Source organism: Parasteatoda tepidariorum, chromosome 2, assembly GCF_982258835.1.
Source record: "Parasteatoda tepidariorum strain Cologne lab strain chromosome 2, Ptep-v5.0, whole genome shotgun sequence".
Classification (NCBI taxonomy): Eukaryota; Metazoa; Arthropoda; class Arachnida; order Araneae; family Theridiidae; genus Parasteatoda; species Parasteatoda tepidariorum.
Genome location: NC_141756.1, coordinates 56,951,244 through 58,040,147, shown reverse-complemented (window position 1 = coordinate 58,040,147; position 1,088,904 = coordinate 56,951,244). Strand labels below are relative to the sequence as shown.

Below are 1,088,904 nucleotides of genomic sequence, written 5' to 3'. Positions count from 1 at the left end.
CCATCACAGTTTTTTTTTTTTTTTAATTATTCATTAGCTCAGATTTATGAAATGATTGGGAGTCATGTTTGTGACAGATTCAATTTTATTTTTAGGGATTTCTTGTACACGTTTAATAAATATATGTATTTATTTACTTAAATATATAGGATGATTCGAGTAAATTAATAAGTAAATAAAATTCCCTTGCAGTCGAGTAAATAAAATCCCCTTGCAGTCGGTTAACCGAGGGTAGTTTTCGAGGTTTTCCCCTCCATGTAAAGCAAACGCGTGTTAGTTCCATAAAAAAAGTTCTTTACGAAGGCTAGCTAGTACCAATGCTTAATCCAGCAGTTCCCTTGTCTTCTAGGTTATTTACAAAATTACAAGGCTACGGAGTAGAACACTGGTAATCTTACACTCAAAAATTAGATCGGCTGTTCAACGACGGTTATACTATAATGTAAAATCATAACCAAGTGAACCATGGTGGCTTAGGGGGTACAGCGTTAGCCCCCCAATGAAGCGACCCAGGTTCGAATCTTAGCTGTGGCTGGTTGATACGATTTCTGCCTGCTTTGCATAGACCGCAACGCTGATGTAATACCTCATCAGTGGTCTTCTAGGGGTACGGTTCAAAAATAACAAGGCTACCGAGTTGAAAATTGATAGTTGCAAACTCAGAATTGGACCGGCTATTTAACGCTGCTCATTAAAAAAAAATGTCATAAAGTCAAATTATCATCATCATCATAAAATAATATATATAAATATTTTAGCAATTGATGTTTTAAAAAAAATTTCAGCTCTTTCTGAATTATATTTAATAAGCTGTGAACACTTTGCTAACTTTTCCTTCAAAATTTCGTGATTCTGAGAAAACTTTAAATATTTCTCCGACTTGAAAATTAAATGCGAATAGAATAAAATGATAAGCCGCGATCATTTAAATATTGTCATTGAATAAGACAGAAGAAATTGAAAGGTCAAAGTTATACACGTGCCACAGGATACAATACTGATTGCTATCTTACTTTATGACTGTAAGAATTTAATAATAAGCCTTAGGATATAGTTTTAGAAGAAAATACTTTGTTTGATTTTTTATAATTATGTTTAAAAATGTACAATAACTTTCAAAGGAAAGATCTTACGGCCACAATTGTCGAAATGTCCGATTATCATGTTATTAACTATCTTTATCCTGTATCCTCTTTTCAATGTTCAGTTCTAACATGAATTCTAACATTAGTAATTAACTTATACATGCACAAATAATGACGCAACCGCTAGATTTGATGATTTCAAGGGATGTTTAACAATGAATTTCTTTTTGTAAAAAAATAAAACAAGACATGAAAGTGTCTCTACAAAAAATTTAAAAAAAAAAAAAAAAAAAAAAAAAAAACATTATAAACTATATATAATATTGATGGAATTTCCCTTCGTCATATAAAAATGAATAAAACTTAATCAATACAGATAATTAAATCCTTTAATATATAGATATAAAGTTTAAAATTTTAAAATTTAAATTCTAAAAATGAGTCAATGAAGTGAAAAAAATTTTCATAAGTCAGTAACAAATACAATTTTCATTTTTTATCTAGACAATTTTTGAAACAGCAGATATTATGATGGATTTTGTTTTATTTGTGTATTTTCACCTAATCACATAAAAAAAAAGGTTAAAAAATAAACCAGTGCTCAGAAATTAAATCCATTAAAATACTGCTCATAAAATAAGTTAAAAATAAAATGTAGGTAGTAAAAAAAAAAAAATAAATAAATAAATTCACAAGCAACACAATTAAATCCCTCACTAAATTTTTTCAGTAACAAAACCGTTGAAGGCAAGATTAACGGCAATTCTTAATAAATATAAAAGTGACTCTTAAATTTAATAGCAGTTATATTATTTACTTTTAAAAAAATTTTTCTGGAGATGGGTGAGAGAAAGTAGAATGAACCTTAGCTGGTAATCACTTTTGCATATAATTTAAAGCAATCCCCTCTGAGTAAATGATAATGTGAGCTTATGTCTTCGCAGTATCGATTAAAAATCGAAAAAAAAATTTTTTTTTTCTCTTCATTAAACTTGAGTAAAAATAAGATTTGGTATTTGTAATAACGATTTAAAATAAAAGTGTAGTAACTAAATATAAAACTTTCTACATTTAGCTCATATTTTTTACAGTAAATTCTACATATAACCTATTCTTTCATGTATATTAACTATAAGAATCACTGATATTTTTTTTTTAAAAATAAAAAGCTCTGCTATATTTTAAATCTGTATAAGAAAAGGCAATACAAAATATATACCAAAGAAAAATAACAACAAAAAAACTAGCAAAAACATGCCAATAGATTAAAGTACAAAAGTAAAAGACATTTCTGGAAAAGAATATATTTAAAACACGCAAACAATTATTTTACTCAATTTAATCTGCATGGTACGATATTGAACTAAATATAAACCTTGATGAACAAGCTCTTTGAAAAGTAATGGAGTTCATTTTCAATGCCATGAGTTCAAGGGCTAATTTCTTAAACATCTTTCCTTAAGCTTTAGATTATTCAAGTTTTATCAATGCAAACAACATATGACGTATGGCTGCTTAACTAAAAAAATGGGGAAATGAAAACGATTGCTTATAAGAGCAATGAACAAGAAACGACAAGCTTTCACAAAACAGACAATAAAGAAAAAATAAGGTTTTCAGAGTTGGAGTACTGATCAGACAAGTCAGGTGGGTCAAAACCCAGGGCAAAACCTTTTGCCCTCTCGCTGGTGCAACCTTTGAAAGTTTGAATTGCCCGCTTTAGTTTGTAGCATTTGTGTTATAAACTACAAACATTATCTTCAAATTATAAGTAATTCTATTAACACGGCACGATATCCGTGACTTTACATAAGGACAATCAAAATCACAATTCCAAAATCTATGAAATTAATTTTTAATTGTTTTTTGTCTAGTTTTTTGATTTATTTATTTTGGATATTGACAGTCGTGATTCTTTTTTACTAATTACATAACCGTTCATCAAAAATGAACATTGGCTGTACTACACACTTACGGTCACCTATAAGAGCAATTCAATATTGACATCTTCAATTGTATGCATATTATAGACGAAATTATTTTGGAATTAAAGTGCAAGAATTTTATTTCACTTAAAAATTGTATGAGGTTCTAAAAAGAAGAAAAGAGGAACAAAACTCATATTCAGGATAAGAATTTATCGGGCAAAACTCTAATAAGATCATGCTTGAAAAATACCACATAGGAAAAAATATTGAAAATAAAATTATTTTAAGAGCTACTAATTCTGTATAAATAAATCAGGGGTCTGTCCAGACATTTTGTAAAAGGTCCGTTTTTGTAAAATTGTGAAAAAATTACTCGTAATTTGTGAATACAAAATAAACGTTAAATCACATTCTTTCAACCAGGTTCCTGCTTTTGTGAATTTGTGCAAGTAGGGTCCTGTTATTGGAAAAAACTTTTTTCAAGGAGTTTTTAAATTGTAAAGAGATACAAGATTATGCACAACACTGTAAAATTATAATAAAAAAAATTAAATTTTAAAAAATAAACAGTAATTGTTGCTAGTAAATTAGAAATGCAACATACAAATATTTGGTATTTAGCCTATGCTGCTGAACGCAGATTATTCATTTCGGACGAATAAAGGAAGATGCGTCTGCCGAAGACAAAACTTTGTTCGTTTACATCTGTCTTTCTTCACCTCCACCTCCCTGGGAAGGGTTTATTCGATTAACAAAACAATAATGAAGATAAACAAATTTGCGTAAGCTCCGATCAAAAGATAAATTATTTTGTGGAAGGTCCGTTTTTAAGTTAAAATATTTTGTGAATTTTTGTACGGCTTTATGGAAAGAAATTTTGTGAAAGGTCCGTTAAAAGACCCAAATTTCTTCTAAACAGACCCCTGATGATTAATATGTAATTTAATAATTCCACACATTGTTACATGTTATAACAACATGCAACACAGAACATTCTGTTATTTGCTGATGCTACCCATAGCATGTAAATAAAATACTATAAATTAAATTAAATGCGTAAAACAAAATACCTTGTTATACGCTAGTTATTCTGCATTAGCTAATATAACAAATAAAACATGTTATACTAACATATAACAGGATGTTATCAGTTAATAATAACATAAAACTATTTGTAATATCAACAAATAATTTAAAAAAGAAATTTACTTACTTTTCAAGCTTACACAAAGGGCAAATATCTATAACAGCATGGTGAACTTGGTCAGCTAAATAAGTTAAACATTTCCCTCTAACCATGCTTTCCAACTTCATAAAAGAAGCTTCATCGCAAGCTATTTTCCAAACATAATCCAACAGTTCCCACTTCCAGTCAGAAGTTGACCACAACACAAGAATCTTGTCCGCGGCCGCATACCTATGAACTCTAGCCAAGAGTTCATACATGGGCGGTCGGCCGACCAGGTTGACCAGAGCGCGTCGAGCTTCCACCACCTGGCGACGCATACTTAACAAGACACTCTCAAGCAAATACGATACAAAGGTAGACACTGAAGTTGTGACGCCGCTCTGCACATTCAACAGGTTGCTGTGGTATGTTTTAGAATTAGAGAATAATTGCATGGTTGAGCTGCTGGCTGGCTTGATTCCAAACGCCGCAGGCGTGCAGAATTTAATTCCACCCAAGGATAGAGTAGGGCAAGGATCATAGGCAATGAATGTATTTATTTTTTTTTACTCTTTTCTACTTTTCCTTCTGTGTTCGCGAAAGTCACGCCACTCTAATGCTTACGGTTAAATCGACTCGTTTATGGTTTATGTTCTGGATTATGTAAAGAAACTCTAAACTCTGATATATCTTTTAGATAAGGTAGTGAGAAAAGGAAACTAAACAAAGAGAGAATGGGTTGAGTCAGTTTACTGTGTATCAGGCCATGTAAAGATAAATAGTCCTCTTTTTGGAATTGTGGCATGCCGATATTTATGTGGGAGAAATTATGATTGGCACTCTTTATAAAACTAGTGATTCATTCGTTTGTCTTTTAATCTTTATCACGTTTGACAGCAAAAAAAAATTAAATAAATAAACAAAAGCGTGTAACGATGCATATTTTAAATGATGATATCATACTATTAAGGATGTCTATTTCAAATACCAATTTGTCACATTATACTGTTATTGGGGGTGATAACAGGATTTTTCCGAAAAGGCGACCAAGGGTTGACAGCGGACGGCGACAATTAAAATTCATTAAGTCCTCCCCTCCAATATGAAAAATGAAAGAATGATTTTCATTTACCATTAAGAATAAGCATTTTTTTTAAAAATATTTCATTGCCAAAACAAAGTATTTAATTAAAAGATACGGATATCTAAAAAATATTAAATAAGGAGAATTGTAAGCCCAGTACAAACTTTCAAAAATAATTGATTTTTATTATTTATCATTTTAAATAGTTCGATGGTACACATGTTTGAAAATATTGTTCTAACAAAAAACATATTACTTAAAACACAAATAAAAGTATAAAAAAATATGCGTTTTCTTGTCTTTTTGAACGTTAATGAGATGAAATAAAATGTAAATGAAATAAAAGCTTTCGCAAATTTTTTTTCAAAATTGTGCTTTCAAAACTAATTTTTGAGTGCAGTGATGATGACATTAAGTCTTCTGCAGTAATGATAAAACAATTAATAAATATTCATGTCATTACAATTAATAAAAACTAAATCTTTATTTTAAACTTTATTACATAAAACAGAAAAAAATATATATACGGTGTTAATTTTAACCATTAAAGCTAAACGAACCTGTTGAATCTAAAAATATTTGAAACCGATTAAGTATTCTTACAAACAAAAATCAAGTATATCTTTCCTATAAATTTCTTGGGATTATTCATTTAAGAAGGCATACTATTTTATTTTATGTTTTTTAAAATAAAATAAATAAATTTAAAAAACTGAAAGTGCAAGAATATAGTGTAATGCAGATACCAGTGATTACTTAAAACAAGTTTTTCTCTGACATATTTAACGAATAAGCACATTCAATTAGGTTTTCAAATCACAACATAATTATAAAAATATTTAAACGGAAAGATTTAAAAAAAAAACTTATCTGAACAGGTCTAAAACATTTCAATGATATAATTGGAATTTTTTAGAACAGTTACTTTCACTGGTATAGGTGAATGTGATACAAAAGTTTAGCAGTTTGGGCCGCTCTGTAGTCATGGTTCTACTAGAATGAATAATTTTGCAGTTTATAACTCTATATTTGATGTGAATTAAAGGTTGACTTAAGGCCAAAATATTTAAATTGGATTATGAAATACTTGTATTGTCAAAATTCCTTCACTAATACTTATTGGTTACTGAAACGAAGAAAAGTCTTGCGAAATTTTTTTTCATAGGCAGTATAACATTTTTACCAAAGACATGTTCCTCTTTAAACGTAGAGCCAATGTTATATGCACTACAGATTAATTAATGTAATACAATCAATTTGAGAAAACGAGCCTACTCCGTCTCCCGTAACAAGACGATTGACTACAGTTATAAGTGTTTTTTCTTCATCAAAAAAGAGTTCATACTATATTTTAACTCAACTAATACAAACGATAATAATTTATTATTTATCAAATGATAAAAGTCCATCTAGAGATAGCCTGCAAGTGACATCATTGTAGGCAAATCGTGGCATTTGACGATTTAGAAGCCAATCAGGTTTTACACACGCGCGTGACGTCGCTTACAGTTATCCAATTAAATCTTATTTAAATCCCATGGCTATAGGCAAATAAGGCTATATGTATAATCACTTTTTCTCGAGTTGCAAATACTCATCTATACATCTATACATAATAATAAAAGCGGCTGTGTGTGTGTGTGTGTGTGTGTGTCTGTAATCACAATATATCGCCCCAGAAGCCTCGCCCAGGCACGAAACTCGGCACATAATTGTGTTTTGACATAATGAAGAAGTATTTTTTTTCTTTTTTAAAAATTTGGATTAGTTATTTAGTTATCAGTCATTTTGTAAGTCTATGCTTTTCGTCTGCTTTTTCGTCTTCAAAGAGCCATATTCAAAAAACTATTAAAAAATGCATATACTTTTCCCCACTCTTATAAATGTATGCTAATGCGAACCTTACAATTGAAATATTAATTTTCGACAACTTAAACCAATGATATACGAAGGAATTAATAATTTAATTGTAAAGTTCGCATTAGTTTACATTTATTAAAGTGGAGAAAAGTTTAACTTTTGTATTAAAAATGTGGCAACATATTCGATACGTAAATAGAACGCTTCGCTTTGATATATTTGTCGCTGTTCATAATTGTTATAATAAGTTTTTCTTCTTCTTTCCACGCTCTATTTTTTTTTTTCTTAAGCGAAGACGATAATTTTTGAAGCGATATTGTAGTACTTTGTACAACTAAAAATTCTTTTCACAACACTTTAAAAATATTTACTTTATTTTCTTTATATATACAGAGAACAGTCGGCAAAGAATTCGATTAGGTTGAAAAACATTTTGCTAAAAAGGAACGAATTCCAAAAGAAAAAATAAGCAACTTAAAGAATAAAAATGCTGATGCCAGCCAATTTTTTGAAAGTTAACTTAGAAATAACAAACCAAACGATGTTAAATAACAAACCAAACGATGTTAACAAAATGACGTAGAAAGCGCAACTAGATCAAAATTATACAAGCACAACTAGATCAAATTATAATACCTGAGTGCTTGACGTAACAGATATAGAAATAGAATTTGATACCATAAAAAATTATATAGAAATAGAAATTGATACCATAAAACATTTATTCGTTTTCGTGTTCTTTTCATGTATTTAGCATTTTAGTTTTTTTTTTCTTAAGCGTTGTAGCTATATAATTTCAAACATCCTCAAGAGCTATAACACATCTGCAGCAGAACTGGATATGAAGACAAAATTGCAGGACAGGAACACTTTAATTGTCCACTAATCTTCAGATTTCCTGCTACGTTTTAAAAAACTTTATTTGTGAAAACCTTCAGCGTGGCGGACAGCTGGCCGCCTTAGGCGGCTAGTTTAAAATAAAACGATATTCTTTAAATTTTTAATACGTATCAAAAATTTCATTAAAACCAAACGATATTTATTATTTAACACTAGATTGCCCAAGGAAGTCATTTTGACTGCTTTTTAACTGCTTTTTCATTTGCAAAAAAAGTACAAATAAAAATGCAAATTTTTTTATTGTTAATATTTACAAATAACTTGTTATATAATTTTAAATAATATAAAAATATTAAAAAATAACAAATTTTTTTATACATTAGTTATTCTTTCACAATACAGTCATTTTGGCTGCTTTTGGGCAATATAGATACATACTAAGTTTCAGTCTTTCTAGTGTTAATTACTATAATGCGTTATTTTGAAAGAGGATCATAAAAGTCAATTCCGTAAACTTCTTTGTAAACAGTGCAGCAATCAACAAATAAGTCACAAAAAAATGTCAAAAAACACAACTCGTAATAAAACGTTTTTAACTACAACGTCATAAAAGTCACACGTATTGAATCAAATAAATCAACTGATTTAAAATAATGCGTTTTACTCTAACTTAAAGCAAATAACATTGTTTTTCCAAACTAAATGAACTTCAGCAATATAATAAGCTACATACTTAACTGGACATATACATACATATACTTAACTGAGATCAGAATCGTAATATTTGTCAATTAGTGTCATTGGCATTACATTATTAGAATGATTCACAACATACCAAAATCACTAGAGCTTTTGTTATAAGAAGAAAAAAACGGAAAACCTCATTCAGTTTTTCATCGTAATAGCCATAATAGCTATTTATCAAAATAAAAGCTCAATTTAAAGGCAAAGTTCGATTCGGGCTACTGCTCTACAAAAGAATGATGAGTAAACATGAACAATGAAATGCCATGTACTGCATTAAAAGAGCACAAGTTTAGGAGGGTCATTCAACACATAATTTCCATAATGACCGATATTGTTCAGACATTGTTGAAGTTCAAATAAACAGGATTAGCATGTTGAGATTATAATAAACCAAATCTTTCTAAAACTCAATTTTTTTCCCTAGAAAATATACCTGCGTAAGCAAAAAAAAAAAAAAAAAGCTATTATTTTTAAAAAAAAAAAACAGAACCATACCACAAATTACAAGTTAAGCTTTCTTTATTAATTAAATAAAAGACGCTTTTACTAATTTGTACGTTTATTTCCTTTCTTTTCTCATTATTTTTTTTTCTCATTTTACTCGTTATATCAATTACTACGCACGGAAGGGAAAAAACATGAAAAGATGCTATTCATAAAAATCGCCAAGTGTCGGTCTTTTTTAAATGACATAATTTAATAAAAGAATTATTAAACAATGATTTGCTATTAAATGATGGCAATATATCTTTCTTCTTCACTATATTAATCAGGAACTTAACTAAATTAAATTCTTTCTTTATCTAGGTTAACGTACACCTCTTTTAAAAAAATTTATAGCATGTAACAAAAATAATAGAGTACTATTAATTATATATTAACTTATTTACGATAAAAAAAATTAACTATTAACTGAACTTTAAAACAATACTCAGGCACAAAAATTATTTATTGTGTATAAAAGAATTTTCTTAAATAATGTTAAAAAATGAATGTAAAAAATATTGTTTAAATGAATTTAAAATAAATTGTTTATAAATGAATGTAAAAAATATTGTTTAAAAATAAATATAAAAAAAAATGAATAAAAATATATAAAAACTGAATAAAAATAAATAAACTAAATAAAAATATATAAAAATGAATGCAAAAAAATTTTTTTAAAAATGAATTTAAAAAGTAGAATGCAAAAATACTGTTTAAAAATAAATGTAAAAAATACTGTTTAAAAATGTAGGTGAAAATATTGTTAAAAATGAATGTAAAAAATACTGCTTAAAAATAAATGTCTTTATTGAAAGAAAATTCGATGCTACTTATTTGAAAGTATAGGAAGCTAAAACCTTCAAAAAAAAAAAAAAAAAAAAAAAAAAAAAAAAAAAAAGAAGAAGATGCAATTGGGTCAAAGTTAAGCGAAACAGGCCACAGTATTTATATTATCGGTGCATAAACAAGGTCCCATTTTATCAAGAACTAAACATTAAACACAGTTCACGTTAAAGAATAAAAATGTAAAGATCTATTAATTTATATCGCATAAGAAGATGGGGGGGGGGGATTTTTGGATACTGCAAAGACTCCATAATCATGAATCATGTGTTCCATCAATATTTCACTTTATAATCAAAACTTCGCTAAGAAGAAGATAATTCTAATTTTTTTATGTTTCTCTTTATATTATAAAAAAAGATTACTGACGTTGTCGCTAACCGTCGCAGTTTTAAAACATTTCAACAGAACATGTTTCTTCCTGTCGTAACTTAACTATTAGATAAAACTATCTAAAATATTGAACATTTTTAAAGAATCGTTAAAGGAGCATTCCGATATTAAAATCATTGAGGTGGATATTTGTTTTTGAGTTATTTCATTTCATATTAATTTTTTTTTTTTTTGCACAGTTTAGTTTAGTTTAAAATGAACTGTTAGCATAGCAACTACTTACTTTGTCTGTAGATGAAAAACGCGACTAGCTTTCATTGTTTAAATTTCTGATTAGTTTTCCAGCAATATAAAATTGTAAAATGTTATTCCGAACTTAATATCAATACTACTCCAATATCGTTAATTTTTTCTGCTCTATGGGCAATGCATTTATTTCAGTGCGAATGAACAAAGTGAAAGGATCGAGAGAGGCAATCTGAAGTGAACTGCCTTAGAAGTTCATGAGTCCCTACTTATTTTTAAAATAATCTATATTTTTATTTTAAATTTAATTTTTGGATTCTAATTTCAAAATTAAAAATGCTAAATATTTTATAAGCGTCGATGAACAGCCGATCCAATATTTGGGTTTATGACAACTCATGTTCAACTACGTAGCCTTGTAATTTTGAACCCAATCCAGAAGACAAGGGAATTCCTGTTTCAAGTATTGGGAGAAATTTGCCTTAGTGGAGCAATTTTTGATGGAACTAACCCGCATTTGCGCTACATAGACAGGAAGACAACGAAAACCTCCCACGGTTAGCCTGACGGCAAGGGGACTCTAACCCATGATCCGTCTACCATTGAGGATATTTTTAAGTCAGCACTGTGTTCGGTGCAAGCCGTATGAGGAATTCGTATTGACAAGCCATAGCTGGATTCGAACCCAGTTCACGTCATAGGAAGACGAACGCTCTATCCCCTGAGCCATCGCGGCTCAAATACTAAATATTGCACTGATTTAATAATTGATTAAAATTATTTTTACACTTATTTTCTCTAAAGAATAAAAACTACTGAAACACATGTCGCAACAATTAAAAATAAAATAAAAGTATTTATTTATTATCCAAACAACAACGAACAACCTAAAAAGTTTTTGTTTACATGATTAACTACGATTACAGTTTCCACGTGTGGAACATAACAGTTTGTACGATTTTTAACATGATGTAAACTTTCGCATAGATTAATATGACAACAAGGGAATTCGTACAAATTTTTTTATTTTTTATTTCAAAATCCAATTAGGTAGGTACTGCGAAGATGACAAATTGTTTCGAGTGCGTATAAAATAAGTGATGTCATTCAGAACTTGGGAAATGTATTGTTTATTTAACATTTTATCTCGTTTATTGAATAAATTATGTTTTTAAGGTGACTCATCGTTTTAACAATCAGCCAGACAGTCCTCTGAATCAGACAGACAAATTTGAAACTGTTACATGTTCTCGAACGTAAGAGCTTAAGTTCCATAGAGCAGCGATTTCCAATTTTGTTTCGGCTATAAAACCCTAAATGACAAACTTTCTTTCGACAGAACCTCGAATTTTAAATATTGAATATAAAAACGATTGTGAACGTGTTAACCAATTGAATATTTTTATAATATTTACTACGAGAAATGTTTTTTTCCAAAGTTTTATCATTAATCATCTTAGATTTTATGTCCGACACTAAATTCACAGTCCTGGAGCTTTATCTAGTTCAGTTAGGAATTTGTTTTTGATGTTTATTCATGAGCTGAAAACAATTAAAATCAGCTTTTCTATGGTTTTCTTTGAAATGAAAACTAAAACATTGCTATAAAAGTTGAAAATGGTTATTAAGGAAATACTTCTTTACAAAAGAATTTAGTTATGAAAGGCCTGATGGGAAATACCTGTGCAATTGAAAAAATTATATATTTTGTTTGAAAAAACTGTCATTTATTTTTAATTGACATTTCATTTAAAATAATTTCATAAAGGCAACCGAAAAATTAAAGAAAGCAGGGATCATGCATCAGACTTAAATATAATTAAAAGTTTTAAAATCATTATTGGTTAAAATAAAATAAAAAGTTTTAAGTTTCGGTATCCCCATAACTCTTAAGTTTTCTTATACTTTTTTACTACTTTCAAATTTAACAAATATACAAAAATCTGCTTAAAATAGTTTTTTAAATGTAAATTTTTTTAAACAAAAACGTAAAAAAAAATTTAATGCACAAAATTAAGAAACACCAGATCCGTAAATCTGTTATCTCACTAATACATCATTTTTATTAGCAAGTTTAAAGTTTAGACTTTCGCAAATTTCGTTTTTTCTTCTTCTTTATATTCAGGTTTAGGTGGGCACGGAAACAAAAAAAATCATATCAACCTCGAGTTAGAGATGATTCGAATTTAAAATCTTCAGCCTCGGGTTTCCAATAGTCAGCTCTCCTAACTCATCTCCAAATTAAAAAAACCGAGATTGTTCGGGTTGTAAATGAGTTGCAAAGATCATACGCACGTGAAATGCTGCATACTAAGCGTACGTGCTAATTTGCAAGTAACATCTCGCAAGTTCAGTAAGTTTGGTTAAAGCAAAAACGTGCGGAATGCCACACAAAAAGTGCTAAATGTCTCTCTTAAGGGAACTTATTCATTATACAATTTTTAGAAATTTTAATTTAAAAATGTGATAACTGAGGCTGTTGTGAGTAATAATCTTCGTTCACACGTGTCTAAATAATTTATAATTGCGAAATAGTTTATAAATCCCCCCCCCATTTTAATGTACAATGCACACAAAAATAAACGAGCCACCCCGAATAACTTTCGATCTAATGATCGGATCTTCACGTTCTAGAACTCAATTTAAATGGTTCAAAAGGTTAATCTCAAATATGCTAATAAATTAATGCAGACAATATTTTAAGTTACGAAATTAGACACAAAAACGTAGTTTCTCTGAATAAATATACCTTTTTTTCGGCGGATTCAGATTTCCGATCCTCAAAATAATTATGCAATTTTGGAAATTTGGTTAGGAGAGCGGTCCAAAGCTTGGACCTCTTAATGCTAATTTTACTTTTTGAGTATTTCGTTTTATCTCGGAAACTTTTTAAGAGAATAAAGTAAGAGAAAAATTAAAAGAGAAAAAATTTGAATTCTCAGGTATACAGTTTTTTACATTATTTTGAAGAATGCAAATGGCCAACAAATTTGAGCGAAATCAGTCAACTAGTTAATTTTGAAAAAGTTGATTTCTCAGGAACTATTCAACCGATTTCGCTCAAATTTTGTTTTTGGCCATTCAAAATTACGTTCGTTAAAATGGGGCAAAAATTGTATGCCTGGCAATTCAAAATATTTTCGATTGCTATTAATTAAAATAATTTAAGAAAATAAATATTTACTAAAAATTCTATTTCGCAATATTTGGATAAATGAATTGTTTAACTAAGTGCCAAATTTTTTCAATCCGCTAAAAATTTTTCGAAATATAAGGAAATTCATAGAAAGTAAAATTAACATTAAGAGGTCCAAACTTTGAACCGTTCTCCTGACCAAACTATTGGAACCATATTTCCCAGATTGCGGCTACCCCAATATTTTGGGGGTCCAAAAAACCGAATCCGTGGAAAAAATGTATGCTTATTCAGAGAAACTAAATTTTTATGTCTGATTTCGTTACTTAAAATATCGTCTGTACTAACTAATTAGCATGTTTGAGATCAGCGCCCTAGAACCATTAAGATTGAGTCCCCTAGAGAGCGAAGATCCGATCATTTGATTAAAAGTTATTTAGGGTGGTCCGTTTTTTATTTTGAGCACTGTACATCTGTTTAAATGATTGTTTACAAACGGGATTTGAATAATTCGATAAGACTGAAGAGTTATACATCAAATATGTTAATTAAAAACCAAGTTGATTTTGATTAATTACTTGAAATAATCTTTTGTCTTATCTCTGTGAATTAAGTCGGAATTTTTTTCATTACGACTTAATTTTTATATTTAAGTAAGGAATATAAGACGAACTTTTTCTTTAAACTTAAGTAATTTTTTTTGTAACCTTTTTTTTTTAATTTTTTAAGTTAGGCTAATTAATTAGAGATAATTATTTCGAATCAAACACGAAACTTTTTTTGAATAAGGACAACTTCATAGTTAAACCCCAAAATATAGAGAGAAAGTAAGCGAATATGATTTCAGTAACTAATCAAGAATATGATAACAATATTTCAGTTTGAAATGCTATTCCAATAGAATAAATAGGTGAATCGTAATTCTGTAAACTATCAAATCAGTTCTTCAATATAATTTCACGGAAGAAAAAATAATAATTAAAATTTGTTATTTTATTTACAATAATAAACACAAAGTCAGATCACAAAGTAGGAAGTTCTTTTTCCTGCATAATAATATTAAACAGCTTTATTTTAAATACCAAACAGTCTGGTTTTTATATTTTCATTAAAAAAAAATTGCAGTTAAAAATTTTTTACGAGTTTTCATAATTCATTTTTTTTAATTGTTATTTCCTCAGAATTATACAAACGATTTAACTCACGAAAATTTTCAATCTCCGTGGGTACTACTATGCAATTTATCTAACTTGTTAACCCTTTCGCGACGAGTTTTTTTTTTTTTTTTTTTTTTTTTTTTTTTACAACAGAACAATTTTGGTAGCATAAACTATGAGTAAGGCAGCATTATGTACGGTAGCGCCATCTATGTTCTGTGAATGAAAATACCTTCAAAAATATTGGCAGGACTATCTCCCATTAGACAGGGAAGGGTTTCTGTCCCAAAAGATTTTTTTGATATTTGCTCGGGACGTATGTGTCCCGTTAAGTGTGAAAGGGTTCAAATTCGTATTTTTTTTTTTTTTTTTTAAATTGAGAAATTTTTTTTAAAACAACGCTCCATGAAATTAGTGAGTACACTATCTTCTTTCATTATTAACTTAATTCCTTAGAACTTCATATTCTTTAAAACTACGTTAAAAATTTTTGTAGTTATATTATCGATTAGAAAACATGGTATCGATTATCATGGTATTATATTAGACATAACATGGTATTATATTATCGATTAGAAAACATGGTAAAATAATGATTTCCATAGTTAACAAAAATAAAAAGCTTGTTAAAAGTAAATTCTGTAACTTAACATATCAGCGTCTGACTAATGGTCAAGGTCGACAACGAGATTTAATTGAAATACCAGACAAGACAAAAATAGAAACTTCTGATTAATTTAGTTAAGCGTTTCGTAATTAGAGTGAGCTATTTTTATCCGCTAATATAGTTGAGTTTGATATTCTCCGTGCAAAGGTAGTAGTACTTCGTAATTAAAAGAAGATTACCTTGAATTTTTAATGAAAACTAGTGGAAGTAACAGTTGAAAGCGTGCCAAACTGGTTTTTTTTTTTCTTCTTTCTTTTCTACACAACAATCCGAATTTTAATTATTTGTTAATGTACATAAACTTTTTTAACAATTCATAATTTTCAACTCTCGCCTTCCAAACATCAATAAGCCTATTACTGCAACACTACTGAGTAAATAAGAAATTAAATAATAAATTTTAATGCACATATGATTTTTTTTACTTTATTTTATAACCGGAGTTGAACAGCCGACCCAATACAGAGTTTACTACTACTTTACTTCGTAGCCTTGTAATTTTGAACCCAATCCAGAAGACAAGGGAACTCCTGGATCAAATACTGGAGAAATTTGCCTTTGTAAGGAACTTTTTGATGGAACTAAGCCACGTTTGCGTAATAAGGAGAGAAAAACCTCCTAGTGTTAGCCCGAGGGCAAGAAAATTCTAACCCATGAACCGTCTTCTACTGATGATATCACCGTTGTGGTTGGTGCGAGCCGGAGTAGGATTCGTATGAACCAGCTACCGCTGGGATGCGAACCTGAGTCGCCTTATTAGGAGGCGAACGCTTTATCCCCTAAGCCACCGTGGTTCACTTGGTTATAATTTTACTTTATTTCATAACCGTCGTTGAACAGCCGACCCAATTGCAAGTTTCCGGCTACCGATGTTCAACTCCGTAGCCTTGTAATTTTGAACACAAACCAGAAGACAAGTGAACTCCTGGATCAAGCATTGTACCAAACAAACCTTCAAGGAAGACTTTTTTTGATGAAACTAACTCGCATTTGAGTTACATGGAGAGGAAAACCACGAAAACCTTCCACGGTTAGCCTGGGTGCGAGGGGACTCTAACCCATGATCCGTCTCTCACTTATATGAGGAATATTACAGCTAAATTCTATTATGTAGACTTATAAATAATATTACAATTTGTTATTTTCATTTAAATAAAATTCTTTATTTACAAGTGTCAACAATCCAAAGTATTTAACAGCTTTAAAGACCACTTAGCTAAGTTTACCATATGTACATACGCATAAGCATACGCATACTATAAGTACATACGCGTAAGCATACGCATACTATAAGTACATACGCGTAAGCATAAAAAAATGAATGAGTGCTTTTACACATAAGCATGTAAAAGCACTCATTCATTTTTGTATTATACCAGTCTTCGTGTTGACAGCTTTTCTTATTGTTTAAAATGTTATGTCATCCACACTAATTTCAAAAAGGAAAAAATGTTTTATTAAAAATTATAATAGTATTCAACTGATCATGGGTGAAAATCGCTAACATTCTGATAATTAAAAATTTAAAATTAACACAGTTTTATTTTTTATTTATTTAATTATAGCATAATGTCATAAAAATAATGAATATTAAATACTCAAATGACATTAACATATATACTGGTTATGGAACGCATGTTTTATGAGAAAAAAAAGGAAAGAAACGAAAATTCTTTCTGAAATGTTCAGTTAAATACCGGTATTTAGAGTTTTAATATATGCAACTGCTCATTTCTTCAAATCTTCACATAGTCATTTCTAAAATAATGATATCAGCAATAAATGCAAAGAGAGCTGCTTTAATGAAGAAAAAAAATGCATCTGTGAATAAACAAATAGTACAATTAATAATGAAAAATTTATTAGTTTTCATCGGCATATTTATTTACATCTCATCTGGAAGTAAATCTGCTCATCCTCATCTCTGTAGTGATGGGCTTAAATTTTGAACATCTGTCTATAAGCTCATTAAAACAAGCAGCACTGATAAGACACCAGCAAAAAATCAAGCAAACTACACGTGTCGCTGTATTGTCGCGTGAACCTATGTTGCACTTCAGCTTCAGCGCGTGGCTGCTCTATAGCTAAAGGCTAATTTTTCGCTCATACAGCTCGAACGGTTTATCGTAGAATATTCTGTAGAAAGTGACCTTCCACGTGCTTCAAACTATCTGATTGCCAAATTTCAGCACTTCCGGTTGGATGGTTTAGGAGTCTATGACAGACACACATTCATTTTTATAAATACAGATTTATTTCTTAAATAATCTTTTAATTACTAACTGGAAACTAAATGAATAAAAACTTTTTCTTTTCGAAAATTTGCAGCTCTTTTCGAAGCACGCAAAATTTCACTTTTTTATTGTTATTTATTATGTGGATGAACTTAATTATTTTAAGCATTTAAAAAAATTATTGGACAAATTTAAAAAAAAGCATACCAGAAAGCATACCAGTTTTAAAAAAATTGACAATTGCAATAAAAAATATTTTCAAACCGAAATTGTATAATATGAAGTAAAGTAAAGAAAGAAAAATTAAAACAAGAATTATCTCTTTTCAAAGGCTACATTGTAACGAAATATGAAATCAGATTTACTCTAAAACCAAAAAGACAAAACTTTAAATTTTGAGATAAGTTAAATAAAGTGGCGCCATCTATTATAAATAGCTGAATTTAAAATCATTGCCAATCTCAGAAGTCACGATTACTACTAGACTGAAAACACTCAAAATTTTTCTACAAATTACAATAGTTTCTGCCTCTTGAGATGCATTTTTAAAATGTTCGTGAAATAATTTAATAAGTTTATATGGAATATTATCAAATTTTTTTTTAAATGAATTACGACCAACATGTTTTTCATAAACTTCTCCTTGAAAAATATCTTATAAAATAAAGAGCAAAACTAATTATATGTTTGCAACGCATAAAATAAATTTATTTTTATAGTAATTAAAATAAGCTACGTTTTAAGTACACGAAACTAATATGATTTTATTTGCTCCTTTATAATGTTGTTTTCAGACCGTTATTTATAATTATAATTATTCAAATTCTATATAATCTATCATTTTTATCTATATTTTTATAAAACCGATCAAATGTTTTAAAGTACCCTCAATTCATATACCATCGATTGAGTTACAAATTACTTGTTTCAAAATTAAGTTACTGATTCTAAACTTCAAGAATAGTACTATATGAAAACTAAAAAAAAAGGCCAAAACAGCCCTGAAAAAAATTACATAAAATGCAATTAGTGCTTTTACAATAGCAAAACAAAAATGGAGAAAATATTATTAATTTCTGTCTGAATACTATAAAAATGTCTTATTTTATTTTATATTAAACATTATATTTTCTATTTTCGTCAATGATTTTGAAAGATACATACAACGTCAATGTTTATGCAGGTGAATTTTATGTCATAAATATAGTAGAAGCATGTCCTTATTTGTCCAATATATAGCATCTTAACTTTAACACATCAAAGAATGGCTGATTACACAATAACGGGGGCAGTGTTATGAGATTTGTTTACAAATGGAAAACAACTATCTGCCAGTGGTGCTGCCATCTGTAGAAAGTTTAATGCAAAACATTTCAAACATTACGTAATGTTAGACAATAAAAATACAAGACTTCCTTGGAAATATGTATTTTTTATTAATCCGAAATGAAAGAATACGAAATCATGAGTTAACAAAAACATTCAATGCACTTTCCAGGAAAATTAAAGTAAAAAAGAAGATAAAGATTGTAATAATAATTATTGCAGTCATAAGACTTAAAATAATAAAAAAAACACCTGACTTAGAAAAGAAAATAGCTGAAAACAGAATTCTTTTGAAAATACAAAGCTTGTCATTTGAATTAATAGAAAGTTGCGTTTAAAAATTATACTTTTTTTTGTCAGAAATGTCTGTATCGAGATAAAAAAATATATATATAATAATAACACAACTTTTTCCTGTATATTTTTATCATAATTATAAATTATTATCATTTAAATTAAGAATGTCAAATTTAAATTTTATGAATGTAACTGAAAGAACTACAAATAGCGCAACACAGAAACCGGAAATGCTTACAGAATAATATAATGATGGTAATTTCGATAATGTAACATTAAAATAAAAATATAATGATGAACTTACAAATGCATCAAAATTAAATTTAAGGACTCTAATAAAATATCAATATTTTAAAATATAATATTATTGAATCTATGATGATTTTACTCAATTGTAGTATCATTTTTTGAAAGGCATAAAAGAATTCAAAGATATTTAAATTAATTTTTTTTTCTCTGTGAACAGCTTTTAAAGCAAGAAATATTTGCTTTGCTAATATTGTTTTTCTTTGATGCAAACTAATAAGTAATGATAGATTTAATTTTATTTTAAAAAAAAACAACATTTATAAATATTTTTAAAACTAATTTCTTTTGAATTTGAAATAATTTACAGGTTAGGAATAAATATATATTACGAAATAATTTAAATGTTTTTGAAGCTGTTTAAGTTTTACTAAGAGAACTACAAAAGAAAGGAAGAGTTGTAAGTTTTTATTTCAATAATTTATTTACTAACTTTTTAGTTTTTATACGTCTCAAAATTTGAAAAAGATGTATAGTTTTGAATTCTAAAAAATAGACATTAGTAATGAAGCTTGATTTATGTAATTAAATTATTGAAAACATAAGACTCAAAATATCAATTGTAATGTTTTTTTAAAAATTATTATTCTATTTTAGCGTTTTATAGCGAATTTTTCGACGCATCGTAGTTTTGGAAACACAACGTAATACTAGTAAAGTTTAGTTAGTAGCCGAATTTTATTTAAAAGAATAGCGTTGAGAGTCGTTGTTTGTCAAAGCTAACACAATTTAGATTTTAATTAATTTAATTCGAACCAGAATAAGATTCTTTGAAAACTTTAGAAAAAAAATTTTAAGGAAACTTTAAAACAAAAAAAGAAAAATTGCCCCAAAATGTGATTTTTTGTAACTATTCAAAATACTTATATTTAATAACTAATAATTGGCATATTACAGTTATTTTACACTTATAAATGCTTATTGCTTATATCTTAGTGTAAAGGTAAGCATTATGATATAAATAAATTCTTAACATCAAATAAATTTAATATTTAAAGAAAATTTAATAATGAATGAAAATTTAATATTTAAAGAAAATTTAATAATGAATGAAAATTTAATATTTAAAGAAAATTTAATAATGAATGAAAATTTAATATTTAAAGAAAATTTAATTTTAGCAATGTGTTTAATTCAGTAGTTTTCAGGTATGCGCATTTCTATGGCAACCCCGATAATAGCATATAAATATGATCTAAAATTAGAACGATTCAGGAATTCCCCAGCACTCTAAAGGAACAAGTGACAAAGGTCTAAGGACCGAAGTTCGATTCCACCAGAACAACCAATAACAGTACACTGCATATTGAGATGAGTGACGTTAAAAACAACGTCCGTAATAAGTGATTTATTTTTGTCATCTTGATAACGAGCATAATGCAGCCGCAATAAAAAAAGAAAGTAAAGACAAAGACAAAGAAAATATTATATTAATGCGCTACTTATAGCTCGAGAGGTCCTTTTTTTATGTCCATAATCCCCCTCCCCATCAACTCTAAGCACTTAAAAGTCCGATACCCAAAACAGCACAAAAGCTACCTTTTTTATTTAAAAAAAAAAATTGACATCATAGGCGGTTTCCAACTGAAGACCGTCATTGTCCTCAAATAGTCATCTTCAGGATTTCATTAAGGAAAAAATGTTAATGCAAGAACATGATTATCTGTAGCAATTAAGTAGGAGATAGTGCCAATTACACATTTGCCTCTCATTTAATTAATGATTATTTCGTCACAAAAAGATGCATTTTGAATTTCTACATTACTACACCCAACATTTTGTACTATTGTTGGTTTATTACTATTGTGACTGATGATATATAACTGAGCTATTTACACCGTGGCCGTGTTCAACTGAGTTATTAACCCTTTGACACAGAATTTTTACGTACTTTTTTTCATTAATTTGAATTAATTTGGGTCAAAATGAGTAAAAAAATATCATATTTCGGCATTTTGAATAATTTATTGTTATGAAAAACACTATGAAAAAACAGTATCTTTTTCTGAGTTAAAGGTAAAATATTTCACAAACGGCTCACTTCTATACAATACTTTTTCAAATTTGCACTTATTTGCCGTTATTTAGATCAAAGAGAAAAAGTTATTCATCGTAGAACTTTCTTTAATTTACGAAATAAATTATTGATAAATTTTTGAATATGAAAGAAATTTTTTAAACTACTTTTTTTGGATTTTATATTTCAGTATAATTACAAGTCCGATAATCTAAAAGATTTTTTTAAATATTTTTTTGAAATAAAAATTCTTTTGAAATATTTTTAAAAATATTTTTTCCCTAATAATTGCCTAAAGGTTTTGATCTTATGTAAACTATATGAAAATAATGTAAATCCAATAAATATTAAGACGAGGATAGGACACCGGTGTCATATTTGTGTAAAAATGTTAATGGAAAAAAAGAAAAACAAGAAAATAAACTTATTATTGCTATTACAGTCATATGTTATATTTTATCATCATTATTATTATTATTAACACTAGATTGCCCAAGGAAGTCATTTTGACTGCTTTTAATTTTTATTAGAAAAACAATGATGTATATAATGACACAATTTCTTAGAATTTTGTGACTTTTTGTACAACATATAATTTTTTTATTGTTAATATTTACTAATAACTTGTTATATAACTGTAAGTCATGTAAAAAAATGTTAAAAATTAATTTTAATCAAATTTATTTACGCATTCACAATCCTGTCATTTTGACTGCTTTTGGGCAATATAGATATATACTAATTTTCCGTCTTTCTAGTGTTAAGCATACATTTATTTCTGATTCAATGGCGTTTTTAGTTTAGACAGTTTAGAATTAAATCAGTAATTAGAGTCTAATTTTGTAGGGCAGGGATCATTTGTATTTGAGCAGGATAAGCAGATTTGGCTATGTTTTCTTTTTAGTCTGGATCTATTTGAAAATGAATGATTAGATGACATCGAAATGAAGGAATAAATATAATGCAGAACAGTAAGGATTGGATCTATTTCCCTAGCTCATACATCAATATATGAACAGGTAGAGGGAATTGAGCAGCTATATTGTATATAAAAGATAAAAATTACAAATAACATATTTAGTTGTGTTTGATTTATTTAGATCACTAAAACCTAAAATAATAATATCTATGTATATATATATATTTCTCTTACACGGCGACAAAAAAAAGCCTCATTACAACTCCCCGAACGGCAACGCTAGAAAATCGACCAATGATTGCCGCTAAAAATGTCACATGCCAAATCTAGCTGAGATGGCTCAACATATAGCGCTTTTAAAAACGGAAACTGAAATAACCAGAGAGAGCATTCTCACCAAATGTGATCTCTTCCGAAATTCACCCTATCAGGTTGTTCAATTCAGCTGCGGCAATCTCATACTATTAAGCTATGCAGAAGTGAGTAGTCATTGTCGATAGATCTGTATTACGAATTTTTTTTGGCGATTTTTGATTTATATCACGAATTTATTTGTTTTATTATTGTTATTAGTTATTCAAGGTTTAACGAATTACTTGCTTGAATTATTTCGAATCATTTATTTGAATTCAAATTTATTTTAATGTATTTAGTATTTACTAAAAAGATGTAATTAAAAAAAAAAGTTGTTATATGGATTTGAATGATTGTTTTGAATTCTTAGAATTTTGTGCGTTTGCAATGCACCTAAGTTAGTAGCGAGCGAAGCGAGCTGAGTTTGCGAAGCAAACCATATAAGATTGCGTCGCAATTTTCGGAGGTTGGCGAGCGTCAGCGAGCAGGAGGTAGGTATGGGATAGGTAGGTATGTAGGTAGGAGGAGGCCCACCAGTAATATTTATTATTATTATCATAACGAAATTGGAATAGTTACGTAAACGTACAAACAGATACCTTTAACTGTCTCATTTTAATTATAAAGTGATATGTAAGAAAAATTGACCATTCTTTTAAGTTAAAATATAATTTCTTAAAAAAAAATTGAATTTACTGTCATGATCAACGTCAATCAGCAGATTTTTATTAGAAAACGTCCATTATCGTAACATTAAAATTCATTTATCTCATTAAATAAATTTTGCTCTTTATCCAGTTCTACGTAATACTCTTAAAGATTTAATATTACATATTATCATAAACATGCATTTAGAAATTTTAAAATCTAGCAGTAATACTGGTTTTTACATTTGTTAAATACTAGTTTATGAGAATATGTATGATTAAATATTGAATAGTATCATGTAGAACTGGATAATTGCTGCTTCAAGCTACCCTCGAAGGAACAGACTGACCGAAATCAATACTAAGTCAAAATACTTTCATCGAAATAAATTATTTTAATAACCAGTTTCGTCCACCACTGCTGCTTTTTTATCTGAATTACGCCTTTTGATTAAAACAGAATCAGATAAATTAAATCTAGGTCTGACACATGTTCATTCTGCTTAATTACCGCCTGAGAGAGAGTTACTGCATTTCAATGTTTCAGGAAGTAAAAGTAGGATTTTTTTTCTCGAAATTATATAGAGGAAATTTAATAATTTTTTTAATGAAAATGCACAGCAGAATTTTCAACTTGAGATGTTTTAATTAATTTTTTTTGAAAGACACAGTTTCGTATAATACAAATTCGTAGTCGCTGTCTTTAAATTTTCTTACAGAAAATTATGTCATGAATGCAATGGGAAAAATTAGTGCCTTTTTTAAAAGTACAAATATTATGCCCACTTTTTAAGAAACTATATACAGATATATTTTTCATATTTGAAAAAAATAAAAAATAATAATAAAAATAACTAGGGGCGGCTTATCCCCAACACGTGAAAGTATCACAGGAACAAAGTGGTATGCAAAATAAGTTCCGACGCAAGAAAAGAAACCTGGTCGATCTTATGAACACGTATAAGTACGTCATGAACACGTTGCCTTCTGTTGTTCGATTCTAGTTGCCTATACCACATAAATAAGTTACAAATTAACACTGTTTGTTGCACTTCTTTTCATGTTTGCTTTTTAAAACCCAGAAATTTCTATTTAAATATTTAAAAAAAAAATCTAAAAGTATTTTGTGCTGGTGGTGAGTAGAGAGCTCCCCATAGAATCATTCCCATAAAATTAGAATATTCTTCAATATCTCAAAATGAATACCACCTTAAAGTTCTCTAACCATTCGTATCTGTTCAAGGTTTAGATTATGTGTAGAGATAATGGCACAAAAGCCAGGAAAAGCTTTATTTAACTTAACACAAGCATTATGGAAGAAATACAACGTTAGAAAATCAGATGGTGTTACGGTGAAACCTCTCTGGAGCGACCACTCTCTGTTCGACGGTAAAATGATCGTTAATGGAGGTTGGCATTTTCCGAGGCTTCATGTGGCTAGTTCCTAGCTGTTCTTAGTTCGATATCATTCTAAAGTGAATGAAGATTATAGGCCGTTCCTATAATGTTCATTTACTTCAAAATGATATCAAAGGTACATGGTTTTTCCCAAGCATGACTTTTTATTCGGTGTTATATCTTGGCGCAGAAACGCCGCTAGCGTTGGCGTCATGAATAAAATTTAGCATCAATAAAAATGACCTCAACTGATAACTTATTATAGGGTAAACTAACCAGTGAAGGAACACTTAAGCTTCGCTTGCCTTTTAAAAAATCATATTAATTTCAAAATTCGTAATTTTAGTTAAATGACAGTGTCAACATATTTGTTACTAATTGCAAATTATGTAAAAAAATTGTAGAGAACTTACATAATATTGTTTTAAAGTTTTGGAGGTTCAAATAACAAGTAGTAAGAAGACCAAGTGAAGGAACAGCTCTTACCAGTAAATGAACACCCAGTAAAGGAACACTTAATTTTGGCTATTTTTTAATGCTCTTTATGAATTTATAAGCCATACAAATATTTAAAAACAAGCCTATTCTTGAAATTATAATATATAAATGCTTGGAAAATGTTAAATTTTTTTTATAATCATGAATTGAAAATTAAAGTGTCAACAGATTAACACCTACTGTTCATTCACTGGGAAATCTATGCCCAGTAAAGGAACATGCCTGTTCCCTCACTGGTTAGAAGTTGTTTTTCGTATTTTTAACATACTTTTAATGCAGAACATCACTAAAGGTACAAGAAAATTAAAATTTATCTTTTATTTTCATTAACTTAGAAAAAAAACCAGTAAAGGAACACTTGTTCCGTCACTGGCTTTTCATCGTTTGGTGATCCAGTGAATAAACACCCCCTTATCTCAGTACTTGATTATGCTATGGTGCTTTAAAAAAAATAAAACGTAACTTTAAAATAACTATATTTTGAATTCTCTTTTTCACAGTGAGAAAAATAAGACTATTACATGCAATTAATTCCACTTCAAACACATAAATACAAACACTCACTAATATTTTCGAAGAAACAAGGTGTTACAGAGATAATAACAAATTCAAAAAATTTTCCAGGGAAGTCTATTTGACCAGGTAATCCAAAACATTGCTAGATGACTTCCTATTGTTTGGCAGTAAGCTATTGTTACCAATCAATCTAAAGAAAAACTTTCAAATTCTTATTTTTAATCAATATATATGAAATGTTCCTTCACTGGGTAGTGTTCCTTCACTGGTTAATTTACCTTATATGAGTAAAAATAAATTTACCAATTATGAATGATAGAACTATTTTAAATAAATAAACAATTATGTCTTTTGTTTAAGCTGGCAATTACTTATACATAAAACTTAGCTTTAAGAAATGAGAAGAGGTTTGAGTGTGTGAGATGCTTAGTGTTTTCAAAAAGAACTTTTTTTTAACATTTAATTTTCAACTCTATAAATAATTCATTGATAGCATCGTCTTTAGGGTATTGTGACTGCAACATGAGGTTGCCGATCTCTTGCAGATATTGTCCAAAACAGCTCTTTAAATAAGATCACCACACAAATATTTTGAATACATGTAAATCTACTTATTTGTTTTGCTAATATTTTTTGTTTTGATATTTTTTTGCGTTTCCTCATCTGACCTTTTCCGCATCTGATGCAGAGGTTTGCACGCACAGTCGCTGGAGGTGGTTTTGATGATCTCTCCTAAAGGTTTTCTTGAACACAAAGTCAAGAAAAAATTCCGTGCCTCTCAAAAGTGGTCGCCAATAGAGGAGGTTGCTACACAGGGTGGTCTTTTCTGGAGGTTTCACTATATAAGAAGTCGTACAGCCCATAGTGAATCGTGGTTCTAAAAAATGTAAAAACCTCCGAATTATAGTGATAGCTCAAATCAGAGAAGAAATATGTATAACAATGTGTTATCGCATATTATAACAAAATTGAAATCGCACATACTATAAAGAAGACTTGCTTGATGATGGCTTATGTATTATGCAGAGAATATAACTTTAAGAATATCAGACGTTAATTACTTCGTCAAAATGTATCTGATGTTTTGAGATAAAGCTTGGCAAAAAAGAAAGAAGTTTGACCTCTTGAAGTTGCGAATAGTTATCTTTGATCAGAAGGCAAATAATCTGAGGCAAAAATCTTGAGCTTTCAACCTTGAGATTGCCAGGAAACTCGTAATTATTTACAGAATGCGCAGATAATTAGTATCAATCATAATGTTTGTTTGAAAATATTTTACACAATTTGAGAGTATAAGGCAATTTGAGGGGATATGAAAATGTAATAATGCTGGTTTTAACTAGAGATCAAAAAGCGTGTTAAATGCCATTATGCTTATTTCAGGGTATATCTATTCATTTTTTATTTGGGTATATAATTCAGGTTTATATCTTCCTTTAAGAAAGAAAAAGAAAATTTTTCTTCTCTCAAAACTCTTTTAAAAATGAGCAAAACTAATTTTAGATTTTAAATCTCCACACTCAAATTAGGCATGATTAAGTATTTGTATAAATGCAACAAACAATTTGTTCAATAGAGTATCTTATATCCTAGTAGTCATCATTGAAAATTCGTACTTTATACTATTGCGTTTTTTTAAATTTTTTTATGCACAGTGAGAAGGGGAAAAAAACGGACCACCCAAAATAGCTTTTGATTTAATGGTCGGATCTTCACGTTCTAGGACTCAATCTAAATGGCTCAAGGGGGTGACCTCAAAAACGCTAGTTAATAAGAGCTGACGATATTTTAAGTTACGAAATCAGACACAAAAACTTACCTTCTCATAGTTTGATCAGGAGAACCCTTAATGTTAATTTTAGTTTTCGCGTATTTCGCTATACCTCCAGAAATTTGAAAGCTAACTGAAAATATTTTTCACACAATTATGAAATTATCCAACTATAATTCCATGCAAAAAATAACTTTTAGTAAATATTTATTTTATTTAATAATAGTCGAAAAAAATTTGAAATGTAAGGTAGGCAATTTTTTGCATAAGTTTAAAAATATATTTTTTCATAGCAAAATATAAAATTTAAGAATAATAGGTTGAATAGTTCCTGAGAAAAGAAATTTTAAAAAGTCAAATATTTAAAATTCGATTTCTCAGAAACTATTTTACCGATTTTGCTCAAAATTTGTATTTTGCTTCTAAAATTGCCTGATTCCATAACTTAAAAGATCGTCTGCACTTATTAAATAGCATATTTGAGGTCACCCCTTCGAGCCATAAGGATTGCGTCCATGAACGTGAAGATCCGATCATTAAATCAAAAGGTATTCTGGGTGGTCCATTTCCTTATTTTTTTATTTTTGCTCACTGTATATAAAAAATCGTTGATAGAAATATTGAAAGAACGAATTTTCACAATATTATGTGATGATCACCAGGATACACAAGGGTATTCAGGGCGGTCTTTTTTCTCTCCTTTTTTTGCGCACTGTACATAAATTACAAGCAATTTAAAAAAAAAAAAAATTTTCATATGCAGATTATTATCTTGACTCAATTTAATTTTAAAAATACTATTTTAGAAAAATACATTCCAAACCATACGTATAAATTATATTTAAACATATATGCCTAGAACGAAAAATAAATTTCTAACCAATCGACCTGTATAAATTTCCATTCATTCAAACATCTCGTTAAAAAACAAACTACTTCAACTATGATTATAAGAAGAGACTATCTATAGAAGGAATTTTGCTCATATAAAAGAGATTATTGCGTATTTGGTATCTTTTATAAAAGAATAAATACAACCCAAATGATTGAAATTATTTCAGACGAAAAATACCATGAAATGCAACATCTCGAAACTTTTAATGCTTTTAAATGTTCTCTTACACAATGTTCATGAATTGTTTACGATTCGTGTGACTATTGTCTCACCAATTTTTGTCAAATTGTCTCTCTGCATTTGAGAGGCTGTTGCGTACTTGTGGGCTGTTTGCCAACGCTATACAACAGTTCTTTTAGGAAAGTAAACAAATTAACGGAGACATTTTCTAAGTCGTATTTGCTGAACAGCTCCTCCGTGGAAGTTGAATCTGTTTTTAATTGGTTTCTTGACTCAATTAAACTGAAGAAATGACAAAATAAATCTGAAACACTCTGGAATTTCATCTTACTTTTTTAAAAAATATATATATATATAAATATTAAAGTAATTTTTAAATGATTAAAATAAACTGCATAACATATAAAAATATATAATTTTAATACAACTTAAGAAATTATTTAAAAAAACAAGATAGTCTTAAATTAAACCTAGCAGTTAAACATCGGCGACGTCTTATGCACGATATTTTACAAGGGTTTAAAATTGCCAATAATAGCTTAGATGATAAAGAGTTCGACTGACAATGAGGCTACCGAGGTTCGAATCCGGATGTTCGGGCTCGCAAATAGTGATGACGAAATATGTCTTTAAAGGTTAGATGGATCATGGGTAAAAACCCCCTTTCCCTTGGGCTAACCGTGAAAGGTTTTCCTCTCCGTGCAATGCAAATACAGGTTAGCACCTTTAAAAAGTCTTCCATGAAAGCAAGTTTGGTGTCCAATACTTTATCTGGAAGTTTCTTTGTCTTCTGGATTTAAAATTGTTAGCTGCAAACCTAAAAAAAGTCGGCTGTTCAACGCCCAATATAAAATATAGGTTTAAAACTGCTAATAATAATGATTTATTAACAACAAGACAACAACTTTTTGATCCTCTTAAATATTTTATTTTAGGAGGAAAAGAAAACGTCAGTGTTGATTGAGGTTTACAAAATTGTTCAAGCGTGAAAAAAATACGAACTTTTTTCAGTGAAGAAACTTAAGAAATTATTTATTTATATAATTTATCAAATAACATTACTTAGGACAGTGTTTCCCACAGTGTGGTACGCGTACCCCCAGGGGTATGGGAACAGTTTATCAGGGGTACGCATCCTTATGCGAAATATCTTGCAACAAACGAAAATTTCAAAAAATTTTATTTAAAAATAAAGTTAGCCATGAAAATTAATAATTACTGGCATCAACAGCCAGTTGTGATTTTTAACTTTAGTTCAATTTTTTTATTGTAAGAAATACATTCATTTTTTTATTAGTGGTACACAGCGTTACGAAAAATTTAGAAAGGGTACACAAAAGTCATAAGTTTGGGAAATACTGACTTAGGATATAAAACCTACTCAAATTTAAGATATTTGAGTTTAAAGCCTAGTGAAACTTTAAAACTAATACTAGTCGCACACAAATAAATCAATGTATGAAAAAATTACATTTAATAAACTGTTTAAAAAAATAAGGCATTTGAAATTTTTAAGTTTTCAGAATAATTTAATTAGAAATAAACTGAGAACATTTAAACATAATTTAATTAGAAAATAGAGAGAAAAACTGTTTGTTAAAATTAGTTAAAAATTGTATTTAAAATATAAACTAAAAATTCACCTGAAATTCCTCTAGTTTCTACATAGCTGCTCTTTGAAAATATGTTATAAAGGATATTTTAAAATACTAAAATCACCAAAACAGAATTTAAGGATTAATTAGTCGTAGAGATTTGAAATGAAACATAAATTGAGAACAGAAAATTGGAGTTACTTCACTGATTGGAGTTACTAGTTAGTTATCTAAGATTACTATTTTAGAGCTACTTTAATATCAGAATTATTGATCCATGACCTCGAAATTAGTAGTGAATACTAACCCTTTTCAAAGATGCCCTAAGGATGTCAAGATTCGAATTCTTTTAAAAATAATTGAATCACAGAGTAATAAAAACAATGCAAATAAACACACAAAGCGCGCTGAGACGTACTTATTTGCAACAATATTTTAAAAATGAAATATGCGAATCAAAATTTACAGCGATATTGATAATCCAAGATTACTGATCATTTTTAAAATAAAATTCAAATCTAAACTAGATTAAAGAAATTCATTAAATTTACATTGTTAGAAGCATTGAGTACATAGCGACATGAAAACAGAGCAAGTTTGTATTGGATGAAAATTTTAATGGTAGCTATCAAAAATTATTAACAAGTTAATAACCAAAGTAAAAATAGAACTACTTCTGAGATAATGTTATATTGATAAGCAAAAGTTGTTTGATCACGTAAGTGCTTCATTTTGTACACGTGAAATTCAAAGTTCGATATTAATAAAAGAAGCATATCATAAAACTGAAATGTTTAAGATTTTATACAGAAAAATAAGTCTTTCTCTTCGTTTTCCTCTTTTTTATTAAAAAAAAAAATATTAATTAATGGTCTAGCTCTTTCATTGCTTTTAAAACGAAAAAAAAAGACATATTACAGTCAAATATTTACAAAGGAGCTTTTAAAATATTGAGTTAATATTTTCATTACTTTAATAACCAAAAAAATTAAACTATAAATTTCAAATTTTCAACAACAAAAAATAATAAAGGCAGCAATAAATTCATAAAATTTAAAATTGGTAAAATAACATACGTTATTTTTCCAAGAAAATCAATATAATTTTAACATTCTTTGGAGATCGTTTACACACACAGGTGTTCATTAAAACAGTAGTTCAACTTAAACTGACAGATAGTTTAATTTAGCTCATTATTATAAATTGCCCTGTGGCAAAATTTTTTCGGGCTTTCTGCGACATACCTCTAATAGTAATATCTTTCTACAAGATACTTTTGAAAATAACAAATATACATGTTACTAAATTAAAGCGTCAAAAATTCAAAAAAATAACAATAATTCTTTTTGGATGAAATAAAATAATTTTTTAATTAAATATGCAATTTTTTTTACTCTAATATTATGGGTGATGTTCTCGCATTTTGTAGGGGGGAAACACACTAATTATTTCCTTTTCGCATTTTGTAAATCATTATCGCATTAAAAAAATAATTAAAAAATCGTGAAATCCGTAGCAGTAACTACCGGAGAGAAAAAACCACGAGAATCGGATGATGAAAAGGGCTACTAAAGGCGTGTTTTCATTTCGAGATTCAGTTGTTGTAATAAATAATATCGTAATAAAAAATATCGAATTTTAAAAACTATGTGGATATCAATAGTAATAATGACTGCATTACAAAAATTTAGAACGAAAATTTCTGCAGAAAAGAAAACCAAATTTTTTTTACTAGATTATTCTTTATTTTTCATTATTATCAAAGAAGAATAGAAAAATCACAAGCATTTTTTTCACTCTGATGCGCGAGAAGGACCTCTTTTGAATATAATGCTGAAGAAAAGATAAAAATCATTCGAAAATTTCTGCAGAAATTTTTTATTTTTTTTTGTACTTTCCAAAAAAAATCTTTCTGCAAGAACTCGATAACGTACTGCGACAATGTCGCCGTGTCGCCACGATTCTGCCACGGGGATAAATTGTACATGATTTATAGTTCCCATTATACCAATATTAGGTTCAAAGCACTAATAATATGATCCCAACTGTAACCAATTTTCATAAGACAGTATAAAGTTTAATATTTCTATAAGAAGAGTTCTTTTGAAAAAAAAGTCCCCTGCATTTCCAAGAATGCAAGTTAAGTTTTAACAACTTAGCGATTAATTCTTTTGCACACTTTGATCTTCATTAAAACATTAGTTGACTGAGATAGTTAAAGAACATAAATATTTATAATGTTTTCATCTGAATATCAAATATATTAACCTCAATAATCAAAATTTAAAAGTTGATGAAATATTTATACTTATGTTTTGTAAATAAATTAGTAGTTACACTTGTCTTCACGTCTTTTTTCGAGGGACGTCATTAAAATAATGAAGACATTCTCAAAATAAAAACTGACTTTCAAACTTTCTGGAAATCGTACATAAAGACACCGCATCTGTCAACGCGCACCCAAAAATATCGCGACACTAAATTATCGAAATGTGTTCGCAAATTCAGGAGAAAGTTAAAAACAGAAAAAAAAGAAAAGTGACGAAAAAAAGCTACACGGGTTAGTGGGTCAAAGAAACAATTTTCAGCTTAGTAGTATTCTGAGAAAGTTTTAAAGAAAATATTTATGACTTAAAATAAATGGTTCTGCGAAACGATAAGGATATACTTAGAAATACTGATTTTTAATAATTACATCTTCCTGTGCCTTGGAGTTTCAATCTATTGATATCTAAATAACAATTTTTAAATAATAGTTTGTCAAATTTAAAAAAAAAACAAGATTTAATTTTATAACTGGCATTGAACAGCCGGCTTAATTCCGAGTTTACGACTATCAAAGTTCAACTCCGAAGCCTAGTAATTTTGAACCCAACCCAGAAGAGAAGGGAACTCTTGGATTGATCTTTCGAATAAACTAGCTTTCGAGGAGGACTTTTTGATGGAACAAACCCACATTTGCGTAACATGGAGAAAAAATCACGAAAACCTCGTGAAACTTTTCGTCCGGACACTGCAAAGAATTAAGCTTGAGCCAAAACTTAAAAATAAAATTTGATAGGTTTTGAACCAAAAGCTTGATTTAAGCTGCCATGACGAAACAAATGTAAAATAATCAGTTTTAAAAGATATATTTTACTTTATTTTTATAACCGTCGTTGAACAGCCTATCCAATTTTTGGGTTTACGGCTGTTAATGTTCAACTCCGTAGCCTTGCAATTTTGAACCCAATCCAGAAGACAAGGGAACTTCTGGATCAAGTATTGGGAGAAATTTGCCTTTGTGGAAGACTTTAATGGAACTAACCCGCATTTGCGCTACATGGAGAGAGAAACCACGGAAACTTCCCACGGTTAGCCTGACGGCAAGGGGACCACTTATGGGTTAAAGGTAATCGATGTTTTTCAGATTTACACCAGTTTTTAAATTCAATCAAATTTCTTTAAGTTAAATTTCATTCAACTCATTTTCAATAACCTTCAAATGAATAAAAGTTAGGAAATTAATTATTGAGGACCTTTATAAATCTCATATTAAAGATCAATTTAACTTAAGTAACATGAATAATCAATTCTTTTTAAACATGAATAATCAATTCTTTTTATCAATTTTTGTCACATAACTTGATCTAATTTATATTTTCATCGTAATCATTTCATAGCATGTTTATAAGAGTATCATTCTATTACTATGTAACGTAATACCAATTATATTTAGCATTATATAAGTATAATATTAAGGGTATTTACATAAATATAATCAAGAGTTACATAAGAGGATAACAGAGAAGGGATACATAACAGGATCGAAACGAGGTTTCATGAAAAGATTTTGAAGGTCACAACTAACTAGCCAATTAAGTTCTTTTTTTTTCAATCACGTTTTGACTAAATTATGCATCGAAGACAAACAAATTAATGAACTATAAAATAGTGAAATAACAGTGTTTTAAATATTTATAGGAGCCCTGCTGAAACAAACTATGGAGAATGCTGTTTAAATGAAAACCTGCATAATTCATGAACTCGATTTATATATTTAATGAAAAATAGTTATTTTGAGGTGATGAAATATAATTATTAGGTTGTTCAAGTTTTGCAACACTTTCGAAAAATTTAATTTTTATGAATTTTCATTTTGCGTAGCTGTTTTTTTTTTGGTGTTCTTAGGTATAACTTTCATCAAAAAAGCTCTAAATTACTTTAGATAAAACTGAACTTTGGGTTTTGATTTGTTATTTCTATAAACGAGATCTTTCAGCAAGCAAGGGTATTGCGGAACTTTTTTAACAACCTAATAACTGAAAAACTTAAAATTTAGAAAGATTTTATTTTTTTCAAGCAGGTGCAAAAGACGCACTTGAAAATAAACCTGAAAATTTAAATTTTTCGTTAGTAGCCAGTGGCTGAGAGATACTAATAACTTAGTAGCTACTTTTTTCTCAAACTTAATAATAAGTTGGTGACCAATACCGATAAGTCCTTTTTATTTAATGGCCACTTTTTTTTTTACTTAGATTAAATTATATATAATTTTTAAAAAAATCGTATTATCAAGGGCTAAAAAAAGTTAATGCAAGAATAAAAATAATACGTGACAACATTTAGTTAAACATAGTGAATTGACTTCACGGTGCAAGAAAATTCGTTGCGTAATAAAAAAAAAAAAACTTCAGAATAAGTAAATAAGTAAAAACTGTGGAAAAAAGTAACCGGTTGTTTATTTAAGCCGCCACTTAATTTTATTGACTCGCCAAGCGGGGAATGGTTATTTTCAGATTTACTTGAATACCTATTATATATAATAAATTTTTGTTCAAATAAAGTTAACAGTTTCTAAGTTGTTAATGTGCAACTGCTAATGGACAAGAAAAAAGAAAAATTAATGATAAAAAAAAAAAGCAGAAAAAATAATCGGCCATTATATTAACCCCTTCCTTCTCGCTCCCGTGAAATTCCCGGGGTGGAGTGTGGAGTTTTCAGTAGAAACGTGCAAATAAGAATAAAATTAATTCATTTCTTTTGCCCGTAAAACATTTGATTTCTCATTTTACACACCAGATGGCAGTGCCTGGATATTTTTAAGGTAATTGTAGATGGTTAGTTTATTTTAAACTAAATGTCAGCTTATTTTAAACTAGATGTAAAAAAAAAATAGGCACAAAAATATTTTTTACACATCGTTTTCTTGAAAATTAACAGATCGTTAAGGGGTTAAAAATCTATAACATTTCTTACAATTGTTTAAAATAGTTTTGAGATGCAATGAGCAACATTAACAACTCCTAGTGTAATCGCAAGAAAAAATGACAGGTATAAAATATATTTCGGTAAAAATAATCTGATACAGCAATAAAAACTTTTCCTTTACATTACTTATAATTACTCTAAACCTAGTTTCCATCTAGTTTGATTTCATATAATAGGTTTTTTTCTTCCCTTTTTATAATAACGTTGTCGTAATTTAAGCTTATATCTATAATTGATTCATCATAGTAATAGTAAAACTTATATAGTGTTTCACTTATCTTCAAAAATGCCTGTGGATATTTTTTTAAACTAAATTAATACATTTTGATAGTTAATTTTTTTCTAAACGTATCTGCAAACGATGCACGACATACACACCATATCTATGGCCAGTTTTTTATTCGGTAAAACAAAAGACATGAATACTATAAATATTATAAACATTTAGATAAACATCATTTAATTTAAAGTTCACATTACCATAACAAATTGAAAACTTAATACGCTTTATAGTTAAATAAAAAGATAACGTCAAGTTTGCTAAAATCGAACAAATTCGAACTCTCTTCCGCGAAATTCGATGCCTACATATAGAAATGCCCAAGCCAGAAGCTGAACTACATCAATGACTGAAATAAATTAATCATTTATCAGCTTAAACATCTCTATAATATAAACTAAGGCAAACAACGTTAAAGAGCACAAAAATATTTATAAAATACAGACAGCTGTTTCGGGTGCTCAAAGGGCAAACCTTCATCAGTGCAACAGAAAGTTATCATTCCAAGTCACAAGAACATCTAAGAAAGGAAGTTTTAGATCAGTCTTATTATTCAAAGGTGAACTGAATGCAAGAATCAATGCTGTTCATAACATTAAGAGTTTGGTCTAAATTACAATTATTTTCGTCTAACAAAGCAAAACTGTCATTAACATATGTTTTATGAAAGGGGAAAGTTAAAATTTTGAATAGTTTACTTTCAAAATAATGCAAATAGGTGTCACTAGGTATAGGGCTCAAAGGATTTCCCATGGCAAGACCATTGGTCATACGGTAAAATGTGTTGTCAAACGCGAAAGTATTTTGTTGTAAACAAACACGGGTGAGGTTAACATATTCATCTACCTCATATTGGGAAAAATGGTAATTTGTTTAACGCATCAATGCTCTAAATTTTAATGACATCATAGAGTTTATCTCTATAATATGCCACTGGAAAATATTATAATGATTAATATTCTAAAAAAAAATTCTTGTTGTTTATTAAGTAATATGGATTATCGAAATAAAATAAACTCTATGATGTCATTAAAATTTAGAGCATTGATACGTTAAACAAATCACCCTTACATACTTCAGAAGTAATAACGATTAAAAAAATATTATTTCAAAAGATATCAAATTGTTTAATAATAACAAGAGCTAATAAAATTAATATTCTGATATATCGTAGCAATTTTCCAATTTTCTTTATGCTGTTTTGTTAATAAAATATAGTAACAAGCAGTGAAAAGTTTAATCAATTCAAAGTTTCCATTTTACGTGCTTTAATTGATGCAATATTCTTATTATTAGTGTTTAGATGCAGAAACCTAAGTGGTTGGTGAAAACAATTGTCTCAGGATATGCAAATGTGTTAATGATAGAAACTGTAATGGATTTTAGCTTTTAAAACAAATAGATTACAGCTTTTAAACGGTTAATTAATTGACAGCATGCGAAACATAACGTTGCCTAAAATTAATGAAATAATACATCATAAACCTAAGATTAAATTAATTAAGGTATCCGACTACCTTCGGGACAAAATTTTTGAAAAATAAATATTTTTCGCAACATTATTGCAATTTATATTGTATATTAATTTAAATAAACATATTTAATAGAGAAAATTTTAATATACAGGAAATTTTTTGTTTAAAGAGTATTTTTTAGATAATTTTAATGAAAATAACTCATTAACGGAAAACACTCTACACAAAAAACTATAGTACATACAGCTATCAAACTTTTTGAGCCGTTTCGTATAACCCTCTGAAGTGTTATGAACCTCAACTTAAATGATATCATGAAATTAAAAAGATTTATGGAGTGTTAAGCATATTTTTCCATTTTTTTTCACATTTTCTTCACATTATCTACTGCAAAATATCTCATAAAACAAAAAATAATACAGTTATCTGAATTCTGGAGGTCTGTTACATAACCACCAATACAAGAAACAATCTCTGAAAGTTTGAAGACAAATTTATAATAATTAGTTGAGTTATCTTGTTTTCCGTAGACAAAAAACAGCAAAATTTTCATTTTGAGAAAAACACAATCAAAGTTTATAATTACATTTTTTCTAAAAACTATTAATGTTTGTCAGTAGGAAGTTATTATATTTTATAGGGGGCAAATTCCTTCACACATTTTCTTAGTTTTATTTAACGTAGCGATATTTTAACGTATTATTTAGCGATATTTTAAAGTATTTAGTGAATAACATCAAAAGTCTACTACTTATAAAGCATTTAACACAGGAACAATTTTTTATTAAACAACCATCTTACTGTGTTTTCACACTTTAATATATATGTCTAAATATTGTTTTTATTAATAATTAGAAGTAAAAAATATTTTTTATAATATTTATAATAGCTCAAATCTAGAATTTTCTTCTAAATGCAATTTGTTATCATAGCAAACCGGACAACATAATGAAGCTAATATCATCATCAGGATCTCAATATCAATTATTCGATTGCCACACAGATTGTTTTTATCCAAAGGCATCAGTTCTTTATTGACATCCATAGAAATCGATAATTTTGAAGAGCTTGAAGTAATAGATTCATCTGCTTTACACAATTTTGAATAAATGGTATAATCAACTTTACTCAAATCATCGCTTTTGGTGGCATGTTGATTACCGCAATATTTACGTTTCTTAGATCGAGAAGTACGTCCTTTACCCATTTCAATAAATTTATCAAAATAAATAACAAATTTTTTTGAAAGAAATCAATAAATTTCTTCAAAACAAATCAAAATCAAGATATAGAAAGTACGCTTCAAATGTAAACAAACTATCAGAAAATATGCTAACCTTTTATGTTACCCACAAACAGTAACCACGAAACGTAAAATCTAATTTAGATTATTAGCCGTGAGTTTTAGAGCTTTTAAAAATTAAATATCTAAGAAAAATAAACACACAAATAGAAATGGAACCGAAACTATTACCTACTACCGGCTTCATTTTTGTAATTTCCGGTAAGTTGGACAGCTGTCATCTGTTACTAAAATAGCTATAACTAAAGTTCTGCTTGACGTGCATTCAAAAACAAAACAGTTTTGAAAACTAGAAAAATTGGGCATTATTATAAAGCAATAAAATAAAAAAGTGATTTTTTGTGAAAATCCTCTTTTTTAAGGTAGTCGGATACCTTAAATGATAAACGTATTCACCTTATTCCTGATAGTGGTTCTCTCTATCACTAGTAGATGGCAGTACAGTAAGAGGCATTTATAACTTCCTCTAGACGATACGAATGCATTGATTTACTTTACACTAATCTGAGCTGCTATGACGTCAGAGAAAGACTTCAGATTCTGATTTATTTATTTTTATTTATTTATTTTAGAATATTGGGTGAATAACGAGTAAATGGTTCATGGTACTCGAATAACCAATTATTAATTTAATAGATGGCATAGTAACGTATTGCAATTTAAGATACCACGTGACTTTCTTAAAACGACCAGACGACCACTATCAATACGGAAGAAAATCTACCTTTTTAATATTATTCTAAAAAAGAGAAAAGAAAAAACATTTTTCTTCATTAAATTTGACTTGCAATTCATCCTGTGTTACAAAATATCTTAATCTACAAAAAAAAAAAGTAATTTCTTTCACAATTTAAATTTTGTTATGCGTTCCATGCATTTCATTTAACATTTATTAAATTTTTACTTAAATTAATATTAAAGTCAAGATAATCTCAAGTTATAACAACACAGATAACAATCAAATCAAGTTATCATCGCCACAAATAAAATCGTTTTTGAGGAAACAAATTACTTAATTATATCAGTGAAACGCATTTCAAATCCCGTCTCCTCCCTTCCCCCTCCAAAAAAAAAAAGAACAGGGGCACGAAATCAAATACCTCTATTCAAACTGTTACAAAAATGCTACCCAAGTTCTTCATAGGCGTCACATAAAAATAATAAAGAATAATAGCTTACATAATAAGTATCAAATTTTGATATTCAAAGTAACCCCGATAAAAACAAAATCCCAGGTTTTTTTGACGTCAATACTTTTATCTTTGGACAACTTTCAACGAGACAACCTTGGCTAAGACATGTGCTATGCATATTAATATTCTTCCACTTACTACGCTTTCAATGTATCATTATTACATTTATTTAAATGGTTTAACAACGATTACAATACAAATTTTTTCTTCGCCATTTCTAATTTAACTACTGCGAATAACAAACAGGTTACCAAATGTAACAACCAGAGATAAAAATAACCTCATTATTATTCAAATAAATTAAAAATATCCAAACAACTACCGGTTATCAAATGTTGGTATTCTGCTAATAGAATTGAGTCTTCGAATCGCAATACTTGCTAACATCACTTTTTGAAAGAACAAGAGAGTTAATCATTTTTTCTCAACTTTAATCCGAACATAATTTGTTCAAATTCTCATTAACCCTTTGATTAAAATAAATTAAAATAATAATTTTAAAATATAGTTTGTTTGTTTTGTCATTTGTTAATTATAAAAAATTTCTATAATGTTTTTAATTATAAATTATGTCTGATAGTTACTAAAGGAAGTTGTTCGATTACCGGAATTATATTTGTACTAAAATATAAAATTCAGAAAAAGTAGTTTGAATTTTTTTTTTCATATTCAAAAATTTATCAATAATTGAGATTGTAAATTTTAAAAAAATTCAATAGTGAACAATTGTTTCTCTTACATCTAAATAACTGCAAATTTGATTTTTTTTTATTTGGAAGTGAATCGTGTTAGGGAGATTTTGCAATTAAAGCAGAAAAAGACACCGGTGTTTATGCTCCATTTCACAACTATAAATTATCGAAATGCTAAATGTAGTATTTTTCACATATTTTGTCCAAAAATTAAAGGAAAAAAATGAAAAAAGCATTTAAATATGTTTAACAAAAATTCTGCGCCAAACGTTTAACATAATTTTTAATTGAAAAAACCCTAGATACCACTTTTTTAAATACTTTTTTAAATCACATTTCGTCTAATCTAAAGATCAATAAATTTAACATCTAAGCTGTTTAAGTAAGAGAGTTTTTTCCTGTATTAAACTTCTAAAATTTCATTAAGATACTTTTTGTTTTCTTTGCTTTCAGATTTAGACGAAATAAAATTAGAAGAGGAATAAAATGAGATTGCGCAAAACGGTTCTTAAAATGACATTTAATCGTTGTCCAAGAAGAGTTAAAAATCAAAACTCATTATAAAAAAGAAACAGGTATTAACACGTTGAATGCCACGCTAATTTTACATGGCTTGCTTGTCTGGCCAAAATGATTTTATCAGTATGTATAGCATTAATTTCTTCAAACCATTTTAGTGACGATAATATTAAAAAAATTAAAAGCATTAAAAATTTACTCGAATTATGTGTTTCTAATAATCTTGGCTTCACCGGTCACCAGTGACCCGCATGGCATTCAACGTGTTAAATTCATAGCTTAGTTGTTGTTCTTAGACTTAAACATAGACTCATCGTAACGACGTAAGTAAACGTCGGACTAAGTCTAGAGTGTTGACGAAAGCTCATTTGAAAATTTTATGTGCAACATGTTATTTTCTAAAAAAAAAAAACTAATACGAATTAAATCAACAGCAATAGAGAGCAGCACATCCTCCTACACTAATGGAGATATGTGTAAATATATTTTGATACCATAGTCTCTCATAATTACCATAACCAGTAAAATAATTAGTCACCATGAAAGATGGCGTCATTCGAGGAAATTTCTGAAAAACATCCTTCAACTACATACCAAAGTTGACTAAAAACATTTTCAAGCAAACAGTCTCTCATTAAAGAGATCATAATTGGGAAACTCCCGCTTTGAGGATATATCCCGTTGTCTCACAGCGCATAAATGAATAAGTTTGTTGATATGATACGCCCAATTACTGAAATGGGCTTCAATGCCGAACAACAATATATTGCTAATGTATCAAGAATTTTTTGAAATATTTAGAATGTTCTAGTTCTTATACTAGCAATGCACCCATTCATTTAGTACTGGTTCATTCTCGAGAACCAGCTTGATACATGCTGAGACTTTACGACTTTCTACTGAAGACACGTAAAACCCATAAATGAAATCCTTAACCTCTTGATGCAGATAGGACACAGTAATGTAATGGGTTTTACTGCAGAACTACAATGTATTGCTAACATATCAAGAATTTTTTGAAATATTTAGTATGTTCTAGTTCTTATACTAGCAATGCACACATTCATTTAGTTCTGGTTCATTCCCGAGAACCTGCTTGATACAGGCTGAGACATTACGATACGACTTTCTACTGAAGACACGTAAAATCCATAAATGAAATCCTTAACCCCTTGGTGCAGATAGGACACCGTAATGTAATGGGTTTCACTGCAGAACTACAATATAATGCTAACATATCAAGAATTTTCTGACATATTTAAAATGTTCTAGTTCTTGTACTGAAGCATGTTAGGCAGTGCAGACGCTGATGAAAACGATACATTTTAGAGGTAAGACTGGTTCAATCCTGAGAACCGAACTTATACGGGCTGAGATTTACTAAAATTCTTTCAGCTTAACTAAAATTCTTAAATGAAATTCTTAACCCTCTGACGGTAATGGGGCACCGATTTCTCTTTTGTATATTTTTTCTGACGTTCTGATTACAAGCAAAAATATATTTTGGTATTTTTCGATTATAAAAAACAGTCAAATGGTTATTAAAAAAATATATTAGATTATCAAAATTGTATTTGTATTAAAATATAAAATCCAAAAAAGTAATTTAAAAAAATTATTTTTTTCATTCATATTCAAAAATGTATCAATAATTGATATTGTAAATTAAAGAGATTTCAAGGATGAATAGCTGTTTTTCTTATATCTAAACAACAGCATATTTGTGGAAAAATTATTGCTTGGAAGTGAGACGTGTTTGGAAAATTTTCCCTTCAATGCAGAAAACCCACCGGTGTTTCAAGCTGTATTTCATAGCCATAAATTATTAAAATGCTAAACATAATTGTAAACTTATTTTGATTTAAATTAATACAAAAAAAAGAAGAAGAAAGTATGAAAAATACGTTGTTGTTTTTTTAGAAAAATTGTGCGTCAAAGGGCTAAAGAAGGCTTTAAATCCATAAAAGAATCTTAACACAATTTTCGCAATACCATCAAGCGGATGATTAATGGCATTCAAAAGCATTAATCACGAATAAATATTTTAAAATTTCAATGTAACACTACAGTAGTTTAACAAGAATGTAGTAAAAAAATTAACAATAGTTGTAAGTATGTTGAATGGCACAAGAGGCAGAATATGGTATATTGCATTAAACCCAAACGGTGGTTGCCAATCTATGTAAGATATCAAACGTGCAATAAACTAAGCCTGACTGAAACAGAGGAAAGATCACTATGAAACCTCGAGGTCGCGAGGTTTGTTTCTACATACAGGAGTCACTTTGAGCTGTTCTTACCCAGGGCTAAAGAGAATAGAAGGGCTGGTTCACTCCTTTGAAGTATCTCTCGCCGCGCCGATCCTCCGACGTCACTCTATGACGTCACTTTGGCGCAAAGCTCGCACTTTTACTTCAAGAACGGAGCGTTTGGCCTTACTAGCTCTAACTAATATTGGATCATTTCTTTTGCGAGATATTCTAAGGCATTCGTTATTTTCTATAGTGACTTTCCTCAGTTTCTGCAGTGAATTTACAAGAATTTAAAACTGTTATCGAAATGCCAGTTTGCGCGATTGCAACTTGCAAAAATTCTGATACAAAAACAAAAGGAAAAAGTATAATTTTTCGCGTGTTCCCTAAAGTAAATGAACAACTATGTAAAGAATGGATTCCGAAATGACACAGTTAATACAAAACAGCAATACGTTTATTCTGTCGTAAAGAACTTTTATAAACATTCATTATCTAAAAAAAAACCTTCTCGTTACTTCATAAAGAAAGGCAAGTGAAAAGAATTAAAAAATGGATAAAGTCAAAGAAAATTAAAATGTAAATAAAAAGTATAAATAAAATATATAGTATATAGTTGAAATTCTCCTAATTTCATAACATATTTTTTAATGTAGTTATTCTAAATATTTATGATTTTTTTTAAAAATTATATTCTCTTCAATTTAAATATCTATAAATTATATCATCGTAAATTTAAATGTCTATAAACAATTGTAAAATTTCTAATGTCATTATGAACCTAAATTATTATTTTGTTTCAGTAATTAGCGTTTAAGGTCGATGTTTCCTAATGATTAAGTAAGAACAAATTGCTATTAACGACATATTTTAAAATCAGGGATTCTAAATTTAACTTAACTTATCGTTATAAAAGAATATGTAGATAAAAAAAGTGTCGATATATGCCTTCATTTTTCTTAATACTTAAAGTTAAAACTGAACTTTTTAAAATAAAGTATTTATCGTGTCATTTTCACCAACTAGCAAAACATTTTTATAAGTTTAAAATGGTGTTTTTTTTAATATAATAACCAAGAAAGTTTTTTTTAAACTATGTTTATGAACGGAAATAATGTGTTAATTACGTAAAGTTTGAAGGCTAATAACCAGAAAAAGTATAACTTATTTTTACAAAGAAAAAGATGCAAAGTTATCATATCTTTGCTTGCGCTCTCCGAGATCTGTGGACACAGTGACGTCATGAGGAGGGAAATCGTAGCTTCAGCTCTAAGAGCGGAGTGAACTAGCCCTTCTATTCTCTTTAGCCCTGGTTCTTACCTGCTGATAGGACACTTAGAATATAAAATAGTAATACCTGGAGTTTTTAATGTAGTAAATATTTTTAAGATTAATTTCTTATAATCAAATAAGTGTGAAGCTAGTTTTAAATCTCATGATATTTCAGCTTAATTAAAAGTGCGAGTTGAGTCACCGGGAAACGACATTTGATTCTGAATGACGACGCAACAACAGAACTTAGTGAGTTTCATGCACCCAATTAAGAGTAATGTCAAAATCCATCCATAATGTTTATCCATCAAAATATCATATAGCGTTCTAAAAATAAACATCGATTTATCATGAAGTTGTGGCTATTCTGAGCTGTTCTTGCGTGCTGATAGGACACTTAGAATATAAAATAGTAATACCTGGAGTTTTTAATGTAGTAAATATTTTTAAGATTAATTTCTTATAATCAAATAAGAGTGAAGCTAGTTTTAAATCTCATGATATTTCAGCTTAATTAAAAGTGCGAGTTGAGTCATCGGGAAACGACATTTGATTCTGAATGACGATGCAACAACAGAACTTAGTGAGTTTCTTGCACCCAATTAAGAGTAATGTTAAAATAATTATTTATCCATCAAAATATCATATAGCGTTCTAAAAATAAACATTGATTTATCATGAAGTTGTGGCAATTCTGAGCTGTTCTTGCTTGCTGATAGGACACTTAGAATATAAAATAGTAATACCTGGAGTTTTTAATGTAGTAAATATTTTTAAGATTAATTTCTTATAATCGAGTAAGTGCGAAGATAGTTTTAAATCTCATGATATTTCAGCTTAATTAAAAAAGTGAGCAAAGTCACTGGGAAAGAACATTTGATTCTGAATGACGACGCAACAACAGAACCTAGAAAGTTTCATGCACCCAATTAAGTGCAATGTCAAAATAGTTATTTATCCATCAAAATATCATATAGCGTTCTAAAAATAAACATCGATTTATCATGAAGTCGTGGCAATTCTGGCAAACCAGCGGAATAGGGAAGCTTCTTTATTTCAGCAAAAACATTCCCGGATATGCATCACTTTCCTTCCTTCATTGGAGACTTCCGAAAATGATCTTATATTCAAGGATGAAGATTCTATATTTTATCAGAAGAGAGAAAAAAAAACAAAAAAACTTTCCAATTCTGGTGATGCATTTCCTTGAGTGATGAATGAGCAGAGATGTTTGTCATACAAATGTCAAATATAAATCAAAAGAAAAAATTACCTAAGATAAATTTAAATTTAATTGACAGTGGCAACCGCATCAACATTGAAAAGTCGACTAGACAACTAATCTGCGGACAATCCAAACGGAATTATTGATCCAGTAATTTATTTCACGACCTTCAATGAGTAGAAAATATTAAAAAAAAAGGAATTATTACACTAAACTTCACATTAGAGCCTAAGGATTAAAGTGCTCCGCGATGCAATATTATGATAGTTCAAATCCAAGTATCATTGCTAAGAATCTCTGTTGAGACTAAACCAATGATATTAAAAGTCTTCAAAGTTGGACTTTAGATGAAAGGGGCATTATTTATTTTTAATAAAATGGCGTTGTGTTGTGACACAATTTTTAACAGAATTGACTGGTTCAAGACACTTCAAACTCCACAAGGGAAAAAAAAATTCTACCCTTCAAACTCCATTACTTTTTAAAATGATTCTTAAAATTGAATAAGTTAAAATTTTTACAAGTGAAACATTACACGTGAGCGAGTCCACTACCAGAATCAGATAATGCTTTTGAATTATCATGGTTTCAGAACGAAGTTGTAGTTTCACGTACTTTTTTTGGAACTTAAACTTACGCTCACATAACCATTATATCTATCGGCTAATTTAAAAATGTTAGAGGGAGGATAAAGTGTTCCAAACAAGGATATCCATTTGAAGCGTCTTGTTATTAAATTATTGGAATTCGTTGTGATTTTAGTGAGAATAAAACTTTTTTTTGCATAATTCATTTTAACATCTCACTTTGACTATTTGTATTTTCAACCAGTCTGGGCAAAGGACGATTACATGAAATACAACACCAAGACGAAGAATTGACTGCTAAATGGGTCGAAACACGAATCGAATTTCATCCAAAAACCTCCAGAATTTTCACAATATTTTTTAGTGTTACTTCATTTTTTAGGTATTTACGTATTCTTCGGAGATTTTATGGCTTTCTTATAGCTTTGACAATATTGAAGAGACCTTAAATTAAAACATATATATCTGAAATGAAATATTTAACACAGATCTGTCTGCATGACGAAAATTCGTCATTTCACAGTCAAACACCAATAGCTAAGAGACAAAGAATCGTCATTTGATAATTCATTATCGAAAATTGATTAAGTTTGGTTAATGGCAGTGCAAATAATGCCGGGCGGATGTAAGGTAATGTAATATAAAAATCGAATAAGAAGATGAAAAAAGTTAAGTTAGGTTTTAAAACCTGAAGTATCTGTTAGATATCATAGGCGTCCAAAATTTGCGTTTTTTTAAGGGGAGGGCGAAATGAAAATACGCAGCTTTAAATTTCACAAATCTTTATTTTTTTTTTTTTAAATCTGTAAAAACATCCATTTTTATTTGTTTATAACTCAGTAGAATTTAAATCAATAATTAATCATGCTTTTTTAAAATTTTCTTTAAATAAGGGGATTTGAAAATTTCTAATTATAGAGTTATAGTTCTAATTATAGACTCATAGCCACTGTCCCTCCACACCAACCACGCCCGTTGAAGGTAATCTCTATATCTGGCAAACCAATCTCTAATAAGTTCCAAAAACCTAATTGCTTATCTATCCCATCAGCATTGGTTAAAATGGCAGCCATACAAAAGTTAAAAATAGTTTTATTTTTAAATATAAACTTTTTCTCTTAACTTTTTCGATATTTTCTTTTAGATTGAAATGCTACGTGACTACAATTTATTGAAGCATTCAATGGGCGTATAATAAAATTGTTTAAAATTTCTTAACACTTTTTTCATAGATCTCCATAAAAATGATAAATCTATACAACAATGGCCTTGATAATACAATTCGATTCGATGTGATTTTTGAATCTAAGTAAAATTTAAAAAATATACTTCCATATTTTACGAAAATAGCCCTTAAAAAAGATAATTTTGTTCCAGATCCAAATTATTTCCTTGACACTGAAAGCGGGCTTATGTCATAAGCCGGAACTATCTCTGAACAATTAGCGAAATCTCAGCGAGATAGTAACTTTAAGACCGTAAGAGAAGAAAAGAAAAAAAAATCATAACTTCAATGAAAAAGATGACAGCCAAATACAAAGGTAATTTATCATATGTTATGTAACTTACAAAATGGACGGAAAAAATACAGGTAAAAAATAAAACATATGATTCCCAGGAAACAATACCTAACAAGTGAAAAATTGAGGATTTTTTATTTATTTGTTTAATAACGACACTAAACTATGATTTTAATTGAGTTATAAGAAAAACAATGCAGCAAATCAAGAATAGCAGCAAATTGTCAGTTGAATCTATAAGTTAATTTCTGAAATCCTTCTGTAATATTCAACGCAACGATAATAAGGTTTAAAAATAGCACAAGGTTACTTTTTATTTTATTCTTTCTTCTTGCTTGACAGGTTGCGCAAACGTTGCAAGATAATAATGTTTATAGCTGTTGGGCTTGCTTTTCGACGGCTATCCCAACTGTTTTGTGTAATAAATTTGATGCTAATTTTTATTTGTTCTGAGCAAATATAGTCGAACATTAAAAGGCTAATTAATGACTTTTACAACATTTTACTTTCCTTTTTTTAAAAAAAAAATATTTTTAATCATATTTTACAAGCTAAAATGATGAAATAAATTTTTAAGCATAAGACAGGATGTCCTTAATTCGATTACCACATCCTTTGATGCGCTTGGCAACAAAAATAGAGAATAAAAATATTCAAAGTTATGTAATAATATTAAATATTTCAGTTGTTTTTAAAAATGGGCACATGTCTACAGAAATTCCAAATTTCAAGGAGGTGAAATGTTATGGAATGGAAAGTTGCATAATAACTTTAACGTTCATTTTTTAAAAACAATTGTCCTTTTAAAGAGCCATGTCGACCGGGATTGGTACCTTACTAATCGTACTTTAGTAATAGTACTTTAGTATTAGAATCAAATAAAATAGTGCTTTACTAATAGTACCATGAATGTTAAAACTTAACTGCTGTATGGCATTGTCGTATGATGAAAAAAAAGCATATAAGGTTATTAAATAAAACTCAATTTAACCTGAAAATTTATATTTTCAATTGGTAGCCAGTGATCACAAATAGTAGCCAATTTTCCCTTAACCTCTTAACTTGTGCGCTCGAGTTAATTCGAGCATCCAATCTGTGCACACTTGAGATAATTCGAGAGGCGTTGTATTTTATGCTGTTATAATTTTTCACACTCGAATATGATCGAGAATTGAAAATGTGTTTTTTCAGTGTTTTAATGTGTTCTAAAGTGTGTTTTTTAACAATTAAAAAATTTGATATATTTTTTGGTCTGTTTTTTTTATCTATCTAATGGCCACTTTTTGCAAACTCTTTTTTTGTTGCTTGGATTAAATTATATCTTTTTAAGAAAAAAAATCATATTAGAAATGATTTACGGACAAAATTTAATTAAACATACAAATTTTAAAGAATTTAATTTGAGGAGGCAAAATATATTTAATATACAGATTAAAATTTTGAAATGTATGAATTGTTAACGAACTCTCCTTCGACATGAATCCATACGAAATTTTTCCATTACAAATCGATGGATTCTGATGAATCAAAACTTTGAATGGAGACATTGGGCATTTTAATGAAAATTCTACATTGGTGTACTTTTGCCATTTTCAAAAAGAAAAAAAAAAAAGATGGGAAAAATTGTTGGGTTGTTTATTTATTTTAAGTTGCCACTTATTTTTTGATCGCCAAGTTGCAAGTGGTTATTTTCAGGTCTAAGCTCAAAAACAGACTTTTAGAATACTATAAATTAAACTATACTAGACTATTAAAATGTCATAAATTACCTTATCAGACTATTATAATACTATGAATTCTAGTTTAGAATTCTGCTTTTCCATATTAGAACCACATTTCTGTTCTTTAAACTTAAATATTTTTTTGCCTACTTGCAAAATATTTTTGAATCATACAAAATGAACATAAAAGCTGATTAACATTAAAATTATTTGATCTTGAACACAAAAAATGAAATTGATGAAACAAAAACATTTTTAAAAAAAAATTATTTTTTACAAGTGATTTTGTTATTAAATAAAACGTTTTCATTTTTCACTCAAAAAACAATCTACTCTAGTTTCTACGATGACTTAACCTACAACATACGATAACGCAATTTTTTAATAAATCAATTCTAAATCTAGATTTTTGTGTTCATTTTTAGAATAATTAGTAATCTAGTTTACAGATATGTGTAGAAAAAACAGAACCAAAATGATAAAACTATTTCGCAATTTTCAAAAAATTCTACTTATGTTATCATAACTCTTAATAATTAAATGAGAACCCTAGTTGCAAATATAGATACAAAATACAGAAATAAAAACAAAATATGTCTGACTTTAAAGTTTTATGTTTTTTAAAATTTATATAAACACTTTACAGTATCAACACTAGCATAACACTTGCAATAATATAAAGTTCGTATGTTAGGTAATGGCACAAAAATAAAATTAAAAGAAACTCAACTAAAAAGAAGTAAAACTATGGTTCTATTAGATTGTAGAATCCGCATGTATCTTATAATAAAATACTTTGAAAATATTCTTCTTTTCTTACTTTGCAAAGAACTGTTACGATTCTAAAATTATTAAAATCAGCAATAGGAATAAGTGGATAAATAAAAAATGCTGCTGAGAATATTTATAAAATAATAATTGCCCTACATTTTTGATATGTTGATTAAAATATTTCTTGAAAAAATGAGAATTCTAAATACAATAAAATTAAGAGAAAGTTCGAATGGAAAAAGAAATATTTTTACTATAAAAGTATTATTGCTAATTATATATAACGTACTATTTTTATATTAGCGAATATAACACTGAGGAATAAATTTTTTGTTAAAAATGCATAGAAATCAATGCCTTCGTACGCGGCTAGGGGCGTTTCCTTATTAAGACCTATTAGAAGCATGCGAAGCAACAGTTCATAATAGGGAAACACCCCAAGCCGCGTATGACAGCATCTTCGGTCATGGGTTCATATGCCATTTTAACCTTAATGGAGGGCAATATCTCTAAAAGAAGTATGTTGAAATATTCATGCGACCCCCTGTTATATCACGTTTTTAAACTTGTACATTTCGACAAAAAAAAAATTAAACTAAAAATGTCATTACGAAAAAGTGTAGCTTTGAAAGAGAAACCTATTGCAGAATTGAAATCAGCGATTCGAAAGTATCTAAGATCAGTTTTAAAAAAAATCTCATGCAACGGAAAAAAATAATTGGTCCCCTGTGTAATTATTACTAATTTAAAGCTTTAAATACACAACAAACAATTTAACGCTCATTATGAACCAATTTTTGACCCTTGTCACGTCAAAAACACAACTCTGATTGCTTCGGTTTAAACTTCAGGTTGTCTTTAAAAAAAAGAAAATCGCCCATTTTACTGTATATACATTTCGATCATTGTTTCTATGCATTTTCGTTAAACTGTTTATAACAGGTGTTTAATTCACGAAGATTGCATTTTGAAACTTTGTCTACCTTAAAAGATAAAAAGCAATATCAAGAGTCCCAGAATATCTTTGGAACTCTACCGAGATTAAAAATAATTCCGATAAATGTTCATCTTTCTGGTCTAAAAATATTTATAAGCAAGCAAATTTAGATAAATAAATGCATAATGCGATATGAATAAAAAAAAAAAAAGAAAGAAAGAAAAAAAGAAAGAAACCTTGTAAATCGAACACATATTCCATTTCCCCCCGTTCTTATTTATCGCGAACCAATACGTAAGTTATTTGTATTGCGTAAAGGACTAAGAGTTTAATTGTTCATTCTAGAAGTTATTTTTATTTGTTGTTATTTCATTTTTTTTTTTTTATCAAATGAAAGTGCTCACGCCGTGATTCGATGGCGCGAACCTTGAAGCAGTTGGTGTTCATAGAATTATTTTCAGTAGTTCATTCCCCCAAGCCCCCAGTTAGGGCGCGAGCTCTAGAAAGAATAAAATTATGAGCTACAATAAATATGCGTTTTTTTCCTTTTTTAAAAATATATATAACATATTTTGCAATTCATTCACAAATAATAATAATCATTAACTAAACTTTAAATATAATTATTGTAGGATCGTGTGTTATTTCCATTCAAGTGCGATAAGTGTTTTCAGTTCAGTACCTTTTCATCGCAATTACGATTTTCATTATTCTAAAATTAAAATAAAAATAAAGCTTATAAATACCTGAACCACCATAGCGTTTTTGGTTTCTTATAAGTTTTTATTTTTTGTGTGGTGGGGTGCATTTTTCAATCTTGGGAAAAGGGGGGGGGGGTGCGCACTTAAGTCTATGTGCAAATATTGCGTTAAATGTGACAAAAATTATTTCGCATTCGTGTTTCGTTAAACACGTTATAATTACAACCAACACAGGTTAATGAATTCTGCATATTGCGAAAAAGCGGTACCTTGGGATGGTAAATTACAAACAAAGAGAGATACAAAAAACAGAAAGTTGAACAAACAAATATAATTTTAATGTTAAGTTTTAATGAATTGTAACCAGAATTGACTAAATTACAGAGGTTTCAAACATTTCTATAAATTTATTTTTTAATGGTACAATTATTATTCAGTAGTACTTCAAATTTTCAATAACATATTCATTTTTAAATGATATTTATTTGAAAGAAAGAAATTCTTTAATTGATAACTGAGTGTACTTTTATATTTTTTCTTTAATTTTTTTTATATGGATAAAAATAGAAGAAAAATAAATTTTTCCTCTATTTTTTTATTTTTTATATTTATGATTATTTAAAAAACATTTTTCAAAAAGTATATTTATTCACGTCTTCTAAAAAAAATATTATATATTTTTGGTAAAGACTAAGCACAAATATCATCAATACATGGAAACTGAAGTAAATTAAAAGGGGAGCATAATATTCACAGAATCATAATAAACAATATTTTTTGGTGACGGAAATATTTTTTTAACAAAAAAAATTCTAAAAATAGTGTTTTTTAACAAAGAAAATTTTTATAAAATAATTTAATTTTACCTAAATCCAAGATAAATAAAGCATAAGATAGACAAGCAAAATAAATATCATTTTAGTAGAAAGCATCTGACTATGCAGTTATATGGAAGTAGATAAGTTAGACTTTCTGTAATAAAAGAGCACAGGCCTCTAAGAGAGCGCAAGTTCCAAGAGATTCATGAAAGAAAAGTTGTATAGGATAAAACACTTCAGCGGGCAACATAAGAGGAATATAAAACGCTCTCTGTGATGAAAGAGATCACATTGTAAGAAAACAGTCACCCTTTTTTTCCGACCTTTATGGCCTATTGTTTATAGAGAGTAGAATTTTCATCAAGTTTACATGACATAAGTTCTTCGAGGTAATGAAAAAAAAAGCACACTTCAAAAAAGCAAAAGAAAAAAAAAACGAAGAATATTTTATGAACTGATAATTTAAATTTACAACCAAGCCAATAAGGTCTTTTTTTTTTTTTTTTTTTTTTTTAAGAGAAAGAAAGAAGAAACAGTAGCACCTTTGGTAGGAAATTAAAAAATCATCTAAAATAGGGAAAATGTAGGAAAGTTAAAAAAATTTTCTAACAAAAGGGAAAATGCAGGGAACTTATTTTATTACATTTTTGTGCTGTGATTTAACAATTCAATTTTACAAGTTCATTTAAATATGCTTTTCTTACATAAAAGCGCCTGTTCCACATTTTTTCTAATTTAACAACTAAAGCATTCCTATTTAAGTATATAAATCCCCCCTCCAAAAAAAAAGAGAGAATGAAAACGACTAATTTAGTTTAGATTAATTTAACTCTTAGTTTAGATTAATTTAACTCTTAGTTTAGATTAATTTAATAATTAATAAACTGTATATTTACTAGCTTACAAACATAGAAAATCTTAAGTTTTCGGACTATGAGTTTAATTTTCATCAAAAACTATGTTGTAGAACTGGTAAAAATCATAAATAACATAATCACATTCAATCGGACATGCGTGAAACACGGCAAATATGACAAGAATAAGGGTGTAATGATCATGAATCAATATTGTTAAATATCATACACCTAAATGCAGAACATTCCACTCGGAAATGTATGAATACATAGCAGATGATTAAATATGACAATCTATTTTAAGACCGGATATTTTTAGAAGGATAGTAAATATATATACAGCACGCATTCAAGTCGCCCTAAAACGTGACCAAGTATTCTAGCGTTTTTCTTCAATTGTATGTATCATCACAAAAATTAACGGATTTTGAAGGATAGGATTAATTTTTCAGAATTAAGTACCTACAACAATTTTTTTAAAAATATTTATAGGGATGCCACCCTGAATAACTTTTGATCTAATGATCGGATCTTCTTGTTCTATGACTCAATCTTAATGGAGTGACCTCAAATATGCCAATTAATTAGTGCATACGATATTTTAAGTTACGATATCAGACACAAAATCGCACTTTCTCGGAATAAACATACCTAGTTTTCGACGGATTCGGATTTCTGACACCCGAAATATAAAGGGTAGCCGCAATCTGGGAAACATGGTCCCAATAGTTTAGTCAGGAAAGCGAACGAAAGAAAAATAACTTTTAGTAAATATTTATTATTTTTTATTACTTTATCTAACAATAGTCGAAAAATGTTTGAATTGAAAAGTATACAATTTTTTACATCGTTTTAAGGAATATAATTTTACATGGCGAAGTACAAAATCTGAGTGTAATCAGTCGAATAGTTCCTGAAAAAAATTCGAATTTCAAAATTCCACTGCACAGAAATATCGTCTGCACTAATTAATTAGCATATTTGAGGTCACTCCCTACCTCCAATAATTAAGATTAAGTCCTAGAACATGAAGATCCAATCATTACACCAAAAGTTATTCACATGGGTCCGTTTATTTTATTTATTTATTTTTTGCACACTGCACATTGCTGACAATAATGAAAATTTTTATTTTGCGTTATCGATGATCAGCCAAAGTTAACCACCCTGAGCTTCTAATTTTCAACAGCAGCATACATGAGAATCCCTTACCTAAGTAAAATAATGATAATAATAAAATAAAAAAAACATGCAGCTGTGAAGTATATTTCTCGTAAAACTAATCAATATTCACATTATTGAAACAAAAACAATAAATATTTTACTTGAATTAATTCAATTTTGAACTACGGCGATGGTACTTAAACCTTATAAATGTTACTTCCTAATAGGATTTAAGCAAAAGAGACTTAGTCCATTTTAGAGAAAATCACTGAAGAAATTATAGGCGAATATTTTATTCTTCGATGTTTTATAATTATAACTTTACTGTAGTTAGTTTAACATGCAAACTAATAAATATTTTCTTTCCTTTCAGAATTTTGCTCGAGATAATTCATTTGCCACACAATGTTTTCGCATTTTGATGTATGATACTTTGTAATAAGAGAACAAAAAAAAAATTCCCAGAAGTAGTCGAGGCGTCTTCGTCGCCCATGCCCAAGCCTCATTTTCAGGGCTCTATCTTTTAACGGACATGGAAGGAATGCCATGTAATTTTCACCCTGGTCAGAAGACATGGACTGCGCCTGAGCTGGTACCCCTTCTCTCCAAACTTCCACACGACAACCAACGAAAGGACTTTCAGCTACGTCATACTTAACGTGCACCTTGCTGCGTATACACGCCAGTGTTTAGTCAGATGCCAGGATCGAACTCACTACCCTCAACTCTCTAATCTGCAGTGCAAGTGACACTAAGAATGACTTGAATGTACACTATAATGACATTAGAGCCGTAATCTGTTATACTAAGCAAAATACGATATTATGTACAAAGAAAAGGAAATCAAACGGTGTTTTAAACTAAGTCTAAGCGGAGAAAAAGAAAAAAGAAAATATAACAAAATTCTCTAGGAGAAAAGAGACTTTAAAACGATATCAGTCATTAATATGTTAAAGGAAAAAAAACTACATCATGCCCTTGGAAATTTAAATATTTATAAACTGAAATAAAATATTCCTAATTTTTAAATACAGAAAAATAAATAACTTAAACAAATGTAAAAGCTGTCAACGAAATGCATTCCATCAGATATTTAATGATGGATCTGAGAGAGTTAGACATCAATAAGAGAGAAAGACATAATTGAGGATACAAGAAGTTGATAAATATCAACCTATAAACAGAATTTTATTTGTTAACAAGGTCATTATTTTGAGATATTAAAAGTCATAAAACCTATAGTAGAGCTTCTAGAAACTTAGTTTTCGATGATAAATTTTGAAAAGTAATCGAAATCTTTATTTTCCCTACGCTTATTTTAACTTACTTTATTTGCTCTCTATATTTTTCTCTACGATAGAAAAGGTGTACAGAACGCATAAAAAAGGACCACCCTGAATAACTTCTGATCTAACGATCGGATCTTCACGGTCTAGAACTCAGTCTAAATGGTTTAAGGGGGTTACCTCAAATATGCTAATTAATCAGTGCGGACGATATTTTATTGTAGACGAACTTTAAAAAAGTATTTTTAAAATTTGACTTCTCAAGAAATATTTGACCGATTTTGCTCAAACTTTGTATTTTGCCACGTAAAAATAAATTTTTTAAAATAATGTAAAAAATTGTATACCTTAATAATTAAATTTTTATTAAATAAAACAATAAAAAAATAATAAATATTTACAAAAAGTTACTTTTTGCATGGAGTTTTATGATAAACGAATTTCATTATTGTGTTAAAAAAAATTTCAATTTCCTTAAATGATAAGCAAAAATGAAATTAACATTAAGGGAACCAAACTTTGAACCGCTCCCCTGACCTAACTATCGGGACCACATTCCTCAGCATCTATGCTTCTTACTGTCAAAGAATATAGAGGGGAGTCATCCTCCATATTCTTTGGTTACTGTATCGCCGTGCCTTGTCTACCAAGAAGATTTCAATAAAAATGTGGAACATTCTATTTGTACTTAACACACGCAATGAATTTCCGTATTTTCGCACTTTCTTTAATTTTTTTATTATTCATTTAATCATATGAGCGTCGACGTGACGGCAATTACATTAAACTAAATTATGGGGAATGTTCGAAACTACATCCACATGCTTGGAGTAAGAAGATTAGAAACTAAACAGGTTTATATGAAATTATCATTTTTAGTCCTCGGAGCAGAGCGTACTCTTAATTGAGTGTATAGAGACGAAATTATGAAATAAAAGAGATTAAATCAAAACATAAGATAAATGAAACAAATTGATACAACGCATTATTAATTTGACTGACTTTGCAAAATTAGAAACTCAAGACATTTAGGATTAAATTCAATTTCCGACCCAAGCAAACATTTGCCAATCCTTAAATTATTTGTCAATAAAATTGAAAACATTATAAACGCTCAAAATTGACTTCATAATATTAAATAAGCAATTGCAAGAAATTAAAGCAGTAAGACATTACTTAATTAAAAACTTCATTTACTTCAAAAATATACAGATTGGAAATGACAGTCGACAAGTTTCAAGCTCTCAAATATGGACGCCCATTTTCAAGACTTGACAGACGTGAATGAGGAGAAACAAAAGTGATTTGAATTATAAAACCTAAAGTTGCTAACAAAAAATAGAAAAAATAAAAGTAAAAAACAAAACTAGAAAAACAACGAGAACGGAAAGAAAGAAAAAAAAGATTAAAAAATTCATAATATGTTCTCAACTGAGGGGAAAAATTTAAAAAAAAAATTAGTTTCTGTCATTTATTTATAAAAAAGCATTATAATTTTATCATACTTAACGCACCGACGATTTTACTTTGAATTATTAAGATAGTATTATGAATTTCTTTAAGCGAAAAATTTATGGTCTGACAGGTTGTTTAAAACTGATTATATACTAACAAGTCTAAACATACATCCATACAATAAGCTAACTGATTAAAAATTTAAATAAGTAAAAATCTTTATGAATGGTGCCATTATTAATCACGATTGAGCAACAAAAATACAAATATTTTATGAACATGCAAAATTTTTAATTAATCACCATAAAATGCCTTATGGCCGACAGGAAATACTATAAATAGCTTCGTGTCTATTTTTAGACTAAGTCCTCTCGATTTGCGTCAGAGTCTCTTAAAAATAGCTCAATCAAAGTTCTCTTATCGAATGATGATACAACATGAAGTCCAAAAGGTCGTTTAACTGCGCCGCAAACTGTTTGCAGCGGTCTCACAGCATCAAAAGTGATGGGAACAAAGATCAATTTGCTTACATTTTGGGTGATAATGAACACGGTTTGAGTACACACTCTGCAAATTCCGGAAATGATTTAAAAAAAAGAAAGAAAAAATATATTCTGAAAAAACTAACATGTATGTATTATCGCTGAAACATAATGAGTTGTTACCAGCTACCAGAGCAAAGTTCTGCATATCAAAGTTTAAAGCTCATCTTTTGTCCAAAGTCATCCCGAATTCCAAGGACTTTAACATAAGGATTATTCAGTAACCTTAGCAGGGAGAGGTTCAAATGAAAGGCAAGGGTTTCATAAAAAAACCCGATTTATTGCAGGTATAATGAGTCACTCTTTAAATATCATTCTACAAATCTGCGTAAATTGCACTTTGTATAAAAAATATAAGCATTGTTTCCTGCAGATATCTCAGAAAATACTATGCGAGAAAAAATTTATATAGAATCAATCAAGCTCTGATCGCGACTTAAAGCCGCAACAAGGGATAGAAACCTGACCCAAGACAATATCCATCATTTTCTAGGATCAGGTTGCGGCTTGATTGATAAGCTTAGATCGCTTTAAATCGAAAAGTATCAGCTTGTCCTGGAATTAAAAGCGACCAGTATGCAGTGCTGAGTTAATGGTCATGCTATTGGTCTAAAAATTGCGAACACTAAACCTCCATGATCCCTTGCCCAACAAATTGGCTATTGCGGGAGGGTTTTACTTTTTATTTAATATAGTTGATCATAAATTAAGTATGATTATTCTTTCTAGAAAATGTTAATAAATTGAGCAGAAAAAAAAATTTAAACATCAAATAAAGAATAGTAGACCAACAGGACCAAAGTTCGGGGAAAAGGGTTATTTGCAAAATGCTCTTTTTCAATTTTATTTTTTAATTTAATTTTATTTACTTTTCTTTCTTTTTTTTTTAAAGAAAATTCCTTCTTATCTTTGATCAACAATATCCCTGACAAAAGTGTAAGGAAGAATTTCAGTGACATATTTTGTTATTAAAAAGCTAAGAAAAATTGCAAATTTTTTTTTATTGATGGATATAAATTACTGACATTATTTATTTATAAAATTATACACCTTTTCCTTCTTTTCCAGTTCTAAATTTTAAGTCTTTTTTATTTTATTTCCTAGCTATTATTATTTTTACCTAAATGGAGTAAAATAAATAGTTCACTAACGTTATATAAAAACCAAATAAGGGTAAAATGTTGCTAGTCTTGTTGCTTTTCTTCTTCCTTACCTAAATTATATATTTCTTCAAAGGATGATATAAAATTCACTTATTTTTAAATTATTAAGGTTCAGCCTAAATGTTATAACTTTGATTTAATAAAAGCATATTATCAAGCATACTTTTTTAGAAATTAATCAAACTACTATTTAAAGTTTTAACAAATAATTAATAATATTAAACTTTACGATTTATTAACTCATTAATAAAAACAGGAAAAATTTACTTTTAAATTTACGAAATGCTTACACAGGCTGCAAGAAAAGAAATAGAGTTTATTCTTTATTCTAAATAATTTATTTCAGAGATCTTTATTTCAAATTCATCTTGATAAAATTAACATAAGTTTTTTTTAAAATCTACTGTGCCTTTTCAATAACAGAAAAAGTATGCTTGCACAAATAATTATTCAATCCTTATAGAGAAAAAGCATGCACATTTTATTCCTGAAGACACTGTCAATCAGAGGAGAATTACTTAATGGTGTATAGATCAGTAATGATTTCTAATTTTAACAGATGATCCCTCTCTTTGTAAATTTTAAATTTTAGCTTTCTCAAGGCACACAGTAGGGCGGAAAAGCACTAGTATAACGTTCCAGCACTTCCCTAGAAGCCCAAACACTGTTCCAGGACTTTGAGTATTTTTTTTTTTTTAGAATTTTGGTCAAGATTGAAGTAAAAACAATATAGACCTACACTTTAAGAATTGTAAATAAATATTTAGGCAAGGAAAAAATGCAAACGTTATAAAAATCTAACGAATTATTACTGGGATGGCAGTACTGAAAACAAGAACAGTTAAGTTTTTTCATAAAACTTGAATGTGTTTTTTAATAAAAACTCCTCAATAATCAAACAGACTTTGATTTTTTCAATTCCACCTCTTAGAGATACATAAGATTTCAATTGCATTTGTTGATCGATTATTCCAGTTAAAATATCAATTTGTTCCCCTTAAGTGTGTATATTTCTTTTAATTTCTTCTTCTTGGATACTACAGCCTATGACAAGCCAAGGCTGTCCCAATAAGTTTTTGCCATCTTGATCTATATTGCGCCATGGCCTTCCAGTTAGTTATTCCCATTATTTTACTCTTTGGGATTTCTGAACTATGGATTTTTTTACAGGGTGGGGAAGTTGGTCCCATGCCCAACCCCCTACCTGGAGGACCAGTCTCCTGATATAATCCCCAGGGGCAGGGTACCCAGCTATTTAATTTATTCTAAACAGTTATTTTAAAAGAACATAGTAAGGGAGGTAATTACAAAATACCGGTTATATTAGGTTGAGTGAATATTTCAGAATTTATATTGCAATTATAGAATTCATATTCCTTTTTAGAATTATGCTCCATATTGGATAGAAAGCAAATTAGCAAATAACTTTAAATTTCTTCTTCGTCCTCCTCCTATCTATTCCCAGTAAACTGCATTCTGGGTAAAAAGAAATTTGCACTGCAGTACTGAGGTACACACTCTATTATTATTATAAGAACACTACATGAAATCATAAATAAAATACAAAATCATTGCAGCACTACAAATATTTCATGTCAAAAGTTAGGAACCACTGCTTTACATTCTGGGTAAAGAAATTTGTGTTATTTTTACAAGCTCATAAGCCAGAGTTCTACCTAAGAATAAAAAAGGGCACTTTGAATTTTGAAAGGGCATTTGCTCAGTAAAAATTTATTAAATTGTGTAATATTATGTAATAACTGAATTTGATCCTCAAAAATTTTTAAATTACCCTCTTATACAATTTTATGTACATATTTCAATAAGTTATTCTCACATAATATCAAAACAAAAGAAAAATTTGTAGCTCTAAAAAACAATTGAAGGCATGCTAAAAGACAATCTCTAAGCATAATTTTTTTTTTCAAAAAAACAAAAAAACAAAAAATTGGAAAAAATTATTAATTGACAAATAATTTGAAAGTTTTTTTCTACATCTTAAAACTGAAAATTTAACATTTAACAGTGAGTTTTTTTTTAAAAAAAAAAATTTATTTAAAGAAAAAAGAGAGATTTAACCAGTTGAAAATAATTCTAACAAAGTAAATATTTGTTTATAGGTTTTGTTAATGGTATTCATTCAACTGAAGCAAATTCAAAATTTTTCGCTGCTTTTGATATTATTTGCCTGTTATATTATTCATAATTAGAAAAATCTTTTAGTAAATGTAGAAATTATGAACCTACAATAGTAGGTAAAAAGTAGTATAGATTAATAAAAACTACAACTTTAATATACACAGTTAATGAGTTAAGCTACAGTTGCTTTCAATGTTAGAAGGTGCTTTATATATTGTTTATAATTAGGAAAATCACTTAGTGAACCTACAATAATATATGCAAAAATAGTACATTAATAGGAGATAGAAAACTATCCTGTCAAAACAGTATTTTAGACATAATTGCTTGATGAATATAATTGTTGAACAATATGCTTTGTAAAAAATAACGAAAAAAAATTATGAATGAAACTTTTAACTGTTATCAATTTCAGTATGTGCACTACATATTAAACAACATAGTTTGGAAAATCACTTAGTAAATATTTAACTTATGAACCTACAATTATACAGAAAAAGTATTATATTATATATTGATAAAGGATAACAAAAACTCCTGTCAATTTATTATTTCAGTTACGCCACATCTTATTTTGTAAAAAGAAATCTTAATAAAAAATTACTTTATTTAAAAAAATTTTTTTCTTTCTTATATTTCTTTTTTGTCTTACAAGCTACTCATAGTCAGGAAATCACTTAGTAAATAATCAACTTATTTAACAAAAATTTTACGCAAAAATAACATTATAATAGACTTTGCAAAAGTATTGTTAAATGCACGATAAATATTAAATGTTTTTGCATAACAACGAAAGTAGTTAATCATAGAAAAAAAATTGAAAGCAAAGCTTATTTCTCATAACATTAATCTATTCTAGAGCTCTATGAAGCAATAAAAATACTTACTTCTCAGACTTTGGATATTCAGGAAATTTAGCTTGTATCATGTCCTGTAAAGTTCTGATACAAAGCGGCTCAGCTGAAATTCCCAATGCTCTACGCTTTCTTCGTCCATTAAAATTGTTCAAATTAAGGTTCGGACTGAACACTGACTGATATTTGTCCAATAAGCACCTGAGTCTCTGAATTTCTTCATCCTTTTCATGTAAAAGTTCTTTTAGTCTATCAATTACTTTTTGTTGCTTGAAAATAACGTCTTGAACGTCTTCTTCTGTATCCATTTGTATAGGCGACATTGGCATTGCTAATGCAATTGCTTAAGTTTCAAATATTACAAATAAAATAAAAATTAGAAAATAAACTTATAACTTAAAGTTATTTTAAGAATGTCACTATATCATGATGAGAAACATCATTCATCACATTGTCTCTAATACTTTCATTGTGTTACATATTTGAGATAACGATGCAAATTAACTGAATGAGCATCCCAAACACACTTGTTGATTTCAACTTTAAAGAAAAAACTTGTAAATAACAAACTGTTGCTGAGGCTAAGAGAAAATAATCACGTGTTTCTTGTACCTAAAGCCGCAAAAGTTTCACACTACCTTCAGCGCTAACTTGTTTACCCTATCTGTTTATAGCAGCCGAAGTCAAACAGTCCAGGTATTTAAACAGCACGCAAAACTCATACAAATCTAAAAATAGAACTTGATTCTGTACCTCCAGATTTCTGTAGCAGAAGATAAGTAGAGATGAGTTGAGTAGTTTCTGAAAATACTAATCTGAGGCTTTTATAATAGCTCGTTACTTAAAAAAAATGCACTTAACTCAATTTTCAAATTTAATCTCAATTAAAAATATTTCAGATCATTGTATGAATTTTTCTTTACAAAAGTCTCTAAAAATTAAAATTTTTAGATTCATTTTGTGAAGAAAAAAAACACACGGTTATTTTATTTTAAATTAACTGTAACCCTACTGTACTTCATCAAAATCAAAACAAAGCAAATTTATTATGATTTCGCGGGAATTCTGTTTGATAGGCGTTTAAATTTAAGTTGGGCATTAAACTTTAGTTGCTTTTTAAATTAGTGCTTATTATAAAATGAGTGCTGTAGCAAAGAAGAGAAAAATGAATTCTGATCTGCCTTTATGCAAATATGGAGCTGATTGTTATCGTAAAAGTTCTGATCATCGCAAAAAATTTCACCATCCTAGAACAAACAAAGAGGTTTTTTTTGTCAAATATACACTTTATTCTTTTATTTTAATCTTATAAGATAACGATTAAAGTTTATTTGTAATGTTACATTCATTTATTTAATAAATATGCTTCCTGCAATTCAAATTATTTTGACCTCTGTAATTCTAAAACATCGAAAATCAACAAATTTTTATGCTTCATTTTTAAATGTCAGTAATTATGCAGTAATATATGATAATATATAATAAATGCTTTCCTTAAGCACTACTCTTTCGCCTATAACTTAAATAACCAATAAACTTATCTTTGTTTATTATATCCAATGTCAAATTATAGTATACTAACTAGAACCAAGAAATGTTTTTAAAATAGTTTTTATGTGTATACAAGGTGCTCATATATTTTTAAATTGCTTCTTAAGAAAGGATACATATAACAGAGTTAGCGAATTATATGTATACAAAAATAAAATCAAATTAGTGCGACAAAATAAATTAAGGTAAATATTAATGGAAATCTTTGAAGTTTTTTTTCTACTTCCTTAAATCAATCTCCATTGTTTTAATTATGTACCAGAGAATTTATTTATTTTTTTGCAAAAAGATCTTCATTTTCAATGTTAAAAAAATGTGTGTGCCACCAGTAGTTTTATTTAAAGAGGATTGACATTTTTTTATTTGTGTTTGCTGAAAAAGAAATTTAAATCTAAACATGTAATTATAGAATTGAATTTATTTGTTATGTTATCTATTAATTTTTTTATTATGGTATTATATTCTCTAAATAAGTTTAATAATATAGTGGTGATGTTTTTCAAACTAATTTAAGAGAATTACTTCACCAAAAGTGGTAAATTTAACAATCTTTTTAAATTTTATTATAGAATTGATTTTATGTATCATATTATTTTTTTTAAGTAAATTTTTTAGTAGAGTGAAAGTGTTCTTCAAAATAATTTTTTAAGTGGACTTATAAGCCAAATTGGTAAAATCTTAGAATTTCTTTAAATTTAGTTTCATTTTCATAAGCACCAATTTAAAAATAAGTGAAAAGAATAATTCTGAATATTTTTATTATTATACATAGAGATACATTTTTTATACAGACTTTTAGATACATTTTTTAGAGAAAGACCAGAAATAGTCTAAAAACGCAGTTATTTTAAGAATATTTCTGGGTTTAAGGTTTTTCATGACAAAAATATTTAAAAGTAAATTACTATGAAGTAAAATTATCTTTTTCTATGAAGTAATATAATCTTAAGACTAAAAAAAAAATAATTAAAACATATCACTTAAATTTTTTAATGAGACATAAAAAGTTCAAAATAAATAAATTTGTGAATGATATTAATTTTCTGCCTTAATTATTTTTTGTAAAATCAAATTTTCTTCTGAAAATTTAACTTGTGCTTCCATTTTAGCTGCAGACTTCAACATCAGAGGATACAACACAAAAAGAATTGGAGAAAAATATGAAGATTTCTAGCAAAGCTAAAAAGGGGGAAAGCAATGATGTTCTTGATGGAAAAATTGAAGCTGAACAAGCTTTGCCTGAAGTAGATAAATCAGAGTTCAAATTTGTTGAAACTGTTGAAGAAGTTCTTAATAATATGCCAAAGGATTTTTCTGACTTTTGGAAATTTTGCTGTACTTTGAACAAAGCAAAACCGGAAGGTTAATATGTATATATATGTTGTAATATTTTAAATTCTATATTCATTCACTCTTAAAATCTGTTAAAATTTTTTTCTTTAATGTCTGTATAATTTTTTGGGTTTAGCTGTACTCTATTAGAGTTTAAAGCTTATAAAATGTTCATATATATAAATATTAAAAAAGAAAAGAAATTCATTTGTATTATTTAAAAATTAGAAAAAGTTATGTTATTGAAAAATAATTGTCAACTTATTTTTTTCACTTAAAATATATCTTAGGAAAGTGAAATTCCAGTACCAAATATTTGATTGATCAATTTAATAGGTATTATTAAGGAATACGCTTTCTATTCTCAAATTAAAATCTTTATTGTTATGCTAAGCCTAATATTCTTTTTTTTAATTTTTAAATAGAGTAAACTTATTCTCTTGACCACCGTTCATTCTAGACGAGGTTTGAGTGGCCGACCACCTCTTTTACCCTTTGAATGAAAAGATTTTATTTGTGGCAATTTTTTGTGTATCCGAATGGTTTTACAATCATTTCTTTGGCAGAAATTAATCAGCCCCTTTCTTATGGTTTTTTAATTTCAAATATTAATAACAGGGTTGGAGTTTTTGCCGGCAAAAAGGGGTTTTTGCCAGGACAGTCGCAAAAACCTGGTAAAAACCGGCGAAAACTGGTAAAAACCGGCAAAAACCAAATTATCTAAATTGCTGATTAAATATTATTACAAAATACTTGAAACAAATTTAAATCAATCATAAGGAATAATAATTTTGATACATTACATGAAAAAATTATTTTTAACATATTGATAATTAATATAATGGTAATAATTTTTAAAAGATTGAAAGTTTGTGATCTCTTTTCATTTTATAATCCTAAAATAAATGTTTTTTTACAAGTAAATAAAGATTATTATTTGTATAATATTATTATTTATTATAAAAAATTATTATTTGTACAATAATTAACTACACATATTGATAGATATTTTATGTTTTAAATTATAGTTATATTAATTTAAAATAAGTTCATTTCACTGGAAAAAAAAGAATAATCACAAATTTTCCAATCAATAATGTTTTAAACTACTAAAATGATATATTATTACATTATCATTTAATTATGGAATGATAATTTTGTTAATTTTTTTGTAATTATTTATATTTATAGTATATATTTCAATTTTAGGAATAATTTTGTATAAAAAATGTGTTTTTGTCCTCTCATCTTGGAAAATATAGGTTTTTGCCAATTTGCTTGGCAAAAACCTGTTTTTGCCAGGACGGTTTTTACCGGTATTTACCATGGTTTTTTTCCACCTGCGGCAAAATCTTGCCAACCCTGATTAATAATGTAACATAATTACGATGAGCAAATTTTGAATTTTATTTATCCTTTTTTGACAGTTTTTATTTGTGAGCATTTCATCATAATTTTTTGTTGTTGGATGATAGTTTTCAAGTCTTTATTTATTTGCCTTTTTCGTGTGAGTTTTCGAATTTCAGTTACCTTTTTTTTACTCGCTCGATAATCAGGGATCTCAATATAAATCCTTATTGTTTCCAATTGCTTTTATTACAGTTTATTATTTTTCTTTCAACCATTTTGACAAAGTTTTTAAAATTCAAATAATATGCCCTAGCATCTAATTTTTTTATTATTGACACACAACCTTTTAATTTGAAAATTCGGCTAAAATTAAAAACCTAATTATAGAATTCATGAGGAATACTTTTGAAGTTAAATTTATTCTCTTGGAATAAGTATTTTTCTTTTTATTAATAAAATTTTGAATATTGTATATTTTTCGTTTCTTAGAAGCTTAATTTTTATAAACTATAATGCTCTTTTAAATTCCCAGCGACTTACCCTTTTTAAGATTTGGAAAAACTGAGCTCTTGCAATACTTTTCATTATTATAATACTATTCATATCTAAGTGCTTAGATGTAATGGTATGGAGATAATTAGATATAATCATTATAATTGCTAAATATGAAGAATAACAATGAAAATTTTAAATTTAAAGTGTGTTGCCATAATTACAAAAATATAATTAAATTGTCAAACCAGAGTTCGCCCTAGGAATAAAAGAGGGCTGGGTACTTCCTCACAGAAAAAGGACCTTTGAGTTTTGAAAGGGATCTTGCTTACTTACCACCTTTAAAATTTATCAAAGTGTGTAATACTATGTAATATCAGAATTTGATTCTCAATTTTCAAATTACCCTCTTATACTATTTTATGTATATATTTCGCAATGTAATTCGCGTTCATTATCAAAACGACAGAAAAATTTGAAGCTTTTGAGAATTAATTAAAGGTAAGCTAAAACACAATCTCTGTGTATAAATTTTCTTCAGAAAAAAGTAAACTAATAAAACGATTATGTGATTAACAGCTTTGAAACTTTTTTTTAAAGCTGAAAATTATGAGTAAATAAACATTTAAAGGTTTTTAAGTAAAAAGGATTAATTTAAGAAATTATAAAGATTAAAATCACTAAAAAAATTTAAAATGAAAAATGTAGAATAAAAAATTTGAATGTGGTTAAGAAAACAAAATTTTCCTGAAGAAAATAAAAAGGCAGTGTTTTTAAGAGATTATGTCTTAATTTTACAAAAACGACAATGAGGATGCATTTATAGGAACCAAAAAAAAGACAGGGCTGGCCGCCCTTCTAAAAACGCTTAGGGAGAACACTGGTGAACATTAAGAAGCAGAGCACAATATCATAAATTAATTTATGAACCATGGTTATTACATTTTTCAAAATGTCTAGGTATCATAGGAATATATGGATTAAAGTAATTTTCACAAACTAATTATCACTTTCCCTTATTGTTATTAAGTTATTAAAATTAGTAAATGTGATTAATATCATTGTGATTATTTTTTTACTTCATTTATCCATTTTAAAAAAAATTTCCCTGTATTATACTCAATAGCTACTTGTATAACTTCACTTCCTTAAGCAATTGACCTTATAAAAAGACTAAGTTATCATAGAATTTATTAAAGTTTTGCAGCAGCTCGAAATTTTAAAAGTAATAGTTTTAAAATTATTATCTTTTAAATGATTAAAATATGGATTGTATTCATAACTATCAACTGAAATATTAACTGTTATTCATTTTTATTGTTACTTAGAGGCTTTTGCTGACCTGGGCCTTCATTTAGTTGGGGTGTATGACATTTTATCAAGGAAATTACCTAAGAACAAAATTGTACTGTTGCATTGTCATTGGCGATATTATTATGATCCTCCTGAGTTTCAGACAGTTTTAACAGTAGATGGAAATGATTTATATCATATAGGATATTTCAGGTATTAATTTGAAAATTTTTGTTGCTAGAATTTTGATTCTTTGAAATTTAGTGAAATATTAGACTAAAAGTCTTTTAATCAACTAGTTAATCATTTTTAATGAACTTAGTTTAAAGTATTACCTGTTTACTTTCTAGTAATTAAACAAGTTTTTTTACTAAGAAATTTAAAATATTTGTAACAAAATAGTATGTCCACAGCTAGGATTTTCTTCCAATAAATATTATTAAATAATTAATTTTATGTTAATCTCTGATATTACTACACTTACCAGGATTCCAAATAGAGTGCACATAGCATCAAAATATAATGCCTGTGTATTTTCATGTCAAGAACCAGGTCGGCGAAAAAGGAAACATTGATTCAACTTTTCTGGCATTTTGCAGATTTCAATTTCAATTGAAATTCATCTTTGTTCTTTGAAATTAATATATTTTACTAAAAGTTAGGTTTTCCTTTTATATTAAGGTATTCAAAAATAAAAATATGAAATTCAAAGAATTCTGTGACCCAAGATGACAATTGAATCAATTACATAAAATAGCTCTTTCGATTGTTAAAAAGCTTTGCATCTTCATCACCTTGCTTATATAAAGAAATTTTTGTGAAAAAAGTTTTTATATTTATTTTTTTATGGTTGTAATATTGAAAAAATCTTCTTTTACTTGATTTATGCGTTTTCTTTAATTTTTATGTTTATCATAATATTTTAGAATGTACTAATTTTATTCAAATTTTTTTTCATTCAATACGAAAAAATTAAATATATTTAAAAAAATATTCAGAAATTATTTGCTTATCTATTTGAGGCATCCGGGAGCTTTGTTGTATCAAAATTTTCATCATCCCATTATTTATTTTATTTACTAATAAAAAAACATAGATAACCAAATTTAAAATCATGAAAATTTGATATGTTGAATTTGGGGACTGCCCATTATTGATTGTACAAAAGTGTTTCTGGCATTTTAACTTTTAGAACTTGATTCTTTTTTTTTTTTTTTTTTTCTTTTTTTTTTTGAATTTTTGGCGAGTCGTTTAACGGAAAAATAATAGATTAGCAATTCCAAAATCCTACTATAATGGAGAAATGAAGAATTATTAATTTTTCTATAATTTTGGACGTACAAAATCTTCTGAGGTGAAGATTCCTTTAATAAAAGACATATGAACCCAACTAAAACTATTTCGAAATTTTCTGTTAATATTATTTTCAAATGGTTAACTAAGGAATTTTCCACTAATTTGTTTAAAACTGTTCAAGTATTGAAATTAGCTATGTTATGATTTGGAAATTATTGAGAATGTTTAATGATTTTGTGTAAACCCAAGTAAACAAAGTATATTAAAAATAAATAAAAAACTTCAAGTTTTGTTATTTTGAAATTGTTAATTTAATATTTAGCAAAGATTTGAAATAGCCAACAGAAGAATCATTATTTAATTTTTAATTGAAATATAGTTTTATTTAGGTTTTCTTTTTTATCTAAATTTACAAGATACCTCTATTAATTTGTTGTTATTGTTGATATAATATAAAATTTTAATGCCTCCCTCTTAGCTAAATTATAATATTGTTTTTAATTTTTTCTAGGGATGATCCTAAAGAATTGCCATCTGTTTTAGCATCCAACAGTGCAAAATTGGGACCTAAACTTACAGTTATGGGTGATAACATTTTTGCTGCAGTAAAGTAAGTGAATATTCTATAAATTATAATTTTTTTTTTTTTTTAGAATTAGAAATATAGTTTGTGTGTGCAAGTTTTAATCATTTTAATTTTTCTCTATTTGGAGTGCTTTTTTGTTAGTTTGTTGATTTATTTGTTGTTATAGCAATTATTTCAAATGAAATTTGTTATTTTGATTTTTTTTTCAAATTGCACATTGAGATTGATGAAACAGGAGTTGTAAATTGCTGTGTTCTGGGAAGAAAGAAAAAAAAAGAATGTCACGGATCTTAAAAACTGTGTGTGTGTGCTCTATTTTTACCCCCCCCCTCCAAGTTTGCATTTGAAATAAATAATACTATTAATACTTAATTGATGCTATTCTTATGAGATCAGTAAATGGGATGTGGCAAAGCACCATGTCCATGAGGAAGAAGCAAGCATTTAAAAATATTCAGCTGATGTCAGTGAAACCGTGAAGTAGTGATTTCATATCAGAGCAGCAAAATGTCTGCCAGAAGTGGCTTCTTCAAAAGCAATTTTATTACAAAAAAATAATTTTTTGCATTTTGTTTTAGATTTAGTCCTTTTACATTATTGTAATAGTTGTCTCTTACAAGAAGGCGAAAAACCTATAAAGCTTCGTACTTCAACTTCTGTGTGTCATTATTTTTCGTTAGAATTGTCATTGGCCAATAGCTCTTTCACCCTTTAGTATAAACGTCCTTAAACACATTTCTAGTAACCCCTACTTTAAATAATGAACTGTTACAATGATTTGACCTTAAATCATCTTCTTACAGTGGGCAGACTATATGTATTGTATAAACATTCTCTGTAAAATTTGTTTCACAAGGAATGTAATTCTCTATGGATGCAATAATTAATTTTAGCGATAAATAATAATTTTAAAAATAATTCGCAAAAAAGTAAATGGTTTAATTTATTCTTATATTACTAGATTCTTAATATTTTCTGTACTTAGTTGAAATTCTTGGTAGAATAATTGTGTAAGCTAAAAATTTTATATTAAATAATTCAAAAAATGATTCCGGAGCTGGACAAACTGTTATAAAATGTAATAATCATGTACTATTGTCATCATAAATTATGATTTCATGTAATATTTTTAGACTATCTGAATGCTTTGAATGAGGACCAGTTTTTTCCCCACTAATATATCTCTCGGTTAATAATTTTTGTGAATAAATAATCTTTCTTTTTTATTTTTTAAGGTAGGATTGAACCCAAATTATCGAATTCTATATTAACATACATTAAGTTTATTTTTATGTGATTAAGTTTACTGAGCAATGCAAATAAGGAAAAATGTAATAATTTTGTTTATGAACTGTTAGTACAGTGGAGTCTCTCTATAACGAAATTGATTTATTCCAGTTAAAAAAATTTCTGCAAAGAAAATTTCAATATATAATGATGATGAGGGATTTTTTATTTAAATAAATGTTCAGTGTATTTGGTAAGTTCAAAAGTCTATAATTATGACATTAAATTAAAAATTAAATTACAATTATGGACATAATAAATTTATTAAAATTATTAATTTTTATTGTATAAATATAAATTATGACAATTTATAGCTGGCATAGTTAATCTTGAAGAGTGCCATTTTATGAAGAAAAAAATTTGTAATCTTTTAACATTTCAAATATACTAAAAATTAAAGGGATTCAAAAATTTTATTTATAAGCTAATTATGGCATTTTAGAGAAAATATTTTCTTTTTTTCTTCTTTATGCGTAAATAGTGAAAATTTGTTTTATTTCTTTCTTTAAATTTTGCAAATGCCGGCCAGGTAGCCGAGCTGTTAGCTTGCCTGACTGCGAAGCCAATGGCTGCGGGTTCGAATCCCGCTCTGGGCATGGATGTTTCTCTCTGTTGTGTGTGATGTGTGAATGTGGCCCGCCCTATGAACGGGTTTGTGGCAGTGTGGCATGAGTAATGTTGCTCGCCTCCGTGACTTAGGTTCTCAGGTGCCCACTGGGTAACGCTAAATGAGCAACACTTCCGGCATCTTCCGAGGTGAAAAAGGAGAGTTCAAGTGCCTGCCGTTATTTAAAAAAAATAAATAAAAAATATTTTACAAATATAGATTTTACTGTAATAAACTTTTTTTAAGATTTAGTCAGTTAAGGTTATGTATAAAGTGAAAATTAATGACCTTGAACATTTGATTCTACTCGTCCCGCAGTGGACTGATCGTAAAGAGACGGTATCAGTAGAACACTGAAGTCAAGCATCACTGGCTGTGGTCAGTAAGCGGGTGGGTGGCCTCTATGATCAGTCTGTATAGGGACTGGGGACCGATGGTGCGCGATATCAGTCGTCGTTAAACTGTCCAACTGTAAAGTGCTCAACTTCGTGTTACCAAAGCAGGGGAGCCACCCCCTCTGCGGAGGATCAAAATTGTGATGGCATGTCTTCGGATCATCCTCGCGGATGTTTCTCAGACCGTCGCCAGCTCTAGTTTGACAAATAAAGTACCTACCTACCTATCTTGATTCTACTTAATTATTAAATTGTGAGTAATTAATTAATTTGACTTTTTCAATTTGTTGTTTTTTAATTCAATCTTCAACAAGTCCCCTATATTAAGATTAGTTAAAGATTCTTATTAAATAATTTAGGTGCAGATTTATTAATCTTGAACAATATTTTGATTTCTTTTAAACATTTATTCACTAACATGAGCTGGTCCGAATCTAGAACAATATCTGACAGCGCAGTTGTGTAAGTTTGAAAAATTCCTTGTTAATAGAAATTTCCAATATTATTAATTCAAAGAGTTTTTAAGGATTTTAGCAAAGTTCCTGAAAGCAAAATTAATATTTTTTCAATTTGTGCCACACCATTACCATGGGGTAGTCATTGTATGTGAAAAACGCAATTACTTTTGTGCTGTTAAATCTTATATTGAATGTATGAAAAAATAAGCAAAAAAGGTGTGAAAATAATTCATTTTCACTCCCTTTCTGATTAATTTTACTAAACAGCTCATTAGATAACAATTTATTATATTTTAAGCACAGAGGGATTCAGGCTTGTATTGAACCGAAACATGTATGAATGAAATTATAAATATTATTCAGGGACTAATTAGTTATAATTAGTCTCTGAAATTTGTCCTCTCTCCTTCATCAGATTGAAATTTTTTACCTATCACCAGAAAACATGTTTCTTACTCATCGGCTCAATAAGTTCAATTCCCAACTTGTTGTATTTGAGTCTCTTACAATCTAACTGTGATGAATTTTTGAGAGTTTTTACCCCATGTAATCCTGATATGGGTTAGTTCTTTTAAAAAAGTTTTTCACAAAAGCGATCCAAGAGTTACTCACTCTTTTAGGTTGGGCACTAAATTATAAGGATACTTAGTTTATCTATAAAAAGGGCAAGTACACTATGTAGATTTTCTGTGCAATATTAGTAATATTGCATGAAATTGCTATGAAAACAATGTCCATTTATGCACTATGCCAAATATGTCATAAGTTGTAGAGAGGATATGGAAAATAAGTTGTAACACCTCCACTTGGATGCTTCATTCTCTACTCCAAATTTTTATTTATTTATTTTTTTTGTTGTTGCTGTTAAAAAGTTAGATTAATTTCGATTATCAAATTAAAAAAATTTTTTCTCGATACAGATGTTTGTTCTGTCCTAATTAAAAGCCTTGATAATTCAAATATTATTCTTAACTTTATCTTATTTAATCTTGGTTTTGTCAGATAAAATAATAAAGTGGTTGAGAATTCACATCTTAAATACAGGGATGAGATTTTTCCGCTTTTTAGCGGATTTCCGCTTTTTTCACTTTTATCTCTTAAATTTCAGCTTTTTTATCAAAAATTCAGATTTTCTAAAAATTTCATTTTTTTTTATAAGTATTCCGCTTTTTCAGAAAATTCACCGATTTTCAAAGAGAAACAGAAAATTCAAACTACATAGCTACCAATCCTTTCTCATTTTTACTTATTTTACCTATTTTCTCCCCCTTTACACTCAGCAGATAAGATTTTCTGAATTTTTTACCCGCTCTCCAGATAGATCCGATTTTCGTAGTTCAAATGACGCTGTTTCAAACAAGCCTTTTAGAGGTCCCAAGCCTGGAATCTGCTAATATCTCGATTCTTATTCACACGATTGTAATATCAAATATAGCTTTTCATATTTGCGTGTTGCGATTCTTATTCACGCGATTTGAATATTGTACATTGCGATTCTTATTTACGAGATTTAAAAATCCAATATTGTAATTCGTATTTACGTCTTTTTAAAAACCTATGTAGCGATTCGTATTCACGCAAGTTTAAAATTCAATGTGTTGATTTGCTCATGTGGCTTATAATATCAAACATTGATATTCGTATTTATACATGATTTTAAAATAAGGCATTGGGATTCGCATTCACGCATTCTAAAAGTTAGCATCATAATTCTTATTTATGCAATCTAAAAATCGCGCGTTCATGATTCGCATTTACGCGATCTAAAAATTATGAATCGTGATTTGTATTTACGCGTTTTAAAAATTCTATATCCCAAAAAATAAAATAGCTATATAGATTATAAAATATAGATAATAGATATAGATAATAGATATAGAGATTATAAAAATTCTATATTTTCTCATTTTCAAAATCGTATATCTAGTTTCATATTCATGTGATTTCAAAATCCATAATTACTATTCATATTCACGCAATTTTAAGATCAACTATCGCGATTTTTGTAAGAAGTAAATTTTTTTTTAAATTAGTTACTATAAAGGTGACTGTTTTACTAACTACAATTATTAGTATATGTAAGTGTTACAACATTAGTTTTGTTGTCCAATTCAGTATAAAACAACACATAAAAAACAATGCCTCTCTTTCCTAGATTGAAATGTTTAAGTTTTTGCCTAGTTTGACCCCCTGCTCGCTTAACAATTTCAAGATGATAAAAAGCTCACCTTAGAAGAGGGGCAAACTTCAGATTTCCATATTTATTTCAGATTTTCCCATATTATATCTGTATTGCAATTTTTCTGATAACAGGTCCTTAAAAGGATATTAATAAATTTCAATTTTTCAAGTGTCTAAAATTGTCACTCTATACAGTACAAAATATTAAAAGTTACTAATGACTGAAGAACATAATTTGCTTTTATATAATTGTGAAAAATGCAATTTTAAAAATGTTTGAAAATAATGCTGTTATCCTTAAATTAATGTTCTTTCTTTTTCTTAGTTTCGAAATAACAGAAGCTATTAAAAAGTCAAAAGATAAAAAAATGGCAGCAAAATTTAAAGGAATGCAAGACAAGCTGAAAAAATTTGCAGCTGAAGAAAAATACTCTCTAGATATACAATCACAGAAAATCAAAGCCAGGAACAAAAAAATTGTTTCAAAGACTTTTCATGGACTTGGAATTGTGGTACCTGTTGTTAATGATATTGGCTATAGACCATTGCCAGATTCTGATGGTAATAAATTATTTTTTCTTTTAATATGTTTTATTTCTTTCATTGAGAATATCTCTTTCTAGAATAGAGCTTTAGCTCATGAGTAACTAGAAGAGGATCTTATATTTTTACAAATCACGTGCTCCAAATAATCTTAGCTTTCAAAATTTTATAGTCTTAACATAGTCATTAAGATAAATATCGATTTCATAACTGTAAGCCATCTTAGTAATTCCTCATTGTTTTATTTTATTTCCTTTTTTTTATTGTCACATATTCTGTTTGTTAAAATATTTTATTTTTTTACCTTCTTTGTGTAATATTTTATTTATGTCTCAGTTTAGTCACCTCCTTCTTCTGACATTTCATCCGGATTCTTTTGGACATTAGGCCTGAGTGCATTTTTGTATAACAAATTGAATTCTTGCAATATTTTTTAGAGGAAAATGTTATATTTTTACTGATGTAATTTTGTAACTGTATTAATATCTGTTTAAATATTTCTTACTTAAAAAAAGTTATAAATTTTTACTTTATTGATTCGAATTATATTTATATATATATATATTATTTAAAACATTTATTTCAATTATGCTATCAATTCAATGTATCGCTACTTTGTATCACTCTGTTTATTTATTTTCAATCAACTATCTATTTATACACTATTTTTTGTAATACTCTATCTTTTATATTGATAATTAAGCATATTAAGTAATTTATCGATCAGCACTAAAAATATATTCATTTTTTTTTTAAAATAATTTCGAGTGCCACCCCCCTAAAATGAGTTAAGTGAAGTAAAATTTGTCCATCTTTGAAAAAAATATTTTAATAGCATTATGATAATCTTTATGAAATTGTGGAAAAAACTGCTGTTCAAATAAAAAATAACTGTTCAATTTCCAAAGGCAAAATGTAATTTTTTTGAATTTTTCATACTCAACATTCAATACATTTTAATTATTTTAAACCTATTTATTTATTCTGATAGTGTATCATGTCAACTTGCTTTAAAGTTTAAGCTACTTTTCATAATTTGATTTTTGTTGGCTTACATGTAGTCTTGCTCTCGGCAAGGTTTGTTGTATGTTTAGATGGCATTAATCGGTTAAGTGTTATTTTTTTTTTCTTTGTATTCTCAATATTTTTTTTTTCTGAAACAGTGATTTGAATGATGTACTGTGTTTTAATATTGATGTGATTTAAACATTTCAAAATCATTTTTATTGCATTTTATTATTGCAAAACTAAAGGGCTTCGCACCCTGCTCATTGTTGCTTTCCAACCCCAAATAAATTATGTGCAATTATTTTTTCCTTGCATCGTAATAAATTATTTTATCTGGAATTTCTTACAGTTTCACCATAAAATAGTTTTTTCTACTAAAGTTCAAACTATTTACTTTATTGAAAAGAAAAACTAAAAAAAGTACTAAAAAAATTGTTTGCTTACCCTTTCTACATCGAAATATTTTTCTTATTCTATTAAGATTTATTAATGAACATAACTAATTTCGGTCAGTAACCATTTTTTAAAATAAAATTTTAAATTAAAAGTTTATTTTTATAAAAAAATTGGAGTGTTTACAACCCTTATTTAATATTTTCGTTTATTGAATTAAATTTAATAAGCAAAAATGTAAAATAAGTTATTTTCGATGTATTAAATTTGTGCATGCATCATATTGTGGATATAGCATTAGCAATAAATTACTTAACGAATTCCTTAAATGTTTCTTTTATGATAGCATATTAATGGAATTTACATCAAAAAATTGTACAAATTTCAAAACATTAATATGTTTAGTTTCAAAACGTTAATATGTTTTAAACGCTAATAATTCAAATAAGTTTATCTTAAAATATAGCGCGATAAGGTAAATTTGTAGAATTGCGTTTTACTTGTTTAGTTTTAAGTTTATTTAAAAAAATCACAAGCTTAATAATTACAAAATAGAATAGTAAAAATAGATATTACTAGAAAATATCTTTAAATTAGGGGTACAAATATATTTTATAGGAAAACAATACCTTAATGACTTTTATTAATTTTATGCCTATGATAGACAAAAATATAGAAGTTAGTGAGGGAAAACTAAAATTTGATTTTATAGCAAAAAAGAAAGTTTACGAAATGGTCTGACTACAATGCAAGACAACTTTTTTTTAATTATATACAGAAATATTAAACTGAAATATTTTTTTAACTGTTAGGATGTCTTATTATTAAGTATAGATCTTTTCCTTTTAAATAGTGCATATTCTGGTATTTGCATCTCATTGGTAAGAATTGAATTTAAAAGTTTTTTTACACTCTGAGTTTCATTAAAGCAATTTCAGAAACTAAAAATAAAAATACATTCCTTTTATAAAATAATTTATATCATTTATGCTCTGATAATTCTGCCTCTCAAAAATCGTATGCTTTTTAAATTGCAAATCAATCTCTTTGTAAGAAATTATTTGGAAAAGAAAATTTTTGTTTTCTTTTTCTGTTGGCTTAAAGCAAAAGAAACAGTTTGTCCATCACATTATGTTGGGAAGCAATAACAGTTGCATTGTTCCCTACGAACATAAAAACAAACTTATGTTTTAGACAAAGTAAATATTGCACCTAATGAAAAAAATTCCTTATTGTGAACTTTGTAGTTAAATTTTATGTTGTAGCTAGTGTACGCGCTTTTTCCTGTTGTTCTTGTCGTCGGCCATTATGGTAGAGGGGGTGCAATTGTTCTTGTTTTCCAATGGCGCCATCTATGGCCAAGAATTCGACTTCTGACACACCCATACGTCGCACCCGTTTACAGCGTGGACCCATTCATACATCCTTTCATTCTTCCCCAGATCGTAATTTTTGACCTGAACCAGAGAACAATCAATCTCCAATTCAGTTCCCCCAAAGGTATTGATTAGTTATGGGGACTTTGTGACCCAACAGATTTAACGTGTGCCATCCACCACTTACTGCAAGGGGAGTCTTCAGCCGGCTAAATTCAAACTCCTGTTCTCACAAACGTGAGTTCAGCGGTCTGCCAACCAGGCTATCCCTACCCTTCACAATGCTTTTCCTGAACAGGACGGACAAATGAGAATAGTGCATTTGCTCTTGAAACTGCTGTGGAGTTTGCCATTGGTTCCCATCAATCTACAATAGGTGACATCACTACTTGAACACAGAGAAAGATGAAGAAAAATTGCTTTTTTAACCGGCTGATAATGAAATTCTTCTGTGAGGCATTTCATTTAGTTGCCAAGCACCTTGTTGGTTTTTTATAAGAATATGACAGTATATTTTATTGTTATCAATTGTGTATTTGTGTGAATTTTGGCTTGTGTGTTTGTAGGGTGGTATTAGGAATTTATCTATTTGAGTACTTATTAACTTTAAGAGACCGTAAAATATTTTGTCTGTAGGTACCATTTGAATTCTTTGCTTTTGTGATTAGTTTTTTAAAAATCATTCTTAATTTATTTTGCTGTTTTATGAGTTAATTTGAAAAGATTTTTATTATCCTATAATTTCCTCTTAGTGAAATTCATTTTAGATCTTTAAAGTAGTAGTTAGGAGAGAAGAAATTGTTTATACCATATGTTTACTTTCACAGGGTGGCCACCCTTCTGGAAAACCTTGAAAACCTGGAATTATCAGGGAATTTTTTTATACTGGAAAAAACCTGGAAAAGTCAAGGAAATTTGGATAAAAACCTGGAAAAATTGGGGAATTTTAAAGAAAAGCTGGACATTTTTTTCTTAAATATTTTTTTAATTTCACTAATTTAAATTAGTTAATCATTTTCTTAATTTAAATTATTTCATCCATTATACTCACATTTTTTAGACGGAAATGTGTCTCCAAACAGTTAAAATGTTATCAACTTAGCTATACTTTGCTTGCATCAAAATTTGCTCTATTATAACCCTGTTAAACTAGAATGCCACATAAAATTCTCCCATAGTGGAACAAATGTAGAAATCTTTGATCTCTATGGAGACTATGCGACTGCGCAATTTAGGAAACGCAAAGATTGTAGTGGACGTGGAAGAAGGGGTTAGGATATTTGCTTCTATTTTTAAATTCTGTCCGTGGGAAAACTTGAGCCATTTATGGCTCAAGTTTGTTTCGATGCTTTAGTGGTAATTTTTTTCTATTTTGACAAAATGTGTCAAAATGTTTTTGCATTTTTAACTTTATTAAAATATCCAAAAATTTGTTGGGTATAATTAATAATAGATTTTACATTGCACTCTTTCTCTGAAAGCTTTTGTACTCCCATTCAAAGAAATCTGTAAATTATTTTTTTTCTCCAAACCAACAAATCAGTTTTTTTACAATTGCTAACATCAATGTTTGCCTACAAATTGTTGCATTAATGCTAATTTATTCTATTTCATTTTTACCTTTTATGACATATTTTAATTTAAAAAAGAAAGATTTTTTTAGAACTAACTATATATTAAAATTTAATTTTACTGCTTGTTGATAAATATTTGATTTTTAATTCAAAATTCGAATTGTATAGTTATCAGTAAAAAGCTGACAAAGACTAAGGAATGTATAGGAATCATAAAAAATGATGTATAAACATAAAATATAATTTTTTTATTCATATGTGTTTAGTTGGAAGAAGGAAAATGGAACTTATGTGTTTTAGTTCTGTTGTCACTTGTTAAACCTTGTAAAGATTCTTGTTGTTAAAACAAAAACAATTAAATATACTAAACTTAATAACTGTGTACAGTTCTGTGCTGTACAAGATTCTTGTTGTTAAAACAAAAACAATTAACTATACTAAGCTAAAAAACTGTGTTTGGATTGGAATTCTTTAAATGTTTTAATTTCAAATAAGGAAAAAAATCAAAAAAGTATAAAATTTAAGGAATTTTATCTATTTTTTTTTTCTTTAGAGTATAGAACAAAAAATTAGACAATTTTAGATTTGTGACATTTATTATTGTATTTTGAATCTCTGGAAATAAAAATGCTAATTCAGAGCAACATTATTTAAAAGTTTGTCTTGAGATATTGATTTAAAGAAAATGTTATCAATGAATTTTATTAAAATACTGGTAAGATAAAATACAGTATTATGTAGTATACAGTACAGCTTTATATTGAAATGTAATTACAGTGACTCACAAGCAAAAGTGTTTGTACACTTATGACTTTCAATGAAATAAGACTATCCATTAATTAAAATGAATATTTCAGAATGGATATTTAATAATAAAAAATGTATTCTAATCGTAACAAAACTGTATGGAATATTTTAAAAACAAAGGAAAAGTTTATTTTGAAGAAATCAATCATCAAAAAGTGACAAAAACTTTATCCCACAAAAGCCATTGCACACTTTCAAAAAAAAAAAAAAATCTGTTTTAGTAAATATTCTAATTTTTCATTAAATCAACATTTAGTAGTTTCCTTTCGCATCTACTATAGCTTTTATAAGTTTGTAAATATAAACTAGTTTTTTTTTGTCAGGAGAAATTTGTTCGGAATATTTTTTAAAAAATTTTACAGAAATTTTTGCATCACTCTATTGCAAATTTTTTAATTTTTCCACAAATTTTATAATTTTAATCTCTGATATGAAGTCCTCCTTTTATGCATTTTATCATATATTGCACAGTGCATACCTCTTATGATGGCAAATAACCAAATTTGGTCTATTGTTTTATTAGGACCACGAGCCGTTTTTAAATGATAAAATATTACGAAGTTAGTAAGCAAAAATTAAAATATAATTTTGCTATGATAAGTTTGATACTAAATTTCAAAAAAATAAATAAGAAATTAAATGAATAATAATTAAATAAAAAAATTAAAGCAATTGAAGATAATTTTAATTTTGAAATCCGAAAACATTTAACTGTCCGATGGTTTTCGTCGGGTAAAATGTTTGTTACTATTTGATTATTGATATCTTAAAAATTATTTTTTGCTTTGTTTTTAAGATATTCCATGCAGTTTTGCTAATAATAGATTACACTTTTTATTATCAAATACCCATTGTTAAGTATGCATTTTAATAAATGAATTTTTATTTCCTATTTCAATAAAAGTTATAAATGAGGGAACACTTTTGGGAGCCACAGTAATTATAAAAATTTATTGATATATAATCACCTGAAACGGTTTCCCTTTACTTAATGAAAATATATTAAACAATACTTAAACAAGGTTTTATTGGTCATTCTGTTTTTGCCATTTTGTAGGTACACTTTGAGCAAATACTACTTAAAGTAAAACATTAAAAAAAATTTATTCAATAAAAGCAATATATCCTACAAGCTGAGCATATTATTTTCTTCTGTGTCTTAATTTTTTAAAAATTAATGTTGTACCAAAGCATTAAAAAACAAAATCTTGTCAAAAGAAAATTTTTTTTTTCAAGATATGTTAAACAAATGACTTTTTGAATAAAATATTTTATAATAACGACATTTTTCTTGTACATGTCCTACACTTTATAAGCAAAAAAACACGGACCTGAAAATTTTAAAATTTTTACCTGGAAATATCAGGGAAATTTGAAATCTGATTTGAGTGGCCACACTGTTTCAGTATATCACACTATTAAAATAGCTAGTAAATTTATTAATTGTTTTTTCTTTCATTTAATTGTCGAAAGATTTAGTTTATCCCTCCTTAACACCAGGGAACAATTTTGAACCAGTATCTGAAAATACAGTATATTATCTGGAAATATTTTGTTGTTTCAATTATTTTAAGCTTGTAAAAAATCTAAATCACATTGTCCTTTCACTGTTGAAAAGTTTGTATATGGATTATGAATGTTGGTGAGAAGTTTTTTAAAGTCTTGTGTGCTCCCACTCACATGTGCAGATTTGATGGAACGTTCCAAACCATCATATGTTGATTAGTTTTGTTTTTTTTAAACTGTGTTTACTTAATATTTTTATACCAACTCAATGTATTATTTTTGAAATACTTTTATTTATGGTCTTATCCATTTAAATATGTTTTTTTCTTTTCTTAACAGCAACAATTAAAAATATTCTTCGAAGGATTGCTTCAGCCGAAGATGAGAGCAAGAGACTGGATGAGGAAGAAAAATTGGATGAATTAATATCGAACGTGCAGTTTGCCAATGATGAATGTGATTATGGGATGGGACTTGAACTTGGCATTGATTTATTTTGTTTTGGTGATCCATATTTTCACTCTCATATTTCTCATTTATTACCTTTAGCATATAATCTCTTGAAGAGAGAAAAATATGCAGAAATTATAAAAGCGCACTTACAAAAAAGGAAAAAGTCAGGTCTATTTAATGAACTTGACACATGATATCACATAGTTTAATATTTAAAGAAATCAGGACCTGCAAAAAAATAAAGATATCTTTTATATGAATTTCAAATCATGTATCTGGCATATATTGCAGATAAATTGTTTTAATTGCTTTTAGCTTTTATTTATATCTACATTTTATACATCCCCCATAATATATTTATATCAGACCTATAGTTTTGTTATTTTCTCACGCTTTACCGAATAACTAGATTGCCTGATGAAGTAAATAGATCAATTTACTTCTGTATTATCCTATTTTAAGCTGTATAAATTTTTACCCTATGTATACCCTATTTTAAGCTGTATAAATCATTGTGTTCCTTGTCTTTGTTATAACCTAAATTTTATCTATAATTTTTAAATTTACTCAAATGAATTTAATTGTATTTATATTATTTTACAATTCAGTGCCTCATTGTAAATGTTGTCATTTGTGTCTATAATTCATTGTATCATATATGTCTAAAGCAAATAGTGCTAAAAAAATGTGATAGTTGTTGCAGAACAATCATAACAGTTAATGTTTAGTGCAGAATTATGTATACCCACTTTCCTGAAGAACAATTTTGTCTAAGTTGCACTATATGCTGTTAAAAAAGTTGCACTATATGCTGTTAAAAAAGTTTGTTTCATTATATTGGCTTTTAAACGCTGTTTAATATTGACTATTTAAGATTCCTTTAGTCTGCAAAATGAAATTATTTGTAATTTAAAAATATAGTAATAATTTAAATAATGTTGCTCGTAGCACATTTGTAATACTGAAAAGTCTTATAGCAGTAAATTAGATATAATTCTATGCTTGAGGTCAAAGAAATATAAACCTTTATATCAGACTGTTTTGTGTTTAACGTTATGTTGAAAAAGTTTTTTTTTAGTACAGTTGTTATGCAATGCTATGAAATGTTGAGGGTATGTTAAATGAAGGAAATATTTAAATCTTGAGAAAATATTAAATATTCTAATTTTATTGAATCAGAGTAAGTTGGTTAAGCATTTTGTGAAAATGTTATCAAATAAAATTTATTTTTAAAAAACTAAAACTAAAAATTTCATTGTTCTTTCTTTCCATTAAATAAGTTATTGTGTGATAAACACTACCAAATCCAAAAAAACATAAAGTGTCTTTTAGAAAGTTCAACAAAAATTAGAGATGTACCAATGCCTAAAATTGTATAGGGTCTGGGTACCCAGTGAAATTTTAATCTTTTTTCACGGCCAGTTCGAGAATACAGTGAAATTTTTATCTGTTATTCAGCCAGTTTACGGTATTGACAAAAAGTTTTTATTATTACCGACCAGTTCCAGGTATCCAGGAACTATAATACCCAGCAATGCATTATAGTATTTCAGTTAAACAAAATAAAAATTGTATAATTTGCTATTGAACAAATATTTTGTGACATGCAGTTCTTAGAAAATTTTTTGAGCAGCTATATTAATAAAAAAAATTTTTATTTTCAAATTTTTTTTAAATATCCTAAAGTGTTCATTTTACTGAGGCTTTCCTGATTTAAAATACTACACAAGACCAAAATATGTCCCACATTAACTATTTCAGCTTTGTTATTAAAAAACTGATATAATACTTAGATTTCTAAAACAGCTATAATTTTTGTAACAGTTCTGAGGTTACTATAAATTTGCTGATTTAGAATTTTTGTTTTACTGGGTAATAAGAATTTTTTTTCGGTTCAAAGTAAGGAAATTTAGCTAATTGTAATAAAAAATAAGCATGCTTAGAACAAATTCTGGCAATACTAAATATCAACTACTTATCTAAAAAGGAATGTTTTGAATTATGAATTGTATAAGAATTAATTTTATGAATTCTTTTACGTGTAATGAAGCTAACTTTAATGAGTTTTACTAAATTTTTACAGAATAGTGGAAGAATTTTAAATGAAGAAATGTTATAAATTCTTTTGCACCTTATTTTTAAAAAAGTTGTTAAATTTTGATTTGTAATTTGTTGAACATTAAGTACTTCTTTGAATTTGTAAGTCTATTTTTCCAATTTAATCTTAGCAATTTTCAAACTCCTCCATTTGTTTTGATTTTCCGCATTTTAATTCCCAAAAATGTTACTGATTTATTGCGCGGAAAGTTTTTGGCCGACGGGGATCAAACTCATGACCACTTCAACATAGCCCAACGCCCTACCAACCAGGCTATCCTGGCCCCTTATAAAATATAAAACATAATATGTTAAGCAATTGACTTTTAATTATAAATAAAAAATTCATATAATTTGCTTTAAAGTTAATGAAGAGAATTTCTTGAACATTGTGAAATCATATATTCATGGAAGATAAATGCACATTTCAAGTATTTTTATTTTTCATTGAATGAATTCTTTGTGTGTCTTATAATGTTATTAAAATTGTCCACATGTAATTTTTTTATACTTTTTTGCTTTTGAAATAAACAAAGCAACGATCATAACATTTGTTATAAAGCATTCTAATTATAGTATTATGATTTTAATCCATTGATCCAGATGGGACACCAGTGTTCTTTTATTTTTTTTCCTGGCACTCTAAATACAAGCAAAAATATATTTTGGTATTTTTATAAATTAAAAATGAGTCTAATAGTTATTAAGAAATCTGTTTGATTGTCGGAATTATATTTGTACTAAAATATAAAATACAAAAATTTTAGTCTACAAAATTTTTCTTTTTAAAAAATTGATTATTAATTGATTTTATAAATGAAAAAAATTTCGATGATGAATTGCTGTTTCTTTTAGAGCTAAATATCTGCATATAAGTGCAAATTTGAAAAATTATTTGGAAATGAGCAGTTTTTGGATGATTTTACCTTTAATGCAGAAAAATATATGTGTTTCATACTGTATTTCATAACCATTAATTATTAAAATGCTAAATATATTTTTTTCACTTATTTTTACCTAAATTAATACAAAATAATGATTGTATGAAAAATCAAAGTTTGGAAAATGAACACATAATTTCATTATATGTTCATAACATGATTTATTTTCTCTTTTGTAATAAATAAAATTTTAATAAAATAAAATAATAAACAATCAAATATTAAATGAAATATGTTTTTGGTAATTGTAACAATGCAAAATATAATCTTAATCTCAATGACATGCATTAAACTAAAAATTTTAAATAACAAGAAGTCCCTCTTCATTTATATTGATTGAAATATTTAAACATAACCAAAAAAAATGTTGGCTTTTTAGTCCTTAAGTGATTGTACAGTACAAACTTAACCAAAAATTTGAAATATTCTTTTTAGTTCAATTGTTATAAGAGAAGCAGTGAAATATTGGCAAAATAAATGGGATGTTGTGTTTTTCAACTCTTATTCTGAATTAATAGTTTTCTGTCAAACTATATAAAGCTGCACATTTAAACATTGCTTTTTGTAACAGGTAGAGTAGATGTAAACAGGTGTAATCTTTGATAAAAAATCTCACAAAGAATCCAGAATAATTTGGTCTTTAAAATCCTGATTTGCAGATTTTTTTTTTAGAAATTTATTTATTTATTTTAAATTTATTTTGCCATACTTTGTTTTACGATCTCATGACATTCGGTCATATCATTACTGATCTTCGACTTAACATATTTTTGAACATATAGTTTCAAAGTTAAAGTTATTAAATGGTCAGTTTATAATTTCAAAGAACTATTAGGTTTGATAAATCTAAATAAAATTGAATGGAAATACGATTTGAACTGGTAAAATACGAGAAAACTCATTTGGTGATTTAACTCAAGTATGATTTATCAAGTGGGCATTATTTAAAAAATAAAAAATGCTGATTTTTTTCTGGGCTCAGCCTATTTTTGATGAATCCTAAATCACAAGTACTTTGAGAGATGATTTTTCATAATTCAGTATTTTTTTAACAGTGTTTTCAGTATCCTATTGCATAATTGCACTTTAATATCTCAAAATGTGATGACAAATTGGCATCTCTAAGCCGTATTAGTATTTTTCATTCTGATTGGGCTATTTGCATGCTTTGTTGAAAATGTAACAAAATATTTAATTTTATGAAGTGCAGTTTAAAAAAATATTGTACAAATTTGCACTAATATTATTTTTAATATAAATATTTTGTAAAGATGTCATCCTGTTTAAAGAGGAATACAATTTGTATTTGTGCTGCAATTTTTTTAAAATGCAATTGATTATCAAATACTTCGATGAAAATGTGACAAAAATTTTAACAGCACAAGGGATAGTTTAGGAAATATTGCAATAAACTTGCATCTCAACCAATATATTTTCCACATAAATATTTTCTACTAGTCATTCTGCAAAATAGAGTTTTATATTTGAGTGATTATTTTTGCAGGAAATGTCATCCAAATTTTAAATCTTTTTTTTTTTTTTCTTCTTTTTTTTAATGCAAATATGACACTTTTGAAATTTGCATTGCAAAACAGGTTTTTTTTCTGCATTATTCGAAAGTTTATTTGAACTTTGTTTTGTTTAGTAGTGACATATTATATGAGTGTAACTGTTTTTAGGACTGATAGTTAACTGATAAAAACGAGGCTGTGTGGTTGTAATTTTAGCGTGTTGAAGAAAACTGTAGAGAGTAATTTTTAAAAATTTTTTGCTCAAATCCATTACATTTGGTTATAAATATTTTCTACAAAATTTTAATAAAATCAGAAGTTGAATCCTAAATTTTTTTTTTTTAATTCAAATGTCACTATAATTTAGACATCTCTGAAAACCTTTTCAAAACTAATTTTGCAAACTAGCATTGTGAGACAAATATTTTTTTATATTTAAATGGTAATTAAAAGATGTAGTTTAGTTTGTCCAACAACTTAATCTCATTCAAAATAAAATAGTTAGTGTCATACTTTCCTGATTTGCTTTTTTTATAATCATTGTCTTAGTACAATTTTCTTCTGAAGTTCACAGTGACCAAGACGAGCACAGATTTTTGTAGACTTCATGTTCAAAACAAATTAGTTTAAATGGTGTCATGCTTTTCTAATGTGCTCTTCCAATAAAGAAGTTGATCATTCTTAGTTCTGCGAAGAAATGTCATTTTTCTTCTGACATTCACAATAAACAAGATGAACACAGATCGAGGACTTCATGTCATCTAAAACAAATTAGTTTAGACGGTATCATGCCTTTCTAATGTGCTGTTTGCTCTTCTAATAAAGCAGTTGATCATTCTTAGTTCTGCAAGAGATCATGCACAATAAGCAAGACAAACACAGATCTTCAAAGACTTCAGGTCATCCAAAACAAAACATTTTAAGCAGTGCTATACTTTTCTAATGTGCTCTTTGCTCTTCTAATAAAGCAGTTGATCATTCTTAGTTCTGCAATAGGAATGACAATTTTCTTCTGGCATTCACAGTGACCAAGACGGATGCAGATCTTTGAAGATTTCACACTTATTAGTTTCTTTTCCATGCATTCAAAACGCTTTTCCATTGTATCTGTTTCTTGGCGGAATTTTTCCAGTCTTAACGCACCCAACTTCCTCACTCTTTCTTTAATTTTCTCTGATTGCATAAATCTCTGGGCAGCGTAATTCCGCTTTTTAGGTAATTCGAAGCAGACAACGTGTGTTAAATCTGAAGAACTAATACCGAGATCAGATCGTCGAATCTTCATCCTGTTTTCATTTATTCTAAAAAATAGGGTAGGATATTCATAACATAAGAATATTAACTTTAATTTTGTCCTTGCTTGTTTAGTTCTAATCAAATTACTTAAAATCTAATTTTCACTTAGATACTTCCATTATACGCTTCCACAATTATTTAAGGTCTTGGATTAGTGAAATTTCGTCAAATATGTCCTGCATCAAGCTATACCCAATTATGTTAAGTTTTGCTGCATCATTATTAGATAAATATCAAAATTAAAAGCAAAGAAAGTTCCATCACAATTTCATGTTCGCCTTGCCTTACGTCGGAATACTGAAACTGTAACTAAATCTGAATACTTTTTATTAATCCTTCTCATTGCGTGAGGGAATATGTGCATTAGAAATCGGACAAAGAGTAGTGATTGAAAATCACGACATGTGTAACTTCAGAATGTCATTGATTTTCCCCTCCCTTCAAATTAAGGGCAAGGCAAAGTCATTCGCGAAACTGCCTCTAGTCACACAATCTATCAAGATATCTTTTATTTATCTATTTAAAGAAAAATAGGACAGATGATAAGATTATATCATGACTATAATATTTTATCGAACCATTTTTAGCTTGCATAAATATTAATTAGATTACTAAAATTATTTTTCTTAACCCAAGTACTACATGAAGGTAAAATAACAATTATAAATATTAAAAAAATTATAATATATTTTATATTTTAAAATATTTGGTTAAATTTTAATATTAAATACGAGTTGCATAATTGTCTGCTTTTCTAAAATTGTATCAATATTTTCTATAATTTATGCATTAGAATACTTATTTGCGAAACAATGCTTTGCATGTCTTTTCCGCATATATTGAATAAATTGTATTGGAATAATTTTTCAAAATACATGATTTCGCTTGTCTATCCCGCATATATTGAATACTTTTTTTAAAATTGTATTAGAATACTTTTTTGAAAGAGATGACTTCGCATGTCTATGCAGCAAAAAATTAGAATATTTTTTTAATTGTATTAGAATAATTCTTCGAAATACATGATTTCGCATGTCTATTCCACATATATTGAATACTTTTTTTAATTGTATTAGAATACTTTTTCGAAAGAGATGTCTTCGCATGTTTGTGCCGCAAATATTGAATATTTTTTTAATTGTATTGGAATAAATTTTCGAAATACATGATTTCGCATGTCTATCCCGCATATATTGAATACTTTTTTTAATTGCATTAGAATATTTTTTCTAAAGAGACGACTTCGCATGTCTGTGCCACTAATCTTGAATATTTTTTTAATTGCATTAGAATAATTTTTCGTGATACATGATTTCGCCTGTCTATTCCGCATATATTGAATACTTTTTTTTAAATTGTATTTGAATAAGTTTTGAAAGAGATGACTTCGTATGTCTGTCCCTCAAATATTGATTTTTTTTTAATTGTATTAGAATAATTTTTTGAAAGACTTGATTTCGTATGTCAACCTCGCATATATTGAATACTTTTTTTTTAATTGTACCCGTATTAGAATATTTTTAAGAGACATAACTTCGAGCATCTATCACACATACATCGAATAATTTTTTAAATTTTACTAGAATACTTTTTTGAAAGAGATGACTTCGCATGTCTGTCTTGAAAATATTGAATACTTTTTTAATTGCAATAGAATACTTTTTGAAAAGACATGATTTCGCAGGTCTATCCCGCATATATTGAATTCTTATTTTTTAATTGTATTAAATTGCTTGAAAAAGAAAAAAGAAACATGACTTTGCACGTCTACCTTGCATACATTGATTTTTCTTAAAAATTTTACTTATTATAGAATTTAGAATATATTTTTGAAAGGCATAACTTTGAACGTCTATCCCGCATATATTGAATACTTTTTTTATTGTAGTATTAGAATACGTTTTTGAAAGACATGACTTGACACGTTTATCCTGCATATCACAAGAAGTTTAAACCTATTCCTGAATAATACAAGTCATTCTAAAACATCAGGTCAATTAAATTATTTGTGAATAAAACAAGCTTTATACTATTTTTTGTTTTACAGTTTTATATATACAAAAAAACTTCCTTGAATCAAATATTTACTTTATCATTTTACTCACGTTGTAATTATTTATGTTCAAAAAATATAGGTTTTGCGTTACAAATTAGTGAGATTAATTTCTAAAATACCTCTTTAATTTTAAATATGTAACAAATTTTCAGAAAAAGGGATAATTTTTTTTTTACTGAGTGTGTACTGAGTGTCTGAGTTTTTGTTTTACTGAGTGTGGGATAATTTTTTTTATGCTATCGTTTTGATTGTTAGTTTTATCTGATAAATGCTTTAAATAAACTAAAAATAAAAAGAATATATGTTGCTGCTAATTTTAACATCAAACAATCATGATTTTGTAATATTTTTGTAACAATCATGATTTTGTATTAATAAAAAATTATGATAAGGTGATGAAAAAAAATTTGAGAGAATTAATAGAAACCTAAGCCGCAAAATAAAGAACTAAGTTTCGATCCTTAGTGGCTGTTTGAATGCCCACCTAGCTTGAAATTGGTGGGTACCAGTTTGCCTGAGAAGTAAAGGTGGCTTGTGCACAATGCTGACCACATTGCCGCAATCATGGGCTTGGCCACGATTATTGTAGAGCCTTATCCTCCATGACCCCGCTGGCCCTCAATGAGCTGTCACGAGACTGTTTTTTACTAGACGCGTATAAGTTAAAATATGTAAGAATGAACCAGCAAATTTATCAACAGTTGTTTTTTAGTATCGATCATGTGCACTCAGTTACATTCTGTTAATAATTATCAAGACCAAAGGAATGTGTTAGTTTTACTGGAATTACCTTTTATCATCATATTTTAAATATAGTTTCAAAAGATTAAATGTTTCCAAAATCTAATACTATCAACGCCAATATGTTATTCCTTTTTTTAACATTTTGCAATTTGTTAAATTTTAATCAATTTAATAACATAGACTTTTAATTCATGTTTAGAAAGCCATTTCTTTTTTTTATTAAAATAAGCAATTACTTCCACCCTATCTTTTACATCATAATCTCCAAATTACACCCAAATTGCGGCTTTTATGGATATTATCATGGAGTCATTTTTTGGGGGAGAAGCTTGCGGCCGGATTAATAACGGATGGATACATTAAACCATTTACTGACTCTCCCGGATCTAGCATGGCCGGGCACGTGGCAAAAAGCGACTTTTCGCACGCGTGCCGGATACACTTCACTTCCTACCGGACTTCTCCTCTCCTGATTTAATATCCCCTCTGGAATTAGATGCACCCTTGTTAACATGCGTAATATATGTTCTTTTGGAACGCGACGTCCCGCGAAAATACACCGTTTATTGAGGATGGAACTATCACGTGACATCGTAGGTAACGGGTGGCCGTATCGAAATCCCAAAGCAGACGTTTAGACTTGGGGTTTTGTGTGGGTATCGGTAAGAAGCGAGTTCCCACGAAATAAGTGATGGCATAATATTTGGAGGGAGGGAATCGGGAGTGATATCGTGCGTAAATACTGTTTCGAATTGCTGCAAAGTGCTTCGACCAATAAATCAGTACAAGCAATTGTTGCACGTGTTATGTTTTACTTCCCGAATAATAATTTAGGTACTTATTTGGAAACACATTTGTAACTTTAAAATTAAAATGGAAACGCTCTTTTAAAATTTTATTTGTAAGAAAGTTTAAGAATTTATAAAATGGAATGAAATTTGATTCGTTTAGTTTTCTGTGAGGCGTTTTTACGTGTATTGCGTGATAAAATTATCTTGAAGTGAAATTTTATAGCTTTTATGTTGATTGTTTTTTTTTTAATTTTTTATTATTAGCTTTTCTTTCAGGGTATAGAGTGTTCGCCTCTCAATGAGGTGATCTAGGTTTGAATGCCAGAGATGGGTGATTGATAGGAATTCTGCTAATCGCTCGCACCAACCACAGGACGTAAAATATCCTCAGTAGTAGACGGATAATGGATAAGAATCCCCTTGCCGTTGTGCTTACCATGAGAGGTTTTCGTGGCTTTTCTCTTCCTGTAAAGCAAATGTAGGCTGTTTCCATAAAAAAAAAAAAAAGTCCTCCGCGAAGGCTGGTTTGTTTCAACGCTTAATCCAGGAGTTCTTTTGTTTCTTGGGTTGGGTGCAAAATAACAAGGCCATGAATTTGAATAATGGTAATCATAAACACAGAATTGGGTCAGCTGTTCAACGCCGGTTATAAAATTTAAAAAAAGAAAAACTCATTAAAATATAAACGAATTAATTTTATCACTTACGTAAATTGAAAAGGAGTTCAAATTAATTTAGTTTAAAAATCTTTAATTTTTACAAACCTAGTAAACTCTCAATGCATAATTAGTCAAGATAGCACCTATGATACAAGTTTACACCCACACTCTCAGAAAAATCGATTTGATGTTTAATCATAACCTTGATCAAGTACAAAGCAAGTTTTCTGCAGTTTTAATAAGGTGAGAAAATGAGCCAGTTACCGTTGAAATGGAACCTTACTATTGCATAATAATGTGGTTCAAATTACCACTAAATTAAAGTAGCGTGACATATGAACGGTTGCTATGATTCAAGAGGCTCCAGAATTTTTAACAGTGTAGTACTTATGGGATAAGCAGTTAGTTTGTGAGCTTTTCTATTTTGAACACAGTTAAAAATGCGTATTTAAGAACAACGGACAAAAGAAATGCACATCCTACATGTTTAACTTAATATATATGACTTATTTAAATTACATTTTAACTTTACTTAAATTTAGCAACAAAATGAGGAATTTCGTACTTATTTTTCTCCACCTTTTTAAACACTTAAGCATAAGGGGTATAAATAGTTCCTGGACTTCGGGATCAGGTTTCTGGGTATATTACCGACATAACTTTCCAGACGTTCTCTTCGCAATGAAGAACTCTAAAGAGATAAAGTGTATTTTGAAAATCTTAATTCCTACAATGTATATTTACCACCACTAATATAAATTTATAGGACCCAATACAACTTTGGAAAAAGAAACACTTTTGGCTTTTTAAGTATTTTTAAAAACAAGATTAATTTGAGAAAATACACTAACTTATTTATGCATCACATGATGAATTCATTTGGAGTCAATAGTTTAATGCTGAAGTAAGAAAAATACTCAAAAGAAAAGTTGGAAAAAAAATCAAATGCATTGTCGTAACGGGAACGCGTATTTTGAACCATGTCACTTAGCGCATTACGCATCATTACGCACTTAGAGCTGTAATCATATTTGTAAACGCGTATTTTGAGCTATACGTCAATTTTCTTGAACACATATTTTGAGCCTGTCCAAAATAAAAAGCTCACCAAAGAGTTTCTTTACACGCAAAGGAGAAAAAAATTCTGCCATTTTAGTACTGAATTCCTTGAGAACATACGATGGAATATGCAGTTTTATCACGCTTATTAAAGAATAAATTATTGGCATACATTATTGAATTATAATTTGGAAAGTAGAATTATTTTTATTTGAAAATAATCGAACTTCATTTTAATCAATCTGCTGCTTTCGAACAAACAAACTACCTAGGTCGGGTTCTCAATAAAATTTGGAATTATAAAGTATTCAAATTTTCACTTTATTATAAACATTGTAATTTCAACATTTGAGCAAAATTGGCCTCATGGATTCTAAAAATGAAATTTCAAAAATTCATATTTTTAATTCCATTTCTCAAGAACTATACAATCCATTCCGTACTAATTTTGGAATGTGTGTTTTAAAATTACACACTAGTTTGAAAGGAGGTAAATATTTGCGTATCTTCAAAACTTTTTTGAAAAAATTTAAAAAGTTCAAAAATTATTTTTGCGTGCAATTATCTGTGCATAAATGAGTTTTAATTGTGTAAAAAAAATTTGGATTCATTTAAATAGTTCCAGAATTATAGTGAAATACGCAAACTATCGATACCATATTTTCAGAATTTCTGCAACCGATCTTAAACTGAGAGTCAAAAATGCAAATCTTCCAACAACATAAAAGTTGTGTTTTTATGTCTTATTTTATAACTTAAAATATCGTCTTTACTAATTATTTGAGCATATTTTCCGTCGAAACATTGAGATTGAATGATAATACATATAAATCCTGTCATTATATCAAAAGTTATAAAGGAGTTTCCGTTTTTAAACTGCTGTTTGTAGAAAATGCAACACCATGAAGGAATCATCAGAATCAAATGAAATTCGCAGCAAATGTCAATTATAGGATATTATGCAAATTAATAAAGTTTCAGAGCCATCGCGCGTCTGAATTGATGCTGAAAGCGTATAAATAAAGTGCTGTAGCGGGACGTTGAAAATAGTCTATGATTATTTGTTAGTGGCAAACGTTTAGTGAGACCTGAGTATGCCTCCACGACGGAAGAATAAGAAATTCAAGCAACTTACGGAGTTTGAACGAGGGAGGATAATCGGCCTTCGAGAAGGAGGATTTTCCTATCGCGCAATAGCAGCTCGTATGCAGCGGAACAGTTCCACAGTGATGCGAGTTTGGAAGCAGTGGACCGACGAGCACCGAACAACTCGAAAAACAGGCACTGGACGACAGAAGGTGACGTCAGAGCGCGATGATCGACACCTGCTCCGCATGGCGGTGAATGATCGCACAGCTTCCTCCAGGCAGCTGGCAGCACATTGGTCTACTGCTACAGGTGTACAATTGTCGGCTTCGTCAATTCGTCGTCGTCTGCTGCGCCGTGGATTGCGTGCAAGGGTGCCATTATACAGGATTCCCCTCACGGCGGATCATCGACGGCTGCGTCGGCAGTGGGCTCTTGAGCACAGAGACTGGCGAGCTGATTGGCACCAAGTTGTCTTTTCAGATGAATCACGCTTCAATTTGTGGACCCATGATGGCCGTGTTCGTGTTAGACGTTATGCCGGTCAACGCTGCCTTCCTGAGTGTATTATTGAACGACATAGTGGTCGAACACCCGGAGTTATGGTCTGGGGTGCGATTTCGTATCATGGACGATCCAATTTGATACGAATTGAGGGTAATCTCAATAGCAACAGATACGTCCGTGAAGTGCTACAGCCCGAAGTCGTTCCTTTCCTTCAAGGCATCCCTGGAGCTATCTTTCAGCAGGATAATGCACGCCCACATGTTGCGCGGACTGTTAGAGACTTCTGTTCAGCACAACGCATGCAACTTCTTCCTTGGCCTGCTTATTCGCCGGATATGTCGCCTATTGAGCACGTGTGGGATATGGTTGGTCGGCGTCTCACTCGTGATCCGCGTCCTGCAGTTTCCAAAGACGAACTTTGGTTGCGCATACAAGCGATATGGAATTCTCTTCCTCAAGCAGATATTCAACATCTGTTTGACTCCATGCCACGTCGTATAGCAGCACTTATTGCAGCGCGTGGTGGCTGCACCAAATACTGATTTCGGACGCTTAATTTGTTTCTTTTGTTTTGAAAATTTCATCATTTATTTGTATCAGTACAAGTCGTTTCTGCATTAAATTTCATTTGATTCTGATGATTCTTTCATGGTGTTGCATTTTCTACAAACAGCAGTTTATTTTGAACACAATTCATTACTTTTATACGCGATATAGACGTGGTGGAATTTATAGTGAATCACTAAAAGTATAAATTGCTCTCATCGATATTTTGTAAAGGAAAAGTTTCTAAAAATATAATAACGTAAACACTTGCTTTTGTTTCGGACACATTTTGAATTTTTTTAATATGCTTTATTGATTTACTGAAAACATGTATATTATTTTTATGAATTTTTTCTTGAATCAAATGTAAATATCAAGCTCAAAAAATTTAATAAATGTAAAAACTGTCTCCCCTTCAAATAATTTCAATTGAATCAACCCATATCTGCAAAATAAATAAATAAAAGTTAAATAATTGAAGCATTTGAGAGGCATAAGGCCAGCGTATATTTCCCATTTACGCAGAAATGTGAACTATTCATCCGGCATATCTGCTCTTTTTCAGTTCCCACGTAAAGATGCCGGATTTTTCCCGATTCGGAGTATCCTCTAGGGATGCTGATCCCTAGTCACGTGTTATGGCAGGAGCGGCAAGAGCAAGGGTCTCCAGGGAGTGGTCCTCAGCATGGGAAACGTGGAATTTCTCATAAAGCTCCTCCTCTTCCCAACCTTAGCAGATGAAGAAGAAAACATATTTATTACTCAGCGGAAAAAGTGGGATAATGCGTTGATAACCAAACATTCACTTCAGCTGCTTTACGAATGGAGAATAACGATGTAAGAAAGAGGAGAATCGTTTTTTTACTAATATCTTGTTTGTTGTTATAGAAATTTAGTTGGAAGTCTCTTTTACTGTAAAATATTACAGACATAGTTATGTTGTTTTTTTTTATTCGGAATCAATATAATTAAAAAAAGAATTTTGACATAATTAATTATTATGATAAATTCTAACCAATGTTATTATTACTGAGCGGAAAAAGTAGGATAATGCGTTGATAACCAAACATTCACTTCAGCTGCTTTACGAATGGAGAATAACGATATTAGAAAGAGGAGAATCGTTTTTTACCAATATCTTGTTTGTTGTTATAGAAATTCAGTTAGAAATCTCTTTTACTGCAATATATTACAGACAAAGTTATGTTGTTTTTTATTGGATTCAATATAATTAAAAAAGGAATTTTGTCATAGTTAGATATTATGATAAATTCTAACCAATGTTATTATTACTCGGCGGAAAAAGTAGGATAATGTGTTGATAACCAAACATTCACTTCAGCTGCTTTACGAATGGAGAATAACGGTATTAGAAAAAACAGAAATATCTTGAACACAATTAGATATTATAATAACCTATGCAGGAATTATGGTTTTTCACAAATCCTACAAATAATTATTGATTAATTTAAAAATGAAATAATCAATATGGACCAAATTATTTGGTTTTCCTTATTAAATTAAGAGAAAGGCTTATTCAGCATTAAACGCTTATTCAGCGTTCAGAGAAAAAAAAAATTTTCAAACAAACCTGTTACTTAGCAACTATGGAGGAATTTGGTATAGACGGGTAAAATCAAGAATTTTACCAAACGCTTATGAGTTACTAAGTAACAGACTTTGATTATTGATAGAATTTAAATAGAGTCATTAGTTGGCAAAATTTCACCTAAACATCACTAATCATCATGTGAGATAGGAGCGTATTCGTACTAAACTCTAAGAAGTATTTGTCAGTATCAATCTATCTGGGAGAAAACTGTATTTGTTAATAGTAATGATACCAAAATCTATTGGGGGTACATCAGTTTTCACAAAACTTATTTAAGTACACACAGCTAAAAAAAAAATACAACATATGACTCTATCAAAAGAAAAAATAGTAACATTTTTAGGCATAAAAAAAAAGATGTTGTACAGCATACTTAAAATTACACTCTCAGAAATAAAATTTACTGAAAACATGTTTCACAGTAAATTTTTTTCGAAATTTAGTTTCTAAATCGATAAAAAAAATTTTATTATGGTTACCTAAATTTTTGAAGTCAAATAGAAAAATATGTAGGTCATCTGAAATAGATCTAAAATTTTGAGATTAAAAACTGAATTTAAGCAGAAATTTAAAATCAGAAATATGAAACAAATTTTCATTTCGAAGCTCCAAACATTTTTTGAAGCTTTAGGTTTTATGAACTCTATAATTTTTTTTTACAAAGTAGCATGTTTTTAATTTTAATCAATGGTTAAATTAAAGTTGTCATGTAAATTACTAGGGACTTGAATTTTTACTAGGTCTAGGGATTACTAGGGACTAGGGACTTGAATTTTGCATATAATTTTTTAAGCTTTTACTTTGCATTCTGAACTTTACATATTTAAACTTGAAAACTAAAATTTGTTTTAGATTAATGATTTTTAAAAAATTAAAATTTATATTTTGGACTCTAAAAAAATACTTAACTAGAAACATGTCCTTAAGAAGTTTCTGAAGCTTTTTCTTCCTCTAATATAAAAACTTTTGGTAAAACATAAATCGAACTGTTTCGTTCGAGTAGTAAGCATCAATACCTACTACATTTGAATTTAGTTGTAGCGAATATCTATTATTGGACCTGAAAATAACTACTCGCCATGTGGCGAGTTAACAAAAGAAAAGAAAAAGGAAAATGGCAACTTCAATTAAATAAGAAACTGGTTACTATTTTTTAAAAAAATTTTTTTGAAAACTACTGAATAGTAAGAGTACATCAATGCACAAAGACTCTGAAAAAACAGAATCAATTTGTGATGGAAAATTCATGTGGTAAAAGAGTTCTTAAACAATTCACATTTTCAAAGTTGTAATTTATATGCTACCTGCAAAGTATGAAATCCGGCATTGACTAAAATTAGCCGGCAAAGTATGAAATGATTTATATTTCACACATTGCCTAGGCATTCTATAGAATGCTAAATGAGAAACCGGTATGTATGAAATAAACGTCCTGATGAGGTTATTATGTAAATGATGTGCATGTTACTGTGAATGGACGAAATCGGTGGTTGTTGACTTTCACCGGTGAATGTTGACAATCACATAGTCGCTTTGGTGAATGTCCGAAATATTTATTGCATCCGATTTGATATTAATTTATTCGAGGATATAATTACCTTTATTCGATATTTTAATGCTTACTGACGATAGATTAGAAGAAACATCAGTGTATGGTATACCGGGCAAACGTATACCGGACAATGGCACTTAACCTTAAAAAAACATCAGTGTAGGGTATACCGGGCAGTGGCACTTAACTAAACCTAGTATATATTTCGGACATTTACCAAAGATCTAGTCATACTAGGTCTAGTTAAGTGCCACTGCCCGGTATATCCTACACTGATGTTTTTTAAGGTCCAGTGCCACTGCCCGGTATACATTTGCCCGGTATACCCTACACTGATGTTTTTTAAGGTTCAGTGCCACTGCCCGGTATACCCTACACTGATATTTTTTTTAGGTCAAGTGCCATTGCCCGGTATATATTTGACCGGTATATCCTATACTGATGTTTTTTTAAGGTTCAGTGCCACTGCTCGGTATATATTTGCCCGGTATACCCTACACTGATATTCTTTAATGTCTAGTGCCATTGCCCGGTATGTATTTGCCCGGTATGACCTACACTGATTATTTTTTAAGGTCAAGTGCCACTGCCCGGTATACCCTGCACTGATGTTTTTTTAAGGTGAAGAGTCATTGCTCGGTACGTATTTGATACTCCAAACACTGATGTTTCTTCTAATCTATCGTCAGTAAGTATTAAAATATCAAATAAATGTAATTGTATCGACGAATAAATTAATATCAAATCGGATGTAATAAATACTTCGGACATTCACCAAAGCGACTATGTGATTGTCAACATTCACCGGTGAAAGTCAACAACCACCGATTTCGGTCATTCACAGTAACATGCACATCATTTACATAATAACCTCATCAGGACGTTTATTTCATACTTTGCCTAAATAGCTTTTGTCATTCTATAGAATGCCTAGGCATTATATACAATGCCTAGGGAAAGTATGTTATAATTCTCATATTTCATACTTTGTCTAAAAACATCCGTACAATGCCGGCGTTTCATACTTCTCCGGTAACATATACATTACATGTATTTCTCCTCCCAAATACTTCAGTATGTTTAATTAAATTTTGTCATATATTTATATTATTTTTATTGTTGAATTAACTTTTCATAACTGTAGATTATTTCTAAAATGAAATTTTTAAAAAAAAATATAAGTTAATCCAACCAAAAAATAAAGTTTCCATACAGCGGCTATTAAATGAAAATATCGATTACTGACTTATTTGGTTTGAGAAAAAGTGGCTACTGAGTTATTAGAATCTATTAACAACTGGCAACTAAATGAAAATGTGAACTTTCGGGTTTACTTTAATAATACACTCATGGACAAAAAAATTAGCGCACCAAGAAGGAGTTATTAAAATGAAACGAAATTTTACATACGTAATGACTACTTTAATATAAGTAAATGATTAGAAAATCAAAGAAAAAGGATAATTTATTTCAGAGAAAAAGGCAAAAGAACGGAGGAGTTAATAACCCGTTTGACCCCCTCTAGCGCGAATGCACGATGCGACTCGATCGGGCATTGAGGCATACAAGTTCTGTGTGATGTCTTGAGACATCTCGTTCCATATTTGCTGCAACCTTGCCTCTAGTTCGTTCAAACTCGTGGGATGCCCAACTCGCCGTCCCAAATGATCCCAGATATGCTCGATTGAAGACAAATCTGGGGATCGGGCAAGCCAAGGAAGGGTAGTAACAGTGCGGAGACAGTCTTGTAACACCCTTGCCGTATGATGCCGAGCATTGTCTTGTTGAAAAATGGCTCCTGGGAGCCGTTGCATGAGTGGCAACACATGTGGTTGCAAGATTTCATGGACATAATGCTGGGCTGACATGGTGCCCCGAAACAATACTAGGAGTGACCGTGTATTGTATGTAATGGCACCCCATACCATCACACCAGCTGTGGGGGCGAGCGTTCTGAAATTTGGGCAGTGTGTGAATTTTAGCCCCCGATCCTCAAAATAGTTCACAAATGTCAATTAGATCTCTCCGGAGAGACGGAAGGAAAAAGGGATTTTTTTCATTGGCGGATTGCTAGGTATATCATAGCTAGGTATTGTATTATTTAAAAGATCAGTGACAGTGGATAGCATCAGTGATGTTTGCTAGGTTATAGCTCGATTTAATTGAAAAAAAGAGGTTTTTACATGTTCTTTAATATTGAAAAGGCTCTTTACGACTACGTGGGTTAACACGTTCTTTATATTTGTTTTTTTTATTCGTTATGTTTGATAAAATCAATGTTCAATACAAACGAGATAATATAAGACTGCATTGTAAAAAAAAATGGGTTTTTTTTTGGATCAAATTACGGAAAAAGAAGCGGCACTCGGTGTCATTACTTTTTACCGTAAAATCCATTTTTACCGTAAAAGTTTACGAAATGGTGTGATATACCGTTATTTTTACTATAATATTAACTGGGGGCCGGGATAGCCTGGTTGGTAGGGCACTGGGCCAATGTTCAAAAGTTTGTGGGTTCGATCCTAGCCGGCCGAAGACTCCCCGTGTAGTAAATGATGACAAATGCACGTTAAATCTGTCGAGTTGCAAAGTCCTCCATGTTCCCATAACAAATCAATACCTCTGGGGGCACTGATCCAGGAGATTCTTCTGGATTGGTTCAAAAATACAAGGCTACGGAGTTGAACATTAGTAGTCGTAAACCCAAAATTGGATCTGCTGTTTAACGGCGGATATAAAATAAAATAATATTAACTGAGAGCCGCAATGGCTCAGGGGATAGGGTGTTCTCCTTCCAATGAGTTGTCCCAGCGACGGCTGGTCGATACGAATTCCGTATCCGGCTTGCACCGACCACAGTGCTGACGTGAAATATCCTCAGTGGTAGACGGATCGTGGGTTAGAGTCTTCTTGCTGTCAGGCTAACCGTGTGAGGTTCTCGTGGTCTTCAACTCCATGTAACGCAAATGCGGGTTAGCTCCATCAAAAAGTCCTCCACGAAGGCAAATTTCTCCCAATACTCGATCCAGGAGTTTCCTTGTCTTCTGGATTGGGTTCGAAATTACAAGGCTACGGAGTTGAGAATTAGTAGTAATAAACCCATAAAATTGGGTCGGCTGTTCAACGATGGTTCAAAAAATGAAATAATATCTATATATATAAAAGTGAATGTGTGTCTGTCTGTCTGTCCTCTATAGACTCTTAAACCATCCGACAGAAAGCTATGAAACTTGGCATACAGATAGTTCAAAGCACGAGGAAGGTTTCTGTCGACATTAGAACACTCTGCGACAAACCGTTCCAGCGATATCAGCGAAAGTCGAAATGGAATTTTCTGATTGGTTAAAAGTTAGCCATTGTTTTAAATTTTGCTTTAAACGATTCAGTTTTCAAATATCTTGAAGATAACAACAGTGATATTTTCTATCTTATAACTCTATTCATTTAGAAAAGTAAATTGCATATACTTTAATTTTTAATTCGCGCGTTTCTTTATTTTAGGTGAGCGCAAGCAAGTAAAATCAACGAGAATTGATTTCTTAATTATTGGTCGTATCACGGATTCAGTGAAAACTGTTTAATAAATATAAAGACAAAAGCAAATTTCCTTCAAATTGCACGTTTTCAAAAATATTTATATTTAGTATGTAGTTTTAGGTTAGCACAATTAAATATAGTTTTCGAAGTTTTAATTGCTGTGACAGTTGTCATTTGAAAACTATTAGTTTGTTTATTTAATCAAAGTTTTCGAATTCATACATTTTATTTCTTTCATTTAAAAAATGGATTTTTGTTTTAAATTTTATAATTTTCATATTTCTTATTCATCTCATTTATATTGCTCTTTTTATTATTTAAAATATATATGTGAATTTTCTGTTTAGCAAATTTGCGACCACTGTCAACTTTTACATTTCTTTTTGTTTGTCAGAGAGAATATTTGCAAAAATAGGCCGCCTAAGCAAATCGCTCTTAGTCGACCGACATCTCAAGCGCGCAAAAAGAGAACTACCCGTGTTTCAGAAACATCGGAGAAACGGGAAAAAAGACTTGAAACAAATCGAGAACAGAATGCTTTTGCCCGTTCCTTAGAAACGTCTGAGCAGCAGGAAAGAAGACTGTCAACAAATCAACTACGCACTACGCAAGCCCGTTCGTCGGAAACATCAGAGCAACATGAAGCAAGAATAAAAACTGATCGAGAACGCACAACTCAAGCCCGTTCGTCAGAAGCATCAGAGAAACGGGAATCAAGAATGAAAACCGATCGAGAACGCATTTCACTATTCAGACGCTGCCAATACTCTAATTTGAATCTCAGTGCATTTCGCTATGATCCGACAACAAACTATAGTCTTCCCCCAAGTGTCATCATCGGAGAAATAGATCAAATATGTATGTTTTGTAATGCTCTCCAATTTAAAAATGAAACAGCTGGAATTTGCTGTTCTAGAGGTATACTGAAGCTACAATATTTTACGTCGCCAGCCGAGCCATTATCAACCTTCTTATCAGGTCAAACAAACCAATCGAAGCATTTTTAGCGAATATACGCCGGTACAATTCGTGTTTCTAAATGACTTCATTCAGTGCTACACGTATCGTGAACAAGAATTACATGCCAACATTCAAAGTGCAAGGCCAAATTTATCATCGTGCAGGATCACTTCCTCCATTGCCTGGAGCAGATCATAAATTTCTACAGATTTATTTCAGGGATAACGCAAATGATCAAGTCAATCAACGTTGTCAGGTAAACAATGGCGCTAAACGAGAAATTGTTACCGCATTACAAAAATTTCGATCAACATAATCAGTTAATTAGGCTGTTCAGAATTGCCCTTGACTTAATGTCATCCGATATTTACAAAGTTGTTATTAGAGCTGAAAAAACACCTGTAGGCCACCACAAAGGAAAATACAATGCGCCAACATTGGATGAAGTGGCTATTGTTATAGTTGGCGAAGAATTTACCTCCCGCGATACAGTTCTTCATCGCAAAAATGGTGACGTTCAAAAAGTTCTCAGAAACGTATCGATCCTATGATGCATTGCAATATCCTATTTTATTTTGGCGAGGAGAGGAGGGATATTATTTTAACATAAAATTGAGAAATCCGCAAACAGGCGAGAAAACCAATGAGAAAGCAAGTGCAATGAGTTTTTATGCATATAGATTAATGATTGCCAAAACGCTGATAATCATATTTTAAAATGTCGACAATTATTTCATCAATACATTGTCAATATGTATGTGAAAATTTAAACTGAACGCCTACTGTATATTAAATTAAATCAAACCAAATTACGAAGAAGAATACATTCATTTACGGGATGTAATAATTAATGATGGTAACGTTAATCCTAATGATGTGGGAAAAATGATTATATTGCCGACTACATTTGCAGGGAGTCCAAGGCACATGTATGAATACTCACAGGATGCAATGACATATGTTCGCGCATATGGGCTCCCAGATTTATTTATTACATTTACATGCAGTTCTGCTTGGGGTGAAATTAAAGAGCTTCTGCTACCAGGACAATCATCATCGGATCGTCATGATATTACAGCACGTGTGTTCAAACAAAAATTAAAATCTTTACTTGATTTCATTGTGGCGCGCATGTTTTTAGAGAGACAACGGTGTTGGATGTACTCTATTGAATGGCAAAAAAGAGGATTGCCACAGGCACACATTTTGATTTGGCTTATTGAAAAAATCCCACCATGCCAAACTGATCAGATATCAGCAGAAATTCCTGATGTCGCTATAGATCCAGTCTTATTTCAGATCATTGTCCAAAATATGTTTCATGGTCAGTGTGCATCACCATACATGTCTGTTTGAAAATGCACTAACGATATCCTAGAGAATTAACTACTGAGACTATCACTGGTTTTTTTTTCACCATTAAATAAAATTTGCATTTCAAATCATAATCGCAAATCTCATTTACACACTTAAATACAAAATTAAAATTCAAACTGAAAGCGCTGCAACGCACGCAGGGTACAGCTAGTTTACTATAAAATCACTGATTACTGTAAGAATTACGATATGAAATTTGACGGTAAAAATCGATTTTACAGATGCTGCATTCAGGATGTAATCATACATATACTTTGTACCGTAATTTGATCCGGAATTTTTTACAGTGTGTGACATCAAGATAGTATTTCTAAACTTTTTTTATTCATTTTGTTAATAGTTATGCCATTTTAAACGTGTTTTTATAAAACTAAATAACTTAAAGTTAACGGTAATGAAATTTAAAAAAAACTTATGAACTGAAAAGCAAAACTAATAGAGAAATAGTATTAATTCGTTTAGGAGAAACATGAAAATTTGTTACATTCTTATTGATGCCAATGATTCTTAATTTTGGCTGTTGGCACTTCTGATGTTATGGAAATTGGTGTAGTTTTAATAGGCACTAAATGCAGTAATACAATTGCAAAGTATCATGTTATTATATATTTGGTACCTATTAAAATTGCACCGATATTTTTTGGTTTTAATGTAAGTAGAAAGATGATTTTTAGAACTCTTCGAAAGGGATATGTAGCAGAGAAAATTGCTTGATTTGGGGGGGGGGTGATTTTGACTATCATGAGTTGACCTTGCGAAATGATACTGAATTAAGTTAATCTTTATTTCGATTGTATGAACTACTAAACCGTGTTTTGCTTAATCTAATAGCGTGAGGTGAACCGCGTACAAATACCAGCAGTACGAATTCCGCATCCGGCTATCACCGACCACAGTGCTGACGTAAAATATCCTCAGTGGTAGACGGATCATGGGTTAGAGTACCCTTGCCATCAAGCTAACCGTGGGAGGCTTTTGTGATTTTCTAGTCCATGCAATGCAATGCAAATGGGGGTTAGTTCCATCAAAAGGTCCTCCACAAAGGCAAATTTCTCCCAATATTTGATCCAGAAATTCCCTTGTCTTCTGGATTGGGTTCAAAATTACAAGGCTACGGAGTTGAACATGAGTCGTAAACCCAAAATTGGGCTGGCTGTTCAACGACAGTTATAGATCAAATAAAGAATCTAATAACATAAAACCACCAGGAAAGGCTATATAATAATAAATAACAAAAAATTGGAATTATATTAGCTTGCAAGTAAGCTGGTATAAGCGTTTTAGTTTTGGGCGTGATTTCGTAGTGCTGTTAAGTACTCATTTATTTATTATTTAGCTTTTTACTCTGTACGAAGAGCGAGTACACGGTGGAAAAAAAATAATTCCCTGTATTCAGCTTGTAAATTTATAAAAACCACATCTATTATCAATAAGAATAAGGCTCTTAAAATTGTTATTTCGTGGAATCTATTTAAGTTTCAAATTTATACATATAAAAGATTTTAGATGATTTAAAACTTTCATATAAGTTGCAGTTTAAAAAGTTTTTAATAAATTTTACATTTAATTATAAAAATAATTGTTCATTAATACGCATTACTTTTCTTGCTGGACGATATCTTTCAGTATGCAGGAATTTCACGATTCTTATTCGCATTATTATTTCTAGAGATATGGCGAAAAAAATATGGGAAAGATATGGGAAAGTAACATAACAACCATTTTACTATTCTCTTGACTAAATTATTGAGATATTTTTAACATTTCTACAATCCTACAATTCACATTTGAGAGCTAGAAATCAATATTATAGTAGATTTTATCGATATAATGTTTGTTTATCTCCATAAGGTATAATTTTATTTCGGATAAATTTTATCTAAATTAAATCTTTGTTTGTCACTAATTTATTAGCATATTTCAAAATTATAATGTGTAAAAAAATAGCGATCACCTTTATCTAATGACTTTAAATATACTAATTAATGCCGACGATATTTTAAAATACAAAATAATACACAAAAACGTGCTTTCTCTGAATAAACATATTTTTTTTTAAATTTTGTTGGATTCCGAATTTTGATTCTTTAAAAGGTTTTAACCACAATCTGAAAAATATAGTTCCAATCATTTGTTCATGAGAGATATCGAAGCGATGGATCTTTTAAAGTTTAGGTGGTACGGAGATAGAGGTTCCACAATTTCTTGACCAACAGCGTGATGGTTTCAATGTGGTCAGTTAGCACTCAGCAACGGCCGCATTGGGTAAAAGGCTTACTGAGAAGTAAAAACTTCCCCTGCAAGCTTGGTACCCATCAAGTTGAAGCTGGATTGACTTCAAGCCACCACCGGTGATCGAATCTCACACCTTCATTACTAAGACAGCTCAGTTCCTTGATAATTTTGTCATCGCGGATTTTTATGTAATATGAAGTATAATATCTGAATCTATATGTAATAAGAAGCAATAAATTATGTTTTTTTTTATATGTTAATATATTTTTTAATGCAATAAGCACTCTTTAATGGTATAAATCCTATGTACTTCAATCTTTTTAGTGTTTAACAAATTTTTAGCATTAACCAGGCTTATACCATTTTTCTTCTCAAATGTCCTAAGTGTGGAAATCAAAAGAAATCTTCAGAAGTTATGGTCTTCCTAGTTTGAACTTTTATTTTCCTGTTCTTTTTCCTCTTGAAACACTATAATGTTCTTCGCTTTTCTTCAAATAGCCATTGATTTGCGATAATTGAAAAGCTCCATCCATTTCTGACTCTTCTTTTTCGCTTTTTTTTTTCACTTTTAAAATACTGAAGTGAATTGAACTGAGTGAAAAGTGGATGAAAAGAGTTTCTAGAGAAAACATTTCTTTCTAAGTTGATATCTTCAAAGTTTTAAGTTTTCTTTTTTCTTCTTTTTTTTATGAAACTGACAAAAAGAAATGTTTTCTGTTCTTGCTACAGCTTTTTCGAAAGTGGTCAAAAAATTGATGAGCTGTTTCTGGAAAAACTACTTTTTTTTCCATAAAAAAAAGTTTATAAGGTTATCCTACTGTTAACAGATTTTCAGTAGAAATTCTATTTTCAAATTTTTTTTCTTCTTTTTTTTATTGCGAAAAAAGAAGCCTATGTATTTTGGTTAAGTTTTTGTTTAAAATGTTTCGAACAAAAGGCATATTACCAAAAAGCTTTTCAAAACTTTTCTGTGGACAAAAATATTGTGTCACATGTAGTCAGGGAAAATATTTATTTACAATAGTATTCTAATAAAGAACCTCGATTTTCCGAGCCCCTTTCATGTAATTTGTAATTTCAATTTAAAAGTTTTTATTTTATCTTATCTTATCTTATCTTATCTTACTATCTATTTATTTATTTATTTATTTATTTATTTATTTATTAATTATTTTTTTACACGCAATTTTGAACATCAATTATAAATTGAGGTCTATAATATTTTCGTACGCTAAGTCTGAATTGTGCTATAAAAATTATAAAATTATTTTTTTTAAAAATCTTCTTTGTCTCTCTCACTCTCAGTACCAATTAGATAAATATAAAATACTATTTGATAAAAATGAATTATTTTTGACCAGTTTCTTTTCTCAGTAATATCTGAAATAAATAAAATAGCACATTTAACTAACTAAAACACATTTCACATGAGGCGAGGAAGCCAACGATAATCAGTGGAAATAACGAAGCAACACACGGATAGCACAATCGATGAATAAAACTTCCTCATTTGATTTTATTAGAACAACTAATAATATCAATTATAACATTCCAATACTTACATATTCTCTAAATTTATTATTGGCATTTTCAATAATAATATTCCTAATAATGTCAATTATAACATTCAAATTCTTACATATTCTCTGAACCTATAGTTGGCATTTTAAACTTTCATTTTCAATTATAATATTCCTAATAATGTCAATTATAACATTATAATTCGTACATATTCCCTAAATCTATAATTGACATTTTCAAGTATCATATTCCTAATAATGTCAACTATAACATTCCAATTCATACATATTCTCTAAATCTATCATTGGCAGTTTAAATTCTGTTCCTATGACGGACTAATTAAGTATAGGATCGTTGATCACGCTATGAACTGAATTGAACAGAAAAGAAGTTTAAAAAAATGAGTGGAATAAAAGATAGTAAAAAAAAGCAATTTGTAAAATTGTTAATTAAAGATTACTAAAAAAAGTAATATTACCTGTATAAGCATTCTTCAAAGAAATTTTCAAAAAGTTATGTTACCTTAGATTACTTACTCTAAGATTACTTAAAAAGTAATCTTATTTGTGCAAGCATTTATTAATTTACCTACTATCTAAAGTTACTAATTTTCTAGCAAGCATGTTTAATTTTATAAAATTGCTCTATTACTATTTATATTTGTATATAAATTTTTTTATATTCGTAATTTCGTGTAAATTCTACCTATAAAAAATTATCTGATTTTTCTGATATATATCAATTTTTAATTTCAACTGATTTAAAATGACTATATCTTTGTAATTAATTTTAATCTAAAATGTATATTTTGAATTTGTTTTCATATGATTTTATAAATATAATTGATTTTACACAAGGAATAAGCAAACTATAAAAGAAATCTTCAATAAATAAACAACGTTTATCAGATTTCATCATTGGCCGCTGTTGACTATTCAGTTGGCCACTGTTGACTGTTTAGCGAGTCATATTTACCCTGAAGGCTGTATGCTTAAAATTCTTTTTAAGGATGTCAATTACCTATAAGCCCAATGAAAATCATGAAAATAAACAAAATTAAAAAAAAACTTCGAAAATGCAAATGATTATAAATTTTAAAGGAGATTTATAATAAGTTTATGAAAGGAATTTAGTCTATGAAATAACTTGCAACATTTAATGATGCAAACGTTTTCAAAAAGTGAAGAGAAAAAAAAATAAAAGAGAAGAAAAAAAGACAAACAATTCTAACTTATTTGCATACATTTAGATTAATAATCTTTATTGGATTACTTCCTAGTAAATTGTTCTGAGTAAAATTGTTTCTAACAATAAGCAAGTAATTTTACACTAGTTTCGAAGACAAAATAAACGAAAACATACTCAATCGAAATTTCCATTTCATACGTTTGAAAAAAAGGGGACATTATTTGACTTAAAAATTTCTTATCAGTTTAACTTTATCTGAAAATATGATATATCTGATAACTGCACTAGATGGCTTCTACGAATCACAAATAATTTCGCTTCATAAAAACAAAACAAAAAGTCTTAGAATGAATAAAATAAACAAAAAGAAATAAATATTTCTGTTTCGGAGTTAATAAAAAATGTGGAAATAAATATTCTTTTTCGACGTTTATCGTAAAGTAGTTATTAAAAATAATGAAAAAAAAAGAAGAAGCACATGCTGTTTTCGATTACTCAGGCAAAGAAATGAAGGTATTAAAAAAAACTCGCTTTTCAAAAAAGATGAGGGGGTAAAATACTCTGTCCCCTCTTCTAAAATGTTCATTTTCTTCTTTTATCTACCCCCCTTTATACCGATTCGAAAATGTTTCGCTATTATGTATCGCTAAACTTTTTCCATTAAATTTTACACCCATCAAAATGATGAAGACTTAAACACAGCCTCACTAAATAAATTAAAGTGGCTGTTCCTTATTTTTTTCGCCATTCTTCCCATTTTTTTCCCCCTTATTTTGTTTTCTACCTTCATCAAAATATATCCCCCACACTCTTATGTGAAGAACGGGCATTCTTTTATGCAGACGCATTTTGAATTTATAAAAAAGGGGGAGAAGGGGGTGGAGAGGGAGAGATGGCAGTCTTTAAAAGAGGGAGAGTTTGTTAAAGGGAAAAATGGAGAAGGAAAAAAAACTTTCAGATTGTTTTTTGAAGTTCGCCTTGATTTTTTTCCCTTCATTCTTTTTCAACTCAGTTTTTTTCCCCCTTAACCCTGCGGCTGGCAACAAGTAAGCTATATTTTTGAAAAAAGAACAAAAAAAAAGTGCAGTGGTGGGGGAAAGGTCTTTTTTTTCCCCTCAAGGCTATTTTCTTCTGCTTTTTCATTAATCTTAAGACTGCATTATAACTCAACAATCGCTGGTATGTATCCGTCAACTTACAAAACCCTCCCTCCACAACCCTTTATTTTTTTTTATTTTTATATTGTTTCACGAAGGGGAGGAGGGACGAATTGGGAGAAAAGGCAATGCGGGGGTGCATGGGATGCTTAGGAGTGAGTCTTCTGTGCTGTGTCTAGAAGAATCCTCCCTATTCTACCTGCCAAGGGCAATCAATGATTTCCTGCCCCCCTATACATCTACTGTACTCTCGTCTTCAAAATAGTACAAAACTAAGGATAGCTGGAAGCGGCATGGAAAAGGGGGAAAACTCATATATGGGGGGAGGGGTTAGATACACGGTAGCAGGGGGAGGAAAAGGAGCTTTCGTATAATATTCAAAAATTGCATCTCTTACTTACAGACTAAAATTTCTATGAGTATTTATTTACTCTTTTCAAATTCTGTTTATACTGGTTTTTAGTTGTTATTTACCTTTTTCTTCTTTTTTTTTTTACTATTCTTCGCAAAACTGTTTAAACGTTTGTTTTTGATTGAAGAACACCGCCATGATTTGGAGGGTTTCAAAACACTTTTTATTCACGTTTTCGGAGTTTTTAAGTAAGTGGGGATAAGGTACAAACCTTAAGCTTAACTTGAAGTTAATTTCGGTAAAACAGTTTATCAGGTTATGTTCTTTTTTCTCCGTCTTCCTATGCTTCTAACATTATCTGTTTATGCTGTTTGAAAGAGGGGGAAAAAATGCTGTTTTTCTAAAAATTGTTTCAGAAGATTTTAAATTGAATCGTACAAAAAGCGAGATCAGCATATAATATGATTTTTAAAAATATATATTTAAATTGGGCAAGTTATATTTAAATACTACTGTATTGAAACTATATTAGATTGATACAAAAATATTTTATTTTAACATTCATGTTTATTATATATTCTTGTATTGCATAAATTCCGGATCAAAATACGGTTAAAAGTAACGGCACTCAGCATGCCGGTAATTTTTACCGTAAAATCCATTTCTACCGGAACATGTTACGGAACAAAAAATCTGATATACAGTAATTTTTACAGTAATAATTGCCGTAAAATCACTGAATCATTTTAATTGTATAAATATTACTATAAAAATTACAGTATAATATTTTACAGTAAAAATGGATTTTACGAATGATGCACCCGTAATTTATAAAACCGTAATTTGATTCGGAATTGGCAAAATAGAAATCATTATAGTGTTTTGAATTAAGCAAAGCAGCTCACTTAATTTAATTACTCATTTGAATCCTAGATTTCTAATTAGGGCTTCTTGTTAATTTATTAGAATTGCTACACCAATATCAATAATAAAAATGTCATTTGGAAAATCGTTTCCTTTTCCCAGAAATTTATGAATACGAATTTCACGGTACTTTTTTTAAAAAATAATAAAAATAATAGAATTATCACTTAAAATTGCCTTTTGGTTTGGTTTCTGTTCAATGATGTAAAAGTAAAGATAAGAATTCTACAGCTTTTGGAAAGTTTTTAATTTCATGTTGCATATCATTATTTTGAAGAAAAAAGGTTTTTGAAATTAAGACATTAAGAATTATTTGTGTTTTAAAACTGTTCGGATAGAAAAGAACAATAGTTTGATGGAGTCATTGAATCGAGTGATCCTGATAAAGTAATTTGGATCCAGGGTTCCAAATCACTGATCTGAATCAGTTTCAAGATAGTTTTGGACCTAATTTACTATACTTTATCAATTATTTATAAAGGTTTCATTTGATGTAGGAGTGTTGTGTTTCTCATTATTATTTTATTTATTTTGTTGAAAGAAACAGAGTTATTAAATATAGCAGGATGTAGGCATGGGACTTCTTCTCAAGAAAAAAAGTAACACTTTTAAATGCAACTATATCCATACCAAGATAATACTTTATTGATTTTCTTGAAAGACTTCCAGAAAATATATCTAAAATTGAAAATTTCATTATTGCTTAAACATATTTCGACAAAAAAAAGCAGAAAGAATTACTTCATAATCATACTTCATTCGTAATTTTGACCAGTGTGTACTTATTGACTTTATAAATTTGAGCACCATTGCTTTTAAATCAGTATATAAGTTAGTTTAGAATATTTTTTCCAATAATTAGATAAATTGATTGTAATTGATTTTAGCAAATTTTAAAATTGAGCAAAAGGAAAAATAAAAAACAAGTTTTAGAGCTAATCGATCGAGTACTTTTGCAAAAGTTTACCTTTGAAGAAAAGCGCTAATGAAATTGTAGATGGATAAAATAAGTAGCTACTATTATTATCATTATTATTATTTTTTTTTGGGTGGCTATCATTCAAGAACTAGTATTTCTTACTGTAAAGGTAATTTAAATGATATTTTCTAAAATTTAAAATGTGATGGTGTAATTGTTTTAAACGAATCTTCTCAGTTACTTTCAATTGCCAAAATAAAATGTTTATTGATTAGAAAAAATCGTTCTGCAAAATTCATTTATCTATAAAAGTATGCTATGCATTTCCAAGCATTAACGATTGATATATTTACAATGAATTGTTGCCAATTCATACTGAATTGAACTGCTAATTGACTGTTAAATTTTTCTTTACCTGACAATTTATATCTAGGATTGACATCGCAAATGATACATTTAAATTTTACATGCTAAATGATAATTTAGCATGTAAATGATCATTTGTCATGTTTCTTACATGACAAATGATATTATTTACATGACAATTGATATATTCATAATGAATTGATGACAGTTCATATTGAATAAAACTGAGAAATTTTTCTGCCAAATATTTTTCTATGTGACAATAGGCATAAAAGCATAATTTACATAGCAATTGATATTTTTGAAATTTTGCATGACAAATGATGCGTTTGCTTCTTACTTGACATATGATGCATTAGCTGTTTACAACTGATAATTTTAATAATTATTTTTAAAATTTATCATTTTAACTTGAGTTTTCTAGTCTTATTTAGCTGCGGCTTAAACTTCCATTGTTTCCATTGTTCCATTGTAACCAAATCATTGTTTCGACAAAGAATAAATTAAAAAAGGCAATAATTTTATTTTGAATTAATTACAAATTTGAAGCCGAAAGAAGAAAACCAATGGATAAACTGACAGTGAAATGGGAGAGTGATCTATCAAATTGAATCACGTGAATCAAAACAGGAGTCATATAACTAGTGGGCTGCGCCCCCAGCTCGCTAACGCTCGCCAACCCCCAAAAAATGCTACGCAATCTTATATGGTTTGCTTCGCAAACCAAGCTCACTTCGCTCGCTACTAACTTAGGTACATTGCAAATGCACAAAATTCTAAGAATTCAAAACAATCATTCAAATCCATATAACAACTGTTTTTTTTATTTTTTAAAATTACATCTTTTTAGTAAACACATAACATTAAGATAAATTTGAATTCAAATAAATGACATGTAATTCGTAAAACCTATTAGAAATGTGCTATAGTATAAAATCTTAAGATAAAATTTTTAAAACTGATATCTCTTTAAAAAGGATTTCTCTTTAAAATCTATTAAAAATTGAAATAAGTGAATTGCAATGGAAAAAACTGCATAAACAAAATATTGAATTTCGGAAGAAATCTCATCTGGTGAGAATGCTCTCTCTTGTCAAAAAATACAAAATAAACTGACCTCAAATAAAACTCAAAGGACTTCGAATCAAATAATTAAGGAAACTACTATCACGTTTAATATAAAAGGAAGGTTTATTAACTAAACAATAAAATTACAGCATCGCAGTTCCAAAAAACAAATCTCACACTCACTCAAAAAAGCAATTTACATTCTATTTAGTCACCATAGCAACCACAGAACTCTTCTCGTTACCATCTATAAACTGATATATAATAAATAAATTATTTAACAAAAAATACGATGCGCATAAGCACATAATATTTTACACTCTGGTTATTTCAGTTTCTGTTTTCAAAAGCGCTATATGTTGAGCCACCTCATCTAGATTTGGCGTGTGGCATTTTTAGCGGCAATTATTGGTCGATTTTCTAGCGTTGCCATTCGGGGAGTTGTAATGAGGCGTTTTTTTTTGTCGCCGTGTAAGAGAAATATATATATATAAAGAGTCCAAAAAATAGGCATTGAAGCAAGCACAAGAACATGTAATAAATTAATGTTTATAGTAAATTTTACAAGATTTTTCGGTGATTTTCATCAGTAAACTCTCCACCTAAATTTAGGTCACAGCTTACAAGTCGAAAAAATCTGATTTAAACTGTAATATAAGCATAAAGTTTCAATTTCGCCAGATTCTGACATGCATAATATATTGAAAAAAAGTTACTAAGATTGGAATTAACACCATAATTTTTAAAAATAAATAATAAAATCGGAATTTTTAGAAGCTACATTGTTACATTCGGAAGACGAACATACATTGAAACTCAAAATTTTTCAGTTCCAACTTTTACTTAACACAAAATGTTTCATTACAAATAATAGAAAAGAAAAAGAGAAAACTAAAAAAGATTAAGGGTGGTTTTGATTTTAATTGATTTTATTTTTTTATTTGTATTAAATTGATTATATATATATATAACGATAGTTGATCATTTTTAAAAGAAAATCAAACAAGAAACAACTTTTGGAAAAGTATTTTACTCTTGAATGACTTTCCTTTTCATTTTTTTTAGTATAAAATTTAGAAGAAAAAAAAACATTTTTGTGTTTGTAAACATTATTCTATAAAGGAAAAAAATTACTGTTTGAGAAAAAAATTACTGCTTCCGGGTAGAAATGAAAAGAGCAGCAGAACTGCTCATTCTTAATTAAGCAAATTAAAGCTTGTCTGCATGGCATCTGCTTGATTATTAAAAAGATTTACGTAAATAAATTGTTTTTTTTTTCTTTGCTTCCTATCCATAATTCCGCATGGCTTTAAAAAAAATTCAGATAAATGAGGTTTACTGATTTCAAAACTCATGAAAATTTCAACTTGTTCTCAAAAGACAATGTTTATAATATATTTTATATTATTTTAAAAATATGTAATTTATTATTAAAAAGTTTAAATTATTGAAAAATAATTTAATTTCATTCGCGCGATTCGCACGTTTTTTTTTTTTTGTCTTTATTGTTTTTATTATTTAAAAATTAAGTCAAAAACAACATTGATATCTCGTTTAGATTACCTGAAATTAAAAAAGCAATTCAAGGTTAATAAGCCTTTTTTTTCGGTTTCATTGGGGAGCATTATGTAATTTCTATTGTTTTAATTTTTATTTGAATAAAATTCAGCAAGATTTTTATAATTTTTTTACTTTTTCCTTATTTAAAATTAATTTGTGGTCAATGCTATGTGGGAGTGAATATAACTGACTTTAATTTCGACAAATGCTCTAAAATAAATATTTAGGACGGTAATAATAGAACTTTTTCTTACTTTCGAAAGAGGCATAATTTTAGAATTTTCGTTGAAAATTAATTAAGTCATTAGAGCCTTCTTAGAGACTGCACTAAGAAAAGAAATTATCAATGCACAATGCGGGGGAAAAGAAAGACTTTAATAAGTTTTTGTCTATTGGTAGGATTTTCACGTTCTAAAAATGTAATTTTAATGGCTAAAGAACACAAACACATACATTCTTTGGTTTAACATGCACTTTCTCCGGCGGATTATGTGATTCTCAAATTAGGAGGGAAATTTGAAATTTGAATGTAGTCGGTTGAATAGTTTGGTAGAAATAAAAACTATAAATTAAGATACTTTTGAAATTTTATTACTCAAATACTGTCGATCAATTTTGCACAAATTTGATCATTTCATATAATATTTGCTGAATACCCGCTCTCCGCTAGGGGTGGAAAAAGAAAACAAATTAATCAGTACGGATTTATTGTTCGTTCACTACGAAATCATGCTCCAGACTGAAAAATATTCACCAACTTGAAGCTAAAATAATACCAATTTTTTATTTATTGTTATATTTGTTGTCCTTCCTTAAGGTTTTATGTTATTAGATTAAGCAAAACACGTTTTTAAAAGTTTATCTCATTAAAATAAAGATTAACTAATATTCATTTGGTATAAGGCTAATGTCTCTATACCCATTCTTGATAATCAACATTTGACTCAATCAAAAAATAATTTCTGGTACTTTAGAGGCCGTCAAAAACCTATTACAACAGTACTTATATGTTAGGTACTTTGGTATCAAATTTAAATACCTCTATTAGTATATGTGGGGCAACGGCTGTACAAGCAGTTTCAATTACCAAAATTAATAAAAAATTGTTGACTCCTATAACAGTGTGACTATTTTTTTACAGTTTCCCGAAACAAAAAAATACATTTTCTCCAATAATTTTGATTCCTAGTACGTAATTTGCTTTTATTTTTAGTTCAATTACCATAACTTTTAAATTACATAGTTTTATTAAAACACGTTTTAAAAGCATAACTACGAACAAAATAAACACGTGGTTATGGATTACTTTACAGGAATACTGATTTGGTGACTTCCTGTGCCTCCACATTCATGCTGATCCTTGAGTTTATCTGACATAACGAATAAGAAATAATTAAATATCTAAGAATTAAATATCTAAGAATGTGCAATGAACTCCTATTTTAATGAGAGCTCTAAGCTAACAAATATCACTGATGTAATCTTTAAAATATTTGGAGGAAGAAAAAAAAAAGAACAGAATCGTTTGCAGTTTTATTTTTATGAACGTGTAGTTCCAAAACCAATAAAAAAAATTCCCTTTTTCAAACGTCTTTCCCGAATGATCCAATTGAAATTTTTGAATAGTTTTTAGGATCGGGGTTTAAAACTGCCCCTTTCACCCACTGTTCAAGTTTAAAGACGTTAGCGAGAACGGTTCTGTAGTTATGAGAGACACACACTCACAAAGACAAACTCTCTATTTATGTATTATCATAGATTAATTGGTTATTAAGAAGGTAGATTTAATTTTATATTCGTTATCATCACAACACTCTAACACCAAATAAAGATTTCGAATATGTAATTTTAATTTAAAAGCTAATAAAAAATATGCAACATTTCTATAACGACATAAACATTGTTTTTTCTCTCAAAGACCATATTAAACCCTGGTTACTGTAAAAGCTAGAGAGTACTCTGTTTTATTTATGCCGTGGCACAGTGGTTAAGGCACAGAGTTGTTATTGTGAAGGACGGAGGTTCTGTCCCCAGTGGTGACTTGAACCTACTTACCTTCTAACGGATGGGTAAGTAGCTTATTTGGGAAGTAAAGGCGGTGTAGGGCGTGATGCTGGCCATATTGCCGTTGGTCACAAAATTGTGAAACCTCTATGACCACCTTTGCAGACCGGCGAGAGTAATTTATTTCATTTCATAACTAACAAAATTGGAGAAAAAAAATAATTGATGCATGTATAAATTAAACACATGTTAAGGATAACTATGCAAGAAATAAACCTAAATTATTATTGCTTGCAATGGGAAAAAATAGACTTTGCTTGTTGTGGTTCTGGATGTGTGCCATAACAAGCAAATTATTATTGTTTGCAATGGAAAAAAAAGACTTTGCTTGTTATGGTTCTGTATGTGTGCCATAACAAGCAAATCATTATTGTTTGCAATGGGAAAAATAGTCTTTGCTTGTTATGGTTCTGTATGTGTGCCATAACAAGCAAATCATTATTGTTTGCAATGGGAAAAAAATACTTTCCTTGTTATGGTTCTGGATGTGTGCTTTTTAAATCATGATTCTATCATAGAACTTCTATAAATCAATATTTTTCTAACATAAAATACATTGTAAAATACATTGGTATATTCAGTACATGTATTTCGAAAGTATGAGTAGAGCCTATAGATATAACTTGTGACAAACAAAATGTTTTCCGTTATTTCACGTTATTGATTTCCATTGGCATTTTAACAAAATAGGAAAGAACGAATTTGGAACTCTCTTTCTTGAAATGCCGGGTTTTGAAGTTTATGAACCATAGTTTATGTACCACCCCTAGCAAACAACGTGCATCGGTACAAACTTTGCATCCGAATCCTCAACAGAGAAAAGAGAACGCTTGCTTATTTTTAACACGTGTTGTAGAGTTCATGGATAATGCATCTCTTTATTAAATTATACTGCTTCAACTTTCGTAGCTGGGGGCGACCAAACGCCCCGGCTCGGAATACGGAAGGAAACTCGAATGTTCTAAACTATCCAGATTCCAACCGTTCGCAAACTTCGAATAACTACCATTTCGTTTTCATTGAACTTGTTCTCTATATTTTTTTTTTCCTTCTTTGACTGAATTGGCTTATGTCTGTATTGGGATAATGCCGAGAAATGTCACACTAATTGATTTTTTTGTTCAACCTTTATTGTTTGGCTTCAGTATTGAATCTTCTAAAGGTATTTACGGTTAATTAATTAGGTTCCATATTGTGTATGTCAACACGAATATTTATGGAGTTTTTTTTCTTCTTCGTTTTTATTTTTAAGAGTTGTATTATGATAAGTTAATAAAGTAATCAACAAAGCTATGTGTTTAAGTTTCATTAATTTGGAAAGATATGAAATAGTCTTCAAAATATAATTTTACGCAAATCGTACGTGATTTAGGAACAATAAGCATATGTATTACTAATTAGAAATTCAACTAATAAAAATATTAATGTTGTTCTGTTCTTTCTTTAAACTGTTTTTTTGTTGATAGGAATGAAGTTTTAACTGTTAAATTCGGAATTAGCTCCAAAAAAGGAAGAAAAATGCAACAAAGAAGAATTTTCTTTTTGTCCTTGAACCGTACGTTTAAAATGCTTTTTTATAATTACAAATTAGCAAATAGTAAGTTATCAATTAGCAAAAAACAATTTAGGAAATATTACCCTAGCAATTAGGAAAAAAACAAATTAGGTATTCAGTAAGTTAGCGAAAAAAGTTTCGCAATTTGAAAATTAGCAAAAAAGCAAATTAGTAAGTAGCAAATTAGCAATTTTATTGGATAACATCATAGCTCTTTTTATATATATATGTAAAACTGAAGATTTTGTCCTTGGTTTTATACACCTTGTATACTAAAATTTTAAATCAAATCAATATAAACCTAATCTCGTTATTTTTTGTGCCTAATAACAGTCATACTTTGTAACAGTTTCGAATAACAATAATAGCTTCAAATAAACTCCCGATGATTCATATATTTCCTTTAAAAATTATAAGAAATTCTGGCAACATATTTTAAGATAAACTTTATATGAAATGAATATAATACCTGAAAAATTAACTGCGGCTGTATCAACTTGATTATTTTAAGTTGCACGCAATGTTTTATTTCTTACTTTTTCATGCAAAACCATAAGAAAGTTATTGCTTTTAGCTAATTTTATTTAATTCATTCTCAGAAATAAAATTCTTACTTCTGACGATTTAGCAATCAGTGAGCAGTACTTCGTTAATTTTAAGAATTATTTGCTCCCAAAATTAAGTGATTTGTAACAAAACGCGAACTCTCAAATATATGACGAAAATGTTACCTTAACTTGGAACCTCTTCACAGTGCATTGTGGGAGATTGGTAACTAGAATAACGAAACTAGAATAAAGACTAAACAATCAATCTGAAATGAAGTGTCAAATCATGCCGACCGGACAGTATAGTGGTCAAGAAGTTAGCTTCGGACAAGGAAGATCCGAGGTTCGAATCCCGCTTCGGGTATGAGTGCAATTTACCTGTCTGCTCTATCTGTCCTCGTTGTGTTCTCCAACCTATATAGTTTGTCTACGGAAAACACTGCCCCCGCCACAAAGTCTGAGGCCGTCTGATGCAAGAATCGGAATGATGCCGGAAGCAAGAATAGCGCATTTCAGGGAGGGTATATTCTCTTTACGGCTAACACAATAGACCGAAGAAAAAGATTCTCTTTCTCAGGCCGACCCGGGCCAAAATCTGTCCTAAATAATGGCCCCACACCCCTACTTGAAATAGTTATCTCTCGTTACCATATTTACCCCCACGGGTGGAGGCAATTAGCTAGGGGAGTTTTTACTTTAGACAAACTATACAGTGGCCACGATAAAGTGATTATTAGTGAAAGTAGAGACATTAGAAACTTTGAAGTTGTTGTTTTTTGGATTGGGAACAGAATTTGTTTCTTCGAAGATGTAACGATAGTTATTTCGCCATTTTTACGAAATTTTCGTTCGGAGCATGTACGGTTTCGTCAAAAACGAAGAAAGTTTCGTGATATTTGATTGTATCCATTTTTTGCAGTATAATTTTTGGTCTTGGGGATCTTTAAGTCTTTAAAAAACTGCGCTTTATTTTTTCTCATCTTTTTAAATTTGATTTAAGGTCAAATATATATATGCTGCGTATAATTAGAAAGAAACCCTTAATCTACCTATCTACTCTAATATAGTATGTTAAAATTTAATACCCGACGAAGTTTGATCATTATGGGTTAATATTAAAGGGCGATACGGGGGCATTTATCTGTTCAGCTTTTAAAGTGCCACGCCCTTTTTTTCAATAATTATTTCCCGGGTCCCCTAATTTGTTTACAATTATTTCCTTAGGTATGGTAGTATAGTATGTTATAATGTTACACCTGACCGAGTCGTAGAGTCGATAACTAAAGATAGGGGTTTTATCATTGGGACAGCAATAAAATTATCAGTTAAATTATCAAATATATTAAAATATTAATTAAGTTGCGATACTAAAAGGATGATAAAAAATTATAGCGTAACAATTAATACTAAATTAAGATTCGGTGGAAAGTTTAATAGAGTAGGAAGTATATAAGTCGAAGTATAAGTCGAGCGTAAAAAGTTCGCAGTTGGATTCGACACTTGAATTACCGACTCCACATCTTTTTTCAATACTGAGAAATAATGCACAAAACAAGCTAAAATATTTCCCCTTTTATTTAGTACCCTTCTTCTCGGTGGTTTTACGTTATTAGATTAAACAAAGCGCTTTATAAAAGTTAAAAAATATCAAAATAAAAATTAAGTGTAATCAGAATTATTTGGCATGACTCTGTTGCTCAATGCCAACTCATGATAGTCTAACCTTTTCACAATCAAGCAATTTTCTCCGGTACTTATTCCTTTCTGGGTACAGTAAAAAAATTATCATCTCAGTACCTATATTTGATACCGATTAAAAGCATCACCGATTACCATGATTCCAATAATACTAATTACACAAATTAATTAAGCTTCAATTAATAGTATGATCATTTTTTACGATAGCTCCAAACGTTTTGCCTTTAGCTTTGCTTCTTAGTACATAAATTATTTCCTTTATTTCAAATGGAATCCTTGCAAGTGATGTCATCGTAGGTAAAACGTGGCAGTTCTCAATTCAGAAACCAATTAGGTTCGAGACACAAGCTTACAGGCATTCAATTAATTCTGATATAAATCAGATCTGACCGGATCAATTCATCCAGACCAAATCCTAAGAAATAATTTCAATGACCAGATTATTATTTCAATGACCAGATCATCTGATATAAATCAAATCAGATCTGATATAGATCAGAGCAATTAATTCTGATAAATCAGATCAGGTTAGGCATAATTACTTCACTTCTTCCCGAGTTGCAAGTAACCAATTACCGTTGATTATAAGATATTTAATTTTATAACAACCAGTTTGAAAAGCAAACTGTAAATGAAATAATGTAAATGAAATGTTTTCAGATGGTCTTTGAAAAATACTAATTCGGAGGCGAGTCCACGCTATCCACGTCGATCACTGAGCTTCTAAAATAAACTAAATATTAAATAACTTGCAATAAAATCTTAAACAGAATCGTCTATAGTTTTATTTATTAGAACGGCTAATGTTAAACTAAAGTGAAAAAAATCATTTTTCAAACATCTCTTCTGAGCGGACTAATTAAAATTTCTTAACGTTAAGATTTGTGGCTGAAATTGGACCCTGTAGTCGGTGATCAAATTTCTGGACATAGCGTTCTTGAGTTATAAGAGGTTCGGCATAGCTTTTCGTCATTTAGAAGACGCCAATCCACAAGAGAAACTTTTCGTCGTAATTTTTTTTTCACCATCATTACTAATTTAAAATTTAAAAAGAAAGAAAAAATGAGTTCATGCAAACCTAAAGTAAGTTATGAAATTTCAATGTTTCAAAATATCCAAAATGCAATCAAATTATTGGAAGAGAACTTCTCCTTTGAGTAATCCTAAGTCATCTCCTCATAATTTATTTTATTTTGATATTTAAAGAATTTCCTTTCAGTATTCGAAACTTCATGGCTTACTCTAAGTTCCTCTGATATGCTTTAAATTTTAAACTAGCTATGGAGGTGAGAGTAAATTTGAGACGAAAAGTTTCTCCAATGCTATGGCGCCCTCTTAAGGACAGGCAAAACTACTGATTAAACACAAAAGAAAATTTAAAAATATGAAAGGAATAAGCGTATTATGCACTTCAAAAATAAATTATAGCTAATCAGTAGAAAGAGAATACTGTTCCAGTATTTGAAATGCCTCCCGAATTACAACGATCAAAGAAAACTCAGTCCAGAACATAATCAAAGTTCGGCATTCCTTTAAAGAACGTTCACTCGTCTCCCAAGAGAAGAGCAAATTTCTTTCCGTTTAATCCCTTTTCCAAAGTTGCCAAAGTCAGAAAGATAACTCGGTGAGTTAGACACATTTAAAGAGTCCAAATGCTCCAATTAAGATGGGAAATATAGGCCCATAGGTGCGACATTAACGGTGTTTATGGGTGAATTCAATTAACTGACGATGACGCCAGTGGCCCATTACGATGCTCTAATGAATACAAATGACTAATTGAATGACGTTACTATGCCTCATTGAAAGCCATTTTCCTCTGCTGATTATTGGTTTCCGTTGCTAGATTTCAGGGAGGAAAAGATATTCCGAATCCAAGAATTGCGCCGAAAGATTGGAAAGAATAAATTATTGCTTCGAATCGAATGGCTATAGTCGATTCGCTAGTTTTTCCTTCATCTGAGACAAATTGTGGTTAGGGGAAAAAACAAAAAATTAGAATTATTGTAATTTGATATGCTCATAAATTTTTCTTCTTAAAAGAAAAAGAAATAAATAATAAAGAAAATAAGGCGTACTATTCAAAATAGGTGCCATTTTCTTTTCCTTAAAATTATATGTATATTACACGTTATCATGATTAGTAAGATACAAGAAATTTCAACTTAAACGGAAGCAGCGAAAAGTTTTTTGTGTCTCTTAAATTTTACAGTTGCACTTGGAGAGATCTTTTGCATAAAACATTTACAAATAATATTCATAACATTAAAAAATTTACAAATAGAATATATAACATTTCGCGTGCATAAAATTTTTCAAATATTACATATTAATGCTTGTAAATGTAATGCACGCTTGTATACATATATGCTTAAGAAAATAGGTTTGATGTTGAACCACATTGCCGGCATTCGAAACCATAATAACTTGCACATTTGAAATCTTAATCTTATATTGAATATTGGTTCTATTCAAGTTGAAGCATGTTATCATGTAACATTATTCACTCATGGTTTAACACGCTACACAATTTCTGAAAGTGTATGATTAATACTAAATCTAAACCAAGCACGCAGAGATTAAAACAAAATCTACAGCTAAAATATATGAAGGCTTCAATTGTTTTATGGTTAGAACAATGCAAAAAACATAAAAGTATGTTTTATAGAGATATCTAAGCTGACGTCACTTCACTTACCTGTTCCAGGGAAATCCATCAATGATCAATCAGCTACAGATACAACCAATCGGAACATGCTTCGACTGGGAACAAAATACGAATCGTACAATAGGAATAGTGCAAGTAGAAATTGATTGAATGATAGTTGAACACTGATCTAGTCAGCCAAGGCTTAGACATCTCTACATGACGAAAATGTGATTGAAGAGAAATAATTTATTTTAAAATAATGCTTGTAATTTTCTCTTTTCCTTGGTTTTTATACAAGTATTTAAGTCTACATTTACTTCTTTTATTTATTTACTATTAGTATTCTTTTTTGTCTGCACTCAACATAAGCATAAGTTCAATAGGTAAATCTAGAATTCAACTAAATAGATGAAGAAAAAAATTATCTCCATATAAACCTAGGTAATTATTTAAACTTTAACTTAGATAAACCTAATTGCGAAATGTATTTTTAAAACTTTAAATTTATGTACTTTATGTTAAAGGACCTTTCCTGAACGATATACAACGAAATCAAATGATAAGTTGTTACTATTATTATTTAAACTTCGGAAATGTATTGGTGAATAGAACTCAATTCTATTTTCGTAGTATTTTTAAAGAAGTATGTGTAATAACTGAAATTTAAAATTACAACTCAACTCAGATTATTTATTTATTTATTTATTTATTGATATATATTTTTTTTTGCAAATTTAATATTTTTTTGCTACCGTGCGTCAGATTTTTAAAAAAAATGCAATACAAAATATCATTTTTCATTGAAACAATTTCAAAAGCTTTTAATCTTTTTTAGGGGGAACAATCCAAAATGTCAAACTTGAGCGATGCCTGGAGATTTGATTAAAATATATTTTGATCTATTTCTTTTTGGCGTTATATTTAAGAAATATCAGTCAAAAGCTCATTCAAATTAAAGTTTGGTGTAAAAGTTTCAAAATATTAGCTGTTCTAAATTGAAAAATTTAAGAAAAACTATGATTTTTATTATTGTACCAAATATTGTAATAATATCAGCTTCTTTCTTTTCCTTTCCTTATTTGAACATTTATGACTTCTGATTTGGAATAATAATTCACTCTCTTAAAACGAATCAAAATAAAATAGGAGCACAAATGAATTAAGAACTCAATAATATTGTTGAAAATAAACTCATTATGTTTTAAGGAGGTATGGATGATATACTATATCCATTTCAAAATCAGCTTACATAAACAACATCGGTTTTACCGGTATCTCTACTATTATGCTTATAGTTAGAATGGTACAAAAACATTATTTCTAGTACAGTCTACAATGGCATATGGCCTGCGGCGATGACAGTAATTGTGGATTGTATAGATACATTTCTGCTACAGACTTTAATAGTATTTATGTATTAACTATAATAAACTATAATAATATGATGTGTACAAAGTATTAAGATGAAGTATTGACATTATGAATTTATTTTATAACCATCGTTTAAGCATCTGACGCAATTTTGAGTTTACGACTACGAATGTTCAACTCCGTAGCTTTGTAATTTTGAACCCAATCCATAAGACAAGGGAACTCCTGGAGGAAGTATTGGGAGAAATTCACCTTCGTGGAGGACTTTTTGAGGGAACTAACCCACATTTGCTTTACATGGAAAGGAAAAACCAGATAAACCTCTCACGGTTAGCCTAACGGCAAGGGAACTCTAACCCATGATCCGTCTACCACTGAGGATATGTTACGTCAGCGTTGTGGTAAGTGCGTATCGACGAATCGTGTGTGTGGGGGGGGGGCGAACCTCAGTGGAAGCGAACACCTGTCCCCTGTACAACCACGGCTCTGACATTATGATTGATCGACACTAAATTACATTAATACATTCAAATCAATACATTAAATACAGCTCAAAGGCTGTTAAAACACAAACAATAAAAAGAATAATGCGTCATCGGTAAAGTATTAAGTACCCTCTTTTCAGTAAGCGGTAAAAAGTTGCTCGGTGAGAAGTTTTTTCTTACTTTTTTTTACTTTTTTTTAACGAGTGTATAATATTTAACGATGGGAGAAAAGTTAAATAATGCTAGTATTAATAGAAATTATTAATAAAAAAGGTATTCTTTCAGATGCTTTTTTTTTACACTTAATCGAATGAGATTAAACCTGAGATAATAGAACTATGTATAGAAGTTATAATTGATTCACGTAAAAAAAAAGCAAATAAATAAATAAATAAATACAACTTTTGACAAGTATGTACCTACTTACGCTCTCGACTTTGTTATTAGGAAAAAGGAAGCGTTTTTCCTTTTTTTAATTTTGTTAAATTATTTGAAATTTTTAAAGTACTAAACAAGTCGTACTACTAGAGAGAAAGATATTATTGTTCTTTGCAGATCTTCCCCACAAATTGAAAATATTGTTCAGAAGGAATCGAATCTTTTGTTTTCTCTTAATCCCTGTTCGATAACACTTCTTTAAATTCATATTTAATTATTGTTATTTTACTTATTTATTTTTGTTATTTTTCATTTTCATTTGCCCTTAGAATATTTTCTTTACACATTAAAATTTTCCTTTATTTCCGCAAAACGTCTGGATAAAAAGAAAAGGTAAAAGATAAGTTGTTAAGAAGGAAAAATGATATCCAGTAAAACGTCCAGTTTGGGTCATCTTACACCTTTTATTGCTACCACAGAAGTATATATGTTTGACCCCTATACTTGATACCAATTTCAAAAGTGATTGTTCGCGTGTCAAGAGAGAAGATCGGTTGAATGGATTTTGTGGGGTTGAAATAAGAGAAGTTACAGTTTGTTGGTCAGTTCTACATCTGCCCTTTATGGATTGAATACAATATGCCATTTCGTGTACCTCGGTGTCCTACACAATCGTCGCAACCGACAGAGATTTAATGAATATGTTTATTTAAAATTATTTCAACTTTCAAAAAGATTTTATTTACATAACATTTGACTTCTAAATTCTTAAGCATCCTAACATTTCTTTTTAGCAAATTAGCAATGAAAGTTAAAATTCTAAATTTAATGAGCTTTTGTGATTATAAATTACAAAATTTCGAATAAACAATGGAGAAAAAAAAAACTTTTTTACTGAAGATAGTGATAAGATTTTTTTAAAAAAAATTATAATAGTTGCTTTAAATATTTAAAAAATTTAAAAAAAAATATTTAGTAGTGTTTTGTAAAGTATTTAGTACAATAGCTTTTTGCCAAATTGAGTTTATGGTCAAAACCTTTTCTTACTTTTCTTTCTCTACAAATTGAAAGTAAATCTCACTCTCTACAATCTCTACAGTCAAAAAATGAAGATTGGTTCAGTTTTGAACCATAACATCGGTACCTTAAACCATAATATACCATAATACAGAGAAAAATTGCTGCTGATTGAAAAAATGTTTTAAATTAGATAATTATTAGTTCGTTCAAATTTTATCATGGTATAGCTTAAATGAAGTAAAAGAAGTTCAATCTGATTAGATTTTGAACCATAATAAGAAATTTGAATCCTATAGTGATTCATCAGACACAAAAATATCTAACATAGTACATTCATACTCGCTTGCTTTTTGTTACCTTTACAACAAGTATTAGAAATATTAACTTTTTAATTGCATCAGTGATTATTATGATTTTCTGATTGATTGAATGCAATTCATTGCCAAAATCATGGAATGCCGCGTCATGCTCAAGATAAAAAAAATGGGAACGCCTTAATAACTTTTGATTTTATGATTTGATTTTCATACACTATGACTCAATCTCCATGGTTACAGGGCCTAAACATAACTATGCTAATTAATTAGTGCAGATGATATTTTAAGTAACGAAATTATAAGATGTATTTTTTCTGAATTAGCATAATTTTTTTAAAAAAAAATTCTTGTTTATTTAGTTGTTTGCTGAATGATAAAAAGCCGTATTTTTAAATATTTACTTTTCGAACTATTAAGATTGAGTGCCAGTGCGTAAAAATTCGATCCTTAGATCAAAAGTTATTAAGGTGTTAACAGTTCGTTTTTTTCTGCTCATTTCATTTTCTTTCATTAACTTGTATTTTTGAATCTAAATCGGAAGACAATAGAATGTTTCAGGCAAGTACCAAAATATAAATAAATTTGGAAACCCCTAATAAAATGCGGCAAAAATCACAGATCTTGTTGTAAGAAATGAGTTGTTAAATAATAACCGTCTGTAAATTATTCATTGCTTTGGAAAATTTACTTTAACGCATATTCTTATGCTGTATGTAATATTAAAATATTGTTCTTGTGCGCTTCGCTCATATTGAAATATATTTGGCTGTAAAAATGTCGAGAAAAATGTCTTCCACACTCCTCTCCCCTTTTAGTTAATTTCAACAATTTTTCCAATCTTTCGAACACACTACTTTTAAAAGCTTATGAATTCAATTAAAAATCGAGTTGATTGTTAAAAAAAACTTTGCAAGTAACGAAACACACTGTTAACGGGGAAGGTGAATTTTTTCATGAAGTTTGAATAAAACAGCCCAAGTTTTAGAGCCTCCCAAAAATTGGCTTCCGAATTACAAAATATTTCAACAGCCTCTCATGCTTCAGATTGGAGACTTTTCTCAAGTGCTGCAACAGGCGATACAACATTGAGAGGTTTTCCAAAACATCCAGATAAAAAAATATCACCCTCTAGAAACTGAACATAATGATTTTATTCTCCGCATTCAACTAGAGAAAAATACTGCCATGAAATAAAAAAAAAATTCAAGCTAGTGTCAAGCTTCTTTTCCCTTAGGTCTTCTCCAATTCAACCGGTCCATTTGTCGCCAAGGTAACCGAAGCCATCCTTCCATTGCTTCTTGCTTCCGGAAGCACAAGAACCAATCAGCATCAAATGGCGTCACGTATGTTTCCGTGTCGCCCAATGAATAGGCCTCTGGTGTTTGATGGAAAGGCAGGTCATAAGCTCCTCCTTCGTTGCCTTGGTAACGGGATGCTACTCTCTAGTATCATAGCGTTCGTTGTTTTTGGTCGTTCTGGAGAGCTGGAAGTGAAATATTTATTACCTCTCTTGGTTTTTACGCGGAGCTTGGTTGTGTGTGTCGCCTTTCGAGGCACGCACAAGAAAAAAGTAAAAGCTTTGTCTAGGATTTTAATCAGGAAGAAAAAGACTAGAGTTTGGCTAGCTGCGCATTCGGCTAATAGCTTGTCGATTTCTGTTGATATTTTCTGACTTCCTTTTTTTTCCTTTCTCTTTTCTGTATCTTATCAAACTGCAATTTGCCTTTCTTTCCAAACCTATTATTTATATTTACAGTTAAAAGGAACGATCATCTCCAAAAAAGATAAAAAGAAGTAGAAATGGACTCCCATTAGAATTTTTCAATTAACAAAGCCAAATTTACTTTTAAATGTGTTGCAGTTAAGTGTTTTGTTTTTTTAATATTTTTCTTCAAATAGTTATTGGTTCTTATTAATAAATTGTACAAACCCATAACTAATTAACTTCTACAACATAACTGTTTTATTTGCGAATTATTTTAAATAAATAATTGGTTGCTTAAATTGAAAATTATTTTATTTTAAGAAGTTGACAGAGAAGTTTAACAGAAATCATTCAGCATTAAAAAATTGTTAGCAAGAATTAAAAAAATAAAATAAGTGTCGATAATGTTGACGCCATCAGACAAGATATAGGATCAGAAATCAGATAAAAATTCTAGCCCTTCCAAGTATTCTTCTACCCTTTCCCACGCTTGTTTAAATTGCACATGGCTATTAGCAATTTGCGCAAGTGGAAAGATTATCAAATTGTCAAACAAGGAATTTTAAAATTACCTACTTTTAAAATTTTTTATTATTCCTTTGTGTTGCTTATTTTTGTTATCAAACGGTAATATTGATAATTATTGATGAATTGATAATCCAAACATCATTCAAATCAATTTTAATGCATTAAGGGATTCGATGGGATGGATCTGATTCCATAGTAATGGTCATTAAATGGTCTTACTTAAACACATTACAAAAATCATCCTTTTCTTTATCCTCTCTATCCTTATCATCCTTTTCTTATCACTTATTTTTCGATGCAGAAAAATTCGATATTTTTAATCCTTAAATGGTTTAACTTAAACACGATACAAAACCGTCATTTAAAAAAATATGTAAATATTTTTTTATCACTTATTTTTGTTATCAAACGCAATTGTTGATATTCTGAACATAATTTAAAACAATTTTCATATTTTAAAGAGGGATGGTTTTGATTCTAGATTTATGTTCATTGAAGAATCATCTATACTCTTAACAAAAATAAAGTTTTAATAATTTTATCTAATTTTACCACTCATCACGCGATTTATCTCCAATCAGACTTAAAATTTATTTCTGCGTCATTTATTTTTCATTTGCATTTGCTTGGGTATGCTGCTTTTTTTTTTTTTTTTTTTCAAATGAAGAAAAAAATTAAACACCGAAAATATAGTTCAGTTTATATTGTAGTGCATAAACTTAAACTGTAAATAATTTTATAAATATTTCAATCTCTTGCTAAATCGGAACAAACAAAAGTTTATCACACAAAGTCGGAAGCCCATGTTTAGTTCTCAGAAATTTGAGCCTTAGAAAATAGGTTAACACTTAAAGATTATGCTATTCACAAATATTAGTCTATGCGTATTCAAATATTGGAATTATTCAATTCTGTAATTTAAAATAATTAGAAATATTATTCAATGTAATAACTAAGTATTCGAATATTAGAAAGTCTAATAAAAGAATTCAAAAAGTCTTGAATTGTTTTGAAAAATTTATATTTTCTATTAAATCCCACGAAACATGTTTTTCTTAATTAATTATACTTTTTTAAAAAAAATTATATGAGTCGGAATTAATTAAAAAAATTTTTAATTTTGGCTCCTGAACTTCTGAAGATGATTTTTTATTATTATTTTTCATTTTAATAATTCATTTTATCTGTTTATTTTGCTTTGTGGAAGGGGATTGGCTCATAACGGCAGGGAAGGGAATTTTTTTTTTTTTTAATTGCCATTTTCAGAGTTTCCACGCCACATTTTCTATTTGAAAAAAAAAAAAAACATAAAAATAAATAAATAAATGAAAATGAAAAAAAAATTGATAGTTAAAATAAACTAAATGAGCAGCAATAAGAACTATATTTTGAAAAACAAAATTTCCGGTAAGCAGCTACCATATGGACGAAAAAATTACAAAATGAATGGTTTAAATACCGTATATTTTGGTTTTATTGACCAGAATTATGGCTTTCTTTTTACCAGAAATGCCATCATCATACAGTACGGTAATTTTACCAGAATTTTCCAAGTGATAGTGAATTATGAATGGAACATTATAACGAAGACTTTAAGTTCTACTCATAAAACAATATTGTTTTAAGTAAATGTGTAATTGAAACAATATTTCATAAAACAATTTGCCTTTTAAGCTTTATTAGAAATATTCGTAATTTTATCTCCTACATTTTTCCGATTTTCACCAAGCTTTTAAATACTTTTCTATAATAAAATTCTTGCTTCATGATTCAAATTAATTAATTTACTAACATGATTCAAATTAATTAATTTACTATCATGATTCAAAGTAATTAATACTTCAAGTTGGATATATTTTCTTGTAGAATATAAAGCTATTTTTTGTATTATTTATTTTTTAAACTATTAATTGCACGTTATACCTGAATATTTTGATTGCGATTAAAATTTACTTAATACTTTAATCTCATCTTATCTCTAATGTAGAAATAACTGAGTTCTTCAAAGTACATACTTGCTTTAAAATAAGTTGATAAAGGTTTACAGTTATTATCTTTTTTGCGCAGTAAAGCTAAAATTATTTTTATGACACTAGGCACAAATATAATTTTTAGTTGAGGAAATTTAAGTACTCGAAAGCACGGAACAGCACGAAATATTAATTGGGAATTAAATAACTCAAGCTAAAAAAATTTGAATGCAAAATCAAATCAACCAAGAACAAATATACGAAAACGATTCGAACACCAATTAAATAAGTTAATAAAATATGTTTAATTGTTTTTTAATTTATTTTTTGTAATTTACAATTGCAAGCATCTGTGCTTAATTTATATCCCCTTAATTTTCTCATGAGAAAAGTATGTTATATTTTCAGTTCATAAATTTTTGTAATCTAAGTAATTTCGTATTGATATAATTACAGTTTATGGATAATTTATTAGTTAAATAAAATAGATTTAAAATTTCTTGGGATATAGAGTTTATGAATACGTACGTTTTAGAGCTAAATTCTTAAAGTGTTGGGTTGGTTTAAAAAAATGTTCCTTCAACTCTCGCAATAAAGTTGTAATTTTTGATTATAATCATAGCATCTAACAGTGTACGATGATTTTGTGGAAAATCTTCAATGTAAGTCTTAACGAAATTCATTAAAAATATTTACTATCAACTAACAGCAGACATTTAAGTTTTAACTAAACAGTTAAATTAATTCATTGAAATTTTTAAAAAAAACAAGAACACATCAGTAGAAAATGCTTATAACATTAAATAACCTTGAGAAATAACATGAAAAAGAATTCATTTTTAATTAATTCTCTTATTAAAAGCAGTTATTTTTTTTTTAGCCGTATCACCTTACAAAGCAAAATGATTTTGTATCAACTTTTCAATATTACCATACGGCAGTTTGCATCATAAATATTACTTGCGATGCAATCAGAGAGTAATATACATGAAAATTTAATTTGAGCAGTATAAAAAGCATGATAAGAATAAAACAATTGAAAATATTTAAAAAAAAATCATTTAAAAAAAATCATTCATTTATTCTCTTATTGAAAGATGTAAATTCTACTTTTAATTGTATCACCTCATGAAGCAAGACAATTTTGTATCAACCTTTCAATGCAATCATACAGCAATGTATTTGTTAATTGCAATTTAATCTCCTCTCTAGAAAGTGCTTGCATCATGCAGTTGCAGGTGCTCGTTTTCCGAACCCGAAGTAATATTATTTATATAACAACTCTCACAGCGCACCAATTCCGCTTAAGTGGGCCCAGTGTCACCAAGCTGACCTAATGACCCCTGTTTCGTCATGCTCCATTAGGAGAGAGGGGGGAAGGCAAAGTTTTACCCCACCCACTCCATCCTCATCTTCGGAAGACGAAGAGCACAGAGAGAAGAGGAGAGAGGACTGTTTTCTCTTCCGAGCACAACGTCGGTGACGGTAAATTTTAATTCGATTAACAGTCGCGAGAGCTATTGGCGGGCGGTCACGTGAGGCGGAGCATCCCTTATACCCCTCTTCTACCCCTCACAGGGATGGGGGAGGGTGTGGGAGAGCAATGGGGTAAGGGGGGATGAGGATCGGAGCACGAGGAGCAAGCATCCATTCTCTCCTACAGTTTTCAACCCTGCGTTCTCTTAGCGGTTGCCGCTGCCTCCCCGCATTCCGCTTTTGCATTCACATGCGAGGGAGAAACATCATTTAGTTAAAAGCTAGGGCCCTCACAGGTTGGAGAAAAGCGGCAGACAGTCGTTAGCTAGGAGCCGAAGAGATAGAGTAATTTTTAGAGAGTTAATCACAAATGATTGTTCCTTAAAACGCAGTCAATCCTTTTTCTTACATTGAGAACTAACAAAATTAAATCCTCGAGTAAATGAAAATCTCAGATTTAATTTAAATCTCGTAGTCAAAAGTCCTTAGAAATCCAAATTTGCCATATTTTCCTTACAATCCACCAGTCACCATTTCGCTACTTCACTCCTCCACTCTGGCAGTCAGTATGGACTATCCGTACTTGAACCAGCCAACTTTTGACCCAAGTTGTTCACTGGGTGGCATGGAATTGCCAAGCTGCCAGTTGCCTTGCTCATATGCTGATTTAGGTTCCTGCAGTCAGATGACATCGGCTGCAGCCTATAGATATAGCACAGCAGCTGTTCCCCGATCATTTGGAGGTCCAACAGCTGTAGGTCCCCCACCTTGTGGTATGGTGGCTGCCAGACCACGTCACGATCAAGGTCCAGTCTCCGTCTTCAGCTCAGCAGGAATGGCGTTGCAAAGTAAGTATTTTTCAACTTTTTTTTCCCCTTTGGGTTAAAAAAAAATATTACCAACGAAACCGAGACGAAAGAAATATATTTCCCCCAAATTGAATTTGGTGGTAAAAATTCTCTTTCAACTACTTTTTTTTTAATGCCTGTAAGATGTTACCTCCGCAGGACGAAGTGCCTCCTACAACTACAGAAACGCGAAGCAGAAGCTCTTGCCTTTAAACGCTTGGGCCGCAGTAACTCGGTTACCGTTAGGTGGAGGGTCGGGGTTGGTCGGGGGGCAAGGCAAGAGGAGGAAAGGAAAAGGCCTCCCGGAAATTAAATAATTTGATAGCGCCAGGTCGATGCTGAATAATCCAAAGGATGACTATTTAGATCCCTAGCAGCTAACCTGATTTTCTCGGTCTGCAGATTCATATTTCTTCAGCAAGGCCCAATATACGTCATTTTTCTTGCTTAGACTCAATTTGGGCGCTGCTTTAACCCGGTTAGTAGAAGAAAGCCCAGACCGCCCCAAATTTGATCATAGGCCACTGCCACACATAAATCTCCTCAAGAAGAAAAACCCTCCCTTTTCTTACCTTCTTGGTCAGAAGGTACTTGGATCAGTTCGACTCTGGTTGTTAGTTGTGATTGTGTCCGCTTAATCGAAAAAATGATTATTAAAACTATTTTCAGAAAGTGCTGTAATTTAGTTAGTGTCAACCTCAAGAAAAAAAACTCTCGCTTTTGTCACCTTCATGACAGGAAGGTACTTGGATCAGTTTGACTTAGGTTGTTAGCTGTGATTGTGCCGGCTTAATCGAAAAAATGATAATTAAAACCATTATCAGCAAGTCCTTTAATTTAGTTGGTGTCAACCTCAGCTTTTCTCACTTTCTTTGTTATAAGGCATTTGCATCAATTCGGCTCTGGTTGTTAGTTGCGATTGTATCAGCTCAATCGAGAAAAAAAAATATTAAAAACATTATTGCGAAGTACTATAAGTTAGTTAGTTTCAACCTCAAGATGAAAAACCATCACTTTTCTCGCCTTCTTGATAAGAAGGTACTTGGATCTGTTCGACTCAGATTATTCGTAGTGATTGTGACGACTTAATCGAAAAACTGATTGTTAAAACAGTTCTTAGTAAGTGCTATAATTTCGTTGGTGTCAACCTCAGGAAGAAAAACCCTCGCTTTTCTCACCATCTTGGTTAGAAAGTCCTTGGATCAGTTCGACTCTGGTCGTTAGTTGCGATTTTGCCGGCTTCATCTATAAATTATGTTTTTAAAATCAATTTTTAAAGTGCTATAATTTAGTTGGTATCAAATTCAGAAAAAAAAAAAACCCTCGCTTTTCTCACCTTCTTGGTCAGAAGGTCCCTGGATCAGTTTGATTTTGGTTGCTAGTTGTGATTGTGTTGGCTAAATCGATAAAATTACTTTAAAAACAATTTTTAAAGTGCTATAATTTAGATGGTGTAAAACTCAGGAAGAAAAAAAACTCTCGCTTTTCTCATCTTTTTGACCAGAATTTACTTGAAACGGTCTGACTTTGGTTGTCAGTTCTTATTGTTGCTGCTTAATTGTGTTTTTGAAACTATTTTTAATGAAAATTGTGATTTAGTTAGCGTCAATCCAAAGAATTTCAGGTTAACTGATAATTGAACAGTGGTTGCAGTTCACTGGATTAGTTACTATACCAAGGATTATAGTTACCAAATGGAGCTTCGTTAAATTTTCAACAAAAAATTATAATTATTGAAAGAAGAATTCTGGTAGGTAACACTAGATAAATACTATATCTTGATACAAAGATACAACTCAAAACTATTTTCAGAAAAAAAACTATTTGACAATTCTCTCAGTCAGCTTATCATTATTGGAACTAGTTTAGAATGAATAATTTATAACTATTTGCCTATAAACTTTTTGTACCAATGTTTAATTATATCGCGCGAATTATATTCGTGAAAAAGGAAATTTATTTCCTAATGGCTTACTTTTTCTGAAATATTAAATTACATCTTCATTGTAATATCCATTTTCTTATTGTAAGAGAAAGGGAAAGATTTTGTTTGATGCAAATTTTAGAGATTTAAAGTTTAAAAAAATTCACGAAAGGCTGTATTTAGAATAAAATATTTCAAAACAGTAAGTACCAACGTTATACTAAAGCAAAAAAAAAAAAAAAACGCAAACGAAGAACAATACAACAGTACAATACGAATAGTACAATATTACGAAGAAAGTACAATAAATTGACCTACTATAGTTTGTTGTATAAACAGGAACCATCCACAGTAGAAGGTTCTTATTTGTGCTTTAATCATGCTGTTTTTTGCTTTATTCTAAATAGCCCAAAGTGTTAACATTTCGTTTGTTTTATTACTAATTATGAAAAAATGGTTTGTAGGGGAAAAATTAGTGAATAATTGTGAAGCGAAAAATTAGATATATATTACAATTCAATAATTTTCTTCACCTTATAAATTATTTTAAATTATTTTTATAAAATTTAGTTTTTGAAAAGAAAAGTTAGTTCTGATTCATGTCAGTAAAATATTCAATAAAGCATTATTAAATTTTTTTTCCATTTTTTTATTACTGCTATAAGAATAATTTTTTCAATTATTTGAAATGGATAGATTATATGACATTGATTGTAAGTAATTAAAAGTGATTAATGTTTCCTATTAGACGACTTAAGAAAATTATTTTAAATACATATTACCGTTCTTATTCTGACTTAAAATGGATGGAATGATTTTTAATTTTTACTTTATTTACAATTCTTTTCAAAGGTTTTCTGTTCTAAAACTATCTTTCACTATCTTCGAATTTTTATTAATTTTTAGGAAATAGTAATCAAATAAATAATAGTTAGTAATATATAGTCATTAGAGCGGAACCATTGAAAATTAAGTTTCAAGTTCATCGGAATAATTATGAATTCTTCAATTTGTTTGATATTTATATCCAACTCATTACGTGTTTATTTATTAATTTCGAAATTTTAATTGAATAAGTATATTTTTATATTTCATTATTTATTTATATCTAATATTGTTAATTTTTAAGAAAAGAAAAACTATGCTTTAAATAATTATGTAATCACAATAACGTTAATTACTAAAAAGTCAATTATTTAGATATATAGATAGAATTATTAGATAGATAGATAGATAGAATTATTTAGATAAAAAAATCAATTATTAGATTATATATCTTAATTTTAATTCCTTTAACAGTTCCACATTATTAGTTTTTAAAAATATTAAAGATGAAAATCATATTTGTTTACCTACTATTATGTTTAAAAATATGCGATTAAAAGTTTTTAAGTAAATAGAGAAAATCTGTTTTAATACATAGAATACGAAGATGTTTGGTATTGCATGATTCATGTATGTTAAACATATAATTCCAGAAATTCAGGTATAATATTGATATAGTTAAACGTAAGAAAATCGTACTACGGTTATCACTTATAACATATTTAATCGCCTATACATATTTATAACTTATAGTAAGATATGCTTATTTTATATATAAGATATACTTAAAAGTAAGCCTAAATGATCATGACCCAACATTTTAGTCTTTAGATTAATAATTTTCTTTTTGTAATTCTCATTTTTGTTTAAGATAACTTAGGAAAAAAAACTTACTAATTAAATAATTTATATTTCTGTTATTGTTAACTATTAATTCAAACTAATTATTTAAAAATATTGTTTGATGCATTTTATACAATTGAAAATAAATTTACATTTAATTATGAACAATTTTATACCTTCAAAAACAGATATTTTACAAGAGTTAGAGAGTTTTGGGAATAAGGAATGGTATTTTCATTTTAACATTACTTTTTTATTAAGTGTAATATATATGTTTGAATAAATATATGGAATAGAGTTTTTAAAAAATAAAGTTAAATGAAAAGTTTTTTAAGGAAAGAGAGTGTGGATATTAAATTTTTAAAAAATGCAATTAATGTTAAAAAGAGTTCGTGGTAATTAATGTAAAAAGATTCATCTTTTGTTATAACCTTGATTTCGATTTACACTTTATAGTCCCTTTAATTGTTTAATTGTAAACAAAATGTAAGTAGCATTTCACTTTTCTAAAATTTTAAGTTAATGTAAAAATAATTGGAAGTATAAATTTTTAGAAAAGAAAGAAAGAAAGCGTAAGTTATACAAATGAATAAACTTTTTTTGCAATAAAAACTGTGACAAGCATCTGTAGAAAAAGATCATAGTGATCATTCTTTATTTCACATAGGAAAAAGAAATACTTATAAATAATTTGTTATTGCCTTTTAAATCAAACTTGTATATATATTTTTAAATATATCTATATAATACGAAATTATAATACTTGTGAATAAATTAGTTAGCAAATATATTAAATTGTTTCTAAATATAGAAAGGAGTTACAGAGTATTATTCAGATTAGACCAGAAAACTTAAAATCATCATGTAGTAATGCTGTTGAATTTTATTGTGATTCAAAGAAAATTAAAAGAAGTCGTTATTTATAGTTAGTTTGAAACAGGAAAAAAAGGCTTTATATTTAAGAATCTTGACTAAATTTTTTTTTAAATAAAAGGCTAAAAATCATGTGGATGTTTTTAATTAAAAACCATGGCATATTATCATACCCTTAGGAAGTGCAATTGCGTATTTGCAATTTTTGATTATAGATTTCGATTATAGATGGAATTCAAAAATAGATGTATGTGATAATAGATGTAAGATAAACGTGTTTTTGTAAAAATGTACAAGTTTTCTAGATTGGATCACATAGAGTTACCTAAAGTGGACTAGTCTAAAGGTTGTCTAATTTTTCAGGTAAAAAAGTGGTTAGCTGCACTTTTCCAGAAAAAAAAATGAATTAAATATAACTATTTAACGTATCAAGTCTTTAGCGACATCAATATGAATACACTTTTGTTTACTGTTTCATTAATAATTAGGTTTACATTTTACTTAAAAAAAATTCCAGTTTAAATACTTTTTAGTGTAGTATAGAATCGTATTTTTTTTCCTGATCAGTTATCAGATTTTGGTTTTACATCTGAGTTAGTCATTGCTCATACGTTTAATATAGCAAGTAAAACGTATTTGCTGACCTATTATTAAAGCAAAAGATGCCGGTGAAAAATAATGTAATAAGACTGTGATGCATCGTTGTTTTGTATATCATATGAAAAAAAGGATAAACAACGCATTTCACAAACTGTGCAATGATACTGCGCATAAAGTTTTAAATAGATTGTTATTATTTTATTCCAATGTATTTTCTAGTTTATTAAATTATTTAATAAACTACTCAATAAGTTAAATTATATCATTTTATGATCTAAGTATGAATACATTAAAATATTTAGTGAAATTTTAAGTTGAATAAAATGTCTTGGCCTAGAATAAAATCAAATTAATAAACAATGATTGAAAATCAAAATAAGATTCTTTAAGATGCCCTTAAATGTGGAAGTAAATATCTTTATTTAATATTTTGGAACTTAAAACTTGATTTTATTACATTACTTGAATTTTTTTTTTTTATGTATAGCATTATATTTCAAATATTTGCAATATTTTATTACACATTACTTAAATAGAAAAATATTGAATTTCTTTTTAATGGGCCATAATTTGCATTTTGCGATTTACTTATATTTTTTAATAGATCAGAATTAATATTTTATGAGCATTTTAAACCAATTGCTACTAGTTTTTATTTATTTTTTATTTCTGTTTCATTTTTAAAGTTTTTGTAAACTCATTTCAGTTGTAAAATTATATTTTCTTATTTTCTATTTTCAAAAAAGAAAAATTTTCAATTTTAATTGAAAACTTCTGCAACAAAAATGGTAAAAAATAATTATGTATTACTGAAGTATTCACGGGAAACTAACTTATTCCTTTTGATAAATGTGATCTTTTTGATTTTTAAATTACTAAAAGAAATTACAGAATTAGTTTAAATTCCAGAATCATTAGGGAAGTTACTATGAGGGGTAATTTAAGGTCATTTCATAATGTAACGTTATCGACAAATTAATTTTATTTATATTTTCATAATTTTGTTCATAGTTCAGAAATTATAACATAAACATTAGAAAATATTACATTCTAACATTAGAAAAATATTAGATTTCTTGAAAGAAAAGAAAATAACATATTTTTAGCAGCTATTTACAATAAATGAGGAATTATCAATATGAAGTTTAAATCTTAATTTTCTTTTTCTTTCTTCAAACTACTGTACTTGTATTTATAGCAAATTAAGTATTTCTTAATGCATAGTTAATCTAAACTATTAAATAATTGGAGTTCAAACCAAACCTATTTTGCAACATTTTCAATTGCGAGATTTTTTAACGTTACTTAAAAAAATCTCATTTCTAATAGTTATCAAATTTATAGATATTCAGAACATCTTTTATAGATATTATCACATCACTTATGGATATTCAGAACATCATTTATGAATACTATCACATCATTTATAGAAATTTAAAATATAGCATTTGTGGAACTGAAGTACAAGCACTCGATTGATTTACTCTCTTGTTGTTTTTAATTGAAAATTGATTTTGTTTTCAAATTTAAAAATTCTACTGTAGATTTGTCTGAATTGTCAAAATATTGCGAGGAAATCAAATATATTAGTGTCCGAGTGATTAAACAGCTAGCGTTAATATCAAGCATAATTTTAATGTGTATGAAAATATTGATACTGTTTTAAAGCATTCAATATCTCTTTAAAGAAGTGAAAATAATATCTTTTAGCTGCTATGAACAATGAATTTATAAGAATCGTTGATTAAACATTTACTCTTTTGTTGCTTCAACGCAATCATTTCGTTTATTTACTGAATTAAAAATCCTGCTGTGTAATAAAGCTATTTTGCTAAGTTAGTAAGCATTTAGCACCAGAATTAAACAGATTCGGCAGGAGTTATTAAGTTATAGATTCATCATTAAACTAAAACATATTTTTTATATATAAAAGCTTTTTGCGATATTTTTAAAGCATTATTTTTATTAATTTTAGAAAATATTTGCCATTTACAATCTATCTATAAGAACTGCGGTACAAACATTAAGTTTATTTTACTTAGACATAAATAATTAAGTTTTAAAATCAGCTATTTTCTTTCATTTTTATAAATTAGGACTATTTTTTTTTCTTTGGTTACTGCATCAGTACCTTTCAACATCATGTTGAAAATGATATAGATTTTTTCTTGAAATTTTGCTATTATATCACTCTTTTTGTTTTACCCAATTTTAAACGTTATTAATATTTTTAAATCTATTGACTTGGTTGCACCATAACAACTTAAACACTTAACAATGTGATTCCCTTATGACATTGAGAACTAAATTTTGGAGTGTTAGTTTAACACACAAAAAAATAAAAGTTTTACATTATTGCTGAATAATGTGCTGAATACTGTTTTACGTCACATTTCTGAATGTCACTGAGCATCTTATCAAACGTCTGTTTTAATGAGTAGCATTTTTGATAATTAGCTAATGGGTAATACTGAGTTGTGGTTGATATAAATTATAGAGCAATTTTTTTAAAAATTTAATTCTGTGAAATCTAACACGTACATTAATTTTGAATTATTTGACACCTTTATAATTTTTCTTCAATCTAAAAAGTTTTTTGGTTTATTTTCAATGTAATAATTTAATAGTTTGCAACTAAGGGATTATAGCCACAAAATGTAATTAAGGAAGAAAGTTTTCATATAAATGATTCATTCGTTCTTAATATATTTTTATTAGTTTTATAAATCATTAATTTTATTATAAATATGTAAAATTTGTAATTCTATAGAAAAAAATACCATAGAATGAAATTATCAAAATTATCTAAAACTATCTATAAATAACTCTTGATGAATCATCTATTAGCGTAAGTTATTTGTTTATTATCTGTATATATAATTATTATCATAAATAAATGGAAATCAGAGAAGAAAAAAAAGAATAATTAAGTTATTGGAAAATAATACTTTAACCAAAATGTAAAATCACGCTTATTTTTTTCAGTTCTTAAAAATTTTTAATATTTACAGTGGGTTTCAATGTATAGTGAATAGTCATTGCACTATCGTTTATAACAACTTATAACAAACTGAAAGTCAATGCAGATTTAAATATAATCATTATTCAATATTACACATTGGTTAAAACATAAAGTAAAAATCAAAATAGAGTAATAATGGTAAAAATATACGTGCGAAATCAATACAGTAACTTAGATTAAATTTTTAAAGTTTTTTTTTTCAAATAATTTTCTTTTCTTCCTTTAAATTGCGAAGTTTATAAACGATTATAAAATGCTAACAAATATCGTATCAATATTGTTTTGAGAAAAGATAACATTAAATAAATAAATCCCTCAAAGAAGTTATATTTACGTTTTCAACAATCTTAGCACGTATTTTTTTTTTGTACAATATATTAATTTTACGTTTATGAACAATAGTCAATGGTACTGGGTTTAGCTTCAACTATTTTAAATAAACTTCTAAATATAATCTCAATTGTTTGAATCTCCAATATATGCTATTCTGATTGTGATATAAAAAAATGGAAACAAGCTACAAAAATTATTGGATTATTATTAAACTCTAATAATATATTTATGTTACTAATAATATATTATATAAATTAATAACATATTTATGTTACTAATTATATATTATGTATTAAACTTATAATATATTATATCAAATAAGTTGCATTATTAGAACGAAACGCTTTTTTTTTTGGTACAACATGTTCTCTCAATAAAAGGTACACACAGGGAAAAAGTACGAACATTAAAAAGTATTTATTAAAAATTTAAAAATCGTACGACATTCAAAACAGAGACTTCTTTTTCTGTAAAAAGTTAATTCAAGAAATTTAATTTTTCATAAATTGTTCTTGTTATATTTTTTTTTGTGGAGAACGAAGGTATATTTTAATAGGTATATGATCAGTTTGAAATTTTAAAAATTATCTTTTGAAATTTCATAAATGATAAGCTATTTGGCCAATCTTATTTAAGTTATGTATTTGTCATTAATACGTAAAAATACGTAGTTTAAAGTTATGTTAAGCATTTACATGTAGTGCAATTCAATAATTTCGCAGATAATTTAGTAGACAATCATAGAATATTGTATTTCGCATGAAATTATCTTTAGATAAACGAATTTTATAATTACAAGTATATATTAATTTACATAAATAGTTTAGAGAAATTTAAAAAAAAACATTAAATGTTTAAAACTTCTGAACACTCTCTCTGTAAAAGAAAAAGAGAGAGAATGTTTTTGTGTCTGATTTTTCGACTAAAATATAGTGTGAACTGATCAATTAGTATATTTAAGTTTAGACTAATAAACTCTTAGATTTGCGAGTTAGTGCTCTAAATCAAAATTAAATCAAAAGCTACGTGTTAAATTAAAAGCTGTTTATATTTTGCTCACCGTACATTAACAAAATTTAATATTGAGAAAAAGTAATTTAAAATGTATGTTCATGAACTTTTGGAAGTGTGTTTATTATTAGAATTTTACAAGATTGCTTGAGAAGTTTACTAGATATTTTATTCATTAATGTTTAGTCATTGTATAATGCTTTTTTCGATTTTTATATTTTATTAACTTTTATGAAAAATAAAATGTTTTCATATTTTATAGCAAATTCGATTTTTACAGTCTTTTATTTGAACTTGCTTTTTTCATTTTGCAAATAAGAATTAAAGACATTTAAAGTAAACATGTTAAACTCTTTCTACGAAAAAAACAAAAGTCTACATAGTATTTAAAATAATTTAAAATGGAAATTTTTTTATTTTACCTGAGAAGCAATTTATCTTCTTTGTATTTGATATTATAAATTTAGTATTTAATATGATTATTTCATTTTGTAAAATTTTGAACAAAATCATTTAAAAATTTTTCATCTTAAAACATACCCTGAAAATATTGTAAATAAGTCTATTTAAAATTGCACTTTATTCTGATAAAACTTTTACAATGTCCTTTATTCCACTAAAATGAATTTCACTAAAAATTTGAGTAAAATGCTCATGTGCGCATTTGATTTGATTACGGTAAACAATACTGGTTATGTTTCCTGTTGTTTGGAGGATGATATCACATGATAAAAATGTTTCTTTATTTTTCGGGTAAGCAAGTGATTTAATTAAGCGTTTATTACTAGTCTAAATCAAATGCGGAATTAACGCTATGCACAAACATATATTTTTCATTAAAAATAAAACACATGAAAACATTCAAACTAAGCACATTGAAACTAAAATAATCACTAGTAATTCAGTTACAAGAGTTACTTCATAATATTAATTATGACTTCCGAATTCTTTTAATTACAAGCATTACACTGTAAAACTATTCTGTAATATTACGGAAAAATATCTGGCAGCTAGGATGCCACAGATTATCTGTATGATACAGAAAAAGCACGTTTACTGTAAAATATCTTTACGTATCAGATATTATAATTAAGAAACATAAATGGATTGGTAATGTTCTACGTAAAACAAGTTTTTGATTGGTACCCTCAGGGCAATCGAAAAATAGGAAGACTGTAAATGTCTGAAGACCATCAAATTTTCTGTATGAAAGTTACAGAATTATTATGTTTTTTGACGGAAGTTTTTTTGCAGTGTACTTGTAAATGCATAATTTATCCATCAATAACAAGATATATATTTCCCATCTATTATTGTATAAGTATTTTTAAAGAAACATAATCGTTAAATAACTTTGAAAGAGCTAATTATTTAAATATTTAGTTTATATTTTAGCTTTATAATCTATCATGATTTTTTGGTATTTGTAATTTAAAATTTTTGATTGATTATAACTTTTTCTCCCTTTTAACTTATTTATTGCATTAAAGCGTTTTTTTTTAGAGCTCTGAAGATTATAAAAACTCCCCTTAACATTTCATTTCACATTTCCAATTTCTCACCACTTAAAAATCGCAACATTGTATAAAAATACATCTCTGACACAAATTTGAATTACCATCTCCTTTTTTGCTACCTAAGATAAACTTACTCCTCAGCTTGAAGAAAGAAAAAGGAAGTGCGATGTTTTACACACCAAACCACCTGTTGGCCTTGGCGCTTTTTGCAACCAAATTCGAGCTATCAGAGCTAATTAAGTAACCGGGAATAATTAGCAAAAATCAGATTAGTCCTAATTGCTATTCACAGCCATCCTTAGAGCCGCAGCATGCTAATTCATCCCCATTCTTCACGTAGAGAAGTTAGTGGAAACCCTTTTCTAGAAGTTCAGGTTTAAGCGTGGTTTTTGTATTCTCTCAGCTTTCAAATTGATAAGATATTTTTATCTGTCTCTTTTCTTATCGTTTTATTTTTCAAAGAATGGAAAGAATAATGGAATCTAATTGTAGGAGATGTTTTTTAGCGCCTTTCTTCCTGTTCGTTGTTTTGCGGTAATTAGTCAGATTATAAGCTAAATTAAGAACAGTGATTTAGGTGTACTGAATCTACACTTGAGTAACTTATGAATAGAAACTTGGCTTGTGGTAATTAATGTATTCAACACAAAGTAGAGCTCATATTCAAAGCACGGAGTTTGATAGTTATTTATATTTTGGATTTTTTGACTCTTATTTTGCATAAAGTTATGCATTAGGAATAGTTGTTTATTATATTTTTTAAGTATGTAAAAGTTTATCTCTTTCATTAACTTCAAATCACAAATATTATTTATAATAATACGAAATTCCCATTAAAATTCTCAAAGGCAACAAAAAATGAAATTAAAAATTTAAATTGCTTAATTTTTTTTCACTTTATCAGAAAATGTTTTTATTTTTTATTTTTATGCATAGCTGCATTTTTGTTTTAATTTTAAATTTTTGGTTTAATAAATTATTTATATTTCATCAATATTTTTTCGCTTGAAATTATTAATTAGAAATTGTTTGCTACTTTTTAAGTAGTTAAAAGTATAAGACATAGATGAATTTTAAATCATCAATACAGCATAGTTTTATCATAAGAACTTCAAGAGTTTTTGAAAACTAACCGATTTAAATTGATTACCAGTAGCAAAAATAATGATTGGCAATAAGTAAATTCTTTAGAGTTTCAAAGATCCTTTCCTTAACGAATATTGCAAATACAAATAATTTTAAATATATAGGTGCAAAATAAATTAATACTCTTAGATTAATAATACTTAAATATTCCCATTTACTTTATAGTTTTTATACATATTTTGAGTGGCTTTTTATAAAGGAAACATTACTGAGATATTATATTCTTACATTATATATGAAACAATAACTACAAATTTAAAGATTCATTTGTTTATTCATACATTTTTTTCATAAATATATTGTTCTAACACTTTTTTTAAGATTTCATATTTATTTCTAAGGAACAGTAAGCTTGAAGCAAGTTTTAATAAAAATTATACACTAACTATTTAATTCTAAGACAATCGGCTGAATACGCAGCATTGAAAAATGCAATTTCATTATCCTAGTGGTTGATAAAATTGCTATATAAACTCAATATACTCAATCAGCCATTAAAGAGCAAATACTTTACTTCCTCTGTTTTACAAATTTTAATCATTGAACAACGTTAATTTTAATTAACCGATGCAATTTTTCCCCTTGCAATACAAAGAACAACGACAACAAAAACATTTCCACCTCAAGCATTAAGTGCACTTTACAGAAAAAAAAATTAACACCTCTAATACTTTTAAGCACTTATATAAAATTTACTTCTATTTGTATAAATAGTCTACTAAAAATAAGTGTTTAAAGAGATGCTTTTGTAATTTCAGTTTTATGAATTGCATATAATAGTATAAAACAAGCAACAGATTTGTCGTTGATGGGATAAACAAGCTACGAATAGTGTCGTATTTGACTTACCATAAAACAATTATGAGTGCTATATTATTCCTTTAAATAAATTTATTAGTTATGCTTAAACGCAAAAAAATTACTTTACGGCTTATTAAAAAAATTCTACGTAGAAATAAGAAAAATCCTACGTTAATATTTTTAGCAACTGTTAATCGATTAAATAATCACCTGTTATGAAGTTAAAGAGTATTTAATTTATGTTATTACTTATTATTTTCAATATTACGACAGCAGTTTTAATATTTTCTGTTTTATATTTTATGTTTCATACGTTATCACAAATTGTTATAAGATACATTTCAAAATACCATTACCAGTGATGCCAACTACTCCACTTTCTACATAAGTTTTAATAAATTGGCAGCGAATTATACAGTAAAACTTATGGAATAGGGATAACTGCAATAAAGTTGCATCTCGTATAATACTTTGAATTTTTGATTTGTAGTGATGAAAAAATTACATAAAATAAAAAATATTAAACTGAAAATAGTTTAAATTTTGTTACCACTTGATAATATATGTTTTTCTTTTAGAAAAGCGGAGTAAGTTGGCGTCTCTGCATTACTCATTTTTTATATTATTTGAAGTTCTATTCTGACAAGCAAATTATCGAGTAATTTTTAATTCACATATTAATTGAAACAATTTTAACACTTATGTAAATTTTCAGCTTTTAATTTATATTTGGAAACATTTCAATTTTTCATAATGTTTAAAGTTATCAATTTATGCAATTCATGTATGTGACATTATTTACACTCCAAACATTAATTTGTTAGACATTTTTGCACTTTAAACAAACATCTTTATAAATAACATAATAATTTGGCACAAATTATCCACTAAATGTCCATTAAGTTTTAGTTTCTATATTATTGAAAATTATGAATGCGCCGTAATTATCTTTAGATTTAACAATCAATATTAACTTTAATTTGAACTTGTTATTCCCAAATTGCTAAAGAGCTAGTCGGAGGAAAAACTTAAGATTAATACCAGTCTACTCTAAAATTGCTTATTAAAACATAAGAGTATTATGTTCCGAGTTGTAGTGTATAAAATAAAACTTCTTAAATTGTCTTTTAGTGTTGAAATATTTAATTAGATCTTGAAGTATTATATTAAAATACTTTATTAAGTATATTCCGAGAACTCATTTTGCACTATATTGTACTTTTCATATCAATTTAAAAACTTTATTCATTATAAACCTTATCCAAAACACTCCATACAGGAGAAACTAGACGAAAGTGAAACTAGTCATAAATTATAATTATTGGCCTTACCCCCGTGCTGTAGCTTTTTAAAAACATAATAAAAGTTTGTTTTGGAAGATTAGTTTTCTCGGGGGACTGATAACAGGAAGGAAGTATGCACTTTGATTAATTAGCTTTTGTGTTGCCTCGTCTTCTCCTCACTTTTGTTTTTATTCTCTACTTGCTATGTATGCCTCCTTCTCAAATTAGGACCTGTCAGCTCGATAATTTCATCAGAAGCTGGCGGAATTACTTCGGAAAGTGATGAAATACTTTCGTATTTTAATTTCTTTTGCTCAAGTGCAAACGATATACTAAGCTTTAGAGAGAATTAAACAAGCAATTTATCAGAGTTGCTCCTTCTCTGTATGTGAAGAGAAAGAAAAAAAATGAGATAATAAGAGAAATTTGTATAAAAGTTTTGTTGTGTGCAAAATCATTTGATAAAAATAATTTTGCTCTTTCCTTTCTCTTAACTGTATAAACGGTTGAAATAGTTTGCAAACGAAACAAAATTATTTTAAAAATATTTTGCATAAATCGTTTGACAAAAAAAAAATGAAGAAAGCTAGTGATATCGTTTTCTCATGCAAACGATATCATTAGCTATTATTTTTATCAATCGATATATGTAAAATAGTCTTGAAAATAATTTTATTGCTTCTTTGTTAACCATTTTAATAGTTTATTTTTAATGAATTATTCGTCTGTTTGATTTCAAAAGTATGAATATTTATATCGATATTATTCAATAGTTAATTCCATCATATTTCTATTCTTTTAAAAGAAAAATGAGACTTTTTTTTAAAATTAAAATACAAACCAAAATAATTTACAACTTTATAATATCTTTATAATATCAGGTTTTATTCATGATTTAAGGATTGAAAATTTTATTTTACGTGATACTTTGCTTCTTTAAAAAAAATATTAAACTATTTGTAGAAATATTATTTAATGCTGAAAATCGCTCGATTAAAATTGGAATAAAATGGAATAAAAAATTCTATTTCGGGGAAAGGATCTGTTTCCTTTCTCTTTAAAACGATATTTTGCGTTTTCTTGAAATTCTAATTGTTATTTCTTCATGAATGATTAACGCCTAAGAATCTATAATTGCTTAACTTCCATTCATAGAATAACTTTTTGATCTTGTTTAACAAATTGTATGTTAATACTTGAATGTAAAAAAAAAAATATATGTATTTAGTGTTAAAAATTTAAAATGTTAAAACGAAAAATAGTATATTAAGTAATTTACATCACATGTTAAAAGTTTGTATAAGTTTAAAATGGCATGTATTTTATCATTAAAAATATGTGCTCAGTTTTATTAGATGCGACAGAACAATTTTTAGAAAAGCAAATATTTTAAAAAATGTTTATAATAATAATTGAAATTATAATGGAAAAATACATCCTTTAGAATAATTAATATTGCTGTTTTGAAAACTTATGTTCGTAGTTAGCATTTATATCAAATGCAAGTATTCCTATTACAGCATTTGGGTCTGATTCTTTCTCTATTATATTTCCTTTCTCTCCCCTTTACAAATTTTTCATTGCTATTATTTTGCAAAAAAAAATAATAAATAAAAATTATCTGATAATTTTATTTTATGCTTCTAAAATATAAGATTATTCTAATGATTTTCATGTTTCTTACTTATTTAAACAGAATCAGTTATTAAAAATTGTCTAAAAATGATTTAGAGAAATAGTGTTTAAGTTGCCATGAAACTACGAAAAGGCATTTACTGTTTCAATGTCTAAAATATTTCGATATACTTTTAATTATGTAACTTTAAGATAGCTAACAAGATTATGCATACATCAAACGAATTCTTACATGAACAATTCTGGCTATTAAGTATTTACTCTCGCAATACTGATTTATAAGCATGTGAAAACACTTTTATCTATCAAGTCTTTTAGCTTATCCATGGACTCAAGTTTGTACTCGGTATTAAAAAAATTATTTAATTGTGTGTAGATTTCTAAAACATATAAATGTACGCTATTATAAGAACTACAACATCGGTATTTTGAACCGTAATTTCATGCGAATTTTCTGCATTCTTCACGGAGGAAAAAAGTTTGATATATTTATCATACTGCATATTAATGAATTTTTTTTTCTTTTTTTGAAGAAAAAAAACGAGTATTTTGATTAATAAAACTAGACTAAACGGTATTTAAACCATTCATTAGCTAATTTTCCCGTTCATATGTCAGTGGTTTAACAGAAATTCTGGTTTCCAAAATTCTTATTACCACACATTTAGTAAAAAATACAAAACAGAAAAGTTAATTTAGTCAAATAAATAGCTTTTAGTCACTGCTCTAAGGTAACATGATAAAATTGCCAAATTTTATCACAATGTAAGATGCAGCTTGCATTGCATTAACATGCAATACATTAAATGCGTGTAAATACAATATGATTTAATATGCTATGGCCGACATAAAATGGTTTCTCCCTTTTTCGTACACTAGCGATCTCGATAACTTTTTCTCCACGCTAGGTTTAAGTACAAATTTAACAATATACGTATATAAATGCTGATTACTTAAGTGATAAATATCGAGTAAGACATTATTTCGTAAATATATGTGGTAAAACTGGACACATTTTTTTTAAAAAATTTATCTGAAATGCAATGAGAACTACATGAATAATAATCACGCTGTCTGATTTTTAAGTAAATCGGATGAAAATTGAAATCGGGTTTAACAAAAAATGTCAACTGTTTTCTTTTTTTTTTCAATCAGAATATTACACTAAAAACTACACTGAGAAAAAAATATAACCAAAACTACCCGAATATTGTAAAATTTACTGTTCTTTTGGCTATATGAGCATTGTTTTAGGAACAGCGAAAGCTCAATAATTTTTAATGAATCGCTTTCGTAATGATTTTGATAAAACTAATAATAAAATATGGTTTTATAATATGAAATAAAATTTGGTAACTGTGGTCAAATTTGGCAAATTTATCATGATACTTTAGAGCATAGCATAAAAATAATTTATTCCGTTAAATTTACATTTAACTTTTGCATTTTTACTAAATGTGTGGTAAAAAAAATCTCAGAATTTCCAATAAAACTGTTACCATATGAACGGGAAAATTACCAAATGAATGGTTTAAATACCGAGTGTTTTGGTTTTATTAACCATAAATTCGTTTTCTTTACCAGAAATATCATTACCTAACAGTACAGTAGTTTAACTAGAATTTTTTTCTCTGTAAACAAGTGAGAAGTTTTAAGAAATTAGGAACAACTGGATTTTATTCAAATAATTAAAACGTCAATTTCAGAATATGGGGACAAAATAAGTTCATTAAATAATAAGAACTTCAAGTTCTGTATTTTATATTGCTTAAAGAACTTTTTTGAAACAATATTTTGTTTAAATACTTATTTTAATTATTTAAATTATGAATAATATGGAAATCATAATGTAACATATAATACAAAGAAATAGAATATAAAGTATATATTTTATTTGAAGTGGATAAATAATGATAATAATTGCGAATTGAATGTCAATATAAGGGCAGATTTAACAACAAAGTTTAATGCAATAAACTGTTTGCAATGGGGTAATTCCCTTTTCACCGGATCATTTACTTCAATGACGCATCGCTTTTTCGGAAAAGTGATTGTATGACAATTGTTGAGAACATTCTGATTTATATTTAAGAACTATTTCAAATTTCTATGAAAAACTGACTAACAAAGCTTTCCCTGGCTAGTAAAAAGTGAATTTAAGACATTGCTTTGAATTGTAACATGTAGTATAGCTTTAAACAGTTCGCAGTTATCTTTAGCTGATATTCTAAAAATAATATCAAAGCATTTTATTTTTCTAATATTTCAGATAATTCTTTTATTTTCATTAAGCTAATTATAAGATATTGATAAAAAATGTGTGGATAATATTTTTTTATGATAATTACACAAATATTTTCTAATAAACTACATTTGTTAAATTTTTTTTGAATGCCATTCTTAATAAGTATAAATTATACATGAAAGTACAGCTGTGTAAAAATAATAGAATGAATATTCCTAAAATACGAAAAAAATAAGTGTGAGTTTTAACTTATGATGTAAATGCTCAAAAAATAGTAATATTTCTTACAAATATTTTGATATCAAATAATTGAATAAAACAACCTATTTCATTTTCCAATTTTAATAGATATTGCATATAAAACATGCTTAAATTAATATAAATATAAGTTAGTATAAGAAATATGAACTGTCACTACTAATCATAGATTTAGCAATAAGTAAAGCTTGATAGATAGATGTTTTATATTTTACGTTCAAAAAACCATTAACATCCTTAAATATTACATTAAGAGCTTTGTGAAAGAAGCAGGCAAGTGACATTATAAGGGATATTTATTAATCAGAGAAAATTATATAAAGTAGGTGCATCTATATAGGTAAGTTTAATGGAACAGAATTGCTTTTTCTTTCTCTTTAAATTCGACATAACTAATTCGCATAAAATTTAAGTAAGCTTGCATGAATTTTGTTTCAAATTAAGTAGTGGTAAATAAAATAAGTTAAAGAAATAAGAGCACCACCATCTAATAAATCTATCATAAAAAAGTTTGGATACCCGATTGTAGCCAATCTGATTCATGTTTTTAGCTCTTTACAGGTCACAATTACATTAAACATGATTATTTTTTCGAACTGAATTTATTCCGTACTACTTTGCCTTAGACCTGAAAATAACCACTCACCACTACTAAAAAAAGTGGCGGCTTAAATTAAATAAATAACCGGTCACTCTTCCCTTTTTTTAAATTGTGTTTAATGATAAAATTACACCAATGGATAAAGATTCTGGAAAGCAGAATTTTTATTAAAATGTCCAATGTTTCCATTCGAAATTTTGATCCTCCAGAATCAATCAACTTGAGAGGAAAAAATTTATGTGAAAGGATATTTCTTTAAAAATTCACATATTTCAAAGCTATAATGTATACTTTAAATGTATTTTGAATCCTTAAATAGTTTTAAATAGAGTTCTTTAAAGTCAGAAAGTTTAACTAAAGTTTGCACATACGTATTTATATTACTTTTATTGTTGAAATAACTTTTTATAGCCGTAGATCATTTCTAATACGAATTTTTTAAAATATAATTTAATCCAAGAAAAAAAAATTGTGCAGAAAATGACTATTAAGTGAAAAGGACCTTCTCGATATCAGTCACCGACTCTTTAGGTTTGTGGCTGCTAAAAAGTGGCTACTAAGTTATTAGAGTCTACTGGTCACCGGCTACTAAATGAAAATTTAAAATTTTCAGGTCTACTTCGCATGTAACTTAAAAGCACAGAATTATGATAGTCTTATAAGAGTTAACAATAATTCTGTTAGCATTACGTATATCTCGAAATTAAATTGTTTAATTCATCAGAAAAATTACCCAAACCATTATTATTTTTTGGATATGATTTTACTTCGCTTAAATTTCCAACATACAGATATAACTAATTCAATTCAGCTTTAACTAATTCAATTATGTCTTGTACGCAGGTGGTTTGCCATACAAAGTATACACCGGCCATGATGGTGTGTTGACGGAAAAAAGAAAGCAAAGACGAATCCGTACCACCTTCACAAGTTCTCAGCTGAAAGAGCTAGAAAGAGCCTTTCAAGAGACACATTATCCAGATATCTACACAAGAGAAGAAATAGCCATGAAAACCGATTTAACGGAAGCCAGGGTACAGGTATGTTACCATAATTCACCATTATATTTATTAATCACTTTTTCTTTTTTTTAATATTTTGAATCTTCAAAATACTTTCTGAACAGATTACGTGCAATATTTTGTTTCTTTTACTTTTCCTTAAAAAAGTGTTGGACCTTTAAGTTTTTGTTTAATAGCATATTTTCAAAATTTAGTACGAGTGCTAGAGGTAAGTGCTTGTAAAGTTTACTGCAGTTTGGAAACAAACACAGTCTTTTAACAGAACAATTAGTATCCTTCTTGATATTCCAGTTATTGAGGAGTTCTATAGTGCCATTCCAACTACTAAGTGGTTCAAAAAGATTTGACCTTAAATAAGCACTACATAAAAAACAAAATAAAGAAAATGAATACTAAATTTAGTGTACTGTTTTTTAAATGACAGAATTTCAAAATACACTGTAAAAAATTCAGGATCAAATTGCTGTGAAATTTAACGGAAAAGAAATCTGACATATCGTAATTTTTGCAAAACTATTTATTATAGAATCACTGTAGTTAAATGATTATTGCTGTAAAATATACGGTGAAATATTTTAAAGCAAAAATGAATTTCAAGGTAAAATTAATTTTACAGATAATACACCTAAGATACCGGTAATTCTTACCGTAATGTTATCTGGAATTTTTATAGAATACTTTGAAAATTTTTTATTTTAAAAACAACTTAATGCTTTTTTTAAAAAATTATTTAGTGCTTATATAACATAAAATCTTTTTGAATTATTTAACAGTTGAAATGGCACGATAAAATTCATTTTTTGCAAATGAATTATTGTTTATCGAAGAAGTTAAAATCGTAAATTTTAATTTATGTAGTTATCTGCTGCTATAGTTTGATTTCTAAAAAATATATGCATTAATCTTAGAGTTTTTTTAAATTATGTTTTAAACAATTTCAGAATTTAATGAAAGAGCATATTCACTGGCGTTTTATAAAATGTGAGAAAATCAACTAGACAAAATTAAGTTCTTTAAAATATTTCCATTCAAACTATCTTCTTTAAAGACTTAGCAGAATATACTGATACATTATGCATACAATCAATCACAGCATTTTCTTAATATTTATATAGTATTTTCAAAATGAATCTTAATGCGTTTTTTTTTTAAATTCAGATATGTTATTATATTACATGATTAGGTGTTTTCCACTTGCTATCCAATTTAAATTGAAAATTTCCGTAATGAAAAATCCATTATTTATTGTAAAAGTTTCAAAACATAGTAACTTGGAAAAGTGTTTTGTGTATCTTACTTCGAATTGCGAATGAAACCACTTAAACTGTTGATCAAAATAATAAATAAATTAGAAACTCAAAATTTAAGCTAATAGTTTTTTAAACTAGTATTTTTTTATTATTTTTCATTAAAATTTTTTTTACATATTTTTTATTTGATTTTTTTACATATTTTTTATTACATTTTTTGTCATTTCAAAATAAGAATTAGTATTAGCTATTTAGAAAATGAAAAGGCATAGTCATGCTATTGATTAATGACGTTTCTACGATTTGCTATCAAAATTGTCAATAGTGTAACATATTTTTTTTATTTATATATATATATATATATATATATATATATATATATATATATATATATATATATATATATATATATATATATATATATCTTTCAAATGACGATCAATAAAGTATTGCTCGAAACTTTTCGAATCTTTCTATGCTATATTTATTATAAAAATGAAAACATTTTGACTTCCCTACTTTATGATCCAAAAAAAGGCTCATTTATATCTGTAACAAATATAAAAGGCATAAAAAAAACGATCGACTCTGCCAGCTCCCAAAAAAGCTAATCGAGAGCACACACACACAAAAAAGTCATGTTCCTCTTCACCAACAACGATTCGCGTACACACGGCCTCAACAATACCAGCTGTGGTTGAAAGAAAAACTGTCACACTGGCTATGACTGATTCCCCACAAACGTCCAGCATGGTCGCGTGTTGAGGTACGTTGCCGTTTTCGGGTATGTCCCGATGTGTTCAACTGATTGCCCTTTTGTATCAGGTCGCGTGTCTTACTGATCACGGATGCGGATTGGGATAATGAGTTCCTGTGCAGCTTTTGAAGAGGAGGTTCGGCCCACACTTTGTTGTGTGAAAGTGGGCTTAGTGGGCGGTTTCTGATTGCTGTATTGTTGCCTGGATTGTCACTCTGAACGGAACAACTTGTCAACTCCAAAGAATCTTGTTGGATGGAGTCATTTATCTTCTCCGATCACTCTCTCCAGCCCCTCCCGAACATTGTTTGAATGAAATTTTAGTTGAAGTAGCAAAACTTTCGAATTTACTCTATTTAGAAACCTGTCAATTGTTTCAATTAGTTCCATTTATTACTATAACAATACAAATGAGCATTAGATTTAACATGAAACTAAATATTAGATTCTCGGCACAATTATAACTACTTGATTCAATATTTGAAACTTAAATCGCAATCAATCAGCTCCAATTGCTCTCGCATTAGACTGAGATAAAGTAATATCAAAACTTCTATTTTAGGCTATTTCGAAGAGTTAATTACTCAGAGTAATAGAGTCTGTTTAAACATTTAACATAAGAGATCAAAATTTGAATCGAAATGTCAGATTCAAGGTATTCCACATAAATATTACTGCTAGATTTTATCTCAAAATCACACAACATCAGCTCCACCTGTTCTCATTTTAGAATGGGAGACGAATATTAGATCCAAAATATTTGGCACAACTGTGACTACTAGAATTTAATATTTCAGGCTAAAATCGCTATAAATCAGTTCCACTTGCTTTCGTATTAGACTGAGAGGAGTAATATCAAAACTCTTATTTTAGGCAGTTTAGAAACATGTCAATTACTTCAAGTAAAAGAATCTGTTCAAACAATTAGCACCATAGTGATCGAAATTTTAGATCGAAATTAGATCGAATTTAGATTTAAGTATTAGATTCTAATGTATGAAAATTAATCTAATTGTATACAGTAAAAATTAGAACTTATTTTCAAGTTAAAGCTTAAATTATTTATTTATACATATATATATATATATATATATATATATATATATATATATATATATATATATATATATATATATATATATATATATATATATATATATATATATATATATATATATATATATATATATATATATATATATATATATATATATATATATATATATATATATATATATATATATATATATATATATATATATATGTCTATTTATACATAAGCGTCATTTTGATACACAAGAAGTTTTTAATACAGAGATCTCAGCTACGATTCAATTGAAGTAAAATCTAAATTGTTATTAATCTGAAATGAAAAGCAGTGCTTATTCTTATCTTTAAAGATGTTTTTCTAACAATAATTAATTTTATGACTTCTAAACTAATTTTCTTATATTTTTTGAACGAACATAGCGTAAATCAAATTTTTTTTAGTTCCTAATGAAGTTGATGAAGTTTTTAATATTATGTTTTCACTTAAAACTGCCCAACTGGGGTATTTTATTATAAATAAACACTCTATTACTTTTATAACTTTTAACATTGAATTAAAATGTAACAAAAATTGAATCAAAGTAACGTATACTTTAAATTTTTTTTGAAAAGTAAATCCTGAATAATTTTAACTCTAGTTTATATAAAATTTCAAAATCATCCAATAAACAGAAAGCTATAGTTTTTAACACAGTTATCACTTGAGGAAACCCATATGTAACTTTATTTAAAATCATCATAAAAAAATAAATAGTAAAAAATAAAATTAGAAATTATCAATTCTGAAATTTTCCTACCAAAGTTTTGACATTCATATTCTCGTACAAAATAAATAAAGAGACGATCTTGATATTAAAGGTTTTCCATCAGGTAAAATAAAAAAAAAAAACTTTTCAATACAATCCATTTTATCCCGAAATTTGCAATCGTCAATTCTGAAATTTTCATACTAAAGTTTTGGCAACCATATTCTTGTGGAAAAAAAAAATTAAGCAGACGATCTTTATTCTAAACGACTTTCCATCAGAACTTGGAATAAAAAATCGTATTAATAACATCAAGATTCTCATATTCTCATATCATTTTGGCATTCATATTCTCATTTTGACATTATCATTTTGACATTCATATTCTCGTACGAAATAAATATGTAAAGAAACGATCTCGATATTAAACCATTTTCCAGCAGAACGTAAAATAAAAATCGTTTTAATACTATCCATATTATCCCGAAATTTGCAATCGTCAATTCTGCAATTTTCCTACAAAAGTTTTGGCATCCATATTCTTGTGAAAAAAAAATTAAGCAGACGATCTTGATTCCTAATGGCTTTCCATCAGAACTTGGAATAAAAAATCGTTTTAATACCATCAAGATTCTCATATTCTCATATCATTTTGGCATTCATATTCTCATTTTGACATTATCATTTTGACATTCATATTCACGTACGAAATAAATAAGTAAAGAGACAATCTTGATATTAAACCGTTTTCCATCAGAACATAAAATAAAAAAACTTTTCAATACAATCCATATTATCCCGAAATTTGCAATAGTCAATTCTGAAATTATCGTGCAAAAGTTTTGGCATCCATATTCTTGTGCAAAAAAAAAAAAAAAAAAAAAAAAAAATATAATAATAATAAGCTGACGATCTTGATTCCTAACGGCTTTCCATCAGAACTTGGAATAAAAAATCGTTTTAATACCATCAAGTTTATCCCGATTTTTGGTAAAAATATTCCTCCTCATAACTTAGCAGTTACAAAGCAGTGTCAGAATAATAACAACCGTCCATTTCTGTCCATACAAGTTTATCAAAAGTCCGATCAAGGGGTTTGAAGTACAACAGACCCGACCCCACAATTCACCCGTGACAATAGTTGGGCACCCATGCAGACTCCTATCTTGTCAGAGCACGCTCGTTAATCATTGTCTAATGAGCCGAGCATCTTCAATATAGTGTGTTAGACCAGTTATTATATATATACGAGAGAGAGAGAGAGGATTCAGGGGTTGGTGTATAAATTTGAGTTAATGTTTACTAGAATGGAAGTGGCAAGGCACTAGGCTGTCAGACAAATTCAAGCTGTTTTCTCTTATATTAAATGCATAATTATTTGGACAAAAGATATTTCTCATGCAGCAAAACTTTGCTGTCGAGTTTGTTTGTTTTTGAATTTGTTGATTTTTCTGTCTTGTTAGACAAAGGAAAATTATACCCTGGACTGTTTGTGTTTATAAATAGCGGAATTGAAATGCAATGAATCATTAAACGTTTTTCTAGATTTTATTTTTTCGAAAAACGAAAACAGTAAAATTAAATGGCGATTTTTTTTCTTCAAAATTTGAATTTGCTTATTTTCTGTTTTGTTAGAATGAGGAAAAATGCTATCTTCTGTTTATGTTTTGATGTAGTCAGTAAAATTAAAACACGACAAAATATTACATGCTTTTCTAAATTTTGATTTTACACATCTATTTTAATTTTACGCACACATATTTGATTTTCTACATTTTGAGTTAATGTTTACTAGAATGAAATCGGTAAGACACTAGGCTGTCAGGCTAATTCAAGCTTAAATTAAATGCGCAATTATTTAGACGAAAGATATTTCTCATGAAGTAAACTTTGATGTAGAGTAAGTTGCTTTTTCTGTCCTGTTGGATAGAGGAATATTACGCTGTGGACTATTTGCGTTTAGAAATAGTGGAATTGGAGCACAATGAAATGTCAAACATTTTTCTATATTTTGATTTTTATAAGAACGAACGCAGTAAAATTAGATGTTGAGTTAGCTTTAAATTTGTTCATTTTCTGTTTTATTAGAGTGAGGAAAATCTCTGAAGACTGTTTATGTTTTGACGTAGTGGAATTGAAAACAATAAAATATTGAATGCTTTTCTAGATTTAAATTTTTTTTTTTTTTTTTTTGGAAAAATCAAAGACTTTTTTTGTATAATAAAATTGGATTTCGAGTTTGGTTGTCTTGAATTAGATCTGTTAATTTTCTGTCTTGATAGCAAGAATAAAATTTTCGTAGACTGGTTAGATGTAGTGGAATGTAATGCAATAAAACTTTAAACACTTTTGCAGGTTTTGATTTTTTGTTAAATGAATAGCATTTTTCGTACAGTGATATTAGATGCTTAGTTTGCTTGTTTTGAATTTGATCTGTTGATTTTCTGTCTTCTTAGAAGGAGGAAACGTTCTTAGACTTTTTATTTTTAGATGTAGTTAGTGGAATTCAAACTCAATAAAGCATAAATGCTTTTCAAGGTATACATTTTTAGAAAAAATGAACATTTATCGCACAATAAATTTAACTGTAGAGTTTTTATTTTTATTTATTTATTTGCTGATTTTTTGGTTTCGTTACATAGAGGAAAATCATTTTTTATGTTTTGATGTAGTGGAATTGAAACACAATGAAATAATAAAGACTTTTCTAGATTTTGACATTTTAAAAAAAACGAACGACATTTACAGTACAGTAAATTTAGTCGTTCGGTTTATTTATTTTGAATTAGATGCTTTTCTGCATTTCAGAAAGAGAAAAATTAGGTTGTATAATTTTTATGGTTAGTTTAGATGTAGTATAATTGAAACAAAATAAAATCATAAAGGCTTTTCTAGAGTTTGGTGCTTCGGAAAATGAACGAGACTTTTCTTGCAGTGAAGCAAGATGTCCCATTTATTTGATTTTAATTTGTTGATTCTTCTGTTTTATTTGAAAAATAAAAATTAAACTGTAGACTGCTTATGTTTGTATGTAGAATAATTAAAACACAATGAAATAATATACCCTTTTCTAGATTTTGAACTTTGAAAAACAAACATTTTTCGTACAGTAAAACTAGATGTCAAGTTTCATTGTTTTGAATTTATTGATTTTTGTTCCTTGTTAGAAACATGAAAAATGCATTATGAACTGTTTATGTTTAGGTACAGTGGAATTGAAACACTTTAAAATGTTAAGCCCTTTTCTTGATTTTGAATTTTTTGAAAAACCAACGACATTTCTCTCTCAGTGAAGTTAGATGTCGAGTTTGTATGCTTTGAATTTTATTTTCTGTTTTGTTAAAATGAGGAAAATCACTAGAGGCTGTTTATGCTTAAATGTAGTGGAATTGAAACACTGTAAAATATTAAATGCTTTTTTACATTCGGATTTTTTTCGAAAGAGGAAGGACTTTTCTCATACAGTAAAATTAGATTTCGAGTTTGATTGTTTTGAACTTGATTTGCCTGATTTTCTGCTCTGTTAGGAAGAAGAAAATTGATGTAGACTATTTTTTTATAAGTGTAGTGGAATTAATAAGCATTAAAATTTAAACACTTTTCTAGATTTTGATTCATTGTTAAATGGATTTCCTCATTCTTCGTATATTAAAATTAGATGTCGAGTTTGTTTATTTATAAGTTGATTTTCTCTCTTGTTAGAAAGAGGAAATTGCTTTAGACTGTTTATATTAAGATTTAGTAAGTGAAATTGAAAAACAATAAAATATTCACTGATTTATAAATTTTGATCTTTAGAAAAAGGGCGACATTTTTCATACAGTAAATTTTTAATTGTTGAGTTTTTCTTTTTCTTGCTTTTATTTGCTTATTTTGGTCATGTTAGGGAGAAAAAATTCGTTGTAGACTGCTTATGTTTTGATGTCAGTGGGATTGGAATGCAATAAAACGTTAAAACTCTTTTCTATATTTTAATTTTTCAAAAAACGAACGACATATTTCGTACCGTAAACTTAGCAGTCAAGTTTGTTTATCTTGAATTTGTTGATTTTCCTGCATTGTTAGAAGTTGGTAGTAGACTTCTTATGTTTACATGTAGCGTTGCTGAAACGAAGTAAAATGATAAAGGCTTGATTTCGATTTTTCGAAAAATAGACGATGTTTTTCGTTTAGTAAAAACAAGATAACAAGTTTGTTCAATTTTAATTTGTTGCTTCTTCTGTCTTGCTTGAAAAATAAAAATTACTCGATAGAATGTTTATGTTTAAATGTGGGGAAAATAAAATGCAATGAAATATTAAACGCTTTTCTACTTTTGATTTTTAAAAAACGAACATTTTTCGTACAGTAAAATTAGATGTCGAGTTTGTGTGTTTCGAATAAGTTGATTTTTCCTTTCCCCCCCCCACTCCTTTTTTTAGTAAGTAAAAAATAAGTTGTTGACTGTTTATGCTTAGTTATAAAAATACTTTATTATTCCCTAAAAAGAGAATATTTCAAAATGGCGACAGAGTCTTCAAAAAATAAATAAATAAATAATAAACAGCTGTATGTACATTATTTTATTTCCTGTAATAAGGAGGAAATTTAATATCACAAACTCAGTTTTTCTAGTTACCTTAAACACTGCAAAATATATTTCATTACATAATTTCATTGCTTAATTCCTTTATTTTACTATCATAGGCACTTGTAAATTATAAGACCTTTTTCCCACTTAAAAATATCTTTCATGCATGTAGGAACTTTTTTTTCTTTCAAATTTACCTTACTTTACGGTGATGATATTCCTAGTAACAGAAAACCATAATTATAGTTAATAAAACCAAAATACACGGTATTTGACTAATTTATTTGGAAATTTTTCCGTTCATATGATAACAGTTTAACTGAAATTCTGGGTTTGAAAATTATGGTTCTTATTACCACACATTTAATAAAGAATGCAAAAATTGGAAAGTAAATGTAATCGAATAAATGATTTTCATGCCATGCTCAAAGGTATGAAAAATTACCAAATTTAACCAAGTTTACAAAATTTAATTGCATATTATAAAACAATATTTTATTGCTAATTTTACCAAAATCATTACCAAAACTCTTCGGTGAAAATTGCCGAGCTTTCTGGTGCCCCAAACACTAAAAATTTTACCATATTTTGGTAGGTTTAACCATATGTTTTTTCTCAGCGTAGGATAAACATTAATAAATAAGATTTTGATTTACGTGATTATGCAATGAAGTTTTAAAATATGTTATATATGATTATTTTTATATATTCCAACTTCGAACTAAAAGTTTAAAAAAAATGCATCTTACTTTTTTCTCTTTTTATTTGAATATAATGAAATATATTAATGCATAATTTATACATTTAAACACTTTAATAAGCTTAATATCACCCCACAAACACCCTAAACTAAAGATTAAAGCAGGCCCAGACTCCCCTTTACCACTTATTTCTATAACACTCTAAAGCGGAAATCATCTATACCAGCGTGTAACAGATGGCTTCTTGAATAGTGTGGGGTGGATTATTCTATGGACAATAACCACCGTATTGGAACTATTGGTCATATATCTATATTCACCATATATATATACACACTCTCTAAAGGGGGGGAGGGAAGTCCTGAGGGTTGATTCTGTTCAGTCTTCTATAAAGCTATCACGGCCATGCACATCGCTATGATATATTATGACAAGTTATGGTTGCTGTCTTTGTGAAATGGGTGTGTGTGTGGTATACATTTGTTGAAAAATAGAAGATAGATTTGATTATTAAGAAAAACTCAGACCACTAATTGAAAAAAAATTTAAAAAATAATTTTTTTTGTTTTTAGTCAGCTGTTTGAAAAAGAATAATCAATATTTGAAAATGAAAGCAATTAATATCACATAACTGTGATATATTACGACAAGTTATGGTTGCTGTATTTGTGAGATGGGTGTGTGTGTGGTTTACATTTGTTGAAAAAAAGAAGAGAGATTTGATTATTAGCGAAAAACTTAGACCACTAATTGAAAAAAAAATATAAAAAATATTTTTTGCTTTGTTTTCAGTCAACTGCTTGAAAAGGAATAATTAATATTTAAAAATGAAAACAATTAATATCACATAACTGTGATATATTATGACAAGTTATGGTTGCTGTCTTTGTAAGATGGGTGTGTGTGGTTTGCATTTGTTGAAAAATAGAAGAGAGATTTGATTATTAGAGAAAAACTCAGACCACTAATTGAAAAAAATACACAAAATATTTATTTATTTATTTTGCTTTTAGTCAGCTATTTGAAAAGGAATAATCAATATTTAAAAATGAAAATAATATCACATAACTGTGATATATTATGACAAGTTATGGTTGCTATCTCTGTAAGATAAATGAGTGTGTGGTTTATATTTGTTAAAAAAAGAAAAGAAGAGAAGAGAGATTTAGTTATGATATAAAACTTAGACTACTAATTGAAAAAAAAGAAAAAAATACGAAGTATTCTTTTTCTGTTTTTAATAAAATTAATAATTAATATTTGAAAATGAAAACGGTACATCACAAATAATTTATATTTTCAGATTCCTATAAAACAATTTTTTAACACCAGGGTAGTTTTTATATTTTAATAAACAATTTTATGTGATAAAATTAATTTTAGATTGCAAAGATAAAAACTTTTCATGTTTTACTTCATACAGAACGGTGTTAAAAAATGTAAAAATTCACAAACTAAATAAGTTGTGAAATTTGTTTTAACAAAAACATTATGCACACTGAGAAATTAAATTAATTTTTCTCCTTAAATTTTAAATTTGTTTGCCATTTTCATCTATGATCGTGTATTTTTAGAATAATATCTTATCGTGCTTTACTTTATTACTATTTTTGGCAGCGCAGTATTTAAAAACTTTAAGAGTTGAAAAATGGAAATGTGTGAAACTTCTACAATTTTAATAGAAATACTTCAAGCGTAAGAAAAAGATACTAATTTAGATATAATAATAAATTAAAAAGAGCTTATTTTATGTTTAAATTTATTGAACATGAAAAAATTTGAAATTTTTAATGTTTAGGCAGCGTTTTTAGGAAAATAATTTTACAAGAAAAGCGGTGGAGCAATAATAGACATAAAAGTTTAATGAGCAGAGCTTTGCAAACAGGAAAAAAGTTTTAACAACTTTATTGGAATAATTATTTTATTTCTTTTTGTAAATTTAAAAAATTTTTTATGTTGGCACGTCGGTAAAACTTTTTTGTATTAGATATTAAAAACAAATGCATGTTAGTATTGAAAATCTGATTATTAGATCAATAGCTTTTTAGATTTTCACTTTTTATTTTATTTTGCCCATTAAAAGACTGCCTGAAATTGAATTATTATTAATTAAATAAATATTTTTAACATTAAATCTTAATTAAATATTTTTTCACATTGTTTCTTTCGAATTTTTTTTCAAAGTGAAATTGATATTTATTCCATTTAAATAACTAAAAGGAAATTGGATATGATAAATCCAATTTCCGTTTTATAGTTTCCTAACTGCAGAAATATTTAAAATTGAATTTATTAAAATCTGAATTTGAATTATTTACCACCACACATTTTTAAACACATACTACTTTCAGATTTAGTCTGTAAGAAATATGCAGCTTAGGTGGAAAATGCTTTAAGCAAAGCATCCAAACATCTTAGAATACAATCTCAAACCAAAAACTATAAATATGACCAAAAAAAAAAAAAAAAAAAACTACTTCATTTTCTTTTTGTTTAAGTAGAGCATTTAATTTCGATCAGAAAATGGAGCATAAATTCCTCATTTTCATTAACAATCAAAAAATTTACGAAAGGGACAGTCCCAGTAATCCATTGTAAAATACAACATAGCAGGTTGGAAAAGGCTTTATTATAATCTATTACGCAGCAATATGACAAATCTAATGTTTTAAGCGAAACCTTTTCATCATAACATTCAAACGGCATAAAAAAAATTCGAACTATAGACCATAAACATTTAAAAAAAACTTCATTTCCATTTTATTCAAGTGGTGCATTCCATTTCGATCTGCAAATGGAGCGACAATTCCTCATTTTCATTTACAACCAAATGATTTACAAAAAGGACAATCTTCACTCTGTAAAATACAACATAGCAGGTTGGAAAAGGCTCTATAATAATCTATTATGCAACATTATGAGTTTTAGTCCATATCAGTACTCTTCTGGAAGGAGCAGCGAAAAATGTTTAAATTAGTTGCGAAGAATTTTATAGCCTTCGAATGGACGACGCAAAGGAAATGCTCGTGAGCAACTCTGCACGCAAATGAATTTACAGGAAAACTGGTTTAAATCTTATGCGCAGTGATAAAAAGATGTTAGATAAAAAAAAAATTAAAATTTTAATTTTTGAGTTTTTTTAGATGGAAAAAAATAAAGATGTTTTAAATTTTTTGTTTTGTTTAGGTCAAAAATAACTGTAAATAATTTTTCATTTAATAATAAAGTAATTTTATTTTCAATAGGGAGAATTATCCTCTAGATGATGTTTTCATATATCACCCCAGGTGTCAGAACTAGTGTGGTAGATTTATTTTAGCCTTCCAGATAAAAACAAACCAAACATTTAAAAAAATGCAGACGAAATTCTGTTCAATGTAGCAAAATATAATTAGCTTGTTTTTCATCTTCATAAATTTAGTTTTCATATTCACTGGTTAAATTTTCCGTTAATAAATTTTCAGCATATTCTTTTAGCAGATCAATTAATTTATTACGTATTATAGCATTAAACTTGGTTGTATTTTAAAATAAGCAACCAAGTATAACATTTGAATACAAATATTTTAGCGCACTCTCTGCACTTAAATTTTAGAACTTTCTATGACGCTGCTGATCAATTAAGATATTTTCGTTACTGGAAACATTAAAAAGAAAAAAAAGAGAAAGAAGGAAAAAGAAAATTTATTTTCTCTTACTTCACTAACCACAGGGATATGACAATTTTTCAAAAGAAAAATTATTTGTTAAATGATGAGCATGGAGAGAAATAAAAATTATAATTAATTATAGAAAGCCCATTCATAAAAATATGTATAATCTGCATTTTAATCTCCTTACACAACAGAACACTCTGATGTTTTTCTTTTAAATAGTGTTTTGCATATTTTTACTTAACTTATTCTAAATTATAACTTTAATTGCTTTATACTGATTGAAAAATACTTAATATAGCTGGAAATGCATGCACACTTTATTATTTACAACTAACCCCAGCTACAATTTTACCTTAGGCTCAGTTGAACTCAAAATTTGCTCTATATGGGCTCTACATGCACCGAGGGACCAATATTGGGCTGTCTAGATTTTTTTAATATTGGTCCTGGAATGCCTTTTAATATAGGACAATAACAATTCTACATAGGGCCGATACTAGTTGAAAAGTAGTTGTAAAATATCGAGAAATATGGACAATTCTATACAGGGCCGATATTGGCTAAATAATTAATATGAAATATTAGATTAACCTAGCAATTCTACATAGGACCAATATCGGGAAAATATCGGCGCTTTTTACTCTTATTGAGTTAAGATTAACGAATATTGATACAATGAGATTTCAAGTTATTTTGTTACTAAGAAATTAAAAAATAAAATAAAAATAAAAAAAAGCCACCAAAATTATTAAAAAGAAATTAGAACATTTTAAAGATTATAAGCTCAGACAATTTAAATTTGTATTTTTTAAGAAATGTTATAGTTTTTTACAAGCTTTAGAGTCTCAATTATTTATCTTTTCAGAATATAAAATTGATTTTTTTTTAAAGCTACCTTTCACTTATTTAATATTTGCCCTTGTTTATTATTTCGCTCTTATGCCAGTAGTGTTCCAAAAACAAAATTCGGAAGTTTTCCAGAACCTGCTTTCAGGTGACACTCCGTGCGGCAGTGTGTAAGGGTACGGCGGCGAGAAAGAAGCATTAGCTTAGAATCACGTATGTAGCGAAATTGCTTCCACAGATGAGGTGTTCGAAAGGATTTTTATGAGCATCTCTAGAATTTAGAACGAATTTTCTCAACCTGCTTTTACCACGAAAACGCATTTTCTTTTAATGTTCGCGTTTATTATGATGATGAGTCTACGAGAGAAAACTTAGGGTTTAGCACTGTACTTAAGTTTTAGCTGGATATTTCGGTAGATTTGTGCTGCTGCTTGCCCAAGGATCATGCATTTTTAACACTTAATGTGCACATTCTTGAAGAAGTGACACAGGGGTTCCCACTTATCAATTAAATGGCTTCAAAGAGAAATGTTTCAGAATGATGTGCCTCTACGAAAACAACTATTTTATTAACATTCCTCATAGTTTTGCAGTTTTACTAGTAAATAGTTTAGATGCGAGCCAATTAAAGTAAAAATCTAAACAAGTCAAAGTCGTAGTTATGATATTGACACAAGTTTTTGTTTAGATATTTATTGCTGTTTTCTGGGGATAGTCGATTATTATGATGTCGATTATTATTACAATTATAGGATAAGTCTTTATAAATCGATTACTAATATTCATACAGAAATTGATAACTTAACGAAAAGTTGTAGTAATTGAAAAAATAAAATTAAACATGTGAAATACTCAGAGATTTTACAAATTTTGGGTTTAAAAAAAAAATTAACTGTGTGCTGTGTGGAATTAATATTCATGAGTCAAAGTTTGAATCTTCATAAGGTTTCATGATAAAAGATATATTTATACTTTAAAATACGAAATGTATATACATTTTAAGCTATAGTGTTTTGCAGTGTACAAATTGCTGTTGATGAGTCTACAAAATGCAAATTTCATGAGTTTTTTTCGATTTACAAGTAAATAATTCAGATTCGCGCCAATGAAAAGGAAGAGCTAAACAAGTCAAACTCTTGGTTGCGATATTGACTCAAATTATTTAGATATTCATAGCTATTAGGGGGACCGGAAAGTAATGACGTTTCGGTGCATCTGTTATTTGTTATCAAGATTTTATTTTTAATCAATAATGTATTCACCCTCGTTAGCAACAACCATTCAATGCCGGATAGAAAATGAATCGAAATGTATTAAAAAAACGAATTGGTTCTTAAGACTAACGAATATTTAATGGGCCGAAACGACATTATTTTCCTGTCCCCCTACTATTTTCTGGGGTTGGATAAAGTCTGTATAAAACGCCAACTATTGTCCGTGCAGAAATTGATTACTTAACAATAAAATGTGGAAATTGATAAAATAAAATAAAAACATATGAATAACAATGAGACTTAAAAATATTTTAGTTTGCTTTAAAAAATAATTGCATGCTACATTATGTGTTTTTGTCATTTATTATTACATTATTAATTGTATGCTACATTATTATATATTCATTGGATAAATTTTGAATATTCATAAATTTTGATGATCAAAAATATATTTATATATCAAAATACAAAATCTTAATAGAAAATGTCTATAAATTTTAAACTGCGGTGTTTTACTGTGCACAAATTGTGTTTGATGCGTCTGTAAAATTTAAATTTTATGAGATTTTTTTTGAGTTACGAGTAAATATTTTAGAAGCGTGCCAATTAAAGTGAAAAGCTAAACAAGTTAAACTCGGTGTTACGATATTGGTACAAGTTCTTTTTTTTTTTTTTTTTTTTTTTTTTAGATATTTGTTGCTATTTTCTAAGGATTGTTAAAATCTTGTTAAAATTATCACTAATGATATACATAAATTGATAATTTAATAAAAAAAACTGTGATAATTGAGAAAATAAAATGAAACAATTAAAGTACATACAGATTAACAAATTCTTTGATTTTTTTTAAATTAATAGTATGATGTAATTAATAGTAACTCTATTAATTTTTAATTAATAGTAACTCTAATAAAAAACGTTTGGTCAGACTACCTGAATACGGTAAAATTTACCTTGTTTCCGTCTCTATAAAAAAACCAAAACAGCTCGATAATTTTAACCGAAGCACTTTGGTAAAAGTAACAATAAGTAAACACAAAGTAATAATATACAGCGTTTTAATGTGTGATAAAATTTGTTAAATGCAGCAAAGTTTGGTACTTTAATATAATATCTTACTGCATGGTACAAAAAAAACCATTTATTAGGTTAAATTTGTATTTTGTACTAAATGTGTAGTAATGAGAACTACAGTTTCAAAAGTAGAATTTCAGGTAAACCGTTATTATATGTATTGAAAAAAATGCCAAATGGAATAGATAATTACAGTATAATTTGTTTTTATTACGAGAATGATGGTTCTGCTTTACCAGAAATGTCATTAAAATACAGTATAGTAGTTCTGCCAGAATTTTTTCTTCGTGTGTAATATGTGTGAAATTAATATTTATGAAATATATTTTGTATAGTCATAAAGTTTGATGATCAAAATAGGTTTATATATCAAAATACAAAACCTTAATAAAAAAAAAGTATATGCATTTTAAATTGCCGTTTTTTACAGTGTGCAAATTGAACTTGATGTGTTTACAAAAGGTAAATTTTATGAGATTTTTACGAGTTTTTTGTTATGCTATAGACCTTAAAATGCTTCATGGAATAATGAATAAACAAAGTAAAGTTGGCATAAATAATGCACTTACTACTGTATCCCATAAATTCGTTCTGATGTCAGTCAATTGAGCATAGAGTTTTATTCTTTAAGTTTCATAATCCATTTTTGACACTCGACGAATTTGCTTAGGTAACCTTCAGAGCCTGATTAAAAAAAATATTTGATTAGATTTATTTACAAAAATTATTTATAAATATCAGAAATGACGATATTTGCATGGGAGAAAATTTTAGTAAATTTTTTACTTGAACGATAAATTCTTGATTCTGTTTAAAGTAATGTGACTTCTGGAACGAATACTTTATTAAAATAAAATCAACTAATGTTGTTTTATTGTCCTTTTCAAGTGAAATTTAAGTTTATACAGTGTAAAATTAAGTTATTAAATCCAAGTTCTCAGGTAAGAGAAAAATTTACAATTTTGTAAATTTTGATAGTACTAAAGTAACGCTGTACTTTTAAAATGAAAAAAGATAATTTTTCTTACTAAATGAATATTTTTACAATTTTAATCAGCTCTGTACAACAGAGCTTCTAAGTGTGTTTATGCTATAAATAAAAAATTATTTTTCTACATAAAATTTTTTTTTTGTTCTTGTGTCCAGGTTTTTTTTATATTTTTTTTATTTTAAAATGTCCCGCAGAACTTTATTAACGACTTAAAGTTGAGTTATATGAAGTTGAAATGTTATAAAGTTTACCAAATAGTGCCTTTCTATAATTGAAAATATGAAAGATTCTCAAATTATTGAACAATTGGTGCAGTGATTTTGGTTATTTATGGCTATTGATTTTCTAATCTAATAAATAAACAATAAAGACTAATCATTATTAGTTATCATTCTGTAATATTTAAAAGGAAGAAAGAAAAAAAAATAGAAATGAATTAGGAACCTTAACTTCGAAACAACAGCCTCAGTTTAAAAATGAAATCAGTCTTAATCAAGCGTTAATATTTAGTAAATATGCAACGGTCAAATATCTCGAGAAATATGCATCGAATCAAAAAGGGAAAATAGACACATGCATTATTTTTTAAAAGCTATCCAATGATACCAAACTCGACCTTCCAATCCCTTCCCGCTGAGAGTGGGGAGGAGAGCAACTTTAATATCTTAAATATGAGCTCCTTTTTCTTATTGCCGATTCGGATTCCTCAAAAAGGTAACTGTTTGAGTACAGGCTATGCATTTTGCTTCACAAATGCATGGTTACCGATAAAAAAAAAGGGTGCAATCTGTGTAAAATGGCGGTCAGAATAAGAAAATAAAAATAGACTCGTTTCAATTTTTTTTTAATCAATTTATTTATTTATTTTGAAAAAAAAAATAACCGAAACATTTTCCTTTTTAATTTGTTTATTTCAATCTGATGTGTCAATAACAGACTCAGCATTTTAAACGACGTGTACCATACTTAATTTCTTTTCTATTTCAGCGCCGAAAAATTAGATAAACTAAAGCAGATAGAGTATATAATTGATAGATAGCTTTTAAGAGAATATTGAATGTGATTATTGTCCCTTTTTCGATCTGATATACATTTTTGGTGATATTTGACGGTTTCCAAACTTTATTTTTACACTCAGTATGTATCAAAATATTTCAAAAGGTGTCAACAGTTTTAAATTCATCAAAGCAAACATAAACAAATTTATTTGAGTATGTCAATTAATTTGAAAAAAAAAGTATTTTTTTCTAAATTCTAATCGCTAGTCGCATTAGAAAAAAATATTTATGAAAAAATCACAAATAATAATGGCAGACGCAACATTATTGTCTGAAGAATCATTGAATGCTGATAAAAGTTTCGTTTCTCTGCGTTTCACATTCATGGGATTATTTTTGCTCAATGGGGGATTAAACAGCTAGAAAATACACCCTGCCTACTTGGAACAGTTAAGTCGATGATCCCATCTGTGAAAAACTCCATCTGCGAAGTTCTAACAGGTTACATAATGCGACATGTTCACCACTGAACTGTGAAATGTTCTTTGTAAAAATAAAGTTGAAAAATTCTACCACAATTTTTACAGCAATATTTAATTACAGTTATTCAGTAATTATTACTGTAAAAACTGTGGTATATCAGATTTTTTTTTGTTCCATGAAGTGTTAGGAGAAAAATAGATTTTACCGGAAAAAGAACCGACTCTCAGTTTGCTCGTATATTTACCGTAATTTTATCAGAAATAATTAAAGTGTGTGTTTTTATAATGATTATTCGAAAGTCGCTATTATGAGAATAAACTAATAATCTTTTTCCGTCTTTGTTTACGAATTGGATTGAGTGAAGAGTTCAAAATTACGACAACTGGATCCGCTATGCAACACCAAGTGCTAAAAGAAAAAACTTACAATAATATCTACTTTAAAAATCAAAAAATAGCTAAAAAATTTCCAAATTAGGATCAAATTTCCGTGTTTATGGCTCTATAGGAACATCAAAAAGGTCGGCAAATTTTTCGGAGAACTTTGATTATAATTTTGTTAAAACTAACAATAAAATATAGTTCTGTAATATGAGATAAAAATTGGTAAATGTGGTAAAATTTAGTAATTTTATTATGATTAACAATTTAAAAATTACAAAAGTTTCTATTCATCAAAGAGGAAATATATGCATCAAAAGTGTATGTTATGTATAAAAAGTACATTTTTGAGCATTGCGTTTTGATTGTCGTTATGTTAAAGATATGTTACATGACATTGATATGTTAAAGTTAACATTGTTTGACTGACTTCATAATTCGCAACTGAGAACTTGTTCTACAATATTTTTTGTTTTCAAAAGTTGGTCATTTTGTGAAAGAATATTTTTAAAAAAAAAGAACTAAATTAGATAAACTATAAATTTAATAAAAACAATTTGAAATTTTAATTTTTTGTTAAAATTTTGTTAATTTTAACTCTTGAAAAATATGCCATGAAACACTTATTATGACACCATCGCCAGCATATTAAATCTTAACATTTGTTAACGTTACGAGAGATATTTGCTATGTGTGCAGAACAGCGATACTAGAAAAAAATATGCTACTGACTCTGAAAAAAAAAAGTGTATTCAAAACTGCAACAATATGGCAAAATTTACCGTATATATGGCTCTATAGTAATACCAGAAAGCTAGGTAATTCTTACCGAAGCGTTTTTAAAATATGGTTTTATAATAGGCTATAAAATTTGGTTAATGTGTAAAATTTTTGGTAATTTTACCTGGGAGAATGGCGTAAAAACCATTTATTCGATTAAATTTACTTTTCAGTTTTGTACTTCTTACGAAATGTGTGTTAATAAGAACTATAATTTTGAGAATCAGAATTTCCGGCGTAAATCGTTACCATATGAACTGGAAAACTACCAAATGAATGGTTTAAATGCAATATATTTTGGTTTCATCATCCATAATTATTGTTTTTTTTACCAGTAATGTCATTACCATACAGTGGGGGTAATTTTACTAGAGTCTTTTTTTCGAGAAACCAATCAAACAATGATTACTTAGCCAAATCGTTTTGAATAAATTAATCCATAAATTTCAAAAATTTCTTTATTGTTTAAAGTAACTTTCTTTGTAATTAGTTCGAATTTCCAATTGCTAAAGTTTGTACGGAAGAAACTCCAAATAAGTATAGTTTCCTGGGCTTATTAAAATTCCATTTGAGGAGCTGAAAACTTTCCAAAAGCCTCTCCATTTTCCGTCGACATCTTCATGACATTGCTGTGACAGATTGTAAGGAGAACTTTCTTAATGTGATTAGATAGAAATGGGAGAGATGTTTTCTTTTTATATCCGCCCCCCATCCACAGCTTTATCGAAAAGTTCCCTCGTTCTTGGATGACATGATATCCTTCTCCTTTTTCCCGGAAAAAAAAGAAGAAATGTCCAGAAAATAAGAGATAGAGGAAAACTGCAGAACATTTCAGGTTTGATGATCGATATAAAAAGGAAGAAAGGCGTATTATTTCAGGCTTATAACTACAAAGGAACGATAAATAAAAATTAGATGTTTCCGATGATTGGGTAGTGCAAATTGCTTTTACATAATATTTTTGTCGTTTATACATTAGTTTTATGTTTATCTATGTTCGATTTGAGGTAGAAAATTATCTTATGACATTTCTTAGTTCAACAAATGTATTGGTAGGAGTATTTAAATAATAATTATTCTGAATTTCAATACAAGATAAAATGTTTATTAAAATTATCGTTCTATAATATGCGTTTTTATTTTACGGAAATATTAAAATTTCACTTTTGTTTATGCGAAATACATAGTCTTTTAAGCATATTTTTGCATGGAACATTTGCTTCAATTACACAAAAATAATGTATATAATTACACGGAGAAAACAATTCTCGTAAAAATACCATACTGTATGGTTATGACATTCCTAGTAAAAAAAATGCAATTCTGGTAGTAAGAACTAAAATATTAGGTATTTAAACCATTCATTAGATAATTTTTGGGCTCATATTGCAACGGTTTACCTGAAGTTTTTATTATTAAAAAGACAGTCCTTATTATCTCAAATTTAGTAAAAAATTCAACATTGAACTTTAAGCGAATAATAACATGCTTTTAGGCATTAGGATAAAATTCTGAAATTTTACCAGATTTATCAAATTTTATCACAAATTATAAAACCATATTTTAGTGTTAAATTTGTGCTGAGGTTGAAACTACCGAGTTCTTTTGGTGTTCCCCTAGAGCCAGAACACACGTTAAATTGCAGCATATTCTGGTAGTCTAGACTATACTTTTTTCTCAGTGTAGATCTTAAAAAATAAAAAAGCTTAGTTAACAATTTTTATGGTAAAAAATTTTTTTTAGGGTATTTAAATTTTATAATATGTTGATATGTTATATGTTCATTATATGCTGTAGATTTTTTTTTTGTGTTGAAGTAATTTTAAATGATTGCAAATTTTATGCATCTTTTTTTTCATTCCCCCAGTAATATTTTTTAGCTTATTATTATTTTTAAATTTATAAATAGAGTTAATATTTTATGCCTCTCAAAAAATACTGTTTGTCATTGTTACTAACAAAGACACTGTTTTTTTTTTACTTGTAATAAAAAATTATTCTTAATAGCTCATATTTTAAATATCTGAAATAGATTTTTGATAACAAAATCTTTTGAAACTAGGTTTCTAAAGAAATTTTTAATTACTATATCATGTCAATAAAATGTCTGATTCACACCCATAATCATTTAAGGATACTTTTTCAAATATTTTTGAACAAAAAATGAAATGTTTTAAATTATTTATTATGTAGTGAATGAAGTAGTATTAAATTATTTATTAGATGTAATAATTAAAGTTAAAATTTAACACCGCGCAATATTTTAGATTAATATAAATATATACATATATACATTCAAATTATTCAAATATTCTCTATAAATACAAATTATTAAAATATTTCAGTATATATCATAATATTCATAATGCACTTTTAAATAAATATGCTAATAAATTAATAAAAAAGGTAGATAAAAACAAAATTATTGTTGTGAATAATTGCTTTCAAGATGTTCAACTTATAGCTTTGCGTTTAAATAAGTGAGATCATACTTAATTATTTAAACCTACATTTAACAAATATATCGAAAACAAAATAAATCTAATAAAGCGAAGAGTTTTTGTCTTGTTTTACGTTCAATAATAATATTCAGATGACAAATATTGCTAATTTAAGCAGTCTTATTATGATATATTTTTAAAAAAGACCACAAAATCTTGTTTATGGGATATTTATACTCAAAAATTTCGGACATTTTTCTTAAAATCAGAATGAGCTCATCATGAGCAGGGAAAATTTACGCCACTAAATGAAATGCTCCTTAAATATTTAAATATTTTCATTAAACGAAGTCTATTAATTATCTTCCTTATTTAACATCATTACGTCGAAAAAAATTAGATATTAATTTACAGTGTTCATAATTCAAAAAGCTTTACCATAACGCACCTTAATCTAAACTCTGAACGCATTTTCTAATCTTTGTAAATAATGTTGGGCATTATTCCATAACCAATAAAATCTATTTAAAGTGATAAACTTGTAAAAAAAAAATGAATTTGACTTCCTCGAAACTCATTTATTTTTTAACAATCAATTATGCTTTACTCAGAGAAAACAATAAATTTATTCAACGACGAACTATATCTTTTACGAAACAAAAGAAAAATGTGGCTCACTTATCCAGATCGGAGGGAAAATATTTTTTTTCTTCTCTCTAAGCTTCTATCCCCTCCTCCTTTGCAATTTACATTTTCTAATTATCTATAGCTCTTTTTTTCTCAGCATCGCCAAATGAAGAAAAGCTTTCGTCTTAGAAACAAAAATTAAGTAAAAAAGAAAAAAAAGGTATTTATTATACAAGAAAAGACGAAGAGCGTTTGTTTTCTGTGTAATACTCTTGATAACTCAACACAGCGAGAGAGAAAAAAAAGTTATTTGGATCGTCGCCATTTTAGTTTTCTTCCATTTTTTTAATAAGCGAATGAATGAGTTTATCCGGAGAATATGTTTGCAAATAAAGTGTAGTTGGGATTTTGAAAGTCTTATCAACAAATATCCCGAGAGAAAAGTTATTAACTGCAACTGTAAGAATCATAAATGGTTGTTTGGGTAACTAGCGAAGTCGAATAAGTGATTATTAAGCTTTATTTTACTTATATTATTATGGTACATTAAGTAATTATTTTTAATATTTTCTTGTTAGCTTCTGTATATTTAATTAATATTTGCAGTAGTGTTTCGACGATTTTTTTTCTGATTTGGATCTATTATTGATTTCTAGATCCAAGCTCTATTGAAAAAATACGAATCTTAAAAATAATGTAAATATTGCAAATGTTTTTAAGAAATAAATTTTATCTGCAAAATTTTGAAGCAAATTTCAAAAAATTATTGTTAAATGTTTAATTAATACTTGAATTATCAATTCAATGAATTTTTTTAAATCCATTTTTTATTGCTAGGACAATATTTTAAAGGGAAAAAGAGGACATAAGGAAGCATAGAGTAGGAACTATAGAACTCTTAAAACAACACTATAATTTTAAAAATAACGTAAAAATAATCTAAATATTGTAAACGTTTTTAAAAATACATTTTATCTGCCAAATTTTGAAACAAATTTTAAAAAGTTATGTTTCTAAATATTTAATTAATACTTGAATTATCAATTCAATGATTTTTTTGGATCCCTTTTTTATTGCTAGGACAAAATTTTACAGAAAAAAAAGAGAACATAACTTTTAATAACATAAGGAACACCGAAACTCTTCAATCAACAATATAATTTTAAAAATAGCGTAATAGTTTTTAAAAATATTTCTTGTCTGCAAAGAAAACTTTCTTTATATAGAGTTGGTATAAATTTTAAATAAAGCTATTTTATTCAAATAAGAAAACGTTCATTAGTTTCTTGAAGTTTCAGCTTCTTGAAAGTTTGCTAGCTTTTCTGTCATCAAAAAGTTGTTATTCTAACAAATACATATAACATTTAAAATGAGAACATTTTATAATTTCATAAGAATTCTACTTCAAATCATACCATAACATAGTTATACTATTATTCGCTGTTCTTAGAAATTTTACTTATTATATTAACCACATATTTGCAAAGGTTTGTTAATCAAGAATGTTGTGCGAGGAAAATTATTATATAATTAGTATAAATATATAAGGGTACATACATAATGTTTATAATTTGCAGAAATGCCTATAGTTCGCTTGTAACCATATTAGGCAACTAAACTAAACTCAGTGGCTTGACAGCTCATCGAGGGCCAAGGCCTGCTGCTCCCATCTCAGTTTTCTCGACCTTTGGGCTCTAGGGTCCAAGAGCAGATGTTCCGGAGCCCGGTGGATGAGTGGTAGCGCTTCACGTGTCGTGTCACAGGTCCTTGGTTCGATACTCGGGCCGGGCAAGGTTGACCATATTAGGCTACCTATACATTATTCTATTTATCTTCTAGAAGACTACTTACCATTATACTATGCATTATTCAATACATTTTCTAGAAAAAATATCTACTAGTTTATATATCTAACCCAGATTTAGATGAAAATTTTATTTTTCATTATTAATTTTAATAATTATCGTAGAATACTATCATGTTTATCAGTAAATATGATAACTATGTAATGGTTAAGTGTACAATAAGATTTCAAATTTCCTAAATAATTTCATATACCTAATAAAAAGTGATAAAATCTAGCTTAGGGAAACATTATTTTAAAACAGAATATTTCAATTCGTAAATTTTAATTCCTTTATAGTAGTTAAAATTCTGTTTAAAAATTTAAATGGCTGATATCGAGAAACTAATGATTTCTTAATTTCAAAAGTCTTTTGACAAAAGTCAATGTTTACATAAAATAAAGATTATTTTTTAAATTGTATTTTAAATCTGTTGCAATTATTTTACAGTTTCTTACTTCTTTATACTAAAATGTGTATAAAAATGTACTTCTCAGCTCTGGAATAAGTTTTTTACTTATTCTTCTAAAAAGTACTGATGAATGATCACTCAAAAGTTGTAGGTTAGTTTATGATTTATCAATAATAAATATTGATTTTTTTTAATATTAAACCACTAGTATTTACTGTTCAGTGATAGGCAACTTATAACCCAATATAGCTGCTCAATTTAATTCTTAACCAATATATTTAATTAATTCACACAAAAAAACAATATAATTATTACTAAAGCAAAAAATGGATTTAATTTTCAATAATAAGTAAAAATAATAACTACATTTATTTATTCAATTGTTTCGAAAAAATGCACTGAAAAATTCGAATTTTTTTTAAAAATTTAAACAATAATCTTGTTTAATTACTATTTAGTTTCGAATAAGTAACACATATTTTTAAATTTTAAAAGCTCTTTATCTATAAAAACAAAAATCATTGTTCTCAATAAAAGTCATACCGACAAACAATTTTAAAGAAAGGCACGGATACTCAGTTAAGATTGTTAACAATGAACGTCGGGAACTATTGAATTAAGATTAATTAAGTTTGCCGAAAGATATATATGTAAGCAAAAAAAAATGTTTACAATAAATTAATAAAATGATTTAGGGATTTTTCATTAATTTTCGTAAGTAAGTTTAATGATCTAGTTTCACGTATATGAAAGAAATTTAATAAACAGTAAAAAATTCCATCATAACTAACATATAGAGTACATATTTTTAAAGCGGTAATGAAATTGTTGTGTGGTCTTTTTTCGCTATGGTTTAATATATATATATATATATATATATATATATATATATATATATATATATATATATATATATATATATATATATATATATATATATATATATATATATATATATATATATATATATATATATATATATATATATATATATATATATATATATATATATATATATATATATATATATATATATATATATATACAGTCAATTCGCTATAACTCGAAGTACGATAACTCGAATATTACTATAACTCGATTTTTTCATGAGGTCCCGACCCTTTTATCTTCAATTTCATGTTAATTATTCTCGATTACTCGAATTTTACTCCCTTTAACTCGATTTTTTTTTTATCTTTTAAAGCAAGAAAAAAAAACCTAGGAGCTGATATCTTGCCCATTCCTTTGCAAAACACACACAATGTCTTTCGCACTCTTCATGGAGAAGCTAAAGCTGTCCCTCTTGAAGTATGTGACAAGTTTTAACCTTGTCGAATAAATTTTAACTTATTGTTGAAGCTGAGTTATGCAATCTTAATAGTTTATCTATATACTTATTTATTTATTTTGCTGTTTAAACACTACTCCCACTAAGTCTCCCTATTGGAAAGCTAAAGAAATCGCTGCTTGCAAAACCATTTTTCAAATCAAGAAAAAACACTTTAGCTTCTACCGCTTAACTGCCTTTGCTGCGCATAAATCGAATTAGGAAAATAGGTGTTTAATGCATTTATCTTGAAATTCACTGTGAAATAAAAAGCTATTTTAGTTTTGATCATTGAAATTGAATTGAAGACAGAAATTTTTTTTTTTCGAAATCCTTCGTAAGGTCCACCATCTCCATCTAAAAATTAAATAAATAAAAAAAAAAACACTTCAACTTCAATCTCTGCTTTTAAAAAACATCATCAAACAACAACAAAGCTTAGAATTCGCATCAGAAACAATGACTGAAGAAAACGCTTCTCTTAGAATCCCGAAAAGATGCCCAAAAGAGGAGCAAGAGCAACGGCTCCCTTCCTTTTCATCCTCAGCACTGTCTTGGTATCCATGGCAACGCAAAGGATCGATGACGTCGCCCTTCCCTGTCACATCTCATTTGCATACAGCATCCCAGTCCCTGTGTTGTGGCGCACCGCTCCTTGCCAGTTCTTAATCCTACCGGAATTTGTCAAGACCCCATGGTAGCGTACTCCACTCCCCTTTCTTGCCATTGTTGTCTTGCTTCTTCTTCCTTTTCTGTCGTTTGAAATGTTTTTATTGGATTTTATGGGTGGTTCCATTCGCTTTCTCTCGTCACTGTCACAACGTTCTTCCAGTCCTCGTTATTTTTTTTTTCTCTTCGTTTCGTCTTTCTAAAAGTCACTGTTCGTATTTTTTCCCTTTTCATTTTTTTTCTCTTTTATTCTGCCATTTTTCTTCGCCTGCATTTGGCGGTGAAATTTTTTATTATGCCTTTTCTTATTTTTTTTTTCACTGTTACTCGCAGTCCCAGTGACTTTCGCATAAAATGGGTTGCAGTGGGGGAAAAAATAAAGGGGAAAATAAAAATGACTAAACAAGGCAACTTCTGATTTTTGAATCCCCCTCCCCCTTCTTTTTCCATATATCCTCATTGATACATTCAGCATATGAAGCCAAGTAAAAAAGCATGAAAGTGGGATTTTATTTGAGCTTTGATTTACGCAAAATTTTAAAGTTTGACTTTCATAAGTAATCTAGGATGTTGCCATCGAATTTTCTAAACAACAGAAAAAGAATTTACTTTTAAATAAAGTCAAATAAAAACTCCTTCACAAAAAATGCAATGTAAATCAATCGAAGTATCAATTAAAAAATTGCCATTGAAGGATAGAGAACTAGTATATTAAAAAAATAATACCATTAATATGAATGAAATCATAATTTCATGTAGTTATTAACTATAAAGTCTTAAACAAATACATTTAGACTTTTAGTGTTTAATTTAATGAATTAAATTTTCAAGTCATTAAGAAGTAAAAGCACATTTTGTTCATCTAACAGAAGAAAAATATTACTAATAACATTGAGTTCAATAATTTAATGCTGTAATTCTTTTTTTTTAATTCTTAAACTGATCAATAAAACCAAGATAATCGGTATTTAATCTAATGACTTAAGTATTTTAAAATTATAAATACAGCTCGTATGCTGAGAAAAATTGGAAAACATTATCAGAATAATTTAATAAATCCATTGGTTTTTAAATCTTTGACAATCACCTCATTAAACCTTAAAATCAAAATAATATTGTCATAATTTAAAGATAAATATTGTAATTAAACTTTTTACAATAAAATGGAATTTTTTCTTTTGAAAATCTTTATTGAAATATTTGCACATAAGCAATAATAAAATATAATTCCTAAACAAAGAACAAAATGTTAAACTAATGAAATCTTAAAATTTAGTTGCTTCATGCCGGAAATTTAATTATTAAATAATTAAAGAGTTAAGCAAACATTATAACATTTTATTGCGACAAACGGAAGAATGAATTAGAAATCAAAAGTAGGTTAAAAAAATTTTCTTTTATTAAAATTAAACCTAAATAAATATAACTATTTTTAAATAGTTATCTTCCTTAAAATTAGATATCAGTTTGATCCTTAAGAGAGTCGATTATTAATGGGGAAAATAATCAATCGCTATTAAACTAAACTTAAGTAATTGTAGGAACTTGATTACAAAATTAGGCTTTATTGTAGCATTTTAGAAGGAATGCAATTTTAGACACCGATAAAATTTTAATCATTTAATAACTTTATGACATTGACGTATTATGAATAGTATTTTCTTATGTACGCTTATGAAATTTTTGCTGCTAAGCAATACAAAATTTTCTTTAAACACAAATTTTTACATTTTTGAATTTTCAGGCAATTAATCACTTTTATTTTATTAGTCTTTGAATATTGTATGAAACTCTGTATATTGTTTGTGCATAATAATTAAAAAGGTAATTTGGAAAGATAGCACAGTAAAATTTTAACGGATATTGCAGAATCATTGCTATGTGTATAATACTTAAAATTGAAACAGAAATTTAAAACAGATCATAGATTAAAGTTTTCTGAAATAATATGATGTCGACCAGCATTGTATTTTTATATATCCCGTTGATCAATTGATTCAGAAGCACGAAACATTTTAGAAAAATTCAATTTCAATCCTGATACACAAATTTAAAATTTAAGAGTTAAACATAACTTGAATCTTACTTATCATTTAAGTGTTTTTCGTATTTTGTATCAAACAAATCTGTAGACTTGCTATCCTTGCTTATAGTCTGTTGATTAGATCGCAGTGCATGAAGAATTGAGCTGCAAAAACCTTAAAATCCCTTTCATCACTGGCAGACAATTAATAATAAATTGTTTAAAAAAATGCCAATCTAACAGTACACTGTAAAGAATTACAGATCAAATTAGAGTAAAAAAGGGTATAGGTATTTTTTAAATCAAAATCAATTTTTATCTAAACACATTTTGGAACAAAAATCTGAAATACGTAATTTTCACAATAATAATTGCTATAAAATCACTGAATCACTCTAATTTAATAAATATTTATGTAAAAATTACGGTATAATATTTTAAGGTAAAAAGAAATGTTACGGTAAAATGTATTTTACGGAAAAAAGAGCCGGTACTTTAAGCCGTAATTTGATCCAGAATTTTTTATTGCTCATGCTCTAAATTTTTATTTAAAAATTGAACTGAAATTTGAAAATTTTAGTCATTTATAATTAAGCCATTTGTCATTGCTTCACATTAAACTTTACAGTTATACCATGTCAAAACAATTGTGAAACCCTACTACATCTAACTAAAAACAAAATTCTGAAAAGAAAACAGAAAAGATTGACTCTAGAAATGCACTCTTATATTTAGGCTCTAATTTCATTCACACTATCACTAACCATTTCGATATAAATTGTTAATGTAAAACCATCACGCTCTGTCTAACAACAGAACCTTCTCTTTCGATTTTGCTTACTTCGTCAGTCTCATTAAACAATTTGCCTGCAATTTCCCCACAGCGTTGAGCAATATTATTCAGATTACGCGAGAAGTTTAAAAAACAAGATCAGCATACGGTAACATTATGAGTTTAAGAAGTGTTCCAAATATCTTAATTAGTGGCATAATTAACACTTTCGAAAGCTTCAACCGCATTGGTTCTTTAAATTGCTTCCCTTAATAATCCCACTTTTAAAACTGGAGCCCGAAAACTCTCCTCATTTTCACTTCATTAAGAATTCTCCAAACGAAAAGCATCTCCGCATATCCATTAAAGCATCTTCTTAATTGACAGACGTATCAAAAGCTATTGCCGAAAGAGTCAGGTACCCGTATTCATTCATTAAGTGTCTGAAGGAATCACTTAACAAATACGTAAGACTCTTATCACTTAAAGCAAATCCCACCATCCAAAATAGCGAACGGAAATATAAAATTATTAAACAAGTACAAGACTTAACGCCTCTTGCCACGTCAATGTTAAGAGAGAGTTTGGGTTTCAAATTCAACCGTGGCCAAAGGAATGGCTAAATTCCAATATGATTAGTACCAGCGTCAGAGAGGGAAGCCGCTTTCCAAACTCCCAAATCATATTATCACCAACATTAGCACTTTGCCATTTGGGTGATGCTGGATTATTGTAGCGCTTTCATTATTTATCGCTACTATCATATGTGCGGGAAGCTTGGCGAAATTATTAGAAAAGCTTATGCTTGTGGTTGCTTATGCATGGGGAAATACGCCAACCACCCCCAAAGGAATCCGGATAGTATGATGAGCAAGGTGCACATTGGTATGTGTGGGGGAGAAGGGGGGAAATTGTAATTGTTGAAACGGGGCTTTGACAGGTAGAATACATTATGATGACTTTGTTGAATGAGAATGTGGTAGGAGTTTGAAATTTAATGCGATTGATTTACATGAGCCACAGGCTAACTTTAAATTGGTAAGGTGAGTTTTATGACCTTAAAACTGCTTGATTTGAAAAGACAATAATTTCAAAAATCATCTGTACTGCAATTATTTTTCCCTTGAAAGACTGTGTCCGGTTAATTTTCATCAACCCATTTACTTGCTATGCCATAATTTAAAAAGAGATCTCATTTTATAATAATAAACAATAAAAAGTATTATTTTTATGTTACAAGTAAAGAATGTTTCTGTCCTAAAAGTTTTGTGTTACTATACATGTTTGATAATTATTTTCTTTATCTCTAAAATTAACAAAGATCTCAAATATCTTTAAAATATTTATTCATTTTTTGTTTGTTTTTTTGTTTAATACTGTTTTTTTATAAATTGTCAATTTATGTTCTGATTTTTAAACAATTATTTCAATGTGTCAAATAATTTCAGAGTAAATAAAAATTTAATCAAAATAACAAAATTTGAAAACTGTTGGAAAAGGATTTGTAAAAGCTTGGAAATACATTTCAGAATTCTGTGATAAAACTTCCAACTGTTTTCAAAGGTAAAATTAATTAATCACTTTAATTGAGCCTTTTTTATTGAAAAAAACCTTTTTATAAATAAAGTTTTTGGCCAATAGCTGGTTTTATCAAATTTCTACATCTCTGAAAACAAATGAATATGTGCGCTAGTATCATGGTATAGATTATATTTAAATTAAAATACAACAAATTTTTGACCAATTGCTGGTTTTTATCAAATATTTGTAACTCTAAAAACAGCCGAATGTGCACCATTAATATGATAAAGATAATATTTAAATTTAAAAACAACAAATTTTTGTCCTGCTTCCGCATCAGTCGGACAAAATCTTTGAGAGTTTTCAGTAATAGTTTTGGTAGTAAGTGTGCAACACAGCAAATGCAGTGAAAATAAAATGTTATTTTCTTTATGTCTTTGTATACGCATTACTTGTAACACCCTCTAACGGCTGCAGGTAACATTTGCGACCCCATGTTTCTGTGTTGTTTTCGATTCTCTTTGCGTGTCTGTTTTGCTCTTTCATTAAGGGCACAATTTCGTGTTGTACCCTTGTACACCTCGACGTTCTATGCCAATTATAATAACAAGTCTATGGCTAATTGTTGGATCTGCCAAATGCTTATAACTCTAAAAGCAAGAGAAATTGTATGCTAGTTAAAATAATTGCATTGCCTATGAAACTTTCATAACGTTATAACTTTTTAATTATGGCGCGGTTTTTAATGTGAGAGATGAATTGTTAAATATATTTTCGATAGCATTTATGAAAAAATTGCAATAAATTTCTTATAATGTGAAAATTATTGACGTAAAATTACTTAAAGATAAAAAGCTTTAAAAGTTATCATTTCTATTTATTTATTATTATTTTTTTTGAATTAACTAACCCAGATAGAATTGTAGGTTTGATTTTAATGTCTGCAAAAACCTTTATGGGTTTACAACAATGCTTACAAAAAGTGAAAGAAGCAACTCAAAAAGGTTTATAAATAATTAGCAAAAGCAATACAAGCTGTAACAATGTTATTATTTAACTGCGCCAGTTAACGAGCCATAATAGTCACATTAAATTTGCATCGCATATCGTTACACATCATTATATATATATATATATATATATATATATATATATATATATATATATATATATATATATATATATATATATATATATATATATATATATATATATATATATATATATATATATTGTAAAGGTTTATGCGTGCTTTTATTTAATAAGAAAAAAATAATATTGTTATTGTGGTATTGAAACGATTCTGCTTTGTAGGAATAATGGATAACCAGTCAACCTTATTATACAATGAAAAGAAACAGTTTGCTGTAAGGTTGCTTGCTATCTGGGTAATATTTCGAATGTTAAAAAAATTATTTTAATTTGGAGCAGTTTTGAACAATTTTTCGTTATTAACTTTTTAACTTTATTAATTTTTTTTTAAATTATCAATACGAACTATTTTTTAACATAAACAGTTCTTAGAAATTATTTTTAGTCAATAATTTTCAGTCATAATTTTCTTATAAATAATTCAGAGTAACAGTTTACACCATTTATATATTATGCGTTAATTTTAACACAGTTATTATAAAAAAAAATAAGAATTCGATCTGTCATCAATACTTAACATCAGAAAAATGAGCTACTGTTCTTTATTAACTGTTACAAAAGTCTTTTACAAAAGGAAAAAAAATAACAAAAAAGAGAAAAAATATTTTTTATGCTCCAACCCCAATGAATATCCCATCAATATGCAAGTAGAATGGAATAATAAAGAGAATAAAGGGAGGGTAAGGTATTAAATACGTCCTGTTAATCTCCAACTTAGCTAGTACCCCCTGCTAGTTCATGTACAAGTGATCAACTGAAATCCAGCGACAAAAGGAAAGGTTTGTTTCGATCTCGCCAAACTGTATCTCCCCCACTTTAATGCTACCACAATAACACTCGCTACAAGCGGGCACCTGCGCCGAATCGGGCGCAGTATCGGGCCACATACGGGCCAATACACACGAAATAGGATGGTTAAGTGTCTGGTCCCTATGTCAACATGTTCTGCCTGTGGAAAATCATCCATATAGGGTTGCGCAAACAACGTGTGGTAGAGTTTTGGGGAAATATAGACGGGGAGCACCCTACTAAAGCCACCATCCGCACCTGCGACACCATTTTTGTATTTCTTCTTTGTTTTGTGTTTTTTTTATTTTATTTTATTGAAATTTTCCTTTTGAGTTTTATTCATATCATCAGCAAAGGATTATAAAGCTTGTGATTATAAAGCAAGTGTTAGCAGGTAAGCAAGGGGCAATGGGTTTTTTGGAGAGAAAAAATGATGTGGGTGAATTATATGAATCTGAGGGTTATTTTAAACAAATGTTTATTGACATTTTACTTATATGTCTGCTGAATTTAGTTACTACAACGTATATACACACATAATACTTTATTTTAAATAAGCTTAATAAGTAATAATATAAGTCATTAAAATTTAATTTAAATGGTAAATTAATATTTACCATTTCACTTTTTGCATCTGAAATTCATTTTATGATAGACGCGAGCAACAGCAAAATAATAATAATAATGATAATATTTTGTTGTTGCAAAAATGCTTAGAACGATCTTGTAAATTTGTCTCAAATATTGAAAAATTAATAATTTTTTTTAAAATATATGTTACTTAACAGGTATGATAAAGTTAAAAGTTATATTTATATTAAGATTATTGTTAATAAAGTTAGTATTGATTAGCTAATGATATTGCCTTAAGTTTAGTGAAAAAATTGAAAAATACAGTATGCATAGAAATAGCAATACAGATAGAAATTTTCATTTCGTATGATTTAGTTTTGTTAAATAACCGCATTGATAACAAACAGTATTTTTTTAAAAATAAAAACACTAATAATTCGAATAAAACTTTCTATAATATTTAAAAAAAATTATATTTAGTATATTAGTATCAAATAAGAATAATCAATATTAAATAATAATAGTTATAGCATTTTCAGTTAAAGATTTGAAAACATAAAAAATTACTTGGTTTTTTTAAAGCAGTGGTTCCCAATTTCTCTCGGCCACGGAACCCTAAATAATCAACCTTCGTTCCGCCGAACCCTGACGTTATAAATAAATTTTATTAAGGAAATTGTGGAAGTTATAATCTATAAAAGAATAGTTTTCAAATATTTAACTAGAGGTTTGAAGATTTTTAATTGTTTTATTATCAATAGTTATGTTTTATGCCCGACGGTTGAATTTGCAGTTCTTGTGCTATATCTAATCTAGTAATAAATTTGTTTTAGGTGTATATACATAAGTTGAAAAGGAATAAAATGCGATAAATTATGGCTTTTTTTTAACAAAAAACTTAAAGGAACTGCGTGGAAAATGATTATTAGAGAAATGTATTCCGTTGTTAAAGATATTAGTTATTTTATTTTAATTTGAAAGGCGCAATTAGAAATACTAATGTAATGCTTCATGATTGCTTCTTTTCATAATTTATTCAATATATTGTTATTGGAAATATTATATTTTCTTTTAAAAATGATATTTCTATTTCTTTGGCATTTCACTTGAAATAATTTCATAAAATTAAAAAAAAATATATATTAATCGGTTGGATCTAAATATAATCTGATTTTTCAAAGTCATCACTGGTTATGATAAGTACTAACTCATGGAACCCATCGTCCACGTTGAGGAAACTCTCTAATCCAGCGATTATCAAATGGTGTTCCACGGAGCCTTCGGACTCCGGATAAATTCCCACCTAATGAAATTCTGCTCGAGTTCAAACCAAAGGGGTGGACAACATAATACAAGCACTACTATTGTCTTAAGAACTAGTATTTTCTATCAACGCAAGATCTCTAGAAAATTTTAATGTTAAAAATGTTAACATATTTTAAACATTATAATGATCTTTTTTTTTTAAAGGACTCATTTGTAGCCATCCAATTATTGAAGCGATCATTAGATCTTATTAAATTATAGTACTTGTATAAATACTGGTTTTATTAAAAGTCAATCAAGATTTCCTAAAAGAAATATGCAAATACTGTTTCTAAAATGTGTATATTGATTTAAAAACATGATTTTAGCATTGAAATATTATTTTTTGAAATAACCATACTTGAAATGAGAAATTCGAGCTCTAAACTTCTTCCGCTAAATACAATTAGTACGAAATTTTGCATAGATATTAATCCTTCAAATGATTTTAAATTGATTATTCATATTAAACGCTTTGACTATGTTCTTTCAAAGTATTCTAAAAGAACGGGATAGCCTGGTTGGTAGGGCATTGGGCCCCATGTACAAGAGGAAGCAAGTTCGATCCCCACCGACCGAAGATTCTCCGAGTACAAAATGGTTACTGGTTCTCGCTAAGGCTGTCGGGTCACAAAGTCCTCTAAGTTCCCATAATAAATCAATACCTTTGAAGGTACTGGATCAGAGATTGAGAGTGTTCTGGTTCAGGGTAAAATTACGATCTGCGGATGGATGGTGCGTGAATATGTCCTCCCTGTGAAACGGATTATGACGTATGTGTGTGGCAGAAGTCAAATTCCAGCCCAAAAATGGAGCCATTGGAAAAAATAAGATTCCCTTCGTAAAATTGACAAATGGCAAAAGACAACAACAACAGTATTCCAAAAGTTTTGAGACACAAAAGTTTTGATGGCTGCTGCATGGCATCCATGAAATTAATATAGCAATGATTACATTACTTCGTCCACTCCCTCTTTCACCATATTAAAAATCTAGAATTATTTCCATCTGGAGTTCAACAAAGGCTGCAAAATATTTTAGAATTATTTTTTCTACCTTGCATTAAATTATTACATTACATGCCTTACATGCATTATTACATTATGTGCATTATATTTTATCATACTTGTAAAGGAGAAATTTGTAATAATATTATTTTTCAGTATATAAATACAATTTAAATAACTTTAGTCAATAAATGTTGACGAAACTTTAAATTGTTTTGAAGTTGTAACTTCTACATTTTCCACCAGCAATGTGAAATATGCCATGAAGTAAACAAAATAAAATTTATGCTAAATATAACTACACTATAAAGATTGTAGATATTTCAAATAGTTTTACTAGGCCTTAAAAGTTAAAAATTTATATAATTTAAAAAATAATAAAATAATTTTATAAAATTACTAGTATAATTTAATTAAGTTACCTTATTACTTTAAAAAAGTTTTGTCCAAAAAATCGAATATATCCTTATTGCAATTAATTAGAATGAAAATTAAAATATTAATAATACAGAATTAAAATGAAATTAAAAATCAAATTTACGATAATGATTCTTGAATAACATTTAAAAAATTTTTCTTAGCCTTTATCAATTAAAAGAAATTAATTATTATAGTAGTAATAAAGTAATTATTTTTAATTGCATATGACTTTTGCTGTGTGTTATATAACCATTTATGATGATCATATATCAGCTGTTTTATAACAAGAGCATTATACTCTAGCAAGCGGAGATTATTAGAAATTATGAGTGGAGTAGCGACACATTTTTAACAATTGAAAAAAAAAATTATAATTGAAAGAAGAAACAAAGTAGTTTTTTTTATTTGCATATAACTTTTTATTTCGTGTGGCAACGTTCATACTAGTTATTAATCAGTTGACTTATAGCTTGCAAGATAATTATGCCTAAGGACGTGAAGATTATCAAAACGTGAGAATGGATTAAGGATAAATATTCTAGTTTATTTTATTCATATGAGATATTTTTAAATTTTTAATATCATGATGATGCTTTTGACAAACAATGTTCTTATTTATTTAGAAACAAGATGCATCAAAATAATAACTAATTAACTAAGCAAAATTCAAAGGAAATCAAAACTCACAAAAAGACTATATCATGATACACGAGTTGCATTTTAGAAATTGTTGCTGATCATTAACAAATAAAAAAAAAGTTAATTGTATGGATAATAAAATTTTTTTTTTAAAGCTGTAAATAACTTTTGTGTTTTATACATAAAACTCGTTCTTGCTTATTAAAAATCAGTTGATTTACAACAATGGTATAATTAGTAGGCACGTGAAAATTATTAAAGCTTGTGAATGGAGTAATGATAAATCTGCCTGTTCCTTTTACTCTTAATTTTAATATATTTAAATCTACCGACCGGCCTGTGTAGGGGGCAGGGAACTGTCCTTGCATCAAAAAGGTTCTGGGTTCGAATCCTGGGCAAGGTATGGATGTTCTTTCCATCTCTGTACTATCTGTCCTTACTGTGGGAGCGACGTTGGTCCACCTAATATGGTGCCCCTGTAAGAGAGGTCAACAAAATCGCCCTGTAGATGCCCGAATTGACGGATGTTAATACAGGCGGGCATTAGGAAAAATATGTTTAAATCTTTAATATCACAATGATGCTTTTGACAAATAACGTTCTCATTTATTTATACGTTTAATAACGTTCTTATCTATATAATCACGATGTATTAAAATATCAATAAAGAAATTGAAATGAAATAAAAAATCCTATTAACTAAAACTATATAATGGCACTTGAAATGAGTTGTTGTTAATCTTTAACAGTTGAATAAAAAATAATTCTAGAAGTAATCGAGTAGTTTTTCAAATTGCATGTAAACTTCGTTGTGAGTTAATATTACCCTAAGCTACCGATTAATATTAATTATTATTAAGCTGATTTATATCAAGAATATTATAATAATAAGGTAATAATAATTATATTAATTAAAACTATGGTATAATTAGTAACTATAGCAGGGCAGATAACTTTTTTTTAAAATTGTGGCTAATTTTTAACAATTGAAAACAAATTATTGTAGATATAATAAACTAATTTTTTTAAATCCTGTATTTGTTGTGCGCTATATACTTACATGAGCTGTTAATATTAATTACTTATTAGTTGGTTTATATCAAGAATATTAATATTATTGAATAATAATAAGGTAATAAAAATCATATTAATCAGAACTAAATCATTATAGATAAGTTATATTTTAGAAATAATTGCTTATTTTTAACAATTAAAAAAAATGCATAAATAATGTAATTTTCGTAAATGTCGCGTCAACTTTGCTGAGCGTTTTATACGTATATGAATCGATAATATTAATTATTAATTAGTTGATTTATATCAAGAGTATTATAAATATTACATTATAATAAAGTAATAAAAATCATATAAACTAAGACTTTGTCATGACATATGAGTCATTTTTTTAGAAATTCTTACTAATTCCTAACAATTGTAAAAAAATAATTGCATAAATGATAAAGTATTTTTTTTTAAAAATTGCTTGTTAACTTCGCTGTACGTTCTATATATGATCCGTTAATGCAGCTGTTTTATTCAAGAGTATAATAATCATTGCTTAGTAATAAGGTAATAAAGCATATTAACTAAGCTTACATCATGGCAGATAAGTTGTGCTTTAGAAATTGATGCCAATTTTGAACAGTTAAAAAAGAAATTACATAAATAGTAAAATAATTTTTTAAACTGCATATAACATTTGTTGTGTGTTATACATTGACCCTAACATATTCATTAGTAATCAATCAATTCATATTAATATAATTGAACATGTGACAAATATTTTAACCTTTAATAAAATACGTTTCCATACTCCTGTCCATATTCCTATAATAATAATTATAATTCTGATTGCCTTAAATTGAACTGAACCAATCTTGCTTCTTATAAGAATTTATTCTAATTAATTTACCCCTCCCCCCGGATTTCCCTTCCTAGAGATTATTGAAAGTTGCGAGTGAAATTACGATAAATATGCTGGTTCCCTTTATTAATAAGATTTATTTAACTCTTTAATGCAATGTTGATGCTTTTGTCAAATAATATTTGCTCAAAATTTCCGATGTGCTCTTTCATATACATGCAGATGAACCAAATCTGCAAATCTTATCAGTTTTTCTATTTATACAAATGTGATTAAAAAAAGTTTTTAAAACATAAAGTATAATATTTGAAAATTATTTATTTTATACAAATATATTTTGCACAGTGTTTGTATATATTTGTACTAACAATTAAATTTAAAAAAAACATTCGCATGATTTTATAAACTTATGTTTAGTATTATTAAAATCTCAGTCTATTTTGTCTACTATGTTAGAATTAGGACTTAAACAAATATGCAATTCTTAAGTGATTCCTGCCGAATTTGGTAATCATACGCCCGAAATCATTTGCACCGAATTCAGTGTACATACATTCGAAACCTTCTCAAAACCGCCCATTTAAAGAACTAATGCTCTGTTAAAGTTTTTTTCGTCACAAAATTTAAATCAGGACCATTTTTTTAATTCAAATAGAAACTATTTTTTTTTTAATTGTTTAAAGATTATACAGAGTTTTTTCCTGATTCCTTCCATTTCTCTCTCTCTCTATTTTTTTTAATAATAGGTATATAAGAATTAGTTTTGTATTAAGGAATGCAACTAGTTTGATAGAAATATTTTGGATGAAAGGGTACTCATTCTTTATTTTCTTAAATTATTGCTTGCAAAAGAATGAATTTAATTCCCAATTTATTAACTGACATAAATTTAAAAATTGTGATCAGATTAAGAAATTTATCTTCAGTGTATTGAAAATCATATTAATTATTTGAGATCTTATTTAAATATTACTACCTAATTATTAACTACAATCTACAATATAAAAATTACGTAAAAATATTATTTTAAATTTAAAAATCATTCATTTAAGATAAATAACAATCGGGAATTACTTTTTTCTTTTTGTACTCTTTTTCCTAGTTCAATCGAATGAGATGGTTTTGTTTACATTGTATTAAAGTAAACTAAGGGTAATTCGACTCAAAAGAATGTGTGAACTTTTTAACTCTTAACCTCTGTTTAACATATACTCATACTGAAGCATATTGATTAATTGATTACAATTGAAATTTACGTTATATTAAGGATAATAGCGTAAATTACGCTTGAAAAATTTCAAATTTAGGAAATTAAATCGTAGGAAAATTCATTTATGAATACAATTGGCACAGTGTTAAAAATTTCGAAGCATATTTTATAAATTTGTGCAAATTTGCAAAACATACTTTATTTTAAAAATTTGTTTAACTTTCTTGCAAACCATGCCAATACTGTTTAAATTTGCTACTATCTAAATATGGTGCCAATTCGGAAAAAAACTATGGTGCAAATTAATCATTCTTAAACTTGATTATATGATATTATGATTTATTGTGAAAAGAAATGTGATTCAACTAAACACTGTAATAAAATTAAAGCAAATTCACACGACATAATAATTCTAAGTATCTACATTATGATTCACTATTGAAACAAATTTTTCTGAGAGTCAGACATTTCTGGAAACCTATTTTCGCTCATGATAATTCCCACAGCTAAATGAAGAGTGTTTTACAAATGCATATTGTATGAAAACAAGCAAAATGCTTTATTATCAGTTTTAATATTCGAACTGTTTCCAATGTACAATTTACCAATCCAGATTCAGTATTACTTTACCGATCCTCAGGCATACTTAAAATATCCTTTAGTATTCATGATTAGAGTGTGAGCAAAACAAGCAGGTGGTCACATCTGTTTCCAAAAAGCCACTTGCCATAATCTACCAATTCAACAGATCCAACAAGTCTTTTATTAAATACCACCTTTTGTGCCACCGCTTAGGGCTAAATGAATGAATATTTAGCCCTATCTCTCCTTTTGAAATAGTAGGGGTAAGGGGAGAATGGTGCCCCACCCAACAACAAAAGAATCGGCGCGGAAAGCCGCACGGTCGGCTAACCGCTCGGCGGACCGATACTCCCTTTCCCCCAATAGATCCCGGCGAAGCGGCCGAGAAAAGGGCCGACCTCTTCGCCGCCAAGTGTTGCTTGTGGGGTGCGCAGTTGAGCGTGTGTTTACTGGCATCGCATCGTTTTGTTGAAAATGACGAAGACATCACGGTTTCGTAATTTCATTATGGCTTTATTAAGTGAGCAACTGAGAGTCTTTATTAGTTATTTCCAGTAACTTTTTTGATCTTTTTTTTTTTCCTTCCACACTCTGCTTTTTCCCCGTTTTGAGAGGGATATACAGTTTGCTGAGTCTCGTCTGATTATAAATGGGAATTGTACTAAGCATTTTAATAGCTTCTTTAACGCTTCATTATTTATTATTAATGCAATATTATAAATATTATTCGAATTGAATTTACTTCTGTTATACATTTTCTTTTCAAATGTTTTGCCGGCAGTTCAATGTTTTGATTTAGTATTTAATATAAATGGTGTGAAAGAATAGAGCAACTTATGTATGAAATATGGATTAAAACTTAACTAAATTTTAATTTTCACGTATTATTAAAATTTGTCTTATTATTATACGAAAAAACTCTAAAAAGAAATTTATTGTGTTAAAATTCAAAACATTGTACATTGGAAACATTCAAAACATCGGATTGTTGTCTGTTAAAAAATTTTTTCAAATATACATACATTAAATTTTTTTTTCCAATTTTGCTTCGAAAAGATGTTTTATTTTATTTTATGAATAATAATTTTTTTTTTTAAATTTGTGTAAGGATTCCTTATTTAAACTTGTATTTATTCATTCAAGCAAAGAACAATACAATTGAAAAAAAACTGCATTAACGCTAATCCATTGGGGTGTATTTATTAATTTTGTAGCCAGAACCTTTAAAATGTCATAATTAAATAAAAAGAAATTCTAGATCAAATTTATTGTGTTAAAACATTCCTATATATGGTCTTCAGTTATCTTCAGTTATCTATTCAATTTTGTTTCAAAAAGTAATTTTATTTCATTTAGGAATTTAAAAAAAAAATAGTGTCGTAATTCTTCATTTAAATTTATATTTTTTCATTCAAGCAAAGAACAATACAATTCAAACGTAAACTGCGTCAACGCTAATCTAGTAAGCAAAATTTACTCACTTTACATCCAGAAGCTTTAAAAACGTTATAATTCATAGGCATATTCTTCCGACATTTTTTAAATTACATTAATTTGAAAATTTAAAATATATCAAAAAAAAATTCCTTAATGAATTTGAAGTTGCATTCGAAAATAAGCTTTAATGTTATTTTATACATTAGCAATATTAAGATTTAACAAGCTGATATTAAGATTTTTAGAAAACCTCAAGATAATTATTTTAACATTTTAAAAATAAATTAGAATTAATTTAAAATTCATATTTATACAGTTTCTTTAAAATAAACTAAAATGCTTCAATTGGATGTTAAATTTATTTTGTTATACAAGAATATTCTTCCCTAATAAAATATACAATACGAGTCGAATCAAAATTAAACTTTAAATCACAGGATGTTAACAATAAATAGTATATTAAAAATAAAGCAATTTCGCAACAGCTAGTTGTTGATCAAGGAAATCATGGAGGTTGAAGTTCTGCTATTTCAAGATAAATGGCATGTATAGTGGCAATGTGGTCAGCAACGGCCAATGACCTGATTTTTGCATACGTCATCCCATTATTAAATTTTTGAACAAATCAAAATGTGTTCGCTAATTTAACGAAAACTGTGCATTAAAGAATAATTAATTTCATAGTATTATCAGTGTTAAAGTTTTGGATCAATATTACCCGATGCAGTAATGATGTAAACTCAACTACAAATGTTCTGTCTTTTGTTCTTCTTTGTTTTTATGTCTTTATTACATTTAAGCACACTCTGATGTACTTGTTTTGTTTTTCTGGGTGTACAAAAGTACCTCATTACGTAAAATTTACCATTTTTCTGGTTGTGTGGGATCACTAAAAAGCTCGATAGTTTTTACCGAAGCGCTTTGCTACCGATTTTGGTAAAATTAACAATAAAATATGGTTTTATAATGTGTAATAAAATTTAGTCAATGTGATGAAATTAGCTAACTTTTTCAAGATACCTTAGAGCATGGTTGGAAAACCACTTATTCAGTTAAATTTACTTTTCGGTTTCGTAATTTTTACTAAGTGATAACAAGAACTATAATTTTGAAAACCAGAATTTCCTGTAAACCATTTTTTTTAAAAACTGAAAAATTACCAAATGAATGGTTTAAATACCGTATATTTTGTTTTATTAACCAGAATTATGGTTATTATTTTTTTTTACCAGAAATGTCGTTGCCGGGCAGGGCTGTAATTTTGACAGAATTTTTTTTTTTTTTCATAAATAAGGAAAAAAGCTGAACTTCAGTTATTATTTCAGATAAACTAATGAGTGCTCCTACCTATATCTAAATAATATTATTAATTTCAAGGTTGAATTTAAGATGTTCAAAGCTCCCCTCTTCCCTTCATGAGTGAAGCTTAATATAACTGAAATTATGTAACAAAAATTTAAAATTTCGAAAAATATATTAATTTTTAAGAGTATTTAGCTTACAGCATTTATTGTTTAACCTAAATAGATGTGAGGAAATATTTTAGATCACACCTATTTAAGAAGTTTACATTAAATGTCAACAAAATATCTTAATTTACAAACAAGTTTAAAAACATAATCATAAAAATATTTCTATTATCAAAACATAATTCTTTGCTTATCATTTTGAATATATTTCTGCTAAAAAACGATTCATATCTGTGCCTATCCCTTTGAGAAAAAAAATTTGTAAAAACATTTCTCTGCATAGCTTCGTACAGGACAGAGAAAAACAAGTGTGCTGCGCAATCAAATTGCGGTATAAGTACCGGCACTTTCTCTGCATCATCCGTAAACTCCACTTTACCGTTAAGTGCTTTACCGTAATATTTACGGTAATATTTATTTAATTATAATGATTCAGTGATTTATGATAATTATTGTAAACCAGAAATGACTAAAAATACAAATTACTGTATACCAGATTTTTGTTCCGCAAAATGTTCCAGTAAAAATGGATTTTACGGTAAAAAGTACCAACTCCCTGAGTGCCTGTACTTTTTGCCATTACTTGATCTGGAATTCTTTTACAGTGCAGGAAAGAAGTCAATCGTTTGAGATTTTTCAGTTTTCAACATTTATTGTTCAAACTGAACATAAGTGAGAAAGTATTTTAAATCGAACTCAGTTAAATAACTTATCTTAAATTTTAACAAAAATATCTAACTTTAAAAACATGTTAAAAGTTATAATCATTGTATTGATAACAATATTTCTATGCCAAAAAAAATGCGTTATTTAACACGTACTATATTTTTGGTACTATATATTAACTGTTTTAACTCTCAATTTAGCAAAAGGAAAAGGAAATCAAGAGCTTGATGAACTTTCTTAGATAAAAAAATACCGAAGTACAAGAATTAGTGTATATGTTTCTAGCATAGAATATGAAATAGCTGAAAATCTCATATATCTATTTCATGGTTCAGAAATATTTGTCCTATAAAATTATAATATTGTTAGCAACGACAAATAATAGTTTAAAATATTATTTCGCGATTTTTCCAATAATGATTTGTCTCAGCTTAAAGAACAATTGTATACTTCCAATGTGTTGATATATGCTGTAATCAACTAATTTTAGAACAATATGTACTCACACTAAATTTGTATCTAAAAAACATTTACGTTGGTTTTTCGATGTGTATGGCTATGCAATACTACTCCATAATCTTATGAAATCACAATTTTTGGGGAATAATGTGCTATTTTTATAAATATTGCGAGATAAATAAAATTACTGCTAATTTTAACGAGTAACTTCTGTGCCAATTATGAAGATTGCGCAAAATGTCATTATGAAGAAATGCTACAGTTACGGGGAAAATAAAAAGCATTTGTGGTGTTGTTTTCGCCCTTTTGGATATTTTCAACAGTGCATTTTTTAAATTCATAAAAATATGGAGAAAAAAAATGGATAATTTGAATTTGGTGATTTTCAACCAAAGGAGGAAAATATCACTAAATTATCAATTTCTGAAAAGTTTATTTTTTCATTATATATAAATTATTCATTATATATATTATATAGGCTATATAATTCATTATATATATTAAAATATTTTTTTTAAAAACTATGTAATTTTTAAAACAAACATTTTTTTCCCAATCTGTCAGACTTGAATAGCATTTTCAAACTCACGGCACTTATAAAAGTAACATAATATTCGCAAAAAAAGAAAGAAAAAAAAACTTTATTCATTGAAAAGCTTATACATAAAAATAATCATCCTGATTGGAAATTAACACTTCGGGTTACATCTTTATTATTACACTGAAAATTTCATAAGTAAAGTGTCTTGCTCATAATCAGTATTCATTTTCTCTTAAACGTGTACACTGCAAACAATTCTGGATCAAATTACGGTAAAAAGGTACCGGCACTCAGAGAGCGAGTACTTTTGACCGTACGATTTTGCAGAATAAAAATATGATATACCGTAATTTTGATAGTAATATTTACTGTAAAACCACAGAATTACTGTAATTGTATAAATATTACTGTGAAAATTACGGTACAAAATTTTACAGTAAAATTAGATTTTACAAATACTGCACTCAGAATGCCATTACTGTTAACCCTAATTTGATCCAGAATTTTTTGCAGTATATTCATTGTTAAAAATCAGATGTTAAAAAATTCAGATAATCAGATGTCAGTGTGATAATCATTAATAAAAATTAGATATTTTTTTTATTTTCATCGTTTACATTCAAAAATACTTTTATTCGCCTTTCCTTACATTGAATTTTCTAATTAAGTTACAGAGTTATTTAAAGTGATACTCATTAATTAATAAATGTTTCAAAAGACAATATAATAGAAATACATTAAGCATTTTATTCTATCTCACAATAAAATATACACATCATAAACTCTTAAATATTATATTTTTAGCATTTTCTTGGATTTTCATAAATATTTTAATTTGAGTTTTTGGCTCAATCAATTTAAAAAAAATAGCTGTTATAAAAAATACCGAATACTTTAAATTCCGACATTTCAGACACATAAAAATTTTATTGTAACTACTTTTACCTAATTAATGAAATTAGTTTTTTCCCCACTTCAACTGATAGATTATGTATAAAGAAATACAATAATCAGATAGAGTATCAATATGACAATTAAATTGAATTACAGTTTTATTTGTACGATGTTCAAAACCATAAATTAATTGATGAAAAGTAAGAGCATGCATTAGAAATAATCGAAAAATTATTTGAAAACGTATTGTAAATAAAACTGCTAGTGAAACGTATTGCATCGTATGGTAAGCAAAACTGCCAGGCAAAAGCTAGAATTTGAATTGACGGTTTTAATCTGTTTATGATTAGGATGAAGAAGAAAAAAAAGAGAAAAACCGTTCTTCCAACAAAACAGCTTTAAACCGTCAAAATACAGAGAAGTCCGTAAAAAGAAAGGCAAATTTTTACATTGTAAGAATACTTACAATTGGGTCGAAACAACATGATAACAGTGTTCATAACATATAATAACTATTACTAACATATAGTGTTATTAATATTTAATCAATGATGTGATTACATTAATAGCATTGGAAATACTATTGCATTTAACATATTTTTAAATTTTCCTTTTCAAGAAATTTTCTTAAAATCATTTTTCAAAAAAGTTTTGAACTCAGACATTTTAAATAATAAATGTAAAAAAAGTATTTATTAATATTGAAATACAGTTAACATTTTATTAAACTTTATTTGAACAAAAAATCAATTGGTTAAAAGGAATTTTTTTTCCAACCACAACGATTTCCAATTATATTAGCTATTAAGAAAAGTTACTAAAAACTAATTGCATTCAATTTTCTTTAAAATGTTATTTAAATTAATTTTCAAAACCTTTCGAACATCGCGTTTCTAGAATGAATCTTTCTCCTCCTAACAATGAATGAAAAATTTCTCATCAAAAGTATACTCAAAATTTAATTTTTGTATTTCTTCTTTATTTTATCACTTTTACTACCAAAGATATGAACTCTTATGCTTTAATTGGTGTTTCAAGGCTACGGCTTTTTTTATTAATATTATTCTCAAACACATACCCTTAAGAAAAAGTGAAAAAAGTTTCACATATAACAACTGAGAAGGAAACAATAGACGAAAAGCAGATTCCTAATTGAAAGTCCGTCGCCCACCCCTTTTGTATACCCTAAGGCTGATCTTTCCTCTCGCCCCCCTTCAACAGGGAAAAGGGGGTAACGCCCCCCAAAACTCCGTAGCCCAATGTTGACTCGCTCCTTAATTGGGACTAATGATATTAAGATAATTCGATAAGGTTGGGGATATGCCTCTGGGGCAAGACGTAGCCAATCGGGGAAGCAATGGGGAGGGTAGTTCTGAGCATCAAACGATCAAAAGGGGAGCACAAATTGAGAAGTTGATGCACAAACTTTTAGTCATCATTTTAGGGGGGTTGAGATCACGTGGAGAGACTACAGACGCTCTGCTGTATGACGATGACCAAAACAGCGGCAACATGTGGCATGCACAAGCAAAGTACGAGGAATTTTATTTGAAAACTTTTAACTCAAGTTAAGTTTTAAGTCAGTGCTTAACATGGAATTTAGTTTTTGAAAGACAGAGTAATACGAGGAATTTTGTACGTTGTTCTCTTTAAACATCGTTTCAATATGATAATATTTTCTTCGAATCTAAATGATAATAACAGGGTGCTGTTATTATGCCATGCCAGTCCATTACTGCTGGTGTTATTTAATTAAAGTTACCCAAAAATATTATCTTTTTTTTAAGAAAGCGAAATAGTTTCAGTGTTTTTGATACAGAACTGAATTTAAATTATAAATTGAAATGTACATAGTTTACATACATAAATATATGTAAAATACACATGTACATCGAATCATGATTTATTTTCAAAATTTATCCTACAAAATGATTCAAGATTTCTTCTACAATTTAAATTAAATGAAATTTCATAAGTATATTATATATTATATACAAAAAAAATTTTTAAAGGAAGTTTTAATTATTTATAATTTTTAAAAAAAAAAAAAAAAAATATTGGTCAATAGAATTAAAAAGGAAACTGAATTGAGACGTGAATGAATTATTAGGTTAATGAACTAAGACGATAAAAACCGAAAAAATTGTTTCAATAGTTTTGAGGTTGAAACTTTCTCCAGTTTTTTTTTTATTTAAAAGTTTTTTTATTTAAAAAAAAGGCTTTTCAAAATTAAAATATCCTTTTATGAAACAATTATATTTATTTTAAACACCGTATTTTTAAGAGCGCAAGAAAATAAAGTTCATTTTTAATCATTTTGATTATAAATCTATCGCCATACCTATTGTCGATCGTCATGAAAAAAATGTGCAAAAATATATATATAAAAAAAATATGTTTGAGTACAATAGAGAAATACTCGTTTACAAAGCACAGTGTAAGCGGAATATTATTAGGTGCTTTATTTATTTCTTAGAAACGTTATTTTAAAAGTACTTAGATGCTTTCAAACAATGTAACTGGCCCGGAAACAGGATTTCCTACAAATTTTATGTATGTTTTAATCAAAGCTCCCCTAAATGACTTGATTCTCAAGTCAACTAATTTACTCGTACTTATCCCAAAGAAGTAGGAATAAAGTGTTACATTACAAATTTGAAGAAATGACAGAATAAGTATTTTATACAGGAACAGATGGATTATTATCAATGATGAGAAGTTTGTTTGGAGCTTTCTTTGCATATAAACTGAAAAAGTTGAAAAAAATCTAGAAGATAACTCAATATTTTGTTATGAAAAATTCCGGATCAAATTGAATTGCGGTATAAAATTCGGAGTCGAAATATTTTTTGATATGGTTGAAACATGGTTGATATGGTTTGACATGGCAGTATTAAAAAAAAAAAAAAAAAAAACACGTGTGTACACTGTAAGAAATTCCGAATCAAGTTACAGTATGAAGTACCGGCACTTTGGATGCATCATCTGATAAATCCATTTTTACCGCAATTTTCACTGTAATATTTATTTAATTAGAGTGATTCAGTGATTTTACGGTAATTATAACTGTAAAAAATACGGTATATCAGATTATTTTCTCCGAAACATGTTCCAGTAAAAATGGATATTACTGTAAAAGTACCGGCAACTTGAGAACCAGTACTTTTTACCGTAATTTTATCTGAAATATTTAACAATGTGTTTACTCCCCTTCTCATTTTCTACAGCGTGTAACTATATCTTCATAAGAATTTCGTTGTTACAAGATATTTTATTCTACAAATAAGATAATTCCTGTCTTTATTCCTATCAAAGAAATAAATTTTATCAGGAAAGGGTTTTCTTGCCTCTTAATTAACCCTTTTGGAAGTTTTCTATAGATATTAATTACTTTTACCTTTTTAGAAGAAAAATCATATATTTAGGTAATTAATTAGTGATATATTAATAATTAAAATGAAAATTTATAGAGATAGTTTGAATATCTGGCTACAATATTTAAATTAAAAAGAAACGACAAGTATCAGTTGATAATATAGAGTATTATGATTTTGCTTCATTCATAGTTTAAAAACAGTCACAAGAAAGCTCTAGGTAATTTTTTTCAACAAAAACTTCAACAACAAAAAAATAATAAATAAATAAAAAAATAACAATTACTACTCGATGCGAAAAATAAATGTAAAAACTGCTAAATCCAGAAAAATTACACTTTTTTTTTAATTTTTAAGGGTGTAATTTTGCAATTGATATTGAACATAAATAAATTAAAGTGTTAAATAAGAAATAATTATTGATCATAAATTTTTAATTTCTCTCCCGGCCATAAAATTTTTTGTGCTCCGTAAAAAAAAAGCATTATTGCACTGTCATTCTTTGTGTTGTAGGAAATCAAATATCAATTTCTGAGCAATGATGAGTCACTTATTGTACATTTTCCGAAAATTATAATTTTTCTACTCAAAATACTGTAAATAATTTTAATCTTTTATAAAAATTGAAAACTATTTTTAAAAAATTACATCAATAACTTCCTTTAAAATAGATAATTTTTTAATCTCCGGACAATGCTCATTTCAAGTATTTTAAATTCTTAACTGTCTATATTGTGATGCAAGTTTTGAATAGTGGATACTCATAAAGTAAATTTCTTTTATAGGTATGGTTTCAGAACAGGCGAGCCAAGTTCCGCAAGCAAGAGAGATTGAATCAGCAAAAACAAGCTCAACAGTCTAGTGGTAATAGTCAACCTAATAACAACAGCACAAGCACTTCTAGTACGTCCTCGACTACTAATAACGGCACAGATAGTATAGTATCGAGCATGAAAGAAGGGGGTACAGGAACATCTTCCTGTATTGCAAAAGACACAAAACCACCCGTCCTTTCGTCCATGAATACGGATACAAAAGCTGTGAATGGTAGGTTTATAATTTCGATTTCTATAATCTTAATTACAGAAATATAGTTTATGTTTACATGAGGATTAAATATTATCGCTATATCTGAATATTGATCACCACTACATTATGAGATTAATGACCATCGTTACATTAAATTCGTGCAATTTGATAGTTTACACGCTAAAGAACTTGAAACAGCATGGTAAGCTACATTTTTTTTTTTTCATTTTTCAAGATACTATAGTGATAAAAAACACCATGACTACTTAGACATTCTTCATATTGCTTGGTTAACTAGTGGAAATTTAGAGAATGTAATACGAAGAATGTCTAAATAGTCGAGGTGTTTTTCGAAGAATGTCTCTTCTTCATACATACGAAGAATGTCTCTTCGTAATATCCAAGCAATACGAGGACCTTTTTCATATTACTTGGTTAACTAGTGGAAATTTAGAGAATGTAATGCTAAGAATGTCTCTTCGTAATATCCAAGCAATACGAAGACATTCCTCATATTGCTTGGTTAACTAGTGGAAATTTAGAGAATGTAATACGAAGAATGTCTAAGTAGTCGTGGCGTCCTTCGAAGAATGTCTCTTCTTCATACATACGAAGAATGTCTCTTCGTAATATCCAAGCAATACGAAGACATTCTTCATATTACTTGGTTAACTAGTGGAAATTTAGAAAGCTTGTACTTGGTAATAATAAGGAACAACTTAGTGTAATTCACCCACCTGTCTGAAGAAAAAAACGTGGGTTATCACTTTATAACTACGAGCCTTTAATTTAAATTTAATTATATAACCCGTATTTAATGCATGCATAGATCTTGATGTTCTTAGTACTTTTTTTCCCCCCAAGAGATTCCTTATTAGTATAATGTAAAAAATTCTGGATCAAATTTATTATCATCACTAAGGGGGGCGGTACCTTTTACAATAAAATCCAATTTTATCGGAACATTTTACTGAACAAAAAAAAAAAAAATATATATAAGGTAATTTTTACTGTAATACGAGTAATAACCATAAAATCACTGAATCACTCTAATTAAATCAATATTACTGTAAAAATTAGGAGTATAATATTTTACGGTAAAATTGGATTTTACAGATACTGCACTCTAAGCTTCGGTACTTCACACCGTAATTTGATCAGGAATTTCTTACAGTATAAGACTGGTTTTTTTTAATACCGCCATGCATTTGCTAAGAAATTATTTTGACTTAGAACTACTAATAACGGCACAAATTTAAATATTGAATTGATCGACAAAAGTAAACAAGTATATATAAGTATCCTACAAAAAAAGTTTTAATTCTATGCAATAAATGCAATAAGAATCAGATTTCTCATATTTTTATCTAGCCCATAAATATTTCTACAGAGAAACATTCATTCGTTAACCATTTATAGTTCAACGTTTTGAACCTCAAACCTCAAGTCAGTCATAAAATAGTAAACAATTAATTCTTTGTTTATGTATTCCATCTTCAGCTAGTTCTTTATTTTATTTAAAGAAGGGTAAGGAAAATAAAATTGAAGAAATTTCTCAAGAAAATAAAAATAAATTTTTTTTTTAAAAATTGTTTGTAAGAATCAAAGTTATAGAACTTAATTAGTAAAACTTAATTAGTAAAACTTTATGCTCAAAGAGATTAATAACTCGGAAAAAAAGAAGATCAGCCTAGAAAAATGCACTTTTTTTTCCAGTATACTTTCAATATGTTATGGCGGAAACAGCAATCACAACACTTCTGCAAGATACCATAAATTGAGGGGAGTCAATACGATTTAGATCGCAGTCTTCGGTCTTTTCATCAACACTCCAACGGATCTTAGAGTATATGAGCATGCAGTTAAGACTGCACATCCCAAAACCCAGCACTCTCCTGCCTTTCAAAAACCAGCTTCCCCTTTTGATCCCTCAGCACTATCGAAGGCGGTGGGGGAGCAGGGAAAAAGAGATCTGCAGAAGTCATGCTTCCATTATCCCGCATTCTACTGACGCTAACTGAAACAAATGGGGAACACCAAAAACCATTTACGGAATTGCCTCGACCCATCTGGCATCACGTGGCCGCTGTCTCAATCTACCTCCATCGCCACACCACTCCGTTTCAAACTCTACCACGTGCCATCAGGGCCTTCACCTGAAGCTGAACGTTGTCACACCGCTTATATTTCTTAGCTACATACAATTTCTTTTGTTCTTCACAGTGGACCTTCGTCCAATATAAGGATCCGTTGTCGGGAGTAAAAAAAGAGAACCATGGCTGATGCTTTGTAATTAGGCTGATGGCAATTTTTTCTTTGTTACTCCTACCGAGTTGTTATTGTCCTGTGTTCCTTTTCCTCCACCCTCTTATTAGAGTTGTCCCCAACGTGCTGAAAGCTAAATTGGCTTTTAGATAAAGTAGATTTCCTAAGTATTTTACTTTTATTGTAACTTTTTCATTTTGTTTCAGATCAGCGATGTTAATTTAGGTGATCGTTTTTTTTTTCTTTTTTTTTTTCTTCTTATTTTCCCTTTGTAAAAACTTTGTTCGTTTAAAATGTCAACATTCAATTTTTTCGATTGTAAGCTAAAGTAAAAATCCTCTTGCGACCACTCATCTTAAAATATTGCATACTACCTTTTAGCTGAATTGAAGATAAATATTAGACCCCATGAGTTCTGATAGCAATTTATTATTTATAAATTTCTTGTTCAAATTAATTGATTTGTTTTGAGCGCTCAACATTGCACCATCTTTTACAATTAATTAATTAATTAATTATTTATATATATATATATATATATATATATATATATATATATATATATATATATATATATATATATATATATATATATATATATATATATATATATATATATATATATATATATATATATATATATATATATATATATATGTAATAAAAAGTGCTTCATAAATCAAAACAGGATATAGAACTTATCAGGCATAGCATATCATACAGCTACATTTTTCTTAAGATATTAGAAAGTTATTTGATATATTATTTGATATTAGAAAGTTATTCGTTAAGAATGACCTATAAACTATTCAATCAATAACTTAGTCATCGGTTTATTAATCCTATTTGTCACCATTTGTTTTCAACAAAAACGTAAACTGTTAAGATTTTAGACATTGGGGTAGCTTACTGTCAGACGAGAAAAGTAACATCTTGTCTCGAAAATCGGCATTTGAATAATTATACTTCGTTTTTTTTTTTCAAAAGTGTGGTTTAATAATCGTTAATAAATATTTCTCTACATTTTGGCCATGCAACATAACCAACTAGACTCAAATAATAATATGTTTATAAGCTATAAGACATCATTTTAGTATCAAACATCATTTTGTCTTGCCTCAATTTCTTTTTTTATTTATCTTAATATCAATTTTAGCTTATCTCGTCTAAATTTTATATTATTTTACTAAACACATGTATGTTGGTTTTTTTTCCTCGTCCAAACTAATTAACTATTGCTTATTTTTAAGGAAAAATATCTCCTGCAATGAAATGGAGCACAACACATTGTCCTCAACAAAAACCTGCGGTGGCAGCAATCAGTCCTCTGTCATCACTAGCAACATCTTGTCCGACATCTTCTTTCCCAGGGGTCTTGGGTTCCGTTCCTTACTCTCTATCATCCATTGATACCAAACCAGCCCTAGCTTCTATGTTTTGATTGTTAGGGGGACATTGAAAAAGGAATAAAGTTATCTTTCACTATTATGTGTTGCATAAAAAGTTTACAGACATCAGTCCAATCCATGTGAGAATTGAAAATTTACTATGAAATTTTGTAATTAACAATTCTCTAGAGACAGCTTGTATATAATATACATTTCCTATAAAGTTACATCCGAAATATGGAAGCACTATGAGGGTATCTAGTCATCGATGCAGATATGAAGGTAGGTTGGTCGGATGTATTTAGTCATTCATTGAAGTACGAGGGTATCAAGTTTGAGAGTGGTAATTATCATGAGCTCTGTAAAATTATGAACTATGTTGTCGAGAAGACATGATCACAGCTTTCACAGTGTTTGCCAGAATTAACCTAATGTTGTTACAATTAAAAGTGTATTAAAATATGCTATGATTTACTGTTTTATTATAAGCTTATATATAAATAGGCAAAAAAAATTAAAAATAACAGATTATGAATAAATTTAAAGAATAAAATGAATGGTACATACTTTTATTATGTACCATTATTAAAATTTTAGTTATCGTTTTTTGTCGAAAAGCTTTTTTCGTTTTTGTAATTTTTTAGCTTCTCCGAAAAATTTTTGAAATAATTCTTATTTTATTCTTAAAGTAATTGTAATAATTTTCACAAAAAATACTTTAAGAAAGATATTTTTCGAAAGAACTTTTTTAAAATTCACCAAACAAAACTTATAAAGATATTTAAGCAACTTTTGTTTAGTTTAAAAATACAGAAATTTCCCACTTTTATTGCAATATATTTAATTTATATTATGTCTAAATATTAAACAATCACAAAATGATAGGTAAATAAATGGTACATAGATTACTCATAAAATTTAAATTATTGTTTTATTTTACGGTAAAAGCTCTTTTCATTTTTGAAATATTTAGTTTTTTAAAATTTTTTTCAAATGATTATTTCATTAGTAAAATAATTGTTATAATTTTCACAAAAAATACTTTTTTCAATTTCTTATTTAACGTTTTAGTTTAATATAATACCGAAATTTTGCACATTTAATGCAATATATTTTAATTATATTATATATAAATATCAAAAAGAGAACATAAAATGTTAAAAAAAGGCTTGTAAAGTTTATGTTCAATATGTAAATTGTGCCAAGGAATGAAATAAAATTTTAGAATGTAAATATTGTTAATATCAGAAATCTTTGATATTTGACGTTTATTATTTTAAAATGTGTTCTGTAACAAGCTCATATTTTATATTACGCTTGTATAAATGTACAACTAAACTTATTTGGATTCCTAAAAAATTACGAAATGTGTGTTAAGAGGATATAATTAAACATAAGTTAAAACGCATCATCTCAAAAGAAATATAAATATTTATTTTAGAGAATAATTTTGGTTTAGTTAATAAATAGATCGATCAGTTATGCAAAACAACAAGATTTTGAAAATTTTGTGTGTAGTTTGAAATTTTTTTGCCGAAACATGCTATTTACAAAAATGATCTTTACAAATCAATAATCATAACAAGTTTTGCAGTCTGCAGTCTATCTGTCCTTTTTAATTATTTGAAGAGTAGAGTATTAAATTTTTGAAAACATTCAATTTTTAGGTTTAAATGCATGTTGTTGTCGGCTATATATTGGTTTATTTATTTTGTTGGGTCAATAAATAAATCAATAAATAAAAAGATTTCTGATGCTGTCTGGATTTCGATATTTCTGTAACTTCTAAAAACAGTTGCCAGAAATTGTCAATAAATTTAAATGCATTCCTCAATTTAGATCAATATATAATTTTATAATCATATATTGATCCAAATTGATCTATTATAAATTTTGTAAATTCAATACGTAATTTCAAAGACTTAAATGGATTACCTTTTGTTACTAGAGATTTGGGAAAATAACGCGATTGATATTTTAAAAGCACAATAATTTTACAACATCTATAATTATAATTCAAAAACTCAACTATTTTACATTCGCATTTTATTTGTTGCCACAATTATAGCTTACAAATGTGTTCTCATATATGTTCAAAGCATGAATATATTATTTGCGTGCATATAATGTATTTGTAAATACACTGGAATATTTTATTAAAAATGTATTTCTTTCTGTGTAATTGTGGTTATTTTCTTAGAATTAATAAATGAGTGCTTTTTAAAAGCTAAAATTATATTGTAAGTCATTTATTTTATTTGATCCTTACAATAAAATTCTAGTAAATTTTTTAATACTTATATCGTAAAGAATTGATGAAAAGTACTATCAATATCAATAAAAATATTCTTTAAAGAAAAAAAAAGTAAAAACTCATTAAATAAAAGATTAAAGAAAACTCTTTTTCTTTTATCTTCTTTTAAAGATAGTATATGAAGTATCTAAGAATAAATATAAGTGCAATTCTTTATTGTTGATTATAAACGGATGTTCAATTATATTAGCATATTATCGCTATTTATATTTTATACAATAAACTTCGCTATATCACGTATTCAGATATAATAGCAAGCGTGATGCTATGCGGGGATGCTTTCGAAAATTATTCCCAATTAAAATTTATATTATTAAAATTTATATTATATCCCCAATATTAATTTATCACAACTGAAATGATTGAGCTAGAAGTTTTTTTTTATAAATTCTGAAAAACAAAGCAATTTAATTGAATTTTTTTCATGCAATTCTTAATCTTTATTTTAAAAGAAGTTGTTGTCATCAGACAAAGATAGAAAGAAAGTGTTGTTGTTGTTACAGATGCCATTTCCCAATACCAGCAAGCTTGTTATGGGAAATCATAGCGAATTTCTAAGGCAGAGGGTGCATTTTCTGTTTTTCAGTGGCGCCATCTATGGCCAAGAATACGACTTCAGCTACACACACGTCATAGTTAGTTTTACAGGGGGGACCATTCTTCATTCATTCATCCATAGATCGTAATTTTGACCTGAACGAGAGAACGATCATTCTCCAATTCAGAACCCCCAGAGGTATTAATTTGTTATGGGAACTTGGAGGACTTTGAGACCCCAACAAATTTAACGTGCACTTGTCATCAAAAAAAAAAAAGTTTCAACCGTAACTTGAGGTGTTTATTTTGTTATTTTTTAACAGATATGACTTTAAAAAAAATTCTAGATCTCTTCTAGATCTAGATCTCTAGAAAAATTATTTTTATCGTATACATGTTTCTTACTATGCTTATTTATGCATAAGTTTAAGTCCTTTTTTTCTCCTCACTTCTATTTTTTTGAAATACATCACTTAGAATCAGCAAAAACCTATAAAACTATTTGAATTAAAGTATAAATGCCAGAAAACCTATATTATTTTCATAGTTTACACTACCTGAAAATTTCTAAATTTAAATCTCTATAAATATAAAATTCATTTTCGTTTTTCTCAACGTTTGAATACAACGTGTTCTGCATTGACATCCATTTATATATGTTTTAGAATATTTGTAAAAAATCAAGCCTAAAAAACTAAAAAAACTATGCATGTATGAAATCGTAAAAAAGAAAAAACGTAATAAAAAAGGAAAAATGTCTTTAATAAAAAGAAAAAATTTTAGTCTTAAACTTATTGTTATTAAAAAATTATTGTTATAACTTATTATTATTCTATATTGTTATAAAAAACTTATTGTTATCGAGGTCGGGAAGAACAGAGTAATAACGGAGTTTCAAATAATAATAATGAAAAAAAAAGTTCATTTGTATGGTTAGACTGTAGTATACTGTGAAACTGTTCAGTTCGGAATCTCGGTGAGGCTACAAATAATTAGTTAAATAATTAGTCAAATAATTACTCTTTTCCTCGTATCGATCTCAATAGTGATAGGATTAATTACATATTTGCCCTTTCTCACTTGAATATAAATATTCGAATATATTTGCATTATCGTTACATTATATTATTTACATTATATTTAAATATTTACATTTATTATTACTCGAATATATTTAAATATAAATATTAACACTGCTTCATATTTAACAAGAATTCCAAAAAATATCTAGTACGGTGTTAATTTCAAATTTAACATTCTGGTTCTGATAAGAAACGAAATAAAGTGCTTGATAAAGCATTTAAATTATTCTAAAATTCTAAAGGAGATGATAGCTTATTTAAGAGTAAAGAATCATAAAAACTCGTTTCTTATAAATACTGAAACAGAATGAAACCATATGAAAGAATTTTACATTCCAGTTCCGATAATAATAGATTATGATAGACGAGTAAATAATAAATTCCGATGATTAACTAGACGATGATTACGATGATGAAATATATATTTTTGTAATATACATGTACTGTTTCAATTTTTTTAAAAAGAGATACAGCATTCAAATTAGTCTAGGGAATATGATTGCTTGTATTAGAGAAAAATCATTAGAATACTTTTTTTTAAAAAAATTATGTAGCAAAAGGAATTTATATAAGAGAATTTTACTTTCGAATTCCGATGACTAACAGAAGTGTAAATTCTTTTATTCTGAAGGATTTATAATATTCAGTCAACATTTATTTTTAAATCAATTACCATTTCAGAATGTACGGACACTGTGCCGTTGGTTATAGTTGGAAAAAAAAAATTATATGAAAAAAACAGTTAAAGGATTCAATTTGCGATGTTCACTGGCTACTTTAATCCTCTGACGCAGATAAGACACCGGTGTCCCTTTTATATACATTTTTTTCTGACTTTCTAATTACACGCATATTGGTATTTCTAATTACGAAAAAACAGTCTAATTACTAAAAAATATCTGTTAGATTATCAGAATTATATTTGTACCAAAATATAAAATTCGAGAAAGGTTGTTTGATAATTTTTTTTTCCATTCATATTCAAAAATTTATCTATAATAGATTTTGCACTCTGAGAAAAATTCAGTTATGAATAACTGATTCTTTAGATCTAAAAAACTGCAAATAAGTGCAAATAGGAAAAAATATTGTTCGAAGTGTTTGGAAGACTTTACCTTTCACGCGGAAAAAGACAACGGTGTTTCATACTGTAAAAATGTATTTTACAGCATGAAACACCGTTGTCTTTTTTTAAAATAAATTAATACGAAATAATGAAAATATTCTTAATCAAATTTCTGCTTCAAAGGGTTCAAATACAACCCTTTGAAGCAGAAAACTTAGTATGTATCTGTAGTATGTTTTCAAATTTGCATTAGTTTAATAATCAAAAGAATCAGTTTCTTATTGATTCTGAAGATAAATGTATTTAATTCTAGTTACAAATTGAAGTTCTAGTTCTAAAATGTAACAAAAAAGCGCTTTAGAAACATTTAAAACATTCAAAAAAAATTTTTTTTTATTAAATACTATTTCGTAATATGTGATATTTATTTAAATTGAAAATAATCTATAGATGATACAGAGGTGATGATTACAGACTACTGATATAAGTATAAGAAGCATAAGAGGCCATTTTTTATAGATTCCAAGGCAAAATGAGTCCATATTAAAAAATTAAAAGTAATGAATATGTCACCAAAGCTTATCGAAAACATAAATTAATTGCTCGAAGCTAAGGAAATAAAAGGTAGAATAATCAGCAATTTTTGATCTTTTGTCAGTAATCTTTTTGCCTAATAATAAAAATAGGTTCGTTGTTTTTAATTGCGTAATTTAACTGAGTACCCCTAGTAAAAATACGGGTTAGGAGGCATGCGGAATCTTGTATTGGTAAAGAAAATTCTCAAAATAGTACTAGAAAAGCTTCTGAATCTTATCTGCAATGTTGGATCGATTTCAAATTTGCATTACTACTAACGAACTGGGCCTGATAAACAAACAAAACCCTTCGGCTAAGTGTCGTTACGAAGTCCTTAAGGATAGTAAGGCTTGGCCAATCACAATTTGTTACTTCAGCTTGAATTAACGTATCTTTTATGTTGAGCTACTTGTGTTATATACCTCATAATTTATACAGCTGAATTTAATTTGTAACTAGTGAAAAATTTTATACCAAGTCAAAAATTTCTTTTCAAATTTAATGAAATTGTTCAATATTCATGATATAATAAACTATATTAAAAACTAATTAATGGCGTAAATATTGCATGCTATCAATCAACATTTTTAACAAGGTTTTTCGAAGCATTTTCGCCAAGGAAAACAAAAGCACCACAGTTTAAGTGCTTTACACTTGAAGCTAAGTTATTATTTTAAATTGTATATGAAATCTTGCAGTAAAGAATTATCTCGGATTTAAAACGGGAAAATAACTAAAACATTTCAAAAGTTATTAAACTTTTTTTAAAAATCGCCGTTTTGGCGACATACTCCCACACCTAGTTAAAAGTTTTCAAAATCAATACCATTTTTTGCAAATTTTTATGAGCTCAGATAAGGCAACTTCGGAGTAAGTTTTGAATGTTAAAAATTTAGACCACAAACACTTTGCTTTTTCTCAAAAACTGTGACTTTTCTTCATGTTGACGTTTTGTGCTATTTTCAGAATAAGCATATAGGACTCTTGTTAAAGATAGGCTAAACTTGATCGACCAGTCATGAGTAACAGCTGCAAACTCACATAATTTATGAAAATAGCTTATTGTTTGCAAAAAAGAATAATTTTATCCGACTGAAGGGCTATCGAAAAATAGTCTTAAGACTATTTTTCACGGCATAATATAGAATAAAAATTTTTTTTCTTCAAATAATATGCTATTTTTGTAACTTCTGTAAGTTAGTAACAGTTTTTTATGACTGTAAGATAAAGCTAAACCAATCTTTATAAAACAAAAACAAAAAAAAAAAAAAAAAAAAAAAAAAAAGGCTCAAAGCGTCAAAATGAAGAAAAGTTATAGTTACATGAAAATATAAAAGGAATTTTTTATTTAATTTTTTAATATTTAAAAAAGTTACCCCGACGTTGCCTTATCTAAGCTTATAAAAAAATTGTTATAATTGAAAATTATTAATTGATTTTTATAATTTTCTTCTAGGTGCCAAAGATATAGCTAACTTTGCAATTTTTAAGAAAGTTTAATAAATTTGGAGATTTTAATTGACCGTTCTAAATAATATGATCAGAACTACCAAAATAGGGTAAAATTTAAAGTGTTTTTGACTCTATGGGATTACCAAAAAACTTTGTAATTTTTCTCGAAGCGCTTTGGTAATGATTTTGTTAAAATTAACAATAAAAAATGATCATTTAATGCATGATAAAATTTGGTAAATATGGTAGAATTTGGTAATTTTCCACGAAAGCTTGGAGCATGCCATAAAAATCATTTATTCGGTAAAATTTACTTTTCAGTTATGTAATTGTTACTATATATGTAGAGTTATGAACGATAATTTTGAAAATCAGAATTTCTGTGAAACCGTTACCATATGAACAAAAAATTACCAAATGAATGGTTTAAATATTATATATTTTGGTTTTTGTTATCGCAATTATGTTTTTTTTACCAGAAATGTTATTACCATAGAGTACGGTAATTTTACCATAATTTTTTCCCCGTGTAGATTATTTTTAACGGCAAGATGGTATATAAAGTTTAAAACTATAAATTTATCTCAAGCGTAAGCTATTTTTTTTATTCTTATTATTTTCTTAAGCAAAAGAGCTTGGAAAAACACAGTTAATGTTTAACTAAAATATTTAGAAAATGTTTTCTGAAAGCTTGAGTAATTAAAAGCGTCAATGAATCACATAGATGCAAAGCGTTGAAAACTTTAAAAACTGCTTTTTAAGTTGAATACATCCTTGATAAAATGCATAAAAATATCAGATAACTGGTAAGAAACCACTGTTCCCCATTAAAAACCAAATATTTTAATTTCATAAATATAATTAATTTCATGTACTTAAAGTCGACATTATAAGTGAAACGGTAATGAGAGACATTTTAAAAACGGTAATGCTTTAAAAATGTCTTTTAACGTGATTCTCAATGCATTAACGCGATTCTCATAAATAACATTAATTTAATGTTATTTAATTTAATGTTATTAATTTAATGTTATTACTTTAACATCAAATAAATGGCTTGGTATTAATTACATAGTACAAAGTAGGAATATGAAGATTTGAAATAACTCTCTTCATGTTTCAAGGCATGTAAAATGAGTAAATGACATACAATTTATTGAAGATTTTAGAACTATTTTTCATTGAATTTTTGAATAAAAACTAGGGTATGTAATAAAATATTTCTTAATTTTTACTGAAAGTAGGTTAAAGCAAATAAAACTAGACCCTTCTAAAAGTCAATCATTGCTAAAAAATAAATTTTTAATTTTAATAAAGAAAGTTGTACGTTAAACAATTACAAATGTTTTTGTTAAGATTTTCAGGTGAAAAAATTTTGATTTTTAAATAAAATGTAGAGACATATGTATTTATAGGAAACATGTATTGTATTTAATTTTTATATCCTGCTTCTATAAACAGAAAATAATAATTTTTTTTAAAAAATAAATTTTGAAAAGTTTCAGACAGTCGAAGAGAGTTACAGTACTGCAGTGTAATACAGAATATTAAAAAAGTAATTCAGATGTTTGGGATTTTTGTTACTGGAAAGCAGGGAGTTTAAAATTATAAAAAAAAAAACATCCTCGGTGGACAATAATGTTCAGAACATAAATAATAATGTTCCGTGACTAAAAATATTTTTTTTAAACTTTTAAAATGTATAAAGAAAATAAATTTGTCAGCGAATTTTAATCGTTTTAGTGCAAAACAAATTTTGAAGGCCGTGGTTGCCCAGCGATTGGGAAATCGGCCGGAATTCAATCCTCGACTCCGCTAAGACCCACCGAGTACACGTGATACACGCTTGCTCTTAAAATTTGTTGAATCAAAAGTCCTGTACAATAGGCACAGAAATCTGAGGAAAATTATCAGTCTCTTTAGATTTAAGATCGATGCCTAAATCGGAGCTACGGCCGCACCAATGAGTAGTGCTGCCATCTATCGTAACGAGGGAAATTCTGACTAAGACGTACTTTTACCCTTGCGGTGTTCTCTTGTCAAACGAAAGGTGCATCTTCTTAATTTGCAAGGCCAATGGCTGGTGCGCTTGCCCGTCCTTGTGTCATTCGAAACAAAAACAATTTTTCGAAAGAAAAAAAAATTAATTAATTAAAACTAAGTTTCCTGTGCATCTAAACAGTTTCTTCGGTATAGAAATTTTTATGATTTCTATAAAACCTTCTCAGCAGCTACTCTAGGTTCTACAAATAGGATTGTCGTAAATAAACTTCGCCTACTTATGGACCTCTAACGGCCGGCCCGTTAAGCCGATTGAGATGAGATTTCCGGAGGTAAGAGCTCGAGATTCTACAGAACGGCAGCAAAATGGTGTTCACGCCTCACGCTTAAGGTTATAGTTACAGAAACTCAAAACTTACCATTCGGACACTCATTTTTTTGAGGTGTTCATAATCTCGCGTTTAATGGAGACGTTAAAATCCGATGTTCATTCTTTTGTTCATCCGATGCCCATGTTCATTCTTTTCATGCACAATTGTTCTTAGCCCGTACTTCTATGAACAAACGTTACCAACGAGGTTTGTTATACGTCTGTGACAGGCTCACACTATACAGCAATGTTGCAAAATTACGTTATACCATAGTTTTCCGCAGCAAAATGCACTGAATGCCATCGTTTGGATGACGGCGCAAAATGACGAACCTTAAGATATTGCGACGTTTGTTCACAGGGTCCTGGAACAGCAATTCGTCGATCGTGTCATTTCACACCATTTTCCATTTCCTTGGCCTGAGCGAACCCTCGATCCTATGAATATTTCTAGTTCTGGGGATATCTCAAATCTAGAGTGGTGAACATGTGCAATCCGCAAACTTTTCAAATCTGAAAGACTATGGCTGAGCCTGAGATAGCAAATATCCCTCATGCAATGTTAGGTTCAGATTTATTGTCTAGTCTCCTGCATGCAACGTGCAATTAATTGCCTGTGATGCCGCCGATGTAGAAAATTTGTGATTTAAATAAACTTTTCCTTTCGTTCAATCTGCGTCATCATCAATGATTATTGTCTTACCTCTCTCATATTCAAATTTTCTCTGAGCTCCACGATTGGGATTTTTTGGGCGTGCGTAGAGCTGCTTTTTGCGCTAGCGTCGTGCATAGTGTGTCCATTTGAGATACGCGTACCGTTCCAACGCTGCTTAGGGTTTTTGCTTTCGCTGAACATTTTGCGATGAAAAAATATGGGTGTTGCCATTCGAAAATTTCCTGTTTCTGTACCTAAGCGGGAACACCACTTTGCTGTAGTTCTCAAAATCTCAAGTCAATACCTCTGCTGAAATCTTATTTAGATCTATTTCATTTTATAACCGTCGTTGAACAGCAGACCCAATTTTTTGGCGACTACTAATGTTCAACTCCGTAGCCTTGAAATTTTGAACCCAATCCAGAAGACAAGGGAACACCTGGATCAAGTATTGGAAGAAATTTACCTTCGTGGAGGACTTTTTGATGGAACTAATCTGCCTTTGTGTTACACGGAGAGGAAGACCACGAGAACCTCCCACGGTTACCCTGACGGCAAAGGGACTCTAACCCATGATCCGTCCACCACTGTGGTCGGCTCAAGGCGGATGCGGATTCGAACCCGGTTCACCAGAAATGCGGATTGGAATGCGATTGGAATGGTTCAATTGGAATGCGAACGCTCTATCCCCTGTGCCATCGCGGCTGCATCTAGAGCTATTGAACGGGTCGGCATAGAGGTCCATGAATAGATAGTTTTTTTTTTAATTTTTTTAACTTATCAATTTGTATATTTAGCGGAATAACATGGGTCCTACTTGATTCCATACTTTCAGCAACAATAGCCTGAAGACAGAAATTTTTACCTTTAGTCATTATAAAATTTCTTTATAAATTTTTTTATTTTGGTAGGTATTTTGTTTGCAATAGAGCGTAAAAAACTACACAGATATTTTAGTACAGTAAAAAATTACATGGATATATTAAATAGATTCCAAATTTTGTATAGAAAGAATAATTAAAATGCAAAAAAACTTATTTATTGAAATCAAATGGGAAGGATAGTTTTCAAATAAAATAATTTGAGTTGACAATAAGTTCGGGAATAAATTTATCTACTAAATAAAAATATTAATACTCACTTGGAAAATAAATTATTTATATTAATATTGTGTGATATATTGCTACAGAACTTACGATTTCTCTTTAGGGAATGTACAGTTAAAATGAAAATTTTTATAAAATGATTATTATGAACACTACTGATCAATATTTGTAGAACAATTTAAGCTGCTTTGGAGTGAATGTTAATAACATGACATAACAAAAAAGAATTTTACTTTTAACTTGAGATCCTTAAAAATGTTATTTTCTTTATATTGTTTCGCATAAACTGCTGGTTTATAATGATATATTGCATCTATAAACATTATATCTATCGAAAATAATTTAAAAATGATTCAAATCTATATTAACTGAAGTTCTTGATTGAAAAAATTCTAAAAAAGCGATATTTATAAAATTCGTTTGCTTAAAATATTGCAGTAATTTTTTAGCTTTTAAATTTTACTTTTCCGATCACTTTTAAATTTAAACCATTTAATCGTATCATAGAATATGGCTTATTTATTTAGTCGTATCCTAGATCATGTAATTGACGAACTGTATTTGACTAAAAAATGACTGACTATAAATAAATTTAAGCATTTGTTTTTGATTGAAACATTTGTAAAATCGCTTGCTTGAATAAATAAATAAATGGAAACAAATATGTATACTTTTTACAAGGCGAATTATTTCATTACAATTAATAGTGAAGTTCAATTGAGCACATAAGTTAGACAAAATTAAAACAAGAATTTTTAAATTGAAAGCTGATTTTAATTTATGTCTTAAAGAAAACTGAAAGGAACGACGTGTAAAATTTATAAATCGAACATTTTTGTTTGAATTCTACATACATTTTAATTTATTTATTAGTTATTTCTTCATGTCATTGACAAATTTGTATTAAATATTGTTTCAATTTTTATCATTTCAAATCGTATAGAAGATAAATAAATTCAACAGTTTAAAAGTTCACACACAACAACCAAATGGGAAGAAAAATCGTTTGATTTTGGAATTAATTATGACTAAAAAGCCCTAAAAGCAAAATTGTAGTACCTCGTTATTTTCGATCTTCAAAAATATAAACTTTAAAGTGAAGTGAGCTGAAGATACCACCCTGAATTTAATTCGAATGATTGAATTTCGACGCATACTGAAAATCAATCCTAATGGTTCAAAGGATTGACCTCAAATATTCTAATTAATTAGTCTTAACTACAGAGTCAGAATCTTGACCAGCAAAATGATAACCGAAAAAATTTTGAATTGGGAGGTATACAAATTTTTACATGATTTTAAATTATTTTTTTTTTATATAAAAAATTTAAAAGAAACCAGTCGAACGGTTTCTGTTCTGAGATATAAAATTTTGAAAAAAGGCGTATTTTTAAATTTTCATTTCTCAATATCTATTCGATTTCGTTGAAATTTTTTCATTTTTAAAATGGTGTAAAAATTTTGTATGCCTTTCAATTCGAAATTTCGGCTCTTATTATATAAAATAGTTAACAACTATTAATTTTGTCCTTTTTGGACTATTTTAGAGTAAACGTAATCCAAATCCCTATTAAGAGGTAAAAAAAAGCGTTTAAACCGAGAAAAAAGTACGTTTTTGTGATAGATTCCGTAACTTAATAGTTGGCAATTAATTTGTATTTTTAGGTTAATTTTTCGAACCATTAAAAATTTATTTTAGTCCGTGAAAATCTATCCGATCACAAGAATAAAAGTTATTCTGGGTGATATAGATTTTATTTATTTATTTTTTGCTCACTACATTATAACATTTGAACTATATAATTGAAACAACTTGAAAAACAAGATTTTAATAAGTCGTAGCAAATACAATAAGCGGAATTTTAAACGAGAGATATAGCATTTACAAATAGCATCACGCACGAATGCTGTGCATTAGCTCAAGTGAAAACTGAGATTGTTCTATAGCAACTGCATTCATAAGCACTTCAATGTGGGGTTGCTATGTGAAAATGCTAAATCATTCTAATATCTAAAATATTTAAAAAAAAATAATAATAATAAAGCAATCGCGTTACAAAACAACATTTTCACGATTACGAGAAAAATCGCAAATTTGAAATTGATTTATTTTGCACATTTAATATAAAAAAATATCAGGCGATTATAAACAAAACTTTGATTGCTTAGTCTACGATTAGTACAAGATAATATTCTAAAAATTTATTCCGTAGTCAGAATTAAAACACTTTTACAATTAAATACAAATAATTTTTACGAAGTTTTTCAAAATTTACACTTACCTGGTTGTAAGACTTTGTAAATTTTTAAATTCATTGAAGAACAATGTGAAATCAAACAAGATTTTTATTTACTCACGTGTCGGTTATTTAAAATACAGAGAGAAGTTCAATTAATTAAATGGTGCTCGACTTCGCGCGCAGGTCGTCGGGCTACCGAAGCGGGGGTGCCATCCCCTTCGCAGAGGATCAAAATTGTGATGGCATGTCTTCGGATCATCCTCCGGGATGTTTCCCAGACCGTCGCCAATAGCCCATTGTGCAGCTCTAGTGCGACGTAAATTAACAACAAACAAACAATTAATTAATGTAAAATATTCTAATCTATAAAAATATAGCTTAAAACACGGCTCTACATTAAATTTAACAGCTACTTGAACATTTTGTATTGCTAAATTTGCGATAATTATAATTTTTTTTTAATGTTAAGTGGAAGAGGTCACTGCAGATCATAAGCGCTTAAAATACTTGAAACAAGACGAATTTCTTATAGTCTGGTGTAATATAGTCAAGAAGCGTTGAAGCCTACATGACTGAGGGGCATTGTCCTTACGCCAAACGCTTAGAAGCGTTGAGGTAGTGGGTTCGAATTTCACAGAAAACCTGGATGTATCTTGATGCTGTTTTTTCCTTTCTTCAACTTAACGAAGATTTATACGTTCTTTGAATTGAGCACACATATCTGCTTATTTTTTAAAATGTACGGTTCTTGGTTTCTTTCACATCTGAATGACTATTAGCATCGACTTTTCTTTAACATTGATCGTTGTTGTTGTTCATTTACGTCGCACTAGAGCTGCACAATGGGCTATTGGCGACTGTCAGGGAAACATCCCTGAGGATGATCCAAAGACATGCCATCACAATTTTGATCCTCTGCAGAGGGGATGGCACCCGCTTCGGTAGCCCAACGACCTGCACGCGAAGTCGAGCACTTTACGATAGCACAGTTTAAAGAGGACCAATACCGCACACTTTCGGTCCCTACGCAGACTGATCCAAGTGGTCACCCACCCGCACACTGACCGCAGCCAGTGATGCTTGACTTCGGTGATCTGCTGGAAACTGTGCCTTAACGATCAGTCCACTGCGGGACTTAACATTGATCGAAATGGGCTACAGGAACTCTCTACCTATGGTAACACTTCGCATGCTTTCACCATGAGAGTGTGGAGAGTCATGGGAGAATGAAGAACGTTAGTTTTCTATCTTAATTTTCAAATAGATTATAAACTTTTAAGTTAGGAAACTATATAAAACTGAAAACTACATAATATATTGAATGTAGTTCTAACAGAAAGAGTCGGGGAAATTAAAAAAAAATATTTTTGACAATTAAATACGAAAAATATTAAGAAATGAAAAAATTATCGAATAAAATTATGGAATATCGTAGTGCATTCCAATACAACTGAGAAGAGGGAAAGAAAAATATCCGAAGATTTTTAGAAGATTAAAGAAATAGGAATTTTAAAATTAACATATTAAAATCTTAATCTGAATATATGGTTTGACATTTTCTTGTTTAATATTCTACTGACACTTTTTTTTAAAAATTGTTTTCATTTTAACAATAAAAAATGAGCGTTGTTTAGTTTTTTTTTCTTATTTTTATTCCACATTAAAGTTAGGACAGAAAGCATTCTGCTACAAAATGAAAATAACATCAACTGAAGGATTCAATATGGCATTTTTTTCTTCTGTTCTCAGTTTGACTGTCATATTATGTCGCGTCGTGTTTTCCTTTTTTTTGTACACCAAAGCAAGTTATATTGGGTAAAGTAGTAGCCATATATATAGCTCAAATCAATCATTAGCTATCCATTACAATAAAAAAAGGCAGACATCCAGACAATTAGCTCTGTTGAACACCCATTAACATCTGAAATCTAACAATGTCAAGAATTCCTGAGAATACTTGTTTTAATCAGTAAACAAATTGTTCTCCAGTGGGTGCCTAGTCACTGTGGAGGGGGCAGATGAACAAGCGGACTTTTTGTTTTTTTGGAAGATTAATATGTTTGTAAAAAGAACTATAGATTTATCTCTAATGGTTAACGAGACCTCCAGACTCAAGACAATCATAAAAAGCAGAGGATGTCTTCCCGATACAACCAAAACACAATGCAATTGCGTTTTTTTTTGTCTGTTTACAGGACACAATCGCCTAGCTGCTCAAATATTCCGCATTGGCGTTTCAACCGATTCTACTTTTTCACTTATCTTTTTTTACTCTGGAGAAGTAATGGACAAGGTTCATCCGCTCCGGTCTGTGAACCGCTAAGTTGTAAGGCAGTCGTGGATCTACAGAGAAATCTAGGTACTGGGAGCAAGATCACACATTAGGCAATGACCTCAGCCTTCTTGTTCTTGGTTATACTGTTTGAGTCTGTAATTTTTTAAACTTTTTGTCTAGCCATTAGAAATAGTATGAAAAAGATTTTTTCTTTTGTTTAGCATGAGTTCTCAAAAAATGGCTATTTATGATTGGCAGTCTCAATGTTATTTTGCTTAAATTTAAATAAATCATTCCAAGTTTATTAATGTCCCGCAGTGGACTGATCATTAAGACACAGTTCTCAGCAGATCACCGAAGTCAAGCATCACTGGCTGTGGTCAGTCTGTGTAGGGGCCCCGAGGATGTGCGGTATTGGTCCTCGTTAAACTGTTCTACTGTAAAGTGCTCGACTTCGTGTGCAGGTCGTTGGACTAGTGGGGTTGTCATCCCCTCTGCAGAAGATCGAAATTGTGATGGCATGTCTTTGGATCATCCTTAGGGATGTTTCCCAGACTGTCGCCAATAGCCCACTGTGCAGTTCTAGTGCGACGTAAATGATCTACAACAAGTTTATTAATCTTGGAGAAAGTGCAACGGTTTCGTTCCTAGCTGTTTGGATTACTGTACTTAATCCCTTGAAATAATTAAGTACAGACAGCTGATTCAGTGATTTTGTTTATGGACATTTGACAGAAATTTTTTCAAGCATCAAAAGAAAATATTAGCTATTATCACAGACAATCATAGAATGAAATATGTGAAATGAGTGAAAAAACTGTAAAAATTTATGAAAATTTTTATTACAAGACATTTTAAGAACTATGTACACTTTTTTATATACACAATGCAAAATGGCTTAAGTAGCACCAATATGGACAAATATTCTCAAACAGACGCACTGCGCCAGATTTGGACAGAAATGTTTGGCGTTTGCAAAAAGTTGGTCGCAGAGCTCTGACTAATAATTTAATGTAGTAAATGCACAGGGTAAAGTAAATTACAAGATCAATCTAACATATAAATCTGAAATTTCTATTTTTTTTATGAACAAGAGATTGCCTTTAATCATTCAATGTGGGTATCTTTTTTTTTATACAGTAATATTTTTCTAAGGTTTTTAAGAAAGTTTTGTTTTAAAAATTATAGAAATGGCTTATAAATAAATTTAGTTACAAAAGAACAATATGCAGGAAGATATATTCAAATATGGTATAAAATATTATAACTAGCATATACAAGGTCTAGTTAGAGAGTTTCAAGTTGAAAATGCACAATCTAATTAGCTAAATTTGAAAAAAAAAATTTTTTTTTCTTCTTAATATTTCACTTTATATAAACTGGTTTACATTTTTACAACAATATTTTAAAGTTATATTTATTTTCATATTTGAAACAGCATAGAAACTCTGGAAATTGTAGGCACTTAAATACAACAGTTAAGACAAATAAAAATATTTTTAATATTGACAGAAACACTTTATTTTGCTGTAACTAAGTTCAAACTTTGTAACTAAGTTCAATTAGAACTAAACAAAAATAAGCAATACACTTACTACAAAATAATGAATTACATTAAAGAATGATTAATTTGACTAAAAAACTTAATATTTTTCAAAGAAATTGTTCAGCAATCCACTCGAGTTCAGGGTTTTTAACCATTGAATCACATAAAAAGATTTAGAAGGTTTTAAGAAATGTAGCATAATGTGATGAACTTAATAAATAACTGCGATAAAGAAAATTTAACTTAAGTGGGAAATTCAGTATAAAAATGAAGATCAGTATAAGCAGTATAAGATGTATCTTAAAAAGTACACCAAACAGATTTAGATATACAGGTACAGTATTATAACTTAAGTTATTAAATTTGTTTACTGTATTAAATGTTTACAACAGTTAAAAATAAAAACATTCAGAATGTTAAGGGTTACAATAAATTGTCCATCTTTTAAACACCATAGTTTTCAATATATATTTTTTGTGTTTTATTATAAAAAAAATTTTCTACTCTAATAAGTAAAAATATAGTGTAGTTATTACAATTTATTGGTTAAACATAAACAAATCTAAAAGAATACCCAGCTAACTTAATTGTTTGATTAATAAGCAAAATACAATACTTAGTGCTATTTTCAGGGATGAGATTGGCCAAATGTCAAAAAAGCTGAATTTTCATGCGAGTAAATCTTACGTGATTTATAGCAAAAATATCAGTAGCATATTCTCATCCAGTTTCGCTGATGTTGTAATGCTTATATATAGCAATAATCGTCAATAGAAAAACTGCCACATTTATTATTTTAAAACGTTTCGTTCAATAAAAATTTAAATATAATCTCGGTTATAACTTTTAACAACCCAAATTAGGCACAGAAATAAGATACATTATCCTAATGCAACTTGTGAACGAAGTATTAATTTATAGAAAAATTTGTAAGCAAGAGAAATTTTAATTAATTAAACACTATTGTCAGGGCATTTGAATTTATGTAGTTTCTTTAACCTGTTTAATTCAAAGAGTCTATGTTTTTCATGTAAAATAATGTGAATTCATTTATTTTATTCACATCGATCTCTTAAAACAGACTAATAAACATAAATAATCTGAACTACTAATGAAGTGGTCCTTTGAGTCAATAGTTAAAGAATACCAGAACTGAGTAAAAGCAATATTTTTTAACAAACTAGCAAGTATATTATGATTTTAATTAAATCACAAAGTAACAAAGCATTTTTACTTTAGTGCAAAACTTTAGCAGTATACAAGATTTCAGAAAATTGAAATAACAAGACTCATGACACATTTTAACAACACCCACAACGCCAGTTAGCAAAATAAAGTTATTGTAAGCTTAAAAACTGGTGCAAATTTTAACACGTGTTGTCAGTAACATTCTGTTGGACACAAAATGGAATGTTGGAAAAAGATTTTAGCACATAGAAACAGTACATGTTTTTAACTGCATGCAAAATAATAATTAGGACATGCTCATAATAAGTTGAACTTCAAAAATAACACTTATTATATTGGATTAAGAACTGGAAAAATATATGAAAATCAGATAATAAACATGAGTGATTATACGAAATCATCCAAAAGGTAAAATTAAAAGTGTGAAATGAAATTTAGTTTTAAATATGAAAGGGAGAAAAAATTAGCATTTTTGGCACAAAAAAGCAGCAGTTATAAAAAAGATAAATTTTTTCAAAATAAGCTGCCATTTACAGATATCACATTTATATAGTTCTGCTCTTCTCATTTACAATGATTGATTTAAATACAAAAACCTTAAAAAAGAATGTATAGATACAATTAAGTATTCATAAAAAAAGGAATAAATCACTTACAAATGCTATCAAAATTATTACAAAAGTAAAATGTTAAAAAAATTAAAAATAAACGTACAAACGAGATATGTAAAAATATAGCTTTGTACTAACTTTGAAAAATTATGATACCACTCAGGCAGTAAGTGAAATGAAGTACAAAGATGTAACAATTGAATTTTCTACAATTTATTTCATTTGTTATAGCAAAAGTGTTCAACTAAATTTCTTGTAAATAGCATTAATATTTGAGGCAAAAACTAACCTTTATTTATTCCAGACTTTTCTTTTAGTTAGTTTCAAAATTGACTTTCTCATTAATTTTCAAACAGAGTATTATTTTTCATTATTGTGAGATTCAATTAGTTCAATTTTGATAGCAAGATGCATGCATGAAAATGGTATGTACAATGTTTTAACAAAAAAGAAAGAAAAAACAAACTTTTTTTTCTTCCTAAAGCAGAAACTTTTTTCATCACATGAATGTGTTCAAACAACTTAAATTTTGAAAGGAAAAAGTGTCATATATAAAAAAACATACACATGAAACAATAATGAAGAAAAAAAAAAGATGCATAAATAATGAACATAGAAGAGGTCAGTAATAACAGATATGAAAGACAAGGAAAAAAAGCTGCATTAAGGGAAAAGCAATTTAATTATAAGTTTTTAAGCATATCACAAAGTTTAAAACAAAAATCTATTTTTTTATTTTGAAATAAATATCTTGTAAATTAGAATGAAAATTATCACCATTTAAGTGCATTAATATGGAACAAAAATAATATAAAATACAGTTTCATTAAAAATTACATCTAGCTGAGTAATTTCTCCAAATTAACAAGAATTTGAAAATTACATTAACAAATTTTTGTTTCTCAATTTAAAACAATACTATTTAAATTTTTTTCATAAGTAAAATAGTTTGCTTCAATTTTTTAAAGCTTCATTTACTTTAAAAAACAATGATCATGACTTCTATTTATTCTATCTTATTTTCTATGCTTATTTTATGTAATTTAAGATTTCATTTGATTATAAAATGAATACACCTCACTAATTTCAATGAAAACAAAAATGAAAATTTTGATTTAAAATCAGGAACCATTTAGAGAAAAACAAAAACTATTTTACAAATCAGTTATAAATGAGTAGAGCAAAACTTTTCATTCAAAATTTGAGGTTGTTTAGAATCAATATGCTCATAGTCCACATCACTGTCATCAATTCCGCAGATAGCTCCAGAAATATCTGAGAAAGAGGCATTCGTTGATGTGTAACCACCAACTGACATGGACAAGTTATCAAGCCCGTCCCTGAGAAATCCACGTCCACCTTGTGATGGAAAACCATACGTCATAACTTCATCATCGGAGAGATCACAAATTTGGCGCTGATCACCGTTCCACGTATGATCAGGGCTAGTGTTCGCAGTACTTGTGGCATGAGTGGGGAGGTATGAGTTGGGATGACGCTGATATTTGTGGGGGGAAACTGGAAGACTGTCCACCTCATCAGCAAATTCAAGTTCGTTCATTCCAAGGATGCTTTCGAAGTTTGGCACAGGAAGAAGAGCATCATCGAAATCATCGTTATTTTCTGAGTCACCCACGTACTCAGACTGATCAAAATCTTCACTTCCAGATTGGTTGTTATGTTGTTTCAAATCATTTAAGTTACCTACATCACTTTCTTTGGGTAACAGCTCGATTTGGCTAGCCCTGCTGTTGGATTCAGTACTTGGAATACTGGATGAGTCCCGTATTTCTTTGGTGGATACTTCAATAATATTAGCTAATGGTTTTTGAGATGCAACTGCCCAATCTGAACAATCCCATATGTAACCTATAAAATTTAAAAGAAAAAAAAAGTTTATAAGCTGTGTGTAATAAATAATCGTAAGTACGTAAGCTTTAAACTGCTGACAGATCTAGGGAAATGTTTTCTTTAGTAGAATTTCTTTTCTCTAGAAGAACAGGTTTTCTGCACAAGAAAGCAATCAGTAACTTTTATCTTAACTAAATTAAGTGTCAACAGTGAGAAGGTAATTAGATTATAGAAAATAAAGGTGTATAATTTAAAAACCATACAAATTAAATTTTTTCAGAATCTGTTTTTTAAATTTGCAAGTCCTATAGTTACTTTATAAACTTTTTGATGGATTCTGATCAAAAAAGGACATTTCATATATCTGTTACTTCTAAGTAAAGCTAGTCTTTTTATTCTGATAAATAATTTTTTTCTATAATCTCTCTCTACGTATTTAATGAAGCAATTTCTATACAGTCAGAGCAACTTTGGGGCCAGTGAGCAACAGTGAACATGGAATATACCTTCGAGAGTAATAAATATTTTTTAAACAAACGAATTTTTTTAAAAGAAAATAATAGTAAAAATATTAAGCTTGAATTAATTTTATTCTCATTGTAACTGCAAATAGTTAATTTTAACAATGTCATTGAATATGTGCTTTTTTAACAAGATGTAATTAAGTAGTACAAGTTATGTTTGAAAATAATTATACAATAAGGCTTAACAAAAATATTATTAATAATTAGTTACATAAAAAACTTTGATTATTAAACTTTTATTATCAATATTACTCACTAAGAATTTATATTTAAAAGGTTAAAAAAAATAGTTAAAATACACAGACTTTGTATATTTGTGGTAGCAGGTATATTTGTGTACTTTCATCTTTTTCAAAAAGAAAAAAAAATTAATGCTGGAAATACTTTTTTTTGTTGTAATACATTTCTAAGATGCATTATTTTAAATACAAATGTATGTTAGCATACGTAAACAAACTTCGAAAATCTTCTACTTATAAAATTTATTTTAAATAATGCACTTTTTCCCCCCAAGAATTATTTATTTTTTCTGTTGGACATTTAATCTATCTCTATTTAATATAATACATCTCAATTTCGAAATATACATGGTTGACCATTGGTTTGCATTAAAACAAGCTCAATCCCCATTTCTTCAATTAATCAATTCCAGTCTGAGTTCATTTAAATAATAATCATATTAATTTAAGTGTCACAATAACAAATTATTTTTTTTATTTCTTCTGAAATTTTCTTAAAATGGTTTTACAATTGAACGCCTTAATTAATCATTTTGCACAAAATGATATTTTATGTGATAATGCAATGGGATAATCATGCTTTTGCATGATAAAACTAAAGTTCTTGATTATTCTAAAAAATGCAAACATAATAGAATTTTTATTTTATATCATAACAAACGAATACCATATTCTATTCTACGTGCGGGTAAGAAAAGTATATATAGTAATGCATTTAAAAGTAACATGCACAATAAACATTTAATATTTAGATATATACAGACAAATGTCTATTTTAAAACATGCATTCATGTATATAAAAAAAGTGAAACACACAGTTGGGAGGGGGGAAGAAAGCATGTTGTAAGTGAATGAAAAAAACAATTAGTATTTTATCCAAAAAGCTATATCTTCAGTATTCATACAAGATTTCTCAACTACAGAGTTCCTTGAATTTTTTCCCAAATAATCTTATAAACTCTGTCTTTAAAAATAAGAAATTTTTTTTCTTCAAAAGTTAGAATAATTATACTAGTACTACTAATAAAAACTGCAATGCATATTATTAACAATTTGTACATAATTATAGCAAAATTTTTGATAAATTTAAGGAATAAGAATTTTGAAAGATAATTTCTCATAACAATGAAGACAAAGTTTCCTAATTTGGGTTGACCAATAATTTGTTAAGAAAAGTGATTGAAATGTGCGGTTTGCAGTATTCTGCTTAGATCACTAGAAAGGGATTCTTACCAACTTTCAAAGTTAATTACAATGTTTGCCAATAGATGGCAATGCTTAAAGAGAAAAACTATGAATCAATGCTTTATTTACTTATTTTTTTAAAAGAAACTACATTTCTCAGTAACTACAACAACCTGTAACAATTTGAAAAATTAATAGACATTTATGCAAATATTTCATTAATGGTCTTATGATATGGAATGGTCTTCTTATGTGTTGCAGAAACTAAATTTTATTTTTTTTAAAGTCAGAAGTGCCATCAATTGATTATTTCAAATTTCCTTTTTTCTTCTTCTTTAGTTTAGAAATCATTCCTCATTTTTGGGACTCAACTAGTTTGAAATTCATAACTTACTGTAGAGTAGTTTAAAGCTAATCACAATTCTTTACATAAAAAAAAGGTTCATGAATGATTTACTTTGAATAAAATACAAACATAATTTTTTTACTCATCTTTCACATTTCACAATCTGCTTTCTCCTTAATTTATTTAAAAATCAGATAATTAAAGTAACTATATTATATCAATACCAAATACATCTTACATATTAATAGGCAATGAATTAGTAAAGTACTATTTCTTAAGATATATACAGTATAAATGAAAGCTATTAATATTTCCAAGCGGTTAGCTTTAGCAAATTCCATGAACATTATAACATGGATTAGCTAAGCGTGAAGCATTACATACCCTGAAAAAAAACCTGTTTTTGAATAAATCGTTGGAGTTAAAAAACCCACACATTTATTCCAAGAAGAAAAAAAATTCCATGCAGCAGGCAGTGGGTGAAGAACATGCACTTAATGCAAAAAGTAGGAAAAAAAATGAACAAAAAAAGAAAACTTAAAGTACCTTCCGCAGTGTTTCTTCTCCCACTTTTGTTCTCGGTCGCTGTGTGAGAATGAATATTTGTAATCAAGTAACCAAGATAATAGTTTTGTTTTTAACTAATTGTTGAAATCAAAGATATACAAATTAAAAAAATAAGACAAATAAAACAGCAAAAAATTCCTACAGCTACAAAAAGCCAAAGACTTTTAAAATACTAAACTCTTCTTCAAAGTAAACACAATATCAAAAATCAGCATGCTTTTACCTAGAGAAAAAAATTGAAGTTCTTACACTAGTGATATTGTTCATTCACTTCAACTGTATTCCAAAAAAGAAAGAAAAAACATAAGATAGAAGCAGATGAACTAATAATAAAAAAAAGGCAAATTACAAACCAAACTGCTTTTAATACAACTCCAATGAAATACTACTACTACTAATAAGGCATTCTAACACTTTGCTTCCTACTTTTAATGGTAGAAATAGAAATCTAGAAAGATTTGTGAGTGATGAAGTAATCACTTTTTTTTAATCACCAAACTGCTTTTAATACAAATCCAATGAAATAATGCTAATAAGGCATTCTAACACTTTGCTTCCTATTTTTAATGATAGAAATAAAAATTTAGGAAGATTTGTGAGTGAAGAAGTAATCACTTTTATTAGTTTAGATGGTGATGGGCTGGGTTAAAAAAGATCATAATTGGACAGAAAAAATGACATGGCTCATAAACAAAAAGTGAATGGTCTAATTAAGACTTACGAAAAGGTTACAATCTAATAGGACCTGTAATTGTGATTGGCAAGTTCACTACCAAACTAGCCCATCACTGAGATAAGACACTTTGATAAAATTGAGTAAATGCTACTTTGTTCTTAAATAGGACATATATTAAAAGTAACACAATAGGAAAAGTTATGAAAATTGTTTATTATGATATTTCCTTATGCTTACAATAATATTTTGGAATTGGCATGTTAACACTTGGCATCAAAGTTATTGCCATTTAATTTAGTTGTATAAAGTTTCTTAGTTGAGTAAATGCTAGCTTGTTTTTAAATAAGACAGGTAATATTAAATGCGATACATTGGAAAAAATTATGAAAATTGTTTATTATAATTAGTATTTGTTATGGCCTAGAATAATATTTTGCAAATGAAAAGTATGTTGACTCCTTGAGTTTTGACTTTGAAGTTTTTGCCATTTAATTTGGTTGCTTCCATGTTATGCAAAATTATTTTTTCTGCATTAATCAATTGAGAAGAAGGGGTATAAGAATTTTTTTTTGTTAAACACATTTGCTCAAATGTTCAACGTTTGGAGGATTATTATACATAATTATTAAAAATAAAAAATATTTCTGCTACAGTTTATCAAGCAGCTTTTACAATTTAAAAATTACAGCGAACCTAAATCTAGTTTGTTTGGCTTACTAAATGTAAGCTAACTAGTTCTGAATAAAGAAATCTAGAGACTCATCAGTTTTTAAAATTCTTCAGTGTAATGCTTATATGATAAGTTCAAAATTTCAGTAAATTTAATCTTCCAAGCATTAGTCCTACTGCTCAAACTTTAAGCTGATGTTCAACATTGTAAAAAAAAAATTCTTCCGCTATTTTTGAACGATTGCACATCCCAGGAAAGATTCTACACAATTATGCCCAGGGGTAGGAGTTTTAAAGGAGAAAGAAAAAAAAAGTGGTAAATCAAATATCTTGTGTTTCAACTGTAGACATTACATTTCAATCTTAAAAACACATTTCAAAATAAACAAGGATATAGTTAATTACAGACACAAAAATATAATTCTGCAGTTGCACTATATTTTTAACACCATGTTATTTGTTTCAGTAAGAATAGAAATTTATACTCTAAAAGAAATGAAACTATCAGTATAAAAATACGATTTTGTTATTCTTTAACTTATTTTTTAAAACAAAGCTATTGCAAAAATTCTTAACTATAATAAATATATTTAGAAAAGTATTTCTCTATATTAAAACTAAAATTTTGAACTGAATTAAAAAAACAAACAAAAAATAATGAGTTATATTCACTACCTGGCATGTCATCAACAGAGTTGAGGCTTAAAACCGAAGGCACACCAAGGCTGGACGGACCACGAGATGGCACAACTGGAGCAGGTATTGTATTCAGACCAGGAACATCACCAACTTTACGCATTTGCAGGTCTGCAAATGGAAATATTTATGGTGAATGCAATCTAAGTTTCATTGAATAACTTTGAAGAAGTTTCAAGTTTTTAAAAAGTTAACAAGATTGATGTGATATATAGTGAGGATTCAAAGGAAATGATGAGAAGAGAAAAACCATACATAATAAACAAATAAAATATTAGCTTCTTTGTTGGAGGAAAAAATCAAGGGAGCAATAACGCAAATATTATAAAAATTAATATATATATAAAACTAAACATTATAACAATAATAGATATGCTAAGATGCTTTTTACAACTTCCTTGAATTTCTACTTTAACATTAACCCTTCAAATTTTATAACTCTGGGTAAAATTATACTGAAATAAACCTCCCATACTCGATTTTCCCATTAAATAACATAGGGATCACCAGTTTTTTTTTCTTGGTTGTTGATAACCAGCAGAAAAAGTAACTCAGGTTCATGGTATCAAAAAATTGCTTGCATTGAAATTTTCTATTTGAAGAACAAGGAGAAAAACAGTTTATGTCTATAAATGCTAATTCTAAAAAAAAAAAAAAAAAAAAAATGACAGACAGGAATCTCCTGCAACCAATCTTCACTGTGTAATGATTCTGGGTAATAAAAGACATTCCATGCCAATGACTTGTCAAAATTTAGATATCCTCAAAATTCACCAGATGTCATTTTGTGAGAAACGGAAATAAACCGTCCCTCCCCCTTAATCTTCATTTCTATGTCAAATTTAAAATTATTAAAATATAACAATGTTACAATAATATAAGAATTCCTAAGTCATGAACAGCCAAATTATCTAAGTGTCTCACAAAACATTTGGAATACTGATTTGGTTTTGATTTCATATTTACTACATGAAATCAAATACTTCATTATATAGAAGGAAAAAAAAAAACAAGCAAAATATTTATAAGTTTTACCTTTTGGTACTTTATTTTCATACAGCTTGCTCTTTGATTTCAAATGATCTTTATCCCAATTCCCTTTTTTCACTGAATCGTTGTCTGAACTGGACGGAGGTGGTGGCACCAAAGCAGGAATCACACCAGTAATAGAGGGTTTGCTTATATTTTGTACATAGTCATTACTTTGGCGGGGAAAGTTTTCTAAGTCATCAGCAGCGCTACCATAACTACGGACCGTATCGAAGTTATTGAGGGCATTGACAGAATCTTGAGTACTGGGGGTGTAGGAAGCAGGTCTTGGAGGTAATGGAGGAGTAGTGAAACTAGTCGTGACTTCTAAATTACTTATTTTACGATTTAAATTGTCTTTTTCAAATACAGAGTTTTTTAATAGATATTCATTAGTTGCCGTATCTAGTACTTCATTATTTGGTCTCAATTGTTGGCGTTTATGTCTATAACGCCAACAGCATACCAAGATCATTGCTAATAGAAGAATAAAAAATACTACAACAGATATACCAATGATTTCTTCAATCGTAGTATTCCAGCTAGAAGACGTAATTGAAGTTGTAAATAAATGCTCATTACACAAGGAACCAGTCATATTTGGCGGGCAGTGGCATTTAAAGCTACCCTGAAGATTTATGCAAGCACCGCTGGCACAAGGAACTGTTTGGCACTCATCTATGTCATACTGACAAAGCTCTCCATAATATCCATTGCATTTACAAATAGGGCCAAAAGTACCCTCCTCACAAATTCCTCTATTATGACATGGGCTTGGTTTGCAATAGCGACCAAATTCACAACGTTCACCGCTGATTCCAGAAGGGCATGTGCAAGTATATTTGTTGTCATGTTTGCGACATATTCCGCCATTTAAACAGGGATTTGACGCACAAGGGTCTAAATCTACTTCACAGTAATTTCCTTGATAACGAGCAGAGCATTGGCACATAAATGCAGAACTTGTAGGAATACAGGTACCACCATTTAGACAAGGTTGGCTGCTACAAACTCCTAAATCTAAAAGGACACCACAGTGGAGATCTATTTTTTTAACCCTGAAACCAAAAAAAATAACTTTAATTTGTGGATATTTGAAGAGAATTTTTGCAATTGATAAATATTTTGCATAGTTTTTTTTAAATCAAATTTAGCATTGAAAACTTTTAGATAAATCTACATTATAGCAAAATTGAAGGTCGAAACAGTCAGCAGGGTTACTAAATAAACGAAAAATAAAAACTTGTCTGTTCGACGCCACTTGAACCCCATATTTTTCTCTTTTTTTTGTCAAAGATGCACACCAATTGCATTTTATCATTTTGTTTTATTAAGTATGGAATTAAGATTATTTTTTAATCTTTCGAAAATTACTTTATTTCACTCATGTTTCTTAAAATTTTTCTTCATTTTAGAAATGAACCATATTTCAAGAAATGTTTAAAAAAAAATCGCTTACATTATCAATATTAATAAATTTTTTGATGGTTTAAATTTTTTTTAAAAAGTAGCAACATGTTTTGAAAAAGTAACCACTGTAAAAATTTCAAATTCCAAGAGCTCAGTTTGATATGCGTGTTTGGTTTTAAACATAATGCACTAGCATGATAATTACACAAATAATGTAAGCTAAAATATTCATATTGCACAATTACAATAATCTGCAATATAATGACTTAGGATATGTTCAGCTTCAGAATCTGTACACATTACTCTGATGAATTAAATTTTGTTATAAAGTTATCAGTAATTTCTAAACAAAATAAATTATAAGTAAATTCTTCTTGTTTAGAAATTATAGATGAATCGCACATCAAATTTGTTGAAATATGATTTTTTTCTCGTCTACATCGTTTACTCAACTTAGACTTGCTATTTGTTTATGTATTTTATTGTAACTGTGAAATATTTCATTTTGTGTACCTGTTTTTGTGTTAAGAATTTTATAGTGCAAGCATTGAAATCTTTGTGAAAGAATATAGAATATGTCACTTAAAAGAGCTGATACTCGATGGGTTTGGCTTCCTCGAAATAGAACAGTTGTTAACTTAAACAAATGTCACATTTCAACAACTAATCAGGATTGAGATACCCTCACTACATCATTTACAGGCACCCCATTAAAATCCTTAAAAACACAAAAAAAAGTATGCAAACCTGTTTAATGTCGCAACAGCTGTGTTGCCATTGACATGCAAAGGCAACACTATGCCATCAATTTGAATGTCATCCATGCAGCCATTAAATCCCATCCTGATATCTTCAAAGTTAAGTCCTTCTAACTTGGTTCTAACTTCAGCTCCAAAATAAACATCATTTCCATCTAAATTGAGCACTTCATGAGATCCATGAGATTTACCAGAAGCTCGCAGTCTTTTATCTAAAATAAGCTCGGCAGTTTTTCCTCTACGTTCAACCCTCACTTTGTGCCAATTTCCATCATTTACTTTGAACTGATCAATACGAAGCTTTCCTTCCCCACTTCCACAGTCGAATCTGTACTGTATCAAGCCATTTTTTATCTGTAAAGAAAAGTTTATAAGATATATTTATTAAAATAGAAAAAAACTAACAAGATATTATTTCTCAGATGATTTATGACAAATATTTTTACTCTTATTATAATTGTTTCAAGGATTAAATATTAATTATCAGTATCTACAGATAACAAAAAATAATCAAAAACGTCACAGTATTTATCCTATAAGGGCACCGGCTCTCACAGCTTTTGTTGTGATGGAATTTGGGGGCAAAGTTTACATATCCCTTTCTTTCTTCCTCCTTATCTCTATCTTCATTCTCTTAACCGTGTTGCAAAATAAATAAAACATGTAAATATTTTCTCTATTTTTGATATTTAAATATTAGTAACATATTTTTTATGATTATCTATAAGGGTAGTTTGTTCATATTGTCTTTCCTCTATTATCTTTACATTCAAGCATTTCTTTCTTTCTTATTGATTGAAAAATCTATGGGCAGTTTGTGTACGTTGGTTTGGAACGAGCAGAAAAAGACGTATATGAACTCCAAAGAGGAAAAGTGATCGTTTATAAAGATCGCATAAACTCTAAATCATTAATTTTTTTGTGTTATTTACGTTATTGTTAATTGTACATATTTATGTATTCTTTTCAATATATGTTTTTGTTAAAGAACAGTGTCTTCTATTCAAGACGACCACTCATGCCGTCCCTACATATATATACACACACATAGAAGTATAGTAGAACATTTAGAGGAGGCAGTCAAGGGAGCATTGTTTTTTTGAGTGTAGAAAGCAGGAGAGGATATTTTGCAGATATTAGCAATTTTATAACAAACAAGAATTTTCGTCTTTCGCTTGTTATAAAATTGCTAATATCCTCTCCCGTTTTGGCTTTTAAGTCATTTTCAAGCCCGTTATCAAAATCAAATTTAAGTCTCTTAATGATCCCATTGGCTTTCATAATCGCTGGGTCCATTTACCACATTCTTTGTCTGTGCGACCTTGGCTACATCGGGAAAACTAAACATGTTTTAAAATTTAAACTTAAGGAGCACGACAGATACGTCCATTATCATGAATTCGAAAAATCTTCTATTGCTTCATACTGTTGGAATCTTGGGTATAAAACCAATTTCAACAATTCTAAAATTATTTCCACCCCAGTTACATCCGCTCATCTTGATGCCCTGAAATCTTGTTTTATTCATTTGAATGCCGATTTCCTTGTTAAAAACATTAGTTCCATTCTCCTCTTCGTAACACATGGAAATGCATTTTACCTTTATTTGCCTCTTGGAAACAGTGATTTTTCTTGTCCTGTTTTAAATTTTTTTCTTCTCTCGGCTTATGCGGTTTTTACAGTTTCGCTCTTCACTTTTGCCATTTTTCGTTGGCAACTTTAAAGTATTTATTTCAAATCATTTTTGTTTCCTTACATTCATGCCTGGCATGTCTTGAAAATGGGCACCTGTGATGTAACTACCACTACGATTATCAAACCTCAATTCACTAGTATATACGATTCTAACTCGGATTCAATATCGAGGTACCTTTGGATAGATGAAGGTTGGCATAGTGGATAACACACTCCCCACATTGGTGATTTGGATGAGATTATTTAATTGCTTACATCGAAAGTAACGCCCACTTCAATGGATGATCCACATTGAAAAGTTGACCAGCTTTTTATGACTGTGTCATTGTCCTCCTCACGCTGTTGCTTCTCAGTCAATATTTACACAGAATGGGATACTGCAGAACACTAGACTGCTAATAGCAACACAGGAGAGACCGCACACACAACTGTGAACTTAAACTAGGTCTCACGACAAACGCTCATAACACAGTGAATTTAATACAGCTCTCACCACAAGCGTTCTTAAAGATTAAGTACAGATTAAGAAATTGATAAGGAACTTAATACTTACTTCCAAAATAAAGTAATCTCGAATACCAGCTGCATACATTAGATTCCCTGTTGCTTGCTTTGTTCTGAACTGTATTACTAAGCTCATATGGTGATCAACAGGTTTATTTAGCACATATGATACATAGCTTTTACCTTGGAAAGATATAGGAGTTTTTTCTAAAAAGGATAATAGAAATATATTATTATTCAATACATTATTAGTTAAAAATTATAACTAATAACAGCATTAGTAACAACCTTACATACATTTAAAAGTATACAATTGTAGAATACAATTAAATAAGACTTAAGGAACATTCCATGCCAAATCAGACATAAATAAATAATTTTAACTTTAGGATCTAAATTTTCATGAAATTTACAGGAATGGCATTATTTGAACTCCTAAATACAGACCCCTCCCCCCGATTTAAAAAAACAAAAACTTTTTTACTTATGATTGTAAAGCGATATATCTTTAAAATTTGTAAAAAAAAACATTTTTTTTTTCAATACCAGCAGTGCTACAAAATGTAATAATTCTAGCTTTATGGGAGATATAAAGTAGCATAAAAACTCATTCAAGAGAAAATTGAGTAGTGTTTATGGCAAATATAATCTTGTTTTGTACTGAAAAGAGTCATGTTGCATATCATTTTCAAATTCACGTGATTAATTTTGAAATGGATTAAAACAAAATGATTAGCATATTAATCTTACAAAATTTGTAAACACATAATTATTACACATAGTATTAGTTATCAAATGTCATAATAGTCATAAAAAATAATAGAATTTCAATTATAGCATTTTAAAGCAAGACTGACAAGGAGGAAGCATTTTTTTTTTTGAAAATTTAAAAATTAAAATTTTATTAACCATAAGAAAAAGATTTTTAAAGTATTCAAGGAACCAAAGATAAATTCTTGAAAATGTTATAAAGATCCAAGATGGTTAGATTTAATACCTTGTAGTAATGATCAGCATTTAAACCTAACATGTAAATACAAATACAGTTACACAACTAATTACTATTAGTAAGTATCTTAATTTTACTAAAATTAGTATCATTAAATGATAACAAAATTTAGGATACAATTAAACAGCAACGCTACCATCATAACAATTGGGTCCTTTGCAGGTAGCACCTTTATTTCTATCACAAAGTGAGCCACTTTTGCCCTCAGGACAGCGACAAATATAACCTAATATTGTTGGCTCAGGGTGACATATTCGATATGAGGGACAAGGTCGACGAGAACACTCATTAACAGCTAGCTCACACTGAGGACCTGTAATAAAATGTTCAGATAAGTTCATTTGATACAAAGAAAAAATTCAATATAATGTGTAAATTCTTCATTAATTACCTCCAAATCCAGGTTCACATGCACATTCTAATTTTCGGTAATGTTGAGGACAAACATAACTCATTGCATCAGTGGTAATGCTGATAGCGAAGGCTTTGTCTAAAACAATGAGGTCTACACATTTTCCATTTACACAGCGATCTTTAGTGCATCGATCTTCCATAATCTGTAAAATAATAATTATATAGCAGGCATTTAGTAAGTAAATCAAATTCTATTCTAATTTATAGACATTCATAAATAAAAATAGGATAAATAACTTTCTACTGTTAATGGCATAGTGGAAGAAAACATGGGTTATTTTAATATTTCCTCATTGGGTTATTCTAATAATTTTATAAAATGAATGTAGAGGAAGTTCAAGGCAATATCTGTTATGAAGTGAAGAGGAAGAGAATTAAAAGAAATTTTGTTAGGTATAAACAATCTATGTGTAATTATAATTTAAACAAAAGGCTAAAAACATTTTTTTGTAAATAACTCAATCAAGTTTATAAATATTGCCTATTTAGAGATTAGATGTTCTGCGAAAATGCTTAGCATTAATTAGTTTCAAGCAATATAAATTTTTTTTAAAAAATGACTGTATAAATATATTAATAAATATAAATTAATAAACATAATTTACATCATTAGTTACTCGTACAAATGAATTAAATGCAAATAAATCTTTAAACAATGCGATTTCTTTATTTTAAATGAAAGATTTACTATAATGTAAAATTAAAATTATAGAAACATTAAGGATAAACATTAATAATAAAATACATATTGAGAAAAATAATAATGATAAAAACTCCAAATTTAAAATTTTTTTACGTAGTTAAATTACCTTTACAACTTTCAGACCAACACTTGCTTCAAGAACATCTGTCTTTTCTTTGACTTTCGCTCTTACAGCACTGGACGGATGGAAACCATTAGCACCAGCATGCACAGCAAAGACAACATCCAAGTCTTGCTGTGCAGTTCGTTGTTTACGTTTCTTTTCTTGAAGAGTCGGCTGAAGGCTGATTATTTCGACATCTTTCATCCGGACATTCAGAATGTTTCGCAAACCTCTTAAAAAGCCTTTTTTGTAAGTCAAAAGAAAATCCTCTGGAGTGACATCATCCAACCGAATAGCAACACTATTGCTAACAGCTTCACCAGTGATGAGGTTTACATCAATGGAAATCGTGGTAAAAGTAGTAAATTTCCCGTCAGACACACTTACATTGAGTTCATAAGATCCAACGTCCAATCCTGGTAGGGCAACAATAGTACCATCTTCTCTGTCAATGGTAAATAAGTTTTGATGAGGAGATAGTATGTCATAGATAAGCTTATCATAAGGATCTTGATCGGTAGCATGAACTCGGCCCATGACACCACCAGGAAATTCATCTAGGTATGAACTGACTGATACATCTAAAGGTGTAACTAGGGGTGGAAATCTGCTTTCTTCGATGACTATGATATTCACCCAAGTATCACTGTATAAAGGTGGGTTACCACCATCAGTGACACGAACTTGGAGAAGAAACTCACTTTGATTTTTCACGTCAAATTTACTGGCTGTACGTAAGGTAGCGTCTTGCTGTACCACCCGAAAAGCATTTTCGTCATTCCCGGAGAGTATATCAAAGATAAAAGGTCCTGTGTTGGGTGGTGCATCTTGGTCAGTGACAGTGAATTTTAAAACAGTAAAACCTAATGGTTTTCCTTCCTAGAAAAATACAGATGGATAATAGTTTAGTTTGAAATAATAATATACTCAACATGTTTAAAAATTTTCAAACAAAACAAATAATGTGAGTATTAGATAATTGGAAAAATTACGATAAAAATTTTGCATGAGAAACTTAAATTTGGAGAAAATAAAATATTTTGAACCAGAAATTCTTATTTTATATATAATGATTTCAGCCTTTGCTTTTCAATAACACATTTCTTTCATGTAAAAATAATTGTGATAGGGGAAAAAAAGGCAAAATAGGAGAGAAAAAAAGGCAAAATAATTAGATCCAGAATAAAAAATATGGCTGGAAAAAGCAGAAACTCAAATATTTATTCAAAAGAAAAATTTACTTAGCAATAAAACTTATTTGCAATGATGGATTGAAACTGTTCATAATTAATATAAGTTAAAGATTTTGTTACAAATGAGCAATTAGAAACAAAGTACATGAAAAGAAACAATGCACGGTAGCTACATTATTACTTGAAAACAAACTAAGACTAATTTATCTGTATCCAAAATATACAGATAAAATAGTCTCAATTAGCGAATTACAGCATGTAAATCAAGATATATATACCACTGGTATAAAAACCTAAACTTTCTAAAACAATATCAAAACTCAAATCAGTATAGCACATTTAAAATTTTAATTTATCATTTCACTTGAATGCGTTTTTCTTAGCTGCTTATTGCTGAGAAGTTCAAATAGTTCTTTGAAAGGTTTTTACTATTTAACAAATTAATGATTTTTTTAAGGCTAGAATACTGAAAAATTATAAACAACTTTTATTTTTTACTTTGCGTAGTTAGTATACATACATCAATTCTCACTGAGATTAAATAAGTTAATAAAATTATCAGTAAAATACTAATCTAGATAGGATTACTAGTTGGTAAAAACTAAAATATTAACTACCACAAAAATCAAATAAGTTATAGTAAAATTTTTACAAGTGAGATTATAGTGTTATCACCTTTATGTTTGTTCGTTAATTTCATGATTAATATGCATAATAGGATGTCACATCCCACACATTATTTATAAGTTAGGGAATCAAACTGACAAGTTAAAAAAAGTTTGGAATTATACAAGTACTTTACGGTGAAGCTTTTGCGCAGAGATGAAGGAAATTTTTTCAAATTGGATACCAATAGCACCCTGTATAACAGCAATATTTAAAATATTAAACAAAAAATATTATATTAAATATTTTAACGAATTCTTTCTTCAAAGTAAGATTATGAATGTATTGAAATTTAAGCTTATAAGAAAATTATAAGGCATTTATCAACAATAATGCAAAGTCATGTTTTTCTAAAACAGCAAGATTTTTTATTTTCATTAAAGAGTAACTTTAATGAACATTTTAAATGATATAAATTTAATAACTAAATGAGCTAAGCTTTATCATAATAAAATATAGAACAGTGGTTTAAACACTGATGCAAGCAAGCTTGATTTATGGGGATAAACAAGAAACTGGAAGAAGGAGGTAATTTTAGAATTTTGATAAAATCTAACAGGTGAATACTTTAATGCAGGAAAAGAACATAGGGCAGGATATAAAAATACTTACTCGTTTTTTAATTTTATCCAATTTGTCCAGCTAATAAAAGGATAGGAAGGAAAATTGTGATAGAGGATACAGGCATAAAATTCCATGCATTCATAATAATTTCAAACTGTACCATTCAAGATATTTCTAAGAAAATTGTATTGAATAACAATAATTTAAAAAACTCAACTATTTTGTATTTTAGACCGCTTTTGTTAGGAGTTCCTAGGTTAGGTTCTTTTGTTAGGTTCCTTTTGTTAGGAGTCTAATTAGTTTCATCAAATATCTTAGACTAAACTCTTTAACTGATTTGCACAGACAACATAAGATAAGGCTTACATTATTCTGTATCTCAAAATTAGTTCCCCTATGTAATTAGATAGTGTATATAATAGAAACAGTATATGTATTAAAGAAACATTCTCCTACATTTTCAAATCTACCAGAGAGATAAAAACTAACTAAATAATCTGTAGTAAATTGTTCACTTTCTATTTACTTCACGTACTTTTTTTTAAAACCTAATAGACTAAAATTATTTGTACCTGTGTTGCACATAAAGTTAAATACTCGCAGAACATATTCAGACTTTGCGGTAACTTGAGATAGTAAATAACTTCTTACAAGTTATTTTCAATGAGCATGCAATGGATTTTGTTTCCTATCTTTTTCTAAAAGTTATAAATTTAAATTTAAGACACAATTTGCAACCATTCTAGGGAATTTGTATACATGTTCTAAGAAAAATTTTCACATATTTTTACTGATTGACAGCTTTGCATTAATTTACGCTATTGTATAATTTAAGGAAAAAATATGAATTATGTTATTAGCATACATATACAACAACAAATAATTTTGAAATATCTCTATTATACAGTCATGGCTGTCGTAGGTGAGAGGGGACAATGTGTTCCTCCATAATTAGAAATCTCTTCCAAGCCCCCCTCTCAATATTTCAGACAAATAAAGATTTTCATGAATCATTATCTATTTAAATTTATCAGTGTTAAAAACAAGAAAGAGATAAAAAATAATGAATATTTTTGCAGACAATTTTTTTTCTCAAGTATGAAATTTAGAAAACTATTGAGACTATGTTTTAATCATACACCTCAAAAATGGGACCCTTGCGTTGCTCGTGTATATTCAATGTGATTCAATATAGATGTACAACAGATATTGATTTTTTTATGACAGAAATAAAAATAAATCACAAGTCTTAACTAAAGAGGAAAATAAAAGTTTTAATTTAAATTTCTCGTTTTCATTTTTATTTTAAACTATGATCATACTTTACACTAACGAAGAGTTTTTTAAAGTTTTAAAAACTGAGAACTGAATATAAAGTAAAAATATTGATTTTTTGAATCCATTTTTAAATAAAATACTTATGAACATAGTAAAATATTGCAAAATTTTCTGACATAAATAACTTATGGCAAACATTTACACAAATTTCCTTCATTTTGTTTATTTGATCGCACACTCTATTAAGTTTTATGAGTTTAAATATTTAAGAATTATTAAGGATTAATAACAATGAAAATATGGTAGGGTATAACAATTTATCATGCAAAAATTTGAAAAGAACTTTACTCACAAATACATAATTTCATGCCTATTTACATGATCATTCTAAACATGCAACATTCTCAAACTCAAATATATGTATTTTCTGAGATTACATTAAGTGGAATAAGTGTTGTTGGAAGTAGTAATTATAAAAATGTAAATGTTTCCAAAACAATGTCTTACTTGAACTATAGCTGTGTAGTTATCTTCAGAAAATAGGGGTGGATTATCATTTATGTCTGACACTTCAATATTGACAAAACAAGAGCTGGAAAGTCTTGGAAGACCACTGTCCTCAGCACAGATTTCCAAAACATAATTAGACACCTAATGGTCACAATAAATCAAGTTTAAAACTTGAAACAAAATTTAAAATATTGAGAATGCTAAATAAAAATCTAAAACTATAGAAAGACATATTAAAATGATATTAGTAGTAGTTCACCATGACAAGATTTTAATTTAAACAAATGATGCTTATTGAAAAGTTTTGTTTTGCCAATAAATGAACTATGGACAATTACAGCATTCTTTAAAATTTTATATTTGCAGTCCTGACTTAGTAGAAATCGTCACCTAAATCCAAAATTCTGTTTTTTTTTTCTTCCACAAAAAAATAAAAATATAAATAAAAAATCAGGAATCCATAATTCATTATTAAATTTTTTTTACAGAGTTAAAAAATTATAATGTTCAGAGCTAAAAAACTTTATCATTGATTTTTATCATTTATCAAACTTTATCATTATAAAAATTCGTTATATTAAAAATATTTGTTCACATTTTCAATCAGTTAGATTAAGGCATATATAATACATATTTTTGTTCTGACATATTTATTTACAATCTAAAATATTGTTATATTAAAAATATTCGCTCACATTTTCAATCAGTTAGATTAAGGCATATATAATACATATTTTTGTTCCGACATATTTATTTACTATCTAAAATAGTTGGATTTATTTACAAAAATTCAAACTAAAGCTAGGATGTAATGGCTTTCAAAGCACAACAGTTATGAATAAACAGCACATGGCTAAGGGCACAGGTGTTGTTAGCAGTTCATGAATAATCATGTGATTTTCAGTTTCTGATAAAATCAAAAGTAAATATTTTTCGATTAAAGATAACAAAATAATTAGCACTCTAAGAGAAGAAATAAAATGTTTTTTCAGGGTTTTTAGTAATTCTAAATGCACTAAGAATTAAAAAAAAAAATACTGGCAGTAATTGTCTATTTTTTCAATCTATAATAAATATTTTTATGTTTACCTATATAGTTGTATAATATTTTTCCAGTTCAAAAGTCAAGAGAACTTCTGAGCAAAACTACCACACTTATATGTTACATGATAGAAAAATCCATAAAACTTTCTATTGTTGATCTAATATCAAAGACAATTAACATTGCATCAGCTACAACTAATTGTACTATTATAAATTGCGCATTTTTATATCAATACTGCGTGAAAATGTAAGTGTCTTCTCATTGGAATTAACAAATTAATTCAGAAGAAATAAAGTAAATATTGAAAACAGTATGTTCTATGGAAATGAAATAATTAATCGAAATAACCCATTGGAGAAAACTGACTTAGACATTTGGGCCTGCAACAGACTGTGGTACTGAAGAATGAAGTGATTCAATAATTAGATAATTAAGAAACTAAAAAATCTATAATTACTTTTTCTCTATCAAGATCAGAAGCCAAAGATATGTATCCCATATCCTTGTCAATTAAATATTGTCCATATCTATCGCCTCCACAAATTGTGTATCTCAGTCTGGCATTTGGTGGACTATCACTATCAGATGCAATAACCTGAAAAAATAAATTATTCATAGACTCAATCATCACATTCTAAATACATTGGATTAATATACACAACTATGACACATAATGTGCAAGCTTTTCAAGAGTAAATACCTGAATTATTTTATCAGCAACTAGAGCATCTTCCCTGATTACAGTGCTGTAAGATTGTTGTGAGAATAATGGTGCATTATCATTGGCATCACTAACTGTTATATTAACCCCAACTTCAGTAGATAAAGGTGGAGTTCCCCCATCAACAGCTTTTACTAAAATATAATATCTTGGAGCAGTCTCGTAATCCAGTTTTGAAGCTACTGTTATAGTACCTGCAAAAATGCATTTATTTAAAAAAAAATTAAAATACTATAAAGCTTTTTTTGTTTTAAATTTGTTCATTAATCTAAGTTCAGTTTCCCAGTTGATAAAACATAACTTGAGCCAACAATAGAAGAATATAATAAATCCAGTTTATTAAGTGAAAAAATAATTCAGTTTATAGCTCCAGTTACGGAAATTGAAAATATATTTAAATTTCTATTAAGATAGTAGGTATATTTTTACCTTAATTTATACACTGATTAATGTTCAGAGCTAGATTCAATAATCAATTTAATTGGGTTTTGAAACATTAACTGATGTATCCTATGTCATGAAATCAATATACAAATATCATTAAATATATATATATATATATTTAAGAGACAGATAATTTATGAGGAATATAAATGAAAACTATGGAAATTCTGATCACAAAATTAGTTGTTATTCATATGAATAAAGTTTATGCTATACAGAAATAACAAAGTGGAATGTTTTAGAGAGTTAAAATAATGATTTTTTATATTTTGAGGTTAAAATTTAGTTTCTCATAAACTTTTCACAGTATTTCTAAAAAAAATCATCCCATACTCTTAAATATATCAATAAGTCACTCAATTTAAGAAAAAAGTTGTAAACAATATTTCGTAAAACGAGCAAATTCAGAAATGGATTACATTAAAATATAAATTATTCAAAATATTAACTTATATTTCTCTTAATAGAAATATAAAAAAAAGAGATGATTTAGATCAAGTTGATAACAGATGTTATCTTTAGTTTTGGATGCATTGCATTTAAAGATATAAGATTAAATAAAATATTAATTTTCTATTCTATATATATAAGTTACAGTATTTAAAAAAAGTTAAATTACGCATAACTTATTTTGCTTTATTTATCGGATCAAATTGTGTTTCCATAAAAAAAAAGGCTTTTAAAATTTCAAACATATTTCTATTAATTTTTTGTAAGGAAAATTCTCCTTATTTTAAACTTTAGTTAATTAAATTATCAAACCTTGTTTGGGATGAATGGAAAATACTTCTGACTTTGGAGACTGAATAAGACTGTAAGCTATTTCAGCATTCACACCACTGTCTCTGCTTGTTGCAGTTACTTTCAGTATTTCGGTTCCAACAGCAGCTGTTTCAGAGACTGTAGTAAAATAATATTTAGATGTGAATTCAGGAGGATTATCATTCACGTCTTGTAGTAACACTAGGAGAGTACAGAGGGTTGAAAGTCGGGGTATTCCATGATCACTGGCTTGTACGGTCAAATTATACATGGCTGTTTCTTCTCTATCAACAGGTTTATTTAAACTAACAATGCCTGTAGTTTCATCAATGCTGAAATGGCTATGGGCAGAATCAACCAAGTAGTAACTTATTAAACGATTAATACCTAAAAAAGTGTAAATAAAATTTTAAAAAATAATTTTAATATTAAAGACAAAATATTATTTAGACATATTATCAAATAAAAATATTTACATACTTTGAAAACGGTTTTATTAAAACAATGAATATTATATTTGTTACAATGCAATAATTATTATTTTATTTTGTACTATTTACTGTTTAATTGATTTGGCAAGATATTTATTTAATGTTATATTTTCTTATGTTAGAATAAATTATTTTATAATATTTTGTTTGGCAGCTACAATTATAAAAAATATCCCCCCCCCCCAAAAAAAGAAAATTGGCTTACAAAAATGTCTACTGAGTAAAATAATAAGCCAAAGTTAGAGATACGTGATAAACTAAAATCTTTAAAATATTTTCGATTTGGAGCAAATAAGATAAGAAAATCTAATTAAAACTGTTAACATATCACAAAAGAATAAATAAAATAAGTACATATGCTTTTATATGCATATTAGGTTAGTATAATAGCATTTTGCATAAATTGATTTCTAGAAACAAATTTTTTCTCATATAATCAAATCAAGTAATACAATTCTTTCAACACAGATTAATTCTCAATTAGATTTATTAATATTAAGGCAAGGTTTTTTTAAAAACTTTTTTTATACAAACTTTAACACATTTTCATCTTTCAATTAATGTATAGATAACCTTATTTTAAGCTTTTTCCTATTTAGCAATTATTACTAACTATCAAAGCAATTATTTTCATTGAAAGTAAAATATTTTAATCACTTAAAGTAAAATAAAATTATAAAAGTGATTTTTGCAGTATGGTATAACAAAACATATGTGTTAGATGACTAGATTACCTGATACAGAATCAATTTGAAGTTGATTAAATTAAGTGTTACCAAATTAATCTGTGAGAATTTTAATTTCTGAAGATTTTATTGTCACTTATTGTGAGGGGTAGAAAAATTTCTATTTCAATATAAAAGTTATGAAAACTAAATTTTACCTTGTGTTAAATTGGATTTTATTTTAAGAGAATAATTGATGTTAAGCAACGAATTTCTATTCCAATATGAAGGTTAAGATATATAGTCTTTATCCTGAGTTAAATTGGACCTTATTTAGCATCTTACTAGCTACTAATATTTTAATTTCACTTTTAATTTGTCTTTTCTCAAGCTTGATAAAAGAGTAGTACAATTTGAATTTAATGTTTCTTTGAATGATGTATAATTTATACTGAAAATATTTAATCTATATTGCACCACTCCTAATTAAATAAATTTTAAGAGTGGGAATAATTGTGTTATTGTGGTCTTTGTGTTACGGTATGCAGAATTACCACAACAGTCAGCAGAAATTATTTTTGATATTAGAACATAGTTACTTAACTACATTCTCATTGAACAATAATAATTAATTTAATTAATTAATTGAACAATAATAGCATAGAAAAAGCAAAAGTCAGCATAGCAAATATTACCAATGTCTCTATCACTAGCATGTACTTTGGTTATCAAAGTTCCAACTTCTGAATCTTCAGGGATATTTACAGAGTATAATTCTTGAGCAAAGACAGGTGCATTATCATTGGTATCACTTAAGAGCACTTCTAATGTGCTCATGCATTCCCATTCAGGATGACCTTGATCTTGAACATGAGCTTCCAAAAGATAACGAGACTTCTTTTCTCGATCGATTGGTTGAGCAGTTTTTAATTGACCTGTTTAAATACAAAACCAACATTGAATGATATTTCATTAATTCTAAATTACGTCATTTTAAAATTAGCTGATTGTGCTAGCTCCCAAATGAATATACACAACAGAATAAAAACAACATGCCACTAAAATCAACAAACATATTGACTAAATTTAATTTCAAAAATGCCATAACCTTCTTAGACTTCCTGCACCTCAAAATAAAAATATTTGTATGTAATAAAAACTGCACAGCAAAAAACCACTGAACAGCCATTGTGTAGCATCAGAGTTTAATTTCTGGTGATGGCTCGAAGCCTATCCAACTTCACATTGATGGGCAACAGCGTGTTAGGGAAGTAAAGATGGCTAGTGCATAGCTGTGACAATATTGCTAAAACATGCTGTTAAAACATCACAGAATTGCGGCATGACAAGGCTTGCAATTTTCACTCACCAGCTTATCATTGGCAACCAAATATTTAGTGTTAGCAAGTCAGTTTTGTATTATAAAATATGTTTCAAATCAAACTATTTTTTCTTGTTATGTGTGTTTTACGTTGACAAATAGTATTAAAATGAGAAGCAATAGTTTCAGACTTTAAGAGGGAGATTAAGCAAAGATCTGCATCAGAGAATGACTACAATGTATGTTATGCTATGATGTACATTACATCTTTGCGTGTTTTACATGCTTTCGGCTGGCCTACCAAAGAAAATATTCTTGAATTTGAGATGGAGTAGATAAAGAAACTCTACACATAATTAAACCCATATATCTTTAATGAACAAGTGGATATTACCTTGAAAGAAAATTGTATTGTTGAAAGATCGTAGAAAGTTGGGCAAAAGTCAAGCTTATGTTTGCTTCATTAAATAGACTCAGATGCTGGAAAAGTTTAACAGTGAAGAAGTATTCTTGAATATGCTCCAGATTATAACATTTTTGCCCTATTCTACCAGTGATCTTCCTGTGAGAGAGGCTTCAGCTGTCACAATATACTGAAGACAGCTTACAAAAACTCTTTAAAGAGAGGCACACTTACCGTTGATATGCTGAAAATTTTTAAAAATAGACCCCCAACAGCCGAGACCTGAATCAACACGTGGTATTTTAGTGTCAAAAAGCAGCAGTATACAAATAAGAAGTGTTAAAGGTATGGGAATATTTTGGATCTCTTAATTTTCTGATATCTTTTGTATTATAACAACTTTGAATGAGGAAGAAAAAAGATGTTACATTTAAAAAGAAATTAAAACTTACTATTGGTTTAAAATTTTTCAAACAAATTATTAATGCATGGTTTCAAATAATTGCAAGTATAGAAGCCTAATTAACAAGTTAAAAAAAATATTATAGAATAAAATAATTTTTTTAAAAAACAAGAGAAATAAAATAAACTTATAATTGATAATAAAAATTAATTTATTTTGGTTATCAACAATAAACTAGAAAGTTTTTTTTTCAGAAAAAATCCCATTTTTCTCAAGATTACTCAAGGGAGAAACACTGCTTGTCAGCTTGATATTTCTAGGGTTAAAAAAGAAAAAAAAACATTTGGATAACAAATTTTATTAAGTTCAGGGAATTCTTCAACAACGGTATATCTTCAATAACCAATTTTCTTAAATAAAACAACCTTTTTTAACTTATTGTTATAGTTAAAATGAGGAAAAATAGTTATGAGAAAATATACCTGTGATTGGATCGACAGAAAAATCTTCATGTCCATCACCAGTTAAATAGAAATATAAACGAGAATTGTTATAGCTATCAACATCAGTGGCTTCTACAGTTAAAATAAAAGTGTCTATAGGGATGTTTTCAGAAACCATTTCAGTATATTTGGTCTAGAATAAAGAAAATAAAATACATTTAATTTATATAAGTACAAGTAATTTTAATAAAATTTGATTCTTAATATTTATGGATAAAGAAAATGCAAAAAAAGAAAGTTTTAAAATTAAAATTTACAACATAAAATTAAAATTTACAACATAAAATTAAAATTTACAACATAAAATTAAAATTTACAACATAAAATTAATTTTATGTTCTGAAAAAATGTTACTCGTACATAAAATCGATTTTAAAATAAAATACAGATAAGAGTAGGCATAAAGTTCCTTAATGTATTCAATAATCAAAAAATGAGAGTGTAAGATTTTGAATGTAAGGATAGTTAATCATTTGTTTTTCTACTAGATTTTTAAACTCTTGGAGTATAAAATAATTAATTCAATTGTATCTTAAATAGTAAGAAAGGATAAGGCTTCCTTTTTTTGACATGATTTCAGAATCATAAGATGAATAATTAAAATAGTCAAAACAAATGTAAAGTTGAACGGGTAAAAATATGCATAAATACTAACTATGTGATAGTTAAGTTAAACAAATATTTTTTGGTAAAAAGAAATGAAGACATATGAATATACTTAAGAGATATTTTAAATAGTTAGCATAGTTTTCCTAAGAGAATGAAGCATGAATATTTTTTAATCACATTCATAAAAAGACTTTTGTAAAGCGACTTTTGAATATATACACAAGCTAGGCAAAGATTACTAAAAACTAAATTATAATTAACATGATTTAACTTATGTAACAATTCTTTGTAATATGATAATTTATATACTTTTATATAATTATAATATATAAAGAAGCACAGTTTTAGTATGATGAACATAACTACAATAATATTAGATATTTTCAAAGTCATAAAATGCTGTAAAAAATTACCTTCAAACAAACAGGAGGATTGTCATTGACATCAAGGACAAATATAGTAACCCAAGTCTTGGATATAAATTTTCCATCAGTAACAAGAACAGTAAGCTGATAATCTGAAATTACTTCTCTGTCTAAAGGCTTTTTAACAACTAATTTTCCTGGCGATATAACTTGGAATTGACCTTGAAGATCCCCATCAATAATATAAAACTCTACATCATTCTTAATTTCATCTTTATCCTCTATCTTAAAATTCACAACAACAAAGCCAATATTGGCATCTTCATAAGCATTACCATTGTAGTGCTGTGATTGAAATACAGGCGGATTGTCATTATAATCTCTGAGTTTTATATTAATAACAGCAGTTGCCATGCGACGAGGTTCACCTTGGTCAAATGCTATAACAGAAAAATTGTAAAAAGAAGTATCTTCTCTATCTAATGTAATCATCGTAGTCAGCCAACCCGTGATTCGATCTAATTGGAAAATATTAGCTACATTACCAGCATCAGGGCCAAAATGATATTTTAATAAGCCATTATTGCTTGCATCAGCATCAGTAGCCACAACTCGCAAGATTGTGGCACCAGGCTCAATATTTTCGGCAATCGATGCACTGTATAAATCAGAATCAAATTTAGGATCATTGTCATTAGCATCTATAACTATAATTGTGACATCAACACAGGAAATTCTAGTGGGCAAATCAGCGGTGGATGCTCTGACATTCAAGTTGTAAACAGATTGGACTTCTCTATCAAGTTCAGATAATAACATAATACTGCCTTGTGCATCGATGCTGAATTTGGACATATACTGTTCAGTATTAGAGCCTTTTGCTGCTGGCGTGAAAGAGAAAGTTAGCGGTCTTGAACAGCTGGCATTCACATATGATATTACAGTTCCTATGGGTGCAGTTTCAGAAATAAAAAGATCATACTTTTTATGCTCAAATTTAGGATAGTCTTCCTTGGCATCAATAAATATAGCACTAACTGGAACAACTGTTTCCAAAGATGGAACACCATGGTCCTTTGCCAAAACAAAAAATTGATAACCATAGTTTTCTGTAAGAAAATAAATAATTAGAAAGTAGAAATTTCAAATTTTGCTTACATTAGAATTATAGTGCAGTAAAACTCTGTTATAACGTTATTCCACAAAAACAAATAGAATCCTCATAATAGTAAACAACCACACACATTTAATGTTAAAATGGCAATAAAAATTATTGAAGTGTAATAGTGTAGAATAGTTTATGACGTCATTGATAGTTCAGAGTGTTGATTTCAATACTTTATAAGGGGCCAGGGTAGATAAATAATCAACAAAAGGCACATTGAAAGAAAACAATAGCTCACTGTCTGAAATTACATTATTATGCAAAATAATATATTCTGATAAACTGACTTGGTTGTAAGAACTACAGAGGTACCAACTTTCCAAACTAATTATCAATAAACTTCCTATCAGTAAATATATAGTAATTAGAAGTACAATAACATAGAAAAATACAGTTATCATTTATGGAATTCAAATTAGTGCAATTTTAAGGTGTATATGCACTGAATTCTATATAGATACATAATATTAATAAAATTATGAATAAATTCATTATAAAATTAAAAAAAATATTTAGATAAAAGCTTTAAATTAAAAATTATACAACATTAATACTTTATATTTCATTGTAACATGATAAAATTAAATTGGTTAATTGGAATTAATGTTAATAGTTTTTGGTAGAGTTAGAACTAGCCCCATTTTAGCGATTTTCATTTGAACCACTAAAAATTTTTGGGTTACAGTATTTTTGATTTCAGTTAACATTCATTTTGCTTTTCTATAGGGAGCAATAAGGATTATTAGGAATAAGTTTTAAAATAGCTAGTCAAGTGGGAAAATATGGGATTTTTTAAAAAAAATTTCTTGTTTTTATCAAATAATTTACGTTGTTTATAGAATTGCTTGAGTAGGAAAAATTACAGTAAATTAGTTGCAAACAACAAAATTTCCTAAGTTTAGACAGTTAAGAAAAAAAAACTTTTTTTAAAAAACAGACTATAAACTAAATTCTCAAAATCTGTAAAATTTATCACTCAACTGCAAGACCTTAATCTTGAGTATGAAGTTGTAACAATTGCGGATAAATCATAATTGTTGGCAACTTTGGTTATACAAGAATTAAATTTGTCTGAGAACTACATAAGATCATTAACATTATAAATTAACAATCATGCATAGAAAAAATAATGAGTAAAAGAAAGTATAACTACATTTGGTGCTGATTTTATAAACGAGTTCACATACCTGCCAACTCTTCCGGTTTTTCCGGAAGATTTTATTTTCATATTTAAAGTGGTAGTAAACAAATACTATTTTTTCTTTTATAAACTAAATTTTTAAATGATTTTGATTACCACTATTCTTACAAAAATTAAGCACATATATTAATATGCATTACTATCATGGTTGTCATCTTAAGTTTTCTCAAATACAACGCATTTGTTTGCTAAAAATTGAAGTTTTAATTCCATTTTAATACCACTGGGAAAAATGATAACGGAAGGGATTAAAAGTTGGCAGGTATGAGTTCATCTTTAAGGATATAAAAATTACGGCAAACAAAATTCCCACTATTTATAGAAATTACATAGCTGTTATACACAATTTTCAGAAATATGGCACACATTAAAAAAAAAAATGAATGATTATCCAAAAATAAAGTATGATCATGATTTTAGTTATAATTAGCTATTTTGAAAACAATTACAAATCCATCACTTGGTTAGTGTAGTTAAAGCTTAAAGTAAACAAGCACTATGGCTGAAAAATGTAAATGAATTTATTATACAATCATAATCACTAAAACAACATATTTTCTATAAACTCTCACAACTTGTTGAACAATAAGTAATTTTAATTACCATGCCCAGTTGCCGCCTTTCTGATGTAAACTTCTCCAGTATCATGAGTAATTCCAAATAATTCAGATATGACACTATTATTAGATTTATATAAAGAGTAATCAATAGCTGCGGAAAAACTTTCATCATTATCAGTAGCATGAATCTAAAGAAAAAATATAATTACATTAAGGAAGAGGTTTAAGAATAGAAATAATTTGTTACTACACATATTTAAAAACACTCAATAATTTATATTTAAATTTTACTGATAAAAGGGTATGCAATATAATGTAAAATTATATTAAATGTTATTTAAGTAATATTTGAACAAAATTAATATTATATTTATTAGTGTTGCAGAAAGCATGTTCATTAGAATAGTTTTTGATTTCTATATGATAAAACTATTTTCAAACTCATCAATTTCCTTATGTAAATTTAATGCATTTGAATACATTATCAAACCAAATGAGAAAAAAATTCATCAACTTTAATTTGAATTTCATAATAATGCAAGTATTCTATAAAGATTTAAAATTAATATTCCAACTTTAGTATAATATCAAACTAATTTCAAACTTACAAAAATGATTGGCAGAACTATACAACACTTAATATTGCCTGAAACATTTTATTTGTGTGTTTTTTTTCTAACAATATCATTAAAGTAGGCATTTATTCTATGATGAGCAAAATTAGGACACTGCTCAAAGAAAAAAAAAAAACTTTTATTTTATTTTGGCACAATATACTAAGAGACTCATGATGACTTGGAATATTATTGAGGTCACGTAAATGTCTGCGACATTTCAGGGATAGGTTATGCGAAATGATACTTTAAAACTTTAAGGTGAATATGAAACTAACAATTTTGTAATCTCATCTATAATTTTTCTTAAACAAACAAAATGTCTAAGTACATAGAATAAATCAAAGGAGAGGAAAACTTATAAAGGTAATAAATGGAATTTTTCAAACATTACATGCATTAAACAAAAAAGGAAACAACAGAGAAGATTAATGGGACATGGCTGGTTAATAACAGCAACAAAATTAAAAATAAATATTTTATTAATAAAATATTAAACCATGTCTAAGGTATTTTTTAAGATTAAAGCCACTCTTGAATTATATTTTAAAAATAACTGAGATATTGGTTCTTTCAAATATCAATTTTATAATCTGGAAAATATATGTTTTACAAGTAAAGTACATATATAGATGCATGTTATGTACAGAATTTTGCAGAACAAATAAAAAAATTTTTTTTTCATGCATCATATGAAAATGATACAAAAATATGAGATGCAAAAATTCTCTCAATAACAGTTGAAATACTAATATAGTTGACAATTTATGACCAAATAATGATGTTTGAGCCTCAGTATTACATCATGTACAGATTAATTAATTTTCAAAACGCAAGTAATAAATAAGAATAAATCTCTCAACAATAGTTTAAATATTCTTTATACTAATATAATTTCAAATAATATAGTTTAAATTACTGCTTCCCATCATACATTTATTAATTTGCTTAATATTCAAAACATAAGTAATAGATAAGAATTTCAACTGTGCAAATCTTAGACAGTAATAATTGCAATATGACATTTAATTTTAATTAAATGCTATATGACAAAAAATAATTACATTAATACATTTCACTACAATTAATTACCTTCAGAATAGTTGTTCCGATGGTCATATTTACAGGAATGGTAACTGTATATTCAGAAACTGAGAACTGAGGCATGTTGTCATTCTCATCAGTAATAGTAACCCTAACAATAGCATAACCGCATCTTCCACCGGAATCAACAGCTGAAATTACCAACTCAAAAAGTTTTTTCTGCTCTCGATCAATTGATGAAGTTGTAAATACTTCACCTATAGAAAAAAATAGTGATAATGATAAATAAAATGAAAAAGTTGACAATAAAAAATAAGCCGAGCAAGAGATCAAATGTATGTTATTCATAGTATTTCAGAATCAAAAATTTGTTTAATCTAAAATAATCCAAATTAATATAAAAATCACAGGGTGTTTAGCAAAAGGCCGACAGTTTTCAAAATTAAAAAACTCAGAAAAAAAGTACAATAGAGGAATGAAACAAAGGCATGTTTATTGCGAAATCTGGAAAAATAGAAATGTTGAAACTTAATTACCTTGCCAATAGCAATGAATGATCTGAGAGATCAGTTCTAGCATTAATGTACCGGAGCTTTGCGTACTGAATTAGGAAGTTTAAACTATATATTCTTTTGAACATCACCTATTTCTGATTCTAGAATATCACTGCTTAAACTGCAATCTTACAGATTTTTTTTTTTTTTTTTTTTGTTCTAAGAAACCTGTACAGTTTGGAATTTGTAATGGTGAAAGCATACAAACTGTTGCCATAGGTAAAGAATTCTGCTAAGCTACACAAGTAGCCCATTTCAATCACCAATAACAAATATTGGGACTTCATACAAAATCTGCACCATTACTTAATATTAAATATACCAAATACAAACTGAATTGATGAAGGAAAAGTATATTTTAAAAGTCTCATTATATGGAAACAAATAGGAGAATAATATTATTAGAGCATATGTAACTTAAACTTCATACATGCACAATTGATATCCAAAAATGAAATATTTACATAAAATGTTAGAATACATATCTCGTACCAGAATGTGGATTGATTTTAAATAGCTTCTGGTGATTCTTTTCAATCTTGTAAACAAACTGCCCATAGCTGCCAATATCTTCATCAATTGCAGATACAGTTGTTATAACTTTGCCAGCTGGTACATTTTCTGGAAGAGCTACAGGATAGACATTATGTGAAAAGTGTGGAGAGTGATTATTAGCTCCTTCTATAGTGACATAAACACTTGCATACGAAGAATGAACTCCATCTGTAACTGACACGTTTAGAATATAGCTTTTTTCAAAGTTGAACTGGTGCAGGTTGGACATAGTTATTATTCCTGAAAGAGATACAATGTACATAACTTTAACTAGTCTAAGAAAAAACATATTGTTAAACTTAGTTGCAATAGCATACAAAGAAATTACAGGAATAAATAAGAGATTAAAGAAACACTTTTTTTGTCAAAGTTCTAATTTAAAGAAAAAGTTTTTATACAATTAGGCACAAAATTTTATTTTGAAATTATAGTAAATTAAACATTCTTTGAATAATTGATATAAACATAACAATACGTAAATAAGATATAAATATTGATGTAACATATATGGGAAAAGGCAATGACCATAACTAAATTAATAAACATTTATTAACATCAGGGCAGAATACAAATCAATTAACACAAAAGAAGAGGCCGTCTGCCTCGTCAGCCTTCAATCACATTCCCAGTGCGGGAAGAACAAGAATGCCCATCTAACTACATTTAGTTAAAGGGTTAGGAAGTCTGCAATGGGATTTGTGATGTGCACAAGGATGTGCATGTGCATAAAGTGGTGAATACACTTCCTACACATAGATGTATAAGCAATGACAAAACATAATTGTTGATATAAAAGATAAATTGTAAAACGAATTTTATAAAACAAAATTCAAATGTTTAAATGAATAAAAATACAATGAATAAAATACATTATTAAACAAGATAAGTGAAACATAAAAAACTTCGACAATAAGGTCAGATGTTTAGAGTTAAATTATTTTTAGATTGAAAAATATCACCTTAGTTCAAAAAGTATCCTGAACTCTCTGGCTACAGAAAAATTAATATAATTTTCGATAAATTCTCCGGGAAATAAGCCATACTTTATTTATGAGGCAGCAATTATAGTACGTAAAATGCTATCTGAATTGTTGGTAGATATATCATTATATAAATTGGAAAACAATATTTAAATTACTTAATCAAAGAGAAAAAAATTAAATTTCATAACATTAGGAATATGTTTACTTATTCAAAATGCACAACAATAATTTAGAAAAATTGCAAAAAAATAATATAAAAAACTATATTTAATCTTTTGTTTTAAAAATACTTGCCTGTTTGTCGATTAATAGTAAATGACTGCAGCTCATTCCCTTCTATGATAGTGTACTGCAGTTTAGACTGATCAGACTCATCTGGGTCAGAAGCCATTACCATCGTAATAAATTGACCACGTTTGACTTCTTGGTTAACTACACATTTATAATGCTTGTGATCAAACTCTGGAGGATTGTCATTCATATCCGCCACTCCAACCCAGACATGAGCAGTTGAGCTGAGGCTTGGATGGCCGCCATCTGTTGCCATGACAGTAAAGTAGTGTTCCCTCTTTGTCTCGTGATCTAGTGGTTGCTTGATGGTAATTGTTCCATCAAATGTATCAATATTGAAGTGGGAAGAAGCATTACCCACAATATGATATTGGATATGTTGAGTTGCCTTTGTATCACGATCTGTTGCACGAACTTGAAGAACAGATGTTCCAAATGGCAAAGCTTCAGAGACAGTTGTGTTGTAAGATGGCAGGTCAAACATAGGTGGGTTGTCATTTACATCTTCAACATCAATGATTACTTGTATGTCAGTGTAGATTCCACTTACAGCATCTGTGGCTCTTAATGTGAGAATGTATTTGGGAGTGGTTTCAAAATCCAAATCTTCTACAGCATAAAACACACCTGAAACATTTTTTTAAAATAATGAACAGAGAAAATGATTCGTAGTAAAATTTAATTTTCTATATAAATTAATTTCAAGTGTTTCAAACATGAAATTTTTTCCCTTTAATGAAGGAATTATACACTAATCTATTTATAAATAGAAAGATGGAAAGAGACAAAATTCAACCTACCATATACCGTATTTTTGTCATATCGATGACTTTTCATCAAGTGTTATGAGATATATACATAAACATCCTTAACAATCAATAATTAACTCAATAGGGAATATCAATAAAGAATTATACATTTTACAGAACTTGAAAAAGTACTATCTTTTTCTAACAACTGTTATCTATCTGATGCTAAAAAAAAATGTATTGCGCTAATAAATATTTCTGAAATTAAAAATATAATAATAATAACTTTGAGCAAATATTATCGATTTAAAGAAAACTATATTTCAGCTTTCAGATGTATAGGTAAAAAGAAAACAAACTAAAGCTTACAAGTAATATAATTTAATGTATATTAATTGTGTGTTACACATTTATTTATAAGCAATCATTGTTAAAATATTTTGCTACAAGAGATTTATTATAAATTTTCTTTCTAATCTTGGAAAGAAGTTGACAGTAGAAAAATAAAAACAACAAATTGTGGAAATTATTTTTATCATAACTGAGGTGTTAGAAAGGGAGAAAAATTCAAATAGTAACACAGTAAAAAAAAAATTTCACAAGTCTCTTTAAAATAAAAAAGAAATACAATAAAAAATTCCATTCCATTTTCTTTAGGACAGATCATTTATTAGAACAAAAATATGTTTGCACTAGATTAAAAAGTTATTTATTAGTTATTTTTGAGATTGAAAATGCAAAGATAGACAAAATTTATAAATACACCCTATCCTGGACTCACCACAAAAAATTTTAAATTATAATAAGGAAACTAAAACACCATGGTGAAGAAATACTAGAGCATTTAAAATTATTAGTTTTATTTTAGTTCATACTTATATAACATTAAAATGAGATTTATATTAATAATAAGAGAAAATAATATACTATCTTACAATAAATATATTTAAAGTTCATTTGAGGGTTATTATTATTATTAATAAAATGAATTAAAAACGCCTTTTAAAAATTTTTTAAGGTAAGTCATAATGTTACTTTTTATAGAGTGAGCCCCCCCCCCCTATCACAGGATTTACGAAGGTGTTATACATGCCACTGAAACTTATAATTAATTACAAGCCTTTTCTGAAGTGTTTCAAGTGCATTTAAAAACAATGATTGGCTGACTGTGTTAAATTAAAACGGAAAGTTAGAAACCTGAATTAGGAGTATGATTGTCAACTGTTTCTTAATTTTAGTATTTCATATTTAATAAATAAAAAATTAGTTAAACGAATAATTCTATAAAATTATTTACTTTCACATTATGAAAAACTCCAGGATAAAAAGTGATAAACTACAAGTCATAAAAATAAATTCAGATTAAGTACTACAAATCTCAGGAAAGAGACTTGAGTGAAAACCCGAAATTATTACAAAGCAGTTCAGTCTTGTAAGAAATAGTGAAGTATCTGTGATGGGAAAACCTATCTCTAAACTATAATTATGTAGGTTTGCTATTTTTAACCCCTGAGGTATTCATAAAATAAAGCAGACATTTTGAATAAATTAGAGCAAAAATAATTCAGTTTATAAAGTCACATAAATTGACCTTCAAAATTTTTTAAAACAATAGAGTATAAATTTTCTAAACTTATAAAATTTTTTAACAGATTATTTTTGAAAAAATAAAGAAAATTTATATAGTTTTTATAAATTAAAAGTACAACACCACACACACAGATTGCATGCAAAATTAAAATATTTATACTTACAGGGTTCAGACAAGTACCTTTGCTCTAAATATTGGAACAGGAAAAGAATGTTTGAATTAAAAATAAGAAGCAAAATTAATATAAGCTTTGAAAAATTAATATAACAGCAAAGAAAAGAAAATCTTATTAAAAATAGCAAACGAAAATTATAATGCAACCTATCACCAAGCTAATAACAATAAATTACAGTAAAAACGAGCTTTGCACCATGAAAAGTTAAATTAGAGTAAGACATATAAATTATTTAGTAATAGTTATTTATTAGCCGAATAAAAAAAAGGTACTTCCATCACCTGACTATTTAAAAAAAAACTTAGTAAAAATATTTATTTATAGCCATATATAAATAAAGATCCATAATAAAGAGATTAAGATTGTTTTTTTTTTCATACATAAAAGTTTCTTACTCTGTTGGGTTTCAGTCGAATGACTCAAGCAATAGGCTACTTTAATCCTGTATAACTTTTTTTTTAGAAATAATATATACTAATATATTTTTGGTATTGAGATTAATTTATAAAAAGAAATTCAGTTGGCTTATTACCTAAAAATAATTTGATTTTTAAGGCAATTTTTTTTGATGGAAAGGTGGGTGGCTTTTTTTTCTTCGAAATTTCACTAACTTTAAAGAATTAGTCATAAAGTTGAACTTCTGCGCTTATAAATAAAAATGAACTTAGTGACAAATGAACAAATGCATAAGAGAAAATATCTTCACTGCGTCAGCCTCTCTTCTGGGCCCAATGCAAACCTTTACTGTTAGCAGGGCAGCCAACTACTATGCTTTTTTCTAAATATTTTTAAGAGTTATTCAAAACTAAAGCTTTCAGAATTTTTGGTAATCTTTGGAACATTTTAAAAGTATCACTATGAGAGAAGTGGAACAAAGTGGCACTTCGTGTAAACCTATGATTATTTACTTGTAATGGTGTATAAAATAACCTTAAATCGTAACACCATCGTAAATAGAATCACCAAAAGTTATTAAAACGTTAACTTAACTACCTCAGAAGAAATTTTCCAAGAAAGCATCAAAAGTTGACAGTGTAAGCCACAAAACCTCTTTATTTGTATTTTTTTCTTTATTTCCTGAAGTAATCAACAGGCGTCTAAGCAAATCATAGGTGAGAAAATTTGAGAATTTGGTGAGAATGATAGTTACTAAGGCCTTATAAAAGGTTAAAGATAAAGATTTCAATTCATTAAGATTTTTGTGGTAAAATGTCTTTAAACATAAATTATAATGTGAAAAGAAATCTTAATTGCTGTCTAAGATAAAACAAATAATGAACACTAAATACATTTTTTTTTTATACATCTCATTTCAATTTGGATTGCTCGTAAGATTTTCAACTATGTCATTTAATTACATAGATAAAATAATAAAAATCAAATTATTGTTGCAATTTCTATTAACCATTTAATACAGAGGACTGTATTTTCTTTATTACTAGGACTTGTAAGTAAACTCGTAAGAGTGGAAATAAATGCCCATTTGGGGAAACAATATTAATTGCAAAAGAAATTGCCTTTAAATCTATTTAAGTTTTTATTTTCTTTTTTAAAGCAAATATATGCACAATTAATAAATTCAGATAAAAATAGAATATCTGTATTAAAATTAATTGCAAAGCTTATTTTTATAGAAATAAATATAATATTCAACTAATACAATTAAAATTTTGCAAACAAAAAACTAAAAAAATGCAGGGATAAAATTAAGATATAAATAATTGCAATATAAAATTTTTTAAAGTAACCATAAGAAAATAATAATGAATATATTAAGCCTCACTAAATTTCTCTTCAAATTTGTACTAACATATATAAAAAAAATCAAAATGCACTAATTTAGAAACAAAACTGTGCATTTTATTCCAACCTGTATTGAAATCTAATCGTAAATCTTCTTTTCTATTCCCAGAAACTAGACTGTAAATTAATTGTTTTCCACTCGGATTATTGGCAGTTGCTGTTAAAAGAGGTGATCCTGTCGGAAGATTTTCTGATACTGTGACTTGATAAATTTGTTGGGCAAATACTGGCATATCATGACTTATAACTTGAATCGGAAGTTTGACACGAGAGCTTAAAGCGGGATTTCCTATAAAAATGAAAATTGAAAATTTTTTTTTTAACTGTTACACATACTACATTATTAATTTACTTACATAATAATCATAATATTATCATTAATTATTATTTTTCACATTATATCAGTACATTATTTTAATATTTAACATAAATTATGATTCAATACTTTCATAGCAGAATTCTCTGAAAATGCAAAAAACATCATTATAAGTCAAGAATTTTAAATCTACACCGGAGACCTTCAATATTTCAATATAAAATAAACTGCTATAGAAAAGTCGCATTGTTGGTGCATAAAATCTATAAGCGAATTTTTTTAACTATTTGATTTAAAAATTTTAATCAGATTTGAGTCAATTTTGCTAATCAGAATCAATCGATTTTGATATTGTTTGACTTAGTAAAGAAGCTGAGAAAGAAATGGGGTAATTAGGACCATATGCTTTCAGACAATAATCTTTAATATACACAAATAAAGTAGGGAAAAAAAAACACACCACATAACCGATTCATCTTTACTACAAAAATTTACTTTGAGAGTTTAAATCATTTCGTATCAACATGTAACACAGCATAGCCTTAAAAGATTATTTGAATTTTTCTCAATATTTTTATTTAGCAACTATTTAAAGGTTCTGGAAATAAAATATACACATAAAACTTTCTTGAACAATTTTTTTCTTCATTTTTTTAACTTTAGTAAAAATTGCACTTGACCATATATTTATTTCATTTGATATTTTATTGTTTCTGCAAACTGAATTTATCAATATATATATTTATTTTTTAATAACCAAGCAGAAAAATATTAACTATGCATTAGTTAAAAATATTTTGATGGAAAAATTTAAGCTTTTTTAGACAACTAAATCTATTGATGATATTTATCGCTTTTTTCTAAAATAAGTTTAAATTATACAAATTAAAGTAGTAGAATAAAAACTTAAAAAGAATAGAAATATTTTAAAATAAATTTTGCTTTAAAAATGCATCAAAATTAATTAAAAAAAAGCATTAAAGTTTCACAAAAAAGAGTTAATGTTAAAAATTAATTTATTTCAGTTAACAAAATGGAATTTTGATAGGGTTTATTTATACTATTTAATTACAACACTTATGTTGATGCATAATTAAAAACAAAAATACTGTTCCTGAAATTATCTATATTACCTTTATCTCTAGCTTCTACGATTAATTCGTAGTTATTGGAAGTAAGAGGTTGCTTCAAAAATATTTCTCCACTTTTATAATCAATTCGAAATAATCTTTTATCACCATCTAAAATTTCAAATACGACTTCACCATTGGAACCAGAGTCATAATCCACTGCTTTAATCTAATAAAGATAAGGGATAAACATAAGTAAAGGGATAAACATTTTTATTAATCTGTTCAATAAATTAAAAAATTAACACATTTTAAGGGATATTAACATTTGTATTAACAGAAATCTTTCAACAAAAAATAAGCACCTTTTAAGCACCTAAAAAAATATTTTAAGCACTATATACATTAACAAAATGCAAAATAGTTTTCAAAGACTTTACATGATCATGATAAAATAACTAGTTTCTGATAAAGAACTCTTTTCTTGATTATATTAGCTACCATAAAAAGATCGAGAGATTATTTGGTTCGATTTCAGAGGGTGGAAAATGAAGCATGAAATTGAGAATATCTTGAAAAATGCAGCAGAGTTGCACATGAGAGTGCAAGAATCTCTCCAAATCCAGCTCAGTAGAGGCACATGCGGACTTCCAAGTATTTCATTAAACATGTAAAATGATTGGTGCTTTCATACGCTACAGACCGACGTCATGCCGAAATGCATTGCCTTTGAATGAATTGTAAAAATGTTGAATAGAACAATGTGAAAACCAAGCTTTTGCATAATACATGGCGAAAATTGACAGGGATGAGAAAAAAAATCTCATTTTCGAAAAGGAAAAATTAAGCACTTTTTAAAAACACCCAATAAAAAAGCACCTGTAAGAGCTTTTAAAAAAAGAAAATAAGCACTTTTTAAAAAAGGCTATGCACCATGATTAATAATAAATTTTTAAATTATTTTTTTATTGAAGATATGAGTGCAAGAAAATTAAAACAAAAAGCAGGGAAACTCACATAAAAATTTGATTCATTATGAATTTTGTTGAAAATTAAAAATAATTTTTTCTTTTAATATAATTCTTTATAAAAAAATCTCAAAAAGACAGTTTGAACTACAAATAAAAAGTTTTTCTAATAAAAATTGGAAAGGAGTTATCAAACACAAGGAGATCATAAAATAATGTATCGAACACAAACTAATTTGGTAAACATTAAAACACAAAGAAAATAATGAGCAAATATTAAAATTACCTTAATTAAAGGTACATATCTTTAATGAAAGTATTTACTTAAAATTTATTCACGTGAGCCAAACATCAAGTAACCTCACTTGATCTAAACATCAAGTAACCTCACTTGATCTAAACATCAAGTAACCTCACTTGATCCAAATATCAAGAGCCCAGGCTAAATTATAATAAAGTCTCCCTTCTTGCTTAATAACTTATAGACTCTGGAAAGTCTCCAACTTCACATTAAATTTTTTTTAATCTAATGCTTCTAAAATCAAATTAAGAGCAAGAAAAATTTAATACTATAAAATATTTATCTTACCTTAAAAACTGAGAAATCAACAGGAGAATCAACCGGGACAACAGCATAATAGGGTAATCCAATAAAAAATGGAGCATTGTCATTAATATCAACAACAGAAACTTCTACAAGAACATGAGCATATTTTGATATTTCCCTGCCTTCATTCCTTACTTCTACGACTAAAGTATAAAAGCTTTCTGCCTCTCTGTCAAATAAACGACCCGTAGAACGTATCACGCCAGTTGTTTCACCAATTTTGAACATATCAGTAGGGTTCAATATATGGAAAGTAAGGTGTTCATTGAGCTCAGTACCTAAAGGTGTTATGATGGCTACAGTACTAATTTCAGTAGAATTCTCTGGAACTTTTGCAAAGTACTTTTCCTCACTGAACTGCAAGCCACTCTGCTGGCTCTCTTGTACTTTGATCACAACTTTTGTGCTTGTTTCGAATTCCCCATCAGATGCAGCCACAACGAGAGTGTACTTTCTGGCTAATCCATCTGGATCTCTAACAGATATATCTCCAGTTGTGCTATTAATTAAAAATTTCTTTTCTGCATTTCCAGAAATAATACTGTATTTAATTATGCTGAAAGAGTCTGCATCAGTTGCTATCACATTTATCACATGAACACCTTTGTATGTCGGCAGAAGAAGAATGGCAGTGTAGTAGTTTTCTGCGAACATAGGAGGGCAGTCATTGATGTCTATCACAGATATTAATACTTTAGCAGGCACTTCAGCAGTTAGGTGTGGTTTTCCCATGTCCCAAGCTTGAACAGTAAATGAAAAGAATGACTTTTTCTCATGATCAAAACTTGTGGCAGTTCGAATTGCACCTATAATGAATAAATGAGAAAACTGCTTTAAGAAATATTAAGTTCAATGTGTTATTTTCACAATTTGTTTCATTAAATATGAGAAGAGAAACTAGTACCAGTTGTAAGTTATTACTGCTTCAGTATATCCAGTGATACAAGCAAAAATAAAATGAAAAATTTAAAAATTAACTTAAGAGTTAGTACATAATAACAATTATAAGATTCAGTTATGGGAACACCCAGAAATAAAATTTTTCTAATCAATTTTAACAGCACCATACCGAAATAAATAAAAAGAACATTTGACGTAGATACTAATTTAGTTTAATATAAAAGTTAATTAAATGAATATTAGTAAAGCTGAAATTTTTTACAATTAATTTGAATGAAAGAAAATAGATAAAGAAGAGATTTATTTTTGATTAATAATGTATTAATATGAATAAATGAAATTATACAAAGCAAGAATATTTTTAAAACTACACACACATACATATATTAATTATATTTTAAAGAATATATATATGCTACATATTTAATTATATTCTTATATCTATGGTTATACATATTAAAAAACATGTTTTTTTTTTACATTTATAAAATAATTTTTAGAAATTAAACATCTCTATTGCTCTTCCAAAATTAAATTGCTGATGCTGCCTTGTGAACTTCTAAACACTTTTATTAAGCTAATTTCATATCACACAGTCAATATACCAGTCACACAGTTTACATTTCAGTCATAATAATCAAATAAAAAAACATTTAAAAAAGTAGTTTTAAAAACATTACAAATATTGCAAAACAAGCATTTTTAAAGTATCTCCATAATTCTCTTGGAGGGGAAATATGTATCCTTCAATAATTAGAAATTTCTAAGAGTCCTTTCAATATTTCAGACAACTAGAGAAAATTTTCGGTAATTATTCATTTAAATCCCTTAAGTTAAAAACAAGAAAGAGTTAAAAAGAATCAATCTTTTTTTTTACCAGTATTTTGCACATTTCCTTATGATTGAAATTTAGAGAACTATTAGTGCTGTTTTTTAATTTCATCCCTTCAAAAATTTGGCCACTGGGACGCCCATGTTACCAGTCATTATATAAGGAAAAATTGGGAGACTGTAGTTTGAGGAGGAGGAAAACCTATAGACCCAATTTCTATTTTAATTATGTGCCTTTTACACAAAATTTAAATACATAAGACATTTCATATTGTAACATATTTTAAAAACTTTACTAAATTCTTACAACTAGCCATAGTTGAAAGAATTATCGACTAAGAATCGGATTTTGACGATATTTGCATTTTTGGTCTCTTTTTTACATTAAGAGCATTTCTTTTTGAGATTTTAGTGCAGTTATTTGTTTTACATAAAGTATTTTTTGCTCATTTTAGTGCACTATTTAATCAGATATAATCTTGTTGCAAAAGCTTTTGTGTTAATCATTTTTATGAGAAACTAGCATTATAATCTAAAAATGAGCTTAGAAACAAATTATATACAATGAAAAATTAACTCAGCAATAAAAATTTTACATAAAGAAAAGTATGGTTAACATGGTTTTAGGAATGTATCACTATATTACAGACAAGCAAAAAAAACCAAACATAAATAACAATTAGTTACCTGTACTGGGATCAATGTTAAAGTAAGCTGATGCAGATTTTTCAATGATTTTATAGTGAAGAACTGAATTGATTTCAGAATCTCTATCAGATGCTGAAACTACAAGAGGTTTAATACCATCCACTAAGACCATACTTCCAACTTTATCAGATTCTATAACTTGTCCACGATATTCAGAATTATGAAAGACTGGGGCATTGTCATTTCTGTCAATGACATGAACAAACACAGAAGTTGTACTATTGGCACCAACCATATTGGTCGCTTTGATAGTCAGGTTATAAAATTTAAGTACTTCAAAATCAAGTTCGGCATTACTGCGTAAGATACCAGAGGTTGGATTGATAATAAAACTATCATTGATGTTTCCTGCTGTGATTTCATAATACACAGAAGAACGGCTAGTAGCTATTACAGCAGCCAAAGGTTGGCCAGGTTTTTCATTTTCATGTAATTCTATGACATAATCTTTATGTTCAAACTTTGGAGGAGCATTATTTGCCACAGTTATAATTACATGGACATTTACAGTAGAGTTCAGAGATGGTGTTCCTTTATCAGAAGCTCGAACCAGGAGAAAATATTCTGGCATTACTTGTCTGTTCAATTGTTTGGAGATTGAAATAATACCCAATGTAGGATCAATAGAAAAAGCATTCCCAATATTTCCTATTGACAAAGAAAAAATAAGAAGAATTTAAATATAATTTTAACCTATATTATTAAGAAATCCAAAGAAGACAATGCTGTTTATTATATCTAAAAAAACTAATAAAAAAATGAAAAAAACTAATTATGTGATATAACTGTAGCCAAATTGAATGTAATTTTAGATTGCTACTAATATTTACTCACCGGACAAAATGAGGAAAACCTTTTATTCATTTATTTTCTGCGGGTGAGCCACAGATTTATTTTACAGAAAAAAAAGGACTAATGTTCAGGGAAGAAAAATGAACAAAAAACGTTACATTTGCAAAAATGTTAAAAATAAATGAATTTCTCTTAATATAAAATATTTAATACATTATTTTGGGTAAAAATATGCAATTGAGAATTTTCCCAAAACAATATAAAAAGCTAAAAAAAAAAAAAACCAAATTAATTTGAAATATAGAGTGTTTAAGATAAACATAAACATAAAGCTTAAAAAATTAGGAAGAATGCTATGATACTTTTAATAAAAAAATATACTCTAAAACAAAAACATATTAATTGATACAAAAATGTGCATTGCTTTGACATAGGAAGAGAATAAAAAACACCAAATAAAACTACATATATTATTGATATATATTTCAAATGAAGAATAAAAGAATTCATATCTTTTAGAAGGAAAAAAAATGCTGATAAAAGATTATTAATTGTGTAAAAAACTAAATAAAAAACAAAAAAGAAGAATATTCAAATCAATTTTAAATCGCAAGTGATTAAAAAGGTAAATTAAAAAATTTATATTTTAAAATAAAAACAGCAATTCACAGTATTGAATATGAATAATAGAAAATATTTCACTAAATAGCTTTTAGTAAATTTTTTAACCTTGCAACAATTTCAAAAATGGAATTAGTTTATTATTCCAGTGGTCGCGAACTAGGTAGTAAAAATTCATTGTACTACCTAGTACATAACCACTAGTAGAAGAATAAAGACATTTTCATCATAAAGTACAATATATAGAGTCAAAAGATTATAAAAAAATTAGCTTATGGAGGAAAAAATGAGGTAAAAACCAAGCAAGTTACCAAAAAAAAAAAAAAAAAAAAAAAAAAAAAAAAAGAAGCAGGAAAGAGTTTAAGACTTTATGAAAATTACCTGATGCAATGCTAAATTGCAATTGAGCATTTTCTCCTTTATCTTTATCAACAGCTAGTATGCGGATAACAGAAGTTCCAAGAGATGCTGTTTCGTACACTTGACTTTCAAATGATTGGGCAGAAAATTCAGGATGATGGTCATTTTCATCATGCACATTAATGGTTACACGAGCAAAACTTCGCTTTGAGTCATTATCTCTGACCATGACTGTAAGCATGTGCATTTTAATTGATTCATGATCAAGTGAACCTGATATTGACAGCTTTCCAGAAAAAGAATCAATTTTGAACAGATGACTTTGAGGATTAACACTAGGGGGAAAAAAAACATATTATTAGGGACAAATGGTTTTAAATCCAAATACTGAAGAAAATTAATATTTGTGGCAGAAATTAATACTATGAATAATACAAAAAAAGGAGGGCGTTTTAAAAGACAAAATGAAAACAGATATTCCTTGTAAATAAATAACTACTTTTAATATATAATTCTTTAATACAGTAGAAATTTTCAGTGCTGCCATTTTTATCCCGTATAACTCCTACTTCAAATAGTATAAGTTATATATAGGATAAAACATTGATTTTTATGTAACTAATTATAAGAAAAGAACGTTAGACTTGATAATCCAGTAATGGACAATTGTTTGCATATTTTTATTCAAACTCATTATTTTCGAATAAAAATTTTTATTTAAAAATTTGTTTACTAAAACTTAAAAAGTAATTTTCCAATCGAATTAAAAAATAACGTTAGTACACAATTGATTAAATTTTTTTAAACTAAAAAATTCTTTATTTTCAAATAAAACTTTATTTAAGAATTTGTTAATTGCAGCTTAAAAACAATTTTTTTAATGGTATTGTAAATAATATTAACGAGAAGGCAGACAGAAGTGGTTAGTTGGGATGAATTATAGTTTTGTTAGAAAAGGTTTATCAATAGTTACTTATTTCCACCTGTTATATATTGAATAGATGAGGTTCTTATCACGTTCATCTGCATCAGATGCTTTAAGTTGTAGAATAACCCTCCCAACAGGTTCGTTTTCACTGATGTCTACTCTGTAAGACTCCCTTTCAAACAAAGGACGATGATCATTCACATCAATTACTTTAATGGCAAGCTAGTGAACAATAAAATTTTATTAAGAAAAAATATTACAAATTTTAAAAAAAAGAAAAACTTAAATCATTTTTTAAAAGAAATACAAAACAGAATTCCTTGTTCATAAAGAAAAAATCGAAATTTTCAGCACTTTCTCTGTTATTTTAGGTAAATTTTTAAAGTCCATGTATTTTCCAGATTTTCTCTATTCTCGTTGTGCAGTGGCAACCCTGCAATGAAATGTTTCGGCTTATAGATATTTTACATCAGCTTTCCGATCAATGCAGTAAGACACACAAATCATTCACCCATTATTACGCTTTAAGTCTCCAACTTGTTTAGGAAGAGAGTGCTTTCTCCAATGAACCCATAGGTTAATAATAATTTACACTACTTTTTTCAAGAGGTTTAAAAGGAAAAACGTTTTTGATAAAATATTTATTCATTTAGTTACAACTTTGATACACATGAAATTTGAAAAGATTATGAATAATATTAGGGAATTCAGTATAACACCGCTTTCATTGTAACAGAGTTATGTACAATGCATTTAAAAATATTTATCTTTAAGCTAGCTTATTTAAATATACAATTTTCTAGAATAATAAACATGGAAAAAAATAAATCATCAACAAACATCACAACTTTTTTTTTTTAAATAAAGAAAAATTCTGATTTTAAACACAATAATGTGCACAAATTTTTTTTTTAAAGCATTCAGAATGAAAGCTTGAAAAATAGCATTCCAAACACTCGTAATTTTTTCATAGAAAATTAAAAAGATTTTTTAAAGCAAAATGTCATAAAACAAAATAAATATCTACATATAAAAAAAGAAAATTAAGATCTCTACCACAAAAGTGTATGCTATTTTTAGAGCAAGAGGTTTAGCTTGCAAAGAAGCAACATTTCAAACTTTTTAACTATGTTTTAAGCACAAGGGCATAAAATGGGTTTATTTTACAGCTTTATGCATCATGAAAAATTGAACATAGCTTTAACATAATAGATAATAGTAAACCTTGTAAAAAATGATATATTTACCTGCTGATAAACAACATTAACACCATCAGTAACACTAACATTTAATTTGTATTCAGACTTTTTCTCCCAATTCAAATGTCTAGCAACTGACACTGAGCCTTCATGAGGCTGAATAATAAATGCATCATCAGTATTTCCATCTACAAAAATAAAATAACAGCATTAACCTTTAGTTATCTGTTAAAGAGAAAGAGTAATTATCATGATAATACAGATGCTTATTATCATGATAATTAAAACCCTTTTAATGCATTCGAATATCGTAATTTACAATTGATAAAGTAGAGTTTATTTAAAATAGAATCAACTTTCTCTTATTTCAATTTTACTTGAATCTTAATTTATAAAATATGTTTTTTATGGTTTAACAGGTAACACTACTTCACCTGGGAGCTTCAAAACTCACCTACGATGGAATACCATAATTTATCACCATCAGGATCTTCAGCTTGTAAATAAGCAATAACCTGATTGACATCTTCATTTTCTGTAACAGTTTCATGAACATTAACCTCTTTACAAATAGGAGGGTTAGATGATTTTGGAGGACGAGGAAATACATCCACTCGAACACGATTTGTAGATGATCTAGGTGGTTCACCTTTGTCAGTCGCTTGTACCTTAAAAAAGAATTTTTTTAAATACAAATAGAATCAAGTGCAGCAGACATTATTTTGGTAAACACTTTTACACAAGCTCAAAAGGAAATGCAATAATTCAAAAATGCAACACAATATTCTGCCGAAAACTAAAAATTTATAATAAAATAGTTACATTTAATTATTTTAGCATAAGGATAACTCACTGCTTGTTTCAATAATCAGTAGAAATTGTCTTAATATTAAAAAAAATAAAAAAATACTCACAATATACATAAGAAAGGATAAATATGGATAACAGAAGCAGCAAAAAGGAACTAATTTTTACCTGTCATAGGGGAAATAAAATCTTGAACTGATTTTTTTAGTAGCGAATTGGTAAAAATAAGTAGCCGTGGTAGCCTTATCATCAAAATAGTTAACTTTTTGGTTGCCAATGGCAGTCTTGTACAAGTGCTTGATTATATACTGAGTTAAAACTCTTTTCTCATAAAAAAAGTATTTTGCTAAATTCATTTAAAAACATGTGAAAATGACCCATGATTTAGAAACAACGTAGCTACTGCTCAAATATAACCATTTGTAAATACACCTCTCAATACTGATATGGAAAAAAGAATCGTGTTTACTACTGCTTTTGAGAATCCAATTTACATCTATAAATCCCTCCTCATAGAATCCAAATATATGCTTAGGATTAAAATTCATGTTAGTACTTAAAAAACAAACATTCAAAACAAAATTGTTTTCAATATTATTGCAAGTTTCAATTTTTTATAGTCTCTCATAGTACACGACATAAGTATGACTTATTGTACAGTAGAATCTCAATCAATCATTTCTCATGGGACAGTTTATTGCGAGCAATTGATACGAGAAAAGAATGAATGTGGATCAGTATAAAACATCAAATAATGACTTAAAAATGTATGAAAAATAATAAAGTAATGGACTTGAAAATTAATAAATTTACAATAAGTATAAAAATATGTAATTGAAAAAAAAATGTACTTTTTGCAAATATATTTGCGAGGCAAAAGAAAGAAGAATAATTACAATTATTTATTTAAAATATTTGGAAATTTTGGTTTGAAACATTTTAAACAGAAAAGTGAGTACAACAGCAAAAGAATTCAATGCTCCATACTACTTACTAAAAAATCATAAGCTTCTCCAGCAATCAGCTTTTGCTTGGCGAAAATTGCACCAGTTTTAGGATCAACTGTAAATAAATCTGATCCTTTCCCAGGAACAAAAGAATAACTAACTTCTCCATTAGCATCAACATCAGCATCTGAAGCAGCAATCTAACAAAAAACACAGATATAAATAAAATATAAATTTGCGAGTAATTTTACTATTCATAAGAATTTCCAGTAATTTATAAATTCTAACTGATTGTGAGCCTAAAACAAATTTAAGAAAATTAATATCACAGCATAAATAAAGTGTAAGGTTGGCCATGTTTTGAGTGTTATCCCTCATTTGGCTATATTTGTATAAAATATCACCGTTAGTTATCTTTTGGGTTGCATCTTGCAGGGCTTAGTATGCTTGCGGAGTCTACTAAATTCTTATGTTGTTTATTTTGTTGAAATTTAAAAACCTGTTATAGTGTAAACACTACAAGTATAATAATATTTGACGGTGCCCTTTTTCAAGTTTTGGTGTAAAAATCAATCGGAAATAGTAACCCGGAAGTATTATGATAAATTTAAAACCCCAGCGCCACCTGTGCTTAGCTTTACACGGTCAATCATCCATTTTTGTGTTTCTATCCATATCATTAATAAGTTTAATTTTATTTTACAAGTTAATATTTTTTGTCTTTTGCTAAGATATTTCACAATGAGACATACAAACTCTAAGAGTAAATAAACATGAAACTCATTCAGAAGGTAATGATTTAAAATAAATTAGACTAACTTAATTGCACACATTGATGTCAACTATGCAAACGGTATAGGCAAAAAAAGTATTCCTTTTACCATGGGCATAGCTGAAGGGAGCACATGTTTTGTTTTTAGAAAACTGATTGTTATTTAAAGTTTTTTATGTATATAAGCATATTTATTTTTTATATGTGTGGGAAAAGTATGTTACCGATAATGTCAACTTTCAAAAGGTACCCCAAGATAGAGTTGAGTTAACATTTATATATACTAGCGAATTGGTATTTCATAATTCTAGTGGTAGACACACCACAGTATTCCCCTACCAGAATTATATCTGCGATAGAATTTGGCAAATAATTATCACTAGTTTGTTGGCGAATAATTATTACCAGCTGTTTTGAGAGAAGACTAGAGAGCTGTTATAAGATCATGGTTGTGTGAGTGTAAGCTCCTGTGTTGCTATTAGCAGTCGACTGTGTGCAGGCTTGGTTGTGCGTGTGTATGATTGAGACTCAGAAGCAACAGCGTGAGGACAATATCAAAGTTGTGAACAGCAAACCAACTGTTCAATGTGGTTCACCCATCGAAGTAGGCGTATTCAGATCACGCCCGAAGGTCGCCAGTGTGGGGAGAGTATGTTACTGACAATATCAACCTTCATATATCAAAAGGTATCCCAAGATAGAATTGAGTCAACATGCCGTATATAGTAGTGAATTGGTGTTTAATAATTGTAGGTGCAGACACATCACATATGCATGTATATTTATATATAAATGTATGTAAAAATTAAAATAGACAAACAGTTTTCTAAAATTAAAAAGTGTGCACCCCTCACACAAAGCTTGTGCCTTTCACCCACATTGATCCAACTTGTTTTTGATCTCAAGTTAGCAGGTAAATTATTATTGTATTGCCAATTGTCTGCAAAATACACAAACACATGAAAATAATAAAAAACTACAGATATGCTAACTAGATACCATTCATTATAGTAGTTTCATCCATAATCAGAGAAGGAAAAAAAAATTCACGAATCTCAAGAATGACATATACTTAATTTAAAAGAAACAACAAATAAATTAAAAAGAAAGTACCTGACATAATATAACACTTGGGTCTGCTTCCAGCAATTCCAGAACTGAACAAAGATATGGTGAAAAAGGAAACTTAGGATCATTATCATTCTCATCAATGACAGTGACTAAAACCCGGGTTAATGAGGACAAAGAAGGATTTCCACCATCTTCAATTTTTATCTGAAACAAATTAATACATGATAAATTTAGCTCTCATAGTCATTTATGCATTTACATTATTAATTATAGAAGAGCGGAAAATGTTACTTAAGGCTATTTCTCAAAAGTCCTTCTCTAATTTGAAATAATACCTACTTTTTAGTGAATAATATGCAGAGTTTTCTCTAGGAATAAAAAAGGGAAAGGTGCTTCCTCACAGTTTTGAAAGGGTACTCACATAACATTGCAAAAATTTATCAGATGTGTAAACCCTAAAAGACAATCACTGTGCCCAAATTTTACTTAAAAAAAAAAAATAAAAAAAAAGTAAACTAAAAAATTATTAAATGATAAACAATTTATAAGCTTTTTTCTAAACTAAAAATTACAACTAAATGAACATTCTAAAGTGAATTTGCTTTTTTAATAAAAAAAAAGTATTTTAACTGGTAAAGGTATTAAAAATTCATTAATATACACCTTCCCCCCTCCAAAAAAAGAGGAGCTTATAAAAATTTAACCAGTGTAGAATAATACTATCAAAATAAATATTTGTAATGGTGATCAGAATTAAACCTACAAAGAGAGATAATTTTACCAGTGTGTAATTGTTATTTAAACAGCAAATTCTTTTTTTAAAAATGGAATATGAATAAAAAGGCAACGTCTTTAAGGTATGGGGGCCTATTATTACAAAAAGGCAAAGAGGATGCATCAAAGGGCATGACACTTAAAGGGAAATAAGATAAGTGCTTGGTTTGTTTACATGCTTATACAAAAAAAAAAAATTTACTTTTTTTAGTTAATATAAAATAAAATTACACTTAAAAAAATTTAAATGCTAAAAAATAAATAAACAATATAGATATATTATGCATATAATATCAAAGCTTAACTGTGCCCCCGTTTGGGAGCATCCAGAGTTATGCATATAATATGGAAAATATAGTTTTTTCCTCACATAAACCTTCACTTTTTACTCAAATAAAACAGTGTGTTTATACAAAAATTATGATTTCTAAAACATATCTTCCATCAACAAATAAATTATTTATAATACCCAGTTAAGATAGGTCAATTGAACTTACCTAATAAAAATAGTTTTTTTTTTGCTGAAACTATATTTCTTTAAACATTTTCACAAAAATTTGTTTCAAATTATATAATATTTTTAAAAAAAATAATATAATATTCAAAATAACTGAATAAACTAAAATAAATAAATAAAATATTTGAAAAAACTTGAAGTAAATGAAAATAATTAAAGCATATGATTAAAATAGAAGAAAAATAAAATTATTATCTATTAAATAAACAGTTTAGAATTCTTCATTTTCTAGTGTATAGAGTAAACTACATTTATTCAAAATAAAATACTTTTATATTAAGTATATGTGTCTTTAACTTAATTAAACAAAAACAATTAATTTACATGAAATAGTTGTCATTTAAAATGAAATCATCTATAAACAAATAATCTATAAGGCTCATTTAAGATATTCAGTTGAGCTTAGTAATTGATTAGAAAGGACCCAATCATGTCTATTATTTAAATGATTGGGCGTAATTCACATTACAGAAAGAGGAATGGGAATTCTCATTCCAAAATCTATTCCAAGACTATTCTATAGAATACACAGACATAATAATACATATAAATCAGATTGAGTAGTTTCCATGTTGGCTGAGAGCCAAATGTTTCTAATCTAAATTTGGGGTGCAGATTTGACAGCTGTCATTAAATTAAAAGACAATTCATGCTGATATTAAAATATTATGAATTGCCCAGAAATCTTTAATACAATGTACACAATTTGTAGATTCTACTGCAGAAATATCCACAGCACAATTCATATTCGAAAGTACTTGATTAAACATAACTTTATGAAATTTCAGCAGCAAAATTAAGTATAAAAATGTGATTTTTAGTTATAAACTAAAAGAATGACAAACATATGTAGTATTTAATAAAACTTTAAATATAAGTAAAGAGAAATACTAACGTTTCCAAAAATTTGATTTAATATTAAAAACTGATTGCGAAACGTAGCAGTTAAAAATGTTCAAATTCAGATTAAATATAGTTTCATCAAAATTAGTTTTAACGATTTAAAGAAGATGGCGCCACTTACTTCTAAGGGATGTTCAGCCTGAACTTCTCGATCTAATCTTCGGGAGACAGAAGTTGTTATCAAACCTGCAGACAAATTAAAAATTAGTCCTAGCCTTGACAGAAAAGAAATTTCATAAGCTAGAAAAATTTAAACTTTTCTTCTGCTTCAGATTTCATGAAGTTGGTTTCAATTTTTTAAGAAGGTTTAAATATTGAAAGTTCTGCAGTAGCTTGATAATTTTTGACAAAACGTGGATGGAAAGTAATCATAATAATAATAATAATAAAAAACACTTTATTGCATGAAGAAAATAAAGCTTGCGTGAAGTTAAAAAAATGTGTACAAGGTTTAAGTCACATACGTTTTAAGATTTGTTTTTGTTTCAATCTCTTAAAATTACGTTTAAATTCATTCAGACCACTTAGGAACACATCGAATATATTTCTATATTATTAATATTTTCAGTTAACCTAATGGAAGTTAATAAGAAATAATTGTTAATAATTTTTTTTTAATTCTACAAGATAATAATGAGCATGAAAATTTATTGCTTTAAAAATACAAAATTCCTTTAAATTATTCAATTAAATTAGATTCCGACATCTAAAAAATAAATAAAAATGGACACAAAGATGAACTGAGTACGTAATCGCATTTAAATCATTCATGAATTATAAAAGTATATAAATGTTTGCATGTTGCATACTTTTAACTTAAATTTAAATTTTAACAAAAGTGAAAACAGCAAAGAACAGAAAAAAAAGGAATATTTAGTAGAGTAAGCAAGATTTTTACGTAAGTAGCGATATACATTAAAAAAGAGGTAAGCAACCATAAATAAAAAATTTATTCTTCAGAATTAAATATAGAAATAAATTACAAAATAAAACAAATAATAAACGTTATAAAAAGAATGGTACATAAGTACCAAATTGAAAGTAAATCTATTTCTGTGGCTTCACTTTAAAATATCAAAATAATTCTTTTCTTTCTTTTCAAAGAACTAACGAAAAAGCGGAAAATTGTAGATCCGCAAAAGACTCGCCCCTTTTTCAAAGAAAATTATATCTGATTATCAAATAAAAGGAATAATCTAAATATGAGACTTATTTTAACATATAAATGGTTTAATTTCGTTATTTAAATAAATTTTAATTATTTATTACGTTCAACAAATAGAACGGCGTTCTCTAAACATTTAATTTCTTTTCTTTTTTTTTTCAATTCATCTCCAGATGAATTAGGTATTAAATTGTTTGACGTGATTTAGATTAAAACAAAATTAAAGAAAATAAATAAATAAACATTAATCTATTCAAAATCTAACGATAAATAAATCGAAATGTTTCAAAAAACAAATTTAAAAACATTTAAGTGTTTAATTTCTTTTTTCCTTTACAGAATCTATCAGGAAATAAATATATTTTTTTAAAAATCCGTTTAGAACAAACCAATGGATAAAACAATTATGCAATGAAAAATTTCTCATGAGATTTAAAACAAAAATAAAAAAATTACCTTGGCAGAACTTTCTAAATCAATAGCTAGGGAAACAAAAACACAATAGAAGTTTTCTTTCTTTTTTGCTTATTTTGCATAAAAAAATAAAATAGCGAATCGTGAGCAGCAAAATACATGCAACGGATAGTACTGCTGGTATAGTATAGCAAAAAGAAAAGTATATGCTTTTAAAAGAAAAAAAAGCGCACTATTCCGTTTCAAAGTATGTTTTTTATTCTGTTAGTACCAGAGAAATGAATTTAGGTTGTTTATTTGCATAGCGAGTAATGGAAAAACAGGAGGGGCGGTATTGAAAATTACACACGTGAATACAGAGGTAAAACATACTATAGAATAAAAAAATGCAAATCTGGCGAAAGCATTCTCTTTATTTTTTTACTTTTTAACATCTAAGAAAGGAAGAAAAAAAGGAATAGTATTGCTCGATTTAAAAGCACAGGCACGATTTTGCCTTTGCTTTTTATTGCCAATCTTTAAACTTTTCGAGTAGTGTAAGAAGGAAAAAAATAAGATAGGAAATACATCTTTTTCTCTTATCTTTGCGTTTTAACAAAAAAGTAATGGTAAAAGAATCCACAAACAGGTGCAGAATGGAGATTGGGATTTCTTCAGGGACTTTTGATTGGGGAAAAGCACGATCTGGTTATGTTTTAAACATGAGATTCTCGGATATTTTCCCTGTGAGAGGGACTAACAAATTTTTTTAGGGAGAAAAAAAAGAGGTTGGCGGCAATGAGGAATTGCATCTATAATTTTGCTTAGGGCGTATGATTTAGCATTATGTTGGAAGTGTTCATCTTCTTAAGGATCAAGATTCAAACGATATATGTATGTGGCCTAACGCCAATGTAAATATTTATTCAGGGAATGTGGGGAAGTAAAAGATAATATTGGTGCGAAATGAAAGTCTCAAAATTTCGAATTCGAATTGAAAGGGGAATTAAGGGAGGAAAAGGATTTAGATTTTAGAACATATTCATGGCGGCCATTATTATTGTTAAAGTTACTTTGCGACTTCTGCATTTCATACAGAAAGAGCTACGCCAGATCTTTTGTTCAGTAACGGTAATTTTGGGCTGTGATGTTTACCATGATGGATAGCCCAAAATAATATATCAATAAAATTAAATAAAATCATAATTTTATATATAATAAAGAACTTAATAAAACACGGAAATGTTGATTTACTTCATCGATTCTAGTTTTTTATTGCAAATGACACATATTATACACACTACTCGATTCTATGTGATAAACCTTGATTTAACGGAAGAAAATAATCCCTAAAATCGTAATCAAAATTAAATTCCAGGGTTCACAAATTAATATTTAACCAAGGAGAAAAACAAAAAATCTAACGAAACACTAATGATGAAGATGGAACTGAAAATACCAAAACCAGTTTGATTGCTTGAAAAAAAATTGAAGGTGTTTTATTCACCGCCGTTCAATTCCTCTGTTTTCTTTATCAATCAAAGATGTTTTTATGTTCTTTGACTCAACTTCCTCATTAGTTAGAGCTCTAGAATAGTAATTACGAATAGTAGCCCTACCAGAGTGATAAAAAATGGTGGCCACTTTTTGATAAGTGTACTATAGGGTCAGTGTTGTTGATTTCGTACATTCTTTTGGGGAAAAAGTAGATTTATTTGAAGTATTTTATTTGAATAGATTTATTGAAAAGAAAGGTAAGAAAGACATTAAACTTCAAAGGTTTTGGTAAAAAATAGAATCCAGCAAATTCAATGTGTTAAAATTTATGTACTTTTGCTGATGATTTCGATTTCTAAAAACCTTTATAAACTAAACTCATAAAAAAAAGAAAAGACTTTTAAAGTTGTTTAAAATTGTGGCTTGTGTTTATTTCACAAAAAGCTAAATTCTTTAATTAAGAAGCTCTTAAAGGAAAACTTTACTGCTACGTCCGGACAGTCAATTCCTGTAGCAAATATTTTAATAATTTTGTTTTATTTTATTACTTCCGTAAATGAAATCTATTTAATAAAATAATTAATTCTTATAAGGTAGATAAGTATTATAAGAATAATTATAAGAATATTATAAGAATAATAAAAGGTAGAAAATGTCAAACATTAAAAAAAAAAAAAAAAAATCATTAGAAAATTAACACTGGTATTTAATTAACATAATGAATTAATTGAAATACATAAATTTAAATTTTAATCAAATATTATTTATCCTTCTTCAAATTTATTACAGTTAGAGAAATTTTCGTTACGCTTTTGCGTGAAACACTTTACTCACCAAAATAACACCCCTCTTTTACTTTATTACCTCGCAATGTTCAGAAGGGAAATTATTTCATCCGGCACATTCTCGATTCACTTTCCTGGCAAAAGTTTTGCCCGGGTAAATTTCACTCTATTCCATCGGGTAATGGAATATCTCCGAGAGCTGTCATCAACCCCCGTATCGTTTTAATATTCAGTCACGACTGACTATTGGAATGCGAAAATTGTTCTAAATCACAAACTTCAAACGTAAAGGAAACTTCTGCCACGCAATTTCGGTAATTTGATTTTCCATCTAGATTTTCTCTGCGAATAACTTAGAAAATAATGTTTAGAAAATGCAACTAAAGTTTCAGTTTTAATAAATTATTGCACTAAATAATCCCTTTCCTGTGTTAGTTTGACGTTATGCCCTTATTGTTCCTATGCTTACACATATTATGTATATTTAACTGATACAATTTTCAATCTTAAATTGCATGAAATTGATTATTAATTGTAGAGCTTAGAGCTCCCTATTTTTGTAAGTTAAGCAAAAAACGCATGGCAAATTAACGTTAAAAATTAACGTAATTAAAATTTAACCTTCAAAGGGTTAAGAACAGAAGGGTAATTTTTAAACATTACAGAGAGGGCTGGGGTTCTGGACGTCCTAAACTAGTTTGGGACAGAACACGTGGGTTTCACTGTCCTAAACTGACTGAAACTGTCCTAAACTGTCTTATAGTGTCCAAAACCTTGAACACTGGTAAAAGGTAAAATTCTATATGAGTAACCACTGTACACTTAATAATTACATATATTAATAAATATTTGATTCCACAATTCATTGGAAATCTTATCCTTTAAATATGAATAAATATGCTTTCAATACTGACAAATAATGTTTTTTGCATAAGGATAAATAATGCAATATTTAAAATAATTATAAACTTTTTTAATGAAACAAGATCTTTCCTTCATTTTGTTTCTTATTCAAAAATTAACCTTTTATTTTTCGCAATTTTTTTTTATTTTTAAATTGTGACATAATTTGAGTAAAAGGGTTTTTGCCAGGAATTAATACATTCTGTCCTAAACCTTGCAAGACTCTGATTACAGAAGGTTATTTTTTAAACATTGGTACATTTTTATTGGATTACTGGGGGTGGCTACGAATTATTTACTTGATGGAACACCCTTTTTGTTATTTTTTAGCCTCTGAAGCAATTGCCCAATTATTTTGGCGCAGTTATCGTTACGGAAATCTTCCAGATATTAAGTGTGGATTCGAAACCGTGAATTCCAGGACTAATTAAACTTTATATTTATAACTGAGCCTACACACAGGGGTCAGATAGGAAAAAAAAGTAATTAAAATTTCACCAATCATTATTAAGGTCATGCTATAGATATATAGTTCTTTTGCGGGAATTTCAAGTGAACACTGCCATAGCAATAACAACACAGAAAATTTGTTTATATAAATTAAAATGTGCGGTAAATAATGTTCCATTTTGAATTTTTATAGGACTTATTATAATTTTTTTTGACAGACTATCTTTTTCACATTAACAGTCTGCTCACAGAATGTTCAACATATTTCAACCTATGGTAAGAATATGATTTTGTTAATGAAACTACTTTCTGTAAAAAGACCTTTTTTTTAGAAACTCAGTAAATATAACTCGTTTAATAATTTGTAACCGCAGCTCTTGTAACATTTCTGTATACAGCGAATTTGATAATGACCACCTTAAGGAAACAAATTAATCTGTTTGATTGCCAAATAAAAAAAAGCATTTGAAAGGCGGTTATTAAATATACCTTTAATTCTTATCAGACAATTAAACTGTTTTTGATATTTTCAGTACGATATTCCTCATTAGTGATTGGTTAGAGTTTGATGTTCTTTTTGTGTTTTTTCCAAGATTAAATATTAGTTTATGACTTTTAGCGAGCTTAGTTTTTTGAATTTATTTTTGATAACGATTCTATACATCAAAGGTTGTCTTTACCAAATACCTTGCAATAAACTAGTTTTAAAATTTGGTTAAAGTAATTATTTTTAAAAACTTTTAATGTAAAGATCTCTGTAAATATTTTAACAATTTTGAGAAAAAAAATACTAACTATATTTTAAGGATAAACTTCGAATAGGTAATATGTGAAATGTTTTTGGAATTGTTTGTGTTCAGACGCAGTTTCATTTTAATATTTGCGTTTTATATTCATATTTAAATCCAAAAAGTTCCATTTTAGATTAACTTTCAAAAGAAGAAAGAACTTTTCTTTTCAATCATAAACGTTTCTTGAAAAGAAATTTCTTTAAATTGCAGTCCCAGAAGATTTTCAGACAAAATAATATTCAACGCATGCTGTGTCAAAGCAATTTACTCCATGCCTTTTTTTTCTTTTGCCCTTTCCCTTATTCTTTACTCTAACAGATAAATAATTTATTCCAAATCACAGAAGAATATTTTAGACGCGAGTTAAATTTCACAATTCATTCTTCCATGCAAGATCTATATAAACTGTAAATATAATAAGGTGCGATAGGCAATTCTATCTCTGATTTTCATTTTTTCCATACTTTCTTATTCTCGGTTTAGTAAAGAGCTGTGAGATTGTTTTGCTTTTCTCTGAACGCAGATTGTTATACACGATCTGGATTCTGAAATTTATCATTATTTTTTTCCTTTCATTTTTTGTTGTAAAGTTCTTTGCTATTTGATTGAAGAGAAAAATATTTTTCTTGGTCTGTTTGAACGGTTTACATGATTAAAAAAATTTTTTTCCATCAAAAATAAGTCTTGCGAAAAAAGCGGGACATGTTAAATAATAAGAAATTGTTGATTTCTTTGTTTTATCTTATAATCTCTTGATATGTTAATTCCTGCAAGCGTGATTTTAAATAACTGTATTGAATAATGGCAGGCTTATGAAATACGCTGCACAGATACTCAATCTAAATAAGAATATTTCTATCTTTAAATGCGACTCTCAATATGTTCGAATGCAATACAATTAGTTTTTACACTATTTTCCTTTATAGTTTAAACTACTTTCATGGAAGAAAACTAAATATGAAGAATTTATATAACAAACTATTTATATAAACAAACTAATATTTGAAATAAGAATTTTATCATCTAAATATATCTATTTTTAATTGAGATAAATTTTGTTTCTACACTATATTCATTTATAGTTTAAATTATCAAAACTAAATGTAATTTAATTCCATCAATATACAAATTCCATTAAAATTTTTTTAAACATTATTTACGTCCACAGTTTAAATTATTAACAATTAAAACTAAATATAACTCAATTTCTTCTAAAATTGAGTTCCTTAAACTACTTTTTCTAACTTCCGGTGGCAACACCTAATTTAGTTTTGGTTTCGGTTCCCAAAATTTCTAAATTCCGGTGGCAACACCATATTTAGTTTCGGTTTTAAAAAAAGTAGCATGTTCCCAATTTCTGCCCGCTTGCTTATTTCAGCCCGATTGAATTTATTATTTTAGTTTTAGTTTTGATTTCTGTATTATTTCTTAGCGAGCTGTGAGATTGTTTTGCTTTTCTCTGAACGCAGATTGTTATATACGATCTGGATTCTGAAATTTATCATTATTTTTTTCCCTTCATTTTTTGTTGTAAAGTTCTTTGCTATTTGACTGAAGAGAAAAATATTTTTCTATCAAAAATAAGTCTTGCGAAAAAAGCGGGACATGTTAAATAATAAGAAATTGTTGATTTCTTTGCTTTATCTTATAATCTCTTGCTATGTTTATTCCAGCAAGCGTGATTTTAAATAACTGTATTGAATAATGGCAGGCTTATGATATACACTGCACAGATACTCAATCTAAATAAGAATATTTCTATCTTTAAACGTGACTCTCAATATGTTCGAATGCAATGCAATTAGTTTTTACACTATTTTCCTTTATAGTTTAAACTATTTTCATGTAAGAAAATTAAATATGAAGAATTTATATAACAAACTATTTATATAAACCAACTAATATTTGAAATAAGAATTTCATCATCTAAATATATCTAACTTTTAATGAGATAAATTTTGTTTCTACACTATTTTCGTTTATAGTTAAAATTATCAAAATCAAGACTAAATGTAATTTAATTCCATCAACAAATTAATTCCATTAAAATATTTTTTTGTAACATTATTTACGTTCACAGTTCAAATTATTAACAATTAAAACTAAATGTAATTTAACTTCTTCTAAATTTGAGTTCCTTAAATTATTTTGTTTTTACATTATTTTCGTTTATAATTCAAATTATTAATGCCAAAACTAACTGTGTTTAAATTTCACCGAATTAAGTTTTACAATTAATTCTCACATTATTTTCATTTATAGTTTAAACTGTTTATACAGCAAAACTAAATATGATTCAATTCATTTGAAATAAAAATTTCATCATCTAAATATGTTTAAATAAGATAAATTGTTTTTACACTCTTTTCGTTTGTAGTTTAAATTATAATTATAAAAACTTAAACTTATTCAATCTAAATAAAAACTACATTTAAATATTTTTGATTTTATAATATTTTCGTTTATATTTCGAATTAGTAATGTCAAAACTAAATGAAATTCAAATTCAATTTAGCTTTTAATTTGACTTAGTAAGTATAATTGAGATAAATTTTGTTTCTACATTATTTTCCTTTTAGTTTAAATTATTAAAATCAAAACTATGCATCACTTTTTTAAGAAAACTTTAACATTTTTCTTATAAAAGTAATTTATTGTTCATTGAAAGTTTTAGAAGTATTAGAACCCTTCAAATACGGTTTTAATCTAAACATGAAAATAGAATTTTAGAAAGATAAATTTAGCGAGCAACATGCAATCTATGAACTCTTATTACAAAATAATAATAATAAACAATTTTATCTATCTTAAAAATACTTGCATTTAAGAAATATTTGTTTTACTGTTTATCAATACAGTATTTATTACAGAGCTGTGAAGGCGCGTAGAAAATATGCGGCGAAAAACATGTCTTCTTTTGCCCAAACAGCCCACTACCATCATTTTCGATTTAATTTAATTTTAGGCTTAATGCTCTCATTTTCCCTAACTATTTGAATAATTAAACGATAACTCAACACGTTTTGATAATGCAATTTTTATCCACTTATCATAACTTAATGAAGTTAATTCATTCAACAGCTACAAGTATATTACAAAACAGGAATACTTTATTTAAGATTCTAGAACATTCGATAACACTTCTACCCATACTTGTTTCGTTGCCATATCTTGCAAACTAAGTTATTTTCGATGTTGGAGTTTGCTTAAATCTTGTCTTCTTGATATATCCATGCCCGTAACTCCATTCTTGCCTGCGTGACTAAGGTTTCGATCAGGAATTTTCGTAAAAAAAATTATTTTTTATCATCGTCTCTCTCTCTCTATTTTTTTTTTTTTTTTTTAACATCCCTCAGTTTCCTGATAAAAATCTATCTATTTACGTTTTTTTACTTGCCGTAGTAAAACTTCCTTTGCTTTCATTTCTGGAGTTAAGTAATAAGAAATATCGGCACAGTTCAGAATAAAGAAAACGTTAAACGCGTTTTATCATTGGCGTTCTCTTTTACTTGGCGTTTTTTTTTATTTTTATATCTCTGCCAAAACCATGCTAAAGGAAGCTACGAAAAGTAGCAGCTGCTGCGTTTGAAAAGAGAAAAAAGTACCTGAAATGTTTCGATTTCGAGGTACTTTCTCAGCTTGGAAAGGCTGTAAAAAAGATTGCGTGGTATAATTTAATGTTAGACTTGATGGAAATTTAGATTTAGATGGTGTTAAAGAATAATGTAATCTTTGTTTTATACGGTAATATTTATTAACTTTTATAGTTTTCCTTAGTTTGGTGTTTTTTTATTTTATAGGAAAGCTTTTTTCATGTTAAAAAATATATAACCTTTGTCTAATGTGTTAAATTTTCCTTATTAAAGTTGAAAAACATATCTTTCTATATATCTGTTAGTTTTTCACAGTGTGGTTTAATACCATTAAAACTATAATTTTAAAATTTCATAAATTTTTTTATTCCATAAAACGCAAAAAATTCATTGTAATTTCAGTAAGAATTGAAATGTTGAAGCTTTAGTTTAATATATGACGGATTTAGTGGGAGTTAGATTTGAATGGCATTAAAAGATTAATGAAATCTTTGTTTTATACAGTAATATTCATTAACTTTAATAGTTTTCCTTAGTTCGGCAATTTTTCTTATAGGATAGTTTTTAAATTAAAAACTACATAACTTTAATATAATGTGTTGAAAAATTGTTAAAAATATATCTCTGTATCCGTTAGTATTTTACAGTGTGGCTGAAAACCATCTAAATTATTATAAATTGGAATTTTTATAAATTTTTATTCCATAAAACGTAGAAAATTCTATGTATTTTCAGTAGCAGTTAATATTTACAGGTTTTAATTTAATATATGACCATTTTAGTGAGGACCCGGATAGCCTTGTCGGTAGGGTGTTGGGCCCATGTCCAAAGGGTCGTGAATTCGGTCCCCTCCGGTCGAAGACTTCCTGTGTACAAAATGGTAACTGGAGCATGGTAAATCTGTCGGGTCACAATGTCCTCAATGTTCTTATAACAAATCAACAACTCTGAGGGTACTGGATCGGAGATTGATCGTGCTTTGGTTCAGGTCAAAAATTACGATCTGCGAAGGGATGGATGGTGCATGAATGTGTTCTCCCTACTAAACGGGCATGTGACGTATATGTGTGTCAGATGTCGAATTATTGCTCATAGATGGCACCGCTGGAAAACAAAAGGCGTACCCCTCTTACCTTTTTGTATTTTTCTCACGTAAATAATATTTACAACTGCTAAAAGGTATATTTTTTTTACTTCATATTTAATAAGGATTCTAGTAACGTTATTACTAGAAAGCGATATTAAGGAATTCCCTGTGCTCTCTCTTAAAATCAACTTGTTTTGAAAAAGTGAACAATTTAGATGCTCTTATTCATAGGTGAATTTTTACTATCGTATTTAGATTGAATTTAGATAATAGACTATTAAAGCAGGAAAAGATTAAAAATGATTTTCAAATCCTAAATCATATTTTTGCAGACGATAATAATAAACGAAATACAATCTACAAAAATTAAGAAAATAAAAACTCTCTAAAATGTAAAATAAAAACGCTTTAAAATGTTTCAATGTGTCTAAAAAGTTAAAACAACAACAAAAGAAAAAATGATTGAAAATAGACGCTTTAGTTTTTAGATATGTATTTTTCTTTTTTATAAACGGCTAAATTCGCACAAATGTTAGTTTTTCTTTTCCTAAAAAAAAAAGTCATTCTCAAATAACTTACGAAATATAGTGTTTACTTTCCATTTCCGGGCTATTTCGTAGAATAAACAGTTATCTTTCTTTTTTTTTTAGAGCTAAATTTCAATGGGAAAATATAACGCTCACAAAGTGTTCTATACTAAGTTTCTTTATGATCAAAATCAGGAAGGAAAAAAAACAAAGCATGATAAGGAACCAGAAATTTTGAATTTCATCTTAATGAGCAATTAAATATTTAATTTTTATTACTTAATTGTACTTTGAACTAATGTAATTATAAATTGCAATAAAAGTTAAAAAATAAACGAAAAAAACCCCCAATAAATTAGGTAACAAGTTTTCAAAAATTAATTTTAAGTTCTTAAAAAAAAGCTTAAGTTCGCAAAAAAACATAAATATCAAAAACTTAATTTCTATTACCATATAAATAAAACTATTTAACATTTATTATAAAAATAACACTTTAAACAGCATTTTTAAATTTGCTTTCGCATATTTATTTCAAGATAGTCGGGTAAATATATTCGTCATTTAATTTTAATAAAAAATTTCTAGATTTTAACTTTAAATACTTCAAAGAAATAGTAATATGGAGAGAAATATTTAAATGGTATTTTAATAATTTACTTTACCTTGCTTTACAAAGCAACATAAAAAATACGATTTTAAAAAACGAATTATGCGTTAGGTATAATAAAAATAAATTTTTTTTTTCGATTTGAAATATTTTGTGCCCTTCTAAAATATATATATAAAAAAATTTTTCTTACCGCACTTTAACACATAACATTTAAAATAGAAAAGAAATATAACTATATATAAAACTCATTTTATTTATTGAAATTTAGGGAATTTGCGTGACCATATTTCTCATTTTTCCCTCCTCGAAAAAGGAAGGGAAATTAAAAAGTATTTTCAATCTTAGGGGAAGTTTTTATGGCATGGTAATTTCCTCACAGTCAAAGGGGAAGAAAAAAAAACGAGAAAATTTGCATTTAAATGAAAAAAATATCTCAGACATTAAAAGTGTAGAGATTGTAAAAAATTACAACATTTTAGGCAATTGTTTTTGTTCCTCTTGATAAACAGATAGGGAAAAATGCCATCCGTTAATGAAATGACAAGAAACTACAAGAATAAACATGCCCGCGGACAAAATCATAAAAAATTCAAGAATAAGAGATAAAAAATTTCTTTAGAAAGAATAATTAATGCAATAACGCAACATTTTGTTCCAAGACAAAACCGAAAGATATAACATCCCTTAAAGGCGCGTAACTACAGTGCCTCATAATGATTTTATTTCAGATCTAATTCTTTTTCGAACAAAAACAGAACGCTTTTTACATCAAAGAGCTTCAAAAGAAGATATTTCTAATAATCTTTTTAATATAGTTGGTATTGAAATGTTTAAACTATTTTAATTATCAGAGGTTTCTTTCTTTTTTTGAAGTACTATTTTAGTTTAGAAGTTAAATAAATAAAAAAGTACAAATAATATTTTAAATTGTTAAGTAAAGCAAGGAAAAAAATAAATTATTTAATGAAAAAAATTAAGCATGAACGAATTTTCAGTTGAAAATCGTGAGATTTAACTTGTATGGCAAAAAGGAAATTTTAATTAAATATATCTACCGTTAACATTAATGAATTCCCTTAAATTTTTATTTGTCTGCTGTTGAAATTAAAACAAATAAAAAAATATATTCTTACTTTTATAACTAATATGCTTGGTTATTGTTTTTAAATTTAATTATTGGGCAATCGGTGAGGTATTTGATTTTGCATTTTAATTTTCTTATTATACATAAAATAAATAGTATGAAAAAAGCGATTTATGTTTTAAAATATGGTCTCATATACTAATTTCTTGCATGCTTTGTATGTAGTTGTTCCTTACTCACTAAATATAGGCATCTATAAAAGATAGGTTGAATAATTCATAAAAGTAAGAAAAGTTATTTTTGTCTTAAGGACAGAGTTAGTTCGAATAATTCATAAAAGTAGGAAATAAGTTACTTTTGTCTTATGGTGAGATATTTTGGATAATTCATAAAAGTAAAAAAAAGCTATTTTTGTCTTATGGAAAGAGATAGTTTGAATAATTCATAAAAGTAAAAAAAAATTATTTTTGTCTTATGGAGAGAGATAGTTTGAATAATTCATAAAAGTAAGAAAAGTTATTTTTGTCTTATGGAGAGAGATAGTTTGAATAATTCATAAAAGTAAAAAAAAGTTAATTTTGTCTTATGGAGAGAGATAGTTTGAATAATTCATAAAAGTAAGAAAAGCTATTTTTGTCTTATGGAGAGAGATAGTTTGAATAATTCATAAAATTAAGAAAAGCTATTTTTGTCTTATGGAGAGAGATAGTTTGAATAATTCATAAAAGTAAGAAAAGTTATTTTTGTCTTATGGAGAGAGATAGTCTGAATAATTCATAAAAGTAAGAAAAGCAATTTTTGTCTTATGGAGAGAGATAGTTTGAATAATTCATAAAAATAAGAAAAGTTATTTTTGTCTTATGGAGAGAGATAGTTTGAATAGTTCATAAAAGTAAGAAAAGTTATTTTGGTCTTATGGAGAGAGAACAATGAACACAAATTTTTTCACGACCTCTGATTTCTAACTTTCTGGTAGCATGAAAAAGACACGATTCTTTTCGACAAAAGAAAGCTATTAATCAGATTTTAGTGGTTCACGGCTTGTTTTGTCGATAATTAATGTAATCACAATTTTGTAAATAATTGTCTTTAGATTCTTAAAAAACGAGAAACATTAAAAAAAACTATTTTTTATATATTGTAAAAACATAACAAAGCCATTTCTTCCCCCTCCTTTTCCCTAGATCACTAACTAAACATTCTTTTAATTAACTCCAGCAGTTCTGGCAAGACTTGACCGCAACCAACATCTAACCACTGCACATTATCTAGATTACAAACATTTAGTATATTTTTAATATTTTTATTTAAATTACTTTAATATGGATGGAAACTTATAAATTAAATTAAAAAATATACATATTTTTTAATTCGCATGAATGATTGGTTACAAGTAAAGCATGATTTCAGTTTAGTTATTAATGCTTAAGAAAAGAAACGATCCATCAATAAATAATCATCTACGAATGAATCATCTTTTTTTAATTACGCCGCTAATTACGAGGTAACAAAGTGATTTTGAAATTATACATATTTTAAATTCATAGTCTTAGTATTGAATGATTGGTTACAGAACTTGGTTATTCATTAAAAATAAACAATTCGCGAATAAATGGTGAACTACACAACAAAGAATAATCCTTTTTAATTTTTTTCTCCACTATTTTAACAAAATGTTCAATAACACTTGTTTCAAATTGCGATAATTTGTGAGAAATTTCAAAAAAAGACATATTTATGTCACAATCTTTGTAACGAATAATTGATTACAAAGTAACGCACGATTACTGTTATCTATATTCAAGAAAATAAACAATATGCCTATGAATACACAACAATGCATAGTTATACAATTGATCGCACTGTCTTCACAAATAGAAATCGGAATTCCCTTAATAATAATGAAATCCCTTGTTGAGAGACAAAAGCAGCTTAGAGAGTTGTAAGCAAGAATTCTTAACAACGTCCTCGCACTCAAGGGCCTTCCAATCAAGGGGCGGTTAATTGCAATTAAGTGGCGGTCGTTGAATGTCCTTTGAGACCTAATTTGGGAAGTGGGTGTTAAGTGAATGACAGCTGGACGTAATTCATTTATATGTTACGTCATGCCTTGTCATTTTCATTTTAACTTGAATTTCATCATTTGCTCAAGTCTAAATTAAACACGGAGCATTTCTCAGCTTTGTAAAGGAGACGCGATGAACGGTGATAAATTAGAGGAATTTGTCACCGTTTGGCGAGAGGACAGGGATTTCTTATTAAGACAAATTTGTGAGTACTGAGAAAATATGTACAGGTGGAATTTTTAATTTATCGGGAAAATAAATAGTATGGAATATACTGTGTGCATCAGCAAGTGACAATATTATCGGTAAGATTACAGTAGCGTTTAATAGTACGAAGAAATGTTCGAAATTGGGGTTGTCAAAGAATAAACGGAACAAAAAAGAATACAAATGCAAATAAAGAAAAGATTTATAATAACTATGTATAAAAAAATGGTCTGAATAATCGGGAGAATGTATTCTTCCACTTCATGTATTCTTTTTATTCATGGTTAAACATAAAGCTCTCTTAAATAACGAAAAATGAATAAACATTAAAAGGAGATATTTATTTAAAATATCTTATTCGATATTTTCATTTAATTGTCATTTTTTAAAGAAATGTAATTATGAGAAATGGATTATGAGATTAAGTTTCATTAAAAAATAAAAATAATAAGCTTAGAAAATATTCCCTTCCCTTAATAAAATATTCTTCGACCGCAGAATTTTTATTAAACATATTTTTCATTGTTTTGTATTAATCTGGGTCAAAATAAGTGAAAAATATTATCTTCAGTAGTTTAATAACTTTTGGGTATGAAATATAGCATCACCGGTTTCCCTATGTATAGATAAAATCTTCCAAACAAGGCTAACTTATAAACAATAATTTTCAAAATTTGCAGCTATTTAGATCTAATAGAAACAGTGATTCATTAATGAAGTTTTTTAATTTACAAAATTATTGACAAAATTAATTATTGTCAATATTTAATTACAAAATTAAATACTGAAAAAATTATTGACAATATGAAAAGAAAAATTTTTAAACTATATTTCTTAGATTTTATATTTTAGTGCAAATTTAATTTTAATAATTAAACATATTTTCATAATTAAAAAAATACCAAAATATATTTTAGCTTGAAATAAGAGCGCCAGAAAAGAAATATATAAATGGGACACGGGTGTCCCATTTATATATTTCAAAGTAATTTTGGGTACCATTTTTTGAAATTAAAAGGGAAGCCATAAAGGTATCTTGCATTTTGAAGCAAAAACTAAGTTTATGAAAATATATATTTCTTGTACAGAGGTATCTCAGGATAATGTTTAACAACGCGTTCTTCTGTATTTTAGGCAAACAACTAGTAATATGCGGTTTTTCATATGAATTTAAAAATAAATATGTAAAAATGATTTATATAGCACGGAAAAAAGTGGAATCGATTCGTAATCAATAAATCAATCATGTTATAAGTTGAAACAATTTTTAACATGCAGTTAAGTATGCTTTTTTAAATTTGAAAAAAAATTTTTTTTTTTTCCCCTTCTGCTTTCAATGAGTGGGTGTCAGCATTTATGCTGTTACTCCGGAAATTTTTTGAGTATCTTCATATAAGTCAGGTATCTGGCACTCAGGATAATAGATGACCCGTGGCATGAGGGTCAGGCGGGTGAGGGTTACAGGAAATGTCAACCCCCAAGAGGAGCTAGAGGAGGAGACGATATGGATGGAGATAAGTATAGATAGATGGAAGTGTAGAACAGAGGTTCCATTTTTTTTTCTGAATATGGAACCCTAGATGATCAAAATGGCGGAATCCTGAGACTTAATAGATCAATTTATAAATAAATAAAAACATTTAATGATTGAAATTTTACTAATTATTTTGAAACTATTTAATAAATGAATAAAAAATAAAATTTTTTAATCTTATCGTTTTTTTCAATATTGTTATGTCAGACAGTTAAAATGTACAGGTCTGGAGAGGCATATAGTTTTCTTATTTGATTTTATTGCATGTATCAACTAAATATACAGGAGCTAAAATTGGTTTTCCTTAAAATAAAGACAAAAAGGAACAAAATAAATGTTGAGAATGATTATTAGAGAGAGTCGCCTTTCTTCATTATTGAGTTCGGTTATTTTTATTCTATCAAAATACAAATACAGTTTCTCCTAATTGTGTCCTTTTCATTAATCATTAAATATATTGCTATTAGAATATTACTTTATTTCTTCACAAGCATTTTAATTAAATAATTTCATGAAAATATTAAATCAATAATGGGGTGTTAATCAGATATAAAATTAATTACAAGTTTCAAAAATCATAACAGGTAAAAAAAAAAAGTCTTAACTCTCGTAACATATGTGACGCTTCCACGGTAGCTTAAGGTTAATTCAAAATAAAATAACTGAACTAAAGTATAAAGAATTACGTTTTTCTGATAACTATTCTAATCGTTTACAACAGTTCCTTTTTAAAAACCATACTTCAACATGTTTTTATTTTTACGTTCAGCATATGCATGCATCAAGAAAAAATTCATAACAATGAATACTTCATTATAAACATTAAATAGTTTCAAAATAAGTCTTTTTTTTTTTTGTTAGAATATTTACAGCCGCCAATAAACTTTTTCATATATAATGCTGGGGGTTCCGCCAAATGGAGCTCGATCATTTAGGGTTCCATAACCGAAACAAATTGGGAAACGCTGCTCTAGATCGATATACTAACAATTGCTTTCCAACCATTAAAAATATACAAAGATCAATTCACTTATTAATTGAAATTGAAACAAAACTCAACTCACCAGTGGTGTTATCAATCATGAAATATCCTTGAGGATCACCACTTGCAATACTGAATCGGATTTTATTGTCGTTTAAATCCCAATCGAAAGCTTCTAATTGCAAAACAATAGTGCCAGGAGGGGCGTTCTCTGGAATACTCGGATAATAGGCAGGTTGAGTTGTTAGAGGAACGTTGTCATTGTCATCCAGTACCTCAATGTAGACTTCGAGTCTGCTAGAGAGAGGAACAGCACCTCTGTCCACAGCGTGAACTGTTAACCAATATCGGTTGTTAGTCTCACGATCCAGAATTTCATTGGTGTAGATATTACCTGAAAGACAATGGAATATGGGTTTCATTAAACAGACAATGAGGAATGTTAGCTTTTAAAAACATCCAACATGAATTTAGTTTGAAAGTATTGATTTATTCAAAAGCAGTAACAATGTTATGACATCAAATTAGTCCAATCATATTCTTAAATAAAAATCTGTTAAAAAACAGTTTGAAGATGTTTATTTGATGATTGTTTTCATTCGACCAATCGATAAACAAGGATAGATTCACGGATTAGACGCAGAAAATCTCAATTACCTAATTTTTAAATAAGTAGATAAGATGAATAAAAATTTTAAAAGTTTGTATATATAGAATTTTTTCAAAAATTAATTTTTTAAATTAAAGAAATTTCAACGAGGAATAACTGTTTCTGTTAGATCTAAATAGCCGCAAATTTGAAAAATCATTGTTTAGAAGTGAGCTGTGTTTGGAAGATTTTACCTTTAATGTATGAAAAGACACCGGAGTTTTATGCTTTATTTCATAACCATAAATTATTAAAATGCTAAGGATAATATTTTTCACTTATTTTGACCTAAATTAATACAAAAAATATGCTTATTAAAAATTCTGCGTCAAAGGGTTAAAATAATGCTCTGTAAAAAAAATTTCTGACGACGAAGAATTTTTTTTCAAGGGAATATTTTTTCTAAGCTTATATTTTTTATTTTTTAAAGAACAATAGTCTCATAGTCAATAAATATAATAATTAAATTTCTTTAAAAAATGACAATTAAATGAAAATATCGAATAAGATATTTTCCAGAGCTAGGAGTGAAATTTCTAAAATTTTAAGACATTTGATAATGATTTAGAGTATTTATTTATTATTCAGATACCATAAATTAGAATAAAATAAAAACAATTTTTATTATTTTAACATCATAAGAAATACAAACAAAAAATTAAATTTTGATTAAGATACCTAGCTGCAAATAAGAAGTAAAAATTATTTGTGGAAAAAGTGTTTATTTACACTTTATTACATTTCTGAAAATTCAAGGCATATCAGTAGCTGTTCAGAGTTGGTATAATACGAAATTAAGTTTTTTCAGGGCACCATTTATTTATTATTATTATTATTATAAGTAGAAGTAAACTTTACAAAACAAATTTTTATCATAATAAAACTGAAGTGAATGTCTGCTAAAATTGAATGTGTGCTATGTCTAATTGTATTTTTCACTTTCTTGATTATTGTAATATTCTGTGAGAATTTCATTGACGAAATAGTATTGGCTGCAGTTTGCCGATTCAACCTTATAATAATTATATTTAAGTTATGCTATATTTCATTTTTATTTCATTAATTCCGATATATATTCGAAGGAAAAAATCCAAAGTTTTTAGAAAATTTAACATTTATTACATTTTAGGGCAATTTTTTCAAAATTTAACGGAATCTAAGAGTTTTAGGACAATTTCGAACTCAGAGTTATTTAAAATGAACATACATCTCAAAAATTAATAAATATATATATAATGTCAGAAAAATGTTTTCTTTAGAATAAATATGAAGGGGCAGAACAAACATATCCTTCACCAAAAATGGTTTTTCGGACAATATATCGTCCACTAAAATACGTGACATAATCTGCGAAAAGTACACGCTATACGCCATAAAGCTAACATTCCTTCCCATCAAAAATCTAGTCTAGTCACGGGCAAAAAAAAAAAAAATTCTGTCCTGGAGACGGGTACCGTAAAAAATCACTCATCTAACCGGAATTCCAATTCCAAATCGATCAGGTTTACCATCACGTTTTACAAGAAATAAGAAAAATGGAACACCGATGTTTTACCCTAAAACACGACACAAAGAAATTAAATTGCATCCGGAAAATCTGTGGGTACCTGCATTTCTCATTCTAAACACCAGGGACTAGAGAAACTTAAATCTTAGAGAGAACCGCCAAGCCTATTTTTATTGGAAAACGTCGACAGCCAAGAGCACAACTGGGACATCGTCGATATTCCGATTCGACCGATAGAAAAAGAGTTCAGAGTGAAAAATATATAGGTATATATAAAAAAACGTCAATTTCGCCTCGTTCGTCAAGCATAAATATTGACAGATAGATACGTGGCGTAACAACGATCGAGAAAGTGCTTACGTAGCAAGTAAATTGTTTCAGAGTCCAAAGAAAATATTGTCAAAGGTAGGAGAGTAAAAATAATTTGAAGAACAGCTTATATGGGAAGAAAATACTTCATGAAAGTCTTTTAAAAAAAGAGGGATGTTTAAAAAGATTTATATACTTTCTAGAGCGTACATGTTTTTATTTTACCCCATTTATATATAGCAGCCTTTTAAAAGGAGGATTCCTTCTTTTTTTTTTCTTTTTTCAAAAAAAAATTAAGTGGTTCATTATTAGACTTTTTTTAGAAACAATATAGTTCGGTCTACAGTAAAATATTAAAAAAGGCCATCTATAAATGATGGCTCCTTTTATTGGAGATTTTATATATCCCAACTGACTCATGGGATAGAGCACTCGCCTCCCAATGAGAGGACACAGGTTCTAATCCTCATTGCTGGTCGATAAGAATTCTGCACCCGGCTCTCACCGACCACAATGCTAACGTAAAATATCACCAATGGCAGACGGATCATGAAGAAGAGTACCCCTGGTGTCGGGCTAAACGTGGGAGGTTTTCCTCCTCATGCAACACAAATTTACCCAGGATTTCTATAATTTTCTGAACAGGGGTCAAAAATTGGAGTTGAACATAGGTAGCTATAAAACGACGGCTATAAAATAAAATATTTTGGACACCTTCCTAGCCTTTGTCATAAAGTTTCGTCACACTTTACATTACTCCAATTGCAAATATATATATATATATATATATATATATATATATATATATATATATATATATATATATATATATTTGCAATTTATAAACAAATCACATCGTTCGAGATCAAACTTCAAATTTTACTTTTAAACTTTAACTATAAATCTGCAACGGTGCTCCAGCAATAAAAATGTCCTAAACATTGAGTGTTACGTCATTCTGACACAACTTATGACTTAAAATTTTTTTAATCATGGTTAGAGCATAAACCTGATTATATGAAAAAACTTATGTAGTTTGAAAAGGTTCGAATACTCGCATTAAACTATCTTTCAGTTTTATCTAACACATGAACTGGTTTTGAAAGTTTTAATTGCTTTTTTCTTAGTAACTTAACTTTAACTAGTTTCTTTTCTTCAACTTATTGTGTAAATGAACAAGTTCTTTCCACATTTACTTATTACTTAAATTAACTTGTTTTTCCCCCTCATTTATTTGTTGTGTAAACAAACACGTTTTTTCATAATCGCTGTTTTCCATAAATATATCTAGACTAAATGTAAAAATAAAGGATATACATATTAGTCATAGAATAGAGAGGAAAAACAGTAATCAAAATCTGACAATTCCTTTTTAGGGCCAATCAAATTGATTATTTTCATAATCGCTGCTTTCCATAAATATATCTAGACTAAATGTAAAATAAAGGATTTACAAATTAGCCATAAAATTTGAGAGGAAAAACAGCAATCAAAATCTGACAACTCCTTTTTAGGGCCAACCAATCAATTTGAGTTTGAATTAAAATATTAAAACCAGTTTAATGAACGGATGAAACTGAAATGCGTTTTAAATAATCCCATTCACCCAATTGACAATCGACTGGTTTAGAGATTTGAAATCCTACTTTTACTAATATTGACCTCAATAATGATTCGCCATATTTTAACAACTCTTTTTTTCTATAATATAAATTTAAAAAATCTGACATGCGTGTTTTTTCCCATTATTAGATAACTAGAAAACTTTCTGCTTAAACCGAAAGTAAGGAAATATTAGATTTGTACTTTCATTTTTCTTAGTAATAATAATGAACGAAAAATGTTTCACAGACAAGCATTGAATAGTGGTAATTTTATTTTTGTAATTAATTAATGAAAAATGGGCTCAATTTTAATCATTATTCAATATATTTTTGAGTAAATATTTAAAATTAAAATAATCTATAACTACCGCAGAAAATATTTAGTAAAAACACAATTACGTGATTCAGACTAAAAAGTACTTTTCTTTCTAATTTTTGTTTACCTTCTTTCTAAAAGAGATATCAAAAACATTTTCCTTTCCAAATCCTGAAATAAAAAGGAATACTTTTTTTTCTTTTTCTTTCGCTTTTTTTCCCCCTTTTAAAGTTTTTTTTTTCCTTCTTTTTTTACTTACGTATGTACCTTGCCAATGATTTTTAAAACTTTTACTATCGAATGTCTTAAGTTGAAAAATGGCGTAAAATAAAAACAAGATTTAAATTAAGGATGCGGCGGTTAACGAGCAAATAATTCTCGGAGGAATGCTACTAAAAGGCATAGCGGGGGAAAAAAATTCCGAAGAATTGCATTCTTTTCACTTTTTCATCGCAAAGGAGAGAAGGGAAACACTACTTAATTAAAAGACATACGCATGGGCAGAATTTGCGCCAAGCTTTTGGCATAGAAATTAGATTATAATCGCCACGCATGAGAAACAACACTTCAGGAATATAGCAGTCAAATTCCAAAAGTTTTTTTCTTAAAATCTTTAACTGAAAAATGAAATTTTCGTATCTTTTTTTTATAACTTATCTTTAATACATAGTATCATTTTTATTTATTTTCTTCTAAAAGAAAAATATATGCTACGTTTATATTTTTTGAGATTCTTGCATAGAATGGGGCGATCTAGAAATTGAGTTCAGATTTACGCAACTGAGTACAGATTTAGACTTTTTTTGAGCAATTAAATAAACACACAAAATAAATTAGGTTCGGATAAATAATGTCTATATTTTTTTAAAATTCCTATTTCAATTCAACTTTTTATTTTATATTAAATAAATAATCCCAAGAAACTGAAGAGGTAAGATATTACTTGATAAAATTTTTTTCATTCGCTTTAAAAATATACAGAATATAAATAACAGTCGACAAGTTTCAAGCCGTGGCTGCTTTGTGTGTTCAATTTTATGTAACATTTTGTTTTGCTGTGCATAACTTACAAATTATAAACTATATGTTGCCAAATATAGCATCTTAACATTTATATTAAAACTTTCAAAAACATAGAAAAAAAAACTTAATTCAAGAGTCATAAAAACAGATTCTGTTTTGAATTGATATAACGACATAATGTCATCGTCATACATTGTTAATAAAATTACTTCTTTTCTATTTTTTCTCATTTTTCAAACATTCGGCTTTTCTAAGTCTAATGTTTTTAAGTACTAAAAAATTTAAAAAAAAAAAAAAAAAAACTATTTTTAGCTATTTTGAAGAATATCGATTAAAAAAGCAGAACATAATAATGAATAAAAGCAATTACGGGGGTTGCCACTTAGTAATTAAAAAAATATTAAAAATAGATACATTTTTTAAGTTTTAAATATTCAAATCACTTAAAATCAAGAAGATATTTTTAATAAATGTTGTTAAACTAACATTTATTATTATTATTATTATTTAAAAAAAAGTTCACTAGAGAGACAAAAAAAAATCTTTTCCATCAGAAATTATTTTGAAAGGCAAAAGAAATTATTATACTCCCCCAACAAATTACATATTATTATTTCAATCCACCAAAGCATTTCAAACCCATACTACAATAGAAACGTTTTCTTCTTGTTTTTCAATCAATATAAGTACACAACAGCTTTTAAATTAAACTAAAACAACGAAGAATCGTTATATCATTTTTAAATTTCAAAACACCCCCGTAGTTAAATTGAAACAGCACTTCAAGTAATTGAAAACAAAGAAATGCAATAGAGAAAATGAATGACATAAAAATATTTCGTTCGTAAATCTCTTGTCAATTAAAAGTTATCCAATACAGATGAAGGAATTCACATTTAACGAAGCGCATCAGTTAATTTTGGTAAGAACGCTACAACGAGGTTTTCCAGTACGAAGTAGCAAAGAAAAAGAAATACACTAACCGAGCATTTATTTTTCTTAATTAAAAGAAAACATATCATTTAAGGTAAGCTATAATTATCTTTACAACTTTTACTACATAATAATTTAAAATAGTAACAAGGATAACTAGTAAAATAATAGAGTATAAAAATGAGGGGTTATCTTTAAATAAAAAAAATATATTCAATGGAGTTATTAACATTATATGATTTTCTTTTTAAACAAAACATCAGAAAAATTTTTATAATGAAAAGATATTTATGTTTATTATTTTTTATACTAGGTATTTATAGACAATTTCCGAAATAATATATGTAAATTTCTACAACTAAACAGTATTATAAATTTACTCTAAAAATTGTGAATTAAATTTAAGCTTATATGTTTTCAGAGCTTAAAGTTTAGATCTTTGGTAAGCTCCCATCTTTTGAGGACTGAGCAACAAGAAATTTAAACCTGACAAAAATGTTATTGATTAAAAATGTATCGTCCAATTTTTAGCATTTTTTTGTCCATCCATGAAATGCGCAAAATCCAAGCAAAACATAATAAAGGGTGTGAACAAACTAACAGAGTAGAAGAGCGTAAACATTATACTTTATTATAAATGTAATACAAATCAACAAATTATAAATCGAAAAATTTAAATTTGAACTGACAATTAGTTCACTATAAAAAATGTTGGTGGGTAGTTGCAACTATTTTTGTTATTGAGGTACACTAAATACATTTTTGAATACAGATTTGTAGTTATCATGCCAAAAATTATATAAAATTGACTAAGCAACAATTGTTTGAAAGAATTAGTGCGAATATGTTACTTAAAAATATGCTTGTTTTTACAATGAAGTTATAAATTGATACTAATCGGCGTGAATATATGTGTTGTCATTAAATAAATAAATAAAAATATAAATAAATAAAAAAAAATCTAACTATAACAGTGAAAAAGTAAATAAAAAATGTCACGAAATGCACCGAAAAAAATTTAGTTTACCTGAACACCAAAAATACCGGTAACTATACACCAAATGTTTTTACAGTGTTTTGCAATGTTCACGCTATTATTACAAAAATAATATAAAGGTACTTCATTGCTTTTTATGTTGCATTAAAAATCTGTTTGGTAAGAAAAAATACCAAATAAGCATTTAAAAAAGTAATTCTATTATGAATTCAATATAAACTTAAAATAAAATCTCAAAAAAAAAAAAAAAAAAAAAGAAAGAAATTTTATAAAACAAATCCCCAAAACAATTTGCCAAGCTTTAATACTTCCCAAACTATATTTTAATACAAATGATAAATCATCAACAAAAAACCTGAAGATTGGCAAATAAAGTGAAAATAAATTTACATTGTTCAACTCTCGCTTTTTAAAACTGAAATATTCTAATTAGGCTTAGTTATTAGAAATCACTTCTTTTTAAAATTTGATTTCTTTATTGATCAACCAAAAAAAAATTTAAAAAAAATTATTCTTTTCATTAGGATAAATTAAACTGGACCCATTTATGCTAAATTTTTTATTCTTTTCCAGAACAAGTTCATAAAAGGAATATTTTCCTCCAAATAGGAACAATGTCGCAAAGAAATTTCAGAATGTTTGTTAGGCTTAAGCGGGCTCCTTTGTTCCTATGGATGTCATTGGGGGGAAAAAAAGGAATTTTTGGAATGAAGTTTTACTGGAGTATGCATTACAATTAACTTTATAATAAGACTAAAGAAAGGGATATTAATATCACGAAGTAATATGAAGCTATCTTTTGTTCCCATTTTTATAAGCGTACTCAGAAAATTTTCTATTAGTACCTCTTTGATAACTTTATTCTCGACTTTTATAATTAGTTTCCTTTTATGACTATTGTAGTTGATATGACTATCAGAATTTTACTGTGATGAACTTAACTAAAATATATTTTAATAAAAAGCTTTTGTGAATAAAAACTTTGAAGTAAAAGAAGTTAGCAGGCTATATGTTGCTTGATTGACGATGTTTAGGTTGGAAAATTTTATTAATTGAAGAAATTGTTCTTAAAAGAAAATATTTGTATTGGATTTTCAATGGATATATATTTTTGAAAAACAGGCTTTTCATTTACTTAGCTAAATAATTTTAAAAATTATGGTATCTTATCTTATATATCTTATTTAATAGCAGTAATACTAATAGTAAAGCCATAATTTGAAATTTTATTCTGATAGAAACAAAATTTGTAGGAGACTTATTTTTAATTTTCTTTGAATCGTTTGGGGAAAAAAATATGCTCAGTAAAAATTAAAAGGAATAATTTCGGGCTCTGTGTCATTAATTTATTTATAAAAAGAAAATATTAAAAAAAATTTTTTTTTTCGATACAACGAAGAATAACCAATATCTTTTTTATGTTCTTAATTTAGTTTTATATCGTTGTATAAAAAATTCTATAGTTGGAAAAATTGAAATTGTGACAATATTTAATAACTGTTCCATAAGGAATTAAATTCACCATTTCTTCTTTCAGCCAAGTGTATAACGTCAGATTTTATGATTATTTTGAGATCTAAATCGATGAATTCTAAGATATTTGTATGGCTGATAATATTTCTAAGACAATACAAATTATTTCTAGCAAATATTTAGGTTAAAACCAATGTAGAAAGAATTTAAAAAAAAACGTGAATAAAACGTCAAAAATTATTCATAAGGAGTAATGCTGAATATTTTCTTAAACCAGAGAAAAATGGAGATTCTATTTCTTTTTACTGCTTACTTTTTACTACTGCAAAAAAGAAAAAGAAGAAAAAAAAGAGTATAATGCAGAATCATATTTTTCTTTTCAGTCGAGTTTAAAACATGAATATGTTAAAAACAGAATTGCTATGATACTTGTACAGTAGATAATATTTCAAAGCACATACAAACAGTTTCAAACAAAAATTTAGTCTAAAATTGAAACATTGAAATAGACGCGAACAAAACGTCAGAAATTATTCATAAGCAGCAATGTTGCAATGTTAAAAATTTTCTTAAACCAGAGTAAAATTGAGATTGTATTATTTCGTTTGAATTTTAAGAAGGCAAAAATTGTTATTATAGTTTAATTTATACCTATCAATTTAAATTATATACGTTAAATATGCATTAATATGAATATACAATGACATTCTTAAAAATGAATGTTTTTCAAGAAAAAGACTTAATTTTGTAAATTCATAAAAGAATGTTTAGAATAATGCGTCCTTTTCAACGAACATTATAAGATATCTATAATTGTAATTTATAGATGCTGTCATTATTAGTCCTAGATATGGATAATCGTTTTAAAAAATAATAATTATAAATTAGAATAATAAATCGATATTTGTGATTAAGAAATCAGATTTTAATTAAAAATAATTTTCTCAAAACACACGAAAATATTCAAAAATTATTTCATAAGAAAATAGCATACAGTTCATCCCATGTATTTTTCAAAATATATGCTTTTACAAAAATCTATTGCAGATAAAAATATCTTCCATAAAATTGCAGTTGCAACTGTAAGATATCTATCATTGCAATTTATTAAGGTTATCATTATTATTTCCAGATAAGGAAAATCGTTTCAAATAATAATGACAGCAATAAACTAGAATAGTCCTTCGATATTTGTAATTGAAAAAAAAAAACGCATTTCAATTAAAAAATATTTCCCATACACAAACGAATTCCGAAAAATTAAGAAGAAAAAAATTATTATAATTTCATAGAAAATAACATACAGTTCATCAGATGAACATTTCAAAATATATGCTTTTATAAATATTAGATACCAGGGGTCTGTCCAGACATTTTGTGAAAGGTCCGGTTTTTGTGAAATTGTGAAAAATTACTCACATTCTTTCAACCAGGGTCCTGCTTTTATAAACTTGTGCAAATAGGGTCCGGTTATTGCAAAAAACTTTTTCAAGGAGTTTTTAAATTGTAAATAGATTCAAGATTATGCACTATAATAAAAAAATTAAATTCTCAAAAATAAACAGCAATTGTTGCTTCTAAATTAGAGATGCAACATACAAATATTTGGTATTTAGCCTATACTGCTGAACGCAGAATATTCATTTCGGACGAATAATGGAAGAATCGTCTGCCGAAGACAAAAATTAATTCGTTTATGTCCATCTTTCCTGTTTTCTGCCCTGGGAAAGGTTCATTCAATTGAAAAAATAATAATGAAGATAAACAAATTTGTGAAGGGTCCGATTAAAAGAAAAATCATTTTGTGAAGGGTCCGTTTTAAAGTTAAAATATTTTGTGAAGGGTCCGCTAACGGACCCAAATTTCTTCTAAACAGACCCCTGGATACTACAAATAAAAATCAGAGATTAACATTATAAGATATTTATCACTGCAGTTTGGAAATGTTATTATTACTTCCAAAGAAGGATAATCGTTTTTAATAAAAATTAAAATAAATTGTGATGAAAAATCGTTACAAACAAATTTAATTTTAAAATATTTTCTTCATACGAATGCGAGTTTTGATATAAAAAGAAATGCTCAGGAAACATAATAGAAATTAAAAAAAAAAAAAAAACTATATAAAAATAATTTTTAAGAAAATAGCAAACATTTCTCAGTTGTATGTTTCATAACACATGCTTTCATAAATATTTATTTGTAGACAAAATTCAGAGCTTAACTTTGAAAAATCCTCCAGTGTGCATCTGTATCATGTGAGACTATATTATGAGAAAGTAGCTTTTCAAATTTATAAAGGAAGGGGGAAAAAAGCAACATAAAATATAAAAATTCCAGAGCAGGCAGGGGCGTAGTCAGTTCTGAATTATTCATGAGTCTTTAAAATTTAGAAGCAGGCTCTATTGCAGCTTCTGTTTTATTATACAAAAGGATTTGAGAAAATGAAATACACGATTTTTCTTTTTTTTGAAGTTGTTTGATTACGTGGAGTTAGAAATAAAAAAAGTTTGTTGTACTTTTTTTAAATACAGAATTAATTAAAAATTGGAATTATTGCTAACAAAAATGCATGAGATAAAAATTCCAATATTTTAAAAAAATTTAGGTTGTTTTGAATTAATTTAGGGTGACACATACAAGACAAATAAATGAAATCTGGTTATTTAAGTATTTTTTCATCTATAATTTAAAATTGTTAAAAATGATTTTTAGGAGTATAATAATTAGGAACATAATAATGTAATGTTTTTTAATTATTCAGTATGCGAATTGAGATGTGGTTGACGATACAAATAATAACAATGGATTTCAATGTTAAATATAGGGTGTTTTTTCGGTTAGCTGGCCCACTAATTTACAATCAAAAGGCCTCTAATGACTTGTACTCTTTTTTTTGGGGGGGGGGGGGAGATAAGTTGGTCGCAATTATAATACAAATTGTTATTTCTTTTAAATTTTGTTCAGGAAAACAGGAGAGTGGGTTGTTAAATGTCGCTGGATAGGAAAATCACAGCCAAAAAAGTAGACACTCACCAACTTTTTATTATATTTTTTTATATTTTATTAATTTTTAAATACATAAAAAAATAGAATAAATAAAAAAAAAAAATAGTTGAACTTTCTTGCGTCCGACTAACCGAAAAGTACAAAATATAGTTCTAATGGAAAGGAAATAATACAATTTAATTTCAAAACTTAAGTCTCTCACTGGGCCCCTTAACATAGCTGTAAAGCTAGGTTTGAATTGGATTTCCTTTGCTGTCCTCTATGATTACACATGAAAACTGCTTAGCACATCTGACAAGGTGCTTGTCAAAGTCTGGCAAAAGAATTGACCACTAGTCTGCGCTAGTTTCAGCGTTGAAGGACATTCTGTTTCCCCGCATGTAGGGTCGTTAGTTTGGCGCCTACAGCCATTTCAGTAAGAGGGTTTGACGATTTGATGTTTATAATTACCACGCCACGATAATTACAATCCACTTGAAACTTCAGTCATTTCATATTTTACATTAAAATTTTTATTTGATTTTTGATGATTTTGTGTTTATTATCGCTAAAATACTTTCTTTGACATTTACGTAGAGTATCAGTGAATTTATAACATTGTACACGCAATTTTGCAGACATGCAAATTGACAATAAATGCCTCCCCCCAAACAATATATATATATATGCATATATATATTCACTCCACACTTTTTAAAATATATATACATATATATATTTTAAAAAGTGTGGAGTGAAGGGTTAAATCAGCAAATATTGAATTTGGCAGACATGATTTCAAAAATATTTTGGCAAATATATTTTAACTAACTTTAATAAACATTATTTTAACTATTTTTTTTATTAAATTTGAAAAGAATATAAGCTCACATACGATATACAGCAAAAATTTTCCATTTATATATTCAATTCGTGCGACAAATAACAATTTTCCAAATAATTGATTATCGAAAGAGGTAAAAAGATATTAATGTAAAGTTTCAAAATTCAATTTCATAATTTTTACGTATAATTGACGGGGCACACTTTAAATATTCTTCAAAATATGAAGTAAGCCTTATATAAATAAAAAAGATAAAGATAAGATAAAAATAAGAAAGATAATTTTTATTGAAACTTATAAGGTAGGAACAAGTCTTCTTTCTCGGAGACGTTTGCTATCTCCTGACCAGCACGAGTACTATGACAACGAGGTGCGTCAGTGGTCTCTTCATTTTCTCTCGGGTTTCTGAGCAGATTTAATTCATAGCACCCTTTGATTACCATACCCAGATTAGGTAATAACGTTCATGTTTGCGCAGTTTAGCTGAATCCGACTTTCATGCAATTTAACTCTACATTTAACTCAATTCTAATAAGTCTCTTCAGACTTAAAAGAGTATTTTACATTCAATGTCTGAATAATTTCGTCAATGTTAACCCGACTTAAAATATTAACAACGTAAATTTAACGAATGTAGTTTCTTACGCAAGATTTTTTTAAAATCCTATTTGTATTTTTTAAATAGATAAATAATTAATGATGATGTGTTTAATACATGCTTCCCTTTTTTCTAAAAAAAAAAAAATAATAATAAAAAAAAAAAAAAAAAAATCAACATCAAAATCTAAGTTGTTAAATTTTTAAGCAAATCGGACAAAAATTAAAGGAATATCTTGACAAGGAATTAAAGGAAAGGAATATCTTGATATTTTTATAAAATAATAATAGATAATATGAGTTTTTAATAAGTATTCGGTTAAATTAAATTTTTTTCTTAATTTTCGCTTGCTTCCTTTGTTATATTTTTTAGTGTTTTTTCAAATTCTCAACGTCGAAACTTTACACCTTTTATGAATTTCGAAATTACTTAATTTGAAAGTCTTTTTTCATGCAGAATATTTTTCCCAATTATTCCAACATTTCACATTAAAAAAAATTCCTTTCTAAACAGGATCGTAATATTAATAATTCGGAAAGATATAATTAATGTTTCGAGACATGTTAAAATACAGAAAGCTTAATTAGTTTTAAATTTGGAAAAAAAAATATTTTTGAAATGAATGACTCATATATTAAGCTGCTTTTCAATTTATTTATTTTTGTCAAAAACTTATGACTTTCAGTCTAGACAGAATACAGTTTCGTTATACTTATCTACATTAATCTTTGCTTCTTTATTAATCTTTGTAAATTATAGAAAAAAAGTTTAAATTGAAATTATAAAAAATCATTAAAATTTGCATTTTTATCAACTATTTTTCTAAACTCATTTTAAACATTCTTTGAAGCAAACACTTACTAATAATAATGAGTAAGGAGTCTGTTTCATTTATAAAATTTAATGAGAATAAAATTATTTTTACTAAATAGTTTAACAGAATATATGGTTAGTTAAAAAATATACAAGCATGTTTTCTGGTAGTTATAAAATATTTTAGTATAAATATAAAACAAAAGTCTGAGGTGCGTCTTAATTGGTGAACTTTTAGTAGCTTAATGTATGGAACAAAATATTTGATGGGCAAGGTTTCTAAACTAGTCGGACATTTTAGCAAAGAGGAGAAGGATCATCCAGATCTTATTTGGGTACACATTTTTGGAGGGAGTTCATAATGTTACATTTTTGACAAATGTAAGTTAAGTAGTCACAATAATAATAAAACAATATTTAAAAAAAAATGTTGAAGACAAAATTATATCACAAACCATAGACCAATAAACATCTCAACCTGAATGGTTCTCAACCTGGAGGAACTTCATAATTTCAAGGAGGGAAAGGGCAGCATGATTACAATTGATTTCGAATGCAAAACCTTTAGTACCTTTAGAACATGAATTTAGGATTTTCTTTCTTGAACTCTCTGGTGAGAAATAAAATTTAATTCGAAATCTAAGTGCACTGTAAAAAATTTCAGTTCAAATTAAGGTAAAAAGTACTTTTTACCGTGAAATTCATTTTTACCGTAAAATTTTACGGAACAAAAAATATGACATACCATAATTTTTAATGCAAGATCACCAAATTACTCTAGTAAAATAAATGTCCCCGTAAAAATTTCAGTATTAAATTTCATGTTATACATAGGTTTTATGGATGTTGCACTCAGAGTGCCAGTACTTTTTACCGTAATTTGATATGGAGTTCTTTACAGTGTAACTTGTCAGTTGAAAAAATCTGTTTTGTCTCTCGTTTTGCTATATGAATGGCAAGGACAAAAAAAAAATTTTTCAAGCAAAATACTTGTTTGAGGAGATATCACTCAAAAGATTTTGGTCTTTAAATAGGCAAATTTTCATCATAAGTGGCAGAAAGATCTAAGCTATTAGGAAGGTCATTGTATTCTTTTGTGGCAACAGAATTTTGCAAGTCAAGTTTTTCAATTACGTTACAAATGAAAGATTGGGAATTGACAGTGGCCTTTGTTTCATCTTTACAAGCGTACCTTATGTATCCAAGAAAAAGCTAAGTAAAAACAATCACAGGCATACCATTAAATAAAAAGTTACTAACTACATGTTGCTTTTCTATACTAATATTTAAAAGTATGTAAAAAAAGTATGGTCAAAACTACCAGAATATGGTAAAATTTACCATATTTCTGGATCTGTGGGTACTGTAGCAACTCAAGCCACGAATAAGGTTAAATCCCCACAAAAGGGATTTCTACTAGGCGTCTTCCCTAACCGAGGGAGAATTCAATCAGAATGAATCTTGAACTGGCGGGATAAACATCTAGTGGGATCGGAAAAATCCGATTTGAATGTATAATGCACAATCAGAAAATTTTCATGTTTATTTGTGTTTATGTTTAGTGTTCCTATTGTTCTGTTTAATAAATATATAAAAAAGAAAAATTTGTACCAAAGAGCTTCGACAATGATTTTGACAAAATTAACAATAAAAAATGGTTTGATAATTTGTGATAATATTTGGTAAATGTGGTAATTTCATAATAACACTTTAGAGCTTTGCCTAAAAAAAGAACAATTAATCAGTTAAATTTTATTTTCAGTTTTGTACTTTTTACTAAATGTGCGGTAATAAGAATTATAATTTAGGAAACCAGAATTTCTGGTAAACTGTTACCATTAGTACGGAAAAATACCCAAATAGAGGCTTTAATTACTTTATACTTAGGTTTCCAGACTTTTTTTAAACCAGAAATATCATTGCCATATAGTACGGTAATTTTTCCACAAAATTTTTCTCCGTGTAATAATTCATCCATTAATTTATTTTGCTTGAGAAATTAGTTTTTCAATAAAAAAAAAAAAACTATGAAGGCATTAGTGCATCATTAAGTTGCTATGCTTTTGATATTATATGTTTAAAAGGCTTCAATAAATGATCAAAAACTGTATAAACATAGTATGTATATGTTTTGAGACTTCGATAGAGGAATAAATATCTAGGAATGATGAAAAATAGGGAATGGGCTACAATAGGTTGGGAACCACTGAGCTAGAGTAAACATCGATATTTATCATGTATTCGATTAGAAGGTGCTAAATAATGTTCATTAGAATGCACACACTTTGAAGTCACCGTCGGTTATTGATTATATTACAATTAATTGTTGCATAGAAGTTTCAAAGAGAGATGTTAGCTTTTACCATAATAATCTAGAGATTTTCATTTAATTATTTCGCACAATAAATAATATTATCTAGAGGTTATAATATAATATCTGTAGAGTCTGCGCTGTACAGCCAATAATATTATTAATTTGTAGTACGAACTAATTCAGAAAGTGATTAGTTAAATCTGAACGATCACTTATTATAACTTTGCTCCTTTAAACTTTCATCAATCGGTTCTATGCTTTACGCCTGATGAAATGTTTTCAGAAAATTCACACACTGTTTCGGATTAAAAGATAAAACGCACAACTTTAAAAAAATTGTTTCTCTATTTCAAAACTATCTCTTATATATTTAAACTATGTTACATGCACTATATTTTGGATTTCTTTACAAACTTTTACAAATATTAGTATACGAAAATGAATTATAAAAATATTAATGCACTTTTACCTTCAGATATTCGCTGTGTTTTTTTTTTTAAAGACAGTATGGTAATTCAAAACGTACTGCGAAATCAGTTTCTGAAATAATGCATTTTTCGTAATTGCAACTGTTTTGAATATTTAATATTTAAGTGTATAAGAATATAAATAAATACAGGAAGTAATAAAAGTATTTGCATTTCTACCTTATAAATACGATAAAACTTTGCCAGTTATTTGCTAAGAAGATATGTTGATTTCATACCCCTTTTCTGAGCTCGTACTTAAAATTCAGAGACACGTTCGTCTCTCTATTTAAATACACTCTGCTCTACATTTGAATAAAATAAAACGCATTTATTTTATTTAGATTTAAACACTGTTTATATATTCAATGCATTTATCTTGTGGATTTTGATTTCCAAGTATTCAAAATGTGTGCGCTTTTGTAAGAACATCATATGCTGGAGATCTAAGTCCAAGATTTAAATTTAGAAATATTTAATGAACGTAGATAGAGTTTTTATTACGAAAATCGCTGTTATGAATTAATATCAGTCTTTTTCTAAGTACATAAAAGTTTAAAAAATAAATTTACAGCATTTAAAAGCATTAATTATAATTTTTAATACGAATATGTGTCATTTTGATATTTTATGTTAATGGAAAATTTCGCAAATATTGTAAATGCTAAGTTAAGTGCAAGTGGCCCATTTCTGTTTTGATGAATAAATATAACCTGCGTTGTCGCTCTATAAGTTGTCTTTATAAGTACAGTAGTCATAATTGCTATCATCATGAAAGGGAATATAAATAATATAAATTTTATGATAACTATTGCATAATATACAAAATATTTTACATTTAGGGAATTTTAGGGTTTTTTATTTTCATCAAAATACAAAATATTTAATGCACTTATAACTATAAATGGTCCGTAATATTTTCCAGCTGTGATTGACATTAAAGGAGCTTGAATGCGAAATGTTTTTTTTTTTATTATGTTAATTTATGATTTGAATAGTAAATGCAAGTAATTTATTATCGATAGTAAGATTTTAAAAAGATTGATAGTAAGATTTAGTTTAAAAAGATAGATTCTAAATAAAAATATACTAAACATTTAGGAGCAAAAAAAAAAAAAAAAAAAAAACTTTTAACTGATAACTATAAATGAGGCTCATTTCATTTTGTATTAGTAATACTTAATGAAATATTCAAACAAGCAATAAATTGTGTGAAGATTTTATTTCAATTGTTTTTCAGGAAATTTACATAATTTTAGCAAATTTTTAAAAGTGTACAAAAATCAGAAGAATTTTTACTAAACTAATAGAACAGGAGAAACTGGCAAAATTCGGAAGAGTTGGCAATTCCAGCTAAGATAAAATCAACTAAACTGCAAAACAACCACTAATTTTCCGAATTTTTTTTTTTTTAAATTTTAAGACAAATTAATTTACAGTGATCAATTAACAGTAATTGATAACATTAATTGTAATTGGTTATAAAAATACCTATCACTAAAATTTATGTTAATGGGTAACCTAGGAATATTGTAGATGCCAAGTTTGGTCACGTGCTCCAGTCATGTTTTAATGAATAAACATATCCCGCATTGCCGTTCAACAAGTTGTCTCTAAAAGTCCGGTAAGATCAAAATAAAAATTTTAGTCACCAAACCAGCAAACAAGACATTTATTTTGCTATGTTAAATAAAAAGCATTTCATTTCTTTCCCTATCGTGTATGTGTGTATTGTCTGTAGTAATATTTTTTTTCATTTCTTTATTACTTAAATTAATTATTCTAAAAAAATTTTTATTTATTGCTTCGTATGTAGTTCATTTTCATAATTTATTTCACGATTGAAAAAAACCCGCATAGCCGTTCTATAAGTCGTTTTCCAAAATATAGCTACGTCAACTTGAAATTTTAAGTCTCCGAACAAAAATAAATAAATAAAAAATACACCATAAAAATTCCTGATCTAATTGTAAAATGAAGCACCGGCACCTCGGGTGCATCATTCGTAAAATCCACTTTACCGTAATTTTTTATTTAATTGAAGTGATAAAATGATTTTGCGATAATTATACTGTAAAAATAACGCTGCATCAGATTTTTTGTACCGTAAAAAGTACCGCCAATTCTTAACAGTAATTTGATCCGTTCTTTTCTAAAATTAAACAGAGTATTTCGTTATGTTACATAAAAAGTAATTTGTTCCTTTTAAAATTAAGTTCTTTTAAGTTTTTGTTTCTTAATAATGCATGTTGCATATTATTTGCAGTAAAACTCTTAATCTTTACCCTTTAAATTAATCATTCCAAAAAAAAATTATTTATTTATTGTACTCGTACGTAGTCTTATTTCCATAATTTATTCTAGTACGAAAAAAAAAAGCAAACAATCTTTGCACTCTTATCTTTAAAACGTAATCAAATTAGAGCACAACGCAAATACTCTCTACACATTCAAGATTATTAAATTCTATCCGGAAACAGAAGAATTCAAGTTTCGAAATTCGCTAACATTATTATAACACCCCTTCCTTCAATTTCCTGCCTAACTCCAGGATTAATCGACGGTTTCCGGAACTAGAATCCCGAAAACCAATGTCATGTAACCAACTAACGAACCAGAGGCGCTCGACCGTTAGACCTTTTCACCGAGTGGATCACGCTCTTGTAGATAGAAACCCTAAATTCCATTCTAGGCGCTAGTTCATTAGTAAAAGCTAAAGAACAGGAGAGTTACGAGAATTCACGGGCGTCAGATGTTAGCAGCATTTGAATTTACTATTGTTGAACATCCGTGCAAGTTTCGAGCAATTATGTTTAATTCTTGCATTGTGAACTCGGAACACTTTGTTATCTCTTTTACTAAACGGGGTCGAAATTTGATGCTTGGAATGTTTATTTCTGGATCTTGGAAATATTTCGTCCTGATTAAAGCGTTCTCGATATCTTTAAGATTTTAAATTAAAAATTCTGTGAGCGCTGATAAAGGAATGAATTTATTTTCAAAGACCGAATATTATTGTGAATTTTATTTGCATACATTTGAAGTTCTTTTCTTTATTATTTTTATTAATTTGTTATTTGCTCATCGGGTTTGCATTCATTGCTACACTGTAAAACATTCCCAATCAGATTGCCGGTACTTCTTACCGTAAAATCCGTCTTTACCTGAACATGTTACGGAACAAAAAAATATGATACATCGTCATTTTTGCAGTAATAATTACCGTAATATCACTGAATCACTATTATTAAATAAATATTACTGTAAAATTTACGATAAAATGTATTTATTGGATCATGCACGTTAAGTTCTGGTGCTTAATATCGCAATTTGATCTGGAATTTTTTACAGTGTACTTGAAAAATGTTTTTAAATTTCGTGTTCTTTCAGTATTTTTATGAAATATTTTAAGTTTTAAGTATAATTTGTTTTTATTATTTAATGTTTGATAAAATCTATTAAAAATGCGTCTTAATGAATGGAAGTTTGGCATATAATGTAGTATTCTTGATATTTTAGAAAATAAAGATTATTTAAGTTTTTGTCAATAAATAGAATTAATGTCTGCTGGGCCATGTGCACTAAAATACCATTTCATATGCTAAGTATTAGAAAATGATCTTAATTTATATACCTGAGAAATAATATGTATCAATATTTAGTTAAAAATAAGCCTTTGTTTCATATACATAAAAAAAAGGAAATACTACCTCTGAAACTTTAAAATGTATCTTTATTTGAAGAGGCTACAGTCTATTATTGGTCTACAGAGTCTTAATAAACAAGGACCAACATATTACTACAATAAACAATTAATAATATGAAACTTTTAAATCATTATGAATTATCCAATAAAAAAATTATAACTTTTTCCCCTTTTATTTTTAAACAGAAATGATTATAGAATATATATTTTATAGTATTGGCTGGATTTGACTTTAAAACAAAAAATTTATTTATTTAAATTAAAGTTCGCTAGCTTTAATAGCGTCCTTCAAAAACTTGGATGGCATGCAAATTTGAAATTCACTAAACAATATTTTACATCGCCAACAAAATTTAAAATTCTTAACTAACTCGCTCGTGTTCATTCATGCCAAAATCCAGAGTCCCAATAAATAATTTCAACATCCAAACTTAGTCTTTACGCAACCGCTTACATCGCCAAAAGTTTTACGACTCCTGTACCACCGCCAAGTCTCCAAGCTGTCATGAAAACTAATATAACACAACCGATCAAACATACAGGACATACATCAGTATCTCTTCCTTAGTCTGTAACGACAACTAAAACCAACTTCCCCTGAATTCTACTTAATATTCCCCTTGTGGAAGATAACTGTCCCCTTTTTATTGCTGCTCTGGTGGCTTTTCTTCGATCCAGTGAGTAGCAAATTTTCAGTTAGAAGCACAGTGGCACCCGCGAGATTTGGTCGATGTTCTTAATAATAATATCGAACCAAAAATACTCGATGCATTTGAAGAGAAAACACTTTAAAGACTAGATTGTTGCAGAGGGTTCAATTTAAAACTTTATTTATTTCATTTTCTGCAGCTATCTATTGGTAAATAAGTAGAATTTCTTAACGTTAAAGATATGTTTCTAGTTGAGTAAGTATTTGTCTGCGATTCAAAATGCAACTTGTCGGCCTTCTTATACATTCAACTGAAGGTTAAGATAGATACTAAAGATGTTTGAAATATTTGTGTGCATGTCGACACGATAATGGATTTTAAAGTCGCGATTAAATTAACGCTGAGCGATGTTTGTGAATTGGTTTTATATTGTTGGCATTTAATTGATTTTAATTTTCAAAAATATATTTAAAATTTTCTATAGATTCGTAAAGATTTTTAAATCATACGTACTTCTGTACTAGGATTATCGAACACTCATGGTTCGTCTCAATAAATCAAAAGTAATTCAATCCATTTTTACGAATTAACAAACCCTTGTTAGTCTAAGGCAGTGGTCGGCAAACTTATTAGCCAAAGAGCCAAATGTGAACATTACAACAATTTTAAAGAAAAATTGGGAGCCAAATCTGCTTGCTTAGTAAACTTTTATTACACTAAATAAGTAGTACACTAAATAAAACTAAATTTCATACTTAATAAATATTTATTAATGCGAACAATGTGCTTGCATCTCCTTGGAAAGTTTGAGTAAGTCAGGTTTGTATGTTGTTGATTTTAATTTTAGGCATGATTCCAAGTTCTCATCAATCTCAGTTTACTCTTGATAGTGTTCATACTTGAAAAAGATTGTTCGCATATAAATGTAGAATCTAAAAGGGAAAGAACAGCAAACGCGAGCTTTTTCAGCTGATCGTAAGAGTCAGGAATACAATTCCAAGCATTGAAAATGATCATGTCTTCCTTCTCCAGGTCATTCAAAGCAGACCACTTGTGTTGTGAACTAAGATCAATTTTTTTCTTCTCCAATATTTCCAATTCAACACAAAGACTTTCGAATTTAGCTTGTTTTTTAAATCCAGCAATTGTATTTCAAAGCTACCAATATCAATTTCAAAAGGAGAAAATTTCAACTTGGTTATCGTAGCATTAAGAGCATTTTTGACAAATGCTAAAGTTGCTCTGCTGTTTTTAAATTCCTGAAACCTACTGAGAAATGCTTCCATCATATTTAAAATTATTGTTTTAAAATGGTGTTTATCAATAGAGGAATTATTTCCTTGGCGATGCTTCAGCAGGCTCGAAGGTTTATTGAGTTTTTTTTTTAAATGAAAATATTATTGCGCCCTCCGTGGATATTTGTGCCAGAGCCGCACTAAGGAGCCAAAGAGCCACATGCGGCTCTGGAGCCGCACTTTGCCGACCACTGGTCTAAGGCAAGGGAAATTATCCTTACTTTAACTAGCATCTTTTAATAGCGCGAGAAACATTTTGGTACTATGACAGGTTTAACCAATTAAGTCTAGGGTAGGGAAGAATATCTTGATTTCAATTAGCAACAGTTAATAGCGTGAGAGATTTTCGGTACTATGACTGCCGTTTGCATTTGTATATTATTGGCGAATATTTTTAGAGTTTTCACGTATTTTTTAATTAGTTTATTATACACGTGATTAGTTTTAAGGTTGTTTAATTTTAATGTTGAAAGCATAATTGTTGTTATAAATTATTCTTAATATTTACACAGAAAGAAATTAAAGTAATGTAATACCAAAAAATGGAAGGTAGCGAATCAAAGAAAAGTTAATTGCTGTCAGACAAAAAGTTAGTTGTTCAAAATATTATTAACAATAAGGATACTATTCATTTCAAAGAATTCCTTTTTATTTCTCCAAAACCATTTGAATTTTGTTGACACCTCAAATGGAACAGGATTTACAATAATTTGAAAAAAATTTCAACTTACCTCGGCCAGTCTGTTTAGGCTTATAACTCAAAACGTAAATTTTTTAAAATTTTTTAGACTTATTTCGCATAAAAGTTCTTTTTATTTTTAGCTAGGCAACAGGCAACGCACTAACTTAATATTCAAACTAATTTTTACTAACTAACTATTTACTCATATTATTACCCAGTTAATATTTTACAGCAAAATGTGTTAAGAGATTATTAACAGTAAAATACTTAAAAATTGATGTATAACCTATTCACGGAAATTTTATTTATTTATATATATATATACATATACAAAGTAGTTTTTTTTTTAAAAAAAAGGTCGTTTTGACATCGCCCTCCTCTTTCCCACAAAATTTGAGAAATTTTTTTTTCTTTCACGTGATATTATTCGTATATATATATAAAAAAATTCTATACCAAAAACCAAAGATTTTAAACATAAATTAGATTATACGCTATTATTTTTTATTTTATTTTAATATTGAGCCTAAATAATAATTTAATAACAAATCAACTTTCAAAACGTTTAATAATTTGGTCGAAGGCTCTTTATAGGAATGAAAATAAAATACCCTAAAAATATACCAGCACGAATTCCTTGATCTCGATTAACTCTTACCCATTTCCCACGAGTCCTACATTTCGGCCAGAAACTGGAGAAAATTTCTAAACTATTCAACACTCGATAAGCCTCGAAAATATTATTTACTAATACCTTTTCCCGGCAACACCGGGAACCAATCACCTTTCATCCTGATTTCCACCAAATCTCCTTTACCTTTCACAACTCTTTCTATAAAACGTTATAAAACTTTATTTCCCTGGAAGTTTCCGGAACGCATTTTCCAGGAAATGAGAGGCGAAGTCGGCCTCCTAAGTCCGTGTCACAACTCATTACTTTTCGTTAACTCCCCTTTAAGTAAGTGGGGTAAGGGGGCAAGGTAAGTGGGGTAAAACGCAACACACAGAAATAGGAGAATGGGAGTTAAGTTTTGATTAATTGCGATAAGTTTTGTAATCTCTATGCTTTCTAACGTCAACACCTTTTGTTCCCCTATCCCTTCCCCATCGGAAACAAGCAGTAGCATTTAACTGCAACCTTGTCTTAAAGCTCGGTGGAAAGTTTTCCACCAAAATACAAGCAGGGCCCTCTTGTTTTGTACTTAGAAAAGCAGTTTTAATCAATGAGTTTAGGAAATCTTTTAAGACCAGTTTATTTAAAGAGGAAAAGAATGTGAAAGTTTGGCGACTAGTTGGCGGACTGAATGAGTAGTGACAAGTCACTTAGATTTCATTGGATTTTAGTAATGCGTGTGAAAAGAATACATCTTCATTAATGTTGATTTTTTTTTCAGTAGTGATAAGAAAAAAATATATAATTACCCGTAAATACATTCTAGATTTTTAAATGCAATTAGTTTCATATTCGGTACTTTCAGATACCGGGTATGCCCGGTATCTGAACGGTTTTCTGCCCGGTATCTGAAAGTACCGGGCAGAAGTGAACTCCAATATTCTTTTTATTTATTTAAAATAAAATTAATGTCCATAATAAATTAAAATTAAAAAAAAATAGTTGAATTCACTTTCACATGGCTGAAAGAAAAGCACCTCCTAATTCTGCTTTTTCATGTCGATTATGCCATAGGTTTTATCTTACGAATTTTATCTCGAAATAACACAAATTTGGATAGATGAAACTTATTAACTTGCATTGAGTATTAATTCGCAATTAATACCGAATATTATTAGCATTAATTCGCAATTTTTCTTAGATATTATCATTAGCGTTAAGTATGGATAAAAGAAATTTTCAGCAGTACATAGTTGAGACGATGAAAGTATTAAATGACAATTTTAGTGAATTTGAGCAGATACAGGATACTTGTATTTTTAAAGTTTACGCATTGATAACAGCGTGCAAATCTGAATGTTTTTTCTTCTCTTCAGATGAAGTAATGTGATTATGCATAGATGCTTGATTAATAAATGTAAATCAAAATAACCCACCCAATGCCGTTGGAGAGAAGTCGCCAAGTATCTAGAGAATTCTCGCATACTAATACAACAAGAGCTTCGAAATTTCAGAAAGGTGGATCAGGCTTTTGTCGTTAAAAATTTTACCAACGTGGTTAAGATCACCAAACGGGCACCATTATCAATGAGATTAATTTGAATTGCCTATAAATTGTTGTTTCGTGTAGTTTAAAATTGCCAAGATAAAATATGGTTTTTGGAAAAAAATGGTGCCTTGTAAGTAGGAAACATATATAGATTCCTTATTTTCATGTAAAAAACATTTCTCATGCTAAGTAGTAAGATAAATATGTAATCTCTTGCCTTTATTTCTTATTCAATTAACTTCCAATAGGCGAAATCTCGTAACACTCCTATCCCGTAATCCATAACACTCGTTTATCCCATCTCTTAATCCATAACATTCGTTTATCTCGTAATCCATAACACTCGTTTAAACTATTTGTGCCATAGGTCTCTTTGCACTTTGGCGGTATAATTTGCAGCCAAAAATATTTTTCTCAGTTTGATTCATATTTATGTCACCAAACGCGCGGATCTAGTCTTTCCGAAAACAGTATAAGACTGACACCATATACCTTCATCCACTAAGATCTGTGAAATTTAAAGACTTAATTAGAGAATGCTGTATTAAATTAAAAGTGAATAGTGTATTAAATTAAATTATTAAATAAAATAAAATCGAAATGAAATCTTTTGTCGAGAAATTTAATCTTTTTAAAATGTTACTTGGAACCATCTTTCATTAAGCTTTTCATTCAATTAATTTTTATTTCTTCATAACAGTATTTGTCCCGTTGCTCATTGTATTATTCTATTTTACAGTTCCACTCCACTCATCCATTAGTTTAAGACACCTTTTTCGCATATTTATAATCTTCTTTGGTAATTACCAGGGATGTGATTGACAAAAACACAAAAAAGAGGAAGTTTATAACTGTAGCATTAAACGTGCAAAAGAAAAAATTATATGAATTCAATAGCCAATCTGATAATGATTACATTATTATCTATTCAAATAAATATAAATGAATGGTAATTATGTTCTTAAATAAAATCTTGATTAAAATAATTTTTCTTTAATAATTTAGAAAACTTTGAGTAATTATGCATAAGCACGATTTTATGTATCACATCATTTTAAAAAACATTTCTTTAATGGTCAAAGGACCTTTACGGACTTTCTCATCAGTTCTTTGTTTTTCCGATGGTCTTTTATTAACATGACTGATCTGTAGACTGCGTTTTGCAGACTTTTGATCATCAGTGTTGATAGGACAAGAAAGTTCATTTCTCACACAATTTTTAGAGGCCTTAGATTAAGAATCGCGATGTTGGATTTTAAAATCGCGTGAAAAAGAATCGCGATGCCGGATTTTAAAATCGCGTGAATAAGGCGATATCGGATTTTAAAATCGCGTGAATAAGGCGATATCGGATTTTAAAATCGCGATGTTCGATTCTAATATTGCGTGAATAAGAATCGCGATGTTCGATTTTAAAATAGGGTGAATAAGAATCGCGATGTTGGATTTTAAAAGTGCGTGAATAAGAATCGCGATGTTCGATTTTAAAATAGGGTGAATAAGAATCACGATGTTCGATTTTAAAATAGGGTGAATAAGAATTGCGATGTTGGATTTTAAAATCGCTTGAATAAGAATCGCGATGTTTGATTTTAAAATAGCTTGAATAAGAATCGCGATGTTTGATTTTAAAATCGCGTGAATAAGAATCGCGATGTTCAATTTTAAAATAGCGTGAAAAAGAATCGCGATGCCGGATTTTAAAATTGCGTGAATAAGGCGATATCGGATTTTAAAATCGCGATGTTGGAATTTAAGATTGCGTGAATAAGAATCGCGATGTTCGATTTTAAAATAGGGTGAATAAGAATCGCGATGTTGGATTTTAAGAGTGCGTGAATAAGAATCGCGATGTTCGATTTTAAAATAGGGTGAATAAGAATCGAGATGTTGGATTTTAAGAGTGCGTGAATAAGAATCACGATGTTCGATTTTAAAATAGGGTGAATAAGAATCGCGATGTTTGATTTTAAAATCGCTTGAATAAGAATCGCGATGTTTGATTTTAAAATCGCTTGAATAAGAATCGCGATGTTCGATTTTAAAATAGGGTGAATAAGAATCGCGATGTTGGATTTTAAGAGTGCGTGAATAAGAATCGCGATGTTCGATTTTAAAATAGGGTGAATAAGAATCGAGATGTTGGATTTTAAGAGTGCGTGAATAAGAATCACGATGTTCGATTTTAAAATAGGGTGAATAAGAATCGCGATGTTTGATTTTAAAATCGCTTGAATAAGAATCGCGATGTTTGATTTTAAAATCGCTTGAATAAGAATCGCGATGTTTGATTTTAAAATCGCGTGATTAAGAATCGCGATGTTCAATTTTAAAATAACGTGAATAAGAATCACGATATTGAATTTTAAAATCACGTGAATAAGAATCACGATATTGGATTTTAAAAGCACGAAAATACAAATCGCGGTATTGAATTTTTAAATCGCGTAAATAAGAATCACGATACATAATTTTTAGAGTCCGTGAATACTTACCGCAACGAGTAATGTTTAAACCGCGTATAAATTCGAATATCGATGTTTGATATTACAACCGCGTGATAACGAATCGCAATATTGAAATTAAAAAATATATATGAATACGAATCACGACATCGGATTTTAAACTAGCGGGAATATGAATCGCGATATTGGGTTTTAAAAACGTTTAAATACAAATCGCGATATTGGGTTTTAAAAACGCTTAAATACAAATCGCGATATTGAATTTTTAAATTGCGTGAATGGGAATTGATTTTCAACAAAAGAAAAAAAATTTCAACAAAATATCATTTACTGCATACAAATTTTTCCGCGCGGAAATTTATGAAAAAAGAGCGGAAGATTTGGAAAAATCTGAAAAAAGCGGAAATCAGCGGATCCGCGGAAGAATCACATCCCTGAATTACATCAAAAATACTCGGATTTATGAACTAACTCCGAAAATGTCAAGCTAACACATAACGGTACAATGACTAATCGTTATTAAAGTCTATTATTATTAGAATATTGTAACGCAATAAAGCTAAAACAATAAAGCGATAGATTAATTATAACACCAGTTCAAGTCTTTCGATTTCGATTTAAAAATTAACTATTGCAAATAAGATTATCATATAAATATTACAAAGTAATAAGCTTGCAAATGATGTTTCCAATTTTGACTTCTAACAATTTTATCAAATAATTTTCTACTTGGTATGTTATCAAATGAGTAATTAGCGTCCATAAATAGTTTTAAGTAAGCTTTACTCAGACATTAGTCATCATTATTCGATAGTATTAAAAGAGATTAATATCGAAATTACTAAAATTCAGCTTTTTAAGATGCAGCATTAGTTATTAAAGATACTTAAAATCAAATAATCTGAGTGAATAAACAGACCGGAAACAATGGCTAAATAAGAATCCTTGATGATAATAACTATGAATAAACTCTACAATGCTCCAATTAAGCACAAAATTAGCTTATAGTTTAATAAAAATTACAACGACAACGATGCGAATAATACTTCCATTTTCAAAGATAAAAATCCTTTCCAATGGATGAAATCATCGACTTGGATTAGTCTCCAAACAAAGCGCTAATATTTTGTTCGATTTGCGAAAAATAAATAGGAAAATAAAAAAACAAAGAGGGGAAAGATTTTTCGTCGATAATTGGAAAAACAGAAAAACAAACATTCCCAGACAAAGAACTAAAAGGAAATTTTCTCATGAATAATTTACGGCGAGGAAATAGCTATGCTAAGTCCGGTAAAAGGCATTTTAATCTAGTCTTACAGAAGGTTGGAAATCTCAGCGATGGACGCATTGAAATTCAAAGCTTCTGTACGCTTCGAGAGAGTGCCAATGAATTCGTTTTATTTTTCAAGAAGTCGAATTTTAGATGCTCTAAGAATCGAATGTCGAATGGCTGTATTTTTCAGAAAGATAAAAAACATTTTGCTAGAAGCTTTTATTTAATTTTAAAGAAATGTAGCTTAAAATTATTGTTTTAATCATGAAGTTTCAGCTCTAAAGACATCAGCCGAACTGAAGTTTTTGATCATTTTACATTATGAAATGTGTGTGTGTGTATATATATATATATATATATATATATATATATATATATATATATATATATATATATATATATATATATATATATATATATATATATATATATATATATATATATATATATATATATATATATATATATAAAATAATTTTTATCTTAGGATAATTGTTTTTTATTCAGAAATATCGCATTAAATTATACCAAAAGATGTGTCCTGAGGAAGACTTTTGGTTTTTTCCCATTAACAGTTTTCTATTTTATTATTATTATTTGTGTTTATATATATACAAAGATGAAGAAAAGAATGTTGATATTTAAAAATCAAAACATATTTATTACGATAACAATAATATTAAATAAACATATGTTTGTCTTTAGGTTTCAATGTTTCCAGAAGCAATGGTTTCATAAGCGAAAAGTCAGTGCATTTTTTAGTTCAAAATATTTAAGATTATTTAAAATTTAAACTTAATCGGAGGTTAGACTACAAAACTAATATTCAATTAAAAATTCAACTGAAAACGGTGATTGGTTACTATGTTTTAATAAAATTTAATTTCTTTAGGGTAGAAATAAACATATTAAATCAGAATTTCATAAACTGAAATGAAATTTTTTTAGAAAAAGGTAACACTGGGGCTCAACTACTAGCTTTTTCGCTTTAGAAAAGTTTTTTCTTCCCGAATATGCTGCAGAATGCATTTTACTGGTTGAAAAAGTTTTTAACAAAAAATTAATTAAAGTGTTAATTTTTAAACGTGAAAAAAAATCATGAAAACTTGAGTTGTAAGTTTTCTTGCATGGATTTAAATTTGTTTCAAAAAATTATAACTTCTTTATACAAAGTTAAGAAACACTCAAAATTACAAGTTAATTCGCTTAATATGAAACTTTAAAAAAGAAAATGGCTAAGTTTTTTTTTTCATGAAGAACTCATGTAAAAAGAAAGAGGAAATAGACAAATAAAAGAAAAGCGCTACTGTAATCAAGAAGAAATTAAAAGCAAGAACAAGTTACAGTAGAACAATTTTTAAATGTTGATATACTAATGTGTTACAATTCTTAAAAAAAAAAAAAAAAAAAAAAAAAAAAAAAAAAAAAAAAAAAAAAAACTTTAGTTATTTTAAACTTTAAAATTATGAATTTATCAACAAAAAAAAACTTTTTATTTGTTTAGATATATTGGTAAGCACATTAAAGAAGATTAACATACAAAATATAAAATACACCATCATTTAGTATGCTTTCGCCAACATTAATTGGTTCCTTAAAACAGTATTTTTCTTACTAGTTTCATGATAATTTTTTTTGCTTATTAGACACAATTAGAAATTTAAACAGCATCTTTATCACGTATATATATGTTGATTATTTAAGTGGTAAATATTGACTAAATGTAATATGTGATTTTGATCTGTATTTTACAATATGTGATTTTTCCATAATTTTTTCTTTGTGTAATCCCTAAAAAATAGTAGGGATGTTTTTTCTTCTTCTTTTAAATAAAAAAGCTTTGCTAAACTAAAACATTCAACTCTTTGCTAAAATATTCAAGTACTTTGATAAAACAATAAAATCGACTTATTAAGCAAATGAAAAGAACAAATATTTAAACTTTAGAGCCCTATAACTATCTCCAAGTTCCTCTCAATAATATTAACATAAGAGTTTCAGATTCTTCTAAGAACGACGTTGAATATTTGGACGTTGGATATTTTCGTTTGAAGTTTTTAAAAACAAGCACTTAAAACATTAAAGGTAGCAGACGACAGAACTAAATTAATGGTGAAAAGGAGTACACAAGAGTTCAAGTCAAAACTAATTACACTTTGCGAAACAATTTGACTGCAAGCAACGCGACACTGTTTTTAAAACGGAGGTGCCTCCAATAAGTCATTCGTAACTAATGCTTTAGCTGTATTTGTGGCTCAAGGCGATATGATGAATTGCACAGAACTCATTTGTAGAAAAGTTTTCGAATCGCATTTATTTACACAGCCAATTGAAACAGCAAACTCAGAAAGAGCCCTGCAACATTTGAAATAAAGTACCAAGAATTAATGTAAGTACGCAACAGGAAAGTGTTACTAAGTAATTCAATTAGTTACACAAGCAGTTATTGTGTCTAGAGAATTAACCATTTTGTTAAAGTAAGATGGTAATTAATTAAAAATTAACTGAAGAAGGCCTTGCTTTATTAGATATTTAGGAGAGATTTCTTGGAAAATATTATTTAGTAAATTCATAGCGATAATTTTTAATTAGTTTATAATTAAAAATTAACTAGGGAAGGCCTTGATTTATTAGATATTATTTAGAAGAGATTTCTCGGAAAATTATTATTTAGTAAATTTATAGCGATAATTTTTAATTAGTTTATAATTAAAAATTAACAAGGGAAGGCCTTGATTATTAGATATTATTTAGGAGAGATTTCTCGGAAATTATTATTTAGTAAATTTATAGCGATAATTTTTAATTAGTTTATAATTAAAAATTAACTAGGGGAGGCCTTGCTTTATTAGATATTATTTAGGAGAGACTTTTCGGAAAATATTATTTAGTAAATTTATAGCGATAATTTTTAATTAGTTTATAATAAAAAAATTAACTAGGGAAGGCCTTGATTTATTAGATATTATTCAGAAGAGATTTCTCAAAAATATTGTTTAGTAATTTTAAAGCGATAATTTTTATTTTGTTTATAATCAAAATTATTTTTTTCTAACTTATTTTCCTCATCAGTGACGAAACACACAGTAAATAAAATTTCATTTCATTCAAGTTTTAGAGTTATATTTATATCTATGCAGAAAAAGTACAGTATGATTTGTGATAATTTTTTCGAGAGGAATAGTGTACAGAAAGGCAGAAATCGAAATTCCAAGATTTTAAGGTATTTTCGTGACTAAAAAATACAAACATTTTCTTAATAAAATTCTAGTAAGTGGTTTGGTAGCCCTTTTTTCAATAGAAGCATCTAAACATTATAATAAATGAAAATAATTTGGTGTACGATTTCATAAAATAATGTATTCGAAAATTAAATACACATATATATCCTTAAAATAAAATTAACAGCTTGCATAGGATTAAAATTGAGTTAAAAAGTCTATTTTTGCTATCTTAGCAAAAATTGACATTTAAAATGGAAATAATCCTCAAGCATTGTTGATTTGTAGTTAGAAAGATGTTTATCAGAAATGCTTTATACAATTGTCTAAGTTATTTATAAATTTGTAATAAAACTTAAAAAAAGGATAAAGTTTTAAAACATTTTAATTTAATATAATTTTCTACAAAAACACAATAATTACAGAAAGTTTGCCTTACAACTTCAATCTAACATCGATTATCCGAAATTAATTTTCTTAGAGAAAGCAAATGGGCTCTGTAAATGTTGCTTTTCCACAACAACACGATCGTTACAGAAAACTAACTTTACGCTCTCAATCTCGCAGGGATTTTATGCTTTCTAACCTTTCTGGGAGAAAACAATTTTGACACCGTAAATGTTGCTTTTTTCACAACAAAAGAATGGTTTAAAAAGCTTAACTTTATGACTTCTAACGCGTATCCTTCGATTAAATAATTAAGCGGGAAAATAGGAGATAATAAAGATTACTGTTTAACACTATTTTATTAGATTTATAAGTTATTTCGTAAAACCTGAAATCGTTTAACATAATTTGTTTTTATTTTAAATCTTTTTGAGAAAAAAAAATCATGATAATGCACGCTTTCTATTGGAAGAAAGTGAGGGTGACTTCGTGTTAGAAAATAACAATGCGCGTGGAGAAAAAAAATCTGTTAAAATTACCGTACTGGTATAGTAATAACATTTCTGGAAGTATTACCAAAATATACGATTTGTATGGTGACGGTTTATTGGAAAATCTGATTTTTAAAATTATAGTTCATATTACCACATATTTAGTAAAAACTTCAAAACTGAAAAGTAAATTTCACCGAGTAAAGGATTTTTATGCCATGCTCTAAGATATAATTATAAAATTACCACATTTACTTTTTTTTGTTGACGATTTTGCAAAAAGTCATTACCAAAAAGCTTCGGTAAAATTTACCATGTTTTTTGCTGTTTCCAGAGAAATAATAAATTTTACCATACTCTGGTTGTTAACTATACTTTTTCTTAGTGCTGAAACTTGAAAAAAAATTAAAACAGACAGGCAGAAGTTGATTAGATTTATTGGGTCCATAAACAAGTATTATCATCAGTTTCATGAAAAAGAAAATACATTTTAATATCCCGGCAACCAAAGCTGTTGTAAGTCTTTATAATATTTTTGCATGTGATTTTTACGTTGTTTTCTATGTTCAAAGATTAAAACATTATTATTTAAAACATTAAAAAAAAGTTTCGTGGTAAAATTTGTTAACAATATTTATAACTTCTTCTGTGTAATTGTTTATGAGTTAGTACGATTAGAAATTACACATTGTGATCTCACGTAAAAGCAATAGAATAATAAACGAAAAAGGTCACTAAATCCTTCAAATAAATTATGATTAATTATTAGAATAAATAAAAATTACTAAAAGCATAACCACCAGCAAAAAGCTTTGTGAAGAGGTGAATTTTTAATCAATGTATTCTTGTAACTAGAAATATGATATATAAGTAAAACAAGGTTACAATGAGTATCGTTTTCTAAAAAAATTATTGAATCCGAATTTTAAATTATTTTTTTGAAATTGTAAAATAAATTTAAAGTTCATTATTTATTTATTTTATTTTTTAAACAGTAAATGATTTTATAAACATAAGTTTTAAAATCTACAATTAAGTACGATTTGTAATGTTATTAAAAAGAACATAATCACTTATAAAAATTATTTTTAATAAAATTTAAGCAAGATCCTTAAATATTCGTCCACTCAAAATGTTTTTATCAACACTACATTAATTTTATACAAAAAAAAAAAAAACAATAAATAAAAAAATATATACACATACCAAGCTTATAAACCTCCATGAATGGCAGGAAAAAAAGTAAGTGTCAAATCAACAAAAGTTTAAGACAAAAAAAAAAAAAAAAAAAAAAAATACAATGCTTATCAATTTTTTTTTACTTCTTAAAGTTCACGATATCTATTCACATGACCTCAAAATCAGGAGTGTCCACGTTAGTTCAGTTCAGACAGTTTAATTAGAAAGGTGACAAACTGTCGCGTTAAAGTAAAGCGCTCGGCTAGTAATTTAGACTTCTTGAATGGTAGTTTGATTGCCACACCGTTCGTTTAATTCCTAGTTTAATTAATTTTAAAAAAGAAAATAAAAGATACGTCATTTAAAAAAATACAATTCCCTGACAACCTTTTTTTTCTTTAACTATCTTGTCTCAGGAATCAAAGCATATGAAGGCGAAATCAAGCAAGATTAGTTTCATTGCGAAGATAAAGACCACTTTAAATAAATTCTTTTGGCTGTTTGTTAAAATAAATTCCACATGCAATTAATAAAATTGGAATTGGATAAATATTTAAAAAGACTTTTTTTTCCAACAAAACTGTTTAAAAATATGGTTGATGAGATTAGAAAATACTAGTGAATTACAATTAGATTTAGATTAGCACAGTAATTTTATGAGAAGTAGTTTAAAATCAAACAAATCAAAGTAATAATGCAACAAGCCAAAAGTCTGTGGCATGACACTCAACCGGGTACAATTAGTTTCCAAAATTCAAATCTATCTTTATTTGCATACCGATTTTGACGGGTGGGGGAAAAAAACATACCTCACGCATGCGCAAGCAGACAAAAGTTCCCGTAACGGAAAACACACAGTAGCTTTTGGTGAAGAGATGTTATTGAGTTTTATTTACAATGCATGTTTTACTGATAACTTGCAAAGCTTGATAAAGTTCTAATTTAACAACTTCGATAAATTTTGCAGTAAAATAAAACTTATCACTTCCCCTACGTTGCATCAAAGAAATAATATCTTAGTATGCTGCACATAGAAAAAAAAATCTGGTAAAATTACCGTGTTGTTCTGACATTTATGATAGAAAAACATAAATATACGGTATTTAAACCATTCATTTTGGAATATTTTCATTTAGAAAAGGTTTACGGGAAATTCTTGTTTTCAAAATTATAGTTAAATTTAACCGAATAAGTGGTTTTTATGCCCTGCTGTAAAGTATCATAATAAAATTAGCAATTTTTACCCTAATTGCTAAATTTTACCACACGTTATAAAACTATATTTTATGATTAATTTAACAAAATCATTACTGAAACTTTTCAGTAAAAAGTACCGTGCTTTTTGGTATAGCCATACAGTCAGAAAAGGGTAAATTTTACCCTATTCTGGTAGTTTTGACCATATTTTTTCTTCTCAGAATGCAGATATATTTATTTATTTATTTTTCTGGTATTTGAGTGAAGCTAATTATTTAAGTACTCTATTTTAATTGTAATAATTAGTTAACAAGAAATGGAGTAACAAACTTATTAACAGAATCATTACTTTCTAAACATATAATTTATTTAATAAACAACATTGTTTCATTAAAAGATTGTTAATAAATGGTCAAAAATGTTAATAAATGCAATAGCTATTTAAGTAAATACAATTTGTAAAATACGGGATGCACTAAAGCTGACTTTAAAATACTATTATTCCACAGAAATATCTCTAGTTTAATTAAATTGCCGAGCTAGAGAGAGGTCTCTGCCCAAATATTAATTTAGAAATTTTAATCTCGGCCAGCTTTCTGATTAATTTACAATCAATGAATTGACAAGTTCGAGAGAGATTTCGAAGGAGATAAAATGATGCGATGCATTATATAAAAGTGACACCCAACACAACGGAAATTATTCGCAAAATAGTAGAATTTGATTTAATGCTTTGACCTATTGCAACTCCCATTTCGACGATGTTAGAACTTAAAGAGTAGTACTATGCAAATTAATTTTACACTGTAATAATAAATCTGTTAAATTTACAGGAAAAAAATTGTCAGCCAGTGTAAAACCGCTTATTTTACAGAAAAATATTGTTATTTTAAAACGGACACCTGTCTTTTAAGCAGATAAGTACTGTGATTTTAACAACAAAAAACTCTATAAAATAGCTTAGTCAGCATTATAGTCGATGAAAGCCGAGAGTAGAATTCATATGACCAGTCAACGTCGGAATTCGAACTCTTGTCACCTCATTGGGGCGAGAATTTTTTCCCTGAGCCACGGCACCTCTAGCGTTATTCTATGAAGAAAAATCTTTAACTGTTTTCATCCTAAAAGTCAGATTTAAGTGTATATAAGGGTAAAATTATAGCGGTTCACCCTTATAAAAATATCTGACAATTAAACTTACCAAAAAATTATATCTTAAGACAGATAATAATCAGGTAGAGTATCAATTCGACAATAAAGTCGGGTCACCATTTTATTTATACGATGTTCAAAATCATAAAATAATTCCTGAAAAGAAATTTAGTTTAATTACAGAAAATAACCGTAAAATGATTTGAAAAAAATATTTTTATCTTAAGCAAAACTGGATGGTAAAAACTAGAGTTTGATTTGACAGTTTTTATCCGTTCATTATTAAAGTGAAAAACGGAGAAAAAATGATTTGTAAAAAAACAAATTTAAGCTGCCAAATATACTGGGGAAATATATATATATATATATAAATGAAATTTTTTGTAGCACGTGGGTAATGATTTAAAACAGAAAAAAAAAAATTTTTTTTTCTGTAGAATTTACAGTTATTTTTTACAGTGTAGATGCTAGAATCTTATTTTCTTTTAGTCAGGTAAGATTATAATATGTTCATAACAAACACTTAATGATTCTTCCTTATAATATATGAAGGCATTATTCGTAGAGAGAGACAGCTTTATCTTTGTTCATTTTGAGATATAGAGCATAAATTTATAACGAATGCATTGTTTTTTCATCTTGTCTGATTTGTAGTGCCCTACAGTTGACAGTAGAAATAAGCTGGAGGTGAACTTGTTTTAAAATAAGATTTGAATAATGGTCAAAGAAAAAAAGTGAAGCTAGTCCCACAAGTCATTTCTAACTCCAATTTCTTAGTTAGACTATTATTCAAATTTTCTTTCCTCTTCATACACTTTAAGAAAAACCGGTTTCATGTTGAATTATGATATCTGTCCCTTGAACTATAATAACGTGAAAGTTTGCTGCAACCTTAATAAAATGTTCAACTAAAAGCTTTTTTTTCTTTTTTTTTTTTTTTTTTGCACTGAAATTTAAAAAGAATTAAACTGCCTGACACTATAGTAAAATATGACACCGTATTTGGGTCTCAGCAAAGCTGCACAAGATTATGATTCAAAACTCTTTAAAAACTTTAAATATGGGTGATTAAGAAATTATATACATCATTAGCAAAAACTAATGTGAAAAAAGTAAATATATATTTAATACATTAATTAATAAAAGAAAAAAAAATGGGAAAAAAATTTGGTGCACAAATTCAGTGAAAATTAACTTATTATTAATATGCAAAAGGTTAGGTAAAAATTAGCGAGAAATAAAAGAGAAATATTAAATAGATCACTTTAGTATTTTAAAAAATTATAAAAAATTAAACTAAATTTCAGTTTTAAGTATTTTAAAAAAAAATTTTTAAATTAAAATACTACTTTTTTGTAAAAATTATAATATTATTTAACATTCAGCATGTTTCTAAAAAAAGGTTTTTCAAAAAAGTGCAAATATGTGCCTAAATAGCTCCGAAACAAATTTAATTGAATTTGAAAATGTATGTACTCATTACAAAGTATAGTGATATACTCAATATATAGAATAGTATCAAGAATGACACATTATGATCAAATAACACATCATCCTCAAAGACGACAAAGTTCAAACTTAATTAGTTTGTAACAATCAAATATTGTAACAGAAAATCTAATCAGATATAAGTTTACCTACTTTCATTCCAAATTAATTTAAAAAATAAAGTATGTCTTCTAATCGGTAATCACTCAATAAAGTTCCTACCGTATCACCATGTTTTACTTACAATTAAAACTGAGTCTTAGAGCGTGAAGATACGATCATTAGATCAAAAGTTATTCAGAGAGGTTCAGTTTTTTTCCCCAGTCAATCTTCAATCATGCTATTGTAAATGTATTGAATTTACAATATCAGAGCTTTTTCAAGTTTAAGCATGTAATTATATTCAATAATGAGTACAAACGTTTTTCAAATTTGACTATACTTAATTTGGAGCTATTTCGAGATATTTCAGCTCAATTTAATAAACACTTTTTTACAGTGTGGTATAACGTTTTTATCCCTTAAATAGAAATATTTATAGATATAAAACTGTCAAGAGATTGAAAATATTTTTGAGAGCATGGGAAAAAAAAAGAGGGAATAAAGAACGAGAAAAAAGAATGAAAGCGCATAAACAAATCCTTTTGTGTGGAAAATGTATAAAATTTCAGTATTCTGATAGATAATCTATCAGTGAGACATAAATATTAAAACATTTTTCGAACAAAAAATATATTCCAAAACTATTAAAATTTTAGCATAAATTTTTAAGCACATATAAAAAAATATTAGAATTCTTTTAAGTAAATTTAAACAGATTAGAAAAATCTACGCATGTATCCTCTTTTATGTAATATAAATGGAATAAAAACTATAATGTATTATCGTATTCGCAACACATTTAAAAAGATAAAAAATAAAAACAATAGCAGTAGTTGTTTTCCAAAACGCGGAAATCCAATAAAATGAAGCAAGATAAGAATTTGTCTAGACTAGACTTTAATAAAATTATATGATTTAGAGAGAATGTAACCAGATTAAGATAGAGTTTGTGTGTGTATATATATATGCGAGATTTAAGACTTCGTATATGCTCCGAGCGAACATTTTGTCAAAGTGACGAAATAACTATCGCCCCTCTTTCCGGAAATGGATATCATCAAAAATAAAGAAATCTTTCGTCATTTTATTTTTCAAAAAAAAAAAAAAAAAAAAGAAAGAAAATAAAAAGTACGGGAGTCATGGTTGTGGGTACCATATCGATGGCCAACGCAACCCCAACAACATGACAAATAGAACAAAGAGAAGAAAAAAATACATCCATGTCTGATGCTGTATTCTATACCGGGATATAACTGGTACGAGTCTAACTCCTTGCCCACCATACAGCCGGTCGGCTTATGCTGTCACTCTAATTTTGATCATACAGTCTTTATTCTAATTTCATCATTCTAGTTAACGATCTTCCACAATGCACTGCGATGGGGTTCCAAGTTAAGGAAACATTTTCACCATAGATTTAAGACTTCGCATTTCCGCACAAAACACAAGGTTTCGTGACGAAATGGTTCTCAAATTTAATGAAATAGTTCAATGATTGCAAAATCGTCAAAAGTAAGAGTTTTTTTTCCGAAAATGTACAATATCTAGAACCGTTTATAATTTTGATAACTAAAATATAAAATTAAAATTGTGTAAAAAGTTTGAGTATTGCTGAATTTTCAAATGAATAAAATACACCGTAAACGAAAGTAAAAAGATAGATTTTTAAATTAAATATCTAGATTTAATGCATGCATTTGTCCAGTATGCACTTGAGGCTATTAAAACAAGTATAGTTTTTAGAATTACTAAAACTAGCATAGTTCTTAGAATTATCTTATTTTCAAGTATATCCATAGAATTAACTTTAGACTATTGTTTCTACATGAACACTCTCAGAAGCAAAACTTTTGACGATTCTGCACTCATTGAGCTGTATTTCGTTAATTTTGAGAACCATTTCGTTACAAAATCACGCGATTTGTGATGAATCGCGAATGTATGACGAAAATGTTTCTTTAACTTGGCACCTCATCGAAATGCACTGTGGGAGAATGTTAATTAGAATGAAGGCTAGAAAATTGAAACTATAATGATAAGCAGACCGGTTTGTATGGTGAATAAGAAATTAGCATCATACCAGAGAGATCCCGGGTTTGAATCTCGCTTGGGACACGTAACTTATCACTCCGTTCTATCTATCGTTGAGTTGTTGGGATGACGTTGATTCAACTATGTGGTCAATTCACAATGCCACTCGTATTTTTTTCTTTCTGAAAAATTAAGTAGAAAGACGAAACATTTCTTTACTTTTGACGAAATCCGAAGAAGCGGCGATAGTAATTTTGACACTTTGACAAAATGTTCGCTCTGAGTATATGGAAGAAAATAGTTTCGTCAAAAAAAAATCTTGAGATTTGAACAGTTGTTTTTTACAGTGAAGAAAGAACATATTTTATTATCATAGCCATTCTATATGGGGTAGTAGTTTACATGAAACAGATCGAAAAAAAAATAGGCAGTATTTTTTCCTCTAATTTTAATGATTTTTGGATCAGAGAGTAAAAGAGGTGCATTATTGAGGTAATATAATTGAAGCAAACAAATAAATTAAAAAATAAAATAAACAAAAAGACATAAATTTCGAACATAAGTAAAAAGGATTCTTACAGAAAATGATACGAAAGTATTGAAACAAACAAATAAGCTCATGACATAGGGACATTTCATAAACAAATTAATTAATCGATTGTTAAAATAACTACCTGGCTATATACAATTATTTCCTTATTTAAAATGAAATCCTGAATACTCATAATAGTTATAAAACTTAAATAAATAAAGATAGCTAACATTACAAATACTTTTATTGACAAAGGGGACTATATCATACAAAATAAACGTCCGCTTGCGCTGTTTCGAGTCAAAACCTTCTGTAATTAGCCCTATCTTATCAATGTGAGAAACTTAAATACATCTAAATCTGCATCGAACAAAATTAATTAAGAATCAAACGAAATCATCAAAAGATAGAAATGAATGGTTCTGGCAAGATAACAGGAAATAGCTCTCAAATACATGAGAGAATTGAATGGATGCCATTTGGCATGAATTTCAAACTGATGAGTCAAAGTCACTTTTGTTTTACTGAATATGACGGAAAGCTTTTGATGACAAATTACTCTGCTCGCTAATGAGAGTTACTAATTACTTAGAAGTATAGGGAGGACGCACAAGAGGGTAGCATTCAAAAATTAAATATAATGATGGAATTTAATGATCTAGTGAAGCAGAGGAAACTTACAGGTCATTGAATGCTATTTGAATAAAGTAGTTAATAAAAAAAGGAGATTAAAGGCTATCATTGTTTTCGTTATTTTGTGAGAAAGTTTAATTAAATAATGTTTTCATAAATATAAAAACAGTTTAAAGACAGTGATAGCTCCCAAAAGCTAAATTAGTATCAATGTTCCAAAGGATTCTTTTTTTAAAAATAATAAGAAAAGAGAATAAGGAATAAATAAGGAAATATAAAACTGTGTAATGTAACTATGGTTTTAAGAGAGAGAGATGATTCTTTTCTATTTTAATTTAGAAATGGATAAAGAATTTTTTTTCATAATTTGTGTTCAAAAAAAGAAAAAAAGAAAAAAAAGAAGACTAAAATAGTTATTTGCATTAAATTTTAAATTAAATAAGATATCGAATAATTTTTTACTTATAAAAAATAACCGCTAAATAAGGTTGAAAAAAAAGCTTAATTATATACTTATTTAAAAAATATGTAGAATTTAATAGTTAACACTTTTCTTAACATATTTTAGTTCATGAATTGTTAAAAACTTCTAATAAATGAAATGTAAAGTACAATTGTATTAAGGGTATAAACGTGAAAAAACAAGCCGTTAATAACTTATGTTAATTAGGGAATAATCAGAAAATAAGGAAATAGCAATGCGAGCGAAATTTTCAAAATATACATGGTTAGAAATTTTTCCGAAAAAAAGATTAAATAGCAATTTATTTTTAATTGTTATTTTACCATATTCAAACAAGACAGTCCATAATAACCATAAGTAAGATGCAATGCAAACTGTTAACTGTGAGAAAAACCGTTTATCAACTGCTTTCACCTAATACAGTAAAACAACCAGAATTTATCGCATCGATTAGGCCCACTTAAAGAAGCCACTTAGTTCCTTGCAGGTGAGTACATTTTATAGTTGAGAAGGCTAATCCATCAATCTCATGACCGACAAAAGGGTCGAGTTCCAGCGTTGACACTACACTGTTTCCTGTATTCCCTTACACATTGTTTCTAGTGTGCTGCACTCCCCAATTTGTGACCCTGGGCAATTAGAATACAATATTTTTATTCAAGCATAGATAACAGCACGATAAAGCTGCTTAACACAAAAAAAGTCTAATATTTCCCATCTCTTACGATATCTGAAACAACCAGATAAACTAATTAAACCATATTCCACGGTTCATTTGACAAAACACAACCAAACTCAAAGGCGTACCTAAACAGTAAAGGCGTTACGTACCTAACGAAAAGACAAGCTCATGTCCAGTAAAATGTATTTTTATTACGGTTTTGAAACCATACTAGTTGTAAATGGTTTAAAAAAATATAGTCTTGCATTAATGGCTTTTTAACCATACTAGTTGTAAACGGTTTCAAAGCCGAAAAGGTAAAAAAATAAAATCCTTACCGCAAACTTTACGGTTAATTTAATAAGCAGATTGCTTCCGTTTTTTTTTTCTTAATTTTTTAAACCATAATTTCAAAGTGAAAATTCCAACAGTGTACTGCCAAATATAGTAAATGTAAATCTTTTTTTTATTATTTGAAAACTGAATGGTGATAAAAGCCATTTTAGACATTAACTCCATCCGTCGAAGTCGAACATAACCGCTTGTTACGATTACGTCGAAGTCGAACATAAGAGGTCTTACGGTAAAGTTCGATAGCGAGGGAGGAGAACTCTTATTTAATATTCCATGATATATAGAAAGTGTTTTTTTTTCATGCTAAAATATAACTATAGAATGAAGTCATAGAATCCCCAAAACATTCAAATTAAATTACTAAAATCTACGTCTAAATAATAATACGCATTCTCAAACATATTTAAATACGTATAATTTAGGTAGCATGTTTAAACGTGACATACGTATTTAGTTATCCGAGTTAAAAATAGTAGAAGAGCGTGTTAAAAGCAATTAGGTATAAGAGTACAGCAACTGAATAAACTCAAAATAGAAATGTCTTTAAAAATTGCTTCTTACTTGGCGTGAGTTTCGAAATAAAAAGTAAAAAACGAAAGATTATGATGCCCGGAAAGAATTGTGACATTTTCTTTCCAAACAAAATTAAAAATTCATGAAACACTTTATTTTTCTATAAAACAACATTTAAACCCCGTTGAGTGAAAGGATTATTTCTGAAAATATATGCGAGAGAGCCTCATTCCGAAAATAATAATGAAACATATAAAAATTTGAATAAGCCCCCAAACCATAAACTTAATCAGAAACATCAAACTATTTTCATTAGATAAACAAAGACGCAAAACTTTTAAGTTTTAATAACGGATAGAGAGAGATGAAAGATGCATTATAATTGGGAATCGATACAAGATCTTACTGTTTAGGGATGTAAGGATAAAAATTAGGGAAAAAGGCAAATATTTATCTTTACAAACATTCTAATTTTCTTCTTTGATATGAGAAATACAATCGCGTAACCAGCGGGCGATTTCCACGAAATAGGGAGGGGAGGAAATTAAGGGGAGGAGCAGAAAAATCTATTTCATTTGAGTTGTTTTTAGAAACAACAATATATCGGTTTATTTTTACTTCTTTTTCGCTTTTTAAATAATAAGTTAAAAATAAATCCATAACTTTAAAAAAATTCACTCCAATGAAATTTAAAGCAAAAGTAAAACAAGATTTATAGTAAAAAAGAATATTAAGAATTCGATAATAATAAATAATATTTTAAAGTACAAAAGCTTTATTTTGAGTTTAATCTATTGATACAATTAAATAGGTTGTTAAAGATGTCACCGGTGAAGAATATTGTGAAATTTTAATTGGCATAGGTAACTCTTAAAACAGTTTGGTACCTATGATACGATCAAAACAATAAATAATGTCATAAAATCAATAATTGATGTCTGGAATTTAAAAAAAATGGAACAATTCATATAAGAAAATTTTCGTGAACGACTATCGCGACTAAACAAAGAAGTCGACCCATGAACGACAAAACAAGGAAGAGTCGTAAAACATTAGTCGATACATTCGACTCTTAAAACAGTTTGGTACCAACGATATGATCGCAATACCTAACAATGTCATAAATTTACAAAATGTCATACATTTACAAAACAAGTAATGTCATACATTTACAAAAAAAATGGAGCTTTTTTAATAATTACTCGAACAATAAAAAAACAAGAGAGAATAGTGACAAATTCATTCTATACACATGATTCTTAAAACAGTACAATCTACGGTACGACCACAATAACAAATATTGTCACAAAAGTCACCAATTAATGTCACGAATTTACAAAAAACAATGGAGTATTTCGAATAAGTAATTCCTCAAGAACTTCAGCAAACTAATAAAGAAGAATCGTGAGACATTAATCGTCATACATGGCTCTCATACATGGCTCTTATTAAATATACAATATACCTACTCTTATAAATATACCTACAATATGATCGAAATATCAAATAATGTCACAAAAAGCAACAATTAATGTCACGAATTTACAAAAAAACAATGGAGCATTTCGAATAAATAATTTCTCATGAACGTTAGCAAACAAATAAGGAAAAATTGTGAAACATTAATTGTTCATATATGACTGTTTAAAACCTACAGTATGATCGAAATACCAAATAATGTCACAAAAGCCAACAATTAATGTCACAAATTTACAAGAAAACAATGGACCAACTTAAATAAGAAATTTCTCATGAACTATAAAGAAACAAACGAGGAAGAATCGTGAAACCTTAATCGGTGAATATGACTTTTAAAACAGTTAAATTCCTACGATATGATCGAAATAGCAAATATTGTCACAAAAATCAATTATTTATGTCAAGAATTTACAAAAATCAATGGATCATTTCAAATAAGTAATTTCTCATAAACGACAATAAAAAAACAAGGACGAATCGGAAAAAATTTTTGGCACGCATACAAAGAGAAGGATAATGTACTTATGGCTATCCGTAACAAGAATATTAACATAGAAAACTCTTTACTTGAGTTTTTTCCCTCCGTAAAATGGATTTAAGAAGCATTATTTTGCCAGAAAATCATCAAAAATGATATATTTTTAGAATCAAATTCACAAGTTCAAATATAAAACAGGAAGGGATTTGTTCACCCAGAGACTAGCGAAAAAGCAAAATGAAACGAGAAAGAACAGATGACTGAAAAGAAAAACACGCGCATCTTGACAAAACAACTAAAATCCGGATTCCAAGATTTTCGATTTGTGAATCCGTTACGAGATCTCATATCTGAAAGACAGTTCTCCTGAGGGACTAAAGAAAGTTTAGCCATGCCGGCGCCGGGACACTAAAAGGGGACGGGGAAAATAAATACAGGAATCCGAAAGAGGACAGGATAGAGACATTTTCCGGAGGAAAAAAAAAATCCCACCCAGCAGCATCCCGTTGCTATGGCAATGGATCGGGAAAGGCACCTCGAAGTCCGGCGCCAGAAATCTTAGGGATGCTTCTAAGAACCTCCATCTATCCACCCCAACCATCTATTTATACGGTTGAAAAGATTCGCCGTTGTTGCGGTTCCTGTACAGCAGCGTTTCTCAACCTTTCAGTATTCGCGGCCCAGTTTTCAATCATAATTTTCATCGCGCCCCCCACTTGCAGTAAAATGTATGCAACAATAATGTATATTGAGTATTTTTAATTCTGTCTTTAAATTATTTTTAACTAACTACCAAATCAAAAGTTAAGTAAAAATCAGCAACAATTGAAATTGTAGTAACTATGTTTGGAGTTAATTTTTCAAAACAATTACAGTCCATACCTCCTTCAAATGATACTGTTGCTCGTCGAATTGGTGATACAGCTGAAAATGTAGTGTCAGCTTTTCTCGATGTTGCCAGACAAAATGTTTTCAATAAACTTTGAAGCAAGAGATATTAATAAAGATGCTCATTTCATTGCCTATGTTTGATTTTGTGATAATATGTCAGTAGTAGAACTACTTTTCTGCAAATCAATAGTACTCAAAACAACAGCGCTATCATTATTTTCTATTTTAAATGATGTTATGAATGATGCAAACACAAAATGCAAAAATTGCATCGGAATATGCACTGGAATATGCATCGGAATATGCTTGTTCAATATCCGGAAGGTTCGAAAGTATACAAGCACTAGTAAAACAAAAATCACCTCAATGCGTCTGGACACATTGCATGATCCACAGAGAAGCTTTGGGTTCGAAAGAAATACGTTCTGTTTTAAATATTGTATTAACTGCGGTTATAACCATTTCAAATTATATAAAAATGAGAACCCTGAGATCGAGAATCTTTTCTGCTCTTTGACATTCAGAGTTACTATTTAAGTGTGAGGCAAGATGTTCATCACGTGAGAAATTTTTGCAACGTGCTCATGAATTAAGAGAAGAAATCGTCATTTTCTTAGGAGATAACAGACCGGAAACCGGGAATTTACACTGTTGTTTATTTGTGATGAAATTGAGATACTTGGTCGTCATATTCGAGAAACTAAATAACTTGAATCTTAAACTCCAAGAAGCAAATACACATATGTTGGATACGAGTGATGAAGTTAATGCTTTTTGTTGAAAATTAGAATTGTGGGGCAGAAATTTAAAGCAAAAAAACCTAACAATGTTTGCAAATGTGGATAATTGTACTAAAACTTATAAGGCTGAAGAAGAATATATGAAAGTTACGTTTGTAACCATTGAAAATTATTTAGCCATGCTGGCAAGGAATTTTAAAAAGTATTTTCCTGCTCATGACAAACCGCTAGCAAGTTACGAGTGGGTTAGGAATCCATTTCATAAGACTCCCGAAGGACTCTCAATTGATGAGGAAGAAAAATTCATAGACTTCACGACAAGTGGCGAAACTGAAATGCAATTTAGTAATAAATCACTATTTGAATTTTGGCATGAGGAGGATTTTTCTGCACTGAAACAAAGGGCATTTCGCATTCTATTACCGTTTTCAATATCCTACCTTTGTGAAACTGGAATTTCTGCTGTGGCTTCTTTGAAGATAAAATATAGATCACGGCTAAATATAGAAACAGGACGGAGAGTGGCTATTTCTAATATTAAGACTCACCTCAAAAAACTTTGCTCTGCAGGACAGACTCAAGGAAGTCACTAAAAATTATTATTTTTTTTTAAAAATTTAGTATGTGTGATTAAGTAAGGTGGGTAAGCCAAAGGTGGCCAGTGCTCCTAACGTAGCCCCCCCCCCAAAGTAAAATGAAATTTATTTTGAATCATGAGATGTCCCTTCTGCATTGTAAATCTTGTATCTGGGGTGCACGAGGCTGAATTGGAAGATATTTCCTTGAATGGCCTCCATTGTATGAAGTGATTTAATTAATTGCAGTTGTCGTTCTAATTTCCAGGTGAGAATATAATGTGTTTAAATTCTTAGAACTTTGAGTTATAATATGTTTTCTGAAAGTTTATTTCCTTTTCCTTAACCACATTACTTTAATTCGAATTAATCTATCAGATTAATAGTTTTACGTCGTGCAAATGGTAAGAGAGACCTTATGTATGTTCCCAAGTGGCGCGACACTCGGGCCACTTTTGGAAGCAAACGTGAAATCTATAAAAGAGTTAATTATAAATCATTACGTAGCATATTATTTCTCAAAAAGGAATGCTTGAATTAAATGCCAATTGATTTATTTCATTTTAAGCAAATGTGGAACTTTGGTATTTTTTAAATTTTTATAATATTTTGACGTTCTCTGCACTTTAGTAGACTTTGCGATATTTTGTTTCAAGTTTTTTGTTTTGTTTGCATTTTAAAGTCATTTTTCAGGTATTTTTTTATTTTTGTGGTAGTTATGAGTGTTTTTGTGGTGGATTCTGGTATTTTCTTGCAAATTTGGGTATTTTTAGATTAGTTATGGGTTTAGTTAGTTAACTCTAGTATGGTTATTTAACTCTTACTTGTTGGCTAATCCTTCTGAAAAAATTAACTCAATAATTCTAGATTAATTTTAATGAGTGAACTCAAAAGAATCACTAGTGACTTCACACAAGAACTATTAAAGTAAAATCAATAAACAAATTATACACTCTGAAAACAAATATATTTTTTAAAGTCGGGAAACTTGTTCCTACCAGCAAGACACTTAAAGTGCCTTTTTAAAAGAAGTTTACCAGTCCAAGTGCTTCTTCTAAAGATAATTTGAGTAAGTGAGAAAGTGATTTCAAAACATGGCTCACCCTTGGAACCTGTGCGAAACCTTAGGTACAGAAGCAAAATTTTAAAATTGTACTATAATTTTATTTTACAATTAAAAGTATACGTGATATATATTAGAGATAGGTGTAAGATGTTACAGAAAAAATTCAGATACACAGACTTAATCAGAAAATTATAAAAAAATCCTTAAGGCCAAGCCACCTTTCCACCTTAAATTTTGATTTAATAAGTTGTTTCACCTTAATAAGTTATTAAATATGTCAAAATTTATTTTGTTTTCTATGTATATGTGCGCTTTCCTTTCATCCAGTTAATCAATTTCTTTAAATAATATTTTCTCTTGAATATTCTCGCGCCACCCCTCTGGTGTGCTCGCGCCCCCCTAGGGGGGCGCGCCCCACAGGTTGAGAATCGCTGCTGTACAGTATCTAGGCTGGCAATTCATTGGTACATGGAATTTAATTTCAGGATCAAGATGCAATACGGGTTTTTTTTTACACGTCACAAGTTACAAGATGATTGGATTCCATGGAAATGGTTATTAAAAGTACCAAAAAGAAGGATTAAGAATGGAATGAGAAACAATGCTTATGGCAAATCTCAGAACAAGTTAAAGAATTTATTTGATATACGATCGCCATTTCCTTATTTAAAAATAAATAGAAGAGCACATCAGTTCGTTTTGTATTGAGATTATTTCAGGAAATTCAATTTACAACGAAATCACTGGAATAGCTTGAATAGTAAGTAGATCTTATGGTTGATGGGCAATTTTAGAAGAACAAGTACAATTGTATATATTTTTTTCAGACAGGATAACGAGTACTATTTTAAAGAAATACGAAGTTTTGAAATCTAAATTAAATTGTAAAATACTGATAAGTTTAAAATTAGCAACGCTTTTTAAAATAATTATTGTAAAAAGCAGAGGTCTTTAAAATTATTAACAAAAATGTCGAAATAATTACAAATTGGGAGAATTAAGGCTAGAAAGACTGAACATTGATGTATACCTACAAAGTCTAAAGGGACCAACCAGCCTGTCCATTCCCAGATTGTTTGTCTGTACATCATATAGACATTCAAAATCTTAAAATATAATAATAATTAATTTAATAAGAAAAATATTGGAGACTCGGTCATCGAAGTTCTCTGGATTTTTCAATCGATTTGATTAATAAAAATATTTGATTAAAGGGATTTCTGACTTTTCAATTATATTTACACATTATTTTCTTAGATAATTAACTTTCCATTTCTCCATAAATAATAATTAAAGACACATTGAAATACTCTTGTTTCTTTTTTAATGAAACTGGGATACCTTATATTCAAACCAATTTGGAGTTATGGGGTACCTACTAATATATCTTAGGGGCCATTCTGGTTCTAATCATTTAGGACCAGACATGCTCCTGTCATTTCAGGAGAAGAGGTTTCATAAATATACGTTCCTATAAGGCTAACATTTGAATGATTAAATAGACATAAATTAAATCAAATTATGGAAAGTCAGAAATACTCAATACTTTCAGTAAGAAATTTTTTGAATTACAGAGCAACATAAAACGGGACGGGCCGAAAGGGCCCCTGCTGTCTTTCTAGTGCTAGTGAGTGGTTAAATAGCTACTAATGATTAGCCTACTTCATGAGTAATTACTAATGAATCATTGATGAGTAGCCTTCTATAGTTATGGTTAAAGTTCAATTCACAAGTCACAGCATATGCACGCTTGTATTTTTGAAAAGAGCCATCATTAGTTAGGGCACTAACATATTACTGCTGCGAGAACCGAAAAAAACAAAATTTGCTTCGTAGTAACTACGTAACACAGAACTTACGTACGTGAATGCGCAGGGTGCCACGTGCGAGAGACAAATATTCTTATTGTCTCTCCATGTAATGCGTAACAGTACATCTTTTAATCATGACTAGTTAAAGAATGAACTAGGACTTGCACTATTTTTGGTTAGTTGAGATAAAAATTGGTATGCATCAATGAATAGTCGGTGAAGATTTGTTCGTTTTAAGATAGAGTCTTAAATTTTAACAAGTGAAACGTTTTACCCCTGTACTCTATACTGAAGGAAAATTCCCAAACTGAGAAGAAATAGCTTTAAAATAAGATGCAAATGATTTGTAAGTAAATGAAACCAAAGCTAACAAAAAAAATTTTAATAAGTGCAGTTACCCCACTAACCAAATACGAGATTCATATGAGCTAGATAATAATTCATATAATAACTTCAAAAACTTAAAAATATAGTGACTCACAATCTATTATAATTATGAAAAAAACTATGCAGATTTTCGTTTATGTTTGTTAATAATTTCACTTCCTTTAAAGTAATGCTAATTCCAATACCTAAATGGTCCTTTATCCTAGATTTCGGTTGTCAAACTCAATCGTGAAGAAGATTTTTAAAAATTAATTAATACGCCTTAGAATTCAAAAATATCATACACGATAACTAGGATTTTTCATTTTTTTCAGGAAAATTATTAAATTTTTAGTCCTTTTTTGTAAATTCTAGAAATGATAGATATTTACTAATTTATAAATATGTTTAGGTATGCTGTAAATGTAATTAAATTATTACGTGTAATTACAAAGACTTGATAAAAGTATATATTGACATAACCCATTTAAGGCAGTTATCTGTTTTGCATGATGAAATTTGTAATACGTTCCTTCACAACAACTCCATCCTGGTAGTACTTTGTACGACAGTGAAAAAAAGTTCTATTTAAAATTCGAATATTCAAATAAACAAAGCTTTGAAGTTTTCACTTAAAAAACTTTTTAAAAAAAAGAAGAAAAAAAAAGAAATGAATATACAAATAAAAGCTTTTGCAAAAAGTTTCACAAACAAATTTAAAAATGAAACAAATGTATCTGCCAGCGAAATACTTTAAAACATCTTTAACTCTTACTGCATTCGACAAGATCAAGACATTTTCGGAAATTTAACACACTCTAGTGTCGACATTTTGTCGTCGGAAAAAAAGAAAAAAGATAAGATATAAAAAATATCTCGATTTCTTTTTTCCCCCTTCAGTAATACTAAAACATATCATTCTGGCATCTTAGAAACCAGAGATTTAAGCCTCTTCCCCAATGGTAACACGTCACCAGGGCTTTGCAGCAATTTGTCTTTGCATCGTTTAAGGGAAGGATTCTTAAAAAAGAAAATAAAAGAAAGAAAAAGAAGAGTTACAAAAAATTCTTAAAAATGGACGTCGCCCGATTTGGTTTTTTTCCCCTCCCCCTTTTGATCATCGAAGCTTATTTGATGGATGGATCTGTGTTAAGCTAAACCTCAGATACATAGTCGTCTTAATGTTCTCCCTAATGGGTTTTAAGATGTGTAGAAGAAAAGATAATAAGACTCTCCATTGTATGTTTATGAAAGTTCCAAAACTATAGGGAAGTTGGGATGCAATTGGTATTTCTTTTTTTATAAAAATCTTTGGAAAATTGAAATAATTATACAAAAAAAGATTATCGGTATTATCTGATAAAAAAAATATTGTAAGGATAAGGCTTATAAAGGTATCATACAACTATTTGTAAATATTTCGAAACATACAATACTACTTTCCGCCATTTAAAATATTTCCTTTAAAACTACGATTAATAGAAAAAGTTGCATTAATTTCTGATTTAACACAAAAATAAATGCATTTCTAAATGAAGTGATAAAAAATCTAAGTAAACGGACTTTTTTACGTTTTACCTCAATCTCTAAGAAATCACATGAAAATTCAATTCACTTTGAATATTCAAGTGTTTCAAAATCTATTAGAGATAAATGGGATTGTGTTGAATTAAAATTTCTACTAACTAGATACAACATTTTACAGAACTTAATGGCAATGAATCACCAAAAACGTAAAGATTACATTTTCAGGGGTGATTGTGAGCCCAAGTCAAAATTCCGGAAAATTTCTTCAGTTAAAAAAAAAAAGAAAAAAATGGTTTAAATTGAAAAATTTTAAACAAGTTTTTTTTTCTTTCCTTTTTCTCAATATTTCTTAGTTTACTTAAAATATATTTTAAATTTTACACATACCTATGATGACCTGGAGAAGTAATTAAAATTCACAACTATGTCTTTTTTTCTTGAGTTTATGATTATAACAATTATTTACAGATAAAAAAAATGAATATTAATCATGAATATAAGCTTATAAAGTATCTCTCTGGCTCTCCCTTACAAACAAATAAAATAAACTGTGTTTTTTTTTTGAAAATTTGATTTCCGGAAACTTCTGTGATGAATGATTTTTTGAAACGTCTGGACCTTCGATCTCCGGAAACTTCCGGATCACTGTTAGCGAAAAATCCGGATTTCCGGATTTTTTCCGGAACACAATCAGTCCTGCATTTTAAATAAGTAACAGGCTTAAAATTACATTATTTGTGCAATGAGGTATAATTGATGGGGATGTGGTAAACATTCTTTGACAGATTTTTAATTTAAATTCCCTTAATGGTCTTTCTAATTTCATTTATTTTTCAATCCTAAAATTAGAAATGAAATGAATATAAATGAAAATAAGAAAATGAAATGTAAAATGATCACCATTTCAACTTTAGCTTAGTTTTAAACTTAGATTTAAAAAAGAAAAAATCCGCAAGGCGTTCATCTTTCAATGGAAATTCGTCGCAAAATTTCTAGAATTTTACTAACATAATTTTCGGATATATTTAGGGTTGAAGAAGAGGGTTATTTAGTCTTAAAAAAGAGTGAAGTACTTTAAACGCGTACAGTATGCTTAAATACATTAATCACTTTTTTGAAATTGTGGAGCAATACAAAATTATAGAAGCATATTCTCTGACCCAAGTGTTAAAACATTTAAGCGATACATTATTACATTAAAAACGCATACAGAAGATTCTAAAGAAGGCTAAGTTTAAAAAGTAGGGTTATTCCATTTTTACTGATTTTGGGGTACAGAGCCTTAAATATGTTTTTTCTAACCTGTCTAATTTGTGGTGCCCTCTGTTTGGCATCAGCAATAAACTTCAAAATTATCCAAGTTCAAAATAAAATCAAAATAGCTTCATGTGTTCATTAAACTGAGGCTAATTCTACTATTATTTTTTCTAGCAAGTGTAGCAGGCATGTTTTTCAAATAAGGCTTTCAAGTTTTTTTTCTGCTATGGATTACATCATTTTGGAGGAACTCATCAATGAAATATTTTATTACCACATCGAGGAATACATCCAAATAAATCATCAAATAGAAAGTTCGATCATAAAAATGACTAAAGATTTAGAAGCTCCATTTGCTTCATAAATAAGTGAGGAAAAAAAAGTCAACATGTTACGAGCGCTCTAACACGGCATTCATTCTCAAGACAACAACACGTGAATTTAGTATTTCAAAATTAGAACAATAACAAAAAAATAAAGTTTTCAATAAAACCGGGCAAAAAGTTCAGTATTTTGAAATCAAAAACCATTAAGCGAAAAAGGCACAACCTTCTGTGCTCACTTTTATTTATTTATTTTTAAAAAAAAAGTTGGACTTTGCTTTCCGATTTTATATTTGCCTTAGTATGACAAGAAGCAACACAGCCGTGTCTCATTCACTTAAAATCAGTATTTTCTTTCGAAAAAAAGAGTTCGAAAACTTTTTAAAACCATAAAATAAAAAAGCCAATTTCATGTCTGCAGTGGTAAGAATATAAAAACGGGTCGCCATTTCGTCTGCTGGGAAAATATCTGCTGCTAAGATAGGAACTACTTGAAAAGTATAAGAACGAGAAATATATATTTATATATCTCTATCATGGAGTTGCCGTCGGAAGATATTAGTGGTTGATACGGCAGGGAGTCATGACGTAAAGTGACGAGCCGTCATCCTGAGTCGTCAGAACGAGAATGGGTCGTAAAATCGAGAGTGCATTTTGATGGTTTTACTCCAACTACGATGGAGTAAGGGAAGGATGGTTTGAGAGTTGCACCATTTCTTAGCGATATCAATAATAACGCTGCAGCGAATGTTTGGTCGTAAAAAGTTTTTAAAGGAGCAGTTGGTATACGTATAAAGTAACAAGGACGGAATATAGTTAGTTATAAATCGACAAGATTTCGACTTTGGAGAATTTCATTTTATTTCTGCCTTTTCGAAAGGTCGTTATTTTTATTTTTCACTAAAGTAGAGTTATTTTATTCCACTTTACCACAAAAAGGCTTCAGGGCATTTTAAGTTTTATTGTTTTTCAATTGATTTGCCTTTTTAAATATATAGTTTTAGCAATCGAAAAAATGGGTAGAAATATCCTCCCTATGCTGACAGGAATCACAAAAAAAAAAAAAAAAAAAAAAAAAAAAAAAAACGGTAAATCGTATATTCATTAAGTCACTATAAAATGCAGCAGTTTCATGTTCCTATTTATTCATCTAAACTTTTTATACAGTCATTAACTATATGTAAAAGTCATGCCGTCAGTTATTTGTTTTATTCATATATATAATATACCATTAAATTCATATAAAAGTAGTCGACTTTTGAAGTGACAAACTCTCATTTATTTTTCTCATATGAGAAAACATCGAAAATTTTTCAACAAATTCGTAGCACGACAAACTATGAGGATTTTTGGAGAGATACAACTCTCATTTATTTTCATCATATAAAAAAAGGTCAAAATTTCTTTTTTTAACCAATGCGTGGCAAAATGCAGACTTTTTTTTCTGAATGTAGTCCGGCAACTCGATGGGAACTTATAAAGAGATCCCAATTCTCATTTATTGTCCTCATATGAAAAAACGTCCATATAGTTTCTTCACCAAACTTGAGTAGTACGTCCATCTATTTTCAAGAGATAATGCTCTCATTTATTTACCCCATATGAGAAAACGTCGAAATTTTTTTTGATCAATGCGTGGCCAGGTAATCTATTGCAATTTTTTAAAAAAAGAGATACAACTCTCATTTATATCTTCATAAAAGGCCGATTTTTTTTCTCCAATAAGTAATTCGGCAGTTCATGGAAACTTTTGGAGAGATACCAACTCATTTATTTTTCTCAAATGAGAAAACGTCTAAAACTTTTTTAACCAATGAGTAGTCTGTCAATCAAAGGTCTTTTGAAGAAATACAACTATCATTTATATGCCTCGTAAAACGCCGATTTTTTTCCAATATGTAGTCCGGCAGACCTTGGGAACTCATAAACTTTTGAAGAGATACCAACTCTCATTTATTTTGCTCATATGAGAAAACGGCTGAAACTTTTTTAACCGATACGTCTATCTATGGAGACTTAAAAAGAGATACAACTCTCTTTTATATGCCTCATATAACACCGATTTTCTTTTCAAATGTGCAGTTTGGCAGTCCATGGGAACTTTGGACGAGATGAAATTCTCTTTTATTTTCCTCACATAATGAAGCATCAAATAAATTTTCTAAATATAATAAAAAATACATTGCAATTGAAATTTAAAAAAAATTGAAATCGTAAGTAAATATTAGCAAAAAATTAGTTTTATAATGATGAATAAATTCAGCATCGCATACAATGGGATACATCCAAGGGCGCCCATATGATATGAATTTAGTGGGGGGGGGGGTTCCATGAAAGAAAACGACCAATAGCTTAATGAATTAAAAAATTAATGAAAGGAAATATTATCTATTTAAATATTTTTAACTTAATTAGCTGAATAACTAATTAATTTAAATTAATTTCACGTTTAATTATACATGATTAATCAAATACGCATATGTTTCAATAAGCATATATTTTCTGGGGGGGGGGGCGTCCCCCTTCGGCCCTTCCCTTTGGGCGCCCATGGATACATTATAGAATCGTCTTATAACAGGTCTATTACGAAATATGAGTTTAAAATAAATAAATCAATCTGCACATAAATAAGTAAACAAAATGCGTTCTACCTAATTTTAATAGCGACTAAAAACAGTCAACCTTTAAAAAATAATAGGCGTAGTTAATAGAACACATTTTATTATTAGGTATGATAAAAATGAATTCAAATAATATGTCTAAATAATATCTGAAATTATTCACGGCACTAAAGGAAAGTATCATAAATTTTTTATTATTACTTTATAATTTTTTTCTATTTTATCATGCTTAAAAAAAGCTTTTATTATTTTAGCTTGCTAAAATTTCAAAAATATCCATTAAAAAAACATAACATAAGAAGTTCCAGACTGTCAAAAAAAAAAAAAAAAAAATAAAAAAAAAAGACAACTAAAGCAAGTACATTTACAAAATGGCTTTTTGAAACTAGTTAGAATACAAAATTTTAATATTCGAATAAAAAAAAGGGTGGAGAAATGATGCAAGACAAAAAATAAAATCTAAACGCATTACTGGAGTTTTTTTCCCTAACAATAACGAGAACTTTTAATGCGATTTTAAGAGCTTTGTTAGAAACCTCTTTGCAGCGTCAACATAATTATATTTTGATGAATTCGAAAAACATTCAGTGGGTTTGGAAAATATTTTCAAAACTTAATGAACATTAACTATTTTTAAGAACCCATAAAAGCTTCCGAACATTTTTTTCGTTTTAAATTTTAGTGCGGAAGTTAATCAATAACATGTACTCTGAAATAATTATGTGTAAAAAAAAAGGAGAAAAAAAAATTGATTAAATATAATGGAAAAGACACGAAATAGCATGCATTAATTTTATATTGTTTTCCGCCTTTCCATGTTGGATATTTTTTAATTAAAAAACTTTTGTTATTTTGATTAATATTAATAACTGTTAGCTTTACAATTTAGGGAGAAAAAATCTGTATTTTATGAATTACAGAAGTAATTGCTCCTTTAAAAAAAAAATATTTTAAAATTATTCATAAATTGTTGCTGGTACCCGACAAAATTTGCATAATTAATTAAACCTCAGTGAATTAATGCTGGAAATAAGTTTAATTTTCAGTAACACAAAATTATCAAGTACACAAGTGTATCGACTAAGTTAAGATTATAATCTCGACCTGCTTCGTCGTTAGAACGCGGATAATAAGCAGTAAATTCCTTGGGAGGGAAAGAGGAACAAAATAGGGTGAAATGTGGTTATCGTCTGTTTTTCAACTAATTTATTTAATTAAAAGATACGCTGGTTCAATTATTTTCAGCCATTGTTCACTCGCTATATCAAGAATTATTCCACGCAAACAGTCTATTAACGTTAACATAGTAAAGAGCCGGGATGGTTCAGGATACCGGGTTCAAATCCCAGCGCGGGCTGGGCAGCTTCAAATAACACAGCAGACTTGCAGCGGTCACAGCACTGGCGTACAACATCCCAGTGGGAGACGGATCATGGATTAAAATCCCGTTTCCACCGGGCTAACTGTGCAAGGTTTTCGTTGTTTTCCATTGTGCGTAACACGTATGCGGGTGCGTTATACTTAAAAAATTCGTAAGTTAGTCTCAATGTTTGAAACAGGAGTTACCTTGTCTTTAAGGTTGCGTTTAAGATGTCAAAGATACGTAGTTAACTTGGACAGTCGCAAATCCTACATGGATTTGCTATGCACTGTGATAAAAATGAGAGAAAAAATAGAAAAATTGTGTGATGGAAAAAAAAGGTAAAAATAATAAAGTGATAAAGTAATATAGCAATTAAGTGAAAAAAAAATAGTTTCATGACTATACTTTTAAGTTCAAATCCTTTTTCACAGATTATTAATCGATTCAAAAATAAATTTTTGTCTCAATGTTTGAACCAGGAGTTCCCTTGTCTTTAGGGTTGTGCTTAAAATGTCAAGGTTACGTATGTTTAGCTCTGACAGTCAATGTAGATTCACAATCACACTGATAAAAAAATGTGATAAAATGAAGAAGAAAAAAAACAGTAAAAATTACTTTTAAGTCTAAATCATATAAATAAAAATTAAATGGAGCCAAGAAATTGAATTAACAAACATTATGACTGCTTTTGATTATGATTAATTTACTACTAAAAAAAAAAGATAGGAGAAAAAACACTGATACGAAATGATTATATGTACACGCAAAGAAAGAAGTGATGATGCGACAAATAATAGATTACTATTGCGGTGACGGCAAGTCTAGACAAGAAAATGTTCATACATTAATCTGAATACCATTTTTAATCACAGACTACACAAAACTTTTATTTTCCTCTAGTCAAAATTTCTATTAGAAGCATCGTATATTAGGTGAGATTGGGTAAAATTGGAAGAAAGAGAGAAAAAAATAGTTTTTCTCTTATAGTAAATTAATAAAGTAAGGGGTTAAAAAGTTATAAAAACCGCTGAATCATTATAGAAGTCTAGGCATAATTAAAAACGAAAAAACCATATAGAACTTTTTGCAGAAAGAAAGTGAAACGCGGAGAATGACGATAATTATAAAGAATAAGGTGAGAAATATAAAGAATAAGATGAGGGTGATAATAATTTCACTTTCATAATGATTCGTCAGATTTTGATAACCATAACATTTTTAATAATCGCCTTTAAATATGACTCAACAATAAAACTGACTTTGATGCTCTTACATTCTACATCCAGTGTCTTATTCAGTCCCCCGTAGAAAATGACGTGAATTGCGCCTGGCAAGTCTTAAGAATGGGCGCCTGTTTTTGAGAGCTTGAAACTTTTCTTCGGGTCTTAAATAAATAATCCCAAGAAACTGAAGCGGTAAGATATTACGTGATTTAAAATTTTATTCAATTCAAAAATATATGAAAAGGAAAGAAAAGTCGATATGCTTCAAGCGCTTCAAAAATAGGTACCCATTTTCAAGACTTGTCGATTCCTCCTTACCAATTCTCCATAGAGAGTGCAAATGTTCTTTTACTTTGATTGCATTACTCTGATTACTTTGATTTTCATCTTTTTCTCTCGGCTACTGTGGTTTTTTCTAGTTTTTGTTTCTCCCTTTTAATTTTTCATTTTTTGTTGGCAACTTTACGTTTTATATTTAAAATCACTTTTGCTCCTTCTCAGTTACGTCTGGCAAGTCTTAAAAATTGGCACTTTTTCTTCTTTTTTTTTTAGGGTTTGAAACATATCGACTGTTATTTGTTTTTTACGAATTTTAGAAGCCAGTGAAGTTTTTAATCAAGTTTATAGCTTCACTTCAATTTCTTGGGGTCATTTATTTAATTAAAGTTCAGTACTTCAAATTAATAAAGATTTGCATACAATATATAAAGAGTTTAAATAATCTCCTAAATCCACATAACCCCACAACCATATAATTTAAAAAGCACAGAAATCGGCATAAAAACTTTGTAACTATAACATTTTAACTCATTCATATATGTAATCTCAGTAACTTAACATTTTCATTAAAAATATATTTTCGCTATAAATTCTAATCTAAATAAATCATAATTTAAAGTACTTCTTAAAGAAAGAAAAAAATTACAAAGCAGTTAATCCAGTGAAAACGAGATTATAAAAGGGAATGACCACTTTTATAATTAACCATATTTTTTAACGATGTCATATTTATCGAATTTCGTTGAGTCAATGTAGTCAAATTTAATGGTCTTGTTTTTGCACAATGCCAGAACAGGAAGAGGAATTTTATGGCACTTCGGGAGGCAAGCTTCTTCTATTAAAGCGGTGGAAAGAGGATTTTAATACTTAATCAACTCGGTCCCGTTTTGTGTTTTATCTTTTAATAAATTTAGGAAAGAGCTTTTGTTTTCTCTCTCCTCATTTATAAGAGCAAAAACGGAAAGATACATTCCACTTAAGAAGACAGAAATTGCAAATATGAAGCTCATTTTATATTTCTGAAGTACAATTTTGTCACACGGTGGCAACAGCATTACATAGATGCTTTAAAAATTTCTCAGGTTAATTTGGACACTGTTTATTGTCTTGTAATATTCTATTTAAACTTTTATTTTTTTAAATTCGCAGGGCCCCATAAGTTTGTTTTTTTTAGGCCAATCAATTTGTTATAAAGTTATTATAAAATGACACATAATAAATTTAAAATTCAGACCATTCTATTCTAACGTACATTGTAAAAAAAAATATTTTTTTTTTTTGTTAAAATTTGTCACACTGTGACAACAACATTGCATAGATATTTCAAAAATTTCTCAGGTTAATTAGGACACTTATTTATTGTCGAATGATAATTTTATCTAAACTTTTTATTTTTTGCAGCGGCTCAAAGTTTTATAAATGACGTATAATAAATAAAAATTTGAACCATTTGATTTCTCGTAAATTTTTTTTTGTTAAAATTTAATTTAAAAATTTTGAATCATGAAAAATAGAAGTAGAGTACGATTTTATTAATATGTTGTATACCATCAAACTAGTTGCAACATAAAAACATTGGATAAGATTGATATTGTGAGATTAAGGTTACATTTCGGTAGTCTATAATTGGTTGGGAACACAGCTCTAAAATCTCTTTGTACCTATGTGTACAAGCTTAAAATAACCATATATATATGCATAAATACATGAAAGAGCTGTATAAATTTTTTTTGTCAAGTAGCTTATTTATTAAAAGTATTGCGAATATATAACTATTTGTAAAATAAAAATATTTTTTATAACTTAATACAAAATTTTTAAATGACATATTTTTCACCTTTTATAAAGCTAATTGGGAGCCCTTATCTCATTAGCTTATGCATGAAATGTTCAAATATTATATTGAAAATTGAAACAAAATATTTCTCCTTGTAAGATTTAGAATATAAAATAAATTTTTAAAACAATCAGTTCTAAAATGTCTTTGTACCTTATGTGTACAAGCTTAAAATAACCGATATGCATAAATACATAAAATAGCTGTATAATTTTTTTTTTTAACAAGTAGGTTATTTATTAAAAGTACTGCTAATATACTATAACTATTTATAAAATAAAAATATTTTTTTATAACTGAATACAAAATTTTTAAATGACATATTTTTCACCTTTTATAAAGCTAATTGGGAGCCCTTATCTCTTTAGCTTGCGTTTACTTACGTATGAAATTTTCAAATATTATATTGAAAATTGAAACAAAATATTTTTCTTCGCAAGATTTAGAAGATAAAATAAATTTTTAAAACAATTAATTCGTTTGCAAAAACAAGTGCTGAACCTGAAAATGAACAAAAACAGGTAGAGAAATTTAATGCCAAAAACAAAGGGAATGGAATAACGGAAAGAATTTTCCCCTCAGAAAGACAGCGATAATCTTTATCGCCAACAAATGGCCATTCCATTTCGGTAGCCAAACCATACACATCTGTCACTTGGGAGTGATGATACTCAGAAAAGAAAGAAAAATAGCCACCCCGGAAAAGAAATAGTCCGAGCTGCGAGCACAGAATACTAAACTTACGGTAGAACTATTTTTATTTTAGCTTAAAATGGACGAATGAAGAATCTATCATGGCGCGAATTCCGTAATATATATTTCCCAATGCGCACCTTAGTCATTTGTATGCTTGCTTTATTGTTGTCTTGGAAGATAATATTTCGAAAAGTAAACAGAAATAACGTGTTCGAATCCCTAGGGGAGCAAAATTTATTAGTAAGAAAAGTTCCCAATCCAACTTTTTTTCAAGAAAGATATCTAGGTTGTATTTGTTGGGATGATTCTAAAATTGGAAATATTATTAGTTTCGATTATAAATAAAAGGATTTATTGCTCGAAAACGTGAGAGAATTCTTCAAAGACGAGCACGAACTACTTGGGAAGCTTATTTTGTTACAATAAAGTGAGAAAATGAGATTCGTAAAGACATGTCTTCCAAATACCATAGCAATTTGTTTTTCAGAAAGAAAAAAAAAAAAAAAACACAAAATTTGATAAGTTTTAACGATTTATAGTCTTAGTTGTAAAGATAAATTCAATACATAGATGCACGTAAAAAAAAAAAGAAAATTTGGATCAAATTTTTGAGAAAATTAATAAGTAAGTAAAGAGACATAAAAATTTTCAAAATGTAATTAATTTTTACATAAAAAAAACATAATTTCTTTATTTAGTTTCGAAACATATTATTAATGACATAGTGTTTTTCTTTTTAATAATTATTTAATAGCTATCGTACAACTTTTTGTGTAAGCAACATCAATTCAAACGTATGGCTCTGTTGTAACTTAATATCATTGGCACATAAGTGCTTCTTATAATTATACACTTGAATTCTGACTAATTAAAACAGTAATAAACTTAATTCAATTTCATTGAGGAAATGAAACTTTGAATTATTTATCATTTACTTACTTTAGTTAATTATTAATGCTATATAGGTTATAGTTATAAAAAGTGACATGTTATTGAACACTTGATAAATTAAAATTAAGCTTCATTAGAATTATGTAAATGCACATTACATAATTCTATTAAATATAGTATATTGTATTATAGAAAGAAGGAAAGGTTTTACTATTTTCTGCGTTAATTCTTCCTAAAGAAGTGCAGCAGTTTGAAGAAATAAGAAGAAAAAAAGAGGAAGAAAAAGAAAGAATAGAGTCTAAAATAGATCCACACTGTGCAAACTTTCGGATCAAATTATGATAAAAAGTACCGACACAAAAAGTGCCGGTACTTTTCTTTAACTATAAAATTCAATTTTATCGGAACATATGACGAATTAAAAAAATCTGATGTACTGTAATTTTTACAATAATTACCGTAAAATCACTAAACAAATATTACTGTAAAAATTAGGGTATAATATTTTATGGTGAAAAAGAATTTGTCAGTAAAATATATTTTACGGATTATGCAGGTATCGTACCGGTACTTCATAATGGATTTTTTTACAGGGCATACATTTTTAAAAATGGCTTAACATTAATGAAGAAATATAATTGAAGAAATATGCATTTATTCAAATTCTTATATTTAGAGAAAACGGAAATTAAATATTTTTTAATTTAAAACTTTTGTTGGTCTAAATGTAATCTAAACGCTTGTAAATGCTGGACAAGTTGGTTCAAAATTAAACTAGTTTTAAAGTTCTTCCTTTAAAAATAAAATATGATCGACAAACATAATTACTCTTAAGTTAAACTAACACAATTTAACTCATTTATAATTTTATGATAATCAATGGTCACAATCAACAACTTACAAAATTTGTCATACTGATTATCATAGCGACCACATAATCTATAATTCACAACGAACCTCCAGTTGATAATACAATTTTCTGATGTGGAAAGGAATTCATCATTCTCGAAAATCAATATTTAGAATCCCTTATTAGCTTTGAAAAGACGAAAGCCAATTGATGTCTCGCTAAATATATCTACTTTCAAACTGGAATATTTAAGTCATTTGGTTTGGGTCTGAGAGTTTAATTAATTCACAAACCACAGTTATTAGCAGAACGTCTTAATTATTAGCTGATCGAATTCTACAAAAGGCCCTTCAGTCTCTGAATTTTAATGAAATACAAAACTTCTCTCCGACTCCAAGTCTAAAATGGAAATTAAGACTCCGGATACCGTCCTAAATTGAGAAAGTTTGCCATTCTTAATGATGCGTTCTGCAAAGTCTAACGGGATTTAAAATTAGCCAATGAGGAAGGGCGTTATTGATGGCAACGGGCCAATCAACGAGGACGTTTCGGCACATGACTAAGAACAGATGAGAAGGTTAATTGAGGTTGTAACTACTAAATCTTAACCGATTCTTACTTTGAGAAATTGCTGGTGATGGAATTTGTGGTGGAGAGCACCGCAGGGAAATAGTAGATAAGTAATCCAAGCTTCATAAATAATACATCATTTGAATGATTTTCATATAGATTATTTGAAGGCAAATGGCAACGCACATGCCATGTACATCTCCCCTTTCATTTGTTCCGATATTTTAGTACAATGGACTATCTTTTATTTGAAAATGTAGAATTGAAAATACTACATAAATTTGGAGTGCCAATCATTCGCTGTCTAATAGTTTCTCATTTTAAAAATTTGATTTCTAATTCGAAATTTTTCCCAATTATAGTTATGCAAAGTTTAATTAAGCTGGAATCTGAAAAGTTTACTGCTTTTTAAGTTTATCTAAATGTAAACATGAAGAGTTTGGCGAATTTTTAAACGGTCATAATAGTGCAGCTTTAACGTATCACTACGTTGAACCATATTATCTTACTTTTTTAAACTTTATTACAAGGTAGAATGGCTAAATTTAACCATAAAATAGGTTCCAAATATGACTGACAATTTCAAAAATAAATAAATAGGAGTTAAAAATGCAGGTTTGCCGTATTCTGCTTCACGAAATAATTTTATCTCTAAGATTCAAAATAACACTGTTATTCATTTACTAATAATAATATTTAGATTCACTGGAAAATATCTCGAAATTAAAAAAAAAAAAAGTGTTGTTAATATTTAAAAATAGGCGCACAACAAAAAAGAAGAAAGAAGTAAAAAAATTAAAGACCAATTGAAAAAATTGGTAAGTTAAACTTTCTTGAAGCTTTAAAAATCCGAAATGGCGGGCATCTCTTCATCAAGAAATGTAATTTCTAAACTACACTCTAGCAATAACTTTGAATTTAAAAAAATAAATAAATAAATAAATAAAAAACCCAGGTAAGATAGTTTAATAAATCTCTTTGACATTTTCCATGCCCATCATTCAATGAAATCAATATCGTACTTACAAAAACGAATCAAGTAATCCAAATCGATGCAACAAGGTCTTAAGGACCAAGTGTGTTTGAAGGTAAAACAATCTAAAATGTATTAAATTTGAAGTCATAAATAAAAAGTTTCATTTTTATAGACGCCCCCGATACTAATCCATCAAAATACAAGCCTCAACGACACACTCATTATTTGAAAAAATGATGAATGAGGATGCCAATGGGAAGGAAAAAATTGGCGTTTAAGAAAAATTGTTCCTTTATTGCTTAACAAAGTGTTTTGCCATGATACGCAACAGCAAGGAAGATTTTTTTGCTTGTTTTTATTTTCTGGTTAGAAAGATGAGACGTGATATAAATAATCTAGAGTATTTTGACAAATTTTGTCATCATTTTAGAAAAAGGGGGAAAAAATATGAAACTTATGATTTATTCTTCAGAAATAGTTTAGTTTCAGAAGTTTGCTAAGTTTTTTTTAAGTACATCGACATAATATAAATAAAACGAGAGATAAAATATACGAGATATATTAGCAATGGTTAATTCCAATAAAATCCAGACTAGTAGACAACGTGTGGGTTAGTAAAATTATGAAAAATCCATTCATAAATTTATGAAAATAAGTTCCTATTTTTGTGACTTTATAAATAAATAAATAATTACATAAACCAGTGGTTTAAACAGGCCTTCTCTGAAAAGTCTTTCCAATCTGAATCTTTCTGAATCTAAAATAAAATCAAAAGTAGAGTTGGGTTCTTTCTTAACAAGCTGAGAATATTGGAAAAAAATAAGGTCCTCTTTTTGTGAATATGTGAAAAATAAAGCCATGTTTTTTGTGAAAACAAACATAAAGAATATATCTTTTAACCGGTTGTAATTAAAGAAGGATTAATAACGTCAGTAACAAAGTTTTCGGCAGACTAATTTAATGTAAGGTTCGTTTTTACAATAAAGGAAGTAGTAAAGGTTTGGTTTTTTAAGATAAAATAACTTGCAAAAAAACGCTTGCAATACAAAATATTTTGTGAAGGAAGAGCCGTTTTTATAGCACAATAATTTTAAAAGAGTCTCATATTTCTCCAAAAATGAACCCTTTTAAGACAAGGAAAATAATATTTTTAACACTAGGTAATATTATTATTATTTTTTTCTTGCATTTACACAAAAACTTGATATTGCCTAATTCAGTTATAGGCATTTTAAATCTGAAATTAAATTTTCTTCAAAGGCTTACATTAAAAATAAAAAACGTTTTAGTCTATTTTATTAAAAGTATACAAGTTTGTAAACGTTATATGCAACAGGGGATCGCATAAATGCTGCGACAAACTTCTAGTGGAGTTTGGGCACAAAATTGCATAGAAACCCATGCCCGGAAATGTCGTCATACGCGGCTACAGGCACTTCCCCTATAATGATCAGTTCAGAAACACACAATATAACAATTCAAAATACGGAAGCGCCCCTAGCGGCATTTGACCTCATTTATGGGTATGGGTTCCTTTGAAATTTAAATCCTGATGATAAGACTAAAACTTGCAGGTTCTTTTTCAAATTTTCATAATGTGAAATGATTTTCACACTAAACCATTCTTGGCATAAAACAAATTTATTTAAACACCTACTATGCCACATCACAAACATAGAATTAAGTATATAAAAAAATTATTACGAATCACATAATCAAAAAGCGCTTCGCTCCTTCCTCCCACATACTAATCCTTTTTACACCACACTAATAGAAGAGAGATTCTTTTTTAATTAATTCTTAAGTTTTGTTCATATCTCGCAGCGCCATCTAGTGGTGGCAAACCTTACACCTCCCACCAAGGGAAGCACATGCGTCATCTTCAATGACCAGGTGCTGAAAGAAAGAGGTTAGTCACACACTCACCGGAGTCCTGTTCCTGAAATGAATATCTAATTTTTTGTTGAAGAGTGCACTATTTGATATAGTAAATATAAATGACTAACCAAGATCTTTAGCATATACTCACAAAATTGAAACAAATACAACGAATCAGATAAAATACATGATATACGATTATTAATGATTACATTTATTATAACTAGAAAGTTTTCCTATTCATATGCATAAATAGTAAAAATGGAATGAAAATACGTACTAAAAAAATTAACTAATCTTCAAAAGGTAAGCGAGAGAGGGCGTCTGCATTACCATGGTGAGCTCCCTTTCGATATATGATGCGTATATCATAACGTTGTAAGGCTAGAGCCCATCTAGCCAATTTTGTACCATGAGGTAATCCTTTAGTCAAAAATGTTAGTGGGTTGTGGTCAGAGACAACCTGTATCTGAGATCCAAAGATCCAACAATCAAACTTTTTCAATGCACTTAGCACAGCATAGGCTTCCCGCTCTATCGTGGACCAGTTTATTTGGCACGGTGTTAATTTTTTGCTGAAGAAAGCAATTGGATGTTCTGTGCCATTCTCGTCATTTTGTGCAAGACAAGCTCCAACGATAGTTGCTGAAGCATCGGTATACAGCTGAAATGGGCGATTCAGCACAGGGGTGTAGAGAGTTGGCATTTCAACTAAATTTTTCTTTAATAATTGAAAAGATTTTTCGGCGTTATTGTCCCAAGGAATCTTGTTAGCTACCTTCTTCTTAGTCAAGTTTGATATAAAATGAGCTTTGCCTATCTCGTATATTAAATCCATTGCATGTTTCATTGGATATGCATCAGGTATTGTATAACTGTTCAAGAGTCTGAAGTCTATGCACAACCTAATGCTTCCATCTTTCTTCGCAACACACACCAGAGGATGCGCCCAATCACTATCACTCGGTTCCATCAAGTCCATTTCCAATAATTCTTTAATTTGACGATCAACTTCTTTCTGGAGGGCAATCGGCACTCTATATGGTTGTAATCGCTTCGGTGAACAATCTGCAGTAACTTTAACAGAGTGTCCTCTCACTTTGGCTTTTCCAGGACGTTTACAAAATATTCTTTATATCGTTGTAGTAGACTTTTCAACTGGTATTCCTGTTGGTCATTCAAGGTATTAGTCATTCGTTTTAATTCAATGTCATTATTTTTATTCCATGTGGCTTCTTTGTCCGTTGGAGCATAATACAATTCCCCAAAATCACTATCTTGATCAAATATAATTCCAACTTGTTCAACTCTAGCGATATAAGGTCTCAATTTATTTACATGTAATTCTCTTGTACTACCATCCTCCATTTCTACTAAACAGGAGTGGGGTCTAGTGAGCTTTACTACTTTGGCTGGTCCTATCCAGGTATTAAGCAATTTGTGAGTTGAGGAAGGCATAAGAATCAGCACTTCATCGCCAACAGAAAAACTCTTTTCTCGGGATCTCATATTGTAGTGTGAAATCATACGTTCCTGATTTTTAGAACTATTTTCAGATGCTATTAAGTGGGCATCTTGCAGTTTCCTTTGCAATTGTTTCAAGTAATCTTCAACAGGACGAGCAGCATTAGTCGGAATTCCTCTTTCACCAGTCCAAAATTCTTTCAAAATGGCTAATCCTCCAGTTGGTAATCTTCCATAAACCAATTGATATGGTGACACTCCAGTGATTGCATGAGGTATTTCCCTATATGCAAAAAGTAAATAAGGAAGGTGAGCGTCCCATTCATTCCCATGTTCTTGGATGTTTTTGTTCAACATGTTTTTCAAAGTTCTGTTCCATCTTTCAACTGCTCCCATACTCTCAGGATGACCCGGAGTGGAAAATCTAGGAGAGACTCCCAGTATGTCATGAAAAGTTTGAGTTAACTGTGCTGTGCACGCTCCAAACCTCAAATGGATTATTAGGCCTTACAATTGGCTGTATAGGAATTCTATCTCTATATGTTGTAGTTCTTCTTAACTGACATGGCTTGCATGCTTCACAAAATGTTTTCACGTCACTTTTTATTGAAGGCCAGGAAAATGAATATTTAATGCGTTGCTTAGTTTTTTGTTCTCCCAAGTGTCCAGCTAAAGGAATTTCATGAGCCATCTGTAAAACTTCCTTTCTTTTGCAATTAGGCAGAACAACTTGTTTTACCTTCTCCCCACAAACATCATTATGCATCAGCAGACAATCTTCTATTTCGAACGATCTTTCCTTCTTAGTTGCTTTTTCCCATGCATCTTGTAACGTTACGTCCTCTTTCTGAAGTTTGATAAATTCCTTTCTCGTCTCGCTGTCAAGATTAGAATCAACTTTGTTTTCTAGGTTGACCGGTTCTGCAAACAACTCTCTTTCTGAACAGGATTCAGGTGTTTGATCTCCATTGGCCTCGACATTTGTGACTTTGATTATTTGGGATTCATCATTAATGCCTTGCCTTGCGTTAATACTGTATAACTGTACATTTTCTAAGAGAGCCTCATATGCAGTTTGACAAATTAGCATATCATTCACTAGCTTTTTGGAAACGGCAAATGTAATTGGCACTGAATCATGCCATCCATCATCCATTTTTATATTGAATATTCTCAAGGGAACAATTTCACTATCACCAAAGGCTGATACTAATTGGATTTGTCCTTCTCCAGCACTTTCAATGTCTTTTACTAAGTCCGCTCGCACAACAGAGATTTGTGCTCCAGAGTCTACAGTTCCTTTGAAGACAACATCACCACATTTGACTTTTACAGTCTTCAATTCATCAATATTCTGTGCCAAGAAGTTACAGGTGGATTTGGGAGTAGACATCTGTACTGTCATAATATTTTTCGCATTATCCCCAGCCTGCACTGCATTACTTTGGGCTTTGACAGGTAGAGGTTTGTTTCTTTGAGAACTCTGTTTACTTATGTTCCTATCCCTGCATTCTCGCGAATAATGACCTTCTTTGCCGCAAGAAAAACACGTAGGTACAAAACGAGGTCGATTATATTGAGTTTCATGGCTGTTATTAGAATAAAAATTATTGTATTTGTGACTTGTCACATTATCTTTATTTCCTATATTCATTTCTTCTTTATGGCGTGGTTGATTCCATTTATTCGAAGGAAAGGTCCTGGGAAAAGATTTCTCTTTACTGTTCAATGGCACAGCTGGTTTCTTGGTTTTCCGATGAATGTCCTCATATTCATCAAGTTTTTCCACAAGCACCTTTGGAGTTTTTATTTTAGACCAGTCATCTATGAAATGTTCACGTATCTCGGTGGGCACCTTCTTTTTCATTTGGTCCGTTATGAGAAGATCTGTAAGTTCATCAAAGGTTTGAATATTTAACCCATTAAGCCATTCCTCGCAAAAATTTCTAATTTCATAAAAGAAATCTTTCCAGGTTCCTTCGGGGTTCTTTTGATGTGTGACAAACATTTGGCGAAATTTTTCAGGGCTCATTTTAAATCTTTGAAGTAATAATTTTTTCACATATTCATAATCAGCCGCATCTTTTTCTGGTTCACGAGCAATAAGGCATACGATATCTGACGGTATAATACTCATAAGATGCGTCACCCAGCATTCCTTCGGTAAATTTAAGATTTTTGCTTGACGTTCGAACGAAACTAAGAATAAACTGATATCATCATTTTTTGAATCAAATTTTGGAATTAACTTATGTAAATCAATCTTGAATTGTCCAGATTCTTTCACCTCATTTTCATCTCCTGTTTTCATCTCGATTTGTTTCTTCCGAAGCTCGAATTCCATTTCATCCTTCCTTTTCTTTTCTTCAACTTCATCTTGCCTCTTTCGTTCCGCCATTTCAAATTCTTCTTTTCTTTTACGTTCTTCAATTTCAAGTTCTTCTTTTCTTATGCGTTCATTTACTTCGAGTGCTTCTTTTCCTTTACGATCGTCTATAATAGTGTTCAACAGTTCTTTACAAAAATCTTCATCGAAATTTTCATTCTTCAAGATGAGCTCTTTCAACTCAAACACTCTTAGATTAGTAACATTTTCAACCCCCATTTCTATTGCCATGAATTGCAAGTCTATTTTTAAGCCTTTTCCTAAAAACGCCATCTCGCACCTTATTATAATTAACTTAAACTAATTACTTTACCTTACGTAAACACGTTACGTTTACCTTACGTTACGTTTACATTACGTAAAAAAAAATCTAAAAGTTTGATATGTAAAAGAAAAATAATAAAATATTTTAAACTTTACTTACATATATCTGATTAAATTTAAATTCAGCCATATGCTATTATAATAAAAAAAAATTAGTAATATCCTATTGTAATGTATACACGTAATACCACACAAAAAAAAATCTCTTCAAATGCAATAAAAAAAAGGTCTTTTTAAATTAGAATTCTACTTAAAACAAACAACTTATTAAAATGCAATCCTAAAACAGAACTACAAAATTCTCGAAACATAAATCAAAATTTTATTAAAACGCAACCTTCTTAAGTTAAAATAATACCAAAGCACTTTGTAAAATAATAGCAAACTACTTCTTAAAATTAATTCAAAATCACTGATGAGAACATAAAAAAATCAAAAAGCATTAGACCTCAAGAACACAGTAATAGTAATAAATCACTAGATAATATTTCTAGCAACAGAATAAATGTATATCTTATATCAATAACAGAATGAAGTGAATACTTTTGACAAAATATTTCTCTTAATTACCACATCAAATTACTTTTCAAAACAAACTAATAAAATCTATCACTTTAAATATAAACATTCAATCGTATATTTATTATTCTTTTTCAGAGTCATCACTTTCCTTTTTTTTTTTAAAGAATGAATAAGAATTCACCAAAACAAAACAGCATTTCACTTACTAGACTTCTTTTTTTTTCATTAATCATAAAACAGAATGCCAAATATCAAATCAGAAAACATATAAACTTTACTGATATATAATTTAATATTCAATAAACCATAAGGAGAAGATTTCATTTAAACATCTACCATCATTAAAAGCAGTTATACAATATTTCAGAATTACTAATTCCAAAGTCATAAATAACTCTTATAAAGTATAAACATTTCTTCAACTAAGAAACGAATTAATCCATTACTTCCGCTTTCGGAAAATAAGTTTCACTTTGTATGCTTAACTTTCTTTTTTAAAATCTTTAAAAAGCAATAGATTTTAGAATAAACTGCAACTTTATGCTTTTATACAGATATAAACACAGTAAATATATATTTTCGTTGATAAAAAAATAAGTTTTCTTAAGATTAGGATAATCTTTACACATTAAAACACAATAAAGTGATCAGGTTGATCAAAAGGTTTTGAAATGACCAGGACGGTCTCTGAACGAACGATAATATTAAACGTTTTAACCGGGATGGTTAAAATCTATATTTATTTATGATCAGGATTGATCAAATTTATATTTAGTAAACTAAATATAAAAACTACTTATCGTCTTGGATTGACGCATCTATTCTTTTTGTTTTGTTTTGAAAACAAAAGTTCCACCACATAAATTGAACTGATGTCAAAGAAACTATGAACTAAATATTAAATTCTTTATATTTTCGATGAAACATAAATACTCCTTTGAAAACTTTTGGAAACAATGATATATTTAGAACAAAGCGTTCTTTCTTCAAACCAAAACAAAAATGCGTTTTCTATGGCAGAAAACCTAAATGAAAATATGTTTTCTATGGCAGAAAACCTAAATAAAAATACGTTTTCTATAACAGAAAACCAAAATTATTCCTTCTACAACGAATATTTAATACGATTCTGATGAATCAAAACTATACGATTCTGATGAATCAACCCAATAAGTTAAACTGTAACTTATTATTTTCATACAATTAATACCAATTATTCACAGTTCCAAAAGTAATCAAGGCTAATAATAATGCACTCTTACCATTATTTTAAATTTAACTAAAATTTTACTAGTGAGTGTGGACTCCTCTTACCTGGTTTCTAATGGAATCCTTCATTTCCTTGATTGGAAGCCATATTTCGGTTTCAGCTAATTGCTAATTAATTAGCTAATTTCATCTAGAATTCCATCCTGCCGACTACGCCACTAAAACTTGCAGGTTCTTTTTCAAATTTTCATAATGTGAAATGATTTTCACACTAAACCATTCTTGGCATAAAACAAATTTATTTAAACACCTACTATGCCACATCACAAACATAGAATTAAGTATATAAAAAAATTATTACGAATCACATAATCAAAAAGAGCTTCGCTCCTTCCTCCCACATACTAATCCTTTTTACACCACACTAATAGAAGAGAGATTCTTTTTTAATTAATTCTTAAGTTTTGTTCATATCTCGCAGCGCCATCTAGTGGTGGCAAACCTTACAATAAGCCTTAACTCCTCTAGAAATTTGCTGCAACATTTATACAACCCCTGTTATACATATATATTATTTATGATTGTACACTTAAAAAAAAAGATTTAAATGTCATTTAAAAAAATGGAGTTAGGAGAGAAAAACCGATTACTTACTTGAAATCAAAAGTATCTAAGATTTATTTTAAAAAAAAACTCATACAAAAGGGGGAAAAAATGTTCCCTAGTGTAATCAATACAATCTTTAAATTACATCACACAAAGCTATTTACTAGCTTTCTTTTTCTTTTTTTTTTTTTTTAAAAAAAGAGATTTTTCAATGATCCAAAACTCACCATAAAAAAAGGTTTGATTTCGTAATTAACACACAGATTTATTGAGAGTAATATTTTGGGCTACACAGAGATTACACGCGTGACATAATTTAATTTATGACATTTCCAGCAACAACAAAGTACTAAGACCTAACAGAGAGTACTCAGAAGCAAGTGCAGACTCTTATTCCTGATTTTGTCCCTCTCGGAATTACTGGGATTATCCTGACGGCTTTCCCGGATCAATGCTGGCAAATAACTCGTGATTTCTTTTTCACTCCTAGGTAATTTGCTTCCTTTTCAGCTTAACGAATCTTTATAGTAGTTTGAGTTATAGTAAACGTTAAGTAGTTAGTATAGTATGTTATATTAGAAGTTGTTGTACAAGACCATGAACTCTAAATTGGAACAAACTTTCTTTTCTCTAACGAGTATGGAATTAAATCAATTAGATACAAACAAATGTTTTTAGATATACATTTATAGGAATAATTGATATACGAACCCAAGAACTCAAATTTGGAACTGAAGAAAATAACTTTTTTTTTAAGAGTATAGAATTAAATCAATAAGATATACGCAAATGTTTCTAAAAAACTCTTAAGTAGGGTTAGGTATACAAGACCATGAATTCGAAACTGGAACCGGGGAAAGAAACTTTATCTTTTAAGAGTATAGAATTTATTTAATAACGTATGATCAAATATTTTTATCAAAACTCTTAGATAGGGTTAGTTGTTCTACAAGACCGTATGGAATTAATTCAGTAACATTTAAATAAATGCTTTTTTAAATGAAATGCAATATAAAATAATTTAAATATAGGGAATAAAAAGCTTCCATGGATAATTATCTTCTTTTATTCAATATAATTTAGCAAGAATGATGAAGGATTTGATCTTTCACAGAACTAAGTTGTGTGGCCGAGATAGCCTGGTTGGTATGGAGTTGGGTTTATGTCCAAGAAGTCGTGAGTTCGATCCCCGCCGGGTGCAGACTCCCCGCGTAGTAAATGGTGATTGCGCATGTTAAATCTGTCGGATAACAAAGTCTTCCATGTTCCCATAATAAATCCTACCTCCGGGGGTACTGAATTGGAGATTGCTCGTTCTCTTGCCCAGGTCAAAATTTCGATCTGCGGAGGAATGAATGGGTTCGCACTATAAACGGGCTGTGACGTAGGTATGGTTGAAGTCGTTTACTTGACCATAGATGGCGCCACTGAAAAACAAGAAACGCCCCTTCTGCTTTAAATACGCTTGGATTTACCAAGTAGATTTGCTGGATTGACAAGTGGCATTAGAGACAACAACTAAGTTGTGTAGCATATGGCACAATACTAAACTATGTGGCACATACGAAGATTTAAAATTGAAATCACATTCTCCAGAAATCATGTTTTTTTAACATTAATATTGAATAAATTATTAATTCCATTTCTATTTTGTTCTTATGATATTTTCATAGGTCTATTTTTTTTAAAAATTTTCAATAAATTTTAAAATACCATTTTTACGTACAAAAGAGGGGATCCGTGGAAGAAAATTTAAACAAAATTTTCCATTTAAAATCTTTCAAAATAAAAATTGGAATTAGAATGAGGTGCTTTCTAAAACATAAACAGAGTAAATTAGATAAATATGGTTTTATAGAAAACGCGATTTAATTTAAAACATAGATATGATTTGTACGTTAAAACACCTATGTACAGCGCGATACTCTTACGAAATTTCGAAAAGCCATTTTCAGCAATTATATTTTTCAAACTATTATCTACACAAGAGAAAATAATAAATTTTTGGAAAGCGTTTAGGGCAATAAAAAGGAACTCTTTTAAAAATCTGATTGGCAAAAATTTTGTATTTGTTTTCAAATTTTTTTTTTTTTTTTTTTTTTTTAAATTAAGAAACAACTCCTAAGCGTTTCACATTAAGAAGATATCAAGAATTAATTCAGCGGGTGGGGAAAAAATCAAAATGGAGCGAGTTTTTACTAAGCGTTGCTTTCATTTAACTTTAAATTGATTAAGACAATGCGATTATATTAAAAAGAGTAACTGCAAACTGTATTCGAATACGCAATTAAACTGTTTTAAGAAAAAGAAGAAGAAAAAAATGGATGATTTTACATTTTGACATTAATTTTAAGACTTAAGTTTTGCCGCAAAAATTTTTAAAAAAATATATTTAATGGCTGGAAAAATTGAAGATGAAATTAAAAAGTGCAAGACATGTATAAAAAATTAACGTAAATGAAGGCTGGGAAAAATCCAGTCTTTAGAAAGGAACATTAAATAAACAAAAAAGTTTCGTTTCAGACCAAAAAAAAAAAAAATCGACATTTTTTCTCCTTTTTTGCAAAATTAAATATGTAAAGTAACACAGGAAAAAAAAAATTAAAGTCATAAGTTAATTTATCAAATTGAAATTGGCATAGAAAAGAAATAAACTCTGAAACAATTTCATTGAATTAAAAAATAATTAACAAAACAAACCGGGGCACATTCTTTTCCTTCAAAGCAAGGCTAATAGAATAATAAAAAAAAAGGAAAGAAAAAATAAGACATCAAACAAAAAAAGTAGAATAAATTTAAACATCCCACTTTATTCTAAGAAGAAAAAAAATGACGCTTGTTTTTAAGGAAAATCTATATTATTTTAAAATGCAATAAAATATTAAAAAGAAGAATAATAAAGAAAAACACACCCTTCAATTCGGTAATAATTAAAATGTCAGATAGATATCAACTTTATCTTCTTTTTTTTTTTTGCTGCTTTTTTTTCTTTCCCGATATAACATCAAAGGGAGAGTTAAAAAAAAAATTCAGAAATAAGATTATTTTTTGTTTGAAACGAAGTTTTTTTAAGACTTTTGTAAATAATTTCTTCATTGATTATTTTTATTCTCTTCAAAGGAAGTTATTAATTATAAAATTAAAATTATATTTACGTAGCATATTTCAAAAAATGGGTAACATAGAGAAATCACAGAACAAATAAAAATAACTATATAATACGAGTTTAATAATTTGTTTTACTTAATAATAAATTCGTTTAACTTTTATTATAACTTAAACTATATTTCATGTTATAGTGAAAGAGACACAGACAGATTTGTAAATAAATATAACATCAGAGAAAACAATCGAATAAATAGTAATATTGCAACTATGGCATTTGGTTAAATAAAATCATTATTATTTGCAATTAAGTAACGATGATTAAATGAAATCGCATTGATTAATTGTACTCTGTTAAGTAAAATCAATATTATTTGTAATTAAGTAACGATGATAAAACGAAATCGCATCGATAAATTGCACTCCAGATTTCAAGAAAATTGGTAATAGGAAAGTTAGGATAAAAACGTAAAAGTCGATTGTAAAATATTATTATCTACTAATGCGATTAGAGGCAATCGATTATTTGCAATAATCTTTTGTAATTAATTATATTTGTATGCGATTATGCCCGATTATGGTGTAAGCTACTTCGTAACCTTAAATTAACGAATTATTTTGAACGTTTAATCAGGGGTCTGTTTAGAAGAAATTTGGGTCCTTTAACAAAATATCTTTTCACAAAAACGGACGTTTCACAAAATATTTTAACTTAAAAACGGACCCTTCACAAAATAATTTATCTTTTAATCGGATCCTTCACAAAATTTTTTTATCTTCATTATTGTTTTGTTAATCGAGTAAACCCTTCCCAGGAGGGGGGGGGGGGAGAAAGACAGATGTAAACGAACTAAATTTTGTCTTCGGCAGACGCTTCTTCCTTTATTCGTCCGAAATGAATATTCTGCGTTCAGGAGTGCAGGCTAAATACCAAATATTTATATGTTGCATCGCTAATTTAGTAGCTGCAATTGCTGTTTATTTCTCAAAATTTATTTTTTTTAATTATAATTTTACAGTGTTGAGCATAATCTTGTATGTCTTTACAATTTAAAAACTCATTGAAGAAGTTTTTTTGCAATAACGGACCCTATTTGTACAAATTCACAAAAGCGGACCCTGTTTGAAAGAATGTGACCTAACGTTTACTTTATATTCACAAATTACGAGTAATTTTTTCACAATTTTACAAAAACGGACCTTTTACAAAGATTCAACTTAAACAGAGGAAGAAGAATATAACAAATTTGCACGCCATTGAAGTTCGGTCTTCTTTTAAAAAGAAAAAGCTACAGCTTGAATGCATTAAATTTGAAAGAAAGTTTTAACTTTAAATTTTGTAAAATATATATTAAGTAAATCACGAGGCATATTAAAATTGCGTTATTCAAAAGAAGTGAAAAAAATTTTTTTAATGTAGTTGCTGGTGTGATAAAATGGATCAATGCTCTTTCCATTCGCTTGATGGCAGCACTTGTTATGCAAACAATCATAAAATAATAATTGAGACAGTTAATTAATTTTCTTTATCTAAAAGTGATGCACAACTGATCGAAATGAGTCCCTCCTGGATTGTTGCCCGTCCTGTAAGCTACATAAGAACAACAAGCGTGCAGCACAAATTATTCCAAGCTGCCTTCCTAAAGAAATTGGACTGTTCCATGTCTTTTGCGTGTGGAGAACGGTAGGAGACGCATATCGGTATTTTTTTGAAACAGATACAGCAACTAAAATTTGGAAATCGGAAATGCAATATTACCTTTCTAACAACAGAAACTTAAAAAGAATTTTGACACTTCGAGTTTGCCACCTTTTCTACCAATTTGAATTTTAAATTATTATATTCATCCATTTTCCTCGTGTAGTTGGATTAACTGTTTTCCATGAGGTGGTTACGAACTTCACATAATTTAGATTCGAAAAAATGTCAGAGTTAGAAATTCCGGGCGAAACATTAATGATGGTAATACTATCCATTTCCAATACTTTTCTAAACCTGTAATAGAAAGGAGACTTTCAACTCCCTATGCAGGAGGCAGTTTGGAATTAAAAGACCGCTGCACGCTTGTTTTGTTATCTTGCTTACCCGACTTATAGATCAATAATAGTCAATGATTGACAGTACACGGAGAAAAAAAAATTCTGGTAAAATTACCGCATTGTAAAGACAATTCTGGAGAAAAAAAATTTGGTTAATAAAAGTAAAATATACGGTATTTAAACCATTCATTTGGTAATTTTTCAGTTCATATGGTTACAGTAATGCTAGTCTAGTTTTAAAAATTATAGTTTCTATTACCACACATTTAGTAAATAATACAAAACTGAAATATAAATTTAACCGAATAAATGGTTCTTATGCAATGTCATAAGGTATGATAAAGTTACCAAATTTATAAATTTTTAAGACTTATTATAAGACAATATTTAATTGTTAATTTTCCCAATATCATTACCAAAGCGCTTCGGTCAAAATTACTGAGATTTTTGGTGTTCCCACACAGCCAAAAACACAGTAAATGTTTCTGGTAGTTTTAATCATACTTTTTTCCCCCCACAGTGTAGTATTGTCTCTTGCGTCCACTCTTCTTGGTCACCCCTTACGTTTTGAAGCAAGTAGATCTGTATAGCCAAATATATAGCTCTATAGCTAAATTCTGCGCTAAAGATAAGTACATACAGCCCGAGGACACGACGAGGATACGTACAGTCAGCAAAAAAAAAAAAAAGATATCACCCTGAATAACTTTCGTTCTAATGATCCGATTTTCACGAACTAAGTGTCAATCTTAATGGTTCCTGGGGGTGACCTCAAATATGCTAATTAATTAGTGCTAACCATTAATTAAGTTACGAAATCAGACACAAAAACGTACTTTCTCTGAATAAACATATATTTTTTTTTACATATTTGGAATCTAGACACTTGAATTAGGGGGGGGTAGACAAAATTTTAAAACAATTGGGTCGTAAATTGGGTTGCAATAAAGGTTTATATATTTGGCGATAGTCCAGAAAACCGCCAAAAAAAGTCGCCTGCGCAAATAAATATTTTAAGATAACCCATTGACTGATTCAAAAGAGAAACGCTTAATTTTACTAGGTTGCTAGGCAACCAATTTCTGACTGTAAAAAAATTGAAATAATGTTTTGTGATTGCTCTGAGAGGTTTACTTAATAGTTAATAGAAAACATCTCGAAGTTTCTAGGCAATAGACAATTTTTAAGTTTATTTATGTCCAAAAAGCAAAAAAAAAAAAAAATTATTTTAATCTCCTTTGAAAAGAAAATTTGAATCGATTTATAAGTTTTTAGAATTTAAATACATGAACTTTTTATCTGATATTATTTAGATTATGCTATTTTTGCTATGTTTATTCGAGGATTTCGTACTAAAATCAAATTAACATAACTTATAATAGCTATATACAAAATTTTAGGGATAGAGATTTTTACAGCTTTAATCGAGTCTTCTAGGCATGAAAGTTTGAAGGAAAAAAAAGTGCTTGAAAAATAAAATGTAGATTGTATAGTAATTCTAATGCACATTCACAAGGTTTTCTATAATTTACGATATTTCTTTTTTCTATAACTCAATAAATTGCTGAATGTTTAGTGGCATTTTAAAAACATTGAAATATGTTATGTTTAAGAATAAGATATTGAAATAATATGTTGCATATTGTATGATTCATTGTTTGAAAAATTGCTTCATTTTGCTAGATATTTACGTTACGTGGTTTTCTTTGGATAAAGATGATTAGCAAATAGCATCCACATGTTTCGATACATTCTGAAACTTACGTTCGCAAATTCACCATAAAATGTCGCACAGCATATTCTTCAATTACGATAAGCTACATTTACCACCAAATACTGCTACTATGATTACTTTTGTTTTCTTATATATATATATATATATATATATATATATATATATATATATATATATATATATATATATATATATATATATATTTATATATGATACTCTCTTTTTAAACAGAGCTCGTCAGGCCCTTAAGATACTGAAATGGGGGCACGAAAACTTAAAAGATTTTTTTTTCCTAATGCCCGCCTGTGTTAACATCCGTCAATTCAGGCATCTACAGGGCGATAGATATCTGTGTGGCCTAAGGATTCCTAACGAGCATCAAACATTCTCAAAATTAAGTGCTCATTCACTGGAAAATTTAGTGTTTATTCAATTTAAGAACTGTTCCTTCACTTGGTTATCTTACTACTTATTATTTAAACCTCCAAAAGCTTAAAACAATATTATGTAAGTTATCTAATTTTTTTTTACATAATTTGCATTTAATAACAAAGTTGTCGACATGCATTTAATAACAAATACGTCATTTAGCTAAAATTACAAATTTTGAAATTTTTATGATTTTTTTTTAAAGACAAGCTAAGCTTAAGTATTCCTTCACTGGTTAGTTTTCCCTATAAGATTTTGAGAAATTTGCGATGTTGTGAGAGATGCTTAAAAATGTTGACTACGTATTTTTATTAATATTCATAAAATATATATTCAAGAAATTGATGAATATTTTATTCCAAATTTATTCATTCGTATGTATATTATTGAAATTTTATCAGTTATTGAGAAAAAAAGACTAAAAAATAAAAAATAATCACATTAAAGAAGCACAATCTGTTGTATAATCATATTCTATCAGAAGCATGCTTTTATAAAACTCCACATTCTCTGAATAAAATGTATTTTATTCAATAAAATGTTTTATTCAAATTTCTTTACTAAATTGCAAATAGAATTTTAGACGACTAAAAAAGAAACATCGTATTTTATAGCTTAAAAAAATAAAAAGGAAAAGATAAGGAAACGATTATTAGCGAAAAAAATATGAATGAAATTTTATGCTAAGCGCGCGAAGTCAAGTTCCTCGCAAGTTTATCACATTTTAATATTAATCGCCCCATTTAATCATTTCTTCATTGTCGCCAAATTATTTTTTTAAAAATAATTAATTTTAATTTTTCTCAGCTTCTAATAAATAAAAACAGTTGAAACTTTAGATTTTTCAATTGAAAAATATGTAGATTAATATGGTATAAAAAAAATCATACCTTATAATTCAAAAATTTTTCATCCTTAATTTAATTAAATAATAAAAAATAATTAACAATTATTAATGGTACGTTGCTGCCATGTGCACGTGTCGTATGAGTGGGGCCACAGGAACACTGGTCCAAGAAAAATAAAGAGTCCTGGATTCTTCACAGCTAATCATTTATTTGTCACCATTCAACAAAAAACATCTTCATTGGAAAGAGGAGCACTGGATCACCTCGTGTATTTCCTATCCGGGAACACGTGTCTCCTTCTCTGCATGCTCGGCTGCTTATATCTCAAAAATAAATATATATATATAAAATTTGTTATATCCTAATTACCAGATTCGCATAAGATGCGCAACCTTAGTAATTTGCAGACAATCATAAAGTTCAGAAAAACGAGCACGCAGAGAAGGAAAGAGAATCTTACAAAATTTCTCGATCACCAACACAGAGCGTAAAAACACTTCGAATACTTGAATGATAGCGTCCATCCGGGGAACCGGCTTGGCGTAACACTCGGTTGTAGTTAAGATAAACTAGGTGCAAGGCACCGTTAAAATTAATGCTTTTAAATTTAGAGGAGAGCCAAACTGTATCAAATTTGGGTGGATTGTGATAGCATCATCACAAATTCCCCCTAGGAATGGAGAAAAAAATTGCATATTAATTTTTTTTATTTTTTTTTTTTTAACCATATATATATTTTTTTAAACATATCTAACTAAATTAGAGTTCCAGTGCTCGCAACTAAAAATATCAATGAAACCACATATTAATAAAAGTGTATCAATTAAACAATACTGAAAAGAAATATCTAGTATATAAAAAAACATGAAAAATTTTCTGGGTTATTATGAAAAAAACACAAAGCTGCCCACACATGTGCAGTAATAAACAGTCTAAAAAGAAATATTCTTTTTCCTTTAAATATCACTGAAACTGGTCCACTGAATTTGATTATCATAAATCTTGGAATCGTAGTTGGTACCGTCCGAAATGTACAAATCTAGTAAGTTTCTTTCTTTAAAAGATCACACTATACAAAAAGTCCACAACTCACATCCTGTGCACTTGAAGATCACACACTGATGAAGACCGTGCACTTAAGGATTGAAGATAACACTTTAACACCTTTCATATAAGATTGTCATGGAGGAAGATAAGTTCAGAAGCTTCAAAAGTGTTAAAAAAATCATAAAGTTTTTCACAGTACCAGTAAGTAATCTTTTCAACTGAAGATTGTATCTTTTACCATGTGCAGTGGGCTTTTCTCGCAAAAAAATTTAATTTGTTTCCAGGTAAATTCCGCAGAACCATTATTTAAATGTTAAATTAAAAAGATCACTAATTGAAATATCAAATACATTGAAACCAAAAATAATACTGCAATAAGTATATGTTCATTAAATAGCAAATATATCTTTAAATAACCAATGGTATTCCATATATATTGACTCAAAACAACCAATTGATTGAGATTCGAATTTATACGCATTTTAGCCTTTTTTTTGTTAAAATGAAATTTGTATACACAACAAATTTTTATGAGCCCTCATTAGAGGTGATTTGCTAATACAAAAAAATTATTCCAATGTCATATTTCAAACAATAAATGTTGCTGTTATTCAAAAGATAAGATATTTGCAAATATGTAAACAATATAATTTGTAAACAGTCCATTTGTTCTTCATTAAAAAATAAACAAATAAAATACATTTTTTTTTTTTTTTTTTTTGAAAAGGTACTGCAATTTGTACAGTAGAAACTAAACTTATTAAAATAAGCTTAAATTGAAACAAATTTAAAAAAACTTTTTTTTTTTTTTTTTTTTTTTTTTTAAATTTATATTTCCATTTATTTATATTTTTATTTATTAAAAGTTTATATTAGACATAATTATTATTAGAGTTTTAATATTCTTTCAATATTGACTCTCAACACTATCCTGATTAAGTTTGCATAGTTTAATACTTAAAGAATCATTATCAAGCAACATTATGACCAATAAATAAAAGAAATAACTACATAATGCTAGATACTTAATAAAAACATTACCAAAATAAAATTTTATGCAATGTAAAAAAATTTGAATATGTAAGGTGCTAGTTTACTCACATTCACAGAGAAAAATTGAAATTAAATCCTTCAAAACTGCAACAAAAGATCTTTAAACAAGTAAAATTCTTTAAAAATATATTGAGATTCATTAAAATTTTGCCATCAAACCATTTGAAAATAATGTTTGAGTAGTCGCGCGCCTACTTTTATTGCCAGCAATAAGTAAACAATTATTAACTCATGTTTGATATTTTTCTTTTTTTTCTTTTATTTAAAGCCAAAAATTACTAATTGGGGAGTACAAATTAAATTGTTTAATGGTGTCTGCAGCAGAGATGCAAGATTTCTTCTCTCTCTCTTTTTTTTTTTTTTTTTTTATCTAGATCTAAGATTATATGAATGATGAGGATTACTCACGGAATGGGGAGCATTAGATGAATAAGTAAGTTCAAGATGTGTAAGTCTTTGAACAGACCCTCGTAGCCTGTCACAATGGACAACAAAGCCTTCATTGGAAACATTATCTAATAGCCGGATTTTAAAATTCACATCACTTAGCTTGTCAATGATTACATATGGTCCAAGAAATTTTGGTTTAAAGGTATCATTCGATTTTAAATAAACAATGTCATTAATATTAAAAATTCTAAGTTTAGCTTTCTGTATCTGTCTTTCATTCTGGAAAGTTTGTTGTTGTTTTAAATTGCCATAAGCCTTTTCATAAGCAATTCGTAGGTCGGAGATAAAATTTTGAATAAATGAGGCGTTCTGCAACTGTCGAGGTTCCACCTCAGGATTATATGTGTCAAAATAAAGAGGGACACATCTTCCAAAATGCAAAAAGGATGGTGAGAAATCTGTACTAGGGTGTATTGCACCATTATACATGTTTTGATGAATTAGTAAAGAATTCCGAAAAGATACACCAGCCTCATGAAGGGTTACAAGAGATGATTTTATAGATTTATTTAAAGCCTCTGAAGCACCATTTGCTTTGGGATTTTTGGAAGAGGTGTGATTTAAACATATGCCTAAAGTTTTATTTACACAGTGAAAAACTTCTGAGTTAAATTGGGTACCCAGATCTGTTAGTACCATTGCTGGTCTGCCATGTACAGATATATACTCAATGAGATGTTGAGAAACTGTCTCCGTTGTTAGATTTCTTAAAGGATATAGGGATAAAAATTTTGAAAAATGATCTAATATTGTTAAAGCATACCCACAATCTTTAATAGGTCCCACAATGTCTAAGGATATAAATTCACCTGGTGCTTTAGGTATAGGGACATTCTGTAAAGGAGCCTTAGGAATATTGTAAATTTTGTTTCGGATACAAGTATCACATGATAAGACGAAATTCTTAGTATCACGATACATATTTTTCCAGAAGTACCTGTTAGAGATAATTTCGTAAGTTTTTTTTAAACCAAAATGAGAAGTATGTGCAATCTTTAAAATTTTGCCTTGCAAACATTTAGGTATGACAATTAAATGGCATAAATCCTTTTTATTAGAGACATAAATTAACAATTTTGTTTCAGGGTCAATCGAAAAATTTCTAGTTTTATTTGCATTAATCAAAGAAGGAGATTCTAATAAATCTATAATTTCCTTGAGGAACTCATCTTTTTGTTGTTCTCTGTAGAAGGTGTCGTTAGAAATTTCATTATTTGGGTCTTCATTTTGAATTGTATTTACATTTTCAATTTGAACATTTGAATCAACAAAGGGGAGAATTAAATCATTTTGATTATTTACATTTAGGGCAGTTATTCTATGGTTAGGATCTTCTCTTCTAGAAAAGTAATCAGCCAGAACATTACGTTTCCCAGCTATAAATTCTACATCAAATGAATATTCAGATAATTCCAAAAGCCAACGAGTAACTATGTCGGCTGGAGAAGTTACTTTTCTGTAATGCAGGAGAGGTTTAGAGTCGGTTAAAATTTTAAATTTTCTATTGTATAAATAATCCTTAAAAGCAACTACAGATTTATATATAGCATACAATTCCCTTTTGATTGCCGGATAATTTCTTTCCGAGGGAGAAAGGGCTCTACTGTAATAAGAAATGGGATGGAGTTGTCCATCAAATTCCTGCAATAAAACACCAGATATAGCCTGCTTGCTTGCATCAGTATTTAACAAGAAAGGCTTGTCCCAATTGGGCAAATGTACAAATGGTTCTGAAAAGAAAATGTTTTGAAGCTTTTCAAATGCTTCTTGATGACTACTAGTCCATTTAAATTTTGACTTGGTTGTGCTAAGTTTAAACAATATATCAGTGATATCTGCATAGTTGTAAATCAGGTGGCGGTAGAAGCCACAGACACCTAAGAAAGATTTTAGTTGAGAAGCACTTTTAGGAGTTTGAAATTTTGTTATTTTGGCAATATTTGTTGAGATGGGCTTGATGATCTTATGTGAAATGTTAAATCCTAAGTAATTTGTTTCAGTTTTGAAAAATGTTGACTTTCTTGGAGAAAGTGTTAAATTATATTTAATAAAAATTTCTAAAATAGCTTTTATCTTCTCTAACATCTCCTCAAAAGAATTTGCACCAATTATAACATCATCTTGATATGCAAATATTCCTTTCATCCCATTATTTTTTAATTCATCTATGATGGTATCAATTAGGGCTTGGAAGATACTGGCGGCTGTTTTTAAGCCAAATACCAGTCTTTTATTTCCGAAAGTGCCAAAAGGTGTTGTGAAAGTGAGTTTGTTTTGTAAGTGCTCTGGCAAGTGAATCTGTTGATAAGCTTGAGGCATATCCATTACACTAAAAAATTTATATTCTGAAATTTCATTAATAATCGTAGATATACGAGGCAAAGGATAGGTAGACGACTCAATTATGGTGTTTAATAATCTTAAATCTAATGCTAAGCGAAATTTAACGGGGGCGCTTGGGTTTTTAGGGTCAGGTCTTTTTTTTTACAACAATAAGGGGGCATGACCAAGAGGAAATATTACGATGAATAATGCCTGCTTCAACCATTTCTAAAAGATCCTGCTTCACTTGATCTTGAATTGCATATGGAATAGTGAATGGCTGACATTTAATTGGATTATTAGACTTAAATTTAATTTCAGGAGTTATAAGATCAGAGTGTCCTAACGTTTTCATGGAATTAGAAAAGGCAGCAAAATTTTGAATAAATAAGCCAGACAACTTATTTTGTTGTTCAGATGTTAAATGTGCTATATCAAAATCACCTATATTTAATTCATTTTTTCTCATCTGAAGTACTTCAGGAGAGGCAGAAATAAAACTACAAAATTCATCAACAGTAATTTCTTTAATGTCCTCTGGAGTGTTATGTTCCTCAATATCAGGATCAAAAATTATTTTACCAAATTTTGTGTGCTTATTCATGTGCACTGTGTCATTACCAATATTTTTTATCACAATTACAAATGACGGTTTTTCCACATTATGTAATGATGCAGAAATATCAATATTTGGGTTATCCAATTCGGGTTCAAAAAGAAAAGTTTTATGTTGTTTATTAAATTTATCAATTTTTAAAGAAATTTGAGCAGATTGTTGAGATTCCAAAATAATCTTTTGATTGAGAATGGCCTTAGATTCACCAATACTATTACAAAATTCTCCATTGATATCAGATAAATTAATTTTAAAGTTTTGAAATTCTGCCATATTCTCATGCGGGCAAATCTTTACATTATGCTTGGTAATAAAATCATAGCCGAGAATTGCATCAAACATTTTATGAGAGAAATTAGAAACATAAAAAGGTGTTTTGAAATGATGTTTATCAATTTTGAATGAAATTTCTGAGCAAAACAAAAATGACAACTCAGAATTTACTGTACGAATTTTTACATTACTTGACAATAATCGGGTTTTGTTGGATAATTTAACTATTGAGTATATATCTCTAGACATGAGAGAGACACTAGATCCAGAATCAAGTAAAAATTTAAAAGTTTGTGATCCAAAATTAATATTAATGATCGGGAGGTGTTTTTGAGCAAAAACATTATTAATGTAAATTATTTCATAAGGTTTATCATTATTAAAACTATCAAGAAATTCACCAACATTTGCATATTCTTCAGAGTACATTTTTGAATCCATATAATTATGAAAAACTTTCTTCGGTGAACAGTTCTGTGAACGTGAGGAAACCAGGTCACCTTCAAGATTCCTCAGATTTAGTTTAAATTATCCCGATACATTTGTTTAGGTACAGTATTCATATTAGAATTTTGTTTAGTTTTCTTAAAACCACCCTGCTGGAAAGCTTGTTGATTGTCACGTTGGAAATTTTGTCGAAACTGATTTTGAGGACGACTGCCTGGATATCTATTTTGGTAAGGATATCTAGGAGTGATATACCTGGGGTGCTGATATTGAAAATTAGAATTAGGTCTAATTGTAGCTAGGTATGATCTACACTGTGCCATGATATGACCTTTCTTATTGCAAAAAAAACACATCACAACAGAGTGAGATGGTTGAACAGTAGAATTAATACTATTTATACTTTCTACAGATTTTTGTTGAAAAGAATCCCTAAACTTTTGGCAATCAGCCAGACTGTGTGCTTCACAGCAGAATTGACACTTAATATGATTAATTTTTAAAGTTAAAGAATCTAATTGTCTTTGAATTTCATCAAATTTACTATTTTCAACTACAGTTGGTTGCTTATAAATATTATGCATTTCAAAAGTCTGAAGAGTGGCCTTTGCAGCTGAGAATTTTGTAGCCTTAGTAACTAATTTATTAAAGTCATTAGTGTCTTCCATTATTAGGGCTTCTTTTAAATTTTGTGGCACTCCATTAATAAATTGTAGGGCTTTAATCTGATTGAGTGCTTTACTATCAGTAACTGATGTGTATGTTTTAGCTACCAACGATTCAATGCGATGAGCATAAGATTTGATGTTCTCGCCGGGTAATAAAAACAATTGATTTAGTGTTAAAAGATTATTAGTGGGATTAGATTCTGAATCAAAATACTCCCTCAAATATTTGCAAGTAGTTTCGAAATTGGCATTTGCAAACTTTGGATTATTGGCTACAAATTCCTTTGCTGTACCTATTAGTTTACCCTTTAAAAAGAGAAGGGCCACCTCTTCTGACCATCCAAATAAAGACTTTACCTCACAAATTTGTTCAAGAAACCAGGAGATAGATTCACTGTCTCCCGTAAAATTTTGAATATTTACATTAAAATGTTTTGCTTCAGCAATGCTAGATCTAGTACGCATTAATGTAATAAAATTAAAATCTGTGAATACATAAAATGTATGTTTACAACCAAAAATTATATATATACAGTAACAATTTTACATTTTAATTTAGATGCCCAAACAAATATAAATACATGCTTAAAATAGTAACACTACCGTTTAACTTTTTAAAAAATTGAAAATGGTTCTGCGAAATTCAAGAAACAAAATATTTACCTTCAAAAACACTTTACGATGAGATTATCTGGCAGACAGCCAAAAAGAGCGGCACCAGATTGGTACGTTGCTGCCATGTGCACGTGTCGTATGAGTGGGGCCACAGGAACACTGGTCCAAGAAAAATAAAGAGTCCTGGATTCTTCACAGCTAATCATTTATTTGTCACCATTCAACAAAAAACATCTTCATTGGAAAGAGGAGCACTGGATCACCTCGTGTATTTCCTATCCGGGAACACGTGTCTCCTTCTCTGCATGCTCGGCTGGTTATATCTCAAAAATAAATATATATATATAAAATTTGTTATATCCTAATTACCAGATTCGCATAAGATGCGCAACCTTAGTAATTTGCAGACAATCATAAAGTTCAGAAAAACGAGCACGCAGAGAAGGAAAGAGAATCTTACAAAATTTCTCGATCACCAACACAGAGCGTAAAAACACTTCGAATACTTGAATGATAGCGTCCATCCGGGGAACCGGCTTGGCGTAACACTCGGTTGTAGTTAAGATAAACTAGGTGCAAGGCACCGTTAAAATTAATGCTTTTAAATTTAGAGGAGAGCCAAACTGTATCAAATTTGGGTGGATTGTGATAGCATCATCACAATTAAAAATTATTTTTTTCGTGAAATTATCTTTGGGTAAATGAGTTTTATGACTGGGTGAAATTTTCTTCGAATTGCTTTATTAGTTTTTAAAATATGACTAAAAACGTAAAAAGTGAAATTAACATTAAGGGGTACGAACTTTGGATCGCTCTCCTGACCAAACTATGGGGACCATACTTCCCAGATTGCGGCTACCCCCTATATTTTGAAGGTTAAGAATCCAAATATGTAAAAAAAAATATATGTTTATTCAGAGAAAGTGCGTTTTTGTGTCTGATTTCGTAACTTAATTAATAGTTAGCGCTAATTAATTAGCATATTTGAGGTCACCCCCAGGAACCATTAAGATTAACACTTAGTTCGTGAAAATCCGATCATTAGAACGAAAGTTATTCAGGGTGATATCTTTTTTTTTTTGCGGACTGTACATACAGCTACATTAATTTTTTATTTCATGGAACATGACACAAATTGACTTTAATTATAAATTCTATAAAAATCCAGAAAACTTATTTTATTAAAAAAAAATACATCATAAATCTTTGTTACTTTTTTTTTTAACAATATTTATACCACATAAAAATAGTAAATAAGACTTTTGATTTAAAGAATGTTCTTCTTTAAAGAAACCTTTCATTTTTGAAAATCTTAAAATAATGATGGTAGTTTATTTTTTCCCCATTTTAACAATAAATAATGTTTTTTAAGGGTGGTTTATTTTTCTTTAACAATCTTCTGAAATCCTTCTTTGCTCGAGGATGAATCAACGATGGTTTAGGATATCTATAAATACCAAAATAAAAAGAGTACTACGATGAAGACTTAAATTTTCAAGCTCTCAACCAAGGAGAAATAAATCAAGAAAAATTGAGCTTAAAAAGAAATCAATTTTGTATTTAAAAAAAAAAAAAAAACTCTTTAATTTAAATTAGCTAAAAAATAAAACTGTGTTTCCTTTAACTAACTTATTACACTAAAATAATGCTTTTAATAGGGAAGATGAATGAGAAATTAACGAACTTTAATTATATAAAATAATTGATTTTGTAATATTTTAAGAAATAACAAAGAAGACAAAATAATAAATACCTGTTCTTTTTAAAATATAGGATAATGCAATACAAGTAACTAGTAAATTTTCAAAAAGATTAAAAAAAAAGGGGGGGGGGTTGTTATAACATTAGGATTAGGGATGTATCTAAAGAGAATGCGTGCAGATACTACAAGGATCTTTTAAAAAAAAATTTGTTATAGAAAATAGAATGCTACTAAAAATTATCAAAATTTAAAAGTATAGTACAACTATGTTTATTACAACCCTTTCGTTACAGTGTTTTGGTCCTAGTGTTTGGGGAATTATACTACCCATTAAGTTATTAGTTGCTAAGAATAAAAAAGAACAATTTTAAAAATGAGGCAACATTTGCAAATGCTCTAACCTTTCGAAATCAACAGCTTTTTATAAAACAAAGTTAAGTGCATCACTATTTGCAGTTAAATATACTTAACTTCCCAACATGTTTCATTAGTTGTTCACTAATTACACTCCCTTTCAATATCTGATTAAAACTAGAATCCTTTTTACAAATTAATTCTTTTTAATCTGGTTGCTAATTACTATTTACATTTCTGAAATAATCGATATTCAGTCAATATAAAATAAAGAAGAAGATAAAAATTAAAAGATGATTATTTAAAAAATGCACTTAATGATAACTGATGAATCTTAACTAATTCAATTCTTCCAGAAACAATTATAAAACGAAAAAAAATATCACTTCAAATGTTGTGCATCGCCAAATCATCCTCTTCCCATCCTTCTTACGGACTATAATCAATCATGAAGCTCTCTCTTATAAACTGAAAAATGCCAATAACAGGAGGGAATCTTAAATTTATGAATATTCACTGCAGAAAGTAATGAATTATGGGCGAAGACGTGAAATAAAAAAGAGAAATTAATAAATTCTGGAAAAATCAGGCAAAGCTCAAAATGGTAGAGCATCTTAAACGCATATGTCTTCCCATTGATGAGAATCCATTTAAATGATTTTCTTGTTTATTTTTTTAACGTCATATTGCGTTAGTGACTTTGTCAACGGTAATTCATTACTAACGATTTAAAATGCATGTGCATTTTCCAAAGATGTGTTTGGCGTGAAATAAAAATGACTGAATTATTAATGTATGATCCAAAACAAGTTATGTTAGAAGAATTTTGTCGTTACTGAGTAGAAGATGAGTGAAGCGTTAAAGAAAATGGCGTGACTTCAAGTGTAACAAAAATATGCAAAATTTGTTGTCCTTAGAATAATGAAAGATCGTTTTTGTTTTGAATATTAAGATTTGCAGAGTAGAATTATCTAATTCGACGGCAGCTGCATAAACATTACGAATTAGGCTTAAAAATTTTGAAGAGTTTTGCTGTATTTGATGATTATGTTGCTATCTTCAACAGAAAATAGAAAAGTTTTGAGTGAAATCATGGCAAAAACCTCAATTTACAGCGAGCAGCAACCGAAATTACAAATTAATAGTTTGGAACAGATGTTTGGATAAAGTTTAGAATAAATATATCAAGTTATTTTTGAGGAGCTTTGTCGTTATTGAAGCATTAAAGAAAATGGCGTGACCTTCAGGTGTTACGAAAATACGCAAAAATTGTTGCCGTTAGAATAATGAAAGATTGTTTTTGTTTCGAATATTACACAGCTGCACAGATGTTGCGAATTAGGCTTAAAAATTTCAACGAGTTCTAAAGTTTTTGTTAACAATGTAGGTATTTCCAACAGGAAATTAATAACTATTGAGTGGAAATATTATGGCGAAAATACCAATTCATGGTGAGCATCAACCGGAATTGAGATTCAATATAAACTAATTGTTTTTAACAGGTTGAATAAAATAAGAAGTTTATTGCATGCATTATAAGAGAGAATAATTTATAAATACCGATACAGAGATTAAAAATAAACTAATATTTTGAAAGACATTGCGAAAAAATTGCGAATAACATACATTGCTAGAAAGAATATCGATATTAAGAAACTGCATAGGTACATAGGCATAGTTAGGAACATATTAAAGAAAAAAAAAACGTGAATTGCATATAGTGTTATAGAGAATTTCGCTAATAGGTCTGTTTAGAAGAAATTTGGGTCCGTTAACGGACCCTTCACAAAATATTTTAACCTAAAAACGGACCCTTCACAAAATAATTTATCTTTCAATCGGACCCTACACAGATTTGTTTATCTTCATTATTGGTTTGTTAATCGAATACACCCTTCCGAGGAAGGGGGGGGGGAGACAGATGTAAACCATACAGTAAAAAACGAACTCAATTTTGTCTTCGGCAGTCGCTTCTTCCTTTATTTGTCCGAAATGAATATTCTGCGTTCAAGAGTGCAGGCTAAATACCAAATATTTATATGTTGCATCGCTAATTTAGTAGCTGCAATTGCTGTTTATTTTTCAAAATTTATTTTTTTTAATTATAATTTTACAGTGTTGAGCATAATCTTGTATGTCTTTACAATTTAAAAACTCCTTGAAAAAGTTTTTTAGCAATAACGGACCCTATTTGCACAAATTCACAAAAGCGGACCCTGGTTGAAAGAATGTGACTTAACGTTTATTTTATATTCACAAATTACGAGTAATTTTTTCACAATTTTACAAAAACGTACCCTTTACAAAATGTCTGGACAGATCCCTGCAGATATTAAGATTCAATATAAACAAATATTTTGGAGCACAAATGAATTGCATTTATTGTAAGAAAATATTTTGCAAATACCGATATTACAATTTAATAGGAACCAATATATATTAGAAGCTGAGTGAGGAAAAAACTAAAATTACAAGCATACTTAAAGAAAATAATATGGAAAATAGTGATGTTAAGATTTAATATGAATAAATATTTTAGAAACACATTGAGAAAAAGACGTAATCGCACAATATTGTAAAAAGCATTTAATCCTAGCAGAATCTTCGTAATTTGCGTTTTTGCTTCATTTCATAAAGTATTTCTCAATTATTTTTTCGAGAAGAGATCTACTTTTTTGTTGTGCAAAGTTTCTAAACCGTTTAAAATTTTACACCGGTCATTCTTCACGGGAGCAGACGAGAAACATAAAACACAGGTGGAATAAAAACGAAAAGCAATGCCAAAAGTTGGCTCGTCCATCACTGGCCAGGCGACATTTCTTAACACTCCCCTGGTGTATAAAAGAGGTAAACTAGAATTCTTTTTTCATCCATTCGGCATTGTCAGGGAAGGACATATTTAAATCGACATGAGACACTAGGACCAGAGGAAAAAAAGGAAGACAGAAATATTGTTGCCAGACAAAATTGCTTTCAAGAAAAGTATATTCTCTCTTCAAAAAAGGAAGAAAGGAAATGAAAGAAAATGCATGAAAAGTTTTTGAGTGCAAAAGCATAGACGTAGGACAGAATTTGTTGCTGAGGAAAATAAGAAATAGAATATGTGAAGTTGGAAGTGATTTCATTGGCTCTACAGCAAGATGAGTTGTCGCCAAGATAGTGTATTCTTGCGTTATATATTTATTTTTTTCTTGCCGCTAGAGAATGGAATACTATAAGCTTGCACCAGTAAACAAATACCAATACGGAATTTTTTTCAGACGAAATAACACATTCTAACTTTGGATTGTGGAAGAAGATGAAACTGGCATCGGAAACAATTGGGAACGAGTGGTTCACGAGCAAGGGTCGATTGTTTTGTTCTAACCAAGTGGACAAACTCGTAAAATTCATCTTTTTGAAATAAGTGGAGGCTATGAAATAAAACAAATTCCAAAATATTTCCGAATGAAAAGCTTGAAAAATAAAGCATTGCGCAAGAAGTTCGGCAAATTACAAAAATAGTATGTCAATATTTTTGTATGCTTATTTATTTATTTTTACGATTTGAAACTTTTCTATTTTGTTTTAGTACACTAGTTGAATAGGTAAAAAGTCAGTCTCATTCAGTTAACTGATTCAAGCTTTAAACGTTGTTTTCTACTTTAATAAACGATAGCACAATTTAAATTATTTTCTTAAGATTCAAATGATTTATATACTACATCAATATCACAAATAAATCAAATAATTTAAATATCGCAAACTACACATTGCGAAATAATAAATATGCGAGTTTATAGAGACATCGAAAAATTTCTTCCTAATTAATTTACTAAACAAATAAATAAGGTCATACCTACGCGAAAAAAATAAAGGCTTGATAAACTAATGTCATCTCCGATACGATAAAGATTAAACCTTACAAAAAATAAGATATAATTCATAATCTGGAGGAAAAAAAATTCAGAAAAAAACTAAGCTATTCTAAAATCGGGAACTTTTTGTTGTTTTCAATTCCGAAGTCAAAATTGAGATCGATTCGAAAAATTCTTAGGACTGCCATGTTAAGTTGAAAATCTAATTAAAATTTTTTTTGGAATAAGAAATAATAAAAAGCGCTGTATACAATGACTATTATAACAGCTTTTATACTAATTTTTACAAATGTGATATGAATTTTATCATCTTTTTCTCGAAAACTAATAAGAAGGAGAAAAAAAAGAGAGAAAAAAAATGAAGGAAAAAAGAGGGAGAAAAAAAACTTAGCGTGGAAATGTTTTCTAAGCGACGAAAACTATTCCCTTCGATTTCCATCATCAATATTCATTAATCGAAATCCTTTATTCAGTTCGTCTTCAAAAACGATGGGTAGTTGTATGTCCAGACCGTATATTTCAGCAATAAAAATAGGGTAAAGAACTATATTTTTTACAGTGCAATAAATAAATAATATAAAACAAAAAAGAAAATAATGACGATTAAAAACAAAAGAAAGAAAATTGCGATCATTATTGCGATCACTGGTTACCCATTCGTCAATTTTTTTCTTTTGGTTAGACTTCCATGAACGCTACAACATTTCAAGTCATACGGGCTACAAAAACTGCATCAATTGACGTTTGTTCTCTTGACGTCTAATATATATGAAGACGTCATAAAATTATTTTCCTATTTCAGTATTCATACTTACATTAAAATCGCCGCTAAGGCAAAAATTAAGATAAGTTAATCATGAAAAGGACAAGAAAATACTTTAAATTAATATTATGAAAAAACATTAAATTTCAAGCAGCTGAAAATAAAAATAAAAAAACGCAGTGTAGAAAACAAGAAGTTCCAAAATTATCGTCTGCTTTTTATTTGACACTATTGTGCTGCTTTTCTATTAATACTTATGTTCACCTCATTTTTTTTTTTTTTTTTTTTTTGATTCTTACAACTGTTTATTTGTAACTATGGTGTGGAAGTTGATGTGGTCGAAAAGTTAGAGAACATGAAAATCCTAGATCAACACCCATTTATAAATGGGTAAAAATATTCTTTTCCTTCGCAAAACATTAAAAAACAACTTTATAATGTGAACATAAAATTCTTTAGCTCTTATACACTATCTAGCCCCAAGTAACTGAAGACCTACTTGGCAGCATCATAGTGAAGAGGCCTAGATCTCTTAATTTCTGTGGTTGGAAACATGCACTTTGAGGTGCACGTAAGCATTCCCGACAATGTTGTTTTTCCAAATATGAATGGCAATAGTTCAAGAAAGGCATTTTCTTTTCTTTGATCAGGTTAACTTAGTTCCATTCACACATAGAGACTTGCGCAGATATGGTGTTCATCTAATATTATGGCCGGCGCCGAAATACCAATCCACTATTGGGTTTATTACTATTAGTGTTCCACACCGTATCTTTGAAGTTTTGAACTTAACCCAGAAGAAAAAATAACTCATAGATCAAACATTAAGACAAAACCAGCCTTCGTTTTCGTGGAAGATACGGATTTACGAGAAGGGTGTTCAAAAACTTTTCTGTTTGAAATCACATCGAAATTCTTTGGAACGAATTATAACCCAGATGACGTAGTAACCCGAATCATCCAAACTTACTTACTTTAGCTGTGATGGACACTTGGGAATTAAATCCAATGGCCACTTATCAAAAGCTGGTGAAAAGTCTCCCCGCACATAAACATGCTGTCATCGATGCAAAAAGAAGTCAAACAACGCCTCAGGACTCTCCGAATCCTTAACGCTGTGTGTCCAGATAATTTTGTCCAGACAGTGATGTATTAATGTAAATCTAATATGCATTTGAAACGAATAAAATTGAGAAACGGAAGCGAAAAAAATTGGGATGAAAAGATAAAAAAATATTTTGTTTTAGAATCGAAAAGTCGACAAGTTTGATAAGCCAAAAAATAAAAGCTATCCATGTTTTTTAATGAACGGAAAATGTCGACCTTTCTTCTTTTCCAATTACTAAGCAAACGAAAATTTTATATTCAAGCAAGATATGTTTGTTTAGTAATTAAACTCAAAATAATAAAATTTAAAAATTGGACAGTTCGTGACTTATTAAGATTATTATTATTTTTCATTTGACTATTTATTAGATTAAAAATCTCATTCTTTTCGTAAATTAATAAGCATTGAAAGATTTTAATTTTAAAAAAATCAAGCTCTCTTGAAAGCTTATATTGATATTTCTGAATTTTTCCATTTATTTGATATAAAATCTTTAATTTTTCTAAAATCTTATTTACACTTTAATCTTTACTCCACGTTTTTGAAAAACTAAGTAAATTTCTTTCTATCGCAGTGGGTATTTTAAAACTATATATGTTATTAATTCTTAATGTAGCAATAACAAAGAATTTAATTAAATAGTAACTAAAGCCAGATGTGCATAATACACTACAATACTTTTTATTAAATCCCATCTAAATGATTTCGTAATGAACATTACGTGCATAAATATCTCAAAAACATTTTGCTTTTAAAAATATTGAACAAATACATTTCACGACCATGCACTAAATTTTATTACTGAAACATTTTCTTCACAATAATCACTTACACGAGTATAAGCGATGAAGCGAAAGTATTTCAATTCATTCCTTATCTCTTAGGTATGCAAATGAAATTATTCTAATTATGCAAAGTCCATCGTTAAAATATCCTTTACATCAAACCATAGGTAGCATTGCAGCAAAAATGCAACTTTGTTTGCTTTGTAATCTTCTTCCAGACAAACATTAAGAAACTTTAGCACATGAAAGGAAAGAAATATATATAGCAATGAGCGGTGAACCATTTTCTAACTCAAGCCCAAAGACATAGCCAAAGGAGATAAAACTGGTAGGGGCGACAGATGGCAAAAATCTCAAAAGAAGCAAAATTTTCTCACCCAAATGTTTAACTCGCCGGAGCTCATAACATATTCCGAGAGCTATAAAGAAGCGAAAGAACACGTTTTCTTTGCAGATATCCTTTAAATGTGATATTTTGTGTATTTACTGTCTCTGTGCAGGAGTTAAAAATGTTGTCTTGGTTTAACTAACTACATTTAACGAAGTAATTCGATTGTAATAACTTAAAAATCTTGAGGGTACATTTAGTAATGCTTTATACAGTTTTTCGATCACCTTTAATTTTAAATGTAAGCATATTTCCATCCAGAGCTCACAACATATTGCGAAAGCTATATAGAATCGAAAGAAAACTTTTTTTTTTTTTGAGATAATTTTGTGTATTTGTCTGTGCAGGAGATGAATGTTGTTTTGTTTAACTAACTACATTTAAGGAAGTAATTCATTTATAATAATGTAAAAATATGGAGGGCTAATACAGTACTGCTTTTTGATCTTTTTTAATTTTTTTTGATGTAGGCATATTTCTATCTGGAGCATATTTGAACAGCTATAAAGAAGGGAAAAAACATGATTTCTTTAGAGATATCTTTTAAATGTGATATTCTTCTTATTTATTTTCTTTGCAAGAGTTATATGTTGTCTTGGTTTAGCAAACTACACGTACCGAAGTATTATAATGTTATAATCTGGAGGTTTAATATAGTACCGCTTTCACAAGTTTTCAGCCATCTTTAATTTTGAAGTAGGCACATTTCCATGTTATATAAAATTTGGTAACATGCATGTTTAATAGTAAGCTTTCCTTCATCTATGTACTAAAACAAGACTGCTGTAATTATAACGAAAATTTTTAAGTAAAAGTTTAAATAAGGGATATTAGTAAAAATTAAGTTTTTAAAAGGAAATGGGACTGATTAGTTGTTCTTAATCTAAGACTATAAAACTATATAAAGCTTAATTTCAAAAACCAATAAGAATGGTTATATTTTTGCAAATTTCGTATAAAACATATTTGCATTATTAATATCGCGTATTTACTGTCCGCGCAGAAATTAAATTTCCTGGTTTAGCGTACAACATTTAGCGAAGTAAATACAACAGCAATTTGATTAATAAAGTAAAAATCTGGAGGTTTGATATAAGCATAATTCTTCGATTTATGAAGTACAATAATAAGTATGTTTACAAGTTAGAAAACGTTCATCAATTATGTAATAAAATATTAATGTAATAGCTAAAACTCTTAACTAAATGTTAAATTTGAAAGAGGGATATTAATAAGAAATGAAGTTTTTTCATTAACAAAAATGTAATTTATTTGTAGAAAAATATTATTCATATGTCCTCCATTTTTTTGTTCATGAATTAAGTGTTAGTTTTGATTTATTTATTATTTACTTTTTTTCACCTCTCACGGGGTTTCCATCCAGTAAGAAATAACGATATTATTATTTAAAATAATACAAGGCAAACGAAATAATTAAATACAGAAATATTTAAAATAAAACAGGGATTTAATCGCAAAAAAATTACATTAAAATCTTGCAATTTAACAAAATCTAACATTTATATAAATTGTTAAAACAACTAAAATTTTTAAAAAGGTTTTCACTTCAAAATTTCCCTTATCTTTAAGAAATTCCACAGTTTTCGACAAAATTTTTAAATTAAATTAGAGAAGAGAATTGCAGGTTCATTTTCAAAATTAATAAAACTTAAAAGAAAATACAAATGACTAAAATAAATTTTGTACAATGCTATTTTTATATGAAATACTCATATCAGGGTTGAAGTTTTTGCTGACAAAAAGGGTTTTTTGCCAGGACAGTGGCAAAAACCTGGTAAAAACCGGCAAAAACCAAATTATCTAAATTGCTGATTAAATATTATTACAAAATACTTGAAACAAATTTAAATCAATCATAACGAATAATAATTTTGATACATTACATGAGAAAATTATTTTTAAAATATTAATAATTAATATAAGGGTAATAATTTTTAAAATATTGAAAGTTTTTAACCTCTTTTCATTTTAGAATCCTTAAATAAATGCTTTTTTACAAAATGATGAATAAAGTGTTGAATTTGCGCAAATTTAAAAAATTGCATTGATTCTTGTATATTTTAATTAACTACACATGCTGATAGATATTTTATGCTTTAAATTATAGATACATTAATTTAAAATAAGTTTTTTTCACTGGAAAAAAGAGAATAATCACTATTTTTTCGCTCAATAATGTTTTAAACTACTAAAATGATATATTAATACATTATAATTTAATTATGGAACAATAATTTTGTTAATATTTTTTTTAATTATATATATTTATAGTATATATTTCAATTTTAGGAATAATTTTATATCAAAAATGTGTTTTTGTCCTCTCAGTTTGGAAAATATAGGTTTTTACCACTTTGCTTGGCAAAAACCTGTTTTTGCCAGGACGGTTTTTACCATGATTTTTTTCCGCCTGCGGCAAAATCTTGCCAACCCTGGCTCATATGGTAGAAAAATCTTTAATAATATTACTTATTAATTTATGTTAAAGCATTACACATAAAATAGTTTTCTCCGAAAAATAAAACATTAAAAAAATACAAATGTCACTTACAATTGCTAAAAATAGAAGGCGGTATTAGAAAAAAGTAAATAACACGAAGAGAATATTTCAATTTTTAAGATATATAAAATGGCACTTGATAAATACAAAACTTACGTAAAGCGCATGAATTCATTGAAAACTTTATGAAAAATAAAAACATAAAAGTCAAATTTCGAATGCCGGATGTGAAAATATAAAGATCAACAAAATGAATATCATTTCGAAAAAGGGGGGGACTATATCGTCGCTTTATAGAAAACTTCGCTCAACGAAAACGCTTCTCAATTTGTTGTGACATTTTCTTCTGCAGGGGCGTCACAGCTCTAAAAGCCCCTGTTGACGCCTCATTTCAAATTTGAGTCCCCAGACGGAACAATAAGAGACGTTAAAATTTCAAAAGGAATATATTCCTATCTTTAACAAAATAACATCCAACTTCCTGAAGACGCATTTCACGGAAATGGTTTCGAAAGCAGGAAGATATACGGAACAATGAACCAAGTCCTATTAAAAAATAAAAAATACGACGGAGATCATTTAAAGCATATTCTAATCAAAGGGCATATTTTGGACGACACAATGAGAGATATTTTCACAAGTGTTGAATATGTAAGGGAGAAGAATATGTATGATGTTGACGGGAGCACCATTTACTATAGGTGATTATTCAGTGGTGAATAATACATGTTACAAATGCGGTCCTTTACAATAACGACTTGTGTCAGCATTCGAATTATAATGTAGGTGAGGTTTCGGTACTGTAGCAATCTCATGTATGTTTGATACATAGCTGGAAGAGCTTTCACACAATGAAAACTATTGTTAATGTACCGCCGATCCCAAGAGAATTTATTGGTTTATGTCTGGTGTCTGAAGAAAATTTAAACATTAGATTTTAAAATTTCGATTTGGAATTTTGTTAAAAGTATCATAATATAACACCAATAAAAAAAAATATATGGTCAAAATTACCAGAATAAGGTAAAATTTACCGTGTTTCTGGCTCAGTGGGAAAAGCTCGGTAATTTTTACCGAATCGCTTTTGATTTTAGTAAAATTAGTAATAAAATATGGTTTCATAGTGTGTGATAAGTAAATGTTATAAAATTTGGTAGCTTTATCATGATACCTTGGAACATTGCATGAAAACCATTTATTCGGTTAAATTACTTTTCGGGTTTGTATTTTTTTTTCCTCTTTACTAAATGTGTGGTAATAAGAGCTATAATTTTGAAAACCGAGAATTTCTTAAAAGCCGTTACCATATGAACGGAAAAATTACCGAATGAATGGTTTGAAAACCGTATATTACTGGTTTTATTAACCAGAATTATGATTTTTTTTTTTTTATCAGAAATGTCATTAGAATACAGCGCGGTAATTTTACCAGAATTGTTTTCCCTGTGTATATTTAAAAAAATACAAATTATGAAATTTGTTAAGCACAAAAAAATTCCCTTAATCCAGCAGACATTTGCAGTCTATTTTACTTGCCTCTTACACAAAAGGAGCAAAATAGACTGCAAAGGTCTATATCAGAGATCGGCAACCAACTCAATAGGTGTTATATTGGTGACTCTTCAGTAATAACAATAATATTAAAAAATTAGTATTAGTAGTAAAATTGCCAAAACTATTTCAACTGTTCCACGTACACTACTGTGGAAAATTACTTTAAGGTATGAACATTATTAAAAACAGACAAGACTCCGTAAGCTGTATGAAATTAAAAACTTCAGAACCTTCACTGAAGTTGGAACGACTTTGTGCCTCTTCTCAATTTTAAAAATCTTAGTGATATTATATATTTGTGTTTCTTTTACTTTTTTAGGTCTAATTTGTATATTAAGCAAAACTATATAACCTACTGAAGTTAGGTTTTTAATATTAGGTTCACCAAATAATAAAAACCTAGGTATTGCTGATCCCTGGTTAAACAGTGTAACAAATCTTTATCGCCTTCTTAGAAGACAGAGCTCACCAACTAAACATTCTTTTACCGAAGTTAGGTTCACTAAATTGTAAAAACCTAATTATTAGGTACTGTCGACTCCTGGTTGAACAGAACAGAGGGCTAAATCAGGTCCATGATTTTGTACGCCCTAAAAAGTCCCTCTTTCAATTGAATAGCGGATTCGGGATCGCGTTAAAAATTAGTACCTAGAAATATTGAAGATTAGTACCTGATTCCCGAAGGATAGTTCGGTGAAAAAAATTTCTAGTAAATTTTTAAAGAATTAACTATACTAGGGTTTAAACTAGGGTTGGGTAAAGAAGTCGCAAGTAATCTTGGATTGAATTGGGCAAGCGTAATTTTTTAAAAGTCTCCTATCAATATTTTTTTAATGCCTTTCAAACCATCGCCTTTTTTGAGGGAAGATGGATTTTTATTTATTTGTTTATTGTTTAGAGATACAATTTATAAGAGAGGAATAAAGAAGAATATCTCGTAAAAATGGATTAAATATTAATGAATAAAATCTTGCATTTTAAATACGACGAGTTATTTAGATGATGAGAATGAAATATCACATCGTAAATTAGCTAAGGGGAGAAATAAAGAAAGTCCTAAAGTTACATCGAAACACGATACACATTACAGCCTACAAACATAAATTCAATTTCCCTCCACAAAATGATATCTCAATTTCCACTATAACAAATCACTGCATCGAAATTCTATAAAACACGTGATTTATTTTACTTAAAAAAAGAAAAAAAAGTGAGGAGCGATACTCTTTCGAGGGCAAAAAGGGTATCATTACCTAGCGATGAAAAAAAGGAGAGCACGCCGGGCACTGACTCCATTTTTCTTATTGGATTTTCTTGTTCTTAAAAGCAAACTGAATAAAAAAAAATATTGTCAAGTCATGTAGCTCAAAATTTTTCAAGAAACAAAAGAAGCCTTGGAAGAGTTTTCTATATGAAACAAAAGAACAGAACCACGACATCACGTTTTAGTGGAAACGTGAGAGCATCATGAAAAGATGAAGATGAAGGTGGAAGAGGAAGATAAAAACAATGAAATGATAAGGGGAAGAAAAAAAAAGATTGTCGTCGACACCCCCCTCACCCGTCAAAAAAGGGGTCCAAAACGTATCCGGAGGCTACTAGTAAAAGGATCAGAGCACGTGACCACAATTCGCGCTGTCATCAAATTTTCTGGACTCGCTTCAAATTTTAAAGAAAAATAAAAGAGAATTGACAATAAGAAGAAGAAAAAAAAAGAAAAGAAAGAAAGAAGGCTTCCGTTGATATTTCTTGGACAGGTGCTGAATGGGTCGCAATATATTTTTCGATCAATTGGGATTTTGTGTTGCGCATAAAAACTTTGTGGTTGAATGTATGCCAGGAAAAAAAATAAAGACGTGAGATTTTTTTAAAAATTTGTTTGTTGTCAAGAACTTCATCATTAGTACTTGAATTAAGACTTAGCTTCATATTCCTTTTTAAAGATAAACTAATAAATATATATAAAAGAAATACACAATATTGGAAATCTTTTTAGGAAAATTTAAGTAAGTTGAGTTAAAATTTATTTGAATTTTTTACAAAGATAAAATACAATAAACAGAAATAATTTTTAACTATTTTAAAAGGCTAAGAGCGATGCTCATAAAACTCTCGTGGTTGCCTTTCATTTTTTTTTTCACCTTAAGAATCCATATATTTTTTATAAAAAAAAAAGAGCATTTATTTTGTTTATAATAATTATAGTTTGAAGTAAAAATATTTTGCTGATATGTTGATCGTAAAAAAATTACCATCCTGTGTATGAAAGATAATCAAATGAACTTGGAAAAAAATATTTAAACTTAGGAATATAAATTGTATGACACAACAAAAAGTAATAAGTGAGGAAGAAGTAATTTAACTTGCTATCAATCTATAATTGTAACCTTATTTTGTATATAAGTTCAAAAGGAGAATTGTTTTTATCTCTGGAGTGTTTTATTGTTTTTAAAAAAATTTCGATGAATTGTGATCGATATCATCCCGAGTGTAACTTCTTTATCTTTTCCTTACTTTAATTATTTATTTTTTTCTTTCGTCCTTTTGTTACAAGTAAAATGCGAGCTTATAACTCATGAGAGAAAAGTTTTTTCCATAATAATGTAAAAAATAATTATTATTTAAAGCATGAAAGTGGAGAAAAATTCCTGAAAAAAAAAAGCGTTATAAATTGCAATAACTTTTGAACAACTTGGGTAAAAGTTCATAATTGAAAATGACCCTTAACATTGTCGAATTTCAATTCTGTAGTTGTGGTTTAGCGGGCAGTAGATTGCAAAACATGTTTTCTTAACAGCTTCCCTTATAAATTTTTTTGAAGAAAAAAATGCAAAAAATCAACTAATTTTTTTTTAATTAATTAACAAGTACAAGAATCTAAAACAAAACATAATACACAAGTTTTAAGTTGAAAATTTAATTTTTTTTGCGTAAAAACATTTAGTTTACCATAAGTATACTATACCGATTTATCTAAAGCAGTGTTTCCCAAAGTGTGGTACGCGTACCCCCAGGGGTACGGGGAAAAGTTTAGCGGGGGGTACACGTTCTTGTGGGAAATATCTTGTAACAAACAAAAATTTCAAAAATTTTTATTTAAAAATAAAGCTAGCCAAGAAAATTTACGATTACGTATTTTTCTATTGGCCATTTTTTTATAGAGTTAACAGTTAATAATTAGTGGTGTCAACAGCCAGTTGTGATTTTCAACTTTTGTGCAATTTTTTATAGTAAAAAATACATTCATTTTTTTATTAGTGGTACACAGCGTTACGAGAAATTTAGAAAGGGTACACAAAAGTCATAAGTTTGGGAAACACTGATCTAGAGCAAATTAAAAAAGATAAATATTAGTCTTTGTAAGATAAGTTTTTAAAAGAAGGGACAAAACAAAGTGAAACAAAACATTCCAAACGTCAGTGAAGTGATACGCCATTTGTTCAAACTTTTTTTTTTCTACGTAAATTCAGCAACCATCTTATATACAATCGCACAAAACACGTGTGCAGTCCCAGAAACCATCAACAAAATTCCCAAACAAAACTTGCCAAATTTCCAATCCAAGAATTTTTCTTCTTTTTTTCCCTTTTTTTCTTTTGCTTCCGGCTGAGTAAAAACGCGATAATACGAAACGTACTGACGAATTCTGCAACGCCCGAGTTTTCTCGGCTCATAAATATTTGCAATACATACATTCTCGAGTTAACTCGGGATAGTCAGGAAAGCGGTTAAATTATTATTATTATTACAAGTTTAACAGTTCATAATTCTCGAACGAAAACCAAATCATATTTTATTCCTTTAATCGAGCTCTTTGTAGATTTTCCACACACCTTCATAATTTCAAAATTCTAATTCTTTTAGTTTTTGTGCAGATGATAATGAAGGGGCAAAATTAACAATGGGAAACATCAACATATCAAAAACAATCTGAAACTATGTACAAAATAAAATATTTCAGATTATTTTTAAGTTTCAATAATCATATTTTCTTTCTTTCAAAGAAAAAGCAAAATTTATGTAAAAATTCTGTTTCGAATAGATAAAAGAAAAATACAAATATAAACTGTAGCTAAAATGTAAACAGAATATTATTTTTACTTTTTGTACAAATAAAAACTTTTTGTGTTGTTTTCTCAGAATTAAATTTCAAATTTACTTTCTTTTTTTAGTAATCTTTATTCCCCTCCCTATAAAAAAAAAATTAATAAAAGTCCCTTATACTCCTGCACCCTGTAGAGTAAAAAAAAAAAATTGCAACTACTTTTTCTTTTTTTGGAAAAAAACAAACAAACATTATTTGTTATTTTTTAAAAGAAATCATAATCTCCTGCTTGGATGATAAATTTCGAAAAAGAAGACAGTATGCTTAACAACATTGTCGAAAGTTTTGCTTTAATTTTATTACATAACAAACGATGAAATAAAAGAAAAAAAATAATACATGGAAAATAGAAGTTCAGTGTTTTATTTTAAACTAACGCCTCTTTCCGGCAGGAAATAATAGAAAAAGACACATTTTAAGATGGCTTAATTAAGGCTTGAAAATTTAAAAATGTTTCATTTTCTAAACTTATATTTCTCTAAAAGTCATTGTTTGAATTTCGACACAAAAAGATATTAGGTAAATCACTTGCTATCAAATCATAAATATAATCTGAAGAATTAATTTTATCAATTTAATTAATATATCAATTTGAATTACATAACCTAATTACCTATTATCCGATAAAAAAAAGCTTCAATTTAATAAAATTCAATACTAAAAAAAGTATTTCATTCCTATCCATTGCCACCTGCTTCGGTTGCAAATCATTTATAGAGATAACAGGTTCAGAGCTAGGTTACGTAGTCGGTTATGAATTCTAAACCTGCAGGTTATGTAGTATAAACCTACAGGTTATGTAGGTTTAGAGATTCTGTGAGATGATAAAATTTTCATAGTTATCTGAGCTTTACTTTCAAACGAAACAATGCATTTGGCATTCCAAATGCATTTGGCAACAAACAGTTGGCGAGTAACTTTAAAAAGCCTCTCTTTTGACAGCAAATTAAAAGGCCAAAAGAGCGAACGTTATGTAACCAACACTTTAAATGAGCATCAAGGATTAATAGATTTCACCAAATGAAAGTATGCGAATAAGAGTCGCTTAACAGAACCGCTATTTCCTATTGTTAAAGCTAAAACATTAAACTTAATTCACAGGAATTTCCTTAAAATGTCATGTAGAACTTTCATGTACTCAGATAATCACATAACAGAGAAGGTAAGGTAAGAAACTTCCTAAATTAATACTATCCGATGAATTCATTTTTTTAGTTCAAAAAAGTAATCTGATTTTTATGAATTAAATTTATGACCAAGTAAAATGTAAAATAGCATTCTTATTTTATTTAAATATACATGTATAGATAGATAGACATTCATAGGATTCTTCCCCCAAAAAAGCGAGATTTCAATAAGATTTAAAACTATCTCCGAAAACTAGGCACGATTGTATTCGAGTGGTTTTAAGCCCGAAGTTAAATTTTCCGGCAGATGAAGATAAATGTCAGATTTAGTTCGCATAAAAAAGTAATCCACTATCATAACCACTCTAGAACAAGTCACGTTAAATCGAAACTGACAGCAAAATTTCTCCTCTCCACAGTATGGGCCTCGGGCAACTACTGAGATTTTTCCAATTCTTGGGAGAATGACTTTTAGTTAAAAGCTGACCATGCAGTAAAAGTAAACTTAGATTTTCCAATAGGAAAAAATTTTTAAAAAGCTACGACTTCGGATCATTCCGAAAAAAAAGAAGAAAAAAAAAACGTTAAAAAAATACTGCTGTAAGCAATTTTCAAACCTTTTTTTTTTTTAAATAAAAATAATAATATATTAAATTTAGATTCGTTCTTTAAATTACGAAAAATTCAGTTTTTATTTATATTTACTTCTAAATGCAAATAGTCGGAAATCACTTTAAAAGTAAATATCCCGTATCTGACAAGGTAATAGAACTCACATATCAATAAGAATTTACATTATCAGCGTATGTCCCTAAGAAATTTTAATTACACTAACAGTTACGCGATTAATCACCGTTAGATTTAAAACACCGCATACAACTTAAATTTATATTAAAAAATGACAACAAAATTAAATCATCTACATTGAATTTACAAGATCTGATAACATCTGCCAAAATTAATATACCTTTTAAAGCACAAATTAAGAATAAATGCTAGAAGAAAATACATAACAAAATATAAAAATTTTAAATTTAATTTTGAAGTATAAGACCTCATACTATCTATATTATCATATTTGTCAGAGCTCGAATTAAAACTAAGTGCGTAAAAAATTTAAATTAACTAAACAAAAATTGAAATATTTCTATTGCATTAAGACTATCATATCTAAATTACTGTATTCATTAGAATTTATACTAGGACAAATGCCTCATCAACAGGTGAAACTTACGAGTCTGAAAGCTGACAGAAAACAACAATGAAGGGTTAACCGAGTGTAAACAACACGCGTCCTAAAACCAGAACTGACCTTAGAAAACTTCCGCTGTATTTCTCAGATGATGTTATGCTTACGAGGTGAAGTGTGAACATGCTCGATATTCTAGTAAATTTTATTATTAAGATTAAAGTCCCGATAGCATTCATAACATTTTTCCGAGCTAAACTTAAATTACGCTGAAAATATTAAAAACAATCAATAAATAAAATGAATTGAGTTGTTACTTTTTGAGTGCAATTAAAATTTTTATTAAAGTTTTCACCCTATATTAAGCATTCATAACATTTTTCCGAGCTAAACTTAAATTGCACTGAAAATATTAAAAACAATCAATAAATAAAATGAATTGAGTTGTTACTTTTTGCGTGCAATTAAAATGTTTATTAAAGTTTTCACCCTATATTAAGCATTCATAACATTTTTCCGAGCGAAACTTAAATTGCACTGAAAATATTAGAAACAATCAATAAATAAAATGAATTGAGTTGTTACTTTTTGAGTGCAATTAAAATGTTTATTTAAGTTTTCACCCTACATTAAGCATTCATAACATTTTTCCGAGCGAAACTTAAATTGCACTGAAAATATTAGAAACAATCAATAAATAAAGTGAATTGAGTTGTTACTTTTTGAGTGCAATTAAAATGTTTATTAAAGTTTTCACCCTATATTAAGCATTCATAACATTTTTCCGAGCGAAACTTAAATTGCACTGAAAATATTAGAAACAATCAATAAATAAAATGAATTGAGTTGTTACTTTTTGAGTGCAATTAAAATGTTTATTTAAGTTTTCACCCTATATTAAGCATTCATAAAATTTTTCCGAGCGAAACTTAAATTGCACTGAAAATATTAGAAACAATCAATAAATAAAATGAATTGAGTTGTTACTTTTTGAGTGCAATTAAAATGTTTATTAAAGTTTTCACCCTATATTAAGCATTCATAACATTTTTCCGAGCGAAACTTAAATTGCACTGAAAATATTAGAAACAATCAATAAATAAAATGAATTGAGTTGATACCTTTCGTGTGTAATCGCTTATTCTGGCTATTTATTTATTGCAACATCGAATTATGTATTTACGAAATTATTTTTGTTCTGCTTGATATTAATAATATTGAAAAAGTCAGATAAACAACACCCAGATATCGGGCAGCATTACGGCAGTCACTGTATTTTCATTTTTGTTTGGTTGGCATGTAAAGGTTGGCAGACTAATCCTTTTTAAAACTCATTTGCAATATTAGTATGTAAAGCCTGTTTCCTTAAAGATTTAATAAAGGGATCGTATCACTTCCATTTCAGAAACTTTTACAGAAAAAAAAAATCGCATTTTGTTTAACGGTACTGTAAACCTTTTTTTTTTCTTCCTCTTTTCATTCTACCGTTATGCAGACTCTCAAATGCAACATTTTGTTTGCGTTGAAAACTCAATGATCAGGTCAATCTTCACTCTTAAAGTGTTAAAGAAAGTATGTAGAGATCTGCGCAAAAAAAACCATTTTTTCAGTGAATAAAATCTAAATCCGGCCATAAAATCTAAAATAAACGTTGAGAAGTTGAATTTATCTTCAGTTTGAGAAAGTTTTTTATTCTTGATTTGTGAATGATGATTCATTTTCAATTTTAGAGGGCTTTTCTAATCTAGTATTGCAAAGATAGATTTAATCTCGATTTAAGAGGTTTGCTTATACAATCAATTTGCTCAATCGCTTAAACTAGCATGGTTAAATTTAACATTGTTCCAAGCTTGCACTTATAAACCTTAATGGGCTTGGTGTGAGAAATCGATTACGACTGCTGCAGACATTAAAAATCAACCTTATACTGCTGAGATATTTTGTAAAGGAATAATTTCAACTCTTGAAAATCTTAACGATGACGTAAACTCTAGGTTAAAATTAATCGGAAATGGTTACCCAGAAACCTTCTTATTTTTTTTCGCTTCGGACGTGTCCCGATTTAAGATTATTTTGTTAACAATCCAGAGCAGCCATTTCGTGGTTTTCTTCTCAAAAAAACGTACACAATTTTCATAGAAAATATCAAACATTTTCATTGTATGTCATCAATAACTCAAACGAACTCCATGTTAAATATTCCGAACTCCGTTGTTGAATGATAAATCAATCACATGCATAAAAGCTCAATTCAAGTTGCGACAATTAAATACCAACAAAAAAGTGAACTTCTTTAACAAAAAAAAATAAGCTAAAGATTAAAGGGATAATCAAGGATTTCATCTTACTGAGAATGGATGGTTAAAGTAAGCAGAAAAACAGCTAGAAAATGATGGAACTTCTTATGCTCTAAGGAAGAAAAAAGAAGAAAAAGAAAGAAAAAGTCGGGCATCTAAGTCTTCTCTGGCGAAAAATCGATTTTTCGTCCTGCTTACTACTGGAAAAAAAAAATCACCCCCCCCCCCCTCTCGTCATTCTTACACTGGGAGCGATGCCAAGTGTCATTCTAATAATATTCTTTTATGCTTTCAGTCGGTCTTGCAGCAACTAAAGAAAAGAAACAAGTAGTAGCTGGAAATCGCAGGAAAAATAACTTACAGAAAACTGAGAGTAACAAGACTTGCGGAAAAATTACTTTGCTAAGAATGCATTATTATTGAGAACGGTAAAGGAAAAAAAAAATGTTAAGACAATACTATGCCTTTAGATAAAAACTAAACAAATCTAGATATGGATATAGTGGACAACCAACCATAAAGATGTTTTAAACATTAATTTCGTATTTTTAACAATTTTTTAGACAATGACATGGAAATTAAAAATCATTTTTAGTGTTTTTTCCGATTGATGTCATGTAGTTAATTGTTATCTTCATGACAAATTTAATTTCGATAAAATTCGAAAGCTAAACTACAGGTAAAGGGAACTATTTTCAAAATTCTTAATTGAATATTTACAGAAAATTTCAATGGCGCAATTTATACTTTCGGTTTATGAGGGAGTGGAAGTCAGATTCTACTATGATTCGAATAAAGAGGCACATAAAAGTAGTAATGTGCCTATTAAATCTGCTCTGTCTGGATTTTCTTCCTGTTGGTGTTCAGAGAGGAGCAAATCAGACACCGACCATGTAATGTAAATGGGATCAAAATACGGCTTTTCCGCCATGAGTGTTAAAACACAGGCTTGTTAAAAAGGATTAAATGCATTGAGATAGGGGAGAGGGGGGCACATGTGAACAGGGGGCACATGTGAACATGGTATGTTTTACCAATATGAATTGAAATAAAAAATCTCGAAAAATTTTCAATTGATGTCAGTACTAGTCCTACCTCTCTGAAAAACTTTCAGAACAATGAGACATTTTGTTGTTCTATTCTGACAATTTCTTTGTATCAGCTGGTGTTGTATATATTATAATCACTCACTTCTTCAAGTGAAAGCATAATATAAATCAACTAATAAACTAAAATTAACTATTGCAGACCATTATATGAACATTCAGGTAAGTTTATGACAATTATTCTTTTTTTTTACTCAATTAAAAATTCTTTATTTTTCAAGTTAGGTTTAAGAAGGATGATGGGGCACTTGTGAACAAAAGATCTGGGGCAGATGTGAACAGTTCACAAGTGCCCCTACACAGTATTAAGATTATTATCCTCATGATATTATAAGTTTAAAAAACATGTATGCATTTAAAATTATTATTATTTAATTTTCCATAATTAATTTATTAATTTTTCCTTTAAAAAAAATTTTTTTTTATTAAATGGTTGATCGCGCATCACGCATATTAACTGATACACCGGAGAAAATAGAATTGCTAAAGCTACAAATGAAAAGATAGAAAAAATGAAAAAAAAGCATGAAAGAGTATTAGAGAAGAAAGAAAAAGGCCCATTACAGCTCCCTTGGAACATGAAGGTGCGAAAAACCCAATAACGGAAAAATTATTGTACAGCTGAAAAATTATTTTCTTATTGACAGTACTGTTGTACAATTTAAATTCACATAGTAAGCTACAACCCCTTCTGTATAATGCGTATCTATATCTGTAATAATAATGATTTTTTTTCTTTGAAATATGATGATTGCTTTGTGTTTTTAATCTTGTTCATATGTGCCCCAGGCATGTTCACATGTGCCCCCAATGGGGGCACATTTGAACAATTGAAGTCATTTTTCTAAAATATTATAAAGTAAAGAAATATTTTATTGAAAAATCTCAAAAAATTCCATAAGACAAAGAAAAGACTATTTAAACATATGGACTTCTTTACTATGAAAAATTTATGATATTTTTTGAAAGATGAAGAAATAAAAAAATTTGTTCACATGTACCCCCCTCTCCCCTACATGTTATTGAGAAAAAAATTCCTTTTGAGCACTGTACTGTCTAAATTTGGGTAGCCAATCAAGAGAAATCACCTGGCGCATTTAAAGACAATCAACCCACTGTTCCACCACGTTGAATAAAGTCGTGCGGTAAAACTTCTCTTTCTTTTCTTGCTACTTGAATAAGTCCAAAACTATCTGCTGCACTTCTGCGTAGAACAGAAATCGTCAATTTTCTTTCAAAGATCGATGATGTAAAAATCGTATGAGGAAAAACCAGGACTGCTAAGTCAGTATTCACGTGAGGAATATGAATCAATTTCAAAACGAGTGAAATAAAAATATAAACAATACCAGAATCTAAATCAACATACAAAATTCGAAAGGTGAAATTTATCGAAGTTCAGTCAGACTTTTATATATATATATATATATATTTGAAAAATTCCTCAATTCAACTCAAACAATAGAATGCGATATTACCAAAATTGTTCCATTATTCATTCGATACACAAAACAAATAATATAATCTTCAGAGCTTCACTGATCAAAGTGCTGCTCAATCTGATGAAAAGGCAATAAGGAAATATAAACAATTAGCTGAAATAAGTTCCTAAATGTCCTACAAATTTGTACGTTCTATTTGATAATGTTTTCCTTTCTGTATACTCATGCAGGATTCAAGAGATTTAGTGCTCGCCAGTAAACATATATCCCTGCCTATTGTCACTGAATCACATTACGTGAATGAACTATTTACAATGGAAACCAGGATATAATAGAAAGCGAGTCCGACATTTTAATTACCTATTGCGATCCCCCAACGTAGATATGCGCTTTAATTATAGCTTCCACCAACATCCAAAATCAAATGAGGTAATAGTATTATATGCATAAAGGCACTTGTATGAGCTTTCTATTGTTGTAAATCCTAGCATTTCCTGGAATTTTGGGTGCGCCTGCAATTTGGAAGCGAATTGTTCACTATTATGCAAGAAAACTTAGATGAAATATTGCATATATATCTTGATTAAGGTAGAATATGAATTGGTGGTTTAAAATTCAAAATTTCTCATAGTTTAAAATAAATGGCAATATTATTTCTCACAAACTTGGCTCAGTTAGATAATCTGTGGGGATTTCGTTTCCGCCGTGGTCGCTATTAGACGCCGAGTGTGTGATGGAGTAGTAATAGCGTGAGGAGGACAGTAACGCAGTCACAAATAACAAGTTAACTGTTCGATGTGGATCATCCATCGAAATAGGCGTGTTCTAATCGAAGTGGACGTAAATGCAGAGGTATGGGAGTTCTTAGGTTCTTATCATATCCGTAGACTACCAATATGGGGCTAACCGGTATCTAGCGATTGTAGTTGTAGTTCATTTACGTCGCACTAGAGCTGCACAATGGGCTATTCGCGACGGTCTGGGAAACATCCCCGAGGATGATCCGAAGACAAGCCATCACAATTTTGATCCTCTGCAGAGGGGACCGGGATCTATCGAAAGGTACCCCAAGATTGTATCAAGTTAACATGACTTATATATAATTGAATTAGTATTTAATAATTGTAGTGGTAGTTACGCCACAAGTCTAGGATCTGTGTAACAGACACGTTTTATAATTAAACGGAAATACTTATGGTTGTTTTAAGAAGGCACTGTTATCTTATATACAACGCTTTTCAGAGCACAAATATGTTAATTTGATTACTGGTGAAAGTAGCTGTCGTTCGTAACTGTAAAGTTTTACCTACCTTTAGCCAACACTATCAATGAAAATGACGTTAAATGTCAAAATGGGGAAAAGTCACAGTTTCGTGAAAATGAAAAGCATTTGTTAACTACATTACTTATTTTAACGCTGCATTGTATGTGATCATAAAAATAAGCAAAATTTGGAAATTGTTAAGTAATTTTAATGAGTTTAACATGGGTAAGAAAAAGCTCGCCAAATTGGCGATTTTTTAAAAAAGATTCAATATATTTAAAAAAAAAATTTCGCTCCGAATTTCTCAGAAATATTTATCAAGTCTAAAAGCTTTTCATGGAACAAGATTAAAACTTCTTGAAATAAAATAGGCGGTGGGTATAAGACAGGGGAGTGAGGCAAACATAAAATTTCTGTGGCTTAAAAAAATTCGTAATTCAAAATTCTTAACGCCACTAACACGTCCAGAATAAGGAAGGGTGGGGAGTGGGGCAAACATACCATTACATAAAATGTAAAAATTATGCAATTCTTAACACCGACAAATAATACGCCTCAAATAATTATAAAACAATTAGCGAAATAGAAAAAAAAGTATTAAGAAGAAAAAACAAGATTATCAAAATCGGCCAACTCTCTGAACAACAAGTGATGATAAATTTCAATGACAAATAGCGCCTGAAAAACGTAACACACACAAAAAATTTACTTCAAAATTTTCATCCTCGGGATTGAAAATATGCCAGGAAGAATGTAATTAAGAAAATAAAATTAGATAGTTTTTGTTAGTGGTATTTTACTAATGAACATTACAGTAAGATTGCACATGCAGAGTTCATGAATTATACTTTTAATTTGTACTCACCTTTGTCATCAATTGAAAAGAATCCCATTCCATCCCCATCCAATATGGAATAAGTAAACTGATTATTCAGTCCAGGAGGATCTGCATCAATTGCAGAAACTGTAAGCACCAATGTACCTTTAGGTTGGTTTTCCATAACCTGACCAACAACTACAACATCTTCAAATGTGGGTGGGAACATATTTTCATTAACATCTTCCACTTCTACAACAAGAGAGGCTTGAGACTCCAAAGAGGGGTCACCGCCATCTCTAGCAGTTATAGTAACATTGTATAGTTGAATCGTTTCAAAATCAAGAGCTTTCGATAAACGAATAACGCCCATCAAAGGATCAATCGTGAAGGTATCATCACCAGACAATGAATATGTTATTTCACCACCTTCGTCCAAATCTGGATCACTGGCAACCATGACGATAACCACAACACCCAGAGGCAAATCTTCGCGCACTTTCACCCAGTACTGCTTCAGACTGAAATAGGGTGCATTGTCGTTGATATCCAAAACTCGAATATTTACCACTGCTGTGGAAGAAAGTGGGTTATCTAGTGACCCGTCAACCACTCTCGTTCTTAATTGATAGGCTTCGGTTTTTTCACGGTCCAGACTACCAAACACTGTAAGTAAACCGGTCATTTCGTCGATATGAAACTCGTCGACATCTGTTTCCAAATGAAATCTCAATTCTGCATTTAAACCTTCGTCTTTGTCGTTGGCGCGTAATCTCACAATACTAGTGCCATTTTTAGCATTTTCGGTAATAACGAAATTGTAAGAGCTTTTCTCAAAGATGGGCTTGTTATCGTTAATGTCATCAACGTGGATTAAAAGCGTCCTAGAAGCACTCCTTTGGGGATTACCCAAGTCATAAGCAGATATGTTTAAATTGTACTCGGAAATAAACTCCCTATCTAATGGTGCGTCTACAAATAGTTTACCCGTTTGTAAATCTATTTTAAAGAAGTTAAATTCGTCACCGGAGGTGATTACATAGACTAAAAGACCGCTATAGCCTCTATCTTTGTCTTTTGCTTTTAATGAAGTAACTTCGGAGTCCACCGGAAGGCTTTCGTTTATCCAGACTTCTGTAGGCAGTCCCAAAGGGAATTCAGGGGGATATCTATTTCCTGAAAAGCTTGTAGGGGTGGGTTCTGTAACGTCATTGTTCCTGTTGTTAGCTTTGGCAAGATTCAGCTGTTTCTTATATTTGTCTGTAACTCCCACATCTCGGCATTCCATTAATGCCCCTCTGTCTGCTAGTCTTTGATTATTACCACTGCTAATTATTTTTAATTGTATGGACATTACGTCAGCGAAATGAGTGCCATCAGTCGCTGAAACGTTAATTATTCTTTCTCTAATATTCATTTTGGTTAGATCGCAAGTTATCCTCAAGACACCTGACATTGCTTCCAATCTGAAACAAGGATCGTCATTTGATGGTACCATGCGGTATTTAACTGTACTTCCGTAATCGAAATCAATAGCCGAAAGAGTAATGACTTCGGTGCCAATAGGAGCAGATTGAGAAACATATCCTTTGCACCCAACTTTCTCAAACAAAGGTCGATGATCATTGACATCTTTTAAACGAACTTTAAGAGTCATTTCCGCTTGACGCCGGTAGGGTGCACCCCAGTCGGAAGCTCGAACCTTTAAAACGTATTCGCGTCTCATTGTTTCGTAATCAAGGATTTCTGTAGCTCGAATCTCCCCAGTAAATGGATCCATAGTAAAGGGCACTGGATTTATATTAGCTAAACTATAAGTGATGTAACCATTATCCCCCTCGTCTCTATCACTTGCAAATGCGGTATACACAATACTTCCAGATGGTTTATTTTCGTCGAAAACAACAGAATCCATGGTATTATTGAAAACAGGATCATTATCGTTGTTATCCAAAACTCGGATATTAACGATAGCTGTTGATTTTTTCTTCTGACCTCTTGATGATGGATCGAAGGCACTAACTGTCAACGAATAATAAGGTTTCGTTTCCTTGTCTAAAAACGTAGCCAGTGTCAACAAACCCGACTTCATATGAATTGTGAAAGTTCCATTCGTGTTGCCACTCTCGATTCTGTAAACGATAGGTTTATGTTCAGGAGCAGTGGCTTTCATGTGTAGGATTCTTGACCCAGGAGGTGAAATCTCTTCAACTTCTATATCATAATCTGCTTGTTCAAATACTGGATTAGTATCAGCCGTTTCTGCCAGTCTAACGTTGACTACCTGAGTTGTAGTTCGCGGAGGAGTACCTCTGTCTTTGGCACGAAGTGTTATTGTGTAATCCTCAGAAATGCTGTTATCTCTCAAGGATGGGTGAACTAACTCAATATTATATTCATTTTGTTTGTTTCCAGGTGTAACTTGAAACATACCGGAAGGATCGCCATCAATTATTTCCAGAGCATCAAGTTCTCCATGGATACCGAGATCTTTATCAATGACTCTAACAACAGCATAGATGTTGGGATCAGATGGGGATAGTAAGGCCGAAAATTGACGAACGAATATCTCAGGTGGATACAGGTTAACAGGCGTGACTTTAACGGTTACAGTTGTTGAACGAGACGTGTAGTCAAGAGCTCTAAATTTAATCCCTCGGTCTCTGGCAAGAATCGTAAGAGTATGAAGAGGTTGCTTTTGATAGTCAAGGTGCCGTGTTAACGTTAGAATACCACGAGTTGGATGCACAGCAAATTGTAAGCTAGGTTCAGCCAGATTATAATAAATTTCCCCATTGATGCCTAAATCAGGATCATGAGCACTTATCTGAAGTATACTGGTGTGCAAAGGTTTGTCTTCGGCAACGCTTACATCATAAGAAGGTGGATAAAACGATGGTGGGATGTCATTTGTATCAGTAACATGAACAATGACTTCCGTTTGAGCCTTTAACTTAAGAGCTCGTTTCAGATCGGACGTGACGGTGGCCCGAACGATCAAACGATACGTATCTTGATACTCTCGATTCAAAACAGCTCGATTGCCAGTACGAACTCGAATCATAAGAAACCAAAAATCGCCAACAAGCCTAGTTTCTGCCTTGAAAAACCGATCGGGGTCACCGGAAACTATCTTATATCGTATTTGGAGCGTCGGGTCAGAAACAAATATTCCCATCTTCTCTTTAGAGATGGCCTGCGTCTTTGGAATCGAGTTTTCCGGAATCGTGACATTGTACTGCTCTCGGGTAAATTCTGGCTCTTCCTCCTCTGTTGTGGCAATTGTTTGGAATGTGAAACAGAGAAAAACCAGGGTTGAGACCCAGCGGAGCTGATGACACGAAGCCATTCAGTCACGTTCGGTCAAGACTGCATGCCTGAAAATAAAAACGAAAGGTAAATTTAAAATAATTATAACAATTGATGAATAAATGTCAATTCAAATCAAGTGTATTAATATAAACTCAAATAATAGTTGTATGATTACTAATGAGTTTATTTTTTCTTTTGTTGAGTCATATATTTTTATTGACAATAAATGATCACGTTAAAGACGAACCGCAGGAAGTGAGTAAAAAATCGTCGCTTCCTTACAGCGATGCAGCCTTACTATGCTCTCAATAAAATGTTTCATTAGAAGAACAAAATAATGGTGGAGGGAACATTTTATAAATGCATAACCATTTTAAAAAAATCTCTATTGGTAGTAAATCCTACAAAATTTTTAAAAGTTAGGTAATAGAGAAGAGATCGAAAAGTTGTTTTTCGTATCAAAAACTTCAATTTTAGCTAAAGACAGATTACAGGAATTTAAACCCACATAGATTTTGTTTATTTTCAGCAGTGTTAGAAAGCGAAAAAAAAAAAACTTTTTAAGCATTTTTTTCACGAAAATATGTATTTTGGAGCCTACATTTAAAAGTTTTTAATTTTTTTAAATAGGCTCCATCAAAACATCAAGTATTAATGGAATGCAAAAAGTGCAGACCCATTTCTCAATCTTCATTAAAATATGCTGTTATTGAAGTTGAACTTATGTCTTTAACTGCAACGTATATTAATTTGAATCATTTTTGAAGACTTTAGAGTCATTATAGCGCTTCTAATTAATATTTAGAACAACGAAATTAGTGAGGTGTTACGAAAAATTGTCGGTCGCATCTGCAAAACAGATTAAATAAATATATTTAAACTTATTTCACATACAAAATTACTATCAACAAAGATTATTTACTGTTGCAAGGATAAAAAAAAAATCTCAATATTTCTTTAAAAGAGCGTGCAAATTAAAGCAAGATCGTTGTTATTACAGCTTTAAAAACTGTTTTATTCAATCAAAACATTATTCCAAATGGCAAACATTGTTTCTTTAGATGAATTTTAAGTATAATCAAAAAAGGAAAAATCTTTTTTTATGCTAATATCAGACACATCACCGTCTAATCAAATCTTAAATATAAATTAAAATGTCAACAATCACGCGAGAAGAAAAAAAAGCAAGAGTGAAAAGTTCAATCGATATTCTCCAACTTGCCAACGAAATCCCCAAAACCACATTTTTCGTAATCCCTTCTAATGATACAAAATAATTAACTTTTGAAGCATCCTCACGGTGTCGCATGCAGATCGTTGTCAATATTTTCATGTCACACTGAATGGGGACAACAGCTGGTAATTAAGTTTGCGGAAATGATGGATGGGGGACAAAGTTGAGGATTATGAAAAGAGCAGCCTTTTCCCTGGGAAAACCCCCAGCAAGATATCAGCAGGAGGACACAAAACAAATTTTCAGAATCATTGCCTTTTGGCATACTCTATTTTTGTCATCAGTTCTTGAATTCTGTCGTTTTTGACTTTGAATTAATATCTTGATTAAGTTTCCTTATTTTCCAACTTGCATTTTTACCGATGCTAATACAAATTATTCATAAACTACACGTTTTATTTAATGATATCTTTAATTTATCATGACTTGTGTTACTCATGCTATGTATTCATGGCTGTAATACGATGTTACATGTTGGTGTCATTATACCCGTTGACGAAATACATACATGTTGATGTAAAAAGTACACGTTGGCGTAATACCTAAGCGTTAATGTAAAACACACACGTTCAAGTAATAATAACAGGGGCCTGTCTAGGTTTTTCTGACAGGTACCTGTTTTGCAAAAATTCGGACATAATTTTTGAAAAATTAAAAATTATATTAAAAAATCAACACAAAAATATGGATTTATCGTTTCTTACAGGATACAAAAATAAAATTTTAAGAAAAAGTATTTTGTGAAACTACCGTTCTTCATAAAGTTGAATTTGTGAAGGTACCGCTAAACGGTAGTAAATTTGGCCAGGAAACCATTGAATAAACGCATACATGTTGATGTAAAATGCCCACGTTGACTTAATTCGTAAATGTTAATGTAAAACGTAATCATCAATTTAATTCGTAAACGTAATCAGAAAAAAAATAAGGTTAAAATAACCGGAATAAGGTAAGATATACAGTATTTCCGGCTCTAGGGGCTCGTAATCTTTACCGAGAGCTTACCAAGAAGCTCAGTAGTTTTTACTGAAACGATTTGGTAATGATTTTGGTAAAATTAAATATAAAAATTGGCTTTATAATATGGAATAAAATTTGGCAACTGTGTTTAAATTTGGTAATTTATGAAAACTTAGGGCATGTCATAAAAACCATTTATTCCGTTAAATTTACTTTTCAGTTTCGTATTTTTTAATAAACGTGTGATAATAAGAACTAAAAAACAGAATGTTCGATTAAACCACGATCATATGAACGAAGAAAATTACCAAATGAATGTTTTAAATACAGTGTATTTTGGTTATATTGACCAGAATTATGCTTGATTTTTTTTTTTTGCAAGAAATTTCATTGCCATACTGTACGATAATTTTACCAGATTTTTTATCCGTGCATTAATATAATACACGTTAATGTTAAACATACCTTATAATTATTTGGCCGTTGATAAGTTAAGCGCGAAAAATAGTCAATACAATTAACTAGGTGGATCTTACCAATAACCAATACTATTGCATTTGAATTCATTTTCAATTAGCACGTTACTTTGTAAAATCAATACAATTTCCACATGTTCTTTAAACTTACTCAGATTAAACCTTTAACTCCAACAATGTAAGCGTTAATTATTATTTAGTTGAATCATGGATTGTTAATTTTATTTATTAATTTAAAAAGTTATTGATTAATAAAAAGCTAAAAAAAAAAACTATATGTTTAATAAATACTCTTTCTCCGTTTCTATTCAATTTAATTTGCTTAGAAAAGTGAGAAATTTTCATTTTCCTCATAAAAAATGATTATACTTAACAATGCAATTGCCACCTTTTCTGCTTTAAAAATAAGCTTCTTTTCATATTTTTCTTTAACGGCAAAATGTAAATTTCTCCTAAACACGCCCCTTCGTATTTTTATACGTAATCCCCTTCCTCATTTTATTCTCTCATCTTCCCCCTTTTTTTTCTATTCTTTACTTGTCTTCACTAGGTAAAAAAGATATATTTTTCAGAAAAGAAAAAATAATTTTTTCACGGGAAAGAAAAAAGAAATTTCTGTAAACATTTCACCCAACTCATTAAAGTTATAATTCTTTTACCCATTTAAATGACAAAATCTACAAAAAAATATTAGAACTTTCAAAAAATGACCATTTTTAAAAGCTTAAAAATCATGTTTTGAGAAGGAAAGAAAAATCTTTCCCTCAGATCTTGATCTAAATCTTACCTATTTAAACAAAATCAAGACATCAGAAGCGTATATCTTGCAAATAAATGGTGGGAACACGACGGAGTAATGTCCGGAGAATATGCGAAATGTGGTAGAATTTTACAGCCAACTTATGAACAAATGAAGTTTGTTTTGCATAGATGTGGAACTTAATTGCTCTACGTATTTTGTCAGTATTTAATAACGATTATTATTATAATTATTTTGAAAAATGAACAGTGTTTACAGGAATATTAGTTTTAAGCTATGCAATCTTCGAGAAACAAAGATTAAAAGTTGGCGAAAAATTATTTTTATTTATTACAAGAAACTTAGATTGTTTACTAAGTGACACCACCAATACATAAAAATATGAACTTGAATCTCGAGGCGAAAACGAATATAGAAAAAACTATTACGACTAAAACGTAGCGTTTACCGATAAGTCCGACTAAAAGAAAAACACAAATATGAAAAATGCATTCAAAATCGGAAGAAATGGGAAAAAAGAACAAACAAAAAAATTTAAAAATAAAAAGTATAAAAAATTGGCAGAAAAATTTCTTTAAGGAATTTTCTGGGGGGGGGGGAGCGTGACGACTACCAGTATAAGAAGAAAAAAAAGCTACACATTATTTCCAAGCAGAAATAATCATAAAAAAGCTCCCCCCCCCCCGAAAAAAAATGATGCACAGACGAGATAAAAAGGGAGGGAACATCTTCTGTCATATGCATGATTTCAATTCGATGGCCCGTGGAGCATTAAATCGTCCAAAATGAATCACGCGGCCAGCCAAACATACATACACATTTTGACTTTACGAACGGAGGGTTGAAATGGCACAAGTCACCAATAGTACTTTTTTTTTTCTATTTTATTTCAAGAGGGATAAAATAATGGAATTGAAGCTCATTCGATTTGTTGGAAAGCAATAGGCAGTCACGAGGAGTAGGACACTTACAAGAATATATTGATTTCGAAGAGCAGGGCACTAGGGGAAATTGACCTCGATTTCGAGATTCCAGTTACCATCTCCCGCAAACGTCTGCATGCTCTTATATGATGGTAATAGCAATATATCTCTTTGATCTTCCTACATCACTAATTTCATATTGTATCAAAACGAATGCAATACCAGAAGGGAAAAAAAAGATTAAAAGAAAATACAGTTCACAGATTATGAGTAGTAATGAAATGAATGTTATGTGTATCATTTAATCAAGATATAAAATCATTTATTACTTTAGAAATGATTTGATTATTCATTGTCAAATAGACTTGGAAAATTTAAATTTTCAGTTAGTAGCCAGAAGACTCTAATGACTTCGTAGACACCAAATGAGTCGGTGACCAATATCGAAGGGTCCTTTTCATTTAATAGACACTTTCCGCAAACTTTTTTTTATTTGTGGGCTGGGATTAAATTTTATACTTTAACAAAAAATTCATAAAGTAATTTACAGCTATAAAAAGTTAATTCAACTGTAAAAATAATATAAAAATATGACAAAATTTAGTTAAACATTACTGACTGTAAAGACAAATATGTAAAAATATTTAGGGAGTTAAACTACATTTAATGAATGCATTACAATTTTGGAAAATGTGAATAATTAAAGAACTCACCTCCAATGAATCATTCTATCATAAATTGATGGATTTTGAATGAAAACTACATTGATGTACAACATTGATGTACTTTTATCATTGAACGATTTTTAAACAAAGCGATGGGAAAAAGTTGACTGGTTGTTTATTTAATTTAAGTCACCCCTTCTTTTGTTTACACGGCACGTGGCGAGTGGTTACTTTTAGGTCAATGTCAAACGATTTCTAATGACTTTCCTTTCACAAAAATTAACTTAATAACTAATTTTTAACAGTTTTATTTCACGTTCGCAAGAACGGGAGTTCGAACCCAGCCGACCTAAAGCTCTCCGAGTAGTAAATGGTGACTTGTGTACGTTAAATATGTCGGGTCACTAAGTCCTCCATGTTCCCATAACAAATTATATCTCAAGGCTTACTGAATTGGAGATTGATCGTTCTCTAGTTCAGGTAAAATAACGATCTGCGGATGAATGAGTGGATGTATGAATGGGTCCGCCCTATAAACTGGAGTGACGTATGGGTGTGGTCGAATTTTTGGCCATAGATGGCGCCACTGGAAAACAAGAACAATCGCAACTCTTGCCTTAATGGCCTACGACAGTGTTTCCCGAACTTATGACTTTAGTGGACCCTTTTTTAAATTTTTCGTAACACTGTGTACGACTAATAAAAAAAATGAATGGATTTTTACTATAAAAAAATTGCACAAAAGTTAAAAGTCACAACTGGCTGCTGACACCACTAATTATTAAGGCGATAGAAAAATACGTAGTCGGAAATTTTCATGGCTAGCTTTGTTTTTAAATAGTTACGAGATATTTCGCATACGAACGCGAACCCCCGCTAAACTGCACCCGCACCCCTGGGGGTACGCGTACCACACTTTGGGAAACACTGGCCAACGACAACAAAAACAACAGTTTTATTAAGTAAAATTTGTTGAACTTGGAATATCACATTGCTTGTTTAAATTTTCTTGTGTCATCACCAAATGTAATTGATAATACAGTTCATCGAGTAAGAGTATTATTAAAAAGTTGTAATATAGATGTTATTACATTAGATAGTTTTATAAAATTTAAATACTTTTATTTATAAATAAATTTAGTATTAAAACATAACTATTCGTAAAATTAGGATAAACTCGAAAAAACAAATCATTGTTTACCTAAATTTTTTTTCTCTCTAAAATTCCTTTTAAAAATACTGAAAAATAAAGATACAAACTAGTTCCCAAATAATAAAAAAGTACACATTTGACAGAAGGATGTATCTACTACATCAAGTACCTTACTTTCAAAACAATTTATTTGTTCGTTTACAAGAAATATTAGCTCGAATTTACGGAGAAATGGACCGAAAAAGACATCGAAATGTCAGATTCAGTAACTCACTAGAGTAAAATGAAACAAAAACGAGTACTTTCGAAATAATAAAACAGTCAACAAAGCGGAAAAGAAAAAAAGAAGAATTAAATGTCGAATTCCAAAAGACATGGTACCGCCATGCTGGTTTCAAGTAGCGCAAAGGGCTCTAGATAGTTTGATTTGTTTTATGTTTCCCTCCCTTTTTCTGGAAACAAATGATTCAAATGTCGACAAAGAATTTATTTTCATATCTTTCCCAAACAAATCAAGTAATAGTTTATTTGTTAAACCCAATTAAGAAGGAAAATAAATAGTAAAACAATATAACATTCCATTGATGAATGAATACGAACTTTTATTTCAGTGATTTAAAGCAAGAATAAGCCTTAATTGTTTGGCATGTTCAAATTGTTTTTTTTTAAAAAAATGGAGAGCAAGTAAGTTAAGTATTAGTTTAACCCAATAAGGAAGAAAAAATAATGGTAAAACAATATTACATTTAATTGATGAATACAAAATTTTATTCCAGTGATTTAAGGTAAAAATATATTTTAATGGATTTATACGTTTAAGAGAACAACAATTTATTAATTTGTTGTGCTTTCAAGTAGTTTCAAAAGGAAACAATTAGTAAAGTAAATAAAATCATATTGCATTTAAATCAATATTAATTCATTCACTTTAAATTTAGATGCTTTGTTTAATAAAATCAATTTCTTGTATTTAATGCGTTCCAATAATTAGTGTGTAGGTGTGATTTTGAAACAATAAGATTAACTTTCTTTGTAATTTAAAATTTTATTAGTGCTAAGTAGGTTTGTAACAGCACCAATTCCTGACAAAATAATTTTAATGAGCATTCAATTAATATTATAAGCAAATTAAACTGTTAACTTTAAAAGGTTTATGAAAAATTCCATATCGTGAGCCATAATGAAACTGTTATACTCGTACTTGAAATTTATGTTATATTTTAAGAAATAATTTTAAGCAATTGCATCTTGTAAGCTACGAGTTTTACAGCGAATTTTGTCTAGTGAGCCATACTGAAACTGTTATACTTTAAGAGAGTTACAATAAAATTCATCCGGGCCATGGTATACAATGTGTTTTACAGTTAAATTTGTCTTGTGAGCCATAAATGAAAATGTTATACTTAGCTAGAATTGGGATTTTCATCTCGTGAGCCATGTTATACCCCCCCCCCCCAAAAAAGAAAAATAAGTTATATACAGTAAATTGTCTTGTGAGCCATAATAAAATTGTTATCTTTGCGACTTTCATCATGCAAGCCATGTTATACTGTGAGAACTACAGTAAATTTTGTCGTGTGAGCCATGATGAAAAAATATTAATCTTATACTTAAAAGATATTACATGGTTAGAAATTTTACAAAATTATAAATTTTTTTTTTGTTTAAGATTGATTTTAAAAACAATATTTTATAATGAAATTTAATTCTGCTTCATAATTCAGTAATCAATTTTAGAGCAGTATAGTAACAAGTTAAAGTAAAACATTCTTTAAACAGCCCGAAGTTAAGGCTCCACATTAATGTGACCAACTGCATAACAATGGCAGTATGGTCATCACTACACACCGACCGCCTTAACACCAAAGACAAGCTGGTATCCATCAATCTGATGCTGAGTAGGCTTGAGGAACCCTCGTAGCTCACATATACAGCTCAATGTATTAATCACACAGCAATCGCAGATCTACATAGTAACTAGGCCATTGCCTATTTAGTAAGTATAAAAAAACGAAAATACAGTTTCGGAAATATTTAATTTGTGTACTTCATCCTTTCTTTGCTTTTAAAACTATTTTGTATGTTCACATTAACTAAGACTATCCATTGGAAAAATACATCTCTCCTGTTCACATTAACTAAGACTATCCATTGGAAAAATACATCTCTCCTGTTCACATTAACTAAGACTATCCACTGGAAAAATACATCTCTCGTGTTCACATTAACTAAGACTATCCATTGAAAAAATACATCTCTCATGTTCACATTAACTGAGACTATTCATTGGAAAAATACATATCTCGTGTTCACATTAACTAAAACTATTAACTGGAAAAATACATCTCTCGTGTTCACATTAACTAAGACTATCCATTGGAAAAATACATCTCTCATACTCACATTAACTAAGAATATCCATTGGAAAAATACATCTCTCATGTTCACATTTACTAAGACTATCCATTGAAAAAATATATCTCTTTGTTCACATTAACTAAGACTATCCATTGGAAAAATACATCTCTCATACTCACATTAACTAAGACTATCCATTGGAAAAATACAACTCTTAATTTAGATAGGAGCTTAGAAAACTGATAACACCACACTTCCCCTATTCTAATCAAAAACGTAAGCAGTATTTTCCAATTATAAACCGACACCAAATAAAATCACTGAGAAGTAACTTCTAAAAACTTTTTGAACCAAAACTAGAAATATTTTTGTAATTAACTCCCCTTCATCCTTGTTCCTTCACTTCTGTCCCAAAAGAAATAAAAATTGAAAACTCTTTCATTACCGTTCGTAAAATCCAATTTCAAATAATACTCTTGAAACGGCAAGATTAAACCAGAATGAAAGGATAGTAAAGAAAATTCATCAAAGAACACACACTCTAAGAAATCCATACACCCCGTCTACTATAACCAAGATGCCTTTTATTACGATAACTTTCTCCACAAGAACGATATATCGATATTGGAAGTAAGTGGAGAAATAAGAAGTGAGATCATTAATTCGAAAGGTGATATGTGCTTGGCAGCTATTGGTTCCAGAAACTTCTAGAATATCCTTTTATGTTGATTAACTATATTCAAGTTTCGTGAATGAGTGGAATAAACATTTTCATTAGATCACTCAACAAAATAAACTAAAAGTAAGGAAAAGGTCGGTAAAACTTATTTTTAGATTCTCCATTAAAAGACGCACGTCTTAAATATTTTTATTTTAAAATACTGTGATCAGGGACGCTTTCCGAAGTCAATTAAAATTGGTAATGAAATTTCACAGAATAGAAGATAACAACAGATTCCACTGCGAATTCAATTATCTTACACAGTTAAGTCGAAAAAATATTTTAAAAGAAGTAAAGTAAATAAAAATTTATAACTATTGTTTCATATGCTGTGTATATCTTTCAAAGCAAAACTAGAATATCTCTCCAAGTTTTCAATTTAAGGAAGAAAAAGAAGGGGGAATTCTGTGTGAATAAGAAAATGGCGAAGTTAAATTCTGCAGAAAAGAATATATATTTTTAAAATATGTAATTACTGTCACTTAGTTGAAATGAAGAGTTTATTATCACTATATTTGGAATCGGGTATGCTGTCCCACACCATAACTGCGTGTCACGTGATCTAGGCAATTTGATCTAACGATGATAAAAGAAAATAAGAAGAAAGATTGAGTAAGTGAGTTAGTCATTAATTTATAATGCCCGAAACCACTTTAAGCAAAAAAAAACATTATCCTTAACCGTAACGATATACAGAAATATTAGTATAATTCACAGTTAATTTAAAAGCCGGCTCCCTTTTTGTAACAAAGCAAAGTACCTGCAATCGTAAGAAATTTCAGCAGAACGAGGAGTTGACCATTAATTTACACGGTTTTTTATATAAAGCTTCCTAACTCAATTAAAGACGTATACCTATTTTCATGATGGCTACGGCATCAGACTACGGACATTAAATATCCCGGGTTCAAACCTAACCGGCGCCGAGGTGAATCTCTCACTCCACGACACGACAGATGGCAGCACAACACAATTTCACCTCGTTTCACGGTTCGCCTTGATTTAACAACCTCTGAGTTTCAAACAACGCCAAGGCACCAACTGGAGATACTTTTTTACGGGCATACAGCGTAATTTTTGGACAGTAGCACACACGTTTAAAAAAAAAATAAAAAATACGGGTAAACCTGTATTTTTACGGGCATGATACCTTTAGGGCAAACATAATTTTTACGGTCTTTGAACACTTTTTGCTGGTCACTGACCTTAATCGAGCGGCGAACTTTCCTTTATTGCTTGTTTATTTAATGTTTGGACTGTTATGTGTATTCGAACAACTTCAACGCGGATTTTAACTCATTCCATAACGTTTTATATGCATCTATGTAAAATTTGAGCGAAGATTTTATAGTTTCTTTATAACGTTTTAGGAATCATTTCTACCGCTTTTCATTTCGTTCATAAACATTTTACTTAAAATCAATACCCGACGCTATACAACGATAGTACAAGACAATAAACAGCGAAAGAAAACAACGTGTGGTATTAAAAATTTCATGAATTTTACACGATTCCCTATGAAATATATCTCATAATTTTTACAATATCATTAAAGTAATACCCGTCGTTATACATACATTCTAATTTTAATACATATATTAAAAATTTATTATAATGTAAAGAAAGAATATTATAAATAGTTTTTTAAAAGTCTAATTGTCCGAAAACTATGCTTTTTAGGGGGCTTATGCTGAAATAGAAGGATTAATTTTTATTAATTCAGAGGTAAATTTGAGGAGACATTTTTATTTATAGTGCTAAAATTAATTGTTCTGGTTATGTAAAAAAATGAACGAATCGTTCTCATACTTTTAACATACGTTGCATACATCAATTTCTTGATACCTCTTGGGTACTAGATTGGAGATCGATCGTTCTCTTATTCAGGTCAAAATTACGATCTGTGGATGAATGAATGTATGTATGAATGGGCCCACCCGATAAAAGGGTGTGACGTATGGGTGTGGAAAAAGTCGAATTCTTGGCCATAGATGGCGCCACTGGAAAACAAGAACAATCGCACCCCTCTGCCTAAAACAGGCATACGAAGACAACATCCATTTCTTGAAAGATCGTTTTGAGAGAAATTAAAGTTGCTAAAAAGTAAAAGTGATTATCTCGCAGTAACTTGATCCGACACGCGTATTTCATCCTAACTGCTTTGTTTAAAATACAGAAATGCAGAGTTATAACCTTCTACATCATCGTCAGAGATTAAATGTTAATATATTGTGAAACGAACAACTGTTACTCATTGATTTCAATGTTGATATTACAGCAGAGAATAATTCAATTATACAAAAATTAAAGAAAATAAAAAAGGATTATACGGCGTTCACGCTACAGCGGCATTCTAAAGTTAATTAATGCAGAGCAAACAGTAAATCCGAGAGTAATATTCGCCTAGAAATGGAAGTAAGAACGCATAAGAAAATCAAGATATTTGCATACCATTTGGAATAATGTCCAATTAAAACTCGGAATTATCATACCCGTCAATTCAATTAACATTGTGCACTAACTAAAATTATACTTATTTCTCTCTTAAGAAAATACGGTTAGGAGTAATTAAGTGCACCGGTGTTTATTTATGAAGAAAATGCCGTAATACATCCTGACAAGTTTCGTTTCTCAATTTGGCAAAGGGCTCCCATCTTAGCCGCAATAGATTAGAATAAAATTTAATTAATTCTTTGTAACCTTGTAACCAAGTATAATCACACGTGTGTAAAGGGGGTTTTATTCTTTCTTTATTCTAGAACTAATTAAAAGTAAAAGCTTGCTTAAGGATAATTTTCTTAAGTTTTTAAAATCCTTTTATTGTTTCCCTAAGTTACATGCGAAGGTGCTATTATTCTTTAATTCCTTTTTTCGCTTTCATTAGTTTAATCCGTTTGTTTGAGTAATTAAAATTGTAATTTTAAAAGCTTTTAGGAATATTTCAAATCCTAAATTCATTTAGTTTGAAATATTAATCAATGTTATGTTAAACATATTGACAAGGCTTCCTAACACTGCACATTTCAAATGTGAGTTCTTTTACAATCCATTATTTAATATTCGTTTAAAACTTTTCTCTCTCAAAACTTGATGTCAAAACAAATGGGATAAAGGTGCTAACCAGTGGCAACGCATTTTCGTATTGGTTGAGCTATTTTCTTGTAATTTTTCATAATAACGATTCAATATTTTGAAGCACTTATCGTAAAGATGTTGAAACGAAAGATGAAATAGATAATTAATGTTCCATCTCAAAGATCCAAATAAACTTCAATGCACATAAATCAGTGTACGGCACTGACCAAAGATCCAAATAAACTTCAATGCACATAAATCAGTGTACGGCACTGACCTTTACAGTGGCGTACACTACAAATACGATAACTTCAATGCACTGGATATAATGTATATAAACCGGATGGATGTAAGCGGATATAAATGAATATAACTTCGATGAACTGGATCCAATGCACTGGATATAATAATAACTTCAATGAAATGCAACAAAAAATAAACTTCAATGCACTGTGAATACGGCACTTGTTTATAAATGAATGATGAAAGATTGCTTCGTATTAACTGTCATAAATGACTTCAATCCAAAACGTAAAATAATAATAATAATAATAATAATATACTGTTTGTTTACGATAGGTACTCTGCCTGACATTCGTCTGGAGTTATGGCGGTGACTATGGTAACGAGGTATGATTATTTCAAGTAAGGATGCGGACTGGTTTCGGCGAAAGAAAAGGAGACCTCCTCATCGAAACCACCCTCCCTAAAATGCCCTTTTCTTGTTTCCATAGCACCAGACTGCCGCAGACTTAGTGGCGGTCAGAGTACCCATCTTAGACAAATAGGTAAAAAAAAAAAGTATATTTGTAAACTAAATTTAAAAAAACGTATTAGAAAATGTAGGAAATTTTTTAAAAAGCATTTTGCACCATTTCGTAATTTTAAACGCACATCATCCCTGATAGAGGCAAAAATATAAATTATAAGGAACTACATAAAACAGTAGTGTGTATAAAGTATTTTATTTTTATTAAAATTTTGTAAATGAAGTTAATTTTATGCTTATTTTCAACAGCTATCACTAATGGTCGCAATTTAGGTAAATGATCCGAAAGGATAAAGTATTGTTTGAGCTACGGATAATTAAATGAAAAACTACGCGAATAAAGCACAAATCAAGTACAGAAATGGACATACTATTGTTTCGGTTTGCTAAACAAGAACTTTCTTCAGAGTCTACATGCCAAATGACATTAGAAAAGTAAAGGTATAAACACGTGCTAAGTGGTTTAACCTATCACGGAACAAATTTCTTCTAAAGAATCGAATCTATAGTATACCCATTTTTGTACCAGCTTTGTCTTTTATTCACTTTATTTTTCACTTTAGTTTATATAACTGGATTAGAGAAGGAATGCTATCAAATTTTGAGGGAGTATTATTGAGATTCAACTAATTAAAAATCAATAAATTAAAAGTGTTTGTCGATTTTTAGAGGACACTTTTTTTGCCTCATTCATCGAATTAGTTCTGTGTTTAATGATCTTACTTTCATCTATTTGTTCTGATTGACTTGGATAACGAATTGCCAGATTTTGTTAATAGTAATTTTCAGACTTTCGTAGAGTAGAGGTGAAGAGGCTTTTTAATAGAGTTTAAATTATTTTAAATTTTACCTTTTCTTTATATGCGATAAAGTACAAGAAAATGCGAGATCACATTTGATGAATTACCGATAACGCCTCTATAATACTACGTCACTATAATCTACAAAAAACCGTGGTCTTTCCTATTAAAATTTCAATTTACAATCCCCTACATCACTATAATCCATGCCAACGAAAAGTCGTGACCTTTCCCATTTAAATTTCAATTTAGAATGCCCTACGTCACTATAATCTACAAAAAACTGTGATCTTTCCCATCTAAATTTCAATTTAGAATCCTCTACATCACTACAGTCTATGAAATTCCATGGCTACGAAAAACTGTTGCCTTTCCAATTTAAATTTCTATTTACAATCCTCTACATTACTACAATCTATGAAAATCCATGACTACGAAAAACCGTTGCCTTTTCCATTTAAATTTAAATTTAGAATCCTCTACATCACTACCATGTATGAAAATCCATGGCTGCGAAAAACAGTTGTCTTTCCCATTTAAATTTAGAATGACCTACGTCAGTATAATCTACAAAAAACCAGGATCTTTCCCATTTAAATTTCAATTTAGAATCGTCTACATCACAACAATCTAAGAAAATCCATGGCTACAAAAAACTGTTGCCTTTCCCATTTAAATTTCTATTTACAATCCTCTACATTACTACAATCTATGAAAATCCACGGCTACGAAAAACCGTGCTGTCCTCATTTACAATCTTCTACGTCACTATAATTTACGAAAATTGGTGGATATGGAAAACCTTTGCCCTTCCCATTTAAATTCCAATTAACAGTCTACCATTATTTTAAAAAAATTTATATATATAAATATATACACATAGGAGATTTCGGAGAGAGAAAAAAAATCTTACCATTTAGTTACTGATGTAAGAAAAATGTATTTAAATTTCAATACGTTAATTAACTTTTTTGAAACTAAATAAAACCTATGAAGGAAGGAAATCGGATTTATAATGTAATCTATATAATCTCCAACTCAGGCCTTTTCGACTATAAAGGCATTGCCACAGAGTGTCAAAACTATTCTCCAAGTAAGAAAACAACACAAACTAGAGAAAACTAACACAGGTTGTCTCTATACGTGGATGGTCTTTCTTTTGCCAACAAAACTCATCAAGGAAGCTGCAATAAAGAAAACACCACAAAACAGTGCAAGCATTCCCTATCACAGAAAGTGAGAAGATATTGACAAGCACAAGCACCAGGTGGATGTGACAGCAGACGTACTCCAGGGCATCGCCGAAGCAATCTCACCCTTTGCTTCCGATATCCTCTTCCACATCCTTTCTATACCAGGGATTCATAACTCACATAATCAAAAGCTCATCTTTGTTGTATGATACAGTGTGCTTCGCGCCATCGGACGCTCATTTAGCGAGCAAACATTTTCTATTCATCGAATGGCTCGTTACCTCTAATGGACTTGCTTTTAAGGGGAAATATGTTTCGGAAAAGAATGGGAAAAGGCAAAAACTGTTTCAGAGATGGCGATTCTTGGCGATTTTTTTTTCTTTCAAAAGCTTATTTCCTTAACTGAGGTGGGAAAGTATTGATTATTCGAAAGAGTTCTTTAAGTGGCGCAGCTTATCCATATTGAATTTTCGAAATTGTCGCTTTGAATACAGCAAGAAAGGGTACAGTGCGCAGTAAAACCGTAAATAACTTTCGATCTAATGATTACATCTTCACGTTTCAGGATTCAATCTTAATTGTTCAAGGGGGTTAACTCAAATATGTTTACTGATTAGCGCAGACGATATTTTAAGTTACAAAAAAAGACATAAAAATCTCTGAATAAACATACCTTCGGCTCGACGGATTCGGATTTCCAACCTGAAAATATAAAAGCGGTAGCCGCAATTTGGGAAATATTGTTCCAATAGTTTGGCTAGGAGAGCGGTCCTAAGTTTGGGAGCCTTAATGTTAATTTTACTTTTTGCGTATTTCCCCACGTCTAGAGACCTTTTAAAGCAAATTGGAAAAGTTTTGCATACAGTTATAATATTAGTTTATTCAAGATTAAATTCCTTGCAAAATATAAAAATCAAAATGAGAACCTAAAAGGGTATTCAAGCACTCAAAAAATATTTTTAACCACTTTGCAGCAAAAAAAAAAAAAAAAAAGAAAGAAACGGATCTGTGCAGTAATAAATTTTTCTTTTTATCGTTTCAAGTTCTTAATTTATAAACATAAAATCATTAAAATTCAAAAACTTTACATAATCATGATAAAATAACTAGTTTCTGATAAATATTGCAGAGAAAATTGCTCATCCTGCTTTTTCTTTTGTAATTTATAACGACAATCGACAGGGGCAAAGAAAAATCCATTTTTAAAATATAAGAAATTAAGCACTTTTTACAAACCCAGAATAAAAAAAAGCACCTTTAAGGGCTTTGAAAAAATGCAAATCAAAAATAAGCACCTTTAAGCACTTTTTAAAAACACTCCGCACCCTGTTTAAAGAACACAATTTAAAATGATGCAAAAAATTGTAAACCTTGAAATTAAAAAGTTTTTCGACATGCGCCGAATATAAAGACAATATGTACTAAGTAATCTAAAAAAACATCTGTTAAAAAAACAAGTTCTACGGGGAAAAAAGCAACACAAAGGTTGTTAAAACAAATTTAAAAAATTTTTTTTTTTGCAAGACCAGGTTTTAAACATATTATAACTCAAAAAAGTAACCGCTGAAGTTTTAAATAAAGCAGCAACTTGGATCAGAAACGTTTTTGATGCTTCAGCTCCGTCTCCAGATAATAAACTAAAACTCTGGCGATTTTATTATTTACTTAGGTGCACATTTGAGTCTCATTCTTTAATGTGAAATTTTTATTATAAAAAGGTACATAACATACTCACCAGTTCACACAGAAAATACAAATTTAATTTTCAATTCTGTTTTTTATTCAATCTTAAAAAAAGAACTGAATCCAATAAATCATCTTTCATATTTGATCTTAATACATAACAAATTTATTTTAATGCCAAGAATTGTTTTTCAACAGAAACTTGCAGCCATATAAAAATGTACTTAAGATGTTAATGTGTCATAATTATTAGGTATTAGAATGAAAAAAAATATTGCCTAACCCAATTTACAACGAAATCTGTACTCGTAGAATCATAGATAAATTAAAAGCACAAATATGTTTAATTTTTACAAATCCAATTACAACAAAATCTGTACTCGTAGAATCATAGATAAATTAAAAGCACAAATATGTTTAATTTTTACAAATCCAATTACAACAAAATTTGTACTCGTAGAATCATAGATAAATTAAAAGCACAAATATGTTTAATTTTTCAATTTTAAGCCTATCAAATTTAAATTTATACTAGAAAGCTAAAAGAGTACTGGAGCATGAGAAAATATTGAGCTCCAACTTAAACTCTAGAGGGGGGGGGGGAAACTTCGGCGCGCTCCGGGCACTAGTTCCAGCTCTCTCACTTTCTGAACCAAAGATACCACTTTATAAAAGCATGAGCAAAATAATAAAAAATATGATAAAAATATACAAAATCCTCCTGGTTGTCATTAAAAGATTACGATAAATGAATACAATGAGATGAAGGAATTACAGAATATCACAAAAAAAAATTTTTTTTTTTTTTTTTTTTTTTTTGGATTGAATAAGGTAAAAGTTATCAGCTTGAAGATTATACGCTACATGACCTTGTATTAATGGTTCAAAATTTACTTTTAAAAAAAAGTGCTAAATCGAAAGAAGAAGGGAAAAAAGAGAGAGAGAGAGAAGATGAAAGAAACGTGTTAAAAATCAAACAAAATTAAAGATTAAATTTTTATCTCAAGTGTTTTCAGTTTAGATTCTGCTTAAGAAAACACTTGTTTTATACTTAACATTACATAAGAAACATGTTTTCAATAATAGTTTTAAACAATATTTTTTACTAAAATAGTTTAAGAAGTTCCAAAAAAGGCAAACAATAGTGTCTAGAAAAATATCTTTTTCTACTACTTTTTCTCTTTCCTTTCATATATATCCAGACTTGTACTTATTTTTAGAACACTTTAATAAGAGAGAAATTTTTACTTTAACACTATAGCACAAAAAAATTATATAGCGACAACCGAAAAATAACCAATCAAAGCTAATAATCACTATAGAAAATTTGCAGTTTTGAAATTTCTTCATAAACACACAGCATACTTAAAACAATATAAAAATAAGAAAAGATTTTTAAGTATTTTCGGTTCTTATCTAAAATAAAAATATATTTACAGGAAACAAAACAAATTAAACACGTTTTATCTTTTTGTATTAAAAAGTCCTTGTAGCAGAACTCTAGAACGAAAAAAGAAGAAAAAAGTTGTTTTTGCCGCTTTTTTCTTGGGAGAGTCACAAACCATATCATAACATACTATCTCATAACGTCTTCTTCTTAGGCACTACAGCTGGTTACAGGTCAAGGCCTTCTCATAACATAATAAACAAACTGTAGAAATTACAATAAGCAATACAGAGCCGCAATGGCTCAGGGGATAGAGCGCTTTGCCTTCCAATGCGGCGAACCGGGTTCGAATCAGTCGATACGAATTCCGCATCCGGGTTGCACCAACCACAGTGCTGACGTGAAATATCCTCAGTGGTAAACGGATCATGTGTTGAGAGTCCCCGTGCCCTCAAGCTCTTGTGGTCTTCCACTCCGTGTAACGCAAATGCGGGTTAACTCCATAAAAAAATCCTCCACGAAGACAAATTTCTTCCAATACTCGAACCAAGAGTTCCCTTGTCTTCTGGATTGGTTTCAAAATTACAAGGCTACGGAGTTGAACATTAGTAGTCGTAAACCCATAAAATTGGGCCGGCTGTTCATCGACGGTTATAAAATAAGCAATATAGTTAAACTGAGAAAAATCCCAAGGAACTCATATCAAATACTGAGAATTCTGTATAATTTATAGGTTATATTTTAGAAAATAATAAAATGATTAAATTTTGGGCAAACTCCAGAAATAAAATATAGATAACATTTATTGGGATAAAACTAGCAAAAACCATAATTTCTGAAACAACGTAGCACGAGCAACAGCACACGTTACAATGCACCATTCTTTCTAATAAATAATAATGCACAGATAAAAAAACATTTAGGGTGGCCAACACCATTCACAAGAGACTTATATCACTAGACTCTAAATGTTATTTCTATAGGGCGACGCCTGTTTGCGTTGCCCATACGAGAGCCAAATAATGATATCTCTTGCCATCTCATAACATCAACAGCAAAGTGTAAAAAATAGAGGATAGTTAACTCTTTTTTCCTTTCATATCTGATGAAAAACTCGAGGGACTAATTCCGGAGATCTGAAGATAAAGATGAAATTTATTTATTTTGATGCTCGCAGTTATACACCCGTTTCCTACTTTTTTTATTTTATTTTCTTTGCAGCTCCTGCTATCATTTTTGGGATGATAAATTGAGATTTCTTGCTCGGCGTCTTAAGGGGGTTACAAGCAGATAAATGTCTATCCAGGATATAAATGTAACCCCCTTTTTATTTTATTTTTCTCCTAAAAAGTTACTTCTTCCAAAGGCATTATTCTTTCAAGATGAAAAGACCGCTGGAGATAAGATATACTCTTTAAAATGCCCCAGTTACCTAAGGAAAACTGTATCGAGCTGATAGTGCAAGGGTTTTATTGGCTTCCTCGTCTCACGTGTCAGCATTTTCTTTGTGAAATTGATTATATTCCTTCCCCAAATGAGTTTTAAACAGCAAAGAAATTATTAAGTATTTTACTTATATTTTTTCAAGTTCTTTCAATCGATGTTTGTTGGGTTCTTCCTTGAGACAAAGGATTTTTTTTTGTTTCGGATGTTATCAATGTTTGCAACACTAATTATTTACTTAGAACAATGGAGACTTTATCTAACATTTTTAAATGCCTAATATAAGTTTTTTGTTGACTATTTTATGATGTAGCAGAAGCTCTTCAATTGGATAAGCTTGTTGAATTATTCTTACAAACAACGGTTTTTGAATCAAAGCTTATAACTCTGAATTATTTGCTTAAAACAATGACGATTTTATTAAAAATTAAATATCTAATAAAAGTTTTTGATTGAATATTTTATAAAGAACCAACAGTTCTTTAATTCAAAAATCTCGTTGGACTATTCTTACACACAAGGATTTTTAAATCAAAGTTTATAACTCTAAATTATTTGCTTAAAACAATGACGATTTTATTGAAAATTAAATATCTAATGAAAGTTTTTGATTGAATATTTTATAAAGAGCCAACAGTTCTTTAATTCAAAAATCTCGTTGGACTATTCTTACAACCAAGGGTTTTTAAATCAAAGTTTATAACTCTAAATAATTTGCTTAAAACAATGACGATTTTAATGAAAATTAAATATCTAATAAAAGTTTTTGATTGAATATTTCATAAAGAACCAGAGTTCTTCAATTCAAAAAGCTCGTTGGATTATTCTTACATACAAGAGTTTTTGAATCAAAGTTTATAACTCTGAATTATTTGCCTAAAACAATGACGATTTAATTGAAAATTAAATATCTAATAAAAGTTTTTGATTGAATATTTTATAAAGAACCAGGAGTTCCTCAATTAAAAAAGCTCGTTGGATTATTCTGACACACAAGGGTTTTCACATCAAAGTTTACAACTCTAAATTACTTGCTTAAAACAATGACGATTTCATAGAAAACTAAGTGTCTATATATTTTTTGTTGTTGAATAATTTATAAAGAACCAGGAGTTCGTAAATTCGATACGTTTGTAGGATTATTCTTACAGACAACAGCTTTTGAATCTAAGTTAATAACTCTAAATTATTTGCTTAAAACAATGGCGATATTATTTATACTTTTAAAAGTTTTAGATTATTTTGTTAAGTATTTAATAAAAAGTTAATAAGTTCTACGATTTTTAAACCATTGTTTATAAAAGTAATTCTCTTTACTTAGCGGAGTTGGAGCATCGATAATATTTCGGCTCGAGTTCCTGGTTAGACCTATTCAAAGCAAAAAAATTGAATAAAATAAATTTAGAAATACATTTAACATAATTAATTTTATTGAAGGCCGCAAAAAATATTGTGGTATGGAGCTATTTAAATAAAAAGAATTCCAAGTAAAAATGATAATTGATATGCGAGTTAAAATAAATTAATAAGTCAAAGAAATATTCTTAACCCTGGATAAAAATTAATTTAGATTTTAACTGAATCAGAATGGTGATTAAGCTGTGAATTAAAACAAATTAATGAGTTAAAAGTATTTTTAAATTAAGGCTTTAAAATAATTTTGATTATAACTCTATCAAAATCCATTATACACTATCAGATCTATTCAAAGCAAACAACTTTTGAATTACTGAAGGGAAAAAAAATTGGAATTTCATTTGATTTAATTAATTTTATTAATGATTTCAAAAAAATCTTGTAATATAGAGCTATCTAAATACAAAGAATTCAAGTTAGAATGAATTAAATTAAATTAATGAGCTAAAAAATACATTTAACTAAGCCTTAAAAATAATTTTAGTTTGAACTGAATCGAAATCAATTATACACTTTTCGATCTACGCATTCAAAGCAAACAACTTATAAGCCACATTGAATAAAACAAATTTTAAAAGGCTCTTTTGATTTAATTCATTACATTAATGGTTTCAAAAATATTGTGGAATATTCATCAGAAAAAAATCAAACAATCAGAATTTTTATTTATTACAAACTAGGTAATTAAGAACCAATTACTACGAACAAAGATGAACCACAATCTTGTTAAATTTTTTTGAACTAACTATTCTTTAAAATGATACAATAGTCTGTTCTGAGAAAATAAAACCTTTGAAATGCATTTTCAATACAACAAATTGAAAAAAATAAATAAAATCCACCAATTTTAAACTCGCGTTAAAAAATAAAGCACTCCAGAAATTTTTATTACCAACAGCATTTTTAATTTACTCGAACTTTTCCCCGAGTCCATTCAAAATACACGAAGATCAGAAAGAACTTTTTGTTCCATTTTCGAAAGTAAAAATTACTTCTTTTAAAACTCGCCAAAATCTCTTCAGTCACATGGGTACTTGAAAATAATAACAAACATTTCATCACAAGCCAAGGCTTTTTTTTCTTCTTTTAAATACCCGTCTTTGTTGGTTAACAATCATCAAAGAGTTCTTTGGAGTCGACAAAGCAAGGAAGTGCGACCATATTCTCCATACAAACAAGCCTTAGCTGCAGCTGGTTTTATTAAAAGGATTGTTGAAGAGGATATATCGCTTCCAGTTCCGGAAAATAAATAATTTTTGTTGACTAAAGTTAAAAGCTTTTTGATGAAATTCGATTTTTTTTTTAAATAAGAGACACTGATCTACAATACTGAGACTCTACAATTTGTCTACAAATATCAATTTAAAAATTGTTTTAAATCAGCTTTCGATAACGAAAGAAATGAGATTTAAAATTAAATTAATATGGAACAAAGCTGGTGTTCTTCATAAAACGGGTCTGATGGAAATGGCCTCAAACAATTAAAACTCGTGCGTTCACAATCTACACAGTAATAACTGCGGTGTTAAAAAAGCAAACTGTAAAATTTTGTCTCATTTGAAGTCAATACCGAATCGAGCGCTTACACAAACATTAAGGCTGCTTTATGAAAGATCTATAATCGCAAGAAAGGATGCTTTTTTGCAAATAATATGCTATTTTCATTACTGATCTGAATTTACAACAGTTACTCATGACCGTTAAGTCAAGTTTAGCCTATCTTTAGCCAGCGCCATCTATGTTTATTCTGAAAATGGTGCAAAACTTCAATATGGAGAAAAGCCGTAGTCTTGAGATAATGAAAAGTGGTTTGTAGCCTAATTTTTTAATATTTAGAAGCTTACTATACTTCTGCATTATCTAGGGCTCATAAAAATTTGCAAAAAAAATAAAGAAAGGAAATAGGGTACTTGTTTTTGCAGTTGTTGTAGTTTATTTACATCGCACTAGAGCTGCACAATGGGCTATTGGCAACGGTCTTGGAAACATCCCTGAGGATGATCCGAAGACATGCCATCACAATTTTGATTCTTTGAAGACGGGATGGCACCCCCGTTCGCTTCGGTAGCCCAACGACTTGCACACGAAGTCGAGGACTTTACGGTAGAGCAGTTTTACCGCCCACCCTCGGTCCCTACGCAGACTGATTCAAGTGGTCACCCACCCACACACTGACCGCAGCCAGTGATGCTGGTCTTCGGTGATCTGCTGGGAACCGTGTCTTAATGATCAGGGTATTAATTTTGATAATTTTCATCTGGGTGAAAAAATGTCGCCAAATTGGCGATTTTCAAAAAAGTTTAATAAATTTAAAAATATTTTAGTTATTTGTCCGTTCTAAAGCACAGATAATTCTTTACAGCAAGATGCCATGCAGTTCAAAATTATAGCTTATTTTACAAGTGCAAGGTACTTAAACTGTGGCTTTGTAATATTTTCCTTAACGAAAGAGCTTCGAAGAACCTTCTTAAAGGTGTAGTTAAATCTTAAACCAATTCAGATTGCATTTATTAGATTCAAGGTAGGAACATCCTCCGGATGTGTTGTCGTTTTTGAATGTTCCGTTAAATTTTGGTAGGTAGTAAGTTAAATTTTGATTTCATTTGTGTTAAAAGTGTTATAATCGAGGGCAGAAGAATCCAGTCACACACAGAATGAGTGAGCTTACTTAATTATCAACTTGATTTTTGAATCGATGAACTTTCTTTAATTTTCTATTTATGATGGCGGACATCGACCCTAGTACCTATGGGAGCAAGTTCCAAGATCACAGACGATTATTTGCCAAATATTTTTAATTCCCTAGTCGGATTGATTTGGCAAACTGATCATGAAAATCAGTATAGAAGAGATTTACGGCTACAAAAGACATCGCAAAAATTTCCAGAAATCTAGTGCTGATTAAACCCAAACCTTCTTGTCATTTATATGAGTGAGTAAATCGAAAAGGACATTTTTAAACCAAGGACGGCGGTTTCTATTTCTTTTTATAATATAAATTTTATATAAAATTTTTGTCGTCACTCTTCATTATTTGGAATTTTTTTTTTATTTCAAATATAAAAAGCTTTGATTAATCCTAGAGCATTGACACATAAATTTAAGCTGTTTCAAATAGTCTAGTGAATCGATTTGTGCAGTTAAGGTTTAATTTATTGTGTTTCAACTTTTTCTTTTCCCCCAGCAATGATATTTTTGTACTATGTATTTTTTAATATTTGTCTGATATATTTTTTAATATTTGTCTAATATATTTTTTAATATTTGTGTGATACATTTTTTATTATTTGTCTGATATATTTCTTAGTATTTGTCTGATATATTTTTTAATATTTGTACGATATATTTTTTAATATTTGTACGATATATTTTTTAATATTTGTCTAATATATTTTTTAATACTTGTCTAATATATTTTTTAATATTTGTCTGATATACTTTTTAATATTTGTCTGATATATTTTTTAATATTTGTCTAATATAATTTTTAATATTTGCACGATATATTTTTTAATATTTGTCTGATATGTTTTTTAATATTTGTGTAATATATTTTTAAATATTTGTCTGATATATTTTTTAATATTTGTCTGATATATTTTTTAATATTTGTCTGACTTATTAAATACTATTTTTTTCCTGACTTATTTGGAAACAGGGCAGCTGTTTCCAAATAAATTAATCCATCACAGTTTTAAAATAAGAATGAAAATTTAGTGAGTTTTAGTTTAAAACACTCAAAAATTTTAAAAAACAGGGAAAGAAATCGATTCAAGCAAATAGAATAGACACGTGTAAGTTGAAAAGAGATTTACGGTTACAAAAAGACTTCGGCAAAAATTCAAGAAATCTAGCGCTGATTCAACCCAAACCCCTTCTTGTCATTTACATCAGGGAGCAAATCGAAAAAAGGATTTTTAAAGATAAGGAATGGCAGTTTCTATTCCAGCTTCATGAAATTGTATTTGAGGCTATATATTATGTTCTCGTTTCCCTAAACGTGATTCGTTCTCGCAAACAGTTCATTCTTAAGTCCCTCGCGAATCGGATTGTCAAAAATTTTTATCTGAAAATGAAGAGGGAAAAAATATTTAAAAAAAAAATATTAAATTTTTCGATTTGACTTGAATCCGTGAGAACCAATAGCTAAAATTGGAATTTACACTCTTTTCTATTTTTATTTAAATGTTACTTCGTATTTCAGTGATATCTATAAAAAAAATTTTTTTTTATCAATTAGCAACTGGAATAAATAAAGATGAAACTTAATTTTCTTTAATTATTGCAATTAGTTTCTCTATGCAATTAATTAGTTTAGTCTATGCAATTAGTTTCAAACTTGTCATTTTAAAGGTAATATGCAAATATACACCGAAGATCCATTACATTATGACCACCCTCCATCTATAGCAATGGGCTCGCCCAAGTTTTCATGGTTTCTCGCTCGCCCAGGAACAATGTTTTCATGGGGCACATTAGGACCCATAATCCTCATAGAACAATCCCTGACGTCTTTAAGCTACTTGAACATAGTTGCAGACCAGGTTCACCCATTCATGGCAACAGTTTTTCCTGCGGGGAATGGTGTTTACCAACAGGATAATGCACCATGCCATAAGGGTCGAATCGTCATGGATTGGTTCGAGGAACATTCCAGTGACTTTCAAGTCATGTCTTGGCCCCCAAATTCACCTGACCTTAATCCAATAGAGCATTTGTGGTCCTATTTGGAAAACCGAATTCGTGCTACCACGCTACTCCCTCGCAATGTGAGGGAATTGCAGGACCAGTTGGTGAGCGCTTGGAACCAGATACCTCAAACTACCTATCAGCACCTTGTGGAATCAATGCCACGGCGGGTGCTAGCAGTTTTGAGGGCAAAAGGTGGTCCTACGTGTTATTTGCAGGGTGGTCATAATGTAATGGCTCTTTGGTGTAAATATTATTCCTTTTATTATAAAAACTAACTAATTTAAAAATGCACGTATCCAAAATACAGCCAAAAATATAGTAGAAAAAAAAAACACATTTAAAAAAAAAAAAAAACAGATATATAATTTATTATATATACAATTACAAACGGAACCACTACAAAATAAACAATATGCCACGAATGACGTAATAAAAGCAAATATTTTCGCACTAGGCGAGGATCTGCGCATCTCTATGTTGTTTGACAACGATCAAGAAGGTTGTTTTAAAATAATACCAATAAAACTATTGTGGGTCCAAGCGGGGCCGATTCGTTATTAAATATACTAACGATTTCCATATATGTCAATTAATTGCTTGTTTGTTATTGTTTTAATAATAAATTAAAAAATTCTACCTCGGTATTATATGAAAATAATCCCCAACGTACAAGTAACGAATCCATATGTATGAGAATTCATATGCTTGTTTAAGAGTATAACAACACATACAATTCCCCCCGAAAAAAAAAAGAGAAATAGTTTGTCAAAATGACATAATAAACAAATATTAAAGTAGCATTTGGTTTATTAGTTACTGAAGTTTGGTTTGTTAGAAAGTTTCATAAATTAATAAGTATAAAAGAGAGAGAACTACATAAAATATTAAAATTAAAAACAATACTTTAATTCCGAATACGAAAATAATACTTATTTACAAGCTTATTACTTACATGCTGATGAGTATACAATTCTTTCTGTTTTTTACAATTGTTATACGGCACACGCATCTTTTGTAAATATCTTACATCTTATTTTCATTTTATTATTTTTTATTATTATTTTCAAGTTTTAACCATACTTTTTTTCTCAGTGCATGAAGTTCTCATTCGTTATTTAACGTTCGTTAATATGTAATAAAGAATATTCTGGGATCGAATTTACGGAGGTAGGTATGAGTGTTCCCCCGGGAAAACAATCGAAGGAAAAGGATGCTGCTTTGACTTTTTGATTTTCGGTTTTATGTTTTGGTAAGTGTTTTTGTTACACAATAACGTATATCATCATAACTGTGGCACGACACATTTCTTGTACAGCAATTTTTCCTTTAAAGCCGATCAGGTGACCGAGTGGTTAGCGTGCCTGACTGAGGAGCCGATGGTTGCGGGTTCGAATCCCGCTCAGGTCATGGATGTTTCTTTCTCTCTCTCTCTCTGTGTTCTATGTCCTTTCTCCTTTGTGTGTGTGATTGTGTGAATGTGACCCGCCCTATAAACGGGTCTGTGGTTGTGTGACGCGGGCGACACTGCTCCAACGCCGTGGCTTCGCCACAGGTGCCCACTGGGTAACGTAAAGAGAGTAGAGTCCTGGCATATGAGGCCAATGGGACAATACATCCCAAGTGCCCGCCATTTAAAAAAAAAAATTCCTTTAAATATACTCAATTAATAAACTTTTTTCTAAAGAAAAAAAAAGGAATATAAAAATACGTGTATACAGACTAATATAGCTTTTAATAACTATCGTCCTTTGGTCTAATGACTAAATTTTCTTAGTTTCTATCCCCCTATATTTCCATTAAATCATTTGCAAAGCAAATTTTGGAGTTGTTCAATAAGCACATTAAAAATGCCACATTTATGCAAATAAAAAAATCTATAAGTTTATTATTATTAGTTTATACCTATTAGTTTACAATATTACTAATAGTTTATTGTATTAGTTTATAATAATGGCAACTATTTCGCAGACTTCATGCGAACGTTTCACAGAAACAGAACCACTAAAATCGATAAAATAATAAAATCATTAAATTCCTTGAGTTGAACAAAAAAAAAAAAAAAAAAGGCTTTCTCAAGTATTTTTACAACTATTTGGATAACCTTTCGTCTAAGAATTTTACTTTCGTTTTAGTTTTTCCATTTTTCCCACCATAAAAAGCAATGTTAGAACCCTCCCTTCCTAACAATCTAAGCAAGGCTCAACTAGATATCCCAAATTCTACAGTAGCTACAATCTTCTTCTTTACTACTTTTTTCGTCTTATGATCCCTTTATTTTTATCATTCCACACATCTAAGGAAAAGAAACTGATCCAGAGAATCTTCGATGTGGGAAAGTTTCCCTTTTTTTTTATTTATTTTCGTGCCAGATTTTCTACATTTTTCTCACAGAAATGGGGTTGGGGGTGGAATGGCCACCTTATTGGTTTTGTTGCGTCGTCTAATACTGGGAACATGCAACTGGCAACTGCACAAATCAAACGAAACCATGATTAAAAGCGGAAGACTAGATTAGTTGTGAAAAATATGACTATCACTTACGTGGGGGGGGGGAGAGCCGATATTGAAGAAATTTTTTACTTATGAAAAATACTGCAAAATTTGTTGCTTTTATACATATTACATGATGTTGCAATATCAATAGATTAAAAATTATTAAAAAAATATTAAATGAGTTGAAAATTAATTAATATATGTACAGAATGTAATAAAAGTAAATTTGTTGCGTTTATTTTACATGATGTTGCAAAATTATATATTAAAATTATTAAAAAAAATAATAAAAATTAACTAATAGATGTACAGAGTGTAATAACAGTAAATTTGTTAGGTTTACACAGATTACATAATGTTGCAATATTTTATAAAAATTACTAAAAAGTAATAAATAAATTAAAATCTAATTAATGTATGTACAAGGTGTAATTAAAGTAAGTTTGTTGCGTTTATACATATTACGTGATGTTGTTAAATTATACGTTAAAATTTATTAAAAAAATATGAAATTAATTAATATATGTACAAGATGCTCCATAATGATTGTAATTTAGTCCTTGTTTGATTGTAAGTAAATAAATAAGTCCTTGTTTGATTGTAAGTCCTTGTTTGATTGTAAGTAAATAAATAAGTTAATAATTTAAATAAGAACATTCGGAGTTGTAAATAAATAATGAATGAAACAGACCGAGTGTCCAAATTCTGACCACACATTATCGAGAATGAGAAGAGCAAAGCAGGGTTTAAAACCATCAAAAACATTGAGACAAAAATGCTCATGTGCTTATTGAGTAACCACCGTCAAACCTCTTCTCAAATAAACTAGGTTATGGTTATTTTTATTCATTTGCTGATATTGGATATCAATGGTAATTGGTCTAAGATTGGAAAAAATTTTACACACTCACTTAAATATTCGTTAGAAGCTTTAAATGCATATTTATTAAGAGCAGTCATTATAGAAAACCTTGTAATACCAGCAAACTGAATAAGTAAACATGCTAATGCAAAGCCTTTTTACTGCGCTTTTTGCTTAGATATTAACGTAACAATATTTGTTGAGCGCAAACATTGTGAAAAACCTTGTATTTCCGTTACTGCATAAGTTAATATGCTAATGCATAGTCTTTTTACTACACTTTTTACAAAGATTCTAACATAACGATATTTATTGAGGGTATTAATCTTTTTTTACTTCACTTTTTACAAAAATTTTAACATAACACTATTAATTGAGAGCAGTCACTGTGAAAAACCTTGTAATGCCGGTACTGAATAAGTTACCAATGCATATCCTAATGCAAATCTTAAAAAATAAACAATTTATTTGAATCTCAAAAGTCACCATTGAATCACAAAAGCAAATTTAGTTTATTTAACGTAGGAGATATTACCTGTTCTATAATAAATTTCAATTAATTTTGTAAACTAATTAAAATTCGAAACTAAATAACAGAAAATAAAATAACAAAATAAGTGAACGTTAATTTTTTTAAAAAACGTTTCGAGATTTATTAGAGATAAAATAAAAATTAAATTATGCAATAAAAGCAAATTTTAATAAGAAAACTTTATAAAATACAATAATAAAAAAAATCACTGAAATTTAAATAAAAAATTTGAATATTTGCCAAAATGTAGTTCAAATTTAAAATTGAAAGATCGGAACCTTACCTAATTTGGATCATAAACGGACCGGATTTATTAAAATCATATTTGTATAACATCATAGGAAAAATATTCGCAAGAGAATATTTTTCCTATGATGTATACAAGATCGATTATATGATTGGTTCATCAATGGATGGAGAATCAATTATATGATTGGTTTTGTTCTTGAGAAGAAAAATAATGAATAAAATATTATACAAAGAAGAGCTTCTAAATAAACACAAGAAGATTTAGCACATGTGATAAATCTCCTTAAGGATAAATTTTGAACAGAAAATCTCGTATTAACGAAACAAATGATATTACGGTACATAAATTTATGTTACACGCTGGGGATAAAAGCTTTCAAAAATTTAAGGAGTCTTTTTTTTAAAAAAAAAAATATGTATTGGGAATTTTACTAGGCGATGTCAGATTTGGGAATTGGGAAGAGGAAAAATATTAAAATCATGTCATTTTTTTAGATCACACCGTTACATTAGTAAAGAGGATTTCGTGTAGATTTTTTTAAAGATAAAAAACAGGGTGTTAATAACTTTCATTCTCTGTACAGTTAAAAAGTTAATTTAATTCTGTTTTAATTTATTACTGCTATTAAACCTTTTAAAATTCAAAAATACCAAAATGACGTTTAAAAATAATAGTTTTGATAAACCCGTTACCAAAATTATAAAAATTTATATAACAGTTTTGTAACTTATTTAATTGTTATCAGGTTGCAATACAAGCAAGCTACCGAGATATTTTAATTTATTTATTTACTTTTTTTCTCTTTTTTGCGTTACTAGTGTTAAATCAAAGTTCTTTTAATTATTCTTATTATTACATTAATCAGTATGATAATTACAACCTTCTCATGGCCTAAATTATGCAAAATATATATAGGTTGTTCAGTAATAACCACTCTTAATGCATAGTTTTTCTTAAATTCTTTCAAAATAAAAACACAAAAGTATACGCATTTGGGAATCGCAAATAATTATTTAAGCGGTGTAAAAAACAAAAACGCTAGCGTAACCTAACAAATTAAAGTGAACGTATGCAGAAAACATCAATACTAGTTTGATGACCGATTAAAACTTAAACTTCTCTGATTCCTCTGGCAATGAAGAATGTTATAAAATTTCAGGAACAGCAGTTCTAATTCTGAGTTAACAATTATCAATGTTCAATTCAGCAGCCTTATAATGTTAAGCCCAATTCAGAAGACAAGGAAATTCTTGGATCAAGCTAGCTGAGAAGACAAGGAAACTCCTGAAAACTGGGACACACTAGCCTTCATGGAGGACTTTTGGATGGTACTAACCCGCATTTGAGTTACATGGAGAGGAAAACCACAAAACCCATGATTCTCACTCATGATCCGTATACACTGAGGATAATTTTATACCAGCACTGTGGTCAGTGCGAGCTGGGAGCAGAATTCGTATCGACCAGCCAAAGGGGTCAACTCATTGGGAGATAACGGATTTAACAATATTATAGCCCTTAATACCTATACTTGTTTAGACAAAGGTACACTAATTCAAATAAAAAATGGTCATTGCGGCGCCGTGACAGCATACGGATTATTCGGTTAAAAATACTAATAAAAGATATCACAACTGAATTATAAACGAATGCATTAAATTACTTAAGTGTAAGACGTATTATATTTTAATTAATACCCGAAACAAAAATTAAAAATAAATAATTATTGACACATTTTGCACGGCATAATATTAATTCAAAGAAATTATAATTAGCGCCTGATGCTATATCTGAGGTAGGCTATAAGCAATTGCTTCCAATTGGATATCGTGACCAGAGTTGAAATTGCGTGTTTTAGACATCATTTCGTGCTCAGGATTTCAACAAGGGCCAATAAGATAGGGCGCTAAATGGGCAACACCTATCGGCATGTAAAATGCTTTAGTTGAGAGAATAGTATACTTGGGCGACTCCATTTAAAATTTAATAAAGGACTTAAAAAGATGAACGAATTCAGAAGATGAAATACACGTATAATATTCATTTATATGCAACAAAGCAATTGTTAAGAAAAAAAGAAAGGGTGGCATAAAATTGTCGAGTAAAATAATGTCAACTCAATGAAGTTGAAAAACTTTTGTGACAGGTAAATCTCAATTTAAAAACAGCATTTGAGTTTAGGAAGAAGAGGTTTAAATGTTCGGTTCGATAGAGAAAATTTCAAGTTTAACCAACCACAGAAAAATGTTATAAAAACGAAAATTGATATGGAATTGCTGTCAGTCTACTACCCCTCAATATATATATATATATATATATAATTAAAGATTGATGGAAGGAGAAAAAGAAAAATTACTAAAGTAAAATAATAAAATATTTAAAAGAAATCTTTAAAAATATATATTAAAAAGCCGGAAAACAAAAAAAATGAAAAGATGTAATCTTTTCATCAGCTCACGCGATTATATCCGCAAAAAGGAGTGCTTTCTAATATTGTATCAATATAGCCAAAGCAAAATATATCAATACAATAAGCGTCAGGAGCACTGAAAATTTTTTTAAAAACAAAATAGAATAGAACACGTTAAGTAATAAATATCACGTAAAAAAAAGAAAATAAAATGTTAGGAAAAAATGTAAAGAAAAAACAGAGCATAACAATAAAACGAAATCTATAAAGCGAGTAGCGAAGTCAAATGAACTTACATAGACGGAAAATTTTTCAAGGAATCATTTCAATTTTTCATTTAAAATATTATCGTAATAAGATTGCGGGATTACAAAATATGAAAACCGAAGAGCAAATTGAGATAAAAGCATACACAGAGGGATTTTGTTTCATAGCGTGTTCTTACTGCAGTAAGTACAAAGTAAGTCCGTACAAAGGTCAATAATTTATGTTCACGTAACTTATTTATTGCCCAGCATTCACCCCCATAAATCTGAATAAGTCGAATTAGTGTTTTATTGATGTTAGTTTTTGTTTTTGAACTTAAAAATTGAGATTTCAGTAGATTTTTGAGGTCATGACAGCATTTATTTGACGTGGCGAATCTGTCAAAATTTTTTAAATAATAGATTGTCATTTTACTAATTGTTACAATAAAAATAATTTGCGTTATATTTTATTCGCAAATAAACTATAAAAAAATTTCTAAATATTTTTTGTAAAAAAAATTTTTTTTTTAAAATTATAACCTCGATAAACTAACTTTTAAGTAGCCGGAGTCGGAGTTTAACTCCTCAACAATAACTCCGACACTAACTCTAGAGTACTCTTTAAAACTTGATCTTCAAATACTTGTATACAGGACAGGGTTCGTAGCCAAATTATTCCACAAACAATAAGCACATTTTAATCACTTTTCAAGCACTCAAATAATATTTTTAAGCACTGTAAAAAAAAAATCACAATTAGGTAGGATTGGAAAGTTTTTGACAATTGACGATCTTATCTGGATTTAACCGTCATGTCAAAAAAAAAAATACTTTCGGCATTGTTTTTGACAATTGTCAAAATTTTTTAATCATGTAAATCGAAAGGCGTTTTCATAAGCTACGGACTGACGATACGCCGAAATAGATTGAGGTTGAATTAATTGTGAAAACGTTGAAGAGAACAATGTGAACTGTGTTTTCAGCATAATTCGTAGCGAAAATCAACATGGTAAAGGAAAAATCTCATTTTGGAAAAGGGAAAATTAAGCACTTTTTAAAAACACCCAATGAAAAAAGCACCTTTAAGGGCTTTTAAAAAAACGAAAATCGAAAATAAGCACCTTTAAGCACTTTTTAAAAACGCTACGCACCCTGCAGGAACATTATTAAGTTGGACATTGTCAGTATACATAGCTAGTCCACAGGCCATTTGTTAGTTAAATTATGCTAATTGGAACCACAAATATTAATCTTTGTCAAAAACTGAAAAAAGGAAAGTAACAAGTTTTTTTTCTTGACTACTAACAGCAAGGATTGAATAAGATAGTTAAAAAAAAATTTTCGCTCACATTAAATACATAAATTTATCATTCGTTCTATAACTCTTTATAACGTTTATTTATTTATTACATTAAATGCAACAGCGTTGGAAAAATAAATAGTATCGGGAAAATCTCCTGAATATTGAATTAGAGATTGGAAATGCATTAATATATAACTGTCAAAGGATTTCTCATTCAAAGGGTTGCAGAGGGGAAATAATCCAACGGTTTCCTTTAGAGAATCTTTTGCAAACAGAATAAAAAAAACGTCCAATGGGCAAAAAATAGATATATCAGATAAAAGTAAGGGAAAAAAATCAGGTATAGGAATTGAAAGAAGTGAAAGAACTTATTAGGTTTCATTCACTCAACGAATAGATAAAATATAAGGAGCTATAAAATTCTTCCAGAAAGTATAACGTAGGATTTCATTATGTTTTCAAAAGAAGAAAAAAAAAAGCATATTATTGCTGATAAACAGACAAATCTCGAGCACCGAGTCACATGAATCTTTTGAGTATCCTAGATTTATCGAAAATTAACTTTAAAAGAATTATCTCTCGTGTACACGTTTTTGCAAATTTACGTATTAAACAAAATGAATATTTAAAAAAATTCCTTGTTTGAAATAATATATATATATATATATATATATTCAGAAGAGTATAACGCAATAATAAATCATCCTTTAACATTACTCCCTTATGACAGAAAGATAATGTCTTTGGAAAAATTTGAAGAATTTCATTTGATGTTTTATTCAAAAAGCAATAAATACAATAAGCAATAATTTATTATAACGCCTGTGAATAACAATACGTTAAAATCAAGTTAAATTTATTTGGATTCGAACTATTATTGAAAATAACACGTCGCGAAAAGAAATCCTTTTAGCAAATCAACATAAAAATAAGATAATTAAATATGAATTTAAAAATAAAAATAAAAACTACCGGTTATTTCTTAGAAAATATTTTTGATTGCATTTTATGTTTAGTTTTGAAATGCATTTGTTAATAAGCTTTCTTATATTTACTAGAAATGAAGATCATTATTCTGAATGGTATTCTAAAATTTTGTTATTCAATGTTAAACATAAGTAATTTTAGATCATTTAATGGCTTTTAAGACTTGAAAAGCTTGGGGGCGACACTACACTAATTAGCATCTAAACGGAGTTCCTTGGCCTTCTATTCCATAAAGTCTATTATTTAATTTCAGACAGAAAGTTTAATAAAAAATTTATTTCATTACATAAAATTCTCCCAAAAAAAATTATTTATATACTATTAGGTAACCATATTTACGTTAAAATACCATCCTTAGTACATTGTAGAAAGAAAAAAAATTGTAGGTTCTTGAACCATATTATGGTACAATCTTAATTATGGTGTCAAAGTTGTTATCCCAAATTATAGAACCATGTTGTTATCCAAAAAAAAATCAAAAATCTAAAATTTGATTGTATTTTGCAATTGTTTAACATAATCGGGTAATCAATTCATTTTAAAACTTTATCAATGTTTACCCGATGTAATTGAACAAAGTTCTGGTATTATGATTCACGATAAAATTTATTTTTTCTTACAGTGTAATCATTAAAGAATTTTTACCACCTTTATGGTCGTATAATTTGAAGAAAAGAGTAATAAATATGTCTAAACTAAGTGTATATACAATACATGTATTTATTTTTAACTTTTGGGTTAATTTTTAACGTACATATTTGATGAGTGCTGACATCTAGTTGGTATTAAACTAACTATCGTTAAACACAATACAAATAGTCTGGTACTGTCACCTGGTGTACAGATTGAGAATTAAACATTATTCCTGGCACAAGAAATCGATTGTTTTAATCTTTTTGGAGCATTACTATTGAACATTCCAACTCGGAAATATCACAGGCACCAGGAATAGAAGGTAGGGATAGCTTGATTGGCAGGGCACTGGACTCTCGTTCGTGAGAATGGGACTTCGAATCCAGCCAGCCGAAGATTACCCGTGTAGTAAATGGTGACAGGTGCATGTTAAATCTGTCTGGTCATTAATTCCTCCATGTTCCCATAACAAATTGTATCTCTGGGGGTACCGAATTGGAGATCGATCTTCCTCTGGTTCAGGTCAAAAATACGATCTGTGGAGGAATGGTAAGAATGGGTGCGTCCTAGAAACGGGTGTGGCAGATGAAGTTATTGGTGATAGATAACGCCACAGGAAAACAAGAATCTCACCCCTTGCCTTAATGGCCTACGACAACAGCAACAACCAGAAATAGAGGATGAAACTTCAGCACACATAGAAGGCACATCAGCAGCATGGGATTCTTTTACTATGACTTGTTCTTTAAAACAACGTTTTTTGCGAATCAAGCGATGACTATTCAATATTTAAATCTCTTGTAAAAGAATTATTATAATATACCACATAATAAAAACACATAATTTGTATTTATTTATTTATCAAAAAGTTGAGTTGAACGAAAGTTGTTTCATGAAATATGAGTGAAGCAATCAATAAGTTAATAATTCCAAATAAAATTAAAAAAATATTAACAAACTTTTCTACTTAACAGTTAAAATTTTCAAGTAATAAAATTCTTTCCAAGACATACTACTTTGGTTATAAGTTACTTCAATTGTTCAAAAGTCCGTTAAAACTAATTTGCTTTTTCTAAAAAAAAAAAAATAGCTTTGTATTTTAAGGATCGAATTCTACAATGAGGAAGCATTGTTAAGGTTGCTTGAAAAATTGGTCGCAAGTGTGACAATTGTTCTGCTCTCAAACAAAACAAATCATTCTTCTTTTTTTTCTCCATAGCACAACGTTCTATGACGCAGAAATTACGGTTCACTGGAGAGATGGTTAATGGTGAGTAAAACGGGAAATGGGATAAGATGACTTTATCCCGTGTTGAAAAAGGAAAACAGTTGAAGCTATCAGTAACAGGGCATGCGCAGTAACTCTATTTATGATGTTAAATGATCCTTTTACCGATATTTTAAGCAATCAATAATAATTGGAAGCTTTGTTTTTTTTCTGCAGACAGCGCTTTGAAAAGGTAATCGATTGATTTATTTCTCTGTTTCCAGTTCAGAAACACAAAGCAAATGTTAATTCATATAAATTGAACGAAATAATTTTTTATGCATTTAAAATATTTATTTTGCTAAATCTTAAACTGTATGAAGTGAGGTTTTATAAAAAAGCACAGTGGCACAAAATTGAATAATAATTATTTATTTCCCAGTTTCCAGTTCAGAAACACAAAGCAAATGTTAATTCATATAAATGGAATGGAATAATTTTTTATGCATTTAAAATATTTATTTTGTTAAATCTTAAACTGCGTGAAGTGAGGTTTTATAAATCAGCAAATTGGCTCAAAATTGAATAATAAAACATCAATAAAGCGTCAACATAAACTCGTAACATCATTAAGGTGTTAAAATAAACTAGCTTTTCGTTTAGTTTAATGATATGTCATCATGTTTAAGAAGAATTAGTTTACATGGGAGGGTGTTAAAATGAACCAATTTTCTATTCAAGTTGACTGGAGGTACTATTATGTCATCATGTTCAAAAAAAAAATGTAAAGAATTGCATGGTAAAAAGTTAAAATGTACCAGTTTTCCGTTCATATTAATTATTAGCACCCTCATGCGTAAGAAGCATTAGTTTATATGATAAGTTATTAAAATGGACTAGTTGTTAAGCTCGCAATTACAAAAAGCAAATCAATTTTTTAATCAAATACTCTAAAGTATGAATACTCAAACTGACTCGTTAGTACTACGATATAAAGATTTTTTTTAAAATTTGTTTCAATTTAATGGTTCAAAACATTTGTATGGACTTTTATTTTCTTCCATTTCGTCCAGCTTGAAAGAGATTGGAAAAGGTTTAGAAAAGCACGCGAAAACATATAACATTTCAAACCACAAATACTTCGATGCAAAAACCAAGTAGAATTCTAAGTTTTTAGACGACGAAAATGGATATTACAAAAAATAATTTGACATCTTCGAAAACTTCTAACAGAAAGAAAGAAAAATATTTCTCGCAATTTAAAAAAGCATTAAAAGGGAATGTTTGAAATTTAAAAACTTTCGAGCACATGATTTCTCTTAACTATCTGACGTTTGAACACAGAATTTTTGCCGACCATTATCCTTCTCAGAGGGTTGCCAGAAACACTTCTAGTTTGCTCCAGTTTATCGAAAATTGCTGATTTTTGTGATGGATGATAGAAGTTTTATTATAAATTTTTTTGGCTCTTCCTTATTTCTACTTTTTTATAAAATTCTGAAAGAAAAAAAATGTAAACGTTTCAGGTCGATATCAGTAACGAAATATTGGATGACACCTGCATTTTATGTTATGCTGCTGCCATTTATATAACAGGATAAATTTTGATTAGCTTATGGGTATTAAAGGTAGGTTAACAAAGGTAAGAATAACTTTCAGACAGAAGTACTGTTTTCTTAACACCGAAGACTAGTAAATTTAATTTTGGTAAAGCAATATTTATTTGTTTATTTATTTTTCTTATAATTTGCATGATTTTGTATATTTTGATGCATTAATAAGTTAACAAATATTTAATGCATATCGATTGGTATATAATATATCGGTTTGGAATCTCTTTCAAAATTTGTACAAATTTTTTTGGAAAAAATATTTAACTTTTAGTTACATGAAATTCAAATTATTTCGTTATCCCAGATTTCTTAAATATTTCAATTTAATTTCCTGATTTTTCCAGATTGACCGAATTCCCTGATTTAACCAACTGGGGCCTCCCCTGTTTTAACAATTTTACAATAATTAAATAATAATTAATCCAAACGTTTTTGCAAAAATTTAAAATCATTTTTTTAAGTTTAAAGCGTTTTAAAAAGTATTATAAGAGCACTTTTTAAAACTTATGTAACCAAAATAGCACATGAACTTAGCTTGTTTAACATGTGCATAGCATTGTGTTCTAGTATATTCACAGCCAAAAGTCTTCAAGGAAAACTATAGTGTTAATTATTTGTGTTTATTTTGTCATCTAACAAGCTCTTGAAAACCGTTCAAAATGTATAAAACTAGCAATCCTCGAAGACAGGTGTAAATTTTTAGTATTCAAAGCCTAAAATCATGAAAAGCTTTACTGTTTTAAATGCTTTGTGTTTACGCGTGCCTTACAACACCTTTACTCGAGATCCTTTAAAACGTTTTACGCTAGCAGCCCTTGATAGCAGGCACGTGAATTTCTAGCATTTACAGCCAAAAACCTTATCTTCACGGAAAGCTTTTGTGTTTTTAAACACTTTCGGTACAGGTTTTTGAAGCGCGTTCAAAACGTTTCAAGTCAGCACATCGTGAAGGAAGATGCATTGTAAAAAATGGATACGAAACTTTCTTCTTTTTGACAAAACCATCTCCTGGTACATGTTCCGAGCAAAAATTTCGACTAAGTGACGAAATAACTATCGTCACTTCTTTAAAGTAACGAATTTAGTCAAAACAATAAATAAAAAAAAATTATCATCATTCTTTTTTTTTTTTTTTTTTTTTTTTCTATAGAAGAAATCTCGTAGCGCCTAATGTATCGAACTTTTTTAATAATTACGTAATCGTGGTCATTATATAGATGGATCAGTGTCGCCCCAATATCACAAGAAGGACCGATAGAACAGAGAGATGAATTACACCCATGTCCGAAGCGGGATTCGAAAGCAGAATCTTCCTGGTTTGAGGCCAACTCATTGACCATGACAGAGGCTGGTCACCTTATTGCGACCTTTTACTTTCGCTTGCCTAGCCTTTATTCTAGTTTCGTCACTCGTATGCGATGCACTACGATGAGGTTTCGAAGTGAGGAAACATTTTAGAACATTAATTTCAGAACATTAAAACGAATTAAGGAAGCATTAGTTTACAATCTCTCATATACGATGCACTACGATGAGGTTTCGAGTTGAGGAAACATTTCAGTCATATATTTGAGATTTCGTCACAAACCGCGCGATTTCGGGACGAAAAGATTTTCAACATTAACGAAATACAACTTAAAGATTGCTAAATAGTCAAAAGTTACGAATTTTATTTCTAAGAGTGTGTGAAATTCTAGTATTCAAAAACCATTACGAAACGCCTAAATATCTTGAATCACATTGCTTCATATCAATGGCATAGTGTTGCAGTGGTTTAAAAATTAAAACAGCACCAAGATAAAGAAGATAATGACATTTTCCCCAGTTTCAATAATTTATAATATCAACTAATGCTCAGGAACAGAAACTAATTCGAAAAATTAATATTTTTTTATTTGCTAAATTTTTCAATCTGATAAAGATTTTTTTGCCACCCAATTATCAAGAATTACAGAACATAAAACTACTAACAACACTATTTGTCCCACAACCACTTATTAAATCAACCAAAAACTTTCAATTATGCACTGCTTAACTTGCATTAAAATTACAATGCGATTCACATTGGGTAGAAAAGACTTTGGCAAGATTCAAGAAATATACTATGTCCTAGCAAATCTTAACAAAGGAAATAAACAAAACACAACACAAATTGAACATTTTCATGCAACCTTCCCTTCGCTTATATATTCCATTCATTATTTAGCTAAACAGATAAATTTAAGGAAACAACTCCACTTTGAATATACCCTATATAAATTCAACTGAGATATTCTATAAGACTGAATAATTAAGTGCCTTTGTTAATCTCATTCGTAGGTGGGATAATTAAAGAGGGGTGGGATGACGGGAACTTTAAGGCTCTTTCGAAGAAATACGTTACAGAAATTTATTTAATTCCGAAGAACAGAAAGTAATAGTATCGCTAATCGCATTACGTCTAAACAAGTCAGCAAGCGTAAGCTCATTTGGTTAGGGCCTAAATTTGAAACATAAGCTAATTGCATCAAACGAACTTTTTTTTGCTTTTCCTTTTCTGTTTTTTAGCCGCCTGGAGGAATCTGGAAAACAAGATAAAATCACTAAGTTCATTTGTAAAAATCACATTTCTCTCTTTTTATCGCTTGATTAAAAGAATGAAAAATAATATTTAAAGACAATAGAATTATTTTGGACAAAACTTCTGTACATATATTTTTTTAAAGCCTGCTCATTAAAATTGAACGTGAAGTATTTAAAATGTCTAAATTCTATTCACACAACCTTTAATAGCAGTATTTTTACTATATTATACGGAGGCTCTAAATTAGCGACGGTCTGTTGAGCTTAGACCGCTAAAACTTACTCAGACCACCATAAAATAAATTATTAGTGATCAATCGATGTAAATGGATAGTATCACTGTAAACAATGGATACACAAATTTCACAAAACTTTCTTCGTTTTTGGTCCCGCAGTGGACTGATCGTTAAGACACGGTTCTCAGCAGACCACCGAAGTCAAGCATCACTGGCTACGGTCAGTGGGCGGGTGGGTGACCACTTGGATCAGTCTGCGTAGGGACCGAGGATGTGCGGTATTGGTCCTCGTTGAACTGTGCTACCGTAAAGTGCTCGACTTCGCGAGCAGGTCGTCGGGCTACCGAAGCGGGGGTGCCATCCCCTCCACAGAGGATCAAAATTGTGATGGCATGTCTTCTGATCATCCTCCGGGATGTTTCCCAGACCGTCGCCAATAGCCCATTGTGCAGCTCTAGTGCGACGTAAATTAACAACAACAACAACTTCTTCGTTTTTGACGAAACCGTTTCCAGGTATATGCTTCAAGCCAACATTCCGTCAAAGTGACTAAATAACTATCGTTACATCTTCGGAGAAACAAATTCGTCAATAGTAAAAAAATATTTCGTCGTTCTATGCCCCTACCCCCCCCCCCCCCCAAAAAAAAAAACTTATAATGCCTAATGTATTTAATTTTTCTAACTATCATTTTATCGTGGGCACTATATAGCTGGGTAAATGTCACCTTAATAACAAAAGAAAGACAAATGTAACAGAGAGACAAATTTCCAAGCCCGAAGCGAGATTTGATCCCGGGATCTTTGTAATACGAGGCCAACTCCATGACCACCATAACAAACTTCATTTATATTTTCGATCGTCTTGTTTTGATCTCAGTTCACAATCTCTAACAATGCACTACGATGAGGTTTAGGATTGACAAAATATTTTCAGCATATATTTGAGAGTTCCGGTGTCGTACCAAATCACGCAATTTTGTCACGAGTTAATTCTCAAAATTAACAAAATATAGTTCAAGAATTGGTGACTAGTCGTCAAACGTGAGAATTTCATTTCTGGGAGTGATGCTGTTTTAGTATTTTGATTTTTAAATTGGTGTTTTGATCTGCATTTCTGTCACAAAATATAAAATTTTTCCTCGTAATTGTGAACATTACACATTCTCTGCATTATAATATTTTATTTAAATCCATTTTATTAATTTATTTAAATTATTTATGCTACCGTAGCAGAATTTACTGAGTCAATATACATCACCATCTTCATATATCAAAATTTGCCTGCGACACAGACGCCACCAGGCAGAGATTATTATTGTAACAATAAAGCTTTCTCAAAGATATGTAGAGTAAAATTTAAATTCCAAATTTAAGGTAAATAAGAAATTAAACACAAGAAATATATGCTGTTTAAATTTAATTTGAAACATAAAATTATGCTTAAAAAAGGTAGATGGAAAAATCAATAAACAATATAAATGATTAAATAGGAAAAAAAGTAAGCACATTGAAATAGATTAAAAATTAATTAATAAATGCTACCAATATAAATATACCAATCCAGATAAATTTTTAAACTATTGTTATAAATAGAATTATCCAAAGACATATTTTATAGCAAAATTTGCATTGGCAATTAGAAGATAGATAAAAATTATACACAAGAAACGCATGTTGTTTAAATTTAATTCGAAACATATGAAATAAAAAGAAGATGGGATAAAATCTCAGTTAAAGTATTTAAAGAACTAAATAAAAAATTAATAAATAAAAAAAACATACAGATTAAAGATTAATTAATACAGATTGGTCAGAAAGTGTCAAGTCATGCCCCGATACTTTACTATTAGACAAATTGCAATTAGAATGTTACTTTTCAATTAAAAAAAAATTGTAGAGCCATATCTTTGTAAAAAGATAACTTCATTGTACGATTGTTACAATATTGTGCAGAGAAATTATTTGAAACGAACTGTTATTAATTAATCGAGAGAATTCCATAATCATTGCTCGGATGAATCTTTAAGAAAAGATAACTTCATCATACAATTATTACAATATTGTGCAATGAATTTTTTTAAACGATCTGTTTTAAATTAATCGGGAGAATTTCATAATCGTTGCTCGGATGAATCTTTAAAAAAAAATAATTTTATAATACAATTGTTACAATATTGTGCAGAGAAATGTTTTAAAACGGACTGTTATAAATTAATCTGGAGAATTTCGTAATCTCGGATGAATCTTTAAGGGGAAAAAACAGTAAGTTATAATTAGAAGGAAAAAAAATTTAAATAAATTTTTACCAGCAGTATTTCTAATAGAAAACAAAGCCTTATAGAGGCCATTATTTTAATGTGTCATTGGCGACAGAAAATAAATAAATAAAAATTAATAAACAGTGGAACCTGTCTAAATTGACCACCCTCGGGACCAAGTCAAATGGTCACTATATAGAGGTGGTCACTTTACGAAGACTCTTTGAAAAGGACTCTTGAAATAAAACTTGTAGAAAATGGTCACCTTACTCAGGCGTTCACTTTACCCAGGTGGTCACTTTTACAGGTTCCACTACATACAAATAAACAAATAGAAAGCGTATACTATGTTAAAAAAGTAAGCATAAATCTTAAAAAAATATTTGATAAAATAAGCTTGCAAAATACAGTACATTAAGAGATTGTTTCAGTAATCTGAGAACGAATGAAGAACTACATGAGGAATGGCATTTAGAGCGATAACATTCCAAAAATTTAACTGCCTATACTGACATTTAATAAAATTCGAAAGTCTGCAAATATGGACATCAACCAAGTTAATACATCATCCATCTTTGTAGGGGAATACATTAAGAGCACTGTTCAAAAGTGAAAGCTTACTAAAATTTCCTTCCCTCCAGCGGATTTAATTTTCCACACTTAGCACTTACAATTTAATTAAAAAAGGCGAAAAAGACAGCAAACGAAAACCTACTAAGAATTCTCATTTAACAAAACAAAAGGGTGGATGTAAACGTTCGAAATCCTTAATTATTCCACGCGAATTATTCGAATTCGAAATAATAAATGCAATGGAAACTACTTAAGATTAGCGTACAGGAAAACGAACAAGCTCTCGTTTTGTTTCTGACTTTCTCTTCACGAAGTGGACAACACTTTTAATCAGAAACGCGTTTTAATTATTCTTCTTTTTTCTTTCTTTCAAAATTTGAAACCTGTCCTGTAGATAGTTATACAACCTACTTCGTTCTAGTGGCATTGTTTTCGATTACACGAATATTTTGGTGAAATAGTAAAGGAGGAGGGAGAGAAATTGGAGCTTACTAGGGAAGACGATAGGAGTTAATTAGATGCATCAGAATCCCATTCCTTGCAAAAGAAGATTCATTTTGTGGTGATATTGGCTTCAGTTAGGAATGGTAATTGCTTCGCATCACGCGAGGTTTTCGACGGAATAATTTGTTTTAATATGATAAAGAGAGATGATACACGCGAGAATAAGATGGTTGTTTATCAAATGATATTAGGAAGGCCTTGATGTGCCAGCGATTAGTGCAATGCAAATTTCAATTAAAATCATATTAATTTAGGTTCAGGTAAATTCTAATAAGAAAATAATGAATTAAAATGCAAATGAAAAATCGTAATCCATTTTTATTTCGCTTTTAATATATTTATTCAAAAAAATACTTAAAATCCCTAGCAACTACTATTTTACTTTGGCCCCAGTTGGACTCAAAATCAGTTCAATATAGGTCCTATGCGAACATGCATATTGGTCCTAAAATGGCTTTTAATATAGGGCCATAACAATTCTATATGAGGCCGATATTGGTTTAAAAATGACTGTAAAATATGGGGTGAAATGGACCATTTTATTTAGGGCCGATATCGGCAGAATAATGAATATAAAATATTAAGGCAATATAATGTAGGGCCAATATCGGCCTTTTTTACCCTTATTGAGTCAAGAATATCGGAATATGGTTAACGAATGTTGGTTCAATAAGGGCCCAATTTATTTTACTACTAGAGGTACATCAAAATTGAGATAAGCTTAGAAAATGTTTCTACCTCTTTGATAGGAATTGCTTTACCGATTAACTAGTTGTTCGTAACATATTAGGTTTATTAAACAACATTTTGATTTAAAAAGTCTAAACAAATAACACACGCATAATTTTCACAAGCCATTCGTTCACAATTCTTATTTATGACGTTTATTTTGCTACAATATAGGGGAAAGGTCAGGGCTTGGAAGGAGCCAGTCTTATTTCTAATGCACCAAACTAACTTAAAGTTTATTTTATTTGGAATTCAACAACAAACGACAAACCATTAATTTTCAAGAGCTCCTTATATCATACAGAGACATCTAAAATCAAAGTGAAAGTACTTACATATTCAATTACATAACAAATAACTCAGTGAGAAACATGGCTAATTTATCTGACTTGGCAAAAATAAGGGTAGCAATAAAAAAGTTTATTATATCACCCATAATAACATACAACTTAAAACAAAGAACTAACAAAACATTAATTCATCAACAAAAAACCAAACTATTTTTTTCATCCGATATTAGAAAGACCTCTTAAATCTTAAAAACTGTACGTCAATAAAACAATTTTCCGCATTAGCTTAAGAATTCAAAAAAGGAAATAGAACAAAACAACCGTAAAATCGTTCTATAAACAAAACGAATCTTTAAAAGAACGTTCCCAAACAATACAGATACAGGGCCACTATTTTCTAACTTTAAGTACCTTGTCTTTTAATGCCACTATTTACTTTTGCATTCCGTGGAAGATAGGCTCCCGTGTCCCCTAACGCTTCATCGGATAAAAGAATAAAGGGTCGGAATAAGAAAAAAAGAAAAACAAAAAACATTTACGTCTGACTAGAAAAGATAACAAGGCTGAGAGTGTTAGCCTTCAATTGGAAATTCCGGCACATTTGTAAACATTTCTGGAAAGTCATTGGAGACGAACAATACGAATTTCAACTTTTTATTCCTAACAATTTACTCACACGTTTAGGCAGAAAAAAAGGTACAAGCAGAACGAGAAAGATTTCGGATAGAATCAATTTAAAATAATTCCCGCCAGCTTAGCTTGCTGAAAAGATAAACGGGTTTCTCCCGTAATATGCATTTTGTAAGAATATAAACGCCGAAAACAATAAAAGAAACTAGTTATTATTTTGTTTTTCGTACATATGTTCACATTGATTAAAAACAAAGCACCAGTCATTATTATGGGGCAATCAGAAAAAAAAACTTTCGAATGGAACCAATTTAAAATAATTCTTGCCAGCAAAGCTTGTAGAGAAGATGAGCGGGGTTTCACGCATTTTGTGGGAATATAAACGCCAAGAAATAAATAAAAGTGGATAGATATTATTTTGACTTCCGTATAAAGATTCAAATTGATTAAAAACAAAGCAACGTATTCACTAGTCATTAATACGGAGAAATCAGAAAAATTTCGAATGAAATCAAAGCTTGTTGTGAAGAAAAACGCGTTCCTCGCTTAATAATCATTTTGTGAGAAAATAAAGGTCAAGAAATAAAAGTAGCTAGTTAATATTTTGTTTTCTTATTATAATGTTCAGATATAAAAAATAAAAAAAAATAAAAACAGAGCAATGTAATCACCAGTCATTATTATTAACAATCAGGGGAATTTATCCGAAACATTTCAAGTTGTTGTAGTTGTAGATCATTTACGTCGCAGTAAAGCTGCACAATGGGCTATTGGCGACGGTCTGGGAAATATCCCTGAAGATGATCCGAAGACATGCCATCACAATTTTGATCCTCTGCAGAGGGGAAGGCATCCCCGCTTCGGTAGCCCGACGACCTGCACGCGAAGCATTTTGTGAAGGGTCCGGTTTTCGTGAAATTGTGAAAAAATTACTCACATTCTTTCAACTAGGGTCCGCTTTTATGAATTTGTGCAAATAGGGTCCGGTTATTGCAAAAAACTTTCTCAAGGAGTTTTTAAATTGTAAATAGATACAAGATTATGCTCGGCACTGAAAAATTATAATTAAAAAAATAAAATTTTCAAAAATAAACAGCAATTGCTGCTTCTAAATTAGAGGATGCAACATACAAATATTTGGTATTTAGTCTAAACTGCTGAACGCAGATTATTCATTTCGGACGAATGATGGAAGAATAGTCTGCCGAAGACAAACAGTAGCTCAATCAGTATTGACAATCGGTGCAATTAAGATTATTTTATTCTATTTTATAACAGTCGTTGAACAGCTGACCCAATTTTTGGGCTTACGACTACTAATGTTCAACTTCGCAACCTAGTAGTTATGCACCCAATCCAGAAGACAAGGGAATTCCTGGATCAATGCACTAAGAGAAAATTGCCTTCGTGGTGGAATTTTTGACGGAACTAACCCGCATTTGAGAGAGGGGCACACTCCATGTGGGTTAGTTCCCGCAAGGAGAGAATAACTACAAAAACCTTAGGTGGTAAGCCTAACAGCAAAGGGACTCCAACCCATGATCCGTCTACCACTGAAGATATATTACGTCAACACAGTGGTCGGTGCAAGTCGGATGCGGAATTCGTATCGACTGGGATTCGAACCCGGTTCACCTTTTTGGAAGGCGAACGCTCTATCCAACGAGCCATCAAGGCTCCAATCAAGATTATGTAAGGCTCACATAATTATGATTATATCGCATTGCAGATGTAACATTAGTACAGGATGGGGGGAAACAGAATATATAGAACGCTTCGCTTGTAAATTATTGCCGTATTTGTTTTTTTATTATTAAAATATTTTTTTTTCTAATATCTTCTCGCCTCTGAATTATATTTCCTTTTAATTAAATTCCTTGTAATCCACCCTTGTCTTATTTATAAATCTTAAGTTCTAATTTTTTTTTGTCTTCAATAGCTAATTAAAACTAAATGTGAATAAATAATTTTAAGAAAAAGTAAAGGAAGTATAGAACTATAAAGAGTGATTGCTATAATACAATTAACATGCATTTCGACTAAAATGCTGTTATTTATTTTTACTTCAAATAGAAATGATAATGGATGAGGATCACTTATTTCATGTTTACTTTACATTTAGAAAATAGGAAATGCGCTTTTGTTTAGCACCTAAAGTTGTTAGCGAACAATAGTTCATGAAACAATGATTTACAAATCCCTAAACAAAAAGAGTCTGGCTAAAAATATTAAATATACGAAAAATAATAATTGAAACAAAAAATGGTGGAATAGGAAAATCATGCTTTATTTCGTAATTGCTCAGTGGTATCTCGAATAAATCAATTCTATTTAATCTTGATAAAAATGCAGGAGAACTGACAAAAGAGTAAGAGTAAATTATTAATGTTGTAAATAAATGAGACACGGACAAAAATCCAGTCGCATAAGCGATTACAACTATGAAAAAATTAAATAATTGAATTGAAAGTTTATGAGAAGAAATTTACTATGAAATAAATAGACTTGATTAATATTGGGGAAAAGCCAAATAACCTTAAAAAGCATATAAGAATGAACAAACAAAAAATATAACGAAGAAATATGTACCCTATTAAGTTAATATATATCATCTATTAATCCAAATCTCTAGCAATAAATTATTTCTCTAATTAGGCATACGAGTAAAAAACTGAAAAGGTTTGTTGAAAAAACAATGATTATTACATAAATCTAACTTATTTTAAACTCATAAAAATAAAAATAAGAAACTTAAAAATGGCATTTATTAAAAAATCCTAATATAGTTTAGGATTTTACCTTGATATTAGGTTACCCTAATATAGTTAAATGGTTGAAAATAAATTTTAAAAATAATGCTTTTTCTAGCTATTATTTTTCTTACCAGAACAAAAGTAATAGATTATAGAAAAATAAAAATTTATTAAAACAACAAAGAATAAAATAGGGCATGCAAACAAATTTTTTAACAAGCACTTTTTAAGCAGTTGAACCTCTTCTCTTGTTGAGAGTTTATTAACAAAATGCATTTTTAAAAACTTTACGTGATCATGATAAAATAGCTAGTTTCTGACAAAGAACTCAATCTTTAATAATATAAGCCTCCATAAAACAACTAATGTAGAATTTTAAAAATATTCAATATTTAGTCACTCATTTTATCTTTTAAAATTATAATTACCTTATTTGGTTCTGTAAAAAAAAAGAATTTTAATTCAAAATTATAATTAGTTTAAACTGTAAATTTAAAAAAGTTATCATTTGTATTTTTTAGTTTTAAATGGGGGCCACGTAAAATTTGGTAATGTTCAGTTGGTTCCCATGATCATTAAAAAGCTACATTTTTCGATTCGACTTTAAAGAGCGGAAAATGAAGCCAAAATTCGACACTCCCTTGCAAAACGCAGCTGATTTGCACATGAGAGTGCAAGAATCCTTTCCATGGAATCCATCCGGCTCAGTATAAGCACATGCGGACCCACAAGTATTTCTTCAAGCATGTAAACTGATTATCATTTTTCTTTATTCTACAGACCTAAGATACGCCAAAATGGATTGGAATTGAACTGACTGAAAAAATGTTGAAAGTAGCTATAAGAAAACCAAGCTTTTTGCGTAATTCGAGGCAAAATCGACATGGTAAAGAAAAAAATCTTATTGTGAAGAAAAGCGGAAATTAAACACTTTTTAAAAGTGCACAATGAAAAGAGCACCCTTTAAAGGCTCTTAAAAAACCAAATACAAAAAAAGAACTTTTTAAAAACGCTACGCACCCTGCTTAAAATTAAATTTATTAAAAAAAATAATGATTAACATTTTCATTCAGATAAAAAAATAAAAATCATATTTATGCACTCAATCGAATTTTGATTTCGTGCTGATAAAGATAATAAAGAGCTTTCCTCTAGCAATCAAATCTGTTTTGATGATATTCAAAATTTCCTTTTTCGTTATTAATTCATCTCATTTTTAAGGTTTTTTCCTTCCTTCAAATTTATTTTGCGATCCCTAATATGTACTCATTTACATCGATTTTTGATAAGAATTCTAAGTAAAGAGAGCATTTACAAAATAGCATGCATAGAGAGAATTCTCAAATACACTATTAAAAATTCTAGATCAAATTACGGTTAAAAGTACCGGCACTCTAAGCGCCGGTACTTTTTATCGTAAAATTCATTTCTACCGGATCATGTTACGGAACAAAAAAATATGATATAACGTAATTTTTACACTAATATTTATTTAACTAAAGTGATTCAATGATTTTATGGTAATTTAATTATAACCGTAGAATCACAGAATCAGTCTATTTATAATAAATATTACAGTAAAAAATTACGGTATAACCTTTTAAGGTGAAACAGATTTTACGGATGATGCAATGAAACAAAATGTCGGTATTTTGTGACGTTATTTGATCAGGAATTTTTTACAGTTACAAAACATTTGTGTTGACTATAAATGTTAATAACACCAGCCGAAATTGGATTAATTGTGCTAGGCTTAGACGTTGTTACGGAATTAAAAAGCGTAAACTCGCATTTTTAAAACTGAGCCTAATGATTTAAAAATAAAAATTAGTGATGGGATCTTGGAACCAGTGCTTACTTTAAAAAATAGTTGGGATTCACATACAAAGAGAAAGAAGCAAAATCTTATATTATTTAACAATCATCTCCGCAATAAATTAATAAATCCTAATCGCTATTTAGGAAACGGCATGAGATGAACGAATTTAGATTTCGTGCACGGGCCGGGAGAGCTTGGTTGGTAGGACGTCGAGCTCGTGTTCGTGGAAACGTGACTTCGAATCCCGTCGGCAGAAGAATCCTCGTGTATTAAATGGTGACTGTTACACGATAAATCTGTCGGGGTCACAAAGTCCTGCTAGTTCCCATAACAATACTGGGGGTACAGAATTTGCGGTTGATCGTTCTCTGGTTCAGGTCAAAATTACGATTTGTAGATGAATGAATCAAGTATGATTAGGTCCTCCTTGTAAAACGGGCTGTGACGTGTGTGGCTTGAAGTCGTATTCTTGGCTAAAGATGACGTCACTGAAAAAAAACAAGAAATGCATTATCTGCCTAAAAAATTCGCTTGATTTCAGCTAGACTTGATGGTAAAGTAGCATAAGTAGAGTCGCGATGGCTCAAGGGATAGAGCGTTCGCCTTCTAATGAGGTGAACCGGGTTCGATCCCGGCGATGGCTGGTCGGTACGAATTTCGCATCCGGCTTGCAGCAACCACAGTGCTGACGTGAAATATCCTCAGTGGTAGAAGGATCATAGGTTAGAGTCCCCTTGCCGTCAGGCTAACCGGGGGAGGCTCTCGTGATCTTCCTCTCCATGTAACGCAAATGCTCGTTAGCTCCATCAGAAAGTCTGCCACGAAGGCAAATTTCTCCCAATACTTGATCCAGGAGTTCCCTTGTCTTTTGGATTGTGTTCAAAATTACAAGGCTACGGAGTTGAACATTGGTAGCAGTAAACCCAAAAATTGGGTCGGCTGTTCAACGACGGTTATAAAATAAAATAAAAAAGTGCAATAAGTAACAACAGATATCTTCCTCATCTACGAACGCTTTAAATTAAGTTATACTAAAAACTTTATACAAATATTTAACCAAATATCGATACGTAAAGAAGCTTATTAATTAAACAATAATCTATAATTTGCCCAGCTCTGCTAAATGCAGATAAGCCACATATTACGTAAATTACACACCACACAAAAGAATAATTTATATTAGCAATTTTATATTACCAAGTAGAAAGATTTGCGAAAAATAAAAGGAATTAATATAAATTTCAGACCAATAAGAATGTAACAATCCCTTAACTGACTTTAAGAAGCTATTTTTAATTAAATTCAATACGTACAACAGACTAGATAAATATCGTGATTTAATGAAATTTAAAAGCACGGTTGTGTAAAGGATTTCCTCAAGATATCGGAGAATCGATAACTATTAATATGGTTATCCTGAATGCGAGAATATAACGGTATATAGATGAAGGTAGAAAATTAAGTCTCCTTAACAAATCAGCGAACTTGAAATGGTAATTAATAATTCATAACTTTTAAGTCAACGCAAATGTACGATAAATTTCTAAGACTCCGTGAGCTTTTAATTCTAAAATTAATGTTGATGAGTATAAAAACATATTTACCTTTCGAATTTTTACAAAGAAGCTGCGGTAGATATCATCAGTTTTAAAACATCAAAATATAATGAGGAATAATTTAAAACCGCAAATCAAATATTTAAATAAGCTGTGGAATAAGAATTAATTTCTTCATGAATTTCTCTTTTGCGTTAAAAAAAAATCGATACGTTTTAGAAAATAACAGAGCAAATAAACGAAGATAGGAGACGTAATTTGATGCAACTTTTTTTTCCTTCTTTTCTGCATATTTTCAACCTTCTTTTATTTTTAATCCATGCTTTTATTTTAAAAATTATAAAAATAGAATTTATTACAAATTTGCGAAAAGATAAAGAATTCTTTTTTTTTCTTCTTCATTTCATAAAATGCTGATTTGTAAATCTAAACTTGAAAACCTACGCCGCATTGTAAAATGCTTGCAGTATAAAGATTATTATTATTTTATAGTTAGGTTCACTTGTTAAGTATTTTTTTTTATTTTATACTTAAATGTAACCCTCTAAAAAAACGGTCAGAATTAAAATATAAAATTATTGCTCAGGTGGGATTTTCAATAAATTAACGATATGGTTAAAAATGCACCATATCAAAAATAAAGAATGTAAGAATATTTTTAAAGCTACTTAATAAACTTAGTTAAAAATATTTGGCAAAAAATTGCCTTTCAAATGGCACGGTGAATCAAAAAAAAAAAAAAAAAGGTAGGGAATCTTATCGATGCTATAGAGAGCTGCACCGACCTACTAACGACTAAAATAGATGCACATTGGGCATGCGCGAAGTAATTATTTACCAATTGGAGCTTGCGCAGTAGAGATCTATTTAAACGGAAGAAAGAAGTTAATCGAACGGGATGGAGTATAAAATCTCTTTTTTTTTTCTCAGCAAATATTAATGGTGATTCGATTCATCGCCTTTATATAGAACATAAGTTTAAATGATAGTATTGGAATAAAATAAGTTAAACAATAAGACTAATATCCGTAGAATAATTAACTTAAAAACAAAATATTTCAAAAAATGAATAAAAATTTAAGATTGATATTAAGAATTAACGTTGCAGCATTTTTCCTTCTGTACTATTATGGCCCGTTAGTGTTAAGAGGAATTTTGAGTCTCCTTACTCAAAACAAAAATAACACGTAGCATTCTCCCTCCGCCAGCGTGTTTTTGAACTGTTTGAAATGGGAGTTAATTTTAATGCAATTTAGGTCATTTTTCTTGGGGAAAAACAATGAATTACAGATACAAATTTTGATTAAACTTTATCTCATTGTTTTGTTTCCTATTATTGTTTGCGTAAATTACTTCTTAAAATAAGAAACAATAAAAAAAATTTATTTGATTTCCTTCTACGAACACTTTAATATACATGAATAATATAATATATTTAGAATGCTTGCCAAAAAATAAAATCATAAAAATATACACATTAACTTTAAGGATCGTAAATTAATATTGTAATAATAAGTGTTTTTTTGCGATAAATTGACTTTCAAGTCGTTTCAATTTCCTGTAAAAAAGAATTTAAAAAAAAAAACAGATTTTGATGTTTTTAATTCTTATTTCTTCATTATTCCACTATAGATTTTAATAGCTTTTTAACAGATTAAAGAAGCTTTTATGCTCTTACAATGCTCAAACATTAATTTACTACCATTAATAATATTTCATGTAATTATAAAATAACACAACTAATTCGAAAGAAAAATAATTTTCAAAGTTGAATTACCGAGTTCCAAAAATGACAAAGCAAATAGCAACGTCAAAGACATAAAAGCAACAGTCTTAACTAAATATATACCCAATAAATTAACCCTCACGGAAAAGGGAATTCTTCTAACAATTTGATTAATAAAAGGGCTCAATCCATCGACACCCTTATCGCTCACACACCCTTTAATGAATAATGAAAATACGCCAGCGATCGGCCTTTTCGGAAGCTTAAAACGCCAACGGAACAGACATAAACTGAAGACAGCGGTTCATGTGTTCGCACGGTTTCTGCGTCAAAATACAGCATGGAATCGTTAAGTACGGCTCTGTGTTTCGCTGCTGCTGCTGCTTTAATGCACCAGGAATGGTTGGCCGTTCTCTCGGATCTGTAATTTAATCGCTGGAGCAACAGAATAGGGGCTAAAAGAGCCGCGAGGGCTTTTAGTATGCACATTAATTTATTTTCGAACTGCGGCATATCTTTGTATAATTGCCACCATTATTGCCAGCGGTACGTGAGACTGGTGCCTAAATGTAGATTGTAGTCCGAAGGTGAGATAGGAGCCAAAAACACAGGTTATCCGGTATTTGGGAATGGTCAGAAAAAGACTTTGTGGGAAAAAGAAGGGAAGAAGGAGTTGTTTTTAAGTTTAAAAAGAAGCGCGATTGTGAACTGGGCGCTTTTATTTTATTTTATTTCTTATATTTTTAATATTAAATCGATTATGTGTAAGGGATATAACTTATACACAAAACCTTAAGTTCAAAAGATGAAATTTTTAAGAAATAGCAATGCTAATAGTTGAGATCATTTTGTATAAGATTCAATATTAAAAAAAAAAAAAAAATCTTTATTGTTCTGATCAAAATGTTCTGGAACGTTTTCTTTTGTTTTTTTTTTTAAAAAAAAGGTTTTTATTCGCTTACAGAGGGACGTGTGAGAAAAGCTGGTGTAGATGTAAAATTAATAACAAAAAGAAAAAATAATAATAATAAACCGATTTTTGTTCACGCTTAAAATATTATAAAATAACAATAACCATATCTTAAACGTTATGAAATTGTTCTTCTCAACCCAAAATAGCTACAATGTATAGATTTAAAAAAATTTCAGAAAAAAATTACAAAATTCTTAGAATTTTAAATGTGATAACTATTCGGAGATTTGGAGAACTGGGTTTTTTGAAGGAAATGAAAGCTAAAATATAAGATATGTGTAATAGAAATATTGATTTTTAAGATACCGAACTAAGAGTTAACGATAAAAGATATAGTGGGTAGAGATGAGTTCGGGCTCGCTTTTGCAGGTTTTAAATACGAGCCGACCTGGGCCCAAGATACATAGGGTCACTTAGAGCACTAATCCGTGAGAGATGTACGACGAATAAAGGCGAAATTTCGAGGTCTAGACCCTCGGCCTTTGATCGACTAAACAAAGAAATTAGTCATTGAAACCTTTTTTATCACTATCTTGTAAAACAAGAAACGAAGAGAAAAAAATCTAGAATTGAATGTGAAATCTAGAAATAGAAATGTCGAAGAGGAATTGCCAAAAAGCACGCATTCCAAGTTTCCCAATAAGAAATCCACTTAAAAACGTTTAATAGAAAGTAGTAAAAAAAAAAAAATTCTGATACTTTTATATCATGAGTTCAAGCCCGCCGGAGTTTTAATGTTACAATTTTACTTCGAAAACCTTTAAGCAAAATTTTAAGTCCCCACAGGCAAAGATTTTTATTTTTTATTTAACTTTCTATTTATAGATTAATTTTATTATTTATTAAATAATTTTGACTCTCCAAATTTTATATTTTTACCCGCATGTCAAATTAAAACATAATAATGTAATGTAATAATAAATACATAACAATGTTACAGTTTAGAAACTTACAAAAAATACTCTAAAACGATACTTTAATGTTTTTCTTAATTTCCCAGTTATTAACATTAATTACTTACAATATAAACTATACATAAAAATAGAAATGTAAAAACCAGAAATTTAGATCCATTTCTCTCTCTTAAGTGACAAGTGGAAAGAAATTAATTAATTAAAATCCTTAAAACACAAATGTTTAATTAAGCGTTAAGTCGTAACATGAGAACTTAATAACAAACTAGAAATCCTCGTGTCAGCATTTCTTCTCTTAAAACTTTTTTTTTCTATCTAAGAAGGTATTAAAGACGTCTTCCTTCTCACAGAAAAGATCTTTTAATTCCCTAAAAGAAGTGCGACTTTCTAAAAAGAATTATTTTTTCATCATTTCACTCATTCTCAAAGAATGCTATCATCAGTATTTGGAAGTACATTTGGTACCGTAAAATAATTCAATCATTTATATCAAAACCGAGTATTATAAATTGTGCACGGTTTTTAATGAATTTATAACAGACAAGTGGTTCCCAACCTGGGGGGGGGGGATTTCACAATTTTAAGCGGAGGGGAGATAATGCCGATCTTCCGGTGCGGGCCAGTTTATATCGGTAAGAATTTGTAAATATGTGCATAATTTTGTGAAGGTACTTTTGTTACCAGGCTGAATATCTCAGACGTATCCTAAATAAGCACTTTAATTAGAAAATTTGCAAGAAAATCGCGGGATTCTAAAGTAATACAGATTTGTGAATTTTACTATCGAGGGGTCTGTCCAGAGAAAGATCCGGTTTTTGTGAAATTGTGAAGAAATTACTCACATTCTTTCAACCAGGGTCCTGCTTTTATGAATTTGTGCAAATAGGGTCCAGTTATTGCAAAAAACTTTTTCCAGGAGTTTTTAAATTGTGAATAGATAGATGATTATGCTCAGCACTGTAAAATTATAATAAAAAAAAATAATAATTGCTGCTTCTAAATTAGAGATGCAACATACAAATAATTAGTTTAGCTTATACTGCTGAACGCAGAATATTCATTTCGAACGGATAACGGATGAATCGTCTGCCGAAGACAAAACTTAATTCGTTTATATCCATCTTTCTTGTTTTCTGCCCTGTAAAAGGGTTTATTCAATTCACAAAACAATAATGAAGAGAAACAAATTTGTGAAGGGTCCGATTGAAAAAAAAATCATTTTGTGAAGGGTCCGATTAAAAGAAAAATCATTTTGTGAAGGGTCCGTTTTTTAAGTTAAAATATTTTGTGAAAGGTCCGTTTCTATGACAAGTTATTTTGTGAAGGGTCCGTTAACAGACCCAAATTTCTTCTAAACAGACCTCTGATGAAGCATTATTTTATGACTAATTCACTATTACAAATTTCTCGGAAAAACAATTGATTTAATTGTTATTTTACCATATTCAAACAAAGCATTCAAATACCCATATATAACATGGTATTCAAACTATTAACTGTGAGGAAAACCGTTTATTATCTGGTTTCTCATAATATGGTTAAACAACCAGAATTTTATCTCACCCAAATAGGCCCCACTTAATGAAGTATTTTGCGCGGATGGGCACTTATCCTAACCGAGAGGGCTAATCCCTCTATCTCATGACCGTCAGGGCGGGGGTTCAAGTCCCGGCGTGGACACCACAGTATTATTTCCATTTCCTTCAATACATGGAGAGTTCTCTGTGTATAACATCTCTTATAAAACCGATGCTGTCATAAAACCATGATAGTTGTAAAAATCATTAAAAAGAACGTTTAGTTTTGTTTTTATGACGTTTTAAACAAACTAGTTGAAAATGGTTGCAAAACCGTAAGGATTAAATATGTTCTTTACTGTAAACTTTAACAGATTAACTGGATTTGACCATAATTTTAGAATGTTCATTCCAACACTGCATTGGTAAAACGATACAATGAAAAAATTCTATCTTTCGTGTGAAATATTTTTAAAATAATTCATAGTTTTTCGTTGGTTAATATGCTCTCAGTTTCTCGTGATTTTCAATTATAAACTCTAGGGGTCTTGCTAAAAGAAAGTCGATCATTTAGTGTTCCATTTATGAAATATATTGGAAACAATTACTCTAAGAAATAATTTAACAGAATACACGTGTTATGGGCAAAGTAAATATAATTATTATGACAACAGACATTTTAAAAATATTGATTTTGAGTAGTAAAAATATTCTTTTTAATTCTTAAATAAAATAAAATTTTATTTTTCAAAAACTTTTAACGTTTACATTTTTGTATCGAAATATAATAAAATATAAATACATAAAAATATTTACCTAAGCCTTTAGTCATCAAGTAAAATTACGCTTGAATTTTCATCCATATTTATTATGCGCTCATGCCTGAAAAGAAAGAAAACTATTTACTTCTATGCAAATGTAAATGACAGAAAGAAATCGGAAGAAAAAATAAAATTAATGCAAATTAGAAACATTTTAAATATTTACATGGGGGTCAGTGGTACAAGCTTGAACAAAGATCATTTTTGGTCAAAATTATTTGTTATATTATTAAAGTAAATAAAGATCAAAAGATATCACATGCATTAAATCAGCAGTAAAAAATTTTGCTGTTTAGTTGCTATCAATTTAGTGCAACGATTTGAGGTTAACTTTCTTTACAGTGATTACAGTCAGACTTTTTATTTACTTTTTCACTTTTTTTTTTATTTGTTTTTTTATTTATTTGTTTATTGACAACACATATTTTGAAATGCATTATAATAAATTCATGGCTTCATTGCAAAAATATTTAGTTAAAAAAACAAGCACATTTTTAGTAATATATTCCCACTATTTCTTCCAAACAATCGTTATTTTGTCAGTTTAGTTGCCAAAAAGTTTAGTTAAAGTTGCCAAAAATGCTGGCAACTATGTATATTAATTGTTAACGGCTTTTTACAGTAAACGTAACAGTTAATTGGATGGACAGACTGTTATTTTACCATAATTTTTGAATGAAGATTCTAACAGTGCAGAAAAAACAGGATTTATTTCTGAAAAACAAGCCTATTTGTTCAAATTTATATACTCAGCTTTTGAATTAAAAGTAATAACAACACAGAACAATATCATAGTTTTATTCACAAAAGAAGAAAAATTAGGATTTTAAATTCAAATTAAACCAGATAAGTTCAGCATGTAAAGTTTCAGCATTGTTTTAACGCAACATATATTTTATTACTTTAGTTACATGCATAATGGATTCATAAAGGAAATTCTCAGATTATATAAAATATTGTGGCAATACCTTTAGAGATTTAGTAATTTATACACTAAATATTCAATATATTTTTTCCCCTTTCGATTATAAATTTTTGCAAAAGACTGGAATAAAAAAAAAATAACTAAATAAATAAACAAATATAACATGAATAAGCGTTTTAGTTATCTAAAGTAAAATAGATAACTCAATTTTAAAGCTAGGCTCTCTTTGTTTGCTAAAACTAATGGCTCATAATTTAGAAAGGCTTTTTGAATTTTAGAAATATTATTTTAAGGAGAATATTACCGTTTTTCTTTTGATTAGAAGCCTCTTCAAAGTAGCGTAAAGTACGGCAAAAGTGAAATTTAAAGAATTTCGAACAAAGTAGCTCTAATTACTTCCCAGAGATTTTAAAAGCATCAAGCGGAGAGTGATTTATTGAAGGATTAAATATTTATTTGCAAAGAAAGCGTTTTGCTTCTGCAAATTTGGAAATATGAATTTATTAGGAGAGAAAATATATTCTCGTATGCTCAAAAACAAGACTGCAGAAAAGAAACAGACAAGATTTATAGCAAAGCATCGCTTTAACTTTGTAATTTTTAAACAGTAAGGCAAAAAGGTATGCACAATTTGAATAAATGCGTTAATGTAAGATAAAATGCACAGGGTGTCCATGAAGTATTAAAACTAATTTCTAAAAATGAACATGTTTTGCTTTCAATTTCAAATTCGGTCCCCCTTATTTCACTCCCCATCTTAATACGAATTCATCTTATATACGAACCCTCATATTTTATTGCAGATCTGAATATACACCCCAATTACCAGGCCGACTTTGGGGATGAGGATCAAATTTCTTGTAATTTTTCATCTGAAACAAATTTATGTTGTCTTCTTTTCGCGTTTATGACATTGGTATTATTAGGCTATTGGTATAATTTTGGATTTTGTGGAACTACGGATAATAATAATAATAATAATAATAATAAGTCACATTGCAAAGGGCCAACGAAGCTCACTAAAAAAAAACATAATAAATGACGTCCGCAGATTACAAAGGACTTTCCTATTACACTACTGCATAAATGCATCTACCATTTCTTCTATAATTTATATTTGTTAAATTGCAATCATCATCACCAGAGCCGTGCTGGCTCAGGGGACACAGTGTTAGCTTTCCAAAGAGGTGAACCGGGTTCGAATCGCGATGGCTGGTCGATACGAAGCCTGCGCCCGGCTCGCACCAAACACAGTGCTGATTTAAAAATATCCACAGTGGTAGACAGATCAGGGGTTAAAGTTCCCTTGACGTCAGGCTAACCGCGGGAGATTTTCTTCTCCGTATAACGCAAATGCGTTGTAGTTCCATCAGAAAGGTTCCGAGCTGAAGAAACATTTTCGTCATTGATTCAATAGTTCGTCACAAATCACGTGATTTCGTTACGAAATAATTCTCAAAATGAACAAAATACAGTTCAAAGATTGCTGAATCGTCAAAAGGGATTGTTTTTTTCTGAAAGTGCATTGGAGAGCAGATACCCTAGGTTATAATTCTCTTACCATCGGGCTAACCATGAGAGGTTTTTCTTCTCCCTGTATAACAAATGCGGGTTAGTTTTACCATTCTCCACAAAGCTTGTTTTTTTTTTGTCCCAATACTTACATCCAAGAGTTCCCATATCTTTTGGATTGAGTTCAAAATTACAAAAATTATTCCCATTCAAATCCGTAAATCCAAAAAAGGGTCAGCTGTTTAAAGCAGGTATAAATTGAAATTACTACACTGGCTATTGTACAGAGCCCTGGCATCAAAGTTTTATTATTGGTCACCTTAGGTATCTCCGAAAAAACAGTTACGCAAAATTATATAGAAAATAAAGATGCCCTCATTTGAAGTAATAATGATATTCGTAGACAGCCCTTAAACTTTTGTATTTTAACTTAACTTTTGAATTTTTAAAACTGCTACTCCGTATTCTGGCACTTCAACACTTCAGTTTTTCAATTCTCGGTAATTATTTTAGTTGCAAATAATTTAACTTGTTCGGTTCTCACTTTAGCTGAGAAAACTAAGGCACCTCTTTACACACCTGGCAGATCCAAGATTCTATTCCTGATTTATAGTATAAATTTAAGCATAAATTTATTTTTATGCGAATATTTAATCGCTTAGATGACAGTATATATCATTGAAAACATTTTATTTTTAACAGAATACTAAAGAAAAATCCGCGGTATCAAAAATATCAGACATGTCATTCAAAATTAAATTTATTACATTCTTATCATTAGTATATTTAGAAGGCAAAGAACAAAAAAAATTTTTAAAAAAAATGCTTATTTTCGATAATCCATTTTCTAAATTAAAAACTTTTGAGATAAATCCAATTTAAAATGTTTATTGTTTCAATTCTCAAGTATATGATAATGAATTGGAAAAATTATTAAAATATTTAATTAAAAATGTATGAATTTTTTTCAGATTCATTAAAAGCACTAAAATGTATATAGATTTAGGAAAAGCATATCCTAACAAAGCTACATAATACATACATGTATAGAATACTCAAAAGACGAATAAAAACTACTTATTCAACAGACAGTTATATCACATTTGTTAGACATGTCAAAAATACTTTACACGGAAAAACTAAAAATATAAATGATTCAATCAAAAGTTATTTATTTAACTGATTTTTAAAACAGTCTATTTAATCACAACTAATTAAAAAAATTTTAAATATTTAGCTTAGAATCAAAAATGCTGGAAGAACTTGAAACCCAATTATAGTTATTTTTATTGTTCAGTGAAAATAAATGAAACGAAACAAAATACTACGTAGATAGTAAAGATTTCAACTTCAAATATCCAGAACTATATAAACTTAAAATAAAGAAAGAAAAAATAGTAAAAGCAAATAAGAAGATACGGTTCTGGAACCAAAACTTCAATAGAACCTTTATCCCCAAGAATTAAATCAGCAGAACTTTAAAAACATATCTTTGTCAAAAGAGAGGCGGGAGGGAATGTTGGATTAAATAAATTCGAAAAAAAGAACTAACGAAAAACCCTTCCAGATACTCCTCTTTTATTCCTTTTAAATGTACATAGATAAAAAAAAAATTTAAAAATTACTCAGCAGCGGTTGAAATTGGAAGAAAAAATTCTTTTCTATAAAAAAAATATTTTTTATGATAAGTGCGGGTCCTCTTAGAAATCATATTTCTTTTGTAGAAAAGCATAATTATGAACGCCCCGTTTGATAACAGAAAATAGTAGAAAAAAAAACTCGTTTTTTAAAAATATTTACTTCCTATGATTATTTTTATTTAACGAATGCTAGACGTAAAAATCTAAGCTATGAATACGGAGTTATTTACTGACATAAATATTAATTTTTAAAACTAAAACTATCCGAGCTTTAAATGAAGATTATTAGATTTATTACCCAGTAAAGAAAAAAAAAAAATTTTTTGAAAATGAGAACGATGTATTAAAAAAAATTTATTAAAGAGATGCGTCAAGTAACGAAAATGTTACAGAAAAAACCGAGATTTTTAAAAGAAAAGTTTTTTTGTTCCAAATTATTGAAATTGTAGGGAAAAAAATTGCTTCTTCAAAATAACGAAAACATTGATTAGATGGGATACTTTTTCAAAGATTTGATGATGAAATATTCAGTAAAATGAATGAAAAGAAATATGAAAAATGAAAGTTTCTCAAAGATAGAATCGAATAATTTTTAAAAGTTTACGAGAAAAAAAATTGCACGGAATTTTGAATCTGAACAAGTTGAGCGTAAAAATAAAAATAAAAAATGGTAGCGAACGTTAATCGAATTCATAATTCCTATATTTTATTGCTAATCAATTAAAAATTAATGGCCTGTGAATTAAAATACAAGACGTTTGATTTTTAATTTTTAAAAATTATACTGTTTAAAAAAACACTATAAATAAGAGTATACTGCAAGAAAAGCGTTTCTAAAGATTGAGCAAAAATGTGTCAAAATAGTTCTGAAACAAATATAATTGAATTTGAAAATAAGTGTAATTAAAGTAAGTGTATGCTCGAAATTGAAACAGCTATGAGAATCCGTCTTCATTTATAAATAAATATGGCGGAAGGATAGGAAAGTGTTGATTAAGAATCTTGATTTGTGAAATAATTTTAGGGTGAATGTAAGTGCAGTATACTTTTATCTAATTAGATTTTCTTTTCGATCGTTATGAGTTAACTAAGTTTAAACTTTGTCACATTTAAGAGTGTTATGTCAAACTTTGTCACACTTTAGGGTGTTATGTCATTTTTGAGACTATTCAATTTTGAGCAGGTCACTGTACTCAAAATTGAGTACATGCATACTCAAATTCGACATTATTTGTTTTGGAGCTATTTTGACACATTTTTTCTTAATTTTTAAAAAACCCTTTTTTTTTACATTGCTTGATTTTTGTGCTATACTTCCCTAATAAAAAGTTCGAATAAAATTGGAAAAAATACTTAAAATGTCTAAAAGTGTTCTTCAATCCTCCCCCCCCAAACAACTATTCATATTAAGTACGTCTTCAAATATATTTCACAAGGTATCCATTTCAAATATATGATAACAAAATGAGAAGATATTTTGGAAGGACGAATGACGGAAGGCCTCTTGAGAATTTTCAATCATGTGCGTGTCACTATTCTCAATTATGAATATATGAGTTTTCGAATTCGACTACATTTCTTACAGAACTATTTTGACACATTTTTGTAAAATTTTGAGAAACCTTTTTTTTATTTTTACAGTGAATACACTAAATTACGTAATTTAAAAACGTGATGTTGAAAATCGGTAAAATGCAGTAAAACCTCACTGAATAATCAATGAATGACGGAAGGCCTCTTGAGAATTTTCAATCATGTGCGTGTCACTATTCTCAATTATGAATATATTAGTTTTCGAATTCGACTACATTTCTTACAGAACTATTTTGACATATTTTTGTAAAATTTTGAGAAACCCTTTTTTTTCCACCTCGAATACACTAAATTATGTAATGTAAAAACATGATGTAGAAAATCAGTCAAATGCAGTATAACTGAATAATCTATTACTGAATAATCTATCCTTACTGAATAATCTATTTTCCTGAAACTATTCACAACTTGAATATGCTGCAAAACAAAACGCGTGTTCTGCAGTACACGTCAATTACAACATGGGGTCGTGCCAAAACAGCCGGTACAGCATGACAAATGTGCAATAAATCTCCTAATAGTAAAACTAAGCCTTTCTCCGTTATTAAGAAAATGACTCTAAATACACAACAGCAAAGGGATCATCATTCATCCAGGGGTGCTCTCCTATCACTTCAGAAGATTAAGAAAGTGTCTTCTTTAATCTCTTCGCATAAGTCCGATTTAAGTGATAGACAGAGGCTTTAGCTATGGTTGTTTAAACAATGGCTTTTATTTGTCAAGAACAGCAAGCAGGTGATGGAATTCCTCCAAGAGCTCTCCCTCGAGTGCTCCGCCCTAAAAATTTAAGATCCTCGGGGACAAGAGAATTTTCCAGTTAACGCCCAGCGAATCTTCTGAGAGAAACATTAACGACAAAAATGCATTTATTTAATAAGATTGATATATCTTTTATCCGGAAAAGGGTTTTTGATGGACAAGTCTATGTGTTCTTATTGAAACGAATGGTGTTAGGTACAAGAAATTGTAATTTGATAAAATTATTCATAATTGTAAAGTTCGTCTGATATGCGAAGTTATTTTTACTCGTTTGTTACAAAACTGGATTAAGGGTTTCATCGACTGGATGGCTCAAATGACTATGGCCAAACACTTAGCCCTATCTTTTCATGATTTAATCTTATAATGGTCATTGTAAGAATACATGAACCTATCTATGAACATAGTCCAAATAATAAGGCTTATAAGTCGGTTGTGAGGATCGAACTCTCGACCCCTGGCTCCCCACCGATATCTTAACAGAGTATTTTAGGGAAAACTCTGCCGCCAAAGAAGACTTTTACAATTAGAATTTGTCCAACTCACACGTGTACTGCATGCATTGCATTAAATGGTCAAAAAAGGAAGAAGAAAAAAAACGATAAAAATAAGTAAGTCTAGTTTAAACACAAGAAAGCAGTATTATAACCTCAACATTTGATGATATTTTAACCCTTAAAAGCCCTTAATGATACCCCTAATTTACGCCTTTAATAGTCATAATTTTTGAACATTTTTTGAATCATTGACATATAACACAATTTCTTACTAAAGTCACGCGAAATTACGGCGGAAAAAAAACATGCATTTTCTTTTTCTGAATAAGTTAATATAATTAAGTTATTTTAAGCTTGAATTGGTTGTCGATGCATAGTAAGAATCCTCCAAGAATGCAGACAACTACTCTTAAACCTCGAACAACCTAATCACATATTGTCGGAAGATTTAACAAACCGTGGAATATGGAAGGCTAATGTAGCTGACCCGAAATTTACATGACAGAAACATGCTCTCTTTCGCCAAGAATCAACACGCTATTAAATTGTCTAGGGGTTGAGGTGGAAACATAGATAGTTGCTTGTTGAAGTTAAGCCATCCGCGCCAGCTCATTGCAATGCAAGCAGAATCATGTTTGAGAACCAGGTAATGTCATCTCGGCACTAACTATTGGAAAGGTTTATAGCACTACCCTTTAAAGGAAGGGGTGGGGTAACTATATTACACGCCGTTTCTATGGAAATGTAAATGTGATAGCTGTTTAATTAGTCATCGCGACACTCTTCGTCAGGATAGAGCTACACATGAATAATACTTCCGAATTATTTATGAAAGCTTTAATATTACTTAACGTAACAAAATTAAAATGCTTGTAAATTAATCAAGTTAAGTCAACTTTTCGCGTTTTCTGAAAATACAATGTGCTTGCTATATATGTTATTATCTTTCATGAATATGAGCAAAGCGAGTTACGTGTAATTTAAATGTAACAATTATTAGCTTATTAACTTATTTTCTTATAACTATGATCCTCATGAAATGAAAGAAAATGTTTCTTATAACTATGATCCTCATGAAATGAAAGAGAATGTAAATACATTTTTTGAAACTTAATAGTATCTAATATTGGAAAGCTAAATTTTCATTTTTATTTATATCTCTTCATTTAATAACTACAAGATGTACCAGATATAAAATTTCTTTAAAGAATATTAAATGCATCAATCTTTTTATGACACTACATTGACTTCAAAAAGACGGTTTTAACTGTGGTTGTTCCTGGTGCAAAAAGTAAGAACCTTTAGTCAAATATTGACATCATTCATAGCTAATAGCGAAATAATACTAGACAAATATTAATGTAGTCATTATTTTTTTTTTTTACAGAGAAAGAAGAGAGAGGGTTAAAATGACTAATAGATTAATTAAATTAGATCTAAAGTAGAGATTGAGAATTGTTTACATTGTCTTGAAGAAATGAAATTCTAGAAATAAATATTTAATCAAGCAAGATAAAATTAAATCCAAGATTAAACGTAAGAAATTAGATGGAAAAACTGACAGACCTAACCAGCATCTCGGACAGACCTGATCAGATAGATCTCTTTATTATTGCTGTTTTACACGTGAAGGTTTCATATTATAGGTTTCATTGCTGTTATCGTCACATAAAATTAATATACTATTTTCATAACTGCTGTCTGCAACAGTTATTCACGACAGTTAGGTCAAGTTTAGCCTACCAATGGAGCAAAAGGTCAATATAAAGATAAGCCGCAGTTTTCTGTAAAAGAAAAGCGTTTGTGATCTAATTTTCAAATAAAAAAAAAGTTACTCCAAAGCTACATTATATGGACAAGTAAAAATTTGCAAAAATTGAGAATTATTAATAGGATATCCATAATTTTCACTATGTGGAAAAATCTAGTTAAATTGGTACTTTTTAAATGTTTGTTCTTTAGCCTACATAATTCTATATTGCATATAAAGTTTAAAATTTGGTAACTGCAACTCAAGAAAAGGGACTATGAGTTAGCAGGAAAAATACATTATGCACAAATAAACAATGAATATTTTGACTACATCTGAGAGTTTGTATGTCAAACAGTTTAGCTTCAACAAGCCCTCGAATCTTAGTTACCTAGTCCTTCCCCACTTTCCCTTACCTCTATAGTTCAATAAACAATCAAACTAATTTTACAAAATGCACTCTTGAACTAAACGAGAAATTTAGTCGGAAAAAAAACTACGAAAAAAGAACAAAAATTTGCAATGGTGATAAATTATTTCCAGTGGGAGAAGATATGAAAACATCCCATTAATCATTATTATAAGAGCTTCGTCGCATCAATAACAATATGCGATGGAACATAGAACAATTGAGAGCGCAGGTGATTAAATTACACAAAACAAACCTCCCACTCTTCATTACTTTTTACATTTGACAATTGCTCGCCTGTTACCCACATGTATTCCATATCAGACAGGCCAATGATTTAGTAGGAGAAGCTGCTTTGCCAGATTTAGAACAAATAACTCGAAAATGGATAACTATGGCGGTTTTGGAGAAGGAAAAAAATTAAACATAAAATCGCCAAGCTAGCATTTAATGTCCTGGAGCTGTTCTTTTGGTTCGGAAATTAATTACTTTACTAGCAAAGGTAGATAATCAAATTGTGAATCTTTAGGACTAAAAAATCAACAAAATGTGCTGACTAAAAGGAACAACGAAGCATGTGGATAGAAGTAAAAAATTTTAAGGAAGAGTATCAAAATTCTCTCCAGAATTTCAGTATATGTTGTTTAATAGATTTCAAAAAAAAAGTTTTAATTTTTTTAAATGAATTAATGAAACAAAATTTTTCACATTAATATGGGGTAAAGTCACATAATAACAGCGCTTCTAGACGAGATGAAGAAAAGGAGCGTTTTCTAAATTGGGGAAGTGTTAGCAATTCAACAACACAAACGGTGATTTGTATGCTGCACAAGACAATGATAGGAAAAAAACAGTGTTGTATGCTGCTTCGTGCTTCTTTCTATTCCTTGTGATGTCGCCCCCAAAAATATCGTTCCAATTCTATTTTAAGTTTTTTTAATGTATGGATCATTTTTTAATGAATAAATGCAGGTGTTCCGTGTTACTAATTGTCTGTTTCGAAATTTTGACAACATATGTCTAGCTAGAGACATATATTAGCAAAGTTAATTTATTGCCACACAGCATATGGTATGAAGTTTAAAAGATAGTTTAAATCACCAAGAAAGAAAAAAACTTTAATATCCTATCCACTTGTATCTTTATCCAGAAATCAGGCAAAACTCAATTCATATATCTAGCGTAAAGAAATAAATCCAAATAGGATATCCAGTAAGCACTTGAGATAAATAATCAAACTTAGGTGAAAACAAATAGAAAACACTATCTAAGGATTTATATCACACTGTACATGATATAAAATTTAAAAGGAAGTTTAAATCACCAAGAAAAAAAAGATACTTAAAAATACTAGACACATATCTTATTCCAAAGATCAGACAAAAATCGATTCATATATCCAGCGTAAGCATATAAATCCAAATAGGATATCCAGTAAGTATTAGAGATAAGGCATAGGTAATAAGCACAAAGATAAAGACTTCAAACTGTTAATGCAGCATACATTAAAACTTATAGGCGACGGATTGGCAAATAGGGATTCTCCAGATTTGAGCGCCTGATTTGACTATCTAACGATCTATATCCCACTGCATATGATATGGAATTTAAAAGGTAGTTTAAATCACCGAGTAAAAAAATAAGTATGAAACCGTCGACGTCTTATATTCTAATCCAAAGATGGGGCAAAAATCAATTCATATATGCAGCAGGCGTAAGCAAATAAATCCAAATAGGATATCCAGTAAGTACTTGAGATAAGGCATAGGTGAAAAGCAAATAGAAAAAGACTTCAAAAGTTACTCCAACATACATCAAAGTTTATACACGAGGGATTGGCAAATATGATTCAGTCCAATAGCCTGGAAATGTCTATCCAACAAAGAAATCACAAAAGACCAATATATATCAGATGTGACAAATTCCTCCTGAAAGTGCGGCACTTCTTTTTTTTATAACTGTGCCCCCGGGAACCCTTTTGATACAATTCGCGACTGCTATTTTTCTGAAAGATGTGTGCCAGAAAAGGTAGAGGAATGTACCTGTTCCAGCGGGGCGATTTATATCTTTTAAATGCATAGACATTTGTTCAGATGCAGTTCACGAAGAATACCTAGAATATGAATAAAAATGTCACATTTGTAAATGGTATCAGTGAAGTTGGATCGTTATTGGATATTTTTTTTCTCTCAAAAAAAAGTATATTTTTTTGGATCTAAATATGCTGTTCTATTTAGATACAGATTAATTTTATGTTATTTAATTTATGTAAGATGGGTGAACTTAGCCAAGCTTTTCGTTTTGTTCACGAATTCCTATCACGATGATGATATCGGCTGTTAATAGATTCTACGATATTTTTGTGGCTGTGTTCTTAAGATCAACAAAACTTTGACTTTATTTTGTATAATTTTTAGTAATCTAAGTCAGTTATTGCGTAGAAGTTTTGATGTCAGATTATTTTTTAACAATCGTAAGAAGTTGCTGCAGTCTCAATATAGTATTAGTTGAATCAAATTATCGTACTAAGTTAAATCAAATTATCGTACTAATTTGAATCTAATTATCGTACTAAGTTGAATCTAATTATCGTACTAAGTTGAATCAAATTATCGCACTAAGTGGAATCAAATTATCGTAATAAGTTGAATCAAATTATCGTATTTATTAAATTTAAATATCGCGTACTATTATTTCACTTGTAGGGAAGTCAGGCAAATATGACCTTTATTTTTTCACTTTATATATATATTTAAATAACCTACATTATGATTCTACATCAAACGACTTTTTCCATGCATGTATGAGATCTAGGATTTTAAACTAAAATATTAAATAAGAAATCAAAGAATTAATTAAAAAAAAGAGTATAGGAATATAAATGGACATTTATGTTGATATCAAATTATTCAACAAAAAGTGACCAATTTCTTACAGCATAAAAAAAGCTTTTTGAACTTAAAACAAATGAAGATACTCTAGTGACTTCTCTTAAGATAAAATTATTACTCTAATATTAAATTTTCTAAGTTTAAATTTAAATTAAATAACAGAACCGTACAAATCGATTCACTTTAATTCAGCATTTACATAATTAACATTTTCTCTAAGCAAACTTCTACATAAGCTTTTGACTTACAACTTTAGTTCCTAATAAATGATAAATGATATATTCAGACTACGTTATATGGCTTCTTGGGCAAAAATATTCAAGATAATACGGATTCATCACAGATACGATAAATAATGTAATGTCGAAAACATCTGTAAATGACAAATAGAACTCATATTCAAAGGTGAGTTTATAATATAGCCAGGTTTCAATGTTCATTTATCACAGCATTGAAATTCAATTGTCAGGAAAATGTATTTAGAAGTACGTATTTTAAATTGTCAAGTTATTATATCGTTTGCAAAAGATGTAATAAAGAATAACTTATTAAAACGAAATGTGATTAAAAGAAATTCACTACAGCTCATTAATTTCAATTGTTTTTCAGATTTCCAAGAATTAAACAAAGCAATAAACTCAGCAATAAACTTATAATTAATTATAATCTATTATTCAAACAAAGAAACATATTCTGCCGCAAAAGTAAGAATACAAAACAGCATTTGTTTTCTAAAATTTTTCCATCATCAATGTAACTGCTTTCACTAACGATTGGTTGAATCCAACATTTGAATCAAGTTGAATCCACTATCTAACATTTTGAGTCCAATATTATTCTAATTACACTAAGGGTTTCTGTTTGTCTTATTTACACCGAAGGGCCATTACATTAGGACCACCCTCCATCTATAACAATGGGCTGGTTATAGATGGGCTGGCCCAGATTTTCATGGTTTCTCGGCCAGGAACAATGTTTTCATGGGGCACATTAGGACCCATAATCCTCATAGAACAATACCTGACGTATGTAAGCTACTTGAACATAGTTCACCCATTCATGACAACAGTTTTTCTTGCGGGTGATGGTGTTTACCAACAGGATAATGCACCATGTCATAAGGGTCGAATCGTCATGGATTGGTTCGCGGAGCATTCCAGTGACTTTCCAAGTCATGTCTTGGCCCCCAAATTCACCTGACCTTAATCCAATAGAGCATTAGAGGTCCTACTTGGAAAACCAAATTCGTGCTGCCACGCTACCCCCTCGCAATGTGAGGGAATTGCAGAACCAGTTGGTGAGCGCTTGGTACCAGATACCTCAGACTACCTATCAGCACCTTGTGGAATCAATGCCATGGCGGGTGCTAGCAGTTTTGAGGGCTAAAGGTGGTCCTACATGTTATTAGCAGGGTGGACATAATGTAATGGCTCTTCGGTGTATATGTCTAATGCGCCGATTCCAAAAGATCTCTAAATAGTTAAATAGATTGTTGTCTGGATGGACAAATAATATTTTGTGCGTATCTCATGTGTATTGATTTCTTTGATTATATACAATATATTTTGCACCAAAATTTTAGCCTCTTGGCAACGTACCCCAAAGATGATACTCATATTTTCTATTTTTCTTTTTTTTTTTTTACTACAAATTTTTGATACTGAAATGAATAAAACCTGCTCTACAAGCAACAGCTACGTGAATATTACATTTGATGAACATTTTCACCGGCTTATAAAAATGAACTGCTAGAAATTTCGGAGCATGTTCATAATATTGATAAAATTTGCCACAATCTTAAGATGGTGCTAAGTTAAACAATTTTACCATACTTCCAAAACTTGATTACGCATTACTATATGGTTCAATTCGAAAGGTACCATGGTTCAATTTAGTACCAACGAGAACAAGGAGAACGATTAATCCTATTTCTCAAAGAGGATATTATGGAGTCCAACTCTCTGTTATTAGAGTCGTAATTAAACAAGTTGCTTAAAGTGTATAAAAAATAAGATAGTACGACTGCAAATAGTAAAAAAGAAGTAACAAACTTTCAATCTTTAAATTAATGTGATTTAAAAGCAAACAAAAATTCCTGTATATTGTTTTATTGTATGTAAATAAATAACGAAAATAATCAAAATTATTTTTTCAACAATTTAAAGATTAATACCAACAAAAAGGCCTTTACATAAAATAGCAGCTTAAAATTTTATTCTCAATTTAATTCAGCACAAATTGTTTTAAAACAACTTTTTGTCTCAACAGAATAAGTAAGGAAAAAAAATGTTGGGAAGGGATCAGTTTTTCAGCGAGGGAGCAGTTTCCCGAATACCAAACTATAAAACTGCAATTCCTAGATATTGTTTTATTGTATGCAAAAAAAAATAATGAAAAAAAAATCAAAATTATTTTCTTAACAGTTTAAAGATAAAAAGGCCTTAACGTAAAATAGCAGCTTAAAATTTTATTCTCAATGGATAAAATGCAAATTGTTTTAAAACAACTTTTTGTCCCAACAGAATAAGCATGAAAAAAAAAAATTGGGGAAGGGATCAGTTTTTCAACGAGGGAGCAGTTTCCCGAGTACCAAACTATAAAACTACAGACCTAATTTTTAGGTTCCTTCTGAAAACGAATGATTATTTGATAATATTAAATAACTCATTCCATTACCAAATGTTTGACGAAATATTATGGGGGTGGGCGTTAAAGAACAGGGAAAGAAGAACCAATGAAGAATATTTCAATACCTGGAAAAATGAAAAGGTATTTTTTTCCCCGCACTTTATTTTGCCGAAAGTGTCATCCTCGTCTAGAAGTATAAAAGAACGACAGCAAAGTCCATATCCTTTTCCTCTTGTCAAGAATAGGTTTGTAAAACCTATAAAAAAGGTATAATTTTTTCCACAAAAAAAAAGCTTTATTTTGTATGTTCTCACTGGGAATCAATAAATGATATGTTAAATATAAGAAAAAATAACAAGATTTTTTTTTCTCGAAGAATACTAGGTTTTGTTTTCAGATACAAAACTCTAATGACCAACACACCCCAGGGTCATTTCACAAAAGTCTTCATCTTTTGACTAATGACACATCTTCCCTGACTAATATTCTTTCTTTTTTTTCCCCTTCCACGGGCTGACTTAGCTTCTAGCCAAGAATGCAAGACAAATGATGCAAAAGAGCAAGAAGAAACATTCAAGAAAAGAAGAAGAAAAAATAGAAGTGAAGAAATTTTCCAAACTTCTAACAGCGCTCTCCCCCCCCCCCGGCATCGGTTATCACCCCCTCTCAACATTGCTCGCTTCATTTTTAATTCTTCTCAAATCGCAAGATAGATCCCAAAAGCTGAAGGAAACTTCAAAGTAAGGCTTTGAGGAAGCGCAGGAAGAAAAAAAAAAGTTTGAAAGAAAATGAAAATAAAAGTAGTGAATAATCTTCTGGTAACGTAGTGTAAAATAAGAAATTTATTGACCCAAGCTTCATTAATAATGTTACCGCAAACGATGTAGTGAATAAAAGTCTATTGGGCATTTGAGGTTTGTTTTAAAGAAATGTAAATTGGGCATGGTTGTAGGTAGAAGATTTACGTGGCTTGAAATTTACTCCAGAGTTAACTGCCATTTTTCACCAAAATAAAAGCGTTAGAAAATTAAAAGTTAAAAAAAAAAAAAGATGAAATTGTTTATCTTTCGTTTAGATTCACTAACTTATTTTCTCCGAAACATTGGGAATTTCCATTAGTGTAAATTTTTAACAAGATTTAATATGAGGTTCACTATTTGTTAAAAATTCCGGATCAAATTACGGAATAAAATACCGGCACTTAGGGTGCATTATCCGTAAAATCTATTTTTACAGTAAACTATTATATAAACTATTATATAGCTATACAGTGATTTTACGGTAATTATTATGTAAAAAGAAAGGTATATGAGATTTTGGTTTTATAAACAGTTCCGGTATAAATGGATTTTCTGATAAAAAGTACCCTAATTGTCTGAACTATTTACTGTAATTATCCTGAATTTTTTACAGTGCAAAAGAACAGATATTTTATATTCGTCGTAATAATTGGTTATAAAGTGACTATAGATAATAAACTAGCCAGGCAAAAAATTAGTCCATCACTAGAAAAATCATGAAATGCGTTGTCTAATAACGTTTAAATCCGCTTCCGGACTAATAACCGCCAGGAAGTGAATCCACAAGATTTTGCAGGTAAATAGTTTAAGTTCCTTCCTAATGAATTAATTACGCAAATCTATCAAATAGCAAATATGGTGATTTCGGTGTTTCATCCGCTTTTCCAACAAGTCACGCTTCTTTCTACAGAATTCAAATCAGGTGATTTTGCTGGCCAATCAAAATATAAAAAGGTGTGTGAGTTTTCAAAAAACCAGTTAGTTGATATAATCCAATCATCAATCACTTTAAAAAACGATAATACAAAAAAATGAAACAGTTTGAAATACTATTACAATTTAGAAAATGAAAATTTCATTTATTCATTTTCAACACCGGAAGAACTAAACCAATAAATACAATCAAACAATCAAAAAATTAGTACAACAATAATATAATAATAATAATAATAATAAAATGTAGCATAAAATTAGTTTTAGTAAAAATTAATATAAGAAAGAGAAACAAACTTTTGAACTTTAAAAATGCAGAAACTGTTAATGTGCACATTACCAAGTTAATCTACGGAGAACTCTTGATTCCACTCTTTAACTGATTAGCCTAATTATTCTGTATTAATCTAGTTAACTAATGTTCATTTCAACGGCTTAACTGAATTTTCAAACTATAAATTTAACCTTATTTTATTGTTATTTTTATTATTAACGGCTTTCAAGCTTTAGCTAGCTTAAATAAAATATATTTCTTGAAAATTTCCCAGCAACTTTACACTTAATTAAAACAGTTTATCCAAAACTAAATTAAAAATTATCATAGTAGTTTACATTATTCACAATAAGTAAATAATAATTATTTAAATAAAAATATTTATCGGTACTGTTTAGTATGATTGGATTTAACAAATAAAGGAAAAATTCAAACATTAGTTGCATTAATTACTATTTTCGTTTCTAAAATAACGTAAAAAGAACTACAACTGATGCATTTTTCAAATACTTAGAAATCACTTAAAATAAACAAAATCCCCACGTGATCAGAAATATACATAGAGCATTAATAAATTCTAGTACAAGAGACATTGAATAAAAAGAATTGGCATGATTTCAATACACATTTACCGAGATCCAATATGCATAAATAAATATTTAAACATGTTAATTGAGAACAAACAAGTAATGTTGAATTTAAATAAATTAGCTCCATAATCGAATATATATATTTGTTTGCAAAGATTTTGTGTTTGATCTGATCTAATTCGCTTTTTTTTTCTTAATTGCTGTTGAAGACTATCAGATGCATTAAATAAGAAATTCATCTGATAAGTAAGTTAGATAATATTTGTTTCCAAATGCATCTCGTGAATATTTTATTCACGAATTTGGATGATTTTGAAGTTAAAATATTTCAAAAAGGGCAAAATACGAAGACTATTAAAACAGGCAAATTAAAGCTGAAACTAATAAATAGGAGAGAAGGATTGACAAATTTAGTAATAATGATATTTCTATGAAGAAAAATAACTGTTAATGGATATTTATCGGATATATCAAGAGCTTGATATATCACAAATTTTTCCCAAAACATAAGAAATATATACTATTTCTATATATATTATAGCAAAATTAAATAGTATTTTTCATAATAATTCAGCTATTCAGGAATATATTATTTTAAATTATAGCTGAAACAAATAAATAGGAGAAGGTTTGACAAATTTATTAATAATGATATAAATATTAAAATAACTGTTTTTGAGATTTATCGGATGTATCAAGAACTTGATATATCATAAATTTTTCCCAAAACATAAGGAATATGTACTTTAAATTATAGTAAAATAGTTGATCATTAATTTTAGTCAATGTAAATCTGCATATATACGATTATATACTCGTATTATCAACGTTTAGTATATTTGATGATAGTAGGTATATAAGATGATTGGTATATTTTGGTTCATAAATATCGTGATAAATATTTCAGTCAAATCAGCAAAAAGAGACGAGGTCTAATTGTTATCACAAAACTCTTTTAGGAAAGTCATTATAATCAAATTTTATTTTTAAAAAAAAGCAAAAACATTTCTACTTTTGCAACAAAAATAACAGTGTTTTTGTGCATATTATAAGTTCATTACCAATTTTTTAGTAATATATATACATCAGAAAGTTCACTTTGGCAAACCCGGCCTCCTACAACTCGATCGCGGCGATAAATGACGTCATCGGCTGTTTTTTCAACAGAAAACCTTTGTGAAAGGTCCATAATTAAAAGGAAAAATATTACGAAGTGTATATTTTTAAGATAAAATATTTTGTGAAATGACGATAAAATCAATTTGTGAAATGTTTACGAACTTAATTTTTTTCTTTCTTAAACAGACCAATAATATTATTTAAAGTGCATAGGGGGGGGGGGAAATACATCTCAAAAATAGTTCCAAAACAAAAGCAAATAAAAGTGGCCTGAAAGTGAAGTTCGATTAGTGCAGTATTCGCAGTAATACCTCAATCCGTTAAAATCAATTTCCCCGCAGAATACTTGGCCTTGGCGATGAAGAGTAGCCAAGAGAGATAAAGGCAGGAAAATCAAAATCTTTACGATTTATCGGGGCACTCAAATGGCCAGTTCGAAATTATGCTTTTGACCAGATGTCGGAGATGGTTCTTAGAAATTTCACACAGACGAGATTTCCTGATAGAGCGAGATTCAAAAGATCTAAATGGTACTTCATTTGCATTTTACTAAAGAAATATCTCAACTGAGATTAATGGAATAGATTTTGTAATGAAATATCGTAATCTTATCAATAGGAAAACAAAATATTTCAAAATAGGATAAAATATGCATGTTGTCTAACATTAAAATTGAAAGTAAAAAAAATCATTATGATTATTAAAAAAAAATTTTACTTTAGTTGTTGTTAGTTAATGCTGTTAGTTAAAAAGTCTTTTAATTAACAGTAAAAGCAAAACAAACTGCTAACACAAAATCTAAATTAAAAAACCTTCTTCAAGCAATTTTTGACGATATAAAACTAGTTAATGACTTACATTGTTTTGCCTTATAATAAAAGTCACTCCGAAACTTACAAACAATGCAAACATTCAATAAATATTTTTTTTTTTAAATCATCTCGGTCTTTTCAATTTTCGATGCAGGAAAAATCAAATACCATTCCAACTGCAATGAACGGCGCCCGTGCATGCATATTATGCATATATGGCACTAAAATTATAGTACGTGAGAAAAACAGGTGCGAAAAACTCATATTCAGACCTATGCAGGCATTAACAAGTCCACAATCGCTAAACATATAAAATGAAAACCAAACTAACTGCCGTCATCCGGAAATTCAATAAACCATTTTTACTTTTTCAACTACATTCGCTGTCATAAATACGTGCGTGTAAGGCCCATTCTCAGCAACATTTTCAACACCATTCGAAATCGTAAAAATGAATAAACACTAAATTTCACACAGTTAATCAATTTCTTAATGCACTATTCAGGCTCTCAGTAAATTCACAAACTCAAAATCTCCCTCCATTAAACATAAAACTTTCACGCTCACAAAATATAATGGCTTTTACCCTTTAATCCTATCCTTGAATGGGGCTATCGCAAAGCTTTTTTTTTTTTCTTCTGAGAATCTCGTGCTTTTGGAGCATCGTATATCGGTATGGTTGTCGCAAATTTCATATGTTGGATTATTTACGACCGAAATATCGCGCAATCGTATACTAGCATGTCTGAACGTGCTTTCCTTGCAGTTATATGTAATTTTTCTTTTTTTTTTTCTTCTTTGCAAGTGCAGCGAGATAGCGCTATAAAGAAGAAAACGAATTGAGCGAGAAAAATATTCGATTATTGCGATAGCTGTGTAACGATTTATTATTATTACTATACATGGTTTTTATACGTTAGAATCAGTGAGGGAAATTTACGAGCTATAATGAATATGCCATGAAACGTCATGGAAAATATGGTAAAGTTCTGGGTGATATATCAGTATTAAGTATCCTTAACCGCAAATTTACGAGAAAAAAATCATGAAAAATACTCCCATTTTTAGTCTATTAAATGCGTTATGTTCAATATTCCTAGAGTCAACAGATAGATAAGAGGGTTATAAGTATAACACTGAATCTGCAGTCTCCCTCATTTCGCCAATTAGAACATTAAATTAATATGAAGTATAATTCGGATTTGCAGATCTGAATTATGACTGGTGATGGTTTATGAATTTAGTAAAATAATTGACAGCTGAAGGTTTTGACCGATTTCAATACATAAGAACTCAATATGTTTATCGTAATTATAAAAACCAGGATAATAAAGAATCGACGAATAAATTATATTAAAAGTAATTATGTGTCCATGTCTCCCTCATTTCGCAAATTAAGAACATTAAATTAATATGAAGTATAATTCGGATTTGCAAATCCGAATTATGACTGGTGATGGTTTTTGATTTTAGTAAAATAATTAACAGCTGAAGGTTTTGACCGATTTCAATACATAAGAACTCAATATGTTTATCGTAATTATAAAAACCAGGATAATAAAGAATCGACGAATAAATTATATTAAAAGTAATTATACAATGCGATCACTAAGATTTTTTTCTTCTTTCTTTTTAGTTACAATAAAATTTTGTCTTCTTCTACTTCTGTTGTTTTAAAGAAACAATTTTAGTAACTTAAACGATAAAATAAAAACAAACGGCGACAATAAACTGTACTATACAACACCTTGTCAACTATATACGATTTATACTTTTGAAATCATACAATACTTTTTGATTAATACAACACTTCTTGAATTCATGGGCAGACTTTAAAAAAAATAAAAAAATCTTTTTAAGTCTGCCCATGAATTCTTTTGATGAAAATGAAATTTGAACGAAAATCACTGATTTTGTTTAAAGTGTTATAAATCTCGATATTGATTATTATATATATTAGTAGCATTTATTTCTTTAAATTTATCAGTTTTTGGAAGACAAGTTAACTTATCCCGTTTTACTTTATACTTGACTTTAGCTCAGAAACTTTTCAATGCAAAACATATGATAATTATTTTTCTACGAATCATTTCTCAATCTTTCTACTGTAAAATAATCTAGCGTCTTAGCGGTATTCATTTTACAATACATAATAATACAAAAAATATTGACGATTAGAAAATTTAGCCGTTTTTTTTTTTTTATGAGTGATGCTAAAATGTTTTCTGCAATGATGAAAAATTTTCAGCGAACAACGTTCACACGTTGTTGCATATTATTCATATCAGTCCCTGTGGGTAAAATAAAAATCATAATGAAGATACCACAAAACATCATGGAAAATGTAGGGAAGTTCTGTGTGATATTTCAAAATTAAATATCCAAAACCACAAATTTATGAGGAAAAAAAAATCACGAAAATACTCCTATTTTTTAGTCTATATTAAATACATAGCGTTCAATATTCCAAGACTTAGCATATAAGGTAGATAAAAGGTTAAAGCAGAAAATATATAATAAATGTGCCTTAACAAATTAGAAAACTATATTAAAATGAAATACATAAATGAAACACTGATTTGAAGATCCGAATTCATGAAAAATATCATTTACTGATAAGTGATGAAATAAAGTTGTATATGCATTCTGTGGGCATCTCTATTCTTCAAGATAACAGCTAAGTTCGTTGGATTTTAAGAAAAATTTCACTGGTTTTATGAACACTCACACACTCTACTTCACATCGATTGGGCTGCAAAATCACCAGACTTAAAAGTCAAAGAAAATGCTTGGGACATGTTGAAACAGCGGGTGGCAGTAATTTTGTCCTAAGATGAAATTACGCGGTATGAAATGATTTGTTCGTGATTGTTTTGGAGGGGACTAATTTTTAACAGGTAATTTAATTTTAAAATAATAAAACATTATAAAGAAAAATTTTCCAAATAAATAGCGAATTATCTGCGGTTGTTTAGTTACTGAATTAAGAGTTTTCAGAAGTTTTTTATTTCAATGTCCCGTAAAATGAAAATTTCCCATTACTACAAAGTATTTGCAATAAAATAAATCTGATAAAAATGAATGATGACTTATTTTTGCAATAACGTAAAAAAAAAATAAGAAGAATGAAGAAAAATCTTAAGTCGTTAGGCTAAATTGCCCCTCAATATGCTAATATAATAAAGATAGCACAGAATACAAAATTGGTATTTCTAATCTGAAACTTTAAATTAAATGCAAATCTTGCGAACTTACCTTGAAAATAAAAAAAAATCGATCACGAAATTTAATATCATTTTCACGAAAACTACCTTTCTTTCTCTGTATGTAATCTTTACACTCAGAAGGCATAATCGCCTTTAAAAGTACTCAGACATCTATCTTTTTTTCGAAAAATATTTAATAATAGTAACTTATGATATAATTTTCCAAACGGAGTTGATGGTTTGGAAAAGAAATGTTTGAAGCACTCTAAAAAACTGTTTTTGAGATTAATATTCTTTTTTCTTTGAAGAAGTTCTGATTAAATTAAGCTGGACTCTGACAATGATGGATGGGTCTGGAAGCCAGGCGCTAAATTGCTGTTCGCAATGATAAAAACTGAACGCAACTTTTGAACTAATAAAATAATTAAAACGAATTTGTTGTTTAATTCGACGCCTGCCCTTTAATACTAGAAGTATTTGACATAGTGCAGTAATTTACGAACGGGTAATTTATTAATCATGGCGATAAACGCGAGGTATATTCTTTTCATCACTTGAACGAAAACTAAATGAATAAATTAAGGGAAGTTATTTAACAGCATCAAATATTTTTGAAATATGGTTTTCATTACTGCGAATTGAAATTACCAGTTATGTCGTCTTTTAATTTAGTTATGCTATATATCAACTATTTGTTCATATGACAGTAAGCTAATGAAACAGTTGATAAACAATAAAAATTAATTAAGAAAGAAAGGATAGATTAAATTTATTCAAATTTAACAGAAATTAGATTTTTTTTTATTCTACTGATGTTTATGATGTTATGATTTTGTTACTGATGCTTACTGTATGTAATATTAAGTAAAATAGAATAAATTATTTTTAAAATTGAATGATTAAGTCTTTTTAACTCATCTTTGCTTTTTAAACAAAGTATTTTATCGCGTTCTGACTTCAAGAGGCCTTAAATATTTTTTCTTACTTCTTCGATTATTTCTTGGTTTTACCTTTTGTTTTTACGTCAAGCACACCTGCCAGACTTAGAGAATTTTATGAGTTTTAGGGAAAAATAAAATAAATTAACAAAATTTTAAAAAAATAATAATGAAATTGGCGACAGAGGTGCATGTGTCTCAACTGCGAAACTAAAAAAAGAAAATTATTAGAAAACAGATTGGAATAACAAAAGAAGAAAATTTTTAGTTTAGTGATAAGATTTTAATAAACAAAATAAAAAATATTAATAAATAAACAGAAAAGAGTAATCCATGTGATCCAAAACTTGATTTTTAAAAACTAATCTTGAAGTGAAAATATATTGGTTATAAATTCAGTACTCAGTACTAAAGAATATCTGAAAAAATAAGGCAGTTCATTATAGTACATAATTCGCCATATAACTAAAACTATTTCAAATTCAAATTATTTAAATGATTTGAACTGATAAATAGTTTTAAGCTGTGAAATTCGAACAAACAATATTTTCTCATCATGTTTTTAAGTGATTTTTAAATATTAGAAACGTATATATATTTAAAATTAATTATAATCAAGTCCAAGCAACAAAAGTAAAAATATATTTTTAAAAAAAACAATGTTTTGGAAATTGATAGAGTGAGATGTCTGGCGAATATTAAGAGTGAGGTAAAACATCTTATATTAATATTTTCAAGTAGAATTCGATTGGCTAAACAGCTCTCCTTCCTCCTAAATCTCATACAGCTTTCAAATAACCTTGATTTCGGTTCATTTCCACGGATTTTAATACGAACTAAATTATTGTTGAGATTGTATGATTCCCCCCCCCCCATAATAATTACCTCCAATTCTGCATTGCATCGCCGAATTTTTCTGACATTATTTCGTAATTATTATCCTCTCTACAAAAATCAACATCTTTGAACTATCTAATTAGTATACTCCCTCCGTAATTGGAATTGATGACGTATGATCCCCGTAAACCTAAAACGGTATTGATAGCATCTGGTTGCTTTAGATTAGCAGTTAGTTAAATGCAAGTAATAGTAACGCCCTCTTTTGTAATTCTTGACAACTTATAGAAACCACCCATATTTTATGTTTGAAAGAGTGACATTTATAAGTGTTATTGCTTAAAGCACACTTATTGTTATTTCAAAACACATCGTTTTAAAATTAAATGGTGAATTGAAGAATTGAACGAAAACCAGCAGGTTGAAAAGGGATAAACTTTATTGGTAAAAATATTTGGCATAAAACTTAAAATAATGAAACAATTCAAAATTTATGGGAAGTTCCTAGTATCTTCAGAAAACCATTCTAAACAAACAGAAAATAGAGAACGAGAACAAAATATAAGATGAATAGAATAAAATAAAAGATGAATAGAATAAAATAAAGCTTTCCAGTAGTACGAAAAGACGAATAGCACTCTGCAGAAAGTACCAATTTCCTGAATCAAATTTTTCACGTCAGTAACAGAAAACGAAAGAGGGGAAAAAAATTATAAAAGGAAGTAAAGATTCGAATTACTCCACTTTTACTTAAAACTAAGAGATATTTACCCTCGCCATTTTGAATTTCAGGTTAAATTTTTAATTTGCATTTTTTTGATAATTTAGACAGCATAATACCTTTCGAAAATGGAGGAAAATAAAGGGACCGCTTTATTAGATTAAGGAAAAATAGCGCTTGATAACTTTTAGAACTTCTATGAATTTTTCCTAAAAACTTTAAAGCAATAAAATGATGGGATTTGTGATTTTGAGCAAGTATTTTAAAACTAAACGTTTCTCAGTTTCAAAATTTTTCTTACAATCGAATTTTATTTCAGTTTGAACGGATGAAAACCAATTAAAATGATCAATCCGTAAAATCCACTTCTACTGTACCGTAATTTCTACTGTAATATTTACTTAATTACAGTAATTCGGGGATTTACCAGAAATACTGTAAAAATTACGCTACATCAGATTTTTTGTTCCGTAAAATTGAATGGTAAAAAATGGATTTTACGGTGAAAAGTACTGGCACCCTGAGTGCTGGTACTTTCGTATTTGTATCAGTGCGCTTTGTAATTGCGTAAATTGATCTGGAATCTTTATTATGGTTCAATCTTAATTATGGCATCCAAGTTTAGTTACGTTAATTGTTATTAAAAAAAACTAAAAATTGATTGCAAGTTACTATTGTTCAACATGAACGGGTAAATAATTCATTTTAAAACGTTATTAATGGTTACCGATGCTATTGAAAAATTCTGGTATTATGTTTCACGCTGAAATATATTTTCTCTTACAGTGTAATCATTAAAGTATTTTTACCCCCTAAACTAATTCTCGCTAAACACAATGCAATGTAGTTTGGTACTGTGTATCTGGTGTACAGATTGAGAATCAAACATGATTCCTGCACAAGAAATCGATTGTTTTGCGCATTACTATTAAACATTCCAGCTCGGAAATATCACTGGCATCAGGAATGACGCTGGACAAGACGCTGGACTCTCGTTCGTGAGAACGGGGCTTCGAACCCAGCCTGTCGAAGACTCCCCAAGTAAAGGGTGACGCATGCTAAATCTTTCGGGTCACAAAGTCCTCCATGATCCCATAACAAATTATATCTCTCTGGGTACTGAATTGGAGATTGATCTTTCTCTGGTTCAGGTTATTGTTACAAGCAGTTATAATAATTATAGCTTAATGTTAAACCAAACAATGAGATAATTTAAAAGACAGAAGCAAAAATATGTATTGCAGTAGCATTTGTAACAAACTCATTCGAATGATGCAAATAGCAATGCTAAGAAGTAAATAAATTTTTCACATTGTTGAACAGAGAATGATAATAATTAAAAAAAATGATTTAAAACGAAAAAATTTCTAATATTTATATTGTATTAGTGGGATGTCGGTATATTTGGACAAAAAAAAAATTTTGGCACTGCTTTTTTATTATTATTATAATTATTTGAACAACGCCGAGTTCGACAACTGTTTACGAATAAACAACTAACAAAAACTTTAAAAAAAAATACAGATAAAATATTTCCATTTCTTTATGTAACTTAGTTCAAACAAACTTGCTTTAAAACATTTATTTTAATTTATTTCTAAATAGAACTAAAATTAATCATTAATTAACGGAACATTGCTCAAGAAAAAAATATATATATCCGGGTGCAGACAACTAAAAGAATAAATTTGAATCAAAATCATCACAATTAAATATTCCAGATTTCAAACTTTTTTTCCTGCCAAAGCAAAGTAAATTGAAAACTCTTTAAATAATTATTTGATTCGGAACGAAAGAAAATGTTTTAAAAGCAAAGTTTGTGGAATTGTAAGAAAATTGAATTTTAAACACCACGCATAACAAAAGGAAATGAATTACAGCTGGAAAAAAATTTTTTTGAACGGAAAGCTTTTTTTTTTCTTCTTAAATTTAATGGTAAGATTGATTCAGTAATCTTTTAGAATAATTAGAATTAAATGAAAAGTTCGAACATTAGTGAACGTATAACGTAGTTGCGTTTGTATTTAATTCTGATTAACAAAGAATGCAGGTTAAAAGAAGATTGAAAAAAATAAATTATGCGAACGAAAAAACGTCACGTTATACATAATTCGAATGGCAAATTCAGAGGAGATACAGAAAGCATCAAGAATTGAAGACCTACCTTAAGCCACTAGTTTGTGGGACACACTAGATGATCTTCTAACGGGGATTGTCATAACTTCAGAAGACAAGAAAAGCACATCTGCACGAACGTAAATTGTTTTTACGTGGTTGCAGACTCTGCATGCGAAATAACGTCAGCTCGCATCACTTCGAACAACTTATTTTATTTTATAACCGTCGTTGAACAGCCGACTCAATTTCATGGGTTTACGACTACTAATGTTTAACTCCGTAGCCTTGTAATTTTGAACCCAATCCAGAAGATAAGGGAACTCCTGGATCGAGTATTAGGAGAAATTTGCCTTCGTGGAGGACTTTTTGATGGACCTAACCCGCATTTGCGCTACATGTAGAGAAAGAACACAAGAACCTCCCACGGTTAGCCTCACGGCAAGGGGACTCTAACCCATGATCCGTCTACCACTGAGGATATTTCACGTCAGAACTGTGGTCGGTGCAAGTCGGATGCAGAGTTCGTATCGACTGGGATTCAAACCCGGTTCGTCTCATTGGAAGGCGAACGCTCTATCCCCTGAGCCATCGCGGCTCTCTTCAAACAACTTAGTAATAATTATATAAATTTATTTTGTATTTCGCAACGTTTCTAGTATGTTTTGTAGTAGTCGCTTTCCAACGTGACGTCAAAACCGCCATGAATTTTTCGCGATTGAAAATCACGAATAACCTTAACATGGTTTATGACTCCATGTTCTATGGTAAATTTTCCTATTAATGATACTTTATTATCACCCCTCTGGATTTGTCGGTAGAATTTCGGAACACGCTGCATATGTATTACTATTATTATCATAATTCATGATTTACTATTTAACCCTTTGACGTAGAATTTCTATGACACATTTTTTCATCATTTTGTATTAATTTAGGTCAAAATAAGTGAAAAATATAATGTTTAGCATTTTAATAATTTGTGATTATGAAATACAGCATGAAACACCGGTGACTTTTTCTGCATTAAAGATATAATCTTCCAAACACGGCTCACTTCCAAACAATATTTTTAGAAAATCACTTACTTGCAGTTTGCAGTTATTTAGATCAAAGACAAATAGCTATTTATCACTGAAATTTCTTTAATTTACAAAACTAATTATAAAGAAATTTTTGAATATGAATGAAACAAATTAAACTACTTTTTTTAGATTTTATATATTAGCACACATAAACTTGGACCCTTCACAAAATAATTTATCTTTTAATCGGACCCTTCACAAATTTGTTTATCTTCATTATTGTTTTGTTAATCAAATAAACCCTTCCCAAGAAGGGGGAGGGGAAAGAAAGTTGTAAACGAACTAAATTTTGCTTTCGGCAGACGCTGCTTCCTTTATTCGTCCGAAATGAATATTCTGCGTTCAGCAGTATAGGCTAAATACCAAATATTTGTATGTTGCATCTCTAATTTAGTAGCAGCAATTACTTTTTATTTTTTAAAATTTAATTTTTTTAATTATAATTTTACGGGGTTGAGCATAATCTTGTATCTATTTACAATTTAGAAACTCCTTGAAAAAGTTTTTTTGCAATAACGTACCCTATTTGCACAAATTCACAAAAGCAGGACCCTGGTTGAAAGAATGTGACTTAACGTTTATTTTATATTCACAAATTAGGAGTAATTTTTTCACAATTTTACAAAAACGGACCTTTCACAAAATGTCTAGACAGACCCCTGCAAACATTTTAAACCACTGTAACCATTTAGAAAACGATTAAAATAGAGATATTCTATTTGAACCATGTCTTTCTAAAGCAGTGAGAGAAAAAGAACAAAGTGAGAAAGTTAAATAAAAAAAAAGGAAGATCAGATGTCAATAAATAAGGAAAAAACGAAAGAGATTTGCCTTGGCCTTGTCGTTATGGTTGGGAGCGCCACAATGGAACACGTTCCCTCATTCATCTTTTCCATTTGTTCTTGATCGTCCTCTAACTACCTGCCGCCGGTAGCATGTAACTTGCTAAGAGAATATTTTATTTCACGATTTGGGTTTGGATCGTCGGTTTCGTTTCGTGGTTACTGGATTTGTTCGTGCAGAAATGGGACATTTTTCTTTTCTTAATGCAAAAAGACGGTTCTTTATAGTTATGTATGGCTATAAAATATCGATACTCAACGAATATAAGTTAAAAAATATTCCAATGGTACTAACTTGCATTATTTTGAATCTTGGGCAATAGTTTTGCAACACAACTGCAATGAGACAATTTAAGTTACTCATAGCATACTCATCATGTTAACATACCCATGATAATATTGTATTCTATAACTCGCGTAAGATTATACAAGGTTCCCACTCTTGGTGGAATCCTTACATAGTTCACACTCACTCAATTTCAGAAGAAAAAATAATTTCCTGACTTTCCCTGGTATATCAGGTAAATTTCAATGGATATCCAAACCAATTTTATCTATAATCTGCAATTTTTCATCCAAAAACTTGAGTTTTTTTATTTTATTTGTCATGTCAAGTATTAGACTTTGTGAGCCAAAACATATTATGCACTATCTGGCAGAAAGTGACGGGGACAACTGTAAAGTTTGGTGAAGGAGGATTGATGGTATGGGCCTGTTTCTCCTGGTATGGGGCTGGCCCACTGCTGAAGGTTGATGATGCCGATGGATACTGTGATATTCTCGACAATCATGTCCTTCTTACCTTGTGGACAACGTAACGTACGGATTGTATCAAGACGACAACGCAAGATCCCATGTTGCAAGGAGAATTCTTGATTGGTATATGAACAACAACGTTAAACGCATGGAGTGGCCGGCGCAAAGCCCTGATCTTAACCCAATTGAACATCTCTGGGACGAATTGGACCGTCGATTGAGGGCCTGAACCCCACTCGCCAAAAGCAAGCATGAACTATGGAACTTCCTGTTAAACATTTGGAAGGAAATTCCTTTTGCCACTATGGCTAATTTACTAGAAAGCATGCCCAGAAGGGTTGCTGCAGCTGTGATCGCAGCCAAAGGAGGCCCTACCTCCTATTAATTTTAATAAATATGGGTTTATGTCGTCACGTCATATGTCGTGTCCCGTCACTTTCTTCCAGATAGTGTAGAATGAGAATGGAAGCATTTAAAAGCTTCACTAAAAGACGATTCTATAACTGGTTATTTTCCAAGTGTAATATAGAAATTTTCAAGTTTTTTTTTTTTTTTTTTTTTTTTTTTTTTTTTTTGAAAAATTTCACTTTTTTTTTACTATTTCGTGCTTTTTATAGTTAAAATAAAATTCCCTGGCAATTCCAGGTTTTCCTTGTTCTCCCTGACCCGTGGAAGATCTATTCGATAATTACAAATAAGGAAATAGTAAGGAATAATAAATAAGAAATAACAAGGAATAATAAAAAGTAAGAAATAAACAATTGTATCATGTCTTCTCATTTTTAACTGAGATTAAGAATGAATAATGAGCAGTAATTCATGCTTTAACGTTTCAGAATGAGCTCAATTAGTTAAGCAAGATAATCAATAAGGGGGGAAATTGAAAAAAAAATTTATATAATATTACAATATGACAAGGACCATTTATAATATTACAAGGAAAAATAAGAAACGTTTCAACAGATATCAACAAAGTAGCTCTTTTGTCTCTCTCAAAACTTACCTTACACACGCTATAATCGTAGGACTGTAATTAAACCTTATTTTAACGCATTAACACCACATCCTCTGATTTTTAATTGAGATTCACAATGAATAATGCACAGTAATCCATGCTCTGACGCTTCAGAATAAGCTCAATTAGTTAAGCAAGCAAATCAATAGGGGGGAAAATTGAAAAAAGAAAAAAAATAATAATAATAAAAGAGGAACAGTCACTTTTTCTCGCAGGATTTTAAGACACAGTAATTACTAATTCACCTTAGTTGAAGAAAAGAGTGTTTAAGATAAGAAAAAAGTAATAAAATTTGAAAGAATTAATTTCAACAAGACGTTAGTTAAAAGATAAAGAGGTTCACAGCACCTTTTCGCCTTTCTTGTCAATAAGAAAATGTTCTGGGGGAAATTTAGGAAAACTGAAAATAAAAATATAATGAGAAGGAAAAAAAAAACGGTGCTCAATTATTTTCAGGTGTAATTGAATAACGCGTGTATGCCTGAATCAACCAACGAACTAGAGAATTAACCGATTTAGCGATTCTTAAGGTAAAAAGAAAGATGGAAAAATTATGGTAGGAAAATTATAAACGTAGAAGGCAAGAGAATAAAAAGTAAAAATCTCCGCTATCTCTCGACATTTCCAGATTCGTAATTCGTGGCGAAAATTTTGGCGCTGAATTATTTAATAAAATAATTGCATTATCTGACGCGAGAAAACTGCAAGCAAAGCCCCAAATCACGTAGGAATAAATAAAAAAAGTGAACAGTAAAAGAATAAAACTAACGCTTTATATTGAGGAACAGAATGAGAAGAATAAAAAAATAAAAGTCTCAATGAAGTATTTTGAAATACTTTTAAGTATATAGTCGCTCTGTTAGAAGACTTTTTTTCTCCCTTGAAAGTAATTTAGAATATTTACTTTTATTCTTTCGAATTTTTATACGAAACATGTCAGTATAGATTAATATTTTCTTACTTATGTTTGAGAATTAGATTCCATGGTGCTTCTCTTTATTTCTCACCCTAGAGTATTTTAGTCCGCGATTTCGTCAAGAAATATAAAAGAGATTATTGCAAAAAGAGAAATAAATTGAAATATTTAAATAGTGTAGTCAAGAATATTTTGTATTCAATTGCTAGCTTATTGGAGAATTTTAAAATAAAAATAATTAGCATAATTTAATATATTACCGTCAATTGCAGATACTAAGCCGATATCTTAAAAAAGCCCGACAATTTGAACATTAAAAAAGAAAGAGATAGACAGGTACTTTTTGCTGAGGAAACCAGAAACTTATCATCAACCATATCAAAATTAGTTAGAAAGATCATCAACAGATGGCACCGTTAACTAAGGGAAACAATGTTATGTGATTATGAAACAGCATCCAATTTTGCAGCAGTATAATGACAAAATTAATACGTGTCCGTGCAAATTTTCAGTAACCAGTGGCTGGTTTTTCTGATCTATAGCATCCTCTAACCGTCATTTTTGGAATAATAAAAGTTTTTAGTACAGGTATTAACTAACTCTGCAAAATAAGTTAGCATAGCTGCATTTTGAAATCGTCCAGTTAGTGAAAACAGCACTATTTCTATTTGGGCAATGAGTTATTTCTGTATATTGTGCTTTTATCTAGAGAAAATTCAGGAAACTTTTAAAATACATATCTGAAAAATACACTTAGTTCTGCTCAAATTTTACCTTTAGAAAAAAGTGTGGCTTATCACTTTATTGCTCGAAGTATGTAAAACCATCTGTTGTAGAGCAGTGTAATAGGAGAAAAAAATGTAGTACATAAATGACTAATATATTTTTGTATTGGGTTGATGTATTTTTATTTATGATATTTCATATCAAAAGGATAATAAATTGAGTATCTGTACATTAAACTTTATACACAATTCGCAGTAAAATGTTTCACATAATTTAGCTTCGATGACAAAAACAGCGCATGGCAACTTCTAAATGGCCATAGAAATGCCCATACTTGGCAACTTATATCCATTAAGTTTCATGAATCCTATATTTAATGAAATGATTTATAAACCAGGTTCAGTTTATGATATATAAAATAGAATTTATGATTACAAAATATCATGAATTCAAAATTATTTCGCAAGAAAATGAAATATTGAATTTCTCATTCTATAATAGATACGTATTTGTTGAAAAATAGCAAAGAAATATGAAATCTACAAGGAACGAAATGTGATTTAAATACGAAATCTAAGAAATGATGTATACAGACTCACTCTAGATACTTTAGAATTTAAGCAAGCGAAGCAAAATAGAATATAAAATAAATCGATTCGTAGTCTATTTCATACATCAACGAGAGATATAGTTGGTAAAAATATGGATTTGGTACGATGACCCAACAATTTTGGAGAGCTGCCGAAATTCTGCAATTTTTTTTTTTTTTTATATATCTAAATAAAAATTTTAACTTTCCATATTTACTTTTGTTCGCGAATTTTTCTGGCTTATCCAAGACATTCAAGTTTTATTTATTTCTTATCATTATGCACTTCCTTTAGATGTTCTTGGCACTTATTCAGGAGCTTTTACCCTGACCAACCCAACAGCCAGAGCGGATAACAGTTCAGAAAAAAAAAAATTATAAAAGGGGTAAAAAAAAAAAAAAAAAGATTAAAAAGAATAGTCTAGGAAGAAAAAAAAATTATTCGCCAAAGAAAGAAGTGTGAAAAAGAGTGAGAGAAGGAAAAAAAAAAAGTATAAAATCCATTCCTACGCTTTTCGAGCCCGAATTTCTTTTATCTGGATGGTGAGAGATGGAGCCAGGATGAGGATAAGAAGAAAAAAAATTCTGGATAAGAAAGTAAACGAAGAATCGAAAAATCTATTTTCTAGAAAATTTCTGGTGCCGATAACTCATGTCGATTGTCCTGAAAAGCTTACGTTTAAGCTAACACTAGATGGCTCTGAGCATCAATCGGTGTCTCGATATGGTATTCATCCTTGACCATTTTTTATTTTATTTTAAATACCTTTCCTTTCTTTCTGAATAGAAGATTTATCATAAAAGAGTTTTCATGCCATGGATGATAGAAAATATTTTCTAAATAAAACCATTTCCATAAAGAAGCAGCATCATTGAAGAAGGTTAAAAGCCAGCTTAAGAATAAATGCAAAAAAATATTTATTCCTGAAATTAAATAAATCATTGAAATTTGGTTAAAAGGAGAATTTATTATTATTGTTGTTGTTCCAAATAATAGAATATCAAATCTTTATTTTGAAACAGTTGCAATCCTAATTTCTTACAGTATCTTGAAAATGCTTAAAGAGGTTTCGAGGAATGCAATACGATAATTAGGTATAATATACAATAGGTACAAATTTTGCTAAGTTTTTTATTAACTAGTTTTAGTAAACGTAAGGGTAGAATCAGAGTTTGCAAGGTTTAGGACAGAATGGATTAATCCAAGGTTTATACCAGGGTTTAAACCATCCTGTCCGAAACTCCTTTGTCCTGAACTGTCTTAAATTGTCCAAAATCCATTAGTCACAATTTTAAAAAAAATATTGTGAAAAATAAAAGGTTAATTTTTGACAAGAAACAAAATGAAGATTATCGCCATATTATCGCAATGGAACTATATCGTCAACGGAACTTTTGGTCTAGCTAGACTGTTTGAAATTTAGCTTGAAGAACAATAAAAGTTTTCGAGTCTTTTTCCTGACAGCTACAAGCAGAATTTATCGCTACGCTATTGATAAAAAGGTCTATCAATCGAATCTCCGACAACTGTTCGACTAGTTAGATTACTTGATTTGAAATAGGGCTCTATTTCACAAAATGTTTCCCAAATGGCAAAATATAATATTTTATGATTTTAATACGAAGTGAAATTTCGAAAAATTTCCTGCATAAGCAAACAAACTGATAAAAAAAAAAACTCAGAAAACTTTAAAATAAAATTAATTTAATAATTATGTACTACAAGTCAACTAAAAAAGAGAAAACAAATCTATTTAAGTAAGTCCCAGAAAAAAAAGAAAAAAAAATGCAGGGAACTATTTTGAAATAATTTTTATTCCCAACGAATATTTCCCTACGTCTTTGGAAAATGGCGCCCTAGTCCTTGTTTTGGATTGGTCAAAAATATTTTAATGAGAGCTAGCAAATTTTTCGAACATTGAAGTGAACCCTACGCAAATATGAAGTATCAGAAAAAATGCACCAACTTTTTAAAGAAATTATTTACCATACAGTGCGAAAATAAAGAAATTTCCTTAAATAACTTCGAATTTTCACAACTAAGTGTCAATCATAAACGTTTAAAAAAGTGACCTCAAATATGCTAATTAACTAGTGGTAACAATTAAATAAACTAAGTTACGAAAATGGACATAAATATGTACTTTCTCTGAAATATACTATCAGGGGATTTGGAACTTTGACCATAAAAATATGAGGGTAGCTGCTGTTTGAAAAATATGGTCCCAACAGTTTGGTTAGGAGAGCTGGAAGTTTAGACGGACCACTTAATGTTTTATCACTTACTGAGTATTTAGTCATTTCTAGAAAAATTATTTTCTAAAAAAATCGTTCTTTTTTTTTATCCTTTTTTCTCTCTCTCTCTCTTTTTCTGCACACTGTACCGTTACCTTTTCCCAAATCTCACTTAAGTTGAGAGAGAGAAAAAAATCGGTAGTAACTAACAATCGAAAGATAATTATTTTTTTTCGCTATCAATGGATTTTTATATTTATTAGCAACACTGTATGAAAAAATATTTTTCTTCGATATGTACTGAGCATGAGGAGAACCTACAATTATATATTGCTTAAAATAAAAAATTAACCATCAAGTAAGTTTTATAACAACACTATTATTAAACTTTAACCAATAATTCATTATAAAAGCATGAAACCATAAACTCACAAACAAAATGGAGCTTTTGCAGAAAACAAGAGAATTCAATTAATTCACATCAAAAGGCTTTAAAAGAAGTACTGAGACTTACTATTTTATAGCTTTATTATTATTACTTTTCCACTTATAAACTTCTCTAAGATTGTACGGCAAATAACCAACATAAAATCTTTCCTTTGTACCTTGCTTGAACTTTAAAGAAAAAAAAATACACTAAGTTCACACTCTAATATATAAAACGCTCCTCTGTACTGCCGCGTTTTCACCTTTTTTAATGCTACTTCCATATACCTTTAACAACGGAGAGAAAAAAGTAAAAAAGAGTTACAAATGAAAGAAAAGCTATTTTACTTTCTACCTTTTCAATTTTTTCCTTGTCTTTAACGGCCTGCTGCCTCAGATCGGAACTGAAAGCTGTATTTTTATTCTCGCGGGATTTTGAATCAAATAATGGGGGTGCAGTTCTAGATCGTTCGAAAAAGAGAGGAAAAAAAGGGTAAGCTTTTCAGATTTGAGAAAACGTGATACTCTGTTGTTATCCGTTTCATTTATTTAGTTGAACTAGATATATTTTGTAACGCTTTTAAGAAAGGCGAAATCATAAAAACTAGTACAGAACAGACGACTTTAAAGCTATGGGGTCCAAAGTTGTTTTCTTTAGATTGTACTTTCAACTGGATTTGACTCGAAAAAGTATTAACAAAAGTACTTATGAAATAATACCTAAGTACTTATAATAACATATTCTGTAAAATATTTCTGTTTAAGTACAGAGAGTAAAATAAGAATATTTGATGAATTACCTACGTTCTTGTTCAGACGCATCTAATTCAGTTTCTTGTAAGCAAAGATACGGAAAATATCATTTTCCCTCACGTGAAATTCTTTTAAGAGATTTTCTTTCAATTATGTCAATGTATAGTCTTTTTATTTCACAAGTAGCCCAGTTTCTTGTAAGCAAAGATACGGAAAATATCATTTTCCCCACGTGAAATTCTTTAAAGAGATTTTCTTACAATTATGTCAATGTATAGTCTTTTTATTTCACAAGTAGTCCAGTTTCTTGTAAGCAAAGATACGAAAAATATCGTTTCCCCCACGTGAAATTCTTTAAAGAGATTTTCTTACAATTATGTCAATGTATAGTCTTTTTATTTCACAAGTAGTCCAGTTTCTTGTAAGCAAAGATACGGAAAATATCATTTCCCCCACGAGAATTTCTTTAAAAAGATTTTCTTACAATTATGTCAATGTATAGTCTTTTTATTTCACAAGTAGCCCAGTTTCTTGTAAGCAAAGATACGGAAAATATCATTTTCCCCACGTGAAATTCTTTAAAGAGATTTTCTTTCAATTATGTCAATGTATAGTCTTTTTATCTCACAAGAAGCCCAGTTTCTTGTATCAAAGATACGGAAAATATCATTTTCTCCATGTGAAATTCTTTAGAGAGATTTTCTTTCAATTATGTCAACGTATGTTTTACAAGTATCCCGAATTCTGTAGGAAGGTACAGTCTTCGTTAATCATGGCTTCGGCCGGAGTTCCATTTCCCATGCTAAAAGCTGGGTATCTAATCGGATTGAACTACCTCTGATCGTGCAGTGGTTCGGATTCAACTATTAAGTAATATCCTTGGGTCGGGTAGTAATTCGGTTAGTAATTTGCATAGTTTTAATTACTTTATTTCTGCAAAATTATTGTCTCCTGTGGATACTTTTCTGCATTTTACAGAAATTTTTCGTTTTCAGTTCTCTGTTATTTTACATAAGGCTCCTGTTAAATGATTGCCAGTAAATTCTTATATATTCTTGCAAAAATTTCGCCTACAGTATAAAAAGGTTACACGTCAGGCAGCTGTTTCGATACTGTAAACAACCAGTATTATCAGTATCGAGACAAGACATGGAATAAAGAGAAATCTAGAATATTATGATGGAGGTAATTTAACACTCACTTTCGTATAAATGAGTCCCTTTGTTCCAGACTTGTTTCCTTGACTCATTAGTCGATCTTCTCTTTTTTTTTCATTAATGTTACTTTCTTTTAATAATTTTCAACGGAATTTCAGTGTTTCCGTCTTTCTCTTTCAACATTGAAGAAGATTCTTTATTATGGAATAGTCTATTTTTAAGTTGTTTAGCTTTGTTTATTCTCAGTAGCAAACCTTTCGATACATAATTTTTATTAAACATATTTTTAATTATTTTTTCATTATTTTGTATTAATTTAGGTCAAAATACGTAAAATAAAATTATATTTAGCATTTTAATGATGTATTGTTATGAAATGCTGCATGAAACACCGATTGTCTATTTTTTGCGTTAAAATTAAAATCTTTTAAAAACAGCTCGCTTCTAAACAATAATTTTTAAAATTTGCACTTATTTAATAGATCTAAGAGAAACAGCTATTCATCATTTAAATTTCGTTAATTTATAAAATTAATTATTTATAAATTTTTGAACGCTAATGAAAAAAATATTTCAACTACTTTATTTTGGATTTTATATTTTAGTACAAATATAATTCCAATAATCTAACAGTTTTTGTTTCTTTTTTTTTTTTTTTTTTTTTGTATTTAGTAGACTGTCTTTTATAATTCAAAAATACCAAAATATACTTTTCCTTGTAATTAAAGTGTCTAAAAATAACTTATAAAACTACACCGGTGTCATAAGGGCTAATTTATGTTACGCTTACATTAAAGCAATAAAATAAATATACGTTTCACAAGAGAGAAAAGATTTAATAATTTTCATAAAACAGTTCTCCTACTATGATGCTTTAAATATCGAAAATGCTGCTACCAAAGGCGCAGAGTCAAAAAATCAATGTCTAACAATGAATGGCCGCAACTGAATAAGGAGAAACAATAATGCCTGCTGGGCCATTGATAAAACCCAACAGTAACAGTGGTCACTGATAAGACGGAAAATAATGTGGACTATCAGTTCTGCCTGCTTTTTGAGTATGTGATAGTCCCCATAAGCTATTTTGATAGTAAATGTATTGTTCGTTTATGGCTTGAACGTTTTCAGAGAATACAGACCAAAAGGATAAAAATCATTGTTCCATTTTCAGAGCTAGGGCTATAAATTTTTTAAGATTCTTCGAATAATAATGCATATTAAAATTACTACTATATGTGAGTACACTTTATGAAAACTATGAATTGTATGAAGACATGAAACTAAGTATGTACATAAATTAAAATAAAATAGTAATATTATTTAACAAAAGTTCGGTTTGTTTTAATATATTTACATAAGGAAACATAAAAATATGCTTTTTATTGACGATTTATAACTTTAAGAGTCGTCAGGGCTAAAAGGTTTTAATCAAGTACTTTAGCGCAGCAGTCTCAAACTAGTCTCGAGTACTACTTTTCATGGACGGAGAAACGTCTTCTAAAGCCGTACCAATATTGCGCACGTAATTGCGTTTTATTTTGAAGGCACTTTTAACACGCTTAAATACAATCGAATGGAAATAAGTAAATCAAAACAATGTAAAACATAAGCAATCGACGTTCCTCCCCCCCTCAGCGAACCCCGGTAAAATTATCATACGTTGACCGGTACGTGGTGAAAGGTTGGGGAGCACTTCTTTATAAAACTAGTTTACAATTTTAAATTGAATTTTTTAAAGTATAATAAACACTATCCGGTCAAAAGTATCCGGACATGCCTCTAATTTGCATCAGAGTGTGTGGTTTTCTTTTTTTTTTCCCTCATAGGTTTCCGGATACTTTTAGTCAGACAGTGTGCCTCATGAATTTACTCTATTAATTAAATTTTAACTCCATCCATTTTGTATAAAACAAACATATTACATAAAAAAATAGTAATTTAAAAAAAAGCCTTCAAATCAAACTTTATGAAATGAACTTAGAGTGCTCCTTCTTTCACAGGAGGTAGTACTAAAATTGTTGAGTACCGACTATCTTCCTTGTACTGGTCCGGGTGCATTCGTAACGCCTTCGGTCTAGTTTACGAATGGAAAGATCTCCGATCGTGGCGCTTTTGCACTAAATTATGTGATGGAACAAACTTTGTTCGGAACTTTGTATCGGTAGCCGACCGGTCTGAGTAGGGGTCAGGGAATTGGCCTTGCATCAGAAAGGTTATGGGTTCAAATCCCGGGCAAGACATGGATGTTCTTTCCTTCTCTGTACTATCTAATCCTTACTGTGGGAGCAACGTTGGCCCACCTAATATGGTGCCCCTGAAAGAGTGGCCAACAAATCTGGCCTTCAGATGCCTGTATGATACCCAGGTGGGTCATTCTAAAAGATAGGCATTGTGGGGAAGAAAAAAAACTTTTTATCGGTTAAGTTTACGCGTCAACTCGTTGTTGCCAAATACACTTGGAACCTTTTTCTCTTTCGAAACCACTTTAAGACTGTTACTTAGGCCAGTGGAATTTAAAGACTTGGCAAAATAAATTAAAGACTATTAATTCTCCAAGTTTATTTGTAAATTAAGAAATTTTATCCACTAAAATCTCCAATTGTTTTTAAAAGTTATCATTTCTATTAAAGTGTTATTTATCAGAGAGCCGTTATAAGATAAAAACAAGACAGGGCACTATTTTCACCACTGCCACACATTTTTTTCAAAAACAAAAAAGAAAAGAATCAGGCATTAGCTACAAAAAAATATATATTTGAGGATAATAAATAAGTTTTCTAACGCAACAAAAACCACACAAAAATAAACACGAAAAAAAGACCAGAGAAAAACCGTAAAATAAACAGATAAAAAAAAAAGGGGAACTAGGGAAAAAGAAAAAAACTTAAAACTGAAACTTCTCTATTCCGGAATTTCCTGTACACCTTATCAACTAATGTACTACAAGATAAAAGGTAAAAAATGCATCATAAGCAAAAAAGAAGTATTTCTTTCAATGAAAAGGAGAATCAAAAAGTAAAATAAATAAACCTTCTAAAAAATAAAGTAGGCCATTAGATAACAGAAGAAAAGAAACGGAGAAATAACACAAAATTCCAACTATTCACACTTTTGCAGGACTTGGAAGCTGTTTCTTCTTTAATGGCGAGCACAGTGTAGCCCATACTTTTCTTAGTTTAAAGAATTCTGATTATTCTTCCATAGGTAAGTTTGGAACATTACGTCTTTTCCACAACATAAAAGAGTTTCGGATATGGAAGCCTGAAAAAGACATCTGCGCGGATAATGATTTGGAACAAAAATAAAAAGAATGAATGAGAATCAAAATTTTTGCAAAGTGAATGAGTCCCCATGAAAACGATTTTTGTTTTCGGTTCATTCTTCTGAAAATCGTAAAGAGTTGTAGATCTATGGAGAATTTAAGCCCAGGTACCCACATTTTATAGTAATGGGGTGAGGTTGAGATTAAATTGTCATCGATTGCGTCAAAATTTAGAATAAAATAAATACATTTTTTACAAACATTTCAATAAAATCAAACTAAGAAATTGTGTTAATGTTTAGATTCAAAGAATTTAAAATTCAGCATTAATCTTAATTTTAAAACACTTTTTGAAAAATCTTTTTTATCATTATTATTACAATAATTATAACTATTATAATTATAATTATTACTAAAATTATTATAATTATAATCATTATAATTCCTATTATAATAATTATAATTATTATTATTATAATTATTATTTTAAATGAACATCAAGAAGACACCTTGAGTTTAATATATGTTACAAATATTGGGTAGAACATGATTCACCTTACTGTAAGATCACCGGGGAAAAAAGTTAATCATAGAGAAAAAAATAAATTGTTTAGAGTAATTATAAAGAGTAAATTATCGAAAAAAAATGTAAATTACTAAAAAATTATATCAAGGAATAAAACATAAAATCAGATAAAGTATATATCAGATAAATATTATTCTATATAAACCGAACAACAGAATCCATAATCCAAGTCTTACCAAAAAAAGAAGAAAAAAAAAGAATAGAAAGAAAAGATATGGAAACTTCAGATCGTGGGTACCACCACTATTTTATTTTATACCCGGCGTTGAACAGCTGACCCAATTTTGAGTTCACAACTATCAATGCTCAACTCCGTAGCCTTTTAATTTTGAAACCAATCCAGAAGACAAGGGGGTTCTTGGATCAAGCAATCGGACGAACTAGCCATTGTGGGGGACTTTTTGATGGAACTAAGCCGCATTTACGTTACAGGGAGAGGAAAACCACGATAACTCTCCACGGTTTGCCCGCCGCAAGGGGATTCTAACCCACGATCCGTCTAACATTGACGATAATTTATGTCAGCACTGTGGCCGATGCGAACCGGGAGCATAATTCGTATCGATCAGCCAATGATGGGATACGTACCTGGGTCATCTCATTGGGAAGCGGCTCTTCCCTCGTTTATTTAAAAAAGCAAAACCGTTTAGAGAAAGGGGTACTGCACGAGGGGGGGGGGAAACATTGCAACAGAAATCTTACATAAATGGATTTTCTTTTCTTTTTAAAGTAGTTTTTGAAAAATATACAGATCAAATAATGCTATTTATAATGTGCTCTGGTGTAGGAAAAAAAACTCAATGTTTTAGAGAATTTAAAAAGAAATATGGTCACGTGTTATTGGACACTATTTTTTTTTCTCTTTAAAATTACTGAAAAATATCATAATTTTGTGTCAGTTTTGAAGTAAGTCATTTTCTTTGTTTATTAACTTATTTTTATGGCGTTAATACACTAATAGGACACGAATGAAATATAGTTTAAGAAGGTATTTTTCAAACAAATTTTCGAAAACTTAATCACCCCAAAAACGCTTTATATATTAAATTTATTATTTTTTTTTTCGCATTTTATAAATGGAATATTTTTTTCGTTCAGTCATCCCCTAAAATCATGAAAAAATAAACAACATCATTGCTTAGACACTGACTAGACATTTCCCAAAAACATATTCAATCGTTTTTTAACAGGATACTAAGCATCAAAAGGTGTATCAACTTAACGGGTATTATCCCTCCAAAGAAATAATAAATAAATTTTTAAAAAAATAGAGAAAAGAGACGATGCTAATCCACAACAACATCCAATCTTAATGGATTTTTATATAAACGCCTTTCATGTTTGTGTATTGAAACTTCTGCAGCAAAACTAAGAGAATGCGAGACGAGGCAAGTATCATTTACAAACAAGGATCATAGTTCAGACAAATTATTGCCTTTAAAAAAAAAGTTATTTTCTGAGTATTGAAAACATTAAAGATCAAAGGAATGGGGATCCAAAACCGGATGCTATTCCCAAAAGATGGCAAAAAATAAATTGAGGTGTGCTGAGATTAAAAAGATTTCACTAAGTGGATGACTGTTTCAATTCTGTAAAACGTGGTATCAAAAAATTTGAAATTATTTTCAACAAACAATGGAATTAATTAGCGTAATTTGAAGAGACTTGAATGTCACAAAGTTGATTTTTAAATTTATGATGGCTTCTAGTCATTTATTTTTCGCGTTTTATTTATTCTTTCTTGGTATAAACATTTAGGAGAAATAACGGATAATACAAATTAGTTAAGCTGGTTTAAGTCGCAAATTAATTCAATTTAAAAAAAAAACATTTAGCTGATATTTTCTATCAAAACAGGGCAAAAATTATAAATACATATATATATATATATATATATATATATATATATATATATATAATTTTTTTTTCTCGTTTTGAAGAAGTAGTATAACCTTAAGACAGTGTTTCCCAAACTTATGACTTTTGTGTACCCCTTCTAAATTTTTCGTACAATGTGTACCACTAATAAAAAAAATGAATGGATTTCTTACTACAAAAAAATTGCACAAAAATTAAAAAGCACAACTGACTGTTGACACCACTAATTATTAACTGTTAACTATGCTAAAAATAGCCAATAGAAAATACGTAATCGTAAATTTTCATGGCTAACTTTGTTTTTAAAAAGAAAAAATTTAAATTTCGTTTGTGGCAAGATATTTCGCATAAGAACGCGTACCCCCTCTAAAATGTTCCCGTGCCCCTAGGGGTACGCGTACCACACTTTGGGAAATACTGCCTTAAGAGATAATGAAAAAAATAATCAAAAAATTTGATAGGGAGGTCATATTTACAATCCAGTGGACGTTGCAGATTATCACAGCATTTGCTGATTGTTTTAAACCTTAGATATTATAAAAACACCAGATAGAGAAAAGATTTTTCAGTCTTTAGCTATAAAAAAATAAAGAATGTTTTTTTTTCTAAATTTTATACCAAAAAGGGACACTAAAAAAATATTCAGAAATATTAGGAGGTTGTTTTTATGTTTTAAATTTAATTACCTCGCATTAAAATTTATTAAATGTACGTAAAATTTAACAACTTTTAATCTGGTGATCGGATTTTCATATACTAAGATCCAATCTATAAGGTTCGAGTGACTATTTTCTTTCCGCACGTGATATTTTAAGCTACGAAATCAAACTTATAAACGTATTTTCACCAAGAACAATCTGTAATAAATATTAGCTTCTCGAATCTTGTGTGAGAACGTGAAAATAAGATCATCAAATTAAAAGTTACTTAAATATTAAATTTTTTTTCCGATCTAGCACAATATACATCTAATTATAACATATATTTAAACTAAAAAAAAGTTGAGTAAATTTAAAAATGTCTTTACATAATTCATAAAGCTTTTTACTTATTAACCCTTTGACGCAAATAGAACACCGGTCTTCCTTATTTATATTTTTTTCTGACGCTCTAATTACGAGTAAAATATAGTTTGGTATTTTTTAAATATAACAAACAGTCTAACAGTTACTAAAAAAATCTGTTAGATTATCGAATTATATTTGTATTAAAATATAAAATCCAAAAAATCTGTTTGAAAATTTTTCTTTGCATTTATATTCAAAAATGCATCAATAATTGATTTTGCAAATTATAGAAATTTCACAGATGAATAGCTGTTTCTCGTACATTTAAATAACTGCAAATGTTGAAAAATTATGTTTCGGAGTAAGTCGTATTTGAAAGATGTTACCTTTAACGCAGAAAAATACACCGGTGTTTCATACAGTATTTCATAATCATAAATTATTAAAATGCTAAATATAATATTTTTCACTTATTTTGACCTAAATTAATACAAAAAAATGGGGGGGGGGAGATATAATAAATGTTTCATGAAAATTCTGTGTCATAGGGTTAATACTTTAAAAGAACTTAATAACAAAAAATAGATAAATGAGTTTCAAATCAATGAAAGAATTACATATTTCAAGAGAACCGACATCGCAATGTGTCTGACGCAAGAAAATTAAAAACAATACAAACAATGCAATTCAAAACCTGGCATCTGAACATTATTTACGCAATAATTGTCTAGAATAAAAGGAAATCTAGATATAAAGATAGTGTGAAATAAATCGATTCTAATAAGAGAAGACAACCTCAACTTTCTCCATCACAACAAAGAAAAATGCGATAAACGTAACAGTGCCACGTTGAATATAATGGCGACTGTCACATAACCAGAAAGAAGACAAACCTCCGTTGCTACGTGACCAACGATGATATTAGAAGCAATTATTTCAATTCCAGATGGACTGCGTAACGTCATATAAGATTGATAAAACATTATAATAACTTTGGCAATATAAGATCATATTCTTCCTAGTCCATCATTTTTCAAACTCAGAATGTGACAGTTCTTCGAATGATATATATATATATATATATATATATATATATATATATATATATATATATATATATATATATATATATATATATATATATATATATATATTCAGGAGTCTGTTTAGAAGAATTTTGGGTCCGTTAACGGGCCGTTCACAAAATATCTTTTCATAAAAACGGACCCTTCACAAAATATTTTTTCATAAAGACGGAACCTTCACAAAATATTTTTAACTTAAAAACGGACCCTTCACAAAAAGATTTTTCTTTTAATCGGACCCTTCACAAATTTGCTTATCTTCATTATTATTTTGTTAATCGAATAAACCCTTTCCAGGGCAGAAAACAAGAAAGATGGATGTAAACGAATTAAGTTTTGTCTTCGGCAGACGATTCCTCCATTATTCGTCCGAAATTAATATTCTGCGTTCAGCAGTATAGGCTAAATACCAAATATTGGTATGTTGCATCTCTAATTTAGAAGCAGCAATTGTTGTTTATTTTTTAAAATTTAATTTTTTTAATTACAATTTTACAGTGTTGAGCATAATCTTGTATGTCTATCCAATTTAAAAACTCCTTGAAAAAAATTTTCTTTGCAATAACGGACCCTATTTGCACAAATTCATAAAAGCGGACCCTGGTTGAAAGAACATGAATTACACCAATCTCTGTAGCATTTAATGCGGGACCGAAGATTTTTGCATGTCTCCTGCTGAATAACGTGTTCCAATAAACATCTGCCGGAACCATCCGGAGTCTTGTTCACACCCCCTCCCTTGTGGAGTGGAGATGTGAACTGTTATAACCACCAGCATAACTTTTAATAAACCTTTTGATAACTTATTATGGCTTTTGACTGCATTTCTGAAGATGAATACACCAATGATAACAGGGATGTAGTCCTGTTATTATTATTATTATATATATATATATATATATATATATATATATATATATATATATATATATATATATATATATATATATATATATATATATATATATATATATATATATATATATATTCAGGGGCCTGTTTAGATGAAATTTGGGTCCGTTAACGGACCCTTCACAAATATTTTAACTTAAAAACGGACCCTTCACAAAATAATTTATCTTTTAATCGAACCCTTCACAAATTTGTTTATCTTCATTATTATTTTGTTAATCGAATAAACCCCTCCCAGGAAGGGGGGAAAGAAAGACAGATGTAAACGAACTAAATTTTGTCTTCGGCAGTCGCTTCTTCCTCTATTCGTCCGAAATGAATATTCTGCGTTCAACAATATAGGCTAAATACCAAATATTTATATGTTGCATCGCTAATTTAGTAGCCTCTGCAATTGCTGTTATTTTTTAAAATTTATTTTTTTAATTATAATTTTACAGTGTTGAACATAATCTTATATGTCTTTGCAATTTAAAAATTCCTTGAAAAAGTTTTTTTGCAATAACGGACCCTATTTGCACAAATTCACAAAAGCGGACCCTGGTTGACAGAATGTGACTTGGCATTTATTTTATATTCACAAATTACGAGTAATTTTTTCACAATTTTACGAAAACGGACCTTTCACAAAATGTCTGGACAGACCCCTGATATATATATATATATATATATTACCCAATGCCCACCTGTGTTAACATTTCGTCAATTCAGGCAGATTACTATGCAGATTTGTTGGCCACTCTTTCAGGGGCACCACATATTGGATGGTGAGTCAACGTTGCTTCCACTGTAAGGTCAGATAGTACAGAGGATGAAAGAAGATCCATGCCTTGAACGGGATTGGAACGCAGAATGACCTTTCTAATACAAGGCAAATTCTCTGACCAATTATTGCTTGGATTCTAACCCGAGCTGCTTGTGCAATTGGCGAGTGTTTTATCTTTCGAAATAGATATCTCAACTGCGTCCAACAGGGACCAAATCCAGGAACGTTGAGTACCTGTGCGCAACATTTCGATAATTATCGATAATGCCCATGGGATATTTTTTGAGACATTAAGGCTCGTTTCACCGACCCAACCCATTACAAAGTTTCCTTCGGTTAACACATCCATCAAGTTCATGGACCCTTCGCATACTTAAAACGGACTCTTCACAATGCTTTTCATTTGAAAAAATTTACCCTTAACCTAGTAATTTATTTTTATTTGAAAAACAGGCCCATGACGTCTTGACATGCTTTATCTTTGTTACAAAAACAGTACCCTGGAAGATTAAACCCGATCTACGGAATGAATAATTTTTCTCAAAAATAAGAACTTTCAGAGAAAAGAGAATACAAAGAAAAAGTAACAACAGCTGGTGTATTTCTTAGATATCGTTACAAATTTTGCAGATTAAATTCGTTTTCTTCTTTCTTTTTTTTAAAAAAAAAACACTTGGGTGCAGATTATAGAATTATGTGAAATTATTTTCGCCAAAAATTAAGATTTCTTTTCCATGCAAATTATAATTTGACTATTAAGAATATATAATCAAATACAAAAAATCTGGATCAAATTCTGGAGAACTCCGGCCGGTGCCTCTTACCCTCAAATCAATTTTTACCGGAACATGTAACGGAATAAAAATCCCATACATTGTAATTTTTACAAAAATAAATACTGTAAAATCACTGAATCACTCCAATTAAATTACTGCAAAAATTACAGCATAATATTTAACGATAAAAATGGATTTTATGGATGATGCACCCTAAGTGCCAGTACTTAATTTAATCGGAATTTCCAGATTTATGAAATTCGTCAAAGGGCCTTCAAAAATTTGCTCTTCTTTAAAGTTAGCATTTTGAAGAAGGTTCTTTTGTGATGTTTGGATTTTCAGAATTTCAAGCAGGAACCTTGAACGAGCCTAATTTCTTTTAAGATTGATTTACCATTGATTTTATACTTCCAGTAAGTCAATTTTTCTTCTTATCAAATTGAGCCACTTCTCGGTTCTTGTTAACTGGAATCAATTAAAAAAAATATATGTACAATGAGAGGTTAAGAAGTATCTTCACTTTTCATAAAGCTTCCTTTATTAAACTTTTTTGGTAGAATAAAAAATAGTTCGATATAAAACAGCAATCACAACAATAAAAAAACATAACAATAAAAAAAACATAACAATAAAAAGGAAAGCAACATAAAAATGAACACGATAACCTAACACTCCTAAAAATTCACGTTAAAAAAGTACAAAACAGTTTTAATTATTAGTACCACTTGCATTTGGAAATTCCAACTCACCGAGTTAAACTTAAAACTCTCGAGTAGAAAACATAATAAAATGAATTAGAAAGTGCAGACGAGCATAATTAAATTCAAAAGATGTGATTAATTCATTAATTCAATGGAAAAGTTTGCAAATCCAGTAAGGAACAAGCGGGATTTTCACTCAATAAACTATTCTTATTGCTTGAGGAAAGGTGGAGGAATTTTAACTCTAGGCAACCGATATGAACAAAAGAAATAAATTTTTAACTATATTCAAAGCAAATATTCTGTTTCACATTTATAATACAATAAGCTACACTTGTGGCATTTTTAAATAATTATTTTAATAAATTCATATATTTTAACCTTAAGCTATTACAAAAGAAAAAACTTCCTATGATTTACATTTTTTAACTTAGTACAATGAAACTAAACCATTATATTTTAATATTACTTAATTTAATTAAAATTACAGAAGATAATTGTGAGATATAAAGGAGTTAATTAGAAATGGAATATTTAATTAAAAAAACATTCTTTAAAGAAAAAAGCCTTATAATCAACATCTACTAAATAAGATTTTTTAACTAAAATAATGATAATTAGGAAAAATCGGGTAATGTAAATTGAGAAATTTGAAAATTTGTTTACATAACTAAGGAAAAGGGGGGGGGGGAAGTTTCATACCCATAAATTTCAAATTACTCAATTTCACATATTAATAAATTTACTTTGTAATTAAAGAGCTGTACAAATAGTAACCGGAGGGGGGGGGCAAGGTTCTGATCAGCTTATTTTTGCTGACAAGGGAGGACGAAAAATATGAGCAATGCTTACGTAAAACATGAAAAAAAAAATTTCTAATATAACGGAAATATTTCAGAGCAAAAAATATATTTTTAAAAACAATTGCTTCAAAGATATGCAACATAACTTACAATCACGTCTTTTAAATGCAATCGTTTATTTTTACATGAATACAAAAATGCTAATAAAACTAAAACTCAAAAAATCAACTATACTTAGCAATCACGTTTAGTTAATCGCATGCAAACGACTTTTATCCCAAAATATCATTTATAAGATTAACCGTTGCTTGTGCACTTTTTTTCTTTCGTTCCAAAATAAAATAAAATCGTTAAAGACGGTAATGATACTATGAAACAGTAACACAGGAATTGATTCTAAATAAACGATCGCCATTTTAAAGTACTAATTTTAATGGATGATTGTTCCAATAGATAGGAAAGAGAGCAATTCCCGTTCGAAATGTCAGTAAATTGAAGACGACGAAAACGTTTTTATTTGCACCGTTCGTAAATTAAATAAGAAAGCAAACGACTAATTTAAACGCTGGTACAAAAAGAACGCAAGGATTATTAAAAGAGGTTCTCATCATATATGTTTATAATTAAATCCAAAAGCGCTAAGCAATTAATTCGGTGATTAAATGTGAAAACATTAACTAGAAATACGTGTAAAAAATTAATCACTTTATGAACTAAGCAAAAATTGGTGTCAAAATTATTTCAAGTAATTAATATTTTAAGATATGAAAACTAATTTCCGTTGGAACGTTAACATCAAATTTCTTTGACTTAAATTTCGATGTTCGTTCTCGAAGTATTAATTTGCTGAAATTCTAAACACATTCGTTACACAAATTCGTTACATAAGTTTTCATTGCAGAATAATTAAATAATCTTTTTTTTTCTCTCTTTTAGACTTACAACTCATTTTCATAATCCCCAGAAGTAATTAAGAACGACAAGCAAATTTTAATTAATTGGAAGCATGAACTACAGAACAAAAATTAACTAATAATATCTCATTTTAAAACTAAATTTATCAAGTAATATTTCGTCTGGTGTTAATTAGAATGATGGTTTAAAAGAAAATATTAACTGATTCCAAATTAGAGCGATCAGGAACAACAAAGAAAATTCTACATGTACTGTTCGTATTAGAACTTGTTTACTGAAACGAAAATAGTAATCAACGTGATCTTAGGCTTAGGAGTCATATAAAATGCCAAATTTAATACTTATATTTCAGTTTAGAACAACAGTGTAGACTGAAAAAAATTCCAAATCAAAATACGGCAAAAAGTACAGACACTAAAAGTACAGCAAAGTGTGCCAGTACTTTTAACATTAAATCTATGTTTACTGGAACTTATTTCGGAACAAAACCTCTGATATACCATACTTTTTAAAATAATTACAGTAAAATCTGAATTGATACATATTACTGTAAAAATTACGGTGTACGGTATAAAATGGATTTTACAATAACATGGATTTTACGGATGATGCACCCAAAAAAGCCGGTACTTCACACCGAAATTTGATCAGGAATTTCTTTACAGCTTAGTACTTTGAAAGCAGAAATACAATAAGTTTATTTTAACTGAAATTGCTATCACTAAAAATTAAAGTAATTAGATAATTCAATTATTAAAATTATATCTTACTTTGAAATGCAAGTATATTCTGCGATCGATAAACTAAGATCATAAGCAACAGAGGCAATCATAAGAAACGGGCATAAGCAACGGAGATTAATTTACACATACTGCGTTTTATAAAACTCTATATAATATGCTACACTTTCAAATTTTTCAGGAAAATGTTTTTGATGAAAAATACCGACAATACTTTATCTGGGAACAATACTGAGAAACATTCTGATTTTAAAATTTCACCGTTTAAAAAGTCTGACTAATGACAATATTGTTCAATTATTCGCTTTGCCTTCTTGTGAGTGTAAATTTGGTAATTTTATAAATTCGTTTTTGATTGCCAATCTCGTCACTGTTCTGACAATGTTTTTTTAAAACACTTCCGCAAAGGAAATTAAAAAATGCTACAATTTAAATACCTTACACCGTACACTTGAGAGAGACAAAGCTATAATTTTAAACTATATAAACCATCGTACAGAAAATAATTATCTCTGCTTTTGAACGGACAAATAATTAAAATATTTTAGAAGTTGTTAAACAGTTTAAAAAATCGCCATTTTAGCGAGATTATTCTAACTATATAAAAATTTTCAAAATCAATAAGTAATTTTCCATTCTTGCAAATTCGTATGAACCCAAACAAAGCAGAGTTAAAGTAATTTTTTGAATATTCAAAAATTAGGCAAACGATTTTTATTTATGAAACTGCGGCTTTTCTTCATATTGATGTCTTGCGCCATTTTCAGAACTTGATACCAGCAAGTGACGTCATCGTAGATAAATCGTGGCATTTGTCTATTCAGAAGCCAATCAGTTTCGGCACACGAGCTTGATATCATTTACATGTATGCAGTTAAATCTGATTTAAATCACATGGTTAAACATAATTTTTTCACTTCTTCTCGAGTCGCAAGTTTAGAATTAGCATAAAAGACGCAGGATAAAGATAGGCTAAGCTTGACCTAACTGCCATGATGCAAACTCACAGCAGTCATCAGATCCTTAGAAAAGCAGCCTTAACAGAAGATTTCTCCATTGAAATAATGTTTCTGCTCTAAGCTAACATCTCTTTGAAGCGAGAGAAATGCATTTATTACTTTGAAAGAACAGGAGAAATACCAAATATAAGAAGAGAAGAAAAAAAATATTTGACTAAATACTTAAAATTCATTATAACAAAACTGTTACAATAAAGCTAATCTCTGGTAAAGTGCTTAGATAAAGAGAATTCGTTGAAGGGTAAATAATGTCTTAAACAATGGATACAATAAAAAGATTCCGAACAGATTTGTATTAAGATCGATAAGCAACATGAAAAGTCGGAGAAGCAGAGCATACATTTAACGCTTCATTGACTAACCTGCAGTTAAGAATGACAAAGGTTTAGATAAACCCTTTACAAACCAATTGTTAATGCTTTGTATTAAATTATTATATTTTATCACGAAAACAATTACAGCATTTCGTTTTAATTTAAACAGTTTTTTTTTAAAAAAAATCTGATAACTGCTATATGATTTTATCATCTTGAAGTTTGAGTTAAGCTTGAGTCATCTTGAAGTTAAGTTTGAGAATCATTTCGTCACAAAAACACGTGATTTGAGACGAAACGCGAACTCTCAAATGTCTGAAGAAAATGCTTCCTCAACTCGGAACATCATAGCCTTGCATTGTGGGTAAGTGTTATAGAATGAAGACTGGGCGATCGAAACTAGAATGACGAAATGTTTATTTTCTTTTGACGAAATATTTTCCTCGAAGAAGTGACGATTGTTATTTCGTCACTTTGGCGAAATGTTCGATCGGAGCATGTATAAGAAAACGGTTTAGTAAAAAACGAAGATATGAAATTTGTGTATCAATTTTTCACAGTGTATACATAGGCTTTTTTACAGTGCATGACTGTAAAAAAATTCCGTATCAGATTACGGTGAAAAGTACCGGTACTCAGTGCGCAAGTACTTTTTACCGGAACATATTACGGAAAAAAACACCTGATATACCATAATTTTTACAGTAATCATTATCGTAAAATCACTTAAATTAAATGAATATTACTGCGAAAAGTTCAATATGAAATGCAAGTGTACACAGCTGATCCATTTCTCAACAGGAATATCATCAACAGGAACATTTTTATACTTATATTTCAGATTGGAACAACGGTGTAGACTGAAAAAAATTCCAAATCAATATAAGGCAAAAAGTACCGACACTGTTATAAAAACAGTATTACTGAAAAAAACATTTTTTTTTTCACTTCTTCTTTTTCTGAAAAGAATTAATCTCGAGTCATATACATTGATGACAGCCCGTAAGTCTGGCGCAACAGCAATGTAGTCTCATACCGGTAGCGAATTAACAATAAAAATAATCTTAATTTGTTTACCGATGGGCTGAAAGGAGGTCAGTGAACTGACCTCATGCCAGAGAGGTCTCGGATTCGAATCCCGGTAAAAGGCATGTATGCTTTTTCCTTCTTCTCTGTACTATCTGTCTGTCTCAGTAAGGGGTGACGCTGGCACACACTAACATTGTGCTCTCCCTGAAAGAGTGGTCAACACTTTTGCCCTTCAGATTTTGTTTAATTTTGTCAATCAACATTCAAAAATTTCACACTGATTCGCAGATCTTACATATTTATTTAAAATATATAAGATTTACTACTACTTGAAATATTTATTATTATTTTTTTCTTAAATCTCACGTTTATGAGTGAGAAATTGACATGTATGCACACATGACAACATTCTGTAAATAACCAATTTCTCAGTAACAATGAAAGTCTGTAATAATCTTGAAACTAATTTCTAACTATTATGATTTTTTTTTAAAAATATTTAGCTCGATATACCTTGAACTGTTATAATATTGTCCGCAGTGTTTTTTCAATTAATAAAATATTTAAAATCTCAAAGTCTCAAAAAATAATTTATAAATCAGATTAAGCTTAAACTAAATTCATTTTCAGATCTCTAAATTTCACATTTATGAAACCAACTTACTTAAACATTTACTTAACTTCAGGAAACTCGTAGTTTATGTAACATAAACAATCGCGTACCCAATCCAATCTGACTTTAAGATAATCCCGTTTTCTCTAAAACGAAAACGGCAGCCTTATCCGTTTAGGCCGTCAGCCTAGCAAGAGTTTAAATGACCCCCGAAATTACCCTCTTATTAATTCAGAGGACATTAAAGCTTTATCCAATCAAGGACTCTTTCGGAAATAAGTACCACCGCTCTATGTCTGGTTATTACTTCCATTACCATAACTGAAGGTTTTCGCCAATTAGGCGCAGTAACAGATTTTTATAAAGAGGTACTCCATCCCTTCCCTTTTTTGATTCGTTTAAATGTATTTGACATGGAATTTTCTTCATAGGAATGCAGTAAATTAGGGATTTGTAGCAGATTATACCAGCTTTTTTTAAAGAGTGGAAGTTTAGATACTTAGGAAGAGATAAGTTGACGGTGGAATATTACGAGAAAATTTTAATTTTTAAAACTAACGAGACGGAGAAGAGACTCAAATAATTAAAATGAATAAAATTTACGTAATCGTATAAAACTAACAGAAAGGAAGAAGCTAAAGTGAGGTGGGGTCATACATACATGGAAGTGTTTTTTTAAGAGTGTAAGTAAATACGTAGGAAAAGAAAAGTTAGCCAACGAATTTTAAGAAGAAATTTTAATTTTAAAACTAACGAAATAGAAAAAAAAATTATAACATCAAAAATAAATGAGCTAGTTTTTAAAGAATGTAATTAGAAGCGATTAGTAGGGATTAATTGACGGGAATATAAAAAATGGGCATACGTTGAGTTTCTACATTTTACAAAAAAAAGCAGATAATAAAATTGATAAAAAGGTTTTAACGACGTTAGTCAAAATACAATTGATTAGGCATACATGAGGAGGGGTCTATTTAGAAGAAATTTGACATTTCACAAAATATCTTTTCATAAAAACGGACCCTTCACAAAATATTTTAACTTAAAAACGGATCCTTCACAAAATGATTTTTCTTTTAATCGGACCCTTCACAAATTTGTTTATCTTCTTTATTGTTTTGTTAATTGAATAAACCCTTCCCAGGGCAGAAAACAATAAAGATGGATGTAAACGAATTAAGTTTTCTCTTCGGCAGACGATTCTTCCTTTATTCGTCCGAAATGAATTTTCAGCGTTCAGCAGTATAGGCTAAATACCAAATATTTGTATGTTGCAAATCTAATTTAGAAGCAGCAATTGATGTTTATTTTTGAAAATTTAATTTTTTTTAATTATAATTTTACAGTACTGAGCATAATCTTGCATATATTTACAATTTAAAAACTCCTTGAAAAATTTTTTTGCAATAACCGGACCCTATTTGCACAAATTCATAATAGCAGGACCCTGGTTGAAAGAATGTGAGTAATTTTTTCACAATTTCACAAAGATCGGACCTTTCACAAAATGTCTGGACAGACCCCTGATGAGATCAGGAAATCATAGGCATATAGGAGGAGCGATTTAGAATGGTTATATGGTAAATGACAATCATGCAGTAGAATCAAACTTACATGAAACGTAATAAAAGGGCAAATAAAAAAAAAATGAAAGATTTTTTTAAAAATTTATTCATCTTACAATTGTCTTTCTTATGTATACATATACACAAAGTGTTCCGTAATCACAGTCCTAAATATATAATTTTTTTAAATAATTATCAAAAGTGAAATCAATGGTTAGGAAGGATCGCAAATTAATACTCGAGAAAGGAAGAGAGCGAATGACTTAAGAGAAAAGTGTTATTTATAATAAAAGCAATATCAAAACCAGTTTTATTGTCTGATAATAATCTATTAATCATTTTTCAACTATGTTTTATATTGCAATCAGACAGATTTGATTTATATTCAGCCTTTATATTCTAACAAATAATTTGTTAAAATTTCTGTATTTACTGTGTTTAATATTAATTTGTGACTTGTAATGTGTATACTTTTCTACCTTCATTTTTGATTGGGATTCGAAGTACATATGCATTAAGAGCAGTGATTAATGGACACCTGTATACATCATTCGCATCTTTAATTACCTAATGCACATATATTGCTTTAGAATAACTCAGTCTAGAAAATTTAAAATATTACAAAATATTAGAATGAAAGAAATTCCACAAGAACATAACTTTCTGCATATTATTATTTTAACTTATTAAATTTGCACACAGTTGGGTAAATACTAAAATGAAAAGCGACAGTATCACATTTAAGGAAGAGTTACGAAATATCAATTAACTCCGTGATCAACCCTTTAAAAATAAATCAGTTATTGTTCATGACGATAAAGGAGTTTAAATCCAATGAAAAATTAACGATAAAAGTGTAAAAAAACGCTTTGAGATAACTTGAAACTTTTATATAGGGAAAAAGACCCCAAAGAATTATAGTGGAGGAAAACATTAAACCATATAGCCTCATCGTCTCTTGCCCCAAAAACCATTTATCATTTTTAACTTATTAAAATTAAACACAAATAAGTTAATTCTAAAATGAATAGCAACAGTATCAAATTTAACGAAGAGTAACGAAATAACTATTAACTCCATGGTCAACTCTTTAAAAATCAATCAGTTATTATTCACGACGCTAAAAGAGTTTAAAACCAATGAAAAATTTAAGATAAAATTGTAAAAAAAGGTTTGAGATAACTTGAAACTTTTATATAGGGAAAAAATACTAAAAGAATAAGAGCCCTAAGGATTATTTAGTCACTGGAAGAAGAAAAAAAAAATACTTGAACCATACAGCCTCATCGTCTCTTGCGCCAAAAACCATTTATCAAAAGGCAGTTTCTTCCCAAGAATTGAAAAGAGGCGAAGTTGTTGAGCCCAGCTGTGCAGTGCAATTTCAGCTCACCTGATCCTGAGCGACTCAACAGAATATGAATAAATGCTAGTCAAATAATAGAATCCGGAAATTTTTATCAGAAAAGAAAGAGTAAAAAACAAGGGGCGAAAAAGATACTTCAAAAAATTATTTTCTGCTTGCAACAAGGAAATCACGCAACATGAATTATTTAAAGATTTCGGTTCTACTAAAGATAAAAAAGAAAAGAAGAAAAAAAAGAGAAAAGTATGCATCTTCTACAAGACGGAAGAAAAAAATGAATATTAAATTATAACAAAGAAGTACCGATCTAAATTGTTTTTAAATATACAAAAATGATGATTCAATAGAATTTCGATGCTTAACAAAAAATGCTCTTCCTTTTTTTTTTGAAGAATAAGAAAAGTTTTAAGAACGAAAGAAAAAAATCCCGTTTAACTGTAATACTTTGACACAGAATTTTTTACTAAACATAATATTTGCCTACTATTTTCATTATTTTGTAGTAATTTAAGTCAAAATAAGTAAAAAAATATTGCATTTTGCGTTTAAATCACTTATGGTTATGAAATACACCATGAAACACCGGTGTCTTTTTCTGCGTTAAAGGGAAAATCTACCAATTATGGCTAACTTCTAAACAATATATTTTTAAATTTACACTTATTTGCAGTTTTTAAGACATATAGGAAACAGTTTCAACATTGAAATTTCTTTTATTTACAAAATCAATTATTGATAAAGTGAATATAGGTTTAAAAAAAAAAGTAAACTATTTATTTTATATTTTAATAGAAATACAATTCCAATAATCTAACACATATTTTTAGTAACTATTAGTTTTTTATTATTAAAAAATACCAAAATATAATTTTGCTTGTAATTAGAGCGTCAGAAAAAAATGTATAAAAAAGACACCGGTGTTTCACCTGCGTTTGGAGGGTTAACACAAGAAAATAAAAATATAAAAACATTGTGAAATTTTAAAATAGTTAAATCTGTGAAAAGGTATTGTTAACAGACCCAAATTTTCCCTACAATGATCTCTGTTAATTTAGTATCAAAATTTTTTTAATTTCGCAGATATGACAATTTTTATGATAAAAAGCGAAATCAAAATTATTAAAGCAATAAGAAACTACACTTCCAGTGGAAAAACAAGCTACGCAGTAGAAATTCCAAAAGGAAATCGAAACCAAAAGAATAAATAAAGAAAAACAATAAAAAAATATGACAACCGAAGCTGACGTCGCCTGACGACGTCAGCTTCCGGGGTACCAGCCCCGGAAGTCAGAAATGCAAAACCAAACCTTTTCTATCGAGAGAGCAAGACAAATGTCTAACTTGCTCTGCCTGTACCCCAAAGGTTTTGCCAAAGTCTCCAGGTAGAAAGAAAATATAATACAAATTACAAAAACAAAATACAAAAGTATAATACCTAAACTAATACAAAAGAGTACAGACTGTAGTCTCTTGTACTTTGGTTTTGGGATTTATTATTTTCAAGAAAGTTTTTGAGCATTGTATTTTTTTGTTTTAGTTTAGGTATTATACTTCGTATTTGGTTTTTGTAATTTGTATTTTACTTTCGCTCCACCTGGACTTTGGCAAAACCTTTGGGGTACAGGCAGAGCAAATTAGACATTTGTCGTGCTCTCTCGATAGAAAAGGTTTTGCATTTATGACTTCCGGGGCTGGTACCCCCTGACGTCATCAGCTACGGTTGTCATATTTTGCATTTTTTTTCTTTATTTATTTTTTTGGTTTCAATTTTGTATGATTAACATTAATTGTGATACAGAAGGCGTCTGCCACGTAATGTGCAACATAAATATTACATAGAAAATTATTTAAACCCTTAGGTTTTTAACTTACCAAGAATTAGAATTGTAGTGAACATCTAAATCAATTTAAAAATAATATGTTTAAATTTAAGCAAATGTAAACAGATGTTATTAACGAAAATACTTAATACTGTGATTTAAAGAAGTAAGAAAAAACACAGCCTGTAATGCAATAGAACGATTTGGACCTCATACCTGGCTACGAAGATTGCGTCAAATAGATATTATTTGTAAAGCGTTACGATTCGCCTTAACTCTTAAGTTATTTGAGCTTAACAGTTAAGCTATTTGAGATTAACAGCAAGCTTAAATTATTTGAGTTTTCTTTACAAATCGTAGTTAGCTAAGGGGTAAATAATACGTTTAGCATTACGGTTAACGTAAGTCAAATTCAATGCAAAATCTCTAGTTCGTTCACCAGGAGTTAGCACTTGGCTCCGCCTTCATCACGAGGTATCCGACGATACTATTTCGTTATTTTTGGGAGAAGGGTGTGAACAATCCTGCACAAGGTAGCTATTTGGTGATCGTGTGACTAAAATATTTATTTCGCAATCTTAATGTGTATTTTTTTAACATTCAATACTTCATAAATTTGATGATATTTCTTTCTTTTGAGTGAATAGTTTGTCCTTTTTGAGACATTTTGCTGCAATATATTTAATTAGCTAGAATAACGAAAGGTATAATAGCAGATGATAAAGCGAAGTAAGTGACAAAAAAAATTCACTGTTCGTGTTTGGCGCGCATTAAGGGTTGTCTCATTTTCAGGAGCGCAAATGTTTATCCTCTTACTCCCGAGCGGAAATGAACTCTTCGTCCGACTAGAATACTTAGAAATAATTCTTAAAATCATCAAAGCACAAGTTATATTTTACAAAAAATAAAAAATAAATGATTTAAAATTTAAATTTGTCTTCTACTGAAAGAAACCAGATACAATTCATACCTTTATGACACCAACAAGAATATAACATAAATGCATTTATTTCGAAATGTATCATATTTCTTAAAAAGAAAGTTGAAACTGAATAGATATAACCGGGAGTTGCAAAACAACACTATACAAAATAAACTGCCTATTCCCACTAAACACAAAATGGATATTTTAAATTACGTTAGAGGTTCTTGTTTAAATAAAAACAAATTCTACAATAGAATAAATATTTAAAAAAAAATGCTGTAAGTCTCCAAGCTGATATTTATATACTGTTTTAAACACCTAGAAAAACGTGAATCCCACTTCCTAGACTTAACTGTTTGACTTTGATATTTCTAGTTGGCGAGTTTTAAACTGAAGCCGTAGCCAGTTACAGATTCCTTTTCAAATAAGAAAGGCTTACTTGGCGAAAACTATATAAAATGTAGTGAAATGTCCTGCGGGTTAAGGTACTTGAAAAGCTAAGCAAGCCACAAGATCAAACAACTTTAAAAGGAAGAAAGGTTTACTTTTTTTTTCTCCTTTTAAAGTTATGCGCAAACAAATTCAGTTCTCTTTACTATAGTTTAAAATGTAACGTTGTTTTTTATACGGCTAATATCAAACTATTACAACAGATGATACTTAAACCATTACAATAGATAGAAAAAACTATTACAATAGATAGAAAAAACTATTACAATAGATGATACTAAAAAAAAAAGCAGAATAATAATACAAACTTATAAGAAAAAATCGGGGCATTTTTATAAAAGAGAAATTTCGCTTTCTATTGCAAAAATAAAATTATAAAATGGACACATAATGTCAATCATACCAAGATATTATTCATGTTCATATTATTAAATGTATATTTAATAAATGTATTACATGTTATTATATTTAGATATTATTTATATTATATTTCTATATTAAAACAGTTATCAGTTATTTACGTCAAGGTCAAGATGGAATTAGTCAATTCGTTAAAGAGTTTTTCAATATACAAAATGCAAATGAAGATCAAACTGTACAAGGCTTTTTTCACATACACACAACTATAATCAGTATCATTTCCAACAAAATCAAACTAGTGAAAAAGTAAAAAAGCGCAAGTTAAAAAATAGAGAAAACGCAATTGCACATTTTACCCTAATAATTAACTTCTATTTTATACACTTTAAATCCTTACAATAATTTCACTAAAATAATACAATTGTCAAAATTATAACATGCGCACGTTAATCGGATATAACATGCTCACGTTAATCAGATAAAACTGCCAACCGTTCAATATTCAACGCAGCAGATAGAACATTTCAAACAGTTTCAACAAAATTATGATACCACTTTATCTTGTTAGTTATAAACAAATTCAATGAATTAAGAACTAATAACAGTTGTCTTGAGAAAAGATATTAATTTAATCTAAGAAAATTCCATAAAATTAAATTACATTGCCTGCCATAAACCTGTAGGTAAGTATTAATCGAACATTATTTCAGTTTAATCAAATCAATAACTACGGTTTCATGCTTAATTCACATTTCCATCCAACAGTTTCCTCAACAATTATTATTATAAAAATAATGTCCCCCATCTAATATCCCTAATAAAATTTGTTTAACTACCAGTGCATAAAACTTTCAGCCAACTCGTAATTTTGGCGATGATTCAATAAAGGAATATTTAAGCAGTTTCTGCCCTAAAAACGTGTCATCTTATAATCGTCTGTCAGGAAAGATAAATAATTAACTTGTGAGGCTCAAGTTATGACTGTAAACATGCCCTTCACGAAATAACAACAAAGAAAACCGTTCTTTCCTTAGTTCGTGCCATACGACAAAGATTAGTTTATAGAGAAAACTTGGTTCTGAGTTTTATCGCTAACAATATTTGAAGGAGTTAGCGTAAAATAAAGCGATGCACGCTATGTTGAAAAAAATAGGCTTAGGTAATATTTGTTCTCTTTTACTAACAAAATGCTCATTAATGACTTTTTAATAAAAATATAAACAATGTGGTTCACTTTCTTTTAGCATCAAGTTTGCTAATTATTTTTTTAGAATTTTTACATTGTCTGATGAATTGATTGAACTTTTATCGAAATTTTCTTTATAATAATATCTTGCAATGCAATTTAAATAAACATAATTTTCTATTAAATATTGTAGCAACCATTAAATAAGAAAAATATATTTTTATATATTTTTCGTGAAAAATATATTTTTATAAATATATTCAGAAATATATTTTTTATATATGCTACAAAAAAATTCAGGTAAAATAACATAAAAAGAGCCACGGCTACGGTAAAAATGAACTTTTTACTATAAAATGCAGTTTTACCATAAAATTTTATACCGTAAATTTTAGAAAATTATTTATTTTATAACAGTGATTTAGTAAATATTACTGTAAAAATTACAGTAAAACACGATATTTTTTTTATTTAATTTTTGTTTCGTAAAATTTAAAAATGAATTTAACAGTAAAAAGCAGGGTTGCCGGATTTTAGCCAGGTTAAAAAAAAAAAAAAAAAACCCGATCGGTATAATTTGGTTTAAACCACTAAAAAAAGTCCTGCTAAAATATATATATATATATATAATATTTTTATCTATACTATATATATATATATATAAATTTTAAAAAAAAACGACTTTTATTCGAACTAATATTTTTCAACAACTGTAATAATATAAAAGGGAAATAAAATTCTTAATTAACCCCTTCCTTCTCGCTCCCGTGAAAATGACGGGGTGAGGTTTCGCCCTCTATTTCTCGCTCCCGTGATATTGACGGGCTGGAATGTTCAGTTAGTAACGCGCTAATAAGAATAAAACTAATTCATTTCTTTTGCCCGGAAAACATTTTATTTCTCATTTTACACATCAGATGACAGTACCAGGATATTTTTAAGGTAATTGTAGATAGTTAGTATATTTTAAACTAGATGCCCGCACTAATCAAATACGTAATACAAATACAAAAGCCAAAAAAAAGGCACTTTTATGACCGTTTTCTTGAAAATTAACCGATCGTTAAGAGGTTAATTACACTGATGTTATTGTATGCTAGTAATAATTTGGTGTAGCAATTTCGCACCTTCGAAAGAGTTTGAAGCAACAGCTTTGACCTTGGAAGCTTTAAGAAGTGATTGCAGGCAAGGAACAATTTGGAGCAGCAACTTAGCATTTTCGAAACAGTTGGAAGCAACAGCTTTAGCATTGGAACCGTTAAAAACAAAAATTATAAACTCTTTCCAGCTATAATCAGAAATCAACTTATTTAATGCAGTATTAAGTATCTGAATAACACAAAATTAACTACATAAATCATCCAACTTCTTAAACAAAATATAATAATTATTTCGAACAAAACATCTACAGTTTTATAGAAAACTCTTAATTTATAGAAGATTTAGAACAATTTTAAAAAATAATTATTCTCAATCAATTTAAAGCGCAGTTATAAAGAATTAAAAAAAAAAAGCACAGTTAGGAAAAAGAGAAACCTGTGATAATGTTAATTACAGATTAAATTTAATGAGCACTAAACTTTCATTATAGTTAATTGCAAATTTATTTATCTAATTAAGCCTCAAAAATTTACAAACATGAAATGATAATTATGAAATTTGGATTTAATAATGAAAGCTTCCTACATTTACATCACAAACTTTTTTATTTATTTACTTAATTGAAAACGTCCCTTTTAACATAAGCCATACACATACAGTTTTATTTTTTCAACGCAATCACCAAAATGGGGGGCAGAAAAACTACTGAACTCAGTCAAAATTTTGATCTCTTTATTTTACTTTGAAAATATCTGTGTGAACTAAAACTCAAACGGAGACCTTATGATGATAGATCACAAATCAATAAATAAACAAATATTATAAAAATAAAATAAAGGAATAAAAAAGTGGTACTTCATTTGTAATTAAGTTTTACGGACAGTTCATTTTTTTAAGTATCACTCTAATCTTAAAAGATAGCATTAAGAGTTTAAACTGTATATTTCACTTCCTCAATACTGAATGCAAATTAAGACTTTTAGTTCCAAAAGTAAAAATTCATTTATTTTTTATTAGTAGATAAAAACATGGAAAGAATGTCTCAGTCTTATAACTATTGCATTAAACCTTTTAAACGAATTATTTATCCGAAAATTACAGAAATTCAAACCAAAAAACAACGTACTAATTATTTAATTCAATGCATAGTCTAAAACCATTTCGTAATAATAAAAATTAAAAACTCTACACCATGTTTAATTATGTAAAATTAAAAATAAAAAAAAATCAGTACCATCTACTTAGGCCATATTACACAATATTGTCAAGGATTTAAGACTCATAGAAAAGAAAAATCTCGTTCCTCTGAGTGGACAATTAAATCTTATTAATTAATATTCCTTAATAATTTTTACTATTTATAAAACAACCAACTGATAAAAATAAGAAAATTAGTAAACTAGTAAAACCTTTTGACATTGTCATTTTATTTAACTCCACCGGTATTTAAGATTTCACTTAAATATTTATTTTTCAATTGCCATTTGGAATTAATAAATTATGCTGGAAGTATTCTGATACTGCATGAAGTTACAAGAAGTTTTGCATAAACAGCTATGTTTCTTTGTTAAAAGCAATATGAACTTAGAAAACTTTTCCAATTGTGTAATTAAAATAAAACATTGTTTCAAATATGTGATAAAGTTTAGGAATTATAACATAAAATTCAAAACGTTTGTTAGTTAAAACATCTTTTAACCCTTTCGCGACGCAAAGCGCGAAAGCGCGCTTACCGCTGAGGCCGGCAGTCTCTCTAGCGTGTGTCTCCCCAGGGCCGGAGGGTTTTTCGATGTTAAGCCTAATTCCATGAAATTACCGAAATAACAGCGCGTTGTTTAATATTGTTCTGTAGAGTATTTAAGTGACATATGCTTTATATATATTTCTATGGATACTTTATTTACTTAAGTTATTTCTTGTTTGAATGTAATATAAATATTAATAAGTTTAAATATTTCGCATAATTTCCTCTATTTCCAGCTCAGTTAAAAATTTTCGACGCTTCGACATTCTAACGGTAAAAAGAAAAAAAATTCAAGCCTACAAGATCTAATTATCCACTAAAAACTAATCTGAAAATCGAAAGTAGCGAGAGATAAAAAAAACTCCCTTACTTACTGTAAATAAATATCACGTGCTAATTTAAAGAGCCCTCATAAAACATTCCCCCCCCCTCCTCTCCTTCCCCTAAAAACCACGTGAATGTACTTTCATCTTGAGTAGAAGGTCAAATCTACATGTATCTGAAACCATAAGGACATACAATGCCATCTTTTGGAAGAAATTTCATTTTTTAAAACGTTCCGAAACGCTGGCACAAATATGTGACGGTCGGGGGAGAACGAGAAAACTCTCTGACACGCGGGTGTGTCGGCCGGGAAGTGAGCGCGTTTCTTGCTGTCACATATATGTGACAGTCGGCTCGAAAGGGTTAAGGTAACAGGTAAATTATTTTTCAGCACAGTAGGTTCAAAAATAAATTATAATCGAATGTACAGGGAAAAAAAAACATATATTATAATCGCGTATAGAAAAATAAATTACGATCGCAAAATTAAAAATCGTATATGCATGTACGAAAACAATATTAATATTTTACTGCAGTATACGTAGAAATAACATATTTTAAACTGCTTAAATTTTTACAAATAACAAGAGTAAGGATACGATAACCGAAAAATCGCTAAAAATGCCATGAAAGTTGTACAAACTGTACTTGATACCGAAAAATTCACTTATAATTAAAAAGGAATTTCAATCCATTATCTTTAAAAAAAATGCAAAGAAGTACAAATATTGATTGAAATGTTTCCTTTAAGTTTCAAATAAATATTAAATCGGGGGGGGGGGGGGGAGTAATATATGGGAAGGGAAGAAAGATTACAAGATAGAGCTACCATACGAAAGAAGGAAAAAATATTCCAAATATTTCTTAAAAAATATGACCAAATATCAAAGAAAAAAACCTGAAATGTTAAAAAGAAATGGTTTAAATCCAATATAATGCCTTATAATGAAAAAAAAATTGCTCAGAAATGAAAAAATACCCTAAAATGAAAAAGAATCAGAAAAAAAACCTTCCCCCGAAAATCCTCAAAAAATTCTCAAAATCACTTCATAAATAACTTTCAGCTCTTCAATCATGAGTACAAAATATAGTTTATTTTCCACAGAACAACTTAATTCCCTTATAATATTAAAATAAAAGGGTGGGATTTAGAGCTTTAGTAAAAAAAAGTTATGATGGTTAAACGAGTATAAGTCTCTAACCGAGTCTAACTAAATAAAATAAATAAATATAAGTACAGCAAGATATAAACAAAAACCCTAACAATCAATTCAACTACTTATTTCACAATTTCAGAAACCCACCATAAATATTTATCTCTCAAATCATTTACTTAAATAATAACTTACATTTCACAAACCTAGAGAGACCACAAAAAGGCAACATGCATCAACATAAAACTACCAAAATCTCATAACATATTTAAGTAGATCCAAATAGATCTGACTCGATTTGAATCCAAAAGCAAACTTACTCAGTGCGGCATAAATATTCAGATCAAGATTTCACATAACACATACAATCCAATTCGAACTATCTTCTTAAGTACATAAACAACACAGTTTCATCTAAACAAATAAAATACCCACGCCACAATGCATGGTACGTACGTAGAATTGAAGCATAGACTAGCTAGACCGAAATGCAACCACCCCATAAGAGAGTTTGGAAGCGAATAAACAGCGATCCGGTTTTCCACGGAATTTCACTCCCTCTACACCCTACCCCCTGATTGCCCTACCCCCGTTTCCGGAGAGAGAAAGAGTCGAGGAATCATGGGAAATGTGAGGGCATACGACAAGAAACTTAGAGGCGAAAAAAGTATGGGGTAGGCTTTGGGACGGGGTTATCGGGCCTCCCCTGTCAACTTTTTCGACTCCAATGCAGCAAAAGTAGACGAACTGAAGGGGAATAAAGTTAACCGCAAAGGAAGAGAATATTATTTTCAGAAGTGGCTGATCGCATTTTATTAAGTTTTGAAATAAGATAGAAGTTTTATTTTATGAAATTTAGGCTGTTATTGAGATTTCCTAAGGCGATTTTTTTCGACTAAAATGCAGTATAAGTAAGCGAATTGTCGGAGAATAATAAAATTAATCGCCGAGGAAGGATTATTATTTTCAGAAGTAGATCGAAGTTCATTAAGTTTTGAAATTAGATATTAGTTTTATAAAATTTAGGCATCATATTTGGCCTCCCCCAGTCAATTTTTTCGCCAATGCAGGAAAAGTAGGCGAAATGTCGGAGAATAAAGTTAACCGCTTAGGAAAGAATATAATTGTCCAGAGTAGCTGATCGGAGTTTAAGTTTCGAAATGAAATATTAGTTTTATTTTCATGAAATTTTGGCAATTCGAATTTTCGATTATATTAGATTAGGCTTTTTTTCACCGAGGGTTATGAAATGAAATAAAATAAAATTTTAAAATCAGATTTAAGTTTGAAAACACAGGAAATGAGAAATTATTAATGCTTTGGATTATGTCACTTAAACTTAAATGAGACACTTTAGTTGATCAAGTGACAGTAAAATATTCAGTTGGAAGCGTTGATTGTTATTTGTTATTTATAATTAGCAAAATCTTTAATAATTAAACTAAAGATTAGAGATATATATGTAAGTCTAATAATAAGATAATAATAATGTTCTTAAAAAATAAAAAGCAGTTATTTATTTATCCTTTAACCTTTTCCCTCCTTCTAAATTTTGCAATAAATTTGTTAATTTCATGTTATATTGATAAGGAATATGGAATACAAATAGTCTCATTTTTAATGTCAAAAATATTGTGCTTGATTCAGAATAAAAGACTAAGTAACGTAAGTAAATCTTTTGTTTGACTAAGTAACATTAAAACAATTCGATAACTAATAATAAAATTTTATAAAATTTAAGCCAATCAACATGCAAAATTACAGCCCAATAAATTGGGCAGAAACACTTTAAAAATTAAGTAACAAGCGAGCAGCAATTTTTTTTAAAATTATGCTGTTAGGTTGCAGATGAACTAGGAAAAGTATCTTAAAGTATTCTAAGAATTGAAAAAGAAAATTTGAACGTTAAGACAAGTTCATTGGGTAAATGGAAAAATTTTGCGAAAAAATAACAATTGTGCAAATATTAGACGATTATGCGGATAATTTTAAACTATTTTTTTCCGTAGCATCAGCATCTTCGTACAATATCTATCCTCTGAGCCACGATGGCTCAGAGGATAGAGCATTCGCCTTTCAATGAGGTGAACCGGGTTCGAATCCCAGCGATGGCTGGTCGATACGAATTCTTCATTCGGTTTGCACAGATCACATTGCTGAAGTAAAATATCGTCAGTGGTAGACGAATCATGGGTTAGAGTCCTCTTTCCATCAGGCTAACCGTGGAAGTATTTCGTGGTTTCCTTCAACGCAAATGCGAGTGAGTTATAACAAAAGGCAAATTTCTACTAATACTTGATCCAGGAGTTCCCTTGTCTTCTGGATTGGATTCAAAATTACAAGGCTATGGAGTTGAATATTAGTAGTTGTAAACCCAAAAAATTAGGTCGGCTGTTCAAGGACTGTTATAAAATATAAAAATAAAATATCTAGGGCCCTACATAACTTCCCTAAGCATATCGTAATGAAATATCTAAAGCAATTACTATTTATTTCTATGTGCCTTGGAAAATAGGAACCAAACGCATTACATAGTAATTATATACAGTAGGTATTTTATTCTAATTTAAAAGAATATGACACAAAAATTTATGAACTTTAACAAAGCAGAATCCCTAAGTTTATATCATCACTCGTTCTCCTATCTTCGTAAAAATTACATTCTCGTTTCAATTTTAATACATAAAATATTGTAAAATTAATGTACCTTTTCGTAGCTAATATAAACACATTTCTTTCTTCTCTTAATTAAAATTTAAAAAATTGATCTTGAGAAACAAAGATGCCAGCAAACCCCATTGGCAGCATCGCAGCGACATAATCGCAGAATGTTAACTGAGATCTTGCAGAAAGATTTTTCTTTTGGGAAACAAAAAATTTTGGTTTTCTTTTCTGCAAAAAGTTCAGGAAGATTTTTATTTTCCACAGAATTATATTAAAAAGATGTCTTTCTCGCACATCGGAGAGGAAAGAAATGCTCGCAATTTTTCTATTCTCATTTAAGAAATAAAGATTCGATAACGACTGGCTTCAGCAAAATTTCAAGTGTATAATATAAAAAATAAAAAAAACAAAGATTCACGAAAGTTTAAAAGATAGTTCGCTTTAGAAATCATGTTCTTTCAGTTTATTTTTTTAACGGTCACCATCTTTTATCTTTTAATAAAATATGACTACGACAGGAGATATCGTTACCAATTCAAATTTATAACAAAAGAAAAATCAATAAATGTAATACACTTTTCCCTACTTTTATGAATTTGGTTAAATAAAATCTATCTGATATTTTTAATACACTACGCACATGAAAATTTTAAATCAGACATTTTAGTCTTCATTTTATCACTCACACCGATTCCATCGAAAATATATGTAGTAATTTGATCATTTTCTCTAGCCAATTATTGCTACAAATTTTATTTAGAAAAAAAAGAAGGAAAAAAAACGGTGCTCTTTGTTGTTCAGTTACTATTAGTGATATTTTTTTAATGCCGATATTATTACGTCAAAGTTCGAAACACGTATTCAAGAAACAGTTTCAACAAGCCCGGTTTTCACCGATGTCATCGTTGATTGACACGTTCAGACGTTGCCACAGGGTCCCAAGCCTAATAATAAGATAACAAAGGCTAGTTCAAATAATTATGCAGATAATAACTAGAAACAAATAGCCGTAAAGATAGAACATATTTCAAAAATCATCCATACTGGTTAACAAAAAATATCGAAGAAAGGCAAACTGTTAAATTATTGCTTTTCACTTTCCAGGTTTACTGTTAATTCTGTATTTCAATTATAACTACAACAATCTAAGCGTTTGTCTAGAAGCATTTTTTATTGCACCCGAGGGAGAGAAGAAAAAAAAGCAGCAGTAAGGGAAGGAAAAAAATATTACACGTGTCTACCATTTCCAATAAATCCAACGCAGAAAGAATTCCGCATAAGTTCAATCCGTATAAAATGAATGACGCAAGAAAAAAAATTATCTCATGCTCTGCAAGGAGACTAATGATAATAACAATTGTTCTGCAGGTATCGTCACAAATACACAACGCTCACTTGTTAAATCATCGCGATTTTTCAAAAAAAAAAAAAAAAAGACGAAAAAGTTTATATTTCAAACTAAATTTGCAAAAAAAGGAAGAAAAAAACGTAATTAGGCAATACCAAATTTTATTAAAAAAAAAAAAAAAGAAACAAAAATTACGTACAACATATTGAGTTTTCCTAGTAATTAAAAAAAAAAATTCACCAGGAAATTGGACGTAAATTGAACTACTCCCAAACACAAAATGTTTTGCGACGTACGTCGCAATTTTAAGCACTTTCTGCTCTAAGGTGTAGGCAGGGTTGAAAAAAACCCGAGTTTTTCAGAAAAAAACCAACCACCTACTGGGTTTTTTTTTTTTTTTTGATCTTTTAATTGGATTTTTATAAACTTTTTTTTTCCATCATTTCTTTTTATTCTTTACAGTCTAAGAGTAAGTATTGCTTCGTTAATAAATACCATTAATTTAATTAATAATTAAACTCATAATAACCAAAATTACTGATAAATTTTTATATCAATGTCATTTACATCGATAAATTAGCAATATTTTTAATAACAATAATAGGGTCCAATTACCCTAGCAACAATTTTACCTTGGTCCCAGTTGGGCTTATTTTTTTAATTTGTCCTATAAACTTTTGTATTTTGTCCTATATCAGGGATGGCGAACCAATGGCACGCGTGCCATTTATGGCACCCGACGCAATATTTTGGGCACGCCACCCACCAATCACATTTGTTATTATACTATGAATTGTTATCACACAAATGTTATTACACTATGAGGCATATGTAACAATTAAATTAAAATTCACAAAAAAACACACAAAATAATAAACAATTATTAATAAAAAAAATTAACAATTAATGCTAAAAAACAATTAATTACCATAAAAAAACAAGCTAACAATAAATAACTAGCAAAAAAAATTAACAGTCCTGCTTAAACTAACATCTTACGACCTAATACTTGACGACCTAATACTTATAAGTTATTTGTCATCTAATCTGCAGCAACAGAAGTCACACTGATGTTACTTTAAGTTGAATTACGCGTATAACTGAGACATTAGAAAATGTTTTTTTTTTCAATGTAAATAAAGAGTTTTGAGTTGACAGTATTTAGTATTATTATTTTCCCAATAATCACGAAGTCAAAATTCTTTGACGGCACGTCTATGACCTCATTAAACAATTTTTTTAGAAAAAATGGCACGTTGGTGTATGAAGGTTCGCCACCCCTGTCCTATATGAACAGGCACCAAGGGACCAAACTTGGGATGTCCAGATTTTTAAATATTGGTCTTAGATAGGGCCAATATTGGTTTATATACGACCAATATAGAGCATATATTGGCTGAATAATGAATATAAAATATGGGGTGAATCTGACAGCTCTATATAGGGCAGATATTGGTTGTATAAAGGCAACAAAACATCAGGTGAATCGGAAACGTCTATAGAGGGCTAATATCGGAAAATAACGGAACGTTTTCCGATACAATGTTACAATTTTAATATTTATTGAGACAAAATTCGTGAATATTGGTCCAATGAGCGCGCTAATTATTTTGCTGCTAGGCTACCTTAGTAGGATTAACTTATTCTGTTTTAGAATAATGAAAAACTACTAAATATTTAAGTGAAGAAATAATTTTTATGTTAATTCAAATAAAAGACATCAATTTTCAAAGTAAGTTTTTAACGTCAAAAATGTATTTATACAATGGTTCATTGTATTACTTATCCAACTGTGTTATTACGTCTTATGTTGTGTACAGTGAAACGGAGCTCCTAGAATAAGCTCTAGTATTTCAACAATAGGGAATGTATCAGAACAAGAATTCTAGAACAAGTATTTCACCAGTCAAAACGTGTAAGGTGCTATATTTTTTAACTCTATCTGTAACTGTACATAATATGGTTGAGAATTGGTATTTAAAATATAACTGTTATTTGAATTGCATTGCAAATTAGTAGCTTAAACTTTCGTGAGAACAATATTTTCAATTTCTTGTAATATGAAGAGTTAAAAAAAGTCTAAAAAATTTTAAGCAAAGAATATAGAAATAATAGAAATGTTTTAATGTATGCGGTTTGTATTTTATTCTATTATAAATTTATTATAAAAAGCTTATTGGTTAATAATAAAATGCATTAATCATGAAAAAAAACTAGGGCTTTTCTCAAAATAATCAACCCAGGTTTTTTCGGGTTGGGCAGAATCATAACTACCCTGGGTACAGGACATGAGGCAACATAATTGTAAATACAATTTACATGTAGGCATTAAGATGTTTCAGTGTATTGTATATTCGTCTTGTAATGATTCCGAAAACTTGCGAAGTACCTACTTGTAAACAATATTAAAGTTAAATGTAAAAATGTCACCTTTTGAAAAAATTTGGCTTTAATGTACTCAAAGCCTTTCCGAACAAGAATTTCAGCGTAAAATATACAATTTGTATTTGCATTTGAAATATATAACAGGGTTCATAGCCAAATTTTTCAACAAAAAATAAGCACTTTTTAAGCACTCCAAAAATATTTTTAATCATTTTCCAAAAATAATTTTTTTTTTATTTGGATAAGTGCAGTAATGGAAAAAAAAAGCTATCGTTTAAAGTTCTTAATTTATAAACATAAAATCAACAAAATATAAAAACTTTACATAACCGTGGTAATATAACTAGTTTGGCATAAATACTGCAGATATATATATATATATATATATATATATATATATATATATATATATATATATATATATATATATATATATATATTAAATTTATGACGATAATCGACACGCCAAAGAAAAACTCTCTTTTTAAAAGATAGAAAACTAAGCACTTTTTATAAACCCTAAATAAAAAAAAAGCACCTTTTTAAATATGTAAATCAAAAATAAGCTCCTTTCAGCACAGTGAAAATCTCTTCTTTTGCCCTCGTGGCCGGATATCTTACTGTGTATATATATATAATTAAACACATCATCCCAATTAAACAAAGATCTTCAGCTGCTTAATTAATTTATTGAAAGTTATGCAGCACATTATTTACACAACTATTCTAAACACATATATAACAAGAGTATTTATCCCAAAGAAAAGTAACATGTCAGTCCTCGACAAAAGTCCCGCTTCTTCTAAAAACGACCAACCTTTACCCCTCCTCTCTCACTTCTCCTTCTTCCCCCTTCCTCTCTTCATAGTAAGTATCGTTTTCAGTTCGCTTTCAATCTTCACACGTCCCTTCAAAGGAAGCACATTCGTCGCCTTAGCGACAATGCTGCTTCACAACCTGCCAAAGATATAAAAAAAAACAAAGCAAAATGGGAAAAACAAACACAAATCACGCAGGCAGAGGAGCTCTTAAATATGTAGCTCCCAAAATGGATGTTTTAATTCAATTACAAATGATACAATGAACTACTAATATATTAATAACTATGTAAAATATGAACTAATATATAAAGCTTATAACAATGATATAAATCTATGCACGTAAATTATGAACCTACTACATAAACCAACATTTACTTTGTCATTGCTATCCTAGACAACGCGTCGGCATTTCCATGGCAAGAACCACGACGATATGTGAGAGTCATATTGTACCTCTGCAGTGCCAAAGCCCATCTTGAAAGCTTAGCACCATGAGGCACGCTGCTTGTAAGAAAACTCAGAGGGTTATGATCCGATATGACTTGTACTTGTGCGCCAAAAATCCACGTGTCATACTTCTTTAATGCCTCCAAAACACAAAATGCCTCTCTTTCTATTGTGGACCACCTGGCTTGACAAGGGGTTAATTTTTTGCTGAAAAAGGCGATCGGCATTTCTTTGCCATCATCTGCGGTCTGAGCTAAGCAAGCTCCTATAGCTGTCGCTGAGGCGTCAGTGTATAATTGGAATGGTTTATCTAAATTAGGTGTATGTAAAGAGGGCATTTTTACCAGTTCACGCTTGAGCTGTTGGAAGGATTGCTCTGATATATCATCCCATGGAATATTCGTTGGAACGCTTTTCTTTGTTAAATTTGTTAAAGGCAGCACTTTTTCGGAGAAATTGGGTATATAATCTCTATAATATGATGCTAGTCCTAACAGACTTCGGACCTCATTTTTGGTAGATGGTCTGGCTATACTATGAATCGCTTCCACTTTCTCAGGATCTGGAGTATGTTTTCCGGAACCTATAATGTGTCCTAGAAACTTCACGTGGCATCTGCCAAAGTCGCATTTCTTCAGGTTTATCGTTAATCCAGCTCCTCTTAATGTGAGCAAAACTTGACTGATATGAAAGATATGATCAGTCCAGGATTCAGAAAATATGGCTACATCGTCGATGTATGAGCGACAGTAATTTTTATGTCGTGCCAATACTTTGTCCATTGATCTCTGGAACGTGCTTCCAGCATTTTTCAAACCAAAGGGCATTACTTTCCATTGGAAATGTCCCGAATGGGTGACAAAAGCTGTGAAAGTCTTATCTTCATTTCTCATCGGAATCTGCCAATAACCTTTTGTAAGGTCAAGTACTGTTATGAAATTGGCTTTTCCGATTTCAAACAAGAGTTCTTTAGCTATTTTCATGGGATACGCGTCGGGGATAGTGAAGCTATTCAAAAGTCTGTAGTCGACACACAGCCTGACACTTCCGTCTTTTTTTGCTACACACACTACGGGATGAGCCCATTCGCTCTCGCTTGGTTCAATAAGATTCCAGTCCAAGAGTTCCTTTACTTGTCGATCGACCTCATCTTGCAATCGGATAGGAACTCGATAAGGTCTAAATTTCTTGGCGGAACAATCTGCTGTGACTCGAATCGCGTGACCGTCCACTCTAGCATGTCCAGGTTTGGTATTAAATACATCCATAAATCTTTTCAAAACTTTTGACAAATCTCTCCTTTGTTCAACCGTCAAATCTTCAAGTCCCTTATCTAGTTTATCAATATCCCCAATTGATACATTAAATTTATCAGCAGGAGCGTAATGCAAGTCTCCAAAGTCATCGTCTTGTTCGAATACAAGACCAACATAATTTACTCGGGTAACGTACGGTCGCAGTTTGTTGATATGTATCTCGCGAATACTTCCATCTTCCATTTCTACTTTGGCTGAATGGGGTCTAGTCATTTGAATTAGTGTGGCGGGTCCACTCCAAGTACTAAGAAGTTTATGTGAGGATGATGGTATCAACACGAGGACTTTATCCCCAACCTTGAATGATTTCTCTTTTGAGCGAAGATTGTATTGAGAAACATAAGTATCTTGGGATACTTTCGAGTTTTCAGATGCTAGTTCATGGGCGTCTTTGAGTTTATTTATTAGATCTTGTAAATAAGTCTCTACAGGTTTCGATGCATTAGATGGAATTGTTTCTCTACCTATCCACAAATCTTTCAACAGAGCCAAAGGTCCAGGGGGTAACCTTCCATAAACTAATTGAAATGGGGAAATACCGGTAGTGCTGTGGGGAACTTCACGGTAGGCAAATAATAAATATGGCAAATGTAAGTCCCATTCTCTACCATGTTGTTGTATATTTTTGTTCAGCATATTCTTGAGGGTCTTGTTCCATCTTTCAACGGCACCCATGCTTTCCGGATGACCAGGAGTTGAAAATCGCGGCGAAACCCCGATGACATCTAAAAACCCTTTTGTTAACTTCGATGTAAAGTTGGTTCCTTGATCGGAACATATCACTCTCGGGAACCCGGTTTGTACAAAAATTTTCATTAGGACATTACACGTAGTTTTCGCGCTTATCTCCTTCACTGGGGTAGCTTCAGCCCACCTTGTGCACAAATCAATTGCACAAATGACGTATTTGTGTCCTCTACGTGATGGTGGTTCTAGAGGACCAATACAGTCCACACTCCAAATTTCGAATGGTGTTTCCGGTCTTACGATCGGCTGAATTGGGATTCTATCTCGATAGGTGATCGGTCTTCGTAACTGACATGTCTCACAGCTCTCACAAAACGCCTTGACATCATGTGTTACGGTAGGCCAATAAAATGAATACTTGATGCGTTGTTTCGTTTTACGTTCACCTAGGTGACCAGCAAGTGGTATTTCGTGGGCCATTTTCAACACTTCTTGTCTTTTGCTCAATGGAAGAACAACCTGGTCCACCTTTTCACCGAACATTGTTTCGGAATGCACCAATATTCCATCTTGTATTTTATAAGACTTTTCATTGTCTTTCGCCCAAATCCACACATTCCTCAATTCTGCATCTTCCTTTTGTAGCCTTATGAGTTCAGCTCGATTTTCGTTTTCCCATTCCGTCCCGTTTTTGGTGACACCATTTATCATAGAAATATTACTCATTGGGTTTTCCAAGGACTGCACCTCGGGCTCGTTTGGTCTCTCGGAACTTTGTTTTGAAATAACCTCGGCAATTGCCATTTTATGAATCTGCACATTATTTTTTAATGCCTCGTAAGCTTTAATGCTGAGCAACAAATCGTTGACAAGCTTTTTCGATACTGCACATGAGATAGTAACATTCCCATGCAACTCATCATCTAATTTCATTGAAAAATTCCTTAGAGGTGTCATTTCACTTTCCCCAAAAGCAGATGAAATTTCAATCACTCCTTCTCCGTCGGAATGTATATCTCTAACAAGTCCTTCTCGCACCACTGAAACCTGAGCACCTGAATCTATAATCCCCGTAAGGGTCTGATCACCACACTTAATGCTTACCATTTGAAGCTTATCTACATCGAAACAGTCCTTTGCTTGTTTTGACACCGGTGCTGTAATTCTGGCTGTCAGAACTGAAGAATTGACTTCATTTTCAGTTGTGGATGATAAAACCAAATTGCTTTGAGCATTTGGACCATAATGTCTTTTATTATCATTCTTTGGGCATGTTTTGGAGTAATGTCCTTCTACTCCACACGAATAACAAGTCGGCTTGAATGATCGCCTTGGACCTTCGTACCTTGAAGTTTTTGGAAATTGTTGTTTCTGATGATTACTGGAATTTTGAGGAAATCTATTCCTAAAAGGTCGCTCTATAGGTGGAGTATGAGGACAGCTCTTGTCAGGCAATTTCTCTTTCGAAGCTCGTTTTTGCGTATTTCGAATACTTTCGTATTCATCGAGCTTATCTGCTAGCTTGGCTGGTGATATCAACTTTGACCATTCATCAAGGAAATGTTCGCGCACTTCATGCGGCACTCTTCTTTTGATTTGATCCGTGATCATCAAATTCTTTAGAGCATCGAAGTCGGACACGCTAAGTCCATCGATCCACTCTTGAAAATAATTGGTTAATTCAAATGTGAAATCCCTCCAAGATTTATCAGGACTACGCTGATGTAGAACAAACTTTTTCCGGAAACTTTCTGCGTTCATCTTGAACCGCTTTAATAAAACTGCTTTGATGTAATTATAGTCTTCGAAACTTTCCTCGGATTCCCTGGCAATCATTTGCACTATTTCGGCCGGCAATAAAGTCAATAAAACAGACACCCAATCTTTTATCTCCACTTTTGTGCGTTTTGCTTGTCTTTCAAATAGCGATAGGTACAGGACTATGTCATCCTGATTTAATTTAAATTTTGGCATCAACCGAACTAATTCATGACTGAATTGGCTACTATTTTCAACTGAGTTTGATACTGTAGCTCCTTTTGACTGAGTCTCAAGTTCAAGTTTTCTTAACTCAAATTCCATTCGTTTTTCTTCTGCTTCTACTTCTCTTTTCTTTTCTTCGGCTTCTAATTCTCTTTTCTTTTCATTTTCCCCTTCCATTCTAGTATTGATAATCGTTTCTAATAAATTTTTCACAAAGCTTTCTTCATATGCTTTACTTGCCACTATGACAGATTTTAAATCTACTATTTTCATATCGTGGTCTATACTTTCTCCCAACTCTTCTGCCAAACATCTTAAATCTTCCTTTCTGCCCTTGCCAAGGAATGCCATGATGCTTCCTTATTTATTTTAAACTTAACCTCAAAATTTATTAAAATGTTTTTTTTTTTTTTTTTTTTTTTTTTTTTTAAACTCAAAATTAGAATCTGAAATTTTAGGCAGTAAAATTGTCAAATTACTACAATTTAAAATGAAAATAACTTTCAGAGTATTGCCTTATGGGAAGAAAAATAGATTCAACTATTAAACGAAACTTAAACGTTAATTACTCTTCCAACCTCAACAATGTTTCTAAAAAAATACTTTAGCACTGCTGTTTCATATTACGTAAAATATAGTAATTAAATGTATTTGTACCCTCTAATTATACATACATACAAAAAAATGCACTCATAACAAAATCAATACAAATATGATATACAGGTTCAACCATTAGTGCAGTGATAAACTGTGACACGAATTATCACACTCATATAAATTTCTTTAACCATCAAGAACATATTCTATGTTCTACATATTAAAAGTGAAAACAATATAATATGGAAATCAAGGATTGAAAACCAACTCTTATCTTATATTATAATTTCTGTTACACTATGAATATAAGTTGAGGAAAAAAAAAAACAAACAATATATATATATGCATTTTTTTTTAATACAATTTGTTTACCACATCAATACCACAAAAAAATATATATATTTCAATTAAAACGATAATATTTTCTACAATCCGCAAGAAATATAAAGAAATCGTTTTAAAACCTATCCCTTTTTATTCATTTAATTTATTAAATGTATACACATTAAATCCTCATTTTTTCTTTTTTCTTTTTCTTAACAAGCACAAGATGTCTGCAGAAAGAATAACATACACTTCTCAATCATAAAAAAAAATCTGACGCCAGCATAAATAAAACAAAGCAGAAAGAAAAAATCGTCTTCTGAACTATTCTTTCCGACCTTGAAGCCGGAAGCGAAACTGATGAACATTCACTTTGAATATTTATGAAGCTGACGATTACTATTTAATTTGTTATTCGATTTTCGGCACAATAGTATTTATACTTAAGTAAAATTTTCTATTCCAAGCTGAACTCCATTTTTTTTTAAATAAAAAAAAATATATAACCATCAATAAGCATTCGGATAAAAAAAAATATAGAATATGAGGAAATTCTCTACTATCATAACGCTTCTTATTGAGTGAGAAACTCTAAATTAATAACAACAAGAACACACTCTAAAATAATTTCTACTTGAACGCTTTTGTTCTGACAATAATATAACATGAATAACTTTCTTTCGTTATGTGATATGCACTGCCGTGCTTCCAATAATAATCAAAACAGAATTTAAAAAACCACAATAGATTCAATTTAATCAAATAAAAATTCCAATTATCTGGGACGAAAATTAATACAACAAAATTCTTTTTATAATATGCTATCTAAGTACTCTGGCGAGTAAAAGAATTCTCTTTAGAACACTGGCGTGTTCGTTCTCTGACGAGTTAACTAATGTTCCAGGTTGGAACACAAACATTTAATTTTCACTTTGTATAATTTCGCCCAAATAATTACAATTACTACTTAAATTTGTGGGAGCATACATTTACATAAAAATGAGCTCTTACCTGTCGGGTGCGCCAGTGAAAATCTCTTCTTTTGCCCTCGTGGCCGGATATCTTACTGTGTATATATATATAATTAAACACATCATCCCAATTAAACAAAGATCTTCAGCTGCTTAATTAATTTATTGAAAGTTATGCAGCACATTATTTACACAACTATTCTAAACACATATATAACAAGAGTATTTATCCCAAAGAAAAGTAACATGTCAGTCCTCGACAAAAGTCCCGCTTCTTCTAAAAACGACCAACCTTTACCCCTCCTCTCTCACTTCTCCTTCTTCCCCCTTCCTCTCTTCATAGTAAGTATCGTTTTCAGTTCGCTTTCAATCTTCACAAGCACTTTAAAAAAAAAAACGCTACACACCCTGTATAATCAAATGAAACTGATTTAATAAAATCATTGTGATAAGTGAAACATTCTTTTCGAAGCGAATTTTCTGTGATATTATTTCTTTCTTTTTCATTTATAATCAAGGAAGCCAAAAGTTTGGGAAAAGACCGCATCGATAAATCAAGTCATAATAGTCATATTTCAAAAACTACTCGCGTCTATTTCATGAGTTATTGCTCTTCTAAAATTCGAATGCTTATTCAACAGCAATGATCATGACTCAATGCAGGATCATTTCGAAAAAGACATATAAATGTATCCAAAAAGCGAAAAAAGAATATATTCAACAAACCTTTCACTCTCTCTCTCTTCCTCTTTCGTTTTTTTTCCTCTTATTTAAAAAATAAAAAATAAAATAAAATAAAAAACTTTATTCATAGTTGAAAATCAAAATATTTTTGACATAAAAACGAATACATAAGTTTTTGCCATCAAAACGAATAAATAACAAAACTATTTATAGCGAAAACGCACCTTTCACGAAAACCCTTTTTCTAAATTTTAAAACTAACTTATTTAAAGACATGGTTTTGGTAATCTTTTTCTTCATTTTAAATAGAACACGACATTCAGATATTCATGAAACTTTAAGTGGATTTTTCACAATTTTACAAAAAAAGCACCTTTTGCAGTTTTTCAAAAAATTGCAAAACTGTTTCCAAAAATTCACCAAATTATGAGTAGATTTCTTATGATTTCAGACAAACGAACATTTCACAAACTTCTAAAATAACCCCTAAAATAATCGAAAATATTATGTAATGAAAGAAAAACAATGCGTAACCATAAACAGGTTAATTAAATCCGGGTTATTTATATTCCTCTTCATCAATTTAATATCTACTACGACATAACTAATTTTACCACATAACTAAATTTATACCACATAACTAATAAAAATAATCCAACTTTTCAATAAAATACAGATAAACATTTAAGTATGTCTAACTTTCCTCAAAGACAAAAATTAGGAAAATTTTATTGTTCAATTGTTAAAACTCATATATTTTTTTATCGTCAAAACGGACCCTTTACAAACGGGTCTCCAGTTTTTTGAAGTTATACTTCTTATGCGACTTCCAACAAGGTTGCGTTAAACGTTTAACGCTACATTTTTATTGGCCGGGAAATCACGTGGTAGGATCCAGATTTCCCTCATTCATTTCCATATTGTTTTGGTTCTCACTAGCATAAAAATAATAAAAGTCATAAAAGTGTTGTTTTTTTCTATAAATATTTTTTTAGTTTGTTTTGATACACATATAATTTAATAGGGTAGTATTTTTTATTTTCAAATTTAGTGGATAACAATTGTAAAAAATGAGTGAAAACAGTCCCACGGACAATGCGACGGATTTAAGGTTATGTCAAGGTACGTCTCCTGTGAATATCAATTGATTGTTAGGTTTTCTCTTCTGAAATTACATTATGACGCATTCACATACATTATTAATACAAATACATTTTCCAGGGCGAGACGATGAGGCAACCACAAGCACTTCCACTGGTTCAAGAGGTCCACGAGGGAAAAATGCACAATATTACCGTGATTACAGAGCACGGAAGCGAGCGGAGCAGGAAAAAGAGTCGTTGAATAGAAGTAGTGATCCTTCTACGACTGCTGATTCTTCTACAATTAACGTCGCAGGTTGCGAAGTTTAACTTCTTCCGCGCGGAGGGACTCCACGCACTATTTTTCTTTTCTTTTTTTTTTTTTTAAACGGAATCAATGATGTTTTTAAATCATAATTTTATAACCAAAACTCTTTGCAAGGCTAGGTTTTGGTGTTTACTTCATAAAATCGACTCATTTACATAATTATGGGTAGATTTTTCACACTTTCACAAACACGGTCCTTCTGCAAAAAATTCTGTACAAACCACTGGTATTCGTGATTTTCTCTCAAAATTGAGACTCTATTTTCAAAAATTCTTAAAATTGTTAACAGATTTTTACAATTTTACAAAAATGGGAACATTTACAAAAAGTGTTTAATAACCCCTAAAATAATCTAAAATACTAAAAAGAAAACAGTAAAAGTCTTAATTAAAACTGAGGAATTTATATTCCTTTCCTTACAATTTGAGGAATATTAGGCACACTTATACAATAAAAATAATACAATTTTTCAACAAATTGCAGGCTTTAATTAAAAATAAAAGTCAAGAAACTTTTATCATTAAAACGAATAAAACATTTTAACTTCTACACGTACCCTTCACAAACGGAACTTCCGCTGATCTTTAAAAAAAAATAATAATAATTAAATTCATAATTTGAAAGGCTCCTTTAAAAGGCTTGGATTATGTGCTTTTTCCCCATCATAAAAGCAGGACGTTATATTTTCATATTTAAAAAATGTGTAGATGTTTCGCAATTTCACAAAAATAGACCTTTCACAAAAAAGAAGAAAAAAATCTGTACAGCTCTGAAAAGTTGATGTTATTTGTGCCTTTTCACAACATCAAGACCTTTTCATAATTTCAATCTTTTCATAAATTTCCAAAATTATAGGATTTTTTACAATCTAACAAAGACGGAATTTTTACAAAATTTCTGAACTGGTACCAAGTATTTTACTAGTTTTAAAAGGTTACTGGTATTTGTGATTTTGCAGAAAATCAGGATCTTTTTTCCACATATACACAAAATGAGTAAATTTTTCGCGATTGGAAGAAAAAAATTACAAAAAAAAAATACAAAACCCGAATCTTTTATAAAAAAACAACCTAAAAATTTAAAATAACTTCTAAAATAGAATAAGTGCTATATGAAAATCAATGCGAGACTAAAAGCGGTTAAATTAAAATCAACATTTATATTCCGTCCTCCACAATTTAATGACTACTAGACACACTTATACCACAGAACTAATAAAATAACTTTCCAATGAAATGCAGATATAATTTTAAATATGTCGAACAATATATGCGTTCCCTATTTATTCGAATTTGTCGAATATTTTAAAAGTAAGTAAACATTGAAAACAATAAAACAACGATGCAAATCCCTTTATCGTAACAAATTTTGAGACATGCTTCATAAAACTATTACATTTTCACAATGATATAAACTCAGATTAAAATCGAAGGAATTGTTACAAATAACTAGAACAAAAACTACAAATATTTCAGAAAGGTACACTTAACTAGTATAAAAATAATTGAAACATTTTGAAAGCCTTTTGTTCCGATTAACAAACAATCGGGAATGAAATTATGAACACAAGAATTGAATAAATCCAGAATACACCTTATATTTCATAACAATGAAAGAGACCTTTTGTGACACATAAAAGAAAATAATTAAATCCGTAATTAGAATAGTCAATATTTTTCAAATATTATGAAGACAGGTAGTTTTTTAATAAATTGTAATATTAAGGATTTATGTTGAATAAGTAAATCCAATATTTTATTTAATTCTCAAAGAAATCAATGCTGTTTTCATTAAAAACTAATGTTTGTGTTTTTTTCTCGGAAGTTGTTATTATCTATATAAATAAAGTAGAATATATGTATGTGTGTCTCCTTGTATCTTATAAAACTCTGTAATGCTGATCCAATCCAAATATGGTGCACAGTGCGCAAAATAATAAACGGAATATTCTAAATAACTTTTGATCTGAAGATCGGATCTTTACGTTCTAGGACTCATTTTTAATGGTTCAAAGAAGTGACGTCAAATATGCTAATTAATTAGGGCAGACAATATTTTAAGTAAGGAAATCAGAAACAGAAACGTTCTTTCTCTGATTAAACGTAACCTTTTTGACAGATACGGATTTCTGACTTCCAAAATATAGGGGGTAGCGCTATCTGGGTGATATGGTCCTAATAGTTGGGTCAGGAGAATTTTGTGCTTGATCATAAAATTCGTTTATCCAAAGATAATTCCATGCAATATCTTCTAAAATTTATTTATTATTTTTATTATTGTGTTCAATAATAAACGAAACAATTTTGAATCGTAAAGTATACAAATTTTAACGTCATTTTAAAGAAAGCAATTTTAAATTGCAAAAAAAAAATTTTGAGCGAAATCGGTCGAATAGTTTCTGAGAAATCGAATAATATAAATAAACCTTTTTCAAAATTCGATTTCTCAGGAACTGTTCGACCGCTTCCCTTCAAATTTTGTATTTTGCCATTTAAAACTGCTTTCTTTAAAACGAGGTAAAAAATTTGTATACCTTACAATTCAAACCTTTTTCTATCATTATTAAACCGAATAATAAATAATAATAATAATAATAATAAATATTTTTTGCATGGAATTATCTTTGGATAAACGGTTTTGGAAACTTCGGATTTTATAATTGCGAGCAAAAAGTTCTCACAATATGGCGAAATGGGCAATATAAATGAAATAAAATATAGAAATATTCATATTCGTTTATTTATTTATTTATTTTAATACTGAGTATTTTAAAGTTGAAGGTAAATTCCTAGTCGAGAAGAATATCAAATTCCCCGTTTCAAAATAAAACAAACACAATAGGTATATTTGTTAGCCAATAGCTCACAAAATAAAAATTTATTTAATTACCTACTCTTTTAATAAATTTTTCAAATTCCACTTAATTCGTCGAATTATTCCACTTCATAAAAACTATATGACTAAGATTCAGTGCAAGATCACTAAAGGAAGTTTCTATCAAAATCTTCGCTAAAAAAATATTTTTTTGAAAATAAAAAATAATAATTTTTTTTCAAATGTGAAATGAGTACAAGCCTTATTTTCATATATTGCTACATTTCCATAATACAGATAATAATAATGGTGTTCCATAAAGAACGCCCTTGATATGCATTGTTAGAATCCTCATCAAAAATTAAAAACCAAAAATTAAAAACCAAATTAAAAACTTTGGGTTGAAAATCATTATTTAAGCGAGAAAAAAAAGCTATCAAAATTTTACAAATCACAGTAAAAGTAGGCGAATGTAGTAAACACCATAACCAGTTTGATTGTTTGAATCATTGCTTATCATCTCCTTGCTGATTTCTCTCTCATCCAAACCATTATGTCGTTTATTACATTCACCTTCCTGTGCTGTGTTTTTTCAGATTTCGATAGCATTTTTGTTTTTCCCTCACTTAAATGTTAATTTGAAACCCAACGTATTCCTTTTTAGTTTTCATTTCTGGTGTGGATTCTAAAAATAGAGATTAAGGTCTTTACAGAACATGCTGTTTTGCTACTTCATAAATAACGTATTGCCATGTTGAGTGCACATTACATAGAGCTATGTAGCAATTACAACTCTGGCAGATGCTGAGATCAAATTGAAATAACTTACGGTCGCGAATTATGTAGTAAATAAACTTTAAAATTTATACACAGAAGATCTCTTTTTAAATTTTTGGATTGCTCTGTTTACAAGGTAACAACAGAGCTATTAAAAACTTCCTAGTTTGATTTTTTTTTAAAAAGAAAGCAGTGAATGAAAGAATCTTTTGAGCGAAAAGAAATAAACAATTTATTATCCTTTAAAGAAAAAGGCTAAATAAAAAAATTTTAAGCTGGAGAACATTAAATTGGTTTTAATAAACGAAATTAACTAACGAAAAAAAGGAGAAAGATTCAACAATACCTTTTAATTGCATTGTAAATAAATTGTTTACGAACATAAAATTACAAAAATTTATTAAACACAACTAATTGTGTTTGTCAAATTTAATTCTGTTTAATTTCTTTCACAGTTCGCATTTTATGATCAGGAGAATTTTTTTAACTTCTTTTTTATAACTAACTTTGAACAATAAATACAAGATTTATTTATATTTGACCTACAAAAAAGAATAGACTAAAAATTCGATGATAAATCAAAACGAAATTTTACAGTTAATATCAATTTACAGAGCAAAAAAGTATATTTATACCTTCATAAAGAGCACATTCCAAGTTGAAAATAAAAACTCACAATAGAAAAGAAACGAGGTTTAATCCTTGATTAAAACTTCAAAAGTAGATTTACCTAGAAAAAAAGAAAGAAAATTAAACAAAAAATCTTTTTTTTTTTACACATTATTTAATAAAATCCAGAAATGATAATGCTTTTAATGGTCATAAAGTAAATGATTACATAAACAATCATTAATAGAAAAAAGTTATTACAACTTTAAAATAGCTAATGAGATGTTATAAAACAAATCTACGCTTTAAGTGCATTTATTATTTGAAAAAAATATTAAATAGTTTTTAAAATTTGGAGAATAAATATCAATGGGAAGAAAATCTTAATGATGAATACTTTTCAATAGGAGTAAAAAAAAAGGAATAATCAAAAGCCGATTCTCGTTTATGAACACTGTGAAAATTCCGGATCAAATTACAGTATAAAATACTGCCATTTTGGGGGCATTGTCCGTAAAATGTTATACCGTAATTTTTTCAGTAATATTTATAAAATTAAAATGATTCAGTGACGTTACGGTACCTATTTATGTAAAAATTACGGTATCCGGATTTTTATCATGTTATGGTAAAAGTAGATAATACGGTAAAAGGTACCAGTACCCTAAGTGGCAGTACTTTATACCGAAATTTGATCCAGAATTATTCACAGCGAAATAATAATTATAGAATAGGTATGTCGAAAATAAAAATAAAAAACACAGATAACCCTTATTAACTTTTCATCTTATGATCGGATCTTCATGTTCTAGGACACAATCTTAAAGTTTTCAGGGGATGACCTCAAATAGGCTAATAAATTAGTGCAGACTATATTTTAAGCTACGTAATCAGACCCAGAAACGTACTTTCTCTGTTTAAACATACTTTTTTCCAGACGGATTCGAATTTCTGACCGGAATCTGGAGAATTCGGTCCCAATAGTTCGGTCTGGAGAGTGGTCCAAATTTGGATCCCTTGGTGTTAATTTTACTTTAAGCGCCTTTCGCCATATCTCGAGAACTTTTAAAGCGAATTGAAAAAAAATTGCTCACAATTCTAAAATTCGTTTATTTAAAAATAATTTCATGCAAAAATAACCTTTAGTAAATATTTATGATTTTTTAATATTTTTATTTAATAGTAGTCGGAAAAAGTTTGAATTCGTTAGGTATATTATTTACATTATATGAAAAAGGAAATTTTACACGGCAAAATACAAAATTTGAGCGAAATTGGTCGATTAGTTACAGCGAAATTAAATTTAAAAAAAGTTTCATTTTTAAAATTTGATTTCTCAGGAATTATCCTTGTGTTCAGGATTAGGTTCAAAATTACGTGGCAACGGATTTAAACAACGATAGCCGTTAACACAGAATTCGGTCGGCTGTTCAACACCGGTTATAAAATAAAATACATAGTAGCAATAGTAGTATAGTAATATTGCTACTATAGTAGTAATATTACCACTATAATATTACAAAGAGAAAGATAGAATAATAGTCATGGGTAAAAAAAAAAAATTAAAAAAATAAGGAAAAAAATTGAATACATTTCTAATTTTTCTAAATTTTTACCCGAGTTATCAAAAATTAGAAATAAACTAAGAACTCGACGTATAATTTGCAATATAGAAAAAAGACATACAATCAAAAATTACGAAAAGCAAAGCTCAATCAATAGACACCATAAATAAAAGCTAGATGTATATGATCGTTCCGAATGAATGGACGATATTTTCAAAACACATAAACTATCTCATTATTTGAACAACAACCGCGTAATGAGATCTTTTTATTTGGAAAAGAGACAGAACATCAAAATTGCTTTTACTATTCGCCATAAATCATCATTAAGGTTAATTACTTCGGCCATAAGATTGCGGCTACACCTGAAGAGTTTGATAACTCTCTATTCTTTTCATCGCCCTCCTTCGGGGACTTCAGCAACTACAAGAAATATGTTCCAAACATAGAATGTGGAATTTAAGCCCATTTCATTTAATTACTTCCCCAATTAAAAGAAATCTTGCTTGAACACTGGCTTCTAACACAGAAAAGAAATCATGGCGATTAATTTTTACTTTTTAAAGTTGATATGGAGATGAATTGCACTAATAAATTAAATAAGCAGAAATTTTTGATGATGACTTGCATATAGCGAATTTTGCTGATATCATGAAGACATCGTGCTAGCATACGTTATAATAATATCCAGCGATGGTAAGATTTTCTCGGGAAATGTGTGCATATTTTACGAATAACTTAACAATATCTAATGGCTTTTGGAGTACATAGAACAATGAATTGTGTTATTTCAGAATACTACATTGCGTTTACGTTTTAATAATATCCAACGATGGTAAGATTTTCTCGAGAAATGTGTGTATATTTTACGAATAACTTAACAATATCTAATGGCTTTTGGAGTACATAGAACAATAAATTGTGCTATTTCAGAATACTACATTGCGTTTACGTTTTAATAATATCCAGCGATGGTAAGATTTTCTCCGGAAACGTGTGCATATTTTACGATTAACTTAACAATATCTAATGGCTTTTGGAGTACATAGAACAATGAATTGTGCTATTTCAGAATACTACATTACACTTTCAAAATTTTGGAGTAAACTACGGTATAAAGTACCGTCACTTTGGGTGTATCATTCAGTGATTTTAAGGTAATTATTATAGTAAAAATTACGGTATATCAGATTTTTTGTTCCGTAACGTATTCCGGTAAAAATTGGTTTTTAGAGTTAAAGGAATTAAGACATTAAGTGGAGGTACTTTTTACCGCAATAAGTTAAGGAATTTTTTACAGTGTAGGGCAGGGATAGCAAATATTTTTCAATTAATGTGACAGTTAAATTATGATTATTACTAGTCTAGTTTGCTACTTGTTAATTTTCTTCTTAAAAAAAACTAATTTTTAAGCCGTTGTTCTTTGATTTTAAACTATAGAATTACAATGCGTAACTCTATTTGCTGCTTAGTTACTAACTTGCTTAAAATGAAATTCGTATTAACAGTTTTTAAAATTAATTCGGTTAGATAATTTAAGGTAAATTTAAGTAAATGATGGTAGATATTTTAACATCTTTATCGATCTCTTCAACAATATAAACTTCCGTACTGTAACGGGTACTACAGTCAACCTTACATCCTGGAAAATGTCATAATAGTCTCCCCATCCGCGAAAAAAATTCTCTGTTTAAAAAAATCCACCCAAGGTTTGAGGTTTAATTCATTTGGTTTTTGTTAGTGAATAAAAGTTATTTAATAGATACTGCTCGCATAACACAGGTTCGCGATCCCTGACCTAGGGAGTCATATAACTTAACTTTTTTCTCCACTATAGTTTGGTGAATTATAACTTCGATGAGCGTAAAAAGGATATAGAATTAATATCATACATTTTAGTACAACTAGAGAAATTTAATATTTGAATTAGTGCGTTTAAATAGAGTCTCGCTTTACACAATAAGGAATTTTTTTATATATATCAGCGACTTACTTGGTGTAATATTTTTCCTAAAAGTGGCAACTAGAGAAACAATCCTAGCCTGGAAAGTAATTGTCATAATAAATAGTAATCAGGGGTCTGTTTAGAAAAAATTTGGGTCCGTTAACGGACCCTTCACAAAATATCTTTTCATAAAAACAGACACTTCACAAAATATTTTAACTTAAAAACAGACCCCTCACAAAATAATTTATCTTTTAATCGGACTCTTCACAAATTTGTTTATCTTCATTATTGTTTTGTTAATCGAATAAACCCTTCCCAGGAAGGGGTGGGGGAAAGAAAGACAGGTGTAAGCGAACTAAATTTTGTCTTCGGAAGACACTTCTTCCTTAATTCCGTCCGAAATGAATATTCTGCGTTCAGCAGTATAGGCTAGATACCAAATATTTGTATGTTGCATCGATAATTCAGTAGCTGCAATTGCTGTTTATTTATTAAAATTTAATTTCTTTAATTATAATTTTACAGTGTTGAGCATAATCTTGTATGTCTTTAAAATTTAAAAACTCCTTGAAAAAGTTTTTTTGCAATAACTATCTAATAACTATATCAATAACTATATCGTATTTGCACAAATTTTCAAAAGCGGACCCTGGTTGAAAGAATGTGACTTAACGTTTATTTTATATTCACAAATTACGAGTAATTTTTTCACAATTTTACAAAAACGGACCTTTTACAAAATGTCTGGACAGACCCCTGGTAATACATTATAATGCTACTGGGAAAATTTAATATTTGGATTCGTGCCTTTAAATCGTGTTAAAGGTTTCAAGGCTTTCATTTGGCATCCTAATCTAGTGCCTGCAGGTGACGCGCCGTGCCCGTAGGCGTCACCGCTCACAATTTCGTAAATTTTTATTGGTGGCTAAAAAATAATTGCACATTTTAAAATTGTAAAAAATAATGATTTTTAGTTATCAACAACTAATATCTACTAATAAAGAAATAAAATAAAATGAAGAAAGAAGAAACCTGCATTACTTAAATTTAAAAAAAAAAATTCTGTAAAAATTCTTACGTCAAAGAAACATTTAATTTACGTAAGATAATTTGATTTTCTTAACTGTTAATGATATGTATTCCAAGTATATATTTCTGTCACCAGTTGTTTCCTTCTATTTCCGAGTAAATATAATTCATTCAGATGTGATGTTATCATGATAATACGGCAGATAAAATTTCCGGAAAAGCAGTGATCCCATTTCCTATAAAAGTGTATAAGTTACACTGTATTTGCATGATTCGAAATCCATAAAACATTCTCGGCTCATATAATTTATTCACTTTTACTTTTTTATTTTTTTCACTTTCTTTTATTTTATTTTCGGCTTTTCGTAGAAATAAGAATGGAATAAGTTTTTTTTACTGCTTTATTATGTATCAACTTAGCACAACAGATTAGTTATTGTGTAGATTAAGATGAATGAAATCAAATGTTATTAACAAAAATAGAAGTAAATGATGATGTAAATGATGACCATTGATAGTGAATGACGATGTGTATTCGAATTTATTCGAATTTAAAATAAATTAAATTTTAAAAAATTATCGGTATTTCTCTTTTACCAACCTGTCAACAGTACATATTGATGATCGATATTTGCTAGTTAAGTCAGAAATAATTAATGTATTTAACAAATTCGAATTTACCCAAGGCTACTATGTAAACACCGATCATTCACTTACTTCAATATATTACAGTAACTTCACTTAACCACCAATAATGAATAAATTAGCTGATCTTATAATACCAATTAAAATAATTAATTTGATTAAAATCAGTCTGAAAAGTGTAAAGTTTTGTTGCATTATAAAATGATACTTCTGATGCATTTAATATTAATACAAGTGTTAGGCAAGAGGTGAGCCATTGCTATTCATTTTGGCACTGTAAAACATTATTCGTTAGTTAGAATTGAGAGTATTTATTAACAATAAATGGTTTTCTTCATGACGCTCTAATTTTAAGTTGATGTATAGTCTGTCTAAAGAAAGAACTTCCCTCGTCATTCGTTTGGTGCAATGGCGGTGACTATGGTTACGAGGTTTCACTATTTCAAGTCAATATTTATTATGGGTCAATATTTAATATGGGTCAACATTTACGACGGGTCTTGACTCGTGTCCACGAGAGAAAGGAAAACAAGGGAGAGAGAAGCTCCACTCTTCAAAATGGGCTATTTTTTGTTTCCATAGCAACAGACGGCCTTAAGCTTTGCCGTCAGAGTTCTAAAGACGATCATTAATTTCTCTAACAAGCTAGTGTTCATAAAATTGGGACCATATTGAAATTAAAGGAATAAGAGCTTGAGAAAAATCATAGTTTGGAAACTAAAAACCTAGAGGAAGTCCTAAAAAATTTTGTTAAATAATGTAACAAAAGTTTTATCTTTAATACCTAATTGCTAGAAAACTAAGCCTAAAAAAGGAAGGATTTTAAACAACATTTCAGCAAGCAAAGGTCCACTGTGGATTGCAGCGCCATAAAAGAAGAAGAATGAATAAACTAAATGAAAATATTTTTTTACATTCCATCTTATTTGAAAAGATTTAAAAAAGATAAATATATATCATTCATTAAATACAATCTACGAAAAACACACAAACATAATAATTGTACAAAAAGTAACAAGTAACACAGTTGTACCAACTTTTTCATAAATTACTTTATTTCTACAAAGAAAATTTTATTCTTAAATTAGATGGCCAAATAGGAACAAAATACTGAATGTTTAATACAAGAAATGAAAAGATTTTTTTTTCTTTTTTGGAAGAAATAAGAGGTAAAGAAATAATCTTAAAAAGCGAGAACTTGAACAGCTTCTTGTTTAACGGCTTCTTCCAAGAAAGATCTAATTAAATTTTTACACGAAAAGTTTCATCTAAAAAACATTTCGAAGAAGAATAAACGGTATTTGAAGATTGCTAAGAACTTGTAAGATTACTAAAAATAAATATTGAATGTGCTTTAGGCATTTAGAGCACACAGAGCTCTGTTTCCAAATGCGATTTTGAATTGCTTTGCGGTATTTTTACTTCTAAATTAATTTTATCTGTATTTATTAATTTAAAAACAGGCTCATCAAACTACGAGTTAGGATTATTCATTTTTTTTAAATCATCAAAAAAGAATTTACAGGTAGTTCGTTCAATGTAATGTTTAAAAGTTGCAGATTTTTATTATCAACAAGAACCATTTTGAATAAAGAGAAAGCAATAAAATATTTCCCAGACTTTTGCAATTTTTAGATTGTAAGTTTAAGTTAACAATGAAAAAAAATATTTAAATTACATGTACTAGATTGTGAAAAATATAAAAAAAATTGAAAAAATAATTATTGATACAAATAATTATCTTCTTCAACTTAGTAACTTTTCTTAGTTCTACAGAAGGATTTTATAGGGTGATAAAAAATTAACTTAAAACGCATTTGAAATTTAATTTCAATGTTTATTAAAATTTTGAACCAGACTTGTAAATAAATATTGAAATATTACTACATGTTAATTTACATATTTCCAAAGTGATCCATTTGGTTTCAATACTGAGTTGAATTGCTATTAAGTTTACTGCTATGGGCCGCGACTCACATACTGAATGTTTGTTCCATTACTTGCACAAAAATTGTTCTAGGAATTTCCACAGCACTATGAGGTTTAGCACCAATCCTTGTTTCCAAAATAGATCAAACAAAGAGAATCCATTGGATTCAAGTCTGGTGAATAGGATGTCCATTTTTGCGGACAGGAAAATAAGCTACAGTCAGAAAAATAGACATTGTACCACATTTGAGTGTCTTTAACTCTGTACCACATTTGAGTGTCTTTAACTCTGTACCACATTTGAGTGTATTTAACTCTGAATACTGGAGTGAGTAGAGTCCAGTTTGAAGGTCCACTTTAAGTTCCCAAGAGCATTTGTGACCAAAATGAGCTTGAGATACATAAGGAAAAAAATATGGTTTTACTCCGTCTAAATTATTTCTTGCCGTCTAAATTATTTCTTGTACTGAACTTATGTATGAAAAACTATAGTGATGTAGAGGCACAGAATTAAAGAAGCGATTGCACCCAAAATGCCGGAAAGAGTGGAGACAATTGAACTTAAGAGATTGGATATGTGCCGTATAACTAATACTGCACAGATCGAACCTAAGTATGAAAAACCATTATGATGTTGAGATTCAGAATTGAAGAGGCTATTGCACCCATAACTCCAGAAAGAGTTGAGACAATTGGACTTAAGAGATTGGATATGTGCCGCCTAACTAATAATGCAAATATTGAACATATGAATGAAAAAAACTATAGTTATATATTGAAGCACAGAAATGAAGAGGTTATTGCGTCCGTAACTCCGAAAAGAGTTAGAGCAATTGGACTTAAGGTCAAATATGTTCCGTAAAACTAATATTGCACATAACGAGCATATGTAAAAAAAAAAATATGTCTGTGAACTACAACGTTTTCTGAACTACAATTATTTTGTGTGAGAATAAGTTTCCATACATCGATCACGAAATAGATACTTTAATTAAACAGTGCTTTTATAATTATTGCGTTTTAATTACATTCAACTAAAAAAATAAAAACCCTAATTCATTCAAGCGTGGTTATTACAATTGCATTAATTTATTTTCTTACAACGTTTAAGAGACAAAAAAAAATGTTTCGACAATTTTTAATAGGAACAAATGTAATAATTACACAGCTTCTACAAACAAACGAATCTAAGAACACATACTTCATCTATTCCAAGAATGTTTTTATGACAATAAAACCAAGGCATGAATGCTGGTGCAAATGACTTTTAGAAGCACTTTTCCTGGAAAAAACAATGAAAATCACTGATCCGAATCTTTCCAAGTACCAAATTCGACTTCTTGAAGATGTATAGCTTATTTTTCTCCACATTCGATCAACTTAGAATCTACTCTTTTTTTTATTTTTTATTTAGCGGGGGAGGTATAAAGAGCACCAAGGCTGAAATAACAAGCATCCTCAATCTACCTTTGTGCGTGACTTCAAACAAAAATTTTTCGTAGCGATTTTTTTTACAGTGTATGTTGAACACGTGCATTTATACCTGGCGAATGATATAATATAACGCTCGGTTTCCTGTCTGCCAAGCACGAAGGAAGATTGCAAAAATAAGGGTTTAGCTCTTGTTTATTTTAATTTGATTTATGGCTTCGAGCATGAACTTTTATTTTAGAGTTAGGCAGAAATGGAAATAAAATATATATCAAAATCACATGTTTGGTGGAGGATATTTTAAAATTTATTTGGGAAGTTCAACAGCATTCTGATAAAGGGGAATGGACTCAAGTTCAAAGAGATGACCTTTCTGAACAACTTATTACAACTTTTCAACTTTAAAGGAGCGAGCAAATTTAACTATTTTTTTTGAACTTTTGTTATTATTTTATTTAATATTTTCGACCATTTCTTTCTAGGTTTAAAAAATAAATAAACAAAATTTGGAGAAAAAAAATGTAAAAACAAGGTCTAAATTTTTTGGCGACTTTTTGCTAGCGCCCGACTAACAGGCCGATAGATACATATCTTAGGTATTAAAATAATGTGAATTCAATAAATTCAATAAAAGTAGAAATTTTCCTTGGGTAGTACTTAATTCCAATGGGCTTACATTTCCCTTTTCGAAAATATTGAGACTTAAAACTTTCGAAAATATTGAGACTTAAAACTTTCGAAAATATTGAGAAAAGGGTTAAATTACAGTTTTGGGAAAGGAAAAAAAAATGCAAACCTAAATCTATATTTAAAATTATTGAAGATTATATTCACTAAATAATTATTTAAAAACAGTCATTTATTTTTCGTGATACTACCGAATCGTTTTTCAACTCAACTTATTATTCTCCCAAACCAATTATTTAGAAGTTAATTCGGTTAAGCCCTTTTTGACTTACACTGCTTTACATAAATAAATAAAATTAAAAAAACATGTTCTCATTAAAGTATGTTTTTCTTAGGCTGTTTTGGCGCAAATTAACACTTTGACTTAACTGTTGGTTTCAGAGCGACGCTTAAATCGGTCACTGAGAAAAACTCTGCACTGTAAAAAATTGGTAAAAAATACTGGCACTCAGTTTACCGGCACTTCTAACCGTAAAATCCATTTCTACTGCAGCATGTTAAGGAACCAAAAATCAGATATACCGTATTTACTGTAATTTTTACTGTAATAATCACCGTAAAATCACTGACTCACTCTAAATAAAATAGTATTACTGTAAAAATTGCTGTATTTTATGTAAAAATGGATTTTACGGATGATGCATCCAAAGTGCCAGTGTTTCATACAGTAATTTCCACCGCAATTTTTCACAGATTGTAGGATTTAGTCAAAACAAATGTTTAAAATTTATCTCCATAATATTTCAAATGCAATTGAAGGGTTCCCAAATACTTCAATTGTATTTTTTTCTTTTCTTTTCCTTTTTTTTGCTTTATTTCAACTGTAAAGAACAATACTTAAAAATATGGAAAAACGAAAGATTATTATGATCTGGCCAAATTTATAACAGAAACATTTTTTAGAAATTACAATCAAGAAAATCAAGTAAAGCAATTTCTCAAAAGCCAATATATTAAACAAGCGAGGTAAAGGCTCCAAAATTTTGAGAATAACGTCATGTGACAGTGGTTATAAGAACCGGCACTCGGGTATTATGGTTATAAGGACCGGTACTTATCCATTTTTACCGGAACATGCAACAGAACAAAAATCCTGATATATCGTAATTTTAACAATTATAATTAGCGTTAAATCACTGTATCACTCTAATTAAATAAGTATTACTTTTAAAAAATTACGCAATAATATTTTTCGGTTAAAATGAATTTTACGGTAAAATGGAATTTACGAATGATGCACCCAAAGTGCTGATATTTTATGCCGTAATTTGATCCAGAAATATTTATTGTGCATTACTTTAAATTATCTTTGTTTCGAAAATGAAAGACATGTTCTAAATCTAAAAATATATTGAAATTTATATCCTAGCATAAACATGAGTATTCAGTAACAACATAAGAACAAGCACTTTAAAATTTAATTAAAGTAATAATTACTTTTGTTGCGTAATAAGATTTTCATAATAAACAATATACATAATCAAAATAATATACATTACAATATTTCAAAGTGCATGAAAATATTTCATACATAAACAAGCTGCAGTGGTAGGATACAGTCAGGATACTAAATTTAATTCAAAAATAATTTCTAAGATTTTGCCAATATAAAACGAAATTTCATAAGCTTGTTGCATAAAATCAACGGAACTTCTATTCACTTATAATTTAGAATTCAATTAACTAATTTATCGTTATCTTCACGCCTAATTAGCTCTCATATTGAATTTTGCATAACAAATTAGGAATCTTGTTTGATAGTGGGGATAAGGCTATTTTTGTATTTTTTGTGTGTAAACAGGAAGAAAAAAAATGGAGTCAATTAACTAAGAATCTGGCCCCAGTTTTGACGAACAATAATTGATATTTAGCGTGACTAGGAATGATTTATTACGACGTTGAAATAAGCAAACAATAAATCTAAAGAGCAGTTAGAAGAAGAACGAAAACCGAAGATAATGTGTCCAAAATGCAAATAAGTCGAAATTAACTGCGCTTTGTTATCTCTTTTATATACGCAATTAATTTTAAAATACAGCGCAAATGCTTTTTAAAAAAATAAGCTGAAATTAATGATGTCATATTTCTTTCTTTAAATTATTTACTTTATGAAGGAAAAAAAAGAGATAGCATGTTTTTACACGAATATTTCGAGTTTCAAAAATAAAACTAGGTATTGTAAGGGCTTTACGGACATATTTATGTTTTAAGCATAAATCACAAGACAAGTTTTTCTAAAAATTACGGCGGTATTCTTAAATATCAAACTCTGGATAAAAGTTGATTTTTTTTTTATTAGTTTGGTGAATAAATGCCCCGACAAAGAAACTTATTAAAAATTGGTTGAAGAAGAATGGTCTTATAACCCTTTGATGCAGATGGGACATTGGTGTCTCTTTCACATAATTTTTTCTGACGCTTTAATCACAAGCAAAGTTATCTTTTGTTATTCTTTAATTATAAAAAAAAAGTTTAATTATAAAAACTAAAGGAAATTTCGGAATTATATTAGTACTGGAATATACGATGCAAAAAACGTAGTTTGAAAATAAATTCATGTTTCTATTCATATCAATAAATTTTCTTTTTATTCATATCAAAAATTTATGAATAATTCATTTTGTAAATTAAAGAAATTTTAATGAATAACTGTTATTCTTAGATCTAGATAACTGTAAATAAGCGCAAATTTTAAAAAAAATAATTATTGTTTGGAAGTGAGCCATGTTTGGAAGAATTTAACTTTGATGCAGAAAAAGACACCGGTATTTAATGCTGCATTTCATAACTAGAAATTATTAAAATGTTAAATGTAAAACTTTTCACTTATTTTGACCTTAAAAAATGCAAAATAATGTAAAAAATATGAAAAAATATGTTTAAAAAATTCTGCATCAAAAGGGTTTAGAGAATCGATTCGAAATTATCTCTTAAATTGAAGTTTCTTTCCAATTCCTTAAAAGTTTATATATCTGAGACTTGCAAAACTTTTTCCGCCATCACTGACGACTCTTTAGAACTTTTGCATACAAAATCAACTTCAAACTTTTCATAACGTGATAAATAAAACTTTTAGAGCTATAAGCAAAACTGAAAACGAAATAAGCCTCCACAAATTAAATTGGAGTTTCTTCGAGGAATGTTTTCAAACTCGCCTCAGACTGATTTCATACAAACTTGAACAAACATGAGGATTCGAATGCACAAATTCTCTCTTTATTGCTTTCATAATTTTTGATTATAAATGATAAACTAAGACTTCAATGAAAATGTTTTAAAAGAAAAAAATTATCATTCAGTTAATCAAAAATTATAAGAGATAGAAAAGATAAAATAACATTCTACTGAAATTACAATACTGATATACATTTTGTTAAAATCAGATCAAGCGAAACGAAAATTGTATTGATTTTCAATCGAAGTTACGGAGCCTGTGAGCATTAAAAAAACTGTTTTAGGCAAACATGCAGCAAAGGAACTTAAGTTTTTACAATTAGGAAAATTTTCCTAAATTAAGAAAAATGCAATATAAGAAATATAAACTATAAATACAATACGAAAAATAATGTTTTTAGACTTTTCGAAGAATGCGCAAATGCAATATAATTTTTTTGCAATATATTTTATCCAAAATATCCCCATATCTATGTTTTTAGTAAAAAAAATTAAGATTATACGATTCCTCAATCTTTCCATTTGTAAACTTTTCACATGACATTAGTGGTATGCGTATACCACCAACAGGGAATGCTGCAGAAAACCCTTAATTATTAAAAAAAAGAAGAAAAAAAGTTGTTTTTCATAGCTTCTGTACGTCTGTAGTCGCTTGAAATGATGCTTTTTTGAGAATAATATGCTATTTTCACAACTGATGTGAGAATTCAACAGTTACTCATAACAGTTAGGTCAGGTTTGGCCTACTTTAGTCTATGCCCTGTTCGTTAATTATGAAAATAGCGCGAAACGTCAATGTGGAGAAAAATAGCAGTTCTAAGAAAATGAAAATGTTTGAGGTCTAATTTTTTAACTTTCAAAAACTTACTCCTATACTACATTATCTGAGCTCATAAAAATTTGCAAAATATAGAAATCAGGCAATGATTTTGTTAATTTTCATCTAGTTGGACAGGACAAATGTCACCAAATTGGAAGTTTCAAAATATTTTAGTTATTTGTTCGTTTCAAAGCTCTGGTAATTCCTTACAAATTTAAAATTATAACTTCGCCTTATGTTTAAGGCATTTAAATTGTGACTTTTATATTTTCCTTGGCAAAAAAACTTTGAAAAACCATGTCACAGCAACCTGCGAGCACCTATTCAATAATAATAATAAATACTCAATTTACTTTTCCAAACAAAAACTTTTAGAAAAACATTTTTATAGGAATTTTCTTCCAAATAATCTAAGGAACAATAAAAGCAATTGCAACCAACTAATTCGTGATTTCCTGCCGTTCATCAAAATACAGGGTGTGGAAAATTTATTACTTCCTTGATGCTTTATTAAAAACCTGGTTGAAAAGAAGTTAGGTTGCGTTGGAATAATTTAACAGGTGTCCTTGATCCACAAGTCACGTATCACACTTGAACGAACCACCGAAATTATCTTTTATCTGATATTTACTGTGTTACTTAGTTCTCAAATCAACGCTTTTAACCCGGAAGGACTTGCGCAGGGCCTCTCCGGCCCACCCAGTGCAAAAACATTGCACTGGCCGTTTTTTGAAAGCACCCTAGCTGCATAATAAATTGCATTCCTATCAATCATGTATGATTCTGGTGTTCACTTCACACAATTTCTTAGAAAACTTAGCATTTGGGCCACGCATGCTGCGATCACATTTCTGTTTATGACAGCTGTATTATGTCAATAAAATTTCTTTTCATTTTACTATTTATTAATATAATAGAAATTAAAGTTTACAGCTTATCATAAATTGTTTGTTCGTTTTATTTTAGTCACTATTTAATTTAGTCAAACCTGAGTTCAATCTAGCCTAAAGACTTTAAATCCGAAACAACCGAAGTCCGAAACGGATAAGAGAGTTTTTTTTGTGACTGAGCCCATCCGAGATTTAATATGACAGATAAAGGCTAAAGTTTTAAAAAAAAAAAAAAAAAAAAAAATTTAAAAAGAAAAAAAAAAAAAAAAAAAAAAGATAAAGCTACTAAACTAAACTCAAAACTTAATAAAAACCTAAAACTTAAGGAGAAAAAAGGCAAACAAAATATACTTTATTGAGACTATATTTACTTACGGGTGTAATGTTCTTAATTTTTACTTAATATTCTTTCACCTTTTCTTTAAACTTATTAACCGAATCGAACAGATTTTTATACTCAATGTTTAGTTAGAAAGTAGCAAGAAAGTACAAGAAAATTTCATCATGAGCTCTAACCCGAGGACTTCTTTCAGTTGATAAGCCCGAGTTAGTGTCGGACCGGGGAGCTAATTTACGATCCAGTGACATTTAAGGACTTGCTTTCTTAGTCCTTGATTTTAGTTGGTTCCAATTGCAGTGCAAGTATTCCTTTCTTAATAAATTAGTTACCTCTACTGAAATAAATCAAAAACTGAGTTTTTCTTTAGTTAAGAAAACATCAAACAGGAGTGCTGGGCGTAAAAAGCCGCTGGCTTGAAGAATAGCGGCTCGGGCAAAGATTTTTAGGCACGAGCATTGCGAATGTATTGAAATCCCGGTTGCCTGGGCACCCGAAAAAAATCATAAAGATCTCAATATTTTAGTAAAGTTAAATGTTATTTTCGTGTAAAAAAAAATCCAAAATTATTGGGTTGTTGGCCTTTAAAAAAGGGTCTTGGCTCCTACAAATTTTTAAAAAAAATTACAAAATATTCTACAAAATCTTAGAAAGAAAAAAAAAGCTCGCACATTTAAGATCGCAATAAGATATCCCATATAATAGCAAAATCCATTTAAATAACACAATTCCATGGCGAATGAGGTCATCTTAAATATATAATACCAATAACAATGATCATTTTCTAAATATAAACAGCTTTTTTTATTACCATCTTTCATCATCATTATACGAGATTTTGAACTGAAAAACAATTTACTTGTGGATATTCAAGTTTAAGTTTTATAATAATGTTACGCCGATGAACTCAAAAGATATGGTGAAATTGCCTTTTTTTTTTTATCTCCAACAAAACGTAAAGAACTTCTATATAAAGAGCAGAAAATTTTTTTTTCTTCTTTTATTGCATTTTTATATATTTTGAAATAATCATTGTCATTATCTAGGAAATAACTTCAGTTTAATTTTTAGAAAATGCATTAGTTTGTGAGCAATATAAGGAAATGTATTAAAAAGCTGTCAGGGTACGTAGTCAGATTTTTCAACGAAAAATAAACCCTTTTAAGAACTTTAAGCACTCAAAAAATATAACTTTCCAAAAAAAAATTAGAATTAGAATCTATGCAGTAATAAAAGTTTTTTTCTTCTATCGTTTAATGTTCTTACTATATAAACAAAAAATCAATAAAAATCAAAAACATTTTCAAAAACATTACATAATTATGTTAAAATAACTAGATTCTGATAAATATTGAAGAGTAAAAAAGGAAAATCAGACATTTTTTGTAATTTATAGAACGACATTCGACTCGGCAAAGAAAAAAATCTCTTTTTAAAAGATAGAAAATTAAGCACTTCTTACATATCCCAAATTAAAAAAAGCACCTTTAAAACGGATTTTAAAAACGTAAATGAAAAATAAGCACCTTTAAGCACTTTTTAAAAAAAGCTGACAGTAATCATTTACCAATTTTTTATTTAAATAAAAGTCTTTGTTACACTGTTATAAATTTCTCGGTAAAAATGGTAAAATATCAATTTATTTAATTGTTATTTTACCATATTCGAGCAAAACTGTCAAATAACCATCAAAAAGATGATATTCAAACTGTTAAGTGCGTGGGAAACGCTTATTGACTGTTTTTTTATTTTTTTCCTAATACGATTAAGCAACCAGAATTCTATCCGCGCCAACAAAGCCCACCTTATGAAGCCATTTTTTCCCCGTCCCGCAGAGTACAGTAGCTAAGAGGGCTAATCGGACAATATCATGACCATAGATGATACAGCATCATTGATACTGCAATATTTCTTTCACTCCCTCAATACATGATAAGCTTACTGTGTCCTGCATTCTTCAATTGGTGACTCTGAACTATTAGAATACAATACTATCATTCACGCATAAATGTCGTAGCAACCACAGATCTCTCATGTCCGTTTAAATTTCCTTTTAGAAACTATACAACATGTAGATGGTTAGAAATCCTTATATACACGATTTTCAACCGTACCGGTTGTAAACGGTATCAACCGTAATGGTAAAAAACTGTACTGACAAGCTGCTACCGGTTATTGTGCAGTAATTTCAGAATGGTCACACAAGAAATGCTTATTCTGCCCCATTTCATTCCTGCCCCTCATTAATTCCTTAAACTACTTTTCATTCTTGTGAGTACTGTGTTCATAAGATGCTTTAATTTACATTGTTAAAAACCAAATGGCTTAGAGAAGACAGGGGTCTGTTTAGAAGAAATTTGGGTCCGTTAACGGACCCTTCACAAAATATCTTTTCATAAAAACGGACCCTTCATAAAATATTTTAACTTAAAAACGGACCCTTCACAAAATAATTTATCTTTTAATCGGACCCTTCACAAATTTGTTTATCTTCATTATTGTTTTGTTAATCGAATAAACCCTTCCCAGGAAGGGTTGACAAATGTAACAGAAGAGAAATGTGACAGAAAGACAAATGTAAACGAACTAAATTTTGTCTTCGGCAGATGCTTCTTCCTTTATTCGTCCGTAATGAATGTTCTGCGTTCAGCAGTATAGGCTAAATACCAAATAATTTATATGTTGCATCACTAATTTAGTAGCTGTAATTGCTGTTTATTTTTTTTAATTGAATTTTTTTAATTATAATTTAACAGTGTTGAGCATAATCTTGATGCCTTTACAATTTAAAAACTCCTTGAAAAAGTTTTTTTGCAATAACGGACCCTATTTGCACAAATTCACAAAAGCGGACCCTGGGTTAAAAATGTGACTTAACGTTTACTTTATATTCACAAATTACGAGTAATTTTTTCACAATTTTACAAAAAACGGACCTTTCACAAAATGTCTGGACAGACCCCTGGATTTGTTTAAACTGAAATAATGTTCGATTAATACAAATTACGTATTCACAAATTATGATTAATTTTTTTACAATTTTACAAAAACGGACCTTTCACAAAATGTCTGGACAGACCCCTGGATGATTTTTCTTTCTTTCAATTTAAAGAATATTCAGTATTATTTAATTTCCGGAGTTTCTCTTTAACAGAGTTGAGTATTTAAACCCACATTAGATGAATATTTAGCTTAACATTTTAAAAATTTGACGCAAAGGAAATATATTTCTAGCATCAATTTATGACAAAATAGCTGCGAGTTTTTAAGCTTTTGATGCTAGAATCTCATAGAAAAAAAAAAGAAAGAGGGAATCTATATTTTTTACGTAAGCTTTAAAATTTCATTGCGAGAATCCAAATATAAATATATATATTTTAACTATCCAAAATCCCGAAATCTTTTTTTTTTTTAATATGAAATATCGCTTTAAAACTTTAAGTGGAACTCTCTTTTTTAAGATAATTCTTAAGCAACAACTTTCGAAAAGAAGTTTTGAAAAAGAAAAAAAAAACTGAAGTACGAATAACATGTTTTAAATCTAAAAAGAAGTGGACGGACTATAAAAGAAAAAAATACGTAAAAGGGGGGCAGGGGTATTTTTTTTCCTTCACAGCGACTTTCTAAAGACAGGTAAGTAAGTGTTTTGAAGTTCTACAGAGGCCAAATTCTAAAAAACACCACTACAGCTCCACGGGAATGAAGAGAAAAATCAAGTTCCTAATGCTTAAAAAAGGGAAAAAATGACCTAAAAGAACCTACTCAACTGTTTGATGCACAGATGTGTATGAAAAGGAAGTTTTTCTCTAGCATTACTACAACCTTTCATTTGCCCCTGGATATTTTCCAAAAGTTTTCAAGTATATAAATCTAATGGGAAATGTCTTTGAAGTTTCAGAGACTAGTTCTTTTTAATAATAAAAAATGTTTGAATAAAATTCTTAAAACGAAAGAATTATAAAGAATTTTAATGCCGATAAAAGATAGATTATGGAGTTATTTATTATGGAGAATACTGTATACATTTATTCACTAAAAGACAGATCATATATTATAACTCATTCATAGCTGCATTTTATATCGAAACGTCAATGAAATCCATCTATAGATTAATGGGATTTTAAGTGTTTGCTTCCATAATCTTCTGCAGATTTAAACTCTTTCCCGATAAAAAAGAAATCATAAGATTGATTTAAAAGGAATTAAAAGTGTTAATTCGATGACTACAAGATTCAAGTTTTTCATTAAAAATTTTTTTAAAAAAGCGTAAAGTGATACTGTATTACTACTAATAAGATGCTAATGCGTTAATGATCCTAAAATGATTCTAAATCGTTGATGATACAACGATAATGTGATACAGTGGGGAAATCTTTCATAGATAGCTTTATGAAATTAAGACTGCAATAATCAGGACCATAGACAGAGCTGACTTCTAAGGATGTAATGCAATACTCTTCTTCTTATGAATTATATTAGTGCAGTGCTGCCAAACCGTATTCCGCTTGTTTAAATAAATAAATAAAACTAAATTTTAAAATTGTACATACAGAAAAACGTATTTCTTCAAAATAATCCTTTTAATATATTTATTGTCTCAAATGTATAAGTTAAAATAGCAAAATGTTTCAAAAGTTATGGTGCATTATTTTTTTCTTTATCTTGTGAATCGTAGCCTTTATTTCGTTAATCGTAGCCTTTATTCGGTATTGTGCTGTATAAAGCAAAATTAACGGTAGCCGTTGGTTAAAGGGCTACTAAATATAACGAGTGGCAATTTAAAAATTAAGTGCAAGTCGTCATACGATAGCCACGTGTTTCATAGAAAATGCATACCATGTGAATTTTATTGTAATTTTTTAATAACTATGGAATTATTAATATTTTATAATACTCCAAAAATCAATTAACTCCCAGCTTTTTTTTCATTTTTTATAATTATTTTATCATTTTAGAAATGAACTTTCTAAAGTGTTCTATATTTTAAAAAAATGCTTAAAATTAGTAAGATTTTTTAATTTTTTAAAACTTTTTAACTTTTGATTAAGTAGCCCTAGTTAAAATGCTACCACTGGCTCGAAGCAAACTTTCCTGATCTTGCCCTATATTGTGCTGTAGAACGACCATTCAACGGTCAGAAGTTTGTTAAAAAATAAAAAATAATGAGAAAATAAAATCCGAAATTGAACCAAAAAATCTTAGAGAGCGTTTTCTTTTCCCAGTCAAAATTCCAGTATAGTCAAAAGAAGACCAAGTTTCAAAATAAAAATTTACTTCAAATCAGCTACAGTAGTTGCAAGAAGAAGAAAAACGATCTTGATAGATAATAATAATAACAAACATATTACATTTCGGAGACAGGTCAGACATTTTACCGACATCTAGTCCATGCTTAAATTCCTCATCTAAGACTAAGATATGAAGAAGAAAAAATAATATAGAATAAAGAGGGGGTAAAAAACAATGATACCAGACAGAAACTCCAATCGTCCATCATATCGAATTGTAACTTCCCTAGATGGATTTACTTTCTTTTCAATAAATAGGAAAATCAGAACAACTCACAAAAAACTCTCACCTCCAATCGGCGATTTGTGATTTTTTTTAAAATAATAAGTTGAATTCGAAGAACTGAAAGCTTTCGAAAATCCGATGGGGTTCGCTGGACGATAAAACGAAAAGTCATCCAACCTCTCAAGATACATCCATCATCTGATCGAACAGAAAAATATAGAAGTTATCCTCCATGATTTCATTTTTCTTTATATCCCCATTCCTTTCTGTTCAGTCATTTACTTTTTTGTATGTTTACTTCTTCCTTTTATCTTTTTTTATAGAAGTCGGAAGGAAACACGGTCGCAGTTAGTCCAATCCGTTTTTCCGAAATGTAATTTACTTTGATGATAGGGGGAAGAGTCAAGATCGTTAAACGGCGGCATCCTGTGGAATCACAAAGAGCTGTCCTCTTAAAACTCTCGCCACCCACATTTCTAGTAAATGAAAGAGTAGTAAGAATCAGCGCATAATTTGTTAAGCCGTCATTTAAAGGAGCCTAATCGCTTTCATTAGATTAAGAAAAAATGTGATCGAAACATTTTAAGCAGGCGTAGAAAGAAAAAGTACCAGAGAATGGAAGACTGTCTTGGACTTAAACGGAAGCAGTAAAAGCATGATGTAAAATAAACAAGCAGAAAAGTTTTCCATCGAGGAATTCATTTAGAAATTTAGTTCACATTTAATGAAATCATTCTGAAATTAAGTCAACTTTGCTATTGAAACTGTCCATTGAAAGAGGAAAAACAGGCGATTATCTTGAAGTTGGTTTAACGAACGAACAAGTGCTATGCTATAACAATAGAGCCGGAAATAAATGTTACCAGTAAGAAGTCATTCTAAAAATTCATTTAGAAATTTAGTTCATATTTGATGAAATCATTCTGAAATTAACTCAACTTTGCTACTGGAACTGTCCCATTGTAGCAGAAAAATGGGCGATTGTGTTGAAGTTGGTTTAACGAACGAACAAGTGCTATGTTATAACAATAGAGCCGGAAATAAATGTTACCAGTAAGAAGTCATTCTAAAAATTCATTTAGAAATTTAGTTCATATTTGATGGAATCATTCTGAAATTAACTCAACTTTGCTACTGGAAATGTCCCATTGTAGCAGAAAAATGGGCGATTGTCTTGAAGTTGGTTTAACGAACGAACAAGTGCTATGTTATAACAATAGAGCCGGAAATAAATGTTACCAGTAAGAAGTCATTCTAAAAATTCATTTAGAAATTTAGTTCATATTTGATGAAATCATTCTGAAATTAACTCAACTTTGCTACTGGAACTGTCCCATTGTAGCAGAAAAATGGGCGATTGTGTTGAAGTTGGTTTAACGAACGAACAAGTGCTATGTTATAACAATAGAGCCGGAAATAAATGTTACCAGTAAGAAGTCATTCTAAAAATTCATTTAGAAATTTAGTTCATATTTGATGAAATCATTCTGAAATTAACTCAACTTTGCTACTGGAACTGTCCCATTGTAGCAGAAAAATGGGCGATTGTCTTGAAGTTGGTTTAACGAACGAACAAGTGCTATGTTATAACAATAGAGCCGGAAATAAATGTTACCAGTAAGAAGTCATTCTAAAAATTCATTTAGAAATTTAGTTCATATTTGATGGAATCATTCTGAAATTAACTCAACTTTGCTACTGGAAATGTCCCATTGTAGCAGAAAAATGGGCGATTGTCTTGAAGTTGGTTTAACGAACGAACAAGTGCTATGTTATAACAATAGAGCCGGAAATAAATGTTACCAGTAAGAAGTCATTCTAAAAATTCATTTAGAAATTTAGTTCATATTTGATGAAATCATTCTGAAATTAACTCAACTTTGCTACTGGAACTGTCCCATTGTAGCAGAAAAATGGGCGATTGTGTTGAAGTTGGTTTAACGAACGAACAAGTGCTATGTTATAACAGTAGAGTCGGAAATAAATGTTACCAGTAAGAAGTCATTCTAAAAATTCATTTAGAAATTTAGTTCATATTTGATGGAATCATTCTGAAATTAACTCAACTTTGCTACTGGAACTGTCCCATTGAAAGCGGAAAAATAGGCGATTATCTTGAAGTTGGTTTAACGAACAAACAATTGCTATGCTATAACAGTAACAGTAGAGCCGGAAATAAATATTACCAGTAAGAAGACATTCTAAAAATTCATTTAGAAATTTAGTTCACGTTTGATGAAATCATTCTGAAATTAACTCAACTTTGCTACTGGAACTGTCCCATTGTTGCAGAAAAATGGGCGATTGATTATCTTGAACTTTTTTAAATGAACAAACACATGTTACTATAACAGTAAAGCTGGAAAAATAAAATAAAAATAGAAAGTCATACGAAGAATTCCTTTAGAGATTAAACTCAAACTTATTATTTTGAAATTCGATCAGCATTTTAATCGATACTTTTGTTAAGATTTGAGTGCCCAAAATGGAAGGTTATCTTTGATCATATACGGGAGAATGGACGATTATCTTGAAATTTCTTTTCAAGTACAGACATGTGTAATGTGATAACAGTAAAACCGGAAACAAATGTTATCAGTCGAAAGTCACAGGGAGAATTCATTTTAAAATTTAGCTCACATTTAATTGAATCATTCTAATAACTCAACTTTGCTAATGAAACTTTCGTATGGTTACAAATAGAATTGGAATTTATCTTGAACTTCTTTCAGTAAACAGTGATAACAGTAACGCTGGAAATAAATACCAGTAGAAAGTCATTGGAAGAATTCGTTTAGAAATTTAGCTCAGATTTAAGAGACTCATTCTGAAATTAACCCAACTTAGCTACTGAAACTGTCCCATTGTTAAGGGGAAAATGGGTGCTTATCTAGAACTTCTTTTAATGGAAAAACACGCGCATGCTATAGCAGTAAAACTGGAAATAAATAATGCAAGTAGAAAGTCAATCGAGGAATTAATTAAGAAATTAAGTACAAACTTCATTTATTTTGAATTTCGATCAGCTTTTTAATCGAAAAATGGGATATTATCTTGAACAGAAACAGTGAAGTGTGGTATGAAATCAGCGTTCTCCCTAAACTTTCAAAAGGGCGACTCGCCCTGCCTCCCCTTAGATCTCTATAAATGCGCCCTCGTTGACATGTTTTGTAAAAATAAACCGCCATCCCTTAAAAGCACTGCCTTTTTATTTTATTTTTTTAGAAAAAGGTTGTTTTCTTAACCAAATGTTTTCATAGAAAGTCACTTCCGATTTATTTAGTTATCGATAATTATTTAACTTTAACTTTCAATTTCATTCCTTCATTTTAGTAAGATTTTCCTTTTGTTGTTGTATACAGTTAAAATTCACAAGATATTCGGCTTCTAAGAAATCCTCATGAGTTTTTTTTCCTTTCTATAATTTGGATTAAATGTTTCAGAGATATTTACCATTAAATCAGATTATTAACCAAAGTTGAGATTTATTTTGGAAAAAGTATACTTTTTTTCTCGGAACACTGAAAAGAGCAAAAAGTAATCGAAGTCTAAAAATGACCAGTACAATTGTTCAACCCGTATTAGCTTAAATTTAAAAGCATAAAATTTAATATTGTACAAAAAGTTTAAAGTTTTCTTTCATATTTACTTTCTTTTTAAAAAAATAACTCTTCTTATTTTACTTTTATACAAAAGGTTAAAATCTATTTACCTACTATAATATTTCCTTTTTAAAAGGATTGTCCCATTTTTTTAAATAAATATAAATATATACTCTTACAACTAGATAAATTATAAATATAAATATGTACTCTTACATCTAAATAAATTATATGGGCTTATTGTTTTCAGTTTACATATTCCATTTAAATAAAATTCACTGATAAGATAATAGTTACACACTGGAAAAATTACATTAATTATTCAGAATAAATAAATAAATAAATTCTGATAGCTATTATCAATATTTACTTTGTTAGGAGTATTCTCAACTGGTTACATTTTTATTAGTTTTTTTGGAGGGGTTATATTAATGAATTTTTTAGTTATTTTAAATTTTACCATAATTTTTGTTTAAACAAGTAGCTTCTATTTAAAAATGCACCTTTAAATGTTTATTTTCTCATAATTTTCACTTTAATATATATAAATGTACGTATAAAGCTTTCAAGTTGTTTATCAAATAATCATCTGTTTTAGTTTACTGTTTTTTAAGAAAATTTGTACAAAGATTGTCTTTTAACTTGCTTTTACTTATTTTTCAAAAGCTTCATAATTTTTCTGTTATTTTGATAATGGGGGGAAATTACTTTGTGAAATATACACGTAAAATAGGATAATTTAAAAATCGAGGATCGAATTCAGTAATTGCTAAATATTACACATTTTGATACATTTTAACGGTGGTTAAGCGAGTGACCTTTCGAAACTCAAAGTGTTCTTTTTTGTGAGGAAGCATCCCGCCCTTTTTTATATCTAGAGAGAACTCTGTATGAAATATAAAAGAAGAAATTTTACATCTGACAAAAAAAAATCGTTTAGTAGCTAACACTTAATAATTCTGAAATAAGCTTAACTTAACATTCGAAACTCTCTGGTTAAGCAGAAAAATTTGATGTTAATGGGCGAATTGATGTTTATGGGCGAATTGAATATGGGCAATTGTATTGAACTTCTTTTAATCAACAAATGTGTGTTATACTATTATAGTGAAGCAAAAAATAAATAAATAATGGAAGTAAATACTCTTAAGATGAATTCATTAAACATTCTAGAGAATATCAGCAAAATTTTTGAGGATCGAAAGGAACTGGTTGAATCGCTAACGAACTAGAATAATTAATCCTCAAAAATCGATGTACACGGACCATTTCAACATGTTAAGAAATTCTGTGTTTTTTGTAAGACTGAACTTATACGTTTTAAAGACAAAAAAAATATAAAATTCAATCTAATTATGCTTACATATCTACTAGATTTTTTTCGTTACAAAACTACAAAAAAAAGGCATTTTCAGTTATCTGGTGCTTTACTTTGACAAAAAAAAGGCTTTTGATAGCGATTTTCGAAAGACAGAGCCAAGATATTGTTCAAAGAAAAGAAAATTGTCAGAACCTGTGGAAGACTAACAACTGAGTTGTGTGGTTTAACAAAAGCGTGCTTAAGATCATTAGCCTTGACATTCTATCTGTTTCTTCTTTTGATTAGTAAAGAGGAGGAAAAAAAAGAAACACTGTCTATTTGAATTTTTCAAGGAGATATTCAACTCTTGAAAATTTTAATTATTTAAAAAATTAAAAATCCTGTGGTTCAACTAATGAATTGAAATATTGACTCTCGGAATTACCAAGTGGGTCCAGTGAACCCGAAAACCATTTTTTTTTCTTTGTATGATCAACTACATTAACATTGTTCAGTAAAGTTAGCGATATTTTTTAACGATGACCACATACTACCTTTTTGAGTAATCTTAGATATAAAAATCAGCATGAGCAACACTAGATTTCCACAAATACAGCACAAAATAGCTGCAATAAAGTAGGCCACGAAAATAAACACCGTAAACAATAATTTTCGTGTCTTATTTGGTTAGTGTAGAAAACGGCTGCTCGTAAATTGAACCGCCTATCAAAAATATGAAAACCGTAGGCGCAGTGAGGTTTCGTTGTCGCCTAACTAGAAATTGTCGGAGATGCAATGCAAGGTGTCCTAGTATTAACAATTGCTTTTTCATTTACTTTTTAATAAAAAAAATATAAATGCACTTAAAAAACAGTTCTTACACAATTAAACTTGTAGAGGTATAACTTGTGATCTTTTATTGCAAATGGTCAGCTTATCGAGACCAACTTAAACAAAGGATCAACATGCCAAGGAAGTCAACTCATGAGTTTTATTTTATATCATTTTAGCAAACAGGTGCAGATTCTTACATATTTTTATTTACAGATCTTAAAGAGCTTTAGAGACAAGTTTTGAAGGAAGAAAAAATCAGGTATTAATGCCGGAAAATAAACCTCTAACTTAGATATTTTACTGTAAAAAAGGATTTCTCAAAACTGAGAAAAAGTGTGCCGAAACAAATAAAGTCGAATTTGAAAACCACATGCACTTTTTATTGAATATAATGAGATGCTCAAAATTGAAACAGCTTTGAGAATCTGTCTTCATTTGTAAATAAACATGGCGTCAAGGTAAGTGTTGATTACCTGTCTGAAGACATTCTTTATTCTTGAAATAAATTTTGGAAAGAACGTAAATGCAGTAAAACTTTCATCCAATTAGTTTTTACCTTCGAATATTTATTTGATCGTTATAAACTAATAAAGTTTAAAATGCGTCACATTTAACAATGATGAGTCATTTTTTAAACAACTCAATTTTGAGCAAGTTACTATACTAAAAAAATGAGTACATGGGTTTTCAAATTCCATTATATTTGTTTCGGAGTTATTTTGACACTTTTTTCACAATTTAAAAAAAAAAATATCTTTTTTACAGTGTTTGATTTCTGTGCTATACCTTTCACACAGCAAGTTCAAACAAAATTGAAGAAAATATTTAAATGTCTAAAAAAAGTGTTCTTTTTCCTCCAACAACTATTGATATTGAACATGTCTTCAAATACATTTTGCAAGGTATCCATTTCAAATATATGATAACAAAATGTGTAAATGTTTTGGAAGGATATGACCGTATGAATTATTCATATAAAAAGATCCCGGAAAAGTGCCGAGCACATTTTATAAACAGGATTTCACTTAGCATAATGGCTCACAATATTCAGCAGCAAGCACCGTGTAGGTTTTTGAAATATGAGTTGAATTAATATTCTCGAATAAATTCAAATTTTTTTTTATCTATTTTATGAACATATTTTCAATTTAGTGACATTTCTTTGCTCTTTGGGATTTAACATAAAAGATACAAGGGTGATGGGGGACCATATAATAGCAATGTGAAAAATAGATATTTAATTTTAAAAAATACGAACTTCGTTATCTGGTAAGCGGAATTGATATTTGAAGGAAAAAAAGCAGGGAGCGCAGCCAAATTATTCAACAAAAATAAGCACCTTTTAAGGACTTTACAAGCACTCAAAAAATATTTTTAAGCACTTTAAAAAATATCATAGTTAGGCAGAGTTGGAAAGTTTTTGACAATTGACGGTTTCATCTGGTTTTAACCGTTATGTCTCGCAAAAAAAAACCTTTTGGCATTGCTCTTGACAATTGTCAAAAATCATGAAATTTTGAATCATGTAAAACAAATGGCGTTTTCATACGCTACAGACTGACAATACGCCAAAATAGATTGGGGTTGAAATAATTGATGTAATTCGTATCGTAATTTAAATCGTAAATATTCTAATTGTAACATTTTGACTATACATTTCTATTTGTAATTTTATTGCCAGCGTTGAACAGTTCACCCAATTCTAATTTTACGACTATCAATGTTTAACTCCGTAGCCTTGAAATTGTGAACCCTACCCAGAAGACAAGGGAACTCTTAGATCAAACACTGGGACAAACTAGCTTCGTGGAGAACTTTTTGATGGAAATAACCCGCATTTGCATTACATGGAGAGGGAAACCACGGAATACTTCACAGTTAACCCAGTGGTAAGTGGATTCGAACTTATGATCTGTCTACCAATGAAGATATTTCATGTCAGCGGAGTGAGCTGGAAGAAGAGTTCATATTAACCTTGGCCACCTTATCGAGAGGTGAACTCTCCACTTCCTGAGCCACTGCTGCTCTCTTGTAAATGTAAATAAATAGTTAACCTAGTTAAATATTTTAATATTTATAATAATTATGTATTTAAAAAGATTGCGCGAAAAAAATTATGAAATTCCAATGAAATAGGAGAAATGTATGGATGATAAGAAAATCGCATATATAAATATATCTCCATTTATGGTCATTAGATGTCAAGGGAGTTAATTTTTTTAAGCACGACTAAACATAAAATCATATTTTTTTAAACGAATTGTCATAATATTTAATAGATTAATAAACTAAATTATGAATTTCTGCAGGTTGACGTTGGCATCGAGAATTAATTAATAATCTTAATCGATCAACAACTGAGAGGGAAAAAATGAACTTTGTAAAAGATTTAACAAATGCATTCTTGTGGAATACATCGGAATATTTAAAAAAAATCCTTCGTCTTTTATAGAAAAAAGGAGAAAGAGGTCGCAGGTTTTAATAGAAATGATGATTAACAAAAAAGATACAACAATCTTTTATATAATAATATAACTTTTTAAAAACAAGGATATAAAAATATATTACTCAAATAAAAGGATAGATTATTTTCTTCAAATATATTTTAAAATTTAAAACAACATATTTTTCAACCTATGACTTATTTCCTTCAAGAGAACCCTCCAAACTAAAAAGGATTATAATAGTAAGTATCTTTATTTTAATTCTGAGCCTATTTTGTCATGAAACCCGCTAACTAAACTAAACTAATTGTTTTTAATTAAAGGCTTAAGGTCATCATCTGGCTAAAAACGAGTATGAAAACTAGTTGCTTTAGTTCGAGTTCATTAAATTAAGCGAAAGTAAGACTCAATTAAACTTACTGATGGCAAATGATAAAAATATAGTTTCTAACAATAGTTAAAAACATTAACAGTTAGAGAAGGTTTATAGTAAGCCTCTTCAGAACAACTATATTTTTAAAAGTACTTCGTTAGTAGAGAATTCTAAAAAGAATTCTCTACTTAAAAGAATACTAATTATTTTCCAGCTGGTTGAAAAGTATATCGCATAATCTAATTAACCTTTAAAATTCAATTATCACATAGTTTAGCTGAAATGATAAATGCAACTTAGTAGGAAAATCCGCAAACTTGATGTATGAAACTTATAAAATTTAATAGTTAATGTTTTTAAAATAGCATTTAATTCTTGCAAGGATAGTAGATAAGTAATTAAATATATCCATAAGTATTCTATAATTTGATAGCTATGTAACCTCAATGTGTATTGCATATTTCGCACAACGAATTTTGGTCAGCTCTCAATTTCAATCATCTATGGAAGACAGACTAGGGTATTTGTCTTAAATAATTAATTAAGTAGTGCTGAATAGTTAGTTTTACGTTAAGTATTTATTTAGAATAATTTTTAAAACGTTAAGAATTTATTTAGGATAATATTGTATTTTTATGGAAGTAATAACTTAGTGAGGAAGTAATTATTTAAATTCATTTTTGATCCTTTCAAAAAATGGCTGTAGAAATTTTTAATATAAACGGTGATATGATGCCGCATATTGTCATACCGATTATTGGTTACGGAACTAGCCTTTTTCTAGCAACAGCTTAGATCTATCAAGTTAAGGCTCGAGAGGTGCGTAAGGAAGTAGTACAGCACGTAATGGAGTATTAGGGTTAGTTTTTTTTTTTAAAAAAAGTTTTTGCCTCACGACTTCAGATGGATTTAATTTTATTACTTCTTCTGGAGCCGTGATGGCTCTGAGGTAAGAGCATTCGCCTTTCAATGAGGTGAACCTGGTTCGAATCCCAGCGATGGCTGGTCGATACGAATTCCGCATCCGACTCGTTCCAATCACGGTGCTAACGTAAAATATCATCAGTGATAGATGGATCATGGGTTAAAGTCCCCTTCCCATCAGGCTAACCATGGAAGGTTTTCGCGGTTTTCCTTTCCATGTAACGCAATGCAGTCAAGTTCCATCAAAAAGTCCTCCACGAATGCAATTTTCTCCTAATGCTTGAACAGGAGTTCCCTTGTTTTCTGGAATGGGTTCAAAATTACAAGAATACGGAGAACATTAATAGTCGTAAACCCAAAATTGGGTCTGCAGTTCAACGACGGTTATAAAATAAAATAAAATGCTTCTGTTGTCTACTATGCTTGAATGTCCTGAACTCATATTTACTGTGATTTGAGAGATTTAATAGCAACGGGACAGATTTTAATCTATTGAATTACAAAAATTAAATAGATAAAAAACTTTGACAAGATCGCAAACATTTCTTGAAAATAGTTATAATTGAAATTAAAGTAGTTCTGTGCTGTTTAAGCCGTAAGCAACAACAGCTAGACGGTTAAAACATTTGGTCAATTAATTGTTCAACATTAATTAAGGCGTTAGAATGGGAGGAGAGGTTGGAGAATTCGAATATTTAAATACCGCTGCACTGTGCATTCGACTGATTAACATTGAAGTGTATATGTTTTATAAGATAATTTTAAAAGATGATCAAGCTGGTCGCCAAAGGAGGCTAGAATTTAAATATTTTTGTTTCAAAATAGAGAAAATAGTAATTATAAACTTAAAAAAAAAATTTCTGGAAATACAAAATAAAGCCTTTTTATAAATATAAATTATTAATAAGTATACTATATGCAATCATATGTTGATTTTTATGAATTTTAGAATCAAATGTTGTACTTTTACAAGAAAAAAAATTTCATAAATTATTAATGACAGATTCATCATACTGAAGGTATTTAAATTGCACACTTTCTACGATCGTGAAAATCAGAATCTTGAAGGTTTTACTGCAGTAAATATAACGAAATATTTTAAGAGGATTCTAGATGAAAACCTTCAATTTAATAACCGGAATTTTATCGAATGACCACAGCACTTGGCTATTTCTTTCCCCCTGAGCTTGAAATACGAATAAGATTTCATTCGAAAAGACATAGTATAATGCTCTGGAATCCAGTCGGAAGGATATTCCTGCGATCATTATAGGATCAGGTCCATGTAGTCTTCCGCATCAAAGTCCTGGGGATTATCATGATCTTTTCCAAATTACTGTCCGGCAGCGGGGTCATTAAACACGACGGCGCCAGAAGAAAAGATCCGGCATGACAAAATCGAAAGAAATAAATAGCAATTGGTTTGTTTCTAATGAATTTCCTCAACTAATTGGTTGAGGAGGTAAAATCGCAGATCCATTAATCGAATGGATTATTTGCTTTGCAACAGTGTTTGAGATAGAAACAAAGAGCTTTTTACAGAGAGTGATATCTATAAAAATATATGGTTGCTTAGATTTATGTAAATTCGATTTTTATCTTTTACAACACCAATGAAGTTACAATGTTATTTTTTTTTAAAAAAAATAAGGGAAAAATCAAACTGAATTGGCTCCACTTGTTAACAATCTGATAATTCGATTTAAAAATCCATGCTTCTAATTATACAGAGAAATAGTTACAATGATCAGGGTTTGTCCAGACATTTTGTGAAAGGTCCGTTTTTGTAAAATTATGAAAAAATTACTCGTAATTTGTGAATATAAAATAAACGTTAAGTCACATTCTTTCAACCAGGATCCTGCTTCTGTGAATTTGTGCAAATAGGGTCCTGCTTTTGTGAATTTGTGCAAATAGGGTCCTGTTATTGCAAAACACTTCTTCAAGGAGTTTTTAAATTGTAAAGAGATACAAGATTATGTTCAACACTGTAAAATTATAATTAAAAAAATTAAATTTTAAAAAATAAACAGCAATTTCTGCTACTAAATTAGAGATGCAACATATAAATATTTGGTATTTAGCCTATACTGCTGAACGCAGAATATTCATTTCGGACGAATAAAGGTAGAAGCGTCTGCCGAAGACAAAACTTAGTTCGTTTACATCTGTCTTTCTCCTCCCCCCTCCCCTGTGAAGGGTTTATTCGATTAACAAAACAATAAAGAAGATTAACAAATTTGTAAAGGGTCCGATTAAATGATAAATTATTTTGTGAAGGGATCGTTTTTATGAAAAGATATTTTGTGAAGGGTACGTTAACGGACCCAAATTTCTTCTAAACAGACCCCTGATGATGATAAGTGAATAATTTTGTTATAAAAAACTATTTACAAAGTTCTAAAGATTTACATTAATTGGGGGGGGGGGTACTTTAACTGTTGAGCCGCGATGGCTCAGGGGTAAAAGGACCTAAACTGTCATTGGGAAGATTGGGGTTCGATCCTCAGTGGCTGCCAATGGGGGAACTCCTCTTCAAATAGTTCACTCGCCTTTTGATAATTTTAATTTTTTTTTCAGCAATTGAAACTTCATGGCTTAGGATTGCCTGAAGTCACTTTTTCCATACTTAAAATTTTATATTAAATATGAAGGTGAAACAGAATTCGCGATGAAACGTTTCCTACGAAGTCCTCTTAACCTCCGTGCCTATCCCCCGTTCATAGCAAGCTGTTGCGAGAACACTTTAATTAAATCAGTAAATTTTCATGTAAAAAAAGAAATACTATGAAAACTGCTTAAATAGGTGAGTTCAATGGCCTAAACCAAGAGTATAACATAAATTGCAAGCATAACAGTTGGATAACACTCACAGCGTAGAAAACGGAATACTTATTTTTAAAATCTTATATAAAAATTTTATCATGAAAAGAAATTGGAGCACCTGTTAGAATCCCTCCCGTCATTACCATGGTGACCAGGTAAGTCATAACACACTAACAATATAGAATCCCCTGGATTAAATCTTATCAGTTTAAATCAAAATTTAAAATTACTATTTGCTTTGTCGAATAAGACATCGAGGACTTCGGTCACATTTTTTTAGAGAGAAGACATAATTGTTTTTATCAGGCTTAAAATTTAGCAGTAAGCACTAAACCGTTGTACCTCTAACAAATTTACCCGTTACCCATTTAATTTAATTCCTAAACAATAACCAAACAAAACAAAATTTTTTTGCTTATATGCTTCAGCTATCTGCTTCAAGGTTCAGAGATATTTTGTTTAGTGAAGAAATTTTTTTTAACCAGTTAAAAAATTTGCGATGACCTTCAAAATATATCATGCTTCGGTAGTTTTAACATAATAGAGATATACAGTGTTGTATTGATACTTGTTGCACATTTTTAAGACAAATATATTTGTAAAATAATTTAACAAAAACTTTTGTTACCAGAGGCTTCTAAACAACAATACCCGTATCTAGTATTATAAAATAAACCTTTATTTTCTTATAAAACGAGATATGGGGATATTCACCTTTTAGTTGACCACATAATTGAATTTACCTTTTGAGTAAAATATTATTGTTTTGCTAAAACAAGTAAACTTAACCTACATCACAACCTCCGTTAACCTAATTTTCTGCAGGTTCTTTTATCGTTCCAATTTGTTTTAAATGTAACCCGAACTTGCACACGTGATAAATTTAACCCAAGATTCCTAATCAAAATAATCTCTAATCATGTTAACCTATTTTAGGTCAAGCATAGAAATTTTATAAAATGCATTATTTTCGTTAAAATATGCTTAAATTACATTCATTAAAGCACAAGAAAAGTTCGTTGCATGAAAAATCATAATTTATTTAAGAAATAAAATGGTGCACATATGCACTATTAGCAAAATCAATGAACAAATGACTTAGTTGAACATTAGCTTTTTAATGTCATTTGTTTTATTTTTATTTTATTTACAGAACTTGCAACTTTAATCCATCATAAAAACATATGATTAATCTCAAGGGGAATAAATTACATATTTTAAAAAATTCGACTTTGACAATAACCGTTTTATGTTCAAAAATAGCACTTTTTTTCTTTTTTTTCTGTAAATTTCTCAACAGAAGTGTTCACTCCAATTGAATTACTAATACTTTAAAGATATCTTAAATACGCTTGAAAATATAAGAAAAATAAAATTAGTGGAAATATACGTCACAGGGCTAATAAAAAAATATTTAATGAAATGGTGCGTTTACGACCTTTGGCCGAAAATGGGTTAATCCCATACATTATTCATTATTACATTAATTACAATTCGTTGTCACCAATCAAAAACAAGCGCTCATTTTCAAGACTTGGCAGACAAGAATGAGAAGAAACAGAAGTAATTTGAAAAATAAAACGTTAAGTTGCAAACGAAAAATAAAGGTGAGAATCAAAACTAGAAAAACAAAAACATCAGTAATCGAGAAAGAATAAAAATATACATGAAAAAACAGTAAGGAGAAAAACCACTGTGATGTAGAAGGGCAAATCAGGGTAGACTGCATTTCCACGCGCAATGCAGAGGTGATAGGAACTTATGCGTTAACAAGGGAATTAGTATTCATACGAATAAAACAAGATTCCAAGGCATCAAGATGAGCTAATGTGACTGGGTGGAGAAAAAAATGGCACTGTCGAAATTGAGTTTATGTCCTAGATTCCAACAATATGCAGCGAATCATGATTTCTCGCATTCTGACATATCTATCGTGTTCTTCAAGTCTAAATTTAAAAACGCCTCTAATTTGTCCGATGTAGCCAAGACGAAAGTGTTGAATGCCCAAAGATTATCAAAACAAATAGTATCTTTAAGACCAGGGGTCTGTCCAGACATTTTGTGAAAGGTCCGTTTTTGTAAAATTGTGAAAAAATTACTCGTAATTAGTGAATATAAAATAAACGTTAAGTCACATTCTTTCATCCAAGGTTCGCTTTTGTGAATTTGGGCAAATAGGGTCCGTTATTGCAAAAACACTTTTTCAAGGAGTTTTTAAATTGTAAAGACATACAAGATTATGCTCAACACTGTAAAATTATAATTAAAAAAATTAAATTTTAAAAAATAAACAGCAATTGCAGCTACTAAATTAGCGATGCAACATATAAATATTTGGCATTTAGCCTATACTGATGAAAACAAAATATTCATTTCGGACGAACAAAGGAAGTAGCGTCTGCCGAAGACAAAATTTAGTTCGTTTACATCTGTCTTTCTTTCTCCCCCCCCCCTTCCTGGGAAGGGTTTATTCGATTAACAAAACAATAATGAAGATAAACAAATTTGTGAAGGGTCCGATTAAAAGATAAATTATTTTGTGAAGGGTCCGTTTTTAAGTTAAAATATTTTGTGAAGGGTCCGTTTTTATGAAAAAATATTTTGTGAAGAGTCCGTTAACGGACCCAAATTTCTTCTAGACAGACCCCTGAAGACTTAAATTTTAATTTTGTTAACAGGCCTAAAAAATGACTTAAAATCAAAACGGAAGAGAATATTAGCAATCTCATAACAAACGGGAGAAAAAATTGTATAATAACAAGTACTCTGTAAGGATTAGGCATTTAAGTGTAGTGAATTTAGCAAGAGTTGAATCAACCATCGAAGGATTAAACCCGCGGTTAGCAGCAAGCGAGCGGAAGAAGTTCAGTTCAGAGGTTAAAGAAGAATTATTAATTAGAATTATTATTACTATTAGAATTATTATTATTATTAGAATTATTATTATAATTAGAATTATTATTATTATTAGAATTATTATTATTATTAAGAATTGGTCTAATTTAATCAGAAATGACATTTAAAACCATATCATATTCATTCATATTAAAATAAGCTAATTACAACAAAATAGAATTGACTTTTCCTACAATAAAATAGTGACTTTTCTTGAATCATAAGGTAAATAATTTACAAAACTAACTGTCATAGACGTAACAAACAGAGACTTAGTGCATTGATGTGGTAGATATCAGCCTCACTTACTAAGTCGTTAAGCTTCAGAAGCAACTGTCAAATGAATAACTCTTCTTGGGTTCGATGGACCGATGATATCGCGAGGCGGTAATGAGCGTTGGGAGTCAGCATCTGGGAGTGAAATGATCAAGAGATAATAAAACCTTACAAATTAATGAAAGACAATTAATATCAAATGGCGTAACATCATCATTAGAAGTGAACAGAGATTGTCATTGCATTGATTGTAAATCATGTTTCCTAGAAATGTGCGAAACAATTTATGTGCATGCAAAGTGAATGATTTTTCTTTCCATATAGCCCCATAGTGAAAATTTCTGGTATAAGTACCAGCATTTTGGGTGTTTCATCCATAAAATCCATTTTTTCCGTAAAATATCATACCAGAATTTTCCCCATAATGTTTATTTAATTAAGAGTGATTCCGTCAGTTCACGGTAATTAGTACAGTAAAAATTATGGTATATCAGATTTTTTGTGCCGGTGCCGTAACTTGTTCTGATAAAAATGGATTTTACGGTAAAATATCAATACCCTGAATGACTGTACTTTTTACCGTAAATTCATCCAGAATTTCTTAGTGTCTCGAAAAAAGATATAAATGAGTTCTTTTTTTTTTTTTTTTTTAACTATAAAAACTAAAGCAGTGAAAACAGATAACTTACATGACCTCAAATATGTAAGTTTCAATGTCTATTTTTTATACCGAATTTTCCCTTTTTCTCCGATATCCTTTTCTTCGAAATTGTAGTATTTATACGATAAATTTGACGGACAAATTTTTCAAAATCATATTTAATTCATGCATTTTTATACGGTAGTCCCAAGATCCTTAGGTATCATTAAATAAATTTAACATTAACTATAAATAAATAAATCTAATATTTTATTTCGTTCTAAACAACACATTTATGTGTTGTTTAGAACGGAAACAATTTTTTGGGGTGCGCTAAATAGTTTTAGCATGCTTTGAAACTATTTTCATGCTGAAAAAAAATTAAGCAGTGAAAACGATAGTTCCTGAATCTTTAGAATTTTAGTTTCAACATTTTTACTTTAAATCAATTTAACCCTTTTTTCCGATTCCTTTTTTTCTTCTTCAAAATGTCAGTATTTTTTAAATTCAATTGATACTTTTTCCACAAATAAATTTTATTCATTAATTCATAGATTTTTAAACGGTAGTCTGTGGAACCCTGGGGATCTGTTAAACAATTCTAGCATTAACAATTACATAAAGCATTTTAATTTTTTTTTCGTTCTGGACTACACATTTATGTAAACATGTATAGTAAGTATTTTTTTTTTAAAAAAACTAAGCACTATAAAACAGATAGTTCTGGAATCTTATCTATTTTAATTTCAAAACTTTTATTTTAAACTAATAACCTTACTTTAACCCTTTCTATCTGAGTCCTTTTTCTTAAAAAATTTCAGTATTTCTATTTATAATTCTACAGACGAATTTTTCACAAATGGATGCTATTTATTTATTCATAGGTGTTTTCAGACAATAGTCTGCGGATCCTTTATTTTAACATTTATTATAAATAAATCATCTCAACATTTGATTCCGTTTTAAACAACGCCTTCATGTAAACATGATTCGTAAGTATTTTCCTACTGTAAAAAAGTGAGCAATGAAAAACAAATAATTCCGGAATCTTTAATATTTCAGTTTCAACATTTTTAATTTAAGCCAATTTGCTTTCTTTTATCTGATTTCTTTTTCTTAAAAGTTCAGTATTTTAATAAGTAATTCTACTAGTACATTTTCCACTAATGGATTTTATTTATTAATTCATAGTTTTTTAAAAGGTAGTCAGCACACCCTGAGGATCCGAAGCAATTTCAGCATTGACCAGAAATAAAACGTTCCAATATGTTATTCCTTTCTGAACAAGGCACTTAAATGAACAAGATTTTTAGAAGGTGTTACGTATGAAATCATCGAAACAAACTCAATGTAAAGGTTATATCTTTAAATGCGTTAAACTCTTATCAGAAAACTTTAAGGCAGTAGCATAGTCAAGAGTAAATGCAGCGTTCATAAATATAATATATAAATATTATTATTAATTATACAGGGTCAGCGCCAGTGATTTCAAATTATTAGCCAATAAATTAGCTAAATATCAAAAGTATTCGCCAATTTTCGAAACTCTTCGCCAAATGCAACTCTTAACAATTTTTTATTATTAATTTTTTTCCCTTAGAAAACTATTTTACGGTTGTTTGTTCCAGGCTTATATTATTTGGATCCAATTCTAATTGATTATGCGGCACATCGACCGAAAATGACCGTTGTCGAACAAAAAAATACTGATTCCGTTAGAAAAGTACATTTTGACGTAATTTTGAGTATCGAGTTGGGTATATATTTTTCTTTCCAGTGGAAAAAAATCCTTCGCCAAATTTATGATTTTATCGCATTTGGCGAGGTGGCGAATGCTTAGAGCTGGATCTGATTATACGGTATAACAATTAAATTATGCTTTTTGACTTTAAATGGCATTATTTTTGGCAATAATTTCAGGAGCATACAACAAAAATAATTAATTCGGAACTCTCATTATATAAGTAGATTACTTTGCGACCTCAAAGGGCATTATTTTTTACTAGAAATTCAGAAGTATACCACAAAAAGTAATAATTAAGGAACACTCAATAAATGTCTGGAAGAAAAAAAAAGCTAAAGAGTAATTAAAAGTTGTAAGAAAAGTCAACATTTCTTGAACTATATAAACTTTAAAAGATAAATTTCCTTGACTCTTAGAAAAAAAATTATCAGTTTTCCTGACTTTTTAAAAAATTCAAGGTTTTCCAGATTGTGAGACACCTTGTAATATTAAATTAAAATTAAAATTGGAAACATAAAAGAATGTCATTCCGGTTTTTAATAATTTATTCAATATTTTTCCCAGAACAAGCATTCTTTTTTCCAGAAACATCAATTTAATTCAAGATGAAACCATGCAAATCGAATGAACATTCAAATGTTAAGTTCGCATTTCTGGAGAGAGAAAAAAAAAGTGGATAGCTTGTGTGCTTAAGAAAAAGATTCATTTAAATCTCCGATATATTCACCTACCAAATAAACCTAAGCAGCCAACAGAGCGTGAAATAATACGGTTTCACGACTTTTCCTTGGCAGTGAATCTCAGGGCAAAAAAAAAAAAAAAAATGAAAATGAACGTTAAGAAGTTAAAGGAATAAAATTCAATTTCAGTCTTTTAAGAATATTTTTTTCCTTTTCATAGAGTTTTGGTACCGCGTCTGCTTTCCCGGCGTCTCTTTTGTAATTGAATTTTAACACAAAGTAAGGAAAAAATCTTTGAACTCATTTAATAAAAATATATTTTGTTTAAAATAACCAAAAAAACATATACCTGATTTTGCAGGTGAAATTTGATTTCAGCAAATCAAATTTGACTTATTTTAATAAATTTTAAACAATTTATTTAAAAAGCATACCTTTAATTATAAATAAGTTCATTTAATTATATTTTTTGAATAACAATTTTAAAAAAATACAATAAAATAAGTTATATTTCAAATTTTTTGTGTCATACATCTGTTAGTTGCAATTTTTTGGAAAATAAACTAACTCCAAAAAATTTAAATAAACAAACAAGCTTTACTTTTAAGATTTTGACAGAATCTAAAGATTTAAATTAAACAACTCTGCCAGGAATGGTTCAAATCATTTTCGATACTTTTGTGAACTTGTTTTAATTCAAAAACTGACCCCCCACCCACCCCCCACCCCAAAAAAATGCCAACATTCTGAGAATACTTAAGCAGTCATTACTGTTAACACAAATGCGGAGAAAGAAACATAATTAAAATATTAACAGATATATTTTCTCATTCACTAATATTACAAATATTATAGGCAGATCTATGCTTTTTCATAGATGTTATAAATAATAAAACAGATAAACCCTTCATTCAGAAATGTTATAAATATTATAAATAGATTTATGCTTCATTCACAAATGTTATAAATATTATAAACAAATGTATGCTTCATTCACAAGCGTTATTAGTATTATAAACAGATGCCTGCCTAATTTTCAGGTGTTATAAATATTATAAACAAATATACGCTTCATTCACAAATGATATAAAATAAACAAACGTATGCTTCATTCACAAATCGACCAACAACAAAAAAAGCTCACCATTCTGATAATATTTAAGCAATAAACGCCCATATTTCATTACAATAAACGTCCAAACAAAATATTAAATACATGTGAAATAAATTATATAAATAGATCTATGCTTTTATTCACAAATTGCTAAAAATATCATTATTCTAAGAATAGCTTTTAATTTAGTTAACATCCAAGCAGAAGAACTTGAAAGTATCAATTCGTCACCTCTAACTGATTAATGAGAAAGGTAACACTTTAATTCACTGACTAAAATATATCACTATTTTGAAAATAATATACAATTTTTTGCTATGACTGCCCATGCAGAAGATTTAGAGTGAATAAAATAAATAATATAAGCATATTCATTGTTTAAGGCTTTTATTTTCAAACTATCACCCGTAAAATATTATACCGTAATTTCTACAGCAATATTTATTCAATAAAGAATGATTTTACAGCAATTATTACTGTAAAAATTATAGTACATTACATAAAAACATGTATCGGTAAAAATGAATTTTAATGTAAAAAGTACCGGCACCCCGAGTGCCGGAACTTTTTACAGTTATTCGATACGGAATTTCAATAATACATAACCATTCTTTGCTACACCTTATCACAAATGTTGGAAGAATTTTAAATCAACAATGTGCTTGTATTCACAAACTGACAAAAAAATGCAACGGTCTGAGAATATTAAACAATCATTACAGTAAATGTCCATGTAGAAGGTTTGGGAAGAGGGTGAAATAAACAATACACATAAATCAATGCTTCTATTAAAAAAAATCATAAAAAAATACTACATTCAGAGAATACCAAATAGAAATAGCGGCAAACAGCCAAATGGTAGGTTTCGGAAAATCAATTTAACGTTAAAACGCTTTATTCTCAAACCAGAAATATCCACAATTTAAAACTAAAATAGCATGGGCATTCCAAACATAACACATCTTTCAATTCGAAGCCTAATCAACGGCGAAAACCTCATCAAATATGCCTCAACGCACAGCGTACCTTTCAAATTCTCTATGGCGATGATATTCCTTAATTAAAACGGTCGGAATAAATTAATTAACTGGTTTAATGACCCGATGCTTATTTTGTGATTTAAGGTTCGGTATAGGAACTATCATCAACACGTGAAGCCACCATCAGGAGCATGCCCGTTCTGCAATACACAAATTTCTAATCTAAATAGCATTAAACCCGGCTGATTAACTAAGTGGCCCTCATCGATGACTCCCCAAAAGTTCAAATTCAGCTGTTGTTAAACAATTCACAAGACATTAATATTAATGAAGCATTTAACTCCAAAACGCCCGGGGATTTTATATGTTGGAAAGTGGTTATTAAAGGAGTATTGTTGTGTGACACGGATTAAGATTATTATAATTAATGCGAAAATATTTTAAGAGATCCGATTAATTTGCGTATAAAATTACACACTAATTTGGTAGGTTATCACTTTTTGTTAAATAATTTTCAGTTTATTGTTACTAATAAGTCGTTTAGCATAAAATGAAAAGAATTACTTTTTATGCTGTTGATATATTTTGTTTCATTAATATAAGCATGCATTGTAATTCGATAGTTTAGTTTAATTTTCCTAAAATGAACTAAATTTAAGCATTTCCAAAGCTGAGAAAAAAAAGTGTAGTCAAAACTACCAGAATATAGTTAAATTAACCGTGTGTCTGGTTCAGGGTGCGTAGCCAAATTATTCAACAAAAAATAAGCACCTTTTAAGTACAAAATGCAAAATAATTTTCAAAGACTAGAGATTTCCAATCTCATGATCACGATAAAATAACTAGTTTCTGACAAAGAACTCTTTTCTTGATTATATTAGCCATTATAAAATGATCGAGATATTTTTCGGTTTGATATCAGAGGGTGGAAAATGAAGACTGAAATTGAGAATGCCTAGCAAAGTACAGCAGAGTTGCAGATGCGAGTGCAATAATCTCACCGAACCCAGCTTAATATATATATATACATACGGACTCGCAAGTATTGCATGAAACATGTAAAATAATTGGCTCTTTCATACGCTATGGACCGACGGTAAGCCGAAATAGATTGTGCTTGAATGAATTGTGCAAACATTGAATAGAAGAATGTTAAAAGCACGCTTTTGCGTAATACATGGCAAAAATCGTCTTGGTAAAGAAGAAAAAATCTCCTTTTCAAGAAGGGAAAATTAAGCACTTCTTAAAAACACCCAATGAAGAAAGCACCTTTAAGGGCTTTTAAATAAAGCAAATCGAAAATAAGCACTTTTTAAAAACGCTACACACCATGTGGTTCGATGGGAAAACTAAAATATTCGGTAATTTTTACCAAAGCGCTTCAGTAACGATTTTGGTTAAACTAACCATAAAATATAATGATATAATATGTAAAAAAAATTTAATAAACGTGGTAAATTTTGGTAATTTCATTATGATTTCGTAGAGCATGGCATAAAAACCATTTATTCGGTTTAATTTAATTTTCAGTTATTTTATTTTTTTATGAAATGAGTGCTAATGAAAACTATAATTTTAAAAACTAGAATTTTCGATAAACCGTTAACATATAAACGGAAAAATTACCAAATGGTTTAAATATTGTATATTTTGGTTTTATTAACCAGAATTATGGCTTGTTTTATTTAACCTGAAATGTCATTACAATGCAGTAATTTCACCAGAATTTTTTTAACCTGAAATGTCATTACGATACGGTAATTTTAGCAGAATTTTTTTCTCCGTGTGTAAATAAATAAGGTTTTAATACTTAACCGGACGATTAGGGTCGTTCAAATATTGCTCTGCCCCTTTGTTAGTAAAAATAAACAAATTATGGCCCCTCCTCTACACTTGCTTACGACAATTGCCACACCCCTTCGTTTTACAACCTACTTTTACTGAAAGTAATCTAATTTCAGGATTAAATTCAAATAAAAAATATAACTTTGCATAAAACAAAATTTACTCTTTAATTTATTTTATAAAATTTTGAGTAGAATATTCTGCAATAATCTTTTGCGTTTCATTTCTGATGTGGTTAAAACTTTTCCCTTATAAGCCTCATTTTAACTTTTTCTCCCTCAAATTTAACCTTGACTTTAAATTTGAAACTTTCCCAAGGGTAATTTCTCCCTAGTTTCCTGTTACTCTTTTAGAAGTTCAAAAATAAAGTGAATTTAATATTTTACGTAAGCATCACCTCCGTCCTAGATAGCAAAAATAAGCTAATCACACATCCCTCTCCCCTTACAAGCTCACGTGATATTTGAACGGCCCCACTTCAATACTCGAAGGTGTTGATATAGATTATGATCGTTGATATAGATTAGATCGTGCAAGATTTGAATTTTGCAATAAAATATTGGCAATTAAAAGAGAGAAAAAAAGGATATCGGTTATTAAAAGTTGAGCACTATACAGCAAAACAACGATTTTTATTTGCTGTGTATTCCTGGTCAATTGTTGTGCATTGTTGAGCACTACACAGCAGAACAACGATTTTTATTTGTTGTGTATTCCTGGTCAATTGTTGTGCATTGTTGAGCACTACAGAGCAGAACAACGATTTTTATTTGTTGTGTATTCCTGGTCAATTGTTGTGCACTACACAGCAGAACAACGCTTTTAATTTGTTGTGTATTCCTGGTCAATTGTTATGCCTTGTTGAGTCCTTTCCTGGTCGAGTAACTTCCCATTTTGAAGACCAGAAATAGCGACCCATATAATGTGGTTTAACGCCGTAGAAACATATTTTTCAATGTAATTTCGATGCCATTAAGCCTATAATCATCCATGTCAAGAAAATCGAAACTGAGTTCTGTGTCAACAAAATTCAACTGCATTTAGTCAAAAAAGTTATTTAAAATTACGTCAAAGGAGTGAGTATGTGGCAATAAAGCAAAGTTCTTTTCCATATATTATTAAACACTATCCCTATTATTGTGCATGCTCCACGAATAAATAAAATTTAAAAAAAAAAATTTTAAAAAATAAAAATCCAAAATTTTTACTAAAAAACATGCGTTCCGTATCAAAATTACTTCTTATGTGAATTTTGAATTCTTTACATAAATACTAAAAAAATGCGTACTTATAAAAGCAGGGGTCTGTCCAGACATTATGTGAAGGGTCCGGTTTTCGTGAAATTTAGAAAAAATTACTCACATTCTTTCAACCAGGTCCGCTTTTATGAATTTGTGCAAAAAGGGTCCGGTTATTGCAAAAAACTTTTTCAAGGAGTTTTCAAAATTTTAATAGTTACAAGATTATGCTCGGCACTGTAAAATTATAATAAAAAAATTAAATTTTCAAAAATAAACAGCAATTGCTGCTTATAATTTAAAGATGCAACATACAAATATTTGGTATTTAGCCTATACTGCTGAACGCAGAATATTCATTTCGGACGAATAACGGAAGAATCGTCTGCCGAAGACAAAACTTAATTCATTTACATCCATCTTTCTTGTTTTTTCTTGTTCTTTCTTGTTTCTGATTTTTGTCTATTTTAATGTTCGATAATTTCTGGTAAGATATTATTTTTTGTTTAAATGTATAGCTTTGCTTTAAATTTCAGACACTCAAGCTGTGATTTCCTTATTTGCCTTGGCGATAGAGCTTCGAAATTATTAATCGTCCAAGTGTACTTTTCAAGAACACAAGAAATCGCCTAAATAAATGAATATGTGAAAAGAAAAATAAACTAAAAACTAGAATGGACACGCGAGCGCACTTCCTACACGAAAAACATCCTACGCTAATAAACCAGATCAAGAACGCTTGAAAAAATGATGAAGGGGAAAGAAGAAGAAGAAAAAAAATCAGACATTCTATTTATTCATCCCAATAAAAGGCAGTGAAGGCTTTTCAAAGTTCTCTCACCTTAAAAGTTTTCCCTTCCCTCCCGAAATATTCTTTTCGTCTGGTCAGGCAATTTTATTTACCTTTTTTTTCCCCTTCTTATCTGACTCGAATCGGAAACCTGTTCCTTGGCTGTCATGTTCTTTCAAGTCCTAGTTTTTCACCTGAAAAAATGGACTCAAACGGTTTAAACTGATTTCAACCAAAAAAGGCTTTAACTGCAGTTAAACCTGCATGGTTGATCAGAGTTCTACAGTTCTTTTTTTCGATTACTTTAAGAAAACTAGATTAGATCGAGAGAGAAAAAATGCGTTTTTCAATGGCGTTGGAATCTGGTTCAGTGGTCTTTAAGATACGCATATGTATGACAAAAAAGAAATCAGAAGGCAAAAAAAAAAAAAAAAAAAAAAAATAGGAGAGAAATGTAAATAGAAATGTAATATAAAGGGAGAAAAATGAAAGGAAAAAAGGAGTGCAGGTAATATTAGAAGAAATTAAATTAATGAATTAATAAGCGATTACTTAATAAGAAAAGGAAAAGTGCCCTTAACAATATATATTTATATATGTGTATGTGTTCCATTTTAAGAAAGACAGTCCTAACAAAAACAAAAAATAGCTGTTAAAATTAGCGAATTTTTATTTCAAGAATACCAAAATCAATAAATGTTCCAGATAAAAAAAATTACCAAACCTGAACTTTTATTTTTTAAAGGTACACGTCAATGGGTGTTAGGGGTAAAAATTATAGTCTGAGATAACAGAAAGTAATTAAAAACTGCATTTATATGCCAATTAAAGATAATGCAAATTTAGTTTCAATAGAAGACGATAAGACCACAAGTAAATTTAGATGAAATGGTAAAATTACAAATAATTAAATTTAAAAGCTTGTTAATTTGGCAAGTAATTAACGCTGTGAGGCTAGTTTTTCGATGAATGTTTTGTTCTTTAAATCTTTTGACATTCATAAAAAATTGATTCGTCAAATAAAATTTTACATAAATAAATTATTTTGAAAGAAATTTTTTAAGATCTTTTTACTACAAATGACTTTGTTTGAAGTAATTTTCAAGATACTCTATTTAAAATAATCCAATAATCCTAAGCAAATCACATCAACTTTTATAACCTAAATAAAACTACATAAACCATATAACCAGATATATATTTCTAACAAAAATTTTCACATTTTTTTTTTCTTTTTTTAATCTGTCTTGCTTGAAGACAGTCACCTCTCCTTATGTTGAAGCAAAATATTTTTTTTCATTTATAATGCTTAAATTAGCTTAGTTTAAATTAGCAAGACTTTCACAATTTATTTCTGTTGAATAATTTTTGAATGTAGAGCTATTTTAGAAGGCGCATCTGTTGGACAATCGCGAAAAGCTGTTTTAAAATGAGTAATTAATCTAAAATATAATAAATCAATCAGCAAAGAAAGTAGCTTTTCTTAGTTTCAACGAAATAACAAAATACTTTTCAGAATTCTTATATTAAGCAGAAAGTTTTCATAATCCTTTTCCAACAGTTTCAGCAAATACAATTTAATTTTGCGAAAGCAATATAATTAACGAATTTTTAAAAATAAATTACTAAATATCAAACAAAGAACTGAAGAAGTCGTATTGTTAATATTTCGCAGACTACAACATCTTCTCTCTTCTTAACGGTTCCAACTGAACAAAATTTACATTTACTGATCAATTTAGACCATTAATCAGCCCGTATCAAAGACAACTTCATAGTAAAATAGAATAAATGGCCACAATAATGCATCATAAAACAATAGCCTCTCCGGAACAAGCTCTTATCTGCTTAATCTCCAACTTCTATGGCAGAATAAAATGGGTAAATAAGATCTTAAGAAGAACATTAAAAAAGGGAGGCTAGGCTATCTAATCATGGCACTGATCAGATGCCATCGCGTGCCATTTCTCAATTCAGTCATAGTACAATTCATTTATATAAGGGAGTGGAACACATAGAGAAAAAAAAATTATCTTACCCCGTCAAATACCGGATGGACCAAAAGTATAACTGAGTAATGGAATTCTAGACTTTTGTCTGCCTGATGGAATCTCTTGAATTTTAATGATTGTAAAAAGAGGTGCAAGGTCAAAGATAGGAGAAAGGCTTTGTGATGTTTTATTAATGAGAAGGGAGGACAGGCTATAATGGCGGGAAAGTGTCTCAAAATGAGGTGTTTTGTCGCTTGGTAAGTGAGTATGGCAAATTTGGAGAGGATTTAGTAGCTGTTCCCTGTTATCAGATCAGGTTTTTCGAATGAGGTATGTCTCGTATGCGCTCTTGTAGCTGTTAAAAACAGTCTTTACATAAATAAGCAGTTCACTTAGTTAATCAGTTCATTCAGTTTTAGTTTTACAAGCATAAGAGAGAAGAAAACGTCATAATTTTTTAAAAGTTTTGTTTTATTTATTTATAATTAACTAACAAAAAATTACAAAAAAGTATTGCAGAAGAACTAATAACAGAACAGAAAAGTGTCTGAAAATAGAGTGTTTTGTCACTTGGCAAGAGAGTGTGGCAAATTTGGAGACGATTTAGAAGCTATTCCCTGAAATCAGTTCTGGGTTTTGGAATGAGATATGCCTCCTAAGAGCTTTTGTTGTTGTTAAAAACAGTTTTTACTTTTCTAATCAGTTCACTGAGTTACTCAGTTCACTCAGTCATAGTTACAAACATAAGAGAGGAGAAGTAACTATTGTAATTTTTTTTACTTCTGTTTAATTTATTGATAATAATCAACTAACAAAGAGTTGCAAAAAAGCATTGCTTAAAACACCAATCTCCTCCTTACAGGATAAGTGATAAAAAAAACAGAAAACTGTTTCAAAATGGGGTTATTTTGTCACTTGGCAAGTGAGTGTGACAAATTTGGAGAGGATTTAGTAACTGTTCCCTGTTATCAGATCAGGTTTTTTGAATGAGATATGTCTCGTATGCGCTTTTGTAGCTGTTAAAAACAGTCTTTATTGTACTTAATTTCAATTGGTTACTCAGTTCACTCTATTTGTTGCAAACACATACTGACAATAAAAAGATCGCATGTCTTAAATATTGCATCCTTCAATAAACAGAATTTATCAATAGTAAAATCTCCTTCAATAAACAGAATTTATCAATAATAAATCTCCTTCTTCGATAAACAACATTTATCATTAGTAAATCTCCTTCTTCAATTAACAGAATTTATCAATAGTAAATCTCCTTCATCAATAAACAGAATTTATCAATAGTAAATCTTCTTCTTCAATTAACAGAATTTATGCATAGTAAATCTCCTTCTTCAATAAATAGAATTTATCGAGTAAATCTCCTTCTTCAATAAACAGAATTTATCAATAGAAAATCTCCTTCTTCAATAAACAGAATTTATCAATAGTAAATCTCCTTCTTCAATAAACAGAATTTATCAATAGTAAATCTCCTTCTTCAATAAACAGAATTTATCAATAGTAAATCTCCTTCTTCAATAAACAGAATTTATCAATGGTAAATCTCCTTCTTCAATAAACAGAATTTATTATTGTTAAATAAATCAACGAAAATCCAGCAGTTGAAACCTTTTAAAGAGAAAACTCTTTAATAAATCATTTCAATAATTTTATTTTAATAAAAATCGAAAACAAAATTAGCGGAGAATCTCAAACAATTAAATAAATCTTAAAAGCAATAACCGCTTTAAAAAAATAAAAATATTTATTATGGGTTCAGAGGTGTAAAACTAGGATGACTCATTTCCCCCCCCCCCCAAAAGCAAACATATAAATGCCTTTAATAACAACATAAGGGTACTAAGAAAAACGGAGCAATTTCATAGAACATTCGAGCAATAATGTTTTCACTCAAGCTAGTTCCCAAGCTATTTGGACCCCTCATTCACAGAAATGGCGGAGAAAATTGTTAAGGTCATTTCGGTAATGCCTTTTTACAAAGTACAAATCAATATTACAGCTCAATGCTTCTTGATCTCCTTCAGAAAATCCGCAAATACCAGATAAAATATTTGTTCCCTACTTTCACAGCATGAGCTTACAAAAAACTGAATTGGTTAAAGTTAGGGGAGAAAAAAAATGCATTTTCAATACTTTTTGCACATAACACGTTTTTTCCCCTATCTTAGAAAACATACATTCACTCATACATGCAGCTCAGTCAAAGCCAATAATATCCTTTTTTCACTAAAAATGATTTTTTTTATCCTTATTTATTCTCAAACTGTCTTTTCAACTTTGAACAATAGCAAGTGACTTCCAAAAAGGCATTTTGTTTTCAAATTTTCTCATCCACCCCCACCTCACTTTTTAAACCTTTATAAACGCAATAAAGACTAGAAAAAAAATTTAATAAAAATCGATCGTTTGCTTTGGAAAAAAAAGCGCAGTAGGAGAGCCTAAATGAAGAATCTTTCGTTCTTTTCTTTATTTTTTCCCCTTCTATTACTCCAGATTGAAGCGCAGCTGAGACGATTATCACTTTTACCTATAACAGCGTGTGCCTCAAAAGATTTTTTTATCTACTCCGCAAACGATTTTTATTATTGTCGCTATAAAAAGGGAAAATGGCTGATTAGATTGAGACTATTCGAAAACAAAGACATTCGAAATCTTGACTCCAAAAAAAAACTTCATTAAGATAATTATTAAAGTAATTAACATTGTAATGGAAGAAAATAAATAAATGGTGTCCAATGCATATGCACTATCTCGATTCAAATAGATTTTATTCATTAGAAAACGAATCGCGATAAAAAGAAGAGAATCCTTGGTGTAGGTCGATTCAGGTTTTTAAAAGGGTGTTAAAAAGAAACAATAGCAATGAACAGCAACAAGATGCTTGATTAATTGCATCATCTTGTGAAGCTAATTATCTCACGAAAAGCTAAGAAAAAGGTGGCATGCTTTTTTTTTATCTTCAGGTTTTTTTATGATTTCCATTAATTAAATAATTAAATTAAACATTTTGTGTAAGGATTATTTATTGGAGTATTAAATTATTTTAGGAGATTAACCAGACACATCCCAGTTTAAATTACAATTAGTTGGTGATTAATTTTATGGAAGGTGACTATAGAGCAATAAAATTATGTCTTCGATTCTTTAAAAAGCACCCGCAAGCTAATTATTTAGATCTAGAAAATTTAAAACTTATTGGAACATTTTAAAGAAGAATACTTTTTATCCTATTTTAAGTCTTTTATAAAATTTCAGACACATATATATATATTAAAATGTCAACTAAAAAACAAAAGCAAACATATTAAGTGAGCAGAGAATGAAATGGTTTTTCTTAATTGTTTAAAAAGATTAATAAATAACACAAATTCAGAAAATAATAGGACAAGATAACAGAAAATAATTAAAAACTGCCTCTATATGTAAATTAAAGAGAATGCAAAATTAGTTTTAATAGAAGACAATAAGACCACAGGCAAATTTAGATGAAATGTAAAAATTACCAACAATTAAATTTAAAAGCTTGTTAATTTGGCAACCAAATTAACAAGCTTTTTTAAAAAAATTGAAGATTTTTAAAAAAATTTATGTGAAAAGATGAGACTAGGCTTCTAAGCTAGTTCTTACAAGTCTCTAAGCTTTAATCAAATTTTCAAAACATATTAACAATTTTAAAACAAAGAATTTAACAGCATTTTGCTTAGAAACAATAAATATTCCTATTACCAGGTTTTTTGTGTATCATTTTTTAGGAGCAGCATTACAATTTGATTTTCTTTGTTTTTTTGTTTGTTTTTCTTTGTGAAAGGGGTCTAAAGTCACAGAAAATATGCTTACATAATATTTGATTGGATACAATTAAATTGGATACAATTAAGACGATTTGTAAGAAAGTACTTCCGCTAACTTCCAAAGTATCTAGTTTTCTAAAGTAGTCTAAAATAACTTCTAAAGTATCTTTAAACAATACCAAGGAAAAGCTTTTAAATCCGTCGTTGAACAGCCGACCCAGTTTTGGGTTTATGACTACTAACGTTCAACTCCGCAGCCTTGTAATGTTGAACTAATCCAGAAGACAAGGAAACTCCTAGACCAGTGCCCCCAGAGGTATTGATTTATTATGGGAACATGGAGGACTTTGCGACTCGACAGATTTAACGTGCATCAGTCACCATTTACTACACGGGGAGACTTCGGCCGGCGGGGATCTAACCCACGAACTCTTAGACAAGGGCCTACTGCCCTACCAACCAGGCTATCCCGGCCAGTAAAGGGAAAGCTTGACGGGGGGGGGGAATTGCTATTTGAAAATAAAATGTGGTTTATCCATTTATTACTCCATCAATGATAAGCTTTTAACGGACATTCGTTCTCTACAATCTCATTACTTCTAATCTCTCTAACGTTAGGAAAGAGCAAAGCAGTAATAAAACATTCACCTAAATACAATTAAATAAAACAATTCCCAAAGGCCTTGCGCCAATATAATGTTGTTAACCCAAATCTTCGAATTGGGCAGGGAAACATTTTAAGAAGAAATTCCTGTGTATTGTGCAGTTATTCAATGGAAACTCTGGTAACTTTCTAAAGTATCTTGAAACAATATCAAGGAAAAGCTTGACGAAAAAAATTTTCCATTTGGAAAGAAAAAAAAAATTGTTTATACATTTATTACATAAAACCATTAATTATTACATCATAATCTATAGGAAATGATATTGAAATCGCAATGAAACGATATTGAAGTAAATTTTTTAACAATGAAACGCAAAAATAAAATTAAACTTTTAACAATAATATTATTTTTATGGTAAATCAATAGAAAAAAAACTTATCCACCCTTTTGAAAATACCCGAAATGCTACCGCGAAGTTACCCCATCCAGGATAAGCTTTTGACGGACATGTCGCTCTCCTCAATCTCATTACTTCTAATCTCTCTAACGTCAGGAGAGGGCAAAGCAGTAATAAAAACCTTTAATGCCCCGAACAAAGCGATCGGTGAAAAACTAAAAGCAGAAAGGAGTTGGCGTTATAATGTCCACCGCCCGTGCTATCGAACTCTTTTAGAACAAATCCCTTTTGAGTCTTCCAGCCAAAGACAACCGAAGATGAGTTTTGGGAAGCTTTGTGATAGGAAAAACGTCTCATGGAAATGAAAAGAATGAACCCCTGAAAAAAAATTAGAAAACGGATGAGAAGGCGTCAAGGATGGAAAGAAAAGAAGAAAAATGATAAAAGAAAAAAAAAATATTCCTTGAGTGAAATCCAATAAATGATTCTTTCCTAAAGTTCTGTTAAGTTTGGTACTAAAAATTGGAACTTTGGATAGAGAAGGAACTGAAATTACTAATGCCATGTAAAATTTACTGTGAAATAATGGACCAAATGTTTCTTGGCTATTCTCTGTCGCTGAAGATTATGCTTTGGCTAAAATGAAGATAAATGACAAAGAGAAAAATTGGAAAAGTGATGAAATATCAGACACAGTAGGAATAATATAAGGTAAGGTAAATGATAATGAGGTAAATAATTTATGTAAAAGTGCGTCCTAAGAATAACGTTGCCCATTGGGATCCTAATTGTTGTTCCAATATTTCTAAACGTTGCCCATTGGAATCCTTATTGTTGTTTCAATATTTCTAAACGTTGACCATTGGGATCCTAATTGCTGTTTCAATATTTCTAAACGTTGCCCATTTGGATCCTAATTGTTGTTTCAATATTTCTAAACGTTGCCCATTGGAATTCTAATTGTTGTTTCAATGTTTCAAAGCTAAGTACAATGCGAATAAAGCAAAAAAAAAAGGGGGGGGAGAACACCCTGAATGACTTGTGATTTAATGATCGGATCTCAACGTTCTAAGACTAAATCTTAATGGTTCGAGGGGGAGACCTCAAACACGCGAATTGGTTTCTGCAGACGAAAAAATTTGTATTTTTAAGCCACATTTTAAAATCGTTTTTGATGAAAAACACCACGATTTTCATGTAATCAATAAGAAACGCTGCAGTGACGCGGTCGGTTAAGGCGTCTCTCACACCGCTGGTTGGAGACCTGCAGGTAATAAGTTCGATCCTGACAGCCGACAAAACAACCGGCGAGTATATGCAGCAAGGTGTAAGTTAAAACTGTCCTGGCTGAAAGTCCTATCGTTGGTTGGGATGTAGAAAATCGGTGAGAGGGATGCCAGCTCAGGTGCAGCACACGTCGTCTGACCGAAATCAAAATTATGTGGCATTCCTACAATGACCGTTAAAAGATAGAACCCTAAAAATTGGGTTAGGTGCTTGGCCATTTGGGAGATGATGTAGGCAATAAGATGCTTCTGTACATTGAAGTTAGAACATGAAAATCTATATATTAAGTATTAGTGGGTTTTATTTAACATTTAGAAAAAGCAATATCACCTAACTTCCCACTGAAAAATACTCACTTAAGTTACAATGTTCAATTCGTTTAAAAAAAAATCGAAATATTAAAACTGTTAAATATATCCTTGTATCATATTTATTCACATAAAAGGAGTGATACTTGTGACACAGGGCACAACATATATAAAAAGTTAGAAAACTTCTTAGAAACTAGTTCCTAAAGTTTAAAGAAGTCCCACATGACACGCAAAAAACTTCGAAGTTGCGCTAAACTGTCATACGCATAAAAAATTTCTCGGAGGCTACGTAGTTTAAAAAGAATTGGTAAAGCTAGCAGAGAGTGGGACGGATCCCGTAGGAATATTCACTTCAGAAAGAGCTGGGCCATTGAAAAGTTTACTGAGAAAAGATAAGTTTCGTAAAAATAAAAAAAATATTTCGAATTGTTTTTGAGGCTGAAAGCTATTGCAAGAAAGCTGGCTTTATGACAAATGAAGAAAATTTTTGAAAAAGAATTTCTCTTTCATAAGTATAAAATTTATTTTCTTTATTAGGAATTAGGATGAAATTTAAAGAGGGACTGAAATATTCATTATGCAATTGATAATACAATTTTGGCACAATTAGTTATTTTAAAAAAATAGTATGATAAGTTGATTACCAACAGTAGCACATTATCTGTTAAATTATTACCTATGCCACATGCCAATACCAGCAAGCCTGCTTAAAATCAAGCTAATTTTGAAGGCAGAGGGTGCGTTTCTTGTTTTCTCTGCGGCAGTCGTATTCTTGGCCATCTATGGCTAAGAATACAAATTCAGCCACACGAACGTAGCAGCCCGTTTTACAGGAAGGACCCAATCATACTCCATTCATTCATCCACAGATCGTAATTTTGACCTGAACCAAAGAACGATCCATCTCCAATTCAGTACCCCCAGAGGTATTTTATTTTATAACTGACGTTTAACAGACGACCCAAATTTTAGTTTATGGTTACCAATGTTCAACCCCGTAGCCTGGTAATTTTGAACTCAATCCAGAAGATCAGGGAATTTCTGGATCAGATGTATAGATTTGTTATGCACCCTCAGATGTATAGATTTGTTATGGGGACTTGGAGAACTTAGTGACCCCGACAGATTTAACGCGAACCAGTCACTATTTATAACATGGGGGTTCATTGGCCGGTTGGATGTGAACTCCGGTTCCCTCGAACATGAGTCCAACGCCATACCAACCAGGCTATCCCGGCCCCCAATAGGTATATTGACTTGTTATGGGAACCTGGAGGACTTGGTGACCCCGACATATTTAACCTGCACCAGTCACCATTTAATACACGGAGATTCTTCAAGCAGAAGGATTCGAACTCACGTTCTCACGAACAAGAGCCCAACGTCCTACCAATCAGGCTAACCCGGCCCTGCATACTACTCCACAAACAATAAAAAAAGAGTTGTACACTGTTAGAAATTTCTCGAAAAAAATTGTGAAATAACAATTTATTTAATTGTTATTTTACCATATTCTAACAAAACATTCAAAAAACCATGAATAAGATGATTTTCAAAGTGTTAACAGCGAGAAAAATCATTCATTAATTGCTTTCACCTATTGCGGATAAGCAACCAGAATTTTATCGCACCAACTAGGTCACCTAATGAAGCCATTTAGTTCCTTGCAGTTGAATTTGAGTTGCCCAGCGTTTGCACTTTGATAACAAGCAGAGGCTGAATTCCTTTATAGATGAAAAAAAGAAGTAAATTTTAAGTATTTTTATTAATACAAATAAAACTGAAATAACTTTTAAAATATTATATTTATTAATCATTGCAATATTTTAACTAAAATTAATAATGGTATTCTAATACCTAAAGGATTCACAGCTCATGATTATAAGGGGGAAATTGCTAAGTACCTGCAGCAAATACCCCCTAAACGTTCAAAAACGTTTAGTACATTTAAAATGTTGCACGAAAGAAAAAATTGATTTCTTCTACCATGTACTTGTTTTAAAGTATTGTGCAAAAATTTTAAGTTAACGGAAAATTTGAGATTCATAAATACGTTATTATGATATTTTCGTAGAAAAAAAATTTCATTTTGATAAATTACTACTTTTAAGCAACTATAGTAACAGAACGCTTAGTTTCCAAAAGTTTAATTATAAACTCCTATTTTAATTATGTGCCTGATATCAAAAAAAGGAATTTTAAAAAGAAGTGTTTATAGCATAATAACCAATTTACTAATAAAAAGAAGACTTATAAACTTAAAACAGACATAAACTTATAATTTCGTAAGGAAAAAAAAAAGATTAACCACAATCAAATCAAAATCATACGCATAACAATAAAAAAAATTAAGAAAGAGAAACTTGTTTTTAAATCTAGAATTCAAATAAAACTACGATCAATAGAAATAAAAGAGGAGAAAAGAAATATCACAACACATGCTTAGCATCTTAATCAGACAAATAACAAAAAAAAAGAATGTCATCTGACAAATATGCAGGCTATAATTCATTGAGGATAAATGTTTTTCAAGTTGCTAAAAAAATGCAGGAAAAGGAGCACTTCAAATTTCATTAAAAAGGTGCTAAGAATTTTAAAAATAAAAAGAAATCTATCAAAAAGAATAGTTAACTTTTGATTTCAGCATTTTTCGCTGACTGAGACAAACGTATTTGATTAATCACATTTTTGTTACTTTCCTTCTTTTTCTTTATCAAGATTCGTCTTTTACCTTTTCGTTGCCAGATTCGTAAGAACGATTTTCAGTGATTTATCATTGGTAAGAAATGTTCCGTGTCTAATACAAGTGGTCCAGGTTTAGATTCTTTTTTATTTAGTTGCTTCTTCAAAGAGATAAAATTATCTGCTCCAGATAAGAATGAATATGACAGTTGCCATTAGTCAGAGAGAAACTTCCAGAAGTAATTTAAAAATGAAGATATCAATGTAGAACAAATGGAAAAATCATTAGCTAGAATAGCTTTAAAAATTATCGTCTGATCTGAGGAAAAGGAAAAGAATCTTAATTTAAATCAATATTCTTAAGATTATTAAAGTGAAGAATCCGTTTTAAGAATATGAGATACCGTGATTGTTATCACAAATGGATAATTTATTATTCAGTGGATATAATGAAACGTAGAAACTCTTGCAGAATAATTGAAGCACGCATTTCCAAACGATCTTTTATTTCCGACTAAGCAAATCAAATGAACTTAAAGTTAGAAATGTTCACGAATAAAACTCGTACACTGTAAAAATAAATTACGGATAAAATTACGGCAAAAATTCTGGTAACCTGAGGGCCGGTACTTTTTACCATAAAGTCAATTTTTACCGTAAAATTTTACTGAATAAAAAATTTGACAAACCATATTTTTCATACAGTAATATTTATTGTAATATCACTAAATTATTGTATTTAAATAAATATTGTTGTAAAAATTACGGTATACAATTTTACAGTAAAAATGAATTTTATGAATGTTGCCAGGGGTCTGTTTAGAAGAAATTTGGGTCCGTTAACGGACTCTTCACAAAATATCATTTCACAAAAACGGGCCCTTCACAAAATATTTTAACTTAAAAACGGACCCTACACAAAATGATTTTTCTTTTAATCGGACCCTTCACAAATTTGTTTATCTTCGTCATTGTTTTGTTAATTGAATAAACCCTTCCCAAGGGGAAAAAAATAAAGATGGATGTAAACGACTTAAGTTTTGTCTTCGGCAGACGCTTCTTCCTATATTCGTCAGTAATGAATATTCTGCGTCCAGTAGTATAGGCTTATATACTAAATATTTGTATGTTGCATCTTTAATTTAGAAGCAGCAATTGTTTTGAAAATTTAATTTTTTTAAATTATAGTTTTACAGTGTTGAGCATAATCTTGTATATATTTACAATTCAAAAACTCCTTGAAAAACTTAATGCAATAACAGGACCCTATTTGCACAAATTCATAACAGCAGGACCCTGTTTGAAAGAATGTGACTTAACGTTTATTTTATATTCACAAATTACGAGTAATTTATTCACAATTTTACAAAAACGGACCTTTCACAAAATGTCTGGACAGACCCCTGACTGCATTTTGGGTACCAATACTTTTCAACGAAATTTTATCTTGAATTTTTTATCTTAATGATCGTTTATCCCTACATAAGGAGAAAATTTGCAGATAAATTTTATAATTTTTCCATAGTGTTATAGACCAATACAGAGGATAGCTCTTCTGTGTATTTTTAAGTATTTTCTATACCCGAGAATCGATAGAAGAACAAGCGACAATGCAGCGAGAGCTTACAATATTTTAAGAACTCATAAGTGGGATTAAATTTACATCATTAGAATTAAAAATACATTATATTTATAAGAATATTTCGATTTATCTAATGAGTGTTTCGTAACTTAAACTCATGTTTGTGAAAATTGCAACACCATGAAGGACTTACGCGAGTGAGCTGAAATCACGACAGGTACAACTTCTTCCTTGGCCGGCGTATTCCCCGGATATGTCGCCGATTGAACATGTGTGGGATTTCGTTGTTCGGCGTCTGGCTCGTAACCCTCGTCTTGTTGCTTCTACAGACGAACTTTGGGTACGCATACAAACAGTATGGAATTCTCTTCCTCAGACAGACATTCAAAGTTTGCTTGACTCCATGCCACGTCTGTAGCAGCACTTATTGCTGAGCGTAGTGGCTACACAAAATACTGATTTTGATCTCTTGTTATTGTTTGTTTGCTTTGAAAGTTTAATCATTTATTTGTACCACTACCACTCAACTGTGTATTAAATTTCATTCAATTATGACGATTCCTTCATGGTGTTGCAATTTTTACAAACAGGAGTTTATATTCATAATTAATGGGAAAAAAATGATAGTTTGAATGAAATATTTGAACTACCATATCATGGAGAAATAAGAAAAATTTTTGGAAGAGAACAATAAAAACTAAAGTTAAACATGTATGTAGTTTTTTCTTTTTTTTTTAAGCTTATATTTTCTTTGCCCCAAAAAATACCTTGAAAAAATGTGAAAGAATATTTTTATAAACTTTTGGTAAAATGAAAGTTTAGGGACGTAAGTTAGTAAAAGAGGGGTCACGTACCGTTCTTTGTCCGAAAACTCATGTTTCGTAATTAAGCAATTTAAACTCATGGCGTAAAAACAAATTACCTCATTAAGAAAGTGCCGTTCCAACAATCTTTCACTCTTTTGTGTTATTTGCAAAACAAAAGCCCGGGTAAATTGCTCAAATTGTAAACTGAAAGCGCCGAAAACCCTTCAAATTGCCCCGGGCATTTCAACCGATAAAACTCAAGAGCTATTACCACGAACGCTTTCTCAAACTACGACGCATTTTTTTTTTTTTTTTTCAATTAGTGGGGTTACATAAAAATAAATGAAGATGTTAAGGCAGGTGGTAGACGGTTTAAGACGTTCAAAAATGCTAAAAAAGAAAAATCTCTCTGTAATTAAATTTAGACGCTAGAAAGTTGCAACTTTTAGCCTCTCACTTAAGTACGGAGTGTTAAGTTTTTTTTTTTAAATGCGTAACTACTTTAACGCAGGTTCGCCATTTAAAACTCTTAAACAAAAGCTTGTTCTTTAGATTAATTGCGAAAGAAACAACGCAAAGTGAATACTCAGTAATATCGTAGTATTTACGTACCCAAAATGACTTTTAAGCAAAAAGAGACAAATTAAACTTTTTTGAAAAATTCACAAACAGATAATCAGGGGTCTGTTTAGAAGAAATTTGGGTCCGTTAACGGACCCTTCACAAAATATTTTAACTTAACGTACCCTTCACAAAATATTTTAACTTAAAAACGGACCCTTCACAAAATGATTTTTCTTTTAATCGGACCCTTCACAATTTATTTTATCTACATTATTATTTTGTTAATTGAATAAACCCTTTCCAGGGCAGAAAACAAGAAAGATGGATGTAAACGAATTAAGTTGTCTTCGGCAGACGATTCTTCCATTATTCGTCCGAAATGAATATTCTGCGTTCAGCAGTATAGGCTAAATGCCAAATATTTGTATGTTGCATCTCTAATTTAGAAGCAGCAATTGTTGTTTATTTTTTAAAATTTAATTTTTTTAATTATAATTTTACAGTGTTGAGCATAATCTTGTATGTCTTAACAATTTAAAAACTCCTTGAAAAAGATTTTTTTGCAATAACGGACCCTATTTGCACAAATTCATAAAAGCGGACCCTAGTTGAAAGAATGTGAGTAATTTTTTCACAATTTCACGAAAAACGGACCTTTCACAAAATGTCTGGACAGACCCCTGATAATAAAATATAACATTTTGATGAAATTAGATATTTAAACTTTTCATAAATCTAAAGTTTAATGTAACAGAAATTAAAAAAAGTGACATGCGTTTTTGTATAAAAGTTGAAAGGGATTAATGCGTTGAGTAAAAAAAAAAAGTATGGTAAAAACTACCAGCATATGAAAAATTTGCAATGTTTCTGGTTTCCTGGGAACACCAAAAAAAATCAGTAATATGAATAAATAAAACTAATGAAATGAATAAATAAACCGTCAGGTATAACGTATTTTCATTTTTATAATAACAAACTATGTGCGAAATACCGAAATTTTCTTGAACCTGTAACTCAAATTCTATAAATTTGAGGGCTATGTAAATGAAATACATTTAAGCTTAAAAATACTTGTTAATTGTTTACAATACATTCAATTCGTGTAAAACACTTAACTATTGAAACATTTAACTATTCTAACTATTAAGACACTAGTAGTACTTAATTCCTCAGAGAGAAAATAATTATTATTAAAAATTAAATTTTATTACGCTTTACTAGCTCACACAGAATAACACTTTGAAAAATTCTCCATAATATATTAAATAATTCTATTTTGATAAGCTTTAGCAGCAATATCATTTAATTGAAAAGGGGTAATATTAATAAGGATTTAAGTATTAGAAATAGCGAACTTACACTTACTTATTAATTCAACACTAACTCTAATGACATAGATATCAAAAAACCATTTTCTTACCTAGGAAAGAAAAAATATATTAATTGATAAAAGAAAACAAACTGTATTTTGTGCAAGTGAAAAAAATATATGCATATTACCAAATTTTCAATGATACTTCATACGTCAAATGTCCTTAATAAAATTTAACTTTGTTTCTAAAAACTAATTTTACAAGTAAAAGAAAAAATAACCGGTCTTGATATCAACAAAAAAGTAGGCTTAAAATTTTATACTTAAATCTTATAAACCCTATTTCAATAATTGAAGTCAAAGATGAGTTTTTCCGCCTCAAAATAAAAAGTTTTAATACTTTTCGCTGCTTTTATCTACAAATTATTTATAAAAACTATTTTCTATTAAGACGTTAATAAAAACATACATTAATAAAATGTCGTATTCCAATAACCAAAGTGCAATATTTAGTTTAAGAACAGTGGTTTTTATGCTGTTTCAACTATCATTAACTTAAAACCAAAAATGATTTTTCAGTGACTTCTGGGAAACTTCTTTTTATCGTTGATTAATGTTTATGTATTTAGGAAAGATTTACCATCAATAAATCGTTACATAAATGTCAAACAAATTTAAAAACAATAAGATTTCATTCAGGAATATTTTGGAGAATTGATTTATTATTACTGGGCAGCCAACTTTCCACGCGTTTTGGGACAAAATTTTCTAGTGGTAACTAAGTTTATGTTTCAATGTATGATTCTTTGTTTTGTAAATTTATTTAAAGTTATTTTCTACAACACTGCATGTAAATGATTCATAATTAATATGAAACACCAAACAGCTCTCTTGTGGTGAGGTTTTTAAAATGTAGGCAATTCACAAAAAAATTTCAAGGCTTCCGTTTTTAATTGTCTACCAACGTGCCAATTTTTCTAAACAATTGTTTAATGAGGTCGTTGACGTGCCTTCAAAAAATTTTGACTTTGTGATTATTGAGAAAATAATAATACTAAATACTATCAACTCAAAACTCTTTATTTACATTGAAAAAAAAAACATTTTGCCATGTCTTAAAACAACTTAAAGTAACATCAGTGTGATTTCTGTTGTTGCAGATTAGATGACAAATAACTTATATTAAGTTGTAAGATGCTAGTTTAAGCAGGACTGTTTTTTTTTTTTTTTTTTTTTTTTTTTTTTTTTTGCTAGTTATTCATTTTTAGCTTGTTTTTAAAGTTATGGTTTTTTTAGCATTAATTGTTCATTTTTTTTATTAATAATTGTTTACTATTTTTTTTGTTTTTGTGAATTTTAATTTAATTGTTACATATGCTTCATAATGTAATAACATTTGAGTAATAATAATTCATAGTGTAATAACAATTGTGATCGGTGGCGTGCCCAAAATATTGTGTCTCGCGCCATAAATGGGACGCGTGCCATTGGTTCGCCATCCCTAGTCTACCACATTATAAAACATTTTCTAAAAAGTCTAGTAGTTGACAGCCCTGTTATTATTTGATGACGTAAGTTTCATATATACTTACGACAGCAATAGCTTACGTATTAAAAAATATATATAAATTTTCTGAATAAAAATTCCATGCACCTACAAAATATTGAAAAATACAACAGGCTTTGAATAAGTTTTTAGTGGTTAATAACTTTTTGGGTGATTTTTTCATTACATTAATTTTTTTCATTTCATAGGGTCTAATATACTACAATAAAAAAAATAACTAATACACCATAAAAAAAGTAAAAATGGGCTTCACTGCTATATATTTATTTTAATGAAACGCAGATCGTCACTCAAAACTAAATTTACGAATAAATCTTAAAATTAACTTTCTGGGATGTCTCACATTCCTCAATTAATGATAACTATTATGGAATTGTAACTAAACTCTTTGACACACTCTTTGACAATTAAACATATTTTTCATACTTTTATCGTTATTTTTTATTAATTTAGGTCAAAATAAGTTAAAAAATATTATATTTAACATTTAATAATTTATGGTTATGATATACAGCATGAGACACCGATGTGTTTTTCTGCTTTAAAGTTAAAACGGCTGCTCACTTCCAAACAAATAAATTTTATTCGAATTTGCAATTATTTTGATCAAAGAGAGAAAGTCATTCATCTTTAACCGTTTTCCACTTAATAGATTCAAGTATTGATAAAGTTTTGAACATGAAAGATAACAAAAAAAATCTACAGTTATGAAAGTCACCTTTTTTCGGATTTTATATTTTAATACAAATATAATTGCGATAGTCTAACAGACTGTTTCAGTAACTATTATACTGCTTCTTATAATTAAAAAATACTACAACACATTTTTAATTGTAATCAGAACGTCAGAAAAAAATATATAAAAGAACACTGGCAGCAAATTTGCATCAAAGGATTAAATAAGAAAGGTGATCAAATAAACAATTAGGATTAATTTCTTGCAAAGTCATCCCTAGCAAGGAACTAATTCGAAACAACATTGTGAACACGTGATTTACAAACAGATCTTTCCTGAGATTTTCAAACCCCTTATCAGAAAAATAAAAGAAATATAAAAACAGTCGAAAGAACTAGTTGATCTCCCTCCAGAGGATTTAATACCTCTTAGAAGAGAAAAGGCCTCATCACGAGTAACCATAAGCAATTTGATCCTTTAGTAATCCAAGTTTAATGACATTTTTCGTTATTTTCCCCACCGCGCAGCTTAGTAGCCCGAGCGTAGTCACATTTCCTTATTTCACCCACTGCGCAGTTTATGTTCGTTACGTCGGACTACTAAATTAATCAGTGCTCCTCTTCTAGAAGGTGTTGGAGGAACATAATAAAAATTGATAACTAACTCACGATCTTAATAACTCCATGATAATATTATAATATGTTGTTCGATTTATTTTTGCTTTTTAGAGTTTTTGAAGAAAATTTCAAATAGCTTGATTAAATAATTAAAATTTTAAAATTCACATTGTTAAGTGACGCCAGAGGGCGTATGTGCCAGGGAAAAAATTGTAGTGTTAGTAGTAGTAGTAGATGCATGTAACTGCAGCGATGAACCATCGCCATATCTCTCAATAAAAATTGTTTTGTTTGTAACCAGTCGCCTAGAATTACTTATAACCTCTTCATACAGTCCAAGCTATCGACGACCTTACAGTTTGGTCGTAACAGCCGGAGTGCTAATCTAGCAGAATTAATCGTGAATTAATTCAACATGGCGACTGCTACAAAAGCTACTACGTCGCTCGAGTCTAGCGTCGTTCTAACAAGGAAGCGAGCAAGCATCAAAGGTCAAATAACTAGGCTTTCGAACGTGCTTACCGATGAAACACCAAATCAAAAATCCCTTGAGATCAAACTCAATTCATTGAGGGGTCTAAAAACGAAGATCGATGATCTTCGAAACGATTGCTACAGTATCTTATCCGATACAGATTTAGCAGACTTTGAAATTTCCCTAACGGAAATGGAGGACAACGTAGAAGCAATTGAGGTAAGCTTCTTAGACTTAATTATTCCTCAAACTTCAAATTTGAGTTCAAATTCTGTTTTGAATGAACCGAATACTAATGCAAACATTAAACTACCTCAAATTACTTTACCCCAATTTTCGAGTAAATACACTGACTAGCTTACCTTCAAAGCTCAGTTTACTACCTTAATTGATGAAAACAATCAATTAAGTGACTCTCAAAAACTGTATTATTTACAATCATCATTAACTGGTACTGCAAAACAATTACAGAATGTAGATGACTCTTATTCTTCCTTGTTTAACGCATTAAAAAACAGATATGAAAACAAACGACTGATAGTAAACAGTCATATAACTGAGTTATTAAATTTAAGTAAAATTAAATTTGAATCTTGTAAGGATTTAAGAAACTTAATTGATAATTTACTTAATCAATTAAGAGCATTAAAGCAACTTGGATTAGAACAAAATAAATTATCTGAGACACTAATAATGAACATTGTTTTGCAACGCCTTGACGATGAATCAAGAAAGGCTTTCGAAATGTCTTTAAATTGTAACGAATTACCCACCTGGGAAATTTTTACTGAATTTGTGTTAAAACGTATTCAAGCTCTTGAAAATGTTCAAAAATGTATTTCCGTTTCAAAACCGAAACAAGAAGTAACCCCCAAACATAAAAGTTTCGTTTTGCAAAATGATAAACATTTCTCTTGTTCTATGTGTCATCAAAACCATTTAATATATAAGTGTAAAAAATTCATTGACTTATCTGCTCAAGAGCGATTGAATAGTGTAAGAAAATTGCATCTGTGTTTTAATTGTTTGGGTAAACACATGTTATCTCAATGTAAAAAATTAGAGTTTAAATGTAAACATTGCTCTAGAAATCATCATTCGAAACTTCATGGGGCTAATTTCTTAAAACCCGAAGTTGAAAACAAAAATAATCAAATATTAGAATCCAATTGCTCTAATTTAACTGAGATTATTCCAAATCAAGCAAATATTGAGATGAGTAATATGAGTGGAGGGGAAACGAAAACTGTCACTTCCTCCTTCGCCCTTTCTCACAGCTGGCAGAAGGCGCCGCCAAGCAGTTGTAATGTCTATGATACTTACTCAAATGTTTTGCTTTCAACTGCTTTAATTTATGTGCGAGGAATAAATGAATGTTTTTATCCCTTTTTATGTATTCTCGATAGCGGTTCTGAAATAAGCGCTATTACTGCTGATGCAGCAAAATTATTGTGTTTAAAGGAGAATACATTAAACTCATTAATAACTGGAATTAATGGGGCAACTTTGAATGTAAATAAATCGATCTCTGCTCTTGTTTCTAATAAAAATAGAGACTTTAAGAAAGAGATACAAATGCTGATAGTGCCTAAAATTACTGAATTAACCCCTGCTAAACCGCTTGATGTTTCTAAAATTAATTTTCCTCAAAATTTGACGTATGCAAATCCTAACTTTTTTAAGCCTCAACGTGCGCAAATCCTGCTTGGCGGAGATATTTTTTACGAACTGTTACGAACCGAGCAAATAAAATTTGAAAATAGTTCAGTCATTTTACAGAACTCTGTACTCGGCTGGATTGTAACGGGAAGATTGGGCACTAAAGATAATTGTAAGGAATACAAATGTCACTTATTATCACAAGATCACACTTTAAGTGATTTGCAAAAATTTTGGGACCTTGAGTCTCTAGGAATAAAGGATGAACCCAAATGCTTAGAGGGGGATGAAGCACTATCCAAATTTAATGAAACAATTAGTTATAAAAATAAAAGATATGAAATCACTCTTCCTTGGAAAAGAGATTGGAGGGAATTGAACGATAATCTTACTGTCGCAACTAAGCGATTTAAAGGTCTTTTAAATCGTATGACTTCAAATGAAAAATTGTATATTCAATATAGTGAAATATTGCAAGATTACTTAGAAAAGGGAATTATTGAGAAGGTTTCATCCGCTTCAGATACTGTTGATAAACCTGTGTTTTATTTACCCCATCACCCAGTTTTCCGGAAGGACAGTGTTTATACCAAGTGTCGCATTGTTTTTGATGCTAGTTCTTGTGATGTTGGTGAACTTTCACTTAACGATTGTCTCTGGACGGGAACGAACCTTAATCCGAATGTATTTCATCTTTTAACCTTTTTCCGAATGAATAAATTTGCTATTTTAGCGGACATTGAACGTGCCTTTTGCAAATAGCATTGAACGAAAATGATAAGGACGCATTAAGGTTCCTTTTCACTCTAGACGATCCCACTAAGTCTGAAAATACTCAATTGCAGGTATTCAGATTCAACAGGCTTCCATTTGGAGTCAATGCAAGCCCTTTTTTGCTTTCAGCGACTATCAAGCACCATAATGATAAGTTCAAGAGAATATATCCAACAACTTCAAATATTCTTGATACTTGCTTTTATGTCGACGACATTGTAGCTGGTGCAGATAACTTGTCTGAAGCCTTCAAAATTTCTAGGGAAGCTGACATTATCATGAAGGATGCTAGCATGCACCTTCGTAAATGGGTTTCAAACGACGAGTCACTAAAACAAATGTGGGAGGAACAAGGATTCAGTACTCTTCCTTCATCCTCATCAGAAAGCCCAAACGAGTTGCACAAAGTTCTTGGGATGTCCTGGGACACAAAACTGGACATTTTAACTATGGAAGTTAAGGGACTACTGGAATTTCTTGACTTGAGAAAAAATACAAAACGATTTGTGTTGCAAGCAGCAGGTAGAATATTCGATCCCGTAGGACTAGTAACACCTTACACCATCAGATTAAAGATTCTTCTCCAAGAATTATGGTTGCGTAAGATCTCATGGGACGACGAGCTTCCTTCAGATATTCAAGAAACTTGGAAGCAGTGGTGTATCGAAATTCCTGAATTGGCTAACTTGCAAATACCCAGAAATGTATTTCAAATTTCTGATCACTCAGACTTTGTGTTAGAATTGCATGCATTTGCAGACGCTAGTCCAAAGGCTTACGGTGCTGCCATATACTTAAGAATTAAAACAGAAAATCAAGTAACTGTAAACTTAGTGGCTTCTAAGAGCCGTGTTGCACCCCTTAAGAGAATTTCTCTTCCTAGGTTAGAATTGATAGCCGCATTGCTTGCTTCACGACTTGCACGTGAAGTAAAGAAGGTATTAGATCGGAAAGGAATATCATCTATTTATTATTGGACGGACTCTCAGATTACATTGTATTGGATAAAAGGTTCCGTATTTAAGTGGAAACCCTTTGTAGCAAACAGGGTTAAGGAAATTCAATCTCTCACTGACCGAGAATCTTGGAATCACTGTGCTGGGTGCGACAATCCAGCAGACTTAGTAACTAGAGGAATTAGTTGCAAATCTCTCATCGAAAATGTCACCTGGTGGACCGGACCAGACTTCTTAAAGGAATTAGTAATTCCTAAGTGTGATGAGACTCTGAACATTCCAGAAACTGACCTACCTTGTGAAGAACTGAAAAAGTGCTCTGCTCCTGATCCTAATGACATTCCATCTGTTTCTTTAATTACCACCAAAGATAGATCCTTTTTTGAACAAATTCTTAACCTTTCTAACAGTTTTGTTAAACTAATTCGAATTTTATCCTTTATTTTTAGATTTATTCATAATTGTCGTAATCCAATATCTAGAAATAAGGGGTTCTTAACCATTGGAGAGAACAAACATGCAGAAAATTGGCTTCTGCTTTCATTGCAGTCAGGTGAGTTCCAAGAGGAATTTAAAAGGCTCAAACAAGGTGAACCAGTTTCATCTAGGAGTAAGTTATCTTGTTTAAATGTATTTTTGGATGAAAATTCTCTAATTCGTGTTGGTAGCAGACTTAGAAACTCTGATTTATCGAATAATAGTAAATTTCCCATTGTGCTGCCTAGCAAGCATAAATTAACTGATGTAATTTTGAATCATTATCATTTGAAGTATTTTCATTTAGGTGCACAAGCACTCTTGTTTCAAGTGCGACAGAAATTCTGGCCGCTTAACGGCAGAAATAATTGTCGTAAAATTGTTCATTCTTGTGTGATTTGCTTTAAAAATAAGCCTGTAAGTGTCCAACAAATAATGGCCGATCTACCAAGGGAACGTGTCACTCCTAATTTTGTCTTTAATGTGACAGGGGTTGACTTTTGTGGACCCTTTCTAGTAAAATTTAAAAATCAGCGTAAAGGAGTGTTAAATAAGATTTACGTAGCTGTTTTTATTTGCTTATGCACAAAAGCTATACATCTTGATTTTGTTTCAGACTTAACCACTCAAGGATTTATAGCTTGTTTGAAACGTTTCTTTGGTAGACGAGGCAAATGTTCGAAAATCATGTCTGACAATGGAAAGACATTTGTTGGAGCAAATGTTGAGATTAAAAAACTTTTGAAGCTCGTCACTTCCCGCGATGAAAACTTGTCTAACTTTCTCTCAAACGAGAATATTGTATGGGAATTTATACCCCCAAAATCACCTAATTTTGGAGGCCTTTGGGAAGCTGGGGTGAAGGCTTTCAAATTTCATTTCAAACGAGTAATAGGTAGCCAAAAATTGACGCTTGAAGAATTTGTAACTATTTTAGCTGAAATAGAAGGAGTATTGAACTCCCGGCCCCTCATTCCATTGTCGGCAAACTTTGATGATTTTCGGACATTAAGTCCAGGTCACTTCATAATTGGGAGACCAATAAATGGCCTTCAAGAACCTCTACTTAATGACATCAAGGAAACTCATTTGTCCAAATGGCAAAGGGTAACTAAATTTAGTCAACAAATTTGGCAATTGTGGAAGAAAGATTACTTAAATAATTTGCAGGGTCGAACCAAATGGAAATTTAGTAAGGACGATGTAAAACAAGGTACTCTTGTTTTAATGAAAAATGAGCAACTTCCTGCTACACAGTGGTCAGTTGGAAGAATAGTGGAAATATTTGAAAGTAGGGATGGAAAAATAAGAATTGTAAATGTACGTATGCCTAATGGTAAAATTTTCAAGAGAAATGTCAGAGACATTTGTATATTACCGCTTGAATGAAAAAAAATTTTTTTGTTCTTCTTATGCATATGTTTTTGAAAGGAAACTATTTGAGTGAATTAATTTTGTTTATAATTATATATGTATATTAATCAGCACATGTTATCCTACTGTATTTGTTCTCAAACTGTGTGTAATCGTAGCAAAATTTAGTTGTTCATTATTTTTTATGATTCTAATAGTATTCATATGTTCTATGTATTCTGTTTGTTAGTTATATTGTTTATTGAAATTATGTAATTGAATTTCAATCGGGGGGGAATGTTAAGTGACGCCAGAGGGCGTATGTGCCAGGGAAAAAATTGTAGTGTTAGTAGTAGTAGTAGATGCATGTAACTGCAGCGATGAACCATCGCCATATCTCTCAATAAAAATTGTTTTGTTTGTAACCAGTCGCCTAGAATTACTTATAACCTCTTCATACAGTCCAAGCTATCGACGACCTTACACACATTATTCAGTAACGGAAATTATTCTTTTCTAAATTACAAATATCATGAACGTCAAATCACAATAAACCTAAAATGAGCCGCGATGGCTCAGGGGATAGAGCATTCGCCTTTCAATGAGGCGAACCTGGTTCGAATCCCTGTCGATACGAATTCCGCATCCGGCTTGCATCGACCACAGTGCTGACGTGAAATATCCTCAGTGGTAAACGGATCATGGGTTAAAGTCCCCTTGCAGTCAAGCTAATCGTGTTAGGTTCTCGTGGTCTGCTACTCCCTGTAACGCAAATGCGGGTTAGCTCCATCTAAAACTCCTCCACGAAGGCAAATTTCTCCCAATACTCGATCCAGGAGTTCCCTTGTCTTCTGGATTGGGTTCAAAATTACAAGGCTACTGAGTTGAACCTTAGCAGTCGTAAACCCATAAAAGTGGGTCGGCTGTTCAACGACAGTTATAAAATAAAATATAATATAAAATAAACCTATAATAAATTTCTATAATTTGTGAGGCAACAACAAAATAAGCCAAAGAATTTTAACAGCAACCTTAACCCTATAAACTTTTCAATCAAAAAGGAAACTTCATTTCAGGGAGGGAAACCTTATCACCGCGGTTGTGCGCATCAATCAAAACACAAGAATGCAATCGCCTCATAAAACTGCCCCATTACAATAATGCATTTCGGCGATCACAAAGTTGCCTTTATACTAATTCTCCTCTTCCTCTGCTGGATATTTGGAACCGGAAACGACAGAGACCGTCACGGGATGCACAAGATCACTTTTCCTCTTGCGCATCACTCTTCCTTTCTCTAGGAAGGAAAAAGAAGGATGGGGAGGAGGGTGATGTGCCTCATTCACTAATAAACCATCTCATTCGTTCTACTGCCCATTCAGTGCAAAAGAAAACTTTCCCCACAGTGGCGCCAGTCAGACTAACACTCAGACAGACGTATATCCCAGATCTATTGAGTTATCAACCCTCTCCACCTTCCCCATGGAATATTAGTGGGTGCATGGGGAATGGGGGAAAGCAAATCGTGGGCCCAGACACTTGCTCAGAAACCGGAAGAAATGTAGAAGGTGGTGTACAAACTTGGTGGTTATTGGTGTAGGGGTAAACAGTATGCGAGTGGGGGTGCTTGAATCGAGACTCTGAAAGGGAAGATTTTGAGAAGGGAGATTATTTAGAATTTATTGGAATCTTATGTTGAAAGGATGAAAATATTAATTGAGTATTTATATTTATAATCCAGATGCAGTTTTTGGACCGCTCATGGATTCACTTAATAGGGAGAGGCGAATAACATCCCGTAAAAAGTTTTAACTTTTGATATTAAAATATATATATATTATTTTAAATGATATTTCTAGGCACAATACCTCGGAACTATTCTAGTTTATTCCATAGCAGAGGTGCGCAATTTTCGAACTGGACGAAATTACACAGTCACAACAGTTCTCTAAATTTCACTGATAAGAGAAGAAAAAAATCTTAAATGTGCTTAATGCCAGTAAAAAAATATATTATTATTTTATTTCTGTACTGTGTTTAATTGTAAGGGATTTATTTTAATGTTTTTTTTTTAAAAAAAAAATTCTTTATTTGTCTGAAATATTGAGACTTTTAGTGACTTCTCAGTTTTGAGGGGGACATATACACATCCCTCCTCCCCTCTTACAACTAACTCCAACGGTGCACATGGTATATTAGATTAAATATATTAAAGTAAAAAAAAATGTGTATGTTTTATTTTTTTCACTTTTTTTTCTTTTCATTTTTACCGTAATATGCAAAAATAGTGTATACACTAAACAGTATATCAATAATTTGTATATAGTATTACTATAGATGTTTGTTACATTGTTGTCAAAAATGGCGAAAATCTTCTTCTAGTAACTCTATATTTCCTGAGATTAAACTTTTAGCACATTTCATACAATCATGGTAAAAATTCGAAAACTTTTCGATTTACACAATTAATTCTACGACAAAAAAAAATTACTCATAACATTTACAGCTCAATTTCACAATTTCCTGACTTAATTCTTAGGATCATACAATCCGATCAAATTAAAAGTAATTCCGGATGCTTTCTTTATTTTAATGAATTAACTTTTTTTTTATTACTGTACTGTATTAATGAATTTATTTTATTATTACTATAATGTATGAAAGAATTTATTTTTCTTGATTACCGTACTGTATTAATGAATTTATTTTTTCTTGATTTCTGCACGAGTACATGAGTTAATCATGCGCATACACATAACCAGGTCATTCATGTAGAACTAGAAGAGTTAGAATAACGTTAAAATGTACATAACCTATACCATACAAAGAAATAATAACCGTAATGACATTTTAAAAAACACAAAAGCAGAGTTTAAAAATACAAATACTATAAAAAAATCCTAAAAAGGAAAAATATAAAACAAAATAGATTACACTGAGGAATAAATTTTTTGTTGCTCTTATTACAAATATTTAATCATGTCTTGATCTTATACAAATACTTGATTCAGGTGTGTGGATTTCTAATCTGATATAAGTGTTGCTCTTAATAAATTTTCTAATTTTAATAATTATTAATAATAAATAATAATTAATAAAAATTAATAATAATTTTTTTTAATTTTAAAAATCACATTTTTAGTTTAAAAACGCAATGTATGCCAGGGGGTCACAAAAATGGTGCGACAAACTTTGAAGGGAGTAAGTGCACGTCATCAGAACTAAAAAAGCGTAGGGACCGATGCCCGGAAATGCCGTCGTAGGTGGCTAGCTGCGATTTCCTTTTAGTACCTGTTCAGAAGCACATGATGAAACAGTTCATAAGGAATACGAAATTAGAGAAAGCGCCCTTTGCGGTGTATGACGACATTTCCGGGTATGGGTTTCTATGCAATTTTAATCCCGATGATGCTCCCTAACTCCGCTAGAAGTTTATCGCAACATTTATGCGACAACATGTTCACCAAAAAGACTGAAAATGGCAGCTAAAAAGAGAACTGTAAATTGGAGAGAAAAAACGATCGCTGACTTGAAGTCAGCGATACAAAAATATCTAAGATCTGTTAAAAATTCTTTCAGGGATTTTGTGAAAGGTCCGTTTTTCGTGAAATTGTGAAAAAATTACTCACATTCTTTCAACCAGGGTCCGCTTTTATGAATTTGTGCAAATAGGGTCCGGTAATTGCAAAAAACTTTTTCAATGAGTTTTTAAATTGTAAATAGATACAAGATTATGCTCGGCACTGTAAAATTATAATGAAAAGATATTTTGTGAACGGACCCAAATTTCTTCTAAACAAACCCCTGTCTTTGGCAACAACAGAAAACAAAAAACAAAAAATATTCCACAATGTTATTAAAACAATGATTTGAAATAATAAAAAAAAACTATTGTAAGCTCATTATATGAATAATAAATGCAAGATAAAATCGGATTTTCTAGGACAATTTCATCAGTATATTTTCTTATTAAGCTCTTTTCTTTAAAAAAAAAACAGCAAAAATTCTACATTAGAACACCGAATAAAAATAAAATATTAATATATAAGAATAAAATACTCGAAACAGAAGAAGAATAACAGGAAAAAAAAACTAAAAAGAATTAGGAAGAAGAGCTTCGATGCTTAATATATTGCCAGCCATTTACTTCAACTTTAACTCCAACCCAATTCTACTAAGAATTAATGTAAACGTTTTAAGCTTGAAAAAAACTCTCATTAGCGTTAATAAGAACACATAATTGCGAACACCACATTAAAGATTAACTGCACCGATAACAAAGATCTCTTGAAAAAAAAGTTTTAAAACTAAGACTTATAAAAAGTAAAGGGTTTTAACAAGCAATAAGATACCAAAGGGGTTTTATCGCGTTAATGCTAGACTGGGCCTTTAGTTTAACGCACCAGGAAGACTTATTAAAATTTATAACGTGCCCGAGGAAGCGGTTCTCCACAAATTAGAACCAGTTAATTCAAATCTTTCCGTTTCAGTTTTTTTTCCTCCCATTTTTAATAATTGCTAAAGGTAGGATTCGCGATAATTTGAGCAGAAATTAATCCAGCATAAAATAATTACCTTATAAATGAACAGAAATAAATAAATCCTCGTTTAAATTAAAAGAATTCTTAAAATATAAGAATTCATCTGTAAATATGATTTGTTTTTTTTCTCCAAGGAAAAAATTATCCACTACTTTGGAATGAAAAGGTCTTAAATTTATTTTAACAAGACAAAGTTAAAAAAAAAAGGATTAATCATTAGATTCATTAAGTCTAATGTATTTACTTAAAAATTGGCATATAGTAAACTGATAAATTTTTGTAAAATTTGGAAAGTTGATGCTAGTGTTTACACTGTCGGTCAGCCAGCTCTCGCTCTCTCTCTCTTTTCTCTTCTTCAAAACAATAACCAAATATAACTGTAACAAATAACTGTAAGACACTTCAGAAAAATTAGTAGAGTTGACTGTTAATTATAGTAGAGTTGACTGTTAATTATTATATAGCAAGTTAATAATTTATTGAGAAAAACAACTTTGTGCCCATAGTAATTGCACCGGTTATCGTACCGTTAATCAATACTATTTTAATACAAAACAGTTTAAACTCAATTCGAAAGTGTGCACCCAGTTAGCATGGAGGCCACAACATTGAACGACCGACACAAAGGTCCAAAAGCCGGCACCAAAGAGCATCTACGACAAACTAATACATTGATGCACATTTTCATATATTGGTGAACAGGGTGCGTAGCCAAATTATTCAACAAAAAATAAGCACATTTTAAGCACTTTTCAAGCACTCAAAAAATATTTTTAAGCACTTTAAAAAAATATAATTAGGCAGGGTTGGAAAGTTTCTGACAATTTTATCTTGTTTCAACTTGTTTGTTAAACCTTATGGCATTGTTTTTGACAATTGTCAAAAATCATGAAATTTTGAATGATGATGGGGCTGAGTTGAGAAAACGCTGAATAGAACAATGTGAACTGTGTCATTTTGTTAAATTCGTAAAGAAAATAAACAAGGTAAAGGAAAAATATCATTTTGAAAAAGGGAAAATTAAGCGCTTTTTAAAAGCACCTATAAGGGCGTTCAAAAAACGAAAAATCAAAAATAAGCACCTTTAAGCACTTTTTAAAAACGCTATGCAACCTGGTGAATATGCACCTCTCTTAACTCATAGACAGAAACATTACAGTATTCCCTTAAAAGCATCCAGGTACTCCAATGATATTTCAATTTTGAACAATTCAATATTTTCATTTATCCTACAACTATGCAAAAAAATAATAACTTCAGTTTTATGCTTAAAGTAACATTACACACGAGCACGATTTGAATTATGTTATGTACTAAACGTTTTTAAAATAAAATAGAATTCAAAGATAGAATTTCAAGCAAAGTACGACAATTGTAAAAGAAATCTTAGCCAAGATATATTTTAGTTTTGGGGAATATTTTTTTTTTATTGAAACAATTCAAAAAACAGAAAAAAATATACCACAAAGATAATCGCAAAACAACAAGAGAGAAAAATCACTCGCGTCAAAGGGAGAACATTTTAGGAACAATTTATATTCTCCGAGAACAATTTTTGCTTTTGAAGAAGCCATTTTCTAAAGTAACAAAGAATATTTTTTTTTTGTTTTTCGATAAGAGTCCATACATGTATATATATTTGGCTTTGCCTGGAAGCTATAAACAAAAAATGTGCTATAGAATGGGATAAACAATTACAGATAAAAAGAATCAGATAAAAACATTCCGCTTTAAAGGAAATCTAATTCATTTTATGTTCTCAGTTTTTGCAAAATAAACCGATGGAATAAACTTTTAAAACTACTATTCAGGAAAGGAATTTATGATCCATTAAATTAAATAGCGTGTTAGGTATTATTTTATTCTTGATAAAATTATAATTTGACGTGCAAAAAAAATGGTAAAATATAAGAAAGATGAGATAATGTATTAAGAGAGTAATGTTGTGAATTAGTGAAAATATGATCCTGAATTTATATGCATCCTAAATAATCCAGTAGTGTGTTTAAACTTTTATGTTCGCTTTATTGAAATAGTGAAAAATTTACTCACATGTGAATTAATGAAAATAGGAACCGTATTTTGGGAAACATAACAAAAATCAGTGTGTTTAGACTTTAAGAAAAAAAATCACTCTTGCGAAATTGCGAAAAATTTATTCTTAATTTTGTGAGTTAATGAAAATAAGACCCTAATTTTGTGCTACACCACAAAAATCAGGAGTGCGTTATGACTTTTTGTGAAATTGTGTAAAAGCTTCACAAGTTCATAAATTGATGAAAATAAAACTATATTTTTGTGGGGGTAAATATACAAAAACCATGTCTTTCAAAGAGTTAAAATTATGAATTAAAGACAAAATTAACTACGATTTTCAAAATAAAAATTTTGGAAACGGTTCTCTCTCGCGATAATTTTTTTTTTTTTTTTTTTTTTTTTTGTGAAGGATTCATTTTTGCGATAAAAAAATTTCGTGAATGGCACGCTAACAAGTTTAAATTACTCTAAAAGTGTCCCGTGTAAAAAAAAATAAATAAATACAAAAAAAACAAAAACAAATTTTAAATGCATTTCGGTTTTTCTTAAAGAATCAATAAAAACGTTTCCGACAACCTCTTAATCATAAACAAAATAATTGTTTGATATACAAATATCTGTAATGTGTTGTGACTTTTTGTGAAATTGGGAAAAATCTATTCACAATTTCGACAATTAAAGAAAATTATGTTCTGTCTTGTGAGAAAAGAAAAATACATAAAAACTATGTCTTTCAAAGAGTTAAAATTATAAATTACAGACAAAATTAACTACGTTTTTCAAAACACAAGTTTTGCGAAGGGCCCGTTCTCGCAATAAAATATTTTGCGAAGAGTCCATTTTAACAATAAAAATTTTGTGAAGGATTCATTTTTACGATAAATTTTTTTTAAATGTGTTTCGATTTTTTTTTAAAAATTCACTGAATTTCCAACACCGTAATTACAAACAAAATAATTGTTTAAAATTCCTATTTATTAATAACAAAATTGCACATTGAAAGCAATTAACTTGTATTAATGTCCAATATCAAAAGGCAATCAAATGAACAAAATACGATGAAATCTCTAAAAGGGAAAAATAGTGGGGAAATAAGAGGGGAAAAAAGACCTAATTTTAAAAAAACCAAAATGAAAAGAAAAAGAAAAAAAAAAAAAAAGAAACAAATTTTAAATGTATTTCGAATATTCTTAAAAAATCAATCAACTCTTCCTTGACAACACCTTAATTATAAACAAAATTATTCATTGAAATTTCTATTTATTGATAACGAAACTGCACAATAAGAGTTATAAACTTGTATTAATATATTAGTTCAATATATAGTCCAACAATGTAGAGCTTTAATCATTTTTTTGCCTCAACTTATCAAAGGATAATCAAATGAAGAAATTGCTTGAATTGGACTATATATTGGAACAATAAATAATTGTATTAATATATTTAGTCCAAAATAATTTTTGCCTCAACTTATCAAAGGATAATCAAATAAACAATTTAAGACGAAATCTCGAAAAGCAATCCATAGCGTGAAGATAAGAAAAAAAATTAACAAATTTCAAAATGGCGAAAATAAAAAACTGATCAAATTTTAAATGTATTTCGTTTATTCTATAGAAATCAACAAAAACTTCCTAGTCAACTTCTTAATAATAAACAATATAATTGTTTGTAATTTATATTTATTAATAACGAAACTCCACAATGAAAGCAAAAAACTTGTATTAATATCCAATCTTGTAGAGCTTCATCCATTTTTTTGGAAAAAGCCTCAACTTTTGATCGAAGGATAATCAAACAACAAAATAAGACGAAATCTCTAAAAGCGATCAATAGCGGGGAAATTAGAGAGTAATTTGCAACCGGATGACTCAAGAAAAAGAAAGAATTTTAAGAATTCGAAATCTTTAAAGAGGTGGGAAGGAAGATGAGGTTGTAAGGTGTTCGAAAAGAAAGAAAAAGAACTTTTCGAAAAGGGAGTGAGAAAGAAATCGCGGGAAGATGTCCAGAATTTGCCGATATCAGAATAATAATCAATGTTCCAAGTTCTAGTAAAAGAATTGTTATACATTATTCGTGTAAGACGAGGTGTTGGATTTTTATTCTTATTTTTTTTTTCTTCCTCAATTTCATTTTTTGTCGTCATTTGCAAAATTGAGTTTACGTTCGATAAAAGAATATGGAAATAGTTTCGAACGCTGCATAAGTTCTAAAATGGAAACACGAATTGTAACAGGAGTAAATATTTTAAGAGAAACGGGGACAAAGAAAAGAAGAAGAAAAAGAGGAATTTTACGAACGCTTTTGACGAGTACATTTGAGTCGTCTTTCATTTCAAATGACAGGCAGTTGAAATGATTTATATTTATTTATTCATTACGGTTCGGAAAGATGTAGGGAAATGTCTCAAAAAAAGATGCTTAGAAAAATTTCCGAAAATTAAGTGAAAAAAAGGAATAAAATTATGTTTCGTTTATGAATAGAAATGAAGCGGTTCTAAAAGATGTATATTCATAATGTACGCGAGGACGTGATCAATGTACAAATGTACAAAAATAAAGACATTTTCAGCAATCTGCAGAGAATAATAATGCGAGGGAGGCGCAGATAGGAAAAGATACATGAGATAATGTAAAGAATATATAAACAATGAAAATTGAAGATAATGCGAGATAAAGAATTTCAGCATTGATTTAGAAGAGTTGGAAAAAAGGAATTCGATATTACATAAGCCTTTTGAAGTCAGCAATAAATTAAATTAAATTATAAATTACTTTTAAAACAGAGTTGACTAAATTAACTAATTAAATTATCATAACATGTTGATTGTCTTCTGAACCGAATAAATAGATATTTTTAAGACCTAAGTATATATTCAAAAATAATTAAGTTGAGTTTCATTATTCCATTTTATTATTAATTAGTTTTTATTAATTTCATTTTATAATACATGGTAATTAACAGCGGCATATGTCTAGACAGACAACATGAGATATTGTAATTAGCATTGAGAAAAACAATAGACTACTAATTCATTTTCATGTTTTTTAACTAACACATTTCTTTTTATTTTTACCTTACTTTAAAACTCATCGACTTGAAACAATATGTTTTCGATTAGCCCACACTTCTCCTTAGGCACTACGGGCGGTTACTGGCCAAGGCCGTCTCAGTCATTTTACCTCATCTAGATCTATTCAATGCTATCCCTCTATTAACTCCCAAGTCCTTGAACCTTTCCTCTACTCCATCTAACCATCTTGTTTTAGGTCTTCCTCTTTTTCTTTTTCCCGCTGGTGTTAGGAAGGTAATTTTGTTAATAGGATTTTCATAGCTATATCGGAATACATGTCCTAGCCACCTTATTTGAGAAACCTTCATCATCTTTACTATGTTAGGTTCTTTGTAGTGTGATAGTAATTTATCGGTTCCGTTTTCTCTTACTGTGCCAAAAATGTTTCTTTTTATTTTTCTCTCGATCATCATCAGTTTCTCTCCGCCTGTTTTGTTAATTAATTGCCCAGCATTCGCTGCCATATAAAGCCATTGGTCTCACTAGTGTCTTGTATACAGGGTTGGCTTTTTGCCGGCAGAAACTGGTTTTTGCCATGCCAGTGGCAAACCGACAAAAACTGGCAGAAACTAAAAAAACGTCTATATTAGTTCTAGTAATTGCTTAATGACATTTTGTTTAAGTAAACTGAAAAATGTAACTCTATGTAACTGTAGCAAACTTTTTAATTCGCAAAAGATGCTTGTGATATTTGAATTAATTTAATAAAGGAAGAGAATCTTATGGCTGTTTATGAAAAAGAAGTGACCTACAGATTTAAACAGGCAGTTACTGATTATCATTTGCTAGCTTATATGCTGCATCCATATTATTTGGGATTGAAATTATCATGTGCTCAAGAAGAAAGTGCCAGAATTTTTCTCGCCAATATTAACCCAGATTTTGTACCTTATGTCCTAGCTTTGCAAAACAAATCGGCCCCATTTCCTGAAACTTATTTTTTCAGTCAAGTTTTGACAACTACCCCAGCTGCTACATGGTGGTCCAGTTTTAAAAAATACTCAATAGATGAAAGTTTCACAAATCTTACTTGTTCCTTTATGGCAATGCCTGCTAGTTCTGCTGGACTTAAGAGAATCTTCTCAAATTTCTCGTTCGTGCATAGCAAATTGAGAAATTGTTTAGGTTTAGAAACTGCATAAAAATTTGTCTTTTGTTATAGATTACTGCAGAGTGCAAATAATGTAATATTTGATTTTGAATGGTGATAATTTTGTAATTAAATTGTACTTTGTTTAACATTTAATTGTTTTTCTATCAATTATCCCTTGTATGTCAATCTCAGTACTTACTTTTATGTCATTTTCTGAATTTCTGCCACAAATGTGGCAGAAATGGGTTTCTGCCATGCCAGTTTTAACCGGTTTCTACCAGTGGTTTTAACCACCTCGGCAGAAACTAGCTAACCTTGCTTGTATAACTGTATTTTTGCTTTATAACTTATACATTTAGATTTGAACTGGTTTCTCAGCCAGCTCTCAACTTTATCAGCCAAAAACTATAAACCGAATACCATTCGGGAGTTTTTTTTATCCTAAAGTTTAAAACACTGCTTAAGTTTAGCTTTCACTTTTGCTAAAAAAAAGCTTGCTGTTATATCATATCTCAGCAAGAAAAATATACTCTAAAATATAGTAAGGATAGAAACGGCGAAACAAAATGAAGAAATAAATATAAATTAATTTCGACATTAATAAAAAATAATGACGTCACATTAAAATTAAACGTAAATTAAAGCACTATTATTCTTGAACTCGATTTCAAAAATTTATCAATTAAAATGGATTTAAAAAAAAGATGCTACCAATAAATACAAATATAATTTTATATCAAAATTTTCAAGATAAAAAAAATCAATCTAAAAAAATTTAAAAAATTATGTTTGCTGATAAAATCTGTAAATAATAGTTCATTGATGTCCATTTACATTATTCTAAAATCCACTACTTAATTCCACTAGAACTTGAATCTTAAGCATCGCATTTATCATTCGAATATCTCAAAATTGCCAGCAATTTTAAGGATCCAAACCTCATTCAGCAAAATAGGGTAATTCCTCCTATTGCGATGTAGTTTATTTCTCGAAGAATCTCAAATCTTAAGATATGTCAAAATATTACGAACAAGTTCTTTAGCAAATATGAATCCATAACAACTTTGAAGCAAAGACAATAATATTTTACCACTTTTCATCAAGTTTGACATAAAAGTTTGTGTAGGACCTATACAGCACTATGTAGAATTAGTCTGTAATATTAATAAACAAAGGAAATCAGTTAAGTCATCTATTATTCTATTTCTCTAAAGCACGTACACATAAAACAAATTAATGTAAAATAAGTAGGTGCCAAGGAGTATGATATTAAAAATAAACAATTTTGAAATCAATACAGAAATTAAACTCAATATCAGCTAAAGTAATTGAGAAAAACTAAATTATGTGGTGTGTATGTAAATTAATGAAATCAATGAAAATATTGAGGTCATATTAAAATTAAATACAATAAAAGCACTATTATTTAAAAGAAACTCGATTTTCAAACATTATCAATAAAAATAGATTTAAAAAACGCTACCCATACAAATATAATTTTACTAAATATTTAACAACCATCAAAATTTTCAAAATAAAAAAAAATTCTTAAATCAACAATAAGTTTTATTATTCATGGTTGCCAATGAAATCAGTAAATAATAGTTTATTGGTGTCCATTCAAATTATTCTAAAATTCACTACTTAATTCCACTTGAACTTGTATATCTTAAGCATCGCATTTATCATTCGAATATCTCAAAATTGCTCGCAATTTTAAAGATCCAAAACCTCATCCAGCTAAATGGGGTTAATTTCTCCTAATGCGATGTAGTTTATTACTCGAAGAACCTCATATCCTAAGATATATTAAAATATTACGATCGAGTTCTGAGTGGATAACACTCAGGGAAAGGATTCATGTGTTCTTCCTATCTTAAGTTTAATAGCACGGTTACCTAAGCTGGCTATCATCAGTCAAAAGTTATAAGTGTTTGTTTGGGCATGAAATTAATGAGATTGTTGCTTCTTGAATAGTTTAATCAACCATGGTATTTCCTTGAATAAGCTGAGTTAATGGCAGAATGATAATAAATTTTGTTAATCAATTTCTCTTCAGCAAATATGAATCCTTAACAACTTGAAGCAAAGACCATAATAATTTACCGCTTTCCACCAAACTTGAAATAAGTTTCAGTAAGACATATACTTAGTGGAATTTGTCGGTAATATTAATCGAATCAGTTTTGACATGTATTGTTCGATTTCTCCAAAGCACATACATATAAAACAAATAAATCTAAAATGAGGAGGTCCTCAGCAGTATGAAATTAAAAATAATCTTTTATTAAATCAATATAGTGTGAATTTAAATTGTCACATTAGCTTTGACACTCAATATCATCTAAAATAAATTAGAAAACTAAATTACGCTGTATGCGCATAACAGTTTTGGTACGCAGTTACTTTATTAATTGCTTCATTTATTTTCATCTATCCTGCATTTCCATAAATCATTTATATATTTCATAGTGTTAATTATACTTCATTTACAGCTTTTTTTCCTTAATGCATTCCCTGTTTATTTCCATTTATTGATGTTGGTTTCCATGAACAAATATCGTTCATGAATACTGTCGAGTTGCAATAATACTTCCGACATTTTTAATTGGGTTTAAATCAGATTAAATTAAAAGTTAGTTTTTTTACCATTTTTATTAAAACAAAAGTTTTTAATTTCCCCAATCGTTTAATCTTCATGTGTTGCAATCAAGATTTTAAAGCGAAAGCAGATAACTCCATTTGGAATGTTTTAGATAATTTTTAAAGTGAAAGGAAGCCCTGGCGGACGCCGTTTAAAAAGATGCATTTTTATGATGAAATAATTTAAATTTATCCTTTATCCTCCAATGATCTAGAATTCTCTACTTTGCTCTTTATCAGAACAATCCACATAAATGCTGCTATAATTCAATAAAAATATCTATACATATATTTACTTTCATAATTTACAACGTTACAAGGTCCGCACGAAACAGAGGGAAGATTTTAATTTGTCTATGCTTAGCTACAGAAACGTAATTTCCTTATTTATACAGTAACTAATTTATATTTTTGAATATTCATTTATTTATTGTTTGCTTTATGTTGCTATATTTATTTTTTGCTTTATGTTTCGCTTAAAATAAATTCCATTGAACTTAGATACTCAATTTTATTAGAGTTTAAACTTAAAACTTAACATTTGTAAGACGTTTTAAAAATACTAGTGAATAAAATAAGGCAAAAAATATTCAAAAATATTAATTACTTATTGAATAAATACGGAAACTCCGGACACACATTTCTCCATAGGTTAACATGGAGAAAGTGAAATCCTTTTTCGGTCTGAAGGAGACTCTTAATTTATATCTTTATTATAAAATATAACATAAAAGTAAACCACACATAGGAACTTTTTTTTTGGAAATGCTTTACATTGTTATTGTTCAATTAAACAAAACGTGTTTCCTTCTTAATAAAAGTTTTCGTGATCATGCTGTTCAGCCTACCATTTTCTCACTGGAAAGCCAATGGAAGTTGATTGCTTTTTTAGAAATTTTATTTTCTAATTGTATTCCTTAATATTATCGTGTATAGATATAGATATGTATCATTGTACGTGATCGAGGGTACTGGCACACAATAATAGAATTTTAAATAAAATAATGCAAAATTTTTTTTTTTTTTTTTTGGAAAAACGTAAAGATTCTCCGCAGGACACATTTCTTTACGTAGTGATATTTCGAAATAAAGAATAATTATCCTAAGATTAAATTTACTCTTTATAATGTGTTTATATCACTAAAAATTAAAATGCAATTAAAAATGAGTTTGAGATTAAAGAAGAAAAAAAAACAGAAAACAAACTTACCGATATAAGAAATAAAATATATATATATATATATATATATATATATATATGTTGCAAATGTATAGATAACAGAAAATAATCTGAGCTCCTTGGAATCAGCGTCTATTAAAGCCTTCTATTTCACTATTTACTATACCAAATCTTTAATCATGTTGAAAAGCAGTCTTCAGACCATGATGCCAACAAAATCAAGCGGAAAAATCTTTTTCCCACAGTCTGTCTACTTTTCTCAGAGAGGAAAAGTTAGGGGATAATCTTCGTTTGTGTAGGGAACAGGGAAAAAGAGAAAAAGTTATAAGAGGAGTATTATTCCAAGGGAAAGAATATATTTATCACGGTATAAATAGAAGGGAAAATATACCCGACATCTGAACATTTCAATACATTATCTACTTTCAGAGAGCTTCCCACACACAACCTGGTAACCGCTACCGTATTTTTCTTTAAAAGAAGCACCAACTACCATTAATTGGAGGATTAATTTTAGATTCAGATTTTATTTGTAATTAAGGGTGGTCGTGGGTAAAATTGGATGATCGTTAAATAACAATTAATGAAAAAGATCTTTTGCGGCGTGGGAAAGGACGGAAGACTCTGGCGTCGGTGTTGGTTCAGAAGATGATGAAGTTGGGACAAATGGCCGATTAAATGGAGTTTGAAAGGAATTGTGTTTTAGAATTTAATTAAATTTCATTCATTTAGGTACGGTTGCTCCCGAAGATATTCTTTTTGGAAAAGACATAAAATGGCGAATTTTAATTAGAAATGTCTGATTTGTCTTTAGATTCATTACCTTTTATTGCTTCTCGAGAGGGTCGAAGTATGAAAGCGTTGTATTTATGATTTGATCGATATCTAATAATGTAATTGGTGCAGGGAAATTGATTTTTCATTCACGACCTCACTTAAATCAATATATTTAGAAAAGTACTGGATATACAAAAAAAGGTTTTAACCTACGAAAAACTGCTAAGTACCATCCACATAGTAAGTGGTAAAAAATTGAACCACGCACTATAAAATGGGGTATGAATTTAAATACTGCTATCTACACATGTCATAGAACTAGGCTGAAATAAGATGACAGGACAAATATTTTAAATTTTATGAGGGTTTTGAGTATAAAAAGTACGATTTTATACCTATATACTCATTGACATTGCTATTGAAAGGAAATAATTTTTTCTATGTATTTTTTACGCTGTATCAAAGAAGATCAAACAAAATTTACTAGGACTAATAATTTAGAAGTTATAAGGATTTTATTAAAAAAATTAAACCCCTACCCCTCTCGCACTAGATCCCAACGAACGAAGCGGTGCAACTTTTAACACTTACTAAGAGATGCATACCTAACAGTTTGCAGCACATTAAGATTATTATTTCTTTTTGATGTCCTGTTAAAATTTTACTTTTTATTTATTTATTCACTTATTCTGTATTCAGGGGTCTGTCCAGACATTTTGTGAAAGATCCGTTTTTGTAAAATTGTGAAAAAATTACTCGTAATTCGTGAATATAAAATAAACTTCAAGTCACATTCTTTCAACCAGGGTTCTGCTTTTGTGAAATTGCACAAATAGGGTTCTGTTATTGCAAAAACCTTTTTCAAGGAGTTTTTAAATTGTAAATAGATACAAGATTATACTCAACACTGTAAAATTATAAGTAAAAAAAATGTTTAATTTTCAAAAATAAAAAGCAATTGCTGCTACTAAATTAGAGATGCAACACACAAATATTTGGTATTTAGCCTATACTGCTGAACGCAGAATATTCATTTCGGACGAATAATGGAAGAAGCGTCTGCTGAAGACAAAGCTTAGTTCGTTTACATCTGTGTTACTTTTTTTCCGCCCCCCTGGGAAGGGTTTTTTCCATTAACAAAACAATAATAAAGATAAACAACTTCGTGAAGGGTCCGATTAAAAGATAAATTATTTTGTGAAGGGTCCGTTTTTAGGTTAAAATATTTTGTGAAGGGTCCGTTTTTATGAAAAGATATTTTGTGAAGGGTCCGTTGACGGACCCAAATTTCTTCTAAACAGATCCCTGGTAATAACTAGAAAGTAAAAACAAACATATAAAGACTGTAAGAAATTTCACTATTTTATTTCCCTAAACGACAGGCAACACTGAAATCGTGATCTTCTACTCACAAGATGCAGCAAGTGTTCCAAAAAGACTTATACATTATGTAGCATTTCATTGAGTTTGTCGATAAGGCGAAGGAAAACAGTTTTGGAATTCATTTCTCCAAAGCATATACGCATAAAAAAGAAGGTGCCATGGGTGAGATTTTATATTTAATTAAGGAAGTTCTTGGGTAAAATTGGATGATCGTTAAATAACAATTAATGAAAAAGATCTGCATCGAAACAGAAAGGATGAAAGACGCTGGCGTCGGCGGCGATGAAAATAAAATCACTTAATTACACTTCTAACTAGAGTATCACAACCCAAGCAAATCGAAAGATATATAGTATATTCACAGTATAATAACTTTCAATCGCCAATAATTTTAAGAAAGTTAATCATATCTCCTACATCGAAGTTAACGCAGCTATCAAATCGTTCAAAACCAAATAATAGCTCCACTGTCAAGAAGATAAATCAAGAACAGCGGTGACAATAATTATCAACCCTTGCTCGAAAAATTATTTTATTTATGTCTGTGCAATTAGTTTAACAAAAATTAAATAAAACAAATAATTTAATAAAATGCAATTTTTAGAATATTAATTAACTTTCATTTTAAAAACTTTTGTATGTAAGGCATGCACAATTCTCTAAAATTACCAGCAGTCTTCAAATTTTAAACTTCTATTAAAAAAAATCGGACTACTTATAATCAATTTATACTATTTAATACAATAATATTAAAAATAAAAAAAATTAATTACGATTTTTAGACAATAACTAACTTAGAGTTTAAAGATTTTTTATGTTAGACTTGCGCACAATTCTCTAAAATTACTTGAAATTGCTCGGTAAATTTTAAACTTTCATAAAAAAAAAAATTGGACTTGCAATAAATCGATCTATGATTAAAAGAATTAAAATACGGACCATGGTTTGCACACCCTATGTTTGGATAGAATAAATGAAATATTTTTTCATTATTAATCTTCAATAAAAATACCACTTTTATTCCTAATCGAAATGTATAGGAATAACTCAAATTTTTATTCATTACAACTAAATAAATTCTATTCGTGAGCAATTTCGATGAATATATTTGGGTATTGTCTCCTTTTGCGTATGTCATCACATCACATGAATAATGTTTTCGTGGCTTCTAAAACAACCCTAATCATAAGACTCAAAAGGAAGCAATATTACATTGCAAATGTAATGAAACCTCTTATCTTTTATAATTAATGTATTCAGCAAAATTAGCGCAATATTTCCTATGTAAACATCACGAAGTCTGAGTTCTGCAAATAATAAAACCCTAACTGTTTCTTCAGCTTGCAATTACTCTAATCACGGAAAAGTTGACAACCACGATCCCGAGTCTAGATGGCATTGTTGTATCTAATTTTTGATATTCTTAAATAACGCATTTATCACCTGCTGTAAAAGAGCGAGCTTATTTGTCCATTGCATTATCACACTATTCAAGGGCTCCCTTTCTCGCTATTGGCGAGAAATATTTGGCGATCATTTTATGCTGCTTGACCTCATTTTTCATTTCACTTGCGTGAACCAACTTGTCAAACTTCTATCCCACTTATTCCGGAAAGTGTGTGGTTTTCGATCTTGAGGTGAAAGCACCAAAACTCTTCTACCCCATACCACCGTCCACGCCTATCATCACCCACGCCTCTCCAGACAAAAGATGAACAGCTCCATTTGTCTTCCAACAACTCAATTGAATGAGGTGACTGGCTGCAAAGGTTTTTTTTCTTTACTCTCTTCACCCTCTTCTGTGTTGTGAAGATGAGACTAAGCAATTTTATGACATATTTTAAGCATGTTTTCCTCCTTGACGACTTCCAGCTGTTGTCGAAACACAACCAATTTATTTGGATTAGATAAGAATGTAAAAAAAAAAACTTCAATTTTTCCCTCTTTTTTCTTTTGTAGTGCCACAGCTAAAATGATTTACTGTGTTTTATTTATTAGTATGGAATTTTAGCATTGTTAGTATTGTAGAAATTTGCCTTTTCTACTCAGAAGGTCCTTGTTTTATTCGACAACAAAATGTTAACAGTTCATACGTGACACGAAATCTGTTTCGATAATTTAAAATAATTGTTAAAAGAGGTGTTATAAAATGTTGAACTTAACTAAAATAAATGTTCGAGCAATTTATACTAAAGGGCAAAATGAGTGGAACAAAATACAAAACTTTTCTAATCACAATTTTCAAAACATTGTCTTGGACAAAAAAATAGCATACACTGTTTTTTATTCATCTGCAAATAACTCGGTAACTAGTTTTGTGTGATTTCTGATAAATCGCAGTAGTAATCTGTTCAAAAAGTCTGTCATGTTCTTTTCACTTACCAGGGGTCTGTTTAGAAGAAATTTGGGTCCGTTAATGGACCCTTCACAAAATATCTTTTCATAAAAACGGACCCTTCACAAAATATTTTAACTTAAAAACGGACCATTCACAAAATAATTTATCTTTTAATCGGACCCTTCACAAATTTGTTTAACTTCATTATTATTTTGTTAATCGAATAAACCCTTCCCAAGAACTTGAAGAAAGACAGGTGTAAACGAACTAAATTTTGTCTTCGGCAGACACTTCTTCCTTTATTCGTCCGAAATGAATATTCTGCGTTCAGCAGTATAGGCTAAATACCAAACATTTATATGTTGCATCGCTAATTAAGCAGCTGCAATTGCTGTTTATTTTTTAAAATTGAATTCTTTAATTATAATTTTACAGTTTTAAGCATAATCTTGTATGTCTTGACAATTTAAAAATACCTTGAAAAAATATTTTTTCGCAATAACGGACCCTATTTGCACAAATTCACAGAAGCGGACCCTGGTTGAAAGAATGTGACTTAACGTTTATTTTATTATTCACAAGTTACGAGTAATTTTTTCACAATTTTACAAAAACGGATCTTTCACAAAATGTCTGGACAGAATCCTGCATACCGGGTTTCGCTCAACTCACCCTTACCATTTCTTTTCTACAAATAACATGCATGTATCCTGTCCCCAAAACCATGTTCAAATGTAAACTTTGGACAATAATCGATTTATCCGAGCAAACATTGCTTATTTTAAATCGGTAATATTTCACACATTTGTAGAAAACGTAAGAGCAAAAATCTGACAATTTTAACATCAGAAAAGAACAATCGATCCTCTTAAGAAGGTACAAACAATAAATGAGATCTTCAACGAGGGGGGGGGAGAAAAGCATAGTAGAAATGGAAATGAGATTTGTAAAATAAAATGTAAAACCTAAAGCCTATTCAAATAAGAATAAAATTTTCGTAAACAATGTGATTTTGAGATCAATATGGTACGGTTCAAGATTTGAAAAAAAGTTGTTTTACGGTTCTAAATTTAAGCAGATAAATATTTTGGAAAGGAAATTGAATAGAAAGTTCAATAAAGAAGAAATCCCTCTATTGGTCGACGATTACCTGAAATTTTGGGTCGTTTTATACTCATAATAAAAAATACATCTAAAAATAATAATAAAATACATTTTTTGAATTCATTTTTCAAGCAAACTTAAGAGGTGAAAGTAATTTTATTTTTTGTCCTTCTTAAAACGAAAATTGTCGGACGTGTCATTTTAGCAAGACGTAACGGTCAAAATTTCAATTGGTGATACGTTTTGCTTCCACCATTTAGAAAATAATTGTTATTGACATTTGCATCAGATAAATATCTCTAGTTAAAATTTGTGCACTGTAGCTAATCAGAAAAGGGGCAAAATTTTAAATAACGATAAATTCTAATTGGCGATATAAGTTCTGCTGTAAAAAATGATTGAAACTTCTATAATCACCTAGCAAAGAGATTTAGTTAAGTTTTAAACACTCTAACTAGGCTGACAGTAGTTCACATTATCATTAACTTGGTTTAGTAATGAATACTTGGTGGTTTAATGAATGGGCAAAATCGGAAGGATTTTTCTCCCCTATAGACTATATCGCTATTTAATTACATAGAAAATTCGATTTTGCTATGCAGAGATAACTGCAGGTTAAAATACGGTTTTTTACGTGCAGAACCGTCAGTGGGTTAAACACGAATGTGTAGTTAATATTTCAAGTGCTCTAGCTAGTTGGAAAGTGGTCAAATTGTTTATAGCGAAATTCCAACCTCACTGACACAAAATTGAGCTAATAAATTTGTTTTACAAAAAACAGGGGAAAAAACGCTCATTATATATTTAATTTAATAGGAAAGCAATTATATTATTTTTCGAAATGTTTAAAATTAAAAAAAAAAAAATTTAAAATTAGAAATAAAAACAAACTATACATCAATTTTTACGCTTGTATCACTCGTAATTCTTCGAATATATTTCGAGTGCATCAATCGTAATTCTTCAATTAAAATTCCTCTTGTTTCATACAAAAAGAAAAGACGTAGATAATCTATTCGCAAATGGTTGATGTCACATCCTGCTTTCAATTTCAATGATTAACAAAAGTTGACAAAGAGAGAATGATATTAAAATTATCCTTAATGTAGGAACAAGAGGATTATATGCAATAAAGCTTAATGATACCATTAAACAATTGCTTCATATGCAACAGCACACAAGCTTTGATGCAGAATATTAGATTAAAACACATACGTTCGTTACATATTAATTTAATAAGGAAATTCAGAATTCTCAATTTACTAATTACAGAATTACCAGGCACAAAAGTAATCCATAGCAGGTACACACATTTGGTTTAATTATATCTAGTAGTTAGTTTAATATGTAAACAATGTGCAGTTAACTTAATTAAATACATTTTCTACAATACTATAATAACTGTGAAGAAAGTAATGCTTTTGCATAAAAATCTTCCTAATTCACACTCATTTGAATAATATGTATTCGAGCGCTATAACGTCAAATAAATAATATGTTAATCACCAGTAAGTTATCTCATTAAGAAGTTAAATTAAATAGGACTCGCTCAATCAGAAAGGCTTATAAACAAACATGTGAACTAGTATTTCAAGCAGGAGGATATGAATTTTGAATCAATGTATTTTAAACAACTTATCAATAATGTATTCCATACAGATAATTTTTGAATAGCAATGCATAGATTGTAAGAATTGTTTAGCTGTATATTGCAATTAAATAATGTAAAAAAATGATTATGCTAAAGCAGAGGTTCCGAATTTCTTTCGGCTACGGAGCCCTAAATAATCGAACTTATTTCTATGGAACTCCAACTTTTAAAAATGTTCATTAGCAGGTGTAAATATGCTAACAAAAAAATTATAAATTAATACATAAATATTTAATAAGAATGAAATTGTTTCTTTGTTTCATCAACAAGTCTTCAAATTAGGGATTCATGTTAGGCAGCTAAATTCGCTAGTCTGCAGTGGCTGCGTTTTTGCTGTTTAAATTAAGTCAAGTAGTTTTTGCCGTATAACTTGAAAATTTAATGAAACAAGCTCAATTATGGTTTTTGAAAAATAACTGTTATAAACGGTAAGACTAGGTTATCGGAAAAAAAATAATTATTATTCTTGAATTTGTATATTTTATTTTGAATTACAAAGTTCGATGAGAAATACTGGATGCAATCATTCGCAAAATCAAATTTTTCAGAAATTTATTAAATATTATTGTTATTGGAAAAATATAATTTTTATAATTTGCTCTCTTTTTTATCGCAATTTTTAATAATTTCATAAAAAAGTGGGTAAAAATTACCGATTGTTTATTAAATGACCTCTTTATTTTTTTTTTTTTTTTTTTTTTTTTTTTTTTTTTTTTTTTGTGTAGCGAGTTTCTAGTGGTTATGTTCAGGTCTAGTTTTAGTCTTTTTCCCCACGAAAACAGGACTTTATTTTCACATACCCACAAAATTATGAGTAAATTTTTCATTATATTACAAAAGCAAATCTTTTTCAAAAAGTCTGGAATAACCCCTGCTACTCTATTTATGCAATCCCTAAAATGTTATGCCAAGTATTCAATTTATACAACAATAATAAGATAGGGAAACTGGGTTAAAAATAACTTCCCATATGCAATCTAGCAGCAGTAGGGAAAACGCAAGCAAAAGCGTTAAAACAAAACCGATAACATGAAAAACACTCCATCATCTCTTTTTCACAAGCATCGGAAACAATTGTCTCCCTCACTACACCCGAAACTCGCCAACAGGCAACATTTTTCTTCTCTCTACAAGATGATGTTCCATGCGACAAAGAACAAACCAACCTTCTAGCAATAACAAACTCTGTGTTTGTCTTCAACCAGCGAAGTAGTACCAATTCTTTCTCAAACAGGAAATGCGCCACGAGGTAAAAGGAATGAATGGAAATAGAAGGAATAAAGACCATAAAAAAAAGCAACACAAAAAAAACTTCCCAAATTCGTCCAGTCGTCTGTGATCTTTGTATGCTCAGTATATAGAATTCCAAGCCTTGAGAAATGATAGGCTTAATGTATCGTTTCAACTCCACTGAGGGGAATAATCTGATCCAAAGAATTGTTTTGAGTGGAACTGGGCCTTTGATGTCACTAATATACTTTTAGTGGATTTTTAGGGTATATACTAGTTTTTTTTCTTTTAAATTGCAATAAAAAAAATTTGGAAATAGTAAAAATGTTTTATAGATTTAACTGAACTGAATTGGAATTTATTTTTAGTGCACCAAATTCAAAAACTTGATATTTATCAGAAGAAAATTTGTTAACACTGGTGAAATCCAGAGATCCTCCAACTTTTTTTTTAATCAATATTAAGTATCGGGATTAACTGTGCAGCATAGGGACGGTTAAAATATAACGTAAGCATATTTTTGGCCATTTTTGATTTACCCTATCCCCTTATAAGCAAAAATAAGCAAATAATAAACCCCTTCTTATGCTTACATAATAAAATTGCAACATTCCTGGTTTTTATTTCAAATCTTACTAAATACTGTTCTATTGATTTTAAATTTAATCAAATATCTAGTGCTTTAGAATAAATACAAATCAAAAGATGAAACTTTGCAATAAACAAAGTTAACATTTTTATCCATTTAACATAATATTGAGTAGAATATTTTTGAGGAATATTTAGCTTTTTCCTTTTGAGTTCAAAACTATTGACCTCTAAAGCTTTTTTTTTTTTTTTTTTTTTTTTTTTTTTTTTTTTTTTTTTAAATTCCACTTTTTTCTTTCCCCGAATTCAACCTTAGTCTCAAATTTGAAATTTCTCATTGTTTAAATTTTTTGCTTATTTTTTATTTTGCTTTTTAAAATTTTTTGAGCATTTTAATATTTACATTAACATCACCCTTGTCAACAAAAATAAGCAAATTACAAATCTTTCCCTCTATTAGGTGAATCCATAAAATTTGAAAGTTCCATTATTATAGTATCTACCACTAACACGATCATGTTAGATTGTCACTACCGCTAAACTGAGGATTTAAAAAAAAATAAAAATAAGCAAAATGTTCGTAATCACTAAACTCTTAGTATATGTTTTTAGAATCGTTATCGAAAATGAAGTCAAAACTATACACACACTTATCGTTTCAATTAAATATTTGAACTAGGAAAATATATCTAATCAGTCACATATCATTTTTGTAAAATCAAATTATTGAATAATTTTTGGGGAAATGGAATTTGAATCTGTTTGATTGCCAGATGACATTGATAAGGTGAATGAAAAACATCCGGGTTTCATCCGGCAATCATCTTCAATAGCGATTCATCATATTTTGGTAAAATTTTGGTATTTGTTCTTTTTCTCTAACTTAAATATCAATTTGCTTCACCTGTACGTAAATAAATTTGTATTCATTTAACAAGGATTTTAAAAATACAGATCAGAGGGGGTTATTATTAAACATCCTACTTATACAGTTTTGACCGGGATAGCCTGGTCGGTAGGGTGCTGGACTCATGTCCGTGAGTTCGTGGGTTCGAACCCCGCCGGCCGAAGACTCCCCGTGTAGTAAAATGGTGAGTGATGCACGTTAAATCTGTCGAGTCGCAAAGTCCACCTTGTTCCCATAACAAATCAATACTTCCGGTGGTACTAGATTAAGCACGTTCTCTGATTCAGGTCAAAATTACGATCTGTGGATGAATGAATGGATGTGTGAATGGGTCCGCCTTATAAACAGGTCTCACGTGTGATGTGGCAGAAGTCGAATTCTTGGCCACAGATTGCGCCACTGAAAAACAAGAAACGCACACTCTGCCTTAAATTTGCTCGGTTTCACCAAGCAGGCTTGCTCGTGCGGCAAGTAGCATTCGAAACAACAACAACAACTTATACAGTTTTGTGATTTTTGAATCAAATTACATTTAATAGCATTTATTTAATTTATCTTTTTGTTTACTTAGAGGTTATAATTATTACTTAGTTGTACTAAAGAATACAAAATGAAAGTTCAAATTCGTAAACAATTTAAATAGGTCGATTGTATGATAAACAAAATCTTAGAGTCAAAACGAGTAGAAAGAGAGACGCGGCATAGTAGATATGCGCCAAACAAAATATTAACGATTACACATTGAAATGCAAAATGTAATCTCATAACAGCAAATTCTCTTAACCACAAGACAAATAGGGGAGGGGGATAAAATAAAACATAAACCAGGAAGTGCATTTACAAAATTCAAAATTCCATTTTTGAAACAATTCACTTACTCTAAATAGAAATTATATATTCATTGATTCAGACCGAGCAATACCACAAGCCAAATATTTCAATTTCATGAAGTGTTGCGATAAAATACTCTGATAAAAAGGCTGCGGAAATCGAAGCAGTATAAGAAGATAACGGCATCCCATTTTCGGGATTGGGAAATAAATAAGTACCCAACAGTTTACAGCAGCGAGATAAGTTGAACTCGTGCAAGGTTGAAAGCTTGTTTTACTCCACTGTTGACAGAACCATACATCCCTCATCACAGCAATCATAGAGATAATAAGTCAGAGAACTCTTTTTATCGATTTGTTTCACTATTTAATTATTTTGGCACAGTGCCGTTTACTTTCAACGTTTAAGTGGCAAAAATGGGGGGAAGCGCCGATAAGAAAGTCGCCAAATGATGAAGATGGTTTGCCAAATGCATCAGGATGTTTCTGGAGCACGTGCTGGTAATTGGGATTTATTGAATAAGTTGAAGTGTTTCATTTCTAAAAGTATCGCTAATTGATTTAAGATTACCCCTTCGAATAAGAGTTGATGTGGTTTTAATGGGTAATTTACCAGTTTTCGAGTGGGTAGGCGAAAAATTTTTGGTAGTTGAGTATGTGTGTAATAAAAACTAGAAAAAAAATGTAGATTTATTTAATTGGATATTAAATATGTGCATTGGTTGTTAAAATGTTAAGTATTTAAATTCTAAGTGGTTATTAAAATGAAAATATATTTTGAAGAACAAAATTTCATATTTTTAGAGTTTGTTAACTCCGAAATTATTATTATTTTTTTTTTTTAAGTTAACAGATTTTTTTTCATAAATAAATATTTCGAAGCGTCTCAATAGCTTAAATAAATGCCGTTAGGTAGTTAAATACCCTCTACAATTTCAGTACTGATTACAAAAGTTTATATTTTGTCCAATAATGTAATTATGGCTATGGCTTAGCGATTCGTATGATAATATGTAAAAGCAGGGATGGGAGAGCTAATTCAGGTAGCACAACATAAATTAACACAGAAGTAAATATTCACACAAAAAAGCGTTCATATTAATTAACAGTCTCTTACAATTTGTTAAAACGATATATTCCATTCTAACGTCAACCATATATTCTATTGTAATATGTTAACCATATACTCTTTTGTAATATGTCAACCATACATCCTTTTGTCGAATGAGTACTAATTAATTACTAATTAATGTTTTGCAAAAACAGAACCAGTACACAAGGGTATCCTACAGTTTACATTGATGCACCGTGATCGACTTAATCCATTTTATCTACCTTGATCTATTTTATCTACTTTAGGAAGACAATAAGTAAAAATTTTAAAAAATAAAATGCTTTAAAACATTTTATTTAGCGGAAGTTACAATATTTTACTGCGATACCCACGTGATGGAAAAAAGAAAAAAAAATGGATCCTCTTTTGACTTATAGAAGTTTTTTCTGCCCTTACTTTTCGAAGTAAAGTAAAAAACTGGAAATTCACAAAAGCAATCTTTTATTTTGCAGCTGAAAATATATAACTTCCACAAAATGACCTAATTCTATATTACCACAACGCTCTTTAAGTAAGGATATTTTTTTTTTCTTCTTTTAACTAACGACTGTAAATTTACTTTGGGCATAAATCATTATTTCGGAGAAATCCTAGATAGCTTTGAGATTAATAGTGACAAAGAGATTTTCCGTTAATTGCAGGGTTGGAGTTTTTGCCGGCAAAAAGGAGTTTTCGCCAGGACAGTGGCAAAAACCTGGTAAAAACCGGCAAAAACTGGTAAAAACCGGCAAAAACCAAATCATCTAAATTGCTGATTAAATATTATTACAAAATACTTGAAACAAATTTAAATCAATCATAAGGAATAATAATTTTGATACATTACATGAAAAAATTATTTTTAACATATTAATAATTAATATAAAGGCAATAATTTTTAAAACATTGAAAGTTTTTGACCTCTTTTCATTTTAGAATCCTTAAATAAATGTTTTTTTACAAATAGTAAATAAATATTATTATTTGTACAATAATTAACTACACATCTTGATAGATATTTTATGCTTTAAATTATAGTTATATTAATTTAAAATAAGTTCATTTCACTGGAAAAAAGAGAATAATCGCAAATTTTCCAATCACTAATGTTTTAAACTACTAAAATGATATATTATTACATTATGATTTAATTATGGAATAATAATTTTGTAATTATTTATATTTATAGTATATATTTCAATTTTAGGAATAATTTTGTACCAAAAATGTGTTTTTGTCCTCTCATCTTGGAAAATATAGGTTTTTGCCACTTTTTGCCAATTTGCTTGGAAAAAACCTGTTTTTGCCAGGACGGTTTTTACCGGTATTTACCCTGGTTTTTTCCACCTGCGGCAAAATCTTGCCAACCCTGGTTAATTGTATCCGAGAATTGTATAAAGTGTATCAACAAGATTTTTCTCTATTTAACTTCTTTTTAAGGATGTAATTTATTCCAATTTTTTATATTAATATAAAATACAGTTAGAGATATTGTGGGAAATTATCCTTTGATAAAAGAATCTCACTTTTAATAAAACGGGCAAAAACATAGGTATAAAAGTAAAAGGTGCCAAACAAAAATGCGAATTTTCAAAAATGATTGAATTCGTAAAAAAAAAAAAACATTTAAAATTAGTAAAAAAAATACTGCTGAAAATTTTAAAGTATACATTATTTCAGTTTTAAAAAAATTTCTTAATACAAAACTACAATTGTTATTTCTAAACGCTCCCTAAGCATTTAAATACATATATTATACATAAACAATATTTAATATATAAAAACGATATTCAATATATATAAATATTTAAAAAGGAAAATCCTATTCAAATAAATTTTAATTGGACTCAAAGACAACGCTGAGTTATACCATTTTATACAGTTTTGCACACCTTTCGCATATAAGTTCAGAGTTATGATTATTTTCTGTTAATGAATAAAAAGGAAATGGTGAAAATATCTTTTGAAATGAAAATATCTCTTCCATGCATAGTACAGAACTAACTGATTCCAGATTATTTCCTTTAACAATCGTCAGGGGTCTGTTTAGAAGAAACTTCACAAAATATTTTTTCATAAAAACGGACCCTTCACAAAATATTTTAACTTAAAAACGGACCCTTCATAATTTATTTTTTTTTTAAATCGGACCCTTCACAAATTTGTTTATCTTCATAATTGTTTTGTTAATTGAATAAACCCTTCCCAGGGCAAAAAACAAGAAAGATGGAATTAAGTTTTGTCTTCGGCAGACGATTCTTCCATTATTCGTCCGAATTGAATATTCTGCGTTCTGGCTAAATACCAAATATTTGTATGTTGCATCTCTAATTCAGAAGCAGCAATTGCTGCTCATTTTTGAAAATTTAATTTTTTTAAATTATAATTTTAGAGTGCGGAGCATAATCTTGTATCTATTTACAATTTAAAAACTCATTGAAGAAGTTTTTTGCAATAACCGGACCCTATTTGCACAAACCATAGAAGCAGGACCATAGAAGTAGGACCCTGGTTGAAAGAATGTGAGTAATTTTTTCACAATTTCACAAAAACCGTACCTTTCACAAAATGTCTAGACAGACCCCTGATCGTTAAACAGAAAATAAAGCTTAATTAATATATGTAAAACAATTGTAGTTAAAAAAAAATAAAACTCAGAGTAATGTAAAAAACAAAGTTGAAATAGCAGTGGTCTATTAATATTCCTGAAATCATTGTCGCAAGAGCACCACAAATATAAGTCAGCAAGTTTTGGGGAGAAAGAAAAAAAAATGGAGTGAAAGCATAATGCATAAATAGCAAGTAAGAATTCCCAAGAGCAACTTATGAAAATGGAAAGTCTTCTTTTCTCTGGAGGAAAGTTGTCAACAAAAGTAAAAAGGGAAAAAAATGAATGAACCGTATTCTGAATTCTTTTATAACGTTACATGAACTTGGCCATCTATCTTGTCATGGGGATATATATAATGGAACTAACGCTGAACGATCGTTTATATTATGAATGGGAGACAATTGTGCTAAGCTAGCATTGCATTAAGAAAATTGCATCTATTTATTTATATACTAAGATAATAAGGAAATACGATAGTTTAGATTACATATATACTCTTACTGAAATTAAGAATTAACGCAATTAATTGCAATTCTTAGTTATGATACGGAAGACACAGACCCGAACCAAAAATAATCTCATTCCTAAATGGCTTAAATAAAACACTTTTAAAGGCTATTCCAGACTTTTTCTGCAGTGTTCTTTTACATGAAATTGGGAAATATTTACTCATAATTTTTTAAAATGTAATTAAAAAGTTGATAACGAAAGAAATCAGCAATGTTTATTAACTAATAATGGAACTAACGCTGAATGATTGTTTATATTATGAATGGGAGACAATTGTGCTAAGCTATCATTGCATTAAGAAAATTATATCTATTTATTTTTATACTAAGATAATAAGGAAATATGATATTTAAGATTACATATATACTCTTACTGAAATTAAGAATTAACGCAATTTATTGCATTTCTTAGTTATGATAACGGACACACAAGCCTGAACCAAGAGAGTCTAGAACAAAATAATCTGATTCCTAAATGGCTAAATAAAACACTTTTAGAGGTTATTCCAGACTTTTTCTGCAAGGTTATTTTTTTTTATGAAATTGTGAAACATTTGCTCATAATTTTATAAAATGTTATTGAAAAATTGATAACGAAAGAAATCAGTCATATTTATTAACTAATAATGGAACTAACGTTGAACGATAGTTTAGATTATGAATGGGAGACAATTGTGCTAAGCTAGCGTTGCATTAAGAAAATTGCATCTGTTTATTTATTTACTAAGATAATGTGGAAATATATGATATTTTGGATAATATTATATTACTTATATACTCTCACTGAAATTCAGAATTAACGCAATTAATTTGTAGTTATGATAAAATACACACAACGTCGAACCCTGTGAGTCTAAAAATAAAATAATCTCATTTTTAAATAAATTAAATAACACATTGTTAGGGGTCATTCCAGATTTTTTTTTTTTGTGCAAAGGTTCATTTTTGTGAAAAATTGATAACGAAACACTCAAAGATTAACGAAAAAGTAAACAATATGTACTAACTAACTAATAATGCAATTTATTTTAATAAAAAAAAATTTTTTTGATTAAAATAATACGAATTAAAAATAAAAATTTAAATGTAAACAACATCCTACTTTTTAGTACAACATCATACTTTTAAATGTAAACAACATACTACTGCGGTTCCCAATTTTTTTTCGGCTACGGAACCCTAAATAATCAACCTTCTTTCTGAGGAATCGCGATGTTATAAATAAATTTTATTAACATAATTGTGAACCTTATAACCTGTAAAAAACATTTTTAAAATATTTAATTAGGGAATGAAGATTTTTCATCGTTTTCTCATTAATATTCTTAAATTATGTTTTATGCCCGACAGTTAAATTTATAGTCCTTACTCTATATCTAGTCTAATTATGAATTAGTTTTTGGTGTACATACACGAATGAATGATTTTCTTTGAGATAAAAACTGCTGTTGAAAATGGTTATAAGGGAAACATACTTCTTTATCAAAGAATTATTTTATTTTGTTTTGAAAAGCAGGATAGGAAATCCTGAACCAATAGTTTATAAATGCTTGTTCTTTTCATCATTTGTTCAATATATTGTTATTAGAAATATTATATTTTCTTTTAAAAAATTCCATTTCATTGACATCTCGCTTGAAATAATTTCATAAAAGCAATCGAAGGATCAAATAAATTATGAATTGTAAATTGAAACTAAATACAATTCAAGGTTTCAAAACTCATCACTGATAATAAAAAGTACTAAACTCGTGGAACCTCTTTCACTTCTTCAAGGAACCCTAAAGTTCCGCGTAACATTATTTAGGCTGCTCTACATTTATGAAAAAAAAGTTGTATTAATAAAGCCGGAATTGTAAAGTTAAACTAATTGTTTATTGATAAATAGGTTAAAATTTATTATGCTACCGTTTTCTATGTTTGTAAACAGAAAACATAATTAAATAGAACAAACAGAAAATATAAAATAGAAATTAAAATATCACGCAACAATAACGAAAATAAAACACGAAACAATCTGAAACCTAATACTCCCACGGAAACAGAGAAAGGTTTTTAAAAAAAATCGAACACGTGTCTCAAATTGCATTAAAAAAGAACGAATTAGTTTCAGACACCACCAATGGAATAAAATAAGAAAGAACTACTCAAGCCTACAATTCCCCGGAAAGAAATTCAAAGCCATACATTTTCTTGTAACCCAGAAGTAAGAAGCCACACTTCAAGAGAATAGTTTTCAAGAGGCCCATGATCAAAGCGCCAAACAGACCCGATGAGGAAAAATACCACTCCACATCTAATCAAACTAAAAGAGCTTTGTTTTAAATGAATTTCCTCCATGCTCACCTTTTTCATCCGCCTTTTTTCTTGAGAAATTCGTTTAAAACAGAACAAAACAATTTTGAGAACTTTCAGTTGAAGAGAGAAAGAATAGAAAAGGTAAAACGTGGATAGAATCATTTACAGCCAAAAAAATCGATGAAAAGAAGCGTTCAATTTAAAGTCGGTATTTAAAGAAGGAGATGATAGTACGAATGCAAGTTGTTAGCGCAATTACTTATTATACATCAAAGCTACAACTAATGCTGCATTGTTTTATGGCAGGGAATCCTGCCAAATTTTGTGAAAATGGTAATTTTGATGACAATGATATGATTCTGACCCCGTTCGAGATGTTTAAGATGTTTCTAACAATACTCAATTCTTCAAGAATTCTATACTGCTACTTTATCTTCTAAGTACAGACGATAAAGGAAGATCATACTAGGCTTAATTTTATTCATGATTTTTTTTTTAATTTAAAAGGAACATTTATCAAAGTATTTTTTTATTTGTATCATTTTAAAATTACGATGACAAATGCTGACTTAAACACAATTAGGAAGATTTATTTTTCTGAAATAAATATCCATGATGCCGATTCTGATGATTTTTACGTCAGACTCAATTTAGAACACTGTTTTATTTCCATGTCGTAAACACGCAACGGTATTTAAAAATGGTACAGTTTAGATAATTCCAACTTTTGCGCCGTCAAACTCCTTAATTTTATAAACAGCAAGAATTTAACAGTAAATAAGGGTTACAATTATTGTATGTAATATGAACCTTTTTGAATAAAAATGTGCAGTTAAACTAAAGTCAAATTTTTTTTTTATCTGAGCAGTGTTACAATTGCAATGGAGATTAATCATTTAATCCAGAAAGAGGTTTATCTTGTTCTTATAAACATGGATTCAACAAACCTAAATAAGTGAATTTTTTTCTTCATATCTTTGTTTTGCATCAGTTTCAAGTTTTTAACGCAGTTAAAGAACAGCTTAAAACAGGAAATGGTGTTTAAAAGGTCATGTTAAAGGTGGTCCGGCTCTTTAACTTTACTGTGTTAAATCAAACTCGAAAGATCAAATTCTGCTCATCTTAACTAATAAACAACAATTAAAAATATTTAACAGTAAAATAAATGTTACAAAAACAATCAATTCATGAACTTCAGATGATAAAAAATTCAGCAGTACTGTAATCATAAATTTAAAAGACAAAAACTGATTATTTCATATGTGACTTATAACAATTAAATTTTTAAAAAAAAGGCTATCAATGTTTCATGAAAAAACATCTTCTAAATAAACTCACTGTATCATCGTAAAAGTTTTATCATTTCTATAAAACTCCTTAACTAACTTCTATTTCGAAATATTATGTTTACTTAAACTAAGAAAAAATCGAGTTTCTTTGTAGTTTTTCCATCATAACTACATTTTCACATAGTTACTCAAGTTTGAGTAAGAAACCTTAAAGTTTTATTATAATCTAAAACTCAAACTGTATCATGATGAAAATCGAATTAAGCTTCATTTTTTTCCAATTTAAAAACGAAATTCAGAAGTAAAAAGAGACATTAAAGGTCGTCATAAATATAAACCATTTTTCTGAGTTAAAACAGACGTTTCCGAACTATAAAAGCGTTTTAAGCACCGTGGAATTCACATTTATAGAGTGCCATAAAAAAAAACTTTATCACTTCATTTAGTTTTTAAAGAGTAATGATAACTTTTATGGATATCCGTTTTCTCTTTCTTTAACCTTGAAAAGGCATTTTTTTATTTTACTTGCCCAATAGAAGCGTACATATTAATCAACAAAAAACTGAACTAGGAATACATATGACTCCAATAATAATTCACTATAAAATTGAGGCAAAAACTAAGAGATATAATAATTAATGAACTGGTGGCAACAAAACAGAAATACTAATTTCTTAATAATATCAGCATTGAAAAACGTCCACTCCGGAGGTGAAAAAAAATTGACTTAGCTGCCTTATAATGTCGATAAGTCCGAATGAGTTTACATACAGCTCTGACGCTTCATTGCCAGGCCCCGATTAAACCACTTGATGCCTTGAACCTTTCCTTAATATCGGCTGAAGCCGTATCCAAGAATTTTGTACCGACAACAGGGATAACTATCGCCAGTGCAGGCAACATTGGTCTAAAAAATAAGATGTTAAAAGTGCGGTACCTAGATAAAGGAAATATATTTTTATCACAAGGGACTAAAAAGGTGTCCATTCACAATAAAATGCGATTATCACTCGCTTTTTTTTCAGACATATATAATCTGATTTCGTTTTTAGTACCAAAGTTACCAGCAAAGGATTAAGAACTCCCAATTGACGGTGCAGAGCTAAAGAGTAATTGTACATGTATGGCATTAGCAGGGGTCTGTTTAGAAGAAATTTGGGTCCGTTAACGGATCCTTCACAAAATATCTTTTCATAAAAACGGACCCTTCACAAAATATTTTTTACTTAAAAACGGTCCCTTCACAAAATTATTTTTCTTTTAATCAGACCCTTCACAAATTCGTTTATCATCATTATTGTTTTGTTAATCGAATAAACCCTTCCCAGGGCAGAAAAGAAGAAAGATGGATGCAAACGAATTAAGTTTTGTCTTCGGCAGACGATTCTTCCATTATTCGTCCGAAATTAATATTCTGCGTTCAGCAGTATAGGCTAAATACCAAATATTTGTACGTTGCATCTCTAATTTAAAAATTGTAGCTGGTGCTTATTTTTGAAAATTAAATTTTTTTAATTATAATTTTACTGTGCCGAGCATAATCGTGCATCTATTTACAATTTAAAAACTCTTTGAAAAAGTTTTTTGCAATAACCGGACCCTATTTGCACTAATTCATAAAAGCGGACCCTGGTTGAAAGAATGTGAGTAATTTTTTCACAATTTCACGAAATGTCTGGACAAACCCCTAATTAGGGAAATGAAGTCCTGAGACGAAATTTAAAAATTTTGGAATTATATGAAAACAAATGTAATTGTAAGTTGTCACTGAAGGTAACTACTTTCTGAATCTGGAAAGAGTATTTTCACTGTCGCTGAAAATAAATACTTTCAGTAAAGATAGTAGTTTTTAAAAATACTAAGTTTTTAAAACTAAACATACTCAAAAACACATCAAAAACGCACACAAGTCCGTGATGTAACCGTGGTTAGTTATGACAAGTTCCAGCAACTAATTTTATAAAACGCATCACTGACCCATCAATGCTAACCTTGTAAGTGAATTATTATGAAATGCAATATTTTAACCGCTTAATATCTCAAAAATGCTTTATTTAAATGTTAGTTCTTTTAAGTAGTTTGAATGTTTCATACATTATTTTAATTTCAAGCACAAAATTTTTTAGTTCCATCCAATAAACAAGGGATAATAAGAGCAAAGATTAGATGTTATAACAAGGAAAGAAGTGTTAGGAAACGCCGAAAACAAACTTTCCTAACTAATTAGCGAAACTTTCTGAAAATGAAATTATCGTTCCTTCTAGTGGTGACAAGTCCTTCGTGGGTTAGTTACTTGAAGTGAAGGGGGCACTCTTGTGACACAAATTACCTTCAACATCGGAAACTTGGTCGGAAAAATGAATACTCAAAAAAATAATATAAAAAATTGGTACGATAAAATATTTAAAATGAAAAAAAAATCTTATGTCTTGCATTAACGATAACTTTGGATTTCCAAAAACAAGTAGAAGGATAAATTTAGGAACAATTAGATGATTTATACAACCTAAATAACTGTAAAAATATTAAAAAAATAATAACAATAATAAAATAAAATCAGTAGCGGAAATATTATATAATTAATTCAATACTTGTCAAAGTAGTAAATCACTTGGGTAATTACAAGAATGAATAAAGCCAAATATTTTTATTATATAATTAAGAGATGATTAGTGAGAAATTTCATCATTTAATTTCGTTTTACTGGTAATTATTTCTTTTTCAATGCTATAGTTATCATTTTTTTTTATTTATAAAAATTTTTACATACTATAAGCTAATCTACGACAGATAATTTACTTATATAATCATCTTTTCAATTAATAGTAAATTCAATTCTATAGAACTACAAAATTAAAAAAGTATAATTTCCTTGTTTAATGGATAGTAAAGATAAAATTGCCGCGCATTAATAAAAGTAAAAAAAGTACTTTTATTAGATAAACTATTTAAACTAAAATATCCATTTGAAACCTTTACATCACCTCGTCTTCGCTGAAGATTTTACCATCAAATTAGATATTTTTGCCCTTTAAGGAAAATAATTGTGTTACATACACGAAACAATTCAATTTGCTAAATGATATCAACAAAAAGTTGAACAGAAACGAATAGTTAATTATTTTTCTATAATCATTTTCATTCTGCATTTACACTAATTTTCATAAAAGCCTTTTTTTCTGCTAAAAAGAATGAGTTATGTTTGAGCTTGATTTTCTATTTCTTACTCGTGAAACAACTGTTGTAAAATAAATGGTGTATTGATTTTCCACATGACATTTTAGTTGCAATGTTTTTGACTTAAGTTGTATTGATTTGTTGTAATGTTTAATGTAAAAAAAACACTTATTTAAAGAATATACTTTTATGATTTTATTTATTTTAATACACATGCTAAATAGCTAAGTTTTTAATGTCCATTAAGACATTCAAGACTGTTTTGCCTAACGTTTTGTAACTCAGAAGAATACGGAGTAAATGATAATTACCTGACTAATATGATTAGATGAAAATAAACCAAGGGTCTGTCCAGACAGTTTGCGAAAGGTCCGTTCTTGTAAAATTGTGAAAAAATTCCTCGTAATTTGTGAATATAAAATAAACGTTAAGTCACATTCTTTCCACCAGGGTCCGCTTTTATGAATTTGTGCAAATACGGTTCGTTATTACAAAAAAACTTTTTCAAGGAGTTTTTAAATTGTAAAGACATACACGATTATGCTCAACACTGTAAAATTATAATTTAAAAAATTAAATTTTAAAAAAGAAACAGCAATTTCAGCTACTAAATTAGCGATGCAACATACAAATATTTGGTATTTAGCCTATACGGCTGAACGCAGAATATTCATTTCGGACGAATAAAGAAAGAAGCGTCTGCCGAAGACAAAATTTAGTTCATTTACATCTGTACCTGGGAAGGGTTTATTCGATTAACAAAACAATAATGAAGATAAACAAATTTGTGAAGGGTCTGATTAAAAGATAAATTATTTTGTGAAGGGTCCGTTTTTAAGTTAAAATATTTTGGGAAGGGTCCGTTTTTATGAAAAGATATTTTGTGAAGAGTCCGTTAACGGACCCAAATTTCTTCTAAACAGACCCCTGAATAAACCCAACAACAGTACAGGAAAAAATACGAGTAACTCACAATAAACATGCACAACATAAAATATATGAAAATGCGTAAAAACGGGTGACGCAACTTATGTAAAGTATGAAGTAATGCATGGAAATATATTGGAAGAAAAACAAGAAAATTAACGAAAAGAACATGGAATTAAATAAAACAACGAATGAAAATAAATAAAGCTACACAAATAATAAATAATAACAATAATCTAAACATACATGAAATTTTACATACTGTTGCAATAGCAACAAAATCTATCTGTCTTATTACTATTAAATGTTGTTGAATCTTATATTTCGCAATCAGCCTATCTTTCTATGCAATCATATTAGTTCATGTTGCAACATATAAAAATAAATGAAGCTGCACATAAAAAATTTTAGTATGCATGAAATTTTACATACTGTTGCAATAGCAACATAGTTTATTTGTCTTATTACTATTAAATGCTGCTGAGTCAGTTAATTCTCAATCAGCTTGTATTTCCATGTAATTATATTAGATCAGGAAGCAACACATATAAATAAATGAAACTACAATTAAAAAATATGAGTAAACATAAAATTTTACACACTGTTGCAATAGTGGCACTAATTCACCTTTTACAATTTTTTAGATGTTGTTGAATCAGATGACTCTGTCATTTTGTATTTTAATGCAATAAGCGTACGATCATAAATTAAGTTTATGATGACAAGAAACTAAGTAGAATAGAAAGAAAATTAGAATATGTATGAATTTTAATACGCTATTGCAGGGGTCCCCAACCCTATGCCCGCGGTCACCATGGCGCCCGTCGATCGATCTAGGTGCGCCCGCTGCTCAGCTATAAAATATTTCAGTTTTCCATTTTCCCAATAAATGCTATGCAGATACATACTGAAGTACGCTGGCTCAGTAAAGGTAAAGTACTTGAATAGATTTCTACATATAATTGGAGAAATAAAAAATAATCTCGCAACCAAAAGTCATGAATTTTTAGAACTAAGAGATCCTCTTTGGCTAGCAGATTTGTCTTTCATAACGGACGTAAGGAAAAAACTAAATGATTTAAACTTGGAGCTGCAGGGAAAGGACAAACATAAAGCAAAAATGATAGAGGCTGTTAACTCGTTCAGAGCTAAGCTAGTTTCGTGGATATCACATTTGAAAATGAAAGTCTCTTGTGCATTTTCCAAACATGAAAAAATTGATAGGTGACAGTGAAATTGACATTTGTCATCAACCTCCAATTGCTTAAAGATCAATTTAATAGCATCAATTTAACATCATCGAGCCTTTGATAACTTTTTTGTTAATCCTTCTACCAACCAAATAAACGTAACCGTAATAGCAACATACATTTCAGAATTTCTTCAAGTAAAGCGAGAAGAATTGGATATAGAAATTTTGGATCTCCATTGGATGACACTATCCTCAAAACTATTATATCACATGAGAAATTCTGGAACATATTTGAAGGACTAAATTCCATTCCTAAAAAGAGCATCATATTCTCCCAATTATGTAGCGCTGGTCAGCGAAATGCCATGCCAAACACCACATGCCAGTGTATTTTATAAATAATTTTTATACTTCGTATGTTTCGAAAGCAATTTAGTAATCATTTATTTTACACAAAAATATTAATTGCATTCATATGTTAAATTAATTTTTAAAATTTAATTTTTTGTGCACTATATGTAGTGTGTATTATTACCTATGTCTACCAACTATAAACTTATCTTGAAAAAATAAATGGTGCCCGCCATTCGACGGATATTCTGGTATTTGCTCTTAGGTACAAAAAGGTTGGGGACCACTGCGCTATTGCAATAGCAACTTTATTTATTTGCTTTATCATTAGATGCTATTGAGGTAGGTAACTGTGAATCAGCCTTTATTTTTATGCAAGTATTTAAGATTGAAAACAGTTGAAGGAATTGAATAAGTTTTTAAATTTAGTTAAACAATTATATACATATTTAGGAAAATAATTTTTAAAAATTTAATCAAAATTTAAAAAGATTACTATGCTAGATATCAGTTTGATTTACAAACACGGGAAAACAAATTAAAACATAAAATTAAAATATAATGATCCCAAGAAACTGAAATGGAAAGCATGTTTTAATACACTTGCAAGGAGCAAAAAAATTCCGGTAAAATTACCATACTATATGGCAGTGTTTCCCAAAGTTATGACTTCTGTGTACCCTTTCTAAATTTTTCGTAACGCTGTGTACCACTAATAAAAAAATTAATGCATTTTTAACCACAAAAAAATGACACATAAGTAAAAAATCACACCTGGCTGTTGACACCACTAATTATTAACTGTTAACTCTGCAAAAAATAGCCAATAGAAAAATACATAATCGTAAACTTTCATTGCTAGCTTTGTTTTTAAAGAAATTTTTTTCAAATTTTCGTTTGTTGCAAGATATTTCGCATAAGAATGCGTACCCACTCTAAACTGTTCTCGTACCGCTGGCGGTACGCGTACCACACTTTGGGAATCACTGCTATATGGCAATGAAATTTCTAGTAAAAAAAGGAATTCTGGATAATCAAAACAATATATACGTTATTTAAACCCTTCATTTGGAAACTTCTTCGTTCATTGGTAACGGTTTCCCAGATATTTTGGTTTCAAAATTTCAATTATTATTACTACACATCAAGTAAAGAATGCAAAATTGAAAAGTAAAGCCGAATAAATTTATTTTTGTCATACTTTAACGTAACAAATTATCGAATTTTACCACATTTACTCAATTTTATCACATATTTATTGTAAATTTTATCAAAATCATTACCAAAGCGCACTGGTAAACAATACTATTTGGTGCTCCCATAGAGCCCAAACATGATTAATTTTACTATATTTTAGTACTTTTAACCATACTTTTTTTCAGTAAGATAATGGGAAGATGTCATCAGCTTTGAAGATTAAGGTGGAAGAACTCAAAATAATTGGAGGAGAAAACTCGAAACAGCGCTTGAAACATGTTGATTCTTCCTACCTTAATAATTTTCAAAGCTGAGGAATTTTTTACATTATTAAATATATTAAAACATGTTTACAAGTTTGCGAAATATGTGCGTAGATGTCATATATTTATTCCGAAAAAACTAACTTGAAAAAAAAAATCGCAATTACCATTAGTTGTTTCTAATCCCAGTAAAATAATTAAACTATTAAAAAAAAAAGCTGTTTCGAAGATTGCTTCTAAACCTCATTTCCATTTGAATTACAGACCAATCTCCCGAGGATAAAAACAACAAATAAAAATTTTAAATTTATTACAGCTATAAATTAACAAAAGATCATTTTAAGTTCTGTAAAAGCCTACGTCACAGATGACTTAGAGAGCGTGAAATGCTGGACAACATAACAACCACACGCAATTTCATAATAATTGTCCTCGTGGCACAATGAAGATAGGAACAATGCAATGCAATTTGAAGTCACAATGGAATCTCAAACTACGGTGAAAGCATTTCAATAATCCGCCATGGGACTTACTCAGGATCATCCTTAACATTTAGAATGTCCCAATAGCGTGGTCATTCTGCCATGTATGTTGGAAGTATGTAACTATGTGGTCGATGTTCGGAAAATGCTGGACATGATGAGGTCATCGAAAATGGAATATGAATATTTAAAGCAAACCGAAACATTCGAAATACAATCCCGGTATTAGTATATTAAACATGACATTCGCTACTTTTGATGGAATGAAAGAAACAATATTGAGAGGAAAACGAATTGATGGCATAGCATTTTATTATATGATGCACATAATTAGATAAAATGTGATTGATTACAAAAGGTTTTACTAAACTTATCTAAAGCTTAATTTACTAAACTTAGTTACAAGCGCACAAACGAGAAAACAAGATTAGAAATAATCTCATTCGAAAGATTATTCAGAAAAAACTTCCCTTATTAAAAAATATTTACATAAAAAAAAATCATGAAATAGCGAAGTTTCCATTCAAATAATATTTCTTTTCGCATGCAGTTAATGAAACAACAAAGCATTAATTGAAGAATAATCGCAATTTTTCCTAAACTTACTATTTCTATCTTAATTAAAATAGATTGAAATTACGAATTGGTTAACTCCAAATCAACAAATCCGTAAAAAAATAATAAATAAAAACACCGCACAAAAATCCCATTTCATTCCTAAATCATGCAGTAATAAAACACATAATGTTCCATTTAATCCAATCGAATGGATATCGTTACGGTTATGATTACAGACATATTACATGCCACATAAAATTTGCTGATTTCAGCCACAACTAATAGGAAATGCCACTTGGCATTTTAATAGATAATTACCATTTAATGGACGAATTTGAAATTAGATGCCAGTTCTCCTTAATCTAGCTGGCAAACAGCGTTCTAATTATTTCTTATCGTTGTCTGCAGTCATACTGCATTCCCTCTTTTAACAAAAATATGAATTTATTATCAATCGGTATTTTTTAAAGTTCATATCAATTACTATTTGTAAAAATAATAAAAAGTATTAAAATAATTACTAATGGAAAATAATAAATAGTAAATACTAATGGAAAAAATGACTCACTAATTTATGGTATTCATGAATTTTTAGAGGATTACTAATTTCTAAAGATAGATAAATACAAGTTATTTGTGTTAGATTATTTATTATATCATATTTTTACACATTTCATTCATCAAAATTTTACATATACGATGTTAAATATGTATTAGTCGCCTTTGGCAACTAGCTCGGTCACCTTTCCAAATTGTGTTTACAGGGGTCTGTCCAGACATTTTGTGAAAGGTCCGTTTTTGTAAAATTGTGAAAAAATTACTCGTAATTTGTTGATATAAAATAAACGTTAAGTCACATTCTTTCAACCAGGGTCGGCTTTTGTGAATTTGTGCAAATAGTGTCCGTTATTGCAAAAAAACTTTTTCAAGGAGTTTTTAAATTGTAAAGATATACAAGATTATGCTCAACACTGTAAAATTATAATTAAAAAATAAACAGCAATTGCAGCTACTAAATTAGCGATGCAACATATAAATATTTGGTATTTAACCTATACTGTTGAACGCAGAATATTCATTTCGGACGAATAAGGAAGAAGCGTCTGCCGAAGACAAAATTTAGTTCATTTACATCTGTCTTTCTTTCCTCCCCCCCCCCAACCTGGGAAGGGTTTATTCGATTAACAGAACAATAATGAAGATAAACAAATTTGTGAAAGGTTCGAATAAAAGATAAATTATTTTGTGAATGGTCCGTTTTTCTTCTAAACAGACCCCTGGTTTAACATTTAAACTTTAACGTAACCAAGTCGAATAGATTGAAAAACTATTTAAACATTCTAATTCTTCATCTCCTCCTGAAATTCTTTCACCTTAATAAGTTTAAAACAATATATTAACCAAAATTTTTCCCCGTCTAGCTGTCGCCACAGCAGAAGTACTTAGCTTTCAATTGTATTGAAATTTAGTATTAATGTGTTGAAATTTAGTATTAATTTATAATACCTGTTCGGCAGCTTTTAAATCACACAAACCGCTGTAAGAAAGAGTTCGGAACAATGAAGCATAATAGGTAGCAGAAATATTATCATTTATTCCATCTCTGGCATGAGATAAGATAGAAAACTCATCTCATTGCTCCATTACGTGCTGTATTACTCACTCATCGTAGGTTATATGCATGCTATTGCTCGATTGTCATACTAATTATTGCTCCGTCACCAAAAATCAGTATGACAATGTAAGTATCAACATTTATGTTTAAAATTTCAACAGTCATTTTAGAAAGAATCAAAAATAAATCTGAATAATTATTTCGTAACTAAATTTTTTAAACATACAAAATTATTCTTAATAAATACTTAACGTTTAGCTAATTGCTTAACACAACTTAAATTATTACTTAAGACAACCAAATAAATTCAACACTATAGTTATTATTATAGTGTTGTCAATAGATAGATAAACACCCGAGTTTGGTGCCATATAAAAGTAATATATAACTAGACTAGAGGGTTAATAAGTTATATCTTCTTTCGACTAATAAAACTTTTTTTTCAATTTAAATACAACTTACGAGAAGCACGGAAAGGCACCCAGATTTATTGAAAATAAGAAATAAAAGTTGATTTGCAGACCTGAAAAACGTAACGGTCATTATAGCCTACGCAAACTATAAATAACGCTATCAGCAAAACATTGAAGTAAATAAACACGAATCGCGATTAGTGCTAATTCGATATCATCAACATTTTATTTTTAGACACTATTACAGAGGTTGCTATTCTTTTTAAGCAATGAAATTACTCAGTTCTATGAAATAGAGTAAAACGCGTGCTAAAAACACCAATGCGAATATGAAAACAATCTAACATTTAACAAGAGTATTTAATTTAATTTATATATTTTTCTAATAAAAACAAAAAAAATTGTTAATGGTGTTTTTCGAAGCACTTTTTTCAATTAAAATAATAAAAAAGACAGCTTATAAATGCTTTAAAATCACAGCAAGCAATAAATTTCAACTACACATACCATTTTTTCGCCATAAAGCATCTGGGCTTTATAGAACTACAATATTTTTTATTACATATAGAGCTTATCAAAGAGATAAAATATTTTTTTTAAAAATAATATTAAACTTTTTTAAAAATCGCCAATTTTGGAGATATTTTTCCACTTAGATGGTATAAGATTGTTCGGAATAGACTTTCGATAGATGGAATTTTTTCATTAGTCTGAAACCAGCCATTGATAAAAAAATTAAACAGCAGACGATTCTATTTTTTCTTTCATACATTATTTAAAAAATAACATCAGTGATGTTTTCTTCCTTGGAATTCTCATTAAAAAAAGAAGTTTATTGCACGTTTTTTAATATTTATTTATTTATTTCATTAATTTATTATTTTATTTTTTTTATTTGTCATTATAGATAAACTCAATGATCAACGTGAATGTGGTATCATAGGCGGAATACATCAGTAAACTATTATTTCAAAAACTAACTAATAGCATGTGTTTAGTTTGCTTATAATAATGCTTTAAAAAATAAACAACCAAATTCGATCCGAAAAACAGTTTAAAATTTTGAATTATTCCGTTCGGCAGAAATGATTGAAAAATGTTTTTTTTTTCACATTAGTTTAACATTAGTCATTGACTCATTGTTATAAATAAAATTGCAAACAATTTAATATTATTATTAAGATTATAACGCACGTTCTTTAACGTTTAATTATTTTCAGTCATTATCTTGAGAGGGCAATGACCTACATCACTGAATTAGCATTTCTAAAACTATAGCTTTCGCTTACAATAGCGTTTTAAAAACGTGTTTCAATTGGGGGATTTAATTGATGTGTGGTTTCTGTTCATTTGTTTAACTTTTCAAAACCTTGATTAAAGCAGCATATCAGCTACTCGCATTTAATTTTCAATTTTTATATTCATACAAGTCTATTTTATGTTTGGAGATACCCCTTAGATAATCGCCAAGTTGGTGATTTATGGCAACCCAAGTATTTTACAGTAAATTTCGTTATGTTTTTAGATTAATCAGGAGTCTGTTTAGAAGAAATTTGGGTCCGTTAACGGATCCTTCACAAAATATCTTTTCATAAAAACGGACCCTTCACAAAATATTTTAACTTAAAAACGGACCCTTCACAAAAGGATTTTCTTTTAATCGGACCCTTCACATATTTGTTTATCTTTATTATTGTTTTGTTAATCGAATAAACCCTTCCCAGGACAGAAAACAAGAAAGATGGATGTAAACAAATTAAGTTTTGTCTTCGGGCAGACGATTCTTCCATTATTCGTCCGAAATGAATATTCTGCGATCAGCAGTATTAAGACTAAATACGAAATATTTGTATGTTGCCTCTCTAATTTAGAAGCAGCAATTGCTGTTTATTTTTGAAAATGTAATTTTTTTCATTATAATTTTACAGTGCCGTGCATAATCTTGTATCTATTAACAATTTAAAAACTCCTTGAAAAAGTTTTTTGCAATAACCGAACCCTATTTTCAGAAATTAATAGAAGCAGACCCTGGTTGAAAGAATGAGAGTAATTTTTTTACAATTTCACGTAAACCGGACCCTTCACATAATGTCTGGACAGACCCCTGTTAATGCATGCTTTTTAAATACATTTTACTGCCTCGTGTTCTCGACGTAATTTTATTTGGTGAGGCGTAGTAAGTTAACACAATTTCTGCCAATAAATAAATTGTCAATTTTCACCAAAGGCTCTTAAAGTATAACTTAAAAAAGTCATCAAAAAGTGATAAAAAAAAACTCAATCAAAGAGTGAGCGCCACTTCAACTCGCTATTAGTTGTTAAAATGAATCATAATTGTATAAGTCGTATAAGCATGTCACCAATTGTTGACTTATGATTTAAATTACGCTGATGTGCAAGCTATTTCTTTTCTCTTAACAATTTTTGGAATGAATATTCTTTGAACTTATAGGCAGTAGTTATCAGGTAGTAAGCAACAAGAAAAACTGAAGTAAGCTTTTCAACCAACGTAATGTAACATTCTAATGATATGAATAGATTCAAAAACAGCTGATTCAGGATCCAATTTATTTTCTTTTAACTTCACAAAAACATGCTAGTCTTTTGGGTTTCAATGTTTTTTTAACATATACTTTTTTTTACATATACTTTTTTCTACAACTAGTTAATTTTTAACCTTAATTTTATTCATTTTTTCGCAGCCCGTGTACTTTTCATAGCACTTTTTTATCTCACTTCTTAAATTCATTCTTTTTCTTGTACATCATTTCCCTAAACTTACCCGTCCTTTTAGCAATTTCCATATTTTCCCTTTTTATTTAACTATCTGTTTACTTTCACTTCCTTAAGACCTGTAATGTTGCTTTAAACCGAATAATAAACAAGCAGTATTTTCTAAGAACCAACCACAAAGCAAGCGAAAATCACTTTCAAAAAGAAGCTAAAATTAAATTTAATGTTTTTTCTTAAGGTATGGTAAAAACTGCACTCATCTTCTCTTTCAGCTATTAAAAACTTGAGATTTTCTATTATATCACCAACAATTCAGTACTACCAGCTTGGCGAGGAAAATGCTCCAGTTTATTACCTAGGCTGCAATTAAGTGGCTTTGCGCCGCGACTTTTTCTATTTGTTTCATGCACCGGTAATGTGTCTTTTAATATCAGCCATTTACACTCTCTAGACATGATGCGATACTCTCTCTTTTAAGAGTAATATCATCTTCGCACATTCTTAAAATAGATAGATTTGGCGAATGTGAGTGTCAATTTAGAATAATCCCTCCATATCGATAGTTGTAATGGCTCGCATACCCCAAAGATATTTATGACTGTGTAGCTTAAGGATTTATGTAAGGGAGCAATTAAATGTGTTCCAAACGACTTACGATTGCATTGATCTGAGATTTTGGTTTGGATCCTAATGATTTACAGTGAATAAAAATAAGATTTAAAGGGTTTAAGCAAATAAAATATTCACTGTTTCATCCATAAACATAATAAATAGTATATTTTACAATGACTTCAAACCATTAAAATGGATTCAATAGGATGCGAATGTCAATTTAGAATAATCCTTTTATATCGATGCTTCAAAATGACTCGCATAGATATTTATCGCTGAGTACATTTGGGATTTATATAAAATTATGTTTTAATTAAGTTAAACAAATTTTTGATCAAGAAATAAATGATGTTAAGAAAATAAATCAAAGCTTTCATTATTAAAGTTGGTTAGAGGCGCTCCCCGAGGCAGAATTGTGGCGACACGGCGACATTGTCGCAGAATGATACAGCAAGATCTGCGACATGACATTGACGCAGATCTTTCAGAAAGATTTTACCTTTGGGAAGTAAAAAATTAGGGTTTCCAGAAATTTTCTAAGATTTTCCTCTTTACGTCAGAATTAGATGCCTTTCTCGAGCATCGAAGTGGTAAAAATGCTTATGATTTCTTTTTTACTCTTATTTGAGAATATTGAAAAATAAAGAGTAATGAAGTAAAAAATATGGTTTTATTTTCTGCAGAAATTTTCGTTCTATTCATTTATGCTGTGATTACTATTGATTTCCACATAGTTTTTAAAATCCTATATTTTTAATGCGCAGGGGTCTGTCCAGACATTTTGTGAAAGGTCCGTTTTTCGTGAAATTGTGAAAAAATTACTCACATTCTTTCAACCAGGGTCCGCTTTTATGAATTTGAGCACATAGGGTCCGGTTATTGCAAAAAACTTTTTCAAGGAGTTTTTAAATTGTAAACAGATACAAGATTATGCTCGGCACTGCAAAATTATAATAAAAAAATTACATTTTCAAAAATAAACAGCAATTGCTACTTCTAAATTAGAGATGCAACATTTGGTATTCAACCTATACTGCTGAACGCAGAATATTCATTTCGGACGAATAATGGAAGAATCGTCTGCCGAAGACAAAAAAAACTTAATTCGTTTACATCCATCTTTCTTGTTTTCTGCCCTGGGAAGGGTTTATTCGATTAACAAAATAATAATAAGGATAAACAAATTTGTGAAGGGCCCGATTAAAAGAAAAAGGTGAAGGGTCCATTTTTAAGTTAAAATATTTTGTGAAAGGTCCATTTTTATGAAAAGATATTTAGTGAAGGGTCTGTTACCGGACCCAAATTTCTTCTAAACAGACCCCTGATACGATATTATTTATTACAATAACTAAATCTCAAAATTAAAACATGCATTTAGATGTATCATAATTGTAAACATTACACATTCTTTATATTATAATATTTCATTTGAATTCACTTTATAAACTTTTTTCACCAAAAAATCTAATTGAGTATTGTAAGCGGGCCAGTGAAAATGCATAGGGAATAGAAATATCTTTGAAACTAGTAATATCTTCAAAAAATCTATACTAATAAACTCTTAAAATATATTCCATGTAAGTAAAGTTCAATGTAGAATAATATTTCCATACTGATAAATGCAATGCTTTAAATACGGCCAAAATATTAATGGCGATTACTTCGGAAATTTAGGTCAGAATGAAATTAAGTTCGGTTTGAGACAGCTGTGATTTTATTGATTTGCGATATTGGTTTGTAGAAATAACGTTTTAATGATATAAAGATAATAAAGACGTTCTAATAAATATATCAAAACATTCTCTCACATTTAAATACATTTATCTTGTAAATCAAAATTACAAAAGCTATATGAAACATTTTTAAAATTTCTGATATAAGGAACAGCATTGTAGACGCTTTAAGTGTCAAATCTATATATGAAATATATTGATTTTATTGAATGATCTATGACTTATTAAAAAGTGGTTCGATTGTGCAAGTCAACTTAATTTAATCGGACGAGTTGGAACTGATTTTATATCCATTAGTTTGAATAGAATCAACTGATTCAAGTTCGTTTAATTTAACAAAACACAGTCAATAAGTTAGTGCCTTTGAATTAATTACTCATTCAGTTTAGCTATTTTAAGCCAACGGATTGAATTAGTAATTTAAATGAATTTGTATGAATCAACTGATTCTTGTTTGATATTGACGTCATCATTTGAATGACGTAATTAGTTTAAGTTAAGACTCTTGAGTAATTAGTTTAATTTCAACATATTTTTTTTAATTCTAAAAATAAATTATCTATTTTAACAATCATTTAAACAATAATTTTTTCCCAATTTCATTTTGCCTTTATGTTTTCTATTTTTCTTAATGTTGTTAATAACTTTTGTTTTCCTCATTCACATCTGGCAAGCTGTGAGAATAGACGCCTATTTTTTTTAGCTCTGTCTTGAAACATGTCGACTTTTATTATCATCATCCTTTTTTCTTTTTTTTTAAATCCCTGAAATTTTTTTTCACCAAGCATTTAAGCAAGTAAAATAATTCGGTATTCGGTAAAATAGTTATTTCTTTAGATTACTAATATAACACACAATTAATCAAATTAAATTTAAAGAAAGTTAATAAAAAAAGTGTTCGAAGCTCTTCATTAAAACCGTTACTAAACTGTTTCGTTATTATTCCAAAAAGGAGGAAAAAGAAAGTAAGCTTTCATAATATGCTAATATCTCCAATGGAGTGGGTTTTATTCACAGTGGGTTACTAACATAGCGATTAACTCTCGTGCCTACGCATGGGAAAATTAGGTGATTTTAATAACTTTAGGCGTTAAAAATTCATAAAATGGAAGTAACACTATAGTAAGTTTCTAATCAAGCGATGTGACAAGGAAAATTCATATTTATAAATGTTACAGAACACGAATTACATATTATGATAAGAAAGATAAATTTAACGTTGTGAGAGTTAGAACTTTAATATACGTCTTATTTTAATCAATAAACCATTTTATAAAACTGAAAATGATAGCGAATAAAAAATAAATACACGGAGTAATCATGGGACTTTTATAGCAAGTTCATCACACAGCATAGTTATTACTTTTGTAGTATATATAGAAAAAAAAATTTTGTAGTATTAAATCATTTATTTTATTTTTTCAAAAATTCACAATACGATTATTATAACGATTTCTGCAATACAATTTGGAATACTGTAGTAAATATACAATTGTCATTAATAATGGTATTGTTACATTCTTTATTATTCCAAAAAGAAGGGAAAAGAAAGTAAGCTTTCATAATATGCTAATAACTCAAATGGAGTGAGTTACTCACAGTGGGTTACTAACATAGAGATTATCTCTGTTGTCTATGCATGTGAAAGTGAGTTGAATTTAATAACTTTAAGCGTTAAAAATAGTAAGCGTTAACATAGTAAAACGTTAACATAGTAAAACGTTAAAATAGAAAGCGTGGACATAGTTAAGCGTAAACATAGTAAATTTCTAATCATAACAATCTGACTGGAAACATATTTATAAATGTTATAGAACAAGAATTACATATCATGATAAGAAAGATAAAATTAATGTTCTAAGATTTGGAACGAAATAATGCGCCGTATTTCAATCAATAAACCACTTTCTAAGACTGGAAAATGATAGTGAATAAAAAATAGATACATGGAGTTATCATGGGACTTTAATATCAAGTTCGTCACTCAACATAGTTATTACTTTTGTTACATAAATATTAAAAAAGAAAAAAAAAATTTCAGCTAATAATCATTAAGTTTTTTATTCTTCAAAAATTTACAATACGTTTAATTATTTGAAAGACCGTAATTGAATTTGAATTACCGTAATAAATATATAATTGTGAAATTGTATAGACCATAAAAGATATGCATTTAAATTTAAAATCATATATTAAATAAATGATTACTGACATTAATTAAATTTTAGCCTTATTAGTAAAAATAAACAAACCACGAATTGATAATTGTTTCAAGATTATCAGGGTGATATGAAATGATAGGGACTTGGAGATAGACATGTTATCAGGGGGGTTATTCCAGATTCTCTATGAAAGTTGATAAAAATAATAATAATAGTAAATAGAGTAAAAAAAAAAAAAATAAGAGCTATGGCTCCTTATTATTTACATATATAACTTGGAAAGTATTGATAAATTATAAAATTAATCCTAGTACAAAATTTTATAAAACCAAATAGTCCAAATTTACTCTTTTTTATTATTTTATTACATAGAACTAATTTAATAAACGGTTAATAAAAATCAAAAGTATTTACTTAGAGATTAATATTAATATAAAATTGAATCAAAATAATAACTTGACTTCCATAAATAAATAAATTTTTCAGCATATTTGTGTAATTTCGTTATTCAGACTCTTGTGTCATTAACACAAAATTCATATATTGTTCTAAAAGTTTTAATTCTGAGAGCATTAAAATATTTTTTTAATTATATTCATTAATAGCTATATCTAAAAAAATGATTACAAACAAAACCAAACATTTTTACGAGGAAATATACAGCTACGCTAAAACCAACGTAACCGGTTTGTTTACAAACAATTACGCCGGTCAACTTACGAACGAGCGGTAAGAAAAACGAAACCAACTGCTTCATTATTTAGAAAAAAACTAAAGGCAGATTTACATATGAAAAGCATTGCTTTTAATGGAAATTATAATGTTTTATCCAGAAAACAAAAGTAACTAGCTAACCATCAGATGCAAATATATTTCCTCTACAATGAATTTATCTAAAATGAATTTTAGAAAAAAAATAATTATTACATGTTTCAATGAATTAATCGATAACAAAATTGATATTATTTAACAAAACTGATATTATTTAAAGTTGTAATAAGATTAATATCAAAATTAATGATATTGTACATTTAATTAAAATTAATTATGAACAAACTAACGTTCAAACGAAATTTGATATTAGGCTTACTTATAAAAAGTATATAATATGTAACACAGTATACAATATGTAATGTTATAAATGTATTTTCTCATAATAAACAGTAACTTCACTTTTAATAAAGATAAAAAAATTAATATCCGGAAAACATAACTTTTAAACCTTTAGATACAAATATATAATATCATTACTGGGAACTTATCTAAAATTAATTATAAAAAATTTCTTTAAAAATTAATTATTATAAAAATTTTTAATCATTTATCTATTAGTTAAAACTTTACAGAATTAAGGATAGCAAAATATGAAATCAAAACTACTCGTGAACAAACTAATATGCTTGAGAAATTGTGAAACATGTTTCATAACAGTGTACGAATTTCATGTTGCACCTGTCGTTAGGGTGAAAAGTAAAATAAAAAAATATATATATGTATAAAACCAGACGAGAATTACTTTAATTTTCTCTTTCGTGACCCTCACGATACGGACGAAAGCCTACAATAAGTTGCCGGGCTGGCCTCCTTAAAAGAATTTTTAAGAAACATCAAAGTCAACATACCTATTTAAATCGCCGACATGCACTGTCTTGTATTGATAAAAATCCAAATCGATAAGAGTATCACATACACAGATGATTTTTAACACAATTTTTTACAGATAGTGACACAGAACCACTTCACGCAGCCGAATTGACGGCACAACTTATTTCATAATTCCTCAACGCCGCGCCTACCGCGTGCAAACTTTAGCGAGAAGCGACGGAATACAACCGCTTTACAGCAAAAAAATAGTTCTTCGCAAAAAACTTTCAGAAACTTTTTATTCAGTTTTTAATTCTACGAATTGGCCATAAAAGTATACTTTTACTCTATCTGTGTCTACAAAAGTGATTATTATGATTCAAGTTATCTTTAATTGATTTATTGTTCTCATTTTAGTTTTTTCCCTTATATGAAAGACTGGAGTTCATTCTAATGAACAGAACTTGACCTCGTCTTAAAAAATGTTTCCAACTTTGGCGTGAAATCGCTTTCGAACTATTTACGAAGTTGATAGCAAGGGGAAGAGCGTGTGTAACGGTTTGTTGGGAGATAAACCTTCAGTGTTAGATAATAAAATATTCAAAGTAGATAATATTTTTCTCGTTTTATCACTTCCTAAACAAAGCTAGGAAAAATAATCTGTTTGTGAAGCAGAATAGTTTCCGCTTTAAGTATGATTACTGTTTTTTTTGTAAGAAATGCTTCCTATCTCAAAAGAGTATGGAACAAGTGTGTTTAACATTTAAGTTTGATAAAATATGCTGTAAAATTGAAAGGAAACCATGTTTTTTTTTTATCGTAAGCAATAATAGTAATGTTCAAGCAATTGTAAATGCGTGGGTTCTTTATCTTTTATTGAGGTATTCCATTTCTACAGACTATCAGTCAAAAATTAAAAAAAAAATTACAATGCCTTGTTAAAAAATTTATTCAAGCCTGACTACATTTTGTGTGATTGAGTCTTAAAATGAATCCCAACAATTATGTTACATAATAACATTTTATTTATATTTAATTTTAAAACTTAATTACAATTTAATAGCAGTATTATTAAAGATTTTTTTTTCAAAAAAATTGAAATTTTTATGATTTCTTTTTTAAATAATTTTAATAATTGAAAACTATGAAAACTTTATTTACTATTTTAAATATATTAGGCGCGGCTAGATAACTTAGGCACGACTTCTGAAAACAGTAGAGTATACATTTCTGAAAACTATTCCTAGAAACCAAAATTATCGAAATCAAAATCAAGCAATGCGAAAATTAAAATTAAAAAATTAAAGTTAATGCGTTTTTTTCCCTCTCTTTTTTTACTTTGAAAAATAACTATTTATTCATTGTTGTAAGAAAATTCCTTCATCTCTCTGGAGATCTTTACTTTATAAGCTAGTTTATGTCGAAAAAAATAAGAAGAGGAAGAGAAAGAAGATAATTGGTATTGTCAGATATAACTCTTACCATTATTGAAATTTAAAAAAAAAAAATTATAACTTATATTAATTATATTATATATTAACTAAATATTATAAGTTAAAATAATAATTTATGTTATTTATGCTAAATAATAATTCTTAAATTAATATAATTTATAATTCAAAAAAGAAAAACCACCTTTTTTTTTAAACTGTTAAAGTGATATGTGGCTTGTTAACAAATAAACTAATTATTATTAATTTTTTTCTTTTCATGTTACACCTTCTACATAACCACGTTTAATTTTTTTTTCAAGCAAAGTTTAACATTTTCAAATTTCAGATTATCTTTAGATAATCATTTTGTTATGATTATTAACAAAATGTTCTCTTTTGCAGTGGACTTATGATATGATTATCAAAAATATGACGAATGCAAAGGCATAGTGGATTAAGGAATGGCTCACACCGCTGGTGGATATTGTTATTTAAAAAAAAAAAATTATTATTTTTCTCATTATTTGTATTATTATTTATAATAAATTATTTATTTATTATTTATTTATAATAAATTATTTATTTATTATTTATTTATAATAAATTATTTATTTATTATTTATTTATAATAAATTATTAATTTATTTATAATAAATTATTAAATTTTTTATATTAAAATGTTGCCTTTATTGGCTATTATTTAATTTTTAATATATTTTGATTATTTACTAAGTATTTAAAGGAACTATTAATTATTAAGTTTTAAGAAAGTTGAAAGGAAATAATATTTATATAGGCTTATTTTAAAATAAATAATTATTATGTTATTTTAAAATAAACTTTCTTGTTGTTTGAGCGATTAAGGAATGGCTCACACCGCTGGTGGATATTGTTATTTAAAAAAAAAAAATTATTATTTTTCTCATTATTTTTATTATTATTTATAATAAATTATTTATTTATTATTTATTTATAATAAATTATTTATTTATTATTTATTTATAATAAATTATTTATTTATTATTTATTTATAATAAATTATTAATTTATTTATAATAAATTATTAAATTTTTTATATTAAAATGTTGCCTTTATTGGCTATTATTTAATTTTTAATATATTTTGATTATTTACTAAGTATTTAAAGGAACTATTAATTATTAAGTTTTAAGAAAGTTGAAAGGAAATAATATTTATATAGGCTTATTTTAAAATAAATAATTATTATGTTATTTTAAAATAAACTTTCTTAAACGTCGAAGGGAATTTTTTTTATCGAAATAATGAATGTTGTAAAAAAAAGTTCTTAAAGATATTAAGAAAGTTTAAAATAAAGATAGAAAGTCTTCTATTATTTAAAAAATGATTGGAAAGTATGTAATTTATACACACACTTTCACTTAAACTTTTTACTTTTACTTGTTAAAATAATTGCAATTGTTTTATAATCTTCTGTAAATTGTAGTTCAATTGTTGTAATAATAATAAAATAATTGTTTTAAATAATGTTAGTGATTAAGAAAGCGAAGATTCGCGTTATAAATCATTTACGTAGTTTATCATGATTAATTGTGAAGTTCATTTTCGCCTATAATCACTAAAGTTCGTTTTTTTAAGTTATGTTTATGGTTACTTTAAATTTATATTTAATAAGCAACAAATTTTTAACACATTGTAAATGTAATTAATACAAAACAATATGCACTGCGTATTACGGAAAATTTCTAAACCAAAAGCTGAAAAGAATGGGCCATCAGAAGATATTATTGATAAATAAACCCTTTATTTTCACAATCACAACATTCCATAAAAAATTTAATTCTTTTCTTAAAGCGAACTATACCGAAAGATTTATTACTGCTATTTCGAAATATTTATGTTCCACTTGTCATAAAAAAAAGCATCATTCTTATTGATCTAAGCACCAGAGACTTACGAGTTGGCTGGCGCCACTAATCCTAATTTACATTTTTGCAAAGTGAGATAGATTCCAAAATTTCCAGAAATGTTGAATCATCGGAACATGAAGCGGAAATAATTTTGCCTCTAATAATAAATATAATGTTATTAGATTAATAAGACTGTGGTTTTATCTATGAATTCGTAATCAAAACGATATTTTTATTCAAGCGATGGCTTTGATACATGACGATTGCTAAATTTTATCGTTTGGCCTGATTTTCGAACCAATTGAGTCTCAAAAGATAAGAAAATAAAAAATTTAGAAAAACATTACTTTCCGGTATTAAAATTTAAAATATCTTCCCATATTACTTCCCATGCAAAATCAGAGATTCAATAAACGATAGATTGATAAACGAGTGATACATATTCATAGTTATTATGCATGATTACAGCGCCCTCTGCTGGACAAGTAGAAATTCGTAAAAAGGTTCTTAAAAATTCAGCTCATAACGTAAATTTGTAACAATTGCAGTTAATGGCGGAATGACTCTGTTTATTATGTTATTTAAAAAATAAACATCTAATTTAGTTAATACCACATTTTATTAATATGATCCCATTTATTCTTCAGAATTGTTTTTTGTGTTTAACTATAGAAAATAAATTTGTTTGCATAATTTTCCAATATTGTTTTAAAAAAATTGTGTAAATTAAAACCAACCGAATAAATTTTGAAAATTAACAGTTATGCACAATCTAATGTAGGATTTATTTGATGTAGGGTAATATTTGATTTTTATATCATATATATAATTCTCAATACAACAGTTAAGAATCGCCGTCGATTACTCTTTGCTGGCGATAGCTATTTTCCAGCGATGGTATCCCGTCTCGCACCAATCATAGTGTTGATATAAAATACCCTTAAAAGTAGACGGATCATGGGCCAGAACCCTTTAACCGTAGGAGGTTATCGTGATTTTCCTCTTCGTGTAACACAAATGCAGGTTCGTTCCATCAAAAAGTCCTCTGCGGTGGCTAGTTTGTCCCAATGCTTGATTGAGCAGTTCCCTTGTATTCTGGATTGGGTTCAAAATTACGAGATACTGCGTTGTGATAGTTGCATACTTAAAATTGGATCTAATTTTCAATGCTGGTCATAATATAAAATACACTTTAGTTGCTTCCTGCTGACCAGTAGTTGTTTCATATTAATTTCAAATTTTTTTAATTTTTAATACAACAGCTCCCTCTGCTGAGGATTACTTCAATTGATTAGTTTATAGTAGAACTTTACGCTGACCAGTCGTGGTCATCGTAAGTCGTGACATCTTGTTATTTGGAGTTTTGTGTAAAGTATTATTTTAGTTAAGTTTGTGCTTTCGTAATATTTAATTTAAGGATTTCACTGTCATTATTAATATTTCATCGTTACTGATTACTAAGAACAGAGACTATAAATCTCACTATTGTGTAATATAACCTTACAAATTATTAAAAACAGCTATTTATAAAAGTCGTAAGGATAAATATATTGTATTTGCGTAAACAATTCCAATAGGACTTCATATTTAATTGTGGCATTACGCGTTACCTCGAAATATAATGAATTTATTCGTTTATTTAAGTATTTATTTTATAATTCATTTAATTATTAGTTTTTTATTTAATTTTTTTTCAATTATTTATTTAAATATTAACTAGCGGCCTGCATAGACCAACGGATTCACCGACATGAACCAATACCTCCTAGATGGAAGAAAGCCGAAGGACGCAAAACGATGACTCATACAGTTAGGCCCAGATTTGCTGATCACTTCTGACAATGACGGGTTTTTTTTTTCCTTCTGTTTCTCGACACTTTTTCGTTACTCTTCTACTAATTTTTTACTTTCTACAAATTATTATTATTACTTTTTTTGTCTAGATTAAATGTTCTTAAATTGTGTAAAAATTCTTAATATATTTATTTGTTTTCAGAAATGATTAACAATAAATCAATTCTAACAAAAATAACTGTTGTGTGAATGAAAAAAATATATTTTTAAGCATTAAATTTCAGTTTTATTTTATAAATTGGAAAATTTTATCTAACTTTTTGTTATAAAATGTATGGATTAAAAACAAAGAAATATATTTTTAAAGGGATTTTACACATTTATTATTATTATAGTTTTGACATAAAACTAAGAAAGGGGTCTAATTTTTATAATATGATACTTACATTTTTAGTAGATGATTATTTTGGATTTTAATGATTATGTTTTGCATGTTATTAGAACTAGAGCATACGAAATAAAATAGAAATTGTTTATAAACAATGACATAAAATGAGCTTAAAAAAATTTAGAAAATCAAATGCAGTCTTCAAACAAGGTTTAGATAGAAAAAAAAACATATCAAAAGCATGATTATAATTTGTATTTTTTTTCCTGTGGAAGTGTGATTGTTAGAAGTGATAAACTAAAATTAAAGTAAGCAACCTTAGATAACAAATATTTTATTAAATAGCAAATTCAAGAAACGATAAATAAAATGTAAACACAAATTTTACTGAAATATGTTAAAACTTTCAGTAACATTTAAAAAAGTATAATTTTTACCCATCACACTGATAAACTAAAATAAAGTAAGCAACCTTAGATAACAAATATTTTATTAAATAGCAAATTCAAAAAACGATAAATAAAATGTATTTACTGAAATATGTTAAACTTTCAGTAACATTTAAAAAAGTATAATTTTTACCCGTCACACTGATAAACTAAAATAAAGTAAGCAACCTTAGATAACAAATATTTTATTAAGTAGCAAATTCAAAAAATGATAAATAAAATGTATTTACTGAAATATGTTAAACTTTCAGTAACATTTAAAAAAGTATAATTTTTACCCGTCACACTGATAAACTAAAATAAAGTAAGCAACCTTAGATAACAAATATTTTATTAAGTAGCAAATTCAAAAAATGATAAATAAAATGTAAACATAAATTATACTGATATATGTTTAACTTTCAGTAACATTTAAAAATAATTCTAATGTCATTTAATATCTCTTTTCTAATGTCATTTTCCTTGAAATGCATCTCACATACCTATAACAAAATGAATACAATATTTATATGTGCATTTAAAATAAATAGTACATACTATATTCATGTATGAAAAATTAATAGATTTTTGTAGAAAAATTAATAGATTTAAATTTCATAATCAAATAAAAAAAAATTTGCTTTAAGCAGTTACAATATATTATGATCAAACAAAAATGTTTAAAGTTTGAGCAAAAATTTAATAAAATACTAAAATTATTAATATTTTTATAAAATAAAACTCTATAAAAATAACTATATATTACAATAGTTTGCGATATGATTGATAAGAACAACTTAATTATTATAAATAATTTATCCACAATTTAAAATAATTTACTCTTAGTAAAAATATAATAAAGAAGCATAATTAAATTTTTAAAAATAAAAACAAATATTACTCACTTTAGAATTCTTTGCAACTTCAAAATCTCTTGGCATGGCGGCAAGCCATTTCTTACGTATTGGGAAATCCAAAATTTCATACTTTTGTACCATCAACTTTGTAAAATCCTTTGCAGTTTGGTACACAGCACTCATATGCAATTATTCATAACACTAAGAATTAAATTAATGCTGACATTTATAACATTTGTAGAATAAATATAAATTTTACGAAGAATGTTGACATCAGAGCACCGACGGTTGTTTACAAATTCAAATCAAAAATATTCGCCAATTGGCTGAATGCCGACACAGGTTATAATACTTCAGAATATCGCCAATGGCTCGTTTGATCAGATTCGGAGTTTTTCGTAAGAATAGCTACCCTGACTGGTTTCCCTCTGGGCCTAAGTCTACTACGTCATCATCGCCTATAGTAACCCGTTGTGGGGCTTGATTCCTTTCTAGGAGGTATTGCATGAACTCACTGCTTCGCGGTTCCACATTCTTTTCCGCGGAAAATGAAGATGAATGAAACAGCATTATAAGGGAAATATTTATACGTTTTAGTTTTAAGCACGGTTAGCAGTTAACTTAGCTACATCACAAAATAAAAATTTATCTAGTTATCCATACTACCGCATAAAAGTGGATTCGGCAGCTGACTCTAAGCGCATGAATCGTACGTAGGATGAAATAATCAGGCAAGAACGATAGAAAGTGGTTGTCGGAAAAAACAAGAAATTTTTAATTTTCTATACATTTAAAAATTAACTAAAAATCGTCTAAGTTTTTATTTTCCTTCTTTTGGGGCTTAAATAAAAGCAGAAAATTCACTTCATATGTTTATCTAAATTCGAATTTAATATCTCATATAGATTCACGGTTAACTGTCGGGGGGGGGGTGACGAAAGTGTGGGTTTTTCAAATTATTTCTTTAAAAATAGAAAAAACTGTCCTGAGATAAAACAGGATGATACATTTTAAAAACAAATATTGAAGGATGAATACATTTTGAAGGATGTTTCATTTTGAAGTAAAACTAAAATTCTAGACAGAACGTTTCGTTTGATGGGCCTGTAAAGTGCAGAGATACGTAGACACACACAATTTTTATTTAATAGATGGTTAGATTTATTTAATTAATTATTGATTTTTTATGTTTTATTTTTATTTTTAATATTCATTTATTTATTTTCATTTTTAATACTTATTTATTTATTTTTAAGATTTACTCACTCGATTATTTTTTTTGGCCATTTAATTTTCAAATAGATCATAATTCCAGTGTCGATATTTAAATTTTCTGAAAAATTACTTCATTTAAAACCTTTTGGCATCGAATTAGGTGAAGTTATTATTTATATTACTCTTGAAAAAAAATTCCAAAACAAATTAAGATAAAGATTGAATTGCAACGCGAACTTCTTTCAAACAAAAAGAATAAATTGAATCGAATGAAATATACTGACGCCAAGAGAAAATCGAAATACCTTTTTATAAAATTAGAAATAATACAATAAAATCTCATCCCCAATACAAGAAGTTAAATTGAAAACGACATAAAGAAACATTGAAAGATAGTATCAATAATTTGTTAGAAAAATATATTTTTTTTTAAATCAATAAACCCCATTTTCAAAACCATCTCAATTTATTTTCAATACAATATCTAAAACTGAGAAATTGAAGCAAAATGTTATTTGATAGTATAAATTACTTTTAGTTTCTAAGCTAAGACAAATCAATATTTGTTAAGAACAACCTAAACATGTAAATGAGGTTATACCCTTCAATATTTGGAAAAAGTGAGACAAGTTTTAAATTGTATCAATTTAACAAAAGATTTCTAATATATTTCGTCGTATTAATTTTATTTCTGAGTTGTTGTTTTTTATTCAAGTGTTTTTCAATAATTAAGGCATCCAAGAATTTTTAAAAAAAAAGAAAAGAAAAAAACTTTAGAAAAGTAAGTGTTTGATTTACATGAGTGTTCGTTAGATTAATTAATATAAATTTGTCATTATTAATTTAGAATTTAACACCTGTGCTCACTTAGAGAAAATGGAATATTAATATAAGTAAATTATTATGATATAATTGCAAAAGTAAAAGGTTTACATTTTTTGGATATCAGTTGAAATTAGAAAGAAAAAAAAATAATAATTAATTTTAAATAATAAAAAAATATTTTTTGAAACATAAAACGGGAAAACACTTCATAAAATTTCAACAGTTGAAAAAATGTGTTTCAGCAATTAAATATACTTTACAGCAAGGGTATAACTTTAACCGAAACTGTAAAACTGTAACTTTAACCGAAACTGTAGCGCTTCAATTTCTGCTGCTCTAGACTTAACAGGTTACAGGATGATGCCGGCTAAATAGAACCCATAGATTCCCCCACCCCATTTTTTAATTTCTTTGTGCCCTGTAAATATTTACGTGTGTTATTTATTCATTATTTGTTTCAAGTTTCCATTTAATAGATTTTTCTTTGTTTGAAATTGTTTTTGGATTCATAAGCAGAACTATTTCTGTTTATTTTCTACTGTGCAGTTAAGTAGAACTGCCTCAGGTCACCTAACTGGACCAACTTTCATTTTTCGAAATTATTTAGAAATTCTTTTAAGACATTCTCTTGAATAAATTTCATCTAAAAGAAACTTGACGATGGAAAAAGTAAATGAACTTTACAGCATTATTTTCTGTTTTAAAATTAAATGAAATCTACAAAAAATATTTATCTGCGAATAATTACAAATTTATGCCATTCTGTATTCATTATTCCTTTGTTTTTTTATCAAGTTTTTCACCAAAAACAACTGGGCTTTGCCCAATACTTGTTATAGATTGCCTAACTCCGAAACTCGTTTCTGATTTCATTACTAACTGAACTCGCTTTGCTCGCACTTTTAATTTTAGTTTTGTGTAAGACCTGCTTTTTTTTTCAAACTTCAACTCATAGCAAAATGCAACAATTCAAATATTGATGGAAAAAAAGCGAGGAGCTGCAAGAACATCTTTCTTACAGACTGCGAAAAACTCTGGAACAAATCACGGTACAAAGTACCGGCACTCAGGGTACCTGTAATTTTTACCCTAAATATCAGAGCATGTTACGGAATAAATAATCTAAATTACCGTAATTTTTGCAGGAATAATTACCGTAAAACCACTGAATGACTTTAATTAAATGAATATATTATAATAGTTACCGCAAAATCACTGAACCACTCTAATTAAATTAACTGTAAAATTAGGGTTTAATGTTTTACGGAAAAATGGATTTCAAGGCAAAATGGATTATATACATGATACAAAGTACCGGTACTTTATACCATAATTTGATCCGGAGTATTTTACAGTGCAATAGCTCGACAATTATTATAATTCGAGTGACGATGTCTTTCTATCTAGCATATCGCTACTAGCAACAATTTTTAATTTTATTAATTAAAACGATCAAGGAATGGGGTCCCCTAGAATCCAAAGAAACCGAAACTTTAAAATTTAAATCCGGAACTAATTTAAAATTTTCAATAAGGGCAAGAGTTTTTATTACTATTTTTCAATCTTTAGCAAGCAATAGGGCAACGTGTAACCAAAAATAATTTACAGCGGTTATTTCCTTTCTTTTTTTTGCTCTGAAAAATTAATTCAATAATAATTAATTCATTAAAAACTATTAAACTATTCCAAAACTACGAGGTACATCCACAAAGTAAGTTCCGTTTCTACTTCTATCCGCGGCATCGCTGCGATCACAGTTCCTAGCATGCGCGCCAGTTACTCTGACTCAAGCGGAAGAAATGTACGCCATTTTCAGATAGCTGCTGCCGATGCGTTCTTTGTAGTACTTCCTTATGATGTCAGCCTTAATTGAAAATGCCGCCGCTTGTGAAATCAGATCTGTCATTCATTTTCTAAAAGCAAAGAAAGTTAAACCATGTGAAATTAATCGGCAAATCTGCGAGGTTTACGGACAAACTGCTATGAGTGATTTAATGGTTAGAAGATGGGTCAGACAGTTCAATGAAGGACGTGATCAAGTCCACGATGAAGAACGATGTGGACGCCCGTCTTTGGTTACTGATGAACTGGTTCACGCAGTTGAAGAGAAGCTTAAGCAAAACCGAAAGTTTACAATTAGTGTTCTCGTTACGGAATTTCCGCAAATCTCACGATCACTAATTCATGAAATTATTACTGAAAACTGAAATTTCGAAAACTTTGCTCACATTGGGTACCCAAAATTCTTACTGAACAACACAAAAAACAACGGATGGGCAGTGCACTTCAGTATTTGACACGCTACAATGAAGACGGTGATGATTTTCTTTCTCGGATAGTCACTGGGGACGAAACTTGGGTATCTTACGACACCCCAGAAACTAAACGGCAATTAATGGAATGGAGGCACACTTCATCCCTAACGAAAGTTAAGCCTAAGCAAATCTTGACACCTCGAAAACTCATGTGCACCGTTTTTTGGGACAGAAAAGACATTTTGCTGATTAATTTCTTACCACGAGGCCAAACAATCAATGCACATGTTTACTGTTACTATTAAGACTATTAAGAAATTGTGCCGCTCAATACAGAACAAGGGCCGAGGATTACTGTCAAAAGGTGTTGTTTTTTTACACGATAATGTCTGACCTCACACTGCGAACGTGACAAAAGAACTCCTACGGGAATTTGACTGGGACGTGTTTGATCGTCCTCCGTACAGCCCTGACCACGCTCCTAGTGACTTTCATCTCTTCTTACACCTAAAATCTTTCCTTGGTGGTCAACACTTCAACGATGATGACAAGCTGAAAGAACATGTTACCACATGGTTGAAAACACAGGCGGCAACCTTCTATGAAGAAGGCATACAAAAACTTGTGCCACGCTATGACAAGTGCCTACAAAATTTCGGAAGCTATGTAGAAAATTAGTTTCACAGTTGTAGATTTTTGTACAATAAATATTTTTTTCTGTATCTGTACACGTTTTTTTATATAACCAAACGGAACTTACTTTGTGGATATACCTCGTAATTCGAAATTTAAACAAAACGAAACGTCTTAATAATTTCAGTTTTAAGAGTCCGTAGTTGCAAAAAGAAAAAAATCCTAATTCCGGGGCAATAGTTTTTGCTAAACAAAATAACGCTGCACTAAAAAAAAAAAAAAAAAAAAAAAAAAAAAACTGTAATTTTGATGTAAAATAAATAAAAAAATAATTGCGGTATCAATAACATTTTTAGATCATGTCTTTTAAACATTTCTATAGAAGAGCATTAAACTTTACCTTGCTTCATCCAATGATTTTCGACTTAATGCACGTGATAAGCGCGCTTGGAGCAGGGTTTTTAACAGCAAGCAGGTTTTATAATTTGTATATTTTGATTTTATTACCAGAATTAAAATTTTTTTAGAAATGTTATTACCATACAAGTACGGAAATATTGCAAAATATTCGAATCTTAAATTACGAAAACAGTGGCAATCAGAAATATTAACTTATTGTAGGTTTCTTACGATCGAATCGCTGACCTCAATAGTCAAGAGGGACAACCATTCAAAGCAGAGTCCGATTTCTCCTCTTGACCATCCTCTTGGACAGTTTGATTTTACGTGGTGATAATACTAAATCACTGAATGAAACTAAAGCAGTAAGGAGAAGTTTGGTTTAAATTTAATAAGATTGTAAACATTTTTTTAATTAAATTTTAGTATAAGTGTTAATTTTCCTGTATTTTTCTGGTTTTAATTGCTTTTTTTCTTCTTCTATATTCCAATTTGATGGCAAGTTAAACCAAATTAAAAATCATCCGTTTGTTCTATACAAAATTACCAAATTTCCTCGATATCAGAGTTTTGGTGTTCATACTCGTACCTTAGTTTTAAAAATGAATTTTTTTTTGCTACTAAAATTTTTTTTAACTGATCTTATTTTGCTGAATAAAATGAGTTATAAGTATCAAAGTCAGATACATTTTCTGAATCCTGAGAAAATTGTTGAAAACGCCGCTTTGTTCTTGAAATTTACTCTAACCTAAAAAAGCGTTAAACCCGTTCAAGATGAATCGTGATATTGTTTAATTAATTTTAAGAGGGGTTCAATTGCATGCTAATTTGGTTGCACTTGGCACTACATCAAGGTTGCAGCACGGTATTATACCGAGTGATTCAAAGTGCACCGAAACTTTTAACAACGTGAAAACAGTTGCTAAATCTGGTAAACAGACGGAGAAAAAAAATTCTGGCAAAATTACCACATTGTATGGTATTAAAATTTCTTGCAAAAAAAAAAAAAAAAAAAAAAAAAAACATAATTCTAATCAATAAAAAGAAAATATAATGTATTTAAATCACTCATTTAGTATTTTTTATATACTAGTTTTTATATATTAGTTTATTTAAATATACGGTATTTAAACCACTCATTTAGTATTTTTTTCGCTCATACGGTAACAGCTTACCAAACACTCTGGTCTTCAAAATTATCGTTCTTATTACCACTCCTTTAGTAAAAATGATAAAAATGAAAAGTAAATTTAACCAAATAAATAATTTTTGTGCCATGCTCTAAGGGTATCATGATAAAATTAAAATCACCAAATTTTACCACATTTACGAAACTTTATCACATATTATAAAACCATGTTTATAGTACATTATACCAAATTCAATACCGGAGCACTTCGATTAAAATTTACTAGCTTTGTTCCCTTTGATTCAGAAACAGGGTGGTAGTTTTGACCATACTTTTTTTCTCAGTGAAATTTTACGAATGTAACTATTTACAAGAGCTGTCCTATTGTTCAAAAAAGCATAAGAGGCAAGCTCTGTCACCCGTTATTTAGTATGACAGCATGCGACACCATCAGGCCGTTTATGTTAAAAATTTCTAAGCCATTTACAAAGGATTAAAATTAAATCTTAATAATTACTTCGTAACTAACACTTTTATTCTGCAAAAATACGAATCTATTCTAAATAAATACTTAATGTATAACTAACTATTCAACACTGTTTAAATTATTACTTAAGACAACCTAAATAAATGAATCAAAATAAATTCTTAACGTTTTACTTATTAGTTAATACTATTTAAATTATATTATGCTTAAAACAACCTAACAAAATGAAAGAAATACCCTCCACATAAGCGAAATATACAGAGAAAGATAAAATAGTTTTATTACTTTGTAAGTCGAATTCATCACATTATTCATTATGTAAACTTCCGGTAGTGGGAGAAGTGCACAATACGCACAATAGTGGGAGAAGTGCTTTGGTAAAACTAATATTATTAATGGCAACCAATTTTAGAATTTCATAATTTGCCTGAAAACACTATGCTTACACATGTTTCTAATAAATCAATAGAGCACAACTGTTCTTTTAAGTTAACTAATGTGCATAGAGAATTGCTAACATTTTCTGTCTCTTGGCGTTAGCTGCTTAAATTAGTTTTCAAGGATTTTATTTAAAAATACAATAACAATAAAAGAAAGCATCGTCAAAGCGTAAATAAACATAACTTGCAATATAATATCTGCGACTTGGATGAAATTGTTACTAATAATCAGCATTTATAGTTAAAGAGCGGTTTTCGAAACGCTTATTTTTCCGTAAAGAATTCCTTGCAAAATTATCACCAACTCTCACAAATAAAAAAACTAAAAACGACTAATAACGTGAACGTGCACATTTTACTAGTTATCTCAATTTGCATTTTATAGCCAGTGAGCAAATAAAAGGAAACATGAAAGGACAAAGTATTTCGTTAGTAAAACTGATTAATAAGTTCTAAGCCATGAGAAAAGGACATAAAAGAGTTTCAGCACTTTTGGCTGATAACTCTCTGAGAGTCACGGACGTTTAATTAGAGGGAGTTCGGACAGGAAGAAACTATTTCCGATGCTACTAAAGAAATATTTATGAATGAGGAACAGGAGACGATTCGGAGCTTCTGAAGAAGCAGATAAAAAGTATTTATATTAAAAACTACTTATTCAGATATAATAAATTCTTTTATTTGTGTGTTACAGTCATATAAAATATTTTATTTCATTCATAGCAATGTAGAGTACAGGATTGAGTGCAGTTATACGCAAGTACTGTAAATCTAGTGTAACTTCAAGCAAAAAAAATTATCCACTGCCTTGTGGTGTATATGTTTTAAAAATAGTGGAAAAATATCTATCCCATATGAAAGATGATAATTCTTAATAAAACAAAAGCTAATTGATTTTTTTAATCAATTCATGAAAAATAAAACTGACTGAATTACAGCATGTATTCTCGAACATGGAATACAATAGAAGAGACTAGTTTTATAAAAAGTACTAGAAATCTTGTATAAATTCTTTTCATGCTCTATTTAAGCAACTGATACATTGAATGGGAATTTAGTTAAAATATTTTGTCTATGGGGACAGTAATATTAGATTAATTCTGAAGGTTTGTTTTAAATATTACTAGAAATAAAATAAAGGATCGTCTAAGCCAGTGTTTCCCAAACTTATGACTTTTGTGTACCCTTTCTAAATTTTTCGCAACGCTGTGTACCACTAATAAAAAAGTTAATGTATTTTTTACTATAAAAAAATTGCGAAAAAGTTAAAAGTCACAACTGGCTGTTGACACTAATTATTAACAGCAAAAAATAGCCAATAGAAAAATACGTAATCGTAAATTTTCATGGCTAGCTTTGTTTTTAAATAAAATTTTTTGAAATTTTCGTTTGTTGCAAGATATTTCGCATTAGAACGCGTACCCCCGCTAAACAGTTCACGTATCCCTGGGGGTACGCGTTCCACACTTTGGGAAACACTGGTCTAAGCGAAAATAATCATAGCTTACAATAAGAGACAATATAATATCTGTCGCTTGGGTGAGATACTTATTAATCAGCATTTTTAGTAAAAATGAAATTTTCGTAACGTTTATTTAGCCGCAAAAAGATCTGAGCGAAATTATAACCATTTCCCACAAACAAAAACTGAAAACGACTGGTGAACAAGCACATCTTACTAGTAAGTCTCATTTACCAAAGAATATTTTATGACCGAGACGAAATAAAAGGAAACATGAAGGGACAAAATGTTTCATTAGTAAAACTGCTTAATAAGCTCAAAGCCATGGGAAAAGGACATAAAAGAGTTTCAAGACTTTTGGCTGATAACTCTCTAAGAGTCACGGATGTTTAATTAGAGAGTTTCGGACAGGAAGAAAAGTATTCCGAAATATTTATGGATGACGCACAGAAGACTATGCGTAGCTGCCAATGTACACTGTTAGAATTTTCATTCTAAAATTACGGTTAAGTAACCGGCAGCAGTCTGCCAATCCAATTAACAGTGAAGTTTACGATAAAGAACTTTTTTCTATATTTTTACGGTTTTGAAACCGTTTACAACTAGTATGGTTAAAAAACCATGAATACAAACTATGCGTCTTTTTTATAACCATTTACAACTAGTATAGTTTCAAAATGGTACAAAAGAAATTTGTATTGAACATTGAAGCTCTGCTTTTCGTTAGGTAATGGACATTGAAGTTTGGTTTTGGTTGAGTTGTGTTTTATGAAGTGAACTGTGGACTGGGGTTCAATTAGTTTATCTGGTTGTTTCACCTATCGTAAGAAATCCTGGAAAGGGAAATACTTGACTATTTGTGTTAAGTAGCCTTATGGTGCTGGCATCTATGCGTGAATGAGATCTGGTCCAGGTCACAATTTGAGGCCCACAGGATACTGCAAACTCATCATGCTTTGAAGGGAATGGAGGGAATATTGTGGTGTCAACCCTGGGACTTACACTCTTTTCTGTCAGTCATAATACTGACAGATTTGCCCTCTCGGCTTTAATTTGCACCTAGATGCAAGGAATTAAGTGGCTTTATTAGGTGGGCTTAGTTGGTACGATAAAATTCTGATTGTTTAACCGTATAAGGTGAGAGCAGTTAATAAACCGTTTTTCTCACAGTTAACAGTTTAAACACCATCTTATTTATGGCTATTTGACTGTTTTCTTAAAATATGGTAAAATAAAAAAAAATTTCGAGAAATTTCTATCTGCGTCATAGATAAAAAAAAGTATTGATTTTAAAAACTACTAATTCTAACATAAACCATATTTTTTTAGAGCAAATAAAATTTTTACTAACTTCAATAATCATTTCTAGTGCTTCATATTTCATGTTCACAGCTATGCTTACGGATTTCCAAGTATTCAAAACAGAGATTGATTAATTTTTATAGGGTCATTTTATTATTGAATTTGAAATCAACTGATGAGTTTAGTCTTTACCAGTTAAATTCCTGAATCAAATCACAAATACTCAATATATTTTTTAAAAGCTGGTAGCAATAGAAGTGAATAATATCTCCTGCTTGGATGAAATACTTACTCAACAACATTATTAGTTAAGGAGTACTTTTTGCAACGTTTATTTATTCGTAAAGAATTCTCAAAAGAATTATAAACTATCACAAATAAAAAAAAAACTAAAAATGATTAGTGAACTTGCGCATCTAGCTACTAGTTAGCTTCATTTACAGTAGAATATTTTATAGCCAGTGAGCAAATAAAAGGAGACATGAAAAGACAAAGTGTTTCGTTAGTAAAACTGATTAGTAAAGCCATGAGAAAAGGACATAAAAGAGTTTCAGCACTTCTGGTTGATAACTTTATAAGAGTCACGGACGTTTAATTAGTCAGAATTCGGACAGGGAGAAAAGTATTCCCGATGCTAATGAAAAAATATTTATGAAGGAGGAACAGGAGACGATTCGGAGCTTCTAGAGAAGTAGATAAAAAGTATTTATATTAAAAACTATTTATTCGGAGGTAATAAATTCTCTTATTTGTGTGCTACAGCCATATAAATTATTTTATTTCATTTATAGCAATATAAAGAACAGTAAAGAGTGTAGCTTTATGTAAATACTGGAAATCTTGTTTAACTTTGATTAAAAACTGTCTCACTGTCCTGTTATGTAAATAATGTTTAAAAAATACTAAAAAAATTATTTTGTGTAAAAGGAGATAATTTTTAGTAATTTTAAATCTAATTATTCTTTCATCAATTCATGAAGAAAAATGAAACTAGTTGAATTAGAGTTTTATTGTCGGACGCATTCTTTTGAGACAAATGTCCCAAATTTTTAGTTTTTCTGGAAAAGGTGCTTTAATCTAGCAGTCCTAAGTTTGAATTTTTTTTCTCCGAATCTTCGGCTCATTCTATGAAATTATAAACCTACCGAAAAAATTTATAAACAAAACAAGCTTGTTTTTTCAAACTTATTTTAATTTAAATTTTTGGGCTAACATTTCCGGAAAATTCAAACTTTAGATTTTAAGACTAGAAGTTAGCTAAGCATCATATCTTTTTTTCGTGTTACCTATAACTGTGCTAATATAATATTACATAACAAGCGAAATTCGAATCTAGGGTTACCAGAGGTACCACTAGCATAGGTTTACCACTAACCTAGAGTGCTACTAATGTGTTATTACCCCTTTAATCACCACAAATTCAGTCGACATGTATGAAAATCTTGAGGCAATGTCTAAATTATACTATCTCAATTATACTACCTTAATTAATTTGAAAAAAAAAAACTTCTATTTTTACAAAAAAAAAAAAAAAAAAAAAACTTAAAAAAAAAAAAAAAAAAAAAAAATAGGTGCCTGAATGAAAAAAGTCATTTTTCATAAAGCTTTTAAAAACAGATTAAGTTAGTTACAAAATTAAATGCCACAGTTAAACTATAATAGTTCATTAATCGCTATTAGTCTGATGCTGTATTTTGAAATATCCATTTCGTGTAATTTCAAAGTACACAACTGCCAGTCTAACAAATAATTCAACATTTATTAAAATATTCTTTCCTTTATAAGCATTTTATAAATTTTCAAAGCAAAAGATTAATTCCTGTAAATTGTATGCATCTTTTCTAAATCCATGGAGAAGGTAGGAAAAGTTATTCTCAGATTCGATTTCTCTGAATCTCTCGCTTCTCGGGCTGAATCAAAGTTTGATAGATATACGCGCCTATTGATGGGAATGTGTATCTACTAGATTAAGCTGTTTTAAATTACATTAATTTATTCTCTGCTTTCTGAAATCTGAATTCCAGGAAAAGGGTAATCTCTTTAGAAATTGAAATTGGATTCAGTTATTCTGTTTGAGTCGTTGAAAAGTTTCCTAGAAATATTCTTCAAATAATTCGTTAAACTAAATCGAAATGTATTTGAAGACTTAGTTTCCGTCTAAAACAAATTTTATTTTTGTAAATATCAATTCTCGATGAAAGAAAATGGTGATCTCGATTATAATTCAAAGATTTTGAGATATTCGCTAATCAAATAGAAGACGTGCGTGTAGGATTTTCTCTGTTTTCCAATTTGATTACTTGTTTTCTACATGGATATTAGTAAGCCCATTCGTATCTGCAGTTTTATTATTTTAATTTATTAGATATTAATACTTAGAAACTAAGCAATTGGTATCAGATTTAGATTTTCAGTAGGTTTTAGTTCAGTTAAACACTAATAATTAGATATGCCACTATTATTTTTAAAATCATTTTTGATGAACGAACTAATATCATGTCTTGTATCGAATACCGTAAAAAACCGCAAAACTATTATTTTATTTTATAACCGTTGTTGAACAGCCGACGCAATTTTTTGGGTTCACGACTATTAAGGTTCAACTCCGTAGCCTTGTAATTTTGAACCCAACTCAGAAGACAATGGAACTCTTGGATCAAGTAATGGGAGGAATTTGCTTTCGTGGAGGACTTCTTGATCTAACTAACCTGCCTTTGCGCTACATGGAGAGGAAAACCACGTAAACTTTTATATTTAGCCTAACGGTAAGGGGACTCTAACCCACGATTCGTCTACCACTGACGTTATTTTATGTGAGTACTGTGGTCGGTGCGAGCCAGGTGCAGAATTCGTATCGACCAGCCATCTCTGGGATTCCAACCCGGTTCACCTCATTCGAAGGCGGAAACTCTATACCCTGAGCCACCATGGCTCTGACAAACTATTATTGACGAAAAATGCTCAGTTAAATGTAGTATTTGAATGCCACTGATAGGTGTCTAATATGGGTACTATGGTAACATGTTTTTTAGGGCAATTTTCCCATAGTTCATTATTTAACTTCAGTTTTATTTTACTGGTCCTTGTTGAGTTTCCATTATTTAAGTTATAAAGACACAATTTAAAAGCGTAAGCATCAGTGTAACAAACACGCGGTTTAATAAACCTTTTAAAATATGAATTCAGTGACATTATCAACATGCTTCCTGAATTTATAAATACTGATTCTATTTATGATAACCTATCGTAGGTAACCAAAACTAAGTAATTGATAAAAACGTACAATAAAACTATTTTTTTTTAATAATTAACGCACAATTCGCTTATGTTATATATAAGATATTTATCTAATTTTATCGAAAACTCTTTCTTTACTATGTAGCATGTGTACCGGTGGCTAATTTCAAACAAAGGAATCCTTAACGATTCGCGTTCAATTTTGGAAATTTTCCTATTGGTTGGTCGTAATTACATTGTAAGCTTTAATTTCGTTCAAAATTTTTCACTTGAACTTGAAAATAAAAGTCAAGAATTATGTTTTTGTTTATTAAAGAAAATGTTACACAGGGGAGCTGGTCATTAAAGGCCGTTGGATTAGAAAATTGTGAACCGATGGTCATATAAGAGCTTAACAGTTAGGTCCTCCTGGTGTTCGAACTTATGTGCACTAAGTTTGGTATGGATCATTTAAGAATTGTGGATTTGTACATGCACACATTTCAAAAAACATTTTGCTTTATTTATACAAATTGCGACCAAAATTATATACTGGACCATGCCTTATATATTATTAATTACTACTCAAATTACTTTTATGATGTAAACTTGTCTATAATTGCTAAAATTTCACAAATAATGCGTGCTAGTAAACTATCGAAAGCAGCTTATCATTAGGAGTACATAATGTTTAGAACATTATAAAGCACTCCTATTACTCTGTGCCAGAACGGATAATAATTAAGTTCAAATATACCATGTACTATAAAGCCTACATTAAAGTCACCGCAATAATGAGTTCTGTCATAATCATTTGAATTCAGCTGTTGATGACAGAACATGCATCGATATTTTAATTACACGGTATTCATCAATGCTTGTCTATGCCTTTCGCTTTTGAACATCAGTTCGGTGTATTATAACGATTAGATTAAATGCATAAAGCAAAATGTACTTAAAACTGTCAAAATTAGTATTATAAGGAAAGAATTAAATTATATATTTTATTTATCATAAATAGATCTCACCATTAAATATTTTATAAATAAAAAACAATTAGAACGAAGCTGTGTTTGCATGAAAAATCTTTTGCATGTAGTTCAACTTACAAAATGTTATGGATTCGACAATATTTTACATAAGTTAGTCCACTAGTCCATTAGAAATTGTATTAGTCATTTTTTTTTTTAGATAATCGCATGAAAGATTTAAAGTACGACTAACTTTCCTTGAGAGAAATCGTTGTAAAATAAAATAAAATGAAATAAATACAGAAAATTCGTTCTCAGCAGCTTTTTTGATAATTTTCACGCAATTTTCTGCTATAATTTTTCACTTTTAGATAGGTTTATGTTTATAGAAACTAAATCAATGTCATTTAAAATGCACTCTATAACAAAAAAATCGACTCACCAATAAGCAATCATCCGATTGCTTTGAAATTTCGTATGCATGAATGTTTTGAACAGATATGGCTGGAATGATGCCGACTGGGGACGTATAGTCTTTAGCGACGAATCTCGCTTCCAACTATGTCCTGACTATCATCGAAGAGTGTTTGGAGACGCACAGGGCAGAGGGGGGATCCTGCCTTCACTACTGCACGCCACACCGGCCCTCAACAAGGCATTATGGTCTGGGGCGCCATTTCCTTTGACAGCCGGACCCCTCTGGTCGTCATTAGAGGTACATTTACTGCACAGCGGTAGGTCGACGACATCGTAAGACCTGTTTTGCTGCCGTTCCTTTTGCAGCTCCATGGGCTGGTTTTTCAGCAGGACGATGCGAGACCGCATACGGCACGCGTTGCTATGAACTGTCTGCAAGCTTGTCAAACTCTTCCTTGGCCTGCCAGATCACCAGATCTCTCTCCCATCGAGCATGTCTGGGATATGATGGGGAGGCGATTGCATCTGGCACGGAATGTTGACGACCTCGTTCGACAATTGCATCGAATTTGGCAGGAAATACAGCAAGAGACCATCCGGGAGCTTTATCGGTCTATGCCGCGCCGCGTTCTGAAATTTTAATCATTTACTATTCTGTACACTGTCTTCCTATCCGCCGATTTTCGTTTCAATCGGACAATCAATCCTTTTTGGTGCGTCGATTTTTGTGTTATAGAGTGTATTTATCATAATTTTTTCGATGTTTAAAACATTTTCTCTTTTAACCCTCTGTGACATATTTTTTCGTACTTTTTTCTTTAGTTTGCATTAATTTAGGTCAAAATAATTGAAAAAAATTATATTTAACATTTTAATAATTTGTGGTTATGAAATACAGCATAAAGGCATGGGTGTCTTTTACTGCGCTAAATGCAAAATCTTTCTAACACGGCTCATTTCCAAACAATAATTTTTCAAATTTGCAGTTATTTAGATATAAGAGAAACAGTTATTCATCATAGAAATTTCTTTAATTTACAAAATAAATTATTGGCAAACTTTTGAATAAGAATAAAAAAAATCAAACTACTTTTTTGGGATTTTATATTTTAATACAAATATAATTCCGATAATCTAACACATATTTTGAGTAACTATTAGACTGTTTTTTATAATTAAAAAATGCCTAAATATATTTCTTCGTGTAATTAGAGAATCAGAGGGAAAAAAAGTATAAAAAGGGACTCCAATGTTCCATCTGCGTCAAATAGTAAAACGGAATTCCGCTTTATACAGTGTTTGTTATAGACAAAGTTTATTGTTTATTGTATTTCCTACATCTTGCATCGTATTTACACGTTGTTGTAAGTTGCATAGTATTTTTTAGGTAAACAGCAAGTATGTACAACATCGTTATTCATCCAGCTTCATAACTTTTAACTTCGCATTTCTCATACAATGAATATTTATTTATTATTACATAATTTATATTTGCTATGCTATTTGCCAATATCTTTTAATTAGGAAGCATTACCTAAAAGCATATTTAAATTTTTTCTTTCATGACATTTACTGCACTTTGAAAGACTAATAAATTCCCTCGGTACTTTAATTTCAACATAATATTGCCTTCAGCTTTTGTCAACTAAAAATTTAAATACAATTTATTTCAAAATAACTTTCGTAGCTATATCTAAAAGAAAATTAATTTATCTGAGAAATAATATTGATTTCAGATATTTTAAGTTTCGAAAGCTCCTTTTTGTCGATTGTTACCTAACAATTTATAAAAATCGATAAATATTGAAACAAACGCATCTTCGTTTTCAAAATGCAAATGGACAAAAATATATCTAGGCAACAGGATATTAAAGTCATAAAAAAAGGGAATAGTATAGAGGCTTTTTTTAGAAGTAATAAAAACATGTTCCTCTTTCAGAGTCGCATGTTATCTTCCTGTATTGAGGCAAATTACCGGAAACAGAAAAAACGGGAAAAAAAGGATATAAAAAAACTTTTCTTTCGATAATTCAATCGATTTTCAAATGTTTTGCGTTTCTCGTAAAAATTCGAACTTGCTTTTTTACGATACTTTAGAAAACGAAAATACTTACCTTTTTGGTGCGCTATTTATTGGATGTAAAAATTTGTATTTTCAGGTAACATTTTTATTTCGGAAAAAAATGCAAATAAATCTATTTTTGATGCAGAAAAAAAGGGTACTTGTGAAGCGTTTGCTACGGATTTCCGATGCTCTTTAACTTATTTTTTTTTTCCTTCTGAGAAGAACTTAAGCAATTTTATCCAATTTGTCTTGTTTTCGGCTCTTCGACTGCGAACATAAAATTGCAGTCAGCAATAATTTTTTATTTTACTTGACATTTTAAAACTGAAAGTTCGTTTCGAATTACTAATGCTTTTTTTGGGAAAAGGAAATTATTTATGGAAATTGTTTTTACAAGAACTCTTAAAACTTGGTAAAAAGAAAATGGTTAATGTTGCTAATTTTAAGTCAAAGCAAATATGAGAATATTTTTACATATTCCCCGTTGGTATATAAATTTGTGAGTACATAAATTTTATCTTAGAGAAAAGAAATATTGAAGCAAATTGTTATTACATAGACAGTTTAATTTTTTTTCATATATTACCCTTTGGTATATAAACGTGAGTACATAAATTTCACAATAGACAAAAAAATTGAAAGTTATCTAAAATATTATTATAAACGTAAAAATTATAATTATAAACAATCCCTTTGATAAACAAATTCGAAGTTTATACACAATTTGAAAGCTAAGTTTGACAGGCTAAGTTGCAGTAGACAATGACAATATAAATTGTGCCCAAGGGAAAAAAGTGCATTTTTTGGTTGTTTAAAATTCAAACAGCAAAGTCTAACAAATTTCCTATAAAAGAAAGTGAATATAAGTTTCCGTTAAGAATCGAGTTTGAAGCTTTCAAATATTTTTCTTAACACGATTTTTGTCTTGAGAAAAATAGAAAATCGCTTGAAGGGATTTAAAATTTTAAAAATAAACTTTCTTTTCTATAAAGAGAGAAAATGTAAAAGTCTTCTTTGTGTTTAAATATTTTCAAACACTTGAAAACCGAAGTTACCAATTCATAGCAAATTTTGCAAAATTTTTTTTTTGAAGAAAATTGAACATTTTAAAAGCAAAATCCTTACAAATTTGCCTTTAAAAAACGCATATTTTATCCTTTTAATATATTTACATTAAAATATTTTTCGTTATTATTAAGTTTGAAAGTTGTTAAATATTTGAAAACGTAACTTATACACTTGTGTCCTAAACTGCAAGCAGATTTTCATAAAGAACTTTCGAAATTGTAACCCAAATAGTGCAATAATACATGAAAGAATGAAATAAACTTTCGAAATATGGGGGGAAACTGGAAAATAGGATCTCAGGAAATATAGGTCAGGGGTCAAAACTTGGACCCCTTAATGTTATTTTCCCTTTTTTCGTACTTCGCTATATCTCGAGAACTTTTCACGCGAATTAAAAAAAATTATTATACAAAATTGCAAAGTTCGTTTATTTAAAGATAATTCCATGTAAAAAGTAAATTTTAATAATTAGTTATTATTTATTGTTTATTTTATAACAAAGGCGAAAACTTTTCGAATTGTAAGGCACACAAATTTGACATCATTTTAAGGTATTTAATTTTAGATGACAAAATAGAACGAAGTTTTGTTTCTGATGTTATGTTTTCTGAGTTTTTTCTGAATCATATTTTCTAAGTTAACCAATTTTAAAAAAATCATATAGATATTTTTTTAATTTCCCGAGAATCTGAAGTTTGAAAGAAAAAAGATTATTCTTTGTGAAACAACAAACACTAGTTTCAAGGTCACATACTATTTACGGCCGGCTATTTACGGTGGAGATTATTTACGGCCGGCTGGATTCGAACTCCCTTCTCATAAACGTGAGTCCAGCACCCTGCCAACCAAGTTATCCCGGCCTTTAAGATCATATAAAAGTTGCAAGTAAACTTAACAGCACATTTTGTGAAGTAAGCGTAAATAATTTTTACTTCAAAAATAATATTTTAAATGGTACGTGAAAATTGAATTTGGAAACAAATTTAAAAACACTACTTGTAAGAAATACGAATATAAATTTTACTTTAAAAAATAGTTAGAAAGCTAAGTAAAAATTGAAAACACAATTTAAAAAAAATATGAATATAATTTTTTTTATAAAAATAATAGTTAAGGTAAGTAAAAATTAAAAAAACAAACTTAAAAACACTTCTTGTCAAAAATACGAATAAACATTTCACTTTAAAAGTAATAGTTAGAAGGGTAAGTAAAAATTAAAAACAAACCTAAAACTACTTCTGGTAAAGAAAACGAATATAATTTTTACTTCAAAATTAATATTTAGAATGGTATGTAAAAATTGAAAACAAACTTAAAAACACTTCTAGTAAAGAAAATAAATATATAGAATTATATTAATTTTCTTTACTAGAAGTGTTTTATTCTTTCTAAGCTTCTAAGTATTATTTTTGAACTAAGAATTTAGTTCAAAAATAATACTTAGAAAGGTATGTAAAAATTGAAAACTAACTTAAACAGATTTTCTGTAAAGAATGTGAGTCTAAAGTTTGCCTTAGATAAAGCAGCCTTGAGCAATACTTTGTTAATGACATTTATTCTCTTTGCCGCTTTTACTTTGGAAAGAAAATAACTTCAGAAAAATTCTATATATAAACCCTGCACACCTATAATTCTTCCGCTTCTGCGTTTGCCGAAGCAATTAGCGAAAATATTCTTTCTTGATATTCATAAAAAAAAGCAGACGATATTAAAATTGGGATTAAAGACACTCCCTTTTCCCGCAATCTATTTTTGGGGTAAGGCACAAAATGGAAAATGTCCCTATAAGATGGAGAAAATGTTCTGAAGTTCGAGAAAAGTAAATTTATTAAAAATAATTTGAGGAATAAGAAACAAAAATCAATCAATTTCTTATATCTATCGAAAGTTTGTTCTTCCTGTGTGGTCTACGAATAAAATGATAAGTAATGTTTTTCTAAAATGTATTGGTATAATTTTTAGCAATATGAAATTTGATTAATATCTAAGGTATGATTTAGCATTTTCATAGGCATTTTTGGTTGTAATAATAGGGGTTATTTAACTCTTGTTTTGAAATTTCTTTTCATTTAATTTAATTTCGTTTCTTATCTAGAATTTGGTATCTTTTTGAAATAACTCATGGTTAAATACAGTTATTTCGAGATAATGAAACATTTATTTTGCTTTGGTAAATGACATAACTTTCTTCATATTTTGTTTTATTAGGACACTTCACGTAACAGAAAATCGAGCTCAATACGGAAATAATTAATGAAAAAAAGATGGTATTTGTGCTGTAGTTTCTAGTTTAGGAAAAACTAGAAGCTATAGAAGAAATATTTTTATATATTTATATAGATAGTACGTTAAGCTTTTATATAACGCACAACGAAATTATTTTGGGAGCTCTTTTTTTCCCCTTCGAAACGCTATTTTTTTTTCTTATTTTTATCTCATATTACTTAAAGAAGAATTTATCTTCACCTCTCAAAAAAGAAACTATTTACATTCATTAGAAAAAAAACTAGGCGTCATAAGAACTTTTTCTTTGAAGAAAAGAAAACCTTTTTATTAGTAGTAGTTGCATTGCATAAACCATTTCAGCTTTGAATTTTAGAAAACGATAAAAAGAAAAGCACGTAACGACATGTCGTTACGCGGCATTACTTTTTTTCTCTTCACGATTTGAATTGTTGCAACAATTTTGTACCTGCTCAATTGATGTACATTCGATTTATCTCTTGGCGACAGCCGAATTTAGCATTGGCGAGATAAAAGTCAAGAAGCCGTTTAACTCAAGTTGAGTGTAACCTCTCCGCACAAATGTCGGAAGAAAGGGAAGCCTTGTCAGTTGAAAGAACCAGCTGCTTAGAAACTCAAGGGGAAGGCCAGAGTTCCTTTTTGTTGTAACTCTTCTAGGTTTCTCCCAAAACAATACGAAGCAGATGTGAAGCATTGACGCATGTTGCAAATGAGGGCACAATACCTGAAAGTGGAGAGGGATTTTTTTTCTTCTTTTTTTTTTAAAATTTTATTTTATAAAGCGTGTGTCAAACGCGCTTCGTTATAAAGGGGTTAAAGTGATCGCTGAGGGCGAAAAGGTGTTAAAATATTTAGTTTGCTAAGACTGAAATTCAAATAAAAGACCAGACTCTTCATGCTGGAGTTGGTCGTCTGAAAAGAAAAATTGGCAACCTGTCTTTTCCGAATTTTTTTATGGGTTCATTTTTAAATGTTACACTTTTTTCTCCTTTGCATACTTCCAATAAATACTGTATTTATAATTTTGTTGTTATTTTAAAGAGACGTATTTTTTCCAGATAATGCTATGAAAAGATTAAAAAATATTTTCAAAGAAAATATATTATGATGAATATATATTCTTTCCTCCATTAAAACTTCAGCTCAGTTTTTCAAAATTCCTTTAAAAATTGCGAACACATACTATTTTGATTTATATTTTAATGTGTAAATTGAAACTATACTTATAATATTCTCTTAATACTGTTGTTTATTTTTCACTATTGGTTTATACTAGGAATATTCCTTTGCCCAGTAAAACTCCAGGTTAGTATTTCAAAATTCCATTCAAAATTGTTAATACATACTTTTTTGATTTAAATTTTAATGGAAAAATTGAAATTATATGCGTATTGTCATCTCAATATTTTTGTTTTTCCTTCGCGATAGGTTTACGAGGAGCATTCTTCCGCTCAAAGAAACTTCAGCTTAGTTTTCTGAAATTCCGTTAAAATTTGATAACATATTTTTCTTTTTTAACGATTCAAAACAATTTATCATGTTTTAACTAAATATTTGATTATTTACTACTAGTAAGAATTTGTTTTTTTTTGTGCAAAATATTTATTCATATCAGTATTCACTATTACTCAGTAGCTTATGAACCTCATTGAGCTACTGAATTGTTAATTAATAGAAATTATTTTATACACTATGGATTTCTCAACTCATATTCTTTTGCACTTTGTAATACAAGCATTAATTAATAAAAATATATGTCGTTACTTTTGAAAGTGGATCAATTCCAATTTTTATATTTTTAACTATCGAATTATCGTGGTTTTTAAGAGTTGGATGAATTTAAAAATATTGGCAAAGATTAGTTTATTATGGGGATGCTTTTTAACACTACAATTTGATGAAACATCAATATAAAACAATAATGATCGTTAAAATCATAAAATAAAAAAATAAATATTTACAAATATATACATAAGGATAAAGAATTTTTTACCTCCAAACGAATTTATTTTACTTTAAAAAATAATGACTCATGCGTATGTCAGTTTCGAAATAAATCAGTAATTTAATGATTAAAATCTCTTACTTATTTTTAAACTAGTAAAACTAAAGTTACCTTTATTTTTAAATTGTAGCAAAGCAATTAGAAATATAAATGGAATTAAGCTAAGTATCTTTATAGTTATATGTCTTTTGATAATTATTAATCAAGTTAATCATAGTAAAAAATTACAAACTTTTCGATAAAATATGAGGTTAAATCTATATTTTGATGCAAATTATGAAATTTTAAGTTATTATCATACATTTTTAAAATAATATGCATTTATTAATTTTTATTTATGAAATCAATTAGTACGTGTCACTAATGTGTTTCATTCTAGTGTATTTACAAAACTTAATTAAAATTTGCAAGATATATTTAATTATGCATACTTTTGTTCTTTATCGATATTTTAAAATACTTATTATTATCTTGACTCCTTAATTAAAAATGATTGATTCATTCCAGGAAAAATTTTAATTGATGAAACTTCATAGTTCATTAATATGGTAATGATTTATTATTTGCTCTTAAATTTTCCCTAATTTTCGAGTGATTACATTTTAAATTAAGATCAAATAAGAAAAAATTAGTTACGTTGCTTTTTTTATTTAAAAACTATTAAAGAATATTAAAATATTGCTAAATTAAAGAAATATTCTTTGAAAAAATTAAAGGATTCATATAAAAATCTGTTTAATATAAATTGAAAAGGTATATTTTTTAATTGTTGTTTGTAAAGTTATATTTTACAAAATGGAGTATAATAAAATCAAATGAATAAATTAAACCATAATAATGCAATTAAATAAATAGTAAACTAAAAAGCGTAAGGTGACGATGAACTTAAAATTCAAAATGTCTTAATTTTTAATGTGTTGCAATAATTTGGGGTCTAGGAATATTATTTTTTGTTACAAAATAACAATGTAAACAAATGTTATTTTTTGAAAATTAAAACTTTAAGTTTTAAATTGAAAAATTTAACGAATGACAAAGCATGATACGGAATGCATTCAAAATATTGTAGCACATGTTTTTATATATTTCACTCAATTATTTGCTTAAACAATTAAATAAATAATCAAATAAATATTTAAAAAATAATTAAATTCATAGTAAACATAACATCTATAAAATTTATATTTTAAATTTTAATAATTTGTTATTCATAGTACTTATAGAGAAAAATGGAATCCCATATTCCAGATACATTATATATAACTAATATCTACACGGCGATTCAAAAGCTAAACATCAAACTCTTAAGGTAAGTCAGCATAAAAAAGATAGTTTTCAAAATGGAACATGGGTTTTTATTATGGTTTATTCCAGATATTTAATTTAAAAACATTTCCTGCGGTATTTTCTCATCATATTACACCTAATATTTCAAATATTAAAAAGAGAAGAAAAAATTATGCAGTTCTAAGTATATTTAAAAGTGGCTTAGGGACTCAACTTTACTTTAAAAGACTAAATTTCAATTATCTATATCTTCTAGTTCATCGCATTCATTGAAACTAAGTTCTCATAATAAATCCCATCCACGTTATCAATTTCAACTGATAGTCCAATTGTTTGATATCAACAGTTGAGTGCGAATATCAAGGGACTCTTTACGACATGGCAATCAGGATATGAAACAATTTCGGTTTATTGATGAAATCATTAACCGTGAATTCATTTCTAGCCTATAAACGTCGTCACCAAACTATGACGTCATCTCCACCCGTCAACATGAACTTCCAATTACTATCAATAATCGACACCCTACTTAGAGTCGAATGGCAGGCTCATTCACGCCCAAATGATCTTATTAAGCCACGAGGTTATAATGGAGACTTGCGACACAGATTTCCCAGAAGGCTTTGTTGACTTTCTGTAGCAATAACGACTTTCTCAAGCTGCCATACGCGGATCATAATCCTCGAGTAAGTTAAACATTGGAAGCGCTCAGTGTCCACTTACTTCATATTTGGTAAACAAAGCGCATTGAATAAATGTTTCAGGTGGATGGTCTTTGAGCCTTGTTGCCAACTATGTCTTCTGGATGGAGTGAGTTTCATGAAATAATAAGGTCGTGAATTTTGCAGTTGGTTCGGAAAACTAGACCCATGGCTGAGTTAAGTGATCGTCGGGGGATTAGAAGCACTCTAGAAAATTGTGTATTTTGAGGGGATCTGATAGTTGTCGGCGCTAAGGAAAGACAGACTGATTTGTGACAGAGATAAGTTCTGATGAAATATTTGGAGATGTTTTGAAAGAAAAGGGTTTTGAAGTATGACAGCTTTATATTAAATTGTCCGCATAGATGATGCTTTATAATTGAGTTTCTTTTAAGAGGAGTTTTAATTTAAGTTCGTAAATTTTATCTTATAACTTCTTTGCAGATAATAGAAGAAAGGATTAAAAAAAAAATTTCGAATGAATTTTTTTATACTAATAAGAGTAATCTTCCAATTAAAATTCTCCATAAAATATTAATACCAGTAATTATAACACAGCTATTTTCTTCTCTCTACAAGTATTTTATATTGAAATTACTATCTTAATATTACCTGAGCACTTTACTTTGAAGCATGAAATTTCTGTTATTAAAACTTTTGGAACATTCTGGAAAATTCATAATAAATGCACAAAGATTATATGAATTTTAATCAGCCTCATTTAATTAATTCAATAAGTAAAAAAGTCAATAAGTACATAATTTTCAGCAAGTTCAACCGTGCCATTGAAACAGAAAAGGGTACTTATAAATATTTAGGGTATATAAAGTTAATGAGATACATTGCTTTACTTATCCAATATTTTTGCATTATTTGTATCGTATCAACGAAGCAGTGATAAATTTTTGATAATGGTGCTATCCGGGTCACCAATGAAGAGTACGATGGTTTATGTTACTACGCCCAGCAACTCGTTGGAGCACGGAAACGGTGCACTATCCTTGAAAATGATAAATCTTTACATCAGGCACGCACCATAAACTAAATTTTATGTGAGCAGGGCTCATTAAATACTGGCTGATTCTACCGTATATCAAATTGTAAATGAGTAAAGTAAATAAACATTGTAATACTGTGTCTTGAAGCTTTAACAACAATTAGTGAGAATTTTTACTCAGATGCAAAACGTTAACTTTTGATAAAATGCATTAAAAATATTAAATAATTAAAAAAAAGAAAAGAGTAAAGTATTCCCTAACAGCTTGTTGTGGGCCCGGGACTCACGGAGGTTAAGGCTTCCCAATTTCACGACTAAAGGCATGATTGTGACAATATGGTCTAGCCTTTATTTTCCAAACGAGCTGCTACCTTTGGATTTGAAGCTGGGTGGGCTTCAAGCCGTCACTGGGGATCGATCCCCAGTTCTTCATAATGACACTTCATAACGACTGAGCCATAGTGGCTCATTTATAATTATTATATAATTGTCATATAATCAATTGTTGTATTACCATTAATAACAAAAAAGACAATATAATTCGTTAACAAAAGTTATGCAATAATTTTTACTGCATAAAAACTAATAGAAATCTTAAAATAATGATAACCTCTTCTGGCTTGAAAGTTTCTGTTTCATAACATCCTCTCGGTATTATTAGCATGCAACTTTTAAGAGCCAATTATTTCAAAATCTGCCAAGATTGGACACTTGACATTTTTGATTTTGCTAACATTCTCAGGATGTAAACTAATTAGACAAGCGTTTTTGTATTTCTGCGATGAAAATACATTTTTTGGGGGTTAAAACTGGAGATCTTCTGGGATTTCGAGAAAAATACATGTATTTAGATACAACAATATTTTTTGTGAAAGCAGTGAACCACTGCTCTGACAACTATTTTGTGCTCTACTACTTCCACATTAACTATTAAAGCATAAATACGGTCAGTGAACCTTTGTATCGAAGGTCAAATACCCTTCAAAAATATTCGAAATAAGGCTTACTTCGTATATTATCGCGCCAGCTATTTATGCCAAATCTGAAAATAAACTTGGAAATGGTTCAAATTTGAGTATTATCTCATTTTAATAACTCATAACTCATGTAATAAGTTATGTTTGTATTTTGTCAATTTCTTTATAATCAGTTTCTTTACTATCAATTACTATAATAAAATAAATTTGAAATATTCCAAAATTTTTTTGGCACGATCTTGACGAAAATGGTAGACAGGATAATACGTAAGTACCAATAAAGTTTTTTCCTGACATTTGGACAGTTAAAATCTACTCGTGCTAACAGCAAACCACAGAGGTATATATTTTTGTGAATGCGTACGAATGAATAGTACATAAAACAATTAACATATGTGTGGTGTACATTTGGCGTGACCTGAATATCTACCTTAAAGTAGAAAGAAGCTCAAATTTTAAGAACATTAACTATGTTCTCCAAAACTAGACAAGTATGAAGTTTGCTGATTTTTCATATAATATGGGCCATAACTTCGAAGCGGCTATTACTTGATTAATTGAATACAGAAATAGTAGTGGGAAAGCTGTAAATTGTTTTAAAAATGTGAGCTTTTGTCTCTGTCTAGAATTTAGCGAGGACGAGAATGCAAAACTTACATCGAGGCAAGTGATATCATGTCCCCGATGTAATTTTTTATGCTGAATCGAATGAAATCTAACCTAAATCGGTATTCCTAATAGTGAAACAGTTAGTCCTGTTTTAAATAGAAAGAGAACGAACTCTGACTCACGCATATTTTATTTATGCGTCTGACATTTATCCAGAAGTGAGGCTTCCTGGTATTCTAATGTACTTTTAAGCAATCCATAAGAACACATCAGTACACGAACTTCAAAAAAGTTCATAAAGTAAAAAAGGATCAATAAGAAAATAACTTTTAGTACACAAATCTTTCACAGCTTTTAAACTATAAGTGAACTGAAGTGTTCCAATCAATCATTTAAACAATACATTGGGATCAATACCTCACTTGCCTAGACAGCAATGTCAGACGCATAAATATGTATGAGTCTGAATTTGCTCTCTTTTTGTTCAAAACTTCTTAACTACAATTCGATACATTGAGTTAGGTGTGATTTCATTCGATTCCAAGTAAAAAAATTTAATTACATCGGGCACATATTATTTTACATGTTTAGATAGAAACGAGTAAATTATGTCCCTTTTTGCCCCGTTCCCTCAGTAAATTCTAAATAGAGACTAATGTTCTTTTCAGTTAAGTGTGTTGACTTCAGACCTTCATAATTAGCCTAAATCGCATTTCGTAAAACAAATTGCAGGTTTCCCCAAACTATTTCTGCATTCAATTAATCAGGTTCGGGCATGAAAGTTAAGCACCAAATTAAATAAAAGTTGCACACTAACCATAGATTTGTGAATTCATTTTGCGTTTGCTATACTGAAGTCTCATTTTCCCGTAAATTTCATACTGATCTAGTTTTGGCGGAAATGCAGTTAATGGCTTTGAAAGCTGTGCAAATTTCAGTTCCTAGCTATTATGTATATAATCTTTTAGCTCACGTTTAATGTACAGTGCGCAAAATAATAATAATAATTTTAAAAAAAAAAAAAACGAACCATCTTGAATAACTTTTGATCTATTTATTGATCGGATACTTGCGTTTTAAGACTCAATCTTAATGGTTCAAGAGGTGACATAAAATATGCTAATGTATACTAAACTAAAAATTAAACTCAGTGGCGCGACAGCCCATAGAGGGCCAAGGCCTACTGAGACCATCTCAGTTTTCTTGACCTTGGGCTCTGGGGTGCAGGAGCAGATGTTCCGGTTATGTGGTCAGCCGAACGCAAAATCCCAAGTGTATAGTTCCCAAGCATGCTTGGTACTCATTTATCGACCCACTGAAGGGATGAAAAGCTGAGTCAACCTTGCCCGGCCCGAGGATCGAACCCAGGACCTGTGGCACAGGAGAGCGATGCGAGCGTCTAATGTATACGACTTTTTAAAATTTGATACCCTAGAAACAATTTTTTCATTTAATGTCTCGTGTTCTTTTAAAGAACAAAGAATCTATCCATAAAACAGGATTTCTTAAGTAACAGAATTAAATAACGTTCTCAATAATTATCGGGAACTTTAGGCAGCAATAAATTACAAAGGTGCACTACCTAGGGTGCAATGACAAATCTAAACAATTAAAAATAATTTAAGAAATATTTTAAAATTTAATGAAACAAAAAGTTATAAAAGCAGTAGGGAATGATAAAAGAGAGATATTTTGTTCTGATCAATTTTACAAAGAATGTTTCTTCTCAACATATTAAAGAAAAAATATCGACTTGTAGCTAAAAGGTTTAAAAGTAATCTGGAAAAGGAATAAACTGAAGGCAAGAAAACGAAGAAAAGCGAAATCAGCTAGGAATTGAAATACTAAGTTTCAATGAATACTTAAGCGGGCGGCTGCATTATTTTTCAAACAGCAAAATGGTATTTGTTTTTCCTATTTTGTTTGCAAACTTTTGTTTCCATCCGTTCATTTAAATCATATTACCATCAGGCAAAACTTCGTTCTAGAAACAAAATTCGGATAAACTGTAAATCGGATAATACGCCTCGGATAATGTTTATATTATTTACCACAGTTTACTGTGTATCTAAAAGTAATACAAAACGCAAACTAAGTTTAAATATTCGCAATAATAATAGATAATAATAGTAATAATAATAATAAATTATGTTGAATACAGTTCCTGAAACAGAGGTTGTTTTAATCACCATTCCTCATGCATATTTTTACAAACCTAATCAAAAATGAATTAAAGAAAGTATGCATATTAGGAGTCTTAAATTAATATTTTATAATAAAAATGCTATCGAAATCTAACTCTTCATTGCTGAGAAAGGTAAGCCTAAAAACTTTCTTTATCACACATTTCACAACCCTAATTCATCAGGATTCAATAACCCTTTTCTTTAAATAAATATTAATTTACGATCCCTAATGATCATACTAAAATTCTAAAAATGTATGCTAACTACTCTATATACCTAAAAATATAGAAAAGTATTTCCGGTAGAGTCAGCTGTAATCCAGGAAGGATGTCCATAATTCCATAATTTCGTGACCAACGTCATACTTGTGATAATGTGGTCAGTATTATCCACAAGCCACCTTTACTTTATTGAGATCGAACCTTGGCCTTTCACAATAACAACTTAGTGCCTTAAACCAATAAGCCTAAAAATACATTTAAACATAATTTTATCCCGAACCTTAGCCTTTCAAAATGACAGTTCAGTGCTTTAACCCAATAAGCCTAAAAATACATTTAAACAGAATTTTAGCCCGAACCTTAGCCCTTCACAATGACAGCTCAGTGCCTTAAACCAATAAGCCTAAAAATACACTTAAACAGAATTTTAGCCAGAACCTTAGCCCTTCACAATGACAGCTCAGTGCCTTAAACCAATAAGTCTAAAAATACACTTAAACAGAATTTTAGCCCGAACCTTAACCCTTCACAATGACAGCTCAGTGTCTTAAACCAATGAGCCTAAAAATATATTTAAACAGAATTTTAGCAGAAATGAATTAGATTATTTTAACTTCAAAAAATATAATAAAAGTGTTGTCAAATAGAAATAAGCATATTTTTCTTATTAAACAATTCAAAATAGTTTTTATGTCAAATCTAATGAACATAACTCAATTGAGGACAAGTTATTAGTGTTATGATAAATTCACAGGGGAAATTAATTCAAGCTCAATGCATTTTTGTGAAGCGGTAATAGCTTTCGGAGCATTTAAAATTTATTTTAATTTTCTAGTGTATAAAATTAGTTATTTTTATTTATTTTGCAAAGCAAACACGCTTTTATAAATTTTATTTTTCAGGCATGTTATGCTAAAGCTTTAAATAGCTCTGGATAAAAAAAAAATCCGATATTCCATAGAGTTTATTGAACTATGGCCAGTTATATTTTAAATGTAGCTATTTACATTATTACATTAATAAGAAAAACTCCTCAACTATTATAGAATCTTTTTATAATTCTCTGTCTTTTTGTTTTTGTTTTACGTCACAAATATTTCATTTTTATCAATCTCGAATAAATAATGCTAATGATGCTTTTTTTACTCCTTCGAAATAGGCTATAATTTAATTAATTAAGTTTCAAACCCAAAATAAAAATGTTTTTTTAAGTGATGATTGCTCAAATAATATAATTAATGTAATGAATGGCTTTTTCTTTTAATAAAATTATACCAGTTTTCTCGAAGGATGTTTAGTTTCATAATATTTTATTCGAAAACAAACAAAATATTAATATAATTGATTACTTTTGATTATTTATTTCCGCTTTCTTGACTTGAATTTTTTTCTGAAACCTTAAGAAACAATAGACAGAGATTATTATATTTATTTGAAAGTCATTTGAGAATATTATGTAATAACCAGAGATAAAATTTTTTGAGTATAATAAAGTTTTAACCTGCGACAGGAATTTTTTCCTCAACTCTTCTCCACATTTTTTCTTTTTTTTGGAGTATTTTTTCATGATTTAAAGATTTATTCAGAGGGATTCTTTCGTGACAAGTGTGTGCAAGGGTTTTTGGTTTGTTTTAGACAGACAGGGATTTACTGAATCCAGTTGCCATTGCGAAGTATATAATGTGGCTGGCACCAGAATTTTTTAGCAATTAATTTCCTTTTCAACCTGAAGATCAAAAAATATTTCGATTTGCTGAACTGTAAGAAATTCCGTATCAAATAACGGTATTGAGTACCGGCATTTTAGGAGCACCGTCCATTTTTACTGTAAAATATTACGCAGTAATTTTTACAGTAATATTTAAATTGATTTGGTGATTTTACGATAACTATTACTGTAAAAATTACAGTATACCAGATTTTTTGTTCCGTAACAAGTTCCGGTAAAAATGGATTTTATCTTGAATAATGAATATTACATTTTTACCGCAAAATGCTATGCAGTATTTTTTATAGTAATGTTTAATTAATTAGAGTTGTTCAGTGATTTTACGATAATTATTGCTGCTATATATCAGATTATTTGTTCCGCAACATGTTCCGCTAAAAAATGGATTTTACTGTAAAAAGTACCTGCACTCGATTTAATCCGGTATTTTTTACAGTGCGGCTCTTAAAAATTGTTCCTGGCTCTAAGACATTTGTTAATTCAGTAAGTTTCCCAGATTTTGAGGCAAACACATTTCTTACACAAGTCTAAAAATACTTGAATATAAATAATTAACATTTTTACAAATTAAAGCTAAGTTTTAAGTTGTAAAAAATTATTAACTTTTAACAAATACTGCAAAATTTAGAAAGAATAATCTGAATTGCCAGTAAAGCTTTTGATGAGTTTGTATTCACTTTTGTTGAAACTTGCCTTAAGTTTTGTGGTACAAATCCAACCAGACATGTATTTCGGATCAATACTTTAATGAAATGGGCAATTTTATGCAGTTTATAATTTCACTTTGTTTGACGAACGGCATCGATCAACCCAAACTATTGTTTCATAATTAATCAAATATAGTTTTGAACAATTACTCATTGTAGAATTATGGCAAACGTTCCTATTTGATAAATATATATAGCTGAGAAATACATTATCAGTTAATCAATACCCGCTGACTGTATTGGGGATTTAGATCACAGGGTCTAAGGGCAAATGCGAAGTATTTGTTCAGGTTTAAGTTCTCATAGTCCTGATACTGTATCATTTACCAGGTGGTAAACACCTAACAAAGATTTTGCAGTATTAATGACTTGATATAAAAATAATGACTCAGTGATAAAATCTTAAAGTTAGCTAAGTTTAATCTTATAAACCGTTTATGATTTATATTTATCCCCAGTTTTTCTTAAATGATTAAAACACATATTAGGCTTAATTTTTTTTTCAGCTACAGTTATCTAAAAAAATTTTTTTTTGAAAAGTCCATAAACCTTCTCTGTGAAATCCATTAACGTTTTTGGAATAAATTAGCAACTTTGATAACTGGTTGAGTTGTGTTTCAAGTCACATCTGTCAGTGGAGTATGGCTTATTAAGTCGATCTAGGAATGCCAAACCTGAAAGGTAGATAGTACTAGAAATTGCCATTCAATGAGTCGGATGATGATGCGTAGAACTGTAGTGCTACCATCTATGTGTGTTTCAGAGAATCAGTCATTATCTGATTTAAATATTTGCCTTTTCTTCATAAACATATGGAACTTTTCCCCCAAGAATTATGATAGTCTAACATACAGTTAAAACTCAACTCTTTAAGAGTATTTTAGATTCTTTTTAACAGTCTGTTCAACACACTGTTATAATTTTTTTAAACTGTGTTAGACTATCGCAATTCATACATTAAACGAAAGTTGTATTAAATTCTTGAAAAAAGAAGAACAAAAAAAAAAAAAAAAAAATTCTTTTCCCGCTTATTTTTAGATACAATAGCTCAGATTTTATAAATACTAAGTCATAAATGTTATTAGTCACAAGTCTTAAAAATTTGCAACGTATTTTTGTTGAAATATCCTAAATTTAGAAAACCTTGACCGTTTAAATTTTAATGACTACTATAAAGCTACTATACAAGCTTTGTAACTGCACTAAACTCAATAAAGTATATCACAACCTGATATCATATACACCAGTTAATTTTTTTCATGAAAAAAAGGGAAAAGATATGAGATTTAAAAAAAAAAAAAAAAAAAAACAAGCATAAAAAATTATTGAGAGGAGATATAAAAAAACCTCTACAATTCCTGAACTTACTCAACTACTATTAGTTTCGCTGATGGCTCAGGGGATAGAGCGTTCACATTCCAATGCGGCGAACCGGGTTCGAATCCGAGTCGATACGAATTCCGCATCCGGCTTGTGCTGACCACAGTGCTGACGTGAAATATCCTTAGTGGTAGACGGATCATGGGTTAGAGATCATGGATCATGGGTATTTTCTAATCTGTAGTTATATAAAGAAAAGTAATTATTTTAAGAAAATCAAAAGAATTCTCTTTATTTAATTGGAATTTTGAAAATTACTTTACTATAAATCATTCCCTTCCATCATTCTATTCCATTAAAAGTGTAGACGAAAAGTTCATTAAAATAGCAAATTTTGAACTTTTTTTTTGTTTATAATTTTTATTATATGTGCTAATTTTAGCAACATATGTTTGATTAAACCTAATTTTTAAAATTTCTCTGCCCGACTCTGTTAAGGCCGAAGACAACATTTTAATTTATGAGTAATTCCGTAAATTCTACTATCGGCGGAGTGCTATACAAGTTTATACTATCGTACTCAACTCAAAAAAATGTATAGCAGCTTGATATCATACTCACTGGATAATATTTTCCAAACAGCCAGGGGAAAAATTTCTCCAACCTCTTATGTCAGATTGCCCTTAATCGTTTTTTTTTTCCGATGAAGCATTACCACGACCCTGATATTACATTAAGATGACTTTACGTGATTCCCATGAAAACAGTCGCTAACTTTCCAAAATTACTTTCTCGTTGGCAACATGGATGGATGTTGACTTGCCGAGATTTCTTCACCAGCGCACAGACATGTTTACAAATAAAAAGAAAAACAACTGCATCCCTTTCATGGACATACCAAATAAAAGTAATAAATGCCACAACGAAAATTCTGAACCATTACAGAAAATCTAGCTGGAAAAGTATGGAAGAATTTCTAAGTTTAGGTTCATATTGTGCTATTTGTGGAACTTTAACCGCGTTCATTTCTCTGTGGAATTCTAAAACTGAAGGGAAAAAAATGGCGGTAAAGGGAGGGGAATCTTAAGGTAAAAAGGTAAATGACTATTCCAAATGGTGAAAAAAATAATAAGCGCACTGCTGCCAGATGCAACTGTGTAATAATCTTTCTTTAGATAATCTTTGAAGTAGAAAGAAAGTTGAGATTACATGCTTTCTTTTTTCTTTTACCTCCTTTACGAAATTTCTGTGCGAAATTGAATTCGTCGTAGCATTCACAGGGCTAGATCATTTAGATATTTCGTTTCTTTTTAGGGTAATATCCTGCATTTTATTCGTTTTGATTTTAAGATTAAAAGTATCCTGATTTACTGTAAAGCAGTGAATATTGAATAGAGAAAATTTGTATTTCGAATTGTGGTTTACTTAGATAGCAATGTAAAACTTATTTTCATCAATTCGTAATAAAATAACAGTCAATTCAAAAATATAAATATTATACATGTATTTCATTTTATTTTTATCCCCATAGTAATAAAATGTATGCGCCAAACTCACTTATTCCTTGAGGTTATTCAACAATTTGAATGCATTTTTTTATTTATATATATTTTTATTTTTTCTGCTCAATTATTCGCCTTAATTTTTTCATTTGTTCCTTTAATAGATAATTTTATTTCTGTATTCTTTTATTAAATTGGCGCCAAATGTTAATATTTTTTTTTTTGCCTTCAATCAAACATTTTTTTCTTGAAGATGGAGAGCTGCATATAAGGTTGACTCGACAGTTCTATCGACAAAGGTATTCAATTCGAGAAGGCTTCGTGGATTAAAAAAATCATATTTAATTTCAATACACGTTTAGCCTAAAAAGCGAGTGATATCATTGGTGACATTTAGCTTATCTCAATTAAGATGTCACGTAAAAGTCAAAATGAGAATAGATCTGCTTGTCCTTCAAAAGAAGGATATGGAAGAATGAAACAAGTTCCTTGAATCTAAAATTTATTTGCTTGAAATAGTTATTAAATCCATAATTTTTTTGTATTGTTAAAATATTTTTGTTCTAATTTAAATCAAAGAAAGACTAAATGATAATAAACGAGTTGATTTATATCCAAAAATATTAAAATAGTTTTAATTTTTTTTACGTCTGTTTGAAGCTAGTTTAAAAACTTTTTTTAGTGGCGTAACAGCCTATGGTGGATCTAGCTTTCACGTCCTTGGCTCAAGCCAGCTTCCATGACCTTGGGCCCGGAGGTGCAAGAGCAGATGTTCCAGTTGGGTAGTGATCCTTTAGAAATTTACCATGAGTTTGCCAAAAGAAAATGCCATAAGATATCCCTATGGGGTTTTATATATGGCAAAATTTTACCACATTTTTTTGCCATAAATGTGAGGCAAATTCTTGCCATACTCATACGGCAAACTCTTGCCATACGTATACGGCAAAAGTGACCGAATAATACTCTGTCCAGGTATCGGTGTTACGTTTGCCTTGCCGTCGTCTTGACTGCAGTAGAAATTTTAAAGTTGAAATGCTGCTTTTTCGTTAAAATAATCGAAAATAATTTTAAATAACTATAAATTTCCAGAATATGAGCGAAATTTATTAAAAAACAATTATTGTTTCGAATAGATTGGCTTAATTAACGCAAAATTGTGCTGGATTGTCGAAGTTTGAATAAAATACGACCGCTCCCTTCGGCAGCCATGTCCTCGCACACATATGAATAACGCATGCGTATGCCTTTATTTTGCTTTAAGTTTAATGAGGGGTACTTTTCTTTAAGCATACCATTTGATTATCGTGTTTCACCATATAATACCATATGAATTTCTATGGTTACCATATAATACGATATAAATTTTTATGGTTACCATAGAGTACCATGGGTGTGTCTATGGCAAATGGCTTGTCTATTGCAACGGCCGAGAGCAGAACCCTCAGAGTTTAGTCTCCAAGCATGCTTGGTACTCAATTCATCAACCCACTGAAAGGGATGAAAGGCTGAGTCAACCTAGATCGGTTTGAGGATCAAACTTTGGATCTGTCGCACGGGAGCGTGAAGAGTTACCAGCCAGTTACAGGACTTCGTTTGATAAATTTAGTCCGTTTTTAAATGTTGAATAAAACTTTCGTTTTCAGAAAAAGCCATTATCTACTAGATTTAAAAAAATAGGTCTGAGCTATAAAAAGTATCATGGTATTTATTACTTTTGAATCCTCTTCTGCGTTAGACAAATAATTAAGAAAGTTGAAATATGCAAATCGCCGTTTAAATAAATTCATACTAATTCCTCCAGGGGTATTAATATTCGTTAGTGAAGAAACACAATTAAAAATAGTCGTGAGTTACTCACGAAATAAATGTAATTAAATACTAAAAAAGGTTATTAATTAACTCTTAGGGGCTGTAAAAGTTTTCATAGTTACAATGTATAGTTATTAATCATTATATTTTTAAAGGAAAGTATTTCATGTTTTAAATACATTGAAAATGAAAATCGAAGTAAAGAATTAAACATTGTATTACATGCTAATATTTTAAAAGCAGCTATAATTTGCATTTATTTGGCAGAGTATTTAAATGACATATATTTTTGAATAGCAAAAAATATTCAAATTTAATTTATTATATTGAAAAAAAATGACTTCATTTCTTTATGATAACCGCTGGATGACCATTTTCATTAAAAAATATTGACTAGTATTTAAGAAATTTGCAATTTAGTTAGCTTTTGACAAAACACATTAAGAACTCTCCTAGCTGTTCTTATGATTAATTTATGTACATTTTTCTTAGCTTTTTTTTAAATTATTGTAGTTCTTAGAATTCGTTTATCCATTATTAGTGCAAAATGTCTGAAAACCCTCCTATATACATTTAAAATAGCCAAACTTCCATAAACTTAATTAAAATTAATTAATTAAAATTAATTTTAATGCATGCAAAAAAGGACGCGTAATTAGAATTTGATAATGTTTACTCACTTATTTGATGTACTTAGTAATAATCATGAAATGCTTGTTAGCGTAAAGAACTTTAAAGTTAATGTAAAGTTCGGACTGCTCTTCTATTTTTAAATTTTTAGTATTGTAACAATTATCATAACAATGCATAATATAACGCAAAACAGTCATTAAAACATATCAACACGGATAAATAAATTCTGGTAAAATTACCGTACTGTTTGGTAATGGCATTTCTGAAAAAACAAACAAACATAATTCGCGTAATGAAGCCAAATTATACAGAATTTAAATCATTCATTTGATACTTTTTCTGTTCACGTAAAGTAACGGTTTACCAGAAATTTTGGTTTTAAAAAAATTGAAAAGTAAATTTAACAGAATAAATGATTTTTCAAACCAACGTTTTAGGTATCATAATAAAATTACCAAATATTACCACATTTACCATATTTTAACGCATATTATGAAACTTTATTATACTGTTAATTTTACTACAATCTTTATCATAGCACTTTAGTAAAAATTCCCGAACTGTTTATATATATATATATATATATATATATATATATATATATATATATATATATATATATATATATATATATATATATATATATATATATATATATATATATATATATATATATATATATATATATATATATATATATATATATATATATATATATATATATATATATATATATATATATATATATATATATATATATATATATATATATATATATATATATACAGGGCTCGAAAAACCGCCCGTCCGCCCGTCCTCGGCGGTCATAAATACCACGCGGACAACAAATTTCTCGAATCCAACGCCCGCTCGGACGGCCACTTTCCCGTTAATGTTCGTGATATATTTTCAATTTTTGTTATCTTACAAGAGTCTAGCTCCTCACTTCTAAAATGATCCTCTAATCTCGAAATACAGCAACATACTGCGCATGGTGGAATTGATGTTTTCTCTGTCTGGGAGTACTGTAGCGGTTGAAAGGGGCTTTTCAGCAATCAACATAAAAAAAAAAAGAAAAAAACACATTACGTACTGGTCTTAAACAACAAGCGTCAACCGCAATTATGAACATCTACCTAAATGGAAAACCTCCTCTAGATTTCTGTGCAGAAACCTCTGTAAATCATTGGCTTGATTGTGGAACTGGCAAACGTCGTATTTGATTCATTTAAAAAACGCAGTACCATCGGATAAATTGACATGATAATTGACAGATAACTTGACCTTTGTTATTTAAATTATTTCATTAAAGAAAAAAATTATTTCATTAAAGAAATACTAGGTTTTACTATTAGTAACCTAGTATTTCTTTTATTACTGTATAATGTTATCCTAGTATTTGTAATCCTAGTAACTACTAATTCATTGTGCAATTTATATAAATGTTAGTAATAAATAAGAGAAAATTATATTTTTATTTATTTAGAAGCGACGGGTTAGTTCCAAAGGAGGACGGGTAAAATTTCTGAGTTTTTTCGAGCCCTGTATATATATATATATATATATATATATATATATATATATATATATATATATATATATATATATATATATATATATATATATATATATATATATATATATATATATATATATATATATATATATATATATATATATATATATATATATATATATATATATATATATATATATATAAATTCAAGAAATGAACTTCTTTTTATTTATTTATTTATGATATAAGCATGAAGGATTATTTTTATTTTTAAATAAAATATATTGCAAAAAGTTCTATTTTATGAAGTGCTCTTTCAATAAAAAGATTTGTATGATCAGTACTTTGAAAGCAATTCGAATCTGATACCATGAAATGAAGAGATTTCCTTTTGCAAAAGGAGCGCAAATATTTAAATTGCCCAACTCCATTCAATGATATTTATAAAAAAAAATATGCAAAGAATAGTAGTATGTATGAATTTAAACCTATTGTCCCAGTCAAATGCCCAGGGACTATTTTTTATCATCGTTTTAAATTTATGAATTTGATTAAAGCTTGTTGAATATTTAAATTAAAGTTTTTTTATGTTTGTATTGCATAGATTTTCGAAAAAGAAATGTATTTAAATACATTTTATCGATAGATATAAATACATATTAGCAATATTGTTTACAAATTATTCGACTCCTTTTATTCAACTTTTTTTTTTTTTCTCCAAAGGGATTTAAAATTTTTTTTCTTTAAGTACACAGCTAAAAATTTTGGAACGAGTTGTACATAATGTCGTGTAACTTTTGTAACCTGAATATGCATGCTCTTAACTTTATTTAGGCACAGGATCACAAACATTTATATTAAGATTATGAACACTGATTATGAACACCCTCTACTTTTGTGTTTGTTTGCTTTTGTTTATTTTTCTTTAATTTGGCAAACAATCATCAGTGCCTATAGTTTTTCGAGGATCGGTGAAAGTATTGCAATACACTATCAGTTTCATTTCTTAAATTCTGCTAGTACTTGAAATGGTTTTTAATGAGATAAAGCTCTTTGAATAAACACGATTTATTTTATAATGTATAGATTTGTGAAGTAAAAAAGTTTCTTTTACGTTTTAACTTGTAAATAACTTTTTTCAGTTTTACTTTCTTCACTTAATTTAAGTTTCTTTAAATATTTCTACTTTGAACAAAATTTCTCATATTTTTAATTTACAATCTTAGAATAAAATTGTCTATTGTGTTAAAAAATGACCTACGAAAATATAGTGTGCTTAATTTTGTTAGAAGTTAGAATAAGCAAATAATTTTTAAATACAGTGTTTGTTAGTTAAATTAAAGAAATTTCTTTTAAGTTGATTAAATATAATAGTGATTAATTATATAATTTTTAAAAAAATTCTAGATTCATTAAAAACTTATTATTTTAGAAAAAAGGCATTTGCAACTTGTAATGCAACAAAAGTATTAATCATAATATCACACTTCTACGTGATTACATAACATTGTGGTTTATCGTAATGGAAAGTGTTCGATTTACACCGTATTAATACTGCTTCAAATAAGATGAGCATTATTGTTTAGGATATGCCCATAATATGGTTCAAAAATTGAAGAGGTTTTTCTGAAAGTATGAAAAATAATATCAAACTGTCAATTGAACAAAAAAAAAGTTGTAAAATAGAAATAAAACGAATACAGTTACGTTTAATATTAATACATTATTAATAATAGAATATTAGGAGAATAATGAATGGAACAATAAAAAGCGGAACAATATAATGAATAGAGCATTATTAATAGAAAAATTGGAGATACCTTTATTACAGCCTGAATTTTATGCACAGGTTGACCTTTTCTAATTAAAATATGAATGCACACAATGCATTCGTTTGACGTATAACAATTTTAAGTAGTTATGGCTAACTGTCCGAAGATCTGTGGTCAGTAGAAACTGCAAGTAGATCTGGGGTAGTTATGAATATTGTGTGCATTCTTTTTTAAGTTGTAGCTTTTTCCTCAATAGAAATGGTTTTGTTTTATGGTTACCGGGGACGGTACCCCCTGAAGACGTCGGCTTCGGTGGTCATATTTTTATTTTTGTTTCCTTCGTTTCCTTTATTGCTACTTTTCTTTTTAAAGCTAACAATAATTTGATGAATTTTTTTTGTTCCATTGACAGGACAAATTGGAAATAAAATGAAAAGTGAAAAACAAATAAACAGCAGGAAACAAACAACAGGAAGCAAACAACAGAACATGAAAAACACAGTAGAAACAATATGACTGAAGTCACTACCTCATACTTTCTTTGGCTAGCCAACACTGTGCTATCTCAGTGCTGTCATACTGTGATTTACAGTGCGCAGAAAGATGCTGAATAACTTTTCATCTAGTGAACGGATCTTGACACGTTAGGGCTCAATTTTAATGATTTGGAGGGGTGACCACAAATTTGCTAATTAATTAATGCAGATGATATTTTAAGTCACAAAATTAGACACAAAACAACCACTACGTAAAACAACCACAGATCCACTTGTAATTCTACGAACCACAAATCTATGGACAGTTAGCCATAATTACATCAGATTGTTGTACGTAACACTACGCATATGCATTGTGTGCATATATGTTATGAATAAAAAGATCAAGCTGTAAATAATTCGTTTATTTTGCTTCATTTTAGCTTTACAACTTTTTTTTCAATTTGAATAATAGTTAGATCTTAATTCGTCTTAAGAAACTGAACTTGTTAGAAAATCCGGTTCACCTTTTTATCGGTTAATCCTAAAAAATAATATACAACAAAATTGTAACAATATTAATAAGAAGCTAAATTGAACTTTTCTCGTTTAAGTTAAACTACAATTTTATGAAATCACGTTGAGGAAGTGTGACATTGTGGTTAATGTATCTGTTATATTGTAAGTTGCAAATACTTTCTCTGAATTAACATATCTCACGAGTCTAAGTTCTTGAAAATAAGTTTTACACTTTTTATTTAAAGTTTTATATCGACACGGCTCCCGTAGAACAGCATCACTGGTTGCGGTCAGTGAGCGGGTGGGTGATAAATTTAATCAATCTGCGTAGGGCCTGAGAGTGCACTGTATCGGTCCTCAATAAAATATTCTACCTTAAAATACAGCTTTGCGTACAGGTTTAATTTAATTTTATAACCGTCGTTGAACAGCCGACCCAATTTTTATGGGTTTGCGACTACTAATGTTCAACTCCGTAGTCTTGTAATTTTGAACCAGATCCAGAAGACAAGGGAACTCCTGGATCAAGTATTGGGAGAAATCTGCTTTCGTGGAGGACTTTTTGATGGAGCTAAACCGCATTCGCGTTACATTGAGAGGAAGATCACGAGAATTTCCCACGGTTAGCCTGACGGCAAGGGGACTCTAACCCATGATCCGTCTACCACTGAGGATATTTCACGTCAGCACTGTGGTCGATGCAAGCCGGATGCGGAATTCGTATCGACTGGGATTCGAACCCGGTTCGCCTCATTGGAAGGCGAACGCTCTATCCCCTGAGCCATCGTGGCTCTTGCGTACAGGTTATAGGGATACCAAAGTGGGGAAGCCACCCCCTTTGTAGAGGATCAAAATTGTGACGACATTTTCAGGGATGTTTAACAGATCGTCGCTGATTGCCCACTCTATAGCTCTGTATTGCGACGTAAATAAAGTACTACTACTTTTTTTCAAAATTTCATTATAAAATTTTTCTTTTCTTTTTTAAAACATTTTATATTGATTCAAGTTCTTTGTTTAGATAAGGTATCTATGCCATTCCTTAAAATAAGCCGAAATCTTAAAGGAAAATTGTAAGTCTAATTGATACATCATGAAGTTTTTGTATAATTATAACGTAATATCGTAAATTTTACTAAATGATTTATATTGCATAAAAGATTTCAACATTCTTTTTGTCCTTTAGAATAAACTATAGGATTCTTTATAAACAAAGAGTGCTTGATTCATGTATTAAAACAAAAATGATTTATCGCACACAGTTTTTATCTGTGAATAATCGCTAAGTTTCTGGTGAATTCACAGATATCTTACTTTCTAATGCATCCAGAGCCTGGAAACTTCGAATAGGTAGATAGAGCATTTGTCACCAAAAATATGGCCAGAGAAGTTAAGATTGCCAAATTGGTCGCCAAATCGTTGACGGTCCTACTATCAATGAGAACGTCTTTGCTTTGCTTATAAGTTGTTATTGTTTGTTTAACATAAAGGCAAGTAAAAATGCGGATTTTCATTCAAATGGCTCATGGTATGCAAAAATAACTGCAGATTTCTTATTTTCAGAAAAAGCAAACAAACAAGAAATACATATTTATTTCTAAAGGACATTTTCCATCGTGTACAGCGTTGTACACTATATTTTTCAAATTATTTACGTTTTCTTTTTGCAATTTTCAACAATAAATAAAAGAAATCATATTTCTTTTTATTAAATCTCAGTCGTAATGTTTAGTAAAATAAAACAAAATAATTAAATGCATTTTTTTAGGGTTTATTTAAAGTGTTTCCTGTTTTTTACCCCCACTTAGTCTATTGTGTCGAGAATCGCAATTAAGACGATTATTTCCTTATAAAATGTCTATTTATGGGATAAAAAACCAATACAATTGAAGTTATTTTTATTAGTTTTTAACTTTTTATCATTTTTTCTTCAGGCAATAAAATGTTTGAAGCTGCTTTTAAAACATGTTTATGTTTTTTTATGCGATTCCATTAAAGTTCATGCATTAATGTTTTTGAAAAACAAAATAAATGTAAAGAAGAACTTAACAATTTAATTCGGTCTCAAAAGAGAATTTAAGATGAAACAAATTACTTCCGTAATAGAAGTAACATGTCTCTCTGGGAATCGATTGATTAAACTTAAGTTTGAATTAACTTGTTACAAAGAGTTTGTTAGCGACTAATTTATTTCCTTTTAAAGACACTTTAAGAATATATTTTAATTTTTATTATATTTTAATTTTTAATGCGGATTTTTAATTTTAGTTAGTATTTATCTTATCTGGTTATTATCTTGCCCCTCAGTAGAACTATGCTTATGACATAACATAGTTAGTAATTAAATTTGATTATTTATACAAGTCAGTTCCAACAAAAGTAAAATAAACAATGCCCAAATATCATGGAAGACGTTTTTTTTTGCTTAACGATAACGTTGTTGCTGTTCTTTCTATGACACTTGGACAAGCCAAGCAAGCCAGACCTTAGCCTTTTCGATTTAAGTCAGGAAGATGCTCTTTTCGTTTGACAAAAGAGCACCGCAAAGGTAAAAATATATATCTTAGCTTAGAACATCTCGATTATATGTCCGCACCTCTCTTTCGTGAGGCTACTTCTACAATTTCTACATAGATTTTCACCAGATCCATGAACTCATGACACTTGCTCTTCGATTTACCACAGGACTTTTACGAGCACAGATATCGCATAAACTCGGTGGGTCTTAGTGGAGTCGATGATCAAACTCTGTCCCTTCCGGACAGGAGTCCGATTCCCTAACCGCAAGGCTACCATGGCTCAACAAATATAACGATAAAGTTTTAATTGGTTACAGTTTGAAGTTGCAAAGATATTTGCAACTTAATTGCATTAGTATATCTTTGTTTGAATGCAACGGGCACCAATTAATATTTATCAAAATTATTTTTGATTATGTAAATTGTGAACTAATTCTATGTACAAGTTCAGCTCGTAAGGCCCAGTGTTCCTGTATCAGAAACACTTTTCTTTATCAAATATAGAAACTGATAGCACAATTATATCTTTACTTGTTCAAATAATGCAGAAACAGAAAATTCTTACCCAACGTGGTGTCCGCGCCCTCATTGGCGAGATTGTAATGCGCCAAGCGTAGCTTTCTAACATTCTTTTCTCATTCAATAAAAAATTACCAAACGTTACAGTCCATTTGACTCTATTAGCTCCGACATCTTTGGTCCTAGCGACCTGGAGCAGAACTAGCCTCAATATGAGCACAATTAACTCAATAACAAATCTTAATCGCCAACGTGGGGCAATTAAAACAAAAATAAACAAAATCCAAAAATTTTTGGAAGAACATTCAACGCAGCAGGATGCAAGCGCCGCGGCCATCATTCTCAAAAAGAAACTGAAAGTAGCAATGGAACTACAAGCATCGATATCAGAACTGATAAAAGGATATACGCTACTTCCGGAAGAAATTGATCTGAAAGATAATCTAGATGTTGCTCAAGATATAGAAGATGAAATCGAAGAAATAGAGGTAAAGATTAATATTTTACTCTCTAAAATTGATAATAATAAACCCAATGAAACGGAATCAAATGCTTCATGTACCAATATATATAAAATTCCGGATTTACCCCTACCTTTCTTTTCCGGAAAATATGAAGAATTTCAAAATTTTAAAATTCAATTTAATTCTATTATTGGAAATAATAAAGAGTTGAGTGACACTCAACGACTGTGCTATCTTAAAAGCTGCCTCAAAGGTGAAGCAAAACGCCTTGAGTCAGCCCAAGATACATTTGAATCTTTATGGTCTTCCCTTGAAGATAGATACGAAAACAAACGAGCAGTTATCGATTGCCATGTTAATAAATTATTAAATTTTTCAAGAGTCCCTGACTCTCCTAATCAGCTCATGCAATTAATCGATAACACTAAATGTAATTTACGAGCGTTAAACTTGCTTGAATTGAAATCAAATGAACTATCAGATACATTGATAATGCACATTTTATTCCAAAAACTCGATCCAGAAGTTAGAAAAAGTTTTGAAATGAAATTGTCGAAAAACGAAATACCCAAACTAGACAATTTTCTAAGTTTTTTGGAAGAACGTTCTAGAATTATGCAAGGTCTTAATATTAAAGAGGAAAGAAAGAAGCCCCATTTTAGTTCAAGGCCAAATACAGAGAAAATGTATTTAATTAAATCGAAAGTGAATAACCCATGTTTATTAGGTTGTAGGGAAAGTCATAAACTTTATAAATGCGATAAATTCAAACGAATGAGTGTAAATCAGCGAATTGAAATAGTAAAAACTCATAATTTGTGTTTTTCATGCTTAAATAAGCACTTTCCTAATCCTTGCATGTCTAAATACACTTGCTTTTGTAAAAGCAAAGATCATCATTCTTTACTTCATGAAAATATGAGAAATGAGTCATTTACATTTGATACAGCAGTAGAAGAGAAAAGGGAGACAGACATCTTGTCACCCCTCTCCCCTCCTTTCATTCCTTCGAACACTTTGTTTACAAATAAAAACGAAAATGCTAATTGCGTGATTTTAAATACGGCGGTTGTTTATATTAAAGATGGGCAGGGCATATTTAGACCATTAATAGCCACTTTAGATAGCTGTTCAAGTTCGAATTTAATAAGCAGTACAGCTGCTAATTTATTGGGTTTAAAGAAACAAAAAACAAATGTTCCGATTTCTGGTGTTAATGACTCGTGCATTACAGCTAAATCATTTGTTCGTACCGAGTTAACAAATGAAGAAAATAATAAATCTTATTATTTAGACTTGTTAATAGTTCCAAAAATTGCGGTTCTTCCACCCACATTTATAAACATATCGAATTTAAGTTTATCTGAAAGAATAAAACTTGCCGATAATAATTGGAATAAACCAAAACGAATTGATGCTCTTTTAGGAGCAGAATTATTCTTCGAACTATTGGGTACGAATAAAATTAAAATTAAAGATTCCAAATTAATATTAATTGAAACGTTTTTTGGTCATGTTGTATCGGGAGTTGCGAACAACTTCAATTCTAATTTAGAGAAAATTAACGATTCGTGTTTTTTACTTGCTGAAACCGAAAATCTTGATAAGGCGTTAACTTCCTTTTGGGAAATAGAACACGTAAACGAAAATAAACCAATGGTTGATGACGAATTAAACTATTGTAATGAGCATTTTTTAAATACTCACTACCGAAAAACAGATGGTAGATACGTGGTTGAATTGCCGATTAAACAACAATATTCAGCTAATATTTCATTAGGTGATTCAAAACAAATTGCGTCTAAGAGATTAAAACAATTATGGAATCGCTTAGATCGTGATCCTAAATTAAAAGAATTGTACATTAGTTTTATTCGCGAGTACGAATCTTTAGGTCACATGGAAGAAATTTGCGATGATTCAATTCCGGATGAAGGATATTTTTTACCCCATCATGGTGTATTGCGACCGTCCAGCACTTCAACTAAATTAAGGGTTGTTTTTGATGGGAGTTGTAAAACTACGAATGGAATGTCCTTAAATGATTTTTTATGTAAAGGCGGAATCCTACAGGACGATCTTTTTACAATTATGGTTCGTTTTCGAAAGCATATTTTCGCATTTACGGCCGATATAAATAAAATGTTTCGGCAAATCGAAATAAATCCGTTGCAAACTAAATATCAAAAAATTTTGTGGAAAGAGGGGAGGGAGGAACCTCTCAAGGTGTACAATTTGAAAACCGTTACCTATGGTTGTACATCCAGTCCCTATCTTGCTACAAGAGTTCTACATCAAATTGCAACCGATGAAGAAAAGGATTTTCCTATTGCCTCTAAGGTTCTAATGGAGGATTTCTATATGGATGACTGCCTTTCGGGGTCAAGCAGTATTGAGGAATTTAATGAACTAAGACAACAACTAACTAAGCTCCTTCAAAAGGGTCAAATGAAATTACATAAATGGCGTTGTAATGCCATTGATACTTCAACGGAATCATCTCAATCGTTTCCCTTCAAACAAGATTGTGCAGATACTACTATAAAAACTCTGGGAATACTGTGGAATAGTAGAAAGGATACTTTTCACTTCAATGTCACAACGGCTTTAAGCTCGAATTACACTAAGCGTGAAGTGCTAAGCCAAATTGCCAAAATCTTCGACCCATTGGGCCTACTTGGTCCTGTTATCTGCAGTGCTAAAATATTCATGCAGCAATTGTGGCTTTTAAAATGTGAATGGAACGAAATGATTCCACCTCACGTCTACCAAAAATGGGACAAATTTTTACGATCTCTTTCTTACATAGAAACTTTGCATATCCCAAGATGCATTATGATCCTGGAACTAACGATTATTCGACTTCATGGCTTTGCAGACGCCAGTGAAAAGGCCTACGGTGCCTGCATCTACATACAAACTGTTTCCAATTCCAATGTGCCTTCCAGTCAGCTAATTTGCAGCAAAAGCAGAGTGGCTCCTATTAAGACCATAAGTATCCCCAGACTTGAACTTTCAGCTTGCTTACTATTGTGTCAACTCGTGCATCGAGTTATTTCATCTCTAAAATTTAAATTCGATCAAGTCATCTTGTACTCCGATTCCACGATCGCATTAGCTTGGATCAAGACCTCACCCCATCTTCTTAAGACTTTCGTCAGCAATCGAGTGGTACAGATACAAGAACTGTCCAAGGACTTTCTCTGGAAACACATTGCATCAGAATTTAACCCGGCAGATGCCTTGTCCAGAGGTCAAGATGCCTTTGTTTTTTCTACCAATAAACTTTGGTGGAAAGGCCCTGTGTTCCTGAGTGAGAACATAATTAAAAACAATGAACCTGAACTAGATTTAATTCCTGATTGTGAACCTTTTCAGAAAGAACTGAAACCAGTTCTGCTACTGACTTCAATCACCAACAATGACTTTATTGATGACTTTTTAAATCTTTCAAATAATTACATGAAACTAATAAGAATTTTAGCTTTTATTTTTAGGTTTCTTTCAAATTGTAGAAATGTGAATAAATTTAGGGGTCCTCTCAATGTAAAAGAATTAGATAAAGCCAGAAATGTTATTATAAAACAGGTGCAAGGTGAGTACTTTGTTGCAGATATCTCAGCCTTAAAAAAAGGTAAGCCTGTTCCTGTAAATAGTAAATTGAAATTTTTGAATCCCTTTTTAGATCAGGATGGTTTGCTTAGAGTTGGTGGTCGGTTGACCAATTCTAATTTGAATTATAATTCTGTTCATCAAATAATATTACCACCTGGTCATAAACTTTCTAAGATTATTTTTTCTTACTTTCATTTGAGAGATTTGCATGTTGGTCCTCAAGGACTATTAAATACAGTACGACAAATTTTTTGGCCAATCAGTGGCAGAAAATTAGCTCGTCAAGTTGTGCATGATTGTGTGCAGTGTTTTAAAATAAGGCCAACAGTCTCTTCTCAAATAATGGGTGATCTCCCTCCTGAGAGGGTGATTCCTAGCCCACCCTTCTCGAACGCAGGACTTGACCTGTGTGGTCCATTTTGGATTAAATATCGTAACCAGAGAAAGGGGTTACATAACAAAGTATATGTAGCTATTTTCATATGCATGGTCACTAAAGCTGTACATTTTGAATTATTGTCTGACTTAACAGCTAGTGCTTTAATAGCTACGCTTAAACGGTTTTTTGCCCGCAGAGGTAAAAGTTGTACTATATCTTGTGACAATGCGTCCAATTTTGTTGGCGCTTCGGCGGAGATAAGCAAATTCTTAAAGTCTTTAAATGCTAAAAAAGATAATTTATCTGGTTTCCTTTCATCGGAGCAAGTACTGTGGAAATTTCTACCCCCTCGTTCACCAAATTTTGGTGGATTATGGGAGAGAGGAGTCGGACAATTCAAGTATCACCTTAAAAGAACCATTGGTTCCACGAAATTAACAATAGAAGAATTTTTAACTATAACTATTCAAATAGAAGGTATTCCCGTCCTCTTTCTCCTATGTCATCTGATCCAGAAAATTATGAAATTTTAACTCCTGGACATTTTTTAATTGGAAGAGCAATTAATGCACTTCCTGAGCAAAATTTGATTGATTTTAAAGAAAATTTGCTTAACCGATGGCAGAAAACTCAAAAAATTGTTCAAACAATTTGGAAAAATTGGTGTAACTCTTATCTCAGTCATTTACAACAAAGATCAAAATGGTGGTTTCAAAAACAAAATGTAAAACCAGGTATGATGGTTCTGGTAAAAGAAAGCAATTTACCTATATGTAAATGGGTTATAGGACGAATTTCTGAAATTATCACCGGTAAGGATGATAATGTCCGTGTGGTTTTCGTACGCACACCTCATGGAATTTTCAAAAGAAGCATTTCAAATATTGCTGTATTACCAATTGTTAACAATACTTAAATTTATATGTTGAATTCAAAATGTGAAAAAATAATTGTATTAATATTGCTTAAATTTGTATTTTTATTATTATTTCTATTATTATTGTTATTTTTATGATTATTGAAACATTCAAATGTCAGAATATTTCAATGGGGGCCGGGATGTCCGCGCCCTCATTGGCGAGATTGTAATGCGCCAAGCGTAGCTTTCTAACATTCTTTTCTCATTCAATAAAAAATTACCAAACGTTACAGTCCATTTGACTCTATTAGCTCCGACACGTGGTACAATTATAGTAGTAACAAAAAAATTTTCATTTTGATCTGCTATTTTTAAATAAGTTATGAATTTTTCAGAACCTAAAGCCTAAAAAACACTATATTACTATAAGCATTAATTTAATACCAGTCCTTTTATATATTAAACATTCTAAATCTTTATGCAATATTAAAATTTAGTAAACATTAAAATTATTCTTAATGAAAATAAATATAGGAATCTTGTAAACAAATTAGGAGAAAGTAAAATGAAATATTGTGGTTTATATTGAGAATTGTCTAATCAAGGTTTGATATTAGCATTTTAATTAGAACCAACGTCCTTCAGATCAAGTTGTAAGAGTTAAAACTTATGTGACACATAAAAGTTTTAAAATAACTGACTTATTTATTTGATTAGTGTGAATTATTACAATTGTTATGTTAAGCTTACACAATGTGTAAGTAGTGCAATTATATGTAATGTAATTATAATGTAATAATAACATTGTGTAAGTTATCACTACTTATCTAGAACTGAATAAAAAAGCTGAACAGGTGTGTTGTTTAGGGATCACTGCCTTAACTGTAGAATTAATTGTAAATCATTTATTAATTCAAGCAAAATCTTAATGGAAAAAATGTTGTTTGTTAAAACCCATTGAAGAAATATTTAATATTTTTCTATTCTTACACCGACCTTACAAATTTTTGCGGCTCGCCTTTAAATTTTTTCCCACTGAAAACTAATTTAAATAAATAAATAAATAGAAGTAAAAATAAGGACCTCTGTAAAATTACTTCAGTCTTTACGCAAACTCATATAACCGTGTTTTTCGTTAACTGAGTAAAGGAAAATACAAGTTTTTCCCTGTGCATTTCTCAGAAGGGAATTTGTTTTTGACATTTCAATGTGGTTATTTTATTTGTGCGAAGCTGTCTATGAAGTGTGGTGGGTAGAGTCTACACCTATTACGATTTTGGCCGGAGCTCAATTCCCCTTGCTCTGATCACATTGCCCTCCCACCGATAGTGCGTTAGTGCACTGTAAAAAATTCCAGATCAAATTCTGTAAAATGATCCGGTATCCAGGTTTTCGGTATTTTTAACGGTAAAATCTATTTTTACCGTGAAATTTTACTGAATAAAAGAATCTGATGTACCATAATTTTTAAAGAAATATTTATCATCAAATTATTGTATCACTGTGGTTAAGTAATTGTTACTGTAAAATATATAATGGTATAAGATTTTACGGATGATGCTTAGAGAGTGTCAGTAATTGTTACTGTAACTTAATCCGAATTTCTTACAGTGTCGTTTGAATTCCTGGTGGTTTTGGAGTAGGAAAAGGCGTAGCATTTAAGCCAGGAAGTTATTACCAGTGTCTTACTTAATCTGTTATTGTAAATTTTACTGAGTCTCCGGTGAATATTTTTTCGTAGTTATTCAGAAACGTTCCATTTCTAATTCTCGTTAACTTTATATGATACACCTGATAAATGATTTCCAATAAATTCTCATACATATTTAACAAAAAAGACAGCTTTTGTTCATTTATTTTATAAATTATTTTTCTTTTTTCTCAGAAAATTTCATAAAGCATGTTCTGCATGCTTAAAAATAAAACATTTTACAAAATATTCTACGGTAAAAAGTGAATGGCGTATTTGTAATAATTCACCATTTCATTGTTATCCTATATTTATCATAACTTATCTTGAACCTATATATTAGTATCCATATACACAATTCACCTCTTTCATATATCAGTGGATATCTGTATCATAAGCCTTCATATTTAATTCAATGGCTCTCGTTTATTGACAATGATAAAACCGAAGCATTCGTCATCACATATTAATATTACATGTTCTGCTGATGTTGCTCTAGGACATTCGGGACTTTTATATGAAATTTATTCAGATCATCTCATCTTTTTAATTCGACCCACCTAACACTTGTTAAATGTGTTTAAGTATCTCAGAGTAATTTCGTTTCTGTAACTTTAATATAAAAGATAGATTTTTGTTTCACTTTCTATAATCTTGAATGCTTCAATTAAAAAATTTTCTTTAATTTGATTTTATAATTTCAAAGAAAGTAGTTAAACTCTCTATTTTTTGTTTGAATTGATTTATGCTATTTGAAGATGCTTAAATATTTTCAGATTAATCTTGTTTATTATAAAGTGTAGATTTTTGTTTATTTGTTTAGTTCTCCATAATCTTGAACGTTTTGCCGTACAACTTTTCATTGATTACATTTTTTAAATTAAAAAAAAAACACTTAAAGCTAAACTATCTATTTTATTGTTAGAACCCATTTATATTATTTAAAGATGTTAAAATATTCTCAGAGTAATCTTGTTATTATGTGGCTTTAATATAAAAAGTAGAATTGTGTTTATTTGTTTAGCTTTATATTATCTTGACTGTGTTGCCCTCTAACATTTCTTTGAATACATTTTTTAACTTCAAACAAAAAATGGATAAACTGTCTGTTTTATTGTTAAAACTCGTTTGTACTATTTGAAAATATTTAAATATTCTTAGAGGCATCTTGGTTTTTATCCAGTTATAACATAAACATTAAGTAGATTTTTGTTTATTTTTTTTTGCAGCCTTAAATGATTAATTTTATATTTTTTCTTCAATTTCATATTATAACTTTAAAAATGGATAAAATTTACTTATTTATTATTAGATCTCACCTAACAATAATTAAAGGTACTTAAATATTCTACATGTTCATCATTAATAAAATTAAAATTTTTCAAGTCTTTTTTAGCAAATACATTTAATTTTTCTATCATTTATTAGACATATTATGCTCTCTAGTGCTTTAGTTATGTTTTTTTTATCAAGTTATCAAATATTTCTCTTCTCTAGGCAAGCGATAAAACAAATTAAACCCTTTTACTAGACAAATTTTTCTTAAAAGTCGTTAAAAAAAAAACTCTAATAAAACGTTAGCTGTCATGACACTTGCTGTCCTGACACCTCGAGTAAACGACATGTAAAGGGATAAAAAAACTTCTGAAATCGCAGGGTGCCTGTCAAGATGGAATGAAGAGGAATGTTAGACTAAGATTAACTCCCAAAGTAACATCTTCTCTAAGAAAAAGTTTAATCTTTTTATGCTTCGGTTGTTAAATTTGTTGAAGAAAGCGCCGTGTAGAATTTTTGCTTCTATTTGCACATAGTTCTAGGCAAAGATAGCTTCATCTTTGTATAGCAATTTCTTTTAGTTTCCTAAATAGTTTCTGCTACGACTTTTCTTTCAGTTTTATTTTTCATGAAAAGTTAGTTTAATAGTAAAAGGCGAGGTACAGGAACTAAAAAGATTATCATCTAAATTTTATAATATTTAGGGATTACATACAATAATTTAATAAAATTTAAATTTGGAAGATGTTCAAATTAAATTAGTAGTTTGACACGAAATAGCTTTTCAGTTAGGTGGTTAAAGCGAATTCTTTGAAATTTTAAGACGCGAGAAACCATAATATCTCTGAACTTTGTTGCAATTTAAATACGGTTGTAAGTTGAGACAATTCATTGTATTTCTTAAACTTTATAAAAAACCACTGCTGTTGAATTCGAACGGCTAAAAACATGAAGCTTTCACGATATATAAAATTACATAAAATAAATTTAATCGATGTTTTAACTAGTAATTTAGCGTGAATTACTTTTTGAAATAATGTGGTTTAAATACATTGTTTGAGACTTATGAAGGTGCTAAACCATAATATTGTTGAAATTTACTAGGAATAGTGACCTCGCTTTCCAATGAGGTGGCCCGGATTCGAATCCTAGGGATTGCTGGCTGATACGAATTCCGTACCTGGCTAGCACCGACCTCAGTGCTGTAAAATATCTTCTGTGGTAGACGGATCATGGGTTAGTCCCCCAGTCACCAGGCTATCTGTGAGAGGTTTTAGTGGTTTTAATCTCCATGTAACGCAAATGCCAGTAAGTTTCATCGAAATGTCCTCCACGAAAGCAAATTTCTCCAAATTCTTAATGCAGGAGTTCCCTTGACTTTTAAATTGGGTTCAAAATTACAAGGCTACAGAGTTGAACATCGGTAGTCGTTACGGTTATGTATGAAACGGTTATAAATTTTACTAGACGATTCTGGGGTTCAACTTTTACGGAAATATGATTTAATTCTACAATTAAAATTGTAAAAAATCCATACCATATAATGCTACAATTTACAGATTTTAACGTTTAACGTTGAGTGAATTCTTCTGATTATTAAGTTGAACCATTATATAGTATTAAATTCTGTGGTACCACTTGAGCGTACGTACGGTTCAATTTAAAATTTCTATTATGTAGCAGAAAATCCGTGCCACTTTATGCTTCAGTTTACAGATTTCATGTCTAAATGTTGAAAGAATTTTGCTGATTGTTAAATCGAACCCATATTATCGTATTGCTGAAACTTTATTACACGATACTGTGTTTCGAATTGGGCGGAGGTTCGATTCAACTTAACATCTCATTAAAGTCAGAAAATCCGTATCATATTACGGTTCAACGTTAAAATTATTTTTCTGATTGCTAATTTTAACCACATTATAGTATTTCCGAAACTTTATTAAATGATAATGTAATTCAGCTTCACTGCCAGAAATTTATCGAAAAAAATGGTTAAATAGCAATTTATTTATTCCATATTCAAACAAAACAGTCAATTAACCATAAATAAGATGGCATTCAAACTGTTAACTGTGAGAAAAACAGTTAATTAACTGCTTTCACCAATTAGGGTTAAGCAACTAGGATTTTATTGCACCAACTAGGCTCACCTAATGATCCCACTTAGTTTCTAGATGCTAACCACGTATTATAGCTGAGAGGGCTAATCTGTCAAACTCATGGCTGAGAGAACCAGTGTTCGAATCTCCCGGATGGCACAATATTTCTCCCATTTCCTTCGCAGGAACAATTTCTAGCATCCAGCATTTCAGATTAATGACCCTAAACTGTTAGAATACGATGCTCTCATTCAAGCACAGACAAGACTGCTTAACACAAAAATGTGTAGTATTCCCCATCTCTTATTAAACCACATTCATTAATTCATTTGATAAAACACAACTCAACCACAATCTAACTCTATTGCTCATTGCCTGACTAAAAGCTTAACCTCAATGTCCAGTCAAATTTTTTAAGGGCTTTTAACCATACTAGTTGTAAACGGTTTCAAAACCGTGAACCAATGAAGTGACTATGTTTTTTACCGTAAATTTTACGGTTAATTGGATGAACAGGCTGCTACAGGTTAATTTAGTATGAAAATTCTAACTGAAGAGCTTTGTAATGTATCTTTGCACATTTCTTCTTTATTTAAAATAAAGAAGTGAAAAGTAAAAATTCGTATAAATGATCATTACTTTAATGGTGTTTACATTTATGAAAGTTAAATTCTTTATTGAGAATTTTTTTATAGTAAAAATGCAGATTGCAGATTTAGATAATATTTAATTTTGGAACTTATAAATTTAACTGATAATATGGAAAGTTCTGTTTCACTTCATTTTATCATATGCAAGAGAAGGTTATTTTTTACAATAAGTTAAGTGTTTTCTATTTAAGTGAAAATTATTTCTTTTACAGTTAGTTTTTTTCATTCTTAGGAGAGTTTATGTGCATATTTTCTATTCAACGTAAATAACATTCTATTTCCAGAATGAAATATTCCTTTTATTCAAAAATTAAAAATAAAAATAAGAAATATAAAATATAAATATTTCTTACTTTTAAATTTAAAATTTTCTATAATTAGTTTCTACAACAGTTGCTTTCGCTGAAATTAAATTTTTTTCTTAGACAAAATGCATCGTTATTTTCTTGTAAAGAAAAGCAATAAACATTTGGATATTCTTTCAGAACGAAAGATCTAGAATAGCAAAATTTCATTTTCTTTAATTATTCATAAGACGTACAAATGAATTTTCTCGTAAATTTAAAATGAAAAGTTCGTTTCTTGGAAGGAACAATCATGTAAATTAATGATTTTTACTAAAACTGATGGAATTTTTATTTTTATTTTTAACTTTTCTTACTTATGAATTTCAATTCAGAAGTGCAATAAAAATTGAAAGGTGGAAAATTTAATTTAAAAAAAAAAACTGATTAGTTCAGTTACAGTTAAGTGAATGAGATTATTTTTATTTATTTATCTGCGTCATTTTTTCCAAGTTGTTTATTAAAGTTCTCTTTATAAATTTTTCAATCATGCTCTTTCTTTCACGAAGTTATTAGATTTATTTATTAACAGCATCTGCATAACGTATATGTACAGCGAACGCAAGCGTATAATATCCTTAATTATGAATTAAAATAAAATATCTTGAATTCTGTCTTATTGTCTGTTTATCTTTAATTCTGTCTACTGTCTGTCTTATTGTCTTGTTATTCAGTCTTTGTTTTCTATTTAATTGTGGTTTATTACGTTTCTCTAATCGATTTTTTCGAATCATTTGGAAATTCGACAGCAACATCAGCTTTTTATATTTAAGGCTGTTTTTAGAAGATTTTTCGTCGTAAGATGAAATGATGATTCTTTGCGAATAATATGCTTTTCTTACTGTGAGTTTGCAAGCGTTATTCACGCTGTTAGGTTAAGTTTAGCCTATCTAAAGTCAGCGCTGTCTGCATTTATATTGAAAATGGCACAAAACGTCAATATGGAGAAGAGTCACAGTTTTGTGAAAATGAAAAGTGTTTGCGGTTCACTTTTCGAATACTTAAAAACTTACTCCAATGATGCATTTACCTGGGGTTATAAAATTTGCAAAAATTGAGAATACGGCAGTGATTTTGATAATTTTCATCAAGATTGAAAAATGCCGCCAAATTGGCTACTTTTAAAAAAGTCTAACAACTTTTAAAATATTTAAGTTATTTGTCCCCTAAAGCCCAGTTAATAAATTCTTCACGGGAAGATCATATAGCTTAAAATCATCGCATTGCTTTAAGTGTAAGGTACTTTAAGTGTGGCTTTTAAGTATTTACGTAAAAACCTTAAATTCTTCCAAAATCTATAAAATAATCTACCATAAGATTGGATTGAAAAATGAAAATATGAGTATTTTTAAATTAAAACTTAAGTTTTATTGTAGGTTTAGGATGAATTAAATTTACATTTTAGGTTAAGATGCAACTTTTTCGTTGTTATTATTGTACAGTCATCATTAGTATTCGAAACTAAATAACCTCCGAAGAGCGTTTTGGTGAAGGTAATAATATGAATGCTAAAATTTTAAATTTGCTGTTATTAAGTACTTTAAATGGACGCAGAAATCAATTTCATATCATCTGTTTTTTTTTTTTCGCTCTAAATATACAAGAATTTAATTGCAGTTTTGTTAGTATTTTCTTAAAAAATTTCTTCGGTTCCTAACAAATCATATGAAGCATATTTATTTTTGTCAAAGAGCAAAATAAATTTTGTAAATTTAATTAATGAAATACAGCATGAAAATATTAACCTACTGATTTCCTAAAGTTGTTTTTTTACGTGATATTCCTTCATTATAATTAACTGCTTAGGTTTTGCTTAAACGTAACATAAATTTCAGAAAGTAGAAAAACTATTTTCCAAACATTTAATTTCAAACAAAAGTTTTAAATGAATAATTTAACATATTTATAAAAATAATTTTCTATGAGGTTCATTTAATTTTTGTGTAAATTCTAGAAGTATTTGAGATTAAACTTCTTTATATGATAACACGAAAGTTTTTATTACTTTGGTAGAAAAGAAAGTACATAAAACGAAAGCAAGTAAAAAGTATAAAAAAAGTTATCTTGAAAAGAAAACAAGAAACAACCTGTAAGTTTTTATTATTTTGGAAGAACAAGGCAAAGGTATTATTGATAATACATTTGCCTTGTTCTATGTTGAAATGTATCTATTTTGTGAAAGAAATCCTAAAAGACGAAAAATACTTTAAAAAAAATTAGATTTTAGAAAAGTAAAAAACAGGGTTTTCTGACAAGTAAAAGCGTTTGTAAAAAACTAGAAAAGCTGTTTTTATTAGAATTGCCCTAGAATTTAAAGATAAGACACTAAACATTCTGAAAACAGTTAGTTAGAACGGTTAAGAAAACTGATTATTGTCTCACATCAAGTGCCTGATTGGAATTTCATTACCAATGAATTATAAAAACCGCGAACGGAGTTAAATTTAAAAATTTATTTTGTTTCACGAAATTTTTAAGAAGCATGTTTTTTTTAAAAATAAGATCTGAATATATTTTTAAACAATTATTCCAATTACTGATTTTACAATTGTTAGTAAAGCTATAATATCTTCATATTTAAAATTGACGCACCCGGAAAAATGTAATAAATAATATATGTGTAAGATAGTAATGCAGACAAAATGCGTTTTTGAAATAAACTCATAATTTTTTGAGGTAGATTTTTAAGTGACCGAATTTTTTCGATGAATGCTAACTTCACGATAAAAAAATTAAACTTTTATCATGTACCGGGTGTTCCGTAAAGACAACCCTCAATGTGTATTTTTAGAATCCTTATCGAAATAAAAGATTCTAATGTTAGTAAAGCTATTAGTAAATATTAGTATATCTCCATATTTTAAAATTGACGCACCCGGAAAAATGTAATAAATAATATATGTATAAGATAGTAATGCAGACAAAATGCGTTTTTGAAATAAACTCAAAATTTTTTGAGGTAGATTTTTAAGTGACTGAATTTTTTTCGATGAATGCTAACTTCACGATAAAAAATTAAACTTTTATCATGTACCGGGTGTTTCTTAAAGACAACCCTCAATGTGTATTTTTAGAATCCTTATCGAAATAAAAGTAAAACAAAAGTGTGCCCAGTAATAGAAGAGAAGAAAAGCTATTGAAATCTGACAAATTATAATAGAAGGTAAAAGTAATTAACATCAAAACAGGTTTAATTTTAGGATGAAATTTGAAAGAGTTTCTAATAATTATTTCTCAAATCCTCTTTGTTTTCTACTGCAATCAAATAAGCCTTGTCGTTTATTATTTTTGTGCGATTTGTTTGATTTCTATAGTGTTTTTGTTTTTTCTAGCTGAATTATTAATTTATGACGCCAAAAGAATGAAGGAAAAAGTGGAAGTTTTTTGATAATTGTTCTAAAATATAAATTACAAAACATGCAGTGTATCTCATTGTTTCGTGCATAAGTTTTGGAATAATTCATTAATTTTTTGTAAATGGCAAGTTACTTAAGCTACTTAGTTAAACTATTTGGGTAACTTAGCTTTTTGTATTGGATATTAAAGTTGTGTTCTAAGGTTACATAACTACTATTACATAAATTACCACAACAACAACGTATAAAAATGCGGGTGATATTAACAGACAGATACAATCATTTCCGCACAATAAGTACTATCATCACAGAAGATAAAATTATAAAAATTTTATGGGATGAATCAAGTTACGACAAGTTTGAACATTTACAGCTGACTGGGAGAAAAAATAAATAAAGGAATGAAAAACGTAGGTGCTGCCACCTGGGAGCAGGAAGTAAAAAAAAAAAATAGAATTTCAAACTGATGGAAAATAGGGGATATAGCCAATTATGCAGCTTTATTTTGAAGTAAATAAAGTATTGCTGCTACTTTCCGAGAGGTTTTTGCAAGTAAATTAGGTTTATTTAGGGTTTTAACAGTGGCAGACAAATAAAAAAATGAAAAATTAAAAATAATGAATAATAAATAAAATAAATAAATAAAAAATAAATACCAAAAAATATATACGTAAAAATGAATAACAAGCAAAAATGAATGAATTTTAATAAATTTAAAAGAAACAAAAAGAGCGAAAAAATGGATTGCTAAAGAGATGAAAAAAAAAAGAACAGAAACGGAAGAAAATAAATGTTAAAAAAAAAAAAAGAAAAAAAATTCTGTATGTAAGCAATTTGTAAAAATAAAGCTATATGTAACTTATACTAGTTATTAATTATCATAAAAAACTCAACTAAGAGTTAAAAGATAGCTACTGACATTTTAGAAGTAATACAGTTTTTTTCCTTAGTTGCGTTGATAGGTGCTCAGGGAAAGGATAAAACAAAGAAGAAACATTAATCTCATTCCTCAATGAACAAAAAATGAATTATTCAACGAAATAGCAATTGAACTGAAATGTTTTCATTTTTAGAGAAAATGTGAATAAATATCTGAAAATTCTAATGGCCTTATGTTATATTCATGCAACGAAGAATATTTCACGTTCGAAAGCGAAATTTAAATTCACCCAAATGTGACTAGTGAGGTGAAAGCGGAGCATATAATTCACATCCAGGTGAATAGATCGTGTTTTAGCAAAACAATTTTTGTGAAATATATGTATGAGATGGCTTTTATCTCTATGTATGCTTTTGTACTACTTCAAATTTGATGACAATGCTAATGGCTATATATTAAAACTCATTTTCGCTGATGAAACTTTTATGCGTATTTATTTCTATTGCTTTATTCATCTCTGTAAGTTCACTTATTATTCTAGTAGGGAATTGTTCAAAATTCAATATGTTCATTAGTTGCATGCATATTTGGAAATTTTCATGACCACTTAAAACTAATTAATACTTTTGTGTGATTCATTTACATATTTTATGGCACTATAAAAATATTTAAAAAAAAAATCCTAAATCTAGCCATCACAGACTGTTTGAAATATTCCTTTATTCTTTTATTTATTAAGTTAATATTTAGATGTTAAAAGCTTGTTTTATTATCGATGAATTATTATAATCGAGAATTTTTTTGATTTACTTTACGAATGTAGATATGATGAAAATAAAAGGAGATTTTATGTTTCTAATTATTTAAAAAAAAATCAATCCTTGATTTATATTAACAGATTTAATTGGGCAATTTTATTTTGATATTCAAAATTTGAGATATATTTTTTTATATGGAACTTTTTTTTTCTTCCAAGATATAGTATTTTTTATTTATAGACAATAAATCTGATATTTTCAAAAAGTCAAGTATTGTTCAATATCTTTCCAAGTTTGTTAATTTTTATTAATGATTTTCAAACAATATAAAGTTAGTATAGAAGCTATAAAATGTTCGAAGTTTCAATCAAAAGTCTACTATAAACACTCTAATTTAATCTATTTAATCCAATTTAATCTATTATTATAATTTAATTTAAATCTATTATCGTATTAGAATTTAATTTAAATCTATTATCGTATTAGAATTTAATTTAAATCTATTATAGTATTATCGTATTAGTGTAAACTAATGATTTAAGAGTTTTTCTTTCCCATGAAATTTTTAAATTGAACATAATTTTAAAATAAATTGATGAAATGAGGTGTTTAAAGAAATATTGAAAAACTATTTAAAATTAAAACTCATAAATATAGACTAGACTTAAATAAAAAAGAAAGACTCATTTTGTTGGTTTTATTTTTTAAGCATAGTTGAACGGCAGACCCAATTTTGGGTTTAAGACTACTAATGTTTAACTCCGTAGTCTTGTAATTTTGAATCCAATCCAGAAGACACGGGAACTCCTGGATCAAGTATTGGGAGAAATTTGCCTTCGTTGAGGATTTTTTGTGTGTGGATGGAACTTACCCGCATTTGCGTTACAGGAGGAGAAAGACCACGAGAACCTTCCACGGTTAGCCTGACGGCAAGGAGACCCTAACCCACGATCCGTCTACCACTGAGGATATTTCACGTCAGCACTGTGGCCCGCGATTCGTAACGATCAGCCATCGTTGGGATTCGAATCAAAATTAAGTACTCTGCTATGAAAGATTTATGCAACACGACTAAATTCGATGATTTAAAATCTTCATTAAATACACAACGCCTGATTTAAATTCCCTAATAATTTATAAGAAAAATGGAATATATCATTTTGCAACTTCTTAGATAAATAAAAGAGAATACCTATTAAAATAATGATTATGATTGATATGATATAGTTTGTTAAATGTTAGAGTTTATTGCATTGAAAATAGTACATAGTTAAATTATGCTCTGTCTTATTTGAAGAACGATTTATGTTCAATTTTTGCAAAAATTGCTATTGGACTTTCATTTGTTGCATTTTGAGGACTGCTAAGTTTCGACATATCAATAACGTCAAAAATAGGTTCTCCCCTAGAGTTATTACACAGTAAAGGTGGATAGTAGTTGGGAAAAGCCATCTCCTTTTTTCCTAACTTTTCAGGACATTAACCGTTCTTTCCCTGTGGTCTTCATATTTTGAAATTCTAAAATATAACTTCAAATAAAGTTCTCTTATTAAATTTTAGTGCAATTATTTATCCCAACGTTCCTAAAGAATTATGCATTTTTTCCTCACTTAAGTAATATTTTGCTGAAAGAGAAGCAATTCCATGTAAACAGATGCTTTCATTTTACTTTACCTAAAGCGCTTTTATGTCCAACAGAATTTATTAATTAATGATTTTCAATAAAATATGCTGTCTGGCGGACTAAAAATTCTATGGAATAAATTTTATTTCTGTTTAATGTTTGACGCGTATATAATAAGATTAAACTTTATGGGAGGCTGAAAAATATTTTACAAAGGATTATCATTTTTCCCCCCTGAAAATTCTCATTCACTGATAGTATTTTTTAATTAATTCAGCCTTTTCGTTTCATTAATCAATTTTATTTTACATAGAACATAATTTCATGAATCTCAAAATGTATTATGTTTGCTAAACTTCGAAACGTATTAAAATGTAGTCTTCGAAACGATTTTATTAACACTGTAAAAAATGTATACTTAAATATCACGAAACTTTCTTCGTTTTTGAAAAAATAATTTTCTTCAATTAAAGTGAAATAATTATCATAATTTCTTCGGGGAAAAGAATTTCGTCAGAACTAAAAAAAAAATATTTCGTAATTCAGTTTTTTACCCCCCCCCCTCAAAAAAAAACAAACAAACACACCTGAAAGTGCATAATGTATCTAACTTCTCAACTAATCACTTTATCGAGGGCACAACACAACAAAGACAGATCGAACAAAGAGATAAATTACACCCATGACCGAAGCGTGATTCGAACTCCGGACTAAGCAAGTACGAAACACCATTCCTTTACCACCATGGAAGGCCAGTTGGCTTAATTCGCCCCTTTATTTTCAATTGTTTAGGCCTTATTCAAATCTTCTACTTTCGTTTATTGTGTGATATTGTTATTGGTTAACAATCTCCCACAATGGCGCTACGATGGGGTATCGAATTGACGAGACATTTTTGTCATATATTTGAGAGTTCACGCTTCGTCACAAATCAGGTGATTCAGGCGAAATGATTCTCAAAATTAACGAAATACTGCTCAAGGATTGCTAAAGCTTCGAAAGGAAGAGTTTTATTCCTGAGAGTGAGACCCTAACGAAAGAAGTATTTGCTTTTATGTAACAATTTAAACATTCTACGTATGGCTTTAAACATCTCATATATTTCTAGTGAAAATGATTAACAATTTCTATGCAACGATGTTGAAAAAGAGATTGTACTGTTAGGGAGAAAAGTAATCAACTACACTGCTAAGAGATTGAGACTAAGCAATGCTGTATGAAAAATTCAGATTATGTTGTGTTAAATTTACATCAACTATAAACTTATTTCTATCACATTCCCATTGCTAATCATCCCGAATCGCAAAAAGAAAAGAAAGAGGTTATTAGGGAATTTTTCACCCAAGTCGGCGGTTTGTAATTTTGGCGGTTAGCACAACGGCTTTGGTTTTTAAAATCACTATATTTGTATATTTGTATGGCGTACAAGGGATGGGAATGACAGTTCTAAACTATGTGTCTTAACTTGCAAATCTTCTAGCATCAGCCATCTAACAAAACCTCTTTAATATGCAGGTTCCATCTGAGTTAAACTTGACCTTTTCGCTTAGTTGACTGAAAATGCTGTGGATAGATAGAAAACATCAGGTGAGCCCCGTTTGAAGACTTGATGAGGAACAAAGGTTTGAAATTGTATCAGGCTTTTTATATTTAAGTTGTTACTACGAGTCTTATGATAGAATAAATAGCTAATATTTTATCATAGCAAATAAATTTTAAAAAAATATTTTCAAGAATTTACATTGCAAGACTCGACATTTTTAGGAATACTTCTTTTATTTTTAGGATTATTTTTTACGATATTTTTATTTGGTTCTATAATTTTAATTTTAAGATATAACTTTTTTTCGTAAATGACAGAAAGACGTCAAGCAAAGATAGTAGTAAGAGACAGAAATGTTAACAGTGGAAGGGACAATTTAAGAATTATTAAATAATTTAAGGGATAAGTAACGTTAGAAGGGTCACTTTGAAAATATTTCAACAGACTTACACTACAGAGACCATATTTTGTGAACACACATATTTCTTAAGTTCTATAAAATAGTGTCATAAACTTTGCATTTGTGTAATTTACCTTTTATATCAATTAGAGTAGAATATTGAGTTTTGTAGATGCATGCGAGATTAAAACTTAAACTTTGGAAAGGAAACTAAAAATTCCTTGCACAAATATGCATTAAAATCTGAATTTTTAGACTTAAACATTTTCTGCAAGTAGGAATTTAATAAGTTAATTAATGTAATCTTCAGCGTTATATACTGCACAACCGTTGCAACATGAAAACGCTTACAGGTGCAGAAGCACAAGCTGTAAAATATTACTACTGGCACGCCTGCACAACCAATAGTTTTTCACTCTGTACATGTCTACAGAGTATTTAAACCTTGATTTTGTAAGCGTTAATTTTCCTTCTTTTCAATTGATTTTAATATTTTTAGTGTATTTAATGTAATGTACTACATGATTGATGTAATCTGAAAATGTCTGTGAAAAATGTTTGGAAATTCGTTGAGTTAAATAACTATTTGAACCAATATCATTATACGTGTGAAACCAATTTCCACATATCTCAATGCTGCTGTCTATAGTTTGATTAAATTTTGATTTTGTAAGCGCTCAGTTGAATTTATTTTAAATAAAATTTTCTATAAATGCAATAGAGTGATTCTGCTCAGCAGCAATTTGTTTTTGCACATATACAAACACTTGATGCTGCTTCATTTGGGTGTGGGGATTTCGAATTTGAAATTTGTTTTGCTCCTAAAACTACAAATTGTTTTGAAAATGATATTTATTGTCCATTTTTTGACAAAATGTACAAGTTTAAGAAAGTTATAGTTAACAAGAGTTCGCATAAATGTTGCCACAAAACTCACTTTTTATTTTCATTAAATTCACTTTTATACTTCAAATTTTGTTTCTTTTCATAGTCAAATACACAAATTTCAATAATTTATTTGATTGTAAAAATTTATTTAGAAACAATAAGTTCTGATCCTAAAAATCATGTTTATTTACAATTTAAATATTCATAATTATTAGACTAAGGGAATTTTTTTTCCCTTCTGTTGCATGATATTTTTCAACAGATCTTATATATTTTTTCATCGCTGACTTCAAATCTGCAATCAGTTTCTCTCTCCAAGCTCATGTTTTTTTAATATCGTTTTTTGTTTATTTTTGACAAAGTGTACAGGTTTAAAAACGCTATATATAACAGGAGGTCGCATTAATAGTATGTCAAACTTCTAGGGGAGTTTGGGCTCATCATCAGGATTAAAACTGCATAGGAACCCGAGTCCTGAAATAACATCGTATCCGTCTAGAGATGATTCCTTATTATGCTGTGTTCAAAGGCACACACAGGAAGTAACAGTTCATTATAAGGAGGTACCCATAGCAGCGTATAACAATACTTCCACGCATTAGTTCATACGAAATATTTAATTCTGATGATATGCCATAACTCGCTTAGAAGTCTGTCGCAACATTTATGCTATACCCTATTATATATTATGTTTTTAAACTTTTACATTTCAACAAATATATTTTTAAAATGTAATTTCGCAAAAGAAGGAGAAAAAAAGTGTAGCTTGATGAACGAAACCAACAGCAGATTTGAAAGCAGCAATTCGAAAATATGAAAGATCTGTTAAAAAAAGTCATTTAACAAAAGAAGAAGAAAAAAGTGAGGCTCGAAGAGAGAAAACGATTGCAGAAATGAAATCAGCGACACGAAAATATGAAAGATCTGTTAAAAAATGTCATTTAACCAAAGAAGAAAAAGTGTAGCTTGAAGTGAGAAACCGATTGCAGACATGAAATCAGCGACACAAAAATATCAAAGATTTGTTAAAAAATATCATTTAACAAAAGAAGAAGAAATATGTGTAGCTTGAAGAGAGAAGCCAATTGCAGACTTGAAATCAGCTATACGAAAATATCAAAGATCTGTTAAAAAACGCCATTTAACACAAGAAAAAAAAAGTCTAGCTAGAAGAGAAAAATCGATTGCAGACATGAAATCATCGACATGAAAATATCAATGCTCTGTTAAAAATGTCATTTAACAAAAGAAGAAAAAAAAGTGTAGCTTGAAGAAAGAAACCGATTGCAGACTTGAAATTAGCGATAAGAAAATATCAAGGATCTGTTAAAAAATGTCATTTAACAAAAGAAGAAGAAGAAAAGTGTAGCTTGAAGAGAAAAACCGATTACAGACTTGAAATCAGCGACACGAAACTATCAAAGATCTGTTAAAAATGTCATTTAACAAAATAATAAGAACAAAGTGCAGCTTGAAGAGGGAAACCGATTTTAGACTTGAAGTCAGTGATACCAAAATATCAAAGATCTGTTAAAAAAATCTCGTGCAACAGAAAAAAATATTGTTCCCCGATGTTATCAGTGATAACTCAGTTCTTTAATCTATTTATTTCACCGCAACGTAACACCGGGAAAAGAATTAAAATATATTTAAAATTTAATAATACATATATCCTATTTTCTGTTAAATCAAAATAAATCTGTTAAGGACCTTTAAAGATCGTGCACCTTTAAACCTTTAAAAGCATAAGAACAAAAAATCTTTGTTATTTTTTTAACAAACGTAAAAAAAAAGATTCTCTTTTAGTTTTCGTTATCTTGTCTGCATTTTTGTTTTCCACATGGCTATGTAAAGTTTTTCTTTGATGTTTAAAACGTCAAAGTCTGTATCTCTTTTAAAGAGAAGAAAAAATTTCTTGAAGTTTATTAAAGTTAATATTTTATCCTTTGATCTTATTTTTTTCTCGCTTGTAAATTCTCTATTCATGAGAATGTATAGTATGTATAATAGTAGTAAATGGTATAAAGTCTTTGATATTTTTTATACACATTAAAACAAATTTCAAATCATTACTTTTTTCAAATTTAGATTTAAAAAAATTCTTTTCATATCGAGATTAATAAAATTTTTTTTTGCTAAGTCATTTTAACATTTTATGTAAGCATAAAGCAAAATTTATATTTTAATTTTATGACTTAGGAAAGTAATGTTTTATTTTTTTTTAAAACACTCACTTCGTTGCAAAATAATTGACTATAAGACGATATATTAAACTAAAACGAATAATTGTGAGTAGATTAATAATAGGTAACAATTTAATAAATTTTGATATAATTATCGGATTTTTACTTATTTAACTTTCTTAATGGTTAGCCTAACTAATTCATACACACGATATCTTAAGTTTCAAAATCAGGCACATTAACACACTTTCTCTTGAATAAACATATATTTTTTAGACGTATTTGATTGTCATTGTTCTACATTAACTAATTTGTGGCTTCTGACTCTGATTTATATACATGTCTAAAGTGAATTAAATACGTTTATACTTATTTAAAGCTTTAAATTAAAGGTATTTAAAAAATAAAAGTATTCTTGTAACAGTATTTGCTGTTACTTTTTTGTAATATTTGATGGGTTCCGTTAAAACAGATAAATATTTATAAAATTTGACATTTCTCTTATGCAAAATACCTTTTTTCGGCCATTTTTGAATACACTGTGAAAAAAAAATTATGGTGAAAATTATCAAAATAGGGTAAAATCTACTATGTTTGTGTTTCTACGATTTTTTGCTAGTTTTATAAGTTTTTACACAAATTAAAACAAATGAAATTTTTAAAAAAATATTTTGTATTAATTTGGAAAAAAAAGTTGTTGAAATTAGTCGGATACCTTAAGGACGTTTACAATGATGCATTCAAAAAAACTACTGTAACTTTTTTCTATTTGCTAATAGTGTAAGTGAATTTATTAATTTATTTAATGAATTCATTGGTTAGACTTTGCAAATTTTTAATATAATTTTAAAAGTGCAATTAATTTTGATTAGAAGTACTTTTAAATACCTATTTTCTAAATATTTATTCTTTTATAATAGTAATATTAGAAACTTTTATAAAAGCGAAAGTTAATACAAAATATAATTAAATAAATGAATAGTTAATGGTGAATAGTGAGTAATTACTTTAATAGTTTTGTAATTTATGAAGCAAGTGATTTAATTCTCTTTTCAAGTCTTTTACTGTTTAGTCAATACCAGGAGAAGAATTTGAAAAAAATTCTAGTATGTAGAAGAGCCAACTATTTTTCAGCCTCAATTTATTCTAATTTATTACATCGGTTGCGTTCTCAAATCTTTGTCGAGCTTGAAAAAGTTTTAAGATAGCATTTTGTCATTTTCATTATTATCATGATTGGTAGACAACAAATTTTAATTTAATAAATAAAATTTTTCTTATTTTGGCAGAGATGGATTAAAAAACTTCTTCATACTATCTTTAAAATGAATATCTTAGACGTCCATCAATAAAATAGTAATTTCATTTATTAACCAACGTTTTGCATGCAAGGTTGCTGAGCAATATTTTTGACAGTTCATTATTTTTAGAGACTTTTGCATTAAGTCACATTCCTCATATTGAATGCATTTGGGTTTGAGACTTTATTCTTACTATGCACATTAAAAAAATCGTTTAAACGCTGTAATCTTGATAATGTGGTAAATGCTTCTGCTTAAAATGAATAATATTAGCTTACAATTAAGTTTAAGGAAATTTAATTTACATGGAATAAGTTAGGAATCGTATTTGGATTGAAGCAAATTCGAACGATGTTGTGGATCAATGCGTGCTCCTTTAGTTTTAATCACTTTGACGCAAATTTCTTATAATTTCTATACTTTTTCATTAATTTGGTATTAATTTAGTTCAAAATAAGTGAAAAATATTAAAATTAGCATTTTAATAATTTATGGTAATGAAATACAGCATGAAACACCGGTGTCTTTTTCTGCGTTAAAGGTAAAATCTTCCAAAGATGACCCACTTTCAAATAATAATTTTTCAAATTTGCTCTTATTTGCAGTTATTTAGATCAAGGAGAAAGAGTTATTCATCAATACAATTTCTTTAATTTACAATATCAAATATTGATAAATTTATGAATACGTATTCAGATCAAGGTGAAAGAGTTATTTATCAATGAAATTTCTTTAATTTACAATATCAAATATTGATAAATTTATGAATACGCATTCAGATCAAGGTGAAAGAGTTATTCATCAATAAATTTTTTTTAATTTGCAATACCAAATATTGATAAATTTATGAATACGTATTCAGATCAAGGTGAAAGAGTTCTTCATCAATGAAATTTCTTTAATTTACAATATCAAATATTGATAAATTTATGAATACGCATTCAGATCAAGGTGAAAGAGTTATTCATCAATAAAATTTCTTTAATTTACAATATCAAATATTGATAAATTTATGAATACGTATTCAGATCAAGGTGAAAGAGTTATTCATCAATGAAATTTCTTTAATTCACAATATCAAATATTGATAAATTTATGAATACGCATTCAGATCAAGGTGAAAGAGTTATTCATCAATAAAATTTCTTTAATTTACAATATCAAATATTGATAAATTTATGAATACGTATTCAGATCAAGGTGAAAGAGTTATTCATCAATACAATTTCTTTAATTTACAATATCAAATATTGATAAATTTATGAATACGTATTCAGATCAAGGTGAAATAGTCATTCATCAATTCAATTTCTTTAATTTACAATATCAAATATTGATAAATTTATGAATATGGATGAAAATAAAATATTTTTTCAAATAATTTGTATTTTATATTTTAGTACAAATATAATTCTGATAATTTAACAGATTTTTTAGTAATTATTTAGCAAATTTTCATAATTAAAAGAATACGAAATTATATTATTTTGTAATTAGAGCGCCTGAGTAAAATAAATAAAAGGGACACCGGTGTCTTATCTCCGTCAAAAGAATAAGGTGTAAAGGGAATAGGATAATAGCAAAAATTTAGATCTAAAATAGGATAAAAGCTTTATTAAACATTTGTATTTTATTAAAAAACCTAAAAATAATTGTAAAAAAAATATGTTAAATCATGTTCGTATATTTTTGTTTGTTTCTTAAACTGATCATAAAAAAATAAATTGTGATTTAAAAAAATTAATTTTTAGTGAAATGCCGTAATAATTTTGAATTAAGTTATAATAATTGAATTGAAACGACTATTCTTTTTATACAAAACATACATTATACATTCTTTTTATACAAATGTGATTGAAAAAAAAACTTTCACATAAAGCATCATTATGGAAAACGTGGATCTGAAAATTAACATTTATTTCATTTAATCAACAAGAATAGGGAAACATTGAAAAAATTTTGGGTATTCCCAAATAGCCATATTTCTTCAAAAATATTAATTATTAATATGAAAAAACAATATTTTTTTACTATTTTGTTTGACTAATTAATTCTGCTTAATTTTTTTTATATATTTTTAACCGAAGTCTTCAAGATTAGAGAAAGAAAACATTATTTAAATTGATCAAAGCTTATCATGGGAAAAAATTTAAATCAAAAATTACACTGTTTCAAACTTATACAAACGATGATATTCAAGAAAATTATAGAGAAAAAGATGCATTTATAATTTTTTATGAACAATATAATATGTAAAAAAAGATATTTAATTAATCTGAAGACTATCAAAATGGAATTTTAATTTCACGTTTTATGAAACATGGTGTTACGAAAAATAGGATGAAGTCCTAATTAAATTTGATACATTCACAAAAAAAAATGTAAAAATAATTTGAAGTGTTCTTTTTGAAAATCTTGGATATTTTTGTTAGATATCTACTAATTTAATTTTTAAGAAAAAAAAGCGTATCTTTATATTTACTTTTTTTCAATTCAGTGAAAATATATAATTTAAAAAAAGAAAATTTTTCTAGACTAACTGTAATTGCTTTTTTGGTTTGTTTCGAAAATTTTTATTAATTTTGATTACACTGCTACAAATAATATAATGAATTATATTATTTATGTTATTTTTTTTTAAATGCAAGTTGCAAATACTTTTTTTCCTAAAATATACAGTGTGTATGCGCTTAAGATTTTTTTAAAAATAATTAAACAATTATATTTAATCAACTTGAAAAAAATTTCTTTAATCTACCTGACAATGACAGTATTTAATTATTTGCTTATTCTAACATCAAATAAAATCAAACACGATTTATTTTCGTAGGTCACTTTTTTAAGAAGCAAATAGGAATTATTATTCTAAAAAAAGATTAAAAATATGAGTAATTTTGTTTGAAGTGGAAATATTTGAAGAATCCTAGATTAAACAGAGAAAATAAAACTGAAAAAAAAGTTTACTTCTTGCATTAAGGAAAGTGTAAAGTGTTAAAGATATAAAACGCTATTTACAAGTTAAAACGTCAAAGAAACTTTTTTTCATTTTATAAATCTTTACTTTACAAAATAAATCGTGTTTCTTTAAAATGTTTTATCTTACAAAATGTTATTTCAAGTGTTAGCAAATAGAAAGAATTTTTACTGATTCATAGAAAATCATGAATATTAATGATTGCTTATTTAATAAAATAAAATTAAACAGAAGCAGACAAGCAGGAAATGCTCTACAGCATACTTCATAACATGGAGAAAAAATTTTGATAAAATTACCGTACTACATGTTAATGATATTTCTGGTAAAAAAAACAACAATAAATCTGATTTATAAAACCAAAATATACGGTATGCAAACCATTTATTTGGTAATTTTTCAATTCATATGGCAACAGTTTATCGGAAAATTTGGTTTTCAAAATTAAAGTTACTATTATCACACATTTAGTAGCAGAATTAAAATTGAAAAGTAAATTTCACCGAATATATGGATTTTCTGATTTGCTCTAAGGTATCGTGATAAAATTACCAAATTTTATCACACATTATAGTAGTACCATACTCTGTTGTTAATTTCACCAAGATCAAGATTTTGCCACAGTGCTACGGTAAAAATTACCCACAGCTGTTGTGTGTTATCATAGAGTAACATGGTAATCAAACAAAACAAATTTTGGTAGTTCCGAACATATTTTTCCCCGCAGTGAATCAATTTTCCTGAATATTATTTTTAATCTTAATTAAAAATAAAGCAGAAAAAAATAATAATAAACATCTTATGGTCTCAAATTAATATCTAAACGGGAAAGAAATCAAAGCACTGTCGAAATTTCACGAACCACTTGTGAGGAAGGCGGGAAGCAAAACGCCAAAACCATGTTGATTGCTTAATAAAGTTCAGAGGTGTTTCTTAGAATCACTTTTAAAATTCTACATGTTTTATTCGAGCAATCAAATTGGTTTTGATGCTTTCAGATTTTCTTTTCTTAGTAGATTTTCGTAAGATTTTGACAGTCTTTTTGTTTGTTTCTCACTTAAATATTGCTTTTCAACCACTGTAGATAATTACTTTTTGAATTTTTTTAATGAAGAATTGCGAAAATTTATATAAATTATGATAAAACGTTACATTCGTTTAATTAGCTGAAGAAAATTCGATATTTCAAAGCAAATAACTCTTTTGAAATATTTTACTTTAAAAAACGATTTATTCGATGGTAATTAAAACTTACATGTTTAAAATTTTTTTTCACAGTAGTATTTTTGTTCTTCGCTATTAATTTATTCCAAAAATAAACTCAGTAAATTGCTCATATTTTTATGGGTGAATCTTATATGTAAATACTGTTAAAAAATGAGAAGTAATTTATCATGCAGGTCTGAGGACAATGCCAGCATAGTGTGGTTTTAGTTGTCAGTTCTAACCAAAAATTCATTAAGTTAAGGAATAAAATTTCTAAAAATATTACAGCGTTAGTACATTTCGTAGTTTTATGCACTTAAATTTTGTTAAAACAAAATTTAAAAAATTAGATACTCAAAACTAGACCTCACACTGTAAAAAAAGTTTATAAAGTTGCCATTATTTTTCGTGCTGAGGTAAACTAGTGAATAGTGAATTTGACTTTTTTTGTTCAAAAAGCTTTAGAATCGTTTAACTGTAAATTAAGGAAATTTAGTTTCCACATAAAATTGTCTTCCATCAGAGAAATATGTATTGACTTTTTCTGCTCAGAAAGTTTTTTATATTTATTTTGATGCTCGATGTAAATTTTATTATCATTCCCCAAAAAGTCACCTTTTGCCAGTGTTAGCGTCTCAGTTTTCTTCACGCTACATTAACCTAACTTAGTGATCTTTTGTTTGCCTGTAGAAGTTATATTGCACTATTTGAACAATGGATTTAAAGGTCATTGTCTTAATATTTGATAACAACTGGCTCAGTAGGGAAGTTGTTTTGATATCAATTGACCTTGAATCAGTTTTTCTAAATACATCCAGATTCTGTAACTAATAATATTACCTTTACACAAGCGAATCATATCTGAAATGCTTCTTTATTTATAAAGTAAAGATTCGAAAGTGTCATTCAGTTTTTAACATTACTTTTTAAACGCAGAGCATACCCCACTAAAATTGTTTTTCGTTAAAAAATGTATGTCTTAACTAAAAATCAAGGGATGTTCAGCCAATATTTTCGTTCAAATTTGTATTATTAATGCTTTTTAAAGCTGCATAGTTAATACTGCACACTGTATGCAATTCCATAGCAAATTACGGATAATTAAATTGAATGCCTATTTTGGCCAATTGATTTTATATTTGACGTGCCTCATGTATGGGTATATGACCTATATTCGTATGGGTATGACCTATATATATTATATATCACAGAATTTTCCGAGACTGGATTAGCAATGCTTCTCGTAAAATAAAAATTAAATTCTTAATTATTTTTATTTTAATGATTAAACAATGTTTAAGTTAAGAACTTAAAGTTAAAATTTGATTTATATTCCTATGATTACAAATCATCATCCTATTTGCATTCAGACTGTTTCATCTTATAGATACCATTTTACTAATAATTTGTTCCTTTACTACATTATAAAATATTCTGAATCAAATTATGATATAAAGCACCAGCACTTTGGGAACATTTTCGATAAAATCCATTTATTGTAAAATCCCTTTTTACTGTAAAATGAAACCACAATTTTTACAGTAATTATTTAATTAGTCTCTCATTTTTTGTCACTATCGAAGGACTAGCTACAAAGACTGTAGTAGTAAGTCATTTTTCCAAAAAAGGACCGGTTTTGCTTCAAAAAATTCCTTAGTATTCTTTCCAAATAAGTGCTTAGCAAGTTTCCGGATTCCCCATTAGATGGCACCTCTATACGCCAAAACATTTTATTGTTTGCAGGAAAATTTTGGTTTTTATCATTGAAAATAATCATTTTTCAAGTTTTAGAAATTTAGCCTATCATTATATTGCTATCAATTTAAAATCTTGAATAGGTTGCTTGTAACTCCTACCGTTCATTATTTAATTAGAGTGATTTTTTGATTTTAAGATAATTATTACTTTAAAATTTATGGTATATCAGATTTTTTTGTTCCGTAACATGTTCGGGTAAAAATTGATTTTACGATAAGAAGTATTGGCAGCTTAATGCCCTTACTTTTTGCCGTAATTTGATGAGGAATTTCTATAGCGTAAAAGTGTATTTTTCAAGATATTTAATAAATTTTGAACATTTGCAAATCTCAAAGTGCAGATTTTGTAAGACTTTTTGAACATTTGCTTATCTCAATTAATCTACATACTATAATTATATTTGACAGGATTGTGGACTTGTTTTGTAATATGTATGTAGTTTATATTTAAATATATGCTATATATTTCGAATATAAACTATATATTTTTTTATATTGAACAGTGAAACTATTTGTTTTAAAAATTATTACATGATAAACGTGAAGAGTTAGATATTTTTAAGAATAAAACTGGTTTTTCTTCCAAAGCTCTTATCGGACAATTATTCATAAATGCATAAATTTCGAAGCATTTGTCGTCGATAGAAATACCGTTATGAATAGTTCTTTGAAAGTCAAAAGAAAGAAAAGACCATCAATTATGACGCAGTTTTCTACCATTTTTCATAGTACCATCACTTTAGGAAAACAGATGAAAGAAAAGGGAATACCTTCCAAGAACTGCATTCACTTTCCAGCTGGAATTTTCTGGAAATAACTGAAGATGTATAAGTTCTCCGCTTTCTTCAGTACAGTCGAGTTTCTGTTACTAACTTAACTGGCTTCCTTCTTTTCTCAGTTTTCTCTTTCATTTTCCTAAGAATTGATCAAAGTTAGAAAAGAGAAAAACTAATTTTATTTTTTTGATTTCGAGTAGAAAACAGACCTACTCACATAACAATACTGTTTAAAATGGCAGATATGAAATTGCATTTTTCACAAGGTACATGTGTTTATGAATTTTCAGTTCTGTTTTCGAACGAAGGTTTTGTCAGAAGCTTAATAAAATCATTGAGTTAGTTGAAAGTTATGAAAAATACCTAAAATCATATTTCTCAGTCGTTGAGTTTTATAAATATTTTTCATGTATTGGATTACTAAAATATCAAATGTTAGGTTATTTTAATTCATTTAACTATAAAGTAATTAAAACATAATATAATAATTTCAATGCATTTGAAATTTATTTTTATTTCTATTAATAAGTGTAGATAAAAGAGAAAGGGTAGATGCATATTTTAACATACAAATGCATAAACAATAACACAAAAGAACCCACAGGTGTAACTATATAACTTTAAACAACGCAGGTATAATTATATAATTGTATTACATTTTACTGTATTTCAGCACACAAATGCATGAACAATAACACAAAATGGATGCATATTTTATGACAAATTCGTATTTTGCACTATTTCCACCCTTCATTGTCACATACACTGTAAGAAATTCCGGTTCAGATCAAATTACGGTAAAAAGTACCGGCACCCAAAGTGGCTGTACTTTTAACAGTAAAATCTATTTTGACTTTAAAATTTTACGGAATAACCTATATTAAATCCGTATTCGGCACTATTTGCACTTTCGGTGTCTAAATGCCTGCATTTTTTCGATGAACAATTATTTACTGTAACATACAAATGACGAATTTTCTTTACTTGATTACAACAAAAGTGCAATTTTTTGTCATGCGGACAAATGTGTGGTGATTATATAATCTAAGCAATAAAAGTTTCACTCTTTAGTTAGGGGAAATATCGTTTACTGTTAATAAATCATATTACGGTAAAAAATACCCAATTTGCCAGTATTTTTTTTAGCGCAAAATCCATTTTTACTGTAAAACGTTACGGAATAAGGAATATGACATTCCGCAATTTTTTACAGTAGTATTTACTATGAAATCACTGAATCACAGTGATTAAATATATGTTACATTAAAAATTACAGTGCAAAATTTTATGGTAATTTTTTTTAATTTTATTTCCTATGAGCTGCACAATCAGTCTTCCCGATGAGCAGACCTAGTACGTTCTCCAGAAGTGGTATCCACTCTTTCAGGACCACCACAATGGGTGAGATACCGTTGGCCATGTTAATTTGGACGTCTAGTTTCTGCCACACTAGATGGCAGCACCGAGACTCTATTTGGATGCTAAAGTGCAATGCAATGATAAAAATGGATTTTACTGATAATGCACCTAAAGTATAGGGGAACTTATTACAGCAAATTTATCTGGTATTTTTTTCAGTGTAAGCTAACGAGCCCGGTATTTCTACGGCGATATTTCTGGGTATTTATGCACAGTTAACTGCATCAATCCGAACGATTCGTAAGATGTTAGTACTTTTAGTTGCATTGGATTACGAATTCAAGTACAGGTAATATGAGTTAAAATTGTTTTGTGAAAAGCTGATTGTCAAAGGCAATTCTTTTATCTTTAATTGTTGGAAAACATAGATTAAAATAGTTCGTTACATTTTCAAGTAGTTGTATATAGCGATCCAAATAGAAAGGGTATTTTTATTGCTGAAAACCCTGACTTATAGTTTTTGCGAGTTAGAAGAGAGACACAGTAATATCCTTAACACTAAACATACCATAATCGGTCAAATGACCGTTTAAGAACTTTTGCATTAAAAATGCGCTTATCATCTTATCGTTTTTGCATATTTGACTTCATGACTTTTCTAACAATAATATACAATTGATATTATATTATTATTTATTTTTCTTGCATTTTGTTTCCTTCGAATAATAGGGGAGAGTGGGGTCAATTGTAACAGGGTACGATTGTAACAGAGCAAAAAATTTCGAGTGTCGGGCTCTAGATTTGGTTCCTAGGTGGCGCACAAGGTGTATTTAATAAATCTACATGTACACCCCTGCTGGCAGCCATTTTTATGTACTTTTGAAAGAGTTACATCACAAAAGATATTTTCACTCTGCGTAAGTACTTTTTTTGGTATTAGAATATTGTATTGTAACAAAGCATCTTTGTTTAAACAAATAAAAATTATTAACCGAATATGTAAGTGGATACCTTAATTAACATTTCAAAAAAAAAAGATTAGTTTTTTTTAATTAACTAGCATTGTTTTTAACAAATGAAGCTGAAATGGCGTCTTGGGGACGATTGTAACAATAAGTAAAGGGACGATTGTAACAGCTGAAAATAAATAATCCTATGTTTACAAACCATTACTTAAATCCTTAAGAACCACCAATAGTTTCCTATATCATTTATATTATGTTGCATGTGCATTATTTTATTTGACACCTTTCACAGCATAAATTAAAATTTTTTAACCCCTTAAAGTTAAAAGTTTAACCCTTTAGGTCTCTGCTCATTATTAGTTTTACTCCTAAAATATCACTACTATTTTGATCAATAAAAAAATATATCACAACTATGATAATATGTATAATTAACTATGTTTTAGTTGAATTTATGAACTGTTACAATTGACCCCGTAAGTGGGGACAATTGACGTTGGCACAAGGAATATTTGTGTAGACTGCAACAACGACCAAAATGGCTTATGCCAACTAAAAACATCGAAATTAATGATTTGTGTTTGTTAAAAGATGATAATTTGCCACCTACCAAGTGGAAAATGTGCAGAGTAGTTCAATTACACCCCGGTATTGACAACCATGTTAGAGTTGTAACTGTTAGAACATCAGATGGCATATTTAAAAGAAATGTAACAAAATTGTGTCTCTTACCAAAATAAGCAGAAATTTATACTATTTGTAATTTGTACTGTCTTTATGTAAGTGTATTCATGTAAACAATTCATTTAATGTCTTATTGCATTCGTATCACATTTAAGAATTTTGAAATAGTATTTCAAGGTGGGCGGCATGTTCGGCCTTAAATTCAATTTGCCTCATCACTAGAGGGCGCTATTATTCATGTTTTATTCTTTCTATTAATTTTGTTGTTCAGTGTGTGTGTGTGTAAACAAATAGGATTAAAGTTAGATTTAGAAGCGCGTGCTGTTTCTTGTCTCGTCTCATCAATATATGTATATATTTCTCGATTTTTTTTTATCCTTTTTGTACAGGGAACATACAAAAGAACACATTTTTCATATAGGAAAAAAAAAAAAAACAAATATTAAATAAATCAGTATTAATCATCAACGAAATCAAGCACAAAATTGAAAATCATGACATATACTGACACAATTAATAAAGCTAATATAATACCAAGTTTAATTTATTTATTACTTGTATTTATTTATTATTATAGACCTTCCTAGTAGATTTATATTATTAGTTTAAACAAAACACGGTTTCATGTTTTCAGTTGTTCATCTCATAAAAATAAAGATTTACCACAGTTAGTATCACTAGGCATGATACTAATGCTAAAGGCTAATTCATCATGGTGAAAAATGATTACAATCATTTGCCCGTACTTGTCCCTTTCGGGGACTAAAAAAATTCTATTATGACAGGTACTTACCTTGGTACTTAATATACCTGATACCTATTAAAGCAGCACCAATTTCCAAAATATCAGTAGCTCTTACGATCAAAATGAATTTATCATTAAAGGCGTAAATTATTGTACAGCGAGTTTTTACAGTTCTCATGACCGGGTAAGTATATTTTTCATCAATTTTTCTTTTTACTTTATTACCCATTGGCAAAATGGTTCTTGGTTTGGATTTGATGGCATCCACACACTTTCCAACTGTGTTTAGGAGTAACTATAAGCAGTGCGCATGCGTCGTCATGGCATGCGCTGCTATGGTCACCGGTGGCGTTTTTCTTTTTATTTTCACTAGCAGGCATTTTTAACGTATTTACATAATAATAATTTAAAGTATTTTTATATTCTTTTTATTATTTACGTATAATTACTAGCTTGACGGTGATTTAAATATAAATATGAATGCTGAAGAAGGAAAAGTATTTTGTGACGTCTTGAAACACGTACATAGGCAGGATTTGAAAACCAATCAGACCACAAGCATCAATTTGAGACAGTTTTTGCAACCCATGATTTGAAATGTTGTGGTTTATAACGGAGTCAATCTAGATAGAAAAAGCATTTGACCGATGGTTAACCAGTGATCGTAATAAGGCGACCACAATTATTTTTTTAAAATTAAATTTTTATTTTAATTTCTACTGATTTTGAAGAATTTAGTTTTCAGTAAAACACGGTTTAAAAGCTTAACTATCGACAAAATAAACACATTGTCTCAGACAATTTTAGAACCATTAATTTGGTGTCGTAACCGTCACCCCATCATAATTATATTATGCTTTTCCATTTGAGTTTATCTGACCAAGGCTGAACTATGTAGATTAGTAACTTAACTGTTACACATAAGGCTCTCTCATTTGACTCTAATGAACTGCACGAAAGCACTGTTGCCTTTTTTTTGTTGGTAATGACCTCTATGTAAACCATTATGAAGTTTCAATTGGTGCAAAAAAAATTCAAAATATCAATGTAAACAAATTATTAGAAGAATTATCCTTTAACAATTTGTTTTCAATTTGACATTTTGAAAATTTTCTTTTCAGTATTTGTAACTTCATGGTTTACTTTAGTTTTGCCTGTACTTACGTTTTCTATACTTTAAATTACTTATGGAAGTGAAATAGAATTAGCGATGAAAAGTTCCTCTCGTGGTGTATCGTCCTCATAATGTAGAAATTTAATATATATTGCAATGTCAATGATTAGTTGCGCTTTTATTGCCCTAATTTCTATTATGTTCAGGTTATCAGGATTAGGCTTTGAGGTTATGTTAGGTTAGGTTATGAATTATAAATTAAATTTAGGTTATGGACAAGCCTGCATACTGACGTTTGCAATCAAGTTCAAATTTTAGCTGACAAAACGAATTAAAAAAAAAAAGAATGAACGAGGAGAAACTCCATTTTAAATTAAACTAGCAAACATCATTGATGCTGTCTTTTAAATATTTAACAAAACAGAATCAGCTACAGTTTCATTTATAACAATGGCTATTGATAAATCCTATGAGTACATACATTTGGGTACAATTATTAGTATGCCATCTTTACAAAAATGAGAAAATTTTCTTTTTTAAAATAAAGGGGGATTTCTCCTTTTAAACTGCTGCCCAAACATCAGAACCCTAGCACGAGCACTTCTAGAGTTACACAATAGAAATACACAAGCATTTTCTTTTATTACAATTGATAACTATTGATAGATAGAATTATTTCTAGTTATTTTTCTTTTGTGTCATTTTCGAAAATGCTAAGACCTTTTTGGTGGTTTTATGCAGTGAACTTACAGAAGATTGTAGACTAAAGAATTTTTGTAAAATTACTTTCTATCAGGTAATGCTAAAATCAACAAAACTTGCACAAACCATAGATAATAAATTTTAACTAGTCCTATCGCTTTGTTCATCAAATGTGAAGTTGGTAATGCTTTTGAACTCCATATGTTTAACTTGTCAAAGATTATGGTAAAATAGTGACAATTTAGAATAATCATTAGAGCTACAGAATGTCAAGAGAATCTTGTGGGAAATCCGTATTTCTGTCTCCGTATTTTAAGGAAGATGCTTAAATCTTACGAGATTATTCGATCGTAAAGGAGGCAAGTAATTTAAATACAATTGAGGTGCAAATTTCGAAGAGAGCTTGGAATTGGATTTTGACGAATGTTGCATAATAAATCATTGTCATCATTTAATGCCTGAAAGTAATTTCATAATCATATGCATGCAGTAGTAAATGCACTCTATTATAATTATTCTGATTGCGTATTTTAAATTTTCCAGACTAATAATGATTCTTTTTAGGATGTATTCTTATCTAATAAAACGTAGAATAATTACGAAATCACACATGAAAAATATACAGAGGTATAATTTAATTGATAAAAGATAAATTAGAAATTACACGTTTTATTATACAATTTACAATTTTTTTGTCACTATCGAAGGACTAGCTACAAAGACTGTAGTAGTAAGTCATTTTTCCAAAAAAGGACCGGTTTTGCTTCAAAAAATTCCTTAGTATTCTTTCCAAATAAGTGCTTAGCAAGTTTCCGGATTCCCCATTAGATGGCACCTCTATACGCCAAAACATTTTATTGTTTGCAGGAAAATTTTGGTTTTTATCATTGAAAATAATCATTTTTCAAGTTTTAGAAATTTAGCCTATCATTATATTGCTATCAATTTAAAATCTTGAATAGGTTGCTTGTAACTCCTACCGTTCATTGATAGTAGACGAATAGTACTCTGGTTATGTTCAACTCAAATCAGCCCCAATTCTCTGCTTTGAAGATGAATAAGAATTGGTCAAAAATCTGCTAGTTTTTTTTCAGAATTGAAGTGTTTCAGTCATCACCATCTGCTCACTTAAAAGAGTCGTGAAACGAATTATTATTTTAAATGTCATAAAAACATCCCTGGGAAACATTCCTGCGAATGATCCGAAGACATTTCATCGCAATTTTGATCCTTTGCAGAGGAGATGGCTTCCATGCCTTGGTAGCGCGACGACCTGCTCACGAAGTCGAGCATTAAATATATAACGGTTAAACAGTTCAAAGAGGAAAGATACCGCGCATACTCGGTTCCTGTGCAGGATGATCAAAGTGTACATCTACCCGCTTACAGATCGTAGCCAGTGATGCTTGACTTCAGTGTTGTACTGGGAACCGTGTCTTTACTATCAGTCCACTGCGGGACTAAACTTTTTGAAAAAGTAAGCCTTGCTCAGAATTTTCCTTTTTTGAAGGTTGAAAAATTATTTTCAAGTTTTTTTTTCTTCTACTATTTTAATGACATAGTTACATAATTCTATCCAAACCCTTTAACAGAAGAGCTTTATAAGGTTAAAAGATAATTAAGAACTTTTATCCAAACAGTATTTTGTATCAAATTAAATAACTTAAGATTAATTTGATTAAGGAAAAACTACATATTACACCAAAATTTACTCATTTAATTTTTTTCTTCAGTAGCTCATGAAATGAGAGAATATCTTAAATCTATAAGTTTATTTACGAACATTTTAAAAGATCAACAATAGAAAGATTTCTTTTTTTTAATATTTAAATTTAGTTCTTTCTTCAATGTCTGTGCATATTAACATTAGTCATTCGGTTATAAAAAAAACAGATGTGTTGACCATTCTTTCAGAAGCACCATACTTCGTGGACCAACGTTTCCCCAGAGCAAGAAGGACAGATAGTACAGAGAGTGAAGAAGAAAAGAACATGATTTCTTTCAGACCGGGATTCGAACCTGGGACGTTTCTGACATCCCTGACCACCATACGTGCCGGTCAATCGAGAAATTTAGTGGTAAAAAATACATAAAAAATAATAATGCTTTACTTACATCGTCTAAATTTCTGTTTGTTAAAAAAATACAATTGTAATAAATTCCAAGTTATATGCTAAGTATTTATATTAGTACAGTGTTTTTACAGTTCAATGAATTCTGTATACTCGTATTAATAAAATTAAATAAGCCATAAAATGATGGATCACTTACTGTAGAGATTTCAGAATTTATCCGAGAAAAGAACATTGCAATTATGTTTAAATTGCTTTTAAAATTAGCTTCATTGAACAAGGATTTGGCTTCATTGAACAAGAAAACGCACCTCAACTATTCTAAAAAATTTAAATTTATTATTCTTTTCAAAAATACCATGATTAAAGAACTTTTAAATAATTTTCTGAGGAAAAAAAAAAAAGGAAAATTTTGGGATTAGACAGTTAGAATAATAAAAATAAAGGTCTTATCCATGCTGCAGAGCTAATGAGGTATTATACGACAGTTAATTATAAAATATGTTGATTCCATAAAGTTTAAAAAAGTCCATTCAATGGTTTTTGCTTTAAATATGAATAATAACTTTTATTTTATGATAAATTTTTAGTTTGCAAGTTCCATTCGAATTCAGCTCTATGAGAACCAAAATTTTCTTTTTTGAATATTAACTTGTACTTTTATATCGATTTCTATATTTTTTTGGACCATATTTTGAAACATATCTAATCAAACAATTAACATAAGAAAATCAAACAAATAAATATATCAAACAAATAAATCGAAAATCAAACAAAATTCCTACTGTTATGACCTAATTTAAAAGGAACATATTTAGCACGCATTCATAGTTATTTTTTAGTTCAAATAAAATTATAAAAGCACAATAAGGCTACGGAAGCAAAAAACATAAGACCATCATAAATTGTTATATTAATAACTGGAGAAAAAAAAATTTATTTTTGGTAATTTAACCAGTTGTGTATATATGATATATATATTTTAATTTGGGACTTAAAATATTGTTTTATTTTTTTGAAGTATTATAAGAATACTTTAAAAAAATATTTTAAAATTATAAAAGTAGAATAAGGCTCTGGAAGTAAAAAGCATGAAATTATCATAAATTGTTATATTAATAACGGGAGAACAAAACATTTTAATATATTTATTTCTGGTTATTTAACGAGGTGTGTATATATATAATATTTTAGTTTTGGACTTAAAATATTGTTTTGTTTTTTAAGAATTATAAGAAAGTAATTATTAAATTATAAAAGCAGAATAAGGCTACGGAAGCAAAAAGCATAAAACTATCATAAATTCTAACATTAATGTCCGGTGAACAAAACATTTCATTTCTTATTTTTGATAATTTAACCTACTGTATACATATAAAATATTTTAATTTGGGACTTAAAATATAGTTTTATTATTTATTTAAAAAAAATGTGTTTATACCAAAAAGAAGGAAGGAGATGAAATACCTATAAGTGAAATTAATTTCCAGAGACGTTCCTTAACTAGTTTTAACTATTCCTTGAGTTTCTGTTTTAATGAGGGTAATCTTTTATTGTATTATTACAATTACCTGTGCCTTTTTCACTAAACACCCAATAGAAATTGTTTCTTTGCACTTTTGAAAATAAACCTGTATAGTGATTGATATTGTGAGCTAATCGACCTAGTCAAATTATCCCAGACAATAGGTAAGATGACAAAAATTACCTTTTTTTGGATGGAGAACTTACTTTGTTGTTGCCTTCAAAAAGGACATGTAATCGTTAGATTTGTTAAAAATTTTTAATATAAAATATCTGGGAAGGACTAGTCATCTCATCCCTTTTTAATTATTTTGTAAATGTATTATTTAACTTGCAAGCTTGAGTAAAAATATAGATTGCTCTGATTCAATCTCAGATGCTTTACAAAAATTTAATAAAACGTCTGGGAAAATGGGCTACTCACTCATACCATTTTAATTATTCTGTAAATGCATTATTTAACTTAACAGCTAGAGTTATAATATAGATTGCTCTGATTGTTTTCCTTTTTAAGACTATTTTGGAAGTAATATTTTCTACCATAATCTTTCTTTTTTCATAGGTAAAGTTAGAGAAAATTACTTTTTTGGGTGGAGGTCTTACATTAATTGCCCTTTTCCAAAAAAAAAAAAAAAAATCATTTCATTTGTTAAAAAAATTTTAAAACTGTGAAAGGGCATTTTCCTCATTTTATATATTCTGTAAATATTTAATTTAATTTAATATAAGCTAAACTTACAATAAACCTTGTTCCGATTCTTCCTTTTAAAACTATTTCTAAACTAATATTTTCCTACCGTTATCTTACTTTTTCATAAAGTAATTCTATTTCAACGTCGTTCCATACTTAAGAATATTGTTCGAAAAGCTATGGAATAAAAACTTCTTTTAGAAATAAAATGCATTTCATTCTGTGAGAAAGGAATAGCCCATCAATTTCTTTGAATATTATTAAAAGATAAATCTGTTAAGGAAGCAAAATTCAACTATGGGTTGCACTTGAGGAAGCAAGTTTAAATCCGGCCTACAAACTATTTTGCCACCCATGTTTCAAGAAATTCACACAAGGGGGAAATAAGTAAATAAACCTTTATATCTTGATTTATATTGTTATCTTATTGTCATTTTATTAATCATTTTTGTCAGTTTATCCCACCTAATAGGTAAAATAGCGAAAATTACTTTTTCGGGTAAGTGTCAGAAGGAGATCATTTTTTCATTTTTCATTTCATTTAATTTTTTTAAAAAAATTATATTAAACATCTGGGAAGGTGAGCTTGTCATCTTACCTTATTTAATATATTTTGTCAATATTTAATTTGATCTAATATTGGATAAGCTAAAGTTAAAATACAGCTTGTTCTGATTCTTTCTTTTAAAACTATATATAAACTAATATTTTCCAACCATTGTCTTACTTTTTCATAAAGTAATTCCATTTGAACGCCGTTTCATACTTAGAGGATATTGTTCGAAAACCTATGGAATAAAAACTTCTTTTAGAAATAAAATGTATTTCATTCTATGAGAAAGGGAGGGAAAAAAGAGTATCACAGTCCATCAATTTCTTTGAATATTACTAAAGGATAAATCCGTTAAGGAAGCAAAATTCAACTATGGGTTACACTTGAGTAAGCAAGTTTAAACCTATCTTACAAACTCTTTTGCCACCCATCTTTCAAGAAATCCACACAAGGGGAAAAAAGAAAGAAAAATAAAGCTTTATTTATTTCATCATTTTTCTCTATTTCTGAGATTTATGCGAAATTCCAATTCCAGATTGAACACATGAAATGCATAAAAGGAATAGAAAGAAATTTCTCTTTCTATTCTTTGTATTATTTTCTCTTTGCATTCACTCTTGGAGCACCATTTCCGCTGGCTTTTTATTCCGGAAATGATTTTGTTTAGATTTGGTACTGTAGAAATATTTAAGTATCAACAGAATGATCTATAATTGCTCAGTAACTCTGCTTCGGTATTACAAACATTGTCATTCTTATATAGTGAAATTTGATTATCATAAAATTTAATTATCATAAAATCAGAAGTTATTAATAAAAGTTACTGTGTAATAACCATTATTGATATATATGTCTAAATTTACACACTCTTGGGAAAAAAAAGGCCAAAACGTTCAAACTCTGACGGATCATTATCGAGTTTCATCAAAGCAATCGTGGGATTAAATTCACTAAATAATATCGACCTGCTGTGATGAAGCTCTCTAATGATTAATGTGAGTATAACTTTTTTTTCTTTCTGTAACGTTTTCGTATATTTTTTGTATTATTTTTTCTTTGCATTCACTCTTGGGGCACCATTTCCACTGGCTTTTTATTTCGGAACTGATTTCGTTTGGATTTGGTATTGAGGAAATATTTAGGTATCAACAGAATAATCTATAATTGGTCAGTTCTGCTTTGGTATTATAAACATTGTACTTCTTATATAGTGAAATTTGATTATCAGAAATTCAGAAAAAGTTATCAATAAAAATTAATTTGTAATAACCACCATTAATACATCTGTCTGAATTTATGCACTATAGGGGAAAAATTAATATTTATGTAAAAAAAAAACTATCAAACTCTGCCGGATCGTTATCGAGTTCCATCAAAGCAATAGTGGGATTAAACTCACTAAATAATATCAACCTGCTTTGATGAAGCTCCCTAGTGATTCATGCGAGTATGATAACGTTTTTTCTTTTTTTCTTATTTTTTACTCTTTACTAAGTTACTTGTTTGCAATCTGTAAGATTAATATATGTTTGACTTTTTATTTTACGATGATTGAAATTAAAATAGAAATTAGAAAAAGAAAAATATACTCAAATAATTCAAGAACGGGCACGTTTACACTTTAAAACATTTCTGAAATTAGTTTTGACTGGACAAAAATACTTCCGGAAATCTCAGAAAACGTCATTTAATATCATGTTTCTGATCAATTGAGAAACATTTCTCCTACTTTCAAAAGTAGGACACTGAATTGCATTGACGCCTATTTAGTTTAGAGTGTAGCGTAGCTATCACTACAACTATTCAATTCCAATTTACTGGTATATGGGTGATTATTTTTAAACATGACAATTCGGACCAAAAAATTTCTTCAAATTTAAGGTCTTCAAAATGATCTAATTTTTTTTGTATACTTCTTTAGTTACACTTATTAATATCTTACAGACAGCAGTGTAGTTTATTGACATTTGCTCGAGAAAAAAAAAATAGAAATTCACCATATCTTGAATGCCAGGAAAATGACATATTACCTTAGAAGTTTAGAAAACAATCATTTTAAGTTAATATTAAGTAACTCAACTTAAGTCTTTATGTTAGATGGACCATAAATTACTTAAATTAATTCTTTTTTTCCACTGTAGAAAGAATCAAAAAATTTTTTGTTGCTCATATGTACAGAATAAAATTGTGTATAATAATCATTCATTAAATAAATAAATAACTTTGATTACATCCAAGCATATTATAATCATACATAAACTTGGTATTAGGTTAATATTTACTTTCCCTCCTTACAGTATTACGAGTTAAAAAAAATTCTGGTAACACTTCAATGTCCTGGCATTCATAAGCCAGGAAAATGACAGCCAGGATAATAACAAATTCGCCATTTTATAGCATATAACTTTAATTTAATATTTTGGCCTAAGATCTTTATATTCTGCAGAAAACAACAGGATTTGTTAAAATAAGTCAGATAAATCTATGTAGTTTATGTTATTAATGATTTCAAGATTCCAGGAAAATGACAACACGAAAACCTACTCACCCTAAAAAATTTTTGAAATAGATTTTGAACCAGAAAATTGGTTCTTTATTCATGCAACAAAACATGTTCATATAAGAGGGTATCTAATCAATCTATTAACATAAGTTATTGATTGCTGGCTCTATCTATTTTAGTTATAAACCACTAAATAAAAGTAGCCAGGAAAATGACAGATTTTCTTGGGACAAACAAATTATTGACAGAAAAAATTATTTTAAACGAAGTTTTTGTAAATAATACCCCCTGCGTATATTTTAGAAATACTTACACCTGTTGAGATAAAAAAAATTAGATATTGAAAAATTTATGGGAAGTTTTGAAGCTAGTTATAACTGGAAACATTGTTTGGGACATTTTAACATTTTTTTGACATTTTGAAATTAAATTAAATTTTTTAACTTTACAAAACAGTCAATGCTAGTGCAAAGTCATTTTAAAATTCTAACGGCAATGTTATTTATTAATTTTTCTTAAAGAAAAAGTTCTTTTAGTATTATAGTATTAGATCTTGGAGCAAGGGACAGTGAATTGTCATATTTCGTGAGAATCACCCATCTAACACATGTTAACTCGACTCTATTTTGAGGTATCTTTTAATGGATGACGGTTGACATTGTTGGTAGCCTAATCCCACAAGAGGTTACCGAAATATTAAGAAACGCTTACAAAAAACACTTCAAAATATAAAAAAAAATCCGAAACTGCAACAAATGATTAAACATATTTCTGAAGTACCGTGAAATGTTTCTGAATATTACAAAAAAAGGTTTCCGAAATGTTTAGAAATGTTTTTGAAAATTACATGCACCGTAGCTGCTCCAAATATTCAGAAATGTTCCGAGATTTTTTTTTACAGCGTAAAAAGCAATTAGCAAATCTAAAAATAAAAATAAAATAGTCATATATTTATTATAACTCATAAAGACACAAATTTCAAAAATAAATCTTGAAAATAGCCAATTATGTAATGTACATTATTGAGATTAGCAATTTAAAGATTTAATACTTTTTTAATTTTTATGCTTTTTTACAATTTTTAAAGAAAATTTTAATACTTTATTTTGCATTTTTATACTTAGTAACTGAATCAAAGGGATTTACGCTCATTTGTTTAGTTTGAAAATTGTACGAAAGTAAATTAAAATAGTTACCCAAAGTCTACTTTCAGATAGTTTCTGCTCGTCCCATTTCTACATGGAACTATATTTATTTAAAATTATTTATTTAATTTGTTTAATTTATTTAAAAAATTCTTAACATTGTAATATGCATTTGAAAACGTTATTATAGCGATAAGTTTTGTTCATCCCTCAGTTGAAAATATTTTCCAAATCTGTCTTTATAAATATCTGTCTGCTATTTCGTTACAGATCAAAATTGATTATACAGGAAGTAGTAGTTCTATTTTCGTGAAAGTCTTGCGACTTTTCCAAAATTGTCTCTTGATTGTATAATTTATTTATATACAGAGGAGAAAACAAATTCTTAATTCTTTTATTCCTATTGACTTCTAAATAAACTATCCTTCAACCACCAAACTATCAGTCATTGATCACAAAACTATCTGAATAATATGGTTGAGGCATAACAATCTCTTTATAATTAGCCTACAGAGAAACAAAAATTAATGACACTCAGCGAAAAATTAAGAAATATGAAGATTATTCTACATTATGCTCTCTTATCACATTTTTCGAAGCTCTATTTGCTCTATTATTTCTCCACGTTGCACCTTTTATGACAGATAGTGTAACAGTCTTACAAAAAATCGTTTCAATGTTAAAACATTTAATTAGTTACTCAAAATAAAAATAGAACTATCTATACACCACACACTGTACTAATCAATCTCTAATAAGTTTTCAACAAACAATTAGTTTTAGTTTAAGATGCTTAGTTTAGTATATCTTTATATTCTGTTTTGCGTATATAATCGTGTGGGCTGATGAAAAGATTATATCTTTTTTTTTCCGGTTTTTTTAAATAAAATTTCATCCTTTTTTTTAAACTGTTGTTTGTTATTTTTTTACTTATTATTTCCCCCCTTTTTTCATATGTCTATAATTCTTTAATTTTTCTTTGTTTTATCTTCATTTTGAACTTATCTAATGAGTTCTGCTTACTTGCAGCTTAAGCGCAATAAATGAAACTTATTGTTTTTCTTAACTTTCTTCGTGTTTTCTTGTATATATATATATATATATATATATATATATATATATATATATATATATATATATATATATATATATATATATATATATATATATATATATATATATATATATATATATATATATATATATATATATATATATATATATATATATATATATATATATATATATATATATATATATTATATACGTTTTATGACCATGAATCTGATTAGCAAGTTCTAAGTTAGATTATTCTAGACAGAAAATCTAAATTGTTTTGTTGATCGTGAAACCATTGGACAGGCAATAAAATGCAACGTTTATTGGAGAGGCTGAATTACGAAAAACATTTAGGCAGCTTGATTGCACCCCAGAAGAATACAAAAACGGTGTTTAACTTACAAGTACCCATTTATGCTATTTGAATAAGTTGGATAGTTGCTATTCCGATGTTCCCGTAAAATGGGTTCTAGAAGCCAAATAGTTTCCTGATAACGTCTTGAGGACTTAGAAAAATTATTTTTTGAATAGCTGTTGATAGAAAAAGGAACATTTTATCCACTTTTATTTGTTTGCTGGATCAGATAGTCTTCGCTAAATAGCCAGTCATCGTATCAGATATACGTGGATTGGTGAACTAGCCCTCTATTTGTGGGTTTATTTTCAATGTTATATGAACATTTTAAATGCATATTTAGCAATAGAAAAAAATTGCTATTAATCGTTCCCTCTCCTGGCGTCTCATTAAAAAATATTCCGTCTATCTCAAATCAACGACAAATCTAAGTATCTCTTATATAGTTCTAAGTGCTTACATCAACTATATTGCTTACATCGGCATATAACTCTAATTGGTTCATCATATTAAAATCTTAGGAATTCTAACTTTGAAATATAAATTTCTTACTCAACTCGACATATATTCAAATACAATACCGTAGTTGATAGAAATATAACGTTTATAACCGTAGTTGAACAGCCGACCCAATTTTAGGTTTACGACTACTAATGTTCAACTCCGTAGCTTTGTAGTTTTCAACCGAATCCAGAAAACAAAGGAAATCCTGGATCATGTATTGATAGAAATTTGCCTTCGAGGAGGACTTTTTCATGGATCTAACCCGCATTTGCGTTACATGGAGATGAAAACTTCCCATGGTTAGCCTGATGATAATGGGACTCTAACCTATGATTCATCTACCACTGATTATATATTTTACATCAACGGTCGGTGCGAGACGAGTGCGGAATTCGTATTGACCAGCAATCGCTGGGATTCGAACCCAGTTCACCTTATTGGAAGACAAACTCTTGATCACCTGAGAAAATGCAATCATTTGGTATTTATACTAAAACTTAATAAACATTAATTTTGTGTTAATAACTTTTTTTCGTGAATCTAAATTAGGCGAGTGGGGAAGTGATTTGGAAAAATAATCCTGGAAGAATATCTTTTTTCCCCCGGTTCTCCTTCAGGACAGTCCAAATTTCACTACGAAGGAAAATCATTTTATTTAATCAAATTATTGCTTTTATTCATTCATATTTGAAAAAAAAAATCCAATCTGTACTTAGTTGAGGTAGTGTAAAATGAACACAAATATTTATAGATTTCTATTTTGTTAAAATAAATTTAGCAATTAAAAAAATAAGAAATGAAAAGCAAGAAAAATAAAAAATGAAAAAATTTATAATTCTTTTATATTTTTATTTATTTTTGTTTTTAATTTTTAATTTTTTTTCAAATTTTGACTTTTAATTTTTCGTATTTTAATACTTTTTTCAAAAAAAATTTATTTATTACTTTATTACTTTTATTTTTTGTTGCTTTATTTCTTAATTTTTTAAAGAAAGAAATTAAACCGCTGGAAAATAAATATGCATAAAAAATAAAAGTAGTAAAAATGAAGTAAAATTAAAAGAAATCAAAGCAAAATTTTACGACTTTAATAAATTAAAAAATTTAAAATAAATAAATAAATGAATACATGAAGAGAAACATAAGCAAAGTAAAGGTTTCTGAAATAATTTCTTGATTAATTTAAGAAAAGAAAGCTTGAATTAAGAAATAGCTTTCAGTATAATTACTTTCGGTGACTAGACAATAGTTAACTAAAAAAAAAAACTGAATTTTCTTTTATTCTCTTTTGAATACTGAAAAATAATTTTTTACAGCGAAACAAAAATTGATAAGTAAAGGTAAATTTAGTATTTATATATAATACAGATAAAATAAGATGTTCAAAAGACATATAAACTTGAAGCCTCCTTTATCATTATTCAGATATCATTATCATGTCATTTAGTTAATGAATGGATAGTTATCACCATAATTTAGGTTAATGGATCCTTATAGCTAGATATTAAATTCTAATGCCTGGTGATGTACTGAACGAGATGTTAATGGGCCATTTTTGTCACCGACAGCAGCTAAACTACTTTTTACCTATACATCGGGTTAAATAATTTATCTGTAATATTAACCATGCTAAATTTAATGGCATCATTAGAAATGTTCATTATTTAAAGCATGTTGCTTCGTTTATCTTTGGATGAATAATGACCACACGAAAAATAAACTGTTTACCCAGCTTTCATCGAATTCTTTAGAGAAAATTATAACCAGCAAATAAAATTGGTACTTGTTTTATATATGATTCATTGCGGTCCACTGTTAAAAATTCCCTTTCTTTTTACGGTCTTCCTCTGTGTATTTGATAGTTTAAAGCTTTTTTGATGACTAAACGGTTTTTCTCTGTTTTTCACCCTAATCATAAACGGATTAAAACTGTCAAGTCAAACTCTAGTGTTTGACATGCAGTTTTGCTTATCCTAAGATAACATTTTCTTTTTTTCAAATCATTATATGATTATTTTCCTTATTTGCTCTTACTTTTCAGATATTTTTTTTAATATTTCTAATGAGCTGCACAATCGGTCTTGCCAATGAGCAGAACTCGTGCATTCTCCAGAGGTAGTATCCACCCTTTCAGGACCACCCCAATGGGTGAGATACCGTTGGTCATGTTAATTTGGAAGTCTAGTTTCTGCTACACTAGATGGCAGCACAGAGACTCTATTTGGATGCTAAAGTGCACTAGGATTTTAATTTTGCCGGAAATGCCAAGAGCCAATAAGGCACTCCAGGGATCTTTTGCATGCCGCATAATCATACGACATGCTCGCTTAGGATATTCTGCATCCCGAAAATCCGGTGTCTGCGCCGGGGATCGAACCCGCAAACTTGGCTCAGAAAGCCGACGACAAACGAACTGCGCCACCCAGCCACTACTTTTCAAATATTATTTTACGGTTTTGAACATTGTATAAATAAAACTACTAAATCGACTTCATTGTTGAATCGAAACGCTCCCTGATTATTACCTGTCTTAATATCTTTTTCGGTAATTTCAATTGCCAGACATTCTTTATAAGAGGGGACCAATACAGTTTTAAACTTTTTTTACACTTAATTATGATTTCAATAAGTAAGACTTTTAAGATAAAAACTGTTTAAGATTTTTTATCATACTGAGATATTGGAGTTATGGTACTCAGTGGACAGAGCGTTTAACGTCTAATGACGTAATGCAGGTTCCAATGCCAACGCCGACTGGTCATATGAATATTGTGCTCAGCTCGCACTGTCCCCAATGCTGATGTAGTTATTTTAAAGAATTTTTTGTTAAAATAACCAGAACTCTGTTTGTGAAAATAGCGTACCGTAAACCGGGGCGAGTCTACCCATCCAGGGGCGAGTCTTCTCATTTTAGTTTTATTTAATTTTCACTATTTTAAATTGCAAATAAATTTTTTTTTACAGACGGAGGACTTAGTTCAGACTCTAAGGAAGATGGCGCTGTAGTAGTTTGATCCGTTTTTATTTATTTGGTGTCTTTTTAACCGACCTGTTCAAACGTCTTTTGAGAGATTTGTATTGAAAATCATCAAACTTTTAGTCGGTGCTCCGTAAGTATATTATTATTATTACTATTTCCTCTTTGGTTAAGTGATAAACTTATCTAAGACTGAGATTACATTAATTTTATATGAAAAAAGCAAAAAGAATGTAAGTTTTGCTGTTGTAAACAAAAATCCAGAATTCGCGGGGCGAGTCTACCCATTCGTATTTAGTTTTAATAAAGCATAATAATATAATTTAGAACTTTGTTTATATTAAAATTAAGTCATTTTAAATGAATTTGAGTATATTATTTTAATTCTGCATTGATAAATTTATCATTAATAAGAAAATTTATAGGTTAAATTTAAATGTAAATGTAAAATATGTTTATTTTACCTATTTTTTCAATTTTTATATTACAAAATTAACTTTTTTTAGTTAATGCAAGATAAATAAATTATTATTTATATATTATTATTACCTCCCAAAAGAATGGGAAAAGGATTTTTCATGATTCCCAATGTTTGAATTTCGATTTTGTTAATAATCTTTAATTATTATTATTTATTAATTATTTAATTGTAAATTTATATTAATTTTAATTTATTTTTATCAACAATAATCAGATTTTTATTTTATTTCATAATGTTAATGATTAAAAAAACAAAACTGTGATCAAAATGTGATAATCGATCAAATACTCAATTTGTATTATTTTATGAATAAAAAAATGGAATATATAATAAAGTTATGAAATTTACTTCATAAATATCCTATATAGTAACTAAAATAACAATTTAATAGTAAAATTTGATTATTTACAATGTTAACATTCATTTTAGTAGAATGGGTAGACTCACCCCATACGAGAGATTTGTCAGCAGTTCTATAAAAATATACAGTAACAGCGTAACTGTTAATATTTTCTAAAATCGATTTCACAGCTTTAAAGAGGGATAAATAGCGATTCCGAAACACCTATTAAAAGCCTTTTTTTCTTTAATATTTACAAAAGTTTGACCACTTGAAAGTTGTCAAACTGAAAAAATGGGTAGACTCGCCCCGGTTTACGGTAGTTTACTTGTTAATGTTTTGTTGGTTATCTGCTTAAAAAACAGGAGTCTGTTTTTTAATAGCAGTATTTTCTTATTAAATAAATGGTTCTATACTGGCACGCTTGGTGAGATTTTTTTTCCTCGTAAATTTGAGAGATTTTTTTACAGTGTAATTAAACACTCGTCACGAGCTAGTCATAGAAGTTGGACTCCTTATATGATTAACTTGTAATACAGCTCCATGATCCATGACTACCCGTGATATCCAGGTCATTAATTTTCTTATAAACTATTTGAATTTTATATTAAACTACAAAATTTTACGTATGATTGTCAGCCATTGACAAAATTTAAATATTAACAATCAACATTTCTAAGATTGACTGTTTAGTGTAAGATTTGAACGATCGTAAAACATCATTTTCCATCTTAAAACGATGGAAATTATTGGCCCAAAAATTTCCAACATAACATGTTGTTTGACCATCATGTCTTAAAATATCATCTTTCAACATGAAATAATGGAAGTTCATTGGCCCATCAAAATTCATTACAACATGATGGGAATTGTTGTATGTTCGTTGCCATCAAATAGAGTTGGGCCATCATGACACCAACATAAATCATCAAAACATCTTGATGGTCCCATCAAGAATTTTGACTTGGGTACTTAAAGCTTGCTTAAAACTTCTTGTATGATTAAAGCTAAACTGCCACTCAATCTTTAGAGTTCAATGCAATTTAAGTACAATAAGGTTTGATAAATATTATAAATTATTACTGTACAGTTGAACTTAATTTTTTTTGTTGAAAATTTATAGAAAATATTAATGGCAATTTTGCCATATATTAAATAAAATTTTTAAAACAAAACTTTTCAAAATGGGCTTTTTAGATTTAACTGCATTTAAAAACCCAATTATGGTATTTGTTTCGTATTTGACATTATTTGTTTTTTTTTCTTTTCGTGTAAATACTGTCAAATACTACGGAGTAATTTTTTTCACATTCTATGCCTTTTTTGAATAAGTTCCATCCTGGGCTACCTTGGCGTAATTTGAGAAGTTTTTATGGCCTTTAGAATCATTCTGTAGGTTAGTAAAAGCGTTCAATCCGAAACCCATAATATTAAAAGTATTTTTTTAATAGGGAGTATTTGTATACATCTGTATTTTCCTTCTCCTTAGATGGTTTAAATTTTTTTCTCACTGCATAAAAAAAATCTAATCAAAACTTCGAATGGCGCAGAGCAATAGTGAAATACTTTTCAAATATGCTATTCTTAGGTTCAAAATCTACATTAGTCTCATTTAACCTATAATATTAAATGTGCCTTTAATATTAAAATAGGTTAAGAATTTACTCTTTCATAGGTCAAAACATTTGATAATTATTTATTGCTCTTTGTAGAATTCATCCATTTCCCCTACGTAGAAAGTCATACACTGAGAAAAAAAAGCCAGAATATGGTAAACAATACAGTGTTTCCGATTCCATGGAAACACCAAAAACTCAGTAATTTTTAACGAAGCGCTTCGATAATGATTTTGATAAAATTAACAGTAAAATAAGGTTTCATATAATTTTATAAAATTGGTAAATGCGGTAATATTTGCTAATTTCATCACGATATTTTAGAGCAGAGTTTCTCAAACTATGGGTCCCGATCCCAATTGGGGTCACGGGATCTGCAGCAGTGGTCACCTAAAATCTATGCAATTTCAAATTTCGACAATTTATAAAAATAATTTTACAAGTACGAAATATTTTTACACAATATATCTGAATATTAACATGAATTATCACCCGAAATATTTTGACACAATGCATCTGAAAATAGAGAAAGCTAAGACAATACCGGTATAAAAAAAACGAAAAAATTTCACCACATTTTTTTTATTGTACTATTGTATTTAGCACTGTATTTTGTGTAGTATTATTTTTGTATTGTATTTTCAGTTTATTCCTTGTTTAAAATTTTGACATTGCTCTAGGTTCGCACCAATCTACTCCAGATCGTTTGCTCTCCTGTTTAGAGCAGGAGAAGACTGATTTCTTAAATCCTGTGTTGGTTTATGACTTGGTCTTCTGAACTTGGTCTAGCTAAGGACTGGATTAAGTGGAATAAGAAACAAGAACATTGCTCTAGGTCTTAAAATTAAACATTCACAACTGCAACAGTATATGTAGTACAAGTTAAAAAACTGACTGTTTAACATTCCTGTTGTTCGGATTTGCGCAATGCTTATGGGGTCCCACAAAATTTCACAAATATATGGGATGTCCTCTCAAAAAGATTTAAGATATCCTGCTTTAGAGCATTGCCTAAAAACCATTTATTCAGTTTATTTAATTTTAGTTTTTTTACTGAATATGTGGTAATAAGAACTATAATTTTGAAAACTCGAATTTCTGTAAACCGTTACCATATGAATGGCAAAATCACCAAATGAATAGTTAGCGTATATTTTGGTTTTATTAAACAAAGTCATAGGTTTTTTTTCTACAAGTTAATTCAGTACGGTAATTTTACCATATTTTTTCCCTCCATACCACAGTGGGCCAGCATCCAATGTTTCGTGGCCAAAATTAGTATTTTGATAAAATTTGTTTCAAAATTTGGGATTTTTTATTTAGGGTTTTCATGTGCAGGTAAATTCAATTCATAGTGAAAATTTTAAAATACACTTAAAATACCAAAAAAAAAAAAAAAAAAAAAAAAAAGCAGGATGGTGGCTAAAATAAGGCGAGCACAAAAAATATATAGTGCGTTTAAATAATTAAATATAGCAATGAAAATAGAATAATTTTCGTAATTTTATATTAAAAATGAAAAGCAAATTATATTTCTGAAGTAATATCCCGAAGAATAACCCGAATTAATTACAAAATAAAGCGAAAACATGAAAAAAAACATAATTTTTGTTTTTCGGTATATTTAGTCCACCTTTGCAATATGGGCAAAATGGGGCAGGTTTTTTCGAAAGAAGAAACATCAAAGAAGGCAACAAAAAAAAGTTTAGCTAATTACCTCGTGGAACTTTTTGGAGATAAGTTTCGAAAGTGAGTCAAACATTGTAAAATGTCAAATGATAAAATATAAACTATAAGTTTGTCAAGAGTATTAACTAATTCAACAAATTGAAAAATTGTACTATATTTTCAGACTAATTACTCTTATAAAAATGTAACAGAAAGGTGAAATTTATATATATATTTCTGAAATATAAATTTAAAAGTTATATTAAAAAAATTTTTTTTAAACATATTTTTCACTTCATTGCACTCTCGTCGGTCCAAAAAGTAAACTAAAATGTTTGGAATGATTATGAATACTTAATTTGGGCGATATTAAAGCTGACTAAACATGTTTTAGTTGAAATTTAATTTTTGACTTTTGGCCAAAATTCAAGGTCTTCTGGCCCACTGTGCATACACTGACAGAGCTAGAACGATATTTTTCCTTGTAATTATCTTGGCTTCCTCAAAAGTAGCACGTAGAAGTTTATAACCCTCTGATTAAACAAAAAAACTTATTCTGTTTGCACGTGACTCATTCTTTCAAATATTATGACAATTAGCATTAACAAAGCATTATCATTGGCGCAACAGCCCGGCATGAGTCTTGGCCTTTTCTAAAACATCTTCTGACACCATTATTTCTTCCAAAAAAAGAAAAATAGTATGCAAAGAGTTCAAATTAGAAATGACCTGTATTAACAAAACAAGACATTTTTAACGTTGAATTTTTATTGTTCTAAATTTAATTTTTTTAAAAGAAAATTCTTAAAGATTTTTTAATTATGTTCATGAAAATTGAAACTCTATTTTAAATTTAAATTTTAATTTGCCACACTTATTTGTTAAAAAAATATTATTTTGAAAATGTCTCTATCATATTTAGGCCCTTTGAAGCGTTTAACTAGTAGACTTCTCAATTTAATTCGATTACCCAACTCTCCTGATGTCTGTTTACAATGCAAATGAAATGCTGCATCTATAACTCACAACACCCAAAAGGACGTCTTATCTTTCTGCTAGTTAAGCGACTAATTAATTAATATGCCGAAAGTCACCTTTGCGTTAACCTTTCAGCTATCTCTTTCCATCCAACCGACCGTATCATTCCCGATCTTAACAACTCCTGATCCATTTATTATATGGAGACGAGGTCGCTAAGGGTTACCAATAAATTAAGTGGATCATCTAAGAAGCATGTACTGTTCCATCCATCATCAGGTTGGATGGATTTTTCCGAATTCCGCAGTGTCGGTTTCTTTGAGGAGGATAAGTTGGTGGATTGCCCAGAATGGAAAAGGGGAAATCTTCCGAAAAATTATCCTAGGAAAAGGCTATTATTATTGATGAGAATATTGAGTTGATATAGATACGTCCGTTAATAATTATAGCTTATTTTGTCTTAAGAGTTGGTGCAGTATTATTTTTTTGTAATAATTTAAAAAATATTTTGTCAAGTAATATATGGAATAACTGCTGTATGGAACACGTAAAATAAGCGCTTCATTAAAATAAAAATATAAAATTTTTTCTCTCCTTTATCTTACTTTTAAATTCTGTAATTTAATGTAATGCAATAGTTTATTTCTGTAATTTAGTAAAACATTTTTAAATGAGTGTTTTTTTTTAAGTGTAATTTTCCTACTAACTTCAGTTACAACTTCCTTGACTCTTTTAAGAGAAATTTTTCAATTTAAGTGCATTTGACGAAAAACGTAGGAAAAATCTTTATGTAAAAGAGCTGAAAAAAGTACTTTTGGAGAAATATTCTTGAATTTAACTAGTTGTTGCTTAAATAAAATATATGAATCAAAATGATCATAGTCTATTTTTATAAAGAATAGCAAAATAATAAGACTAGATAATTTCTAAAAGAATCTGTTTTTAACTAAATCTATAATGATAACATAATGGTTTTAACGTTCATTAAATATGAAATTTCTTGATTTTGATTTCTTTTCTACATGAAAATCAATATTTTTCTCAAAACTGTTTCATATTTTTATTTTTGCTCAGTTAATTTTTTTATTTTATCGTTGTTTCATATCATGCCTTTCTGAATAAATAATATATTTAACATTAACGGAGTCTAATGGAGTAGTCTCTCAAAAAGCGCATAGAATTGCACTGTAGGAAATTCCGATTTTAATTATGTTAAAAGGTAAGGGCACCTTGAATGCTTTATGCGAAAAATCCATTTTACCATTAAATCTTTTTTTTACTGTAAAGTTTAATACCATAATTTTTAAAGTGATATTTATTTAATTACACTAATTCTATAAATTTACAGTAAATATTATAGTAAAAATTACGGTATATCAGTTTGTAGTTCCGTAAAATTTTACGATAAGAAGAACCGGCACCATAAATCTGTTACTTTTTATCATAATTTGATCCGAAATTTCTTACAGTATACATTTACTATAATGTTTATAGTGTATCAAATAGTTATACAAATCAAATTATTATGTCGGTAATGTTTGCTTTCAAATCACAAGAATTTTTTTTAAACTCAAATATTTTTTTTAATACCTAGCGTTTCTATTATTCTTTTCAAAGTAAAAAATTGATTTTTGTGGTTTTCTTTAAAATTTTAAGAATTATCTATCTTATACTTGAACATGGTAACTCTTGAGTAAAATCATTGTAAATCATTTTTTAAAATGGAGCTATTACTTTAAATTTTTGACAAGCCTAAGCTTAGTATAAATTTTACATTATAAATCATACAAATTTAAGGTTTCATATATTACCCTGTTATTGATTTTCCTTTACACAGTGAATATTATTCAAACTGAAACAATATGTAGTTTAAAAAGAAAGACAGAGTACTATATATAAAGCTGTCAATTTCAATATGAACTATGTCGCAAAAAGAAATAATTTATCCTAGTTTTCAAACAATTTATAACTTGTGTCATATTTAATGGTAAAAATATTAGCAAACTGCGTGTGTTTTTGTTCGTACATTTTTTCTTACAGTATCCAGTTCAACTGTATCATAAAAAAGTTTTAAACAAAATTTCGCGTGATTTATCATCATCTTGTCATCTCGGGTTGTATGCTTTATTTGAAAAGAAATGTTTTTTCAGAAACTATGAAATCATTAAGCATTTTATAGGTACTGGGAAACTAAACAACTATAGTTTGTAAAAAATGATAATTTAAAAAAAAAAAATTGCTGCTTCAACACGTGACGCTATTCTTTTAAAATAACTATCAGTGTGTAAGTATTATTTGTAAAAAAGGTTGCAAAGTTTTATTTAGGGTATTTTTTATTTTATAGGTGGTTTTAAATTTTGAATTATAACTTTCTTATAAATTCAAATCTGGGGACCATACTTACCAGATTGCGATTACCCCTTATATTTTGGGTGTCAAGAATCCAAATACGTTGAAAAAAAGAGAAAGTACGTTTATGTATTTGATTTTATAACTTAAATTATCGTCTGCACTTATTAATTAGCAAGTCCACCTTTCAATCAAAGAACTTATACGCTTCGCGTAAAGAAGGGAAACTTCCTATACTATCAATGTTAAGTCGTAAGGATCTTTCCCCCAACTTGGGCGCTGAAGGTGTAATGCAGGAAAGCAACCGTCAAGAGCGATTGAAGAACGGGCGCAGATCATTTGATTTTCACCCAATGCACTCATATTTTCTCCGTTAATTATAATTGGATTCGATTTTGCTTTTAAATTTTTTTCAGTTCAAAAATTTTAGCAGGATTATAATTTATTTTAAAGTAGTAAATATTTATTTAACAAAAGTAATTTATATTAAAAAATAAAAATTCATTAAAACTTTAAAAAATTGAGTAAAATTTATTTCCCCTTGGAAAAAAAAACTTTTTCGCTTTGTTAATTTTTCCATGTGTGTATATGTATAAGAAATGTGCTATATAAAAATAAAAATTTTCAATTATATATATACTTAGAGTTTTAAAAAAATAAACAAGACACTTGTTGCAGAATTTGTTTTATCTTTATTAAACGTATCTAAAAATATTCCTTTTGGTCATATATTTTAAGAATATACTTTTCAATAAAATAAAAATTACACAAATAAAATTGTATACATTTTATACAATAAATAAATATTTGAGCAAGTTTATGAAATAAAATAACATAAAATTAAAAAGATGCAATATCGGTTCATTGGAACTGCACTAGGAACAAGTCTGCATTATTTTTGATACATAATCTTTAATTTTAGAATGTCTTGAACACAATCTACATCTGTTATGTAGTCAGTCTGTCAGTATCAACATTCCGTAACGATACAATTTTGCTGGCCTCTAATCATTTCTTGCACCTAATATTAAAAAAAAAAATCACACAGTAAGATTAAAGTGCTAATATGACATAAGAATGCTGTCTAATTCGAGAACGGAACTTAAAATGTATGGCATTAATAAATTATATGTATTATTTTTCTTAAGTATTAATATTTCATTAAATAGTTTTAAAAAAGCAGGCAGTGTTTAAGGAAAATATTTAGAAAGGAAATTTAACAACAAAACAATTCATTGGGGGATTAAATAACAAAATCAATTAAATTTACGTTTTACTGGCAGTATCATCTTCATAGCATGCAGGGGCCCAGGGCACAAAAATATTTTAGACCTGTAATGTGTCGTAATGCTTAAAAACAAACTAAAAAACTTCACATACAAAAAATAAATCATTTTTAAGATACAGTCCCTCGCCAAATTATTAGACGCACTTTAAGATTCTATGTAAAATTATAATTATCAGGTACAGCTTTACTATACAGCTTTATTGTTTTTACGTAGCTGAAACCGGTTTTCACTTCTTTACGTTAGTGTATCAGTTGGTTAACAATGAATTGAAATACGTTAAAAATGAATACAAATAGGAGGTGAATGAAAAATATCCCGAATAAAAATCTATTTTTATGTTTAATTATAAAAGTATTAACATGTATATTAATACTTTTATAATTAAATACATTATATTAATAAATTAACGCGTATGTTTAATTATAAAAGTATAGTATGTAAACTCGTGCAAATCATGTCATTATTAAAAAACTACAGTGCGTCTATTAATTTGACCTAATTATTATAATATTATAATATAGTACCTGATACAATAAATAATCTGTATTTTTATCACATTTTGTCGAATTTATATTACATATCGCCTAATTTAACCAATTGATACACAAACGTAAACAAGTACAAACCGGTTTCAGTAGCGTAAATACAATAAAGCTGTGTAGTATCACCTGAGTAATTAAGATTTTACATAGAATCTTATAGTGCGTCTAATAATTTGGCCAGGGACTGTATAATGCATTAATTTTAACTAATTTTGATTACCACAAAAACTCAAATAAAGTACTTTTAAACTATGCATAGTTTAAAAAAAATTGATACGCTAACCAGTTGTAATCCTCATATAATAAAATAAGAAAAATAGTTTTCGGTTGACTTTTTAAGTTTTCTTGGTGATAAACTACTCCAATTATTGGTGTTTGATAATCAATCACCATTTGTAGAAAAAATATGCATACTCTATAAAATGCATACTCTATTTTAGTCTTAAATTCGTTTTAATGCAATTTTTCAAAAAAGTACGATTCTCTAGGGCCCCCTGAGAAAATGGGGTCCCCGGGCATTGCCCTGTGTGCCTATAAGTAAAGACGGTACTGTTTGCTGGACATTTAGAGCTAACAGACAAATAAAATATATATATCTACTATAAACCACTCTATAAATATTATATGAATAAAAAGTAACACTTAACACTATTTAAATAATTTCATATATGTAATGAACTTTCAAAAATTTAAAATGTCAAATTTATAGATCTTTTTCACATTTCTTGAAAAACATTTAAATTTTTACTTAGTTATATACATAAATTTCATTTGTAAGTATTTAATTCCGACCAAAAAAGATAAACGCACTTATGGAATTATACAGAATTTAAAAACCAAATGAAATTAAATTAAAGTCAGACACTATAAATTAGTCACACATTTAGTTACAATTCTAAGTCAGTCTTATCTAATAGGTTCATATAATCAATCATTGAAAAATAATTTACCGAAATCTTCGAAAATGCTTAACTATTTACTTACATTTCGATATTTTGAGGAAAGCGAAACAATTTCAAATTTGGATAACCCGCTCTATTTACATTGCAGTAAGCACATCTATCATAATTCTTTGCTTTGCGCACAGAAGAATCACTGAAAAATATTGAAAGAAAAAAAGAGGATTAGAATCTTTATCAAAATTGAAAACAAGGAGAAAAAAATCAACAGAAGATAGGTTATACAAAGCGCACTTACTTGTTAGGGATAATTGTCAAATTAACGTCCGCCATTGATTGATTTCTCATGTGCTTCTCTCTCCAAACTCTCCTTCAAAAACTAAGGATGATAATGCGCATGCGCTGCACTGTGCCCCTGAAGACAAACTTCTCCGCCGTACACGAAGCGCTGGCATTGTGCCAAATTTTGTTACGACTTTCGCGAGTTTCCCATCTTTACACTTATACAATCTTTGTTTCAATTAAGATTGTGTCTTAGAACGTGAAGAACCGATCATAAAATCGAAAGTTATTCAGGGTGGTTCATTTTTTTGGAGCACTGTGCACCAAATTTGGTGCGAATCGGTTCAAAATAACATACACACTCTGACATCAGTTATAAATAGCATACATACGTTTAAGCATGATGTTTTATTTATGTAGATTTTATTCATATTTTCCAAGAACCTTCACTACCTTCAACCAACGTCCATTACCTTAAACACTTAGTAAACTGTATTCCTTTTTAAATCGAAGTAACGGGATTAAGAATTTTATCTGCTAAATACGTAAAAATTCGATATTCCCTGCAAAAAAAAAAAAAAAAAAAAAAAAAAAAATGGCGAAAAATATCGATGTGAAAAGTAGGACATAAAATAATGGTTAAAAAACAATTATTATTGATTGATTTCAGTTCTTTTTTCTTCATATTTTTGTCTAGTTTGTGGGAAGGAAAAGAAATCTAGATTTATGACGAAATTTAGATTGTAAACGAAAACGAACATACTAATATTATGTATTTGTTCTCCTTAGTAGAATGTTATCATGGGATAAAAATGATAAGTTAAAAATAGTACGAGAAATATTGACTTCCTCAAACACAAAACAATCGATTATATACTCATCGTAAAAATTAAAGATAGCTAGGCATCACAGACACCAGAATACGGTAATATTTGGTAAAAACAAAAACGCTTTTTATAGCTATTTTATTACATTTAATACTTTTATTGCACATTTCCTCATAAATCTCTTGAATATTACTTAGTATTTATTTACATTACTTGTATTGATATAGTTTTAAATATTTTCAATGACAATTGTAATTATGGTAAAAATAAGCATAAAAGTATTAACTTTAAAAAAATAGTTCATGAAATTGACTTAAATGCACTGAATTTAATAAATATGCTCCTAATTCAATTTAATTAATTTATTATTTGAGTAATTAAAGTAAATTATCATTTTAAAAGCATTTTTTTTATTAATTGCAGAAAACAACTATAAAAACAACGAAATAACTTACGTTAGATAACTATATATGTTCGATTTTACGAAAAGAGGATGTAATTAAAACTGCTTTTAGAAACTAATTTGTTTTACTAATTGCGTCATTATTATAGCAGTATAAGACATGGATACATTTTTATTGATAGATACCTTTACCCAACTAAGTTCATAACTTACTTTAACAATAGGTAAAGGAGTAATTACATTACTTCCAATGCAGAGTTTCAGTTTACTAAGCTAATTATAACTTGCTGAGCATATAACGTATGCTTATACTCTTTATTTTCTAAAATTCTTGCTAATTGGAAAGCCTTATCGTATAGTAAGTAAAGAGTTTGTAACCAGTTATGTAATGTATTAGTTTCCGTTCTTTTATAATTCTCAATGTTTTGTGATCTATAAATACAAAATTTTTGAAATAGTCTTTTTCAAAAACATTTCACAATTAGTTGAAAACTGTATATATAAATATAAATTTACAAAAAAATATTTGAAAATATCATAAAAATTTGGAAATGATTTTATTTAACTGCTTTGTTTCTTTATTGCAAGTAAACAGCAAGTAAAATATGCTTGGATAATTTTATGCATTTTATTTAAAATGCCGTGTTGAAAATATATAACCATGAAATGGAGCACTGATAATTAAAGTTCCGTCAAAACTACCTGAATAAGATAAAAATTTACACTAATTTTTACCGAAGTGTTTTAGTAATGATTTTTTCAAAATAAAAAAATAAAATATGGTTTTATATTATATGATAAAAATCTGTAAATGTTATGAAATGATGAAATTTTATCACGATGCCTTAAAGTATGGCATAAAAAGCATTTATTTGATTAAATTTATTCTTCAGTTTCGAAATTTTTACTTAATGTTTGGCAATAAGAGCTATAGTTTCAGAATTCATGGTTAAGTGCTATCGTGAATTCTGAAAAAATAGAAAGTTTTTTTAAAATAATGGTTTATATCCCTTATATTTTGTTTTCGTTAACCAAATTATGGTTGCTTTTTTACTAAAAATATCAGTACCATACATTATGATAATTATACCAGAATTTTCACCGTGTGTGAATAACAGCACTTTTTTAACTTATCCTTTGAAAAATTGCGTAGAAAATTTTTTTAGAACATGCCTGAACTTGGCATGTAAATAAAGAAAAAATAATTCTCCGAGTGTATATTTGTTTGTTGTATAGTTTTGTATAGTTTCTGTTGTGTCTATAGTGTATAATATCTGATAAAAAAAGGTGTATCAGGATTATTTTTGATTCGATTCAAAAATTTACAGAAACACATACGAACGACTGTCGAACGATTCTTCAAGAGGGTGGATAAGAGTTCTCAGAATAACATTAAGGGTGCTTTTCAAATGTTCTGTTATTGCATGATATGATTCTTTTTTTGCGAATAATATGTAATTTTCTTAACTGCTGTGACTTTGCAACAGTTAGTCATGACTGGTAAGTTAAGTTTAGTCTCTCTTTAGCCAGCACCCTCGATGCTTATTTCGAAAATGGTGTGAAACATCGATATGGAGAAAAGCCACAGTTTTTAGAAAAGTGAAAAACGTTCGTGGTCTTATTTTTTATTATCTGAAAACTTATTCCATTGCTGCATTATCTTTACTCATAAAAATTTAGCGAAAAAATTAGAATAAGACATTGGTTTTTATAATTTCCAACTGGGTGGACAAAGGTCACCAAATTGGTAATTTTTCAAAATGTTTATTAACTTTTTGTTGGTTTGTTTTAATGTCACTTGCCACACGGGCAAGCCTGCTTTATGAAACCGAGCAAATTTAAGGCAGAGTGTGTGATTCTTATTTTTCAGTGGAGCCATCTATGGCCAAGAATTCCATTTCTGCCACTTCATACGTCATACCTGTTTATAAGGCGGACCCATTCATTCATCTACAGACAAATCAAGAGGTATTGATTTGTTATAGGAATATGGAGGACTTTGAGACTCGACAGAATTTTTACGTGCATCAGTCACCAACTATACAGGGAGTCTTCGGCCGGCGGGGTTCGAACCCACGAACCCTCAGACATGGGTCCAGCACCCTACCGACCAGGCTATCCCGGCCCCTTAATAACTTTTAAAATATTTAGGTTATTTGCCTGTCATAAAGATCAGATAACTCTTCACGACAAGATGGTATATATAGTTTAAAATTATAGCTTGTCTTCAAGTGTAAGGCACTTTAGATAAGGCTGTTTTATTTTTCTCGGCAGAAGAGCTACGAAAAACCAAGTTAAGGAAAACATAAACTGTTAAATTTTCTGGAAATAATGCATGACGCATCAAAATAATATTTAATATTTTAGCATAGCAGATGATAAGAACTTACTTAGAATTGCTGTTCTCAATCAAACCATAGATTTACCGCGAACAGATAGCACTTATTTTAATTTCACAAAAAGACATTCCAAGTAAGTTAATGATCGAGATATAATCAAAAGAGCTCAGTCGTAAAGAGAAATAAAATTAACTACTTTATTTGTATAATCCATATTTCAGTTACATTAAATTATTTTGATAGAATGGGAGAAATAAATGTAAACATATTCCAATTAATAAAAACCTCTTCTAAATTTTTATGAATTTTGACAAAGTATATTTAGAAAACGAGTAAGAAGTTGTTATTTTAAAAATTTTAGTTTGTAATTTTTGCTGCGTTCGAACTTTAAAAGTTATCTTAAATAATCAGTATGAATTAAAATTTTTGATTATTATTACATTTTTTTTCAAATTGTAAAATAAAAGGAAAATAGAAAAAACTTAGGTACTTAATTCCTGAAGCCAAAAATAATTGCTTCAAACATCAAAGTTTCTTCTAGTATAAATTTAGAGGGTGAATTAAATCACCCGTTTGAAATTATTTAATAAGTAAACTAATTCATATTGGTATAGTTAATTTTATGGACATTACAAAAAAGTTAATTTCTGAAGCAAAACTAAACTCTATAGTTTTCATTAGAAAGACATTTATCAGATGAATGAAATACAAAAAATTTTTTGTTGAAATGGTTCAGAAATGAAATATATTGATTCCTTTTTATGATGCTGGTTAGACTATGGTTTCATTCAATTTTGTGCTTGTTCAAAGTATCAATAGGAATGCATTTTTTATATTCGCTTAGAAAATATATGATAGAAAAGAAATCTTACAAAACATTGCTTGCATCGATTATTTATCATTTTTTCTGGAGTGCAATGATATTCTTTTCTAAAACTGATGTTGAATATTTAATGATATTTCTATGATTTATGAGTTCATACTAAAACATTTTTCTACATCTTTTCAGCGAAAAGAAAGATATAAGGATAAAAAAAAATGTTTTTTCTATTCTCCAGAATTTCAGGCTCTTTATCAAAATATCATTTAATCTAATTAGATGTATAGGATGTTTATGAAAATCTAAGATTTTTGCGCTTAAACGTTTGAGTTACAGTTGTTATATGTTAATATTAATAGTTGTTACTACAAAACTTAAATAAGTCCCGATATTTATATCGAATAAATTTTAAATCCACTTTTTACTGCTGATTAAAACACATATTTTGATGATACCTAATACGAGATAATAATCCTAAAATGAAGGTTTTAAAATGTGAAGATTTCTGTAATTAATGTTTAGTTTAAAATATTACATTACTGTTTGTTATTATATAGCTATAATAATGTTTATTTTTGTTCTAATACGTGAACTATTTTTAATATTCATGTAAAAACAAAAATTTCATTAATATATACATTTTGTTTGCATTTAATGTATACATTATAATATATACATTATAATATATATGTCACGGCGAAAGACCGAAATCGGTGGTTGTTGACTTTCACCGCTGAATGTCGACAAACACCAAATACGTCGGTGAAAGATCGAATATTTCATTACATACTTGTACATTCGGACCCTCACCGGTGTATGTCGACAATCACAGATAATGTCCGAAATATTTATTACATTCGATTTGATATGAATTTATTCGTGGATATAATTACATTTATTCGATATTATAACCCTACACTGATGTTTTTTAAGGTTAAGTGCCCCTGCCCGGTATACATTTGCCCGGTATACCCTACACTGATATTTTTTAAAGTTGAGTGCCACTGCCCGGTATATCCTACACCGTTGTTTTTTAAGGTTAAGTGCCATTGCCCGGTATACATTTGCCCGGTATACCCTACACTGATGTTTTTTTAAGGTTAAGTGCCACTGCCCGGTATACATTTGACCGGTACTCCAAACACTGATGTTTCTTCTAATCTATCGTCAGTAAGTATTAAAATATAGAATAAATATAAATATATCAAATAAATATAATAATATTAGCGAATAAATTAATATAAAATTGGATATAGCAAATATTTCGGACATTCACCAAAGCGAGTATGTGATTGTTGACATTCACCGGTTAGAGTCATAAATAAGGGTATTTAGCAAATACTTCGGGCATACACCAAGCGACTACGTGAATGTTGACATTCACCGGTGAATGTCGACATTCTCCAGATTTCGGTGTTTCAACGTAACATATACATTATAATGTATACATTTAATATATATAATTATGGTGAAATAAGTTTTCTCCCTTTTATGGATATATACTTTTGATTTAAAAGAAAACCTTAACAGCATTTTCAAACTTCAATTTTTTATTCACTTTAAAGGTCATAAACGAAAACATCTTAATTTTTAAATCTTATTTTTAATCGCCAATGTTTTCCGAAAAACCCAGTTGTAAAATTATAATAGAAAAGAAAATGAAAAGTGAAATGGAAAAGGAGAGAAAAACTCGAAAGAAGTACATAAGAACGAAAATAAAAATAAATTATTTCAAAACAGTTTATGAAACTTTTTGAGTTAAAGCTCTTTAAAGTTTATGAAAATTGAATTAAATTACCGATACCCCTTATTAACCTGGTGAGAAAAATCATCGGGGAATACGTTATAAAATTTATTAATTATTTTACAAAAATCTTAAAAAAAAATAGCATACATTGATTACAATTAAATCATAAATTTCCAAAAATATATATGTGAAGCGAAAGAATTCAGTGAAATTTAAAAAATCAAACCTTTTATCTTATTGTTACTGTAATTGTTAGAGAAAACAGCATGTTAAAAATATACGCTTTTATTATCATAATTTTCGAAAATTCAATCCATGTTTTAAATTAACCCAACGGCTTCTTTAGAAAAGGAAGCCAGCAGAAGTCCCTTTGGATCAGAAAAAGTGACCATAACAGTTAAACATGTTATAGCTTATTTATTAAAACAGCAACACGATATAAATAAAAGTGCAAAAAATTTTACTATTTATAAATCATTATATTTTAATATTATTGCAAGCATTTTTATCAAAATTATAGCTTTAATTTTGTTATAGTTTAAAAACAGAAATAAAATCGCATGCTTGTAAAAAATTCTTTGCTAAAAAAGTACTTAATAAAAATGACATTTGAAATAATAAATAATTCAACTTTATTAATTTACACCTAGACGCATTTACAGATTTTTGAACTGAATCTAAATACATTTCAATATATTTTAATTATGATAAATATAAAAATATTTTCATAAATTCCCTAGTAAATTTTTTATTAGTTAAAATGCATCCTTACTTAAATAAATCCTAATCTTTTAGCAATGATATTGGAGAAATGATTTCAAAGAAGCTTTTAATTTAATAAAATTAAAATTTGATTTATTTTAGGGAGCAAAAATGATTTCAATATACATTTTTAATTTCTAAATGAAATGAGTTAAATCCAACTTTCTTTTTTGATATATTGATCTATTATATGCATAATATTAGATATAAACTATTTATCTATGCTTAAGAAAATGTTTTTATATTTATTATTCTTGCCGAAAAATATACGCTTGTTTACTTTTACATATTCAATATTATTTTAGAAATTTTTTTACTCGTTGTTAATAAAATAATCTTATTAAAACTTTTTATTAATTAGTTGTGTATACTTCTTTTCTTAAGTAAAATATCTTCCTTCGTGTGTTTTTTAAATTAAAAAACTTTCATGGTTTTTTGATAAATATTTAATCAACAAATAAAAATTATTCACTACATGCTTTTAATTTCTTTATAATATGTTTGTTTTTAACATGCAATAATTTAATTAAATAGAATATCTGAAATATAAGTTTTGTCTGCAATCGTGATTGAAAATTTTCAACATCCATTTATATAACAACATTTCAGTTACCTAATAACATATGGTGGTCCACAAAGCAACATAACTGTGAAATATTCCAGATCAAATTACGCTAAAAAGTACTGACACTCAGGATGCCGGTATTTTTTTACGTAAAATCCATTTTTATCAGAACAAAAAAAATCTGATATTCTGTAATTTTATGAAACAAAAAAATCTGACATTCTGTAATTTTACGGAACAAAAAAAATCTGATATTCTATAATTTTTACGGTAATTATTATCATGAAATCATTGAATTACTCCAATTAAATATTACCATCAAAATTATGGTATGATATTTTAAGATAAATATGGATTTTGCGAATGGTGCCGGTACTTAATACTAGAATTTCATTACGTAACTTAGATATATTTTCCCTTTTTTTAAGGATTTTTTTTCTGTAGTAGATGATAGAAGTCAAAATGCCTTTAAAAACGAAATTATATTAATAACCGAAAATATATTAGCTATTAAAATTATTGTTTTCAGCATATAAATAAAAAATTGCTCAAGATTCAGCGTCCTCGCAAACTGTTCTAATTTAAATGTTGAGCTAAGTGAGGTTTAAGAAGTGCATGCGTAGCTGTCACTTCACTATTTTCCAATACCTGGTTTTTTATTCCGGAAGTCGAAATGCATGTTAACGTTAAAGGAATACTTTGAAACTAATGTGAGCAAGTTAAAAGTAATTCTCATGATTACTATTGGTATATAAATGGGATAATTCCTCTTTAAAGGTTGTTTTTAATATAACTTAAACTTTTTTTCAAAGCAGGTAATGGAAAGTTTCCTCTGCTAAAACCATCTGCAACATTTGTGTGACTTGGCGAAAAATATTATCTCAATTATTACTACAGTAATTTCGGCACTCAAAAAAAAGTATGATCAAAATAAACAGAATATGGAAAAATATACCGTGTTTCTAACTCTATGGGAACACCAAAAATCACAGTAATTTTTACCAAAGCGATTTTGAAATGATTTGCCAAAATTGACAATAAAATATGGTTTTAAAATGTGTGATTAAATTTGGTAAATGAGATAAAATTTGATAATATTATCATGATATCTTAGGACATCTCATAAAAGCCATTTATTCTGTTAAATTTACTTTTCAGTTTATCAAATGTGTAGTTAAATGAACTATAATTTGAAAAACTAGATTTTTCGGTTGACAGTTACCGTATGAACGGAAAAATGTCCAACTGAATGATTTAAATAACATATAGTTTTATTATCCAGATCTATTAGTCAGATTATTTCTCAATATGGCATAAATCGTATAAATTTGTATGGTATAAATTTTACCTGAATTTTTTGCTGTGCATAAAATGAGGACTAATAACTAAATATACATTAATAAATGTAATTTATTCCGGAAACAGGTCTTATCAAGTAGAAGAATCTTACCAAATACTAAAATGGTCAGATAGCAGAGAAATGTTAATAAAACATGAATGAAAAAGTACGAATGTTTGCTTTTGGGATACAATAATCTAGAATTATTGAAAAAAAATATTCTAATTACTTTTCCAATGTTATATAATGCCGTCTAACGCCCATACTAAGTGAAATTATCTCCTACTTAATTGAACAATTTTAAATTTCGATTTTTTGGCATTTTGAACAAAAAGTACTCTTGCATGTTACTTTTATGTGTTTGAAATACGCATAATAATTTTTTTACGTAGAGAATTATGATCTACAGAAATTAAGCAAGTTTATTTTATACTTCAATTCTTTCACTTAAATTTTTAAATATATATCTTTAAGAAGTTAGTTATAATCTTCTTAAAAATCATGCAATGCCGATAAAAATTTTGCTTAATTTTTCCTTTTTTTTCTTACATTCTAAGAAAAACGTGTTTAAATAAAAAGATTGAGACTTATTTATATCGACTAAATTGGAACTCACAGATGCTCTTTTCGAAAGTATTGAAAATGCTTAAAGCCTTGTATTTTTATATAAGTTTATAAAGGCAAAGTTTAAGATTTCGATTTCATTTATCCTAGTCAACGCATTAAATTTCTTTTTCAGAGTGAACTAAATTCCAATTCGATTCATTTTGAAATGAACATAAAACGATGGTATTTAAGTCATTCCTTATCATATTAAAGGGCATTATGTTAGTTCAACAAAATGCAAAAAGGAAAATTTTGGTATATTATAAATAAATTTAAAAATATATTTATTAATTTTAAAACACATTAAACAAAATGAAACTATGTATAACAGCAGCAAAAACTTATTTTCAGGGATGCTATTAGATTATTTCTGTAATGAATGTTGCAGACTGATTATCTAGCGTGATACGAAATTAGAGATATTACAGTATCCTCTAAAGAAGTACTAAAAAACGAAATTATATTTCACTCTTCTTTTGAGAAAAAGCAAATTTAAAAGTTCAATAATTCTTTAGCCTAACTTTTGCTTTCTTATGACAGTAAAACTATCATAAGTTTTCATCTATATTATAATTTCTTTTTGAAAACGTAAAATGCGAAAACCGGAATCACAGTAAATAAAAAAAACTTTCAATTGGATTTTACCGTGAAAAGTAAATGAGATTAATTTTGTCCCGATTTCTTTGAAACTTTCTGTAGTTTCATTTTATGAATATAAAACTAATCAAAGTTTATTTATACTTCAAAATAGGACAGTGAGACGCTGGTCTGGGTCCGAGATTAGTGTAGATAACTTAAATAATTTTGAAAATTTTGTTTGATTTACAAAACTGATTTACACTTTCATTAGCAGCTGCACTACAGTACGATTGAATACTAAATCGTGAATAAATTATAAAACAAGTTTTTTATGGTGGAAAAGTAACCTGTTAAGTTGCTTTAGTTATATTCATAGTTTTAGTCAACATAAAATATTATGTTATGCATGAATACGCTTATTATTTTAATAGATTCCTTTAATTTAAAATTAATTTTCAATTAATAAGTACTTAAATGAGGAAATTACTTCATGAAGCTTATGTACACACGTCCATACTATGTTTTCTTTGATAATGTAGGTTAATTACAAGTATCTCAATTGTTTGGTTTAACTAAAATGATTTTGTACGTTAATTATTTCTTTACAAATTTCAAGCTTTTATTTATTAAATGCATTTTTTTGCAGAGTTAAAAATATAGGAGAGATAATTTTTATTAAAATATTAATTACAGAAGGATTTTATGCAATTTTGAAAAGTGGTTGTTATACGTGCTCTTCTAAAATTATTTTAATAGTTTTTTATTGGATCGGGATGGTCTGGTTAGTAGGGCACTGGGCCCATGTTCAGAAGTTCGTGGGCTCGATCTCCGCCGGCTGAAGACAATGGTGACTGATGCACGTTAAATCTGTAGAGTCGCGAAGTTTCTATGTTCCTATAACAAATCAATACCTCTGGTGGTACTTATACAGGAGTTTCCTTGTCTTCTGGATTGGCTCAAAATTACAAGGCTACGGAGTTGAACATTAGTAGTCGTAAACCCGAAATTGGGTCGGCTGTTCAACGACGAATAAAAAATTAACGAATAAAAATTTTTTGATACATTAATGGAAGGCAAGCCGAATTCCAAATTATGAACAATTTTCCACTTAAAAATATCAAAAATAGATTTCTAATGCTGTAGTTTGTCTTTGAAATTGGTTTTTACACTTTTTGAATCTTCTTCATATTTTAATTTAATATTCACGTGGGCATAACATTAATTAAAATAAAGATTGTTACGAATATTTATTTATTTAAGAATGTTCCTTTTAGATTAAAATTAGTTACATTTTAATTTTACTTTTAATAAATTTAATATTCAATAAGTAAATAGCAATAAATTTAATATTCCAATAATCTAATTCAACCACTATCCAATAATAGTTTTGTTATACTTTTGCTATTACTTCCTATCAGCAGTTAAATGAATATAAATACATTCATTCTACCATTTTTATTAATGATTTTAGCACAAGATACTAATTTTTTTTTGTGAAGATTACACTAAAAAGTTCAAAAGTTGTTGCAATTTCAAGTGCTTTTATTGCGTCCTTTTTGTCATTTTATTGCTTCGCATTCATTTATATATTGTTTTGCTGCCTAATAACTATAACACTTATTTGGTGGAAATGCGAGCAGAAAAAAATATAAAGGTGGGTAAAAATATGGTCAGGAAGTAGGAAGGTATGAAAAAAATTCATTATGATAATTAATTCGAAAATTATTGATTTATAAACCTGTAATAAAAAATACCACGCAAACCCCTCTGCGACTAGCAAGATTGCAGAATTGAAATTTAACGTGCTTAAAAGGAAATCCTTATTTTTGAAATTAACATGTCCGAAAGTTGTAGCAATTTTGAATTATTTTTTCGCAAATATTTTTCTATCAATTTTGTTTTCAATAATAATTATTAATCCATTGCTACAGAAAAATATGGTTACTTATTTTGATCAAGAATTTTAATTATTCTTTTTGGTGCTCCCATGGAGTCAGAAACATAGTAAATGTAATCATATTCCGGTGAAATTAAATCCTTTATTTATCAAAACCAAAGGGGAAATAGTCTTCTTTTACACTACATTACATTATTATCTATATTATATTACAACACTATATTAGATTATTATCTAACAAATATCTGATATAAAAATAAATTACAAGAAAACTAATTTTTTTGAAAATCTCAAACTGTTTAGGATTTTGATAATTCCTCGGTAATTATGAGTTACAATTACAATCGTAAACAAAGCTAAGACCTAAGAAACATAATTTTAAAATTTTTTTAAAAATTTATATCTGGATATTTAATAGTACTTTTTTATATACAAATTTATGATTTGTAGATTTACGGGTAACGTTAAAATCAACTTCAGAATTTTCTGAGCATCTGGTATAATTTTTACGAAATTTTGAGAAAAGAGCATTAAGCTCAAATTCATTAAAATAGTGTTCATACATTGAGTTTTATACTTTATCTTTGAAATAAATAGTTAAGACAATCTTATTTGACAAACCAATTGTACAAACGAAGAATTTTTAATGCATGCTTAAAGTTACTACAAAAATGTTAGGATTTAATAAATAATTTTATAAGAGGATTATGTGTGTAAATTATTCCCTTTACGCAATGTTTGTGATAGTTAATATATTTTTTGATGATAGTTAATAAAGTCTAAACGGGCACGAATTTCTGTAAAATAGAGATTACTTTAAAAGCTTTGCTAGACAATATCTTTTTATGTCAAATTTAACAAATGCTTTTCAAAATTTAAAATTTGATGAAAATGTTATAATATTAATAAGATTTATATATAAAACATAAATATGATAACGTATTCTTTAAAACAAATTACTATTGGTAAGATCTTACACAAGATTGTAGAATTTAAATAGAAACATACTATTTAATCAATCAAGTATTAAAAAATATTAGGTATAAATTGAAAGAATAAAAACGTAGATTACGTTTAAAATGTCATAAAAGATTTCTAACAGTACAGAGGCAGCAAAAATGTGAAAATATTTTTTTCAAAGTCTAGACTTTATTGTTAGATAATATCAAGCGCAGCTCGTTGACTCATGTGATTTTCCGAATTTATTTTAACTTTATTACAGTGATAAATTAAATAACGGTTTGTCTTAAACATGATTACAACACAGAGAAATAAAACCGGTCAAATTACCGTACAATACCGTAATGACACTTCTAGCAAAAGAAAAGGGAAAAAAAGCATATTTCTGGTTAATGAAAACAAGATCAACGGTATTTAAACTATTCATTTGGTAATTTTTCCGTTCACATAGTAACGGTTTGCCAGAAATTCTGCTTTCCAAAATTACAATCCTTACTGCTACACATTGATTAAAATATATAAAATTGAAAAGTAAATTTAAATGAAGAACTGTTTTTTTGTCAAGCTCTTCTAAGGTATCATGATAAAAACACTAAATTTTAACACATTTACTAAATTTCATCACATATTATAAAACTATTTTTTTTTATTAACTATTAACTATTTCATATTATAAAACTATAATTTATTGTGACAGAGCACTTTGGTAAAAATTACTGAGTTTTTTCTTGTGTTTCTATAGATGTGAAGATTCTGAGTTTTTGTTGTGTTTCTTTGAACATATTTTTTTTATTTCTTCAGTGAAGATTCTATGGTTCATATTGAACGGAAACATAATTAAATTTAATCACTTATGTTATTTAGGTTTTGGAAAACTATCACCATATTAGTCGCCATTTGTTATTTTTTTAATGATTGCTAAGTTTTGACAGCAATCATTGCTAAGTTTTGACAGCAATCATTCAACTTGGCGAATTGGTTCTCCCCATGAGAGATAAATATAAATATAAAGATTATAAATACATGGATTAAGGATAAAAAGGTTATATTTATATATATAGAGAGAGAGATTAAAAAGGCATTTTTTAATAAATCTTATTAATCTAATGTAATATTTTTATTAGTAAAAACATTATTATATCTCTTTTTTGCTGATTTCCATTTCTAATTTTTGCTTGAAACTTAAATTAAAAATTAATAATAATTAACAAATACGCAAACTATTCAACTGGAAAGAGTTTAGTGCACATTTAATTTTTATTAAAAAAATTAGGAAATGAAGTTGAAAAATTAAAAATAAAATCAAAATATTTTTTACAACACATGCCAAGTGAAATAAAGCTTTATAATCAATAAAAGATTTAATGATTGCTACTTACTTTATTTATTATTGAGAAAAATTATTTATGTATAAAGTTTTGCGTTTTATCTTCTCAAATTTTGCATTTAACTACTTTAATCAGAAATTTCATTTTTTGTATTACCTGTTTGTTTCTCTTATTTTTTTTAAAAAAATCGAGTGTTTCCTCTAATATAGCATAAATATTCCGATGTACATGTTTTTTTCTGCTTAACTAAACTTACATATGAAAATTGATTCTTAAATATAAAAATTCTTATTTTGTGTAAGAAACTATTTGCTAAAAACTGCATAACTGTTTGCTAAAACTGTAACTGTTTGCTAAAACTGTAACTGTTTGCTAAAACTGTAACTGTTTGTAAACTATTTGCTAAAAAATCTATAAAGTATTATTTTCTAAACTAGCATTTCTAGTTTAAAAGGGCATTAAAATAAAATTTTTCTCCATATGTTTGGAATTATATGCGAATTACATATGGAATTTTAAGTAAATTATCTATTATTAAGAATATTGCATCGAGTTATATTTAAAACCGCAAATAACTCACTAACGAAAGAACATTTTTGGCAAAACATATTTTTCAATAATATTTCAAAAAAAAATTTAATAATGATTAAAAGAATTCGATCAGCAAGATTTATTTTTTTTTCCTTGCGTTTTTCGTCAAAAAATATTTCCATTTATTTTTCATATCCTAATTTCTTCGAAAAATTTATATTTTTTATACTTTTTTATTAAAAATTTATATTCTTTTTATTTTGTGTACTGTTGATAAATTATTAATTATGAAATTACTAATAAAAACTAGAATTCCCTGTTATAAATTGTTTATCAAACATAAATGGAAATTCACGTGTCTGTTTATTTTAAATTTCTTATAATTGAATACACATGAGCATATACAAAGTTTACATACTTAATTTTTACTCTGGTAGTAAATTAGTTTATCAAAAGCATTATATTAGGATTCAAAATTTTTTTTTAATTACGAATTTTTCATCCAAAAATACTTTTACTATTGGTAAATAGAGAGCTTTTTCTATAATTATAAATGCATTTATTTTTAAAAACTGCCATTCGCTCTATGAGAACAAATAACATTAAAGAAATATTTGAATAAATTGGTTGCTTGAATTTAAAATTACAAGAAAAACTTTTACATTACTTTAAAACATTGATTTGAGAGCAATGAAAGCATAATTTTTTTTTGATTTATCGAAGTAAATATCTGAAATGTATTGTGAATGAAGCTTTTTAAATCTATAGAAACAGTTTAAATTAATTTTAGTGTACAGAAGCTCGAAGGAGGAAAAAAAAAAAGCTTAAAAGCATAAAAGATAATATTGAGTTAATATTTTAAGGACACTTGAATTTGAAATTAAGAAATAAATTATCTGAGATTAAGTTCATGAGAGTGTCAAAAGAAATATTTTCCTAGAAATTAAACAGTGAAACAAATACTTTCAGTTGTGTTTGTTTTTTTATATTTTTTATGCACTATAGATGCTTCCAAATTACTGCATTGCAGATGCATTGAGCGTTATAGATGCTTCCACTATTTGCTTCTAAATTGTATTTTTTTTAAAAAAAGGCGTTTTCATCAAATACTTAGCAAAATGAATTTTAACTATTTTCTACGCACTATATTATAGTATTAGGAGAAATACAGAAGACATTTATATTGTTTTCCTGATTGAATAGAAAGAAATAGACAATCGAATGAATAGACTAGCACGGAATCTTTATATACTTTGAAAACAAAAATGACATTGAATGATCCTTTAAGATTTATTTAAATTATTTTACTATTACCAGGTAATATAAGTTAAATACCGCAAAACAGGAAGTAACAAAACTAAATAAAAAAAAATTTCGAGCACAAATGTTTGATAATCGCATTGCCAGATTCTTGTCAGTATGACCTTGGCTGTATCGGACAGACGCTCTTTAAAATTTTGACTCAAGAAATGAGATATATATGTCCGTTATTAAGCTCTAGTTGATACTTGCAATTGCTGCCCATTGCTGAAATGGGGCATAAATTTAAGTTCAACAAAGCCATAATTATTTCCATCCCAGACGCATCAGATCATCTTGATGTCCTGGAATCTTGTTTTATTCATATGAATGCTGATTTTCTTGTTAACGATACTATAGTTCCTCAGCATATCTTCATGGCGCGTGGAAATACATTCTATCCTGATTTGTTTATCTCATCCCCTGTAGTTATGTTCTGTTTTTCATCTTTATTTTTATTCACTTTCTGATATAGAGGTTTTTCTAATTTTGTTTCTCACCTTTATTTTCCATTTTTCGTTGGCAACTTTAGGTTTAATATTTCAAATCTCTTGTTTCTTTTCATTCGCGTCTGGCAAATCTTGAAAATGGGAGCACACATTGAGTCTCAAATTTAGAAATTCTGAATTTCGCTCGGTTTTCAGATCTGAACTTATTGCGATTGAAAATGGCCTAAGACATGTTGAGAATATTGCTGAGCCTGACTTTAAGCATATATGGACACTGACGGATAGCAAATCTTCAATCCAACACCTTAGCAACTGGATGAATGTTGGAGACAGGGCTGTGGCTTCAATTTTGGGGATGCTCTTCAGGCTCTCTGCGGACTTTGGAGTACACTTCCAATGGATTCCATTACACGTTGGAATCAAAGGTAACGAGATTGCGGACTCACTGGCTAAAGATGCTTCCTTGGAAACTTTACAGCCAGGTTTACCTTCCACTTTCAACGAGGTCTTTGCAGAGCACAAAAAAAAAACGTTTATGGACCTCTGGAGGGTTCCTCCTCCGCATAGTTGGTATTTCAGAAAACAACCTGGAAGTGCCTTGCTTTTTGAGGGACCTAGAAGCCAGCAGACTTGTTTATCTCGCTTTGCAAGTGGTCACTTGAGGTGTCTCTCGTATGTTCAGGGGCAAAAGACTTTTGGACTTTGCACTAAATGTAGGACTGCTCAGGCTTCGCCCGAGCATATTCTAAACTGTATCGATTTTAAGATCGACGAGGTTTTTTCAAAACCTCATCTGTTTTTAGACTTCCTGGACATTTTTGGACTTATGGAATTGGTCTAATTAGGATGGACCTCTTGGGGATTAGAAACAACAACAACGAAAATGGGAGCTTATATTTGAGTTCTTGAAACATACAGCTTATCTAATTTATATATTTTTGAAGCGAATGAAGTATTTCAACCATGTAATATATTAGTGCTACAGTTTCTTGAGATTATTTATTTAAAATATAAGGTGTATCTGTTTTTTTCCCGAGTTATCTATGCTTAAAAAGAAATCAAATTTAGATACTCATTTATGAACTCAATAACTGTACAAATTTTCTGTCATTAAACACTCTTCTTTGCTTAGTATTTTGACATTGCCTTAAATTTCTAAAGATAGTTTCTAAAGAGAGTTTGTTAAGAGAAACAAGATATGCAAATGTTTTGAATGCAAATCATCTTTATCTGAGATGTCTTAATTTAATTGAATAAATAAAAGTTATCGAGTAAACAAACTCTTAAGGTCTTTTCGAAATGGTATAGATTTAATTTACATTTAAGTCTAGTTTCAGGAAAGTTTAATAAATTTAGCATGTTTAAGCTTCGCTTCGAAAAGTTATCCGTAATCTTATATAAGAAATTAACTTTAATAAATTAAACACTTAAAATTTGCTTAATGCAAGATCTGTTACTATTTACCCAAAAGCCTGTTGTGAACAAATGGAAAAGTTAAGATAAGATTTCACAAGTTAAGAAAATATTTAAATAAATCATGAAATTTAATATGTAAGGGAAAATTTAAAATTCGTATATTTCTTAATACTTTTATCGAAGAGAACTACTGATTAAAACTCAGAGCCATTATATAAGGTAATAGTTTTACATAATTCGGATGCATATTTAACTTGAATGCATGTTTAACCTTGGATATTTAAACGAAATGGATGTAACTAGGGGACTCCAACACATGCTTTTATAAAAGATATTTAACAGCAATAGATTGGTTGGTACGGCTCCTGACTCAAGTTCGTGACTGGTGAAATGGTGACTGGTGCATGTTAAATCTGTCGGGTCACAAAGTCCTCCATGTACCCATAACAAATTATACCTTTGAGGGTTCTGAACTGGAGATTGCGTGTTCCCTGGTTCAGGTCAAAATTACGATCTGTGGATGAATGAATGCATGAATGAATGGGTTCGCCCTATAAACGGGTGTGGCAGTAGTCGAATTCTTGGCCATAGATGGCGCTATAGGAAAACAAGAACAATCTCTCCCGTTTGCCTTAATTGCTTACGACAACAATAATAACAGCAATGCATTTCTGAGTTTACGACTATCAATGACCAACTCCGCAGCCTTAAACTCAATTCAGAAGACAAGGGAACTCCTGGATCAAGCCTTGTGACAAATTAGCTTTTGTGGTGGATTTTTTGACGGAAATGAACAACATTTGGCGCTGAATGGAGATAAAACCATGAAAAAATACCACGGTTAGCCTAACGGTAAGGGGATTCAAGGGGATCTGTCTACCAGTAAGGATATTTTTCGTCAGTACTTATGGTCTGTCTGAGCTGGGAGCAGAATTCGTATCAACCAGCCAGCTATGGGATTCGAACCTGGGTGGCCTTAGTTGGAGACGAACGCTTTATCCATTATCCATTGAATGCTCTCCAATCCATGCCTGCTGCTTCTGACTTTAATGGTTTACCCACAAAACCACGTTGCAATTTAAAGAAATTATTTCCTGATACCATTGGGCTTTGCTAGCCTGCGAATTATTAAAAATATATTCTAAATTAAACTTTCTTTATAATACTGTTTGATAACATTGAAAATGTAATTTTTGCGCATGTCGGACAGTGTAACAAATTCTGGCTTTTCTCACACTAAACTCAACACTAATTTCGTTCCACTAAAACAGCTGCGGGAGTTTTTTTTGTTTGTTTTTCTTTTAATAGCTTGCGGACTTGTGTTGTTTGTTTTAGTTTAATTGATGTAGTCTTTAGAAACGATAAAGTGATCAGAAAGAAAATTAAATCATTGTTTCTTTGTAGAATTCTGCAGGGGATGGAAATTGTGATTGCATGTTTTCAGATCATTCACAGGAATATTTCCCAGACAGTCGCCAATAGCTATTGTCGCCATTGTGCAGCGCTAGTGTGACGTAAATAAGGTATCTACCTTACTATACCTACCCCTTTTTGTATAATTATCGTTATTACTGACAAAATATTTCAAACGATAAATATAATGTCTATGATAAAAAAATATATATTTCAGTAAATACATTTATTAGAATGCTTTTTTCTTATTGGCTCACGTACTTCCAAATGTCAAGACTTTATATTTGATACTTGCATATAGTCCTATTTTATTCACGTAACAAATAAAATTGCATATAATCCCATTTTTTTGCATAATAATGTAAAAAAAGCAAATAAACTTGGAAATAGTAGATATCTTGAAATGATCTTTTTATCTAATCTCATGATATTTAGAGTTAAAATCCATATTGTTATTTTTAAAAAAAAAATGCGAGTTATGCTTTATTGGATTTTGCTTTTTTCAAATATTTCCACTCTTTTGTAAACAACAAACAACTTGTATTTTGCGTACATATATATATATATATATATATATATATATATATATATATATATATATATATATATATATATATATATATATAAGTTCAAAATGAAGAATAAAACAAAGAAAAATTATAGACATATGAAAAAAAGGGGGTGGGAAATAATAAGTAAAAAAAAAAAAAAAACAACAAACAATATTTTATTTAAAAAAAAAAAAAAAAAAAAAAAAGTGAAATGTTAATTAAAAAACCGGAAAAAAAGCCGGAAAAAAAAAGATATAATCTTTTCTTCAGCCCACACGATTATATCCGCAAAACAGAGTGCTTTCTGATATTGTATCAATAAAGCCAAAGCAAAATATATTAATACAATAGTGTGAGGAGCACTCAAAAAAATTTTTTTTATAAAATAACTACGTAAAAATAGATCATAAAAAGTAAATATAACATGTAAAAACAGATAATAAAATAAAATAAAAAGAAAAAATAAAATAAAAAACATTAAAAAGGGGGGACTATAAAGCGAGTAGCAAAATCATAACAACTTACTTGGACAGTTATTTTTCAAGAATGATTTAAAAATGTTTTCGCAGAAAGATTGCCAGATTACAAAATATGAAAACAAAAGATGAAAACAAAAGCGCAAATTGAGTGTAACAAAAGGGTTCTAAAGTGTCGTTCTTACTGCACTGCTGAAGTGATTTGTTATTCTGAGTTTTGATTTGTTAGTTACCAAGGATGGGCCCGAAATGGATGTGCACAAGGTAATATTATACTGGATAATTTTAAAAATTGATCATAAATAGTTTTAGAAGATAGATGTTTATTTAAGAAAAAATATAAAATAGAAAAGAGAAACATAAATTGCCTGCTTTGTAAATAATTTTAGCCGCGGATTTGCACGATATGGATTAGTACATAGAAAAATTATTTAAATTATCAAAGAAAAAATTTTAATAGATAATTTTTAACACGGATTTGCCCGAAATGGATTTGCACATGGAAAAATTAACAAAGAAAAAAATTTTAGCAGATAATTTTAACCACGGATTTGCCCGAAATGGATTTGCACACGGAATTGTATAAATTAATAAAGAAATTTTTAGCAAACAATTTATCCACGGATTTGCCCGAAATGGATTTGCACATGGAAAAACTGTATAGATTAACAAGGGAAATTATTTAGCAAAGGAATTTTTAGTAAATAATTCTAACCACGGATTTGCCCGAAATGGATTTGCACATGGAAAGATTAACAAAGAAAAAATTTTAGTACATAATTATAGCCACGGATTTGCCCGAAATGGATTTGCACATGGAAAAATTACATAAATTAACAAAGAAATTATTTAGTAAATAATTTTGGCAATGAATTTTGGCCTGAAATGGATTTGCACATGGGAAAATCATAAAAATTAACAAAAAAAAATGTTTAGAAAATATATCCACCAAAATATACGATTAATTCAATGATTTTATATAAAATTTTATTACATTAGTTGGGTATCCATTGTTTTTTATCAGATTTTGAAAGAGTTTATCGATTTGTATTTTGGATAAATAAATATTACTACATATTCTTTTAATTCTGTTCATTTCATTAAAAGTGGTATTTAAATAGATGCTCCTAGAAACATTAGAATTCCAAGTAACTAGTTTATTAATATTAAAATTAATATTATAAATGTTACTTATTGCTTTTCTTTACTTTCTTAGTGTTTTCTTGTATTTATTTATATATATATATATATATATATATATATATATATATATATATATATATATATATATATATATATATATATATATATATATATATATATATATATATATATATATATATATATATATATATGTAATAACAGGGCACCAACCCTGTTATCAGTGTTGTATTTAGCTTGAAATAATTGCAGTCTTAAGTCATCAGACGTTCTAAACAGGTTTATTTAAATGTAGGCTGGTATTGCTAACAGTTCACGTCCCCACTCCTGCAAAGGAGGGGGAGTGGACAAGGCTTCGGACAATTCCGGAACAGCTTATTTGGATCACATCATGATGAAAAGGACACGCAAAACTATGCGTTCTTACGTTTTATACCAACATAGATTTGAGGTAAAAAGGCACATTTCGTACATTCCTTGTAACCTTACGCATTAAGGAAAATCATTTCTGCTTCCTTATATGGAATTGAAAAAGGGAACGATTCTAAAAATAACTCTTCCTTTGAACTATAAATATATTTATATTTCAATGGTATGTTTTCAGCCTTGAATTCCCAAAATAGAATCTCTCTACGCTTATTCTTTAACAAAGACATTTTATGAAACCGAAAGAGTTTTAATTCTTTTATTAATACAAAAGTATTTAATTTTTGTATTATATATATATATATATATATATATATATATATATATATATATATATATATATATATATATATATATATATATATATATATATGATATTTTATTATATATAATATATACGAATATATTCTTTTTTTCAAAATTACAGTTCTTCTTGTTACACATGAAGTAAAAATACAAAACTGAAAAGTAAATTTAATCGAATAAAAAGCTTTTATGCCATGCTCTAAGGGATCATCATAAAATTACCAAATTTTAACAATATTAATAGTAACTAACAATATTATTATTTAAAAGCCAAAAGTATATTTTATTGTTAACTATATCGAAATCATCATAGTGCCAAATTAAATGCAAATTTTTATAATAAATGGCAAATAAATAGTTTTTAAAAAAGGAATGCAATTTTTTTAATTTAAAGCAACTCGATAATAATTACCAATCAAATTAATTTTAATAAAAAAAAGAACTTTTCAGAGTAATATACGCATTAGATTAATTTTTTTTATCTAGAAATTTTTTCTAGTTGTTAAAACATAATCTAGAGAAGAAAAAACACATGAAACGTTGTATCTCAGGATAGTGTGCAAAAGGATGGAAACTAATTAAGGAAAACTTTAATTAGCGGAAATTAGAAATTCCGCTGTTCTGAAGAAGGGGATAGTAACTTTTTTAGACAAAGACTTCACTAAATGTATATATCTTCTTTGCGCAATAGTTAGTTGATTAGCTTGTTAATTTATTAATCATTAAATTATTGATAACCAATTTGATCAACAAAAATACGTTTTATTCAGAGATGAAATATTTATTATTTTAAATCGATAACAAAACTTTATTCTCTTTTTATGTTGAATTAAATATTATTTGAGAGAATCAAAATTAGTAATAATCTGTAAATAGTTAATAGTCTATAAATAATGAATTAATTATATAAATAATATAAATAATTATAAAATTAGTTAATAGTCTATAAATAGTAGATAAATCATAGTCTAGAGCAGTGTTTTCCAAACTTATGACTTTTGTGTACCCTTTCTAAATTTTTTGTAACGCTGTGTACCACTATTAAAAAAATGAATGTATTTTTCACTATAAAAAATAGCACAAAAGTTAAGTCACAACTGGCTGTTGACACCACTAATTATTAACTGGTAACTCTGCAAAAATAGCCAATAGAAAAATACGTAATCGTAAATTTTCATCGCTAGCTTTGTTTTTAAATAAAATTTTTTGAAATTTTCGTTTGTTGTTTGCCATAAACTCGGTAAATTTTACCATATTCTAGTAGTTTTGAACACATTTTTTTTCTCAGTAGTGAATTATTAAGTCCCTCTCAGTCACAGTTTCGAAAAACTCAATAACAATATTCACAAACAATCAGTACAATTAGAGATTTCAACCCAAATAAAACAATCATATCTTTTTTTAAAAAATGCAATATTAAAATGACTAAAAAAATATTTTCTTGAAGTTTATCCAAATAAAGTCAACTGATAATTACAATTCCCTCTAATACTGGTACGCGTGATCTTGTTCTACAAATTCTTAAATGTTTAATATGCTGAATAATTTATAAGGCTTGTTAAGATTTGAATTTAGATGTTCTTTTAAAGCTTTCGATGATTTTCGTAGTTCTAATTTTCTATGCTCTTAATTACTTGTAATTTCAAAACAGTTTCTTAATTTATGTATAAAGAAAGTGATCAAATACGCATAATTAAATATATTTGCTTTTAAATGTTATGTTTTAACATAGAAAATCAAAATTCGACTTCATTAATCATTTAAGATTTAAACTGATCTCTTTTCCTGAGATTACTGTAGGTCATATAGAATATCTTGTCTGACTATCTGAACATTTTGCTTAAGCTTTCATTGCAAAGTTAAATTGCGAAACTAGAGATTTGTGGAATAAAATAAAATTTCCTTAAGTAAAAATCTTTTGAAACAAGGCTTATGTAGTGTTAGAAATAAGATTTTAGTCGTATTTTCTCTTGAAAGATTATTAACTAATCTTCAGTGTAAAAGGGTAAAACTGAAATATTGCTGCATAAATATTTTAAATATGAGTTGTTTGCGAAAATAACATTCTGGACAAATTTCAGATGCTTTTCAAAAATCAACCGGAGAATTTAATGAGCTTAACTCGTTTTTAATTACGTAAAACGCTTAATTCTGCAAAATTTTAATTATGCGTTTTCAATTATGTGAAATATCATGCTCAATTGTATGTTCGAAATTGACAAGGATCTTATTAATACTACGGAATGCCACAATCATATTTCAAGATTTAAAACTGGTATTAATTGTCTATTAAAAAGTAAAATATTTTGTCTATAGGTATAGTATACATACTTTATTAGATTTAATATCTATTTTAATTACTAGTATAATTTGATTGAAAGTTATAATTATTTTTTATATATTTCATTTTATATTTTATTAAAATGATCTTATTCATTCATTAACAACGCCACGAACGCATTCTATTATCATTAGAAAACCGGCATTTGTAGTTCACTTAAACAAATGAAGATCAAGGAAATATAATGGCTTATGCACATTTTTTGCGAAAATGACGATTCACCATCTGTTATAGTTTGAGGATTGCTAAGTTTTGACAATACAATAACGTGGCATATCGGTTCTCCCCGTGAGTTACTACACAGTGAAGATAGACCGTACCAGAGAAAACCGCTTCCGCCCACGATAAATTTTTCCCCTCAGAATTAGCTTTCATTGACATAAAATGACACTCTCCCCCCCTGATTTACAAATATGAAAGGAAAGAAAAGGTCTTTGTCTTTTTCTCAATTTATAAACTTTCCGATGAATTAGCAATGAAACACGCTAAAATATTCGTAATTTTTTAATTGAAAGCTCTTAAGAGATTTAATACTTATAATAAAGGTTTTTAATATTATGAGTACAAAAATAAACTCAGTTTATCAAATAAATGAGAAAAAAAACATCCTTAAAATAAGAAATATAACGTGCTGGGATAGCCTGGTCGGTAGGGCACTGGGCCCATGTCCGAGAGTTCGAGGGTTCGAACCCCGCCGGCTGATCTGTTGATGAATAAACGAATGGAAGAATGGGTCCGACTTATAAAACAGGTGTGACGTATGATGTGGCAGAAGTCGAATTCTTGGCCACAGATGGCGCCACTGAAAAACAAGAATCGCACACTCTGCCTTAAATTTGCTCGGTATCACCCAAGCAGGCTTGCCCGTGTGGCAAGTGGCATTAGAACCAACCAACCAGAAATGTAACTGTATGAAACATTGTTTAGATGTACTTTCAAAATCGAAGATAATTACGCAATCTAATTTTTTTATTTATTTATGTTTCGCTATTTTTGGCCAAACTGAATTTAACATTTTTGTAACCATGACCTATAAATTAATTAAGTCATACATTTGGTATTACCGGGGAATATAACTCTCATATTTTATTATGAAATTACTTTACGCTCATACTTTAATGTGAGACTCATACTTTAATATGCTAAGTTTGCTGTACAAAGTTAAATTTTTTTAAGAAAGGAATTCAAAAATATGTCCCATGCACCTTAACACGCTATATACTGTTAAGCATTACCGAATTAACGTAAAAGTTAAAATTATAACTGATTAGGAAATTAAAGCAATGAATTTAGAACAATCAAATTAAAATTGCTGAAAGCAACGCTTTGAATTTTTTTTTTAAACTAGCACTCTTAGTTAAATTAAAAATTTCGCTCGACTTGATTCATTGTTGAGAGAAAAGACCTTTATAAAAGAGCTCTGAAAACAGACGTAGTAAAGTATTTTAATTGTCTCATTTGTTGAAGAATATTATTCTACAAATCTATTTAAGTAAAGAACTATAGTTTTTTGAGTTATAAAAGTAAGATTTGAAAATAATTGTTCAAGAGTAAAATTATAATGCGTGAGCGTTTTAATTGTAAATTAAAATTCAGCATTACATAATTTCAATTAAAAAATAATTCTTTATATCCATATTTCAATAACAAATTTTATAGATTATTTGATTTAAGCTGTCCAAATGTGAAATATGAAAGAAAATTTAAAATAAATGCTTAAGAAAACACTATTTTATCCATCGAATTTGCGAAACGATTTCATTTTTACTCGTATTAAACAAAAAAGATATAATTATGTAATATTTTGAAATAGAATTTCGCATTTTAATTGAAAAAACTAACAAACAATGATTTCATTCCTGTTGTAGTTTTTGAAACAGATTCATGCGCAGCATTTTAATCAAAATGTATTCTTTTCCTAATTAAAAAAAAACGTTAAATTTAAAATGATTTAAACGTTTATCATTGAATAAAACAAAATTTAAATTTTCATCATTAATTTTTGACTCAACAGACTACAGTTATGGCTTGTCCCTTAATAATCACTGTGGATCCTTATACTTTTAACAAAGGACAATCACATTAATAGCACAATTGCAATAAAGCATGACTTTTAAAAAGTAGAAAAAAAAACGTTTTGTCTGGAAAGAACGTGTTGCGAGTAGCACACTGTCTGTAAAAGTTTTAACTATTTTGTAATGTTAAAATCAGAGAGGTCTTTTTGAAAAATGATTCTTTTTCATAACTTTTTGAAAGTCAGACTATATTTATAATTGTTTAGTATTATTACTGATCATAAGGCTAAACATATTATTTATGCAGTTGTCTCTTAATGACGAACTTTAACAGATGTTTTAAGAATTTTAAAAAGTATTTCACTTTCATTTCTATAAAATTCGGTTAAAGCATTTTCTACTCCTTTCTGTTTTCTTCAGTAATCAATATGTTTTTAATATTTTGAATCCCCCTTCTTCAACTGTGATTGCTCAAATTTCATATGCCTTTTTGTTTTTCTCTCTCTTAAATACAACACTGGTGTGCAAAACTTAAGCAACAAGTGCATTTTTTCTCATAACTCTACAAGAAATCATCCGATTGACATGAAATTTGAATATGATGTAGGGGAGAGGGGGGTACATGTGAACAAATTTTTTTATTTCTTCATTTTTCAAAAAATATCATAAATTTTTCATAGTAAAGAAGTCCATATGTTTAAATAGTCTTTTCTTTGTCTTATGGAATTTTTTGAGATTTTTCAATAAAATATTTCTTTACTTTATAATATTTTAGAAAAATGACTTCAATTGTTCAAATGTGCCCCCATTGGGGGCACATGTGAACATGCCTGGGGCACATATGAACAAGATTAAAAACACAAAGCAATCATCATATTTCAAAGAAAAAAAATCATTATTATTACAGATATAGATACGCATTATACAGAAGGGGTTGTAGCTTACTATGTGAATTTAAATTGTACAACAGTACTGTCAATAAGAAAATAATTTTTCAGCTGTACAATAATTTTTCCGTTATTGGGTTTTTCGCACCTTCATGTTCCAAGGGAGCTGTAATGGGCCTTTTTCTTTCTTCTCTAATACTCTTTCATGCTTTTTTTTTCATTTTTTCTATCTTTTCATTTGTAGCTTTAGCAATTCTATTTTCTCCGGTGTATCAGTTAATATGCGTGATGCGCGATCAACCATTTAATAAAAAAAAATTTTTTTTAAAGGAAAAATTAATAAATTAATTATGGAAAATTAAATAATAATAATTTTAAATGCATACATGTTTTTTAAACTTATAATATCATGAGGATAATAATCTTAATACTGTGTAGGGGCACTTGTGAACTGTTCACATCTGCCCCAGATCTTTTGTTCACAAGTGCCCCATCATCCTTCTTAAACCTAACTTGAAAAATAAAGAATTTTTAATTGAGTAAAAAAAAAGAATAATTGTCATAAACTTACCTGAATGTTCATATAATGGTCTGCAATAGTTAATTTTAGTTTATTAGTTGATTTATATTATGCTTTCACTTGAAGAAGTGAGTGATTATAATATATACAACACCAGCTGATACAAAGAAATTGTCAGAATAGAACAACAAAATGTCTCATTGTTCTGAAAGTTTTTCAGAGAGGTAGGACTAGTACTGACATCAATTGAAAATTTTTCGAGATTTTTTATTTCAATTCATATTGGTAAAACATACCATGTTCACATGTGCCCCCTGTTCACATGTGCCCCCCTCTCCCCTACATTATTTTGTACTTAAGCGATGGTAATAGAATAATGGCGCAGAAATGAATATAAAGCTTAAAGTAGGGTATGGAACAAAAAAAAGGCTTTATTTGACATACAGTGGCGTTACACACGATTGCCTGAAGAAGCGTAAGTACAACTGGCAGATGTTCCCTAGTATGGGATATGCCATCCCCTTACTGTAATTGTTGCTCGGCATCGTCTCTCCATGCTAAGCACCAGATTATCCAGGAGTTCTTGGGTTAAACGTCTCCATTCCTCCTTTAACGCATCTTTCAGCTAATGGGTGTTACCAGGAGGATACTGTCGTGTCGCAAAACGTCTCCCTAATGCATCCCACACATGCTCTATGGGATTTAGATCTGGAGAGTAAGCTGGCCAATCCATTCGTGTGATATCTTCACTTTCCAGTAGCTCTTGAACATTAGCAGTACGGTGTGGCCGGGCATTGTCATCCATAAAAATGAAGTCCGGTCCAATGGCCCCTCGGAACAGACGCACATGGGGTAGGATTACCTCATTGCAGTAGCGATCTCCAGTTACAGAACCTCATTCGAAGATCAGAAGCTCAGTCCACCCGTTCAACGTAATGCTACCCCAGATGACAACTCCAGGACCACCGTAACGATCTCTTTCCGCGATGTTATTGGGATGAAATCGAGCTCCAACCTCTTTCCAGATCAACTGACGTTGAGAATCGCTCGTAGCACTAAAACGACTCTCATCTGTGAAGAGGACGCGACTCCATTGATGAGGTGTCCAGGTTTCGTGTTCTCTGCACCACTCTAAACGGTGCCACCGATGGCTAACTTTTAAAGGTATGCAGCGTTCAGGACGTCTAGCAAATAATCCACCTTTGTGGAGGCGTCTGGCCACTGTAAATCTTGATACTTGACGTCCTGTGGATGTGCACAGTTGCTGAGATATGGCGCTCGCTGACTGAAAAAGGTTTTTTTTCGCCTGGTAACGGTCATCTCTTGGTGTTATTTTCCTTGGACGGCCACCACCAACCTTCCGAACAGCTGTACCAGTAGTTTTAAAGGCATTCCAAGCACGAGAAACAAAACTTTTGTTGATTCCGAACTCTTCGGTGACACTGGTCACACTACGCCCCTCCTCAAGCTTCCCAATCATTCTTCCTCGAGTAAAGTCGTCTAAATGATTTCTTGAAGACATGTTTCTCAAAACAATGCACTTGCACTTGCAGCGAATGTCTTTAACTACGGTGCTCTTCATCCTTTTATCACAGCTTTGACCTGCGCGCACTTGCAACATCTACCACGTTTTATTTCTAAAATTTGCATACAAATAATCTTTCCACTGAATTACGTGCATATTATACTGCAATTTCATGGCTATCTTATACTTTGTTGGGGAGCTGTGGCCGAAAAACCACTTGTTGCTTAAGTTTTGCACACCAGTGTATTTTGCAATGACTAATGTGTTACATATGTGTTACATACTAATGTGTTACAGTTGTGTATTACAGTTTTTTAAAAATATATATTAATGGTGATTATTACAAAATACAACTGTATTTAGCAGTATTTGCACACGGTCATTTAAACTTATACTGGTCATTTAAGGAAAGTAATGTATTTTTTGTGAATTGAGTTCAGACGTTAAGTTTGTAAATCTGTTTAGTGAGATTCCCACGTACGGAAAGCATTAAGACGACAAACATTTGAACTGTTAGAGAAAGTCAATATTCATGGAAAACTTTTCAACAGATTTATAAATTAACCCATTTTACTTTTTCTTTACTATTACTTACTCTTTTAGAAGAGTGAGATAATGAATAAGGAGACGGAGCAACCAATTATGCGAACTTCGAAAAAAAAGAAAAGACAAGAGCGGCATCCATTTTTCTCCCACGCAAGTTAACGTGGAACTGATAGTAAATGAATAATGAATAAGTTTAGTTCATTTTAAAATGCAATTTGAAGTAGCTATGTCAGACGGTTCTCCCTTTAAAACTCGTATATTAAAATTTATAGAAATTGAAAATAAAGTATTTAAATATACATATCCAATTTATTGTTTATATTTTGCAAATTAGTTTTGCGACAAAAACACTTTGTTTTGAAAAATTAAGAAATAAATAAATTCTATTGAAGTTAAATTCCTATATATAATGGCTAAACTTCTTCACTATATCTAATAGTTCAAATACTTTTCTGTATCTATAACGAATAAATGAATTTTTCATCCAAGAAAAATTGTCCAAAATTTGACATTTTCAGAAAGCTTTTGTGCCTTCATGAAAAGTTGAGATTAACCTCGTCTTGGTAATCAACATAAACTCAACATAGTTTAGAAGCTAGAAATAAAAATATCTGACGAGTTTTCAAAACTCTAGATGAGTCATATAATTTTCAACTCAATGTGAGCATTTGCTCAAGAATTTTAAGTAATTTTAGAAATAAAATTTTGAAAGCTAGAATCTAGATGGAGGAACACAATTTTATTAGTATACTTACAGCATGAACTTAAAGTGAACAGCTTTCTTTAAAATATCTATCAACTAGTATCAGGGTTATCTTAAAGATAATCGAAACAATTAAATTTATGTACGGGACAAATTTTGAGTTTTAGAATATTTATTGAATTTGCAAAACATTATTACAATTTGTGTATAATTCTAATTAGAACTTCGATAAATTGAAAACTACTTCAAAAGTTTTAAATATTTTTCATTTCTAATTTAGTTTAATATGTAACATAGTCAAACTAAGCTTTATATATTTATTATATAAACCTTATATAAGGTATCATTTGTTGCATAATTTTAGAATAAGAACAATATTTTAAAATATATATAACATTTAATTATCGATATTACTTTTATTTACTAAAACGATTTATTAATAATTCTTTTTAGATGTGGAAATTCTATTTTTTTAAAATCAAATATTTAAAAATTCTGTAATTACTAAAAAGAAACTTACTTACATTATCACAACAAATTTCTCTCTTTCTCTTTTCTTCTTTAAAAAAAGAATTTTTCAGTAGGATACAATATCAAATGAAAAATAAAAATGTCCTTTATCGTTACGAAATCGTAAAGTAAAATACATACACGCATTGTTTAAAATTTATACATCGTCTGATTTTGTATTCAATCATTAAAAAAATTTTTAAAACTGCAAACGATAACTCAATTCTATTTAAAATTATTTTGAAGTGGATCAGTTCTGCAACACAGACCTTTCGGATCCCGCTCCAAGCTGTTTTCACGTTACTGTTTGAAAACAGATAGAAAAGTTTAAACGGTTTCCATCTTAAGAGAAGAGTAAAAATATTCCTACCGTCGTCTTTTGTTATAAATAAACGATTTTCTGAAGAATTCAAACGTTTTGAAACCAAACTTTTCATTCAAATTCATTTAAATTTCAAACTATTCACTAATATTTTCCAACACAGCATTGGCAATATATTTTTTTCTAAAAATAAAATTACATATAAAATATATATTTAGAATTTGAGAATTTGGTTGGTGCATTTGATGTAAAACGATCAGTAGGAATGTTCCCTAAATTTGCAAAAATCATGAAATATATTTTAAATATTGTTAAGATATTGTTAAAATATTGCTAAAATATTATTTGAAATATTGTTAAAAGAATTATTATTAAAAAACGAATAATGACGTCACGTGAAAATTATTAACCCGTAAACGATTAACAACAGTTAACCGTCAAACGATTAACTTCTAAAAAGTTGAAGAAATTTGGAGCGGAATCCAAAAGCACCGTGTCATGGAATTTTCAGTATAGGATATTTCAGTTTTTTGTAATGGTTACAATTTTTAAATATATATATAAGAATAATTTTGTAATCCACATTTACATAGTATCCAGTGGAGGATTGGCTGATTTAAAAATTAAAAATGTCGGATATAAAAGAGAATAGAGGTTTGAAACAAATGGTATGTTTATTGAGAAAACTGTAAAAATTACAAAGTAATTTTTGGAATTTAGTTACAAAAATTTCAGTGCAGATGGTGCAGCAAGCCATCTATGATCTGAGACCGGTAAACAGTTGAAATGCCTCTTATTTTGAACCTTTTTTAAAAATCGTTCTTATTTTTAAAAAATGGTTAATCTTATCATTAAATTTCATACCCTTCATGTTAAGTACGCATTTCTGTAAGATTAATAAGTTTACAGTAAAACCCTACCTTGAGAAATCATACAAAGTAAACTTTAAAACCAGACAACTCCGTTTGTGGTTGTAGATGTTTGTAATCTTCTTAATTATACTATTTTTAAATAGAATTAGTATCTAACTGTAACGCGATTTTCCTACTCTCCGTGCTTCCCCCTTTTTGTTACCATGGTTTCGGCAAGTCTTATTTTTTACCCAAATCAGTGTGTTCCAACTTCTGACTGAAACGCTACTGGCTTTGGAGAAAAGAAAGATTTGCCAAAACCGTGATATGGCAGAGGAGAAAAGTGTAATGAGTAGAAGGGTTTGCAAGTTTTTTATTCAAATTTTGCATTTTACCGTGTAAAACTATACATTCTTTAAAATGATGAAATAAAATTTTTTTTTAGCGATGTAAAATTGTTATGATGTAAAAAAGTTTTTCAGGAAAGATTTAGTGCTCTATTTATTTATTTATTTATTGAGATGAGACATTTGTTGGTAGCCATTTTAGTTTTACTTAAACTAAGAAACAAACTGCCCAAATTGAAGCACAAAACAATTAAAATCAATATTTAAATTGATAACAATTTACAACTTATAGTTATCACCTGTATCATAAATTGAACAGCTATAATATATCAAATAGTGATCTTTTTAAGTATAATTAGCAACTTTTTTTTTTAAAAACTGCAAATAGTTTCAATAATTTTGGTTATATATATATTTTTTAATGTTATATAATATGAATCATAATTGTAGTAAAATTATAATGCAAGTACATATTGTGTTTGATTTAAGCAGCAATAATGTCTGTACACAAATATTGACAGAAATGAAACTTGCCACAGCTGTTTGTGACCACTTTTTCCCGATTTCGACAGTTTCTGACGCTTTCAACAGATTTTGACAGGTTCTGTCAAAAACCTCAATTATGATGAGTGGGAACTTACGTATTCATGAGACACCAATTTTACTTACTAAGGGTATAGTTAATTTATTTACAAAGTGTATAAATGTGTTCCCAAAAGTTTGCAGGTACGTTGCATCCAGTTTAAGTCATTGGTATTTGATGAGGATTTGATTCCTTATATTGAACGAATTGTTGGCATGTTTTCGCCGTTTCCATCAAGTCGGTCAGGTTTTCTACGAGGTTTAAGCCTGGGGATTTTTTTAGGCTAATTGCACTGTCAAAATTTTCATTCTAAAATTATGGTAAAATAACTGGCAGCTGTCTCTCCATCCGATTAACCGTTAAGTTTACGGTAAAAAATTTTTTTTTCCTTTACGGTTTTGAAACCATTTACAAAAAGTATAGTTATAAAATCATGAATACAAAACTATACGTTTTTTTAACCATTTACAACTGGCATTTTTAAAAAACGTAATTTTTTTTTTTATGTAACTAGGCATAGGAGCTCGGCTATTCGTAAGGTAATAGGCATTGGAGTGCCGGATCAGAATTTGAGGCATAAAACGTACAATATTATAGATTCTCTATAAATTTTTCTCATGCAACTGTGCCAATACAATTCTGCAATCGTCAGTTTTTTAGACATAATTAAATAGTAAACAATTATTAGTTTTTAGATTATTTATATGTATTTTTATTTCCATGCAATTAACGTTAAATGAAATTTTTAGCGTCATCCAAATTGGTTTTCACCAATTCAAATTGCAATAAAATTAGATTTTAAAAAATTTTAAAACTCAGAAACGTGTAGTTTTAAATTTGTTACTCAAAACAATAAATCACCTCATTTTAGTGCTTTGAAACTTTGAGGAACATTCATAGAAGTTCTAAAAATTTTCAAGAGCTATTTCTAGAATTCTAGTAAAACGATCACTTTATTTTCTACCTTTTTGAAAAGTATCGTATTGTCTAATAATACAATATCATCAAAAGTTTGTTAAGTACGAAAGCATATCGTGAAAACACTAATTAACCAAAAACAATTAGCCTAGAATCCAAGATGGCGAGAGTTGAGGCCTTTTAATTTATAAATAATGCTTAATAGTTAAGGAAATAATAAAGTTTTATTGCACCATCTACTCCACAGCTTATATAACATTTAGACCTCTAACGTTCTTGACCTTAACAACATAGTTTATTTTACATTTGCTCACATAATTCATATTTAATTCAATTTTCTGCTCTATAGCATAGGCTTTCGCATTTTTCAAAAGCAAAATCCAGAGAAGTGGCAATAAATGAGATTAAGTATTAAATTGTTTTGAATGCAAAAATATACTATTAATATTTCATTATAGGGGGAAATATTTCAGCATTGCAGCGGATTATAACTGGATAACTTCGCAAAATAAATTTCAGATCGATATACTATAAGAAAATTTGTACTCTTATAAAAAATATTATGATCTTACAAAAAAGCACTAGTTTGCAATAAATCTCTATTTTATTTCGAATATAAGCATCAATTCTCTTTTTCATTTTGATCTATGTTGACTATAGAATAAAACAATGTCTGTTGCAACAATTTGGAGTTTAAGCATATTTCTTGCTCTAAATAAATACTATTTCGGCTTTTAAACTGTTTCAAAATATATTTTTACGGATTTCTCTTACCTTACATAATAAAAATTTCAAAAAAAGTATTTATTCAGGAAGATATTTGTAAAAGAAATGAGAAAACAATTTGATTTCCAACTATTTCTTTTTTTCATTTTGTTAGTTCGCACATTTTATATTCAGCTTACATTTATTTGATTATTCGCATTACAGAAAAACTCTTATTTTCAAATTGTTTTCGGAGAACTGAAATTAACATAAACTAAATTAAATATCTACTTCTAAAACTTTCGAACTATTTTAAATATCCAAGAGTACAATTCGAAAAGTAAAGATAATTATGTATTTTTGTGTATGCTTACATTGTAAAAAAATTCTGATAAAATTACTGCTCTGTAGGGCAATGGCATTTCCGGTAAATAAAGCCAAAATATACGGTATTCAAACCATTCATTTGGTAATTTAATTACAAATATTTAAAATTAAGTGAATTTCTATCTATTTAGAAATCATACTTTAATAAAGACATTAGGATTTTTTACATAAATATTCCTTTTTCTTAACAATGAAAAAGATATACTCCTGTGAAATATTAGTGGCTCTCACAATTTTGTTGGAGTCTTAACATAAGCCCATCAAGGTTTTTTGATATACAGGATTTTACAGTTAAAATCAAGGATCACCCCACAAAGAACGAAATTCTAGTAAAATTTCCGCAATGTATAGTAAGGAAATTTCAGGTAAAGGCAATAAATCTGCTTAATAAAAACTAAATATACGGTATTTAGACAGTTAATTTGGTAATTAAATCACAAATATTTATAATCTAATGACTTTCTAACTATTTAAAAATCATACTTTAATAAAAATATTTGAATTTTCAACATAGATATTCCTTTTTTTAACAGCGAAAAAGATATACTCCTAGGGAATATTGGTTGCTCTCACAATTTTGTCGGAGTCTTAACATAAGCCCATCAAGGCTTTTTGATATACAGAATATTACAATTAAAATCAAGGATCACCCCACAAAGAACGAAATTCTAGTAAAATTTCCGTGATGTACGGTAATGACATTTCTGGTAAAAACAATAATTCTGCTTAATAAAACCAAAATATATGGTATTTAGACCGTTATTTTGGTAATTAAATCGCAAATATTTATAATCTAATGACTTTCTAACTATTTAAAAATCATACTTTTAATAAAGTATGATTTTTATTTAAAATCAAGGATTAAAATCAAGGATTTTTATTTAAAATCAAGGATTTATTTAAAATCAAGGATAAAGTATGATTATTATTAAGTATTTGAATTTTCAACATAAATATTCCTTTTTTTAACAGCGAAGAAGATATACCCCTATGGAATGATGTTCTCTCTCATAATTTTGTCGGAGTCTTAACATAATCCAATCAAGGTATTCTACTTTACAAATATTATAATTGAAATCAAAGATCTATCCTCAGAGAACAAAATTCTAAAAACAATTTCCATGATATAAGGTTATGACATTTCTGGTAAAACCCGCAATAATTTTTATAGGTATTTAAACCATTCATTTGGTAATTTTTTCTTTCATATAGTAACAATTTACTGGAAATTCTGGTTATCAAAACTAGAGTTCTATTACCACACATTATTTAAAAAAATACAAAACGGGTAATTAAATTTAACAAATTAAATAGTTTTTATGCCCTACTAATTTTACCTTATTCATCAAGCATTGACGCTTATTGTAAAACCATATTTTATTGTTAATTTCACCAAAATCATTACCAAAGTGCTTTGTTATGCTATTTAGCTATATGTTACCATAAAGTCAGGAATTTTTTTACTACATTATATTAGTTTTGACTATATTGTTTTCCAAGTATAGAATGACATGAATGTAGTAGAATCACAATAGCCTCATTTAATCGAGTGTCGTGGACCCAAAAGAGCTTACGAGAGGACTCCACACTTCTCTAAAAATGGTTTAATTTTTTGTTATCAAATTGTTGATTCTTCTATGCAACACTAAGTATTCTTTAATTAGACTAAACTAAATATATAGTTTTTATTAAAGTAATATCAAAAGGAAATATGGATAATTAGCATTCAAAATAAAGGAAAGAGACGATGGTACGTATGCGATCGAAACTATAAAACACTGATGATATTCGATACATTTGTAATATCGATAGCATTGATAGTTTGTAATATTGATATTTAACTTCGATTCAAATAAAACAAAATTAAATATCCATACAATCGCAATTTAGCAAACATTAGCTTTCATTAACATCATTATTTAGGTTATTTACTGCACTAATCGACATGCATTTCCGTCCTGAATTTGAATAAGTAAATCAAAAAACAACAACGCATTATTTATAATTTACTTATTTAGAAAATGGATTGAGGTTCTGTTAATCTGGTTATGGATACAAAATGTCTTATTTTGACATTTTCAGTCAGATTTTATAACCAAATATAGAAAACTATTGTTGGAAAAAATGCTACAATGCAATAGTTTTAAAATTATATTACAAAGGACTTGACCGCATAATGAAATTATCAAATTTTACCACAATTACAAAATTTCATCAAATATTATAAAACCATATTTTATTGTTACTTTGTTCACAATTATCACTAAACTGTTTGTTTATTTTACATGTTATGGAATAAATGATTTTTATGCCATTCTCCGAAGTATTATGATTAAATATCTAAATTTTATCTGATTTACCAATTTTTAAAACATAATATAAAACTGTATCTTATTGTTAGTTTTAAAGCTTTTTGATATTCCGATAGAGCCAGAAACACGGTAAATTTATCATATTCTAGAAGTTTTGATCATACTTTTTTTTTCTTCTCAGAGCTGTAATTTAGCGTAACAAATAAGCTTATAATTATAAATTATTAAAAAATCATAACTGAACAAACACGTTGTCAGCCGATTTTTTTAATAATACACCAGAAGGAACGCATTAGGTGTAAAACTGAATAGCGTAATCTCATTTGTTTAAAATCGTGACTTTTATGGGAAATAAAGCATTAGCGATCGCTAAAAATGTCAGAAAACCATTTTAAAATTTCTTTTTAAAGTTTCTATCAACAGTTCCTGTTTGGTAAAGATCGGTAATTCGTCATTCTCTGACAGCGAGGATTATAAAGAAGGTTTACTAAAATGTGCAAAAAGGGAAAGTAACTTTGCTTTGTTTTAAAATGGAAATTTATTTTCATCTGTGTAAGATAGAAGCAACTCCTGATTAAATTCAGGAACTTTTAAAAGATTGAAACGACAAATGGGCTCGTGTTTCCAATTCTGGAGAATAAAGTTTCTTTTAGAAGGAAAGTTCTCATATTATTTATTATTGTCATTTGTTCTGCTATTTATTTACCATTAGTTGCTTGTTATTTGCTACTTGTTTTAAATAATTCTGGACAGGGAAATGTGATGATGAAAAAGGATATACCAGTGTTTTAAAACAGTTAACTTAAATTATTAAAAAGTGTTTCTAAAAGTTGCGAGAAACGAGTGACAAAAAATAGATAATTAAATCAAGATAATCAAAACAAATAATATTAAAGCTGAAGTATTATTAATGCCAAAGGCAAAATCTGCATTCTCGCTTTTCTACGTATTAAATTGTCAAATAAATAGTACACTGAATACTATTCAAAACACAAAGTTTCAATTATTATTTTAAACAAAGTTGTTTTGAAGTAGACAAAAAAAAGTGGAACAGTGTGTGAGAAATCATTGCTGAATCATTGTTTAACTCTATCAATTTAAAATTTCAATATTTGCCAATCTGTAAGTAAATTATGGCACATGAAAGAATTTTTTTTTTTTGCTAAAAGAACTTTTTCTTATAGTGCTAGATTTAATATACCTTGCTTATGTACAGTGCAAAAGAGGAAAAACAAACTACACTGAATAACTTATAATCTAATAATCGGATCTTCACGTTCCAGGACTCAATCTTAATAGTTCAAGGCGATGACTTCGAATATGCTACGGAATTAAGACAATGTTTTAAATTACTAAATCAGACACAAAAATGTACTTTCTTTGAATAAACATATCTTTTTTTTGACGAATTCGGATTTCTGATCCCCAAAATAATCAGTAGCCGCAGTCAAGGAGACATGGTCCAAATAGTTTCGTCAGAAAAATAACTGAAAGTTTAGATCCCTTAATGTTAATTTCGTTTTTTTTCTCCATATTTCGAGAACTTTTTAAGCGAATTGAAAAAAACTTTTGCACACAACTTGAAATTTTTTTTCTCCAAAAGGTAATTCCATGCAAGAAATAGCTTTATCAGCTAGAATTATTGTGGAAAAAATTCATTTACAATAAAAATAGTTTTTTTTTAGTATGACGCATCATTTTATATAATAATAATATAGTATGTTAGATATTTCCATGGAGAATATTTATTTTATACTGAAAAGACTTAAATGCTCTAGTTAAAAATGATGAAAGAGTTCCTAAATGTCGCTAGAAGGGCTGTGAATTTTTTTATTTGGTTTTACAATGCTGGAATCTTGATTCAGAATCACAAAATTGTTTCAGAACGTTTGTGATTGATGGATTCCTGTGGGAGTTTCGTTGTTTTGATTGATTTGTCTCTTGAGCGTCAGTTAGAAATGAAATATTTTAAATGTGACAGTTTTATTTTGAAAAGTGCTGTCGGTTCAATTATTTTTAAAGATTTAAGGGTTGGTAAATGCGCTTCATCGAAATTCATTTTTTCTATCTACGGAAACTATTTTAATGTGACCCAATGGTTTTGAAAATTAAATAGCTGAGGTGAACTGTAGCAAGATTGGAAATATATTTAATTCTCTATTCGAAATCTATAAAGTTTAGATTTCTTAGAAATTAATACTGTAAGTTTTTGTCTTACGATTTATGGCTTTATTCAGGCCATTAAATATTTTTAAATGCAATATAGAGCTAAATAATTAAAAAAATAGCTAACGTTTTGTCCCTTACTTAAAGGTTTTCTTTATGTGATTTAACGAAGGTTGAAAATATGATGCAGGTATGCATTAAATGTTTACCTAATTTTAACTTCTTTCAATAATTACAGTTATTTTATGTTTTATAATTTATAAAATTCCATTGACAATATTTTACGCTAACAAATATTTTATGATAAATCAAATAAGAAAATTCTTTTTCGTGATATAAGTTCATACCTTATTTTCTGTTCATTATTATCTGCATAATTATGCTACAGTGCAATCTTTATATTCAACTAGCCGCCTAAGGCGGCCAGCTGTCCGCCACGCTGAAGGTTTTAACAAATAAAGTTTTTTAAAACATAGCAGGAAATCTGAAGATTAGTGGACAATTAAAGTGTTCCTGTCCAGCAATTTTGTCTTCATATCCAGTTCTGCTGCAGATGTGTTATAGCTCTTGAGGATGTTTGAAATTATATAGCTACAACGCTTAAGAAAAAAAAAACTAAAATGCTAAATACATGAAAGGAACACGAAAACGAATAAATTTTTTATGGTATCAATTTCTATTTCCATATAATTTTTTATGGTATCAAATTATATTTCTATATCTGTTACGTCAAGCACTCAGGTATTATAATTTGATCTAGTTGTGCTTGTGTAATTTTGATCTAGTTACGCTTTCTACGTCATTTTGTTAACATCGTTTGGTTTGTTATTTAACATCGTTTGGTTTGTTATTTAATTTAACTTTCAAAAAATTGGCTGGCATCAGCATTTTTATTCTTTAAGTTGTTTATTTTTTCTTTTGGAATTCGTTCCATTTTAGCGAAATGTTTTTCAACTTAATCGAATTCTTTGCCGACTGTTCTCTGTATATATAAAGAAAATAAAGTAAATATTTTTAAAGTGTTGTGAAAAGAATTTTTAGTTGTACAAAGTACTACAATATCGCTATAAAAATTATCGTCTTCGCTTAAGAAAAAAAAATAGAGCGTGGAAAGAAGAAGAAAAACTTATTATAACAATTATGAACAGCGACAAATATATCAAAGCGAAGCGTTCTATTTACGTATCGAATATGTTGCCACATTTTTAATACAAAAGTTAAACTTTTCTCCACTTTAATAAATGTAAACTAATGCGAACTTTACAATTAAATTACTAATTCCTTCGTATATTTTTGGTTTAAGTTGTCGAAAATTAATATTTCAATTGTGAGGTTCGCATTAGCATACATTTATAAGAGTGGGGAAAAGTATAGGCATTTTTTAATAGTTTTTTGAATATGGCTCTTTGAAGACGAAAAAGCAGACGAAAAGCATAGACTTACAAAATGACTGATAACTAAATAACTAATCAAAATTTTTGAAAAAGAAAAAAAAATACTTCTTCATTATGTCAAAACACAATTATGGGCCGAGTTTCGTGCCCGGGTGAGGCTTCTGGGGCGATATATTGTGATTACAGACACACACACACACAGCCGCGTTTATTATTATGTATAGATTGACGTGTATAATATAAATTGAAAATCATATTTTTTTAAGTTCACTAACGTTCAATGATATAAACAATTCCTTCTGAAATGATTCACTTTTAAAATTTACCTTAAAGATTGCAGGGTTATTCTTAATTCATGACTATTTCAACCACTTAAAATGAATTGAATTTTATTTTTTTATCACCGTTGAACAGACGAAATATTTTTTTTTTTTTTGAGTTTACGAGTACCAATGTTCAACTCCATAGCCTTGTAAACTTGAACCCAATTCAGAAGACAAGGGAACTCCTGAATCATGTATTGGAGTCAATTCGCCGTTATCGAAGAATTTTTGATGGAACTACTCCGCATTCACGCTACTTGGAGAGGAAAACCACGAAAACCTTCCATGATAAGCCCAACGGCAAGGGGACTCCAACCCAGTAGTTCTTAACCTTTTTAAGCCGCGACCCAAATTTGAGAAATATGTTCATGTCGCGACCCCAAAAAAAGTCAAAATTTTTTCATTGCTTTATTTTTGAACGTATTTTTAAAAAATCTTCAATCCTTTGATGATAATTTTTTTAACTTACAAATTTTTTATTATTTTTTTTAATAATAAAGATAAACAAAAGTACTTTTCGATCCAAGGAAAATTTAATTAATAATCTAGTGTTTTTAATAATTTTTATTGACCAAATTAAAATATATTTATAACTTTTTGAAAATAATTAACATTTTAACTTATTCCTAAAAAAAAGAAATATCAATACATAAGTTAAATCTTTTAAATTTAAATTTTAAATGCGAGTCATGAAGTTTTAATGAGAACCTTGTGCTTGAATACATTTTGAAAGATCTTCAAACCTCGGTTGAATGCTTGTCAAGGAGCACCTTATATCTATTTCAGGATTTAACTTGTTCCGGTAATTGTTTTTGATTACACACAGAGTCGAAAAACCAGCCTCACACATATATGTTGTTGAAAAGGGCAATAATACTTTTAGGGTTTCTTTAACAATTATGCATTGGCTTTTCGGTTTTTAATTTTAACCGGAAAGCACATAAAGATTCAGTGTTTTTGTAGAAATTGTATCGAAGTGCTTGGTCACTTTGTATTTCTATTAATTGTTCTTGAAATTGATTAATATTAACAAATTCCTCATGCAAATCACTTACATCAAAATTAAATGGCATTCGAACCCAATTATATTTGAAAACATTGTCTGCAGAGAAATATCGATCAAAGTCTTATTATTTGGTGTATTACTAACTTTTTTGGTTCGACTCAGCGCGACCCAAGAAATATGCTTCACGACCCAATTTTGGGTCGCGACCCATAGGTTAAGAACCGCTGCTCTAACCTATGATCTGTCTATGATTGAGGATATTCAATATTATTACTGTGGATAGTGCAATTTCATTTGTTCAATGAAAAAGAGGGGAATTTTTCGTTCCGATTTTATCAAGTAGCTTAGTACTAAAATCTTACAGAACGGGACAATCTTTTACATCTAGATCTTTACACAAATAAACTTATTCGGAAGAATGCTTCACCGTAATATCTAATTTCGATACACTTTAAAACAATAATAATCTCAATCATAATATTCTCAATCATAAGAGTCAATCAAACTGAGATGGGCCCTGGCCGTCTACTTGCTTTCTCGCCTATTAGTATAGTTTAATAGTCAATCATTATAATCTCATCTTCCCTCTTTTAAGCGATAGATTTTTCGTACCTAACAAAATTCTTAACTCAACTCATCGTCACTATAGTAAATCAACTATTCAGTAATTTATTTATACGAATTTCATAAAAAAATAACCTTTAGTCTTTCCTAATTATTAAAACTAAAAAAAAATATTTTTAGTTACAGCAAAAACATATCCTCTTTACCAGCCGTTAATTTAATTCATATTGAAAAGAATTGAAATTTCAACTTCTAAGCAAAATAAAATTCTGAAATGTCTGCATAAATTTTAATACATTACAGTAAAAAAATAAAATGAAAAATAAAATAAAAAACTTTCTTTTATTTGTACGAAAACTTACCACAAAATTTCACGAGCATCTTTTAACAAGTCAAAATACAAAATATAAATAGGGTTTCAAATATCTCTGCATAAATCGATAAAATAACAATAGATTAAAAGAAGTTAAAGCTAGCTTAATTAACCACCAGTAAAAAGTAACGTAAAGAAGAGATAAAAGAATTCAAAAGCGAATCATTAATTTTCCGTTCTTTTCTTTCAAGTGTAAGTTTCTCGGGCTTCTGAAAGTAATTACACAAATTAGCTATTTCAGGAATTAAAATATTTGAAACTTTCATATAGATTAAATTTCTCAATTTGGCTTCGCAGATTAAAATAAATAAATAAACTATTTTTACCTGCACGAATCTAAATTGTATTCCTTTTTATATTTGTAATTTATAATTATTTTTTTAATTTATTTATAAATTATGCATGACTTTATAAAACTTTGTAATTAAATTTGAATCTCAAAAATTCTATAATTTCAAATGTGATTCTAAAAAATGAATTCTAATGAGATTCTGAAATTTTGATTATTATATTTGATTATTGACATTTCACGATTTAAATTCATTAAAACTTTCATTTAGATAAAGTTTTTGGCATTATGTATTAAAAGGATTAAGTAAGTAAATATTCTACCATAAGTGCTAGAATTTTACCCAAAAATTGAATATAGTTTCATGTATGTAATTTGAAAAAACTCTTTTAGCCTATTAACAATTTTAAATGTATGAGTAGAATAGACAATGTTATAAATTGTATAAATGCAAATATGATTCAAAAATAAAATCATTTGATATTTCAAAACTTAAAATATTTTAAACTTTTATTTAGGTTTTAAATTATATATTTTAAAGTAAGTTTCGTATAATAAAGGAATTGAACAAATCAATTATTTTTACTCGCATGTTTCTAATGCTTAAAACTGAATTTAGTTTTACGTACGCAATTTACATTTTATTTTAAATCATTAATAACCTTTACATCGTTTTATAAAATTCGATTATGTAGAGATGCATTTTTATAAATGCCATTTAAAAATATTAGACAGCGTTATACATTTAATCTAATGTAAATATTATTCAATATTATATTCATTAAAGACTCATTATATAACGTGTTCCGTTTCTGTGCACATAAAAATTTTAATTCTCAGCCAAACAAATACATTTATGCATTAACTCCTAGCAATTTATATTTGCATTCATTTTGGGCAAAGGAGAGAATAATTTACTAGTTTTTGGTGCTTGGCGTAACTCCAAAAGACAAAAAGATAACTAACTTTTGAAAGTGATTAGGCCTTTATCATTAATCTCACTAAATCTTTCTTAAAAAGAATTAAACTGTCTGCATAAAGTAAATAAGTTAACGGCAGAAAAGCCACTTAAAGGTGAAATGTGCATTTATTTGAATATATTATAAATGATTTATTTCGGTTTCTTTGTACAATGGAATAAGTTAAATTTGATTTTAATTTTTATTCGCATCAAGTTAATTTATATTGTATTTTAACAGTTAATAGGAAATTGAAAAATAAACAATGTATTATAAAATGTTTCAAAGGTAAAATTGTTTTTCAAGTAATTTTGAAATGCACTTTTGATTTTACTATTTGAATTTATAGTTCACTAAGAAAAAAAGTATGGTCAAAACTCCCAAAATATGGTAAAATTTGCTGTGTTTTTGGTTCTATGGTAACACCAAAAAGCTCAATAATTTTTTTAAATAGTGCAATTGAAGAAAGCGCCTAGAATAAAAAGAAAATAAGGATTAAATTTATTATGAAGAACAGCTAAAAATTATAGAGTTTTCTTTCTTAAAAATTTATTTGTCTCTGATTTTCAGAAATATGCATTAAAATTTAGCATAAAATTTCACCTAAAACGGTAATTGTAAAAAGTTATATCACGTAATATTAATTAAGTAAAATTTGGTTTTATTATAAAAGTTCTTGGATCGAATAATTATGAAAAACATTTATATATTGCTAGAAATATTTTTTGCACAATAGAGAAATCAGAAAGTATTTATCTGAAAGTTCGTATTTCCTTATTTTTAAATTAATTTCGGATACCTTACTAAAAACTATATTTACATGAAAAATTGTTAAAAATTTCATATAACAATCTCGCTTTTGTCTTAAATTATATGATTAAAATAATAAAGAATAAATTTTTTAATAAGAGATTTTTGCTAAGAGTTAAAGCGTCATCAATCTTTTGGCAGAAAGCTTGATTTTTTTTCACTTCTCTCCCATTTTTAAAGTAGAATTAATTAATAGATAAATTATCTTAATACAACAATGCTCAAATTATTGTCACTATTGTATTTGTTGCCCCAAAGTTCCCCCTGTTTTCAAACTCCAATATTTCAAGAATTGCTTGATTCGTTAGCTAAGCGATTAACTTAAATCGAATTAGTGAAAGGAATCACTTAATTCGAATAATGACTTGTCTGCCCATTTATATCAAGTGATTTGAATCGAGTATTTTGAGTATATTCTTCGAATCACTGTCCTTATGTGATTCAGAGCACTGACTTCAATCAAGTGATTCGAATCTCTATCGAATCAAGTGATTCAGATTACTGTTTCAAATCAATTGACTGAAGGAAGTAACGACAAATCGCGTGATCCGAAACAAGTGATTTAAAATACTATATGAATTGAATGATCCGAATCAAGTGATTCGAATTGTAATTTGAATCTCTCGATTCTTGTCAGTGGCCCGAATTCAAAAGTATTCTAATAGTGATTTGTATCGTTTAATGAGAATCAATCATGATCTGAATCACTTAATTCGATTCAGTAACCTCAAGTGATTTAAATTAAATTAGCGAATCTGACTAAAGTGATTCAGATCTCTGTTCGAATCAAGTTATTTGAAACACGTGATTCCACAAATCTATGATGATTCACGCAATTTGAATCAAATGATTCGAGTGAATCTAATTATTTAGATTATTGTTCGAAGTAAGGAATCTGGATAATTGGTTCATTCAAGTGATTTGAATAGTTTTTTATATCTATGTTTCATTCATAATCACAGATTCGAATCAAGTAATTCAAATTACTATTCCACTAAAGTTATTCAAATCACTATTCAAACGAAAAAATTCAGATCTTAGATTTGAATCAAGTGATTTGAATCTGTAATCCAAACCTTCCAAACCAAACCAATTGAATCGGTAATTTAAAAAAAAGTGATCTGGACCTTTAATTCAATTCAAGTAATTCAGATACTTATTTGATTCAAGCGACTCAACGAATCAATGAGATACACGAGATTTGAAAAAGTAATTCATAGCACTAATTCAAATCATTATTCATACCCAGTTATTCACATTACTATACAAATTAAGTGAATATAATTAATATAACTAAATACATTTTTCGAACCAAGATATCACTTATTTGAATTGTGTGGTTTGGATCACTGATTCAAATGAAAAGATTTAGATTTGAATCACTTGATATGGACCTCCAATTCAATACAAGTGATTCAGGACACTGATTTGGATCTCGTGACTCAATGAATTATATATTTTGTTTCAATATGTAATAATTTAAAATTACACATTACAATTACAAGTATGTAATTCTCATGCATTCCAATAAATATTTTTGAAGGAAATTAGATGCATAAAAATTAACAGAAATAAATGAGTAAATTTGGTACCATATTCTTCAGATATCATTCTTTCAAAACTAAATTAAAATGAAATATAGTTGGCAATCATTTTTTGACTAAGAAGATTAATGGCTTATCCTTTGGTTATAAATCATGCATATTTTGAGAATCGAAGTTAAACAAGAAATAAAAATGTCCTGATCATAGAAATATTTAAATCTATCAAGGATATTACGAACCTGAAAACTGCTTGGTATTGTAGTTCTATAAATGCAAATTTAGTTAGGTTGAATTTCGCTTGACAGTTACAAATCCAATATGAGGACGACATAAACTCATAAATGAGTTATTGGAAATAAAAAGAACATCTTAAACTAAATAAAAATCACCTTTGTTGAGACGTGCTAGCTTTAAAATTCATTTAGCAAAATAACTTCAAAAGCAAAGTAAGAAAATCAAACGAAACTGAAATGAAATTAAATTAAGCGCGAGAAACGAATTTTATAAGTAGCGGAAGATTGCTACTTTCATTTGGTAACTTCTAAGTTGGCGTGTAAAAATCTGAAAATTTTTTTCTTAAAATTGTTCTCTGGAATACCATACCAGTGAAAAATCTGACAAAACCTAATAGCATAATGTTCAAATCATGTTTCTTTGACACTATTTCATAGAGGATTATCAGGAAATCCTAGCATCCCACGATATTTTAAGTAATTAAGAATTAACAATTAAAAATAGTCATAATCCGCTTAATTTTGATTACTTTATTAGCCAATTGTAGACACTTCATTGTCCAATTCACGGTGTTACGCATATTTGTTTTACTTGATTTTATATAGTAATGGTCAAACTCATTGCTAATTAAATTATTAAATCAAAAGTAAAATTGTAAAAATAATAAAATTTGCTAACACTTTAAATGTTAAAAAAATCTTCCATTTTTACAGGGAGTGTATCCATTATGAATGCCTTACTAGATGTTCAGTGTTAGAGAGAGTATTGTGTTGTAGCGCCCCCTAGAGAGAAATTAATTAGTGTGTAACGAGAGGCAGTGTGCCTATGTGAGTGTTATGTGTAAGGAGTTAAACAATCTCTGAAAAATAAAAGTGATGATAATTTAAAGTTCCAGACATCTTTTTTGTGTTGTGAATGTTTTGAGAACTAGCGTATAAACATGGTCCGTCGATGCCACAGATGGCTGGGACCGAAGAAAAGAAATTTAAAAAAAAAAATGTGTATGGTGCACGAGTTCGAGTTTCAATTTCACGGAGATTCTATTGTTATTGTTACTTGGTGAGAGGTTAGTGACATATTTTTAGTGATATTAATACTTAGTCTAGTGTTTTGAAGCGTTATTATTCAGTGTTTTATGAAATTTATTGTGATTGAGATAAATTTATTCTGTGAAAATGAGTATTACTAAATTTAAAAAAGATGAGTTAAAGGCTATTGCCGAGGAGTTAAAATTACCAATACCTGATAATGCTAAAATTTTAGAGTTAAGAAAGTTAATACTAGAAAGTGAGATTTATAACAGTGATAAAGAATCGTATCAGACTATTGTTGATTGTGTATTAGAGGAAATAAAAGAAAACGAAAATAAGCTTAAGCGGGAGAGAGTAGAAAACGAAAACAAATTAGAAATCGAGAAAATAAAATTGTTACAGTTAGAAAAAGAATTAGAAATAGCTAAATTACGTGAAATCGAAAGCGAATCTAGACTTTCAAATAATGAAATTCAAACCATTTCAAACGAGTGTGATGTTGAAAGTTTAATTAAGAGTGTCAAAACGTTAACTATTCCAGTACCCGTAAGAGCAGAGTCCTTTAATTTGTTTTTTTCAGTCAATTGAAAAGGCGTTTAAAACCAAAAACGTACCCGAAAAATTAAAACCCGAAATTCTTTTGAATATTCTTGGAGAAAAAGCGTGTAATTTAATGGTTTATCTTAGTGAAGAAGATTTGAGTGACTATCATAAACTAAAAGCTATTGTGTTGAAAGAATTTCAACCTACACCCAATGAATGTTTAAGTCATTTTAAAAGAGCACAAAAATTACCTAATGAAAGTTATGTACAGTTCGCGTCTAGATTGAGTGCAAATTTTGAATATTATTGCCAATTGCCAGAAGTAAAAGACTTTAAATCAGTTTGCGAATTAATTGTGTCGGATAAAATCATTGAGACATTGGATAGAGAATTAACTACGCATATCGGCATTAAGCAAGGAGAAACATGGTATAAGCCACATGAATTAGGCCGTGAGTGCGATACTTTCATATCATCAAAAGGAAAAATTAAAGCGGAACAAAGTTTATTTCCTAAATATAAATCTAAATATGAACCGCAACGTCATGATGGCAATAATCGAAACAATTTTCAGGGGTCAAAAATTACTTTTAATGTTTATCTTTCTTCCGTCAAAAGTGTTAAATGTTTTTGTTGTAATTCAAAGGAGCCCCACCCATTGTATTTGTGACCTGTTTTCAAATCTATAAATGTTAACGAAAGAGTAGAGATTTTAAAGACTAATAATTTGTGTTATAAGTGTTAGCGCTCAGATTGCAATGTTAAAAAATGTAAAGTAAAGAATTGTTTTTGTGGGAAACCGCATAATCGTTTAATTCATTTTCCTAAATTAGAAAACTATAATTCTTTCACCCAGGCACCAACTGTCACAGGAGCTGCTGCTGATTCATCATTAAATCCTCAAGCGCAGATCTTCGTTAGGCAGGGAGGGTCGAAAAATGCTGCTTTCCCCCAAATTGAGAATGAGAGAAATTCAGCAGTTGTGGCTACGAGCTTTTTACAAAATAAAACTAAGACAGTTCTATTGAGTACCGCGCGTTGTTTTATTCGAGACAGATATGGCGCCATACATGAAATTAGATGCCTGTTAGATGGGGGAAGTGAATCGCATTTCATAACAAAGGATTGTGCGGATAGATTACAGTTGAAAAATGAAAAAATAAATTTACTTGTATCTTGTTTAAATGATTCCTCAATGACTATTAATGGGTGTGTTACGACTACAATAAATAACAAGAATATGAGTTTTAAAAAGGAGCTTAATCTGTTAGTCGTAAAGAAAATAACTGATTTAATTCCGTCTAGAAAAATTAATATTTCAGTCGATTTACCTAACGAAATAAAACTAGCTGATCACACATTTAATATTCCCGGTGAAATTGATATTTTATTAGGCGCTGAAATATTTTATGAATTACTTAGACCAGGTCAAATTTATAATGGAGATTCTCGAATACTTTTTCAAAATACAGTGTTCGGATATGTCGCTGGCGGAAATGTCGATGAGATGAGGGATAACAAAATTCATTGTGGGTTAATACGAGACAGTGATTTAAATACTACATTAAAGAGTTTTTGGGAGTCGGAATCTATTGGTATCGAGGATAAGGGTATTAGTAGTGAGGAGGATATAAATTTGGAAATGTTTAAGGAAAGTGTAAGTTTTAAAAATGATAGGTATGAGGTTGAACTTCCGTGGAAAAGAAATAGTAGTGAGTTGAGTGATAATTTCAATTTAGCGAAAAAACGACTCGGAAGTCTTATGAGAAAAATGCAAAATGATAAAATTTTATATTCTGAGTATCGTAAGGTTTTAAAGGGTTACCTAGATGAGGGAATAATTGAGAAGGTAACAAGCCCCTTTTTTACCACAAATAACCCAGTATTTTATCTTCCTCACCAAGTGATAATAAAAATGAATCTCTCACAACAAAACTACGAATAGTGTTCGACGCCAGTGCACACGAAGTAGGACAGTTATCATTAAACGACTGTTTGTATCAAGGGATAAATTTAAACCCAAACATTTTTGACTTGCTAATATCTTTTCGTCTAAACAAAATTGCTGTTTTAGCTGACGTCGAAAAAGCGTTTTTACAAATTTCCTTGGCTCAAAAAGATAAGGACGTTGTGCGATTCTTAGTGGTTAATGATGGAAAACAAGAAGTATTCAGATTTAATCGTGTGTTGTTTGGACTCAACGTGTCTCCATTTTTATTAGCAGCAACTATAAAGATTCATATTGAGAAGTATGCAGAACAATATCCCAATACCGTACAGACACTCAATGAAAGTGTTTACGTCGATGATCTCATTTCTGGAGAAGATACTGTGGAATCAGCATTTGACTTGTCGAAGACTGCTGCAAAAATTATGAGTGATGCAGGGATGAACTTACGAAAATGGATAACAAATGACTGTGATTTGATGAAACTGTGGCGTTTAGAAAAATTTGACCATTTAGACATAAACGATCTCGATGACCAGTTACATCGTGTTTTGGGACTGTTGTGGAGTCCTCAAGATGATTATTTAAGCCTTGGTTTAAAGGGTCTTTTAGACTTTCTTCAGGAAAGGAAAAATACAAAACGCTACTTGTTGATGGCAGCGGGCAGAATATTTGATCCAATTGGATTTGTGAGTCCTTTCACCATAAGATTTAAAATTTTGTTTCAATAGATCTGGCAACAAAAATTAGACTGGGACGAAGAGCTACTGCCAGATGTTAGTGAGAAATTTGAACAATGGTGTTCAGAAGTGCATTCCTTAAGTAAACTTCACATTCCTAGATATATTATGAAGTGTGATGATGAGAATTTTCTAGAATGTGAACTACATACATTTTCCGATGCTTCCATTAAGGCGTATGGAGCAGCTACATATATAAGACTGAAAACTCCCCAGAAAATCTTTGTTCATCTTGTGAGTTCCAAGAGTCGTGTGGCGCCGCTAAAACCATTAACTCTTCCACGTTTGGAACTAATGGGAGCTTTACTTTCTGCGAGATTGGCTAGAGAAGTCTCACGGGTCCTCAGTAAGAAAATACCAACGACCAACTACTTTTGGACTGGTTCGACTGTAGCCCTGTGTTGGATCCAAGGTCCTAGCAACAGATGGAAGGTCTTCGTCGCTAATCGTGTGAAAGAGATACAATCTTTGACAAACAAAGATTCTTGGCATCATTGTCCTGGAAAGGACAATCCTTCTGATCTTCTAACGAGAGGTATCAACGCCGACTTACTGTTGAACTGTGGAAAGTGGTGGCATGGGCCGCACTTTCTTCATGAACAAAATATTGTCTTTAAAGGTGACATTGTGGTACCTAGTGACAGCAATGAATACGATGAAGAACTAAAACAATCCGAACGAAAAACTCTGACTATGACTTTGGACAATAACTTTTTGAACAAAATCCTTTCTTTGCATAATAATTTCCACAAAATTGTATGTGTTTTGAGTTATCTTTACAGGTTCATCGAAAATTGTAGGAATCCATTGTACAGAGAAATTGGACCGTTAAAGATCTGTGAAATCCAACGTGTGGAAACAACACTTTTAAGGCTGGTACAACAAGTGGAATTTTACTCGGAAGTGAAGGACTTGTCCAGTAAGGGTATGGTTAATCCAAAAAGTAAGATTAAAAATCTTTCACCTTTCTTAGATACTGAAGGTGTCTTGCGTGTAGGTGGGAGACTGGTACACAGTAATTTGAGTTTTGACAAAAAACACCAGATTATTCTTCCTAACAATCATAGATTGACCAATTTAATTCTTGAAATGACCCACAAAAGACAATTGCATGTTGGTCCGCAAACTTTGTTATCTATTGTTAGACAAAAATACTGGCCATTAAATGGTCGCAATATGTGTAGAAAATTAGTTCATAATTGTGTAGATTGCTTTAAAGCTAACCCTGTTACTTGTTCACAAATTATGGGTCAACTGCCAACCGAGAGAGTTTCTCAGAGTTTTCCCTTTAACTATGTCGGATTAGATTTTTGTGGACACTTCTGGATTAAATATCCCAATCAAAGGAAAGGAGTTTTAAACAAAGTATATATGTGTGTATTTGTGTGCATGGTCACTAAAGCATGTCATCTCGAAATAGTTACAGATCTATCTAGTGAAGCCTTCATCGCGGCTTTAAAGCGATTCTTTAGTAGACGAGGAAAATCTGAACGCATTTTTTCAGACAATGCTTCCAATTTTGTTGGTACGAAATTAGAGTTAAAAAGACTTAGAGAAATTTTGAGTAAATGTGATAATAATTTGAGTAATTTTTTGTGCGAGGAACGTGTTGAGTGGAGTTTCATTCCACCAAGAGCACCACATCAAGGGGGCCTTTGGGAGGCTGGGGTAAAAGCCGTAAAACATCACCTTAGGAGAGTTATGAGTAATTCTAGATTTACTTATGAGCAATTTTTAACCATTCCTAACCAAATTGAGGGCATTCTCAATTCGCGTCCCCTCTACCCTTTGTCATGTGACCCTGAGGATTTTGAAGCTCTAACTCCTGGTCATTTTCTAGTAGGCCGTCCCCTCACAGCGATAGCAGAGCCAACTTTTACCGAAGTACTTGAAAACAGGTTAAAAGTATGGCAAAGATTATCAAAAATTGTACAAAAAATTTGGAAGCTTTGGTCAAATAACTATCTGAGTACACTTCAAAATCGAACAAAATGGTATTTTGAGAAAAACAATGTAAAAATTAATGATATGGTAATTTTGAAAGAAGATAATTTGGCTGTGTGTAACTGGCCTCTTGGTCGAATTCTTGAAGTGTATTCTGGTAAAGACAAGAAAATTAGAGTAGTATTAGTGAAAACTAAAAATGGAATTTTTAAACGTCCAATTACTAAACTTTGTATTTTACCCTTCTCAAATGATCAATAAGTGTGAAAATTTCAAATTATGTGTATTTTGAATATTTTAGTTTTATTGTGTACATTGTATTGAATTGTTTAATTTTAAGCATTGAATATGTCATTCAATCCGGGGGTGGATGTTCAGTGTTAGAGAGAGTATTGTGTTGTAGCGCCCCCTAGAGAGAAATTAATTAGTGTGTAACGAGAGGCAGTGTGCCTATGTGAGTGTTATGTGTAAGGAGTGAAACAATCTCTGAAAAATAAAAGTGATGATAATTTAAAGTTCCAGACATCTTTTTTGTGTTGTGAATGTTTTGAGAACTAGCGTATAAACACTAGAAATGTAACATTTTGGTAGCAATATGAAACCTTTCTGGCATATATTCAGCAAAATATTTTACTCTTCAAGCAAATGTAACCTTTTTCAATTTTAATTTTATCAATAATTGATTTAATGAAACTCTTTCTACAAGTGCAACACTTTAAAATTTTAATTTTTACAAAATAAAAAACTAAATCAAGTAAGATTACTTTGCCTACCCAGATAATCGAGGTGTGATTTTTCAATCCAACGGCGTTTAACGACCGGCTTCCTTGTTTAACATTTTTTTTTAAATAAGAAAAACTTGATTTTTGACATTGGGTAAGTTCAGGTAATGAAATTTAAAGGAAATAGAAAAGCTTGAATTAAAATTGGGATCAATTATCTAGATTGAAATCTCCAAAAAAGAGAGCGAGTCACTAAAGCCACTGGATAGTAAATTAGTAACTGGCTGACTTTGCGCACCAGGAAACGTCGTCTCAATTTATAGTAGGTATTCAAATTATTACGTTTTAAGTATATTTGGCTATACTGTTATAAATTGGATTGGTATTTAGGTTTTTAGAAACTTAAAATAAAAATTTTATTTCAGTATTTTAAATCCTTTTTTTCTTACGCTCCAAAATATATATTCTGCCATCAACTACTAAATTAAAAACATTTGTAACTCAATTCAAATAACAAAAATTCAATTTCTCCCTTAATTACATTAACGAAGACGGTTTTTAATTGCTAGAGTAGATAAAAATCTAAATGCGAAATTTTTATGCTTAATTGAACACCGTTTCTAAACTTTTCCCGAAGCTTTCGAAACATAACTTAAAAAAGCTTAATGTTTGCCAAAATAAATCAAAATAGAAACTTAATTCAATCTGTTACTAATATTTTAATTAAAACGCAATTCGTTTTTAAAAAGTTAACTGTGCTTTCCTAAAACTATATCTTTTGGGGGAAAACCAATTATTAAGAAAATGGAAAACATAAAAAATTTAACGTTGCAACTGCTGTGCTTTATGATATACTTAATGCAAAAGGTATTTTAATTCATCAATTTGACAGTTAATAAATATATTAAGAGATCGAGTGTATTAATAAGTTGTTCTAATTTATGCAAAATAAAAGTTCTCATTATCTCAATTAGTATTTCACATAAACTTTTAATTATTAATTATTACATTAACTCATTAAACGTGATTAGAGTATCGTAAAAACCATCACATTTTAAAATCGCATTATATTTTAAAGTGATACTTTATTCTTCATTTTCTACATTAAAACACAAAATCTTTAAAAAAAAATACAATCTTACTATTCTACATACTTAATAGTAAATTTTAGGAAAAAACTGATTAATTTTAATAAGCGAAAATAATTGATAAAAATATTCATTTTGACAAAATTATTTTATAACTTTTCTGGACTATAAAATTATTATAAATAAAAAATATATTAACGGTTGTAAATGTTAAATCTAAAAAAATAATAAATTAAGTATAGGTAAAGATTTTAATATCTAAATATTTAATTCGCATCGACAAATATTTTGGTCTGCTTAATTAATAAATATGAAAAGTTTATTTTTGCACATTTTAAACCGTTTTTTTTTCAAGTTAATAATCATTCTCACAAGTATAATATAGTTCAAAAAACGTTAAAATTTGCAAAAATTTCATTTTTTTCTAAATTGTTTTTGAAAACTATAATAAATATTGAAACTGTACAAAATACTCTCCAGATATGTATCGGAAATAGTTGTATCTCTCAAACATAATTACGTACTTGAAAACTTAATAGCATGTCTTTATATCTTAAAAACTTGTTTCTGTGACGCCATTTTAGAAATAAGAAATTTTGATAAAAACAAAAAACTCTTCAGACATATTTTATGCGAAATATTTTATTTTTTCATAAAAATTTGTTGGTTGTTTTAAAACCTTTTTTCTTTAACCAATTTATTAACTTCTTCGAAATTCTCCATTTGCAAAATAAAGGCGATGCGAAATGTTTATTTCATTTTTCCTCACAAATTCAGTGTCATGAACTTTTAACTTTTATTTCTTATGCACAGACTGTGCACAGAAAATTAAAGATACGATCAATATTTGAATTTTATTTATGTACTAAGAATACTACTTGATAAGTTCAAGTACAAGAAATACCACTGGATGAATTTTTTACCGTACCTCAATCTAGGAATTTTTTGAGTACCAAATTTCAAGGTACAAAAATACTTTTGAGTTGGAAAAAATGTTACCGTGTCTTGTTATTACACAAAGAAGTGTTGTAACATTGTCTTCCTACAAAACAAAGAAGTGTTGTTACATTGTTAATCTAAAAAAGGAAATACGTGCTGCTACTTATTCTTCCTACAACCCAAGGACATGTGAGATAATGTAAGGTTTTTCTGTCATTCAAGAACGTCTACACGTTTTTAATGCAGAAAACTGACACTAACAATGCACTTAAAAAAAGTTACCAAGACTTAATGTACTGAAGAAGATTTTATTTTGTACTGGACTTCAAACCGTAAAAGTACCTCTGAATTAAAAAAAAATATTACCATGTCTTATGGAACGATAGAAATACGTTTGCTCATTCCTTATGAAATAAACATATAATTCTAAAAGAATCTCTGGAATAACAGAAAATTGTAACTAGGTCTTATTGTGTTGTTGAAAATTGAATCGCATTTCTAATTTGAAGGACGAAGAGTACCAATGCGTTAAAAATGTATGATCATGTCTTATAATATTTTAATAATTTTTCTCGCTTGTTGCAAAGGTTCGAATATTAGTTTAAGAGAAAAAAAAGGAAAGGAAGGAGTGTGACGTTAAAGTAAGCTGTTCATTGATTCCTAAAGTATAAGAAGTATAACTTAAAGAGGACGAAATACAAAGAGCAATCTCTATTTTATCTTATACTTCTTTAAAGTTGGAATAGATATTGAATCAAATATTTGCCCCTAGCTGAATTGTTGACTCTAGAATATTTTCAAGTCATATAATTTTTTGTTTTAACGATCCCTATAATCCTTTAATTACTTGGTGGTTTGGTTGTTAGAGGGATTTTTATGTAGGAAAAATGTTCTCGAGAAAAGTTATCAAAATGGAATTAAAAATTGTAATAATAATTACTCACCGGCATATATTGACCTCTCGCTAATTGTAAATTCCATAGAATGAATCTTTACAAAATAATCTACAGTATATTTATCTTTTTATATCTTGTACATACAGAAGCAAGGAATTTTATTAGCCAGCCCCTACATACATGGAAAGAATTATTATATTATTTTACATGTAAATTTGGGACATTTTTAAACAATACGCATTTTTCTCTAATTTCATTTCGCTGTTTTAAAATAATCAATTTGTTTTAAAAAAGAGAGTAAGTGGATTGCAAGACCTATCCGACAAAACCTTACCACCCACCATGAAAATTTAAACTCTCACAATGCAAAAAATTCCCAAGCAAATTATAGTATAAACTACCGACACTCAGGGCGTTGGTACTTTTTACAGTAAAATCCATTTTTATTGGATCAAGTTACGGAAGAAAAATATGGTGTACCGTAATTTTTACTGTAATAATTACAGTAAAATCACTGTGAATCACTCTAATTTAATAAATATTTATTTAATTAAAATGATTCAGCGATTTTACGGTAATTATTACCGTAAAAAATACTGTTTTACGATAAATATGGATTTTACGGTAAAATGGATTTAAAAGATGATGCATCTAAAGACCAGGTGCTTAATACCGTAATTTGATCCAGAATTATTTACACTGTACAAATGGGTGGTAGAGTTTAAGTTGAATATCACTAACTTCAGACAATGCTTAACTGAACATTTCTTAAACTTTAAATTTCAATTTAAAATTTTAAAAGCTCTGCGTTACAGAATTGTAGAGGACTAAAACAATTTATTCGTTTATTAGATTCGTTTTTAGATTTGTTTATTCGTACTTTTAAGTCTGCATTTTTCACATAAGGTTAAAAAGAACATATGACTCTTTAAGCTCTTTAGAGCCAAAATTTCAGCTCAAATAAATATTTTCCAATATTTCTTCTATTAACTACTAGATTTGTTAAAATAAGACAATAGTATTTCTAGTTTCACGGTAGAATTAACAGTTGCGAAATCCCAAGCCGTTTAAATCACATGCAAGAAGCTTCAATAAACTAGGAATTCGATACCCTTTAACAGTTGCATTACGCTACCAACGCGAACCAATATTCTGAAAGTGCAATCAGAGTGGGTCTCTCTAAATCGATTCTAATAGTGGCTGTGCTGTGTGCTAATGCGACATGGAAGAGATACCTGATGCTAAAGACTTTGGAATGACGCGCTTTTGAGCTATAGAAATTAGCAGAACTTGCTATATCACAAGTTCCTTTGAAGTAAATGCAATAGTTGATTTCCAAGTTTCTTCATAGTATTGATTATTAGTAAATATCATCAAGAGTTTTTCAAACAAGAAGTTTGCTCCTTCTGTGATAAATTGTACATATTATAGAGTTGTTAACGATTTGTGTTTAAAGTGGGAATTACTTTTTTTACATGCAAAGAAACTAGTATTTCGTAACTATAAAAACGTAATATTTTCTCTTTCAATATATCATTAAGATACAAAAATAGAGGAGAGGAGTGTCTTCTTTGTACACCACACTGTAAAAATTACAGTATAAAGTGCTAGTCTTTCACAATTTATCACTGAAATCCTTTTTACCATAGAATCCATTTATACCGTAAAATATTAAATCATAAATTTTATAGTAATACTTATTTAATTAGAGTGATTCAGCAATTTTACTGTAACTATTACTATAAAAATTACGGTACATAAAATTTTTTTTCGTAACATGTACCGTTAAAAATGAATTTTACGGTAAAAAGAATGACTCCCTGTGTGCCGGGACTTTTTACCATAATCTGTCCCGAAATTTTTTACTATGTATTTATGTGAAAAATGGTTATAATATTTTTAAGAAAATTTTTTCTATTGGGATCATTTAGATATTTTACTAAATTCACTGTAACTTTTTATGATTCATTTATTTTTAAAATAACGTAATTAATTATTTCAGTAATATTTTATATGGTGTCATAATTTTTAATCACTCAAATAAAATTTAAAAAAGAACTAGTTGGTTTTAAAAATTAAATCTACAATTTCCTAAATTAATTTTTGATTCTTATATTTCCAAACTAATATTGCGTTTTTTTATAATTTATTATTTAGTTACAATAAAGCCCTTAACATATAATGTTCTAATTCATTTTATACACAATAATAGTTTTAAACATTATGTTTTTCAAAAAAAATTATGCATTGACGTATCTAAAACTTTTTACCAAAGCTGCAAAATATATGGGTCTGCTTAAACAATTGGAATATTATGCAAATGCAAATACCTTAGATTTAAAAAACATTTTTTTAAGGGAAAAAAAGGAAATGTTAAATAGATCCACGAATAATTTTAAATTTTTCTATAAAGATCTGAAAGAAAATTTCTATTTTTGAAAAGTACGAAGTTATTTAATAAAACTGTGTAACTTAAATTTCATCTTTCATTTTTTTGTTGAAGTTTTTAGCTGAGAAATATATATTTTGAAATTTTATTTTCATTTTTTAAAAATTGAAGGAAATGAATTTTTTAATAGGCACTATTTTTATTATTTTGTAAGAGAAATAGCCTTGCAAGAATACAAAATAATAAGAATATAAAATTTTTTATCTTCTGTAGGAATATAAAATAATTATCTTCGATATAATAACCTAATATTAATATTAAAATAAATATTTAATTCGTATTATAATTATTATTCTATGTTATTTGCTAATAAACTTATTACCTATCAAAATATTAAGCGTTGTCATAAAATAAAATTATCTTTAATTACTTGAATGTTCATTTCTTGAAATTTTAATTTTAGCGATTATAAAACGTTTTCAATTACAAAAATACTAAATAAATTATGCAAATTTATGAAAAATAATTAACACTCTTAAGTAAAAGCTCCATTATCTTTTGATGAACTAACAAATTTACTTTTCATTTGCGAAATGTTTTGATCAGAATTTTATCACTGTAATAAGGTCTTAACGTACTGGTTATTGTTGTTTTTTTAAAATTTTGTACGTACAGTGATCAAACAACAGAGAAAAAACAGATCACCCTGAATAATTTTTGATATAATGATTGGACCTTCCCGTCGTTCTAGGGCTCAATCTTAATAATTTGAGAGGGTGACTTCAAATATGCTTAATCGAATTTTTAAAAATATGACTTTTTTAAAGGAGCTTTAAGCTTTGGATAAACGAATTTGATAAGTACGAGCAAAAATTTTTAAATTCACTTATAAATTTCTTGAGATTTTGCAAAATACGCAAAAAATAAAATTAACATTAAGGGCTTCAACCTTCGAATCGCTCTGGTGACTAAGCAATTGGGACCATATTTCCCAGATTGCGTTTACCCCCTATATTTGGGGGTTGAAAATTTGAATCCGTCAAAAAAAGACATGTTTATTCAGAGGAAGTACATTTTTGTGTTTGATTTTGTAACATTAAGTATCGTTTGCACCTAATTATTTAGCATATAAGAGATCACCCTCTCAATCCATTAAGATTGACTCCTAGAGTACTAAGATCCAATCATTAGGTTAAAGGTTATTCGGAATTATCGCACTGTACATTAATAAACATTTCAAAAATATTAATTGATTACTAATCACTGAGTTTAATAAATGATTATATCTTCAACGAAATTTACTAACAAAATAGTTACCAGAAACGTATAACTAGGAAAGAATATTTGATGAAAACTTATTTGATGAAAACTTATTCGAAAGAAGACTATTGAGATAAAATCATCTCAAGAAGTAGCCCTTTGATCTCTTAAAATAAAATACAAATGAATAAAATAATTCACTTTCTGCTGAATAAGAAATTTAAATATGGATATTGTCGAAGTATATAAAACAATATTTTCAATCTAAATATTCGAAAATAACAAATGAAATATATAGTTGCTTTCCTTTACAGAAACTGAAAATTTACCCAAGGAAAAGCTTTCTTTTACTGGTATGTAAGTTTTTCATAATTCACTCATGTTTTATTTAGTTATTCAAATTCCTGTTTTTTAAATATTATGCAAAATACAGTTTAGCAAACTTGTTTTTACTATTCATTTAGGTAATCAAATGAAAGTTTTTGTACAAAGATTGAGGTGATATTTTTTTCTAAATGATGGTTATATTTAAAAAAGTGAAACAACCTGATAGCAGCGGAACAACATGTTTTATCTTGAAAACACAGACAATGTTGTACCAACAATATGAAGCATATCTTGTGGGCTAACAATTAAATCAATAAAGCATCATCTTCGATCATAAAATGATGTAAGTTTAGTATAAAACATATTTAAATGGTTGATCATCCTAACAGTAAAGCATCTTCCTTTTTGCGATATTTAAATTCCTTTGGTACATTAAAATCATCAAAAATCGTTTGATCATCATCCATATTATGTGTAAGCAACATTGTCCGCCATTAAATTAGGGAAGTTTGTTACTATATCAAAAGCTAGAAATTCGAGATCGAAATCGCTGGATGATGGGGACCGTTAAATAATTTTGGACCATCGAAAATAACATTAAATATAAATAAGCTACATATGCTGGTACCATCAAGAATTTTGATTCGAGAAGATTTCAGAAAACTGAGTTTGGCACGCAAAGAATAATTCCTAATTCTCTAAATTTTCATTTCTTCCATCAAATTATAGTCTTGTTTAATGTTACGAAAAACAGGGAATCGCTAACCTGACACGTAAGCATTTTTTTTTTAAATTTTGTTTACTATGTAATAAGTTTGCTTAAAGTTTGTAAGAATAAATGTTTAATGTTTTGATGTAGTTGTCGTTCTCTACTTTACTTAACGAAAATAAAATAATTCTGACTTCATTTTACGAGAAAGAAGAAAAAAATATCACTTTTTATTTACACAAATTTTTTTCCTATATATTAATTTTTTTCGCCTTAGCAACCAACGATACAAATTCTAGCTTAGAACTTACTCACACTCTAACAAATGAATAGAATCTACTACTTTTAACATACTTCCCCCAATCTGATTTCTAGAAATCAAAATAACTATTTTTTTAAACTTAAAATTATGTTCTAATATGAACCTACGCAATAGTCAATGGTATTATATTTTATTAAAGAAAATGAAAACTAGTGTTCATAGCATATAGGTTTTATAACTTTTCTACCACATCCAATTTTCAAAGGAGAGTCATTGCTTAAGGAAGTACATAAATCAGCATCATCGGACTTTGTGGTGTCTAGATAATTTTTCTTAATTTCATTGAATGACCTTTTCATAAACAATGAGTCCTGAGAAGATATCTCTAAAGAATAAATCTTCTGTGCTGGTCTATCGATTTCACCATTAACTGTTTTCCCACTCGCCAACTCATATATTCTTGTCTTTCCACGGAAATTTGCACACTATCCGATCAAAAGGCCAATCTATTCTCTTCTCATTGTCATTACTAAAACAATATCATCAAGTTTTAATTTCCTTATTAGATGTTCGCACTTCTTTTGTTTTTGCACCAGAAGTAAAAAATATTTCTCTCTGAATCTTCTTCGCAATGTATCTCTCAAAATTTGCCGATTTCGCCATCTTTTGCTGATGTTAACTTTATCGATGTGGTCTAGATCTGGCACACCAACGGTACGTTTGTCTTGAATAAACATGGATGGGGAAAATGTAAATAAATCTTGCGAATCTTCTGAGATGTGAGCAAAAGGGCTTTCATTGACAACATCATCTACATCACACAAAATACTTGATATTTCTTCATACATCAGACAAGCGTTTCTTAAAATTCTTCTCAGTAGTTTTCAAACTATTTGAACCATTCTTTCCCACCACCCTCCTCCCCATGCTGCAGTCGGGGAGATTGAATTTCCACTTTATCCTGAATATTGAGGAATCACTAATGACTTGAATGACCCAAGCGATTGTGTTGAATACGTTATCTGCTGTATCGCTTATATATTATCTTGGGTCGTCCAGGTCGAGCAACGAATCTTCTGAGACACAACAAGAAACACCTTTTTTTATAGGTTTTGAATGAGCTTCCAGGATTTTTTACCATCTTTCAAATAGTGTGGGTCTGCTAAATCTACTCTAGAAACTTCAAATACTTTCTAATGACCTCGAAAATTGCTACATAAGACCTCGGCTTCTTCGATTTATAGAGAATATTGGCGAAACCAAAGTTCTATGTGTGACATTTTGCTGTAAATCATGTTTGAGTTTGAAAAATACAAATTTTTATGTCTTATTCAGAGGAGAACAACTTACGAAGTAGAAATTCCTTTTAAGTTTTTTGTTCCTTTGTCTACTGATTCTTAACTTAGACTCAGAAAACAAGATGTAAATTAACGCTTGGAAGCATGTGCGATTTACGAGGAATCAAAGTTCGATAAATCGATAATTTTATCTATACTGTACTTTGTGCTATTTTTCTGTTTTGCAAAAAGTTTAAAGTTTTGCAGGAAAATATGACAAGTCCTTTGAGCCAAATACAGTGACACAAATTTTTAAAAATAGAAGTAAATTTTTGAACATCCATTAACCTATGTTATTTAATTTTCTTATAAAGTACGTTCTAAAAATTCGATATTGACATGAAATGAAATTAGCATAACACATCAAATTTCATTTGATGAGGCACTTCACACAAATTTGAATTATGAGTTTTTTCACTTTCCCAATTGAAGTAACACCTTTTTCAGTCTACTTTATTAATTATTGTTACTTATTAAACTATTTTTCTTATTCCTGAAAATATTTTGATGAATTTAATTATCCTTCTTTTTATAGCATTTTCAGTCATAAACTGCATCATTAATAAAAAATAAATAAATCTAAACCACCGTACTATACAAATATTAAAACCTAACTTAATTAACAAATTGAAAAAATGCAAAAGATTTCATCAAGCTGGGCAATTTTGCAATTAATTTCCAAATTGTCTCTTAGAATTCAGCCATATTTTCGGCTAAAACATGAAATTTTGACTGTCATTTTCAAGAGAATTGATTTCCAGAACACATAATATCTGTGGTGCTCAATGTGTGAAATTACCTTAATATTTCTCTATAACAATAAAATTTAGTCCGACTTCCATCTAGGTCATAAGATTTTAAGCACCATTTTCAGTAAAAAATGAAACTTGAATATTAAGTATATGACGCCATTTAAATTCTTTAAGGAGTGGTGAAGTAAAAAATGTTTCACTAATTTTTAACAATTACAAAAAAAGAAAAAAAAAACACGAAAATTGTTATAGCTTTTATCTTTTAAGCAACACAATTTAATATCAGCCACTATAAATTTTGAAATATTTAAAGATAAAGCAATTCGCTTTAGCTACGACGTGCATACAATTTATGGATTTTTGTGACTAAATTTTCTAATCAACATTTTCTCCCCAGCAAAGGGTTAATATCTCTTGTAAAAAATACTAAAGTCCAAAAAATATAGGTTCCAAATTGCAAAAATGGGAAATAATATCTGAATATGCTTTTAGTCAAAGTTTAGCTTTTAGTTTAAGTTTAGTCAAATTCTTGCTTAAATATCGAATACGAATTTAAGACCTGGTTTAAGTTAAGTTGATGTCCAAAATATCTGATGAAGGTTTCGCGGATCAAATAAGCAAGATTAGTTTCTTTATTGTCCCCTTAAACGTTAAAATTTAGTCTTATTTCAATCTGAAACATCAGTTTTTTTTATATTCCGGTTTTCGAAAAAAGTTTAAAAGTAACATATGATTACTATTTTTAAAAACTCTTGACATTTTGGCAAATAGTACCCTTGCTTAATTTTACGTATATTTAATTCTAAAAAAAAACTGTAATTAATTAACGTATAAGTAACGTAAAAGTAAGACGTATCAAGTTTGGTTCACAGTTTCTTAATTTTTTTTTTTAAATTTACGAATTATTTGATTTTAAAATTATTGGCGTAAGAAACAGTTTCCGTTCGAAATCTAACAATTTGGCATTGATTTTCCAAAGTGAAAGTATTGGAGAACTGTTAGTATATCGATTCCATTAATGAGTACACGGAAAGGGAAAATTCACTTCTAAGATTATGAACAGCAAAGTTTTGATTTTTCTTTTAATAGTTATTGGAGAATTCTATGGAGTAAATCCGAATCGAATTGGTGAAAGTGTCATCAGTGAAAAATTACAATTAGTATCCAAAACAAAATGCAACTATCCGAATTTATAAAATTGTTTTTTGAGTTTCACTGTTACTTAAATAATAGCATCTTTAATAATATGTAAAAGTTTAATATTTAGACAAGTATTTATGAAGTGAAATGTTGGTAAATTTCTGAAATTATTAATAGCTTTATAATAAAATTGAAAAATGTTGTGTATCTATAAAAAGTAGTAAAGTGGTTACAGAAAAATAATATAATGTATTGAATAATTTTGTTCAATAAAGTATGATAATTAATAATTTATATTAAAGGTTTATATTTTGCTTTAAGTTCAACTATCAAACAGCAAAGATAAAACTAGAGTCTATGGGACTGGATGGAATGAAGATGAGCAGGAGCAGAATTTTCTATGCCAAATTCTTACCCTCATGTAGAATAATTACATTTAACATTGTAAAAAATTCCTGATGAAACTGCAGCAAAAAGTTTTGGCTCTATGGCTACTTTTTACTATAAAATCCATTTTTACCGAAACAAATTTCGAAACAAAAAATCTGATATACCGTAACTTTTACAGTAATAATTACTGTAAAATCGCTAAATTACTTCAGTTAAATAAATATTACTGTAAAATTTAAAGTATAATATTTTGCTGTAAAAATAATTTTCATGGATGATGCATCCAAAGTGGCGGTATTTTATAACATAATTTTATACAGATTTTTTACCGGCGCACGCCGAAATCTAATCAATTGAATCTTAAGCCATTGAGTCAATAATATTTGATTTTATCTCAAAAACAATGGGACGAAATTTCTTAGATTTCGGATGCCCCTATATTTCCAGAATCAAAAATCCTAAATCGTCAACAAAAAGGTATGTTTATTCAGACAAAGTACGTTTTTGTGTCTGATTTCGTAACTTAAAAAATATAGTCTGCACTAGTTAATTAGCATGTTTGAGGTCACCCCCTCGAACTTGCAAGATTGAGTCTTAGAGCCTGAAAATCCGATCATTAGATCAAAGGTCATTCAAGGCAGTCCATTTTCTGTTTTACTCTCTTTACATTAATTAACACTTTAAAAATATCAATTTTAAATAGAAAATATCAATCATATCAAAACATATAAATTTTACGATGATGCACCCAAAACGGTACGGTACTTCATACTATAATTTGATCCAAAATTCTTTTACAGTATACACGAAATTCTAATCAAATGACTAATAAACCATTGTGTCAATAATATTTGATTTTATCTTGAAATAAACGCATAACTTAATGGATGGATTAAATCAATTAAAATTTATAGTTTTAAAAATATTTCATCTCGTAAAACGGATAAAAAAACACCAAACAAAAAATTGATTGTCAAAAAAATTAAAAATAATTTTGCATTTTTAATTACTTTCACTTTAAAAAATATTGCTCTCATTGATAAAAAATTCCAGATTCAAAAAATAAATAAATTAAAAAGCAGCGTTTCAATAATACTGCCCCATGTAGAGTTTGCCAAAAATATTCTAATCTGCTCTACTAAATAGTATAAATAAATTTCAAATTCTGATAAAACCATCAAATTAAGCAATAATTATGTGGATGAATAAAATCATAGAAAATATAAATCAACTATAAGGTTCATATCTTATTAAAATTTCCATATAATAGTACAACATGCTTGGAATATTCTTTGTCATTAAAAAGTAATTCCAAGAGTAAATAGACTGAAAAACAACCCAATAACTTAAACTCCATTCAAAACGATATGTATAATTACATACACCTGTTAGTAAAATGCAGAAGAGCTTCTCTGGATATAGCAGGATAATTTATTTTCTTAATGAGGAGGGTAGTATTTAAGCGAAAATGGAATCCACCCTATGTTGTTCTCTTTATCAAATGATGGCTTGTGCTCATTAGGTGATGAAAGTTTGGTAAGCACGAAAATTTTAATGATAATTGTGCAAAAGCACAGAATTTTATAAATACTTTCTGAATTCTCGTTATAGAGACATTTCATGAATAAGACGACATCTCCCACTGACTTCCTGAAATTAAATTTTAATTGCGTTGCCTCTATAAGAAATAAACTTGCATTTTGAAGCTGTGTGAAAAAGTGGTAAATAAATAACAAAATGCCCATAATAGAACAAAAGGAATAAATTACAAAAAGTCTTCATTACGTGTGCAAAGTACTTATTTGATACATTAGAAATTATATATACGAATATAATATTTTATTGTAAGAAAAAAGTGCTGACCAGAACAGATTCACATATTTTACATTGTTAGGCATTTTTCGAAAAAAATATGGTTAAATAACAACTTGTTTACTATTAGTTTATCGCATTCAAACAAAACAATCAAATAAACATAAATAAGATAGCATTTAAACTGTTAACTATGAGAAAAACAGTTTATTAACTGCTTACACCTAATGCGATTAAACAACCAGAGTTTTATCACACCGAATAAGCCCACCTAAGGAAGTTACTTTAGTTCCCTGAAGCTGCGTACATATTATAAGCCGAGAGGGCTAATCTGTCAATCTCTTGACCGACAGAACGGGGATTCGAATCTGAGAGTTGATACCACATTATTTCCTCCATTTTTTTAACACAAGAAGTGTTTGCAATGTCCTGTAGTCCCCAATTTGTGACCCTAGATAATTAGAATACAAGACTCTTATTCACCCTTAAATGGCAGCTCCATTAACAAAAGCTGCATTAAACAAAAAATACTGGTATTTCTAATCTCTTACGATAGATGAAACATTCAGATGAATTAATTTAACCACATTCTATGGTTCATTTGCTAAAACACAACTCAACCAAAATTTAACTTCAATGCACATTACCTAACGAAAAGGCTCTCTCCAATGTCGAATTAAATTTCTTTTTTACGGTTTCGAAACTATGCTAGTTGTAAAAGGTTAAAAAACTGTATAGTTTTGTATTCATGGTTTTTTACCCATTCTAATTTTAAACGGTTTCAAAACCATAAGATTAAAAAAAAAGGTCTTTACCGTAATTTTTACGGTTAATTGAATGGACAGACTGCTGTCGGTTATTTTACCGTAGTTTTAGAATAAAAATTTTAACAGTGCATCGAAATCAGTTCAATTACCTAATCCGTTTAAGAAATTATAAATGCTGGATTTCAAATTGACTTATAATTAACACATGTATCAGAAAACGAAAAAATGTTAGTTGTAGCTAATCTACGACTCTTTTGATTGGTTTATGTTATTAGACTATATTTAGATTAACACAAACAAGATCATATTTTTGATCAAAATAAATTGCTTACTATAAAATATATGCGATAATTTGTTGTACAAACAATAAATGAGACACTTAAAAAAATAATTTATTAATTTATATTTTGATATTGTTAAAATTTTAAGTAATCGAAGTATTAATAGGAAAAGGCAACGATAAAATAACCGCAACCTTTCAAGATCAAAAGTCAATTAAAAATTGATTAACAGATGCTTCGGAATGCAGGGCAAGACAAATTATTGACTCTTAATAGAAAATTGGTTTTGCTAAAAGTCAAGGCAATCAACAAGGAAAATTATTTGGCCATATAAAAAGTTGACGAAACAGGAACGCCAAAAATTCGTTAGTAAAATAAAGTATAACTTATGTATTTTAAAGTGTAAGAGATAGGAGACGATGAGAGGTTGAGAGAGATTAGATTGAAGAGAAGAAGATAAAAAATTGAAATAAAAGATTAGCTGTTATATTTTTTGAGAAAAGAAATAAAAATTGAAAAGGAATAAAGATTTCAGAAACAAATAAATAAACGTACAAAGTAAAAAAAATCGTATCAAATCAGAGTAAAAAGTAACCGCACTTAAGGTTCCGATATATTTTATCATAAAATCATGGAACTTGTTACGGAACAGAAAAGCTGATATAGCATAATGTGTTCAGTAATAATTACCGTATAATCACTGAATCGCTTTAATTAAATAAGGTAATTGCTACAGCGACCTAGGACCGTAGGGACCATATGCCAAATTCCAATCAAAACACAACTCTAACTAAATAAATATTACTGTAAAAATTAAGATATAATATTTTACAGCAAAAATAGATTTTACGGATGATGTATGAAAGTATTAGTACTTTATGCCGTTATTAGATCCGGAATTTTTTTACAGTTTATTGCTTTTAATGGCATGACACAATAGTGAATAAGTTAAAACTATTGATTTTCTATAAAAGTCACCTTTATTCAAGTTGATGAAAACTATTAATTATCTAACAAAGTCATCCTCATTTGTTTCAGAATATTTAATTATTCCTTAGAGTGCTCTATGTAAATATTTTGCTTGTCACAAAGTTTTTTTAATGTTTTTTTTTCTTTTTTTAGTAACCGAATGTCAAAAGTAATGGAATGAAATGAGATCCAAATCCCTATAGATAACTCCCTGCACGGTCTTTATTCTACGTCAGGTTTTCCGATAAAATATTTTCTTAATAAGCAAATATTTTAACAATGTTTACATAGTTAATACGGTTTTGAGCTGAGATCTGGAACACGTTTTGGAATATTTTAAAAGTTTTCAAAATATTTTGCTTGTATTAAAATGGAGACGAAGGAATAAGCTATTCGCCTCGACGCGATGAAAATACAAAATATTCTACTCAGTCAAGATAAAATCTAAAATGGAATTTTAAAACAAATAAAAGAAAAATATCTATTAAAATTATTTTAAATATTTAATAAGATTTAATTAACTTTTTTTAAAAGAAAATGTTTATGCCAGAAAATAAATGAAAAATGAAACTAAAAAAAAATTATTGTAAGAAAAAATCTTAATTGAAACAAAATGTTTTGTTTCAGCATTTAAAAAACAGAAAGCAAAAGTACATATTCCTCCCCTTATTTAAATTAAAAACAGCATCCTTTGTTAAATTTAACATCTTTATTATAGAAAATATTTAATCATTTCTTAAAGAAAGTTGAGGTTTGTAAATTTAAATTGCAAAACTCGAATACAGATGTGAAAAATTTAAATTTTTCTTCTTTTTTTATAAAAAAAAAAAGATTATAAAAACGAAAGAAAAGAGGTTATACTCATAGAAAAAAAGTAGGGTTCGAAACAACTAGATTATGGTCAAACTTATCGTATTACAAACTCTATGGGAACACCGAAAAACAAGGTAATTTTTTACTGAAGTGCTTCGGTAATGACTTATTGGTAAAATTAATAATAAAATATGGTTTTTATTACCATGTTGTTTGGTAGTAATTTTAATTAGGTAATTTTAAACAAAACTCGTTAATTTTAATAGTGCAATAAACAATTGTTAACTTTTTTTTCGTCATTTTTTTTTCTTTGTAAACTGTAAGTTAACAATTGCCAACATTTAAAATTTAAAAAAAACAACATACTTTTGTACATGTACAAATGTATGGACAAAACTTATCTAAATCATTAGCTTAACTGTTACTAAATAAATACTAAATTTGCTTAAATAAAATCACTACATCATGACTATCCTGACATCCTAAAATGGAAGCATAAAGGTTCTGGGTTCAAACCACACTGCAATCTTGGATGCAATCAAAATACGTTGCTTCGTCATTGAGACGACACGTAGGGAACAATTTTCTCACAAGAATTTGCCTAAATCAATGTTTTGTCCAAATTTGAAATTAACACGAAATGTGTAGTCCATTTATTTGCCTAAATAATCACAAAGAAACAAAATAAGTAACATTTTGTAACTCAGTAAGTAAAAAATTCAACTTTTATTTGACGGAACGCGAACACTTTTTTTTACATGCTGCCATTAAGAAATTTTTAGAGTTAAGAATTTAGTTAAATAAAAACAATAAGAATTACGTTTACTTAGCTTAAAAAGTTTCTTAAAATTATCTTCTCAACCTTCAATTGGGTACTTCTGAACTCGGGAAGAAGACGATCACTGATACACAGACACGTGACCCATGAGAGCTCAGCGTCAGCTGATCTTTTATAAACACGATTGCGTGTTTAAGTCTGGCTAAGTTTCTCCACTTAACTTAGAATGTTTATTAACGTGAAGTTATATAAATACAACGCCATATCACACGTCGAATTCGTTAAAACAAAACTCGTTCTCATTCACATCTTTTTCTTAACTTAGGCTTATTATTTGCTTATGTATTTTATTGTAACCGTGATATATTCTTGTTTTCTGCAAATGGCAACTTCATTGCATAATTAGTTTGTTTATGGTCCACAGAAGTGCAAATGGAGCTAAAAGCGTAAATAGAGGGATTTTGTTTTATGACACGTTCTTACGGCAGTACTGAAGCTTATTTGATTTGTTAGTTACCAAGGATCGGCCCTAAAATGGATGTGTACAAGGTAATAATATTATACTGGATAATTTTTATAATTAATAAGGTTGATATTTAATTATAAAATTTTAATGATTTAAGAAAATTAACACTTATTTAAAAAGAGAGAAAGAACGAGAAAAACGAGAAAATAATATGTTTCTCCCTCTTTCTCTCTCTCTCTCTTTATATAAATCTAATTTAAATTTAAGTTTCACGAATTTATATTCAATTATGAATAGTTTAATTACAAAACTTCTATTTTATTTCATTTATAAAATCTTAAGCATTAAACAAAATTTTTTTAGTTATATTATATACATATAATACAAATTATTTAATTAATTGATTTAATAATTTGATTTAATTACTATATTTCAAATAGCTGAAAGTGAGACACATTTTTACTGTCTTCAGCAAATATTAAAACTAAAAGTGTTTTCAAATGAATTAATTAATTTTAAATTAACTAAATTTAAAAGTATCTTTTCGTATAGCAGTCTCTCAAGTTGATTCGAGGAAATTCACTTTTTAAAGTGTGTTAGTTTATGCTGAAGGTACTATTTCCTCTGAATTATATTAACTGCTTCAGTTTACTTATACAAAATGTTATCAATAGCCATTCTAGTTAGTTGATTTTTAAAAACATACCATAGAAGATTGAAATTTTCACTTAGTATAACAATCGACAAATAAATAAAAGTCTAAAAATATTAACAAATTTAAGTGAGAACTACAGGAGTTATAAGTGAATAAAGAGTAAACTGGGACAAAACTTTACCTTCTGTTTGTAATTTTAATCGTGTTAATGGATATTGCTACACTTGAAGTAGTAAAAATTTACATAAAAAAAGTGTCAAATGAAATCGAAGCTCTGGATAACTGTAACCACCTGACCTTGGTGTTTCAGAGTTGCAAGAAATTTTCTGGTGGATTCAAATGTGGTCACATATCAATTCTAATGGTATTAAGTATGAAAATGGGGTGCACGATGCTGTATCTTAGTATGACAGGAGTTTCATGTTAGATTTTATGTCATAAAAAATTATCTTGTTCTTATCAGGAATATTTTCATACCCTTATAAAAGCCGTGGTGGCTTAGAGGATAAAGCGTACACATTCCAATGAGGTGACATAGGCTCGAATCCCATCTATGGTTGGTTGATCCGAATTCTGCACCCGGCACGCACTGACCACAGTGCTGACGTAAAACAACCTCAGTGGTAGACGGATGATAAGAAAAAAAATCCCCTTTTCGTCGGGCTAACCGGGAAATGTTTTCGTGGTTTTCCTCTCCATGGAATGCAAATACGGATTAGTTACATCAAAAAGTCCTCCCCGAAGGATAGTTTGTCCCAATGCTTGATCCAGGAGTTCTCTTGTCTGGTATAATGTAACGATGAGGTCTGGTAGATGGTAGAATGAAGGATTTTTTAAGAACTGATTTAAAGTTTACTTCTTTCCATCAACATGTGTGATGGTGATGTACTAGTGATCAAAGTTTCGGGCTTCTTTGGCCAAGCATTCTAACACTCGTTTCCCTCAATATTTACATGTGTATGCATTGCAGCACTGTATTTACCCTTGCTATGCAGCCAATTGAGTAATTTGTTTATCGTGAATATTGTTGTTTATAGAAAATATGACGTTAGATTTTCTGTTCTCAAAGGTGTCTTAGGCTTATTTAGGATCTGAAAAAATCGGCCAGTCTCTTTATTAAAGTTGTTAGCTAGAGCTCCCCGAACTGCAAAAAGTTCTTTGATGAAAATGTAAGCTTTGTCAGTGTTACATATATAAGTTTGATCTTTTCCTCATCTAAATATAGGAGAATTTGCTGGCAAGCAATTTATTGAGAGAACCGTCGATAAAGGAGACTATGAGCGTTTAATTAAGTATTTAAATGGTTTCAAGGCTTTTTGTTTAAGTATTTTAAGGTTTTCATAGTAAATACCTGGTTGCGGCACGACTTAGGCAAATCTTGCTAATCATTGGAGGTTTTCTTGAAAGAGAGCTTATTGAAGGCAATCCAAATAATAATGCTTCAGTTCTTATTGGCATTCCCATTAGCTTATTTTTTTCAGAAAATAAGAATGCTGATAATAAGATGAATCCTATTATATCTGTTAACATTATTGTTTGAATTTCATTAAAAGAAACGAATAAGAATGCTAAAGCTGAAAATGGTGTTTTGCTGCTTTCTGCGTAGGAAGCAATATTTATTCACCCCACGTTTCAGAACCAATTACAAAATTTGTCAATAGATTGCATTTCTAATTACTAAAACTAAAAACATTGTTTTCTGCTGTATGCCAGACTATTCCAGCTGAAATATTTGCAAACGCGTCAGTTAATTTTGACCGAAGACTACGTCAAACTGCTGTAACAAATGGTACTTATTTTGAAGACATTGTTTCATAGTTTTTCAAAATTTTCAATGACATCTGTTGGTGAGCTTTGTTAATAGATTTAAATCTTAGTAAGTATAAATTATTTGGTTTCTCTAAGCAGAACTTATCAAAAATTAAAGTTTTATCTAATTCCAGTTGAAATTCTATCTAATCTGGGACAACCGGTAGCCAAATTATCTAATAATATTAAGAAATGCATCTAACAATTACAATGTTTCCCTTTTATCATTTAACTGCTCATCTTTTTACGCAAATTATGTTATGTATTTCTCATTGTACATTTCAACAATGAAAAAAAAATTCTTTGTGAGGCGAAAAAGTAACCAGCTCCTACTTCGAAATGAGTTCGAAATGGAAGGCTTGAAGCCCAGTTTTTGTTTGTATTAATTGCATTTTGTTTGTATTTTGTTTGCATTTGTTTGTATCCAGTTCTTGTTTGCAGTTTTTCGAATTTAAAAAAAACCCTTGGGTATGACGTCATTTTTATTGCTTGTTATATAATGGTATGAAGCAATCTATCGTAATACCTATGATTTAAACTCATTTTTTGAATAAAAAAACATGACATACGAATATGTAACCTTCCCGATTTTATTTTTAATAGCCACCATCTACTAACACATGCTTCAGGCCGGGATTGTTGGGTCATGTGTTGATGTTGTTTAAAACATTTCTTATTGCAAATGGACCGTGTAATTAAAGAGTAGTATGTATTTCCTTAATATTCTCTATTATTTTTAATTAAACAGTCATAACAAAGCAAAGGTGAATAAACGAAATGAAAATAAAAATAAAATAGCATATTTCCATAATGACTTTAAATAATACGCAAAACATAAAGCTTATTAGTATTTATAATTATTCTAATACATTTCGTATAATTGATGGAATTTTCAATATAATATTTTACAATAATAGAGTTCTTTATTAGTCTGCAATTAGTGTATTAAATAAATACCTTTGATTTAAAAACTACATAACAGTTTTCGTATTTTAGGGAATGTTAATGGGCTTTTATTTATTTAATTATGATAGTTATAATTATTTCTTTGTTGGCAAATCTTTTGAGTTTAAAGATGCAGTGAAAAACATTTTCGTAAAATGAAATAAAAAAATAATGATATCTGGATGCATATTTTAATATTTGTCTGAAATGAAATAATCACTAATGATTAGTATTTTAGGGAAGTAAACAAATACAGGTATTTTGATATAAGGACGCGAATTAAAATATAACAACAACATAATAAAAATGACGCTTAAAATTCTTTTAGTGAAAGCGGATATGAAAGACGAGAATAATAGTAGTAAATGTTTTCGTATACGTGGTCTTGTGTAGCTAATTTGGAAGTTTTCATTCAAGATTTAAAGCATAATTAACTTGAAGTATAAATAATGTATAGGGAAATAAACAAACAACATTTAAACAAACATTGATAAATATAATTTTAATTGAGTTTGAAGAAAAATTAATAAATTTAAAAATAGAATACATTTAATAAATCCTTGTTAAATAAACGAGAAAAGATATTATAAAACATACAAAGCATGAGATTCTCTATAATTGTTCTGAGAAAACATTGACTCGGTAATAGTATAGTTTACGGACCATGAAATGTTTTACTTTGGATTTTGGCAAATAAATTAACATTTTACTGGCAAGTTGTGAAAAAACTAACTAGCAGGTTATCTGATAATTGACTATAGTAACCTTCATCAATAAAAAGGTACGCCAAGATAGATTCGAGTTAGCATGCTTTATATAGCAGAGAATTGATGTTTAATGATTGTAGTGGTAGTTACGCTACAATACTCTAGCACCAGAATTTCATCAAGGATAGAATTTGATGAACGGATACCACTAGTTACCGTATTTGCGAAAGACCTGTGTTAAGTTCACTGGATTTTGAACACTTGTGATAGCTATATTATATGATAGCTATATTCGTCAGAGCTATATTAAGCTCACAGTTGTGCGTGTGGTCTCCCCTGTGTTGCTATTAACAGTCGAGTGAGTGCATGATCCCGCTTTGTGTAAATGAGACTGAAAAGCAACAGCTCGAGGAGAACAATGACGCAGTCACAAATAGCAAGTCAACTGTTCAATGTGAACCATCCGTCGAAGTAGGTGTTACTTCCGATGTAGGTGAGCTCATATCACGCCTGGGTCACCAATGTGGGGAATGGAATTCAGACTATGGCAACCTTTTACTATCAAAAGGTACCCCCAAGATTGAATCGAGTTAGCATGTCTTATATATTAGTGAATTGATGCTTAATAATCGTAGTGGTGAATTTTACTACCTTTGACAGCTGAGTTCTATTTTGAAAGGAAGGATTTCCTAAGGGTGTCAGTTTTATCTCTCTCTCTCTCTCTTTTTCGAGCCAATAGATATAAAAGTATTAACTCTTTCGTGTTTGAAGTAAAACGGTAAGATAAGTGTAATTTTTGTAGTTGTTTATAACATAATAGTAACAAAAATTTAAAATCGCAGCGTCTTTTTTATAAAGCATTTCAGTCTAATATTATAAAAGTGATGCAAGACTACAAATTTAATTAGTATCAATTTGGAACTCATATATTTACCATATGAATAAATTAAATGTTATATTATAATAGAAAAATAATTTATTTTGTTGTAAAAGGTGATAAAATTTGAGATAGATAATTATTCAAATGAAAGAAATCCTTACTTAGCATATTTTATTTATGAAAAAAGACTGTTTTATGTTGAAAATAATTGGGAAATCTTTATTAATCTTCAACGGTTCTTTTTAGTTTATATTACAGATAATTCTCCTGAGATTTTAAGGCCTTTTAAATTTTAATAAGATTACTATTAAAATAAGGAATATATATAGAAAACTTTCAAAATTACGAAAAGCTTAATAAAGAATTCATCAACTTGTAAATTCAATTGCAATCATCATTTTTAAGTTTCAAAAATACTAATTGTCATTTAATATTTCTATCTGATGTCATATTAAACAAAATAAAAATCATAATAATAAATTTTAACTTTACAACATAAATATATGAATATAATATCTTAAATATTTTAATAAACTGCAATTGGTAAAATATTTTTTACCACATCCAAGTAAAAAATACTTCTGTTTAAATATTAAAATGATTTCTAAAAAAACTCTACATTAAATTTTTTATAATTTAAAGAAGAAAAATTTAAAAAAAATAATTTTTTGAAATATTTCCATTTCTATCAAAATTACTTTAATTTAAATACAAAAACGTGTTGACTTTACTAAAACTTAAGCCTCCATTTAAAATTTTTCAGTTCTTTTCTTTTTTAAAACGTTTCTTTTTTTTTCCCTTTAATTCTTTTGACCCGAGGGAAATGAATGGAAAATTAATTTCGAATAGTTTAGAAAAGCTTTTCTCTTTAGAGAATAATTTTGTTTTAAACATTCTCTGTTTTTCTGTGCTTCTGTATTTATTCATGCTCAGAAGCTCAAAATAAATCCTTAAACCTCAAATTAAAAATAAAAATTGATACATAAAGAAAAGTCCACATCCCTTTTGGCTTTTACTTTATCTGAATGTTGAAATAAATATTTCCATAGTCTTTAAATCTTTTAAATAAAATGTTATATACGTTATTTAAGAAAAGTAAAATATTTAATCAGTTCTGTCTGCAAAATTTGATAACTTATGTGACATAGAAGGAATTTGGATAGTAAGATGAGTTGCAAAATAACTCCAAAAAAATGTACTGAAATATTGGTAATATTGATATAATCAATTTTCTTTTGATCTTTTCTTCTTCTTGATCTTGAAAAAACTTGAATCTTGATCCTGGAAAATTTGATATATCTTGGAAAAATCGATACATAAAGAAAACACCACATCACTTTTTGATTTTACTTTCACTAAATGTGGTAATAAATATTTAAATAGTCTTAATTGTTTTTAAATAATAAGATTTATACGTTATCTAATAAATGTAAAATATTTGATCAGATCTATCTACACAATCTGGAAACTTGTAATATCGTAGAAAGGATTTGATTAGTAAGGGTTGCAAAATAACTCTAAAAAATGTGTTAAAATATTGATAGAAATATTGATAGATCTTCGTAGAAATCATGATCTTGCAAATTATCTTGAAAAAATTGATACACAAAGAAAAGTCCACATCCCTTATGGCTTTTACTTTAACTAACTAAAAGTGGAAATAAATATTTCTAAAGTCTTTAAATCCTTTAAATAACAAGTTATATGCGTTATAATACAAAGTAAATAATTTAATAATTTTTGTTTCTTCAATTAATATATATAGCCATATATAAGAGCCAAATATTAACTTATGACGTAGCAGGAATTAGGAAAGTAAGAAGGATTGTAAAATTACTCCAGATCCAAATTACAACAGAAATTTATCTTAAGTTAAATTGCCTTTCTTCAGAAATATTTCTTAAAATATGTTTCTTATGAAAAATAGCAAAATATTACAGTAACGTTAGTTTGAATCTATGTTTTGAAATTTTATTGGATTTCTTTTCATTCTTGAGACATCATTTAAATATTAATTAAATATGTAAAATAAAAAAGAGATTTGACTTTTTATAAAACCTTTTAATTATACACTGTAAAAAAATGTTTGTGTATTTAGTGTTAAAAATTGTGGCAACCACTTTACACCCAAGTGATGTAATGTAACACCATACATTACATTTAAATCTTACTGGGTGTGAAGTAGCCGCCGCCATTTTTGTTTCTCAATAACATTAAAATTTATAATTACCCTAAGATAAGATACACATACGAGCCAACAAATATATTTTTACAATACATTATAAATTAAGAATCATTAGTTTAAAACTGAGCATAAACTAATTCAAGAAAATATAATTTATTAGTTACTCAAACGTACGTGTAGCAAAGAGAGAACAAAAAGATTTTGAATTAGGCTTAACATAACGAAAGGAGATAGGAACTATACATTATAAAATTAGTGAATACAGATATCAGATATTTAAAATGAAAATATAATTATCCTTATTATACCCCTAAAAGCATACATACATATTAAGCATGTAATTTTTGCTTCATTTTTTTTTGTCGTATGTGGGGGTGCGATTGTTCCTGTTTTTCAGTGGCGCCATCTATGGCCAGGAATTCGACTTCTGCCCCGCCATTTACACAACCACAACCCGCTTATAGGGCGGGTCACATTCACACAGAAAGGAAAAAGGACATAGAACACAGAGAGAGAGAAAGAAATATCCATGCCCTGCCCGGGATTCGAACCCAGGACCTTTCTGATGCAAGGACAGTTCCCTGCCCCCTACACAGGCCTGTCGGCGTTTTTGCTTCATATGATGAATATTAACGTTGAAAATTACAGAAAATTCTTGCTAGTTTATTCCAGATTATAAACAAACTACTCAGGATATTCTACTTGGCATTTCTTAATATTATAATTCGCAAAGTGCCAACCTTGTTTACAGAAGTTAAAATATTTTTCATACAATGTAAGAGCGTGAAGGTATGGTGTAGGATTACTCAATCTTTAAATTTAAATTACAACCTTCAAAATCAGATATGAGCGATCGATTTGGTTTTTACCCAGAATAAAGAATTCTTTCACACAATTTCTTTTGTTCAATTTCATATTCAGAGAGATATCAGACCTCAGTTTTATAGAGTGGTTTGAGGATCTAATCCATTATTTTTTTTGCTAAAATTAAAACCTGTTATACTGAATACTATTCGTAAAATTTTTTTACACGTGGACACCCCCAAACAGTTTTATTAATCACATGTCCGAAAATATTATGTACAAGAAAAGTTGACCTAATACATAAAATAAATCGTAACATAAGTTGACCTAAGCCATAATTTAATTAAGTTTATTTTATATAGTTTACATCCATCACTTTTCCTACGTACCTACTGACAAAGAAAGTAAATTACGATTATTGATTAACACGTACGATTTTTAGTAGCTAAATAAATGATGATACTTAATCAGAAAACAAATTTAAAGTAAATTAATCAAAAGTTCTCCCTTGGATTTATGAATTTCGAACAATTAACTCTAAGATATAATATTCTCAAGTCATAATTTCCTTATCTTTTTCTTATTTTATTTTCTCAAATACTTAAATAAATTTTAAAGAAAAGTAAGCAATATTTTACGTCACTATTTTTTTAAAAAAATAACTCTTTCATGTGACGTCGAAAACGTTAAAGTAACGATATATAGCTGTGAATAATATTTTTTTTTCTTCAAAAAAAAACATAAAAAATTAATTAAAATCCTCGAAAGATGAATATGAAAGCAAAAAGGTACAAAGAAAAAAAAAGCTTTTTCTATAAGACAATATAGCTTTCATTCCAATATTGAAATCTCAGCTTATGCATTATTCAGTACCTAACATTTTCAGCACTCAGTGACGGGCAAACGTAAGCAACTCTTATTCAGTGAATGACAGCATATTTTTTTCCACATTATTCTGATTTTTCTCACCCGAAGTCGTGGTATTAAATTGTTAAAATAGTGAAAAATTCAGAATGATCAGCTGATTATTTTGCTGATACTAAAAACTGCTATTCTGGAATTGCTAAGATTGAGATACATTGACATCTACCCTAAAACAGTTTCATTAATCATATGTTCGGAATTATTATGTATAAAAAAGTTGACATGTACCATAAAATCTGAATTTAATTACTCTTATTAGTATTTTGTCAATCACTATTCGTACATACCTATCGGATAAAGAAAGTAAATTGTAAATATTTTTAACACGTTATATGTATAGTAGCTAAATAAATGATAATACTTAAACAACAAAGCAATTTAAAGTAAATTCATCAAATGATTTACTTTTTAATGACTCTAACTAAGTTAGACAGTTATTGAAACTTCTTTCTCTTTTTCTCATCTTGTTTTATTTTCGCATATACTCCAATAAATTTTAGCGAGAAGTAAATATTATTATATGTCACATTTCCTATTTTTTAAAATAACTCCTTCACGTGGTGTCAAAAATTTTAAAGTGACGATAGATATCTCTAGATAACATTTTTTTCCTTTAAAAAAAAGTATTTCTTAAAATTCCTGAAAGATGAATATGAAAGCAAAACCGTGCGAAGAAAAAAAAGGTCATTTTCCATCAGACAATATAGCTTTCATTCCAATTTTGAAATCTCAGCTTATGCATTATTCAGTGCCTGTCATTTTCACTTGCATCTCTGATGGGCAGACGAAAGCAACTATTATTCAGTGAATGACAGCATGCTTTCTTATCATATTATTCTGATTTTCCTCTCCTGAATCAAAAAGTCACTATATTAAATTGTTAAAATTGCGAAAAATTCAGATTGAAATATTTTGAAAGTGAAACTCGTAGAAATTTTAAGTACAGAATGACTTTTTAAAAATAAAAGAAAAATCAGCATAAGTCAAATATCGCATGTTTTCGAATATAAACCGATCAGTTCTCAAAATTTATCAAAAAAATCAAAACTTATACATAAGTTATAAATCATTATTATTTTAAAGCATGCGATTTGATTATTTTTTTAAAAAAGTCGAATAATGTTGGAAATTAGTATGATGGAATTGCTTAAAGTGTAATTAAAAAGCTAGCTTAAAAAAAGTAAGCTAAGCTTTTGATAATTTTCCTCACTAAATAGACTCACTAATTTACACTGACAAAAAAAATCGGAAATTCTTGTTTTAAGATTAGATATTGAGAGAAAAGACAAGGCTTGTTACCGGAATGTTGAATTTTTTTTTACCGGAAATGTCACTACCAATACAGTGCGGTAGTTTTACCAGAATACCGGGTATAAAAATGTACTTTTTGTAGAAAAAAAATTATGAGAGATAATTTACACCAGTTTTATAATTCTCTAATGTCTTAGAATAGGAAATAATAGATGCACACATGTGCTTTGGAAACTTGACTTTATTTTCAATGCCATAAAAAATAATAGTTTGGATGTTAAATTCCGAGAAGATCTGTTGAATATTTCTTGAAGTTCACTGAAGTAATTACAATTTTGAAGCATTTGCGGTACATCTACGATCAAATATACTAATGTCTGATACAACTTTCTATCAAAATTGTTTTGAAGTCTTGCAAGATGTTACATAGTGTTTTTTAACTATGTTTAATATTTTTAGTGTTTTTTATATTGAAAACCCGTACGATATTTTCAGTATTTAACCATATTAATTTCTTTATCGATACATTTACCAATCGGTATTTAATGAAAATTTGCTTTAATTAAAGAAAAAAACACTTTTTGTCAAACATATTAATTCACGTTTAACTAAATTAAAAAAACAGAAAAGAAGAGGTTTGCAAAAATTTCAAACTAACGTCATTTAAAAAAAAATATATATATTTTCCACATTATTTGAAATTTATTTTCTTCGAAAAATTTAAACCTCGATGTCTTGAGTGTATTCCAAAAATGTGAATTGTTATGATCCTCCACGTGAATGTTCCGCTTTGCTTAGAGGATATTTTATTTTAAATCCTCTTTTGAGAAAAGAATCTGTATTTTTTTTTATTTCTGGAAAACTTACGAAAGTTTTACAAAATTCTTAGATTTTACTTTTTGAGGGATTTATCATTCAGTCTTTTTATAGTTGCCAGGTAACCATCTTTTGGTGAAAAAAATATTTTCTGGATCATGGAAATTTTTTCATGTAAATTATTATTTTACGTTAATTTAAAAAAATTTTAATGCCGCTGATTTAGTGGGATTTTTTATACTTACTTTTTTTGTTTCATAACTGAATTTTTGTAGTCACTTTTAAATAAAATATTTTTGCGAAGTTTCTTAAACACAAAAAGTTATAAATGACATTATTTGATTGATTAAAAGTATTTCAATATTTTCACGTTTTTTTTGCATAAGCTACTTTAATTAAGCATTTTTTTAATTTGAGTTATTTGCCATTTGGACAAAGACATTGCCCTGAGAGTAAGAGAAACTAGTTAGCATAAAAAGTTGACTAACCATTGTTGCCCCGTCGGGAAACAGCTATGAGTTTAATAATATGGAGAAATCAAATTTAAAATATGATCAACAAATTAAAATAACCATCACAATTTCATTTTGAAATTATGTTTAAAATTGAGTTACACTAAGGGGGAGCGGGGTTGAAATCAGCAGTTCAATTATTAAATATATAAAACACATAAATTTATCATAAAACTATCTTAAACATAAATAAAGTTTTATAAGCTTACCTTCAAAGCACAACTATATTAAGACTAAGATCCGAAACTTCATTGAAAAAAAACATGTTATTACATGAAAGTTAAAAATGACACTCAAAATGTTGTTACTAAAACCATTGGAACTATTCTTATAACAATTACGGTACTCTTCTTAATAATGATATTTTAAGTGTAAAAAATGGATCTAACGGTACTTACATATTATCCTGTAAACTATCTTCATTAACATCGAGCCAAAGTCATTTTGGTGTCTTTTAAATTAATTTTATTACAGTAATTGATTATAAAGATATTAATGCAATACAAATATAACTTACCGCATGCGAAAAAGGAAATAATATTTCAATATGAACTATTTCTAAATTTATTTTCAGATTTGGCGAAAATGGTCTTCAGAACATACGTAAGTACTGATCTAACTTTCATGTTCTATTGCTCAACTTGGTGAAAAGTAGCCGCCATTAAATAATTCAGTAGCACTGGAATATATAGTTATAGTGAGATAAGATGCACATAAGAGTCAGTAAATGTATTTTTACGATACAATATGAAGTAAGAATCGTTCATTTAACATGATACATGCACTGATTCTTAAAAATAAAATTTTTTTGTCCTTTAAACTTAGTCACCAGCAGAACATTTAGATGGACTCGAATAAGGCTTAACAGATGAGAAGCTGATAGAAATTATAAACTGTAAAATCACTTAATACAGCTCATAAAGATTTATAGAATAAAATATAATTATTTTTATTCACATCCAAAAGCACGCATATTAATTTTATCGGCGAACAACAAATAAGTCAATCAAATCACAACTATTCACAAAAAACAACTAACTCATAATTGCAAACACAACATCTGGCGATGAAAAAATAAAAAAACGCGCCAGCAAAGGGGGTTATTGGACGGGGAAATAATTCTTGTTTTGATCAGTGAAATTTTGCTGTTAGCTTATTCTGCAATATTATAAACGTTTAAATTTAAATTACACATTTTAAATCGTATATGAGAGCTCGATTTGGTGTGAACCCGCTTCCCTTACAAATTTTGTTTTTGAAAAAAGTGCAGAAAATTAGCATATTTTTCTTTATTTCATTAATAAATACAAAAAACTCAACAAAAATATATAATACACAATTTTTAAGTTGAAAATTTAAGTTTTTTATGTGAAAAAAAAAACATTTAATTTACCATCAGTTTACTATCTCGAGTTATCTCGGGCAAATGAAAAAAAGTTAAATATTAGTTTTTGTATGATAGTTTTTAAAACAAGAGACAACATAAAGTGATACTTTTCAAACGCGTGTAAAGTGAAACACCATTTTTTTCTTACTCTTTTTTCGATGTAAATTCAGCAATCATCGTATATACCAGGGGTGGGTCAACCTGCTGTTTGCGAGCCACATGCGGCTCTTTTAAGGATTACTTGTGGCTCTTGATAAATGTACCCGAGTTCTCTTTTCCTTTCTGCGCTATTATATTAAAAAAAATTATTATCGTTCCGTATGTGTTTCAAAATGTCTTTTAAATTACTGAGAACAAATATGAAAACTTAAGTGCAATGTTGTTCAATTCAAGGTGAATTTTCCATTTCCTATATAATTATTACACAAAAAGCATCTGGAGAATTAGAATTAATAGAGATGTAAGAAGATCAAGCTCTACAATTAAAATATAAGCCGACGTCGATTACTGAATTTTGGAAATTTGAACCAGAATCGAAGTATCCTGAATTAAAAAAGGCTGATTTAAGAAGTATTTCAATATTCGGAACAACGTACTTATGTGAATCATTTCATTTCACTTTAAAATTCGTGAAATCCAAACACCAATCAGTATTAACTAACCAGCATCTCAAAAAATTAGTGAGAAGTGCTGATGTAGCGTATCTACAACTACAAAATTACAACTACAATTCACTAGTATATAAGACATGTTAACTTGACTGTATGTCGGGGTACCTTTTCATAGATGACGGTTGACATCGTCGAATTTAACTCTCCCCACATTGGTGACCCGGACGTGATGTGAATGGCAGTAACGCCCACTTCGATATGAAGACGCCTACCTAGACAGTAACGCCTACTTCGATGGATGATCCGCATTGAACTGTTGACTCGCTACTTGTGACTGAGATATTATCCACCTCCTCGCACTGTTGCTACTCAGTCTCGTCTCGCTCACGCACAACGTCGACTTGCATACTTGTGATTACTCAACTGCTAACGGCAACAGAGGAGCGACTACGATCGTGAAGTTAATACACCTCTCACATTCAGCACTAAAAAAATACGGTGATCTTAATACAGCTCTCCCGGCTTCTCACAAAACAGCAATGAATCAACTAGTGGTATTCGTTCATCGAATTCTATCACAGATGTAATTCTAGTGGGGGAGTACTGCAGCGTATCTACCACTACAAAATTACAACTGCAATTCACTAGTATATAAGACATGTTAACTCGACTCTGTGTCGGGTACCTTTTCATAGATGACGGTTGACATTGTCGAATTTAACTTTCCCCACAGCTGACACCAATTATTCACCAAATTTTAAAGAATTATCGAGAGAAGTAAAATACATGTGTTTAATTTTTAATATTTAAATTCAATGCACAAATTTTGTACTTTTACTTATATGTTTTCAATAAATATAATTTATGTAAAAAAAAATTAATACCTTTTTTGCATATCTTTTAAATACGTATTTAATTGCGGCTCGTGAAAAATTTCAAATTTTGAAAAATGGCTCGACTATCCAGGAGCTTAGCCAGGTATATACAATCGCATATACCTGGTATATACAAACACGCGTGTAATCCCACAATCCAACAGTGAAACTCCCAAACGAAACTTGGCAAATTTCCAATCATATCAGATTATTATTATTTATTTAATATTTTTGCTTCCGGAACATTAAATACGTGATAAAACAAAACGTACTGACAAATTCTGCTACACCCGAGTTATCTCGGGATAATGAATATTTGCAATATATACATACCCGAGTAAATTCGGGATAATCAGGGAAGCGGTTAACCCAAAATAAAGTATTTCTTCCCACAATTTTTTTGGTGAGATATTACACCACAATTTTTACAATGCGGAATTTTGAGTAAATCTTTACCATATGAACGGAAAAAATATCAAATGAATGATTTAAATACCGTATATTTTGTTAAATTAGCCAGAAGTGCCATTACTATACTGTTCAGTTATTTCACCAGATTTTTCTTCTCCGTCGTGTATTGAAGAAACCTAAATAAATATCTTCGTTCCACTCCCATGTTCTTTCAAATATACTCGTTAACATATTTGAAACTTTATAACGTTTACGTAATTAGAATTCAAATAATTACATTTTGCAGCCCCTTGAATCCAGTTTTGACCAAAACAAACTTTCCATTTTAGAAATTAATTTACAAAATCCATTTATCTTCCTCAACAGTTGCCATGAAAAGAAAATAAGCAGAGAAAATTCGAGTCGTGATTATTTTAAGCAGTCTTTTCGAAATATCATATTTTAGGAGAAAATCCCTTTATTCAAATGAATTTGAAAGCTAACTAAAAGCAGGTATAAGCTTGTGGTATACTAAATCCCTTCCTATGTAACTCAAAACCACTTCCTTACGTCGAATTGGCGGATTTTAGGATTTACTGACTAATTCTTGTTTACTCTACGAAATTAAGAGCACTTTCTCAGAGACTGTCTGTATTTAACGAATCATTTCCATTCTGCAGAGACTTTCTTATTTGTTTCTTACGTAAGCGATATCGTTCACACTCAGAAAAGTTTCCAATGAAATGTTATGTACTTAGAATTGTTTATTCTACTTAGTTATAATGCCGTGTTTATGAGCAAGCTTAAATACAGAAAATATGCTAGGATTCTAAGGAATATAACCCCATTTTTAACGATTTTAGATTCTTTGAGTTGCATTTTACTATTTTTAACAACAACTTCGTCATGAAGTCACGCGATTTTTGATTGACAACTAACTTTTAAATAATTGACGAGACTGCTTATTGATTCGTGTGTCAGTGCATTTTTATTTGATTAGCATTTTTATTTGATGCTAAGAGGAGTCAATAGGACATACACCAATAATGCTAAAACTGACCTTTTTTGATGTACATCTTCTCAGCATTGAAACAAGATATTGTTTTATTTTTTGCTCAAAATATTTACACACGCATGTTAACACTGTGATAATTGTTAATACATATCTTTGGCAGAAAATATTTTAAAGATTACGAACTGAGAACCTTTAATTTTTTAATAAATTTCTTCAAAAATCTTTCATAACTCAAAAATTATTCCTGTTAAAGCTTAAACATCATCACAGCATTTAAATTATATAATCTCAAATATCCCTCAAGAATTACAAAGCAATATCATAAGTAGTTTCTTAGAAAAAAGTCAGTTTTAGCATTATTGATATATGCCCAACCGACTCCCTTTAAATCCATTGCTCTAAATTACGAGATGGTATAGAGGTTAGTAGTAAACTTGTTTACCCCGCATTCAAATACTGCAGGGAAAATAAAATTCTGGTAAAGTTATCGTACTCTATAATAATATGACATATCTGGTAAAAGAAAATAAGGCTAAAATATATGGTATTTAAGTCATTCATTTGGTAATTTTTCCACTCATATGGTAATCGTTTAATGGTGATTCTGGTTTTCAAAATTATTATTCTTTTTACCACACATTTAGTAAAAAAAACTGAAACGTAAATTACACGAATAAATGCTTTTTATGCCATGCTCTAAGATATCATGATAAAATCACCAAATATTTCCTCATTTATCACATATTATAAAATCATACTTTATTGTTAATTTTAACAAATCATTATCAAAGTGCTTCAGTAAAAATTCTCGAGCTTTTTCTAATAGAGCAAGAAACACGATAAATTTTGTCCCATTTTGATAGTTTTGACCATACTTTTTTATGGTGCGGGGATGTTATAGAGCTTATTAGTTTTTACCCCCTTAAATTTTAAATATCCTTAATCAATTGAGATAAGCCGTATACTTTTGTCGAAATTCGTATCCTCAATAACAACACATATATAAAAATACATGAAAATATCATCAATGCAAGTTGAATTCTCTTAAACACAAATTATATAGAGAGTGCACTTGCAATACTGTATTTTGCGTTAAGAGATACTACGCCCATTTTGCTGAAATAAAAACGAAAATAACCTGTGAAATTATTTTTAATAATGTATCTGTAAAACTATTTTCAGATCAATAAAAAAAAGTTCCGGAAATAGAGTAAAGGATAATCAAAAACAATTGCGATTGATTATCTTATCTATTTAATACATGAATTACAGTTAAAACACGATATTCCATTATTTTTGGATTATGTTGTTGCTTTTAACTAATTAATAATAATAGGATAGAATTCAGTATAATTTAAAAAAGATTAAGCAGCTCTTGAAAATAATGATGGCATATAATTTAATTCTTTTTTTTCCTGCATATTATCGAATCCTTTTAAAAAATCCTTTTGCAAATATACAGGTATATGATTTAAAAAAAAGAAAGATTTCTTATACTATTATTATTATGAGAAATTTCAAGTTAAAGTCTATGAATGAAAATATGAATTCTACTATACCATTCGCTTTGTGATTAATTTTCTATACTTCTTATTCTAAGAAATAAGTATTTACCAACATATAAAAATATTCGACAAAATTTAATAACAGCATTCACAAGACAACATTCTTTAAGTTCCTAATTATTCTTAATAACATTTTTAAGATACCTAAAACAAAATTTATTTACTTGTCAAGACAACTTTCTTAAAATTCGAAATTATTCAAAATACTATTATTTAAACATTTTAAGTAAATTTTGTTTAATTAACAACACAACTTAATTAAAATTCGAAATATGTCATAATAATATTTAAAGAAATGTACTTAAAGAATAATATTTAAGGCATTTAAAGAAAAAACTTTTTAGTTGATAAAACAATTTTCTTTATGTTCAAAATTATTCATAAAGCTATTATTTAAATATTTCACTGTTAGAAAATTCTCGGAAAAATGGTTAAATAACAATTTATTTAATTGTTATTTAACCATATTCAGACAAAACAATCAAATAAACATAAATAAAATGATATTCAAACTGTTAACTGCGAGAAATGCCGTTTATTAACTGCTTTTACCTAATACAGTTCAACAATCAGAATTTCATCGTACCTACTAGGCTCATCTAATGAAGCCATTTAATTCCTTGCAGTTGGGTACATATTATAGTCGAAAAGGATAATGAGTCAATCTCATGACCGACAGAAGGGGGTTCGAGTCCCAGTTTTGACATCACAATATTTCCTCCATTTCCTTCAACACCTGAAGAGTTAGCAGTGTCCTGTGAGCCCAAATTGTGACCCTGGACTATTAGAGTACAACATATCTCATTCATGCATATGCACCATAAAAGTGTTTATCACAAATAGTCTAGTGTTTTCCATCTCTTACGTTAGGTGAAATCATTACATAAACTATTTTAACCACATTCCACGGTTCATTTGATAAAACACAACTCAACCACAACCTAACTCTAATGCTCATTATCTAACTAAAAGGCAAGCTCCAATGCAAAGTTAAATTTATTTTCTACAGTTTTCAAACTACGCTAATTGTAAATGGTTAAAAAAACCGTATAGTTTTGCAGTCATGGTATTTTAGCCATGCTAGTTGTAAACGGTTTCAAATCTGTAAATGTAAAAGATGTTCTTCACCGTAAATGTTTCGGTTAATTGGATGGACTGACTGCTGCGAGTTACTTCATCGTAATTTTAGAATGGAAATTCTTGTAGTGTTTAAGCAAAATTTATTTTATTTGATTAAATAAATGTGTCAACCTAGTTTAGTAATTCTTTAAATTTTAAAGTGAAAGATAAATTACTATAAAAATATTTAACTTCTTCAAAAATGACTTTGTAAAGAAAGTATTCAAAACATTTCTTTCCACACATCAAATGTCACTATTAAACAGTTTTGGTCTAGTTGGTTTTCCCTCTCAAGCGTGAGTCTTTCGGTTGTGGATCCTTTCATTGCACGATAACTTTCATCCAACTTGTTAAGACTGAATTAAATGCCGATGCGGTCTCAACCAACCAACCATAAATTTTAATTGGACCTTAAACATTCTCAGAATACCCAAAAGTTTAGAAAATTTTTCGAATGTCTAGAGATTAAGTTAAATTTTTATTTCTATTATGCTGAGAAAAAGTTATCAGTTCTTCAGAAAAATACTTATGGTCATGCTCAAACTGTGTGTTGATAAGAGTGCTTGAAGAGATTATATTTTAAAGAAGATTTCTCTTGAATTCCATTGCTCTAAAGTGGATTTAGACGAATAGTACGATGAAATAAAATGAAATATGTTGTATTTTGTTCCAAAACTAATAATATGCATAAGATATTTATAAAACTTAATAACTAAATAGTAGTATCAAGCTTTATGATATTTCAATTTGATCAAAAAAACCAAATCTAACGGTTTAATCAAAAAGGACCAGTGACTGGTCCACTTTTCCAATTAACCATTTGATTTGTGATATAATGTCTTTTTGTAATTTAGTTTGTGATTACTTTTCATCTTTCTCAATTTTTATTTTATTTTGTTCATGTTTTTCAAACTTTTTTGATGTCTTGTAGCTATGTTGCCGTTGATAAGTTGATAAAATTATATAATTTTTTATTAGGTACAATACGGTACTTTGACTTCCATCACTCTGAGCTGCCCAATGGGCTATTGGCGACTGTCAGAGAAACATCCCTGAGAATGATTCGGATACAACATACATACGTCGCATCCCGTTTTACAAAGAAGACACATTAACGCATCATCCATCCATCTGCTGATGGTAATTATGATCTGTATCAAAGCACGATCAATCTCCGGTCCAGTACCCCCAAAGGTATTGATTTGTTAAGAGAACTTGGAGGAAATTGTAACCCGATAGATTTGAATTTTACCGGTCACCTTTTTGTACACTGGGAGTCTTCGGCCGGCGGGATCAAACTCACGACCATTTGGACATGAGTCCAACGCCCTAACAGCCAGGCTATCCCGGCCCCAATCTTCTTTAGGTTACATCTATTCCTGATGTGGATTTACACTGAGAAGACTATTGGTATTTAAGAGAAACAAATAGGTAAAAAAACAGCAATTTTCTGTCGCCAGTGATGAGGATTTTCCTGATTCAAACAATATCCCCAATATTTCTATGCCTGTATTTATTTTCTTTATACTCATTTTTACATCCGTATCTTTTAAATTAAAAAAAAGAAAGATAATTAAATTGGAGATAAAAAGTGAAAGAATAGATAAAAGAAGAAATTGTAGAAATTTCGTATTCTAAGCCACAGTATCAAATATTTCAGCTTTTATTTACGAGTTTTAATTTGTTAATATTCACTAAGGAAATACTAAACTTACTTTAATACTTGATACAACGTTATAAAAGAGGAGAAAGTTTCTTCGAAAAAGCATTTAGGAAAAATTCAAAGTAAAACATTTTTAGCATTATAGTTAAGGCATAGAATAGGAAACAAACTTAAAAGCGGGGAACTAAGGAGCTGAACCAGACATATTATTTACAACAAAAAGAAAATAAAGCAAAATAGTATAAAAAAGGAGAAAAATCATTACTATAAGTTATGAAAGCAACCTAACTCACCATATTTTTATTTTTGAATGTTAGATAAAACCCTGAGTTTATGTTCTTTTTGTGTTTAGTATAAATATTCTTTTTATTTATATTTTTGGTATTCAGTATAAGTTCTAGTTAAGGATACTTAGTTTTACTTTTTACTCTTTCTGTGTGTAATAGAACATATTACCACAACTTTAAACCACCATAAAAGTTTATTGTTCTATTGTGTTAAAGCATTGGGTATTAGTTTTTGTTCTCAAACAAATTATCGTAACCTAAATCCTCTATTTAAACAAAAATATTTTATATCAGCATTTTCTAATCTCGTAATATTTCTATTCATTTCTTTTGAAAGAACCAACTAATGTTTTAAGGTATTCATACATTTTAAATGTTTTTGACCATAGTTTTAAATATAAAACCAAGTAAATTTACACATATTTATGAAAAGTCATTATTCGTTCAATTTATCAGTTTTATTAATTATAAAAAAATTAATTTTAATTGTAAATAAATATTAAAGTTAATTAAATCCTAATTGCATTCATAAATTTCCAAAGACTTAATTCCTTCACAAACGTACGCGATTGTTTCTATATTTTTATCATTTTTTAAAATTATTAATGTTTTTCATTGTATTTAAAATAAATCATTCCTTAATAAAACATTTATTTTGTCTTATCAGAATATTATAATATGTTTATATTAAATTGCATGAACCAACAGTCCTACGTTTCCCTTTTTTTTAAATTGTCATTCTAATATCTGTTTACAAATTTAAATTTGATTAATTATATAATATTTTATTATATTTAGTTAACTATATTTAGTTATTTTTATTTAGTTAAACACAGCTGATGCTACTTTATAAGTAATCTTCCCTTTTTTTTCTCTTTAGCATTTCAAAGGAGAAAGGGGTTTTTAAGGAATAAATGTTGGGGATTTTGATAATAACTAAAAGTGTAAAACGAAATAGAATTGCACACTTTTAAAATAAAATGTCGTTTTTACTGGTTTTACTCATTATAAATGGTAAAGAAACTTTTAAGTGCAAAACATTTAGTTAACTTGTTATTTCATTCATGTGTGTACATACATTCGTACACATATTGGGTTCATTTTTCATGAATTTTCAAAAAAAAAAAAAACGTTGATTCCTTCATGAATGTTTAGAAACGCTAGTTTATGTGTGCGAGTTCGTATATCTTCACACAGTAAAAAAATCTCAAAATTTCACAGATGTGTGCCAAATAACTCCGAAACAGCATTAATTCATTTTTAACGAAATGTATAGTCTCAAAAGTGTTTGCTGGTTAGCAGCAGGTTTCGAACCAAGAACCTCCAGGATCGAATCAGGAAGAGTCAGGAAATAGTGACTTCCGCAATGACGCATCATAACATACATTCCATTTGATTATGAATTTTTAAGATACAGCAATATGAGCCAAAATTACCGATATCCTGACAAAGTTATTAGGACCGTGTTTTTCAAAGTGTAACCCTTTGTATCATTGAAATAGGAAATTAGTAAATCATGATGTGCCATTGCGGCGGTGACTACATAAAGCTTCTTAACTCTCCCTGGACCGGAGAACTGTACAACTATATTGCATTCTTCTATAAACATTGAGGTCCATGAATGTCAACTATATGTATTTTTCTTAATTTTAAGTGAAATTTTTTTTATCTACAATTAACCTTGTTAATTGTTATGAGGCTAATTATACTATTATTTACAAAGTTATCTAAGAACACAGATTTGTATCAATACACTACCTCTCATCACTACGCAGTACATAATATTCCTGAACTGTGAAGATACAACCTACAGTTCATGCAGTTAAAGCTCAGAAACTGAGAATATATACATTAAACTGCAAAACATTCGAATAAATATAGTGTTTAATTTTATTTCCAAAATTGCTTTAAAGGTTATGTTTTAAGTTCTTAATTGTTTTTTTTTTCAAATTGAGTATGACAGAATTCAGCCTTGAAAAACATTATATGACTGTAAGAGATTATAATTTAAAACCTTATAAATGAAACTTATATTTTTGATCAATTTATACTTTACATAGTTATTCTGACATTATTTCATAAAATTTCAATAACTAAAAATATATCGATTAAAACTGTCTAAAAAGTTCGTGCAACAATTTTATAAAGTTCCTATTTGTTTCTCAATGCTAGAATTTAGCCTAGGAAAACATCAAAAGATTATAATTTAAATTCTTATAAATAATACTTATAGTTTTGCTCAATTTGAATTCACGCAGTTATTCAAGCATTAAATCTCAGTAACTAAGAATATATGCATTAAAAATGCAAATAATTCGTGCACATATTGGGTTTAATCTTAGCTTAATTTTATTTCCAAAACAAACTTTAAAAGCTTACGTCTTAAGTTCTTATTTGTTTTTCAAAATTGATTCTACAAGAATTTTGCCTTGGAAAACATCTAATGACTTTAGAAGATAATAATTTAAACTCTTTAGAAAAACATTTTTGATCTCTTTTAAAGACGCTTTTAGGGAATAATAATTTCAGAATCAGTGTTTTCCCAATAGAGCGTTATTTTTAAAATATTTTCAAACTTTCCCCTGATCTGATAAACTTTCATTTTTAGAAAATTAGTCTCGGAACTTAGGAAGAAAATTAAACTAATTTGTTTCACCTATCAAGTTCCGAAGAAAACTTGATTGCAAATTATCTTCAGATAAAACACTTGAACTAAGTTATGCAGGAATAATTCAAGATAAAAAATAGAGTAAAATTCTATCGTTTTTCGCCTTTTTCTAAAACTTTGTAACTTTATTATTGTTGAGAACGCGATAATATGTCTTTAATGAAAAAGTTTTAGAAAAGTTGCGAAAAGTACTTCTATTAAAGAAGTGGTAAAATATACCATACGTGAGTATTATTTATTTATATTATCCAAACTCAATTTATTTTGTTCTTTTGTCAATGCTATCTAAACTCAAATTATTTGGCATATATACTAATACTATATAAACTCAAAAAGTAAATTAAAACTGGATAGGATAACTGTTTTCGATTAGGATAAATTAACTTATTCTTTTTTGGTTCCTTTGTAAATGCTATCAAAACTCAATTTTTTGGTATATGGGTGATTCTCACGAAGCATGACAATTCACTGTCCCTTGCTCCAAGATCTAATACTATAATACTAAACGAACTTTTTTTTAAAAAAAAAATAAATAAATAGCATTGCTGTTAGCATTTTAAAATGACTTTGCACTAGCATTGACTGTTTTGTATACTTAAAAAATTTAATTGAATATCAAAATGTTATTTTCCTGGCATGTCCCAAACAATATTTCCAGTAATAACTAGCTTCAAAACTTCCCATACATTTTTCAAAATCTAATTTTTTTTATCTTATCGTATGTAAGCATTTCTTGAATATACGCAGAGGGTATTGTTTACTAAAACCTCGTTTAAAATAATTTTTTCTGTCAATAACTTGTTTGTCCCATGAAAATCTGTCATTTTCCTGGCTACTTTTATTTAATAATTTATAACCAAAATAGATAGCGCGAGGAATCAATATCTTATGTTAATAGATAGATTAGATACCCTCCTATCTGAACATGTCTTGTTGCATGAATAAAGAACCAATTTTCTGGCTCAAAATCTATTTCAAAAAATTTTTCAAGGTGAGTAGGTTTTTATGCTGTCATTTTCCTGGCTTCTTGAAACCATTAATAACAAAAATTATATAGATTTATCTGAGTTATTTTAAAAAATACTGTTGTTTTCTGCAGAATATAAACGTCTTCGGCCAAAATATTCAATTAAAGTAAAGTTATATGCCATAAAAGGCGAATTTGTCATTATCCTGGCTGTCATTTTCCTGGCTTATGAATGACAGGACATTGAAGTGTTAACAGTTAATTCTTTTTAACTGCTAATACTGTAAAGAGGGAGGGCAAATATTAACCTAATACCAAGTTTATGTATGATTGTAATATGCTTGGATGTAATCAAAGTTATTTATTTACTTAATGATTGATTATTATATGCAATTTTATTCTGTACATATCAGCAACAAAATTTTTTTTGTTTCTTTCTACAGTGGATAAAAAGAATTAATTTAAGCAATTTATGGTCCATCTAACACAAAGGCTTAAGTTGAGTTACTTACTATTAACTTAAAATGACTGTTTTTTAAACTTCTAAGGTAATATGTCCTTTTCCTGGCATTCCAAATTTGGTGAATTTCTATTTTTTTTTTCTCGAGCAAATGTCCATAAACTACACTGCTGTCTATAAGATATTAATAAGTGTAGCTAAAGAAGTATACAAAAAAAAAATTTTAGATTATTTTGAAGACTTTAAATTTAAAGAAACTTTTTGGTCCGAATTGTCATGCTTCGTGAGAATCACCCATATATGTCAGTTATATATAATATCCAAGGATAAATTAAAACTACAAGTAATTATTTTATTAATACTAAACCTTTGATTCGTTGCAAAAAGAATTTATTATATAAATCACTTTTGAAATAAATCCCTGTTTGTTGAAAAATGCAGAAAATGCACATTGTCATCATTTTTTTCAACACCAAAACAATTTACATTTTTTGATAATTATTGTTTAGAAAATTGCAATTTAGATAATTACAATTTGGATAATTACGATTTAAATAATAACTATTTATATCATAAAAATCATAATTATTTATAATTATTATTTATATAATATAAAATTAAATATTGTTGAGTTGTATGTTTGTCTTTTGTTAAAAAGAATTAGTCGTGAAAAAATATTTACATTATTATTTTCTTTTGAGTTGAAAATTGAAAAACAAATTCTTGCTGAAGGGTGAAATTTTAAGTAAAAATACAAAGCCTTTATTTTTAAAATCATGTAAATGACTAAATTTAACTTATTTAAAAATTCAAGGAAGCTTAATGAATGTAATGATGGGAACAAAATTACTATGTTCACTAATTAACTATCGTAATTCTAATTTTTTGTCAAGAATATCCTTCTGTATGTTGATTTCTATTTAAAAACAAAATTTTTGATCTCTGAATGTGAGGTTTTATTCGTTAGAGTAATGATTGTGTTGGATGAATCGGTTTTTTAAAAGTTTTTTTTCTTTTAAGATAAGATCCTTATTATAAACTTTTTTGGAAAAGATCATTTGAACAATGAAATCTACAAATATTTTCAGGGCATTTTAAATAGACATTTCATTACTAAAATAGTTAAAAATGTTTTTAAATTTGAATCTTTTACCACTTAAAAATACTTTATCAGGACTTTAAAATAAAGTATCAATCTTCTAAAGTTTAAAAACTTTTAATTTCCCCAAAACAGCAATATAACCTTCAAGTTGTTTCGATCCTACGACATTTAATTTCTAAACCCTAGTATAGCATTTAGAAAGCGGTGAGAGAATTTTGCGGACTTTTTTTCTTTGGCGTACTTAGTTTTATTGGAAATATTTCTTTATTGATTAGCAATTAAGGTGCACAGTAGTGTATTAATTTTGAAACATTTAATTAGTTTCTGTGAAGGTTTGAAGTTTCCAATTTCATTAAATCTTTTCCGCGTTGAGTAGTTTGAATTTTTTAAATCCAACTCCATTTAAATTTCAAATGCATTAGCAAGTTTTTTTCAATAAGTTCAGTTGCAAATGTACTCGGTTTTCAATCTTATTTATTAAATGAAATCAAAAAATAAATTAAGAAAACGCAATAAGATTTAAATATCAACTTGATTCGTTTGTAAGCTTAGATTATGAAAGGAATTTTTCAATTACATCTGAAATGAATTGCGATTCTTTTTATTTCCTAATGCATTTAGGAAATGCATTTTAAAAATTATATCTTGCATTTTTACATTTCAAATTACATAGCAATATATAAAAATTTTTCGTTATACGTCAATTGATATATTTTTACCGTATTAAATTTTAAAAAAAAATATGTTATGGAGTTTCTTTTTTTTCCAAACCTTCAGTAAATATAAACAGGAAGATGTTTCTAAGCCTAGATTATAAAAGAATTTTTCAATTACCTATAAAATGAATTGGAACTTAATTTATTTTTTTGTACATTTAGAACATGTATTTTAAAAATTATATTTAGGAAATGTATTTTAAAAATTATATCATGTATCTACGTTTTAAATTGCATAGCAATATGATAATTTTGCGCATACATCAATTAATATCTTTTTACGGTACAAAATTTTTTGAGGTTTTTACGTTTTTTTTTTTGCAGATATTTTTAAACTATTTTTTATTTTTTCCTGATAGAGCATATTTCAACAAGAAGATGTTTTGAAATTTTGCTTGATAATTTTATGTACGTTTAAAGTCAATTTTAATAGCACTTTACTATGTTTCTGAGAAAAATCAGACAAATGAAAAACTTTTTCTTGTTTCGTTCTTCATGTTATATTACATCCTTTTATTTGCTAATTTTTATTTGCGTTCAAAATCAATTTTAGAGACAAATTTTTTGTATTTCGGTGATATTAATTTAATTTTGAAACCTTTTTTTCCGTTCCCAATAATATAGTGCATATTTCAGCAGAAAGAATTGTGAAATTTTTACATGTTAATTTTTATTTACGTTTAAAGTCACTTTGAACGGTACTTTATTATGCTTTTAAGGTAATCAGTTAGTTTAAAGACCTTTTTTCTCCCTCATGTAATAGTGCATATTTCAACAGGAAGATTTTTCTTGAAATTTTGATTTTTTGATTTTTATTTAAGTTTGAAATCAATTTTAATGGAATTTCAGAATCAATTTTTATCAATCAATTTTAATTAGTTTGAAATCAATTTTAATGTTTCAGAAACATTAATTAAGCTTAAAAATCTCTTTTTTTCTTCTCGTATTAAAATGCTTATTTCAAAAAAATATTTAATTTTTTTAAAATTTTTATTAACACTTAAAATCAACTTCAGTGGTATATTTTAATGCTTCCGACGTTTCTGACGTACTGATTTAGTTTTAAAAACGTTATTCTTTTGTTTTGTTCATCGTTCAACGGTACATATTTCAGCAGGAAAATTTCGAGAAATCTTTATGTTTCAATTTGTGTTTAACTTTGAAGCCCATTTTAACGGCACTTAGCATTCCTGGGATGCTTAAGGAGTTTAAAAAATCTTTCTTTTTGCTTTGTTCCTTACGTTATAGTGCTTATTCCTATAGGATGAATTTTTGAAAATTTTATTTGTCAATTTTCAGTTACGTTCAAAATCAATCTGAACGGCACTTTATTATGTTTATGAGATACTAATTTATTAGAAAAAAATTTGTTCGTTTTTTTTCCCCTCGGTTTTTTAGTGCATATCTAACCAGGAAGATTTTTTAAAATTTTTATTTACATTGGAAGTTAATTTGAACTGCACTTTTTATGTTTCTGAGATACTGAATCATTTTTAAAAATCATTTTTCTTTTGTTTTGCTCCTCATGTTATAGTGTATATTTGAAGAGGAAGACTATTTTTTTTAAATTTTTATTCTTTAATTTTTTTTATTTAAGATAAAAGTCAATTTTAATTGCGCTTTTATATGTTTCTGTAAAACTTCTGAGTTTATAAAAAACTTTTTGCCTCACTTTATAGCCCGCAAGATTAATCTTGCGGGCTATAATTAAATTTTTATATGTTAATCTTATTTGTGTTTTAAGTTAATTTAGCGGCACTTTTTTATGTTTCTGAGTAACTGGTCAAATTTCAAAACCTTTTTTTTCCTTCATGTTTTAGTGCATATTTAAACATGAAGATATATTGAAATTTTCTTTCGTAAATTTAAAATTTTCATAATTAATCACTTTAAACGTCACTATTTTTCTTATTTTACCGAGAAACTGAATTAGAATACACATAATTTTTCTTTGATTTTCTACTTTTCTCAAGCACTTCTGACAATTTATTCTGATTGTCAGATAATTTGAAAATAGGAATTCTTTTATATCAATCTGTATGTGAACAAGCTTGTTAATGCTTAAAATTTTTTTCAACTTTTACAACATGATAAAATTTTATTTTTAATAAAATATTTGGAAATAAACTTTTATCCTGGTAAGATTTTGTTTGAACTTCAGCATAGCTATAAGACTAAACTTACTCAAACTTCCACTTTTTTTTCACTTGTCTCAGCTTTAGAATTAGAAATTTTGGACAGCATTGAACCATATTATTTTGCAAATTTGTTGCAATATTAATAGGGTGCCTAGTCAAACCATATTATCAAACTTAATTTTGATTAAAGGAAAATTGATACTATTTGAGCGAAAAATATAGTTCAGTTTAACGTCATAATAAGATTCCAAAAAAATGTTAGCCATGTTATATTTCTAGATACTAGTTTTATGGTAACAATGAATTTTTTGAAGTGCACTATTATTACACTCGTAGTTCTGCGAAGTTTTTAAAATATTATAATATACCTTTAATAAATATACCTTTGTAATATATTATGTGAGATATAAAAGTGTTTTTTAATATTATGATGCGAATAATATAAAAATGAACTTGATCATTCTGAATCGTAATGAACAAAATATGAAATCCTTTTTCTCCAAAACTCTATGCTTCAGATTTATTTTGTTTCTTTTTTCATGTAGACATACATTTTGTACCTTGCAATTTAGAAACATATGGTTAACATTAACCCTTTACTTACGACTGGTACAATAACAGTCATGCTAAGCACCGTAAGCAAAAGATTAATAAATATATGCATGAATTTCGAATATTTCGAATTTTTGAATGCTTCGAATTTTACTTATAAATTGTACTACCTAAAATTTCAAGTCAAACATAATTTACATTACGCATTATATTATAAAATGTTTTTAAGAAACTGATATCTGGTCACACTGTTAGAAGTTTTTCAGAAAAAAATGATCAAATTACAATTTAACTAATTGTAATTTTTCTACATTTTACCAAACCTGTAAAATAACCTTAAAAAGCAGGTATTCCAACAGTAAACTGTGATAAAAACCGTTTGTTGACTATTTACCCCTAACAATTAAACAACCAGAAAACTCTTCGCATGCTTAAACAATCGGAATTTTATCCGTGTTAACTAAGCTAACCTTGTGAAGCCTCTTAGTTCCTTACAACTGGGTACACACTTTGGCCGAGAGGGCTAATCTGTGAATCTCATCACCGGATGAATGAGGTTTCAAACCCCAGCATTGAAAACAGAATATTTCTTCAATTCCTTCTTCACGTGAAGATCTTCCAATGCCATGCCCTTCTCAATTGGCAATCTAAGAATAATAGAATAACAAACTCTCATTCACACATACATGGCAGAGCTGCTTAACTCAAAAAATCTAGTAATCCCCGGCTCCTACGATGAATGGTCCTACCAGATAAACCAATTAAATCAAATTTTGTGGTTTATTTCAAAAAATGCAGCTTAATTACACCCTAACTCCAATGTCCATTATCCAGTACGAAAATCCTAACATAACCTAACTACAATGTCCAGTTAAATTTCCTTTTTACGGTTTTGAAGTCAGGCTAGGTGTAATTGTTTTGTAATTGTTCAAAACCTTATTGTTTTGTAATCATGTGATTGTAAGGGATTACAAAACCTTATAGTTTTGTAAACACTGTTATTTAATCATATCAGTTTTGAATGGTTTTGACACCGTGAAGGTAAAGAAAGATTCTCAACCATAAACTTTATGGTTAATTGGATGAACAAACTGCTCACGGTTATTTTACCTTATTTTCGGATTAAAAATTTTAGCAGTGCATTAATGTTTTAAAGGAAAAGGAATAAATTAAAAAAATAATACTTAAAACATATAGGTAGTATTTTTATTGTAACAAAATAAAACATTATTTATTCTTCTTTTATTGAAGAGCCAAACAACTGGTAACTAATTCCTTAAAATAAAAGTAATATTGCTGCATTAAAGCATTCTGTAATTAATGGTTTACTTGTACCACCCCCTCTTAAGGTATTTAAAAAATACGTTGTTTTACTGAATAACCTAATTAAATAAATATATTTAGCTTCAGAAAAGAAGAGAAAAAAAAATTCCCACATCTTATCTAAGGTTAATTTGACGTTTTTCCTCTTAAATGAAAGTATTCAAATATGTTAGAAAACTAATATGTTTCCCTAATTACATCATTATTTCGTTGCATGAGAGAAGGAGAGATAAATATTGAATGCTGCGAGTAACTTAAGAAGCTAATAAGAAATGAAGCAGCTGCATCTTAAATGCTCTTCGGTTAAAAAAGTGTAACAACAATTTAAAGTATCATGTAAGTATAATTATTTTTATTACTTTTTTTACGCAATGTTTTATCAATTTTACATTAAAAAAATATATGGTGTTTAGCTAAATTTTTATTCTAGTTTTACTTTACCTATCTATCTATCTATCTATCTATATATATATATATATATATATATATATATAAAAATCTCTTGTCACAGTTTTAGTGGTTAAACTCCTCCTAAACGGCTCGACCGATTTTGATGAAATTTTATATGTATATTCAGTAGGTCTGAGAATAGGTTTATAACTAATTTTTTTTCATTTTTTGAACAGATTTAACGTATATTTTAAATATATCTTTATTTAAGCGATTCCAAACTAGACATAAAAACATAATAAATCAAAAACAATATTCACGCACGTTGCAACAAGTCATATTAAACTCTATTACTTATGCTCGCCCTTAAAAGAAGAGCATCAAATATATTTGCAAGTATATGAATAAAGGCAGTTATATGGCAGTATTTCGAGTTGAAAATACCAATGTGACTGCTCTTCCAGTGAATAACAACGATGAAATAACGCTGTACCAAATTGGTCGGTGCATCAGCTCCAATGAAGCTGTTTGGCGTGTCTTTGGTTTCCCAATTCATGAACGGGATCAAACCGTTATTCATTTAGCCGTCCATCTTGAAAAAGGTCAGAGCGTATATTTCACGAACGAGACAGCGATTGGCCGAGTTATAAATCCACCAAAAACTACACTCACCGAATTTTTCGAATTGTGTAATCGTGCGGATACTTTTGGTGCCTTTGCACGGACATTACTTTACTCAGAAGTACCACACTATTTCACATGGGTTCAAACAAAGAAATGGGGACCCCGCAAGCAAGGCACACCGGTTGATGCGTGTCCCGGTTTATTCAAATCAACCGCCTTGGGGAGAGTATTTACAGTCAATCCAAGGCAGACGGAGTACTTTAATTTTCGACTGTTGTTGGTTAATTTCACCAGCTCATTTTCATTTCAAGATATACGTAAAGTCGATGGACATCAGCATCCAACGTATAAAGATACATGCCTTGCACTCGGCTTGCTGGAAGACGACAACCAGAGGGAATGTATGCTTGCTGAAGTAGCATTGAACTGTACTGCGAAGCAAATTCGTCTACTATTTGATAATCACAAAGATTCGATGACTGATGATATACGGTATCAACATCGCACACGTTGCAACGATCTAACGATAGCATTCAGCGATGCTATGTACAATGAAGCACTGATTGCTATTGAGGATCTTTGCATTATTATTGCCAACTTGCCACTCAGTCATTTCGGTATGCCTTCGCCAAATCGAAGTGCATCTGATTTATTTAACACTGACATGAATCGTGAACTTCAATACAATACAATAGAAATGGCAGCGATTGTTACTCGCAATGTTCCAACAATGAATGAGGAACAAAGGAACATTTATGACTGCATTATGCTCGCAGTTTCGGCAGGACAAGGTGGATTTTTTTGGATGCACCAGGGGGAACTGGCAAAACATTTATTATTTCGCTAATTCTCGCGATGGCGGTTGCATCATCTGGCATTGCAGCAACTTTATTGGATGGAGGCAGAACAGCTCATTCAGTATTTAAGCTTACACTAAATATTCAAAACAACTCAGATGCAGTGTGCAACATAAAAAAGCAATCGTCTGTGGCCACAGTGTTGAAACACTGTAAAATTATCATCTGGAATGAATGCACTATGGCACCCAAACAATCGCTTGAGACGTTGAACAGGACATTGGCGGCACTCTGTTACTCCTTTCAGGTGATTTCAGACAAACACTTCCCGTCATACCGCGTTCAGCGTTCGCTGATGAGATCAATGCTTGCTTGAAATCATCTCCACTGTGGCGTAATGTTGAAAAAGTTCAACTAAAAGTAAATATGCGCGTCCAAATGCTTCAAGATCCATCCGCTGAAAGATTCTCAAAACAATTGTTAGATATCGGTGATGGAAAAGTTACTAAGGATAAGACTGGAAGCATAAAATTACCGGACGATTTCTGCACAATCATTAATTCACAAGATGCTCTCATTAACCTAATATTTCGCGATGTACCCACGCAATACATTCATTATGAGTGACTGGCAGAAAGGCGGGTTTTGGCAGCTAAAAATGTGAACGTCAACGAATTGAATCTGAAGATACAACAGTTATTGCCAGGTAACTTGGTGACATATAAATCCGTTTATGCAGTCTGCGATTCCATTGAAGCTGCAAATTTTCCAACAGAGTTTTTAAACTCATTGGATTTACCAGGCATACCACCGCATAATTTAGCACTCAAAGTTGGATCTCCAATTATTTTGCTTCGTAATTTGAACCCACCGCGGCTGTGCAACAGCACGGGATTAGTCGTTAAAAAATTAAAGAACAATGTTATCGAAGTCATTATTTTAAATGACAAATTCCGGGGTGAAAGTATATTACTTCCACGAATCTCTATTATACCCACAGATGTGCTCATTCAATTTAAACGCATTCAGTTCCCCATTAGATTGGCATTTGCAATGGCAAGGTCAAGCAATGTCTGTTTGTGTCTTAGATTTGAGCACACCATGTTCTTCACACGGACAATTATACGTGGCATGCTCTCGAGTGGGCAAACCATCCAGTTTATTTGTGTTTGCTAAAGACGGAATGACAAAAGATATTGTACACTTCATTGCACTAAGAGATTAATATTGACTAATATTTTCGGAATTCGTTGTATATACAATTCATAAAAAAAAAGTTACAATAAATTAAAAAAACTATTATTTGGTGTGTTGCTATTTTCACTTTCCGTCATCGCTCACTGCGCTCCATGCCTCTTCCACTCATATACCACATACGCACACACTTACAATAAATAAGATATATTTTCATACTCTAGAAATAATTCATATGGCAATACAACGTTTGCCGGGTCAGCTAGTATATATATATATATATATATATATATATATATATATATATATATATATATATATATATATATATATATATATATATATATATATATATATATATATATATATATATATATATATATATTATGAAATTGTTTAAAGTATTAAGTATTTTCTATAGCTATTTGAAGTTTCTGTTCGTGATTTTTAAACTCAGAAAAACGAAGTAAAAGTTTGATTTGGACATTAACATTATGCATGAAAATGAAAATAAATGTTTAACATCCATGAAGGAGAATTTAAAAAATAAAAAATAAATAGATAAAATATTTGAACTTTTATAGGTCCACAAGAACAAAGCAAATTAAAGACATTGAAGCTTCCTGTAGCAAATAAGGGAAATCGGGAGATTTGGCCTATCTGTATATATAAAAATGAATGTTTGTATGTCAGTCTTTCCTTAATAGATTCCAAGACGATTCGATCAACAGCGATGAAATTTGACATACTGATAGTTTAAAGCACGGGGATATTTTAACAAATATTTTAAAGATGACGTGACATTTGCTAGTTCCTATGAACAAACAAAATTTTTCTTCGCAATAACTTGTTTTGCTAACTGTATGTACAAAAAAAAAAGAGTTTATAGCACGTACTTTAATATATTTTTTTATTCGCTCCTTCAGATAAATTCATTGCACTACGTTAATATGGTACCATGTCACCAAATTAATATTTCTTAAGTAATCCGAAATTATGTTTTTCTTTTGTTTATAGTTATTCTTTAAAAAAGTGTTGTTATAAAAATAAATAATTTAAATGAAAAATATTAGTTTTGTATTAAATGGCAAAATTAATGGAAATGTGGTACTTATTTGCATAGGAGAAACGTAAAAAGTCACAATATTATCCACCAAATGTACTAATAAAAGTTCAAAGTATTACATAGCTATATTTGGTAATTAATAAAACTGCCCCAATACTGTGCAGTTTTAGTACATATATTGTGGAAATAAGAGTCTTACAATCCCTCGAAAGGAATATGTACCAGAAAAAATTACTTGTTGGTGGTAAATTTTGACTATCATGAGTAGGACTCGAATAAAATCATCACGCCTGATGCTAAATACAGTTAATCCCTATTCTGATGGGATGAACTACAAGGCTTAGGCTTAGGCTGAGTTCAATTACGCAGTACCTGTCTGCGAAGCGGACACTTCACTCCTTCATCTAAGATGGTGCCCATGGGCGCCTTTAATAATGACGATATAGATAAAAAAATATCAAGTCCTTGTTGGGATATGGCATGAGTTGTAGTAGTAGAACATCATTCTGTAGGGGATGACCCCTGGATTAGAGTTTGAAGTAAACTGAGCACTTCTTGGTTTTTTAGGATCTCCTTCAGTTCTTTCACGATTGAAACAAGTCGATGAGCTAAGGTAGCAGGTGTATCCTTGGGCTGATGTCTTTTTCTACTGGGGCGGGCCTCGCACCCAGAGAAATTAGAAGTATGGGCCTTGCTGCAGTGATAAATCTGAACTGACTCGGCGTTGTGGTTCTCTTCCTCGCTGTATTCGCTGTCTTCCATCGGTGCTCGCTGTAACATTTGAGGACGTTCAGGGCTGAATCTTCTGTATGCCGAACTTGTGGTTAGAAATTGTTTCCAAAGTCTATAACTCCAGAATTGCTCATATTTAGCTAATTTACAAATTGCAGTTTTTCCTAACAATTTTTATTTGAAAACATATTGAAATTTCATTGGGATTGGCTTATCATTAGGAACGTTTTCGTTATTTTTGTAATTGTTCCTTAATTTTGGATAACCAGTGTATAACAAATTTAATAATTAATAAATGAGTTTAAATTATTTGAATTGGATTTCAATTATTTGAATTTTAATCTTAAAGCTTTATTTTAAAATTTTAGTAATTCGAACTACATTTTTTTTCAGCTTTAATTTCAATAATTTAAATTTTAAGTATAATAGTTATTTATGCTAAACACTTAGATTATTTTAAAAGAACTGCCACGAATCATGACTTTATATTTTTGGTATGGAAAAAATGTTTAGTAAATAACTTTACAATATTTCTTTTGTTTCTTCTGTTGTAAAAAAGTACTAATTAGTTGAATATTCATGCATCAAAAATTTTCTTTTCTGTGCTGCTACGATTAGACTTTATGTTTTCCACTACTTTTACTAGCTTCTAACAAGTTGTGTCCCATTTGTTATACGAAGAGGAGGTCGCCAAGGGTAACCGATAAATTAAGAGGATCATCTTAGAACCATGTACTGCGTCATCCATCATTGGATGGGAAGGATGGTGCCCTTGGATTCCTCTGTGTCAATTCTTTTTGGCGAGAAAATGTCTCTACAATATCGAAAGTAGTGTGACTATGCATTCCATAAGAACTGACACGTATAAAGATAAATCGACTATTATTATTAATGAACTAATTACGCATCATTGTATGAAACTATTGGATACTGCGCTAAGAACTATTTTACATTATAATAAAGTGGATAGATTCTCACTTGTTTTTTTTTAAACATAACTGTGTCCAAGTCGTAATTAGTCTGAGTAATTCAAAAAAATCTTTGACCAGTAAGAGTAATTAAAAAATCTCAGACTTAGATTAGAAATAGAATCTTATATTTATTTAATTAGCAATTAAATTAAAATATTAGATTTTATCTAATTGCTTTAATTATTATGCATTAATTTGATTTTATTTATCACTAATTTAAAATGCAGATAATTTAAGAAGTAAATTAAAAAATTTTACTGATAAATTTTTCTAAAAAATATTTTAATTAAAAATGTACTCACTTAAGTTTCAGAGAACAGTAAGTCAATTGGTGCCTGATAATCAGGGTTCTAGTGGTAGTTAATTTGATTACATGATTATCTTGACTACATCTACTAGTCTTGTCCAAGTCTTGAATTTATTTTTGTTGAAATAAAATTTAAAAAAGTTTAGATAAAAGACCTTAATAAACTTTTTAAATCTTTTATCGACAACTAAATTTGTAAGACTTTCTGTGGTTTGAATTTGGCGAATTAAAGATTGATAGTTTTAATTGAATGCTGAAAAATTTCGTAAACATATTGCAATGAGTTTTCAATTTATAAATAAAACAAATGTAGGAGTATATGGGTAAGTCATCATAAATGTAACCTAAGTAAAGATTTGTAAGTATTCGTTGGCTGAAATAGAAAACGCTTTCTAATTCAAGACACTCCTTTTTAAATAAATTTTTATTTATTTATGTGTAAATCACTTAAAAACCCTTATAAGAAAGGAAAAGAAAAAATGGATTTTAAATAAAAGAAAAAATAGTTAAAAATTTGAAAATCATTAAAAATTATAAAAAATTAGCTTCAAATTAGGCAAGTTAATAACGAAAAGATATATCCTCTTCATCTACTCACACGTTTTTTTTCTTCTGTAAAAACAACTCTTTCTGATAGTGTGTTAAAGTAGCCTAGCAAAACATATCAATACAATGCACCAAAGCAAAGTGAGGAGCATAGAAAAAAAAAAAAAAGAAGAAAATTATTATGTTTACGAATCAGTATCTCTCTCTCTCTCTTTTTCTTTTTTTCAATTTTTGTTTTTATGTTTTTTACAATTTTGTATTGATATATTTCGACTTGGCTATGTTAATATAATATAAGAAAGCACTCTTTTTGTTGATGTAATCGTGTGAGTTAATGATGCCATTATATCTTTTTATTGTTTATTTTTGTGATCTCTACTTAATTTTTTGATATATTTCTTCTTTTCGTTCTTGAATTTTTTCAAAAAGTTTTCTGGAATAATATTCAACAAAGTTGTTAAAAACCATGAAAATTTATTTGGACCTAATTTGAAATTAGACAAGAATTATTGAGGAAAAATGTTGCTGATTGCTAAGACCGTTGATAAGCATTATTTCATTGAAAAAGAAAATTCAAAAACGTCAAATAAAATCTGTCAAATAACACTAATAAAAGTGAATGCCATAAAATTATGTACATTAACTTAAAATTATCAAATATTACGACCAAATTTCTCTATCTTAAAAAAACTAACTCTAAAGTTGTAATATATTTCCGAAACAAAAAACAAAATAATAAACAAAAGGTAAAAATACAGCATTTGTATTTGTAAATCTTAAAATTCTGTGAAATATCAATACAGCAAAATTCACAAAAATGCAATTTGAATATACAGTTTCAAAATGTATATAAGTAGAAATTTTTCTCTTCTCTATCTTTTTCACAATACGTAAACTAACACTTATATATTTATTTTTCCAGAATCTATAATAGGAGCTGTGAGAATCAATAAAAATATCTAAGTTTTAAATTGCACTCTTTTTACCATCCAAACATTCGCAGTAATAAAATTCCATTACTTTTTCGCTGTCCTCAATCAATGCAATTACTCCAGAGATGATTGGAGGTTTCCTTCAACGAAACCGTCCAATAAAAAGTAGAATAAGAAAGAAAATGAAAGAATGGTTAGTTCATTCTACAGGAAACAAATCATTAAAAGCTTTGTTGTTCGAGAGAACAGTTAAATAAGCAAAATCATTTATCAGTGAATGAAGTTTAAAATACATTCAGTTAAGAGACTTTCTAAATTCTATTTTAAATAGACTTGAAGATTTAACAAATAAAGATTTCTGACAGGAATAATGTTAAAATAATAGTTATATCTAAGCCTAAAATGTGTTAGTTAAAATATCGTGAGTAAAGTCATTTAATTAACTATGCTGTTTATCTCTAAATACCGTTATATATTAATTATCTCTCATTTTCGTTATAACTGAACCTAAAATACATTAGATGAAGTATTATGAGTAAAGCAATTTGATTAAATATGATACAGATTTTCTTTAATTATCTTTATTACTAATTATCTCTCATTATCGTTGTATCTGAGCTAAAATACGTTAGATAAAATATTATGAGTAAAGCAATTTGATTAAATATGATACAGATTTTCTCTAATTGTCGTTAAATACCAATTATCTCTCATTATCGTTATATCTCAGCCTAAAATACGTTAGATAAAATATTATGAGTAAAGCAAATTGATTAAATGTGATACAGATTTTCTCTAATTATCTTTATTACTAGTTATCACTTATTATCGCTATATCTGCAGCTAAAATGCGTTAGTTAAAATATGAGTAAAGTAATTTAATTAATATTATATTAATTATCTCTAATTATTATCTTTTTCAAAGTGCTTTTTTAGAGAATGACTTCGATATCGATTCACAATTATTATACACCGAAAAAACTTTTATAATTTTAAGCAATTGCCAATTACAAGTGTACTATCCTTTTTTTAACTGCTTTTCTTTACTTGCAATATTATTTTATTTGCTCAAAATTATTTCTCTTAGTTAAATTCGAGAAAAAAGGCAAAATTTTTGTTAAAAGATAACATTTTAAAATATATAAACTAAACGTAAAACTTCAATTTCTTCTTCAATATCTAAAATCTTCTTAAATTAAAGAAAAAGGGAAAAAATTATTTGCCAAAAGAATACATTCTTATATAATCATAACATCAAATTAATCAAAGAACTACATTTTTCTCGATAAAGGCAAAATATTTTTAAAGTCGAGAATTGGCGAAAAGAAATTTCATTAAAGAGTAAATTCTAATACATTTATAACACTGAACCAAACAAGAGTACATTCTCCTCGTTAAAATTCGGAATCTCCATAAAGGCGAGAACTGGTGAAAAAATTGTTTGATAAAAGTGTACATTCTAATACATTTGTACCATTAAACCAAATAAGAGATTACATTTTCGTCCTTAAAACTCGGAAATCATTTAAAGTCGAGAACAGGTGAAAAAATTGTTTACTAAAAGAGTAAATTCAATACATTGATAATCTAGAAACAAACAACAAACCGTTTGTCCCTCGTTAAAGTCTGGAATCTCGATAATTTCGAAAAAGGTAAAAAAGTTGCAAAAATAGTACACTCTAATACATTCAACCAAACAGAAGAATCTTTTTTTTCCCTTAAACCAATATCTTCTTGTATTACAAGAATGTCATGATTTTTTTATGTGTGGATGTTTCATTAAATGTAGAAAGATACTTTACTGTTAATATAAACACAAAAACTTACTTGAAAAGTAGTTTGGTTACACAAATAAATTGAAAACGATCTAAAATGTCATACTAGTAAAACTTTAACCATCAATATTTTTTAGAATATACAACCTTTCTGCATGTAATGTCATATGAAGATAAATTAATTTATCCAAGTTTCTGACATGATTAATAACATTTTCCGTCTCATTTAATCAAAAATATAAATGCTACACGTATTATCTGAATATTATTTTAGAAAATGTCGTATATTTAAAGATAAACGATTTATCGTCCAGTCAGGATGATGAATTGTTTGGATATATGAATGGACGACTCATTTTTCTGGAATTTTCTTGTATTTGCTTCGTAATAAAGTAATGAACTATTTGCATGTCATACATAGAGGAATGAAAGAAACAGGTGATAAACATGCCATGCAATTTCTATTTTTATGACAAATTTTTTTATTTTGTAATTGAAATGTTTAAAGCTAATAATTTTATTCTTAAACTAAACTACAAACTCCCTTAAATATTGCAACTTGCTATTTCTTTTAAACAGTAAAAAAAGGAAACAGATAATTACCCTTCTTTGTTAGTTCCTATTCTATGACAGAAACTCTTATTTTGTCACTGGAGTAGTTAAAACAAATAGTTTAATCCGTTTATTAAACTAAAAGCTTTTGAAATATCATTATTTATTTTTTCATACATAAAAAAGGGGAAACAGGAAATAAACATGCCCTTTTAGTTCATGATTTCAATTCTTATGACAATAATTTTCTGTTTTTTTATTTGAAATGCTTAAAGCTAAAAGTGCAACTCGTAAATTAAATTAAAAGCTGTTTTAAATATTACTATTTATGTATAATTTTTTTATCACAGCTATTTTTGTTTTTTAATTGGAATGAGTAAAACAAGTAGTTTAATTCATATATAAAACTTAAAAACTTTTTTAAATCTCATTGTTTATCTTTATACGCATAGAAGAAAAAGAGAAAGCAAGCATTACAAATCTTTCTTTTAATGTTTATCATAGCGATTTTCCTTTTCTAGATGAAATATTTAAATCTACTAATTTATATAATTCTTCTATCAAACTAAAAGCTCTTTTAAATCTTACTGCTTATTTTTTTATGCATATATACAATTTACGTTACACATATAAATTCCAATTTTCATTTTTATATTAGATGTTTATTTATACCATTTCACATTTTAGACTTTTATTTGTGATTTTTGTTTCCTCTTGCATTTAGAAAACACGATGAGAAAGCTACATAAAGATAGATCTAAATTTTACAAAATGATGAAAAATTAATTATATTTGCACTGAATTTTAAGACAAATAAAAATTAGTTTCGGTAAGAAGGAGTCTTTATTATTTACTAAGCTTCTGCACACATCAAATAATTTGATTAATATATTTAAATATGTTAATGATGAACGTAAAATTAGGCTGAATAAATAAATATGCAATTAACTATAAATAGGGTTTTCATTAAGATTTCTGAGTCAAAAAAATTAAATTTTCTTCGTTTATTAATAAATATTAAAGTAGATTTTATTCGTTTGAAAAGCATTTTTTGTCAGCCTTGATAATGATAAAAAGAATTCGAATAATTTCTTTAAAAAATTTCAACAAATACCTCGAACGGTTATTAAAATTTTGGTGATTTATTGTGTTCTGTTGATTTTGTGAATAGTTCTTTGTAGATGTATATCTTTCAAAATAAAAAAAAATTAAAACTAAGAGAATTTAGCTGAAGTAAAACATAAAAAACATGAATATTCATGAAATCAAATGAACATCTGAACTTTGTGCTTAAAAAAAATTTTATTGTTAGTTAGGATTATATCACAGAAAAAAAACCCCAATAAAATACGATAATTTTCAAAAAAAAATTCCTTTCATTTTTCATTTAAAAGAATATAAATAAAAATAAGTACATAAATTTACAAATAATTCAGATTTTTGTTTAATAGTAGTTTAAAACATAGAATACAGCATTATTCATTCACCTGCAAAATCCAAATATTCATTCGGACTGATTAATTTTTTATTGCATTCAACAAGATGAAGATACGAATTGTGTTGGGCAGAATTTTGTGTTATTTAAATTTTTAGAAAAACGTTGTCAATCAGAATTGTGTTCTTTATAGTCTCCTACATCAAATAAAAATGTAAACAAATTACATAAGTCTATCAGCCTCCGAAAATTTTAAAAAGCAGCACAATTTTTGCAACTCTTTTTTTATTATCTTATTTACTTTCCTTACTTTTTCTAAGACGTGTCTTCACATGATTTCTAAATAATACATCCTATGTTACAAATAATTTATCTCATAAAGTTATAAAATAAATTACAACAAAATTCTGATTTTTCTATTATTGCAACGTTTGATGATATTAAATATCATCTATGATTTGTTTGTAGGGATACTGTTTAGTAAATGGAGACAGATGAAGTCAAAACCATTTCTCGAACGCCATTAAATATATTATCGTCTATGTATAAAATTTGCCATTTTATTGTATGTATTGAATGCCTGAAATCGATTGGAAAAGTGTAATATATAATATAGATATTTAGATCTGTTAGATATATAAGTAATATAGTGTAATATAGATATGTAAATGTAATACTATATATTAAGTTACTATTCCCCAAATTACATAGACATTATGCAAAATTACTTAATGACAGATTATAAAATTATTAATAGTTCCTACAATGCCGATATGATGACAAATGAAATACTTACAAGTGTTCTATGGAATGACAAATGACGATTCGTCTAAGTATTGTACAACTAATAATTTCCATATTACCCATACATTACATATGAAGGCTAGCAAAAAGGTTAAAGTGGTAAGTAAGATGGTTCAGGAAACAGAGTGATCGCCTTCCAATGAAGTAACCTAGGATTCGAATCCAGGGCGTTGGCTGGTCGAAACTAAATCTGCTCCTGGCTCGCATCGAACACAGTGCTGACTTAAAATATTCTCAACTTGAAATATTCTCAGTGATAACAGATCATAGGTTATAATCCCGTTGCTGTCAGGGAGGTCAGTCTTCCACGGAGGCTAGTTAGCTAGTTATGCTTGATCTCGGAGTTTCCTTGTCTTCTCGAATGGGTTCAAAATTACAAGACTACGGAGTCGAACATTGATGGTTGTAAACTCAGAATTGGATCGGCTGCTCAACACCGGTAATAAAATAAAATTTAAAAAAAACCTGCAGGTATTCTAAACATATAACAATTTCCATATTTCATTTTTTGTATTGAAAAACAGTTGTCATTCTAGAGAATATCTAGCAACAGAAATTATCATTCTATGGAATAGAATCTTATTCCTATTCTATAAATAAAAGAACTATGAGAAAATTCTCATAATTCATAGTTTGCCTAAAAGTGCCAAGCATTCTAAAAAGTGACTAGGAATTCTATATATTGCCAACATTTCATTCATTGATGGCAATATACATTTAAAAAAAAAAAATTATTGAAAATGCATGTTCCATCGGAACATTCCTTTGTCTTACAGAAACAACTTTTCATATATTGTTTTCAGAAACTTCCTATTTCCTATCCTTCACATAAATAAATGATAGGATAAATTATAAAATAAACTAAAAAACAAGATTATGATTTTTTTTTATTATTATTAAATTTTCTATAATATAAAGTTTCTTAAATAATGTGGTACTTGTAAAATCAAAGATTTTTTTTTTTTGCGATTCGAGAACTTATGATATCAAAAGCTTTTTTGCTCTTTTTGATCATCAACAACGCAAACATGAAAAAATAAATAAAACACTTCAGTGGTGAAAACACACGATTTACGACACACAAACATTGAAAATTTCTATTCCAGAGTTTTTGAAATTATGCTTCTTTCATTTATCTGGCTTTAAGTTCTTCTTCTTCACATAACGATGTTCAATTTTTCTTTGTTATGTCTGGCAATTTTTCAGAAAATTGTGTTTTTGGCACACTTTCAGAACAATTCCTCATCTCCTATTTAACGTTCTGCGTGAATAAATGAATAATCTGTCATAGGGAGTGAGGTACAATTTGTTTAACTTTTGTTCTTAATGCTGGAAGGAATCAGCATTATTTATTCCGATTCAGAAAAATATGAGGTCGTTTACCTTAGAATTGCAACTGGATTTAGAGTATTGTAGTAATTTAACTGTTTATCTTCAAAAATAGTGTTTGTTTTAGAACATATTTATGGAAAATACATTTTAATTTAAATTTTTTTAAATAATATTTTGAAAGATAAATCTATTGCATAACTTTTTAAATTCATTTATTTATTGCATTTGTTTTTTGTAAATGATCTAGATATATTTCTTTTAAATTTAAAATAAAGAATGAAACAGGAGGGAATGGTTTTAAAGACACTAGTAGATAAATAACTAATCAGTAAAGGAGATATTTATAAAATAGAACTATTAACTAAACTAAATATAGTTTTATTTTTATTGAGTATTCTATTTAAAAATCAAAAAATTAATCAAGAATTTAATTTTTATTATTTTTTTATTCTGTGGCAGATGTTTGGATCATACCCCACACGTTAGACACGCGTTAAAATATAATATATATATAACCGAAGTCAAGCATCACTGGCTACGGTCAGTGTGCGGGTGGGTGACTACTTGGATCAGTCTGCGTAGGGACCGAGGGTGTGCGGTATTGGTCCTCGTTAAACTGTGCTACCGTAAAGTGCTCGACTTCGCGTGCAGGTATACTGAAGGGGCTACCGAAGCGGGGTTGCCATCCCTTCCGCAGAGGATCAAAATTGTGATGGCATGTCTTCGGATCATCCTCCGGGATGTTTCTCCGGAATATTTTAAAATTTTTTATTTCAATTAAGCATTGCAAAAATATCATATATTTATCATTAAATATCATATATATTTATATAACTTTCTTATAAAACAGTTTAAAAACTTTCGGGTTTAAATATTTAAATGCAACAATATTTCGCCTATTTTAAACCAAACAAATTCAAGATATCTAGTGCCTTTCCATTATGTTTATTAAACAATCAACGTACACAGCCCTCGTTTAATACGATTTAATACTTAAACATATTAAAATACATTAGGTTTTAAGGATATTTAATGCATACGTAACTCAAGGGATTTCAGTAAATATTTTAATAGTTCTGTAGATGTAATTCGGGCTACATTTTTAGGAAAATAAATAGCAAGGAGCAAAGCAGATTTAAATGTTTTGAGACACATTTTCATGCTGTTCTGAGAACGTTCTTAAGAACTATTCTGATAAATAAATTTTTAAAGAGAAGCATGTAGGTAGAAGTTTCAGGATATTTCGTTGTATTGAGTTGTTATCAAGTGGAAACTCTAGAAAGGTGAAAAATACCTATCGGGAAACAATGCAAACTAATAGCTTGATGTAAAGCTGTGCTTTTAAGGAAAAAAATGCGAATTATAACTATATTGCCAAAGTCCGTCATATTTATATAAACATAAAAAATCATTTTAGTTTGATAACATTTTTAACATAATTCTTCACCTGCTAATTTTTAATAGTAAAGAATAATAAATGTTTTAACTTTTTTTTAGATATTTTATAATATAGGAATTAATGAATAAGAAAAAAACTTTTAAATTAAAAGGAGAGAATACTGTTTTTTGTTATTCTATAGTATCAGGAGTTTATTCCTAAATCCCTTGAGTTTTCTTTCTCCTTAATTAATATTCTCTTAAGACATGGGGAAAAGTCCTTAGATTTTCGTGGCACTAAAACAAGTTCTCCACTTCCCTATAACTCCTCGAACGTTGATTGTGTAGTTTCTCCAAGTGGATAACAAGTTGATGTTCGAGGAATTCGGTTTTCTGGAACAGAAATAAACGAAGCAATTGACGGTAGAGTGTATTAATCTCTCGATATTGCCAGATCCTTTGTTTTATTTTGGAGAGAATAGAGAATAGTGATTTGACCATATACTGAAGTTACTTTTATGAACAAAATAACTGTTTTTAAAATGCTTTAACCCTTACAAAAAATAAGGTGTTTTTGGTGTTGTTTTGTAGTTGACATGTGTAAGAAATGCACCTGAAATAGAAAATGCGGTTATGTTTTGCACCAAAAATGATCTCATCAGTAAACCTCAGTTTTAACCTCATTTACACCTCATAAAATGAACCTCATATATAGCTGAATACTAATTTTAGTTAAAATTATGTGGAATAATTCACACCTCAGAAATACTTATTTGTTTAAAGTATAGAAAAAAAATAACATGCACACTTTCAAAAACAACCATTCTAAGCTGATTGCTCTAAGGTAGATTTCTATCAACCTCAAAACATCCTCAAGTGTGATTAAAACAACTTCATACACTTTGATTATAAACCTCATGAGGTTGACTGATTAAAAATGTTTTTTAAGTCAACTTCAAATGAACCTCAAATCATCATGAAGACCTCAAATATACTTGACATGCACCTTCGAATTTTTGTAAGGGAATTTTCTAAATTATCCGTTACGGAAAAAACAGCCCATATACTAACGCTACGGGTATTGAGTTTTAATATTAAACTTCTGGTACTTTGCTAAAAAACTTCATTGACTTCAAAAATATGCAGATAAAAATAAATGATCCAATCAGATTTGTATATCGCTGGTATATTTATCACATACCTTGCCAGTAAGACCTTGGCTACATCGGACAAACCAGACTCGATTTAAAATTTAAACTTAAGGAACACGATCCATATGTCGATTACCATGAGTGTGATAAATCATCAATTGCTGCTCATTGTTGGAATTATGGGCATAAATTCAGTTTCGACAATTCCAAATTATTTCCTCCCCAGTCACATCAGCTCATCTTGATGTCCTGGAATCTTTTTTCATTCATATGAATGACGATTCACTTATTAGCGACATTAGTTCCTCTCCACCTCTCTAGAACTCACGGAAGTGCATTTAATCCTGATTCGCCCTTTCGGTCACAGTGGTTTTTCCTTTTCTGTTATTCCATATTTCATCTTTATTTTTGTTTTAATTTTAGCTACAGCCGTTTCTACAGTTTTGTTTCTCGCCTTTATTTCCCAATTTTTGTTGGCAACGTTACGATTAATATTACAAATCACTTTTGTTACTCCTCATTCATCGCTAGCAAGTCTAGAGAATTGGCGTCCATTTTTGAGCATTTAAAATATGTCGCCTTTTATTTCCATCTGCATATTTTGAAAGAGAATAAAGTCACTTAACTTTTTGGGATCATTCATTTAATACTGACACATTGTTTAAAAACTCGGAAAAAAATTATACATTTTGGTTTATAATTTCTAAGCATATTTTTTAATAATACAAATTATTTTTTAAGGAAAAAAAAATTCATTTCATAAAAATTCTTTTTATTTTTTTAAACATATATTTACAAAGTTATTTTTATGATATATCTGTTTTTTAAGTGTGATTTAAAATAATGTCAGATTTAGCAGCATGGTTTAAAAGATTGATATTAAATATAATAATATGTCGTTGTTTCTAACAATCTTTTATGCCTAAAATCGAGCTATTAAGGATGTTTTCCTTTCTGCATGTTTAAATAAAGCTAATCTTTCTAAACTTAAACCAAACTGCAAAAAAATAAAGTAAATCAAAATTTAAAAATATTATTTACCAAAACTAAGATAAGACTTAAAACGTATTAAAGTATAAACCACTGTAAAAAAAAGCATAAACCACTGTAAAAAAATGCTTATTTTTTCCTCAGGAAGTCTATTTGAGAAGATTTATGAAATAACATTGGAAAAAAATTATTATCAAATAAAAAGACTGTACTATTTGGTCTATATAGTCTTTTAATTTTAAAGAATATTGACATTCTAATATAAATACGTTTTTTGTAATCCTGCTCTAGATCTCGAAAAAATAAAATAAAAGTTTTTTTGTTGTAATTTTCTTAGGAATTCAGAATAATTTGCGAATTTATTTGAACTATTTCAGTTTTTTTATGCTTAATGGCTGATAGCATGAAATGCTAAAAGTGCACATTCTAGGAATACATAATAGTTAGTGAATGTTAGTTGTATATATTTTAATTTATTTGAAATGTAGATGCACTTAAGTTTTTATTTTATTATTTATTTATTTTAATGACTGCTGGAATACATTCGGAAAAGTTACTGGCACACTTATCATTATACCAGGTTCTATTTACTTTGGTGGCATGAAGCCTACGAGTTTCATATGAATGCGTTCCAGTTTGTCTTGTCTTTGCGCAGAATGCATCAGCATGCCGTTGATACTGAAATTGTGGAGCCAATTGGCAATAACTTGCAGAAGTGCTTTCATTTTTGTTGTATCTTTTAAGATAAAACTTTTTCATGAGGTGAAGAATATTGCCGATAAAATGACTTCCAGATAAAAAAAAATTTAAAAAAAAAACATAATATCGACCTTTATAAACGACTGTTACCTACTGAATTCCAGATAAGATAATAGAAAAATTATTTCCTTTTTTTAAAAACATATCTATAGAAAAACGAAATCTAGTAAATATTTTTCTAATGGCGGGCACATGGGTCTATTTCCCATAGGCCTCAGAAATGCTACTCTCTTATCATTTCACCTGTGGCTAAGCAACGGCGAAGGAGTAGCATCTCCCACCTCATGTAACCACAAACATTCTCACAATCACACAGAAGAAGGGACATAGAACACAGAGAGAAAAAGAAGGTTACATCCATGCCTACGGTGGGATTCGAACCCACAACCACTGGCCCCGTAGTCCAATACAGTAACCACTAGACCAGTGATCTAGTCTAGCAAATATAATGTGCTGTAAAAGGAGTATAAAATTAGTAATTAAATAACAGTATAAATGCCATTTTTAAAAGCCTGAGTGGTTTAAATAGAAGAATCAATCTTAAAATAGCATATAAATTTTGTATCAAAATATTAACTTATTTTACGCTTTCAGCTATCTTAAAAAGCACTGTTTGATAAAAGTTCGCTTAAATATAGCATAAAAAAACTTTGAGTAAGTGCTTGAATAATACAGATAAATCATTCTTGCAGTTTCAAAACTCTTTCGATATTATTCTTTAAATCTTATAGAGTTCTAACAAAACTTTTTTTTTCATTTTACTCAAAAAGTTTTAGAAGAAATATTGCAGCAGTTTTAAAACTGAACTAAAATATTTTTTAATATTTTTTCCCGTGAAAAGCACTAATATGAACTTCTGAATACTCTATCAGAGCAGATATTTTAGTTGAATTTGATTTATAAGCTAAATAAATATTTTAAAGTCTATGAAAGAATATATAAGGCTTTCGGGATTTCGAATGCATTATATAAATATTCTAGTCATGTTTACATACTGCAGTGCTGTCAAGTTTGAGCCGTGCCTTTTTAAAAAATAAAAGCTAACATGAAAAAAGCTCTAACAGCGAGAGAAAAGAAAAATCCACGAAAGGGAAAATTCCTTCCCATTCGTTTTGTGCATTTCACATGTTCAATCTTGAATTGGAATTCCGCATAAATCCTTCCAATAGAGAAAAATGTTAAAATAAATAAAACTTTATTTCTTTATTTCCCTTTTGTGGGGATTTCTTGAATGATGGGTGGCAAAAGAATTGGTAAGACGAGTATAAATTTACTTTTCCAAGTGTAATTTTGAGATAAATTCAACTTTCTATGAGAGATCAGTCTTTAAATAATCTTTGACAAAAACCATTGCTGTCATTTTTCCTTCAAATAAAATAAATAAACATTTTTCGGAAATTTTAAAAAGTGTGAGGATTGTAATTGTTCTTTAAATATAATTTCAGATATTCCCGCAATTTCTTCAATCCAGTATTATTTTTATTTTTGCCCTATAGTTAAGAAAAACAAATGCCTATTTATTTTTTTAGAAAAAATCAGAAATTTTAGTTAAATTTATATTTTTAACTTTGCATTAATTCTCTAAAACTAAAATTTTTAAACCTTGTTTGTGATCAAGGTTGAGAGATTGATTGTGTTGTTCATTCTTGAATTGGAATTCTGCATAAATTCCCCAAATAGAGAAAAATGTTAAAACAAATAAATTTTTATTTCTTAATTTTCCTTTTGTGGGGATTTCTTGAATGATGGGTGGTAATGGTGGTTATTTTCATGCAGGATCTTTTACAGACCGCAATTATGACGTCGTTTTTCATGACCACGTGTATTAAGAAAATGCTTGTAGACACATTGAACAGTCCGCTCGAAACACCAACAAAACCAGCAATTTCATTCAGCGTATGACCATGGGGGAGGCCAAACAAAATTGAACCTTTTTGCCACTTTGTCACATCTTTACACTTACCAATATTTACATACAATTTCCGCCCAAAACAAAAAATATCTCTCTGGTGGCTACTCGCCTTTGATCAAGTTGATGTAGTGCGCACGCAGGTGAACACGTCACTTGATCACTGCGTCATCTAACAAAACCGAAGGATTCATCGATGCTTGAGCAATAGGGTGACTAATTTTTTGTCCGGCGAGCTTACACCAGGACCACGCCAAGCCTATGATGGCAGGTTTACATTATGCCTATCGAAGGTAGCCTTCTTCTCCTCTGTTTATATTTTTGACACAAGTGCCTCTTGGGTGGTGTTAAATTATTAACGACTGGAGGCTGTGGTCACGATCATTAGTCTAGTAGTGGCTTCATAATGGTGTAGGCTGTTTTTATGGCATGGACTGGGTCCTATGGTCCGATTGCACCGATCACTGTCATAAAATGGTTATGTTCAGCTGTTTGCTGACCACTTGCTGCCATTCATGAACTTTGTGTATCCAAACAACGATGAAATTTTTATGAATGGCAATGTGCCATGTAGTCGGACCACAATTGTTCTCGACTGGTTTTATCTAAGATAATGAACGATTCCATCGAATGGCTTTGCCATCTAGGCCACTTGACATGAATCCCATCAAACATTTATGTGATATAATCAAGAGGTCAGTTCATGCACAAAACCCTTCACTCGTAACACTTTTGCAATTATGGACATCTGCTTAAGCTGCCTGATTGAATATCTCTGCTAGAGACTTCCAACTACTTGCTGAGTTCATGCCATGTCGAGTTGCTGCAGTTCGTAGAGCTAGAGGAGGTTCGATTCGATTGCAGCATCCCGTGACTTTTCGCACCTCAGAGTATATCTAAGGTGCTAAACACTATGAAAGATACTGGGTATCTCTTTTTTAAAATATTTTTTAATTTGCAACGTACATAGTTGTTTTTAAACTCATATTATATGTACCGAAAATGGCTGTTTTTAACGAACTTCAGCATTGTCCCACGAAGCACCATTTTTACAATGATTTTGATAATTTGACTCTGAGCTCTTGTTATTAAAAAAAATAAAAAAATAAAAACTTGAATTAAAAAAATTTATACCTTAAAGTAGTTTGTATGCTATTATACTTGAGAATCGGAGTTTTAAATGCTTCAAATATGTGACATTGTGTCACTTAATCTCAATTTTCTGTTCTAAAAATTAGGCCGAACCCTGACCCCTCTCCTGTGACGCCTCACTGTCTGTCGACCTTCACGCCTGTGACCTTCGGCAGCCTTTGATGTGAACACATGGAGAATGGTCAGTTATAGTCACATATTGTGTATAATTGTGATTTGATTTTTGGCAGTTCATCTGTTCACTTCAAGTCCCTTTTCAGCCACGATTCTGCTGTTTTTTAGGTACTTTAACTTCAATCTTCAACCTTTTATATAAATATCGCCCATTTTTTTGAGCGGGCGCATTCGAATTAATTTCCATATCAGTACTCTACGATCCCTTAACAGGGATTTTTCATTTTTACCCCCTCCTCTCTTTGAGAGACGGAGTTTTCTTTTAATTGTATCATGGCGTTCTTTCTTCCACCCACCCGTGGGTGTCATTGGCTGTCCGGTGATAGTATTTTCCTTCGCCAGGGCCTTGTTGGTGTTTCTTCCTTTGGTTTTTGAAGTAAATCAGAACTTGCATTCTAAAAAAAAAGGATGAACAAGTGTAGTGAATCACGTGTGCCCTGGTGTTTTTTTGACAAGAAGTATTCCAGTCCAACCTTAGCCTGAGATTGTGATTGTGTGATCTCGGTATCTCGAGTAATTGATGATGGGTTCTACAAAGTGGATGTTGTGAAATTTCTTAAACCGTGCTGTGTCCCTACTTCAAAATAGATGTTGTGATTCCCCTATTGTGTGTTCTCTAGAACATTCTGCAGCAAATAAAAAATGAAAAGGATATTGTTTTGGTCGTAACAAGAACTCATTTCTTCTGTTATTTTTTAAAGATCATTAGTTATTTTTTGGAGATGGACAGCTCAAAGTAAATCTGCAAGAGGTATGTGGAACTCAATCACAGTGACGTATTGATCTTTTGTTTGTTTTTTGAATGTTCTTTTATTTCTAAGGGTTATTGCTGCAATTTTTAAGTACTTTTCCACTATAGGAGTAGTCACGCGCCATAATTAACTTGTTTGTTTATTTTGTTGCACAACCTCGTAATAAAAAAATTAATTAACTAAATCTTTTTTTTTAAATTTTCCCAACCATAAATTATAACATTTTGTACCTCACCAGTTGTATTTTATGTTAGTTATTGCGGCACATCGTATTCACTTTTTTAAATTTTTCTTTTTCTGTTAATCTTTTTTTGTACACAGCCCAAAAGTAAAAAAATATTTCTGCCCTAACCAGAATATTAAGCTTTAGCTTAAGAAATTGATTTGTCTTAAAAAATTTCTCCTTTCCTCAATAGACATCATTAGCTAATTCAATACTCAGTAACTTAATTTTCTCTCTTTTAATGCAAAATAAAGTCTGATAACTCATTTTACTAGTAAAAAGAAGAAAAAATTCTAATAGTCCTTCAAATTCTGCGAAGTGCTTAAAAAATTATGTACTTAAAATATAGTATAAACTCCTATTTCAGTGCCTTTTTTTTTATCTAGCAAGTAAATTTAGTTTTATACTTAATTCTCCAAAATCTGCAGAATTAAGTCACCCACATTAATCATGTTGTAACCTTATAAGTATCAAATTTACCGTGTCTTAAGAAAATGATAACCTTTACCCTTCAATTAAAACTTAACTAAGAATTTTCATGCAAAGATTCTAAAACACTGAAACTTCATTATATATTCTGAAAGGTTCCATAACAGAATTCTTGCCTTCTACTTTACACATTAATTTCTGGATTTCGTGTAAAGCTAAAGGTGATTAATCATTAAACCACTTAAGTTGATTGAGTTTTTTTCGTTATCCTGCGCATCAAATTTGAACTCCTCCCCCATCTTTTTAACGTACTTTCTACAGATCAGTTTTTCTTTTCTTTTTTCGTCTTCTTTTTAACCTGAAAGTTTTCTAATGAAATAAGTGCATCACTTTTCTTTTTTCAAGCCTTTCAGAGGTTGAGGATCTACTTTTGAGATTAATTCAAATTATTTTTTTAAAGGTGCCTATAATAGTTCTTAAAACTTCATTTGTATAAAAAGTTAATTAAAAAAAACTATTAAAATGTTTATTAATTAAACGCAATTATTATTTTCTATACAGAAAGAAAATTTATAACGAGATACTTTTTTAACGATTTATTTCAATAAAATTAGTAATTTTTTCTCAGGAGTTTTTGAACATCCCGGAATAAAAATATTTAATACACTTCATTAAAATGAACCACCTCTACTGTTTTTATTTAAGTTTTTTTTTCGAGAAAAAAGTGCATTATATATCCGCATTGTAATATATAAGAGCCTGTTGTTTATATTAAACAGAAAGCAACGTACTAAGCAAGAAAGTATTTAATAAACTTACAGCTATTTCGATGCTTTTAACAAACATTATTCTTACTGTTAAGTTATATGAATTCCATATGTTTTTTTCTTTGAAAAGTGATGCTTGCTGTTTGCATTCAAACAAATACATGTCTTCAAAATTTTTTTTATTTATTTTAATATGTATCTCTTCGTTTTATTTATATTAACGCAAAGATAGCCCTCTTCTCTTTTAAACAATCGTATATTTACCTAAAATTACATTAAAACCCAATTTTTTTTAATTTTTGGATCTGATAAATGCTAGTGGTTAAGCTGTCAAAAAATAATTCTGCATTTCATAGCATTGCTTTATTACGTCATTTTCGGAAAGAAAAAAGATCCAATGAACGGATCTTCATGTTTTAGGACTAAATCTTAATGGTTCGAGGGGGTGACCTCAAATATGCTGGCTAATTCGTTCAGGCTATATTTTAAGTCATGAAATCAGACACAAAAACGTATTTCTTCTGAATAAACATGCCTTTTTTCAACGGGATTAAATTTCTGACCCTCAATTCGTGGGTTCCATATGGTCTAGGAGAATGATCCAAAGTTTAAACACTTTAATGTTAATTTTACTTTTTGCGTATTTTGCCCTATCCCGAGAACAATTTAATTGAGTTTAAATTTTTTTGCACACAATTATAAAATCCAAGAAAACCCATTTATCCGATAATATTTTGTTTTAGTAAATATTTATTATTTTATTTAATAATATTTGAAAAAGTTTTGAATTATAAGGTATATAGTCTTTTACATCAATTTCAAGTACGTAATTTTTTTACATGTCAAAATACAAAGTTTGAGAGAAATTGGTCGAATAGTTCCTGAGAAATCGAATTTTAAAAATACGGCTTTCTTACCTTGCCTATTCAGAAAAGCCTGTAAACCTGTTACGCGTTTATATCTTCTATGGACCTTTTAAAAGTGAAAGTTTTTTTTTAAATCAAAAGCTTTTAATGTATTTTCCAGAAATTGGATAAAAGAATAAAATATATCTCTTCAGTGAATGTATATTTGTATAGATGAGGTAAAATTGGTGAAGCATGAGAATTTTACTATTTCAAGGTTTTTTAGTAAATACCTATAACACAAATAAATTATTTCATAGATATTTTGAAAAAATATACTTTAATTAAATTGTTAGGAATAAATTTCAAAAATTCTACAGTAATAAAAATTAAAATTAATAAATGATCACACATATTTTTATAAACCCAAAAGAATAAAGAATTAAATGAAAATGTTTCTCAAATGTTATACAAAATGATACATATGTTTATTAAAAGAAAATATATTACTTATGTACAGGATATTTTCATATTATTTAAAATTCATTAGATAACTTGCAACTTTTCAAAATAGCGTTGCAAGATTTGCTGATTATTTTTTAAAAAAAGTAATTAATTTAACTATGTTCATTAACAATACGTATCACTAAAAGTTACTTCTGATGTTTTTTTACTTTACAAGATATCAACATTCGTATCTCTGAGTAGTCGCTGTTGTTTTAGAATGGCCTCTGGTGGCGGCTCAACAATAAACTTCACATGGGCAGAGTTCTGATTGCTTAACCCTGGCTCGTTGCTTCGAACAATCATTCTAAGTCCTTTAGCATCAGAAATGTATTCCACAGTTCGATAAAGTCCAAACTCATTCACGTACCCATATCTACCCAAGACATGTCCTGTACCATCAGCCCTCTCTCTGTGATGTTGCAATCTTCCTGAAGAATCGCCAAATTCATAGCCAAACTCGTACTGTTCGGGCAAAAAATTAGGCCCATCACTATCTGGATATTGAACAGGAGGCTCTTGTTGAAGCTGATCAGAGTTTATTTCTGGAGCATTTTGTAGCTCATCACTCACGTCCATCGAAGGTTCTGGAATAGGAGTTGGCATTGAAATGACAAAAGTAAAAAGAACAAATAAAAATACTGATAATGTAGTTAGAGAAGAGTTGTAAAATGACATAGTGGTTTCTTAAACAAACCAAATAGTAAGAGGTCGGACGATTGAATTGCTGTTTAAGAAGAACAAATGCCTTTATATAGTGTCAAAGAGGGCATTTTTTTTAAAAAAAAATTCAATTTTTAATGGTATCCTTTTTCCTTGGGAAACAGAAAAATAAACAAGTTGAAATTTCATTTTCTTTGTTAAAGTCTCAATTTTGTCCATGAAATGTTTTTGTTTATCGTTATAAGTTTTCAAACCCTTCTAACGCTTAAGACAGATGAGTGGACAAGAACAGAGTTGATACGCATTACTCATAGATATATGTTTTACGCTGGGTGATTTAATAGCGGATGTCTTTTTAAAAAGTTTGAAGGGAATTTATGAGGACTGAGAAATAAAACTCTATTCTTCAAATGCGTTTCTCGCAAATTCAATGTCATCCATTAAAAGATGTTTACAAAAAATTCTCAAACGAATAAAAATAAAATACCCTTCTGTTTCCATTTTGAAATTAAATTGATTTTTAGAAATAATTGTGACAGATTTGAGGATAAAGACTTCACTATTTTTCTGTTTAAATAATTCAAATTTCCTTTAAAAATAGTTTCAAAACTTAATATAAATCTTTATAAGAATAGAACGTTTGAACTTTAAAACCTAAAATTAAAATTCTGAATTTTGATGATTTACTTCGTATTTTAATATTTGATTATTGATCTGATATTAAACGAAAAAAAAACTAATTAAATAAAAAGTTTTCATACCAAATTATTTTATTAAAAGGTATTTCTTTACTAAAATATTTAAATTATTTATGAATTATGTAACTGTAACTGTCGTAAGCTTCAGCTCGCATGAAACCACAAGCAAAGTTCTATTCAAAAGTTATCATCTAAATTGATATTGATATTTAAGTCTGAATATTTACATTACGTTGCTTATTTTAAATCACATAAGCAGCAAGATACATAAAAAGATGTTGCAATTGGTATAATCTCATACCGTAACTGTACATATTTTGCAAAAATAATTTGTGTCAGTTTCCAATTGTAGTCTGGGATTACTTAGTACTTATAGCACCATCTGTAGTTAAACATTTTGTTCAAATATTTTGAATTAATGCAATACTTTATATGCAATTGAAGTAAATACAATTATAATACAGTACTTTTGATTAGGAGCTTAACTTTGTATCTTATAATATTAAATTTGTAACTTCTTTCTTATTTCCGTTAGGCTTATGATTGCTACCTAACACTCAAAATATATTCTAAAATAAGATTTATAAAAGAAAAATAAATAAGTAAATATTGTTAATAAATATATTATGTTCAATTACAAAGAATTATATTAATCACTCACGATTGAAACAATTTAGGGAGAAATGCAAACATTATATAAATTAAAAACTTTGCACCAAAAAAAAACATTCTTCTTCTTTCTATATTCTCTATATAGATATTTTTTTGAATATCTAAGTAACCAATTGCCATTATGTGTTTTCGAAACTTTTATTGGACAAGATAAATCAAATGTGATTTTGAAACCCTTTTACTTGGATTTTTTATCCGGAACAAACTTAAAATAAATGAAATAATAATAATAACAATCTTAAGCTTTCAAAGAACAACTATCGGTATCGTATATCATTTACTTTTCGGCAACAGAAATTAACATACCTGATTTATTTTTTCATTTTATTCACTAAGTCAAAAATATATATCCAGACAAAATTATTTATTAGCGGTTAAATTCAATAGATATTTTATACTTTCAAGAGAAAAAAAAAGAATGATCAAAACTATCATAATATGGTAACATTTACTTCGTTTCTGACTCCATGGGTACACTAAAAAGCTAAGTAATTTTTAACTAAGCACTTTGGTAATGATTATGTCAAAATTAACAATGGAATATGGTTTATAATGTTTGTGGTAAAATTTGTTAATTTTATCACGATTTCTTAAAGCATGGTATAAAAATTATTAATTAGGTTTAATTTACTTTCCACTTTCGTATTTTATACTAAATGTGTGGTAATAAGAACTAAAATCTTCCGGTGAACTGCTACCATACGAACTGAAAAATTGCCAATTAGTACGGTAATTTTACCAGAGTTTTCTTCTTCATATGGTAATCCTTGATTTTGATTGTAATATTCTTTAAAGCAAAAAATTGAGAGATAAGTCGGGCTATGTTAAAACTCCGACAAAATAAGGAGGGGTGAACTTTCCGCAGGGATAAAGCCTATTCACTATTAGAAAAGAAATATTTGTGCGGAAAAAAACAAAATATCTTAATTAAGGCATGATTTCTAAATACTTAAAAAGTCATTGAATTTTAAATATTTTATAAATAAAACAAGCTTCTGTTTTCTTAGAACATATTAACTTTTATTGATCAAACTTTGTCAGCCAAGTTTTGAATAATTTCTGTTTGAAAAAGAACTGAACTACTCAAACAAACTCGTTCGAATTTGATACACAGCGAATTCTTAAGAATATTTTGATAACTCAAGAATGGTAGGCATTCGAATTCATGGAGTATATTCGTGATATTTGATATTTATCGCAGACACGGTTCCTTAAACGCTTTTGTAATGCGGACTCATTCATTCAGGTTGCAGTAGAATAAAAAGAATTTAGGATAATATGAAGCAGATTCCATCACAGAAGTATAAAAGTACATTTTGTAAGGTGGTAATTTATCATTCGCTCTTTGCCTCTCCATAAAGTCATAAGTTTTGTTCTAAGACGTCGTACAGCCCAAATTGAGCTTTTTCTACAGTGTTGTGCTTCGAGTTGTATACCATCAAAACTAAAATGACCTTCTCTAAAGCTATTCTAGTTGCTCTGTTTGCTTTAACTACCATCTCATGTATCTTGGCACAGTCAGTTGTACAACCAGTGTTACTTGGTCAACCAGTGGCTCAGATTCCAAAACCTTTCCGATTTGGCTATGAATTTGGTGATGGATTAGGAATGTCCCAGTATCGACATGAATCTTCTGATGAAAATGGATTTGTTACAGGCAGTTATGGTTACCAGGATCCATATGGCGTGTACAGGAAAGTCCAATACAATGCTGGTGTTGATGGATTTCGTGCCAATATTTTGAGTAATGAACCAGGACTTACAAGTCATGTACCTGCTGATGCGCCTTATTCCGTTCTACCACCTCCACCAGCAGCCGTAGCTCGAAGTTTCAGAAGAGTACCTGTATTTACTGCAATTCGAAAATGAATTTAGTGTATGAATCAAGTGGATTATCATAACGATATATTGTGTGTTTTAGGATACGGAATATCATTTCAATGTTACTTGGGGTATGAAATTAAAGAAAATACTAAAATCTGCAGAGTGTTTGGTACATAATTATTTAAAAGTAGAAAAAACTTCGAGGCAACAATGGGTATGAATGTTTTGTAAAATATTGCTCAGTAATTTTGATGTTAACATTCAGTAACTTCAGATTTCAGAATTTACATACTTAATTTTGACATTCTAAATAAGTTATAATTCATATTTAAAGTTCAATCTGATAATATATTTTATAATAATTCAAAAGTAATAAAATATTTTATATGTTTGTTTGGGAAAAACAATCACATTTATGATGCACAAAATTGCCAACATTTAAAAGCTTTTTCAAGGAACTTTATGTAAATTTGAATTTTAAACAGTTAGAAGGATTTTTATTAATATTTAAATAATATTTTAATTATTTGTTATTTAAATTATTCGTTTTCAGTGAGCTAGTTCAATGAGATTCGAGTCAGGAATTAGCTTTTTTTCAGTTCAGTTTTTATCAAAACATATTACTTTATTTAAAAGAATTCCTATTAGAATAAAAGTTAACTCGAATACTTTTAATGTTAATACTATTATTGATAATTCAAAGAGGTTCATAGTTGGCACTACTTATCATATTGTTTCAAAACTTGGAAGATTATAAAATAGTAATAGAGACTGTCATTAGTTTTATAAAAACACTTTCTCCAAAGACTTTAACCCTTTGACGCAGGTGGGACACAGGTGTCCTTCTATCTATCTATCTATATATATATATATATATATATATATATATATATATATATATATATATATATATATATATATATATATATATATATATATATATATATATATATATATATATATATATATATATATATATATATATATATATATATATATATATATATATATATATATATATATATATATATATATATATCTTAAAAAACAGTCTAATAGTTACTAAATTTTTTTCAGATTATTGGATTCATATTTGTATTAAAATATGAAATCAAACAACAGTAAATTCGAAAAATTATTGTTTGGAAGGGAGCAGTGTTTGGAAGATTTTACCTTAAACGCTGTAAAAGATACCGGTGTTATATGCTTTCACAACCATAACTTTTAAAAATGATATGCATTATTTTTCTACTTATTTTGACCTACATTAATACAAAATAATGGAAAAAACTATTAAAAATATGTTTAATAAAACTTCTTTGTTAAAGGGTTAACTTTTAGCTTTCAAAATGTTTTTCTCTTAAAATGATTTGTAAAAGTATACAGTATTTTTTGCTATTTCTGGATAAATAAATGTCTCATATGTCGTTAAATTTTACTGTTTTTTTGCTAATAAAAACAAGTTGTCAAATATTTTTATAAACCTCTTATTTTCTAAGATTGTAATTGGAGATATAAAATATAATTATTTAAGAAAAACACATATAATAAATGTTTCATATAAATTCTGCTGATCCATTTATTTATAATGTTTGAAATTACTTATGATATTATTCTATTTGCCTTTAAGATTCTTAAAACTAAATTTTAAAAAAAAGCTTTTTGTGCTAAAATGCTTTAATTTTTATTGAATCTTTTCGCTTTGGTTAAGATACAAGCAAGCGAAAAACTATAGAACTGATGTTCTATATCTTTAACAAATGGAGCAATATACATATTTACTCATTCCATTCAGCACCTTTCTTTCAAATTTGACGAAAGAATTATTTTTATTTTTAATAAATAACAGAAGAGATAATTTAAAAAAAGAATTCTTTTATAGTCATCTGTATACAAGCCTGCTTATGTTTAAAAATTTTTGAACCTTTACAACATGATAAAAATTTTATTTTTAAATTAGTATTTAGAAATAAAATTTTTTCCCTGGTAAAATTCATTATGTGTTAAAAACTCTAATTTTCATTAAACATTTCATTTTGTTTAAGATAATAGCGAGCAGTGAAATTGAATCGAGACTTTAATTAAGAAAACAAACAATGCATATTTGTACGAATTTTAACTCGCACGCTTTTTTTAAAAATTTTGATAAAAATGTCTAATGAATTATGTTTGTTCTGAATGAATTAATATATACCTAATTTTAAAATAATTCGTTTACTATCCCTGGCTAAAATTATTAGCCAAACTACAAAACTTTATGTAACTACAAAACTTTATCAGGTGATACTATACAGCTTTTTATGTGCCTGAAACCGGTTTGTACTTGTTTACGTTAGTGTATAAATTGGTTTAATTAAACGATACATAATATGAATTTGACGATACGATAAATTAGACGATATATTATATAAATATAGAATATTTAATGCATGAAGCATTATATTATAATAATTAGATCAAATTATTAGACACTCTGTAGTTTTTTAATATAACTACAAGATTTGCACGAGTTTTTACCCAATACTTTTATATTTAAACATACATGCAATGGGTTTTCATTCAGGAGATGTTTTACATACTTATATACTTCCTATTTGTATTTATTTTTAACGTATTGCATTGCAATGTTATCCAATTGACACAGAAGCGTAAACAAATGCAAACAGGTTTTATCCGAGTAAAAACAATGCAATATTGTATCATCTGATAATTATAATTTTACGTCGAATCTTACAGTGCGTCTGATAATGTGGCCAAGGACTGCATATTCAGGTTTTAAAATCGTGCTATTTGATTTCATAAAAATATTTTTTTTAAAAATATTTAAAAATTTATTGTAATTTATTCCCAGCATTGTCTGATACACAACAGTTTCCATGGTTTGCACTCACAAAAGCTTCATCTTAAACTTTTGATGCATTGAATATTTTCTGCACGCGTAAACCCTTTTTACAAAATGTATGTAAAATATAAATAAATACATAAAAAGTTTTTTTAACTGCGAAAATTAACGAAAATATAAAATTTATTATTGCTCAAATAAATTTGGTGTTAAAGTTAATTCTATTTCCTAAAAATAGGTCACAGACGTAATTTACATGCTTATCAAGATTTTAATAATTATTATGTGCTATTTTATTTTACTAGCATTAAAAACAAAATTTCAATGCCTACATAATATTAGGTGGACCGGAAAGTAATGTCGTTTCGGCACATAAAATATTTGCTAGTCTTAAAAACCAATTCATTTTTTTCGATCCGGCATTGAAAGGTTGTTGCTAACAAGGGTGAGTACATTATTGATTTAAAATAAAATGTTGATAACAAATATGAAATGCGCCGAAATGACATTACTTTCCGGGCCACCTAATAGTTTGTGTAAACTTGGGAAAAAAAGAAAAAGGAAAAATTTATTTCATCTTATACTTAAAATTATTACTGTTTCTACTCAGTTTCATAAATATGTAATAGACATAATTAGTAGGGCAGAGAGGGGAAATTTAGGAATCAATCACGCCTTCGATGACAGAGGCATGAAACTTAGTACACATGTAGCACGCATATAAAACTATAATTCTAGATGAGAGGTCATCTCAGATTTAGCATATAACAATACTGCTGGACATTGAGAAAATGGCTGTTTCTGAAAACTTTTGATGCGTTATTTTAAAAATTTTTTGACGATTATGAATGATATCTATAAAAGAAATGGATAAATTTGATATTCTATTCATGCAGCTATCTGATGTCACATAGGAAAATATATCTCACCTGCCGGCTTCACTCACCGACCCCTACCAATTACTTCTCAATCTTCTCTTGATGATAAGCCGATTGTTGCATTAAAAGTAATATGTATTATTCGATTTTTAAAATAAATGCCCTATTTCATGAAAATTTTTTATTAAAGGTATGAGTTAAGTTGTGGTAGTGGTAAAGTATTTACTCATATTTTTATAATAAATCCAGGAATTATGGAAAACAAAGATTTGTTTTCTTAAAATTTGATATTTAAGGCATATTTTGACAGCAAGCTGACCCATGTTATCATTACTGATACCTGTAAACTCCCCTACTCTTCTCTGTACGCTTCCTCCCTTTTAAAGGGAAATGAGGGGGATTTATCGGAGAGAGATGAATTTTTCTTAGATAGCCAAGTGAGGCACATTTTTTTACGCTGAATCTATTGAATGAGACTAATCCTGAGATGATCAGACTAATAGTTTAGAAGTAATTTGAATTTTATGTACAAAACATACGAACTTGTACTTTTCCTATTGACGCATCTGATATCACTATCTGAACAGCTGAGACATTTTTTCCGATGCAATTTTTACGTTAAATCTAATGAGACTGTAAACAAGTCAATCTAACTGATAGTTCAAAAGTTGCAATAGTTTTTATGAATAAAAAGTACTTATTTAGAGACTTACTAATGTATGCACTCTGCAGTGCTATCCTGAAACTATTTCAGCCAGTAAGGTATATTTTCCGAAGTAATTTTTTTACACTAAATTGAATGCGATCAATTTCGAGTCAATCGCATAAATAGTGTAGAAATTACAAATATTTTCGTCATAATGAGTATAACTCTAAAACAGTCTTTTTATAACAAAAAAAATTAAACTTTGAAAATGTTAATCATTTTGATTCGTGCTTGGTCACGTTCGCTTGCTAGAAAAAAAAATTAACCAGTAAAATGTGCATAAATAAATGCAAGTACAAAATTGTACATTTTGAACAAAAAACCCTTTGAACTTTTTAACTATTTATCCTTTTGATTTCTGTTTTAAATCATTAAGCTCAGCACCAAACATTGCCTCAGAAAATTTTTCCTGACATGTTCAAATAGTCCCTGGATAGTAAAGTGTGTGCATAAGTACGTGTTAAAAGAAGTACTTTTAATATGCATAAAAACTCTCGAACTATTTATGTTATCTACTTGCATATAGTCACATTCAATTCAGTATTTAAAAAGTACATAAAATATATATATATATATATATATATATATATATATATATATATATATATATATATATATATATATATATATATATATATATATATATAGATAGATAGATAGATAGATAGATAGATAGATAGATAGATATATTATTAAAAAAGAACAATAGTTTTAATGTAACAACCTGCTTATCTTCAAAGAAGCCAAAATAATTGAGAAGTAATAGTGAGGGGTCGTTCAGGGAAGCGAGCAAATGGCAGATATAGCATCTAGGGATAACATTGATAAAAATAGAAAACTACTTGTAATAAAAATCAAATTTAATCATTTCTTTACTAGATATTATTCAAAATCATCAAAAGACTTTTTTAAAAAATAAAAAAAAAAGCACACCAAAATTTTGATATTTTTTAAGAAACTTAATATTTTTAGGCTGATCTATTGACAAAAAGTATAGTTAATGGTGAAAGGAGAAGAAAGTTACGTTTCATGAAGGCGTTTATTCACAAGTCTAGTTTACGCCAATGCTCGACACAGGAGTTCGCTTGCTTTCTGGGCTGGATTAAAAAATTACAGGGTTACCGAGTAGATAACATTGATAGTCGTAAACTCAGTATTATATTGGCTGTTCAACGCAAACATCTTTAACCCCTTGGTGACGGGTGATTCAGAAAAGCATTCGTGCGAAATCATAATCAAGTTGTAATTAAATAACAAACAGTAACTTAAATGTAGTCGTTGCTAATTTGACAGACTTACTTTGCTTTCATTTTAATTATTGTTAGTTTAATCATACAAATAATAAATGTTAATTCAAAGTATAACTAAATAGTTTTATTTTGAACAAAGTAATGGTGAATTAAATAAATCAAATAATTATAACTCCTCCCACAAATAAACTGTTAAAGTATTACTTTGATTATTAGTTTTATCTTTTTACCCTGATTGATATTGTTTTCTGCTGGCACGTATTTCTGACAGTCGGCGCGAAAGGATTAATAACACAAGATCTGCTTTCTTACAATTTATTAACTTTCATTGAACAAATTTTGTCTGAGAAAGTTAACTAGTCAAACGAACTCCCTCGAATTTGATCCAAAGCGAATTCTTAAGAATATTTTCAAAGCTCAAGAATGGTAGGCATTCTTATTCATGAAGTATATTCGTGATATTTGATATTTATCACAGACACGGTTCCGTAAACGTCTCTGTAATGCGAACTCATTCCTTCACGTTGCGGTGGAATAAAAAGAATTTAGGATAATATGAAACGGATTCCATCATGGAAGTATAAAAGTACATTTTGTAAAGTGGTAATTTATCATTCACTCTTTGCCTCTCCATAAAGTCATAAGTTTTGTTCTAAACCGTCGTACAGCCCCAATTCGGCTTTTTCTGCCGTGTGGTGCTTGGAGTAGTATTCCGTTAAAACTAAAATGACCTCCTCTAAAGCTATTCTTGTTGTTTTGCTTGCTTTAGCTACAATCTCATGCATCTTGGCACAATCTCTTGTACAACCAGTGATACTTGGTCAACCTGTGGAGCAGATTCCAAAACCTTTTCGATTTGGCTATGAATTTGGTGATGGATTAGGAATGTCCCAGTATCGACATGAATCTTCTGATGAAAATGGACTTGTTACTGGCAGTTATGGTTACCAGGATCCATATGGCGTGTACAGGAAAGTCCAATACAATGCAGGTGTTGATGGATTTCGTGCCAATATTTTAAGCAATGAGCCAGGACTTGCAAGTCATGTACCTGCTGATGCGACTTATTCCGTTCTACCACCTCCTCCAGCAGCCATAGTTCAAAGTTTCAGAAGAGTACCTGTATTTACTGCAATTCGAAAATGAACATAGTGTATGAATCAAGTGGATTTTCAAAATATTGTGTTTTAGGATACGGAATATCATTTCAATGTTACTTGGGGTATGTAATTAAAGAAAATACTAAATTCTGCAGAGTGTGTGGTACAGAATTATGTAACAGTAGAAAAAATTTTGAGGCTACTGAATTTCCAATAGGTATGAATTTTTTGTAAAATATTGTTCAGTTATTTTTATGTTAGCATTCTGTAACTTTTGATTTTCGAAATTATATACTTAATTTTGATACTCAAAATAAGCTATAATTCATATTTTAAGTTTAATCTGATAATATTTTAGAATAATTTAAAAATTAATAAAATATTTTCTATGTATGTTTGGGTACGACAATCACATTTATGATGCACAAAATGGGCCACATTTAAAAGCTTTTTCAAGGAAATTTATATAAGTTTACATTTTTTAAACAGTTAGAAGGATTTTTATTAATATTTAAATAATATTTTAATTATTTATCATTTAAATATTTTTTTTTTATTGTCAAGTCTTAAAAGCGAATTAGATGCTCGTTATATTTGGTAATACTATTAAATTATTTTTTTCCTAAATAAATGGAAAGAAAGTATTTGTTTCTTAAGTTAAAACGCCTTAGATTAATTTTAAAATGTAACTAAATGGTAGCAGATGTTACTCACGTTTTAGATAAGTTTACCGTTTGTTTCCAAGTACTTTTTAATTTTCATCTCCTCCCCCCTCCCCCCCCCAAAAAAAAAATTTGTAAATGTTACTGAATTTTCAAAAATAAAAAAAAAATTTTAAAAACTCTATTCATTTTATCTGAGTTAGTCAAAAAGTTTTTTTTCGGTTCAGTTTTTATTTAAACATATTGCGTTTTTCTAAAAGAATTCTTATTCGAATAAAAGTTAATTCGAATACTTTTAATGTAAATACTATTATTGATAATTCAAAGAGCTTCATAGTTGGCACTACTTATTATATTGTTTCAAAACTTGGAAGATTATAAAATAGTAATTGAGCGTGTGATTGGCTTTAAAAAATCACTTTCTCAGACAACTTTAACCCTTTGAAGCAGATGGGACACCGCTGTCCCTTTCATATATATATTTGTGACGCCTTAAGTACGTGCAAAAAATATTTTTGTAATTTTTAATTTTAAAAAACAGTCTAGTAGTTACTAAAATATTTGTTAGATTATTGGAATCATATTTGTATTGAAGTCTAAAATCAAAAAACTGTTAATTGAAATTATTTTTAATTCATATCCAAGGATATATCAATAATGAATTTTGTAAATTAAAGAAATTTCAATGAGGAATAACTGTATCGCTTAGATCTAAATAACTACATATAAGTGCAAATTCGAAAAAATTATTGTTTGGAAGTGAGCAGTGTTTGGAAGATTTTACCTTGAACGCTGTAAAAGATACCGGTGTTTTATGTTGTATTTCAGAGCCATAACTTATTAAAATGATAGATGCATTATTTTTTTACTTATTTTGACCTACATTAATACAAAATAATGAAAAAAGTTTGAAAAATATGTTTAATAAAACTTCTGCTTTAAAGGGCTAACTTTGACCATTCAAAATGTGTTTCTCTTTAAATGATTCATAAAAGTATACAATACTTTTTGTTATTTCTGGATAAATAAATGTCTCATATATGTCTTTAAATTTTACTGTTTTTTTGCTAACAAAAATAAGTTGTAAAATATTTTTATAAACGTTTTGCTTTCTATGATTGCAATTGGTGATATAAAATGTAACTAATTAAAAAATATATCTATAATAAATGTTTCATATAAATTCCGCTGATTCATTTATTTATAGTGTTTGAAATTACTTATTATATTACTCTATTTTTCTGTAAGATGCTTGGAAATAAATTAAAAAAAAGCTTTTTGTTTTAAAATGCTTAGATTTTTAATGAATCTTTTTGCTTTCGTTAAGATATAAGCCTACGAAAAACTATAGAACTGTTGTTCTATATCTTTAACAAATAGAGCAATATACATATTTACACATTTCATCGAGCACCTTTCTTTTAAAATATGACAAAAGAATTATTTTTGTTTTTCATAAATTACTAAACAGATAATTTAAAAAAGAATTCTTTCATATTCATTTGTATACAACAAGCTTGTTAATGTTTTAAAAAAAATTGAACCTTTGCAACATGATAAAAATTTTAATTTTAGATCAGTATTTAGAAATAAAATTTTTACCTAGGTAAAATGCATTGTGTACTAAAAAACTCTGATTTTAATGAAAAATTTCGTTCTGGTTAAGATAATAGCAAGTGGTGAAAGTGAATCGATGCATTTTATAGTTAAGAAAAAAAAAACTATCGATATTTTTACGAATTTTAACAAACAAGTTTTTTTTAAATTTGGTATAAATGTCCAATGAATTATGTTTGTTTTTAAAGAATTAATGTATACCTAATTAAGAAAGAATTCTTTTATATTCAGGTTTTAAAATTGTACTATTTAATTTATAAAGATTTTTAGACTTGAACAATTTGTTCAGAAACATTTATAAATTCATAAAAATTTATTCCCAGCAATGTCTGATATTACTTTCCATCGTGTGTGCGCACAAAAGCTTCTTCTTAAAATTTTCATTTCATTAAATATTTTCTGAACGCCTAAAAACTTGTTATAAAATATAAATAAATATATAAAAAGTTTTCTTAACAGCGAAAATTAACGTAAATATAAAATTTATTATTTCCCAAAATAATTTGGAGTAAAAATTAATACTATTTCTTAAAAATAGGTAAGAGACATAATTTACCTGCTTATCAAGATTTTAATTATTATTATGCATTATTTTATTTTACTAACATTGAAAACAAAATCCCAATACATACATAATATTAGGTTGGACCGGAAAGTAATGGCGTTTCGGTGCATTTCATATTTGTCATCAAGATTTTATTTTTAATTAATAATGCATTTTTCCCACGTTAGCAACTACCTTACAATACCGGGACGAAAATGAATCGAAATTAATCCAAAAAAATGAATTGATTTTTAAGACTAACTATTATTTTATGGCTAATATTAACTAATATTTTATGACTAATATTAACTAATATTTTATGACTAATATTAACTAATATTTTATGACAAATATTAACTAATATTTTATGACTAATATTAACTAATATTTTATGACTAATATTAACTAATATTTTATGACTAATATTAACTAATATTTTAAGACTAATATTTTATGCGCCGAAACGACATTACTTTCCGGGCCACCAAATAATTTGTAACTTGGAGAAAAAACAAAAAGGAAAAATTTATTATATCTTATATTGAAAATTAATACTGTTTCTACTTAGTTTTATAAATAGGTAAGAGACATAAATAGTAGGGCAGAGAGGGAAAACATATGAATTAATATATAAATGAATCTTTGATGATAGAAGCATGAAACTTAGTACACATGTGGCATACATATGAAACTTTAATTCTGGATGAGAGGCCCTCTCAGGTTTAGCATGGTGGTTTCTGATAATTTTCAATGCGTTATTTTTAAATATTTCTGACGATTATGAATGATATTTATAAAAGAAACGACTAAATTTGATATTCTATTTGTGCAGCTATCTGATGTCACATAGGAAAATATATCTCAACTGCCGACTTCGCTCACCGACTCCTTCCATTACTTTTCAATCTTCTCTTGATGATAAGACGATTGTTGCTATAAAAGTAATTTGTATTATTCGATTTTTAATAATAAATGCCTTATTTCAAGGAATTATTTTGTTAAAGGTTTGAGTTAATTAGTGGCAATGTTAAACTATTTATACCTATTCCTATAATAAATCCAGGAATTGTAGAAAACAATTATGTGTTTTCGTGAGAATTGATGCATAAGGTATATTTTGATAACAATCTTATCCATGTTATCATAACTGATACCTGAAAACTCCCCTACTCTTCTCTATACGTTTCCACCCTTTTTAAGTGAAATGAAGGTGATTTAAGGGGGAGAACTGAATTTTTTCTAAACTGGAAAATGAGGCATATTTTTTCACGCTGAATTGCACGTGACTAATCACGAGATGATCAGATTATTAGTTTAGACGAAATTTGAGTTTTATGTACAAAAAGTGCAAATTTGTACTTTTCCTATTACGCATCTGATATTACTATCTAAACAGGTGAAGCTTTGCTTCCGATGTAATTTTTGCGCTAAATCTAATGAGACAGTAAACAAGTCAATCGGACAGATAGTTCAAAAGTTGCAAGAGTTTTTATATATAAAAAGTACTTATTTAGAGACGTACTAATGTAGTCACTCTACATTGCTATTCTGAAACTATATGAGCCAGTAAAGTATATTTTCCAATGTAATTTTTAACACTAAATTGAATGCGATCAATTTTAATCCGTTCAAATAAATAGTGTAAAAATTATAAATATTTTCTTCATAATGAGTATAACTCTAAAACAGTCTTTTTATACAAAAAATTGAACTTTTAAATTGTTAATCATTTTGATTCGTGCTTGGTCTCATTCGGTGACGAGAAAAAAATATACCAGTTAAATTTGCATGAATAAATGCAAGTACAAAATAGTACTTTTTGCACACAAAACCCTTTTAACTTCTAAACTATTTATCTTATCGATTTCTGTTTTAAATCATATAATCAGCATGAAAAATTGCATCGGAAAATTTATCTCACATGTTCAAATAGTTACAAATAGTAAAGTGTGTGGATAAGTACGTGTTAAAAGAAGTACCATTAATATACATAAAAACTCATTCGATTCTCGAACTATTTATTTTATCGACTTTCATACAGTCACATTCAATTCAACATTAAAAATATACATCAGAAAGAATACCTCACTTGTTTAAGCAGTAATGTCAGATGCGTAAATACCTTTAATCTGAGGGCATCATCAGCGAAATTTATTTTATCGTAAAATAATGAACGCTAATTTTGAATAAATAATAATTTAATTAGTGTGATTCAATGCTTTTACGGTAATTGTTACTGTAAATAGTACTGTAATATGAAGATTTCTTCTGTAACTTGTTCCGGCTGAAATGGATTTAACGGAACAATGAACCGGCATCCTGAGTGCCGGTACTTTTTACCGTAACTTAGTCCAAAATTTTTTTACAGTGTACGAATATAAATTACGCGTCTTGTACATCAAAACCATATACGTTCTAAAATGTTAATCCGATTGACTCGAAATTAATTTCATTCAATTCACCATGAAAAAAACATAAAAGAATTTCGTTATTGCTTTTCTAGACGAAATTCAATTCCCCCCCTCAAATCCCTCCCCCCAATTCCCTTAGCGAGGGAAGTGTACAAAAAAAAGTAAAGGAGCTCTCAGACACTATTTAAAATATCAGAACAAATTTTTTTGTAAAGAAAATTTCTTGGCTGGCAATTATTCTGGAAAAACACCCTTGCCTTTGCTATAATTACTAGACTAATTATAAAATAAGTGTAAGTACTTTAACATCAATTTTTCCATAAAGGAATTAAGTATTGTATTATTAATGAAATATAGTGTATATTATTAAAAAAAATCAAAATCAAAATAATATTTTTAAAAACCACGTTTTTGTAGTGGAGAATAATAATTAAAAAACAAAAATTTTAAAAATGAAAAACGTGGGGCACATGAAATACATAACATTAACAGTATGTGTGCTGATGAGATTATGTGTATGTATATCAGTAATTATATCTGAATGTGGATGTGGTTGTGCATGTGTATGAGTAAGAAAATGTGTATATGTATGTGTATATGTACTGTTATGTATTTCATGCGCCTCACATTTTTCGTTTTTCAAATTTCTGTTTTTTAATTATTATTCTCCACTACAAAAACGTGGTTTTTAAAAATATTATTTTCTTTTGTACTCATTTCCAAAATCTTAATTTTTTCACTCACTGCACACAAAACTTTTCAACTGACATGTGACACTAATTTGAAATAATCGAATCGACAACAAAAGACAATCGCGAAAATATTAATTGTTTCTTTAATTTTAATTTTATTTTACTCTGTATGTCTTTTTTCTCTTCATTTTCATGCACTGTCATCCAATTCTGAAATATGTGCCAAATTTGAAGTCTGCAGCTAGTCGGGAAGTTTGTTTAAAATCGATTGCAAAATTCCACTCAAACAGACATACACAAAGGCAAGTTGATATAAACGTGATAAAAAAAAGAACAATATTTCTTATGTAACAGCCTGTTTATCATCAATAAACCAAAATAATTGAGAAACAATAGTGAGGGGTGGTTGAGGGAAGCGAGCAGATGGCAGATATAGCACCAAGTGATAACATTGATTAAAATAGAAAACTACTTGCAATAAATATCAAATTTAATAATTTTTTTAATAGATAACATTCAAAATCGTCACAAGACTTTTTTTAAAAAAACCACATCAAAATTTTGATATTTTTAAGGAAAATAAATATTTTTAGGCCGCATTTTGAACTTCAGCTGTTATTGTTATGGCCTAAATCTGAGATGGCTTCCAATCCAAAATTGAAGCTTCATATGTGTGTACCATGTTTTATTCTTCTATCATTACAGGCGCGATTGTTTCCCCTATCCGCAGTACTATATCACGATTTTAATAAACTTTGTTTCCATTATTAGAATTCGTATTTAATACTTTTCAGTCGGTGAAAACAATAAGCTTTGTTCACTCACGAGAAGTGTAAAAGGAATTTTATTCAAATTTCGCGAAACAGAGGAAATCGGAATTCACTTCCACGAGAAACGAATGCCATTTTTCTTTTGTCTTGGCTCACTGAAATCTTATTGTTACCATAAAGTTGAATTCTAGGAAATAATAACATTTTCTCATATAAAAAAAAGAAAGAAATACTCTAGTGTATTGAAAGAGGACATTTTTATGACTTTGATTCCGGTCCCACACTGTAGCAGAAAATAATAACATATTTCATTTTAAGCAGGTTTGAAAGTCACATTAAATACCTTTCCAAACTTGAATTTCTTCAATTAGACTGCTATAAGAGCATTGTTTAAACAAAGGACAAAATTAAGGTATAAAACGTAAATTTCTGAATTTGTATTAAGAAAATTAAGAGCTATGTAAATAAACAATGAATAGACTAATTATGCTAAAAAATTTTTAACAAAATCCCGATATGTATTAAAGTGTGAGATAAGTACTTGACTGAACGTACGTACGGAAGAACTTTTATACTCTTTATAAATGGAATATGTATTTAGAGGTAACGATATTTCCTAACTCTCCACACTTTTACTCTCTCCGTTGCCATGGTATCCGCAAATCTTTGCCAGTACGTTCCCACTTCTAAATTAAACGTAAATATAAAGAATTTTCGTAACCATGGTAACGGAGAGGGGGAAGTGTGAAGAGTTGAAAAACCGCGTAACATTGAAGCTTCTAATCTCTTGACAAAAAGTATTGTTAATGGTGAAAGAGGATTCAAGATCAATGAAAGTACGCTTCATGAAGGTGTTTATTCACAAGTCTAGTTTATCCCAATGGACACAGGAGTTCGCTTGCTTTCTGCGCAGGATTCAAAATTACAGGATTAGGGAGTTGAACATTGATAGTCATAAACTCGGTATTGTTCAACACCGGTTAAAAAAAAAAAAAACTTAAAAGATAATGAAATATTTTAAAAAGATATAAGAACCGGGAGGATTCCGGGGATAGAGCGTTCGCCTCTCAATCATTTGTCCAAGGTTCGAATCCCAACAGTGGCTGGTTGATACAAATATGCACTCGGCTTGCCCCGTTATCTATGGTGACGTAACATATCCTCAGTGGTCGGATTATGGAGTAGCGGAATATGGGTTAGAATCCCGCTATCGTAGGGTTAGCCGTGGGAAGTTTTCATAGTCTTCCTCCCCATGTAACGCAAATGCTGCGTTCTCTTCTGCGTTGGGTTCAAAATCACAAGGTTACGGAATTGAGCATTTGTAATGGTATATTTTATATGGTTCTTATAAATTTATATGATATTAATACCATATAAAGATATTAAATTTCAATTATAACTAATATTCTTCTTGCTATTATGTAAATCTACTACCATCACATACAATATTTTCCTATTATTTAAGTGAAAAATGAAAGTTTCATCAGGAACATGAATCTCATAATTGATCACACAAATGCACGCTTCGGGCATTGTTCCAAGAAGATGGGAAGAAATCCTCTCTTAAGTGTAACTCATAGGGCGTCCATAATTTGACGCCCCTTCATTATCTCCTCGCGATACAATTGCCTAGAAAGGTGCATCAATAACTTCTCCCCCGCAATTTATTTACACGAAGAATTTCATTCCTTGCTTGACATCAAAATGCTTACAAATTGTACCTCTGCCAAAATTATGCATTTTATGAAGGAAACGCGTGTCTTGTATTATTACATAAAAATGAACAAAAATAAAGGGAAAGCAGAATTAGGACACTATAATAATTTCAACATGAAATTAAAGGTCGTCGTATGTATTTGTTTAGATGATTTTGTTTTGAAGTTTTATTTGCATAATCAAATAAGACAACTGGTGGCATTCTGGATCAAAAAATGCATCGGGAAAAAAAAGCATGATTGGCGAAGATTCCGTTTTGATTCAAAGTTATAAGATAAAATTTATGTTCAGAGATTGTTATTCAGTTGCTTTTTTTCGATTATTAAACAAAAAACAAGTTATATTTACTTTTGTAATAAATTTTATATACAATTTCGTACAATTGACATACGAAGTACAATATACATTGTGTACTGTATGAACCAGGTTATCTGGTGGAGTTCTAGATTCCAAAAGGGCGGGAATAAAGCATGATAGGCAAAGATTCAGTTTTGATTTTTTAAAGTTATAAGATAAATTTTATCCTTAGAGATTGTTATTCAGTTGCTGTTTTTCGATTATTAAACGAAAAATAAGTTATATTTATTTTTGTAATAAATTTTATTTAAAATTTCGTTCAATTAACATACGAAATATAATATACGTTCTGTACTGTATGAAACAGGTTACCTGGTGGAGTTCTAGATTCCAAAAGGGCCGGAATAAAGCATGATTGACAAAGATTCAGTTTTGATTTTTTAAAGTTATAAGATAAATTTTATCCTTAGAGATTGTTATTCAGTTGCTGTTTTTCGATTATTAAACGAAAAATAAGTTATATTTATTTTTGTAATAAATTTTATTTAAAATTTCGTTCAATTAACATACGAAATATAATATACGTTCTGTACTGTATGAAACAGGTTACCTGGTGGAGTTCTAGATTCCAAAAGGGCGGGAATAAAGCATGATAGGCAAAGATTCAGTTTTGATTTTTTAAAGTTATAAGATAAATTTTATCCTTAGAGATTGTTATTCAGTTGCTGTTTTTCGATTATTAAACGAAAAATAAGTTATATTTATTTTTGTAATAAATTTTATTTAAAATTTCGTTCAATTAACATACGAAATATAATATACGTTCTGTACTGTATGAAACAGGTTACCTGGTGGAGTTCTAGATTCCAAAAGGGCCGGAATAAAGCATGATTGACAAAGATTTAATTTTGATATACAATTAAAAGATAAAATTTATACTTAAAGATTGTTATTTGGTTACCGTTTTTCAGTCGTTAAATGATATAAGAGTTATTTTTATAATAAACTAGTTGACTCCCCGTCCTGAGTACAGGTTGAATAATAAGAAAAAAAGAAAAAAAGTCAATAAATCAGTATTGAATTACGAAATCTTGCACAAAACTGATGAAGTACCAAGCTTACCAAAATACTTAGTATATCTATATAATAGGCCGGGATAGCCTGGTCGGTAGGGCGCTGGGCCCATGTCCGAGAGTTCGTGGGTTCGAACCCCGCCGGCCGAAACTCCCCGTGAAGTAAAGTGACTGATGCACGTTAAATCTGTCGAGTCGCAAAAGTCCTCCATGTTCCCATAAAAAATCAATACCTCTGGGGGTGCTGGATTGGAGATCGATCGTTTAAGAGATTCGGGTCAAAATTACGATCTGTGGATGAATGAATGAATGTATGAATGGGCCCGCCCTATAAACGGGTGCGACGTATGGTGTGGCAGAAGTCGAATTCTTGGCCATATATGGCACCACTGAAAAACAAGAAACGCACACTTTGCCTTAAATTTGCTCGGTTTCAAGACGCAGACTTGACCGTGTGGCAAGTGGCATTCGAAACAACAACATATCTATATAATTATTGTCTATTATAAGCAATTATAACATTTATCACTTTCAAGCTAATATATAGAATTAATAATTATCAATTCTCAACCTGTTATTGATTGCAATTTGGCACATTCCTTGTGTTGAAAAGAATTTAGATAACAAATTTGGTTTTTTATTTAGTTTTATTTACTAGTCGAATTGTTCCATAAGTGTAACTTGCCATCGTTTCATGGCATTCGCAAAATGTTGCATCGATTAAAAAGAAAAAAATCTTTTATTAGAATAAAAGCAATTTGCATTCACGAAAGAGTTTCTACGTTAAACCATTTATTTTCTCATTTAAAAGGTATTTAGGAGTTAATTAATTAATTCGAGCCATAAAATAAGAAGTTCCTATGTTGTGTATTATGTCTTCATTTTTTACGTTGCCAAATTAATGCATTAATAATTTAAATAATGCGAATGCAGTGTGCCATTGACAATTTTCTTCGTTAGAGCTTAAATAATGATTGTGTTTGAACTTTTCGATATTTGAATTGAATGTGAGGCACTATGTTGACAAAACTTACAGGAAATTTTTTTAAGGAATAATTTAGACTTACTTTTTAACTTGCGATTATACTTCTATTTCTTATTAAAAATTTTGATTCAATAGAGTTTGAAAGGCAACTAAAAATTTTTAAAAAAAATCAATACCTATACCTTAAAAGTAATATAGAAAATTTGTGTTCCTTCTTCCTTTTAAATAGATCACCATTCTTTGTTGGCCACCATCATTCTGACCAATATTTACTTCATACAATCAAATGACCAATTACTAATCCAATTGACCAATAATTACTAAACTCATGTGCAATGTGAATTTACTTAATCGGAATGGTGCAAAACTGTTAGTCTAACTTTTACACAAATTGGCTAATTGTATAATCCAGTTCTCTGCAAACAGCCTCCACCATTTTGTAATTTACTATGATATTGAAAAGTTTCCAGTATTTTTTAATGCTTAATGCAGTGACATAAATTTAAGCTAATTAAAAAATGTGTCACCTATTGCTTAATTAACGATTTATTTCATGCAGTTTGCAGTAAGCTCAGAGAAATGAAAGCTTATTAAAAATAGCCTTATTAAAGGATTATGGCGACAAGCTTAAGCAAATTCAGTTTGATTGAATAATTCTTCGCATATTTCTTAATTACCATAAAGTCATATATCCTGAATGTAATAAACGTAAAAAAGTATCAGGCTAAAAAAAATTTCCAATCAGCCTGATGCATTCTAAAGTTTCACTGATGTTTGCATAGATCGGATTTTTCAAATAGCCTTAAGACATATAACCTATAGAGAACATATTCACGAAGATATAGATGATTAAACTTTCTTTCACGTCTCATAATTCTAACAGACGAAATATATAGAAGGAAAAATTTTATTTTAAAAATTTAAATAGTTCCTATAAATTTAGGGGCCTAAACTATGGGGGGGGAAGTAGAAAATTTGCTACCGGCAAGTGGCCAACTTCAAAACATGTAGTTACTTTTTCAACATTTGAAAGTTTTATAAGCTATTAAATAAACCTAATAATGTAGGCATTTCTTTTGAAATATTTCTTAAAATATGGTAAACAATACAAGATTCAGTTCTAAAACAAAAAATAATTTTACGCGACAAGCCTGAAATAAAATTTCTTCAGGATATTAAAAAATAATTATACTTTCACATTTATTAAAAAAATAATAAAATGCACAGGGAATGTATTTTTTGACGAAAAAATGTAGTGATCGGGTGACCGCTGCCAGAAAATTTTTTGATCGCCATTTGTTGCATTCAGTCGCCGTTTGGCGACATTTAATTCTGCCCTATGACCTAAACTGTACCCCTCAGGCTTTATAATAAATCAAACTCTAATTAAAATTTAAATCAGGCAAAAGAATATTTAAAATAATTTAACTAGAAAATAATTATATAAAAATTTAAACAAAATGTCATACAAAATTCAATAAAATGCTGAAAAACTTTATTTTAAACTTTGAAATAAAAGCCAATTTGAAACTTTTAGTTCATATCATCCGTTTTTCAGTTTATATATATTTTTATTTTGACAAAAATATTTTTACTTTAATCTCTTATTATGCTGTTGTCTTATTTCGCTATGATAGATATCAATTATTGCATAGATTCATAATTTTAAAAAAACTCACAATTTCGCAATAAAGTTTTACGTTTCATCAATTGTCACTTTCACTTATTAAACAAATTAAAGCAGAAATTTATATTCCACAATTTTTATAACTTACAATGCAAAAATAATATTTTAAAACATTTAGAAAAGTTTCTAATTTACTAATTATGAAACTTTAAGTTACGAAACCTTAAATTATAAAACGTTAAACTAATTATAAACATTCTTTCTTGTTAAACATTCGAAGAACATTAAAACATTCGAAGTTGGCCAAAGAAAGAGTAGAAAAGAAGCTTTTTTTTCCGCATCTATATCCGTCCATCTTTCCATTCCTCTAGCGATTCTAGCCTCTCATTTTTATCCCTTCTACTTTTTCTGTTTTGTTTTCTTATTAATTAATTTAATAGCATAGAGATTCTTTATATGTAACTTCAAAATCGCTTTTTTTAAAAGTAAAGGCAACTCACATTTGCTTGAGGTCGGTATAGAAAAATACTGCACTCAATTGCAAGCAATTTTACCTTAATTTTCAATGGTTAGGTTATACAATTCGTTTCATTATAGTTGTTGATAACTATTTGAACAATCGAAGTTATTCTATGATTTGAGAATGATAAACTAGAAAACACTTCTCATTGTGTATTATGAAAAATAATTTTTTTTTACATATTTATTGTTAAATCATTTGCAAGTAAGTCCCTCGTGGTCTAGTGGTTAGGATACCTGGCTCTCACCCAGGAGGCCCGGGTTCAATTCCCGGCGTGGGAATGAATTTTTTTTTCCTTTTTAAAATTAATATTAAAATCTTTTTAGTTAGAAAATATAATATAATTCAAAACAATTGAAATTGTAACACTTAATTCTTCAAAAACTAGAAGTTCAGCTTTTTCTCTAAAGAAATTTTTTTAAAATGAAATGTTAAACTGAGTAGAAACGTTTCTATTCTAACCAAATATAGTTAACTTCTTAACTTAATTACCTCTAAGTGAGTTATCCAAAGGCATGGCCAAGAGTCAAGGCATGGCCCCCTTCTAGTTGGCCATGATCAAGGCCACTCAGTAAGTTTGTGACGTCCCCCACGGAAATTCTAGAATCCATGCAGTTGCTCAGATTTATATTAAATTCAAATCTTTTACATTAATTTCAATTCTTTTTTGAGGGAAGTAAAATGTCTTTGCTTTAGGTAATCTGTTTTATTAATTGAAATTCATGTACCGGGCGCATGCATGTGATCCAATAATGAAGCTAAAATGATTTTAATTTTTTTTTTATTCATTATTATTTGTTGTCCTTCCCGGTGGCTTTATGTTATTAAATTGAGTAAAATACGTTTTTTGTAGTTCATTCTATCAGAATTGAGATTAACTATATTCAGCATCATTGGCCATGATGTTATTGCTCGCGGTTATTTCATTATAGTCAGAATTTACCACTATCAAGTAATTTTCTCCGGTACATATCCCTTTCGAGAGGCCTTAAGACCAATACTGAGCAGTTTTAATAATTGTCAAATATATCACTATAATACTTTATACGTGTTCTGACTGAATACCCGTTCATAGTACAAGATAGTAAAAAGTACTCAACCAATATATCAGAACTAAACAACGCTACGAAATCCTACTCAAAATTGAAAGACTTATACTAACGCTGTTAAGCGTGAATATTATCAAATAACAGCAAATAGTCGACTCAGTGTTATTTGTGATTATTTTTTAATATTCGTTTTTGCAGACTTTATTATAAGCTTCTTAATCACATATTGAAAAAAGTCGTATTTCATAATTACAATTTTTCTTGCTTATTATTCGTTAACGAATATTATATAATATAAAATTAGCAAACTTTTCGTACTTTCACTCGGGAAATAAAACAAATTTAAACATCATTTGTCTTGTGTTGTTTTATGAATTCTAACCAAATAGGAAACTATCTTCGCAAATAAACATCAGACGTCGTTAAAGAGCTGAAATTTTTATTATTTGGAAACCTAATAAAATAAACAACTAAGTCTTATTTCCAAAAGAAATAAAAATTTAATGACATTGTAGACGCTTATTTACTCTTAACGACAACCTACTTTATGATTTAAATTTCATGAATATTTATGCTTGAATGCAGAAAATTTCTGTGCATTAAATAATAATTAGAGAAAGGCGTTGCACTTAAGGACAGTTTGAAAACAAATATTTTTATTTTTACTTGGGTAAAGATTATAGTAGAAATAAAAGTAATATCTTATTGCTTACCATTTAAAGAATCTATAAATACTTTAAAACTAAAAATGTATTATTTGATTAGGGAGTAATAAATTATTTTTTCACAAAAAGATACCTTGCAAGGTATCTCAAGGTACAGTACTATGATGTAAATAAAAATCAAAAATAAACTAAATGAAAAAAAAAACCTTGGTACTAAATGAGAAATAAACAAAATATAGCAAATAAATCTTATTTAACGAATATTAAGTACAAAGCATTACAGAAAAAATTTAAAAAGGCTTCTGCATCTACCAGAGACATATCTAAAATTCGCAGGGAACTTGAGTGATTGTTACTGACGCACTGGGAACCTTATTTCTGAGGGTGAAGGCAATTTGCATATTATCCCATCTTCATCTATTTCATACATTGTTTCATTTCTTAAAAGGAAAGTGTTCGTTCCCGTTTTATCAAGGTATTGGGTTCGTCCTATAAGGTACAACTTCAATTTAGTCCCTAGTTAAAACACGAAGAAGAAAGACAAAAATATAGTTTGTAAAAGTCTGTGCGGTTAGTTGTTCAGATTAGTTAACCATACTATTAAGTAGAAAATTAAAAATTCAACTACTATCATAATATTTGACACTAATCAATTAGGAAAAAACAAAGAAATTTTTTTTTGAAATAATAATAATTTAATGTTTTTCCTTCTATTTTCTTGCTCCTATAAATCGAACTTTAAAGTTGCTAGCTACTATACACTAACTCTTGGTGGCTAAGGGAATGTAGTGTATCTACCACTACAAAAATGTAATTCCAATTCACTAGTATATAAGACATCTTAACTCGATTCTATGGTGGGGTAGCTTTTCATAGATGAAGGTTGACATTGTCGACAACAACTCGCCCCACAGGAGCAACTATGTCAGGATAGTTCTGTTAGTCACCACCTATTGGTGGTGGGGCTATGCTGTTCGTCCCAAGGTACCAAGGTAAAGTTTTATATAACATAAGGTAGAACCTCTTAATTGACGGGCAACATTCAAAGGTTCAGCAAAACTTAGCGTAGTTATTAGTATAGAAACTGAGTAAGTAGCAATGATTAATGATAAAAATATCAGCATTTTTATTTCAGCATTGATTGGAAAAAATATTGTGTAAAAAACAGCTTATAACTTCTTGCAAAAATTTAGCAGACATTAATAACATACACTTGTCCAAGGTACGGAAGCACAGAGACTATGGTGACATAGGAAAATCCTTTATACACTAAACATAATCGTAGAAACCAAATCAATATCGTTTGCACATGTGATGATCTAATTAGATGCAAGAAGGAATAACAGTGGTAAGTTTAGTTGTAACATGCCTACTTCCTTGAGGAAATCTAACAATACCTCTAAAACGGAGGTAATGTACGTCGTAGATTGATCTTATCAATAGAAGTCATAATGTGGCGTTATCTTTCTATCGCCATCTATAAAATTAAAATAAATAAACATTTATTCAGCTGGCAAGAATTAAAATCGATTATGTCTTCGTCATCAGTGAATTTGATTTCCTGCTATCTATGGCCAATGCATGTCAAAACAATTCTTCCCATTTACCTCTCAAAATCTTGATATAGCTAAGAATTCTGAAAGGGTGTTGAAAATTATTTTTCATACCAAAAAAATAAGTAAATAAATTGAAGCAGAATATCTTCAGCATCTCTCTTGATTATGAAAGAAAGGTAAAATTATTTTTGATAGAACTTCATCACACGGTTAAAAAAAAAAATACTTAAAGCGTAACAATACTGTTTAAAAAATATTAATCTGATTGTTTTTCAAGTATTAACTCACAAGTTTCAGATTTAAGGCATCGAATATCAATAAATAAGTAATGAATATTGAGTGCACTGTGAAAAATTACGAATCAAATTACAGTAGAAAGTACCAGAACTTTGGGTGCATCAAATTCATTTTGCAGTAAAATTCACCACAAACCATTTCACCTTACTTTCTACAGTCATATTTAATTAGAGTGATTCAGCTATTTCACTGTATTACTATAAAAAAATTATGGTATATCAGATTTTTTAAGTTCGTGATATGATCTAAAATTCTTCAGCGTATAGTTTATGATCATCATCGTATCGGATATAATTCTCATCGTGTAGTACATAATTCATTACAATTGCTTTAAATATTTTTCTTATTAACATAAGTCATAGACCTTAATAATACTTCGAATAAAGTGTTAGAAATTACTTACTTTCAAGTGAAAAGGAAATTTTTTATCAATTTAAATATTCTCTCCTTTTTGAATTCTTCGTTCCGGTCATGCTTCTTCGAAGCTCAAAAGAAAACTTTTATTTTAAAATTCATGATGAAGCAAGAATTCAGGTTACCAAGAAATATTTTTAATCCGAAAAATATAAAACTGAAACTTTAGAACGGCTTAACGTTACTCACTTCTTAGACGTACAGGAGAAAAATGGTTATTTCAGTAAGCAAACGTTTTCTAATAGCATTGATGGTAACAGCACTTGCTGTGGAAGTGCATATGCAAACACCAGTGCAGTCAGTTCTCAAGCAGCCTGCACAATTTACCAAACCTTTTACTTATGGTTATGAATTTGGTGATGGATTGGGAATGTCCCAGTATCGACATGAATCTTCTGATGAAAATGGATTTGTTACTGGCAGTTATGGCTACCGGGATCCATATGGCGTGTACAGGAGAGTTCAATACAATGCTGGTGTCGATGGATTTCGTGCCAATATTTTGAGCAATGAGCCAGGACTTGCAAGTCATGTACCTGCTGATGCGCCTTATTCCGCTCTACCACCTCCACCAGCAGCCGTAGTTCAAAGTTTCAGAAGAATACCTGTATTTACTGCAATTCGAAAATGAACATAGTGTATGAATCTACTGGATTTTCGAAATATTGTGTGTTTTAGGATACGGAATATCATTTCAATGTTTCTTGGGGTATGAAATTTAAAAAAATACTAAAATCTGCAGAGTGTGTGGTACAGAATTATTTAATAGTAGACAAAATTTTGAGGCAACTGCATTTTCAATGGTTATGAATTTTTTGTAAAATATTGTTCAGTAATTTTTATGTTAGCATTCAGTAACTTTTGATTTCCGAATTTATATACTTAATTTTGTTATTGCAAATAAGTTATAATTCATATTTAAAGTTTTATCTGATAATATATTATAGAATAATTCAAAAGTAATAAAATATTTTCTATGTATGTTTGGGAAAGACAATCGCATTTATGATGCACAAAATGGCCCACATTTAAAAGCTTTTTCAACGAAATTTATAAAAGTTTACATTTTTTAAGCAGTTAGAAGGATTTTTATTAATATTTAAATAATATTTTAATTATTTTAATTGCTAAAATTTTAAACAATTTTATTATTTAAATTATTTGGTTTCTTTTTATTGTTAAGTCTGAAAAGCGAATTAGATGCTAGTTATATTCAGTAATACCATAAAATAACTTTTTTTCTTAAATAAATGGAAAGGAAGCATTTGTTTTTTAAGTTAAAACGTCCTAGATAAGCTTTAAAATGTAATTTAATGGTTGCAAGTGTTACCGGCGTTTTAGATCAGTTTTTCGCTCCCCCCCCCAAAAAAAAAACAATTTGTAAATGTTATTGAATTTTCAAAAATAAAAAATATATATTTAAAAAAATCTATTCATTTTATCGGAGTCGGTGAAATAGTTTTAATACGGCTATAAAGATTCGCTTAGAGTCTACAGGAAAGTTGAATAGATGTAGATGGATTTCGGGCTAACATGCTGCGCAATGAACCAGGGCTAACAAGTCACATCCTCTCGCATGTCTCGTATTCTGTTGAAGCACCAACATTAACAGCCATTGCTCAAAGCATTCGAAGAATTCCGAGTAATTAAGAAATGAGTAACAAAGGTTGTGCCGATGTTTCATTTAAACAAAGTGTTTTTAAATAATGACGTTGGTTTACAAAAAATTTTATCATTATTTCAATTCCGCCTATTTAAAAAAAAATAAATAAATAAAGACATTTGAACTTATTGTCTATCTCTAGTCCTATCCCAGGCATATTTTAAATAACTAGTTTTATCACGGAAGTCAATTTTAACCATTTTGAAAGCTTTCCGTTCAAGAAATATTCGACACCTGTATCGGTTTTATATTTTAAAAAAGCAATTAGTAATTAGTCTCTAAATATTATTTCTGTTTAGTTAAGGTTTCCAGTTGTTATGTTAAGGTTTAGTTAAAGTAAGTTTAGTTAAAGTTTTCAATTGGTTCTTCAAAAAGCAATTAGTTATTAGTCTGTAGAAATTATTTCTCCTTATTCGATTATCACGTTTGTTTCAATGTTTCTTCAAAAAGCAATTAGTAATTAGTATGTAAATATGATTTCTGTTTAGTTAAGGTTCCAATTTTTATCATTGGTTCTTTAAAAATCAATTAGTAATTAGTTTCGCGATATTATTTCTGTTTTTTCAAAGCTCTCATTTGTACAGATGGTGCATAAATAATTTCTGACAAATTGAGAATGAGAAATTTATCAGAAACTATTTGTGCTTATTTACATATATGTTAGAGTTCATTGTTTAAAATTGGTTCCTACACAATACGCATATATTATGAATAGTTAAGAAATTATAAAGCTTGATAAATACACTGAAACGCAAAGGTGGTCCATAGTTTTAAAAGGATGAATTTAAAAAAGTGCAGAGTATTTATTGTATATGTATTTGTCGCACATCAGAATATACTGCATAGTATATTGAGATCAATTTACTGTATAGTACATTGATCTTTATATGGAAAAAAAGATTGAAAATTGTGCCAAAAATGGTTCATACATGCATATTATATAACATTATAGTAAAACATTTTCTGAAATTATTTATATCTGTTTGAGGTTTTCTGATTAAACTATTTTATCCTTAAATGTTTTTACAATTTTTCTGAATTGATGTAAATATGCCTAACTTGCTATATGATGTTAAATATTTATACCTTACTGCATTATAGACTTCAGAAATATTTAATTTTTTCATCAATTGACCTGGCAGAGAGAATTTTACTATTGAGATTTACTATTTATTTACTTTTAAAGAGAATTTTACTATTAAAAGAGAAAATTTTACTGTTGAAGAATTTTACTATTATTTACTATAATGCTATTATAAATGAAAAAGAAAAAGTTTTTTTTCTTTTCTTTGTATCTATTATCCAAATTTTCTGTCTTTAAAACTATATCGTTGTCAATAAAAAAAAATGTTATCGAAATAGTTTTTGACTATTCTTGAAAAAATATTTGAAAATTACAGTAAAAAAAAAAGCTGATAGCATGTTTGATAAATACGATGTTTGATGACGTTGACGTGGACTTCATTATAATTTCAATGCATTTTATTTTAGCTGTAAAAGATTTTATCTGATCCGTATGATTTCGTTTATTTCAGAATTAGAGGACTTAGAAGCGTGATGCTATGTAAAAGAAAATCTGTAATGGATGAAAAAAAGTTTTTACATAAATAATAAAGCATAATTACTTTATTATTTATGCAAATATAAGCTCTTTCATAATTACAATAAAAAAAATCTAAAGTAAAAATAAAATAATTTCTCTTTCAAGCTTTTTTTTTAATAATGCATTTTTTAGTACATTTTGTTTCTGTTTCATTATTTCTTACATTTTTGCTAACATTGAGAATACATTAGTTTTCATGCGTTCGGAATGCAGTTAAAAAGACTTCTTTTTTTTTTCCATTTACAAACAGTTAAAATTATTTATAACTAGCATAAAACGAAGCAATATTTTCGCATGCAATCTCTATCCAGTTGTAATTTCAATTTTTCTTTAAAAAAAAAAAAAAAAAAAGATGAAAAAAGAGAGAGAGAGAGAGTGATCTAGAATACTGGGGTAGTCTAGAAGTAGTTTTGGCTTTCCTGCTGGAATTCAAGCAATATGTATTGTTCTAGATCTCTACTTAAGAATGTTATAGTGTCGCCATCTGTTGAACATTTTGACAAACATTTTAATTCCCTAATTCTTCTTCCAGCAGAAACAAGGTTGAGAAATAACTTTTTTATTATTTTGTTTGCACCTAAATTGAACAAAAAAAAATTCAATGAAGTAAGCTTATTCAAAGATGGAAAAGTTAAATTTTTTTTACCTTAAAAAATGTAGTTTTTTTTCACTAGAATTTTAATAACTCCATATAGTATTTATAAGAAATAAAAATAAAAAGCGTTATCAATAAAAGTTAAGTTTAATTTCCACTAGGTAGACATTTAATTTTTATTAATGTCTTAAAATGTGATGTTTATTGAAATTCATTCAATAAATACTTGTGTTCTAATTCGTTTAGAAAAATACGTACTCAAGAATATCATAAGAATTTAGAATAAATGTATATGAATATGTAAAAAAAATAAATATAGATTAACTAGATTGTTTCATAGTAAATGAATAATGGTTTACATGAAAATAAAATAAATAGGATTATTTTTAAAATTTTAACACAGATTTTAAATTGGAGCTGGTTGATAAAACCGTAAACCATTTAAAATGTATATATCAGCAGGCAAGATTTCAAAATTTTTGAATGAATAAAATTTTTATAAACCTGTCAAAAAAAGATAAACAAATGCCGACGCACATAATACTCAATACTTTCATTTGAATAAATTTTTAAACATTTCAAATCAAAATTTACGACTTTTCTTCAATAACATGTACTTTTCAAAAATCCAATTTTGAAAGTATTGAAATATATTTATAATATAGTGGGGGGGGGGGGACACTTTCTTAGAGTCAAAAAAAAAAAAAAAAGAAAATTCTATCGGCTGTTTCCCGAGTACGTTTTACCAATTCATCTATAAATTTATCGAAATCATTCATTTATCATCCCTCTCATACTTGAATTCAGGATGTTTCTAAATGAAGACATTTTAAGTAAATATTAATTTATTATTAATAAATTTTTATTCTGAAAAAAAAAATAGTTGAGGCAATTAAAAGCATATAAAAAATAGGAGTGCAAAAGCTATTTCTTTATAAAAAAAATACGTTGCAATGATGTCGCGTATAGTTTATTATAAGATGCTTGTTGCATCACTTTATTTTACATTAAATAGGTGATTGCAAAAAAATTATTACTGTTTTCTTATGCCACTTGTCAAAACTGACAAGCCTATTTTTAAGGCAGAGGGGCCCGTTTCTTCTTGCTTTCTAGAGGCGCCATCTATAGTCAAGAATTCGACTTTTACCACACTCATACGTCATGCAATTTACAGGGAGGACACATTCTCACACCATCCATCCATTCGCAGATCGTAATTTTGATCTGAACTAGGGCACGATTAATCTTCAGTCCAGTACCCCCAGTGGTATTGATTTTTATTGGGAACTTGGAGGATTTTGTGACCCCGATAGATTTAACGCTCACCAGGCACCATTTTGTACTTGGGGAGTTTTCGGCCTGCAGGGATGGAACTAATATTCTCTAGAACATGTGCCCAACGCTCTACAAACCAGGCTAAAAAATGATATTCTTTTTTTTTGGGGGGGGGAGGTTACACTACTTTTTCTTAGAGCAAATTTTATTTATTTTGTGTAAAACAAATACTTTTCATTTTATGCTACGTTTATTACCTACTAATTATTACCTATTATTATTATTTTTTTAATTTAAATACTTTATAAAAAGAACACGAAAAAGATTAACAAGTTTCTTTAAATTGGAGAGAAATTTCCTGCATTTAACAGAAAATTCTAAATAAAATTTTCAATGCAGAAAAGGCAAATTCTGTAAAGCATTTATTTGTAGTACAATAAAAAAATGATATAAAATTTCAATTGTAATTTGTAGCTATGTGTGCTTAAAAATTATTTTAAAAAAATAAAGCATAACAAGTCTATCAAATTTTTCTAAAAAAAAAATTCTTCCTTTAAAAAATCGTTGGTTCCTGGGATAAATTCATGTAGTAATATTCATGGAAATAGTAATATTCTTGCAGTAATATTCATTATATTCACGGATTCCTTTTAATATTCATGAAGTGGGTTCATAGCAAAAATCTTTTGCTTTAAAGGCTTGTCGCTCATTTTTGAAGCATATTAGTCATTTGCAAATTAATTTGAATTTTTTTTATCTACTGTGCTAATTTTTCATTCGATCTTTGTCAAATTTAATTTTCAAAATTTTTCGTTATTCTTCAACATGTTTTGTTTTAAATGGTTAAAACACACAACCTTTTGCAACTTAATCAAAGATGAGTTTAAACGAAATAATTTTAAGGTTATATTTTAAAAACAAATTGGTTAATCTGCATTACTTAATCTATAGATTTTGAAACTAATCATAATGGAATCGTTGGTTCGTTCATAATAGTTCTTTTTTTAAATATATATAAATAAGTTTTTTTTTATTTATTTTTTTTGCTGTAAAATTGTAATGCTGCATCTGTTGCGTTTACCAAGGACAAAAGATATAAGAATAACCAATATAATTTTTTTTTTTTTTTTTTTTTTTTTTTTTTGCAATAGCTGAGACCTGGAGAGATTTCTTCGATATTTTTGAGTAGCCATTGAGACTATATACTTTTTTTAGTGCATTTTTTAAATTTTCCAAACAAGATTCGAAAGCATGATTTTGCTTTGTTCAATGTGGGAGAGTGTGTTTACTGGTAGGAAAATTTTTAGATCATAGAAGTATTATGTTCGAGCATCTATCTCATCCTCGCTAAACCTGGTATGCATAGTTTCTTTTTCCTTTTGCCATACTTTATGCAAATTTGTGTTTAAAAGTTTGTTCGTATAGACACCAAATAACTTTCTTAATCAAATAAATTGATTATTTTATACGCATTGTGGTTCTGTTTAATATTAACAGTTATGTTATTGTTTGGTGTCAATTTTCTATTTTTTATTTATTTTATAACCGTTGATGAACAGCCAACCCAATTTTTGAGTTTACGGCTACAAATATTCAACTCCGTACCCTTGTAATTTTGAACCCAATTCAGAAGATAGAACTTCAGGATCAAGGAAGGGTAGAAATTTCCCGCTTTTGCGTTGCATGGAGAAGAAAACCACGAAAACCTCCCACGGTTAGCTTGGTGGCAAGGGGACTCAAAAGCAAAATCCGCCTACCACTGAGGATATCAATTTAATATTTGGCAATATTGTTTAGCGTAAAGCACCATTTCATCTAATTCTTTTAATTCTTATTATTCTGATAGAATCATTACGAGCGCATACCCTCTCGTGCATGAGTACACCAATTCATTAATTACAATTGGGATTTAAATAAATATTCGCTAAATGAAAAAAAGAATAACGATAAAACAATTTTATTCCTGATAGCTCAGTAATTTTTAGTAGTAATGGAGTTCCCCGCAGTATTATAATTCAACAAATATTTATTTAAATAACAATTGTAAATAGTGAATTATAGTGCACTTATGCACAGGCATAATAGGACTTGAAATAGATAAACAATAATTTTTTGAACGACAATGCATATTATTAAAGTAAACAAAGCAATTGGATACCCGCAAGTGACGTCATCGTAGGTAAATTGTGGTATTTGTCGATTCAGAAAGTCGCTTACAGATATCCAATCAAATCTGATTTAAATCACATGATTAGGCATAATCACTTCTCTTCTTCTCCAATTTACAAGTACTTAATTGTATGAAGAAAAGTTTATGTCCTGTCTATAAGCATTTACCAGAACCATGAACAAAAATAGTTATTATTTAATCATGAATTGTATTCTGGAATGTTTAGGAAAATTAGAAAAAACCTGGTTGGTGGATAAAACCGGTAAAAATAGCTTAAGAGTAAATTTATTGTACAAATAAAAATTCAACCAATTTAATTCATGGAATAATTTATAGAAAAAAAAATGCCTTAAGGACAGTTTCGTCCGATTTTTTCCTATTTAATACAAATGTAATTTAAAACACATTTCAACCTCAAAGAGTTTTAATTTTTAATAATATAAATTCCAAATCTTTTTATTGAAAAATTCTATTTGAACTCTAAATTCACAATATTTTTACTATTACATTAACTTATGACTTAAACTTATCAACTTTTTATGCTTACTTTAACTCATTTCTGTAAGGCATTAACTTTTTATTTACTTAAACTTATTATTTTTTTATTACTTTCTTATCTTTGATTTTAATAATGAACACCATTATTAAAAAAAAAATCAGTGTTTACCGTCTTTATCATTAATTTTAATTTACGTGTAGAAACAAAATAAAATAATCAAATTTAAATTAATATTATAAGACATTTGGCGAAATAGTTAAAGTTAATACACACACTTTTCACTGCTTTAGTTTTGTAACTATCCAAAATAGCTATGATAGTAAAAGACTGTTTAGAATCAAAAATAAAAAAAAACAGTTTTCAAATCTTCATCATCTAATCAAATCATATTTAAAAATTTATTTATTTCATTAGTTTTTAAATTTGCTTTTCAGAAAATTGTAAAAATCAATCATTTATTAAATGAAAAAATCTGAAGAAAAGCAGTTACTAAAGTTACAAATGTAATTCATTTATTTTTCAACAATAATTGAAGCAGAAATCATTGAAAAAGATAATTATTTTTGTCATAAGGATTTTTATGCGTTTTAGAGTGTTTCATTTCAACTCTCTTCAATGAATGAAATATGCGATTATTTCTTTTCTTTCCTGTTAGTTTAATGGTGAATTAATTGCTGTTATAATGCAATGTTGCGTTACGAACAGTTGTATCATGATAAATGAGAAAGTTTGATTTGATTAATGCATGAAACAATCCTTTTAAAGCTAGATAAAAGAGAAATAATCTTCTGAATTAATCATATTTAAAGCATAATATCGAAAAATAAATAATTTTATAATAATTATGTTTTGAAAGATTTTCATCCTTTCTTTTTAATGCTCAAAGCCTCTTATAATAAATTCTTCACTTTTTTCTTTTTTTTTTGTAACTAATTTTTCTAGTGTATTATTTTTTTTAATGAATTACATTTTTACGCATTTTTATTTATGCGAATGGATTTATATGATGCATTTTATGCTTCAATTAATATTTTCTTAGAATTTTTTGATTAGAAATTAAAAAGTCTTATTTTTTATAAGGTTTTTCTCAAACGATAGGAATATTTCAACTGAAAATTTAAAGGAAGAGTTTAATAAAATTGATTGAATTGTAACTCTACATTCAGGTAAAAGTAAATTTTTTCTTTAAGTTTTTAAATTTTGTTTCTATTAAAACATTTTTTTTTAAATTCCTCCATATCAAAAAATTTTTTTCGTGTGTAAGAGAAAATGCCCATTAACCCAGAAAGAATGATTTTAAATTTTAGCTACTTCTTATAGTACAGTTGATCATTTTTCCAATCCAGCAATCCTCTTATTTCGTTTTTCAATGTACCTTTTTTAAGAAACTACTAATGATATCGCTTTGAAATTTTTTGGGAATATTTGAGATTATGTCTGTTGTATGCTGTAATAATGTTTAAGCGTTAAGAGGAATACTTTTTGAGTTATAAAAGTTTTTGATGAATTAAAAACAATAAACTAACTTTTCAAAAAATTAAAAGTTTTTAATTTTTTTAAAAGAATTAAAATTAAAAGTATGCCATAGATATGTATTAAGAGTTATCACAGTGTAAACATACATATGTAAATATTCTGTGGAAAAAAAACTGAAGCAGTTCATAATTTCTTTTTACTTTCGTTAATTAAGGTGCATCAAAAAAATAAATGTTTCAGCATTATTAGTATACTCCCCTAAATAGAATGCGTTTACACAAAATTTTAATAATTATACATTTTCGAAACAAAATGCTCCTTTCTATTAATCAACTTTTAGACTTTTATGGAAGAAAAACTTTAGAAGAAGATCCAAAGCTGATTCTGTTTATGACCATTATAGCTGATTCTGGGAAAAATTTAATTAGAGCACGGAGAGGAGCTGTTTTTCCCAGATTTTCTGAGTAATAACTCTCGGGGAAACCGATTTTCTGTTTTTTTTTTTTTTTTTTTTTTTTTTTTTAATACTTAGTAATCCTCAAAATGCAACGTATGGCAATCTAATCGTAATTATTGCAAAAAAGTAAACGTAAACTGTTTTACTTTTTGTTCCTCTTGCTTCTGCCCAAACTTGTATTTTCCATGATTATATCTCTGCAACAAAAACGAGAGACACAAAAATAATGTTTACAAAAACACAATGTAATTAATTATACTTCAGATCAAAATATAAATGTTTATATTATAGTTAGACAAAACTATATTTTTTGAGCAAAATAAATTCTAATAATGAAGTACTTATGGTACCACATTTTCCGTTTTGGGAAAAAATGGTCCTTTTAAAGAAATTTTGTCGCAAAATCCGTCAAAAAATAAAAATAGATTTCAGAAAAAGGGTTTTATTTTATAGGCATAAAGCATAAAAAATAAGACGAACATTTTTGTTTCTCAAGAAGTTTTGCTTGCCTTCAAAATTACAGCTTTCTGGTTCTAAAATTGTTTAAAAAATGAAAATTAATTTCAGAAGGTAGCTTTTATTTCAGAGGCATGAATCTTTAAGGGCATAAACTTATTGGTAAGACAAAAATGAAGTTATGAAGTTTGATTTTAGATGAGATATGAGATGACGTTGGATAATAATATTATGAATAATTATAATATGAATAATAATAATATGAATGATTATAATATGAACAATAATAATATGAATATTAATAATATTGCGTACTAATAATATGAATAATTGTAAAATATTTATTTAAATAGTCAAAAATATTATGCTATATAATAACATTCGCCTATCAAGTGTTATGTCTTGCAGTAATAAAATCTTAATTGCTCACTAAACTTTACCTGTCTAGTTATTTTTCATTTCAAGTTCGTTAGGCAGGTTCTGATTTTTATCACTTGTTTGCCCTATTACCAACAGATAGAAGATAAAATTCTTACGTTATTTAATTATTTATTTATAGACTCACAAAAAAAATTTTTCATTTTCATTTTATGCTAATCACGGAAGAAAAACAAACAAATTTAACACACTAATAAAAGAACATGATTGCATGTGATAACTTCATAATATTTCCCTCTCTCCCCAATTAAAGGGAAAAAAGTATGATATCATAAACAGTAGTTTATAATAATATAAAATTTTAAAAAAATCTCGAAAAATAGCGGTTTTTTAAAATGAATGGTAGTTGCAAAATAAAAACTTTTCTTAGAGGTAAAAATGTTTAGTGCTGCAATCTATCGAGGACTTTTGGTAACCTTAAACGAATTTATATTGCATTGCAAGTAAAATTTGGAAATCATTTATTGCAATAAATTAAATAAAATAATTTTTTCAAATCGAAGTGTAAAAAAAATTTATTGGTTGATTTAATTAGTAATGTGATTTTTCTCCCTGTGATTAAACGTAAGATCCTGTCTGTTCTATAATTAAAAAATGTCAAGATAATCTCCGAATTCTTTAAATTCAGCAATTTCATTAGATTAACAGTCAAATTATTTAACCAAAATTAATGAAAAAATTTAGGATCCTGTCTGTTCTATATTTAAAAAATGTCAAGATAATCTCCGAATTCTTTAAATTCAGCAATTTCATTAGATTAACAATCAAATTATTTAACCAAAATTAATGAAAAAATTTAGATTATCCTTTTTAGTGCATTTCTTTTTAAGTTTCATCAGAGCACTCAATTAGTAGAAATTATTTTATTTTATAACCGTCGTTGAACAGTCGACCCAATTTCATGGGTTTACGACTACTTACGTTCAACTCCGTAGCCTTGTAATTTTGAACCAATCCAGAAGACAAGGAAACTCCTGGATCAGTACCCCCAGAGGTATTGATTTGTTGTGGGAACATGGAGGACTTTGAGACTCGACAGATTTAACGTGCATCAGTCACCATTTACTACACGGGGAGTCTTCGGCCGGCGAGGATCGAACCCACGACCTCTTGGATATGGGCCCAGCGCCCTACCGACCAGGCTATCCCGGTCCTTTTGGAAATTATTGGAAAAAAAAATTATTGGTTTATTTAATGAGTATAGTCATTTTCTCCATGTCATCAAACGTATAAGAAGATCTACAGATTTTATCGCCTGTCTGTTCTATAATTAAAAAATGTTACCGAATTCTTTAAATTCAGCAATTTCATTAAACTAACAGTCAAATAATTTAACCAAAATTAATGAAAAAATTTAGATTATCCTTTTTAGTGCATTTCTTTTAAAGTTTTATCAGATCACTCAATTATTGGAAATTATTGGGGGAAAAAAATTATTGGTTTATTTAATGAGTATAGTCATTTTTCTCCATGACATCAAACGTATAAGAAGATCTACATATTTTATCGCCTGCCTGCTATATAATTAAAAATGTCAAGATAATTTCCAAATTCTTTAAATTCAGCAATTTCATTAAAATTAACAGTCAAATTATTTAACCAAAATTAATGAAAAAATTTAAATTTTCCTTTTTAGTGCATTTCTTTTAAAGTTTCATCAGAGCACTCAATTATTTCTAATTGATGGACTCTTATAAAAATGTACGCTTACGTAAGACGGGACAAAGGCCTAAAACAAAATTTTATTCATCTTTTAACGATTCCATCTTAGATAGAATTAACTGCAATATGCAAAAAAATGTATACAGAGTGGCTAAACGCAATTAAAATTAAGCACTGAAGCATCTTGGAAAAATAATTATTAAATCTATTACTGGCTATCCAATTAATGTCTTGTGCCGATCAATCTATAATTATTATTACTCTATTGTAATATATATATTATTGACTCTGGTGAAAGAAGCACTTTATTAAGTAATTTGTATGAACAGTATGAAATTTCTGTAAAAAAAGTATTTGTGATTTTACTATTTTATAATCATTTTTTGAGAACAAAGCAATGCACTGTTAAAAATACCTCTGTTTTAGCAATATAGTAAATTTTTCCAAGGAATTTTTTTTTTGTTAATGTTTAGCTTTTGTTTTTTCAGAATATTTATTTAAAAGCTTTCCCACTATTGCACACCTCCGTGTTCGTTATTTCCATGCCAACAGCTTCCCGCGTTCATTTCGGATCATTTCACTATCTGAATCGATCGGCATCAGAAATTAAAATTTAGCACAATAAGTCTAACAACCCTTATTTCTGCTGATTAATAAATGTATTTTAAGAACGAACTATTTAACTCTCATACTGAAGAAAAGTTTGGACAAAACTACCAGAAAATAGTAAAATTTACAGTGCCTCTGGTTTCATACGAACACCAAAAAGCTCGATAATTTTTACGGAAGCGCTTTGGTAATGATTTTGGTAAAATTAACTTTAATTTTGTTTTATAATATGTGATATAATTTGATAGAGAGTGTAAAATTTGGTAACTTTATATGAAAACATTCTATGAAAACCATTTCTTCGGTGAAATTTAATTTTCAGTCTTGTATTTTTTATTCAACGTTTGGTAATAAGAAAAATGATTTTGTAACCAAATATGCCATTGCCATAAATTAAGTAATTTTACCATTTTTTTTCTCCATGCAGTATTGTCACATATTTCTTATGCCGCTTATGGGCGTATATTTTTCTCAAACGTAGAAGAAAAATTTCAATTTGAAATTGGTAAGAGCAATATTTTCCACTTATTTATGTTTATTTATTTTTTAATACTAAACATAGCATATATTTGAAAGGAAAATTGAAATTGAGGAAAAATTTATGAAGTATATTTCTATCACATATATTTTTATTGGTAGTTATTTAAATTTAAGAAAAAAAGCTTGAATTCCTCACACATTTAAGCTTGGATAATTGATCCTAAAATTATCACTTCTATCCGTTACTAATGGATAAAAAAAGAAGACAAAAACTGATTATATGCATGGATTTGTCTGCTCGTGATTTGTTTTGTTAACTTCCTTCATTGGATCACTGCCGTATTTAAATTCTCGTTTTAAATGCAATAGAAGCTTGTCGATATCTAGACTAATGAGATTCATTATTTCACCATCAGACACATTCACAATTTAAACAATCATATGCATAGAGAGAATCCTGATTCGGTTAGTTTGCTTACGTTACATTGAGATATCTGTAAGAATTCATAACTATGAACAGCGCACAATGCTATCTCAATCAATGATTTAAAAGTAGATTGTGGTAATAATCCCTCGGAAATGATATAAAGCTTCCTTTCATAATTATGATTTAATCGATCTCTTTAAGCACTAGAAATTAAAATCATTAAGACTTTGGTTAAATAAAGTTCAGTTATCTTTTGATGGGAAATATTATTACAAATTACTTTAATCTCGTAACATGAAACATTACGAACTAGAATTTCACAAACTAGTTAATTTTAAGGAAACTTGTTTGAAATTGGGAGTTTTAAATTTCTAAATCATCCCTTGATTTTTAGTTTATACATGATATCAAAAAAGAACTGTACTTACCTAACAGTTTTGTTTCTCCTTCAAATCCTTTGGTATCATAATTTTCTAATTGAAAGAAAACCACATCTGGTGCAAAGCATCTTGTAATTACCTATTGTTAGAAAACTGAAACTAAACCTAATAATATGAACTACCAAGTCAAAATAATGATTATTACTTTGAAAGTATAATGAATAAAAATAGTTTACGAGCACTTAAAATTTATTCATAAATATTGGCACGTACAACAGATTCAAATAAGAATTTAATGCAGAAACAGACATTGAGGGTACATGCATTGACATAGCTGCTCTTTAAATTTAAGACACTGCACACAATACTCATAAGTAATCACATTATACGTCACTCGATAAGAAATATCATTCAATAAATAAATAAAGTCTTATTTCTAAAATAAGACGCAGTTCAGTTTGATATCAATACTGCAGCACGTGGAAAGAACGACGTGTTCGTGTTAGTTCAAATAGAATGAGCAATTAGCCTTTGAAAAGTTCTTAAGAATCATCGATTTGAAATTACGCCTTAGCATTTCTGGGATTAATATCATCTTGTAAGTCTTGGTTAACAACACCTTCGGGTGGTGGTTCAACGATAAAAAGTGCATCAGCAACGTTCTGATTGGCCGTACCAGGCTCATTACTTCGAATTACAGCTCTATATCCATTATCATCAGCAGTGTACTCAACTTTTCTGTAAACACCGAAAGGATCCATATAACCATAGCTGCCCTTAACTGCTCCAGAGCCATCAGAAGATTCACTTCGGTATTGACTCATTCCAAATCCGTCTTCCAATTCAAAACCAAACTGATATGGTTTAACTGTATAGGGACCATCTTGGTCCTGTCTGTCTATTCTATCCCTATCTGATCTTGAAAGAGCACCAATACGCCTATCTTTTTCTTGAATTGGCGTTGGGGCGCCAGCTGCAAAACCGACCAAAGCTAGGAGAGAAGCAAGAACACAGAGATGCATGTTGCTAGAAGTTGAAAGCTCGAAGTGATTTTTGACGAGATGGTATGATCTTATATAAGTTGTAAATGTGCGTGCATCTCTGTTGCGCTGAAGTAATTTTGTATCACGCTAGACAGATATTTAAAAAAGAGCATGAAAATCTCCCGGAATACGGTAATAAAAACCCGGTTTCATTCCTCACTGTCAAACAAAAAATAATAAACATTTTCTCTTTTGATGGACACTATTAGTTGACCTAGCGTTTGCCGACACGGAACTGAAAGGTCAGGGAATCGCACAGAGGAATATATTTCAATATTTACTACAGGATAATAAATTTTCGATTCATGCATATCAGCCAAGCATAAATAAAAAGGTTTGATCTTGAAAGTTTCCATTTGCCTTCTCTGCTATTGCATGTAAATTTATTTACATATTTATTTTATTCAAAAGATACTTTTTTTTGTGAACCAGATATCATGATATAACGATCGGCTCAAGTGTAAATTAGACTAAAGCTTTAAAAAAGTTTAAATATTGCAATTGTTACTTCCTTTAAAATGTTCATCGTTCTTGGTGTAAAGTTAAGATTCAGTATGATTTTTTTAATTAAAAAACGGTTGTTTTTTTCAGGGGTGGCCAACTTTTTGGGTCAGAAGGCTATTTAATGAAGAAAAAAATATTATGTGTGCCATCTCCAATTTTTCCAGCGTATTACAAATTTATATTTATTTTTATATTTATATATTATTATATATTTAATTATGAGAAGAAATTTTATTTTTCATCATATATCACGTTTTTTCTGTATGTCTAAATAGTAGAAATTTAAAATTAATATAATTACTAATACAAAAGTGCATACTTAGGTTTTATTGTTTATAAACAGTTTAAAGATTCAATTGATTAGGTTATGCATAAAGAGAAAGTGAATAACTTGGCGCACTTAATTCTGACTAATGGTTAAGCAATTAGTAATTAATTAAGGGGATTTTTGAATTTTTTTTATGCAAGGTCATCCAGTTTATTAGGATTAGTTATTGATAATATGTATTTATTAAAATGACATTTTTTGGTGCATACCAGTTAATCTCGAACGATATTTTGGTTTTGTTATATTCATAAAAAAACATTCGATCACAATTGATTCACATGTTGATCCCACAATTCGATCACACATGTTGAAACAATATTTTAACAGTTTTAAAGTTAATTCTCTTTGTTAAGTTATGCATAAAATAAAACTGAATAACTTGATACATCAAGTTCCAAACAATATTTTTTTTAAAAATCCGTAATTAATTAATAATTGACTATAATTACTGATTGATTACGGTTCTTTTCATTACTCTAAATAAAAAAAATCCTACTGATTTTTTTAATTTTTTTCTCTTTTTTTGCCTAATCATCTAGCATATTAGGATGAGTAATTGGTTATACGAATAAAATTCAGCTTTTCTGATGCATGTCAGTTTTTATGTTTATAATAAGTTTGTTATGTTCATAATAGAAAACATTTTAGCACAAACACACATTGAGCCATTCTTTCAACAGTTTTAAACGTTCAGTTTATTAGTATATGCATAAAATAAAAACGAATAATTTGATAATTTAAGTTCTAAGTAATTATTAAACAGTCAGTAATAGATAATTGTGGTTTTTATTGATTTTCTTGCCAGGTAATTTTTATTAGAGTAGTCATTATCATACTAACAAAATTAAGTGTTTTTGGTGCATATCAGGTAATTTTAAATAACATTTTTGTTTCATTTGATTCATCATAGAAAACATTTGAGCACAAACATATGTTGATTAAAACCTTTTACAATATATGACAGTTAAATAGTGTAAATTAAAACATTGCTTGTTAGTACAATTTTCTAAAATTCAATCTAATTTCAGCAATCGGGTTTCAATGAATCTTGACTAAAATCCTGAAGGCTACATTGTCATTTTTCTGCTCATTTAATTTATCGATAAGTCTCCATGTGCCACTTTGCCATGCTGCAGTGTGTGGCACATATGTTGGGGATTGACCTTTCATGTTCTGCGTCTACATTTGTTAAAATAGCCAGCTTTAATGCACCTTATCTCAGAAAATAATGAAACAATATTCAAAGACTTACTTTTTTGTCATAATATAAATTTTAACTCTGTGTATTTTTTAAAATTTTTTCTAAATGTTTCATTTATCTTTATATTTAGACACTCAGTCTTTATTAACTAAAGTATTTCCTGATTTCCAAATTTCAACTATAAAAGTAAAATGATCAAAATTTTGAATAAATTATTTTTTAATAATTAGAGAATAAAAATTAAAAAAACTCTTTGTATTAATCGATTCGATATTTTTTTAAAGTTAAACATTATAATATGGACTGGAATAAAATATATATGACTCCATTTAAATCTTTGAAAAACATTTAAGGGATGTAATATAGGTATTTACTTATTTTTTTCCTACAACTTACGTGGCTCCCTCTGGTACTTTTATTGACTTCAATAAAATCGTTTTTTTTTCCGGCTTTGCAAAATTAAAAAAAAAAAAAACACGCACTCAATAACTTGCTTATAATCACACGTACTTATATATACACGTACTTATAATCACACTCAATGTGTTATGAAACAACGTTTATCGTGCTTTAGAATTTTATATTAAATATTAACTGATTTTTAAAAAATTACCCACTATTATATAGTAATTTAGACACAGAGTTGTCAATGTGATGGGCAGGGGTTCGATCCTCAGTGGGTGCTTGAAGCCCGCCCAGCTTCAGATCGATGAGTATCCGCTTGCCTGGGAAGTAAATGCGACTTGGGCGCAATGCTGACCACATTACCCGATGATGTTGTTGGTCGTGAAATTGTGGATCTTTAATCTGCAGGACCCCCCTGGCCTAAAACAGTGATTAAACTGTTGTGGACCAGGTTGATTTGATTTCAGCGAGGCCATTGATTTGAGTGAGAGAAAAATGATTTACTTTTTTATTATGCAGCATATTTTTGAGATTTTCCTTTTAGAAAAATTATCGACCCATCAATCAACTAAATAAATTTTAAAAAATTACTATTATTTTTTGCATTTTAGTACTCTCCATTGAACGAAATCGTATGTTTATTCTGTTATCTAACAATAAAATATATCAGTGATAGATTTATTTAAATTAGCTTAAAAAAATAAACTTCTTTAAAAGAATTTCTGCTTCTCACATGATTCCGACGTAAGTAATTTCTGACTCAATTAAATAAATCTCTGATAATATAATGATAAAAATTTTACAAAATAAATCATCTTCTATTATATATCATATTTTTTTAAAACTTTCTGTTCTGAAAAATTATACTGTAAAAAAAGGGTTTCTCAAAATTGAGCAAAAAAATGTCATAATAGCTCCGAAATAAATATAATCGAATTTGAAAACTCCATCGACTCATTATTGAGAAAAGTGACATACTCATATTAGCATATACTCATATTTTAGACTATACCCACACTCGTTTAAGCAACAATTTATTCAAAATGCGTCACTTTTGAGACAAATAAGTTTGTGCTACTTTGATCACGTCACTGTACTCAATATTGTGAGTACAAAGGTTTTTTTAAAAATTTATTTGCATCTTGAAATGTTTTTGATCTATTTTGAAGAAGCACTTTTTTATAGTGCATCGATCCGTCTATCAATAATAATAAAAAAAAATATTATTATTTTGCATTTTAGTATACTTTCTACTGAATGATATCATAGGATTATACTATTACCTGTTACCAGGCAATAAAATATTTCAATATCAAATTTATTTAAAATAGCGTCAAACAAATAAGCAAGTCAATAACGCAAATTTTAATTTTTAACGGAAATTTTCATTAAGATATATTTTGTACCATTTTTCAAATGGGATGATATACCTTTTTTGTTTCTTAAAAAAAACTGCATGTTTAAACGCTATTTGAGTTGTAAATAAACAAAATTGAATTTATGTCTCAAAACGATTCAAGCAAGAAAAGTATAATTTACTTTTTTTCCTTTAACTGCACCTTTTTTTTCCAAATAGGGACTTCACAACTTTATTAGCGATTTCTACAAGGTGACAACACAATACAAAAAAAAAAAAAGCTATTGCCAACTTCTTACATGGGAAAAAGAACCAGATTAGCAAGTTTTTAAACGAGTAAAAAATGTTTTACTAATCAGGCTCTTAATCACATGCGATTCATGTGATTCTTAAAAAACCTAATTTTGAACGATTTGTATAAATTCTAATTTCTATTTTTCTTGATCTTCAATTAAAGTCAATTCCTTTTTAAGTTGCAGGTTTTATTTATTTCTTTATTAAGATAAGAAAAACTGGCTAGTAATTTGAGTATTTTAATTTCATCTGCATATCACTTCATATCACTTAAATGACTCACATAGCATACTTAAATTTTACCAGAAGATAATTCATGAGTTTTAAAGACATGATCCTTCGTAGATTTTTTATTACAAATAATTTCTATTTTTCCTAAAATGTTCAACTAACTAAATTTAATTTTTAAATTAAAAATAAAGTTTTAATTTTTTTTAGTTTTAACACCTTGTAACTTGCATATTTATCAAATAAACGTGATAAATTTATCATTCATTTATATTTTAATACATCTATTGATAAAGTGATTTCACATAATATATATTTTAGGAATAGTAATTAACAATGTGACTTTTAAAATTAAGATACTCATTGCAGAATTTTTTGTATATGTAATGACAGTGAAAGTTTTATTAAGTTAATAAAAACTATTTAAATTAAGTAAACATTTAAGTCTACAAATGTTAAAAAAATTGAAATAAATTATTTATTTAAATAAGTTATTTTGAAATAAAAGAGTAAATAAAAGGTTTAAAGATTAGAATAAGAAATTAGGATAATGGAAAGTCGATTTTTAGCAAAATATCATCTTTTTATTGTATGCATTAAAATTATTTATTTCTCTTTTATTGTAAAACTTGTGAGCATTGTATTTTATTAAAACAGCAACTTTACATTAGTCTTTTTGTTTTATTTTTCTATTATCCACCATGCACATAATAACCACAATGCACTCAGCCACTTTTTATGCATTTATTTTAAAAAATCTATTAATTACAATAGTTTTTCAGATAAAAGAAATCACTTATATAAAAACATTCTTTCAAATATTACATTCAAATAAAAATCCAATGTTTAGATAAATATTTTTGATACATAATTATCACAAAAGATTCAAACAATAATTCATTTAAATAGTTCCCTAATCCATGTAAAGCAAAAGCAATCTGTTCAAAGCAAGTTTAAATTATAATATAAACGAAGAAAAAAATATTCCATTATACATATATTTTGAAGTATTCATAATAATAGCATTTAACTTTTTTTCCTGCTGTTTCTTTGCTTGAAAATATAGTGTTTCTGTAAAACTCGTTTTAAAACAGAGATTTCCTTGTTCATTGTTTATATTATCGCCTGCCATATCAAACTATACCAAAAATGCAACGTAATTTACTATTTTTCATTTGTTTATAATAGTTTAGGAATATTAATTTCCTTTCTATGCTCAATGAACAACAATGTACTAACAAAAAAATAATATCGATCATTAGAAAAGTTATGATTAAAAAAAACCTATAGGCAACATTTGGTGTAGTGCTTAAATTTGACATTTTTGTATAATAAGCTACATATTGCAAAAAATAATTTTTTTTTTAAATATTTTTTAATTACAACTTTGTTTCTTATTCGTTACAGCAAATATTTAGCCACAAATTATCGAATGTATTTGGAAATATTTTATATTCCATTGCCTTTTTTCGTATGGTTTAGATTTTGAGTAAAAGATATTTATTTAGTTTCGAGATCACCAAAGTGTTGCAGCTGGAACGAAAGCGTGTAAAACTCATACAAATCATTCCAAAACGAACTCACATCAAATATTATTATTACGGGATGATTTAATATTACGCCAAAGATAGACACGCTCTCAAACCCTTTTATGGAAAACCTTTGAAATTCGTAGTTTTTTTCTCAATTTGTTAACTAAAGTATCGTGACAGTTTGTGGTTTGTTCTCTAAACACTGTCAATAGCTTTTAAAAGCTACAAGCATGGAATTTTTTTTATCTTTATTAATTTTTAAAATATTTTTTACAAATTTGTAAAATTCAGTCTAAAAATAATTTTTTTAATGCATAGAAAATAAAATCGAAATGTTGAAACTAAATTAAAAGACGTTACGAGAAAATGATCTTAATGTTTAAAATAAAATAACTAAAACAGTTTGTATTCCCATATTAGATGAATGTAAATAAAAATAATAAATTTCAAATTTTAAATATTATTGCATGTGTTTAAAATAATTCATTAAAATTCAGAAGATAATCAATTAAATACACACGAATAAAAATATTTCTGAATATTATATTTCATACACGTTATAAATTGAAATTCCTTCAAATGTACCAAAAAATATCAAACTTTAATATCATTTCTATATTTTACAAAATAAGCTTTGGAAAAATTTATTTTACATATATTAATAAGATTTTACAAAATATAAAAAGCCTTCAAAATTACGAAATGTGTTATAAATAAGCAATATTAAGTATGTCTAAAAAATGAAATATTAAAAGATAATATTTACAAATGAACAGTAGTTATTATTACACTAATCAAATCACTCTAAATTTACATCAAACTGAACTTGCGTAACTAAGCACAGCTTTATATAATATATTCACAGAACATATATAAATAAGCACTAATTAAACTTTTGTAAATAAACACAAACTGAACGTATGCACTGAGAAAAAAAGTATGGTTAAAACTACCAAAATATGGTAAAATTTACCGTGTTTCTGGTTCTATGAGAACACCGAAAAGCTCTAAAATTTTTACCGAAGCGCTTTTGTAATAATTTTAATAAAATTAACAACAATATATGTTGTGATAATATATGATTTGGTAAATATGGTAAAGTTTGGTAATTTTATTATACCTTTGACCATGGCAAGGAAAAAAAAAACATTTATTCGGTTAAGAACTATAATTTTGAAAATGAGAATTTCTGGTAAATCGTTACCATATGAACGGAAAAATTACTAAATTAACGGTTTAAATAGCGTAGATTATGTTGTTTATTTTTTTTTTTTACATGAAATGTCATTATCATACAGTACAGTATTTTTAACAGATTTTTTTTTTGCCGTTTGCAATTCAGCACAGTTTTATGTATTATGTTCCCATGCACTTTGATCAAAGAAGATCTATCTTTTTTTTAAAACTCATTTGTATATATTTCAGTTTCACAATAAAGAAATAATAAAATAATGATAAATAATAAATATACTTTACAGTTTTGTCTTTTTTACTAAATGTGTGGTTATAAGATCTATAATTTTGAAAATCAGAATTTCTGGTAAACTGTTACCATATGAACCGAAAAATTACCAAATAAATTATTTAAATACAGTATGTATTTTGGATTTAATAACCAGAATTATAATTTTTCTACTAGATACGTGAGTACCATGCGGTACGTAATTTTACCAGAATTCTTTTCTCTGTACTTAAATAAACACAGGTTAATATATTATGTTCCCATGTACTTTGAGCAAATAAAATCAGTCTTTTTCTCAATTTCATTTTGTTGTATTTCAGTTTAACCATAAAAAATAGAAATCAACTATAATCCCGGTCACGCTATAGTTTTAATAATTCACAATTTTTTTAAATTACAGGCCTCATATAATCAGCAAACATTTAAATTGAATCAAAGAAATATTATTCAAATATTTGATATAAAATATTTAAATTTACTATAAATTTACTCCTAATTTAGAAAATCAGAATCTTTGATACTCCAAGCAAATATACTCCTTCAAAGCATATAACTTAGAAATATTTCAGTTTAAAGTGAAAGCGAATTAGAAATTCCTTCTCAGTTATTGAATATTATTAAGAATTATAAGTAATCATTTTATACATATTTCAAAGAGCTATTCAAATATATAATTCAAAGAGCTGTTCAAATATATACTGATCAAATAATGTCTTAGATTTAAATGGAAATATTTAAAATGCTTTTCTGACTTTAATGCATTTACCTTTGAAATACGTTGCATAAACTTCATGATTCTTCACTTGAACAAAATTTTATTTTAAGATTAGTTTACATTAGAAATGTAATGAATAAATTGTGCTCCGATAAAATAAATATTGTTGAAACTGCATAGTTGAAACTGAATTTTCTGGAAAATAATACTTTTAATAAATTATTTTAAAGGGTCGGAAGATGTGTTTAGAGAATGTATTTTTTATGACAAAATTGCATAGCAAAATTTGCTGTTCTGCTGATAATATACTGAATAAGGTTTGATAAGTACAATCATGTGTGTACTGAAAAATGAAACTAACCAATAATAATAATTAATAAAAAGGAAGTTTTTCCTGTCATAAATTTTCAATACAAAGATAAAATAAGAAAAGTATAAATAAAAGCACGTATAAAAATCAAGACTGCTTCGACTCAAAGACAGCATATCAACTTAAAAGTTCTGCCAATTACGTAAATAGTCATATAACAGAAAAATGCTGATAAAACAAAAGGAATTTTTGTTAAAAAGAATGAATTATTGCTTTTACCTTGCAACATTAAAATATTTAAGTATTAAAATTATTATAATGATAACCATGTACTGTGTACAATAACTATCAATTATTTTTGTAGCATGATAGCCATAAATATATTCAAATGCTAATAATAGACATTTTAGGTATTTAAAAGAGATCACAGTTGTAATTAATGCAATTAATTATATTGATCACAATTATAATAAATGCAAGTAATAAGAATTGTCATTGCTTGCTTTACTCCACGAACTCTACTATTGTTTAAATCTTTTTATCTTCATAAACCTTTCAATATATATATATATAACATTTCGTAAGTTCACTTTGCCAAATGTACATATTCAGAAAAAATTGAAAATTCCTGATAGATAAAAAACATTTCATGAAGAACTTGAGTTTAGCATTTAGTTTCGAAAATTATTTAGAATCTTGTACAGCTATAAAACAACATAATGGAAGATTATAAGTTAAAAATGAAAATCACATACTTGAAAACATAATTCCTTACATAAAGTTATTTTTTGAACTTATCAGAAATTATTCTTTTACGTATTTTCATTTTTATTTATTTATTTATTTATTTATTTATTTATTTTATCAGCATGGCTTTATTTACAATTTTACACTAGCTGGTTATATTTTTTCCGTTTTTAAATAATAGTTAACAATTTTGAATTTGCTAATAACAATTAGTAATTTGTAAGTAATTGTAAATTTTCTTATAAATTTTATTTTCTGATAAATTTTCTTACATTTTTTTCAATAGTTAGTAAAGCTTTAATTAAGTAACATAATAATTTTTATCGAAAAGTTTATTATTTAATGATTAATTTATTAATAATTTAGTTATTATTTGGAAATTAAAACATTATGAATTTCCAAATTTTATAAAAATTGGAAACTAAGTTAAATTTATAAATAGAAATAAAATTCGCAATACAAAATTTTATTTATAATAAAAGTTTAAAACAACTGTAAACCATGGTGGAAGAATGATTTATATCCCTTTTTTCACAAAAAATGAGGATTTGATCGCCACCTGTAATATTTTGAGGATTACTAAATTTCGACAAATCAATAACGTGAAAATTTGTTTCTCCTCGAGAGTTATTACTCAGTAAAGATGAGTCATACTGTGGAAAAAACCTCGTTTTCACAAATCACCTTTTCTTTACAGTTATTTAACTTCACAGAGCATTATCAAATGTAGTTTTTCTATTTAATATAAAATTGAATTAAAAAATAATCAAATTTAAAAACTATTTTATTTAATATTCAAGTTAAATTTATACTAATTCAAAAAAAATTATAATAAAGTGAATTTATTCCCTAAAAGTATCTTTTAAAGTATGGAGTAGTGAATCAACCTAATTAAAGTTGATTACAGTGGACCGAATTAAAGTGGATCTGAAAGTTCCATTTCTAGATTATTTCCTTAAAGAAAATAATAATTATTAAAATAAATTAAAGAAACACCACTATCACAGATAGATTCAAAATTAATATTATACTGAAAAAATAGTATTTTGTAAGAAAGTTATTGCAATTACATGCAAAAATCAGTATTACAACAAAACTATACCATAAATAAAAATCGCAACCACGTATGTATTGCCATAAACATAATCTCAAGATGACCCAATTAGTTACCCTTTACCTTTTAAAATTTTCTGTAGCTAATTTTCAATTCAAAAATTATAGTTTAATCATCAACAGTAGGCAGCATCCTGAACTGTATGGTTAACTTTTATAAATCCCATAAAAACGTTCGATAAAAGAATTTCACACATTCACTTCCCTGGCCTGTTCGAAGTCACAGCATTCGGTGACACATTTGGATCGGAAGACACTACTATGACAGCGTCACCATTATTCAAAGCTTCGACGCCTGGTTCATTAGACTGAATCACGACACGATATCCATTAATGTCGGCAGTGTAATTAACAGTTCGATATATACCTTCCATGTCTTTGTAACCGTAACTTCCCTTAATTATTCCAGTACCATCAGATTCCTCATGGCGATGTTGACTGTTTCCAAGACCGTCTTCAGATTGGTAACCAAAAACATACGGATAGGGTGGATCATCTTCAGCAGAAGCAGAATCTGGTATGCCCATCTGCTTCTCACCAGGAACTGGAGCTGAACTAGTATGAAACACACAAAAGCCTAAGGTTAGTGCTACAAATTGCTCCAAAAGAGACATCTCATTCCTCGTCTCACTACAGCAAAACAAGCTTAAGCAGGAAGTGCCATTGTTTATATATCTGAGAATCATGTCGCTGTGACTTAGTTATGGATTCAATAATACGATATCCGACCCTCGCGGAGGTCTTGAAAGTCAATTCAACCTAAAGTTGGTCACCTAGAAATCTCAAGAAAAGGTGCTAATTCAGCAATTGAAGTGAAAGTAGAAACGAAAACAAAGATCATAAATATACATGAAATGGATTATGGTAAAGTGAGAGTTGACAAAGATTTGTTTACTTTTTTGATGATATATAAGGCATTGTTTTGAGAAATTTGTAATGGGTTAAAATAATCTACATACATATTTGGAAGAAAAGTGAAAAGGAAATCTTTCTTCTTTTTTCCTCAACCAAACTTTCTTTCTACTTTTTGGAATTTTAAGTTTTATGTTCAGTAATACATTGTTCATTTACAAAAAGATAGTTTTGTTGTTTCCCGTCATTTAACCTTCAAACACACCTAAGAAATTTTAATTGAACAATGATTTTTGCTTTCAAATTTTTCTGCTTTCAAATTCTTAAACAAAAGTTACGGTATTTCATATCTTTAGTATCTTTAACTCAAATATTTTTTCTTCTATTTTCAAACTACAGCATAAGCGACCTAACTAAATGATATCCATAATTATTTTGAAATAATTAAATTTTATCACGATTATTGCAAAACAGCAAATAACTAACAATGGCTTGACAAAAGCACTTTTAATAACTCCTATAATTAGTTCACTGAAGTGAGTTATACCTTATATAATGATAATTCAGTCTCTCTTATTGTCAGCTACTCTTTTTTTTCTTACCTTTTTGTAATCAATCTTAAGCATATACTTAAAAAAAAAATTAACAGTTTTAAATATACTTAAATTTATTGTTTTAAGAAATTGAAGATTTCATATTCAAGTAGTTTGAAAAATTTGTAATTTTAATTTTTCGATCTAGACCATGAGTCTGTGTTATTTTATTCCTAAAATATGATTATAGAAGACTCTTAAATTATTAATGACGACAGTTCGATTTTCGCGTACATTTTATCTTCTATTGAAGGATCCTTTGAGTTCAAACATTTAATCCCGTAACTTCGCGAATAAATAAAAAACTTTCTTAAAGTGAGTTTTATCATGCTTTTTCAAAAGGAAGTTTTAACTAATTTGAAGCTTGCATTGGTATAACAAAATGCAATACAGGGTATTCTTCCTTGCAATATTGCGACCAACATACTGGCATTTTTTGAACTATGAATGAAACCATTTTCAAATAATCATCTAAATAGAAACCATCTGACATATCAAAATTACAACTTTTTCTTAATTCAGTAAATAAATTTATGTTTGATAGTGCTCTAGGTAAAAATATCTTGCTTTATCCATTCTAGATTTTTGTATTTGTTACTACATGAGGTCATGCATTCTCTTCCAAGATCACTCAACTCAGGAGCTCTGGTCTGTTGAAAAACTGCAGTTTAGTGAATTTGAAGGAAAAAGTAATAACGCACCGCATTGATAGCTTCTGAAATGAAGAAATCAATCAATCAATCAATTACCTTCCATCCAGAGACATATTATAGAAGATAATATGTCTCTAATTGGAAGATCGTGTTAGGAAATCGGGTCGGCTGCTCATCACCGATTATAAAATAAATTATTAAATAATAAAGAGTAAAACCTTTATGATGGAAAAAATCCAATTTAGAAACATTTTATAATTTTTATTACAAAAATTTAAATTACAAACACCTATTCATGATCAACACTTAATAAATTTGAAGTATGAAACACTTAGATAAATAAATAGCTGTAAAATAAGTATTCAATTAATAAATTATGAGTTTAGAGTACGTTAGTTAAATATGTTAGTTAAATATGTAAATTTATATTATGTATAATTCATATTTATTATCTAGTGTAGAATTTATATTATTTATAAAATAATTTATATTTAGTTATATTATAAATATTTACCAATGGTATGGTCTAGAATTGAAACCTCGATGTAGGTCAGGAGACACGATTTTAGTTAACTTAAATCTCCTTTTGTTGTAAGAAAAACAATGAAACCTTATTTGATATCTTTAAACAATTATAATTTTTGTAATTTATAAATTCTAAAAAATCGGAAGCTTTAAATAAATTGATTTCAAGTTTAATTTAAATTTAATATCATGACATAAATAAAGCGTAAGTTTTGTTTTGTTCTGAGTGCTATTTCTTATATGGCTATATTTAGATGAATTTATTAATTTTCAGCTTGCATCATAGCATGTTGGTGGAGTTTTTGTAATTCGTTTGTAGTCGTCCAATTCGTTTGTAGTCGTCCAATTTGTTTTCTAGTCTAAATTCGTTTGCAGATAAATCGGAAGAATGCTACTAATTGTAAACACCACAAGTAAAATAATACTTGAAGTCGCGGGTTTTTAAGTTTAGGGGTAAAAATAATTTGGCAGCAATATCCCGGACGTTTTGTGATGAATTTTGAGCCTTAGCGCTACCTAATCTTACCTTTATACTGTTCTCTATCCAGAACAATTACTTCTTTTTATAGTTTGATACCAACGCCCTCCACAATAAAAGTAAAGGTAAAGCTTTTTTGTAGCAAATTTTATACATTCGATATTTTTTAATGGAGTAACACAAGAAACTTAATTTTTCCTAATTGGGTTTTAGCTACTCGAGAAGAAGAAATCGTGATTTGGCCCTAACATGTCATTTAGGTAGCATTCAAACTGCATTCGAATCATCAAAGGAATGTGAATCACTTCGATGATTCGAATCAGTGAGTGGTTCTACAATGAAATTGATAAAAATGATTTATCTATTATAAAACTGACATTAAAATATTTCTTTTCTCCATTTTTTGGCAGTATTTATGTGCCTCAATTTCATTTTATAGTCTTCTAAAAAAGTATTAAAATTATTCCTCGTATTTACCTTACCGTTGAAAGGATGATTTAAAATTATCGTGTTAATTTTGATACAAATATAGTGCAAAAAACACACACACACACGAAGAAAGAAAAAAATAATAAAAGTTGAACTAGCTCGTTGCGTTTACCAGTCCCCGAATTGCTTTTGTAATTTCTTTCGAACTGCTTTTTTAATAGTAACACATTCAACTATTTTGAAATTTTTATGAATAGTGGTACATTTTTTATTTGCATCCTGTGAAACCTTAGATCTATATACTTTTTGGAGGGCCATGAAGAAACTTATTGCTTTAGTACCTGTACAAGTACATTATCTTCCTACAATCTCAATTAGTCAAGCATCCCAAGTGGTAATAACAGCTTAACAAGCATCTACCACAGCGCTGACGTCAAATATCCTCATTAGTAGATGGATTTTGGATAAAAATCCCTTTGTTGTTGAGCTCACCACGGGAGGTTTTCGTAGTTTTCCTCTCCCTCCAACACATATGTGGGTTAGTTTCATTAAAAAGTTCTCCACGATAGCTGGTTTGATCCAGGAGCTCCCTTGTTTTGCTTTGGGCTCAAAATTTCTAGATTACGGAGTTACACTTTGATAATTGTCAAAAAACACTACATATTTTTTTTAACCTATTTTGTAAAAAAGAATAACATATAAAAAATAAAAGGAACATGTCACAGTGTTGTGTGACGGTTTTTTATGTAAATAATTTAAATTTAATTTAATCTTTCATAGTTGATAGTATTTGTACTTTTCCTTTTTTTTCTCTTTTCATTTTTTATCCCTATTTTTTTTCTGTGAAGAGAATTGGAAATGTTTCTTTTACTTTTACGTTAATAACACATTTTTGTGTCATCTTTTTTCACCTTTTGCAATTCAAGGTCGCCTGACCCCACTGTCCTTCTCAAGGACGACATTCTTTTCCCTCACTTTCTAAATTTACGTCACCACTTAACTTCTTCTCCCATCACTTTCACGTAACCTTCAATTTTGCACGTGGTGATTCTGGTTCCAGCCGGATTTTTAGATTTTCTTAGAATTTTTGGGGTGTTCACGCCTTTTTTTGGGGACTTCTTCCCTTTGGCACCTTATTTGGTATGATGTGGGAGTACTCATTTACATTGATTGGTTTTGCTTTACCCGTCCTGTGATCCAATCACAGTCGTCCTCTCCTCCTTCTCCTAGATAACTTGAATTTTCCCGCGCTTAAGGGGACGCCATTATTATTTTTATCGTTTTTGGTACTGTCAAGTACACTTCTCTCGGGGATTGCGGCGTGGCTGGTGAGCTGACCTCCGTGGTCAGTGAGCCATGCCAAACCCCCCCAAAGCTACATTTTTTGGGCCATTTCCCCCCCCCTTTCTCTCTTATCATTTTATATATATGAATTTGGCCAATTCTTACCAAAATTGATTATCTATACCCTTCTCACTCAGGGTATTTCGTTTGTCCCCTGTAAAAAAATATAATAAATGTAATGCTCATCGAGAATCTGTCTCCCTGTTTTTTTTTCTTTACGGTGTGTTAATACCACGACAACTCAAAGATGTTTTCATGATTGTCCATCGAGGTGAGTAACTCTTCCGTTTTTTATTTGTATTTATTTGACTAGAGGGTAGTTACCACTCATTTATTGTTGTGTATAATTTCATTGATGTTATTCAGTCGTCCTTTAACTTTATCTTGACCACGAGCCCTTGCTGTTGGGTTAATTCCAGTGGCACTTTAGCAATGTTTCCTTCCACTATTTTCGAACACTTTTGGCCTTTCCGTACATCAACTAATGATGATCCAAATTTATTATCAAAATTCATTATTTAATTAATCTCTTTTAATTCCTTTATTTGTTTTAAACTTTATCGACTGAATACCTCTATCAAATTTATATAACCCATTTCTCTGAATATAATATATTTTAATTGTAACAACCCCCCTTTTCTTAATATATTTAATATCGGTACCTCCTAATTTATAATCAATTTAACATCGGTACATATGAAATTGTTTAAAATTAATTTTACTTTGGTACGGAACACTAGAATGAATGCATGGGAGTTGCTCCAGAGCTAAGACTGCCGCGAATCATTTAGAAAAAAATGGGTTTACTTCTCAGAAGGTGTGATTTTTTTACTTATTAATATATAAATTATTGTTACTTTTTTTTATCCTTAACAACAGGGCGACCCTGGCCGAGCGATATCGCCCGCTAAATGCTGTGCAAAGCGTGAAAGTAGTTACACTGAATGTTATCCTGGTTCCCGTAGCTACCCTGAAAATATCTTTATGCTGTCCTTCTCTGTATTGTGCTATCTGTCTTTCGATTTGACAAAAGTTTATAAACCTAAAGTGAGCACACAAGCCTGCAAATGTATGTAATTCCATTTTTTGTCGTATGCCTGTTTAGGCAGAGGTGGTGCGATTGTTCTTGTTTTTAAGTGGCGCCATCTATGGCCAAGATCTTCTGCCACACCATTCACACAGCCACAACCCGTTCTTAGGGCGGTTAACATTCACACACACAAAGGAGAAGAACATAGAACACACAGAGAGAAAGATACTTCCATGCCTTGCCCGGGATTCGAATCCAGAACCTTTCTGATGCAAGGACAGTTCCCTGCTTTCTGCACAGACCGGTCTGCATATAATTCCAATGAACCAATTGTAAACAACTAATGTTCCACTCCTTCCAGCTTCCCAACTCCCAAGAATTTTAAATTCCGAGAAGGGGCTGATCGGCAGATTGTTGGCTCGGCATTAATTTAGATGACGGTAGAGATTTTATTGATTCCTGTTTCAATTGATTTGCTTTTCTTTTTTCTGAAAGTGCTGTTTCCAAAAGGATTCGTACTTTTCGTCTTTAATTTTTAATGTATTAAATTATATTTTTTTCGTACGCTGTACTTTTCTTTTTTATTGTTCAAATGTCACATTTAATCTGTAAATATGAAATGAATAATTTTTTTAAAATCAAAAAAGGGACAAAAGACAAGTTAAATAAAACACTCGGCTTGCGCTAAAATAACGCAGTGACAGGGCTGCCTTTGAATCAAGTGACTCAAATAACTGATTCAAATCATGGGATTTTGATTAGTGATTCAAGTCAAGGGATTCAGATCAGTGGTACGAAAACAGAGATTTGGATCAATGATCTTGAATCAAATAATTTGGATCAATGAGTGATTCAAATTATATGGTTCGGAATTTCGCTCGAATAGGCTGATTAGGATCACTATTTAAATCAAGTGACTTCAAAGCAATAATTCGAATCATGCGATTCTGATCAAAGATTGAAATCAAGTGATTCAAATCACTGATTCAAATGTTGTGATTCAAAAAACTGTTTGTTATGAAGTGATTCAGATCAATGATCAAATCAAGTGATTCGAATGATACGATTTGGCGCACTAACCAAATAAATTATGCAGATAACTGATTCAAATCATGCGATTCGGATCACTGATTCTTATGAAGTTATTCGGATAACTGACTCGAATCATGCGATTTAGATTACTGTTCATATGAAGTTGTTCAAATCAGTGATTCTAATCAAATGATTCAAATCGTTGATTCAAATCGGGTGATGCGCATCAAAGATTTGAATCATGTGATTTAGATGCATAATTGAATCAAGTTTGAAACATGCTATATGGATCAATGATTCGAATCAAGTGATTCAAATCACTGATTCAAATTATATGACTCGGATAACTGATACAAATCATGTGATCTATGATGAGGGAAGTCTTTGCTTCCCCGTCATTAGCCGTATAGTTGTATAGTGAATGTTCATTTAGGCCATTAATGAATGAATAAAACAATAACGTTTCCAGGAAATGATGTACAAATCGTTGAATGTAAATTTAGATTTTATTAAGTATAATTTAAGATTTCGAGTGTGGCCACATCTTCATCCTAAGTAAGAAATCCCTTAAAGGGATGAAATAATAATACTCTCTATTGAGAGATCATAAAGCCAGAACAACATTTCTGACGGTTAGAAAATTGAGACTGGGAGGCCCCCAAAAGGGGTCCCAGCCGCACCAATTTAGAAATTAAATGTAATATATTTATTCTCAACGGACAGAGAAAGTATGGGTAGGAGATCCATAATTGGTGGCGATTTATCACCGTATATCATAGCCAAAAACAAAGCCAACTAGCATATCAACATGGGTTTAAAAAGAACACCTTGGCGATCACGAGTCGCCAACAAATTTATGTGAATTATTATAACCATGCAACCGAAACATTTAGCCGTTGGAAAATTAGAATAAAAAGTTATAAATAGATTTTTGTTTTCGATTAGAGGCGACAGTGAATTAATATGTCTGCATAACAATGAAATAAAAAGAAAGTATCCGTTACATTGATCTGGAAGAGAAGAAATAAATATTTTATGTTCGTTTATAAAGATTAAGTTTTTGATTTATTTTAAAAATAATTCTATTAATAAAAATAAGCTTAAGTAATGAAGGATATTTTAAAAAGATAGGAAATAAATATGTAATGCCAAATTCTGGCATCACATATAAAATTAAGAAATCCCTTAAAGGGATGAAATAATAATACTCTCTATTGAGAGATCATAAAGGCAGAACAACATTTCTGACGGTTAGAAAATTGAGACTGGGAGGCCCCCAAAAGGGGTCCCAGCCTCACCAATTTAGAAATTAAAAGTAATATATTTATTCTCAACGGACAGAGAAAGTATGGGTAGGAGATCCATAATTGGTGGCGATTTATCACCGTATATCATAGCCAAAAACAAAGCCAACTAGCATATCAACATGGGTTTAAAAAGAACACCTTGGCGATCACGAGTTGCCAACAAATTTATGTGAATTATTATAACCATGCAACCGAAACATTTAGCCGTTGGAAAATTAGAATAAAAAGTTATAAATAGATTTTTGTTTTCGATTAGAGGCGACAGTGAATTAATATGTCTGCATAATAATGAAATAAAAAGAAAGTATCCGTTACATTGATCTGGAAGAGAAGAAATAAATATTTTATGTTCGTTTAAAAAGATTAAGTTTTTGATTTATTTTAAAAATAATTCTATTAATAAAAATAAGCTTAAGTAATGAAGGATATTTTAAAAAGATAGGAAATAAATATGTAATGCCAAATTCTGGCATCACATGATCATTGATTTTCATGAAGTCATTTGTATAGCTGATTCGAATCATAAGATTTGGGTCACTATTCGAATCAAGTGATTAATATTAGTGATTAAAATCAAGTTATCCAGATCAATGATTCGAAACAAGTGAGTCAGGTCAGTAATTCGAATCAAGATATTCGGACATATTTTTCAAATCATGTGAATTGATTCACTTTATGAACCTAGTGATTCAGATCAGTGATTCAAATTACGCCATTTGGATCAAAATTTTGAATTAAGTGATTCTAATAACTCTGATTCTTATGAGGTGATTCCGATCTCTAATTTGAATCATGCGATTTATATCACTATTCGAATCATTTGAATCAGATATACTGATTCACGTCATGTGTTTTAAATCTCTGATTCTTATAAAGTCATTCGGATCACTGATTCGAATCGTGATATTCGGACTACTATTCAAATCAAGTGATTCAGATCAGTGATTCGAATCAAGTGATTTAAATCACTGAGTCAAACCATGTGATTCGAATGACTAATTGTTATGCACTGATTCAGATTACTCGAATCTAGCTGTATTGATTACTGATTTGAATAACGACATAATGGCAAATCATGTGAATCGAATGAAATTATTCAAAAAAATTCGAAATTGCAAAAAATTTACTTACCTATCAATATTTTTCTTTTAGCTAATGTCGATAGAAAAAAAGTTATTATTTTTTCTCGCTAATGAATTCTCTCACGTAAATAAATATACTTATTACATCTTTCGTATAATTATATTGTATATTTTGCTAAATGCTATAAAAAAAACTTTTAACTATAGTAAATTTTAAGAAACTACAAAATAAATGTTTTATTTTACACTTATTTTTTATCTGAATTCATTGAATTCTTTAATTGGAAAATTTCAAGTCCTTAATAATGAATACGTTATAATCTCCTAAGTTTTACTAGATATTTTCAACTGTATATGACGTTGTATCACTGTGAAATAAACCTGACTAAAATTTAAGAAAGAGTTATTCACTGTAATTTAAAACTATATCGGTAAAATCAACTAATTTGAATCAACTGATGCGGATCACTGATTCGAATCTTGATTCCAATCATTTGCAAGTTGGTGATTTGTATCACCGAATTAATTCAGTGATTCGAGTCACTGATTCGACTCATCGAATCAGTACCCAACTCCACATGTAAGATGAACTGTTCGTGTGTGCGTGAATCGAAACGATGTGTGGTTGCAAATGTGAATCGCATTTAGTGGTATTGCTTCATTACCACTTCATACTGGATGCAAGATGCGAAAAATAAATCGCATAAGCGTATTTGGAAAAGCCTGATTGTCGCTTTTTTTCGCAGGTAAATATCAGGTCAAGACTAAGTTATTGTTATTGTTGTTAATTTACGTCGCACTAGAGCTGCACAATGGGCGACGGTCTGGGAAACATCCCGCAGGATGATCCGAAGACATGCCATCACAATTTTGATCCTCTACGGAGGGAATAGCACCCCTGCTTCGGTAGCCTGACGACCTGCGCGCGAAGTCGAGCACTTTAGGGTAGCACAGTTTAACGAGGACCAATACCACACACCCTCGGCCCCTACGCAGACTGATCCAAGTGGTCACCCACCCGCACACTGACCACAGCCAGTGATGCTTGACTTCGGTGATCTGCTGGGAACCGTGTCTTAACGATCAGTCCACTGCGGGACGTCAAGACTGGGGAACCGTTCTAACTGCATTCAAATTTGCAGATGCGCATGAGTACGTGGCGGCAGTCACTCATAAAAATTATGCAACGATAGTTCGTTCACCAGGAGTGGGCACTTGGCTCCGCCTACATCACGTGATATCCGACGATACTATTTCGCTATTTTGGGGTGAAGGTAGTCAACAATGCTGAACAAGGTTGCTATTTGGCTATTGTATGACAAAAATATTTATTTCGCAATCTTTATGTGCATTTTTTTAACATTAAATATTTCATAAATTTGATGATATTTCTCTCTTTTCAGTGAATTGGAGATCGAAATGGGCTGCAGGTGGCATAGAGCAGAACTCCCTACCTATGGCAACACTTTGCATGCTTTCCCCAGTAGCGTGTGGAGAGTCATAGAGGAAGAAAGTACGTTAGTTTCTCTCTTGATTTTCATACAGATTAAAATCTCTTAAGTTGGTAAACTGTATGGAACTGAAAGCTACATTAAACATAGTTCTAAAGAAGAGCATCACGGAAATTTTAAAGAATATTTTTATGAAATGAAAGGGGAAAATATTAAGAAATGGAAAATATCGTAGTACAATCCTATACAACTGAAGAGAAAAGGGGAGGGAAGGAGAAGGGTCAAAGGCATGAAACCCCTAGATGGCGTCTCTCCCTAAATGGCTTATTCGAGCGTTGCGATCGCCAATAGTTTGTCCTTTTTGAAACATTTTGCTTCGAAAACAACAGTTTTTGAATTTAAAATATATTTAATTAGCTAGAGTAACGAAAGGTGTAACAGAATTCACTGTTTGCGTTTGGCACGCTATAAGGGTTGCCTCAATTTAAAGGGCGGAGATATTTTTCCTCTTTATCCCGCGCTGAAACTAATTCAGCGTCCGAGGAGGTGGAACCAAGTTCCAACTCCTGGTTAACGAACTATGATCAGGTTTTTAAAAGCATCTAGGAATTTTCATATTGAATTTTTCTCTTGTAATATTTCCGAAATCGCATCTGCGAATATTTTGTATGTTATGAGAATCGGTCTTCTTGTTTCCACTAGCAGTTTAAGAAAGCTTAAACGCTTGGAAAACCGGTTTAATTAAGCTAAAGTGAACATCAAGATGGTATGGATGGTGTTTTTTACACTAGGGAACGCTGCAAGCTCTATACTGCCTATACTTTCGGGTTACTGTTTCCCGTGTATTTTAAAGCCATTTGGCTCACAACGTGATCATTGTGTCTTGAAATTCTTTCAAACGTGGTATTTGATTATATATTACTCGTGTCTTCAATGCAAATAATGCTTTTGTTTACAATGCTAAAGGCGCGAACACTGACGTAAAATGGTGCGCAGCTTGCAACAAGAACAAACACTAATAAAGAAATGGAAAGAGGCCGAATAAGCACTGCCAAAAAAGCGAGTTATTCAAAATCTAGTAACCATGCCACCTTTTTTAACACTTGTAGTTGTAGTTAATTTACGTCGCACTAGAGCTGCACGTTGGGCTATTTGCGACGATCTGAGAAACACCCCTGAGGATGATCCGAAGACATGCCATCACGATTTTGATACTCTGCTAGGGGATGGCACCCACACTTCGGTAGCCTGACGACGTCGAGCACTTTACAGTAGAACAGTTTAACGAGGACCAATACCGCACACCCTCGGTCCCTACGCAGATTGATCCAAGTGGTCACCCACCCGCACACTGACCACAGCCAGTGATGCTTAACTTCGGTGATCTGCTGGGAAACGTGTCTTAACGATCTGTCCACTGCGGGACCTTTTTTAACACTATGTGTATCGATAACTGAAGCAAATTTTCACATCATACTCACCGAAATTACTCAATAACATCAATATCTTAAGAAATACGGCAGATTTGAGCTCAGAAATTATCTGATTTACTCCTATTATCGAAAACAAAATTATCCGTTTGAAAATATCGCCTCGCAGAATGAGCTGTAGCAATTGCAAACTTTCTAACCGGTGCTAGAGCAGGTATACAGCTCGAGATTGTTATTGTTTACTTTTATATTGAATACACCATCCATAAACCTACTTGGAGAAAGAGTCTTAACACGCCACATATGCATTTCTCAGATGATGGATCATTGTAATATGTTCGAGATGTGAACGAGATGCGATGATATAAAATTCATGAGCATCTTCACTGAATGCAGTTGCCGCCTCCTCGATTAATGCCGAGAGAAAAAAAGAACCTGATTGGTAAGTCTCTCAGGGTGAAATACATTTTGCCAATTCGCGATCGCAACACTCGAATACGCCATCTGGGGAGAGACCGGTTTCATGCCTTTAGCCCTTCTCCCTTCCGTCTCCTCCTCGTTTCAGTTATATAGAAATGCACTACGATATTTTCGCTTTTCTTAATATTTTTCCTTTTTGCTTAATAAAAATATTTTCTAAAATTTCCGTGATACTTTTCTTTAGAACTATGTTTAATGTAGTTTTCAGTTCCATATAGTTTTTCAAGTTAAAAGATTTTAATCTATATGAAAATCAAGAGAGAAACTAACGTACTTTCTTCCTCTATGACTTTCCACACACTAATGGGGAAAGCATGTGAAGTGTTGCCATAGAAAAAGAGTTCTGCTCTACGCCACCTGCAGCCCACTTCGATCGCCAATAAGGTTTTCATATTTCTCCGACGTAATCGGAAGTGCAACAATCTCAACCAATGGGAATGCTTTTGAAGGACTATTCACACTAGGTACAATTTTTTTCACTTGAAAAAAAATCGCATTCAGTGTGAGTGGCCCTTAAATCAGGTTAACAGTCTCAAAAATTCTTTTTTAGCAGTGAGAAGAGTCCCTTCTCCAGTAAAAGTTAGAATCGAACCTTTAATAAAATACTTCTTGAACCAATGAAACACATCATACTAATTTCCAATTTACTAGCGACATCTACTGAAATTTATGAAAACTTTTGAAATCTTATCAGAAAGTGTAAGTATGACAGTCTACAAAATAACAATTTTAATCAAAATTAGCCACAGAAAGAAATTGTAAATATGTTTCGTGGTTTGGTCTTTCAAGATCACAGAAAAAGAAATGTGTAATGTCGTAAATCAAATTAAAGGAGAATTTTTGTGCTTTTAATAAATTCATTATTTCTCTGAGCGTGTTTAAACAATGGGTATTCTTTTAGCAAAATTGTGGAGTTTGTTTTCAAATGAAGGTGAGATTTTGAACTGGATTTATTTGTTTATATTATTAAGAAGGCAGAACTTACTCATAACTAAACAGTAAAGTCATACTGTGTAATTTATTCAAATTATTTTAAGACTTAGATATTTTTGTGCGTTTAGCTTTCTATATTTGAAGCATATTGTAAACTTTGTTAACTTTTATTCATCGATAACCTTTAATCTAGTAATGGTACTGTTATATGGCAAAGCAATTTTTTTTTAATTAGGCATATTATGTGATTGAATAATTGTAATAAGCTGTCCCAATATTTGTCTTTTTTTTATGCTTTATCATATCTTAAAAGCTGTCACTGCTTTGCTTATTGTAAAATATGTTAGTATTAATTATTTGAATGTAAATAATAGCATGGTAGAAAATTTCAAGAATCAATTTTCATCGTGAACTTATCAGGAAGTTTTGCTGCAACTGAGTCAAGATAATTATTTTTAAAGAAGCATGATTTTTAAATTTTCTGTGCTATATTAAATCCAATTTCATAAATTTAATTTCTAAAAGAGACTAGACTTTTATTTGATAAAAATTAAAAGATTTCCCTATCATGATCTGCAGCAGAATAATCACCCAATCTTGACAGCTTCCAAAGAGCGGATGTGAGAAACCAAAAAAAAATATCACGAAAAGGGGGCGACCTGTAGGGTATAACTTGTAGTGACCCACGGGCACACTTCTTTGTTTTTTCTTAAGAAATTTGAAACTTTAAAATTCATTTCGCACTTTGATGATTGTAGTTGGTGCGACTGATCACAATATGGAAATATCCCAAAATTAATCTTAGCAATTTTAATAAATTTGTTTTGTTTATATATTATCGGCATGAACTTATAACTAACTTTTATTAATATAATAAGCAAGAAATGGAATTTTAATTTATAATTTTTTTTTAATATTGATGTTGAGTCGAATTTTTGTTAACATCTCTTTCATAGAACTTATTAAGTGAATGTAGTTGAGACGAGAGGTCTCATGACTGAATATTCCTTATATAAGTACACAAAATTAGAAAATAACCCTTAGTATTTTTATAAAGTAAATGTGTCTATCATTTTCTGTTTATAGATTTTTCGTCTTTGTGCTGTTTATTAGAAACCTTTTAAATTTTTGTAGAAAGATTTTTTTGAAATTATTTCTATTCTCATCATAAAATGTAAAATAAGTTGACTTAATTTTACATGAATAAATGGTATTTTTTATTTGATCAGAAGTAATTGTTTACTAATGGCATTTATTCAAAGGAGTTCATTCAATCAGACTCACTTAAAACGATCAGAGAATACTCGATTAATTTCAATTAATAGTTATAAATTGTTAAATTAAAATTTTTTTTTTATATAAACTTAAAATTAAAATTTTGATGCTTTGGAAGAAAATTCAAAATATTATTTAGGTTCTGCTAGTAGTGGCTGATGATATTTTAAATTAGCAGATCATAAAATAAAACTTGATATCATATTTGCAGAACTTAATAAGTGTATCTGATTATTTTAAATTACACAAAGATAATATGCTTCATTTTACGTTGGCAGTACTATCCTTCTCATGGTAACTGCCATGTGTGGTGCACCTATATAATGGCATTAACATTGTTGTACCTACTTTACACATAGTCTCCAATAAAGAACATCTCTCATTACACTTTTTTTTCTTATTCTCCAATAAAGAACATCACATGTGATCAAATGCATCGGAAATCAGACCTATTAGCACTTTAATAAATTCTTCAGTTTTTGCTTGCTTAGTTCACTGTGCCTGACTATCATATGTTGACTATCATATTGAGGTTCAAAAATGGAAAAAAAAGAAGAAAAAAATCTGCTTTAAAATATTTTCTGTTTTTTTGTTTTCTTTATGTTATGGGAGGAGGAAATTTCATAAATTTCTTACTTTATACCTTGCATTATATTAGAAAAATAACTTTTAAATGTCAGAGTTTTTTTTAATTATTTTTTTTAACTAGAGTGATTGCAAAGATTGTTTTTTTTTTTCTCGGCAGATCATACATATTTCATGATTTTTTAATTAATATCCAAGTTTGTAGTACAGTAGGGAACCGATTATCCGGATCGATCGGGACCATCGCTATTCCGGATAACTGATTTTTCTGGTTTTCTGAATCGCTACAAAAAGCCGTTTTTTTATTGTTAAACCCAACTAAAAAAAAAAAAAAAAATATTAGGAAATAATCTTAAAAAGAAGAAAAAACAATGAAGTAATACAGTAATGATTATTTCTAAAATGATGGTATGGTAAACATCTTTCAAAAAGGAAAGAAAAATCCTAAAATCTTATGAGGAAAAAAATTTATTTTTAAAAAAATGGTGGGAAAATTTATCGAATTTCGTTCCGGTTTTTTGGTTTTCCGGTTTTCTGATTTCCGGATAACGGGTTCTGTACTGTATATGAAAAGAAATGTACTGATAATGTTTATTTCATTAATAAATGTGTTAATAGGTTAATTATGTTTGATTATTAAAATATATAATAAGTTTAATTAAGGATAACAGTGATTAATTGTTTTAATTAGGGAATTAGTCTATGTTGTACTTTATGGTAGTAATGTCAGTTTATCTGTTGCTGTTGTTGAAACCTTTTAAATCTGATGTGTAGATATGCATAATTTAGTTAACTTTACATGTGAAATCATGCATAATTTACGTGATACACAGATTCTTGCACTGAAAGCTTTTTATGCTCTTGGAATTTATTTTTTTCATAACTCATTGAAAAATCAATTAAATTGTCTTTTCTAAAAATAAGATAAAATAAGGTAAGTCAGTGATCAGTTTTATATCTTTAAGAAATAGCTAAATTTGAGTTAGAATTTTGTGAAAATTGCAAAATATTATTACGCAATATGAATTATATTCAACAACTTTTGTCAAAATTTAGAGATCATGTTTGTTGGCAATTCTTTATAAGATTTAAAAATTTTTTTAGTTTTTTTTAATTAAGATTTCATGTTTGCAAAAAGTTTTTCATTTTATTTATGTCTGCCAGTGCTAACTTGCTTAAGTCTTATTAAGGACTTTCATGACAATGATTAAAAAAATGTGTATGCATATAATCCTAACCATCTAACTTACAGTTTTATAAATTTTACTTATTCATCTTTTGCTTTCTAGTTTATAGTAGTAAGTTAATTTGCAGAATTAAAGGGAAAAGCAAAAATGTTCTGATTTTTCTCTTTTAAATGGTTATGTAGGGAAGGGATCCTCAGAAATTTATCTGTGTTAATTTATTTCTAAATTTATTAAATTTTATTTGTTTTAAATAATTTTATTTAATTTTTATTATCTGTATTTTAGTTCAGATATGAGGCTAAATGTAACTTTGTATTTTATTTTCATAAGTACGGCATAACTTAAAACTGGGTTCATAAGTATGTCACATGTAAAGTAGTGTCTATATTAAAGTTAGTCCCGCAGCGAACTGATCGTAAATACCCAGTAGAACGCTGAAGTCAAGCATGACTGGCTATGGTCAGTAAGCGGGTCGGTGATAGGGACCAAGAGTGAAATTTTAATTTTTTTCTTGTAATGAGATTAGAGACAAGGCACTAGACACTGTCTGTCATTCTTAATATTTAAAAAACTACTGTGGGTTTTGATTATAGTGAGGGAATGATAACCTGTTGCAGGAATTATAACTTTAGTTATAAATATGTTTCAAGTAATTTTTTAATTAGTATATTTAAGTATATGCCATTTCTTAACTGCTGTAAAAGATTACAAAGTGAAGCAAAAATATCTTTTTGTGTTAGTTTTTAAAAACACTAGAACCAATCCCTCACAAAAATGTCATTTTCTCACAGTGGGGGAAAGAAAAAAAAGCATTATTTGCTTTTGAAGTTAAAGCTGTAGTAAATGCTAAAGTGCCATTCTCTCACAATGAGAGAGTAAGTGAGGAAATAAGTATTATTTGCTTTAGAAGTTTATTGATATAAATAAAATTAAAATAACATATATTCTTTGGTTATTCCATTAGAGGAAATTAAAAAACGTGTTAATCCATTTTTAGAAAATAAATTAACTTCTTAAATTTAACTAAGGGGATGAGAGTGTAATCATAATACTTATCTAAATTGCCTATTTAGTTCCTTTTTACACTTTGAAGAACTTTTCTCAATTTATAAAAATTTATTTTGCAATTTTTTCAAAACATGTGCACTGTTTCTACCAAAATAATGGTATCTATCTGGAATATTCTGAATTGCCATGAGTGAGGAAGTGATATAAATTATGAGTTTCCAACTTTTTTGCTGAATAAAAGCCCATTTAAAAAGCAAAAAATTAATATATAGAAATAATACAACAAGTGTTAATTTTAAAAGATTACGGTTCAGTATAAAAAGTATAGATATTTCCGTGAGAATTGTTTTTGTTAATAGGTTATTAGAGTTGCGTGTGAGGAAGTGAGATATTTTAGGTTTAAAAATTAATAAAAAATATTTTTTTCAAATAATACTTCAAACTTATATGGTAATAAAGACACCTTTTAACTATATTACTGAACTAATAACTCTTTAATTTTTCTATAGGAAAAAACTAAAATAACCTTCTTTTACCTTATTTTAGCCTGTTTGCAGAGAATTATCAATAACTAGATTATTTTTAAAAAGAATAATATAAATTTGTCCTAAACATTAATAGATAAATCGATAAAATTAAAAGATAACAATTAAACGATTCTAATATTTTTGACAAGTATGTATGATATATATTAGAATGAATGAATAAATTTTTGAATTTAAAAACATTTGAAGTTTTTCCTATTTTTCAGGGGTTATTTCCGAAAAAATTTCGATCCGTTAAAGGTCCTTTTACAAAAGATTTTTTATCGCGAAAATGCATCATTCACTAAATATTTTTTTTAAAAAAAAGAACTCTTCAAAATATGTTTTATTTTAAAAACTATATCGATATCTCTAAATTTACTGGTAATAGATGCTTGTTTTCAATATTTTTTTTTATCTTAAACTGTACTGCTAATTAAGCAGTTCATCTTATTTTATTTACATTCTTTAACTTACAACTGATTCAAAAACAAATTTAAAATCAAATCCTTAGATGCGTTATTCTCAGATGTTAGTTTTAAATCTACAGGCAACGTGTGTATGTGTACTTATTATTCGATTAACAAAAAGTAATATATTTTTTTTATCTACTTTTACCCTGTATTTTATAAATTTTTTTAAAAAATTTTTCTCATTCACTAACTAATGTTGATTTTTATGAATTTTACAATTAAAATGTCGTACCTTTACTAGAAAAAAATATTGCTCTAATTATTAAAAGCAAATTTATCACACTGAAGGTATTTTAATAACACACGCCTTACTATCGCGAAAATCAGAATCTTACTATCTGCATTCTTTTCGTAGGCGAATTGGTTCACTGGACTGAAATTGGCCTAATTTTCGCTTTGATGCATGTCAGATTCGTTTCCTTCTTAAAAGAATAGGCAGCTTTTTGAATTAACTAGACTAGTTTATGGAAACTGGAAGGAGGTAGTAAGAATCGTGCATTTAGCGGAAAAAAACTTATTTTACTTCCCTAACTTCGTCTTTTGGTTTTTAACTCGTTATTTTGTTAGTCTTTAATGTTCTTAATATAATTACTAGTCCATTTAACTATTGTGACGATTTCTAAATTAAAATTTAAGATCTTTTTCTGAATTTTTATACGTGTTAACTTAATATTGTGTATTATTTTAAAGCTCTAATTTATTATTTATTTGTAGATAATAAAGCGTATTAATTGGGATTTTCATTTAACTGACTAAATTAATGAAAATGAAGCTTGATAAGATGACGCACTTCGTAGTTTGTTATTTTTTTTTTTCTCCCGAAAACTCGTTTTACAACTCAGCTACTTTTATTTTGAAAGATAATTCATAATTTTTACAAGCATATATAGTAGTATCTTAGCATAAAGCATCTTATATGGCAATTAATATTGTGGAAACGTTATTTCTGTTACAGGAAAAAGTTTGAAACTATTAGGAATATAAGTACTAAAAAAAAACATTTTTCAAATCTGTCTTATTGTATATTTTAAGAATGGATTAAATTTTAACTTAAGATCTGATAATAAACTGCAAAATTCAGATTTAAAAAAAAGAAAAAAGAAAGAAATGCCATGTTTTGGAAGAATCCTGAAGCTAGTAAATAATAATAGATTGCACTCTTTGTTTTGGATATTTTATTATAGGTTCATAAGATGTGTATAGTTAGTTTCTTGAACAAAGGTATTGAATGTAAAAATGTGCCTTTGTTTTTAAGTTACTCAATGCATACTTATTTAATCGTTTGTACATTATATTCTGGAGAATATCTTCAATTTGGGAATGATGGTATATTTTGTGGGAGGAAATTTAAAATTTGATTCTTAATTTTACGCATTACTTTAAAAAATAACCACCCCGACTATTTAATATTGAAGCTCCATTTTTTTGTTGTTATTTGCTTATTATTTATTCTTGTATCTATTTGTCTATCAAATGTATACTGTAAAGCTTGGCGGACAAAGCTGTAAAGCTTTTGCATATGAAACTTTAAGTATTTTTCAAACCGTGGACTTGTTTTCAAACTCTACTAAACCGATTCAAAATATTTTTAAGGGTAGAAACGTTTGTTATCTTTTTACTTTGTTTTAGCAATATTTGAAGTTATTACCGTAAAAAAATTTATTTTAAATTTCTCCTCTTCTTATTCAAATCGCTAACTATTTATTTATAAATTTTTGTTACCTAAAAGCATTGTAGTAGTTAGAGTGGATTTGACTTCTAGGAGTAAGTAAACTAATATACATACTTTTATTTTTCAGATATTTTAAGAACTAGAACCCTGTTTTTTCTTTAAATAATAAATTGCCTTATTTTTAAAAAAATATTTGAATAATTCACTTTTGAATTTTGATCAAATTTGGGCGTGTTTTATTTAAAGGAATGAATGGAGGATCATATTTTAAGTTTTGAAAAGTGTTTTGTTTCTTGCTTGCCTTCAACTTCCGTTCACATTTTCTGGTTTGACTAGAAATTTTGACAAGATTATTAACCAACTTTCATTTCCTTTGTTTCGCTTTCTTCCATTCATATAGAAGTTAATGCAGTAATAAATCTTTTAGTAATTGCACTCTTTTTTAAAATATCGTGACTTATATTTCTCTTCAAAAAGAAATTTCGAATTTACAATTTCATGAGCATCAATAAGATTCTTTTATTATAAACAGTTTTGTAAAGTTTATTTAATGTTGCAAAATCTTTTTTAGGGATGAGAATGTTTTAAAACAATAGATTACCGAGCGTTTGGTTCCAAAATAGCTCGATAAATTTTATGAAATTTTAGATGGAAAAAAAAAAAAAAAAAACAATACTGAAAGAGCTTGAAGGGGGAAAATATGTAATCCATGATTATTTTCAGAGATTTTTAGTTTTAGTTCAGAGCAAATAAATAAATTAGAATGAAGATGAAGAGTAAAATATAATAGTGCTGGTTGTGGTTAAAAAAAAAAATAAAGTTTCAAACAAAAACTACTTGGAATGATCTCTATTTTAATCAAAGTCGCTGAAGGAACTTAATAGATCCGCATAATGCAAAATTCAAATGTTTAAAAGAATAATTAGCATTCTCGCCAGTTTAGCGACAATTGTCGCCAAATGTTCTACAAATGTTGATAAAATCATATGCATGGGCGAGAAATTAGTCTAATAGTTAAACCCATTCATTATAAAATACTTGAAGTAATATATTTAAATTCCTTTTGCTTGCGGCAGTCGGACCAGAATGACTGGCCTCACCATGCTATGCGCCACAGGGAAAGGGTTGCGATATAAAAATTTCAAAAAATATCTACAATGTTATCGTCAAAAAACCTCTCATCTTTTTTAATTATGATGATTACATTGGTTTAGAAGAAAATTAAATTAGTAACTAAGATCTTCCATCAAAATCAAACAATACAGTCTTACACTGTGTCCATTTATACTTAAATGTTCTGTTAACAAAATACGCATTTGTGGTTGAGGTGTTTTACATTGTGCTTTACCAATATTTCTAAAGAGAGACCTAAATAGGAATTTCATAAACCTATAAAAAATTGTGGATTTATAAACAATTTCAAAATCTTATTGCAAATTTAAGAATCATTATATAATATTTTTTTAAATAATGCAGATTATATACAAATTTACCCATGTGTTCCAGTAGATAATCCAAACTATCACCTTTACTTTCTTTCAAACTATTATAATCTTTTAAGTTAAAAAATATTACTCTGTGAGTGAATCATTTTGTTCTACTTAAAGTGTTTTTCTAAATTTCTCTTCACACTTTTTTCTGGGGAGAAAAAAATGATATTTAAGGATAACTTCTAATTGTTTAAAGCACCATTTGTTTTTCTTTCTTTTTATTTTCGTTTAAATCTTTATATATTTTAAGTGCTGCGATACCTACTTAAAGTTATTACTTTCGATGGTTTTCAATTAAAGTATTGTCTCAGTTTTTTTTATTGCTCACATTCTTATTTCCATTTTATTAACTCTTGGATGAAAGGGCAAGCTTCAAAACGTGTAATGGCTGATCTTCGTAAAAAATCCGGTTTTCTTTGTGAATTCAAATTCAATGCGATATGGTTTCCATCGCAGATGTTGCAGATTTGCCAACCAACCATCCGCATCCCTTGTAAAGCCATCTGCTAGAAAGGGACCTGCATCTTTCATATCGTATTCTCCATTTCCCTCTTGTATATTAAGTTCACCTTTACAACAGGTGTGCTTTTTTTTTTTCTATTGCATTATTATTTTCCTTATGGTGTACTAGAAGTTTTATTTCGTGTTAGATTCACTCAGTTATTATTCAACACTATTTCCCTTTTTTTTTTTTTTTTTTTTTTTTTATATATAATTTCCGAAGTTTAATTTTTCTTACTGTTTTTAGCATTATGACAGCGAGGATTAGACGAAACGACAAACGATATAACATTGAAACTACATCTTTAGATAATCAAAGCATAAAACTATTATTATTATTTTAATCGCTAAAATGGAGACTTGCACCATTGGATCTAACCTCCGATGATATCGATTTACAAACGTCTTATGTCTAGGACTTGACAAAACTACTGTCTAACAAACGGGATAGCTAGTTCGTTCCCTTTGTTGAATCTAATGCTTGAAACTACATGTTTTCGGAACAAATATTATTTTTAAACTCTAAAATGAAAGGACTTGTAACATTGGATCTAACCTCCAACAGTAGTCTAAAACAACTACTGAAAAAAATAGGCCTACCCCTTTTTGTAGCAAACTTTTGAATTCCTAATTTTATAATAAGTAAATTTCGGTTAAAAGAAAAATAATGAATCTGTAAATATATTAAATTTTTTTTTAATATGATGCAAAACAAGCTCGATTATTATTTGTGTTATTTCGTAAATAATTTTGAAAGTTTCCTTTTCGAGGAAGAATTCATATATTGTTTATAAATTTCTTAAACTACGTAAATTTATAATCGATATTTTTCTATCTATCTCTTTTTATGGCTAAAAAACCGATTCATGTGTTTATAAAATGTAATCCTATCTTTCTTTTTTTCTTCTAAATTTGTTAACCAGGTTGTCAGAAATGGATGTTGAAAAATTTAAATACGTTTATTATTGTATGAATAATACGTATTGTTCATGGTTGACATAACTTTGACACATAATTCTCAGAGAACTATTTGATACATCATGAGGCAATTTTATTTTTAGTGTTGAACAGCTTTCATTAGTTGACTGGAGTAATCTTCCTTTCGATTGAGAAAATATAATTGCATTTTTTTTAATACTTGTTTTTTTTTTTTTTTGCATTATTTTAATTAATCGATCCGACTACCTATTTCTTTTCTCTAAAACGTGCAATTGAACTCTAATTATTCAAATTTGTTCCATCCAAATACATCCATTAATCGAAGTTTTTATTTTATTTTTTTTATTTGTATTTTAAGGAGTGCATATACTTTTTTTCTTTTTCAAATTTCAATCATATGCTGTCTTAATTCTGGGCAAGCGGACTTCCAAATAAAAACTTTCTGTACTGCGTGATTATATTAAATTCATTATTTTATATGGGTGTGAAATAAATGTTGGTAGTGTTGGTTTTGACTTTAATAAAATATTTTTCGCTATTTTCGTTGTCTCAATCGTTTTTTTTTCTTTTTTTCTTTTATTATTACGAGTGGACTCGGACTCCGGTTGGTTGAAAGTTAAGTACTTTTAGGTTTAAAAAAAAATAATAATAAAAAATTTAAAAAAAAAAATCAATTTTTTAATCTTGTAAAAATTTCCTAGACAAATATTTACAATGAGTATGCGGACAGTAAATTCAATTATTAAATTACTCAAGTGAATGTGACACGATTATTAAATTGTAACTTGTCACAAATTTGAACGTTTTTGAGCCTATGTTTGATTCAACTATTAAAAAAAAATCCATTAATTCCAAAATTGAATTTATTAACCTCATTAGAAAAATAAATTAACAGGTCAAGTTAATTTTATGCAACATTATTTTAATAGTTTCATAGTTCCAGAATATTCTCCGAAAATATTTTTGTAATTGATATTTACTTAGTAATAATTTTCATATTTTCCGCGGATCCGATAAATTTTAATAGACGAAATAGAACTCTCATATAAATCTGAAGTCGGAGTTGAACATTTCAACCAGAACTTCACAGTTCTGGTTCGACTATAATTTTTTCTACTTCTGTTAAAAAGAAACGCGTTATGTCATCCGTGTATTGCAGAATGGTTCAGTGTAGAATGGTGCAATGAATAAAAAGGCCATATTTAATAATCAAATTTAATAATGTAAAACAATAATGATGGTGTGATATTTGTTTGGCTGCCGGATAAGCCTTCTATTCCGATCCGTTGCTTGTCACGCAAGTGATATATGATTAATCTGAATAATTACAGCGCCCTCTGTTGGTCAAGCAGAGATTCCTTACACCAGTGGTCGGCAACCTATGGCTCGCGAGCCACAGGTGGCTCTTTTGATGTAAAGTTGCGGCTCTCCAGTTCCTTACGAAAAAATTAATAAATTGTTACCAAAGGCCGTTAAAAATAAGAAAAAATATTTTTAATTACCTAATTTCTCAAGAGCTTTCTATTCTTATAATCGTTAATTACAAACCGCTACCCTCAGGCCTGTCATTAAGCCCGGTTAGAGGGGTGTCTCATTTCGACTCAATTCCGAGTATTCACCCGGAAAAGTGGCAAGTCTGTTGTCTCTTTGAGCATGCCGTTACCGACACCATGAAAAGGCACAAAAAAAGGATGATGCCTGCGACTCTGATCTTGTGAAACAGCAGACAAAACCCCGGAAATTTCTGTCAACTTGAAAAATCCAGGGTGCTTTAAAAGTATTTATCTAGAAATGCCTTTTTCTCACGTTTTCTCAAGCTCTTTCTAAGAATAAAGACAATATATCTTTGTCCATGTCGTTAAGAAAGGGAAGGAAAGGGCTCAATGCACATACAGCTGTGGTTTTTTCTATATGACTGTCCAGTTTCTTTTCACTCACCTCCCCAGTTACTTCACTGACCTGTATTTAACTGTCCAGTACCAGTTTACAAGTACTTAGTTACTCAAAGCATATCTTATAAATTAATATTATTATTGAATGTAAGTATAAATTTTTCATGAATATTTACTATTTGCAGTCTTAAGGTAAAATTAAATTTCATTAAATATGTTGTTATTTTCTTATTAAATTAATTCCTTAATTATTGCTTCAAAATTTAGGTATAAGACTTTTTTCAAAAAAGAAAAAAAAATTTTTTTAAAAATATATATGGGTAAAAGTTGATTTTTATGAAGTAGATAAAAAATTTTTAATCTCTTTTCCACTGTAAAATGATTAAAAGAAAGAAAAAAGAGCAATTAAAATTTTTTACGTTATTTATATTCATTAGTAGGAGCTTGAGATAGAAACAGATAAATCACATTTGAAATCTAAATAAAGGAATTATTTTTCCTTTTTTTAAACAGTTATTTACTAAGCTTTTTAATTTTGTGTTTAAAATAGTAATTTATTTTTAAATTTAATTTTTTCAGTTGAGATTATTTTTCACAGATCTTATTTAATTTAAATTTCAAAAATCAAATTCTATATTTGTTCGTAGTAGTTGTTTTTATAATAAGTTCAAACTGCAATCCTTTATGAACAAAACTATACTAATGCTTATTTTATTAAAAATGTAATGTGTTTAAAAATAGAAAAGATGCAGTTTTTTTTTAAAAATTTTTTTTTCATCTTTTTTGTTACTATGTTGATGTATTTCATATGTATTTAATGTTTTTTATTTATATTTTAGATTTAAGTTAACAATTTTCCATTTATTTAAGTTAATTATTAGTAAAAGGAAACTTAATATTTTTGTAATTATGTAAAAACTGAATTCACAGTTTTGTATTAAAAGGCACGATAATTAACAAAATAAATAATTAACAAAATTGTACTTTAACTACTTTAACTAGAAAAAAAAATTATTTTGCGATTTAAGGGTATTTTTTTTTTTTATTAATATTTTAAAAAAAGGACTTAAACATTCTTCGATAAAGCATTATTTACAAATCATCAAATTTTAAAAATATTTATTTATGATTTATCACGCTGCAATGTTTGAATACATAGTCAAATTTTTTTTAAAGTTTTATTTATTATTTATATAGTATTATTTTTATATAAAGAAATATTCGGATAAAAAATTTAGCATTTTACAAATTTAAGGCAAGAATGCGTGAAAAAATTTATCTGTGCTTCCAAAACTAGTTCACCCCCCCCCAGAAAAAAAAGAACTATTTCTGTATCCCCATTCAAGATTTTAGTCACAGTTATTAATAACAATGTCAATTATAAAATGAATAATAAAAATAAATAAAATTATTAAATGAAAAATAAAATCTTAGTAATAAATAAGCATTAAAAATAATTATTCGCAAATCAAATTACTAAAATTAAATAAATACGCATATAATATTTGAAATGCATCAGAAAGAATCCTACTTAGATTAAGAGTTTTAAAAAAATGCACGAGTCATAATTGAGGTCTGATAATTTTTCAATTTAATGAATAAATACTAATTTAATTTTCATCTACATTTTTTAAAGCCTTTGATGTGTATCACATGTTATTATCATGTAAAACATGATGTTATGAAAAGACCACCCTTAATATAAATTTTTATAAGCCTTGTCAAAAATAAAGATAAAAGTCTACTTCAGCGGATGTAGTAAATTAAAATTTAAAAGGGAAGAAACAAGCATATAAATTTAAAAAATATCTAATGCAATATATTGATATAATCTTTATAATAATAGTAATAATAACAGGCCTGTTTAATTGCCAGGTGAATGTTGAAGTTTTTAATTTATAAAGTTATTTAATTTGGTAAAAAATCGCTAATCGCCTTTTTACACTCGCCTTCCTCAACAGTAATTTTTTTGTTTTCGATTGTTAAAATTCCAACGTGTGACCTCTACCCGTTCGTTTTCGCGTTAACTTGAAACAAAATTCCTTTAAATGCATATTAAGAGCGGTCACTCCGAATTACCTGCATATTATTAAATTTAGCAATCAAATACATTAATGTTGTAATTTTGCGTATAAAAGATATTTAAAATAATAGAAGATCGTTACTTTCAGTGACTTTTATTAAATTAATTTTTTAAAAAAATTTTAAATTATTTGAGTTGGAAAGCTCGAGACTCTATAAATGTTTACAATAAATAGAAAAAGTACGTGACCATCGTTTCTAGCACTTCATCATAAGTCGATTTAACGTTTGCCTTGAAAAAAAAATGCAAAATTTATTTAAATGTTTAATAATTAAGTGCTTAAAAATTGTTTTTAACAATAACAGGAATAGACGGTACATATTTCTTAAAAAAGGAAAATTGTGAAAAAATTCTGATATAATATAAATGAATACTATTACGGAATTGCTATGAAAAATTAAAAAGAATTATTATAAAATCTGTCTGATAAGATTGTGTTTTGTTGCACATTTAATAAAAAAAAATCGTGTTTTCTGTTGAAAATTTGACAAGAATTAGTAAGAAAATTTGCAATTTTCATCGAATTTTAATGACCCAAATATTCTTATCCCTCCCAAAAAGAAATAAGTTAAAAAAATTAAAAATTAAATAAAAACTAAATTTAAAAAAAAATATTTTAATAATTAAATATTTTAAAAATAAAGAATATTATTCTGTATTCAAAACCGTTTTTTTTAATTAAAAATCATATATACATAAAAAAATATTATAGTATTAAATCAAAAATTTTCAGTGGCTCTTTAAAAGCGGGAAATTTTGTAAAATTGTAACTTTTGGCTCTTTCATTTCAAAAGGTTGCCGACCCCTGCCTTACACCATGCAAGTACACACACATACATACGTAACACCAGTATCGTAATGCGAATGGAATTGGGAGAGAGCTTTACTCGTTAATTTCTATTGCCCATAACGGCAAGACAAAAGTAATTGAATTTCCGGTTGGTAGTTTCGAATTTTGTAAAAAATTTCGAAACTACCAACGAGCTATTGAAACATCTATTTTAAATCCAAAACAGTTCTTAACACGGTTTATTTCTTAATCTTGAGTAGATAATGTTATTTAAGTTTGCCACTGTATTCTCCTAATCTAATAATATTCGACACTAACTCAATTCATCCTATCATAGGTAAATGAAAACCTAGTTACACCTGTTAATGATTATAACGTTTACGATTTATAAATTATTTTCATCAGTAGCTTTCCTAGTTGAAATTATAATTTTATATTAATTTTATCTATTAAATTTTGGTGTTTACAATTCTGTTAATTTTATCAAATTATCTATTCCCGCTTAATTCTAGTAGTTCATTAATAGAAGATTCACTATTAACCGCGTGAAATGTTTCATCAGTTGTTTTCCTTGCTGAAATTACACTGTAAAATTCATTTTAAAAATGCCAATCGATAAACTTTTTGTGTTTACCGTTCTGTTAATTTTATCAAATTATCTATTCCCGCTTAATTCTAGTAGTTCATTAATAGAAGATTCACTATTAACCGCTTAAAATGTTTCATCAGTTGTTTTCCTTGCTGAAGTTACACTGTAAAATTCATTTTAAAAATGCCAATCGATAAACTTATTGTGTTTACAATTCTGTTAATTTTATCAAATTATCTATTTCTACTTAATTCAAATACTTCATCACCAAGAGTGTCTGTCTATACGTTAAGATAAAGTACTAGTCCCATTTTCTATAATGGAATTTTGTGTAGAAATATTTTTCTAACAATTTTCAAAAAGAAAAATAAAGTTTAAAAAAAATAGGTTTACGGCTTGTTAGCAATTTTGAATGTTACATCGTACCTTGATTTGCAATCAATCACTTCTTTTGTTACCTTGTTATTAGGTGTCTGTGATATTGTATTAACTTTTTTTTTTATTAATTGGAATTTTTTGATTGTTTGAAATTCAGTTTGATTTTATTTTTTAACTTCCTTCATACATTACTGCCTCTTTCAACATTTAAACGTGCTTGTTTACGTTTCACTGAGCAGGAAATTGTATTCATGTTCATTTATTAAAAACTTTTTCCTTAGTTTACTTTTATTAATACCCGTGGTTCATCCAGTTGTATCAAATAACAAATTTGTATTTTTTTATGATCAACAGAAATCAAAATTATTAATTTTAGGAACTAAATTTGACTAAGATTAATAGTAAAATTTGTATTTATTAATCTATATTGTCTCACTCCCCTTTAATTTTCCGTAATATTTATAAATGTCTGTCTTGTTAAAAAGCTCAAAAATTTAAATTTTTTATACGATAGATTCTGCAATTTAATAGTATAAAATAAAATAAATATTCTAGCAAATAACTGACCTATATATTGTAATTATCATTTATATTTCTGTCATCATGTCTACTATCCATTTTCCTCAAACATACAGCTTTGTCTATTATATCTGTTTTAATGGCTTTCTGTGTGACTTACTCATTTTACTCTAAAATGTATTATTCAAAAAAAAAGAAAGAAAAGAAAATGTAAACGAAGTAAGTTTTATCTTTTCTTACAGATTGACCTCTTGCTATTTACGGTTCTCAAACTTCCTTCTCTTTTTCGTTCTTTTGTACATTTTCTGACTTAATTTTTTTCTCTTTCATTTAAATGGCATTTGAGCAAAATAAATTTGCGAGTTATAAATAAACTTCTCCTCATAATATTTTAAAAGACGCGAAAATATTCAAGATTTTTCTTCTTAATTTTGAACCATTGGCATACCCTGGGCGACCATGTTTCTTTGTTTTTAGAAAACATAATGTTAACCGAATTCTTTCATTCTTTATAACCAACAAAAACCTTAGTTGGGTTTTACAAAAGAAAAAAAAAAGAAGATATCATCTACGGTGATTAACAAATTCTCTTAAATAACTTCAGTTTTTTGTAATTATTGGCTAGAATCTTGTTCTCCTCTGAACAATACCTTAGTTCAGTTAAATCACCACATTTTCCTAATAGTAATCCTCCTTTAAAAAGTAAATAGTGAGAATCTGAATCTGCTTAATTTTTTTGCGTGCTTCCAGAACTGTTTCTTGTCTTGGTATATCGTTCTCGGTTGGAACAACATGTCATTAACTTCTGTTCCATTGTACAAGTTGTTCCTTTATGAATGTTAAGTAAAGCGGAGATGTCGTTTATATCTTCCATTCTCATGATGCTGGTATTTTTCAATGTTTTTCTAGTTATTTTGGAATTAGTATCTTATCTTTAGCAGTGTAGATGTATCTTTATTGTTTTAAGAAAAACATTCCGCTATGAAATAATTAATGTGGTTAATAATAACCAATCTATTTTATTCTTTATAATCAATAAAAACTTTTGTTGCGTTTTATAAAAGGGAAATCAATAAATTCTCTGAAATAACTATAGATTTTTTATTGTTATCATGAAATAGAATTCTTTTATCCTTTGAACATTACCATTTATTTAAATCATAAATTTTTTAATAGTGTTGTTCTTTTAAAAAGTAAACAGCACGAAATTGAATCGGCTTAATTTTTTGCGTGCTTATAGAAATGTTTCTTGCGCTGGTATATCGTTCTCGATTGGAACAACTAGTCATTAACTTTTGTTCTGTTGTGTAAGATGTTGCTTTATGAATCTGTTACAATGAAATGAAGAGTTTATGTGCCTTCTTTGTCTTTGTCTCAATCATTACGCTAGAACCGTTTGGAAAGTGGGTGAACGGGACAATATTTAGTCCTGGATCTTAAAATTTGTCCAAAATTTTTAATTAGATTGTTCGGAAGAGCAGTTTGAGAATATGGAGTTTTCTCATTTGTTAAGCGTTAACCATTGTTTTAAATTAAACTAGATTCTGTTTTTTCATATACTTTTAATCATAGCATCAGTGACGTTTGCTAGCTTATAGCTCTATTTGAGCAAAAAAAAAAAAAGTTTTTTCACGTTCTTTAATATTTAATTTTTTTTATTCACTATGTCAGATAAATTCAATGATCAACATTAACGTGGTGGTATGGGCAAACTACGCCACCAAATTAGTATTTTCAAAGTTATCAGAAACTACGTGTTCGTTTTGGTCGTAGTAATTGTTTTAAAGTGTCTTTCCATGAAACTAATTTAAAGTCAACGGTAATTGAAATGAAAACCAATTAGTCATGAAAGGCAAAATTAATTGAAAAATGGTTCTAATATATTTAAGAGAAACGTAAAAACAGCTATTCTGTTATTGGCGTTTAATTAATGTTAGTAAGATATATTAATTGAAATTTTAAAAAAAAATAATATTAAGCTATGTATTGAAAAGCAAACTTAAAGGAGAAAAGATACTTATTCAATTTTGGAAACCGTAAGAAATCGCCTTATAATTATTGAAGCTAATGCCTAATTACTTTTCGTTATATGTATTAATTGAAATTTTAAGGAAAGCTATTTCACTAAAAAGCAAAGTTATTGGAGAAAACGTACTAAATTGTTTAGGGGGAACCGAGAGAATCGCCCTACTAATATTACCAGGCCGAAATTTTAAAATCAAATCGAATTCTTTTATGACCCTGATAATTACTTCAGAGCATGGCCATTTCTTCATCTGACCTTCAATATACTGTTTAAAATATTTATAATTAGTGGCGGGAAAAACTTTATTTTAATTTTAATTTGTTAAAACACTATTTTTTCTACCAGTGAAAAAAATATCTTCTGAAACAACGGAAAATCAGTAGTAGAATTTCTTATTAACCGATTCCTTCTCGCTCCCGTGAAAATGACGGGGTGAGGTTTCGCCTTCTATTTCTCGCCCCCGTGATATTTCCGGGCTGGAGTGTTCAGTAGTAACGCACCAATAAGAATAAAACTAATTAATTTCTCTTTCCCGGAAAACATTTATTTCTCATTTTACACACCAGATGGCAGTACCAGGATATTTTTAAGGCAATTGTAGGTAGTTAGTTTATTTTATATGTAGTTAGTTTATTATTATTTTTTTTAATATTGAAGGGTATGTAATAGTTACCAAATCTACTAATATAAGTACAGAGTATTATATTAATCTTTTTGGTAATTAATAAAACTGCATCAATGAACTGTTTTAGTACAGACCCTCGAAAGGATAAATAACGGAGAAAGTTACTGATTGTGATACCTTTTGACTATCATGAGTTGGCCGTAACCGGTAGCATCATGCCAAGTGATACTGAATACAGTTAATCTTTATTCTGATTGAATAAACTACAAAAAAACATGTTTTGCTTCATTTAATGGCGTAAAGTCACCGGGAAGGGCCGCAAATAATTAATAAATGGATGAATAATTGGATTAAGTCAGTATATAATTTTCAGATTTATCGATGATTTTGTAGTGTTGCTTAGGGCCGATTTATTGATTGTTTTCTTTTTATATTCACCCCTTACAAAAAAAAATGGTATTCAGCTAGTATTAAAAAAAGTGGAGGTTATGGTTATAATGCTGTTATTTTTCCAAACAGAAACAGATCTAAGAAAAGAAGAAATAAAAATCTTGGAACAATTATATTTATGCATTCTAAATACGCACGAATCACTTTCAACGATTATTTACATTGCTAGAAAAGCTTGTTTATTTTTTGTATAAAAGTACTAATAATCGTGCTTTGTGCGGTCTTGAATATCAGCAAATGGATATTTCAAACTAAAGCCATTCTTTGAACTGTGTGTTTGTTTCCTCTAACTTGTGTTTATCTATCTGATATAATGTTAGATGTTGCCACATGAATGGATTGTTGCGAATTTAAATTTCCAGAAAAACGAAGTACATAAACACTGATAAATATTTGCGTCGCGTTTAAAAGTTTGGATTTCGGCGTCACGCCTCTAATAATAGCTAATTTTAGTTAATTTAACAAATGGTGTTAATGTTATATTTTGTCACCAATATAATGCATTAGTTAAAATGACAAGAGTATTTTTTTTTGCCACTTCGTTAGTCAGTCAATAAGAGATCATCGTATCATAAATTGAATGTATCAAGTAGGAAACTAACATTTACTAACAACCTATCTTATCTGCCGATCTTACCTTATCTGCATTTCGACTGCAACTTTATTAATAAATAGTTTACGAAGTCTTTTAACATAGAGGAAACAGGTTATAAAATAAATAAGTAAATAAACCTCATACTTTTATTTTTTTCTGGGCTGCTGTATTAAATAAATAAATAAATACAATGTTTTAGAGTGTTTCTTCATGAACTTAAAAGTTGAACTACTTCAAATTTATTTATAGTATTTTATTTTAAAAATCTTCTACTTTTCCTACTGTTTCCAATTTTTCTTCTTTGACACTACAGCCAAGAAAATGCCATGACGACCCCATTCAGTTGCCTATCCTTTGCCAAAGATTTACAATTTTTAAGTCTCAGCACGCTTCCTAACTTATTTCAATATTCCCAATATTGTCGCCTTTTTTTTAATCTCTTCCTAGCAAAATATCAGTTTGTTTGATTTTTTTGCCAATTTGTTTTTGAAAAAAAGTAAACCAATAATAAACAATATAATTAATATTACATAAAACATCTTAAGAATTTGTAAATTATAATGCTCTCTCAAAATTAAAAATTTAAACAACAAAAATGATCTTAAAATTCTGATAAGCCTTTCTAAAACCGAACATAACTGAAGTCTTATAAGCCTTATTTTGAACAGTTCTGGATGCTTTTTATGTACCATTGCATTTTTTGTATTTACAAAATTTTACAGAATTCAATTAATTAAAGGATAATTGAACGAAATTTAATTTAATACAAAAATTTGTAGCTTGTATTGAACCACATTTACTAAAATTCATTGTTTAACATTCATTGTATTGCATTTTTTTTACTTACTAAATTTTAGAGCATTTATTTAATTAAAGGATAATTGAACGAAATTTAATTTAAGAATTTGTAGCTTGTATTAAACCACATTTACTAAAATTCATTGTTTATTAATGAATTACAGCTCTCATTTTTCATTTCTGCTATTGTTAATTGGAGAATTTGATAAGTGATTCAAATGACTTATCATATTGTAGTAATAACTTCATTTATTACAGATACTCCCTCAAAGATTGCTAATTATTTCACACCCGTGTATTATTAGATCGGAGAATCGCTATCATTTATAAAATCTGTGTTTCATTCTGAAACATTCGTGATTTTGGGTTATCACATCAGCTGTTACGATCTCCCACGCTGTTTGTTTGTATTGTTTATACGTTTACGTCATCATTCGCTTGATTGGCAATGCAACGTTTCTCAGTTAGATAGACTCGCACACTAACTCAATGATCATCTGCCTCCAATGCAAACATATTTTCCACTCAAACATATCAGGTGCTCAGAAATATCTGCATAAGATAAAATAAATATCTCATCATTAATGTCTCATCACGCCCTCTGTTAATTGAAACAGGAAACAATTAATTAAAATCTAAATGCCATTAAGAAGTAATGAATAATATAATTTTATGACTTTATTTATTTAGTTATAATTTATTATAATGTATTTATTATTATTATTTATTGATCATTATTTATTTATAATTTATTATAATGTGTTTATTATTATTTATTTATTATTATTCATTTATCATTATTTATTTATTATTATTCATTTATCATTATTTATTTATTATTATTTATTTATCATTATTTATTTATTATTATTTATTTATCATTATTTATTTATTATTATTTATTTATTGATTTATAGTTATTATTCGTAGAGTTTCATTTTTTTAATTACTAGCGCTGCTAGACGATTCCGTGATTAGCAACTACAACAACAGAGTTTAATTTTGGTATAGGATACCGGAATCCGTTATGTCTGCAGTTGATCTCCTCTGCACTTCCCTACCTTTGTTTTTAAAGGCTAAACCAGATCAGTAACTTAACTGTTACGTATTTTTCTCATTATACTTAAGGAGTATTCTCACCGAATGCTGCTTAAAATGAACTGTCACAGAGTGTCTGCTTCCGGTGGACAACGCCCTCTATGTAAATAATGGTTTAAGTTGAGACTATAGTTTGTCTAAAGTAAAAACTCCCCTAGCCATTCGCCTGGACCGGTAGCGGTGACTATGGTAACGAGGTATAACTATTTCAAGTAGGGGTGTGGGATCTTTGTTTAGGACAGGCTTTGGCTTGGGCCGACGAGAGAAAGGGAATATTTTTCTTCGGTCTATTGTGTTAGATCTAGAGTGAAAAGAAGCTACCCTCCCGAAATGCGCTATTCTTGTTTCCATAGCAGCAGACGGTCTCAGACTTAGTGGCGGGGGGAGTTCTTGCAGTAGACAAACAATATACTACTCGTTATATTTGGACCTAGGTTTGCTGTTAAATACTTACTTTATACAGTAGAATATATTTATTTTAAAAAAATACATAAGGCAGTTTTGTTTATTTTTAGTTTTTTTTTTAAATACAATTTATAAAAAGTGAGATTGTCAAGGGTCCCCTGAGTGCCTGGGGCCCTCGGGCACAGCCCGGTGGTGCTCATGCGTAAAGACGGAACTGTGTACCTGTTAGTTTGTTTATGTCGGAAATTTTGCTTTGCTTGCAACATTTTCGAAACAAAATCGGTAAATTTCATTGCTTAAAAGCTGAAAAATTTGATTTTTTACCTCCGTCTCACTCATACAAAACTTACAAAATATTATTTCTTTTAGCCCTCTTTTTTTTCTCCTTTTTTTTCTTCTCCTATTAGCCTTACATTACAAATTTTCACTACTTTTCTTCACGCTGCAATTGAAATAGGTAGACGATGCAAAAGTATTTATGTAAGGAAAATGAGTAAACAGATAACTTGTTCTTTATAATAATTTAAAAAGCATTCATGCCAGTTAATAAAGCATCACGCTATTTTCAACGAGATAAATAATATTTGATAGATCTTGATAAATCAGATTGTTTGCGTTCACATTTTAAATTAAGTTCATCACCTAAACTAATCTTCATCGAGTTGATGTTTTGATTAGCGATAAATTAAGTTTTTCAGTCTATCGCGTTGAATACTACTCGTAACTGTTGGGAAATGTTTAAAACTTGCAAGATCAGAAGTAGGGCAAGGTCAAAATCTTTACATAGGTCATGGAAAACGGACCTCTTCTAGACATTTTAGTGCTCCAGCTAGTTGGAAAGTACTCTCCATTTCAATTTAAAAATTCCATTGTAACAAACATGGAAGCGAGTTGATAAAAGTGTTGTAAATGTAGTGCTTATTTTTTTTTAAGATGTAGTTTTTGTATAAAATTAAATTGCTTGTACAGTATTCAAAAGGTATATTTTGTGCCTAAAAAAAAAAGCTCGAATTAAGCACAGAATAAAACATTTCTGTATCTTATTTGTGTTTCATTCACGTTTTTTTTAAATTTTTTTTTTATTTTGTTTACAAACTCATTCAGATGCAATATTTCATTTATAATTTGTCTCTTGCATTATGAAATGCCATTTACAATCAACTTCAAACGTCTGCGTTTATTCACCTACCCTTATTAAAAATGAATTATCCTTTTTAAAAGAAATACTTTAATTACTGTTCACATCTTATCAAAGGCGGTGAATGGTTTCGTTAAGAGTAAAATTAAATGATCTCTCTGCATCGAAATGTCAACATTGTGCTTATCGTTCATTTATTTGCTTTGGAACATTCATCACTTAACTTGAAGTTTTAAAGTCAGCGAAAACTTTTCTTTATCGGTACATTCGTCGAACTTCGACTTTTTATGGCTATTTGATTGTTATTCTTTGATCTTTTAGCTATTTGAGGACTCTTATACTGTATATTTTGCCCCTTACCCTTTACCCCCTTTTACTTAAGACATATAGTGTGCAAAAGCAAGAAATTAAAATTTACATACATGGTTTTCTTTCATATTTTTATTAATATTTACGAACATACCTCTATTTATTTTAATCTTTATAATGGACCCGTTACCCTTTTTTTACCCCCTTTTTTTTCCTCTTCTTTTTAACATGTATTTATAACGTGTGCATAGGACAAGATGATAAAATTTACGAAATTTTACGAACTTGTGATTGGTATCCTGAGTTAATATAATTTATTTTATAACCGTCGTTGAACAGCAGACCCTATTGTTTTGATTTACGACTACTAATGTTCAACTCTATAACCTTGTAATTTTGAACCCGTTCCAGAAGACAAGGGAACTCTTGAATGAAGTAGTATTGGGAAAAATTTGCCTTCTTTGAGGGAACTAACCCGCATTTGCGTTACATGGAGAAGAAAACCACCAGAGCCTCCCACGGTTAGCTTTGCCAGCAAGGGAACTCTACCCCATGATACGTCGACCACTGAGAATATTTTACATCAGCAATGTGGTCAGTACAAGCCGGGTGCGGAATTCACTTCGACCATCGATTTTTAAAATATGATTATATTTTTTAACCAAAATTTAAGTAATTTCTCTTTTTAAAATAAATACTTTAAAAAATTATACGTCTCTGAATCGTTAAAACTGGCATTTAAGTTGTATTTGATTTAATACTAAACTTACTTCAGATATACTCCTAACAGTAAAAAGAAAATGTTTTCCTGTTTTGTTCTTAAACTACATTCCCCTCCCCCCTATTCATGCTAGAGAAGCCCATTGTGGACGAATACTTGAAATAGACAAGATAATCGTTCCATTCTTTCTTTACACGCAAAAGAAGCCATACTAAATTGTGTCTTTCTAATACGCATGGGAAGTTTTAGTGACTGGTCTACTATTTTCCTTTCGAAGAGAAATTGGATTACTCTGGTTGTGCTAAAAATAAACTGTGTTGTAAAAATTAAATAAGATTTATCAAAAATGCAATCTAATCTCGTTTAAAATCTTTTCATGGGCAGAGGGATTAAAATTACCCTAGCTATTTTTGGCAGTATCAGAAATCATTAAAAACGTATAACGGAATAAATATTTTTTTTTCCCCTTCCAATTTCCAATGAGGTGACGCAGGTTCGAATAATAGCAATGGCTGGCCGATACGAATTCTGTTCCCGAATACTGATTTAAATGCATCCTCGGTGGTAGACGGATCATGGTTTAGAATCTCTTTGCCGAAAGATTAACCGTAGGAGGTTTTCCATGTAATGCAAATGCTTGTTAGTTCCATCCAAAGTTCTCCATGAAGGCTAGTTTTTCCCTATGCTTGATCCAGGTGTTGTCTCGTCTTCTGGATTTTGTTCAAAATTACAAGGCTTCGGAGATGAACATGGCCGTAAACTCAAAATTGGGTTTGCTGTTCAAAAGCTGTTCGCCTCTATAAGGGAATCCAGTATATAATCCCAGCGATGGGTGTCCGATATGAATTCTGCTCCAACTCGCACCGACTGCAGTGCTGACGAGAAATATCCTAGGTGGTAGACGGATCATGGGTTAGAATCCCCTTGTCTTCAGTTCAACCGTACAATTTTCGTAATTTTTACCTCCGTGTAACGCAAATGCTCGTTAGTTCCACCAAAAAAGTCCTTCACGAAGACTAGTATGTCCCGGTGGTTAATTTACAATTCAGCGGCCTTTAATGTATCGTTGTCTCCCTCTCTCTTTTTTTTTTAATTGAGATTTTTCTCTTGGTTGTAATTAGTCGCAGTTGCAACGCAAGTTTTTATTTCTTTAAAAATTTGATGCCTAAGCTAAAATGTCAGAAATTCTTTTAATTTAATTTAAGAAAATACCAACCCAGAAGTGTGGGCTTGTAAAAGGCTGATGGATTGGAAAATCTAGTTCCGATCCAGGAGTCCTCGTGTCTTTTGGGTTGGGTTCAGAATTGCGAGGCTACTGAGCTGACATCAATGGTCGTTAACCCGAAAATGGGACGGCTGTTAAACGTTGAATCAAAAATAAAATTAAATTACCGCTTTTAATTAAATAGCATAGAATAGGAGTAAAGCTTTCGCTTCAGAGTAAGCATGCTATGACTACACTTTAGTCTTTGCTGTAAATTTTCCTGCCCCATCCCAGGTACTATTTTTCTTTAACGTGTATTATTAAAAAGTATCAATTGTAAATCGAAAACTAACCCATTTTCCTAATTTAACCAACGTTTTATTCTTTAATAGGTACTATTAATATTTATGAATGAATTATCATTTATTCCACAACATATCTCTAGCAATAATTAATAAGTAAAAAAAAGTAATTTTTACTTTTTTTCTATGTCGTGTACGTACCACAGTTTGTAGAAGGGTTAATTATGCTGTTTTACGAGATACCTTATGTGTTTGAATCAATATTCATACCGCATGAATATGAATTTTTTTTTTCTTCCTTGCCTCAGTATCTTGCTTAAAAATTATTTTTATACCCCAAATCCCTGAGGCTTATTGCGTGAAACGTAATTAAGGACAATAATTATTCTTCTTTCGCATTTTGAAAACTTGGAGAGATAAAATGTAGTTGTGAATATCAAGATTTTTGGATTGATTTATGTTTATATGGATACTCACTTTTTTGTGTTGTGACTTCTTTCTCTCTCACACTGGCACGTTTATTTATTTTTTAATGAGACAGGAGATAAGATATTTTTAATATATAAACTTGTGTACCTGCTGCCCTTGAATGCTGTCCATATAATGGTAGGAACTGTTTTTTTTTTTTTTTTTTTTTTTTTTTTAAATTTTCATCTCATAATTTTTGTTTCCTTAAAGAACAAACGGATATGAGGAAATGGGTTAATTGGATCAATATGCATTTCAGAAATTTGTTGTAGAACCAATTGTACTGCTCTGTTTTGATACATATGATAATAGTGATGCTTAGAAAATACAGGTTTAACCACTAAGTAGCTCTTATAACTTTTCCTTCTCCTTGGCTATTTTCAGATTTTCTTTATGCTTTTGTAGTCATACTTAATTTCTAGCACCATTTTTGTTTGTTACTTGGAATATGAATTATTATTGTATAAATTTTTTACCTTAAATTTAGCTAGGATGTAGTTATATCCTTTTTGTGGGTCATTTCATTGAACTCTATTATGTGTAATTTTGCATTTAATATATTTATTTTATTTAAAAAATTTTGAATTTTTTAACTAAAAACTATTTACAGCTAATATTAAAAATTCTAAAATTTACTTTGATTTCTTAAATTGTGATGCTTATATAAACTGTATGAAATGTCATATTTAGAACATCAAATATAAATATGTATATTTTCAGAACACAAAGTTGTGATAGTGGGTCTTGATAATGCTGGAAAAACAACTATTTTATATCAGTTGTAAGTAGTTATTCTTTTTTGTTTTAAAAACAAAAAATCCTTGTATCTTAATTTATTTTCCTAAATAGCCACTTTTTGCTCAGTTTTTATAATTATTATAATTTTTTTATGCAAAAGATATCCTCTATCAACAACTATAAATAAAATGTAAAAGCGAATTATAATTAACGTAAAAATAAAAATTCTTAGTGACATTTTAGTGAACCCGAGTAAAATTTATTCATTGACAATAGGAAATAAAAAGTATACCTCTGTTTCTAGTCTCTAATCAAGTTAAAATCTCTGAATCCCCATCACTGATTTAAACTGATGGTGGTATCATAGCATTTGCATATGACATAAGAATTTGTTGACAAAAAGAGAAGTTTACTCTTTGACTCTATAAGAATCCAAAGCCTGACTGAGGCAGATGCATATGGGACAGTTGAGAGGGTCTCCAAATCGCATAGAAAGTTTATTTTACGTTTAATTTTTTAATGAACTTTTTTTAAACAAAATATTGGTACAGTGTAAAATCCGTCAGTTTTATGTAAACTTCTTTATTACTATATCGTATGAACACAAAAAATCTATATTTCGTAAATCCATGGCTTTCCAGGGCAGAATTCAGCTCAATTTTCGCAATTATGATGGACAAATTTGACCAATCAAAAGCCTGTATTTTTACATATCGCAAAGTACTTTTGATTGCCTTAATTGAGCCATCGTAATTGAGAAAATGTAGCTGAATTTCGTTCTGTCAGAAAGGATATGAATTTTTCGCAGCTAGATGACAATCAGAAAACTGCATTCGATATGATGAGTATAGAGAAAATCAATTAAATGGACAGAACGATATTTCGTCTGACCATTGGGGGGAGGGGACTTAATAGCTATTTTACTTTCTAGTCAATTTTCTCGTTATGTTATCTATAATGAGGCGCAAAAATTTAAATACCTTTATAAAGTTCTGTTCTTTATAACTGAAGTAGTGAAGCAGAGGGGGCCCCCAAAGAAGTTTTTGCCCCGGGCCTCAATTAGGCTAAGTCCGGCCCTGTAAGGATCCGCTACAATTTGAGCTGGTTGTCAAAAGGATGAATATATTTCAAGTTAGCTGAACAAGACTATCTAAAGAACGGAATGGGGTGATTTAGAACAAGGAGTGCAAAAAATTGGTGAATGGATCTTGAATAACCACTTGAAAAGAATGATGACACCTGCTATAGACTCTTTGTTACCCAATGTGCTTTGAACTTTCTTCCACTTTAGAAAGATTCAAAGTTTGACTTAATTCTTTCATCCCCTGATACTTGCAAAATTAAAGGATAAGCAGAATAAATTAAAGCTGCTTAGTTAAGACATTTTACATGGAAGATATTTTACCTAAAAATCTCCATTTTCTCAAAAATATTAGTTAGAACATTCTTTTAGTTAGCTTGTCAAATATGAATACTAATTAATACTTCTCTTCTTAATTCAAACTGCTATAATTTCATAATTAAAGAAAATGTATATTGTGTATTACTTTAGTCTAACAGATGAAATTGTTCGCACATCACCTACCTTATAATTTGATAATTAAAGAAAATGTATATTGTGTATTTGTATTACTTTAGTCTAATGGATGAAATTGTTCACACATCACCTACCTTATAATTTGATAATTAAAGAAAATGTACATTGTGTATTATTTTAGTCTAATGGATGAAGTTGTTCACACATCACTTACTATATAATTTGATAATTAGAGAAAATGTATATTGTGTATTACTTTAGTCTAATGGATGAAGTTGTTCACACATCACCTACCATTGGAAGCAATGTGGAAGAAGTTGTATGGAAAAATGTGCATTTTATTATGTGGGATCTAGGAGGACAAGATTCTTTAAGAGCTGCTTGGAATACTTATTATAGTAATACAGAAGTAAGATTATTAACATGCTATGTGATCAACTCCTAAAATTAAATTTTGCAAACATTTTTTTTTTAACACTTTGAATATGTACCAATTTATATTTACTTTAAGAATGAAAGTGCTTTAAGTTAGCTTTGTATTTACTTTAAGAATTATGTTTAAGTTTGCTTTAAGAATGGAAAGTAATTTTTCCAGTAATTCCTGAACATAGCACATGATTCAAATTATGTGTAGATGTACAAGTTTTGTGAAGATGTTTAAGTACAGTTTAGGTAATCTTGATATTTGCAATTATACTGAATTTTTTTCATTGCAGTAGATAAAGTTTAAGAAAAATCTTACTATTATTAGTCTAGTGTTTTTAGTATATCATTACATGCAGAATGAAAAGTGGTATATGAATCTCCTACACAGGAAATAAATATTTCCTGTGTAGGAGACCAAATTTAATATTCAGCTTGCTGTTTTCTAATAAAACTTTTAAATTAAATGACTTTTTTTTAAAAAAAGTTGTTATTTAAGTGTTGATCAACAAAAGTTTTTAAATTTTAATAAAAACGGTTTTCTTCCCAAAAAGATTATTCAATGCCTCTTTTTAATTTTTAGATTTTGATTATGTTCATAATGGGTATAAATAGTATGATGTGTTCCTAGCAAAATAAACTTAAAATTCTCAGTTTTATTTAAAAATAAAAAGCTTTTAATCGAGGATGCACAACATGTAGCCCATGAACCAAAATTGGCCCCTGAATAGTTTTTTTTTTTTTTTTTTTTTAAGCTTTGGAAAAAAATACTGTTTTATTATATTATTGTTATTATTATTTTATTAAATTTATTTTTTACTTGTCTTACTACATTGTAATAAACGCTTGAACTTGACTGTAAGTATTTTGTTTTCTAAGATCCTTCATTGTACACTATTCTTACGAATTTTACAAAAAAGTTGTAATCCTAATTTTAATTATTGGATTTCATCTATTTATATTACCTATTTTCAATATCTTATTATCTCTTTCATTTTCAAATTTAGACTTCTAATACTTACCCTGAAAAACATCACCTTTTTATTGATGGAATTTATATTTTTTTATAGTTTCTCATAGTAGTTGTTGACAGCACTGACAGAGAAAGATTATCTATAACTAAAGAAGAGCTATGGCGGATGATTGCTCATGAGGTTAATTTTATTTATTAGTTGCATTTTTTGTTTTTATAAAATGTTAAAAAATTCTAACACTGCACTTTAGATTTTTTTTTTTTTTAAAATTGTTTCGAGCACTAATACTATAAATCCAATATAAAGAATTTATTTTTATTAGCAATTTTTGTGCAAGTTTGCATTCAACTATTAATCTACACTGTCAAGGTCTTAAAACCTCTTAGCTTATTTATTATATGCTAAATCATGAAATATTGTCTGATTAATTATTAGATTTCATTATAGCTTGCGAATGCTATTAATTCTGAAGCAGTTACAGGAAAAAATTAAAGTCATTTCTGTGCCAATGTTAATCGAAAAAAATTTATGTTTTTCTTGATCAATAATATTTTGTTTCGTAAGTATGAAGTTACTTGAAAAAATGCAAAAGGTCATGGGGCAGAATGGTAAATATTTGACTGATTAAACTTCATTTCATCTTCATTATAGCTTGCGAATGCTATTAATTCTAAAGCAGTTACAGGAATAAATTAAAGTCATTTCTGTGTCAATGTTAATCGAAAAAAATGTATGTTTTTCTTGATCAATATTATTTTGTTTTGTAAGTATGAAGTTACTTGAAAAAATGCAAAAGGTCATGGGGCAGAATGGTAAATATTTGACTGATTAAACTTCATTTCATCGAAAATAAAAAATAAAAATTGTGTTTTATTTCACACTAAAAAATCACAATTTTCTTCTTAACCCAATATCTACTATGTTAATTAGTTTTTTATCTATGCTGAACGGCATAAAACAGAAAATGTAATAAACTTTGTACTGTTTTTTCCTTTTTTTTTTATAAGACTCATTACATATGCCAAGAAAAAGAAAATCAAGTTTTTCAGAATCCAGTAGAATTGAATTAAATTTTAGTGATATTAACTGGAAAAACTAAAAATTTTAAACTGAATGAAAATTAAAAATTTAGTATTATCATTGTTGTTAATTGCTGTATTTATGCTGTTTTAGAAAAAAAAGAATAAACTGAAATCTAATTTGCTTCTTTGTTATTTGTAAAATATAAGGCTAAAGGAAAATTAAGTTTACATCTATTTTTTTAGGATTTAACAAAATCAGCAGTTTTAGTGTTTGCGAACAAGCAAGATATCAAGGGATGTATGACACCAGCTGAAATATCAGAACAATTGAATCTTACATCATTAAAAAAGCATAGATGGCATATACAGGCTTGCTGCGCATTATCTGGTGAAGGGTAGGTTTTTAAATTTATAAAAATTTTCTGTTTTGGTTGCTAGGTTTGGTGCTTTTTAACCTAAAATATTTTATGAATGGAATAATTTTTCTCTGCATATATATATATATATGTAAAATTATTACATTATAGCACGAATTTTTAAATACAATCTATCATATTTGTAGGGAGGAAATGAAAAATTCAAAATATTGAAAGTTGGAGTGATCGAAAATCATACTTAAAAAAAAAATTTTTAAATAATATTTCCTCGCTTTCTTACAAATTAATGTATTTTTTTATTGAAACAAATTATGTGCCTAAAGAAAAAATATTAAATAAAATTTTTTTTTAGTTGTTTGCGGAAGATAGAATGATGTTTTATCAATTACTTCGTACTAGAGTTCAATAACTTTAAATGTATTCTTCAATATACTTTACTGACTTTCAACACATTTTCTTGTAGAACATGCATCAAATAATCCTTCTTTGTCTCTGTTATTTTGTGGTGATTTTTACCTCATACAAATATCACTGATCGTATGCTGTCACTAGATTATCAAGGCTACAAAACTATAGAATTTCATATTATCGAGTTACATGAATACTTTAATAGAATGATATCAAAGTTTTTAAAAGCCACCCTCATTTCTGATTATTATTATTATTTTTTAAATTTCTGTGTTCTAGAATTTAAGTTATATTTGCAAAAAGGAAAAAAATGCATTTCTAGAAAAAAGAAAGAAAAAAACTTAAAACAAGCTTTAAAAAAAAAGAAAATTTATTTGGAAATTTGAAAAGAAATTCAAAAAATCAAAAATGTCCTGAAACTGATGTTCGAATTCACAAGGTTTAATTATATGTATATATTTCTAATATAGTGTTTATACAATACAGTTTTATGTTATGCAAAGGCCATTAAAACTATAGTGTCATGATTGAGGTCTTAAATGTGGACAAGCAATGAAGAAGATTATAAATATTAAATTTGAAAGTACTTTATATGAATGTGAGTACAAAAGATATGCGTGTTAATAAAGATACATGGTATAATAAATCATGAACCAAAATGAAACTGTTTTCCACTAATAGATTGTGATGTAAGACCATGACAGAGGCCTTATGCTCTAAATTAAAATAAGTATGAAAGTGAATATATGTATATACTTGTTATAGAAAAATAAATTGACTATCATATTTAAGACTTTGTCTACCATCGATGCATATATGTTAACCATTGGTGTACACTATGACCGCAAACGCACGGTGGACAATGGTTTTGGCTATTTACTGCTGTCTTTTCTGTATGTTTTGAATTTATTTCTATCATATGTGTCCAACACTCATAGAAAACTCATACCTCCTTGACTTGCTACAAGAAAAAAAAATTTAAATCTTGTTTATTTGGCCAGTAATTTCCTGTATCTTAAATTTATTTCAACTTATGCCAAACATGTGTGATTGTTCCGTTAGAATATTGTAATATAACATTTGTGGTGCATGTGATTTTCATATTATTTGCTGTGGTTACTAGCATAAAATTGAACAGCAGTTTCGAAAAATTTGTTGACTTACATGACAACAGTGACTTACATGAAACCTTAGATTTGAGTAAAGATTATAAGGGGGAAATACACAAAATGCACCAAAAAAGTCTCCTGTTTCTGTTTTGAGTAATATAAAAATTAATAAGGTTGTAATTATGTATAGATATAAAAATATAAGCTAAGGAATACTTAGTACTTAGTAGATTTTAATTCAAATTTGAATTTTGATGCTGGTGAAATGCTTTGAACTATTTCAAACCCATATTACATGTATTTAATGATCAAAATTCTGGAATGAAAAGAAGTTTAACTTCAAAATGCATATCTTTAGATGCTTTACAATTTCTCTTTTTCTAAGAATTAGTTTCCTATATTACACCGGAGTTGAAAAATGTTTTGATATTAGTGAACAAAAATACTTCGCCTAAAACACATTCTTGTATGAATTTATCAAAAGATGCATCAATATATGAAAGGTACGAGTTTTTGACCATAATGATGCAACAGAAAACATATTCCCCTGGAACAGGAAAGCTTTGAATTTGTAGGGAATTTGATTTTGGAAAAAAAGGAAAACAAGGATGAACCTTGTAAAAACCTGGAGAAAAGATTTTGAAATTAGTGGTCACAATAAGTGACCAATGATGTTCAAAGTTTTACATACATTTTTATTATATCTTGAAAAAATATAAATATTAAGTTTTGAAAGATACTCTTTGTTAAAAAATTTCCTGTTTAAAATTTTTTCTTCGGTCGTACATTTTTAGTTGTTTAGTAGCACAATGTAGTGATTCGAAGCTTTTAAAATTAAACTTTTTGTATAAATTAATATTAGTTTGTAATCACGAGTTAATATGATGGCTGAGTCTATAAATGATATATCTCTATTTATAATTTGTTTCATTAAGTTTTAAAAACTTTCCTAGTCTCTGTACAAAGTTATGTTTTTATATATAATTTTGAAATATACTTGTTTCGTAAGCTTTCATCTAAACTAAACTTATACTAACATATACTTGTATGTTATTTAAGTAATGTTAAGCAATTATCTAAAGATTTTATTTTTTACAAATTTAATATTTGGCAAATTGTCTGTAAAAAAGCAAGTTTCAATGCTAATTGAGTAAAAAAAAATATTTTTCTGATGATTGATGCTTGTAGCAAAAATATAACCTGGAATAATATAATAAAAACTCATTTTTAAAAAGCTATGAGATTTTGGCAAATGTTTCATTTTGGTAATAAAAACATATAGAGGGATGTCCTATTAATAAAAATTGAAATATAGCAATTCCTGACTGTCGGGAATAAAATGAGTTATTCAAAAATATCGTCAAGGGAAAAAAGTGGGTGCTGAGAAAGGAAATATAGTAAACCTACCATATTGTTTGACAGATAAGGATAGATATTTTTGTTTGAAAGTTTTAAATGTAGCAGGAAATTTTAGAAGAAAAAAACCTGTTTTCTGCAAGAAGCATAAAAGAAAAATAAATAACAAAAGAGTATACAACAAGAGATTATAAGAGTGTTCAAAATATGACATTAGATTTTGTGTTAAGACTTAATTTGAGATTAATCATATGCATTTGAACTATTAATTTTCTTATTGTTCTTTCTTAAACCAAAAGTTTTGTTTACATATAGAGTGATTATGCTTCTTGTTATTTGTTCAATATTTCAGTATCGAAATACTTACATTATAATTATGAAATTATGACATTTCAAAACTTTATCATTGGAAAATTAAAAATTTATATTGGAAAATTAACACTATATATTGGAAAATTAACAATTTATATTGGAAAATTAACAATTTATATTGGAAAATAAAAAAAAAATGTTAGGACACATTTTAGAATAGAAAAAGTAATCATAGTTGGATTGAGTGCTATATTATAATGTGTCACTTCAATTGAAGAAAATGTAGATAACTTTCATTCTTTGATATATTTTACAGAAATTTTCTTCTTAAATATAGTATATCTATGAAATATTCTTAAAAAGTTGTCTGTTATTCATTCAAAAAGATCATAAATATTTTAGTGGTAAACAAATTTGTAATCAAATAAAAACAGTAAAAACTGTAACCAAAATATTTATATTGTAGATTTTAATTATGATCCTGTTGGTGAATTATATAATCAATTACCCCCCCCCCCCAAAAAAAAAAAGTGATGACTGTAATTAATCTCCCTGTCTGACACCAACATCAATATCTAAAGAATCTAAAATCTCATCCACAAGACAACAGCGACTTTAAACCCTCTGGGCTGCAGGAGCAGATGTCTCGGTTAGGTGGTCAGCCGAACGCGAAACCCCCAGTGTTTAGTTCTCAAGCATGCTTGGTACTCATTTATTGACCTACATAAGGGATGAAAGGCTGAGTCAACCTTGCCTGGCCCGAGGATCAAACCCAGGACCTGTGGCACGGGAGCGCGAAGCCCTACCACTCAGCCACCAGGTGCTTAAGATCACTAAAAAAATGCAAAAATGGCAATGTTATATTCATAAACTTTTCTAACTATGTTACGGGTAGTAAAGATTTGTACAGTTGTTAAGTAACCTGCTCTAAAGCCACATTGATACTCATATTATATTCTCAGCAAAGGGTAATAATTTTCTATAAATTAAGCAAGTGAAAATTTTATGGAAACTATTTAGCAGAATGAAAACCTGTTAATTGTTACAGTCCAATTTGTCACCCTTTTTATATATTGATACGACTATTCCCATTTCTTCAATCGCTTGGATTTAGTTATAGAAACTTATAAGCTTGACAGGATTAATATCGATATATTTTGTAATGCGAAACACTATAAACAGTTTACAACTCTTCTCATAACGAGATTTGATCCTCGATAGATATTTTATGTAAGAAGCCCAGAGATTAGATACAGCCCTTGAATGGAAAATCCCACCTTCTAGCAAAATAATGATAAGAATTTCAGAATATCCTACACAAATTGCGTAAGAAAATGTACGAATTGTTTTGTTTTTAAATCATTGTCATCTTTTTAAGTCATGAACTAACCCATAAAAAACCCAGAAGTTTTAACTTAAAGATTCCAAAATGCAGAAAAACCAATTCAAATGTTTCTATTTAATTTTTTTAGAATTTATTTAATCAAAACATAATTAAATGAAATATAGTTCAGGGATTCATTTTTCACAACAAAAAGATACAAAACTATATTAAATTTAAATAATGAATGTCTAAAAATTTTAATTTTTTTATTAATATTAAAAATATTATTTATGTATTTAGTGTATATTTTGCATAATTTTCTCTACACAAATGGTATTAATCTTATTACATTTTAGGATACTTTATCTATTAATTCACATAAAAATTAACTTTATTGTGCCTCTCAAAAGTACTTTTCCCCCTCTAGTTCTAAAAATGGTTGTGCACCCATAATCCAAGCTTTATTGATGTACTACCAAAATAATAAATTAATTTTAATTTATGTCAAAAGTTTTTGTCACGGATCATAATTTGTAAACTTAGCATGGAATCATCATGGCACTCATGCCCGTTTTGGAATTAAATGAAGTCTTTAGTCCTTTTAAATAACTTTCTTGTTAAAATAATATGTTATTTTTTTTCTATATAAATTACCAAACACTTAGAGATCTATTGTTTTTATAATAATATTCAGTGTTATTAACCCTATATAACTAAACAATTGTCAAATGGACTCGCAACTTTTGCCATGTTACCTTAAGACATTAACATCTTCTGAGATTTTAACTGTTAAAATTAATTGCTCACTTATATTTGGTACCTTTCTAGTTTAGAGGCCATAAAGAAAACAAAAACTATTGATGTGTTTAGTGATTATGTAGCTGTATTTATTTATGATATTAGGTTCTACTAGTATTGTGTTAATTGTCAATAGATGTTGTAATACTTCATACACTAATATACAGATAGTGTATTTATAGTTATTTTGCGGCCACTAAGACACATAAGTTAAACAGATACGTAATTAAAATTTTAGAGTATTTCTCTTAAATTACTCTGACATAAAAAAAAGTGTGCATGTTTTAAATTTGTAACGTATGAGTCATATGGTTAAATTAATGAGTAACATAGGTTTTCTTTTTAATTATCAAGTGTTAAAACTAGTTAATTGCTTTTGAACTGTACTGTATTTCACTTACCGTTTTTCTCAAGGTATTAATTTGTTTTCCTTTTCAGTCTTTATCAAGGACTTGAATGGATATACTCTAATTTGAAAAATAGGAAGTGACATTCAATTTCCTATTAGTGCCTGAAAATTCTTCCCTAATATCAATTGATGATTCAAAACGAAATACTCTCTATCTTACTCTAATATTGTAAATGAACAGTACTTTTTTACTTAAATTTGTATTTTATGGAATTTATTTATTTATAAACTTTTGTGCACTTATAAGTTTAAACATACCTTTTATAATTTCTTCAATCGATTTTCGAAATGGTTCGTTGAATGACTACTTTGTCATGAGTTACGTCAAAATAATAAAATTTTACCTTGAACATGATTTTATATGAACTCCACAATGACTTACTTCGTGGTTTTGGTGTAAATAAAGATATTTTGCTGCTAGCAAAATAAATCTTAAATGAAATCATTTTTTTTTCTCTTATTATTATTAGTTTTGTGTGATATATTATTTTTTTTTTAAAGTTCACATGTTTTAACTAGGACTTTTGAATTTAATACTCATTTTATTACTTAAACATTTTCCTTCTGAAAATTGGTTGCATTTATAATGGCTGTAATATTTTAGGAAAGTTACAGATTGTTGTATCTAGAAATTTTAGTCTTAAGCCTCATATATAAAATCATTTTTGTTTTAGTTTTTTTTAAAACTTTGGTTAAATGGAAATGAATACTTATTATTGTTATGAAATATTATGTATAAGTAATTTAAGAACAATATTTTGAAAAAAAAACAACAACTTTCTATTATGTATGGTGACAGTTGTGGTATTACAATTATTTTCTTCTTTATATTATCTGTTGAATAATTAAAATATATTTTTTCATTAAGATTAAATTACTATGTAAATGGATGTAATTAAGGTTCAATAATTATTCAGTAACTATTTTCATTGTTACACTTTGAATGGATTAACATTAATTAAAAGTATATAATTTATTCATATTTTATTAATTATAAATGAACTGTTTAGTTGGTATTTATTGAAAATGTTTTATAGATAGAAATAAAGCTATTCATTATCATTATTTTCATATTTGTATTTATAACTTTCATATCCATATAAATCACATGTAATATTCATAATATTTTCTATGTGTTTGGATTTTTGGCAAGTTAATATTTCATTGCTCATTTATAAATACTATTTTTCAAATTCATTATTATATATTGTTCTTTATATGTGATGCACTAAATTCTGTAAATATTATTTAAAATCTATCTTCCAGTTTGTAATAATTTGCTTGTATGTATAAAAAGAAAAAATTAGTACACAAAACTGTGAGATGGTCTCACTACAGGAAAAACATGATTTTATGAAACATTGCATATATTATGTGCAAAATAATGCAAAGCTTATGCAACTATCCAATAATTACTGTTATTTTGAGCTCATAGTCTAAGTTCTAATATGCATTTGTGTATGCATTGTGTAACAACTGACATAATTATATAATTGTGTTTTGTAAATTCATTATATAAAGTTTTTCATCATTTCTATGCATTAAAATTTTTTTATAATACATCAGTTTCATTATAAAATCGAACATATATATGATTAGAAACCAAATATTAATGCTCAGAAATTTTCCATTGCCTTTCAATTTATTTAAATTACAATCTTCTTATAAAAATAACAAAGTGCTGTAAAAAAAAAAAAAAAAACAGAATAAATAACAGAAATATGTTTTTCATTATTTGCATGAAATTTTTATAATATATTAATCTCAATATAAAATCAAACACATATATGTTTAAAAAAGTAGAAATTTTTCAAAAATATTGTCTTTCCATTTTTTTCAAATTTCTGTCTTTTTTTTCAGTGTGAGAAAGGAATTTCATTAAAAATAGTACATAAAATTGCTGTCCTTAATTATTTAAAATTTTAAAGGGGTCGTAACCATAGTATGTTTAATTTTTTTGTAAAAATAAATTTAATTATAAATGTCCTATAGAATTAAAAAGATTCATCATAACTTTGAAAAATGACCCAAAATGTTGTCATTTTTGGAGCTCAACACATTCAAAAATGCATTATGTGAAGGTTGGAAGCTAATTGTTATGCACTTGTTGACATATATACCTTCAAAGAAATGTTATTAATAAAAAGTTTTACAAAAATCCATAAAGATGTTGGGCTGCTAAATAAAACTATAGAAAGGTCAGATTTTCTCGATATTTTTTAATTTCCATTTAATTTGTGAATGCCCCTTCAGTTTTATTAACTCTTTTGGTTTCTAAAAATTGTAACTTGTAGATAATTAATTACGTGTAAAATTTCTATCAGCATTACAGGAAACAATCTTTGTTACTATTAAAAAATTATATAATTTACGTATGTCACTGCAGAAAAGTATCACTGTAAGCTGAAATACATGCATATGGTTTCAAAAAGTAGAGATTTACTAGTTGTGAAATTAAGTGTGAACTATGTGCTCAAAATTGCAGTAGTTACTATTCTTTATTTTTTTGTAATTAAAAATTTCTTTTTATTTTACAGATTTATGTCAACTGTACATTTTATACTGATATTTAAACCGAATACTGATAAGTGTATCTATTTCTATTCTGAATAATAAAAAAATACATTTTCTTTTCATTTGAATTTTTTTTTAGCTCTCTAAGTGTGAAAACAATTGAACTATAAGAGGAGTTTACTTAAATATAAAGTAAATTACTATGCTAAAATCTAGATGGAACTCCAGTATCAAATTTTTTTTTTTTTTTTTTATCATTAGTTACAGTTTTAAAATGTATGCATTTTGCACACAACACATATTAATCAGATTATAATTGTTTTTAATACTTGAAAAGATTAATTTTTTTTCTTATAGAGTTTAATATTTGTTTAGTTGAATAAAATTCAATTTAATAATAGAAAATTTTCACCTTGGTAAAAATAGTTAAACGAATTGTATGAGACGCAAATGATTTGATATGACTGAATTTATAAAAAAAAAATTCTCTAAACATTGCATTTTAAGTTATGTTGATAGTCAAATTGTGGATAAAATTGACAACATAATTGCTAGCAGACCTGATATTGATTAGGTGGAAGAATAGCATGCTGAATGATGTCCACGTTAGGGCACTGTATGAAATATTTATTCCATTTTGCAGTATTTTTTTTTTAATATTTTTGATGAGGGCATGATATTCATTAATTTTCTGTTCTCTTTCTTTTTTGTGAATAAATTTTTTTTTCTTTTGTTTTTAATTTTTATTGTCAGCAATTTTTTTGAGTATTTTTTTAATGTTTTACCCTGAAAAGTAAACCGCTCTCTTGAAATTTTTTGACTTCCATTTATCCAATGTACAATAACTAATGAATTAATACTTTAAATCAAATAATTGAAGCCAAATTTGGTCATTTTAATTCTTCAAAGTTGTATCCTGTAGAATCATTAATTAATGTCTGTATAATTATCAATTTTGAAAATTTATCCTAGTATAAATTTGGTACAGTATTTGCAAGTTAAGAAAAAGTAAAGTTAAAGCATTTATAAAAACACTTACGCTAAAAATATATGAGTAATAATTGAAATTTAATTGATCTCGCAAACAAATCTTTATACATTAAAAACCAATGAAATGACTATTTCATGCATTCTCATTGAACAAGTAAATTGATAAGTTAAATGCATGGCAGTAAACGAATGTGATAAATAAAATTGATAACCTAAGCCAAATCTCCTGAGTTAGTAAAAATTTGAAATAATAAGATTAGGATCATTAACTTTTTTTTTTTAATTCTAGAAGGTGATAATTCTTTAATATTAGGTTATCATTATGAAAATGTAAGCATGATTACTTAAAGTTACCATAATGTTACAGTAAACCAATGCTGTAAGCAAAATTTACACAACTTAAGCAGGGTTCCATGGTCCTTAAAAACTGCTTAATTTTTATTTTGGAAATAAGGGCCCTTAAAAGTACACTTAATTTTAGTACAAGGTTTAGTTAAAATTCCTTAATTTTTCAGCATCACTATAGTTGATAGGAACCAATCTTCAGTTCAATTTTTTAAAACAAAAAGTTCTTTTATCACCTAGAATTAGACCATACATCGAGAGTCAAACATTTTAGAGAGATAAAAAGAAATGTGCAAGTGGGGGGAGGGGCTACCGGCAAAGGAAAGAAAGCATGTCCTTTTATTAATATATTGGTTCTTTTATTAATATATTCTGCCTTTGCCTAGAATGATACTCTACAAGGAGAGTGAAGCATTCTAAAAGAATAGTGTGGACAAGGGGGATACTGCACATAGGAGATTGTGCTTTTTTCGGGTTGGGGGCAATTTTAAGGTACCTAAGTAGAAGACCGAATAAATTTATAATATTTTAATGTGTAATCAGTAACTGTAAATTTATAGAAAACAGTAACATATTGATGATTGTACTAAATATTGATGAAAGTACTAAATATTGATGATTGTGACATATTCATGATTGTACTAAAAATTAAACCGATCTGTAATAAACAGGGTTTGAAAAATTCCTGCCCACTTAGGTTTTTGATGAAAAACCTTTGCTTTTTAGATGAAAACCTCAAGTTTTTTTTAAAAAATACTTAATTTTTTTTCCTGAGTACTAAATAAGAAAGTATGATTTGCTTCCAACAAGAAAGTTAAATATCTGGTAAATATTTATTATTTGTTTTGTTGCAACGTAATTTTTTTCCTTTTGTAGTTTTAGATCAGTGGTTTCCAACTGGCGGCCCGCGAAGCCTTTTTTTGTGGCCCGTGAACTAAAATATATTAGTTGTCATTTTTTTGTGGACAATTTTCGTAAAATCTCTATATGGGTTTAAAATACTTTTCTCGTTAATAAAAATCTAATTTCGTCGTTTCTGTGAAATTTAGCATACCAACAGTGCAAAATATTATTTTTTTTTCAAGTTTTGCATCCAAGAAAATATTTATTCAAATACAAAAATAATCGTGTATGTTGCTCTTTTTTATTTCATTTTTTCGTATTTTGTGAATATAATTTAGCATATGTCTATCAGACATTTTCTAGAAGAAATTCTCCGATTTAACTTTTTGAAACCAGTCATTTTGGAGAAAATATTTACACATTTGTAAATTTTAAATTTAAAATGTAAATATCTATTCTCTGGTGGTTGCAGCAGACAAACCTCAATTTTGTTATTGAACATTTTGTGTGCTACTATGTAAGTTTTAATACCTACCTTTTAAAAGTTGTATACCTTAACAATTGTTGTATACGTAACAATTAATCTGTTGCACATTAATTGTTTACTACATGGGTGCACACTAAAGTTATTGTAGTTTTAATATGCAATTAAATATTTTTAAAAATCTACTTCTTACTTTAATTTGTAATTCAATACTTTTGTTTTGTACAACTTGGTAAAAATCTGACAATAATATTTAATGTTCTTCTAAATAAAAGAGTCCTACATAAAATTTTGATAAAGTTGTGGCCCGCCATTTGATTTGTGTTTTTAATTGTGGCCCCCGGCCTCATGTAAGTTGGAAACCCATGTTTTAGATTGTTACACTATTATTTTTATTTCTTAAGGATAAGCAGATTGTTACATAAAAATTTAAATCTTCTCAATTAAAAGATCCGTAGATTTTAATAATAATTTTATTCAATTTACATTGCAACTTAATGTACTGTTTTCAATTTTTATACAATTTTTGGTTGCTTTAAAATCAGTTCATGTTTTTCACCAGATTGTTTCATCATTTTTTTTGTTTTATTTTATCATTTTTCATTATGTAAAGTTGATTCCTAATAACAGGTTTTGCTGGAATTAATTTTGTGTAAAATTCATTATAAAAGTAAATATAACACATTTGTTGTTTAGTAATAATTTCAAAATTGTTAAATGCCATTTTCAATATGTTTTTCATAAAATTTTTCAATATTTTCTTACAAAACGTTACCTAATATGGTGATATTACAGGATTATTTTATAATAAAGGAGTACCATTTTCAGTTTTTAAACTTAATTTGCGATAAAAATAAAATATCAAATCATAATAATAGTGGAAAATAATGTTAAGAATGATAAAGAAATATTACTAGTAATTATTTATATTATAAGTATTTGTTAATTAAGGAATCTTATCAATTTTCTGGCCATAGGAATGTGTTTATACCTTTGAAAAATTGTTTTAGACACTTTTATTTATATGTTTCACCGAGAACCAATAAAAAACAGATTGGTTTGAAAATTATAAATCTTCTCAAACATAATTGTATTTTTATTCCATAAAAATGTTCCTAAAAATACTTATTGCTATGAATTTAAAACAATATGTTAAGCGTAATGAAAAAAAAAAATTAAATGACTTAATGTGCTTAGATATTAATATGACCTGTTTTTAATTGAAATTGGACTTAATTTAACATGACAGAGTTAAGAAAACTATTCTCATGCATAACTCTAATTCAACTTTTTAATATTAATTATTCAAATATATACCCTTATAAATGACACATTTTATTAAGAGAATAGAAAGAATTTTTTTGGTATAGCTGAATATTTAACAAGATTGGAGCACAATTGAATATGTGATGCAGGTCTAGTAGCGAAATATAAAAACTTATTGTAATAGTTCTTTCAATGGTTTTGCCATATTTCTTTATTTACTTTTTTTTAATATACCTGAAAAAAAATTGCAAATCTTAATTTCTGCACTTAATTTTACAATTAAGTTTTAATGAAATCATTAAAAATAGAATAAGGATTAGTTTCGTAGAAGATGTTAACCTTTGTCAATCTGAAAATGTTTAAAAAAAACCCGACCCAGGTTTGCAAAAATTGCCTGGTACTTCTTTGGCAAGCCCTGTTAATTAATACAATTATATCAGTGCTTACATTATAGTAATATTTTTTTTCCTAATTGAGGGAGAGGCAAATGCCTAAATTAACTCCCTCAGTACCCCGATGGTTTTGTATAGAAGTCCAGGAAAAAACATGACATACAAATAACCAATTTAGAAAAGAAACTCAAACAAAATCATCAGAAAATAAAATAAAGTAATTTTATAATAATTCTTAATTTTTAATAATTTTTTTAAATATTTTGTTTCTTTTGTAAACTATTAAAAAAATTATTATTTTATTTTTTTTTCAATTTTGGTGGGGTCCTGACCCCCCCTCCCTGCTGGATCCGCCACTGATACAACTATTTCGGTACTTACATTATAATAAAATTGTATTCTGTTGTTTTTTTTTTTCATTTATTGAATTTCGTTTTTAAGAAAGTTAAATAATTGGCCTTGTCTCCGGTGGTATATGTATATTCGATAATAAACAATACTATTTTTAAATTCCTTAATTTTTTAGAAAAGTCCTTAATTTAAAAAAAAAAAAAGTTCTCAAAAGTGCTTAATTTTTGCTTTATTAAAAGCGTGGATCATCTATTATAATTATCTATTATTACATATTATTATTTACTATAATTATCTATTGTATATTATTATTTATTATAATTATCTATTATTATTATTTATTATAATTATCTATTATTATATATATTATTATTTATTATAATTATATATTATTATTATTATATATTATTATTATTATTATTTATTATAATTATCTATTATTGTTACTATATATTATTATTATCTATCATTTACTATAATTATCTATTATTATTGTTATTATTATTTTTATTATTATTTATAATTACTATCTATCATTATTATATAGATTTATTATTATTATCTATTGTTATATATTATTATTATCTATTGGTATTATCAAAAAATTTTGACTTCTAAAATTCTTTTATATTTTAGAATGAGGTTACTTTCAATTTTAAACAAATTGTGTGGTTGAAAAAATTTATAACTTCTCGCTATATTATATCAAATTATCGAAAACTACTTGAAGAAATGAAAAAGATTTATTTTATAACGTTTTCTTATCAATTGTAGAATTAGGTCATGATTTATGAAAGACAAAAACTTACTGTCATGAAATTTTTGTTCACCTTGAAATAAAATATTTATCTATTGACTGTTTATCAATTAATGCATGATTACTTAACTCGAAAAAATTAATCTTGCCTATTTATGTATCATGTTAGAAAAACTTTTACTCCACAAACTCAAGATATTCGAGGTTTTTTTAATTTTGGTTTTATTTTATTGGGTTTTAAATTTTTTTAATCCATTCTCAGTCGCGGTTCCGTAGTGTAGTGGTTATCACGTTTGCTTTACACGCAAAAGGTCCCCGGTTCGATCCCGGGCGGAACCATGTGAAAGTGCCCTTTTTTTTGATGTTTTGCACGTTTGAGAGGTTTTGAATAAACTATTCTCAGATCATCAATCTAGCATTGCAATGAACTTTTCATTATTTCTATTAAAATGGGAGGAAGAATCAAAATAAACTTTGCGCTACAATTGAATAGAATATTTAAATACATTTTTTTTACCCCTCAAAATGATTTTTAAAAAAATCTACCCTTGTAATACTGGATTGACAAATCTAAATTAAAGAAATCCAAAAATACTGTTTATAAAATTGCAGCACATCTATATAAATTGATGAAGTGTGTGAGAATTATAGTACTTGATAATGGTTATGTTTACTCTCTTACGATTGAAAAAACTCAAATAAATTATAAATATTTCTGAAGATATTTTTTAGTTTTATTAAAACACGGTAAATTAAATTAAATTCATCATAAATTTTAGTATTTACTTCATAGTAATTTATATTGTGAGTTTTCTTACTTTTCAAGGATATTCAAATTTTTATTATAATAGAAACAACAACAATAATAATAAATATATTGTTTTTTTTTTAAATATTGATTTACACAATGGATACAAATGGAAACTGCAAAAATTTGAAATTCTTAACATTTGCATGAATAACATCATTAAAAATTAATAATTTTATTATTTCCTGTTCAATATTTATGGCCTGCATATCTGCATTTTTCATACTTTTACCTTCAGTCCAGCCAAAGATTAGCAAATAATATTATAAAATATAGAACAAGCTGCTCTAGATCTTAATTTTAAATTTTGTGCATTAATTTTATACTTTTTATAGGGAAATTAGTTGATATTTTATTGCTCGTTTTTTAACTTTGTCGTATCCATGAATTATAAAATTTTTTTAAAGTTTTGAAACCAAAAAAAAATATGAAATAACAGCTGGAACACAAAATTTGGAAATTATTTTAGGAATGACTAAATAGGACAAAATAATACAGTATTTCCTACATATTTCTTTTATGAGCTAGTGCTGCCATCTCTAGTCGGAATTTTTAAATCTGGTTATTTTCCTCAAAACATTTTGTAAGAATCGACATTTAAAATTTTTTATATTTTCAATGAGTTTAAAAATTTTTTTTGTTCATTTTTGACATGAAATATAAGTTCTGATTTTTCTAATGATAGATAAGTTCGTACGTTTGTTTTCAAAAATATTTTGCACTTTTTAAATAAGCCTCATTAAAAACTGAATTGAAAATTTTCGTACGAAATTATATTTTTAAAATTATAGGAAACTGCATAAAGAAAGTTTGCATTGTATATCTGTAAAAAAAAAAAAAAAAAAAAAAAATTCATCTCAGAAGTGTAAAAAAGATGTTTTTCTTCAAAACTATTTTTTTTTCGCAATTTTTTTAAAAAACTATTTTTACTTAAATATTATTTAAAATGAAACGAAGGATCTTAATTTAAGATGTTGGCTCCTATTTTTTATACAAGAGACTAAAAGACTCATTTAAGGTATCCAATTGGTTAAAATCCACAAATTGTTGTTCATTAACTTTCCGAAATTCTTCAAAATTCTTATTTTCGATCTTTAGAAATGAAGTTACATTTATTTTTTCATACGCTGACAGACAAAAACGAAACCGGATATATGACTCACTAAGACGAAACTATAATGCTTTGGTTTTTGAGCATTGAAACTGTAATTTATTTGAATACATTTAAAATTTTATTTGAATTTGTTCATTTGAATGAAAAAGTACTTTTAATACAAATAAAATTCCTTTTCGGAAATTAAATTTCGAAATATTGTTATTTTTTTTATTATCAGAATTTCCTTTCCTTTAAAATGCATTTTCTGAGGAACATTAATTTTGAGAAATTTCTTAGCCATAAAACATATCGTAGAAAAAGTTTACTGCAGAATTCGTTGAAATTTCGAATGTAGATTTTGTTTGCATTTTTTTGAAATAAAAGCTAATGTCCAAGTCCAAGTTTGAATTTATTTTTATCAAGCTTTAAGTAAGAATATTTAGAACTTTTCTTAAAAAATTCGGCGTGAAACAATGCATTTAGTTCAATTTCGTTGTTTTCTTAAGATTTTATTTCAAAACACAGGTAATCACATTATTGATTTAGATTAAATTTTCTTTTGAAACTGATGCATTAAAATTTGTTGAAGAGCTGTTACCATGCCGTGGAAAATTTGTAGTTTTAAACTCAAATTTACCCTTAATTTGAAAAATATTTCCTACATTTTTAAATTTATATTTCTAAGCCCCCTCCTGCTCACCAAACATATACTTAAAATTTAAATTGTGCCTTTTTTAAAAAAATGAAATTGTGACAAACCAGTCGAATACTTTAAAAAGAATAATGATGAAGAGGAAATGATTGCATGAAAATGTGTTTGAAATTTCATATAATTATAAATCATAATATACAGAAGCAAAATTTGATTTAGGTGTTTTTGTACAGTTTCATTTTATAAGTTAAATATATCTTCATATTCTGAAAAGTTTACAAAAAATATTTATGAGAATTTAATTTTGATCAGCTGGTGCTGCCATCTCGTTTTTCAATCATCAGCTATCTAATATGACGCTCCCCCATCCCCAGCCGACTCTCTCTTTCTATCTTTTTTTCCCCTTGTGCAGTAGTAATAAAAATTATAACAACTGAAGAGATTTAAATAGATAACTGATGCTTATTTTAATCAAATGAGGAATTTAAATTTTGGGGGTTCATCTGTGGATTAGTTCTTACAAATTCACCATATTGTAAAGTTTTGCTTCCTAAATGTCACAGTTAAAAATTTTTGATTGAATTCTTTTCAAGAACCGAAGTGTTTTTGATAGAAATTAGTAACTTTTTTTTTGATAAATTTAAAGAGTTAAAAGAAATTTGTATACAATTATTGTAAGGATATAAAATATGTTCTTATAGGTTTAAGGTACTAAAATAAATGTGAGGAAATTAGAAAACTCTTTAGGATACAAGGAAATAGAATAAACAACTTTTGTGCATTGAGAAAAAATAATTTCCTTTTTATTTTATAGAAAATAAAACAAAATTTTACGGAGCTCACTTAAGTATATCTGACTATATTTTATTGCAAATTAAGTAAATTGGGTAGACATTTATTGCAAATTAAGTATAATAGATGGCGCTATATTACGAGACAAAATTGTAGTCCTTTTGTTATCAATTTGGTACGATACGAAAGTTATATTTCGCAGAAAAGTGCACAGTTTTAAAAATTATATATATAACATAAACAAATTGATTTAATACTTAAAAAACATAAATCACAAGATATTAATATTTTTTTATTTATTTTTAAATTTTAGAGTTTAATTTCAGAATAAAATAATTAAATTAAGCAATTCAGTTAGTTAAATGATTGTATGAAAACATAGTGTTATTTTGTTCATAAAGAAGTTTTTTTATTTTCATTATTATATTTTTTTTAATAATTTTCAAGTTCGACTTGGAAATAATTTTCTGCAATTTCAGGAGGAAAAGTATTTGTTTTATTATTTATTCATTGATTTACTCATTAAGCTATTGATATCCAGCAAATATTGTAGTTTAGTTAATACAATTTGAACTACAGCAACCGTCTTGTTCCTTGTTATCGATTCATAGTTATACAGGTGATCATCACCATTATTATTACATATTTTTGTGAAATTGTGATAAATGAAGTCAAATGTTCCTACATTTTAGGAGTCACAGATTAACACTCAAGCAGCAAAAAATGAAACAGAAAAAAAAAGAAACAAAAGAATTCCAGCTGGAAAAAAATTGAATAATTACTAATGAGTAAAGTAAGATCAAAAGCATAAAATTCAATTTGATTGCCGGATGAAATTTAAAGGTGTTTTCGGGGAATCGTGCTCCACCTCCTTTCTATTTTTTTTTCCCACTCAATCAGATTTTTGTGTAATTCATCTTGCTTTCCTCATTCGATTTAAAGAGCATTTTATTTTCTTCCCTTAAACAATTCTTTTCGACCCCTAATGTATGTAATTTTGACTTAATTTTTCACAAGAATATATATAAAGAGTGGTGATTACAAAACACCGACACTCAGTGGAACCATGACTCTTTGTGGTTTTAATATTAAACGTACTTTATATTTAAATGAAAAGAAACATAAATGAATTATACTTATTTATCAATAATGAATTAATTATTTTCAACGAATTTTCATTAAAAAATAAATTGTGTACTGTTATTTGTGATAATTGAAATACTGATGATAAGTAAATATAAATAAAAATTCGAACTTATCTTAATCACTATTAATTAAATATAAAAATAAATTACTTCAACTATGTTTTTATGCTAATATGATTTCCTCATGTGAGACCTATTTTTAGTTTGATTATCATAAAAAGATAATTGTCATCTTTCTGTTTCATTCATTTTCACTTGACCTAAAAATCATACCATATTGTCATTATTATACATCCAATGTCCAGGCAATTTTAGTTAAAATCAGCATAAAATTAAATGTTTTTAGTTAACTGCACATTATTAAAAAAATATTTACCCATTAATTATTTATTTAAAAGTATTTACCTGTTATAACTATTTATCATCCTTTAGTAATATCGTATATATGGTAATAATTTATCTACAATAGAGTGCCAAGTCAACAAAAATATCGAATAAAATATAACAATTTAACTTTTGCGGATCAATATTTAGATTAAATTTCGCGCACAATTGCTAAATAATCATTTTTGCAAAAAACATTTAATGAGTTTTTATTGTAAGAAAAAAAAAATTAAGTACCTAAAAAAAAAGAAAGAAAAAGGAAAGCGGATTGAACTTGTTATCAAGAGAGATAATTTGGTTTAAATTTTATCCCTATGTATTTGGAACGAAAATTGTAAAAATACAATACAAATTTTTGGGATCTTAATTGCGTACTTGCAACTCGAGAGGAAGACGATTACTCATAGCCAGACACGTGACCTATGACCTCCACGGTAGCTAATCGCTCATAAACTAGATGGCGTATTAAAGTCCAGCTAAGTTTCTCCATATAAGTAAGAATGTTAATTAAGGTAAGGTTAATTAAATACAACGCCGCCTCACACAAGGAATTTGTTAAAATATTAGTCTTTCTTGTCTATGTCTTTCACTTAACTTAGATTTATTATTTATTTAAGTATTTTACTGTAACGTGATATATTTTGGGTTTGTGTACCTGACAACTTAAAAAAAAACGCATAATTGTTTTGTTTCTGTTCTACATGGCTTCCTACCTGTCTTTGCGTTATGTAATAAATATTTAGTGAATGAATAGAAATTTTTGTGAAAATATTTGTGAAAGAATATGATAGAATGTGCCCCTTAAGAGAATTGACACTTGTGCCCCTTAAGAGGCTTGGCTTACTCGAAATAGAAATTAAAGAACAGTAGCTAACGTAAACAAATGCCACGTTTCAACAACCAATCAGGATCGAGATACCCATATCCTTGGTGGTCGTTAAATCGTATGCTCGAGGCATGTGGTCCTTTGAAGAAGACAGGAAAATTTCCCGGTTTTCCACTCCTTGTAACAGAGAGATGCCACTTACTTTCCGAATGTTGTCACCGAGAGATGTGGTTGCTCGGATAGAGCGCTCACCTCTAAATGAGGTGACACGGGTTCGAATCCCAGCGATGGCTCATCGATGCGAATTCCGCACCCGGCACAGTGTAGACGAAAAGTATTTTCCATGGGAGACGGATAATGGGTTGAAAATCCCTTGCTGTCGGGCTGACCGTGTGAGGTTTTCTTCTCCATATAACGTAAATGGTCATCAAAAAGTCCTCTACGCAGGTTAGTTTGTCCATGCTCTATTCAGAAGTTCACTTGTCTTTGGGTTGGCTGTTTAACGCCTGATGTAAAATGTTGTCACCTACAAGTCACTAAAGCATAGACGTTTTTGGAATGGGGGGGGGAGCAGCTGGTGCAAGTCCACCTCAATAATTAGAAATCTCTATATGCCCCCCTCAATATTTCAGACCAATAAAGAAAATTATCATGAATCGTTCACAATTTAAATTCATTAGAGTATAAAGAAGAAAGAAATAATTTATCATTCTCAAAATATTTAATAGATTTAAGAATTTTTTTTCTCTCGCGTGTCAAATTTACAGAACTATTGACATCTTGTATTTTAACTTCCCTCGCTTCAAAAGCCTGCGACGCCCATGCTGTAAAGAACAGTTTGTCTTAATATTCTTCCTCACGTTTGGACTCAAAATTTCGATTTGGATTGGAAAATAAAAGATGAGATATCTGAAATATTAACAACATTAAATAAAAGTTGAAATTAGAACCATATTATAAAAATTTTTATTAGCAAAATGTGCTTCTCATGATAATATATTAGAGAGCAAGTTTCTGGAAAACCTTGGGAGAGCCTTCTGGCATCCTGTCTTCCGAAAAATCTTCCTAGATAGAGCTATCGGTGTTTCATCTTTCTGTTTGTTGACGGGGCACGAGTACTTACAGGCGCACTTGCACCGTGCTGGTCTTTCTGACTCTCCTAACTGTACTCTATGTACAAATAGGGCCCATATGAATGGCAGGCATCTATGGAACTGTTCTGCCCTCCAGGAGGCCTGTAATTCTTCTAGTTTCAAGACGCTGGAGATATTTCTTTGTTATATTGGACTGCAAGACTTCTCCTGCACGAGAGAGCAAATGATGGACGTAATTAAAAAAAATAATAATAATATATTTTATTAGAAAATTTTGTTTTGCTTAGCAATTGCACTTAATTAATAGAAAAAAATTTATTTGTTTTCCATAAAAATCGATATTTTAGGGTAAAACAATGGGGAATACGAAACTATTCTAAGGGCTGGCAAACGTGGTTTCTTAATGCTTCAAAAAATTGTCCAGGTCTGCTAGGACCATGTGTATACATCCCAGGGTTTAAAATATCCCCCCCTTTTTTTTGCTCGAAATCTCACTAATTCTGGTACTTATTGAAAGTTTTAAATAGTTTTTTGGCCCTTATCAATTCGTCCCTAAGTTATAAGGCCTCCTTTTTTTACTTCTTTGAGTAAAATAAAAAGTTTTGTAACGGGATTTCATTTTTAAAAACAATACTCCATGGTATAATATATATACATATTTTAAAAAAAAGACATTACTTCATGGTATAAACAATATTCCATGTGACTCCTCCTATGTATAATATTTTTATTTAAAATATTGTTGAAATTAAAAACAGTCTATTTGATGTAATTACAATATGTTGCTGGAGTAATATAAATATTGGAGAGCTTTTTGCGTTACGTTTACGTTACGTGGACGGTATAACACTAACCTTATTTTCTGCTCCTTAGAGATACTACTATGCTCAGAAATTGCGTATTGCATTTCACGAATGGCGCAGAAACGTTAATTTTATAGCAATAAGTATTTCTAAAATGGAGACCAAAAAACGCCTAAGTTGGTATATAACCGAACCTATTTTCTACCGAAAAAGAAAATTAGTTAACCGGAGTTAGGAAACCATTTTTTCGGTATTTAATATTTGCAAACACAATATGGTTTAAAAAGTGCTACTTGAGCAAGAATGTATTATAAACAATCTATTACAGTATGTAGCTGTTGTATTGGAAATGAATTATCCTGAGAAAGTTAATTGCTCTAGCAGAGTTTGAGAAGCTTTAAGCACAAATATAAAAAAATGTAAATTTAAGAAGAACGCTCTTCAATTAATTGCTTGACTGACTCACGCGAGGGTAAATAATGAGTGTTTGGTTTTACAGGTTTCGAATTGTATATTATAATTTCAAATTCTTAAAATCATTCAGTTTCAAATACGTTATTATTTCAGTTCATGATCAGGGAGATCATAGCTAATCGAATTTTTGAACAGTGAATAAAAATAAAAATGCCTTTATCTTTGGAAATGAGAACTCTTAATAAGTAAGGTCAATAATATTATTTATTGAAAAGTTTAGTAAAATGATACGTCAATTCTGCTCATAAAACGTTTTGTAATTAAAAAAAAATATATTATGAGAACAGCATTCTAATGCTCTAAGTTGATAATTTCAAATTCATTAATATAGTACTAGACACGTTTTTCGTAAGATGCGAAAATATAACTCTTACGGTATCATAATTTTACATAATGCAAATCAGCATTATAAATTCTTCAAACGATAACTCTATCAGCAAATGCAAACGAGTTATAAATTTCAGACCAAAATCAGCGCCATTTTTACACAAAAAGTTTTATAGTGAGTTAAAATATTTTCTAAGCGTAACTCAAAACCGATTCTAAAGATTTAATTAGTTTACTTGGAATTCTTCTCTCATTAAAATACCCGAAAATTAAGCATCATCGATTAAAAATACTCCCATTCATTACAGAGTTATTAATTCTAAAGTTTCGGCTTCTTCTGACGCTTTTGAATCAATACATGAAAAGCTATTTTAAATTAGTCTCTTTTCAATCTAAAAATTCAAAATTGACTTTAGTCGGGTAAAAATCTTGTTAACGCCATCCAATTTAGGAACACTTTTTTTTCTTCCTATTTGACTCTTCTTGTGTAATTTAAATAGCGGATCACACACATAGCAGGTTAATATCATTCTATTATATTAAAAAGGGTTTTAAGATTCGCTTCGCCAGATAAAAATTTTATCATCATCCCATTATGCCTTTACAACAAAAGCCCGGCTTTGAAGGTAATATTTCCTCTGTTTACTTTTCTCTTGATTAATTTTTTCGCTTCGGTGGTCTTACATGGCCGTGGTATGTACTAAAAGCGAGATATCTTGCTTTTTCGATATTGATAAAATTCTATCATCAACGAAAAGATACTAAAGATGAAGGTGACTCCAAAAACTAGCCTCGAGGCGATGAGGAACGTGGGAGAAGCCATTGAAGGTAGAAAGATGGCGAAAAGCAGCAGACCCGTGCCGAGTTGTACATCGCGAAACTCGCCAAAAGTTAAATATTTACGTTTCTGAAGTTACAGTGGCTTGCCCTCTAGCGCGTTTTCTTTCATTGATTAGTTAAGAAGCATATTATTACTTTGGCGATGAGAGTGCGACGTATGGCCCGAAGGCGTCAGATTCTGACACTGACTCGGCGTCAAGAGTGCTCTCGTGCTCTGAAGAATTTACTGATTGGAGAAAACGCATATTTCAGGGGCTTATAGAGATTGTCACGAGAGTTTGATATAAAAGTGCGTGTCTGGTGACAGGGCCAGTAGTGAGTCAACAAGTCGCCAAAACCTTATGGAGAGGCTTCGAAAGAGGCTCAGCGATAACATTTATGCTCGTTTGCAATGGAATTTGAGAGGAAAAGTTCGATTGTGTGACTTCCACTAATGTTTACTTGGAGGATAATTAGACCACCCAAAAATAGAGCTCTAAATTTTAAAGTTCGGGATAGGTTTTCGTTATCAATGGGAAAAACTGGTTGAATGAACATATGAATTTGCCTGAAAACTCTCTATTCTCGCAGGAATGACTTCAACAGTCTACAACAGACTGATAACATCCGAGTATTTTTGGGGTTTAAAATATGGCAGTACACACACACACACACACACACACACACACACACATATATATATATATATATATATATATATATATATATATATATATATATATATATATATATATATATATATATATATATATATATATATATATATATATATATATATATATTTGGATTGGATCCCAAGACAATTGTGCCACTCTTTTCCTCCCCCCCCGTTAAGTACGGCCGTGGCTACATTGCATGTAAATTACTCGCATAATTTTCTCAAATTGTCGTACAAATCATAAATGCCTGCTACTTATTCACTAATATTATAATATTTCTAAATTTGCCTCAAATTTAACATGATAATACCCAATTTTACCTGGGTGGTTTGACCTTTTCTAGAAGAAAAAATCATTTCTAAAAATAGTAATACATCTATAAATTTTCGAGATTGATATATTGTATAAGACCAAACAATGGATATCGTGGTTAAATCAAACAGTTTCTAGAACGAACAGTTTACTTAGATGTAACTGGTCATCGAACTTTAACTAATTGTTATTTTACCCTTTTAAATTAATAGAACAGATTTTTTTTTATATGAACTCTTTGCTTTAACGTTTTATTTCAGCCCAACTTATAGCTTAGTTCAGCGTTTCTCAACCTTTCAGTATTCGCGGCCCAGTTTTCGTTCATAATTTTCATCGCCCCCCCCCCCACTTGCAGTAAAATGTATGCAACAATAATGTATATTGAGTATTTTTAATTCTGTCTTTAAATTATTTTTAACTAACTACCAAAACAAAAGTAAAGTAAAAATCAGCAGCAATTGAGATTGTAGAAACTATGTTTGGAGTTAATTTTTCAAAACAATTACAGTCCATACCTCTTTCAAATGATACTGTTGCTCGTCGAATTGGTGATACAGCTGAAAATGTAGTGTCAGCTTTTTTCGATGTTGCGTGACAAAATGTTTTCAATAAACTTTGAAGCAAGAGATATTAATAAAGATGCTCATTTCATTGCCTATGTTTGATTTTGTGATAATATGTCAGTAGTAGAACTTCTTTTCTGCAAATCAATAGAACTCAAAACAACAGCGCTAGCATTATTTGCTATTTTAAATGATGTTATGAATGATGCAAACACAGAATGCAAAAATTGCATTGGAATATGCACTGGAATATGTATCGGAATATGCTTGTTCAATATCCGGAAGGTTCGAAAGTATACAAGCACTAGTAAAACAAAAATCGCCTCAATGCGTCTGGACACATTGCATGATCCACAGAGAAGCTTTGGGTTCGAAAGAAATACGTCCTGGTTTAAATATTGTATTAACTGCGGTTGTAACCATTTCAAATTATATAAAAATGAGAACCCTGAGATCAAGAATCTTTTCTGCTCTTTGTAATGACATGGGTTCAGTACATTCAGAGTTACTATTTAAATGTGAGGCAAGATGTTTATCACGTGAGAAATTTTTGAAACGTGCTCATGAATTAAGAGAAGAAATCGTCATTTTCTTAGAAGATAACAGACCGGAAACCGGGAATTTACACTATTGTTTATTTGTGATGAAATTGAGATACTTGGTCGTCATATTCGAGAAATTAAATAACTTGAATCTTAAACTCCAAGGAGCAAATACACATATGTTGGATACGAGTGATGAAATTAATGCTTTTTGTAGAAAATTAGAATTGTGGGGCAGAAATTTAAAGCAAAAAAACCTAACAATGTTTGCAAATGTGGATAATTGTACTAAAACTTATAAGGCTGAAGAAGAATACACGAAAGTTACGTTTGTAACCATTGAAAATCATTTAGCCATGCTGGCAAAGAATTTTAAAAAGTATTTTCCTGCTCATGACAAACTGCTAGCAAGTTACGAGTGGGTTAAGAATCCATTTCATAAGACTCCCGAAGGACTCTCAATTGATGAGGGAGAAAAATTCATAGACTTCACGACAAGTGGCGAAACTGAAATGCAATTTAGTAATAAATCACTATTTGAATTTTGGCAGGAGGAAGATTTTTCTGCACTGAAACAAAGGGCATTTCGCATTCTATTACCGTTTTCAATATCCTACCTTTGTGAAACTGGATTTTCTGCTGTGGCTTCTTTGAAGACAAAATATAGATCACGGCTAAATATAGAAACAGGACTGACAGTGGCTATTTCTAATATTAAGCCTCACCTCAAAAAACTTTGCTCTGCAGGACAGACCCAAGGAAGTCACTAAAAATTATTATTTTTTTTAAAAATTTAGTATGTTTGATTAAGTAAGGTGGGTAAGCCAAAGGTGGCCAGTGCTCCTAACGTACCCCCCCTCCCAAGTAAAATGAAATTTATTTTGAATCATAAGATGTCCCTTCTGCATTGTAAATCTTGTATCTGAGGTGCACGAGGCTGAATTGGAAGATATTTCCTTGAATGGCCTCCATTGTATGAAGTGATTTAATTATTTGCAGTTGCCGTTCTAATTTCCAGGTGAGAAGATAATGTGTTTAAATTCTCAGAACTTTGAGTTATAATATGTTTTCTGAAAGTTTATTTCTTTTTCTTTAACCACATTACTTTAATTCGAATTAATCTATCAGATTAATAGTTTTATGTCGTGCAAATGGTAAGAGAGACCTTATGTATGTTCCCAAGTGGCGCGACACTCAGGCCACCTTCGGAAGCAAACGTGAAATCTATAAAAGAGTTAATTATGAATCATTACGTAGCATATTATTTCTCAAAAAGGAATGCTTGAATTAAATGCCAATTGATTTATTTCATTTTAAGCAAGTGTGGAACTTTGGTACTTTTTAAATTTTTATAATATTTTGACGTTCTTTGCACTTTAGTAGACTTTGCGATATTTTGTTTCAAGTTTTATGTTTTGTTTGCATTTTAAAGTCATTTATCAGGTATTTTTTTATTTTTGTGGTAGTTATGAGTGCTATTGTGGTCGATTCTGGTATTTTCTTGCAAATTTGGGTATTCTTAGATTAGTTATGGGTTTAGTTAGTTAACTTCAGTATGGTTATTTAAATCTTACTTGTTGGCTAATCCTTCTGAAAAAATTAACTCAATAATTCTTGATTAATTCTAATGGGTGAAAGAATCGCTAGTGACTTCACACAAGAACTAGCAAATTAAAATCAATAAGCAAATTATGCACTCTGAAAACAAATATCTTTTTTAAAGTCGGGAAACTTGTTCCTTCCAGCAAGACACTTAAAGTGCCTTTTTAAAAGAAGTTTGCCAGTCCAAGTATTTTTTCTAAAGATAATTCGAGTAAGTGAAAAAGTGATTTCAAAACATGGCTCACCTTTGGAACCTGTGCGAAACCTTAGGTGTAGAAGATAAAATTTTAAAATTGTACTATTAAATAAATGAAATTTTATTTTACAATTAAAAGTATACGTGATATATATTAGAGATAGGTGTAAGATGTTACAGAAAAAATTCAGATACACAGACTTAATCAGAAAATTATAAAAAGCCACCCTTGCCTTCCTACCTTAAATTTTGATTTAATAAGTTGTTTCACTTTAATAAGTTATTAAATATGTCAAAATGTATTTTGTTTTCTATGCATATGCGTGCTTTCCTTTCATCCAGTTAATCAATTTTTTTAAATAATATTTTCTCTTGAATATTCTCGCGCCACCCCTCTGGTGTGCTCGCGCCCCCCTAGGGGGGCGCGCCCCACAGGTTGAGAATCGCTGGCTTAGTTCGTTTCAGCTTTTCGATGCCAAAGCATAAAAGAAACTTATGAGTTTTCGCAACAATATTCGCGTTAGTGTTTCATATTATATCGATTAGAAATAAATAAATATAGAGCAAAGTGAAGGCAATAAATGTTTGTTTAAAATGCCCCCATTTTATAAGTTAATAGATTCCTTTGTTACTTTAAAAACATGACTGCAAAATAAGAATGAATTTTCTATCACTTTTTTTCTGATACTATCTCAAAATCTTTTTTCAAACTCACTCCGGGATTTCACGAATTCAAACATACAGCGCCTATTTGAATTATTTATGACTTTTTTCAGTTCTTCATAACTTTTTGAAAAATCTCTAAAGATTTCACGTACATACTAGTACAATATTCATTTATTTCTTCATTTGAAATCCCAAATTTAGACATTTTTTTTTCAATTTCTTAGATTATAGTTAGGTTTGATCACTGTGTTTTTAGATTTCGAATCTATGTTTTTCGTTGTCAGAATGACACTTGAAGCAAAGTTGTGTTGTAGAATAATGTAGAGAAAATTAAAAAAAGTATCGAGGAACTTATTTAGTTTAAAACAGTTATCAAGATTTAATAATGTCAAATTATTATTTTAAATAATAATAGTATTAACAACAATAATAATAATAATTATGAAGGGGAACACGAAAAGAGTTAAATAATTTTATATTCCAATCTTAAAATTAATTTTATTTCTAGTTTATAATTAATATAATATCTATATCAATAATAATTTAAAATTAATTTGAATTTACTATTAATATTATTTATAAACTAATTTTTAATTTATTATTATTATTGATGTAATAAAAATATTTAATTATCACGCTTTTCAATTTTTGTAGTTTTTCCGAATTTCGGTTATTTTAATTGTTTTAATTCTATTTCGCATAAACAATTTGCAGGAAAATGAAAGTAATTGGTGTTCCTTTACTCTTATCTTCTCTTATTAAGAATCTCTTATTAAGAATACTCTTATCTTCTCTTAATAAGAATTACTCTTATTAAGAATCTTATTCTGTTGAGCATTAATGTGCAATTGATATATAATTTATATTAATAATAAATTAAATTTATTTTTAATTTACTATTAAAATTATTAATAAACTAATTTTTAATTTATTATTCTGATTAATATAATAAAAGTTCTGATTTAATTATAATTCTTTTCAGTTTTAGTAGTTTTTCCGAATTTCGGTTAATTTTTTAAATTCTATTTCGCATAAAAAATTTACAGCAAAATGAAATTGTTTGGTGTTTACTTACTAATATGAATCACATTGTGTTGATTGTTAAACGCTAAAGATATAGAATAATTTTTAAATTTTGCAGGTAAAGTGAAAGTTAAAGAAAGTAATTTATAATATTAGTAATCAAGTTAAATTTTTTAAACTGTCTCTTTAAAAATTTGTTCTTAAATAACTTATTAAATGTAAAGTAAAGAGAATAAATTTAGCTAACTGTTTCCAATTCCTCTAGTAGATTATGGCAATCTAGTGACTATAAAAGTTACGTTGTATAGTTATAAGTTTTAACGTTGCTGTTACAAGTTTTCCGTAAAAGAATCTAAACACACATTTATTTTGCAACATTAAATGCAAAGAGATAGTTCAAACAGGTTTACCAATTTATTCGTAAACAATAAATTCAAGAGTGGTGAGCAGTTGCTTTAAGGTTTAAACATTCATTGCATTAACATTCTTATAAAATGTATTGACAATTGAGTTATAGAACTAGCAGTGATTTGTGCCGATGTTGACTTTCTCTTTGAGTAGCGCGTTGTGATATTTACATTGAGAAGAAGTAAACATAGACTGTGTCTGTCTGGAATTGGAATTAACGATTTCCACCTCTCCAACTTCTGCCTTGTCGGACTAAAACTATTTACGAGGTGCGTAAACAAATTAAACAGACTGAGTTTTTGAAAATATTTTTTCGGTCAAATAAAATTATTTACAATTTCATGCTGTCTTCTTCAAAGATTCGTATTCGAGAAGTCACACATCTTTTGAAACGATTTGAATACTATTCATTGCAGGTTGGGTACTTGGGTAATAAAACTGCTTTCAGTTGGCCAGTTACATCTATTTTTAATGTCTTGATTTTTCAATGTTAGTTATTTGTCTTCTTCGTGCCTTTGTTGTACAGTGCGCAAAATAAGAAATGGACCACCTCGAATAACTTTTGATCTAATGGTCGGATCTTCGCGATCTAGGACTCAATCTTAATGGTTTGAGGGCATGATTTCAAATATGCGAATTAATTAGTGCAGACGATATTTCAAATTACGAAATCAGACACAAAAACGTACTTTCTCTGAAGAAACATAGCGTTTTTTCGACGGATTTGGATTTATGACTTCAGAAATATAGGGGGTAACAGCAATCTGGGAAATATGGTGCTTCATAGAGAGGTATGGTCAGGAGAGCAGTCCAAAGTTTGAACCCCTTAATGTTAATTTTACTTTAAGCATATTTCGCCATATCTCGAGAACTTTTTAAGCGAAATGAAAAAAAAAATTTCAATTTAAAGCATTGCTTTAAAATATATATATATAGGCTTAGATTGTTTGAATATCCAAAAAGCTCGCTTTTTTATAGGTATAATCTAACATTTTTTCACGTAACTATTATAAATTGAAAAGGCTTTTAATATCAATTTTATAGAATTGATTGCAAAGACGCAGACAAAATCTACTAAGGAAATGTAAACCTCGATAAAACTCTTCATTACCCTTTCTTTCCCTCACAATTTTTTACGGATGTACCTGAATTTTTTAAGCGAATTTAAAACTTTTTTGCGCACAATAATAAAATTCGTTTATCCCACGAAAATTACAATAAAAAACAATTCTTAATTAGTTATTGCACTTATTTCATATATTTAATAATTGTTGGAAGCATTTCAAATTGCTAGGTATAAAAATTCTTTCATGATATTTACGAGAGTAGCATATTTGAGGTCACCTTCGGGAACCATTAAGTTTCAGTCTAAATACGTGAAAATATGATAATTAAATCAAAACCTATTTTATGCATTCCATTTTTTGTGTACTTGCAAAAGAGCATCCTATTTAATAAAAGGTTTTACTGAAGTAAAGTAGAACCTTGCGCGTTCAAATCAGAAGTTAGTTGGACTTGGCTAACGTAGAATTTTCACTACAATAGAAATTAAGTTATTTCAAGAAAGTTGTCAAGTCTTCCTTCGACGTCTGAATTTTTATTAAACGTAATTTTTGTACTTTTTGCCTCCTATTTTGTATGAATGTAGATCAAAATGAGTAAAAACTATTATAAGTAGCATTTTAATGCATGGTTATGAAATAAAGCCTGAAGCACTGGTGCCTTTTTCTGCGTTTAAATGTAAAATCTTCCAAACAAGAGTTTTTCAAATTTGCAATCATTGGATGTTACTTAGATTTGACAGTTATTCATCATGGAAATTTTTTTAATTCACTAAATCAATTATTGATACAGTTTTTAATATGAAAGAAAATTTTACCACTTTTTTTAGATTTTAGTGCAAATATATATATATATATATATATACATCAGAATTTCCTTATTCATATCTTATCTTGCTCATTATTTTTCTGTAGTGTCTCTCTTTTATTCAATTTTAATTGAAATACTTTATAGAGACATCAGGAAAACAAAAAGCTCCATAAAGACAAACTTATCGATGTCTACATCTCTATGAGACTCTTTCGAGACATATATATATATATATATATATATATATATATATATATATATATATATATATATATATATATATATATATATATATATATATATATATATATATATATATATATATATATATATATATATATATATATATATATATATATATATATATATATGTGTGTGTGTGTGTGTATGCTTGTAATTAGAGCTTAGATGCCAGCCATATGCGTCAAAAGGTAAAATTATATATAAGATATTTTGATGATATTGACCTAATATTTTGAATATTTAAACTGATCATAGCAAAATATTATAGGCAAAAATAGAAAGGAAGTTGCATATCTTTTGAGTGGTTATACGAAATGAAAAAATAGACAATCGCCAATATTTGAGAAAGGGCAATACAAAAGTACTCTATCTTTTGAAGCAAACAAGACGAATATATTTTCCATACGTAAGATTGAAAATGGAAAACAGGAGAAGCAAGATCAAATTTTTATCTTAAAGATGATAGAAAAAATACATTTCAAGAACCTTATATCTGAATATATTCAAAACAGACAACAATGTAGGAATTTGAATTTGCTCGTACTGGGCTAGGCATGATCACTTTGGATTAAACTTTTTAATCAAAAATATGATTTTAAAATATTGTAATACTTCAGCCGTAAGAGATTAAACAGGAAGTAATATTATAAATCGAAGAGTAAAAAAAAATACTTGAAATATTGTATTGTTATGGAAGAGATTTATATAAAATAATATGCTCTGTTTCGAAAGATAAGCAATGTGCATATTCAATTTTATATGAAACCCGGAGTACAGTTTGAAAAATAGTAAAACTGTTCAGTTATTAGAGTTTCTTTAAGGATGGAAAATATAACTTATTAAAACATTTATAATTGCTTAACTTATTAAAGCGCGAAGCAATGGAAAAAAAGGTTAAGAAGTTTTTTCTCTATATAGTTTTGCTTTATTAAATAAAAGATGGTTTTTATTGTTTAAAAACATTTTCAACGTTTATAGAAATTTCTTTATTACATATTAATTGTTTAAATGTCTATTGTAAACATTTTACGTTTCAAATAAATTGTGTGGCCGAATCACAATGACTTGCATACCTTATTTTTAAGAAGTAATATACATAATAAGCTTATTTGGCAATATTGTTGCCTGAAGGTATAACAGAAATTGAGGACTATCAAGGCATTTTGTTATAATAATTTATAATATTTTAAACCTTATACTTTTTAATAGTTTAAATAATTTGATGTTATATTTTTGAAAGGATATATGAAATTTTCATAATTTTTACAGTATTAGAAGCCAAAATTTTGAAAACTATTTTCTATATATTTGAAAGGAGCATTTGACTTTATGAAACAAATGTACTTCTTAAGTTTCCTGAATATTTTTAATTTCATGTATTTCTATAAATATTATCATTTTTAATTGTTGTCGAAGCAAAAGTAAATCTTGCTTCAAGCAGCAGAGGGTGCGATTTCGTCAAAAATGGCGTGAGTTCATGCCCGAACAATTGTCAGAAATAAAAACAAAGAAAAAAATCTCAAGAATCGCTGAGTTTTGTTTTTAAGTGCACTGACAATCTGTAGCAGTAAATATCACAATAAAAAAATTAACACTTATTTGCAACAATTTACTTTTCAAAAACAATTTGAAAAAAATATAAGATAACATAAAGTGCTTAAAAATGTAGTATGGTAACGAAACGAGTGGGGGGATAAAATTAATATTCAGCAATCGATTTAAGGAAAAATATCGAAGCAAATTTCTCTAATAATATTTAAAATACATATTTACTTCTTAAATCAACAATTTTGAGAAACAACAACGAAACAATAACGCGAAATAGATACACATTTTCATCAAGTTCAATATCAAACGCTACCCATACACTTATCATACACTCATAATGAACATAAAAATAATCACAAAACTAAAATTACACATATCTAATAACAAAATAATAAGACTCTCGAGGCAAAATGTGAAAGATTCACGAATCCGATTTCAGAAAATTTTTTTTGTTTACACTGCGCTTCGAATCCCATCCAGACCCTTGTTTTTCCGGGGGAAAACTGGAGTTCTCCAGAAAAAATATATCCCGAATCTTCTATTTACTTTCACTTTCCTTCTCTCCCCACTTTTTAAATGGGAAAAAAACAGGAACATAAAATGAGACCTAATATGATACCGAAGCCACACACACTTCATGTTGTGATATTAAAAAGGAAATGTCGTTTTCCAAAACTCTCTTTGAAATATAAGTGGGGAAGTTTTAATAGGAAGCCAGTGAAAATATAGTTGCCGAAAAAGTGAAATAGATTGAGTATTGAATAGCGGCCGTCATGCCGGTCTTCTCAGTTTAGAAAAAGTTCGATTATTTTTTACTTGCTTCTTTTTGTTAATTTTTTTATTTAGTTCTATTGGTCCTACACGATATAAATTTTTCAGATCAAAAGATTTGAAATATATGAGATATTTTGCTACTGTAAATCGACTCTAAATTGTTAAAATACACTGTTAAAAATTTCTCGGAAAAAATGGTTAAATAACGTTTTAGTTAATTGCTATTTAACCATATTCAAAGAAGATAATCAAATAACCATAAATAAGATGGTAATCAAATTGTTAACTGGGAAAAAAACCGTTAACTGCTTTCACCTAATAAGGTTAAACAACCAAAATTTTATCGTACCAACTAGACCCACCTAAATGAAACCACTTAGTTCCTTTCATATGGCCAATTTTTCAATTTCATGACCGACAAAACGGAAGCTTGAGTCCTAGCGTTGACATCATAATATTTCCTTCATTCTTTTCTACACATAAATAGCCTTACACATAAAGAGTCTCCAATGCCCTTTATTCCCCAATTTCTGACCCTGGGCTATTAGAATACGTTTTCATTCACACGTTGATGGCAGCACTATAAAGCTGCTAAGCTATCTTAAATGTTCAGTTTAAATTCTTTAAGGTTTTGAAACTATGATAGTTGTAAATAATTTTTATTTTTGGCTCCTGTTCCTTGTTCAATTGTTTCACAGGCTTATTAAATTTTTTACAAGAATTTTCTATTAAATTTTTGAAAATGTGTCTATTATTGGGATAAAAGTGTGTGTGTAATCTAATTTGCTCATTTTTGAAAAAGATACTAAAAGAAGATACTTTGAGTAATTAAAAAAGGGATTTGTAATTATTTTTTAGTTTATTAAAATTATCATATGTTGTAAGAATGGAAGCAAATGTCTGAGTTTAAAATGAAAACACCCTGAATCTTTTATTCGAACTGTATCCTTTGTCTATGCCCTACAGTGTACAAATTATGGTATAAAGTACTCGTACTTTGGGTGCATCGTCCGTAAAATCCATTTTACCATCATCAATGAAAACCATTTTCATCATAAAAACCTACTTTCACCACATAATATTCTGCCGTAATTTTTGCAGTAATATTTTAATAAAGTAATTCCGTGATTTTATGGTAATTAATAATGTAAAATTTGCTTTTAATTAGATTTTTTTTGTTTGGTAACATGCTCGGGAGAAAAAGGATTTTACGGTAAAAAACATCGGCACCCTGGGTGCTGGTAGTACCTTTTATCGTAATTTGATCCGGAACTTTTTTTTTACCGTGTAGCAGATTTATTAATTATTTTTTTTTGTACAAGTATAATCAATAAAGGTGATAGTTGATAAAATTTTTTATATTTTCTGTCTTTTTAACTTTGAACTTGTGAATTTAAGATTCTAACTGCAGTTATTATCTTATGTCACATGGATTCTCATCGCCATAAATATTCTCACAAAGTTTTAGATATTAAGTGTAGACAAGAAAAAAAACATACATTTGAAAGTTAAGATAACAAACTTCAACATGTTGTGCTTATTTTTACTAAAGCTGATCAACACAAAGACAGACTCACATTCCTAATGTTATCATTAAACTAAGAATGCTTGTTTCAAAGTATAAACTTTGAAATCTGTTTAAGATAGTTACAATGAAATTAGCCAATTATTTTTTAACCCAATATTCTATTACAAATCGGTACATGAGCAGAATATTGCAGAAATGAGGACATATGTTTTGAGATATTGAAGATCAAAGGTCAAATAAGGTCACCTATATACTTTGACTTAGCGGCAGAGGGTCAAATGAAACATCAATCAAAAGACGAAATTCTTTTCTTAGCAATGACGTTTAAAATTTTCTTTTACAACAATGAGGAAAAAAAAGCTACTAGTCATACATGCTAGTGTGAATTATTTTTGTTACGATTTTATATTTAAGCATCTATAATTGTACAAAAATTGGCGAAATTCTTACTTTATCATGTTTGTCAATTCCTTCAAATTACAGACCAAAAAAGGGTCGGTCTAAAAGTGATTGATCTGACGTGGAATGATTCGTTATAAATTTGTTCTTGATATATGCATAAGTTGAAAATGAATAAATTAAGTTGAATTATTGTTTTCAAAAAAAGGAACTGCTATATACGTTGAGGATAGCCATTAAAGAAACACAATTCTTTTTTTAAAATTTGATTATTTTTATTTTGAATTAAAAAACGTGATCGGAAATAGTTATTGTTTACACCGGGAATTTTTTTTTTTGTTTCCTGTCTTATGACATTTTCTTAAAAAGATTTCAGATACTTTTGTATCGTTGATTTCAAATCTGCAACCGGTTTCTTTCTTCTGGCTACAGTTTCCATTTTTTTAAATGACACTTTTAGTTTATTTTTTGTCAAAATGTATAAGTTTTAAGATTAGGACATATTAGAATTTGAATTGAAAATTGCTTGACCAGCAAATTGCTCAGATATGCTCGGAAATGTACTTATACGCCACTAGGGGTGCTTTTTATGCAATTAACTGCTTTTTTTTATGAGCTTCTGAACAGGCCGTCATAAGAAATCATCCCTAACTGTGTACTACGACATTTCCGAGCATGGGTTTCTATACAATTTTATACCTAATAATGTGACCTAACTCCCCTAGAAATGTATCGCAACATTTACGCGACCCTCAGCTACATATAACGTTTTTAATCTTGTACATTTCAGCAAAAAACTGACTAAAAACTTCATTTAAAAAAATCTGTAGCTTTCGGAGTGAAGTAAAACTAATTTTTATTAATATTTTATTAATAAAATTAATATTTGCATAAATCCAAAAAAAAAAAAAAATTCTCAGCGATATTTATTTTTTATCCTTTTTATAATTCATTCAATGTCTTGTAATTGATTTTATTTTAAATGTTGATACTTTTTCATTGGAATTTTACCGAAACAAGTTTATATAAGAACCGAAATATTAAATAAATAATAGATTTTTGATTGGATATAATTGCAATTATTACTTGCTAAAATATCCCAGCTTTCGGCGCCCTATCAATTGATTCATGGAACCACGGGTTTCCGCGGAACTCCTTAAGGAAAACCTCTTGTCTAGGCCTTTCTCTTCCTTGAAATTTGTTCCCCCACTTTTGAATACCCCTGTATAATGATATTTAAAACTTGTGCGTGACTTAAAAAATAATCATTTACTTCATGTATTTCAAACTATGCTTACTATTTATATTGTAATAAAAGGGTAAGCTATAAATCTTAAAGAAAATATACTTCATAAAACTTGGCTATTTAACTTTGAATTGCTTGCTGGCCTTGAAATTTATTACAGAATTTCTCAAATATTCATAATTTTATTTTGAATTACATTTTCCCACGACCATTATTAAAATTCCGTAAGCAATTAATTTTAAAACTTTTACTTACAATAAATTAAATTTTTTTTTTAATAGCTTTAATACTTTTTTTTCTTCAAATCTATGACATTCTTCAAATATATTCAAACTAACATACTTAGATTACTTTGCCTTTCCAACTAAGATGATTAAATTATTTCTTTATCAAGAACTGGATTATAATATCTGAATCTATATAATATTCTTCCTAGAAATATTAAGATGCCGGCGGGCTTCTTAGTTTATGTCGCAAATTCGACGGAGAACTTAACATTATACTCATGTCTATGTCAATAGAATATTAAACTGGAAAACTCCAGATTGGAATGTATTTATATTATTTGCATGTAATATTAAATGCATGGGGAAATCTTTATAATCTGGAATTAAAATAGAATAAATATACTCACCATAGTTATCTGAAATGTTGAAGTAACAACAAAAGTAGACAAAATTTCTCCAGTTTCAAGAATCTTCAAAGCAAAATAAATAAGAATACATTGGTATATCCGTTTTCTTTTGTTTACTTAGTAAATATGCCTTTATTCAGAACTATCTCTTCTAAGAAGAAATAATACATAAGAATGTGTTTGATTCGCTTCGGATATTAATAAGATTAGATACGCTATTTTCAAATAAATTTTACGGTGATTTTTTTTTAAATATTTCAGTCAAGGTATTCTTGTCTGAGGATTTTTATTCAGTTCTCTATAATCAATATGGGAAGCAAAGGTACTTGATAAAAAGAAAGTTTATGTATTCAGTCGAGAGGATTATATGTGATTTGATATTCATTCATTCTTTCTATTGATAAATGGAATAAATAACCTTGGGACTAAACTAATTGTAACAATTTGATTAAAGTGACTTAACTCTTATAGATAAGATATTTATTGGATTATATATATCAGATATTATATATATCAGATATTATATATATCAGATATTATATATATCAGATATTATATATATCAGATATATTTATATATATCAGAATTATTGGATTAGATATATCAGTCTTTCAATTCGAATAGATTGCTGGATAAAATTTGTGTTATTATTTTGAATAGCTGACAACGACATTAACGTCTCTCTCTCTCTCTCTCTCTCTCTCTCTCTCTCTCTCTCTCTCTCTCTCTCTCTCTCTCTCTCTCTCTCTCTCTCTCTCTCTCTCTCTCTCTCTCTCTCTCTCTCTCTCTCTCTCTCTCTCTCTCTCTCTCTCTCTCTCTCTCTCTCTCTCTCTCTCTCTCTCTCTCTCTCTCTCTCTCTCTCCCCCCCCCTCAAGTTGTGCCTCGAGAAGTGCATGAGGCATTGGGGTGCATAGAAGAAAATTTTCCATCTTATTTCACAAAAAGGATTTAAATAATGTGTTTATACTTCTGCCTACTTCTTCTGCCACGAACTCATATTTACAGTGGTTTGCGTGATTTAATTATTACTAAAATGCGATTTAATTATCATTAATATGATTTAGTTATTACGGATTTTCAATTATTGCCAAAATTCAATGAAGAAGACTGAAGAATGAATTACTAAAATTCAGAAAGAATTTTGTCAATACCATGGACATCTCTTGAAAGTAGCAATCTCTTCAAGCTAATTAAAGTGTTACTAGTCAAACTAATTAAACTAATAAAGTCCTTCCTACCTTGTGGGCAGCGTACGGTATGGATGATTGCTTGTATCAAGACGACAACGCAAGATCCCATGATGCAAGGAGGACTCTTGATTGGTATGTGAACAACAACGTTTAAACGCATGGAGTGGCCGGCACAGAGCCCTGATCTTAACCCAATTGAACATCTGTGGGACGAATTGGACTGTCGGTTGAGGGCCTGCACCCCACTCCCCAGAAGCAAGCACGAACTATGGAACTTCCTGTTAAACTTTTGGAGGGAAATTCCTCTTGCCACTATGGCTAATTTAGTGGAAAGCATGCCCAGAAGGGTTGCAGCTGTGATCGCAGCCAAAGGAGGCCCTACCTCCTATTAATTTTAATGAATATGGGTTTATGTCGTTATAGTGTCGCGTCCCGTCACTTTCTTCCGAATAGTATATATATATATATATATATATATATATATATATATATATATATATATATATATATATATATATATATATATATATATATATATATATATATATATATATATATATATATATATATATATATATATATATATATATATATATATATATATATATATATATATATTATTATTATTATTATATATATATCTATATATGCAGTGGATATAACAAGTAAAAATAATTTTAAAGTTGCAAAAAAAGAAAAATTTTTTTAAAAAAAAGTTCTATAATTTTTTTTTACCCTCAGTAAAGTATATCTTCTACTTTACAAGTCCCTGAATTCTTTTTGTTCTCTGTGTTTTATAGAATTTGTTTCCAAAAATATCACATTAGATTTCAGTTGTAGCTTGATTTAATGCAGCTGAAAATCAGCGCAGTGTTACAGCCTAAGTAAATGAGAAACGTACCTAGTGATGCTGAGTTCAAAGGCGTGCCGTCGTTCTTAATCAAATATTTGTTCCTTGGTTTCCTAGTCATACAACCAAACTCCTTTATGCTAGATAAAGCTTTGAATCCGTGTCGTCTTCCCCTCATGGAACGTATTTAGTGTTAGGAGTTCAATAAAGTAATGTTTACCTACAAGTAAAGAATAATCTCCTGTCCACCTATCCTTTGCACATTTCTTTTATTTTTGAAACATTTTAGCACTCTTTTCTCACTTTATTCGTTATATCTTTTGAAGACGTATTTTGTCTTTTTGCCGCTATTTTTGGCTTTCAAAGGTGGCAATAGCTACAGAGACTAGTTATTTGAAACTCTATTTGATTTTGCGCTTCATTTAAAAATAATTCAATGAACCAAAAAAGACGATTTGAGCGGGGCGCTTTGGATATTACGCACAAAATGTTAGAGCGTTATTTTTGTTAAAATGGAGCCTTTTTGAGAGGGAGGGGGAATTTCAAGAACGGATAAGCTTTTTAGGTTTTGCTTTAGTTAATGGAATTGAGAAAAATATAGCAATATTGTTTAATTAGATAAAAGCAAATAGACATGAAAAGATGAGAAAATTCTCTTTCTTTGTTTTGAAATATATTTCAAAGAGTTTATTTTATTGACATATGAGATTTATAAAATAATGAAATTACAGTTATTATTTTTGGATAGTTGGATTTTTGAATGTACTATTTTTGATAGTTATGTGTATTTTATTAGTGCTACTTGACAATAATTCAGAAATAATTTGACGTAAGATATGCGATATATTAGATATTAGAGATTAGATATTAGAGGTAACCGAAAAATAAAACTAATGATAATAATTAAATAACTACTAATTTAATAATACTTAATTAATTTATTTGAAAATTGAAACCAAAAATAATAATTAAATAGCTACTAATTTATTAATACTTAATTAATTTATGTAATAATTGAATCTAATATGTAATAATAATTTAATAAGTACATTTATATATATTTAAAAAAGTGAAAGTCTTTCGATATGTGTGTGGGCTATTCTCAAAATAGAACTGCATCTAGAAAATTTTTCTTAAAAAATAAACCTTCGAATTAGTACTTATAAAAATTTCAGATTCAACTGGAATGCTTCTTGTCCATTAAGCTTAAATCAGCAGTGCGCTTTGGAACATAAAATTGAAACATGATCTTGAATTTGAATTATGTTCCAATCATTTATCAATATTCAAAAGTGTTTATATAAAAATAATAAAAATAAAAGTTACCTGAAACAGTAAAGAATTTACACTCTTGTCATGCTGTTATACAGTAGGTCTCTAAAATTGTTTTTTTGCTAAATTATAAAAGAGTAATAAAGCTTAATGAATGATAGGAAACAGATAAAAAAATATAATAGCGGAAAAAGCTGAAAGTAGAGCTAAATTTCAGATGTTCTTGTACTGCAAATTACTGAATTTAAGTCATACAGAATTTTGTATCTATCTATCTATATTTCTTTTTATAATCTTAATATGAAATGAAACTAAAAATCAAAAGTCAATAAATAAAGTTACAATGAAATTACTGTTAACATGGTAACAGAGTGCAAGAGTAACAAAGAGGAAAAAAGAAACTGCAAGTTAATTTACTTCGATTAACAGGGTAACAGAGTGCAAGAGTAGCATAGAAGAAAAAAGAAACTGCAAGTTAATTTACTTCTATTAACATGGTAACAGAGTGCAAGCGTAACATAGAGGAAAAAAGAAACTGCTAGTTAATTTACTTCTATTATCATGGTAACAGAGTGCAAGAGTACCATAGAGGAAAAAAGGAACTGCAAGTTAATTCAATTGAAAAGGAGACTTGATAATCACACAAAAATTAAAAGCGCTAAATTTGATCTTACCATAAGAAATCAAATAAAAGGAATAAATTAAAACGATTAAGACAATTAATTTAAAACAATTATGATACTGGTAGAAGGAAAAGTGAATAAAATATATCTTGTCACATTGTCAAAGCTTTATTTTTGTAGATTGTAGCAAACATAAAAATAACTTTTAAAATGGCTTAAAATGGCCGTAGATCTAAAAATAAACTATCCAGGGAGCTATAGGAACTATTTTTACCAATTCCCCAGAAATAGCTTAATACAACAATTATGGTAATATTGTGGAAAAAAATTGGAATTAGATTAAACTGTTTAAAATTTACTTTACCGGCACCTTGAATGCTGATATTTTTTACCGTAATTTGATCCGGAATTTTCTACAATTTATAGACAGAATAAATGAAGCTCTGTGATAGATGGAATTACAAATTTCAATTGTTTTGATCACTAAAATCATAATTTTTCGTCCTCATGCGGGCAATCATAATTAATTGTCAATAAAAATTCTGACTAGCTATGGAACTCAAATTATAGCTCTATCACTGTGATGGACGACAATGTACATTCTAATTATTTTCTGACTGCAGCATTTATCGTATTTTATAATTAACAATAGAAATTGTGATTAGCTAATAATATGAAATTTGTTTGATGACAATATGTATGGTATTTTCTACACTATGGTGTACTGCAAGCTCTTCACTTAAGTTCTATACTTCTGGGCTACTGTTTGCGGAGTATTTTAAAGACATTTGGCCCACGACGTGAGCATTGTGATTTGAGACAATCTTGAGTAGCATTTCTTGTGTGCGTGTTTTTGTTACCTGATTTATTATTTGTGTTTAAAAAAAAGAAACATTTTAAAAATCTTAATTTTAAGATCTATCATTTTAAGATCTATCATTTTAAGACATTAGAATCGTCATCTAAAAAAAAGAATCGCTAAAAAACACTACTTCCCTTGTCAGCAATATGCCAGCTTTAGCCTAATTAACCTAATAATTAATTTAAACCTAAATGATAATTTGTAAAAAGAACTAAATCTCACCACTAGAATAACAGACTAGCACTACCGTATGATGGTGCACGGATTGCAGAAAGAACTAACTGTAATAAATAAGTAAAACGAGGCCAAAAAAGCGAGTTCTTCTATATCTAGCAATCATGTCAATTTTTTTTAAAAAATGCATCTGTAAGTAACTAAAACAAATTTTCACTTTAAATTCATCAGAATTATTTAATAACATTAATATCTTATGAAGTAACAGCAGATTTGGGCTCAGAAATTATAAAGCTTATTTCCTTTATTAAAAACAATATTATCTGTACTTCAAACTATCTATGTACTAAGTTTCATCGATTTCGGTTGGATGGTTTAGGACACACAAATCCAGACATAGAAAGACAGATATTAAATTTCATTTACATAGATTTCATTAATACTTTCATTTAATACCATTTATTTTAACTTGGTTTAATCGAAGCCTTATAATTTCACAAATATCCAAGAATCACAGTTTGTAATAAATGTAATTTTGGGACATAATCTTCATAATATATATATATTTCTTTCAATGAATTTCTTATGGCTTTAATTTTACTATTACTCTCATATACTACTTCATTTTTTTTTAAATTATAATTTTTTCCTGGCAGTAAACCAAACTTTTATGCATTGTAAAAAGTACGACATGTAAATTTCCATCACAATGGAATAGTTTGCATTAATATTGCTTATAATCTTGTTGTCTTTGAGGCGCGGTGGCTTATGGGATATAGCATACGCCTCCCAATGAGGTAACCTAAATTTCAAGCCCAGTGGTAGCTAGTTGATACAAATTCTGCTCCTCGCTTGCACAGACCGCCTGACGTAAAAATCTTCTCAGTGGCAGACGGATCATGGATTTAAATCCCCTTACCATCGGCTAACTGTGGGAGGTTTACGTGGTTTTTCTCTCCATGTAACGCAAATGCGGTTGGTTTCATCAAAATCCTCCATGACGAGTTTGTCCAGCTTGACCTTATGCTTCATTCCTTGTCTTCTGAGTTGGACTCAAAATTATACGGTTATGTTTCTAATTTTGAGCTATGCTTTAAATATTTAAAAAATATTTAACTTCTTTGGAGACATTTTACCATTATTATTAGAATCAATAAATTATTCATAATTAGAATTAATCAATAGAAAGTTATTAGAATCAATGAATAGTTCTCTATTTTATAAATTTTTTCCTCGATGAAACAATACGATGAAAGTGTCTATTTGAATACTGAAATTTTTGATCATGAATTCTTTTCTTTTTAATAGGGCTCTCGCCTCCCAATGAGGTGAACCGGGTTCGAATCCCAGCAGTGCCTGGTTGAAACGAATCTCGCAGTGCTGATGTAAAATACCCTCAATGGTAGACTGATCATGGTTTAGAGTACCCTTGCTATCAGGCTACGGAGTTGAACATTGATATTCGTAAACTTAATATTTGGTTGGCAGCTCGACGCCGGCTATGAAATAAAAATGAAATAAATTGTTTTTAAAAGAAGAAGCACCACAAAACTACCTATTTTATAGATATGAATGGTAGTAATTATGAAAATTTTTATAAGAAAGAACATGAAAACTTTAAAAATGCCTGCTTAGCTCACTTATTAACATGTGTTAGTTTCAAATATTTTTGTGGTCAACTTTAATACTTTTTTCATGTTTCTTTTATTTGTCCAGTCCTGGTTTCTATTTTTTTTAAATATATTAAAAAGACAGTAAAAAAATTTATAGGTGTGAAAACTTCAGAAGACTTCATCATAGTTTCTTTGCTCACTGATAAATTTAATAATTATTTTTTCGGTAAAATTAGATTTTTTCTCAAAAGGGTCTTGTAGCAGACGATGAGGAATAATGTAGAGCTTCTACAGTAAGTTTTATTTTCACTTTTAGTATTATGTGATGTTTAACTCATGTAAGACATGTTAAAAATGAAACTAAGCTGAATAGAATTTTAATTATTGATAATTTTATAAAAATTACATTGGTAAAAGTTCTTTTATTGTTTTTATTAACATATTTCTTAGCACTTAAATAAATATTTCATCATAATATAAATTTTTTCTTTTTGTTAACTCAATGGAATCTTGATATCTTTGAGATAAAGTCTCGATAGATGAACGTTTGTGTCAATGGAATATTGCAGTCAAAAATTAGATGACTTTCCGACTAACTAGAGCATTCAAGACAGTATTCAAAAAAATTAAAAAGTTCGTGCATTGAAAAATTAAGATTTACTGCATAAATTTTGATTAAAAGTTTATTTCTGGAAGATAATTTGATTACCAATATTTCAACTCCATTAACTTAAAATATATCATAAAAAAAGTGAATATACAGAAACTTAGAGTAAACTATGAAGTTTCAAATACTGAAAGAACATTTTCAAAATATCAAAATGCAAAAAAATTATTTGTAAATGAAGCTCCCATAGAAAAAGCATTAGCTGCTGGCATTGAGAGGGGAACGTCCTCTTAAGCACCGTGCCCAATGCCAATGCAAGATTCAATCATCTTTCAGCCTCTACCAGTAGAACTATTATCACGATATTACTTTGAAAGAGAATTTACCCTCAATAAAATTTTTTCGACCACTTTAAAACTAGTTAGAACGCTAAAATTTAAACTGAAGCTTAATGCTGAATTACAATACCATTTGCAAACCAATTCGCGACCATTATCAACAGAATTTATCCTGAAAGTATTTCTAAAGGAAACTTATCACTTGTCGAATTTCCGCCCATTTTCTGATTAACTAGAGTGCTCACAATATGACAGTCAAGCCATGCTTGACTACAATGTAAGTTTCCATCCTTTTTAAAACAATTAGAATTAATCACCATATTATCACAAAGTTAAATGATTGATGGCTGAAATTTAGTCCACTTTCCGAACAATTAAAGAGTTTAAACCTGATCCGTTACTTTGATTCGAGGAAATAATTAAATAATACACTATGCGAGAAATTCTAAAGGCAGCGCTCAATGAAATGCAAAGTGATTTAAAAGATCTTTGCTTCAGGGAATATATACTTACGAAATCTAGATTTTTTAATATTAACTTAAAGTTACGTAGCACACTCATTAAATCAATAATGAGTAACTTACAAGAAAATGACATATTTGTTTAAAGAAAAGTAAAAAGCCATTAAAATCTAGTATTGAATATAATCATTAAAAAACAACTTGTATTTCTATAAAAATATACGATAACCAGTCAAAGTTAATATTTCAGCAATAAAGCAAATCTAAACTTAAAGAACATAACAAGATAGTGATAAATAAGAACCATGAACGAAAACAATGACCATAGTTAATTATAATTAAAAAATGAATAAACAGCAGCAGTTTCAGAATTTTTGCTATGGTATCAATATTTAGTTACGTTACGATTCGTTTTTCTTTTTCCAGCCAAGAGACAAGAAACTATGCCAAAGTACAGTAAATTAGTGATGTACAAATTAGGCTTTTTAAATATAAAATTATAACTTATTTTTAGTTTGGTTTCAAAATTTTCTCCTAGAAATTATTTCTTAAGGAAAAAACTAACATTTTCTCAAAAATTTACGATTTATTCGACATATAATAACATAAATAACTTGATAAAAGTGACAAGTGAGAGCTATCATAATTTTTGAAATCTTATTATTTCACAAAATAAATGATTTTTTATCCTTGCATAAAAGATGCTTTGAACGGCTTAGAATAATTTTAAAAGGAAAAGAAAAGAATATGTACCCGAAATTATGAGAATCTGCTAAATAAAAATACATTTGTCGATCACTCCATCTTAAGACTGCGAAAGTTCCTTTCGGTTTGTTTCAGTACAGTTTGACTCTCGACCAATCAGAGAATGTTACACCAAACGATTTTTTTAAAGTTATAATTTAATATTCCCAATTTTTAACTGCATTTAAGCTTTTAATACTAACGAAAAATTACATTTCTTGACAAACGATATTTTTAGAGTCGTTTTCTTCATAATTCGTATCTTCATCGAATATTATACTTTCCTTAATGATATCATGTCCCTATATATAGCATGCGATTTAATTTATTATTTTTATTGTTCAAAAAAGATTTTGTCTTTACACAAAATCGTATGAAACGTGATTTGTGTCAAACGATTTTTTAAAGTTATTCTCTGAAATGATGTTTTAACTTTCAATAATAATTTTAATTAGAACACAATAAAAGTTTCACACTTTCACGGAAATTTATGAATGGCAACAGTGTTGTAAGGAAAAAATGTTCCATTAAGTAAGCTCCGTGAAGACATTGTAAATATTTTGTTACAGGTATAGTTATGATTTCATTTTAGCTATCTTTCCTACAATAAAGTATAAATATTAATAGTCTGGGTAAAAATTTTCAACAAAAACTTCATGCCTGATTTGTAAAACGGGAGATTTTGAAGAACGTAAATATAGGCTTTATCAACGCTTTCTGGACTACATTACAATAAACAGGTAGATATTTTAATTATTTTTATATAATAGTTTCTGTTTAATTTTTCTAGTTACTTTAACATAGTTCTTTTTTTTCCTTTCAAACCTAATTTTTGTTTATTTAATTATTCAGTAATTTAAGATTTATTGCATAAAAATATCTTTTGGTGTTCAATGTATATCCAAGAGCAATTTTTAGGTAGATTTATTATTTTTATGTTTTAACAAAAACAAATCAGTTCAAAAGTGAACCACTGTAACCCACATTTAACAACGAGCTACATTAAACTGCAAAATAAAAAAACGAACCTCTCAACATCAAAATGGTAGTGATCAAGAGACATAATTTTCAATATTTCACAATGTCACTTCTTCAAGTAAAATCGCTCTCTTGACCAAACTGTTGGAACCATATTTCCCATATCGCGTTTACCGTACTTTGAGGGTCAGAAATCTGATTCCATTGAAAAAAAAGGTATATTTACTTACAGAAAGTATGAGTTTTTGTGTCTGATTTCGTAACTTAAAAAATTGTCCTGGCGCTTATTAATTAGTACATTTGAGCCTACTTCTCTTGAACCATTAAGACTGAATCCTATAATGTGAAAATTCAATTATTAGGATCTGTCATGGTGGATTAAAGTTAGTTGGCCCACTTTTTTTGCGCATTGCATAAAAATATTTTATATTTTCCTAGATATACAATTCTTTATTAGCTACATAGCTATAATTTAAAAATAGCCGTTTTTCTACAACATTTAAAACTTTTTTACATTTTGAACTGTTTCAAATACTATAGAAATGCTTATAATGATTGAGAGTATGCTTGAGGTGTGTAGTGATGAAATTAATCTATTGAGAAACAATGACTAAATAAACAAAGAGAAAATCAAAAACATAATTTTATAAAAAAGTTTCAAAGTTCAGTTTAGAATTAAAAAAAATTATTTCTCGCCTACAATGGTTTTCGAACTTAGAATAAAAAAAAAAAAACATCATAAAAAAAACAGAGACTTTCCCATAAAATTCAAGTATGCTTATAAAGCTTTCGAAATTTAATATTATTTCTTTATCCTGTAATTTAATTACTTAATATGTTTCTTAACTTTTGAAAGAACTTAGCTATTTAATTTATGAGACCAAAAATTATGATTCCCAATTTCAATAAATGTAGCCAATGGAAAAGTATTCATTGTGGTTATGAAATGCGCCACGACGAAAATCTTAAAAAATCACTATGACCTCAAACTTTAAAGAATTTAAATGGTATTTAACAAATTAATTTAGATGTATAACATAGATAGAGGATAAAAAAGCCAACATTTCTGTAATATAATCCATTATAGATTAATTTATTCAACCTTAAACCATTCATACTATCTTTCTAATTGAAATCACTTTCTGATTAATTAACTTTCAGTCCTTGCGCATCTAAACTGAATCCTTACGAACTTCGCCAGAAAAGAAAAGATATCCACGCTGTACAGTCCATCAACCGAAAGAGCGTCATGTACAAGTACGCCAGTCAATTTGCTTGGAGGGAGTTTTCCAAAGCCAAACAAGGCGAGAAAATCAAAGTCTCTTTGATGATTTAAAAGCGGTTTGTTGGACACAAAGGGGAAGAGAAGATGGAGGGGGGGGGTAGACACACTTTATACACTGATGCCACCCCAGCAAGAGAAGTCTGGCAAGTGTTTGGTCAAGGAATGACAGCCTGAAAGATCGATGATAGCAATATATCTAACCGTTCTCTCTCCCCATCTTCTACTCACACTGCCTCTTTCAGAGCATCCTCTCCGTTGTCTCTGTGTATGTGATGGGGAGCAATGAGATTTCAAGGATTGGCTCCACAGCATCGTCCTCTTGGGCATCACCTCTCGGAGCAACTGGTGCATTAAGGATGGGTTGGATGAAAGGAAAGGAAACTCTTCTGCTTTAACCTTTTAAAAGATCCCGTATTGCCCGATGTCTGGGAAAATAAAACAAAGATTGGTAGTGAAGAATTGAGATCAATAGACAGATGGGGAAAAATGATAAGGTAGAAATGATAAAAAGGAAATGATAGCGGAAAAAAAATCCTCTAAGATGCCTGGTGTAAAAGTTGAAAAGGGACATGCCGTTTCTATTTTTTCTTTGATCTTAAGGCTAAAATTAAATCCCTTTTTCGCATTTAAAGTAGGTTAATTATAATAAGGGATTAATTTTAGATCTTTATGAACTTAATCTAACCGGTTAAGGTCGTTAATAAAAGGGGTTATGGGCATAACTTAATCTAAGGGATTAAGGTCAAGAAAAATTTTGTAAATTATTCAGTTCAATTTGTTTTGTAAATTTAGATATTGTCTACTGATATTTCCGACCCTTCTGTTTAATTTAATTTTGAAAAAAAAAAAACATTAGGGTTTTTTTTAAGAAATTTCATTTCAGAAAGCGTTTGGAGAGTTTTGTAAAGAAATAATATTGTCATGCTATTACACGCATTACATATTACCCCACTAGCAAAATTTGCTAAGTCAATCTGCAGAACCAAAATTTGTCAGCAACCCAAACCCATACAGGTGGAGATGGTTATTGTGAAAATAAGGCTTACCAAAATGCATCTATTTGTGGATAAAAATTAAACAAGAGAAAGGCATATCGTTTGAATTTAATTTGAAATATGAAATAGTACTTAGAAAGGAAGATGGAATTAAGCATTACATAACAAAAGTATTAAAGTATATATTTAAGTAAGCAGAAAAAAATGTTCAGTTTAAATTTATTTCAAAATTAATGAAGTAAATGTTACTAAAATATGACATTCTAAAATAAACAAATACAACAAAAATATCTGAAATTTTTTTAAATAAAGTAAAGAGAAGTAAAACAAAATTATGTTTTACTGAAAGTAAGGCTTATAACTTCTAAACTATTAAATCAAACAGATTTGTTTTATTTACATTCGATTTAACGTAAAAACACTATTAGGTAATAATACCTTACTTGCCGAGATTGCAATATTAGACTAGTAAGTAGGTTAATAAAAAATTCTACTTTTTATACATGAAACCTAAACAAGTTCGAAAATATTAACCTTACCAACTTGGGATTGATTTTATTCGATTCAACACTAAAAAAAAAATCGGAAAAATACCTGACTTATCTAGATAGCAGCCATTTAAGTACATCTCCCTCTACACTCTGCAGTATGATCCTTTTGGAGATGGATTATGAAACGCTTTAATATCTTAAAATCATGTGCTACCAATGATGAAAACTTATTTATCATACATTTTTATGCTATGCTATTCCACTAATTTGTAGGTGAATTGTCCAGCATTTTTAATTACAGCTGGATAAAGTTTTTAAAAAACATAAGATTAAATGGATATCAATCAATGACGTCAGTGATTTCATTTCCTCCCCCTATAACGAATATCGTACAGAAGCAATGAAGCAAACTAGCCCTCAAAGATTGTCCACACTAGCCCCGTGTAATGGTGTTAGTTTGGAGAAAAATAACCTTCTTTAAAAAATTATTATGGAAAAACTAATCAAGCTTGTAATTCCTGATATAAACCTAAATGCAGGAAAAAGTCCAGATTATAGATTAAAAATACGGCATGTGTTAAAAATTACATTAAATGCAAATTTCGTCTTCTCTCCCCTACGCTATTTTCAGTTTCTTTTAATGAAAAGTTATACCAAGTGCAACCCATTTTTTATTGCACACTGAGCATAATATTAAAAAAAAATATATATAAGCTAAAAACTGGAGATAATTCACTGCTCACCGAATTAAGAGCTCCCAAAAGAAACAAAATTGTCGACGAAACAAAATGACACTTGATTAGAATTGAAATGATGAAAATCATAAGGAAAAATAGCGTTTTAAGGAAATTTCTTTCCGCATTTTTTAAAATTGTTCTACATATTTTTTTTACTACAAAAATATATATTTATTGATACATACTTAAATTTAATCGTTTATTCAGTGATATAAAATTTCGTATTTTAATGAAGATATTTTAAGGCGATGACTATCTTACAGTAAGAAAAGAAAGATCTACCTTCTCCCATTATTTCCACTCTGCAACGTAGGGTAGTAAAAGCACGGAGAGGGGAGTACAAACAATGAGTCATCTCCACTGAGTTCAGTTGCTTCAAGTTGCAGTGATAGGGGACGCCGAAAAAAAAATTACGCAGTTAATTCCGTTTTTCGAAGCTCTGTCACCAAGGAAAATAAAGAAAAGCCATAGTTTAAGTGCCTTGCACTTGAAGCAATGCGATAATTTAGAACTATGTATATAATCTTGCCATGAAGAACTATCTGGGCTTTAGAGCAGATAGATAACTTAAATATTTGAAAAGTTATTAAACGTTTTAAAAATTGCCACTATGGCGAAATTTTTCCACCTAGATGAAAATCAAAATCACTGCCGTCTTAGTTTTTGCAAATTTTTATGAGCTCAGGTAATGCAGCATTGGAGTAAATTTTTAAATATTAAAAAATTAGATCACAAACTTTTTTCATTTTCACAAAACTGTGGATTTTCTTCATATTGACTTTTTGCGCCATTTTTAATATAAGCGTCGCTAGCACTGGCTTTAAATAAGCTAAACTTGACCTAACTGCCATGAGTAACAGTTGCAAACTAGCAGCTGTTATAAAAATAGCATACTTTTTGCAAAAAAGCACCATTTCATATCACGACAGAGCCAGTTTTAAGCTAAAATAAGCACAAAATTCAGTCAAAGAATAGAGCAGAGTATTCTATAATTTTATTTTTTCTGTCAAGATCATGCATTCATTTCTGCTAAGTTTCTTTGCAGACAAATTGCTGCTTTTTTCCCAGGGAAAATTAAAATCTCTCTTTAACTCGCGGTTTCCTTTTCAAAATGCTGTAGTGCGGAACAAATGCGTGATGTTGTGAAAAAAGAAGAAATAAAAATATGTTACGGTCGTGCATCTCACTCCAACTTTTAAAAAACTGAGAAAATTGCCCATTTTTTGTACTCAGTAAAATTGCACAACCAATATGCTCTTGTTTCCTATGCTTATTTTATGGTTTAGAAAATTGAAATAAATTATAATATCTTTTATAGTTCAATGCAAACAAGTCACTCAATGCGTTTGAAAAACACGAATTATTTAAATTTTTTTCAAATTTCTTGCCATTTGAATAGGTTTCAAGTGGCAAATTTTACGTCAAGTATCTAACAATAGAGTCCCGAGAGATTTTTCTTTAGTGCAAACAATCGAAACACGACTTTCTTCAAATCCATTTTAAAGAGAAATTTCAATTGCCAACTCAATCAAATTGCAAGAATCCGAATTCTTTTGTTTTAAAAAAAAGTTCGGCAATTCGAAGAAAAAATGAAATTATTTTAAAACGAGGCACCTATTCCTGCAATGGCTACTTACAGAAAAGTTCGACTTTTATTATGATTCGATTGTTTTTTAATTATGATTCATGCGACCATGATAAAAACTCATTCCATCAGAAACTACATTGTTAGAAATTTCTCGAACTAATGATTAAATAGCAATTTATTTAATTATTATTTTATCATATTCAACCAAAACAGTTAAACAATCGTAAAAAAGATGGTATTTAGGCTGTGAACTGTGAGAAAAACTGCTTAATTTCTAATTTATTTACCATTTCATACATTTACAGTGCCACAGAAAAATATGCCAGAAAAAATGTATTTTCATTTTATTTGGTAGCATCAAAATTCATTTTAGGTATCTACAAAAATCATCTCTTAATTCTGCAAAGAAATGTTTCTGTTAAGATCATTTCTGTTAGCGCAATTTCTACGATAAAATTGTCAATTGTTATGTTTTATTATTTTTTTAGATCACACAATGGTATTTAGTGATGAAACCAGTTAAATAAAAACTTTAATCATTTTTATGTTTCTGCTATATCATTGTTCTAAAATGCATGGATATGCTCGTATGATGCTCCTGTTATTTAAAGTATTACTGTGTTCTTAATAAACAGCATAAAAATTTGAAAAGTAACTTTCTAGATTACACATTAGGAAAAGTATCATCAAAAAAGTTTATTTTGTAGAATAATTCTAGGAGAAAAACTCAATTTTAGAAGCAAAACTCGAACCAAAATTATATTTTTGGGCATCGCAGTTTTATGCTGTTAATTGAGAGTCACGGAACTTGTTCTGTACATACAACACAATAATTAGAATGGGTGTTTAGGGCTTCATTACTCTCTGATTGTATAAATAGCCGTTCAACAAGTTGTTGCATGATAGTATATGGTGTGTTAGTTTGCTTTACAACGAAACTCGATTTAACAGGATAATGATGAATTAATCGGGCAATGACGCTATTAATTTCACGTCTTATAAATTGTAATAGGGTTTATAACATACATATCTAATCTGTGTTCATTTCTTCGAATATACATACAAAACTTTGTGAATTTTTGTTATTTATTTTCACACGATTTAAAAATCAGTCCATAAAATGAAACTAGTAGACGATCCCCTCTTATTCTAATTGTAAATCACCAAAGCTATACAAAATGGTACTAGTGTTCGAAAGCTCCTTTTTACATTTACCGACAATCCCTTTTTTATTAGCACCTCTTTCGAACCGTGTTTTTAACAATTCTAACCCTCTCGCCAGTCCTTTGCTTCTCATATTGTCTCCTAAACTCAATCTTGATTGGAAGATACGTTTTTCTAATTGAATTTACATCCTGAACGCCATAGTCAAAGAACACTGTTGAAATAAGAGGGGTGGAATAAAGTCGAACATCCACCCCAACCCGTTACACTTCCACCGTTGCCGTCTACCGAAAAGTGCGTTTGTATTTATTTCCCTTTTTCTTTCAAGTCCTTTTTTCTATTTTCCTTCCTTGCGTTTTTTGCTAAGGTATTTTTTTTAATGTCGCCAGCTAATGCCTTTTTCTTTCGAAATTTTTTTTCTTGTCTTATTTCGTTTTATTGACTTTTTACGTTCTTTCTATCTTTTCATGTTTACAGAACTCAATGGCATATTGGATGCTTGAGCAAAAATTCTGAAACTTTTAGTTTTTATTCATTCTGTTAATTTATATTAGCCGATTATCTTCGAAAAAGTTTTAGAAATCGAATCTGAATGGAATGGCATAAAAGATGTAAGGGTCTTTCTTACAGTTCTCTTTTTTTTTGTACGCCACTTTGCAAATTAAATATTAATTTAAAGCTTTTAGTTCTTTGATTTTTTTCAAATTTCTTAAGTCAAAAGAATTTGAGAGAACTTTTAATTATTGACCTCTATTTAATGTGCAAAGTCAGGATTCTCACAGTTTTTAAGTTTCATTTATTAGTTTTTAATGTAATGAAGTAAATATGCTACAAAATTGTTCAGTTGTACGCATTTTTATTTTATGTGCTTTTAAATGCATTTTTAGCAAATACTATTTTTCGATTAATATAATGATTCTGCTTTTCAATTACTGACAGTTTTTTATTTCCTTTATAAAATAACAAATTCAGTTCGATATTCGGAAACAACTAAAATTACGTTTGCTCTAATGTCCTGGTTTTCATGAAACAGAACGTAATTTTTATACCTTAAGAAGAATGCTTGAGATATTCTAATTAGGAAGTTTGAACAATCTAATTTTAAGTTATTAAATCAGATTACAAAGTGTTCTTTTTCTTCCTACCGTCTGCATCAAAATTTTCTGTATATTTTCTGTAATATTTTTCTGTAGTGTCTCTCTTTTATTTAATTTTAATTGAAAAACTTTATAGAGACATCAGGAAACTCTACAGAAAAAAAACAATATATATATATATATATATATATATATATATATATATATATATATATATATATATATATTTAATAGAGAATTTCTATTAAAGTTCATAACAGCAGCGGTGATGCTTTTCTATGCTGTTGTTGGCATAGGGATACAAAGTACTCGACTATAAACCAATTTTCATAAAATTTCTTTTTATTTTCATTTTTTACTACATAAAATTAAACTATGAACTTTTTTCTTACTAAAACCGTGCAAATTTCATATCTGTCAAATAGAATAGAAGTTATGATTATTTAGAAGAAAAAAAAACATATATTGGTTGTTAATTTTATAATTGTGTCTTATTTGTCTTTTTCTCAAAACTAATTTTTTGGTTATTTCCCGTAAGTCTAAATTAAATGTCTCAAAATATTCTAGTTCAAATTACTTTAAATTTTGCATGAATGCTTTTCATATATATGAGTATAGAATAGAGTAGGGACTAATTTATTAAACTTTTCTTTTATATTTTACAGCTATAAAATAATTAATTGCAAAGGCCTTCTTTGCCAAATGAGTTTCAATATTTGCTGTAAAATATATGAATACTAATATGTAGTCTATTCTCTAAGGTATCATGAGTATTATAAAGCAAGAATTCTGGAAAAATAATAAATTTTAGCTATTGAGCGATATTTAATTAATTTTAGCAATTTTTGGTTTGAGTTTTTCCCCATAATCTATTTTTTAAATTTTTAATGCTTATTTGTATTTACATAATATTTTAATAAATAATGCGCACATAAATCCAAATAAAAAATCCTGATTTAAAATTTCAAAATTTCGTTTAGCTTCCCATTGGCAAAGTTTATAAACCCAAAACGTCTATAACACTGCATTAACTGCTGTGATATACTTTGATAGAAATATACTACTTAAAATATGAACGACATTGGTGTGTCACTAGGATTCCTGACAGCTGGCAAGATTACGAAACAACAAGAGTGTGGTGATAGTCCTTCATTTCCAAGTGGTTTTTCTATTTGTACAGTAATATACTCCCCAGATGAATCCACGTGTTTGTTTACGGTTACGCCTTTGACACGTGTTGCGAGAAACACGTGTCAAAAGCGTAACTGTAAAACGCGTGGATTCATAAGACTTCAGAAAAACAGATTCGGTGACGCGACTCGCATAGTTCACCACGTTCACGTTGTTTTTTGACCTTACTGGACACAGCAATCGAAAAATAATTTAATATCAAAGAACGCGCCACAAGCTCCTTTTTTGAATAACTATAACTTTAAGATAGCAAACATCTCTGATTCAAAATTTTTGTATTAATAAATTTTCAATAAAATTTTTAACGTGTGTTTCAAAAAGCCAAGCCTACAAAATATTTTTTTAAATTTTAATTTTATCTCTAATTGATTATTTTAGATAAAAATTAATTTGAGTTTATTTAGAATTTTATGGCTATGCAGTTAAAAAAAGCTGTTCTTAAACCCTTAAAGAAGAATCGGAGCTGTTGGGAGAAACTTTTTCGCCAACCTAATTTTTCTATTAAATCTTATTTCAGAGATCTCATATAACAGAAAAATTATCAGAAATCGGAGGAAGACGAAACACGTAATCTTCAGTCATATATATATATATTTTTCAATATCGATTCTGTGAAAGCATACAAGAGTGTATCAACGACGCATTACGACAAAATTTTTTTTTTAAATTTCTATTTCTTCAAAATATCAGTTCAAGGTCTAAGAATTTTAATTCTATTGCAGTGCAGATCTAAGTCACTTGTCTTCAAAGTGTGTCACAGACAAAGTTCTTCGAGAAAAGGAACCTTCGAGAATCAGCGACAAAGTGTAAATTAAATTTACTGGTCCTGATATCGCTATCTTTGATGTACTTCCAAGCTCTGCTTCTGTCCGATACTCATGCACTTAGCTTTATTTCGTTATACGCCTGAGATTGATCTTTTACCCCGGGGGAACTTGGCGACAATATTGAGCATTGGAATTAAATAAGGTTTTTGCATCTTCTCTTTTCCATTTCGAGTTGGCGTCTGTTTCCGTGAAGCAAAAAAATTTCTAAAAGATCTGTAGGCGTGAAAGAGGAACTTAGAAAAAAAAGAAGTTTGAAATGAAATCTTTATGCGTCATATTTGATACCGCTCAAGTTTTCTTCGTGGAGTAATAATAACTGGAATTCCTATGTAATTGGATGCAATACTAAGTTGTTCCGGAAAGAAGATATGGAGATAAATTAGATTGAAAAGAAATTTTGCAGCAATGAAAAATTTCTTGAGGGGCGCTTTTGTTTAACTACATAAAGTATTTTTTCTTTCTGAAATAACTAAAGTTTGTAAGAGTGATCTTAAACATTCAGTTTCACCGTCTTTAATGGTCTGATTTTGCACGACAAATTGTAATATTACTTTTCAGATTCGTTTTCAAAATTTTTTATTTTATGTAATATTTCTTTTCCGATGCAATTTGCCTACAATATTATAATGTAACTGGATGTAATACTAAATTAAGGAGGAAGAAATATGGAGATACGTTATATTGAAAAGAAATTCTTCAGCAGTGAAATGTTTCTAGAGCTTCCACTTTCGTTTAGAAGTATAATTTATTTTAATAAAATTACTGAAGTTTGTAAAAGTGACCTTTAAGTTTCACTGCCTTTGATGGTCTTGCTTCCTTCATTTGAAAATGTAATATGTATTACAGTGTAGTTGCTTTTTAAGGAAAATATTTTTTTCATTGTATTATTATTACCATTACCTATTGGGTAAATGTAAAAAGGGAGGGCTCCCTTACTTCTCTTATATTCCTTAAATTTTTTTTTGCTTTTTGAAGCAGTCCTACGAATTTTCAATGTTTGCACACTTTTAGACAATATCAACTTCATCGACCAGGTCAGCACCATAACCACAAATAAAAAGTTACTAGGGGACTCCGCCCCCTGCTCGCTACGCTCGCCAACCCCCAGAACTGCTTCGCAGTTCCATTGCATATTGCTTCGCAATCTTATAAAAACATTTTAACAAATTTAAATTTTAAAATAAAAATGCCAGATATTGAAATCAATTACTTAATGAAATTTATACACTTCTCTGCCCCCTTCACAATTTGATTATCTTTTCTTCATGTAGCTGAGAAATTTGGAGCTGTAGCAGAGAATATATCTCAATAAGATCACCAAATGTACCATTGCCAATTTTATTTAGAAATTTAATACAATCCCATTAACTTTGCAAGGTTCGCATGTTTTGGGTAAGCGTCATTTTTATGAGGATTTGTTTATTGTCATTGCGAAAAATAGAATCACCGGAAATTGAATTATGTCAAAAATAAATGGCAGTAGTGTCCCTGAACTTTTGAAACTGTCCATGTGCAAAAACTGGTTGCGGTAAGTAAATACCAACCTTATTAATTGATTGTCCTTGTGATTTGTTTATTGTCATAGCAAAAGCAAGAATCATCGGAAATTGAATTCTGTTTAAAATAAATGGTAGTAGTGTTCCAGAGCTTCTCAAATTTATTCTTGGAGTCAAAATTCGCTGTCCAGATGAAGCACCTGTTAAAACTTCGCAATCTAAACAGTTCTGGTGCAACCTTTTGACGCGCATTCTCGTACCATTAATAAGTGCCTTTGAAGTGTTAAGGTTACGTATCAGTAAAACAATGGCATTTTCTTTCAATGTGAGTTTGTGAGGAGGTAAGCCACTCACTGAAAGGCTATTTAAAAATTCAGTGGGATAGAGAGTCTGTTCATGTTCGTTGTCAGTAACCACAGAGTCACAACTGATGTAAGTTCTTTCTTCACCTGGCATCATTCTTAAAACTTGGTGATTAATCTCCTCGCAATCTTCATTCTTCGGAGCCAATATTGCTCGATTTGTTATCTCAGGAGTTTGAACAATTTCCGGAATATTACCGTAAATTTCATCAATGATAGAAGCAGAGCTGATCAGAAAGTTTGGTATCTCAATTAGATCATCAGGGGTACCATTGCCAATTTCCTTAAGAAATTTAATAAATTCACGTTCACTTGGCAAGGCTCGCATGTTTTGAGTTAGCGTCATTTTTATGATTTGAGACCAAAATGGCCAGGATTTCACACAGCTCTCAACTATTCCTGCGCGACCAGAGTGGGGTACAACTGGCAAAGTTTGCTGAAAATCTCCACAAAGCAAGACAGTTTCTCCACCAAATAACTTTTCTTTGTCACCATTGGAGGCGATATCTCGAAGTAAACTGTCAATTACTTGTATGGCATAGACCGGACACATGGAAACTTCATCAATAATTATTAAAGATGATTGGAGGAACCTTATAGCATGTCTGCTGTTCGCTGTGATGCCAGATACAGAATTTTCTAAAAGTGGGATGGGCAATTTAGAAACATTATGGAGAGCTCTTCCTCCTTCAAGCAAACTGGCAGCTATACCACTAAAGGCACATGAAATGCAATCATGCTGCATTGAATGCAATTTACGGCTTTTTGAACAAATGTTTTCCCACATCCAGCGTGTGCAGTTAAGCAAAACACTTTCTCATTTGATTCTTTATCTTCATCACATAGCACAGTTTTTAATACTTTTTTACACAGTTTTTAATACACAGCTTTTACCCCAGGAGGTACTCCATCTAAGCATCAAAAGATTGCTGCAACATCTGTACTTGTGGCATCATTGTACCGTCGTTGATCAGACGACGCGTTGACAGTGATGTGCATGCACATTTCCTTTTCATTTCCATCACTGGAATTCCTACAGAGATCACCCATTGTTTGAAAAGATTGGACATATGAATTCACTCTGTTCAGATATACAGCTATTTCATGCATAATGCTCGCATCACATTTGACATTAGCTTGTTCACGCATTCTGTGTTCAACTGCTGTATCTGCATCATAAAAGTAATTCTGAGCGTACTTTGGCTGACAACCTTCACTTGGTATAAGTGAACCAACACTATGGTAAAATGTGTCATGGATTTTAAAATGATACATTCCACCGGTTACACTTTCATCTAAGTGTGTCTCAGAACTTATCATGGCAAATGCAGAATTATAGGAGCGAATATTGTCCAAATAATTTTAGGATCGTTTCTTTGCAGTATGGTCTAAAGATGTTACACCAGTAATCAAATTCTCAAAATATTGTGAATGCGACAATAAAGGAAGATCAACCTTGCCTTTCTGACAGCAAATACCATATTCATTGCTACTTCCTGTCCTCTCTAACATAAAATGCTTAGCATGACAAAAGTAACAAATAAAAGTCATAGATCCAATAGTAAAGGGGTCACAATCGTCATGAACAGTCAATGCAGATTTGTAAAAATCTCGAATTTGTAGAGGTGGCGATTCCCTTCGGCGAGAAATGCTTTCCCGTTTAGAATTCCGCCATTCATTTCTCTGACGTCTGCCAGAGATATTTCGACGCCTGATAGCAGGCATTTTATTTAGGCAGCAGGCACTAAATAAATAAAAATAGAACTAAATAACTAAGATATCGTTTTAAATCTCAAATCAAAATAATTGTTTGTAGAAAGTTTGTTTTGGTTTGAATATTCGCACGTTTGTTTTGGTTTGAATATTCGCACGATGCCATTGCCACTCTATTGTAACGAAACAAAAAATTTATCATGAAACTAAAAATTTATCAAAGGAATTAAAGATATTGAATTCTTTTTTTAAGAAATTCAGTTTCGTTTTTTTTTTATCCACTCTTATTTTTGTTTATCAATCTATTAATTCAGAAATGCTTTAAATCAAACGATGCTTACGGAAACAATGCTTATCCGAACCACCCGAAAAATGATTTGCTGAATTCTCATTGGTTGAAACTAAATTATTAATTTTATTAATTAATTAACGGAAATTTTCATAATTTAAGACCTTATTGCACATCTACATAACAATACCTTTAAAACGACACCTTATTTGTTTAATTCTGTTGCGTAGTTTGGGAGTTTTTAGCGAGACAAAATATTGCTAGCCTATTAATATATAGATAAGAGTATTAAAACATCTAGTTAACTTAAGCACTAATGAAAAAGCAGCACAGCAAAACCAAATTAAGAAGAAACAGATGCTAATTTTGAAACTTTTTGGAGTTTCTTGACATAGTTTGGAATGTTATTTAAAGTGAAGTTCAAAGCTCCGTATCGCACATCAAATTTGTTGAAATTTAATCCTTTCTCGTCCACGTCTCTTACTGAACTTGGATTTATTATTTGCTTGTGTATTTATTGTGAGCCAGATATATTTTTGCTTTGTGTACAAGGCAACTTCGATTCGTAATTAGTTTGTTTATGTTCTATATGGCTTCGTACCTGTCTTTCAGTTAAGTAAGAAATACTTGAGGAAAAAAAATTGAAATCTTTTTAAAAGAATATAGAATGTGTCGTTTAAGAGAATTGACACTTGATGGGCTTGGCTTAACTGAAATAGAATGGAAAGAACAGTTGCTAACGTAAACAATTGCCACGATTTAATTACAGATCACGGTTGAGATACCCACACTGCGTTACTTGCAGGTATCCCATTACTGTTTTTGTGGCGATTTTATATATATATATATATATATATATATATATATATATATATATATATATATATATATATATATATATATATATATATATATATATATATATATATATATATATATATATATATATATATATATATATATATATATATATATATATATATATATATATATATATATATATATATATATATATATATATATATATATATATATATATATATATATATATATATATATATATTTTATTTTTCTTATTTCCAGTGAGCTGCACAATCGGTCTTGCCGATGAACAGACCTAGTGCGTTCTCCAGAGGTGGTATCCACTCTTTCAGGACCACCACAATTTGTGAGATACCGTTGGTCATGTTAATTTGGACGTCTAGTTCTTGCCACACTAGATGGCAGCACCGAGACTCTATTTGGATGTTAAAGTGCACTAGGAATTTAATTTTGCCGGAAATGCCAAGAGCCAATAAGGCACTCCAGGGATCTTTTACGTGCCGCATAATCATACGACATGGCCTCTGAGGATTTTCTGCATCCCGAAAATCCGGTGTCAGGGCCGGGGATCGAACCCGCAGACTTGGGCTCAGAAGGCTGACGACAAACCAACTGCGCCACCCAGTCACTTATATATATATATATATATATATATATATATATATATATATATATATATATATATATATATATATATATATATATATATATATATATATATATATATATATATATATATATATATATATATATATATATATATATATATATATATATATATATATATATATATATATATATATATATATATATATTGATAAAATTATGCGTATAGTACAAAATTTAAGCATTCAAAGCATAGTCTTTGAGTCATTTTAAGTTTATATAAAATAAAAATAACCTTTTTTGTGTCATTCCATCACATGTTTTAGTATTTTTTTTAAGCAGCAACTACATTTCAAAATGAAAATGCGTATATTTTGGAATATAAAGCAGATATGGCATAAGAATCAATGAGAGATCATAAAATTTTATGCATTTGATTATTAACATCCAATAATTAGAGTGACGGAATGACACATCTTCGGCGACGGAATAACAAAACGAGTCCTTGAAAAGTGAGAATTATTTCTTTTTCAATTAACCTAATGGCTAAAACAGCTGTTGAAAGGCAGATAGAATGTTAAAAAGGAACAAGATCCCCATGATATGATGAAAAAAAAAGCCAGAAAAAGAAAGGCAGAGAAGAAAGCTTCCACGACAAAAGCTGGACTTAAAAGCTTATATGCGCGAACGCTGTTGTTCAGAGATTGTGCAAACAACGAAAAAATCAAATTCTACCAACCTCTTCACATACAAATAATTTAAATTCCCCATACAAATCCCGGCAGAGTCTTGGTAAAGCCGTAAAAAAAGTTGTACATTCACTTCCAAAATCACCAATAAAGGTAAAAAAATTAATTCAGTCTTTATGTGAGAAGTATTTAACATCCAACTCAAAAGAAACTGTCCTGCAACCAAAATTGATACCTTCCATCAGGTATCTCTTCCCCAACAACGCACCATTTATTTTTCAGCAGGATTCAGCTCCATGCCACACAGCAGAAGTATGCAAAGCATGGTTTCAAAATAAAGGCATAGATATATTACCATGGCCAGAAAAGAGCCCTGATCTCAATCCAATTGACAATTTGTGGCGACGTTTGAAAATTCTTGTACGAAAAAAACGTCCATCCAATGAAAGACAACTTATTGAAGCTACAATTGATTCTTGGCACCATGTGATTACGATGGTTGCTATTTATATTTCCGGCCTTGGCAACAGTAAGTGTTGCTAGGCGACCGCAGACGATTTTAATCGAAAGTTTGATATTTTTAAACATAAATTCAGCAGACGATTTACCATTATAGCTTCATTTGTGTTGTTGATAGTAAATTGAAAAGTTCTTCTCTTTCAAAAAATGGAATTGAATCGTGAACATTTTCGTGCCATTATTTTTCATAACTTTCGACGAGGATTGTCAAGACAAGAGTGCTTCGATGAACTTAATTCTTTATTCAGTGATAAAGCGCCATCTTACAGCACTGTAAAAAATTGGTATAACAAATTTATCGTGGTCGATGTTCGATCCAGGACGAATCCCGTGCAGGTCGTCCAAAATCCGTTGTTGTGCCAGAAAAGATCGATGCTGTGCGTAAACTGCTAAAGCAAGATCGTCATGTGACATACCGTGAGATAGAGGCGTCTTTGGACATTAGTATGACTAGCATCAATAAAATATTGCATGAACATTTGAGCGTAAAAAAAATTTGTTCGCATTGGATCCCGCATAATCTGACAAACGCTCAAAAAAAGGCTCGTGTCGATTGGTGCAAGGAAATGTTGGAAAAATACGTTCAAGGTAGATCAAAGGCTGTGTATAGCATCTACACAGGTGACGAATCATGGATCTATGCATATGAGCCGGAAACAGAACAGCAATCAACTGTATGGGTCTTCCAAGACGAGGCAAAACCAACAAAAGTTGTTCGAGAAAGAAGCACATCGAAACAAATGATTGCCTGTTTCTTCGGCATTAACGGTCATGTGGCAACAGTGGCGTTAGAACAACGCAGGACGGCCAATTCTGAATGGTACACGACCATTTGTTTGCCAGAAGTCATCGGAGAACTTTGAAAAAAGCAGAAGATAAGGCGAATCATTCTTCATCATGACAATGCGAGCTCTCACACATCGACTCAAACAAAGGCATTTCTGACGGAGCGAAAGATCGAACTGATGGGTCATCCACCGTACAGCCCTGATTTGGCACCCAATGACTTCCTCTTATTCCCACACATTAAAAATAAATTAAGTGGACAACGATTTTCGACCCCCGAAGAAGCGGTTGATGCATTCAAAACGCATGTTTTGGAGTTACCTCAATCGGACTGGAAAAAGTGCTTTGAAAATTGGTTCAAATGCATGCAAAAATGTATTGATCATCATGGAGAATATTTTGAAAAAAAAAAAAAACCAATTTCGATCCTACATATTTGTTATTTCATTATTAGGCTAGAAATATAAATAGCAACCCTCGTACGAAAGATGAACTCGAAACACTCGTTCGATGAAAAGACGCTGTGAAGCTGTCTTAAAAAATAAGGGTTATCCTACTAAGTATTGATTGTGTAAGTATCACTTTAAAAAACTGCAAATCTAAGATAGATCTTACTATTAATTTCATAACTGTTTTTGTAATACAGATATTGTAATACATTAATAAATTCTACATTAAATTACCTTCAATTTGTGTGCTTGTAGAATATATTAATTTTCACTTAAATACAAACGTTTATATATCAAAGTTGAAAAACATGAAACTTTCAAAAAATGTCCGCACTTTTGGCCGCCACTGTATACTGTATATATATATATATATATATATATATATATATATATATATATATATATATATATATATATATATATATATATATATATATATATATATATATATATATATATATATATATATATATATATATATATATATATATATATATATATATATATATATATATATATATATATTAGAATTTTCATTATTTTTGAGCTATATTTTATGAAATACAACAACTCTTATTTTAAGTGTAACTATTACTTTCCGTCTGAATATCTAAAGATTGGATTAAAACTTCGATTATCTAGCCGATTTCAAATAAATTTCTAAGTTTATTTCATATTAAAATATCTCATGATACGAACTTTTTCTGATTCGGTGTATTATTCTTTCGCCACACACGAAAGAGGAATTAGATCTGGAATTTCTTTTTATTAATTTTTGATTTCTGCAATGTTCTATTTACTCGAACGTATCTTAAATGTATTCCATAAAGTTATTACATTCGTTAATATTATTTCACTGAAAATGAAATTCAAATAAATGAAATAAGTTTTATAATTCCTTTTTTATGACATTTGAAGAATATGGACAAAATTACTTGACAATTACTTTAGAATTAATTTAAATTTTTATCGTAGATACTTAAATGCGAATTCTTATTCCGTTGCCAGGTAACGAAAAGGTATTATTTTTCCATGCATCTCCTTTTATTACAAACTAATAAAGTGTAATTTGAAAGTTCAACTTAGTTTTAATTTATTTATTTTTTGGAGCTTGCTTTTATTTTCATTTACCTATTGCATGCAAGAAATCATTTTAAAAAGATGTTTTTCATTCCATTTTATTCTTTTTACAACTTCAGCCCTTTCAATATTAATAAACGGAAGTGGAAAAAAAGTCTCGCGAAGCAAAACTGATTTGATACCTTTTTTACTTTTACGAGGCATTTCAAAAATAATAATAATAATAAAAAAATAATGCCACTTAGATGCAAAAATTCAATTTGCAACAAAATCTTATTTTATTTTAAGAGTGTTGGCGAAATTTCCAATTCATTTCTTTAACTCTCATAGAAAAATGAAAGTTCTGGGGAAACTTTTATTTTGAGGAAAATATATAAGGAAGAGTAAATTAGATTATTCGCCCTTTTCTTACCTTTTGAACTGCGGAAGGAAGTATTGTCATTGCTTTGGTTAATATGAAGATCATAATTTATTCCATTTCTTAAAAGTGAGCCCAAGGCTACTTCTTTGATCCACAAAATTTCTATGTAGTCTATCATATGTTTCGTATGTTCGGTTCATAATTTTTTTTAGAATGTAATAACTTGATTCTTAATAGTTATCGAAGATGTATTTCTTCAAACAAAGGGAAAAAGATTTAAGTGAAAATTTTAAAGCATGTAGTTATTACATTGAATTTTCACCTGTTGTCTTATGGAATTATCCTTTTTTTCCCTCTGTTAACATTCAAGAAAACTCTCCCTTAACATTTAAATTTGCGAATTAAAGAGTTATTAATCTGTATTAGTTTCAAAAATTATTTGTTAATATTGCAAATGCAATTATTAATTATGCTGATTAATCGTAATGAATGGCAAAAATAGTTTAAAAACTGGCTAACTAAATTTAAAATATCATTTTTAATGCCTTATACTGATTGACATAAAATTTCGGTGCAAATCACGTGTTTTGGCTCTACCGTGTATAAAACTAGGTTAAAATCAATTTGATTTGATAAAATGTTTTTACTGTAACCGCCTTACGCTTTACTTCTCACCTTTTTGGTAATGCTTGGTTCAATCGTTTTTTTTAATAGAATGCCATAACTCAATAACACTTAATGCCTAATAGTTATCGAAGATGCATTTTTCCAAAAAAAAATTATAAGATTTAAGTGGAAATTTTAAAACATGCAGTTATTACATAGAATTTTTGCCTGTTGTTTTGAGGAATTATCCTTTATATTCAAGAAAAATCTTCATGAATATTTAAATTTTTAAAGGAAACATTTATAAGTTTCGAAAAATATTTATTAAAGTTGAAAATTAAACATTTATGAATTTTTTATGCAACATTTATTAATAATATTGATTGATAGTAACAAATGGCAAAAATTGTCTCCAAGGTCAAAATATTACTTTAAATGCCTAATATTGATTGACATAAATTTTTGGTGCAAGACCCTTTTTTTGACTTCGCGTTTAAAACTAAGTATACATTTAGGAAATTTAGTTAAAATAGTATTAACTATTTTGAAAAAATAAACTATTTTTAAATTAGAACAAAAAGGTTAAAATTAGAACTGAATCAATTGGCTTCATTTTGATCTCATAAGGTTAAGACCAGGGAAATCATCAAAAGATATAATATTAGCAATTAACGTTTAGAATAAGAAAAGGAAAAGCTATTTCAACAATATTACTGATTTTTACTTAAGTACGGAAAAATGTCAAAAAACTACTTCATATGAATGATTTTAGTACGGCATTGCAACCGTCTTTAGTTTTACTTCTCATCTTTTTGGTAATTAAAAAACAAAGTAACATAATATTTTTTGCGTATCTAAATTTTTTTGTTGTCATTTTTTTGTTTAGGGCCCAGAGAACACTTGCTTTGGATGGCTGGAAGTATTTTCGTCTTCAGAGCAATTTATATCAACTGTAAACTGTTTATTAGTCCATACTCGAAATGTGAGCCTTTGTGGTCCGAACGAAAACGGATGTTGTGATGCGAGGACGCTAAGTCGCCATCTAAGCAAAATTAAAATAAAGAATGCGAATAGAGATGTCTAAGCCAGAGGCAGAACTATATTCTTGAGTGGAATAAATCAATCAATTGTCGTAATTTTGCGGACAAGAGAAAAATATTCCTATTGGTTACTATCTAACTGAATGGTAATTGACGGATTGTCAGTAGACAGGTAAGTGGTGTTACATTAGCTTACATGTCTCTGTACTACTTGTACTGCAAAATAAAATCTCTTATTACAACACTATACAAAATGTCAAAATAAGTGAATACAGTTTTCAAACAAACAAAATAATATGATTATGAATTTATAGAACCCTTTCTAAAGAAATTTATAAAAATCAGAAATACTTACAAAAGATTCCGATTTCCACATGAGGATGCAATACGAACTTTTTATTTTTAATAAATGAAAATTTTGAAATGATATCGATATTTTACTAATTTTTTTAACTATAGATTACCCCTAAGACCACCTTGGTTAAGAATAGGTGGTCATGTTATTCTTTTTTTATTCATGGAAATTTCAAAATGTTTCATATTTGTTGTTGTTTCTGATGCTACTTGCCACACTAGCAAGCCTGCCTGGTGAAACAGAGCAAATTTAAAGCAGAGTGTGCGTTTCTTAATTTCAGTGGCGCCATCTATGGCTAAGAATTTGTCTTCAGCCACACACACGTCACACCCATTTATAGAACGGATCCATTCATACATCCATTTATTGATCCACCGATTGTATTTCTCAACCTGGCTCAGAGAACTATCGATCTCCAATCCAGTACCCCCAGAGGTATTGATTTGTTATGGGAACATGGAGACTCGACAGATTTAACGTGCATCAGTCACCATTGACTACTCGGGGTGTCTTCGGTCGGCTGGGTTCGAACCCACGAACTCTCGGACATGGGCCCAGCGCCCTACCTACCAGGCTATCCTGGCTCCTCGTAAGACCGGCTATATTTAAGCGGTAACATTGAACAACATTGAACGAAATAGATAAGAGGAAACATTGAACGAAATAGAGGTTTGAATAATTTTCTCAAGGCTTTTGCTAGCCATTGATTTATTGATTTCGAAAAAGCAGAAATGTTTAATACCTTTTTCTGGAATTACTTTCCTGTTTTTTTATTTTTAAGAAGGACAAAATGTTTGGTCTAATGTTGGGATTGATAGTTCAATTTGGTCGTTTTAATGGGTGTTAAAATAACAGTGCGGCTAAGGAATTAGTAATAGTCTCTATCATGTATCGGTCGTCATTATGGATGGGTTGTAATAGCTGGTTGGGGGGGGGGTCGTAATTGTGCTAATTAGACAAAATTGTGAAAGAGATTTTATAGAAGAAATTAAATTTAGGAATTGAAAGTAATTAAATTTACATTTCTAAGCACGTACGCAAAAATTTATATTACTGCAATTGTTAATCGTTTCATAAATATATTTCTATTATCATAAATTGAATTATAAAAAATACTTCATGTAGATGAAATTTTTTTTGTTTAAATAAAAATTAAGACTTCTTTGAACAAAACTGGATTTTTTCAAAAAAAACAAAATATTTCTTTTTAAAAAAAAATGAGTTTTTTTAAATAAAAATTAAAAAAAAATATTAAAAAAAATGATTTTTTAAAATAAAGAATCTTAATTCATCGAGAAATTTGTAATCCAAGGGTGCATCTTAAGGAATTATTTCAAATTTGAATAAATATACTAGGGGCCCTTAGGAAAATTTGCCATAGAGAAGCCTATGGTAATCTATGGCAACCTATGGCTACCATAGAAATTTGTATGGCAAGATGCCATACGCCTATGGTTACCATAGAGATTTGTATGCCACAACCCCATAAGCCTATGGCTACCATAGAAATTTATATGGCAAGATACCATACGCCTATGGTTACCATAGAAATTTGTATGGCAAAACCCCAAAAGCCTATGGCTACCGTAAAGATTTGCATGGCAGTATACCATAGACCAATGATAACCATAAGGATTTGTATGGCACGTCACCATTGGCCTATGGCAACCACAGAAATTCGTATGGCAGTATACCATAGGCCAATGGTAACCTTAAAGATTTGTATGGCAGTATACCATAGAGAAAAGCTGATCTAGATCTCCACAAACGAAACAACAACTTCTATGGAGTCCTCAAAAACATCTTCTAAAAGAAATAAATATCCATTATTTCACCCCGAAGTTAATTAAATTCAACATGTAATCCCGCAACGCATTCCTGGTGAGTCTTTTCCGGCTTCCGGGTAGCCAATTTTCCTATTTTTGAGTGTTTGAAATCTGATGTTCCATTCTTTTAGGCTTAGAGTATCAGACCGCCATGTTAACGTGTCATCCACTTCAAGTGGAATCTTTCGCTAACTTTGGCGACTTATTTTAATATTTTTTCAATCTCATTTTTGGACAAAAACATTTTATTGCAAACGCCTATGCGATTATTTTTCTGAATTTGTTAAGTTTTTAATTTCCGGCAGTCTGGTGCTTTTATTATCTGTATCTTTTTGAAATATGTCGCGATTGGGTATAGGTTTTCCCTATGTTAAATTTTGCCATTTGTTGACTTTGTACACTTTAATTAATATCTTGCTGTTTATATTTTTATCTAAATTTTTTATATTTCTTTCCCCCAACTGTTTCTGATTAAACGTCATCATTCTTTTTATTTTATCCCCTGATTACCCTCTGATTTTATATAAATTTTTAAAGTCACATCACTTTTCCATTATTAATGGTGTTCTATTCCCCATAGCAATTTGTAAACTATCTTCATGATGAGAAACGTGGTTAAGTGCTTATGATCAAGCCAGATCATCATTTCTTTAATAAATAAAATTTTTTAATTCTTTTAACTTGCTCGGTGATAATTTCATTTTATTGCTGTCATATATCAATATCAAAGTCAGTGTTTACATTCTCATTACTTTTTGATTTTAATTCCACTTAGGTTCTTGCAATGCTTTTTTACATTATCTTACATACGTTAGGGCTTTATATTTTTATTTTGTGTTCAATTTTTGCTTGCCATTAAATTGTTTTTATCATGTCTCTGCGTTTTACTATCTTACAACTAATAATTCTTAACTATCCACATATATTTGTACAATGTTCTGTTGCATATTTATACATAGCTTAGGGTCATCAATTAACTATATTTGCTGGATTACTGGATGAAAATTATTTTGCTTCAATATTATCAACGACACAGTCCCTGGCCATATCATCTGCTGCTGTTACCAAAAATGCTTTTAACAATTTAATCGTTCCTTAAGTTTACAACTTTTTCGTCATAGCGATGCCCTATACCCAATTAATTTTTATTTACTATCCCTGACCAAGTGTCAATTTGTCAATAGCAATTATTAATTTTACCAATTTTAATCATGTCTTAAACATGTTTTGTATTTACCAATGTTTCTATATTGCGTTCTCTTTTCTAACTGTGCTTAACACAACTCAACATAAATCCCTCACTTGTAGGGGATCAACTAATTTAGCCTGTTTTCTATTCTTAGCTTTTCATAGTCTAATACCATCTTTTTTATTGATAAAATTTTGTTCACATGCCACCACTGATAGCACTGTTACATATTCGTCTTTTGTCCCGTTTGGTCTATTTTAAACTAATTTCGCCTCGACCACCGGCCCATTTTTTATCTTTTGAGTTTTCATAGCATTTTATTGTTTTAGTAGTCTGCTTAATTTTTAGCTTAGTATCACATATCAAAATTTAAAAAAATTTCATACTCGCTCCGACCATCGGATCATTATTTAAATTTGCTTTCTTTTAGGTTCCTCTAATATCTGACGCTTATCTAACTAATTATGATACCAATTAATCAAATTAACGTTTTTTATACTCGCTCCGACCTCCAGACTCACTTTCTATTTTCTTGTTTTTAACAGTTTTAACAAATATTGGTTGCCTGTACTCAATATATTTTGTTCCTAATCAACATAACCTATACTTTTCCCACTCGCTCTGACGGCCGGACTCATTTTCTAACGGTTAGTACTAACTATTTAAAATTTATTTGAATAAGAACAGCATTCAGAAAGGATTCTGCAAGTGAAACAGGAGAAGTTCATCAAAGAAATTTTTTTAAAAAAAGCTTTCTGAATATATATTTATTCTACAATTATTAAGTTTTGCATTTTTAATATCCATCGCGAAAGATTCTTGTAAGTAACTATTTTTTTGATGTATGAAAAAATATCAACGAGAAATGTTGCCTTAGCTGTATGGCAAAGGTGTACCATAGCCTATGGAAAAATA

General features: G+C 28.9%; 13 protein-coding genes, 3 long non-coding RNA genes, 2 other non-coding genes and 3 pseudogenes across 28 annotated transcripts in view; 11 read left to right on the top strand and 10 right to left on the bottom strand.

Moving 5' to 3' along the window:
• The window catches only part of LOC107446305 (cGMP-dependent protein kinase 1), a 97,126-nt gene extending 33,849 nt beyond the window's left edge, over window positions 1–63,277 (bottom strand). The window contains exon 1 of one of the 4 annotated variants that reach the window (XM_016060916.5): window positions 62,540–63,277. In XM_016060916.5, coding sequence (XP_015916402.1) covers window positions 62,540–62,835 — 296 coding nt within the window. In that variant the 5' untranslated portion in view covers window positions 62,836–63,277. Of the gene's footprint in view, window positions 1–4,226; window positions 5,002–62,539 lie in introns of those variants that run through there. The other 3 variants (XM_043041198.3, XM_016060915.5, XM_016060914.5) reach the window with 3 other exon arrangements.
• Window positions 63,278–63,511: 234 nt separating this feature from the next.
• Window positions 63,512–84,244, top strand: Hpf1 (Histone PARylation factor 1). Its single transcript, XM_087157395.1, has 6 exons — window positions 63,512–63,770; window positions 65,167–65,419; window positions 68,560–68,737; window positions 70,332–70,430; window positions 75,660–75,895; window positions 82,881–84,244. The coding sequence occupies exons 1-6, from the start codon at window positions 63,645–63,647 to the stop codon at window positions 83,186–83,188; spliced, it is 1,200 nt and encodes a 399-aa protein (XP_087013521.1). The 5' UTR covers window positions 63,512–63,644; the 3' UTR covers window positions 83,189–84,244.
• Window positions 84,245–134,540: 50,296 nt separating this feature from the next.
• Window positions 134,541–209,548, top strand: LOC107446297 (uncharacterized). Its single transcript, XM_016060907.4, has 4 exons — window positions 134,541–135,228; window positions 154,989–155,185; window positions 205,466–205,727; window positions 209,225–209,548. The coding sequence occupies exons 1-4, from the start codon at window positions 134,949–134,951 to the stop codon at window positions 209,413–209,415; spliced, it is 930 nt and encodes a 309-aa protein (XP_015916393.1). The 5' UTR covers window positions 134,541–134,948; the 3' UTR covers window positions 209,416–209,548.
• Window positions 209,549–225,858: 16,310 nt separating this feature from the next.
• Window positions 225,859–682,643, bottom strand: LOC107446303 (fat-like cadherin-related tumor suppressor homolog). 6 transcript variants are annotated; one of them, XM_087157391.1, is made up of 37 exons: window positions 682,152–682,339; window positions 561,592–561,686; window positions 475,876–475,941; window positions 414,508–417,836; window positions 298,835–299,146; window positions 281,200–281,264; window positions 278,927–279,088; window positions 277,089–277,241; window positions 275,742–275,955; window positions 275,336–275,475; window positions 274,144–274,310; window positions 273,182–273,495; window positions 271,367–272,035; window positions 268,931–269,754; window positions 267,437–267,602; window positions 266,055–266,276; window positions 264,173–264,196; window positions 261,673–262,296; window positions 260,333–260,635; window positions 259,335–259,543; window positions 257,672–257,816; window positions 254,751–255,811; window positions 253,708–253,861; window positions 251,794–252,033; window positions 249,943–250,329; window positions 248,716–248,930; window positions 248,473–248,610; window positions 246,968–247,111; window positions 242,763–243,638; window positions 241,931–242,096; window positions 241,676–241,852; window positions 240,580–240,737; window positions 238,321–238,685; window positions 236,170–237,221; window positions 235,114–235,245; window positions 233,073–233,111; window positions 225,859–230,250 (listed from the first exon to the last, which is right to left on the bottom strand). In XM_087157391.1, exons 4-37 carry the CDS (start codon window positions 417,806–417,808, stop codon window positions 229,547–229,549), a joined length of 14,022 nt encoding a protein of 4,673 aa, XP_087013517.1. In that variant the 5' UTR covers window positions 417,809–417,836; window positions 475,876–475,941; window positions 561,592–561,686; window positions 682,152–682,339; the 3' UTR covers window positions 225,859–229,546. The 6 variants fall into 6 exon arrangements, with proteins under 6 accessions (XP_087013517.1, XP_087013516.1, XP_087013515.1 ...); XM_087157390.1 differs by lacking the exon at window positions 561,592–561,686 and having other exon boundaries at window positions 682,152–682,643; XM_087157389.1 differs by lacking the exons at window positions 561,592–561,686; window positions 682,152–682,339 and adding an exon at window positions 542,048–542,316.
• LOC147815787 (uncharacterized) lies at window positions 402,727–405,316 on the bottom strand. The gene is made up of 2 exons (XR_015431390.1): window positions 404,433–405,316; window positions 402,727–404,085 (listed from the first exon to the last, which is right to left on the bottom strand). It is a non-coding gene; the product is annotated as an uncharacterized LOC147815787 (long non-coding RNA).
• LOC147815786 (uncharacterized) lies at window positions 549,317–553,729 on the bottom strand. The gene has a single exon (XM_087156584.1). It carries the CDS (start codon window positions 553,727–553,729, stop codon window positions 549,317–549,319), a length of 4,413 nt encoding a protein of 1,470 aa, XP_087012710.1.
• Window positions 624,661–631,539, top strand: LOC147815785 (uncharacterized). Its single transcript, XM_087156583.1, has 4 exons — window positions 624,661–624,939; window positions 625,321–627,010; window positions 627,190–629,922; window positions 631,016–631,539. The coding sequence occupies exons 1-4, from the start codon at window positions 624,661–624,663 to the stop codon at window positions 631,537–631,539; spliced, it is 5,226 nt and encodes a 1,741-aa protein (XP_087012709.1).
• A 5,806-nt stretch (window positions 682,644–688,449) lies between the features above and the next one.
• On the bottom strand, window positions 688,450–689,293 carry LOC147815784 (uncharacterized). Its single transcript, XR_015431389.1, has 2 exons — window positions 688,951–689,293; window positions 688,450–688,548 (listed from the first exon to the last, which is right to left on the bottom strand). It is a non-coding gene; the product is annotated as an uncharacterized LOC147815784 (long non-coding RNA).
• A 43,956-nt stretch (window positions 689,294–733,249) lies between these two features.
• Window positions 733,250–738,028, top strand: LOC147815783 (uncharacterized). The gene is made up of 5 exons (XM_087156581.1): window positions 733,250–733,525; window positions 734,342–734,954; window positions 735,057–736,899; window positions 737,017–737,096; window positions 737,187–738,028. Exons 1-5 carry the CDS (start codon window positions 733,250–733,252, stop codon window positions 738,026–738,028), a joined length of 3,654 nt encoding a protein of 1,217 aa, XP_087012707.1.
• A 53,141-nt stretch (window positions 738,029–791,169) lies between these two features.
• On the bottom strand, window positions 791,170–793,610 carry LOC147815782 (uncharacterized). Its single transcript, XR_015431388.1, has 3 exons — window positions 793,474–793,610; window positions 793,261–793,371; window positions 791,170–791,466 (listed from the first exon to the last, which is right to left on the bottom strand). It is a non-coding gene; the product is annotated as an uncharacterized LOC147815782 (long non-coding RNA).
• A 48,885-nt stretch (window positions 793,611–842,495) lies between these two features.
• Window positions 842,496–847,258, top strand: LOC147815781 (uncharacterized). Its single transcript, XM_087156580.1, has 4 exons — window positions 842,496–842,817; window positions 843,199–844,077; window positions 844,440–845,002; window positions 845,045–847,258. The coding sequence occupies exons 1-4, from the start codon at window positions 842,496–842,498 to the stop codon at window positions 847,256–847,258; spliced, it is 3,978 nt and encodes a 1,325-aa protein (XP_087012706.1).
• A 72,483-nt stretch (window positions 847,259–919,741) lies between these two features.
• Window positions 919,742–961,801, bottom strand: LOC107456692 (cuticle protein 10.9). Of its 2 annotated transcripts, XM_016074628.4 has the most exons (2): window positions 961,676–961,801; window positions 919,742–920,496 (listed from the first exon to the last, which is right to left on the bottom strand). In XM_016074628.4, exon 2 carries the CDS (start codon window positions 920,486–920,488, stop codon window positions 920,081–920,083), a length of 408 nt encoding a protein of 135 aa, XP_015930114.4. In that variant the 5' UTR covers window positions 920,489–920,496; window positions 961,676–961,801; the 3' UTR covers window positions 919,742–920,080. The 2 variants fall into 2 exon arrangements, with proteins under 2 accessions (XP_015930114.4, XP_071033670.1); XM_071177569.2 differs by lacking the exon at window positions 961,676–961,801 and having other exon boundaries at window positions 919,744–920,631.
• Window positions 922,064–923,922, top strand: LOC122269261 (cuticle protein 10.9 pseudogene; annotated as a pseudogene).
• LOC107456690 (cuticle protein 10.9 pseudogene) lies at window positions 929,628–931,157 on the top strand (annotated as a pseudogene).
• TRNAE-CUC (transfer RNA glutamic acid (anticodon CUC)) lies at window positions 943,666–943,737 on the top strand. The gene has a single exon. It is a non-coding gene; the product is annotated as a tRNA-Glu (tRNA).
• Window positions 947,326–948,336, top strand: LOC122269257 (cuticle protein 10.9 pseudogene; annotated as a pseudogene).
• Window positions 961,802–961,858: 57 nt separating the features above from the next.
• Window positions 961,859–962,935, bottom strand: LOC147815780 (cuticle protein 10.9-like). The gene has a single exon (XM_087157388.1). It carries the CDS (start codon window positions 962,647–962,649, stop codon window positions 962,191–962,193), a length of 459 nt encoding a protein of 152 aa, XP_087013514.1. The 5' UTR covers window positions 962,650–962,935; the 3' UTR covers window positions 961,859–962,190.
• Window positions 962,936–972,852: 9,917 nt separating this feature from the next.
• Window positions 972,853–973,862, bottom strand: LOC107456693 (cuticle protein 10.9-like). The gene has a single exon (XM_043041456.3). The coding sequence runs from the start codon at window positions 973,550–973,552 to the stop codon at window positions 973,064–973,066; it is 489 nt and encodes a 162-aa protein (XP_042897390.1). The 5' UTR covers window positions 973,553–973,862; the 3' UTR covers window positions 972,853–973,063.
• A 4,118-nt stretch (window positions 973,863–977,980) lies between these two features.
• Window positions 977,981–1,025,952, top strand: Arl5 (ADP-ribosylation factor-like 5). Of its 2 annotated transcripts, none has more exons than XM_087157387.1 (6): window positions 977,981–978,011; window positions 1,013,250–1,013,310; window positions 1,015,066–1,015,213; window positions 1,016,298–1,016,381; window positions 1,017,467–1,017,618; window positions 1,023,346–1,025,952. In XM_087157387.1, the coding sequence occupies exons 1-6, from the start codon at window positions 977,996–977,998 to the stop codon at window positions 1,023,395–1,023,397; spliced, it is 513 nt and encodes a 170-aa protein (XP_087013513.1). In that variant the 5' UTR covers window positions 977,981–977,995; the 3' UTR covers window positions 1,023,398–1,025,952. The 2 variants fall into 2 exon arrangements, with proteins under 2 accessions (XP_087013513.1, XP_015930118.1); XM_016074632.4 differs by lacking the exon at window positions 977,981–978,011 and adding an exon at window positions 986,221–986,483.
• Window positions 1,025,953–1,031,524: 5,572 nt separating this feature from the next.
• On the top strand, window positions 1,031,525–1,031,597 carry TRNAV-UAC (transfer RNA valine (anticodon UAC)). The gene has a single exon. It is a non-coding gene; the product is annotated as a tRNA-Val (tRNA).
• A 43,667-nt stretch (window positions 1,031,598–1,075,264) lies between these two features.
• Window positions 1,075,265–1,076,446, bottom strand: LOC139427242 (ATP-dependent DNA helicase PIF1-like). The gene has a single exon (XM_071188262.2). It carries the CDS (start codon window positions 1,076,444–1,076,446, stop codon window positions 1,075,265–1,075,267), a length of 1,182 nt encoding a protein of 393 aa, XP_071044363.2.
• Between the last annotated feature and the right edge of the window lie 12,458 nt (window positions 1,076,447–1,088,904).

Coding starts and splice junctions, on each gene's coding strand:
- LOC107456692 (XM_071177569.2), bottom strand. CDS start 920,587: ATGTCATTTTACAACTCTTCTCTAACTACATTATCAGTATTTTTATTT.
- Arl5 (XM_016074632.4), top strand. CDS start 986,438: ATGGGTATTCTTTTAGCAAAATTGTGGAGTTTGTTTTCAAATGAAG. Junction 1,015,214..1,016,297: donor CTTATTATAGTAATACAGAA/GTAAGATTATTA, acceptor ATTTTTTTATAG/TTTCTCATAGTAGTTGTTGA. Junction 1,017,619..1,023,345: donor TGCGCATTATCTGGTGAAGG/GTAGGTTTTTAA, acceptor TTTCCTTTTCAG/TCTTTATCAAGGACTTGAAT.
- LOC107446303 (XM_087157390.1), bottom strand. CDS start 417,808: ATGGCTTCGTGTCATCAGCTCCGCTGGGTCTCAACCCTGGTTTTTCTC. Junction 275,476..275,741: donor ATTATGGTATTCCATCGTAG/GTGAGTTTTGAA, acceptor TTATTTTTGTAG/ATGGAAATACTGATGATGCA. Junction 242,097..242,762: donor TTGGTCTGAAAGTTGTAAAG/GTAATTTAACTA, acceptor ATTATTTTACAG/ATTATGGAAGATCGATGCAC.
- LOC147815780 (XM_087157388.1), bottom strand. CDS start 962,649: ATGCATCTCTGTGTTCTTGCTTCTCTCCTAGCTTTGGTCGGTTTTGCA.
- LOC147815785 (XM_087156583.1), top strand. CDS start 624,661: ATGGCGACTGCTACAAAAGCTACTACGTCGCTCGAGTCTAGCGTCGTT. Junction 624,940..625,320: donor ACAACGTAGAAGCAATTGAG/GTAAGCTTCTTA, acceptor GAATCTTGTAAG/GATTTAAGAAACTTAATTGA. Junction 629,923..631,015: donor AAATGTACGTATGCCTAATG/GTAAAATTTTCA, acceptor ACTTCATTTCAG/GGAGGGAAACCTTATCACCG.
- LOC139427242 (XM_071188262.2), bottom strand. CDS start 1,076,446: ATGTGGGAAAACATTTGTTCAAAAAGCCGTAAATTGCATTCAATGCAG.
- LOC147815783 (XM_087156581.1), top strand. CDS start 733,250: ATGAGCACAATTAACTCAATAACAAATCTTAATCGCCAACGTGGGGCA. Junction 734,955..735,056: donor ATTATTCTTCGAACTATTGG/GTACGAATAAAA, acceptor ATTCTAATTTAG/AGAAAATTAACGATTCGTGT. Junction 736,900..737,016: donor AAAGAACTGAAACCAGTTCT/GCTACTGACTTC, acceptor TTCAAATTGTAG/AAATGTGAATAAATTTAGGG.
- LOC107456693 (XM_043041456.3), bottom strand. CDS start 973,552: ATGATTCTCAGATATATAAACAATGGCACTTCCTGCTTAAGCTTGTTT.
- Hpf1 (XM_087157395.1), top strand. CDS start 63,645: ATGAGTGCTGTAGCAAAGAAGAGAAAAATGAATTCTGATCTGCCTTTA. Junction 68,738..70,331: donor TATCATATAGGATATTTCAG/GTATTAATTTGA, acceptor AATTTTTTCTAG/GGATGATCCTAAAGAATTGC. Junction 75,896..82,880: donor ACCATTGCCAGATTCTGATG/GTAATAAATTAT, acceptor TTTTCTTAACAG/CAACAATTAAAAATATTCTT.
- LOC147815781 (XM_087156580.1), top strand. CDS start 842,496: ATGGTTTATCTTAGTGAAGAAGATTTGAGTGACTATCATAAACTAAAA. Junction 844,078..844,439: donor TCCGTGGAAAAGAAATAGTA/GTGAGTTGAGTG, acceptor TTGCTGTTTTAG/CTGACGTCGAAAAAGCGTTT. Junction 845,003..845,044: donor TATTTGATCCAATTGGATTT/GTGAGTCCTTTC, acceptor TTGTTTCAATAG/ATCTGGCAACAAAAATTAGA.
- LOC147815786 (XM_087156584.1), bottom strand. CDS start 553,729: ATGGCATTCCTTGGCAAGGGCAGAAAGGAAGATTTAAGATGTTTGGCA.
- LOC107446297 (XM_016060907.4), top strand. CDS start 134,949: ATGGACTATCCGTACTTGAACCAGCCAACTTTTGACCCAAGTTGTTCA. Junction 135,229..154,988: donor AGCAGGAATGGCGTTGCAAA/GTAAGTATTTTT, acceptor TCTTGTACGCAG/GTGGTTTGCCATACAAAGTA. Junction 205,728..209,224: donor GGATACAAAAGCTGTGAATG/GTAGGTTTATAA, acceptor CTTATTTTTAAG/GAAAAATATCTCCTGCAATG.